The sequence below is a fragment of the Lagopus muta genome, chromosome 1 (genome assembly GCF_023343835.1).
Source record: "Lagopus muta isolate bLagMut1 chromosome 1, bLagMut1 primary, whole genome shotgun sequence".
Taxonomy (NCBI): domain Eukaryota; kingdom Metazoa; phylum Chordata; class Aves; order Galliformes; family Phasianidae; genus Lagopus; species Lagopus muta.
In genome coordinates this window covers 114,838,105-115,991,537 of record NC_064433.1, presented here as the reverse complement: position 1 = coordinate 115,991,537, position 1,153,433 = coordinate 114,838,105, and the positions used below count along the sequence as shown (strand labels likewise).

General features: G+C 36.0%; 2 protein-coding genes and 4 long non-coding RNA genes across 14 annotated transcripts; 2 read left to right on the top strand and 4 right to left on the bottom strand.

Moving 5' to 3' along the window:
- Nucleotides 1–22,969: 22,969 nt before the first annotated feature.
- On the bottom strand, nt 22,970–24,965 carry LOC125688074 (uncharacterized). Of its 2 annotated transcripts, none has more exons than XR_007374582.1 (3): nt 24,941–24,962; nt 24,675–24,774; nt 22,970–24,597 (listed from the first exon to the last, which is right to left on the bottom strand). It is a non-coding gene; the product is annotated as an uncharacterized LOC125688074 (long non-coding RNA). The 2 variants fall into 2 exon arrangements; XR_007374581.1 differs by having other exon boundaries at nt 22,971–24,597; nt 24,924–24,965.
- Nucleotides 24,966–254,015: 229,050 nt separating this feature from the next.
- On the bottom strand, nt 254,016–262,762 carry LOC125696960 (uncharacterized). Of its 3 annotated transcripts, XR_007378625.1 has the most exons (4): nt 262,683–262,717; nt 257,540–257,622; nt 257,031–257,158; nt 254,016–255,418 (listed from the first exon to the last, which is right to left on the bottom strand). It is a non-coding gene; the product is annotated as an uncharacterized LOC125696960 (long non-coding RNA). The 3 variants fall into 3 exon arrangements; XR_007378627.1 differs by lacking the exon at nt 257,540–257,622 and having other exon boundaries at nt 257,002–257,158; nt 262,683–262,762; XR_007378624.1 differs by lacking the exon at nt 257,540–257,622 and having other exon boundaries at nt 262,683–262,762.
- Nucleotides 262,763–292,480: 29,718 nt separating this feature from the next.
- IL1RAPL1 (interleukin 1 receptor accessory protein like 1) lies at nt 292,481–986,910 on the top strand. 6 transcript variants are annotated; one of them, XM_048929664.1, is made up of 11 exons: nt 292,481–292,656; nt 379,407–379,512; nt 644,202–644,481; nt 706,939–707,125; nt 708,584–708,737; nt 805,635–805,709; nt 943,546–943,678; nt 945,513–945,658; nt 958,559–958,702; nt 970,836–971,006; nt 972,308–986,910. In XM_048929664.1, the coding sequence occupies exons 2-11, from the start codon at nt 379,431–379,433 to the stop codon at nt 973,024–973,026; spliced, it is 2,091 nt and encodes a 696-aa protein (XP_048785621.1). In that variant the 5' UTR covers nt 292,481–292,656; nt 379,407–379,430; the 3' UTR covers nt 973,027–986,910. The 6 variants fall into 6 exon arrangements, with proteins under 6 accessions (XP_048785621.1, XP_048785622.1, XP_048785612.1 ...); XM_048929665.1 differs by lacking the exon at nt 292,481–292,656 and adding an exon at nt 293,083–293,524; XM_048929655.1 differs by lacking the exon at nt 292,481–292,656 and adding an exon at nt 331,761–332,123.
- Nucleotides 389,524–418,190, top strand: LOC125686146 (uncharacterized). Its single transcript, XR_007373681.1, has 3 exons — nt 389,524–389,575; nt 416,939–417,088; nt 418,160–418,190. It is a non-coding gene; the product is annotated as an uncharacterized LOC125686146 (long non-coding RNA).
- LOC125686145 (uncharacterized) lies at nt 985,563–1,052,432 on the bottom strand. Its single transcript, XR_007373680.1, has 6 exons — nt 1,052,341–1,052,432; nt 998,605–998,867; nt 990,948–991,075; nt 989,192–990,121; nt 986,933–987,031; nt 985,563–985,669 (listed from the first exon to the last, which is right to left on the bottom strand). It is a non-coding gene; the product is annotated as an uncharacterized LOC125686145 (long non-coding RNA).
- A 55,464-nt stretch (nt 1,052,433–1,107,896) lies between these two features.
- On the bottom strand, nt 1,107,897–1,110,193 carry NR0B1 (nuclear receptor subfamily 0 group B member 1). The gene is made up of 2 exons (XM_048929770.1): nt 1,109,363–1,110,193; nt 1,107,897–1,108,431 (listed from the first exon to the last, which is right to left on the bottom strand). Exons 1-2 carry the CDS (start codon nt 1,109,907–1,109,909, stop codon nt 1,108,187–1,108,189), a joined length of 792 nt encoding a protein of 263 aa, XP_048785727.1. The 5' UTR covers nt 1,109,910–1,110,193; the 3' UTR covers nt 1,107,897–1,108,186.
- Nucleotides 1,110,194–1,153,433: the final 43,240 nt, after the last annotated feature.

The window sequence follows — 1,153,433 nt, the reverse complement described above, 5'->3', positions numbered from 1 at the left end:
TACATATTTGCCTTTTAAGAATGAATCTTCAATGATCTGCAATTCTAATGTGATGAAAGTCTTGAGTACGTATCAGTGTCCAAGTAAACTCCTCTCTGCCTTAAAGACTGTTGAAAGTCATTATGCTGAAAATTATGTTAGAAGTTGAAAGTATTGATTTCACCTTGAAGTTTTCACAATAATTGTCTGACTGTGCTGAGTCACAAGCAGCTGTGGCCTAAACATGATGGACTTATCTTTTCTTTCAGTGGTTTCTTGCGTTTGTAGGAATGACAATTCCATTTTTCCCTGTTGAAAACTCTTCCCCACTTGTGGTTATCATATTACTTACAGGTTTTTGTTGGTTATAAGCCTAACAAAGAAGATATACATCTAGAAAAACAAACACACACAACAACAACAACAACAACAACAACAAAAACCCTGTGAAATTAAGATTGCTGTAGCTGTATGTAAAAAAAAAAAAAAGGTGATGGCAGATGCTAAAACACCTCTAATAAAAAATTTCAAACTTCACAACTTCACTACACAGAAATCCACAGAGACTTGCATTCACAATGAAGAAATAAATCTGTGAACTTTGTCTATAATCTAGAAGAATGGGTGGTGTGATTACGTTTTGTACATCGGTGAATACCATTTTAAAAGCTAAGGACAGCTGTTTGCAAATTTTGATTTTTACAACACAATTCAAGCATTTCAGATAATATCATCAATATTTATTATGTGGTGGTGGCGGCTTGTTTTTTTTGTTGTTGTTGCTGTTGGCATTTTAATCCTGCAGCCACTACCCTGCAAAACTAAGTCCTCCTTAGTAAACAAATCCTCAAAAACTGACATGTTTAGTTTTCCAGGCAATTCCATGAAGTGTTAACAAAAAAACAAAACAAAACAAAAACAAACAAACAAAAAAACCCCCCCACAACTGTTTCTTGTTTTAATTCACTGTATTTATTGTCATGGATTTGTGGTTTATTATCAATATTCCCCATCGTAACATCATGCAGTTCACTGAGAGTTAAAGAGTTAATGCTGCAGCTCCGGTCCTGGAAGAGAAGAATGAATCATGATTCCCAGAAGACTTCTTTTTTCCAATTCCATCTTCCAGGGAGACGGAAAAATGAGACTAACTGCGAGTCATGAGACTATCTCTTTGCTACCTGGCAGACCAGAGTAAGAACTTTGGTTTTCAGAAATTCTTTCATTTATTTGATTTATTATCTTCAATCCCAATTGACTTATATCTTCATTACTATAATTAGTTAACTAAGTTTGTTTTCCTCCTCGTATCATTGCCATTGTTTGTTTATTTGTTTAATTCTTTTTTCCCTTTTCCCCCATTTTTAGGCTGGTGGGCTCATGGGCTGGCTGTCCCCATCCCAGACACAGATCTAGTGATAAAACCATGACAACTATTTTTGTCATAACCCTTGTGAAAAAATGCAAGAAGACAATGTAGTCATCTATCTATTGCTTTACATCCCAATCTCACCTTACCACTCCTATGTGTGTTTTTCTTCAGAAAATATTTCAGTGCTGATATATTTTTTTATCATGTATTCATAGCACTATATGTAAATGTGTCCTAATCAGAGTTGCAGCCATTTTCCACAATACTAAAAGGAGGATTTGATAGACTAGATCAAGTTCTTAATTAATTAATATATCCATCAACCTAACAGCTTTGTTTTTATTTTTTGAGCATTTTACACTTTCATCAATATCACTTTTCTCTGACTTTATTTTTTTATAAACTTTTTTTTGAATGTTATTAAAAAGACAAACAAATACTTGAAGTCTTATTGTATGGCCTTCAAATTTTCCTTCATATCCTTCTCAGGACACAGCAGCACAAGTATTGATTGTCTGATTCAGTGAAAGCATGTCTCCTAGCCATGTCAAATCCCTAAATCATCCATGCCGAATTTCCAAAAAATCTTGCATTTAATGACAGTTGTAGTTAAGCAAAACTACAAAAAAGGATATTCTGTTATTAAAAATCCATTTACCTTTCTGCCTTTGTGCTGCGTGACAAGTTCTGATAAGGTTTTAGCAATTAATGGTGTGAAAAACACAACAAATTTTAAAACAGTAAGGCTTTAGAAGAGTTGGAACCCACAGTCATTTCTAAAGGATGTGAATTCAGTTGGAATAAAACTGGCACAGATCTATAGGACTGCAGCAGCCCACAGTTTCCTTTACAAACCCAGCTTCAAACTTTGCTCAGTAAGGAAAATTACTGGAACACTGTGAATTGAGGTAGAAATCATCACATTTCTTGGGGCAAGGACAGATACTCAGCATTTCAGTACTGCCCTGAGTGTCACCAGAGTGGTAAGTACACAAAGGAACTGAGAAAAGTTCCAACATCTTCCCATTCAGTCACGGCAATAAGTGTAGTACTACATCTAATGCAAAGTACAGGGACATTTAGATGGTTTAAAATGGTTACGCTTAGCAATTCTAAAACACTAAGAAAATTTCTGGAAAAAAAGAAAAGAATTTCACATCAAATAATCACTTAAGAAAAAAAATTATTTATTCCTTCTTGATACCTTCAACAGCTACATTTCAGGTCACATCTCTGCAAGAAAGATACAGAAATAAACAAATAAACAAACACCTGAGTTGTAGCTTAAAGTAGTGAAGTAGTGCTGAAAGCAAAAGTAATATACATTGCCTTGGATGCTCCACTGTACTAATATGGCTTTACTACTTGTGGACAAAGCATTTCTTCCTTGTCCTTGAGCACCAGTATGACCAGGCTGCTGCCTGTTTGGACAGATGTAAATCACTTCCTACTGTATTATAGATATACCCAAAGGCTATAATCTAAAAAAATTCAAAATGGCAAGCTTAAACAATAAAACACTGCTTAAATGAACCATTCTTTGATTCATATTGACCTTCATCAGTTCAACAACTTTCTTCCTTAGTTGGACCTGACATTCAGAAGGAGATAGAAATATATAACCAGGCATTTTCAAAAATTTGAGGAAGAAGGTTAATATTGCGAAAACGAAAGAATCTGCATGCAAGCTAGCCATTAGAAATGTTTCATTTAAGATTACAATACCAGCGTGCATAGAGGGCAGCTCATCTAACTAGAAAACAATCTACTGTGTTATTTCAACAACAAGAATTGCTTGGAATGAGAAAGAAACATTTGAGATAACAGATTATTACTAACATAGCTATAATTTTCTTCTCCAAGAAAGGCTGGGATATTATCTTAGAATAGTTACACAAATAAAATACCAGTTCACTTAGTGTATTTTCTTGGTATTATGATTGCCAGGTCAGGTCCATTACCAGAGAAAGAAACATTTTGGTTCTAACGCAGACTTCTACAAATCACTATACGTATCCCATATGTAAACCCAGTTAGTATTCCTGTTTGACCTCTATTACTTTGAGGAGAATCTTTTGGTTGGATATGCAATTCATATCCAAAGTCATTGCATCTCTGACATCTTTTTCTTCCCTAGAGCAGAACATCTAAGAAGCATCTCATGATCTAAGGCATTTTTGTATTATGTTTGTTTAGTACTCCTACTTCACAGTCAAGATCAAGATGTCTCTTGACCTATTGTGAATTATATCAGCACCAGATTTTCAAAACATACTCAAGACTATGCACTGAAGGCTAACATATATGATACTATAGTAAATACGGCTGCTAACCACAACTTTTCAGGGCAACCTGTTCCAGTGTCTCACCACTCTCACAGTGAAGAATTTCTTCCCAATATTTAGTCTAAATCTACCCTCTTTCAGTTTAAAGCCATTTCCCCTCACCTTGTTGCTGCATGTTCTTATAAAAAGTCCCTCCCCAGCTTTTTGGAGGGCCGCCAGCTTCAGGTACTGGAGGGCCGCTATAAGGTCTTCCTGGAGTCTTCTCCAGGCTGAGTAGCCCCAACTCAGCCTGTCCTCATAGGAGAGGTGCTCCAGCCCTCTGGTCATCTTCATGGACTTTCTCTGGACCTGCTTCAACAGCTTGATATCCTTCTTCTTTTGGGGGCTCCAGAACTGGACTCATTACACCAGATGGGGTCTCATAAGAGCAGAGTAAAGGGGCAGAATCACCTCCCTTGACCTGCTGGTCACACTTTTCTTGATGCAACTCAGGATGTATTTGGCCTTCTGGGTTGCAAGTGTTCATTGCTGGCTCACATTCAATCTTTCATTGACTGACACCCTCAAATCCCCCTCAGGGATGCTTTCAAACCATAAAGCAAAAGCTTTTCAAAGATGTGATCAGTGTGGTTGGCATAGAACTTTATTCAATATTCGGATGGCATATTTTGGTGGAGTTTTACAAATTAAGTTCATTTTTAAATTCTTTACCTTTATATTAATACAATTATTTTTGTTCCTTTTGAACACAAGAAAAAGGCTTGTGTAAATACGGTATGATTAAAACTTACACTGAAGTGTGCTTCATTAGCTTTTATTTCAGAATAAAATAAAAAAACCCTGTAAGATTTTGAACAATACCAGAGTTCTGTGTATTCAGGTTCATTCTCTCACAGATTGCTTGCATTTTAAATATTTGCCTCATACTGTCAGGCATTGAGTTCAAAGAAAACCAGGTGTAGTGCCAGAGAAGACATTACTAGCTCTCCATAATTTATGTAATTTTTGGAAGATTAGGAAGGTATGAACACTATTATTAAATGATAATGATAAAAAATAAACACAGATATTTAGGTCACCTAGTAACTAGAATACTTAATAAGGCTAATTTTAAGTTTCTTTTTCAAGAAATTACAAATCTTGCACTGAACCCTCAAATGCATGTATGCTTGGCAATGCATTTGCTCAATAAAACGAGTCGTATTATCAAAGCTTTCAAAATTCTTAACAGGTAAGTTGTTCCAAAACTGTGTATTTTGTTTAAAGGTCTTATATCATGGTGTTAAAAGGTCTTTCTATTTTCTTTCAAAAATAAACAAGAAGTTTTCTAAAATACATATCTGCACTCACACACTTGCACAAGACTGAAATATTGGTAAGGAACAGAAATGTATTATTTTACACATTTTTTCTCACTGTTAAAGCCATTACAATTTATTATTAGAATAACAGAGTACATTTTGATTCCCAATAGAATGACATAATATTTAATAAATTGTTAAACAGGTGAAGGAATTTGGATAAATTTTGACTGACAGATCAGTAGTTCATTAATATCCAGGAAAGTAATGAGTTCAGATTATCTTCAAAATATGCTTGGAGAGTAATTTGAAAAAAAAAAAAAAAAAAAAAAAAGGAAAAAAAGGAGGAGAGAGAAAAAAAAAATAACAGAATGAGAAAGAGAAAGGAATGAAGCTAATGAAATAATGAAAAAAAAATTGCAATGTAAAGTTGACATATACAAAAAAAAATAGTTCTTTTGGAATAAAGAAGAATAGTGCAATCACTTAGAGGAAGGTAAATGTATTAAGTAATAATATAATCATATAATATCTATTGGATAAACCAAAATACAGTTGCATCACATCTGACAGAAGTGTAATACCATATCTAATCATACATATTTTTCTTTACGGAAATAAATAATATTTAAATCGGTAACATAATTTGCAATGTACAAATCACTAAAATGACTTCTAGAGATATATTATTTATAAACTTATCAGTGTGTTTGTCCACTGTTAACAAAACTGGATTGAAATTAAGAACAGATTTTAAATTACTTTATAAATAGCCATGTTATATGCAACAGCAGTATTAATATCTTCTCCCAACCTAGATTTTGGAAACTCTGTGCAGAATGCTCACTTGCAGAAATAATTCCTGTTACTATGAGAAGTTAATTTGATTATATGTATGTCTATATTGCCATTACTTTTCTAGAGTAAATGTGTTCTCTGAAAATTAGAATTGTTGACATGTGTTGTAGTTAAAGGCAAGGCTGCCATCCAGAGGGACTCAGAGATCTGGAGGGAAAGAGCAATATGAACCTCATGAAATACAGTGAGGAAAACCACATAGTCTTTAACTTAACTAGATTAACCCCCCTCAATGGAACAGATCAGGGGGCTAGGTAGCTACACTGATGGAAAGAACTTGATAGTCCTCATGGATGATAGGCTATGAATAAGTCATTGGTCACAAGTTTTTTTTAGTGATGAAGACTAACAGCATGTTGGGCAACAGGAATGTATCCAGTGAGGGAACTGATTATCCCTCTTGGTGCTTCTTAGATCGTATCTAGAATATTGTGTGCAATTTTAAGTCTTGTAAGAGGGATAATGAATTTGAGTTAGTTCAAGAGAGGACCAAAAAGATGGTCAGAAGCTGAAGCATTTGCACTGTGAAGGGAGGCTGGTTGAGCCTGGCTTTGCATAGTCAAGTTAAGGCATGACTTTCGGCAGCAGGGAGTGGGTGTTCTAACAGCTATTTGCCAGTGCCTGTGAGGGATTTATCAAGAAGACTGAGCTAGGCTTTTTTACTGAGGAGTAAAATGGGAAGCCCAGAAACAACAGTCACTAGTGGAAATGGAACTTCTGACCACAGGAAAAATAATAACAGCAGCAGAATAATATCACGATAACTAGCTATTGGTTCAAAAAGGTGGTGAAATCTTTATATCTGGAGGTTTTCAAGACAGTCATATATCTGAGCAGCTTGTGAGTGCAGAGCTATCTCTGGTTTAAATAAAAGATTGGTCTAGAGAAATGCCAAAGGTCCTTATATCTTAATGTAAAAAAAGTATAGGAGTTGCAAATTACAGTTGTATTTTAGTAAAATTATGCAAATTTACCATTTTGATGAACAAAAACCTAGCAATAAAAATGTATACACTCTGTTTTCCAATCTGGAAGAATGCAAATATGGTAATTTACGTACATTATTCACTGAAACACTAAAAGTTATTGAGTTTAAGTGACTATAGATTAATAAAGTGAAATTATGATGAATGTAGACTGTACAAGGCATAGTTCAGTAAGAAAAATTAATACTGAAGATAGAAGATAGATCTGGGCTCTATTCTATGGTGTACAGTGCCAAGAGAGGCATCAATAGACAAAACCTATCCATTGCAGTTCCCTCTAAATAGCAGTAAGCACATGTTTACTGTGCAGGTGACAGAGCATTGACATAGGTTGACCAGAGTGGTTGTCATATCCCCCTTTATGGAGATCTTCAAAAGCCACCTGAGTATGGTCCTGGGCAATCTGCTCTGGGCATCCCTGCATGAGCAAGGTTTGGACAGAGTAGTCTTCAGAAGTCCCTGTCAACCGCAGCCATTCTGTGATTCTTCGATTGAGTGAAACTAGCAAAAAGCTCTGTGACTGGTATATAATGACTGTGAGCCAACGGGAACAGATAAGATGGCTTTATTCTCTTTTAAGGTCTAGATTGAATGCTACTCCAAACAGAAGTCATCTGTAAAATTTAGCTCTGGAGGGGGCAGAATTGCTCTTTATCAGGTTTTTTAAGAGAATTGTAAGAACTGAATCCAAGTAAATTTGACCTCTGTACCAGAAAAAAATATGTCAAGAGATAGAATAAAGCCTATAAGTAATAAATATATGGATAAATATAATGTGTTGTGGATTCTGTTCATATAGAGTTCTTTTTCAAAAGGCTTTCAACAAGGTCATTTCCTAAAGGCTCTTAAAGAAAGTAAGCTGTCATGTTATAAAACAGAAATGGAAAAAAAAAAAAAAAAACAAAACAACCAGAACTACACAGGAATTTTGTTTTCCAAAAGAAAGACAGCTAAAAGAAGCTAAAAGAGTAAAATCTCTGCAGGCACAACAGAGACTACTTACTGACACTGTTCTGGATGTTCAAGATGAATACATACCACCTATCAAACAAAGACCTGGCAAAGTCCAAAAGAAGTCAGACAAGGGTAAAGGAGGTCAGCAAAGCTTTCAGAAAATCTTCTTTCTGTTCAAGGGAGAAAAATGGAAAAATTCATAAAGATGTGTTGGAAAAAATAAATGAAAATGAATTTTAAGGGTCATCTTGTAAACATCATAAATGTGTTTTAAAAAGCATTTGTCAAACATGTCAGAATCAAAACTTATACCAAAAAGTCAATAGGGCCAATAGATGATAATGAAAGAAATCTTATACAGATGTATTGCAGACAAATAGTGGAATTTTTTTGTATAGTGTTCTTCATGAAAGAGTACTTGATGTAGAGATTTTTTGGTTGGTGACACATCAGAAAACCTGCTTTAGACTGCAGTGTTTTAACTGTCAAACATATGACAATATATGGTAAACATATATAGAAATATGTTATGAAATACAAAAAAAAAAGTACAAGACAAGGATGCACAATAGACAAAGCACAGTGGAAAAGAGAGCAATTATACTCAAAAAAACAGTTAAAATAGTCTCAAGTGTACACAAGCTCAGAAAAGTCCTGCAGTCCTTATTCTCATGTCAACTCACAGCCTGTGCCCTTTTATCATTGTTTTGTACTGAGAAAATATCATTTCTTATGACATGTCAGGAGGAAGACATTGGCATTCAAAGTCAGTTGTAAAGGATGGAAATAATAGAAAAATTAAGGTTTGTTGGGAATATTATGCTCACGTACATCTACAGGGAAGAGTTCTTATGAGAAATACTCTCAGGTGATATTTTTAAAGGCAATCTTTTCTATTGCCATGAGATTTGCTCAGGTTATGTAGTTTGGCTACTCAGACTGATGTGGCTATATAGACCAGGTCTGTGGTTAAACTTTGCCTGGATTCTGCTTGTAATCATGGTCTCTATTTTGCAATGTCTTCTGGAGTTGCCCACTACAGTAGTAGGAGTAATATATATATATATATATTATATATATATATTATATATATATAATATATATATATATATATTACTGTGCAATATGCTGAACTATTGATTTTGGTGTATATGTCATCTCTTAACATCTCCCACTTACTAGGAAGAGGCTAATGACTGGCTTTTGTTTGTGTTTTTGTTGCTTTTCTTTGTTTGTTTCTTTGTAGTGCTGCTAGGGAAGGTGCAAGGTACTAAGAAAACTAGTAAGTCAGATCTATGTGTTGGAAGAATAAGAAAAAAAAACCTAAACTCATAGGAATCTTACCTATTTGGGAAGAATTAGAAGAACTGTTAAAAAATAAACAAACAAAAAAGCTTCAAAATTGACTGAAATTCTTGAAAGAATTTTCTTATATTCTTAATGATCCTTTGTGGATTTATAATCTGCTGAATGCAAGGAGAGAAGATGTGGGTATCAACAGCTAACTTGCAGAAAGTAAGGGTCTGTCATGATGTAAGGAGCACATTTTTACATTGTTTTGGAGAAATCCAGAAAGTGAAATGAAAAAGTTTGCTGATGGTAGGAAGATATTCTGAAAAAGTAGACCCTGAAGAACAAAACTTAATAATGCAGCATCTATGAGAAAAGTGGTAGGCAAAATTTAAGGTTGATACAGGCATAAGTAAAACATTGCAATTGCCTTTTGACTACTATGTAAGAAAAATAAGAAGTATTTGGAATACAGTCTGAGGTTTTCCCTATACCAGGAAAACATAAAAATAAAACAGTAGGTAAGTTTCTGAAAACATCAGCTTCATGATTAGCAGAAAACAAAATGGCAAATAGAATTTGAGAATGATTACGGAAGAAATAAAGAATAATGAATAAGTACTATCAGTAGTTCAAATTAAACATGTTAAGATAGGAACTGATTTCAAGCTTTCTATTTAATGTAGACTAAATGGGAAAGTACAGGAGAGAATGTAAAGAGAGGTAAAAAATGTTGGGGGCAGAAAGACAGACATAGTCATATATCTAGATTTTTAACTCTTGTTAAGATGGCTGTTAGGCTTTTACATGGTTTGGTTGTTGTTATATCTGAAGATTTCCTTATCTACACTAGTAAAAGGTTTTTGAATAAGATTTTGTTAAGGCCTTTGTTAGATAGTTTTAGTGTAAACATTAAGCCCTATCATGTTTTTAGTGGAGTAAAGTTAATCTCAGATGACTATCAAACTATAGGACTATCAAGCTCGAAGTATATTTTATGGTGTTTTGGGTTGGTTTGTTCTTTTGTTTGTTTGTTGCTTGTTTGTTTGTTTTCAGTTACTTCTCTTTGGCTTCAATTAGCTAATGTCTTAGAAGTTTTGAAATTTAAAATGTTCAATCTGTATCTCACTGATTCCCAGAAGAAACTATGAATACCGTTCTTGTACTGTTACTTAGATATTGATTTTAGTATGCATATTTTTTTACAGTAAGGTCTTATATGATTATGTTAATCAATGAACCAAATCCCCATGTTACTTTGCTACACAGTCTTAGGTCTGGCTAAACTTATGACCTCTAGTCTAGCTGACTCCTTTGGGAATTCATTAGCTAGTGTATCTAGAGATGGGTTTTATAGGAAATGTAGCTGATTTGTGCATCCTGTAGTTTTTCATATTCTTTTTTTACAGCATCTGAAATTACTGGCATAAAAGTTATTAGCAAAGACCAATGTAGTTGATATTTTCAATCACTGGTATTTCTTCTTTCAGAGATAAACAGATAGGAATTATGCAATTCTACAGAAATTATTTAACTATAGATTGAAGAGGTCATATATATTTGAATAGGTAATTCTGCATTATGGCCATCCTGCATTTTTAATTTCATATCAGAGGGAACTTAAGAGCATTGGAACTGAATAACATATTTACCCACTTCTTGATGTTCGTCTTAAACAATAAAATTTAACTTACTGCCCTTTAAGTATGGAATAACACAGTGAGAAACAAAGGCAAAATTCAAAATGCCTTCCTCCCACACAGATCCACTTCTCAGGCTTCACTCTTTCACTCCCAACTTCTTCCTTCTCCCTACAAAGTGATGGGGCACAAGGACCAAAGTTTTCTGTTCATATGACTTTGTCTCTTCATCTTCTTTCTTGTTATGCTCTTCCCCTGCTGCAGGATGGGGTCCTTACCGTGGCATGCAATCTATCATTAACTGATCCAGCATGGGCTTCCCATGGGATTTCTGAATAGAAAACAGAGAAAAAAATGCATCCATAAATTATATAAAATCAAATGAAACATGCTCAAATTGAAATGACAAAACTATTGGAAATCCCAAAGGTTATATAAACCATATTAAAAAGCCATTGCAATGGGTCATGTTGTCACAGATTGCCCAGAACACAGTAGTGCTCATTTGGATATTCAATCTTGAGACGGTATTCAGATCGCTGGAAGCATGATGTTCCTAAAAATATTGAAAATGAATATTTGAACAAAGGGGAAGATGCTAGAAGAGGGATGATGAGGATGTCTTCACTGTTAGTAGACTTATCTCTGGCATATTCCTGCTTCTATGCCACAGAGATCTCAGTAGGTTTAAATTACAAACATTAAAAGTGAACGTAAGGCAATTTTGCTAAGCCATAATTGATTTCAGACTCTATATTGGAAAAGCCCAAACATTCTATAAATTGCCAAAGCTTAACCTTTTTCTGGATAAGAAAGAAGAAAGTCATGGAAGTCAGAAAATGAATTTTTAACCCAGAAACATTTTTTTCTCAAATCAGTCAAAACATACATAAAGTCACAAGTTTGTGTGACAGTTCCCAGGACCTATTCAAAGCAGGTCATTAGAACAGGTTGCTCAGGGCAACCTGAGATTTGAATATCTCTGGAGGATGAATAGGCACAGTCTCTCTGGGCACCTTTTACAGTGTTTGACTATTTACAGGATGGAAAACGTTTTTGTATCAGAGCAGGATTTCCCAACTTTCAACATGTGTCAATTGCCTCTTGTTTTTCCACTGCATATCTCTGAAAGGTGTGGCTCCAGCTTCTCTATACCTCCCTCTTAAATTGCTGTGGATATATACAAGGGCTGGTCCAAAATACTTGCCACATATTTTATTAAGTTGGCCCACAGTGCTAGAGGTAGATCTTGATGCTATGTAAGTAGAAGTCGAACCTTCCCACCAGTATTCTGTTTTGTTGCCATGTGATAGATGACAGGACAGAGACAGTCTGACATACTGACATCTGACATGAAAGTGCATATGGAAAAAAAGTTGCAGAAAAAATTTCACCCACTGATGCTCATTGACACTGAGTGTTTATAGAGACCAAACGTTGGATGTAAGCACATTGAGATGGTGTGTGGTGCATTTCAGCAGTGGCAATAGCAGTGTGAAAGACAGGCATGCATAGGTGTCACAGCACAAAATGAAGAGAATCTGGATCAGCTCATCTGCATGATTTAACTAATTACATTATCTATGCTGAGAAACAGTGTTTTGTATCTGAGAATTTCTTCTATCAAACAGTTTTACTCTGCTCTTTATATCTGCTGCAGTTTCCATGCAATTAAATAGGAGGCATTACTTTCAGAGTGTTCATATATCTATGTCTATGTGTATATATATATAGATATATTAAAAAAAAAATGTGAAAGTAATGAATTGGATGCTCTCAGCTTGCGATTCCCTCTCTAAATTCTTTACACTACTCAGTGTCCATGCAAGGATAAGGAAAGTACAAAGCAGAACCCTTTTCTTAATTAATACCTCTTTTCTGTGTTCTGCACTTCTGTTCTATTTGTTTTCCTCTCCTCTCTTTTTCCCAAATTCCATCGTATTCCTATATCACCTGCAAGGTCTTGGCTTTTCATCTAAATCACTGTTCCACCAAAAAAACTGAGAGTCAAAATCAACAGCTTTAAACTGCATTTTGTGGGACTCATGGTGATACTCCTTCAATGAGACCACGAGCAGCTTTTCTGGACAAGACATGTCTTGAAGGTAGTAAAACAGGCTGTGAGAAGGAAAAAAAAGGACATATATTCAACACATAATATAAAATAGAGTCTTTGCTTTTAGACAAATATTTCATACTGAAACTTTTGGAGATTTTATTTATGCATATGACAGTTCCCTTATAACATTATGTACAACTAGAATATCAGCAATAACTTTAGGTAAGGATACTACACGAAGATTCTCTTTTAGCTTGTACAAATTTTATGTACCTAAGAGAGCAAATTAAACAATATACTTAAAGCTTGTGAGTGCTTTATTCTTTCTTTCATCTTCTCTTCAGTAATATCATGGTTTATTTTGTGTTTTTCCATTTGTTTGTTTGCTTTGAGTTTCCCACTCACATTTTTCTTTGTTTCCCAATTCAGTTATTTGAAATATTTGAAAAGAGCAACCAATGACAGTATTTATGATCTATTATAAGACCCCAAATTCCTCTGAGAAGGTCATGATCCTGAACTCTGAAAAGTTCAGTCAAGTCAAGAGAAAAACTTTAAATACTTGATATACACAGAGTTTAAACAGTTAATTGTGAACATGTACTGGAAGTAGACAGCAATACTTTTATATGCTTTAGGAATAAATAGAAGTTCTAGGATTTTTTTCTAGTGTACTTTCTCTTACAGTCTATAAATGAAAATTTAAAAATCAACACAATATTTCATTATACAGAACCATCTGTAGAAAAGAAGGAAATGACTTGGCCCACAGTCTAAGTGCATTCAATAAATTCTGAATGATCATTACAGATTTAATTTCACAGATAATTTAGGATGTTCAAAGCAAGCAGTGAAACTTAGAGTCATGACAACAATGCAAGCACTAATTGAAAGGCCATGTGCAGTTATGTAACACTGTGCAATGGGACCATAAGTAGAGTGAGCTCAAAATTTTCTTTTACAATGATCTGTCAGTAGAAGATATCTTTTAAATTTTAACATTCCTTTGAGGAGACATCCAATCACACAGTCCTTTCTGCAGGTACTCAATCTGGCATCAAGCAACAAGAAAGGTGAAAAATTATAGTTCTGATATGTTTCTGTAATTTATGCTTCATATCAAACAAAAGAATAAATAAATTGAATATGGTTGTACTCGATCCTAGTTTAGAATTGTTATTCTAATACGTAACAGGTAGAAAACACAACCAAATTATGTAATTTTGTGGTGAACTTCTTTATCCATAATATTGACAGCGGAATTGAGTGCACGCTCAAAAAATTTACAGACAACACCAAGCTAACTGGTCCAGTTGATATAAAATAATGAAGAGATACCATCCAGACAGACCTCATGTGAATCTAATGAGACTCAACAAGGCCAAGTGCAAGGTGCTACAGCTGGGTCAGGGCACACCCAAATATGTGTACAGGCTGGGAGAAGAACCCATTGAGAGCAGTCCTGTGGAGGAGTTGAAGGTCCTGGTAGAAAAAAGGTGGACATGAGCCAGTGGTGTGTACTTGCAGCCCACTTGTATCCTGGGCTGCATCAAAAGAGGGGTAGCCAGCAGGGTGGAGAGGATTATCCTCCTCTATTCTGCTCCTGTACAGTATGCTCCCACCTGGAACATGGTGTCCAAGTCTGGGGCCCCCAGTACAAGAAAGATGTGGTTCAACAGAGAGCCATGAAAATGATCAAAGGGCTGGAGCACTCTCCTATAAAGGAAAGCTGAGAAAATAGGAGTTATTTAGGTAGAGAAGGGAAGGCCCCAGGGAGACCATATAGCAGCCTTTGAATATTTAAAGGGGGTCTACGAGGGACAGCACTCTTTATCAAGGAGCGTAGTGACAGGATATATGATAAGAGTTTCAAACCAAAAGAGAGTAGATTTAGGTTACACATACATAAGAAATTTGTCACAATAAGAGCAGTGAGGCATGGAACAGGTTGCCCAAGGATCCTGTGGGTGCCCCATCCCTGGAGGCACTCAAGTCCAGGTTGGGTGGGGCCCTGGGCAACCTGAGCTAGTGGGTGGTAGCCCTGCTTGGAAAAGGATTAGAACTGAATGGTCCTTAGGTCCCTTTCAGCCCAAGCCATTATGTGATTTTATGATTCTATCTATTTTATGATTCTATTATTCTATGATTTAGTTGACTTCACAAAAATACAATACTGTGGTTCTATCAGGTAGATGCACATTCTAGTTAACAGAACCTTACTACTTTTTGTTGTTTTATACTGGAGATATAACCACTCTTTTCAAGCTTATATGGTATTTTCATGTGTTTCAAATGTATCATTTGTTTATAACATTAAGAGATAAGAAGACAAAGGATTCTGTTCAAGATACACCAATATGATATCGATTATGTTTACAGTAAAGTTAAATGCAGCCTGGTAAACAAGAGTAATATAAGAATGTGGAACAGAATGCAGATTACACAAGAAAAAAATCTGTGAATGGAGCTGTAATAAATTTTGAGAAAATAAAGAATTGATTTTTTAAAATATAATTTTATTTCCATATATTGCTCAGTTTTGTATCTCAGAGTATAGAGGCTACAGTTTTATTTCTAACTTCCAGAAAAAAAAGCTTTTGAATTCAGAGCCACTCATGTTCTTTTCATCATTTTGACTGTTTCATCATAGAAAATGGAAAAAAAAAAAAGAAAATGAAGGGGAGGGAAAAAATTATTATAGTTAATGTGAAAATGGAACAGTGAGGCAGTGTTTTGATTCAGTAAGGGAAAACTATTCAAGAACCTATTTTTACTTCTGAGGATCTTTTTGCCAGGTAAGATCTGGCTGGGACCGAAGTGTGGACTGTAGTTTGAATGAAAGTCACTGTGAAATATCAGGTGAGGGGAAAGTGCGACAAAAGCATTGTAAGGAGAATATGCTCCTTAAAACAGTCTTCTGTAAAGTCAGGTATGGAACATAAGCTAGAGAACATACTACAGTACATTATTATCAAATAACATATATATTTAACAAGCCTGTTCAAAAAGCATTACTAAACTAACCTAATGCTGGAGAAAGGTAGCAGTGTTGAAACACTCCTACATCAGAAAAGAATTACCGGAAACTGGCACGTGTCTAAGAATAACCGTGTAAAAGAACAAATTTAAAAAGGTATAATTAGAAAAAGTAGAGAGTGAAATGACTTAAAGCTAGCAAGAGGCATAGAAACAACGAGGAATAATGGCTATAAATGTATCAGAAATAAGAAAAATTTAATGCTTATTACTGAATAGATTTTAGAAATGTCCTTTCAGGCTGTATGTGTATGTGTTTATACATATTAGCGCAATGGACAACTTTTTCTCTAGCAAACTGTAAGAATTTTAAATATGAGCTAGTGAGTTGTGTAAGCTGAAGTTCTGTATTATTTTTCCACTTATACCTGTAATATCAATGAGGATAACAGCTAAGAAACAAGCGTTTAACTAGGAACTGAGGGAAACTAGAGAAAGATCAAGAGAGGATTGACTTTTTCAGACACTGAACCAGCTCCTTTACTTATGTCAGCTTGTAATTGAGATGCAAAAATCTCACGCCACATTGCTGAGGAACAATGAAATGCAAAGGAAAATGGTGCAAATACAAAGACTTAAAGATGTCTTTATCTACTGCATCCAGACTCATCATGACAATGGGTAATGGAGGACAGGACAAAAATATCCTCCCCTCCAAAAAACATTTATACTTCTCTTAGACACAATACTTAGTCATGGAACATTGAGCCAAGTGGCAAAATAACATCAACAGTTAGTAGCTGCCCCAAGATTGGAATTTTAAGTGCATAATAAATCCTATATAATGCAAGTGGTGGTACACTTAAAATCCATGTATCTAATATTATTCTGAATCTAGATAGATCTTTTTTGTTTATTCCATATCTGTAGTTATTTTATTTTTTTTTAATCTTTGAATCTCCTTGCTTCCAGTAAAGCTGTTAAGAATTGCAGATCCAGATATGAGCTGCTATAACAGCATGTTTGAACTTACAGTGACCTGTTAAGTGTTTGACATTATGATTCACCTGCACAATATATGCTCAGATTTTCATATCCTATTTCTTTAATAGATTGAACTACATAAGGGGTGAGGGAAGGGGGGGGGAAGACAAAACAAGCGTTATCAACCTTGTTGCACTTATTTTCAAAAAACAGAACTTGTGTTCTCAGATCCCAGCAACATTTATATGAGTACTTGTTTTTTTTTCCCCATAGTTAGAGACACAAAACAGCAAAATGGATTTTTAAATTTAACTACCCAATTACTACCCAGAATATCTTTGTCTTCTGTTAATGACTCAGATAATTGATTCAGTCATTTTTTGTATGACCCATCTTTAAAGAACAAAAATGTAATAAATTTTGTCTTTGTGACCAGTATAGCTGAATTAAAGATCAGCACCAGTAAGAGAAACAGTCCTTTCCACTGTAGTAAAATTCTTTTAATTCTTGTGCATTTATAGGCATTTCTTTCATTTTGTGATGCAACACTGAGCTGCTGTAATCTTTGACATTAGTATCTGTAGAAAACTTTCAGACAACAGAGAATTAGAAGTTAGTCAATAAGATTCAAGAGAAATGCTAACTCTGTACAGTCTAGTTTATGATCCTGAAAAGAATGCATTGCCTAAAGGCATGGTTGGAGTTGGAGGATCTCACTGCTCTAGGGAACTTTCCTTCCTTGTTTGGCTCTTGACTCAATGCTAGCATTCATGTTCAGTTCCCTTTTCTCACCATCTCCTCCATTTCTGCTCTCTCAAGGTTTTCAGGTCTGCTATATGTTCAGCTTTGCCCAAGGAAGGCTCTTGCTACTCTTGCCATTCCTTCCAAGGAGAAGCACTCAGCACAGGACAAACAGCATCCTTCTACATTTCTCCCCAGCCACAGTCTTTCAAAAGCTGAGAAAATAAGACCATAGTCCATGGCAATATACTTCCAGACATCAGTGGTTTTCCATTTACAAGAGCCAGGCTTTTCACATTGTCTTCAAACCAAAGTTAAATCTGCTGTGCATTACAGAATGCTTGCAGTATTGCTGTTCAGACTTTAAAATCTAGTCACTGAGTGATTCCCTTCACTTTGATCTCATCTGGAGTATTTCCATTTCACACAACAGAGACAGGTCAGTCTTTCAGTTGACAGAACTATTGTTTTTTCTTTCACAAGCCAGTTTATCTAGAAAGAGATTTTTATAATGCCATTGTCTAACAAGTTCTACGAAATGATTAAGGTTTTTGCTGTGAGCTGAACTAAATGAAAGTTTTCTTTTCACGTAATAGCTGTAATGAGAATCCTGCTCTGACATATCACCGTTAGGAGAATGGTAATTACAAGATTTCTAACAACATCAGCATTTGAGACAAATCTCTGTCTAAAGAGGAAACAAGGTTAGATGGAACTCTGCTGGAAGTCCTTTTATTTTACATGAAGCTGAATATCAAACTACAAGATCATTTTTGCTCTCATTATTAACTTTTGAAAGAGAAATGCTACTTTCCATTGAGTTTTTTTTCAAGTCAGTGGGGAAAAAGACAAATGACTTTATCAACAGAGAAGGAGATGAAAAGAATTAAGGAAATTTGATGAGGTGTAAACAAAGCAGCAGCTTAAGCTGAAGGGTGAACTGTAAATTGCAACACTAGTGAAAAAATGAACAATTTACAAAAGTAGTTTAAAAACTCTTAAGCATCAAAACAAATAACAGTACATTTTTAAAGCTTATTTAAGCAATAAGCTAAAATGATATTTAAGTGAAGACTGCAAGCAAAATTGCTTCAGCCTGAAAACACAGGGCAATTTCTTCCTCGTGTTGCCTTCATATTGCTTCAGAGTTAACACTCCTTATGAGCTCAAGTATTGTGCAAGAGATTATGCAGTACTCTTTTTAGAAAGGTGTAAAATTGAGCTTACATGTTTTAAATGGTTCCATCTAGATTTAGCATTATTAAAACATGATTGGAAACAAATTGCTTGATGTGCTTTTAGTATGTTGTAAATTTTGTTATTTTTTGATAGAATGTCAATTGTAATAGCTTAGGTAGATGATTTCCCTTGGTGTATGTAGGTGTGCTATTCATTAGAACTGCCAAGGTAAAATAAAATTTGAATTTGGCTAGACTGGTAGAGAAAAGTCTGAGTACTTTTAGAGACAAAAAGCATTTTCTACTTCTGTATCAAACAACTTAATTTTCAAGGAAATATGATAAGTCTAGAAAAGAACACAACCCTGTTACCTTTTCTCTTATTCATTTTGAAATAAGCTACAGATTCATTCCATGTTGACATTAGGATGATAGCTCTGTTCCCCTTGGAAGGGAAAGAAACACTGAAGGATCAAAAACATATTTACAATGTATTTGTTTTCGGTTTATATGTAACTTTAATTCAAAAATTGAAAAAATAATTCCCATTTACAATGAGATATCTGTGATTTCAGTGAGCAGAAGAAATTACAGAACTGTCATTTTTTGAAGTGGTATCTTGACATACTGAATTTCAAAAGGTTCAATATCCCAACAGTTGAAAAGCTTCATAGGAATACAAAATGCAGTTGAACAGACAATTGCTTTTTTTTTGTTCAAATTGAGTTTTTACAGCTACCTGTTCTAGAGTCACTTCACTCTTTTTTTTTCAACATAAGCCTACGCATGTGTCTGTTGCAAGAGGACCATAATTTTGATAATGCATTCCAGATGCAGAAACATCAAAAGCAACTTTATAAAAATATTCAGATTTCCCTTTAAAAGCACTTCTCCAATTTAAACCATTAAATATTCTTTTCTTTTTCTTCCTGGTGTAGCATGTTAAAATGTTTTCCAGAACTTGGGGAATGCTCTGAATACTTCAGAATATATCACATGTTCAAAACAGGAACAGTAGAAATTGCTATCAGTATACCAGTTTTAAATGGTATTTAGGCATATTATTTGTATCAGAATCTGATAAATACATATACTATAAAGTAAATTTAAAAAATCAGAAGTTCTACAGATGACATTAAAAATAGTGAGTGTGACTCCATTTATTTTCACGTCTGATTTTTAATATACTGGGATTCAGAAAAGAGTTTTGCAATATCCACTGAAGGAAAATAAAAGATTGTAAAGCCCAGAGTTCAATTAAGACTTCACAGCTCACAAGTCCTCTAAATCTTAACTAAAAAATAATAACACATTATTATTCATGTTTCCTGACTATTTTGGCTTCACAAGATTTTTTAAATATTTTTTGTTCACTGACAATTTTTTTTTTTCTCTTTAATAGATAGAAAAGATGGATCACTAACGGTGCTTCAGAGAATAAGATACGCTGCTATTCAAATCTCCATAAAGAACATGTGGAGTGAGACACACATTATCACTATCAAGACAAAATAATTTGAAAAGACAGTACACCGTTTGCATGTTAAGATATTTAGAGTTGCTATAATGTGGCAAAATAGTTGAAGTTATGCAATTAATTAGCAGCTGAATTAAGAAGAGTATTTTTTCTTGTGAGTTCAAGGACCTGGATAAGTCTTTTCGGTCTGGTAATAATTCATGTAATTCTAGCTCAGAGAAGATGTTACAGTTTTCAAAATAGAAGAATGGAAGAATGGAAAAGCAGAATGATCTTGTAAAAGATATTTAACAGCTCTTTTCAACTGCGTCAAGAAGAGAACTAGAACTGGGGCTCCAGCCCACAAGAACAACCTGGGTTTTCAAACTCGGAATAGCCATATGTAACCCTCGGTAGCAATTGCAATGTGTTAGTAGTTACAAGTACATAAGGCAACTAATGGGATGACTGTTAAGGTGATGAGAGTTCTAACTCCATGTCAAGTCCTAGCAGATCACAAGATGTTCATCTTTGTTTTCTCAAAGCACATCTCAATTCCCTAAAACAGGATCCTAACCTTGTGCTTTATCTTGTCCTCACGTTTCTACTACACTACCACCACCATACCAGCCCAAACTACTTTCCCAAATGCAAGCCCTGTCCCAGTTCCTCATCCTTGCATTTCAGCTGGCGCCTTTTCCAAGGACCCATCCTATCTTTGATGGTATGCATTATTAAGGTGAAGAGAAGATAATTCAATTCCTGAAACTTCCTCAAGAAGTGAGAGCTATGATTCTTTGTTCAAGATCATACATAGTCTCTTATGAAAAGCCAAAAAATCTTAGGCTACACATTAATCTGGTGGATTGCAGAGGGGCATGCTTTCCCTCTATATATGTTCACATAACACTGTGATGAAAATCATTCAAACATTATTGAGAAAAACTGCACAGAAATTAAACTGATTTTTCAATCTAGCACTTGAGGCATTCAGATAGGAGGGCACAATTATAACCATAGTTTCTGGTCATAAGGTTGAATTTTACTCAAAAAATTGAATAATTTAAGTATAGGTAGAGCTTTAGAAACAAGTATCAGAATTGCCTTTCACAGGCAGTGAAAAAGTCATACATTACTTTTGTCTCTATACACTCTGCAACATCAGATCTACTCTCACACAGCAGCACAGTTTGGAGAACTTCAGTACAGTCTATATATTGATGATAGGGTGCTTTTGAGAGATATGTAGGTTGGATCCCTGTTAGATTTTTGATTGAACTGAACTCCTACTCTTAGATAAATTCTCTCAGATATTACATAAAAGATAGACAGTGGCACTGCGACAGCCTTTTAGGAAAAAAAGAAAAAGCAATTATAGCATCATTTTATAGGCCTGAACGCATTTGAATGTCTCATAGATCACTTACCATAGTGGGCTTCTCAGGATGCTCGAGCAGAAGAATGCCAAATTCTTAAACTCGTAACGGGCCACTACAGGACATAGAGAAGGACTTTTTCAGTACTTTCACACAGGCACAGAGAATGAACTCAAGACACTGTGTGAAGTATAACGTTATCTTACATACTTTTGAACCAGGCCAACAAATTCCATTTCCTATTTTACATAAGTGAAAATGAGATCTGCAAAAGTGTTCAAAAGTGTAATATCTCACTGGGAGCTTTAACTCCTGATACCCATGATTTCAGTTGAAACTGTGATGTATATGCATATAGGAGGGTACAAAGAAGTTGTTAGGATGTGCAGGGAGAAAATTAGAATGACAAAAGCCCAGGTGGAACTCAGTTTGGCTGTTGGGGTAAAAGAGAACAAAAATCTATTTTACAAATATATTAACAATAAGAGGAGTTCTAAGGAGAATTTTCATTCTTTACTGGATGCAGCTGGGAACGTGAGCACTGAGGATAAGGAAGAGGCTGAGCTTTTCAATGTCTTCTTTATATCTGTTGTTAAAAGTAAGATTGGTTATTCCTGGGGTACTCTAATCCCCAATCTGGAAGTCTCAGATGAGATGCAGAATAAATTCCCCATGATTCAGGTGGAAACAGACTTACTACTCCACTTGGACTGTCACAAATCTATGAGGCCAGATGGTATCCAAGTGAGGGCACTGAGGGTGCTGGCAGAGTTGATAGCCAAGCCATTTTCCATCATCTATCAGCGTTCCAGGTCAGCAGGAGAGGTTCCAGAGGACTGCAGGCTGCCAATGTGAACCAATCTACAAAAAGGGTTGTAAGAAGGATCTGGAGAAGTACAAGCCCATCATCCTGACCTTGCTGCCAGGTAGGTCGATGGAGCAGATCACCTTGAATGAGATCACATGGCATGTGTGGGACAACTGGGGGACCAGGCCTAGACAGAATGGGTTCATTAAAGGCAGGTATTGCCTAACTAACCTCATCTACTGTGATAGAATAACCTGCCTCGTGGATGAGTTGACATAGTCTACCTAGACTTCAGCAAAGTCAGTGATGCTGTCTCCCAGAGTATTTTCCTGGAGAATTTGGCAGCTCATGGCTTAGACAGGTACACTCTTTGCTGGGTGAAGAAATGGCCATATGACCGGGTCCAGAGAGTGGTGGTGAATGGAGTTAGTTTGGGCATCAGGAAAAACTTATTTACAGATAGTGTTGTTAAGCGCTGGAATAGGCTCCCCAGGTAGGTGGTTGAGTCACCATCCCTGGATGTCTTAAATACCATTTGGATGTAGTGCTCAGGAACATGATTTAGCAAAGGGTTGTTAGGGTAGCATAGTTAGGTTGTGGTTGAACTCGATGATCTTCAAGGTTCTTTCCAACCTGAGTGATTCTGTGATTCTGTTCTATCATTCTGCGAATGGAGTTAAATTCAGCTGGTGACCAGTCATGAGGGGATCGGTATTGATGTCTGTCCTGTTCAATATCTTTATTGATGACTGGGATGAGGGTACTGAGTGCATCCTCAGTGGGTCTGCAGACGACACCGAGTTAGAAGGAAGTGGCTAAGGGAAGGAAGGTGCCACAGAGAGAACTGAACAAACTGGATCACTGGGTTGAGGCCATTGGGCTGAAGTTCAACAAGACCAACTGCCAGGTCCTGCACTTTGGCCACAACAACCATAAGCAACGCTGCTAGATTGGGGCAAAATGGCTGGAAAACTGTGTAAATGTAACAGATCTGGGGGTGTTACTCGATGCTCACCAGCAGTGTGCTCAGGCCAAGAAAGAACGCCTTCTATTTCATGCTGTTGGCCCACAGTATCAGTGGTAGATGTTAATGGTACGAAAGTAGAGGCTGAACTTTCCTGCCAATATCCTGTTACATTTCATTACTGTGCAACAGATGGCTGCAGAGAGGCAGTATGACACAGTGATGTCTGACATGGAAGTGTGTATGGAACAAAGGTGTGCAACTAAATTCCTCCTTGCAGAAAAAATGGCACCCATTAACACTGATTGATGCTTGCTGAACATCTGAGACCAAACAATGGATGTGAGCACAATAAAGCGGTGAGTGGTGCATTTCAGCAATGGCAACAGCAGGTCATTTCCACTGGTGCAGATTTTTACGAATGTGGATTCAGGATCTTGTTCTTTGCTCATGAAGATGCATGGCTACTGGTGGAGATTGCTGAAAAAATATCATTTTGTAGTTGAGCGTTTGCCCTATCAAATAGAGTTATTGTGCTCTTTGTATCTGTTGTAGTTTCCATGGAAGTAAATAGAAGGCATTAATTTTGGAGCAATTTAGTTCTGTTCTGGGCAAGATCACAAAACAAAACCTCCTAGAAAATATGCTAAAGCACTCTGAAAACAGAGAGGGGATTGGCGACAGCCCACGTGATTTCACTAACAGGAAATTGTACCTGGTAGCCTTCTACGATAGGGTAACAGCATTTGTTTTGTCACAGAAGAGCAACAAATATCATCTACCTGTTTTTTGTGCAAAGCACCTGAAACTGTCTTACACGTCTCTAAATTGGAGAGACATGAGTTTGATGGATGGACCACTCAGTGGATAAGGAATTGGCTGGATGGTTGCAGTTAAAGATTTGTGGTCAAAAGATCGATGTGCAGGGGAATTCCAATAATTAATAGTGTTTCTTGAGGTTTTGCATCAGAACTGGCACTACTTAACAGCATTATTGGTAACACGAACAGTGATATTGAGTGCACTCTTGGAAAGTTTGGAGAAGATACCAAGCTGAGTGGCACAGTTGATGCACAGAAAGGAATGGATGCAATCCAGAGGGACCTTGACAGGCTTGAGAGGTAGGCCCGTACAAATCTCATGAAGTTCAACAAAGTCCAGTGCAAGGTCCTGCATCTGGGCCAAAGCAATCTCAATCATTAATTCAGTTTGGATGATGAGTGAAGTAACAACTCTGTGAAGAAGGCCTTGGGGGTATTGGTAGGTGAAATACTGAATATGAGCTGTCATCATAAGAAGTGTAGCTTCTTCTTACCAAGGCAGCTGATACTTTCCCTCTAACCTTCTCTTGTGAGGCCTCACTTCAACTACTGCATTCAGTTCTGGGTGCCTGAAACACAAGAAGGATGTGGAGCTATTGGAGGAGCTCCAGAGGAAGCCATGAAGATGATCAGAAGGCTTAAGTACCTATCGTATGAAGGCTGACTAAGGAAGCTAGAATTGTTGAGCATGGAGAAGAGAAGACTCTGAGGAGATCATGTCATGGCCTTCCAGTGCTCGAGGGATCCTGCAGGAAACATGAGGAGAGAGTTTACCTGGGAGTGTGGTAATAGGGTGTATAATCAAAGAATATTAAGATGCTAAAATTACAAAATAAACAAGAGAGCTTGGTAAAGCAGATAATGATAGCAAAAAGAGAATAGATAGAAAGCTTACCCCTATCCTATGCTCACCTACAAAACTCCAGCAGAGCAGATTTCCAGAAGACATCCTTCCCCACTGGTAGCCAGCTCTTAAATGGGTCTAGGAGGGGTGGAGCCAGGCTCCATCCCTTCCAGCAGCATAGGTGAATTGCCTTCACCTGTGCTCCTCTGGATGACTCATTGCTTGCCTCAGGTGATCAATCAGAGGTTCAGGCTGTGACTCAGCAGTTCCTATATGTAGGACAAGGAGTGAATAGTTTTAAATTCAAAAGGTGAGATGTAGATTACATGTTAGGAAAGAATTTTTAGTCTGATGATGATGGTACAGCTGCTTAGAGAAGCTGTGGTGTCCCTGGAGGCACTCAAGAACAGGTTGGATGGGGCTCTGGGCTGCCAGAGCTGGTGAGGGGCATCCCTGCCCATGGCAGGGGGTTGGAACTGGGTGGGCTTTAAGGCCTCTTCCCAACAAAGGCATTCTATGATTCTGTGATGTATAGGGTTAGGATACTTAAGCTTGACTCCTTTTGGCATTTTTTTTTTTACTTTTATTATTTTTTTTTTCTTTCATAGTTGTTTAAACATAAATAACAGTGTTTCTTACTAATAAATTACTGTGTTTTGAGAAGTTTTAGGTTTAAATTCCCTCATTAATACGGGATTTTATATTTTCAGGTTACAGTGTAAAGAACTTTTTAATAAGCAATAGTTTGTTTTATATCTTTCTGTCTCCAAAAAGCTGCTGAATCTTTCTGCACATCACTAGGCAGTTCAGCATTTGGAGACTTCACATTAAAGTCTGACTGTGCAACAGCAAAAGAAAGTTTAGAGAGAAACATATTTTACCTTGTACAAAAGACTGAATCCAACTGAAGCTGATGGACATTGTCAAGAAAATGACTGTAGTATAGCACACTTCTCTCCGTCTATATATCTTGCCTTTCTGTAATAGCCAGACTAGTTCAAACAGCTATCAATACTTTTCTACTGCCTGCGGTCAGGCCAAGGTCTTGAAAGCAGCCAGACACTTTCTCCCTTCACTACCTCAGCTGTTCAGCACAGACAAGACTGAAACTGCTATTTGGCAGTGAATTAGAGATATGATTCAGAGCAAAATGGGAAGATCAGTACACATTTGCCGGTTTTTCAGAGCTCTTTTTCTGAGAAATGCTCTTTCAAGTGTCAAGTATGTGAAGTCACATAAAGTATTTTGCTTTTTACTCAGGGGGTCAAGTATTTTAATATGGGTTTGTCTTTGGAGTTAATTTAGTGTAACACGTGCTCTTTTTACCTCCCTTTCTTCCAGCACTCCAGTTCCTGAAATATAAATGATGATGTATGCAGCACAAATAACTGGTTACCATAGGAACAACTATGATAGTAATCCCAAAGCAATTTTTTTCTCTTTCTCTCTCTCTCTCTCTCTCTCTCTTTTTTTTTTTTTTAATGCCATACTTCGCACTTACATCAATCTTCTAACCTTCTTTTATTTGCAAATAATTCTAGAAAAAATGCTCTCATTTAACATCATTTTTATACTAAATAAACTTTTTCAATAAATATATCCCAATTTCCATTTTGTTGTCTCTAGCCTCCTGGACTTCTTGAATTTTCACTAATAGAAAGAAGAACATTATGAACATTTTCCAAGAGAGGAATTTTCTATCCATGACATTGAAAATGACAGCCTTATGATAAACATTGCAACTTTATATGTGAAAGATAAGCCATGTTCTGGATAGTCATGAGTAGCTGTCACACTACAATATGAACAGCATCTCAATCAGCAGCTTAAAACAAGGGAACTGCCTATGGAGTTGAATATAGTCTTCAGTGCTTTGGAAACAACGGTGGCAACATTGGAATATTGCTAAGTTTGTTCCAGGTAGGTCCCATGAATGCTCACACAGGAATAGAATGAATACTGTGTACAAGTTTCCCAGGACCTACTGACATAATACAAGGCTGAAGGGGATGGTTTCCTGGATTGTATCATTACTGGTGACAAGATGTGGTGTCACCACTACAAGCCAAAGTCAAAATATTCATCAAAAGTATCCATCAAGCATCAATGTGTGAATTTCCCATTGAAGAAAAAGTTCAAGATGTAGTCACAGCATGCATACTGATACGTACTTTTGAAATAGGAAATGTGTGACCCTTCTGGATTTCCAGCAACCTGCACAAACCATCAACTATGACCACTATGTAGCAATGCTGAAGGCTCAAATTTCCAAAGTGAGGCCAGAGAAGACAGTCTTTCTGTTGCAACATGATAATGCCAGGCCCCATACCTGTCTGAAGACCTTGGAACACATTGCCAATGTTGGCTGGACTGTACTACCACTCCCACTGTACAGATTTAGTGCCTTTTGATTTCTGTTCTGGTCAATGAGAGATGGACTTTGTGAGAAATGTTTTCCTAGCGATGATGACATCATAGCAGCTGTGAAACAGTGGATCATATCTGCTGGTTCTCTTTTTAGCTCTGGTGAAAATGTATAGCCAGTGGTAGTTACTACATTGGAAAATAGTATTTTTTAGTTGAGAATTTGCTCTTTGTATCTGATCCCATGGAAATAACAGGAGACATTACTTTTGGGGCAACCTACATAGGTCTGCATAGGTATGTTTTATGACAGTCAGAATCCGTGTTTCAGATATTTGTCAATGTACTGCCAAAACCCTGTCGATAAGTGTAAGGCAAAATAATCAGGGATAAACTTGCCTTGGGGAAACTATTCCTTTGTGTTCCCATGTCAGTGGAGGTATCCCTATTTTGCACCAATATTTAAATTTCTTGAGCAATGATTATGGATACTGGGAGAATGAACTACAGCATCTGTAAAAAGGAATGTGACTGAAGCCTATTGTCAAATGCTGTCATGTCGTTTTTTACCTATGAGCTGCTCCACATTTTAGACATATATTTACCATCTTCATCAGTGAGGCTGTTTCAAATGTTTTATATCAAAGTCATTTAAAAAGCTTCTGTCTTTAATCTGTCTTCAGTAGGAGAGCACATAGGTGTAGAAGAAACATGAGGTAATGCTATATGGGGGCTTCCTTAGAAAACAAGAACTTCGTTTAAAAACAAAAAGTTGTTTTCTTATTGTTCTTGTTTGGTTGGTTTTGGTGCTTTAAAAATTTACAGAGGAATTAAGAATGGTTATAAAATAGCTATTGACTGAAAATGATAACCATGTGTGATGGTCAGATATCTGCGTAATCCTCTGTATTTGAATTGGTAATTCTACATTCATTACCTAAAAGGGGCTTATAAAGATTACACAGACAAATAGTGATATGATATAGGGAGAATGGTTTTAAACTAAAGAGAGGAAGTTGTATTAGATGTTAGAAATTATGTATTAGGAGAGTATAAAGGCATTGGAATACATAGCCCAGAGAAGGTGTGGATACTCCATTCCTAGAGGTTGGATGGAGCCCTGCTCTAGAGGCTATCCATGCAAGTGGGGATGGAACTAGATTGTCCTTATGTTTCCTTCCAACCCAAGATATTCTATGATTTTATGATATGTCTCATGTCTCACATGAGTGCTGGGCTGTTGGGATTCAACTGTACTACAGCCACAGAAGATCATACTACATTTTCAGTTGCTCTGAGGCTGCTGTTAGCAGTGGATCTATCTGAATTTGCATGAGGTGTACATTATGCTGCAGTCAGCAAAGTACCAGAAGCACAAAGCTACAAGTTGTGATTAGTTGAAATTTTGTGATAAAAAAAAACCATATTTTGGAGAAAACTCCTTCAATTCTGTTTCAAAACCCCCTTCTTTACTTGTGTAGCTAAAATCAGAGGCATTGTTCTGTCTACCTATTTAAAACAAATAGTGCTACAAACTTCTACCTTGTCAGAACCTAAAGTTCTTCTTGAGCAGCTAAGACTTTACTTCAGCTAAGAACAGATAGAGAAGTTGCTGTTCAACAACCTGGCCCTTCTGGAGTGATACGTCATGTAATTTAAGTTTGGTGTCTACTGAGACTTATATAATGAATGAAATTTTTGAGCTAATGTGAGTTTTATTGAGCTAATAGGATTTTTATCCCCATTTAATTTTGGGGAAAAACATTTTTTCCATCATTTGTTGTATATAATTTAACTATAGTAAACATTTGACATTAATTAGATGGTAGTTTTAAAAGAATTGATGTAATTTCTTAGATTTGGACATTTAACTGCAGTGAAGTTAGTGGGTAATCGTGTTTAGGGATAAAAATTATATAAAGCACTAATTAACTTACACACACATGCTTCTTCAATAATATGAGGCCTGCTCCAAAAGTAATGCCTCCTATTTTATTACATTGGCTCATGACATCAGAGATGGGTGTTGGTGGTCTGGCAGTATTCCATTATGTTTTAATGCTGTGTGACAGAGGAGAGAGAACAGAACCTTCTCTAAGGTGTCCAAATGACATGACCTTCTGAAAAAAAAAAAAAAAAAAAAAAAAAAAAGAAAAAATAGAAAAAGAAAAAAGCTGGCTTCGTTCTTCCTTTAGGACCACTTTAGGACATTATGCTTGCAGTCTTTAGTAGATGTATCTAATGCTGCAAAGGTTGGGTTGCAAGTAAAGTGCTGTTTTGCTGTTTAGGTGGTTGTGGTTGAGGTCACTCGCCAATCTCTCAATTTCTGCCTCTGTTGGCATAGCTCATAGGTTGTTCTCCTGATGCTGTGGCATAGAATCAGCAAGGTGGACAGGGAAGGCATTTATGCTGCCATTTTAGGCACAACTTAAGGGAAGTTATGCCTAAGTAGCAAACTCTAACAGCAGCAGGTAGAGATGTAGCTTGATGTGTGGAATATGAACAGGATAAAGAACTGAGGATGTCATGAGTTTCCAAACTAGAAGCTGGTTAAGGCAGATCAGAAGTAATCTCAGTGCAGCAAATTCACAAAATTAAAAGTGTTAGCTTCTGTTTACTGCAGTAGTACTGTTTCTGCTGTCCCCAGGTAACACTGAATCAATTAGATGAATAATAGGAAAAATGTAAATAAGACATTCTAGAGTGTTCACAGCCCTTTTCTCTGAGCTACATTGCCAAACATGTGCTAATTTATGGAGCTAAGAAATTTTCAACAAAATAGTCTTTGGAAAGTGAATACTACTGCTACTAATGTTTTGTTTTTGTTTTTGTTTTCTGAAAATAAAGAGCTTTTTTAATTTTTGAAGTTTTTTCTTTGAGAAAAAAATTATTCTGCCTTGACGGAATAAAAACTAAACTGCAAATCTGAAATTGTTTTTCATTTAAAAATGAAATTGTAATAATAAAATACTTGTATATTTTCTAAAGAATTATGTAATTTTTATTTGGGAAGAGAATGTCAAGCTGTGAATGTATGTGTTTATGTCTGCATAACCTTTTATTTTCACAGTGAGTTGCACAGATTGCGTAAATATTTTTTTTTACATTTTTCTTCATAAAATAGTATTTCCTGATATTTCTTGCTCTTTTCGTACAAAAAATCGTTAGTGACCAAGAAGTTCTGTGAATTGTGCTTCTGTTTTTGACTAATACATCTTAAAGCTTTGAAAGGAAAACATCAAGGCTAATCAGGTTTAATGTTGTCTCAGCATTCTTATTAAATAACAAATATTTTTCTTTAACTGTTCAGGTACCCTGAACCACCATGTAGTGATATGTATCAGCACAAATAAGCAGAGAAAATTCACACAGCAATGGAGATGGGTTTTAATAGATGTGATTATGAAATTGAAAGTGTTGTGTCAGTGCATAGAGAGAGAATTGAAATTATTTTTAATTAGAAATGAAAAGCAAAGAATTTTCAAAAGGGGGACAAAATCGAGAAGCAAGATATAAAGAAAAGCAAAAATGAAATAACAGTAGATAAAATAAAACTAATGTATTCCTTCCATTCTATACATACATTTAGCACAGTTTTCTTCTTTCCTGTAAATGTGCTGACGTGCTAAAGATTTCTGTGTCTTCCCTTTACTCATATCTTTCACACTGCTGGATGATGAAGGGGGCAATAAGTTTCAGTAAATTCCAAGAGAATAAAAAGTCTTGTTTGAGTATACTTCTGTGTTTAAAAAGAAACTGTTGAAAACAGTTATTCAAGAGTGCAGTCACTGGGAATGGGAAGTAACACAGCTTCAATACATCTTTGCACATTATATTTGAGATTGTCAATGCAACAATAATGGTCTGAATCCTCTGCACCTTCAACAGGAGTGAGAAACTCTGTGTCCATTGTCTGAAGAACATGCTAGATGGTTATAAGCATTTGATTTATGTGTCTCTGTGTTTATTTGTTTATTAAAAATGCCCTGCCTCTTCATCGTAATCCAAATCCTATGTTGTAGCAGTTTCTATGGCAACTATGGTTTTTTTTAATTTTATTTTAATTGAATAAAGAAAAAATTATGTAAAACCAAAACCATGCATAAATTACCAATGCATAAATTTCTGCTATCCTGGTTTCAAATCCAATTTTCCATAGTCTGTATATCATCAAGTAAGCAAGATAGTAAATCGACCTTTCTTCTCCCAGGAATATAAGCAAATGAAAAGTAGAGGGTTTCACTCAACCTTTTATTTGCTAACATTACTTAGCCAACTATCAGTATTGAAATTCAAATAACATCTGGCTGAAAGCATTCAGAAATCATGAGTCATTCCCTTAAAGTCATGGATCTGATTGATGTTGAGATGGGACAAGCCATCCAAAAAACAATCCAATCCAAAACAAGCCAACCAAAACAAAACAAAGCACAACTCTTTATTTTTATCTGGTGCAGTGCGGAAAACCATAATGAATTTTGAGGAGGTAGCCTTGGTCATCTATAAAAATATATATTTCAAGGATGAAACTTAGATTCTCAACTAATTTTTAAATTCCAATAGCATGTCCTAGCTGCAGATAAATAAAGTCCTGATTTCCTTTTTAGTATTCTTTAATACTTAGTGGTATGCTCAAACATGCGTATGTGCTTTTTAATTCTTTCTCTCTGTTGTCTTCCATTATTTGGCTCAATCACCGCAAAACATCCAAGATTTCTTCATTTGCAACTAGGTGTAGTTGAAATTAAGGAACTGTAGCTAAGATTTCAGCATTTAATTTCTAGATGCTATCTAGAAGAGTGAAAATCTTGGAGCTTTTCAGCAGACAAAAAAAAAAAAAAATCCTTCAAATCTTACTGTAATATTTCAATTTCAAGAATGAGGGTGTTGAAATACAGCATTTTGACATTTGCTAGAATTTTATGTTTTGAAACTTCCATTTGAAAATATTTGAAATGTTGTTCCTATGAATCAGAAGAAAATTGTTCTGTTAGAAAATTTATGGCCAAAATTACAAATCCACATGTAACAGCTGCCAAACTTTCTGAAGCAGTCATCAAGATATGAGCTCATACATGTAGCTATACTGATTATAGCTAATCAACCAAAATCTTGTCATTCCTGACTTCCAACATTCTTGCCTACATAATCATTCAGTTTGCCTCAATCAAAAGTTGATCTTTCCAAATGGGTATAAAATCTTTACCGTCATGCAGAGAAGGGAAACAAAAGAAGATACAATGGATAAGAAAGTTGTCTCCACAGGAATTGCAACTCATTTTGGTTATCTACATATGTAATTTTTCTTCATAAAATAATCCAATTACCTTTGCTTATGAAAGTGATGTAGTGTGTTATACAACAACATATATAATTATTATTATTCAAGTGTTTGACTAGAAATAGAATTTTTTGTTTACCATCATGATTAATCTCATTATCTCACTGCGGTATTTACTATGTATGTTTTAAACTAATCTTGATCCATCACAGAGACAGAAGGCTAAAAAAATCCCAACATATGACATATCTAGAGTACAAGGTACAATTACAAAATGGATGGAGAAGAGACAGTGACGCTATTTTTTGGTGATTATTTTGCCTTTTCAAGGATGCTCTTTTTCTACTTGAGATATTGATACATAAAGATTCAACTTCAGATCTTGAATTTTTTGAGAGTTTAAGTTAATCTTCATTGTATAATGAATCCTCTTAATTGATATGGTCTACATAGACTTCAGTAAAGCCTTTGATGCTGCCCCCCACAACATTCTCATGGAGAAGCTGGCTGCCCAAGATTTGGATGGGCGTACGCTCTGCTAGGTGAAACACTGGCTGGGTGGCTGGGCCCAAAGAGTTGTGGTCAATGGAGTTAAATCCAGTTGGCTGCTGGTCACGAGCAGTGTCCCCCAGGCATCAGTACTGGAGCCGCTTCAATTTAACATCTTTATTAATGGTCTTGATGAGGGGATTGAGTGCACTTTCAGTAAGTTTGCAGGCGACACCAAGTTGGGAGGGAGTGTTGATCTGCCTGAGGGGAGAAGGACACTACAGAGTGACCTGGATAGACTGGGTCGATGGGCCAAGGTTAACTGTATGAGTTTCAATAGCGCCAAGTATCAGGTCCTGCTTTTCGTCACAACAACCCCAGGCAACCCTACAGGTGTGTGGAGGAGGGGCTGGAAAACGGCCTGACACATAGGGACCTTAGCATACTGATGGACAGTCAGCTAAATATGAGTCAGCAGTGTGCCCAGGTGGCCAAGAGGGCCAAAGACATCCTGGCTTGTATCAGGAATGGTGTGGTGAGTGGGACTAGGGAAGTAATCCTGCCCCATACTCAGCACTGGTTTGGCCTCAGCTCAAGTACTGTGTTCAGTTTTGGGCATCTCAGTACTGAAAGGACATTGAGGTGCTGGAGCAGGTCCGAAGAAGGGCAACAAGGCTTGTGAAGGACTTGGAGAATATGCCCATGAGGAGAGACTGAAGGAACTGGGGCTGTTCAGGTTGGGGAAAAGGAAGCTGAGGGGAGAGCTTATTGCTGTCTTCCACTATCTTACAGCAACATCAGGATCGGTCTCTTCTCACTGGTGACAGGTGACAGGATGAGGGGAAACAGTCTTTAAGTTGTGCCAGAGTAAGTTTAACTTGGATATCAGGAAAAACTTATTTACAGATAGGGTTGTTAAGCACTGGAATAGGCTCCCCAGGGAAACGGTTGAGTCACCATCCCTGGATGTGTTTAAAAACCGTTTGGATGTGGTGCTCAGGGACATGATTTAGTGGAGGATTGTTAGATTTAGGGCAGTATGGTTAGGTCGTGGTTGGACTTGATGTCTTTTCCAACCTGAGTGATTCTATGATTCTATATCTGTTTTAATTTCATATTGAAAATAATGCAAGTACCTCTTAGATAATTTTTCAGATTTCTCCATGTGAAGTTATTAGTAAAGTCTGAAGAATTCCAAAAGTTTTATTCATACTATCTTAGAAAATAGCAAGTACAGTTAAAGTTTCCAACATTTAAATACCTTTTTTATTCTATTTTCTTCCCCAAAGTAATTGTGAGAATACTTTCTAAGCCAAATACTAAGAAGAAAACAAACAAACAAAAGCAACAAAAAAACATTCAACACTGTGTAAGCTCAGTGAATATGCTGTGTTTGAAGTCCAGCTGAAATAAAGTACCTCCTGAAAAATCCTTTTCTTTAAAAGACTTATGATATAGTGAGGTGACTATAAAGTGTTCCTACTCTCTACACAAAGCTATATATTTAAGGAAAATATGAGACATTTCCTATTTTGAGCTTTTCAGATGAGACGTTATGACTTAGAATCATAGAATGGGCTGGGTTGAAAAGGACCACAGTGATCATCGAGTTTCAACCCCCCTGCTATGTGCAGGGTTGCCAACACCAGGCTGCCCAGAGCCACATCCAGCCTGGCCTTGAATGCCTCTGGGGATGGGGCATCTGCAACGTCCTTGGGCAACCTGCTCCAGTGCATCACCACCTTCTGTGTGAAGAACCTTCTCCTAATATCTAACCTAAACCTCCCCGGTGTCAATTTAAAACCATTCCTCCTTGTCCTATCAATATCCACCCTTGTAAACAGCTGTTCCCCCTCCTGTTTATATGCTCCCTAATGTTGTACAATAATTGTATAGGGAAAGTTCTTCAGTGGAATACAATCCTCTCCTCTCCATGTATGGTATTAGCATGGTATTAACTATATAGAATGCACATTCAGTAAAATTCTACTTTCTCTAGGACAAATTCAAATATCTGAACTAGTAGTAAAATGACTTTGTCACTGGAATCATTCAGTTCCATGCTTCATCATGTATTAGCTAATGAATATTTCAGATGAAGTATTTTCTTGTTTACTGTCAGTGCTATTGAAACACTAACATCTCTGAATTGTTTTACTACTTTGGGTAGACTAGGGAAAACATCTTAGTTTTCCTGAAAAAAAAATTAAAAAAAATTTTTAAAGAAGGAAATCTTTTGTGATTTCAGAATTAATTCTATTAAGGGAAACAGTTAATGGTTTGAAGAGACTGGATCTAAAGTATTCAACAGAATCCTAATAAAAACAAAAGAACTGATTTTTTTATATGTTTACTTTTGAATTTCACCTTGAAAGAAATGTAGAACCTGAATATATGAATACCACCTGGGAGTAAATCACTCAAATAATTCAGTGTTACGAAACAGTTTGTATTTTTTCAATGTGTTCACTGATTAGATTAAAGTCAAACTTTCTATTATATGAATGATTCCCTAGATGATATACTGTAAGTTTCAATTATATTAACAGTGCCTGTTCATCATGATAACAACGCCATAGCTCAAACCTGAGGGATTAATAATAACAGGCATTTCAAATACTGTCTACTCATATCAGCATGTGTAGTAGCAAGTTGTATTTTTTTTTTTTCTTTTTGAGGTATAACTAATGTCGGTGTGAACTCCAAACCGGTAACTCTTTCCCAAATATAACTGAATAGATTGAGGTATTTGCAGAAGATAAGAATAATTATTTTGTAGAGTTTTATAAATATTTTCAGAATTCTTACAAAACATTTTGGAGTGCACACATACTGGCAGAACATCAATTCTGTTTTAATTTTCCTACCAGAAGATTATCTTAACTTTCTTACTTATTTTCTTTGATAATTATAGAAAGATACTGAAGGAAAGTAAAATTTAAATGGAGACACATATTTCTTTTTCACCATATTAAAAAAAAAAAAGTAACCATATAAGTAGAGCATAATCTTCAATTTTTTAGTAGTTGTTGGTCCTTTCCCTAATCAAGTCACTGAGAACCTAATTTAAACTAGAAACTTCTTTTTAAAGCTGAATGATGTCATACTATGTACATTCATTTATTTCTTACAAACTCCTTAATGTCTTAATGAACACATCCAACTTCTTTTTTTGTCTCTAAATTTCTAAAAGAATGCTTTTAGATTGTGTTTTCTAGAGAGGTTGCATATCTTGTAGATCACTGCTACTTTGTCCATTTTTGCAACCAAAATGACTTTCACAAATGAGTTTAGAGTTCGTGGAAGTCTAATCTAACAAGATCATTGGCTGAATATTTAAAAGTACCACCCAAGGGAAATCTTTTGAAGTTATTTCCATCATTTATTTTATGGAAATTTATGTTAAGCACCTAAGTACTCTTAGTAATCTCACCAGGTGTTTTTCAGTAGGAAACAAAATACTTCTGCAGACCTGAAACGTTCATGGCTTCAGGCATTTTAATGGTTGAAATAGTTGCCTAACTTATCATAATATTGCATTCACATTGCATCATATGCTGATGCAATCAGTTACTCAATTGTGTATTATCCCTTCTTCCACTTCCCAAAGAATATGTAATCTTGTGGGAAAGGTAGTCAAATGTTGTGGATCATGCATCAGTATGCAAGTCTCTAGGTACTGGAAGTACATCTACGTTTGCTGAGAATAGATGTTTGGGGCATAATTCTTGTCTTAAGCAAGAATTTGAATTCAAGGATGATCACACAGGCCCAAGAGGCAAGGAGCATACTGGGATTTTTTTGAATCTCACATAAGATCTAGCAGAAAACTCAGTATATTTGTGTGCCGGATATAAAACAACATTTCATAGAATCCTAAAATTGTAGAATCAATTATTTTGGAAAGGACTTCCAAGATCATCAGCTCCACTTTATACTACAAGTCCACTGCTAAGCCATGTCTCTAGGCACTACATCCACATGTCTCTCCTCTGAGGGAGAAGAGTGAGTGAAAAAATTATGGTGGTGGGCTGAGATAAAGACAATTTAATAGAACAGAAAAAATAGAAGGGGAAAAAAGCAATAGAAATAATGATTAAATAGTATAGTATTAATTATTAAAAATTAAATAGAGTGATGCACAACGCAATTGCTCACCACCCAGTGACCAGTGGCCATCCAGTTCCCAAACAGAAGCAGTTCTCCCTGGTCAACTCCCTCCAGTTTTACTTTTCCACATGATGTTAAATGATATGGAATATTCCCTGGCCATTTGGGGTCAGCTGTCCCGTCTGTCTTCTCCCAGCTTCTTGCACACTCACAGCTTCCACACTGGCAGGGCAGCATGTGAAGTTGAAAAGTTATTGGCTTATTGTTAAGCACGGTGCAACAACAAGTAAGACATCAGTGTGTTATCAATATTATTCTCATCCTAAATCCAAAACACACTACCATATCAGCTATTAGGAAGACAGTTAACTCTATCCCAGCTGAAACCAGGACACTGCTCCTGCAAGCCACGCTCTTTCTGATGTAGATCAAGATGCCACTGGTCTTGTCTGGCACCTGAGCACACTGCTGCCTCATATTCAGCAGGATGTCAAACTGTCCTGAGGTTATTTTTGTCACAGAGTTGACCAGATCAATCTATGTCCGTGACAGGGACGACAGGCCTCTGCTCTCCCCCCCCACCCCAGTCCCACAAAAAATGGGAAGGAAGGAAGGGAGGAAAAGAGCAGCGGCAACAATCTATGGAGGAAAACTTATTTTACTATAACATTGGAATACAAGATAACACAATATGTACAATTCTCTATTACTACTCGCCGGCCTCTAAAGATGACTGAAATCCAAGGTTCAAGAAAGGAGTTTACACGGCGCCCGAATGAAACTCTTGTTTCCTGGTTGGTTCGCTGTTGGGACAGTGGGGCCCATAGCTTGTCTCTGAATGGCTTGAAGATTGCGATGAAAAAATGGAATACTGAAATCCAAAAACAAAAAAAACAAAAACATAGAACCATGACAATTTTCTACAGAGAGATTTGCCAGCCACTCTTCCCCAAGTCTGTATCAATGGATGATTATGTTATGACCCAAATACAAAACCCAGCACAGCCTTGTTGAGTGTCATATGACCAGATGTGTCAACTGGTCTAGACAATCCGGATCCCTTTGCAGAGCCTTCCAGCCCATAAACACATCAACACTCCCACGTAAATCAGTGTCATATGCAAAGTCAATTCCCTCATCAAGATTGTTGATAAAAATGTTAAACAAAACTTGCCCAACTACTGAGCTCTGGCTGTCAACTGGGTTTTATTCCATTCAAAATAAATCTTCCAGCCCAGCCATCCTGACAGTTTTTAAAAAAGTTCAAACCACAAGAAGACAGTTTCTTCAAGAAAAGGCTGTGGAAAAGAGTACCAAGTGCTTTTCTAAAGTTCAAATAAACAGCATCTACAATCTTTTCTTCATTCAATAAATGGGTAATCTTTTCATAGAAAGAGATCAGGTTTAGTCATTCAGGACCTGCCTTTCATAAATCTAGGCTGACTAGTTCTAAACGCCTGGTTGCCCTGTACATGTTGTGTGATGACACTCAAGAAGACCTGCTCCAGGACATTTCCTAACACTGAGGTCTGAACGACAGACATATTCTTCTCTGGATCCTCCTTTCTGCCCTTCCAGATCACAGGTTCATTTCCCAATCAGCAGTCAGCTGGGAACTTCTCATATTCTTTATGTGTTCTGATATGGACAGAGCTGTCTCTTTTGCAATGATACAGAATCCTAAACAGTGGTTCCAGTTAGACCTTTAAGCAGTGAATGAATATTCATTAAAAATATTCATATTAATATGCTTATATTGAAAATATGCTTACGTATCAGAAGTATGAAAAAGACTTTGCTGTAGCTCATATTTTTAACTTAATTTTTAGTCATAGAATCATAGAATGACTTGGAAGGCACCCCAAGGATCATCAAGTTCCAATCACCCTTCTATAGGCTGGGACAACAATCTCCAGATCTGGTACTAGACCAAGCTGCCCAAGGCCCCATTAAACCTGGTCTTGGACATCTCCAAGGACAGAGCACCCACAACCTCTCTGGACAACCTGTTCCAGCACCTCACTCCTCTCTCTGTAAAGAACTTTCCCCTGACATCCAATCTAAACCTTCCCTCCTTGAGCTTAAAATCATTCCCTCTTGTTCAATCACTGTTTATCCTTGTAAACAGTTGACTCCCCTCTTGTTTATAATCCCTTCTTAAATACTGGAAGGCCGCAATTGAGGTCTCCTCGCAGACTTTTCTTCTGCAGGCTGAACAAGCCCAGTTTCCTCGACTTGTCTTCATAGGGGATGTGCTCCAAACATCTGATCATCTTTGTGGCCTCCCTTATTTTCTTAAAAAAGTAATAATATAAGAAAAATTTGTAAGTGTTCTGCCAGGTTGGATTGAAATCCACGACCGGTAAGATTTTCTTCAAGATTTCCTCCCAGCTTTTGAGATAAGAAGCACACCTCACAAAGCACTGAATTATATGTGTATTTTTGCATACATTGTCTGGACATTAAGCGTTCTATCTTAACATATTTCTTTGAGCAACATTAATCAATGTGAAATTAAATATAATTACGGTAATTAAATCTTCTCAAAGCATTAAGTGACTGTGGTAGTACTTAGGTCTGGTGGGAGGAAAAAAAATAAAAAGGGAAGAACATACTAACATCTTCATTACTTTTATATTAATACAGTGCCTTCCTAATGCCACTTCTATAATCTGCATTTTAATAGAAAGGCTGGATTTTCTTGTCAGTTTGTGACATTTGAGCTAAATGAGACATATGGCTGTATTTGTACTGTCACTATTGGTCTCTCTTTTTTACGTTTTTACGTGGCATTTATTCAATTTATACAAAACTCACTTCATACAACTGCTACATTTTGATGCTTCTGGTGTGGTGTGGTGTCATGTCCTTCAGTTCATCAAATAGTTTTAGGTGAATCAGGCATTAAGGAAATGTCTTGTACCAATAGTGTTGAGCTCTGATCTTGTTATTGTAGTGTCCATGCCCTCAGCAATAATCATTTCAGTGTGGTTGTCAGTTCAGTGTCTTAGCTTTGTAGTAACAAAAAATAATAATAATAAAAAAAAAAAAACAACTCAATTTTTCTCTGGGCAGATCTGGCTATGTTGCTTTCTCCTCCAACATTGAGACACTAATAAATCTGCACTCTGGCATTCACTAAAAGAGAGATCAATTTGGCAAAAAAACAACATGGAAACAAAAAAGTGGCCCTTTTTAGTTATTAGTAAGAAAGGATAATTGTTGGCATCAGTAATGAAATTTTTTTTTCACCAAAGCAGTAGTTTGAAAGTTTGTTTTTCTCGTGTTTATTTTCTGTATGCCATTTTCAAGTTCTATGGCTCACATTTTTATAAATAGGCAAACCTTGTTTTCAAATAACCCATACTTCATACCCTGTCCCCTCCCCCCACAAAAAAAGAAGCAAGCATAAAACATTGACAGTTTCTCCTTCCCCAGCAACAAATTGCAAATGCTTCTTTTACAACAAACAATATCCATATAAATACAAGTTTGGAAGAAAAAAAATGCCTTACAGTTTGAAAGAACCACCACAATGCTAACCTATGACTAAATAACTGTGCTTTCCTTCTTCTGAGAAGCATATGGGGTTTGTGTGTGTGCGCGCGCGCGCTTTGTGTGGGGTTTTTGCCCCTCTTCAAAAATAGTTTGCTGTCTGCTCAGAACATATCGATTATTGCAAAAGAGCATAAAAATCAAAGCATGAGATTCTAAAGAGATAAATGAAAAACAGCTTGGTGAGTCAGCAGCCTATACTGTACTTCAGGAAGATAGAAAGATGTTTGCCTTTATTCTCACTTGAGTTCACTGTTGTCAGTGAGAAGCTAACTGCTCTAGACACTGCTATACTTTCTTACCAAAGCCATAATCTTAATGACTGCAATGAAAGGGCAGATCTGCTTTGCATACTTCTAAGCTAGATTATATCTATCTGATCATGTGCTATTAGGAAGTTGTAGGTATTACCAGAACACGATGAGAGACCATCACAGAATGTTTTGGTATCATACACGAAGAGAGGAATCGTAGCCAAACAAATGGTGACTATCATACCATTATAAGATGAATGGGTGGGATGAAAAAGAAATAAAGAAGAAAAGGCTTGTATTTGGAGGGATATGAGGAGATTAAAAATACAATTTCTCCATATGTGATTAATTTTAAGAAATAGTGGTAGCATCTGTGTTTCAAAGCAACCCAGTTTGAATGCACATTCCGGTCATGATCTAGGTTCAGATTCTTGCTCAGATCGCTTCTCCATAGCTTGGTTTCATAAAAGTTCTAATATCTTTATTCTATTTTTACTTTAGAACAATAAGTTTTCTCTCTCATTTTCCAAATTCTTGAATACTGAGCATCCCCACTGTTAAATAAACCAGTACTATAATTTTCTCTTGAGCTTGCAAGTCACAAAATCAAAGATATCAAAATGTACAATGCATAATATGCTTTATTTATCTGTAAACATTGCACAGTATTATCAGATTGGGTGTATAAAAAAATGCCATAGGAGTATCTAGGTCAGTCTTGAAGGGTTTCTGAAAGAAATTTATCTGTTGCAAGTCATGATATTGTATTATTAGAGTCTTTGACTAGTTTCTTACTTCAATTGTTCTCAATCTACCTGCAACAGAAGCATATATTATGACATTGAGTTTTTCTCACCGCTATGCTCCTCAAAGGGTCTTTAATTACCATTTAATATTTGTTTATATTTTTTCATGGACTTCATTCAAGTCTGATAAGAATTAAGCTGTGTTTGCTTTTGTTTTTGAGATTCTAAGGGGAAATAAGGGACAACATTCACAGCTTAGACTTTAAAGAAAATGTTTGGACATTCCAAATTTTTACCTTGGCAAGAAATGCTATGGTACTACTAGAAAAATGACCATGTATTTGAATTGATTGAAATGGCTAGCACTTAAAACAGAAATCTGAAAGAGTGTAAATGTGAACTAATTTGTTTTCTTGGACCATTAAATCCAGTCCTAAAGATCTATTTAGTAGCTATAAGAGAGACAAGGAGCTTCATTGATTTTAAGAACGCAATAATTTTTGTGAACAAAGTTATTAAAGCAGAAATCCGGACTACCTTATCTGAAAATAAACCTGTTCCTCCAACAGATAAAAATATTAATAGATAAAGTCTAATCACACATTTTTCAACTCAAGGGTTTGTTGGAATTCCTTATCTAAAACATCAGAGAAGCAATGGGAAGGTGTTTACATAAAAAATTCCCATATTATGTTGATTTTGTATAGAAGAGGCTTACTTGATATCAGACAACATATGGTGCTGTATTTATGAATAAAACATTTCAATTACAGGAAAAATGAGTCACAAGTCTTCACTATTTGTTTAACTTGAATAAAGTTATTCAAGATGACCTGCAAAATCACAACCACTTTGAGGCTAATCTATTCAATTTATATATTGGTTACAAATATTTTATTGGCCAAGATAGTACCCGTAGGATCTTCTTCAAATTATATGTCTATGACCAGATTTTGATAGTCACATAATAGATGTTTACATTATTCTAGTATCTGAAAAGATTTCATGCTGTGTGTAAAGTTTAACTTTAGAGTTTACTGAGAAGAAAACAGTAGAATTGTGATGTGTTTGAGGGTTTTTTGGTATTTAACAGTAAGAACACTCTCTGTCTACAGCTTTATAACTTCTACAGAAGAGTTAATATAAAAATGATCTTACATACACCCACAGCATAGATTTTGACCCTCTCTCAGGCCTTTTTCAACAAAATGCAATGCCTCAGGAAATGTAAGACAATTAGAAAACTAAAGCATTACCAAGCATCCTCACATTAGATAATCTTAAGCTTATATGAGATGTTCAGCTAGCTTTTAGTGTTTCAAGTATGACTGGGTTTTCTAACACAGCTTCACCAAGGGCAGATTGTACCTGACCAGTCTGGTGGCCTTCTTTGATGGAGTGATGGCATTAGTAGACAAAGGAAGAGTAACTGATGCCATTTACCTGGACTTCTGCAATACCTCTAATATGGTCCCACATCACATTTTTATCTCATATTGGACGGATACAGATTTGAAGGGTAGACTGTTAGGTGGATAAAGAATTGGCTGGACAGTCACAGTCAGAGTTGTGATCAATGGCTTTACTTACTAGTGGAGACCAGTGATGAGTAGGGTCTATTTCAGGACCAGTGCTCTTCAATATCTTTATCAATGAACTGGTTAGAATGCTTGAGTGCACTCTCAGCAAGTTTGCTGATGACACCAAGCATTAGATACAAAGAAGGAAGAGATGCCATCCAGAGGGACCTTGACAAGCTTGAAAGTTGGGCCCATGGGAACCTGTGATACAAGAAAGCCAAGTGCAAGGTGTTGCACTTGGATACAGGACATGACTACAGAATGGGCAAAGAACTCACTGATATCTGCCCTGCTAAGAAGTGTCTGGGGGTTCTGATGAATGAGAAACTTGATGTGAGCCAATAGCATGTGCTTGCACCTCTGTAGCCCAGCTGCATCCTGGGCTACATCAGAAAAAGAGCTGGCCAGAAGGGCAAGGAAGGTGAATGTTCCCCTCTACTTTGCCATCACTGTCAACAGTTTATGGGCTGATTTGGCCCGGTTCCATGACTAGTGAGGCAGAGGAACTCATGGGTGCATTGAAACAGGAAAATAAAGGGAAGGAGGGGTGGGTCCAAAAATAACAGCGACAGTGATCTAAGGAGAAACAAGCTAATTTACTAAATAAGATATCAGAATGCAATATAACACACTATAATACAATATAATTAGAATTGGAGCTAATAAATCAAATATAATGAGAGAGAGTATCTGAAAACCAAAAGCCTTACTCTAATGCGAGAAGTGCAGTTGAGATGAGCAGAAGGGAGGACAGCCAGTCAATCAAAAAGGGACATCAAGTGACCTACCAAGTTCTTATATCTGTTCCCCCGAGCAGAAATGATAACAGAACAGTGAAGACTCCATCTGGGGAATGTAGTAGTTCTTCTCTGCCTAGACAGGTACCCGGACCTGGAGCATTAACTCTTTAACTCCCAGTGTACTACATGATGATATGAATACCAATAACCAAAAATCATAAAACCGTAATACTCATTAAGCCCTATTTGAAGTACTGTATTTAGACCCAGGGTCTCCAGCACAAGAAAGATATGAAGCTGATGGAGTGGGTCCAGAGAAGAGCCATAAAGATGATCAGAGGGCTGGAGCACCTCACCTACGAGGACAGGCTTAATGAGCTGGATTTATTCAGCTTGGAGAAGAGAAGGTTCTGGGGAGACTTCATTGTGGCCTTCCTACACTTGAAAGGATCTTATAAATTTGAAGAGGAGAGACTTTTTTTACACACACTGATGCTGACATGAAAAGGAGGAGTGGTTTTAAATTAAAGAAGGGAGATTTAGATTAGATATTAAGAGGAAACCTTGTACTTTTTACTCTGATGCATCCAAAGTCAGGTTGGATGGGGTCATGGGCAGCCTGATCTGGTAGGTGGTAATCCTTCCCGCAGTAATGGCGTTGTAAACACAATCTTTAAATTCCCTTCAGCTCAAATCATTCTAAGAATTGGTTGCTGCTTCTCATAACTGAGTCCTGTGAAGGTGCTTTTTGGCAGCTACTCCCACAAGAATCTTATTTCCGGGTGTTTTTGCACCAAACTCGTTTCTGACTCCAGACAGCCCATTATCCTCCCCTCTGCCTCTCTTATATACAAATAACTTTTGTTTTATCTGGTAATCATTGCAGCTGGCCTAATATAGCTGCTAACTTCTAATTATTTTGATTTATGATACATAAAAAGGTCATGCCATATAAATTGCACAAAAAAGGCTTATATAGTAGGGAATTCCAGTCAGATTTTCCCTTTTCAGATATACAGTGTATTTCTTCCCTGCATTTCATATTTATACAGAGCAGCCCTCCTGCTGGCCTTCTACAGCAAGGGAGTCACAGTTTGTGCTCTTACATCCTGAGGCTCTAGGGAATTGCTGTGTCTTTTGTCTTTAAAACATTTAGCGCAAGTATGAGAATAAATGGTAATAGAAAGTAGAGCTAACAGACATCACAGAGATTATATTTTTTACCTTGCTGTTTGACTTAATATTTTACTCCAGAGTAAGATGAAATGCATTAAAAATACTTCTTATACTTCAGGATAACGCAATACTTACACTTGCCAAGAAACTTAGAGACATAATTCATAACTGACATTTGTTCTTGCTAACTTGAATACAGAGAAAATAGTGATTTATTTTAGATAAATCTGCATGCTTAAGTTCTTGAAATTTCACTGATAAAGTAGGAAATGTTTATGTATTAACACTTTATTCAAAACACAACTGAATGTACATTGTGTTGAGTATTTTCACCAAACTCCTCTCATCTAACAAATAGATAAGTAGCATTCTCAGTCAACAAAATGATGGTTATAGCTTTTATGTATAGGAAGAATGTCACTATTGAATTAGAATCTTCAGATGAATGAACTCAATCTTCGAAATTATTTAAATTGATCCACAGGTAGAAAAACATTTGAGAAAATTTGGTGAAAATCCATTCTGAAATTTGGTATAAACCATCCACAGCTATTATTAAAAAGATTCTCATCTAGCCAATTTCACCCAGAGTAGTGAGAAACAAGATTTCTGCCTAGCTTCCTAGAAGATGCATATATTTTCCTTTAGATTTTAAAAAAGGAATTCCAGGTTGAACAACCTGTACTCTAGCTCTTCTCTTTGTGTGCACAACAAGTTAATCAAATGAGTAAGATGGATTCTTTAAGTTCTCATAAAAGTCTATGATAATTCCTTTGGAGGATAAGGTAACTTCTTCCTGTAGTGTCCCAGTTCAGCTACAGAGAATAACCCAAAGGAGTTGGAACGCATCAAAAAATGCAAAGCTTTTTCACCATGTTTTAGGTTTGTTAGAAGATTTATCTTTTTAAGGAAAAGGTCCATCCTATCAGCCTGTAAACTTCCAGTAGAGCAAGTGTAATGCACTGCTTTTGGTTTCATAGGATAAGTGTACCTCATTAGTGTTTTTTATTATTATTATTTAAACACCTAGTTTTCTCTAGTCTGAAACATTACTTCACTAGCACTAAGATTCAGTTAGCTTGAACAAATTCCTTTATATGGTTGATTGATTGTGTTTTATTGAAATTCATGTCCACTTTACACAGATATTCAGAACCATTGATGTTATTTAAAGAAAGTCTAATGGTAAAGATTTTCTAATATAATGAATAAATACATAAGGTCCACTATACAAGTTATTAATCTCTTATGATATCAGTTGACAGTGACCTCTTTTTCAGATGAATATAAACCAGGAAAAGAATAAAAAGTTGACTTTAAAGTTTGATTTTAAAATAAGTTGATTTAAGTAAACAAAGGCACTTGCCATACATTTAATTGAAAAAGCAAATAGTCTCAAAGTATTCCTTCTGCTAATTGAGGTCAAGCCTAGCAGCAACTTAACACCACACAACCATTTGCTCAAGTCCCAAGCACTGCCCTCTGTAGGATGAGGGGCAGAACTGAAAACAAATTGAAATAAAAACTAAGGTAGAAAAGGAAAAAAGAAAAAGCAGTTATAACAATACATTTCCACAACACAACTACTTACTGTCCAGTGACTGATACTCAGCAACAAGTACAACAACCCACTGACTGCAGCAGCTACCACCTCTCCTCCTCCCAAACAGCTGTTACTCCCAGCTAACTCCCACAGCTTTATATCCTTCTGCATGATATCAAATAGAATGTAATAATGGCTTGACTAATTCAGGCCACCTGTCCTTGCTCTGACCTTCCCCCTGCTGCTATGCCATAAATGCAGTTGCTCTTTCCTACTAAGTGGTTTGGTATGTAATTTCATCTCTTGGAAATATCCAAAATTGAGAGGACAACTACAAAGATGATTAGAGAACTAGAGCACCTCCCCTAAGAGGACAGGCTGAGAGAGCTGGGGTTTTTCAGGCTAGAGAAGAGAAACCTTCAGGGGGCCTTTATGGTGGTCTTCCAGTATCTGAAATGGGCCTACGGAAAAGCTGGGGAGGGACTTTTTATAAGATGCATGTAGAAACAGGGCAAGGGGAAATAGCTTTAACCTTGAAGAGGTTAGATTTAGACTAGATATTAGGAAGAAATTCTTTACTGTGGGGGTGCTGAGACACTGGAAAAGGTTGCCCAATGAGGTTGTGAATGCCCCTTCCTTGGAAGCATTCAAGGTCAGGCTGGATGGAGCTTTGAGCAACCTGGTCTAGAGGGAGGTGTCCCTGCCTATAGCAGGGGGGTTGGAACTAGATTATATTAAAGGTCCTTTCCAACCCAAACCATTCTATGATTCTAAAATATTGATGTGCTATTAACACTGTCTTAGCTGAAGCCAGGATACTGCTTCACTTTTTTAAATCCCAATGTAGTGTATACATATATATATATATGTATATATCATATCAATGTATATATACATATATAGTAATATTATAGTTCACATAAAAGAAACACTTGAGGGCAGTTGTCAAGTTTCCTAACAACATCCTTTGCAAAAACAATGATCTTTTATCTTTTCTGAATTTACAATGCTAATTTGACCCCAAACTCTCCTCTCTACCTCACTCAAGCAGAACTTTATGATCAGAAAAGATAGCAAAAAGAATCACAGTACTCAGTGCTGTGAAAAAAAATGTAGGTAGATGATGAGAAATGCGCATGAATTAATTTTAAGTGTGGGAAAATTAATATTCACAGTTGAAAGAGCTCTTCTGTTTTTCTGAGGCAACGACAATTAAAGCCCCTGGCGTTTATCTCTTCATTTGAATTTAATGACAATGCTACTGCTTTAAACTTTTCTGGAGGACATATGTTAGAAGTAAATGGTATCATGAATCCTGGGATTTACATCAGTTCATCATACAGTGTTTGAGATGCCTCCCTTTTGCTGTCAGTCATTCAGTAAGACAATTGTCAGAATATTTGAGGATGGCTGAGAACAAAAAAGCAAGTCATCCAATTTTTCCCACAAGTCAAAAATAAACGTAAGCATACTTGGGGAACAACTAATAAACTATCAGAATACAATACACTTCTGAATGTGCTATAAAATACACCTAACTGTAAATGGATCTTTTTAGAATGCAACATCCTAAAATGAAGCAGAATGTCCCAAATATTGATATGCTATACAAGTCCTCCTTTTGATAATTTGTGAGTCTAGTCTCATCCATTCTATGGTGGTACTGTCTTTATCAAATCCAGAACATAAATGAAGACATTCAGAGTATAACAATTTTGAATACGTCACAAACAATGAAAGATTTCAAAACAGTGTATGAACTTCAGAAGAATAACCTACTAAAGATTTTAGGTCTTTTTCCAGTGTTTGCTTAAAAAATAATAAGATATGTTGGCAAAAACATATTAGTCATGGGTCTAAAACAAAATCAGTGAGATGACTTTGTATGGATAGGTCAGGTTTTAGAAGAACTGTATTTCAAGAGTGTAAATTTGCACTAGTCATCACATAAACTATGAGAACTTAATACATATGCAACCTTCAGAACACTGAAGATGATCTTAAAAATTATATACAGTATACGACTTGTCCAGGATAGAAACTAAATTAACTAGAATTTTCACAAATGCTGTAAAATAAACCTGTAAAACTGCACGGAAAAGAAAGAAGGAGCTGCATTTCTAAGCACTGCAACATCATTCTATCTAGTAATGAAAGACTTTTTTTTTTTTTAATTTTCCTAAGTTACACAACTTCTGATTTCCAAAGCTTCCAAAGGAAAATAAAACAAATAAACTGTAGTAAGTAGTTGTGATTCATTTTGACACTATGAAGCAATTTAACTTTCCTCACAAGAAATAAACCTCATGTTAGATTTTTCTGTAATGTATAATACTAGAATGTGCCTTAGAAGTAACACCGTGATCAGGAATTTGGTATGTTGATGTATATTAATTAAACTCATCTCCCATGAAAGTAGGCATTTTTCCAAGATGTCACGCCGGTTTAAGACCAATTCATGTAGGTTTGCTTATCCTGTTTCTAGAGAAGCTATTTGCTTTACTGAAGTTATTGCTTCTCTAATTGGTATAAAATAAGATCCAATAGAACACAGAATAGCACTAAAAATGTAGTGACAGTAAATTTGGAGCAAATACATTTTTTTAATTTTTTCTCACTATATTTTGATGTTACTAAACTGATTAAGCACACAACCATTATGTTTGAACAATGCTTGCCTCCACCCATTCCCTGTTATTTAAGAAAGTATTGAAATAAGGACTAAGGAAACATAATGGTTTCTGCATAGAAGTACTGGGATTAATGCACTCCCAGTGGAATTAAGCTACTTCTGTTTACAGAAACAGAAAAGTGTAATGGTTTAGTGACTTAGATTACAAAGTGACATATATAGTGTCTTAATTAGCAGTTGCCATTATGGAAGAGTCTCAGAAATATAAATCAAAAGAAAACTTATTTCTGAGAGAGTTTAAAAATATAAATTACATGCTATATTTCCTATGGGGTTTTGTTTCTTTAATACTAAATTATTTAGAATTCTACATCAGAACAAAGTCTTCTAGGTAATATACTGGATATTTACAGAAACTACAGGATGTTAGTTTTCCATTCATGAGATATAACTATCTAACAAATAGTTAGATAAAAAGAGTATATTTGTAAGTATATTTTCATTAAATAATTAATAAACTTGCTTGTAATAATTTTTTAGAGTAATCTGCTTACATTCTCATCTATTTAATGAGGAAAAATATATTAATATTTCAGCAAATATGGGTGTTTTTAAAAACACAATGCTCATTTCCAAGTGAAGTGGAAATTATAAAAGAATTTATGTCCTATTTATGTTCTTGTAATTTAGAACCAGGAGGGCTTCATAGTGTTTCTAATAAAATACCTAAATTTAAAAGGAGGAGAAGTTTTATGGGAAAATAAAAAAGAAAAATATGGTTAAATGCTTTAAAAGTATGTAATAAAAGCTACAAACCTTTGAGATTCAAAGTGATGGATTTTCTATAAATATATCCCTATTATGTAGCATAGTTTTGATATTTACTGTTGAAGTTTCCACTTGGAATTCACTCAAAATATCCGTTTTCTTGATTTCACACATTATTTCTAGCCATGTGACTGTAAATTGAGCAATTAGAATCGCTAAGCATTTCACCAGCTGCTCAGGCAAAAGTAATATTTTTTGAGATATGACCACTGTTTTATGTTACTAGCAAGATATTAAAAGGAAAATGGCCAATCTCTTACTGGAATTTCTATAAATCAGCAGCTAACTAAAATCACTATATTGCAGTCCTATGTTCAGAAAATACTAATAAATTTATATATGCTTATATATATTTATTATGGCTCTTAAACACAAAATTATTCTCCAGTTCATATGGTTTCAGTGGGGTAAAGCAGATGTTTAAAGTTATTCATGCAGTAGAAATTCTATGTAAAACAGGCCTCGTAAGTCAATCTCATCTCTTCCAAATGTTCGTGCAACTTTTATTACAATTTCAGTCTGTACAATTTTCATTAAATGAAATCATATTTCAAATAATATTATATTAAATAATGCTGCTATCTAATGACATTCTTTGTTATGTTTTCTTAAGAGCTATTCCTTTTGTCATCCTTAAACTTCTTCTGAAGTCTGAAAAGAACTGCTTCAGTTAGAGATTGGCATGTATTACACCTAGTTCTGTTAGAGAATTTTATTGAAATGTGACAGATGATACCTTTAATATGATATGAAGAGCAATAACATTTCCTCTATAGTAATTTATTGTAGAAACCTGTAAGAGATGCCAAAATGTTTTCATTTCCACAGTAATGAACAATTTTCTTGTAATAACAGAAGCAAGGATTTACTGAGCTTTTTTATTGTGTTCTTTTCTTTTAGACAAAATTAATTGGCAGAAATCAGCAGCTCATTTTCTTACACACAAAGATATGGTATAGACCAGGAAAAAAAAAAAAGTGTAACACTTCCATACATAGTGATCAGGGGATTCACTATTTGCTACTCTGTTTAGGAATAAAATTTACTGAAAGGAAATAGAAGTTATAAATGATTTCTTAATTCAGATTTCTTCTAGTTTGTATTGTACATATGCATACATACATCTTTATATTAATGTAGGTGTATTATATAATATGCATTTCATAGTTATTCCTTCATAATTATCCATTGCGTTAAAAAATAAAACAGACCCCTTGTTACCTACTAATTTCATCCTTAATTCATTAACCTTCATGACTTAATCTTACCCGATATTCACAGAATCACAGAATCGTAAGGGTTGGATGATCCAGAGATCATCAGGTCCAAACCGCCTGCCAAAGCAGGCTCCTACACCAGATCTCACAAGTAGATGTCCAGGAGGATCTTGAACATCTCCAGAGAAGGAGACTCCACAACCCCACTGGGCAGCCTGTTCCAGTGTTCCACCACCCTCCCCGTAAAGAAGTTCTTGCGCACATTTGTGCGGAATCTCCTATGCCGCAATTTCTGGCTGTTTCCCCTTGTCCTCTCTCCACACACTGCTGAAAAGAGTCTGGATTACTGGTCTGGTTATATTACTCGCTCATCCAATTCATCATTTCTTTCTTGACCATCTATTCATTCAAGACATGGAACTCTGATATATACATAAAAAATGTAAAGAAAAATATTTTGTATAGAAAATATACCAGTAACGTCACAGCTTTGATGAAGCTATCACAGGAAAGAAATCATGCCTCACAGGTATGTAGATGAGTCAAAGCAATTTACACATCCGTCAATCTAATGGATATTCAATAAATAAGTACATTTTGATGAATTGCAAGTGCTGTAGCTCAAAGGAATAGTAATTATTTAAGAACAATGCAACTGCACTAAAACTATGGAATAAAGTACATCACACACGCAAGTCTACTAACACATATTTCTGTGAAAATCTGTACATGAAGTGGAAACAGTGATGACAATTTCTCACTGCAGATTGCAAAAAAGACAAATTTTTCACCACTTTAATTATTTTTTTTTGCTTGATGTTAATAACCAAGAGGGAGTCCAGAGAGAAGCTACAGAGGTGACATTAGCTTAATACACCCATTAGGCCCAGTATGTTCTCATCTATTGAAATTGTTCTTTTGTGTTCATTTACTTAAGGGCGTGAAGCAAGGGCTACAGCAAGGATGGAAGGAATACAAGGCTAGATCTTGAGTCATCATACAAACATTGAGCTTCTATACTACAGATGGTCTGTAGTATACACCAGTTTTAGGTCCAGTGGACATTTGCCAGCCCCCTGGAGCTCCCCCACTTTCCCAGGTCCAGGACCCTATTGTAAGACTCTGGGGTGATCAGACTGCAGTAGGGTCCTGCTCCAGCTCTTCACAGTCCTGCACTGCCTCATCCAGCCCAGCTGTACCTGACTCCAGAGTTGCTTACAGCATAGGCAGGAGTACAGTTTTTCAGTAGCAGTTTTATAAAAGCTTAGAACAGCTTTATTTTAATGACTGTAAGTGTACAAGGTAGTGTAAAATTAAATAAATAAACAAAACCTTTAAAAGCTTCTGGGAGGAGGCCTGAAACCAAATGAGGCTTCATCTATGAGCAATATTCCTGGCTTTTGCTGTGGGACCTGAAAAGGGTTTTCTCCTCAGCTCTCATGGAGCAAATAGCCCTGCCTGAGACACCACCCCTGCCCACATCATGTCCAGAAGCTGTTCTTGGGAAAAGCACATTTATTAAAAGCAAGGAAGCAAGCCTCTGCCTTGAGATACACAACCAACCTATGTAATGGAAGTTTTAGACAGCAAGGACTGAATAGTCATAAAGTAATTCCTGAATCACTGTTATTTTCCGTCGAGTACATGAAGGCTAAACAAACTTGATTTTCAACTACATTTGATACAGCAGGTGAAAAAAAACTTTGATGGCTGGGGCATTCTGCAAGAACACCTGAAGGATGTCCCCCTGTAGACAACAGCAGCCATCAGCAGAACAGCACACACAGCTTGAGATTCACAGCCTGGAAGAAAATTATACTGAGTGTGTTTTCCTTTAATAACCTGCATAGCTTTCTAGGGGTTTCATAGAACATAACTTCTCTTTTTATCATCTTGGGCAATGACTGAAACATTTTTTAATGAAGAACTCCCATATCTCCATTCATCTTGCAGTATGGTGCAAAGTAATGTGTGCATCTTTGTATAAGGGAAAATTTATGCATAAATATACACATGTGAGAAAGGTTTCTAGTTGGTGTAGTTCTGGGTAGATCTACTGGTCCCACACTAAGGGGGGGGGGGGGGAGAGAAAAAAAAAGAAGAGAAAGGAAAGAGGAGCTCTTAAGGGAGTCTGTAAGTTTGTCATAATTCAAGATTGGAAGAAAATTCCTGAGATGAAATTTGGATTCTTAACAGATAATTTCTATTCTAATTTTTGGATCTTTTGTTATTTATAAAGGCATTCTGAGGAAGAGAGATTAAAAACATGCACGGCAAGAATGGACAACAGAAGACATACAAATGGAAAAATAATCTGAAACTCAAGCTATTCCTTTTTTAACCAAGCTCAAAAAATACAGCTCCGTCCTCAGAAGTACCATAATTGTGACAGAATTGCTGCTTAATACAATGCCTAGTTCTCAAAACTCTACAGCCATAGAGAACCTTTAAACACATAACACCAGGCTTTATACATGGTTTTACAGATGACTGTTCTTAAACTTGCCTTACACAAACAAGGGCAACAGGAAGATCCACACATACCCGGATACTGAAAGCACTGGATCATGTATCCGCCTTAAACTTCATGGAGTACAAGCTGTCACTGGGGCAAACTATTTCAGGTATCTTCAAGGACCATTAATGTTTACAGCATTAATAGTCTATTAAGAAGTTCTAGTTTCTGAAAAAATTCCTGTAAATCTTTCTTTTGTAGTATAGCAAATTGTGGTACTTCCAGGGGAGGTAGTTGTGTCTTGGCTGTTCTCAAAAATATTGTATTTGTCTGGAAAAACTTTCATCTTTTTTAAATGGAACCTTTGCCCAATGCTACATTTCTTGTAGCATGTATTATCAATTTCAGATTAGACTAAAACACATTGTAGTTTGTCAACTAATAGACCATGTACGAGAGGGAGAAAAATGTAAATTGTACACCCAACATGTGAAAGAATGTACTTTGAGATTAAATAACATACATAACATACAACATACAGACACCTTTCCTTATAGTGAATGAGGTCTAATCCTTTTATGCAGCAAGTAACATAGTTTAATTAATGGAGCTATTTTAATCCATAACACCATTCAAAATAAGTTTGGGATAAATATTTGTCATATAAATAAGAAAAACATGGATTTTAGCAACTTATTTTAATGGAGAAATTTGATGAACAGATTTTGGACCTCTGTTATTTTTAGAGAAAACTGAAGTTTCAAAGAAAGTAAAATTATATGGAACCTTACAGTAATATTGATAGTTTTGGCCATACTCTTTTTTGTATATGTGAGGGACAGAGTGTACCTTCAGTAAGTTTGAAAACAAAATAAAGCTGCAAGTGTCTGATACATCAGATGGTTCTTTCACCATTCATAAGGACCATGACAGGTCTGAGAAATGGGATGGGAGGAACTTAATAACATTCAAAGGTCTACACCTGAGATGGAATAACTCTGGACAAAATGTTGGCTATAAGCCAGCAATGTGCCCTTTCAACAAAGAAGGCCAACAGCACCCTGGGCTGCATTAATCAGAGCATCATGACAGGCTCTGTGTGGGGAGAACTAATCCTTCCTTTTTGCTCTTGCCAGTGGGGCCACATCTACTTTAAGTATAAGCTTCTCAGTACAAGAGAGATAGGGATGTAGAATCATAGAGTTGTTTGGGTTTGAAGGGACCTTCAAGATCATCTAGTTCCAGCCTCTTCTATAAGCAGGGACACCTCTCACTAGACCAGGTTGCTCGAAGGCCCACCCAGCTTCACATACTAAGACATACTGATCATGCTTTATCTCTCAGACCTTTTCTGTTGATAATGCATATAGCCTGAATTCTCTGCATAGAGAGCTACTTTCATATCTACACATTCATAGCTGTATAACAAATTTTGCACAGTAGTTGGATTCCAGATTACTCAATCTCATTGTCCCTTTGCTTTGATCCACCCAAAGATTACTTTAAGAAGTGAAATGAGCAATTCCTGTAAGAAAACTACATACGGATTAACTTCTGGCCTTAACATGAAATTCAGTTCTCTCAGGACATTTTAATAAAAGCAAATAAGTGCTAGTTGTTCAACTTTGTCTGACTGTCAATAGAATTCTAGTCACATGAAATTTTTTTCTTACTTCCTACAAGGTACCGCTGGTAATAAAAGCTTTTGTTTCATTTTGCTGAAGTCCTGTAACCAAATTTCTTAATTGCATTTCTCCAAAGATGGTAGTCATGTTCTTTTCCACAGCAAAATTAAGATTTCACAGTAAATTTATTGGGCTCACAGCAGCCCATTAAGTAGTTGTATTTACAAATCTCTCAGACCATCCATAACTGCTAAGACTCCATCCACAGTTCCACTGTAAATCTAATAATAAGAGAATCTGAGGTGAATTATTCTTTGGTCTGCTAACAGGAGAGTGGAAAGGACATCCATTATCTGGGAGGACAGTACAATATAGTACACTCCTCAACACAGCAAGTTAAACAATCATTTTATTGATTATTGTAAATGATGTTGTAAAAACATGTGTTTGGTATGGCTGGTTATGTATTATCTGTCTTCGTCAGATCTTCAGGTGAAGGGTATATTGAAGATTTCTGGTCATAGAGATTCAGCCTGCAGTGACAGAAGTCAATGGCAGCAACTGAATACTGATAGCAATTTCAGGGCCTATGCAAACAGATGAAATTTATTGAGCCTGACATATCTAATAACAGGAGCCGTTGCTTGATGCCTTACAGTTATTGAAGTCCTTAACAAAGTAAGCTTTCCACTGGCTATTCTCATTTTATTTCTATAGTTTTAAATGCAAATTTAAATGTTAAAATAGAGTAAACCTGTAAGGATTCTTACTAAAGAAGCTAAGTGAATCAAGAGAACACGGAGGCAAATTAATGTCCTCTGCATTACCATTTGCCTACATGAAAACCCGAGAGTACAGAAAAATTATCTTACAATGTGCAAGTTTGTTTCTATTCTGCTTTGTTCTGCTACTAAATATATTATGTATAATACTATAGTATTACAAGCACTTTGTTGTTGTGAGAAAAGACACAAAAAATAAAAACAACTTTAGCAAAATATCTTTATCACCTTAATGAAGTCATAATTATAATTGATTGTGTCAAATGTGGAATGGGAATTTATGAAAAAAAATAAGAATATATATCCTTTAAATTCAATGTACTAGTTACAGTCAGTAAGGGCATGGTGCAGCAATGAGGGCATGGCATGGCAGTTGGAGCAGAAGTTTGTACAGTAGGGTGTCAAGGGTGGCAGATACCCCCAGACAGAAAAGGTAACAAAGGAGACTTCAGGCAGTTGATTGCACTGAGAGCCCTAAACTTTCTCCTAGTGATAAGGTAATGTCTGCACAGGATGAGCACAGGCAGATGATCTTTTCCAACAAGTGGCTGAGCGGCAAGAAGCAGTTAAAAGGCTGCATAGCACTAGAGGTGCTGAGAGAGAGTGATAGATAAGCTGTTCAATAATCATATTCTAGCAGCAGACAACGCTGAGAAGGATGCACCCTGTTCCCTGATGGCCCGCAAAAGCAGCATGCCACTTCAACACTCACGCTCCAGCTTCACTACAAAAACAGGAACGGAGCTCTTAAGAGTTATAGATACCCATGACCAAGATTTGAAAAATGAAGCTGTACAGGCAGCCTGTGGTGAGTACTGTGAAAAGAAACGCTGTGTGCTTGTAGAGGATGACTCTGTGTTAAAAGGCTCTGAGGTCTGACAGGAAGTCTCGAGAGGTTTGCCATCTCCTGAGAGCCAGGATTAAGAATGTGCAGAGAGAGGGTGCTACAGCCTGTTTAGAGCATACATTGCTAATAGCTGCTCTTGTTCTTTCATGTAGGAGTGAATGTCACCTGAAGCCAGAACAACAGAATCAAAGAAGGCCATAAAGCCCTGGGAAAGCAAGTGAAGAACACTTTTTCCCAAATTATCTTCCCCTCATTTTTACCAGCTGGAGGAAAGAGAGAAGCCAGAATCACAGAACATTCTGAGTTGGAAGGGACCTATAAGGATCAAGTCCAACTCTTGGCTCCAAAATAGATGTATAATGCAGAGGTAGATGTATAATGTATATCAACTCCTGGTTACATAGCTGGTGTCAGGGGGTTTGGGGTTTTATGACAATGGGACTTTCAATGAAAATTACAACCTGTTAAGGAAGGATGGGATCCACCTGTCAGGAAGAGGCAAGGCAATCTTTGCCAGCAGGCAGGCTAACTTAGAAGGGTAGCCTTTAAACTTATGGAGCTGAGGGCATAGTCCAAAGTGACAATGCTCACTCCATTGTGACTGGAGAGAATCCAGTGGAAGGCTACAGAGATGATCATGGGCCTGAAGCATCTCCCATATGAGGAAAGGATGAGAAACCTGTTTAGCTTGTAGAAGACTGAGAAAGGATCTTATAAATGCTTGTAAATTCCTGAAAGGCAGGAGTCAAGTGGATGGGACCAGGCTCTTTTCAGTGGTGTCTAGTAACAGAATGAGGGGGACACTAGAACATGGGGAGTTCCGTATGAAAACAAGAAAAAATTGAGGGTGGCAGAATAGTGGTGCAGTCTGCCCAGAGCGGTTGTGGTGTCTCCTTATCTGGAGATATTTTATATCTGCCTGGAGGTTTCCCTGTGCAACAGGGAATCTGCTTTAGCAGCAGGGTTGGACTAGCTCAGGCAGTGGCCCACTGCCAATCTGTGCTGTAAAGGTGGCAGCTCCTCCCTGCAGAGCAGCCCTGGACATGCATCTATCATGCAGACTTATTTCAGACTTACAGCTGATATGTACATTTGGGATTTTTTGTTTGTTTGTTTTTTGGCTTATTTAAAAAAAAAAACAAACCTGAATTATAAAAGTGGCGTAGTCAAATCACTTCATTGATAAATGATCCAGTATGATAGATTATTATCATAACTTTTATTCTTCCTTTATTTTTTTAATTTCCTGTTCTTAGATATACTTGTCATCTTAGGTTATTCAAAACAGAGAGTATAAATTAAGTAAACAGATTAAATCTTCTACTTCTTTAATTTGAGTATGTCCAATAATGTATTATATTTCCAAATTCTTGCTCTCGCATATTTCATGACTGAGATGAACTTGAACCTCATATCATTCTAGTTCCTTATTTTAAATTACTTTTCCATATCCTGCAAGAAAGTCTCCTGGGGAGGCACTTACAGGATCCTTAGTGGAGAGTTCAGGCCAATTTTATTCTCTCATTTCCTGCCCATCCCTTCACCCCCCAACCCCCCAATATTTTTCTATAAATTTTTTCTTACATGTTATTTTCTTTTCTGCACACACTACCTGTAATTACAGTTTTAGGGTTCTCGCAAATTCCATAATTATTCCTAGAATTGCTAAAAATCATGCAGACTTCCCAGATCCTATTTGATTTTTCTGTTTATGAGACAGAAAATTTTGCTAAATTCAATAGTTCGGCAGGGCTGATTTAAATATCTATTTTAATAAGTTTTCCCATAAAGACTCTCTCTCTTTGCCTCCTATGTGATCCATCTGATTAATATGTTGCAAACATTGTTAGCAGAGTGTCTCATGTCTCAGTATTGGTCCACTTGGTTAGAAAGGGAAATTTTCATTTTCAAATGGTTAGCAATAAAATGCAGTTGCAATATTTCCTACAAAAGTATGCAGAATATTCACTGCTTTCAATTATTTATAATCATAGTAGTACTGTTTAGGAATCATTTTTCTGTGAATGATTGCAAGATTAAATGAGTTGAAAGAATGCAACAAAATTAATTTTGGACCTACCCAAACACTGATAACTTTTGGGGTCAATACTCTTTGGCTGGATCCAGGAAAGGAAAAGTATATTTGGAAAAAATACTCTGAGATAAAACAATTAAAATTAAGCTAATAAATATATGATAGGAATAATTACTGGCACTTGTGCAGATTTGGGTAGCTTTTCAAAGTAATAATGTGGACTCTTAGAATATTCTTGATGCCATTTAAAATTGGTTTGTCCTTGTTCTGCCTGTATGGAAAGGATCATTCACTCAAAAAGAAAAGAAAAAGAAGAAAGACAAAGAAAAGCAGAAGGATAACTGAAGTATGAAGAGAAATAAAAATAGAAATAGAGAATGAAAATGAAATGAAAGTAGAAATGAAAAGAAAAAGGAAAATAGAAAATAATAATTAAAAAAAAAAAGCAATAGAAAAAGAAAGAGAAGTTAGGAAAAGGAAGAAGTCTAAAAAGGAAAAGGGTAAGGAAAAAGAAAAAGAAGGAAAAGGGAGAAACAAAAGAATCAGTCTGACTGGAATGCAAAGTGATCTTACCATTCTATTTGTATTATTTTTAGAAGTGGTACAGCTCTGTATTATCCCTTACTATGGCTTTTACTTAATGATGTTTTCCAGACTATTCTGCTGTCTCCTCAGACCACTAAAATCCATCACAATCTGTTAGCTTATAGATCAGAAACTCTACAGTCTGTTTATACATCCTCATGTACCCTGTCTGGATTACAACAGACCACCTAAGCCTGTCAGCAGGCAACTTGAGAAAAAAATTGGCAGAAATACATATTTTGAAAAATTATTAATTTGAAAAAATGTTAGTAGAACTGTAACAGGGAGCATCTAGAGAATTTGACATTTTAGATAGCCATATCATACAGTAGTGCACTTATCGTTTATAGACAGTTGTAATTTTCTCTAAAATGTCACAAAAATTGAATGAGTGCTTTGGAAATAATTGATTTATTTAGCACAAAGCATCACTCTTTACTTTGTCATTTAGAAACACTGGCATCCTTGATGCACCAGCAGTTAAGCCCAGCTGATATTGCAGGGTTAGGTAATCAAAAATATAAATGAAAACAAAGTGAAAGCTTACTTGGAAAGCAGCAATTAGCAGCAATCACAGCAGTGATTGAGAGATCTAAGATGCTATGTATTTTTTAACTAATGGACAAAAATCAAAACCTGCTGTATTTACTTCTCCATTTTTTATATTTTAACACAAAAATCTTCAGTTTGTTTATTGTAACTAAATTGTCTCAATTTTAAAATCTTTTAACTTCCTAAACAAAGTATTTGCTATTACAACTTGATTTTGGTTTTTATTAGTTTTTATCTATCTTTAGTATTGCTTTCTACTTGCTGTATCTGATAGGACAGGCATAGTAATTGGTCTCTGTCCAGCACCATATTTTAGTGAGAGGAGAATAACAAGAAAGGAATAACTTAATTACACTTCTAAATTATGAAAAGGAAGATTTAGTTTCTGAATATTCTGTTTCTTAAGTATTTCTATAATAAAAAACCTTTCCTCTAAATTCTGAATAAAGTTACTGTACTTCTCAAAGAATTTGTAGCCTAGAATGGTCTTGATAATTTTTTCTTGAGCACATAATACATTTCATATCTTTATTAAAATGTAGCTTTTGGTCTTCTTTTATGTAGTCTCTATGAGTAAACAGTAAGCTGGTGTAAGCACATCAGTGAAAATTAAGTATTGTAGATACTTAATTGTAACTTGTGGATATATTTTCCATACAACAAATTTGAGTTTCCCCAAAAGATTATTTTATAACACATATAGATTCCTTACATAGAAACTTTATTCTGCAAACTCTTTTTGGCAATGCCTTTCTTCCCTGAGATTTAAATAACACTGTAATACTATACATATGTCTTTTGGAGAGCTACTAAGATCTATCATTAAGATTTACCATTTTATGCATCCCTCCATTTCAAAGCACACTCATTAGCACTTTTCATCAATTAAAGAAGAAATGAATGAGACTTAGTCATTTTTATGTGAGGTTTCTTCTTCTGTCTCTTCTAAACAGCGCTCATTTATTACGTAAAATGGGGAAATTACAATGTAAAAGACTGAGGAACTTATTATATAAAGTGCTCAGAAATATAATGTAGAGCATTTGCCTGTTATTTAAGATGTTATGGTTTTATGATTTTTGGTTATTGGTATTCCACATCATAACTTCATGTAGTGCACTAGAAGTCAAAGAGTTAGTGCTCCAGTTCTAGGCACCTGTCCAGAAGAGAAGAACTACATTCCCTAGAAGACTGTTTGCTGTTCTATTACCATCCCTGCTCAGGGGGAACACTGAGCACATAAAGCCTCAGTAAGTCACCTGATATCCCTCATTTCGATCGTCAGGCTCTCGCTGCTGCTCATCCTGACTGCACACCATTAATGTAACGCTTTCAGTTTTTTCAGACACTCTCTCATTATATTTGATTTATTATCTCCAATTTTAATTACATCATATTATATTGTATTAGAGTGTGTTATCTTGTATTCCAATATCTTATTTAGTAAATTAGCTTGTTTCTCCTCAGAGCATTGCCACTGTTTTTAATTATTTGGGGTCTCCTGTTTCCCCTTTCCGGAGATGCGAATCTGTGGATCCCTCTGCCCTGCCAGTCATAGAACTGAGCCAAACCGTTGACATTAAGATCAAATTCCATCCATCGCAGTAGATAATTTAACCTAATTTCCTGCATTCCACTTGATAAGAAGAAAATTATCTACTGCATTATCAAACTGCAAGGTTTTATTTTATTTGTGCAGTGCTGTTATTGTTTCTGTATTTGTTTATTTTTGCCTCAAGTCTAATTTTGTGATTTGTATGGTAAAATTTGGGATCTGAGGTGAAATGGGAGATGCCTAGTTTGAATGTCTTAAAGATTTCATGTGGTAAATTGTCATGCCAAACACTTCTTTAACTATATCAAAATACAAATCTTAAGGCACTCTGGAAACCTTTATGAGTGAAAAGTGAATCGAGTACAGACTGTGGCATCCTGAAACACCAGATGGCACTTGATCATGGTATTTGATCATCTAAGTTCTGTGGGAGCTAGGCAAAATAAAGAGGCATAAGTTCTCTGCTGGTTATAGCAGCTGTTTTCTGTCATAGAACGCACATATTTGGATACTGCTACTGTGTTTGACCAAAATAAAACAAAGGAAAAAAGAAAACTTCGAAGTGTTTCTGTTCCTCTTAGATTTTCAGAAATTCAGATCAAAATATGTTAGTCTGGAGTAGCTTTATTCTTGTATCTGAAAGTTATCCAAAGGAAAAAAACAGCTCCCTCAATGTATTCAGAGCTGGCCTTTGATATCTTGGAGCCTGTTTTCTTTCACAGGACCTGAGAACAGAGGATATTTTTAAGAGCTACTGTAGAGAAAGAAAATAACTTAGAATGACAATAGAAGTGAAGTTTAAAATATGCATGAATATCATTCATGCAGACACGTTATTTTCATAAATGCCAGCCTATATAAATGACATTGTATTTTATCAGTTTTCTATGGCTAAATGTTTTCTGTACAGGTTCTGGTAACATTCATATTTGAGATGTGGACCCTTTCTCAGAGCAGCACAACCCTTTGGGTAACAGTGTGCCTCTATGCTTAAATTTTAATACCTATATAAGTTGTTCATAGCAGTGAAGGCAATTTCTAAAAATGTGCTATTTATGACTTGCTTTACAATATTCTCTTTCTTGACTTGATATGAGTGGATAGCAAAAGCAAGAACTATGAAGAATAACAGGGTATACCTATAACCAGGTATACATACCACAATATGTCTAACTGTAAATTATTCATAATGTAATGAACAATCACATTTTAACCTTTCTAAAATTGTAATCTAGGCTAGCATAGTGCCGGGGTGATTTTTTTTCCTAATAAAATCACATATAGCAAGAATAAGTGTTAGAGAACTATCAGTAACTGAAAGACATATCAGCTGTTTCTCTGACTTACTGCAAGTATATTTTAGTGCTTATAAAATTTTAATTGCATGTCAGCTGCATACAATTTCTTCTTTTCAGTGAAGAGTATTTGCCTTGGTTCTAGGCAGGCACATTATGTCCTTTATTCCAGAAAACCTGATCTCTTAAACAGATATCATCACTTGGTTCCTAGCTGGCATTCCTTTCCCGCATCTAACTTGTATGAAGTTAATTTTGCATACTGTGTATGAAGCAAGTGTCATACTTCATTTTTATTTTTATTGCACAGTTTGTACTTATAAAAGAGAAATGACCTGTGGAAGGGGGGAGGGAAAAAAAAAAAAGTAATGTCAAGTACTGGCAGAAGTTATTCCTTGATGGAGACCTTGATCTAAAAAAAGTGCTTGGGGTGTTCCTAACTTGAAATATTTCAGTCATTTCCAAAGACAAATTTCAGCTTTGCTAGAGTGCAAATATTGTTTCTGAACCATTATTTTTAAAGCCTTAATCGTATAAAACACCTATAAACCTATTGTGAGCATCCAAAGTTATCTGCATATTTGTGTGCAGAGCAAGTATACAGATTGGCTCACTTACATAAAGCTGAAACTGTATTATGCCTGTCCTTTCAGCAACATAGACATATAATTCATAAACAGGCAAATTAAGTAGGAATACATCATCACTGTCTTGGGCAGGGTGGTTTTAAGTATCCTTTGATGACTCATTCTATCTTATTTTATAATAAACATCTTTTATATAATCTTTTCCTTGAATGTGCCATTAAAAGAGGATGACAGAAGGTAGGAGGTGAGAATGACTACATGAAGATGCAGCACCAAATTGGTATTCCATTAATATGAGTTACCATTTCCTTATCATCAAAGAAAGGCATTTGATTGAGTATCCATAACCATAAAGTTTTATTTTTACTAGAGTTTTCCATTAAAATAACTCCACATCCTAGTATTTTACTTCTTTAAACTGATAAATTATTTATTTATATTGTTTTGGCAGAGATTCAAACAGATGCACTAGGATTTCTCACCAAAAATGCTGTAAAAAGTGTATTTGTATGTCTTGCATAAGACACAGAGCACCCTGTACCCTGACCTCTCTTTGCCTCAACTAGAAAAAAAAAAAAAAAGAAAATGTATTAGTTATATTAAGGTTTAGGACAGAAATTAAATAAAAATAAATAAAAATAATGCTGCAATTGCACAGTCAAAACAAGCAAACAAGCAAACAATTTAAAAAAATAAAAAATAAAAGCCTGATAATCCAGTAATTATAAACCCATAATGAAAATATGCTGCTGGAGGGAGGGAGGGAGGGAGGGAGGGAGGGAGGGAGGGAGGAAGGAAGGAAGGAAGGAAGGAAGGAAGGAAGGAAGGAAGGAAGGAAGGAAGGAAGGAAGGAAGGAAGGAAGGAAGGAAGGAAGGAAGGAAGGAAGGAAGGAAGGAAGGAAGGAAGGAAGGAAGGAAGGCAAAGTGTTTGTAATGCTCTAAAAAAAGCCTGTGGAGGTTGGTTATGAATTTAGATAGATTCATGAAGTAGAATATTTTTGAGAAACTTGATGTTTTCAAAATAAGCTTCCATTGAATTTGAACTAGAACTTTTATTCATATTGCCAATTTAAATTTGGAAGGGTGAATATAGAAAAATAATCACACAAATGCTTAGCTATTGTTCAGGAGAAGCAGCTGAGTAGTGTTGTTTCTATTTCTTCAAGAAGTGAATTAACCAGCAGAGTTCATAATGTGTTTGAAACAACAGTGATTCAGCTCTTACCTCTATTGTGTAAGCAAAATTACCTCCAAATATAATTTTATATTCTCCTTTGGGATATTCAGAATTATGCCAGTTCCAGGGATCATTTTCTACATGACTAACACCTTCTCACATGGGAGAGCTCTTCAAGATGCAGTAATTTTGAAATTGTTGGCTTTTCCTATCTCATCACCTTTATAGAGATTTCAAGATTCTTTGTACAGCTGCTACTTAACTAGACTGTTGTTCAGTCAGCAAATACGTTCTTTATGATGGCTCATCCTACATGCTGCAATAAGAAATTTCTTACATTTAATTATTTTGCCTAATACAGTATAGATTTAAGGAAAATACTAGGTGAACATAGAAGAGAGGAAAAAGCATAGGTAGACCTGATGTACTTATTCACGGGGAGAAAATGTATCCTGATATGAACAAACTCAAGTGTTTAAAAAGACATCAAATTCATGCCAGTGGCTTCGGATGAAGTCTTAGCAAGTATATATAGTACATATCACTTGTTTTTTAAATAGAAGATGCATGTGTGTTCATGTATCACTGTATCAGTGCAACACTGCCAGCTATAAAATTAAAATGAATGGAAACATAATTTGTATATTCCCAATTTTCTTTCTCTATTCTTGTGTGTGGTATACTTCTTTTTAATTATCATATAGTTTCAAAGATAAAACAATATTCTGTTCTTTCCATTTACCGTCTAGTTTCTTTTAGCTTTTACACATCTTAACCTCATGACTACTCCAAATATTCTAATGACAAAACCAGAGAGACTTTTATTACTTGTTTCAGTTTTAATGAAAACAGAGACAATAAGTTAATTATGAGCAGATGACACTTTGGGAAAATATCACAAGAATTGATCATGAGAATCAATAAGAGGAATGATCTGTAAGCGCTCACTTTGCTTTCAGATATTTCACTTGTTTAGTCTTCTTGTGCATTAATATTAGGAACACTGAAATAGAAGTTCAAGTAGCATGAAGTTTTGCTTCCTTTCTTAACTTACAGAAGGTTCACAAATTGTGAGTGCAGATTAGTTCTTTCCAATGAAATTAGGCAAACTCTTACCTCCATCAGACTTTATTAGAAAAGTTGCCATTATAATCCCTTTATTAACAATCTGTTCACAGCTTTTAATGACAGGTGGAACCCAGGTCAAATGCAAGGTCTCATTACCAGAAGATAACAGCTTTAGTTTCATGATAGCCTTTATTCTGTGTTTGATGCAAACTTGCTGAGCACATAACTGTTCCAAATTGTCTTACCTGCATTGCATTTTTCTTTATTTTAATTTGATGATGACATTAAAATTCAAGAAGCTATCACTTGAAAGCTGACAATTTCATTTACAACAAAGTGTACTAAACATCAAAGAACTGACACAACATCTTTCACTCTAAGCTTTGCAACTGAGATTATGAAAAAATTTGAAAAATAAACTTTCATTAAAGTATAATGTCATAGTATAAAAGAAAAGACACTGTGTAAATGTCGGCGTCCTGTCACGGTTTTGTCTTCTTCATAAGGATTTGTATGATGCTGTGTTTCAGATTTTTTGATGAAAATGTGGTGATAGCACACTGATGGTTTTAGTTGTTGTAAAACAGTGCTTACACAGAGTCTACTTCTTGTGCTGCCCTGCTAATGAAGAGTCTTCACAAAAATTGAGGAGGATACAAAGACGGGACAGCTGACTTCAATTGACTGTAGAGATGTCCCATACTATATGACATCATGTTTGGCTAGAAAACCTGGTGTGAGGAAAGAGGGGACATTCAGAACTATGTCATTTGTCTTCCCAAGAAACAGATTACTTATAATGGGACCTGGGTTGGAAGCGTCTGGACACCCACCTGCTGATGGGAAGTAGGGAATGAATGTCTACTTTTGCTTTGTGTGTGTACACAGCTTTTGCTTTACCTATTAAACTGTCTTTATCTCGATCTATGCTTTCTCACACTTCTACCTTTCTTATTCTCTTCCCATTCCACTTGGAGAAAGTGGCTGTTCTGCCTGACAAAGTTAAACCAGAACACATCATTAGAAAATGGCAATGGTTTTCACAGAAATTTTGGAAGTGAGGAGGGGCACAGAAGATAGAAGTAATGCTTTAAGGTTTCCCTCTTATGTCAATGATCATTTGCCAATTTGCAGGGGGTTTTTTTTTGTTTGTTTTTACTACAACGTATATTCCATGTTTACATTTTATTGTGAAAAAAAGAGATTTATCTTCCAGTTTTGTCGTCAGTCTTATTCTGACATCTACCTCTGAAGAGATATGAAAAGACAACATTATTTTGTTTATAAAATCCTTGCTTATAATCAAAATATAGGTTTTTTATGTCTAGTGAAGTAAAAAATATATACTGTCATAATACGTATTTTTAGATATCTGATTTACAGTGCATGGTGTTCATAGAATTTCCAAATACTTGTTGACTGGAGAAATTCCCTGAATATTACTTCACCAGTGGACAAATCATTAAGATAATTTAGTTTAATGTGCACAAATTATGTACCTATATGTGACAGTATATTGTAAGAATAAATGCAGAGAAGAGATACTGATGCTTCAGGTATTCTTTTTCACATCCATTCTTTGGGTCACTTTAGTAAAACATTCCATTTTTCATGGTATAGCTTGAACTATTTTAAACATCTCAGACTCAGATATCATACAAAAGCTGTATCAAAGACAATTTGTTTCTTAAATTCATGTCATATATTAATTTTAAAAGTTCTTTAGCTGTTGTTTCTTATCAGCACAGAATTTATTATTAAACTGTTTTCATTTACTTAAGTTTTATAATATCATTGTGTTAATCTCTGTGATCTGATGACTGTGACTCAAGTGGTCTAATTTAGAAAATTTACTTGCAGTCTATAAGACTTTCTCCCCTTGTAAATATAAAGTTACATTAGATTCTCAATGTTGTTAGTAATACATGATTGTACAAATGAGTATGAAATGGCATAAATATGTATAAAATATATGTATAAACTCTGCATAGATTGCATGAAACAAACACATATAGAAAATTATTTCCTATCTCTTTACAGGACATGGAAAAAAACATATTCAAGATAGTTCAAAAATTTCTGCAAGGTATCAGTAAGCAAATTTGATTTGCAACTAAAAATAATCACATTACTTTTAAAAGTAAGGGATAAAGTTGAAGGTGTGCTAGTATATTTTTACTCTAAAATATTCTCATGTTTAAATGGTTTTATGCCATGGTTACTCCAATGTGGTATGGCATGATTCATGTCAGACTTGCATTGTTATTTGAGTCACTGAGGGAAAATACTGAAAACTAAAACTCCCATTTATCCAAAGTATTCTTTCAAGCACAGATATTATGCAGATTTCCATTTTATATACATGTGTACATGGTTCAGATTCATGGCATGAAAAGAAACATTTTTCCCCTTGTCAACCTTACAGCATTCCCAGATGCCTTCATACACTGCAATGTATAAACAGCTGTACTGGAAATATCTCATCTGATCAGTCATCTGTATTTTCAAAAATACATCTTTTCTATATTTTCAAAAAAACTTACCAGTATAATTTCATGAAACTCAGAAATGCAGCTTAAGAAGCTGATTGATAATGAGACCTGCTGGCTGGATTCTTGAAGGACCAGTAGTAATGATAATCAGTACTACAAATCAGTGTGCCACAAATATGACAACTGTCTTATAATTGCAGTCATTTGAGTAAGATGCATCTGAACAAGATCTGCCACTGATTTTAATACAAATGAGAATTACTGTTAATGTCACTTATCTTACACACATTCAGGCATTTTGAGCATGGATAATCACTACCATTACAAACGCTTTTCTACTAAAGGCAGATGCTCTTGCATTCTGCTTAGAGGAAGTCCTTTGTCATATAAATTTGTTCTGCCTTTCACATTAGAGTTCTCTGCCTAGCATATCTGCTTAAGGTCTGAGAATGTTTCGCTTTACTCTTCTGAATCATTCACACAGCAGGTCTCTATTGAAATTTGTGTTTCTGTGCTTGGTCCTAATCAAACCTTTTTTATTATTATTATGGGCAAGAAAGCTTCCAGCAGAACTTTTTTAAGATCTTAATGGTGACTGCTTTTGCAGGAGTGAGTCAAAGAGCAGGGCTTTCAAAACCTTTATTCCCACATTAAATGGGTTACTCATAACCCTTCAAATACTAAACTGGAGTGTATTAACGCAGCCAATATAAGCAGATCACAGAACAGCCTGTGACTGAAAGGAACTCTTCTTTTCTTTCATCGCTGCCACATGTTTTTAATCTGTGAATGTTCTCCAAAGCAACATTCAGTGTGTAGGATAAGCTCTATGAAATTGCTGTGCTGAGGAAGGCAGGGGGGAGAGTGGAACAGAGAGAGAGAAAGAGATTTATTTTTTTTTAATTGCAGTCCATCAGATTAGTTGGCTCGTCCAATAGCTGACTGAGTACTCGTCAGTATTGCAAAGTCTAAACAGGAAAGATCTACTGCTTTTAGTCAGATCCTGCAGCAAGCTCAAGACTAATGTACGCTTGAGGAAATTCTACTTACACTATCCTCGGAAGATATTTAGCTATCAGTCCAGAAATCAGTGCACTTCCACAGCAAGGGGGTGATAAAGGGCACTTGGTGAGGTAAGAATATGTAGGGTGGGGGACTACCCAAGCCAAGTGTGTCACAATTGAATGTACATGACAATACCTCTCATTTCTGCCATCTCCGATATACACTGGGAAGACATTCTACTGCAGTCACAGTCCTGCAGCAGAGAGACATCCACCTCCAAGTCTACTACTCTTCTCAGCTGCTCTTTTTTGTTTTCTATCCTGCTTCTGTCCTAATGAGGGTTATCAAAGAAAATTCACTATTAAAAGAGTTTGATCAACCCCCAGCTAATTTTTTTGGAAATAGAGAAGGGAGAAATCATCTGACAGATTGGAAGGGAAGAGATGATTACTTGAGTCAGGGAGGTGGGTAAAATCAGCTGAGAGTGAGAGGGCAAGGAGGAGAGTGAGAGTTAGCACAGCTGCAGGCAGAAGAGGAGGTCTTTCTCCACCCATTGTACTTCAAATCAGAGGTGGACTATTTTCAAATCTAATAAGTAGCTTCACAGGATAAATTTGGGTCTTGATGAAGCATGAGTCTTTTCCCATGAAGGAGGTCAGAAATACTGCTAATGACACTCATTTTATGGAAATTATATGGAAGAAACAAGTTCAGAAACCTTGGTTGAAAAGCTTTGGCATCTCAGTATTTTTTTCTACTTGAGTATGTCAGTTGGGTGAAGAAAGTAAATCTACTGCTTTGTGTGAACTTCTGCAGTGCCAAAATTCATGAATAATTTCCAATATGAAATAAAAATTGTACAGCATGCTGTCTTAACTATTTTCACTGATTCTGTGTTATTGACAAATTGTTTTATTTAACTTAAGGATAGATGAAACACATACAGATTTTTTTATGTAACATCCTTCATTTTTTCTTCATTAAACAAAGAATGGGATTTGAAATTAATGCTGTTTTAGTTTTAAGCATTATCTACTTTAATTTAAAATGGAGTAATTTCACATTTCATTTAGTATTAAGTTAAAGGGAAAAATTGTAGTTTTGATTCCAAATAATGCTAAGAAAACACTTTTAACGATTTTTGTAACACAGTATGCAGTTTTACATAAATGCTTTTGGATTATGTTTAACTCCATTAACCTCCAGAAAAATATTATTTATGTTTCTTTTTGCCTTTACTCATTCCTTTTCCTGTCATTATTAAATGCTGTGTTGCTTTTCTTGATGCTAGCTTAAGGAAAGCATAAGGTAGGAAGGAGCAATCCAGATCAGATAGAGACAGCATAATACTGCATGAAGACTGTACTTTTAACATCTGTGGTATCAGTATTCTCAGCTGGTCTACCACCTAAGTCTTTACAAAATGTCAGCTTTCACCATCAGAAAAGAATGAATATAGTCTGTCTGGAACAGCCTAAGGCAAAATCTATCTATGGGGGAGGGAGTGGGAATCATGCCTCTCCACTTTATATTGATCACAAATATTTTGAAATATTTTTTGAAGGCCTTCAAAATGCCATGTGATGTTTGGTGTTGAATTTTATCCAGACATTAGTTGCTATTTTGCCTTCATGAGATTAAAAAAAAAAAAAAAAAAAAAAAAGCAAGGAAAATCAATTTATGGTAGAATATTTCTTACTGTGATAGCACAAAGGAAATGAATTACAGATGATTTATATTGCAATGTATGAATTTGACATAAATCACTATCTGCCTTTTAGGAAATCTGACGTACTACAAAAAGATTAAAAATCCTTAACACTTCTTCAGTCCTCCTTCTGCTTATTGTGTCATTTTCCCTAATTACAGTATTTTTTTTAGTAGCACTAATCATACTGTTAAGAAGCTACGGAGAAAATAAAGGAAGATATTTAACTTTGCCAGCTGCAATTCTTTATGTGCAAGGAATAAGACAGTGAGGGTCAAAGAGTAAGGAACAGTGTATGATAGAGTAAATAGCACAGATGAAAAATGCAAGGATTTGGACTTGGGTGGGGATATCTTTCTGATAGGTGCACTAATAATGCATCTAATCAAATACTAGAAATAAAAATTGAACAAGAGACACAAAAAGCTATTTTGATACAATTTTACACAGTAAGTAAAAAATACAAAATCAAATTAATCTGATCAGCTGAACACAATAAAGAAGAAGACAGAAACTTTTTAAAAAATCAAAAAATGTAATGTGTTGGCAAAGCAAAAAAAAAAAAAAATCAGATATCTCTGGGTAAAACACAAGTCTTGCTATGACTTCTTCGGATTCAGCATCATTTTCCACCAAGAGCTATGCAAGAAAGGGTCCAGAGGCAGCAACATTCACATAGCGTGGACTATTGGAGTCAGTAGGAATCATTTTGTTAGGCATAGCACACTATGCATGTGTTTAAATAGGAATCTTCAGTCATATATGGGTTGAGGTTGTTTCATTCCTCCCATAAGATGTTCTCTGGGGACTGACTGTCCTAGCAAAGCAGTTTTAATGCAGTAATACTTTTAAATAAATAAGATCTTGAACTTTCAGGGCACTATTGCCTAGGAAATAGTATTATTCAATGTGTTCATATTCTTATTTTTCACAGAATTACTCTTACTAGAGCTATTTTTGGAGAAGGAAGCATTTTTAACTAGTATTTTAAATATTTTATGTATTCAAAAACATATCATACAAACATATAATGGTTTGGGTTGGAAGGGACCTTTAAGATCACCTAGTTCCAACCCCCCTGCTATAGGCAGGGACACCTCCCTCTAGTCCAGGTTGCTCAAAGCGCCGTCCAGCCTGGCCCTGAATGCTTCCAAGGAAAGGGCATTCACAACCTCACTGGACAACCTTTTCCAGTGTCTCAGCACCCCCACGGAAAAGAATTTCTTCCTAATATCTCATCTAAATCTACCCTCTTCCAGTTTAAAGCCATTTCCTCTTGCCCTGTTTCTACTTGCCCTGATAAAATGTCCCTCCTCAGCTTTCCTGTAAATTCCCTTCAGGTACTGAAAGACTGTTATAATGTCCCCCTCAACTCCTCTCTTTTCCAGACTGAAGAGCCCCAGTTCTCTCAGCCTGTCCTCATATGAGAAGTGCTTTAGCCCTCTGATCATCTTCATGGCCCTCCTCTGGATCCTCTCCAATAGCTTCATGCCTTTCTTGTGTTGAAGGCCACAAAACCGGATACAGTACTCCAAGTAGGGTCTCATGTGAGCAGAGTAGAGGGGCAGAATCATTTCCCTTAACCTGCTGGTCACACTTCTCTTGATGCAACACATGATTTTTCATAACTTTTTCAATTCCTTTATACAAATGCCAGGTGATTTGAAAGTACTATTAAAAATTTGCCATTGGAGTCTGATCATTTTACATTGCATGTTTAAGACTATACATCTTCTTTTTCAGACTGAACTTTGCATCTACAAGTGACTCCAGCACTACAAATCTACACTGATTAACATACTGATATGGACACCGCATTTAGACAAAGTTCTCTGTTATCTGAGTGCTTGTTAAATGTGAAATAATTTTATCCCATTATTTCTCAGCATTCCTTTATGTACTTGGTCAAATCTCAGAAGCCCATCAAACTAAGGATTTATCTTAACTTTACAAGGAAACACCAATGAAAAATGAAAAATTTTAAGTTTGTTTTGTGTTTTTCTGTTCTTTCCAAATACACATGATCTAAGTCCAGCCAAATCATAAGCTTTATCTTGACAAAGATAAAATAATAATCTGCACAATCTCAACAACATTATTTCCCTATCATTTACAAATTGGCACATCTTTTAACATACATATTTTTTTACTTTCACAAAATTACTTCTGTAAAGAATCTTTTCAGCCAAAAATGTCATTTTCATTTTTTTGAAATTGCTCAATATTTCTCTAATTGCTGAAATATTATTCATATTCACAAAAACTGTATGTTTGTCTAGAATAACAGTCATTACAGATATTTTAAATACAGTTTGAACTAGGGCTGTTTTTTTCTTTTACTGACATAAAAGTGCTTATAAACTGTTCTAAGAAGAAAAAACCCACTACTTTCTGAGATGTATTCTTGTTTTCCAATCTGCTCTCAAATCAAAGATGTCAGGTGGGTCAAGTTTCCTCTGAATTAATTGGATTTTTGACTAAGAGATTTCTGTTCATCATTATCATGTAGAAATCTTATGCTACATACTTACATAAACCCTTCTACAGCATACATTAGAGGGGAGAGGAAAGGGAAAAACAACATGGAAAAAAGAAGACTAGACTAACTGCACGTTGGAGATTATTTTAGGACAGGAACAACACAAACTTTGGGGTTCAAAAGAAGTGAAGTCTTCCATGGCTCAGAGCTCTGGATGCGCAAGGCTTTGTCTTCTTTTTCTGCATTTCAGCCCAGTTCTATTTCTCAGACGGGTCTGTGGAGTAAAATAGCAAACACTGTAAACTGAATTCCCTTGATGAGCTCAGTATATTTGGCTTTTTGGGGCTATTTCTTCTGTTTTATGCTTGTTTGTTTTACTGTCTCAACATACAAAGCATAGTTCAGCTTACAAAAGAATCGTAAATATTACAAAATTACTTGAAGTTTTTCTTTTATACATATGGTTTTATTCTATTATTCTACTGTTCTATTATTCTTTCATTTTTTTTTTTAGTAAAAGTAAAAATCTGTATATCTGCAATTTAAGCTTTTAATAATTTTAATGACAGTATAGCAGTTAGGTTATTACTTCTCACTAGGCCCGTGAGGTACATTAGGAGTGGCTCTACCAAAGAAAAAAAGAATACTTGCAATGCACAAATGTAAAGAAAATACACTGTTACCACATCCATTAAGAATATTTCTGTTTTTCCAACAGCAAATGCAGAAACACAGCAACAGGAGAAAGTGTTGAGGATAGTGTGGGCGTCAGCTGAGAAAGCAACCTGACTGGGGAACAGTTCTGAAAAAGAAATCTCTGGGTTGCTGGTAAAGGCAGCCCATCCTTAAGCACACAGTTATGTCTCTGTTATGAGTACAGACAGGCAATTACATTGACACTGAATGTGAAATATCTCTCAAACCTATGGACCATGTTTATGAATGTAAAAAAAGGATGGAAGTGGCTGGCATGTTACCTTATTTCTCTCAGTCCACCCTTCTACATGCACGCTTTGCTACAGTAGTGCTTTGAACATTATAAAAAGGGAGAAAATTATTAGATTTAATATTTTGTCATTGGAGGTTAGAGCCAAAGTTTCATCCTGGTTGCACTGGTTTCCTCAGAGTGAGTGATATCCGAAATTTAATTGTGAAAAGATATCTTCATTAGAAAAAGATTGCAATTCACTGTCAATCTATGAATTACTTCATAAACCAGGTCATGATTTTGATCTCTATACTATTGGCTGCAAACAGGAAAAAGTAATGCAGCTTCTATATGGGTTTTGAGAGGGCCAAACTGCAACTCTATACCATTACTCATCTTAAAGAATAAGAAACAACAGAACAAAATATCTGAATGCAGCAGTAATGTGAGGAAATAACTCTTTTCAATGTCTACATAATAGTAGTTATATTTTCAGTTCCTGAGCATGTTCTCTGAAAATATCTTTGGATGCTTAAAACTTTATTTAAAATAATGATAATAATACGAGGTTAAAATTATCTTCTTAGAAAAAATTTCTTGCAACATAGTTCGGTACAAATTCTGTTTTTCCTTATCAGAAACCTCTTCATTTTTTTCTACAATAAACTTTTTTTTTTTTTTTTTTTTTTTTTTTTTTTTTTTTTTTTTTTTTTTTTTTTAAGTATCTGTCACTGGAAACAGCAGCTTCATTGGAGAATTTTCCCAGCTTTTGAAACAGCATTAATATTCTCGATGGTGCACGGAAAATATAGCTTGGCTGCAAGTGTTATTTGTTCAGCGTTATGTGTAGGATAGGGTATATGAAAAAACTCCTTAAAGTGGCTCTAATACATGGCTGTAGATAGGTCTCCTTGTATTTATGTCTCTGAAAGCTTTTCTAGGGCTGAATTAAGCCACAATTCTTTCTTATTTTCTTTTTGTTGTCTTTCTTGGGCGTACTTCCTTCCAGTACTTGAAGGAAGCTTATAAACGGGAGGGGGAATGACTTTACATGGGTGGATAGCAACAGGATAAGGGGAAATGGTTTTAAACTGAGGCAGTGGAGGTTTTTAGTTAAATATTAGGAGGAAGTTTTGTATTTGGGGTGATGACACACTGGAACAGGTTGCCCAAGGAGGTTGCGGATGCCCCATCCCTGGAGGCATTCAAGGCCAGGCTGGATGTGGCTCTGGGCAGCCTTGTGTAGTGGTTAGCAACCCTGCACATAGTAGGGGGGTTGAAACTAGATGATCCTTGAGGTCCTTTTCAACCTAGGCCATTCTATGATTCTATGATATCATCGCTACTAGTAATGACATAATGGAAATGGGCTTCATTGTCCCATGGTAAAGCTTTATGACTTGCACAGATCACAGACACAGACACATACACGAACAGTGAGACATTTTGTAGTACCTTCATAAAGACAATCTGAGTTTACAGTTTATCTTTTTAGGATGCATTTCATATGGATGCTGAAGTGAGCATCTCTGAAGATGGCATAAGTAATAAAAAAAAATAGAACAGATATTTTCATATGTTTCGATGTTTATTTCCCTTTTTTGAATGACATTTGGGTCAAGACACACCTACTGCATCACAAGAAATCTCCTGCCATTCAAATACATTTTCATTTTCTTGCACTTCTCGTTCTTACCCTGGAAAATTCCAGTTCCTTCTCAGCCAACACACTTATCTGGAATAAGTTTTTAAAGATTCAGCAGCATCATGATGTGGAGATATTCTGCTTCTAAAAATGTAGGTCCTGGATGCTTCCAACTCTATATGTTAATGAAGGCTTCCAATTCTGTAAGTAATAAGGCTTACAGTTGTTTCAAAATAAGTGAAATTATAGCAAAATTGTGCATCTTGTATTCTACTAAGTACCTTGAAAACTCTTTTGAAGAGATACTATTTCCTTTTATAATCTAAAAGCACAAAGAATAGTAATCATAAGAATAAAGATTAAAAACTCTTCTCCCCACCCTTTCTACATATCTCTCCAGGGGTGTTTCTATTCCCCTTTAGGATACCTGATAATGATAAAAGCATTATGTTCTTTATTTACTAAGATTTTGACAAAGATTCCTCTCATCAACTGGCTTTCTGTGTGATTATTCAGTATATATTACTCCTCAGATTGAGAAAAAAGATTAAACAAGCAAGCTGATTGAAATTAATTGATTATATAATAAAGTAGAAATAAATGCCAGTTTTAATTAATCAAAATAATTTGCCTTCAAACTGCAGTACTTTTTCATTAAAAGAAAAATAAGGTCTTTAAGATTTATTTTCTGAATATTTCAGATGAAAAAAAGAAGCCATTAAGTTAATTTTCAATTAACAGCTAAAAATATGGAGTTAAATTTGTTTAAACAAATGCAAATTTTAATAAACACAATAGACACTAAAAACAGTGAAGCAGAGCTTCCATACTGTTTGTCTGATTTTAAACTAATCCCAAAAATCTTTTTGAGCCTATTCCAAATATTTTATTCAAATTTGATGTCATTGAAATTTTCTGGATAAATTTGTCAAAGCGTCAGAGAAGTATGAAGTAGCAGGACTCTATTAGATTTAAGGTGCAGCCAAGGAAGTCTGATCTCTTGTGCCCATTTGCTTATCTACAAGCTTCATCTGGAGGTAATTAAAATTATTTACTTTAGAAATACTTAATGAAAATGCATCAGCCAAACAACAACAAAAAATAACAACAGTAATTGAGTATGTATTATTTTAATGTTCCCTACAGGGATAAATTGTTAGTGTGTGAAACTATAAACAACTGCATACTTTCAAGGCCTGCTGTCAGTCAACTGAAATGCAATGTCTTGTTTTCACTTTACCATAACATTTTAGCTATTGCAGAAGACGTTTTTAGAGGCTGATACTCATGTTTTTTATTCTTTGCTGAGAAAAAACTTAATAAGCATTCACGTGTAAGACACCGTTAAAGTATAAGCCTTTAAATGCATTTAAAAGCAGGAACAATTTCATAAAAAGAGGGCAAAAAGCTTTCAAACAGATGTAAGTAAGAAAAATACAACTTAGGTGGGTTTTCAGTGAGTTTCAACAACAGAGTCCCAAACTTTCATGCTTGTTTATTCCCTGTATTTGGAATCAAAATAAGGTTTTCCTTTCATTACCTGAAGGCTTCCTAAAGGCCTAACACTCTACCAGTTATCATCTGAGCTAAATGCTGCCTAGATCACAGTGCGATCCTGCAGCTAGGTACTCTGGCAGTACATAAAGGCAAATGTCCTGAACCATTCTTTTTCACTGACATCTTTCCTCTGTGAGGACCACTTTTCTCAGTCTTGATGAGTGTTCTCAAAAGCTGAACTCTGTATCTGAAGCAAAGGATGGACAACTGAACTTTTGCATGGGCACCTACCACCTGGGCAGAGAAAAGCTCAGATTCAGCTGTATTTCATTTAAGTAGATAAGAATAACTCTTTGCTATGCATATAGTATATATCAAGTGGTGTCCCCAAGGGGTCAGTACTGGGGCCCATCTTGTTTAATATCTTTATTGATGACCTAGATGAGGGGATTGAGTGTACCCTCAATAAGTTTGCAGATGACACCAAGCTGGGACGTGGTGTCGATCTGCCTGAGGGTAGGGCGGCCCTTTGGAAGGATTTAGATAAGCTGGATTGCTGGGCTGAGGTGAATGGGATGAGGTTCAACAAGGCCAAGTGTTGGGTCCTGCACTTTGGCCACAATAACCCCATGCAGCGTTACAGGCTTGGGGATGAGTGGTTGGATGAGTGTGAAGAAGAAAGGGACCTGGGGGTGTTGGTTGATGCTCGGCTGAACATGAGCTGACAGTGTGCCCAGGTGGCCAAGAGGGCCAACAGCATCCTGGCCTGCATTAGAAATAGTGTGGCCAGCAGGAGCAGGGAGGTGATCATCCCCATCTACTCAACACTGGTGAGGCTGCACCTCGAGTACTGTGTTCAGTTTTGGGTCCCTCACTACAAGATGGACATTGAGGCCCTGGAACGCGTTCAAAGGAGGGCAACGAAACTGGTGAGGGGTCTGGAGCACAAGTCTTATGAGGAGCGGCTGAGGGAGCTGGGATTGTTTAGTCTGGAGAAGAGGAGGCTCAGGGGAGACCTCATTGCACTCTACAACTTCCTGAAGGGAGGTTGTGGTAAGGAGGGGTTTGGCCTCTTCTCCCTGGCAACAAACAAGACCAGGGAAAATGGCCACAGGTTGTACCAGAGGAGGTTTAGGTTAGACATAAGGAAGAACTTTTTCTCTCAGAGAGTGGTCAGGCACTGGAATGGCTGTACAGGGAGGAGATGGAGTCGCCGTCCCTGGCAGTGTTCAAGAGGCGTCTGGATGAGGAGCTACGTGATATGGTTTAGTTTGTGGTAGCAGTGGTGATGAGAAGACGGTTGGACTAGATGGTCTTACAGGTCGTTTCCAAACTCATGATTCTATGATTCTATGATATCTGCTTTTGGGTTTAACTTCTATAATTGTCTTCATTCATAGCGAAGGTAGGAAAGGCACATTTGAATTTTATAGGAAGATACTGAGCATCTAAAGAAAACATTGCACTACCTCATTTATAAGAACCTAATAGCTTTATTAGGTTCGTTCCATTTATCTCAGTGTGCCAAAAACGGTGAAGAAACGAGAAGAATATTATTGGCTACAGGGCTAAAGGACAAAGTGGGAGGTAAGAGTGGGTATTGAAGAGAACAGAGAATCAAGGAGAGACTCAGGAAGCTCCATTGCTCAGCTGTCTTTGCTGGATCACTTGTCTTACCACTATTACTGTCACTCATATTAGCCTTTTCTGTTTCCCTTGAGTAATTTATACCCTTTATTTTCTCTTCTAAAACCATATTAACTGTCATTGCCATTCTCACTGCTCTCCTCAGCGCCTTTCTCCTACTGTCATCCATCATAGTATTGTCACCATGACTTTCCAAACCCTGTCTCTTTAAAACAAAAATAAATACAATAGAGCAGTGTGCATAAAAATTTAACTCATTCCATTGTGTCTAGTGTCCCTAGAGTTTACTCACTAGACATGTGAGTAAAAAGAGAAGATCTAAACCTCTTTAAGTCTGAAAAGAAGTGAACAGTAAGTGGCTGGATATGTTAATTTGACACTGGTTCCTTTTCCAGGCTGTAGATTAACTAGAATAAATATGATTTTTATTATTTTTTCCATGAATGTGTACTTATCCTTACTGACAAAAATTCTTTGGTTTAGTCTTCATTTGCAAATTTAGAAAGGCACATGATTTTGAAATATCACACAGTTACATTTATTAGAAATCACTGTCAGATTTAACCAATTTGCAAGTACAGGTAAGTCACTTTCAGACTTTAATTAGATTGGAGTAGTTTAAAAAAATGGTCACTCTCCACACACCAACATTTTTTAGAAATTCCTTCCTTAAAGAAAATATGCATTCTTCCACTCTTATAGGGGCTTGAACAATATTTATTGGGAGGTCAAGGCTGATAATGGTAGATTTAGAAGTTATGGATTACTTTAGAAAATATAATTTGAACCAATCTTAACCATAAATAGATCTACATACAGTTGTTTTTTTTTTTTCAGCAGTACCTTTACATGGCTGTGAAACAACAGATTGTAACTTCTTCACTAATGCTGTAATTTACTCTTGTGTAGAGTTGCATCACTAAATAGAAGAGTAATTTATTTAACTTGTGTTTCTACACAATTTAAATTTCTAGTAGTGGCATAGCATTAATATATATATAATAATAGAAAAACAGTTAAAACTATTTTCATAAAGTATTTTGACTAGGAAATCATAATCATAAAGAAAAAATGTATGTTTAGAGATATTGTAAGCATAGTATGTATTTTAAAATAAATCATTTCTAAAATATAAGAAAAGCCCAGTCTTTTCTGATAAATCCTTTTGCCACCCATAAAATTATAGTATAATTTCTCCAACAGAAAGGAAGATAAAATCAGAAGGAAAATATTTTTTTCTTCTTGGACACATTTAGAAGGAAAAAAAAAAAACAAAAACACTTTTGTGGACTCCTACTCTCATACAGTGTTACCACTATATTTTGTTGGGCTGAGAATTTCACACAGAATGCTTCATGATCCTAAGCAATGCTGCTAATGATTCATAACATTATTTGCATTATCTTCAAAGTCTATTTGCATTTCATACACATGTAGAATGATCTGCTGTATGATCTTAAATTTAATATTATTACAATATATAATATTTAATGTCTTTCTCTTTTTTTTTCCAAGTCACTCAGAACCTTAGAGGTTACTAAATTCAATGTCCAATTATCAGTCATATTTGAAAATTACTAAGAATTGTACTGAATTTATGTGACATAATCAGTGAATATGCCAGTTTGGATACAAACCAATTATATGTTCTAATATTTTCTTTAGAGTTATCAATATAGTCTGAGGGTTGCTCAGAAAGTAATGCCTCCCATTTTCTTATGTTGTCCCACAATGTCAGAGGTGGATGTTAGTGGTATGGCAGTAGAAGATGAACATTCCCACCAATATCCCATCACATTTTGTTGCCATGCAACAGATGGCAGTGAAGAGGCAGTCTGACACAATGGCATCTGATGTAGAGATACATATGAAGCAAAGGTGTTTCATTGAATTCCTCCATGCAGAAAAGAATTTCACTTACTGACATTCATCAACACTTTCTGAACATTCAATGAGACCAAACAGTGGATGTGCTAACATCTTCATAGCGCATAGCACATGTGTGTTCTGCAGGCTCTTGTCCATGTTGGGGAAAACGGATAGCTAATGGTGGTGACTATGTTGGTAAAACAGTGTTTTGTAGATGAAAATTTGCTCTATCAAGTAGCATTAGCATACTCTTTGTTGTAGTTTCCATGGAAATAAATAGGAGGCATTACTTCCAGAGGAACTTACTTATTTACCCTTGAAACATTTTTAAATTCTAATATATATGCACATTCTCCAATTCGTTTAAAACTCCCCTTAATACCTTTGGAAAAACATTATTCTAAAACGAGTATTTAAGGAAATTATTGACTGCTAGGTATTATTTTGCCTGAAATTGTTGTTTAATATATGCTGAACTACCCTAGCATCTGAGTGGAGGGAACTGATGAAGTAAATATTTAAAAAAGATTTTTCATTATATTCAAACCAAATTTCTTTTTCCTTTTATTAACAGAGATTTATCCTGATATCTTTTGTTATGTAGAAGAGAGTGTTTATGTTTCAAGAAGAAAATGTATTGATCAAAGTATGCAGAAATCCTTTTTCTTTTTTTCTTTTTTTTTAAATTTTGTTTCACTTTATGATGTGCTTACATAATGATAATACTGTATCTCTTTTACCCTGGTATTGACCTTTCCCTCATGTGGCTATGCAAGGGTTTCCTTCTTTTCCTCTATAAATATTGGTACTTTCTTATCTCATTTCTAAGTAATAATTTTTTTAAAGACTGTAACAATTCTTTTGTCAGTTGGATTCAAGTAGCAGTACAGAGAATCTTGCACTATACATGCTGCTCTAAAATGCATGCAGTAAATTAAATTTTTTTCACAGTCATTCAGTAGCTAAGATGGATCAGAAATGCCAGAAAGTGTATTTATTTTCTATGTATGTTCACAACACTGGTGTGGGTACCATGAAAATCATTTTGCTGGAGCGGGTCAATCCTTCTGAGAAGAGGCAATGGGCATGAACTGGAACATAGAAGGTTCCTTCCCTCTGAGCACCAGGCAGCACGTCTGTACTGTGCAGATCTGCAGAGGCTGCTTGGATGTGGTCCTGGGTACCCTGCTCTGGGTGTTCCTGCTTAGGCAGGGTTCAGGACAGGTGAGCTAGAGGTTTCTTCCAACCTCAGCCATTCTGCGATTCTGTGTTTATGTGATCCTGTGGTTCTGCGATATGCACTGCCACTGAAATATGTTTGCAACGCTCAAGTGGAGTCCCAATGTCAAACAAGTTAATTTAGTGAGTTCTGGTGGTTGGTTGATATCTGTATCCAACTTCAGTATTTCTTCAGTGTTCACAGATATCTTATAAGGGAGCAATGAACATCCAACTACACATTAGTAATTTTCTCAGTAGTACAATGTAGAAACTCAGCCGCAGTAGCGTTTCAAATTCTGGTTACAAACTAAACACATAGTAAATACAACCCTTTATCAAAAGGACAGCAAAATTAGTCCTGTGCAACACATGGGATAAATGGTTTCCTGATGTTTTTCTAACTAAATACCGGGTGTTTCAGTAGTTATTAGTGGCATTTCATTTTCTGACCATCAGACTCCATGGATGTTGAATACTGTAGTGAACCAAACCAGAAGAACACTGTAAAATGAGGAGTTAACAATCTACATAGCAGTTAACCCACGTACACCAAGACACATGCTGTACTGTGCTTCACTTACAGTTTGGTTTTCAGACCTATGCTGTATCACACAAACGTCTGGGCTGCAGGACAAATTCATCCAGCACGTTGTAGAAGAAATATCTGTCGGCAGCTCCCACTTAGTACTGATGATCTTACTGCCTACATTGCCTTCTGCAATAAGGGGAAAAGTTCTTGTGTGAACATCTTTTCTTTCTAACAGTGGGGAAGATGAATAGAGGATTTATTTTTCCTGCACTAAATCCCACAGTAGCTGAAATGACCAAAATGTGTTAACCACATCAGAGGATGAAGTATGCACAGCATGATGCATGTGGAGTGGAGGGCCATTTGGTGCAACAGCACTCGATATTCGCAGCAGCTAAAGGGATCTGAGATTGTATATACTTAGTTTACAGTGTTAGCTCTAATAGATAGCATGCTAAACTATACTGTATTAAGTCTGAATGCATTTCTTATTGGGTCATTATGGACCAGAATCTCCTGGTGCAAAACGTGTGCCTGGACGGTAAGGAGGAGAAACTTATTACTCTTATCATGAGATAAGAGTAATAAGTTTCTTTTCTTTGCTACTCTTATGTTAGTGTAACTACTTTATGACAAATAATAATGTTTTCCTGTATTCACACCAGTGTATTTGAGAACCAAGTATCCTGAAGACAAAGCATTTAAGGTGGCTTTCTGTATAACTGGAAGAGTGAACATAAATTTTAGGCTGAAAGCATCCCTAGGCATGGATCTGCAGGGAGAAGGGTAAAGGGAAATTTAGCCATTTCTGTTAGCCTGTAGTGTAGATATAATTTTCATTTCCAGTGTAGCCCTGCAGCTTCTCTGCATTAGGAACAATTTGCTACTGAAGAGTAGGGGCCAGACAACAAATGATAATAATAGCAATAAGTTCCCACACAGGTCTGTAGTAGGGATAAGTAGGAGGCACACACTTCTGCCTGGGAAATTTCACTCAGAAAGCTTTTAATAGGGACAAACAAATTTTGCAGGCAGGAGACATCCAGCTTCAAAGTATGAAACACTTACTTATTGGCTACATACACACTTTAGATTTTGAGGGAGAATGAACTACTAGGCTAACCACTGACATAGTTCACTAAGTGTGTTGTAGCACTCAAAACATGTTTGCTCTCCAGGCAGTCAGCACTCAGGGAAGCACCAGCATCATCAAGGAGTATGCTGATCCTCAGTGCAATCTTTCAGATCCCTGTTTTATTTCTTAGGTGCTACAAATTTTATGCTAGTATTTTCCTTTTGAATACTTGGCTTGATAACTGTCCTCTTTTAAACAGTCTGACATCTCTCTGCTGCTCTCCCTTTCTTTTACTGCCTAACTCCACAGACTTTGTTGCAGCTCTTTTTCAAAACTTATCACCTAAGATGCATAAGCACTGATTCCACATAGGTGCTATGTGGAAAAGGCCTTGGGATTCTGTGAGAGATGAGGGGAGCAGGGAAAGAGACACAGCAACTCATGTCTGTAGAGCATGTCCATATTCAGAACAGCTCAATGTCCCTGGAGAATATCTCCCAGGGTCTGCCACCTGTGGGAGCCCTTCCCTTCCTCATTTTCTCCTACCAGTCAGCAAGAATGTAAATCAATACATTGTCAGACAGATTAGATAACAGAAAGTCATCTTAGAATCATAGAATCAGAATCATAAAATATCCTGAGTTGAAAGGGACTCATAAGGATCATCAAATCCAACTCCTGGCTCCACAGAGGACCACCCCAAAATCAGACCATATATATGCGAGCATTATCCAGATGCTCCTATGACTCTAGCAGATCAGGGCCATGCCCACTGCCCTGAGGAGTCAGTTCCATACCCATCGCCCTCTGGTGAAGACACTTTTCCTTTTATGTCCTAAGACAAACAAAGTGACAGCATTAATCCCAGGTATATTATGTGACTGCAAGGTCAGGCAAACCATTTTTGAAATGAAATAAGAAATTACTAATTTATTTATTATTCCCAAAATTGTATTGTTACAGCAAATTACATTTTCCTCCCCTATTATTTAGTACCACTAGACTTTTAAACTTATATTTGGAAAAATGATTGTCATGAAATAATATTTTTCCATAACAGTTATTTATTCATATTTATAAGGACTCCTACTTTCATTCTAATATTGATCTTCTACAAGGGCAAAAAAAATTAGTTTATCTTTAAGACAATTACCTTTCCAAAGGAGATAAGTTCTTCTGAGATAAAAGGGGACAGAAGTTCTGTGAAGAGATAAAAACAGTGGATTGTGAGGGAGCTGGATCCTTAAACTCTTCACTCAGAAACAAGCTTTTTTTTTTTCTTTTCTAAGATCATCTACCACCACTTCCTGTTATACTACGTATTATATCTTTGTGAGATAGGAAAAAATAGCATCCTTACTTAATGGCAGCCAAACTAAAAGAAACTAAACCACTTTCCTAAGATCTCAGAGAAGATCTTTGGTGAAATGAATAAAGAAGTTACTGTGGCAGAAAGTTTTTGCTTTTATTTACTTCATTGTCTTTTTGACTTTGGATTTCCCAGCTTATTCTCCCCATAAAAAAAAATTGGATGGTTTTCCATTTTCCACTTTTCCAGTAATATATTTCTTCCTCTTGATCAATATGACAACTCTTATTCTTTTGCATTAATTCCCTAAGACATTGTTGTGATTATTATTTTCCTTAAATTATAAATCACTCTATGTACTTTGAACTATAATAAAACTTCTCTCTGACTTTTCTATAATATACAGTATATTTAATAAATTTCTTCTCTATTCAAAATGAAACAGGAGTATATTTTAAAAAATGCATTTCTGTTTGTATTATACACTAATTTCTTCTTACACTGTTGTCTAGAGATATTCTTTGATCATTATATTTATCTTTTATAGCCTTATAAATAATTGCAATTAAAAAAAAAAAAAAAAAGTAGAAATTCTAATTCTATGTGGTAATTCATACCCTGTAAATTCAAGATAATTTCACTGAAAAAGACTTCTGAATTCTCAGCTTAACATTTAATAATTTAGGCAGAGTTGACTTTTCACTGCTTCTCTTTTGCAAGCTAGTCTTACATCACTCTACAACAATTTGTCTGTCTACTCTGAACACTGTTTCTTTGATCAGTGATATTTCGTCTTTCTAGCTTCCTCTTTCGAGACTCATCTTGACATGTTTATGGTATTCCCATTTTCCAACACATGGGTAAGTGCAGTCTCTATGATTTCAGGTATGAGAAGAACATATTGTTAGCAGACATCCTTGTTTCTCAGCTGTAACTACTTGCACCAAGACTCTGAGCTGATCGCTTCATCTGTTTTCCACTTTCCTCTATTTTCTAAGCTACACATGCTCTTGGAATGTTATTTATTTCTTATGTGCATTGATGTGGGGTTACTAATCACATATGGGTTATCTAATGTCTTTCTGTCTCCTCAACTTGAATTTTTTTTTCATCACTTTCCAATGTTGTCTTTCTGTTGTTGTGTTTAAATGATCTAAATCTGCAGGAAATTATATCTCAATAGAATTTTGGCTATTTCCATAGGATTAATGGTTCTCTATTTTTTTCATGTTTCACACTAGATTTAAGTCTTTAAAGAATATTGAAATGATATAGGTTTGTAATACTTTCCTTTTATTTTACTTACTTATTTTTCCACTGAGGGTTTTTACTATTTGCTAAAAACTTCTCTTAATCTAAAAAGCCAGAAGTTACCACAATGCATTTTGTTTTACTGAAAATAAATTGAAGGAAACTTTGAGAGTGTCTAGAAACACTGGCTTGATAACAGCTGACCTACGTTGGACTCCTCTGTGTCAAGCCATATTTCATTGCACTTATTAGTAAATTTCAAGTTTCAACATATAGAAGAAAACTCTTTTTAAACAGCCCTACTTTCAATTATTTATCTATAAAAATTAGTCAGAGATTTGGTTATGTTTGTTTGCTTTTCACTACACAGGTCAAGTGTTAGGTCCATAAAGTGACTGCTTTACAGGAGCATAGTCCAAGTTATTTAATTTTCTATATGTATGATACTTGCAGAGTGTAATAATAAGTCAGAGAGCTAAGCCCCTAGGAGTAATCTAAGCAATGCTGTTTTGAATTCCATTTAACTAGAGAGACAGCAACTGCATTTTCTTTTCACAGATTCAGATGAGAGAGTGATGGATTTTGTTTGCTCTCATAACTCATGGAATGATTTCTAATCAGACTCCTGTGGTGTCTTTGTCCAATATTAGGTACTCTAGTAACATAGGATGTAGAACTGGATTGTATGAGGCAAACCATTTCTGATAAAGAATTATATGGAAGATACAAGTGCTTTTAAGTTTCAAATAATTATCAGAACTCCTCCAACTGTGATCTCTCCTACACTACAAATGTAGCCATTTATAGTTAACTAGTAGAAGAAAGATTCAAGTTAAATGAGATACCAAAATGAGCATACAGTACATTATCAGTACAGATTTCTGATTTTTCTCATTCTCTTTCTGATTTTTCTCAGTCTCTTTCCTTTACTTATGAGTCAACAATCTGTGTTTGAATGGAAATAAGAGCAAGCCTGCTAAATAGCTGTTCCAAAACACAGATGGGATCTGAAGGTTCTTTAGTAGAGAAGGGAAACATGTAAGGTATACCAAATGTGAAGTCTCACTGCAGTGAACCCACAAGAATCCTATCTATAAACTCCTAATATGCCTAATAGTTTGAATCCTAAATAATAAAGCAGGAGTTCTTAATTTCTCTTAATCCCCTTTGGGAAGCCCAGTTAATTAAAGCTGTTTATTACAACTTGATCAAAAAGTCTGAATTCTATGTGTCCTACATCTAGCTACTACAATATTCTCTGTCATTGAAACCTCTGGAGGCCCTGAAGACTCTGACTTGGCAATGCAGTCATCAAAGAGAGAGACTAACTCACTCTTTAGTCAAAGCTGTTTGTTTCAAGGTGCAGTGCAAAACATGCTCTAGGCTTTCCAAGACTGTAGTCTATTTCCTCGTTAACTTTAATCCACAAGCTCTTTGCCATACTTAATTTAGCATTTGAATCAAACTAATTATTTTGTTACAGGACTGCTGTGGAGGATGTGAATTTGTTTTTAAACATAGAACATTAATTTACACAGTGGAGTTCTCTCTTTGAGCCACTGCTGTTGTCATTTTTGTGTTTCAAATAGGTAAAATAAATGTAGTTCATGCAACAATAAACGTGCACAAGTAATCATGAAATATAAGGATAAAACAATAATTTGAAAAGGTGAATTTACAAGTCAAACAGAAAAGGAACAATGAGAATTTTCAGGTACATTTTTGTCTATGTTGTGTGGAAAAAAATTACGCGGACAGCTTTACTGTCTCTAATTCATTTTAAAGGAAGTGTGATTACTGATGAATATTTTCTTACTTGTACTTGTTAAGTATTAACCAAAAATATGATCAATATCAGCTTAAGCTTAAATAAAAGTAAAAATAATAAAAATAACATAAATCCAAACTGCACAAATTTTCTTTGACTCAGCTGACAGATTGCACTGGAAACTGTATAGATTCAAATCTATAGAATACAAATGAAAATAGACTTATTAATCATGAGCAATTTGGAAACTTTTCATTACTTTTTGCTAAAAGCAATCTGCAAGTAATGTCCTATTTGAATCATAAACTGCGACAGGCAGCATCCAGAAATGATTATCTAAAGAAGGAGAACTAATCTTACCCTGTGATCAGTTCCCCTTTTCGGGGGGCTAAACTCACAAAACACGACCAAAAAGATACAAAATTCCTAGCCCCTGAGCAACTCCTTTCTTATACCAAGACTCATTTCAGTTTTGGGCAGCTTAAAGAAATAAGTAAGCTTTCATTCTATACAAATTCCTGTGGCTTCTGCCTGTGTCACAGAGTGTATTTTACTAGACAGTTCTAAATGTCAATTGCTGCCATTTTACATTAAAGATAAAGCTTGCAAATGAAGTCTTAATGCCTTTGTTGTTGACAGCCACAGAAAAAGCCAGATGATTTAAGCCACCTTAAATATCTCCCATAACAGCTTTCCTTTGCAAAAGGTAAGTGGATTTAATTTCCCCATTTTCAAAATAGTCTAAACACCCTATGAAAGTCACGTACACATCTTTAAGGCTCTCTTTCATCCTTTTTTTTTCTTTTTCTTTTTTTTTTTTTTAAGCTGAAATTCCTACAGATGTAAGAAATATAAATTTAAATATAAAATATAAAAGCCGAAATTCCTTACATATGTGAGAAATAAGAAATTGCTCTTGGAAGTATGGCATAATTTCTTGCAATTTCCTGTGAACATCCTGACTTTCTATATAACCTGAGTTTAAAAAGGACAGATACTGAAATCATTTAATGCTCTTATAAGAGATGTCTATTTATTTCCTAGTACCAGAATGATCCCATGCCAACACAAAAAGCTTAACACCACTTCACACCTTATTGTATTCTTTCTACCACTGGATAGAAGTGTGTCACCAAGGAGGAAAAATTTCGACCTCCCTTCCTTCTCTGGCTGTACTCTTTTGAATCTTTCATTCTATGAACAGACATGACAATGCATCTATCCACATCTGTCTCTCGGAAAGCACTGTGCAAAGAGCTCTGTAATATTTTGGTACTTCCTGTGAGAATTCCATACTCTTCTGCTTCACCAGAATTAACATTACCCCTGTGAGGATTTTTATGTAATCCTGGCCATGTCCCCATTTTCCCACTTCAACAAAGCACACCTGAGACTCTCTCAGTACAACTGAGAGATCTGTACATACTCTTTTTTTAGAAAAACACAGAACATAAATTTTCTTCATGGTTTGATATTGTCACTCTGTAACTGCTAGTGGCATACAGGGGAGAAGAAGAGACATTAATTTCCCCACTGGAAATGAGCCTAATGTTTCAACAGACAGGGAAATTACCAATTCATGGTCCAAATCAACAGATCTGCCTCTCATGATATCACTAGGGTTGAAGTGAGTTCTCTGTCTGAAGATAATTTTTTTTTTTTTTTTTTGTCCCTTCATTTTATCTGTATTTAAATAGATAATCTATGTAGGTATATAATACTGTAATACCATTCAGTAAATTCATATACACACTAGGAGAGCATAAATTCCTTGTGCTAACCCTGAAGGACATCCAATAGATGGGTTTTTTAGTTTCAGAGAAGCCTTTATTACTGAGTTCCTCTTCAGTTTCATTCCCTAGATATTTCTTGTGGTGAAACAATTAATCTTAATATGTATCAAAATACTTCACCTGAGGAGAAAAGCCTGGACAGTAGAAGACCTACTCAGTTATTGTGAGCCCAGTGAAGCATATTAAGAGGCATAATTCCACCTTTATTAAAGTAAACTTCAGGCTAAGTCAAGCAGCAAATATTCTCAGAATTTCCAGCATTAGTGTAAAACAACTGAAGATGGATAAGGAAAGGAAGATCATCCCTAAATTCAAGGACAGAAAGGAAGGAAGGAAATCCTTCTCAGTAGATATCATTAGAAAGCACCCATATTCAGATTGACCCAGAAGAGCTGGAAAGAAAAAAATGTAATTTGTGTTTCACTCAGAAATCAGAACATTGAATTTTTAATTCAATATAATGTGTTGCTCATTCTAAAGGAGCATCATTACTTTCTTAAGAGCTGGAAAAATGGAGCACAAATGGAAAAAAAAAATGTGATTTCATACTACGAAACTGAAGTTGAGGAAAAAAAATATTGAGATAGTATTACTTATGTTCTGCTTTTGAGTTCAGTGCCTTCTCAGAATTAATAGTGTAATCAATTCCAATGCCATCTGCAGTTTTCAGTGTCTTGAACACTAATATGTTGTCAAAAAAGATCATTTCTCATCCTCTTTTTCCTCTTGCTCTAGTATCCTCTTTTCCTTTTCCACATCTATTTCTTCATTTATTTTTTCTGCATTTTCTATATTTTTCTATTTTTCTTGTGGTAAGTGTAGCTAACTCTTTTTCACTCTCTGGTACAGTAAGAAAAGAGCATACACTAATCTCTTATAAAGTAAAACTACAACATAATAACATTTAATAAAAATGATTTGTTCTGTAAAGATTTACCTGAGACCCTAAGAGTATCATTAATTGTAATAAAGCCAACCATAAATTCTAGTTTGCATCAAGAATAGTGTGAGCAGCAGAGCCAGGGAGGTGACTGTGCCTCTATACTCTGCTCTCATAAGACCACCAGTACTGGTTCTTGGGCCCCCAACTCAGGAAGAAAATGGAGCTGTTAGAGCAGGTCCAGAGGAGGGTCAGGAATTTGATCACAGGTCTGGAGCATCTCCCCTGTGAGGACAGGATGAGAAAATATATGAAGGGGGCCTACAGGAAAGTTAGGGAGGAACTCTGTATGTAGTGACAGAATGAGTGGAAATGACTTAAAACTGGAACAGGGTAGATTTAGACAACAAATTAGGAAGAAATTCTTTACTGTGAGGATGGCGAGACACTGAAACAGGCTGCCCAGCAAGGTTGTGGATGACCCTACACTAGAGGTGTACAAGGCTAGGCTCGATGGGGCTTTGAGCAACCTAGTGAAAGGTGTCCCTGCCTGTAGCGGGGGGGTTGGAACTAGCTGATCTTAAAGGTCCCTTCCAACCCAAACTATTCTACAGTTCTATGATTCTATGATAATATCCTCTGACAGCTGTTTTGGTATTGTTATTCACTGTATCTCTAATATGAGGGATTCTTATTAGAATGAAGTTCATGAATTTTGAACTGACTTTGATTAGAAATTTTAGCTGACACATCAAGAGACTGTGCCGTAGAAGGATGGGGGCTAGATGGGTTTGTACAAGTGAAAATTAAGATGAAAAATAATCCAGGGTTCTAGAAAGGAATCTTACTGATGTACTACAAAAATTTTGGGGCTACTTGTGTAGCATTTGAAGAATTAGCAGAGTTAGAACAGGATAGAAACATAGGAGCTCAAAGAAGACAAAATTAAAAACAAAATATGACTCATAGGCTCAAGGTCAGCTCAGCTAATAAATCAAGAAAACTGAGAGCAGAATATTGTTTCTGAATTTTTCCCGAGAGACATTTATGAAAGACATTGAAGACAGCCAAATGTTTTGTAATAGGAAGGTTAGCCTATGTGTTTGCTCCCTGATATGAGGTGGGAAGAAAAAAAAAGAAAAGAAAAACTTAAACAGTGCTTAAGAGTTTTCAAGTTTACCTGCAGGCAGCCAAAAAGTATGATTTAAGCCAAAGAAAAGAGGAAACACAGTAAGAAAAAACAATACTATCATATATAATTTAATTCCACTGGAGTAAAATTTATAATCATTGTCCCTGCTGTTTCTAACCTTGCTATAAATGTTATTCCATAGACAGTCTCTATCATTTTCCTAAATTTTTAGGATTTTTAAAAAGCAACTAGACTGGTTAATCAATTCTGAATCTCAAATATATATATACACACACACACACACTTTGGAGGAAAAACATTTTGTCTTAATAAGCCTGAAATACAACAATTTTTTTTAATCAAAAGATGCTCTTGAAAGTTAAGCATCCTTTTTTCAAGTCTAAGGAGGCAGCTGTGAGCCTTTATTTGAACTTCATATTCCAGGCTTTTCATTATCTAAAAACCCAAATGCCAGGAAAAAAAATCTTTATTGGTGCTTCTGAATGACTTGCTTGCCAATCTCCTGCAAAGACTGAGATCAATAAATATAGCATAACATATAACTCTATCTGATCAAAAAGAATCTAATCCCTGGTTATTTTTTGTTGTTCAGTTATCAGGATGTAAACAATGTGCAAGTCTTACAGTTCCTGTCAGTCTTTGTGGTGTCCACAGAATTCAGTCCAATTTATCACTGTTTTTCTTGTACTGAAATCCAAAGCCAGATACAGTATCCAGATTTGGCTTCATGGATGCTGGCTAGTGAGGGAAAATCACTTCTTTGATCTGCTTGATGTCCTGCTGCTTATTGTAGTCATCCTTGCTGCCAGGACTCTTATGGCCCAGAGCCCTTTCTGCAGAGTTGCCCTCTGGTCCCTCAATTCTCATCCTGCAGCACTGCCTGGCAGTCTTTACTCTTGCCCCTGTTGAACTGCGAAGGTTCATTGGCCCATTCCCAATGCTTGACTAAGACTGAATGTCAGCCATGCCTTCAGGTATTTCAATCAGTTCTTCTAATTTCATGTTGTCTGCAAAACTCTTGAATTCTTGCCTCTAGGTCAGTATTATTTATTTATTTTCAGCAGGACAAACCTTTGGACTGAGCCTCACTACTCACTCTAAGGCACAGTACGCCCTTTTAACCTCTTCCCTCTGAGCCTGAATATTCAAACAGGCTTTTTTTTAGCCATCCAGTTTGTTCAATAAGTTTTTCCCTAGCTGCTAATTTCCTTCACTGGAAAACATTTATATTTTTCAGTGTGCCTTAAACAAAATATGTCAAGAGCACCTATGTCATCTGATATAGGAAGTGCCAAGATTTGTATGTCTTCACCCATGTTTGCTTCAGTTCCATTTCCTTAAAGGTGTTTGACAAGGAACCTACCTGTTTTCCTGTCTTTGCAATCTTCTGTCTTCTCTTCTATTTCCATAGAATAACTTTTCACACTTGGAAGACAGCATATTTCTGTGTTCGTTGAAAAGTTTCCAAATATGCAGTATCAGCTACAAGGTTTCAAATATCTTTGAGAAAATAGTTGGGTCTTACAGGAACATGCATACCTAACTCTTTCCCTATTCTTGAAACATATATGATGCAAAGTTTTCCGTGCTTCAGCTCCAGCCAAACTCTGAATTTTTATAAACAGAAGACAAAGAAAAAAAAATTCTTTAAACATTCCCAGAAATTTTTTATTCAGTTGGAAGAGCCAAAGTGATATGAAAATAACTCTCCACACTGTTTTTACACTTACCACAACACAGCTTAAAAGTACTCAAATTGTACTTCTACATCTGCTCTGCTCAGCACAGTCCTAGTAGCGTTGACATTTGACTTTTGTCCAGTTGTATCTTTGAACTTTAGTGACAGCCGTTTACCAGACCCATCTTGTCTTAAAGCTGAACCAGACCTTAGAAACAAGCCTGGTAGTGTACTGTCTTTTTAGAACACAAATGGCACTCTGATGTTTCCCTAAAGGTAACACTCCTTTGTCTTTAATGTCCAGATTCATGATTTTCTTCTTATTCTCTATTGTAAGAAGAGTTAAAAATTTTAATAGAATCATAGAATCATTAACACTGTAAAAGACCTCTGAGGTCATCTAGCTCAACTGTCTACCTATTACCAATATTGCCCACTAAGCTGTGTTCACAGCTACACTTTTCTTGAACACCTCCAGGAACAGTGACTCAATCACTTTCCTGGGAAGCCCATACCAGCACCTGATCACTCTTTTGGAGAAGTTTTCTTCCTAATACCTAACCTGAAATTCTCCTTGAGCAACTTGAAGTCATTCCCACTCGTCTTATCACTAGTTAACCAGGAGAAGACCCCTACCTTATCACAACATCCTTTCAGGGAGTGGTAGAGAGCAATAAGATCTCCCCTAATCTTTCTCTTCCCCAGACTAAACAATCCCAGTTTCTTCAGCTGCTCTTCTTAAGACCTGTGTTTCAGTCTCCTCACTAGCTTCATCACCCTTCTCTACACATCTTTCTTGTAGTGAGGGTTCCAAAACTGAACACAGAACTTGAGGTGTGGCTTCACTGGAGGTGAGTACAGGGGGACAATCTCCTCTCTACTCTTGCTGACTACATAATTCCTGATAAAAGCCAGGATGCCATTGGCCTTTTTGGCCACCTGGGCACACTGCTGATTCAAGTTCAATCAACTGTCAACCAAGACCTCCAGGACCGTTTTCTCTAAACAGTTTTCCAGTCCCTCTGCCCCAAACCTGAACTGTTGCCTGGGGTTGCTGTGGACAAAGTACAGGATTTAGCCCTTGGTCTTAGAATCATAGGATCACTCAGGTTGGAAAAGACCTTAAAAATCATTGAGTCCAACCACAACCTAACCATACTGCCCTAAATCTAACAATCCTCCACTAAATCATGTCCTTGAGCACCACATCCAAACAGTTTTTAAACACATTCAGGGTTGGAGACTCAACCACCTCCCTGGAGAGCCTATTCCAGTGCTTCACAACCCTTTCTGTAAATAAGTTTTTCCTGATAAACTTACTCTGACACAACTTGAGGCCATTTCCCCTCATCCTGTCACCAGTGAGAAGAGACCAACCCTGCTCTTGCTGTAAGCACCTTTTGGATATTGGAAGAGAGCAAGAAGGTCTCCTCTCAACCTTCTTTTCCCCAGCCTGAACAGCCCCAGTTCCTTCAGTCTCTCCTTGTGGGCATATTCTCCAAGCCCTTCACAAGCTTTGTTGCCCTTCTTCGGGCCTGCTCCAGGACCTCAAGGTTCTTTCTGTACTGAGGAGCCCAAAACTGAACACAGTACTAGAGCTGAGGCCTCACCAATGCCAAGTACAGGGGCAGGATTACTTCCTTAGTCCTGCTCACCACACCATTCCTGACACAAACCAGGGTGTCTTTGGCCCTCTTGGCCACCAGGGCACATTGCTGGCTCATATTCAGCCAACTGTCCATCAGTTCCCTATCTGTCAGGCAGTTTTCCAGCCCCTCCTCCCCATGCCTGTAGGGTTGCCTAGGATTGTTGTGACCAAAAGCAGGACCCGATACTTGGGCCAAGGTTAACTGTATGATTTTCAATATGGCCATCAACCCAGTCTATTCAGGTCCCTCTGTAGTGCCCTTCTCCCCTCTGGCAGATCAACAATCCCTCCCAACTTGGTGTCACCTGCAAACTTACTGAGAGTGCACTCAATCCCCTCATCAAGACCATTAATAAAGATGTTAAATAGAAACGGCCCCAGTACTGAGCTCTGGGGGACACTGCTCATGACTGGCAGCCAACTGGATTTAACTCCATTGACCACAACTCTCGGGCCTGGCCATCCAGTCAGTTTCACCTAGCAGAGGATACGCCTATCCAAACCATGGGCAGCCAGCTTCTCCATGAGGATGTTGTGGAGGACAGTGTCAAAGGCCTTACTGAAGTCCAGGTAGTCCATACTGACAGCCTTACCTTCATCCACTAAACAGGTCACCTTGTTATAGAATGAAATCAGGTTTGTCAGACAGGATCTACCATTTGTAAACCCATGCTGGATGCATTCAACCATGTTTTGTTGAACTTCTTCCCACTGGCCTCAGCCCAGAAATCCAAACTGTCCACATCTTTCTGTTGTGCCTTTTAACCCTTGGGCAGATCAACACTTCCTCCCAACTTGGTGCCATCTGCAAGCTTACTGAGGCTGTACTCAACCTCCTGATCCAGATCACCAGTAAAGGTGTTAAACAGGATGGATCACAATACTCTGGAGAACACCACTCATGACCAGTCACCAGCTGGATTTAAAGCCATTCACCACCACTTGCTGGGCCCAGATCTCTGACCAGTTCTTTACCCAGCAATGAGTGTACAGCTGCCAGCTTCCCCAGGAATATACTGTGGGAGACAGTGTCAAAGGCTTTGCTAAAGTCCAGGTCAATGTGACATTGCACTTCTTCCTCCTATCCCCAGCCTGGTTGTTACGCCCAAGGACTAGTGCATGCCTGTCCAACCTTCTCACTTCCCTGGAGCAAGCAGGAATTACCATCGCTTATAAAATATATGACAAGTGTAATGTATATATGTAACAAAACTTGTCTTATGTATTATTATTACAATGTAAAAAAAAACCAAAAACAACAAAGACATAACACTTGTGGGATGCTTGAACTTGCTTGTGTGGAAAAAAAAAAAAAAGAAAAAAAGCATCAAGCTGATTCAGTGACTGTGGTTGTGATTCCTAGTGAGTTCTCCTGGTGTTCATTGGATAGTTTTGACCTAATATTACTTTTCCTGCAATTCATCTTTGACAATAATTTTTCACAGATGTGTAGTGCCAAAAAGTGATGACATGAATAAGGTGTGACTGTGAAGCAAGGGATATTTTTCTCTGGAAAGGAAAGGCTTGTGAATCTGGTAAGTAGACATGATTAATTTTTTCTTTGAGTTGAATGCCTGAGTGCAACTCTATTCAGTCCATGTGAGTACTTGCAAGTAATATATTTACGTCAATTGAAAAATGGATTCACAAAAAAAAACAAAAAAGATGATTTTTTGAAATCTTGACGCCTATCCTCAAATTTAGTTATTAAAGAGGAAAGCACAGCTGCATATTTTCCACTGTTCACAAGACTGTGAACATGTATCAATTGCGTAATCAATGAATAAACATTTTATAATTAAGAAATATACAGGAAACACAGGGTAAATAGGCTATCACACTAATGAAGAAAGGATGAAAAGCTTGCCTTTGTGCTGGGCTTACAGAGAAGACTCAAAGAGGAGCAACATCCAAAACAGATCCTTCATTATTAGTAGTCAGCTCTTAAATGGAGTCTAGGTTAGGTGGAGCCAGGCTTTGGAAATTGTCTTCACCTGTGCCCCCAGGTCTGACTCATTGCTCACCTCAGGTGGTCATCAGAGGTTCAGACCGTGACTCAGCAGTTCCCATACACTCAGTGTATCAAAATGCATGAAATTACTTGACATAACTTGACTTTGCCATAATTTAAATTTCATTTCAAATGCTGCTATTGTCTGAAACATGGCATAAATAAGTTAATTTTCACCTTGAAGACACATATTTAAGTCTTTCAGATGAGCAGTCAAATCCACCAAATATTATAAATCTGTGAGCCATTTTTAATCTTCATGTTCCAACACAAATTTTCCTTTTGATTCAATAAAGGACTTAATCTTATTTTGCAGTCTTTTTAGCATTTTACCCCGACTTAGCCACCTTTCTTCAGAAAAGTAAATTATGACCTGATAGTCAGCATCCATACTTTTAATGAACTCCTAGAATTGGTGATAATTCAGTTCCTTGGACTTTAAGAATTTTGTAGATTTGATGATGATCGGGCCTCTTGGTGGGAGAGCTGCTGTAATGATGATGTTGCAGCAGGGGCACTGGTTGCACTGTGAGTGGTGCTAGGCTGCATAGGGCCTGCAAGCTGCATGTTGGATGTGCCTGGCCTAGTGCAAGCAATGAAGTGCAAAAGACCTTTTCCTTGGGACTAATAACAACGGAGGTTTCATCATCAGTGCTCAGACACTTGATAACAGACACCTGTTTCAATAGACCGAATTCTAAGTTATACAACTGTGAGTCAATCATCACCTCCCATAAAAGGGAAGCAGCCTAAGATCCCCTTAGAGAGTTCTTAGAAGCAGTTGGCTGCACACTGGATTCTTCCCTCGAGCAGGAGCACCTCTTGAGGTTACTTAATGCCTGCACAGATACTCATCGGGGTTATGATGATGCCTTGAAAACTGATTCTAGATAATTGATTTATTGCTTTTGAGTTATACTAGCCACTCTAAGATTTGAGCTTAGATTCGTTATGCACTCCCCACAATCTGTGTACAAAATAATCAAGGATATCTAACCATTTTGAATCTTGTTAAGTCACTGTTACCATTGTTTTAATTACCATATTATATCTGTCTTTTTCTGCCTTCCTCTTATGAATGAAGTGTGCAGTGCTTCACTCCCCTGTGAGTTTAGGTTATGTCAACAATTTTCTTACGATCCACATTATTGAGTTAAAAAGTTAGCCCTTTGTCAATTTGATTATTACGATATTTCCATGTACTTGTAAGTATAACACAAATGATAGAGTAAGAAAGTGAGAGAGAGGGAGGAAGGAGAGAGAGAGAATTTGGTATTTTTACAGTGCGCTATGAAAAAACACCCTCACGCTTTTTACAAAATGAGAATCAGAAACATCAAACCCCACTTCAGTGGAGGGTTGCATCTTCACTGTACTGTAAATAGAGTCTATTCCAGCCAAAAAATTGTTCTCCTGTAAATCCCACTACTTGAAAAAATTTTAAACATTTCATATTCAGAAGCACAGTTTCTGTAAAAGGAAATCAATGGTTTTTTTAGGAACTGTACTTTGAAGCCTGAGGTTGTTTTGCAGGGCATTTGAGGAAAAGAAACTGCTGCACTAGCAACAGCTCATGGGAACCACAACAGGCAGTAATGCTAGGCTGGTTAGAACCCTGCCTTGTTGCTAGGCAAAGATTGACCATCTCTGTGAAAATTTAAGGAACATTACCTTTAGTTTACATTTTTATGAACTGCAATTTCCTTCAGGTAATTATATTTTAAGAGCAGAAGATGTCTTAAAAGTAGTCCACTGTAAAATTGCTACACTAAATCATTTAAATAACACTTAATGTTATATCCAATAGGGAGAAGATGTTAGATGTAAAAACCACAGATGAAGTAGATACTTCAAATCTTTAGTTAGGCATCATAAGTTCATTTAAAGTGCGCATGGCATACAAGTTTGTAGTTTCAAATATGTTATTTCTATAAAACATATCAGATGAATAACAACTGGAAAGATAATCAATTTTAAAATTACAACCTGAAAGTCTTAAAATATTATTCATTGCATAGAGACAATATACTACTGATATTTTTTGTATTTAACAATTTTTCACAAGATCTTTTTGATCAAAAACTAATCAAAAAAACATTTTTTTTCCTTTACAATACATTGAGAGATCAGTATGATGTCAGTAGCATTGTTTTTGTTTGAAAAATGCAGAACGTACACAAGAGAAGACACTGCAAATTTATATTTGACCACTTCTTGTGCAATTATTTTCAATGAATACAGTTTCTGTCAGAAATATATACATGTGGCTGTAGGTGGCAGAACAGTATAATTCACTGCATTAACTCATGTTACATACTTTGACATGTATTGCATTCAATTTAGAGAGAATCTGTGCAACACTTAAAAATACAAGAGAAATAGTTTTCCTGGGTTAGTTCCAATAAGCTCAGACAAAGCAAGCAGAGAACTGTTTTTTTGTTGTCGTCTGTTTGTTTCTTTGTTTTTCTAACTAGGGCAGCAGAAGCAGCACATTTTATAGCTCGATCATTCCCTCATTACACATGGTCAATTTCTACATATTTATCTATGAAAATCAAGCTCACTGAAAGGAGACACAACTTAAAGACCATGGAAAGAACAATTTATAAATATACATTTTATACAGTTATGTATAGATATATGTATATATAAAACAATATATTATATATACCACTACCTAATACTTAAACTTTATGTTAAAATTAATATATAAAGTTATAATGTTAATGAATATGTTTTGCTAAAAAGAAATATAATTCACCTGGAATTTCTACTAAGTAACTAAATAAAGGCAGAACTAATTCTGGTGAGGTGTTTTTCCAAGAGGATGCTAACAAATAATTCTGATGTTTTGTATCCATCAGATATTTTTTGGCACTCTGTGCAATATCAGTTGTGGTAAGCTTTCATTAGAAACATCCTCTTTCCTCACAGAGGATATAGCCCTTAGCACTTAGGTCTCTGTCATAAATAACTAGCATTGACCTTGTAGTTTTGGCTTAAATAACTTTGGATTCACAGCAAGGTATAACTTGGTATAAATGAATGTGTAAATCTTACCTAAGATCTCTCCTGTAGAGAGAGAAGAGAAACTCAGCCTGTTGACTGGTCTCAGAAAACAGTGATGACTTCCTGACTTGTCTGTGATGGTATCTTCCAAAAAACTCCCTCTCTCTCTAACCATTTTCATACTATTTCTTATTTTCCAGGTGAAGCTGGAGTGACTCTCATCATATATACCTTTGTTATGATTGGCATAGAATTCTCTCGCTTCATCTTTAAAAGACAACCTTAATCATAGAATCATAGAATGGCCTGGGTTGGAAAAGAACCTCAAAGATCATCTAGTTTCAACCCCCCTGCAATGTGCAGAGTGGCCAACCACCAAACCAGGCTGCCCAGAGCCACATCCAGCCTGGCCCTAAATGCCTCCAGGGATGGGGCATGCACAACCTCTTTGGGCAACCTGTTTCAGTGTGTCACCACCCTCTGTGTGAAAAACTTCCTCCTAATGTCTAACCTAAACCTCCCCTGTCTCAGCTTGAAAACATTCCTCCTTGTTCTATCACTATCCTCCCTCATAAACAGCTGTTTCCCCTCCTCTGTTCATAAGCTCCCTTCAAGTACTGGAAGGCCACAGTGAGGTCTCCCCGGAGACTTCTCCATGCTAAACAAGCCCAGTTTCCTCAGTCTTTCCTCATAGGAGAGGTGCTCCAGTCTTCTGGTCCCCTTAGTGGCCTTCCTCTGGACCCAGACCTGGACACAGTACTCCAGATGGAGCCTCACAAGAGCTGAGTAGAGGGGGACAATCACCTCCCTCTCCCTGCTGGCCATCCCTTTTTAATGCAGCCCAGAACACAGTTGGCATTCCAGGCCTTAATATCTGTGTCCTTCTAAAATCTAATTGCAAAGCAAGTATGCAGCTGTCTTGAAAAACAAATAACAGTGAGAATAAGTGCATGTAGAGTAGGGAACAGAAAATGTTACTAATCATTTGAAGCAAAAAATGTTGCATGCCTGCCTTATGGAACATGATGTATATTTACTGTCTGAAAAACAAGCATCTTGTAACTTGAGTCACTCATTACTTCTAAGAACCATAGTCTGTATTTTTGTGTTGTTAAGAGATTTATTTATTTATGTATTTATTTATTTATCCATGCAGATGAAAGGTAGCTTTAACAATGTGGAATATGACTGAACTACACTGAGATCAATAGAGCCAAGAGGGGGTAAGCTTCCAACATTCATCTTAGTGGCTCAATATATTTGTAGTTTAGAAAAATCAACAACTTTCTATTTCCTCACAAATGTAAGTAATGACCCACTGGCACTTCAGCGATTTTCTGAAATTGTATCTGATCTCACTTCAGGCCCTGTAGAAACTAAAAATAAAATTTAAATGATAGTGAAAAAATTCCAGAGATCTTCATGTTTCCTTATGGATTTGTGGCTCCATTCTTCGTAGTCTTTTTTCTCTGTGTTGATGAATCCTGACATACATTTATTTATTAAATATGCCTGATTGTCATAATTGATACAATGTCTGTCTGAATTTAGCCAACTCTGCCTGAAGTACTTACATTCATGCTCTACTTCTCCTACTTCCTTAAATGGGAGAAAAATATTCAATTTGAAGTATCAGTAGCTATTACCATTTTGCCCTAGCCACTGTAAGTCATTGTTGTACTCAATGTCTCGTGAAAATTTGTGATTTTTTTTCAGAGTGCTTCTCTATATATAATGATAGTGATGACATGGTTGGACCTGAACTCCTAGGGAATGTCAGATCTTAGAAAAAAAAACCCAAAACAATGTAACTTCATCCTTTTAGAATACCCAGTGACTTAGCATTAGTGTCAAACAAGCCATTCCAAAAAGTATGATGGTAGGAATAAATCATTCTCTCATTACTTTGCTTGAGAATTCCCTGTCTCACTTCATGTTCATAGAATCATAGAATTACAAAATGGCTTGGGTTGGAAAGGTTCTTAAAGATTGCCTAGTTCCAATCCCTGCTGTTGGAGGGTGGGCAGGGCTTCTCCTCATCATCTCAGACTGCCCAGGGTCCCAACCAACCTGGCCTTGGGCACCTCCAGGGATGGGGCACCCACAGCTTCTCCAGGCAGCCTGTGCCAGCACCTCACCACTCTCAGAGTAAAGGATTTCCTCCTAATATCCAAACTAGATCCTATTTCCTCCAAATAGATCAAGTCCAGATCACTCATTTCACTTTCTTCATCAGAGAGGTGCTCCAGTCCTCTGATTATCTTTGTGGCTCTCCTCTGGACCTTCTCCAACAGCTCCACATCTTTCTTGTGCTGGAGAATTCATCTTAGATCATTTCTTTGCCTTGCATGTGCCTTAATATACCTTCCAGGAGCATTTACTTCATGTTCCTCCAAGGCACAGAGATGAGGATCCTAAGTCTTTAGTTTTCTGCATCTTCTTTTCTACCCTTCTTAAAAATGAGAATGATGTTTCCTTTTTTCCTGTCACTAGGAACCTAACCTGATGGTCATGGCTTTTCAGATATGATAGAGAGTATTCTGGCAGCTACATCAGTCATTTCCTTCAAAATCCTGATAAACATATCATCAGGCCCCATAGCCTTGTACCTATTAGGTGATCTCTTTTCTTAACATGTTCTTCTCTTACAGTGAGAGGGATTTTGCTTCCCCAGCCCCCACCTAGAGGTTCAGGGACAATATTTACTACTCATAGTCTTACTATTAAGTTATCTCACAGGTAATATTGAAGAAATGATTAATTCTTTCATTTCTAATTTTGTTGACTTTTAAAAGCATTTTAAGCAATAGAAGTCTGTGAAAGATTTTGTATGAAAATGTCTGAAAAGCTTTTTGAGAGCTGAACCTTTCTTGTCTTTTTAACAAGAAAATAAAATGAGTGTGGCTTTCATTTTCCTTTCTAATTGCAGCTGTATCTTTTTAAGGGAAAAACCTAGGTATATGTATCTTATATCAGAATCAGAGACAGGATTCTGTCTCAGTTTCCTACTTTCAGTAGCCTGCCCTTACTGGATTATTAATTTTGTTTTTTTTTTTTTTTATTGTCAGACACACAAGTGGGAGTTACTTAATTTAAATATGTAACCAACATCCAACAGGACAAAGGAAGGAAAAAAGGGTCTGTATATTAGGAGGTAATTCTACAGCTTAGTGTTTCGGACTTGTAATAAAGCAGAGGGAATTTCCTGTACTTGCTATGAAGATACATGATTACTCTATGCAAGATGATATTGCTCAAAAAGGAAGGGTGGAGGATAAAATTTTGTTTTTAAATTTATCATGGAACTGCAAAGTGAAAGGGACCCACACCTCAGAAGAACAATAATTTTTCTGAGTCATCTAGAATTAAGCCCTCCACTTAACAAAATATAGGATGTTGTCTGACATTTCTTTTCTATTTATGACTATATGGTTTTTGTCCTAATTGGATAAATTCTGAACTTTTTTACTGAGCTACACAGAAAAACATCTAATTTACAAACCACTTGAGAATAATTATGAGACAGTGTTGGATTAAAATCATATCCTTTATGTAAGCTTGGTTGTCCTTTTTTCTTAGATACTCTTTACCAAAGTCCACTATGCACCATTTAAATTAGATGAGTGAAATCACTGAACACAATGTCAAGTGTTTCTGTAGGAGCAGGAAATATTTATGAAGCTGAGATGTTATTATGGTATGTCACTTTTTATCCTAAGTACCTCACTAACTGTGTATGAAAAAAATTCTTCAGGGAAATAAACTGTTCTCTTCTCTTGTAGGTAGAGCATAAAATAATATGTTCAAAGTCTACAGAGGTATATGTAGATTTGGCATTAGAGAAGTAATATTAGAGATATAAATGAGTTGTATGAAAGAACAGGTTTCTGAGGAGGTGGTGGGGTGTTAATCACTGCAGATTTTTCAGTTTGATATAGTTCTGCAGGAATCTGGTTCCATTCAGTTGATCCTTATGAGCAAGGAGAATAGACCAGAAGACCTTGTGAGATTCTTTCTAGTCCTATTTTTCTATAACACTATGAAAAGTAGTGAGCAATGATGTGGATAATAATGGTTAGACAGATGACTGATTCAGAACTTCTCATTCAGTACAGATAAGAAAGACATTTTTCTGCAAGGTGACAAGGAAAAAAAACTTAAAAAGAAAGTGAAAGTTTTTTGTTGTTTGTTTGTTTGTTTGTTTGTTTTTAATCAGTACTTCAGTGTCAGTATTGGTATCATCTGCCTATGGGGTAGATGAGGTGTGGTGGCTAAACTTGTATATGTAATATTTTCTTACTTGTGAAGTTCATAGAACTACTGTTTGTAACTAAACCTAAAGGATGGAAAGTTAACATTCCAAAAAACCTGTAGATGTACAGGAATTTGAAAAGTTTAAATGATTAAGACCACTCAAAATAAATAGTAATCGATGAAAATGAAAACTGCGCCTTTAGATATGGTTTAGTGCTTGTGGTACTAATAGGAATGGGAGGGTGGTTGGACTAGATGATCTTGCAGGTCGTTTCCAACCTTGTGATTCTGTGATTTATACATGATTCCTCACCTACTAACCTGCTGTATTTAGCTCCCAAACAAGATAATTTTTTTGTTATTCTTTCTATGACTGATCATCAGATATTTCAATATCAAATATTTAGGTGTTGGTACAGGATGTAGGTTTCATGCAAAAAGTTTTTCAAGATGTTCTTACGCTGGCATAATCCTTCTGAAATTGTTGCAACTCTTTGTCATCTGAGTAGGGATATTTTAAAATAATGTTATTTTAGTGTTAGCCTCTTGTTATTCAGCAGTGTTAAAACAGATTTGCTGAGATAGGAAAACCCTAGAGCAACAAGCCTGAGGAAGATCATTCCTGTAACTGGAAAACACTCGACAATAGTGTTGAAGAGGCCTTGCACAGTTTAATTAAGCAGTGATGAAATTGTACTTTTGAAAATTCTACATGTTTCACGCTGCTGTTGTGCAGACAATTCAGAAACACAAGTCTTTTAAAAGAAAGAAAATTCTTTAACAGAATAGTTGCAGGAGTTGCAGAAGGATTCTTGCAGTGAGATCTTCATTTAAGTCTGGGTGAGACTCCCCGTCTGTTCCATTGTTGTAGTTCAGCTGGCTAATAGTTCTACACAACTACTTCAGCACATGCATGATTCATGATTATTGATTACCCTAACAACATGCAAAGCCTGTATTAAGTGCACCTTAATTGTCTCAAAAGGATGGGACCATTTCCTTACCTTTATTTATTAGATAGATCATACTTACATACAGTTAGATCAGTTTTAAAGTAGAAAATATAGAGGAGAATTCTTGGAAGGAATGGCCAGATTTCTACTCAGGATGCTAGTCAGTGAATTTAAACATACAGATTGACCAATAACAGTAGGATTCCCTAGAGATCACATAAGTTCTCAGCTGCTGGCCTTCTGTTAACAATCAGTTAAATATGTTACTTCTTTGTGGTTTGGAGTTCAGCCAGTTACTCGGTTTCAGATCTGTCCACTGTTTCAAACAAATCCATTGTCACATCTATGCAAACACTTGTTGGAACATTCCTGGATCACCCAAGGAATGAATGACTTCATGAGCTGGATGTTCATACAGAAAGAAGCCTGTTACTCAGCTATACTAGTTATATATGTAGATAAAATATTATTTATATTTTTATATCTCGCAAGTCATATAGTTCCTGCTACACTGAACATGTTGTTGAATATAGAGCAATAACCTACTGTCAAGGAGTAGATTTAAGGCAAGAAGGCACACCGTTACACTTCCGAACATAATATTTCGTCTCTTGTCTTCAAAACATGTCTCAGACGCATTGCACTGTATAATCAAAGCTAGCTCTGATTTCAGTTACTTTTTAAACTCATTACTGAGAATGTCACGGAGACTTTATTATATCATTTAATGATACTTAGTAACACCCTTTTTCAGCAGTTCTGTCAACAAACACCTGCCTTTTATCATTTTGATGCACTCTTTTGTGCAAACTGATAGTTTTGCACTCACCTTCATGGATATTTTTGAAGGGAATAATTGTGTGTACCTTTTTTTAATCAGTACTGCATACACTTGAAGATTCATTTTATTTCTTTGCACTACAGGGGAAGATGGGACCTCAAAAAAGATGCCTGCCTTTGTGTCTCTGTTTTCTTGTTTTGCTTCTGTGTAGTGTCATGAAAAAATATTACTATGATTGCCCTAGGGAATTGGCACACTATACAGCATTCAAACAGCAGAGTAAAATCAATTCAAGAATACCACAATTCAATTAAATATGCAGATAAAGTAGACTTACATGTTGTACCTGTGTAATTCAGTAGATATTTATGTTTCCACCTCTTCCATTCCTTATATACATCAGTGGTTTATGCAGCTGACTTCCTTTGGAAAGCAGTCAGAAAACTACATTAGTGTTTCTGAATTGAGCAAGAAAAATCTGCACCTACCTGGCTGTGAAATTTCTTCATGTTTCTTTCTCCTGTCCCAATTTTTTTAGGAATTTAGGATATATCTTGTTTAAAATAAAGAAAAAGGGAAAATTTTTCAAGTACATTTTTCACTTGTCAGCATTTTTGTTTATCTGTTTAATTGTATGTCCAGCAGAAAATTTAGTTTCTACATGCTCCAACATCCACCAGGATTTAATTTCATCCTGTTAGCCCACAGCAGTGGGCTACTCAGCAGTTTTCATTCACTAAACATTCATCAAACTACAAGCTGTGCAAACATGAAATTACATCAGTGATCAGCTCTGTTATAGGAAACCAATATTTCAAAGAAAATTACTTTACAAACTGAGCTACTTTTTTGAAACCATTCTTACTCTTCTTAATATTTGTAGTGGTGACTGTCTTATCATAATATTTTCCTGTGTGCATTGGTTATGCATTTTATTTTGAAAATCTTTAAGTAAGCATTTTCATTTCACTCCAGTTAATTGACTGATATATAGAAGTTAATTACTAAAAATATTTTCATTTTCAATATATTCAATTTTTTTTGTATGTTTCTCTCTTTTATCCAGTTCCCCTGCAACTCCCCCCCTCCCCCCTTCCATCTCCCACCTCCCCCACAAAGCCTAAGGGATTTCCTATTAAATATTTACATCAAAATGTCTCCTTGGCCATAGAAGTATATTAGGTAATTCATTATGAAAAAGACATATCCATCTCATGTCCCTGCAATTCATGTCTCTTTTTGCAGATGGAGGATTAAAACTCAAAGTTGAGTCAAAGAACCAGATTTCTCAGAGGCGATACAAATGGACTGCAGAGTTATATTTTCAAATATGTAGTTCACTTAACAAAGATGAAAGGGCATTTTAGCATTAAAGACTTTAAATTACAAGGAGTTCTATTACTTCTTGGGAGATAGCAGTCAATTTTGAAAATGTGGTAAAATATTCACACTACATTAAATAATGCATACTGGAAAATTTACTACAGTAACATGTAGAGAGAAAATATGTTTCATGAATATGTTTTTTGCAAGTTGGTTTATAGGCTCATTTAGGGAATAACTTTGAAACTTAAATGAGATTTAAGAAATAACATGGGAAGTTCTTCATCTATAAATCTATCTAGTTGCTTCCCTTATCTCAAGGCGAATAAACTTTGAAATCATATTATTCTAGGACTCTATTTTTTGCCTTCAGTAATTCACTGTTGTAGCAGTTAAAAACAAACAAAAACAAGCAAACAAACAACAGAGTTCCCTGTTTATTTACCACATAAATTTAGTTACAGCATAAACTTAAGAGAAAGTAATGTCTTGGAGGTTCTTGCAAATTGTTGTTGAAGATGTTTTTCATCACTCTTCTGAGGAAGAGGTATGTTTTGAAAAGAACCTGGCAATAAGGTGGAATTTTAACTAATTTATCCTATGAAACTACTAATTAAATGATTGAAAGAAACTATATCGAAAGCTGTAAGAAACAAACAATCTGTGAAAGCAGAACTATCTTATAGAAAAAGATCATGGAGAAGTACAAACACTTGAAACAGGGAAGGTGCATGAAGAAAGAATGTCAGATGAAGTACATTAATTTGATGTGAAACTAATTGCAAGTTTAACTCTGCAGCATGAAATACAGATTTCTGAAGGCAGTGAAAGAAATTATTGAGTTACAGCATAGAAATGTGAGACTCCGCAAGACATTTAAAACTTCAGAGTCTAATTAGAAGTTCAGTAGAATATCTGATGTTGTGCTTATTTTTACAGTATCACTGTTTTACATCTAAGTAGAAAAGAAATACCTTTTATTTTGGCTCAGCTGGGTATACCCAATAGGATTAAACCATGTAGGAAATAAGTACATTTGTCACTAAGGTTTCATTTTTTCCATGTTTAATCCTAGCCATTTTCTAATTTACTGCCAGGAAAAACAATAATATTGCAAAGTCAAGCATTCACATTTAGGAAATGACAGAATTAAGACTGTCTGGGCAAACTTAGTGTGCTGTCCCTCATGAGCAAACGTTACAGTACTTTTTTCTTTTTTCACATTTATTTTTTGTCGCATAATCTTTGGTTTTTCCACAGGATGCCTGCCTGACTCAGCACACACTAAATGATTGCTTATACTTCAAATAATTTTGCAGTATTTCTCTTTTCCCGAATCATTTATTGTGTGGCTGTAGGATTTATTTACCTTGAGCCATGTGAACTTTGCACTGAAAACACTATAATTGATATATTTCTTGATTTTTCAGTAGGTTTCATCGTTAGCATATCTGGTATTACCAAAATATCAGTTTGCCTTCAGCTCACTGCCTAAAGACTTTCCAGGCTGCACTCAATTCATTTTTCTCTGTATCCTCTCAACCTATCCAACCACATTTGCTGTACTCTTCATCTTTTTCCAGCCTCTCTTCTCTTCTGGCTCTCCCTCCTTACCTATGGTACATCCTTGCTACTTCTCCTCCAGACCTTGTTCCCCAACTAACAGGCTGTTTTATTCATCGTTACCACGATGAATCGCTTTCCTGTGTCTACCATTCTCTTCTTCCCCATTGAATAGATACATTGATCAATGAAAGCACAGGTGCTCTCCTATCTCTCTTCACAAATGTTATTTACTATCATGGCAGTTGAAAGCTAGATTGGCATTTGGAAGCAAACTCCTTGGCACGAGTCTACTATGAAAAGCAGACCATTTTGAGACAAGTCCACTGCCAAAATTTAGCAGACCTCTACATTTTCTTTGAAACATTTATAAAGCAATTATTGGAAGAGAGAAAATCAGGAAAACCTGAGGACAACAAAAGACATACTCTGCAGGATGATGTCAGGTGCTCCCAGACTAGCATTTGTCCAAGCATTCACTCTGCATATCTCACAACTCAACATGAAGCTGTAGCTAGGCGCGTTATGCAGCTCTTCAACTTCTTTCAGACTTTGATTCATTCCAGACATGTCTCTAATCTCTGATGAATTTAAAGCCATTGCCATAAAGCAGGAATGCTAGAATTTGTCAGCTAAGCAGGAATACTTTTTTGAAAAATTCATCAGCCATTCCGTCTCTTTCTTAGAAAGAATGCATAGGCTTTGATAAATCCATTTAAAATAACTCTGACATAGATAATTACTGAATATAAAACATTCCAGGTGATGTGGTAAATTTTGGCGCATTTATGGAAGAAATGATATTTAATACTGGAGATGTTACAAAACCTTAAACATAAATGCTATTTCCAACTTTGTTTTTCATGCTAGTTGTAATATGATTTCATATAGAATTGTATTAATTATATAAACACTTTATAACATATTCCCTGTCAACCATGAATTATAAACTGGCGGTGCTCAGTCATGTTAGAGAGCTCTCACAGTTTCTCGTAGAATCAGAATAGTTCTCCTTTATTGTGTACAGCATACATCTTACATACCATTCACTTACAAACAAGAAGTTCCTGTTCCTCTAACAGTTCTTCTAATCGGTTAATTGGCCCTAGTTTCTCCCAAAGAACAGTGATAAAGGATGGAAGGTTTCTTAAGTGTAACAAGATTAACAACGAGTACAATAAGAACATTCTCTTTACCCTTAGACGCAAACAGATGCCCTTTGCTCTCTGTCTCACACTACAGCCTCCCAAGTTTTCACAGTGTATCACTGTGTCCATCAAGGAGTCAGATAAGCTCTTTGGTGACTCACTCACAGTTACATCTTCCCCCACAGTAAAAGTCTTATGTAGTGGTTTACTATAGTAAGAACTGTGATAGAGATGAGTTGAGAGCAGGATTAGAAAGAACGTGGGGGAAAAAAAAAGAAAATAGGGAAAGGAAAACAAGTATTTGGAAATAGGAATGAAGTGGGGAATAAAACAAACAAACAAAAAACAAACAAACAAAAAAAAAACACCTGCATTTGCAACATCTGGTGTTGCAATCCAAAGTCTATTTCATTCATTCTTTCTCTTTCTAAGACTAAGAATAAAAGATCTGAGACCATGTCAGACTCAAAGCTGATTTTTATTTGTACCCTGTCCCTAACAGTTTTCAACTGTAGATACTTAGAAAACATAAGAACATAAGAAAGTATACTGCTTCCAGTAGTGTCGTTTCTTCAAAATTCTAACAAATGATGATTTAACAGCTTTCTTTTTACTCAAAATAGGGAAAGAGAGTAAGCACTCATTATTGAATGATGAATTACCTTATGGAGTTTGTAAGTAGCAAGTTGTAAACTGGATAGGTTTTTCTTTCTTTCTTTCTTTCTTTCTTTCCTTCTTTCTTTCCTTCTTTCTTTCTTTCTTTCCTTCTTTCTTTCTTTCTTTCTTTCTTTCTTTCTTTCTTTCTTTCTTTCTTTCTTTCTTTCTTTCTTTCTTTCTTTCTTTCTTTCTTTCTTTCTTTCTTTCTTATCCTCTGACTGATGTTTTCACATTTTCTCTTTCTTTCTCTTCTTATCACCATGATTCTTATAAAAACTTCCATGCATCACCTCATTCCAGCCCTTTGCTAATTAACTCTGAACAGACCAACTGTCACGGAGATCAGAGGAGAATATTACATTACAAATTAAGCAACTCTTCTAATTGCGTAATGTTTTATGGAACATGAACATCATTTCAACCAAATCAGATCTATCAAAATCACTTTGCCCAAGCTGGGCAGAAAGGATAAAATGTGAACTTCCAACTTCCAAGATAAATTATATCATTGTAAAATAACACACTCCAAATATGTTTTAATAATCATGTCCTTTCTTATATAGGTGAAATGATACTGCTTTATAGCAGCCTTTAGAATGACAGAGGGATGTGCATAGATATTTCTCAAACTTTTTAAATTTCCCTCCCATGGCTGATTACTTCTTCATAAAATCTTCATAAAACTTAGATTCCTCCCAAAGTCTCTTAATAGAAGTCATACCAGACAGGGACAAATCCTTCTTGGCATCTTTGCTGACCCAAAGTTAAACTGGGGCTGTGAAGTTTTATTACTATTTTATTTTATTACTATTACGAAAGAATATCTTCAATCCAACTTAGGCCTTAAAATGAATACATATGCTGAAAGACAACCACAAGCGGATGTTGCTTTCAGTAGGCAATGTTTGTATTTTTCTTGTTGTTCCTTCCCTTTTTAGGATATAAGAAAAAAAAAAAAGTGTAAATTCTAATTTTGAAAGTAGAGTGGATTTTAGTACATAATAACATCTTGGATTACATTAAAGTAACTTGGCCAATGTTGCAATCTGTTGAACAAACTTATTAAATAAATTCTCCTCTAAGCCCAGAGTTTTACTTATCAGGAATTATCAATTGTAGGAGAAGTTTGAAATAAAATATGTAAACTTTTCAGTCATTTTTAGCTCCAAAAGTAATGCCTACAATGGCCCCAAGTGCTGGAGTAGTTCAAGGAGTGTTTGGACAATGCTCTCAAACATCGGGTCTGATTTGGGGTGATTCTGTGTGAACTTGATGATCTTTGTGTGTCGCTTCCAACTTAGAATATTTTGTGATTCTATGATTCTATGAAAATATTTTGTCTGAACACTCTCTCTTACTGAATATTGAAAAATGGATAATAGTTGAACCTCTATTATTTATTATTGTTATTAATATGCAATTGTTGTTTTAAGACTATAGCAAATCACTAAAATATAGAAATTTTCAAAAAGGAAGCAAAAAAAAAAAAAAAAAAAAAATTACATATTCAGAGTAACACAGCAGTGATATTTTGTGTCTACCTGAGCTACAAAGGACATGGATTCAATATGTTTGTTGTGTTTACTCTTCTATCAACAGTAAAACTCAGGAACCGGTGCTCTTTCAAAGTAGCAGTATGTCATGCATTGATCAATACTTAAGTGCTTTAAAGACTTAAGTTTGTTTTCATGCTTGTAAACAGGGGAACTTTTCTGGACTTATGAAGATAGTTTAATAGCTCTGCCTATGACAGATACATTGGCATTTATCTCAGGTATCTCAAAATAAAGCTGCAACATTCTCTTGTGCGCATATTGCAACAATTTCTCTGGCCAATTAGAAGTTAAGCATACTCTACACCCTCTGTATGAGGCATTTATTTTACTCTTCCAGCTGTTACCTTATCCAACACAGACTTAAATACACTGTCTTTCACTCTGATAGTGCTGCCGAGATGCACAAGGACGATTTGCTCTCTTGCTCCATTCTTCTGGATTTAGGATCATGAACTGAGTCTCACTGGAGTGATTCCCAGAAGCAGAAAGACTTCTCCTTGTGTCATTGTCTAACATAAGCACTATTTTAACCTACATGCTATTCTTTCTTTCAGCCACTTTAAATACCATAATTATCTGACTGCATTATATGATTAGTTCATTCTTTTGGTCTGATCTTCATTATGATAAGCTACAGAGAACATAAATTTCCACCTAAACAAAATACAGATTTTTATTTCATTACTCCTTCAAACTTGGCATTTTCTGTAAACTGCAAAGTTTGTGCAGCTCTGTCTACTGAATTCAACTGCTGCTGACAGAATTAGAGTCATTTCTGAATTTGTTCTAAAAATTACCCTGCTGCCTACATATCTCCAGAGGAAAAGCAAAGGAATACTACTTAAAGAGGTAAATAGAGACCTCAGTTCTGATTCTGTGTAAGCTTCTCTCATTCTGAAAGAAGAGGCTGGAATAAGAGATTAGAATTTCAAAAGGAAGACACCTGCAGGCAGAGAAAAGATTATGGAATAATTTCTTCCCATACTGAAAAGCTGTTCAACTTCTCTCTCCCAGAGAAATTTTAAAGGATAAAGGGAAACTATTTTTTTTATTGTTAGACCAATCAATAAATAGAATAACTGCCCTAAGGATTTGATGTATTTTCCAGCACTTTGGACTTTTAATGTTCAGCTAGAGAACCTGTTATAATCTGATAATCTTATCTAGGCTCTGGTTTCGCATTAAAAATTGAACCAGATGATCTCCCTTGATTTCCCTTACAACCTGGGATTTTCTATGTGTCTGTGATAAACTAAGACCTAGATAGCAGTAATGTTTAAAAGAGAAACTGAAAATTGTGGAGAAAATGCTGCAGGCTTCTTCTGGATCACGCCAAAAGAAAATAAAGATCTTCCAAGGACTGCGCCCGGCACAAGAGCAGCCTCTCCAATCATGAACAGGGAACCCCACAGGATCTTACCAGGTCTTAGTTTGGAGTACAGATGCTGCTCTCTGATCTCCAAGGATCAAGACTGAAAGCTCACGGTAGATAGGCAAAGAAGAACTAGGAGGACAGAAAGCATAGATGTGGTTTCAGGGTAGGCAGCTGTTAAACGAGTCCACAGTTTTGGGCATGATGCATGCAGAAAGTGGAATGTGGTCACCATAGCAGCCTTTGCAAAGAAATGCAGTGGGTTAAGTGAAGTGCGTATGAAGGATAATGGCCAGAATGAGCATACTATGTTCTCCATAAGGGGCAATACATCAAGTGATAAGCACGATTGCCTGCTTTGCTCTTAAAAACAAACAAACAACAACAACAAAAAAAAACATTTTGTATGTGTTGGAATGTGTTATTTTCCAGCACCATATGAAATACACTGAACCACAGACTATGTCTTGCACATCTAATTCTATTTGCATAACAAAGTCTTCTGTTTTACAATTCATAACAGTCCAGAGAGACAATAATATGAAAAATATTATTATAGACAAATTATAGATTCCTATACTATAATATTTACACTATGGTTTTATGGTATATATACCAGGACAAACAATTAAGTGAAAAAAACAAATCATTGGAAGCCATAACCTCACTTAAGAATAGAGGCAGACAAGTAACCTCAGATGGCTGTTTAATAGAGTCCTTATACAAAATAAGCGTGTGTGTGAAGTTACTCTAAAAAACCAAGGATCTGTTAAAACAAAACAAAACTTCTCATAAACCAAAAGCATCACTGTTCAAATGCTGTTAACTTGTTGTATATTCATTTTAGAAGTGCAAAGGAAAATGTTTTGTAAACCTTATGTTAGATCTAGCACACATAGTAATGTAAGGTGACGTTGTTTTCACTCACTGAATACATTGCAGAGGATTTGAACAAATTTGTCTTTTCTTCTGCAAATAGTATTGCATTATGCAGCCATTAGGAGCAGTGGTATTGGTGAATCGGACTTTTGTTGCTATAGTTGATATATTACATATCCTTGATACATACTTATAGAAGTAAATTCAAATGACTAAACTAAATGAATGAACCCCCAAACAAGATATAGTGCCACAGTTACTAAGTAATAAATTTAACCAGTATTAACCATGTTATAATTAAGTGTTAATTATAATAACTATGTCATTTGTTTTAATTATTTGACCTTGATACTGACATTTAAAAGAACTTAAAAACTTTTCAAAGATAATTTATTTGTCATCTGTTTATCTGTTCTTGATAATTATTGTTCTCAAACAATGAAACATAGAAAACAATCCTGAAAACCTCTCACTTTTTTAGTTATATAATTCCTCTTTGTCAGACATTAAAATACAAATTTTGCTTATAAATTGCCTATGAAAAGGAATGTGGTTCAGGTGTTGGAATTCTCACCTGCTTTTCCTGGGTTTACAAAAACACATTAATATAATTGGATTCACTGTGGATTTTAACATTTATTTACAAAAATGTATGTGTTTTAATTCAGAAGGATATAAATGATAAAAAAGAAGAGTGAGAAAACACTAACATCAAATACTTCACTGAATAAATATTTCTTCAGTGTGGCCTAATAATAATACATGGAGAAAAAAATAATATGACATACTAACCTATAAATCAATCAGTGGTATAGTATGAAAAACATTTACATGACCTACTGTTTTTAGAAACCTGATTGAAATCAACCACTAGGTATGCTGTGAGAATTATCAAACTATTTTTTGTTCTTCGATAACAGAATTCATCTGTATGCAGGTTATAAGGAGCTGATTGGTTTCAATTATTCTTTTGAATGTCTAAGAAAGAAAAATCACAGACATAAAAAGCTCCTGATATTTTTGCATATTCATAATACCTCAGTGAATCACCAGGAATGGCAATACTGCTATCTGAATGCTAATGTAGAGTGAACAGATAAGTTGAAGGGCAAAATAACGTAGAAATAAAACAGATATTTCCACAAAAAATCATCATTTATTCTCTTTGTGAACATTTATTGTATTCTTCCTTTTCTGTAGTTGCCAATTCTTGTATCCTGTTTCATTTGAAAGACAATCACCTAATGGCTTAACTTATGAAGGTGTATACAATAATGTATCTCTACTTATTAAAGAGTACTTAAATCAATAATTATCAGTGAAATAGATGTGATTTTCCAGAGAAAACCATAGACTTACAAATTACTGAGTCATACTTGGAAGATTTCACTGGAAAAGTACTGAGTATTTCAGCAGAGTATGCATACTGAGTTGACATATTAATATATATCAATACACTCAACACTTCTTATTTCTTCAGAAAGTAGCTGTCTCAATCCCTTTGTAAACACAAGGACTCCAGGCAACGTCTGTCTTAAACACAAGATAGGTAGGTTGATCTGAAATTGATGCCTATTTTTTATTTCATGGAAACTACAACAGATACCAGCCATGAGCCTGCATGCTGTACTCACAAAAGTCTACACCAGCAGAGGTGACCCAGTGTCACTGTTGCAACTGCTGAAATTCATTTCCCATTATCTCACTGTGCTCACATTCACTGTTTGGTCTCCATAAACATTCAGCAAACATCAATGAATGTCAGTGAGTGCAATTTTTTCCACATGGATGAATTCTTTTCCATCCCTTTGCTTTACATGCACTTCCATGTCACATGTCTTTTTGTCTGACTGCTCTTCTGCTGCTGCCTTCTATCACACAGCAACAAAGGGTAATGGAATGTCAGTGGGAAAGTTCATTCTCTACTTCTCTACTACCAACATCTGCCTCTGATATCATAATAATTCTCTACTACCAACATCTGCCTCTGATATCATAATAATAACAACATAATAAAATAGGAGGCATTACTTTCAGAGTAGACCTCATATATTGGATGTATGTCAAGTTAGAAAGCTGTTAACTGAAGAAAAGTTTTGTTGAGGACTAATGTTTCAGTGTCATGTAATTTGATGAAAAACTTCAGTGAGGTCCCATTTGCTGACTATGGAGGACAAAATACAATGAAAACTTCCACGGGACAAAGGGCTGAGCCATTAATTACAGCTCTCCTTTCCCCAGCAGTGTTATAAAAATTACTAACCAACATTTACAATTGCACAGAATTATGAAACGCTTTACTTGGGTGATTTACTCAGATTAACATGATTCAGGTAGTTTTCAAGGTGCTGATATTCTCCGTCTATCAACTCAGTTTTTAGATGGAACTAGGTTAAGTTGTTCTAGTATATTGTGTCTTGAAGCTCAGTCATTTCAAGCTGTTCCGCTGCCTGTTTCTCAGAAATTGACTGATCTGTATCATCAATAACTCTTCTTTCTGAGATTTAGAGGAAGTTTTGTTCATGCCTTCCAAATATTTGCCCACCAGGAGTGAAATGATCTGATCAGTTTGTATGAGTAAGCTATTGTCTGTAAGAAAATATGAAATGTCCCACTGGGTTGGACCAGAGGGCAATGACGCCCTGGATTCTGCCTCTGGCCATGGCAGATGGAGATAGGCTGCAAGAACACATGTTGATGGCTGTACCTGGAGCCAGCTTCCCATCCCTTATTAGCTTACTTTTTAATGCAGCTACTCCATCTGTACATCGTTTCAGTTACCATTTTCTCTATTCTTTCTTTGCTTCTGTTTAGTTGCTATTTCACTGCAAATAGTAGTACTTTCACAGTAACATTTTTGAGAAACTATGATACTTCCTATGAGACTTTAATTATACTTTGAGCTTTATTTAGCTTTTAGTATTTGCAAGTTTCCAAGAAAGTTACAGTTTCTACAGCTCAAAGAATTTTTGTTTCAGCTTCCTGGTGGACAAAGTGTCAGCGTGGAAGAAATCAGGCTTTGTCTGTGACTATGTAAAATGTAAAATGTAAAATGTAAAATGTAACTGAGCCAGCTGTGAAAAGGAACTGACTATCCTGCATTTTCAGTACTCTTGTAAGGTGCAATTCATTCTGTGTAGGATTCACTGCAGCTAACTTTGGACTTTTTTAGTTTAGTCGTCTACATCTGAATTAGTCACTTTGGATTCCCTTTATAGTTACCAGACAGAAAAGGCCTTTTTAGAGTATGATTCATCTGACCTATCTAGATATCTACTTAAGAATGAGATGAATCATGTTTGATAGTTCTTTCCTTTCCCTTGACTACAAAGGGAACTGAGATGTTGGCTTCTGCAAGTTGATATCTACATTTCATTGCACTTACTCCTCTCTAATTATTTTGACACCCCTTTCCAGTAAAAAAAAAAAAAAGAAAGAAAGAAAGAAAAAGAAAGGATATTATATCAGAGGATGACTCACATGTCGCAGCCAGTTTTTAAACTAAATTCCCATTAAACAACAGGCCACTTCTAGAAGTTTCTGTGGGAGATGTGAAATGTCCAGTGAGAATAGACTTGATAGGCACTGTTAAATGCACAACTTTTGGTATTCAACATCCAAAAACAGTATATTCTTCTAATCGATGTTATTAGTTTCCTTTTCCTCCAAGAGAACCCAATTTTTCCATTCTGTCAACAACATATTTTTCAATATTGATTTTCTTTTGTATGCACTCACCGGTCTGAGCATCTTCTACAGGGAAACTAATCTTCAGAAGCAGATGTGAGATATTTATTGTCTTTTCCTCAGATTTTATACTTTCTTGGCAGAGATCAAAACATATTTGAAAACAATTCTGGCAGAACTTTTATTTTTCTTCTGAACTGTTCACTCATTCATATGTTGCATCACATACATGCTTACTGTATGTAAATTCACTACAGTGAAATTCAATATTTTTACATATATGAATTCACAGAAATGAATGTATAAACACGCCTATTGCTTCCTACCTCTCCCTTCAGGTCAAATATCTTTGTGTATTAAATTACTCTGGTCTGCATAACTTTGTTCAACTTCAAACTAAGTAGAAACAGAGCTAAAATATTTTTCTTTCTTCAAACTAAGAATCAGTTAGTATGATCATGATATTTTCCATTAGTTTTATGAAGAAGCTTTAGAGCTAGTGGCTATACTGCAGATCTTTATTTCTAGTGTACAAATAGCAATTCAATTTAGCATAATTCTAACTTCCATCTAATTAGTGTTAATGTATGTAGTACATTATACCACTTTTTCAGGGCAGGCTGTCACCTTTCTGCTGCATCATCTTTTAAAACATTTAGACTATTCACTGTGTTGAGAGAGTCTGAGCACTACCCACCCATAGCATATCCCAATATGTTGTGCATTTGCTTGTCAAATTCCATTCTTTATTAAAGCATGTGTCACAAGTTCTGGACACTTTGGGGGATTTGTTATAAGCATGATCTCAACCGCAATAGACCTGCTGCAAAACTTACTTTCTAGTGCTTTCATTTTCCCTAATACATATTTTCTGAAAAACTGTTCTTTGCATTTAAATGTTGGATACAGAATTTCACATTTCTGTAAAGGCAGTATTACAGTTATTCTCTTCTGCCTGAATTAACTGAAAATTGTTAAAAAAGCAAATGAACATATAGCTCTTCAAAGAGAACTACTCTCAGATACAATGCTTCCTTCTGATTACTTTCTCTTTTACTTTTTTACTTTCATGCATTGCTTGCTCATTGCAGAATGAACAACTGTTTAAGTCCCCTGTGCTTGTCTTCACATTTGCAGAATTATAGTTTATGACAATTCTATTTTTCTTTTCAGAATATCTTAGCAGATGTCTTTGTTCCTTTTTTTGTTGTTGTTGTTAAGAAATTCAACTGTACTTATAGTTGTAATTTTCATAATTAAGGCTCTCACCCTTAGGATTACCTTTGATTCTGCATTTTCACCCATAGACACCCTACTTGTCTGTTGCTCATTTATCTTTTTGTTACCTTTAACAATCTCATATACTCCTTGCTTTCTCTTCTAGTTCATGTTTTTTTTCTGTATCTCTCTTCTTAAGGAACAAAGGTTGTAGAATCTGCACCTGAATATCTGCTGAGTATTCCTTTCTCTTCATTAAATCTTTTCAATATTACTTATGAATTGCATAACAATTAATTGTGCATTGTTACAACTGTTATTGTCTTTCTCTTTCTCTCTCTCCTCCTCTCTCTCTCATTTTTGCTAGCCAGATTGGAAGTGAGTATGAAAAACTAGCGGCTAAATACAGCCAGATTTATTGCCTATTGAACAGTGTTTTCCTTACCATCGTGGGAGCTGGGCCAGTAATTACATAGAATTAATGAATACTTGGTTCACATTCCCTGGGGAATCAGAGTACAAATGATGTGTAAAGAAAGATTCAAACCATCCCCTTAAAATTGTTATTTTGGGAGATTTCATACTCATACACAAGAATATGAGAGTTCTGAACTGAGAAATATTCCTCAAGAAGTGGTGTGGTGTTTCACTGAACTATTGTTACCAGAACTACCAAAATCACTTCTAACATTTCTCCTTAATCTTTTATCATAATTTAATGAAATGTGACACTCATCCCCTTATGTCTTCTACATACATTCTAGAAGGTTTACACTTAGGCCAATATTTAAACTTTCCCATTCTAGTGTGGATGAATTTAAGGCAATGTGATTGAACACAATGTGGTCAGGAAGAAATTACAGTTTTGGTGAAAGATTTTGTAATGCATAATAAGTTTATACTTAGAATAGAATGAAGCAAGTTGCTTCTTATATCTAAATGTGTTTTCTTTCAATTCATCTACTAGACTTTGAAGGACTGAACACTGTTTTACTCAGCTTTCCCAACTTTGCCAGTCACCCAGGAAACAAAAATATATTTTAAAACAGAAAATAGAATGGATTATGATTGGGAACATCTATCCCCAGCAGTTTGAAGAGATGCATAATCTGAATAGCATCTTTGTTCACTTCAGAGAGTTATTTAATCATTTAGATTGGAAAATACTCTTAGAAGCATGAAGTCCAATCATCAGCATAACACTAGAAACTACCAACAAATAGATCATGTCCCTAAATACAACATCCACACAATTCTTAAATACCTTCAGTAAAGTAGTTTCCATCAGTCCACCAGTTCCCTAGTCAGCCTGATCCGATACATAATCATCCTTTCCTTTAAAATATTATTATTAATATCCAACTTAAATATTCTCTGGAACAATTTGAGAGGCTGTATCCTTGCACCTGAGCAAAGAGACCAGCATCCTCCTCTCTGTAGCCTCCTTTCTGGTAGCTGTACAGAGCAATGATGTCTTCTCTCAGCTTCCATTTTTCCAAACTAAAAAACATCCAGTTTCCTCATTCATTCCTCATATAATTTCTTTTCTGGTCCCTTCACTGGTATCAATATTCTTCTGTGCATTCCAGCAACTCAACATCCTTCATGTAATGAGGGAATAAAAATGAAACAATATTCATGTCATGGTCTCACCAGCACCATGTAGAAGGGATCAGTCGCTTTCTTCATCCTGCTGGCCACAAAATTTCTGTTAGAGGAGGAGATACCACTGGCTTTCTTGCCCACCTGGACACACTCGTGTTCAATTGAACACTGAACAGCACCCCCAGGCGATTTTCTGCCAGGTAACTTTCCAGCTACTCTTCCCGTGGTGCTGTGCCAGCTAGTTATGACCCGAGTGCAGTTACATTACAGCAATTAGTATCAGCTTATGTAACTTTGTCAATAAAAAAGCACTGTCATTTTTTCATGTTGTTTTCGTTTTTTTTTTTTTTTTTGAAATTAGCATTTTCCTTTATCAAGTGAGTTGGTTTCTGTTCCCAAGGAGCCTACTATATCCTGTGAGATTCTCCTCACCTGTCAATGAGTTTGTGAAGGTTTGATGGACTATTCTGATGTCTCATCATTCTTCCAGTTCCAAATGTGCTTGAGTTATTATTACATAGAAATGCAATGTAATGACACTACCTGTTTAATCCGATGTGCCACTCTTGTGCACCAGTGGTACTTTCTGACATTCATATTGACAAGATTTTCATGTTCAGTAGAATGTCTAGCTGACAAGAGTCTTTTTTCATTTCCAGTGTTCAATTACTGTAATGATTCACTTCAGAAGTAGCTGAATTCTGAAAGTTTTACCTTCACAATAGTTAGGGATTTTATTTTTTTTCACTGCAACTGTGGCAGAAAAATGGTTTTCAGGAAAAGAAAGCATGAGGTATAATTTCCTATAACATCTACAGTAAGCACACACTAACAAGAAAACATGATTTGTTACTACCTTGTACAAACTTGTTAAACTATAGAACATTTGCTGAATTTGGACAATTCCTGTGATTCTGAGCTTCCAGAAACACATGGAAAAAAACAAAATCTTACACTGGAATCCATATGTAGGGCACTCAAATCCTATCCTCTAGCTCCAGAATGAGTGCCTAGTTTTCCTGACCTTTTCAGGTTTTGGTTTTCTGTTTTTTCTCATACTCACATATTTAAACTGTGGACTCTCCCTCATACTTCATCTTATATTCCCTCTCATTTCCTCACGTAAATGGAGCTGAGAGATTTACAGATGTATTTCAAGATTTCCACTCCCTATTAACAAGAAGAAAACAATGTTCACCAACAATGTTCAATATAAAATCTTTATGCAGATTTTATAGGACTTGTCAGATGTCTTCATGCAGCCATACAAATGGTGCTGTGTGCACTGAAATGTTAATTTGATATAAGATAGGACCTATTTTGCAAATTTTTTCTCCTTTAATTTCCTCTATCAACCAACTTTCAGGTGACTTTTCATAATGACTTCAAGCCTCATAAGAAGTCCCGCTGCTTAAATACATGTTCATCTTAGAGAAAGAATGGTTGGAATTTTTAGCTCCTGTTGCAGGATACTTTCATTTGAATTAGATATCCTCCAGGTTAATAAATTCTGATTGCTCCATATTGCTAGCCATCTGCTCCTATTCCTTGGAATCTCATTTCAAGATGAATGTTAAAAAATAATAAATTGACCTCCAGTCCCTGCCTCACTCCAGCCTGATACAGAACAATATAGTTTGTAGTCAAAAGAGTAAATGAAGAAGTATTTGATTTACGTGGACATGAACTGGCTTTTCACACCTTCTGTTGGAACATTATGAGTAACATTGTAGTTATAATCAAAGTTTTCCAGCAGTCATTACAATATGCTGTTTTCAGTTGTTTATGTATATGCCAAGTTTTAACAAATGAAAAAAGACATGGAATCACACAAAGTTACATGTGGTCAAGAAGGCCAAAGGTTTGCATTAAAGAGAACATGGCCAGAAAATTGGAGAAGATGGTCTCCACCCTTACTCTGCCTCAGTGAATGCTGCGTCCCATTTCAAGCTCATCAGTTCAAAAAAGTCACAGATCTTTTAGATAGCTTAAAAAGCATCATCCATTAGTCAATATTTTAATATATATAATAATGACTTCCACGAGATTATACTAATCTGAACTTTAGGAATGATTTACGTGGGCAACATGATTAATTAGTGTCTTTTTTCTTCTTCTAGAAGAGGTGACGAATTATCAACATTAATGTATGATTGGTTATACTTTTTGGTTTTAATCATTTGTTCTTTTTTTACTGTTGTGATTTAAGTGGAAGAGAGAGAGAGAAAGGAAGAGAGAAAGAAAGGAAGAGAGAAAGAAAGAGAAAGAGAGAAAGAAAGAGAGAAAGAGAGAAAGAAAGAGAGAGAGAGAGAGAAAGGAAGAAAGAAAGAAAGAGAGAAAGAAAGAGAAAGAAAGAGAGAAAGAGAGAAAGAGAGAAAGAGAGAAAGAAGAGAAAGAGAGAGAAGAGAGAAAGAGAGAAAGAGAGAAAGAGAGAAAGGAAGGAAGGAAGGAAGGAAGGAAGGAAGGAAGGAAGGAAGGAAGGAAGGAAGGAAGGAAGGAAGGAAGGAAGGAAGGAAGGAAGGAAGGAAGGAAGGAAGGAAGGAAGGAAGGAAGGAAGGAAGGAAGGAAGGAAGGAAGGAAGGAAGGAAGGAAGGAAGGAAGGAAGGAAGGAAGGAAGGAAGATGTTTGACAGAGATATTGTTTGGCTGTTTTACATGTGATTTACACTAGTGGAATGAGCTAATCCGAATTGTTTGCAAGGTGATGGCCTTATTTAAAGCTGTACAGATTTAATTACATTACATAATAGTATATATTACGCAGCTTCAATATTGTATATTCCAAGAATGAAAAAAGAGACAGTATTTCCTTGCACTGAACCCTAATTGAAAGTGTTAATCAGCACTTCTGAAATGGCTTTTACTCACCTTGAGCATTCATAAAAAATCTAGCATATCTTGATTTGATTCATAAAAGGAATGAAGTTTGTCTTGTAGTCAAAATCTGCCGTGGCCGTGGGTCAAAGGAGGAAGAGTAAATGGCACATATAAAAAGGAGAAAGAAAAAAGAAGGAAAAAAAAAAAGAAAATCTGTTTGTTTTTTTTTTCTCCTATTCTATAAGTGCAGAATTTAATGCCCCAACCAATTATTTATCTTAAATAAATTTATATGCTTATATATTTACCAAGTTTAGAAAATATGGATGTACCTTAACACAGTGTCATTACAGTAGACTTTTATCTCTGCTACATAGCAATTTTCTTTGAACCATTATGCTGTTTGTATGTATTATGTAAAGCTAGTGTGCATTTTTTTATATCTTCTGGCATACCTTCATGCAGGGACTGAAAAAGGATGTATTTGAAAGCTTCAGGTGTAGAAGTGAGACTGAGATACACTTCAGTCCTTGGACTTCTGCTGGATTAAAAAAATAAAGACTGAATTTCATCCAAGGCTAGAATGACGTATGTGGGTACAAGTGCCACAAAGATACATGAACCTTCTTTATATTCAACTGCAGAAGTGGAAGAGCTGGTCCCATAACAGATGGTTACATTGAGTACATCCTGTGAAGAGATCAGTGCCCTCACGTCCATTCAAAGAGCAGTTTAGTAAATCGGACCTCTTCTGGAGTCAGTCCCCAGGGTTACAAATGACTGTCTCCACTCAGTGTTTCAGATAAAATAATGAGATGGGGGTCATGAGCACATTCTTTCCTTGCACCAACCTCAGGAAATGAAACACAGTTGATGGACTTACAGAAAGAAGATGATGCATTCTCTTTTTTTCTCTCTCTTTTTCAGAAAGTGCCGTAAAATGAAACCTAAAAGGCTTCATAAAGTCTCCAAGGAAAAACTGTAGTTGCTATTTGCTTCCTGATAAAAGTCTTCACATGTATTAGTTGCAGATAACAGCAGTAATGCTCAAGACAGAATGACTGGCAGAAGATGTGCTGAAGCCTCTGACTGAGTCAGCAAGAATATTTCACTGACACTTGGAGATGTGGATTTTTCCCTTATGAATTTTCTGTGGATTGTATCCAAAGGATAATCAGAATTTAAAGAATTTTGAAATTTCTCATTATGTATTTTACTTCCTTTAAGAGACTACACATATAATGTCTGTAGTATAATGAGAAGAATAAGCATATTTGATACAGTGCTTTTCTAACACTAGTATTTTATATCAATACATTATTGATTCTATGTATTACTGAAATTACTCCTTACCTTGAAAAACATTATGCTGACATTTGCTACTTATCACCACTGTCACTTCACATGATTTTCTGTTTATTCTACTTTGATAATGCACATATTGTGTCTGGGCTTTGTCAGGAATCGAGCTAAATTTCATCATAGTAGCTGGGATGGATGAGAATGAAGTTGATAAGACATCAATGCCTTAGTTGTTGCTGGGCAGTTCTTACACTAAGCCAAGGACTTTTCAGCTTCTCAGACTGCCCTGCTAGAGAGGGGCTGAGGGGGAACAGAAAGAGCACAAAGACCTGGGATGGGGCAAAAACAAATTGGCCAAGGGGATATCCTGTACCCAATGACATCATGAACAAAGAAACTGTGGAGGTGGTAGCAGAAGTTGCCATTGCTCAAGAACTGGCTGGCCATCCACCAGCTGATGGTGAGAAACTGCATTGTGCTTTACTTGTTTTTAATTCTTCTTCTTTTATTTATTTTTCTTAATTAACACTCCTTATCTCAACTGATGACTCAACTTATTATAATCTTTCTCCTATCTCACTGAGTGAGAGTGAGAAAACGGCTGTGTGGTACTTAACTGACTCTGAGTTGAACTACAGAATGCTGTCAAACCAAGTTATACTGCTCTTTGCTTCCCTGATGTCTGTATAATCCTTATTATGGTGGATGTAAAATCTATTGCAGTTGAATCTAATTTTATATTTTCCGTTAACTTAGTAAATATTCAATTTATTGAACTGAAAATTCTTTTAATGTTAATATTTAAAAGATTTGGATAATTGAAATAGTTTCATGACATTCACAGACATCTTAAAACTTTTCAGTGAAGAGTTTTATTGTCTTTTAACATTATCAGTCTGTATTCAGAAATGTTGTATCAAAGTGCTATCTACAAAAACGAGTCAGTATGCTCAGAAAAGATACTCTTACATGCCATGCAATTCAAATGCATGTTAAGAAGTCATTTGTATATTGGGCATACAATTCACTGGGGTAAGCAAAGTGAGTAACAGTTGCATGACTATCACAGATAACTTTCAAAATGAAGAATACAATTAATGCAAAATGCCAAAGTATCTAGGGTTAGAGGAATTTGCCAAAAATTCAGAACATGCTTATCACTAGCTGGTGATAAATGTTGAAGTCCCTTTGCACCATGTCCAACATAAGCAAATAAAAATCCATGTAAAGAATTCTAAAATTTTGAAAACAACCCCTGAAAAGAAAAATATGGTATAGTGTTTCTATTAATACAGTAGTAATTGCTTTTCAGCTTATTGCCTTGTCATGGTTTTATGATTTTGGGTTATCAGTATTCCACATCATAACATCATGTAGTGCACTGGGAGTTAAAGAGTTAATGCTCCAGGTCCAGATACCTGTCCAGAAGAGAAGAACTACTACATTCCCCAGAGGACTGTTCATTGTTCTGTTATCATTTCCGCTCAGGGGGAACAGATAAAAGGCCTTGGTAGGTCACCTGACATCCCTTTTTCCCCTAATTCCTTTCCAGGGAACGGATCTGTGGGTTCCTCTGCCCCACTAGTCATGGAGCCAGGCCAAACCAGCCCAAAAACTGTTGACATGCCCCTATAATAAGGTCCTATTGACTTCATGTTGACAAGAGTAAAAAATTGTGTAAATACCAAAGATATTGCAAGTCTGAAAATAAACCTCATTTGACAGACACAGAATTCCAAAGCCTTTTTATTTTTTCTTTTACTTTATTATTTTCTTTATTTTTAGTGTTTTCTAACAATGAGCTCAGCTTCTGTATTTCTTCTTAAAATTATTTTAGTTAGAGAGGATGAAATCCTGTAAGTACATGTTATTGGTTTTTGTTTTCTTCTCACTCCAGTTTTTAAATGAATTATATGCCAAAACAGAAAAGAAAGCAGAAAGTTGAACTTCATTGAGAAGTGCTTTTGAATTGTCCCATGAAAATTGATTTTGTTTGATGAAGAGAATCTGCAAATTCCATTTCTACACAGGTTCTTGTATACCACTTTAATACCTTTTCTCTAGTGTCTATTATGAAAGATATTCATGGCAATTATGTCATAATGGAGTCAAAGCTGAAACTGTGAATACACTTTCTTGTAGCCTTCCCTTTTTCAAACTGAGGTGTCACTGGAACTTTTCTTCCTACTGTTCTACCATCAGACAAATTTTTGTCCTTCATAGTAGCAGAATATGAGCATGATACCATTTCTCCTTCTCTTTGATGTACAGATAGTCATGCAAGGAAGGTAGAATTTTAGATCTGAGATCCACCACACAAAGTTTCAAAGAGATTTTGAGTTTCAAAGAGATTTTCAAAGAGGTATAGAACTATTCAGATAAAACTTCCATAGGAGTTCAATGATATTTTATACAAAATTAAAATACTACTTTATTTACAAAATCATATTTAAAAACATTAATGCATTCTCTAATCAATCCAACTTCTCATCTTTTTCATGTGTCACAGTGATATCTAATAGAAGCCTTCTAGCCTTTTTTTTCCTCAGGTGTGCGTGTCTCATAGTTACCAGTGTTAATAAGTATAAAAGAGAATATAGACATCTCTGAGACAAAAATTATATAAATGTGTGCATTTTCATTAATGAATTTGATACTGAAAATTAGCAAGGAAAAGGTGCTTATAGGAAAAAATGTTAAGCGTGATCAAGGCATCATGTCCTGCTATCTTCAAAGCAGGAACTAATTTTTCCTGTAGATAGAAACCATGTGCAGTGAACATTCATTAGAAAAGAGGAATCAGTGAAAAAAAAAAATAAAAAAAAAAAAGTAGAATATTAACTATGGAGTTTCTTGCATAACCTTTCCCAGGTTAGAGGAGCTACAAATATCTATAGGAAACGTGTTTGGACATGTAAGACCATTGATAGCTTAAATACAAAATAATTGAACAAATAACAATTTTTTTTACTTGGTATGTCAAGGCATTTATCTGTCCTGAAATCAATTTGCAAATACTACAACAACTGCAGTGAGATTTTCCCGTGTCGCATCTTTCTTTTGCTGGAATTCAGTAAATATTAAATTAGAAAGTTCCTATTTGCAGGTATCCATCTCCCAGTGCTTTCACTTCTCTGGCAGATTTCTATAAGAACAACATAAATTTCTTTTACAAATTAGTTCTTTAATATTTAAAAAAGGGAAGCACACTGGTGATTTTATTGCAGTCCATATGCAAGATTGGACCATATCACATAAGATTTACTTATATCTAAGAATAACTTCAAGGTATCAAGAATATAAAATGCCTTAGGGTAGGGGCATACTTAATATACATATATATGTAGAGCATTGTCGCAGTAAATTATTATGATAAGGTTAGGAGAACTAAAATTTAGTGATTTATGATAAATTACTGCTTGTGTGCACTGAATCTTGGACTGAATCCATAAAGATGGATTTTCACCATCCTGTCATCAAAACTTCATTGAAGAAGACTGTCAAAATTATTTTAAAAATGCAGGTATACCTGAGAGGAACAGATGCATCTTGGGCAGCTGCTTAACAGCAGCACAGACTCTGTGACTATTTCAGAACTAAGTTCAGGTAAGCCATGTGAAAAACTGTGCACCGAGAGATTGTGTCCCACTGTTTCCTATTCTTCTTTCAGGTATCTGTACCCCAATTAAATATACAGCAGCCAGTCATTGCACATGCTTCACGTTCCTTCTTAAGGTTTATTTTGGTATCTGACAAATGAATGACTACAAACATTAACTTTGTTTCTATTCTCTTATACTTCAGTACTTGTTTATTGTAATAAAAAATAATGATTATTTTATTTTTATACTAGTGTGACGTAAAATAGAAGTTCGTCTATGACATACTTTTTCACATTCTTTTTGATATTTTGACTCTAAAAATATTTGGGTATATAAGCCTCTCTCTCCCTTATTTTATAAAAGCATCCATTGTTTTCATGAGCATTCTGTAGAATTCACTACCTCTTAGTCTAGGAAACAGTTCCTATTCTCATGCTCTAATGATGTATTTCTGTATTTCCTTTGGAATGATCTCAAAGACATTCAATCAAAGTCAGTGGAGTATGTGTTTTCACCTGTTATTCATCCACCCCCATCTAGTGCATCATATTATTAACATGATATTCTGATTATGTACGTATTTCCTCTGCATCAGTTCTTCCACACTACTGCTTCAGGAGCAGCATAATAAAGGTGGTGTAATGTTCACAAACTCTAAGAAGGTTTTCTCACAAATTTCTTAGTGGTAAACAAAGTAATTAATGAGCATAAAATTCATGTATTTAAATTGGATGCATATTCTGAGGGATTTATATCCTCCTTATTGTGTCCTGATTCCTCATGTTCCTCCAGTCTGATCTCTAGCATATGAGGCAAAGCTATGCCAACCACAATTGCAGCATCATATATTTCCTTTCTAACTAGTGTGAGGTCAGGGAAAATTGGTGAGTATAGACACGCTTTGGATTTTGATCGGTTCTATTACTTCTAGTGAATAGAGGCTGGAATTGTTTCTTTTTTCTCTTACAAAAATTCTTGAGGAAAAATGAGAAAGGAGACTAAAAGTTTCCATTCTGCAATTCTTCCAGAGACTTCATAAAAAGTAAATTAAAAGCCAGTTAATCAAAGAATGGTTTGTGTTGGAAGATACCTTTAAGATCATCTAGTTCCACTCCCCTGCTGTAGGCAAGGACACTTCCCACTAGATCAGGTTGCTCAAAGACCCACCCAGCCTAGCCTTGAATGGCTCTAGGGTAGGGGCATCCACAACCTCATTAGCCAACCTGTTCTAGTGCCTCACCACCCTCACAGTGAAGGATTTCTTCCTAATATCTAGTCTAAATCTTCCCTCTTCAAGTTACAAGTTATTTCTGCTCATCCTTTCACTACATGCCCTTACAAAAAGTCCCTCCCCAGCTTTCCTGTAGGCCCCCTTCAAGCACTGGAAGGCTACTATAAGGTCTTCTCTAAGCCTTCTCTACTCCAGGCTGAAAAGCCCCAGCTCTCTCAGCCTGTCCTCATAGAGGAGGTGCTTTAGCCTCCTGATCATTTTCGTGGCCCCCTCCTCCGCCAACTCCATGTCCTTCTGGCAGCTCAGTTCTGGCTTTTTTTTGCTGTAAGACCATCTTACAATATCTTATTCACTATGAAGTTTTGTAAAGCTTCACTGTTGTAAATTTATATGCATAGTCTGATTCAGCATACAGTTCTATATCTGCTTGCTAAAAACTATGAGCCATTTATAACCCAAATCTAAGTAGAAATAGGATTTTTACTTATATAACCTCAGTCTACCATATGTTTCGCTTAGGAAGCCATCTTATTTAATTTTAGAATAATTCGTTTCGTAGTTAGTGACAAAATATGATGCATATAACTGTATTTGACTACTTATTTTCCAAACATACATATCTATGTTAGAAGAACAAGAAATTCTCTAATTGTTTGCATTGCTTATATATAATTTCTTTCATAAAATTTTGGGTAACTTTAGTTCAGATATAGTACATATACTACTATATCACAGTATTAAAAATCAGCATTTTGTGAAGATCGATACACCTCTCACTGTAGTGATAAGCTGATTGGAAGCCATTTTTTATTTGATATGCTCTGCCTTAGAAGGTATATCTAAAATGAAATAAAATATTGCATAATACCTTTAACTTCCATAATCAATGGGTCAAACATAAAAAATGCCTCTGTCAACTTTCATAATTCATTGAAGTCAAAAGCCTTTCATCTACAACAGCTGAAGATTTTTATTCAAATCCTGCAAAAGTAGCCAGTATTCCTTAAAATAGAATGTTCAAAATACTTTCATCAATAATTAATTCATTCATAAATAGTGATCACTGAAGAACAATAGGAGAAAAATACATTATACAATACATACAAAGCATTTTTTAGCTTTTTTTTCCCCCTTTTATATGATTTGATACAGAACTGTAAGTAGTTAGGAAAAAGAAATAAAAAGCATTTCCATGATTTCGTGTTTTCTTCCACTGTCCTCATGTAAAGCTTGACTCAGAAAATAAGATATAGCCTAGATCTGTTCAGATTTTTACTGAGTAATATTTTGTGAAAAAAATATACTCTAAAGCCCTTAAGAGGACAGTATGCATACAACTGAGGTCAATCAGTTCTTGCCTGAGAAGTACCCAACATCGGGCTAGATTAAGGAATTTATGATTTTCCCTAGATCTTCTTTGTTCTTGGATAAACACTATATTTTGAGGAAAATAAATCATCTCTTTAATTTAAAAATTGAATTTATAGAAATTCATTGTTAATTACAGTTTTTCGTCAATTTTATATGTATTCTAAATATTAAAAATAACAGTTTAGTGGAGGCTTTTCTGAAATGAGTACAAGGAAGGAACAGCTCAATCACAAATCATTGAATGGATTAGGAGATTTGTAATGGCCTACAGGCATCTACTTTATTTGTGTCAGATATTCATCCCCTTCATATAAATCAAGGGATATCTATTGAGAGTAGTCTAGATATTTGGATAATAGATGCTGGAAATCCATGCTTTCTGAGATAAGAAAAAATCATGTATTAAAAACATCTTCAGAAAAATGCAAGCCCTAAAACAATACTCAGTAATTATCATAATAACCTGGACAATTTACTTTTGTACATTCTTTCAATAAGTAATCAGATCTGTTTCATTTCATTTGTTTAATTATTTCATTTTATGTTTTTAAAATTTATTTTATATTGTTTGTTTTATTTTAATAAGACTGCAAATGCAGAAAGTACCACATCTCACAGCAAGGATTTTAACTGTTAACTGGCCTGGTTCTTGGATCAGTACTGTTTTCTGGTGGCTACCTATTTGTCAGTGTTAACTTCTCTGTTGATTTTTCAGTCCTGTTCTTGATGAAGAAGCACAGAAATCATTTTATAAATTCTTGGCAGCTTAGAAGTTTGTTTCAGTTTAAAGATAATCCATTTACCTCTGCTCTGAAAATCAGATCATACAGATAATAAAGGAAAAAATATCCACCAAAACTCTTGATAACTCATATACCTGTGCAGCAAAAATCTCTGCATTTCTGTTAAACCAGTAAGCAGATGCTTCTGCCAGAACTCAAGGACTTTTGCTTAAAATAGCTAATGCATTACATTAATTCCTTGTATCAACATACACATCAGAACATGTTCTACTCTAACTTGGCTAAAGATATGTCTTGTAGATGAGCTTTAGAGATACTTGAATAGAGAAACCACTCTTCGCTGTAATAAATACAGCCAGAGATGTTATGCTCTGAGAATTATCTAAAATTATTTTGCCTGAAACTTGTTGGAAAAATATTTGCATTTTAGCAGCAGAAAAGTCCCAAGAAAAATAAAAATCAAATTCACAATATTTTGCTGCTAGAAACCTGATTTTTCAAAATAATTATTGGTCAAAAATTAGGCAAAAAACAATACCATGTTATTTTATGCATCATATCAGAATTCATGAAATATGTATCAATACTTAGAATTAATTCATATAATCAAAGTACTCATAGAGTCTTCTGGAAAATTACAGCAAACTAAAGCAAACATACACATATGTTTAATGATAGAGCTTGCAGATCAAAAGAAAGGGTCTTTTGTTCTTCTAATATGAGCAGTTTTATGTGATATTCTTCCTACTTTATTATTATAAAATATTTGGTTTTGTTATATCATAGGACAGGCTATTGAGATTATGTGACCTGATACTTGAATATGGCTCTTGCAATCTGCATATATACATGTAAACTGCGTCCCTTCAGCACAATAAATGTTCATTTTAGTTTTCTCATATTACAGGTGTATGACTAGAGATCTGCATAAAATTCAAGGACAAAGAATAAATATTGTAGGCCTTTAAAAGATGTCAGCAAATATTAGCAGAAGTAGATCTTTTGAAGAAAACTACTATTGAAAATAAAAGCCTGTATGCTAATTTTTGTGTCCATTCTCCTCCACATTTCTGTTTCTATTCATCCTAATCCAGCTATAAATAGTTTAAGATACACCATCATGTCATCCCAATGCCTTACTTCTGCTGTCCCACAGAATAATCTCAATTAGATTGGGATCACTAGGACTTCAACAGCTCATACAAGGTCTTAGAGCCTATACTCAGAAAAAAATGTTTGCACCTAATGACAACTTTCTCTTCCACACAAATTTATGCAACATTTTCAATAGCAGCATGGAGACCAAGGTTACAACACATGACATAAATTAGAATAGTACTGACTGACCAACAGAGACATGCAAATGATGTTTTTCATAAAAGTCATCTACATACAAGTGCAAAATAAAATAACGGAAGGATTAACAAGTGATTTAAAACAATGTTATCATTCAGATTTTCTCTTAAAGATGCTTACTTCCATCACTGCTCAGTAGTGTATCATGTTATTGACAATGGTGACAGTTGGGCAAGTACCTTTATTGTATTTAACAGATTGGTTCCCCAATAAGCAACCTGAGGTCAGAAGTCTGTTTTCATATTCTACAAATGTGCAGCTGATCTCATGTTTAATTATTATCTATTTGGCCAAGCATACAGCACAAACAGCAGACATTAAATTGAAGCAAGTAAATTATGAGCAACAGCATTCTCTCAAAAGTATTTATTCAAGCTATTCAGCAAATGTCTATGAATATTTAACATGTTTTTGAAATCTAATTTGTGGACAGTCTGGTAATCAAAAACAAAACAAAACAGAGCAAACCATATTGCAGTTTGAGAACATTTGCAGGGGTAATCTTTTGGGGCTCTCGCCTGCTCTGACGTGCTATAAACTCAGATACCTTCTCTCTTTCATGTTGAAGATTAATCTGATCTCTGACACTAACTGCTGCTTAAAACTTTTTGAGCTCATTATTTATCAGTTTAATCAGCAAAAGCAGTGCACCACTAGACTCTCGTCCCAAATCCCATGATCTTTTCTTTAACCCACTGCTAGCCTTTCTAAATGCTGTATGTCTATTTTGCATAATTTTCCATACAGCTCAGCATGTACAGATGTTCTCACATTGGCTTCAACACTACAGATGAATGCTGAATGGTGGACAAAGGATTACAGTATTTTTCAGAGCAGACTGCTAAGCATTGTCATTCTTTAACCTTCAGTTTCTTTTCATGCTTACTCATCAACATTTTAGAGCAGTAGGTCACAAAAAAGCTTCAAGCAGGAATAGTGCCTTAAGCTGTTTAATTGCAATTTTTAATGGGTCACTGTGTTTTTAAATTTGTCATGTGCAAAGACTAAAAAGTTAAAAAATTTCTTTAGAAGAAGTTATTTTTTCAGATTTAGCTACTGTTGAAAGACCTAGCTATTCAGTTGGATGAACAAAGTAGTTGAGGAGAAATGACAGCCAAATACACCTCAATTGGGACAAATAGTGAATCTACAGCAAAGAGTGCAAGCAACTTGCTCTGGAATGCTTTCTCAGGTGAAGAAAATTTGCTGTTGTCCTAAGAAAAAGAGAACCTTGATACAGTCCTAACAAGAAGTCAAGGTGCTTATATTCTGCTAAGTTGCTACTATGCATCTAGATTTATTTTCTGAAGTGAAGAAAGGCATCTCTTGATGTTATAAGGCAAAATATGTTTTTGTTCTTTTTTGTAGAAAGCCTTGAGAATTACTTTCATGAAAGCACATCTTTCCACTTTATTAAGGCTTCAGATAAAGAAATTCTACTTCAGAACAAATTAAGTAGAATTATAGTTTTCATTTGTAAATTTCTCTTTTACAAATCCATTAACCAAGACAATAAAAGTGTTTTTCAGCTTTTAATTAATGCATACATTTATTAAAATATATTTCTGTGCATATCAATCTTTTTAAAATCACTCTCTGTTCCCACAGAAGTATTCACATAGGAAGTGTGACAAGGAAATTATAAGAAAGAAAAAAATTGTGTTTTTTTTTTTTTCAGATAAATTTTTCACCACTCAGAAGAGCAGGAGTTTGGCAAGTGTCCTCAATTTCTACATGTAATCACTGATATTCACAATTTGCTGTGCATATGGAAAAATATTTAATTATTTTTAACAGTTTTAAATTATCTTCTCAGAAAGGGAAATGTTTTCTTTCCAAAACAATGATAAGTATTAACACTTTCTGAACGTCATAATATGCTATATCTCATATTCTTCATCAGTGATATCTGATTCATATTCTTCACACTATTTTTCCTCTTTCTGCAATAAAACTTGACAGGAATTCCAGCAGAAACAGTCTTATACTGTACTAAGTATATGGTAGCATTCCAAACTGAGAATGGGTATAACTCCACAGGAGAGGAGGCAATTTGGCATTCACAGATGGCTGAATCTTGAAAAACTTTGCACAGCTGACTGAATTCAAGGGCATCCTAACATATGCACATAAACAAATACATCATTTGTTTTTTTTAAAAAAGGCATTTAGTAGCAATTATGGAGGTTTAATTAAAGAAGGTGTCACACAGCTGTGGTAAATCTCCCCCTGCTGGACACTCTCTACATGACTGTCTGGACACTTCAAAATGACCCTCTTGGTGCTCTTTTGCATTTATTGAATTAAATAAGCTGCAGTTTTCAGAAGTCACTTATCTCTCTCCTTTTCTCTTGCTGCTTATTGCTCTCATCTAACAAATCTTATGAAAAATGTCTCTCTGAATACTGTGTACATTTTTTTTGAACTTTTTACATTAATATTAAAATTCTTTGTCTTATTCTTTGGTGAATTCCAAGTCTACAGTTCTCTTAATACAGGCAAAAAATGCCAAATTATTTCACAGCTTGTTTTTTGTTCTGCTTTGTTTTGTTTTGTTTTGTCAGTATGCTTCCCTAGTTTTCAAAATGAATGTAAAATAGATTTTCATTTATTTTCATCTATTTTTTTCAAAAGTAAACCACCATTAAGGTTATGGGTTTTTTTTTTCCAAGAAGAGAGAAATAAGAGGTGCTGCTCAGAGGTTAGTACTGGGGAACACACTATTTAATATCTTCATTAATGATCTGATCAAGGGGACTGAATGCAGCCTCCATAAGTTTGCAGGTGACACCAAGCTGAGAGAATCTGCCCAAGGCCCTACAGAAGGATCTGAATAGACTTGATCAAAGGGATGAGGTGGGAAATCAGCATCTACTCCCAGGTAACACTTGTAGGACAAGAGAAAACGGCTTCAAGTCGTGCCAGGGTAGATGCAGGTTGGATATTAGGAAAAATTTAATCAGAAAGAATAGCAAGGCACTGAAAAAGGGTGCCCAGGGAAGTGGTGGAGTCACTGTCCCTCAAGATGTTCAAGAAATATATAGATGGGACACTTCAGGACAGGGTGATGATAGGTTGACATCTAGACTTAATGATCTTTGATGATTCTGTGATTTAGCCTTGAACCTCATTATCTTACTGTGAGCCTACTTCTCAAGTTTGTCCAGATCCCTCTGGATAGCATCCCTTTTTTCTGCTGTATCAATGTGGTGTTGTCTGTAAACTTACTGAGGATGCTTTTGATCCCACTGTGTCATTAATATATGTATTAAACAACAGTTCCAAGATGAACTGCTGAGGGACACTACTCATCACCAGCCTCCATGTGGACATAGAACCACTGATTGCAACTGGAGCTGCAGCCATCCAGCCAGTTCCTTTTTCACTAAGTTGTCTACTCTTCAAATTTATACCTCTTCAGTAATACAGTAACAGCTTAGAGTAACAGTAAGAAAGTGTCCAATAAAAGTATATAAAAAACAAATGTCAAAAAGAACATATTCACAGATTTCATCATCCTGCGATAAAGGCTTCATTTTCTAGTGAAAGTGCACAGAGATCCTTAACTCACTGGAAACTGTGAAAGATTTGTGCCAAAGAAAACAATAGAGAGTTGACGCCTGATAATGATAGCTATGAAGTTAGTGTCACTGCTTTTTCCATTGTTCATTAAAAGAACTCAGAAGAACCTTCAGACAACTTGAACTAGTCTGGTGTTTGACCAGCAGTATCTCAGGTGAGAACTGGCCATAACAACATTTCTGCTGAATGTTTTTTACCACTTGAGTTCAGTGCTGCTGTGCAGCAAAAGAAGATGATGACAGTGCCTTCTACTGGGATCCAAGTGCTATAGAGCAATAAAAGATGACAAAGAGGAAAATATTAGCTCACCTCTTCCAACAACTTGTAAGAACTCACGAGAAGCACGATCTCTACCCAGAGAGATACAGCTCTCTTGGCTTCTAACCCTTAAATGAGGGTGTAAAGGGGTAGACCACAGCTTGACTTCTTCCAGTCATCTTGATATAGGCCTCTGCAGTTTCTCTAGATTGGAGAACTTGCTTATGAGGCATCAGAAGATACAGAAGAATAGAAGGAATCACCTTTTACTGTAATCTCTCGCAGTTGTCTAAAGGTTTACTAGGATACCATTTTTCTTACTGTCAGAATTTGCCTGAGAGTACAACTGACTGAGTTAGTATATTCAGGCTAAAAATTTTAGGCATGATAATATTTTTTAATTTGTACCACTTCCAATTTAATGCTGTAAGAGGTTTTGAGTTAAGAATAGAACAGTAATGTTCAAAAAAGAAAAAATGTGGCTTTAATGTTTCAATCTGCTAAAGATAAGAGACAAAATACAAGGAATTTTATATAGCTCATTTTAGTTAATATCTAATACATACTAGCGTGTCTTTGATACCTGCAGGCCTGTTACAGTTCTTCCAGGAATGCAACATTTTCTTTTGTGAGTAAGAATTTTTTCTGCCTACCACTACTATGCTCCCTCTTAATAGTAGTGGAACTTCTCAACATTGATTTTCTATGTTTCCTCATTAACTATGCCACCATCTGGCAATACTGGATGTATACTGGAAGCTGCCTATCTTAATTACAGGCACACCATGCGGTGCAGTCAATTCCTCTATAAAACTTTGCTCAGATACATACTGGTGTCTTAACTTTAAAAATAAAAGAATATGAATGATTTTTTTGCTTGTTTGTTTTTCGACAGCCCTTTCTTTAAACTTTCCCAGGGCCAAACAGATTAAAACAACATATTTTAGGAATCTACAATAATATACATACTAAGGTATTTTTTTCTAATTTTCATCTAAAAAAAATATCAAGCTTAGTATGATAAGAATTTTGTAAGGAATATTACAATACATGACAATTAAACTGTACATTTGTTAAAATTGTTTATTAGACAGAGTATTATGTTACATAGCATAGTAAACCATCAAAATGCTGGAACATTTGATGGAAAGGAACAACTGCAATCATTTACCTACACCACAATGTCATCTGCATGGCTAGAAATTAAAAGGCACAAGTCATATACTTGTTTTTAAGTGATTCCAATAGCCATAAATTACCTGACTAACTGCTTTGTTGAATCATTGCCAGAATTCTACATACAATCTCATAATTCTTCAAATTCTTCCTCTCAAAATAATTATCTCTTAAATGTTTGGAGAATATTTGGAAACTTCTTAACAATCTTGCTCTAATAGTTTCTTCTTTTCCTTGGTAAATTGGGGCTTTGAAAATAATTTCTTGTTAGATAGCAGAAATAGCAAAAAAATATTAAAAAGTAATATAATTTTTTTAGACTTTTCTGTGTTAGAATACATTCAGCATTTTGATATTTTTGACTAATCACCCCTAGAGCAGTAAGATAAGTATCATAAAATCAGAATGATATTTATATAAATCTTAACTCTATTGTTCCCCTCTGAAACATTTGTGGATCATGATCAAATTGATCTGTTTAGTTTAAAAAAAATCACAATTAAATATTAGTTAAATATAATGAAGCTTTCTGTCTTTAATCTTTATAGTGAATGGGATATACAGCGAAATACTGAAGTCCTGCATTAATATTTTCCTCATTAGATGTGCACTTATGGATATGTAGAACACAGTTCCAAACATTCAGCATGTCTGTGCTGTAGCAAATTTTATGAAAAATAGCAAAAGTAGCAATTTTTTATTGCCTAGTTGATTACACTGTGGTAAAAGCTGCTGGAAAATTGTCAGTCATTCCCATTCCATATAGTGACATTGTCTAAATCTCTGCTGGAAAAACACGAAAAAAAAAAAGTAGGCTTCTGTTTCCTCCACTAGTAATCTCAAAATAAATTCAGTGGGGAACTTGTCTACGGATGCTGTGTACACGCTACAAACTCATCATCAAAGGTAATAAAAATGTCTTTAATTAGGTCATCACCTTTAGCAAAAACAGGTAAACACATTCATTCCATATCTCAGAGAATAATTTCTAACGGATCTTTAAAGCAGTGGCTTTTAACATCTTTGAGACCTTAAAACTGTTCAACGTTGGCAGCATGTTATTAGTCCTTACATATCAAAAATTGCTGCTATTTCTTTCCTGCTTTTATACTCAGACATTTCAAAAGGCTAAAGAACATATAACAATAATGCAAATAGTAAGATTTTAACACATAATGGTATTGTTAGCATTCTAATGTGTATGCTTCTATTTTGCTATTTTGATGCAAAATGATGCAAAGAAAGGGTGTATACTCTGAAAGAAAACTGGTGATGCTGAAATGAAGTTATACTATGCATTTCTCAATTACACATTCTATGTAAGTATCTAAAACTTGGTAGTGAAAATGTGTGCATCTAATTCTTATTAATAAATGTCGGTAGATATATTTTCTTTGTGGATTCAAATGGTGTGTATTTTTCTAGTACACTCTTTAGTCAGATTTTACTGACTGATCTGAAATGTTGCCTTCCTATAACTAAGACGGGGGGGAGTCATTGCAGTATATTACCATTAACAACAATTCATTGAAGTATCTTTATGTGGCTACAGTTTATTGTACAAGTTAATGATAAAAAGACAGTATACAGGCATATTATTTTGCTGAAGATTCTGAGATCATCTCCATAAAGTATTATTGAGATATGAAAATATTGCCATAAGCTGTTTATTTTTCCACCTCGCAATATATGCCAGAGGCTGTCTGATATGTTTCTCAGACATTGAAGAAAAGTGCTCAAGGAACTGTTTGTGAGTATCTGTTATCAAATGCATCAAGAGATATCTGAGATATTGGTTTGTTACGTACAGTTACTTGGCAAGGTAACAGCTTTTAAACTGGCCTTCTTAGTGTGGATTTTGGCAGCAAAGTACCACCACATCCTTTCCTTTTACTTTTACTCCTAACACCTCTAATTCAGGAAAAGTGGTAATAGAGACAGAAAATTAATAATGAGCTGTAAAATCAAAGCAGTAGAAAACGGATTTTAAAGGACATTCTAAACAAATTGTTAATTGCAATTACCATTTGAATACTGAAATTTTAGTGCTTAGTGTCAGCAAAGTGCATTAGCTCATACAGTCCTCCACATTATTAGAACAGTAGTTTTTAGAGCACTACTAAGTTTTTCCCATATTCTTTAAGCCATTAAACTTTGTGTGATTAAGTCTTTCCTGATAGAGCTGCATTTCTGTTATTCTTTTCCACTTATTGTCTAAAGGGTTAAGGATGGTTGAAATACTAAGAACATTTGCTTCCTGAGAACTGTGACCAACTAAGCAGACTCAGAAAGACCTTCAAGCTAATGAAATTTGCCATGACTCAAATTCCAAGAGTTTGGGTATAAGAAGATGTAAAATGGCAACAAGGTAAAGGATATGAGTTTATGGAAGACATTGGAAATCAACAGATAGCAGAATATCTGCAGGGCTGTTGGATATCAGGAAATACAAGCAGTGTGGAGCATCCACTCAGGATGCACATAAATATCGGTGGCAGATTCTGCAGATTGTGGTGCAGATTACTGTTCAAATTTAGTTTTTCTTTTTTAATAGCCTGTAGGACATATCCTTATCTCAATGCAAGAGCAATTTCACTGTATACATTCTGGATTTATAGCCATGTGTGAACAGTCAATACCTTTTCCTAATGCTTATGAATGCTTGCCTTCCTGTTAGTTATTGCTAGGGAACAGTGACCAATGAAGGACTGTGAAACCTAAGTATGCTGTATTAAATATCCTCTTTGCTCTTTGTATCACAAATATGTATTAAACTGTACTGCATTACTTAATGCATGACTTATGGGAAGTGCTCAGAATATTGTTGAAAGCTTTGTAAAACCACACATATAAGTAATCTATAATTGTAGAGTGATGATATGAATATGATGGATACTTTACTACAATACACCAGACTATGCTGCTGAAGTGGTACATAATAAATGTTTTTGTCTGGGGAATAACAGCAGGCCTTCATATGTTTTTTATGATATTACATTTTACATTTTTGGAATGTAGTCATTTTAATGCAGATATATATGTTCTTATAGTTAGTATTGGAAAAAAAATATCTGGAAGAAGAATGAGATATCTGCAGAGATTATAACTTCAATAGCTGAAGGCACTTGCAGGAAGAGGATTTGCTTTATCTGCAGTACTGAGAACTTTCACCTTTCTTCTTAACTATTCAGGCAGTGCCTTCTAACCATACAGGGAGTACCAATCTACAATTCCAGCTTGACAAGTCAACTTTCTTATTTATTAAACATTGAAAATCAAAATATTTTCTATTAAAAGATGTTGTTCTGGAAAAAAAAAAAGCATTGGAATGGTGGCCTACCAAAGATACACAGTGTCTTTTTGCCTCACTTGCCTGTGAGTTATATAATCAAGAAAGTTTAGCATTTAAAAACAGACCAGATTTTGCTTCTATTGAAATAACTGGCAACCAAATCTTGAACTACAAAGATCACACTGAAAGTAATACCTTCTATTTATTTCCATAGAAACTAAATCAAATACAAAAAACACAGTAACACTTTTTTATACAGAAAATTCTCACTTACAAAACACTATTTTTCAACTACTAGTCACCAACACTAGATATGCATTTTTACTGGCAAGCCACAAGAGCTTCAGTGTTGTACTAATAACAATCTACGAGCCAGTGGAAGTTACCAATTGTTTCATAGTTGCTATGATGATGTCCTTACTAGGAAAACATTGCCCAAGCAGTCCATTTTGCATCAATTCAAATAGATGGAAGTCAGAAAGCATCAAATCCAAACTATGTGGTGAGTGTGATAAGACAATCCAGCCAAGATCAGCAATGTGCTTCACAGTCTTCAAGTTGCTATGAGGCCTGGCAGTAGTTTTCTGTGCATTGAAGCTGTTATTCAGCCCTGTACTCAGTTCCCTGATTGTAATTCACTGGTTCACATGGATGAGCTGACCAAGATGCTCTTCATTTTGTGGTATGGCAGCAGTGCATGGTCATCTGGAATCTGACTTGTCTTTCACATTGCTGTTGTCACCATACCAACAACCTTTGTCTCTCATGTTATGGGCCAATACAATAAAATAGGAGGAGTTACTTTTGGAGCATCCTTCATAATTAGGAAGAATTACATTATTGCTTTTTTAGTTATCAGATATGGGATGAAGATGCTCTCTGAGAAAAAGTATTTTGTTCAGAAGTATCTTGAACTGGCAGTCCCACAAATAAGTGGTTATATCTTATGTAGATCCCATTATTTTTTCTGACATTTAAGTTACCTGAAATAAAATGTTTATTTAATACTCAATCCTTGACTTCAACAGAAGGTCATGATTCCAGTGCTTTTTCAGTCAGTAATCCCTTAGCACCCTCTACAAGCAGACCAACGTCTAGCCTGTCTTCAAGACATAGCTGCAATGAAAGTCAAAATAACCTGCTATTCCTCCTCTAACTCAGTTTGTATTGCTGAACATAACATCATACGGTATGGAAAATTCTTTTTGGCCAGACTTTTCCCAGCTTTTTACTCACTTCCTGACTGACTTTCTGGGTAGAGTGGGTGGAGATGGCAGAATGGGAAGGAAAAGTTAAAATTTTTACATGAAGCAAGGATGTTCAGCAACAGCCAAACTACTGGTATGTTACCAACACTGAAGCATAAAGTCAAAATATAACATGATATAGGTTGCTATGAAGAAAATTAATTTCATCCCAGCCTGACTCAAGTGTTTTAGATCCAACAGACTCGACTCAAAATAAAAAATCCTCTCCATGAATATATTTGTTTTCAGAGCTCATTTGGCTTTGGGTTTTATATATTGACTGATATCTTTTTATGGATATATCAACATTCTTTCCAAATAGGACAGATACAAAGTCATTGAAGCATATGTTTTGACCTGCTTTCAAATAAAATTAGTTCCAAGCTTGGAAAAGGCAATATACAAGATTTTTGTTTTACTGACAGTTGCTAAAAGGTACCCACGAAGATGAGGTTTCTGTAGAAACAAGGAGTGTTTCTAGATTTTGTGGAGTTTGAATCTAGTGAGTATGTTCCTCTTTGATTTGCTTTGTTTCATTTTTTATTCAGATGAATTATTCAAAATTATTTTAGAAAAAAAGTTATTCATGTAAAGTACTGGAATATCATTCTTGCTGAATATTTTCACTGAATATAGCCCAAACACAGACAGCTAGAACACAGACCCTACTCCTGTCCTACTTTCTTCATACAAAATGAATGAAAAACAGATAGTATTTAGAGAACTTTGTTAAACACATTTTTTATTTGATCTGATTTTTGATATAGAATAAATTACATTTCTAATCTGATTTTTTTTTTCTCCTGGGACAACGTGACTAACTAAATGTGCATGAGTTAAATCTCATTTTCTGGGTTCAAAAATGCAACTGAAATAAAACAAAATGTTCCTTCTGCCCCACTAGCTAGTTTTTTGTTTCTTTTTAATGAAATTTAAGGAGTATTACAGGGAAATTGTGAAATATAGATAAAAAAATCTTTGGATATCTTATAGCTCAGGTTCTCATAATGCAAGCAGTATTAACTTCAAACTCAATTTCTCAAGTCTTTGCTGAGCTGTGTTTTAAAAGCTGCAAGGTTAGATCTTCAAAAGCCTTTGTGTATAACCATCTCCAGTGATTAAACAGTGAATAATTTTATTTACCATTACTGTGCATTTTTACTGTACTGACTCCTGTCTATAAACGATGATCTTGGGCTGCCTATCTATTTGCTGTTTATTATCCTTTGACATGGGTATGCTAAAGCTCTCAAATTAGCATTATTTAACCATAAAGGTAAATTAATATTAAGTTTGACTTTCAGTCATCTACTGAGTGCACAAGCACAGCATTAAATATCTATCATGATGCTAAGCAACTCCATAAAAATAACTGTGTGGGTTTCTACCAAATGTTGTATCAGCAACAATACTGAAATGAATAGAATGGAACTAGCATTCTACTCTTGCCATTTATCCTCCTGCAAGAGAGACCAAGTAGATTTTTTAAAAGAATATGGAAAAAATTTTAAGATGTTTTTAGCCTCTTAGTAGTGTAAGCATAATCTTAACCAGTAACATACGGCAAATGACGAATAATATTTTGTAGATTTATATACAGAACAATATTGTCATTAACATAAGACTGTGTTTGCCAGCCACCAGTACAGTCAAGATAATTCCCACATTTTTCCGTCACTAAGCAAACAATTGTCATTAATAATTTTCAGTTGTGTAAGACACCCAAATATGCAAAACATACTACTGATTCTCTACAATTATCTTTTAATTATCCTTTCTTCAATCATATATAATATGATACCTGTGAGACTGTCTTTGCATATAGATCACATAAACTGCAAAATCCAGAGGAACTTGACAAAATTGCAAAGAGGTTTTTAAATCATACTCATTTTATTATGTTCAGGATTGAGCATATCTTGAGAGAAAATCCTTGTTAAAGTGGATTTCTTTTTGTTTTATTCAATGTACCTAAAGCATAAGTAGTTTGTAGGGATTTTTATGGGAAGCACTGTAGGTGTATGGTATATATAGAAAATGTTAATTATATATATATAAATTCGCGACTTTGAAACATACTGTATTCTGGGAAGGGAGGGGGGAGATGCAAGAGAGGAAAGAAATAATAGCTGGAATACAGCAGTTATAATCACTTTAGTCTAGATTCTGCAAGTCAGTAATACCACATAATTTATTTTAAGCAAGGAAAGAGCAACATGATTCTGTGATTCTTTAGCTATCTATCTCCAAAAATGTCAAGGCATACTAGAAGCCTACTACTCTTCCAAGGGTAGACCTCTTCCATGCTAAATAGATACGTTCACTGATTATGCACACTGGTGCTTATGTGTCCAGACGAAAGTGGTTTAGTAAGTCTCAATTGCCTTCCACTCTTCTCCAAATAAAAACAAAACAAAACAAACAAGCACAGATTTTTTTTAATCTATTACTGATTAATGTTCAAAGGTAAATGTATCTTCTGCAATCAACAATCTCCTAAAATCCAAATGTTGCCATATACTAATCTCTTGTTCATTTCTTGTTTTTTTTTTTTTATTTTTTTTAGAGGAGTTAAAATTTGCTCCTAGTATCCTGCAAATGCACCTGCACAGAGCATTTCCTGTTATTTATAAAACAAACCTCTGCCACTGAATAAAAAAGGAGAAAACAGTGAATATCTTTGGTGCTATTTTAGAAGCATTCCAAGTTTTTAAATTTGGAAATCAGCAGAATGTTGCAGTGAGTACAGTATTAACAATGTTTCCTAAAAGTAGACAGGGAAAGATGATTAAGTAATTCAAGGCTGACAAAGCTCATTTATATATTACTAAGAAAGTTAAAGGACGCTGGATCTCCTTTTTGAAATTAGAATAAGGAAATAGTAAATGTAGAAGACATTTCAAGATGTTATCTAAAGAAGTAATATAATATTTCTTCTTCATTTCCTATGGCAATTTTATTTCCAAATCAGATACAGCAGTACAGTCTTCCTCCTGTCCCGTCCTTAAAGTAGTAACTATAAAGAATGCACTTCAAACAGAGGGAGAACATCAATGGGAAAACTTACATATAGATGAAGCCTCTTCTTAGCTGGAGAAAATTACTGATTTATTCTCCTGATCATATGATCTCATAACTCTTATTTTTTTTCCTTCTAAATAGTTATGAGGAAATAAATTACTCATGTTTGTGTGCTATTTGAATTTCTTGTAAGCTGCTGACTTCAGTAGCACATTGAGTTATGTGGTCTACTTAAAAGTCATGTAAAGTTGTACTTATTTTCAGAGCATTTAATTCTTTTTCTGTTTCCTTGGATACTTGTTTACTGCAGAACTATAGTCTGGGAGAAAAAAAAGATACATTTATAACCCATCACTTATTTACAACCTTGTATTCTGCATTGAGTAAATCAGGTGTAGGGTGCTTTGGTATCTGCCATACTTTCAACATTTTTCAAAAAACTTTTAATCTCATTCCATGCAATATACACATAGCTTGCTCCAAAAGTAATGCATCCTATTTATTTCCATGGAAACTGTAACAAAGTCCGTAGTAACACTATTTGATAGAGCCAATTCCCACCAGTCATTGATTGCTGTCACCACTGCTGAAACACACCATCCACTGCCTCACTGCTCGCATCCACTGGCTGGTCTCCATGAACATTCAGCAAACATTGACGAATATCAGTGGGTGCTTTTTTTTTTTGGTTTGGAGGAATTCAGTGGCAGCCCTTTGCTTCATCCACATTTCCATGTCAGACACCATTGTGTCAAATTTCTCCTGCCATTTGTCACACAGCAAAGATACACAGCAGAATATTGGTGGGAAGGTTCAACCTGTACTGCCATATCACCAACATCCACCTCTAACATTGTGAGACAATGCAAGAAAATGGGAGACATTATTTTCGGAGAAGTCCTCATAGCTTATACAGCACTAGGTTTGGATTTGTGATGAAAACAGTGTTGATAACACACAGATGTTTTAGGTACTGATCAGTGGTGCTTGCTCTAAGTCAAGGACTTGTTAGAGTCTTGTGCTGCCATACCAGCATGAAGGTTGTGAGTATACACAGACTGAACAAACTGATGCCATTTGACCAAAACTATGTCTTATAGCATATGACATAATTCTCAACTCTGAAATTGGAGTGAAAAGAAGGAGAAGAGGGGAATCTCCAGAGTGATGGCATTTGCTTTCTCAAATAACTGTTATGTGTGATGAGCCTTGGTTTGCTGCAAATGGCTGAACATCTATCTGCTGATAGAAAGTAACAAATAAATTCCTGATTTTGCTTTGTCTCTGCATACAGCTTTTTCTTTACGCATTAAACTTCTCTTATTTTGACCCACAGGTTCCTTTTACGTTTCTGATTCTCTCCTCCATTCCACCTGGGCAAAGAAAGCAAAGCGCTTTGTGGTGCTGTGCTGTCTGCTGAAGTTAAACCGCAACATTGTTATACATCTTTATCTATCCAACTCCTGTGTAAAAGTTCCAACTCAGCAACTAAGTGAAGACATTAGGAAGAGCTGCACCATATACTTGCATTTTTAGTTTTGTCTTGGACCTCTTATAAATATTTTAGCATTATGTGAGGAAATGCTGAAGCATTGAAGGCCCAACCATGAAAAAGCAGATACAAGAGTCACATGAATGCTATTTCACTCTCAAGTCTTTAAGAAATCTACTGAGCCTACAGTGATTGTACAGTTCTGGATATTCTATTCAATAAGACATTGGAAACGTTAACCCTGTAAATGATGCTCACTCTTGTTATATAATTGTTTTCCCTATCTCTGTGTTTCCCCCCATCTCTATATGTTTTCAAGTCTTGTTAAAATCACTGAAAAATACTGAAGCCAGAAGGCTGAGTTGTAAGCCAGAATGTATTTTGGAAGAACTAACTTCCATCTTGGCTCATAGATGTTTCCCCTGTATGCGCTTTAAGTTCAGAAGCTGCCAAGAGATCAACAGCCTGAATATTCTGTCAGTAATCCCGTCTCAGTTCAGTATCAGATGGTCACTTCAGCAGGCAATGAAGCAGCACTCAGATGTGTGTTATCACTAGGTGTATGCTATTTTCCCACACATAGCAATGACACAAACTCAGGTGTAAAACCTAGAAGGCAGATATGTAGCCTTCTATGCTGTGTTTCAGAAGAGAAAACAAAAGGACTTTAAAACTTTTCTGCGTAAATAGGTATAAATGTAAGCAGGGCTGGATTTTTAAGATAAACGTTACATTTTTCATATGGTTTAATATTGTCTTAGCAGCCATAGTTAATAAATTGTTGCATAACAACCTATGGAAATGATATGAATTCATCCAAAGAATTCTGAATATTCAAAGGAAATGTTTAATTAGGAAATAATTTAATACTTGATAAAAAAAGAAACACGACAAATTTACCACAAGAAAAAGAACTGTCATTAATCAGGTAAATTGGCTACCGTTTTTTTATTCTTCAGCTCTCAGTGACAACAATATAGCTTTATAAGTATATTTATATGTATTCTAGAATCTAAACAGAAATTAACACGTGAACTTTTATCAGACTATTACATCCATCAAAAGCATACTTCATTTATTTCACTTTATTTTATTTCTTTTCATTCTATTTTATTTTATTCTATTTTATTTTATGGTATTTACGAAGTGACTAATATGTTATCATATATTATTCTTCAACCCTAAGAATTTTGTTCATTCAGGTTGAAAAATAACAATATTGAGACCATGTATTGCTAAGTTATTTACCAGTAGATTTTTTCTATTTTGTGTATTGTAACATTTTACTTGTAGAGAGGCCAATATTACATTGATTAAAGAGGTCTAAAATAAAGTATAACTAAGGACCATTTAATCCAGTTGACTGTTCCAGTCACTGGAGCTATTTAAGAACAGCTCTGACAAAACTGTCAGGAATGATTTTGTTAAAATTTATCTTGCCTTAGGGCAGAAGGAAGCTTGAAGTGATCCCTTGAGGTCCTTTCCAGCCTATTTTCTGTGATTCCTAGCACCTTCAGCAATGTTATTTTTTACCACAGCAAAGTATGCTCAAAGAAATAATATGATCTATACTAAATATTCCCAAGATTTTTTCCAAAGTCTTTCTAAGTTCGTTAGATTTTAATTTCTTAAAGCTACATGAAACAGATTCAAAGAATATATGCACACTTGTATTTGTACTTATCAGCAGTTGCTGAAATTGAATATACTACTCTGTCTATATCTAGCTTCCCCTTTTTATTTTAGCCTGTTAAAGTACCCACAACAGATGAAACCAAATTTGCACTGATATAGGTTTTCTCCTGTCTGACTGTAATAGCACTCAAACTTGTGGTGAAGGTAAGGTGTGGCGTGAAGGTCACAAAGGAAGGAGGTGACACTGTGAGCTGATAGTCACCCTTCCTGGGATGGGCTGCACAGCTCCTGACATCAGAATCTCTCCACCTATTTGATCGTCTTTGATTTGATCTACTCTACACAGTACTTCCTGCTGTTTGGAGCTCCATTATCTCACAAAGCCAGAGTTTTCTCATAAAAACCCCAAATGCCATGTTATCCTCTTTTTTTTTTTTTTTTTTCAGAAAGGGGACAAGAAGCGGCTCAAATATTATTATTTTACTGTTTACATGAGTGTCCAAGCACAGTCTGCTCCTCAGTGACAGATTTCTAATCAGACACTTCAACAGCTTCATTTATTTCCTGCTTTATTCTGAATAACAATGACCTTCTCTTGATCTGTCTTACAGTATAGTAATACTTTTCAGTCCGAGCATTTCAGTCTCCCAGAAACATGTTTCTTTTGACTGAAATTTAGTCTCCCGTCTAGTTATTTTTAATTCATTCTTCTCACAATTACATTACATTATGAAACTCGAGCATGGCACTTAGTCACTCAGCTCCACTGACTTTTAATAAAAGGTGGGTGTGTAATTGCCCATAGTGCAACTGAAAATTGCCCTGAAGTCTTTGTAACATTTCTAATACGTACTCATTCTTATAGCAGTCTCACATACTGCCTTCTTGCAATAAGAATTAATTTGGAAGAGCAGTGATGAAGATAGTCCTAAATAAAAAGTACCACAATTTTCCTTGCTTCTAAATGAAATATTTCTCAAGCTTCAAACTATGAACTATAAAATTGAAAACTGAAATTGCAAAAGGAGTGGATTTCCTGCAATGTAAAGGTTGCTTTTTTGGAAGTCTTTTTGGAAGTTCTTTTTGGAAGTTCTGTATTTATCACAGTGAAAATATTTGAAAATAGTTTCAAAATCTAATGAATATTTAAAAAGACAACATATTTCATCATCTATTATTTGTTATTATCATTAATTGTTTATTAATTCTATTCTTCCTTTAATTTCCATCTCATCTTAAAAAATAATGTTTTAAGATATCATGTTTCTATTTGTTTTTACAAATTACAGGATTTGTTCTGTGATAAAAACTGCGCTGCCTAATAGCAGAACTTCCTGAACAACATCACTTACGTTGTTTATTTCTCCAGTTTCTACAGACTTCTTGCTTTAGAATGTCTGCACCGTGGAGCACAGCATCCTAAGGTTGTTTTATGGCACCAATAATATAAGCATTAAAAGTTACTCCTATTGAAATTAAGTGTATGAAAAAAAATCCATTGATTAAGCAAATTCTTTCAACTAAATTTTTTTTAAACATCATTTCTCACTGATGTAAGATGAAAACTTACTTCAGAATAAATAAATGTGAAAAATAAACAAACTTTAAACTTCACAGCATGCAAATTTAGTGGTAAATCTTTAGTATTAAAGTGTTTCTTGAAACTGTTAAACTATTATGAAGATGGAATTAACTGAAGTTCAAAATTTTGCAACAGATTATTTAATTCCATTGCTACAAAAACCAGCAAAAGCTAATATGATTTTTATTAATATATCTAAATTATTGTTTTTAATTTATTTCTCACTAATTCTATTTCGTCCATATAATAAAAGTTCACACAATTGTATAGAGTTGTGATGTACAGTAAACCTACTTGTTTAACAGTGTATTGGTCCAAAATTATCTTGAGGGCGGATGCATATTTCATATGGCTTTGAAATTCACATGGCAGCATTCAGATGAATTTTCAGAGACATACAAGAGGTGTAGGGCTTGCCATATGTGTACATTCCATTGAAATCTTGACACTTCTTACGGTTTGCTTTCAGCTCAAATAACTACGATATTAAATGTAGTTTTATATTTTATCTTAGGGCTTCCTTTCCCTTTTTCATCCTCTGCTGCCTGTAGTTTTAAATGGTCTTATTTTTCCAAATGAATGGAAGCAGCAGTTTGACTAGGTGGAGCTCTTTTGAGAAATCTGAAAGTTGATGCCATCAGATTCTTCATACTTTGTATATTGGTTAATCCTGCTTGAATGTGAAATTATTTTTCATTTCGTATAGCAATAGGTCAATGCAACACAGATGTTCTCTTCAGGAGACTGTGCTTGAGTTTTCTTTTCAAGGAAATACAGTGTTGTTTTCATCTTATAATTTCATCTCATTATTATTTTCAAAGGAAAAACCTTACTGGCCAATGTTACTTGGATTGTGATCTCTAGATGCTAATTCTCTCTATTCAGTTAAACATGTAAGTAGTGAGCTCATTAATACAAATGCACTGTTAGAAACAGGTGCTGATTTTCAAGTGCTCAGGGAGCCTGCTGGTTAGAAATATGCTAGCACAGTCTTAGAAAGGAAACAAATAATTTGACCTGAATATTCTGACCAATTTACTGCCTGACATGCCTGACGTCTGAGAAAGGTTTCTATTTCTGAGGAAGATTGCTAACAAAATAGTACGAGCAGTACAAATAGTACGAAAACAAAATTTCTTCTGGAATGATTCCAGTTTCCTTGTATTTTGTCTGTCTAAGCTGACCCAAAAGCACTTTGCTGACTTATGATTTACCTCAAAATAACTGTAGGTGAGGATTTGGATTGATCTATCAAGTAATTTTGATATCAATGACTATAAGGTGCTACTAATACTCTAAGTGCTATAGCAGGAGCAATACCAGCTTCATCATTTTTTTGCCTCTTCTAGTAAACAACAAAGAATGGACTATCTTCCACACGGCAGAGTAGGTGCTTCAGAGATACTTATCACCCATAGCAGGAGCACATTAAATATTGTTTTATCTGACAGCGCTGACAGTAAAAATAGTGTTTACTGTATTACTTTCCTCTGATTTAGGAGAGGATCATGAGCTTTGGACAACATAACTGCGAAAATATGGCTATGAAAGCAAAGATATTAATCTGCAACAGAACAGAAATAGTGAGACTAATCAATTTAACTAAATGGTAATTTTCCACTATTATTTACCTAACTTTACAATGAAAAAATCATGTTGGTTTCAGTTACGCTAAATGACAAGAGTTCAAAATGTTTCCTTGCATGTTTTCAGCTTGTACTCCTTGATGAGAATAATGGTAAGATGAACAAAACAAATCATTTAATGAGATAGTTGTTTACAATACATGACATGGTGAATTCTTGAATATCAGGATGCACTAAATTGCACTAGTACTTTCTTGGCTTCCATACAAGCATCAGTCTCAGGAACTTTGACCTCTCAATAGATTACATTTCTGCATGCAGTCACAGCTGTGGGGAATTGAGAGTTGGAGGAAAGTATTGTTTTAGTCTCTTGAGAAGTCAGTGGCTTTCCAGGAGTATCACATGGAAATTTACTTTCATTAAACTAGTATGATTTTGCTGACACGTGGGAATTTGTATTACCAATTTGGAAGAACAGTGGTCGAGAGGCGGCGCCAGAAGTTTCTTACACTGGAATATTTCTTGGATAGTAAATTTAACCGTATAAAGATTTTGATATCCTTATGTTGGGGCTATCAGGTACCATTTTGTCCCGAGTAATGTATTGTATATAGTGGCTAGAGCTTGGTTTTAATCTCTCTCTCTCTAAAAGATAATGTAATGTGTTATCTGTATAGACAAACTCAGTCTAGCACTAGCATACCACAACACTGTTTCCTTTTTCAGAATTTTATGAATTCCAAAATCTTGCAGTGTAGAACTCCACTTTTTAAAGAGTTGTGGTTCATTTGTTTCCTCAAAGCACCTGTAGTAAATGGAATCTTTTCTCACTGCAACTGGCATATTGAGTACCATTCAGTACTCTGGTACTCTGGCACCCTTTCTTTCAGAGTTTATTTTGACTCTTAAACTAATAAAAGCAGATGGAAACATGCTGGATAATAATTATGTATTATGAATAGCTGCAAAGATAAATGAGATCTTGTGAAAAATTTGTTTAGCAGGCCACCTATGTATTTATTTATTTGCTTACTAAAACTTGAAAAAAACCCAAAAACTGTCCTTTGATCAAAACGCTTTGAAGATTTGAAAAAATAGTTAATAAACACAAAATAAAAAGGAAACATCTTCTATCAATTAAAGACATTTGATGGAACTTTATTAGTTAATCTGTATCTTTTCTGCTTTTGCATATTTCCATGTATTGATTATTGTTTTTTCAATGATTTTTTTTTTCTGCCAAATGATTCATAATAGTTTTAAAGAACATTATTTTTCATGTGAATTTTTTGGAGGCTAGGGACTCGATAAATGGTAAGGAAGTATAGAAGTATCTTCTTGCTTTGAGATGTATTTATTTTGTAACAAATCAAATAATCGTTATAGGTTAGCAGACCAGTGACACACAAAAATACTGTGGATATTTATTGTTCTCAGCAATCCGTATTTCAAAGGTAGAACTTTTACATCTGCTTTACTTTTTGCCCTACATTTGAATCCCAAACATACATATTAATAGTGACCTCAGGAGATTTTCATCTTGCTGAAAGCCAGAAGATTCTTGTTAATAGTATGTAATGATTCAGAATTATCTACCAACTCACCTAAGCAACACCTTCCTCCTAAATGGGCAGCCTCTATAAAGGATGACACCCTTATCTGGCTTAACAAAATCTAGGAGTTCATTTTTAGTTAGAGCTGACAAAAGCTTCATACAATCAGAGGCACTGGGAACATAAATACAGCTTCTTGAGCATAACAAAGACATCAGTTCTTTTCTTTAAACGTTAGGAGACCTCAGGATAACAATAGAATGTGAGAGAATGTTAATGTGGTCTAAAAGCTGGAATTCTCTGAAGTCTTTATCTGTGGCATGAACAAGGTTTTAGTAAAAATAAATGTCAGGAGCTGGTACAATAGTAAAAAAGAGCACACCTAAAATCAACTGAAGAAATACTAGAAAAAGTCTTGATAATGTGACCTTTTCCTTAAATAAGATTCATTTGCTGAAGATTTTAGAAAAATAATGGAAAGAAATCAGTACACATCTGTAGTTAGTAATAAAGAACTGTGCTACTTCTTCACAATTGTTTGTAAAAATACTGTTTGTAAAATAAAGGAACAAATGTATTTATTTTGGATGGGAATTTTCATTCACCTTTTTCACCAAGACCTTGGATTTTCATTGTATGTATGCACAGTGGCACTTTCTATGTTTTTGTAGTTGTTTATTGCTAACAGTTCTGTATCTGGACATATAAACATGGTCCTTGAAAGCCAGCTGGAGCTTACTCCACCTGGGTAGGTGGTTGGACCAGGCGATCTCAAAAAATGCCTTCCAACCTCTGCAATTCTGTAAACACATAAATGAAAGTAGTGAAAAAGGATCAGGGAGTTAATGAACTAACCTTCAAACTCAGGATTATTGGTATAGACGTAATCTAAAAAGAGGATGCCGTTGATGCTGCCTGGTTACTTGTGCAGTTGCTCACACACTAAAAAGCACTATACTCATTCAGGTGGAAGATGAGCATGTGATATTCTGCCTCATAGAATATAAGTAGAATGGATTTGTCAACATCTGAAGCTTTTTTGGAGAGCTCTTTGTGTGTTAATATGAAAGCTCAAGGAGAAGATGGCATGGCAGAGACTCACTTCTGCCAGTGGACAGATTGCTCTCTACTTCTGTGTACAGATGTCCAATGCTTTCTAGATACAAGCAGTTAGCTGAAAAGCAACTGAACCATATTTATTACCCACAAGAGTAACACAAAGCAGTATGGAAGAAATGTCTTGTGGAGATTGCTATATTAGTGACCTCAGACAAACTTGTACTGTGATAGCTATCTTAAGTTCCAGGTAATTGAACTCAGTTCTGGTTCCAAATGCAGAGACAGAAGTTTGAGATAAATCTTTTTGATTAGTGCTGCAAGATATTCTTGTTGGAATAGAATTTAACAAAATCAATGTGCACGGCATTAGAAAATAATGTGATTTAAAAAGTAAACGCAATGATGAAACTCAAAGATATCTGATTTGCATTCAAACATGGGTATCATGATGAAACATTAGATCTAATGCATGCTTCCAATCACAGCACATGGATAGAATATATAATTCAATAAATCAGGACACAGAGACCAGGAGAAACCCTTGATTACTGACACCAGTTCTCTGCAATGGCAAACAACTATAATATATATATCAAGTTTAGAAGGGTCCTTTGTAGCTTACTAAATGTTTTTTTCTTCAAATATGTCTCTTACTAATCTGTATTGTTCATGAGTTAAAATAGTTTACTACCTGCACTGAAGAAGTGATGGAGAATTTTTTTGGCATTCTCTGTAAAGGACCTTAGCCTTTGGAATCCTTTTCTGAAGAAAAGTAGAAGCTATTATCTGAATACAGTTTGAAACATTCTTTTATTCAGTGATCAAAGGCAGAACCATTTAGCAGATGGATATAGTAATCATAATTAGAGTTACTCTTTGGAGAAAGCAAAATGTCCTGGTCTGTGAGTCAATTATTCTATCTCCAATTATTCTACATCTCAGGTGAAGACTGAGGATTCAGAAATCAATTCCTCATCTAAGATTACTTAAATTCAGATTATTTTATAAGGTCTGATCATTCCATCAAAAGCCTTTAAGGCTAGTTGATATTATAGTTTTATGTATTGTTGTGTTCTTTCTGTGCCAACATATATATATATTCTGTTTTATATGATTCACGGTATTGAAAGAACCCTATTTTGTAATGTGTAGAGAATGAATATTCAGAATTTCTGACAAAATGAAAGGGAAAAAAACCCACATTGTTATGTGTTGGATTCTGTGGAAACTTCGGAAACTTTAAGAACCAGAGCTAGAATATGAGGAGTTTATCATGCCAGAATAAAGGCACATCACAAAAATTCTCATGATATGATTGTAGGGTACATGCACATAAATTAAAATAGATCTGTATCAGGTGAATAAGTCAATAAGTCTTCCCTGGGGAAAGTCCAGAAAATAAATAATTCAGTCTGAATCAATATTTACAAGTACACAATACTGAACTGAAGGAAAGCAAGTGCCTGTCTGCAATTAGAAATACACACAAACAAGCAGTTAAAAAGTGCTTCTCATTAATTTGCATGTCTTGATCCCCCTCTTGTAGTTCTCCCTCTAACTTGGCAAGATAGCACAATCTCTTGCCAACCTGTTCTTTTTCTTCTCAATTTTAGCCCTTTATCTGGTGGCTGTGGCCTAGCTAGGACTTTACCTTACAAATATATTTGATGCATACATTTAGATTTGACAAATCTTTGCAGAACCTCCATATTGACAACTCTGGTTTTCACACTGAGGCCCTTTTAATCAAGAATAAATTAAACTATTTTTTTTTCCTGTGAGTAAATATTTAGTTTCCAAGTGGGAATGCAATTCCCTCTGTACATGTCTACATACATATTTCTGATTCTGTGTTATTTATATGCCAGATGTGCTTGTGCATTTTGGGAGAGTAATCAGCTGTCTTCTACAACTATTTCTGTGAATGTGATGGAAAGCCAAAGAAGTAAACTAACCACTCAGTTCCCCCCTTAATACATCATATATCAGTCTAAAATTGTCAAAAGATGTCACTATAGAAGGAGCGTTGGAGAAGGGCTCTTCATCTTCAAACAAGAGGAAGCCGGTTGGATTTTAACTGAGTTATCCTGAATTTCCAAAGAGAAATTTTGTGTTTCCTTCTGTTCATGGTGAAAGTTGCATCTAGTTATTAAGCACTCAGAGTAATTTCTTTATCTTTTAAAGAGAAGGAAAAAAAAAGAGAGAAATAAAACTGCTTTGTATCTCTAAGGGCAATATTTTTTACTCTGAAATTACGTTTCTAATCAAATAATGTATAATGTTTTTAAAATATATTTTAATTAGAGAATATTTGGAATGTATGCATTACATTCTGTATTTTGTCATTACAAAGAAATTCCAGATTTGTCCTTCCAAATGAATTTTCCATCAGAATGGATAAATAAGTCATTTCCAAAATACAGATTGGAAAAAAATTCAAACTTTTTGAGAATAAAAGATATTAGCTATTAATGCAATGAGTCATCAGTATTTGACACCCTACTTAGAATGACCATTAACTACTACAAGTCTACAAAAATTATTCTTCATGCTCTCACTGTCTGCTAGAGTGCCATATGGTCATGCTTGTTTTTCTTCAAATAATTTTTATATAAACAGCTGGTGAGCTGTTTTCATTGTAACATGGCACATATTTTCAAAGACAGTTAGAAAGGACTGATATAACACTATTTTCTTTAACGCTTTTCCTGTTACAGTTATAAGGAAACTCATATGTACTATTCAAAAACTCCAAGCTTATTCTGTGTTTTGGATGGTTTGGTCCACCTCTTTAGCTGCATGGATTCCCGAGCCAGAATGAGAACCCCAGAGAGAAGAAAGAGCTCTGAGAAAGATGATGAATTTTGTTCTTAGGACATGACACAGAATCAAATGGACCTTCTGCTCAATAGGTAAGTGTTTGCAAGTTCAGAGCATAAGGAGAGCTGATGATGCCAACTGCTTACTTAACATGTTCCAATTTTTCTGTTGCAGCAGGTTGTTGTAACAGTTCATTGTAATTATTTTTCACCATAAAACTTAATTTATTTGCTAATCTGTTGGCTTCTTTTCTTTCCAAGTAAATTATAACATATTTGCTATGTCCTCTTTTTGAAATTGTGCAGCAATACTGCTATAACATAGAAATAACAATTATGTCATAGACTGTTTTTCTTTGTTAAAATTGCCTTCTTATAACTCTGTAACTGCTTCAATCTGCTGCTCAGATTCTACAGTTTTACATTTCTACAACATAGGCAATCAATTTTCTGTTACACTGTAACAGACATGAAAAATTTTGCAAACAAGAGGTCAAAGTACTCGTAAACAGTTTACTAAGACTACAATAATAATGAAGAAAAATTTAACCTATATATTTTGTAAGGAATGCAAGTTGTAATAAATGATTGTTGAGGGAATTAGCAAACAGAGGCAAGCTAAAAGAATCTCTTAAATATTTTTAGACCAGATCTGATTTGAAACCCTAAAAAGTAGTTTATTTGAAAAATAATACATATTTAACATTTGACCAACTTCTTTATTTACAAGAGGCATTATTTGTCAACATTTAAGATAATTTGTTATGTCTTGGTGAAAGCAGAAGGAGGAGATGAGAGGAAAGTACTCTTTAGCTTTAGTTTTCAGCCAGGAATTATGCAGTTAGAATTATTCCTTTAAATATCTGTACTCTTACAAGCTTGTAAATGTGCACCTTTTAAAGAACATACAATTACTTCACTAAATACTTTGGCACAGCAGTCAGATTGATTAAATCACTTCCCTCTAAATCATCACCTAAATATTCCTGTGGGGCATAAAAAAGAGGGCATAAAAACCTCCACATATTATCGGATCATTTAATTCCAGCATCAAAAGTAAAATGGTCAGTTATTGAACTGCAAAATCTGAAGTCAAAGCAAAGATTAAACCTCTGATCATTGAACTCATGTGCCTTAATTTTGCATTAGTAAGCAGTGAAATTATTACTAACATAGTTTGAAAAGAACTTTGATTTTGAATAGGAACAAATACACTTGTCAACAACAAGAGAAATAGAAGTGTTCTTAATATATTCAAGACATTTTTAATTTTGGTAGTGCAATGTCAGAAAGGAGAAGTAAAAATATGCTCATGCAAACCCATATATATACACTTCTCTTGCTTTATATGTTAGATACTGGTCATACACCAAAGGATTTCTCATTGTTTTGTCCATAAGTATTTTTAATTAGCACAATTTTTAATTTTAAAATTTTGATAGTTTTAATGCCCTATAGCATTAGAACTAAATTAATACATTTAAATACATTTAAATGTATATTTTAACAAATATCAAGAAAACAAGTTACAGAAGTGTTTAATGATCTTATTTAAAAGGAGGAAAAGATTTTTCTTTTTAATTTCTTTGCCTCTCTACCATTTAAATTTAAAATGTTTCTGCTATTACAAAAAAAAATTCAGAGTTGGGTTGTTTTCATCAGAAATACTTCAATCTGTACTGGTTTTACTTGCACTGTGTATTTTGGTAGTTGAAATACAATCAAGCGTTAATTATGTTATTATACAAATTGAAGTTCTATTAGCTTATTAGTCCAAAGCTGGTTTTCTACAATCTAACCAAGATAAGTTCCAAATTTACTTATATTAACAAGGTTATATCACACTATTTTTCATACATTAAATACAAACTTGTTTTACATAATATAATGAAAATCACTGGATGTTCAAAGCTTTGCAGAAATTAAGATGTGTCAAGGTAATTGAAGTAACAGAAAGCTTTGCAGAAATTAAGATGTGTCAAGGTAATTGAAGTAACAGCATAGAAAGAATCTTGAATTAACTGTGAATGATGTGGCACTTAGTTTTACATACATTCCAACTAAGGTTTTTTTTTCTACAATGCTGTATTGCACTACAACAAAGTGTCATTTGCAATTCTATATGGTTACAGACAAATGCTCCCCCAATAAGTCTCCAGCCCCAGTGTTGTTCAACTGTCCCTGGAGGTGTGAAAGAAATGTTTAGATGTTATACTAAGGAAAATGGTTTAGTGGAGAAATACTGGTTGTAGATGGATGATTGAACTAGATGATCTTGGACGTCATATCCAACCTTGATGATTCTATGATTCTACTGAAGATGGATAACTCTTGGGATAATAAGAAGCGTTATAATAATTCAGTTAATTCCAGTTTTCTTTTGTTGATGATCTGTGTGTCTTCACTGTCTTTTAACATAGAATTATAGAATCACTTAAGTTGGAAAAGACCTACAGGATCATTAAATCCCACTGTCAACCTGGCCTGCTGAGTCCCATCGTTCAGCCATGTGTCTTAGGGCTACATCTACATATCTCTTAAATACCTCCATTATTGCCCTGGTCATCCTATTTCAATACTTTACCACATTCTTTGTGAAGAAATTCTTCCTAATGTCCAATCTAAACCTTCTCAGTGCAACTTGAAGCCATTTTCTCATGTTCTATCACTTATCATCTGAGAAAAGAGACCAACTCCCTCCTTGCTTCAATCTCCCTTCAGAAAGATGAGTTCTCCCCTCAGCTTCCTTTTTTCCATACTGAACAACCTCAGTTCAGTTATGAGTCATTCCTAATGCTTGTTTTCTAGTCTTTTCACCAGTTTTCCTGCTCTTCTTTACGCATGCTTGAGCAACTCGATAATCTTCTTGTAGTGAGGGGCTCAAAACAAACCAATATTCATGGCATGTTCACACCAGTTCAGCTTACACAGGCCTAATTGCCATTGGTCTTATTTGCCACCTGGGCACACTACTGGCTCATGTTCTGCTGGCTGCCAGCACAGAGACCCACATACTTTGCCACCATGCACCTTTCCAGTCACTCTTCCCCAGGCCTATACCACTGCATGGGCTTGTTAAGACTGATGCATAGCACCTGGTGCTTAGCACTGTTGAATGTCATGAAACTGAATGTGGCCAATTGATTCAGCCTATCCAAATCCCTCTACAGAGCCTCCATACCCTCAAGAATGTCAGCAATTCTTTCTACCATTATATCATCTCCCAGCTGCTAATGGGACAGAATAAGGATAGAGCTTGTGCTAAGCAGCCACTGAAGCACAAGAGCACTTCAGCAGCTGCTGATCACAGGCTCTGTCCTGGTACTCTGTATAACATAGATGCTAGGTTCATACATCTTATTTTGTTACAGTAAATTCAGTAAATAGCTCAGTAAATAGCTCAGTGCAATTAGTTAGTCTTGGCTATTTTGCAGTGCTTATTGATTCAGTAAGACATCTTCACGGGTTTTGATCCATCTCCCACTCAGGTTGGCAGAAATTACTGGAGACTTGGAAGACATCACATCTGATCTACAGAGAAGTACTCTGCTGTAAACCACGGAGTTATGAGTGTATGATCAACAGTTAAGTCACGGCTTTCCAAACTGATGCAATTCTGGATAATTAAAGATTAAGAGGTAAGGAAAGCAATTTTCAGCCAGGTTTACATTACATGTAGGGGAGGAAACTGGATGAATAGAATTCAACCATAAAGGAAACAACATCAAAAGTACTATAATTCGAATTATGCAAATTTTTTATAGTCCTGAAAAGAAAACATCTCCTTTAGTGGTGGGGAAGAGATGGCTAGTATGGAGATTCCTTAATTGTTGTGAGGAAAATCTTGACTTGGAAATGCGAATCCCAAAGAAATGGTTTAGTCCCACAAGGTGACAAAATTGGTGGAAAAAAGAAAAGAATGTCTAGACGAGGTTACATATACAGATCCTTCTCACTTTGTCAAAGTCACAATAGTGTTTGTATTGCTGAATTTGCAGAGTGACTGTTGTTGTAGCTTTCAAAAATCTTTAAAAATTTTCATCTCCTTGCTTCACATGTAAGATGCGAGTTTGCAGAAACAGACTACAAGCTATGTGTGAAACTTCAGGATTTGGCTGAAAACGACATGAGGCTGCTAGTGGCAATCTTTGCAGGCCTAGAGGAGGAGTTAGCTCAGTGTCTCTCTGCCATTAAGAGGAGTTAATAAATCAATGCCTATAATCTGTGCCCATGAAATTGAAAAAGGAAGCAAGCTCAGACCCAGGAAAGGTTGTGAAAACCTTGTGAAAAGCTGGAATATTAGGTACCACAAATAAATTTGATAATGCTCTGGAAAAAAGAGGAGGAGTAAAAGGAGAAGGAAGAGAAGGAGTTGGAAGAGCATGTCAGTACTTTAACTTGCATCTTTCTCATGTCCCATCTTCAGCCCTTTAGACTTTAAAATCAAGAGGTTTAGTTTTGCACAGTGTCTGATGAATTTTGAATTAAAGTATTTGTTCCTGTGAAAAAGCTGTGCCCCTAACTTGGCAGTTCAGTTGCTGGTCTCTTTGCAAATTTCATCCTGTGAAACATTATTTGACTATTATTTGATTTTAATTTCAAAAAGTAAATACAACTACTATTTTGAAAATTGACTGATACTTAGCATCTACTGATGTTTCTGTGCCGTTGGCTTAAAAAAATAAAATACATCCTGGAAATTATTTTACACCAAATTTGCTACACGGAAATGAAATTCACTTCTCTGAGCATTTCTCTATATGTAAGAGAAATAAAGAAAGAAAAATAAAGCTGATTGTAATTAAGAAAATAATAGTATTGCAAAGCATCTGTTTTTAAAAATATAAGAAAAGTAAATAATTCAAAATATCATATTCAGATTTCCAGTATATGCTTGTTTCATAGAACTGTAGAATCATAGAATGGCTTGGAAGAAATCCCAAGGATTAGCACTGCAGCAGGCAAGGTGCCAATGAGTAGATCAGATTTCCTAAGGCTCCATCCATTCTGGGCTAAAACATCTCCAGGGATGGAGCATTCACAACCTCTGAGCAACAAGTTCCAGCACCAGTAAAATACTTCCCTCTGACATCTAAACTAAATCTCCCTTCCTTCAGTTTAAAATCATTTTCCCTTCTCCTATCACTATCTACCCATGTAAAAAGTTGATTTTCCTCATGCTGATAAACTCCCTTAAAATATTGAAAGGCCGTGATGAGGTCTCCCCACAGCTTTCTCTTTCCTAGGATGAATAATCCCAGTTCATTCAGCCTGTCTCAGGAGAGGTGCTCCAGTCCTTTGATCATCTCTGTGGCCCTCCTCTGGACCCTCTCCAAAAGCTCCACATCCTTCCTGTGCTGGGGGCCTCAGGCCTGGACTCAGTACTTGTGTTGAGACCTCACAGGGGCCTAGTAGAAGGGGAACAATCACCTTCCCATCCCTCCTAGATGCCCCTTTTCTGATGGAACCCAGGTTACTGTTGGCTTTCCAGGCTGAAAGTGCACACTGTTGGCTCTTGTTAAGTTTTTCATCAATCGGAACCCTTAAGTCCTTCTCAGCTGGGCTACTCTGAAGGAGTTCTTCTCCCAGTTTGTATACATACCAAAAATTATCTAAACTCAAGTGCAAAACCTCTCACTTTGTTTTGCTGAACCTCATTATGTTCCAAAGGGCCCACCTTTTGAGTGTGTTGAAGTCTTTCTGAATGGCATCCCTTTCTTCTACCGTGTCAGCTGCACCACTCAGCTTGGTGTCATTGGCAAACTTACTGAGGATGCACTCGATTCTGTCATCGATGTCATGGATATAGATGTTAAAGAGCACAAGTCCCAAGACAGACCCCTGGGGGACATCACTTATTACCGGCCTCCACATGGACACAGTGATGATCACCATCTTATGTTCTCCTATTATACTTTAATAATCAAGAGAAAGTTGTATTAAATAATATGTTGAACGTCTTATCGCACTGTGTACAGATCAGTAAAACAGCAAACACATATATGTGAAGAAATTTCAGAATATAAAGCAATTCATAGACCACATAATTATGGTATGCAGTCATAGGAACACAGCTTTTAAAGTTCTTTGGTATTGCTTCAGTATCAATTCTTTATGCTTAAGACTATCAGCAGCTTTTACAAATGTCGGCAGTAAAAATGAACAAAAAATATGCAAACTGAATTTTCTCTGGTGGAAAATGTCCTGCTTGCAAAACTGAAATATTTCAAGGAAAATATTTGCTTTCTGAAAACAATCATCAGTTTACACAGAATCATGGAATCACAGGGATTAGAAGGAACCTTAAGAGGTTATTGAGTCCAAACCACCTGCTAAAGCAGGTATCCTACAGTTTGGTACAGAAAGTGTTTCAAAAATTATAATACTTCTTGGAAGGTATTATATTTCTGACCAATAAATTAATATTTAAAAGGCATATCATTGGAAAAAAAAAAAAATGGGCAGGAATAAGCCTCTTACTACCCATCCTGACTTCTTTGAGAAGCAGACCTTCTTGTCCTCACATTTGAAATGTAAACCAGATAAAACAGTGTCAACAAAATCTGCAAACTATTAAATTCCATGAACACATTTTAAACAAGTTTGTATTTGAGAGTGTTAAGAATGAAAAAAAAGTAATTTAAATAGGGTTTTTTTCTCTTTTGCTTTGTCATGAACATTGTCTCTTTCCCTTTATCCCGATTAACATAGTCAGTTTCTTGACATTTTTTTATCCATCAGCAAGTTTTGCTCTGACTAACACGAGCTTAACTAACAGAGATAGGATTTTAAATGTTATTTATATCCTCTTCTACTATTATGAATTTTGTAGTACAGCTGGTAAGACTAAAAGGAAAGGAAGAAAAGAGAATGTATTCTTAACGAAAAGGATAACTTATAAATTTTTCCATAGACTCATCATCAAAGTACACCTCAAACCCCAGCCCCCCCTCTGATTTCCTGTCCATGCAGCCTCAGTGAGACAGCTTTGTCATCTTCTGTTTATGTCTAAGCTTCTTTCAGAATGCTTCTTCCTGTATGTCTAAATCTGAAAGATGAGAAAAAGTCATTTACTGCATTCAGAGGACTTCATATCTTAAAGGTTTATTGCTAAAGCCAGGTTCAATTTCCCACACAACAACATATTTGATAAAGGAAAAGATTATAAAAATTCAGAACAAATTATGATTATTGAATTACTTCCAAAAGTTAAGAACCCTTCAGAATTTTAAAAAACTTGGCAGTTTCTACATCTGGGACTTAAACTACAAGACATTTTAAATCAATGAAATGTTTAAATTTTTTTACACTAGTGGAAATCTTTGCAGTGCTATTTTTGTAATGCAAGATGGACAATGCAGGGAAATATTTTAAATACAGAAAGAAAATTCGGTCTATGCTATTAAACTTAAAATAGCATCAAAGAGAACATCCCATGGTAGCCCAAAATCAAAGTATGCTTGCTCGTATTGGAAATACAAAGAAGGTGCATTAATGTCTTGTTTTATACCTAAGTTTTTGTTCTTCTTGGCCTGTTATACTCTACACTAAACCAGCAGTAGAAGACAATTCATTTGCAGTCAATACATTTGATTGAAATCCCACTCATGCACTATGAAAATAGAAACTGCAACTTTTGTTTCTTTAGTGATATTTAAAAGTTTTGTTTTTTATCAAAAAAGATATCAAAAGTTTCCAGTAATCTTGGATGATAACGGCTGGGATAAAGAATAAAAAATAATAGGGGAAAAGTAATAGCTTTAGAAGAAAGGTACTCTCTATGAGACTACCAATCACCAAAGAATTCTGGGTTTTTTGTTAGTAATGGCGACATTTTTTACCTCTTTTCCTTTAACACTTTCTCCGTGCAAAAAAATCTACTCAGCCCTCTTGAATGTAAATGATAAACATCGTCTGTTTCTGGTGGAATGCAGTGCCCTTCTTAAATCTGATGCCAAACATTGTTATCATATCTCTGAAGTTTCAAATCTTGGCAGGAGGACTTCTTTGCAGTTTTGTATAATTTGTGATTTCATGCTCTCCTCTATGTATACACAGGTTGCTCTGAAAGTAGTTCCTCTAGTTTATTTCCATGGAAAGTACAACAGATACAAAGCAAAACTGCGCTATTTGATAGAGCAAATTTTTGGCTACAAAACATTATTTTTGCAACACTGTCACCATACTTAGCTATGCATTTTCACCAGCTGTGAACAAGAGCTTGCATGCTTGCTTGTAAGTTTGCACCAGTGGAGGTTATCCACTGTTTTGCAGCTATTATAATGGTGTCTTTGCTAGGGGATGTTGCTGACACAGTCCATCTTTCATAGGTATGAACAGAGGTAAGTCAAAAGGTGACAAATCTGAACTGTAGTGGTGTAGTAGGTTGTGGTATGACAGTCCAGCCAAGCCTGACAATATGTTTCGTGGTCTTCAAGCGGGTATGGGGCTGGTGTTATTGTGTTGCAAGAGAGAGGTTATCTTCCCTATCTGTCCCTGGAAGTTCAAACCTTCAGCTTACTGAGCACTTACTGATGTAGTGGTCAGAGCTGAAGGCTTGTCTGGGTTCCAGGAAATCCAGAATTTTTTCACAATGCATTATGAAAAAAAAAAAAAAAAAAAAAAAGCACATCACTTTATCTGCTGCATCTCCAACCTTTTCTTTGGTGGATAATTCACATGTCATCACTCCATGGACTAGTAATTTGACTCTGGTAATGATGTAATCCAGGAAACTGTCATCTTCAGCCCTGATGTACTTGCATACAGTATTATTTCTGTTACTCTGTGAACATTCATTGTGCTACTCCAACATTACCACCATAGTTCCCAACACATTGAAACTGAAATTCAGTTACATACATAGTTTCTTGTTTGCAATCCATAGATTCACACAGATGAGCTGATTGACAGATTGTCCCTCTGCTGCCATCTGTTGCACAGCAACAAAATATAATGGAATATTGGTAGGAAGTCTCAACCTGTACTGCTATGCCACCAACATCCGCTTCTGACTTCTTGAGCAAACATAAAAAATGAGAGGCATTACTTTCAGAGCACCCCTTGTGTAAGCAGTTAACTGAATGAAGGCCACAATGGATCACACAGTCTGAAATAAAGCTGCTAACTTTATCAGTCAGAATATAAAAAGGAGTAGTATGTTTCAAAAGACCATTGATTTCAGATGTGTTCTCTGTCTTCCGAGATAGCCTACTTAACAGCAGGAACTTTGGTGGCTGTTTTTGACAAAATAATTCAATGACTATTTTAGATTTGAGACAAGATTTCAGATTTTATTAATCTTCAGGAAATGAGCTCCTATCTTTGTCATCTCTGAAAGCTAATCAAGCCATCAAGTCTTTCTTCTCAGGTAGCATTCCTCCTCTCCTAATGAAGCTGAGCAAATATGCAAGAAATTTCAAACACACAGAAGATCATTTGCCTATCCCAGCTGTTAATATAATTACCTGTTTACTGACTACTGCAGTTCCAGAGCTCAACAATTGTATCTATTTCAGATACACGGTCTCTTAAAAAAATCTCTCTTACACTAGAATTGAATTTAAATGTAAACAGAATTAGGTGATTCTGGAAAGTGGGGAGAACTATTTGTTAGGAGAAAATTGGTTTTATGAATGCAGTTTCCCAGTTCAGGAAGAAGTAGGATACAGCAGTTCCCACTATTAAATCTTATTAACTTGTCTGAGTCTGATTACCTAGAAATTAATAGTCAATTTGCTAAAAAAGAATATGAATTATTTAAATGCTTAAGCAGTTGCATAGCCTGCATTATATTTGGCTACTTCAGTTTTTCTATTGAAATGTTGAGAAAGGGCGAATGAAAATTTTACTTTTTATGATTTCTTTTTACAGCAACTTTCATCAATTTTTTCCTTAATATAGTTTTATTTTTATTAAGGTTAATCTAAGATTTTTTTATTGCTTTTTTAAAGTTTTAATTTTTTAAATGTATTTTATTTAAATTTAATATGCAGTTGAAAGGTAGGTGTTGGGATTTTTTTATTGTTATTCCTACACATTCTACATACTGTGTTGATTTCAAATACTTGACTGTGAATGTTCATATGGTGAATAGTAAATTATTTTCTTATCTTCAATTTTCCATTCTGAAACAACTCTGTGAAGCATTCTCTGTTGAATAGAAAGGAAATCAATAGAATCAAGCATAAATTTAACTATTTATGTGATAAAGTAAGTGAGTTTATTGAGAAACATTTACGATTGTTTCACAGCAGTGAATAGACCTGCTTTCTCAGAGAATATATCATCTGGATCAAAATAACTGAATGTTAAAAAAAAAAATAAAAGCAGAATTATACACATCTTGTGAAGCCATATTGCATCTAAGTGCCAGTCTGACTATGAATGTGGAGATGGATAAAACTGGAGAACTTCAGGTTTGATCCCTGCTGTTCACTATGAAGTCCTGCCATCTGCTCTGCAAATATTGGAATGAAGTGAATAAGACTCTTTGTGGATGTACAGAGATGAAGCTGACTGTGCGGGAGAAGCACAGGGAGTTGTGGCACAACTCTGTGACACAATATGTGCCAAAATCCTAACACCACTGAAAATCAAGCCACAGATTTGATGGCTGGAACAACTTCAGAGCAGTGCACAGGTTTTACCTCCTCAGTTTAACACACTGCAGTTGTCTAAGATTTTGAAATGCTTTAGATCACTTACATACCTTCAGCTGTTAGGCAAAATATGTACTATCTTCAGACACTTCAGAAAGGGCTTTCTTCTATATCGTGTTAAAAAGAATCAGAAGATTGTGTTCCTCTCCGAAGAAACAAATATTTTATCCTTAAATATTTCAGCGATAGTACAATTAAATAGTCAGTTAATCTTGAGTCCTCTACCTGACCAATATCAAAATAATGTCAGGCTTCCTGGAAATCACAGTGTTCTTTTGACCCATTCTCTAGGGGCACAGATATTCAGACATTTGCCTACCCTTCACACCATGGGTTATATACTTTCATTGTAACAAAATCTCTACACTTGGCTCCTTTTAAAAGAAAGACATTTCTTCTGAAATTCCAAAACTTATGCACAGTGGTATGTGAACACACTGTCTTCATTATTCCCATTATTTGCAAGTGGTCTGTTCCAAAATCACCAGAGATTACCAAGACTGAGAGGTTTAAGCTAAGAGCAGGGACACTCAAAATAGGCTGCCCAGAAGCACATCCACACAGTTTTTAAGGATCTCCAAGGACATAGACTCTAGGATCCCTCTTGGCAGCCTTTGCCAGTGCACTGTCACCTGCACAGCAAAGTGCTTTCTGATGTTCAGAGGGAATTTGTTGTGTTCCATCTTTTGTCCATTGCTTCTTGTCTTGGAAGGTATTCTTCAGGTATTGATGGACATTGACGTGATCCCCTGTGAGTTCTTTCTTCTGCAGACTGGACAGTCCTAGCTCTCTCAGCATTTCCTCTTGAGTGAAATGCTCTAGTCCCATAGTCATCTTTGTAATCTTTTGTTCGGCCATCTCTGGTATGTCTAGGTCTCTCTCGTACTGGAGGGTGGAAGGGGAGAAGGGGGGAAAGGGGATATAACTGAACACATTATTCCAGTTGTGACCTCATCAGTGCTGAGTAGAGGGGAAGGATCACCTCACCTGACTTGTTGGTTATACTTTGCCACATGCACCCAAGAATACTGTTAGTCTTCTATGCAGCAATGGCACATTTCTGTGTTATGTTCAACTTGGTGCCTATCAGGATTCCTAGATCCTTTTCTGCAGAGCTGCTTTTGGAAGCTGTCACAGCACCAACACTGCCAAAATTCAATAAGTATATGGAGAATAACTGAGCAACTTGATGTCTCTTCTTTTAGGATTCTCTGCACAAGTTCCTTGTCTTTGAAGGAAATCTATATTCTTCTCTCAATTTAGAGCCTCAAATTCATATAATATGTTTATTGAGTATAATCAGTCCCCAAGAACAACAGACTCCAGGGATAGCATTCTTTGGCACTCATGTTCATACCATTCTCTGAGGTTTTGATGATGTCTTAGAAACTTAGAAAATAAATTGCAGCTATTTTTTCACATAGGTAAGTGTGTCAGCATATGCTTATTACAATGGCAGATTTTTTAGATTAATTTCTGTAACGTTTTAGAAATAAAATGCTTCATGGTAGCAACATCTTTAGTGAAGATTTATTTAACCTTCAAAGTAATGGAAAATTACAAATGAAGTCACTTTCATTTAGTTAAAACTTAAGAAAAACTTCAAATTACGTGATTTAATTTCCTGATAGGCATAGAAAATGAATATAAGGAAACTGGGTACATATCCTTAAGTTTCCTTTAAGATCCTTATTGCTTTTAAATCGTAATGCATGATTGGATTGGTTCCGTAGGGATATTCTCAGTCAGAAATTTCATTATTCATTTACAAGCATGCACTGCCACTCAGAAACATGTTCTGCATATTTCCTTTGTTTTCAAAATAGAATTTGATTTTTGAATGTCTTTTCTTGATCTCTTCAGAATATAAAAATACTATGCCAATAAATTCAAACTGAATCAAGTGTTCTTGTTAATACTCAGCAATATATTTGTCAAAATCCTCTTCTTTAAATACTAGACAAGGCTGTTTAAATTCCGGTCCAAAGAGATAAAAAGACTAAGAATAATATTAACTCACAATCCAATTTTAAAAAGCTGAATGTATAACAAGTTATTTCATGATTCCTTTATATTGGATGTATAACAATTAGTAATGATAGCTACTGAAATAAAACATTAACGAAGAGTTTTATCTGATACTTGGCCTCTGGGATTCTATTCCTTTTATTTTAATATTCACTGAGTGATTTCAAGAAAATTGCTTCATTTATTTATACTTTTCTCGGTGTAGCTGTAGTGCTGAATAAGAAAATTTCAATGGAAAAACCTGTGCTGCTGCATCTCCATTAGCTTTCATGGATACTTGAAATAACAAAATGAAGTTAGAATGTCTGTGTTGTTAAATATGAAAGAGTTAAGATAATGACTAACTCTATTAATAATAATCATTTAGGGATATGTAATCAATTTAATGACAGATGATCTTGATGTCACTGAAGACCCACAGGAATTTTTAGTCTTTGTGTAAATAAAAAACAAGACAGGGGTACATTTTCATAAGTGTTCTAGGAATCCAGCATAAGAAGAATTTCCAAATTATGATATTTTATACTAATAGGAAAATTAATAGTGAATGTTGAGAAACACTTTGCCTTTGCAGTGGAGCAGCTAATTAGACAATTAGAGCTGTTAAAAATTGACATAAAACCAGCCCCAGAGGAACTGCATCCTAAGTCTCAGAAAATATAAAGCTTTTAAGGCTAATTTTTTTATTTCTTTGGATATCAACAGATTAGACCTGTCTTAATAATTTCTATATTAACTGATATTTACTGAGGGTTACAATGATACAATCAGTCAAAAAATTGAATAATCTCATTCAGGTATGCTGCCAATCTAATTTGATAAAATATAAAGTACTTAGAAATAATTTATTCACTGTATCTTCTAGTTACATAACACAATCAATGTTCCAGCTTTCTCCTCTTTTAAAAAAAAATTGTTAATTTTTTAGTACTGTAGACATATTCTTCATCACTGCAAATGAATGTCTTTTTGTTCTGAGACTGGGATTTGTGTTTGGATGGTGACTCTTAGGACATTAATCAGTTTACCTGAAATTGAGAAGTGCCATTCTTGCAAACATAAGACCAGTAAAACATGCATTTACTCTATGATACCATCTTAGACCTTTTTGCATTGAGTAATCTAAATTCAAAGGCCTGGTCTACCTGCATCATGAGAAACTTCATGTCCTCATCCTGCTTGATACTCTTCAGTGGCTGATAGGCATTTTGTGTAATAGAGCTTGAACTACTCTTTTATAAAGTCAGGGAATGTCAATTTTTCAAAAGTACACTGAATAAAAACTCCTTGGGTAAATTCTCATTTTCTTTGGAAGGGGCTTCTATGAGAATCTAGTGCCAAATCATGCTCGAGAAAAAAGCAAAACAAAACAAAACAAAACAAAAACATCACAACTCCTTTCCTTATAATGATTTATTTAATAAAGATTGAGAGCACAGAAATCCTTACAAAAGCTGTGATGTTACACAGTGGTTTAACACGACAGGCACCTTAGTGCCAAACAGCTCTATTGTCTCACCCCCATCTCTTTATTGTGGGATGAAGAAGAAACTCAGAAAAAAAGAAAAAAGAAGTAGAACTCATAGACTGACATAAAAATAATTTTCCAAGATAGAAGAGGAAAAGTGCAAAAACACTACTGTGGTAATAACACAGTTGCTCATCACCTGCCAACTAATGCCCAGTCACTGCCCAAGTAGTGGCTGCCCCCACCAGCCAGCTCCCCACAGTTTTATAGTTTCAAATAATGTCATACAGTTTGTAAGCATAAATTGCAATTGATGTTGAAAATAGCTGTGGAAACCATGACAGAAAAAAAAAAAAAAAAGGATTGAGAAGTCATAAATACACTCCAGGTGGATGATTTTAGCATCCTGTTGAATAGGGATTTCTTTATCATAAAGAAAAATGGTTCCTTTTGGAACATTGCCCAGACTTACCTAACTATATTAACTCCAAGCAGATACTGTTGCATAATAACAGTATGTAAGGGCAAAATGAGAATGGTAAATTAATCAGGCCTCAGAGATATGTAAAACAGTTTTTTCACCCTACCACTATATTGATTTAAAGAAAAAAATTAGAAAATGTAGTACACCAAAGATTTACTAAAAATGGCTTTTTCAGAAATGACGGTTTCTTCAAAATAACTGCTTAGTGGGATTTCTATAAATAAAAAGCAGTGAAGTGTTTTGCTCAGAATGGACATGCAATGCAAATAATTTTTAAAACATTAGGAAAGTTTTGGAATTTTAATGTCTTTTTTTAAAGGTACTTAAGATATATTATGGAAACAGAACAAAAAATATTTAGAGTAAATCTGGCTTCCAGCCGAGATTTTTCTCCGTTAGGACTGATTGAATATTGACTGATTGAGATGTACTGAGAATAAAACTCAGTGCAAAAATAATTTATCTAATGTTTTTCTTCTAATAAAACAAATACTTTAAAGCATTTTTTACAGTTTTCCTCAAATGATATTTAATATAGTTTTATTTACCATAGGAAAAATATACTCTGTTTTAGCTCTACTCCATTTTATACCCCGATATGATAAGAAACACAAAAGTTCCCCTTGCTTTGGATACTGCCATCAATGCAAAACTACACTGACTCAACCAGATGCAGGAATACATCTCTAAGATTTGCAACATTTTTTTATTTTAGCAGCGTAAACATAACTTCATAACAGAACATAAATTCTTCCGTTTATTACTTGTCATATAGAAAAAGCATTGTTCCATAGAAAGTGTGAAAAACAACAGTTAACAGACGGTTTTATACTCTTCATCTTAGTTATTTGTGACTATGTTTTTGTTTTGCTTATATTTGGCTATCATTCTTTTTTCTGTTCTATTTACTGAGGACCTGAACACATAGAAAACAAAAAAGAACAAAATTTATATTTTTGCTGTGAATTAACAGTACTTAATTTTCACTCTTTTTATAAATGTTATATTCTGTACCACTACGAAATACATAAACTACCTTACTCATTATAGAATTTAGTAAAGCAGTAGACTTGTCTTTTAAGATAATATATTCCACACTTATTACAAACATGGCGAATTATTCACTGAAATGGATAGTATTCAGAAGGTGAGAAAGAACTGTGGTTATCATTTGTGTGACTGATTTATTACTCGTGTCATACATTTCCATAATACATAGATTGAATCTTTAGAACCTTAATCTAAAATAGAAAGGACAGATCAGAAAAAGAGAACATACTGTACAGCTATTCATGTGTGTGAAGTAAAGTTATTTGTGAAAGTATTTCTTCGTCAAAAAGCAGACTATTCCAAGGATAGAAGCAAAAGTATTACCAGAACATAAGCAAAGGTCTGAATCTGAAAGATGAAAATTAGTAGAAAACTCTTGAGAATTAGAAGAACTAAAAAATGCAGGGGAAGCATAATATGCAAGGAAAATAAATGCAGAAAGAGTAGAGGGATAATTTTATTTATATCCGTCATGATCAACTACCTTGAAATATTCAAGATAAGAAATAAAAAGCTAGTCATGAAATTTAAAGGAGAGTATGGAAATCTATATGTAAAACTACATATGGCAATAACAATTGACAAAAGCTTAAAAAAAGTGGAAAAATAAGATATTCATGTGGACATTAAAGCTATAGGGGTGATCTCTTCTTCATATAAAAAACATTCCTTACGAGTTATATTTCTGTTAAACTTTAGTTTAGAGATAAGTTAGTTAATAAACTACAGTATTTCTGGCTAATTTCTATGAAGGTTAAAAAAGGTACATATAAATCACAACTAAGTAGCTCTGCTTGACTGTCAAATATTAATACTTGCTACTGCTTGAACACTATATTTTGCCATATACTCATAGGTCATTGGCTGAAATGGGAAGATTCAAAACATGAGTATCTTTATCTCATTCAAGAACATTCAAATATTCTACCAAGGCTGAAGTCTTTGCCAAAACCCTATATTCCAACCATGGTGCTTATACTTCAGATAGTTTTGGCAAAGACTATAGAATTATGGAACAAAAGAATATACAGTGTTGGAGGGGAAACATAAGGATGATCCACTCTTGCCTCCAAATAGGAACACCCAAAAGTATGTCTGAAAGTGTTGTCCAAATGATTCTTGAACTCCTGCAGCTTGAGGCCATTCCCAGTGCCCTGGGCAGCCCGTTCCATGTCCCCTGCCCTCTGGTGCAGACCCTTTCCCTAACCACCAGCTGCGCCTTCTCTGACACAGCTCCATGCCATTCCCTCCGGCCCCATCTTTGTCATCCAATCCCTTTCTGCAAAATCAGCATGCTACAGTAGCATCTACAGTCATGCATGCAGCATGTGAAATGAACTTGAACAACCAATGAACTGTGCACAGTTGCATACCTGTGATCTTTAGAGAATTGCATAGAACTAGTGCAACTGCTTATCTTGCTGGAATGATACTGTATAGGGATTCAGTGCTTTAGGAAGAGTGGACTGAGTTGCACTTTATGTGAGAGAGTAGCTGGAATGGAGATGAATGCTAAGCCATCACAATCCTGTCCAAAACACAAAGTGACTTTCTTCATAAACAAATAAAATGTTTTCAATGATCAACTAATATATACTCATTTTTTTTGTTGTCATCAGCACTTCTTTTAACTCTCCATTGTTTAGTGTGCTAAATGATTACACAGTGGAGAAAAATGTGCTGTTTTTACAGAACTCACTTAGACAAATCTTCACAGACATGATTCCATTGCCTTTGCATGCAGCATCCCTCAAGTTTCCAGTTTGCAAAATTAAAGTTTTTTATATCTGCTGCTTCCAAGAATTTTTATCACAATTTCTTTTTTTTTTTTTTGTCAAGCTTTACACTTAACAATTTCCATACAAAAGCATTTTCAAAATTGTAACTCATCTATACTAATTTAGCTTTTGAAACTTTTTTTGTGATGTTTGATGTGACTCATGTCTTCCCAGAAGACAGCAATTCTTTTTTATAAATAGGTTGCTCTGAAAAAAAAAGTCTTCAATTTATTTCCATGGAAGCTGCAACAGATACAAGGAGCACAATAACACTACTTGATAGACAAAATTCTCAGCTACATAACGCTATTTTTCAGCCCACAATTAACTAATTCATGTGGATGAGCTGATCAAAATGCTCTTCATTTTGTGGTTGCAATAGCCACCTGGAATGTGACTTGTATTTCTTATCGCTGTCACCACTGCTGAAGCGTACCACCAACAATCTCACTGTATTCACATCCACTGTTTGGTCTCCATAAATATTCGACAAGCAATGATGAATGTCACTGAGAGCCATTTTTTCTGGACACCTTTGTTTCATCTGCACTTCCAGGTCTAACACCATATTGTCAGACTGCTCCTCTGCTGCCCTCTGTTGCACAGCAACAAAATATAATGGAATACTGGTGGAAATGTTCAGCCTCTATTGCCATACCACTAACATCTACCTCTGGTATTGCAGACCAACATAACAAAATAGGAGGCATTACTTTCAGAGCAGCTCTTATATTATTATTATTTTAACTAAACTTGAATGTTTGTCCTGAAAACAAAATTTTATACAGCAAAAGAGAAAATATAGAGTCTACTTTACCCCCTCTCACTTCAAATTATTCCTATTATGCCATTCCTTGTGTCTGTCTAGAGTGACAAAAAATTCATCTTACAGCAGGAATAAGTGCTGCTGTTTGTGTATTGCTGCCGTCATTTTCTGTTAGAGTCTGGAAGTTTGTTACAGTTGCCTAATTACAGTCACCTATGCCATTTTAGATGTTCTGTGGGATCCCACTTGATTTTCATGTACTATTTCAGAAAGGAGCAAGTCTTCTGTAGGTCTCCTCTGTCATAAATGTCAGCTATATAAAAATCTTCCAAACGATCAACAGCTTCCAATGTAGAATCATTGTATAAGTCAATAGCATTTTCAAGACTACAAATTTGCGTCTCTTGACTCTGTACTGGTAGACTGTGGAAACAAAACTTGCAGATTTTGGAGCTCCACAGGACTCCTGTATGTAACAGTAAAAAATGCAAAAATTAATAATAGAAGGAAGTAAAAAGGGAAAATGACTTGGAAAACATAAGAACAAATGAATCATTTTATTGTCATCTGTTTACTAGACAATGGTACAGTTCTCCTATTTATCTCCTTGACCAAAAAATGAATACTCAGTATATGGACGAAGCCTGGACACATTTGCTGAACGTGAAGATATGTAAGGAAATTTGCAAGTCAAGTATGTCTCTTTAGATGTGCTGCTCCACTCTACTCAAGGTACAAGCAAATCATTCTGGGAAATGAATGCAGACACTGCGATGAGTATCCACAGTGATGGATTGACATATTTTGTCAATATGATGCAAAGGAAAAAGGGTTTAGTTAGTCTATGGAGAACTGTAAAATTGAATGCAAACACAGGTGAAACACACTGTACTTAATAGTATGGGCTTCACAGTTTTTAACAGTGAGAATCAGCAACTGTCTTTCATATGACCAACAATTAATTCAATTGCAGTAACTGAGGAAGTATATGAACTACTTGAGGGGATAGCAAGGATAAGTACAGCTATTTATCAATTTTACTTTCTTCTCTAGAGTTTCCTTTGTCCTTATTTTTCCTTGCTCAGCCTTGTAATGCTTTTCAAAGACAGTACTGGATATGATCCCATACGAAATGATGCACAACGGAGTCAAAGGCATAATGAAGAAGTAGATAGTGCAAGACGGACTCCTTAGCACTGCTACAAGCTTCTCTGAAGAAACCCTTTAGCTCAGCAACAACACATTTTCCACACATTCCATTTTGTTGTTGTTGTCATATTTAACTAGGACAGTGGGAAAGCCTTTTGCAATGTGGACATGACTGAGTACTCTAGCACAATGAAGAAGTTTGGGGGAACATATGGATAAGGCCACAGGATTTCCTAAGGTCATAGTTTGTGATATGCAGCAGTGAAATTTGCTAAAAGTTGGCAATTTCGCAAGCTATGAATAAGAAATCCCACTTGCCCACACTGACACAATATCTGAACAGCCTGTTCTATATATTTCTTCAGTCCTTTGTACTACCAGATGCCATACATATATTATTTTTGTAAGAATTGCCTTCTTTTTATAGATGTGTTTCCCATATTCTGACAGTGTTAATTGCAATACAATATTCATTATTTATTTAGAACATGTATTTATATACCTTGTAAGCATGTTTGTTAGTGATTTATTTTAAAATGTAGAAACGCTTTTAAATTTTTCTTTCATCGTCATGTTAGTTTTAGTACTTTTATTTCTTAAGTATGCAGTTAACATGAAGCTTAATATATTTCCTTACATAATAGTTTTATTAGATGTTATATGTATCAGCGGAACAAAAATAGATTCCAGGGAAAAGATCTTCTCAAATAATAATAATATGGTCAAATTATATAAATGTTTTGGAAATAGAGCATAAATTTTTAAAATATTAAGTGGTCCCAAATGGAAGATACTAAGGTTTAATGTATGAGGTATCATTAATTACTCCTTTTGACTATTTACTTAGATTTGTTACTGTTACAGAATAATAGAATGGCTTGTGTTAGACAGACCTTAAAGCCCATTCAGTTCCAATCGCAGCCATGGGCAGAACTTCCCCTCACTATCTCAGGCTGCCCAGGGCCACATCCAACCTGGCCTTGAACACCTCCAAGAATGGGAAATCCATGGCTTCTCGGGACAACCTGTTCCAGTGCCTCATCACTCTTTGAGCATAGAATTTCTTCTTAATATTTCATCTAAATCTTCTTTAACTTTAAACACAGAGATATACATTAGGCTACAGATCATGGGTTTTCAAGCACTCACGAAAATTTGCAGATGTTGTAAAAGAAACTTAGAGAAAAGACATAACTTGAAGAGAAAACTACTACTATTCAAAAGAGTCCAGTTTCCTGCACTTATGGTTTTCATTCCTGACATGTAAGGAGAATTTTCAAGCAGGTTAAGTTTCAGTTCATAATTACAGACAACTCTGTTCTTGGCTTTTACTCAGTTAGTAGTGTAAAATGAATTAACTTTATTATTCCTGTGTTGAAGTAAATACACATTTTCCACCATGCTACATAAAGTGATTTTTTTTTTAAGTACTATGCATTTGCCTCTCTTCAGCTTTTATTACAGAGGTATTTATTTCCTCACAAATGTACAGCAAAATTATAATTAATGTTTGCCTTCTACTGGTAAGTGGTAATCTAAATATTTGAACTTGGGAAGACCGGTATTCTTATTTTTCTGTTCTACCACCAGAAATGTGGCCTTCATCTTTACTTTTTTAATAAACTGCTTTATCCATGTATAACTCTTACACTACATTAATACCACATATTTTCAGCCCTCAGATTACTGAAACAGATTCTAAAAAGAAAAAAAGTAAAATAAAAAGAGCTTCAAAATAATCAACCAACAATCATTTCCCATCTATGTCGAAGAGGAGAGTTCAGGTTATTTTTCCCTTTCCCACTGCAGAGAGAAGCAGGAATTTTTTAAAAAGGAAACACAGGAAAATTTTCACTAATCAGTTTTTATTTGTGAATGCTCATCTCAGGAAAAATACTTCTGTTATTCTTAACAGTATGCTCATGAAGTGAAAGCCATACATGCTTTTCCAGTGATTTATGACATGTCTTCCTGAAATATGTTTATTCACTGTTGAGTAATATTTCAGCATTCTTCATCCTTGACACCTGATGTTAGTTTTGGTCATGCCTTGTACTGTCAGGGGAAGACAAACCATTTGAAGTAATATAAATATTTATTCCTCAGATAGGAAGAGAAAGAGGAGGTTAGAGAAGAAAGTTGAAATGCAGAATTCATATTTAAAGGTTAAATATTTTCAGATTAAAAAAATCACCTTGTATTTTGTCTTTAGACATTTCCCACCAGCTAAGCTTCAAATATTTCCTTTTATTCCCTGCTAAAGGTCTTCTGCATACATTCTTTTAGAATAATTGATAGAAACTTTTAGCAGTGATTAATTTACTAGATTTGAAGAAAACAAAAAGAATAAATCATATCCATTTTAATATATAAGAGAGAGTTCCATGCTTATATTAGTTTATTATGCTTTCCCAGATTTCTAAACATTATTCTTTATGAAAGCTAGCACATGGAGACCTCATTTCTACATTTCCTTTTAGGTGACTGACCTAGTTAAAATCTCTTATCTGTCCTTACAGCTTTCATTTTGAAAACTATAGCATTCATTGTTAGTGATCATTTTTATGGGATAAAGAACATAGAGTCAAAATCAAGAATGGAATGCCTGATAGCAAACACAGGCTTACAGATTCCGAGTTTCACAGTCATTTGGAGCAGTTTTGACAGTCAAAGAGCAATTACTCAGTGAATTTCAAATTTTTTTTCTCTTAATATGGATCACACAACTCGTCATTTGTGATTTATTTTCTTTTTCAAATTGCAAAACGATTCAGATATTTTGAAACAAATGCCATGCTCCTTATCATATCCTTGCTATTTCCATCATAGTAAATATTTGAAATCACAAAGTATTAGTGTATTGCCTGGTGAAATATTTATCCTTTTGAACTTTGTTAGCAAAAACAAAATAACTGCAATAAAATATTACTATAATGTGTTGTTTCTACTAATTTTAGAATGTAATAAGTAAATTCTAAAAACAAAAATTAAATGATACAAACGGGTTACATGACCATCAGAAAATTCAAAATATCCCCAGACAAAGATTTAAGGAGCTATTAGGAATCTGTTTCATACTGTGAATCCATTTCATATGTGACCGTAAACTGAGGTACTGTATTCTTTATACCAGTACATGTCTCATTGCCCAGTAACATAACTTTTGACTATATTATGGATAGGAATGGTTGGGAATGAAAACTGTTGAAGTTTATAGTAACCATCTTGCATATCCACTATCTTATTTACATTTGATTTAATTCTGTTGAATTAAATTAAAAATATATTGTTTTCTTTACAATTGCTAATTTATAAGTTATTCTGAGGATGTGCTAATGTGGGATGGAAGCTTCATCTGACAGTGTCAGAGAACATTCAGCAACAGAAAAGAAACAGGAGAGAGAACTGGAGTGTGTGAGATATTTCCTTATGAAAAATCAACGTCTGTGATTTTTGATTGTGTTGAGAACCTTATTTTGACCCTATTTTTGCATTTTACCTGTAAGAAGTAAAGGACAAAATCTTTGTTCAAAGAATCTTTCATATTCCTTTGTAATAAAACTTATTGTATCATCAGTATGTCTCATAGGTTAGTGTCACTCAAAATGTCAGAATGTAAGTAGTTCATCAAAAAAATATTGAGAGAATAATTTTCTCCCCTTTATTTCTCTTATTTCTCTTTCAAGAGACAATTCTCTTTGTATTGCTTTTTTTTTGTTTTTGTTTTTGTTTTTTTTTTTTGTTTTGCTTTTCTTAATATTCTGGCATAGAGTTTGTAAGACTTACTGTAGCATGCACTTTTCTGCTTGCTCAATGTTTTCCGTGCAAAAAATATATATATATATTTATATAATCAACACAGCCTTGAACTAAATGGGTGCCTTTGGCTCTGTCAGCTATGTAGAAAATGCAGCTGACTATCCAACAGTTTTATCCTACCTGACAAGGTAGTTTCTCTATTAACCTTTGTGTTACACAAAAGTCTGAACAGCTAATAATGAAATTTAATGGCTATTCCAATGTGGACTGGGCTACCAAACCACACAAGAATTTCAGAGAAACCACAGACCAAATCTACAGTACTTACTGTGTCTGTTGATCGCTTCAATTTGTTTGTAAGTATGTTGCTTAAATATTAAAATGGAAATTTTAACATGACGGCGGTTCGTAGATACACATCATCTCTACTGCTCTATTTGTAAATGATTTAGTACACGCAGGTCTGATGGTCATTTCCACATTTCAAAATTGCAGCAGGTCTAATAAAAAGTAGGCAATGTATAAGTTCCCTTTGCAGATGAGAAAATAAAAACATTTGATTCACTTATTTTTAGCCATTAATTCAAGAAAAACAGATTTGCATATCCCAAATGACTCTTATAATGTCTATGTCCAGGTAACCCCTTTCATTAAGAGAGATGTAGTCATTTAAGCATTGTCTTAAAGGTTATTCCTAAAATTTATGCAGTCTCATGGTACCTCACAGTGTCTTCAAAGATGCTGTTAGGTCAGTGTTAGGCCAATGACATGTGACTTATTAATTGGATTTTACAGAGATATGCCAGAATGTTTGGGTTCTTTATAACAAATTTCTAAATATACTTGCTTAAATTCCTAAAACAGTCCTACCTGCCCATTTTCTCATGGTATTCCAAATATACCATCTCACAATACTTGCTAAGTGAAAAAAGGCATGATAAATTCTATCTTTGCAAACTGAGTTTGAAAAACTGAGAAAAATTCAAGAGCACTTTCCAATATTTCAACCATACAAACACAAAAGCATTTGCCAAGATGATGAAGCTTACTTACTTACACTTACCTTCCAAATGATTGCTACAGTTGAATCAGTCACATTTTCTTTTCTACAGGAAAAGATTATGGAACAGAAAAAAAATCACCCAGATTAAAATATCAAGAGTCTTACATGACAACAGAGGCTTTTCCAAATGATAAGAGGCTTTTCCAAACACAGAGAAAAACTTCCATCAGCATACTTCATTAGGTGAAATTAACTTGTGGAAGACAATAATGAATTCTGGAACTCGGATTACCTAGCAGGCATAATGAGCTTTACTTTATTCTGTCCTGTACTGTGCATAGTCACTTGTACTTGTGGAAATTTCTTATCACTCAGTGTTCCTGGCAAGAGTAAGTGGAAAGACAAAGCAATCAGTACATATATAAAGCTTATTGTTTAACATAAAGACACAAAGTAACGAGGTCTTTATTTGTTGCTGCTTTTGTTTTTGTTGTTTGTTTTATATTAGGTAATTTATGAACTGAATAAACAGCCATAAAACAGCATACATTTGTTTAAGTTAATGCTGGCTTATTGATCTTACTTCAATGTCTGATTATTGCCCAAAAGAAGGCACTTGAAAATTAGGATCTGGTATATGTAGATTTGTAGTTGTCTAGTAATAAAGCAACAGAATTATGCATTCTTCTATGTATCTGAATTTCTTGTTCACAAGAACAAGGATTGAAAAAGCAGGTCAAATACACAGCATTAAAAGCATACGTTGCTAACAGCAGTCCCTCCTCTAGCTCAATATCAAATTATAAATATGCTGATAAGCAAATTAAACTTACAGTACAAAGAAAATTTAAACAAAACAAAACAAAAAAACTATTCAAACAAATATTTTTATGAAATATGAGCCAGATCTCTGTTCCTTAAATTCCATTTTGAGGCATTATGCAATCACTGAAATAAAATGTAATTTAACTGAAGAAACATCTACCTTTTCCAGGTGAGGAATTATTCACTGATTGTCTTAAAACCAGCAACTAGGGCTCCCACTAATAGGTACTCACAATGGAAGACTTTTAGACATAAGTAGTTAATCACATATTTGCTTTCTGTTTTTTTGTTGTTATTGTTGTTGTTGTTTGTTTTTTTACCTGGTTAGTTGTTAGGAGGGTTTTTTTTGCTTGTTTGTCAGTTTCCACATTTTGTTGTTTTGCTTGTTCGTTTCTTTGTTTTTAATGAACATTGCGAAGTTACAGTTGAGGGGCCTTAAAGAACTTTATTCTCATTTCCAAATCTCTGGTCCATTCCCCTTAGATTCTGTACCTTAAACTTAGGTTTCTGCATGCAGCTGTGTACCTAAACTTTTCTCATATTCAGTGGAGTCCAGCCATAGCTGTGATTAGAGCCTAGAGAGAGATACAATCGGCTATCTACAGGTATTCTATCTGTACAGCTACCTACCTAATAGCTGTTCAGCAAAATGACATTTTGGCTTAATTAAGAACTTCACTTACAACATAGGTATAAAGACAGTCTCAACTTACAGACACACTGATAACACCCAATTCTAGCTTTCCACATCTAGAGATGAAAGACATCATGAAGCATGAACCCAGACAAAGCCTTCCACTTCAGATTGTCAAAAGATGCACAGATTTTATGTATAAGTATGTCCAATAATTATGATGAATTGGGTGATACTTCAGATTTTTAGTGACTTTTATAGTCTATAGATACATTTTAAAAACAAAATTTCATTTATAACATTTGTTTCAAGGCACATTATATACTATTTTGTCACGTGCAATGGAAAGTAAATTATTTTAAATAATTATCAATATCTCATTTAATGTTTAAGAAACTAAAATTATTTTCACATGTGTACACTGATCAAATGAACAATATTTCACATTTTTCTGAATCGATGTTTTTTTTTTCCAGAAAGCAATATGAATTGCTTTTATACTTTAATACATAACAGTACTTAACTTTACAGTCTGGGTAATTCAATCCCATATGTATGTTCCATTCAAATGAATACATATAGCTGATTTACTTTATTAAAGTAAATATTTATTATTTACTTTTTTAAATTGCTTCAACTGTGGTAAATCTTCAGTTTACATTTCAGGAATCTAAACTGTCTTGGAAAATGACAGTGATCTATCAAGGAGTTTGGGCCAATATATATTCATAAAGTAGTTTAGGGTTATATGCTTACAAACTTAATGATAAACAGCTTAGTTAATTTTGTTCTCCCTGGATGATTACATCTGTTCAGGAGTGTATAATGTACATATACATATATATATGTATAATCTATCTATATATCTATCTATAATCCTATTCGTTAGCCTTTCATACAAATTATTATTAAACATTACTGTCATGTAAACAAACCTAGCACTTTGGTACTTTTACTCTTGCAAAGTGAACACTCACAGAAATATATGTGGTGATGCTAATTATTAAAAATAATCAAACTAGTGAGAACAAATGTAATGAAAATTGACACATCTTTACCTGGCATATTTTCAGTATTCTTACAGAGGGATGGCAAATATTAATATCTGAAAATATTAAATCAGAATCAGAATCACAGGATGATATGAGTTAGAACAGTTGCAACCACTCATATATATATATATATATTTATATATAAAATCATGGAATCTCCAAGATTTGCAAAGACCTCCAAGATCATCCAGTCCAACCACCTGCATGTCACCAATATTTCCCACTAAACCATGTCCCTCAATACAATATCTAAGCATTTCTTTAACGCCTCCAAGGAGAGTGACTCCATCACCTCCCTGGGCAGCCCATTCCATTGCCTGACCACTCTCTTGGAAAAGTATTTCCTAATATCAAATTTCCCCTGGCGCAACTTGAGGCCATTGCCTTTAGTGCCCCAAATTTTCTATTAATTATTTACTAAATAGGATTCTGGGATAATGTTTTACAGATTACACAGTTCTAAAAGACCGTGTCATGTTTATTCGTGACATATGTTACATGGATTGAAATCTCAGGTCACTGAAAAGAAACTAAGCAACTGTTCTTCAAGTCTGCGCCTAAATGTTATATCTTAAATGACACAAGAAGCAGTTGCTAGAGAAAGAAGCTGGAAGCACAGACCTAACTGTCCTACCCACCTCTCCCTTCCACTGTAGGTCTACGTACTGCTGTTGCCATTCAGTTCTGTTGCTGATCTTATGGGCACCTTCAGAATGCAGGAAATGAGTCTGTGTCCCAGCTTTGTTACTTTGTGTCTTGATTCTTGTCCTTCTTATGCTGCTTCTTGACATTTTTCCCATGCAAACTCCTTCATAATCTTCAAAGCATAACTTTTTGTGCATGATTCCAATATTTTGACAACATTTATTTCCTCTGAGGATTTCTTGATGGTTTCAATATAGAAAGGAAAAAAGTAGCCTGTGTTACTACATCAGTAATCTTGCGTTCTGCTTAGTAGAGCTTTCATCCTTCTGGACAATAATTTTGTACATAGTTAGAAAATTCAAACTGTGAATATGTACATTTTTTCCCAAAACAATTGCAGGACATGGCTCTTTAGAGAAAGAATTAAATGTGTAGTCTTCATTTTGAGTACAGCAGACAGTAGATTGGTCAGAATTACTAATTAAAAAAAAAAAAAAAAAAAACATAAACAATACAGGGATACTTTACAGAACTGAAATTTTCATCCCCTGTGCGAGCGTAGAGATTTCTGCAGTGGTGTACTTCCTTGCACTCACCAATACTGTATGTTCGTATTTATGTGGAGCAAATAACATTTGTGACTTACTGGGAAAATCTTCAGAAACATATTTTAACTGACTTCTCAGTGGTTCCTCATTTTACCTTTATACGATGATGGCTGCTCAGTGTCTCAGACTATTGCAGCCTTAAAAATGCACAGTTCATTCTGCAGATGGTGATAGCTCTACCGATGCTTCTATTGTTAGTTTGAAAGTCAAGTGATGATATGTGTAGGTGTATATGTGGGAGCAGTGCAAAGAATTACAAGGATTTTCTCCCACACTAACAATCCACATGGAAAAAAGGCCCTTATGAAACAATGTTCTGTTCCTCCGGTATTTTTAATCAGTCTGATATTTTGCTAAAATAGCATTTTATTGCACAGCTTGTAATCTTTCTATGTAAGGAGTATCTTTATCTTTTCTGTTTTTTTCTTTGCATTTTGTTGTGTCATCATATTTAAAAAAAAAAAAATCCCTATCAAAGCAAAAAAAAAAAAAAGCTAAGATAAGAAACTAATGATTTATTTTGACACTCATGCAATTTATTCTTCTAGGATTTTTTTGTGGTAATTATATGCTTGATAGACCTGTTAGTAATTGAAAGTTCCTTAAAGGACAATACCTTTAAGTGTAGTACTCTCTACAATTCCAGAGGTGTCTGCAAAACAAGAAATATTTCAGAGTTTGATTGTAAAGACATCCTTCACGGTACAGTCACCTGAATATAAGGTCTCTGAACTTCTATAGTTCTTTGAGAAGGTTACAATTTCCTGTTCTGATTTTCATTTGTTCAGGTTACCCACACACATTATCTACTCTCTTACATTTAGAATAACCTCAATTAGGATTTATTTTTTTTTCTCCAATACAAAACATGAATTCCTTCTGCACCATTCTCTGGTTAATTTTTTGAACTCTTGTATTTTAGTGCATATGTAAATATAAACATATCTGCTTACATATGCGCACATTTTATGTATAAGCAAGAATATGCAGGTACATGCATATGAGTATTAATTTCACTTAGTTTCTATCTTTTCTTCTCATATTCACAACATTACGCAACAGGAAAAAATCAGAATTTCCTTCTAGTTACACTTATTTTTCAGTCTTCTGTTAGTCTTGTTCCTGGATCCAGCCTTTATTTACCTTTTCTCAGTGCTCCAGAATCAGTTACTTATCTGGTCATTTTAAATAACGAAGAGTCAGAGAATCACCTTTGGGGTAATCCGTAGTATTCTGTTTTTTTATCGTTATTTTTTGTGGCAAATATAGTTATATGCATCCAGAAATGTCAGATAAAATACCTGTAACATAGCGGAATTAAAGTAAAAACAAACAGGCACTCACATGTAAATGGTAAACATGTAAAATCTGTTTTAGATTTGTTTAGATGTTTGACTGAAAGGTTCAATCCGTGTCCATTCAAACTGAATTTGTCCATGCCAATACTGTGAAATGGAAAACAGTTTGTAAAAAGAAGCTCTTTTCCATTAAAAAAAAAAAGCTAGAATTTATATTTAATTATTCAAAGTATTTGTTTCATTTACATTAATATTTCTGTTTGAAATTTCTCTTTGGGAAGTATACAGTTCATCTAATCTCAGACTTCGAAAATGCAGACCACTTGCATATTTTCTTTTTTTTTTGGACTGCCAAGAATGTCAACAAAGTAGGGAATTTCCCCTTGATTATATTAATGCTACGATATAACATAGTATTTAAAGGTTATGATATACATCTGAAAGATTCACTATATGTTACAAGTGATTTAAGTGATTAGGCAGCAGAAATGCAAATAAAGAGGTTGAAATTAAATGCATGCTAATGATGAAAGATCTGGTCTTCCACATATTTGTGTCCCACATTACTTCTGTTAGTTTTCTCGTTTTCCCAGATGATTCCCTCAATGCTTCTATTATCCTCTGACACCCTTATCTTCTTCTTTGTCCTAGCACTACAATGTCCATAAGTTTTTCAGACTTCACTGTATAATATCTTCATCTTCTCATTATTCTTCACATCTATCAATTTCGCTTCCACATGTTGATGGCTCAGCTATAAGTTTATTCTGATGCACTGGCCAGAACAGACAAGACAGGCATAGTGGACTTTCTTATTTTTTCTGTAATCTCCCTGGCACTCTTTACCATTTTTTATTTTCTTTTTAATGAATTCTTAAAGACCAGACATTTTAGAATGAGGTAGAACTAAGGAAATCACACCTTTGCTATTGCAATATTACAGAATGAAGTGTTATCATTATATAATTATTCCCTGAAATTGTTTTTTTTCTTGTTTTTCTCTTTGATTTATTATTATTCATCTATAGTGCAATAAAAATGACAAAGATGTAAAAAAAAATAAAAAATAAAAAATAAAAAATAAAGTTAAAGGAAAAGCAAATAATTTGCATCTATTAGTTTATTAGTAAGTGTCCTGGTCCATGTGAAGTTTCTATAGAACACAGGAAAAAGAACAACTGGTAAAACTGGATATGTTGTTATAAAGAATATTTTAAAAGTCAAAAATTGATGCATTATTTAAATTTTAGAAACCTGTTTAAATACCGAATGGTCATTTGTATTTCTTAGAAATAAATAATATTTTCTGTATTAATATACAAATAAAGAATATTTTTTGTCAGTACTTTGAAAACAGTGCAATCAACATGCTTTCTCTCTTACCATTCAGTTATTTCATTGTAACAGAGGGTGAATGGAGAGTGAAAATTATTGTTTTTTATAATAACTTTTGAAGTTATTGTCTTCCTTTGATTTCTCCTTCACTCTCTCTGACAGTAAAGATCTTCTGAGTTGGGAGAGGAAGAGTTAGTTGGAGTACGATTCTGAAACATAACTCAGACAAATAGGAAAAAATGTAGCCATCATCTCCAAACTCCCAAAAGTCCAGAAATTAAATAAATGATGTAAATAAAATATTGTTATGGTACAATTTGAATTATATTTTACAATTAGGTTTTGAGGAGAAAAACAAGTAAACGGAATTGAAACAAGAAGCAGCTTTGTATAAATGGGAAATTAAAATCAACTGATAACAGATTTAAAAACAAAAAATAACTAATAATTGGGAGCATGAATTTCTGGAGGATCAAATCCCTTGAAAGTTAGCGTCCTGTCTTCTTATTCACTACAAAATGAATTTCAGAGACCCTATTGAGATCTTGTCTTCTGTAAAAATGCTGTACGTAAGTGAATAGTAACATTAGATTGAATTCTCTGCTGAAGACGATACTTTAGTCCCCTCCACATGCGTATCTAGTGAGATAAGGGATGGAAAATATAATCTTTTTCCATCACTGCCAGCTACATTTCAGATTAAAGTGGGAGATATACAAACTACTTACTGACATGATAAGAGAAAAATGAAGATGAGGCAAAACACAAAATGAATGGTTTGACACTCTAGCTGAAGTCAAAATCTATGTCAGAAGACAGTCTAACACAGATTACCCTCTCTAACACAGAGGGAAATAGGGCTGCTATTAGTAAAACTAATCCCTCTGTCTTCAACTGGACTTAGATCTAGGGATAACTCTGTGACACCAGTGAAGCATAACTCAGACAAAACTGGGGAAATATAGTTGTCTGCTCCCATTTTTCCTGCAGATGAGTCATTATGAACTTGCACCCAAACCTGGACATAAGAAGCCTGTGTTACCTTTTAAAAAGTTCAGCAATATTTATTATCATACCTGGAACCTGAAGTATTTGATATCTCCTCTGAGCCCATTTGTCACTCTGCCAAAATTCAAAAACATTTTTACGTAAGCAAGAAGTGCATAAGGTTCATCAGATGCTTTCTCATCTATTCTAGTTTCTCTTTCCATTTATTGTCGCACAATTTCTGCCAACAGTTTAATTGATATTCATTGTTACGGCTGATACACAATAGGAAATAAGCCCAGAAAAATTCACATGTGCTAAGTAGTTCAGAATTACTTGCCAGAAGTGTCTGGGTTTGACTTTGTTTTGCTTTGGTTTGAGAATCATATGTCATGCAGGAAAAGTAGATTTTATTTTCTTTCCAGTTCTTCTGTTTCTTCATACTGGTTACAGCAGTTGTTTTTCCTTTGTGAAATGAAATTTCTGATTAATGAACCAATAGATGATGAAAAGTTATAGGTTTAGGAGAACATATTGCTGATAAAATGTAATTGAAACATGCTGCTTGTTAGGGAAAAATTGACAAAAATGTCAGAATTTAAAGCATTGAACTCTCACCAGTCTTTTTAATAAGTTTATTTTTGATTTTTCTTGCTTGTTTTTAATGCTTCTGGTGAAGTCTGATATGACACATAGAAACTCTTTAAGAACTATGTAAAAACTTCGTATTTTCACTATGAATAATTTCACCAGACTCCATAATAATCCCTGATTCTATTGTTTCAAAAATTTTGACACAATATTCTGTACACAAATATATTTGAAGTATTAATGAATGTGTAATCTGAAGACTAAAAATATGCAGAAATAATAAATAAGAATAAAAATCTTCAGATGGAGTATATTTAATTTTACAAAATTCTGTTTACAAGTTCCTGAAATTAAGGATGAAAATTACCTTTCTTCCTTGGGAAAAGTTCAAATTAAATATTTCTAATTTTATGCCATACTAAGCTTTATGAGAGTTTGTAATCATTATCTGTAATGTAATTGTTTGTAATCAATTCTGTTACATATATTATATAGTAGAAAAGCATAGTCAAGTACAAGAAAGAACTTCTGTTCATACAGGAGACATACATTTTTTTAAAGATCTGGTGGTTTTTTTTCTGTTCAGGTTGTGCCAGGGGAGATTCAGGCTAGATGTTAGGAAATACTACTCTGAAAGAGATGTCGTGCGCTAGAATGGGCTGCCCAGGGAGGTGGTGGAGTCACTGACCCTGGAGGTGTTCAAGGAACGTTTGGATTTTGTGTTGAGGGACATCCTCTAGTGATAACTATTGGTTATAGGTGCGCAGTTTGATGACATTGTAGGTCTTTTCCAACCTTAGTGATTCTATGATTTTATGAAATCTATGGTAACAGATATTTTTTATTACCTTCTTACAGAATCATAAAATCATAGAATCACCAAGGTTGGAAAAGACCTAAAAGATCATCCAGTCCAACCGTTCACCTATTCCCAATAGCTCCCACTAAACCATGTCCCTCAACAATTTAGCATAGTCTGAGTGAATGCAATTATATAATGATGATCTAGGTCAAACATTAAAACAAAAATAGATTTCCTTTCTACCTTGCTTCTTGATGTTCAAGCAGTTTAATTTGTCAGTAAAATCTGTACTGGTTGGTATAAAGATAAATACAATCCTGTTGCCTTCAGTTTTACCTGTATCACAAGTTCTTCTCAAGTATTTCTATATACAAACCGAAGTCTCAGTAGATCCTTATACCTTATTCAATACAGTAAGACAGTGTTAGTGCTGACATTTCCCTATGGCTGTGCATAACCTTTCCAAATCACTAGAACAGGTTGCCCAAGGAGGTTGTCCCATTCCTGGATGCATTCAAGGCCAGGCTGGATGTGGCTCTGGGCAGCCTGGTCTAGCAGATGGTTACCCTGCCCATGAAACTAGATGATCTTTGAGGTCCTTTTCAACCCAGGTTGTTCTATGATTCTGTGATTCTATGATTCTATGAAATTCTGCTCTTTGTTGCAACACAGACAAGTAAGTTGAAGTTGAGGCTGTTTTCATTGTTTAGAAACTGTTACTGACAAATGAGTCAGACAGAGACTCGATTACGATGTGAGAGTTGTTATGCTTCTACATTTCTAATAGGAGTGGGAAGACTAAATAACTTATTTTTTCTGTTTGTAACATGAAAGGATCAGATCTGTGGATAATAAAAAAAAAAAGTGTTTGCGTGATTTAGAAAGGACTGTATTTTGAGATTTATTGCATGATGCATCCAGAAGACAAAAGTCCAGGTATTCCTAATTTTCTTCTTGCTATATTGTGTTATATATTGCAGTTTTTATTGTATTCAGGTAACACTAAAAAAAAAAAATTACACCAACTTTTCCATGTTTCTTGAGATGTAAGCATGTTTAGAAGTGTAGCTGACATAAGGAGGGAGTGGATAATGAAGCTCAGTTTCGTACAGGATTTGACCTCCAGATATAGTCTGTTTTATTTTCCTAAGAATTCCAGACTGTAACAGTGTACTTTCATTTCTTTACAGTATTTCGTTTTCTCATGCTGCTGGACCACATTATTTTAATTTCTGAACTGTCCATGTCTAAACAATTCTGTTCTGCCTGAGATGATCACTAGCCAAAGCACAGCTTGTATAAATGGTTCAGTTTAGACATATTGTGAACATACTCTGAAAATATAAGAGTTGCAAATGACAGTCAGTGCATTTGATATATTTGTGCCAGCAAATGTGTGTGAAGATAATCTACTCATGGAAAACTCCTTTGTCTTTCTCTGGAATAATGTTTACTATGTTTTATACTAAGTGCTTCCAATTTATTTTTCTCCTATGTATAGAAAAAAAATGTTTGATTTTTTTGTTACCTTAGAAAAGTACAGGGAAATTACCCATGCAGTTAAAATAAACCATATGGGTATGACCAGTACTTGCTGCTGTAGGTCTTTCATATTTTATGTGATTAATTCAATACACATTTTAAAAGAGCAAATATTTTTAAATTCTATGCAAGTGCTGTTTATTGCTAGCATTCTTGAACATCCAAAAAGTCAGAATGTAAAGTCTGGTATGTTTTCTAAATTGAAATCAATAAGAAAGATCTTGTGATATCCAAGGTCAGAAAAAATATTCAGGCCATTCAGGCCCACACATAGTACCTGTTTCTATTAAATTGCACTGTCTCTCAAGTTTACAGCACTTAACTCCCAGTGATATGTCTAGCTGCTAACATTGAGGATAAATTTTACAACAGAGCTTAGATTTCAAAAATATGCCCTTATTTTTTTCATATTATTACTTAATGTCTAGATACAATTAATGCAACTTAGTAAAACCCTGTTTCGGAGTCAGTCAGGGAAAAAATATGATATTAAGATGTTAAGGAGAAACCTCTGAACAAATTATATTAAGGAATTAATTATAAAAAAGCCTGTTCTATTTTCTCTCACCCATTCTGCACCATGCATTTCTCCTTCTCTCAAAAAAAATTTCAAAATTTGAAGCAAAAATTAACTCACAATTTGTGTTGAAATGAAAATTCGAAGTTTAGTTTTAAACTAATTCAGTTTTCTGAAGAGAACAGCAAAAATTTTGACAAGAATTAAAGGTCTGATTTGCATCTTCCTTATGCAAGTCAAAGATAATTCCAAAGATGTTAATGGGAATGCTGATAATTCCTGAATCTCCTAAAGATTCCTGTGAGGTTCTGAGTACTATATTCTTCAGACTTTTCTATTTAAAATTTGTCTCTCCCACTAGCTAAGTTATTTCCAGAATTGACTGTGAGGTCCATTTAATTCACAGTTTATAATTTTAGGTGATTAGCCACCCAAGAAAAACATTCAGAAGCAATCTCAGTTGATTTTAGGCAGTCAGAGTGGAAAAAGAAGTGCTAGACATACCAGACAGAATATGAGATATTAGCAGATGATAGAAACAGGTTTTCTCCAGACTCTGAAGTTAATATAGATTGTAACTACTTTTTTTCTCCACGGCTCCACTGAAGTGCAACAGATTCTTAATGATTTTTAACAGATTTTTAATGATTGATATAAGCACAGTCTTGTCTGATAGGTACACATGCTGTCTGCCTTTTGCTGTATGTAATATGTAGTCTTTCCTTCTGTCCTGAGAATATATGCTACATGCAAAATTTTCATAACCTTGGTTATTCATTTTAAATTATGTGTTCATTAAAACACCAATGTTTAAAAAAAAAAAAAAAAAGAGAAACTTAATTACATATGTTACGTTGTTACCATTGCATATGCAATGTCTAATTGATAAACTGTTTATTAGTTGCTTTCTGGTGAAGGATAGTTATATTATATTTCTTGATCCACAGTGAGATTTCTGTTTTCACTTTTTTCACTCGTCTCTTCTCAGATACTCACAATTGAATACATTTATAAACGCTGCTAGAGACATGCTTCTAAAAGGGTTAAATTCTCATTAGGCTTCTCATATTCAGCAGATAAACTTTATTTTGAAACTACAAACAGATTTGTAGAGTCAAAATGATTTCTTTTCACCTTTCACACTCCAGTCAGAGATGAGGTCTTTCTCCACCCTTTGAGCATAAAGGATCGCCCACTTCCTTGTTTGTCCTGGATGTCCATTTCAGTAGTGGTATGTAGGACAGTGAAATTGCTTGATTTTGCACATTTTCTATTGCACTTGTGCATTTTATAGCCTCTTGTTATATATTGGCTTCTTTTATCTTAGCTTATGATTCCTGTATTAAGTAGAACATACTTAAGCTATTCTTACTGTTGAATATATTACATGAAAAATATAAGACAAACATCAGAAATAACCAAAACACATCATTTTGACTCTATTATATCCCTTCATCTTTTTCCTTGTGATTCCATATTTATGAACACAAGTTATTCCAGTGCTGAGAACCTACCAAGTTAATGTTAATGTTAATAGCTGCTGTATAAAAGCTTTTAATCTAATTTGAAATAGGATTGCAAAATGGTTCATATGATGAGATATGCAGGAAAAGAATTTATTTCTCAGTAATGACAGAACACCAATCTGCTAATATTTACACAGGAAATCAATAGCAATTAGATGCATTTAGTTAGGTAATAAGATGCTAATTCACTTGTAGAAGATAGAACACTAGTAATGTTTATTCTTACATTAGGCATTTTCTCCCAATGAAAGAATTATAGAAATTATAAAATAATGTCATTAAAAAATAATGTCATTAAATAATGAGTATCAGAAAGATTTCCATCCTATTCCTCTATCAAAATCAGCATTTCCTCCATAATTTTCTGCGCTTTCTTTAATCAGCATTGTCTTGAAGCACTCAACAGAAAATAATGATTTCAAAATATGCTTAAATTTGTGTAAAGGCTTTTTTTCTTTTGTTGTTAGGAAGAAGCTTTGTAATCACATACACTTCATTTTCATCAGGGCTTATTTAAGTTTATCCTTAAAATGCCAAGCTTGACTCCATCTCTTCTAGACCCCATTTAAGAGCTGTCTAGCCCTGGGGAAGGGTCTCTTTTGGAGATTGCTCCTCTTGGATTCTTCTCAGTGAGCCCAGAACAAGAGTAGGCTTTCCATCCATTCTTCTTTAGTGTGCTAACCTGTTTAGCGTAACTTTCCTGTATATTTCTTAATTATAACATCCATGTATTTAATTACACAAGATGCTGTTTGTTGTTCTGTACCTTTAGCTGAGGCTGTTCACCCCACAGCAGAGGAGAAAAAAAAAAAAGACAGAGAGGGGATCTCACCACTGTTAGTAAATATCTAAAATGAGAGAGCCAAATGGATGGAGCCGAGCCATTTTCAGTAGTATTATCCATTTCAGTAGCAGAATAAGGGGCAACGCACAAAAAGTGCAACACAGGAAGTTCCATACAATCATGAGGAAGAAGCTCGTTTACTATGAGGATGGCAGAGCACTAGAAAAGGCTGTTCAGAGAGCTTGTGGAGCCTCCTTCTGTGGAATGATTCAAGACCCATCTAATGCTTTTCTGTATAATTTACTGTAGGGAACCTGCTTTTAGCAGGGGTGTTGGACTCAGTGATGTCCAGAGGTCCTTTCCAACCCACACAGTTCTGTGATTTCCAAAACACATGGCTTATTTTTCATGATTTTAATTCCTGTTATTTTGCTATATTGCTGTTAGGAGGGAGCCCTGTCTACCAGGATTGAATGGAGGAGAAATTATGCTCAAAGCGAAGAAGAAGCACTGCCTTCCATGATCAACATGGTCAACAGATTCAATACACTGTTGCTTTAGATTAGATTGCCAATAAGTGGTTTAAAGCAAATTTCTTGGCAGGTAATCTCAGGTAAGCAAGAATCTCTGTTACACTAAGAGTTATAGTTGTCACTATCTGTGAAAGAAATTGTGTCAATAAACTGGGTACCATCGCATCTATTTCCAAATCATTTATGAATAACAGACTCCCATGTATATCTCAGTAACAGTAAAAGTAACCATATTTGCCAACCATTTTCTTCAACCATTTAATAGCAGTTATGGGAAGATTTTTTTTTCCCTGTTGTTTTGTAACAACCTACTTTATAGAGAAGCCTTCTCAAAACTATTCTGCAAAACTAAGTGATTTGCAAGAGTTTCAAACCAATGTCAGTTATCTTTTCTTATCATCGTGTTTATGCAGAATTATGCTTCCCTACAGAACCTGTGTTGACCTCCTGCTATACCATATTTAACCCCATTTATTCTCAATCATAGGCACAACAGTCTGTTGAGTGAGATGCAGGCTTTTCATTTTATAGTCCTCTAAAGCCCTTTTAGAAAAAAACAAAGTATCACATTTGCCATTTTCAATTCCTCTGGTACAAGTTCTGTCCTAAGTGATAAGTTGCGCACTGTAGTTAACAGATCAGCACTTTCATATTACGTTTCTTTAAAATTCGATATGAATACTATCTGTTCCTGGAATTTTGCTGCTATTCATTTTTTCAGTTTGTTTGAAAACTCTTTTTGCTAACATGCTATTTGAGACAGTTCATAAGCATTGACTTCTGTTACAAAAATAAATAAATAATGTATTACTCTTCTGAGCACCTGAAATTAATTGTTTTTGGTTTTGTCCCATTTGGCCACAATTTACCCAAAGATAATCCTAATGACATCTTTGGTTATAAAGAATATTCTGAAGTTGTCTTGTTTCTTGAGTGTTTGAAGACATAATAAGAGGTTTAAATATTTTCCTAGATTATCCTACATCATTCCTACATTCCACAAAGACTTACACAATTTACATTTTCATTTGCAGCATTTTTTATTTGTATTTAATTTTCTTCCTTAGATAAGGCTTCTTTGAATCCAGTGGCCTCCCTGAGCATAAATAATACGCTTTTAGACTAAAATTGGCATACAGTTATAAGTCTCAAGAAAAAATTGTATCTTGCAAGAATTTCATCCTTTCAGTTCTTTCAGTTATTTCTTATGTCAATTTTTACATAATTATATTTTTATGTTGTGTTGATGTTAGATTTTTTTCTTTCTACCTTTTACTTTTTATTCCTATGTATCCACTGAATGCATAATGGCAATTTTTCAGGTTACCTCTTTAATTATGTCTCGACTCATGTAAAATAATTGAGACTGATATATATCTTCATATTTTACAATTACTCTTTTAAAATGAGATCATTAAAGAAAAAATTTCTGTAAAACGTTGGAGTGAACATAATTCACAAACAACATGAATCAACCTGACAATAAAATAAATTTTCTGAGTATTTTACAGTCTCACAGGCTTAATCTTAATGTGTCTTAATGCAATTGGCTCATTATTCTATTTAGCTAGTCTAGCTAGTATTTCTCTATTTTAGTTGAAATATTCATGTACATACAGCACCATATTATTTAGTATTTGTTCATTTTTCTCCATTGAATACTGCAGCAGTGGCCTCCAAGAGTATGAACACAACTTGATATCCAAGGTCTTGAAAGTACTGACACACAACAGATCTCGAGGCTATGAATGCAAATCACAAATTATCAATACCTGATAACTAACAGATTTTAGCCCCAAGGGAGACCTTGATTCAAGGCATCTGAGAAAGAAGGGGAAAAAAAAAAAAGGGTATAGAAATCTAGTAAAAATCAGCAACAGTAACAACTAACATACAAAAAGAGTATACGATAACAGAATCACAGGGGTTAGAAGGGACCTTGAGAGGTCATTGAATCTAACTCCCCTGCTAAAGCAGGAATCCAACAACAGGTTGCATAGGCAGCCAGCCAGCTCAGTCTTGAATATCTCCATAGAAGTAGACTCCACAGCCTCTTTAGGCAATCTGTTCCAGTGTTCTGTCACCCCTACTGTAAACAAGATCATCTGCATGTTTGCACAGAACTTACTACGCTCAGGTTTAGGCCATTATTCTTTGTCCTATCACTATGCACCACTGAGAAGAACCTGGACTTATTCATTTGCCTCCCATCTTCCTTTAGATATTTATAAATGCTTATCAGATCCCCTTCAGTCTTCTTTTCTGCAGGCTGAGCACACCCAGATTACTCAGACTTTCTTAATATGGGGAGATGCCCTTTATCATTTTTCTGGCCCCCTGCTGGACTTCTTCTAGGGATCCCTTGCCTGTCTTGAACTGGGAGCCCAGAATAGGACACAATATTCTGAATGTGTCCTTGTCAGAGCAGAGTAGAGGGTGAGGATCACCTCCCTCAACCTGCTGGCTATGCTTTTTTTAATGTACTGAGAGCAGAAAGGAAAGGATACAAAATACAACCAAATCTATGAGTGTGGAAACAAAAGAGAAACAAGGAACTGGTCCTATATCATGCTGCCAGCCCACTCAGGATGCTATACCTCATTGATACTACTGCTTATCTGCTGCATCACCTTCTTCAAGCCTGACTAAAAAAAGGACACTTTTGTATTTTCCATATTCGCTTTTGTTACTGTGTTTCTTTGAATACTTGTCTATTTTTATTCAATCTAATTAACTACCTTCATGAATCATGATGGATAGATTTTAAAATATTTTTTCTGTTCTCTCCCAGAGTTTTATTCATCTTTAACTTTTTTCTTTGCAGGTAGATTGCTGATCTGGCTTATATAGAATATAACATTTACATACTTGCAATCTTGCATATTTGATCCTTTTTCTCCTGCCTTTGAGTTTATGGGATCACTTGGGGGGCTTTGCTTTTTTTTTGTTTTAGGTATAAGTAATATAGTTTGATTTAGATAAAGCATATATTCACAAAATAGCCAGTATTTATTGTTATATGTTATACGTTATATATGTTACATATGTTATCACCTTAATACTAAGGGTTCCCTGAAGAGGCATCTGCAGTACAGGAATGCATAGCTATTATCTCTCGGGAGCAACCCTATTGTAAATGCAGTGTCTGGTAAACAGGGCAGACTGCATTGCAGCTGAGCTGCCTTGATGAAGTATGTGCAGAGTAGGGTAATTCCAACATCCCAGACTTCAGGTTAATATTTAAGAACTATTCCACAATTACACAATTACATCAGAATACATATTCACTCTTGACTATAGCACATTTTCCTACTAAAAGTGAACAGAATAAACCAAGATCTTGCAGTGTTTTCACAGTGATGGCCAACTGAACTCCACCAGACTAATCTCTCACTCACCCTCCTCTAAGGAAGAGGAGTGGAGATAAAATATAATGGCTTTAAAAAAATTAAAAAATAAAGGACTAATATCTTGAGAAAATGAGAATTTCATTGAAGAATAAATAAAAGAGAAATGGAATCAAGCAAGAGCCATGTGGAGATAAAGAAATAGGAAAATAATCTCTACTTCCCATCAGTAAAAGTTGTTTGGTTGTGTCTTGGGAAGCAAGGCCTCAATATGCATAATGCTTGGTTTTGAGGACATAGGTTTTAACAGCAAGAGTCCTATCTCTCTTCCTTCCTCTTTCCAGGTTTTGCTGCTGAGTGTGATGTCATGTGGTATGGAACATCCCTTTGGTTAGTTTAGATCAACTGCTCTGGTGAGATTCGTTTCTTGCTGTGGAGTGGGTTGGAGAGAATCTTGATGCTGTGCCAGCACTGCTCAGCAATAAACAAAGCACAACACTATATGTACTGCAGAGGGGAAAGTTAATTCCACCTTAGTCAGAACCAGCACAGACCTGCAATAAACCTGTTGTGTACTTCACTATTTTACTAAATGTAATAGCTCTTCTTACTTTTCCCCCTAATGCTAGGAGATTGTTACAAAGGAAGGAAAATAAAGGACCTACTTGACATTTTCTTTACCTGTGTTTCAGATGTATCTCCATTCACTCAGAAGAATCCCCACTATGATCACTTGATGTACTCTTCAGAAAAACTCTTTAAAATAAATGAAAAAAAGTTAGATACACGCTCTGTGTTTCTCAACTTTCTTTCACACATTCTCATCTTTCAGCTTCTAGGAGTAGTAATTTAAGGATCAATTAATGGATTATGCAATTTATCACCTAAATCAATAAAAATATGACATGTACTTCAGAAAGGGAAATAAGATAGATGATTATGGGAAGGAGTTCTTGTTCTTTGGTTGGTTAGGCAAAGTACTTCATCATTTTGTACAAGGCTTCAAAACAGCAACAATATAAATTTACATTTTTACACCAATTATTATGTTCACCGATATTTTTCAGTTGCTAGTAATTTAAATATCTTTATTTATGCTTACAGTCATTTTACATCTTACATGATCATTATAGTAGCATTATTTAGTATTCATCTAAATAGTCATCATGTTATCTTCATTCCCATGTTAATTATATTATTTAAAAATTAAGAGCTGTCCATTTTTCATATAAATATTGCAATTTATCACTCTACTTAGGAGCATCCTAGTCTTCATGCAAGAAATCTGGTACCATAATTGAAACACAGGTCAGGAACAATAATCAACACATTTAATAAGCATTCTCACAAGAGGAGATAATGAACAGTTACTTGATTCTTTTTCTAGAATCTATATGACTTTATTTCCCACATACTCTGAGAAAATTACAGAAATTATTAGACACCGCACACTTAAATTCTGGGGAGTGAACTAATGACTAAATTTCGATAAAATAAAATAACATAAAGTAAAGCATAATATAGTAATATGACTAAATATTCACATACCTAAATTGCTGAACTGAGGCTGAATGTTTGATGTCAGCTTTGCTCTCTAGTGTCTGTTTATAAAACAGATAATTTACACATTAAAAATTCAGTGTAGTACTCCTGTAGATATAGCATCTAATAAAGTAATGGGCATTTTCAAAAACAAATATATACAAACATAAGTTTTACAGAATTTCAGTATCATTTGTGTTATGACTTCATTATTTAAGCATCTTCAGACGTTACAGCAGTATACTATCAAGTTTTAGAAGAAACAATAAATAAAAGTATTCTTCACTTCTGTATTTAATTTTTTCTCACTTAAAAAAAAGTAATTATTTTATTTATATTATTTGTGCTGGAGTCAAGTGTGGGACAAAAAGTATAACCATAAGGTATTACATATTTGCATACAAAAGTATTGTTTATACACCTATATATAAAATAATTTTTCCGAAAAAAGTTCGAAATTCATATTTTCCAAAATAGTCAAATGTACATTTTCAAAAATGAACTTATACACATTGTTTTCTATATGTGGAACCATTTTGCTTGCAAAATTTCATTCTATTAAAGTCATTACAACTGTGCTTAGAGACAAAATAAATGCAGCATTGTCACCAGTAGTTCTCAAAAAAAATCTTGAATTTGAAAGTGGAAGAAAGAAGTTATTTTTAGCACAAAGAAATACACTTCTCTGCCTGCTACCTAGTAGGGTGCCTGTGTAAATGCAGATAAAATGCATTTATTCCCAACATTACTGCTGACAGCTCATTGCCTAATTGAAAATAATTTTCCTTGCAAAGTACCATTGTGCCCCATGTAAATTCAAGAAGTTCATCGTAAGTGACCTGTGGATTCAACAGCATGTGAGAATCCTTCTTAGTTTTTTTTTGGCTCAAAGCTTGCTTCCTGAGGTTTTTCTTGTGATAAGACTCTGAGTGACTTGTCAAGGAGGCAGCTGATGGGTGCTAACTGTGTGACAATCAATATCGCTTTGGGAACATTTGCAAGCCCCTTCCCCCAGAGCTGCTTGCTCTGTAGAAGAGTGGAAGAGAGTGCTCAGGAGTGTTCACTGGCGGAAGATCTGGCTTGTGGCCAAACCGTTCCAGCTAAGTATGGAAGGCTGGGGGATGATACCATTGTATCTTGTGAAGGCAAGATGCAAGTTGGTGCCTCCCTGCTTCCTCTTATCTGCTGGCAAGGCCAGAAAGATAAGAACAAAGGAGGTTCCTGCTGAGATCCCAGAGCCAGAAGCTGCCACCGCAAGGAGAACTGACTCAACCACCTTGGGTTTGAGCTGTCACTCAAAGGAGAGCTGATTCAACCACTTTGGATTTGAGCTGTCACTCCAAAAAGAGCTGACTCAACCACTTTGAAGCATTGAAAAAGGGCCATCATCACCATGGTCGTTGTCGTCGTTGGCAACAGAACAACAATGCCTGACGACCCACCGCTACTGAAGATCAAAGACTGAACTACGAACCTCGCTGGATCCATGGTGGTGACTATGTCCCTCTTGCTGCCTATAAAGACCCCTTGCTTCTTCTTTTCTATCTTTTCTATCGCCCTCCTTCCCTTCCCCCATTACCCTAATTCATAATAGTGTCCGTTCTCCCCTTCCCCATTTCCCCTGATTAAGATTTGTAATAAACTGGTCGGACCAACATTTGAACTGTTGCTTCTTAATCTCACGCTGGGTATATAGATAATAAAAGAACCTCCTCTCCCTCCTATAAATTGGAGCGAGACACAGCAGCACTCAGGTTATGCCATGATTAACTGTATTTCACAGTTGCAAGTAGCCTGAAGCTGAAGTATGCAAGATGTAAAAGATGTCATAAAATGATAACAAAGCAGAAAAGAGACTAACTTGATGTCACCACATGAAAAAACATTTTAGTATTTAAAATATATTTACATTAAAAATAGCTAATTTTGATGTTCTTCTTCAATCTGAATAGAACTTAGTTGTGCCATTGACACATCATTTTAATATTTCAATTGCAGCACTATCTAACTCAAAATTGTGTGTATCTCTACATTGGTTATATTACTTGGGAATGGCCTCAAGTTATGCCAGAGGATGTTCAGGTTGGATACTAGGAAAAAAATTCTTCTCTGAAAGTGTGGTCAGACACTGAAATAGGCGGTCCAGAGAGATGGTTGAATCACTGTCCCAAAAAAATGTTTAGATGTGTTACTAAGGGGCATAGTTTAGTGGGGAAATATTGGTGGTAGATAGGTTGTTGGACTGGATGATCTTAGAGGTCTTAACCTTGATGACTCTGATTCTGATGTTTTCCTCATTCTTTGTTACCAATACTCCCCAGTTCATTATCCTACTAATTTGGTGTTTGGGGGGTTTTGTTTCTCTTTCTTTTTTTTTTTTTTTTAATTATTATTATTTTTGAACTGTTATTGTCAACAAGGTCAACATTTTATAAATGCATATGGATTTGGCAAAAACTTTTAGATTTCACAGTAGATGTCTGTGTGCTTTCACATGCCTGAGCTCTCATCATAGTCAATGAGGCTCTACTCTGAGAATTTGGAGTCCATAGCATGGTTCAGTTCACCCTAACTAAGCTTGGTCAGTTGAATACAAAAAAAGGAATCTGTATACAGTATCAGCTATATACTCCATTGAACACAATAACAATCAGACCACTTGAATGCACACAGGCTACAGTTTAGGTGCCTAAAGAAAGACATTTATTGCCATCTAAAATACCCATGGGAGCCGAAGCCCTCAACATGACCTTAACAAATGTGACATAGGACTTTCAGGAGACCTCTTACGTTCTGTGGTGGCAGGTGAAGTGAGGAGAATTATGTAAATTGACAACAGAATCCTGAATGCAACTCCTTCATAGAAACACATACAGATACTTTCATTTGTGATTTTTATTTCTCCTAAGCCTAACAACTAACTTTTAACACTTATCTAGATGCCTTAGAGTCTCTCCTCATTACCATATGCCACTCCAGAAATGTGTGAAACAACTGTTGATATTCCAGCTACTCTATTACTTCTGTGCAAATATCTTAGACACTTCAGGACCGGATTAAAGATTGTAAGGTCTACATTCAAGCAACTGAATCTCATCCTAAATGTCCATGTTCTATCCACAAAAACAAGATATCCTTCATAAGTGCTGATTTCCTTTCTATATAGCCATGGCCTGCTGTTATTTTCTTCTTTTCAGTAACATGGTTGAAGACTTTCTGAAGATATATATATATATATATATATAATGATATCTTGGTTATCCATTCTTTCTATTATTGGGTTTATTTTTCTGAAATCTACCAAAAAATGAAATATGCAGTGATTACATGACCACTTCTTTTTGCAATTTTTTTTTTTTTTTTTTCCTCAAGAGAACACAAATAGTCTTGGATAAAATGAAGAACTGTTTCCTTCAATTTTTATAAGAAATCAACATAAAAGTTGTGTAAATGCTGTTCTAGTAAGCAACTGTAACAACTTGTTATATTCTGATGGAACTTCATGCAAAATATATATGTACATGTGTTTTCAAGCATTTTCTAGACAAAATAGACCTACTTTCCCAATATTCTGATTTCTCTGAGTTTTGCACTCACTGATGCAGTTCTCTAGGAGCATAATTGCAACTGACAGCAGATGACTTATTAAGCACAGTCTGAGCTCTGGAGATAGAAACTGGAACAATACTATGGATCTATCTAGGCTTTTTTTTTTTTTGTCAACTGTAACATTTATCTCTTCCCTCAGGCTCCTCTTTTCTGGGCTGAACAAAACAAGGGACAGCCACTCCTCATATATCTGTATCTTTAGACCCCTCACCATTTTTGTAGCCTTCTTTTGGGCACTTTCTTAATAGTTTGATGCCCGTTTTGCACTGTGGAGCCCAAAATTGCACGTAGTACTCAAAGTGAAGCTGCACCAGTGCAGTGTAAAGTGGGACAATCCTCTCAAACAGCTGACAATGTCATACTTGATGCACTCCAGGGTATGGTTGGCCTTCCTCATTGCCTGGGCACGCTGTTGACTCCTGTTCAATTTATTGTCAACTAAGACCCCTTAACCCCTCTTAACAGGGCTGCTGTTCAGCATCGCATCCCCCGGTCTTTATGTATAGCCAGGATTGCCCTTCCTAGCACTTTCTCATGTTAAACTTAATGTAGCTGGTGACTGCCCAGCTCCCTAATTTGCTTAGGTATCTCTTCAAGGCCTCTCCACCCTCAGTGGAGTCCACAGCTCCTCCCAATTTAGTATGATCTGCACACTTGCTCAAAACACCTTCTAGTACAATCCAAGATTTAGGACAATACTTTGTGTTCTCCTGTCCTGCAGGAAACAGAAAATACTAGGGGCTTTCTAGGGGAGTCTGTGAAGAGAACAGACAATTCAAAAAGCAAAAGAACATGACTGGATCCAGTTTAAGAGCTTTAAGGGAAATTCTGATGGAATACACCCACAAGCGCTGAGGAAGGTGGCATATGTCACTGAAAGCCACTTTTACTAATCCTTGTTTTCTTATGGTGACTGAGAGAAGTGAAAAAACAATGGAGGAAATCTAAAGTAATTCTAATATTGCATAATAGCAGAAGAACTTTGGTGTACTGATGGACAGTTAGCTAAATATGAGCCAGCAATGTGCCCTGGCTTGTATCAGGAGTGGTGTGGTGAGCAGGAATAAGGAAGTAATCCTGCCCCTGTACTTGGCATTGGTGAGGCCTCAGCTCTAGTACTGTGTTCAGTTTTGGGCACCTCAGTACAGAAAGTACATTGAGGTGCTGGAGCAGATCCAAAGAAGGGCAACAAGGAGAGACTGAAGGAACTGGGGCTGTTCAGGTTGGGGAAAAGGAGGCTGAGGGGAGACTTTATTGCTCTCTTCCAATATCTGAAAGGTGATTACAGCGAGAGCGGGGTTGGTGTCTTCTCACTGGTGACAGGTGACAGGACGAGGGGAAATGGCCTCAAGTTGCGCCAGGATAAGTTTAGGTTGGATATCAGGAAACACTTTACAGAAAGGTTTGTGAAGCACTGGAATAGGCTCCCCAGGGAGGTGGTTGACTCACCATCCATTAATGTGTTTAAAAATTCTTTGGATGTGGTGCTCAGGGATATGATTTAGTGGAGGGTTGTTAGGGTAGTATTGTATAGTATATAGAATTGATGATCTTTAAAGTCTTTTCCAACCTGAGCGATTCTATGTTTTTATGATTCTAAGGAGGTTGTAGGGACCTACAAGCTGGTTAGCTTCATCTTGGTGCTTGGGAATGGAGATATAATAGCAAATCCTAGAAACCATTTCAAGGCATGGACAAACTGTTGAGCTAGGAGCTAGGTGATCATACAGTGAGATGAGCTGAAAATTGTAAGGTGAAGTCCAGTGTCTGATGAACAGTGATCCAAAGCCTAGTTGGAGGCCAGTAACAGTTTATTGCAGGGGGGCAGCTCTAGTTTTCCTTCTTGAACAGTTGTGGGTGACCAGACGACCTACAGAGGTCCCTTTTCAATCTCAACTACTTTTCTGTTCTTTGATTCTGTGAAATCGAAGTCTTGATTCTACAATCATTAGTGAGCATAAGGACTTTGTGCTGTGCTTTAAATGGCAGACAATTATACTATTTTGGAATAATACTTTTCCTTTTAGCTACTCAAGAGTGAAAGAAAACATGAATACATTCATACAGCTACCATAATAAAATATCAGATTAGTTTCAGGTTTTAAGCTGGGGAAAAAAAATAATCTTGGTCAATTCAAATCCATGAATCTGCATTGCAGACATCTGGACACATCCAGCATGGTGAGGCTCTGTAGTATAAAAGTTCCAGGAGTTTCTCTTATTTATTCTGCCAACATTCCTCTAGGAGTAAAGAGGATAGGATACACCAGAGCATGGGCTGCTGAACAGACTGCAGTATTCATGCATAAAAGAAATATGTAAACTTTTCAGACTACATAAACACTTGCTGTGCTTCTAGATGACATGTAAGCTCTATGAAAGAAAAGAAAAAAAAGGAATGCTGCAAAGAAATTTATACAATACAGTACAGATCTACATATATGTAATATATGTTGTATTTGAAATCATAAGTCTTCCTGTCTCATGGATTTCAGTGTAGATGAAAGAAATTCAAAAAAGGTACAGCTTACCATCTCTTTAAGAAAATAATAAAGCCAAAAAACTATGGTTTATGAATGGTTCCAAAGCCAATGACCCTTGAAATTAAGTGGTACACCAATAATAAGATCCAAAATAAAAAAACCTTTGTCTGTACATTTTATTTCCTTCTTCTTCATATAAACTCCAGAGAAATTGATCTCTTCTTTCTGCAAAATAAATAAATAAATAAATACATACATACATACATAAAATCCTTCTTTCTAAGCTCTAATCTTCTTTAAGTCTTGGTTAGCATTATAAAGTTTTCTAATTTCCTGATAGATTTTTTGCTGTTTATATAACTGCAGTAGAAGAGCTCAGCTTCAAAAGTTAATTTGTCTAGTAAGGCAAGCTCTGGATTCTCCTATGACTTTTATTAAAAATATTTCTGATACTTCCTTTGAATTTATGCTCAATATCAGAAACAGCTCTTTCCTTATAGTTGCAATAGAAATGCAACTATATGGAGATTAATAAGGATATTTATTTTGATTCTTTCGTACATAATTCAGGGGCTACCTCACAGACAATTATTTTAATCAATAGTCAGAAATATGTCAAGGCACAGATGGAGCTGAACTTAGTACGGGATGTGAGAAATAACAAGAAGAGTTTCTACAGGTGCACAGGCATTATGGCCTTCCAATACTTGAACGGAGCATAAACAGGAGGGGAATGGCTGCTTATGAGGGTGGACAGTGATAGGACAAGGGAGAATGGATTTAAAAATGGATTAAAGGGGCAAATCCAGAAGCAATCATTTCAGCAGAGATCATACCAATGGAGACAGGAGAGGTTTAGGTTAGATATTAGGAAGAAGTTTTTTAGGGTTCTGATAGACAAAAAGCTTGGTACAAGCCAACAGTGTGTGCTTGCAGACCAGAAAGACAACTGGGCTCCCTCAGAAGAGGGGTGGCCAGCAGGGTAATAAAGGTGACTGTCTCTTTCTGCCTTCATGAGACCTCACCTAGGGTACTGCATCCTGCTCTGGGGCTCCCAACACAAAAAAGATGTGGAGTGTTAGAGCAGATCCAGACAAGGGTCATAAACATGGTCGAAAGACTGCAGTATCTCTTCTATGAAAAAAAAGCTGAGAGAATTGGGGTTGTTCAGCCTGAAAAACAAGAGTTTCCAGAGATACGTCCTTGCAGACTTCCTGTATTTAAGGAAGCTTATTAAAAAGATGGAGTGACTTTTTACACAATCTGATAATGGCAGGACAAGGAGGAGTGGTTTTAAACTAAAAGGAGTACAATTTAGATCAGAATTCAAGGGGAAGTATTTCACTGAGAGGATGGTGAGGCACCAGCACACGTTGCCCAGAGAAGATGTGGATGTCCCATCCTTAGTGGCATTCAAGACCAGCTTGGTTGGGGCTCTGGACAGCTTGATCTGCTGGGTGGCAAACATGCACGCTGGAACCTGCCCTCTCTGTCTCTTCTCTGAGCAGCAGGTTGAACTGATTGTTCTCTAGAGGCACTTTCCTGCCTCAGCCATGATTTCATTTTGTTATTCTATTCTCTAACACCTAATTATTCCCGGCAATATTTGTCTGTTGCAGAATATCAGTTTAAATTTATATTTAGAGCACATTATTAAATTCTTAATAAGTAAGACAAACTAAACTGACATTCAGATTCCTAGTAAATTAAGTGAAATGAAAGCATGGAATTTTACATGTCTCATACAATTTTGAATAAATTTGCTACAGGTATTTTAAAACAGAGGAAGCATATTCTTGTACTTAACATTATTCAATTCAATATTCCTTTAATACATTATACTGAAAAGCTTTGTCTAATAAGTATGAAAATACTTTTTGTTATCCTTCAGTGTTGATGCCTACTTTCTCATTAGAGATGGGATGCAACCTAGATGGTAGTTCAGTTATCCAGTCAACTAATGACTTTCGTCTCCCATTACAGAATCCCTTTGAAAAGCAGAGAAAGGGGCAAATCCAGAAGCAATCATTTCAGCAAAGATCATACAAAAAATGGTGTATAATATATTTCAATATATACATTTTTATATACTACTAAAATCCAACTCCCCTGTCAGTAAAATTTATTTTTGAAGTAGATCAATTTTCGTCTCATGAAAGGCTCTTTTTAAAAACTCATTCCAGGCTTAGCAGGGCAAAACCTATTTTATCTTTGATCTTAGTGTGTGTTGACTAAGAGTTACTGGATAGAGAAGATCAATGGAATTAAAAGGTTATCTCATGACAACCTGATTTAAACCATGAATTAAATGAACTTGCTAAATTTAGAGTGATATAATTTCTTAAAAGATAAATAAATGTTCACCAGTACAATCACATTTTATTTTATTTCTTCTTCATATTTCTTCTTTAGTTACAGGAGAATAATTATGATGAAATACATAACCCAAGGAGCTCATGTAGTAGCTTGAATTAGTAGTTAAATTGTATATTTTTGTGTTTAGCTTAAGAATCAAATGGTAGAACCAACTTCATTTTGTTCTTTCTTTTTCTTTATTTGTGATGCTCAGATGATCTATTATACTTTCATTTCTTCTCCTGCAGAGCTTCTCGTATTACAAACTCCCAACTAGCAAAAATTGAATGGAGTTGGTACTATGTTAAAGAAACCTCTTTTTAGGATGAATGTGATAAGTCAAGATGGGTGTCATCCATTCATCACTGTGTCTATTTTCACTTGGCAAACTTATTCTGTTTCATCAAAAGAATCATCTGTATTCTAAAATCTAATTGAGCAATTACTGACTTGAGCTAAGAACAGCCATTTGTGTATGCATTTATGCTTCTGGACAGTTGTTTCAGTAGATACAAGCCCTGGGAAATGTTCATAAAAAATGCAGTCCTGGAATGGTGAAAATGTTAACTTTCCTGGGGGAAAGGATTATCAATTTTATGGACCATGCAGTATATTTTGCTATGCCAGATTAAATAAATTGAGAGGAGATATAGTAGAGTATCATCAGGAAAATACGATGAAAGTATAATTGTCAAAATCCGTATTTCGTAGTGATTATTGTTGTTGATTGTTTCATGTGTTTGTTTGTTTTTCTGAGCTAGAGAGCTAAATGTTGATTACTTGCTTCTTTGACTCTTCCTAACTTTCACACTCAAGATATGGGTATCTGCAAAGTATACTTCTAAATCTCTATGTTTATAGGCTACTATTAATTTTGGATACATTTCATTAAAGCTGCTTACATTCAAGTACCATTTTGTATTATATTTCACCAACATCTGTAAAATTACTTTCATAACGTGCTTATATTCAGAAAATGCCCCATATAAAATGGTTATTTAAATATTTCCATTGGAATGTTCAGTGATTGCCATGATGTGGTAATGTGTGGAACTCTCTTAAAAGTATAGAATTAGATATTATTAAAAAGATAAAGAAAAAAGTAGAAAAGAACAAATGAAAGGTGTGCTAGAGGTGTAAAAAGCCTTCACTGTTATCCAATATGTAATAAGTGCAGGGAGTGCTTGAGATATTTCCAGGGGCAATGTGAAAGCACACATTTAGGAGTAATAACATAAGATCGTTTTTATTTCAGTCTAATGTGCATTTGAGATTGTTTTCTATAGACAATAGTATTTTCTATAGTATTTTTGGTTAATGAGAGGAATTAGGTTGGAAAGGACTTCTGGAGATGATCCAGCCCACCCCCCTGCTCAAGCAGAAACACCTAGAGCAGAATGCCAAGGACTGCTCTCAAAGGGCTTTAGAACATTTCCAAAGAGAAAGACTGCACAACTTCTCTAAGCAAACTATTGCATTATTCAGTCACCCATATAGTAAACAAATGCATGCATCAGTACACGCTGGGGTTGACTTGCTGGAAAGGAGCTCTGTAAAAAAGGACCTGATAGTTCTGGTAGACAACAGGTTGGCCATGAGCTAGCAATGTGCCCTTGTGGCCAAGAAGGCTGGTGGCATACTGAGGTGCATTAAAAAGAGTGTGGCCAGCAGCTCAAGGAAGATGATCGGAGGATCATCTCCTCTACTCTGCCTGGAGCGCTGAGTCCAGTTCTGGATTCCTGGGTTCAAGAAAGATAGGAAACATCTAGAGACAGTCCAGCAGAGAGCCACAGAGATGTTGAGGGTCTTGGAGCACCTCCAGTATGAGGAAAGACTGAGATACCTGTGGCTGTTCATCCTGGAGAAGACTGAGGGGAGAATCTTATCAACACTTATTAATATCTAAAGAGCTGCTATCAAGTGAATGGGGCTAGGCTCCTTTCAACAGTACCCACTGACAGGACAAGGGGCAATAGACATGAAGTGAAATAGGAAGTTCCATGAAAACATGAGGAAAATCTTCTTAACTTTGAGGTTTACAGAACACTGGAACAAGCTGCCCAGAGAAGTTGTGGCTTCTCCTTCACCAGGGATATTCAAAAATTGCCTGGATGCTTTTCTGTTTAGTCTACTGCAGGGAACTTGTTTTAGTAGGGAGTTGGACTCAGTGATCTCCAGAGGTCCCTTCCAAACCCTACGATTCCATGATTCTGTGAAGTGCTTATTGATGATTATAATACATGGATAAGTAAAATAGGTGGTTGGAAATCCGCACAAAAGAAAGTCTCCATGAAAAGCAAGATGAGTCAAATTGGTAGTTTTTATGTAGATGTCCAAATATGGATATATTAATCCTACCCATGTTGTCTTTTGACTAGCTATATGTCAAATCCATGCTTCACTAGCCTAAACTAACTTACTTTCATTCACAGTAGAACACCTTTTCTTGAAACTTGATGCCCAACTAGATTCTTGTCATAAGACTTTTGTGTCAAGACAGAGTAACTAGTGTTTTGGAAGTGCAGATGAATCATGTCTGCGTAATATATTTGAGCCCAAATTCAGTTATCTGTTTTGGATGTATTTCATTCTAACCAGTTAACAGATTACAAGTTTTGAGCATGTTAGTTAACATGATAATGAGTATGCTCTTCAAAGCAAACAAAACACATTCTGGTTTAGTAAGTATTTCAATACATTTGTTCAAGTGAATTAGACAAAATTAATTATTTTCACAGAGTAGTAGAAGAAAAAAATATGAGGCACTATCTGTGATAAGAGATAAATTATTCAGATGCTCCAGAATTAGAATAAGTGCAGAAATATTACTTATCTGGGGTCAGTGTATTCCTTGTTTAATAAGAAAAGAAGAAAGGAAATAATTTGTTGCAGAAAATATTTAGATGTCCAAAACGTCCATTTTGTTCACAAAATTGATTGTGAGATGGATTGTTACTAACATGATTCCTTTTAACCCAATGGCTTCTTATAAGATATTAAATAGTTTAGAAGTCCTTATGAGACCAGCATAATGTAAAATATTCAACATTCCTCTAATTCATGCCAAAAATATACCCCTAAAATTAAAGTGGAACATCTTTACAATAATTGGCAATATCAGCTTACTACAGGAAAGAGAAAGGGCTGGGAAAGTTAATAATACTTTCATTGATCTTTGCATATAAGAGTAATCCTCTTTGGAAATGAGGTTGCTAATGCAGGAATGAGCTTTCTTTTATTTCTGAATGTGCACATATTAACAATTAAATGCTTCTTCACAAAGCATTTCCTGTAAAAGGGAAACCAACGCACTGTGAGAGGTAATAAAAAGCTGGTATCTGGTTCAATAAAAGTCAGGCATATCTAACTACTCAAAAGAATGTGTCTACATTCCATATACTTTTTGATATATATATATATGTATATATAAATATAAATAAAGTATATATATATTAATATAAATAAATATTTTTATAAAATATTTATATATTTTATATAAATAAAAATAATATAAATATTTAATATATTTATAAATATAAATATATATATAAATTAAAAAAACATCCCATTTTTGTGTTTTTATGTGAAAACCAGTAATGACAAATTTGTAAATGAGATAGATGACAATTTTAAATATGGGATCAATAAACTGCTCTATAGCGGGGTTCATGCTGGTTTTGATGTGTCCAGCATCTGATCAGCATGGTCTATCCTGTCTTCTCATTAAACTCAATTTCTAAACCTTTTTTTGGGTGTGGAAATCTCTGTGTGCTCATGGTTGTAGGAGTGTCTGAGTCAAACAGGTGGAGTGGGACTAAGGACAGCATGGGCCATGTGCCTGGAGGTCACTGCTGGAACTCATGAAGGTACATGTATCAATGTTTATCAACAGTAAGCATCAAGCTAGACTGTGTTAATAGAATTTCAATTTACCTGGGAGCCCCCAACGTACGGGCATGCATATGGCAGGGCTAGGTGGCCTACCTGAGAGATCAGGGGAACCAAGTCATCTACTAGAGAGACCAAGGCAGGGTGAGAGACCCATTTTTGTGAGTGTGTCTGAAGAGGCAATTAGAAATAAAAGGCTTGAAGGGTCACCTAACCAAAGGCCATCTGCAGTGGGATCAGTATTTGGTCTACATTTGGTGTATGCATGTGCATCAGCCACACTGTTCTGTGTGAAAGGATCTTCTGCAGCAACTGGAGTGGAACTGTGGCCACAGAGCTTGAGTGAGGTGGCAGCAAGTGTGAATGATGAGGACCTAGGGCAGTCCCTGGAAAGACCATGTGTCTGAGTCCAGATTCCCATGACTGGAAAATTCAAACACTTCTTGCTATATAAATTCCCACTCCCTTATTTCATTTACCTTTATTTTTATATGGTGCTTATGTATGTATTTGTCTTCTCTTGTTACATTGGTTAAGTAACAGGATTCATTCACTGTCTGATAATATTTATCCAATTTTTTATAAGAACGCTTCTAGGAATACAAAAATTATTTTATTAGCCTTCTAGTAATGCCTAGTATCTAAGGTTATTCCTGAACTTGACATTTGTTTAATCTTAGGGTGGGCAAGGGTTCAGTTGGAAAGGAACACTGGCATTGTTTCTAATGCTGAAATATCAGTATAGGTACACACTGGTGATCCGTAGATCATAATCTTCCTTTCTATGATTAGTCTTGATACTTAAATGCTGCATAAACACCAGCAGCATGGACCAAATATATGGTCTGTTGGTCAAAAGAAGAATCCTCTTGGGTAAGGACTAGAAAATTTCTATCACACTGAAGATCTAGCCAGATTCATCCTAAAGAGAAACCTTCCATAAAAGAAATTAAGAGAGTTCCACCTCAGTTGATCAGTTTGATGAAAAAATAATTTTACTTATAGATCTGAAGTTTTGCTGAATTAGGTCCTATGAGAGAAACGTCCTGTGTATTTTTTAAAAATACCCTTTCTGGAAATAAATATATGTATTGCCTGAATAAATTATTGGGAATAGTACAGACAGCGAGGGACTTTTCAGTGCAGTTGAGAATTATTCAGATGATGATAGAAGTGCTAAATCCAAACCCTTGTTCCATCACTACCTAGGGATAGATATTGATAAAGGAAAGTTTACATAAAAATTTTCCTTTCAGCAAATATGCAAAATATGAGGGAGTCAGATGACAAGAAAAAATAAAGTTACCCAACATCAATGGAAGTTTTTTTTCCTTCAGTACTAAAATAATCATAGAGTTATAGAGTAACCCAAGTTGGAAGGGACCCAGAAGAATCATTGAGTCCAATTTCTGAGTTCACACAGGACTATTCAATATTCAAACCATATTTTTAAGAGTGTTGTTTCATATATCTCTTGAATTCCAGCAGGCTCAGTGCCATGACCGCTGCCCTGGGGAGCCTGTACCAGTGCCCAACCTCCTCACTGTGAACAGTGAATCTGAAAAATTGACCTCATATTTTGTTCTGGTAATTTAGACATTCTATTTTGCTTTATTATCCTGCAAAAAGTAAAGAGGCAAATAGAGTAATTTTTCACAGGACAGATATAATTACGATTGATTTTTCAATGTTTTGATTGAAATTTGAATGTGGGTTTTCATAGAATTCTTATTTTGGGGGCATTTTGGTATTAATTCTGATTTCATTTGTTAATTTGCTAAGTGCATATTTTTGATTTTGTAGCAATAGACTTGCATCTTTATAAGTGATGCAATAACTGGATCGGAGTTTTACAGAGTTTCTCATTAAATGAAAAGGTCAGCACCACAAAGGAAACTTCTGTGTTACTCTGGATAAAAGATATATACACTGAACATGTTTGCAAAACTGTAGGTTCCTGCAGTAGAATATCGCCTAGCAGTTTTTGAGAAGTCTTTTCTCTGGCCATTTAGTTGTGCCAACTTCTGGCACAAATATGTTGTTTTCTTTTCATAAATAAAGAGATATCCTTTAAGTTTATTAGTTCTGGCTTATATAATTTACATATTTTTCAGATATTGAGAAGTGGAACGTAGGTATATGGGCAGACAGTTAAGACAAACTTCAACTACAGAATTCCAGGGGCTAACAAAAAATGTTTTCTTCTCAGAAGCAATTTATATTCTATTTATGGAGACCCTTATAAATACCTTAAGACAGGAGTTTACATAATCAAAGTGGCAACTTATGGAGACCTAACTGTATTTACCACATATTCATACTCAAAGCATTTTGAAAAAAATCAAAAGCACAGAAAAATAGTCTCATAAAATATATTATTTTGATATCACAAAACTATATAAAAGGGTTGTATAAGAAAAGATTGTCAGCTAATAGTCAGAAACCTAACCTTTGAAAAATGCTCTATTGTTATCCTGCCCACACAAACTCCATGCAAAATTGTATGCACTGAATATGCAAAAAAAAAAAAAATTGTAATCAAAATTAATGGATGGGCATAAGGGAAAGCTGGAGAAGATTGTGTTAGACTCTTCTTCTGACCTTGTAATTCCATTAGGAGTGTAATTGCAGTATTAGCCATTATTACAAGTGGTTGCTTAATGTAAAATTGAGAATTCTGTTCTGGCTATTTTCGTGGCCAAAGTTCTCGAACTTAGGCTAAATCTCAGAACACTTTCAATGACCCTCAGGACTCTCTAGAGTCCCTTAATGTTTGTATATGTCTCTAAGTGCCTTTGAATATATTCTGTGGCAGAATAAACTAGCTTACACAGATCCATGCCAGGCAGGCCTACAAGACTGCTGCTTGTACACAAGCTAGCTATTTCTGTTACGTCTGAGACTGTACAGTAAAGCCATTCCCTACAGTTTTCACTGATTCTGAATTTTAAACTTTACATTTCTATAATTAGAATGTAGTTCCATGCCTTCTCTAACCACAAGGTTATAAAACGTTGTTGAGTGTGAGTTCACAGAATAGAATAAAAATTCTTGGATGAACAAAATTGTGTAAATAGTTCCACAAGAACAGAAAAATCATAACTAGAATAAAGCAAAAGACTTCTCAATTAACTTCAGTCAGTATACACTGAAGTCTAAGGTATTGCACTGAAATTATTATTTTTTTCAATAAAAGGTAAATGATATTAAAAAAATAAATAAAAGTAGCAGACCCTAAAATTAAAATATATATGGATCAAGAGCTGCTGTAGGTTTCCATTATCAGTAAAAATTCTAACTAAGAATTGTCTTTATATTTTCCTTTCAATATTAGTCTTTACATAAGTCTTAAATTGCAGTCTGCATAAGCTATTTTAGGCATTGCTGTGCCAATGTTATTTTCTATAACTAGCAGATAACATCTCCTAGAAAATTCCATATTTTTTTCAGTGATATACTTCAGTAAGATGCACAACATATTTTTGGAATAAAAAAAGAAAGGATTTAGTAAATCTGTCAAGAATCTACAAATCTATGGTAATTTTATCTGTGTACACTCAGTGAATTTCATATACTGCTTTTCCAGTCAAGACATCCAGATAGCTCAGCAATCAATTTTGCTTTTTCATTTTCTGTAACACAGTGAAAATTCAAATTATTTATTTCTCTAATCACAGTGGGTTAACTAAAGGTGTTATATCCAGCTTTGAACTGAGTGAAATAAATGCTAAACAACATTACAAGACTGAATAGTTATGAATGAGCTCTCACTGATTCTTTTAGTCTTGTAACACCAAAGTTTCTGTCATGATCTGTAATGTGGACAGAGAGATTTCCTTTGCTTTGTTCAAGTGATTTCCTTGGTAGGGGATGGCCAACCCTAAAAATCTCAGAACACAGTTTTCTACACAGCATCTACATCCCTTGTCATGGAGTTGACTAGATCAATCTATGTCCGTGACAGGGGCAACAGGCCTCTGCCGTCCCCCCCCCACCTCAGTCCCACAAAAAATGGGAAGGAAGGAAGGGAGGAAAAGAGCAGCGGCAAAAATCTATGGAGGAAAACTTATTTTACTATAATGTTGGAATACAAGATAACAATATATATACAATTTAATTGAAATTGAGGTTAATAAATCAGACAAGATGAGAGAGAGAGTTCCTGGGACTGAGTCAAACCTGAAAACTGACTCCAAGAATAATCAATAAAATACATTCCCTCTTATGTAAAAAAGGTTTCAAATACGTCTCATGTTGTTAGTGCCTGAAGTCAGCATAACCATGACTGTAACTCCAATAATACTTGACCAGTCATCTTGATCCCAGTTTTGAAAAAATGTGACTCCTGAAAGAAAGGGAGAAACCATGAATTTAAGAGCTAGTCTGAGTTCTAAACAAACTGCAATGCTCTGAGGACAAAAGTGACTAACAGAAAATAGTCAGACGTCAAGGCAATTTGTTCTAGGCTTTAGTTCAGCTAAATAGCAAATGTGAAGCCACTGGATTTTATGATGAATGAATTCAATTCTGCTAATGGACTGACTGTTTTTTTATTAAACTTTCATCTTTCAAGTAACCTCCTACTAGAGGTTAGGAATGTGCAAGGAGGAAAGGCAAATAATTACATACATTGTGGAAACATAATGGAAGTTATTTCCCATTTTTAGTGAAATAGTAGTTTTTACATTGTGCATAACATTTAAGTACTTGCCTAACTTTGAAGCCAGTAAAATCAGTGATGTGCTTAGAAGTTAAGCTTGTCAGAAAACGGTTACATAGATAGTAGTGAAAAAAAGAAAGGTAGTATGCCAAGACTAAGGAGAGCAAGAATTCAAAGTCCTTTAAAGATGTATAACTCCTAGTGTACCTCTCTGAAGGTGACTGATAAACCTGATCAAAAGGAAAATTTTGCAGGCAGCTACTGAGGACATTAAAAACCAGAAACAAAACTGAAATAATAACTCACATATTAAGAACCTTGCACTTCTGCTGCATGCTGTTCTCCTGTTTTGTTTATTTTAATTGTTAATTACCTCAAAACAACTATGCCTCAGGAGGTGACAGAATGCAATCTAGTCATCTGGCATTAAGACTCCTTGGAGTAGTGATGGAAGAAATTAAGAACTGTAGAATCAAAAAGGACCTGTAAATATCATCTAGTCCAACTCCTCTGCAATGAACAGGGAAACCTACAGCCACATCAGATTGCTCAAAGCCCCATCCAGCCTGACCTTAAATATCTCCAGGAATGGGTCATCCACAACATCTCTAGGCAATCTGTTCCACCATTATTGAAAAAATCTTTTTTATGTCCAATTTAAATTTCCCCTTTTGTAGTTTGAAACTATTTCTTCTTGTCCTATCACAACAGACTCTGGTAAAGACCCTAGTCCTTCCTTCTTACAGCATCCCTTTACTGAAAGGTCACAATGAAGTCTTCCTGAGGAGAGGCTTGGAGAAGAATCTCCAATCTGAATAGCCCCAGCTCTCTCAACCTTTGTAGGGAATTTCTTTCATCCCTTGGATCATTTTTGCAGCCCTCCTCTGGACACGCTCCAACAGGTCTATATCTCTCCTGTACTCAGTCTCCACATTTGAATACAGTACTCCATGTGAGGCCTCACCAGTGCAGGGTAGAGGGGCAGAATCACTTCCCACAAACTGCTGGACACAATTCTCTTAATGCAGCCCAGCACACTTCTCTTAATGCACCCAAGAAAGCAAGGGCAAACTGCTGGCACATGTCCAGCTTGCCATCTACCTGTAACCTCTGGTCCTTTTTGACAGGGCTGTGTTCTATACTCACATCCCACAGCTTGTACTGATAAGTGGGGGTTGCAATAAGCCAGGTGCAAGACCTTCCACTTGGATTTATGGAATCTAAAGGGGTTCACCCAAGCCCACTGCTCAAGTCTGTCTAGGTCTCTCTGAAAGGCATCCAGTTAATCAGATGTCAGCCTCACCACACAGTAAACATGTACGTAATTCATGATATTTGTGTCATAATGTATTTAAATACACAGTAGAACTAAAAGTAATGTTTCATAACAGAAATAAAACCAGAGATTGTAGTTTAGAGGTTTGGGAGGGTTGGCTTGAAATTTGTTAGTTGATTCAAAACAGTGCCTAAATAAGCAAATTCTGAATGTAACTTGGAGAGATAAGAGTCATTATTATTCTCATTCAAGAAGCTATTGAAATGAATTTTTTGAGTACTATTGTCACATTCTTTAGTATTTGGAACATGAAACATTTATATTCTGCTTAGCTTGATGAAGAGAAGAGTAGAGGGCAAAAACAGAGGGCAAGACAGGGACTATTCTGATATGACCACTTTTCAAAAATTCCTAATACTTCTTGATATTCTTCACTTGTTTTACATATGATAACCAAAAGAAATACTGGAAAAAAACAACAACAAAGACACCTGCAAAACTGCTACTTGGGAATGCACTGTGAAATTGCTAATATAACATCAAAAATAAGAAAGTACAGAAAATTTTAGCAGAAATATATGCAATACAAACATTAATTTATTTATTATGTTAACATGCATGCTCTGACTCCATTCCCAAGTTGTCAGTTTAGAATAATTGTTTCATCATCTACAAAAAAAGAAACGATAAAAAACAGATCTTTAAAAATATCTCCCTTTAATTAGGCAAAGCACATAAAATGCCGAATATTTATATTCATAATGTTCACACTTTTTTCCTCTACACCTACCTTATCTGTTTATAAGATATTTATAGCAATAAAAATTAAAACCAGTACTTTTTCTCCCATTCTGGATCTTCACTATCAAATTAAGAAGAATAATTCAACGTTTGTTTCACAGGTGTAGTTTTCTGCCATGAAGGGAAGGGAAGAGGTGACTAGATACTTGCAGACATTGTTTATTGAGATTTTCTTAATCAGAAAGATATTTAAATGCATGACTAACATTGCACATGCACTTAAACTCTGTGCATGCTTGCACAGAGGTGTATTTTTCCACTATCCAACTGCTGTAGTCCTTCATTATTAAATGCTGTCTTTATTGAAATCCAGGAGTCAGTGTGAGAATGTACCTCTGTTCATCCCGTCACCTTCAGTCTCTGCAAATATGGTGTTCTTCCTGATCCTATGTGAGCAATTATTGCACTTGGTGTAAACTTTGCTGTATTCCAATGCTACCACCATTGTTTCCAATGCACTGAAGACTATACTCAGATCCAAACATGGTTCCCTGGACGTAATCTGCAGTTTGTGCAGATTAACTGATTAAGACACTCTTCATTTTGTGTTCTGATGGCTGTGCATTGATCATCTGGAATACAGTTTGTCTTTCATATTGCTGTCACCATTGCTGAAACACTCCACTAATGATGAAAGCCAGTGTGTGCAACATTTTCTGTGTGGAGAAGTTCGGTCCCACACCTTTGCTTCATCTGTACTTTCATTTCAGACACCATTTTGTCAGACTGCCTCTCTGCTGCTATCTGTCTCACAGCAACCAAATGTAAAGGGATATTAGCAGAAAGGTTCAACACCCTACTGCCATACTACCGCCATCTTCCTCTGGTGTTGTGGGCCAACATAATAAAATAGAAGGCATTACTTTAAGAGCAGCCCACATACTACTTCTTTTTCCCGTATATGAAATTATCTATTTTTAGTCTATATGGAGCACAGCGAGATTTACCATATATCACACACATACATACATTTACTATACACTGGCATCCAAACTGACTGTGTTCTCTTAGCTTTAGATTCTGAAGTATGATTACTCCATTACTATTCTAAATAGCAAATCACTCTTTGCTTCTCTGAGAAGACCCTATCGAGTTATCTGATATAGAGAGAAAGGTTAAGTGAAGAAATTGGGAATTTGAGGGTTTAGAGAAGCTCTGAATTTAGCATTGGTAACATATTCTTACAACAGCAACAGCACACTGTCAACATTTTTCTTGTTAACTTTTGTGCTCTGCTTTATCCACAGTAGATGTGGAAATATTGGTCTAGTATGGAATGTGGAGGTTGGTGGCCTTGCATGTGGCAGGGGGGTTGGAGATTCATGATCCTTGAGGTCTCTTCCAACCCTGGCCATTCTGTGATTCTGTGATTTTGTGAAATATATTTTCATCTTCTTATCTCCCAGTATAGTTACAAATACATACATCTATGCTATTGGCAGGTAGCCTTATGAGTCAACTTATCGTAATTCTGGGTGTCATTCTTATGGACATAAGTTCATCATCAAAGCTTCTTCCAGGTAGCATGTTCACTTCTTAAAAAGAAAATGAAACTTTAAGTTATTCAAGCTCTTTTTTAAAAAGATTATTATAAAATGCTGGGTGATTACTGACAGATCTCAGACCTCCTGTCATACCTGTATACTGACTCTTGGCTCTAAGCGGAGCTACAGTTTGCATTATTAAGTAGCCGTTTCTGTATATGAATTATTGACATCCTATCTCATATTTAATCACGCTTCAGAGCATCATTTTCACCTCTTGCTGCTTTCTCTACTCTTTTCTTTTTATCATTCTATATAGTTCTTTCTTCCTCCCTTCATTTATTTTTTGCTGCAATACTATTTCATTCATTTTTTGCCTTGAAGAACTTTTTAAACTTTTATGTGTGCATTATTCTGTTTTATTTCTATTTTTTCTGGTTCACAATTTTCTAGATATTGACAGACAAACACTTATATTAGATCGATGGCTGCACAGAAGCATGCTAAATTTTTTTTTGAGCCAGGAGTCTAGACAATTCCCTTAGAAACATAGCATGTACAGAATGTGCTTGTTAGGAGGTTGATTTTTACTCTTCCTATTGTTGTTAGGAAGATATATATCAATGAATCTCAAGGCAAGTCATCTTACTGCTATCATAATGAGTCATCATGCCCTCTTTCATTAACTAGAAATGGTCTGAATTAAATTCCTAGTCCTTAAAGAGTGAAATAATCCTACTAGACATCCAGATGGAGTGTGCCTGCTGCCTTCATGGAAACACTGCTGCTGGCTAATGCAGACAATCATCAAGATTCTTGGACTGGCTTTTGCAAATCTAATATTGTACATCAGGCCTTCTTTGCCATTTTAGTGTCCCCTACTGCACACAAATATACAAAAATATAAAGCCCTACAACTATTTTGTAAGAATACCTTATGTTTTATTAAAAAAAAAAAAACCAACTTAATATTTAAACCATTTAAAATTTTCCCCGTTTTCTCTCATATTTTATGTCTTGTTTCTCCTCCTATCTTACTAAACATCTTATCTCCTTTTTTTGTTATTTTTTTCTGTTTATTCCTATTTGAAGTCAATTTTTTTCCCCAATCATACAGAACACTGAAGAAATTAAATTTTATAATGCTATATTGCTGAATACACAACAAGAACAACACCACTCATCTAATAACATCCAGCTATATACATTTTTTCCTGAGTCAGCTTGAAAAAAATAAAGGTGAAGAAAGGAATACTATCTTTAAATTTAACCTGATACATTTACAAACTTTCCTGGCTTCCAGGGTAAATACCTCTCATATTTGTAATACTCACTCAGTAGCCACATAAAATAATCCTAATGTTACCAAATTAAATTTCCTACAATTAACTTTTCCATTAAAGAAATCTTCCCTTTCTCTCTCCCTCCCTCTTCTTTCTTTCCTTCCAGTTTCTCTTTATCTTTCTCCTTCTCCTTTCCCTTTTCCCCTTTCTCTCCTTTCTCCTTTTCCCCCTGTGAATACTGTGCCTGGTATTGGTAAGAATCTGTTAGAGGTTCTGGGAAATATGGTTCTGATAATTGAAGAAACAGTTAAGAAATATACGAGTTTGAAAAAGTAACTGTACTACAGGTCTGTATCTAAGAAACAAGAACAAAATACTTGTTAATATTTGTGAGGGCTTTGTGGGGTGAAAACTAAATAATTAGCCATTGCCAAATGCTTCCTTATGAGAAAAAAAGGAAGGAAAAAAAAATAAAGGTAATGTATACAAAACATAGTTAAAACATAGTTTAGAAGCATGTGAACGACAGAAGATGGTAAAATCCATGGTGACTCAAAATTGAATATACTTAAACATTTTTTTCTGGTTTCTGATTATTACAATTGCAAATATTTCCTTTTTCCTTTCAACGTATACAATCTATTTTTAGCTTCATTCTTGATTATTTCTTTAAGAAAGTATATGAGAAAACACACGATTTCTTAATACAGCTTTAACTTAAAAGTTGTTCCATGTCCACAGGCACTTCTTGGGCTGTATTTAAAAACCATTCTTCATCTCCAGAAAGGCAGTGACAGGATTAAGTATATTGCAGTCTCTTTTGAGAAGCCTTTCTCAGGTTGTTTGTTTTTTTTTTTTTTGTAACAGGTCTTATCTTATAAGATTAAATTGGAATCCACAGCTGGATTTCAAATATTTAACCACATTGTTCTTCTCATGAAATAAGTGCAAAAGTAGCTGTCAGAAGAATTAAGACTTCCTTAAACTTCAGTGAGGTTGGGATTGACGTTTGGTCTTTATATCCTGTGGTATGCAAGCAACAATGGGAAGAAACAAGAGGACCGAAAGTCAATTAAGTGAAGTGGTTGATCCCTTATATATAATACTTACGTACTGATGAAGCTCTATGAATATAGTTTGTGTGCTTTGTTTCACTTTAACATTATCATACTGGGAGCTTTGTGAATATCACATTAATGAAGAGAAAGTATATTTGTTTTGGTTATTATTCTCTAGCTTACTTTCTTTTACAGTTATCAATCAGATGATCATCTTCTTCTACCTCAGCTCTTCCTGCTTTCAGAATGTCTGTGCAGGAAATAGCACAAGAATTCATTTCAAACGACATCCAAATAACAGAGAGAAAAAAAAGGTTTTTTTCATGGCATCATTTACATGGAACTTTTTGTCCTAAAGTACAGTATTCTAAATAAAATCCAAAATGGAGATTGTAACTATATTTACATGCCCATAACATCATTTCATCTTGTCAGTCTTCATTTAATTCATATTTGAAATATTCCTGTCCCTTTATTTTGTGAGTTAAAGTTGAAACACTTCATAAAAATATGTTCATTTTCAATATTATGTATAATTAAGAGTTATTTCTAATTTTCTATTTCAAAAAAAAAATTAAACTTGTTTTGATAAGATTTGAAAAAATTTAGTTTTGAGATTAAAATTAACAATTTTCCTTTTTTTCCTAACTCATATTTTGCACTTTAAATAGAAAGCTAAATTCCATGCTTAGCAGTCCAAGGTGCTGTTTCTAGATACAAATAAAAATGAATGGAAGTTAGGTACATCAGAACTAGTACTCAGACCACTGGAATAAAAATCACCAAAAATTAGTGAACTCATTTTGCAAGTTCCACACTTGAGGTCAGAAAGACAGCTGCAGTTTACACAACTATTTTGTAGTGTCAAACAATTAAATAGTGTTTACTCATTTCGATAGTAGTATTTTGATAGTAGTATAATAGTATCAGTTAACTTACATACATGTTATATTACCAAACTGTAGAATGAGAGAAATTGGATTAATGCATTGCTTCAAGGACAGGAAAAAAGTTACAAGGAAAAAAATATAATAACTCTAGAATTGGATTTAATACATTAGAGATAGTACCTCTGAAGAAAATTGTTAGTTGTTCATGTTTTAAAAAGGAAGGTAGACAGCTAAGAGTGAGATTCCATGGAAATTACATCAGTTACAAAGAGTGTGATAGTAGTTTTGTAGCTGAGAATTTGCTCTATTTTTCAACATAATCACCACCATGAGCTGTGCATTTTTGCCAGTGATGAGGAAGAGTCTGCATGCTGCACTTGAAATATTCTGCACCAGAGGAACTGACCAATGCTGTTGTCACCACTTCTGAAACACACCACTCACCATGCTCCCATCCACTAATTGGTCTCCATGAACACTCAGCAATTGCTTCATCCACTCTTTCATGTTGGGTGTTCTCTTGTGGGACTGCTCCTTTGCTGCTGGCTGTCACATGGCAACAAAATGGAATAGGATATTAGAGGAAAGGTTCAACCTCTACTGCCATACCACCAGTATTTGCATTTGAGGTTGTGGGCCAACATAATGAAATAGAAGGCATTACTTCCAGAGCAGTAATGATAAGTACTTCTGAATTGATCTTTTAAGGGGATACTGAGCAACTATTTAGCTTTAACATACTTACCTACCCTGAAACAATAATACTAGTATAGATTTTATAGTCAGATCAGATTTGCTGTGTGAATCTTGTTAGTTATTTTGAAGCACATAATTCTGAGTGTTGTCTTGGAAGAGATGCCACTGTGAATTGTATAAATGTCTAAAAGTTCTGTCAATTCAATTCACTATGTGCTTAAAATTTTCCCTTCTTTCAACTCAATTTAAAAATTTAGAAATAATTTGCATTCACCATGTGGTGTGGAAACAGATCATTTTCACAAAATTCCTACACACCTGAAATTGTTTAGTCTGCTGGTTTAGTAGAGGATGTTAGGCTACACAGCAGGTTACAAGTTTTAGCTGCCATTACGCTTTGTAAAACCACTATCTTTTTTCTCATGGATTGCACCAATAACCACTACCTAATATTCCAATCTTCCAATTATAGGTGATCATCTCCCAATCATCTGTCAGATAAACATACTTTCTCCAGGTGACAAACACTTTAATCACTACTTTTTAAACTGAACAACCATAGAACCTGAATTTTGTAACTTCCTTTTACTGTCTCTATCCTTATATCACCTTTAAGTAGTCACTTCTGTTTCACAGCCATGCTGAAGATAATATCTGCTCTTGCCTTCTCACATGCTTTGCAGAACAAATACTAACTATATGTAGCAGAATGGAAGCCACTTTCAAATTCGATTGGAGAAGGTGTCTAAAACACACATGCTTAAATTATGTAACCAAATTATAATAGCAAGTGAATATTACTATTTTTTTTCTGTTTAACAGAACAAAAATAAAATGATCAAATGAAAATACAGCAGATTTTGTCGCATTCTTTCATAATGGTCTTAGCATTTAGTACTCTTAAATGTCTCTGCATGCTATGTGTGCATAGATAAGCGAGATGTGGTCATATGTAATGGCCAGAGATTAGATGAGATAACCAACTATTTTTTACAGTAATGAAACAAGATACTTGTAGAAGCAGTATGCCACTGCCAGTTTAACTGAAGTATTTTCAGGAATATATCTCATTTGTGTTCGACTTTGTCAAACAGAAAAGGTAAGTCTATGCACTGGAAAGGCCAAGAAAACAACTAAACACTAGTGTCTTATGATGTATATGAGACTAAGCCATTCCTAGAGTGCAAATGAAGCTATCCACTAAAAAGATTAACCTAGATCTAAGTTTTATGCATCTCAGTTAGTGATTTAATTGGTTAGTGATTTAGTTAGTGGTTTAATTGGATTCAATTGGTTAGTGATTTAGTGATTTAGTGATAGAAAAGAGATTTGAAACATTAACGAATTTATTGAAAAGAACTCCATACTGACATTTAGAAAACTTAGTGGAAAAGTAGTATCAGTGATGTGACTGATACTCCAGAAATATGAATATCATGGCATTGTCAATAAGAAGATGCAGGTGGACTACCTTCAACAATGTGATTGATGGATCTTTGACTTGAACTTTTTGGGTAATCTGTTTAATTTTGATGTTTGTCTTAAATTATCTTTTGTTGTTGCTTTTTGTAAATGATATCTTGTTGTGCTCTTTAGAAACCTTTTAATATCTTAAGGCTGCACTAGAGACTTGTTTTATATTATGGGAAAGGATGGAAATCACTTTGGTTAGTTGAATAACACTGCAGGTTCTACCAAGCTACATCACTATACAGCTATTCAGTTTTACATAGATCACAAGAAATAAGGTTACTGTATGAGTAATTGTTTAATGAAGAGCTCTTAACACAGACACAATATCTAAAATCAGATGTATAGTTTCTTTCATATTTAATTTTAAAGAGTTTTTAAATTTATAAATACTACTCAACTTTTTCTAGTAGTGAAAAAACAAAACATTTCACTTTTCTCACTGTGTAAAACTGACAGAATTAAAAAGTGACATTATCACAACTGAGGTAAACTGCAGATACTGTAAAATTCTATTCTGCCACTTTTTTCCTAATTGTTCTTTTTGTTTCAAAGTTTCTTGAAGCCAATGCTAAACAAGCCATACAAACATTAGTGCACTGAATAAATGCGTATTGTACATATAGATTGACATTTATAAAATAATTCAGGTACTTAATAGATATTTACTTAAAACAGTACAGATAATGTTCTCAGTTTTTAAAAGTCATAAGTTTACACATCCCTTTTGAAAAATCAGATTGATTTTGCTATAGTACAACCACCAAGTAGGCAGTCAGTATGCTACTTAAAAATCCAAATAGAATGAGAACACACTTCATTAAACAACTACCACTACAGACTTCCATATGCGTGTATATTTATTTCTATGTTTGTGAAAAGCAGAGTTATTTTATTTTTTTCTGTAAGAAATGATAGAAATACAGGGAAATGAAAGAAAACCTCATCTTCATTACAATTGAACATTCACGCTGAAGAATATATGATTAGCATGTCTATTCCCAAGGATGGACTGTCACATTTTACTTAGTGTTTTGCTCCCATATGTGTATATGTTGATGTGTCTGTATTAATCTCAAAAGGTCAAGGTTCAAGAAAATAATCTTTGCTAATATTTTGGGAATAGAAAGACAATCACTAAGCATACATTTTTGTTGAAACTATACGTAGAGTCCAAGTTTGCTGATGACACAAAGCTGGGAGGAGTCGCTGACACACTGGAAGGCTTTGCCACCATCCAACAAGACAGGGATTTCAAGAAAGACAAGTATCTGTTAGAAGGAGGGCCACAGAGATTATAAAGGGTCTGGAGCATCTTCTGTATGAGAAAAGGCTGAAGAAACTAAGTCTGCTCAGCCTGGGGAGAAGAAGACTGAGGGGGGATATTAAATGTTCATAAATAGCTGTAAGGGAGATGGGAGGCAAATGAATGAGAACAGGCTCTTCTCAGTGGTGCGTAGCAATGAGACAAGGAGTAATGGCCTAAAACTTGGACATAGGAAGTTCCATCCAATCACAAGGAAGAACTTTATGATAAGGGTGATGGAGCACTGGAACACGTTGCCTAGAGAGGTTATGGAGTCTCCTATGGAGATATTCAAGACCCTTTCTGGATGACTACCTGTGTGACCTGTTGTAGGGAACCTGGTTTAGCAGATTGTACAAAATCATCTCTTGAGATCCCTTGCAATCCCTGGAATTGTGTGATTCTGTAGACAGAAACAAAACAGTAATATGAAAGACATTTTGAAATAAGAGCAATAGATTCATTTAATGTTTATATTTAATCTCATATTTAATATCTATCATTTTTCTGTGGAATTTGAGAGCCTTCGCAGATAGTAGTTTGAGTCTGCAAAACTGTTGATGCTTTATTCTTACCAGAGTCAGTTTTAATTATCCCTTCCATTATTTGCCCTGGATTTCAAAACTTTGCCATTTAAAGTATAGCTCAGTTTTCACATTTGGTTGGAGAAAAAATATGGAAACGTTATCTTCTCTAGGAATAAAAGAATATTCAGAGCAGAAGCTTTGAAGCAAGATAAACCACATGAGAAAGCAATGCTGAGAACCAAGGACACATCCAGAAGAGAAAAACAAAGTCAAGTAAGCTGCATGATGGCTGTGTGATAACAACCCTGACTGGAGGAAGAGCATGTGGCTAGGAATAACTCATGATGCTGATTGGATAAGCACTTGCATGCATGGTTAAAGAGTGTTTGTGGAATGTTTTGTTGACATGCAAATGTGGGTGGGAAAGGTACAGAAGGGTACTTGTGAATGTACAGAAGGGATGTCAGAACCTGCAACAAATGATTTGGATTGTTCACATCTGAGTGTGTGCCTCAGATGCTGCACACCTCTACTTTTCTATTTCTCCTTTTTCCATTAAAAGCAGTGTGTCTACCACTGTTTTTGGAAACACCTGAAAAGCTTGATAAAAAGTAATATCCATTAGCTATTCATTTTTCTTTTCCACTTTGCCTGTTTTCTCAAGCTACCTGGTTAAAAATAGAACTATAGAGTAAACACGTAGCCATTACATTCCTTGGTAAATATTCAGTTTTTATTATGAAAAAAATCCCTAAACCCAATGGCCAAAATAATAATCTACGACTACTACAGATAGATTAGTTTTATAGCTATGCGCTGGGCTTAATTTTCTTAATTTTCTTTCCTAATGATTATTTCTTTTGCCTCTTGACAATCAATTTCTAATTTTGCTCTCAACATTAGCACCTGTAATTTTGATTGATGATTGTTCTTTGAGAAAACTTTATAATTTGTATCTCATAACTGAATACCTTATTGCCAGCATAATAATGCTGTAACTTAAGACATAACACTTTTAGTATTTACATATATTTATTTCATAAGCAGAAAATTTAAAAATACCTCTTTAATTACACTTTAAACTTTGTGATCATATGATGTTGATGTTGGATCCACACTTTATCATACTCAGATTTGTACATTATTGCAGGCCAGCTGAAGACATATTAGTTACACTTCAGTAAAGAGGTTGATAATGGGAGAAGACAAGAGAAGCCTTGTGGTTGCATCTGAAGTATCTTGACAGTACTCTTCAGCTTCTATTTCAGGGAGATTTTAACCTGAAAAGAAAAAAAAAAAATTGCTATAAAGCAGAAAGTAAGTCTTTTATAGACAAGTGAAAGAAGAGTCTGTTGCAGTAGTATTTGATAAATCACTTGAGTATTCTCAGAAAAGATGACAATTCATTGATGACTTTTTTTCTGACTTAGAGGAAAAGTAGAAGAGTATATTAAGTTAACTAAGAAATAATGAAGTCTAATATGAGGTATTAGATGTAACCATAGCCAATTAAAAAAATCAAAGTTTGAAAAGGAAACATAACTTTTTGTTCCATGGTGGTAAGGATGTTGTTTACATATCTTATTTCTGTCATTTGTCAGTGGTCTGGAAAAGGAGTTGAGCAGTGGCACAGTCAATGAAATGAAAGAAAGAGGCAAATGGGACTGGTTTCTTAGGGAGTTATTTAATGAAATGAGTGAATATCATTATGGCAAGTGTGTGTATAGGTATGCAAGAAAGAAATTTGTAAGTTGTAAACTAACAAATTGGAGAAAAGTAAGATATTTGGGCATTATTCCATAATTCTTAAAATTACATCTAACAAAAAATGAGAGAGGTTGATTTCATAACAGATAAGAAAAAAGATAGATAATAGTAGTCACATAATAATGATAATATGGTACTCATTGGTCTGTTCTGAGATATCTACATCTGAAGTGGATGGATTGGCTCTGATCCCTCTTTTTTTCAAAATGCAATAGAGGACATGTAAAATGTTTTAGAGCCTTGACACAATTTCAAATGTCTCCAGACATGCATAAGATGTTTGCAACAGAGACAGAAATAAATGATAATGCAGGCTATGTTGGTATGATCATTAACTGTTGTTTGGTTTTTTTTTAATGATTTAATTGTATAAATACATAAGTAGACCAATAAAGAAAAGCAGTAGGTTTGGTGGTTCTTTCTCTGTTTCTATTATGTGTAGTTCTTATAGTTTACATGAGATTATATGAAGGGCCAAATGCTTCTTTACACACCTGTTTTGAAGTTCTTGGAGGGAAATTTCTCCTGCAGACCTTTGTTTATTTGACTGTAAAAACTTCCTGACATACTCAGAGCACATTCTTTTCAACTGTTTTGCATGGGTGGCCAGAGCATCAGTATAATTCTTTTCCTACCACCACATTTATATTGCCTTTAGAACTAAAAATGTATCTTGTTGTTGCTAACTGATATTCCGAAATTAGAATGTATGATGGCTGTTGGACAAAGCAACTTGTTTTTTTCAGCGTCCCAAGAAAAGTATCGGAAAGGAGCTTACATCCTTTGGCTGCAGCAAATTGAGCAGTACACCAAGTTATTTGATGACAGCCCTATTATGCCTAGCTAGTCTGAGAAATAAAGCAGTAGTTGCTAGATTCTCTTTATTAGTGATTTACCTATTGGTCCAGTAGATAAGCTTTAGTTGGTACAGAGATTTCTGGTAGTCAGGGAAAAGTCAGTGTCCCTTAGCATGAGCCAGGCATTCTCACTTCAGTTTTCCAGAGTTTGCATCTACATTCAAGACAGGGACCACTTTCCTGGAAAATTCTGCTGCTTCTGGCTTCTACCACTCAGCAGAGAGCCAGCTTATGCTTTTTTTATGTTGAGATTCTGGTTTAGGTTCTTCACGAGGGAATATATGCCACAGTGTAAAGCTTTTCTGCAAACGTACTCTGCAGAGCAAATGAAGAAAATAAAGGTAATTGTGAAATTCTGTTCAAAGTCATTATTACCTGATTCCAAATTAGTTAGTGCATATAGGTCTATAAAGATGTAGGGGTGAAAAAAATGATAGGTAAATCTTAAGTTCATTTAACCTTTCTTATGATATAATGACAAAAAGAAATTAAATGAAAACAGAAGGTAATACTTTGAAGACTACTACTTTGAAGACTTACTGTCTTGAGATATAATTGAGGCCAACAGCTTAGCAAGATTCAGTGAAGGATTAGACACATGTGGATAATAAGTGTATTCATAGTTATTTCACAAAGAATAATTTTCTTCTTTTAGAAGGAATTTAAATGTCATAAATTCTATTAACTGATAGGGATTAGGTTGAAGAAGTTCACCTCGGCAAATTATTCCATTACTGGCCACTGCAGTTAGTTTTTGCTTTTTTGGCTCATGCATTTACTACAGATCACTATCAAAAATAGAGGACTGGGCTAGACCAAATCAACATGCAGTGCAGCACAACATGTGATATTCCAAAGAGCACTTTATTATGCCACATTTTCTATCAATACTAAAAACGTTAATTACGAACTGAAAAAAAGAAGTATGATAGCTGACTAATTGAGACAAACATAAATATGGACTTTGCTCTTACTATTCTGAAATGGTTTTCATATGATTTCTCCTACTTCCTCAGTCCTCTAAGCATCACAGAAGTTACTTTTGTGGATAAATTAAACAAAAGTGGCTGCAGTTTTCAATCCTGTGAAGATCATGTTAGCATAGAAGACAAATGCTCTGCAGCAAGTTTAAATATTTTGTTTTCAATATGTAGAGTTCTCTACCCTAAGAATTCCTGGTACTTTCTGAGTTACTGCTCTGAAAATTATATTGCTTGTACAGATTGATTTGATCTAAGTAACAATTTGAAAGTTTACACTTGTAGGTAAAAGGCCTCCCAAAGCACCACAGAGATGTAATTACCCTTCTTTTACAAAAATCTCTCTTTCCTTCTCTTGTAGAAGTACCCATAGATAGCTTTGGGGAGATAAATCATTAAGTGCTATAGTTAAGGTGGTCAACTGTGATGAGAATTTTTCTCTCAGTTTTCATTATAAAAATCTATTTTTAGAGATAGAACAAGTGTAACATTTCTGTAAGCCTCAAAATAGCAATCAGGACCACAAATCCATTTCAATATTTGTCTTTGAGTGAAGTTTTTTTTTTCAGAATACTTCATTGAGAGTTGAAAAAATGTTTTATGAAAACCAGGTGATGTTTCAAAGTTAACTTCAGCATGTATGAAATTTCAAGGATTTATGGAGTTATTTACATAACTGTCTACATAACAGTTAATCTTGATTTAGTAGCACTTAGGAAAAGAACAGCAGACACATGCCCTGTGAGTTGTATTTTACACTTCCACCTGCTACATCACTGATTATTTTCATTTATCATCACTGCATAACATCTTCATTCATTAAAGGATTATACTTAGATTTTTGTGCTAATAAATATACATTAATGAGGACAACACACAGACAATATCACTGGCTTTTAATTTTGTTGTTGTTGTTGTTGACTACAGAAATTGGTTCAATACTGCTACTGATCTACACAAAAATGTCAAGAAGCAAAACCAGTATGTGATAAAACAATGGTCACATGGTGACATGACTTGCATTGGACTACTGGTTACAATTAGAAAATTATAATCAGTGATTAATATAAGTCTAGATTGTGAATTTATTACAAAGTACCTGACTTTGAGGTGACAATTTTCCACTTGTTAAAAGACAATTACTTCCCTCTTAATTGTGTTTTAAATAATTATTCTCATAGTTACCTAAGTACTCTTTTGATTCCAAACCTACTCAGCATCACCCAATAAACTATCAACAGAGCAAGATTTTAAACACATTTCTCAATCCAGAGCCAAACAATTCACTTATAGACTGTCTGTATACCTTTGATAGGAGATATTTTTTGTAAATAACACTAGGCATTTCTCTGTATACTTAGATACAAAGAGACACTAATCTCAATTGAGTAAGGATTTCTGCTTTTTTCTTCTCTTTGTATTATTCTTAACAGTTTTAATGGCTCTGTTTCATCATGCATACAATGTAATAAAATTCTTAGGCTTTTTTTGGAGGGGTGATTTTTTTTTCTTCTTCTTAAAGTTTTATTCAAAAAATGTGTTTTCAAATTGATACCTTTCAGAACTGACTAATGTGTTGCTTTAATATATATATGAATGTCCCTAAAAGGACATAGTAGATATACATCATAATTAAGAAAAACTGACATGAATTCAAATCTGACATTCTTTATACTTGACTTTCTGTGACACAGTCTATTTTTCACCATCAAAAAAAATTTTCATAAAAAATTTCTATTTAGGGTACAAGAGCTCTAAGTAACACAACATCACATAAACATGACCTTTTGACAGCAGTTCTTCTATTTTTAATAAATTAACAAAAAAAAGAGTATTTCATATGCCTGAAAAATTGATGATAATGAGATTTCCAAAAGTTCTTCAGTACCTTACCTGCTGTTTTAGTTTGTATTTAATTAGAGTTTATTTAATTAGATAATAATTTAATAGAGCTTAACTTAATTAGAGCTTTGGCACAATACTTTTAAGGTGATATTTTTTTCTTAACATAGTGGGAAAATGACTCTTATTCTCTTCCTATTATTTGATTACATACATATACTGCAGTACATTTGATGCTTTTGAAAAGATGAGATCTAAATCCTTTCGCCTAAAGGTGTATTATCTATGCAAGACTGCCATGCTATCTGTACCATAAAGTTAACATGGATTTTTATAATTATCATTCGGTGCTTTTGAGAGTCATATTCAATTAGTTTGCATTTTTGAGGTATGGGTATTTAGAACATGAAACAACTACTGAAAGCAATGTTTAGTAAGTTTCCTAAGTGTTATGCTAGTCTCATGAACTTGTAACTTATTTTCAGCAGGCTACTCATTTTTCTACTCAGAAAAATGTAATTATTAAGTACCATCAGTAAGGAATGGTGTCAACTCTTACTATTGGAGAAGAACTTGTGGAAAGGTAAATAAAATTGTGTGAAAATAAATAATGCTAATGAACTTCACTCATCAAAATCCTTAGAGAATATTTGGTACTGCATCTTCTTAATTAAGATATTAGTCTTTAAGTCTCTCCACCATCATAATAAGCACTACCTTATGATAAGATACTGCTGTACAGCTTGTATAGCTACAACAAAAATGGGGAATCATGTAATTGCTCCTCTAATAATTTTTGCCCAAACTGGAAAGGAAAAACAATACAAATCCCCACAGTAAGCGAGCTATCAACAGCATTTAAAACTTTAACTAGAGCATATTTTGACCAATGCAGATCAAAAGGAGAAGAAAGTTCACTGTACATATTTAATATTCTTTTCCTGCTTGTTCTCATTTCCTGACAGCTTTTGAGGAAATAATTGAAAATCTGGGGACCGAGACTTAAAGTACTTTGGGAAAATGGTTTGTCGATGTTCCCTTACATTTTTTTGATGTAGTATAATCTATATTTAATTGCAACATTAAATTTCATGTAACTTTCTTGAAAGAAATGTGTATCATAAAAATACACAGAAGAAAAGGAATGAGGCAGAATGGATCTGTTACAATGAATATAAAGAGGAAACAGACCAGAGATAGAGTGTGATCATCATATGGCTAGATATGGTAAAAAAATAAAACAACTGGTAACTAGAAAAAGAGAGGAAAAAGGGCCAGTAAGTAAAACTGGAACTGCTACTTTTGCCACTGCTACTATTAATATAAGTAGTATCTTTGAATGTATATCTACAATTTATTTTTACCAGATTAGTGTATGCTTACATGATGTAAGTTCTCTTTTGCTGACATAAGTATTGTTACTCAGCATTATGTGTGCTTGTTAAAATATTTTAATATATATATATGCGTGTATGTATACACAAAAAATCTCAGATCAAACTGGACCTGAATTACTAGACTGCTCCATTCAGAACTCTCATAGAATTTTTTACTGCTGCATTATGGAAAACATTTTCTACTTACCAAATATAGTAATACAGATATAGAATACAGTCTGTAGTCAGTATTCTTAGTATACATAACAATCAACTCTGAAAACATAGTTCAGGCAGTCAAGAAAAAAAAACCCACACAAATTTTATTTGTGCTCCATATAAAGAATTTCCTGAAGATTTCCTGAAACTACCTTAGATCTTTATCTGGAGAGCCAAGATAAAACACTTCTGTGCATACTTTCAAAAGCCATTCTTTCTGCCCTTGCCTTTGACCAAAGTATTAGGAAAAAATTCAAAATATTTTTGGCAACAAGGCTATGATACAATCATGTCAGTCCGTACACATATAATGTGTACAGAGCTTTTTGTTTTTCTCTTTGGTGTAATGTTGTGACTTACAGTTGCTAGGGAATAGAAAACTCAAAATCAAAATTCAAAATCTGCACTGCATATTTTGCAAGTGCGTCATTCAGATCTCTGATTTTTGTTTCCTTAATTATAGACAAAGCTCCTTTCAACTGTGGAATGAACTATTTCATACATAGATTCCATAAGTTATGGGGGAAAAAATAAAAAACATACATGTATTTTTACTAGATATTCAATGCTGTTTAATACGATGATCTGCCCCCACGCCCAACTAGTTATCTAAGGTGAGGAATGTTATAAATTGTTGACATATGCCATCGATACTAGAAGTATTTATTTTGTGTCAGTTTCATAACAATATCACTTTCACAATGTAATCAATCTAAGGATTAACAGTAAAATCAACAGAATAGTACATCACAATATCCAAACAAACAACCAAGCAGCAAGCCTATGACTCCTATGACTCTAAAATAAAAACTGGATTTTAGTTGAAATACATGTCTGCATTCAAATATGACTCTACCTATCAGCATGTTATTGATTTTCTGGATTGAGTACACACACAAAAAAACGCTAGGGCACTGGTAATCATTCAACGTGGCTTACTTGCTGTAGAATCTAAAACCAATGATCTATGAGGAAATCAACTGTATTTTTTTCATCCAAAGAAGAGGAGATGGAACTTCTGTCAGAAGTAGAAGCAGCATATTTTAAGCTTCACTGAGATTTTGTTCAAATTAAATAGAAATTTTTTTTGCCAACTTTCTTCCCCTGTTCAGATAGATTACAATTGAACTGATAGGTTCTCAAGGTCAAAAAATATTTTGGTCAACATTGTTTGTTTGTTTTTAATTTGGACACTTCTGTTCCTTGTAACTTTACTGAATAAGTCATGTGAGTGAATTAACTGTGAATAACTCATGAAATGATTTAATTTCCTATCCCAATATTCTTTAGTGTTTATGTTTAAATATTAAGACATTTAGCTTAAGAAAAACATAAATTCCATAGATTGGGAAACAACATACTTTTTGTACTGGGAAAAAAAAACAAAAACAAACAAACAAAAAACAACAACAGCAACAAAAAAAAACTTTTACTGTAAGAAATTTTAAAATATTTCTTTATACTTAAGTATTATTAAACTGTACATAAGTATGGTACAATTTGTATTCCACATAAGAAATAAAGAAATTAAACACTTCAGAAAGTTATTTCATTAAAAAAATAATCAAGAATGATTATGCTCATTATTGGACTAGAAATAGGAATGATCAAATATAGTTTTCTTCTGGATTCCAAGGTGTAATAGCTTTAAATTTAACTCTGAGATGATATATTAAAGATAATCCAGATGAGCACAATTCACTGTAAATTTTTTCTTTCTTCTATTATTCTGGGATAAGTTCTGGAAATTGTTGGAAGTGGAAGCAGCCCCTACCTCACCTTTGAGCTTGTGCAAAACTAGTTAGCTCGAGTCCTTTGGCAAGTCAGTGTTCATACTGACACTTCATGACCCTATGAAGCAGAGAAACTGCCAGGGATTAGATGTAGGGATTCATTGAGAAATATCAGTGAGAGCTGTGGATGTCTAATCTGATTGAGAAGGACACCATAAACGCACTAGATGCAGATCAGGCAATACCCTGTAACACTCTTGTGTCTATGCTCAGTAAAGCTGCAAAGACTCGTAGTTACGTTGTAACCTTAAGCCCCCCCTAAAGCCAAAGTAAACCAAACTGGACAACTAGGGGAAACTTAGAACCTGCTGGCTATCACAAGCTGCTTACAATATTTGTGCCAAATGCTGTCATGAAAATGAATATAACAATGAACAGGACACTGAAAGACTACTCAAACATATTCACATTATGAAATTGAAGGGTATTGCCAGTCTTCTAAAAAACATGGATCCAATATGGAACAAAGTTACTTTGTAGAGAAATCCCTGTAAATTTCAGAGATGAAACATTAGATACCACAGGTTTTGTTCCAAATTTCAGAAAATTTCTAGGTCTCTCCAGTTCATATTATTCTTCAAGAAGAGCAAAATACATTGATTTATGGGTTCAGTACAGAAAATAATTGGCACTAAAATAACACAAAGGCAGCATTCTGTAATGCATTTAGTTAAATGGCTGCAAGCCAGCGCTCCCCTGTTGCCCAGCTCTGGATTTCTCTCAACCTAAAGTTACAAAGATTTGGACATTTTGCTCAAAAGTATTTTAAAACTCTAGTTTTTATTTGTTTCACTTAAAATTTACTGTTCTACAACTCTGATCTACCTCACATTTAATTCTGGGCAATTTTTATTATACTTCAGGAAAAAAAATAGACTTTCAGTGCTATCATTAACTCAATCTCATCTTAAACCAATGCTTTTGATTTCTTGTTAGAGTCTACTAAAAGTTCTAAAAATATACAACACAGGCAAAGATACTGTTTAAGGATATTATGACTCATTACACAGTACTCATACAAAATTATAGAATATATGGTACTATCATTAGTCTACTTGTCCAACAAGTTACAAATGTAACCACCGCTGCAAAATTGAAGTCATGGTGCTAAACATGTAAAATGGGGCAATGCAAATTTTCCTGTCTTCTTGTTTTTCCTCATTAAATCTCTACTGTCTCTCTGTATTCACTTACCCAAATTTTCAACAAAAACTTTCTAAAGTTGATAAAACCATTATTATCACTGATCTTTATTCAAGAATAACTTTTCTCTAGAGAAAATTTGATCTTTCATCAAAAATGTTTAATAAGAAAATATTAGAAATCCTAATAATTGTATTGGTATACTAAATTTGTATTATTCAGCATGAAAAGAACATAAGTTCAACAAAAATTCAAAATACACGTGTGTTATTTGGTTGAATTTTCTTTGCAGTGACTGAAATATGACAAATACTACAAACAATATACCTGTTCCCTTAACAATATTTAGAAGTTAAATGGTCAATTTTCCATGATGTTAAAAGTGATTATACTCTTCACAAAATTCCTGAGGTAATTTGAAAATTTGCAAATTATTTGGAAATTGTTAATTTCCTTTTCTTTTTTTCTTTTTTCTCTCCCTCTCCCCCAGTTATCTATCTCTCTTACCCTTCAGTTTATCTTCTTCTGAAAGCTCTCCTACTCTTAATTCTTTTCATGGCCAAATGCATTGCTTTCTTTTCCATCCATATTCTTCACTCTCCAGTCCTTATTTTGTCTATTCCCACTCATCACTGTAGATGCTGACTGGATATGACCAGTGCTTGGATTTATATGACCCAGCAGTTTCTAAATGACTGACTGAAATTTGGAAGGAACTCCTGGCTTGATTACAGTCTGTATATTAAAGAATCCAGATGAGCCATGGTCATTCATGCTGAATTTCTGACACTTGGGTTTTCCTGAAGTCTACAATTCTGAGTTAGGAAAGCCTCTGCTAAAAATGAGCTCTAAAAAAAAAAAGAGTGCTGTCTTTCTAAAACTAACTTTCATAGCAATCACTAGTATCTGATTTTAGGATTTAGTTATGCATAATCATGCACACGTGCACACATGTTCATTCACACAGTCCAAGTCTATAAAAACATTGATAGGACTGGATTATAACTGGAATATCCTAGTTCTGTGTTATAGATACACATTTCTTGGAAATTATATTTTCTGCTTAAGTTTTCTATTATTTGTATTATAAGCTCATAGAATCAGAATGACTAAGGTTGGAAAAGACCTCCAAGATCATCCAGTCCAACCATCCACATATCACCAGTATTTCCCACTAAGCCATGTCCCTCAGCACAATACCGAAACGTTTCTTGAACACCTCCAGGGACTGACTCCATTACCTCCCTGAGCACCCCATTCCAGTGTCCAACTATTCTCTTCGAGAAGTATTTCCTAATGTCCAAACTGAATCTCACCTGGTGCAACTTGAGGTCACTGCCTCTAGTCCTATCACTAGAGTCACATGAGAGAAGAGGCTGAGTCCCACCTCACAGCAACCTCCCTTAGGTAGTTGTAGAGAGCAATAAGGTCACCCCTGAGCCTCCTTTTCTTCTGACTAATCCCAGCTCCTTCAGCCTCTTCTCATATGACTTACGCTACAGACCCTCACCAGTTTTGTTGTCCTTCTCTGGTCACACTCCAGGGCCTCAGTGTCTTCCTTGTAGTGAGGGGCCCAAAACTGAACACAGTACTTGAGGTGCAGTCTCACCAAACCTCTAAGCAAAACACCATTACCATACAATTCACGGTTGTCACTTTTATGTTTCTGTAGTTACATGAAGTTCTAAATTTGATGCAGGAGACATTCGGGTTTATAAAGCAGAAGAGGATTTAAAGACTGCCTAGTCGGATAAAAGCAAGGAACTTGGTAAAATGTTTCACTACCTTTCCCCTATTATGTTTTTACTCATAAGTGCACCCTTAGTTACCATCTTTCATTTCAGATGGGTTATTCAGAGCAAAGATTTAATAGGTAAAAAAACTGTTCTAGTTATCTTTGTTGATTAAACTCTATGAGAAAAACACATGCATTTTAGGACTACTTTGTCTTCCGAAGTGTTTATCCAAGACCTAAAATTTAGTCCAACAGATAAGTCTTCATGATGTCAGGCCCTAACAACTGAGTGTGCAGTACATCCACAGCCATACTTAAAGATTTTCTGTCACTGTGATTTCCCCTCATGAAGAGGAGGAACTGTTGTGCTGGGTCATTATAGGAAGTATACAACTCCCCCAGCACCTATTTATGCAGATAGGAGCATAGTAATTAGAGAAATCCCTGACAGATGATCTGTCCCAAGGGTTTGAAACATACAAAGCAGTCCAACTGCCTAAAGACTGCATAGGAAAGTATATGTATCTAGGAAGTTTACATGGAATCCAAATAAAGTCTGTAAGCACAAAATGCAGTATAATGGAAAATAGGAGCTAAATAATGTGCTCTGGCCCTCTTTACTTCAATTAAACTATGCAAATTAAGAGAAATAGTATAAATTGCCAGATCAACTTTCCTTGTCTCTGAAGTGTTCATTTGTTGAAACCTTTTAAACAGTATTCTGTGAATCAGTGGTATGCAGAGGAAATTTTTTTTTTTTCCATTTCTCTTTGAGTAAGCTCAGGTCAGCTCCCTGCTTTGAATGCAGAAAATATTTTCAGTTACAGGGAAACCTGAGTATTTGCAAATGGAAATTATGCTTTGTAGAATTGGTGTTTAGAGACAAGAAAGTATTTTAGACCTCTCATGCACAAAATGTAGGAATAAGCTGATGTTATCATCATTTGTGAACATGTGAACACAGCCTTCAGAAGAAATACAGCTTAGTTTTCCTCTACCATTTCATATTAGGCATAGTTCATTTGGGAATGGGAGATACTTTGCTTCTACATCGGTTTCTGAGCAAACTACCAATAGAGGAGAGTTCTTCTAGCCCAGGGGGCTCACAGCTGCCATGCTCAGCTATTTGGGCTTTTGGGCTGTGTAACAGATTTGTGAAAAGATGCAACTGTTTGTGGGGAAATAATTCTTAGCAATTTTTCAGCCTGAATTCTCCTAGTATCCTTTCTTGCATAGAAAGTTGATTTTTGTTTTTTTTTATGACTTGGCTAACTCATATTAAAAACAAAAGTAATAGTTTATTGCATTATGCTATACTGTGTAGAAAGATTAGAAAAATCTTGCATGAACTGAATGTAGCAGTGAATTATGGCGTAGAATATCATTATCATTTAAAAAAAAAAAAAGAAGAAAATATAGTGACTATCCAAACTTCTAGTTTATCTGAAATGAAATATAATTTATCAGAAAATTCATAAGAGCATCTGTACCAGCAAGTGTCTGATGGGCATATTTTCTTTTATGACTAGCAAATTAAGATCATAAAGAGATGAGATCAAAGAGAAAGCATATTTCTGTCATATGACATCTCCTTTTATTAAGCCATTCCAAGTGTAATGCTTCTAATTATATTTTCATGTTATGAGTAAAAAGCAAGTTTCATAAATGCTGTGAGCCAGAGAAACTTCCTAAAGTGATGTTATTTTGATTTACGCCAGCTAAGGGTGGGCCAGAGGTGCAGTCTGCAGAAACTGTTGATTACTTTCATCTCAAACACTTAACTGTTGCATATTTTAATGTACAAATGCTTCTTACAGTAACTACAGTATTAAATTAGGGTTTTAACATTATGGTTCATACATAGTATGAAATCTATTATATACAAATTAAACTGAACATTTAACGGTAAGATTTATAGACTCACATACTAAATGAGTACTCTAAAGTTTAAGATTTTTAAAGAAGTTTCAAATGCAGCATACATAAATCAGAGCAATATAATTGTATCTGAAAGTTAATGTATTTGAATCTGAATTCTGACAGTTCATATTAACAAATTATGGAAAATAGATTATATTAAGGATTAAAGTCTTAGAAAGCACCATCTATGGAGCAAATGGTTAAAACATCTAGATTTTCAAGCAACCTAAAATTAAGGATGTACAACAACTGATGAAAAAGAACCTAGTCCAGATTAATACAGTCTAAATTGCATATAATTTACTTTTGCTCATTCTCTTTTAGCAGGGTAATTTTAAAGGCTTAGAACCATCCAGTTAGAAAATGAACTGACTAAGGCTCAGTCAGTTTTCAGTGCTGTGTATAGTACTGTCATTATTTGTGCCACTCACAAGCTTTTCCCATAGCATTAGTCAGGAAATAAAATTATGATCATTTCTCTGTCTTCTGAGAATTGACATCAGTGCAATCTTTTTGGGTGGAATAATTACTATCACCTAAGTTGCAAGAAAGATTAATATTTATTTCAGAGATAAAATATCTTAGGACAATGCATTATTGCTTTTATTATGGATTTTTACCAACATACCAGACAGAGAAGAACCAGTAATGACAGGCTCTGCAGCCTTGTCACTGGAGTAAGCTATTTTATCATCATCCACTCCAACAATGCTTCCCTTCTGTAAATTGTTCTAGCTTCTGTACTCTGACCTTCATACCTACATTCTTCAACACTTTCCCAATTTCATCACCATATTTCAGTTCAAATTCTCACACTACATAATTTAGTAATGACTCTGAAACCCTTCTACTCCCTTTTTTATTATTATTATCATTATTCATAGATATTGATTACAAAACTTTTAAACCCAATGCAGGCCCTTACAGCATTTTCCTCATTTAATGACATTCTGTGAGAAACATCCTGCTCATTCCAATTTTTTTGTAGATTATTCTTACCCATGCTGTCTTTAGTGAGCTTCACCCCGAAAAATATCTGTAGTCACTGCATCCCATAAGTATGAGTTTACAGACAGCATAATGAAGCCCATTGTCATGAAAATTCAATCCTTATGCTAATTGTTTGCCTTACCATTATGCAAAACAAATATTAGAACCTGAGCTTTGTTTCTCATAAACATGACTTTATTTTGAACTACTCCTACTTCATAACCATCAGTGTTTTAGCTTAAAATGAGCTCATGAATGAATACTTATAAATTAGTTTCTCGTGAATGCTACCCTTTATCAAATTTTTTTCCCCCCTTTTTACATCTCTTGTTACATACTTTCTTCTTTAAAGAAATTTAAACCCTGAAATACTTATGTATAAACTGAAGAGATTTGGTGTAGTTATTTGTAACTTCTGCAATGATTGATTACCATGCCAGCTGCATACCTAGATAATATTGATAATCTAGTCTTTGGTCCTTAGTGGAAAACAGATGTCAAATGGTGCTTTTTACACATAGATCGCACAAACTCTGTCAGTGAATGTCACAGAGGTATTGCAGTTTCCTTTTGCCAAGTGACAACTAGAAATCGTGTGCAGATGTTTCATTGGGAAAGAAGGACAGAGGAACTGAGAGAAGTTAATTCTCAGCAAATACATGAAGCCAGCTTAGCTCTCTACTGTATGGGTTAGAAAAGCAGGCATAGATAAGATAGGAATTTTTCCAGACTCATTTAAAAAGAAATGGTGAGCTCAGTGTGGACTGCAGGAATCTGAACCCTTCTGTGCATAACACTAGAATTTGTAGCTTTGGAGGTGAATTCACAGAGCACAGTGAATATGAATAGTTAACATAAGTGATTTCTTTATCCTTAGTTTTATCCTAAACTTTCAAGACAAGAGTACGTGTCTAAACAGTAGGAAAAAAAAAATAAAATAAATGCAGCATTGCATGATTGTTGTTTCTCAGTTCATTTATTCTTCTGCCTTTCTACTAAGTGAAACAAAACTGGAGACCAGCAAAAGAACACCAGTGAACAGAAGATGGAATTTATAAAAGAAAAATGATTCAACTGTGTTCATGACAAGAAATGGACAAGTGAAATTTGTCTCCGTATTCCTATCTACATAAAATCTGGAAAAAATAAAAATAAAAAAGAGTAGAAAGTATTGAGTAAATGCATTTAACCTTGACAGTCAGTAATTGATGACATAATTGATGACTTGCTAAAGAAGAAACAGTGGAAAACATCTTAATATTTGTCTTCTTCCTGGAAGAGAAATGAGAAGCATACACCAGATCAAACTGTCTTTCATTTTACATATGGGGAAGTCATTCTTTTTAAATTACTGTTTCATATTTGGTCAAGTTCTGCAATTCCTTTTGAGAGTAAGCACAAAGGAAATGAAAAAAAGAGAGAGAGAAGCCATCATTTGTCCACAGGGATCATATGAGACGCTCTTGCACAAGCTGACATTTACTAGGACACCTTGAAAGCACATTCATGGCAGATAAAATATTCACTTACTATGGGAAAATGTAGCATGCATTTATAAAGGAATCAGTGAAAATATTAAATTCATCTTCAAAATGTTCATATTTTCTGAGTGCTTGCATCTACTAAATTCCCTACACCATTGATCTAAATCTTAGTGACTTAACATTAAGAAATGCTGTGAACCTGTTATGACATCATCTTTCTAAACCATCCTCACCAAAAGCTGTGTGAGATCCATGCAAGTTCTTGGAAATCCATGTATCCTCATGTATTTCGTATATCCAATCCTTGTAACTGGAGAATCTTGATAACAATGTGGGATGTCAAGAGGACCACCTCTACAAACTCATTCTCTGCAAAAAAATAACAACAATAAAAATCCTTACTAAGTTAAGAAAAAAGTGAGAAAGAGAGAAGGAAAGAAAGGAGAACAAAGAAAGGAAAAAAAGAGAAAGAAGGAAAGAGAAAGATGTAGAGTGCAATTTCTACTTTCTCCATGTAAAAATGAGACCAAGCTGGGTGGATTAACCTCTATCACCACGTAACTATTTGTTCTATAGCTTTCACTGGCTTGTTTAATTTCTTTGGTAGGTCCAGCAAAATAGCTTTTCCACTTTGATTAAATTAATGCAAATAGGAGAGGAGCAATGAAACAGCAGCAAGTCTGTTTCACGTAATTGTTTTACCACAGGGTTTTTGTGACTGGGCGATAGTCCACCAATTTAAAGCTGTAACCTGGCCATGCTTGTGTGATATGAAGATTTGCTTTTCTGCATAAAATAAATGGAATGGGACTGGTGCTCTTAAAATTTCCTTTATGTAGAAGAAAAATAAATTCTTTAGGATTTTTATAAATATTATCCTTTGAAAAGAACATGCATAGATATGTGGAGATGATAAAATATCTTTAGAAAATATAATAACTGTAAGATGCATGAGATTTAATGCATGCAAACGACAGAAAACCCCATCTTTGTCTGTAGAAAAGATGAAGCAGTGCAGAAGCAGTGAGATTTTTTCTTCAAAAATTCAGTTAATCATGCGGTCATATTTCTACTGCAAGTTTCGATGTCTCAAATATCCCACTTGTATTTTAACCATTATTTTTTTTTTTATTTATCCAATGGTATTTGTTGTTTATGAGAAATTCAATTCTCTGTGTATGTAGTTTACTAAGAGATGGAGTCAGAAATTCTAAGGAAAGGCTTGATTACACTAGTTTTTATCAAATATTTTTCTAACATACATCCTTTGTGTATAAAATAACAGAGACAAATTCAATTCAAATTCATAGACAGATATTCATTTATATTAACCAATGTTCTTCCCTATTCTTTAAACAAATGTTTAAACCAGCGCAGTGAATGAGAGCAAGTTTCTCAGTGCCATGTCCACCTCCAGGGATGTAGGTTTCACAGTCTCTTTGTGCAGCCTTTTGCAGTCTTTTATGACCAATTATTTTTTTTTTTTTCCCCTTATGTTTAGGTGGAATTTCTTACTGTTAGGTTTGTGCCCATTGCCTCTCATCCTATCACTTGATACTACTGAGAAGAGTTTGACTCTGCTGTCTTTACTTCTACCATGGGGTATTTATGCACATATTTAAGATAAACCTAATTCTTCTCCAGCCTGGTCATTTCCATTCTCTCTCAGACAGTACTCATTTGATTGATGCTTCAGTCCCTTAATCATTTCTGTTCCCCTTTGATCTTCTGATGATGCTCTCTCAGGATGGTGATAGCCTTCCTCACCACAGGGTGAGTGTGATGGCTCTGGCACTGTCTGAATGGACATTGTGATCCAGGTGTCCCCTCACAGACCTTGGCTTCTGCCTCCACTTTCTCCATTTTCTTGGTCCAGCCAAGCAGAGGAATTAGCATATTCAGAGGAACTTGCATATTCATTGAAGCTATAGGAAGACAGAAATGAAAGGAAGTGTGAGGGGGGAGGCATGTTCTATTATGGGATCAATACACATTTGAGGAAGATATAGAAGCACCCTAGCACTCTTGAGGATAAAGTTAGCTGCTATGAAACTTCCAGAGAAAATAAAACATCACAGTATTCAGCAATTTGTATAGCAAGTAGCAGGTGCAGCAGCCCTCAAGTGGTATTTCAACAAGTCCCCTGTGGTTTCAGGTTTGACAGCATTTGAACAGATCTTATTTGTACATTAGTGTTTCACTCTTTGGGACACTGGGATCAATCTTATTGGGGTTTATACTGTGGATCATTTGTTCCTTATCTCCATGGCGAATAGTTGACTTTATGAGTTTTAGGCCTCAGTAATAGAAAAATGTTTAGAACCTAGCTACCCTGATGAAAAGGAATGAAAACTGGTTCTGGAGAAATGAAAGAGAAGAGTGTCAAAAAGGCGAAAGACTCTAGCTTTCATATCTAACTAGGTCTGGCTTTTACTTTAAAACTGGGGGGGGGGGGGGGATCTAGAATAAAATAGAAAAGACCTTTAGAGAAATGGTCTCCCTACCATGGCAAATATGAGACACATCTTAAACTGTAGTAATATAAGCACTGGTTCACCTGCAGGCTTGATTCACGTTAAATTAGAAAATCAGAAAATCCTTTAGATAAATGTGTTAGTTTTGATGTTATACCTCCAAAATCCCTAGAAATTTCAAGGGGGAAAAATGCGGTGATATTTTGGGAATATATAGGTAGTGGAGGAAATTTAACTGTGATTTAAGGGTAAAATGCAGTGGCAAATTTAAGCTAAACATGAAGAAAATAATCTTAAGAAGACCTTTTAGACAGTAGAATATTATTTTAAGAAACTGCTGGAAAGCCTCTCACTTTAGCAATGCACATTGAAATGAACTTTAAATAGTGTTTGATGTGTGCTAGGAAGGAACTGGTGAGTCATTACACTGTATTTTGAAGACCTGATGAAGTTTTTTTGAAAGTCAGTATCTTCTAGTCAAATGCAATATCTGCTTGACTGCTCAATTCTCAGCATGGAGATAACCATAAGGATTTTCAAAAGTGATTTTTGTGTGATGACAGAGTTAAAGTTAGGATCAGAAAGAAAATGATATGGACAGATGAACATGTTTACATGGTTAGCCTACCAGAAGCAACCCAGTGGTAAGGGCCCACTGTGTAGTCCAGACTCCATCTTCATTCGTGCTTTCTGTGGTGGACCTATCTATTCTGGAAATGTCTGTCCCAAATGCAGACAAAGAGATGAAAATTCTAGTTTCAAATTAAATTAATTGCATGTTTTTAAGAATTCAACAAACTGATTTTATCCTAATCTTATTTACTCTATGTGAAATAAGCAATTTTTCCATGCAACTGTTAGAAATTATTAAATCACTACTAGCCAGATGAAAATCTACAGAATACAGAGATTTGAACAAGACAATCTTAATGGCACAATCAAATATTACTTTAGATCACATTATTCATGCTAACACTGAGTATCAAGAAAATAATGAAGAAAAATACACATACAGTAGAAATTAAAAGACAGTTTTCTACTACTTTATCTCTAAAGGTTTTTCAGGTATTTTCTTGGAAGATACTGATCTTTGAATGTAAAAGGTAATAAACTATCAAATTTTGGCAAAGATACATATTTACACGCAGACACAATTCTAAGCGTGCTGCATTAAAAGATACCAATATTATATTTTATGCATTTGTTTAAGTTCCTCCATAACGCAAATGATAGAAATAGAAGTTAAGCTGGAATTCTGTGGTCACAAAAGATTATATCACTTCTTTCAAACTTTTTGGAGAGTGAAAACATAAATTACAATGCTTGTAGGAGGGAATGTGAGTTTACAAGAAGTCTCAGGACATCTTCTCTATAAATTGGCTCTTAGTAAATGTAACAGGGATCTGTAACAGACAGGGATCTCTTGGAAAGAGTCCAGCGGAGGGCCACAAAGATGGTGAAGGGCCTGGAGCATCTGTCCTATGAAGAAAGGCTGAGTGAGCTGGGTCTGTTCAGCCTTGAGAAAAGAAGACTGAGAGGGGACCTGATCCAGGTCTATAAATATCTAAGGTGTGGGGGGCAGAATGGCGAGGCCAGACTGTTTTCAGTGGTGAATGGAGACAGGACAAGGGGAAACAGCCGGAAACTGCAGCATAGGAAGTTCGGCACAAATGTGCGCAAGAACTTCTTTACAGTGAGGTGACGGAGCACTGGAACAGGCTGCCCAGGGAGGTGGTGGAGTCTCCTTCTCTGGAGATGTTCAAGACCTGCCTGGATGCCTACCTGTGTGACCTGCTGTAGGGAACCTGCTTTGGCAGGGGGGTTGGACTCTATGATCTCTGGAGGTCCCTTCCAACCCCTACAATTCTGTGATTCTGTGATTCTGTGATTCTGTAATCCAGTGTTATTTTATATCATCCTCTGAAATCTTATGCTAAGACTTCCTGTGACAAATTGTAACAATATGAAATCACTCATCTAAGGAAATCTACCAGGAAATTCATTTTTATTCCATTTTCTCTAGCTTTTGAGTGTATGTAGTGATTTTAGGAGAGTTTTGTTTGCAAATGACAGAAAGTAGAGGAAGGCATTTTCACATGAAAGAAGTAAGAAAGAGCTCATATATCTATAGAAACCTATGTGAAATGCTCACAGAAACTGAAAGCAATATCACATATTCTGGTAATTGTCATTGGAAAATCATGCTTTTCTTATAAGAATGAAATAATATGCTTGTGAATGACTTGGTAATGGAAGTTTCCATAAAAATCACGTTCTATTAAAGAAGTAAATAAATCTTGAAATATCTAAAAAAAAGTTGTGAGAAGTGTGTGAAATGACATCTTGATATCATCAAGATATAATTTCAATGCCATCTGTCTAACTTTCCAATACTTGATGCATTCTACAGTGGAATGAGCTCAAGTGAATTGTTTAAATGAGTCTGTTTTCTTTACTTTTTGTTTCATTTGATTTTTTGATGTTTTTCAAAAGTTGGCTATGAAATGTCATCATTTTCCACTGGGTAGGTGAATAATATCATTCAAAGAAGCAAATAAACAAAACAAAGCAAAGCAAAACAAAACAAAACAAAACAAAACAAAATAAGAGAAGAATATACACTTCACTCTATGATGTTTATTTTTAAAAAGATGGGGTTAGTTACACTGCTAATAATATTCAGCCACTTTAAAACACAGTAATGATTTTTACAAATACAACTGCTCACAAAAAGATTCAAAAGTTCAGATTTTAATTTGGCGTAGATCCATGTAGTGCAGTGTAAATCCTCAAGGAAGCTATTCACAGTTTTAAGAAAAGGAGAACATGCAAAGGCAGCAAATTGTGAAAGTCTGATGCTGTAACTGATTATTCATGATCATATAAGATTAGTCTAACTACAAGACTAGCACTGAATAGGTTTTTCATTAGTTTAGTAATTAGAACTGAACAGCAACTTCTTTTTTCTCTTCACGAACTGTTTTCATTTAAAGCACAATGTTGTAATGGAAAATTTTGCTTTATTTTTATTAGCATATATGTACATATGTTTAAGTTTACAGCCAAAAAGAAATTATATTTCTTTTGTAACTCAAGGGAATATGTTCATGTTTTAAACTCACTTATCTCTCTCTGTTTTCCATGTTTTAACATGGCTGCTTTTCTCTGTAAATCTCGAAATTAGAGGATGATTCAGATGGAAAGAGACCTAAGGACATCTATAGTCCAGCCTTGTGTTCAAAGTGGTTAGGTATGAGATCAGAGTAGACTGCTTGGAGTTTTTTTCTTGAAAGACCCCTAAGGACAGAGACTGCACAACCTCAGTGCTACAGCTAAACTAGTTGAGGATGCCACTGGCTGCCCTTGCTTTGAAGGCACACTGCTGCCAGCAGTACTCCAGGGTCTTTTTCATGAACCTGCTCTCCAGACTCTCAACCCAAGCCCATAGCTGCTAAGGGGTCTTTCTTCTGGGGATGGAACTCGGCATCTGTCCATGTCCATCTGCTAGGTTTGTAGATTTCTCTGATTTGTTCTTTCTCAGTTGCAGACCTGCCCTTGAACACATCAGTTGTCTCTCTTCCCCTTTGGTGTCAAATACAGCCTTTATAAGTGCATGCAGTTGCTGACAGAGGTGTTCAGCAGGACAGATCTCTTCTCTTTTTTGTTATTGAGTTTCTTAAAAATATGAAAGTTCTTTTAAATGTAAAAGCAAGGAAAAACAGAGAAGTTTCAATGTTTCCATTGGTTAAGGAGTTTCAGATCAGATGTGATTTTCTTTTTTCTTCCTTCTTATTTTTCAGTTTTTTTTAATTTGGAATAAAAGTTGAGAAGTAGAATTGATGGCAAAAGGAAAAAACTGAAATTAGAAAACAAGCAAACAAAAAAGGCAATTTTGACATGGAAAACATGGCTTCTTTCCAAAATATTTACTCTTTGATAGGATAGGAAAAGAGCTACACGAAAGAGATTTTGATAAGATTTTTCAAGTCAGACTGTTGCTTTTTTAATTATTTTTCCTAAAATAACATAGTTGCCTCTCTGAAAATGCTTGATTTAAATGAATTCTTGATTTGCTTATAATTGGAAAATATTTATAGAATAATTTTTTACTGACCCTGTGATGTATTTATGAAAGTCTTACCCAGCCAAAAAATGGCATAACCATTACTAACAAACATTGTTAAATATCACCAGTTATCACTGAGTTTTGTCTTACATTTTCTCTTAATTTCTCAAATTGTAGACACATTTTCAAATCTGTAGACATCAGAATACATAAAAAGAATCAAAAAGCACTGGTTTGGTAGTTTGGTTCGTGTTTTTTATTTGGACTCACATGGGATGTATCATGTCTTGCTTGATACAGAAGGGGACATTTTTCCTCAATTACTCACTAGACAATTAACATGAGTCAACAGAGTTGACTAAACTGGGCAAGTAGTGATCCACATTCAAAATAACTGAGGCCTCAAACTCTCATGCAGTTATGCTGGATCAGTGATTGTGATAAAGGCAGTCTAACTAAGGAAACTCTCCTGGTATACCACCCATTGTGTGGAAAAGAAATATTTTACATACTGTACATATTGGGGATGTGGTCCTGTTGTCATTTCCAAAGAATTAGTACAGCATGAAATAAATGAGCCAGGCAAGAATGCTACTGAACTTTTTGCAACCAGAGAATGTGAAAGCAATTATTTTATGCCAATGTGACAGAGAAAATTACATTTATACAATGCTGCCAATAAACATAATAACATTTTCTTCAGGACTGGTGCCTTAGGGAAGGCCTGTGTAATTCAAACTGGAAAAGTTTCCAAGCATTTTAAATAGTCATTACTCTTGATTGTCTGATACATTCTCTGGGAGATACAAACTCAAGAGAAATCTTCAAACTCTCTTTCTTATGCCTGAGCTTTACTTTGAGCCCCACTATCACAGAATAGCCCACAGCACTTGGGGACCTCTGAAGAGCACTTGGTCAGGTCGTTCATTAAAAGCAGGCTATTACATTAAGCTATCTGTGGCTTTGTCAAGCCAAGTATCAAATGATTCTAATGAAGAAGATTCCTCCACTTCTCTGAGCAACTTATTCAATAATTTAATCATAGTCACCTTGAAGAATTTGCTTTATGTATCCAGGCTGAATTTCTCCTGAAGAAACTTGTGCCTATTGCCTCTTGTTCTATGCATCCATATACGGCAATTGTCTTCTCCATCTTCGTAGCTACTTTTATTAAATACAATGTGATTAGATCACCCTGAGCACTCACTTTTCTAGACTTAACAGTCACAGTGTTCTCAGCCTTTCCCTATATATCTCGTTCTCCAGCCACCTTGGTGGCCCTCTGCTGCACCCTGTCCAATTTTTATCTCTCTCAAACATAGGGAGAAACAAAACCAAACCTTCTGTTGCATGCGTGTCCTAAATAATCACATTTTTTCATCTGCTGGCCATAGGCTAAGTGATACACACAGCTGAACATGCAGTTAGCTTTCATCGCTGCAAGGTCACACAGCTGATTTGTGTTCAGCTTGCACTCTTTCAGGAACCCCTAAGGTCTTTTCCAGCAGACCTATTTTCTGTGCACTGAGTCCCGAGACAATACTGTTGCTTGGAATTATGCCTTCCCAGAGGTAGGACTTCATATTATTCTTTTTTAGATATGATGCATTTGCATTATTTGCAGATTTTCCTGTCTCCCTGCATGATGACTCTTCCTTCAGATGTATCAGATCCTTCCCATTTGATATCTACTTACTAAAACAAAGAACAGAAATCAAGCATGACCAGTTACATCTATACAAAAGAAGCACACTAGTGATAAAAAGTTTGCAATCAAAAAACTGTATGTAGTTAAACAGTTATATGGTAAATTTTAAGAAAAAGCATGGAAGCATCTGAAGATGCCAAAGTATTTCGGAAGAATTTTAGATCTATGCAATGCATTTTTTTAATAAAATATGGTAGTAGATTAACAACAAAGAAAACAGATTGACAATAGGGTTTACACATAAAATTGCTATCTGTAACCAGTAAGAGCATTGTTCTAATAACTAGCCTACTTCACAAAAATGGTTTGTTTGTTTTTTTATAGGAAATGAATCATAAAACATTGAATTAATAGAGAACTCCAAAAATACAGTACCATTGTTTCTTCCAGTTCACAGAATCACAGAATAATAGAATGATTAACAGACCTCTGGACATTATGTGGTTCAGCCTCTACCCACAGGCTGCTGTGCAACCAACACTGACTTCTTTCAGTAGTTATTTGCACCTATCTTTCAACAATTGAAATTCTGAGCCCTTTAAAGGCCAAGGTCATTGTTTGACAATGTCTGACATATGAAAAATGCCAGCTAAAATGTAGTCCAACATGCATGAACTAGGAACCTAAAACCAAAGTAATCTGGTCTACAAAAATTCATCAAGATTGGAAGTCACTATCTTCTTGCTCCAAAGGCTTTAATGCCTGTCTTAATCTTTAATTTTTCTTTTTCCTGAAAAGCAGAAAACTACAAGTTCATAAGCAGTTTTAATATGTACAGCAGCTTCATATTCAACACTTTTAATTTCTTCCCATGGAAATTTCAGGCATTAAAATCTTTCAGGTTCTCACACTCTTCCTTTCAATGCAGTTTTTACTAACTTTCTGCGTATTCTTCCATTTTTTTTTTTTTTTGTTTGTTTGTTTTAATCTGAACATTTCCTCAAAACAATTCCAGTTCTGATAAAACTACACTGAGAAATGTTTTAGGAATGACAAATTCTGGCAAAGCCAAAACTATACAGTTCTGCTTCTGGCTTCTCCTCATCATTCTTTCCTGTTCGCTTAACTTTAGTAAGTTTCACAAATTTCATTTAATTGTTTAGTCTATTACTGTCTCACTTTACTGGGTCTCTCAGACAAAGATTTTCACAAAGTTTTGCTAACTACAAGATGTAAGTGCTGGGCAATTAATTTAAGAGTAGTGTACACAATAGCAAGAGTTTACTTCAAAAATTGCAACTTTTCATCAGGCTAGATAGGAGTTACTACTGCCATGTTCTTGATTTACCAAGTTAACCAAAACTCCAGTAACCTTCTGGATTATGTAACTCTACATTTGGACCATTTTTAGTCAAGTATGTCAGACAGTGGAAACTTTTTTGTGTGGACATACAGCCAGTCAAACATCACTTTGAGTTTAGTAATTGTACAACAAAATTTAGCACGGAAATGTGAGACAAACAGAAAAAAAAAAAAAAAAGAATACTTAAAATTACTCATTTAGGTACTCTTTTCCAAGATATCAAGTGAAAGGGAACTCTGCAACCAAGAATACATTTGATGGAATATCCTCCACTGTTTACTCTCAAGACTTCTTACTGCTACTGGTGCTGTAGTTGCTGATTTTCTTGTAATAGAGAAAATTATTTATAGGGAAAAATCCTCATTCTCATAAAAATAAAGTATACAATTCCAGAAAATATATATTTTTTTAACTAATTATCAATAAACATTTTTAGGATGTTTTTTATTTCTTTAGAGTTTCCCATATTGCATGAATATCATTTCAGTCTTTAGAGAGGTACAGAGGCTTATGTTAGCAGGAAATGACAGGCATCCTGGGACTTCAGAAGCAAAGACTGTGCTCACTCAGTCCAAAAACATTCTTCACAGAAAATTCCCCAGACACTGAAGACAAACCCTTGCCTGGAGAGGACAAGAAGTGCAACAACAGCATACTTTGTGTTGAAAAAGACAAAATGTTGTTCAAGCGTAATTTCCTTTACAGTTCTTGGACAATCAGAAAGTACGTTTAAACTGGCTTTTCTTTTTTTGGAATGAAATGGTAGAGAAATTGCAATGTTCAAAACGATCAACAATTCAGTAAATGAGCCCCTTTGAGAGGTTTCTTTTTTAAAGAAATATCCACCTGCAGCTAATCAGTGATGACAATACACCAGACTGCATGTCGTGGTCTCAGGAAGGGGCTTCCCACAAGAATGCATCCCTAGGAGGGTCACTTCTCAGTGGTGTACAAGTTGACGTGGTAGGGGAACACTGAACCATGCCCATTTGCTGCTCTAGAAAAACAAAGCAATGATTAGAACAAACAAGAGAGAAACATGGGCACATGTTAAAAATCCAGGAATGAATTTTGAAGTGGATTTTTTCAATATTTTAATTTTAATAATTATTAGAGGAAATGGAAGAAGTGATTTATCCTGCCAAGACTTCTCTAGCACACTGTGGTGCACAAAGCACCCAGTATAAATCTGGAAAATAAAACTGCTGATCTGTGGAACTTGAATGCTTTGAGTAACCCAGGTATTAGCAGTTCATAGTGATTTGCTGATGTTATAAACAATACGACAATGTGGAAGATATCAGGGAGTTGTCTGTCTGTGTGTCACAGGTGTGTCATTTATCTGTCAGACAGAATAATGCAACATTGTTCAGTATGAACACCTTGGAGTAATGACTCAGATTAATCTAGGAGATTCTGTTCCTGTGTTTTTCATTTCCTGGGAAAATAAAACTCACAAAAGCAAAGCAAGAGGACTAACACTCATAATAGAACATAAACCCAAGGGGCTGACAGAGTAAGACAGAAAGCTTTTGGCAAGACAGAAGTCTACGCAGGTTCATGCTTATTAACAGTGACAGGATTTACACTTTTGGGGCTTGGATGTTTCTTTAAGTTGTTAATTCTAGGGGCATACCTCTGCCCACATGGCAAGGAGTGAGCCTAACACCTCGCCTTCTACCTTTGCCTTCTGGTTTCCAAATAAGGAAACTCCACCTTTCCCCTGGGCATGCAGCAGCCAAGACTAGCAGCAGGGCACTGTGAAACCCAGAATGAGCTGTGGCACACAGTGACAGACATCTGAGAAAGCAGCTACCATCAAAAGAAGAAGCTGCAGCACGAAGGCAGGTGATGGGTAAATCAGGAATATGCTGATTGCTGGGGGACAGATCATCCTTACATTTTAATTAATTTATTAATCACATGCATGTTTGAAGTAACTTCTCCCTCCGCTGGATGGTGCCTGGCTATTATTCACAGAAGAGTGTGCTCCAGTGAATGGGAGGTCAGTGAATGGGATACCAGTTCTCACTATCCACACTGGACAAGCATGCATCAGGATTGGCTCTTGTGTACAGTCCTCTAACAGCACCCTGGCACCTTGGCACACTCTGCATGCCCTCCTATTGTGTCTTTCATGTCATTCAACAAGACATCACTCTCCTAACCTGAAATATAGTTGAAGATTCTTTGGTCTGAAAAAGCCATACTCAAAAGCTATACACTTAGGGCCCTGGTGCAGGACCTGGGGCTCTGAATTACAGTTGAATGTTAAATATTGCAGATATGCATCGGCTTCTGCCATTTGAGCTTAGAAACAAGTAATTTCAGCCATTGATTCAGAGATAAAATTTCTTTTCTCTTACAGCTATCTGTAAAGGTAAAAATGGGAAAGTCGTGAACCTTTTCCTAAACTGTAAGTCCAGCATATCCTTCTGGCTGGAACAGCTGAAGAGAATTTATGTGAACACCATTAGCTACACTAAGCTGGGACAAATGAGTCAGCGTGCTCCTCAAAGGCCCTAGGAATCAGCTCAAAAGTTTCATTTTCATAAAGGTTTAGAAAAACAAAGCTCATACCTGGGAATGGTGCCAGAGGAACTACTTACTGTTCTACACATGCATATAAAGATCCAGTGTTGAGGATCCAGTATGTCAGTCTGATGAAGATCCAACAGCTTTTACCAGGATTGCAAATTTTCAGTTCAATTCCTACTCCTGAATAACTTGGGATATCCTTTGTGGAGAGTAGGAAGAAAGCATAAATAAAGATAATAACAATAAATAACATAATAAATGTTATAAATAATAATATTTATTTATTTTAAATATTTATTTAAATTTATTTATTTATTTATTTAAGCCAATAAATAACAATAAATAACATAAATAAAGAGGTAAAGCAAAAGCCACACAAGCAAATTTAAGCAAGGAATTTGTTCTCTACTTCCCATTGGCAGGGGTATGTTCAGCCATTTCCAGGAAAGCAGGGGTCACTAACATAATAGTTACTTGGGAAGACAGATGCAGTCTGGACATCTTCTTGTGTCTAGCATTCTTGCTAAGCAAGACACAATATGGAATAGGTCATCCTTTCAGCCAGTTGGGTTAAACTGACCTGGTTCTGTCCCCTTGCAGATCCTTGTACACCCCAATCTCCTCTCTGGCAGAGCAGTATGAGAGGGAGGAAAATCCTTGGCTCTGTGAAAGCACTACTACTTAGTTACTACTAATTACAACTACTAATTAGTTACAACTACAACCAAGTTACTACTCAGTAACAACTAAACATCCAAGTGCTGTTAACATTATTTTCATCAAAAATCCAAAATGTGATAGCATCATACAAGCTACAGCAAAGAAAATTAACTTCATTTCCGGCAAAACCGGGACAGGAAGCATGTCCTTTTTCATGTTAAGACAGAAACCCGGGAAAACAAACTGAATAATTTACTTGAAAATGTATACTTCTTAATTTCAGAAAAGGAAGATACTCAGAACATTTAGCCCTTCTTTGATTTACAGCACTTTGAATAATTTTAAAATATAAAAAACATTGCAGAATCCTGAAATTATACCCATGACACTGTATTCCATCATTCATTTCCCAATACGAAGAAAAGTCAGTCATTCATGCACTGCATTCAATATTCAGACATTGTATAGTTCTTCTATATTCAGTACTGAAGGGAATGGCCTTTAGGGACAGCAACAGTCTGTGTTATGCAGTGTTCAAATCTTGCTCTGTATCTCCTCTGTTGTACTGGAAAAGTGCCATCACAAGAAAAGATGAGGACAAGGGGAAAAAGTCATGCAAGATGCCATAACAACGTAATTTCCTTTTCAGTGAAGAAGCTCAGATTGCCTCTGTGACTATAGCTGTTACATAAATACACAAAAGGCAATTTAAAATCATTTTAATAATAAAACACGTCAGAGCTGTACAGAAAACTAGATTTTAGCTTAGTGAACTGATTTTTCATGCATTATACAATGCCAATTACCATGTAAATCTTTGAAATAAAGTGATATATAATTTAGGAGTTCTGTGTTTCACAGAATAAACATCAGAATCACCTGAAATTTATCAAGATCATAAATGAAGTTTTGACCTTTAACATTCATACATACAGAAAAAGCTAAGGCCAAGGGAAGAGATAATTTAAAGTCAACTGTGATCTACAGGTCAAAGATTATCTTCAACGTCGAGGCAGTCTCCAACTTCAAAATTATTTCTAGGATCTAAGACATACCTGAACCTCTGAGAATTGTACTAAACACACTAAAGATTTGGAGACTCTCTATGTAAGCAGAGATAACGTGGTTTTATGTACAAATTACCTGTCTATCTAGAGATGTAATATAGTTTGTACCTTTCAGGGATAGAGTATTTAGATAGAGTCAAGTGTGCTAGACTTTTCTCTTCAAACCACTTGCATTACTGCTGTCTTAGTCAAGCATAATACGTATACATGTTTGCTTTGCCTATTCTTAAGGCAGCACCAGCAGCTTCTTATGGTGGAGGAAGATGTACATGCCGGAGGAGTTAATCCACTATCCCATTGGGCAGTACAGACCTGGCTAAACCAGGTTTAGCCCAACTCACATACCCAAGTTTCATTACAGACACTTCAGCAGATACTTTGTTACTACATGTGAAACAGTGCTGAGTATTTTCAAACGTTGCCTGTGTCTCACTACAAGGACAAACAAGACTGACAATGCTTGAGATGTGTTTAGATGCCAGGAAAAAAAGTTACTTCATATACATGCATCTGCTTAATGCCTTCTGCTAAGAAAGAAAACTATTTCTCCATAGTTCATAGGAGGGTAAGAAGAATCATCCACATATTTCCAACAAGACAAAAGCAGAGAATATGGTCAAAATGCAGATTTTCTACAGGCTTGCTATCTAAACTTGACATTATACATAATCTTTTTTTTTTTTTCTCTGTGAAGAAAAATGAAGCAAAAGGAAACATGAGCTACTTATTTCTGTATTAACAGTCAAGCTCAAAACAGAGCAGTATTTTGTGAGCAGAACACTGGCAGTGCCTGCTTCATTCCTCCTCAGTGGTTAAATCATACTTTGTTAAAGCCTTCACTTTGGAAATTTTTACTGAATTATGCATCTGTCAACTTACAATTTTAGTGAATAAGATAAACTTAACTCCTTGGCTATTATTTTCCTTGTTCTGCACTGGAACATTTAAACGTCTCCATCCTGCTTTTTCTCTGTAAACAGTTATATGGTATGAAATGACAAAGTACAAGAGAATAGATAGCCTAGCTTTGATTTGCCCTTGAAATCATGCTTCTTTGAAGTCAGAGGATTCTGGGTGTTTCCTCTCCTCTTTAACAGAAGGAGCAGAAAGTAGCAACATAAACTGTCAGAAGAACTCCCATAAGATCTGCCTTTTTGCAGATGGATTCCTTTTATTACTGTTTTTGTTGGACTTAGAGCACTCCCACAATCCATCAGCTAAGAACTGTCTTGGGTAAGTGCCCCATGTTTCACTGCAGGAACCACACTAGTAAGCTATTTCTAAACTGACCAAAAAAAAAAAAAAAAAAAAAAAAGTCTATGCGTTTGTTTGATTGCTTAATCAAGAGATGCCATTTGATATTTTTTTTTTCTGTTTTTATTTTCCTTTTCTGAAACACTGTATAAAAATGAATAGCAAGTATTCGTTCTGTCTGAAAAAACAAAAAAACAAGGTAACTTAAAATGGCCATTTGTAATCACAAACTAAAAAATTCTGTTGCTACTGATTAAATGCAGATAAAATCATTTGAAGTCGAATAAGAAGCAATGTCTGGTTTTGCTCCTGCCATGTAGGACAAAACATTGAATAAAAACATTTATTTATGGCTAATCTCTAGAACACAGGATTGTTTCCAGTAGGTGGTCAACTCTACTGACTCCTGCTCATTTTGAAATATTAATTGAAAGTAGTTATGTCTTAGAACTGTTTTATCATTTAGTTTTAATCAGTCTACTCCTGTGCACGTCTTCTACCTCTTGATGACAATGAACCTCATGATCAGTGTACAAGATGTTCTTTATTGGTATGTGCTTCAAGCTATGTCTATTTGTTAATTTATTGTAAAATTACAGAGCATCCTTGTAAAATAGGTACAGAGTCTACACATGAAGTATAGAAATGTAAGTATATTACAGAAATATGTGCTGAAATTTTATGAGGCTATATTTAATAACAGTCTGATTATGGATGCAAGTTTGTGCATGTATGACTGTAGACAGGTTGAGCATGAGAGAAATGAAAACATTGCAGTCAACCTTTGTGGTTCAAAAAGAGGACACAACACAATGTTTGCTATAGTGTTTCATGTTTTGGATAGAGATACTACCTACACTTTAGATCCAGTCCCCCCAAAAATGATACAAATCTTATTTCAGACAAAATATCTTACCACTGAGATCTGGTTCAGAAGTTTTAACTGTAGTGCCTAAAATTTACTAAGATGCAATTCACTCTTTTTTCATATAATGAACAGACCGTTACTCTGTAAATAATATGTCAGATTTAACACCATAAAGGATAGGTACTCCACTTGAGGCTGTTTGGTTGTAACCTAACTAAATATTTATCCAAAGAAACTATATATATATATATATATATAGTTTAAATATATAATATACTATATATATATACTATATATATATATACATATATATATAGTTTCTTCCCCAAAACACACCACAGTTTAACCTTTGCCTAATTTTTACAGTATATTTAATTACAGTGATGAATTTATGCCTTAATCAGAATAATTACACTGATGGCATTTGAGTTCAACTGGAAGCCTGAAGGCGAAAGTAAAAAAAAAAAAGTAGTAAAAATATTTAATATTTAAGCAATTTAAATAATGCTAATGACTGATGTGTTCTCAGTCAACTGTGGTAGGTATTTTATTAAATTCCTATCTTCTTTTTAGACATATTATGTTGTCTGAATGCTAGATTTTTGGTCTTATCTAGTCTTTCAGGATTTGTAGTTTGACACTTTAAAAAGAAATACAAAAAAAACTGGGTAACAGTTCAAGTCAAAAGAAGGTCAGTTGATTCAGTTTTTCCCCAGTGTCACCCTTGAAGTAACTGAACAGGATGTTAGTTACCCAAACTCAGTCAAGATGCAAAGGATGTTTCCTGTCCCCATCTGATAGCTCATTTAAGATTCAGAGTGAAAAGACTATTTTTAGCAGTTTTTGTTTGGGAGATGTATAGCCTCTTAAGAATGAGCTTAGTAGCAGCATCTAATGTAGAATAAGTGAATTTAACTATTACACTTAGATTAACTGGAATGTTTCAAGCTTTTTAATTCACATTAAATTGCCCAGGTTCTTGTAACAGTGAGGTTGAGCAGGAAACCACAACATAAACACACATACACAGCATAGAACTCTCTGGTTTCAAACATGCAGCATGCCTAGTAGTTGACCCCAAACCCAGGTGTCTCCAGATGCTGGCCTGAGCCCCACAGCTGTCTCGTACACCTCACTTCAGGAGCAGAAATGAACATTCTCTCCCACCTTGCCACTAGGTTGGCTTCATGTTCAGCAGTGTTTATGCACACAGACCTGTAACACAGTTAGAAAAGGGATTTATTGAGAGGATAGGACAAGTTATGAAGAAAATGATCAGTCAGACAAGCACACTTACTGATACTGTGTCTGTGCATCACCAATCTGTCTTTACTGCTATTCATTTACCCATTTTTGTTTCTTCCTTATAGCCACTCTGATCCTGACTTTAAATAGTTTCTTTTAAACAAGCCATTATAAGTTGTACACAATCCCAAAATACTCTTCAATCCAGCCTTCCATAAATTCTTTATCTCTTTAAGCAATAACCTGTTAGCATACATGGCCACTGATTCATATTTGCGTGTTTCATACTAGGGTCAGTAGCCCAATCCTTCTTCTATGATAGCTTTAGGAGCAGCTGACTCAGTGTTCTGCAATTTTCATTGATCAGATTTTCACTGATGAGTTTACTAGAGCTCCCCCACCTACCCCTTCTTCCCTGATCCTTGCAAGGTCTCTGTCTGATTTGCATGTCTGACTTCACTAGATAGCGGTTGTGGTCTTTGCGGCCATAGCTTCCTTTACCTTTACTTTAACTGTGGGGTTAATGGTTGTATAATCAATGAATATAAAGATGCTATAATTATAAAATAAACTAGAAAGTTTGACTAAGCAAGTTATAATAACAATAAGAGAATAGATAGAATGCTTACCTGTAGCCTAAGCTCACTGCAAAACTTCAGAAGAGGAATCTCCAGAAAAAATCCATTTCCACTGGTCGTCAGCTCTTAAATGGGGTCTAGGAGAGATGGAGCCAGGCTCCACCCCTTCAAACTGACCCATTGCTCACCTCAGGTGATCAATCAGAGGTTCAGGCCATGATTCAGCAGTCCCTAAACAATGGTAGAAGCAGTTTTGTATTATAGGTGCAAACATTTGCACTTCCTAATTTCACCTAGTAGTCATTAGTCTTGCATGTAGTCATCCATTTTTTGTCCTACCTGATATCAGTCAAATCTCCCAATTACTTCCAATCTGGATATACATATTGTGAACACCCCTTCTGAACGTTAGGAAGAATTTAAGCTAGAGATTAATGTCACCTTTGAAGAAAAGTTATGTTAATCCCTGCTGTAATGTCTGTTGATAATTTAAGGACGTCAAGAAAAACTAATAAATTTTGCTCCAAGAAAAAAAAAAAAGGATGTTTTTTAAGCCAGCAGTCTGCTAGCCGAAGCTGGAATGGTAGAAAATGAATCAATGCAATTCTCACTGACCTAGACTGAAGATAAATGTATTTGGAAAGTATTACTAGTACAGACGACTATGGTGGGGGCGGGGGAAACATAAATTGGTGAGTTATTAATATGCATCTTTTGCATGTGTATGCATGTATTTGATGATCTTCAGTAGAGAACAGAAAACATACCTTATTTTTTACTTTCTAAATAGTAGCAGAAACACATTGCTACTTACAAAAGAACCATCTATACCAGTCTCTAAGGGCAGCAGTTGAAAATGCATGTTTTGTGATAGAAAAGGACCTTTTTACTAGATAAGATAAAACAAGGCTAGGTCTTTTTAAGCCTCCACTTTTAATTCTATAGAGAATTCAGTAGAGAAGCTCTTTCTAAATACAACCTGAAAGTCATGGACTATAGCACTAATGGCATTCTCTATTGCATTGATGGCTCTTATTGAGTACTATTTTCTCCTGTATATATTCTCCTTGGTAATGTAACAGGAAGTCATTTGAGAAATTAAGGCCACAGAATCTTTGGCAGCTTTGGAAATATGCAGAACTGCTGAAAGCTACTAAAGAAACATCAGCAGTAACACCATTAAATGTCAGAGATGAGGAACAGTTGACAGTGCAGTGTCAAGCTGTCTGATAAATCTTCTATCGTTAATGTTACTTCGAAGTTAGTAGTATTGAAGTACCATGATCACCTTTGAAATCTTAAAGTGTTCATTCATTCAAGGGCTAGGTTTTCACCTGCTTTAAAATTCACAGCTTCATGGGCAGCACTGGAAGCAACTGACTTGTTCTTGCCAAGACCCATTTTAAATTGTGACAACCTATCCCAGAATGAAATTCTTTTTTGCACTAAAATGTTAGCAGAAAATAAAAATGATGTTATGAATATTAACTCATAATTTATCCCTTTTTTCAAGTAATGTGTATGTTTGTACCTGTGTACAAGTTCAGCCTGCATTTGTTTTGATTATTCATTTAACAGGTTATACAAGCAAAAAAATATTCTTTATTTTTGGACGTTTATATTGCTTTGTTGACTAAACAGGTCACATGACTAAACTTTTCTATTAAAAGTTAATAATATTGGTTTGTTCAATCAGAGCTTTATAGAAGTAAGTGATTCTATCATCTCAAATTCCAGTTTCCATATCTAGTAACACAACAAGAAGTAGGGTTTAGACATTTGTTATAACAATAAGTACAGAATCCCCCCGATCAATTTTTCACAGTTGGAAGCTTCAAAGACTTCAGTTCCTGTTAATGAAATAGTTAAATTCAACCATTTTGCATTAGATGCAGCTGCCAATTTCACTCTTAAGAGGCTATACATCTTCCAAATGCAAGCTGCTAAAAGGAACTTTTTGTCTTTAGTGCTGCTTTGTTTTGAGAATGTTTAATGAACCAACAAGAATGACAAAAGATTTTTCCATTTTCCTATTTTTTCCCTTTTTTTTCCTTTCCTCTTTTTCCTTTTCTCTTTTGTAATATTAGTGCAATAAAGACGTGTCCAAACATCACATTTTCTTGAATTATTCTGGAGTCATGTATGTATGCAAGCACTTATATTTATAAGAAACATGCACCTACACATATATCAAGTAGTTCATTTCCTACTTTCTGCTATTAAAAAGAAGTAATAATTTGTTTCTCTGGAATATATTACTAAATTTTGCTTCAAAGGTCAAGAATATTCAGTTGAAAAATTATGCTGAGATTAAGCTTTCAAAACTCTGGGACATAAGGAATTCTCCTCCTCTTGAATTCCCAGTTTAATTACATTATGCTATGCATGCTGACAAGAGAAAACGCATCTCTTCAATAAACACTTTTAATCTGTACAAAGCAAAACAGCTAGCAATGAAGAGCTCTGTTGTGCCATAGTCTTTTACACAGTGGTCTGCAGTTATTCCTGCTCAATAGGAGAACACACATGAATAATTAAGCAAAAATTAAAAGACAATATAACTCTTCCATATCATAGATGAACACATTAATGCATTTTGTTGGCATGGAATAAAGGCTGCCTAAAGCAAAGAATATTTTAGAAATTTCAGTATGTACTCATGATTTTTTGAGTCAGACAAAATAGATATTTGGTTGTAGTTTTGACAAAAAGACTAACTTCATCTGTTTCTCAGGCAACTAGACTTATTCACACAGTCTTATTTAGATTGATTATTTAATCAGGTGATCTCACTGTGCTTTGCATAAATAAGGAAGCCATTCATAATGGCAAAAACTAATGCAGAAAAGTAAACTTCATTTCTTTCCTTTTCTTTTTAAACAGAAGTGCAAGACATCAAGACTAGAGCATGGTAGGTATAGTTTATAGCATCTCTTCTGTAAATCAACAAGAGTTCCTGTAGAGCACAGACAGAACTCAAGTCTTTCTTCCTTTAAATGATTAATTGACTTAATCCAAACTCTAATGAGGCAGACTGGGACAGCCCATATTACCAAAGTAATCACCCAGAAGGCAAAATACGTTGGACTCAAACTGTTTCTTTTTACTTGCAAAAGGACCGATTTGGCTAGACTATGCCAATAGGAATTAATTGCTCTGTTGATAGCAGCGATTAAAAAATTTTGTACCTTCATTTTAGGCCAAGTTTATAGACACTTTGAACTTGGAAAACTGAAACAGACCATCTGTGACACCAGCAGGCCTCAAGGATGACACGTGATGAATTCTATCATGGAGCAGGAAGAGACTTTGACAAGTCATCTTGACATGTTCGTGTTTTCTGCAAAATATCCAGACACCTCAATTTCTGCTTCTGCTTAAGCTAAGCAACATGATTCAGTTTTCACAAATGCTGATCTGTCTAGCTCATTCTCGATTCATTTTGGGTTTGCTAAATTAGTTTTTCCTCTGCAGCCCCTCTAGAGATCAGTTCATGAGGATTCTTCTGCCCGTTTCTTCTACAAAACCAAAAAAGCAAAAGTGTGTCTTTTACCTTCATTTGGTAGTTTAGCTTCATTTGATCTCCTAATTGGTAACACCTATGGCTTACCTGAATTTTATCAGCTGAAAGAGGAAAACAACCCAAGATGATTGCTCGAAATATAAGAAATAAAATAGTGATGATGTGTCCTGGTTGGTTTGATGTAAGTACATATTAGACAAAAAGTTCACTGAAACTCGGGAATTTTTATGTTTTTTATATGTTCCACATAAAGGAAAAGTCTTATTTTGTATATTAATGACAGAACTACTGATGTGAGAGAGGAATGGAGGGTAATAGAAACCTTTTCCTCTAACTTAATATATGGGGTTTTCTTTGGTTGTTTGTTTGTTTGTTTGTTTGTTTCCTTTTTGAGTAAATCTTTTAAACTTCAAAATCATTTTGTGCTGACAGATGGACCGAATTTTTCCCTGGTTCTCAGCAGGTTAAATCAGGTGATAAAATTATTATTATACACTGAGTGACAAGAGTGAAGATTAGACTAAAAGGAGATATAATCACGTAGTTTTTGAAGATGTATTTCCTTTGATGCAGTGCTTGTGGGAGGGATCCTTTTCCTCTCTTTTTTTTTTTTTTAGTTTCTTTAGATTCTTTTTCTACACCTTTAATATAAAGCACTGAAAATCATAAGTAATTTAAGAGCCTTTTTTCTTCATCTTTTGGACTTCTGTACCATTAATACCTGCTCAATGGTAAAGACTTAGCATGACTTACCCTCACTGATTTTCTTAAAGTAGTAGATAATTCTTATATGGATGTGTGTTTGGCTTTGTCAAATAGGGCCATATTTTGTTTTGTTTTGATTTCAGAAAGGTGTGTGGAATGCTTCCTTGACTGATGAAAGTAGAGAAAAATAAGTAAACACATTCTACTGTGATGTTGAAGTGAAATTCTTTGATACAGGATAAAAAAATGCATATAAGAGACCTCTTGTGATAAAAGCTGGCAGCTGAGCTTCCAGTATTTAATCATCAAAAATGACATATGGACAAAGTCAGAAATATACATGAAGAATAGATAAAAATTGAGGTAAACCTGTGACAAAGAGGTAACAAATGCTGATGACAAGAGGAGTAAATTTCCCTGCCAAGGGATATAACCCTAAAGTGTTGCTGAAGAATTTGGGTCTCTAAGGCCTACAGATAAGCTATTTTCTGCATGAGAGTAATCATAAATTTAACTGTGTCAAATGGATAAGGACATGCTTATCCAAGTCTCTGAGCTCCTTCGTTAACATGATAGAGCTCTGCAGTGCCCAGAGCTAACTTTCAGGACAATGTTTCTGTAGGCTAAAGTGAAATAAGCAGTACAGGCATGAAACACCTCCTGAAATAAAGTGGAAGCTTTCCATTCACATTTATGAGAGTTAGACTATAGATATATAGTAAATATCTGGGCCTGATATTTACTGCTTTGATCCAGGACACTAAATGGATTCAGTATTGCCCTTCTTGTACAAAACTACTCTGCACCTAAGCTTTTAATTTACAAGACTGTAAAAGGAGCCATAAGGAAAGATTCTCTGACCTTGCCTGTCCATCCCACTTTATGGGCCCCGGATAAGAACTGAAACTTAAAGAAATTCAGGCGTAAGTGTTCTGAAATTTCTTTGCCACTATATCCATGAAATATTGGAGAAATTTATTTTTCAGGAAGCAAATTTGTACAGTAAACAATTGAACCATAGCACATCATGAACTCAATCACACAAAATGAACAGTGCGTTTTGAGAATTAACTATAACATGGAAAAAAGATACTTCCTTAATTTCTACGTCCAACAGATTGTTTTATGGTTTAGTGTTTCAATGACCACATTGGTACAGAGCCAAACTCTTTTCAGAAATCATATTATTAAAATTAGATATTTTAAGGACTTCAAAAGTTCGTTTTATGATCTATTAACTAAAATGAGTTTTTAGTTATAATTGGGTCAAGTATTTTTAATATTCTAATGAAAATTCTGCCTTAAAATCTTAGGATAAAAAAAAATTGTGAAAATAATGTTTCAGAAACACTAAAAGCTAAATGCAGATCTTAAATTGCAAATGATTGCTTTCTAAAAAGAACTACAGACCACATGATGCATGTTTGGGAACAAAGGAAGAGGTGTTTTTGAAATAAAAATGAGGCAGTTTCACTAACTCAACTATAGTCTAGACTTCAGTGATCGTTCATATTAACCCAAAACCTATTTATCATGTAGTGTCTTCCATTTGCTACTGAGTGTGCTAGTGCAGCCAATCACTGCAATCCACACTGACTCAAATGCAGTTGTAAAACTCCTCATGTTAAACTACTTTTTCTTCTTCATTTGTTCTATTTTTTTTTTTAATATCATACAAACTATAATCAGGATGGCTATTTCTTTTCACTTTGTGTCCAGAATTGCAAATACAAACATAATAATAAAGTGATCAGAATCTACATATGTAGTTGGTAAAGAATGATCCCTTTATCTGTTATAGGAAGAGCGCATCAGGGAGAGGTTTATGGATTTGCATTGAAAATGTCCGGAGAACGAAAGGTCATGACACAGCAGTAAAGAAATGGATGTGCACTTCTGATTACCATTTGTGAAAGTTGGTACGAGTCAAGCATTCATTAAGCAAAGATGATGGTAGAGGGAGAAGAGAAAACCCATGCCTATGAGTGTAGCAATATTCAGGGGACATCTCTGGGAAATGGAGCCATTCTAAAATTCAAACCGTTCCTAGGATCTAAGTAGATAAGACTATAATAGATAAAATAGAGTCTTCAGTGACAGCCACAGCACAGAGCTGTATCTCATGTTCCCACCAAGTGAAAACTTATTAAGAGACAGTAATTAACAGTGTTATTAGATAGATCATTGAAGTGGTGAGAAGCTAGAACTCTTTCAATTCAAGACATTCTTTCTTCATAGAACTGAATGGATGTTTTGGAGCAGGATTACTGGTCCAAACATGAAGGTGATCTGTGGCAAAATTTGTTTTCATCTGTACTTTCTGGTAACTGATGCTTACTCTGGGCTTGGACTATTCTTTGAAATGCTAGCCTCTGCATTCCTTGTATTTCCACAATGTGAAGCAATACATTTATCTGCTGCTTTTAGCATGAATGTAGAAATCAAATAGCAAAATTCATAATTCAATACTGTAAGAGTGTTTAGGTTTATGGCATTTAGAATTAATGCAGTCAAAATTGGTTCTTAGTTGAAGAAATTGAGGCATGTATGTCTTTCTTACTTGCCTGTAAACTACTTTAAAAATGCTTTACCCAAGACTTTTGACTCCATAGAAAATTAAACAAAATTAACCTTTCCTTTTTTTTCTTTAATCTTGCAGGAACAAACCTCTGTGTATTTGGTTGTATTTGTTTCTAGAAGACAATTTGATCTTCCTTTGAAGTTTAAAGGTTCTGCATCAATAAGACATTTAATGCCCAGAAGTATTTCATGCACCTTGTCTCAGGTTACTCAATTTGGATATCTATATATTTCCACAAGCTGGTTAAGTCACACAAAAGTAGGTGAGAGAAACCAAGAAATATAGACAGGCTTCTTCATGTAAGGATAAATAAACTGAATTTGGAGAGTGTCTTATTTAATAAGAGATCTAAATTTAGCTCAAAAGAACTGATCACACAAAATGGAATTAATGTGGTTCTCAAATGGAATTAATGTGGTTCTCAAATGACTTCACCTGGAAGTTAGCCAACAGCAACAGTAAATGTCTACCCAACTTTGTTTGCTTCTAGCGGATGTGTAACACATTTGCTGTCACTGTTAAGCCTGGGCATACAGTTCAGCAGAAATACAGTACACTGAATCTATGAACATATCCTGCCATAGTTTCACAGGATAAAATATTTCAATTAAAATTAACAGGTTAAATTACTTACTTGCAATTTCTCTAAATACTATCCTTCATATGTTTGAATTTGTTCTACATGAAATTGAAACACAGTATGTCTCAAATCAAATAGATTATTTTCCAAACTGTCTTATGAAAATTACCTACATTAACACAATTATTTCACGAATGGAAGTTCTATATGATAAGTGATTAATTACAATCAAATTATTTCAAGTTTTGATGTGTGGCTTTCGTAGCATAAGTACATGGTGATAGCAATACATTCAAACAGACATATTAATATTAGTAATAACATCCTGTTGCATCCAGGAATAAGCATTTATCATCTTTCTCATTAATGACGTCTCATCCCCCGCAGAGGATTTTGAGGGTGGTGAATCTTTTTCTATCTCCTGAGTCACACCTCCCCTAGTCAGCAAGGGGTCACTACTGCGATGGAGTCATCCAAGACTCTGAGGAATAATACACATTAATTTACTGAGAGCTTTCTTAACAACTAACAGCAATTACTTGGAGGTAAACTTGGCTAACTGGCTAATTAAGATTAATAAGAGTTACAGGTAAAACAATTTTAGAAGGGTTACTACGAAGAATAAAAGAATAAAAGAAGATAAAGACAGAAAACGGGGACAGGAAGACAGACGGATCTATGAACATAGCAAAGCAAAGCGGTTCATCACTCCTAGATCCAGCCATGACTTGGCGTCAGGTGCGGATCTTTAGCAGAGATGGGTCGTCGGAGGTTGTGTTGGTCAGCTGAAGACGACTAAGGACGACCGTACAAACTCTTATTTATAGTCGAAAGTGGTAGAGTCAGGTGCCTTTAGAGTGACAACTTCTGGCTTTGGGATCTCAGCAGGAATTCCTTTGTTCTCATCTTCTAGGTCTTGCAAATTCGAGTCTTCAGCCATTAAACACTTTTGAGCACTCCCTTTCAAAGGCAAACAGCTCCAAAGAAAGACTTTCAAACATAACATTGTCCACAAAGTGATGCCGATTGCCTCATGCTGATTTGAGACATCCTTACCAGTCTCAGATACGTGATCACAAATTACCATTATATTTTGAAATATAAGTAGAAGATGGTTTTGAAAAGACTTGTTCTCCAAATTGATAGAATATTCACTGCTAAACTGGAAAAGCAAAGAAATTTTCTGATGAATGTAATGATTTCAGATCTACAGTGGCAGCAGAGAGAGGAAAGTGATTTATTTAAAGGATCGGATAATACTAAACATTCGCGGTTTTTGTTTTTTTTCATATTAATTGTTCACCTCCCTGTATTGGGCATTTCAGTTCACCTGAAGAGAATTTGAAATGGCTCTTTTAAACGCATTTGAAAATGTTTTTTATGCTGACCCATTACTTGCTTATTTGATCATCATCTAGCAAATATTTAAGCATGCTCTCACTCTGATTAACTAGCCGTAATGCCAGGGGAATACAAAGAACTATCTAATGAAATGTTGGTAAAGATGTAAGCTATTTTAAAAGATCAGCTAAGATAACTGGAAAATAAACATTCAAACAAACAAACTCACCAAGCCTCTTGGTCAGAAGGCCATTTATTCGGATTGTTTGAACATGTCTGCATGTCTTTTTCAATACTGGAATTACTTGGTGTTCAGTCGATTCTCACTCTTTTTTCAATAGGCAAGTTTATTTTCAGTATACCATAATCAAGTCCCTTACTGTTTTGAACTCCATCAATCTTATTTGCTTCTCCCATTAAAAAATTATTTCATATTGTTTGAAAACTCTACTACTAGTAATACAGTTCAATGTTGTTGAACTGTATTTTTGTGTTGAACAGTGTTTTTTCTAATTTATTTTTTTTAATATTATTCCACTGACCTTCCTGTCACTTTCAAAATTTTTCAATATGCTATTGCAAAGGTAAGTAGAATTGGTACAATCGTAATGCTTTTTGAAATTATTAACAATATATTATTTCTCTTATTCAAAATATCCTACTCAATAGCATATTCAAACTGTCTGTCTAAAACTAAAGGGATTGATTATATGAAACATCTTCAAGTAAAGTTAGCATGATTTATCAATTTATTTTTCCACATCCATTGAGGGATTTGAAATATCTTGATTGTTAGGATGAGAAGTCCAATGCTTCTACAATAAATAAATAAATAAGTAAAATTATTTTATTTGGTTTGTTTGTTTACTACATACACAATGTTAGCACAAACTGAAATTCAGGTTCAGCAAAGGAAAAATAGATGTAAGTCTTGCATCTTCTTCAAATTTCAAGGAGACTTTTTTTACCTGAAGATGAGAGACTCCATATAGAAGCGAGAAAGTTTGGACCAGTTGGAAATAGATTTTCAGCTTCTACTGAAATCTGGAGAGTAAGAAATGGCTATGAAACAGTTTATGTTCTTTCATTCTTTTCATCTGTGAGAATACCCTGAAAACCCTATAGGCACAATGACTATTAAAAATCAGCTAGAACATCATGAAGCAAACTGTGCATTCATTCACATGCAGGGGATCTAATGAAAACTAAAGATAATGCTTTTTCCCCTCTTTTTCTCAGATCTTTTTATTATAGTTATACTTTTTTTAAAATGGAAATATGCATGAGCTGCTAAAAAGGTATTAACCCCTACAAAGGCCCCTAGCTAATTAGAGAGCAAACAAAAAAACAAAAAAAACAAAAAACAAAAAAAAACAAAACAAAACAAAAAACAAAAAAAAACACTAATTTGGAATCTAGACAAGTATGAAAGAAGTGCACCCTTCTTTCTCCTCCGCAAAGATTAACCAGTTGGGAAGAGTCTATGAAAACTCTGAATTCAATGAAGAGTTTCCCTTCTTTATACCCTACTACATTTATCAAAGCTCATCGTATTCACTGGTCAGCAAGAAACAACGCAGGAGATGAAAGAAGAGAGGATGAAAAAAGCTGTACTTTGAGATCAAGGGGAAGCAGCTTTCTAGTTCAGAGCAGTGGGGGTTTCAATGGTGCTGTTTAGAATGAGGTTGCAGTGCATTTCCATAACAGTTGTTGTTTTAATTGCTTGTAATACTGAACTAGATACTAGAAATGTTGATAGAGAAAAATTTAATGTTTCAAACAACAGATAACTTTACATTTTATACCCCTGGATAAGGTGCATGAAATGAAGTTAGTTGAAAAGAAAGAAGTGGTGAGAATTTAATTTGAAATTATTTATTTGCTCCCCTTCTATCCTCTTCAGACAATTCCTTGTCAGATTTTTTTTTTTTAAACCTCAGTTTATTCACTGTTAATGGCTTTATACAATTGAGTGAGACTGCTCACAGATTACAGGGTTTTCAGGTCACTGCAGATAGGCCAAAAGATTTCTCAGCAGAAAGATGTTCGAACTAGATATTTGAAAATTGCTTTATTTCCATATGTTTTGATTTAAATTATAGTCTACTAAATCTGACAGTGAAGCAGGCTTATGTAAATAGTCTCTCTGGAGATATATACAAAGAGATTGCAGTAACGTGATTATAAGTTCTGGCTTTTGTTAGTTCTATGATTTTTTTTCTTTAATTATGAAAATTATGAAGATAAAAGTAGTTATTTTTCTGAAGTGCTATTTATGACGTAATAATCTTCTGTGGCCTTAAGAACAATTTCTCTTGAATAAACCTTAATTTATTAAAGTATTTTTTTGGATTGACATGTCCTTTCTTATTATTTCAGACTACGTATTTTTATTAATTACTTATAATCAAACATTCAGCATTCAACTAATAGACAATTAGTATTCAGCTTGTCACCTTGAGGGTGATAGAGCACTGGTACATGTTGCCCATAGAGGTTTTGGAGTCTCCTCCTTGGAGATCTTCAAAGCCGTGTGGACATGGTGCCAGGTTTGCTCTGGAGTTATCTACATATTTAACCAATTTGCTTTTTTAAGTAAAGTTCAAAAATTTGAAATTTGCATATCTGACTTATTGAAGTTAGGGATGGATACACAGTGAAACAAGTCCAAACTAGAAGATGGAATTCTGTACCAGAACATTTTTTACTTCTTTCCATGCAGAAATTCCTTCATACTAAAGTCTATCCACTTGTCTTTGGAGAAAAATGGGAGAACAGTCATTATAGAACCAGGAAGAAAAATGATGAAGGCAAAGTGTTTTATGGAAAAATGATCACCTTCACAAAAAAAGTACAAATAGAAACAGAGTGTCCACCATAACATTTTTTCTAATACCTCTGGAATTGCTCAGGTAGAGCAACCAATTTTGCAAATGCACTAAAATTATATTACTAGTTCTTACATTCATTTATTGTAACAACTTTCCATGAAACAAAGAAATGAAAATTCATGAAGGCAGAAATGAACCTTGGTAAAGGTTCTTGGGAACATAGGATCATAGAATTGTCATAGAATGGCCTGGGTTGAAAAGGACCGATGCCTCGAGCAGATTCAGCTACTCTCATGTGAACTCCAGCCCTCTGAGATAAAAATAAGCTAAGAAGAGATAGACTACAATTCCCAGAAGGCTCCAGTAATGCCCACGTGATTTCTGATTCCAGTTAATGAGGGAGAGCTCTCTGCCCTTCCAAGAAGCTAGCCATGGTTGCCTGCTAATATGGACTCAGACTACCTCTCTCTCCTCCCATTTTTGGTTCATTTGATTTATTATTCTGAATTATTCAGTATTAGCTCACATTTCTTGTAATAAATTTATTCTCTTATCTCAATCAAGTTGTTTTTTTCCTATTCTTTCCCCTTCTCCCATGGGGAAGGAAGGTTGTCACATGATTAACTCTTCAAAGATCAATATTTGCACTGAAACAGAATGGGGAAACTTTCATTTTTATACTCTATATATTTTGCAAAATATCTTTAAAAGTAATGACGTATCAAGACAAATAGCTACTAGAAAGACATTGCTGATTCATTACCAAAAATCTTTGTTTGCAAGGGGATATATTTGATGAAAATCCACATAGCTTAATTAAAATTAAAAAAATTGGGCCAATTTCTGTTTAATAAATGTTCAGCTCAAAAATGAACTTTTTTTTTTAACATTCAAAGCTTACTTTGAATGGTTACTTACAAATATATTTTAATATGCTATTTAAAATAGAAAACAACAAAAATATATGATGTGATACATTTACCATATGTTCCAATGGGATTTTTTTTGGCCTCTCTTTCCCATTCCCTCCAAAAAAACTTGGAATGAGTATTAAATCTGATCCTTACATATGTGGGTAACCTATGAGTATGTGTTTGTTTACTGAAATAACGGAAGGTATAAAAAAGCATGACTATGCTTTGTATGATACAGATTTTCTTTTCATTGTGACTATTCTTTATTCCTATTTAGGACAATAGCTTAACAGTTAAGAAAGAGCTGTTGAAACAGTCAGTTTCTTTGATGAAATTATTTCAATTTTGGTGGGGTTGTACACAGGGAATAATTAATCAGTCGTTAATTTTTATGGATTTTATAAACACTCGTGATTTGCAGAAGACAAAACACAACACGAGTAGTTTTCCCCCAACACAGTTCTTTTCTTCAACTTCATTTGGTTCTTCACAAATAAGCTCACATCTTCCAAAGGGAATCCCACTAGAAGTGCTGGTATGCATTGAGAGATGAGGGTCTTACATTACCGAAATCTAAAAGGAAGCACATGCATGATGTACCAATTCCCAAAATTGAACTGTACTAGCTGTGTATGCATCTGTGATGCCAAAAAGACATTTTAATCCAGTTAATTCTAAATAATTTAACTGATTGGAGAAAATATTTTCTGCTTATTGTTTTATGTTGCTAACAGAACATGCAACTGATTTCCAAATCATTGAATCATTGAATTTAGGCATAATGACTTGAAGCCTATAAGCAGACAAAATAAAAAGAAAATACATGCAAAAGAAAAAGAAAATACATTTCGTAGCATGCACACTTTTTCCTCTCTTATGCTTTTCAGGCTTCATTCAGTCTTTTGGCATGTTTATGTCACTTGTTTTCAAGAATGAGAACCAAGGAGTGATTTTGTCCCTGGATATTACTGTAATACAACCCTTCAAGGTATAATTGTATAATACACAATAGTATAAGGAATCAATGTTTTATTTGCCTATAAATAAATATACCTATGTATTACCCTAGAAGGTAGACACACTTTGATCTTTTGTCACCAACTTCATTAAAGATTCAGCCTCTGCTCCAATGTTTCCATTCCACAGAAAACCTCAAAATAACCCACCAAAATAAATAATTGTAATTAGAATTCAAATGCATAAACTGTAGCCATAGCCATAAAATTATTATATATACCCTTGATAATCCCTGTGATTACAGATATCAGATAATTTTAGAGGATAACTGCTAGAATATTGGAAAAAAAAGCCACAATTTAGAAATTTAGAAGTAACAAGCAGCAAACTAAAGTTTGCTTTCTTTTACTGAAGTGACTTTGCTTTAAAAAGTTTATTTTCATAAATTTGCTGGAGGCTATCAAAGAAAAATCCACTGAAATAATGTGTTGGCATGAGTTTTCTAACTTTTCACTGTTACGCAAAGGCTTACTTAGATTAGTTTAATTTTAAAATTAATGAAAATTCCCTGCTAGAAATAAAATAAAAACTTTAAGGACTGTATGGAGCAGTGAATCAGAAGGTAAGCCAAGTACTTCTCTTAGAATTTCATATGGAACGAGTTATTCACATTTCTTAATATATACTTAATATCTCATCCGTGAAAGGAAAAATTTAATTTTCAGGCAAGATAAGTTTTTACTTTCCTATTTTAGAATAACATAAATTGTAGCATAGGATGTGTAATTTTGCAAAAAATATCTTGAAGATGCAGCACAGCTGAATGAAGATATCATTTCTGCTTGTTTACACCATTCACTAGAAAATACATGCCTTTACTAGATAAAATCTTTTGCCAGACAAAATCAGACAAATTAGTCTTTGGTATATAAACTCAGCTGGCTGACTTTGTGCAAATGAATTTACAGACTGCTCATGTGACCCTTCCCTCATTACAGCTGAAGAAGATTAGGTCTATGGATTTAAAAACCTTTAACTGAAACATCTTTGAAAAAATGAGCACCTCTTAATAGCAGGAAGGTAGGTTCTTACCTTAATTGTTTCAAAATGTAGAAAGAAATGTTTAAAAATCTTCAGCATGGAATGAGAGCTGAAAATCTTAAGCTCCAAGTTAGGCTGAAGCTTCCAAGCAGTGTCACGTCTTTTTGACATAAAGCACTGACTAATGTCAATGGCTGTGTTCTTAAAAGAAAATACACTTATGGAGGAATAAAGGAAAAGACAGAATCAGACTAAGGCATTGATTTTATCCTAAACAGCTTCGTTATGCATTTGTAGTGGTTGTAATAAATTTGAACAACTGAGATGCAGCAAAACATTTTACCTACTTGGAACATCCCTCACTTTTTTCTTCATTCATTCAGTCTGTAGGACCCAATTCATTATTACTATTTAATTTCCCTCCATGAAGCTGCATCAGCTTTCTGAGAGTGTTGCCATAAGAAATTCCAGATATCTTGCTTCTATCAGGCAACACAACACACGAGCCCCCCAGTATAATTTATGGTCCCACAAAATAAAGATCAAAGTGAATCCAAAGACTGACCAACATATGATGTTTTCTGCCATGCACTATTCTAGATACAAGTAGATAATGTACCAGATCAGTAAAAAAAAATTATTACAGAAGGCTAATGTGTTGGAAAACTTTTTTTCTAGGATTTACCAGAAGGATCAAGGTTCCTTACCTTTTGTAATCACAAGTAATGATGCACGAAATTATTTAGTCTAACATCAACATTTCCCAGCTTTCACTGAATCTTAGGCACAGTTGTAAATAGTAACATTAACAATAAAAGACCACAAGATATCTCCCCTTCTGTGTCTTGGATTAAACAGTTTAGCAGGTACCCCGGGGCTCCAACACAGGCTTAAAGTCCTCGCAGTATCAAGTTCTACTTGGTGTTAACCTTACAGAGGACTCTCCTAGGCTTTCTGGTTGCAAAGAGTAACAAATTAGGAGAGATCTGGATAGGTAGACCTCCTTCAACTCCCAGCTTTGCTAGAAACTGATTGAAACTGACTCCTTGTTGCATGATCACCTGTAAGAGAATCCACAGGAGATGAAATCAAAATGTCATGTCCAAGCATAGAACATTCTACAGGAATGTGGCTAAGATACTGTGCCCAACAACCTTATTTTTTTTAATGAACACTTCAACATCTGTAAGGACCTTGTGCCTTAATGTATCTCTAGATTATACCTTGCAATTTTTATAACAAGACTGCTTCGAAACTATTCTGCATTTTCTACCATTCTGGATTCAGTACTAAGCCAGAGGGAAGAGTGCCACCAAATGATCTGTAGGTAAGTGCAATTATAGCTTGTATCTTTTGGTTTCTGCAAGTTTTTGCATCCTCCATTGCTTGTAGGCTAAATAGAAATCCAGAGGCAGCAAGCTGATTTCACAGTTATTTGTATTTACAAACAAAAGCACAGAGCTGTTTGTATTTAAAAGCAGAATGGGAAAAAGTGATCAGCTTTTCATTTAACTTCTTAACTGCAAACAAGATTAAAAGCATCTTAGTCTGTCTTTTGTAATGCTGTTGAAAGAAGCAGCCAGGCAAAGGCACCAAGGGAAAAGAAATGGAAATCCTGAAGTATCGCAGTTTACTTTGCTAAATTCATGGGAATTAGGCAAGAAAATTATGGCAGAATGGTGAGGTGCATTTATGAGGAAAAAACTACATTCTAAGAGTAGATTCATAGAGAAAACTGCTTTTTCCCCCATTATGAAACTAAGAATTACCTGGTGGAACAAAAAAGATAAATACTTGTACAATATATTTGAAAAATTGCATGTAAATTGTAAAGTCATATTCAACAGGAGTCGTATTTTAATGTATTGAGACATTACAGGGGGTGTCAGTCACATTAATACATGCCTCGGGTGGTTGAATGTTCAAGAGCTCCTTCTCTCCCATTGCACCAGAGGAATGTGTTAATGAGTCCACAGAACATAATCCAGTCATATTTTAATGCTATGTTAATTTAAACTGCTGTGGAAGAAATCCTGAGGCTATGAAGATCCAAAGCATGGAGCCAAAAGAAGTCATGCATTTTGTCTTGATCCCCTGGTCACACAGGCCTAGTTCCCTTAAGAGAGAAATTTCTAAAGACACCTTGAGGGAGGAAGAGCTACATAGCAGCTACCTCTCAGCTACCTTTTCCTGAGGGGTAGGTGATAATAAAACTGCTCTGCTGAAGATTAGTTGGAAGTGGATTGAGCATTAAGTTTTTCGCAACCTTGCTGCTTTACAGAGAAGTTGGAGGATGCTTTATATCCTCTCTTTGTTGTGTGTTTCCAACTAAAATTTTCAAGGGGAAAAAAAAAAAAAAAAGAGGAGAAAAAGGATTAACAGGCCTTTGCTATGCAGTAGTTCAAATGTGGCCTTCTATCAAATGCTACAGACCACCTGGTTCAAAATTCATATTTTTAAAGATATTTTAAAAATGAGAAGACCCGTTCTGGCTTCAGCCTTCCCACCGACACAGGGCAAGCATGACTTCTTAGCTAGACTTAGAACATCTTGATTCACATTGTGAATGCTGGAGAGTGACGATGATATGGCTGAGTCTTTTTCTTGTAAACAAAGATTGCCTAGTCGAAGTTTAGCTGACACGGAAAGTATTTGTCTCTATCTAGCTGCCATCAAATTCTTCTATCTTCTTGGGTGTTCAGAAAGGGATACTAATGTGGGTCCCCAGCCTCTGTACTATTCAGAAGCTCTCAGGGTTGTAAATAAAAGCCATGAACCATAAGAAGTCTCTGATATCTCAGCTCTGTTTTAGATATAGAAAGCTGAATATGGAAATGTAGTCATTCCCAAAGACAGTAACAGTTGTCCCTTTCCATTTGCATTAGTATTATGCATTCACTCAGTAGTTGCAAAACTCTGTAGGCATAGCCACTCTCGTTGCAATACGTAATATAATATGTACTAAACCATTGTGGCTCTATCAGGAAGCCCAATAAGCACATACACCATAAGCCCACTTACACTTTAGGTCCATTCCTAGTCCCAGATATTCATCTATTCAGTTAAAATTTGCCGGTCACAGGTATTTGTTGCATGTTCTTTTTCTAAAGCACTGTGATTTGGGAAATTGCAAAAGAACAGGCAGAGTCAAGAGGTTTGAAACAATATCATGGGCTTGCCCAAGCAGAGCTTGCAATCCTTGTACTGGGTAAAGATGAATCGTTACCATAGTGTTTCATGCTCACTTTTCTCCTGGGTGAGAGAGGTGGTTAGAGGTGGTCAGGAACAGCACTCCGAACACCATAGTATCCATGCCAACCTTGGGATGTGCCAAGTGGCTAGCAGCCACTGCTTGCCTTCCTTCTTTTCTAAAAAAGGTGCTTCACTGCCACCTACCCTGATGGATTAAACATGATCACAGGCTGTATCCTGGGATTCTGAAATATCTCATGCCCACTGTGTAAGTGGTCTTCCTCTTTCTCTTTGCTCTGGCACTGAATTAAGCATAGTTTCCAATTTTCCCAATGCTCTTTTAAAACAGAGATAGACAGTTAGCAAATTCTCATGAGCATATTGAGGGTGCTATTTCCAGAACTGAAGTCATAAATTACCTTTCAATATGGAGAAGAGACTGAAAAGCTGTTTCTTACAGATTCAGTACTATCAGAAACAGACTCAGTACTCACCATGGTGGTGTTGGAGAGAGCTGTATATTCTGTCTGCACTGGGAGTTTCTGAACAGCACATAAATTATATTGTTTATCCTTAGGATTATGAATAAAAAATGTAAGCACTCTCATGGCTCCTGGAAATTTGGATACCACAGAATCCAATGGAACAACACATTGCATGGCCTAAATATAGGAGAAATTCTTTCTTTATTCATTTTATTAAGATCCATAATTTTACCAGTATTTTTTTTCAATTACTTTGTTGTTGTTGTTTTTCTCCTGTCTCTGAAGTATCTCAGATGCATTGTATGTGTGACACAACTGGAGTTCCACTGAAAAATCTGCGTGTACAAGTGGTGATTGCCTAAGTAATGCAGAAGATTGCTTTTGATCAGACTGTATGCAAGCAGGAATTTTCATCCAGATTCCTTTCTTTCAAAGGTGAAGTTCACTTAAGATGTATATGCTAAAATGACCTACATCATTTTTTAAAATCTTCCATTTTCCCCCTGTGTCTACAAAGGTAGTCTGGGTTATGAGTTCAGAATGGTGATGACCCTCTGAGAGCCTAAAGTTCCATAAGATTTATTCTGCCTGAATTACTAGAACTAGCATCACAAATGGCAGTGGTATAGAATTTGAATTAATTTACTAGAATACGTAGCAAAAGCATCTTGGTATTAATTTTGACAATTTTTTTTCTTTTAAAACTAATTTAAATAACTATTCAGTATGTGGTTTTCTGATCAAGAAACTTAAAATTCTCATTGTTAAGCCCCTACTTGTTAAAACTAAGGATTGGTTTAAGAACATTTTACATTTTCCCTTAAAAACAGCCTTAGAATTTACTTATACATATATGGATTACACCATAAGCTCTTGTGGAAACACCTGAATTTGTATTCGTCATTGCTAATATATGCACGAAGACAGATTTTGGTTTGTGGTAGAAATCTTTTCGTTGTTATTTGTTTGTTTGCTTGTTTGTTTCTGCAGCTTTAATATAAATAATTCTGTTTTAAAAATTCATGAAGATCTGGCCAACCTTATGTCACAGATTGAGAAAAAGCTGGCAGTAAAATCTTGTTTGTTTTTTTCAGTGGTTGTACTTTTAATGTAACCTCATACCATGCAAAATAAATATGTGAAAGTTAAGACATTGCAAGAAAGAGACACAGGGCCATGAAAGAGGAGAAAGGTAACAAAGGGCATGAAAAAATTTAGCCCTTATATTCTTTCACTGTAATGCTAAATCCTTCCATTGTATCTCTGCGTATCCTCCCTCCATGTCTCTCTTCTTCTCTTTCTTTTTCCTCTTTTTCTTCCTTTTTTCCTCCTGTCCTCAAAATACAATCAGTAATAAAGATTATCCTAGCAGAATAAGGGTTGTATTGAAAATAAGAGATCCTTTTATAATTCATAGTGTTTAGTCAGCACAAGTGTAACCCAGTTAAGGTCTGACTTGGTTAGGAGTCTGGGCTTATGCTACTGAATCACATTGACTTTAACTGTGAAAAGGACAAAGGTGGAGGAATCACGCCACTATAGTTTCTCCAATTACAAATTTGTGCTTTTCAGTGAAATATTCAATATTGAATTTTATTCTGCAAAAGATGAGAGATCCATACTTAAAGCACTTCCAGACATCCACCATACCACACTATATCAGAAGCAATCCTGACTTTCCAAGGCTGTAATGTGGCAAAAGAGAAGCAAAGCTGCAGCTATTTAATAGTACCCTGAAGTCTGATGCTCCAGGCAACTGCCTACCAGCTGACAATTTAGTTTGGAATATCCTAGCAATTTTGCAATTTTATATCCATAGCAGTCATATTTACTTCTGAAATTACACTTCAAGCAAGTTTTTTTTAATATGCTGAAATTACAGTTTACACACACACACACACACACACACACACACACATATATATATCAAGGTAAAAATATACTTATCAAAGTCAATTTAATTGCATTTATAAAAGCATCTTAGTAAATCACACATTACTGTATCGAAGACCCATTGAATTTTGGGGGTATCTATCATAAATCACTTTGGAAACAAAAAAAAAACAAACCCAGAACTAAGGTGTTCTGCCTACATGTTAATGCTAATATGTAACAATTGTATTTTAATTTTATGAAAATTTATACAAGTACTGACCATTTAAGCCTCATGATTCCTATATGTCACATGGATAAATGTATAACATAAGTTCTACCCTTCATCTTTTTGGCAAATTGTGAACACATCTTTTAAAAAGGAATGCAGGATTTAAAATAGCACCTTGATTTCCTTTATTTTCATGTGATTTTCATGACTAATTCTAGCAAAATCTCAGTTTCATTGTAGCTGTACAATAGAGAAAAACTAAAGATCAATACTATAAAATTTTGTAGTGTGTATATTTTGCACCTAGAAAGACAACACGTTTAAGTTCATGTCAACCCCAAACTGTCATGTCACTATATTTGGACATATATCGTGGAAAAAAAACCCAAACCAACAACTTACTGGGTGCATTCATACTGTTCTGAGCAACAGTCATGCTCATCTAGAAGACTGATTCTTTGAAAGGAGTTTCTGTCAAAGCCAGTGGCTCAATGTCTGGAAGGTGACATTTTCCCTGATGTGGCAACATGTGTTGAAGCAAGAACTTCAGTAGTTCTCCAGGTACCTACCCCAAAGCTGCTTTACATTTTTTAAAGATTAGCAAGCTGTTATTTTCCAATATGACGTTCGCTTTTTTTTTTTTTCTCTCTCCAAAATAGCCTTTCCTTTGAGAATGAATATCTAAAACATAAATAACATCTAAGTAAAACACCTAATATTTTTCAAATAACAATATGTTCCCTAGAAAAAGAGATGTAAATTGTTAATAAATAACATCGTAGACATCCTTTATTTATAATCAGCTTAAATTATACAGAGCATAACTCTAAAATTTGGATAAGGTACTGTTCCGTGAACTGGAGTGTCTTGAAAAGTGAGGTAGAACCAAAAGCAGCTGCTGAGCCCCTCCTTCCAGCAAATGTCTGTCAAAGGGACTGTCACCACTGACTGTGAATCCTGTTTGTTCCAGTGTTGTGATATGAAAAGAGAGCAAAAGTGTGTCAACAGGACAGATTTTACATACTGGAAATAAGAAGGAAAAAGCACAGCAGAGATCTTTCATCTTGTCAATGGCTCTTCATCAAAATTCTGACCATATTCCCTTCATTTCTGATCCCGCCACTCTCCTCTGCCTTTCTTCTTCTTCCTATTCCGTTCCTTGTTCTGATTTATCTCTCTCCATAGCTGAAAACAAAACTCTCTCTCCTTTGCATTGACAGTGAGCTCACTTCTTTTATGAAATGCTACACTGACAAAGTTGCTCTTGTAAGGAACAGCTTGGTGCCCTCTGTATGAAGAAAGAACTCTGACATTTGAAACCAATTGGCATTTTTAAGATAAAGGAAGGCAAAACTACACATTCAAGTTGAAGTTCAGTTTCTTCTGTGTACATATAACTAAGTTATATAGGAGTGTTCTTGTAAATCTTAGCAATTGCTGACTCTCCATGTCTCACCATCTGCAGCTTGCTTTCTGCATTGTCACAGGTCTTTAACAATCACATTAAAATTGTAGCAGTGCCTTACACTGCTGCTTTTCTCAAGAGAATATTTAATATAAGAAATAAAGATGGAAGAAAGAAAATACTGGGTCTAAGAAATTAGAATTTCAGAACATGGATAGCAAAACAATCACAAAATTGCTTATAGATTCACATCAGGAAAAGCTGGCATCTTTATTAAGCTGTGTGAAGCCTCAAATTTGTTTATGCTGTAAAGTTGTCCTGTAGCCTCACAGCATTTCAGCAATGTACAATACTCTCCCACTAAGGCTCTCATGTTTCTGTATAGGCTTGAAGAAAGATCCAGACAGCAAAGAAAACCCCCCACAGACATGTGAAAAACAGTGTTCTTTAACCCTTTCAGTGCAGATAACCACATAACCTCCAACACACTGCTATCACTCAAAAATGCATTTTTTAGTCACTTTGAACTGGAGGGAATGTTAGGGAGGCTTCCATCACATTAACTGCATTTTTAACATTCCTGAAACACTGGCAGTACTGCTAATAAGGTTGCAGAATGAAGAGTAGCTCTAAACTGATCAAAAAATCATGTAAAATCGTAATTTGTACTATTTTGAACTGACTGCTATGTCTAATTTAGCTCACAATATTCATTAACAATATGTGACATGCAGAACTGAAATTCTGCTTGAACTTCCTTTTTTTTTTTAATTTTTCTTTTTGTTTTATTTTGTTTTGTTTCCCCATGTTTCTTTTTTTTCCTATTATCTTCATACCATGTATTTACTTACACTTGTAAAAATAGGTATCAAATCAATGCTGGGATTCTCACCTGGTAACAATTTTCATTTCTATTTTAGGTAGAAGTAAATGTCAATGGAAAACAAAATTATTGTACAGTAAACCTAGGTAAGCTACATTCCCTGACATTTGTTTCCTGATTCTGTGTAGCATTAGCCCTGCATGCTGTGCATTAACCCTTTCAATAATGCAAAACTTCACATCCCGTACACCATAAAAGCAAAAACATGGGAGTCAGCACAAAGTTCCAGCAAGTCCACTGTCTTGCCTCTGACAACAACTAGTAAAAGATGACTCAATAAAAATTGTACAAAACAGGTAAAGCAGATGGAGAACTTTCTCTGATACATACTTCTATCTTGATTTGGAAGGTTTAACCAGATTGTTTTTAATACAAGAAAGGAACATCTCCTTGAATGTATTTAAATCTTTCAGAACTGATCTATACTTCAGCATTCAAAGCATCCCAAGGCAACAAATGAGTTACACAATTCTCTGTTTTGTTATGTATCTGTTTTGAACATTCTACATTGTAGTTTCACTGTCTGCCTCATCATTCTTGCATAATGAAAACACTACACTTCTTGTAACTTTACAGACCTTATCTGTATTTCCTGTCATATTTTCTTTTTCAAACCAAAAATCTTTTGAACTGAGTCCTGTGCACTGTTGAAAACTGAAGTGCTGCTTCTCCTGAATTTTCTCCTTAGTTGTTCCAAGGACCTACTATTTATGTCCTAAACTTTCATTGCTATGTTCCATTGAAACACTTACCTTCTTGACATACAATAACTGTGGTTTTGTGATTGTCTTGGCTTCGTCATTTTTCTAGTCTCTCTTATAGCTTTTATCAACATCTTGGATAGGTGATCCATAGTACAGTTGTACTATTATATTCTGCCTCTGAGTCAACAACTTATTATTCTGCTTGATAGACCTCCTTCTACACTAACCTACATGACTTCATATTTTGGTTTCTCTACCTTCACTGAATCTGTAGAATTTATTTAAGTGCTAAATGAATTTTCTTGCCAAAGAAATAAAATTTGTATTATGGTACATTTACTATATCATGAGCACCTGAACCTCATTCATATAAACAATGCCAGTATTGCATCTAGGACAATAACAGCCAGTTTTTTTATAGATGCCGGGGCAGTAAAATGAACATTTTCTGAACTGTGTATAGTATCCTATACTGTGTATATTCGGGCAGCTAGGCTAACAAGCCTGGAGGGTAGCACCAGGCCCATCCTGGCCTACCCTGTAGCTACCTGGCCCACAGCCACTGCTGGGCCACCAAGGGAGCTGTGTAACAAGCCAGAGTTACACTGAAAGATACATATTATTCTTTCAAGTGGGAGCCTCCATGGAGGCTAAATTTCTCTAGATTTCTAGTCAGGAGGGTTATTATGGAAGTGTCAATCCTTGCTTTTCATTTGCTCCTTCTTTCTTACTCTCTTTTACTCATCTCCAGCCTTTTTAGGGAATCCACTGCTGACCCTGATGGATTATGGCTCTAATTCAGGTCCATTGCTCTTATGAAACTTTTTTCCAATTATTCTTATATTTAAAATATGCAATTTGTGGTCTTTCAATGGATAACAGTAATTCAAGTCCCGTTGTAACTCCTACTGCAGTGATAGGAATCTTTATATTGACTTTATAGATACTGAATGAGATTTATATTGCTGAATAAAAGTAAAAATGTAAACGAATCCTCACAGGAAAAACAATTCCTCATTGCTACCTTCTGTTAAGAAGGAAAATAAAAAAGCAATTCTCAAATGAAGCATATCCATTTTTTTTTTTTTTAATAAATGAATACACCCCATCTTGTATTCTTTTTATTCTTCTTGTCTTGAGTATTTAATTAAATAGATGAGGCGTGTTATATGTTCTAAGTAGTTTAGGCGTGGATATTACCTTCATTTGCTATAACCTAATGAGAGAGAAGAAGAATGAAAAATGACCATTTATTTTAACAAAATTAAAAACATGTCAGTGACGAGCATTTAATAATCTTGACATTACCCTTTGCTAAATTAGGCTAAAGGAGTAAACTGCAAGACAACAAAGATTAATATATATATATATATATATATGGAATATAATGGAATATATATATATAGTCCATCTTCTTTAAATGTTAAGAATCAATGAAATGCATGTTTTGAAGGAATGGCTTTCTGAATGAAAGTATCCTCCCACTCAAGTAGTAACAAGATACTTCGCTTTTATGTAATGTCACTTTCCATCTATAGGTGCCATAGTGCTTTGTTCAGGCCACCTACAACTGATGCCTAACACTCAGGAAGGGTTTGTCTCAGATGCAAACATAGTTAGCAGGGCTCCAGCAAAGCTGTATAACAAATAGCCTGAGCTGTCTGACACACTCTTCACAAAGGTGCTGAATTACTCACATAAAAATGGTACCATCAAGAAAAGCAGTGTAAAATTGTAGTATCTGGGACACCATAGCTCAGCAGTGAGTACAGTATGCCTACAGTTACAGAAATATATTCATAGTTTGGACAGAGAAAATTTTACAGCTAAGATTATAAACACAATTTTTTTTGTTGTTGATGAAATGCCTTAGTTATGAAATTAGTATTGTACCCTGAGTAGATATGTACTCTTTAGAATAAGGCTCTTCAAGAAAATAATTTTTTCACACAGTGTGGATTAGTCATTTGAAAATATCTGCTCTATCGAACACTCTTGCTTGGATTATTTAAAAATGTGTAATAAATAATACAGAAAATATACAGCACACAGCATAAATAAAAGACAATCCATATAATATAAAATCAAACTAGAATTCAAGGAGAATCAGCAAAGTTAATCAGATAACAGTTTTCAATGTTTACATTTTTCTCTCTATAGCAATCTACGTAATCATTCAAAAAAATGGACAAAAAGGAAGAAATGAAAGCTTCTATTTTTTCAAATAAGATCAGTGGAACTGTGCTTTGAAATGGGGAAAAGAGAAAAAAAGAAAGATAAAATGCAGGTCATTTTGCTTTACTGGAAGCATTTAGTAATTAGATTGCAGCTGCAGTTTATGAGATTCAGGTATAGATTTTTGCATGACTGGGGCTTCTGTTCGGTGTCCTTGGTTGAGAGAGAAAGTTTATTTCAGAAAAAAAAAAAAATCATTATTTTTTTCATCTGAAAACTTCTATGCTTGTTATTGTTAGATATTATGCCATATCACTACTATTTATAAGTGCTAAGCAAGAGAATGTAAATATGCTGTTGTTTTGTGAAACATTCTCCCAATGCATTCATTAAAGCAAATGGGAAATAAATATGAAGATGGGAATATAATTTAATACCTGAAATCTACAGAAAGGTGTGAGAAATTAAGCTCCACCGGTCTTCAGACTCCCTGAACAGACTTGCTAGCAAGGTGAGTGTGAGGCCAGAAAGTACTGAAGGACATCATATACCTAAGAGACAGTATTAGCTCTTGGGTACCTCCCATTTGAGTAGACTGAATTTACTCAACTTAAACATTCTGCATGATTTTTGTGCCCCCGTCTTTCTTCAAGGGACACAGTGCCTCAAGATGCTGCACACAGTGCAGGTGCAGGTTACACTACTCGATCAGTAGCTCAGTATGTATTGAATGCCATGGAATTAAAGTTTAGAAAACTGGTAAGATTTTGCTCCTCAGTTACGTTAACACCTGGAAAACAATTGGGTCATGATGAAGGCAAAGGAGATTCCCTACTTTATTTATGTGCCATGCTTACTAAAGGGAGGCCAAATCCAAGTACAGTATATGGCTGAGAAAAAAAAAAAAAAAAAGAGAAAAAAAAAAAGTCTAAAATCTTTTATGTGCATCTATACAACTACATTGTTATTCATAGCAATTCAGTTCCGGAGAAATGAACCAATTCAGTTTTCCCATCTATGAGAGAGGGGCTAGAACTAGATGATATTTAAGGTCCCTTCTTACCCAAACTGTAATTCTGTGATTCTGTGATTCTGTGATTCTGTGATTCTGATTCCTTAACCCAGAGATAAAGTTGACCCAAGAATGCAAGTATTCTGCATATTTGAACAGTCTACAGCTTTTCTATTAGTCTGGTTTCAGTGATTTTAGCAATTACCTTTTGTTTTATTCACATCCTTTGGCTTCTATTATTTTCATTTTCCCTTTCTCCAGCCAGTCCCTTAATCAGCCTCTTTGGGAACTTACCATGACCATAGTATATAAACACCTCACAAACACTAATGCCTTTTTATCTTTACCCTTGCAAAACAGAACAGTGTTAACTCACATTATAAGAAGAAGAAACAAAAGCACAGAGCAAGAAAATGACTTGCCTGTCAATGGAAATGAAATCTGAAAAAAATCAGAAACTAAGCCCGAATGTTCAGAGCACCTGCCCAATGTTTAACCTCAAGTCTACCCTTCCTACACACTACCAGACAACCTAGAGCACTCATCATTTTGGCTGGGCGTGAAAGAGATTCTTGGTGTCATCTAATGGAAGTGCCTGTGCTGAGAGCCTGGGGTCACTTGTCAGTGATAACAGAAAAACTCTCTCTCAAAGGAAGATTTTGAGAAACAAAGTTGGGAGCACCTCTCTTCCTTTCCCTCTCTCTTCCTCTCAAGCACGGATGCTTGGGCTTCTAAATCAGGCACCCAAACCAGCTTTCTAAAGTAGACAGTATGAGTCATTTAGCTGACTTAAAATGCCCTGTACTGATCCACAAAGAGAATCCCATAAAGTTTTCCATGTCTCATTTAACTACCCACACATACGGATCACTCATCACAGTGCTATCTAAATGCCTGGTTGAACCAGTCACGTTAATTTCTGTGCTTGAAAATTGAATCTTAAGTACTGTTTTTTGCATTCATTTCTAGGATTTTTTCTGCTTTTTACCCAAATTAAGAATGCCATTCTGTTGTATTAAAGAGAGGTGAGGTGGAGGCGTACATGATCTCTACTAGTTCTACAACAACTCCCACCTCTCTGGCAATCCACTGACTCTCCCCAGAGCATTATCTGCCTATTGATAATCCTCTATCCCTTATCATGAGAAATAATAAATTCAGTTTCCCACATGTTGCTTTTCTTCTTTTTGTCTCTTGTCTTGTAGGATATTGGAGGTTTAAAAAGTATAGTATTTTGGATTTTTCCCTGTGGCATAAGTGTTTGACTCTCTGATAACAGAATCATCCCTCATCCCTTTGTCCACGCTTTGAAAACTAGCACTTAAAGATGTATGTGTACATAAACATATGTTTATGTACATGTTTACCTCAGGTATTTCCTGCTAATCCACCCTCCCAGCATACATAGTGGGTTGAAGGAAGATGAAATGCCCCTGACCAAACCATCTGAGGCTGGCACTGTGAGGAGGGTGATTGATCCCTTCTATGCTGCCCTAGAGAGGACCCATCTAGAGTACAGAGTCCAGGTCTGGATCCTTGGAAAAGAAGTGGAGCTTTTGGAATGCATCCAGAGGAGAGGCACAAAGACGATCAGAGAGCTGTAGCACATTTCTTCTAAAGAGAGGATGAGGAAGCTGAGCTTGTTCAGCTTGGAGAAGAGAAGACTCTGGGGAGACCTCATTGCAGCCTTCCAGTATTTAAAGTAAGCTTATAAACAGTAGAGAAATCAAATTTTAAGATGGGTTAACAGTGATAGGACAAAGGGGAATGGTTTTAAATGAAAAGAGGGGAGATTTAGGTTAGATGTCAGAAGGAAGTTTTTCGCTGAGAGGGTGGTGAGGCACTGGCAGGGGCTGCCTGGAAAAGTCGTGGGTGTCCCATCCCTGGAGAGCTCAAGGCCAGGTTGGAGGGGGGCCTGGGCAGCATGAGCTGGTGGGGGGCAGCCCTGTCCACGGCAGGGTTTGGGGAGGGGTGGGCTTTGAGGTCTCTTCCAACTTGAGTCGTTCTATGATTCTATGATCCTGTGATGTATCTCCATTTGGGCAGCTCTGCGCATCTCTTCCTGTGAGCGTGCACTTGCAGAGTTAGTGTTGTGGAAAAGGGAATGCCTAATCCCCAGCAGGATGGTGCAGAAATTTGGTCAGATTTATTGGGGGAACAACAGTATTACACAGAGTTATGTTCTATAGTGCACTTGTTTAGTGCTATAAACATCTGCAAATCACTATTTATTTTGTGAAGTAATTAACATCCCTAATTAGATGCACCTTGCAGCTGCTGTTAATTGGCAACAACGCAGTTACATTTCGATGCATATCTTCAGAAGAGTTACGGCGGAGAAGAAGGAGAAAAAAAAAAAAAAAAAGAGGAATCTGAAGGGAAGGAAATAAAACTGTTCCCACACAGTTCAGAGAGTTCGCACAAAGAAGATCCCATGGCAACAGCGAGGCCCACAGTTTGCCTTATTAAAAAAAAAAAAAAAAAAAAAAAAAAGTAAAAAAAAAAAAATCCAAGAATAGATAATGTATCATCTCCTCCGAAACAACACTTCGCTTCGGAAGCCGACGGGCGGGGGAGGGAGCCGCGGCTGTCCCGCTGCCCGCGCGGGGCCGGGGGCCGCCCGCTGGAGGGGAAAGCGCAGCGCCCGCAGCGCGGGGGGAGGTGCGGGGCCGCTGCCGGGAGTTTCTCGGGAGCCCTCGGAAGGACCCTCCTTCGCCACCCACCTCCCAGAAAGGAAAAAAAAAAAAAAAATTAAAAATTAAAAAAAAAAAAAGAAAGAAAGAAAGAAAGAAGAAAGAAATCGGCCTCCCAAAGTGCTGCTGGAGGCGCGGCGAGTGTCGGAGCGGCCATGGGGTGGCAGCAGCAGTCCCTCCTTCCCGGCTCGCAACGGAGCGCATTCAATCCAACGCGGCGCTCGTGTAGAAGCACTGGGATCGTTCGTGCACTGCAGTTTCTCTCGCCTCTCTCCCTCTCTTCCTTTTCTGCTCCTTAGGATATTTTTGGGTGGATTGTGGTTACCCATCGGGATCTCCTGCTCGCACTGCTGATCACTTGGGACATCCGCCGGGGATTGAGATCGTTCGGGGCAAGAGGACAACCGATTTTTTCCTTTCTTCTTTTCCCTCTGGAGATTTTTCTTTTCCCTCCACTCCCCCTCCCCCGTTGGCACGGCGTTGAGGATCCGGGAAGCGCCCTCCCCCGGCACCCCCCGCAGCAGGAAGCCCCGTCGGGCCGCCTCTCCCGGTACTCGGTGCGCGCAGCTCGGCCCCGGCCCTCGGACGCGGAGCTGCCCCCAGGCCGGCCGCCCCTCCTCCCCCCGCCGCACCTGGATGGTACCTCCCGCCGGAGGCGCGGGCACTTTGTGAAGTAGGAAGGAAGGGGCGACTCGGGGGGGAGGGCGGGAGGGGGGCGCCGGAGTCTGTATGGAATTACCTGCGCCCGCGGCGGAACTGGCGACGGCGGATGGCCGGGCGCCGTGTCCCCGGCACTCGTGGCGAGCGCAGCCCCGGGACTGAACGCGGGGCTTCTCCGGCCGGGAGCGCAGCGTTGTGACCGGATCGCACCGGAGGGACAGCGAGGAGGACTCCTGCGGGTAAGGTCATTGAGAGAGCGCGGCAATGCTGAACTTGGCGGCGTGGGGCTGCGGTGGGCACTTGAGTGCGTGCTGCATTAGCCCGGGGCGGGGGGATCCGGCTAACGGCGGCAGTGACTGCAGCGGGATTCCGGGGAGAGCTTTTTGCCATCAATCAGATATGGGAAAAATCCCCTTCTGCCTTCCTTCCCTCACCTTCTGGGCTTCAATTTTTCCTTTTTTTTTTTTTTTTTTTTTTTTTTTTTTTTTTAATTCTTTCTTCCCCCCACCCCCCTTTAATATTTTTGGCTGAGGAGGGGATGTAATTGTAACGAAGCTCTCGGTGGTGGAATGCATTAAATCCTGAGCCGGCTCCCACCCGCCGCTTAAAACAAGTGTCTCCAACTCCGGCATTCTGCTGCAATGGAGGTAGCGAATCCCGGCTCTCAAGTTGTTAAACTTTAAGGTGGCGATCGCTGTGAACCGCGGCTCGCTGCTGTGGTGCTAAGGGGGTTAATGGCACTGGCGGTGGTGGGGGATTGCCATCGCTCCCGTGCATCCTGCAAGGAAACTGTGAACTGGGAGGCGATGAGGGAAAAAAACCAAAAACACAGCAACAACACAACAACCTCGTCCTAAGTGTCACTAGGCTGGAAATCTCCCTTCCACCTGCTCCTGTACGGTGTTTTTCTTTTCCATCCAATAACTCACCTGCGGGAACCTCAGACCACGTGCACGGGAGTTGCAGATTTGCAAACAGAGATGCTATCTGCGGTGCTTCGTGCATCTGTGCTGGGGCTGCGTGGGAGTCATTCCTCTGTTGGCTGTGGTGTGAGCGAGGAAAGGAGAGGAACAAGCGGCTGAGAGCACAAGGGAAGCACTTCAGCCTGTAAGGACTTAAAGCGACGCACTTCGCTCGTTCTCTGCAAAATCGGTTCTGATAGAGGGGATGGGGGAAGGCTGAAGGAAAGGGTAGCGATGGCGCTGCACAGTGCGAGGCACCGCAGCGCCAAAGTTCCATAGTGTGCGCGGAGATCTATACCCTTCTGTGCTGCCCGTGGCTTCATGCATAATGGATGGGCGAAGATATGCAGATCTTCCCGTAGGAAGACGGATGGATTTGTGGAGGAAAAAAAAAAAAAAAGAAAAAAAGAAAAAAAGAAAAAAAGACGGTGATTATGTAACTTGATTACATCAGTGGCGTCAGTCGCCGATAGTGCGAGGAGGTGCTCGCACCGCCAATCGATCACTTGGAGGAACTTTGTGGCGGGGACCCGGCGGAGCAGGGGAGATCCCCGCTCGCTGCCGTGCCGTGCCGTGCCGTGCCGTGCCGTGCCGGGCGGAGCTCTCCGCTGCCTCCTCGGGATCCCGGGGAGCCCCGCGGGACGGAGCCCGCCGCCCGCTCACCGCAAGGTCACAGCAGCGCCTCCGGAGCGCGGCGACAGCAGAGGGGGAGAGGAAGGTAGCCGAAATCCAGCTGAGCTTCCTCCCCCTTCCCCCTCACCCACCTCCGTAGGCGAGGCTCCGCTGACCGTCCGCAAGGCAGAGCCGTGCTGCTTCCCTGTGGGCAGGTGCGCGGTAGGGACCTCGGCTCGCTCGGGGCGCAGCATCAGCAGCAAGCTGCTGCTGGGCGACCGACTTTGGGAAGTGTTGGCAGGTGTAAGAGCCTAACCTACCTGTTACACTGACATTATAACCTGAAGGGTGGTCCTTGGGTTAGAGCTGGAGAATGGGCATCCGGGAACGTGGGCATCTCAGGAGTAAGAAGGTGAAAAGCAGAGGTGCTGCGAGAATCCCATTGGTTTAACTCGGGTGGGCTTTGTGAGTGAATTATTCACAAAGAGAGCAGTATCAGGATAGCCTTTATTTTAATACCCATTTTAGAATCATGCATCGCTATTTCTATCTGTTCTGGGGGGGAAAAAAAAAGTACTCCTTGAGGACAGATAAGCTTGCAAAAGCACTGCTGAGGCCCTGTGGATGCATTTTCTGAAAAATGTAAGCCTGATGAAATCTTAACACAGCTGAAATAAGTGTTCTTATCATCGCCGGCCTATGTCCTTCCCACTTCACTCTGGATTCGTTCTAGCAAAATTTCTCTTAACATCTTTTCACTTACAAAGAGGTGAGGGCAGAGTGGGTTTTGCATCTCTTGATAAACATGATCTCTACATACCTATTCTTTATCACATTTAATGCACTATCAAACTTGCAGTAATTTTACCATGGCAGTAGCCTGAAAAATCATTTTTTTTCCCTGAGCTTCCCTGAAAACATCAGTATTTTAAAGTTGCATTAGCAATAGTTTATGTCTATTTTCATATTTCTTGAGGATAAGTCTGGGCAAGCACTAATAAATCCAGCTAATGTTGTTTAGAGTTTGACGTCCATAGAGTGTAGTGAGTAAATAGGAAAAAATGGCTATGAAGCTAACTCTGTTTCCATCCTTCAGGGGTCAGAATAACACTATGGTGTTGGCAACTCCTATGCATTGCTACATCTCTTGTAATTTTCAGAAATGTCCATAGCACACCCTGCTCTGTCACACATGGTTACAGGCACGCTCTTTCCCATTAATTCCTGACAGGCCTTGTTGTGGTAGATGTGCTACGTGCCTGTGCTGCTGCTCTTAAGGACAGCCCAGTTGTCTGGAAAACCTGGGATGCAAAAGAGGAGGCATTAACAGTGTGGGAATATATAATCAGATATGTTTGTATGATCTGATGTGCTGGATGCAAGGATTTACCAATATAGGGTGATGGAGAGTGGTAAGCAACCAAGTTTTATCTATAGATTAATTTCATCATTGTAGTTAGCAAGAGTTAGTAAAAATAAAAGGTTTCAGGTCCAATGCAGTATCCATTCAATTTGCATTCAGTATAGCTTCTTCAAGAGGAAACTTTTCATTGCTGAAGTAAAACTGTAAATCACTCAGATAAATAAAAAAATATTTACAGAAGTCATTCCCAGATTCCAAAGCTCAGACCACCAAAAGCAGTGAGAGTTTGGCTGCGCGCTCCTTGGTAGCTCTGGGAAGTCACCTTTTGAAGATTCATTCCAGTGCCTCCCTCTGAAAGAGGGGGCTTCTGCCTGGTGCTGTCACTGAAGGCAGTAGACTTGTTTTTCTGCTGATATGAGAAACTGAAGCACATGGGGCAGATGTTAATGAAGCTCCTTTTCCTTTCCAGTGATATTCTTGTAAAGGATTCAGCATACGTTCTGTGGCCATTACATCAAACTCATGTTCTGGGAAGCAAAGCAAAAAAAAAAAAATTGATAACAGATTCTCATTTGGTGTTTTTGCATGTACAAAGAAGTGTTTAGATATACCTTGATGTTTTGCAACAGCTATAATCTGTAGGGGTTAGGAGTCTTCTTGTTTTTATAGTGCACACTACATGATAATATATGGCAATTGAAACATTGAAGCTCTGATTAATATGATTAAAAAACTACCAACGTATCTAGTGACGTTCAAGTTGTTAAGTTTAATTATAGCAGCACAATTTGCACAGCTATAGATAAGGTTGTATCAGCATTTCTATTATAAACCTCTATCTGTTCCATCTGTAGTGTCAAGACTGCATAAAATAAGAAGAATTTACAGTAAAGACCATATTGGCTGTTTTGGGTTATGGGTATGACCTGATGGGTCAGTAATCCTTGTGTTTCTTTAAGTTCTTACATGTGCACTTTCAGAAGCACCAAAGCAGCTCTATCAATTCAAGTGTATGCTTGTTTTATTTTAAAATATAGGTATGTATGAGTTGATGGACCAGGTGGCATCATTTAGCCTGTCATTTATCATATACTTTTATTTTGTTTTCATATTCTTTAAAGAAAAACAGCTCAAATGCAGCAATGAGTTTTATTTGTGATAGCTTAAAATTAATTCCCACTTGGATGAAAGCTTCTTTTTTGGGGGATGGGGAGGATGAAAGATTGTGTTTTATTAATTATAATATTCAAACTTGCCATGTTGGCTTAAGGGATTCACATGTGGAACTCCATTGTATTGCAAAAGGGGAAAATCTTGTTCTATTTGCCAAGTCTATGCAAGACTGAGGAAATCTGGTTCCTTGTTGGGTACTCTTCTTTTTCTAGGTCTCACTGTACCTGTGTGTTAAAGGTATTCCTAGGTCATTTCATGGTGCTTTATAGCACGCTATTTATGCCTGAATAACTAGGTCTGAAAAATGAGCCAAGGACATCAGTCTTACAATCTTCTGCGCTTAGGATTTTCATGTTTATGAGAACAGCACACAGGCATACAATAGTCCTTTAATGGTCACAACACCAACTTCAGTAATTCTTCATATGGGTTTTTGATTGGGCATGTAAGTGGATGAAAGGAGAAAATGAAAAAAAAAATTCTGCCTGTATAGTAAATATTTCTACATAATTTTTGGTTTTGGGTGTAATTTAGGAAGTGCTCAGTGTAAGTTCTAAAAAGAAACACAGAAACCTAATTTATGCATCAGGAAGACCTATACAGTCTGTACAACCAGCAGGCAAACGAGGGGTAGTGATACTTGGTGACTGGATGGCTGGTGCTATTAGGGAATTTTTCTGTTCCCTAGTCTATCATGGTCTAGGATCTCCATTGAGCCTCAATGAATGTTGAGTTATAAAAGAGGCAAAAGACAAAAACTAACAGAAAGGTATAATCAAGGGGCAGGAAAATGTATAAATATGTTCTCACTGTGTAGCTCCTGTCTTTGAAGAGATGAGATATATATATTTGTCCTTTCTTCACTAATGAGGCTGAGATGTTCAAAGTTATTTCAGTTCCCGACTCCCACTATTCTTTCTAATTGTTTGGTAATACTCTCTTCAGTATAAGGTCCATCGTCTTTTCTTTCATGCATTATTTTAGTTGTGTAATGAGATCCTGATTTCTCGCTTGAGGTAAACTGAGGTACTTTTCTTTAAAATGATAAAGAGAAAGAGAAATAGAAAGACAAAGAAAGAGAAAATTTCCTATTGGCCGTTTTAGAAAAGACAGATATTTTACATGCACCAAATTTTTCTTCTGACAAAGCACAAATCACTCGAGTTTCCTGCAGAAAAAATCACAACGCTCTTAATATAAAAGTTAGCAAAACCTCAGTATCTCTTTTTCTCTTGTTAAGGTCCTCTTAATATGTGTGCTTGGACTATTAGTGACAATTGCAGCAAACTCAGTCCCAGCAAAAGTTTAGACTGCTTCAAGGAAAATGAGGTCATAGTAACGTACATCATTATAACGCACATGGAAAGGCTTCTGGTGAGGTTAGGAATGAGTTTATATGCTAGTGACCTGTCTGGATTCCCAGACCAATTGCCTCAGACTGTGAATTGCGATGCCTAAATGCTGTAAGGTGTCTGTGCTTGCCTTTGTCCGTGCCACCATCCATTTGGCAGCGCATCAGTGCTGGATTTGACTCTGAGCTCAGTGGATCATATGCCTCAAGGATAATTTCTACACTAAGATCTCTCAGTATGATGAAAACCTTGGGACGGAGCCACTGTGTCAGAAGAGGATGTGTTTGGCCAGGATGCTTTCGTGTGGCACTGATCCCTGGCAACAGTTTTAGCCCTGTATCTGTCAGGTTACAGTTCAGTGCACAGAATTTCAGGATGGGAGCAGAGCACAGCTGTTACCGTATAGCACCTTGGCATTCCTGCATCTTCAACTTCTCTTCAGTGCTTTCTGGCTGTTTCCTCTCAAGTTTGAGCTTATTAAGATTTTTTTCTTTTTCTTTTTTTTTTTTTTTTGTAGAAAATCTTACCTTTGCTCAGTTTAAAAATGACATAACTGGAAATGCACGGCATTTTCTTTTTGCAAGTCTACGTATCTGTCAATAAGATCTACACGTTTATTGCACATACAAAACAGAGAAGGTTTGACTGTCAGCTTTCTATAAAGTGTTGTTTGTGGGGTCCCATTGCTGAAGTTGGTATTCTTACTCCAGTTTAAGTCAGGTTCATATGGTGCGTATACAGAATATTTAGTCATGTACAAATAAATGCATGCACCTATGTATGACTGCATATTCATACATATGCATTTACTCACATGCATACACAGCAAGCCACAAGGAGAAGGTATTCCAGTTATTTTTTATGCTGATGTAGAAAACATATCATGATTCAAATGTAACATCGGATGATAGCTGTTTTCATGGGTTGTTTCAATACAAATATATTTTTATGTGATCTGTGAGTGTAGCTTACTTGAAGACAACACAGGCATATTTTGGAATGCCAAAACTAAAACACAGTTTAAAAGAACTATCAGAGATCACCAGTGAGGGGCTATATGGCATCTTTTGTAATTTTGTAAAAATACATGACAACTCTTTGGAAGGTAAAATCTGAAGGTTTCTGGTGTGTTTCCAACTGAGCAGTGGTTACTATCGAAAATCTCCTGCCCGTTATTATAGAAAATCTTAACAAGAATATTTGCTCAGTTCATATCAGAAGAAAACTGTATTATAAAAAAAAATGTAAATCATTATTTAGTATTTCTTGCATAACACTTCACTGATAACTCTCATATTCAATATGAATAATGCGTCTACTTTTGGTCACTCCTAATCCAGTAAGCTCTTAAGGAAAGAAGAAAGATAGTGATGGCAAAAAGAAAAAAAAAACAAACAACAAACCTCCATATGAAAGGATTCTGATCTGAAGAAAGAAATGGAAGTTTTTTATTATTCAGAAAAATAAGCAAAACATGATATGGGAGAACAAAGCATGCAGTAAATAAATCTGAAGGTTATTGAAAGATACCTAGAGTTCTCTTACATGTTGTTTTTCTGATGGCCAATACAATTAAAATGTGACAAATCTAAAATGAGGAAAGAAAAACACTTCTTTATATAGTTCATTCAAACTATTTCGTTTTTACTAGCAAAGATACAATGAAGAAAAACATCAAAAATACATTTAACATTGTAATAGACAAGGTTATCAGCTTGGGTAACAGATATTTGGATAAGAAAGTTATCCATTTATGTACCGAAGAACCACCCGTTAATGTCCAGTTACAGAGGAATTGATAGGTGTGCATCTGAAATTTCTAAAGCATGCTTCTTCCAGAGGATTTGGTTATTGGCTTCCCCAAAAGTCTCCTGTCTAGCTACATGAATTGTGTTATTCTGTCACCAAAGTTCTTTGCTACTTATTCAATTCACAAATCTCACAATTATAGTACTGCTTTATAAAGGTTTTATTAATGCTTGCTCATCAATCTAATTTGACACTTAAGTATTGAGTTCCAAGGTCTTAATAGAAAGCTATCTACAGCATTCAGTATGTTTTGGATTAATCTCCAAGAGTCTTGTGCACATTTATCATCAAATTCCCTCCTCTTTGGTAGTTTCTGTGTATAGCCTCATGCTACTTTTTGTCTTTAGAATCGTTATAGTTGGAAAAGACCTTCTAAGATCTAGTCCACCTATCCCACCATCACCACCATGCCCATTAAACTTTGTCCCTACACCTTTAATAGTTTAACATTGATTAGAATAAGGAAATACTGTAAACTTGAACAGAAATCAATAAACATTATTGACAGCATTGCCAGTCTCATCAATTTCCATCATTGAAAAATATGCAACCTTCATATATCTTTAATTTGTTGTAGAAATTAATGTCTGGATTCTGTAAAGCTGAAAGGTTATCTCTTATCTCTGATGTTTTCAATTACTTTGACTGTAAAAATCAGGTGGCCTCTACGACTATTTAAAAAGAGGTTGTGGTGAGGTGGGGATCAGCTCATGTTACTAGCAGTAGGACTGGAGGGGCCTCAAGTTGTGCCATGGGAGATTCAGGTTGGATGTTAGGAAATACTTCTTCTCCAAGAGAGTGGTCAGATGCTGGAATGGGCTGAGGGAGGTGGTGGAGTCACTGACCCTGGAGTTCACGAAACATTTAGGTGTATTGAGATACATGGTTTAGTGGGAAATAGTGGTGATAGGTAAATGGTTGGACTGGATGATCTTGGAGGTCTTTTCCAACCCTGGTGATTCTATGATTCTATAAAACATTTAAAAAATAGTTGCTAAACTATATGGAGTATATAACATGAGCTAGTTTGCTACAAAAATTCAGTGGATTAATAAAATTACAAATATGTTTTAATCTTTAGTTAGATTAATATATCCTCCTTTGTATTGTTTCTTTATGCTTTTTATGCTCTATTAAAGGACAATCACATGGCTCAGTGGACAGATACCATACATCTATTTCTAGCTATTCACTTTCAAGGGACCTCTTTAATTAGTATATTGTCTGGATTGTGTCCTTCTATAATAGTACTTAGTACCTAAAACTTCCATAATAACAAATGTTATGTATGGCCTTTATTTCTTGGGCAACCTAAAATGAGTTTTGCAGATTTCATTCAAAAATAGTAGAAATAAATAGGTTAGGTAGTTAAAGGGTTTTCACAAAGGCTAACATAACTTGAGGCCTTTTTCAAGGATATTTGCCTCCAGAAGTGACTTAGAGTAGGAAGCTAACTTACAGATCCTAGATGCGACTAAAATTATTTTTTTCCTTTCTGAGAGCTTTCTATAGGAAGACAAAAAACAAGTCCTTAGCAGTGAATATTAAATAATACAGCATATGACAAATACAAATAAAATTAGAGATGAATAACATCTAATTTCAGTTACTGCTTTACCTTATGAATTTTCCAGGTCTGCTGCTATTTAATAAGGGTTATTTTGGACCTCAAAGGCCTGAAAGCATTCCACATCACTTCCAAGTATTACTTCTCTGTAAGCATTTGCTCTTGTCTCAGTTTCCTGTCTCTAACATCTGGAAGATAAAAACACCTATCCTCTTGTCTTTTTAACTGTTTCGGCTGTTTATAATCTTTATTTAAGATTTCTGTTTTAGAGTATGTGGAGTAGGGTTAGAGAGAAAGATAATGTCATTTTCTTCCCCCACACCAATGGAAATTCAGTTTTCTGCCACTCCTTAAAAATAATGAAAAGTATTTGTTCTCTTTGCTCCATTCCCCCATCCCCCAAAGCAATTTCTATGTTGCTAGTTTATTTTAATGTAATTTATTTCAATATTTTTCATATTAAATACTTAAATTTTGGGAGGGTTATACTGAATTAAAAGACGGCATTTTACATATAAGATTTTAATGAAGACATCTTTTCTGTAGAAAATAAATTAGGAAAGAGAAGATAATTTCTGAGTACTTAATGCAAGTTCTTTGCAAAAAAGGACTCAGCTAAGGTCTTTAGATAAATAATACAAATATGAAAATAGTACTATGAGTCATACTGCTGGGGATGGCTGGGTCATTTGCCTGTTTCCTAAATACCACTCAGTCTTTTTAATTTAAGGTTACCTCAGTATTCATCATCTTTTTTTTTTTTTCATATTGCCTAAATTAATTCTGTGTAGAGCATGGCTATATTAATAAATCAAAGGTAGCTTGTGGTTTTCCTTCTTCCCATGTTTCATCTGTATCCCACCTTGTTAAAAGAACAATAATATTAATAATCACAGATCTTTCTGCTGTTTGCTCCTGCTCATGAATTCCTTATCCAATGCTCAGGGAGTTGCAAGACAAACTGCTTTTGGCAGCAGTGTACACTAAATTTGACTGGGCAATCTTGAAACTATAGGAGCAAGTTTCTTGCTGTTCTTGCAGTGCATTTGCCTGCAGGATTCTGTAAACTTACAGTATGATGTTTGTACAGATGAACTCTTGAGGAGGGAACGCTGGAGCAGGTCAGTTGCCACGTCTGAAGGAGATAATCCCAGAGGCTGGCAGATCTTTTACACAGCAAAGCTCTATCATTTGGTTTAAGTCCTGCTACCAGATATGATAAGCTGTACTCAGTGCCAGTTCTTTGGCCTGCTTTCAGCCGATGGTTTGTGCTCCTGGCCAAGCCCAAGAGTGCAGTGGTAATGCCTCTGCGTGTTCTCCATCGCCCACAGGCTCCGGTACCTTACAACTTGTTCTCTGTAGTGTAGTCTAATATGGAGCATGGCTCTCTCCTCTGAAGACACTTGTGTTTGCTGATGAGGAATAATAACTAGCGACGCAAGGGTAAACTGATTTCACATAGAAATTCCTGTCAGAGCTCTGTGTTGCATCAAGAGTAAGTTCAGGGTAACTCTAGTGAAGCTGTTTCATTTGGCTTTCCAGATAGAGTCCAATGTGAGCCTTCAGCATAGATATTATTGCATTAATTTTGATGAATAAAGATCACAGACGCATTACTTATTTAATTAACATAGCAAAACCCATTGTCAGCAAGCAAAGAAGTTGTATTCTATAGCCACTGTAATACAATCAGAAGAGTATACTTTATGGCTGGGAGAATATAATTTTCTTGTTAAAGACCTTTGATGTTTCTTTAAGTATATAAAAGAACAGGAAATGTGTAAATAAAGCTTGCCAGCCATCTTAATTGCCTACCATTAAAATGAATCTTATAGTTTTAGTCTATAATTATTTTGATGTCTTTCAAATAATACTGATGTTTATATATATGCAACTATATAAACAGGTATATACATAAACATGCATATCTTTTATTATTAAAGCATTTCAATATTGGATAAAACAACCATAATGCCATTTTCTCATGACCTTTACCATTATTTTTGTCAGTATTTACACTGTGGAAAGGTATTTAATTACAGTATTTAACCATGTGTATTCATGGCATTCAAGAGCCCTGAACCAGACATTGTGATACCAAGACCTTCTGCAGTAAGTCTTGTGTGTGTACCTGGTTCAGACATTTTTTTTCCATCCAAGAGCCTTCGTGCATTACTACAAGAGCTGGTTCAAAACTTCTAGCAGTGTAGAGGCTACCAGTCATCTGAATTACAGTATCTTGACATGTGCAGCATAGGCTGTTGGCTTTGTATTAGTCCTCAGTTAATAGTACAGAGAGATTCTGTTCTGTAAAACAGAGGACTCTGTGGACAGTATATCTTAGAGATTGCCAAGAACTACTTGCTGTGTTGATAGGCTTAAGTTACAGTAGGAGTCAAGGTTTTACCACATATTTTGTTGTGCTTAGTACCACATTGAGTAAGACTGTGAAAACCAATGCAGTTTATCTAGTAACAAAATCTCAATGCAAAAGCTTAAGAGTAAATATAATATACTACAGAATATATTGGGCTGTATCAGTGTAATTTGAAACATAGAAATGAATTTATTGTTTGTTTTACGGGAATTGTAGGTCTTCAGTACTTTTATTACTTTTGGTTCTGTGATTTAAAATTTTCAGACTGCTTTCAAATAAACTTCTATGCTTATGCTTTATTGTGATGAATGAGGATATCTGAATTTGCAACTAGAGGCAATTTCCTATAGCACTGTCTTGTATTCTTTTTTCTACCAAATTGGCATGATATTCTTAGCTTAAAAAGGAAGGTTTTTTTTCTTGTTTTTTTTTTTTTTTTTTTTTTTCTTTTACTTTGCTTCTTAGGAGATTTCAGAATAGAGAAGAAATAGTAGAGCAACTCTGTGTTCCAGTAACATATTTTTCCCCCACGAAAGAGGCTACCATTACTGTATTCATTACCAAAATTGTGTAAATTCTCTGGGGTTCCATAAAATTTGGTTTGCTGGACCCAAGTGGAAGTTTGGCAAGTAGAAGTTGAAGTCACGTTCGGTTGTTGGTGTTTGACACTAGTCATGATTTTCAGCAGGTTTTGTTGGTGTCTGGTAAAATAGCCTACTGGTGTTATGTGGCATGTATAGTGGACAGCTTCTAAAGTGACCACTGTCCAGAGCACATGAATGAAACAAGAACTGTTTCGTCAGTTTCATGATCAAATGGGGCCTTCACTTTCTGTGGCTTCCTGCACCTCAGTTACAGTGACCACTAAATGTGAAAACAAAGTGATAGTGGAGTACACACCTTGAAACAATCCCGTATTTCAAGTGCTGAGATATGGAAATACATCAGTTATGTTTAGCTGTGTGGAATTTAACTCTTGTCAGTGGAGGCACTGTCACTGACACTGGTCACTAGCAATGATTAATTTCATTATTCAGAGATACAGTTGTAAAGTCATGCATTGTTTCTGCTCTTTCATTAACTAGACAGAAAATTAGCTGTATCCCGTCCAGATGAAGTAAGTGTAGCTGTGCAGTTAGATCAGGAGGTTGGCTTTGATGAAGCTCAGCCGTATTCCAGAGGCTGATTAAGCACTGTCAGTGCCAGGCTGGCAGGGGAGCACCAGGTGCCCCTACACATAGCCAAGTGGCATGTTGAGTATGGGTGCTTGGAAAGCCACAGGTTCCCTGTGGTCAAGGAGTGCTGCCTCCCCATTGTCTTCAGGTACCACATATATATGTAATAGCTAGCTGCCATGGGGAGAGCTATGCTAGGGTGGCTATTGATGAAAGGCTTTTAATAATTGTGGATCGGAGAAATCTGGAGTGTCCAGTGGCCTCTGTTGTGACTTCGGGTTGCATGACAGCACCCATAGGAATACACATCTGACTTCTAGGGCAGAGTTAAGCCTTGGTGTAACATTTGCCAAATGAACAATGGGCTTGGCTAGGGGGGCTGTTTCTCCATGGCAGTTTTTGGGGGTGAGCTGGCTGAGAAGGGGGATGATGTGTTGGCCTGCTCTAAGTTCTAACGGTAGTTGGAGAGCAGATCATGGCCAAGTAGCTGATAGCCTCATTACCTACCAGAAGCCAATGCTGAGCTAACACTGGGCAGTATACGTGGTCTGGAAACAATAGGAGGAAGCTGCCTTGAGTGATTCCTGCTTGACTATACAAGCATGTTACCTGGCTTCGGCTCCTGTGAGCATAATGGGATGACAGCACTTTTCACCTTACAGGTCTCCTAGGGGAATAAATGCATTAAAGACTGTGAAATGTTAAGATACGATAGGAGACAGTGTTTTGTGATATGAGGAGAGCACAAGACAGACTTCTATATGAGAAGATGGATGGGTTTCGTTCAGGAAAACATTACTGTGTGCTATACTCCTCGGGAATTTGAGCTAATAATCATAGGCTCTGCAGTTGTTCCTGGGGATTTTGTTATGCAGATGGTGCTTTCTAATTATTACATTGTAGAATTCATGCACACGTGAAAGGGAAGAGTGAAATGGAGAGGGGTAATCTGATTGAATAAGAAATGCATCTTTATAAACAGTTATTTAACTCCTCAGAGTGCATTAGCTGTCTGCTAGCCTTGCAGCTGGGATCTAAGTCAGGCTCTTCCTGTGTTCAGAAGGTGCTCATACCTCTGGTGTCATTGCCCTTTGGAAAGCCCTAGAATCCAAACACCTGTCAATAGGGTGTTGTGGAGACAGGTCAGGGCAAAGCAAAGCTCTCAGGGCTCCCTTTGCCTCTGTGCTCACCACTGGAATAGGAGAGGCAGATGTGCCTCTGGCCCAGCTCTTGTCTGAGACATCCCTCTGGTGCCGCTGTGCTTTGGAAATGATCTACAAGCCTCCTTGGTCCTGTACACTCTTTCCCAGAAATTGTCCTGCCCAATAAGGGCCAGAGAAACAAAGGTTCGTTGAAACAATTTGAGTGGAAAACAAAATTTGCCATGGCCATATTTCCCATTTGCAGGAAAACTGAAATGTATTTAGCACTTTGTTCAGCAGATTTCAAGTAAGAGTGTTATTGCCTTTAAAGGCCAAGCTGGACTTTCTCCATGAGAGTTGTTTTTATATGCTCCGGAAACGTAACTCCATGCAGTAACTTTACATGGACAAAAGGTATCTGCTGATATCCTTAGACATCTTTTATGGTGGTGTTGTGGGGAAAAAAAAAAAAGCTTGTAACATGTCCTGTTAGAATTAGCATCTGTGTCTTCTGTGGGAGGAGGTAGGCATTGTGGTTAGTGTTTGGATGGGAATAGGGATTTTCATGTCATTGGAGGAATTATTATTTCTTTCTGTTACAGGATTGCCCATAACAAAATGGTTGCCCATTCCCTCTGCACTGCACGTACTCAAGACCTTTATACACATCTTACAAGAGACAGAAATTGCATGGAAACAGCTGGGGAGAACATTCAATAACAAAACCATCTTGGCAAAACTGTTGACAGCAGTCATCAGCAACCACTTCCTTCTCAATTTTCTCATAGGTGTCACAGCAGAAAGGGGATTTGAATAAAGAGGGGTTGGAGTTCACTGCCTTTTAGTCTGCTTGGATGATTGAGGAAGGCTATATAAAGGCAACTCAGGCTTAATCTCATACCAGCCAATTCTCAAAAATGGTAGGGTCATTCTGCTTGAAAAGCATAAGCTTCCATGATGCTAGACCACTTGCAAAAGCCATCTAAGAGAAAGGAAACAGCAGTCTGGTTTTGATTTGGCTATCCCGATAGATAACTTCATGAAATCACTGAATGATAGTATTGTTTGAGTTGGAAGGGACCTGTAAAGGCCACCTGGTCCAACCCTCCTGCATTGAACAGGGATGTGCACAGCTAGATCAGATTGCCAGAGGTCTGATTCAGCCTCGCCTTGAAAGTCTCCAGAGATGGGGCATCAACTACATATCTAGGCAACTTGTTCCTGTCCTTTACTACCCTTTTCTTAAAAAACATTTCCCTGATATGCAGTCTGAGTCTCCCTTCTTTTAGTTGGAAACCATTTCCTCTTATCCTATCACAGCAGACTCTGAAAATCCACTCAGGTCACCTTGCAGCCTTCTCTTCTCTGGGTTGAACAGCCCCAGCTCTCTCAGCCTGTCCTTGTAGGAGAGGTGTTCCATTCCTTGGATCACTTTTGTGGTCCTCCTCTGGATGCACTCCACAGGTCCGTGTCTCTCCTGTACTGCACACCTAGATGCAATACTCCAGATGAGGCCTCACCAGCACAGAGTAGAGGGTCAGGATCACCTCCCTTAACCTGCTGTCCATGCTTCTTTTGATGCAGCCCAGCATATAGTTGGCTTTTTGGGCTGCGAGACCACATTGCTGACTCATGTCCAGCTTCCCATCCACCAGTACCCCCAGGTCCTTTTCACAGGGCTGTGCTTCATCCTTACGTTCCCCAGCTTGTATTGATAGTGGAGGTTGCCAAGACCAACTTGCTCCAAGTCACATCAGTTCTGAACAGATGTGGAAATTTCTGCACAAATTTCTGTGCACCTTTCAGAATTCTGTGAACTAGATCTTTTGCCCATCAATGAAATTCCAGCATTTTAACTTCAGAAAACAGAAAAATAAACTGTCACTGAGGGAACATAATTACACAGTATTCAGAGTATTTAAATAAAATGAGTGCTAAGTTTGAATTAGACTTTTAGCACTTTTTAAAGAAGTACTTTTAAATAAGTTTTAATCATTTTGAATTTGAAGAATTTTCATTTTTAATTGAGGTTTTGTGTCATTTTACTTTCATAATAATTAGAAGATCATGTCGTATCAAATGGAACACCTTATGACAGTCTAGTATACCACCATTAATACCTATATCAGTCTGAAAAAATGAATTGAGTTAGAAGTATTGCTCATAGATCATCATGTCTACTTCTGAAAAATGCATTGACCTATAAATTGTCCTCCAACAGCCAGACTCAAACTAGACAGGAGGTACTGAAAGAAATTTGTAAAAAGATGTCTTCTGAATGATGGGTGTTTGCATAGTAAAGCTGAGTCAGAAAAAGGCTATTCAAAGTCTTAAAAAAAAAAAATTATAAATCTTAAAAAAGATTTTACAGTTTTCTTTTCCTAGTATGAATTAACATAAATCACATATGAGTTATATTTAACTTCTTTTTTCTGCCTAGTTACTTCTGTGTGAGATAGGACACTGATGGAACATATGCTAACCACCACGTGAATTTATAGATATACATTCCTGGTGCCATATTAATTTTTACATAAAATGTAGTAAAATTGTTCAGCAGAAGAATGATTCTTGGAACAAATCATCTTCTTTCTTTCTTTCCTTTTTTTTTTTTTTCCTTTTCTTTTTCTTTTTTTTTTTTTTAAAGATCCATTTTACAGAGTTTCATAAACTTTGTGCATTGTTTCAAGCATCCTGTAACTTGTTACTCAGTATGTCTTCCAGTTCTGAATTTATGTGCTTACTGTTATGCAGTCACTACTCTCTCTGAAAGCGGTTTTCTTTTGGGCTTCTCCTATGCTGCTTTCTGTTTCCATGACCAAAACAATTTTTGGACAGCTCAGATTTAGTGCCTTTTCATTGAAATGACTTTTCTTCTTATGCATGTTAATTTCTTCACAGGAATTTAGGCGTAACCTGTCTGATGTTTGTCACTGTAACCAAGCTACAATTTTGCAGTCTAGCTACAGCTCCTAGTCCTTATATGCCTCTAAGCAGTCTTCTTTGTACTTGCTGTGATTTAACCTTTGGAGCCTAGGCCTGTTACTGGCCAAAGTCCTCTGTATTATACTGGCGTAGGTCTCCCTAGATGCCTTATGCAGAGCTCTTCTACATATTTGTCTAAAAATCCAGATGCTGAATTTGCAGCTCTTCAGTGATACATCATTCTGAAGGCTGCACATATTCCATGCTCATTCCTAACATCCGGCATATTGCAGCATTCAGCTTTACAGGGTGCCTGTGACTGCCCTGACCAATCTATATCACTTTATCACTCTAAATTAAGTATGTCTTTAATGCTTAGAATCCGTCTGGAGTTTGAACAGTAGCCAAAAATGTTGCTCTCTCTGTTCTTGTAAAGGTTTTTAACAGTGGTCTTTCTTTTTCCATTAATTGTCCATAGCTTAAGCCTGCTTAAAAATTCATCCTGGTACCAGAAGGGCTAAGGTTCCACTGCTGTTTCCTAGATGTATTATACAGGATGTCACGGTAGCTACTCATACATAGGTATGTAAAAATGAGCAGGTCAGGTTTGCTTGCTGAATGTGAGCACATTCCACTATCACCAGAAAGAGTGATGTGTAAAGCAGAAGCCTTGTAGATCGTGTCTTATCCCACCATAATGAGGCTATTCCTCATTGGTTCCTATAGTTATCAGATACTATTTAAAACCCCCCTCCTCTCAGCTGTAAAACTGTGCCAGGAAATCTGGCATTCCAACGCAAGTTGCAAATGCAGCTAAGAAAAATTTGATATTTGCTTTCAGACTTGAAACCACATGACATGCGTAGGACAGCCAATGCTCTGATAGCTCATTATTAAAAGGTGAAGAAATGCAGTGATAATGCAGCTGGCATAGGAGGAGTATTAACTTTGGAAATAAGTGATTCTAGAAAAATAATGGAATGGTGGAGCTTAATATCAGACTGATTTTAAGTATGAAAATGAGGTTTTGGCTAATTTTAGTTAGCAATAATGAAAATTAGCTTTTATAAGGTATTTGTGAAGAAAATTATGTTTGGTAGCCTAATTTCATTCATGGTTCTTCAGCCTCATGGCCTCAGCATAAACTGTGTTGTCAATTAAAAACTTCTCCATCTTAAAATACAGTTAACCATTTCTGAAGATGTAAAAATAGAGCATAGCCATTGTGAAGTAGGATCGTCAGTGACAGTGGCATCATTTAGACAAGAGTGTGCTTACTTTAGGATCCCCTCACCTCACCTTGATTGCAGCGTCTCCAATTGGCAAAACCAGCATTTAAAATTTTCCAGTTATGTTAGGCTCTTAGTGTTGGGCTTTTAAGTGCAGGAATAAGAGTGGGAGTAAAACAGATAATTTTGCTTTTTAGGAAGATGTCAGAAGCCATCCAGAGACATGCCCATGCCTTTGCTGCCAAGTGAAACAGAGCCATGGACCATTCCCTGGCCATGAGGCCAGATGCCCTGGCTTGGCTGTATTAGGCAGCCCCAAGGGGTAATCCTGTGAGACTCCTGTTGCCTAAGACATTATTATTAGGTTCTGTGGTTTTTTTTTTTTTTTTTTTTGTTCTTTGTTTATTTTGTTTTTTATTTGGGCATCATGTGAGTGCATTGCTATGGCTTGCCAGACTGGAGTTCTCACAGCAGAAATGAAAGAGTTGTGTTGTGTAACAGGATGACATGTGGGGATATTGGTGTGCCAGACCATGTGGGACACTGGCTGACTGGCTGGGGAGTCTGTAGGGCAGAGGGCATGCAATCATGTGCTCTCCTAGCCTTTCTGCCACCCACCTGCTGCTGCCTCTTGCACCACGCCTGAGTATTGGCATCAGGAGCCTAAGCTTACCCAAAGCAGCTCCATGGTGGGGAGTGTACTGCTAGGAAAGCAATGAGGATGGCTGCAGATGCAGTGCTCAAGCTTTCCACCTGCCTTTATTGTATTTCATGCTAATGCAGTCAGGGAGTCTAGCTGGCTGTATCTGAATGCAAAGATATAATGTACATTTAGTTTAAAAAGCAATACAGATCACCAGCTCTACCCCATTTATAAGTCACAAGCTTCAAGCTAGTTACTCCTAACATCCTATAATTAATTAGAATTAAAAAAAGCCCCCCAAATTACAATCTGCCACAGAAAGAGAGTAGCAGAAAGGTTGTCCTAGTATGTATATGGTGCAGCAGTGAGAGCACTGACGTAGCATTCTTTATTGAAGTAAATTAGAAAGTTTTAAAGAAGAAATTACTAAAAATATAGGAACAAGTCCCATTTTGCATTAAAGTAGTGCAATTTTTCTTTGTTGATGTGAAAGATGGAAAAGTACATACAGGAAAAAAGCAATCCAGAAACAGTATGATCTTATCCAAGTCAGACAGAGAGCTAAATTAGATGCATCTAAACTGAAAGCACCTTCACAGACCCTTCAAACCTTCCTGTCTCAATTCTGGGCATATAGAAAAAACCTGTTCTTTTTAATTTCATGCATATTTAATCAACTAGTCAAAGGTATATTAATTCTGGCACAAGCCGTAATAATTGCCTGAGGAAGCAGAGAGGGAAAGAAGGCTTGTGCTCAGGTTGCTATTGCAGGAGTGTGGAGAAGCCAGCCAGGGGTGAAATAGCATTTCCAGAAATTGAAGACCAGTAGTTTTTCAGGCTTAAGACTTCTCTCCCTCCCTCTGGATAAAAATAATTTGTCTCTTGCTACTAATATCCATGTGTACGGCCCCAGACACTACCTGAAAAAAAGTTACCCAAGTATAGAAGGAGGTTTATTAAATTTTATCCTAATTTGACTGATTTAATAAAAGTTATTATATTAATGACATGTACACACAATTTTGACTATTTTTATGGTACACAACTTCCGCATTTTCATATCACTGGAGGAAACAAACTACACAGAATGTAGAATATTGAGTGTAATTTCGCAGTATTTCTTTTCTAGTTTGCAAAGATGTGAGGATCTATATTGCTCAAGGAAGTGAAGTTTAAACCGTGTTTGTACACAGTACAAAATTAACTTGTATCACAGATATGAAGTGCAATGTGTTTTTTGTTTTTTTTTTCTCATGAGATTCTCAAGAGAATTATTGCACGACTCTCTCAGAAATCACTTCTCTGGAATTCATAAAAATAAAGACTGGAGTGACCTGAAGAATCAGTAATAAGAAACAAAAAAAATCCCAAACAACCTGCGTGTGCATGTGGTGGGTCAGGATGAATGTAGCTGAGCAGTATGTAGATTGCTCCAAAAGTAATGCCTCCTGTTTATTTCTGTGGAAACTACAGTGGATACGAAGAACGTAATAACAATTTCATAGATGAAATTCTCAGCTACGAAACAATACTCTCAACATGGTCACCACTGTGATTATTTGTACATTTTCACCAGCAATGAACAAGAGCCTGTGTGCTGCACTCAAATACATCTGCACCAGTTGAAATGATCCACTGTCACCACTGCTGAAAAATACTGCTTACCGACTCACTGTACTTACATCCACTGTTTGGTCTCCATCAGTGTTGAGCAAACATCAGTGAATGTCAAGGGGTGCCATTTCTTCATCATGGAAGAATTCATTTCCATGCCTGTGCTTCATACACGCTTTCATGTCAGATGCCATTGTGATAGACTGCCCCTCTTCTGCCTTCTGTCTCATGGCAACAAAATGTAATGGAGAACTGATGGGAAGGTTCAACCTCTACTGCCATACCACCAGCATCCACCTCTAACGTCATGGGCTGATACCATAAAATAGGAGGTAGTACTTTTGGATCAGCCCTCATAATTACTGCTGAACATCTCGGTTACGCCAGTTACTTTGAGCTCTGTGTACATCTGCATTTTGGTCTAAGGGCAAATCCATGTTTCTTCCCACTTCCATGGTTTGGCTTCTTGGGCATGCAAACAAGTTCATTTGCAGGATGGAGCACCAGTGCTTCCCCTCTCTGCTTCTGCACAAGGAGAGGTCTGGTCTTTATCAGATACAGATGGATTGAAATCCATGGCTTGGGCCTCTGAACATCCACAAATTAGATATTACCTTTTCTGAGATGCATCAATGGCGTGGAGTATAGAAATCAGGGTTTCCATACCTCATGACTTGATCTAATTATAGTTTTGCTCATATTGCAATAAATTAGCCAATAAAATGGAAATATTTTAACATTTACTGTGAGAATTGGGAATAACTCACTGATCCAAAAGAAGGAAATTTATGGGGATTGTGGCAACTGCATGATGAGTATCCTGTGGACTGGTAAAATAAAGTGAGGTGAGTTGAATGAAGAACCATCATTGCCTCTCTGGAAGAAATTAGGTTCCTATTAAAAGATGAAAAGGAATAATAATTAATAAGTGCTTTTACTGTTTACATAACTCTGCTAAACCATCTGTGAACATATTAAATAAAACTTTAACAGAGTGCTGCTGTGTGGGCTAGTCTTTTTAAAGTGCTAGTGTTTAGCCTGAAGTTTGTTTCTAGATCTCCTTCATAAACTCTGTGCATGTGTGTTCCATCCTCTTCATCCTTCTCTCTTAGGTTAAAGGAGATTTTTACTTCTTCAGCTGGCTTGTAAATCTGAGAAGCAGAAACTATCCATTGAATTTGATTCAGTTTTGCAAATACTTTTAAAACAGCTGAAGCCATGCTTTAGCATAAGAATAAAAGTAAAAAAAAACCCAAAATTGGAATAGTAGATTTGCATATTTCATATCACTATTTTGTCACGTTCCTTATGAAATTCACTATTTAATATGGCCCCTTAATCCGTAACAGGATTAAAAGTAATTGTTTTCCCTTTTTGTCATTTGTTTGAGGCTGGTTCAGTACATATCCCATTGTTTGTGTAGTCTTGTATTACTTAGTAAAATCCTCAGATATTAAACAGCTGTGTGCTGGTTTTGACCTGCAACATCGGAACAACAGCACTACAAACACAACAGATTTGGGCTGCTGTAAACTGAGTACAGATGAACTAGAATATTTGCAATTAATATGTTACTTTCAAAATGGCATTTCTTACTGTTTTGCAATTAGCATCACTTACTAGAATCTGCAGATTCCTACAAAATTCTGGAGGTGCACATGTGGTTTATAATAAGGTTGCATTTCTTTGCATCATTCATTTCGTATCTGTACTTAAACCTAAGTCCTAAATTGGTCTGTGGATTAATTCCAAGGTAGTCAGTAGTCAATGCTATATTAACAGCATATGTCTTAATAGTCAAAGTATAATGCATGTATTAAAATTTAACTTTCCTCTTGTAAATGCATATTACATATATGCTTTTTTCAAATGGCAGTTTTCACTGTTGTTTCTTGCAGTAATTGCTGTATTGAATGTCATAAGCAGACAGTGTCATTAATGGTATTTTATGTGTAAAAATTTATTGACATAGATTCAGTTCATTACTGAGGACTAAAATGCCATTTGTCTAAGTAAGGTTAGTTAACGGTCATTCCTTTACTGAAGGGAAGCTGGGAGAAGAGAGGTTCGAGTAGAAACTACGACTTGGAGAGACTTCGCCAGCTGCAGAGACAAACAAGGCTTACTTTATTATTGCCTTAATAAAAGCTATTGAGCCCTGAGTACATAGTAGCTTCTTGGCACCTCGTACCCTGCGTGCATGGAACATCCGATTCTCCCGTTAAGTGGTCTGCTCAGTTATACTTGATTTCTCTGGCCCATTTTTCGTTACTTTCCAGCCACACTGCAGTCTTACAGAACAAATTCCTAAGCAACTACTGTAAAAGTCTTCCAAAAAAAAAAAAAAAATCCCCAACAAAAAACAACCAGACAGTGGGGCCCAATCCTGCTGATACTGAGCAGCCTTCATTCCCATGCAGGTCAGCAGCAGAGGAGTACACTCAGCACATTGCAGGAACAGTCAGGAGCTTGTCTGAGCAGGCTGGAGTTTACCACTGCAGCCCCCTGTACCTCTTGCTGGAAATCTGATTTGCACTTACCTCCTCTAACTAAAAAAATCTGTGAGAATGACTCTGTGTATTTCTGTCTGTTCTCTAAGGAAAGTTTTGTATTAGCTATACTGTATTTACCTTGGGAAAAATATGTAACATTACCAGGTTCATAAGGTCTTGAGACTTTTTGTATTGTGTTGGTCAAATGTTTTGGTAGTGTCAGAGTATTTGCATCTCCAGTATGGTGCATTTCCAGCTGGGAAGGTAGCCCCAACAACCATTCTAATGAGATTAGGAGTGCTGATTCATTGTAATATAACAGAAAAGTTGTTTTTAAAGAGTATTTAAAAAAAAAAGGGGGGGGGGGGGGGGGGAAGATGAACTGGTTGTAATTTTTGTAGTGTAAGAGTGAAAACACATTAGAGAGCTACACAAAATATTCAGAATTGTTCCCATGAATAATTTCTTTGGTCTGTTTCACAAGTGAAAAATAAACAAGCTGTGCTTACATATTTAAAGTCTATTCAGTGAAAGCTTTGCAGACTTGATCAATATTCTTGAAGGGTAATGAATATTCATTGTGCTTGAAAAAGACCAGTCTAGAAAGAGGTGATGAAGGGGTTGCAGTCGTGAAGCAGAAGATAATATTGTAGTGCTCTGCACTTTGCCAGCGTGTCTTGGTTAAGAATATCTGATTAACTGTTTTTTTTTGTTTTTTGTTTTTTTTAACTGAGATTGATTCTAACTATTGAGCAGAACAGGGAATTTTGTTGCTGTTGTTCTTAAATGTGAAAGATTGATTCTACAAGTGCTCTAACTTGCATGCAACAAAGCACATGCCTCAGACTTTGAAAGGCTTCCCTCAAGCTTTCAGGCCGTCTGTGTTGTGGGAGTTTAAAAGATGAAGAATTTTGCTTGGTAAAGCTATGAATAAAGTTGTGAAGAAATAAAGCCCTAACATATTTTTTCATAAAGTTAGCATGCAAGAGTAAGCTTGTTTCGTTTATTTTACTGCCTTGGGCTGCTTGACAGAAAAACTTTATCTGCTTTGAATTCAATTAGTCAAGGATGGGCACATGCTTGGTGGTTCATGGTTTCTATCACAAAAGAAAGCATATAACTTGCAATATCTAATTCTGGAGAACACTTCTTTGGTGGTTTTCAGTTTGGAAACACCTTATAAAAGGTGCTTTTTTTAAGTGCTTGCATTCACTACTCATGATATATTTTAGGCTGAAGATGCTTCAGTCTATCTGTAGTCTTTTGCTGAAAATGTTTCAATATACGCTGTTTTACAAGCCTAGTTATTTCTTCATGTAGATAATGAACAATGAAATGATTTTCAGGATTGACTATTTGAGAATGGAGTAAATGAATGCTTGTGCGGCTGTTTTCATAGACAATGAAATTATTGATATGTCTTGATACTTTTTGAATTTTTGCTTGGTCATTTTTTAAAGCTGATTTCTTTAAACCTTCGTTTTTGTTTAATTTCATTAGACACTGGGATGGTTCACGTGGCAAAGAAACAATGTCTAACGTCAAAGAGCAGCTTCTAGTGTTTTAGTCAGTTCTACAGAAATTACTATGTTAGATTGTATTCTTCTGGCATAATCTGCCTTCATTTAAACTGTGTCTGAAGTTTTTAGATGATAAAGAGAGCCTGGGCATGCCTCCTGTGCTTGTGTACGGTCTATGAGTTACCTCTGAATGCTTGCTAAGGTGATAGTGGTTGTGAATTAACAAACCCAATAACTTCTGCTTTTTTTGAAAATTCCTCAATTGTGAATAGTCCATGTTACCTTTGCAGATAGGGAAAATGATTTCATTTTACCTCTTCTGGGCCCTTAAGATAATCTACTTTGATCTGTATCCTTAGAGACATAAGCCTTTATTTAAACAAAATTGGCATTTTTATTTACTTCCTATGGTAGAAAGTTTATTTGTAGTTGCATATCGTAGTATTTGAGCAGTATCAGAATCTTTAAAGACACCTGCAATTCATTCTTCATTCTGGTTTTTAGCATCTCTGCACTGCAATACAGTTTGCAATAAATATTCATCTTACATGTGTCTATACTTGCGATTGCACTTTCTGTGTAGATTCATTTCTGTACAAAGAGATAATGAGGCACTAAAGCAAAGTAATAGAAAGCGAAGTGGGAGGGAAAGAATTCAGGAACCATAGGACTGTTGGATGAAGAGTCCCATCAGGTAGTGGAAGTAGTGACCATAAACAATGCAGCTGCCTGAGTTGCAGGAGCACCAAACTCACTTCTCCTCCTACTGCAGCACAAACATCTTCTTTTTAGAGTCATGAGTGATTTTAGGAAAAGATAGATACTAATTAAAATAGAAGACAGTATCTGTTACATGTCGTCTATTTTTAGTTTAGAAAAATATGTTCATCTTCCTATTTGATGTCTTTGGAAAACAGTGAAGGCTATTACAACTAACATATGAATATCAGCTTGACTTTTGTGTGCTGGCGCAGAGCCAGTTTTAAGAGGTTTTTTTTAATGAAGTTGCCAATTACATCAAGTTCTCTATGTAAGGGAGGTTATTCATGTGGATAAGAGGGTATAGGATTAAGGCTTAGTATTTTTACAAACATCCAAGACCTTCCTGAAGAGAAGAGCTGGCAGGACTAACAGACTCAATACCTCCAGTTTAAGTGTTTTAACAGTTATGTAAGTACTGTAGCTGAAGATATTTTATAATTGATGACATTTAGTAAATACAAAATTGTCTTTTTATTTTCAGGCAACACAAATTAATAGGAGTACAACATTCAGCTTTTGTATTCATTGAGCTTCTGTTCAACTTGCATCTATGTCATAAAAAGGCAAAAAAAAGGAAAAAAGTAACATAGCTGTTCCTTTCTTCTAATTCTTTGTTTTAACTGGGCTGCAAACATCAGTGCAACCGAGTGGCTGAGTTTTAAGATTATTGTTATTTTTTTTTTAATTGTAGGCTGGATTTCCAAACGTTTAAAATTCATTGGAGTGTTGGTTTCTTCTATTAAGCCCTAAAGTTGAAATGCTAAGAGGGAAAAACACTTGAAGATATGGACAATTTGCACAGAGCCTATCATGGCAGAGAATAACTATATGCATTAACAATGCAGAAAATAATAGTTGACAGAGTCTTTTTTTTTCCTGTATCCTTTTGTATTACTGTTATCTCACTGGCAGTTATTGAAAATAGGAAAGGTTACCATGTAAAAAATTGCTTTTAATATTTAAGAAGCTCAAACACTGAAGTATACTTATTTAGAAATTCGAACAAGAAAAATGCAAGGACTCTTAACAATATTTTGCAGTGTTTGTACTCTACAGCATATGCTTGTGGTTGATTTATCAATTAAAATCTGTAGCCAAAAAGCAGAACAGGTCAAATATCTATGTTATAGCAGAGAAATTATAGTAACATACACAAAAATAATAATGAATCATGACGCTTCATTGGTTCCGACTTCATTATACTGCTGCTTAACAGTATTTTCTGTCCAGAAATATGTGCATTTACCCTTTCTTGCAGTTCACATAAAATATGATCAATATTTAGCAACTGATTTAAAACCTCCATGGTGTTTCTTAGGCAACAGGATGCTTTAGACTTTTCTTAAAAAGGCACACGATCATGTGGCTTTTAAAAGATACTTTACAAATGGAATTAAGGTGTAATAACCCACAAGCTTTTCAAAAATACTAGTTGATTTTTATGAGAAATATCTCTATTGTTCCCATTCTTGGATATTCATGGTAATTTTTTCATGGTATCTATTTGCGCTATGGATTCAGTGCAGTGCAGTGAAAAACTGAGTTCTATTCCTCTAAAATTATCGCCTGAGTAAGATGCTATTACAAAACCTGCAGAAGATAGTAAATACGGAAAGGAAAAATATAGGTTAGGTGCTGAGGAGGAAAGGATCAACTTGGTTCTCAAATTCAGGAATTTATATTCAGGGATAGCAATTCGATAAGACACATTATAACATGATTTTCATCATTTTTCAGACTAAGGAGGTATTAAATTTTCAAATACAAGTCACTATGACCTAATTACATGAAATTAGAAGGAAAACATAAACTACATCTAAAGTGATAAGGATATTTAATTGCACAGCTCTTCCTTTATATGTAGAAGTTTGGAGTCCTGGTGACTCTTCTGATTTATATTCTTAATTCTTTTGCTTTTCCATTCATCAACTTATTTTTAAAACATTTAAAACTCAACTTGTCAGTTTCCTGTCAATAGAGGCAGGTTGCAAAGACATCTATTATTCCCCCTTCCAAAGTTATTTTAAACACAATAGGTTCCTTGCGAGGTATAAAATATTTCACACTTGCTGGCTAGGGCTCTAATATTTTCTTATAACTTCAGCCTTTACTGAATAAAATAGAGCTTTAGAGTGGACAAATTACCTTTGCATCTCCGGATACTTCCCGCAGTAATTTCCATTGATTGGAGTGCATGTGCTTGTGAGAACAGAGATGATCAACTGCACTGATTCAACAAGACACTCATTATCCTAGCAGATGCTTTTATTTTCAGATAGCAAGAGGAGCTCTATGGACCATTGTTTTCTCTCCCAAAAGGATTTTCCAGTGTAGTTGCAGTTCCAGAAATGGATGCTCTTAAATGTTCAAAGAAATTCCTGACAAGAGCTGAGGAAATATAAGCTATACTCCACAAACACATTCTTTATGTATGTACTGAACTTTAAGCACTTGTTTTAAAACGTGATTCTTAGGGGAAAACAAACAAACAAACCAAGAAACCTTCTTCTCTCACCATTAAAAAAATACAGTATCTAATTGTTGTTATTCTTTCTTCCTGAAAGAGATGACAGTTGCACTCACTATTTTTCATCTCTCCCACTATGGGCACAAATCACACCAAGTGTATGAGTACCATCCCAGACAGGTTCTTTTTGTGCTTTCCCTATGTTTACCCTTAACAAAGAGTGTTCTTTTTCCCACAGATATATTATTCCATTTCACTAAGTGTTTGTTACAAACTGACCGTTAATTTATCGAGTATATGTAATGGATGTTGCATACTTGAGATGTAACTGAACTTCTGATGGTTGTGTTTCTTCATTCACGTCTTTAGAAGCCCATTGCCAGAATTTATCAAAAGCTTTATAGTCCAGCCAGTTGAGAAATATACACCTCTGGTATTTTGTTCTTCTGGTTGTAGATAAAGCAAGAAGCACAGAATGAGCATACTTTTAAAAGCAAACTGTGTCTTGGTGAATACTGAAAAGCAAATGAACACATAGATTTTAAAAGGCGTTGGTTGAGACAAATAAGAAAATTTTAAGTTCCTATTCCACTTTTCCATTTAGTAGAACATTTTTACTTTGTCACATATAGGCTTTTAAATGCTTACTCATGGTTCTTACTGTTCTGGATTAAATTCAGTTTTCTTAGCATGAGAAATTCCATCACATATAGACAGGGACAAAGCTAGATTTCTACATCTGCTAGAGAATTTGTAGAAGTCGTTGGAGCTGTAGTACTATGTAGTTATATAGTACTGACTGTAGTCAGAATTGTCAGACTACTAAATGTTGGTACACTGATGGCATTTAAAAATAAAAAAAAAAGGTTTTTTTCCTGATCTTTATTCATCAAACAGATCAGCCAGCTACGGATGAGTGCAACAGCAGAGGAATGTTTTAACAGCTCCAGTTTCGCAAACTAGCTAAACCATTTGTTCTTATCACTGTTAAGCTTGTAAGCAAGCGAGTGTGATGTAGCATTGTTGGAAATAGAGGCAAGTTCAGAATAGCAGCATGAAAAATACCTTTCAGAATGTTTAACTAGGCGGTAGAAAAGAGCTCTGCCTCCTTAACCAGCGAGAAGGATCTTCTGGGTTTATGTAGTCTCTTACCACAAATGCTAAGGGCATTTTTTGTCTTTCACTCCAGTGTTTTGACTGCTTGTGAGAGATGAGAAAACAGTTACAATTATTTTTTTTCTACTTGAAATTTGAGGGCTCTGGCTTTTTCCTGCTTGTACCTGATGCAGATATATGTATGAAGCAGTGCCTCGTAGCAGAGCAGTGATTGCATAGCACCACACAGAGGGCAAGTATATTCCCATTTCTTTTTCATAAATTGTTAAGTGCTCAGTGCAGTGATTTTGCATATCTTTTAGGTAATCAAGGTGTACAGAGAGAAAGGAAGACAGAGGGAAGGAAAAAAAAAAAAGGGAAGAGACAAAGGAGGGAAGGCAGGCAAACAAGCAAGGAAAGAAATGAAGCTTCAGCATGTGAAGTAATTGTTGGAACATTGAGTAGCAATGACACTGTCAGTCTCTGGCACTCATGTCAAGATGCCATGTATCCTCAAGACATAATTTGCGTGTCTTTTAATGCAAGGGGGACAGAAAACAACAGCACACAATTACATTCAGTTCTGGGTAATTCCAGATCCTGCCAGTATAGGATGGGATTTCTGTGACAGTGAAAAGCTACTAGAGGAAGGAAGACAGTCAGGTCTGCAGCAGCCTTTCATGACCCTAAATATGAGAAGAACTGTCTGGGGAACTATTAAAGCAACAATAACCCCATTTCTTGCAATAGTCTGATTTGAAAACTCATTGTAAATTTCCCCTGTAAAGTTCAGGTATTTTCTAATAGGGAAATGTCTGTATATACTGTCAGTAGCACAGTCATCATGCACAAACATCCTCTGGACTGAGCAGATCATGACAAAGTACAGAAAAATACAATGGAGGTACTGCTACTTTGACCACTAATATTTTTAATTGTCACTGTGTTTTGTATTATACTTCAGAAAGTATCCTTGAAGCTAAGCTTCCATTTCTCCTATATTTCTCTAGCTCTTTTATATTTCTGTATGAATACTGAAGTCTAATAAATATTTCTAGTGTCTAACAAATATTATCATTCATTTTTTCATAAATCCATTTGTACAGATTATGGTCACATTATTCCCCTCAGTGCAACACTACATGCTTCTTCGCTTTTTATAACATAAACATAGGTATGACGGCTTAGAAGTAGCAAGGAAACTTGGAAGTAAGAAAAAAAAAACAACTTAGAAGAAACTAGAAACCCAAGTAGAGAGTCTGTTTACTATAGAGATGGCAAATTCAGTAGTAATGAATGCCAGAATCCCAGGATGGGTGAGGTTGGAAACTTCTGTGTCCATCAGATCCAACCTCTGCCCACACAGGAACACCCAAAGCAGGTGGTGAAGTAGCTTCTGAAGATCTCTAAAGAGAATGCTTTACAACCTCTAAGCAGTCATGCTAGCGTTCTACCACCTGTGCAGGTAAAAAGCTTTTCCTTATGTTTGCAAAGAACTTCCTCTGTTTTATTTTCTGCTCACTGTGAGTGTGACTCACCCAGACATTCAGGAAATGTAGATGATGAACACCTTCATGCTTTAGGCACTCTTACAGAAAGAACATTTCATATCCCTTCTGCATGTTATCCTGGTTTCAGCTGGGACTGCTAATAGCACACAGATATCTGGGTTGTAGGCATACACCTGAGGCAGAGCCGCTGCCATGATGGAAGGCAGCAGAGGGCAAGGCAGGGCCAGCACAGGTGGCCTGAATTGGGGGGCTGTTCCATAGTGTGTAACAACAGGTGGAGGTCATAAAGCTGTGGGAAGTTGCCTGGAGGCCTTCTGCTGTTGTCTGGGGAGGACTGCTGGTTGGTTGGTGTGTGGTGAGTAATTGTGTTGTAGATTTATATATGTTATATATATGTAGCTATCATTGTGTTTTTGTTTTCCTTTTTTATCTTACTAGCTTTTATCTTACCCTGCAAATTCTATTTTTTTTCTAATTCTTTCCCTTATCCTGTACTGGGGGAGTGTGCTGAAGGCTGTGCAGTGCTGAGCTGCTGCTAGGTTGAACCACAAGATGTGGGCAAAAGATTGTGTGCTGTAGAACAAGTGGCTGAATTTGGTTAGTGACATTCTAAGTGGTTGCCTGTAGAATAGGATATTCTAGATAATTCCTTACCATTATCTGTGACATTTAATCTCTGGAGGATAAAATGCGTTGCTTTTAGCAAGAACTGAATTTCAGGAGTTCTGTATGTACAACTAGAAAATGATTACTTTTACTGTCTGTTAGGACTAGTGGATCAAATATTGAATGCTAAATGATATGAGAATACTTTAAGAAAAAGTGATGAGAATACAGTAACAGCTTGGTGGTTAAACCACAAATCAGGCAGGAGAGTGATGTAAACTCAAAATTTATAGTTTGGGTTAAGCAGGATTGGGACCTCAACCTAGTTCTCTCTGGGGTTTAACTGTAGGTTATCTTTCATCTTTAATATCTTACCTTGTTGATGACCTCTAAATACAAAAGGGGATTAAACATGCTCCTTTCCCCTTGCCTTTTTCTGCATGCAGTCCTTAAAAATTCCCCTGCAATTAATAAGGAACCTCATTTAAGTCAGGTATGCAAACTCTGTTAGGCAACAGGCTTCAAAACATTGTGGTTTCTGGTTACTTAGCATCTTTGGCCTTCCTGTTCGATTTGGTTCTTCTTTTGGTATGTCACTGTCTGAAGATGATCACAATCACAGATGTCAGTAATTGGTAGGGACCTTGTAAGATCCTCCCTTCACCTTTTTTTGAGTGTATGGTGCTGAAACACTTCCCATATCTTAAAACCTGACCTGATTCAGCTGTTCCCATACATCATGGTCTTCATGTCAGAGTTGCTGGAGTCGTACAATGTTGATGATATAGAAATGTACTGATGTAAATAAGGTCATGCTATTAATTGATTTTTTTTTTGTAATACTATTATATGGGAACTGCTGAATCATGGCCTGAACCTCTCATTGATCACCTGAGGCAAGCAAATGAGTCAGCCCTGGGAACACAGGTGAAGGCCTAGACCCATTTGCTGACTACCAGTGGGAAAGGATGTCTCCAGGAGATCCCTCCTCTGGAGTTTTGCAGTGAGTCCAGGACAAGGGTAAGCATTCTGTCTGTTCTCTTTGCGTTATTATAACCTGCTTAGCCAAATTCTCTTGTTTATTTCATAATCATAACATCTTTACATTCATTGGTTATACAACCATGAAATCAAATTTTAGGGACACCTGATGCTTACTGTGCTCTGTTTTAGCATTTTCAAATTATTTGATATACACTGTTATGGTAGGATATGTCCCAGTATGCAGGATTTTTGAAAACAAGTCTAGTGATTTCATTGTGTTTAAGAGGTTGTTGGTCTGAACCCTTCTCTTTCTGTTGTCTGTCAGTAAGCTGATAAAAGCCAACTTAAGTAAAGAAGGTACATGTGGGATTCAGCTTCAGGTATACGTAAGTGGAAAGTCTATAATCAGAAATTATGTAATCATCACAGTAGGTGCCTACTAGAGACCAAGTTCTTGCTCAGATGGAAGTGCCTCCTTCAAGGTTAGCTGAGCACCAGTCTGCAACTGACATGAAGTTCAAGAATGGTCCTAAAAAGGGAGCGTCAGGAAAAAAAGTGACTGATGAGAAGAGAAAGTTTGCTAAGCAAGAAAGTAAGATGTGTGAATCACAAAATGATTTTCTACTGCATAATGCATGATACCTGGTCAGGGATCTGGAGGAAGTGGGCCTTTTAATACAGTTGAGTAGTAACAAAACTATAGTGTTGTACTTCAGTTCAAAATGACCTAACATCTGTATTCTACAGTATGTGTGTGTCAGTGATAAAGCAGAAACTCAGTGGATGTTTTCCCCTGTAGGAAAAGTCAAACTGAAGATCTTGATAGTCTGTTTCTGCCAGAATATTCAGATTTTTTTTTTTTTAATTTTTGATGTTTTCAAAGTTTCTTGATGGACTGGGATTCTCTTGAAGGTAGTAGCTCTAAGATAAAGAGAAAGCTACTGATGTCCACCTGAGTTCTGCACAAGAAAGAAGTATAATGTATTTAAGATGTATAGGACTATGAGGGGAAAAACAGTATCCTGAAATACTATTAGAGTTTTACTTCCCAGTTTTGGAGCTGATGGATTTTTTTCCTTTTCATATACATCTGTATAATTAATGAATATACAGGTATTATAATTTAGAAATATGCAAGAGTTTGGCTAAGCGGGTTATTATACCCAAAAGAATAGATAGAGGGCTTACCCTTGTCCTGGACTTGCTAAAAAAAACTCCAAAAGAAGGGATCTCCAGAAAAAAATCCTTCCCTACTGGTAGTCATCTCTTAAATGGGTCTAGGAGAGGTGGAGTCAGGCTCCGTCCCTTCCAGCAGCACAGGTGAATTGCCTTCACCTGTGCTCCCTGGGCTGATGCATTGCTCTGATTAGGTGATCAATCAGAGGTTCAGGCTGTGATTCATCAGTTCCCATACAACATCTCTTTACAAGATATTACTTTTAGAACTGAATTCTTGCTCCCAGTGTATCTTATGGAAACACAATAAAGGAACACATTATGGTATCTTATCTGATTGCCTCTTAAAAAGCTTTATCTTTTGCTGACTCTGAAGGCATAGTTTCCAGGAATAAATGACTTGGAAGAATTTCATAGATTATCAGAACCAGTACCTAAATATCAGATTAAATCTATCAAGTAATATCTTTATTAAACATCCACTGAATTTCTTTAGTTTGTCCATTTTCCTCACCAAAAGAGCAATTATTATTTAAAGCTTTTCTCTTCTAAATGCTACCAACTAGAAATGCTAATATGCTGTTGCTGACCAGGAATTCTGCAGAGGGTTGCCCTCCCTAATCTTTCAACCTTTTTCAGGATCACAATTATCCTACCCTTTCCTTGCCACCATTTAATCTTTTAAAGAGAAATATGTCGTAATCACAAATGTGAAATTGGCTTTATCAGCTGAGTACGTGAGGTGCAGTGACCATAGGAAAAGATTATGGCTTTTATTCTGCATCAACAGTGTATCATGTAGTCTGGATTTAAGTAAAGGAGCTATGTGTTGATGAGGGCATGAGTGCAAGGTGAAAAAAGTAGAAAAAAAGGCTATTTAATTTGTTTTGGCTGAAGATGGTGCTTTAATTTATTTAATATAATCCAGATTGTCTAGGTGCTAGTAGAAACAAATGAAAGATGATAAGGAAAACTTCTTGATACTTCAGCTCAGGTTAAACCATGTAAGAAACATTTTTTTCCTCTGAATATGGCTATATCAGAGAGGTAAAATAGGGGGTGGAAATAGCTTAGAATACAAATATTTTGGGACAAATAGTGCCTCTTCCATGCAAATGTTTTTTATAGAATTTGATGTGTAGCAGTCTGAAGCAATTTTATTGTTTTTGGGTTTTATGTTAGATAATGAATATGCAACTGTAATTCACAGGGATTTGAGTATTTGAGCCTATCTCAATCTCTTTTAGCAAGAACCTACCAATTCAATAGGTCAAGGTCTGTTTCTTGAACCCAGTAGCAGCCATGGACACTACCTATAACTGAATCAATAATACTGAGAAATGAGCTGTAATATCTAGGCTGAGAGTAAGTCCTCTTTCTAACACAAACATTTACTGTACTTTGTATTTTAGTTTTAATCTCCCTTGGTAAACATCATATATGGAATCATGGAAGCCAGTCTGGTGATGGTTTTTACTTTTCTGAAATCTTGCTCTATTGTCTTTACTGTTAAGGAGCCATGTTATAGTAACATCTATAGGAACTGTTTTTTGTTGTGTTTTCTTCAGCATGTGAAATGCCAGACCTCTGTGTGGGAAAAATGGCTTTGGGCTGATTTTGAAAACTAAATTAAGGAAAACAAATACAGATGGATTCTTTTGTAAAGTACTGTAAAAGTGCAGTGGTTTTTGGAAGACTTTTTTTTTTTTTTGCTTCAGGTAATCAGATTTGTAGTAGTATTTATAGTATTTAGCATGTAATGTATCTGTACCCTGTGTCTGTATTATTTTAATTGTGAGAGAGAAACTTTGATGAAGAACCAAGATCTCATCCAATATTTAATTTTGCAGCCTGTATAGAAGTTTCAGTACAATAAAAATAATGATTTCTTTTTCTTTTGGTGACGTTATCAGGTGTTTAAGTTCAGCAGTGAAAAGGTACTTCCCAGTACTTAAAGGATGGGAAATGTTGTTAGGACTTTGGTGGAAAAGGGACGGAAATATTCAGTAGGTGGCAGTCTTTCCTTTGAATGTTTTCAGTACAAAAATCTCATCTTAAGTTGCTTCTGAATGCTGTTGTCTTTGGGAAGAACCTTAGAATAGAGAGGTGCCTTCAAGTGCGTTGTATAGGCTGATTTAGAAGAACAGTGCTTACCTTAATCATTTTCTGTTACAGGAAATGATATTCTATTGGCTTTTGATTCTTCAGTTACATCAACTCAGTATCTTTCCTCTTTCAAAATCTGGAGAGTTTAAGTGCTTTTTGAAACAATGGCATTTTCTCAATGCAGTTACTGCCATTAATTTAAGCACATATATGTCCTCTGACATTGCGACACTGTATTCACAAGACTATTTACTGTCTGTTTTATCATGGAATCCTAAAGTGAGAAGATTAAAAAGCAAATTGTTTTTTTTTTTTTTGTCTGGATAAAAGTTCTACAACCTTGTTTGGCCTTTCTTCAGCAAAAAACAAACAAGCAAAAAGGTTATTAACCTCAAAGTAGTGATCTGACATCTTAGAAGATAATAAGTGCTGCTTCTGGTTTCTAAGAGAAAATTAGGTTCTTTCATAGTCCCAAACACTTGATAAATTGTTTATGCTTATTATAAAACAAAACAAAACCAAGATGTAAAAGACAGTGTAAGTATGAAGGCAGGATATCTGGGAAGGCCAAATCTGGCACGCCAGTCTTTAGTATCTTCAGTGCCAGTAGATGTGTGTTCTTATAGGTGAAGAAGTGCATTCATAAATCTTTGAAATGTTATCACTTAAGTTCTGCAGTCTTCTATCTGCTCATCTCTTTTGTACTGAATCATGTGTTTCTCTTTCCAAAGCTGGGATGCTTATTTTCAACACTCACTAATTTAGTTAATCATATTTGTAGTCATTAATGAAAAATCTTTGCTTCATAAAAACATTTCATTGGCAATATGTTGTATTTCTGTTCTCCCTCCCTCAATGTACAAATGAAGAAATACTTTTATTATATTCTAATTTTGTTTATATCTGTATGTGTATGTATATACAAAATATTTTTATTCCTTTACATTTATATTGAAGAATTGTGAATACGTAGAATGTGCTTTTGATAAAGGAGTTGAGAAGAAAAATAGGAACCATGGAAACAGAATTGAAAACATGTCTATCTTTTGTGTGATTCAGCATTGCAACTTATATGTCACATTTTTACCACAATGTTGTTTTTTGTTGATTCACATTTTAAATAGCAGATTTAACATCAATTGTTTTTGCAAAATAATTTACACATGATTTTACTTTTCATATATTTTTTTCAGTAATAAAAGACACAAGAAACATGCATTTTTATTGCTGTGATGGGTACTGGGATAAGTTATGGCCCAATGGAAGAATGGATAAACAGATCAGAAAATTCATGAAATGTCAGTATGCAGCATAATCAAGTTTCCAGAATGGCTCTTATGTATCTCTCAATTTAGCTCTCTTTGCAGCATGCAGCACTCAAAGGCTAAATGTGCCTATCTAGGATGCTCATCCATGAAAAAAAGCCTTTGCAGATTTGCCTCATTCCTTTATGCTAATCATACCATAGCCTATCTAAATTATGACTCCTAATAGCGCTAAAGAGAGAATGAGGTTCACTATGCACTCACTTCTCTTCTTCTGTGAGCACTGACATAATGCATCTTCAAAGAGTACTTTTTCCCTAAAACATGGATTAGAAAGGTAAATCCTCATTTAGTTTAATTTGAAATTATTTTGTGGTTATATATAATATGCAGTCTAAATAATTTTACAGAATCAGTACTGTTAGAAGTGGTATACTGTTCCTTCTCTTACATGGTTTCTATTAAGTAACTTGCAGCACTTTTTTCCCCCCATATTCACATTCAGTAGAGGAGAAGGATTACGATGAAGTGAGTACATGTAGGAGCTGGGTCAGACTTTCTACTTCTAGTAGATGTTACTTGTTACTCAAGCAAGAAAGGGTATCACTTGATCTTCTGACCCCAGTTTCTAAGTGGAAGATTAATTTTGTTTTTTTAAAGTAAATGCATTATTATACGCTCTGTGGTCTGTGAGGCGCTGGGTGAAAATAGCTGTTCTCATACTGTAAGAATTCAGTTGAAATTACTTGTAGTGCCTTTCTAGCCTCTTTTTACAAAGAGCTTAGATAATATCTTGGCATTCCCTGGAATACAGAAGGCAAGTTTCTAAGGTCTACTTTGTATAATGCTGTGCAGCCTTCACTGACTGCTGATTAGATTTTGGACAGAGGTTAAGATGCTGGTCTTGACCTGTGGAAACCTTTATGATTTAGAGACCAGTTTCAAAGCTAATCATGTGTTGCTGGCACAGCTGAAGTTAATTTCCAACCTTAAGAAAGGAAAAATTTGTGTGGGATTTTTTTTTTTTTAAATTATCATTACTAATTGGAGGCTATGGGGAATTTTTTGTCTTCTCAGAAGTTTGTCCTCTGATCTATTGGGAACATCGTAATATGTGGAACTCAGCTATATCTTTTCCTTTTTTATCCTTCAATATTTTGATAGAGGAGTTGTAATCAGTTCTTCAATAAGTATGTCAGTATGCCTAATGTTTTAGAGTGATGCTTTATTTTCCTTGCATGTAAGACTGGGATGTTCAGCAAGGATTCAGAATGTATATTATGGTTCCTCATCTTGAATTTAAACTTATAGCCTGGGTCCTGTATTTCTTTCTATTATTCCAGGCTTTAAGGGAGCAGCTGTCATGTGTGTTGTTATGAGTTGGTAAAGCGTGGCTGCCACATGAGAGATTTTTTGCATTGAATAGACTAAAGAAAATATTTCAAACATGATTCAGGTTTGATTACTTCTACTGACAGACTTGATATTTGTAATGTTCATTTCTTACTCTGAAGATGAAGTATGATAACAAGGACGAGAAATTGGACAGCTGGTGTCATTACTTGAAGTTCTATTGCAGGATTTGGTATAGCAGAGAAACAAAGGTTGGGTGGGCCTTCTGGGAGGAAGAGGTTAAGTGGGAGTCCTAGGTTTTAATCAGTGGATCTTCTGGACTTGTCAGAGTTTTATTTGCTTAAATGATTGACCTGAAGTTGATGGTATCAACTATTACAGACTGTAATGATCATTGGAGGTGTTTGGCCATAGAGAGGATAGGTGGTCCAATAAGAAAGGGGATTTCAGGGGTCAAAACAGAGATGATGGCAGAAAGTGGCTGACTTAGTAATAACATTCCCACATAATGTTTGTAAGACTGCTCAATTTATCTGGAGGTATGACTTGACTTGACCTTTCTTGAGGGTTTAATTGTACGGAAATAATTTTCATTTTTGGCAGTTATTCCTAGCAGTCTATGAAGAACCTCGAAGATAAGGAAGTGTAGCTAGATATCTTATGACTTCTGCTGTTTGGGTGCTTTCTGCCCACTCCTTTCACAAGCATTTCCCTGTGGCAAGCAGCTCCCTGAAAGCTGGTAAAAGGCTTTGAACTGTTTTACAAAATGCAGTTGGCAGAAGAAAAGGGCTTTCCATCAAGAAAGCTGGAGCACGGTGTTTTCCCCAGCTGCTCTGAGATGCCATATGTTTGCTGCATGGCTACTACTGCTTCTTACTTTTTCAGGAGTGTTTACAGATGTAGCCCTCTGTGGTGATACTTTTGTAAGGGTAAGCAAACTGCTAGCATGGGGCTGTATGTCACTGTGGTTAATGCCAACATCAGCCCTGTCAAAATAGCTGACACAAGGAATGTTCCATGAGGAACATGGAGGTCAAGATAATTGGTATTATCATCTCATGTGATGCTTGTTGTAAGACTTTAAGAGCAAGACTCACAAGTCTTTCTGACTTGGTGAGTAGAACAATTGATATTTAGTTGATAGGGATACTATAATAACGTTCTCCTGATGGCATTTTAGATATGACTTTCTCAATTTCTATTAACAGTAATGCTAAACTCAGGTGGCTTATGATGAACTGAATGTTCCTCCCCCATGTTTTCAGATTTTACTATGATTGCTATTTGTAAGGGATTTAAATTATTTCTCCCCAAGGTGAAACGTAACTGTATGCCATGTAGTAGTCGCTGCAATAAGCAGGAAGTCAAAAATTGGAATGGGGGATAAGGCACTAATAAATGCATGGTGTTTTATACAGTACCATATGAAGAAGTCAGTTAGAAACACAGTTACAGTTAGGAATTTGCAGTCAGTGAAAGTGGTAAAAACAGTAGTACATAGATTAAGTACTGGGAGAGGGTATCTGTGGGGAGGGAAATTGTTCAAGATTTATAGTTACAAAGCTCTGGTTTTCAGAATGACACTGCTGAGGAGCCTGCATCCATTCAGTACCTCTACAAAGCTTCAGTAAATGATAGCACTGATTGCATAAAGCATATTACTCATTTACTGCCTTGGCTGCAGTTACAGGCAGGATCTGGGATCCTGATGAAGTGCCACACTAAGTCTTTGATCTGATTCCTACAGAGTGGTCTAACATGATCATGAAGATCTTGATGAATCAGCGCAGAGTCAAATGTGCAGGACCAGGGTTGTACTGACCACTGAACAAATCCCACTTCCCTCATGATGTGAATTAACCAGTTTTCAGACTGGAAAGCAGTTAAGAAACTGACAGACACCGCAAACTAAGGCATTTTCCTTGTAGTGTCACCTCACTAAGGTACTCTGTGCAGATTACTAGCTACAACTTTTGTACAGGGGATAAGTTGTCAACTCAATGTGACCAGAGCTATGAAGGATGACAAGGAAATGTGGAGTCCCTCCTGAGTTAGTCTAAACAGTATTCTCATTATTACACAGTATTTTGCGTAATAAAAATAGTGGTCAAATTTCAGTGTGAAGACTTCAGTGGAATTTCAGGTTATGCTGAACTCTAAATTTATACAGGAGAATGAGATAAAAGGCTGTCAGTAACCAAGAGAGTTAGAAATATTTTTCTCCATTTGATAGCAGGGATATCTTTGTAGATGGGACTGACTTGAAAAAGGACTTGCAATCTTTCTCTTTAAATCAGTGATATGGTTGTATGGCTTCATTGGGACTGATCAGATCACAGCTATATCTCTCTTATAGGATGACAGAACCCTCATCATTTTCCAGGTCTGTTGTACTATGGAGTCTAGAACTGGATGCAGTACTTCAGGTATGCTATGGGCATATAACTGCTTGACTATGTGTGATCATAAAATTGCAGGCTGCAGTATATTCACAGCTCAGATTCTGTCATTTGGCTTGTAAGTGTCTGAGGTAATGCTCATGTAGACTTAAATCGGGTCATACGAAAATGTGGATTTGGTGTTTTTCCTTATTATACATATTTACATATTGAAAAAAGCCCCTTAGGCATTCAAAGTGAAATATGTAAAATCCAAGATGATGTTGAGAGAGATCCACGCCTACCAGAAAGATTCACAATACAGATGTGTCTAGACTCTTTATCTGTCTGGTTTTTGAATGGTTAACACTTGATGTGCACATCATGGCTTTCCATTGCAACCACATAATATTGAAATATTGAAAACCCAGTGCTAGCACATGCTGACTACGTATAAATAAAAATCAGAACATAACTAAACATGCTGAATAATTAGCACTAAATATGTCCTTCTTACCCAGATGAAAATCTTCCTATTATTGTCTATAAAATCTTTATATGCAAATCATCTTTTAAGTCATTATCTTCTAAGTCAGTTTGTGGGAACATATAGTGGAAGTAGGAGCTGTTTTAAGTATAATAAACTAGAACTGCATATTGTCCTTCAGGCCTTTAAGGGATGCAGAATGAATTTCAGTGAAGTACTTAAAATATCAAGTGCCCCAGACTGTGCAAACTTCACAAACATTTTAAACATCCTGAAACCAACAAATCTTGAGCACATGCAAATAGAAAGTGGCAGGGGACCACCTTCTCCAAATTATGTCTGTCTGTCAGAAGATTACAATGGCAAACTGTTTGTATACAAATTAAGGCTCTAATTTCTTATGAAGATCCTTGTAAGCAGGACTTTCTACTCAAGAAAATGGGCTTTACCTTGTCTATTTGACAAGGTGTAGTATTAAAAACTACAGTAAGTACTGTTACAATTGTAGTCTTTGGGGGCTTGTTTCTGAAATGAATCTCTTGAGTATAAAAGAAAGAACATTACTCTTTTTGTACCTAGCTGCTTTTGATTTATTTTCACAGCTCAAGCATTAGATCTATCATATTTTTACCCACTTACATGAGTGCTAGCTTGATTTAAGCCTACTGTTACTATCAGAGTGATTGTGAAGAATCTTTTCCCTGTGCTTCTCTCACCTCTTGGTCTCTATGCTGGAAGAAAATTGATTGAACATAGAAGAAAGTATACAATAAACCTTAAATAAATGAAGTAAGTCTACACACATACTGAATGAGCAAAAGATTCTACTGAACTAGAATTTAAAGGAACTGTTTTTTCTTTTCTGTGGTTTGGTGGGTTTTTGTGCTTTTTTTTCTAAGCAATGTATGTTTTAAAATTTTGTTGACGTTTTATTGTCATTAAAACTAATTGTGCATAATATTTTTGCTTTTATACTGCAGTTGCTGATGTGTTCTCTAGCAGCACTGTCTATGTAGATATATCCACAATCTGAAGTTTCTTTTGTCAAAATATACCTTCAATTCTGTTGCCTTCACCTTCAGTTATCATACAGAGGTCCTTTAAGTTCTTTCTTCTGAGGCATTACTTTCAGGGCATTACATTTTAGCCCATTGGAACTGACTGCACAAGGAATTGTTGGAGTTCCTCAACTTGGAATGTATTTAAGAGACGTTTGGACATGGCACTCAGGGACATGGTGTAGCAGTGAGACTCACTAGGTCAAGTTGGTGACTGGACTTTATGATCTTTAAGTCTTTTTCAAACTAGTTGATGCTATGATTCTATAATTAGTACACAATTATAAATATTTTTGAGAGAACCTGAGAACCCGAGTTTTCATGAAAACAGTTTGCATAAGCACATTATGGATAGAGGCATTGAGTCTATAGAATTTATTAAATTCAGTACATTAAAAAAAACAAGATGTGTATAATGTATTTGCTTTAGAAATATAGAAATATAGGGAGGATATCTAGAGTAGTAGTAGTGGTGTGCCATTGAGAATGATAAATACTGCTGTGTACCTGCTGACATCTAGAAAAGCAAATTCTCACTGAAGAGAGGCAGAGCTACAAAAGCCCAGTGCTGCGTTCACTATACTGACTCCCAGCAATTATGAGTCTGTAGAGAAATCAGATGGATTGCTTCATCTGTGGTAAATGTGTGTATTGGGCCATGTATTATTCTTCGTGTTGTGGCCTTGCTGCCTCACTGTGAAAGAGCTTACAGATGTCATGCGGTATGTAAATGAAAGCCTTTGCATGTTGACATTGTTTGTGATAATGCTTCCAAAAAAAAAAAAAAAAAAGGCCAACACAGGAAATCCTGAAAACAAGCCCAGACAGTAGATTAATGTGTGGAAAAGGATCAAACTACTAAATGTGATGGTCTCCAATTTATGAAGAACATAGTAATATTCAATAATTTGAACTAGATTTTTGTATATCTACTGGCATGCTTTTTTTTTTTTTTTTTTTTTGAGCCTTTAGGCAAGAAGATGAATTTCAACATCATAGTCAGATGGAAAAAAAAAAAGGCATGATGTGAAGAGAACTAAAAAAAATGCTTAAAAAAATAAAAGTTTTGGCTAAGAGTATGCTTCAGAATGAGAAAACATAAATTTTTTTAGGAAAGAAAGTCAAGCTTGATGATGCAGACTGCTCAGTTTTGAAAAGCTGGAGAGCCACTGTCCTGTCCCTGAAAGTAGTTGAAAGGAAATCATAAAATCATTACTGTGCAAACTTTCATTATGCCATATGCTGTTACTGTTGTATTGAAGCTTGTTTTATTTCATTGTAGGGTGAGCATGTACTGATGCTGCTTTGTGCTACTTGAGTCTGTGTGACTTTTCAGCTTTTATCTGATGAATATTTGATGTCTCTTTTTGCCTCTCCTCACTTGTGTCTTATTACTGTTGTGCTCCTCAAAGAGACGTTTGTATCGTGATTACTCCTTTAGGCACATGTCAGAAAAAGTGAAAATGAGAAGGCTGTGAAAAGTGAGATGCTGGATTTTCACTTACATCCCCATCACATAAGAATGTGCTCTCAAAGTGACCCTGAATTGTAGCTGAAGTGTCCAAAGCCACTTTGCTACAGAAGTGAGACATTCAAATGCGTCTGCATTTGTGCATGCATATTTACATGTGACCACTTTGAGTAGGTAGATACAGTTGGCAGATTTCTGGGCTAAAAAAGCTAGTTAACAGCAAAAATAATATGTTTGGCTGGTTAAAACAGTAAGCTGAAGAAAGTCTTTTATGTGCTAATCTGGAATGTGGGCTAAAGTTTAATGATAGCAATTTTTGGAATTGGGTCCAGAAAGAGCCATTAAGCAAAGAAATGTCATTATGAAGTTAATTATTGGAACAGTATGCAAGTTGGAAAAGCAGTGAACTTTTTCCTGATAAACTGCAAGCACTAATGCTTGTAGTGCTCCACCAAGTATACATCAGCCCTCACCTGCAAGTTTCTCAACATTGAACCCCTGTTGAAGTGATAGTGCCAGAAGAATTAAGCCAAGTCACACTGTGCAGTAGTCTTTTGAAAGGAAGTACATGGAAAGGAAGCAAAGGTGAAGTGATTTAAATTAAGAGCTAAACTTATTTTTTTAATAGAGACTACTGTACACAAACTCGTACGTTAATTTCCAAATCAACTAAGGATACTCAGAATTACTAGACTGTAAAGAAAAAGGAGCACCCTTTGCTGTCAAATATCCCATTTGGAATAGTTTGGCACTTATTGCACAATATCTCAATTCATTAAAGCCATTAATTGTTTCATATAGGTCTGTTGAAAATGGCGAGTTTAAAGTAGTTGAGATTCTTGTTATTTTTAATACTTAGTTTCTGGAAAAAACAGATGTAGAAAGGGAAATCTCACATTAATCATGAAATAACTGTCATATGGATTTGTTATTTCTGTATAACTTGAAGCATTACTGGTGATGTTACTGCTTTCTACAACTATCCCAAAGGAGGTTGTAGCAAGGTGGGGGTTGGTCTCTTGTACCACACAACAAGCAGTAGGACTGGAGGAATGGGCTGCAAAGCTGCAAATTGTGCCAGGGGAGGCATAGGTTGAATGTTTGGAAAAACATTCTCAGAGGGAGTGGTGAGGTTCTGGAACAGGCTGGAAGCCCAGGTGACACCAAGTTGGGAGGAAGTGTCTATCTGCTTTGAGGGTAGGAAGGCCCTCCAGGCTGGATTGTTGGGCTGAGGCCAATGGGATGAACTTTAAAAAAGACCAAGTGCTGAGTCTTGCACTTTAGTAACAAAAACCCCACGTGTTGCTACGGGCTTGAGGCAGAGTGGTTGGAAAACTGCTGAGGAAAAGGATTTGAGGGTGTTAGGCAAGAACTGGCTGAACAGGAGTCAGCTGTATGCCCAGGTGGTCAAGAATGGCGTTGCCATTCTGGTTTGTATCAGAAATAGCATGGCCAGCAGGAGCAGAGAGGTGATTGTCCTGTTGTCCTTAGCCCTGCAGAGGCTGCATCTCAAGTGCTGCGTTCAGTTTTCAGTTCCCTTACTACAAGGAAGACATTGAAGCCCTAGAGTGTGTCCAGAGAAGGGCAGTGAAGCTGTGAGGGATCTGGAGCATATGTCTTATGAGGCACAGCTGAGGAAACTTGAATTGTTTGGTCTGGGGAAGAGGAGGCTCAGATGAAACCTTATTCTCTACAACTCCTAAAATGAGATTGTGGTGGGGTGGGCATTGGCCTCTTCTCCCAAGTTGCAGTGATAGTAGAAGAGATAGCAACATCCCCTTGCTCAACTTGAGGTTTAGTTAGGATATTATTAAAAAGCTCTTCTGAGAAGAAGTTGTGAAGTAGTTGTGAATAGGTTGCCCGGGAAGCGGTGGAGTTGCTGTGCCTGGAGGTGTTTGTAGAACTGGTTGTGACACTGAGGGACAAGGCTTAGTGGGCATGGTGGAGATGGGTAAATGAATGGGTAAGTGAGTCTTTTAGGTCTTTTCTAATCTTAATGTTCTTAAGGATGAGGTTTTGAAGACAATGCATCGAAATCTCCTTTAAGAGCAAATGCAGTGTTTGTTCTGCCTAATCAACTCATGCTTAGGAAAGTTCTGGAGAGGAGAAATATTTTTTGTCATCAATTTAAAGAAAAAAAAAAGGTTAAATAAACAAAGTCAGATTTTAATACATTGAAAATTGTTATCAAAACATTTATATTAATGTATCTCAATTTGGGAAGTGTGAAACTAAGTTATAATTTTAGGTTGTTATTACATGTCATCTGCTTAGCCTTAAGCATTGTGCCATATTTTTTTCCTTGTAGAATAGACAGTTGGGAATGCCAACAAGCGGAGTACGTGTAAGAACAAAGAGCAAAGTGTCCTCTAATGCACAGCTTCATATGGATACTTATTTCTCACTAGACTGAATATGAATTAAGCAGTTGTTCTAACATGACAGAAATCATCAATGCAAATATTCAATGGTGATGCTAATTTTCAAACTTAATAACAGTTAATCAGGATGTCAGTGTGCCTACTTTGTCCTGATAAACCAAGGAAGATTTGTAATAATTCCAAATGATGAGGTAAACAGTTTTGCTTGGCTTCTCCAGCTCTGCACATTAAGATTTTAATAAATGCTTAGTATATATTTTATACATCCAGGGGATGAAGTTTAATTCTCACTAAGTGTAGTTATAGAACTTGGTATGTAAAATTACAGATTTTTATAGACTTTCAGAAGAAAGGAATACTGAATGGATAGAAACATTCAGAGAAAATGTTGCCATTTTCAATGAAGAATAAATGTGTAGTTGAAAGCAAACCTGCCTCAGTAGTGTGTTTCAGAGAGGTAAAGGTTAACAGATGAAGTAATTATATCACCACACCACAGCTCTGATATTCAAGATAGAACTATCAAATTGGAGGATGTTTTTAGTGAGATAATGCAAGTCGATCTGTACTGCCTCTTACAAGTTACTTGTAATAACTTACAAGTTATTAAGATTTTTTTAATGTTTTTTTTTTTTTTAATGGTAAATTACTCTGTTTCCCAACTGCTGATGTAAATTCTTTGTAATGGTGGACTGAAATTCAACATTAAATGTCTATGTATTTGTTTCTCTCATATTTGCAGTTTTGCATTGTTGGACTTCAGATTGCTTTGAAATTTGGTGTGTAAGAAATTCTCTAGCAGGTCCAAGTGATGAAATAAAGAAATTTCTAATAAAGAAATAAAAATAATGAAATAATTTAAATTCTACGTTTAAGGTGTAATGCTATAATGCAGAACTCGTTTTCTGGGTCAGTGTGTACAGAAAAAATGGCTTATTTTGATCTCTGAATGAGGAGATGATTGAGGGAAGATGATCTCAGATTCATCCTTTTAGAGCAGTATGAAACTGACAGAAGTGTTTAGAGGATCACAATAAGATGTTTTGCTTTCAAGTAAAATAAATGCAAAAATAGCAAAATGACTGCTATTCTTGTCATGAAAATTGAGGTCATCAGTTGCCATGCTTTGAAAGATAACCATGTGTAGACTGAATGTGTTATTATTTGAGTGGATATTCTCAAACTAAAACTTAGTGAGTTTTAGTGAGGAGATATGAAGAAAATATCCTTTCATATAATGACAGGAATAGACAGCTATTTAGAAAAATAAAGAGATTAAGCAAGTAAGAGTGTGTTCTGGTGGGCTCATGACAGACTGACTAGTAGTGCAGTCTCTTGCTTCCGCTCTGTAGCCTGTGGTTTTGAAGGCTGTACTGACCAGAAGGCCAAGTCTTTTATAGCTGTTAAATGAGAATAGGGCCTTGTGAATAAGTAGGCAGTGTAGGAGGCTTGGCCTCCAGATAGATATGTCTAGTAATTTACATTTCAGTCACAGTATAGTATAAATACCTTAATATGAAATATTTGAACTTCATTTTACAAGTCCAAGCCAGCTATACCATCACTTGGATTCCCATGCAAGAGAGGGAAGGGCAAAGATTTTAATTGAAACTCATGGTAAGAGGTGTGTAGTAGGTGTTCAGTGTGCATTTAACTAGTCATGTTCAGAAAAAGATAGTCAGCTGCAATAATTTAGAAACATCCCAGTTTTATGGCTTATCTTGTGATAAGCCAGTGGGACTCCTGACAGAAATTATGTTCAGGGTTAATGAAGAAAAGGCTAGTTGGTCCTGGCCACTGGACTTCTCAAGGCATTTTTCAGATAAGGTCCTATTCATGCTGTTGATGGCATTCAGCCTTGCTAAATGGTCTCCAAGGTGCAATCATTTAGTTAATTTTTCTGACTTGATAAAAATTAACCTTGAGCAGATCAACTTTGGAACAGAGGCTCATAGTGAGGGACCCTTGGCAGAAATAATTAAAAAAAGTGGAAAAAAGGGATGCTGTGGGAGTGAGGGAGCCCTCTGCCCTGTGAGCAGAAAGAGCAGAGCCCTAACTGAGGTAGCTCTGACATGATGGGGACAGAGCAGGCAGCCAAACTCCCATGTATATATAAAGGCTGTTCCCAGGGAGCACAGCTCCAGGAGTACGGCAAACAGCGGGATGTGTGTCAGAAGGACATGGTGTGGCAGGGCTGAATATCCCTTCCCCACTTGAGTGAGCAGCTCATCTGTTGGCTGCCTTCCAGACGACAAATCTAGCCATGATCTCTGCTAGGCACAAAGCTCCCTCCAGAAAGAAGACACCTATCCAGACAGAGTGCCTGCCCAGAAATGCAGCTGGTCTCTGGCTGCACGGTGTGCCTGAGCTTGTTCCTTCTGTGCAGGATGGTGGTAGAGATACCACTTGTGTGAAGAGGGGAATGATCTGCTGAGCTTGGTGGCAGAGCTCGAGGAGAAGATGGAGAGAATGAGGAGCGTCAAGGAGTGTGAGCAGGGGTTAGACTGGTGGAGCAACTCCCTGATATTCCTATGAGAGAGGCACTGGTGTGATATGCTCCAAACAGTAGTGAACTTCCTGCCTGTCACCATCAGGCAGAGGGAGGGAACATAAGAGATGGAGAGGAATGGAAGCAGGTCCCTGCTCAGCATTACTGGAGAACCCCATCTCTATCTACCTTACCTTTCCAGGTGCCTCTACATAATAGGTTGAAACTTGGGGAAGAGTTGAGGATGCAGTGTAAGGTCCACCTAGGCAGTTGTCTAGGGCAAGGAGGTCGACTCCACACCTCTGCTGTAAAGGAAAGAAGGGTAATTGTGGGTGACTCTCTTCTGAGAGGAACTGAGGGCCCTATATGTATGCCAGACCCAACCTGTAGGGAAGCATGCTGCATCACTGGGGCCTGGGTCAGGGACATCACTAGGAGACTGATAGTTCAGGCCAGCAGTGACAGAGTTACCGGGAGAAGTCTGAATGCTATCAAAATGGACTTCATGGGATTTAGTGGGTGGTGTTTTCCTTTATGTCTTCAGTGGCTGGGAGGGGTACTGAGAAGACTAGGAAAACAAATCTGAGAAAAATCTGAGGGAAGAGACTGGTGTCATCGAGGTAATTGTAGTTTTTCGACTCAGTGCCTGGCTTTGACGTATGCTGGGTAAATAGTTCAAAGGAATTAAGGAGTTATCCTCCAAGAAAGTGAGAAGGCCAGCTGCCCAGCCAAAGTGCCTCTACATCATCAGCATGCACAGCTTGGGAAACAAACAGGAAGAGTTGGAAGCTGCTGTGATACTATAAAACCATGATTTAGTTGCTATCACTAAAACTCGGTGGGATGATTCCTATGACTGGAATGTGGCTGTTGATAGCTACGAGCATTTCAGAAGGAACAAGCAAGGAAAGGAGGAGTTGCCCTCCAAGTCAAGGAGGAAATAGAGCGTGAGGAGCTGTCCTTGAAGAATGATTGAACAAGCAAGTTGAAAGCCTATGGGTGAGAGAGACTGAGGCAAGAGAAGGGCCCTTGTGGTTGGGTCTACTGCAGGCTGCCTGATCAAGCAGACCCTGCTGATGAAACCTTCTCCCTCCAGCTATAAGAGGTGTTGTAATTGCAGGCTTACATCCTACTGGGGGACTTTAACCATTCTGACATCTGCTGGAAAAACAGCATGGCAAGCTGTAAGTGATCCAGGAGGTTCCTGGAATGGTTCAAGGATCACTTCCTGAGCCAGATAATAGACAGCTCCACCAGGGGGTGCTGTGCTGGACCTGTTTGCCAACACAAGTGATCTGGTTGGTGGCTGAGGATTGGAGGCTGCCTGGGCTGACCATGCCGCGGTGGACCTCAGCCTCTTAAAAGATGTCAGGCAGGCAAAGAGTAAATTAAGAAAGATTATTTTTAGGAAAGTCAACTTCCAGGTATTCAGGAAGTTTATCAACAGAACTCAATGGGATGTGTTCCCGGGGATGAGTACAGAGCAGATCTGGCAGATCTTTAAGAAAGCTTTCCTTAGGACACAATAGCCCCCCATCCACAGGTATAGGAAGTCAGGAAAGAAAGGCAAGAGATCAGCATGGCTGAACTGGGACATGCTAGTCAAGCTGGAGAGCAAGAGAAAATTGTACAGGCAGTGGAAGCAGGGACAGGTAAGCTGGGAGAAGTATGGGGATGCTGTGTGGAGTTAGAATCAGGAAAGACAAGGCTCAGCTGGGTGTGAACTTTGCAAGGAGCACAAAGAAGGATAAGAAAGTCTTCTATAGGTACATCAACCAAAAAAGGGAAGTCTAGGGGAGCATATTCTCCCTAGTGAGCAGCACAGGCAGGCTAGTAACAAGGGGCAAGGAGAAGGCTAAGATACTAAACTTTTTTGCCACAGTCTTCACTAGTAACTGCTCTACACATAGCTCTTGAGTGGATGGTTTGGAAGGTGGGAACTGGACAAGTGATGTCCCTCTCACTGTAAGCAAAGATCAGGTTTGTGACCTCCTGAGAAACCTGAGCATCCAGGAGTGTATGGGTCCCAATGAGATACATTCCAGAATTTTGAGGGAATTGGCAAATGTAATCATTTAGCCACTACCAATGATATTTAAAAAGACATTGTGGTCAAATGTCCCTGATGACAGATAAAAGAAGATAAGCATCCATTTTAGGAAGGGTAGAAAGAATGACCCTGAGACTGACCTGTTAGTCTGACTTCAGGTTTCAGGAAGGTCATGGAGCAGATTATTCCAGGAGCTGTGCTAAGGCAAGTGGAAGACAGGGAGGTGATAGAGGATATCCAGTATGGCTTCACCAAGGACAGGTGTTGCCTAATCAACCTTGTCACTTTCTATGATGACATAATTGCATCAGTGGACAAGGGAAGAGCCACTGATGTAATGTCTGGAATTCAGTAAGGCCTTTGGCACAGTCACCTGTAACATTCTTCTCTCCAAATTGGAAAGCTATGGAATTGATAGGTAGACTATTCAGTAGATTAAGAACTGGTTGCACAATCATATCCAGAGAGTAGTGGTCAATGGCTCAATGTTTGGATGGAGATTAGTGATAAGTGTTGTCCCTCAGGGGGTCAGTACTGGGACCAGTGCTCTTTAACATCTTCATCAGTAATGTAGACAGAGGAATCAAGTAAATTCTCAGCAAATTTGCGCCTGACACCAAGCTGTGTGTGGTATGGTCAACGTGTCTGAGAGTGTGGATGCTAACCAGAGTGCCTAGACCTAGACAAGCTCAAGCTCTAGGCCCAGCAGGACTTTGAGGTTTAATAAATCCTAGTGCAATGTGTTAGACCTATGTTGTGGCAATCCCTACTAACTATACAAGCTGAGATGAATAAGACTTAGGGGTACTGGTGGATGGCAAGCTGGATGTGAACCAGCAGTGTGCTCTTGCAGACCAGAAAGCCAGCTGTTTACTGGGCTGCATCCAGAGAAGTGTGTTCAGCAGGCTAAGGGAGGTGATCCTGCCCTTCTCTGCTCTGGTGAGACCTCATCTGGAGTACTATGTTCAGATATGGAGTCCTCAGTGTAGGAGAGACGTGGACCTGTCAGAGTGTGTCCAGATGAGGACCACAGAAATTATCCATGGGATGGAACGTCTCCCTTGTGAGGACAGGCTCAGAGAGCTGGGGTTGTTCAGCCTGAAAAAGAAAAGGCTCCTACGAGAATTACAAGAATGAGTAAGGTGGACTCTTTAGCAGGGTCTGTTGTGGTAGGACTTGTGGAGATGGTTTTAAACTAAAACAGAGGAGATTTTGACTGGATATCAGGAAAAATGTCTTTTTCAATATGGGTAGCCAATTACTGGAAGAGGTTGCCCAAAGAAGTGGTGGATTCCCTGTCCCTAGAGAAATTCAAGGTGAGGATGAGGCTCCGAGCACCTTGATCTAGCTATAGATGTTAATGTTCATTACAGGGGAGTTGGACTCGATGACTTCTGAAGGTCCCTTTGACTCAAAAGCAAAAATACTCCCTTGTAAGAATCATACAGAGGAAAGGTCATGACTGATATAGTGAACTTATATTAAAGTAATCTGTCTTCACAGTAGAACTTGTGTCTTTGAGAAAAAGGACAGTTAGCAGAGAACAAATATTTTTCTCTGTATGTTTTGTCCACTGGGCAAAGAATTCATGCCAATTTGCAATCTTTGGTTTGTTTTAAAGATGAAGTTCTTTGGGATTCTTCTCATGTAAACATAACATCTTACTGTACTAAAATAGCAAGTTATTTGCTGTGGTATTTGAAAATTTTAGTAATGAGTGACATATACTGAAAGAGGCAATACCCGACTCAAGGAAAGTATGAGGAAATAATTACAGTAATCAGGTTCATGAAAGAAAAAGGTGATCAAGAAAATGTCTGACTGATAAAAACAGATAAGACACAGCTTGAATGCTGAAGTTGTAGCAGTCTTCAGGAGCTACCAGTAGGTATGACATTTCACTGGAAAGCAGCAGTTCGCACACATAAAATCTTTAATTGCAACACAATGGAAGAAAATGAAGAAATATTTAGGGACCACAGTATTCTACAGTCTACCCCCAACTTCCAGAGGTAGGAGATTAAAGTGAATAGGTACAAATTGAACAGAGGGGCTCATATTTTTAAAGCTGTTGTTTGTGTGTGCATGTCTGGGTGAGAAGGGAACAAAGGAACGGTACAGATAGACTGTGAAAAGTACTAATACAATACTGCAAAAAAATCTTTTGTGCCAGGCCTGTTGGTAATGCATCAAGGATGTACTGTTACACACTACTGCATCAAGATTAATATGTCTCCATTAAAGTAATTTAATATTTGTAATGTTAAAAAAAAAATGCAGAAAAATACAAATGAACTGTGAAACATTAAAAAAAAAAAAAAAAAGATTTGCTTGTCAAAAGAAAGGTAACAACAGATGCACCACTCAGCAAGAAAATGCTTGTACATTAAAGTAGACAAGGATGGTTTGTAACTGAAATGCAGGTTAGATTTAGTTAGGTTCACAACTCTTATGTGAAAAGCTCTCTTCTGGGCTTTAGATTGTCCTCAGTGGGGTTGCAACTAACAGAAAGGACTGGTCCTTGTATAATTGTTAAAAAGGATTAGTATGCCTATTCCTGGGTTTGACTATAATTTAAACTTTTTAACTATGCAGATGTCTTCATTGGATTATGAAAAATAAACCAAATTTCCTTGGAATAGGAATAGGAATAAAAAGCCTACTAATAGCTCAAAACATGTTATTAGAAGACGATTAAAATGTCGTATGCCACAACTGACTTCCTGCCATCAACTCCCTTGTATTTTTCGTTGAGCTCATAGCACTCAGATTCCTTGTAGTTCTTTGCCTGTGAGATGAGATACAGATCCTGAAGTATTTTAACAGTTGTGTACAGTCATGAAACACCAGATACTACTGGGTTAATGTGGAACCTGAATAATGTGTCTGGATTTTCAGTATGCTACTTGGAGAATGCCTTACATTTTAAACCAAAATTTCCCAATACTTCTGATTCTTCCATTAGTTTCTGTGATATATAGCACTGCCTGAATGTATAAGGATATAAAGCTAATTTTGGAGATGTTCTGAGCATTCAGTATTAATGGTACATTAGTCAAGATATGAAGGTGCCTATCAGAATGTGGCCTGATTTGTGTTCTAGCTCGAAGATGGACAAGTTTTCTTGTTTGTTTTCCTATGGCAATAGAGAATAACACTAGCACATTTGAAAGCATCTGCAAATATGGATTAATCAGTTCTGCCTTTGTGAATATTCAGTCTACATGTGTCATACACTGATAACGCTATTCACAGCATCACTGTCTCTGTGCAGGTGCTTTCAAGCAGTCAGTATCTTTTAGTAAGGAGGGTGTAATGTATTCTGCATGAATGAATTCTAAAGATTTGAGTATTATGGTTACCTAGGAAGAAAACTAGGAGAGAGGAAACAGGGACTAAAAATCAAGATAAGAGGGGTGATACTTTGTGCCCCTATCTCAGATATGATTAATAAATATAATGTTCTCTAAAGATATTTACACATTCAAACATGGTGATTATTGAAGGTAGAATATTTCAGTCTGTTAACTTTTTCTTAATTTTTTTTTTTCCGTTGAGTGCATTGGTGCTGAACGGGTGTGTAAATCTTTAGCTGATAATGGAAAAGCGCAGTAGTGGACACAGATGTTGATCACATAAAAGGTACAATTTAGGTATGTTTGGTCTGAGGTGAGGTTGTCATCCCTTTTGAATGCCTCTTTCTTGTCTGCTGTGTTTGTTTCTTCTTTTCCCCTCCTCAAAAATATTCTGTTCTTGCCAGATAAATTTATGGAAAAAGATACTACAGGAGCCCCCAGATCAGTAACTATGACATTATAACCTTACAACAACAATAATAACACTTTGGTTTCAAGCAATCATATTTGCTTATGACAGATGTACTACTACTAAGTAGGTAGTAAATTGGAATTCAGTTTGAAATTTGTATGAAGTTTTGATCTTTTAGGGTATATTATGATCTACTGTGCCTATAGGAACATTTTTAATAATTATTAATAGATAATAAACTGAATCCAAATATCATTTTATACGTTGTTGTGTAACTGATATACGCAATAACTGGAAGTATAGTTAATGAAATGCAAAAAAACCCCGAGCTTCTTATTTTTACCTCTTACTTTAGGTAAGCTGTGTGTTTGGCTACAGTTTTTATGACTTCACAATTCTTATTGGAACATTTTAAAGGGGTGACATTAATGCTGCTGTTATGTGAAGTTGTTTGTTTCACTAGTCATCTAATTTTAAATAGTTCATAAATGCAAAAATGAAAAAGGAAACAAACAGTCCCCCAAAAAGCACTGTTCTTTCCCAGCTCCTGTGTAACTGAGCTGAAGGCTGTTATGTGACGAATATTGTATAGCCAGCTGTAAATTGTCTTGAACAGACCAGACCTGAGAATGCTGTCTAGAGCAATGCAACCCGATGAGATTGACCCTGCAACACTGACTCATAAATTCTCATCTCCTGCAATGGCTTTGCTGCATGGTGGTTACTAAGGCTGCTTAAACCACTTGAAGTTAAAATAAATAATAATAAAAAAGCCATCATCAGTAGCTCTGCTTAAAAGGTAGAAAGATGAAGCAGTGAACTGTAATTGCCCATTAATTATGACTAAAAAACCTAGTGAAACATGATCAATGAATGAACAAAATACACAGTTTACTGAATACATGGATAGCACCATGTTTACCTTGGTTTCTTCAGTATAACTGTTTACCTTATTTTCCCTTTTGGCATGATATTTACAGTCTAGCTGCAAAAATGATTGATTAACCTGGTAACTTTTTTATACAATGGTACATAATACTGGTGTATATAATAGTGTGAAAGCACTACGTTCTTTTTATTATGTTTCACAGATGTCATGCTTTTTTGGGGAAGCATTTAACATTATATTAACTGCCTTGTGACTATGAATTAATTACGAATTTATTCGTCTCCTTTTGCCTTTTTCTAGCTGAACTAAAACAATGCATTTACTGTTGCAGAACTGTGCTTTGGAGTGACAAGGAGTGCAGTAGACTTCTAATTGTTCTTTCTTTTTCTCTCCAAAACTATAAGCAGAAACAGTTGGAATTTAAACTGGGAAAAAAAAAAAAAAAAAAGAAAGCTTACCATGTTTTCTCTGTTTACAGTCAAGACTGCAATGAGCAATGCTTTCTTACTATTAACAAAGACACAGATTTTTTGTTTCTCATTTGTCACTAGAAGTAATTTTGCTAATTCCTTAATTAAATCATTGATTTTTCAGCCTCTGAGAAGTAAAATACAGTATTATTCTTATTTTTTCAGTTCTTTGCCGAGTTTGAACTTGTAAGTGAATGAGAGAACAATTTCTTCTGGTACTGTTATCTAAATAACAGTGACGGAGATGCTCACAGCAATGGTTCTGTTCTGCCTATTGAACTTTAAAATTGTGATTGAGTCGGCAAAGTATTAAAGAACTACTTTCTCCTTCTGTATGTATAATAGCATATTTGAAGGCCAATCTAGCTCATGTCAGCTTTGTCATGGCAAGGAATATCCATTCCCTTCAGTCTTTGAAAACTTGCAGTGAATTTCTGCTTTCCATAAATGCCATGCCGTGCCTCCAGCTTTATAGGGATCATCTCTTCTTTCCATCAACTCTATAACTTGCTCTAGTCTTCCTCTTGCATATAATATATCATTTCATTCAGAAGTATGTTCCTGTAAGTTCCAGTCCAGATAAGTAGCACTGGGTGTAGGAAAGCATGGATTTACTTTACCTGTTATAAAGGGCATCTGCTTATTGTGTCTGCTAAGGAAGGATGTACAGTCTGGAATTTTTTTTCCCAGGGAGGCAAGCGGTCCTTTACAGTGCTGGAGCAATGTAACTAGGAGCAAGTCCCCTAGCCAGATTTCCGCTGTCCTGCTGTTTTAAATATTCTGAAACACTTCTGTTTCAATAGACTGAATTATGCGATGCCCATACAGTGGACTGTAAGCAATCAGCTTGTTACCAGAATTACCTGATCTAGATTACATGCCCAGTTCATTTCACTGTGGATCAGTGTTTACAACACTGATTGATGTACCACCTGAAAATCAAACTTCCTTGTGTTTACATCTTGCCTGACCTAACACACTGCCTGTGGCACTGTATGGGTACAGCTAAGCCTTTCTCAGAGTGTCTAGGTCTGGAGGCAGACTGCACTGTTTTTGGTTTTGTTTTGTTTTACCAGGTTCCACTGTGAAATTCTGACAAGTTTTGGAGAACTCTGTGGACCTTAATTTCTTATGCTCTTATTGGCATGAATGTCTCGTGTTGTGAGAGAGTACTTCAGAAAAGTAGGGATTCAGTGCAAAATGAAATACATTTGTATGCCATCTTGTCTATGTATTATGTTAATAAATCTAAAGACTTAAGTGGTTCCTGCTCTTCTTTCCCTCCTGAACCTCAGAAACAAAGGCAGGACTTCTCAAGAGAGGGAGAAGTTACCTGAAAAGAAAATGGTGTAGGAAGTAAAATGACTTGGGCCTTTTGGAGTTAGAGGAAGGAGTGAAGTGATCTCTCATTTCTGTGAATATTTGTTGAGTGAAAAAAAAATGAACAGATTATAACGAGGCCTGTCCTTTATTGCCTTTAGTGCTGCTGTTGGGTATTCTGTGTTGTTCTGAAGAACTTCATTCTTTGGCATGCATGTAAGCTTCCCCTCTCTTAGCTATTTTGTATTGTATCACAGGAATGGCTTTTGTAATGAATGAGGACTGCACAGCTCTTATTACTGTCTACTGATCCTTGCCAGTATTCATTCTTCTGCAGTGTGTACTGAGCTGCTGCAGTTTAAGATAAAGCTCTGTTAGTCTAAATCACTGAAATGAGGAAAAAAGGGTTCTACAGTGCGGCAGGAAAATATGAAGAAGAATAAATTGTTTTAAGCAGGCTTTATCCTTAAGAGTGAAACTTGCATATCTATCCAGACATTTGCAAACACCTATGCAGGTTATTAAATCATGCAAAAATCCTTATGGCAAGACTTATGGCTGGCCTGAGTCCCTTTAGTTGTCAGTGATGGGTATGGCAGATTGCAATAACCTTCAGGCTTAGCTAGAAGAAAAAGCGTTTTTTGTTTTTTTTTTTTTTTAGCATAAAGAAAGCATGAAAGTAATGGCAAAGATAAGGAGACAATGTGCTTCCCTTCAGGGAAAAAAGCTGGCTAGAAAATCATCAGTGAATCATGAGCTGATGACTGAGAAAGACAATGTATGGTAACTGACCTGGAAAAAAGGCATTACGTTTAAATCCTCAGCCTTCCTCCTTCTTCTGCCTCCTACTTGGCTTCCACCTCCATGAAAGAATTAGAAGAAAATTCAAACACAGTCTAAAAATCTATATTTTGAAGATTTCAGAGCAGGCTGAATTAGCTTTGGTTGCACTTGGGGCTTCTGAAATGCTGTGAAGCTCAGAAAATGTGAAGGCAGTATGGAGAGGAGAGATACTGCAAAAGGCTGAGGGCTTTTTTTTGTATCATTCATGAAAGGCCAAGTTTTGTGTATCTGTATGGATGCCAAAGTATTTATGAAAATCTGATATATCTGATATTAACTCTTAAGCCATAAGTTGTGAAAACTAAAGCATTCATATGCTGTTCAATAAAGTCATCCTTAGAACAAGAGCAGTCAGTTTGTGGATGACTTTTCATACAGAGAACAGTTAATTTTTTTTTTTTTTCCTAATTCATTAGAAGTGTATTTTATTTGTATGTAATTTCAATTAATTGTCTCCATCAGCCACTGCAGTTTGACAGTTTAAGATTCCAGGTTTCTGATTTGGAGTTATAACATGCAGTATTCTAAAGCAAATGTCCTACATGAAGCATATAAAAATCAGTTTTGCTTCTAGAAGCTGAATGAAATCATGATGATTTGTATTGATTTGATCTCTCTATTCCTGCATGTTTTCATAGGAAAAGAAGTTCTTTACAGTTTTATTGGAAGTTTAGAAACAGGACAATGGGAAACATTAATAAATTAATTAATGTCATCTCTGGATATGGCTGCTTTGTTAATATGACTTTTGTCTCCAGTTTATTCTACAGTCACATCTGAGAGTCTAGGTGCAAATAGTTACAAACTAAATTATGCTTAGACTATCTTGACAATGAAAATCTCCTTTAGTTAGACTGTGTTACCTTGAATATTAAAAAAAGAAAAGTTATAAACTACATGTGATTTTAAATGTTCTAGTACTGCCATGCTTTGGAAGAGGAACCTGAAATATTCAAGTGCAGTTTCTTCATATACAGCATGCAGTATGTGAATGTGCTTACTGTGTTTAATCAGCCTGTATATTCTACGTAGTTGCACAGACTTCTGTTGTGCAGCCTCTGAAAAAATCTACTCATAATTCATCTTTTTAGTCCATTTGTATGAAGGTTTGTATGTAGGGGTTGAACAGCTCTTCCTTTTGGTTGTTTCAATTGTTAGAGCTACCTCCCAGGAGGTTTTGCATTGCTTTAAGATCTAGACATGAATATCATGGTCTCTCACATGCACACACACACACACACACACATACACAGGTCTGTATAGTTGCAGAAGGAAGGGAGGAAATAAGGGTACATTAGGTGTAGAAATGATATCAGTAGCAGGTGTTTCTGGGATTATGAACAGAAGTGCAGAAGACAAAGAAATACAAGTGACAGATTAAGCAGGAGCTTGGGATGTAAGGAAAGGTTAGGGTAGAAGAAAACTGCAGAAAAGCTTCTTATAAATAATGAAGTACTCACACTTGCAGGTCCTGAAAACTTACGAGTTGTGAATAGGTATAGTAAAGAGCTGGCTTATGTACTAGCAACATTCATGTTGTCAATGCAATAGAAGATATCAATGAAGTTAACAGCTTTATATTACTATCTCTAACTGCACTTCTGATATAAAGCTGCTCTCAGTAAGTTTGCTGATGACACCAAGCTGGGAGGAAGAGTTGATCTGCCTGGAGGTAGGAGGAGTCCCTACAGAGGGATGTGGACAGGCTGGATTGCTGGGCTGAGGCCAGTGAGATGAAGTTCAACAAGACCAAGTGCTGGGTCCTGCACTTCAGTCACAACAACCCCAAGCAGTGCTACAGGTTAGGGGCAGAGTGGCTTGAAGACTGTGGAATAAATGGACCAGGGTGTTGATTGGTGTTCGGCTAAACGTAAGACAGCAGTGTGCCCAGGTGGCCATGTAGGCCAGTAGCACCCTGGAATTGTATTGGGGTGTAGCCAGCAGGAGCAGGGAAACAATCATCCCTCTGTACTCAGCTCTGGTTAAGACCTCTGGTGAGGCCCTGTGGTGTGCCCAAAGAAGGGCAACAAAGATGAGAAGTCTGAGGAGCAGCTGAGGGAACTAGTATTGTTCAGTCTGGAGGAGTCTTGGAGTTGACATTATTGCTCTCTGCAACTGCCTGAAGGAAGGATGAGGTGGGGGTCTGCCACTCTTCCCATGTGACTAGCAATAGGGCTACTTCATTTGTAACTAGTATTTTCAGTTGTATCTAGTAATACCAATTATGAATAAAAGCTTTCATTACATTATTCCAAACAGTTTTTAGATAATATCTAGACTTTTTTTTTACGAGCTCCATTTACATGGTCTTGGAAAGTCAAGCCATTGAAGTAAAGACCACAGTTTGTACAGTAATTCCAGTTTACTTTGTTGCTCTGAGAGCTTTGAAGGGAGTGCTTGCAGGGGTTCCCTGGAGGGAATGTGAGAGGCACTGCAGGGAGGCCAGGTAGCTGCAAACCATGATGCTGAAGCAGCAAGGTTAGTTTGAAAATAAATATATATGTTCCAGGCGTATGCTTTCTTCTGCTTTTATTTCCAATTTTTTTAAGAGCTTGTGTTGATAAATTATATTTATTATGTGGATGGTCATCTGTGAGTGACCTGACAAGCTCTATGTCATTCCTGTCCTTATGATGCAAAAAAACATAATTAGACAGTACTGATTTTCTCAGCCTGTCATAGTTCCAGAGAAGCTGAGGGAGCAGAAGGAGCTAGAAGTGCATTCCCTGCACCCACAGGAGCTGCCAGACTAAGGGAGGCACCAAGACACTCTGGGCTTTTCTGCTATTCTGCTGTGCCAAGCTGGAATAGGCGGTGCCAAAGAGTTTAAAAAATAAGTATCACAATGGAGTTTTGAGAGCATCTGGAAAAATGATGGATCATACATTAAATTATAAACCGAGATAACTGTAATTTAGAACTTCTTAGAGTTTGGAAATAGAATATATCTAGAACTTGTAAGAATTCATTAAGGAAATATTTTTCTATTTGACTTTTGTTCATATTAGAGAGAGCCAGAGTAAATGCTTTTGTCCTTTGGTACACTCCTGGTCACAGGAAGAACATCTGTCACCTGTAGACAAATATTTGTTTAGTTAGCCTCTGTAGAAATGCTTCATGAAAAAAATATTTATCCTCTGAGAAAGGAATGCAAATTGTTTCAGTGTTAATCTTGAGGAAAAAAAGAAAAAAATATAGGCAAACTTTATTTCTCAGCAGGCAAGGGAAAATAAGAGCTTGTGGAAAACTGTGAAAAAAAGATGAGTCTACTGCAACGAATACTAGTTTTTCATTAAATTATTGTTCTAATTCTCCTGACTGTATCAATTCTTACTTACCTTTCTGTGTATTCACCTTGAGTTGCTGCTTCAAGGTGAGGAAGTTACTTTATCTTGAATGGTATGTATCTTTTTCCAGTGTACTGGAAAAGAAACTTGTTCCATTTATGTACTCTATTCTACACTAAAGGAATACTGTATCTTTAGCTCAGTTTTCAATGAAATCTTCTGCTTTGTTATCAACACTAATCTGAGAGCTGAATAAAATCAATGTCCACAGAAAATTAAGTGGGTTACTCAGTGTTCATTCACTGTTAGCGGTCTCATAAAGATTCGTAACATACAAAGCAGATATATGTCTGTTTCCCCCTAATTGCTCTTAAAAACTTTATTCCTGTCTCCTAGATATTATCATTTCATGCCTATTGAATGAAAAAAACACATTTTGTGCTGGTTTATATTCTCTGCTGTCTCACCTATTTCAAGGTGGAATTGCAGATATCATAATACTAGTAGAACATTTGTCCCAATTACTTTTTCTATTTGTAACAATAAAGCGCTAGAGAGTATTTTTAAGATGTTTGAAAAAATAGCTGATACTGTGTCTGATAACATAGTATTTTCATGTAAAATCATTGGCTTTAGTGTATCTTCAGTGTTACAAAATAAGAACCTATACTATCTTTCTGCATGCAGAGAGGTTCCCAATTCTATTCTACAGAAGTGTACACTTGAAAAATACACGTACTGGGACTGACTTTACCAATGCTTATTCACTTGTAAAATCTCTACTTGCACAAGCAATGCTGTTGAAGTTAAAACTCCCAGATACAATACAATTACTCACATGCTTTAAGGTTGCATGGATCTTGACAACTGTATTCTGCCCCCCAGCTAAAGGCAAGCTTGAGTTTCATCTGATGAAACCTTCCAGCTGAATGCATCCCTGATGTGAATGTGTGTTTTGAAGTCTTAAGAAGCAGAGTGCCAATTATAAACTGGCAAACAATTTTTTTAATGAAAAAGCAGATCGTTTGTTTTTAATATTATTTCCATCTTTTCACTGTTTGAGAACTTTGTTGTTTACTTCACTTCACAGCTTTTCTTCTCCAAGAATACATGGCTTATTATAAGATTTCTTGCTGATGGTAGGAGAAGGCAAAAAGAAAATGTGAACATTCTTAATATAGCCTTAACAATGACCTTTGTTGTTAGAGCAAGAATTGATGTCGTATTTGGCACTTAGCCCCAAACTGTTCTGCAACATTGCTCTATTGCAGCATAGATTTTACCAAAGAATTCTGCTTTCAGAAATGGAGACAACTATTTGCAAAAGAGCAATGCCAAAAATAATTTTTTTTAGTTTCTTAAAAACAATATGTAGGCTGACTGCGTTCTGCTCTAGGTTATACTGTGTCATGACTTCTGGGTGCACCTTGTATGCATAGTGGGTGTATATGCATAATATATTCTAAGATATTAGGAATGATTAAATTTTAAGAGTGGACGGTGCACATTCTCTTGCATTAAATTGCCTTGGCTTTCTTAAGATAGCTGTCATAAATTAGACATGTCAATAGTGGCTATTAGCTAATTATATAATCTGGCTCTTTGATGTGCTTTACATACGCAGTTTTACTTTCAGGCAAAGCTGCCAACTGAAGAAGAATTGGAGTTTCCTTTCAATTACTTAACATTACCCATGTACTCATCTTCTGCTGAATATAATTAAATGATTTTTAGAAAACTATGAAGTCAATAAGTCTTTGGAACACAGTTGTGTGTGAGTTGAGTGAGCACATATGTGTGAGACAGAGAGGAAGTGATGCTGAGACTGGGGGCGTCTTTGTTGTTTGAGCAAACTGAGTTGATAACTGGTTTTCCTGCAAATATCCAGTGCTACATGCCAAACCTCAGAAGCATTTCCCTCTGAGTATTATTGTAATAAGCGCTGTCTTTTGGTAACTTCAGTTCTCTGTGCTGGCTATCTCTCCACAGCAACAGTGGGATTTCTGGCAGGAGCTAGTAAGGAGCATATGGGATTATGGTATTAGATAGAGATGCACTGCTGATGGAAAAAATATTAGGTCCTTACCTTGCAAGGATGATGGGAAATATCTGAACAACATTCCTGGTTTGTCAGTCTGAAAGGAATTACGTAGAAGTATATTGGACAAAATTTTATGGAAATAGATTTAATTGTTTTACTTTCTATGTTCAATAAATTTTGTATAGGCATCTGTTGTCTTTACATGGTTCTTTTAATCAAATATATATTACTTCACAGCAAAATGAACGTCTACCTCAGCTTATATACTATCTCAGAAATTTCTGCAGTCCTCTGCAAGTCAGCAAAATAGTGCAAATGTATACCAACAACCCTGTGACCTGATTATTTCTTAAACTGCTGCGTCACCTCATTAGATTTGCTGAGGATTATGAATATTGGCTGGATAAATGTGGTTTAGCAGAAACGTATCTGTTTAGCAATTACTGCTGCATGTTTCATTCCTGTACTAAGGTGATAACTTCTTGTTCCCTTATTCCCTTTCCTTTCTACTGGAAAATAAGGAAGATTTTTTTGTCAGTGATTATTGTGATCCCTGAGTTGTATTATTCAGGCAAGTGTAAATTTTTTTTACATGTCATTATTTCACTTTTTCACTCATTGTGAACTATCCTTGCTGGTTTAAGTGGGATTGCTGTACTACTCATTTCTGTTGAAATACCTTTTTTGTGTGTCTGTTTGTGTAAGTGCTAAACATGGAAGCAAGCTTTGTGTTATTCTTATCTTGTACTGATACACATCAAAAACAACCTTTCTAACTTCAAATTGACATTTTACAAAGAATGGCAATGGTGAGAAATGGCACCCTACCACTCCATGTGCATGCAGCACTATTACTCTTCTCTTGCTCCCTTCTCCTGCTTTTCCACCCACTTTTCTTGATATGATAAAGCTCTCTTGAATTAAGTTGCATTGTATTGTGCTCTGTAGTGCAGAACTTTGAGTTTTACTGTTTTAAGCACTTTTTAATTTGACGTGGGAGTGAAAGCTTCTAGCAGTTCATTTACTTCATGAAGAATTTATTATCAGAAAATTGATTAAAACATAGGAAAGAAATACTGTGTGTGAACAGTTGAACTACATTGTTTATATACATCAGGTCTCATTCACTTGTATTCATTTATTGTTTGTTCAATACTAGTCCTTTATGTGTATTAGAAAATGTCTCGATATAGCTTTTCCTGGATCATCTGCACAGGGTAGCTTGTAAAATGTGATTTGCAGAGCTCTGTGACTAGCACTATTACTTAAGCAGTCTTAGCATATTTTTTAATGACTATCAGCCATCTCACTGCACCTAAATAATACTCTTATCGTTTTAATGGATGGGATATTGACCTCTTTTGGCCTCTAAAGCTTCAGTAAATATCGTAGATCTGCAAAAATCATTTGAAGGAGATTATTTCCACCTGATCCCTTCTTCATTCCCTATTTTTCTTTTTAAGAAGTCAGATGTGTCTACTGAATGTTAATATTAGGCTACATAGAAGTTAAAAGGTCATAATTTCAAATCTGAGCACTTGTGGAGTGTACCTGCAGTCTTTGAAGTGTGAAAGGAAAACATAATGTAGGAATGCTTAATAAAGGATGATATTTTTTTGAATACTTAAGAATATGTAGGTCACTCCAAAAGTACTGCCTCCTATTTATTTCCGTGGAAACAACAACAGAAATAAAGAGCACAGTGATGTTCTCATCTACAAAGCATCTATATGAAGTTGGGAGGATTGGCTGACACACCTGAAGGCTGTGCTGCCATTCAGGGAGACCTGGACAGGCTGGAGAGCTGGGCAGAAAAAAACGGATGAAGTTTAGCAAAAGCAAATGTAGAGTCTTGCATCTGGGGAGGAATAATTGCATGCACCAGTACAGGTTGGGGGATGACCTGCTGGAGAGGGACCTGGGTGTCCTGGTGGATGACAGGTTGGCCATGAGCCAGCAGTGTGCCCTTGTGGCCAAGAGGGCCAATGGCATTCTGCGGTGCATTAAAAAGAGCGTGGCCAGCAGGTCGAGGGAGGTGATCCTCCCCCTCTACTCTGCTCTGGTAAGGCCTCATCTAGAGTACTGCGTCCAGTTCTGGGCTCCCCAGTACAAAAAAGACAGGGATCTCTTGGAAAGAGTCCAGCGGAGGGCCACAAAGATGGTGAAGGGCCTGGAGCATCTGTCCTATGAAGAAAGGCTGAGTGAACTGGGTCTGTTTAGCCTTGAGAAAAGAAGACTGAGAGGGCACCTAATCCAGGTCTTTAAATATCTAAGGTGTGGGGGGCAGAATGGCGAGGACGGACTCTTTTCAGTGGTGAGTGGAGACAGGACAAGGGGAAATGGCCGGAAACTGCAGCATAGGAAGTTCTGCACCAATGTGCGCAAGAACTTCTTTACAGTGAGGGTGACGGAGCACTGGAACAGGCTGCCCAGGGAGGTGGTGGAGTCTCCTTCTCTGGAGATGTTCAAGACCTGCCTGGATGCCTACCTGTGCGACCTGCTGTAGGGAACCTGCTTTGGCAGGGGGGGTTGGACTCGATGATCTCTGGAGGTCCCTTCCAACCCCTACAATTCTGTGTGATTCTGTGTGTGTGATTTTCCCAGCATATTCACCAATGATTAGCACAGATGATCCAGTAAAGATGCTCTTCATGGCATGATAGCTGTGCATGCATACCTGGAATGTGGCTTATCTCTCACATTGCTGTCACCACAGCTGATACAGCATCATCCACCACCTCACTGTGCTAACATCCACTCTTAGGTCTTCAGGAAGTGTTGATGAATGTCAGTGGGTGCAATTTTTCCACATGGAAGAATTCAGTGACATACCTTTGCTTCATCTTCACTTGTATGTCTGACACCGTTGTGTCAGACTGCCCCTCTGCTTCCATCTGATGCAAAGCAACAACATGTAACAGGATATTGGTGAACAGGTTCAACCTCTTCTCCTAAGGCTAGTGCATACTGCACTGAATTTGTATTCAACATACTGCATTTGATGTTGTGGTCCTTCCCTTCCGTGCTTGAAAGAGGAATGGATATAAGGGAGCCAGTGCTCTGAGAATGTCATTTTATCAAGTTTCTACTGAGAAAAAAAGAGCAAGAAAATATTCTTTATATACTTATGTTTATATCAGCATATTCAGTGAGGAGTCAGTGGGATACAAATACTATGCTTTGCTGGCTGGATATATGCTCCAATTACATACAGAATGTTAAACAACAGGTAAGCATTTAATGTAGTGCATAAGCATAGGGCACTGGGAATAGGGCTGTAGAAGAAGCTTAAATACTTGGTTCCGTATTTCCTGATGCAGAGCTTCTTGCTTGTGTCCTAGAGAAAAAATACTTACAGTTTCCAAGCCTACCTGTATTACCCATGTTACTTTTGACAAAATCTTACCCTTTTGTCTGCTTCTACTTACTTGGAACAATTCCATTTTATAAAAGCAGCTTCCAGGTAATGTGGCCAGAAATCAGGAAGCAAAGTTCTAGTGTAGGAGCTGGGAAGCAGCTTTTCATTTACAGCGTATAATGGAAACATGTTTACAGTTCAGTTCTTTAGGTTAGGGACAGTGTAAGTTATTGGAGAACCTCAAACTGTACTGGCCATTAAAAATACCAACCTCCATCAAGAAGTTTTGTTTTTTTAAAGGTGAGGGAAGGAGGTCTGACTATATCAACTTCTTTTTGTTTGTTTGTTTGTTTGTTTTTTGTTTCCCTAAGACAGTAGGCACAGAGGAAAACATATTTTTTTTTTCTGGGAAGATTCCTATGTATATGAAAGAAAAGGGAGTGCACTCAAGCAATTTGCTGTGTTGATTTCTGCAGCAGAATAAATAGAGATTTGTACCTGATCCAGCAGAACACAGTACTGGGAGGTCAGTCACCAAAGAGGAGATGTTGCTGGGACATCCAAACCTCTCTACCAGACTGTTGTCTGACTGTGCTACCTCATACCTACTTTGGTATATGCAGAGGGTAGTTTTGACTGTTTTTATTCTGCTGAGGGAGATAAGGATATAATGGTTGTCTTTGGAAAAAGGAGTGAACAAAACCAGATTTGTCTGGAACCTTTTTATTGCTTGAAATGAACAGCTATTGTTAGTGCTGCCATAGAAATTATATCTTAAAAAGACTAGCATTTCCTCTCTATATGGTATTCTTCTGTATATAATATTGTGGGGAAAAAAGCATTTTAAATTAGTCTACGGAATGTCACAATTCTGAGTGGTATCTCTTGCTCTTGTTATTAAATTTCTTCGGTCACATCTTTCTGCTAACAGCCTTGAAAGGCTATGTAGCTGCCAGTATAAATGTTAGACAATTCCTATGTTAGAAGATTTTCTCCTTTTTATGAGAAGTTGTGTATCTTTTAAGCATCAGAAATGTGCTGCCAAGTACAGATCACAGCATGAAGATAAATAACTGGAACACCTTTTAATGATTACTGGCTACTCAGTGGGTTCAGTTCCTTACAAAAATTGCTGCAGTTATTCCAACTTCTAAGTCAAGCAATCATTTCAAGACAAAGAGATAGTATTCTTTCATTAAGTAGGTCATTGGTGATTTTCTGAAAGCTTGCCTTGGTGATTTTTGTATTCTTTTTATTCCTGTGTACAAAAAGAAATCCAGAATGCGATGATTGTTGAAATAGCATAAAATTATTTCAATTTAGTGGAGACTATCCAGGAATAAGGCATGCTGTGGAGGTCATTCTTAACTCCCATGAGGGTAGCTTCTGTGAGTTGACAAATACACTTTGCCAGATTCACCACGCTGCCCTTAGTAATTGTTAAGGAGCAGAGAAAAATGACATGGTTGCCCTACTACATCCGGTCAACCGTGACTTCAGATTTTCTTTGTTCACTCCAATTTCTGCTTCTGTTTGTGTGTTTTATCACTTAGTATCAGCTCAGGAGAGACTCTAGCATTTATTTTGTTTCTTTTTTTACACCTACATTATTATTTAAACCTCCATTATATTTACCTTCAGAAAAATATTGCCTGTATAAAACAGATCAAAATACAGCTTCCTCACAGTTAAAGAAATGGATAATAAATGTTAAAGCGGGAGAAGTTTTTAAAGACAGAAAGAAACATTAAGGGGAAAAAAAAAAGACAACCCATGCAAAAATTAATAACTGAAGAGTTACAAATAAATTTAACAAGAAATTAAAACTAAATCCTTTGTGATCCTGTATGTGAAACTGATTTCACCTTTTTTTTTTTTTAATTTTAATTTGAGCAAGAAGTAACAGAGAATAAAAAGTTGGATAAGAAACTAACTTTATTATTCTAAATGTAGAATGCATTTGTAAAAGGGAGGTCAGAGTTTGGTGATTTAACATGGATCTAAAAATCATCTTCCATCTGTAGAAGAGAATGTGTACTCAAAGCTACGTTAGGTATAAAAAGGAAGTTCAGAGTGCATTCTTTGAGATATGATAGCACAGCCTGCAGGGAATGATGCGCTATAATGGATATTCCCTGCAAGGCTCAGCACATCCTTCCCCTTATGTCTCTTAGTAGATCAGACAGATGACATTCTTTAATTATTTAATTTCTTTTCCTTCCACACACATACACTGTATTTCTAAAATCTAAGCAAGATTTTATAATTGTTTTTGTTTTGTTTTGTTTTGTAGCCATTAATTTATCAAAGCAGTTTTGCAGTCTTCAAATATGCTAGTATTTAATTAAAACTTCAGAGAATATATTCCCTCTCTCTTCTTTAGCACTCAGTATTTATTAGGCTAGCATTAAACACTAAAATCATGTCCATTCCAGAATCTGAAAATAGTGATGCAATTGTAAAATAAGTAGCTAGATTTTTTTCATTCTTTCATAAATATTTGATTTGGTTGAAAGGTTAGGGATTGTTCCAAACAGCTTTATAGAAGAATTATTAAAGATCTTCTGTGTTTATAGTCACTGAAGTCGTATACCTAAACACTGAGCCTCTGATAGCTTGTAAAGGTTTTGTTATTTCTAATCTTCTCTAATTTAGAGTCCTAAATAACATAATGTTGTTTGCTTAAGAGTTAGTGATGGGTTTTAGCAAGTGTATTTTTTTATTAAAACTGGATGTCTGAGTAGGCTTTTAAAGAAATCTTTACCTCATTGACTTTTTTGCTTAAAATTCTGAAGGCATGTGATAGTGCATAGGAAAAGTATTTTCTGGCATGGTATGCATCCTCTGTGAAGATTAATTATTAAGTCTTCTGAACATATTTCACTCTTTCAGAAGGACTGTCATTCAGAATAAAGTCAGTTGAGCTTTGCTTTATGTTTCAAGTTTTGAATAAACATGAAGCTGACAAATTTTATTATTTATTTCTCCATTTACCATTTTTTATCTGAGCTGTCCAACAGTAGTTCCATGCTCTTCTCAAGTCTGCTGTTAGTGTTTTGGATAGAGGTTACCCTAATAAATAAGATGGTGTAAAACTTCTATAGGAATGAAAAGTTGATTTTTTAAATATTAAATTCTAAACATGGATATTGTTATATTTATTGGGAGCATTATTCAGCAGCAAAACCATGAGCTAGTGGCCTGAGGGTAGATCTTTGCATATGCATGAATCATAGTGAAGAGTGTCTATATTTTTCAGAAAAACAGTTCATACAGTTGATATTTTTGAAATTGTGTTTACTTATTAGAATGCTAATTTAAAGAAAGGGTAAAAAAATCTGGAAAACAGCTGTATTTGACATTATTCAAGACCCAACTGGATGTCTACCTGTGCAGACTGCTGTAGGGGGCTTGCTTTGCAGGGGGGTTGGACTTGATGATTTCTAGAGGTTCCTTCTAGCCCCTACAGTTCTGTGATTCTGTGATCTTAATTCCAAAAGGTGACCATTTCAATAAAATCAGAAGAATTTTTGGTCATTAAATCAATTTACTTCAATGCTTGCACCAAAGTTTCAAGGTGACTATTTTCTACTGAGTTTTATGCAGATAATTGTCTTCAGAGACTTTTAAGCATGAAGATTATGGGATACAGGAGTTGTCATCTTCTTGGAAGCAATATGGCTTAAAAAAATAATAATAAAAAAAAAAAAAGAGTAAGAGAAAAGAATAAAAGAGATCTGTTAGTCCTTAAGCTGAAACCTTTCAACAAGTGACATGGTAAAAGTAAAATATTATTTGACTAATAAACTCAGGTTTTTGGTGAGGGGACTGAGAGGGTGACACTCTAGTAATGTGGAGCCTTGTCTTGCCTGTTTTAGTAATCAAACTGTGCTGAGAGCAAGATTACAAATTGAAGCTCTTTTGTTTCAGACAATATTATACAAGTATCATCTGTTGTTAGGGAGATTTTCATCCAGGGAACAGTCAGCAAATGATAGCATGATGTCTTTGCCACATCCAAGTCTGTAAAGGCTGTTCAGTTGAAAACAGAATGGTCCCTTCCCATTTTATTTTAAGCTACACTAGCAGCTGCCATCATACATAAAACCAGCTAAATGTTTCCATAACAGTATTAATGAATTTAAATTAGAGCTGAAGCCTACTCTTTTCCAGTCTGAAATTTCACCTAACTGGGATGAACAGAGAGTAGTACAAGGGGAAGTAATTTATTTTATCCATAAAACTCCCAGTAACAATTAGACTTATTCTGAAAGAAAAGACAATTATGCTTGTTGAGGACATTGTACAGCAAATCACTTGAACTATCAACAGTCAGAAGGAAAATTTGCTTGGCTGCAATACTGACATTTTCACATAGGAAAGATAAAATGAATAGTAAATTGGTGTCAATGATAAACCACAGAAATGAGTTGATCTGAGTTTATCATTCACAAAAATCAGAACTAACCTTTATTGATAACAAGCTTACAGTGGGAGAAAGCTCCAGGATAAAGCATTCAATGCTGATTTTAGCTATTATTGAACTGGCATATTGAACTAGATGTCCTTAGGATGCAAGGTGCATATGCTCAGTTTCCTTATCATGTGAAAAGCTTCCATTTCACGTGGGGAGTTTAGAGAAAGTGATTCATGAATGTTCCTTAATATAACAAAAATCTTGCATGCTTTTACATACATATGTACGGGAGGTGGTGGAGTCGCCGAGCCTGGGGGTGTTCAAGGAAAGGCTGGATGTTGTGTTGAGGGACATGGTTTAGTGGGAGCTACTGGGAATAGGTGAACGGTTGGACTGGATGATCTTGAGGGTCTTTTCCAACCTTGGTGATTCTATGATTCTATGATATATTTAACATTTCAATCATGACACTTCAGGAGTAACGATTGTAGCAGCAAAATTATTTCATTAAATTGTTCCAGTAAAGTTTTTGCAATTTATTGGCTACTTAAGAGAGTCTGCAATACTATTAGAACACTTCTCAAAATAACAACTTCAGATACCTCACAAAATGTCAATCCAAATATGTTCATGTGATAAGCAGGCAGAAATTGTTAAACATCTTACTGAAACCACTCAAACTGAATATTTTATTTAAAAGCAAGAAATCAATGAGAAAATCAGACTTTGAGAGTCATTCTAACTGGATTCTCATTCAATACCACTATAAAATGTCTTCAAGCCACTATCTATTGAAAAAATACTTTGTCTCACCTACTTAAAAAAACTATAGATCTTTAGAACTAAGATCATTTAGTTTGCTTAAAAATTGACTGATTAAGGATACCCTTAAATCCATGCTAAAATTACTTTGTGCATTTGGTCCAAATTCAATTATTTCATTTGAGAAACAGCATTTCAGAAAGCAGCATTTCACAAAACAAAACTGCAGGTTTGGGGTGAGCTCTTTCTATGTAGAAAGTCTGACTCTCAATAATGAAAAAATGGTTCTGTTCCAGACTATTTGGTTGAGATTCAATAGTGTCATGTTTATGGACTATACAGATAGTTAATTGCTGCCTGGTATCACAGGCTAGTCACAGTGTTCCGGAATTAACAAATGCATTGCACACTAATCTTACCTACTTTTCTCACTCAAAGCTGCACTCAGACATTCCAGTAAGATTAGTCAATGGTATGTCAGAATGGCATCATAAGATACAGGTGAGTTAAGCCAGGTATTCAGTGACAATCTACTCAGACCTAAGTGCTGACTGTAGCTATACTACATACTTTCATCTCGTCTTCACCGTGTTGTACCATCTGATCTTTCCTTGCAGATTTCCTGTTTGCAGCAAAAAACAATAGTGCTTAAACACAGCTTGATGAAGTGTATGTTAAATGCTGGCATAAACCATGGAGGGGGCAAAAATTGTATTAGAACTACTAAACTGCAGAATCAAGTGAGGAAAAATTTAAGAAGTAGATCAGAAGCTTTGGGCCCCCTCACCAATATGTTTGAAAGACAGACGTCTAATAAAGTAAACATAAGGATATACCTACACTATAATCTTGATGTTGGATCTGACTTGTTTTACTCTAACAAATCAATCTTTTAATCTACCTGTGGCAAGCTAAGTGAAATTTCTTTCAATACATAGCTGTCAAACTGCTGTACAGTTTCATCATGTTAAGTTGCTATGCTTTGAACTTGATGAATGAGTGGCGTTTCTTGTATTGGCTTCTGCCATGCCTTCTGTCAGAGGTAAGCCATTTCAAGTGAAGGGTGTGGTTGCTACCTGGCCTTGCTGCTTTCCACTCTCTCTTTAGCCATTTTTGCAAACCTTCTTTATTACCTACCACATACCACCACGTTTATCTCTTTTGTGTCTGATGGAGATTAGTCATGTCTTTTGGGAAGTACCAGGATAGTAGTGAAGACATGTTTTCGAGTGTTTAGAACTTCTTAACTAGCACAAAATACGTATACACAAGGGAACCAGAGGCAGGGGTGATGGAGCAAGACACCTCTTGCTTAATTCTTCAGTCTCTGCAGCTGTGCCTTGAGCCCATATCTGTACCTCCTCTGAATCTGCTAGTATCCCTTCTCTTAGCCTTCACAGGTTCTGTATTTGTGGGAGGAGGGAGAACGTCCTTTACTTCAAAAGAGCAGTTTTAAATTCTGCTTTAGAGGAATGCTGTACTTCGAAGCATACTTGCAGACAGGCTGGAAAAAATGTCTTGTATGGAATGATGGAATGTGGTCACCATTTCTATTCCTGTAGGCAGCACTTTAACTCATCAGTGTAAGGATATATCTACACCACTGTCAGACTAATCCTTTAAAATGCTGTTGGTACAACTCCTATCTCCTGGAGCTTAACTAAGGACAAAATAGAAATTGCCTGAGAAACAAGGATCATATTAATTCATTTAATCGAACATAACTTTCAAAGTAGATATTTCTCAGTGCGCACACCCATCTATGGTTTATAGTGGACATTTGTCTGAAAGTCTGCATAAAATAAAGTTTTAGTGTGTTTTGAAAATACTAACTCTTGTAGAATGGTGAATTCTGGACTTATATAACATATTACTCTAAAACTCCTTAACACTGAGCTGGGCATAAGCGTCCTGTCCTAGCCTTGTTCTATCCCTGTCACCAGAGGGGTGCTGGGGCTTGGGATTATCTGAGTGCCCCCAGCTGCCTGCTACTGGATGGAACAGTGGGATGGGCCCTGACTGCCAGGCCCTGTCCTAAGGTCCTCAAATGTGGACCCCCTCACCATGTTCCTGGTTCCAGAGAGTTGCTGCCCTCATGGTACCCTGACATTTATGGTAAGTCTGCTCAAACAGAAGATATTGTTCTGCACAATTTGCTTGCTGTTTTTAAGGTTGTTTTGATGTTCCGTATCCATTTAATATATATAGTATACTTGCCTTTAGGCTGCATACCTTGTGTTGTATATGTTCCTTTAGATTGAGAAGGAGAAAATAGATTTTTGTCTTGACAAAAGCAGGGTGCTTGCTTCCTCACTGAAATCATAGCATTGCCTTGCGTTAGTACTACCTTCATAGATCGTAGGATCATAGGATATTCTGAGTAGGAAGAGACCCACAAAGATCATAGGCTCCATACAGCACCACCCAAAATCCAAACCCAAGTTGCTGCCATGCAGCTGTGTGGGCATGAGAATAGTTACGCCCAACTTAAGCCATCAGCTCTTGGTAAGCAGGAGGCATGCTTTCCTCATCTACCACTGGACCCTCAGGACAAAGTAACTAGTACTTAAAATCCTAAAATCCTAAAATTTGACCTAGGTAACACTGAACATGCCTAAAACTGATAGATACTTCAAAAAAAAAATTTCCAACAAAGGTTTTTGTTACAAGGATAGATACATTCTCTCTTTGGGAATTGTCCTCTGCTCATGCTTGTATGTGTTTCAGCAAAGCATTTTGACAAGGCTTTTTGATTCTATGAGAAAGCATGCAAGAAAACCTAAAACTTGTAAAAGATGTGGGACTAAAAGGAGTACCTTTCCTGTCCAAACATATATAGATCACAGACAAAATTAACCTTATGGCAGATTAATGTGTTTTAAATACTGTAGAATTTATCAAACATTTCAAATACTGTATGTGCTGTGAATATCCCATATAGAAATGAAGTTTTAATGATTATCTGGCAGCAGATGCAGAATACAAAGTATATAAGAGAATGTTAAACTCTTATTATTTCCTCTGCTCTGAAAACAAATGAAGTGTTTCATATGAGACTGAATTTGTTTTAACAATTGAAGTTCAGGTTAATTAATTGATCCAAGATGATAGCTGAAACCTCAACTGTATCTAATAGCTTATATATAGTATAGCTAAAGTCTTGGTACATTTGTAATGAGTTACGTTAGAACTGTGCTAATATTCTGCACTTAAACCTTTGTTTACTTCAGTATTCTCTTATTACACTTGTTTCCTTTGACAGTTCATTTGCATACAATTATGAACAATACATGCTTATTAAACAGAAAATAATTTTCTATAATTTCCTAATTGTACAAAAGTAGGCACTCTCTTGGCTTTTTTTAGCTTGGTCCATTTTTACATAATGATTGGAGTTACTAGGTATTGCATAGTATAAATTGTGTAAAACTGTGAGCAGAACACATGGGGCAATGAACAACAGACTGTTACTAGATGCAAGTATCAAGCTGCAGTATTTAATTTAAGAAGGTACAAGGGTGTTACACTCATATCTGTTGCTTAAAGTGGATCTAATGCAGATCTGGACTCTGAATTCTATTCTTCCTATTTTCTTTCCTGAATGGAAGTTAGTGTGGAAGCATTTCAAGTAGATGGTCATTAGACTTTCTTTTCTCTCTCTCTCTCTCTCTCTCTCTCTCTCTCTCTCTCTCTCTAATACCTGTAAAAGCTCCTGTGATTACCCCAGTGTTATAACCAATAAAGTAACTTTTGTACAATTTCTATTTCACTGCATGTGGAAGAAATTAATATTGCAAATGCATCCACTTTTGTTTCCTCTGTCTCATCCCACTTAAGTGAGTTTTGAGGGAGGTGAATCTTTTTCTATTTCCTGAGTCACACCTCCCCTAGTCAGCAAGGGGTCACTATTGCGGTGGAGTCATCCAAGACTCGGAGGAATAATACACATTAATTTATTGAGAGCTTTCTTAACAACTAACAGCAATTACTTAGAGGTAAACAGAGGCTAACTGGCTAATTACGATTAATAGGCGTTACAGGTAAGACAGTTTTAGAAGGGCTACTATGAAGAGTAAAAGAATAAAAGAAGATAAAGATAAAAGATAGAAAACAGGGAAAAAGAGACAGACAGATTTATAAACATAGCAAAGCAAAGCAGTTCACCACTCCTAGATCCAGCTGTGTCTTGGTATCAGGTGCGGATCTTCAGTAGAGATGGGTCATTGGAGATTGTGTTGTTCAGTTGAAGATGACTAGCGATGACCATACAAACTCTTATTTATAGTCCGAAGTGGTCGGTCAGCTCTTTTGGAGTGACAGCTTCTGGCTTTGGGATCTCAGCAGGAACTCCTTTGTTCCTATCTTCCAGGCTTTGTAAATTTAAGTCATCAGGTAAGAGGAAGCAGGAAGATGCCAGCTTGTGTTCTGTCTTCACAGGATACAGTGGTATCACCTACCAGTCCCTTGTACCAAGCTGGAGTTATTTGCTCACAGGCCAAGTTTTCAGCCAGTAAACACTTCTGAGCTTTCCTTTTCAAAGGCAAACCTCTCCAGAGAAGTGCTTTCAGATGTGAAATTGTCCACAAAGTGATGTTGATTGCCTCATCTTGATTTGAGACACTTCTTACCAGTCTCAGATACCCTCCATGAACATGTGAACACAATAGCCATGAACAATCAAGAGATGAGCAGACAGGTGACTTGCTGCATATGAGTCATCTGCTGCTTGTGCTGCTACCCAGACAGTAGTGCCTTGCCAGTTCATTGTCTGAGGCTGGGGTGGTTGCTATGATAGAGTGGGAGATCACACTTCTCCTGAGTGTGCATGGGAATGTATATGGACTATCAATGTACTTACTTTCAGACTGTGCCTACAAACATTTATTTTTCAAAGAGACAAAACATTAGCAGCAGTATTCTGATACAGATTTTCTGTATGTTATTCATCTGTCACAGTAGTAGTTACAGCATGGATTCATGGACAAATTCATTTATGTTCAGTTTTGAATTCTGTGGAAACGAGATGCATTTCTACTGAGCTTTTAAAGCTTCCTGAGGGCTTTCACAATAGGAGCTGATAAAGTTTTATGGAATGCTTTACTTTTATGTATAGTCAATATGATGAGAATCATTCTACCTTATACAGCAGGATGCAAATTAACTGAATGGTTTTGAATGAGCCACCCATAAACACTTGCTGCATTTATTTTATGTGATAACATCTTACTCAGTGCAAACTACTCCTTTGAAAGCACACAGTGTGTATATGTATTATGAAGTTAGAGCACGTGCTCAGTAAATGGGAATTTTATTTTCTAAATCTTCTTGGTTTGAAGAATTTGAACCCACTTCTCCCAAATCCCTTATCCAGTTATTTTGATTACTATGACCTCTATCATTTCTGGGTAAAACAAGGCTCTGCGCATCTCTGCATGCTAAATTTAGGGGCATGGAAAAAGGAGCAACAGAAGACAAATTTTGGCTTCATATTTACAGCGCTTCTTCAGGAAGGGAAGAGTCCCAGGATTCCAGCCCCTTCTATATTATTTCTGTGCTACATCTCGTCTGTTTTAAGATCAAAAGCTTTGAATTAAGGGCTTGGATTCCCACATCTGATCCACCGCAGCTGAGACCCTTCTATTTCTCTGTCTCCTACAGATAAAAAATATTTTAAATCCCAACTTTGACATGGTAGAGGCATTCCTGCTATGGTGCTCCTAAATTCCAGAGGGAAGTGGGGATTTTTTGAAGAGGGTATTTTATTTTTAGTCATTATTGTGAAAGCAAGACTTTAACGAATACAGTCATAAGCCATGAAAATTGCAAGAAGCGTATGGAATGTACTGCAATTACTGTGTAATTAATACTCAGCCTGTGACCTAAATATCTGTGAATCTTTACATAATTTATGTTTTCCATTGTTATAATCTGAAATTAATGTTAGGCAGCTTTGGAATAACCATTGTTAATAGCCATCAGGCTATTGCAGTTTTAAGGCTGAATATCATTTATTTCATGGCTAAACACTCATAATACATTATTAGTACGGGAAGCTCTGTCCCTTAAGAAACTGTCCTCTTTTAGCAACAAATGTATGAAAAGTTATTAATAAGCAGTACTATTCATCAGCACTTAAAAGTTCTGATTGGATTAGGCCAGAAACGCCACTTTTCTGACCTTGGATCTCACTATAGTTTTATAGAGTCATAAGTCTCCTACTGTCTTTCTGCTATTGGGTAGTCCTACTTGTCATGAAGTATTGTTATATAGGTATAATGTAGTATTGTTATATAGGTATAACAAACATCAGTCATATCCAATTTTGAAGTTTTCCTCCTACAATTTTAATAAACTTCAGATGTATGTGTTTTCATTATAAAGATCATTAGTACTTAATTCCTTTAGAAACCAATTTAATGACAGTAATCCTTGTAGGTTGTTTTTTTTTTTCTTTTTCTTTTTTTAATAGCTGTCTATCAGATCCTGTATCTGAATGCTAAATCTGAAAGACTTGCCCTTTTTATAAATATTTCTCTTCAGGTGCTTTCTGTTGTTGTATGAATGGTACATGATTTTTTTCTGTCTTAATGAGGTAGTAGATTGCCTATGTAATCCTGTACAGAAATTGAATTTTTGCTACCCAAGTGCTTTTATATGAGATTCGCTTACCTAAACATAATTTTATAATGGGTAAAAAAATTGGTAATACTGTGAACTTCTAAAATTTTTTATTTATTGTTCACACAAACTTAATTACAATCCTTATATTTTTAGGGAGAAACAGTTACTTTCTTCCCAGGCTGCTTATAGCGTTAAAATGCCATGACTGTTGGAGAACTGGCTTCAACAAATGAAGAGAAGGCTGAGGTACTGAATGAGATCTTTGCCTCAGTCTTCACTGGCAGCCAGGATTCCTGAACTTCTCACATCCCTGAGCCCAGCATTCCTCAAACTCTAGGTGGGGACCAGGGTGGTAAATCCCCCCCCACTGTGAGGACAGAGCAGGTCCGAGACCAGCTCATGAGACTGAATGTATACAAGTCTATGGGGATGGATGGCATGCATTCCAGGGTTCTGAAGGAGGTGGCTGAGGTGGTTGCTGAGCCACTCTCCATCATATTTGAAAAGTCGTGGCTGCCAGGTGAGGTTCCCAGATGACTGGAGGAAGGGTCATGTCACTCCCATTTACAAGAAAGGGAGCAAGGAGGACCCGGGGAACTACAGGCTGGTCTCACTTCTGTGCCTGGGAAGATCATGGAACAGATCCTCATGGATGACATCCTTGATCACATGAGGAATGGGCGTGTGATCTGTGACAGCCAGCATGGCTTCACCAGAGGAAGGTCATGCTTGACCAATCTGGTGGCCTTTTATAATGGAGTGACACTGTGGCATTGGTGGACAAGGGAAAGGAGACCGATGTCATTTACCTGGACTTGAGCAAGGCCTTTGACATGGTCCCCCACCACATCCTTATCTCCAAATTGGAGGGATGTAGACTTGATGGGTGGACCACTCGATGGATAAGAAACTGGTTGAAAGGCTGCAGGCAGAGGGTGGTCATCAATGGCTCTGTGTCCAGGTGGAGGCCAGTAACGAGCAGTGTCCCCCAGGGATCTGTCTTGGACTGGTGCTCTTTAACATCTTTATCAATGACATCAATGAGGGAATCGAGTGCACTCTCAGCAAATCTGCTGATGACACCAAGCTGAGTGGTGCGGTCGGCGCGGTTGAAGGAAGGGATGCCATTCAGAGGGACCTCAACAGGCTAGAAAGGTGGGCCCGGGTGAACCTGATGAGGTTCAACACGGCAAAGTGCAGAGTTTTGTACTTGGGCCGGAGGAATCCCAGGCATCCATACAGACTGGAAGGAGCGGTCCTTGAGAGCAACCCTGCAGAGCAGGACCTGGGTGTCTTGATAGATGAGAAACTTAACATGAGCCAGCAGTGTGCCCTTGCGGCTCGGAAAACAAATGGTATCCTGGGCTCCATCAGAAGAGAGGTGGCCAGCAGGGACAAGGAGGTGATTGTCCCCCTCTGCTCTGCTCTTGTGAGACCCCATCTGGAGTACTGTGTCCAGGTCTGGAGCCCCCAGTACAAAAAAGACAGAGAGCTGTTGGAGAGGGTCCAGAGGAGGGCCACAAAGATGATCAGGGGACTGGAGCATCACCCGTATGAGGACAGGCTGAGGGAGCTGGGCTTGTTCAGCCTGGAGAAGAGAAGGCTGCTGGGTGACCTCATTGCAGCCTTTCAGTACCCAAAGGGAGTCTACAGAGGGGAGGGGAATCAACTCTTTGAAAGGGTTGATAACTGCAGGACAGAAATGGTTATAAGTTGAGGGAGGGGAGATTTAGGTTGGATGTCAGGGGGAAATTCTTTACCCAGAGAGTGGTGAGGTACTGGAACAGGCTGCCCAGAGAGGTTGTGGATGCTCCATCCCTGGAGGTGTTCAAGACCAGATTGGATGGGGCCCTGGGCAGTCTGGTCTAGCATTAAATGGGGAGGTTGGTGGCCCTGCATGTGGCAGGGGGGTTGGAGATTCATGATCCTTGAGGTCCCTTCCAACCCTGGCCATTCTGTGATTCTGTGACCATTCTCCTGCTGCAAGCAAGCAGGCCCCAGTTATTCTGGGACTCCAGACCCTGTGGAGCAGCAGGTGCCTTCCTGCAGCGAGGTCTGGCTGCCCTCTTCCACTGGAAACCATGAGCTAGGGGCAGTTACAGCACAGCTTGTGCCTTTGCCCATATGACATGGAGATCAGCTAAGGGATGAGGGATGCTTAAGGGGAAGCTGGTCAGGGCTGGGCATGCTCAGGTGAGGTAGTGGATTACCAGAATGTGACTTGGAGAAGAATGAAGGATTTGGTAGTTGGCCTATGAAAGAGAAGGAATAAATGAAAATGCTTCCACCTTTTCACAGCCCTGAAGATACAATGTGAGCTCAAATGTAAGAAACGTAATGTAAACTAGAGACCACTTTTCTAACTTCTAATGTGTCAATTGAGTAAGAATTAAATTGGAAACAGATTGTATTCCAAGGTCCAACATTACACTGCATTAATAAGGTTATGTAATAAGGATCAACTATGAGAAAAATGAAAATATGTAGCCTGCTGTGTATAGCATAAAAGAAAACTATTAATGTTAATGTTGTGTAAACCAGAAATCTTAGGTGATGGTGAAGAAGTTTTACTGTTTCAATTATTTGTACCCAGGAACTGTTGGCCAATGGTTCAGTGCCTGGATGGAAGATGAGTGATGAGTGGTGTCCCTCAGGGGTCAATACTGGGACCAGAGCTCTTTAATATCTTTATCAATGACATTGAGAGTGGGATTGAGTACACCCTCTGCAAGTTGAGCTGTGTGGTGTCATCAACGTGCTTGAGAGAGTGGATACTACCTAGAGAGACCTAGACAGGCTCAAACACTGGGCTTAGTGAGACTTTGTGAGGTTCAACAAATCCAAATGCAAGGTGTTGCATCTGGGTTGTTTCAACCCCTACTAACAGTACAAGCTGGGGTACGTAAGAATGGAGCACAGCCCTGACAAAAAGAACATGGGGGTGGGTACTGGTGGATGGCAAGTTGGACATAAACCAGCACTGTGCCCTTGCAGCCCAGAAAAATTATGTATGTATGCTGGATTGCATGAAAAGAAGCACGGCCGGCAGATTGAGGGAGGTGATCCTGCCCATCCACTTTGCACTGGTGAGGCCTCACCTGGAGTACTCCATCCAAATGTTGAGACTTGAGTACAGGAGAGACATGAAACTGCTGGAGCTCATCCAGAGGAGGGCCATAAAAATGATCCAAAGAATTGAACATCTAACCTATGAGGACAGGCTGAGAGAGCTGGAGCTGTTCACCGTGGAGAAGAGAAGGCTCTGGAGTGACCTGATAGCAGCATTTCAGGTTCTAAAGGGAGACTATAAGAAAGAAGGGAATGGACTCTTTATCAAGGTCTGTTGTGACAGGACAAGGGGAGGTGGTTTCAAACTAAAAGGAGGGAAATTTTGAGTGGATATAAGAAAAAAGTTTCTTAGAATAAGGTAGTGAAGCACTAGAAGAGGTCGCGCAGAGAAGTGGCGGATAGCACATCCTTGGAGACATTCAAGGTCAGGCTCGGTGGGTCTCTGAACCACCTGATCTAGCTGTAGGTGTCCCTGTTCATTACAGGGGATTTGGACTCAATGACCTTTGAAGGTCCCTTCCAATTCTAATGATACTATGATTTTATCATCCTGCACATAAATGTTCTGTCAGAATATGTACAGTGGAGTTTCTGTACTTACAATATAGAATCACCAAGGTTGGAAAAGACCTACAAGATCGTCCAGTACAACCAACAGTCGCCAGTTGTTGAGGCAGAATGTCTCTGTCATTAGTGAATTAGATGGGTGATATTATTTAGAAAATGTTTTAGAATTAAATTGTTCCCAAAAGTGTCATCACCAATCAAAGTAAATAGAATATTCTGTTATAAAGTAGGCATCTACTTGTACTGAACTTTGTAATCTTTTAAACTTATGCTAATACATGTTTTTTTCTCATCTAAAATCTCCTTGGAATGAAAACAAGCTCTTGTTTATCCATTGTTCCTTTACCCCTGAGTGAATAACACATTAGCACGCTTTTCCGGCTTTCTTTTTCTTTTCCTGCCCTTACTGCACCAGCGGTGGCAGAATGAAATACTAGGTTCTTCTCACTCTCTCTCAGGTCACTCAGTTGTAAAAGGAGAAGTAGACATGGGGAGTTTGATTCAGCTAAACACATTATTTGTGTAGGCTCTTGTATGTGGGAATTAGGGCCTTGCTACTTGTCTTGCTTTCAGATAAGACAGTGTGTTGCCCTTAGTTCTTCACTGATCTAGACTAGCAGAACTAAAGGATACTTCTGTCATGATTGGGCAAGATGTTTAAAACACAGTGGCCAACTTTTGTCTCTAAGAGACAGATGTATCTCATAGCAGGAACACTTGCTATTCAAAGAACATAAGTGTCTCAGGACACATCACAGCTGTGTAGGCAGAGATGCTTTTGACTGATAGAGCCAACCTTGGTGAGTTCTGTGGGACTGAAGAGGGTGCCCTGCTGACCTGTGTCCTGCAAGGCAATGTGAGACCACTGGAAAGTTACTGTATTTTTTATTCCTCTCCTGCAGTTGTTCTTTCTCTTCTCATCAGTGGTTCCCCAATGTATGTGTCAGATAGTTTTCAGCTGTTTTAATTTATGGAAATCAATTCAATTGTTTATTCAGTAGCGGATGCTCAAGGATATGGTGTATGACATTTCAGTTATCTGCAATCTGCTACCATTTGTTCCTTTCTTAACAGACAAAGTAATATCCAGAAATCTTGACCACTATGTACCGCACAGAAAGTCATTTAATAACATCATTGGGAACACGTTAAACAATGCAAATGGTGTGCAAAATATGTTTGCTGGTCCATTACCTTAAGTGCAAATGCTACAATGACATTGTTTTACTCAAAAATGGAAAACAAATAGTAGGCCAGACAATTGTCTAGTTTTGACAGTAGGTTTGTTCCTTATAAAATCCTTTAACTACTTTCTATTTTTAAAACAAAGCAGGTTTGTTTGTCTAAAATTTTGGGAATAGCAGATTATGTTTTCATGCGTAGGAGAGTTATAGAATGAAGTTAATTCTAGTCAAATCATCATTTCTACAGTATCTTGCATGTTGGACAGAGTCCGTATCATTAGCAAACTAATCTTATTAACTAATATAGCACTTTCATGACAAATGAACCCTATAGTTCAATGTTCGGGACAGGTATAGTGCCTGAAGTAAGAGGCCTTTTTCCCGTGCTTACAATGAAAATACATCTCAAAACATGTATGGCTGGACAGACCAGTGAGAAACAATTTCACAATTCTAGATAGTTTGATAAGTCTTCTCTAAAAACCCATTGTTACAGAACAGTTGTGAAGTGTTTTTCAGGGATCACAAGTCCTTTTTTCTTCTATGAAGGGGATAGAATGGAAGATAATGAAGCAGTTTGGAACATGTATAAAAGAATATCCTTCCAAGTTAAAAAGGCAGCACAGGAAGAAGAATGATTTTCAGATAATTAGCTGATGGACAGTAGCTAGCATTCATAGACTAAAGCTGAAAAACAAGACTGTAAATTTACAGTTAGAGACTGAGCCAGTAGAAAATTTCCTATATCAAGTAAGTATAATTTAGGTTTTGGGAAGGACCCAAAATGAACATAAGTAAAATTAGGAGAAGATATATATATATTTTCCCCCATTTTATTTCCTTATCAGAATTGCTTTACTGTGGTTAATTTAATTTCTGCTGAGCTGTTTTTGGGAGCACGTGTGTAAGGCTATGCATTCTCCTCACAGTGAGTATTTATGACAACTTAAGAAAAAAAATCATGCTTGGCATTACCCCAAGGAACGTTAGTGTTGAGATACAGCTGTATTTCTATTTCTGACTCAACTGGAAACTGAGATACTCAGCAATACAGATGCTAGAGGCTTCCTATATCATTTTTGTTTTAAGCAATGACACTTTCTACCAAAAATAATTTTTAAAATGAATAACATGCCAAGTTAAAATTTGTGTGGAATACCTTTATTCACAAATATTCAACAGGATTTCATATTGTGCTTCATGCAAACAAATAACCCAGTGCTGCACTTCTGAAATTGTGAATACTACACAGAGCAATTGTATAAAGAAGTGCAAGGAAAAAGCCCTCATTCTAAAATGCAGTTAGTCTACTATTCACCCAGAGTCAAGCAGTCTTATAGCTAGAGAGTTTGTACGATATACTGGTGTTCATACTTCAGAACTTCAGAAGCAGCAATGAAGTTTGTAACTACCATATGTTGTCTTAATTTTCTGGAAGAATTAACCAAAAAAAAAAAGGTAAGAAAGCCTTTTGTATGTGCATGTATCATCTGTGTATCTGCCTACTGCTTCCAAAAACAGCAAACTTCTGCAATTTCCATTTTAAATCAGATATATATATATTTTAATTAATAAATTCCTGCCTGTTTACTGGTAAACAACTAGTAAAAACTAATTACTGAAAAAAGGCTGTTTCCAAAGATTAGGTATCACTTAAAGTTAGTGTTAAGAATTGGATTTCATAAAATTATGACTTTTGTTTTTCAGTTTAAAACCTAGCAATGCATTACAGAATATAGGCCTCAGATGTGCTCATTACAGTAGCAAAATAATTTTCAGTGCATTATAAGATCCCCCTTGGGATGTTTCTTTTTAATTTCCTTTGACTTGCTTATTTTATTTTTGCAAGCAGTTTCAACAAGGTGACATTTTCTAGACTAGTCAGTTGCTGAGGCATTCACCTGGAACAGGAGACAAGTGATGTTAAGCACCTGCTTTGAATCAGTCATGAGAATGATGTGAGCCAGATTCCACAGCTTCCTTAATGACGTTCAAAGGCATAAAGCACCAACTACACTATAGCAATCCAGCAATGTTTAGCTTGCTTGTGTTTTTGATTTTTAAAATGAAGAAAAGGCCAGCAAATAAATTCTGTTGCAGGAAGGGTAGTGGAAACAGAAGGGTTGAAAGACCCTTGGGGAGAAGGGGATAAGATCTGCTTTAGTGCTCGTAGTGCTCTGTGGAGGTAAAGGGTAGTGCTGGAAGCCATTTTCTTCCTTCACGCCCTTTAGTGGAAACTACTTTCTGGTATCTCATAGACAACAGCAGATCTTACTTTCTGGGGATTTACTACAAGCAAAGTTGGCTGCAGCCTATCTTGCTTATGCCTTTAAGTTAGACGTTAATCTCTGAGAATAAATGTAAATGGGAATGGATTCTACAGTGGAACCATGTTTTAAATGCAATTAATTTGTTATAAAGACTTTTTTTTTTTTTTTTTTTTTTTTTTAAGCAGACTTGTCAACATAAATGACTGAAATATAAATGGACCACAACAAGAATTTAGTGGAAAGAGCCATTTCTCATTGATATTCTTATATTACAAAGGCTTTCTTTGGCAGCTTCAAGCTTTATAGCTTTTGCTTCGTGCTTCTTTTACAAATATATGTATACAGAAATACAAACATATGTGTGTAGGTATGCTTATTTATGTTTCTTTCAAAGCTATCAGCAATATATATATATATTATGGTTGGTCAGTAAAGATGTTTTTGGATCTACTTTCCTAGTCAGAAGCTATTTACTGAATTTGTAAATGTATAATAAGCTCCTGTTGTTCTTTAGACAGTATTTATTAGGCTCACGCAGAGCAAGGTGCTGACTCTCACTAGTACCCTTGAGGCTGAAGATAACAGCTTCAGGATTTCCTGCGGTATCAGTTAGTGCAGTGAGAAATGGGATTTTGATTTTATAAATGCCTGAGTCAAGTCTGCAGTAAAATGTTGCATAACACTTTGTGATATCTATTCATTGTTTCCTGGAAAATTAACCTTTGTTTCTGGCTTCCAAAATGCTAAGTTTCTATGTCATTTATTATGTCTGTGGTCATATTATTTATTTAAATAATCTTGACTAACAATGTTCATATTGCTCCAAATTTAACTTGGAGAAATTCCATCTGTGACATTTAATTCCTTTGCTGATAGGCAATTTATTGTCTAACTTTTCTAAGGTATATGAATATAGATAAATTTTAGTCCTTAACCTGCAGTGCCAAAGTGCTAGTGTTAGTTCACAGCCAGTGAATGAGCAAATATATTACTATTACTTCTTATCTCTTTGTTTATAAATATCATTATCAAAAATTAGGTATCAAAATCTGCTGTTTGCAAACTGCTTTCTCACTCATCTTTGATAAAGCCACGATAATGAATGCATTAGGTTTGCACTAACACTTCTGAAGATAGATTCTTTAGGAGTCATCATTGTTTAAGTAATTCTTCCCATAATGTGTTCTTCAACGCCTCCACTATTTTTTATTTCCAACCTGTTCTTTTCTAAAATAAAGCTATTTTAAGATACTGCTTTCAGAAACGTCTTAGGTATTCAGTAACATGACTGCCAATGAAAGTGCAAAAGATGCATGATCTCATTTTAAATCAATCCTTGAACTGTGTGGTTCCTTTTGAGAATGTTTTCAATTGCTGTACAGCACTGTGATCAGCAGAGGTCAATATCAAAACTACGTTGGTTTCATCTGAGTCTTTCTTAGAAATTTCAAGCACCATTGATTACAGCCTTTTCTTTTGTTATATAAGACTTTACATAAAATACATGCTATCATGAGTATAGATACACTATACCTTCTAGACGGATTAGCCAGAAAGCTTAGCTCCCTTCACAAATTAAAATATTAAAATGTAGGTTGTTAGTCCTAGCAGCTGTTTCAGAACAAAGCTGGAAGAATATTATGACTAGATTACATCACTACACTCTCTGAATTAACAAAATGTGTGCTCTCCATTTTCACCTGCTGCTCATACTATTTACTCCTGAAAATGTGAGCAGTAGAAGTAGAAACATGTAGATGTGCTGAGGACATGGTCTAGAGTGATCACAAGTATGGGTTGATAGTTGGACTAAGTGATCTTAGAGGTATTTGTGATTCTAGGAGTAGAAATGGAAATCTTTGTTTACATCTGAAGAGGTGAAGGCTGAGCCACAACCTGATTCTTCTCTCCCATCCTAATAATGTTCTTGTTAGCTGCAGTGAATGTGTTTGATCTTGCATATATGCTTTCAGTTCATATAAAAGGAACTTAGAAGAGTCTCTGGTGGGCTGTTATGGTTCCCTGTTCCTAAGACGATGACCAAATTTGTTTGTAATTAATGGCTCTTTTCATTGTGAATTTTGTGCTCAGTCTGTAGAATGAATAAATGGAAGGCAACCAGTGCAGAAGGGTATTATTTTCCTTCTTTCCTTCTTTCCTTCTTTCCTTCTTTCAGAAGCTTAGTGAAAACACCATTTTTCATATAACAAATTCATCAAAAATGTTCCAGGAGATCTGTTAGAAGGTTTTAACAGGGACATGGTGAATTTTCAGTGTATCTACAAAATTAGAACTACAGCTCTAGATTTAAATGCAGTGTGTGTACGTGTTTTCCTTTAGGTGATTTCAGTTTACATATCCTTTTCAGTAAAAAGGAATCATTTTGGTGCATTAAGTTGCTAAAAGAGAACTGTATTTAACGTTTCTACAAAGCCAGTATTATGATTAATTACTACACAGTTGTTTAAATACCAACATAAAGCTAATGTTTTCTTTTTTTTTTTTTTTTTTTTTTTTTTTGGTACTCTAGGGAGCAGCTGTGGAAAGAGAGAAGATGAAAGTTCCTATTCCAAACTTGATTCTCTTGTATGCTACTCTAACTCAGAGCTTGAAGGTTGTGACCAAAAGAGGATCAGGTAAGTAAATCTTTCTCTGATCTTACAATATGTTTTGAAAGAAGAAATCCTTAAAATTTATGAATATACTTTATGATGTTGTTATAGTTGTTTGAAGAATAATTAGAAGGAATTAGAATTCTGCAGCAAACCAATTTAGTAACTTCTGTATTATTTTAGACTCTATTCTATGGTGTGAACTTGATGGAAAATCAAAATAACAGTTCATCTGATAAAGGAGAATATCTTTTTTTTTTCCTCCACTGTATCCCCAGAATTGTTTAGCTTACTTAAAGACTTGATAGCAGTCACTGAGCTACTGTACTTCAATGTGAACAGTTTATCTGTTTGACTATCTTCTTTATGTTGAAGAATATCTTGGATATGCATGTGGCTTTGGCTTAGACCGTTTTTTATAATAATAATAAAAAAAAAAGATCAGGCACATTAAATTTAATAAATTTAATAACAATGAAAAGTGAATAAGAAAATGCGTTTTTGAAGGGACTATCACATATGTTGTGAAAGATTTGTGCAGCAAGGAAAATATAGGTGGCTTTTCAGGAATCCAGCAGAGGATGATATATTTGCCCATCATCTTTCATGTGTTACTGTTTGTATGTTTAAAAGAAAAAAAAGAACTTTGATACTGAGACAATGGTTGTGTTTTTTCATCCTGAGATTCTAACTTCCCCTTCTATTCCTTTTCATTGGATAATGGGAAAATTGCAGGATAATATTTCTGCAAACTCTTACTTTGATCTGCGGGTGTAAGGAAACTAAATCCTTGATGGAGGATTTGATCCCGTGTTGATAGGATTAATTATTTTTGTTGTAACTAGTTAATTTTCTTTTGTCATTTGTTTGCTCTGGGTGGCTTTTGTTGTACTGTTCTAGAAGTCTGGACTTGATTTGTTTATTTATTTATTTTCTTTTCGTTTTATCTGTTTCCAGCTGGAGTTGGCTGCTAGCAATGCTTGTAGTAGTAAAGAGATGCTTAGGGAGATCTTTGTACATTTTGGGCAACAGTTTAAATAACATTTGTATTTTCAATAGATCCTACTCGGAACATATGAAACTAGTTCTGTCTTCAATGTTTTAATGACTGTGGGAAAGAAAATAAGGAGTACCACTCTAATATCTTAAAATATTTCTCAGTCAGGACTTGAGACTGTGATATATTTAAGCTCAGGAAAACTGGATTCTGTTCACTATGTGCAGAACAAAGGAGTTGGTGATGAGATGATGTATTTGCAACATGACGTCTGCCTAGATAGAAATCATTTGAACTTGTCTGGGTGAGGTTGTTCTTTTTGATCACAGTTGAGCGTTTGTGAGCTTTCAGTTGAGGTCCCTTAATCCAAATGTAGTATAAACAGTATCAATCCTCTTGAAGAAGTAATTTTTAACATGACAAACATTTTAAAACGAAACAAAAAAGCAGCCAGTTATAAAATACTTCCCACTTCAATGTGACAATAATAAGAAGTCAAGGTTTCTTTTCCTTTTACTTCATTGTTCATGCTTGTATCATCTTTCTGAGATAAACCAATTGTAGGAAAAGTGTTAAATATTCATGTTAATTTCTGTTTGGGAAAGTTATGTAATTGATGTCCAGGCAAAGAAAATAAGGTGTTTTCAGCTGTACTGAATATTTTCTCATCCTGTGCAGCAAAAAAGGAAAAGCTTTAATGGAAGTCTTTAAATCTTACTACAACATGGGTCTTTTTTTTATGGTTTTGCATGAAATCTGCTTTTATAGTATTTAGTTTATCAGCTACATTGCAGAGAAGACTATTTTGTCATAGTGCATGGTGCAAAAGAAAAAGCCGAGTTCTGAAATTTCAGCTTTTACTGTCTTTGTTCATGCCATTTAGTGGCTTCAGATGTGGTGAACTTCTATAAAAGTAGGTGTAATGTAATGAGTAGATGATAATGCTTAGCTTAATTTTTCTTTTTTCTTTTTTTAATTTTTTTTCCTTGGCTGATTTGGGAGGAATATTTTTCAATCCTGAATTGCTTCTATGAAGAAAATGTGGTGGTTTTTTTTTTTTTTTTTTAAAGGAAGTTTCAGAAAATAAGATTCATTTACGTATACAGTGAAAATACTGCTGCTTCTTCCTGAAGCTAATCAATTTGTAGTTATAAGCAAGTTATCTGTAGTTATAGATATATGTAAGGAGAAAGAAGTGTAGTTTTATGTGAGGGTGTTAATCAGAGGCAGCAAATGGTGAGGTTTGTATATGTTTAGTTGTGTGCATTGCATTCTGACACCTGGATCAAAAGTTTGGCTGTGGCTTACTTTGTATTCATTACTGTGTCTCTAGGAATCTCGTTGTATATGCCTGAAGTGTGATTGTATTTCAGAGTTGAATGCAACTGTCCTTCTCCTATTTCTTTCATAAAGATTGAATATCAGAGCAACATAGAAAACTGTATTATACAACTACTTTAATATAGGCAATTTTTGAATGAAAACAAGAAAACAGAACTGAACCTTTCATTTGGAATTTATTGTGTCTCAATTTTGGAAGTGTAATGAATCAAGACTAAATTAAAATTGAAGTGTGTTTTAAATCTTTTACATGCCTTTTTAGAAGAATGTTTTTTTCATAGTAATTGAATATTTGCTCTTAATGGTGTCCTGCCAACCTCTTCCACCCTTTTCTATGATAGTATATTTTCATATTGATGTAAATATCTCCATATTAGTAGCCGTTTATTTTTTTTTTTACAGATACATTGCTTTTTGCTGTTATGAATCAAAGCAATTTATTAGGAGTTAAGGAGTTGTTACATTAGTATTCTCAGCTAATTTTAAATTAGCTGGCTCATAGCTGTGTGACGTACTTGTGTAACACTTCAACTTTGTATTTGATTCTGTTTCTATCAGGTATTTTAAAAAAATCCAGAAAATACATTTCTGTAAAGCAGTGAATGATTTCAAATGGCTCTAACATAAAAAGGATTTATTTTACATCTTGAGTACTTAGTAACTGTGCTATTACATAAAAATGTCTGTGCAAGCAGTTTGAGAAACAATTTCATTAATATGTAAAAATTATGCAATGAACATGTTCCTGTATATCCAGGTGTGCCAGTAAATAAGACTTAAACCTGTCAATTTTATTTGAATGCACAACTCCTGTAAGTTTTAATGCCTTGTCAGACAAGGAAGAGAAGATCCTTCGTCTTAAGCTTTGCCATTCCAAACACTAGGCTAAATAAAATACTAGAACATACCATTCCCTCTTGTTATTTTTTTATTATCATTATTACTTTTTTTTTTACCAAGGTTGCTGAACAGAGAGGATTTTTTTGGTGTTAAATAATCTTCAAAATGGGTGGGAGGAATGGGGGAAAAGTTTTTTTTTTTTTTATGCATAAGATATTATAACTTCATTGTATAATTAGACAATTAGAGTATTGATATTTTAGACACTAATAATAATTTGAAGTCATCTTGTATCAAAAAAAGTTGAGAATTCTTATTTTCTGTGTTCCACTGTTTTTCTACCGATTGCGTCGTGTGGAGTTCATGAAGGAGCTGTGTTCTGTGCTCACCTGTGTGAAAGAAAATCTTCTCTTTGTCATATTTATTCTGTGAAAGAAATCAAATTTAACTGAGCGGACAATCTCTTGCATGATGGTTTATCAGGAGATGTACAGGGTCCTTCACATTGTTATTGTGAGATTAAAGTCTGCAGATGTATTATTCATGTAGGAAAAAATGATTATCTTTCTAATGTATATTATCTTTTTGTCAGAGTTACAAGTAATGAGTATGGGTGGTTGTAGTCATGCTTATATAGAGCATTATGAACTTCATGAAAACGAGAAGTCAAATTTTGACATTGCAGCCCCTGTTGATATTTCTCAATTTTAGTTTGCCTTGTAGGAGCCATTTTTAGTAGATAATTTTAAATAGATAAATGCAATTCAAGGTGCATTTTTGTTCTAGAACTAGCGAAATTCCAAGGAACAGAATGGAAATATATATTGAAAAAATCAAGTAATTATTTTGCTTGACTGATTTTGTACACTTCAACAACCTATAGTAGACATTTTACTAAATTATGGCCCTCTGAATTTTTACAAATGATTTCTTATTTACATCTATTTTAGACCATAATATTAGTTATATTGTGAATATCTCTGTACAAATGAGGCACTTGCTTTCTTTCTCTAAAACATTTCCTTTAGTTGGAACAGAACAAATGATTTTAGCATTGTTGTCCTTAGCATCAAGAAAGCCAAGATTTTTTTTACCTTGTGACAAATGCCATAATGTGTATTCAACAACTTATAGTAAGTAATATATGAATGCATAAAATAAAAATTCTTCACCTTAGCTATATATAATGAATTTATCTATGATATGCAATACAGCTTTGAGAATGTTCTAAAAGGGAAAATATGTGTTACATTTCTACCTAGCAACTGAATTGTCTCCATTATACAATAAAGCTGGTTATAACAATTAAAAAAAAAAAAAAATCTATAATCCAGGTTATCTGGATTTTCTTTTTTTGAGAAATTGTATGCAATTAAATACTGAGCCAGAACAGGAATCTCATACCCATTATTTGAGTATCTGTGTATCTTATGTATTTTTTTTATGAGACTTGGTAACCCAACTATTACTATATAACTGCCACTCTATTCTTCTGAGCATCTTTCCATCAGTGGTGTCATTCTCTTTTTCATTCTGGCTGTGCTTTGTTTGCCCAAGCATTTTCTTTTGTCAAAAGGAAATTAGTTGATGAATGTCATATTGGATCTGATATTCACTGAACAGTAATCAGATAGTTCAAAAATTAAATGAGGAGGCATCTTCCTTGTTTTTTTTTTTTCTGTACAATTTATAGACTCATGCATGGTACTCCCAGCACACTGAAGTTGGAGCAAAGCATTCAGAATGATTAAAGGATAAGTTTCTTGTGAAGCACAGGAGTTTTTGTCAATTAATATTAATAGTCTCTAGCTGTTCTTTATGCTGTTACAGAATGTTAGTTTTCCGTTATTACTTGATGGGTCTTGTGGCCTTTTGTGTGGTCACACAGAAGCTAAGTCTGTCCATACCTATCTGACATGTAAGATTAACTTCTACGAGTGAGAAGTTTTCTGCAGTTGAGCAATTAATACTACTATTACTGCTATGAAAATTCTTTTTTCTGTTTAGTGACAAAAAGCAGAGAGACAGTATGTTTAAGTCCTAAGCAAAGATGAATGTACCTGCTTGGATTTAGGGGATAGAGGAGGGCAATCTTGTTTGTGCCATTACCTTGTGAGGAAGTGAATGTTATTTTATCTGAGGACTGTTTCAAAATACTTACTTTGAATTGCATCGTAATGCGCAACCTCACTTATTCTATATGTGAAACTGAATGGGGGAAACAGTGAACCACTTTTCTTTGTGAGGCAGATGGGAGAGAAAGATGAAGGAGCACCTTATATAGGCAGCAGAAGTATCTCCCTTCCCATTCTACAGCCAAAACTGGCAATGCTGTTTACTCCAGGTTTGATATGATCCTTGCTGAGAAAATGTCCATGCTTTTTGTCCTCTGTGAATCAGTGGGGAAAGAAGTTGTTAATGATTAACGTATATAGTAATATTAGTGTATAGCTCTAAACTTATCTCTGTGTTTATGCCAACTATATAAGGAAAGTGCATTTTCTTTAAAGGAATGTTTCTTTTGCTACAGAATGCTGCATGTGTCATAGTTGGTAAAGAGCGATTTACAACATATAGATTTTATTTCAAAACTCTGAGGAATAATCTTGTTGGAAAAACCAGTGGTTTTGTTACTGAGCTTCAACATATGTTTGCCATGGAGCAGTCCGGCTCTACTAGACTTCATCCAAATGTTCTGTGAAAAGGACACTGCCAGTATGTCAAGATGAGCAGCAATGATGCAGTTTGTTGACCAAAGGGGAGTTGGGAGCTGTATTATTAAGGAACAAGCCAACATAATTCTGAGCCACTAGAGGATCTAGATGGTAAGAAATGACTACATCACCAGCACAGACCCTTTGTGACGCATTTATTATTTTGGAGACTGAATACTGTAACTGTTACTTGTCCTTTGAGCATTTATGAACAGGATGGCTGACATTTTAAAAATAGTTATATGACCTTTTATTGTTGCTGGGATCCATACTGGTACTTTCCAGAGTCCTGAGAGATGGTGAATAGTATAATGGTATGTGAAAAGACTGTGTAGAATCAAATGGTCAGTGTTTTATAGTGTGCCATGGATATTTAGAAATGAATAATAATAGTAAAGGAGACAAAAACTGAAGCCAAGAGGACAGCAATAGATATTCTTACATAGTTTGTTCACTGAGTTTTAGTAGCTATTTAGAATGACTCTGCTTCCATGGTTCCTGTTGACTGTAGGGAATTGTTAGCAGTAGTTTTGCTGATTGGCAGCTGTTGGCAAGTGGCCTAGAAGATGTAAAAGAACAAGTGACCTTTGATCAGAAGATTTATTTATTTGAAGATTACGCTGTCACTTTTTTGCAGAATAATGACTGTGGAGAATAAGGAGATTGAAAACCCTCAAGGACAAGTAATGACCATGTGATAAATTTCTCTTTTTTATTTAAGTGTAGTCATCTGTGAAATATTAAGATAAAGAAATAAGAGTTGTGATAATGAGGTTTGCCCATTAGAATATGTTTTGTTGCTACACATAAAGCAAATTAAAATTGATGAAATCTCCTAGATTAAAATGCTTATTGTTTTGTTCCTTCTGAAAGACTGAGGGAGGAAATGCTATCAATGCAGCATGCACAAAGACTTGTCGAAAACAGCTATGCATGAAAAGAGGAGGCTGTCCTTCATGCTCCAGTACTGAATTCTTCAGCCATTCTTGCTCAAAGTAGTTTTTCCTCTTACAGTCTTTAATTCAAATGTGAAATACGCAACATCTGTTATTACTGTAAGATTAAAAAAAAAATCTGTTTTTCAAAAGAGTTAGTTTATGTGTTTCTATTGTTTTTTGTTTGTTTGTTTGTTTGTTTGTTTAATCTTCTTTTTGTTCACCCCCAATTGTAAGGACAATTATCAGACTGCTGTGGTGGTAAATTACAACATAGTTATGTTATTTGAAAGTTGAATGCTCCTGTCATTTGAATGTCTTGCACTGAACACCCAACTAATTTCAGGAAACTGTCAGGTGTACAGATGCAAAACAGCCAATTGTGTTGAAGCAATCTGCAAATTCATGTGGAGTTGCTCACTTCCACAGATGACTTTTTCATCCTTGGCAAAAAGGACTGATTTTTCCAGTCTTTTGAATCAATTTCAATTCTATTTGAAATAATTCCAACTGATAATTCTAATTTTAATTATACAGTCACTTGGATTGGAAGGGACTTAAGATCATCTAGTCCAACCCTGCTGATGCAAGCAATGTCAGTTAGAGCAGCTTGCTCAGCACTGTGTCCAGTTAAGTTACTTCAAGAGTGTTTTTTAAGCACTTTCTTTTCTAAGGGAGTTGAGGTGAGCCTTTTGGAGACTATATCTACGTGTCCTGCAGTGCAGTCCATGACCCTCAATTTACCAACTCAGTCTGGCATAAGTTTATCTTTTGTAGTGATTTGCCTTATCTGTCTTCCAGTGGAAATCGCATGTTAAGGATGATACTTCTGAATTGCTCTAATGTAGAGTTGCAACATTGAAAGGATATACCTAGAGTTCTTGTCATGTTTTAAAATTTGACTTACTTGACAGCAGTGCTAGTTAAGATTGCTTGGTTACCTGTTCGGGTTCATTTATTTTCACAATCAGATTAATTCTTTAAAATTAAAAATACTCATATTCTGTTTAAACTTAAGCCAATAAACAAGTCATGTTAAGCTACATGGAATAATGGGTGCCTATATTTGCATGATTTACTGTTCTCCTGTAACTTCATTTTTAACTATATTTAACTCTTGATGATATAAGAAACTGTATTTCCTTGTGGGAACAGTTTCTACTGCTGAGCATGCTATCTTCATGCATTTTTATGTATTCACTATATGTTCACTATGATCAATTCTTCAGTTCTGTTTGTGGTATTATGTAGAATAAATGACTTGGATATTAGAAATTAAATATTAGATCTTAGTATCAACAGCTTGCAGGAAAAACAGCAACATTCTTTGGTCTTCCAGATCAGGAGACTGCAGACTGAAGGAAAGCTGTAATTTTTTTAAGGTACGGGGTTGGCTTGTCTGAAGGCAAATCTTCACCCAGATGTCCATGACTATATGATTCAGAGTGAATGCTGAAGGCAAAACAAAGAGATAGGCAAGGAAGAATGCAAATTTTACCTAGCTACCTGTTTATCTACATATGTTTCTGTGCTATGAAGAAAGGCTTAATTTTTTTTCTAGGGATCCTTGCCCAAGTAGAGATGCTATTAAGCATAAGTAGGTTTTTGGGTATGGCACCACAAAGAGGAAGTGAAAATATGGAGAAAGATCCTGAGAAACAGAGATTGAGTCCAGCCCCCTAGTAAAGCAGGTTCCCTACAGCAGATTACACAGGAAAGCATTCAGATGGGTCTTGAATCTCTCCAAAGAAGGAGAGTATGCTGTTTCTGTGGGCAGCCTGTTCCAGTACTCCATCACTCACAATAAAGAAGTTTCTCCTCATGTGTGTATGGAACTCTTGTCTGTTTTGCTTTCTGTCTGTTGTCCCTTGTTCTGTTGCTGAAATCTCTGAGTACTTTGTAGTCAAATGGCCTGAGCCGTATTTGATAAGGAGTCCAACTGCTTTTTCTGGGAGTGAATTTTGGAAGGGGCCTTCTGGTATTCCATACTGTCTGTTATTGTGTTGTCATTCCACTGACTAAATAAGACCACTCTGTGCACTTTTCAACAGATGCATTTTTGCATTTTGGTTTTATTTTTGCACTGTGGATTTATTTTTGCCCTTGGCAGTCTACTATATATACTTCATATTTTTTATAATCAAACTTCAAGCATTCAATTTCTAGGAAATTGAGTAAGGATCAGTAACATTTCTGAGACAATTATTCTGCAGAAAAATGTTATTTATTTTACAAATATGCACGCGTTCATTTTATATTTTACTACTAGCTGTGGAGTTAGCAGAATGAGACTGTTGAAGACTGTTGAAGAATGAGACTGATGAAGTTGTAAGAAATTTACAACAAAGACTATAAGTCTTGGAAGAAATTGTGGCAAATCTTGTTTGTCAAAAATACTTTTGTTTTTTTTTCTTCCCTGGGAAAAGTAGCTGTCTTGGAGAGAAAAGGAGCAAACTGTGAAACAACTAAGCCAAAATATTGCCCATAACTTAATGCATTCAAACACAGAACATTAAACTTAAATGAACTAAGTTTCTTGACAGATTTGCAGTGAGATTTTTTTTCTGTGCCATCATTTAACACCTTAATCTACTGTCTTTACTTCTGAGTACCTCAAGTTCATGTAAGCACTCTTCTTCAGCTCTTGTATAGCTCCCAAATGCTTAGTCATGGATCAAAATATGAATGTAACAAAAACTTGTAAGAGTCTATGGAGAAAAAAGGTTATTTTATGTGTAAACTACTTTGCAAACGTGGACCTCATCTGCAGTCTAGACAGTCTTAACAGGTGAGTTCTATGAGTTCTATGCACTTAAATTAACACACTGCTTAGAATTACTTAGACTTTTGCTGGGTAGATTAATTATCAGAATTCAGATTTGATGAGGCCAGAACAGAAGTTTAGAGAATAGTAATACTAATAATCCATTAGTATGTTGCTGTATTGGGCATTGAAGTGCAACATCACACAGAACAGTTGTCGGAAGGTGAAAAATGGCTCTTTTTACCAAACCAGAAAATTCAACATACGAGCTTGTATAGGAACTGCTGAATCACAGCCTGAACCTCTGATTGATCACCTGAGGTGAGCAATGAGTCAGTCATGGGAGCACAGGTGAAGGCAATTCACCTGTGCTGCTGGAAGGGGTGGAGCCTGGCTCCATCTCTCCTAGACCCATTTAAGAGCTGACTACCAATGAGGAAGGATCTCTTCTGGAGATCCGCTCCGCTGGAATTTCATAAGTGACCCCAGGATGTGGGTAAGCATCCTATCTTTTTGTTTTGGTGTAATAACTACATAGCCGAGCTCTTTGGTATCTATAACATCTGTATATTCATTGATTGTACAGAGCTCAAAAGAGCTTTAAGAAAAATAGTTTCCTTTGCTTTTGGTTATTGGGAATGATAGCATAGAATGGCTGATATTTTTTTATATATCGTAGCAATATTTTTCTGTTATTTGATTATATGCGTTCCATAAAAACACTTGAAAATTACTTATATGTGAACAGGAGAAGGGGGAGATCTGAGATAGCAAAAAGCAGGTTTTCTCTTTCTCAGATTTGTAAAGAAAGCTGATCCATGACAAACACTGCTAACAGTTAGTAAATTTTATTGATTACCTTGAAAGAGCCACAATTGTTTCTGTTACTGATTATTACTTTTTTACACTTTTGAATTAAATTATCAGATGTCTGTGCAATAGGATAAATTGTATGAGGTGATATAACAGACGTTAGTTTTTTTTGGTTTTTTTTGTTTTTTTTTTTTTACGGTGTCATTTAGCAACCTATAGATTTTTCAGTATAAGAGTTTGCTACAACAGTACATCAACATGCAAAAGGTCAGTGCTTCCCCTCCACTGCAGACAAACAAACAAAAAAAAGACATAAGCTGCTATGAGAAGAAGGTGATTTCCAGATGGTAGAGCAGTGACTGAATTCCAGTGTGATTGCGCTTCTCCAGTGCCTAGAGAAGTTGTAAGGTCTCCTTCAGAATAAGATTCAGCTAAAAAGCAACTATCCTTGCTGTCATCTGACTAATGTCATGCCATCTGAAATGCAGGACAAAATTGAAGTAATTGAAACTTTAGTCTTATTTAACCAGCTCACTCTCTGTGTTGTATCATTTTGCCAGTGTTAAGTAATATGTGTGTAATGTACCTGCATTTCAAAGTAGGTCATGCGATTTTCATAGGCATAGGAGGAGAGTGTTTTGTGTACATTCAGTACTGAAGAAAGTTATGCTAAAATACTTCCTAGTTGATACCAACCCTAGAGTAGGTGCTGCACCTAGGTTTTCTGATACCTAATACATTAAAAACCACTGTTTCTTTTTGGGGTAATAATTGTATTTCTAACTCTTCTTGAACAATACCATTCTTTAGAGTTGTTTTCTTACTGTTAATATATTGTATGTTTAAAATGTCTAAAACTTCACGTTCTGATAAGCCTAGGCATGAGATTCAAAGAAAATACTGAAGCTGTATATCAAGTCTCTAGAGTTAATAAATTAGGGGAAAGGTTTCATTTCTTATTTCTGTTTTTGCTCTTTTGCTAAAAGCTGCCTGAAATAAAGAAGTGCTTTTCATTGTACTCCAAGACTTTTTCCAATTTCATTCTTCCATATAGAAATACAAGGTTAAAGATGCAATAAGGTTGCCCATCGCTGCACAGCAAATTGTTATATGTCCCGGTGCTGAAAAACTTGAGCAAGAGCTTGAAAGCTGGTTTTCCAGATATTGGCAATTGTGATCAATAGAGGGAGGCAGCTGTCTCACACACATAATTTCCTGCATGACTCTAGGCAATGCAGCAACTGTCTTCCTCTATCTAAACACTATTGGAGATTTTGTGCTTAAGTGCTGAATCCTGTAGAGCAGAACGGTAATTTTATTTAAAATGAAAATCAGGTTAAGCTAATTTCTGATACATAGTTGCAAGTATTAGTAATATATAGCAACTCCTGTTGTGCCAGATAGTTTTGAAAGGATCCAATTCTCTATTTTCTTGCTTGTGATTTGTTAATCTCAAAACGTTTTAAAATCTATTTCTTTTTCTGCTTGTAATTAATTCAAAGTAATTAATTTTTGCTTTACTGAGTTGATATCATTAATAGTTTCATTGAAAACTGCTCTTTATTTTCTGTCCCATTCACTAGATCTTAATTTTTAGGCCAAATTTAGTATGAAGCCTGTGAATCGTTCTCTTACGGTAAAGGTCAGGCATCAACTTCTATCCCATGCTGGAGAACAGATGAGTATGCTGTGTATGCTTCCTTCACAGTCCTTCATTGCTGTGATGAATTCTCAACAATAAGTTGTGTGTGGGAGTAATTTCTGTTTATCTTATCAGAGGAAAGGTGAATATGTTGTTGTTTTTTTTTTCCTATCTTGAAGTCCTATTTATTTCTTACTAGACTTTATATTTGTTGACTATTTTGGAGTCAATACATTTTGAGGGAAGTTAAATCTGATGAATGATTAGCTTTTTGAATTAGACAAACATTAACTTTTTAAAATGAACTATTAAAGTTGTCCTTGTATGTGGAAAAAAATTGTAAGTTAATTTCCATTTCAATAAGTTAAGCTGAAGAAAGTGCTGAATCTATCACAAATTATTTAACAAGCACTTTTTTTTTTTTTTGTAGTTTTATAACTTCTACTTAAAACAGTAGAATGACAAGATCTTCCTAATCTGGCTTTTTTTTTTTTTTTTTTTTTTTTAATGCATTGTAGCTTAGTGATGTTTAGTTTCTCTTTAGGGTACTTTTTCAATTCAGAATACAAAGAACAGTCCTATCTTTCCTATTGGTAAGTTGTTCATACTGTATGGTTTTCAGTCCTGAACCTGAAGTTGTCAATAGGAAAAAAGCATGCAACAACAAGATTAAGGTTGGAAAAATAAGTCAATCAAACAAAGTATTCTGAGAAACAGTTCAGGAAGTACTGTCATTTTAATTTTGCAGTCATTGCTCCTTCATGTTATTGATTTGCTTTTTGGTTGTTTTGCTTTGGATTTTTGTTGCATTCTTATGTTGCTTTTTTTTTTTCCTTCAGATTATCAATTACCATTTTTCTCACATCTGTAATAATCTAGCTTTTTATTTCAGTGGTACAGACTCATTTGATTATTATTAACCCTTTTTTTCTGATATCTTATTTTCAACAAGAAATCTGATTTCTCTGTAAATGTTTGGTAATGCTTTCAGTGTAACTTAATTTAGTAAAAATATTTCTTGCTAATTACTTGCCTTAAGCAAGATGTCCATATTTTGACTGTCAGAATGTTTTGTTTAGTATACATTGAAAACTACACTGATATGTGTTTTTTTTTTTTTTTTTTTGCATTCAGTGCATTTCCATTTCCAACGTTCAGTCGAAGCTGAATGTTTCTTGCAACATCTTTCAGTATGTGGAAAGACTGCAAATGTAATTATGATTATGTTTGCATAAGAAGAAATAGAAAAGAAAAATACAATAAGGTTCTTGTCTGTGGAAAAGTTTACAATTTTTAGCATTACAGACTGAAAAGTTATATAGCTAAAACTAGTACTGCTTTTGGTTTTGATAACAAGCATGATTAATAAAATTAATCTGCAACAAAATTCAAAACAAAAATAAAATAGCCCCAAACCTAAATTGATGCTTTCCTTTAAAAATACATTTTCAATATATCTTTTGTCTATTTGATGAAAAGGTCAAGTGATTTATTTTTTATGGTAAGCATTAAAATATTTGTTCAAAACTGTCCTTGGCTGCAGTTTGTATTTCTTTTTGATCTAGAAGCATCAGTGGCCAGCTTCTCTTCATAAAAGAGGGGACTAGGCACGAAACTGGCTGCAGCTTTGTAGAATCACAGAATTGTAGGGGTTGGAAGAGACCTCCAGAGATCATTGAATCCAACTGCCCTGCAAAGCAGTCATCCTATGGAAAGACTCAAAGATGCAGCCTTAGTCTGAAGAGATCTAATAAAATTACTTGGAATTGGTTGATTGTAACAGCCTAGTTACCCTTTAGTTGAAATCAGCTATTAGTAAGAGTTTATTTCAGATGCTGCAAGATCTAGGAAACATTACTGCTTATCTCAAACAACATAGAAAATGTAATTTACCTATTATCTTTAGTATTGTTAAGCGTAGCAAATACATTCCCACACAAAAAATTTGATACGGAGAATGTTAACTTGCCAAGTTAAGTACTTCTAGAAAGAATATGTATTTAAAAACAACAACAACAACAAAAAAAACCAACAAACTTCAAACTCGTGTTTCCAGTTTTTATTTATATAAAGATTATTTATTTATATAAGATAATTACTTAGATTTTAATTGAATATTAATAGTCTGTACCTTTTCAGATCTACTCCAGACTCCTTTCTGGCTATTCACTTGTTTCTATCCAGCAATGTTTCTATCCAACCCAGCTCTTCTAGCAAATTTCCCTCTCTACTTTTGAGGTGTTAGTAAACTTCTCAACTTGACAGTCTGCATGAGCAGACTGTCCTTCCTCTCCTTCCTCTAACTGTTTTTCAAGATCACCACTGTTGACAATCAGATTCTCCAGTAATCTTTACTATATGTATATGTTCTCAACAGTTATAAATCTCTTCAAAATGAAGGACTATAGTAGATTTCTTTTTTTTTTCCTTCTTTTTTTCTTTTTGCCTCTTTATTCGTTTGCATCAGAGGAAGAAAGAAAATGGCACATGGCTCCACAATTTTAGTCTTTAGAAATCATCCATATATTTCAAAATAGCTGGAACTTTTATCTGCTTTCTTCAGTAATTGATTTTAGCATTGTATTGCCTTTATTAAGCACAGAAAGTGCAATGGTTGAACTCTGTTATTTCGTGAAATGTCCTAAGGGCATAGAAATTCAGATATGCAGCTGAGTCACAGCTCCTGTGTCACTGTTGCTTTGGGCAAGGAGAGTGATAATTTGCTGCTGGCCCAATTTTACTAGCACAAAATTTCCAGTCTCTACCATCTCTTCCTGTCATTACCACTTCAATTCTTTGGCTGGGAAATGCTCCCTGATCCAAACTTTCAGCAGACTGCACAAGGGATGAAGGGAGTTTAATCTTGAGAAAATGCCTTGTTCAGTAACGATTGAAGCCATCACTTTTAAACTTTTTCCAGTAGGAACTCTACTGTGTTTAGACACTTAAATACCCACATTAAAAAATTGCAAAGTGGTGATATTAGAGCTGAATAGGTTTTCCCTGCAGTTTGGATAGATCACGAGTGAATGCTTCCACAATTTTTCTATGTTTAAAGGCAGTTTCTAATCTCTAGAGAGGGACTAAGTTTCATTCTGTGATTACTAAACCAACATGTACAGCATTAAATCAGTGGTGTTTTGGACTAAGTCCAGTTCACTGCTTTAAATGCAAAGTGCCATTTTAGATAGAAAGTGTCAATTTGACTTCCAAAATCTCTTTCGATCCTTTTTGTTTCTCTGTGCATGGTTGTATACCTCTTCATTTATTTTGCTGTGTTGTGCTACATATCCCTGATATGCTGAGATTTTTTTCCTGTAATGTTATTGGTTTTTTTTTTTTGTTGTTGTTTTTGGAGAGAGATTCTATTATATGGGATCACATTTATTTCTTCTGACTTTTTTTTCCAACATATCTGTGCCTTTTTGTCTAAAATATGTTAGTTCAAAAAGGGAATAACTTGTCAGATTGGCAGTAGAGGGGACCTGCAGGCCAGCAATCAAGCAGACTATAAGGAATGTTTGGGTTTAACACAAAATCATAGTATTTAATTAAGAACATTATCATCTTAAGTCTCATTAAATAGGACTCAAGTTTCAAAGGGATGTTAAAATCACAGGGGTTATTTTCTGATATTTTACTTTCTTAAGTATACCAAAATTCCAAATTGTTACTGTGCAGTTTTGTATTATTAAGGAATGGATTTACACAATCATCCTTAAGCTGAAAGCAGGCTCTACAAAATACTTGGAAGCTAAACTAATAATATCAAAAGTTACATGTTACATAGTATTTTGGAGTTGAATCAGTTTAAATAGCTGTGGTAGAATATTCCTCTCAAATATTTGATTTTTTTTTTTTTATGTGGGAGCTCGTAATATGGAGATAAAATTAGCACCAGCTAAGAAATTGCCTTACAGTAATTTCTAATAATAAAGGTGCCAGTCAATTTAAACTTTGTATTCGGTAGAACAGGGAAGAAAAGATGAGAAAGATTGAAACATAGATTTGGTGCTAAACACATGGTTTTATAAAAATTGCTGTGACTACTACAGTTAACATGACTTATGAAACTGAAATTCTGTGAGTTTGCTAAAACCAACAGACAGAAGTCTCTGGAGACCAAGCAGTGAAAGCTTTTTGGAGGTTCATGACTTTACCATTAACAGTGTAGGACCAGTTTAGACCAGTTCAATTCTACAAAGGCTAGGAGAAACCTTGCAATAGATTTCTAGCTCAGCAGGGAACATTGCAGAGCATCTCAAGCTATAAACTATTTCCAAGCATGCCACAACAAATCCAACCTTTATCAGTGCCAGTGTAAAAGATTTCATAAATGGAGGCTCTTCTACACTCCAAGATTTAGCTGGTTTATGCAACCATTTGATTGTTGGCAAAGACAACACATTTCTTCTATGATGTAGGAGTAGAGCAGAAACCAATCCTGTTAATTCAGCCTTACTTTTCATTTCTCATCAGAAACATGACCAGTACTAGCATTTTTTAAAAAGCATGTAACATCTGTTTCACTGCATTTATGAAACTTCTAATGATGGTGATGTTTTTTTCTGGGTAATAAGTTGCAATGCTTCATCTTGGCATTCCAAGAAAAAATTATGTTCTTTCTTTACTCCAACCTTTGGACTGCATTGTATGTTCCTTCCTGATTCTTTTCCCCAGGCAGGAATAGGCTGTTAAATACATTTGTGGTTTCATTCAGTTACAGTTCTCTGAGTTTGCTTGCTATGAATATATGATAAAATATTTGTCTGGACTGTAATTATGTAATAAGCTACATCCATTCCTGCTTGCTTAAATGAAGTATTCACAAAGTGGAGGGAAGATCAAAATCACTGCAAATATCTCATTTTAGTTATCAGTTTTTCTAAGCCTCAGAAGTTGACTTTAAATTTTTAAAATCCATATTCTCTTCAAAAGATTGAGAAGTTAAGTCAACAGTTTCGTTTTCCTTTGGTTACTTGCTCATCTTTGAAGTAAGCATGTCTACAGAACTGTCATTAAAAGCAAAGTTTTTCTGTGAACATAAGTATTTGAATTCTGGTTTTGAAAAATAGAAAATAAACCACCTCTGCAAAAAATGTTCATTTTTTTTTTTTTTTTAAAAAGATCAGGGCTTGTATTTATAAATGTCTGAGCAGTGTAACTCTATTCGTAATGTTCTACCATGTATAAAATTACAATAGGTTTAAAAACAGTCCAGATCTATGTTACTTGTGCATCCTTAGCATGTTGCTTCACAGCCTTTATTCATTTCGGTGTATTCTGATCTGTCCAGTCCTCTCTCACTGCTTTTGGAAGAAATAGTATGCCTTGAATCCAGTTCTGTAGTGTTGCAGAACAGAGAATAGAAAAAGGCTTTTACTGATCCATCTTTACTTCTCCTTCTATTTTTCTTCTTCCCTGAAGTCCTCCTAGTGTAGGAAGTTTATTTTTCCCAACATGAACTTTAGTGACAGCTCAGTGTAGTAAAATGCCATATGCCAACTTTGTTTTTGAACTGTGGGTAAATGCAGCTATAGGTAGATGTGTACCTTAAAGTTTATAGAAGAATAGATCTGTGTGTGAATACTTCCTCCATGTATATGAGTGAAAACAGCAAGATTATTCTCGATAAGGTTGATGCCTGTTTAATAAAGAAAACGCAGTTGAACTCTCACAGAAGTTTTGTGGAAGAAATTTTATAAGGTTCTAGTTGGAGCCAGGTCACCAGAAAAAAAAAAATCTGTGCGCTTGTGTACGATAAATACTTAAAATGTAATATGGATTAATCAGAGAACTGTTTGACATATGATTTTGGTCATAAGTAAAGAAGTTATGATTGATTCAGTTACAACATGCACGTCACACTTTCCATAGAATCCCCCATTCAGTTACCACTGTTGAATGGAGGAAGCCACGCTATAATTTTCAATAACTACTTCTGAGTCCGATTATTTATATATATATATATATATATATATATATATATATATATTTGAGATGTCCCTTTGGTGATCTTTTTTTACAATTAGGCATTCATTTGCTAATAGACAGTAAAAAGCAAGAAGCTTCTTGGTTCATCTGTTAATCAATAAATTAACCCTGTTATCATCCTTTTAGTCTTCTCAGAAATATAAATACTGTAAAACCAGTGTTTGGGAGGATGATGCACAACTCTCCCACTGATCATAGGCTTATGATTCCTTTGGATTTAATTTTTCTTCCTTAACTATGTAGATGTCATGCAAATAGAATTTAACTTTGTCTTATGTCTTTTTCTATATGCAGCACTATTTGAATCTATGTTTTGGATTCAGGCAGCTTTAACATGTTCTTTCAATTAAGGAGATTCACTGAAAGCAAGAGAGCTCTTTGTTTTCCAATTACACAGGTCACTTACAAATTTAAATATATTCAAGAAGATTTCAATCATTTCTGCTTTTTACTTTTTCTGCCAATTCTTATTTTCTTATTGTTCTTTTTTTCTCAATACATGGAGATTTTTCATGACAATTAAGCAATAGTGGAAGCCAGATTTAGTCTTCTAATTTTTAATTTCCTTTGAGCTTTAGAAAGTTTATAAAAGCAAACAAATTAATGAACTGGGAGGTATTTTAAAAGTCCAATTTAAAAGGTGTAGTTTCTGATTCTCCTCATTTGCATGATTTTAACAAGGTCTTTTTGACTCTCCTAGAGTTATCTGATGATTACTGTGGAGTCAGACTGTAAGACAAACATATTATAAAGCAACGCTACTAGGAAACTAAATTGTTATATTATCTATCCTAATAAGTACTAGAGACGTGACAATGAAAATTACAGTGATACCAGTTCTGAAGGTCTAACCTGAACCTTTAGGGTTTCTAAATGAATTGGAATGGCTTATGGCTGATTAATGCTCAAGGTAGTTTGTGTTTAACACTAATTCTGTGATTATGTGGCTTTATGATTCTACACTACAATTGCACTTCTAGTGTTCTTGTTTTTCTATTCATTAGTTGTAATCTCTGGGATATCTTATAATAGTTTTGTGGTAACTACACTGAATAGTTTGTTTATTTTCCTTTGATTTGATATATTCTCCTAAATCTGTGAACGTGTACTGTTAGGCTGGGAGATTTTTTTTTTTTTAAAGCCAAAATAACTTATTACCATTGTTAAACTTCATGTATTCAAATAATAAGGGTCATGCAGGGGTGAGTTTTTGATATTGTCTAAGAAAAAATAATTACATAATCCTTGCAATTCAGTAATAGCATTTGTATACTAATATTTACACATAACTATATTGAATAAAAAAAATACATATTTTCCTGAGAACCCACTGTTCAGAGTTTATAATAATGAATATTCATACCACTCAGTGAATTGTAGGAAGGGATTTAAATTATAATAGTTTATTGTATGTATGAATTTGTATTTGTTCTCCCATGGTGTTTGTATTTGCTTTCTCCTTCTGCATGTGTTTTTCTCCATGTATGATTCTCTGTCCTTTTTGACTCTATGTCTCACGCTGACTTTAAAACTGACGGTACTTCCAACACAATGCTCCCCATATTCTATTTTGCATACCGTAAGTATTCTGCACTTAAAACAGGAAGTCTGTGCTCTTTTCAAAAAGTATCGTGTGTTTGTCCATGACTTCTCTTCTTATAGTAAAATCAAAGGTTTAAACCCCATTTTCTCAGCTGAAAACTATTTAGATAACAAGTTAAAACATTAGCCATTTATCATAAAGAAATTTTCTTTTCTTGAAGTTTAAATGGAAATATTTCACTTCAGCAACTCAAACACGGTGTGCATTCTTCTCAGGTTCTTTGTCAGTCACGTGTCTTTGTCAGTTGAGTATAATAGGAACATGTTTTTCTATAGTCTTTGCTGTTTGATGCGATACTAGTGACTTCCGCATTCTGAAAGCTTAAGGGGCTATTTAACATCCTAAGAAAAACCACAGAGAGTAACAATCTTTGCTCATAACATTTGTAGGAAAAGTGAAAATACCATGACGTGATTTTAAAGATTTTAATTGTATTTGTACTATTTTATTGATAGTACCTTCTTGCAAACTTCTTAAGAAATGTTGTTATTATTTTTTTCAATATTGTGTTTCCATACATATTTTTCATCTCATTTTTTTTCTGGAACACAAATCGGCAGTCACTTAGAATTGATTTTTTCCCTCTTTTACTCCCTGCTAATATTGCTGTCTGCATAGCTCTGGGAACAGGCTATGAACTTTTACTGCTGACTGTGCACAAGCACAGAACAAAGCCTTTTGTTTAGACATAGGTGTTTGCTTCTTAAATTTAAAAGAGATGAGGAAATTGCTGAGTAGAGGCTTGGAGATGAAGAAAGCGCCCTAAATGGGCCACTGAAATACACAACAGGAAATTGAATATTGTCTTATACGGCTGCTCAGTTTTGAAAAGGAGAAAATAAGGAAGATAAAGCTCTTCCAAAGCATTACAGAATTATGTTGCCAGATATGATTGTCTAAAATAGTTATGTCCGTTCCTGATTTTTCAAACTGGATTTTCACTGCCAGGCTGTCTTGGAATATTCTATTTCAGAAGATGGGAAGGATTAATTGGAGGCGGGGGTGGGAGGGGAAGATAATTCTATATATGTTAGCCCTTGAAAGATTTCAGAGAACATTTGTGGTCAAAAAAGCTGCTGACATGCATGAATGCTGAGATGAAAAGAAAAAAAAACCAAGCACCTCACCAGGCTGTATGATATATATAAAAAATGTTATCTGGGCCTTTTGATTTCCAAATTCCATTCACAGTTGTCATGATTAACACTATTTTCAAATCTTTGTTTATGATGACATACGTATCAGCTTTGCTTACACAATTTTTAAATAGAAACAAAATTCTTCACTTTGTGTACTTCCTCCTCTCCTGTTCCTTTGCCTTGAGGACAGTGTAAAGATACAAGCTTGGTTCTCTCAGTTGCATTACATTTGTGTCTGCTCTTTCTATGAAGCCAGTAAACTCAGACTGTAGAAAATTAAGTGGAGGATATATTTTTTCACATGCTTTATAAATTTTCATCAGTTCACAGTAGATCACAGTGAAAATGCAGTTGTAGCAAAATAAGACATTTCCTAAAGTATCCTCAAACTCCAAAGGAAGCACTGGAGGTCTTCAATAAAAAATTTTATGGTCTGTATAGTCTTGTTGGATTTATGGTATTATTCTACATTTTTAAATAATTCAGGTGCATCACTTTTTATGGCTGTAGTTTACGGAGAATAATAAGCACAAGTAACCTGGAAATCATTTCATGGAAATGGCATGGGCTTGCTATCAGCTTTAGGACTGCTAGTGTGAACTGCTGCTATTAAGTATTGATCCTAACATTTAATGCATGGAAAGAAAAAGTACAGTATAAGTTTGTTGTAGCAATTCTATTTATTTTGTAGTTCAGAAGGGTCACTAAAAGGTTTTTTTCATTAGGACTCTGGTCACTCTCGGATTATACAGAAAATTCTCACTGGTGCTGATTGGTATAATCTTTTCTGGCTAATCAGGAAAATAAATAGATTAATTTAACTATAGTCTTTATTATATAGATGCTATTGAAAGTATTGCTTTGTCAAATTAGCTTGTACACACTTTTCTGGTAGTAGAAATATTTCAGATATTCCTAGTTATGTTCAGTGGTAGAAAAAATAGGGAGTTGATATTTGGTCATATTTTAAAATATTTTATGCTTTTAATTAAGGAATAGCATATAAGTAATTATAAATGTAATTTGACAATAGTGGGGAAATTTGGAAGAAAATCTCAGCAAATTTAAAATTCAGACCCTCATCAGCAGTTTCTGAAGTGATGCGCAGTCAGTTCTATATGGCTGTGTGATCCTCCTAACCTCTCCTGAGATTTAAAAGAATTTCAGGAGTATGCACTAGGAAATCTTACTGCTTTAAAAAGCTGTTAGTTTTATCAGAATATAGACAATGTTTTAGCTCCATTGGAAAACAGATAACTCAGCAAGATTTGCAAGAAGGTCAAGTTTTGGGTAAAATTGTTCCTATAGTTCTACCAGTACATTTATGCATGATCTGAAAAATTTTCCTGTATCAGGCCAGATACCCTGAGCTAGTTTATAAATGAACTAAGTTGCAGTGAATACTTGTATAAATCCAGAATCTTAAATATATTTTAAAACTAAGCAATATTCAACTGTGGAGGAGATAAACAAGCTTGTCCAGAAGTACTTGATGACCAAATCACAATAGAGTTGTGTAGAAATTTATCCCTGTACAAATGGAATCTTATAACATTTTGCATTTTTTAATATTCACTTTGGACTCTCTCTTCCCAAGAATCAGCATTTTTAAAGCGTGCACGACTCAAAAGCAGTGTTTGAAATTTTCATGGTAGGATAGAAAAAATGGTGGTATATGCCTCAAAACTATTTACAAATTATATGTCTGATAGAGTTCTATCAATAAGACTGACTTCCAAGTTTGTCAATCTGGTAAGTATCTTAGTTTGCATGAGATCTATTCAGTACTAAATTAGCCTTTCCTGTCCTTTTACCACTGCAATATAAAATTGACTACACATGATTAGTAATTAAATACTATTTAGATTTTAAGTGCTCTGTGTGAGGATTTTATGTATGCTGAGTTTTCATGACTTAATTAGCTTGTTCAAGCATCTGTTTATATCAAAAATAGAAATATGGTTTCCATCTACCTTTGTTGTTTCCCTGAAACCTGGAAAAAAAAAAAATCCCATGATTTCACATTTACTGGCAAGACCTTTGAATACAATTCATATCATGCTGTAGCAATACATATATTTTAATAAATCTTCCCATCAGTAGTACTGAAAAAACTTATTGGTAAGTGAAGTCAGGATAAAGTTAGGGATGTAATTACAATACAGACTATATAATTTCTTACTTCAAATATTAAATAGCATTAGCGTTTCTGTGTACCTTCTCTCTTTATTTATTTTTTATGTAATTAAAACTAACACATTTAAGTAATGTTTGTCAGATTCAGTAATTAAAAATTTGCTAAGTGGTAGTGACCATAGGTTTTTTTTTTTTTTTTTTTTTTTTTTTCTTCTCGGATGTAGAAAAATATTCTTGTGGAGTCATCTTTCCCTATCTGACTCTCCTAGTTAGACTGCTGTCATCTTGTGTGATGATCAAAATACATTTATCATTGCTTATTTCATCCAGTGATGCAGAGGAAATGGATTCAGACAATCTTATTTTTTTCTCTTGAAGAACAGAATCCTTTGCTGATACTTTACTTTTAATAATAAAAGCTATGTATGGAACAGTAGAAAAATAACTTTTTCTGGATAGTTGCATGATGCTCCTATGACAATCGTGAGACTCATTTTTTTAAAATCATTTTTGAAATTAAAAGATTTATTTTAGTAAAATCTGTGCAAGTAAAACCTGAAGGGGCCATATTAGATTATTTAATCTTTTATGATTCAAAATATAAAATTGTGAAATTGTAGTGAGTTCTGTACTCAACTGCATACTTGTGTAATGAGATATATTTTCCAGAATTACAGTTATTGTTTTGTCTTCCTTTGGTTCTGAATTTTCAGATTGCAATTTTCAAGATATTCTCTATAATCACACAAGTTGTTTTTTTTTTTCCTCATTAGAAAAAAGAAAAGACAATAGTGTGTTTAAAATTTCTGGGCTCTAATAAAAGGAAAGCCAATGAACTCATAACTCAAGGGGCTAAGAAAGTATGCTCCTTTTCTTAATCTTGTAGTGCCCTACAAAGTATAAAGAAAAAAAAAAAGTCAAAAGCATTAACAAATATTTTCTGTTTATTTTGGTGGGAGGTCACATAAGTTTTTTTCCACAGTTGTGTCTTAAGTAAGTTTTTGCTTAAGGCAGATAAGCTGGATGCTGTAAAAGATGCAGTTTAATGGCACTGTATTAACCAGTTGTCACAGTATTTGCACAGCTTTTTTCATGCTTTGTGGTGATTTGTGCTGTGACTAACTGTCAAAGCTGGTTAATTAAATTCTATATATGGATGGTTTTGTTTCTAATGATGTACAATATGATTTTGTTTTGAAGCCATTAAAATACTTCTGGAAATGAAATTTCATTCATTATTTCCAGAAAAGCAGAGTCTGGAAGTTACCTCTGGAGATCATCTGTTGAATCCTCAGAGCAGAGTCAATGAGAGCAAGTTGTCAGGGCCATGTCCCACTGAGTTCTGAATATCTCAGTTTGATGCTTGTTGCATTCAGTACTCCCCTGTGCTACGGAGGAGAACTACAAGTAAGCATGATAAGGGCACCCAGAACTCTTTTTCCTCCAGAATGTACAGTCCCAACTCCCTCCACCTCTCCTTGCACAGCAAATGTTCCAGTCCCTTAGCTTTCATCCACGTCTTTTATTCTGGAAAGCTCTGACTTTGACCTTGAACTCCAGGTGTCCCAAGAGGCCACGCTGGAGGGTATGAGTCACTCCCATTGACCTTCAGTTGATGCACACCCATACTACTCTTGTCTTTGCTGTAGTTAATGACTCATGTCCAACTTGCTGTCCACCAGATTGATTAGGGCCTTTTCTGGAAAGCTGCTTTTTAGTCAGTTGGCCCCTGGTGTGTACTCGTGCATGGAGGAGTTAATTCACTCTACATGTTCTTATGGTTGTGTCCCATATGGTCTGATAGACTTGTGTATCTCAAGCTTGTTTAAATGTTCCCTAACCTGATCCTCAAAACAAGGGTAAGTCTTTTTTGCTCTAGTCTGCCCTTCTAATGTCAGAGCCTGGGATTGCTTAAGGCTAGTCTTAACCAAACCAAGGCAAAGAAAGCTTTGAGAAAAGTGTCATTTTCTGTGTGTCTGTTGTCAGGTCTCCCATCTATTCATCAATAGCCCCATGCTTTCCTTACACCTTATTTCGTTCAATTTTTTTCAGTTATCAAAAAACTGTTCTCAGTAGATACTTTACAATAAAGCAACCAGTCAGTTCTTGAAATACTGTAGATCTGTCCCATTTAAGGAACAGGCGCAACTTTGTCTTTCTTACTCAAAACATTTCTTTTTGCTATATAGAAGTCTTGCTTTGTCATCACAAAATCACAGAATTGCAGTGATTGTAAAGGAGCTCATGAGATCATTGAGTCCAACCTCCCAGCTGAAGTACGTACTCTACAACAGGACACATAGGAAGGTGTCCAGAAAAGGTCTTTAATATCTCCACAGAAGGAGATAACTCCACAACCTCTCTGAGCAATGTGTTCCAGTGCTCCATTACCCTTACTTTAAAGGAGTTCTTCCTTGTGTTTGTATGCAATTTCCTATGTTCAAGTTTTAGGCCATTACTCTTTGTCCTGCTGCTATACACCACTGGGAAGAACCTGGCCTCATCCATTTACCTCTCACCTCCCTTTAGATATTTATAAACAGTAAAAAGGTCTCTTCTCAATCTTTATTTCCCTAGGCTGAACAGACCCAAGTTATTCATACTTTCCTTATATGGGAGGTGCTCCAGGCCCTTTGTCATTTTTGTGGCCCTCCATTGCATTCCTTCTATGACATCCCTGTCTTTTTTGAACTGGAGAGCACAGAACTTGATGCAGTATTCTAAATGTAGCCTTACCAGGGCAGAGTAGAGGGGGAGGATCGTCTCCCTTGGCCAGCTGGCTACGCTCTTTAATGCACTCCAGGATACCATTGGCCTTCTTGGCCACAGGGCACGCTGTGCCATCAAACTGCATTATGATGTGTCAGATATTAATTAGTAGTAAGTTTTTCTTTCTGAGGTCATTAAGCTGCATTCTGGCTTGGATTTGCCTTAACAAACAAGATTTTCTGTATTTCTCAGAAAGAGAAAGTGCTATAAACTTAGGATGTCTTTTTTTTTTCTCCTTGAGGAACATAAGAGAATTACTAGATTAGTACAGTATGTTTCATGCATTTCATGTAACAGGTGATGTTAATTTATGTCTTCCCCTATGCTATTTGACTACTATTGTATTCTTAGACTGCATAAAAGTCTACGGGAACTGAAGTCTTATTAAATGGAAAAGCTCAAGATTGCAATTAAAGATCCAAGAATGCGAAGACACCTATATACTTTTTATTAAGCTGCACAAATATTTGAATGCTCTGTTCGTGTTGAATGTCCATAAAGAAAAAAGATGTTTTTTAATTGAGCTATACTGTTTTTCAAATGCTGTTCATTATTGCAAAAATGTATCTTGATTTGGATAAAAGCAATGAGTTAAATTGCCTCTTCCAGTTGCTTTGATTTCATTTTTCTTTATTTTTATAAAATACTTCAATAGAACCTGGTTTCTATTATGTAAGAAATTTTCCAACATAATCATTTTCACTATGGAAGTACAGATGCCTTCTTTCTTCCAATATATATATGAGGCCATAAAATGTCTCAGATAACCACAGGGTTTTTTTGAAGTAAGATAAGGTAGTATGCTCTTGCAGGTGCAGAATGTGGAAAAGAAGTTATATCTTTAAAATATATCAATATTTGAATTTTATTTTAGAGTAATTAATGAGTCTGCTTAGTCAGTTCTGTCTTTCTGTTTGCCTAACGTGCAATAGGGGATTCATATTTTCCTTTACTGTTTTAATGTGCTTCGTGTCCAATTCTGAATTGTTCTCTTCCCAGCTCCTGCTAAATGTTTTTGAGAGAACTGCTGAAAATAAGGGATTGAATATACTTTAGCTGGGTGTTTTCTATAGCATAATCACACTTTTGGCGGTGCATGGGAACTGTGGGATGTCCTCTGTTTTCTACTTCCAAAACTTTTTAGATTTGCCATATGGTGATATTTTGATTTGAGTTAAATTAGACAGTGTAACTGATCTTGTTTAATTTATGTACTCATTTTTCTGAAACATGCATTACTTCACTTGTTAAGATTGTAATGAGTTATTTTTATAATAGCTCTGTGGAGTAATAAGCTGTGATACTATTGACACAGCCATGAATGGGGAAAGAGAGTACATGTTTTTTTTGTGAAAGAGTGCAGACTGAGTTTTCTTTAGACACAAGTTGTACGAATAATTATTTTTATTAACAACTGATGTTTTCTCTGGCATCAGTTGTCTCAGGAAGTAATACATATATATTTTTTTTTAATCATAAAACTAAACATTCTAGATGATTACAGTGTTTTACTTAAACCAGAAAATATAAGATAGGCTACTTAATATTTGTGAATTTAAACAAAAAGAAAAAAAAAAAAGAAAAAAAAATTGCTTTAGCAGATGTTGTCTTACTAACTATATTTAAATATATTTCAATTTGCATTATGCATATTGTGCCTAAAGGATTTATGATATTTACAAAGATGTTTTAGGATCATCATGGTCAAATTAGAATTTTATCCTTCAGAAGGTTCTGGTTTCTTGTGAATGTTTGGTAACATGTCTTGTGGAAAATTCTATCTAGAAGGTTGTCATTGTCATAAAGAGGAATAAAATGTGAGCATTTCAGGAAAGTATGCAAACTTAAGCCATACAATAAAAAATAATCTCCACCAATAGGTTTATCTATACTGGCAAAGATAAGACAATGTTACAGTGTAGTGTACAAAGGTATAGGAGAGATGGAAACGTTATTTTTGTTTCTTTCTTATGTTCACGCTGAGATTTACCAGTATTTTACCAAAACACCGTGCTGAGTGATATTCAGCCTCATGCTTCTTATGACATAAATGATGGAATCCAGTGCATCCTCAGCAACTTTGCTGATGACACAGAGCTGAGTGGCGAGGTTGGTATGACAGAAGGAGGGGGTGTTAAGCTTTTGGAGAGGATTTGGAGGAGGTCCATGAAGATGATCAGAGGGCTGTGGCACCTCTCCTATAAAGACAGGATGAAGGTGCTGGACTTACTCAGTCTGATGAAGAGAAGGCTACAGGGAGACCTCATTGTGTCCTTCCATCACTTAAAGGGAGTTTATAAACATAATTAAAATCAACTTTTTATGTGGGTAGATAGCGATAGGACAAGGGTGAATGGTTTTAAATTAAAGGAAGGGAGATTTAAATTGGATGTCTAGGGGAAGTTTTTCACTGAGAGGATTGTGAGGTGCTGAAACAGGCTGCGCAAAAAGATTGTGGATGCCTCATCCCTGGAGGTGTTTAAGGTCAGGTTGGTTGTGATCCTGGGCAACCTTGATCTAGTGTTTTAGACTAGATCAAGTGTTTTGCAACACTGCCTGTGGCAGCAGTGTTGGAACCTGGTGATTTTCGAGTTCCCTTCCAATCCATACCATTCTATGATTCTATAATTCCATGATTCCCTTTGGTTGACTGTTAAATGGCAGCCCTGAAGCTGCTCTTGTATGAGGAAGCCCTGAGATGAGAGCTGTGGAGTTCCTCAGGCAGGAGTCAGCAGTGCTGAGAGGAATTGGAGAGCTAAATAGGAGAATGGTTAGCAGTCTCAGGGAGACCAAAAGACGCGTGTTTCTTGTGAAAGCAACAAGCAAAAAAACCTCCTCTATGAGGACAGGCTGAGGGAGCTGGGCTTGTTCAGCCTGGAGAAGGCTGCGGGGTGACCTCATTGCAGCCTTTCAATACCTAAAGGGAGCCTAAAGAGGGGAGGGGAATCAACTCTGTGAAAGGGTTGATAACTGCAGGACAGAAATGGTTTTAAGTTGAGGGCAGGGAGATTTAGGTTGGATGTCAGGGGGAAATTCTTTACAGAGAGAGTGGTGAGGTACTGGAACAGGCTGCCCAGAGAGGTTGTGGATGCCCCGTCCTTGGAGGCGTTCAATGCCAGGTTGGATGGGGCCCTGGGCAGCATGGTTTAGCATTAAACGTGGAGGTTGGTGGCCCTGCATATGGCAGGGGGGTTGGAGATTCATGATCCTTGAGGTCCCTTCCAACCTGGGCCATTCTGTGATTCTGTGAAATAAAACAATTAGACAGTCACTGACTGCTGCTATTAAAGGAAGCATTTTCTGAAACCTTTTTTGGCTGTAGCAGAACAGGTAGTCCTGGAAATTCTGTCCACGAATCCTGTACGTGTTGTCATCTGCTTTTATGCATTTTTTTTCTCCCTAATGTTTGATGATTCTTGATGACGATATTTCTTTCTATAGGTCAACATAGATAAAATTCTATAAATAAAACATGCTTTCTAATGTTCTTGAGGAATAAAAAGAATTGCCATGCTTATTAAATCTCCTTCAAGAATTTTGGGCTTAGGTTTTTTGATGAATTTATATAGACAGCATGTACATTTAGAGATTATTTTCAGTAGTATGGGGAGCAGCAGGAGGAACAGTCATGATTTTAACCAAAAAACGCATAGATGTGCTCTGTATTGTATTTAGAATAAAAATAAAACAAATTGAAGACTGATATTTCTCCATAAATATTAGCTTCAGTCAGCGAAATTCTCTTTAAAATGTATGTATGTATAATTCTCTGCATTGCAGTTGGAAAGAAAACACTGAGGTTGCTGAGTCAGATGTTTCAGAAATATCTCTCTCACATCAATAGTTATGTCAAATAGCATACTTTGGTAAAACTTATATCTATGCAGATTCTATACTATGTACATTTTTCTGCTTTTCAATATTTTTTTCTTTGATAGCTCATTCCTGTTATCTGTTGAGCTCTTTAGATTCATAAAAAAAAAATCCTGTGGGATTTGGGGCTGTTTCAGGGCAACAGTGACCAGTAATGCTCTCTGAAAAGCTTTAAGTAAAAAGATGAGTTTTATGTGGTTTAATTTATTAAGTCTCTGCTTAGATATTTGAGGCATTTTCCTTTACCTTTCACAACCTTATTTGGAGTAGTATGTGATAGAAGAAGATAAAAATTGCAGTGATACTCCTACAAGCAGAGGAATTTTTAGGAAAAGTCTGAAATAAATAGCCTCCCAGAAATGCTAGTTGGAGAGGAACATCTATAAGCATGTGTATTTTGAGATTAAGAGGGCTTTCAAGACCTTTAGATGTCTTAAAAAGCAGTGGTGTTCAAAGCAGTTGTTTTCCAGTTGATCTGAAAGAATCCAGGAAGCTGAATGTAGCTCTCATGTACATGTTTTGAAGGCAACAGATAAGTTTAGTCATTAGTAAGACTTACAGGGCATATGCCAAAGGGGAGAAATGTTGTAAAACTTTCTTCTAGTGTGTATCCTCTTTCCCATGTCACCTGCTGGTATTTTCTCTTATTTGGTATTCTTGTTAGTACTTGTGTATATTCATACTTACTAATATTTAAGAAGAATCATAAAATATCCCAAGGTGGAAGGGACCCATCAAATCTAACTCCTATTTTGCATAGACTGAATAGCATACTGCAGTGAATGTAGAGGTGTGCATTTGCACTTCCTAATGGAGATAATGAATAGTTAAAAGATAGAATTTGGATATTAAATATAAGTATTTGACAAACTTAAGAAGCATTATATGTAAGTGGAGAAGTACCAAAGTATGGAGAACGGAACATTAATGTGCACTTCTATTAAGGAGACTTATATTTCAAAGCCATTATTTTACCACTAGATGTTTTGCAGAGGGTCACACAGGATGACTGATCTGATAGGATGAGGAAAAAAAAAGGATAAATTAGGGACAGATGTGGATTCACGTCCAAGTCTGGGAATAGGAAGAAGAAAACTCATAGGCAGACCATACTAAACAATTTGTGAAACTACATCCCAGGATGCATGGAAACAAAAAGTATTTTCAAGGACCTGATATACTCTATTAGGATGGTGTTTTTACACGTTACTTCATACATTTTTATGTTTGTACATCTCAGTTTATTTGAACACTAGAGTCAACAGTTAAATGACGGGAATTATAAGATCAGAGTTTGGCACATCTCAGAAACACACTTCTTCAGATCAAAGCAGTTAATATATTTTTCTGTGAAACAGAAGTGGGTTTAAATACACTCTGAGTTGCAGATATTGCATCCATATTTCCAACAGTTAAATAGGAGTTTAAAAGCTGAAAGGTTAAAAGTCAGGAACGTAGGAGTTGTGACATTTTCCATTAATGAAAAGTCTAGATGCAACAACAAAAATAACAAAGTGTTTGCCTTTTCATCTTTTTTGTCAAGGATAGAGCTTTGTGTCATTCATTTATGTAACCTCTTAGCCTAGGACTAAGCCTTTTTGAGGTTAATTTGGATGTACAACACTTAAATCAGAACAGATTTGCCAAATAACTAATATAGTAATAATCTAGGTGTTCTAGGCTTCTACAAAATATTTTTTAGTAAAATTGTAGAGTCTTGCCATGCACTCTTGGCCTTTTAAACCTTACATACATTGCCATCATCAAACATCATCTAGGTAACATCATTCTAGTCTAGTTTGCTGGTACTTCTGGTTCCCTTAGCGAACTTCTGTTGTATATTAAACACAAGAAGGAAGACAGTCTTTTCACTGAAGTGCTATGCTTTGTGATTTAAAGTAATGAGGAAAGTTTTTCGATATTACTATTCCCTATGGATTTAAAATTCAAATTTAACGCATTGGATTTAAAACAGAAGTACATAACATCCATAAATTATTAAAAGCAATGTTGAAGGAATTATGAAAGATGTAATGGTCTTTAAAAATATGAAGTGATAAAGACACTGTTGTGGAGGACAGCAGGAAGAGGTGAATCAAAAGATAATAATCCATTGCTCTTCCCTCACAGTCTCATTTCTTTCAGTTTATTAATGCTTGAACGTAGATCCTCATAAGTGGATTAGAAGTACGTGGAACTGCACAAGAAAAATGTTAGGTACATGAACTTCTGTAGTCTCTGTCTGCCTTTTTGCAAATGCCATTTCAAAAAAAGAAACTTCTGTTATGTTGATTATGAATTAAAGACACTACCTGGACTGCAGTGAGCAGTGATCCCCTGGGGTCAGTACTAGGTCTGATTTTGTTTAACATCTTCTCCCTGGATGAAAGGATAGAAAGTATTTATTTTCTGATTAGTTTTATATATCAGATTTTTTTTTTTTTTTTAATTTAAACTACATGTCACTAAGTAAAAGTTTTTCAGATCTAGGTTTCTACTAAAATACTTATTCATCTGTATGTATATGGACATTTGTGTTTAAATGGTCCTCCGCTAGAAAGTGGCAGTCAAAGCTTAAAAAAAAAAGCCCTCTTGGATGTTGGGTAGTTTATAGGATCTGTATTTCAATATTTATCATATTCACCTAGTCCCTACCTTTTACTCTGAACGTAATCATCTTTCCTCAAAATGGAGAGTTATATGTATCCAGAATCCACAAAGGAAGTAAAAGTAGATTACCCAAGAGACTTTGTAGTACAAAACAGAAGAATGGAGCAACAAATATATGACTGTCTGAAATGCATTAAACTAGAAATACTACAAAAAACAGACACTATAGCTTCGATATTTTGTCAAGATACTTGCTTCTTAAGTAAATAACTAGGAAATTAGTGGGAAGGGGATTAGAAACTTTATTAATAGATCATTAATGAAATTCTGTTCTGAGTATTTCTGGCTTCCCAAGGTCAAAGAAGAAGTAGCTAGAAGAGTCTTGGTAGAACACGTTACTTGAAATAACTACTTCTTTCACTGCAAAAGAAATCTACTGTTTAATAAATGAGTACAATTGCAATTTTAATAGAAGAGGAGCAATAAGACATTTAAAAATAGAAAGCTCTTCTGTGGCAAAGAAGCCCTCTATGGATGATGTATTCATAGTCACTGCTTATCTGACAGGGATGCTGCCATTATGAAAAGGAGTATTGATGAGTTAGATAAAATTCTGCATACACATGCTAACAAATGTGATTCTTTTGACTATGCATGTTAATAATGCAGTTTGTTTGAAAGAGGCTGTGTATTTCAAGTGTGTAGTCTTATTACATATGCTGTCATATTCTTCTATCATTTTCTATTTCCATTGTGTTTATTATGTGACCTCTAATACGCCAAATTATCGGAGATATTTAGTGGGAGGATAACTTTTCAATGCAATTGAAAAGAAAGTGGCTACCTGCATCAAGCTTCTAAGCAATACTTTTTCTGTATTATTTTTCCCCCCAGATGTCTTTTTCAATATCTATTATATCAAAATCTGCTATGATTCTTAATATTCCAATAGACTGCAGAGCAGACATGTTAACAGCTGCTGTATTCACCCTTGAGCATTTTATGAAGTTCAGAAACTGAAGGCTTTATAACTACTTTATTGTATTGTAGGTTTTAAAAACTAAATATATGTTACCTTGAGAACAAATAAAAAAATGCAATAAAATACTATTTTCGTACTGCAATATTGAGGCTTGCTGTGCTGAGTGGTGATATGTTTTCCATTATTATTACATCCTAATTTGTGAGTTGATAAATGAGAAGCTGATATTTTGATCCTACTTTAGAATTACATCTATGACCTAAACTAAAACAAGACTGGTTTGCCAGTGAGCTTTATAATGCGTTCTATCTATAGTCTTCTGTATGAGCCTATGATTATATCTTCATTAAGCAGAAGAGAAAGGCCAAGATTAATGTTCCATTGTTTTGGAAAGATGTGAGTTTCATTGATTCTCAAATCCATACGTTCTCTTGTCTTGTGTCTTAAATCATACTTAATTAATGTTAGAAATCCACTGAGTGCTTGGTTTTCTTTGCTCTGTGACTGAATTTCCATCCAGCAGTGTAGTTCATGACATCAGTATCGTTGCTACTATGAGCTGCAGATGATTTTTGACTCCATCTGTATCTCCAACTTGCTGAAGTTAACTAATTGGTTTGCAGGGGCATCTTGAGGTTGATAAGAACCAACATGGTAACAAATGTTTGTGACAGTAGATCAAAATTTGGAGTACAATTCTAATCTTAATACCTCTAATCTTGAGTAAGAATTGGCCATTAGTTTTCATCCTACAATTTTTTTTCCCCTCCCAATTGCACATTGTTTGTCCAATTTATTTCTGTGGAGAAAAAAGATAGTCACTGTCCTTTGAATAAAATTCCTTTCTCTTGGACAATATATTATTCAAAATTAGCCGTGAAAGTGTTCATGCAAATATGTCCTGAAAATGTTCAAGGATAAAAGGATCACTATATGCAATCCTGCTATACAGAGGCGTAAATGTTTCATTCTTCAAACATGTCTCTAATATGCTTTCTTCTCTTATACTTCACTAGCAAAAGAATTATTTGCAGGAGAAAATTCCAGCCTTTGTTTCTCCCTGCCTCAGAGGCTGATCTGAGGTGCCCAAGCCATTGATTTGAAGAGAGTGAAGAGAAAATGAAAGTGGCCAAGCCTTCACTTTCAAGATGATTGGGAGTTTGAGAGAATGAAGGGATGTAATATAGCATTTACTTTCTCTTTCTGATCATTGACTATAGCTGTAAGATGTAGCGGCTAGTGAAAGCTCAACTAAAGCCACACTCTGTCTCATGGATATGTGTAGTTAAAATGAGGATCTAGCTTCATTTCTGGATGTGAGCCTGCAGTGATGTAGCATGTAATACTGCTTTAGCCAAGTGCTATCAGATGAGGATCTGTCCTCTATTTCTTGTTGCTGACCCATGCGATTTTTGCTGTCATTTATTTTCAGTGAAGGTCTGAAAAGGTACAGGTATTCGATAAATACTTATTTTCCACAATTAGATGAAACTGTTGTGAAACTCGGTTAATTTAGGAAAAAAATGTACTATCCATATTGAAAAACTCACATTCTGCCTCTAACCACAGTCATTAAAGGAAGCTTGAGGAAATAATGAAAATGTAAAGCAAGTATGAATTACCTCAGAGAATGCCAATCTACAATCAGTAATTTTACTGACAAAATGTGGAGTTTTCACTGGGAGGTACCATGCAGGCACTAAAATTAGGGAAAAAAAAAAAAAAATTATGCATTTTGAAAAGGCATTTCAGAGCCATAGATTACTGATGGCTGCATTATACAATTTTTACTTGCAGTTTACCTCAGGGTGATAGAGCTGCTGACTCGATACAGTGATTTATTCTTAGACATCTTTATTGTTGACTAAATATTATTTTAGTGTATGAATTCTTTTACAAATCTACTCAACAAAACAATTAATAATGATTGAAATTTTAAGTTCAGGTAAATTATCACTGCTGTACACATTGATAAGCTGCAGCATCAGTGGATACTAACATGAATAATGCGAGGAATAAAATAACAAGTCCTGAAAGTCTTTCTCCAAGTCAGAAAGAGTTTGAATGTTTTTTCCTTGGTGATTCATTAATAATGCCGTCACAAACTATTATTTTTACTAGATTTCCAATCTAAAGCAAACAAAACAACAACAACAATAATAATAATAATAATAATAATAAAAGCTTAAAAATTCTGCCACTTGTTCAGTCATTTTAGTTGCATCCTTTCTGGTGGTTTAATTGAAATTATTTGAAATACAATAAATATGATATTTGTAACCGTAGACCACAAAAATGATGAGGGGCTTGAAGCGCCTCCTGTACGAGGGACAGCAGAGGGTACTGGGGCTGTTGAGCCTGGAGAAGTGAAGGCTGAGGGGATCTCATCAATGCATATGAGTACATAAAAGACTGGAGTCAAATGGATGAGACCAGGCTCTTTTCAGTGGAGGTCAGAAGTGGGACAAGAGGAAATGGGCACAAACTGGAATGTGGGAAGTTCCATATGAACTCAAAGCAAAACTTACTTATCTTGAAGGTGATAAAGCACTAGAACAGAGTTCTCAGAGAGGCAGTGGAGTCTCCTTCTTTGGAGATTTTCAAAACCTGTCTGAATGCTTTCCTGCTTAACCTGCTGTAGGGAAACTGATTTAGCAGGAGGATGGACTTTTTGATCTCTTCAGGTTCCTTCCAACATCCTGTGATTATAATACATTACTGGTATTCATTGGTACTACCTTGATATTCTCTGCATGTTTTGTGTGGAATGTTAAAGTTCCAACTTCTACATGACTTAACCTACCTGATATTTAAAAACAAACTGAATTATTAAACAAAAGGTCCATCTGTCAAAATCACTGTTCTGTCAGTCCTATTTGGTATTCCTGTGTTGGCTTAGGTCAGCAAGAATGAATATAAATGAAGCAACACTGATATGCTGTCTAGCAACTGATTAGGATCACATTAAATGATCATTCATATTTATGTGCATTTTTTTATTTCAGCAAGGACAGAAAACATCATAACTTATCTCACTGCAATATTACTGTAAATAAATTATTGAATTTGAATCAACTCTGTAAACAGTAATGGAACAAATAAATGATATATGATAACGTGATCTCATTCAGTGGTATGAACGAGAACTCTTTGAAATTATGGCTGAAACTCCAATTTTGAGTGCAAGCAGGTTGAGTTCAAATAAGGTTGATTTTTCTTTTTTATATCTCTTAATATGCCAGTAGTTTTTTACAAACATACTGGCTTTTGGTTTCTCAGCGTGTGATTTCTGCAGAGAGAATGTTTTCAAATTCTGTACTGTGACAGTTCAGATTGCTTCATTTATGAGAAAATATTTTAACATTTGTCGTTAGTCTTGATCAGTAATTCTGGCCTAAAAATTTCTAACAAATATTATGGACTTGGACTTTACATGTTTTCATATTCCACATTGTTTTCATTTACAAATATTTCTGAGGAGAGTGAGAATTTACATATATATGCATGGTTGATGCCTCTGCAATTTCTTTTTTTTCCTGTTACCCCTTCTTGAGTAGGAAAATAAGAAGGGAATGGAACAATAAAAATCAAGTTGCTTTTGAAATGAATAACCAGAGAGATCTTGGAACTGGCTAATTAGTGGACAAGTTTGTTTTCTCCCTTTTACTAACTTGTAATTTGCATATAATATTTAAATTGTAAGCATACTATTCAAATAGAGAAGAATTTGTAAAATGCTGGAAATAAGAGAAGGGCACTCTGAGCACTTCCACGTGGGTTCCCTATTGCTATGGAAACTAGGTAGTGATATATTCCTCTTACTTTGACTCCAGGAGGAAAGGAAATACTATATGGTTTCAGAGAAAGAAATGAATTAAAGAAGTAATGATTATAGGAAAATTTCTAATCTTTAGCTGAGTGACACGAGAATGCAGTCTTTGTTAACTTCGGTGGCATATCTGATATACAAATTCTTCTGGCTTTTTGTGGTCTTTTGGTGAAGGATTTTCTAGGTGCTTTAAACTTTACAAGGAAAAGCAGGAAATAGAAGGATATGAATTTTATATGAGGTCTGGAATTATCTTGCTTTAAATTTTTTTTTTTTCCCTATGAAATATCTGCAGGCATTAAAGCTTCATGGTTCTTTTGAACATGGTAGGAGAAATCATTTAAAACTAATAGGTTTGCTCTTGAATCTTTTTCTTTTCCTTTAGGTTATAGGTCTCTAGGATAATCCCAAATCCTGCATTATGTTGATGTTTTATTTTTTTTTTCTTTTCTTCTCCTGAACATCCAAGCTAACTGTTGTTTAACTTCAACTGGACTATCCTTCCTGAAAGGAAATAAATTTTTCCCTGCTGAAGATTTTCTTCTATATGATAACGTCCATCTTGGAATTTGAATAGCATGTGTATGGCTTCTTACTGTTCAGCAACACTGAAAGCCCAGTAAGTGGTAAACATGGCTGGCAAGCTCTGCTAGCAAACTATAAAGACCTTGCATTTTTGTTTTCATTTCTTTAGCATATGAGTAAAACGCCTACTTTCTAACACTGTATCTTCTGATTTAAATTGAGCATATTACATATCAGTGACAAGCAGTGAAGTAGAGCGGTGGCAATTGTACACTTTAGAAAGCTATTAGTATTAATATTAGACTTTAGTATTTAATATCTATAATTTTCTCCAGGGTTCTTCTGGAGGTGTTGGTTTTAGAGGTTAAGATCCTAAAAATAGTGCATAAAAATAATTCTCATTTCATTTGAAGCTTCTACTAGTTATTTAAAGTCATATAATAAAGTTGCTTAATCTTCCATGGAATGGTTGGAACTTTCCATTTGACTGTGAAGTACGTTGTGTGAGTTACAATTTGCATGAAAATATTTTTGTTAAGTTTCTAACAGAAATCTTTCGTAGTGGCCAAAAAAGTTGAGAAAGCAATTTTTTTTAAAGTAGAGAATTCTAGACTAATGGCCACAGGTTATTCTAGTATAATCAGAGCATCTGAGATTTAATTTTCAATTTTACAATTATCTTCTCTTTATTCTTGATTATTCATTTTTACCTGTAATCATGTTGGCAATGAATGTTGGCCATTCTCATAATGATGAAAGAAAGGAAAAAGGCTTTTTTGTATAAAAATTTTGAAACTTGAGTCCCAGCCTTGAAGACAGCAAAAAAAAAAAAAAAAAAAAAAAAAAAAAAAAAAAAATATATATATATATATATATATATATATATATATATATCTTAACACTGAAATCTTAGATCTGTTTGTTCCTTTCAGGAATGTTACATAAAATGATTGAAATGATAAGCTAAACAGTTGCTGACATAGAGTTTCTTTTACAATATTAAAAATACAAAAAAAAAAAAAAAAAAAAAACCCAAAAGAAAAAACAGAACATACTTTTCTTCAAGATAGGATTTGTTCAAAATCACAGAGAGGAGATGAGGAGAGAGGTAAGGTAAAAGGATATAACAGAAATCACGAGACAGAGTTTATTTTCCTCCAAATAGGTAGAGGTTCTACAGCTGAAGCTTGAGGATCTGGGGTGATAGGTAAGCAGTATTATTATGTTTTCAATTCATATGACAGACTAAAATATAAATTCTATTAATTTTAAACATCTTTCTGAAACAAATAATTGTCATCAATTAATAAAACGATTTTCAAAAGACAGGCAATTCACCTTAAAAGCCCTGTTGTGTATTGGTATGTGGTTCTTTTCAATCTTAGTTTTGGAAAGAAAATAGATGTAGTGGATTTTAGAAGGATTTGTATTTGATTAGCTGTGATGGTCTATATGAATACAGGAAATATGACAGATTCCAAAGTGAAATGGATGTAGAATTCTTCTCAAAGATAATTACTATGATTTTTAATTTAAAAAAGCACCAAAATAATTTTATTTGTTGTTTACCTTAAGCAATTGAAATAAATAGTTCAAAAATTACATATTTACTGAAAATGAGCTTCAAATTCAGTTCAAACAAATGGCATTTCTACATTTAAAAAACTATGTAAAGTACATTGGATAAATTATCAATTGGATGATTTGTGGTTTAATGGCAGAATTTTAAGTGTGTTCTGTAAGCTCTCAGGCTAATTTCCCTAAAGAACTTCTTAATAAGTGGACAAATTGTCCGAAAAAGAAGATAAGGAGGATAATATAATTAATTGAAACATGTCCAGGAGGTAAAAGTTAGTATTCTCACTCCTTAAAAAAAAAAAAAGACATCACTAATTATTTACAGAGCAAATAAATTGGAATCATTTTGAGGCTGGTGGTGAAAAGCAAATATTTTCTGCCAAAATTTGTAATCAGTTAAAAGTCACCCGGCAAAGTGTTTTGCCAGCTTTAATATTTAAAAAGGTGCAAAAATTGAAATAATTTGTCCTACAGGTGTGAAAAAGTTTGAACTTCATGTAAGCTTCCAAGTATGTTTAAGAAGACAAGAAACCTAGCTATTTAAACGCTAACCTCTGATCAAATACCATATGAATGATTAATTCAGTGTACTATACATATGTGATTAGTTTAGCACATCTTTTAAAAATGAAAAGTTTTCGTTACTGACCAGTCTTTCTTGTCCCATTGAGCTCACTGTTGGTTTTGCGTTGAAACTCCTTATCAGAGAAGCCTGGTAGCTTTGTAGGTTCATCAGTTCTGTGTAGTCCCATCCATTGCAGTTTCAAGTATTAATTTAATTTTTTTCAGATTTCAGTTTGTTTTTTTCTACCTGTTGGAGTAAGCTGAGACTTTGAAATAACGTGGTGGAAGAACTGTTTGTTTTGTGATTTGAAAGGGGCAGGAGAAACTGCTTACAACAGAGAAGTGGCTTATTTTGGAGGAGTACACCATTATCTCTTGTAAAGTCAATGTCTCCTGCTTTATCTCTTTCACCTTCTTGTAACGCTATTGACCTGAAAAGAATCGAGATGAACTCTTAAGTCTCTTGTGGACGAAGCAGAGAAGCATCTTGAACACGGTTTAAAAAATAAACGAAAATACTGACTGCCATAGTACCTTAAGTTCTAAGAATGGCTTGCTACTCATTAGATTGTGATTTTAACAAATGGTCTTTTAGATGAGGTCCCCCAGGTGGAACCTGTGACCATACAGCAAGATTCAAACATGGTGAAATCATAAACTATACTACATGTACTCTACTGCAGATACTCATACTTTTACTGGATACTTTACATCAACACTGTAACCAGACTACTGTCAAGGAAGCTTCATAGTGTACCTATGCACTGGGTATCCCTTCTTGTCTTTAAAAATCGTTAGTAGCTTTTACACAGGGCTTTTAGTTGTGTTATGGCATTTGGATTAGTAATTAAACAGTCTTTTTGGATAAATTTGAATTTTTGTATCCTAATCAGGTTCCCAGGTTTCTAAAGTACTGTGGTAAAAATATTTTCTGCCAGACTTCTATTGCTGTAGATCCTTTCAAGTAATATTTTTACATTACTTCAGTTCCTCTTTTGGTAGTACATCAAATGGTCAAACTCTGCTGGGAACCTAACTGAAATTGCCACCTCTTTTCTACACACTGTGCTCCCTTTTGACTTATTCATTGATCTCTCATTTATGTTTTGTATTTCTTCATTTCTGTTTTCTGTTGCCTCCATTTTGACTCCTTGTCTTTATTTTCCCTTTCATTACTTTTCTTTTTTTTTTTTTTTTTTTTTTTTTTGGTAGTTCTTTCCTCTCCTTTCTTTCTGGGTAGACCACTCAGTCTGGATCCACTGGAAAATATTCCTCTTTCTTTCTTATAATCCTACATAGTATCTGTAAATTGTTGGTTGTTCACCTGTATTTTTAGCAATTTTTAATTTTAATAAGTGTTTTTAAATACTTCTATTACATGTAACTGTATCTGTGTGACTGTGATCCATAACATAAACATAAGTATGGAAGAATATGAATTTATTTTGTAGTCAATATGAAAGTGTGTATTATAATTTCACTGTGTATTCTTAGCCCTAATGAACATACTGCATATCACGAAATGACTGAAGGTCGCACAGTAAAATGCAGTTCTGCAATCACTATAACACTCCATGAAGTAAAACAAGTCATATATGCAGGTTTTATGAAAAATGCACATTCAGTAACTGAGCCATCATATATATACCTGTTCTGAGTAAGTAGGGGAGAATGAGAGAAAGTAGGAAAAGGGGGATCTCCACATAACATTGCCCTAAACTGTCCCAGATAAAGTGGATACAAATGTACTGACTGCTAATAGATTGAGTCTGCAGGATAATCTCTTTGTAGTCAGAGTTGAGCTCTTCAAGCCTCTTGCACCGAGGATAAGTTACGTTAATAAAAATTCTATTAAAGATAAAGAAAGTTATCTCCAGGATTCTGACACATCTGGATGGATGAGTGAATACATTTAATCCTGTAATCCCTGCCCTAATTGACAACAATAGAGTTTTAGTTGCTGTCATTTTTGCCTCGATGTATTAAATACTGAGAATTTTATTCAACAGAGCAGTAGCATTCTTCATAGCTGTAAATAGTTGCCTGTCTTATTAATTCATGTAAGTCTATAGGGCTTTTCCTCAGAGGCAGTGGAAAGAGTTTCTCTTGGTGTTTTACCTTTATCCCAGTAGTGATTTTTTTCCTATTTAGGCACCATGTGTTGATTGCAATATTTTTTAATATCTGATTATCATAGAATTACCACTCCCATATGATCACCTTGGCACGTTTTTTTCCCATGTTTTGCCCAGCAAATTCAACAGCAGTGCTGGCCTGCATAGCAGGATTAATTACCTTTGGTGTACTATTGCCTTCCTGCCTCCCTTTGCTGAGAAAGAGATCTGCAGTCATAACAACACATAGAAGTGCAGGACTCACAAGTTCTCCCCCTCGACCTTAATCTGGTACATGAATGTGAATATGTAAGTCAGTGTAGTAAGGTAGATTGGTAACATTTGGTAACTGCTGACATTTTTTTTCTGAAGCAGAATTGTTGCTTTTGTCTAGTTAGTGGTAGCAATATATGTAAGTTAAAAAATGAAAACAAACAAGTACACAAAATGTATTTGCTAAACAAAAACCTGAATACTGGTGGATTTTTTTTTTTGCTGTGGCAATATCCTTACAGATGACTGAATATTTGACTTTTTTTTTTTTACTGCAAGAAACGGAAGCAGTGAGTTCTTTTAAGGGCAAGTTGTATTTAAGAACTTGTGTTACTTAGGGCCTGTGACAGACCCTAAAACTAGTCAGATTGCTTGTGATACCATTTTCCCAGCTCTAAAATGATTTTAAGAAAATGAAGAGATTGAATAAGAAAAGAAGAACATTAGTTACATGCAAGCTGAAGAAAAAAACACAAAGATAGGGAAAAGCCAAGAGAAGCAGAGGAAAATCTGAAACGGTTACAACATTTGATATGTTGAGTGTAATCCCAGCATCCTTATCATTTCTGGTAATTAATTTGTAGCTTCACATATTTAAACTACTATTCAGTGTTTGATGAATCAAAGGTTGTTAATATATATGTTTATACTTTTTAGAAGATTTTTTTTAGTGCTTAGAAATTAATTTCTAATTTTTAATGTATTTTTAAGTGCTTGCACTGTATATCTGTATGTTATTTTATAGACTAGTTGCAATACAGTGATCATGATGATTTAGCTATTTATTGAAAAATGTCTGGAATTGCCATTCTCTCTGGCACTGTGCAGAGTGAATGTCCCTTGGAAGTGAGGGACTTTTTCTTACATTGATCAGGAAGGGGAGGCTGCCATAATTTGATTTATGATGTGAAAGATTTTCTGAAAAGTTGTTTAAAACAACAAAGGAAAATAAAATTCCAAATTAATTATTAAGAGGGTATTGCATGAATAGCAAGCTACGTAATGTTGGATGCACTGTTGTTTCTAATGTCAGGTGCAAGGTGACCTGATAGTGGCCTTTCAGAATCTAAAGCAGAGCTACAGGAAAGAAGAGGACAGACTCTTTAGTGATAGAACAAGATTCTCTGGTGATAGAACAAGGGAAAGTGGCTTCAAGCTTAAAGAGGGTAGATTTAGGTTTGAAATAAGGAAAAGTATTTTCCAGTGAGGGTGGTGAGGCACTGAAACAGGTTGCCAAGATGTGTGATTAGTGCCTTGCCCCTGGAGTCTTTCAAGGACCAGGACCTGGGCACCCTGATTTAGCTATGCATGTCCTGTTCATTGCAGGGGAGTTGGACTAGATGACCTTTAAAGGTCCCTTCCATCTCTAAGGATTCTGTGATTCTGTATTAGAATATAGTGTTCATATAATAGAATATTTTAACAGAAACAGAAATCAATAATTTAATTGAAACCTTTTAGTAGAAATAGAATATTTTAATACACTTCCTGTACAATCTCAGTTCCTTAATAAATACATCTGAGTACTTCTGAACCAAAACGCATGCTGTATATTCATTCTATTACTTATGAGAGTCAACATTAAAGTGTCTAATTAATGTTTTGAATAAATATTATTAAGAGTTTCACAAGAGTATAATAAACAAGAGATGAAGCATCTTCTTTGTCTGATAAAGAAGATGCTTCATATTTGCAAGATAAAGGAATTTAAGCAAAACCTATAGTTTTGTTTCCCAAATATGTAGGAACTTCTATCAATCTGTCCAAGTGATTCAGGACTGATCTCACACGATTGATGAACTGTTTAACTTCTATTCCTGCTTATTCTTTTGATAGTTTACTTAAGTTACCTGAAGAATTTTCAGTCTGCATCAATTTCTTCCAGTACCTTCCATAGTAAAGGCTGTTACTGGTCATAAATGGACAGAGATCGCCTCCACATTTTGGGGCTGAACAAGCTATTTCCTTCTAAAGTTCTGATAGTTAAAAAGAAAATATGACGTATTATATCATGTGATATTTCCAGGCTTCTGTATCTTTCATACTCTAATTTTTTTTTCAGGGGAAACCTAATTCCTCTTCCCTTGTTTTAAAAATGTAGCCTGCCTCTAACATTGCAGACAAAAACTTTAAAAGGCAAACAATTCTCTCTAATGCTGATGTGGAACTGTGAGCTAGAGCTTTTGACTTATGTATTAAACTCTGTAGAGAACAGTAAAACAAATAAGGTAAAGTCACCGTGCTGCCCTGAAGTACTTAAATGGATGGAAGATCTCAAATGCCAACATAAAGGAAGTTCAGTATAGTCTAGGGGGCACACCTACAAGTCTAAAGATTTTAGGCACGTTACAGAACCGGAAATAAATAGTTGGAACAGCTGAGGGAATTGGAGTTGTTCAGTCTGGAGAAGAGGAGGCTCAGGGGAGATCTTATTGCCTTCTACAGTTCCCTGAAAGGAGGTTGTGATGAGGTGATGGTCAGCCTCTTCTCCCATATTACAGCGATAGGATAAGAGGTGAAGGGCTCAAGTTGAACCAGATGTTGTTCAGATTGAATATTAGGAAAAATTTCTTCTCAGAGGGAGTTATGATATACAGCTATAGGCTGCCCAGGGAGGTGGTGGAGTCTCTGTCTGTGGAGGTGTTCAAGAAATGTGGAGATGTGGCACTGAGGGACATGTTTAGTGGGCAGTGTTGGTGGTAGGTGGATGATTGGACTGGATGATCTTGGAACTAGTTTCCAACTTTATGATTTTATGTTTCTCTGTGATCTGAAATGGGTAGAAGTGAACTGATTGGTGATGGAGTACAATTATATGCAGTGTTGTATAGTGGAAGTGCAAAATATTTTTTATTTTAAATTATAATATTGGATAATGCACTATCAAAAGTAGTATCACTGAGGATTCCAGCATGGTACTGAAGAGGCTAACTCTATTGCTTTAATTGAGCAGGATTTTTACTTCACACAAGCATTTGAAATATAGTCCTTTGTCGCTGCTGCTGCTACTGCTTTCTCACTTCACTTTTTTTTTTTCTCTTTCCTCTTAAGGTGTTGTGTCCTTCAAATTGTTATGCTTTTACTCTGTTTTCTAAACACAATTCTTTGGTTTCATGGAGTGCAATGTGGCTTAAGTAAAGAGAAGAACAACAAAAGCATTTCTGCCAGAGGAATCAATGAAAAATATTAGCCTCAAGAAGTAACTGTTTTTAATAACAAAGAAAGAATCAGTCAGATTGAAATTCAAAGCTGAGGCAAAGAAAAAGACTTGTTGAGTTTTTTGCAGTAGATGGCATTTCTGTAAAAGCTGAACAGTACAATTTTCTATCAGAAATATCACAGACACTAGCATCTGATATATCTTTCAGTGGCAATGCTGAACATGGAACTTTTTTCTCTAGCATAGCTTATGATGTTAATTTCAAGTATTCAAAGGCTGTCTAGAAGCTGTTTTATCATATCTTTCTACTATTGTCAGTGTTTGCAGTATCCATTAGGGTATGAATATATCAGTGAGCTGCCTTCAGTTCCTTCAAGTTTTATGTATCTATTTATTTATTTGTTTATCCTTCGAAAACAGTTGAATTATATTGATTTTGGTCCTGTCTTCACATTATATGTATAGAGCTCAGTCTGTTGTTCTAACCACCAGGTGGTGTTCCCCAGGGGAGGCTCATTCTTCTTAGAGTCAGTCATTTCTCTCCAGTCAAATGCAGGAAGTGCTACACCTTGTAGCATTCATGGTTATGTTTGTCTACTGTCCAACATAAACATGACTGCTACCTGACCTTAGAAGAGCTTTTGCATTAGCTTTGATCAAACTGTACGCACTGCATGATGAGTACAGTATATTTTGATATTGACATGAATGTTTGAAGTCATACGCTAAAGTCAGTCTACAATAAATATTTGTTTCATTGCTCTCTGAGGTCAATAAAAAGATGTTCATAGGCTTCACTGAGGTAGTATCCCATGATAAAATTCATGTTCTTGAAGTAATAATGAAGATCTTAACTTTGGAAAGAATTCAGTCTAGGTTTTTAGTAAACCCAATTTGACACTAAAAATTATGTTCAGCCTTGATGCTTTTTCCACCTGAAAGGGCTCATTGAACGTTATTGAAAAGCAAGTACTTTACTAAGTGGAAAAGTGCAGCATGGTGCTTTTAAGTTAATTTATTATGAGAAAAATATATCATTCTCCAGACCTCAAGTTTTCTGTTTTAATACAGTAGCAAGTGAAAGATTTTAAGATATTCATAGCTACTGTTGAACAGTAACTGCTATCAATTTTTCTCTATTTTTTTTTCCAAATTAATTTTCATATATAAGCATTTATATTCTTTCCGATGGAGAAATTTGTTGGAAAATCTCCCAATAAAATACAAGGATACTTCAAAGGCTTCAATAAATTCTTATAATCTGTCTTGTTACTGTTTTCATTATTTTGAGGGGCATTTAGATTAACCGTAGAAGCAAATTTCAGTTTGCCAAATTTATTCTGAAAATTATGCTTTCTGACATTAAGCATATATTTTTGTGAAGGGTTAGGATGGTTGTAGAATAGGTGGAAATGTTGAGAAGAGAAAGGCAATAAATACCACTAGTAAATGCTGCTGAAGTAATAAATACTTCTAGAAAAAAAATATTGTATGGCTAAATATATTGCTTGGTGAGTAAAATTCCTCAATTTCCTAGCAGCTAAACTAAAGTCTGTTGAAAATCAATGTTGTGCCCTTCAGTGGATGCACGGTCAGGCCCTTCAAATCAACTGTGACATCTTAAGGTAAAAGTGGGAAGCAGTTATCTCAGTGAAAAGGCCTTAAGTAAAATAAATTTTCTTTCATTATTTGTCTTCATAGACATCTGTAAAATAAATAACCATTTTTTTTTAATTGATTTCACTCATTGAAAATGCCCCCATATTATCAATGCTAGAAAGAAGTATTAAAAATTAATATACAAACAGGAGGAAAAAAAAATAAATAACAGGCACTGATTGGTGTACCAGCAGTTAAAAGAGAGAGCTTGGCATCTTACTTTTGCACATTGATTTATGCAAAATTATTATGGTTGACATGAGTACTTAAAGATAATTTAAGGTTCAGTTTTGCCTGCTAAATGAAGTCCTTCAGAATGTATTCACTAAAATACTTGAGAGTTCTTTTCCTGCAGATTTGCTTCTTTGTTTTTTGTTTTGTTATTGTTCATTTCGGTATTTTTGTTGTTGTTGTTAGTTGGGTGGGTGGGTTTCGATTTTTTTTTAGAAAGTACTTAAACTACTTTTCCTTTGCTTTCATTAGTTGGATATTTGTAGTTCGCAATCCTTGTGCCAAAGAATCCTTTAAGAATGTGAAACCAAAAAATTAGAGAAACCTGTTGCTAGATTTCTAGTCTTTAAAGAGACTTGGATGTTTCATACTTCGAGCAATTAAGAATGACTGTCAAAGACTGTAGTGTCTTCATAAGCATTGATGAAAATACAGTATTTTTCAAAAGATGCTGATATTGCCTGCAATTTCACCATCATGTGGTTATGTATTTACATACTTAAGGATAACCATGGTATGCTGAGCTTCTTATTTTTCAGTTGATGCAGAAATGTAATGTTTTTATACCCCTTTATAAATATATATTGCCACTTCACAGTCTGCATTTAGCAAGTGTATTTTCTTGTGCCAAAATGATTTTTAAAGGGAAACATGTTGCATTTTATGTTATTTTACTGTCTATCTCAAAAGTATAAGAAGAGCGATGAAGTAAGTAAAAGGGTTGGAGGGATAAAAAAAAAAACAGCAATGCTCATTTTTGATGAAGGGACTTCTGGCAGTATGAGTGAATAAATACCTACTTGTGTTAGTCTGTCCTGCCTGAACTATAAAATGTCATTCGTTTCATTTTATTTGTCACAAACCGTTCATTTAGTATTATGAGCATTAAGTGTGACTTGAGTCGTTATTCATCACAGCTAAGTACCCGAAAGGACACATGTAAATGATGTATGCTGTACTGAATTTTTATACAGCGGGTATGAAACAAATGCACTCTAAGATCAAACGTATACATGTCCAAAAAGTGAAAATAAAGCAAACTGTTCAGTTTTTCATTAGCAGACATTAATATTCAGATTATTTCTGTATGTCACCATAAGACTGTAAGGGAATTTATACTCATTTTTGACTAGGAAATATGTAAGGACATTGTATGTATAATAGAAAGATAATAAGATAATAGTGCTTGAGGTCTTGTCCTAGCTCATTATGTGCTGCCATTTTTGGGTATCTTACATTTTCTTCTTCATTCATCCGTGACTCACTGCTCAAAAAAGCCTACTGTTGTGTCAGTAATGTAGATATATTTTTTTCTCACTCTCTTGGCACAAAGAGCATGTGGGAGTTAAGCTATGAATATTTATTTCCTAATAGGTTTCACTGTATCAGTGAAATGCATGTAATAATGCTCAAGATTATTTTTTTTCCCCCTTTCCGGAAGTCTGAGAAGTAATACTGAGAAATGTATAAGCAGTGTAATCTATCTGCTCATAAATGTATGAGCAGATAAATAGATGGAAATATACAGGTTTGGCTAGGAAAATAGGAGTGCCAACAAAAGGGGAAAGAGAGAGATCCTGTTAACACATCCTGGTGGTAGATGTTTTCTTATATGAGTTGCAAGCAAACTGCAAGGAAAATTCAACCTGAGGTTTATCACTGTGCTTGGATTCCAGTTTGAAGGATATAACTGGCCATGAGAGTGGTGCCTGCAAAGGCATATTGTTTTTCTCAGGATCTTCCAGTCAAGACCACTGTGTTTGCTACTATATTATGTATCAATAATTTGATCAAGTGCTTTTCCATACATAGTTTCTGTTGCAGCTTCTGGTTTCAAGAGATTTCAAGAGGTTCTTCCAGAGTAATCAGATTCTACCACTTCTCCCAGTGCCCTTGTTTCAGAAAGGCATTTTATAGCAGTGGGACCACTTGTTAACAGTTACGATTGTCTACTTCATGAAGAAAGTTCTTACCCTACTAACACTGACAGATGGTGGAGTCATGAATTACAACATTTTGAAATGGCCATCTTTTCTATGAAGTGTGGAGGCCAGAAACACTGTGGAAGGTACTAATCATCAGAAATGGGATCTTTTTGGGTTACAAAAACTTTATAGTCTCTCCTAGATTCCTAGGAAAATCATATGATTTACATTATCTTTGGCACTTCTGAGACTTGTTTTTTCCTTGCTCACAGGACACTCCTGGTGTCGGTAGAATGTCAGTCTGTCACCATGGTATCAGTAGAGCCAGTGCAGACTGTCTTTGTAGTGTATGGTGTGCAACTGCATTCAGAAATTACTTCTTTTGAGAGCACTCCTTTTCCCCTAGAAGTGTTCCACTGAAGCAAAGGGGCAGCAGTCAGGATAAGCTAGCTTCATTTCTGGTGTCCAACCTCAACCTTAAAATCAGTACTTACGCAATAAATGTAGATCAAACTAATAAAGCAGGTCAGTGTTCCTATTCAATGGGATGTCAGTGAGATGAAATTCAGCATTATCTAATGTGTAGATGGTTCATCTGTTATATGGAGGTTTTGCATTTTGTGTTTTAGAGTTTGATCGGTGTAATTTTGCTGACTTTTTCGAAAGTCATAAAATCAGCCACTACTGTCGCTTTGGTTTTATTTAATTTGATGAAATGTTTCTCTATTCTCCTTTCCTTCCCATACTGATCAAAGAAGAAAGATGACTTCTATATATTTTTTATCACACTATTTTATGCAAAAATGCTGTAAAGACTTCAGTCATTGCAGTTCTGAAGCTAAAAAGAGACTTGTAGCATACTGCCTGGGGGAAAAAAAAAAAAAGGGAGGTTTGCTGTGTGTTGTGTCTTAATATTTGCAAATCTCTTATAAAATACATTGCATTGTAAATTCAGAGGACGTAGAGATCTTAGACTTGTGATTCATCTTAGAATTACCAACTTCTCCATGAATTTTACTCTTTATCACTAGTATCCATACTTGTGTAGATTTTTTTTTTCCATATATTTCTACTTTGTTCTCAATAATAAGAAAGATAAAGGAATGACAGGCCTATAGTGACAGATATTTTTGGAAGAAAAAAGGCTTTCACCATCACATATATTTTTTATTGTATCAGTATCTACTTGATGTGTTGTCTACAATGCTGGTATGAGCGATTAGTTCCTGGTGCAGTATGCATATATCCTCTGAAAATGGGCAAAATCCATCTTTTATTTTGGGAAAAGAGAACATAATTTTTTTTAAAAAGCTGTATGTTGTCCATGTAATTTTGTAAATAACTGAATGAAACAGGTTATAAAATACCGAAAGAAAATATTCTTGAATAATCAATGATGTCGATAAAACAAATAACACAATTCCTTGGGAAAGTTATCAAATCAACGAGGAAAAAGTAACTAGTAGAAGAAGAAGCATGAAAGAATGACATTAGAAAAAGATGTGGAGAAAGAAGTAATATTTTCCATTTCATTTGTTTCTGGACTAGTAGAAGGCTGTGAACTAAGTCTTTTCTTCCAAGAAAATTCAGTATTACTTACGGTCTTTGTAATCATTTGGTGAATTCATCTAAGTGGCAACAATACTCCATTCAGCATGAATTGCAATAACTGAATGGGTAAAATTCACTGATAATAGGAGTAGTTTTGTGTTCATTTTTCATTACTTCTTGACTCATGTTAGTTATTTATTTTCTGAAGTCTCTCTTCCCTGTCTTCTGACTGAGATTTTTTCTTTCAGTGAGGTGTGTATGTATGTATGTGTACTCATCTTTGTCACATCAAAACAGCACACAGGGTCTGATTTCAAAATCTAACAATGAAGTTTTATATTCAGAACATTGCACTTAGAACACTACTTTTCCGTATTTTCTCTGAGATGACAGTTCATGAAAAGTGTAGTTGAGTATGTGCTTAATGTGGAAAGTGTCTCACAGAAAACAGTTAAAGTAATTGAACGTATGTCATGAAAATGTAGTTTAATAATATGTCACACTGAAGAAGTAAGCTTCAAAGACGTATCTCAGCCAGCTTGACATAAGTCATGCCTTTTCAGCCTGCTATGTGAATATATCTGTTACCAACACTAACTATGCTTTCAATATGGTGAAGTTTTTCTAGAGATCAGGTTTGCCATTTCCTGCATTTTTTCCCATTCTGAAGAATGCAAAGAGGTCACAGGAAGAGGAGAAAGAGCTGCTAAAACAGAATTGCCAGATTGAATAGGCACATAATCTAAATGTTTTGATTTTAGGGCTTCTCTATGATAAAGATAAAAAATCACATCCTGTATGAATATTAAGCTGCTTACAATGCATAGCTGTAATTTGACTACAGCCAAAGTCTAAAGACCTTGTTCTTAGCACAGCAGAAAGTTTCCCATCCTTTAAACATTTAACTAAGGTTTTGCTTTTTATTAAACCAAGGTCTGTCTGTTTTCCTCCTTTGCATTATCCAAGCACACTTTAAAGTAACTTACTCAAGTACTATTTCCAAGGTGGTAATAGAAGACATCATGATGATTCTTTTTTGCTACTTTTTAGAATGGAAACAGAATAGGGTTCCTGATTTAGAAAATCTTTTAGAAGGGAGGAGATTGTAGGGAAGAAAAGAAACTGGTTTCTTCAAATCTGGCAGTTCAAAGGAAAACTTTTGACAGAAAAGTTAAATTCTTAAAATGTTGCCCATGTTTTACTACATTATAGTTCCAATAAAAAGTCTATAAATATCATAATTTCATTTATTTTTAAATGTTTTCATTGCTATTTTCTCACAATCTGGTATATATTCAAATCTTTAAATTGAATTAATAAATTTTCTAAATTCTTCTACTTATTACATACTAAATCAGTCTTTAAAAAAGGCTAGAATGCATCTGCAGTTGATATAAATCCACGGTCCTTAAGGACTGCAGTAAATGTTTATAATTTATAGTACTAAGCATAAGGAATGCGAGCTTTCCTTCATCGGTAAATATAAGGTATATACCATAATAAAATAAGATTATCCAGTCAACACTTCCCTTTACTTGTTCAACAAGAATTACAATCATGTGTTTAAGAGTGCATGGTATTACTTAATATTTATAGAACTCAGTGACCACTGTGTTGTCACAGAAGGCTCAATGATCACAATTTATTCACTGAAGCAGTTGCAAATATATAATTATTTTTTCTATTACTAATAATTAACAAGCCGTTTTACTTAGACATAAAAAAGGCAAAATATTAAATTAAGGCAGCTTGTGAAGGAGGAAAAAATTATGTTCTTTAGTTGTGAATTATAAATTAAAGTATACAGAGCCAATGGGCCAAAAAATTGCTTTTGCTAAACAGTGAAATAACCCTTGTTTCCGATAGCTACTTACAGTAGAAATTCAGTCACATAGAAATTTGTAAAGTTAGCCTTTTTTTTCCTGGTATTTTCTGTGTTGCCTATCTCATTAGGTTTTTCAAGATAATTTGTGCCTCTATAAAACTGCTAATTTTGTACCATTACCTGTTGATAGAGTTTGAAATGCGAAGAAGGTGATTCTAGAGGTATCTGCGCTGCTGATTAAGTCCTGTCCAAACCTTTGGTCTTTCAACAGATTATGAGGTTGCAACTAATGTAATTACAGTGAAATGTAAAATAGTGCTGTAAATTTAGTGATTAGATCATTGATTCTTTGTGAAAGGGACTCTTTTTTTTTCTTACTAGAAAATCTGGAAGAAAGTTAAGATTCACAATTTGTAGTTTACTTAGTTGAGATGGACTCTCACCTAGGATCCCTTTTACAGTCATTCACATGCTACTGGAAATACTGCACCCCTTTTTTTACTGTCAGTGTTGTATTTGCTTTCATATGTTGTTATGGATCAGGTGTATAGGTTCTTTCAGAAATAATGGATAAAATAATTGAACACCTTGATAGAAAATATAAGTGACACAGTTCCTGCATATTCATGTGAACATTTCCTTCTCTTTACTGTAAGATTAAGTATTGGAAAGAAATAAGTGTCTTAGCTAGACTAAAATTCTCAGCTTCTGACTTTCTCAGCTTTCTGACAAAGCTGACTTCTGAATCCTTGTTATGAGAAAACTGGCAAATCCTCAGGGCGTATTCACTGCATCAACCCACAGTGTTAGTTGCCTGAATATAAATCGTAGCAGAATAGAATTTCCCTTTCACCCATCCCTGACCCAGTCCCCTAACTGTGGCCTATTGAACCTTATTCCTTGGTCATGCAGGCATACAAAATGAACAGTATTTCAGCTGGTTTTCTAAAGCTGTGTTCAGAACTGAGAACAAAGTCAAATCTGTTAAGTAGTCAGACATTTTGGTTAACCTAGATCCGATCAGTGATTGCTTGGAGCTTATTTATGCAATGACAACTTACATTGAGGATTTGTGCTCAAAACGGGGCCAAACCATAGAGAAACGTTCTTTCATCTGAAATGTATTAAAATCTATTCAGTATTCAACTGATTCTGTAACTGTGATAGCAGTATAGCTCTTCAGAGAAAATAAGTGCAATTATGTTAACGTTTTCAAAAAGGCAGTGTCATTACAGGCTTCTTGGTTTCTGTAAGTACCTGTCAATGCAACTCATGCTAAACACTGTGGGACCAGTCTAGGAAGTTGGTAGGAGGGCTAATTGCTGATATATTATCTGATTGGTCATAATCACATATTTTGTCCTGTGGATTTGTACTGCTGTTCATATTCTTTTGTTGATTCACATTTTACATTTAATTAGACTTTCTCAGTATCTAGTTGGTAGGTTACATCTGATTTAATCACCTATTGTTCTCTAAAATAACATCATCCAATACTGTCTGATAAATGCAAAACACATTCATATTTGTTTTGACATGCATTCTTCTCCAAAGGAAGTTTCTTTACTCCCATGTCCCAGATTTCCCTTGTGTATCCTTGTTCACCTGTCAGAAGAGTAAAAAGCCCAAAGCTTCTCTGGTCCTTTTAACAGTGCTAACCACTCCAAAATGTGCTTCTCTCATTTTCCAGACTTCTTGAAAGTTAAGTAGGAAATCCTAAACAGAAGTACGGTTTCCCCTTCCAACACACCTCTTGATTTTTTCTTTTCCCATCACTGATATGTTGAAAATGCATTTTAAGAAAACATAACACTACCACTGCCACTAACAACAAAACAACTGATTGGAAGTAGAGCAGCTTCTGCAGAGCTAAAAATCTAAGGTGCAAATACACTAAAGAAATATTTCTAGGCATCTCACCTTGCAACAGAAGCCACTCAGCATTTTTATAATTTACTGATTCCCTTGAAAGAGAAAGTTGTTTTTTATCAAGTGGAACTTTCTGAGAAAGCAAAGCAGAATGCAGAGAGAAAATATACTTAGATTCCAACATTTGATCTTTTCCTTCATTTTTTTCCATATTGCTATGGGATCTGTCAGTTAGGAAGCCAGTCATACACTGCCTCTAACAAATACATCAAGGTTTGACATATAATCTCATTTCATTTATATGTGCTGAAACTTCTTCACTCATTCTGGCGAAGCGATAGTACCATTATTGATTATTGATATGTAAGCAGAAGTCTTTCAGATTGCAAGCGTGTTTATGAGTTTAAGTGAGGCTTATGCGGCCCCAATTACATCCTTGTAAGATATTACAGAATGTGTCATATAAGTCTTTTTCCTCAAACAGTGCTTTGTTCCTTTAGCAAACATCTTTTCATTCGAAATCTCCAGTTTACTTTAGCATTAAGATTACCTTCAAAAAGAGTGAAATCTGAATATGCTAGCTTTATGTTGCATTTTTTGTTGGTTTATTTTCCTTTGGGGAAAAACAAACAAACAAACATACATGGAATTGACTAGACCCTTCTTCAGAGAAATGGCAAAAGACAGCGATCTGTTTGCTCTGTTCCATGTCTATCATGCTTTACTAGATTCAATGGAAACTATGTAATTTAGAGATCTACTAGAGATCTGAGATACAATGCATATTAGCTAGATTCTCTTCTCATAAAAATAAATTGCAGCAAGAAAGCATTTGCCTTCAATTTGTTTATAAATTTACACTGTTTATTATCTTGCCTATTAGTAAACTTCGTGTCCTTTCAATATTTTGCAAGAACCACTCCAGAATGTGCTTCTCTCATTTTCCAGACTTCTTGAAAGTTAAGTAGGAAATCCAATACCAAATACTATTTTAATTTGTTGCTATTTTTCATTTTGCAGAAATAAACTAGGTTTTAAAAATCTTTTGGGATGTGTCCTGTTCAGATCCTTTAAGTTCCCATCTCTTATAACTTTAGCTTTAGATCTGTACTCTGTGAAGATGCTTTCCCCTTGTACTGCTTTGTGCTTGTTTTAAAAAAAAAAAAAAAAAAAAAAAAGAAGAAATCAAAGCCTCTAATTTTTAATTTGATTCACCTTTAAAAGGAAATCAGTTGTGACTGAAGATCCCTAGATCTTGCAAACAGCATGTATTTATATTGAAACAGGTCCTTCTGGTGGATTGACAGTAATCTGCCATGATCATGGGACCGATCATCTTATTTTATCATTTGTCATGCTTTGTCTTTGATTCCATAAGGCTTTCTGGAGGCTGTTCAGTAATGTGGTTTCAGCCTATTGTAGGAGCTTTCCTGCTCAATGGTGATGTCCTGATATTTGGAAATCTTCCATGAAGTCAGATACATTACCTCGTAACCTCACCACTGTAAACATTTACTTATTCAATGAAATTTGAGAAGGCTTTTGTTGTTGTTACTCCATTCCTTCCACTACTTCCAATACTCTAATTTGAGTAATTGTTCAGGTCACCAAAGTACATTATGCTTTATATTACTGTACTGCTTGTTCCATTGACATGCTAACATAATTGTTTTTTTTTGTAAGTATTGTCACTTCTTATCAGCCTTCATCATGCATAAGATTTGTATGTTTGTTCAGCCTAATGATTACTGTGTTGAAGAGATAAATCATCCTGCTAAATGTTGTCACTCTGGTTATTCTCTGACTCTTCAGAAAAACTAGTTAACCTGAGCAGTCTGGCATGAAATTCTGTTGTGTTCTTGAAAAACAAAACAAAACACAAAACTGTAATCAGTGAATCATTGAAACAGCTGGTAGAGGGCATTTTTTTTTTCATCATTTATATTTCAACTTCATTTCTACTTCAGTGACTCTGTGATAGTGTAAGATTTAGTTTAAACGAGCATGACATTGACATTTAAATCATTTTGCAGAGCTGATAATTAAAAAAAAAGAAAGCCTTTTATTCTCTTAGTGTTTAATTTTTCTTTCTTTTTTTTTTTTTTTTAAGTGACAAAGTTTCAAAAAAATATGTGGAAGAGGTACTGGGAGAAATTTCAAGACTGAAAAGTCTCCAAAAACACATCTCAACAATCTGTCATCACTTTTCAATGTTATTTAAAACAAGAGTTTTAATTATCTTCATTCTTTCATTTTCATTAACATTTTGTTTTAAACAAATTGAGGTTTTGGTCAGTCGCTTCTTTTGTTGTATTAAGAAAATGTGCGTGTGGCAAAGCAGTACCTTCTTTATAAAGTGGGATGTGATAATTGAGAGATTTTGGAGTTCATTACTGTCTCAGAGGAAAGGGCAGATGTTGTGTTGCACTTTAGGATTTCAAAGCTGACAGGCTGATAGTTCTATATGTAAGTTTTGTAGATGTACAGATTTGTTAGGCAGAAGCTTAGCTTTTGAGTGGAATTTTCAGTGCTGTGGATTGCCTATAGTGTTTTTTTATTTTAGGAAATTATTCCAGAATTTAATCAGTTAAACCTTTCTGATGGTAAATTTTGAGAGGGTTTATACAGCCCAGTGTTATCATTTTTAACTAATAATCAGACGATGATTTGCTTATGTGACACGTCTGTGTCATAAATCTTTATTGAAGTATTCAGTGGCACCTAATTTTAAAAGCATAATAATACTAGATTGGAACAAAGTTTATTTGAAAATGGATATGACATTCACATTAATATAAAACAAATGTCTTCCGACTGGTGTTGCTGCAGTGAATATCAAATGAATTTATGAAAATGAACGTTTAAAAGCATCATTCTTTCTAATATAGCCTAGCATTTAGTAATACAAATATCCATGATATAGTATTGAGAATCCTGAATACTGAAAGACTGAACATGACTGAAAGTGAAGGCAGAAAAACAGATTGGGTATGAGCAAAATAACACTTTTATATTACATGAGTGTTTAACCACTGGAAGAATTATTGTGATGGATTCTCTTTTTTAATAGAGACAATGAAAACTAACCACAGGGAATATTTTTCTCCTAAAAATGTTTTCCAGTACAATTAGAAATTATTAGAGAAAAGTCCAGTAGCTAGATTTATGTATATGTTGACATATTAACGGTCCTTCTTTTGTTTCGGGATTTATAAACTGTTGACCATCACAGAAAAACACACTTTGACAGCTTTAGGGTGGAGATAAAACCAACCAGTTTTATTATATTCACAGATTTCTTCCAGGATAGCTTAATCCCTAGATTCCTTATGTTAGTTTTTAAAAAGGTAGATTAAGTATAACATTGATTTGTCTCTCCTGCCCAAAATACATGCAAGAGTTTCCACAGATGAGACAAAATGGGGGTTTTGTTTTGTTTTGTTTTGTTTTTTAATATAATTTAAATATTTCTATTTGTAATGTATCTTTATTTTTTACTTTCACAATTCAGTCTGTGAATCTTGAAAATGTGTACTCAACGTGTATTGATGGGCCTTCAGAATTTTTGCAAAGATCTTACAGACTTCTTGAAATTGAAGTCCTGATTAGAAACATTATGCTTAAAACAAGTCTGCATTTTTCTGTTTTATTTTTGACTGGTTTTTGTTTAATCTCTCTATTTTCATCTTCAACCATTCCAACATATTTCCAAATGCAAGTGACTTGGGCTCATCCTCTTCATCACTATCTACTTCTGTCTCCATCACAGCCAAATTAGAGTTGTCATGTTTTTCTCTTCATAGAATCATGGAACCATTAAGGTTGGAAAAGATTTCTAAGATCATCTTGTCCAACCATTCACCTCCCACCAGTGTTGCCCACTAAAATATGTTCTTTAATACCACACCTACAAGTTGCTTGAATACCTCCAGGGACAGTGACTCAACCACCTTGCTGGGCAGCCTATTCCTGTGCCTGACCACTCTTTCAGAGAAGTAGCTTTTCCTGATATCTAACCTGATCCTCCCCTGCTGTAACTTGAGGCTATTTCCTCTCATCCTATTATTAGTTATGTGGGAAAAGAAGCTGTCTGTCACCTCACCATATCCTCCTTTCAGGCAGTTATATATATAGCAAATAAGGTCTCCCTTGGGCCTCCTCTTCTCCAGACTAGACAATCCCAGTTCTCTCAGTTGCTCCTCGTAAGACCTTGCTCCAGACTCCTCACCAGCTTTGTTACCATTCTCTGGACCTCCTCCAGGGCCTCAATGTCTTTCTTGGAGTGAGGCACCAGAACTGAACACAGTACTCAAGATGTGGTCTTACTCGGGCTGAGTGCAGGGTGACGATCACCTCCCTTCTACTGCTGACTACGCTATTTCTGATACAAGTCAGGATGCCATTGACTTTTTAAGCCACCTGGGCACACTTTTGGCTCCTGTTCAGCTTAACATCAACCAACATCCCCAGTTTGTTTTTTTTTTTTTTCCTCTGCACAGTTTTCCAGGTCAGTTTCTTTCCAGGTCATTTAACTTCAGGTAGTTGAGGTGCAGGATATCCTTTTGATTAAAATTGATAACTTCCACTTTTTTTTCTTTCCATTTGTGCTTTGTTATGTTGCAGAGAACAGTGAAAATAAGTTTTAATGCCAAACTAGAACAAGCAATGAATATGTGGATGAAATAAAAAGATATTTTGGGACTCTAACTCTAACCTCAGACTTGTGCAGCATCTGCAAGCCTGAAATACAGTGTTTCTTCTTTCCTGCTTTTTTAACAACTACTTGCTTTGTAAATGTGCTGATGGATATGTAATGACAAAGCATGTACCTTTTCTTTGAGTGAGAGTATTTATGCGTCTGAGGAATAGGAACTTACATATATTTTTTATATATATATACATATATATATATATATATAAAAACAGCCATTTGTCTGTTAAGCCAGAAGAATTTTACAAAGTGCTAATCCCAAAGGTCTCTTTCATGCCTTTAAGCAAGTGCTAGTGGCTCTTATTTGATGGTTCTAAATGGAAGTCTATCCAGCCAGTGCTCCTAATTATTTCTTTGTCTTTGGCAAAGGACAGAAAAGAAAGAAAAAGAGGAAGAGAGAAAAGAAGAGAGAGAGAGAGAGAGACAGAGACAGAGAAAGAAAAAAGAGAAAAAGTTTGCACACACATCCTCCTTACGTGTGTATAATAAAAAACAAAAAGCAAACAAAAAAAAACCACAACCAAAAAAGAAAGAACAGAAAATAATTAATCTATTGCTATTTAAAAAGTTTGTTAGGTTACAATTTATAGATATTTAAATTACCAGTAATTAAGAAGAAACAAGGATTTCAAGACTTGATTTGATTTAACTACAATTTATTTCTATGAGAGTAAAAATAGTTGCTGTTGAACATAAGTCCTCATTAAGTACTGTCACTGTAAGGCTGTAGCGGTATACCAACAATGTATTTTGACTGTGAGTTTTTCTAATTCTGACATTTTTTTCACATGAATTTGATGGACTTCTGTATTTTTTGTATGAATGCAAACTGTATACTGTGTGCATACTTGGCTTTCACAGGTTTTAGTCTCCTGATGTTTGTAGCTTCTGAATTAACATTTCTAAATACACAATGGCACTGCCTCAAATATCTAAGCAAACATAGTCCTAAATATTGCATATTCCCATGTAAAATTTAAATTTCAGAACTAGAATAGCAATAATTAATGTATTTGCACAGTTGCTGTGGAATTGCCAGGGCACAGCCTGAACCAATGATTGAGCTCCAGGTGAGAGGGCATGGCTAACCCAAGGAGTGCACCTGAGTGACTGGAAGATGTGAAGTTTGGTTCCACCCCTCCTCACCCTCATTTAAGGACTAGCAGCCGAAGGAGCAGATTAGAGATTGCACTCCTCTTGAGCTGTCTCTGATCATCAGAGGAGTTGAGCTGATTTTCTTCTTGTTTCCCTGCGATTGCTCCTTAGTGTTCTTACCCCATTAGAAGGCGCTGTCATTCCCTTCTTTTGCTGTACATACAGCACTTGATAACATTGGTTTATTTTTTCAGCATGAAACGGCAATATGGCTTGAGAGGCACAGCTTGAGCTTGCAAAAGAGGTGTGACCATCCGTATCTGCTTTGCCAACAATCTGCTGTATCTTACAAGGAAAACACAACAGTGTGATGCATGTTACTATTTGTAGGATTAATATCCTATGCAAATTCCAGCTGTTGCTCATATCACTGGTCTTCCTTGTAACTAAACAGTGCTTCCTGCAATCAGCTCAGGCAACTGTGTGTGGTCTTTGCATTTAAAAGACCATTTTGAGTAATTCAAAGAGATATCATCTTCTGTGTACATCAGAAGTCTCTATCTGTTCATAAGATTAGAACAGTATGAATGGCTTATATATCATGATTTATCAGTGAATGATCTGTTGCTTAAAATGATTTCATTCTTCATGTTCAAAGTTACTGTATTTCTGCTTTTCTTTTGCACATCTGGATTAATTTTTACCCATTTTTCCTTAGATATACAGTTTGTACAGCTAGGCATAAAGAGGGTCCTAGAGAAAGCAGTTAATTCCTTCAAGTTTTCATCATCGATCTAAAGAACTGATCTATATGGCAAAGAATCATCACCAGCACTAGTGATCATTTCTGAGTACCAGGAGCACTCAATTGCTCAGAGACAGGAGGACTTTTGAGAGATGCTTCTGGGGCAGAGCACTATGAAGTCTCACACCTAATGCTATTGAAACCCATGATAAAGCTTCACAGCGCATGTGTATGAAAACACTGAACTCTGTGGTTTACTTTCTCATACCGCAAGAGGTACAATTGGTGCACATGTTCAGGGTCACATCTTTGGACTTGTTTTTCTTCAAAACTGAAATAGCAGATTACGAATCTCCAGTTTCAGTCTTACACCTGGCTGTTTCAATGATCCCTTCTGGATCTCACTGTCTTTATCACAGTTGCCTTCAGCAATAGATGCACACCTGCCAACGTGAGTCAGAGAGAAGTTAGCAGTCCAATGCTAATAGGAACACTGGATTAATCACTGTCTTGCTGAAAAGCTTGTATGAAGAGTGTATGTGTGAGCTGATAGCAGATCAGTACTTTGTACAAATGTGTATATAGCACATGAGCTTGGGATTTCATTAATGTCCATATAATTTCTCTTATGGTAAGGAATCTCTTTTACTAGGTTTTCATACTAGACCCCAGATGTCATAAAAAAAAAAACAAGCTAGCAAACCAGAAAGCTCTGTTCATCCTCATATTCTTTCAGTGGTTAGAGAGTCTGTGTTTTATAAAAGCAATTTCTGATTTGTATGTCAAAGCCTTTTTGCAGAACCATTGTTAAGCCACTCAATAGATAATTCAAAATTTTGTGTGATGTTTAGGCTCATTTGTTAATTGAAATACTCAGTTCTACATATTCAATAGTCTTTGGGGCAGGAAATATCTTTTCCTTATTCTCCTGCACTACTTTATAATGGCATTCTATATTCATCTTAATGTTGAATATGGGATAATTTATAAGCATTTCTTCCATGTTTCGTTTTTCTAGAGTGACCTCACATAACACTAGGTCCTGCCGTTCTGTTTTTGTCTTTACTGTTTCTGCCTTTACTTTCTTCCCCACTGATAAACCTTTTGGTTTTTTCTCTTCTACTGGCATCAGTAGCCAACATCCGTAGCCAACATTCTTTCCTGAAATTGAACTTTTACTCATTTCATAAATGGGACAATACCAGAAGAAAATTCCAGAGATATGGGGCAAGGCTCAATAGAAGCTAGCTGAATGCACAATTCCAACTCTGATACATTACTTCCAGAACAAATAAATTGCCTTAATATGAGAAAGAAGATAATGAGAGTACAAACCTAGAATAATACATTCCGGTATTCTGATGTAGCCCAGCATGAAAAGAAAGGTCATAATTGTTAGTGTAAGCTTCCCCATGATAATATATTGTTTTTCTGATGGTTTGTCTTCAGTATTCTTTCAACTCCCCTTCTGGTCTGGTTTGCATCAGTTCCAATTCATATATTTAATCATCTATAGTGTTTTTCTTCTGTGAATGAAGTAACAGGATTCTCCTGCAGCTGAGGGCTGGGGAGGGGAGGGCAACGGGGGGGGGGGGGAAGAGGCAGAGTAAGCTAAGAGGGTAAGGGGTAAGGGATTTCCAAATGATTTTTAATAGGCCAGTCTGTCTTTTGGTTCTTATAGCACTGAAATTCTGAAAATTGGATATGTAGCAGATAAGTAATTCTAACAGTCTTTGCTACTTAGATGTGCTTGACATAAGCCCAATCTATCATTTTCCAAGTATAGCTTTATCATGGCCAAAGAAAACATATTTAAATATTTTTTAAGCTCATACTTTATCATATTCTCTCAATTTTATGATGTTGTGTTTAATCATGACTTTAAGATACTCTGAGTGTGATCTCAAACTGCGAAGCTTTGTACTGGAACCATTCTAATACTTGTATGCAAGGATCTACAGTTGCTGATTAAGGACTCCAGATCAGTTAGAAGAAAATAGTACTTTTCCTCAGTTATTAAATATTACTTTAAATATATTCGGATTTTGGGGGAGTAATATTGGAGGAAAGTTATGTGATCATTGTTCAAATAGATACAATTTTTTTTTTTTAGAAACAAAACATTTGTTATTGTATTGTCCAATTTTGCTTTGATTTTACTGTGCTCTCATGAAATAAGAATCAGAAAAATACTTTCTTAGAGTTACTGTAGTGTGCTACATACATAAAGTAAAAAATTAATCCTATTACTGTGTATCTGCAGTTATGCTGACAGAAATTATCTGCAGAGGAATAAATTCTATTTGAGGTGAATATTAGTATAAATAACAGGAATTTAGAGGGTGAGATTGTGAAGAGAACAGGAGTGTGCAGTGGTGCAGTGGTACACTCTTTTGGTGTAGAGTTCTCTTCTCTGAATTCAGCTAAGGCTGTTTAGAGTAATGGGTGACTCTTCATTCAAGAATCAGAGCTCTGGGATCCCGTCACTGTTGTTGTTCCATCCAGATGATATTAATATTCTGGCAGCTATGGATTCAGATGCACTGACAGGGGAGTATCTAATGTAAACCATATGGTTGAGAGCATGCCTGTCAAACAATAATTCTCTCTTATACTCTACTGATTAAATGATAGAATCTGAATTGCAGCCTTCTTTGCAGTTTTGCACTAGGCTAGTTGGTACGTCTGACATCTTGGTTTATTCATTAATACTACAAAGGAGGAAATAAATAAATAGCACGTTGAGGATGAATTCTATTTTTCACCAAGTTATTTATATATAATTTTCTCCCCTTTTAAGTTGTGTTTCTACCAGCCAGTAAAGAACGAGAACAAAGTGTGCCTCTCTTCAGTGACAAATAAATGTACATTATCACTTGCAGTTCTGCTATTTGTTTTGATTCATGCACTCTCAACAGAAGCCTTTCAGAAATGTTAGTGATGATGATCTACGGTAATCACCTGCAATGACAGTAGTACATTAGAAACATGCTTGGTGAGACATCTGTGCAGAAGATGGGTCATAGCAACCTAGTCCCTTTTATTTGGAATAGCTTAGCAGATTAAGAAATATCTATTTGAATATTTCTGGAGCTAAAATTCGATTTACTTGCTAATACCAATTTTTGGCTTTTTTTTTTGTATGACTTGGTCATTTCGATTAGTACTTGAGTAGAAAAGGAGAAACTTCAAAGTTTGATACTCTCGTATATCAAACTCATGGTATAGTAAGTTCTTACATCATATCTTAATGAAAAATAGGCTATAGGAAGCTTGCTAGTTTTCCTTCACCATATAGAAAGTGAATATGATATATTTTCACTCATTTGTACTTGCGTGTTCCATTTCAGTTTTACATAGCATGGACTCAGATAATTTCTTGTTCTATAAAAGCAGGCAGTCTTCTTTGCGTTATTTTACATTTTCATTAATTTAATAGTCTCTTTAATCTAATCTAGCATGTGTTTTTTATATTTATTTACCAATAAGTAAATTTGATAGGAAGCATCATATACTTCACATTTGGAATATCTAACATAACCTAATCTGATAATTGGACTTTGACAAGATTGAATTTACAGAAAGACTCAAGAGCAAAAGCCCCAAACGGTAATTATGAGTTAGCTCTATTCGGAATATTTTGATTAGTTTTTTTTTTTTGTTGATAGCAGTGGAGCAAAATCTTTCATGCAACTTATGTTTAATATTAATGAAATAAAATCTGTCTTGAAAAGGACTCCACATGGCAAAGGAAAACATAATGGAATTATCACTTTTCTTGCAGAATAACTTTATCTAGAGATGCTAATTCTTGTAATTTACAGGTACCTAAGTATTTTTACTTTCTCTCTTTGCATTTTATTTTTATTTTAACACACACACGCTCACAAGTGGAAATTATAATTTCATTTTATCTAAATTAGAAGCAGTTACATACTTAATCTATTTTTTTTTTCTCAGTTATTTCCATAGACTTGTAATGAATTCTATATTTTCTTGAAACCAAAATCACTAAAATTTTTTAAATAAAGATTTGTACCTAATTATTAGAAATATTGCAGTTTAGATGCTGAAATATGTAACAGGAGTAAACTAATAGTGAGGAAAATATGTATGTATATAATATATAATATACTTTTAATGTAAATGCATGTCATATATATATATGTGTGTGTGTGTGTGTGTGTTATATATGCATTCTATCCTGACACATTTATTTATATATGTATGCATGTTATGTAATGCCCTGTGAGAGAAGATTCCATCGTGGTAACTGAAACATACCAAAAATGATATAGAAAACAAACTTTTTTTCACCTCTTTCTTTTTTCATTTTTCTTTTCTCTTAAATTTCTGTGTACCCAACAGAAGTCTAATCACTTTCTGCAGTGTTGTTGATAACTGTCAGCTCAGTTCTCCAAGGATAACTGTTTTCATCATGATGTGTAGGTAGGTGTGGATGTCTGCCATCATAAATGGAAGCGTTTGTTTATCTTCAATATTCTTTAACTGCATTTTCTTTAAAGTGGGGAGGAGCTTAGCATAATATTCAATCTACTACACTATTTGTCACTTGAAAAAATGTTTTTAATATTACTAAGAGGTTTTTTCTGTAAGATATGTTCAACTCCCGTTCTTCTCGTAAGCTTTTCATTTAAACCTTAAATTGCTTCTTTCTTCACATCAAGAAGAATTTCTATTGGACCATCTAAATTAAATATCTTGCAGTATTTTTTTTTATCCAGTTTTTTCATTTTGGTAAGCATGACCAGGGGACTAGGATTTCTCCTACATCTTAAGATATTCCTAAGCTGATTGGAAAAAAATAAGTCATATATTTTGACTTTGATTTGTAATATGTTAATGATAATAGTAGGTTGTAGGTAATTGTGGTTAGTGTTGTTTAGAGAAGATGAAATCCACAAATAGTTCTAAATACAAAATGGGATCTTAATTTCTCCCTGCCCTTTGTTCATTTTTCTGTGACTCCTCCTCCTTTTTCTTCATTGTTATACCAAGGAAAAGATCAAAAGTGATTAGAATTGTGAATCATTGCATTCTGGAAGACACTCATCTAGCATTTCTGTGAACACTTTATTCTGACAAATGCTTGTCTGCAAAATAGCACTCTATTGTTCTCAAAGAATAAAATATTCTAATTTAAATGTTATGTACTTTATGGAAGTTTCTAAGACACCATCAGTGCATTTATTAGAATAATATGTTTTAATTCTAGAACTTCATTAATCTACTGCTTACTTTTATTAACATAGTGACTAGTTCAGAGCATACTAATTCTATTTGAGATAAAGTGTATTCATTGTTTGAATATATGAAGTCTAAGATTGAGATTTTTTTTTTCATCCATCTCTTACCATAGAATCCAAGATCATATTTTAGCAGGCTTTGACTGTAGTATTATATATATAAGGCTAGTTTTTTTCTGTCTCAAACAACTTCAACAGCTAAATGACATTCCATGCAGCTATGTATAACATATGTATGACATTCCATGCAGCTACCTTGTAGCTTTTCTTATTGTGTTTCACTAACCAACCCAGAATGTGTTTTTACTGGCTGACTTCTGCAGCTGTGTTCTGCTTTTTTGTGATACTTCTTATAGAAATGCTTCCATTTGAAGAAGTATTTGGCAATATTTGGAGACAGAGGGTTTGAGAAAGAAGAAAACAACATAAAGGAAAGAATAGGAAGAAAAAAACCCTGTATTAGAACAGATAAGTGATTAGTAGATTCACTTGTGGTGGTTTCAGATGTACATCCTCATTTGCCTTACATTAAACATAGCTAAATCTCAGCATCTGATGTTCTACACCAGGTTTTTCCCCCCTACAGTGCCAGTAGCTTTTGCTGACATGGGCATTTAAGCTATCAGCAGTTACTTGTACAATTACTTGTAACTAAAAACCATTGTTATGCAGCGGCACTGCCATGGCTGTTCTGGAGGATGATGCAGGTCCAGGAAATCTTCAAGCACATCAGAAATAGCTGAGATCTGATTGCATAGAGCCATAGAGGCATTCCTTCTCTAGCTGTGCTCTGGGCAGGGCACTCCTTCAGAATGTAATCACCTCACACAGAATTGCATGGGTTGGAAGGAACCTCAAGAGACCACTGAGTCCACCTCCCCTGCCAAAGCAGGTACCTTACCATAGGTCACACAGGTAGATGTCCAGATGAGTCTTGTGGAGTCTTCTATGGAGATATTCATCCTCTCTGAACAAGCTGTTCCAGTGCTCCATCACCCTTACTGTAAACAAGTTCTTCCTTGTGTTTGTATGGAAAACTTTATATGTACAAGTTTTAGGCTATTACTCCTTGTCCTATTGATGCATGCCACTGAGAAGAGCCTGGTCTCATCCATTTGCCTCCCACCTCCCTTCAGGGAAAAATTAATTAGATCCCCTCTCAGTCTCCTTTTTCCTAAGCTGTACAGACCCAGGTTACTCAGCCTTTCCTCATATGGGAGATGCCTTAGACCCTTTATCACGTTTATGGCCCTCTGCTGGACTCCTAGGAAATCTCTCTTTATTGAACTGGGGAGCCCAGAACTGGACACAGTATGCTTAATGTGGCCTCACCAGGGCAGTGTGGGTGGGGTCCTCACCGGAGGGGGAGGATCACCTCCCTTGATGGTGCTATTTTATTTCACTCCAGGATACCACAGCCTTTTTGACCACAAAGGCACACTGCTGGCTCAAGACCAGTCTGTTGTTCACCGGAATGCTCAGGTCCCTCTCCACAGGGCTCCTCTCCAGCAGGTTGTCCCCCAACCTGTACTGGTGCATGTGGTTATTCCTCCCTAGGTGCAAGACTCTACACTTGCTCTTGTTAAATGTCATCAGGTTGCTCTCTGCCCATCTCTCCAGTCTGTTCAGATATTGTTGAATGGCGGCAGAGCCCCCTGCTATGTCAGCCACTCCCCCAAGTTTTGTATCTTCAGCAAACTTGCTAAGGATAGGCTCTGTCCCTCCATCCAGATCGTGGTTGAAGATATTGAACAAGGCTGGACCCAAATTGTTCCATCACCTTTCCAGGAATGGAGATGAGGCTGACTGGCTTGTCATTTTCCAGATGTTAAACTTCCCTCTTTCTGTTGTGCGTGCCCCTTCAGAAGGAGACACAGTTTCCTACTAGCTTCATGAGAAACAGTTCTGGGATGGAAAATGCGTGAAACAAGGCAGGGAGTTGTTCAGTCTCATCCGCTCAAGACCATGAAGTAAACTTATTATGTAAATAGAAGCAAAACAACAACAAAAAAAGATCTTATCACCTTATTCTTTTAGGTATGCCTTTGAAAACTACCCTCACTTTTACTTACTGCCATGTTAGTGCATCTTTTCTAGTTCTGAGGAAATCCTTTTACAACCTTCAGAGTGCCAAAGGGATCTTTACTTGTTATTTGAAGAGTGCTAAGTAATGTATCAAAGGTGTTGCTTGTCTTGCTTTAAATGAAATTCAGTGTAAGAATGGTTATTAGAAAAAGTGAAAAATGCTTTTCTTTGTAATTTTAAATGTTAAATAAATCCAGATGATTATTTGAGATGGGCCATGAAAAAAAAAAAAAAAAGAAAAAGGCCAGAGAGAATAGCTTATGATTTGGTTCTCTACTTTATCTTCATTTACGTAAATGATATACTTAATTAAAACATTACGTAGCCCTGTCCTTCCCACTTCCCTGCTTTCCAAATGCAGGTGATTGTAAGGCAGGGAAATCAATTTTTCTGAAAACTTAAAGATGCTTTAAATTCATGCAAAGTCAAACTTGAGCTCAGTCTGCACACATGATTGTTTCCAACTTCTGTTATCTCATCAAGTGAACATAATTGCCCCCTTACTTCAGTCTCCTTAATGAAAATGACATAAAATGAAATACAAAAGGACTCTAGTCTGTTGTTCTGAAATGAGAGAGGTCACCTTGTTCGTATGTGGACACTGTAAGTAATAACCTTTCTTGATTGTCAGGTTTTTGTCGTTCAATTGGCTTGGAGGAATTAAGTAATGTCTAACCCATCTGCTTTAAATGCAAATGCTGGGAAAATATATGCATATATAAATACAGTTCTCTGATACATAATTTCAGTGAATCCTTTCGTAATTCTACATTGTTCTGTGTAACAATGTTCACAGATGTTAAATGCTGTAGACAGTTCTGATGAAATCAGACATTTTGTTGGCTTGAATTTTCTTCAGTGCTGGAAAGTGCTATGCTACCAGTCTTTTACTTTGGGTTGACTTACTGATTTTTCTATACCACTTTACAGTTTTGACACAGTCTTCAAGATGGTTAGTCTGCTGTTATCAAAGAAATACTAATTATGGTTCACATAAAATGGAGAATAATGTATATAGAGTTCTATAATGAGCCTGACTGTAATGTCAAAGTACTTTAAAACAACATTCTTGCTGTGGGAGCCCCATGAGCTGTATGTTATAGGGCTGAATCATTGATAGTGCTGAAGTCATGTCTTGACACAGGATAAATTCATGCTTAAAGTATTTGGAAATCTTTTAGAGAATACTTGTGTGGGAAATTAATAACATGAAGTTCAAAGAGGTTGATGAAGATGGTGAAGACTGCAGAGGGCTAGATGTGGGAGGAGTGACTGAGGTCCTTGGGTTTGTTTAATTCAGAGCAGAGGAGCTGGGGGGAGGCCTTATGATGCTCTTCACAGTGAGCGGAGGGGCAGCACTGAGCTCTGCTCTGTGTGACAGCGGCAGGGCCCGAGGGAACAGCACGGAGCTGCGTCAGGGGAGGGCAGCTGGGGGTCAGGGAAAGGGGCTGCACCACAGGATGGAGGGCATGGAACGGGATGCACAGGGCTGTGGCACGGACGCTGGTGTCTGAGTTCAAGGAGCTCATGTCAGAGTTCTCAGACATAACGTGGGTGGTACTGAGTGGAACCAGGAGCTGGACACAACTGTTCTTGAGGATCCCTTTCATCTGAGGATACCGATTCTATGATTCTGTTGATCTATGATTCTATTTCAACACAGAAAAACATCAAGAAACTAAGACAAAGTTCATGCTAGAGACATGCAAAAATTTAAAGTGTTGCTATTATTTAAAATAAAAGCAGGCAAACAAACAAAAAAATTAAAAAGGCCTGCAGTGCTCTCTGGTCGTCTAACCTAATGCATACATATGTATACATGTATAGTATGTATATACATTACATACTCATATATAATTAAGATTGCTTGTGGTAGTTTAAGATATTCTGGTGGAACAGATTTCTGAACTGAATCATAGATAAATGTTTGGTATATCTTTTGAATATATCTTTGGAAATGTTTGCGATATCTTTTGAAGATACCTTATTTTCACTAAAAAGCCATGACCTAACAATTTATTTGACTCAGCTGTACATAATACTGGTTGGATTGAAATTGTTTTAAGCTATGAACTCTGATTTAAGTGTCAAGGTGTATTAGACCATGTGGTTTCACTGTTTCTCCTGAGATTTTTTGGGGGATGCCAGAGTGACGTAGACATTTCTGTCATTGTGCATAACAAAGCATTATATAATTCAAAGTTTTTTTCCTTCCTTATGAAAGTTTTATAACTTCCTAACCAAAACCAACATGGGTAAAAAAGTTCTGCTGCCTATTTTCTATATCTTTTAGAAATTACAGAAAGTAGATTAGTTTAGCCATTTCTTTTTCCATTACAGGTTGACATGAGATAGAAACTGCAGCAAATGTCAGTGTCCAGTGTTGCTTTTATAATCCAATTTACCAGTCTTGGTAGCACCTCTTAGATGACTGATAGTATATATTTTTTTAATTTCCCTCTCAGGGAAGTTATGTAATAAATTGTGCTTCATAACTCAGAGTGACTGAAAGGCTAAATTTAGCTCTGATGGGATTTTACATCTAAATTGATCAATAAATTAGATGGATTAATTAAGTTCTTCTGTCAGGGCCAAGGACTGTCAGTGTGCGGCCTTGCTGATGTATCATTTATTAGCATCTCAAAGAACAATAACTTTAACAATAACTTTAAAAAGTCTCTCAGTATCCTTTGCCATTTTAAGGCCTTGAAAATATCTGAAGTGAAAATAAAATTTTATCCTTCTTGGAAAATGGAAAATTCCCATCAGTAATACAGACCAGCACTCCAGCTGGAAAGATAATTTAAGGAAGAATGTAATATATTAGTGACAGCTGAATATGTTAGAAGTATGTTTCCTGACAGATGAATACAGTTATGTTTTGTCCACGTAGCTGAAATTTTACTTGATCAGAATGAAATAATGTAGAGGAAAGCTGTAGAAGTATTGATGCATGAACAAATATGTATAGTCACTGTTACTGGCATTTTTATAGAATCTGTTTTACACTGGATGTGCTTATACTGAAAATACTTCTTAATAACTAATTAGTCCATTTCATACTCAGAATAAAATGTAAATCAAAGTATTATTTCATAATCTCATTGGTTTGCCAATTTTGTAATTTTTAGTTGTTTTGAAGTTATCTTATAATGTTAGTAAGTTTGTTGGCCATCCTGAGGAACATTGAATTATCCAGTTTTTTGTATGAAAAACAAAAAATGTACTCGTGTAATTATAAGGTTCACTTTAAGTTTTATAAACAGTGTAGCACTGATAGTATTTTACGTCATATTTTATATCACTGTGTTTCTTGCTTCTTCATTGTCTCTTATTGGTTCTGTCATTTAATCCTGAATCAGCATACAACACTGCATCCAGTATTTCCTAAAAATAACTTTGACTTCGTGCTTCAAACTGAAAACAGTTTAACTCCAAAAACAAAATCAAAAACTTAGGCACTTAAAATTACCAAAATTTTTTTTGCGTTGTGTATTTGCAGGAGGTTTTAGATACCTGAAGCTTCACATGAAAATGGTAAAAAATACTGTAATCTCTTTGGTAACCATTCCCTGCAGGCATCTATGTGTAGAATATGACTTTCATACTTTCAAAATTCCATCAGTGGGTGAACTGCATCATTAAATGCCTAAATATTTTTGTTAGTCTTGCTCTTGATCCTTCGTACTCTATACAGTGAAAGGAACAGTTACAGTGACTTGGAAGGAAGCATTTGTTGATGTGTACAGTAATTAAATAAGCATGCATACATCAAGTATACCCTCAGCAAGTTTGCAGCTGACACCAAGCAGAGCGATGCAATCGGTATTTTGGAAGGAAGGGAAGCCATCCAGAGGGACCTGGTCAGGCTGGAGAAGTGGGCCCATGAAAACCTAACGAGCTTCAGTAAGGCCAAGTGCAAGGTTCTGCACTTGGGTCAGGGCAATCCTAGATATTTATACAAACTGGAAGAAGATGTCCTTGAGAGCAGCCCTGCAGAGAAGGACTTGCGAGTCCTGGTGGACGAGAAGCTAGACATGAACCAGCAGTGTGTGCTTGCAGCCCAGAAGGCCAGCTGTGTTCTGGGCTGCATTAAAAAATGAGTGGCCAGCAGGGAGAGGGAGGTGATTGCCCCCTCTACTCGGCTTTTGTGAGACCTCATCTGGAGTACTGCGTCCAAGCCTGGGGCCCCCAGTTCAGGAAGGATGTAGAGTCTTGGAGCAGGTCCAGAGGGGGGCCACTAAAATGATCACAGGGCTGGAGCACCTCTCCTGTGGGGAGAGGTTGAGGGAACTGGAAAAGAGAAGGCTCTAGGAAACCTCATTGTGGCCTTCCAATACTTGAAAGTAGCATAAAAACAGAAGCAGGAATGGCTGTTTATGAAGGTGGATATGGATAGGACAAAGGGGAGCGGTTTTAAACTTAGGCAGGGGAGGTTTAAGTTAGATATTAGGAGGAAGTTTTTCACAGAGAGGGAGGGTGGTGATGCACTGGAACTGGTTGCCCAAGGAAGTTGTGGATGCCCCATCCCTGGAGGGATTCAAGGCCAGGCTGGATGTGGCTCGGGGCAGCCTGGTCTGGTGGTTGGCGACCCTGCGCATAGCAGAGGATTGAAACTAGATGATCATTGTGGTCCTTCTCAACCCAGGACATTCTCAGATTCTAAGATTTATTGTAGAAGTATATGATTCTTCTATCAGTTTGAGGACAAAAATATTTTAACATGTAAACTTAAGTTTCATATTTCTGCTTTCAGTCATGATCTCCATCTCTCGAATGACTTTCTGCAGTACATTACTTGACTGCATAATTCACTTTAGAAAGTCTTGCACTTACTGTAACAAATCTAGTTTCCATATTATCATGTTAAAGAGTTTCTTGTCTAACTTACTAAGTCAACATGAAGATTGTATAAATGACTACAGTGGCATGGTAAAAACGTTACTGTATTCTTAATTATTTAAAATTTGTTTTATAAACATAGATAAAAAACTGATAATAACTGTAAATATATATATATTGTAACAAAATGGAAAAGCTTTATAAACAGGTTCATAAGCAGCACCTCCCATATTTGTATACCAAAACCCAGTACTGACTTCTGTTTTCCTTCACAAAAAAAGAGAAATATGAACATGGACATTTATTGATTACATTATATTATTTCCTGACTTGTCTCCTGATGGTCACGTAGTAGACCGAATTGAGTTCTGTAGAGAAAGATGAAGTACAAATTCCTTATGAAGGTAACATTTTCTTGCCTGTAATTTATCTACAGATATCTGCAAAATATCTGCTACAAAATGTGTCCATAAGTCTGATTAATAAAATCAATCTACCAAAATGCAATCTGTACATTTGAAATAGTAGTACGGCCTCAGTAGTTACTGTAGGATTAATTTTGCATTGCATGTTATAATCCAAATCAATCTAACTTCATTAATGTCGTGAACTAAAGACGTGTTGATCCCAAGATGAATTAAGTAGTTAAGTCATTAAGACCTGCTATATATCCAGCATACACATTTCTCCCAGTGCTTTCTTGTGCCTGAAAATTTTACTGCTTTCATAGTAGGTGGGATTTTTTTTTTTTTAAATTGCAAAATTTACTAAGCCACGACTACATTGCAAATTAAATTTTGAGAAACTGAATGTATTTCCAGTTCATAAAATGTTTCAGTATAATATGGTTGCAACAGTATAAAGTTAATTCAGCAGTTTCAGCTGTCACAGCAACAAGTTCTTTGCATGGAGGACACTTCACACTTGATTTGTTGATAAGTTGGCAATACTGCTGTTCACCATGCTTCAGCTGACTTAGTGTACAGTTCAAGGTTTCAGGCTGTCAGGCTGAAAATAATTAGATGTTCAAGTTGCATTATGAAATAAGAAACTGCAGCCCACTGGCCCTGAACACTGAAAATGTAAGAACTACTCTCACTGATTCAAGGAGAAAAAGGATTCTTCTCCTTCTGCTTCCAGTCTGATCATTTTCATTTTGGAAGGACAACATTTTCTGTTACTGAATTGTATTATCAGAAAATGCTCAAAGGGAATTGAAGAAATAGAAAAAAATGATTGTTACGAAATCAAATATTTAATAAGTGCTGTAAGTCTGTAAATGTTAATGAACTTGTAAAAAAAATTTGAGACGGTGAATGCTGGATCCTTTGTTCTATGTGTTAGTAAATATACATTTTATTTCTCACTTTAACAATAAAAACAATACTCTTATGACCTATCTCATTATCAGATGTTGTTGGTTAAGGTGTTTTCCTTGGAAATAGTTTTGCTTTATTGTTGAAAATATAGAGAAGAATAGGAATCTCTTGTACCTATTTAACATTGAAAAGAATAAGCTTTTTACAGTCGCCTTCATTAGGAGTTTCTTTTCTGCAGCATCCATAGCAGAACTAAAATTTTAGCCAAAGTCTTGGATTAAAACACTGCTGAATGAATGACCTCTTTTCACCGTAGATGGATTCTGATTAATGAGAGAAGATTTTGAACTGCAGCTGTCATATGTTGCAAATTGTTTTCAACCTTCCATAGTTGTAGTAAATACTAATTATTTCCAGTAATATCTGAAAGTTTGACACAAAATCAAATTCCTGTTTATCAAGACTGTTTCTGAAAACACTAAAGCTCTTTGGATGAGTGAACTGAAATTCAATACAAGAAAAAACAGTGAGATGCATTTGACAGAGGGGAAAATCACACATGGATGCTTGAGTATGTCTCATGTTAAAATATATATATTTTTGTTTTAGTCAGATTATTGAACATTCATCCATGATTGCTAACCAGTAATTAATCACTTCATCAAAAATGAGATTCTTTGTTACTAGGATGTTAATTAGTGTTTGACTTAATAAGTTTATTAATATAAAATTAATAACATATTATTAACTTATAAATTTTTATTTAAAAATGAATATTTAATGGGACATATATAGGACACTGTGAGATTTTATGATATGTGCCTGTTATGAAACTTGTCATACTACGTAGGCCACCTTGACGGAGCTCAGTGATCGTGTATATTCACTATAAATACGAAATGACACTTTTTGTGTAAGACTGTTTTTTACAGAATCCCTATGGATAAATACCCAGGAAGTAGATTTAACAGGTCCTGTTACATGTGAGTATAGGTGTAGTTAGCCAAAGTAAGGATATTAATTTCTTCTTCATTTGATGATCTCAGGCGTGGATGTCAAACCTCTTGACTTGCTGGGGCTACGCTGAATGAAGAGGAATCGTCTTAGGCTGCATTTAAAATATAGAATATATTGAATATATAAGTAATAACACTTCTTTAAAAATATATATATGTTCTAACGTTTTGAATCATACATTTTTGTTCTTTCTTCTACTTTTATCTGTATTTAAGATTTTGCCATAAAACATTTAACATGTTACTTTGCTGCAGAAAAAAAAAGGCTGCTAAATACACCATTTGGCAAATTAATAGATTCTGAGTAAAAGTGAACAAATGTAGGTATAATGTACATCCTTTGTAAACCCATGTTTAGCATGCTTTGTTAGCAAATTGACAAGTGATTTTTTAAGGCAATTACTACCTGTCTATTGCCCCCACATGGTCAGAACAGCAGAAATACTAATCAAATACCTATTGCAAAGCCAATTAAAAACGTCACATATTATTTTATACTTTTTTGAGCTTCTTGAAATGTTAAGAATTACAAAATTTTTCAGCAGTGCGCAAATCACATCACAGGATCATAGAATGGCCTGGGTTGAAAAGGACCATAGTGTTCATCTGGATTAAGCAATGGTCATGTCAGTGTAGAAACTCCTCTCTACACTGTATTATGTTATCTATGTTATACATTCATGGTTTTTTTTTTGCCTAAGAGTTGGAGTGTGGCTTGAAATACTCTTTTTCCAAAGAACTGAAGAGAGCGATTTTGTTCAGTGGAAATGCTTAAAGCAGTACATCATATCAGAACTCTTTTTCTCCACTACTTTCTGCACTGCTTCCAGCGTGACTTCTTGAATTATTCATTAGTTAAAGAAATACAATTCAAGTTAGTCAATTTCAGACTAAGAAATACCAAAATAAATTTTCCTTTAAAAGGGGAAATGGTTCTATTATTAGAACAATTCTTGTTTTATATAAATGTTTACATAACTGTAATTAAACTATAGTGCACTTCATTCCTACGTTAAAATTAAGTAGAATAAAATTATCACTTTTTAATAACGTCAAATTATATGTCATTAATGAAAGCTTAACTTCCATGTTTCACATTAGATATAATTAGTTAATGATCTTTAAATGTATATAAAACACAATTTAATGATGCAACACTTCACATAATAAAATAGCTAAGCCCAAGCGGTAATTAGATGTCATATTTGCCATTTCTCATTGTCCATGAGGAATTATCTGGTAAAGTATGAGTAATAAATTTGCCTTTTGAATTTGCTTGCCCCCAATTTTTTTGTTGTTGCTATTTTTGGTTCTGCTGTTTGTGTTTAAATTATATAAATAGTCCTGTTTTTCTCTTCCTTTGTGTTGTTCTCATTGGTGGCAGGTGAGAAAACAGTGTACATTGAGAATCTCTCCTGTGAGTGTCTGAGTGGTACAATAGATTTTGTTGGAAATGTTGAGTTTAGTTTTTTTGCATAGTTCTGTGTATCAAGAATTTTCATTAGAGAAGTTTAATAAAATGAAAAACTTCGAGAAGAACAAGAAAGCTCTATCCAGCTAATTCAGTTTGCCAGAAACATCAGCTTTGATGTGAATATGAGGTAACCTACCCTGCAACTCCTACCTGGACTGCTGTCTCTGTCATTGAATTATTCATTAATTAAAGAAATACAATTCAAGTTAGTCAATTTCAGACTGAGAAATACCAAAATAGATTTTCCTTTAAAAGGGGAAATGGTTATATTATTAGAACAATTCTTGTTTTATCAATTCTCTGTCATTGCAGTTGTTTGAGAAAACACAGACAAACTCGATCCTAAAGAATAAAATTCCCACATTCTTTAATATACAGTTTGGGAAACATAGGTGTTACTGGAATGTAGTTTTTACTTCCTCTCTTGTGGTCTTCTCTTAGGTTTGTGTGAAATGTATAACTCAGAGGAGAAGTGGGAAATGTAAAATAAAATATATTGCGTATTGTAGTTGATATGTAAATTGATTGCTGAAACCTGCAGTGAAGTTCATATCTATGTACACGTCTGAATCTGAAAGGTATTCAAAAATATTTTCTTATAAAATATATGTAATAAAATACATATAATTTAATTCATGAAGCTAGCCTTGAGTTACAGTGGAAGTACTGTTTTTCCTAACTAAAAAAAAATGAACACAATAATAACATGTCTGATGTATATGTGTTTTATAAATAGGTTATTCTTAAGCAGTTTTCAAATCTTTGGTACACTGGGGCTCATGTCATATATTTACTTGGAAAATTTTCAAATGCAGAATACCTAACATATGGCCAGTGTCTACAGTATATCCATAAATTGCACCAAACTCTCCTATTTTAAGTTGCCTCAAATACTTAAATTCCAATTTCCTCACCTATCTTTGCTAAAAAAACCATATTTGTTGTCTTGAGAATGAAAGGACACGAAGATACAGTACTGTTAATAAGTAGAAAGGCATTTTTTCTCTTTAAATTCTTTATCTGCATCTACAATAGTTGTATTCAGTATTGAATTCAATAATGTTATTTCACATGTATTTCCAATTTTTATCCAATAATATCGATGTAGGATGTATTTATTGAAGAAAATATTTTCCAAGATTACAAATGGTTTTTAAATTAAGATCCAGACACTAATCTGAATCAGTATTATTAGAGGAGTGCAGGGTACTGCAATTTGTAGTGTGGTTTCAACTTGCTTTCAGATTTATCAGCCCATCCTCATGGAAAGCATAACAGACTAAACATTTTACCTAATGAGTGTGAACTGAAGAAGCATACCTGCTATGCAAAATCAAAGATATAATATTGTTCTAATCAAATAATTTCTATTAGTACATATTGTTCTAAGCTGTACTAATTAGCACAGACCAGGTTCTTACAATGTGAAGATGCTCTTTATTCTTGGCTCCCAAAGGAAAAAAAATGAGACATAGTCACATACAATGCATTGTTTTTCTGATTTTTCAGATCGTGTTGTGCTTTCAGTTCAAAATCAGTAGATCCTTAGGAGCTGTGTGAGACTCAGTACATTTTGAGCAGCGCACATTGATGTATAGATAAGGTTTCATTTCAGTCCAGGTTTTCCTTTATTAATTCCTTTATTTCCTGCTTTGCCTTGTTCTGATATATTTTGTTTTCAGTGCTTCTTGATTGATCATGTTATTTCTTGCATTCTGCTGATGATTACCACCAAATAGGAACAGATTTGAATTGTTAGGCAATGGAAATGTGCTTCTGTGTGCAGTTTACTTTATCTAAATGACTCCAGGCCACAGGCCTTATTAGAAGGCAGATGGAGACCAAACTGTTTCTGAAGCAACGAGTTTCAATGAAATCAACACTATTTGGCATGTCCAATTAATATTATTTATTCCAAAGAGCAAGACTGTGAAAACTGATATGCACAAACTTTCTCATAATCCTTTCTCTGTTGTTGTGCTCTCCATTTTCCTGCTCATCTGGGCCTAAGCGGCAGTAACCATCCCCAGGGAGACGTAGGATCTCCAAAGGGCAGTGATCCAAGCAGTAGAAAAATGCTCAATAGTTAGTAGTAGGTACACAATCCAAATTTTGTGTTTCCCATCCTTGCGGAGCATGACATGGGTATGAACCATTACTGATTTGCTTAGGATTGTGTTTCTACTTTTGATACTACAGTCTGCTTGCTTGGTCTTTCTTTAACATTTACCCCTAAAAGCATCTGTACTAAGAATCTTGAGGTCCTTTATTGACCAGAAATTAACCATTTATATTTATAGCCCTAGAGACTTGTGTTTGCAGGTTCAAAGGTTTTGCCTGCATCTTGTAATTGTACTTTGAGGGACCTCAGTTACAGTTCCTTGTATTTCTTCAGAAGGACTTTTGTTGAGAATGTAGATAATAACATAATATTTTGTTAGCAAAACTTAGTCTAAATATATAATCTTTATTAGTGCAGTCTGTAATAGCTCAGTTTACAAAGATAATAATCCATGAGAAGACAAAAAAAAAACCTATAGAAACAATGTTTTTGTACAGTCGCATTATTAATATTTAGCAGTTAGAACAATACCACTGATGTGCACTCTAAAAATTACAAAATACTTACATTCTTCCAGTTATCTTTGATGAATTGCTGCAAAGTAACAGTTTAAAACAGAAGTTATTTATTTTTAATGCAAAGCATCTGTCCTCAAGCAGTGCCATCATAGGCATAGAAGTCATTTAGTAATAAGATTCAAATTCAGAGTGTATTTTGCATTATTTCATTTTTCACCTTACCTCTAACTTCTTACGTACATTGATTTATCTGCCTTTGGAGACAAAGATTGAAAACAAATCTTTCCTTTGCATGTGATTTAATATGTTCAAAGTTATATGTGGCATTATGTGCTAAAAGATTTAAAGAAGTAAATTTCATTAATGGATCCTGAAACGTTAGACAGTTTTTAAAATTCATATTGCTATGTCTTATCGCTCATGTCAAATCTTACTTAAGAAATCGTAGTAATCAAAATTGCCAAGTTTGGAGGAGTTGGAGGAGTACAATCACTTCCTGTTGACAAAATGTCAACTAGAAACTATTGACATATTCTGAATTATTTTTTAATTGAAAAATATTTAAGATTAGTTTTCTATACTGACGGACACTGCAAGAATTGTCTTGTAGCATGGTCAGTACTTTTATATGCATACAGTTCCTTCCCACATTATTTTTTGTGTAACTGTCATTATAGAAATTGCAGCTGATTAAAACTGAAATAGTACTACTAACATGTCACTACTTAGTAATGATTGAATTTGATGCCACAGTCCTTTTTGTTGGTTTTTTTTTCTTCATTTCTAAAGTTGTGTTTAGATCGTTGACCACAAAATATGCTACTCTTTGCTTTCTTTAAGACCCACATTGCCATTCTCAAAGATCTGATATTATGCAACAGAGGTACAGGAGGCATTTCATCACAGAGTGTTAAAGTTTGCCTGGGCATAAGAAGCTAGGTGCATGGAAAAGTAATACATTCGGGGATATTAAAAACAGATAGTATTAGTACTTTGCAGGACTTTGAGTCCTTGCTGGTACTGGAAAGGTTAACTGCAGTTGTATTGAATATGACTGTTCTCATACTGTTTGCTGCGGTGACCAGTGATGGAAACGGCATGCTCTGTCTGTTGAGCCCTTGCACCTATGGTCTTACCAGGAGCAAGAAAAGCACAGCTCTTAGTCAGTTACAAGTAGTTCTCTCCCTGGTTATTGAGACTCTGATGATTTGTAGCAACTGGGGATCTTAATTTTTACTTCCATTATAACTCAGGCAAAGCTTCTGTACTCACTACATGATGTAATCACCAGTCACTCAGTAGAGAGTATTATGATAATCATTTATTCTTGACATGGATTTGGAATTACTTTGGATTTGCAACAATAGGTCAGACTTCCTTTTCCCCTGTTGGGATTTAGAGGGGTAATTGTGTGCATAAACTAGTGTGAAATTAGTTTATGTATTGTAGAATAGATGAGAAATGAAAGGAAGCATTTGATTTGTGTATTTGGGGCTGATAGAGGAGGAATACCAGGCATACAAGAACAGAAGTTGTTGTTACCAGGTCGTAGGGCTAAAAATGTTTTGCCTAAAGATTAAAAATCTTTTCCTTGTTGGCATTGTAAAGCTTAATTTTTGTCTCTTCAGGAATATAATCACCAGTTCTACTTAAGCCAAGATTGTGAGAAGAAAATACATTTTGCCTTCCACTCATTTCTTTATTCTGGAAGTTTCAACAGAGGTTGGTCAGTGCTACAGTCACAAACAGATAAGGTCGTAAGAAAATAGTAGTACTATCTAGCCAGGATGATCTCTCAAAGATACTGTGTACTTCATGGATGGGGAAGGAGACTCGTTTTTTTTTAATGTTCATAATATGTGAATATTTAGTCTGGATTTTCTTCATCATAGTTCTGATTATCGCAGCACCAAAAGTTCAGGTACATTCAGGTGTCTCCACCATTCCTGGGTTTTAATTTAGGTTTTACAAGAGATAAACAGAGATTAGTTTAATAATAATTATCGGTCTTTGTAAGATATAAGTTAACATGGAAATCCTTACAAAAACAAACAAACAAAACAAACAAAAAAAACCCTCACTGTTTCTGGTGAAGGTTGTACAGTTGTTTTTTGTTTGTTTTTTTCCTTTTTGGTAGTAAATAATTACATACCTCAAACTGTAATCTTAGATCTGTCTAGCTTTTTTCCTTGCCATACTAATTCATATGTATATTTTTTAATTTTAAGTTGTCAATTTTGAGTCCTACAGTATTCACTAGTAGATTAGAATATTTCATGGATAAAAGCTGTTGTTTTCACATTTTTATTATAGATACTCTATATAGAGATTTATTGTATATTGTACATCGCACATTTTAAGTACTCAGATAGATTTAAAATTGGATGTGAGGGACTTTCTAAATTATAAACTGCAGGTGTCTGACTTTCATAGAAGATTTTACCTTAAGTAATATTTGTCTTTTCAAAGGCTCACCTTGTATTAACAGTATTTAAAAAAAGTAGGAAACTGAAACTTGCAGAGTCTAGAAGCTCTACAAATCCTTGAGAATCGCACCTACAATGAATTCTTTAAATTGTTTGTTATCTGGGAGACAGCTTAATAATAAAAGACCATGGCCAGAAGAAAGAGAGCAAGAATCAATAGCATGGTGCCTTTAAGTAAAATCTTATATTTTGCTCTCTCTCCATTAAATTGATAAAACGATTGAGAATACAACATCCCAGACATTTTTTACTTCTGTCTCTGATTACTTTCTTCAGTTTCATCCTAACTGTTGTTACAGGCAATAACAGTCGAACCACAGAGATTTTATTTTTCCCTTTGTGCTGTAAGTGTCCAAAATGTAGCTCTAAAATTCACTCTTCTGGTCTTTTGTCTTACAGTCTTTTGTGAGATTGCTTATTCCTGCCATATAAATGCATTACACTGGAAAAGCATCCTTTTACTGAAGCAAAAATGAGACATCATTTTCTTTCCACAATGATCATATTATGTATACTTGCAATTTGCAGTTCCTCTCTGCATTGTCACTATTTGACGCCCTGTACATGTTTAACCCAGTTGTCTTTATGTATGTTTTCTCAGTGTTAATATCACTATACTCTTGTGATATATACACTTAAACTATATAGCATCTCTAACCTGTTCCATGGTGGGGTGTGTGTGTATGTTTTCTGAAGAGCTTCCCATTCTTTCTTTGAAGAAGTATTTACCCTGAAAATCCTATTGTCATCCTTTTTATCAGTGAGACACAGAATTTGCTGAAGCGTGCAAACCGTTGCAAAAATGTTTAACTGCATGCAGCATTTGCATGCTTTTCCAAACATGAGAGTATTTGTTCATGTTGCTTCCTACATCACAGGCAAATTCTTGAGCTGTGCTTTTTGTAATTCAACTGAAAACTTTATGCTTAGTTTTGAATTCTAAAAAATTTGAAAATGTATCAGAGCACATAACACCAAATATAAGAGCTGTTCTGAATGTGATTTGTTTTTCTCAAAAAGCTCATCTATAAAACTTTATCTGATTATTTACTGATAATTCATTAATTTATTTCAGAGACTTTTTGTGAGATTCAGTTATAATCATAGAATCATCAAATGTTTGGGTTGGAAGACACCTTTAAGATCTTCTAGTTCCAACCCCCCTGCTATAGGCAGGGACACCTCCCTCTAGACCAGGTTGCTCAAAGCCCCATCCAGCCTGGCCTTGAATGCTTCCTGGGAGGGGACATCCACAACCTCACTGAGCAACCTGTTCCAGTGTCTCACCACTCTCACAGCAAAGAATTTCTTCCTGATATCTAGTCTAAATCTACCCTCTTAAGAGTTTAAAGCCATTTCACCTCATTCTATTGCTACATGCCCTAATAAGAAATTCCATCCCAGCTTTCCTGTAGACCGCCCTCAGGTACTGGTAGGGGTCCTACTGTTGTACAAGAAGACAACTCAAAAATAACAGTTTCTATCTTATCTGGTACAACATGCTCTGTGTTACTTCTTTTCATAAATTTCCTGTTTCTGAATCACTTATTTTTTTGTACAGTGAAGAAGATCTGAAGTTTTGAGAATAATCTCAGTATTCAGTGGTTCAGGTAGTTATTGGCAGAAATACAGTTGGTTTATGAATATTTTTCCTCTTATGCTCCTTCTGGTTTGTCTTTCTAGACTCTCTTTAAATTGAAGTTTTTTATGTAAGTAAGCAGATGGGAGACATGCTTCTTTTCGTAATTTTTGCTGTTCATTGTGCGCAGATGAGACATAGCACATGGAAGTATTATTAAGGTAGTAACTTTTTTTTCCAGTCTTCATGTTCTTGATGTACTTTACATTTCAATTAGTCTAGGATAAACAAGAAATAAAAGCAGATGAAAGTCCCTGAAGGAAAGCAAATTAACAATATAGGCATGAGGTCAGACAGAAAGTAAATTTACAGCCTGTAGGCAGTTTAGAGCCAACATATAGAAACAAATATGAGCATGCATACCTAAAATATAAAAAGAAACAAATATGAGCATGCATGGGTATTCTTAAAATATAAAAAGAAACAAATATGAGCATGGATGGGTGCTCAACAAACATAATAAAAAGAAATCAACCTGGAGGTAGAAAAGTTAAAAATTAAATAAGAGAGGGAAACTTAGGAGTAAAATACATTAGAATAAGTTATGTTGTGATAAGTTATGTTGTGTGGTGTTTTTCTTACATTGTGTACTTGCTGATCACTAGGCAAAAAGAAGTACTATAAGATAAAAGCTTTTAGCAAACCAACACACCCTTCAAGCTTTTGTTTCAGTTTCAGAGCCACTAAAAACCTTATTGTTTCTCTTTCTTTATGAGTATGTTCAGTGTCTATTACATAGACAGTAAATATTTAATGTACAAATGACATTAAAAAGCACTCCATTTTCTTACCTCCAGTCAGTACATAATGGATTTAAATAAAAAATCATGTTTAATCTAGACACATGCTTTCTTTTTTTCAGTGTGGTACAGCTTGTAATGAAATATGAAGTTCTAGAAATTTCATCTTCAGGAGGAAGTCTTGGTACATATAACAGTAACTAAGAAATTAAGGAGAAGAGTTATATGTAAGCGCACTATGGTAGTACCTCCATATTCAACTAAGAAATAAGCTTAGAAGTGAATAATATCAGACTTACTGTATAATTTGAAATTCAGCTTACATCTTAAATACTTGAACCGTTCTGCATGTAGAAAAAAAAAATCACGTTAGAAAGTATGTCTTATTTAAGGATGTTCATTTTCTGTGAAACTGAGAACCATGCATATTCCTCTGTCCTCTTGAAGTTTGTCAGTTACTTATCTTCAAGTTATAAATCTCAATTGCCATAGTGAAACTAAGAAGATACCACAATATATAGAACACTGTTATGTACTTTGGTAGGACTTGATTTTGGCAGTTACTGCTTATATATTGCTGTGCCATATTTTATGAGTGATTTTTTTGAAAGCTTGCGCTTGCCTTGGTACAAGTGTCAACAGTTTATGGCCTGGGTAATAAAATATAATTGAAATTGAAGCTAATCAAATAAAATGAGAGAGTGTCCAAAAACTGAAGGCCTTACTCTAATGCTGAAGGTGAGACAGCTAGAGAGCACATGCTTCTGAGAGGAGCAGAAAGGGAAAAGGGGGACATCTCGTGACCTGTGAACAGTTTTATATTTCCCTCTGAATGGAAATGCAAAGTCCTCTGGGGAATATGTGCTTCTTCTCTTCTAAGAACTAGGTACCCAGAAATATTGACAATTCATGGAACTGGAGCATTAACTCTTTAACTCCCAGTGCACTATGTAATGTTATGATGTGGAGTGGCGATAACAAAAATCATAAAACCATGACAGGAAGTAATGGTCAAATGCATAAATTATAATTAAATCTACCCGTGATAATCAGTGATAGGATTTGTAGTTACTGAAGTTACGGTAATACATGATGGATAACAGAATACAAATTGAAAGCCATGCTTATATGCTTTTCATTCACTCAAAATGACAGTTTGCTGCCACCCACCAACTCAGGCAGCTCAGCACTGCATCCAAACTGGCCTTGAATGCCTCCAGGGATGGGACATTCACAGCTTCTCCCTTGCCTCACCATTCCTATTTAAAATTTCTAATATGTAATCTAGATCTCCCCTCATTTAGTTAAAATCCATTCCCTCTTGTTCTTTTACTGTCAGGCTGTGTAAAACGTCAGTCTCTCTTCTGTTCATAATCATTTTTTAAGCACTGAAAAGCCACAAGGAGTTCTCCCTGGAGCCTTCTCTTCCCCAGGCTGAACAAGCCCAACTGTCTCATCCTTTTTTTCTTGAGATAAGTGCTCCAGACATTTGATCATCTTAATAACCTTCCTCTGGACTTTTTCCAGCAGCTCTGCATCTTTCTTTTTCTGGAGATCCTAGGCCTGGATTTAGTTCTCCAGGAAGGGCCCTCCCTTGTCCTGCTGACCATCCATCTTTTGATCAGGCTCAGGATATAGTTGTCTTCCTGGGCCGCAAGAGCACACTGCTGGCTTATGCTCAGCTTCTCATCCATTAGAACCCTTAAGTTTTTCTCCATAGGGATGCTCTCAGTTAATTCTTCTCCCAGTCTGTAGGCATACCTGGGATTGCCCTGACCCAAGCTCAACACCTTGCACTTGATGTTGTAGAATCCTATTAGGGTCTTGCAGGACAACTTTTCAAGATTGTCTACCCGTTGTCATCAGCAAACTTGCTGACGTACGTTCGATCCCACTGTCTGCATTGTTCTTAAAGACATTAAAGAGCGACAATCTCAAGATCAACTCCTGGAGGACACCACTCATCACCAGTGTCCATGTGAACATAGACGGCCACAATTTTCTGGCTGCAACCATCCAACCAATTCTTCATCCACCTAATACTTTACCCTTCAAATCCATTTCTCCAGAGATAAGGATATGGTGTGGGACCGTGTCAAAGGGCTTATACAAATCCAAGTAGATTACTTCAGTTGCCCTTTCTTTGTCCACTGGTGTTGTCACTCCATCATAGAAGATCATCAGATTGGTCAGGACAGTCTGCCCTTAGTGAGGACATGCTGGTTGTCTCATATTATGTATCTTAAAACTATAAGATCTCATCTTATGTATCTTATGTATCTTATATAACTTATATAACTTATATAACTTATAACTTATAGAACTTATATAACTTAGCTTCCAGAAGGATCTGCTATGTGATCTTCCTCGGCAAAGGCATGAGGCTCACTGATATGTAGTTCCCTGATGTTCCTTTCTCTCTTTCTTGAAAATGGGACTGATGTTTCCCTTTTTTTGATCACTGTGGACTTCACATGACAGCCATGACTTTTCAAATATGATGGAGAGTGGCTTTGCAACATCAACCAGTTCCTTCAGGATCCTGGGAAAATTTCTATCTTTGTTAAAAAGAAAAAACAAAACAAAACAAAAGCCATATTTTTGAAACCTCTTGAAAGACATAAGCTAGAACTGCTTATGTATTATACCACCATGTACGGTGTAAAACAGGAAGACTCTATTGACTATTAACTGAAATAGATTGTTTAATTAAAAAAGCAGATAATTCTAAATAAATTAAAAACAAAAAACAAAACAAACAAAAAAAAGGACAAAAATTTCTTGTCCAGTTTTAATATGTTGAATTCAAAGCTTACATTTTAACTGCCTAAGGCCAAAGAGTAGAACAGTGGCAAAACTAAGAATAGCTGTTAAGAGTTCTACCCAAATATTTATTTCTTTAGACTGTCTGCTGTGGGACATATACTAGTGTGTTTTTACATCTGTAGGCACCAATAGAAAATCTAAAAGAACTTTGAACATATGTTTGGGATTTTAACCAAAATAAGCCAAAGCTTCATTTTGAATAATCAGGATATAAACAGAAAGTGTTATATCTTTGCTCCCCAAAAGGTGAATTTCCATATCAGAGTATGATCAAATGTATATTCTGTAAAACTTTCTTCCTTAGCTGTTCATCATTTTGAGTGAAGAAGCTGTTTGGTTTAAAAAAGCTTATTCAAATGCTATGGTGATGAGCATTTCAGAAGATAATGCATGGAATAAAATTTCATTAAAGGAACAACATTCAGAAAACTCAAGTAGTTGAAATAAAAAAAAAAAAAAAAAAAAAAAGCTGTGGTACACAGAGTAGAAAAATTCCAGTAATTGTGGAATTATTTTTAAGAGTAAGATCAAGGGCAAGATTTATAAGAAATACAAAACCTTGAGGGAAATTCCTTGGAACATTTTATTACCAGTGTGCAACTGTGAAATGAGTTGTTCTTTCTTCCTGCTGCTGATGGCTGGCTACGGGGCAAATTACAAAGGAGAAATATATGAAAGGAAGTGTTTTGCACAAGCTAAATGAGTTGCAGTGCAAATGTTACAGAATTAGTATATGTATACATCATCCAACATGAAGATCCCATTATATAAAAATCCCTTACTAATTAAAATATTGTTATTTCTAATAAATGGATCAAAATGTCAGCAAATAGTATACAAATAATATTTTAAATTAAAATTGATATTAAAGAAAAGGTCTGTTGATACATTTTTATGACATTTATTGCTAACATTCTGTGCTGCTTAGAAAATAAATAAAATGTTCCTATCATTTAGTCCAACATGGCTTGCAAATCCTTAAAGAAATGTTTCATTCCAGGGGACCAGAAAGAGCTCATTAGACAAACTGTAGACATTTCAGCATCTCAGATTGGAACCAGTATTACCTTAAAAGGTGTATGATCTGTAATACCGGTATAATTAACAAACGACAAAGCACGGCCTCTACCTCTTTTCTTTCAGTTGTATGCTTCAAAAACTTTGTCCTGATGGTATTCAGGCATCAATAACTGAAAGTCAGATAGTGAAAATTGTGGAGATATATAATCTAACCTTTGTCTGATCTTTATGTTCATGTGTGATTTCCAGTGCGAAATGAAATGTCACAATCACTTATAACTTATTCCTTTTCTTTTTTTCAGCAGTTCTTAATCTTCATTTCTTACACTCTATTTGTTCTGGCAAAAACTCCTGCTACAGCAAAAACTCCTCTACAGCAGTTATAACAGAACATTTGCAAATTATAAATTTTATATAAGCCCTATGCATATGATATATATTATGTAGAAATCATTATACTGTATACTCTTTGAGAAATAATCTATTTCTTTTGCATTTATTTATGGCATTTAAGCTTTACTAAATTGTTATGGTACACTATTTGAGATTGGAAACAGAACTATAAAATTAAGATTTATTCAAGGAATTTCCCAAACTTTAATTTTATCAAAAAACATATCTATATAGATTCATTTATTTGGATTCTTGAGAGCATTTCTTAGGACCAAAATGGAATTTTGTAATTTAAATAAAACAAGGACAGAGTGAGACTAAGGAATAGAATGACTCCTGGTAGGAGTCCAGTGGAGGGCCACAAAGATTACAAAGGGCCTGAAGCATCTCTCACATGAGGAAAGGTTGAGTAACCTGGGTCTGTTGTGTCTGGGGAAAAGAAGACTGACAGAAGATCTGTTGACACCAAACTGAACAGTGCGGTTCATACTGTAGAAGGAAGGAAGGTTCCAGAGGAACCTTGCAGGAACCTTGATAAACTCAAAAAGAGAGCTTTTTTTCTGAACTGTATGAGGTTCAACAAAGTGTTTAGTGCAATGTATTGCACTTGAGTCGAGGTAATTGCAGATAGGTATACAAACTAGAGTAGCCCTGCAGAGAATGACGTAAGGGTTCTGGTTAATGAAAAACTGAACATGAACCAGCAGGTGTATCACTGGTATCCTGGATTCTGTCAAAGAGGGATGGCCAGCAGGGAGAGGGAGCTGATTGTCCCATTCTGTTCTGCTCTCATGAGGGCCAAGCTGGGGTACTGCATCCAAGTTGAGCCTCCAGCACAGAAAAGATGTGGAGCTTTTGGATAGGGTTCAGAGGAAGACTCATGAGGATGATCCAAGGGCTGGAGCACCTTTGATTTGAAGACAGGCTGAAGGAACTGGGCTTGTTCAGCTTGGAAAAGAGAAGGTTGTGAGGAGACTTCATTGCAGTCTTCTGGTGTTTAAAGGGAGATTGCACGCATGAGGAATATGGGGAAAAACTTTTTATATGGGTAGATAATGATAGTACAAAGGAGAATGGTTTTAAACTAAAGGAAGAGAGATTTAAATTAGATGTCGGGGGAAGTTTTTTTACTGAGAATGAGGTGAGGTGCTGGAACTGAGAGAGGCTGTGGATGCACATCCTCTGGAGGTCTTTAAAGCCAGGTTTGATTGGGCCCTGAACAATCTGATTTAGTACTTCATCTAGCAGTTGGGAATCTTGCCTGTGGCAGGGGGTTTGGAACTTGATGATTCTTGAGGTCCCTTCCAAGTCAAGCCATTCTATGATTCTTTGATTGACCTATTGAGATCCTTTCCAACTCCTGAAATGCTGTGACGTGATATGAATGTGAATAGATTGAGAGTCATAACACAGTAATTTTTTGGTGTGGTCGTTAGCAGGATGGACTCAGAAGCTAGCTCAGTGGATCAATTTTTCTGCTATTGCCGTTGTTGGAATGTTAGTTTATTCAGACACCTCACAATAATAATGAAATTTGTTTTCTGCTGTTAAAGAAGTTATTAGTAGTCTATAGAAGAGTTTTTTGAGATGTTACTTTGATGTATAACCCTTATACTTTCAAAAGAAAATGAAATGAGAACATCTGCACTGAATTCTATGATCTTGGGTGTATTGTCATAGGAATTGTTAAGCCAAAATAAAATGACTCTCTCTCCTGATGCTAGTCTATTTATTGAATGCATAGTTTTATCTAAATAGTCAATACAGTGTGAAATCTTTTATGCTTCATATTATTTGTAGAATATTTCCAAATAAAGTAATAGAAAATTATATTAGTTTAATCCCAAAACAACAAATACACTGTTTTCATTAGTGTAACTGACAGAAACTGCAGTTTTAACATGTCATAATAAACAACCTATTTCAAACACTGGGGAGGATTTTTTTTTTCCTTAATAACAAGATTTTTAGGGCATGAAGTATTCCCCTTAGTGTGTATGCATACTTGATCTTGAAAATTTGGCTCTGTACTTTCCATAAATTGACTGTTTTTAACCTTGTGTCATGACCATTCTTCAGATCAAGTCTTTAGAGTTTGCAACATCACCTGTTATGGTAATTGTGGGATTATCTGATGAAGAACATTTATTCTCTAGAAGAAGAGAGTAAACATAAACTCACTTCATTGCTTAGTCTTATTAACACCAAGATTGAGAGAAATCGGTTGAATCACCTTTGTGGATTAAGTCAATAAGCTTAATAAAATAATTCTAAGCACCTAAGATACGAAGCGAACATACATAAATTTAAGTGCATTTAAACATCTGCAGACCATCTCATTCAGAACTAAAGTGACTTTTGAATGCTGTAGTTTATTAGTCAACAGAGTGAGCAGCAGCTGTGCAGTTAAACTTTGCATAATAAATATCTCATATCTATCAGCAGAGGTAATGGTGCTGGTGTGGATGCACAGGGAGCTGTAGGAAATGCATCAAAGCTCTCAGTCTGCTTCAGGTTTCATTCTTCAGTGTGCTGCCTGCACAGCTCTGCTGTGGGCTCCAACCCACCAAGGCAGATTGTTGTGAGACTGTAATCCACTCTTTTCTGTTTCCTGACAGATAACTATCAATTAGCTGTAAATTAAGCTGAAGGTAATTTTTGAATATTCACCCAAGTCTCATTTAATACTTCTTCTGGGAATATTTCTCTATCTAAGCTTAATCAGATAATTTGTTTCTGTGGGATTCCAGATCTTTATATGTTTTATAGCTTCTGTTTCAAATCAAAATAAAGATATGGTTTGACAATTGAACTTGTAGACATAAAATTATGGGTACATAGCTTTCTATCTCAGTGACTTCAGACTGCCTTTGCCTAGCTTAACTTCGGATTCCCTTCCCTTCCCTTCCCTTCCCTTCCCTTCCCTTCCCTTCCCTTCCCTTCCCTTCCCTTCCCTTCCCTTCCCTTCCCTTCCCTTCCCTTCCCTTCCCTTCCCTTCCCTTCCCTTCCCTTCCCTTCCCTTCCCTTCCCTTCCCTTCCCTTCCCTTCCCTTCCCTTCCCTTCCCTTCCCTTCCCTTCCCTTTCATTTTTTATTCATAAGGACACCTTAGGATGTCAAGGTGAGATGCTTTGATATGAGATGGCAGAAGTATTTACAGGGGCACAACTTGTTAATTTGGAACTTTATTTTTTCTAAGGAGAGGTACATTACTTCTTTGTAATTTAATTTAATTAATTTAACAATCTGAAAAATCTCAATATCTTTTCTGTAGGAAAATAAGAAAATTAGTTAATGAAAAATGTAAACAGATCTGTTATTTCAGGGATTTTTAGAATCGTTTTTCAGAACAGAGCTTTCAATACAGGCATCAGTTTGTGAAAAATCTGGTCTAGAAAAGATAGGCATGGCACAATTGTTTTTGTTTATTTTTATTCCCCATAGCCCATATAGTATAAATACTGACATGATGATAAATGAGCATGAAGTCCATAACAGAACATTTTGTGTATCAGTTCCATTGAAACATTACATTATAAACACATAATGATGAAATAAGAGAAGTATGTAGACATCTATCTAACTGTCTTTAGAAAAGTAATTCATCTTCCAAAAATTTTAGACTATATTATTAAGATAGTATCATTATATCAATTTTGCAGTAGCCTATGAAAGATACCACAGTTTAATTAGTTACATTAATGTGCTTTTAGATAAAATTCTTTATTAAATCACCATGTCAATATATTTTTATAATATATATTTTGGTTTACTTCTTTTTCCTGTTTGGGTTGATTAATGAACCAAGAAAGTGTTTCAGACTCAGCAGTAGCACCTCATTCCCCAGAGAAGTTGTTGTTTTCTGTGAGAGCTTTAATGGAGGTTATCATGGCCATAGAGTCTGGAGTCAATTATTGACTCCACAATGTAAGAAAGAAAGTCTATCATCTGTGTTCATGGCCACTGCAGGAAAACTAGTATTGTCTGTTAAGTGATTACATCCATATTGTGTGCAAATATTTTTGCATAGTGCTTCCCAGTCACATCCATTTATGATTTTCTCACTTTTTAATTTGCTTGTCTACACTGTTATTTTTTTTTCCTGTGGTTGACTGCTCTTTATTACAGTATTTCCGAAATGGGATAAGGCAATTCTATCCTTGCTTCTGTTACCTTTAAGGTATGATCCAAACTTTGGAGTTTTCAGTTTTTCTAGATGAATGCTATTTCTTTATGTATCAGTTTTCTTCATATATTTTATGTTCTTTATCCTTTTTCATTTCTGTTATTTGCATTTTTTCTATATCTAAATTTTCTGTAGTCTCTCTAAATGATGCTACTAGTCATCACAAAGTAAGACATAAACTTCATACAGTCAGAAGAAAAGCCCCAAACACTAAAGCTTAACGAGACTTAACCTTACTGGAAGTACCTCAATAAAAACTGATGTGTTACCATGATATTTTCAACCTCTGGCTTTGAAGCAAACCTAATCAAAATTCAACCAAAATCTTCTAAAGCAAACTGCAATGCCTTCTTGACTGCCTGTGTGACCCTGAGGCATAAACATTTTAACAAAAAAATTCTTGTAACTGCAGACATCTACACTGTGAGGTGATACCTGACACTTCCTTGGGAGAAGGTATATTCATCACTGCTGGGTTTGCATGTAAGCCATTGTTTAAGTTATATAGGGAACACATATCAGTCATGTTTTAATACTTTTTTTTTCTAATTTAAATGTAGCTACATTCAATCATTAATCATCACTGATTTCTGACTTGCTAACGATTTGTGAGTCATAGAGCACACCTATTTTAAATTATTCAATTTGAAAATAAAAAAATACTAGGCTATTACCTTAAAATAATTGTGGGATGGAGAGTAAACTTGCTTCTTTTTCTAAGGCAACTTTTAAAGTACTGACAAAAATTGAAATATCTGAAAATTTCTGGTTCCATTTTTCATGAGCATGTAGGCAAACGAAACATCTGTAGCAGGGTTATTATGAGAGTTTCATTTTTGTTTGACTGAGGAAAATGTACCAAAACTTTAGACATAAATCAGCACTGTGATTATGAAAAAAAAAATGCTTCAGCAAATAGCATGCACTCAATAGTTGAGAATAGGGAACGCTATGGGGAGAATTAAAAATATTAATGTTGTGAGCGCTGACAGCAGTCTGTTAGGCTTGGGGAGAATATGTTTTTCTATTTAATTATTCTCACACTAGCACAGAAAGTAAAATCCATGGGATTTCTCATTTACTGCAGGATAATCCAAACATCCCTTTAAAGATGAGAAAAATGTAACAAGAAAGAAAAAAAATTACCACTGTGTCTTTACTTAAAGCTGGTTAGAATCAAACCTCCCAAAACTCTTCAGTTTCCAGTTTTTGAATTCGTTATCACATCACTACTGTTGGAAAGGATGCATAGCTTTTATAGGTCTACAAACGTTGTGTATAGAGTAAACAAATACCCAAGGAGAATGAAATTGGCGCAGAAGTATAAAGCAGAAAGATTTCTCCTTGCCTTCTCAGTCAGTTTGCAGAATGTATGGCACAAGCATTAGTACTCAACTGCTAATCTGCCTCAAGGCGCTTCTGGCTCATTTTGGTCCAAACGGGGGAGCAGATTTCAAGACAAATAGCAGAGAAAAATACACAGCTTTACCCACTTAAAAATAATAGTTCTAGCAGCTAGCATACTCTACAGAAGAGAGACTTGGATTTCAGAACAGATTTTGCATGCAGGATGCACTCTTATCTTTCCCCAGATTTTGCAGCCAGTTTGACAAAAGTGTGAGCTGTGCATGGGTGGCAGTTGCAGCGGGAATCCTGCAGTACCCTCAGTGTGGCCATGCTTAGCTGGTGGCAGCAAGTTCAGGCTGCTGCAAGTCACCTGAGTTGGCACCAGAACCAGGAGCAGGCATAAGGAGGAGACATGTCTCTGTTCTCTTAACAGGAGCCTCCTGTCTTGAGTAGTGTGTTACACGGTGTATCTGTATCCTCACTGAGCATACATAATACTGATGATGTTAGATTGATTGGCTATTGACACAGTTAGTAATAAAATATTGCTGATTGCAATATTCAGCAATTCTTGCTGCACTCATCTCAGTATGCCTGTATTTTTGCTGCCTGGCCTCCCTGTTTGTTTACTCCAAAGCTACGCTAACATGCTTTTCCAGTAGAGAGTCCTTCCTCTTCTCTCAGGTTCTAATGATCCTTCTCTTTGAGGTGTGGCTAGGAATATGAGTGAGTGAAAGGAAGACTGTCTTGGGCAGCCTGATCTAGTATTAAATGTGGAATTTGGTGGCTCTGCTGTGGCGTGGGGGTTGGAGCTTGATGAACCTTGAGGTCCCTTCCAACCAAATCCATTCTATCATTCTGTGATTCTATGACTCTATGAATAGCCCACCCTGGTGCATTCTGAGGTTGTGTGAGGAAATGAACAGTGTTTTAAGGCACTGAAAAGCTCAGGAAGCAGTCTTCTAGATGGGAGGGGAGTTGGAGTTGTGGGAGATGTCTTTGAAACCCTAGGGGAAAAGCTGAGTGAAACTTTAGCAAAAAGGAGAGGTGAAGAAAGCATTCAAGAAGATGGGTTTGTGGGCAGCCCAAATTGAACAGAGACCGAAGGGACTGAAACCAAAGTTAGCATAGAGACATGAGTAGTGCGCAGGAGGAAAGTTGTGGGCAGGAGCCAGTTTTGGGAAAGCAAAGCCAAGTGAACATGGATCAAAGCGTTCTGGACAGTCTTTTTTTCAAGCATGATATGTCACAGTGTATTGTAGACAGTAACTTGTTACTCTTACCAGTTACTCTGATTCAGAAACCTGTGAATATTGTATATATTTAGCCATGATTAATTTGTGTTTGTTAGCTTAATGTTATTAGAAACATGAAGTATACAAAATGTATTTGAACAACAGATTTTATTCTCTTTTAATCAATACTATTGCAGAAATATCTGAAATCATTAGAAAGGTAACAAGTTTTGGTTCTGCCCTTTTTTCATATTTATTATTAACCAGTCCTATAAACATTGTATAGATTGTTGGTCAGCTGGATCTGGTTTTAATAGCAAGAGAAAGAAATTTGGAGGAGGCATTTTGTAAGCATGTGACTGGAATGATTGTTTAAGAACATGTCATTAAATAATTCTTCATCTAAAAATAGTGTGAAGATAGCTTCTAATCTGTGGGTGTTTGCTGGTTATTTCTATTAAAAATAAATAAATAAATGAAAGTGTGAGAGTGTTAAGAAAATGAAATGTTGCCCTGAAGAACTAAATTTAGCCCATGTACTCCAGAGAGTACATTACTGTTTTCCTAGAAAAAACTTCTTTGCTATTTGTTAATGATTGATGCATTATTTTCAAGGTTTAGATTTCAGATCTTAAAGTCTGATTTGCAACTGGTAGTAACATCACTGAAAATATTGACTACTTGTTGTAATTTTAAACACCTGAATTTAGAAGTTACTTCTGATTTTTCATCTGTGCTTTTATTTCTCTTCTCTAGAACAGGATAATAATGTACTCTGGTCTCATAGTGGTGCAGAAATTGATTTATTGATAACTATGAAGAGTCAAAGAATCTAATGAGATGATGATGTTTGTTTTCAGACAATGATTAGAAGGATCTAACAGTGAGGATGAATGAGAGTGTTAAGTAATTCTTATTAAATAAGTACTGTTCATTTTATAACTGAATGCAGCAGGGGTTCTATGGGAAGAATACATTATTACCATGTCAATAAAGATGTATATGTAGAAGGATTTGAATGTTTAAGCAAGATTTAGTTTTGCAGTACTGTGAATGTTCTTTGAGAACAGTTATTTTATATCTAGTAAATATGAGTTTATTCATGATTTGTGCCCAGAAGAAGAAAAATTTATTTTGTCACAATATACAACTAAACAAATGTATTTGTAATGGAGGGAACCACTAATACCTGACTTATAAATCCTGGTTCCATTGACATCCACGTGAAACTTGCATTATGTTACTAGTACCAGGATTTCACTCCACGTAATTCATTTTCTTATTACTTTCACAATGTGGAAACACAGAGACCAGGATTACATTTTATATGTTAAGTGAATAAGACTGCATGTTGGATAATTTAGATAAAAATTGATTTTTTAAAAAATTTAATGTTTCCACTTTTAATAATTTCTAATTCAATTAAAAGCTACTGCTATTGCTATCTGTATCTCAGTATTACATTAGAATACAGATAGGGAGCTTTTTTTTCCTGGATAACCTCCATTGTAAGACATGTAAGAAGCTAAAATCAAATTGAATTTTCAACAGTTTGACTTGTGTGTTTATTTTTAAAATAAATTTGTATAATATACATTTTAAGACTGAATCAGGGAATCTATATTTCTTTCCTTTTTTGATAATGCTCATTTCACTCTTATGCTTTGGCTACTTACTTCCTTGTAGCCTAATCTGATATGACTTCTTATCATCTTATTGGCAGTCCAGTCAGCAGCTTGCTCACACACTCTGAATTCCATGTTTCACATGACTTTGTTTTCTTCACTAAGTTCCTTTGAAGGCTTAGGGCTGAAAAGTGAATGTAAACACTAGGTGAAATTGAAACTGTTTGAATCAGTACCTTTACCTGTCATTGTTTTTTGTTTGTTTGTTTGTTTGTTTGTTTCTCACATGACAGTGTTGCAGACTTCTTATTTTCTTTCAGTAACGGACTGCTAGCCTCTCTTTCCCTTCTTCCATGGACACAGTTGCTGGGCCTTTTACTTCATGCTCCTCTGCGTTGTGCCTTCTCTTCCCTTCCTCTTATTTTTTTTTCATTAAATTTTGTCTTTGTTCTCTTCTCTTGCAAAGTAACCTGTCCTAATTTCCTTGTCAGAAAAGGAAGCATGCTTGACCTGACTTATCTCTTCAGTGTTTGTACCATCCCTTCTATAATTTTCATCTTCCAAATTCATGGAATATTGTTTTTCATGGATGATTGGAGCTCCTCTCTCATCCTTTTCCAGTCCTTCTCTAGTCCATCTTCTGTTCCTGGTAATTCATTGAGATGGCCTCAGCAGATAAAAGTACCTTCAGTCTCATCATTCCTGTACCCTCAGCACGCTTGATCAAGCTTCTTTACTTGGAACTTGTTCTTTGTCCTCTTCATGTTTTCACGTTCTTCCCTTTCTCTAGTCACTCTTCCAGTATGTCCTCATTCTAGTATATTGGTAATGAACAAAGTCTTAGGAATTACTATTAAAAATATTTATCCTAACTGAAAATACTCTGGTTTGGTTTTGTTTTGTTTTTTACTTTTATGAAAGGCATTAACTTTATTAATATATCATAGGAATGTGATTTGTTTCTGGGATACAGAAGTAGTAGCTTATCCATTCTGGTCTTAATTTCATCTGTTTTTGTAGCAAATGTCAGCATTTGCTATTAATTACCCTGGAATGGTATTTGCAATGTTTTTCGGGAGCTGTAATAAGAGATAACTGTAGTATTTCAAAACGGTAGTGCTGAAATTGTTAGAAAAGGTCTACCATAGTTGATATGTATAGGAAGTGTCATAGTTTTGTGATTCTCTCTCATGGCTAGAAGACTCTCCTTCTCGTATGAATACCATACGTGACATTTTATGACAGCAGTTGCCATAAAATAAATACAAGATGAAATACATATATGGTTAGAAATCAGGTTAGAGACATATTGTTAAGTTTCTTTTTTCAAAAATTGATAACAAGTTTAGATTAGAAAAATGAGAATTTAGGAAGTTTAGTCTCTCATTTATGTTAGGGTGCCTGAGGTTTTGAATTATGGGAGACTACGAGCTTTGTAAGGTTCTTTTTTAATGTTCTTTGTAAGCATCAATATTTTCCTGAAAAGTCTTCTTTCAGAGTAATTCAAAAAAGTTCTTTGGAAAAAATTTCCTATAACTGAAACATTTTATCCCAGGTAGGTTAAAGAGAAACCAGGAGCATTTATTTAAAATGAATCAACATTATTCATACAATTTAGTCATAACCATGATTCCTTTACCATTTGATTATTTTATATTTAAACTACTATGTAAGCAGAAGAAAAATCAGAGTAAAAGTTTAGAAATAGAAGGGAGTAAAGCTATAGTGATACACCATTTAGATGTTGTACTGAGGGACATGATTTAGTGAGAAATATTGGCAATAGGTGTGTGGTTGGACTGGATGATCTTGAAGATCTGTTCCAACCTTGGTGATTCTATGGTTCTGTGATTTATATCCATGCCATCCGATTTCAGTATAAATAATATTTAGGCTTCATTTGGACTTGATGGTCCTCATGGGTCTCTTGCAATTTGGGATATTTTATGATTCTATGATCTGATTGTTTCACCCAGTATGTAACTGAACAGTATTTGTAGTAGCTTAGAAGAATTTTAAGAAAGTGTTTCTACAGTGACACTTTAACATTACCGTGGATTTTGATCGCTTGTTTTTCAATCTAATAACAAGGATCAGACTGTTTACCATAGGCTTTCCAATAAGATAGGATTGTTTGATGCCTTCCCACAGATATGCTTTGCTCTGTGAAGATATCATGAACAAGCCTTTGCTGTATACCGTTTAAGCTTTTTACAAAAACTAACGTAGGTTTCTATTAGTCTAGAAATGTTTTTTCTCCTCTCAGTCTATCTGTGTCCTTACGCTTTGTCTTGTCCAGGAACACTTATCTAATAAAATCGTATGTGCTGTAACTTTCCTGCATGGCAAATTGAGGAATGTATGTTTGTTAAATAACTGCTTTGCTTTTTTGAGCATTACCTTCATTACATATGTTTTTAGGAAAGGGTCTTGTTACGAGGTGCAGGTGACAAGGTAGCTGTATAACATTTTGCAGTTGACTTGGACATGAACACAATTTCATCTCAGGAGCTTGTGTTTATAAAGCCCAAAAGCAATCAAACATATTGAATGAAATTGCATACCGTAACTTTTGCTTACAGGACTAGATCAACAAGGCATTTAGATAGAGCAGCTAAAGTAAAAGGACTTTGGTATGAGTTACAAGAATGAAACTCTTTTGAATAGAGCTCCTCTGTAGTTTGAAAATAAAACAAAATTATAACTTTTATTGCTCTGTCATTTAAACTTTTGAAATCACGGTATTCATAATTAGTATTAAAAAAAAAAAAAAAGAAAAGAAAAGAGAAAAAAAAAGAATGTATTAGAAAAGTACACTAGGTTTTGATTAAGTTAGACTTGGAAACATCCTTTATTGACCCACATGCATTTCATATATGTCTTCTGCAATCAAAACAGTGATTTCCTACCTCTCTTATCAGAATGAGCTTCTTCTGTGGCATATTTTTTCTCTGTGCATAGAGACATGCACAACCATACAAATACATCTAAAAAAACATACTGTTCAAAATACTGTCATATCAACTTCACCCTGGCTTTTGTTTATTAATTGTACTTCAGCTTGACTCATGTATGTTATTTTATAAGTAATAAATATTTTGGTCTAAGCAAAAAAACACTTTTAAATGATACTTAAGTTATTTAAACTTTCCACTTGACCTCATAAGAAGAGTGACTTCAAGAAAAGGTTCATTTCATAGCTTTATGGCTCCCATTTCAGAATAATTGGCTGTAGATAATGTATTCTGGAATGAAGATGTGCATTAAGCACTTGTGAAACAGAGTCTGTTATTATAATTTCTGATCGTTGATCATCAGTGTGTGCATCTTTGTGTGAACCTTTCCCTTCTTAAAGTTTTTTGCTACTATAAAATAATTATACTCTGCTTGTTTGCCAAGATGGCTGATGATATTGAGCTGCATCAGGATGTCAGTGACTGCTTCTCTTCTCATTAATATAATTGGAACTACAGTACATCAGATACTCTCAAGACAAAAAGTAGACATGCTGAAAAATATTCTAGCTATTTAAGAACCTGTCTCTACTCGTGGGAATGTACAATATTTTTCAAATAAGATGAAACATTTAGTTAATTTTGAATTTCTCATGTTTTCTCTCCTTTCCCTTTCCTTTATATTCACTTTCTGATCTAACTTGTTTTCTGAGTCTTAAGGGTTTAGCAGAGAGAAGACAAGAATGAAATAGCCAACTTTTCTTCCTACTATGTTCTTTCTCTTCATAGTATTTTTCTCAAATAGGCTCATTAGGTAACCAGACAATTTAGAGTCTTTGACAAATGATGGATGTTGCCACGATCAAATAATTGGCTGTTGCCAACAAATCAGAAATCTAACATAGGGACCTCAGAAGTGAAAGCGTTATGTTTCAGAGTTTCTTTATTGAACATGTGACATGATGATTCCTCTGAAAATCAAAGGAGTTCTGCAGTGTATATTCATCTACGGAAACTATGTTTTGTATAAACACAAAATATGAAGGCTTCTCCAAAAGTAATGCCTCCTATTTTGTTATATTAGTGCACATTGCCAGAGGCAGATGTTGGTGGTATGGCAGTAAAGTTTGAACCTTCCACCAATATTCCATTACATTTTGTTGCTCTGGGGGGACAGTCTGACAATTTGGCGTCTCACATGGAAGTGCACATGAAGCAAAGGAGAATAATTGAATTCCTCCATGAAGAAAAGATTGCATCCATTCACATCCATTGATGCTTGCTGAATGTTGATGAGATCAGACAGTGGATGTGAGCACAGTGAGTGGCTGGGTTGTGCATTTCAGCACTGGTGATAGTGAGATGAAAGACAAGCCACATTCTGGAAGGCTGTTGCACAGCTGCCACACACTGAGAGTGTCTTGATCAGCTCATCTGCACAAATTGGTGAATTACAGCCGGGGAACTGCGTATGGAGCTGAATATCAATTTCAGTGTGTTGGAAACAGCAGCGGCAATGCTGGAGCAGTGCACAATTTCTGCTGGATGGGTCCCACAAGTGCCCACACGGGAATAGAAAGAACACTATATGCAAGTGTCTCAGGACTTATAGAACCAATAGGAGACTGAAGCTGACAGTTTCCTGGATTGCGTCATTACTGATGAGGAGACATGTTGTCATCACTAAGAGACAGAGTCAAAATGGCAGTCCATGGAGTGGCAACATATGAACTGCCCATTGCAGAAAAAGTTCAAGATGCAGTCCTCACCAGGTTAAGGGATGGGCACTGTCCTCTGGGCTAGGATATAGATAATCCTTCAGGATTTCCTGAAACCCAGACAAACCATCAACTCAGACTGCTACACTGTGATCACAGAATCAAAGAATCACATAATGGCCAGGGTTGGAAGGGCCCTCAAGGATCATGAATCTCCAACCCCCTGCCACATGCAGGGTCACCAATCTCCATATTTAATACTAGACCAGGCTGCCCAGGACCTCATCCAATCTGGCCTTGAACACCTCCAGGGACGGGGCATCCACAGCCTCTCTGGGCACCCTGTTCCAGCACCTCACCACTCTCTCTGTAAAGAATTTCCCCCTGACATCCAACCTAAATCTCCCCTCCCTCAACTTAAAACCATTTCCCCTTATCCTTTAGTTATCAACCCTTTCAAAGAGTTGATTCCCCTCCTGTTTGTAGCACATTGCCAGTCTTGGGTGGACTGTTCTATTGTACCCACTATATAGTCCATAGTTGGTGCCTCCTGATTTTTGTCTATTTTGCCTGATAAAAGATTGGTTAAATGGGGAATCACACTGTCGTACTCATATCAGCTGTGAAACAGTGGATCACCTTTTTTGGTGCAGATTTTTACAAGCTTGCATGCAGGCTCTTGTTCATCACAGGTGAGAGTGCATAGCTCATGGTGGTGACTGTTGAAAAACTGTTTTGTAGCTGAAATTTGCTGTATCAAGTATTGTTATTGTGCTCTTTGTATTTGTTGTTTCCATGGAAATAAGTAGGAGGTGTTATTTTTGGAGTGATACACATAAATTGTATTGAGAAAATATCTGTATCGAGAAAACATGCAGAATCCTTATGCATTTTACTATTAGAACAGTAACAGCACATCTTCTGTAGTGTCACATCTTAAATCTCTTGGTATGTATCAGTTGCAATTTTTATCTTTTTTTTTTTTTTTAATAAAAGTTAATTTTGATGATGCTCTGTTAAACATTAGGAAGCGGAGAAAGCCTCTGGATGTAAAGTAGGAGTCCTGGGAGCCCTAAACCTCCAGCTGAGTTTGCAGCAATTCTACATTCCCTCATTAAAGAGCCACATTCCCTCATTGTAAGCCCCAGGCTTTAGAATACTTCATTTTTTAGGGTTCTTAGAAAGCTTCAGCACCTTCTCTTGTTGAGGTTTTCTGCTGTTGGTTGCCACAAGGGAGAGTCTGAAAAGACTGACTTGAAAGTTGTCTCAGTATGAAAATGCTGGAAACTGCAGGATTAGGGGACTGTGCTGCGGGGTATAATAAAGTGTAAAACCAGAGTTGTTTTCATACAGCATTTCCTGTCCACTTAATCGACTGAGGAAAAATTGTTAAACTGCTGGAGAGTTCAAGGGGTCTTAGGTCAACTGGGCCTCAAGGTACCATTTCTATCAAACAGTAGCAGATGGAGGTTAACTGTTTTGGAAACCTGCCAAAATTATACTGGGGATGATAGGAAGGGACCTATTGTGAGAAAATATCCTTTTAGCTGCCAAACATCACAAAAATTGTAATAAGCAATACTGTTTTAGAAAAATTGTTATTTTGATATTAGAAGAAAAAGTGCTAACTCTGTTTACAACATCTCTTGAAAAAAATACTTATTTGTAATTGTGAAGAAACAAAATGTAATGCAACGATATCTGTGACTTTCTGTCACAACTATATCAAACAATTTTTTAATGAATGATTCCTAAACAGGTTGGATAATTCCCTCATAGTCCAAAAAGCTAGTATTTTTCAGTCTGTTTAAAAAAATAATAATAATAATAATAATAATAATCAAAAGATTAAACAACTGCTGTCTATGTGAAGCCTCGTGGGGGAGTAAATGTTACTTCTACTTTCCTTACTGTGTGACCTTGATCTGCTATTGAAAGATGTAATGTAGTATTTATCTTCATTGTGTAGATTTTTAAAATAGTAAAGTACCTAATATGTCTGTGGAAGGAGATGTGAGGTGAAATATTGAAATAATGAGCTGTATTAAGCTTGATGAACCTTATATATCTTAGTAATAATTTTAAAAAAAAAAACAACGGTGGGTTTTACTTTGTAAGTTTAGATTGATATTAGTGAAGCAGGAACACAGAAACGAATTTGCATATCATTGATATAGCTCTCAAAGGGAGATTCTTGTAAACAACACAGTAAAGTAGAAGTTTGGAATATGATTATTATTTTCTACACTTCATCAGTCTTTTGAACAGTAAACATTTCACCCAATTAAGACACCACCCTGGGGATAAGATTGACCCTTGTAAGTGTGAGAAAGTGAAGATGCCGTGAATAGCTGGAGCAAACATGATGGAGACAGTACTTCTAAGTGTTCTTTTCCTCTTTTATGTGGTCACTGAACTGCAGAAAAATTGTTTAAATACTTTCCTCCAAGCAGAATTTTCTATCAGCTAATGTTATGGAAATTTCTGTATAATTTACATCATCCTTTGACATACCACTTCTCTTAATAGAATAAGTAATCAGTAAAATGTTGTTCTTCTTGTTGTTTTCCTTTGTTTTGTTTTTAACCAGGTTTTTTTTTTTTTTTTTTTTTTCTCCTTCTGTTTTTGTCTAATTCTGAAATGCTTACTCAAAATCCTTTGCTTAGAAACACAAACATTCTAATTAATAATATAATAGTAAGGACAGCTTAGATATATGTCTTCTTAATATGATTAATAATAGAGAAGTTTAACTACAAGAGAGGGAGGAATACCGTGTGCTAAACAATATTTTTATTAAACCTTATTCCTATGTTTTCTGTCCATAGGCAAATCCCTACTTGGAAACTTTCTTCTAAAATACTCTCCTATTTTTTTTGTACCCCCTGCATTAAATTTGCACACCAAAAAACTGCAAAAGGCCACTGAGCATTAGCCCCATTCAATTCTGTTTTCAGTGACAAACTAAAGGACTTTCCAACATTAATTTAATGTCCTTTTAACTGTAAGTTTTTCCCACGTCTGTTTTTCTCAACTTTTCAGTTAGGGAGAGAATAACTCTCCTATCAATGTCTTTAATGTTGAGTTTTGTAGTAATTTCTTTACTACTGTTGCTTCTGCTGAAAGTCACTCCTGATTTCTCTGTTATTTGGTCATTAAAGTTCAGTCACCAAATCAGAATCTTCTGTTTTTTTTAAAAAATTTTTAAAAAAAATTTATTATTTTAATAAGTTAAAATTTTACTTATTAATACCATGAATCCTGACTCTGAGAAACAAATGCAAATTCTGTCTCTTAATTTCATCCACTTTTTTTCCACGACAATAATGAGTTAAATTAATCATTATATATTGTCTTGTGTGTGATACAAAAGTTAGGACCCTTGAGTAACTTATTAACCTTAATTAGGTTTTAAAGTTTCTTACTGTCACTTATAAAACTTATGCATATTCTTTACCTTTTTTATATAACATTATTAATTTTTTTTTTTTTTTTTCCTTCTTCAATTTACTGCAGGAGTAGGTAGGAGAAAACAACTGAACAAATAATCCTAAGCAGTATCCTAAGGACATTTCAACTGTGTCAAAACCCATCTGGCTTCTAAACTTCTTTAATTCTCGCTGTCACAGAGAAAAGAAGTGAGGATCCTTTTCTCTGGATTGTGATACAATTTGATAAACACTTCAGTAAAACAAAATTCATTATCTTTGTGAGGTACCTTTCACAAATATTAATACTGAATTACTCTTCAATGCGTAATAAATTCTCTTAAAAAAAAATCTTTTGCGGCTCTATTAAGTAACAGAAAAGCTGAGATTCTCAGAGAGAAGAGGTGATGACAGCCTCTTTTTTCGCGTTATAACTATTTCCCAAAAATCTATTAATCAGTTCTGTCAGTTATTAACACAAGTAAGCAAGATGCCCTCTGAATGTCTATCAGGTTGACTGGCCTAATCTGGCCCAGTAAATTCAATGAGTATTTTGCTAAGCTTAATTAAAATTCAGCCCTGCATTTTAGCAAGCCGCAGTGGTTTGGCAGACCTTCAAAGGGCTATACTGCAGCACAACAATAAAAGTGATAAAGGCACGCAGTGACAATAAATATAATGCAAATGTTCCCATTATTCAGAAATCGTTTAGGAAGTTGCTCCTCTAAGTATTTTTACTTTTCTATGGTGATAACATTCAAATCTATGGTTTTTTTTTTTTATTTTTAATCTCTGTATGTTATTCTTAACAACCTACGATTTTGTGTTTCTATCAAATTGAAATCATTCTAAGAATTCAAAACAATATGGTGTACATTATTCATTTATCATTCAAGGTTTACAAATGGCAAACTGTGCCTTCTGCTTTGCAGTGACAATGTCCTGAGAATCTTACTGGGTAATGCATCAGCTCAGCTAATCCTTCAGGTCTGTTCATCTACTGTTCTTGACTGTATAACACCAGTTCTAGATTTCTCCCAGCATTATGTAAATGACTGCTCTTTTCTGCTAGACATGAAATTGAGCCTTCCCTACAGTTACTTCTGATTTCTGTACTAGAATGTTATATCTTTGAAAATACTTGCTTTCTTTTATTAAAAAATCCCCACATGTCCTAAATGTCTTCTTTATTTGTAATTGCACAGGAAAAAAGTGTTATTTAAACCATATTATTTCCTCAGAATTATAGCTTCTCTTTGAAGAATAATTTGTTAGAATCACATTGAATATACAGGGTTCCATACCAGAAATCACTTGGAGCAAACTCTCATGTCTTGTAGTTCATTATTTGTGTCCCATTGGTTTTGTAATATACTGTGTGCTACAGCTGTTTTAGTTTTCTGTTTGCTTTCTTACTGAACACTACTACCAGCAATCAGTGTGAGGAAAATACTTTTTTTGGTTTTGTTTTGCCTTCAAAGTGGAAACTCATGAAACAGCTACGCCATTCCTTATTTCATGGAACAAAGTAAACTGACAGTCATGAAACAGATTTTTATATCTGAGAGAATAAACTTCTGCTGAACAACCCATTTTTCAGCCAGTATCTGAAGCAGTAGAGGAGAAAACAGCAAAAACTGAAGGACATAGCTGTCATTATTGATCAGAATAATTCTAATTTTTAGAATCAGAATTTTGTCATCAGAAATAAACCTCAGAACACTTTCAAAAGGGAGAAATGGTGATTACAGCAATAGAAAAATCACTTGGGAGAAAGATATATTCCCAACTATGACCTATTGTTTGCTTTTATGTTTAGTGTTCACTAAAATTCATGATCTCTACAGAGATGCAGTCAGAATCAAAGATATTTTGCAAGATAAATACAAATCAATACATATGTAATAAAGGAAGTGAATGTAGTAGTAGAAAACAGTATAAAGATTTATGTATATATAAAGCTCTTCATGGGAAGGTTAATATTACTGATTTAAATTTAAAATTTCTTAAGTGATGGGATTTAAGAGGTGGTTCAGTACAATCATGAAACGATGCCAGATAGGTCATCTAGTATTCTATTATTCTGTTTTCTGCAAATCCAATGTGGACTTTGTTAAATGAAAACCTTTGCTTTTCTTGAACAGATTTGCAGAATACAGCTCTTTCACTAGGTAACTATTCAGCATTCAGTCAGTAGCCTTTTCTCTCTACTCTGTTCAGACTTACTGTTGTGTATTCTTAGTAATGCTTCCAAAACAGTTTAAAATGTTAGGAGATTTCTATGTAGTGGTAAAAAGAATAAAGTAGGATGATGAGGCTTATGTATTTGGGTTTTGTTTATTTAGTTTTGAAGTGTAGAAAATGATCTTCTTGAAAGAGGGAAATGAGTAAATGTCCCATCAGTTAAAAGATTATGAGTATTGCCTAACAATGTTGTGAAATTAGTGAATGAATGATAGTGACAAGACATTTAATTCAGATTTTAAACTATCATCTATCATTCAATATCATTTTACCACGAGACATCTAAACTGCAGTCGTTAGCTTTATAAACTAAGATTCTTCCCAACTGTTTTTCCTAAATTGTCTTTTGATAACATGTAAAATTAATCACTAGTGGTAAAGGTATTGCCTAGTTGCAAGTGTTTTCCTGTAGGAAGTGAAGGTTCAAAACGGGTCAGACTTTAAAAATAGATTTCACTTAAGTTCTCTTTCCACCTTGAGAATTATGTGAATTAACTGTGAATTAACTGAATTAACTGTGGCTATGTTGTTACATATTTAAAACTGACTATGGTAAACTTGAAAATTTCACAGGTTCTTATAACTATTTTTATCGTGTTGATTTCAAAAAAGTTTATTCTGGAATTAATGTAGATCTAAAATAACCTATAATTTCTTGGTTCCCTTAGCACTGAAATGATACCAGATTAGTTGTCCCTGGTCGTTCAGTAGCAAAAGGACAGCCCAAGTTGTTCTCATGGAACTTGTGCATAATGTAGGATAGTCAGAAACTGTTAAAGCGTGGTGAGAAACTCAGGTAGTCGGAGACGTGGGTATATATTCCCTATAAGGAGCTCAATTTATACTGTAGGAATTTAGTTGCAACAATTGTTATTGTATGCAATTTTTACAATTATATTTTCTAAGAAAATATTAGGTCTTTATATTATTTTGTTAATATGAAATTACATGTTATGGTTAAAATAGAGAAGGAAAGCACAGCAATAGAGAAAAAATATGTAAAGATCATGGGTGAAACAATAACTAAGTACTTCAAGCACTTGGTGTATTTCAAGATCTGCTTGTGAACACTGTCTAGAATAGTGTCAGGAAGTTTTATGTTTTTTACTAAACTGTACATCCGGTCCTGAAATTTTCCTGTGTGTGTATATGTTTATACTATCTGATTACAAAAAAATGCTTGCATAATGTTTATTTCACATTGCATGTCTCTGTGCATATCAGACTTTAGTCTACCTTCAGATACAATTCTTATCATTTATTAAGTTAGTTTATTCATTCAACTGCATTACTTCAAAAGGTGGCATTTCACTAAAGTATACTTTAATATGTATTTAGTATCTGTAAGCCTAAAAAATCAATGTACTGTTGTAGGGAAAATGGTAGCTTATTGCACTCAAATACGTACAACTTGAATAATTAATAATGCCAGTATCATAATAATGATAATTTTAATTCTGATACACATCATCTTCATGTTTAGGATTCTGGAGGACTGGGAAAACTGTTGTATTACCTGCGTGTCCTTCATCTGGTACTATCTGGTACTAGTAGTTGAAGTAGCTTTGAATGGCAAAGATATACATTTTCTTCTTTTTTTTTTTTTTGTTTGGCACTGAATTAGTCAATCATAGAATTGCTCAGGTTGGAAAAGACCTTAAAGATCACTAAGTCCAACCACAACCTAACCATACGACCCTAACAACCCTCTGCTAAATCATGTCCCTGAGCGCCACATCCAAACAGTTTTTAAACACATCCAGGGATGGTGACTCAACCACCTCCCTGGGAAGCCTATTTCATTGCTTTATCATCCTTTTTGTAAAGAAATGCTTCCTGATATCCAATGTAAACCTTCCCTGGCGCAACTTGTGGCCACTTCCACTGAATACTGGTCTGCGTATAGCTCATTCACTTTGTGTTGTTTTTCCTTTAGAATAAGAAATTAAATTTTTTGAGAAGGCAAGAGGGAAGAAAATTGTTTCACTTTTACTTCATTTTGACTTATAAATTCACAACTTTGCTGAAACACATGAACATGTGCAGAAATTTAATTTATATTATAACCTTGGAAACCAAGAATATGGCAAACTGACAACATTCATTCATTTGCTCCTGTGCCTTCTATTTAATGCTAGCATCTCATGTTTGCACAATTAGAGAGAAATGCCTGAGAAATAATTTATTTCTGTAGTTACCACAGTTCTTTTCCAAACCAGTCTAACTTTTCTCTAATCCTATGAATTTCTTTAGATTCATGCATTTGGGTGAAATACTTTGCTATGAGATCCTATGTGGTCTGTGGCCCTGTATGGTGGGCAGCAAGAGAGACAAAAACAGAAAAAAAACCAATTTGTCTTCTTATTTTGTTGATCACATAATCTATGTTGTTAATGTTTTGAAAAATCTTCTGTCTGATTGAAGTAGATTTTGGTATGTGAGATCCAAATAATGCTGACTGTGACATTTACAGATAGAAAATTATCTGAAAACAATATTTGAATGTTTATTTCCCAGCAGTTGCACAAACTGGTATGTGTCCTTACACTAATTTATTTCCAAAGTTATTATTTTTTTTTCCAGAACCTCTTTCAACATTCAGTTTAAATCATAAGTCTGTCAGTATTAGTCACGAGGAAAATACGCTGGAAGGAAACAAGTAGAGTTGCTGTTTTCATGTCTTATGCAGCAGAACTTTATGTGACTATTAGATTATATGATGAGATCCATGGATGGATATTTTTCAGGAGTATTAATGCTACTACTCAATGTAAATCCTCCATGTCTCCTCATTATAGCGTCTACTTGGGCTCACTCATGTCTCCCGAATTTTAAAATCATACTACATTTCATTACATTCTTAATATTATTAGTATAATTATGTTTATATAGTTACAGAATAGCTACTTAAATTCTTAGTTACACGAGTTGTTCAGTTGTAGCTTCCTGTTTAGCTAACTTACATACAATAAAACATATACCAGGCATATACGTTAGATATTTAACTAGATCAAATTAACAACCTTCACTAAAGATGTTATCAGGAATTCATTTAATGTTATAACTTTGCTGTGGATTAAAAAGTCAAACGAACAAACATTCCTTTACTTACATGTTATGCTTCAGTTTTTTTGCTGAGAGAGGTTTGTGGAAATCTCTTTCATCCCCTTTACCTTCAAAGATTCACTTAGCATTCTGTTCAGGCTCAGTTTTAATTACCACTTTATAGTTTGCAAAGATGGTATGCAGCTGTAAAATACTGCATTTTATTGCAGCAAGAGTAATATTTATCTGAACAGATTAATTACTGCTACTGTAAAGAATGGGCCTATTTTACTTTATCAGCAACTAAGGGGAAGGTTAATGGCCATGATGTATCATTTATGTTGTGTAAGAAACATGGAGTGTTCTGTACTGTAAAGATTTACAGTGTGGAAGTCAAATCTTGCAGCATCCAGGCACCTTTAACAGAATACTTTAAACTTGGGAATTGACTTCAAAGCACCTAAAATAGGTTAAAACAGCATTAAGACTCAAAAAGAAAATCATGGTCTTCTAATGAATGCATGCTTTTATGCTTGCACGCATAGGAATGCCTCAGCTTTTTAATACACTAAATAAGTAAATAATAGAAGTAACTTAGATTTTTAATATTTAGTGTATTTCTATCTATAATGCAAGAATAGTCATATGGACAATTTTATTTTTATTTATTTATTTTTTTAATTTAATTTTATTTTTTAAGAATGAATGAATCAGTGTCTTCAGAAGCAACATCATCATCCTTTAGCATACTACTGTGAAGTCCAGATTGTTCAGTGAGAAGGCCATATACCAGCTTAGAATAAAACAAGTACGGTGCTAAATTATAGGTGCAACCCACAGCTCTTGGGTTTGCTGTCTCTCTTTCCTCCAGACAAAAGTAATAGGATGGCCTACTATCCTACCTGGCCGGGGCATTCAAAAGATTATTAACTGAAGCATCAGAAGTGTTGGAGTGCTGTTGTTTCCATAAGACATAATGTGATATCATTTGGTACAAGAATAATTACTGTTGCATCCATTAAGGGTTCTGCATTCTTGAATGATAGTAATATTACATTTACTGTCATTAGAACAGAATGCAGAAGTGGGTTTTAGAGAACTGTGCCACACATTGCTAAGAAATGGATGAGTATTTTGAAGTAGGATCCTAAAAGTGTAGGATACCAAGAACTGTCCAAAATCTATGTGCTTATTAGAATTTTCCAATAAGACATAAACATGACAAGTTTTTTTGTAGTTCCATTTTTTCCAGAATCAAAATAACTCTTTTAAGTATCTTGAGATTTCTTCAATTTGGCTCACTTTACACGTCTAATTTATTTGGTTAGTTTACCAAGATGCTTTCTGTCTTTACATTGTACTTTTCAAACAACAGGCATTCCTCATAGTTTCAGAACTTCAGATTGAGCATTTTTGTGATGGGGTGAAATAAGTTTACGTATGGTAAACACAGGATGTCTTCAATCAAGTAACACCTTTTTTTACTCATTCATTTATTATTTGGTTTTGATATATTTTAGCCTTTTTTTTTTTTTTTTTTTTCATCTGCAGTGCTAAAATTAGGAGGTAGTGGGAAAAAGCTGCCAAGTTTGGTAGTTGCTGTGAGTCTGAGATCCTGCTATTGATCTGCTATTCAATTCTAAAAAATCACATTTCCTGTGTTTCAGCATCATCTTTACAGACCAGTTGTTAGTTTTTGTTTGTTTTGTTTTTCTTCTAAATTTCATTATACAGTGCAATTGAGATTGTATTGTCCAGTTCAACTAAGAATCAAAAGTAATAACATTCACATTACTATTTTTTTTTCTTCCAGAATTCAGATTCCATGTCTATCACATGAAGTATTTAAATACTTTTTAAAAAGTTTTTTTGTTAAAGAGCTGACAGGTATTCATTATTCTGCTATTGAAAATGATTCATTTAATTTCTTTTATCAAAGTGTAAAATCATTTTTGACTTAAATATTTAAGATTATCAGTGAAGTTCCCATCAATGGATTCATACTTAATTTAGATTGAGTTGTCCAACTTTGATTCGTTGGTAACACAAAGACTTTCTTCTTCCCATATTTCTACTTATATTCTAGCCCCAGGTTTTCAGAAATTATGTTGCCATGACATTTGCTTGAGAACAAAGTAACCTTCTAGAAACTCTATTATTAAATATAAAATTCATTCTGCATTTGTTGGAAGGCTCTCTGGGGTCTAATATCCATATACCTTAAACTGACTGTGGGATACCCCAAAATTTTAACATTTATAAACTAGTGTAAACTGTATCCATGCAACATATTCTAAAGCATTCAATGTCTGTAAACTTACATACAGTGAGAAAATTTTCTAAGATGAGCAATATACAAGCCATTTGTGACCCCTGCAGGGATGCCAGAGCTTCCTAATACCTTGTTATGGCCTTTAAGAGCCATAACATCCTGGATTCATAAATCATCTTGTTCAGTTTCTAGTTTGTTTCTTTTACACCTGCTTAGGGAAAGTGCTGTCACAGAGCAGAACTGTAGAAGGGTTTGGCTAATGCCTTAAATTCCACTCACCTCTCCCTTTTCTGTAACCATTCTACCTCATGTGGCTATTTGCAAGCCTGCAGGTGAGAAAACAAGATGTTCCAGGAGAAAAGACTCTTGTGTAATGCTGTAAAATTCTAAATGTAATGCTATGTATTAACTTCTGTTTAAGTAATGACTTCTGAAAGAAATTAAAGATGAATAAGATTTAGGTAGTGAAAGCTTTTGCAATAATAGTTACAGATGCAATTAGTAAAGCTAGCTTATGGATACTGAATAATTTTCTCCAAATAAAAGCTATCTTAAACAGGTAGAATTAGAATAAAATATTGATATTGAGATCACTGTTCACAATCCCAAACAAATCACTTCTCAGAAATTTGGATTCCAAGGATGAATTTTACAATCAGACTGTAAGAATCATCTAATCTTTTAAGTTGGACCCAAGCTTTCCATCAGACTTAAGTGATATTTTAATGTGGTGGCAGAAATATATGTCTGTTTCTAATACTACTTATATTTATTGATGCCCTTTTAAAGGCCCCATTGTATTTACATTTTTTTTTCCTTCTTACAAAACCTCTCTTAGTGGGAAAAAATCCACACCTGAGTCTTCAATGGCAGATTCTATTAACGAGGCCAATTCTTTGATCTCTAAATTGAGTAGCATATGCTTCAGCCTTATCTTGTAAGTTAGACAAGTTCAAAACAGAAATTGAAGCATATACTTGCTATACTAGATTGCTATCATTGGTATATTTTGAATATTAGAATTTCCTGTTCCCAGTTAAGCAGCCCTTTCATAAGATTACAAAAATGTATCAGGTTTTAGTATGGAGGGCAGACACAGAATTGTGGAAAATAATGGGAAAGCATGTTTGAGGATGCTTTCTGTTCAAAAGCTAAAATTCTATACTGCAGAAAGATGAGTTTTGCTCTGATCTTGTAGGTTTTTTTTTTAAGAAAGAGAAAGGGAAATATCCTTTAGGTGAAGTTCTTGATGAGAACTTGCTTAACTGAACTTCATCCCTAGAATACCATGGTTACATTCTAGACCAGCAATCATAAAGAATGTGAGAATGAATCCTTCATTTTCTTTTCTGTTCTTTTAATAGCTATGATCTATTCAGATAAATAAACTTAACATTTTATTCTACCCACGTGTGTAATCAAGAATATAATCTTTTTTATTTTTTTATCACAAAGAAAACAATGAAGTCGAAATGTATTTTCTGATTCATGCAAGTGAATCATCAGAACTGTAAGTAAGTTTATTAACACTGAAATAAATAAACTATTCTCATACTGGAAGCCAAATTTTCTTCCAAACTACGTTTTCATTAGTGATAAGAAATTTGAACCTTGTCTGTTCATCTGACCTGTCACAGTCAGATCTTAGCAGTTTTATTCATGGAGGAAGACTCCAATACTGTTCAGTGTGGTTAGGTCTTAACGAAGAAAATATAATTTTAGTAGGTGCTTCAGTCCAGGATGCTCATAGCAACTTTTTGTATGAAAAAGGGATTTGGAGGCATAGAAGTTCTTAGTTGTACAGCCTGAAACATAAAGTCAAAAAACTTTGAAGTTCAAGCCAATTGCATTTTAACATTTGCTGAGCTTTTTATCTCCATGCAACAGCGATTTAAGGACATTTGTACTAATATCTGCTTTTGATCCAAACAGTGACATTATTTTGAAATGTCATTGCTGCCTAACAAGTTTATTAGAACGTGCATTCTGTCAAGGTGAGTGTTCCAATGTGCAAAATTATATAAAATACAAAAGTTTTTCGAAGTGTTCAGTACCTACCATTTAAAGCCATTTAGTCTGTAAACACTGATATTTTCAGTCTGAAAGAACTTTTCCAAAATAGCCAGTGCCATCGAGCATATAGATAGTTAAATCAACTCATGAAGATGCAAATGTGGAACTAATAAATGAGTTCCCAAATATTAAAGATGATATTTAATTGCAGTTTATTTTATCTGAGAATAACAGATAATTGACAGTATATTATCTGCTTCCTTAATGACTTTTTCAAAATATGTTGCGTCCTTGTTATATTTATTATAACATTTTCATTAGGCAAATATTACACCATTATGTTAGTATAAAATGTACTAACAGTTAAAGGGAGTATTTTTTTTTTAATTCTTCAGTCACTACAGAATTTGTTAGGGTGCATTTACTGGTAGGCACTGTATAAATGCAGCATGTTTGCTGACCCAGCAGAGATTAAACTAAATGAGAACAAACCAGCTATAAATTAGACAGAGTTCATTTTCTAAAGTGACTGCTTTATGCATCTGCAAATGGCCAGAAATAGAGCATGAAGCTCTTAATTCTTTCTACACAAATAAAAATTGAAGTACTGAATGTCTTCATTTAACATCTTCAAAGCAGCATTATTTTTATTAGGTATGAGAACAGAATACAATATGTATAAAAAGAGGGAGATCATGTAGGATTTTTATATTATACACCTTAAATAAAAATGGCCTGGAATTTGTTTGCTTGTTTGTTGAATTATCTATATCAATTTTTAAAATGTGTCATAAGTCACTGGATTTTAATTTCTAGAAAACTTCTGTATTAACAGTTGTCTCGGAGTCGAACATTATGTAAGTTTCATTGGAACATGGAAAGTCTTTTTCTGTGTCATTTTATTTGTTATTCAATCCATTTCCAATTCAAGTCGCTAACAATAATTCTACTGACTAGAATGGAACAGCATTACTAAAATATCACTTGCTGTATGTTACATGATTGAGTTTAAAGGCAGGAGTAGGCATTATGGCAGTTACCTCTTTCAAAACTAATATCTCAAATAGCCAAGTATTGTAAATGCCAGTACGATGTCTTAAGGAAAGTAGCAGTTCCTCTCCTATACTCGTCTTGAGTATTAGCTGGCTTTTTGGTGAATACAGCAAGTTAAATTAATTAAATTAATTAAATTAAGTCCATATGCTAACATCTGTAGAAATGACAAGTGTAAGTAACTTCACTCTTTGATGTGAGTTAGGATTCAGAGAAGAAAATGTGATTGTGTATCCACTAACATTTTGGACATTAATTTTTTTTTTTTTTTCCTATTCAACAGGATATTACTTTTTTCAGCCTAAAAAAAGCCATACCCCTTTTGCTTATTACAGATGCATCTTTTTTTTTTTTTTGGCTTTGATTGTGTGCATGTGTGGGTGCCTATAATTATTCTTCCAATTGTAATGACATATGTGCAAAACAAAACACAACAAAAAAAGAAACGAATACAAAACTAATTGCACCCTGACTCAGTGCACTTTTTGGGAAGGTGCATCATGGGAACATTCTCTAGGCCTTAGGAAATACATTCTATTCCAGAAAATTCAGTGCAATTTTCAGGAGATAAGCAATTTGTTTTATAACTTGTTTTCAGAAATTGCTTTTGGAGTATTAAAATTTATTTTTCTTAGCTGAGGAGTCAAAAATTTGTCTTTTCATTCACTGTCTATTGTCACTTTAAAGAATTGGTGCTTACTGGCAGAAGACTGAACTACAAGTAAAATACACCATTTTTTTTTCAAAATGTTTATGTTCCCCCTCTACTCCGCCTATCACATTTGTGAGCCTTCGAACATTCCAGGTTTATACAGCAAAAGTCTTACTTTTTCTTAAAGTAGATGATGTTTACTCAGGTATTGTGGCCTTGAGCTTTTGCTCTTGTAATATGAGTGTCACATTCAAAGTTGTGTAAATATCCATGAGTTGTTTAACCAAGTACTATGGATCTAATTGGTTAGAATAATTCCCCGTTCATTAAATACATACCCAAACAAAATGAAATAACTTTGTAAGGCCAGTAAATTTTATAGTAGTGCTAAGCTAGAAATAAATGCAGTGTGTTTTATGTTAGTTTACAAGTTTTAGTCAATTTGGGGAGCACATCTGTGAATATTTTCCCCACTTTACCAATCTAAACTAAATCCCGGGAAAACATGTACAGCATAGATGTCAGATGCTCAACACTGCATCAATTTCTGTTACACATGTGTATTTGTTGTGGTGTTAAGAAGCCAAAGCTCAGTGATTTCAAGGGTGTTTTGTCTAATCTTCTTATTATTTTTATTTATGAAATAAAATTAGCAATTTGCAAAGAGCTGTATCTTTTGCACATTTGCAATTAAATCTTTCCCTGCCTTCACAGACACTAAAGGAATAAATTGCATTAGGTAGATACTGTTCAGGAAAGTCTCTGATGTACAATTAACAGTCTACAAGGTGTTTGGAACTTACAAATTCCTAAATTATTTTTTTTTAATAGCCAAAGTGAGAAAGCAAACCTCCCATAATATAAATACAGTCTTTGAAGAACACATGAAAGCTGACTAGATACAGTGAAATAACTGTTTCACTGGAGAATTTTTTCAGATGCACTATGTAAATAGAGTTGTGCCTTCCAGTTTAGAACACTGCAGAACTGAAGCTCTCCTTCAAAATTGTTATGGATATAATAATCTGTAAACAAGTATTATGTAAACTGAGCAACTTTATTCAATGCCTTGAAATATTAATAGGATTTTACATGCAAGGAATTTTACAGTATCTATTCAGTATCATCATGATTGTATATGCATTTTTATGTGGGTTAAATACTTACAGCACCCAACTCCTGATATCTGAATTGCAATCTATTGTCGCTTCGATCTTTGTGTAGAGAATGGAAAAAGAGAATCATTTCTCAGCGGATGATTCAGACTACTTAGGCTCTTCATTCAGATGCTAAGTTTAGGGTGATGATAAACTGTCTTATTCCCACCTCCTCAAATGGTGTGAAACATTCATCTAACACCTGGAAGTTTGCAGAAGATACATAGAGAACCAGTAGTGGTTAGAGATGTTATGGAGAAGATATTTTTGTTACCATTAATTCTACTTTTTGTTGTTGTTGCTGTTCCCAAATTATTGCTATTTAAATGTTTAAACAACTGCGTTGCTGAGGAAATAGAGGTGCATACAAAGGCAAATCCTTGCCATGAATAGCGTTCACTCTAAAGCGAGAGACAAGGGCATGTAAAAGCTTCAGCTGTTTTTTCTGCATGAAATTCAGGTCCCAGGGCCCCTAATGATTTGATCTCATTTTCATAACAGCAGCAACTTTACCAAAATGAAGAAAAAAAGGTGCTACTATGAGAAGCAAGAGCTCAGGATCTAATGATTTGACATGTCTTTGAATACGGTGTAACTCAAAAACATTTCTCTGAAGTGGTAAGCATTTCAAAAAATAGCTTTCTGCTCTGAATGGCAATAGACCATTACTTTAAAGTAACGGTTTTGTAGTTGAAAATGCAGCATGAGATTAGATTTGTAACCTAGTATTGACTGAAATACTGGGAGGAATCAGCAGCCTAACCATATGCCACAACGTTCAGTGACTTGATTTATGTCCGTTCTAAGGTATGACAGCAGGAGTATGGTATTGCAGTAAATGTTCACATGAATAAACATGCAGCACCCTGAGAGCCACTGGCTCCAATTTTCTCAATTTTCTACAGTGCTGTAGTTTCTCTACAGTCTTTTTCAAAGTCTACAGACATAACATGGCTTCAGCATTCATAGTCAAGAATCAGTTTTTACCCTGTCTATTTTCCTTTCCTTCTACAGTGTTCTTATCACTTATTGGTGTTAACCTGAACCAAAGGTTTATTTGCAGAAGAGAGGAGATAGAGGCTGGAAGAGTGCTGGCACGTAACCATGCTATTAGGCTTTTTTTTTTTCTTATTTAGACATCTGCTGTTGTCCGGTGTGGGAAGGAGACTCAGTTTTATGGTCTCCATATGACTTTTGATATGACTCAGTGCAACCATTTCTGTGTTCTTCTGTACTTTCAGAAAGTGTGTTAAGAATGAGCAGATTTTTAATCTGTATCTTACATGATGCTTAAGAAAACCCTGAAATACCAGCATTCTTGATTGGAAAAAATAAAACAAAAAGTCCCATTCCTGATAAAGTTCTGCATGAAAAATATCTGTAATTTCTCCCTAGTTTCTTTTTCTTTGTGAACATTCTGCTTATTCAAGATGCGTAATACTTGACCATTCTGGAGCTCAACTATGTGTGCTGCAAACCTGCTTGCACTGATAATATTTGTAAATTGTATTTCTCCTATCGCTGAGTATCTAAAACATCTAAAATGATCTGGAATTATCTAGTTCATCTCAAGGGACCATTTAAGTAGTATTGCTGAAAATTGAAAAAATTAAACCTCGATGAACTGTACTATGCTGTGAATTTAAGTAAAACAATATATAATGTAGCATCAATAAGTGGTACTTGCTTCTTCTTCTTGTTTGTGAGTCTCCCCAAATCTTACAACTTTTCAGATTTATATTTTCCCTGCAGTGATACTATAAGGTATGAAATTGATTTTTCCAACACAAGGATGTATAGATTTTTATTTGGATCATCTAAATGCTAGCAAATTTTTTTCATTAAAGTAACCTCTCTTTCATTATACTTAATTCCTAAGAGAAAATCCTGTTTTTGCAATAAGGCAAATTTTTGTTGATTTGTTAGGCTTTACAAATCCCACACAGAGTCCAATAGAATCCTACCAATGCCAAGTTGGCAGTGGCTACAGTATTAGCTACAAGAGGGCTTAAGAAAGACACTGTCAACATTTCCTCCTACAGGCCCTTAATAGCTATGGGACATGAACAGAGCTTTGTATAAAAATGTGCTCTTGTCCAGCACCTAAAGAAAATAAATTCTGAATTCATGCTATGGTGTATCGTGACAGTGCCTCTCCTCCTCTTCACTAGGTTTTTTACTCTGCACAGCTACAGCAGAATAGCCTCAGTCTGCCCATTTTGTATTTTCCTAATTTCAGTTAACTGAAATGGTTTCGAATAGATTAAGTCTTGTAAAAATGATATCTTCTCCCCTCCTCTCTTTTTCTATAGTATCTCCTCTCTCAAAAATAAAAAGATAAATACAGTAGAGCAGTTCCTGAGAAAATGCAGATTTTTGGGGAGCAGTGGAGTGCTTTAGGCTTAGAGAGAAGTGGATCATGATTCAACATCATTACATTTTAGGAATAAGTCAAGTTCTCTGACTTGAAGAAAAGCGCTGCTTCTTCTGGACCAGTGAACATAAATCCGTGTATCAGTGCTGCCCTTCCTTTATCTCTTGAAACAGTTGGATCTCTTTGTGATAGATGTCTTTGTTTTCCTACACCTGTCCAGTGGAGTGGCTGTTATATATTGCCACAGAACATCATCTCATTTTAAATAAGATTCAAGATATTCATCTTCAAAAATAAGACAGTGTAATGCCAGTGTACAGGATCAGGCATTCGATCTTTGTCTATGACAGCTCCCAGTCAAATATTAAATATTGCCGACAGTGACAAAACTTAAGCAGAAAGTAGGGTACTTCACAGCCCACAGGCAATCCTTGTCATGGCAAATATGTTTTCAGATCTTCCAAACTGTGTGTGACCTTTAACAGGGCATATGCCCTGTTGAAAGTGGCTATGCCAAATGTAGGCAGATAGAGATACATGAGGAGTTAATTAGTTAATCTATTTAATTTTGCAAAATATAACAGCCATATGAGAAAAAAACGCAAAAAAAAAAAAAACTAAAACATAGATTTCATTTTGAAATACCAAATATTAGTGTGGTAATTATTGAAGTATTATGCAGTTCACAGAGTACAACTGAATAGGAGCAGGGCCCTTGTGCCATATGTAAGTATACATATATGAACAATGTAATGCTTTTTCTTCTGAATTCTTCAAACCACTGGATAAGCACAAATACTTAATTTTTAGCACAAGGCATTTTGTAACATTATTCTTTTCCTTAGCACTACAGTAGGAGGGCTTTTACAAACTGTCTCAATACTGAGATGCCTGTTTTAGGTGTTGGTACTTTCTCATCACATGATTTATAGTTTTGTTTGAAAAAAATGAAGATGTTTAGCCAAAAATCCAACATGAAAATTAACTTCATAGATAGTTTATGTGCTACTACTCATTAAATACTACTTCCTTTTTTTTTAAAGATATTTTCAAGAAATTTTATTGATATACTAGAGCCAGCTTTCTGAAATCTAGCTTCTCCAATGAACCTCTACTGTGATATTTCAAGATTTTGTTCTTTAGACTTAAAATGATGAATGAAAGTGTTGTCTTCTCTGTCATGAGGGAGAAACAGACACCAGGGAACTCGCTTTGACCTTTCAAAGTAAAAGCTTACTTTCTGAAAGACTGCTAAAGGTAAATAAAAAAAAAAAAATAACACTTCTTTCTCTGCCTCTTGAGAGATTAATCTTTCCCGGGTCCTTCATAAGTCAGCTACTAAATCTGCAATTTTCAGCAAGTTTTTCTTCTATAATGTGGAAGTCATTCATTCTTCTGGAAGATTTTATTTTCTGTTCATTTTGTGCTCATATTGAGTGTTACAGAACTTCCATTTAAAACATTTTCACTTTAATTTTTGATACCTCTTCATGAACAGTTCATTAACTTTTACTGCATTTAAGACTTATTGACTGGTGTTTGTGTTTGTTTTGTGGACTCCAAATAGTCTACTGAAATGCTGTTTAAGGAGACCAGGATAACATTCAAAAGTGAGGTACCTGACTTCAGTTGTCTACTGCATAGGCAACTGCATTTCTGTCACACATTCAAAATTTCCCTATTAATGTAGACCTGATCAATGAAATTGGTGTCTTTAGACAATAACTCATTTCTTGCTGAAGATGTCGTAATTATACCTGTATGAACTAAGAGTGGGTTACTCATGCAGCAGGAGAACTATATATTGAAGACGTCCCAGTGCTGTCATGTGACAGAGCCTGCAGAGACTTGAACCTCTCTGGGAGCAACTGCTGATATCAGGAAGGGAAACACTGAATGTGGCAATAGATAAATTTGCATGGGCAGTTGAATTACACTCTCAAAAACATGTAATCAAATTACTATTAAGGATTTCCTTACTACCAACACACTGCAACATTTCTACCAAATATATGCTTGAAGGAATGTGTCTGTTTTGTGGAAAAGCTTCTACTGTTTCAGTTAAACAAGATTTGAGGTTTGTGACTTCAGCATGAGTTGAGTTTTTAGAAGCACATACTGCATGCATAAATGTTAGTTACTTATGTTTATATTGTTTTAGATCCTTAACTTCATGTTAAAACTGAGGGACTGAGTTTACAGCTTATCTGGGTTTTCTTCTTTGACAGCCACTGAGTCATTTGACTTTAAAAGAATTTGTACTTTGATTTCTCTTTCTGTTTTGAAAATGCAATAAGATGAATTGCTAATGAAGCCAAGTAAATAAAACAGATGGAAACTTTTCCTAATGGATACAGAAGGAAGCGTCTGATTCTTTTACTGTAACCACTCAGAATATACTACCTGAGTTTTTATGCAGATAATAAGAACTTATGAAACTGTTACTTTAAAATAAATCTAGGATTTACAATGTCATCAGCTAAAGTCACTTATTTCTAGGTTGTACATCATCTGGCATTGCTGGATTAACAGTTTGTCTAGTGTGTTGTCAGAAATGGCTAAAACATTGTTTTATAAGCAGAGATTGTTTGTTACAGATGCATTCGCTTTCAGTTAATAAGGCCATATTATGTGTGGGTTTGTGGCTGTGTGGGCTTATCCCTACTTGAGATTGCAAATGAAGAATGACAGAGGAAAAAAGCCCTTTAGTTATATCATTTTAAACCAAAATAAAGCTGTTAGATGAACGACAATAAGATATCACACAACTGCCAGCGTTACTAATTAATAGGCTTTGAAATATTGAGAAGTATGACTTTTGTTTGTGGCTAAAACTGAATGCTAATGATCTGTGTAGTTTCACAGTATAGATAGCACATTGTAAAGAATGTTATAAATGCAAAATCTCATTTGTACAAAACCTGTAGAGACAAATAAATATATCTGATTCTCTATTAACTGATTATCCTCTCACTTTTGTGTTCGGAATCCTAAATCTGTGTGTGGCTGTTTTAGTATGTAGGACGCTCAACCTTAATGCTCGTGTGTAAAGTCTTGTTCATTTAACTGAGGTCCATCTTTACTCCTGCTGAAGTTAATATCAACTTGTTTAATTTGCTGGGCATGAATTTCATATCCCTTTATTCTGTTAATGATAACTGTCTTGAAAATTAAATAATAACTTCTGTTTTTTACAGGAATACAAGCATGAAATTATTGCAATTTATGTATACATATGTATGTAACTTCTCTTTTTAGGTATATAACATATATAGTACATATATAAAAACTAGCGTATGGTAAGAATATATTATTCCTTAGCCAAACATAATGCAGTTCAGTACTTTCTTTAATGCATAGGCCTTCTAGTTTTCTGGAAACTGAGTGTGTACTGGGAGGCAACATATGCTAATTTAAAGGTGCAGTTGTGTATGACATTTGAACCATTCACTTTTTAAAATCCTACTTAACAAAAAATACATATATAAGTATTAAAGAGAAAGATTCAAAAAGAAGCTGCTGAAAGATGTACTTAAAAAAAAAAAAAAAAGAAGAAGAGAGAAAGACTAATAATAAGTTTAGACTTTTCTGGGAACTTCCATTTCTCATAGGTAAACAATAAAGCAGAATCAGAGATTCAGAAACGTCAGCCATATTCAACTGTCCTTCAGTCAGCCTACATCCTTAAATATATCACTGGGATTTTTAGCACCAAAATATTGTGACACTTATCTGTAAACTACATTTAACATATGTCAGTAAAAATATTTTTTAAATAATAGTTTTTAGTTGACTGTAGTATTTCAGAATTCTGTATTTAAATTTCATAAAATCTCATGCTAAAATTATCCAAATGAATAGTCATGATGAAGTGAGAAAGAATTGACCCTACAGGGAAGAGATCTTTTTTTTTTTTTTTTTTTTTTTCAGTTTGATTTGTGAGGGTAAATAATATTTAACACACAAAGGTAGATGAAGTCTGAAGAAGCAGAAAATCTGACTGAAGATAGGAAACTTGTTAAAGAAGTTAAAGAATAAAGTTTGGAGAGCAGTAGGGACCGGTCAAAATTGTAAACCACGCGGAATTTGGAAAAAAAAATCTGTACTGCTAGACTGGGAAATCTTGGACCTAAGAAATCGATACAATGCAAGCTACAGAAGTTTGTATAAGACTCTGAAAAACAAATAGAAGGAAGAGGAGGAACTGATTTAGGAAGAGATTAGATTTTAGATAGAGCCAAAATTATAATCTCTGCCTGACAAAGGATTTGGGGGCTTTTGTGAATTAGTTAATATGATATTCAGATAGTGAAAAGAAGACTGCTGAGAAATGGGGGTTTAGTAGCCTGCTACCTGTATGAAAAAGACAAAAAAAATGCAAAACATTTATTTGAAAAGGAAGTCTGTGAACACAAGATGTTCTTACCTTGTATTATGAATATTTATATTTTGTAGAAAGAATGTCAGTCGTCTACTATGCTTGCTGCTAATACAAGCACTCGTACCAGTACTTAGTTGCTTTTAGTTTATGCACATGTGCTCTCTAAAATCTGAACCATATAAAAAAATAGCTGCCTTTTTTTTGAGTAGCATCTTGTCGAAGATTCTCTGAGGTAGCACTATCTTTTTTCTTTGATAAGCAAGGGTACAGAGGAATCTGGACAGGCTGGATGGCTGAGCTAACGGGGTGAAGTTCAACAAGACCAAGTGCCACGTCCTGCACTTTGGCTGCAACAACTCCAGGCAGTACTACAGGCTGCTGGCAGAGTGGCTGGAAAACTATAGTGGTAACAGACCTGGGGGATTTGGTTGATGCCAAGGTGGCCAAGAAGGCTGATGGCATCCTGGTTTGTATCATAAACAGCGTTGTCAGCAGGGTTTCTTTTGAATGATCAGTTTCCATGATATTAATAAATAACTTCAGATCCAGTGATCCAAGAGGCAGTCCCCATCCCACAGCATAAATCTGTTCTGTAGATAGGATTACATGAACACTGAGTAAAGCATTATCTTAAATAAAGGAGAAGATACTTGTAGGATGTAGGAGAGAGTAACTTCGGAAAACTAGCCTTGTTGCAACGGGGCTTTTTTCTTTCTTTTTCTCCCTCCTTACCCCTTCCCACCCCACCTTAGTGAATCAGAAGACAAAATGCAATTTGCTAGTTCACTTTTGCCTATCTCCTTATGAAAGAGCATCAGGACTGACCCACAGTCTGTAGAAGTGATAAACTTAGATTCCCTTTGCTGCTTGGATTTCAAAGGTGATATAATAAATAATACAATCTCTTTAGGGAAATGTGATGGAAGAAAAATATAATATACTCCTTTTTGTAGTCTTGTCACTAAACATATGGTTTTCCAAATTGTAGACAGTATCATGGATATTTTTCATCAGGTTTTAAAGGTTCAGAAGATAGGAAAACTATTGATTTTCTTTTCAGAATGTAATGTGTGTTAAATTGTATGTAATTGCTTGGAACGTACAGTAATGGTATTGCAAGGAAAATCTGGAATCTTTGCCAGTTGACTAAAAGTCTTTGCTGCTCTGCTTGATATCAGTAAGTTTGCTATGTGATTGGAATATTTATGAAATACAATTTCTGTTTAATATGGTAGATCTTGCTTACAAAAGACAGAATTTAACTAAAAAAGAAATTACAGAGCATTACAGTTACCAATCCTGATTGTACTGATACCGAGATTTGCTGGCTTTCAGTTATTTCAATGAGAGTAAATGAACTCAAGGTACAAAGAGGAGTGTATTGGCTAGATACCATAAACATATGGAAAAGATCTGCTGCTCCAGAGCTAAACTTTATTGTTGATCACTTTACCAGCTGGAGTATTTTGAAAGAAAATAAGTTCATCCACAGAGGAATCTCAAAGAAGAAAGCTAAAGACTCTTGCAATTATCTCCCCTAAAAGGAGGTATTTGGAATTTTTTCTGTTCTAGGTTAGTTGTGTAGACATCTACAGATGAGATGTCAGAGAGATACCAGAATGTCCAGAAGGCACATTCACTTAACTCATTTTAGATAATTCCTATTTGCTTTTTTTCTCCCCATTAGGCAATGGGAATATTTCAAAAAAAACAAGTCATAATAAATGCTTAACAAAATAGTCAAAGTTAGATGAAGTGAATTCATCTAAGTTATCCTGAAAGTTGATTAATTCTGAATGAGATTGGTTGTTTTTTCCCATTCTAACTATATGGACTTCTTTGTTGGCTTCTACAGCAGTCATACAGGTTAAAATCAGATTTATAAAAGGGGTCTTCCCCTTTACAGGTAATCCAATTAAGTCTGTAATTGAAGAAAATCAATGTAGTCAGAAAAATTAGCAGCAAGAAGGCATTCGTGTTTACCAGAAGTCGTCTTATCTGTGGTAGCTAAAATGATTGACTATTTTAATTTGAAACCTAGAATACACTAAAATGATCATTAAAAGGTAATAAAACTCATCAGACTGGAAGATTTATTATACGTTTACTGAAGTCTGCACGTTTACTTTTCTGTCTAATACAGACTGTACTGACTGTGCTGACTGTGGGAAATTCACTTGAACTTTTTACACTGAAAAATCCACTCGTACACAGAATTTTTATTAAGAATGTGTACGTTAAAAGTTCCATAATTACCACTTTATATTTGTATTTATCTGCCTGTTGTATTTTATGGCTCAGTGCATATTCATGGTCTAATGCGTGTGAATAAAGCTTGAGGAGATTTTTAGAAAACTTTCTAGAATTTTGTTTTAATACTATATTGCAACAAAGCCAGGATCAGAAGTTAAAAAGGAAACAGAGAAATAGAGCATCGGGAGTTTATTTAATTGTCTACCTCAATTGATATCATTTTCTTATTAGTTAGGCTCTGATATAAGAGTTTATTACTATTTAAAATAACATTTGAAACTAATAAATATTGTTGACTGAATATGAATTTCCCAAGTATTGTTTTAAATAGAATACTGTCCAATATTTAACAAAGTTCAATTCTGATTTTTATTATACAATAAAATAAAGATGTAGGGCAGAAGCAGCATGAAAGACTGTCAGAACTGTTCGAGGAGACAAAAACGTATCAATAAAAATTTTTGAAAAAGGAAATTTTGCTTTTTCTCTTCTGCTCGAAGTTCTAAAAAAGAGTGGTTCCCTCAAGTTAATGGCAAAAGTCCAGTGGCTTTGATATTTTTACTCTTTGATGACAATGTTCAGTGCAAGCTGGTTTTCTAGAACCTGACCTTCAACATCAGATCACTGAGTACATCCTACCTCTGTCACACCTTTTTTTCTGATATGTAATATATCACTTCCAACAACCACAAAAGGATAAAGTAACTGTGTAACAGGTATGCACAGTAGGAATTCAGGATGACTGCAGTCCAGGTGTTGTGGTTAGCGTATTCATTTTAACTTAAGTTTTCTATATTTTGTGTAAGTGAAATTGATTAATTGCTAATGCAACTCTAAGTGATTTTAACATTTATCCTGTGAGTATTACAGGCGTTCCAGCCTGTCCCATTTATTAGAGCACTTTGTATTTCTCTCAAGTTTCTTCCTTCGAAAGGGATATCTGCCACATTTCTGTATCATATCCAGCATCAATCACTTTGATTAGGGTCTCACTCCACAAACCGAACAGCTTTTCTTCTATGGCAGCTCCATATGTTTGCTGCAGCTGTTACACTTTCCAGGCGGAATCTGACTGTGCTCTGTTCATTGACTGTATCCATGTCAAAGAGGCAGTAAATTATTCCTCTCTGCTTTGATTTGCCTTGAAATTAAGTGGCTTGAAATCTGTCGTACAGTTAGTCTACTGTTGCCTCCAATGCACAGATGAAATTGCATCTGCATGATCTTTTCCTAACTATCCGGAGCACGTATGCTTCCAAGGCTTGTTCCAACTCCAGAGAGGTTTTGTACGTACTCAGTGATGGAGAACTAATTCTATTGCAGGCTACTTTGTTGATAGAGGTGGAGTTTTGTTTATGATTTTATGGTTTATCTCTTAGGAAACTATTTATATTTTGTTTATTATCTTGTATTGAAGCAGTATGTAGAACTACATGTTACAGCACTACAGTACTAATTACCAAAGCACACTGAACACATTGCAAAGAATGCATTATCTTGGAAATTAATCTCTATTTGCAGAAATATTGAATATTTCCATGAAGTACACCCTTACCAGTTCACTACACTTTTGTAGAATATTTACATCTATGAAGTACAGAAGCTCAAGTTATTAAAACGTGTTAATTGCCCAGATAAATATGCAGCAGATCATTAAATTTTGGGAACTAAGAACCTGGTTTGGCTTGTCTAAACTATGCTTATAGTGAAACTTGCAGTAGTAACAGGTTCATGTGACTGGTGTTTTTAAAATCCCTATGCACCCATGGGGCTTTTAACAATGCATTTTGATAATTAAGGTGTGCCACCTTTGAATAAATATAGAGTATTCACTATTCTAGCAGTATGAAAAATGACCTTGATGTCAGAATAGCTTATTTTGCATAGATCCTCTGCCTCTGTGATTTCACAGTACTGCTCTGGTTTTATCAACTCAGTGGTTACTATAGATGAATGTTCGTGACACTGATGTGCAGTTTCTCTGTATGATTTCACGATGACTGTAAGTACTTGATATGTCATAACATAGTAGCTTCATCTCTCCCACCAGGAAAGAAAAACGGAAAGCACATGCAGGCATTCATGCAAGTGCATAGTGATAGCAATAAAATGACTTCCAGGAGCTAAGACTGTGGATACAATAAAAGTAGAGGTATGAAAAATCCCCCCAAAATCTTTTAAGACAGCTATCTTTGTCAAAGTGCAATGCCTCTGTCTGCAATTTTGAATTCATTAAAGTAGACCACTGTCAGAAAATTTTTTCCTTTTTTCCTATGAAATGTAAATTTTGTCTGAATATGAAAAAAAAAACCAACTTAGTATTTTGTTTAATGCAAAGGAAACAGTACCTAAGAGCAGAAGATTATGTTACTTGAGTGTTTTTTGTCATTTTTTGGTAAAATCCGAATGCTGAAATTATCTATCCAAGCTTTAAGCCAAAGTATTGTTTTAGTGTTTACATGGAAAAAATAAAAATAAAAATACTGTGTCCATGCCTGGGGCCTGCAGCAAAAAAGAGACTCAGACTTCTTGTCTCAGACTTCTTGGAATGAGTCCAGAGGAGGGCCGCTAAGATGATCAGAGGGCTGGAGCATGTCTCCTATGAGGGAAGGTTGAGGGAACTGGGCTTGTTTAGCTTGGAGAAGTGAAGGCTCTAGCGAGAGCTCATTGTGGCCTTCCAGTACTTGAAAGGAGCTTATAAACAGGAGGGGGAATGGCTGTTTATGAGGGTGGATAGTGATAGGACAAGGGGGAATGGTTTTAAACTGAGACAGGAGAGGTTTAGGTTAGATATCAGGGGGAAGTTTTTTACATAGAAGGTGGTGACGCACTGGAACAGGTTGCCCAAGGAGGTTGTGGATGCCCCATCCCTGGAGGCATTCAAGGCCAGACTGGATGTGGCTCTGTAGCTAAATTTGCAGATGGACACATCTCACTTTATGAGTGCCATAAAAATTATCATTTGTGCCTTCGAATACTCAGGTGATCCTTTCCATAGTCATTAAGCACTAAGTGGGTGCTCTGTTATGTATGTGTAGGAAGAGACAAAAGGAGAAAATGCATTGGAGTGATGAGGTAGTGAGCAGAAGCCCATCTGGGGCAAGGAACTGAGGTTTTCTGCAACAACTGTAGTCTGGCAGCACTGGCTATGATGTGAAAAGCTAGTATGATTTCTGGCCCTTCAGGAAGATTAAATGCTTACAGATACGTGTCAGCTCTAAGCCAGTTTTTGTTTCAGATTCAAGCACTTGTATTCTAGCTAAAATCATATTGCCTTTGTAACTGTGACATAAATGACATTTGGAAGTTATATTCTGTAAGTCAGTCCTGGTTGTGAGCTAAGACCTCAAAATACCAGCACTTGATGGAGCAGAGTCCTTAACTGCCTAAAACTAACTGGTATTTTTGAAGCTGTAGACTCTATGTATTGCTTTGTAGGGGAGAATCCCAGTAGCTGTATGAGAAACCTTCTGAGAATGTAATTAGTGCTTATTTTGGCTAGAAATCATCAACTGTGGGAAACATAGTGCAGTGTGTGGAAATAAGACATCACTGTAGAATCTAAGTGCTCACCATTGCCCAGTCTTTCTTGCCAATTGTAAACCAGATTGCCTCTGTTCCATGCTTATTCCTGTTATTTAGGTTTTTATGTGTGCTGTGTCAAAGTCTGGTCTTAGAGACATGGACAAAGATAACATTTTCACCCAGATATTCTAAAATATGGATAGTCCATAGGTGTTTACTGAATTCTTACATCTATATTTTGCTAAATACTAAAGTGAACTTAACTTCATCTTCTTTGTGCATGAAAACAATCAATCAATCAGACTTTTTTCAACAAACAGCTTTAGTTTACTTATTTCAAGAGATAGGGATGTCATTTTTCAGTCATTTAAGTCATCATTGTGGACTTAATCAGAAGTGTAGCACAGTACTTCCCCAAGGACAACAGAACAAAGGTAGTTCTTTATTTATTAGAATTTAACATGTACTTTATTGATATATTGGATTTACTGTACAGAGAAAGCTTTACTATAATTTCTAACATTATATTTGAGTATATACAAAAAAGCATTAAATCTACATATAAAAGGACACAATCAATAAGTCAGACTGCTTCCAGATTGAGCAGAATGTAGCCTGGATTTAGGAATAGCTGTTATAGTTCTCAAGCACTTGGATGCAGTATCATTTGGTGCAGTGTCCTAACAATTTTTGTTTTCAGATGTTAAAAGAAATTCTCAGTGGCTCTAATGAATTCTTTCCTTTCTGGCAGGTTGTAATACGATTCCCTAATATTGATTCAGTTCCTTTGAATATTCAATGCAGAACCATTGGAGATCTGTTATTAAAAGAATTAGCATGCACCAAAAAGGAAGTACATCAGGGAAATTATATTTGCAAATAGTTTTTTTTCTTTTTTTTTTTCTCTGCTATGCTAAATGATGTTCTTTCTCTATAGATCTTTGTTAACACTGCCAATTCAGCATCTTTAACCTGATTGTTTCATTTGCATGCTTTGTGATTGGATTACAGTTTGTTTTACTTTACTCTTTATTATTAGCTATGTGGATATATAATTAAGGTTTATTACTCAACATTCAATTTACTTTGATCAATGTTTGAATATAAAACGTTATACAAAAGCAACAATGCATAAAACTGTTTTTCTGCTCTTGCAAGGTCTTATGCAGTCCTTGGCTATTCCTTCAGTTCTGCCTCTGTAACTCTGGGAAAAATGTAATTTGCAAATGAAATATACTACTGCAATAGTTACAGTCAGTGAAAAAAATGAGAAGTAGATTTCAGTTGCTATTTGAATTGATCATACCATTTCATAATCAATTGTTCATGTAATTTATGAGCTCTTTAAAGACCTCCACAGGAGATGTTCACAGAATCACAGAATCACAGCATGGCCCAGGTTGGAAGGGACTTTAAGGATCATGAAGCTCCAGCCCACCTGCCACAGGCAGGGTTATCAATCTCCATATTTAATACTAGACCAGGCTGCCCAGGGCCCCATCCAATCTGGCCTTGAACACCTCCAGGGATGGGACATCACAGCCTCTCTGGGCACCCTGTTCCAGCACCTCACCACTCTCTGGGTAAAGAATTTCCCCCTGACATCCAACCTAAATCTCCCCTCCCTCAACTTAAAACAATTTCCCCTTGTCCTGCAGTTATCAACCCTTTCAAAGAGTTGATTCCCCTCCTGTTTGTAGCACTCTCTATTCCCCCACCCTAATAATGAAAATGCTTTTAAAATTGTCATTATTTGTCTAAATTTATGCATTGTTAAAAATAAAAGATTCAACCTGGTCATTTTTCATAAAGAGTGCTAGAGAAACAAGTCTACTTACAAAGATTAAAAAAAAAACAACCAACAACAATCTGTGTATTTCTAGAAGTGATGAAGAAAAACAATGTAATAATAGAGACAAATGAAAAATATTTTTAAAAGTATTTTTGTTTTTTACAAGATAAGGTCATTAGAAGCTTGTTAGCTTCCTGATGCTTCTTTATCATGGATTAAGTGTGTCAGTATGTCATGGGAACATTTTACAGTCACTGTTGGCTATTGTTTAGAAGACACCTGCAAGAAACTATAGGCAAATAAAATAAAACACTAGAAAAGTAAATATAAGAAAAAAAATTAAACTTTTTGCTTAGGTTATCTCAGCTACTTTTCTATAGAATAGTGAACAGAAACAAGTTGAATGATAGAATAATGCAGACAAATTCTTTGGCTGAATGGATTAATAATAATTATTATTAATATTAATTTCTAAAATTAAAATTTTTAAATAATAATATGTTGCTATTAAGAATAAAGATTTATTAACCAAAGTAGCTGTGATTCCCAAATTTGAGCAGTCATTATTGGAATAGACTCTAAATTTTAATTTGAATTGGATGATAGTTATTATACAAAGGAATTGGCATTTAATCCTGAATCTGAAAAAATGCAGTAGTCATAGTGCTCAACTTCAAACATGTCTTTTAATGCTAACGAAGAGGATACAGAAAGTGGCAAATAACATCTAATTATTCGAACATGCTTTATAGTAGTACAGCAATCTCCTAGACAATTATTATATGGGATTTCTGATTTATCTAGAAGCCCTTTTGCTAACGAGCTGGCCACTGACCAGTAAGTTTGGGTGAACTAGAATGCAGTAGTTTGTTTATCTCAAATAATTTCCTAGGCCTAATCAGTGACTCATTAGATGGATGATAAGCTTTTTGTCTGTTTATTTTGCAAAAGGATCTTCTTTGGTCATTGTTTTAAGATCGTGTACCCATCGTCATAGAGTGAAAAAAACAAAGCATTCAGTACAGGCCAGGTGAAAAGGGAGCAACTAGAAATCGTTTGCAGACTTAATTATGCCTGAAGATCAGCTCCAAATTTAAGTAACAGAGCATTAAAGTCTGCTATCTTCAGATCCCGCTACAGCAAGCTGGTAAACATTTAACAGATCTCTATAAAACCCGCATGATTAAGCAGCAGCATTATGTCTAGCTTTCTGTAGTCACTGCTTAATGAATGAGTGGCTACAGCAAATGCACAGCATTTAAATAAAGTTGAATAAAGATGTTGAGTAGGTAAAACCATTTTACAAAAAAAAAAAAAAAAAAAAAAGTAATTGATTCTGAGACTTCTCAAAAGCTAAGTTTTGAAGTTGCTTCTGTTTTTTTTTTTTTTCCATTAAGCATCTCTCTCATAAAATTAGTGTGAATATCATACAAATTTCAGCATAGTATATATATATATGTGTGTGTATAGATATGACAATATTACTATTGCTAAGCAACCAGTTCCTCCTGCCTGCTGATGAAAAGTGAAAGCTACGTGAAATTGTATTTATCCTGAGAAGTCCTTGTGTTGAGTCTGGGAGGGATTTAGTCATAGACTTCTAAAGGATAATTGATGGCACTGTGTTAGAACTAACACTTTATCAATATTGTTGAGAAATCCAAAGCAGTGATTCAACAAACTCAGTTCACCCTGCTTCTTGGTAGTTTCAGTGAACAGAAAGATAACCTTGAGTGGCTTTAATTTTTATTTTCAGAGTTATCACTGCTGTTTCTAGGAAAGAGGTTAATGGACTTTACTGTATGTATATATATATATATATATATGAGTTTGACATACAGTTTCAGTGTATTATCCAGAAAGTCAACACAATGATATGATATTTAAATAAATAAATTTCACTGTTTTCCTTGCACATTAGGGCATATTCACCTTGCCAACAATTTCTGATCCTTACCAAACAAGTACAAAGCCAACCAAAATAATCATTCAGCATTCTTGTAGAGGGCATCCAGTTCATATCTTGGAAGTTAGAAGTTTGAATTTTCCATTGTTCAATATTTTAAAATGATATTACATATGAATGTTTTGAAGATCTTTCCTGCCTTGAAGAGTAGCTCCTAAAACAGCTGGCGAAAAGAACAAATACAAGCTTTCCTGACAAGATAAATCAGGACATCTTGCCAAGTGAGATGTCTGTCTTTGCTCATTTGTGGTTTAAATTGACTTGGATATCTTATAACCAATGTAAATATGTTGTTAGATAAAGCAGGTTTATACCATGAAAATTTAGAAGTAAAATACCCAAAGTAAATCAACAGAAAAACAGGAACTAAATTATTATTATTATTATTATTATTTTTTCAATACCAGTATGTTTACTCTCTGAGGTTTAATTTAGCTACTTGCAGTAGTTGTTGCTTAGGTGTATAATTTGTACAGAGGCATCCAAAGATTCTGTAAAGTCTTGGTAATTCATTCTTAACTATTTTTCTAAGGGGAAAAAAAATGCAGTCCCTGTCCTTGGGATCTTACAGACCTGTTGTGTTCAAGGTCCTTTGCAACTGTGATTAGAATAAGGGATATGTCATATAAATTCTGTGTATCCTAAAATCTATGACTAGGGAGTAGGTCAAAAAAGTTGTTCAGAAAAGTCCCACCTCCCATCCCTAAGAAGCCCTACTCACTGCATAATAGTCACAGCTATTCTTCTTTGGATTTTGTCTTGCTATGAACACTTAGATCACTAAACAAGCACCACGCAGTGCCTAGAGATAAAGCAGAAACTCCAGACATACAAAAAAGTGTTTGAAAGAATTTCCTTGTAAACATTTCAGATGTTACAGGGAGTGGTAAATAAGCGGTAAATAGGGCAAGAAAGTGTTATTTTAAAATAACCCATGTTATTTTAAAATATATACGACCATTACCATCCATCTGGGGAATTTTGACCCAAAATATCAGATCTTAAACTTAGTCATTTCTCGCTGGCATCTTCACTGATGAGATCTCTTGGGTACAGAGAGACCCTAGATCTTAATCACTACTTTCAGAAATCTATCATACTTCACAGTGGTCCAATTACAGACTCTCAGTTATTATCTCTGCACTGTGTTCATGGGCTCTCACCCTGACCCCTCACAAGGGACACAGTTAGGATTTCTCATGTCAGTATCAGGAGGTACCACTAATAATCTGATTTTTTTGCTGGTAGGGCAGTTTCTACACAAAAAGTTCTTAATGCAAAGATATTTGCATTCTAAAACTTTAGAACTTGATTTTTTTTTTTTCCCAGTATCATCTTTATTTGACAGATAAATTATACAAACTTACATAAGAAAATGAAGTTTCCTTGTATAGAAAATACTTTGTGTCTTCTTCTGCTACACCGATTGAGCCATTCTATGATGAAGAAGAAGCCATTTAGTGTGACTGCTGAGAAAGTTTTAAATATCTCTGTGCAATAGTTACTCAGTACAGAGTACTGTCTATTACTTACCTATTGTTGTACAGCATATTCAGATCTCTGGGGTAAAATGTGCTGTATAGATAGAAGCATTGCATTCATCGTCACTGCATGTATAAAGAAAAGACATTCATAGTGGTAATTTCAAAGGTAGGTAGTGCCTTTAAAAGGCCTTTAGAAGATCAAAGCTTTTCCTTCTGCCCACTCAGTTTTCTAAATGTCTGCATACTGTGATGTCCATGATGTCCATCTCATCACAATACTTAAAAAAAAAAACGAAACAAAACAGCAGTGTTGTATTACACATGATTTATAATGCTACAGCATATAAAAAGGCAATCTTTTTTTTAAATGTCACAGAAAAGTGCACACTTCATTGCTTGATAATGATAGGAGGCATGCGGATAAATTTCTTAAGGTTTTGCATGAAAATTTTGACACAAGAAGGAAGCCAGAATCCCTGACAAATCAATTATTTGAGTGCCAACACATAGCACTCTTAATTTCAGGGAATATTACAAACACAGTAAGGAAATATGTGGGGTTTTTTTTTGTTGTTGTTGTTTAATTTCCTCACTAATCCAAAAGGAGTTGCATGCCATATCTGAGTTGGCTGTAAAGATCACCACTGAAATGCAAAATGGCAGTTGCTGAGGAGTGCATAGTGTTAATTTATTTCTCACACTGCTGTGCAGAGTACTGCATCCAGTTGGAATTGTGAGGATTATTGTGAAGATAGAGGGCAATTACACCAGATATCTCAGGAATAGCACCTTTAGTTCTATGAAAAGTGTTATATGATAACTAGTGACCCTAATAGTTACTGTATCCATCGCACCCAAGTTCCAGAAACAAGCATTTACCTCAATGCAGTTGGTTTTAACTGGTTTTTTTTTTTTTTTTTTTTTGGTGGACTTGAAAGAAATACTGTGATTTCTCCACATCTTGCATCTTGGCCATTCTACCTGCACACGCCTATGAAATTCATCCAGGATGTCATAAAATTAGGCTTTGGATGTACAGTGAGAATATGTAAATAGATTATAAGGTAATCCTGGTTTAGATATGAAATTGTGTTAGGACTTGTCTACAGAAAGACAATCAGGAAAGTTAACCCAAATTGACTAAAGCTGTGAATTCAGAGCATCAAAATTAAAGTAGATTAGGGGATTCACATCCTGAATAAATTAAATTAAACCAAATGCAAGCCTCTTTAATTCTGCATGAGAGTGTCCAGGCAGAAGTTTAATGTAGTTTAACTGATCAATTTTAAAAGTTAATTCTGATTGATTTTGATGAGTGTTCATGAAAACAAGGGATGTTAAGGTGTGTGTGTGCATGCATACAGAATCCTAAAAGGAATTTAATGAACTTACTAAAATATAACTTTGTTCATATACTTTGGGGGTTGAGCTTGATGATCTCTAGAGGTCCCTTCCAACCCCTACAATTCTGTAGTTACAGTTCTGTGATTTTGTGTTTCATGGAGTATACTGATTAAATGTTAAGAGTCAGGGAAATGGTAAAGATAAAAGGTTTCAAGGTTCCGGAGATACTAGGTTTCTGAGAATAATGAACCTCCCAGGTAAAAATCTATGTAGGAAAGCATTATTCTTTTGTGTATGGATCAATCTCGTTCAGCTTCCTACTACCTTTAATAGGAGTGTTAGTCTTCAGAGGCAACATGAGTAATGGTCTATGCAGAAGACTTTAAACAAGGTAGCACTACATACAGTACACAAATACATAAATGAAATAAAGCTTGAACAGTATATTTATATGCATACTATTACTTAAATGAAAATAATCTGTCCTCAGTGCATCTTCAAATGGAGAAATTGAACTGGAAAATATTCGAAGATGTAAGAAGTGTAGGCATAAGAACAAAATAGATCACAAGCTTATTTATAACCTCCTGTTTATTTTTAACATCCTGATTTGTTTGCCACATATATTCCCTATGTAGCTTTTAATGCTGAAAACATTTCCTTCATTTGAAAATTCTAAGACGTGTATTCAGCACAATTGTAAGTGTTCTGCACTTGTATTTCCTTACTATAATTTTGTCTTAATATTTACATAGTTACTTATAGAAAATGTATTATTGCAGTTTCTACTTTCTGAATATTTTTGTTCTTCAGAATTATTACCTGTTTGTACAGAGCACTTCCTTAGTAGCTAAGAAATTATGTAAAGAAGCAAACTTTGTATGCTGCATAGCTAACAGTAAAAATGTGAAGCGTTTATAGTGAATTACTATTTGTAACACTTTGTATTAATCTCAAATTCATATTCTCTGATGCAGCAATTTGCTGCAATAAAGTAATGAAAAGAATAAATTTATTCTGAATGATCGTAAATTTTAGCAAAAAATCAGAGGCATTTAATGCAGAATTGGAATATTTTCATATACAAATGAAAGAAGTGAAAATTCCATTCCTGAGTAGAAGATTAGCATATTGCACATCTGGACATATGGATGACCTGATCTCTGAAAATGACAGGGAATTTTAATTTTTGAAGCTCGGTGCTCAATCATGTGAGCAGTACAAAATATCAGATATCTAATTACTGAGCTTGTCATTGCCTAGAAAGATTTGCAGACATGGTATTGTTAACGTATGTTTTCATACTGATCGTGTGACTGCCCCTACTTTTTCTTTTCTTCCTTCCTTCCTTAAATTCTTTGAATTTATAGAACTCTATAAACTGAATAAGAGAAATTTTCTGCCAAATTGAAATTCTGAATTTTCACCTGGAAATTCTCATTGCTGAAATTTCACCACATCCTGTGAATAAAGTCATATCTATGAAATCATATATGTATATGTTTAATATAATTCTGAAGGGTTATGTTTCAGCTGTGTATATTGGAGCTGTTGTCAGCTTCGGTCCCATACAGGATTGTCCAAGTGTCATCCTGTCCCCATGCAACCAAAACTGAATTGCGTGCAATCTTTTCTTTTCCTGACTTTGTTTCTAGTGAAAAGAAGCAAGTATGTGTGCACCCAGAGCATTCATTGATGCAGGAGAGCTGAAAATTTTGGGACAGCTGACCTGCACTTGCCCTAGAGATTCAACTAACAATTCATAACTCCTCAATGTGGCTTCTGGGAGTTTTTGGTCTGGCTGTTTCCATGAAAATATTGGAATGCACAGCTATCAAGCAGTTGGATTAATTAGTCTCCTTTTTATATGAAGTCTAGGGAGTATTATTTCAGAAAGGAAGTTGTAACAGTTTGTATGCCACATTTTCAGCATAGTTAATAGGAAATGTCAAATACAGATTACATCTTGATGCTTTTTGCTCTTCGAAGATCTTTTGTATAGAATTTATGAGTATGGAAATACCCTGTGTTGCTGGGATTCGCAGTTTAACTATTAGTCTTTATTTAGACAGCCAAGTTTCTTCTTTAAAAAATGAAACAGAGATAGTTTTCCTTGTAAACCACAATGAGTACAATTTTTCTTTAATGAGCTGTCTTTCTGCCAGCACCAGAAAGCTTCCATATCCATCACATTAACCTGCTCTGTGGGAGATATGGACTCCACCATCTGCATTAGAAGTGGTTAAAAAGTGCACTTGCTTCTCTGATGTAAGGGTGCTCATTCATTTAGGATGGGTAATTTTTTCTTTTTTTTCAAGGCAAGAATTCAAATATCATGTGTCAAAGAGAGGATGTACCAGAAAACATGACAGTGTAGGCCAAGGTATGTGTAAATTCCTAGCTGTACTTCACTGAGAAACACAATCTGGAACCTGTCTATATAAGGGTAATCTCTCTAAATATCTTCTGCAATTGCTTATGAATTGTGCTAATCCAAGCTTAAAGTAAGTGTGTACACTGTTCCTAAGTATATATTGACAAATACTTCCTTTTAAGTAAAGATTACTAGTTTTAATATATCTGCAATAGACTTCAGAATCATTTAAGTGGAATGTAGTTTTGTGTATAGCATGCTGTCTACTAAAAGTAAGGTAGTCATGTTGTTTCCTATTTTACAGTTCTGACCTAAAAGACTGCAGATACACTGAGAACTGTCCCGTAATAATTAGTTTAGAACAGTGATTGTATTATAAGTGCCCCAGTCATGCAAATAAAGGCTAAAACAATATTTATGTATTTATTTACACATGACAAAAAAAAAAAAAGCCAACTTATTTGATGTCACATTTAGTTAACATTTTTTCCCATTTGTCTGACTTTTGGATAGACGATAAAGTTCCCTGAAGCTTTAAAATTATATTATTTTATATGAACATGAAAATGTTTTATTTTCAAGTTTAAACATTATATGAGTCATGATCTTTACTGAAGTATATACTATGTCTCAATATAAAAGTAGCTCTATATACTTAAATGTTTTGGGGATGATGTAGGATGGAATGTCCTTTTTTTCTTGGAATTTCTTCATTTCAGTTATCACCTGCGCAATAGCTTGAGCACATCCTGCAGACATACCTTACATCCCCCAACCAACATTAATCTTATTCAATGTTATTTCAATTCTATTTTAGTTGTCTTTTACTTAATCTAAATCAGACGATATTGATTGCCCCATTTCCTTAGTTAACAGAATATAGTATGACTTACAAAGTCCTGTACTTTCTGACTGAAAGGTGATCTGATAAGTTTTAAAATAGAAGTACAGTCTCTTCTGGGAAACCTGATTAGCTGAGCTGAACTAGCCAAACTTCAATTGTTTCACAATATGTATTCATTACTATCTCTCATTTATTTACTTTCACATAATTTGTTGTTATGTTACATGGAATAATTGAATCATAGAATCACACAGGTTGGAAAAGACCGTAAAGATCATCGAGTCCAACCAGAACCTAACCATACTACCCTAATTCTAACAACCCTCCATTAATCATGTCCCTGAGCACCACATCCAAATGGTTTTTAAACACATCCAGGGATGGTGACTCAACCACCTCCCTGGGGAGCCTATTCCACTGTTCAACAACCCTGTCAGTGAAGAAGTGTTTCCTGATATCCAACCTAAACTTACCCTGGTGCAACTTGAGGCCATTTCTGTCACTTGTCACCAGTGAGAAGAGACCAACCCCGCTCTCACTGTAAGCACCTTTCAGATATAGAGCAATAAGGCCTTCCCTCAGCTTCCTTTTCCCCAGACTAAACAGCCCCAGTTCCTTCCATCTCTCCTCACAGGACATATTCTCCAAGCCCTTCACAAGCCTTGTTGTGCTTCTTTGGACCTCCTTCAGCACCTCCATGTCCTTTCTATACTGAGGTACCAAAACTGAAGACAGTACTTGAGCTGAGGCCTCATCGGTGCTGCGTACAGGGGCAGGATGTCCTGCTCACCACACCATTCCTGATACAAGCCAGGATGTCATTGGCCCTGTGGGCCACCTGGTCACACTGCTGTCTCATATTCATCAGTACACCTATGTCCCTTTCCATCAGGCAGCTTTCCAGCCCCTCCTCCCCAGGCCTGTAGGGTTGCCTGGGGTTGTTGTGACAAAAATGCAGTAACACTTAGCCCTGTTGAACCTCATACAGTATATATGTAGTATATCAGAATGGATCTGATTTGGCACATGTATGAGCTAGTAATGCATCACCAAACATGCACACATTTCCTACTTGTTACTTGAATTTTATTCCTTCTCCTCCTGTGAGGTAAGGTTTGATGCTGTACTGAGATACTGCTAGTGTCCCTTATGGATCCCACTAAGAACAGCAATGCCATAAGGAATTAATTAAAATACTGTGTTTCGGAGCCATCGCAAGAAAGAGCATAGTAATCCCACATACTGGGAATGCTGAATTGTGCAGCACTGGATTATCCTATGGTTTAGTCATAGCAAGCTGTACAAATCCTGTTTGCAAGAGTTCATCAAGCACTGTGGACTCTCTCCTCAACATTGTTCGCATATATGTAGTTTTGTCATAATAAATGTTGGGTTTTATTTCCTCAATTGACACATATTCATGTAGACACGTTTGTGTACCCATATGCTCATGTAAACAACCCATCACATTTACATTCCAGTAGAATAAAGAAGTCTCTCAAATCTTGTGTTTTCCCCTTCAACATAGAGAAGACCCCATGTGATGAGCAATTATTTTACTATGGAGCTTTCAGGGTAAAGAAGACTGAAGGGAAGGTGCTGACTTACATATAGTATTATTGCTTTTTTACTAAAATTCCTGTTGTAATATGTGGACCGAAGTTCTAAAATTCTCATACTTTGTAACCACAAACCCATGCAGATACAATGCAAACAAATTCTTGAACAACTGAAAACAGCAGAAATAACAGGAAGAATTGCAGATTAGAATTTAGTTGAAAAAGTTTAGTTTCTTGCATTTTGGAAGAATGTAACTTTTGAAGATTGTGTTGTCTGAGGAGGGAAAGGATCTGAGTTTGCTGTTACATTATAGTAGTTTATTGCTAGCTGTGAGAACAGTTTTGATAAAGTTTGCAAGTTATTTGTTTCTAGTTGTGTTGAAACTTACATGAACATTTTTTCTGAGATCTTTGATAATTGTCGCATAAACAAAGCCGTAGTCTTGCCCTTTTGGAAAGGTTAGGTGCATCATTTCCTAAGCTGCTGGTTAAACTTGCAGGGGAAGGAAGGGTGAAAGAAATATTCAGGGTGAATATGGAATGCAGAACCAGAAACATTATGTCAGCATTGCTGCGAGTCAAGGTTAAAACTGGGCAAAGAGGCATAAACACAACATTTTGAAAATGAGCACTTGTGACAGCTCAGGTTTCAGATAGTGAAAGATGGAAAATCTGCACTGTTTAAATTAAAATATCTGATTATTTTTTTTCAGAGTTAAAACGTGATATTTCCTCTGTCTTAGTAATAGATATCACTTATGTGCCTAAAAGAATAAGGAGATAAAGCCCCACTAGTTTCCTGGTTGTACTGAGTTCTTGAAATAGAAATAGGATGTGTCACATAGCTATTTGTCAGATATTTTTTGATTATGTAAGTATGGTGATGACTAGACTTGTACCAGGTAAGGGTTTTCTCTGCACAGAAACATACTCCCATGTAAAACATCTCTTATGGCTAACATTTCCTGAGTCTTAGACTTTCTTTAACTGAGACTAAATCAGTGGGAATTGTGAGATTTGGCTATCATATAATCACTATTTCTGTGAGTAGCATATAAGCCACCTACAAAGGAAATAGCTCTTCTGTATGCCTCAAATATGCACATTAAATGCACATTTAAGTACTTTACCAACCAGGGAGAAATTTCAGTCCATAGTGTAGCAGAAATGCTAAGTCACAGCTTGAAACAGTGATGGAGCACCTGGTGGGAAGGCAGGGCCAACCCAGGGGAGCTTATGTGCATGCAGTGCACCTGAGTGACAAGAAGGGGTGTAGCCAGGATTCACCCTTTCCCAGACCTCATATATGGGTTTGCATTGGAGGTGAGAGTATCTCACTGGATATCCCTGTGTGCCTGAGGCCTTCCGGATGTAAGCAGCTTCTTTCCTTTATTTCTGGGCCTATGGCATTTGAGCAAGTCCTCAAGTGCTGCAGTCTAGGGCTTTGTTGACATTGCTGTGCTTTCCATCGTGTTGTGTATAAATACATGTTTTTTTCATCATTGAAATCTTTTCATCTTTGCTGAAATATGTACCTTTTAGTTTTAGGAAGAACTACTGAAATTAAAGACATGGTGTGATGACTGTATGTGGGTTGTTTTGTTTGTTTTGTTTTTTTTTTCTTTTTTTTTCCCCCCTCAATTCCCAGTGAATTTCTAGTGTGCATTTTGGTTTTTGCCTAACTCAATTACTGGTCAATATGTCTCTGTTTAATTTATTCAAACTTAAGGAAACCAAATAATTTGTATTAATAAGAATGCAACTTCCCCATTTTAATGTGGATTAATCTTTACTAATTAGGGTGGATATAGGCTAATTCAGTCACTGACTTAAAAAAGTCAGAGTAGGAGAAGAACACTCAAGAAATATCAGAAAATGATCAGGTATGAAATTGGTGTCTGAGGTGTTGTCACAGGCACTCCATGTGGCTATCTTTACAAGATGTGTTACCATGTGCGCTCTGACAGCCGTGGGCTTACGATGATCAAGAGGTTTTTTTACTCAGAGTGATTGAAAAAATAAAAGGAAGGCTAGGTCTGAGCTGAGAGAATCTGCTTTCTGCCATCTCGCTGTCTGCCAAGGACAGGGATTGCCCAAAGTCATGCTCTGATGGGTCAGCTGGGCCTTTTCTGTGGTGCCACACTCCTGAAACAACTGTCAGTGCTGTCTAGCTGCAAGATTTCTCTAACCATTATATTAAGCTGTATGGCTTTACCTTTTTCCTACTGTGAAGTAAAGAGAATAAGAGTGCTGGTACAGCTTCACGCTGCTGTGACCTATGGAGCCCCAAGCTTTTATAATAAGTATCTTTCTAAAGACCATTACCAACTTTTCAAAAAAAGTACAAACACCTACATTTCAGTAAAAAAAAAAAAAAAAAAAAGTTATAAGTGTATCACAGAAATATTAACGGATGTGGTGTACATCATAAAATGTGTAATTTAAAGTATGTTTTGGCCAGGTCAAACTGTTCATTTCATTCATTCAATATTAAACTGAGCCCAGAAATTTTTCATTATAAGTGTTTTGTTTTTTTTTTTCCTTCTACTAATTAACTTCGAATTCATCCTCTTTTCTACCCCTATTGGAATCATCTTGATTGAATTTTAATCATTTGCTTTCCCAGTAATCTTTGAAAAGGTGTCCCTACCACTCTTTCTCCACAAATTGTTTTGGTTATGAGACATTTTTCAGAAACGATTCACTACAAAATATTTAACTGCTGTCTTTTCAGAGACGGACTATATTGCCTGCACATCTGTGGGTCTTACCTCTTGGCCATCCTACACCTCTCATAGCTATCAAATGTCACAAGTCAATGACTGGTGCCCATCATGGTAGAAACCATAATGCATCCAAAAATATTTTAGAACAAGTCAGTTGAAGTGCTACAAAACAAAAACCGTATCATTACATTCAACTCAGAGAGGAAAAAGACAAAATGTTGAAAGGCAAAAAACCTACACTATTAAAATTCTCACACAGTGAAATTTCCTTTACTGCAAAATGTGTTACTTGCTGCATAAATTCATCAGTATTTCAATTTTGCACTCAAAATGAATTATGAGTAACATAATATTAATTTGCCTTTCAGAGGCTGACTTGCTTTTGTCTGTCAAGTTCCCTAGATTTAGAAATCTCCTCTTCTGCTGTGGCGAAACTTAGATCTGGTGACTTTGAGGTAATAATGTAACACTGTTCATTTTTTTCTCCCATGGTGGATTGGAGTATTTATTGAGGATCAGCTAAAAGCAAAATCCAGGTGTTTTGTTTGTTTGTTTGTTTGTTTTGTTTGTTTGTTTGTTTTTTGAGGTATCTTTATGCAATGAAATGTATTGGGAGAACATACAGTTAAATGGATTTGGTAAGTTTGTATGTTGCTATTTTGGTGTTGTCTTTCATAAAAGCTTTTACACCACAAAATAAATACTTCAGAAATATGTCTGTAAAAATACAAATGAGCGCCGGCCTTTTGTCTCTGCAAAATCCCTGTCATTTCTATTGTACATTATTTTTCTCCTGAGCTGTATTTAATGCCATAATCTCAAACAGTAAGTTATCTAATGAACAAAAGTAAAAATTGGTGCAAACTTTTACCAAGAAATAAAAAAAACAGGTAAGAAACTAGGAATGTTGGAGTTCAAAACCGGTCATCAGAGCTTTGGCTGTATCTTAAGAAATAGCTTGGCTGCACAGGGGAGATTATGGAAGAATAGCTATGAAGATACTTTAAGTATTCATACTTTCAGTATGAAAAATTTTATTGCATCTGTGGGAGTTCAGGTACTGAAAATTACCTAGAAACATATTCGGACCAGAGTTCTCATGAATGGTGAATGGCTAATTTTTTTTTCCCTTTTAAGTAAAAATGCAATACATTTTCAACGACAAATGCATTATTTTTTTTGTAAGACTTACAGGAATTTTGAACTATGTATCAGAATCTACTTCATACTGTGATTCATCTTGTTTAAGTCATACATAGAACAAATCTGCAAGGGAAGAGAAAAACCAGGTTGAGGAGTGTGTGAGGGAGAACCAAGAAAAAACACATAAAAAGTGTGAACCTTTTCCTAAACTTCTTTTTGTTACAAAGTTACACAGTTTCAAATACAAGTTAGTATAAAGGTACTAGAACTTTCCAGGTAGGTGGCAATCCAAGAGGTTGGTATCTCCTCTCTATTCACCAAACAGTTTCACACAAAATGGTCAAGGAAACCCCTTGGGAGATTTCTCCTTTGGATAATTAAAGTATTCACTTCATTATTTTCTCAGCCTCACTGGCTGAGTCTACAAGTAAATACTACGATACCTCCTTACTGACCACTCAGGTCTGCATCTGCACTGTCCTCTATTGCCCTCTCATCAGAGTGAGAATTGAATCTCTCAAATGGAGCCTTTATTGTAGCCCATCAGAAGATAATTTTATCTGGGGCAGTTCTCCTTCTTGGCAATGACAGATTTTCAAAATAAGGGGACAGAGTCAGAGAATCATAGAAAAATGTAGGCAGACGTAGACATTTCTGTAATTTGTGTGATATGTGCCAGCTCCAGTGCTCTGCTATTTCTTACATCTCACCAGCAATCTTGGTATTTATACGTGTCTACTCTAATATAACATTGCAGAGCAGAAACACTTCTTCCTAGCATCTTTAAGAATTATATTGTTTTTTTAAAAGCGTAGAGTGTGAAACTTTAACACATCTTTGTGGCTAAAATCAGAGACACTGGCACTTCTTCAGCACTGTAAGCAAATCTGAAAAGACTTTTCAGCTGCTGCAGAGAGCACTATAATTTTGTTCAAGAAAAAAACATCAATACTCCATGCATAAGTGAACTAAGATAGAAGTAGGGACCAAAGATCTTTAATCTCAGGAGTCTAAAATTAGAACCTACAAGTTGTCAGTAATCACTTTTATAAAGCCTTCTATTTTTATTTTTTTTTAAACCTCCTCTGTGAAGTTTTCTGGAGACAAGAAGAAAGGAAATAGTATGGATACCATGCTTCTAAAGAGGAAAAATACAGTCTTGCTATAGTTTATTTTTCAAATAGCTACCCACCTTTTCAGAGCTTGTAGTCTTTGCTTCTTTGCTATTAGAGGTTTAATTTCTTCTGTAATACCTTAACTGATATCACTAAAGCATTTCTAGATATAGTCAGAAAGAGGAATTGAGTATCTGAGCATGGAGAGTTGCTTCAGAATGATTAAAAAAATAAAAACAAACAAAAAAAACCTCTTGATATTGCAAAGGAAAACACTTAAAATTAAAGCATTTCTTGATAATCTTTATTTCTATATTCCTTTGTAATGTAATCTTTGTGTGATTTCTCCATCCGTGGCAGTGAAAAAAGAACTACTTCATCAAGTCTCAGTGGATTTGCTTGGAATTAAAAAATAAAAATAAAAAAAGTTTCTTACATGTTAGATCCAAACCTTGCAGAATAGGAAGCCTGCTACCAGATAGGGATTTCTTCATACAGGGATTTTTGCTTTTTTTAGTATTGGAAATATCTAGACAGATTATGCTTCTGTTACTGCCATTCCAACTACATTGTTGGAAACATAAGCTGTATGAATGGCAGTGTGTGGAAATTCTGGTATCAATTAGAGAATCTTATATATATCCTCTAAACTTTACAGAGGGAGTTACATGCTTTGGCTTTGTAGTATCAAAACTTATATAAGAATGAGACAGAAGCAAACGTGGAAAATAAATTTCTGTGGATATATATATATATATAGCTATTTTTCTTAGTGACACAGATGATTGAAATAGCTTTCATTGCTTTCATCTAAAAGAGGGGCATTTACTTCTAATAAACTTCATTCTGTTAAATACCAACTTATCTAATGATCTCCTGGTGATAAAACTGAAAAAAATAAATAAAAATAGCACAATCAAAATAAACATTCATGAAAATGTTGTCCTTTGTCAGGGTTATTGCAGCTTTAATACTTTACAAAGCAGACAAAATGATGCATTATCTTATCTGTATTGTTTTTCATTCCCAAAGACTTCTGGATAGTAAATATGCACTGTGCATTATGAACACACACAGTGATGTGAACAGAAGGATGCTGTGGAGGACTTACTCATTACTAGTTCCTCTAAAAGAACAACAAATGATCAGTGGCTATTTTTCCTCCTTTCTTGGTGGTTTTATTTACTCTTTGCTCTTTTATGCAATTGACTTGATCTCTCTTTGGTAACTCATGAAAAAAACTCTACACCTTGTAGGTCTTGATTTCTTTTTCCTCTTCTTTTTGTTGTTGCTTCCCCCTGCCCCACTGAATAATAGTTAGTTTTCTGTAGTAGTTCAGGAAACATTCCCAGTATCTTGTATGGTGCTTTTTGTATTCATATGAACAGAGGAGGAGGGCATGCCTTTTGCTTAGTCTCTAAAAAAGTTGACAATTTGCCCAGGGACTAACCATTGCAGATGGTGGAACAGAAATGAACTGAGTGAAGCAGCAGAAATGAGAGGAAGCAGCTCATGTGATAGGAGTTTACAAATGCTCCTTTTATCAGCTGTAGTCCTCCCCTGTCCTCATATATAGTTCTGTCCCCTGCCCTACATCACTCCCTTCTATTTACCTCCATCTACTCTGCTGCTTTTACCACCGAGGTGGAAAATGTGTGTTCCATTCCAACTTCCAGATACATTTCAGCAAGTCTTACTATTTCCAGTCTGGTGTGCTTCATGATGCAGTGTACAGAATTCACACCCAAACTACTATCCAGACTTCTCATATAATCTGTGCAGGCACAGCCTGACTGACTTTGCAGGAACTGGATTTTCACTATTCTCTTGTCTTTCCTTTTATCTGAGTTAATTAAAGTTAATTAATTTGTCCTCTGCTGTAGCATCTACCCAGCTGCAAAAGGATCAGTGTGCAGAGTGATCATCTGTGTATAGCATGTCTAATTTGTTGTCTTAAGTAAAAGGGCTGGAACTCCTTTTAAATTAGCTTTAGCAAAGCATATTTCTCTGAAAAAAACAGCGAAGATAGAGTACAGCATGATCACTCACAGGTTCTGTGCAGCTTTCTGTAGTGGCTGTTGGAACTCAGATGAATGTATGTAGATCTGCTTCCATCGAAACAACTTCAGGAATCAGTTTTTCTCTATTAAAACGGTTTCTCTGTACTCGTCGACTTGTTATTATCATCGGTGTATCTTAGAAACTCTTTGTCTTGTGATCAGCTTACACAATTTAGAAACACCTTGCAGTTTTCCTTTCAAGGCAGGAAGGGCTACATGCTCTACCAGTAGTGAGGTGTTCAGAGGCAAATTTGCATGCTACAACCAAAGCAAATCCATTTCGTCTGGGGTTCTGTAAAATAAATGAAGGAAAATCACTTATTTATTTATTTGAGGGAGTGCGTCCCCTACAGTGAGCATAAATATTAGCAGTCATGTACATGTACTGTATATATATATATATATATATATAAAGTAGTTAAAAAATGAATTTGTCAAAGATCATTTGAAATATTTATTTTAGATTTCACTTTGTGACTAATCAAAGAATTTTACATTCTTCTCTTGCATCAAAAATATGAAAGTAAAAATTCCAAATGATATTCTTTCTGGAGCAAAAAATCAATTTCTTGTTACTTTCATGGAGCTCTGTCTGAGCAATTAAATAAAAATAACAGCAACAACAGCAATACCTTATAGAAAATATTTTCTCGTTATTGAATTTTCTGTGGAGAGAAGCTACAGTGCTTTAGATAGGAAAATAGACCTCTGTTGTCACCTCTGTAGAAGTTGTTCTTCCTCACAGAGGCAGCATCTGGGTGTAAAGGTGTTCTTTGTGCCTGCACACAACTGTATTTGGTTACTTTTATAATAGTTACTGCTTGTATCCTGAAAATGAAGTTCTCTTGGCATGTTTTCTGTGTCACTATGGACAATGATGTGATGAGTCTGGATAACATAGAAGACAGCAGATCAACGGGGTTTTCAATTGTTTTCAATTTCAATCAAAAGTGATTGAAATCAGTGAACATTTTTCCTTTTATGTAGTATTTATTTTTTAATAAGCTGTGGTTGAATAGATTTGTACCTGTATAAGCTTCGTTAGTATTTAAACGCATATTGTCATTCCTACCCTTATTCATTAACTGTCATATGTATTTCATTAGGTAGGTGGGGAGTCATGAAAAAAATTGGTACTGTACTAAATACAGAAATTCTGCTTTTACCTTGTGGTGTTTACTAACACTTTTTTTCCCCCTTTTATTTTACTTGCAGATTTTCTCTAACAGTTATGAAATATTCAGATCCAAAGGCATGAGTTTAAAGAAGTCAAGTTTAGGGGGTTTTGTTTTGAGGTAATATGATCACTAGATATATTTTACTTCATTCTGTTGAGCAGTAAGTATTAATATTCAGGAGGCTGTATTTCTCAAGGCCAGCTTCTTGTGAAGGGTGCACCTTTCTTCTTACGAACCTTGCTTTGGACATTTTGTTACAAGGAAACTTTTCCAGCAGGAAGGAAACTGAAAATTAGACCTTAGTGTTAACGTGAATAAAGCCTCTGACATCCAAGATAAAATCACATTTTTTTAAAATTATTATTTTTTAAGATGGCTTTGCATATAGATTAAATTTGAAATGAATATAGTTTATTTTTTTAAAGCAAAGTAAAATTGATTAAAATATGGTTTAAAATGGCATAACTGGAAAAAAATATCAATATTTCTCTTATTTACAGAATGTAATCAAAATATCAACATTTAGTAAAAAGACAACTTCTGTAGGAAAAAAAAAAAAAGTTAGCAGATACCTCATAATTAAAATTAATTATATTTCCATATAGGATAATCTCAACACTTCTGAATCTTGATAGAGATGCTTAGGTGAATCGTCTTCAGTTAGTTGGGATTTTCCTTTGTTGATTTATATTTGGAAGGAATTAGTTACAATTTTCTTTATTAAGCTGATAAAACTTTATTGAGCTGTATCTTCCATGTAGATAGCAGGAATTGAATTTTCCTTTGACAACTTCATTTATTCTCTGTTGGTGTTTCATTTAGCATGAAACACAAAAGAGACTAAAAATTTATGTTTTTGTCTTGAGATGTTTCGGTAGATCTTGTAGAGAACAATAGCAAGTGAAGTAATACAACTTTGATTTTTTTGAAAATATTTTTACTTCCTTTTCATCATTGTCTATATACCTGAATATCAGGTCAGTACGCAAACATTTCTAAGACTGTAACGAATGTGCACACAATGTGCCTGAGGGGAGAAAGGCAGTACAGAGGGACCTGGATAGAGTGGGTCAATGGACCAAGGTTAACTGTATGAGTTTCAATAGGTCCAACTGTCGGGTCCTGCATTTTGGTCACAACAACCCCAGGCAACCCTACAGGCCTGGGGAGGAGGAGCTGGAAAACTGCCTGATGGAAAGGGACCTAGGTGTACTGATGAATATGAGCCAGCAGTGTGACCAGGTGGCCCACAGGGCCAATGACATCCTGGCTTGTATCAGGAATGGTGTGGTGAGCAGGACTAGGGAAGTCATTCTGCCCCTGTACTCGGCACTAATGAGGCCTCAGCTCAAGTACTGTGTTCAGTTTTGGTACCTCAGTATAGAAAGGACATGGAGGTGCTGAAGGAGGTCCAAAGAAGCACAACAAGGCTTGTGAAGGGCTTGGAGAATATGTCCTGTGAGGAGAGATGGAAGGAACTGGGGCTGTTTAGCCTGGGGAAAAGGAAGCTGAGGGAAGGCCTTATTGCTCTCTTCCAATATCTGAAAGATGATTGCAGTGAGAGCAGCGTTGGTCTCTTCTCACTGGTGACAAGTGACAGAAATGGCCTCAAGTTGCACCAGGGTAAGTTTAGGTTGGATATCAGGAAACACTTCTTCACAGACAGGGTTGTTAAGCACTGGAATAAGCTCCCCAGGGAGGTGATTGAGTCGCCATCCCTGGATGTGTTTAAAAACCATTTGGATGTGGTGCTCAGGGACATGATTTGGCAGAGGGTTGTTAGAGTTAGGGTAGTATGGTTAGGTTGTGGTTGGATTTGATGATGTTTATGGTCTTTTCCAACCTGAGCAATTTGATGATTTTATGATTTTATTTGCAAATGCCTAGAATTTATTTTATTCTTCACCATCAGTCCTCCTACCTGGTTGAAATAATGAAAACTTATCTGTAGTATATTCCAATAGGCTTAACCACAGCAAGCACTTGAAGATAAGCACAAAAAATAATCAAATATTGAAGTCTGCCTTCATTTCCCAGTTAGTTTACTCTGATATCTCCTTTCTGCTTTAATGTCATATTTAACACATTAAACTTCAATAACCTACTAATGAATCAAGTCAATAAAGTCAAATGCCTGATACTGGTATAACAAAGCATTGGTTTTGGTTTTTAGTTGTTTATCTTCCTTGTATCATGGAACATGTCGGTAGGATTCACTTGCTCCAAATTTAAGCTTATTATGTAGCCATCTGGTGCTCTCTACATAGTTGGTAGAGAAGAAGGTACCTCATGTTACCCATGAATGGAAAGCTACAGGAGTTCAGCAGAGCTGCAAACTGGTTTTCATTATTTCTTTTAATTGCAAAAGAAATTGCTTACCTGGAGAGCTTGCTTGAAAAATAAACCTTACTCAACGTTTGTATTCTTTATTAAGTAACATTCAATTTTTGTGATATTCTGTCCTCTGTTATGGACCTACAAAAATGTGTGATATATGTAACTCATAATGGGTATGTGAAATATTTACATACTGTATTATTTTGTTATGTATACTGAAAAAATGTACTGTGTTTCTCCAAATGAGACTACATGAGAAATCATCCACTTCTGTTCATACAGTACAAGCTGAAGAAGCTCTATATCTTCCAACCCAGAAATAATGGCACTTGATTTGTGTTGTTATCCGTTGGATGAAGCCATACTGGATGGTTTTGCTGTATTTGGTGTTTGTTTCTATGAATTAAATCAGCTGTAAAAATGATGTAATTGCAGCTGTGCCTTGGAGCACATGTAGACTGTTACAGAATTTTCTGTAATCGAAGGAATTTTGAACTAAATGTGATCGTTGGTAGACCATTTCAAATCAATCACATACAACATTTCTCAGCTATACAATGTGATTTAAAGGGGGTGAATAGGTGAAATGCCTAGTATCAATTGGAGGATCATTTAATGACCTTTGTTCTAGAGTCTCATTATCTTCTGTTTAATAGTAATTTACCAGTAAGATTATACAAACCCATTAGAATTATTTTATAACAGTATCATATTATTTGCTTTGTAGTTAATGTACATAGATTATATCAGAGGTCAAATCTTTTTTCCATTGTTTAAGCAAAATATTTTTGAAGTCCCAGACAAGATCTGTCAACTGATGTTCCACTAATTTTACGCTATATTTAAAGTGTTATTCTTGCAAGAAGGACTACTAAGGAGCGACTAACTTGCCTTAATAATGAAAGGCATTTAACATTATATGAGATACTCAGCAGTGCCAGTTGTCTGTCCGGAGGATGAGATACTTCTACCACAGTGCCATGTCTGTCATTTAACTTAGCAAATATAAACAATATCAAACATGCTTAATTTGTACGTCAGCAGCTGACCCTGTGGATTCATCTTTTTTAGTTGTGATAACATGATATACAAGATGACTGCATAACAAACTTTACTCCTTTAAAAAATTCTAGATGCTGTCTAGTGGAAGACAGTAGCATGCTGATAAATAATGATCTTGGTCACTTGTATATTTAATACAAATTATAAGGCTAAGATTTGTCTTTTCAAAAGTAAGTAGCTTACAGCAGCAGATTTTTAAATTTTTTTTAATTAGATCTTTTAGAAAGTATTTTATATTTGTAAAGAAAAGTTAAAGCCCTTAATTCAAACAGTAGTTACTTTCAGGCTAATTCAAAGAGAAAAAACATTCATTAAAATGAAGTGGATAGATACATGTTTTTTCAGAAGAGCTGTGATAGGGTGAAGAAATAATTCTTGTTAAATTCTAGTAACTAGGCACTTTGGAAAACAGCCCGGTGTCTAACTGTGCTAGAGAAATCAAAGTCTTTGCAGAAATGTGATCTTCAGAACTCAGTAATCTTCAGAACTTATTCCAAACTATTACAAAATGCATAATGCCAGATAAGAATACCAAAATTGTATTTTTTATATATATTTTGAAGCTTTTTTTTTTTTTTTTGGCTTTTATTTTATTTTATTTTATTTTTGCAAGCATCTTTTCTTTTGCAAAATTCTTTAAAAATGTGGTCATAAATTTTATGTCTTAGGAAGTTATATGCATATACCCAAGTAAGAGTGTACCATACTGAATTTAGGAATGGAAGTGAGACTAGAGTCAAATTGTGGAAACTTACTGGTATGAATATTCCACAACTTTGTTTCCATCTTTGTCCAGTCCTTCATTGTCCTCACGGGGAATTTTTTAATTTTAAATACAATCTGAACCTCCCCCATTTCTGCTTATCACCTTTAAACATGATGTTATTCCTTTGTTGCTTTTGAAATACAACTAACATCCTCTTTCTACTGTCTTTGTGTTGTCTATTAAGTACTATGCATATGCTTTGTTATGACAGCAAATGAGGGTTAACTGGGATGAATATAGTCTACTGATCACTTACAGCACAGGGTTTTTTCAGCACTTCCTTCCTCACTAGAGGAAAAAGAAGTAATAGAAACATATCTTTTTCTGAGATATCAGGGTTTGTGAAAAATCGGTGTGATTTTTGATATGTTATGCCTTTTCCATCCGAAAGACATTTTAATCAATGTATTGTTAAAACCTCTGAAACTTCTGTTAAAACTTTCAATCTCCTCTTCAGAAAGATATGCTGGTATGGTTTATTCTACAATAAATCATACCAGTACTTGGAAGACATTTTGTCTACTAAAGCAATGGATTCACTGGCAAGGCTATTGTAAATCAAGCCAGAAAGTACTGAAATCCACATGATTGTGATTTTGATAGAGGTGTGCCATGTGAATCTGTGTGCAATTGAAAAATCTATGTAGTACATAAGCAATATAGTATTGATCCTGTCTGGCTTAGAGTTATTGGTTTGTACTTCTGAGAAAGAAATGGTTTTCTTTCTCTGCAAAGACAAACGAACCATGCAGAAGGAAATTAAATCTAGAAATCACATGTAACATGGATATCATACAGGGTGTGCGATCAAAGGAAGGTGAGGCTTTATGTGAAGGTACAAGTCACATTTTGAAGGAAGCATTCCTAGGTACAAAATGGGTGGAGAAAACTGCTATTACATTTGCAGACCTATTTCTTTACACATTCAGGAGATACCATGTATGTATGTTAATCTTGATCCTCACAGTATGCACTGATCTTAAGCACACTGAAAATCTGCAGTGGAGTTGTCACTGCCAAATTAAATTCCTGGTGTGCAAATGGAAAAGGAATAACAAATTCATGTTCTAGTCTGCAGCATTTATGACAGCAACTAAAATAAAGTACAAACAGTAAAGCACAGGCTCCATACCTCATACAAAGATATGATTTCCCTAATGTGTAAGGAAAGACGGGAAAATCATAGACCTCCAAATTTCACACTGTATTCTAGAAGAGACCAACAGATACATAAATATGTAACAAAACAGCCACTTGACAAAGCAGCAGGAGAATCTTTAAAGAAACAGAAACATCACCAAAATAATCCCTGATTTAGTCTCTGACAAGTTGGCATCTCAGCAGACTTCACTGTGTGAGCTATTGTATGATGACTTCAGCATGGGAACTGTAAAATTTTATCACAGACTACATACTTAATTACAATCTCTGCTTTCTTAACCTCTTATGAGAATAATTACATGTATAACCTACATGTAATAAGAGGGCTAATAAGAGGGCTACCATAGGAAAGTTATGTCTTAAATAATCGTGTCATTATACTAGGTCAAAAAGAGAATGGAGAATATTCTATAGGATATGGTTCCAGAAACGTTTGATTTCCCTTTACTGACAGTCTAATTTGAAAATCTATTCAAAACAATAAAATTGCTTCCCCAGCCAGTCAACAATTCCTCTTGGATTAACATAGACCAGGTTTGAAGTACTATTTTAATATTTGATTCATATCAAATATGGTAAAGGTATCACCGCTTAGGTATTTAGAACAAAATAGCAGCTCTGAAAGTAATGGTACAAGGAAAAGGTGACACTTAATTCAGAGTGGTATTTTTGAATTATCTTAAACAGTAAAAGCAAATGAAAATTTAACCTTTAGATAGTGATGAAAATCAGATTTGGAAACATTGACGTTCATAAACCAGTGGGCCTACAGGCATGTGGGGCAGGGTTAAATTGAAAAGAGCACTGTCAAGTGCAAAGCATATTTGTAGTTGAAGAAAACATAAGTTGGTACAAAAAGTGGGAAGGAGCTGGTCTTAAATCTTTAAGATTAACTGTAAACTAAGAAAGAAGGGACTTGGAAAAAGAAGAATACAGACAAAGACTGGGGCAGTAAATAAAGCAGGAATGCAAAATTCAGGAGGGGGGAAATTCAGTTAGCATGGAAAGTACAAGGAGAAGGAAAGAATATGTAAATATATTTTAAAAGATAGCAAAAATGGCAGATGCAAGAAACACCTGATTTTAGTGTTTGGTTTTTTTTTGTTTATTTTTAATGTTTTGTTTTGTTTTTTTCTTCTCCTTCTCTGTCTATAGAATTGTTAAGCTCTCAAGTCAATCGAAGTGTAGTAGTGTAGCTCTTTCCCAAAATGATGGTTTTGCAACTCTTTGACAGTTTATAGGTTAAAAGCTAGCAAGTTGTGCTGGGGTTTTGGTGTAGAGATTTTAAGGATGGGCTTCTGAGTGAAAATATAATGCATTTTTGAATGTATGTGATATTACACAATGCTGGAAAAGTACAACAAAGATAATCATAGAATCATAGAATGGCTTGGGTTGGAAGGGACCTCAAAGACCATCCAGCCCCAACCCCTGCCATGGGCAGAGCTGCCCCCCACCAGCTCAGCTGCACAGGGCCCCATCCAACCTGGCCTTGAGCGCCTCCAGGGATGAGGCACCACAGCTGCTCTGGGCAGCCTGTGCCAGGTTCTCAGCACCTTAATATGACTGTTATATATACAGCAGTAATCTTAGAGAATGCAGTTTGGCAGAAGTACTGCATGTCTGGACTCAGGAAATCCTGAGGGGAATGAAGAAGCATCTAATTCTTGTGTTTCTGGTCAAAAATGCTGAAAAGCAAGAAAATAAAAGGAGTGTCTTTTCTTTTCATAGAATCATCTCCTGCTATGTATGGCCCCAGCAGCAGGTTGGAATGCCTGAGGGGTCTGTGGCAGCAAGCAAGAGAAAACAAGGGAAGTTATGGTTCTGTCCTCAGCTCTGAAAGATCTTGTGCCAAATGATGAATGCAGTAGCTGATGATAAGTAATTTCGTGTTTGCTTCATGCAGATCTCAGCTGCCATCTTCAGCACCACTATGGACTGACTTTGTTAGTTGCAGAATTTTTTGTGTATTTCTTCTCATGATGCCTTATTTTCTGCAACATAGCTTTGTATCTTCCATTGCTATTTAATTCTATCTGCATTGACTGGAAAAACAAAATAAAACACAAAGCAATTTGCATTAGAAAATGAGGTACTTTCTCCCAAACATATCCTGTTTTTCTTTTGCTTGATATTCTGAACACATATCTGAACTATGTACTAAGTGTACTATGCAGATATGCAATATGCAGCTCAAAAGTTATGTAAAAAGAGTTAGGATGATTTAAGGTCAGTTCATTTCCTGTCTTTGGTAGAATGATAAAACTATGAAGCTAATGAAGTAAAAAATTATTTTTCGACTCTCAGGATATATGAAAATTTCCTAGCAAAAATGGCACAAGGAAAAAAAAATGTTAAAAGTGCCACCAACCTTTCTTTTAAAATACTAGATCTGGGAAAAAAAAATGCTTGGCTGTCCTACACCAAAACATTATGACCTTAACTCCATGAAATTTGTCTGTAACTGCTTAATTATCACAAGACACTGAAGCAGTATAATGCACTTGTTACTGAAAATAGCAAACATGTCCTCTATCTAAATTCTTTAATGAAGAATTGCAGATTCTTTTTTTTATTTTTAGTAAACAACTGAAGTAAACAGGCCTCTTTCTCCCTCAAAGGTTGCATTTGTGGTAATAGATCTGAATTTAATCAACACAAATAGATGTGGGAGTATCTACTATCAGCTAAAACAAAACTATCAGTAGTGGAAGTAAAGTATTCTCATATAACGCTTTATTACTTCTGGGTTAACATAACTATATTATTTGAGGGGGAGGAGTGGGAAGGGGAAAAATGTTTATCGTCTTCTTAAGATGTTCTATATTCTAGTGATGTGTGGAAATAATGTATAGTCTCTTAAGCTGTTTATCAACCTAGATCTTGTTTCTGTTTCTGTACAGTGCTTTTAATATCATTTTTCATAATCCTATAGATTCTTCTGGAAGGTTAAGTAACACACTTTTCTATTTTGTTATTTTCTGAATATTATTAGCTTATTAACTGGTAGTGTGATCTGTTCTGTGACTGAAAAGGAGGGTGGAGTCCACTCTATCTCTGCTACTTCTTCAAATTGTAAATTTGAAGAAGTAAAATCAGTAAAGAACAGAATGTATTGCATTGCCAGAAATAAAAACACATTGAAGTCTTACCTTCAAATACAGTGTTGTAGAGCGATGCATTGAACAACTTTTACAAGTCCCATATAGTTGTTAAAATATATTTAAAAACTGAAAAAAAAAAAAAAAAAAATTGAAAACTAAAAAAAGAAAATGATGGTATTTCCTGATTAAAGCTGTGCATTGTTTCTTTTTTCTTTTTGTTTTATTTTCTTTTTAAGAAAAGAACAGGGAGGTGTGAGATGGTGCCTCTTATTCCAAGAGAGCAATAGACAAAGCCAGAAATTCCTACCTGTAAAAGTTCCTGCTAAAAATTTTAGTTTGTTTTGAAGTCTTGAGTCAATAGAGTATGCATATTAAATGTATATTTTCTTTCATTTAATTGAAGATTACTTTAAAAAGGTATTTTTGTTCAGTAAAAAAGTATGTGTTTCTTTCAAAGTATTGGCCTAGAGTATCAATACTTGACACAACTGTATTGTAAAACGGGAAAGTCATAAATGCTACATGAAAGTCATAAATGCTACTCTGCTACATAATATTTTGCAATCTAGATGCAATTCTACTATGGAAAGCAGAGGAGTCTCCTTGACATTTGAGGTATATTTTGGAGCAGTAATATTTTGCCAGAAGGGAAAATGTTGCTTCACATCCATGTCAAGTTTTGCCACTGAATCCAAAATGACTTTACAATGAATCCAAAATGACTATACAATATTATTCTTAATAATGCTGGATGTGGCTCTGAGCAACCTAGTCTTGTGGTTGGCGACCCTGCACATAGCAGGGTCTAGTTGAAACTAATTGATTGTGGTCCTTTTCAACCCAGGCCATTCTATGATTGTATGTATATTGTGTGAGAGTAGTCATACCAGTCAGAAAATACAGTACATCTAATTCAGGATCTTAACTTTTGCACTTTTCTGTGGCCGAGAGGCAGAGAGGGAAGAGACAAGAACAGGGCCAACTGTATGCTTATACTTTTCAGGTGTACTCATACTTCTCATTAGAAACGTGGAATTGTCTGAATTTGTTTTTCTTGTGTTTCGTTTGTGATTTTTTTTTTTTTTTTTCCCTATGGGTTAAGATAAATGCTTCAAGTCTCTGTAAACTTAATCATTTGCTGGCAGACACGGAGTTTAAATATGTTCAAATTCTTAGCATACCTCCTCTTTGGACCATTGAGTTTGATTATTTAAGTGGTTTAATTCCTTTTTAATTTTATGACAAACAATGAACACACATTCCTTACCTGCCTTTTTCATGGTCTCTGTGGTGTTAGAGATTTCTCTGACATGTCTGAGATTTGAAAGTTAGCTCTCATACAGTAGTTTTTATGTCTTTGGCAGTCCTTGCTGCACTTCTTGTTTCTTTTTAAATATTATTATTCTTTTGGTGCTGTGAGAATCAGCACTATTTTGTTTTCTATGCCTTACTATCTTTAAACATGTTTAATTTTTTTAACCTTTTTTCCTTTCTTTCTTTCTTTTCTTCTTACTGTTTAGCTAATATTTTCATAGGACTCTTCCTTTTAGTTGAAACAGTTTTGCCAATGTCCCAAGGTTAATAGTTGGTTAAACAGTCCTGGAAATAGGTAAATAAATAAATAAATAAATAAATAAATAAATAAATAAATAAATAAATAAATAATCAAGACTGTTTTCTATAGTGTGCATCATTTTCATCATTTTATTATTTTAAGTTTTTGGTTTATATGTGTTGTCACCAAGTACTATCATATCATTCTACTGCATCTTCTGACACTGTTTTCAAGACTGTAGTTCTCCAATAATAAATAAATAGATAAATATTTACGTTTGCGGTTTAAATGTGTGCTTCAGAATTTCAATATGTAAAAATAGTCAGTTGCTTTGCTGTTGTTCTATCTCTTCCATGGTGTATTTTGAATATGGTCAATAGAACAACACAGCATATCTTTGCTCCGGTTCCCAGAAGATAATTCTTTACCAAAATTGAATCCTCACCATTGGCTGCATTTATACTTATAAAACAGTGCAATGTATGGATGAAAGATAGTTTGTAATTCTCTGTATTTTAGGGGTAATAGGCAACAGACAAGACCAGACTTCCAGTCTGGTATTTTCTCTTTGATATTATCAAATATATTTCAAAGAACTACTGTAGCAGGCATATTCACAACAACCCATTTGCAGGGCATATTTCTTTTTATATTTGTTACACTTTCTAGTTTGAAACAAGAAGCTTCAGTCCTTCATCCTTAAAGTCATAACCATCGCTCCTCCAGGGACGAGTTAATCTTTAACTGACAAGAGCACAAAGATATGTTTGAAGGAGTCAGATTACTCCATCATTTTCTACCATGGGTATGTTGCATCTTCCTCTGAAATACACAGCCCTGGCTAGCGTTAAAAAAAGAGTGCTGAACAGATCTGTTCCAGTACAGCAATTCATATAAAAGTCTGGATGATCCAGTGTGCATACAGCATTTTCTATCTATAGTACGTAAGAATTTAATTCCAGCTGAAAATGTATAATAATGACTATAAAAAAGCCAACTGACACGTAATACTTCATGTAGATATTAAACTTCATACCCATGACGTGAGCGTTGTATTCTTTTCTTTTGGAAGACATATTTGCTATTTCTTTGTTTTCACGCAAGAAAAACGTCACAGTTATTATTGTAAATATTTGCCCTTACTGTGTATTAAATGGAGAAGACATTTTCAGACTAGAATTGCAGAATGCTTCATCATAACCTCTTTTTATCATGTTTTATGTGTATGCTACCTGTCAGTGTTTCCATAATTTAAAACCACTCATAGCTGAAAACAGTAATTATTTTTGTAGACAAAGAATATTTCCAAAATTGGGACAATTCAGTTTCCTACTTCATCTTGAGTAAATCACTGCTCTACCCGCAGTAAATTATTTAGCACCCACCTGCTGACTAAAAATGATGATGATGATGATCTCTAACTCACAGTGATTAGTTAGAAATGCACTAAAGCCATTAACAATACTAGTGATCATCTAATGAAAGATTTGAGATCAGTGATCTGTGTGGATGACAGAGCACTAGCACAAGTTACCCAAAGAGGCTGTAGAATTTCCTCGGAGATCTTCAAAAGCTGTGTCAAGCAGTTCTGCCCTAAGTGATTGGACCAACTCACCTCCAGAGATCCTCTCCCTTCTCCACCCATTCTGTGATTCTTTGTTTCCTGTGCTGTGTTTCCAGCACAGTTTTCTAAGTCAAAATCCTTGACTGTTCTTTTCTGAAGTTCCCTCAAAAGAGAAATATTGATCATGCAAACATTTTCAATATATATTGACAGCCTGTATGTATTATGAAACAGATTCAAAATGTTTCTATTGATCTTTGCTCCTCTGTTGACTTCTAACACTGCTTTATTGTATTCACAGCTACTTATGTGCAAAACTTCAGTCTTTATTTTTGACCCGTGTCCTTCATAGTTGATCTCTTGTGATGGAGAAATCTTCTCTTTCACTTTTAGTATTATCTAAGTTATATGTTGTACAATCTGCACTGCATATATCAAATGTACCCTATGAGATGTTTACAATGGATAACAGTGGCTTAGAGACAGAATAAAATAAAAGTATTTGGAATGTCTCTAATCTTAGACATCTACAGTGATGCAGATAAAAAGAATGTCTATGCTAAAAAAGAAAAGACTTGCATCTGGTAAAGTACAGGTAAATATTTATTGAATTAAGAATATTAAGAACAATATTGTTTATATAACTTCCTGTAAAAAAAAAAAAAAAAAAAAAAAAAAAAAGGCCTACCAAAAACTGACTCAAACATTTGTTGACAAAACATAGTGTGCACAGAAGACTAAAAATGGTACAAAAGAATTAAATCAGAATTCTGCTCTTACCCGTATGTGTACGAGTATAGAACATGTCTTTCTGTATGAAAATTTTGTAGAAGAGAGGTCTCTTCAGTGATGTTGCTTCTATGGGTAAGAGTAGAATAAGCAGTGCAGCTGCTTATTAAGTAAGGCACATGTCAGGTGAAGGAAAAATACACTGGAAGATATCTTGCTAGTTGAAATAGTGATTAGCATTCTGTTTCACTCCTAACCTCTTTTTTTTTTTTTCAGAAGGTCTTACTGGAGTGCTGGTGGCTTTTAACACTTCTTGCACTAGGGTCCACTGTCAGAACTGCTCAGAGGCTTTTTCTATGACAATATGCTATTAAAGACATGAATCTTTAATCTATTACTTTCAAAGATCACAGACTTTTTGACAAGTACTTGTCTCCTGTTTCATCCCCATTTTCTGCATTTTTGGTTCAAATTCTTATTCGTTTTATAAGTGGTGATTCTGTAATGTAAATTTATTAATCAGTATTATCTGCTGTTTTAGTGAATTCAGTCAGTAGATTTCTGAAGGCAAATATTGAAGCGTCTTCTCTCTTCTAATTGCCATTGTCTTAAGGAATGACTGGGTTATAAAGAATTCAGTGACCTGTTTTGCTCTGGAGTAATTTATATCAATAGCTTTCAAAGGATGCTTTGTAGGTTTGCTAGTTTTGCATTTGCTTGGCAGTTTAAGAGAGCTGTACAGAATGTACTCTTCCTCTGAATTCTTCTTTTATCAGAGTATACCCAGTTTTTTCAGCATTTATTATTGGAACTTTTCATGCACTTGGAGACTCTGCATAGACTTACATAACTGTATGCATCTATTTTGAATTTTTTTAGCTCTTTTTCAAACATTTTCTAGGAACTTTGGACTCCTGATTATTCTTCTTGACCTTTAATTGTGATTGCCTACTTGTCTTCCTAGATAAATATATACTGCGACCACATTCTTTTGTGTATGAATATACAAATATTTCTGTGTATATTCTCAAATATGTGTATGCATATGTATATATATATGTATACACAGTCATATATATATATGTATAATAACACATTTAGAATAGACTGATATGTATATGCATAATAACATATTTAGGCATATAAAGAGACATGAAGACCTTAGCTTCCAGAGTGGCTATCTTAGTAAAATTATCATGGAGCATAACTTTCTATGCTCTTTTCAAGGACTCCAGCTTTTCAAGACGCTTTCATATGTCAAGTGTATATTAGTATCTGTTCATCACTGTGACAAAGCATTTTTGTCTTCTGCAAATTGAAGTACATTACATTACTGCTGATGTTCTCTCAGCAGGTGGTCGATGTCAATTATTTTTGCTTCTGTATAATGAAAGCTGCTACATATTCATTTCAATTCTGTTGCAGAGCTCTGAAGTTCTGACAAGCTGTGAACAGTTCTTCAATCAGGTAATCTTATGACCAGCTTCATACTAGTTGGAATCATCATGTCCTGACTAACCTGGGTTTCTCACAACTTGTCTCTATGTTTGCCTCATACCCAGTGGTTAGGTTGTCTTTTTCCTTTTTTACTTTTTAGAGCTTGTGACAACAAACAGGCATCTGTACCTGACCTGTTCACTTGCGACAGCTCTTTCCAGACATAGGACAAGCTGAATATGTTACAGTGGATGCATGCTCAAGATAGTTCCCATTGATCTGACACTTGGACCATTTCCACATGAGACCTACCTTGCCCTTGACCAAGCCAGCAGAGTCCCTAATCAGATCAAGCTGAATTCTGAACTTTGGCAGTAAAAATCTTTCTCTTGAGACCAGAATCCTGGCTATCCTTAGCAGTCAGATGGACATGAAACAACTTGTATTTTATTCAAGATTTAAGGCTTTCTTAATCACGCTGCATTCAAATGAAAAAGCACCACCATGTGATGTTAGAATTCAAAGTTCTGTTTCATCAGCTATTCCACCTGCTGCAGTGCTCAAATTCCTAATTTCACTTGTAGGTGCTTTGCCTTAACTCTGATATATCTTAGACATATGTTTGTATATATGTATTTTATATGTATTTATTTGTCTTATCTTTATCTCTGAATTTGTTGAAAAAAATATTTTTCAAATATTCAAAAAGAATTCTGGAAATGTAAGTTTTTCTCTTCTGTAGTCTTTGTTTCTCTTGTGACACATGATAGGGACAATAACTCATCCAGTGATCTTATTACTCCAACAACTAAATCAGCTGAGGAAGGTCAGAGTAATGGATATTTTTGCCATGTATATATCTGTTTTCAGAGTGCTCTCTCTAGTATGTAGAAATGCCAATGATCAATTGGGATGTAGAATCAAACTAATGGAACACCAAACATAAGGAAGAGAGAGGTGAAAAAATTCGCTTATCGTAGCTGCAAAATAAGTTTTTATGGTAGAAATTAGGAAGAGTGTAGCAGCTGTGGAGCTAGAACTGTTTGACAGAATTGGATATCTGGACTTATGTAGTACTGTGCACATTAGGTAGGTAAAAAAAAAAATAGGACTATAAAATCATCTGTCATGCTGACAAGTTTAATGTGAGAGAATCGTGAAGGAGGAGATGCAATATAAAGATAATCTTGTGGAAAAAAGGTTTAAGAGTTGCATAAATTCTTCACTAAAACACAAAACTGTAGACGGGCTGAGGTAGAACTTCAGAAAACATCTTTCAGCTTTTTGCTCAAAGCAGAGTCAGCAAGGGTGAGTTATTTAGGACTGTATCCAGTTGGTCTTGGAATACCTCCAGGGATGCAGACTTCACAGCCGCTCTGTACGAACTGCTCCATTCTGGAACCACCCTGACAGTAAAAAAATCTTTAAGTGAAATTTCCTGTTGCATTTAGTTGACTTCCTGTCACTGTTTGCATCTAAGAAGAATCTGTCTCTTTCTTACTCTCTCTGTCAGGTATTTATACACATAGATAAAAACCCCCTGAACTTTCTCCAGGCTGAGCAGTCTTGGCCCTCTCAGCCTCCATTCCAACCCTTTGATCATCTTTGTGGTTCCTTCCTTATGTCTGTATTTCTGCTGTACTGGGAAGCCCAGAACAGTTGCATATGATCAGGTCTGAGCAGAGGGAAAATACCAACTCTCAACCTTCTGGCAATGTTCTAACCAGTGCAACCTAGGGTGCCATCAGCCATATCTGCCTCAGGGATTCAGTGCTTCTTCAAGTCAATGTGATGTTCACTAGAACCACCAAGGCCCTCTCCAAACATACTTTCCAGATGCAGCAAGTTCATATATCTAAAGAGTTATTTCTTCTCATAGCTAGGACTTGGGATTTCCCTTTGCTGAATTTTGTGAAGCTATTTAATTTAGTAGCATGCATTAGTCAGTGAGTTTTCACTTGATGGTCATCTAAATGAAGTCAGTTGTCAAATAAGGAGCTTTAGTAGTTTATTGCTGGTCCTTTTCAGAGTTCAGTTGTTACCCTATTTTTAGTTCAGGAGGTTTTTATATTTAGTTTGCTCAGTTCTGCAAAGTTCTGTAGACATTCTCAAGAAGTGATGGGTTCCCTGAGGATCCAGGAGGGAACATTTCACACTTCATTGAATTGGCTGTCTAATGCAGACTATTTCCAACCATTTGTACATGTGCATCAGTAATATTGTACTGTATTTTTCCAAACACAGTGAGCCAGTTTGATCTTTCCTGAATTGTTATGTTGGGTGATTATATACTTGTCAGGCTTCTTTGCACCAAGACGCTTTTTCTCACACTCCTCTTTCTTATATCATAATTGGTTGTTCTGACATGTAGGAAGCAAATATACATACCTAGAAGCAGAAATTTAATGTTTTAGTAGTAAAACTTCTTTATGTTTCCTTCCTTATCCTAGTACAGCTCTTGCAGTAGACTAAAATTCTACTGTGGTCTTCTCAAATAACTTTTCTTATTCTAGTTCATATTGTGTACTTGAAAAACAGGTATTAACAATGACATCTCTTTTTGTCAAATGTTTGAGGCAATAAGGTAATGCCAAGAAGGGGGAGGAGAGAAATAAAAGCAAGTATTAAGTATATCTGTAAATGATGTCAGTACAGCATCACAAAATGTTTTAGCACCAGGCTTCAGTTAAGAACTGCTCCTTGTGCTGTCCATGTAAGCTCTTTTTAAACAAACTGTTGTTTCATCTCTGTATTATTCAAGTATATAAATTATTGCTATTTTACAGTATTTATCCCTTATGGCCAGTGGAAATCCAACTGCTTAAACTAGCAAAAATATTAGGAGATTGTCCTGTCATGTTTCTCATATACTTGATAGTTACAAATCTGCCAGTTTAGGCTTCTGGACACATTGTTAGCCTTCTTTCATTAAAGAGGATATTCTGTTTCTTTAATAACCCCTACAGCCCTTCTCTGTAAGGTACCAGTAGATTTGCACATAGATAATATAAGCAGAGAAGCGCAGATGCAATAATATCACTGCTAACACAGATTTTTATATGCAAATTCTTAACAGACCCGTAGGCTAACAATTAAGTCCCTGATCTGAAAAGATGAGCTGCACAGAAAAAAAAGATGTGTGAGGACGATCCTCAGTTTTGTACCTTTTATGAATGTTTTTGCTCAGAATACCAGCAATTATTAAAATCTTGTACTCAAATAAGACAGTTAAGATCAGCTGACCCCTGCTGATGCTTAGCTCTGCAGCCATTTTACTTTCTGTTTTCATCTGTAAGGTACCAAAACTTTCCTTTCTTTTTTTTTCCTAAAAATTATTTTATCACAGCGTAAAAGAACTGTATTAAGGAAACTCAGGAACTAGCTGTGTATGCCACCAGCAATATAAATGCTCAGGAATTCATACAGATGGTAGCAGTCTGCAACATGTCTACTCAACGGGCCAAAAATTGGTTAAAGAGTCTAATTCTCTTGAAAAGCTTTAGATATGAGAGGATGCCTTTCCAACCACTGTTCCCCTTCTTCACATTCTACTTTTATAGCATTAGAATAAGGATATTCCTTCTTTCTGAAAGGGCTTCTTTGGGGTCCAGGCTTGAAAACTATTGATAGCTGTGGTTTCTACTGTCTCTCCTTGTTTATGTATCATAAATAACTGATTATTTTTTTTTCAACTTTAAGAAAGGAGTCTGAGAAATTTCACAGATATATCTGTTTATGAGGCTTCATTAAAACCACCAGACATTAAAAAACATCATAGCTGTCTTTTTTCTTTACTACCATCCTCTGGTACAAAAAAATGAAAAATCATTCTTCTTGCACTTTTTCTTCACTCCACTGATTTATTACTGAGGAATATTCCAGTAAGTATTAAAAATACTCAACAGAAAATAGTGTGAAATTTTAGGGGAAAAGACCACAAAATAATTACAGCAATGTTAGTTATGTGCAGAATTGTATTGAGAGTGATTTTTATTTTTTTTTAATGACACTCCTCACATTTATGAAAAAAACTGAATAGGGACAGAATTGAATCTCTACCACATGGCTTACAGCAAACATAGAGTAAATATGTAAGGCTACACACCTGTTACTATTGTGAAAAATAATCTGTAGCTAAATATTTTTAAAAAAATGCATCTGGGTTCTGTCAATCCAAAATAATTCAAGCTCAGTAAACTAATTTGAAATGAAGTTACTGATTTTTACCAGGCTGTCATGGTCTTTATTGGTATTCCATACCACAACATCATGCCATAAGCTATCGGTACCAATTGCTTTACATCATGTCTATGGGACTAGCAATATTCATCTTGGTATCGAACGCTTTTATAACTAATACTATGAAAAGTGATGTAAAAATAAAATGTGAAATAAAAATGTCCTTTAGAACAAAATACAACAGAACTGTAATCTCTGACTGTCATGATTCATATACAACAATGTCATCAGTATTCTGCTGGTATTACTGTTGGAAGGAAGAAAATACGTTCCTCTGTAAAAAGCACAGAAATTTGACTCTATTTTCTTCATGCAAATATATAACACAATATGGGCCCTTGTCAGTCCAATTAAGAGCATATGAAATTTCTGATGTGAATACTAAAATGATAAGAATACGGTTAGCAACTGGAATTACTATTAATTAATAGGGAACAAGATGTCCTTATTTCTTAAGGCTTTTATAAGTTCTCCTGTAGTTTAAATAAGTGCCCTTGAATCTGGAATTCAAGAATGAAAAAGTCTGGAGATGCTTTATCTACAAAGCTGATACTGCAGCACTGAGGAAACAGTTAAATGGAAAAAAAGAAAAAAAAAAAAAAGGAATATGTTTCAGGGAACTATTAGTTCTAGGCTTATCTGTGTTTCTTGACTGCTGTGAAATTGTAATTTGTGATTTAAAGTAAATTGTTGCTATGTTAGATATCAAAGTGGATAGTCTGCTGCCATTCTGGCTTTTTTTTTTTTGTTCTAACTTTTTAATATTGAAATTAGGAATACAAAACAAAGGTAGGAGAATTATCTTTTAGTTTTCTATTTTACTGTACATTCTGTAAGGTTCTTTTGTAACTTGTCCAAAACAAACTTTTTGTTGATAGATAGTATGATAGTTTGAATCACCTGATAAGCAGGTTTTCATGGGACACTGAACTAAACCCTTTTTTTCCATAGTTTTGTCTTTGTAGAAGACACACACCGTCGCCTGCGTGTTTTCCTTCGTATTCAGTTAAAACAATCCTCTGTTACATGACTTTTCAAAAAATATTAAAGGTCATTTAAATGTTGAACATTTTCTGTGCCTGTATGTATATCCGAACCTGGAGGTATTTGAACACAAATGCTTCTTTTTTTAGTCTGCGTAGTCCTGGTGGATTTGCTATCTTTGAGGATAGGACAAAACAAAGCAGTACTTACTTCAACTACATCATTTAGTAATTAATTTTTGATGCCTGCTAAAGATGAAAGCTCCTTGCGAAGCATAAAGCTTAATCAGATTTAGTGTTTTCTTTGTTTTCTGATGTCCAGCATTTCTGTCTATTATTTCCACACTTTGTCAGTTTATTTTGTCTGTGAATAAAAGAAAAATCAGAGTTTATTTCACCTATTGCTTTGTCAGCTCAACACATAGGAACCAAAATTATGTGAGCTTTGGGACAGCTAAGAAAGCAGCAGAAATGGTATGAGAGAAACTTCATGAAGTTCAAGAAAAGGAAGTTTTGCCACCTGTTTGACCCAAGGAGGAAAAACTGCAGGCATTATCACGGGCTGTGGGCCAACCAGCTCAGGAGCAGCTTTGCAAAAAACTACTTTTGAGTCCTGGGAGTCTAGAAGATCATGAACCAGCAACCTGCCCTTGCAGGCCAACTGCATCCTGGCTTGTAGCCAACAAGCTGAAGGAGATAAACTTTCCTCTCTGTTTGTCACAATTGAAATATGTCTGGAGTGCTGTGTCCTGTGCGAGGTCCCAGTACAAGACATTGATAATCGGAAGTAAGGCTAGCAAGGGCTGGAGCAAGCAGACAGGAACAGATGGAGAGAAAAGGGTTTGCTTAGTTGAGAGGAGGCTCTTTAACTACATAGAGGGAAAGCAGAGAGGCAGATTGTTCTCAGAAGTGCATCATGAAAGAACAACCAGATGCTGCAAGAAGAGAATTTCCAAATATGTATCAGAAACAAAAACAACAACAACAAAAAAACTCCACTGTGAATGATCAAACACTTAAATAGATTCCCAGAGATCTTGTGAAATCTCTATTCCCGGAGTTACTCAACTCAAGGCAGGAGAATGCCCTGAGTAGCCTGTTCTACACTGAAGTTATGTATGCCATGGGAAAAGGTTGTACTAGGTAATCCAACAAGTAGTTGATTTTCATAGATAAATTATTCTAATATAAGAAATGATTTCTTATATTTTCACCGCTAAGTACAAGTAGTGTAGAACCTGATTGAAAACTGGGACAGGAATCAGAGGTGATTCTTTTGAAGAAATAGAAAATCTCTTTTATATCCATTTATTATAGTGGATAATTCTGAATAATGTTCTCATAGGAGAAAATTCCTCTTAATGCTATTCATCAGCGCAGTATTTTCAGTAGCATGTAAGAGATTTAGTTGACTACTTCCCATTATAAGCAGGGCTTGAGCACTTGGCTGTCTACATTTAAACTAAAATTTAGTCTCCTAAGACTGGTTAGTGTGGGTATTTAAGTGCTTAAGAATGAACAAAGGGACTTCAGAAAATTTAAAATCTGTAAGCGATTTTGTTTATAAAATTCTTCATATACCTCAGTAGTGAATATTCTTGCCTGTTTCCCTTGCTTTCAACCAAACATAATAACAAAAAAATCCTGGATTTCCTAATTCAAACTAAAATAAATGGTCTCTTCTGAGGGATTATTTCAATTAAAATTAAATTACAAACAGTAGTTCTGATTTTCTAAGCAGGCAAACAGTGGAAGGGAATCAATAAGGAACAGACTGAAAGTTTCTTCTCTTTAAAACGCTTAAATTTTTTATTCTCCTAGTGCAATTGCTTTGCCTTTAACAAAGAATTTCAGTTTTAAAATATGTAAGAAAGCATATATGAGAGGCTTACTACCAAAAATTAAAGCTCACGCTGTCATCACGAGCATCTTCTCTTACTCAGAAAAAGTTGGAAGAAACCTTCATACTTCTGAGATGTCTTTTACAGCATCTCAGTAAAGTCAAAATAAGGCTCATGCAATGTTGTCAAGATCAACAAGACTTACTACTTTCATCAGTTTGGCTCTAAAGAAAAAATTCTCAGAAAGAATGGTGAGGTATTGGAACAGACTGCACAGGGGGGTGGTGAAGTCACTGTCCCTGGAGGTGTTCCAGAAACACACAGATGTGGCACTGAGGAGCATGGTGGGAATGGGCTGACGTTGGACTAGATAGTCTTAGAGGTCTTTTTCAACATTAATGATTCTATGGTTCTATTCTATGATTCTGTAGTACATATAGAGACTTGCAGAAAGTAGTTTTGATAAATTATGCACCAAGAACTTCAGAGTTTTATGGTATTTTAAGACAATGCTTTAAAAAATCTTAAGGCCATAACAATTTAGACTGTTGATCCATGTCTTGGAGGTTCAACTAATTATCTCCAAACTTCCCAGTTCAATGTAACTTTTCAAAACTAGCTTGAAAAAGTTAGGAAGATTAACTCAGGTGATCTATAGTATTTCCTCCTTAGGGTCAAGTATGAAACACTATAGAAATGCTTTTTATAGCACTGCAGCTCTTCTGACTCCTGCCAGAATTGGAAAGTATATAAAGCCTAAAGAGAAAAAAATATGTATATTAAGAGAATTAAGAAAATTTCCTGTAACTTTCAGTTCCTTCTCATGTCTTCAGAAATTTATTTTATTACTATATTGCCCTCCAGATATCCTTTAATTTAAAATAGTTCTGCTGCAAATTCAACCTTTTTACTTCTTTAACTCTTTCTGCTTTGGGAGTATACTCTTTTTGAGCTTCAAATACAAGAAAGTGTATTTGTAAACCAAGTATATTTAAAAAACAAAACAAACATATAACTTTGCTTTTTAATTTCAAATACGAAAATAAAACCTAATTTTGGCACAGCTAGGGACAGGATTACATAGGATAGAGCATTTTGAAAGAGTTGAATTGTATGAAAAGTAAAAGCTAAAAGAAGACACAGAAGGGAAAATAATAAGAATAAAAGTCTGTTTCTGGTTGTTTTTTTTTGTTGTTGTTGTTGTTTTTGTTTTTGTGTGTGTGTGTGTTCTGTATGTTTTTTCCATGTAGACCAGCTACAGAGAAACTTAGGCACCAGTGGCCAGAAACCGTAAGGATGATGTGATGTATCTTTCTGTTTGTCCCTAATCCTATATTCAACATTGTAGTGAAGTCTCTTAAACATTGATAAGATTTTGTGTGTGTGTGTTGTATGTCCTCTTGAGCATTTGATATTTGTGCCTAAATGCTGTAGAGGCCTGAACCAGTTTTATGCATTGTTGAGGTGGCTTAGATACATTCACTCTTTCCAAGCAGGAACATCAGCATGACCATGTATTAAAATTGACATCATTGTAATGATTAGCTGGCTGGAAGAATCTTTATACTTCCAAATTCAGTATTCTGATTTCTGATTCTCATTCTTCAATATTTCTAACAAACTTTGTCATCCTTAAGATACAGGATATTTCAAAGGCACTGGAAATTCAAAGAGCCTCTGATGTACAAACCCTTATTCAGGAAATTTTCACTTTTTTTCCTTTTTGTGGAGAATTTTCAGAGCTCACATTACAGTGGTTCCAAAATGTCTTCTCTCTCTTTTTTTCTTGTTATTTGTCAGAGGTAAGAACTTGTTCACTTTTTGGCACAATATTTCTCTGTTAGGCATATGTTTTTCATATGGAAACTAACTTAGAATACAACCTGTTTTAGGTGAAGAATTTTTTTTGTTCTTGTTTTCTAGGAGACAATTTTAAGGACAAAAGAAACCTTGCAGTATTAACACAAACCACCTTCATATTTCTCCATGTCGTTTTCTGAAGTCTAGTATCCTTAATCCATGCAGTACATAGAAGCAGTATCTCCTTATCTGCTTGTTGATGCAAATCAGTGAAGGAAAGAGAGATTTTTACCATTTTCTGAATGCAAAAAATCCTGGTACAGGATTTGCTCAGTGGTGCTAAAGACTACAAAAACATAATAAACAGAGAATGTTCTGATTTGGTACCTTGAAAATAGATTCTGTTTGTCTTATCTGAAAGTTTATTTCATATTATCTTATTTAAAGGGTTTAAAAATTTAAAGAACTTGTTTTATCTAACTATTTAAAAATGAATTATGTCTAATAGAAAGGTTATATGTATCTAGACATGTATATTAAGTCGATTGGATTTAGCAACACGAAACCACATTTATCTACCTGTTAGAATTTGGAACAAGAGAACGAGTACTTTCTCTAGCAGCTGCTGATTGGTTTGTCTTGGAAGCCTGAATTAAGAAAAAATATGTATTTATTAATATTTTAATTAAAATAAAATGACAAGGTAAACAACTGTCAAACTATTTACAGAGTTATTAATTTACTTGATTTTTAGAATTTTAAGACTTTTTAAAAAATTTTACTAATTGTTCAAGTCCTGGAAATCTTGACAGTTCAAGCATAACAAAACCCAGCTGGCTGTGGAAAAAACATAGAGGCTAAATGCAGTGAATGAAGGGAGATAAACTTCATGCTGTTACTGCTCTGTCAAAATAAACCATTAATAGTGCTGGTTTTTACCCATCTTTCTTTCCTTTTTCCTGTCACCTTCTACCACTTTTACGTTTTTTTTCTAGCTTGTAATGTCAGCAGTGGAATTTGTGCATTTAAAAGGCTAACTTAGTATTTTTATTTTTATTTTTTTAAATTACAATTCCTCTTAAAATGCTTTACTAATTTAGTTTCCTGTTGCATTTGTTGACTGATCTGTGGTGTGCTGAAATGTAGGTATTTTTCCTTTTTTGCTCCTAGAGAAGCAGGAGTTTCTCCTGGATACGCAGTTCCTTTTTCCAACTCAAATGCTGAGAAAGAACGGTATATTGCATTTCTATCTCTTCTGCTTTGAGCATTTTAGCATTCAAACCTAGCAGCTGTTGTTTATCTTTATCTTTCAGTATCCGTTTTTTAAAGCTATACTACAAAGTACTCAAGAAGCTTATCCAATATATCTTCATTTGCTCTTCACTTAAACGTGCATGTGTTTAGATGACTCTTGGATCTCTGAAAGTAGCTTAGTTCAGAGAGCTTGTTCTCAGTATCTCAAGATTGCAGTTGTTCAAGGCCATTTCCCTAACAAGATAAATGTATTTGTTGATATTCCTAAATGTCTTGCTACCAAGTGAAATGTTAACCTGATTATCCTGTACTGTTTAGCCAAATGTTATCAACTCACTTCAGAGTTTTCCTAAGATCTTTTATTTTTACTTGCATCCTTTACTCTGAACAGTATACAAAAACAACAACGACAATAACAACAAACCGTTCAATCACTTTACTGTGAATATTTTCTGGTGTATACTTTTGCTTTTGGGAGCAGACTCTCAGTCTTTCTCTCACAGGATCAGATAAATAAATACAATTTACCACATGACAAGTCAGTATCTCTATTAAATTTTCTTTTTGAGAGAATAGAGTCATTTTTTCGCTTTAGCTTGTCTTAGAAATCTATATGGAAATGCCTGGGAGAGGAGGGGTTGCAGTAGTTGGTAGTTTGTTTTATAATGTTCGCATATATTCTACTGTGAGCTCATTACGGTCTCTACTTCAAAGCGTCAGAAGTAAATAAAGGATCACACTTTGGATTTAAAAGCATTTTCTTTAAAGCTAGAGGAAGATATGGCAAGTTCAAAATGAAATGAAAGGAAACCAAAAAAGACTACAGAGCTTTGCTTTTTTTTGTTTCATAGCTTCCTATAGAGCTAAACAAGGAGACAAGTTAATATTAGAAGATTTGCAGAAGCAGCCCAGTGACTTACTTCTGGGTGGAGAGCTTCTGTTTTTAAAAATTCTGCTTTTGTTCTCAATTAAAAAGTGCTTTTTCTCTATTGTTGCATACATTTGTGTCCTTTACATTAAGAAACATTCCCAGCAGCCTAATGAAGTAGTCCATGTAGCACTAATACCCATTTTTTCAGCATTGTCTGGTTAAACCCAGAATAAATTAATTGTTTGCAAAGTGGCATGCCAGTAGAGAGCTGTATGGCTCCCAAATTCACAGCTTGCATACACATGTCCAAAACATTGATGCTAGTAGCTAATCTCAAAAGTTACTACATACCTAGTGCCTCCTTTTTCTCTCTGGATAGCTAGATGCATCACAGATTAACTTTTTCTAATTTCACTTTTTTTTGTTGTTTGTCTGTTTGTTCATTTTCCAAAATAGAGGTATCATATTAACATGAGTGTTCCATCTGGCAAATGTAGTAGATATCCAAAACAGGAAATAGAAATCTAGCAAAGTTAGACACTTTTTTTTAATGGATGTGCTGCTTTGAAAGACTGACTATACCAGCAGAGGCTAATAGAAACTGTAGCTGAGGCAGTCTGTAAAATTCAAGCCTATTTTCTTCCATTTGTGTGGTCAGTTGATAAGTTGCAAACTATTTAGATTGTTTATGTGTGAAGGCATGTCTGAAAGCTTAGAGGAGATAAAGATAGAGCAAACCATTACTGAGTATAATGAACTACCCCATCCTTGGCTGTGCGCTGCTTCTGAAATCTTGTTCTGTGGATCAGCTCAGCAAGGTATTGCCATAGAAACAATATTTCCATAATAACATGACAAACTTGTTTTGCACGTTCTTTTTAGCTTTGCCCTTCTCTACCCCCTACCACACCTCTTCTCAGTGATTTTTGCTAACATGCTTTGGTTTTTTAAAAGTGCTTGTCAATCTGGATCTCTCTGTATCTGTGACATATCAAATGTGCGCTCCTGCTCCATGATCAGCACACACTGACCATCAAAGTTTTCACTGTAACGATAGAAAAATGCATTTCATCTAAAGTCATGTTTCTTTTTTTTGTTGTTGTTTATTGATTCAGGAGTTTTAGGAAGGTAGACAAAGGTGGTTGCTAACATGAATGACTTTGCACTCCCATAACACTTAAAAGTCTCAGTGCCTTAAATATTGTAGGTCCAATCAGACATAAAAGCCACAACATTGGAATGAGCTTACTCAGCTTGACAAGCACTCTTCATTTTTATTGTTTTCATCAGATTTCATGTCAGCCATGACATATTGCTCTCTAAAACCCTAGCTCCACAAGCCACTGAACTGTTGTAATGGCTCACTAGAAGTGCTCTCATTGCTCCTTCTGTCTTTGCTAGTGTTTTGCAAAGTGCTGCTTCATTTCTGGCAGTATGACTCTACTGTAAAGAAATTCTCAAAGACAGGAGGAAAAATAACTTGGGGTTGCAGTGCAACATTGAGAAAATACCAGAAAACTGTCCTAAACTATCTCTGATCACAGTCTCAGAAAAATAAAGGGATAGCAGAAGCCAGCTTCTTTTCCTGTACAAACGCTAGGACTGAAAGCTCTTTTTCATTAACATAACTGGCCTAAAACCAAAGTAAAGCTATATCTTGTTTTTTGACTACAGCAATTTATTACGTATGTATTTGTTACAGCGTGCGTAGGAAAAGCATGAGGAGAATATATGCAAGTGTGCAAGCTGGTAAAGCACTGTTGATCCTTATTTCCTACTCTGCACATTTATACTCCACAGTGCACAAAAAGTTACGATAACTTCAGAGTTCCACAGTTCCATTGCAGAAATACAAAATAAGAGTAGGGATATTGAAGAAAGAAAATAAAGGAAAAATTATACCTAAAATCTTTAAATTCTAAAGTACATATATGGACAACTTCATGCTCAATGCCTAATTGAAGTGGCACAAAGGTGATGAGGGGTCTGGGACATCTTTCGTATGAGGAAAGGCAGAGAGCTCTGGGACTGTTCTTCCTGGACAAGAGGAGATTGAGATGGGCTCTCATCAATGCTTATAAATACCTAAAGGGTGAGAGTAAAATGGATGAGGTTAGGCTCTTTTCAGTGGTTTCCAGTGACAAGTCCAAGGGGCAATAGGCACAAACGAATGCAGCAAGTTCCATATAGACATGAGGAAGAACTTGTTTACTGCAAAGGTGATAAAGCACTGAAACAGGCTTCCCACAGAAGTGGTGGTGTAATCTTCTCTGAAAATACTAAAAACCTGCCAGGACACTTCCCTGCAGTTTCCTGCAAGGAGCCTGCTTTTAGTGGGGTTTTTGGACTGATCTCCAGAGGTCCCTTATAGCCCCCTACAATTCTGTGATTCTATAATTAACGATTGTTTTTCATTAAGGCAGTATGAGCAGCCAAATAGAAGTTATATTTTCCACAACTCTTGGATTTAAATGGCTATGGTGGTAATCTATGAAGTTTAAGATCTTGTCTATATTTGAGGGGGTATCTGATTTTTTTTGGATTAAACTACTTTTATTGCAAATGTATTGCAAATAAGGTTTTTGTCTTTTTTTCTGATTCTCGTGTTGAATCTTTTTTTATATAGACATAATTCTACTGAATTCATGGATAAGAAGATAGATACTGATCCGCAAAAGTGATAGAATCTGTTCCAATTGACTTTTAATCTGACCAAATGATTTATTCTGTTACATGTGAAGTATGTAAAGTTCCCGAATGCTATTACTTCTTGAAAGCAAATAATGATACAGTTTACATCCATTTTCAGAAATATATTCTTCTCTCAGATACACATGCACAAACTGCAATTGACATTGGTAGCAGCTGTGCATATGTAACTAAGGGCAAAGTTTGGCCTTTAATCGAAATAATTTTCTGGTGCAGAAATTGCAGTTATAATTATACATTTTATACTGTAGATAAGCCATTCAGTTATCCTTCTTTCTTCAGTAGCGTCTCATAAATTGTAAACCTTCAGTAATTATTTGTTGTGTATTATTCAGTTACATTGCCAAGTCAATTAATATGTATTTATATTAATCTACAAAAATCAGTCATACGTTCCAGACAAGTCTTAGTATTCTGATTGTATGTGAAACAGTCCAAAAAATGTTGTCCTCTCTCTCAGTAAATGAAGTATTGACCTTGCTAATAAGTTAGGCCTCACAGTAATTCTGCAAAGCCTCTGGACTTTTCAGGCTGTCAGGACTTCTTGTGGCCTGCCCACAGCTTTGTTTCAGATCATTTGGCTGTGACAACAATATTCCAATGGCCAGATGGCTATTTCTTAATTTGTTTTACTTTTGCTGAGCTTTGTGTAATTGTTTAGCATAACCATAATTTTTATATGGAAAGCAATAAGAAGCAATTATTCTGTGTAAAATTTATGATCCTAGTATAATGAAGAAGTGTAATGGAATAAAAACATGGAAGTAAAGCAGTGTCCTTAGAAGTGGGAAAACAACATACAGTGTAGAGAGTATGTGCATGAGATGATAATAGTGGTGGCACAGGTTGATGCTGGAGGTCCAAGGACTGTAAACAACTCATTAGTGGTCAGTTACATATAAATCAATAAGTTTAGCTTTCACAGATGAGTGAAAGCAGGTTTGAGAGGTTATAGGAAGAAGAAAGAACAAGTATCCAACATTTATAAGGTAGAATTATAGAATCATTTAGGATTGGAAAAGACCTTTAAGTTAATTGAATTTAACCATCCACCAAACAGTAAACCTCTAAACCATGTCCCTAAGCATCACTTTCACAAATTTCTGAAGTATCTCCAGGGATGGTGACTCTACCACTGCCCCAGGAAGCCTGTTTCACTGCCAAACTACCCTTTCCTTGGAAAAGGTCTTCCACTGTAAACCTCTACTGCCACAACTTAAAGCGTTCACTCATGCTATCACACTCGAGAAAAGAATAGGACAGCCTCCTCACTATTATCTCTGGTTATGGAAGGTAATAACAACTCATCTCAAACTTATTTTCTCCTGAGTTATTTGACATAACAGTGAATTCAGATGTAGTCAGAGATTGCAGAGCAAAAAGAAAGATCAAGGTGGAAAATATGTGTTAGAAACATATAAAATTAATCCTGGAATAAACAGTGAGAATCTATCAACATTGATATGATTCACGTTAGGGGTCACTGGATAGGTACTGATGACCTGCTGCAGCCTCTTACCCTAGACTGATGCTACAGACTGTAGGACCTGTAGAAGGAATGGCAATGTGGAAATAACCCCACAAAAAGAGATGCATACTAAGAATCTTCTGTACAACACTTACATTCTTACTGAGATGTTTTTTCTCTGACATAGTGTTCTATTTCTTTGTAATAAGCAATTCAAGACTAGTGGTAATTATTTGAATAGACATTTCAATTACACTACCAACAAACTCTTTACTTTGCATAAAAGGTTTCTCCTTTTGCCAGTTGAAAGATTTTGAACATAACAAATACAGATTGAGTTTCCACTGTAAAGAATGCAGTCCCTACATTGAAGTGTAGATTATGCTGTCTGCTCATGCATTGAAGGAGTCTCTACATCTCATTGAGATTCCCTATGCAGAAGATTCTTCAACCTATTCAAGTGTGAATTTATCTAGTAAAAAAAATTTATCTAGCAAAAACAATTTATCTAGCAAAGTACGACATAGCATTTTTTTTTAATTTCTTGAATATAAATTTTTGCTAAGAGAGGGAGAGAACATGCATGCCTCCTCCCAAAGAGCATGTCAAGCAACCATAGAGTTCAGTGTGTTTCTGTACTTTCTTTATGTCTTGCTATAAAATTAATGTCACATAGAAATATTTTGCAATATTACTCCAGCAAGTATCACAAATAAAGATAATACCTGGGTTTCTAGTTTTCTTAAAGATAGAATGATGTTTTTTTTATCTTACAGCTTATCTTCTGCTTTTGTTGTTGTTGTTGTTGTTGTTTTGTTTTGTTTTCTGTGAAATAGGTATTTTAGTGTTAACTTTTACAAGAGCTTACAGTTTAGTGTGGAAATTTTCCACTACCTTGCTTATTAAGAATCTTGCTTCATAATATGTTGACAGCAAAACTTTCTCCAGTGTCATGAAAGCAAATTCCCTGTCTTTTCATGTTGTTTCAACTGTTATATATTAAGGAACCTTATTAGCCATTACTAGAACCTCTTACGATAAATAAAATTATGTGCCAATAAGGGAAATCTCATATATATAGAGAGAGAGATAAATCATTAGGTCTGATCTGAAACCTTTCTGTAAACAGCAGATAATGTTGGACCTAGTCCAAGCTGACAAAGATAAATAAACAGAAATGAAAATGGAACTCAGAGAATAAATATCATCATCTATTTCCTATTTGTCTTTCTGTCCATCCTCCCTCAGTGTTTTAAGATGTTTTGTAATGAAAGTAAACAACACATTGAATGTCAAGAGCTGAACAAGAACTGAAATTCATTTTTAGGATGAGGAGTGACATGAAATTGAATAGAACTTTTACCATCAACATTATTCATAGGGGCCATTTGTTGATTAAACTGTCTGTTGTACTCTCAGCATGTCATATCACATCAATCACATATGAATTTAAATTAAAAGCCATATTCCAAAAGATAATAATTGCCAAGTTGCCACGTGTACCATCTGAGTGCTAAATTTAAACTTTCGCAGTACTTCAGCAGCTGCATGAACCTATGAATAATTCATCAACTATATGAAGTAGTAGATTAGAATTAACCAACTAGTTGAATATTGTAGCTAACGTTTAGAATGGAAGAAACATAACTAAAATACTTCTTAATCAAAAAGTATTATTTTATGTAGCTTTTTGGAAGATCTGCTTAATTTCAACTATATACATTAGGCAGAGAGGAATTGAGCTAAAACTCAGATTTACAACAAGAATAAGAAAGCAAAATGAAAGAAAGGGAAAATAGGGTCTACAGCTAGGTAGTGTACAAGTGTATCATAGCTCCAGGGACTCTTGCTCTTGGGTATTTTGAAAGGCAACAGTAGATTTTTTTTAATTGCTTAGCTTCATCATTTTCATGTCCTATTTTTAATCAAAGGATTATTTATTTATTTTCTGTATGCATCAGGTTTTTTTTTAATCTTTTTTTTTCTGAGAAACTAACATGAACCTTCTCACTCTTAAATGGCCAAAGATTGATTGAAACTAGTCTTAAATGCTTTTTGTTGTAAGCATGCAAAAACAGAAGTCTGGAGGACTTTAGAAGGAATTTCATCTGCAGACATTTTACAGTCTTGCTCTCAGAAAAAACTGTAAACAGTTCATTGTGTATGTCCACATGCCAAGGTAGTGCATTTCTAAAGGCAAGAATAAAAATGTCATATCTCACTTGGTGCGTAACTGAAATCACACAATTTTATTCAGTGATCTTGAAGGCTGATGAAATGTACATAGATTGCTCTGAAAGTAATGCCTAGTATTTATTTCCATTGAAATGACAAGAGATGGAAAGAGCAAAATACTATTTTGTAGAGCAAATTCATAGCTTACAGAACATAGCTTTTCAGCACAGTTACCGCCATGAGCTAAACATTTTCATCACTGATGAATAAGAGCCTGCATGGTGCGCTTGTAACAATCTGCATCAGCAGAGGTGATCCACTGTTGCTGTCACCCTTTCTGAAACACACCACTCATCACATCACTGTGCTCACGTCCACTGCTTGGTCTCCACAAATGTTCAGCAAGTGTCAATGAATGTCAGTGAGTTCCATTTTTTTCACATGGAGGAATTCAGTTCCACCCCTGTGGTTTGTCTGCACTACCACATCAGATCTGTTATGTCAGCATGCCCCGCTGCTGTCATCTGTCACACAGCAACAGCATGTAATGGGATATTGGTGGGAAGATTCATTCTCTGCTTCCATGCCACCAACGTCTGCTTCTGATGTCATGGGCCAACATCATAAAATAGAAGACATTATTTTCAGAGCAACCCTTGTACAATACTTAACTTTCTGCATATAGATACTCTACTTTGTTAGCCTTTGTTTTTGTTCAGTTTTTCCTTGTTTCATGAAATGTCAAATAAAACATAATTTAGCCCAGGTTTTTAATATGTGTTACAGATTCTGACTTTGTTTTTGGCATGATTTTCTTCTGCAGTGTTACCAGATGTATATATAGGAAGATATTTGTTCCATCACCTATGCCTGTTTTAAAATCATTTTAAAAAATATCCCAGCAGAATGTATTTTTAGAGTCCCCAGTAACTAGGACAATTGGTCAAACACTGTATTCCTGATCCCAAAAGGGTATATGCTAATTAAGAAAATGCTGCTGTAGTAAGGTAATATTATAGTGGCAAAAAAAGATAATATTAGAATGTCTAATTATGCTGTAGTATAATAATGCTTGCAGTTACAAAACACATTCTACCTCAGGATCTCCAAAAGATCTTTAGAAGAATTTGAATTATAATTAGCCCACGATGCATCTGCTGCTATCTTGATTTTACAGATGGGGAAAATAAATTACAGGCAGTTAAGATACGTGCAGAAGTCCTCATTGCAAGCCTCTGAAAGTCTGATTGAATGAATTAGAACCCACATTTTGACTTTTGCTTTCATTCACTAATTTCTGATGCGTTTGGAGATCTAGATTGTAAGCTGGTCTGTGTCTCAGACTTGTCCTTGCATATTTCCTCAATGGCTTACAAAAATTATATATTTGGTTTTCGTTCACTTTACAGCTGCTTTGCACTGATGAACTCAGATTTGGTCATCAAAATTTAATGCTGGGAAAAGCAAAAGAACTGTGACCTACAGGATTGAATGAGAGGGACAGTGGCTCTCAAAACTGCTCCCAGAGCAGCAACATCCTCAATAATTGGGCCTCAGGCCTTCCTTCCTTAGGTCACACATTTATCCATGCCCTTCATAATGCCAGATACCTGCACGCAATAGCTTTAATTTGTTAAATAATTGGTGATGCTGGTTGAAGGAGCTTCAGGTCTTATAGATGAAATTAGAATTTATACAATATTGTGTTGGAATTTAGAGACACTGATATATGTTTTTGGGCTTTGGAAACAGCAGCAAACTGAAAAACATTTCCACTCATCTTTTCATATGTACAGTTTGTATCAGTATTGTACACATTGCTATCCACATAGCCCCAGATGACAAAACTGTCTTTTTGATATTGTATTTCATGGCAGATCTACTTATTCCTTGCTTTAATATTTTCTGTTTCCTTTTTATAAAAACATTTTTAGGAGCTTCTCTTCCATCTTAATAGTAATTTTGGGAAAGGGAGAATCTGTGAATCAAGCACAGATGATCTACCCATCATCTAGATGCTGTTTGATTAAATGCTGGGAAAAGAGCCTTCATCCCGCTGAATTGAATTCAATTAATATAATGCAGAAAAAACATTGATTGACACACAGGACAATCTGGGGAAAAAAGTCAGCATTCACATAAGAAAGTTTTGAATATTTTGTAGTTATTACATGCTTTACTTAAATGTAGTAATAGGAGACAGAGAAAGAAAACTAAAGTTAGTAGAAGGAAAGACATTAAATATAGACAGGGAAGACTGCGCAGTTAACATTATGTCTCGCTCCAATTTATAGGAGGGAGAGGAGGTTCTTTTATTATCTATATACCCGGCGTGAGATTAAGAAGCAACGGTTCAAATGTTGGTCCGACCAGTTTATTACAAATCTTAATCAGGGGAAATGGGGAAGGGGAGGACGGACACTATTATGAATTAGGGTAATGGGGGAAGGGAAGGAGGGCGATAGAAAAGATAGAAAAGAAGAAGCAAGGAGTCTTTATAGGAAGCAAGAGGGAGATAGTCACCACCATGGATCCAGCGAGGTTCGTAGTTCAGTCTTTGATCTTCAGTAGCGGTGGGTCGTCAGGCAGAGTTGTCCTGTTGCCAATGACGACGACGACCATGGTGATGATGGCCCTTTTTCAATGCTTCAAAGTGGTTGAGTCAGCTCTTTTTGGAGTGACAGCTCAAATCCAAAGTGGTCGAATCAGCTCTCCTTTGAGTGACAGCTCAAACCCAAGGTGGTTGAGTCAGTTCTCCTTGCGGTGGCAGCTTCTGGCTCTGGGATCTCAGCAGGAACCTCCTTTGTTCTTATCTTTCTGGCCTTGCCAGCAGATAAGAGGAAGCAGGGAGGCACTAACTTGCATCTTGCCTTCGCAAGATACAATGGTATCATCCCCCAGCCTTCCATACTTAGCTGGAGCGGTTTGGCCACAGGCCAGATCTTCCGCCAGCGAACACTGCTGAGCACTCTCTTCCGCTCTTCTACAGAGCAAGCAGCTCTGGGGGAAGGGGCTTTCAAATGTTCCCAAAGCGATATCCATTGTCACACGGTTAGCACCCATTAGTTACCTCCTCAACAAATCATTCAGAGTCTTATCGCAAGAAATACCTCAGGAAGCAAGCTTTGAGCCAAAAAACAGAGAAGGATTCTCACACATTAGTGAGAGGGAAGGTAGAATGGAAAGGTAAAGTATGTTCTTTGACTGAAGGAAAAGAATTTTTAAAGCATGTTTCCCACGGAAGGTGCAGTTATTGTCCACTGTGTCTAATCAGGCATATTTGAAAAAGGAATAATCATTTAAATGGAATGGAGTCCATCTGGTGTTAAGGAGCAACACTGTTAATGTGGAAATCTGTAGATCAAATTGTAAGATACAAATCAGACTTTTTGTGGTTTTGCAAATTTAAGAGGAAAGTTCTCTCACAGCTAGTTTGTAACTGCCTAATGCAGAGAGCCTTTCTCTGAAGTTATTGGTACAGAGATATTTGCTGATGTAAGATCTAGTAGTCGTCGTTGATAGTCTGATGTTTTTCCATTAAAAATATGGGGAATTGATGTTTCTATACAACAGATTTGACCTCATACAGGAGACATCATGTTGTGAGTGAGAATATTTAATAGTTTTCAGTATTGTATTGAAAAAATAAATCAGATACTTTACTAATGTAAAGATAATAAAAAATATTGTTTGACTTGATGTGGCTGTGAACTAATGTTGTCTACAGATGAAATGTATTCCTTACTGGAGTATTCTTCAGCATCCTTTGCAGATAATGGTTTAGCTAGGATCCAAGTGGATGTTGCGTTGAGGGACATGGTTTAGCGGGAGCTATTGGGAATAGGTGAATGGTTGGACTGGATGATCTTTTAGGTCTTTTCCAACCTTGGTGATTCTAATATTCTATGATTCTAAGTCACTCTTGAACAGTAACAAACAAAAGGCACTGGTCAAGCAAAAAATTTTGCTTCTTCACAGAGCATATTTATGATTAATAACACATTTCTTTCCCTAAAGGTCAGGCAAAGTATTTGCATGAAAACATATTTTCATAGATTTATTTTTATCTGATATTGATTTCAGGGAAGAAGCAGATGGCAGTTCTGATCTTGAGAGTAGCAATATTTTATCTTTTAAAGATGTGTGGTAGCATTCTGACTTTAGGGGTTCAAAAGTAATGGTGGTAATAATAGACAGAACTTTTTGAAAGTAGAATTTATTCACTTTAAAGTACTTACTAAAAGCTTGTCACGATTTTTGATTATCGGTATTCCATATCATAGCAGCATGTAGTGCACTGGGAGTTAGAGTTAATGCTTCAGTTTCGAGTACCTGTCCCAGAAGAGAAGAACTGCTCATCCCCTAGAGGTCTGCTCATTGTTCCATTTCCATATCCATTCAGAATCTTCTAAGGTGTATCGCTTGAATTTTGCATTTTTTTCTGAGGCTTACTACAGAGAAGAGCGATTAGAAATTCTTTCTTTTAAGGACATGGACAGTGTCTGCTTTTTTAGGATAATTTTTATTTCAAATTGCTTGTGTGCTACTGGAGAGAAAACAGGCAAGAAGGTCCTTTCATAGAGATACGGGCGGTAGAAATTTATGCTACTTTGTAATCCTAGGTTTCCTTACTTCCACCCCTCCTGAATTAATTTCTACATATATCTAGATGCCTTTCGCTGTATCTCCCATTGGTCCCTTAAGTCTGAAGTATCCATCAAGGGGATGATGCTGAATTATGCTAGTTGGGTATCTTCAGTCCTGGAGACTCCCTTCTAGAGTGCTCTGAAAAAATGAGTCAAAATGAATTTGTTAGACAAAAGAGAAATATCAGTTGCTTATTTTAGAGATTATCTTAGAGTTAAGTGACACTTTATTAAAGCTTCAATTCTTTGTAAGAAACATCTCAAAACTATAATGTTTCAGAATTCTGCCAAACTCATTGCTTCAATGTGGGATGAGAAACTATGTTTTATTGATCCTGTTTCTACTGTAAGTCTGTAGGAATAAGGGACAGAATAAAAAATAAAATACCATAGCCTTTTTTTTTTTTTTTTTTTAACATGCAGTGTCAAAGAATTTAGGTCTTGTTTTCTCTCATGAAAAGATTCAGGTTGCAGTTATTGATCAATCTGAAGTAGTCCTTTATCCCTAAATAGATTTTTTGTTGTTGTTTGTTTGTTTGTTTTCAAGGTACTTGCAGTTAAGTACAGTGCAGAAAAGCACTGCTCAGACTTCTCTTTCATTTACTGTCATCCTTTCAAACTGAGTCCCTTAGTTCAGGTTGCTTGTTTCTTTCCAGCTGAACTGGAAAAAAAAAAAAAAAAAATGCCAATTTTCTGATGTGAACAAACAAGGACAAGGAAAACCTGTATAGCATAATTTTACTTGACACTTAAATTATAGTTCTGTTTATACTGTGGAAATAAAGAACTGAGCAGAAATCGTCTGGGCCATTTTTCCTTTAGGGCCACTGCATTCTCTATTGTCATTTTCTGTATAGCAAAACCAGAAAGGTTTTGTCCTTTACCAGTGACCTAATCAAAACTAACGAAAAGTTTAGTTCAGAATATTTTTTTTTGTGGACCTACTTCAAATGTAGAGTTCCCTTATTATGTTTAAAAATCACCAGTTTTCACCTATTAACCTTAATCCTATTCTAGAGTTTCACTGAATGTGCTTTCACTTATTTTTGCGAGGTAGATGAAAAGCTCATCCAATTTTAAATGTGTATGAATAATGTTCAACACAAAAACAAATTAATGCATTCTAGTGGTACATCAACTTGAAATTGATTAAATTTTAATTAAATCCAATGCAAAATTGGATTTCAGGTTTTATATAACTGATATTTTGAAAAGTAATAACATTGGGTATCATATTATTTTCTAAAACCATTATGCTTTTTTATTTATCAATTGCTTATTACCATTTTAATAGTTGTATATCTAACCTAGCAAAAATGCTAATACACAATGAAAGTGAAATATATATATAGGGAAGCATTTCATTTTTTCCAGAACTACTGTGTATGGCAATACCATGCAATTTCTAGAGAGACTAGTTTTGTCTTCTCTTCCTAGGGGTGTTTGTGTTGTCCATCTGATTGTTTAGGCTAAGTCTGACCACTGTTGGCACACAGACAGATTAGGAACATCAGTTGTTGCTAATTATATAACTAGGGCATTTCTCCAAGAACTTCAAAGGACAGAAAATTCCTATTTTATTTTCCTCACAATTTTTCTGGATAGCATAATTCCTATGGGCGTGTCTCTCTCGTATTTTTTATAACCTTCCTTAAGTAATCAATTTTCCTTACCTAAAAGTTGCTGATGAAAGGTCCTGTTTCGGGCTGATTGGGAAATGAGCAAAAATATGTCGCTTCAGTTTCTCATTCCAAGATTAATATAAAAGTTAAGGGAATTTTAACGAGTATGAAAATTTGAGATGATCTCCCAAACCTGGAACTTAATTAATCACAACTTTAATCTGTCATAATGCTTATTCTAACATTAACGTTTTCAGCACGTGGGTGTTTACTTCAGTATTATTTTCAATAAGTAAAGATATTTTTTTTTTAACTTTTTTTTTTGCATTTTTTTTTCCCCTGAAACTTATACAAAATACAGAACAAAATTTATTTTGTTCTTATTTTGAGTTTCTGGAAACTTACCAGTGTAAAGATAGATTAAAATCTTAACCAGCAAAACGACACAAATCTACTCTGTTTCAAAGAACTAGAAATAGGAAAAGAAATTGGGAAATGTTTCATTGCCTTATAGTATGTTTCTGCTCCCACAAAAGGACTTTGATTTAGTGTTCGATACTTATTCTTCAGGCATATTATAGACTTTTTATCAAGGCTGGGGTGATATCACCACATTGACCAGAAATATGATGAAATCCCTATTTACAAGAAAAATGGTTGTACCTTGTCTATGGAGAAAAAAAAATGTCTTGACTGATACATCATTGTCAACCTTTTGTGCCATTGTTTGTTCTTCTGTGTATTCTGTGGAAGTTCTTCGGACTCAGTCCATAAATCACTGATTATTTTGCTGTTTGAAGATGCTGGGGCAACATAGTGTTAGCAAATTCAAAATCTTTTTATGTAGTGCCTGTAGGATATTTGTTTAGAAAACACAGAGATGCACATATTAATGAATATTTGTTTTCTCTCTGAAGAATATGTGCAAAATAAATTAAATACATTGATATTTATTTCATAGGGTTTGTTTGCTCAGTTTTATAAAACACAGGGTGTCACGTATGTCTTCCTATACTGAATTTTTGTTAAGATAATCTTGTAGTGCTGGTTTTTTTTGTTTGTTTGTTTTTTGCTTTTTTTAATAATATATAGGTAAGTGGTTGAAATGTTATATGATATTTCAGGAAGCACTTAAACTATTCAGTTAATCTAGAAAAGGAATAAGTAATTTTCAGGAAAATAAGTAAAGGAAAATTACAAAAGTATTTTCCACAGTAGGCTAGTTGACACTGACCCAACAGGATGGACTAGTGGTTGGTTTAAATCCCTCCCAGCAATAAATCTTATAAAAGGAGAAAGCAGCAGAAGTCAAGGAAAGCAAGAAGTTAAAAAATGAGTAAATGAAAATCATGAAAAAAGGAAAAGTGATCCAGGAGTTCAGTATGTAACAGTGGATTATTGATCATACAACTCAAATAATAAAGGCATCTTGTTTTCAGGTTGTTTGAATCTTTTAAGTAAGCCTTTTATGCAGCCTTTTTGAAGAATGTTTGTAGTTATCTGGCAAATCTCTGAAGGCCTATGCTTTATGTCAGGAGCATGAAGGACTACAATATTGCAGAATGATGCTAGCAATGAAATACGTGGTTGGTTGTGGGTTCTTTTTTCTATCTTTTTTTTTTTTTTAATAGTTTTTGTCCCTGGAGACATACAGGTTTCACAAGATATTTATCCAAGAATGCTGAGATTTACTAGGGGGTTTACTAGGGGTGTTGAAAAAATATTTACGTTCCTCACTTGCTTCAAAATCATCTACAATTGTTGATATGTATTCTCACCATCAAACTCTTGTACTATGAACCATCTCTACATACTTTGGCAGTGCCAGTGGAGATAGCTTTCCTTGCCTTAATCTCAGGGTGGTACCATAATACTGAAGAACTTTTGACACAAAAATCACCTAATGCTTCTGAAACATGTGACAGAGTAACAGAGACAGTAAGCTCTTAAAAACAGTCCCTTTGATTTTAATTCTGTGAGCATTATGTGCATCAGGATGTCTCGCATTACTTAGTGACTTTGAAGGACTAGAAGAAAGAAATGCTGGTTTCTTCAGCATGTCCTACCTCTTTAAGCTTTTATGCTACAGGCTGAGCAGCACTCCATGCACACAGTTTTGGCTCTTTCCTAAGGGAAAAGTCTTTCTGTACAAGTGTCCTCATATGTCAAGGCTATTTAAAAGTGTTGGATCCTACAATTTGTTCCCCTCTGTTTATTCCCCGTTTATTCCCCTCATCAACAGTTTCATTTCTAGTTAAGTTGAAATAAAATAGTGGATTTTTTTGAGTTCTCATCATCCATTTTTTAAGATGTTCTCTACCCATGACAACTTTAGTAGCAATTTATTTGAAAGATTTGTATCAAAACTTCACCAAAAAGGAGGACCATTCGAAAGCACTAAGCACTGAAAGGAGGTGCCGTATCTACAGCTTGCCATATCGAAATATCAGAATGCCCTATCTACAGCTTGCACAATGTGTTCATGGGGAAATTGTTTATATGCATAAAGCGGAGCACACCAGACTTTGCTAACGTTGAAAGCCAAACTCCCAGTGCTTGTGCATGATAGCAATCAAGCTGTTCAAATACAATTTGTTCATCAGGATTCAGACATCGTTTCCCTGATGTGGATTGGCTTACAGAGAATATAACAATACATTTTGGAGTGAAACATTCACTCCAAAAATTGAGGACTTTTTTCTTTTACCTTCTTATCTCTTTATGAATTAGGTATTCACATTACTTTAAGTTAAATAAAGTGCTTGTATCAGATTCTGAATGCCCCTTGTCTGTTTGGGCACAAGGTTGTGCCTGCTGGATCAAGCTACTGTGGAGCAGGTCTTGTGGGTTCACCAGGAGTTTTGCTTTTTGGAACCACAGAAAGTGTTCCTGAGCTACTCAGTGTACACAGTAAGCATCATTTGTCTTTTAGCATGCTGCAGTGTACTTTTCTGGCATATCTGGCACCTCTGCTAGCTGAGGGGGAGAAGGCACATTGATGCAAGATGCTTACTGTTCTCCTCCACCCTCCTGAGTGGTGCACTTGAAAACAGGGAGCAGTACAGAGACTATGAGACAAAAAAATATGACTGTCATCCTGATCCGGTCTGCTTTCTCTTGTGTCCCTTTTTGTAATCTGAGTTTAATTCTATTTGCCTGGAGAATTGTCATGCTCTATGATTGCACGGTATAACATCCTGGAATAATTTAATTTTGGACACCTACCACTGATAGTGCCCAGTGTCCTGTCATTGCATGGCTTGTTCACATGAAAAGCTTGTCTTCCTAGCACCACTTTGTGGTTTCACAACTCAGGAAATCTAGTACAAGCATAATTTTATTGTTACAGAATCATATTTTCACACAAAAGCACAGGTATTTTTCACAGTTTCTTTGATTTCTCCCAAGTTAACAGACTTGGTCACATTAACGATTAGCTACTGGCCACATAATACTCAGAATAAATTTCCATGCAGTAATTATTTTACACTGACAGACCTTGATATTGAAGAATTGGTTTGCTGAAATGGGTAGGGTAAGGTGTCAGAGGTATCTGTAAATGTGAGTTTGCATTTCAGTTTCTAGACTCTTCATTGTATTTCTAATGAGATATTTATGGCTTAAAGTAAGTAATGTATCATACATAGAAAAAAAAAAGTTAATTTGCTTAGATGACTCAGGCATTAAATGAATTTTTTACCTGTTCATTTCCTGAGAAATATAATTCCTGCTAAAAGAGTTCTGATACTGTACTGAAATCTTACTGATGTGTACAACACAATCCTTACGATATTATTCTTGTCATTGTTACCAGCAAGAACATTTGAAAAAATGAAATATAGCGTTGTAAACTTCTTACACTGACCTTACTAAACATCAAAATTAAATATTGCAAGAAACAAAATCAATGTAGCACTGAAGAAAACAAGGGACAAAAATGTATTTCAACTATGTATGACTCCTTTTTACTGTTAGGGAAGATTGGGATTCCATTTGCACAGTTATATAGAGGAAATATTGTATATGCTGTTTTTCAATCACAGAAAGCAAAATTCCTTGATCCTACTGTGTCATATCTTTGGACTTCATATTGATTTTCCTGTACAGCTATTTCACATGAGAAATTAACAAAACCAAAATTGATAAAGCCAGGGGTCAGTCTGTGCAAAACCCTGTCTGTAGGAGAATTTCTGAGAGCAGCCCCAACTGGGAGTGTGGCTCTGCAAACCAGGATACTCACAGGCACTTGAGGGGATCACCTGAAGTAAGCCTGATAGAAACAATTTTCTGGGCAGTATCTAAGTCATCTGCTTTTGATGTGACAACTATTTGAAGGTTCTGTCAGATTGTAGAGCACTTTCTGAAAGACTGAAACATTTGGGAATGGTGCTGCAGGAGAGTATCTGATTCTCACAGCTGAACCAAGCTGACTGAGTGTCATTCCAGAGAAAGACTGAAGTGTTTGAATTATTGCAAGACTGTTAAATGCATGTTGCTAATGTTGTACAGGATTTTATTGCCAGAAAGTATCATTCGAATAAAAGCTGCTTTGTCAAAAGTATTAATTCAACAGAAAGTTTTGTCTGACGTATTTAAACTTAATATTCTTGAACTCGTTTCTGTAACTGAGGCATATGTTGCAATAGTTCAAAAGTGAAGTCTGAATCTTAGATTCCTATCACGTATTATTCTTGTTATGAATGTATCACATTCATTCCTATCTGTTTCAGTTTGGTAAATTGCTTATCATATCTTAGAATACGGCTGTATTATAGACAATGAAGTCTGTAGTGATTCTTCCATGTTACATGATCCTTGTTCCCTTCATTTTCTTACTTATTTGATAGATTACATAATAACAACTTTTTTAAAAAAGAGTCTCTCTGTTTTCTGGGCTTAAACTCATGCCTTTGTATACATTGTTTTTGGAGACACTGTCCAAAAGCATTACACAAAGGATGTATTATTTAGTAGACCAAAGGTCAAAATGTTCATTATTCAGTATGCCATAGGTCACTACATTTCGAAATGACTGCATGCTTCCTGAATGATGCTAGTTCTGAAATATAAGTTAGGAACTGACAGCACTTCAGTTAGTTTGGGAAAACAGGAAGACTTCAGAAATGCATTGACTCATGATTTGTAAGGCTTAGGCAGTATAAATATATTTCTTTTGCTGTGTCTTTGGTAGAAAACTGGAGTTTCAGATTCTGTATGACTGTTCAGCATTATTTTTACATTTAATATGGTCCATGAGGAGTTCTTCTGCAATACTCATGGGCCATATTTTTTGTTTACATTGCAGTTCCTAATGACATTTTGATAGGTCCATAATGACTCAGAACTTTTTGTTATACGCTACTTCCTTTTTTATTTCAAAGAGATAAATATAGTTCTCTGATTCCTTCAGTGTGATATATTTTAGAAATACACAATCATAATTCTGCAGTGAGTTACAGCCTCAACCCTTACCTTCCTTTGCCAACACAGAATAGCAAGAAGTGTTTTGTTGTTGCTTGTTTGTTTGCTTGTTCTTTGTTTGTTTGTTTTAAGTATGGTCTCCTAGTCATATTAATTTAAGGGTTCTGGGCTTTTTCGACTATCGTCAGAAACAATATGACTTGTGTAATCATGGAAAGATTCATATCTGGTACTCTTTCTTCTGAAATTTTTAAGGCTGGATTTATTCCTTTCAAAATTCTACAAGAACTACACACACATACAGACACACACACACAGAAGGTCTTTTTTAAGATGCACCAAAAAGGTGTTCCACCTTCTAGACAATGTACATGTCTAAATGTCATATGTAATAGTTATTTGATATCAATTTTCATCAGTCTTTCATATCCTGAAACACTAAAATGAGGAACACTAAGCCAGCTGTTAACTAATCTAAAGATATTTCCTGAAAAATATACTTATGGAAAGAAATCTTTAAATTTCAATGATTTATACTCTTAGGAACACTGTTAATACTGTACCTTCACATTTAAGTATATATAAAAATATTATTTTTTCCTATTTCAGTGCATAGCAATAGATTTATTGAAGCAGTATTTTTATTTTTCCATTAGAAGTCTGCTATGGAGATATGAGCAATATCTTTTTCTAAATGTCCAGATGTGTTTACTCAAGACTGCCAAAGCCAGGTGACCCTATGCATCCTCCACCTGTTGGGAATAATTACAAATTTGCAGTTCTCTACTAACCATGCAAAAGTGCATTGCTGTTTCCAGAAGTTACTTCCCATTGTAGTCCATTCCAGTGCCACAAGGGAGGCTAATTAATGGATTGAGTAAGCATCACAACTTCCCTCCAGTGCATACACAAGAGATTCATTTAAATAGCTGCCGATCTTTTGCTAAGAGCAATCTGAGCCAGTAAATCCCCTCAGCACAGCCTTTTGTAGACATGGCAGTATCTCTCTGGAAGCAGTGCAGATCTGGGGGTAGTTTTTGTTCTGTCCTGCATGGATCCACCTGGCTTCCAGGCTCAGGGTATTTCAAGGAGAGCTAGCTGAAGAGATCTGCATCTTTGTCATCTTTCAGGATTAGCTGACAGAGTTACCTTGTGTCTTTACACACTGGGTGCAGATTACCTTCAGTCACCAAGATCGTCACTGATTTATATTGACACTACCTTCAAGAGTTCAGTCTCTTCTCAGAAGATACTGCTTTGCCTGTATGTGTTTTGTTTGTTTGTTTGTTTTTTGTTTGTATTGCATTTCACACACTGTGGTCTGTGGTAAATTCTGGTAAAAAAACAGTGGAGCAACAGTGCTGATGAAGATTATAAACAATTTGAGTGCATTCATGTTACTATTTCTTAATGTTGAAATATTGGATGTGACTTCTATAGAACTTCTTTAAGTGTAAATAATTTTCCTTATTTATTTTTGATGAACAGCAGGAAAAGTCATCAGGGTTGCTGATGTTATACCTCTTTCTGGGAAGAATAAATGTGAACATAACTCTGTTTTGGGAAAAAAACCACTATTTTTCAACATTGTCTGAGAATGTGTTTTGTTTTAATAGTCAGTTAGTGATACTAAAGAAACAACAGCATTTCTGTAATATGAAAGACATCTAGGTGGTACCATATGCTTCTTTTTTTAGTCTATAAATAGTAACCATGAAGCATTGTTAGATAATGAACGTTGTCTGTAGCTTTGCAATGAATAGAACATTCATGCCACTCAGGGACATCATGCTTTTGTAGTTACAAACATTCAGACCAATTAACCAATTCTGTAGTCTTCTGCAGCATGAACAAAGTAAAATGGTGAAGAAAATCAATTTAACATTGTAAATATGCAGTATTTAGTTTAGTAAATAGTATTAAGACAACTATTTTATCTTTTGCTGCAAGTTAACTTATGTCCCTACATTTCATAGATTAATCACATTTTTATTCATTGGACGTGTTAGGAATGTCTGTATTCTTTTGATAATCCAAAACTTTTGTACCAAATTTTAATTACCCATGATGTTTTAATGAGCAGATATTGTGTAACATTTCATGCCACAAAAAATCATTTTATGTTTATAAAGGTGAAAGAAGATGTCAGTAGCTCACAGTGTGGCATGGATTCATATATGCATATATGTATTCAAATATACATGAGCATCTGTATAGGTGATATCTAATAACTTTTTTAGCATACATTATTTACTTGTCTGTAAGAAGAAATACGTATATACATATATGCAAGAGTACTCAAAGGTGCAATAAGAATTTTTCTGAAATGACTGAGGAAAGCTTTGATAAATTTCATTTTAGGAGTTGTAGCAGTCATTGTCATCATACAGCAGTGGGAATGCTTTTCTTGTCTGTCACACTCAAAGTTGATGTTCTTTAATCTTGTCACACAGAGGCTATGTAGGTTGATAAGTTACTGAGGACTCCACCTATAAAACACTGAAAGGGCAAAAGAGTGCACCTAGACTATGTGTGTAAGAGCAAAGTGTCAAAGACTCCATGTCCTCTTCTCTGATGAGGTGAGCCCAGCTTATAGCATGCCAGAGAAAGATTGCCATGGATAAGGCTTCTAGCTGTGTCAGAGATGATTAATGAGAGAGATAAGAGGACATCCTCCTTTTGACATTAAGGAACAGATAGAGGAGAATGAAGGAAAGCAAAGCGTTTGTATCAGAAAAAGTAATGAGGGTGAGCAGAACTCTGATCTTAAATTAGAGCTGTGTCCATTTGTTGTTGAAATTTGACCCCTTCTATCTGATAAGAGACTTTTTAGATAAGATGGTTAAAAAAGGCCCACTGTTGAGAAATGAATGAAAATCTTTGATAGAAACAAAGCCATCAAGAGGAAAACATAATGTGAGCAAAACAAACACCAGAATCAGTCATTTCTCAACATAATGTGTGGTATTCTTTTCTTCAGCTCTAAGGCAAGTTTTGTGGAGACAGAAGTACATTAAGCTAAATAAAGCTTGTTGAGAAAATTAGGGAAAAGAGCAATGACAGAAAGAAGCAGTATTGAAGATAGTTTTGAAATACTCATAGGTTGCTGTGACAACACAGGGAGTGACTTACCCCTATAGTTTCATAAAGAATCAGAATCAAAGAATCATTTGAGTTGGAAGGAACCTTAAAGGCCATCTATTCCAACTCCCCTGCAATGAACAGGGATACCAAATGCCATATCAGGTAGCTCAGAGCCCCCATCAGACCTTGAATGTTTCCAGGAATGAGACTTCCTTCCAGCACCTCTCTGGGCAACTGTTCCAGTGCCTCACCACTCTTACTGTAAAAATTATCTTCCTTATATCCAATCTAAATCTCCCGTCTTTTAGTTTGAAACCATTTCCTATCCCCACAGACCTTCCTAGAGAGTCTGTCCTTTTCCTTCTCACAGCTGCCTTAAGATACTGAAAGGCCATAATTTGGTCTCCCTCAAGCCTTCTCTTCTCCAAGCTGAACAGCCTAAACTCTCTTAGCCTGTCCTTGCAGGGTGTTTCATCCTTTGGATCATTTTTGTGGCCCTCCTCTCAATGTGCTCCAACAGGTCCATATCTCTTCTGTACTAAGGACTCCACTAGTGGACACAGTACTCCAGATGAGGTCTTAAGAGCTTGGAACAGAGGGGCAGGATCACCTCCCTCAACCTGCTGGCCTTGCATCTCCCAGCTTCTATTGATAGTAGGCATCGCCATGATCCAGGTGCCAGATCTTACACTTGGATTTGCTTAATCTTATGAGGTTCAGCTGGGCCCACTTGTTCAAGCCTGTCTGGATGTCTCTGAATGCAATCCTGTCGCTTAGATGTGTCCACCTGTCAAATCCTTATTTTATCAATTTGGAGAGAAGGATGTTATGAAGGAATGTGCCAAAGGCCTTAATGAGTCCAGGTAGATGACATCAGTGCCTCATCTCTTGTCCATTGATGCAGTTATGCCATCATAAAAGACTACTGAGTTGGTCAGGCAGGACTTGGCCTTGGTGAGGTCATACTGGTTATCCCCTATCACCTCTTTCTTTTCCATGTGCCTTAGTGTTGCTTCCAGGAGTATCTGCTCTGTGATCTTCTGTGACACAGAGATGAGATTAACAGGTCAGTAGTTCTGCCAGTTATCATTTCTAGCTTTCTTAAAAATGGGTGTAAGCACAGTATTACATTTTTACACTCACCCAGGACTATACCTGACTGCCATGATTTTTCAAATATCATTGAAGTGGCTTGGTGACTACATCAGCCAATTCCCTCACGTCTCTGGGACACATCTCCTTGGGAAAATAAATGCTTATGGAAATTATAGAGGATGTTATGGATGTTATGGATTTGGATGTACTTATTGATGTTATAAATCTATAATATACTTGGAAGTTAGCCAAAAGAATATGGTCAAAGGAAGTGTTGGGAGTCATGAAGGAGCTTCCTGCTAACACATGCTACTGAAGGAAGAGATTATTCCTCATTCTTCATTCACTCAAAGTATTTGACAGAATATTTTTGCTGTAAGCAGACAGTTTGTATATAGAAAGTTATTTCGTTAGATGCTGAATTTGTCATAATCAGAACCACACTGTAATTTGCCATGTGGGTAAATTGTATCAAGCCTCATGAGGAATTTGAATGACAGACTAAATTAGCTAGAATCTCTGATAGGAAATATGCTGCAATAAAGTTATATATTTAAAGATATATAATCAACCCTGGGAATTGTGGAATATTTGTGTTACAGTGAGAGAAAAACTTGCTTTAAAATTGTTGGTTTTACTAGAATTATTTGCTAGAATTAGAAATAAAAGACATACACAAAAAGAAGGCCTTTTATTTTTTTTACCTTATCCATGTTTGGGAAAGGGAGATATTTGGAAGTTCAAATAGCTCCATAACTAAGCTGAAAGATTAAAAGAGTGAATAAAATTCAGTACCACAATGTCATTAGAAGTTTTCTACAGTATAGAAAGCTGCAATGTGCTGTTCAGGTTGTGCAAGATTACCCAAGGGTATGTATACAGCATGTGGCAATAAATAGTCTTAAATAACTATGAAAATAGAAATAAAATCTTGACCTTTAGTCTTTATTATGTTCATTTCAAACTTTGTTTCAGAAATTGGGTTACTATTATGTAGTATACAAGATTAATGCCCCTAATTCTTCTCCATGTCAAAGGGGGAAAAAACACGCTTGTTTTATCACCTTATTCAAGAGAACGCTGTATTTTCTTCTCTGTAATAGCAAAACCACAGAAATGGCCTTCGTTTTGCTTTTTTTTTTTTTTCCCTTTAAGAAACTTAACAGCTTAATTCTTGCATAAATTTTGTACCTATAAGGTAAAACAGTTTTTGGAAAATTTTGTGGTAAGCTTCCTATTTGATAAAATGCTAATTCATTAGATTTAAAAGATACTTTTAAAGAACATGAAACAGTAAGTGAATATTTCTTATGCAGTAGTGCACATAACACATGTTACAGAGTGATGAAAAATGGATAAGAGTAAGGCCCTTGAGGGATCAGTGCTGCTTTTTTTGTTTATTTACAAGAGATGGTAATATCTATATCAGTATTTCTTCTACAACATAGTAAGAAATTTATTGCTTTTAATCTTACTTAGCTTTACAGATTTAGCTGCTTGATGGTGCTTATTTGCATCGATTATATATATATATATATATATAAGAAGAAACATATATATATATACATACCCAAATTCAAAGTAAGCATACACTAATGCCTCCTGTCATGTTATTAATGCATTCGATAATGAAGCTCTCTTTTAAAATTGGAGGTAGGGCCAGAGTGTAATATTTCAGATTCAGAAGGACACACATCCATTGAGAAAAGCTAGGAAGAAAAGTGAGATAGTCAGAGAGTAGAACTCAAATTCAGCATTCAGGGTTATCTTTTCCACAGTGAATTCAAAGACATCTGCTTTAAATATAAAGAGGTTTTACTGGTCAGGGTTCCCTGTGGGGAAAAGTGAAGACCAGGCAGCATTTGGAGGCAGTTCACAGAGGGTTTGGAGAGACTGACGTGAAATGCCAGGCATTTAGCTGCTGGAGCTGGGTGTGTAATTGTTCTGACATCTTGACACTTTCCACTGTGAAGGAGGAGACAGACTAGATATACAAATTGGGGAACAGATGTTGTCAATATACCTATGTTAACCTGAATTATTTTTTTGACTGATGAAAACTACTTTTTTACATCTTAGTCTCCTAAACACGTTTGTATATTATTGACAGATAAGTGACAATGTTTTATTATTCAAAAATTATGTAAAATTTGAACTAGGAAATAAGTGGAGAATTTGTACCATCTGGGAATTATTTTACAATTTTAAAGAAAAATAATATTTTTCCATTCTATTATGTTGCATGATGCAATCTTGACATGATACCCTTCTGAAATATATCTGATTACATTATGGAATAATACAACAACAACAATAATAAGTCATGGATTTAAGAACACTGATGAACAAAGTTTTAAAATAAGATTTTCAGCCTCAGTCTGAAAATAAACTATGAGTGGAAATAAAACTTTTCGATGTACTTTCAGTTCTCAGTCTCTGCAGTGCATCAGTATCACCCATGTTTCACATTTACAGTCATGAGGTTGTTTGAAGGATTTAGAAAAGTGGAGGATAAACGAACGTATGTAAGAGGTCAAAAAATGTAATGAAGATACAATTGAGAGAGGCTAGTATTTTTTTGATTTTCTAAAAAAAGTAATAAATGAATGTTTGCCATAAGAATAACCTTTCAGGAAGAGAAACATAGACAGAGAGAGAGAGAATATAAGGTAGAAAGGTATGGAAAGAGTCAGAATCTACAAGCTGGCAGCAAACGAATTCCAGCAATAAGTAAGGACAAGTTCCTTTACGAAGGATAATTACTTTCTGGAGAAACCTATGTAAAAGTTATTAAGTTTAAGAGAGAAATACATTGCTAAAATGTAATGTCCCGTAATATATGAATTTTGACCAGTCTTTCTTGACCTAATTTACATATATAATGCTACTTTGTATGGGTAAAAAGATTGGCACACTTAATAAGCTTAACTGGCTGGATTTAAAATGAAAGCTGTATTTACATTATTTATTTTGGGAACAAAGTTAATTGTGCTCTTGCACATTTTTAATTTTGGAGAATTTCTACTTTCCTCAAGTTGTTCTACATTCACAACAGAAAATGTAGCTTGAGCATGGGTTACATATGACCAACTTCTTTTTTCAACACTTCTTGACATTTTTAGGAGGCTATTTAGCATCTTTAGCTGCATCTGCATTTGCCTTCTGTGATTTCTGTCTGAGGCACACATTTGTGCTTCCTTTGCATAGAAACCATTCTCTAACTGGGAAGATGAAAAGCATCAGCTCATGCAAGTGTAGGATGTGAATATAGCTGGAAACTCTTAAATTCCACAGCTCAGTCATATTTTCTATGCTTCTTAGAGCTTGTAAATTAGGAAAATCATCTCTTGATTTCATGGCAAGTTTAAATAGATCAAAGGTTTTAGAAACAAACTTATTAGAAAAATAGCAAAGGTAAGATATATTCCATGTTTTTTTTTGTTTGTTTGTTTGTTTGTTTTTTTGTTTTGTTTGTTTGTTTGTTTTTAAACTTGGAACTGTCAATTTTGTCATTTTTATACATAGATTAATTTCCAAGAAATTTCTCTTGTTCTGTTAGAATCTCAGTTTCTTGTATGAAGGAAAAGTGTACCACAGGAAAGAAAGGCAATCTAGCTTCTATTTTAGTTCATTTCAGTTGTTTATTTGTTACTGCACTTATTCTTTTTTATCAAAGGAAGAAAAAAAAAACAGATCTGATAATAGTCTTTTCCTTCTGTTATTGTCTACACATGCTAGAATAGAGGTGTGTATCAGCCAGAGCATTTGCGGCCTCAAATAAAATCTGTGTGTATTGCTTATATTATGCTTACTCAACTCTCAGATTCTTTTACAGGCTTTCTTGAGATATTCTTTTCAAATTAGGTGCACACTTATATAAGTCTGTAGATTTCAAGCTGAGAACTATGAAATTTTGGTTAGAGTAACAGGAGGCCATGCATTCAAATGTATTCAGGGTCATTCTCCTTCAAACTTCTGAAAGGAAACTGCAACAAAAGTGTGAGAAGTGGTAAGAAGATGTGATATTTAAAATTTAATTGATTATTAGCGCCTTCTTTGTCACACTGCAGAAAATATACCTGCATTCTGCCATAGCTATGTATAGAAAAAGTATTTGAAATTTTTGAAATAAATAAATAGTGTAGTGACCTGTGATACTCAGATGTTCTTTTTTTTGCTTACATAACACCTATGTATTTTCAGATTTGCAGTTGCGTATGAATAGATCAATGCTTAAGTGCCAGTAGGTTCTTGAATGCCTTTGAATAAATTTTGTGCATTAAAAATATATATTTTTTCTGCTCTTAAATTTACTTTTAAAATAAGGTCAGAAACCTTACATGTGCATCTGTAAATCAGAAAAATAATTCCAATACTCTTAAAGTCCATATACTGGATTAATATCAGAGTGAAACTAGATTCAAGTGTCAGAACGTTTTCATGACCTTGTCTATATCAATAACGGATTCACATTAGTTTTGGAAAAGCAGGAAACAGAATATGACTTTATTTCAGAAGATGCATGAGGTTCATCTCAAGGTCCGGAAATCAGGGTAATGTACACCTGGGAGCCTTGCTACCAAATGAACTCATCTAAGCATGGGATGCAAATAGAGCAAACCCAGCAAGTTGGCTTGTAGGCTGCAGCTCCAGAATCTTTTCTTTACCAGGGTCTCAAACCTTTTCTTCAGCTCTAATTTTTATGAAAGCTGATTCTGTACATGATAAATAAAGTTAGACTGGGTGCTGATTCAAAATGCATTTTATAAAGACTAGGAGCCATTCAATTTCAGCCTTCTGAGAATGACTCAACATTTTGTTCATAGAGATTAGATTTAATGATCTTGATAGCTACTGACACATCAGTCTTTTCAGATTCCTTTTTGTCTGTATAATTACACTGAAGGTTGGCACTAGGGAATCTGGTGCTCTGTCAGGTAGTATATGTTTTTTCCTAGCCTAGAATGGAAAGACTGTACAGGCAGTGAGGTATTCTGCTTCAATGGATCTGGAGGAAAAGAAAGAGAGTGATTGGCTTTTGTACAGAAGCTACAGTTTTCTGTTCACTGCACTATTGTTATTAAGAGTTTCTCTCTTAGGACTGTTTCTGTACTCTGTTTACATATGTTTGCTTTGAACCACACACAAGGTTTCTATGTAATTTCGATTCAGAGAAGAAAGTATATTGTTTTATTCTGTAGTGAAATCCACTCCATTTCCTTTTCTTTGTAGCTGTTGACAGGTCTAATTTGTCAATGGTGTCACCATACACCTTTTACACTACAGCTGCAGTGTAGATGTGTAATGAGTATGGCATACTGGAGGACAGACAAGCTTTTGCTCCTCTAATATTATTTGTCCATCTTAATTTGACAGATTTTTTTTTTTTTTAATTTTTATTTCTCCTCTTTCATGGTTGAACTTAGAAAAAGGTATGATTTGGAAATTACCATTTATAATAAATGTAATGACTACACAGATAACTATTAATATTCAGTTACTTGCAAATATCTCCAGAACAGTACGTAGAAAATTAAGCAATAATAATGCAGCTTTTGGTTGTGGCTTTTTTTGTTGTTGTTTGTTTGCTTGTTTGTTTTTTCTGATGGGAAGTTTCATTGAACAGAGGAATGTTGCTAACTCTCATAAGACAGAAGAACATTTTCTTGCTTTATACAAAATCTGTGTGAGAGTGCTTTGCACAGAGATCAACTAGTAGACCAGATAAAGAATAAAATCTCTGTAAGAAGTTTCTGCTGTCAGAAAGATTGAAAACGTAAAAAACAGATATATATTAGGTAAAAGAAACTTCATAGAAGCACTCCTGTTTCATAGTTAGGTCTCATCAGGAAAGTCATTGATGCATGTAAATCAAGTCACTGAGTATGTATATGATGTTAACAAGCATCAGTTGCAAATACATATCATATAGATATTTGTGGGTAAATGTACTGTATTTCATAAAACTCAATTTGTAGGCTATTTTTGAGATTTTTTCATACAATGATTTTCTCTTTTGCTTATAAAAAATGAGTATAGGAAATGCTAACGAGTCAACTGGGACAGCAGTAAAACCTATCTGTATTCAAACCATAAAATAATTTCTAAGACGCCTTTTTTGAGAAGTGCACATCTGCCATCTGCAGTTGCTGTCCAGTTACAAATGCAACTTCTTTTTACTCACAGTGTGCTAGCACAGATCATGATGATATTGAAGGCCATGACCCTTGACAATATCTCTGCAAATGGAGAGGCCTATGGTAACAACGGCAGAAGCAAGTTATTTGTTCTCTTCCCTCACAGTGAAGCAGTTAGTGTGATGTGATAAAGATGGTTACAAGTAGCAACAGAACTTCTAATTCATATTTAGAAAAGTTGTTTCTGCTCCACTTCCATTTGTGAGGCAGTAGTCAACTAAGGGATGACTGGCATTTGAATGTGTCTCCACACATAGCAGTGATCCATACATGAGACCAAGTTAAAGGTGCACAGTAAAATACACTTGTGCATGCACACAAATATAAGTCTTACAGAGACATTTTAGAGAATGACATACTTGGATGAAGCATCACAATCCATTTGAGAATTTCTGATTCACTATTACTGGAATAAAAGAAAAAGACTAGAAATTAAAATTTGTAGCATTTTGTATGAGAAAAATGTTAAGATGAAAGTCTTTGCAAGGATGATTTCAATAAGAAACTGTAACTTTTGCGTCCTAGATCTGATAGAACACTGTAATTACTTACACTACCTCTTAAATGATTTGCTTCTAGATTTTAAAAAGTAAACCAGTCAGAATTACAGCGTTCCTAGAGTTAACTTGATCTGAACCCTCTGCATCTGGGAAGTTTTCAACAACCATTGCTGTTGCAGGCTTCACATTGATAGTTGGCTCTGATGTGATTAAACAAAAAACCCACACATTCTTTGCTTAGTCCTTTTCTATATGATTTTTCCCTTTTAGAGCAGTCTAAATCTCTTCTTGGCTTTCATTAAACAGGTCCTTATTAAACTAAGGAAATAAAAACAATGTCATTTTATTTGTTACTACCAGAACACTAGTAACTTCTGAACAGTAAGAACTTACATCTGTGGAAAGATCAAAGTAAAAATACTCTGTAAATATTTTATAAACAAGATTATTTGATAACCTTTTCTCATCATGTAGAATTGTATTAACCTTAAATACAGTCTAAAGGCCCTGTTTTTCGAGCAAAAATAAAAAGTTGCCAGAGTAGATTTGTTGTGGCATAGCATAAAATAAAACAGAAGAAGTTCAAAACCAGCTGCACATGGTATCTATTCAAGACAGACACAATAAAAACTCTCAAGAGATATGCAAAACAACTGGCTGATTTAAATTACTGTGATAGTATGCAATTTTATTTAAAAAGGAATCTGTGATTTGAATGCTACCATTACGTTATATGCAATTGTTTTAGTAACAGGAGATGTCTGAAATGTACCTAATATTCACCTCATTTTTTTAATCTCCTTTGCCCTTTTGAATAAATTCACAATAAAAATAGCTCCACTTTTTAAATCTTTGTGTTGTATACACAGGCACACTTGTTTTGTCAGACCCAAGTTCTTATTATTACTTATGAATATTGAGTTGTTCCATTGTCAGATGCTTACTGTCACAGCAAAGGAAAAAAAAATAGTGGAGGATATCTCATCAGCATGAGAAAGCCATTGTGAAGGATGGCCAGGAAGCAGGATATGTGGGGCAGGGGAGATGTTGAACAAGAAGGAATATAAATCTTTGCTTGTTAGTAAAAATGGATGAGAGTGCTGTTACCATCTGATTTGGTCTAGTAAGAGATTTGGAAACCTGGAAATATTTAATAGGCTCAGATGAAGGAGTGAGACCATGTATTCTTCTCTCCTTAAGATGTAACTGATCCTCACGTTTTTCTTCAGCAACTCAAGAGCGGAGCTGAAGGGAGTACTAATGTTTTTATTGAAGTCTTTTTTCAGGTTTCTTGGAGGTTTTCACCCTGCTCATATCATTGTCCTCCCTTTCACTAGCACAGAAAATTTTAATATGAGTCTGATTGACCATGAAACATGATAGTCCAAATGTTTTCTTCCTGATGGAACCAATTTCTTTGTGGCAAATTTTTGTAACCTGAGATTCAGTGCACTGGATGTTCGTCAGAAGAATCTAACATCTTTTCCATAAATGTCTTTAATTCCACAACATTCTGCCATTCTGGATCATTTTAAATAAATGCATAAAGTGTAGCTCAGGAGCCATAGAAGAGATGCCAGAACGGACAAAATATCTTAATTGCTTCAAGAGTGGCTTTTTTTTTTTTTTTTTTTTTTTTTTTTTTTTGTTACAGCTTCTAAAAATAGTGTTTTTCATTTGTCTGTTTTGGATGACTGTTTCACAAGTGAGTAAATTAGGCTATAGATGTAGTGAAGCAGCAGTGGAAAACCGTTTATCCTATAAAATTAGGTTCCTGTTATATAATTATTAGTATATAATATCCTAACCCACTGCACTGCTCTGCAATGCAGTGTAGTAGGCCCTGGTTCATCTCAGTTCCAGTTGCCCCACGTGCACAAATACACACTTCTCTTGGTGCCACTTTACAGTGGGATTGCTTACTTGCTGTGACATCCCTGGGAAGGACCAGGACAGTGTTCCCCCAGCTTCCTATGTACCTCTCTTCTCCTTGATGTGTTTGGAGATGAACTTTTTATCACATAGCTTAATGAAAGGATTTGATCTTTTAATTAGTCAGAAATTTACTTCTTTTTTTTTTTTAGTAAGTTGAATGCAGATGTCTGTGCTATTTTGTTTATACAGTTCAAAAAGGTGGATAAGTTCACTGATGATACAAAGCTGAGAGGAGAGGCTGACACACCAGAAGGCTGTGCTGCCATTCATTAAGACCTCTGCCAATTGGAGAGTTTGGCAGAGAAGAACTTGATGAGGTTCTAGAAAAGCAAGTGTAGAGTCTACACCTGGGGAGAAATAACCACACTCATCAGTTAGGGGTTAGGGGCTGACCTGCTGGAGACAAGCTCTGCAGAGAGTGGCCTGGTGGCAACAGACTGGCCATGAGCCAGAAGTGTGCCCTTGTGGGTATCCTGGGGTCCATTAAAAAGAGCATGGTCAGCAGATTGAGGTAGGAAACTCTCATCCTCTAAACTGCCCTGGTCAGGCCTCCCTTGGTGTACAATATCCAGTTCTGGGCTGCTCAGTTCAAGATAGACAGGGAACTTCAAGTGAGAGTACCCATAGAGGGCCACAAAGATGATAAAGGGCCTGGAGTATGAAGAAAGGCTGAGAGACCTGGGACTGTTCAGTCTGGAGAAGAGAAGAGGGGATCTCATCAATGCTTATAAATATCTGAAAAGCAGGAGGCAATTGGACAAGGCAGGACTTTTTCTAATGGTGTGTAGTGATAGGACAAGGAACAGTGGCCAAAAAGGGAAACATAGGAAGTTCTAAACAAATATGTGCAGGTAATTCTTTATGGTAAAAGTGATGGAGCACTGTAACAGGCTGCCCAGATAGGTTGTGGAGTCTCCTTCTGTAGAGATATTCACCACCCATGTAGACATCTCCTTGTGCAACCTACCATAGGGAACAATGATGATCTCTAGACATCCCTTTCAGCCCTGTAATTGTGTGATTTGGTGATGCTGTTATTCTGTAAGTGAAACAATATGGACTTTCTGGAGGAAGAATGTTGAAGGTGGATGCCTGCAGTGATACTATAAGGAACATTGTGTACTAAATTGTGTAACTGTCCTGTTTGCAGTAGTGATAAATGTTTTGGTGTTTGTTTTTGTTTTCTATGTTAAAAACTTGCCAAGAAGAGGTATTGTGGAGTCCTTATCCGAGTATATCCTTATCCAAGTATAGAAGCAGACCATTCCTTTGTGTTCATTCCTTTGCCTCATGTGTTGATGCTGACAAAATAGAGAACAAATTCTTTTTTTTTTTTTTTTTTTTTTTTTTTTTTCCCAAATCATACAATGCACAGGTAAGGTGTGAAAAAGCGATGCTCAAATATTCACAAAATTCTGTAACTTTTAAACCATAAAGAAATTATTCAATGAGTTAACAGATTCATCATATGTTTCCCAGCTTAAAATGTTAGCTTTCATCTTCTGCCCCTTAAGAGGGTAATAAACATAAGCTCATCGAATTAATTATGGTAGTATGTCCCACCATTTTAGAATTTACTGTTCAATGAATACAATATAAATAAACATCTTCCTGACAAGCGTCTAAAGTAGAATGTGTTCTTTATCACCCATTAAATTATAAGGATATGATTTAATGGACTGGAATTTATTTTGTAAAAAAATTGATTGTTTCTTTATTAGCTAGTTTTTGTAAGTTAGTTAACCTGTAAATAGAAATTAATAATATAAGATAATGCATATCCCTATTTTGTTGTTGTTTATTTGTTTGCTTGTTTGTTTTGGGCCTTTTTGTATGCAAAGGAAGACCATGTCAGTTTGGAATTTGATTAGAATAAATTAAAGCTTGAAACTCAAGAATGAATAAGTGGCAAATATTTCAGACCTGGTTAACTGCAGATGCTTGGTACAATCTAAGCATCTATATTGTACAATATAGTACAATGACTATAAAAGAAGAATTATATACAAAATCATGAATACCCTTTTCAAATTACCTTTTCTACAATGTAGTTTTACTGCCCAGTTTTAGATCTTTCTTAAACCTGTCTTCTAGATAATACAATTACTTTTTCTCTAGTAGGCAGCATCAGTCCACTTCCCCATTCTTTTTTCATGCCTCATTGCAACATAAACAGAGGACTGAATAGAAGAACAAATAGGAGTCAAATCTTTCAGTTCTCAACTACTTTTGAAATGCAATCTGAAGAGCTTTTTTTTTTTTTTTTGTGCTCAGGTAACATATCATACAGTATGAGATAACTCTGAATTTTAAAATGCTGTTATTTTTTTTTCCCTCTGGTGTCTGAGGAGTTTGCAGAATTCCTGCTAATATACATGTTGGCTATAGTTGTTGTCTTCAAATCTGACGAGGGAAGGGAAATAAAAAACCACGAGTCTTTTCAAGAAGAAAGTGAACTGTTTCTAGAGACTTATCCTGGTGAGCTTTGGTAGTAAGTCAGATAAGCGATTGTGAGTAATAAGAGCAAAAAAGTGCCTTGGGATCTGGTATGATCTTATTAGCAGACAAAGAGGTTAATGGGACAAAGAACAAGAGTTTTTGTTGGAGTAGGCAGTGGACTGAGAAACCAAGAGGTAGGTGCTGGATGAGGTTCCCTCCTCTTTCCATGGACATCTGGAATTGGTCTCCAAACCTCCACACATTTCAGCCTCTTAATCTACATCAGTGTGATGTGAAGTCACATGTCAGTATCAAGGAATACTGCAATTCCAGACATTGCACTTGCTAGTTTCCTTAGAAGAGAACAAATCATCACTTTAAAAAGTGATTTCTGCAAGTATTATTAAGACTTAAAAAAATATGTATTTGTATGACATTTGAAGTTTGACTTTTCTCTCTTCTACATCTTAGCTCAGTGTACATGCTATTTATGATTCCAGGTGAAATTTTTCTGCTTTGAGGGAGGACTCACAAATGGCACAAAGGGAAAGAAGTGAGCAAGAAGCTGAAGGTGGATAGTTAATAAAGGCAATTGTGACTATTTTGTAATTCTTACCCATAATATTTCATAATACACTTAATTTTTAGTAATATCTCTGCACCATGTTGCTTTGCTCATCTGGCCTAAAAATCACAAGTGATTATTTAGAGCACATTTTTGTGAAAGGAAACGTGTTCTGAATTAAGGTCATGACTGTTTTACAGAAAGCATTTCACATTTCTTTTAGTATACTAGGGTTCTTTTTGCCTAATACCTGCTTTTATGACCTGAAAGACCTGAAAGATCAGAACATTCTGTCTGTGTATTTCTGAGATATGTTTAAATGAAAGGAAATACAGACAATATTTGATAAAAATAACCAAAGAAGTGGGCTGGAATGCTAGTCAAGTTTTCCAGTAACAACAGCTAGACACACACATATACCAGAGGATACCTAGTGAAAAAGTAAAACAAAGTATGACCTGAGCATGGTCAGGTTGGCAGCTTTCTGATTTCTAAGGCAAAAATGTTTGGAACTCTTAGCCCATCTCTTCATTTTTCTTAGCCTTTGCTCTGATAACTTGACAAGTTTCCTTGCCTAAAATGTAATGGAAGGAGAAAGCTAAAAATGTTTCCTACTATTCCACACCATTATTTCATTATGGCCTCAAGTTGTGCTGGGGAGATTCAGGTTGCCTGACCACTCCCAAAGAGTAGTCAGGCTGCCCAGAGTGGTGGTGGTGTCACCATCCCTGGGGGTATTTAAGGAACACTTGATGTTGTACTGAGGAACATGGTTTGATGGGGGATTATTGGTAGTAGGTGCATGGTCGGACTGGATAATCTTGGAGATCTTTTCCAACTTTGGTGATTCTGTGATTCTATACAGAGCTCTAGAGATGTAGGCAAGCATGATGGCCCTTCATGAGGCTGACTTATATAACAGGTTGTATAGTATGGCAGATTATAGAGGTTACCTACTTTTCTCAGTGCTACAATGAAACAATGTTGTCAGAGTTATCTTAACTGCTACATTTCTTCAGCTAGGGATGCAATCTGCTGCTGTCACTGGAATTTCTTAATGTGACCAGAAATATTGTGCACATCCCTACAATTAGTTCCCTATCCTGTCTTTCCACAGCTGGGTTGAAAGTTCTCAGTTGAGTAGAAACAGAGCAGCAGAGGAGAACAGAGACAGCACAATTTATTCTTTAATTATCATAAGATTAGTAGTATTTCCAGGCATGAACTTGTCTACAGTAGACAAGGTACTTGTGAGGTTTTTAAGTGGAAAAAGTAAGGAAAAAATAGTATCAGAAACTTTACTTCTGAGCTTTCAAGGGAGAAAAGTGAAGACTGGGGAAATTCTATTCAGTCTTTTTATGCATAGATATTTTGAATTATATCTTTCAGTCCTGTGGTCTCAACTTTTATTAGGTCCTCTGAAAAAGTTAATGATTTTGAATGCACGCTGTACTTTTTTTAGCTACTAAGACAGCATTTCCTGCTCACAAGTGGCTCTTATCTGAAAGTGTTTCCAAAACCAGCATTTTTGGGGATTGCATATTTGCTGCATGTCATTGACTTTCAGCTCAAAGCTGTTTGAATTCACACTTGATATTATGAAGTTCTTAAACTATTTTCCTTGCAAAACAACCAAGTAAAATCTTGCTGCGTTGACTTGTTTTGCAATGCATTTCATTGTACAAACTTAAGTCTGTTGCTACCATGTTTAATGTCTACCTATAGATAAAGACAACCATTCTATGTTCAAACAAGTTTGTGTTCTCCTCCAAGAGCTTCCTTTTGCTTCTAATTTTTGCTTTATTTGTTGATGTGGGTTTGGCTTTTTTTTTTTTTTTTTTTTTTTTTTTTTTTTTTTTTTTTTTTTTTTTTTTCCAAAAAATAATAGTGAAATTGCTCGTTTTCAGTGGAAAACTACAAGATATTCTGAAATATCCAATAGATATCCAATCCAAATTATCTATGCTATTTCAACTGCAGAGTACTTGTCCTCAAACTGTATTCCAGCCTCTCTTGTTAATATTGGTGAACCTATACAGTTGAAACTGAGGTCAGTTTTGCCTTGTCATTCATAGAACAAGAGGTTCCAGCTGGTGTTCCCATCAGCAAATTAGCTGTGCAGTAACATCAGAAATAGGATGAAAAGTAAAACTAGCTTAGTTGATTAAGTGAAAAGATATGTGATGATTCTATATGTCTTATATCTATGTAGAAGAAAAATACCAAGTGTCAATAGATGCATTTGAAGAGTTTAATCATTACCTCATAGTCATTAAACTTTTAAAGCAAATTGTAAACCATTTTAAGGACTTAAACTGGTTTGAAGACTTGGCTGAGTTAAGGCAATGTAATTGAGTTTCACAGTGTTAAATTGAGCTGATGCACAGTCCAGAACCTAATTAAGAAGCCCCTACATGAGCAGTATCAGATTTGCCCTTCATATACTATTTATCACATCTTTTTTTTTTTTTTTTTTTTTTTTGAGAAAGTAGTCAAATGTTGGTATTAGTTATCGTTTAATTAGTTATCATAGTAATTATCATTCAACTCAATAGATCTAGCTCAGCTCAGTAAGAAAAAAATTCTTTTGAATCATATTCATTTTAACATGGTTAAGGAAGTTCTGTGCTTGCAGTTTGTGCCTGTGCAGTGCTGCTGAAGGCGTTTCCGTTGTTCCACAGATGTACATGGTATCAGTAATTTTGGCATTTGTGGGTAAAGATCAGATCTAATCATGATGGAGGCAGGGCAAATGTATTTTTCCTTTGCTTAATTTCAACCTTAATAAAACTTGATCTATATATTTGGAGCTTTTTCTGCAATTTGTATAGGTTGTTGTTAAGGGAACTCAAATTTGAATTCTTGGAAGCTGAAAAATAGTAGATAAACTACTTTAAATTCTTCAGACTCATTTAATTTAAATCAAAACAGATTCCGTAAAGTCTTAAACTGAAACAATGTTAGCTAAAGGGCTTTCTTAAAAGGATTATGTTTATGAGAATTAACTACCTTATGTCTAGTTGTTAAGCTCCTAAAACATCCTGAACTGTTTGGGTGGGCTTAAATACTTGAATTCATCAGTAATACTTCAGTTAAATATCAGCTCCATGCTAAAATGCCTTACAGTCACTTCAAAAAGTGAAGTATCTTTCTTTTTAATTTTTGTTGCAATTAGGCCATCTTAACTAAGAGAAACTGCAATGTAACTACTGCAAACTTGGGAAGTTAATGGAGTTCAGTGAGGAATTAGAAATCTGCAGGATTTTCATCACACTGAAAGTTGCGTTACTCAAAAGGTTGATTTTGAAAGGAACTTGGTAGGCATAAAGTGCAGAAAATTTGGTAAGTAAGAAAAATCAGTAGAGACTGCTAGTTTTTTTTAGGAGACTGGAAGGTGTAAAATTAAAAACAAACAAACAAACAAACAAAAAAACACCAGGTAATCCAGACTGATTGGTAAGATAATTTTTAGCAGCTTTCTACAGTTACAAATATCAGAATGAAATTTCTTATCAGAAAATTAAAAATCCTGCAGTTAGTATGAGTGATAAAAAGAGAAGGAAAAAAGAGGAATGATCTGTTAGATGTAGGATAAATATTCACTAGAGAAAAAAAAAATCAAGCTGTAAAAATTTGTGATTTTAAGTTATAGAGAAAAATGGTAAGTCATGACAAACAAAAAAATCTCTGAAATTGTATATGGATAAAATTATTTTGCCTAAGAAACATTCTAATGGCCCTAAATTTAAAATTCTATCCTTAGTAGCAGTTGTCAGTTTTAGTCTTTGTCTTTATTTCTGAAACAACTGAAATAACTGCCTCATATTGTGAACTCACTTTTGCAGTTGTCGATTGTATTAACTGCAATGTCAAGAGTTGAAAGAGAAATCCAAATATCTAGTGTGAATTCTGACGTTTTTACAAGAAGTAAATCTTTATCATTCCAAAGTTATTAATTTAATTGAATGTAATCTTGCTATGCTATTCATTCCCATCAATTTTCAATAAAAATGGAAATTTTCATAAAAATGGAAATATGTTTATTACTGCCTAGATACTTCTTTTAAAGCTTTGGTTTATCATGTGTATTTAACAATTTACTATCAAGCTGGTTAATTCCATCAGGTTAATAGAAGAAAGTCTCCATAAAATGTAAGCAGAAGGGTGTCTATACTTTTGTATATACATGGCTGAAGTTGCATTCCCCTCTTTAATAAGTTGTATATTTCCTCTGCTTGAATGTGTGTCTGTATAAATATCTGTTGAAAGTTTTACATGTTTGATACTGAAATTAGCTGCTGGTTCGGTGTTGCTCAAAAAAAATTTATGATCTTACTAAGTTAAGTAAAATTGATGGTATTTCCTGAGCCAATAAAAGACGCATTCAGAAAGAGTTGGAACAATACACGGGGCTTTTTTTTGTTGTTGTTCTCTGTGACAGTAGCTATTACAAGAGAGGATATAAGCTGACCAGCTCACAGTCATAATCTTCAAACGTGACAGCACATTTGGTTATGCAAACAGGTGAAATAGAAGGACTGCTTATAAGACTGCTTATTTTTTGCCTTCACAGAGCAATTGGAATTCTGTAAAGCCAGCAAGTTCAGGACAGAAAGGAATTATATCAAGACACTTTACTACATTATCACATAACACTTACATTCTGTGTTTTATGGCTTGGTCATATTCAGAAACAATTGATGTTTTCAGTCTTGGTGACTTAAGATAGCTTCCAGAGGAAATGACTGCAAAAGTGTTGCCTCTGATTTCTTTGAAATAATCTGTAGCAACCTTTGGTTTATAATAAGTTCATCATTTCATGTTTGATGTTAATTATCTTCTTATGGGTATAGAATGATCTGAAGTGAAAGGAGTTTTTGTAACTGAGATCTTGGGTGTAAAGAACTTTCAAGAAACACGTTTGAAAATGAAAATAGCATTCAACTTTGCTGCAAATGAAATTCGTTCAGTATCAACTTTTTAAAAATGCATTTAAAGCTTATGGTAAAAACTGGCACTTAAACCACATGTTGCTTAAAACCTGACCAGAAAAATCTAACAAAATGCACTCATCTTTGGTTGTGAGATAGAAATTATTTGAGTAGTATTGTTTTACAGCTTAAACATATCTGTTTTTTTGTTTTGTTTTGTTTTTTAAAACCAACTTAATTTAAATAACTTTTAAATATTTGTGAGTACCATCAGATACATAATTAATATAAGCAGGAAAATAAATTTGATTTTTATGTTTATCCTGTTAGCTTTATACAGCAGAAGTAAATCAGTATAAAAGATGACAGGTGAAAAAAAAATATCTCAGAACTTCAATCTAACGTGTTTTCTGTTACTATTTGTACTTACAGAGTAAGTGAAGTACCTGTAGTTGTGCTTATTAGTTAATAGAATTTTAGCATTCAAACTTCTAGATAAATTTTACTTAACGTAACACATACAGCAAATGTGTCCTAATGTCTTTAGACATATTTTTACTTATTAAAGTGGGTACTAATACAGACATTAAAGTAATATTATTAGCAATACTCTTGAAATCTAAACTCTAAATTAAATACTGACTAATTAAATAGTATTCTTAACTGTTGTAAAGAAAGCATTCCTATGCTCGTTTGAAAATAAAACAAAATCTGTGTAATTCAGGGATGGATCTTAGCATTAAGTTTTTGAGCATTGTCCCATTTTGCAAGAACTGCTAAATTCAGTAGATCTGTTTGGCAGAAAACCTTCTTGCTCCCGGTTTTGTACTGAGAAAAACTGATCTTACACAATTGAAAATATGGTTTTGATTTAGCAAATAGTCATTTAGAGATAACTGTTGAGAGATTTGATAAATCCAAATGCTCCTATTTTGGCACATTTGTCTCATTTTCTGGCAGCTGACAATTTTAAGTAGAAACCATTGCACAATTTAAAAATGGAATATTTCTGTTACTGTTACTGTTCATATCCTCAATCTGGAAGCACAAGTCTTTAAATACCTGACTCTACAATCTACTCCAAACTGAAACTAATTAGGAAATTTCCACTGAATTCACATGCATATAAACTGGTTGTTAACACTTCCTGAGTTATTAATTTTTAATGAATTTATACTCATTTTTCTTACACATCTCTACCTCTCACCCATAATATGATTTTTAGATCTGCTTTTCAGAGTCTAAAAGTTCTGAGTAGCTAACATGTATGATAAGTTATATGAATTCAGTTAATGAATGGAATTAATCTCATTCAGAATGTAGTAGGACAATAAAAGGATAGTTGAAAAATGTCTCTCTGGTGCATCATCACATCTTTTCTCACTCAAAGTAAATTAATAAGGATACACATAGCTGTACTCACCACTTATGTATACACCACCTTTAATCTCTAAGTGAATCTAGTGCTTGTGCCTACAGAAATTTGCCAAATCTCCTTTTCCTAGCTCTCCTTTATCACCAGCAGATCCCAGAACTCATCCTCCTGTATCTTTTGGGTCTGTTCACTCTTGTAGTTGAAAGGGTAGGTACAAAGAATCCTCCCTACTGGTTTACTCTCAATAATTTAGAAACAGTCACATGGCCTGAGCAGTGAAAACTGAATTTGACAAAATGATCCTAGGGACATTTGAACAGCTGATGTGAGATTCATTCTACAAAATCTTTGTTACTGAAACTTACCTATGCAGTAATCACATGTGTATAAAGACGTACAGTAGGAGAACTGTATTCTTATTCAGCTGACCTTCTATTTGGTTTTCTTGTAAAAAATACCAGCTTTAATTTATGTGTGAGAGTAAATATTTCATTTCATCACATACGTTAATGTTTTATTTTGCTGGCTCCAGAAAATACTGTATTTGTGAGGATGTAATTGAATAATCTATGACAGAACAGTTGATCTTGAGGTTTGTGTTCTAGGCTAGAGTTACAAAGATACTATCTCACTGACAATTAAGTGATACAGTTTTTTTCTTAACACTATATAGACAAAATCTTTCACATCTTTTAACATAACTCAGAATGAGGAACATGATTTTTGAAGCAATACCTAATAATGTGCATTACTTACTCTTATAAGTATATAAATATTATATATTATATACATAATATACATATATATACATAATATACATAATATACATACATACATATATATATATATATATATATATATATATATATATATATATATATATATATATAAATATTACTTATTATTATAAAAGTACTTATATTCATGACTTTCCTGAGGGGATTGATTGTTCCAAAATATGGGGATCCAGAATTTTATACTTCAAAGCTATCTATCAAATCAAAGATATGTTTTTAATCTCACTTTGAGATTTATGAAGTTCAAAATGTTTCTATGGCACTTGCTGAAAATAAAGTATTTCATATTGTATGGGAACTGCTGAGTCACGGCCTGAACCTTTGATTAATCACCTGAGGTGAGCCTTGAGTCAGCCAGAGGAGCACAGGTGAAGGCAATTCACCTGTGCTACTGGAAGGGGTGGAGCCAGGCTCCACCCTTCCTGGACCTATTTAAGAGCTGGCTACCAGAGGGGAAGGATCTCTTCTGGAGATCCCCTCTTTTGGTATCTTCTGGTGAGCTCAAACCGAGGGTAAGCACTTCCACTTATTCTCTTTTTGTGATCCTTGTTTGCTTTGCCTTACTCTCTTGATTATATTGCGATTATAACATCTTGATATCTATTGATTATACACAATTGTGATTATAACATCTTGGTTATACACATATTCTTGCAATATCTGAAATATTAGGGCTATGAATACAGGTGAAACGATGGGTTATATGGAGGTACAAATAAGCCTTTTACAAAGATAGATGCAGTGTTTACCCTAGATTGTTCAGAAGCGCAGGTACAAATATAAACTGAACTAATGTGGACCGTTTGTTCTTGGGTAGCATTGTTAGCAAAAGTCCTGGTTGTGTAGCACCATTAAAGTATATCCTTTTGCCCAAAGGTACAAAGCTGAGATAGTCATTTCTACAGGCATGTACAGAATGTTTTGTTTGATAAAGTTCTAATGAAACAAAATACACAAAAGGTTTTCAATTCCTATAGTAAATGACTTTTTTTTTTTAAGACTGGAAATGGGGATAATTTCACATTTTTGATTTAGCTCCTTGACAAAAAAATGATAAACACCAATAAATTAGTATTCATTGATGACTGTGAGTCCACTCATAACAAAACATCTATTTTCTTTACATGTACAAAACCTGAAAAAAATTGTTAACAAATTTTTTACGCAATTTAAAACAAACGAAAACACAACTGTCTGGAGTACTGTGAAGATGATTTACATATGATGATCCCTTATACCATATGAGCATTGTTAAACTTGTTCGTTGAAAAGCTTACAACCTTACCATAACACTTGTGAAGTGACTGAAAGCAATTTGATTCATTACAGAATAACACTTTTCTGGAACAAAACACATGAACTGTGTCTGCTTTTGGATTGCACGTCTTGGCAGAAACTGAAATATATAAAATGGCATCTCAGAATGGTTTTACCTCAGCATGGTGTATTTATACTCATTTGATATTTATTACAAACCTCCAGTGGCCATAGATCAATCTGTGTTCTGTGGGGAGCATTTAGAGAGCAGAATTATAAACAATTGGCTTTAAGCTAGGGAGTACCAACAAAAATATTTTGATTTGCAGCGTCTAATCTTCTAACACAGGCCAAGAACTAATAGTTTTATGTTACTTTGTTTGATTGAAATAGTTTTTTTTCTTCTTAAAATACATTTATAATCCACTTTTTTTTTTTTTTCAAAAGAAATGTAAACTTTCACATAAGCACAATATGCAGTTATTATTAGAGGAAGCGAAATGTTTCCTTACTTTAAGAAGAGTGACAAAAGAAACCAGAAATCCTAATAAATAGAAACCTGACCTGTCAGAATTTTAAGCTTTATGTAAACCTTTCTGTAATTTGTCCTGGTTACAGCTGAGACTGCTAATGGCCTCAGCTGCACACCAGTGTTTTGGCTGTGGCTTAGCAGTGGGTGCGAGACTGAGATCAGGCTGCTCAGCAGACCTGTTGCCATGATGGCGGCAGGCAGGGCAGGGCCAGCACAGGTGGGCTCATTTAGGCCAAGGATTATTCCAGACCACATGGCACTAGGTCATAAAGCTGTGGAGAGCTGGCCAGGGGGGTTGGCTGCTGTTCAGGCATTGGCTGGTGGTAAGCTGTTGCATTGCAGATGAATGTATATAAATATATATTCCCATACTTTGTTACTAGTGTATTTTTGTTTCTGTTTTCCTTTTCTGCCTTAGTAAGTATTTTTTATATATGCATGTGAGTTCCTTTTTGTTTCCTGTTCTTCCCCCACCCCTCATTAGGTGGGCAGTGGGGAACGGAGCAGGCATCTGTGTGGTGCTGAGCCACCTACTGGATTTAGCCACAAGTTTATGAAGTGAAATAGATGTAGGGTTTTATTTGGCTTGTTTGTTTTTAATAGTGGCATAACATCTCAGCCTTGCAGGGGGCTGAAAATAACTGACTGCTCCTTTACATTAGAAATCTATTTACAGCTAGAAAAAGTGTGTTTTCTCAGCTGTCAGAAAAGCATATTTGTTAACTAGAAATTTAAGAGTATGTCAGTAGTAGCTCAGCAGTTACTGGGGAAAGTCTCAGCTTCAACAAGACACAGTAAGTAAAATGCTAATATTTGTATGGGTTTTCTTGAACATATGTTTCCAAAATTTGGTGAGCAATATATTGAAGAAAGTATCTCTATTCAGTTAATGAGAGATCTACAGCAGGACAGAGTTAAGCTTAGTCATTTTGAATGGCATCCAGAGGATTTTTAAATGTGACAATGAAATTGAAGGTAACAATAAATTCGTATTTTTGAAACACTTTCTCTGCATTCTTCTTCTGGAGGTGATTTTAGAGACGTGTGTCTAAATATTGGATTTGGGGTAATGCTAAGAATATGATTTGTCTTGTACAAAACCCTTTGTAAATTTAGGTGCTTTCCTGTTTATCCTACTTTTTAAAGCTAGTAGTGCTCATGATAACATGAGTAATCAGTAACAATTATGGTTTGATGCTTAGATATGTTTATTTAAAAAAAAATCACCTGTTTCTTAGGTCTGTGAAATCTTGATGAAGTTTAATTCTAGCTGTAAAATCATATGTTACCTGTTTCTTTTCCTGGAGGGCCATCAGTAGAAAGACTTGTAGAATGTACTAATAATGATCTTTGTAGCATAGTTACTTTTTTCAAAGTTAAAGCATTAGCGTGTAGCTTTCACCTGCTATAATCAAATTTTCTTTTTTCTAGTACTTTCTATTGCATCTATATGAATAAAGTTTAAAAATAGCAGGAGTGACATAATTTAAAAAAAAAAATGCTGATACAGGATCAAGCAGTTATAAACTGTTCATAAATCTGTTAGAACTGACAAAGGTTTTGGAACAGTCTCCTGAGAAGCATTACTGTGTAAAAACACTGAATTTAAACCAGACTTGAAGTATTTTGTAATTTTTCTCTATCCTTTTACTGACTCTTGAGGTTTTCTTCTGTCTGACCTTCAGATTTACTTCATCAGTAAGAATCATAACTATCACACAGCTGGCTCAAAGCAAGGGTTATCAGGTATAAAGCAGATATAAAGTTAAAATGCCAGAAGCCAGCGTCATGATTGTGCTCTGAAAGTAGAACCATTTGAGGAGTAGTTTTGCATTTTCTTGTAGACTGACAATGTAATGTATTTTAGATTATTTGTACTGTTTCAGATGTCCTTTTTATTGTATTGTATTTTACTGTATTACCACATCAAACTTCAGATTTGCTTCTGAAACACACTGTGTTCAGCCTCCATTTATATCTGTCCTCTAGATATTTCATCTCAATATATTTTGGTGGTGGCAGGACATAATGGAAAAGCACCTAGAATGTAGCATGAAATTTATTCTCCTTGGCCTTAATGTTTCCTCAGCTATGATGGTGAGGAGTGGAAAAATCTGTATGCTCTATTGCTGAAGGCTTGAGGGGAGTAGACTTCCTTAAATAGCTTGGCAATAGGTAAACAAATTATCTGTACTATACTCATATCTTAAGTATTTAAGAAACTTTGTAAATATATCATTTTTAGAAGTCTATGCAGACAAATTATACTAAATCCAAGTTTCAGTGATACTGAATGCACTGTAGCAGAAAATATTTCACTAGTTCTTAAGATCTGTGTATGCACAGTGAAGTTTCCATGATGTGTGGTCGTTGTATGTCACATAGTATTAGTTCCCATCAGAGTAAATAATACCATGATTGCTCTGAGTTCTGTGCATACCATGTTATTCATCCAACCTGAAAGTCTGTCTTAAGTAGTGTGAGAAATCAGCCTGTAATGACATATAATTTCTGTTTGTTTCCTTACCTGATATCTTTGCAAATAATAAATTTTGGAGATCATTTGATTAAGGTAAATCAGTAGCACGTACTTCTCAGAATAAAATTTTCTAAGGTTTTATTTATGAACTGTTGGCTTTCTTCATTGTTGGGAAATCTGAAGCCAAGATTGTTTACTTTTTGTGAAGGTTGATTTCATCTGTTATTTCTAGAAGGCTTACAGCTAGTTGTTTGTATGTATATAGGTTTTTTTTTTTTTTTGCATGATCTCATGGCTATCAGTGCAGACTACTATGTTGTGTCTTACAGTGCACTTGCAGCATTATAACTGTAAAATATCTTCTGGTTTTCTAGGAAAAGACTTCAAAGAAGTTCTGTACTTTGAAAGAGAACATTATTCACTGAATAGTAAGGAGTAAGGTGCTAAAAACAGTTGTGCATCTCTTCTGTTCTTTAAGTACCTTGCTTTTTATGGTACCTTGCTACACCAGAGTTATTCTGGCATTTTTAGTGATGAGGTGTGTTAGAGCATTTAATATTGAAATGTGATAGCAACTTCAATAGAATTAAAATTTTAATTGACATCCTCAACCTTTTCAGTAGAAGCAGAATGTACGACTGACATTAAAAAAACACCTCATCTTGCAGAAATGGTGGGGTTTTTTTTCCTTCCTTTTCTTATTAAAGAAATATATGGTAGAAAAGAAGAGCTAAGGAGAGGAAAATAGAAGTGAGAAATATTAAAATAAAGGAAATCATGGAAGACTTTACTGCATTTTGAAATATCCATAAATGAGGAAGTTGTCTATCTTATTTGCCATTCCTAATGTTTCATTGTGATCAAATTGTTTTCTTTAGATGACACAACATCTGATTGGGGACAAAAAAACAATAAAATAAGTGTCAGGCTCTTCTAGAAGTTAACCAATATTATCTCACAGGAAACTGTCATTTCTTGTGAGTATGTCTGTATTTTGGAGCATAAACTATGTTACTATAAGAAGCAAGACATATTAAAGAAAGGGAAGTAATATAACATAACCAATTTAATAACTTTCATTTGTATTAATTTTTTCCTTCTGTGTGACTGTGATATTGTATTCTCAAAGTATGTTCATTTGTAACTTTGCAGATAGACCTAACCGTTCTCTTTTAGACAGTCAGAGGTTCCTGTTTAATGATACTTGTAAAATTACTTTCAGGGACTGATTGCATAATTATATTCCTAATACCAAGCTATTTTAATCACTAGGTTTCTCAGACTCGTTAATAATGCATCATTATTGTTGTGTGTGTAAGCACACACAAAAATAATAAAACATATTATTTGCCTTAAAATTTACTGATGTGGTCTGTAGTTATAGTCCATTATAGATTATTTCCATCAGGTTTCTTTCACTACAGGTAATAATTCTGGTTACTGTGGGTATTTTTGGCTTTGGGAGCACTTAACACTTGGATTATTGTTTTCACAGTTATGTATCTAAAATCTGGGTTGAATCCCTATGTTTCAAATATTACTTGAAAACTGAAATTTTTGAAATAATTTTTAGAATGCAGAAGAATTTTTAGTACACAGTGTGACAAGTTTTCTATGTGATAAACTTGACATTAGCAATAGACAAAAATCATTTGGCAATAAACTGATAACTTGATTATCAAGAACTAAAAAATCAAACTGAGTTGGGTTTTGAACTTTCCATTCTCATGGGATGAATGTCTGTATGAGCAATCGGGGGTTATGCCTATAATGTTGTTCTCTCCATTTTTCTTGAATAATCACTGGAATGATGAAGTACCCTTTTAACCTGTATGTGTTGACCAACTACATGTCATTTTCAGGAGATAGTTACAGGAAAAGTGTTTTGTTAGATTGACAGTGGTATTAAAAGTGTTATTGAATTTTCTATTCAAGCAAGTCATGTGATCTTTTTTTCTGCTATGTCAAACAGAAGCCTTGATTTGTCAATCATGTTTTTAGTATCCTGTGGAGAACAATTCTGAGCATTTGCAAAGTTGTAATGAGCTGCTGGTAAACAGCTGTCTTTTAAACAGTAACATCTGGAAATGAACTGTCTTCTAGTTTGGAATCATTTTCATAACATAGATGCCTAATACTATTTTGTAAATTACAGTAATAGAATCATTAAAGTTGGAAGTGACCTCCAAGGTCACCTAGTCCAATGGTCAGTGCATCATCCTATACCCACTGAGCCATGTCCCTCAGTGCCATGTCTGCAAGTTTCTTGAATGCTTCCAGGGATTTCTTCATCCTTTTCCTGGACAATCTGTTCCAATACTTCACCTGTCTTTCAGATAGTTTTTTCCTGATATCCAACGTGAGTATCTTAGGTAACCTCTAGCCTTTTTATTAAAAGAGAAGTTGTAAAGTTCATGTCTTTTCTCGTTTGTATAAGAACAGGCAGCATAGTTGAGAGGTTTGGTGAGAAATCCAGAAACTTAAAAATGGTCATAAACAATTATGTTGCTATGTGCCTTTTTTCCTTTAAAATAAAGGTAGAAAGGGGAGGGTTGCATTATTATTGCTACTCTTCCACTGGGGTTAATCCTCAGTGGTAGCTTTGCTCACTCTCAAATAATTGGAGTATCTCTTTGTAATTTAACATTAACACATTTGGTACTGCACTGTCTGCTTAATATATTCTAAGGCAAAGTCATGTGATTTCTGTAGTGGTGGCTGTATTTTCTGGTGATTTTTGGTGGTCAGCATTGTTTTTCGTCTGTAAAATGTTGATGTTATATTTCATACCATCAGAAGTTAAGGGTCTGTACAGTTTGAGGAATAGTGTTTGTGCTTTTCTCAAAAAGAAAAGCTATTGCTCTGTTGAATTGTGGTATTACACACTGTGAGAGTTATCAGATATATATGCTGTTATCATCCATTAGCATACGTGCTTTAACAGTGTTCAGAGTTTGCATGCCTCTGGCAATCATTTCTGTAACATTACTTAAATTACTTATTTATTGTAAAATTTGAAAGGTAAGTTAAATATGTTGCATACGTAACTGGATATCTCTCTAGAATTGTGCTCTTTAATTTACTTTCCTAAGTAGTGCTGAAAGGAACTTGTGTATGCAACAGTTTGAAAAGTTATTTACAGCCATTTGTGTTACACTGTGTAGCAGAAATGCAAAGCCATGTCTTGAATCAGTGATTGAGCACCTGGTGATTTGGCCCTGCATTCCCAGGGGAGCTCAGATGCCTGCAGTGCACCTTGCTACTCTAATGTCATTGCTATGCTTTCTATTTCATTACAGTGAATTTTCTTCCTTGCCTGTATCTTCAGACAAACAAAGCAGGAAAACCTTTGCTTCCACTTCTTTCCTTTTTACAAAGAATTTGAAATCGGGTTATTTTGCTTTATAGAAGTGTTTCATTATGCGTTCTGAAACCACAGTTGCACATGTTCAAGGCAAATCAAGATAATTGTAGTTTTAAGACCCATATCTTGAATATTCTTCATTCTGTGGAGATTAAATACAGTTTAGTTAAAAACAGTGATTGATCAGTATGGTTTTTCCTCTGTGAATTTCCATAAACTACTCTTTCTATAGTGAATGCTGCATCTATGGTAAACTACTTCTCCACAACAAAATACAGTATTATTTTCCATTACAAAAGGATGGAAATAGAAATCAAATTTCATCCTAAGAAACTGCGCTGTCATTACTGACTTTGCTGAGGACTGGGTGGTCACTTCAGGTTTTAAACCTGGTTCAGGGAAGGTATGTACAGTAATGTTCCCATTTTTCAAGCACCAGCATTAACCACTGCTTAGATATCATGATACTGTGGTGATTAAAATGCATTTTGTGGCAATGTAATTTCAGTATGCTTATTTTATTTCTTTTCCTTCACAAATAAGAGTGATTTGAGACCAATAGAAGACTTGAGACTTAATTGTGCTAATACTGTGCTTTGGTGTCATATAGTGAAAGTGTTTCACTTCAGATCATGCAGTTGTTTTGAATCTTCACAATGCTGATGCAGAGCTGAGTGATACTTAAGCCATTGCTTTTTAACCTGCTAACCACCATGTTTGGGGTAGAATTTTACTTGAAGCCAAGTTGATGGTATTTATGTTAGTACTGTTAATAAGGCAAGAATTTTTTTTCTGACGTTTTTGAAGAATTGTACTGGCAATGGTTCCAGATCTGTAGCTAACTAAGAACGTGTAAGAGTGTATCCATACTGAATACTTATGAGATCCCTTGAGTCTCTAAGCTAGTGTGGTAAAGAACTGCACCTATAAATAGTTGCTGAATTAGAGTCAGTGATATGTTGATAATTATGATGATAAGCAGCAACAGTAATGAGACAAGTTTTTCACTTAAAAATTTAGCAGAATTTAGCAGAAGAGAGAAATCAAGACTTACATACTATCATGTAAATGCCCTGGGTGTTATGGCATTCTGTGGGACATTTTTTCTTTGATTCTGTTTGGATATTTTCAGTTCTGTATTAGTATGCTTGCAGGTTTTTTTTTCTAAAAAAAAAAAAAAGCTTTTAAAGAAACTTGGGTTGGAAAAAAATGTCACGGTAACAGTATGGTGGTAGGAATCTTTCTAGCTGCAGAAGTTTGCAGTGAAATTAACTAAAACATATAATGTAGAAAGAGTAAAAATTAACTTGCAGGGAGAAGAGTGAGATTTTGAGTGACTGTGAAGTTCTAATGTAAGTGCATAGTGGAAAAAAGTGTAAGAAAAGTAACCTCCCTGGTTTCTTATGTGACAGTGGAAGATAGAGACAAGAAAGGGGAGTCTCAGTGCCTCAAGGCCCTTTGAGTAAATAATTTGTCTAATGGCTAATCTAAATCTCTGCTCTTCTGGTTTAAAGCCATTTCTCCTTATGTATCACTATCAGGCTGTCAGTCTCCTGCTTGTAAGCTACCTTCAAGCACTATGAGGCTACAATGAGATTTCCCCAGAGCCTTCTCCAGGCTTTTCCTCAACCTTTCTTCATTAGCAGAGGGCTGCAGCACCTTGCTCATCCTTGTTGTCCTCCTCTTGGTCTGTTCCAGCAGTTCCACTTCTTATGCTGGGAGTCCCAGATCTGGACACAAATATTGCAGATGGGAGTATAGTGGAAGGGGGCAATTGCTTCCTTCACCCTGTTGACCACCCCTCTTCTGATATAGCCCAGGACGCCACTGGACTTCAGGCTGCAAGCCTGCACTGCTAGCTCGTGTCCAGCTTTTTGTCCATCAGGACCCAAGTCCTCTACAGAATTGCTCTCAGTGAGTTTTCTTCCAGTCTCTGTGTGTATTTGACATTGTCCTGACCCAAGTGTGGCTTGGCAACCCTAACAGCCCATTCCTTTAGGACCCTGGCGTACATGCTATCTGACCCCGAAGACTTATACATCTTCTTTCTTAAGAGGTGGTCTCTGAATTTCTTTGGTCTGACAGTGGAAAGTATTTTGTTTCCCTGACCCTTGACTTAAGGTTCAGAGACATGAGAGCTGTGGGAAGCCTAACTGATGTTGAAGACTGAGGCAAAGAACTTTAAATACCTCAGCCTTTTTACTGTTCATGTTAGCCAGTTCTCACTTCTCATTTAGCAGAGGAGGTACATTCTTATTTGTTTCTTCTGACCAATGTATGTATAGAAATTTTTCAAATCTCTTGCTTAGTTCAGTTCCATCTGTACCTCGGCTTTCCTGATCCAATCACTACAAGTCTGGATGACATCCCTGTGTTCTTCCCAGGCCACCCTTTTCTGCCTCTATGGTTTGTTTGTCTTTTGCTTCAATTTGATCATCAGGTTCTTGCTCAGTTGTACTGGCTTCCTGTCTCCTGTGCTTTATTACTTGTCATGGAGGATGGAGAGCCTGGATTGTTTGCAGCCTGGTATATTGCTGTCCCAGCAGATATTGGTGAATGAAATTTCTTATCCCCTAGGATAAGTCTGCAAGTGCAGTTCCTCTTGTAGAAGGGGAGGCTCAGGAGGATTCTTATAAAGTGTCTATAAATATCTGAAAGGAGGTTGCAAAGCAGGCTCTTTCCAGTGATGCTCAGTGATAGGATAGGGAGGGAAATAGCACAAGCTAGAAAACTGTTTGCTTTGATCATTGGGAAGAAATTATTTGCTGTATTGGTGACTGAGACTGGTGTAGGTTCCCTGGAGAGGTTAAATCTTCCTCTTAGGGCACGTTCAAAAACCACCTGGATGTCTGGATGTGGTCTTGGGCAACATGTTCTGAGGGTTTTTCTTGAGCGAGGGCTTGGAGCAGGAGACCTCCAGAGGTGCCTATCAAACTCAACCAGTTTGTGATTCTGTGAACAATGTAACCTACATCAAGCATGTTATGTATCATTTAGTCCTAGATGACAAATCTACATGTCTCTAATGTTACTGCAGAGGTCCAGACAACTTTCCCTTACTTTAATACAGAAATTAAAATTTGTAAAAATAACACTTACCAGTGACTGTATATTTGTTCACTTGCATGTATCAAGTGATGAGATTTTTATTAAAATAATACAATCAAAAAAAAAGAGAAGAAACCTTCAGAACTCGAAATATATTTGGCATATATCCTTTGCTCTTGAAGAAGTGGTTAGTGAAACTTCACAAAAGACTAAGAATTTGAGTTCTTTGTATGTGCACAAAGTTTTGAAAGACTAATTAATTGACAGCAGAAGGAACATGGCGTGTCTTAAAAGCACTAATTGAGCTGGTGAATGTATTAGGAAGAGAAAGTATTTTGAATTGGAGATTTTCAGTGTTACAAATAAAACTAATAAAAATATTCTGAGACTTAGTAATGTGAAGAAGCTTGACTAGCAAGACTTTTGGGTTTCTATGACTTACTAATCAGCACAGTAAATCAGCTTATTTACTAACAAGTCAAATGCTAGGAAATCCCTGGAATACTTCATGATGGCTTCAGTTTGGGATTTCTGTACTAGACTGAATGATGTGAATTACAGTTTATTCTGTATAATACAAGATAATTATCATGGTCTTTTCTGCAGTCAACTTCTACATCCATTAGATGTCTAAATTTAGTAAGTGTAATTCAGTAATTATTGCTGGGTGATCCTCTATTAGTTTTACAGAGAATGTGCTGTAATAATTATGTATATATAACCTTGTGATTTATTATTAAATCTCAACACTGCTTAAATTTTGGGTGCTTTCTGTACTTTTTTTGATCCTTTCTGTTCATGTACATATATTATCTTTTTTTGTTTGTTTTTGTTTTCACAGGAAGATGAAATCTAGGTGCTCAGTGAGTGTTTTCTTAGCTTTTTAACATCAGTGCACTTTGTCAGTACCAATGGCTGACTTGCTAAGCTGTTTTATTGACTAAAAGTCTTAAGGGGTGATAAATATCCTAAAACCTTTTGCAGCCCTTTTTTTACTGCACGTTCTCTGACAGTCATCGTATCTTCAGATTATCTTTTTCCCCCCAGGTTAGCTACAGCTGTTTGCTGACTAAATTAGATGGTTATCCATATGCTGTAGTATATAGGAACTGTCCAAAAAAGAGATGCTCAAAATATATGAAAATTATTTCAAATATGTGTAATTTAGCAAAAAGCTTGGTCTCTATGTATTTTTAAAAACAATATTTGTTTTTGAAACAGCATTTGTACATATCCCCTAATGCTGTACATGCTAGATATATCTGGTGCTTCTGCAGTTTTGTCTAAAAATGTAACATGTTCTAGATCAAGGTGAGATTCTCAAGTAATCTCTAAATTGGTTTCAAATACTTAAATCTTCTTTGGTTCACTTTTTCTGTAGTCCACTTCTAGTCTGTTTCTGGGGGAGCAAAAGAGGAAGATGAGTGGACTGAAGTAATAAAAGCTGACTTGAAAACTCTCTGAATGTTCCAGTTGAAGGATATTTGTAAAACATAGTAGATTTTTTAATTATTATTTGCTTTTGTATAAGGTACCGATGAGAATATTTATCTAAATGTTACTGCAAAAGTGCTGAATTTAAGAGACCTATATTCCCATTTCCATCTTTTAGAGTATGGTGTCTTTCTCCAAGGCAGTCTGTGAGGAAAATGTTTTCCACACAGGATATAATTCTTCATTCTAGAGAAGGAAAAAAAAGACCAAAAAGATTTATTATTGGGAAATAACATCTGAACACAAACTTCTATGTATTTTCTGTTCAGCAAGCATTCATAGTTTTAAGAAAACCTGTTGGTCTTTTTCAAGTGAAAGAAAATATGCAAATAAAATACTACTTGAATTCACTTTAAAAAGTTGACCAATTTAGCCCCATTGCAGTCATCAGCATTACTTCATAATTTAAAGCTTCATTAGTGTATGTTCCATTCTATCTCATGATTAAGTATGATAGTTTATTCCCACCTTATGTTAGCAAAAGACAGGTTTTAAGATGTGTTTATTGCTGCCCTTACAGTTATAGCTTTAGCGTGCAGTTTGAGTTGCATATGATCTTTCTAATTGAATATTCTCTCTAGGAAAAAGTGACTCTTACTTCCATATAAGAAAATAGCATTCCTTTCTGGATATAAGCCTGGTCAAATTTATAATTGGACAGACTTCAAACTCTAAATCAGTTGCGTTTAGGCATTAGGTTCTTAAGGTTCTTCTTCTTAAGGTTCATTTCATTATGAATGCTATAACGAGCAAAATACAAATAAATGGTAATACAAAAGAGATATAACAGTGCCAGAGAGGGCTTGTATCAGAAACAGTGAAGCCAGCAGGAAAAGGGAAGTGATTGTCTTCCCTAAAGTGAAAGCCTTCTTTCTCTGCTGCTGACAGTTTCTTCTAACCCAATTATCTCAATCTTTTCTTTGGATAGGTCGACTTTGCCTTGCAATAGGCTGTTGGCAACTCAGCACTGGTGTGCTTCTCTTGTTCACTTCCTTTCTGGACCAAAATGGTTATGGAATTTCTGTCTAAGATGAGGAAAATTGACTATTTGAATAGATGTCAGGCTAAAAATTGTTTAAATGTCCTTCATAAAAGAGAGTGGGAAATGTTATCCTTGACATTGTTTTGCTTTTTTGTTCCTTTCTTCTTTTGGTTCAGTCTTCTGTATTCAAGGAGGGTGGTAACATATTAGTAACATTGCATGCTCGCAGTAATGTGACATCATATCATATTCTTGCTGTCAATCTCTATAGAAACATTTAAGCCTTTTTCCTTGATATCTGACTTATCTAGGTTAAAGATAAATTTTCAATAACTGAAATTATATGTCCAACTAGATATAATGAAAGATTGAAAGATGAAAGAACTGCTAACATCAGTGGAACTGCTATTACTTCTGTTGTTAGAGGTGATGCTTTCCTTGTCAAGATTAAGATTTATTTGCAAATAAAAGATAACTTTCCACTTGAAGAATTTCTCCTGTCTCAAAGGAGAAAACTTTTAAAAGATTATTACCTTTTCTGAAAGCCATAAAAAGCCATAAATATATTGACTGGAAAACTAATCAGTGAAGTTTATTTTTCACAAACCAGAAGTGGTTGATCTATTTGTGTGTGTGTGTGTGTGTGTGTGTGTGTGTGTTTTTCATATCCAATGATAATTTCACAAAAAAGTAGACATACTTTTTTTAAAAAAAAGAGAAAAAAGTGAGTAATCAAAACAAGCCTTGAACTTCATAAAATCAAATGCAAGTTTTACTGATTGGGGATAGGAATGTTTATATATATATATGTAAGCAAATAAAATTTACCATTTAAGCTTTATTCTTCTATGGGAATCCACCGTGTAACTCCTTTAACTAACTGTAAATCAAGAAGTGTATTGGGAAGTAACTGTCTTCTGTCAAGTGTTACTTTTCTCCAGTGCAAATCCCATGAGCAGTAACAATAACATCACCAAAGCACGATTTCTGCTTTCACTTTATTTACCAGAATAAAATATTTTCATTGAGGATATGAAAGGGAAAGCGAACTTTTCTTTGAACTAATTTCATTGTGCTGTAAAGAAAGGAGATGGGGCTTTTAATCATGAAAGAGGAATTGTTTGGCTTCTCAGACTTAGTATTTCTCATATAGGAATTGATTTCTACTGGAGCTGTGCTGAATGCATTTGCAAAAAAGGCCTGAAATGCGACTTGAATGATATTATTTATATTAATACTCCATTGGAACACATGCTAGAAACTAATATGTCAGCAACATGTTGCAATCTTGCATTTGTCTTGGATGCAATGACAGCAGTCAGTATTTCTAGGCCATGGATTGTTCCCTCTTATGAGAGGCAGAACAATGTCTTAGAAGACACTTTGGTGTGTTGACCTGATAAGAAACTCTACAGCCTATCCTATTAAGATGTGTACACGCCCTGTAGAGCGTAGAATAAAGCCGAAGATTTCTACATGCTTTCACTTGACTCAGAGCTCAGATTCTCTCACTCCTGCAGCTTCTTGTGGGGTAGAATGGAATTGTGTATGAAATTAACTTTTTTCAATATAGATTTGCCTTTTGCCATTTGAAAGAGACATACTTCAGAATGAATTCTTAATAAATAAAGTAGTCTATGAATTAAAATCAAAGTTATTTCCTTAGTAAAAAAGGGTTTGGAAGTATGCTAGTTTACTTTAGTATGAATGATTAAATATTTGTATTTTACATTAAAATAGCACTTGTTTTAACCCTGTCTTTTTTTGATGGCTTGTGATCTTTATATATACCCTCTATCAAGGAGAACAGTAGCATGTCTCTAGTTAAGAGAGGATGTTATATCTACTTGTTTTAGGCCCAGTGAGGATAAGGTGGACTACCATGTCTCTAGAGGAAATCTGTAATGATAAGAGCAAGTCAGAGTTTACAGCACTGACATACGTTCTATTCTCCCTGTGGCACGGCACCAACCTTGCTGTACTTGAGAACACATGCAGAAAGTGTAAACACCTGCAAATGGGTGCATCTTTTCATTACTCTAGTCAGAGTAATACTGAGCTGAGAGAAATTGTACTAGAATGCGGGCTCAAAATGAGAGAAGATATATCTTTAAAAAAAACTCATCATGCCATCTTAACACTGTTCCATTAGCAAAAATAAAATAAGTCACGTAAGCAACTGTATTTGAAAGAAACTCTTTCAAGTGCATGTTCTGAAATGCTCATGAATTTTAAACAAACTGTACTGGGTATTACTGATGTTAACTTCTTTGTTACTGTATTTTCTGTACTGATAGATTGTAATAGTTCCTTATATATTTAGCTATAGAACTATATGTTAGGTGCCTTCAAATTGATGTTAATTTAGATATACTTAACAAGTTAATGAATATCCTATTTCCATTTTGATTTTTCCTCTTCTATTCCCAATCATTGCAGTTATTTAAATACTGCCTTGCAGACACACTGGAGGGATTAAAACAATTGAGTAACTTGTTGGAACAGTATAAAAGTCTTTCCTCCTTTCACACATGGTTCTCAGTAGGAGATGTTCAGCTTGTTAAGAGAGGTAGAGCTAGTGCTTGTTCTGGTGGGGATCAGGGAGTTCATTGCAGTTCTTTAAACTATAAATGTTGGATCTTCATTTAATTGTGGCTGTGGTTTGTCTTAAGAATTACATAGCTGTATGAATATCTTCAGAGTACAAATTCTAACGAATCATGTTTTGAGGCTTTGTTGACAGGACCCTGAGTGATGTCATAAATTATTTGTTTAAAAAAAAAAAAAAGCAGTGCTCTATCTAACCACATGCATATTCTCCAACAGCTCTGTTCCTCTGAGGCAAATAACTGTAGGCTTGTTTTTAAAAACAAGCTGGATGTTCACAGAACTTGTAGTTCTGATACGGTTATCAGTGATGATAATGTATTTTGTTCTGTGGTATGCTCTTATGCATAATTCAACAAAAAAATGGAGCTAAAGTAGATCTGAGATTTAAAGGTCAGTAGGAGAGTTGTGCTCTGGATCTTGGTAGAGGTGAGCAAAGAAATTTGATTTTGAAGCTCACACAACCTTGAGGGACTGTATGATGGTCAGTGTGGGATAATTGCTACCTATTTCAAATGTAATTAAATCTAAATCTAATCCAAAAATAAAACCAGTCTTTTAGACAAGGTATTTCACGCAACCCTATGAAGGTACCAAAAAAAAGATGATAGAAGGAGAAGTGTTGCATGAAATGCTAACTGTAAATTGAGTTAAAACAACTTGCTGGATATTTTTTTTAAACCATTCTCTAATTTCATTGAAGCAGAATATGTGCTTTATGTTTTTGATGCATGCAGCCTCTGTAACAGTAGGATATATATTCTTTTATGCCATTGGTGACTTTTTTGATGTCATCTAAAAAAAAATGTATTATCAAATATTTGTGAAAGGCTGTTTTTGGAAGCAGAAAGAAATTTGAAGTGTCTAACTTTAGTGAAAGTTATCATCTTCCTTCAATTATCTTTCAGTGGTCTAGAAAAGTCCCAGTTGACTGGAAGCTGGCAAATGTCCCAGTTTTCAAGAAGGGTAAGAAAAAAGACCTTAGTAATTACAGGTTTGTCAGTCTTACTTCAGTGCTTGGTAATATTATGAAGATTATCCTGGGAGTTTCTGAAAAACACTTGGAAGATAATGCTTCGCTGACTGCCAACATGAGCTAATGAAGGGAAAGTCTGACTTAATTTCCTTTTATGTCGAAACTACTCATCTAGTCGACCAAGGGAAGCCAGTAGTTGTAATCTTTTTGGATGTCAGCAAAGCTTTTGATTCTCTGTCTCACAGCACCCTATGCAGAACGTCCAACATACAGCTGGACAAAAGCATAGTATGATAGCATACAAGTCAGGGTCAAAGGGCTATAGTCAATGCGATTATATCGTGCAGGCAGACAGTCATTAGTGGGGTTCCCCAGGGATCCATGGTAGGGCTAGTTCTCATTAATGATTTTACACATGATCTAGATACAAGAGTTGAAATTTGTGGATGATACTCAATTAGGAGTAGATGTGGACTCCCTCAAGATGTCACTGTCTCCGGTGACAGTGATAGATCCTGAGGGAACAGCATGAAGCTGTACCAGGGGAGGGTCAGGTTAAGGATTAGGAAAATGTTCTTTACTGAGAGATTGGTTGAACACTTGGAATGGGCATATTTTATGATATGATTTATGATGGGCATATTTTATGATGAAAAATGTCCACCATACCTCAGTATGGGCATGTTTTATAATTCTTTGATTCCAGTGTTCCAGTGAATCTGGGAAGTTATCTGAAGCATGCTATACATACGTTAATCTTACATGCTTTATTTGGGAAATATTGTCTTTTTTTTAAATTGAAACTGTTAAAGTTTTGAATACACACTTTTGCTTCAGATAAGGGCTTAATAATCAGACGTATAAATTGCTTATGTAAATTTGCTGTCAGAAGTAATTCAAGCTAGCAGAAATGTCTTTAAATTAAAACTGGGGAGATTTAGTTGATATGTTAGGAGGAAATCCTTTACTCAGAGAGCAATGAGGTGCTGGCACAGCTGCCCAGAAAAGCTGTGGTGCCACTTCCCTGGAGGTGCTCAAGGCCAGGTTGGATGGGGCCCTGGGCAGCCTGAGCTGGTTGAGGGCAGCCCTGCTAAGTCTGGAAGTTGTTACTAGATGATCTTTAGCTCTTCCACCCATGCCATTCTCTTACACATTCTATGATAAGGATAACTAGTTCTTATTTACTGCCTGAAATAAGTACAAATAATTACAATGAATAGCATACTTTAGTGGTCTGATGAAAATTAAGTGTTTAGCAACTTTCCTATATTAAAAGACAGAGTCATCACTGCCTGTAATTAAAATATTAAAATTACCCATAAACTATTCTGTCCCGTTCATTTTATGATATACTTTGAAATTAATAACAGCTATTAGGAAAAAAAAGAAACAGAATAACTACTGAAATTAAAAAATCCATTACAAATAATGTAAATTTTTTTTTGCTAGTCAAAACATTTGGCTAACAAACAAAAAATGAGATGTGTTCTGCTTCTTGATTATAGAAAAACACTCAAAACTATTTAAGAATGTTGAGGACTAACCAGTAGCTGGATTTAATGATGTGGAACACAGGTATGGTTTATCAACCCTTTGATACTGTCACTAGGCTTTCTGCCTTATTTCAGAGTCAAAGAAATGTGTTTTCAGGTATTTATGGTGCCATCATGTGGAGATTTCTGAACATTGAAGTCCTTTTCTTGATTAGAGTAAGGGATGAGTATGATGTCCAAACTAGTTCATATAAGCTTGAAATATAAACTGATGCTCTTACATGAAATTTTATTTCATTATCATAGTTGACAGACTTCTGACCATCCTGCTGTCATTAGATGGGTTCTCATGGACATCACTCTCTCCATTTTCACTTTTTAAAAAGAGGTGTGCCTGTGAATTGTTTTAATGTTTGTTTTTTTTTCCTTCAATGGATAATAATGTAATTTGCTCTTTGCCTAACATAGCTGAGTGAAGATAATGCTTCTTTTCCTTTCCTGAGATAGTTAAATAAATAAGTATGAATAGTATAAATATTTTTTTTGAAGTCCTAGTACTGTCCAAAGTGATCTTGAGCTAAGTCTTCATCTGCATGAAGGCTGGAAGGTTTTACACAATTATATTAAAAACACCAGGCTTAATTTTTAGGTATTCCAGACTTATTTGGGTGTTAAGAAGCAGTTCTGCTTCTTTGCGTATCAGTGTAAAAGACAGAAGAAAATTTTCAGATGATACTTTAATTTTTTTCTCTATTTCGAAGGACAAGGCCATATAATCTATTTAAGTAGGCCGTGTGTGTTTATATGTATATTATTATTCCATACTTTGAAGATATGATATTATAATAGCTCCAGTAGCACCTTTTAATTCTATGTATGTTGGCCTGTGCTGCTGGCTGTGACTCCCTGTGAGAACCTATTTATATTATTTTATTAGCTCTGTAGGACAAGCTGTTCTCTAACAGTTCTTTTGTGAGCATCCCGTTGGATGCCTCAATGTATACAGAATGTTTTTTTTCTAGACATTTTTTTCCCCAGGGAAAAGAAAAAAAATTAAGCTCTCAAATTCTGCAGTAGATTTTTTTTTCTCTCTTATCTGACAAGACTACTTCATTGTCTTAAGTCTCATATTTCATAAAGAAAGTTAATCTACTGCTATTTGAAGAAACCACTTAGTTACTTAAAATTGATGTCTCATCAGTTGGTTATCATTTTTTTTAGATCCATAGGTGAGAGGGTTTGTCATTCAGTTTGGATTTTGAGACTGGATTTGAGATTAAGAAATCTATTTCAAAATGTTTCCAGAAGTTTATGTAAGGAATATTTACTTATTCTTCCATATAATTCACAATACTATGGAAAAGTAATTTCTAGCAATTGTTAATCGGAATAATTTCAAGACATGTATCTATGGTCCCAAGTATTATGGTACAGAAAGCCTTGTTTTAGATGCTAAAAATGTATTTTCCACATACAGATTTTAAAAGAGATATGTGTAATCTAAATAACTGACATATTATGGAAAAATCAATTATTTAGACTTAGTCCATCTGCAAGATTTTTGTAACTTTAAACAGATTAGCAGAAGATAAAGATTCATGTAAAAGGCTGACAGGAATTTTGTCTCCATGAATTTTTAATGGAGTTTTGATGAAGTGATAGATAAGCCTAGAGTGGACTGTGCGGGTATTTCTGTATGTGCATATATTTTATTGCAAATATAGGCTTTGTATTGTCCATCTCCTCTTCTCCTGGGTGTTAATTTTAAAAGTCGATGTCAAGATGCTGAGAAAAGGTGTAGCATAGTAAGTCATATTAGAAATAGTTTCTGCCTCGATAGAGGAATCCAGAGAATGGAGCAAAAATCACCATTGTAGATAGATTGCGAGGTAAAGTAGCCAAGAAACAAGAAATGATCAGGAAAAAAAAAAATACATGATTTGAATGAAACTATCAAACTTATTTATTTGAAAAGGATCCTTTACAACTAGGTAACAAGTTAGAACTAGGCTACTAAAATCCTAAACCTGCTCTTTTTTTTCCTCTCCAGTACATATTATTCTTTTATAAAAAGAGAAATGATTATTGAGTCCAGTGGGCCTGATAGAAGTTACACAGAAAATTTATTGTATCATTACCTCTTAGCCTTGAGTAGCAAGAAGAATTGGCAATCTGGGGAATTGTAGTACATCACTGTGTTGTAGAACAGATATTTTCTGAGCTGTGTGACTTTACAGTTTGCAGGGTTAGCATTATGGTAAAAATAAGGAATTTGTAATGTGTGACTTTATAGTTAGCTCAGGTGGAGAAAGCACTATAAGTGTTGTTTTCTGGCAGTCTGAGATGTAAGAAGGGAAAGCAGTTTCCATTTGACTTTAATTATTGTGCTGATAAGATGAATTTGGGGCAGAAAAAGGCTTTGCCTTTAAAATGAGATTTGAGTACTCAGATCTGCATCAGCAACTCAGAAGTGTAATGATTAGGCACCTTCAAACTTTCTTGAAAATAACCTATTGAGTTTCACTTCAAGTCAGTGCTTCTTTCAAGTTATGGAGAAACAAATTAGCTGCTTTGTTGTTGTCTTTAAGTTGAGATTCTTGGGGAAATATGAGGGGTGTAGATATTAGGGTTTTTTCCCCTTTTTTAAATGAAGTTAAGATCAGCTTCCTTGAAAATTACTAATGCTGAATTATTATTTTATCAGTGCTTTTGAGTATGCTTATGAACAACTGCTGGTGATTAAAAAAAAATAATAATAATGCATGATATAAATGCTTTAAAACCCATCTGCTTACTAGATGTTGGTATATAAGTTAGATCAGAATCAGGATCAGAATTAAAAATTGTTACCCTGATATTTATATTGTGTGAATGTCAAAAATCAACAGTTTCAAGTAGCTGCTGCATAAACAAAGAGATGGGGTTGGCGACATGATTGAAAGTCCAAAATATGAGAGCAGCACAGCAAACAAAGAAAAGAACAAACAACAAAAGTAGAAGATGACACTAGACAGTCTGATTGTTAATACAGATTACAGTCAAGATATACTAATGATTTTATAATTGTTATAAAAGTTTGCAACTTGAAAAAACAAAGAAAAAAAAAATACACATTGAAGAATATCTAATTTATCTCTTTTTGAAGAAGCACATGTGCCAAACAAAAGCTACTTAGAAGATAAAGTAAAAACTCATTTAGAAGAAGATTCATGGCTCAATTGAGAATTACAACAGACCAGACTGCCAGGACCTGGCAGGAGGGTATATTGTATCAGGACCTGATGAATGAAAGTACAGAATTGCTGCTGAAGGAAATGAGAGCCGTGAATCAGGGGCTCAGAGGATGAGGTCAGAGTTCACAGATATGTATTGTGATAAATAGAAATTTGTACAGCACTGATGCTCTTTGTAACAGTTATATGGCAGCAAAATCTCCTTGCAAAGGTGATGCAGAAACTGTGCATTTCTATTATTGTAAGAATCTGTTTTTTTTTTTTTTTTAATGGTTTAAGAATCACCATAACTTGTATGGGGGGGCACTATGTTTTAGTTTCAGCTGGGATGGAGGAGTTCTCTTCAGAGTACTTGGGTTGGTGCTATGTTTTGCTTCTAGGCGAAAAACACTATTGATAATACATCAGTGTTTATTATTGCTGATTAGCAGTGTTAGTGTTAGAACCAAGGCCGTTCTCAGTGAAGGCGTCAAGTTGCTGCCAGGGTACAGAATTGAGGCAACTGACTTAAACTGGCTGAAGGGATATTCAGTACCATATAAGATCATGTGGAAGGAGTTTTGAAGAGGGTGGGAGTTGATCTCTCTTCTGATGTTCAGGGTCTAGCTGGGCATTGAGCGGGGGGTGGTAAGCAATTGCTTGCACATTGTTATATGCATTCATGTATGCATGTTTGTTGTAGTAATTATCCTTTTATTTTTATCTTAGTAAATAGTTTTAGTAAATAGTTGTTGTTGTTGTTTTTTTTCTCACCCATGAGTTCTAATTTTATTTTCTTCCCAATTCCTTCTCCCATCCCACTGGAAGGGAGGGAAGTGAGTGAACTGTATGGTACTCAGCCACTTGCAGGGTTAAATTGCAGAACTGAATATAATGTTAATACTTTTCCATTTGTAGTTTATTCCACCTAAGGACGCTATAAACCACTGTTAAAAAGTTGTTGAGGACTCTTTTGTAATACTCAGGTGGCTTCACTCACAACTGCCATGTGGTACAAAGGGACACAAAAGCTGCAGCAGTGTTGTGAGGGGAAAGAAGAAAGTGGCTGTATCAGAACTGAAGCATCAAGGTGCAGACAAGTACTGTTAGCTGTCATGCTCAGATTAGATTCTAACGAGAAGTGGAATTCTAACAAATAGGGATTTTATGGCAATTCTGTCATGAATACTCCTTTACTGCATTACTCTAAGAAGCCAAATAGGTCTGCAAAGGGAACTTAAAGGAAGCCTTTGTGATCAGGTCTAGTGAATAATCCCATGTCATTATAAGGCTCTTTTTCATCCCAGAAAGCCTGAAGGTTAACTTTTAAAATAAATATACTTTCAAGCAGTTCAGTCAGAAAATTGCAAATATCAGTTCTTATTTCCACAAATCATTCCCTTTTGTATTTGCATTATGTCAAATGAGCACAGTAAATAGGCAGTAAGTATTTAGTTTTCTTTCCTCTTTAATTTCAAGCAAATGAAAGAAGCTGAAATGATAGTGAGTGGAGGTGTCTTTTATTTATTATTACAACTCTTGTTGACTTACAAAGTACAGCGTGAATGAGTGAATGTGTTTTTTAAAACAGCATGTATTTCTCAATACTTGGAGATTGGAAACAGATAATCTCTGTGGGTTAGAAGAGAGCAATAAGAAGGCATTTATCCAACATTATTTTAACACCAAAAACCAGTTCTAAGTCAAATGTATAAGCCCTGCTGAGTTTGCTGAAGCCTTTAGACTGATTTTTATGCATTACAGGAAATTAAGGAGTAGGTAATAAAGCTAATCTTGCTTTAAAAAATATATATTTTATGCAACATTTCTTTTAGTAACATTTCTTTGTAGATAGGCTTTCTTTTCACAGAAATGCCATTTCATAGTCGTTCCATCCACTTCAGACTAATAGCTGTGCACACTAAATAAGAAAAAAAATAAAACAAACCTTAGATCATAGAGAGGGAGATTTAATAGGAGAGCTTCATTCCTCATAGTTCACTAGTTGTGTTCTTAATTGCAAAATAGCACTTCATTATGTCTTTCTGGGGTTTAGTTCTTTTTTTTTATTTCAAGAACTTGTTAGCAAATTACAAGTGTCTTTGCATGTAATCTGTTGGAATTAAAAAAAAAAAAAAAAATTGGATGCCAAAAGCAAAGTTAAAGTCATTTTGGATGAAAAAAGAGTGGCAAGTCATAACCATAGTATTACAGTCAATCTGGCAGTGGTTAGCACTGTGCACATGCTCAAGAAAGCACTTTCCTAACCTTAGATAACTATCAAATCAATGTGGAAAAAAATAAAACAAAGCTGTGAGGAAAAAGGATGTCATTATGAAGAATTGACGAAGGACAGAGTTTGCTAGAGGATGCAATATAAGCTTGTAATTGTTGGACTCTTCTAATTACAAGTGAGTAATTAGACAAATATATACTTCTGCTCATTTTGCTTTCCATCTAACATGAAATGTGAAAAGATTTTCTCTTTGACTTAACCCTCAGGTACTTGATGTTCCATGATTTAATTTTATATAGTCTCACAGCAAGGGATTAATGGAAAATTTTATTTATGTGAAAATAGCTTAGTAATCAGAGAATCCATTCCACAGATATATTCTCCAGTAATCTTGAAAGGTTTTCTTTCACCTTTGAGTTTTGTCTTTTATATGCAAGTAACATTATATAATCAAAATCAGCAAACCAGTGTACCTACCATGAAGTAAATCCTCAGCTTTGTGTTTACCTCCTGTAGTGAATGCTATTATAAAGCTGTCAGTTACTTCCTCCCTGTGATATGAAGAACCTTTTCTGACTCAGCAGGAACAAGAGATCCTCTGCTATTTTCCAGGCTCGGGACTGAGCAAGCCTCAATCTTCCAATATTGTGAGCTGGCTGGAGAGGGGGGAAAAAAAAAAAAAAATTGCAAAGGAATAATCCACTTAGATTGGTGATAGGATGCTTTGTAACAGATGCAAACAGATTAGTATTGTCCGAATAATTTTTGGAGGGAGATATCTTTATTTTTATAATGCACGTAAATTCAGAGGTACATGAAAACATTTATCCAGCTGTTGTTATATAAATGAGTCTGGATGCTCAGCCCCTCACGGCTTGTTTCCTCGCAGTGGGATGTGGAAGAAAATCATAGAAGTAACAGAATATTCATTTGTTGAAATAATGGCAACGTAAGGCAAAAGCAGCGCTCACAAGCAAGGCAAAACAAGGAATTCATTTCTTGCTTCCCATTTGCAGGCAGATATTCTGCCTACAAAGCAGGGCTCTGTCACATGTAGCAGTTTCCTGGGAAGATAAATGCCATTACTCCAAATGTTCTTCTTCCTACATGTGACCATTCTAGGAAGAAAGCTAGACCTTCACTGTCTGATAATCCAGTCTTACCATTGGAAGGTATAATTTGAGGGAACGAGGGGAAGACGGGGGCAACCTAAAAGCTATAAAGATGTTAAGAGACTGTTCCTATATGTACACATATATGAAAAGGACTGTCTTGTTTAAAGTTACTTGCGACTTTCCCATGTATGAGGGGAAAAAAAAAAAAAGAGTGCGCATTAAATTTTTATCCATTGTTACAATGTTTTGCTTCCCTCTTAAATTTGTGTGGCTATGAAGATTTATAATTGCATTTGCTTAAAAACAAATCTTCATGTAAGAGCATTCAGAGACAGATATATTTTCTGTTAAATAACTATCCACGTGCAAGTACAAAGTTCTATTACACAGACTGTCTTTTTAATTTGTGTCACATTTTGAGGAGACAAAACTTTGCCAGCTGGTTGTACTTTTCAAATGTGATTTACTATTTTCACTCTCAGAGTCATTCGTTTTGTTCCAGGTCGTACCTCAAAATATTATGCTAATAATGTAATTGGAAATTCTGTTTGAAACGATTAGCACCAGAAATGCTGCATGCAGAACAGGTACTTGTATCAGTACTTACATCAATGCTTGTTTTTTTTTTTTTTAAAGGAATAGAACAAATATTATTTTGACACTGCTTGCAGGTGGAATTCAGCAAAAGCTCTAAGACCTATGTCACTTCTTTAGAAGAAAATCTCATGTGTAGACTGTCCTTCTTATTGCCTTAGAAGATTTCTAAGGTCTCTATTTTTGTTTCTGTTCTCTGCTTCACTGTGAAAAATACAAAGTTTGTTTCTCTTCCTTCTTCAGGAAGTTACTTATTTGTAAGCGATGACAGGTTAAGCAAGCTGGCTAAGGATAAGGTCAGATCAGCAGGTAGAGATCAGAACTGTAAAGCTTTCCAAATAGGCACTTAGCCTAAATTAGCATTTCGGATTTGAATATGCATCAAAGTTATTCGATGATGTCGTTATTGTAAGGTTTGGCCCTAGTCACTGAGAGTTGAGCTTGGATAAATCACACTCTGTAAGGGTTAAGAGATCTCTCTTCTTAGATTGTGTTGATTATTGCTACATTTCCAGCTTTTTATCAAAAGATATGACTAAAAATCAGTAGTTCTGCTTAAAGTGGAACATTATTATTACTGAAACTAATAAATGAGTTGCAATTGCTTCGGGCTTGTCTGGTTGTAACCTTTGTGTTTCTCCTTTGATGTTCAGTGTATATAACCATATAAACGTGCTACAGGAATTACCTTGTGGCATACTAAAAGCAAAGAATGATTTAAGCAATTACTGTTGAGAAGAATAGATCCAGAAAACAACAAATAGCTCTTCACAATTCTGTGTAAGTTTGGCCTTTTACAGGTCTGAGAAATTTGTCTCTGTACATGAGCACCTTGCTGGAGTCTCGTGTATTGTGTTGTTTTTAGAATAAAATAAGTTAAAGAGAATCTTTGTGCTTTATGATTTAAATGATTGTCATAGAGAAAATGAAACCAAACCAATAGATTTAGAGACAGATTTAGAGACTGATGTCTATACATGGTAGCAAGGTATCCATGGTTTCTGCTTACCTGAAATATCTGTTCCCAGTGGCCCAATTATCCTCCTAGTATGGCACTAAGACTTGATCTTTTTTCCCATCAGAAAACAAGTATTTATGCTCTGAATTATGCAGTGACCTTATTTATAACATAAACTCCAAAATAAGCTGACAATTCTTTCGTGTATTTCATGTAAGCCATTTCAGAAGAAACTAATGCTGCAAAGTAAAGCAGAGCCTTTTAGGTAATATATATTGCATGTTTGGTGTTTTTGAAAGAATGTCTAATAATAATGTTACATTTCTTGAACTCGTGTATTTTGAGGAAAAAATATTTCACTGTGAAGAAGCCATAAAATGTAAATGTAAAAGTAATTTGTTTCACAGATGGCTATTTTTGGATAACAGAGCAGCCTCTGCAGTTACTTCTCTCCAAATAATACATGAAAAAAAAAAGCCTGCCATCTCTATGGAATGCTACAGGATTTCAAGCAGAGCCATTTGTTTTTTTGACAGTGTGAATACCTGAATGCAGCACAATAAACAACAACAAAAAGCCAGAAACTGTTTAGTTTTTTTTTTTTTTTAATTGGCTAAGTGCTTTTGTAATTGTGTTGATATTTCAGAGTGAAGTTCTTCACTATATACAAAATGGGCGTTTTTCAAATGGGTTGGGAGACAGACTGGAATACTGGAAAGTTTCCAGAAGGTATCATCAGAGAACTGATGGTGTCATTATTGGAGAATCACTGTACGGCATTTAAGGTCTGAGGCCCTTTGGGATACCAGTCACATCAAGTACGTCCTTATTGCTCTGGATGTCAGGTTGCATATAACTAGATGTTTTAGCTTCCATAGGATAATATAAAGTATAAACAGAACTAGTAAGGGGAGCGAAAGTTAAAGCTACAGAAGTTAAAACTACTTGGAAAGAGTGGTATAGCAGGATTCCCAACACATTTATATTCAAAGAACCTTCTCCCAGAAAGAGAAATGGTTCAACTACCTCTACAGGTCAAAAATCAGTTACAATTTAAATAAAGGGAATCAAATTTAGCGCTTTCAGCTTATATAATTTTCCTTCAGAAGCTCTTGAATGAAAACTATTTGTCTATGGGATGCAATTATAAGATCACTGTGAGAAGACTGAAACTAACACTTGACTCTTTGTGCTGTATCAGAGCTGTATCTGACTATAGTCTGTTGCTTACCAGTTAGTTTTTGTGGCTTTTTTGATGGTTTTGCTCTATTGTGAAATCACGTTACTTAGCTTGACTATTGAGAAACTGGAGTTCTCATACAGCAACTGAAATTTACAACTTTCGGTTGCTCTTTCCTCTAGTGAATAGGGATCACTGTCTTTCTCTGTAAAATGCTGCTTACCTACTGCTAATAATTAGGCAATAGTTCTTTCTGCCCTGATTCATCACTATATCCAAGCTGAATAAAATTTATGAGAAAGTATAAAAAAAAAAAAAGTCTAGGGTTTTTTTTTTAGTTGGATTTAATGATAGCATAAAAGGTTTTGAAATTGGAAGAAGTTTGTTGCACTCTTTAGTAAGAATCCAAAAGTAAGGTGCATGTCATGAAGACTTTTATGTGTATTCATGTGCACTGCCCAGAGAGAAACCTGTTGAGATTTCAGCAAGTAATACATGTGGTGAGTTTTTAAAAGTAACTAAATAAATTAAAATTGCAAAATGCATAACATCATCTCACAATTTACATTAAGGATACCATTGGTAACTCAACTGGGTAAGAACCCATCAATTTTGCAGGAATATGTTAATTTGGTATGTATATTAAAATATAGTAAGATTTTGGCAGATACCTTGGGACTTCAAAATATAGGATAATATAAATTCAAAGCCATAGTTGTGTAATTTGAATTATTTGGGTATCCTTGTATTGAGATTATAATTACATTAAAATGTGCTTCACAGTGATTTTATAAAACTAGTAAGATCTTTTTGTAGGGGAAAAAAAACCCACACTTCTGCTGCAGTGTACAGAAATGTTTTCTAAAATACCTTGAATTATTTGTAGTTACTTAATAAACTGGGCTGCATTAAAAGCAGTGTGGCCAGCAGGTTGAGGAAGGTGATCCTGCACTGGTGAGACATCACCTGAAGTACTGCATCCAGATGTGTAGTCCTCAGTACAGAAGAGACATGGATCTGCTAGAGTGTGTCCAGAGGAGTGCCCCAGAAATGATCCAAGAGATGGAACATCTCACCTATGCGAAAAGGCTGAGAGCTGAGGCTGTTCAGCCCAGGAGAAAGTAGGCTCCAGGGACACTTGACAGCAGTCTTTAAATTTCTGAAGGGGAGCTGTAAGACTGAGAAGGACAGACTCTGTATCAGGGTCTATTGTGATAGGACAGGGGGTATTGGTTTCAGACTGAAAGAGGGGCAATTTAGATTGGACATAGGGAAGATGTTTTTTTTTTTTTCAGTAAGGCTGGTGAGGTGCTCAATAGGTTGCCCAGAGACATGGTGAATGCTTGTATCTTGGAGGCAGTCAAAGTCAGACTGAAGGGGACTCTGAGCGCAGTCATCTAGCTGTGAATGTCTCTGTTCATGGCAGGGGAGTTTGATTAGATGACCTTTAAGGATCTCTTCCAACTCAGAAGATTCTGTGATGATTCTATGAGTTTTCCTGTTATTTACAGTGATGTATCCAGTACTTTCAATTCATTTGAGTGTTGCCAATATAAGAACTTTGCTTTTATCCATAACTCTTTTTTCTTAGCTTCTATACAATACAGAAGTTGTTGTCACCTTGTAACTAGTTAAAAGTTTGAATGTTATTATAATTTAGTGGATCTGAGTTGTTTGTTTTTTAAAATATGTTAGAACTGATCTTGAAGATATTATGATAGCTACTTCATGGGAAGTATATGACCTGATGAAAGAGCTGGATTGCAGTTGTTTTGGTTTGTAAGGGCTGAAGATCTTGCTGGGCAACAACCTAGCTCTTCTTTGCAGGTGTTTAGCTGTCTTAGAACATCCCTGATCCAAGTGAGGAAAGGGTACTTGAGGAAAGCAAAATAAATTATGCTATTCCTGGTAATTTAAATTAAAATCTAGTTATTTTGACACTCTTTTTCTTTGCTTAATGAATTGTATGAATTCTCTGGATTTTCTAGTTAAAAGAATGTTTGGGAACATCCCAGGAATTAATACAGAATTTCTCAGTTCTCACATTAATGTACTCTATTCATAACCCATCCTAGAGAAAGGCTATAGTTTAAAAAACAAAACAAAAAACAAAAAAAAAAAAAAAAAAACAAAAAAAAACCAACAAACAAAAAAAACCCCAAAACTACAGTCAGGACTAAGGAGAAGACGAGAACCTGGTGCAAAATAAGCTTGGAAGCACTTACTGGCCTAGGCACAGCCGAAAGAGTTGCATATCGCCTTTTTAGACTTTTGTAAGAAAAAGAGAAACAAAGTCAGTGATGAAATTTAAATGCTTTCTTAACAACCATGTTGAATTTGAAACATTCTAAGACTATGATACACTTGTGAAAATTCAACACATTTGTATTAAGGTGGTGCCAGCATATTAAGGATCTTGGAGAAAATACTTAAAAGGGAACTGTTCTCAATTTTTCATCTTTAAATTGCTTAGAACATGGATATCTTTTGAGGAGTTGCCACATCACTGGGAATCTAATTTTAATCACCGAAGGATGAAATGGGAAAATTTTAATCTTGCTTTAAGTGCACATCTCAGTACAGTATGAACTGTGGTTTTGTGACTGATACTTCTGTAATATATTTGACAAATGATGCTGGACAAATTAGATGAATCAAGCATTTGATATGCAGTGAATCTTTGTTTTGTTTTTTGTTTTTTTGTTTGTTTCTTTTTGTTTTTGTTCCTTTTTGGTAGTGTTTGCTAAGGCTATATAAAATCTTGCACATTTTTCATGACTGTAAAGAAAATTAATATTACAGAGATGATCAAGGGCCTGGAGCATCTCTTGTATGAGGAGAGGCTGAGTAACCTGGGTCTGTTCAGTTTGGGGAAAAGAAGACTGAAAGGGGATCTGATTAATGTTTTAAAAATCTAATGGGAGGTGGGAGGAAAATATGTGGGGCTAGGCTCATCTCTGTAGTGTGTAGCAGTAGCGCAAAGAGTGATGGTCCAGAACTTGAACGTAAGAAGTTCCGTACTAACATGCAAAAGAACTTCTTTAGGGTGAGAGTAATGGAGCACTGGAACAGATTGCCCGGAGAGGTTGTGGAGTCTCCCTCTGGAGATATTCAAGACCCTTCTGGACACCTACCTGTGTGACCTATTGTAAGGAACCTGCTTTAGCGAAGGGGTTGGAATCAATGATCTCTTGATGTCCCTTCCAACTCCTGCAATGCTGTTATTCTGTGATATTAAGGTGTGCGCCTTCTGAAATCTAACAGAGTAGTATAATAATGGGAGTAGGCTTTTTTCATACACGAGTGTATAATACAGTGCGATATTATACAGTGCAACATTTAATATCTAAAATGTCTTGTGAGGATGTGTGGGAAAGAAGTGAAAATCGAGCCTATTTCAAGAAATAACGTTTCATTAAATTGCTTCACTGCATTTACAAATAAAGAACTTATGAGTAACGGCAGAAGAAACTGGAATTGTTTAGTGTGGAGAAGTGGAGGCTCAGAGGAGACCTTATTGCTCTCTAAAACTACCTGAAAGGAGGCTATGTTGAGGTGGGTATCAGGCACTTCTGCATAACTAGTGATACAATGAGATGGAATGGCCTTGAGTTGGCCAGGGGAGATTCATACTGGATGTTAGGAAAAATTTCTTCTTCAAAGGAGTGGTCAGATGCTGGAATGGGCTGCCTAGGAAGGTGGCAGAGTCACCATCCCTGGAGGTGTTCAAGAAACATTTAGATGTTGTACTGAGGGACATGTGGGGAATTATTGTTGACAGGTGGGTGGTTGTACTTCATGATCTTGGAGGTCTTTTCCAATCTTTGTGATTCCCTTCCTCTCTTCCTTTATTATTATTATTTTAAGCTCGCTAAGTATTCTGGTTAGTAATTCTGAATAATTTAATACATAAATCAAGATATTTCAAGATAGGAGGGGAAAAGCAAGGTTTTGACAGCTTGTCATATGAAATTAAGAAAAATGTTAATCACTTCAGTTTAAAGGGGGAATTCAATACGGTTAAAGGCTGGATTAAATAGCTTAATTTCTTGTTGTTTAGAAAACAGGTAAGTTATACAAGGTGTAGGTGGACATTTATCTTTAGAAAGATATCAAAATGGAAGGGTTAGAAGTACTCGATTTAGGGAGTTCTGAACCCACTGTTATTACATGGAATTATGAAGTAAATGTAGATAGGAGAAATTACAAGGCTTTGAGTTCTTTTGTTAGTCTGCCTGAAATATCATGCCTGCAAATTTCAACCTTTGTGTCAAGTAAGTAGTATATTTTGATGTCGCCACTCCTTTGAGTTACTTCATCTGCCACATGCGTACTCATATTGCAGTTTTGCACTATTCGCATAAGTTGGGGCATTGTTTTGCAAAGGCTATCTTACATTTCTCTTTCTTGGTTAATGGTATATTTGATTGTTACTGGAGCACATGTCTGGAGGTGATGAATAAGGAGGTTTGACTTTGTCAGAAGTAAAATCTGTAGGATAAAACAAGTTATTTTGTGAGAAGTGCTGAGCGTTAAGCACATAAGTATTTTATTCATGCTAAGTAATGTCTTCCTTAGCAACTTAGCCACTGCACCATTGCTAGTTTCTTCTCAAGAAAAAAAAAGTAGCTCACAAATTCTCTTTTGAAGTCACATAAATGTCAGAGAGTGCATGGACCAGGCTTTAATAACTTATTAGTTTTAGAATGAGTTACTTTGGAAAGGCTGTTCTTATATTCAGAACCTTTCTTTTATACTCAGTCTGTTATGGGCAAAAAGGGGACTACTCGGTATGTGAAAGACAAAAACAAATCCCAGAGCATCTTGTTCTTTCTAATCCTGCTCAGAACAAGAGGCAGGACTATGTGATCTCAAGAAGTGTCTTCTAGCCTCATCTGGTCTATTGTTTTGTGATTTGCTAAGCTGCACATCTACACTGCTATCTTGAAGAATTTTGTTTTCAGAAAAAAATATTTCCATTTAAATCTTTCTTGTCTGAGATGCAAAATTGTGCCATAACTTGTCTTAAGATATTTCATTCTCCAGTGAATGGAGAGGAGGAAATGATGTCCAGCAATAAGAATATCTTATTTCGTTTGTAGCTTACGAACACGTGATCACACGACTTCACATGTGATCTTATTTTTCTTTCCAAATCCTCTTATAAAGGACTTGTTGTATCATGGGTTCCTAGTAGCTGGGAATGTCATGAGGTGGATTTATATTCAATAGGAAAGGAGATAATCAAGATACAAATTCCCTGCAAGCTTTAATTTGTCAGAGTCCTTTTGAGATACCAAGTAACAGAAAACCATGTCCTAGTTCATACTCTGATGAAGGCCGGGGGGACGGAGGGAATTTTTATTTCCAAAGTAGAATAGAAGTTGGAAGTACTTTCAAGAACTGTTGGTTAATATTAAGCAGTTTGAGGGTGTTTGTTGTTGTTGTTGTTTTGTGTACTTGTTGTATGTTTTTTTATTTTGTCAGCTTTCTACTTTTCTACCATTTAGGATAATGCAGAATGCTCACTTTGACACCCCTTTCCCCCCTTCCTCCTGTTCAGTTCTGGCCTAATATCATATTGCTTTCCTTTATTTGCAATTATTTCTTATTTCCATAATTAAGGAAACTGTTGGGAGGTGCACTTCTAGATGACAAATAATTTTTTTTTTTTCCAACCTTTTTATTGATCTGTATTTTTCCTTTTGGAACCGGTATTCAAACCCACCTAGTTAGTATCTCTAATTTGTTTTCATTAAATGTTGTTCCATATTTTGAATATGGATGAGTTTGTTGGAATGTTTAATGATGTCTCCATTTAAAAGAAAGACTTCTCTGAGAAAGGGGATATCACACTTTCAATGTTACTTTTTGTTATGGAATCACGGCAATGTATTTATAATGATCCTGTAAGAAGTGGGGAACTGATCTAGATATCGAAGTAAAGATTCATTTCAAAACTGTAAATATCTTTAAAAGACTGGAAATGATTTTACTGCTCAAATCTTGTTTCTGCTTTTCAATGTGAAGCAGCAACTTTACTCATAATCTCTGATTTTTAGTTAATCCTTTATGGAGCCAGGAGTTTGACTTAATGAACTTTATTGGTCCCTCCAACTTGGGAGGTTCTATGATTCTATTATTCCGTATCTTTTGAGCTTGTGGTCTCATCCAACCTCCAGATTGTTTGTCTTCACTGGCGAACCAAAATTCTACATATTCCGAATTCATGGAATGAATCTAATGAGTCTAGTAAAATCATCACTGAAATACTGTGAGGTCTTTTGTATGTCTATGTATGTATGATTTGTTGCTTACACCAATCTGTAGTTTCTATTCTAATTTACTGTATTGCTATATTTTATATTTTTTGGTGGATACTAGAATTACTTAGGCAACATCCCAATTCCCTGACTAACCATACTACACTGATCCACATGCTGCGAAACAAAACTTTTCCTACTGCTGAAAGAGTGGGTATTAGTTTTTCTGTCAAAAACTTAGCGAGTTTGTAGAAATCAAGCATTAGTTATGTTGCAGGTTTTGTGCCATTCAGAGTGTTTTTTTTAATTATAAATTCAACTGTTTCATTAGTTGTTTCCAGACATGAGACAAAATCCAATATCTGCGCAAGTTTCATGACTATATCATTAGCTGAAAGGCTTACAGAAGTGAAACAACAGATGTTTTAAAGTAGTAGCTCTTGTCTTTGTTTGAGATGCATCTGTTCAGGTAACACTTGTTTAGCAGTGATAGCTTGGCTGTTGTCCAGCAGTTTAATTAGCACTTGTTTGCCTAATCTCTTATAGCAGATAATATTATTCCTGAATTCAGGGATTCTGAAAATCCCATATCTGACAAAGCAGGCTCAGTAATGAAAATTGCTGTTTTTCCATTGTGTTTATCTTGGCAAGAACACCTACTAAAACACATTTATTCTCCGCTAGCTAGAAAACATGCGGTTTGGGGTTGCAATCCCTGAGTTGTTCACTCTTCAGAAAGACGGAACTGAGCAGGAATTAAAACTGAATGAAAATAGGAGCGGGAATTGAAGAGAAGGATGAAGTGTACAACAGAGCATCATTTTCTAGACAGATGTTAATTTGTTTCTCACCGGGTGAAACAGATCTGCTGTAATGTGTTTCTTTGTGGATTTTGAAATGTTTTTGAGCATAGTATCTATAGAGCACTGAAGGTTGACTGCCATCCCTGGATTGGTTCAGTTGCCAGATTTCTTCACGCAGGCTGATTAAATTGATTCTCACTTGACAGCTGGTTAGGGACACTGTGTGAAGACTTGTACTCACAGAGTGAAAGTGTTGTTTTTTTTGTTTGTTTGTTTGTTTTTTGTTTTTGTTTTTTTTTTTAGAAAAGAGGAAACGTGCTTAACAACTGGTTCTTAGAAGCAAAACCTCTTTGTTTTGTCTCTTTCCCTTTATCCATCCTCTGTGTCCTGCGCTTGGCCTTTCTCTGGGGAAAGGGTTAAGGAAGTATGTTAAGTATGTTGTTAGTAACTATGTCTGGACCATAAAAGTAAAAACCTGTAATACAGATTTGCTTTCTCTGGGAAACTGATTTTCTCTCTTTAACAAAAACAAAATGTCGGTTTGTTTCTGATATGGTCAAGATCTTGCTAAAAAATGTTGAATTGGATCCTGTAGGTCAGTTATATATCATAATGAACAAATGGAAAATAAAAACTGTATAATTGGTTGTTCTGTTGAGGAGATCTTGAATTCTGTTGAATAGGATATCAAGCTTTCAGCTGTAAATCTAAGCTGTGAAACCATTCCTTTTGGAACATAAGGGAAAAAATAAGCAAAGGAAACATGATAACATATAAAATGATTTTTCTATGGTCTACATGGACATGGAATAAAATTTTACAGTTTAAGTTGTGGAAATCCTTATAGGAAATAACAGAATATATTCTGGACTGTAGTAACGGAGAACAAGAAAAAAATAATCTTAAGGATTTATTATCACTAAAAGAGATAAACAAATTATTTACAGGGCTCTCACAAATTAGTAGTCGCAGTCAAGAAAAAATAATGTGATACACTTGCATATGATATACAAATACACAGTATATGTATCTCATATTTGAAAATATATATACTTTCAAGTATGTATATGTGTGTGTATATACATATACGCGCACACACACGTGAAAATAGATGTGAACTGACCACAGTTAGTGCAGTGGAAATTATACAAAATAGTCCAAATAATATTGTTATTTGGATAATTTTAAAATCAAAGTGTTTAGAAATGGAAATTTCTAAAATGTTTGGAATAGCTTCAAAAAACTGAAGGTAGAAAATGTTGAAGCAATTTCCAAAAGGAATTTCAGAAAAACAAGGGTTTAAGTGGCATTAAGATTTAGATTATTATATTAAAGCTGGTACCTCCACTGCTTGAAGCTCACAGACAGCTAGAACCATTAACTAATCTGTGTTCTGCTGAACAGTGGATTGTTTTAATAAGGAAAGAAAAAAGTGGGAATTATTTTAAAAGATATACCTGATAAAGTTCAGCAGTAGTTTCACTTTCTTATATAAATAGTGAAATAGATCTTAGGATCTCAAGAAGTAGCTACTAAAAGATTAAAGAAAATAACATATGCAGATTGAATTCAAAGACAAGCAGCTACTGGCAATTTAAGGGAAAAAAAGGAAAATATCTTACTAAATGTTTAGTTTCTTATTTATTTTCTTTATTTCTGTCTCCGTATGTTTACTATGTAAGATTTTATTTCTAATGTTTTGGAATTTAATTTTGATGCCTTTTATCTGCAGTAGTTCCTTCATTTACTGTTACATTGTTTAGTGTGTCTGCTTTACAGCAGGGCTTAGTTCACAGGGGACTTAGTAATTTCACTTTTTCCTGTCTTGGTGGGTTCAGATATTCAAGTAAGCCTTTTAAACACAATAGATTTTCAGGATATTTTAAATGGAGACAAACTATGCAGCACAAAGTTCTGTTAGTTATTTCTAAAATTATTATTTATTTTTCATATTTACTTGTAATAGGAATGTTTTGAGATCCTTATTATTTCCTTTTTTTTTTTTTTAACTGCTTACAATGTTTAATAACTCAACAGTGTTAGGTGGGATACCTTGAGGAAGGTGAAGAAAACAAGTTGGAGAATGGCTTAGAAAAGAGAGTGGAGAGTTCAAAGATTAAGTTAAAACCTTTCACATTAATTTCCTTGTCAAGCTGAAATTTTCCAGTATGTCTGGAAAACATTTCAAAGGACAACAAGAGAACATTATATTTGTAATGACCTTTTTACCAAAGCAAAATCCTACTCTGACTCTCATGGGCATATCTTCTACCAGTTTTTCTGCTCTTCGTTGGAGTAGGTTCCTCTCTTAGGCAAATGCATCTTTTTATACATTTGCCAGCAACACCAGAAGCAAAATATAAAACAGCAGGGGAGAGATTTTTACCTAACACAAAAGACTATTTTTCTGACCACAAATCAGGTAAAGTAGATATCCAGAAGAGATCAGCTTAATACTCTATTTTTTTTTTCCTCTAAAAGATGCTATTTTCCAGATTTTAAAACCAACAACAACAAAAAACACCATATCTTTTCTGAAGATTTCTTGTTTTTTGTCTGGAGAATAAATTCGGTCACTTAAATTTGAAATTGAAGGATTTATTCCTCTGCACTTTCAATCCAAATGTCAACGTGGCTTTAAGCCATTTATACTAAGATATTTTAAGACATTTTTAATTTTTAAGAGATTAAGACATTTAAGACATAAGATACTTTAAGACATTTATACTAAGATAATAGTAACAGTTCTGTAACTATAAAAAGTCAAGTCCTATAAAATGTACATGTAATCATGTAACTTCCTCCAAATAAATTGAGACCTGCATTTTAATTGTAATAATTAAATTCCTACAATTAACAATAGCCCTTCTGTCTGTCTTCTATCATCATTTTTAATCTCCTCTTGGCAAGAATGGTGAGTTATTGGAATTGGCTGCCCAGGGAAGTTGTTGAGTGCCTTGAGGTGTTTAAGGAACATGCAGATGTGGCACTGAGGACAAGGTTAATGGGTATGGTGGTGATGGGTTAATGTTTAGACGAGGAGATCTTAGATTTCCTTAATAACAATTCTGTGATTGTATAACATTACGTCTGAGAAAACAGAAGATGCAACTCCCAAGGATTAACTCTGTGAGAATCTTGGGATTCATATTTATGTGCCTCATTCAGTTTATTGACTCGATTACTGGTATGAAAAAATACATCATTATCAGTTAAGCTTAATCTCATTAAATATTCACTCATACTGCAACTGTATGTGTTTTGGTTTTGCATTTGTTTCTGTCTTGTTTTTGTTTTTCTTGCCTACTCTTATTGGTTTATGACACATCTAATAACTGATTTGCAGTTGCCACTTCAGGGGTCATATAAGCTTGTATTTTCTGTTTCTTAGATTTCTTGTGCTTTTTAGCTCTGGGCAACAAAGTATGTTTTGTTGTTTTGTTTGTTTGTTTTTAAATGAAAGTACACCTTTAGAAAAATCTTGGAGTTGCATTCAGTTCTTTGCTGAATGAAAGCGTTTCCTAGCAATATCTTCCTCAGTAGTCATTCATATTAATCAGGTCTTTTCAGTAAACCTATAATCTTTCTGTAGGAAGAATTTATTTGCTATGGTTAAGCCATAGACAAAATAAAACCTTTTCCTCAGGTATGTTTATTGCCATTAAAGAGCATACCTTAGAGGAAGGTGGTAATTAAATTGCTCATAACCCATATAGGAGCTTAGTTTACTTACAGACTGCTGCCCAGCAGTATAGAAGACGTTGTTCAGCTGGAGATGATTTCACTATCAAAGACAATTTCCCCATGATATTAGGAAGACTACAGTGAGAAGAAATACTATTCCTTACTCTGTTTACAACTTGTCAAATAGGACTCCAGTTTCAAACTGGAGGCACGTATGACTTCTACTGTTTGGCTAATGTGCCTAAAAATGAGATGTAAACAGCCATTTTGAGCTACTGAATAACAGTTATTTATTAATGTAAAATGGCACAATGAATACCACCAGTTGCAGAACCCTGAGGGAAGTGTGTGAAAAAATAAATGAGGGGTTGAAATAACTTTTCTGATGGGGAAAGGGAAATAGAAATCATACCTCACTTTGAGATGCCTGCACTGACATTTGTGAACTTTGCAGCTCTCCAGACTAGAAGCTGTAGTGTGGTTTCGTTAGCACAGTTACTCCCAACCTGAAGAAGAAAACAGTTTGTGTACTCTGTACTAGAGATGATTTATATCCAATTCAGGCCAGGCTAACCTGAGACAACTTTGAATCTACATATGCTGCTTTTTTTCACTCAGAACAAATGTGAATATTTCAACAGGTCTTAAATAAACAAAAAATCAATGATTCAAAAATATACATGTATATTTTCATACACTTGATTGTCTTTCCTGGTACTTTTGAGAAGTTGAGTCCTGGTGGAGTATGGCTCTCCTGTTGTATTCCTACTTCAGGCAGTTGACCTGATGGCTAAACAACCATTGAAGCAACTAGAAGGTCCCAGTGAATTTCACTTGAATGTATAGATACTGCAAGAATTCAAGGCAAGAGAAATACCTTGATGAAGGATCTTGCATTCAGAAGAAATTTCCTCCCCATATTCAAATTGCTAGAAATTTGGAAATGAATGTTGCAGTTTTATCTTCTGCTTCCATCATCATTCTACCAGAAAATCCTCTTCAGAAAGTATTCCTCTTAGGAAAGCAAATAAGACAGAGATCTTAAACTAATCAATAATACATGAATGGAACATATCCATGCATACGCATAGCATTGTGGTGTTTTGTAAGTTGATATGTATATAACTTACTACAGGAAAGCAAATGGGAAGGTAATGTGAACTCTTGCAGGATCTCGGGTTTTGTTGTTACTAAATTTTACTATAAAGACTTGGATTCATGGGGGGAGGAGTGGGGAGAAAGAGGAAAAAAAAAAAAAGTAAAACAAGATGTTTGTGCACTGACATTCATAAAAACACACAAATTTTCATTAACTATGTTTCTTTTCATCTGTGTTTTCCTCTGCTTTTGAGGATTGTAAACTCTTATTTACTTTTAATGCCTATATATACTTTATTTTTCCTATTGTTCTCCTCACTTAATTCCCCTCGGTTTTGTTGCCCTTAGTTTGGGAGAAAAGAGGAAAGAGGCTTCCTTTTTCTGACAGAAAAAGCCCCTAGTTTTTTTTCCTCTCCGTTTGGATACATGAACATATATTCAGTTTTGTCTGCACAAATTATGGGATCGGTATCTATTGATCTACCTCAGCCATGCCTCCTGTCCTTTGGACAGGAGCCTGTGTTTGCACGTTGCATGTGTAGCCTAATGCCTTCAGTACTAGCAGCAGGCTGTGGCACCACTGATCCTCGGGTTGCAGAGCTCTAGTTTGGGCTCAGATTTCCATCTCTTCAATATTCCTCACACTGTGGAGCAAAATTCATCGTTATTAATTAAAATGTGCATGTAAGTGTGTGTATCTGTGCACAGGTGGACAATGAGTATGGAGAAAAGGTGAATTGGTTACTAGACTGAACAATCCCTGAAGAAAATTTAAATAACCACAGATCAAAATCTATTTCAGCTCTGTGACCTTATGTTGAAAAATATACTAGCGTTTTCTTTACCTCGGTGCATTTGAGGTAGGAAAAAGACTGCACAGAGATCAAGCAGAGTGAAGGATCACTTAATAAAAGTTATTGACAGAGAAATATTTGGGTTACAAGGTGCTCTTACAACCGTTTCTAATTTCACCGAATTTCCTTATAAAAGCATTTATTCCTTTGGTGACCACAGCAATGTACTGTGTGCTTGTGGGTCTTTTCTTTAGTTTAAAATACAGACATAACTATTTACTTTTCTGCACTAATTGATTTTTGAGCATGTTAAGAACATTAATTTGTTTTAAAGTGATTCAATTTTTCATGTAACTGAAGTATGGCCATCTGATATACAATTAACTAAAAGCACTGAGAGTAAGAGATTTCTTAAGACATTTTATCCAGTGCTATCATGGTTAATGCTGTTCTGGAGTTAAAGCAAAACCTTTGGCTTCAGGCAGACATGTGAGTTCTAGGCTTGACTGAAAGCACAGTTTATTATAAGCAGTTTTGGTTTTTGGGGGATATTTTGCATCTCAAAGAGGAAAGAAAAACCTTTTAAGAAAGAAAGAAAAAAAAAAAAGGAAAGAAAAAGAGATAGGAGTGAGGGTATCACCACTGTGTTGTTCAATGCTGTAATTCCTAGTCCTGTTGATTTTGTGTATTAGGCTTCTTTAGATAACATATTCTGTAAGGATCCACGTAACAACTAAGTAATGGAATGCTAACCTTTTCTAGAAAAAAGTTACAGATCAGCGAAGAAATCTGTCTAGCCCGTGAAAGACAGAGAGCCATGAGATTCAATTTCTTTGAACCAAGACATTAGGATTTTCAACATTGAAACTGTAGCTTTTCTATTGAGAAGCATTTTTAAGGAAAATTGAAGATTCAAGACAGACAGAAACAAAACACAAAGATTTATTTTTTGCTGCCTGTTGGTGAAGTTAACTAGGCTCTGTAGCATGAACAAATGTGACAACAGAAAGATAATATCTTATTTAAAATGTAATGTAAACAATGTAATGAATTGCACAAAAGTATAGTACAGACATAGATTGTGTAGGTTAGATATGCAGGAAAAAAGATGAAGTTTGAGAATGTGGCTGAGTTGAATTCTTCACTTCCTGGCTTGGGAAATGTCAAAAAGCACTTTGCCGATTTTTTTATATATGCTGTAACTGTGAAAAGTGTGTGAGACTATGCATAATGTATATATTATGTTCAGTGTAATTTAATGAGATTGCATTTTATCTGCTACATTAATCTAGTCTTACACTGAAGAGAAGTAGAAACATCTTTTGACTTTGATTTGACCCAATTTGTGGCATTTCATGTAGATGTGCATTGAGCAATTCTTGAAATAAATCATCAAGAAATTTCATATTTTTCCTGCTTTGGAAGTTACAATTTGAATGTCCAAAGTCCAGACTGTTTCTCCCTTGAAACTTTAATGCCGAATGCTATGTCTATGTATAAATCGATTTGCACCTTTCACACCTGAAAGGATTTTGTGTGAAATTATTACTGGGAACGGTGGCTGTTAGGGCAAATCTTAGCCATCTGACCTGATCACAAAGACATCGTTCCATGAAATAAGTCTGTTAATTGAACTATGCTATTTCCAAATATAAAAATTAAAACCACTTTGAGTTGAAGAGAATAGGTGGTTTCCCTTGAAAAAGATCTAAGTCTTTCATTCCTTTGAGAAAGTATGTTGTATTTATTGACTCAAGGTTGCAAAAATATATTAGAATATAAGAATGTGTTTTGTTTACCTTGTCTAACAAGTCTTAATTTTGTTTTGGATGTAATCTGGGGAATAGCATAAGCAGTGGAAGAGAAATGCTCGGATGTGATTTTTGCCTTCAAAATTCAGTGCTCTTCAGCATACTTATCTGATCTGGAAAGTTACCTGAGAGAGCTTTTTCTCTGAATCCCACAAGATTTGGTTTCCAAACTCAATTAAACCCATTTTGTTTCTTTACATTTACTCCAACCTAAGCATTCATGGTAAGCTAAAAAGTAAACTTTGGTAGAAGGAGGAAAGTTTTCTCCTCAAATTCAAATGGTAATGATTTTTATTTCTGTTATCTAATGAGATTAAAGTATTGAACTACTATATTACTCCAGTGGCCTCTTTGGTAAGCTGGCTCAACTGTGGCAGGCATGTGGCATCTGGGAAGAGAGGAAATGTCAAGCTAGGGAGCAAAGATTTACAAAATTTAATATCTTCTTAAGCTTTAGCTTCTAAACTTGATATTGGGGGGGGAAAAAAAAAAGAGGAAAAGGCCAGATGCTGTAATAAGATGGGTCCCTCTAAAACAAAAGGAAAAGTGTACAGACAGATTTATAATGACTTTTTATAATCCACAGAGAGCAGATTTACTGTAGTTAATATTTTCTCTTTAAAGTTCAGTTAATATTATTGTTTCCTAGTAAGTCGTTCATGAGGTTCCTACAACCATTAAGCTATCATGTTTTGGACTTCATAGCATGTGCAAGAAAAGAAAGTATACCATAAAAAGTTATTTAATTAAAAATTTATTTCTATTTCATCAGCAAATGTGTTTCTTTTAAAGTAATTCAATGCTAAAAGATTCCTATATTGCATACAGATGTAAATTTCCATTGCAGTTTCATAGAGCAAACACAATTATGTGTTTTTTTTTCCTGCAGCCTTTTATATCCTGCTTTCAATAAATGAAAGTACTTTTTATACAAAAAGGGTTGCACTTTAATTAAAAAAAACTTCTTGAATTGCAATGAATAAGTTAATTATTTTGGCAAGTGTGTGTTTTCTAAGTGTTATGCAGCTGAGCATTGTATAGTGTCCTGGTAGTAAGTTGCAGAGTAATATTAAAAAATTCTTTTGGCCACTGGGATATTCATACAGAAACATTTAAAGGGCCCTTGGGAATGAGAACAAATGCTGAAGTGAAGAAAGCTGTGTCCTTCTCTAAGTTCAACACACTTTCTTGTATTTACGTAAAGTGAAGCACTCAAAATCTAGCATTATTAACAGATGTGACTCTTTTTTTGCTACTGTTCTGTAATCTCACAACATAGAATAGATTAATCTGTTTAAACTGGCAAGTATTTTTTAATGTAAATGTGTGCTTTGCCCTAAGGACAGTTATACCAAAGTGAACATTTTTTCTGTTTATTTGTTTTCTTTCTTTATGTTGTTTTGGAGTTGTTTCTTGCTGTTTGTTTTTATTTTAGTAATTATTTACTCATTTACTGCAGTCTGATGATAGGATAGTGCAGATGCTGGCTTGACTTATCCAGTGGAAAAATCTTCTGGCTCCCAATGTGGCACTGATCTCCAGTCATACGTTGGAACTGGAACAGCCATAACCATGTAGAATACTCTAATTACTTGCTCAGTTCTTTTGTGTGTAAAAATACATACAGTTAATCAAATTGAAGCAGTGATGCTACATGTGCTGAAGATTTTTTTTGAAAGTAATCTTTTTTTTTTTTTTTTTTTTGGAGAAATCAGTAGTTTTATGAATAAAGAAGAAGAAAAACCTTCCAAAAACTGTTCTATGCTATTAAATGTCATGCTGTATTTTAATACTATGCAATTGCAGATACAGATACAAATGTCTATCTGACAGATCTATATCTTTCAATAAGTCCATCCCTATGTTTTGATTCTAGCAGTACTACTTCTGAGCTCTAAACTGTCATCAAAATCTATAGGAGTTGCATGCAGTGTATATATACATATACACTTCGATAAGTAATACTAATATTGTCAGTCCAAGATCACCGTTTTTAATATATTAATTATCTCTTTTTATTTCAAGATTAGAAGTAATGTAGAACAGACTACCAAACAGAAATACGAGTTTTTAATATGTGTTATTGCTGGCAACTCATGGCCTATGTATAGTTAATTATATGCTTATAACTTTCAATCTTTGAACTTTTTAAAGTCAAAAATTATCCTTTGATTCAAAGTCTGGTTGAAATAAATTACGTTTCTTTGGGTCTCAGATCCTCTGAAGCACTCACTAGGAATCTTTTCCTTTCTGCATAGCCCCAGTCAAACAGTTGTGCTACTACAGCTTAAGAAATATCCGGTAGCTAAGTCACAGCAGTGCAAGGTGCTTGCACTCTCCTACACACATGACAATTTCATCAACTGTAATCCTCTTGTATTACAAACTAATCTGTTGGATTCTCTTGTGGAAAGACATGGAGTCTTTACATGTATAATTATTTCAATATAGCTGATATTCCAAAACGTGATTATGCAGTTAAATTCTTTTGTAGGAGAAAAAGTTTAAATGTGCAGCTGCTACCCAAGTGCTACTGAAATTTCAATGTGGAGAAAAACTTGATATCTCCTTCATAATCTCTGAAGTGAAGCTACTGGAGTACAGAATGAATTTTTTGGAAGCAGTTTCAAGAGTAAGAAGTGCTTCTGGGAAAAATTAAATAATTTGCCATCTGCTATACAACAATACACCAGTACAGTTCAGGGAATCTCTTTTCTTGGAAATCTTTCCAAAAGCCATCCTAGCTTGATTTGTTAAATTTTGAGAAATTAACATAGGCACTTGCTGTGGTAATTTTTCTTCAGTTTGAGTTAGTATTACATTTATTTGCAATTCCAGCAGGATGTCTACGATCGATAAGTATCGGGATTCAGATTTCTAAATTATGTAGTTAACAGTAGAAATTGTAGGCCAGTGGAACTAGGGAGAAGTTCTATCAAAGTAAATCATAACGTGTTTTGGGGGACCAGGCAGGGAAGAGGCTTGCATTCTTAAAGTCTAAAAAAGTACCACAGGTACTCTAGTGCTGTCACAGAAGAAACAAAGGCTGCAGAATACACCTCAAGTAAAGGTGTATAGTAAATAAAATGAACAAGCAAATTCATTTTAGATGGACACTGATCATTAATGTGCTAACGATCAGATCAATAGAAATTGTACTAATAAACTAATCATTGTGTTTTGTGTTTATTGATTGTAATATGCTGCCAACTTTGTACTGTAAATGTACAGAAGGTCTCTGTATTAAAAATGAATTATTGGAAGAAGGGAGCACAAAGAAACACAGAAAAAAATAGGTACCTGATTGCTGGATCTGACTAGGAGTTAATTTTGTTCTTAGCAGATTGTAAGGTTTTGGATTTGTGACTAGAACAGTGTTGCTAACACTATCAGTGTTTTGGTTTTTGCTGAACAGTGCTTGCACAGCATCAAGGCTTTCTCTGACTCTGCTCTCCCAGGAAAGAAGATTGGTGGGAAGGGATGGATAAGAGATTGTGTGCAGACACAGCCTGCTCAGTCAACCCAAATTGGCTGAAGAAATATTCTACAACAAATCCATCATGCTAAGCAATAAAAAGCAACAGTTTGGCTTGTGTGGTAGCTGTTGCTTGGAGACTGGCTGAGTATTAGTTTCCTTGTAGCAGTTGCAAGTGAATGCTTTTGCATTAGTAGTATTGGGTTTTATTTTACTTCTCTCTCTGTTTGTTTGTTTGTTTTGTTAAACCATCTTTACCTTGTTTCAAGATTTTTTTGTACTTTCTCTTCCTATTCTTATCTTCTATGCCATTGTAGATGGGGCTTAGTGAGTGACTTGGTGCTTGGGTGGTTGGCTGCTGACAGGGGGCAACCCAGCACAACCTGACATGTCAGTAAAAGTGAGGCTACTCTTAAATGTATATTTACAAAGTCTCCTATTTTACATATCATGGTGAACTACAAAAACACTTGAAAGAAGTGAGGGAGACTGAATGGACATCAGGGAAGAGTGCTCTTAAGAACTAGTTCAACATACAGTCATTCTTTTTTGGTTGCTCTGACTTGCATAATACAGCTTTTGTATACTTTTTTGTTTTGTTTTTATTTTCAATTTAATGGTGATAGAGGATTTATATTAATTCAGACAAAAGTTATCATTTAATTTGGCCTATTGTAGGTTAAAAATAATAATAAAAAAAAAGAATGACATAAAAACTTTCAACAGGGTATCCTGAGTCTGTGTAATCCAGTATCTGGGTATATGTACTTCGTTTAATCTTAAAGTAGCATTCTGAAGCCAAAACCTAGAGAATTGTGAATTAACTTAAGGCAAACCTTGAGTTTATTTCTCCATTATTTTTCTTTCTGTGGACTTATGAGTTTGCTGTGGTTTATGAGATAACAAGTCTTCCACGTTTAGTGCTTCTCTCAGTTGAGACTGAGAAGACTGTAACTTATAGGACCTTGCTTATTTAATGGACAATATGGTTCAAAATAATTTTTACATTGACTTCAAATGTCCTTCAGCAACCCCCTTTTCCCTTGTTGACGTCACTTCATACCAGCCCTCACATAGTTCTAGACAGAGATCAAAATATTTAAGTTTTTAGCTTACAAAGTAATTTCTGAGAGTTTTATATGGAATGTAAAATGGGATTTCAAATGGAAAGTGCTGTCTCAGACATAAGTGCCAGATAGTAATGTGCAAATCTGTAATAGCAGTCTTAGTGAAAAAAGGAAATCATGTATAATATATATTTTATGTGGTCATTTGAAAACTTTACTACTAATGATAAATACATATTTTTTTCATGCTTCCAATTTTACACTGGTACTTTCTTGAAAGTACAAAATTTAAGTGGTCTAAGAATAGAAGTGACCACACTTTTCTTTCTCATCTCCCCATGCACACTGCATTTTTAACTCTGTTACTTCATTTATGTTGGGATTTATTTTTATAGCAAATGAAAGGATACATAAGCCAAAAATAGTAAATCTTTGCTTTTTTCATAAAAAGAACATACAGCGGAATAAAATGTGTTATGTTGCATATAGCAAATAGGCTCAAGTATTTTAGTAAGTATAGACAGCGTAATATTAAGGATAATTATCAGTGCCCATCTGGAATTTTTTTTTTCTTTTTAATGCTGGCTCATATAAGCAAAAAGAAACAACCAGGTTGAAATGAGATAATTCAGAGCAGAGTACAAGTTTAGATTTTGTAATTTTTGATGGTAAAACATCATTGTGAAAACTGTCGTGGTAGAATAATTTTGAAAAGAAAGTCTTGTGCGTCTCGTGATAATCTTCCGTAAAGATTGTCTATGAACAGCCAATTAATGGAAGTTTATTTTCCTAGGAGATTATGACCCCGAAATCCCCTCCCTACCCAACAGTCTTAGCTACATTGCTGCATTATCCTTTGTTCACTTTCTCTATCATATTTTATATCTTTAGCTATTACCAACTTATTTATCCTTTCACTATAGACTTCCTCAATAAATTCCCAGTTCTAAGAATAAGACCTGATGCCTTCTGTCTTACATACTCATCTTTCACAATTCATGAGATCTATTATTTCCTGTCACTTTTTTTTTTTTTTTACAAATAGTTGATGTGTTCAGGAATCCTGTAATGGCTGGCAACTGACAAATAGTAAACTTTGACTTTGCACAAGTCTCTGTGATAGGTTAGGAATAGAAGAAAAAGATAAAGAGGAGAAAAACAAATAAATATGAAAATTTTTATTTTGTATTAAATGCAAGAGATTTTGAAGAATTTACTGTTACTGTATTGATATTATAGATGCTTTAGGGTAACTGTTTTCAACTAATGTCAGACTTAAACTGTTTATATTTCGGGAATTCAGATTTCCATCAATGTATTGGTAACCTAAGGATCTACGTGGGCTCTGAAACCTATAAATTGAATAAAAAAATTTGAATGAAGCCAAGTTTTGGCATTGGACACAGAAGTCAGTATAGTTCTATTTCCTCCTTTTTAAGAACTTCCTCTTGAAAATTTTGCATGTGATCCTGAAAAAAAATGAAAGGGAAATCTCTTTCTGTAATGTTAAATTATTTTGTGAGGTAGGTCCTGTCAAAAATTACAGCCTGCAACGAGCTTGTTTATCTAGCAGAACAAACTCATTTTTAGGACAGTGATGTAGTGTGGTTTACTTCATACCTTGAAATCACTCAAGGAAATAACTGAGTGAATTATATTCAGCCTGGTCCCTGTGTTGCACAATTATGTATAGCATTAAATGGCAGCGTATTAAAATAGAGATCAGGACTAAAAATATTTATTTGAATGCTGTTCTGAAATTTCAAAGCTGTTGAGTTATTCAAGTATTTTCCAATTTATAAGATAAAGTAATAATTATTTAAAAAAAAGGATGTTTGATTGCTTGATGTGACAATTGAAATAAAAACATCTGATATGTCTTGGAGTTAATTTTTGCCACAGTTCTTCTTTTGCCACCTTTTTGTTAGTTATGTACTTGTAGCAGCCATAATTTGAAAAGGAAACCCTAAGTACTTTGGAAAATACCACAAAAGAAAGATAATCCAGTCAAAACTGAAATGGACCACTGTTGGAACAGAAAGCCTAACAGAGATCCCTCAATTTACTTAATATTAACATATCTGGATAAATATTAAGCCTTTGGTTTTGTCTTTTCCTACTTGTGAGACTAATAGCACAAGTGTTTAATATCCAACTGCAAATATATAATATTTTTAAGGTACGAATGTCAACAGAATATTCCAAAGATTTCTCTGAAAGTAAACTGTATTTTGAACATAGTTGTCTTTGGGTCTTTGAAAATTACATTCTTAAATGAGTTGGGAGTCAAGATTTTAATTTGTTTTACCATACATCCAAGCTTTTCTAGACTGAAGAAAATGCTTTATGCGTCCCATGTAGATTATATGTAGGAAGTGCCCATTACAGCACATGCATGCTGTCATCTATTTGAGCGTTCACAGTAATCTCTTTCCTCAGAACATGCCACTCTAATTTTCTTTCCATTCTTTCCTTGTAGTCAATAGGATTGTGAGCCAAGGGCACCAGATTATGAGGGTGTAGAAAGTGTAGAGTTCTGCAGACCCATGGAGGTTTTGCAGGGGAAAGGAAGGACAAGAGAAGAAGAAAAGGTGTAAAAAGTTTGTTTTCTGTGTAAATTGATGTCAGTCACTGTGTTTGTCTGGCCAAACCCTGCATCTGATCACCATAGTTTGTCCTCTCTACTTATTTTTCTCAACTGTTCATGCTTGTGTTGCACAAAATTTAATGTAAATAAATACATAAATAAATAAATGCTCAGTTATCTCAGAAATTACCAGCATTTAACACAAGTGCATTTCTTTGTTCTTCCTAGAAAAGTACATTAAATTAATGGTGTGAAAATGAGGTTAATTTTTCAGCGATCAAAAGACTACAACTATTTACTCAATGGACCTTTTTAAAGGCAGTTCTCTCCCAGAATGAAACAATATATAAGGAGAAGTCTCTGAAGCCTTTGGTAATCTCTTTTCATTTTCTCTTCTCTTTCAGCTGATGGATGCACTGACTGGTCTGTGGATTACAAGAAATATCAAGTTCTAGTGGGAGAACCTGTTCGTATAAAATGTGCGCTCTTTTATGGATACATTAGAGCTAATTACTCCCTAGCCCAAAGTGCTGGACTCAGCTTGATGTGGTACAAAAGCTCTGGGCCAGGAGATTTTGAGGAACCTATAGCTTTTGATGGAACTAGAATGAGCAAAGAAGAAGATTCTATTTGGTTCCGACCAACAGTGGTACAAGACAGCGGACTCTATGCATGTGTTATAAGGTATTATATTTTAATATATTACATTTAAATAATATATATGTATATCAGTCATGGCTCTTAATAGTAAGACTTTTATGCAAAGAAAAATGTTTTTTTGATTTTTTTTTCCTTTTTCTTCTTCTCTTGCTGTTCCTTCCCTGAAGTTTTTTATGTTAATTAGAAATTACAGTTGAATGTTTGGGATATTTGGAGGGGGGGAGGGAGTTGTATGAATTTATTTATTGCAATATCCAACATTCATAAGGTGGGTAAAACTGGATGTATAAGTCTTGTGTTGCTGCTTCTGATTCTAGTTTAATTCCTAAAATGTTTTTTCTGGAGTTAAAAGTTCCATTTTCATATTTGGATTTCTTTTTATATGAGTTTTGTTCTTTGGTTTCTTTTAATTCTTTTTTTTTTTTTTTTTCTCCTGTAAAAAAGTGCTATTTGATGTAAAGTTTGACTTTGCATGAATTCAAATAGAGTATAATTATGGAGAAGTTTCAAAAATTTTTATGGATGTTCATATCCTAATCACAGCTGATTTAACCTGATAATGGAGGCTTGATACCAGATGTCTTCCAAAGGTATTTAAGGTTCAAGGCATCAAGCCTTATCACCATACCTTAGTCTAGATTCTAATTCCTGCTTTCTAAAACAGATGTAGAGCTTCTTTCTCTACCTTTGTACCTTTGCACTGAGGTATTTTTTCCAGCCCTTCAATTCAGAAAGATTATCTAGGCAATTTATTTTCTAGCAGATTTATACAAGTTTTAACTTGATTTGAAATTACACAAAGTAGAATCACAGGTACAGAGAAGAGTTGCTACTAATTGTTGTTTGAGGGTTTGAAATGTTTGGTTGTACTTAAGTGAACAGATGAAGCAGCGTTCCACTCTTTCAGCCTATCTATAAGGCAGTGTTGCTACTCACACACCATAGAAAAAAGAAAGAATAAGGCAGCTGAAGGACTAGACAAGAAATGCATAATGAAACTATGTTACAAGGAAAATGAGAAAGCACCGGAAGAGTCCCGTGATATTTACTGTATACTACTCTTCCTTTTGTGGGGGTTCAGGAAGGCAATGCTGTCTGAATTGTGCATGGTGAAAGATTTTTTCACTGGATGTGGTTTTTAACATTTGTTTCTGAGCTCTTTGCATAATTTTTGAGAGGCTTGGTATTGCATCATTTTTTCAATAATGTTTTCAGTATGTTTCTTCTTCTGATCAGGATGGCTTTTTCTTTAAGAAAATATTACACATTACGCTACTTAGGGGGAATATTTATGCTTAGGTTAATGTTTTGAAGTGCATAACAGTAGCCATGAAGATGGCAACACTTTTGTCAGTTATAAAGAGCTCTCACTCTTTAGACAAAGAAAACTTCAAACATCTGATATTGAACTTTGTAAAAGTATTAGATAAATGCTTCATTTTGATAATCAGTCATTCTTTAAAATTTGTTCATCATTTCAACCTGTGTTAATGTTTTATCTAAGCATATTTTTTTAAACTAATAAGAACTTTTTCTAATCTACTTTAAGCTGCATCCTGCTTTTGTAGCATGTGCTTAATTTCCAACTGTCAGTGCTCTTATGTGTTGAGAGAGGAGAGATTATAAAAATAATAATGATTAGTTTGTGATCCTGAATACTCTTATGATAAGATAAAAAGTCTTATCAGTTTGAGGAGATCCACTGGAATAAGCAGGTATCAATTGGAGAGTACACAGAAGTCTCTGCCTGTTATTTTATATTAATGTTTCAGATATAAATTTGTTTCATAGAACCTTTCAGTTGTATGATCAGTGTGGTTACTGGTAGAAAACAGAATCTTCATCTCAGATTGTTTCATGCTTACTGTGAAAGATTACTTTGAAATAGTTTTGGATGCCCACTTACAATCAAATTTAAAACAGAATAATTTATGTTCCTGAGATAAACATATATTCAGTATTTTTATCAGAAATAAGTAAAATAAATTCCTCAGCAATGTAGTAGTTTCTTTTTCTTCATTTGTTTCTTCAGATTCTTACACTATATACTATCTGAAAAAAAAAAAAAAAGAAGGATTAGAGAGCAAGAACTGTAATTGCTGTCAGGGATTGTGATGAAGATGGCAGAGATGAGATTTAGTTGTTTTTTGTTTGTTTGTTTTTTGCACATTAGAAGGTTTTTTTCTCGTATTTTAATGAAGAGAGCTTTACATACCTTCAAAACAATATTATGAACTATTTCATTTTGAAGACTTAGTTGAGAAGCTCAATTAAAAGTCCAAGTAAAAAAACAATGTTCAGTGTGATTCTTGCAACAATTTGAATAGATCAGGAACAAGAGACTGTCTGTAGTAACAGACAGTAAAAAGCAAACAGGGAAAAGGAGAACTGAGCTTTGAAAAAATGGTTCTTCCTCCAAGGTAACAGGGTCAATAGTCCAGCTAAATTGCCTCTACACCAATCCACACATAATAGGAAATAAATAGGAGGAGATAGAAACTGTGGTGGAATTAGAAAACTATGACCTAATTGTTATCACAGAAACAATAGTACAAGTTGCAAGCTCTTTTTAAGGGATAGCCAGGACAGGAGGGGCTGAGGAGCTGCCTTCTATCTTAAGAGGTGAATAGAGTGCAAATTGCTGCCTCTGAGAAGCAGTCATGAACCTGAGAAACCCACGGTTGGAGAGCGTGTGGGTTAAAATAATGGTGAGACAAGGAGGAATGGTTTAAAACTAAAAGAGGGGGATTTAGGTTAGATTATAGGCAGAGATTCTTACTCAAAGGGCCACAAGGCCCTGTCACAGCTGCCCAAAGAAGCTGTGGTGCCCCATCCTTGGAGGCACTCGAGACCAAGTTGGATGGGGGCCTGGGCAGCCTGAGCTGGTGAGGGCAAACCTGCCCATGGCAGGGGTTGGGGCTGGGTGGGCTTTACTTTTGCTTCCAACCTAAGCCACACTATAATTCCTGGTTTCCATTTCAGATCTGCTTAAAGGGGTGAAACACTCCAGTACTTGCTTTTTTTTTTTCTTTTATTTTCTTTTTTTTTTTTTCCCCTCAGCAACACCTTTCGCAGCTCTGTGCCTCTGCTACCTGCGCCAACAGTAAGGAGAAGAAATTGCAAAGGAAGTATTAGAAAAAAAAAAGAAGCTAGCTGTATGCAAGTAAATGTACATATTAAAGGCTAGTCGGTGGACCAAACTAGTTTCTACAATGAGTAGATTGCAGTTGAAACATGAGATTTTATTGCCTAGAGGAGTTGATAGTTTTAGAAAAATTAGACTAAAGATAGCAGTAGCTCTTTTTACTTCAGAAGCAAAGAAGCAACTTTAATCCTTATTTACAACTGTTTGCAGTACTCTTATCTTTAATTTATTATCTCCACTTTTCTTCTGATGAAAAGCTGATTCAGAAGCTGAAAATTCAGAACATCAAGACTGAGTTCTTATTACCAAGGAATTGGTGCACACCCATAGCTGGAGAAGTGAGGGCAGAAATAACTTTCAGCTTGCAGCTTGTCAATACAAGGTCTAATGTAACTGGTAGAAAATGTATGAGCTTACATAGTGCTTCAAAGAAAGACAATAATGTTCTTTGTTTCAGGCACCATTGCATTAAACCTTTCAGTGGTTATTACATCACACAGTTGCTTGTTGTGTATAGGGGCTGTAGCAAAACTAGATGAGCCATACAAAGAGAAAAAGTATATATTGAACTTAAGCATGCAGAAATTGTTTATATAAATACACATGTACACCTGGCATAGGAGTCAGTGCATACTAGTTTCTGTCAAACTGTACCTCCTTCAGTGCTGCAAAAAAAGTTGAAATACTGTCATTCTGTTAAACTGATATTATCTTACAATTTTCATCTTTTTCTTCCCTGTCTCGAAACTTTTATAACAGTATGTCCAATAATGTCCCAATATAATAACAGCTGATGTGAGTGGAGCCTGAGAATAAGGCGAGAATCAGATTTATATTAAAGTACTACAGTGATCTCTACTTCAAAAACATGAAATAGGTTTTTTAAATTCATTCAGATAGGGTTTTGCATTGGTATGTCAGTTAGATAATGCTTAGAAATCATCTTTACCACCTCATTGTAGTGTATGTAGGAATTCAGGTATCTTTTTGAGTTGAAGATGCTCTTAGTAACTAGTGAGATTGTTCCTTATAAAATCATGTTTTATAGTAAGGTTTATTTTATAACTAGAAATTCTCCTTCTAAACATAATGTATTGTACCTTATGCACTGTGTCCTTAAATGGTATAATTCTCCTTTGTCCTCTGTCTGTCCTTAATAATGGTGGTTGGAGTTGGTTGGATAATTTTATTTACTTTTCTGTAGTCTAGTCTTTGTAAAAGGCCTTTGTTTTTAGGTGTTTACAAATATAATTGCTGAGATAATTAGAGAACACATATAAATGAACAAGTCCTGTTCAGGTACATGAGAGTGACTATAAACAAAATATCAGTTCTAGAAAAAAATATATAACAGAAGAATTTAAAGTTAACAGCCATGATTTCACCAGTGGTGAAGGGAAAAAATACAGTTAGTTCCTTACATGAAATACTTCATTCAGTAGTAAATCATGTACTTTCAGGCACTTGAGAAAATAGAAGGCAAAGGAAATAACTGAAACAGCTTATGGATACTTTCAAAACTATTTTGTTTCCAAACATTGTTTTTAGATTTCTTTCTCTTGCTTTCAGGCAAGCCAGACGCAAAGATGCTTTAGGCTTGATAAAAGTAATAAAATAGCACTAAATACTTTGTATCAAAAAATGTATCGCTTTCTTGTTCTGTTATGATAAAGTGAGTTTTTACATGTAAACATAACCTAAAAAAAGATGCATATTGTGGTGACTTTTATTTCATAATGAATTTTTTGGCCAATTCTAATGGCGAATGTAGTCTTAAATTGGTAGAGTTACAGATATAGATATATATTTTATATCTTCCAGGCATAATGTTTACAAGCCCATTTGGCAAGTCAAACTATTTGTAACACTGAAAATAATGTTATGCAGAAAATCTCTCTATAGAGAAAAACTAATGCTAATTGCATCTTGGTTGCTTATTTAGTGCTGCCATCTGTCAAATTAGCACTGGCTTCTAATCCTGGCTTTGCTAGCTTCATAGATGGTGTGACTGACCCAACAGGTCTGGAGGTATTTAATTGCAAAGGGTGAAAAGGTGATGATCATCATCAAGATTTGCTCCATGGTTTTAGTTCAACCTTTTAATGCAGGAAAGATTATGATATAACCTTTGAGTACTAAATATAGACTTCACTTAGAAAGCTAATCATTACTGAACGGTGAGGAGGGCTCCTATTTTCATTTATTGCAAGTTTACTGTTCACATGTAAATATGTCCATAAATACGTATGCATTATTGATAAACATGCCAGCATACTGATACGCACACAGTGTGTAAGGAAGAGAATTAAAGGACTGAAGGGATAGTCTGGTTATTTGTAATGAAGATGAGCTTGACAAAAGGGTTTAACTGCTGTCTGGGGCAGACTTCTTGTGTGAATGTAGCCAAGTCATGTGAGCCAGTTTGGCCTTTCTGAGGCTACACTGTGGATTTTATCCACTTGCTTTGGGGCTAAACTTTGTTATCTGTAGGGCATACTTTCAACTTTTTCAATGATATCCTGATAATAAAAACTGGGAATTACATTTGTCAGTCTGCAAGAAATCTTTGTAACATGACCTTTGCATTATTTTGGCAATTATTTTTTCATCCTTGTATGCTAATCTTGACATAAGCTATTTAAAATGCTTTGCAGCATATAAAGATATAAGATTGTTTTTTGTCTAGCTGCTTTATTTGGATTCAGTTTTATATATATACCTGCTGCCAGAGCATTAAAATGCTCCCAAAGGGAAGCATTTAATGGACTTGCATAATGAAATTTAATTAGAGGATTTATATAGAAGTAAATGAATGAAGTTTTTGAAAAGTAGTCTCAAAAGGAAAATTATAACAATTGCGGGGTTTTTCTTCCTTGATATGTTAGGCTACTGTATGACAAGCAGAAAACATTTTTTATATTCAATTTTCATTTATTTACAATAGATAGTGAAAAGAACAAATATTAGACAATTGTGTATGTTTTCTTTGCTTAACAAATCTTTCTGTCTCAAAAATAAGGTGAACTGTTGAGATTCAGCAACAGGGAATAATAAACTACCCAGACAAAGTTATTTCTGTGATGCTGAGTATATGTGGTTAAGTTGGATGGCTTCTAAAGCCAAAGTGTACATATTAAAAGTGTGTCACTTTTAACCAGGGCTAGTAAAGTGACAGACATTCCTTGAATGAGAATAAGAACTAATGCATTTTCAATTGTATTTTTGTAACATGCTTTTATGGGGGAGGGGTCAAGTTTGTGGTTTTGTTTGTTTGTTTATTTGTTTTCTTTGTTTTCCTTTCCTGAAATGTGTGTGTGTCTTATCTGGATTTTATATTTAGTGGACATAATTGTGAGCAGCTCAGCTAAGTGTTTGGGCCCAGGTACACTTTTGCTTCAGTATTCACACTAACTCTCCTATTATTTTTGAGAAGTTTTGGACTTTGTAGCACGTAGACTCACACCAAGGACAGGCACCTTGGGGTTTCTATTATGATTATAATGGGGTTTAAGATTATATATTCAATCCCAAGTAAGCTAGACTTCAACAAATAATATATCTATTCAACAAATAATATATCTATTCAACAAGACAACAGTGTATCTCTTAAATTTGCTGTGTCTTACTTCCTAAAAAAAATTCAGAATCATTGATGGGACCATGCTTTGATAAAGGCATGTGAAGCACTGCAGGGAGACATGTTGCAAGTCATGCTGTTATGAAAAATACAAATTATTTCTGTTCTATACCTAGGCCTTAATCAGGACTTGAGGCAAAAAAACGAGGGATGGTGCAGGAGTGATAAGTGATGCTATAGATAGCATTTTATAGATATTTAGAAAGAAAGATTTTTTTTTTGTCTGTTCAGAAATAAATGTTTTGAACATCAGAAGGGAAAATTCAGGAAACTACAGCTTTTCAGTTGCACATAAAAGCTTCCATTGACCCCCTTTCAAATTCTTAATACATTTGTTATTCTGTGGTCTTGTAAGGCTCTGTTCACCTATTCAGAAAGTAGAATTCAGTTACTGTTATTTTCTTGGTGCAACAGGAATGAACAGTTTCTGGAATTGTTGGAACAAATGTAATGCCTCCAATTTTTTTTTTTTCATGGACACTACAGCAGATACAAAGAGCACAATATCATTGATAGAGCAAATTCTCAGCAACAAAACACTATTTTTCAACATAGTTAACACCATTAGCTGATTTTTGCAGATGAACTGATCAAAATAGTTCTCATTTCATGGTGTGAAAACTGTGCAACGACCTTGGCTTGTCCTGCATGTCACTGTTGCTGTCACCGCTGCTGAAACAATCCACCCACCGCTCATTGTGCTCACATCCACTGTTTGGTCTCCTCAAGCATTCAGCAAGCATTGATGTACATCAATATGTACAGATACTTTTTTTTCTGTATGGAGGAATTCAGTGATACACTTCACCTGCACTTCCACATCAGATCCATTGTGTCAGACTGCCTCTCTGCTGCCATCTGTCACATGCTAATAGCATGTAATGGGATATTGGTGGGAAGGTTCAACCCCTACTGCCACACCACCAACCAACTGTGATGTCATGGGTCAACATAATAAAATAGTGAGTCATTGCTTTCAGAGTAGCCATCACATATTCATTATACTTTCAGTGTTGTTTAAAGCTTGGGAATTGTTAATACAGTACTTTGATGCCAAAGATTTGCTTAAATGCTTTCAAAGGGATAATCATTATTCGTCTTGCATAGTAGCTTTGCTGACATCTTTGCTTTTAACTCCAGTTTGCCTGTATTGTTCTGTTTGTCATTTCTTAGAAAAAGACATGTTTTTATAAACTATATTTACTTAATAATTTATTTCACAGTGAGTATAAATGAAAAATCAAATACAAAACCTTATCTGTTAATGGAAATGTGCTTTCAGTTACCCTTTTCATTCAGTGGTAAGGGAAAGAATAATAAGGTGCTTAGATCCCAAGGCTTTGTAGCCATTCAGCACATGATCAGAGAACATTGTAAGTCCCAGTAAGCACAAGGTCTTCCTACTGGAATGCAAATGAAGGATGCATAGCATGAAGTGTACTGCCGTACGTTGCTGCATAACACTCATAAAAGTTTCAAAATGAAACTTCTAAATAATCATATGTGCTCAAATTACTACAGCAGCACTCAATAGACAATATTCTAGTAATGACTGGCATTAGATTTTTCAGTGCCACTACTCGCAGATGATCTTGAATATCGCATTTTGAGATTATTCATTTAAACTATTGCTGCAACAATAAATAAATTAAAAAATATATATATTTAGGAACAATTATTTTTCCAGTAAACGAAAACTATCACCAAAGTGCAGAAAATACCTTTCCGTAGAGAGCTCTTCACTCTCAAAGTTTCTGACTTTTGATTGAGATTCTTATTTATGGTCTCTGGGAATGGGAATGTTGATAATTCCAACAAGTCCTGAATTTGCAGTTATTATCTTTTGTAATAAACTGCACAACTGTTCAGCACTAGGAAAATATTCTTCCTGTTTACCTAACTTTATTTCCTTTTATGACAAAGTCACACATCTAGTTCACTAAGGGAAGCCAACTGATGCTATCCTTTTGGATTTCAGTAAAGCTTTTAATTCTTTTTCTCACAGTATCCTTCTGGAGAAAATGTCCAGGATATGGCTAGACAAAAACACAATGCAGTGGATGTGCAATTGGCTGATGGATGAGGACCAAAGGGTTATAGTAAATGAGATTATGTCAGGCTGGTGGCCAGTCACTGGTGGGGTTTCCCAGGGCTATATTTTAGGGCCAGTTCTCTTTAATGTCTTCATAAACAGGTAGATGTAAGTCTAGAAGGTATTTTGAGCAAGTTTGCAGATGATACAAAATTGGGGAGAACTACTGACTCCATCAAGGGTGAAGAGGCCTTGCAGAGACATCTAGACAAATTAGAGAGCTGGGCAACTGCTGCCTGAAGTTTAAGAAGTGCCAGTTTCTGCAGCTGACAAGGGGCTACCCTGGCTATATGTATGGACTGGGGAATGAGACTCTGGAGAGCAGCCCTGCTGAATGGGTTATGGGAGTCTTGATTGACAGCAAGTTGAACATGAATCAACAGTCCAAGCAGCCAGGAAGGCCAACCATATCCTGGATCAAACACAGCATTGCTAGATAGTCAAGGGAAGTGATTGTCCTTCTTTACACTGGTGTTGCCTCACCTTGTATAATGTGTGCAGGTTAGGACACCACAGTATAAAAAGGACATAAAACAATCGGAGTGTCCAAAAGAGGGCTACAAAGATGGGGAAGGCTGTGAAGGCAAGGTGTGTGAAAAGCAAGTGAAGTACCCTGGTTTGTTCAGCATAGAGCAGGGAAGAGTGAGGGGCAGCACTGAGCTCTGCTCTGCGTGACAGCAACAGCGTCCGAGGGAACGGCATAGAGCTGTGTCAGGGGAGGGCAGCTGGGTGTTAGGGAAAGGGTCTGCACCAGAAGGTGGTGGGCATGGAACGGGATGCACAGGGCTGTGGGCACGGCCCCAAGTACCGGAGTTCAAGGAGCGTCTGGACAGCGCTCTCAGACATTGGGTTTAATTTAGGGCAGTGCTATGTAGAGCCAGGAGTTTGACTTGATGATCCTTACGAGTCCCTTTCAACTCAGGATATTTTATGATTCTGTGATTCTCTTCTACACTTAAGTGTTTTCATTTGAAGTATAATTTGAGTGTTTTTGGAAATGTATTTGTTAAAGTCTTAACTTGATTGTAGTGAAGGGTACTGCGTAATACATTCAAACGACTGAACTCAGTTCTTGAATTTAAGTAAGTTCCGTGTGGAGTAAGATAAAACTTTCAGCTGGTTATTTCATCTGCATATCTTTTTAAAGGACAGTTCAACTTAGTTAATTAAGATACATTTGAGAACAGTTAATCTGAAAACAGAATTTTTCTGTTACCTCTTCAGTAAAACAAACAGTTCTTCATTGCTTGTCTAAAGTTTTGAGCAGAAGGATAGAAAAAAAAAAAAAGAAAAAAGAAAAATAATTTCCCTGGGCGATTGCAGTCAAATATTGTGGTTTGAAAGGTGAAAGGTTAATTAAAACCTTTGGTAGGGCACTAATAAAACAATATTCAAGCTTATAAGCAAATTAAATCCTTTGCATTCAATTCAGGATATGAGTAAGTGGAATCAGGACCTGCATGGTGAGTGGTAAGATAGGAAGTAAAACGAGATCGGAGCATATTCCTGGAGTTGTACATTGATTGTACCAATCGTATCTCCACTGTACCATTTAAGAAGAGGAGCATGCTTATTGGAGGAAACATTGGAAAGGAAGAAATGTGCTCATGGTATATAAGGATAACATTGTAATACAAGCACGCAAGGTGACAGGATTAAGGAAACTTTAATAATTCTGTTTTTTTCTTTGCATTATATTTTTTTTCCCCTGTACCTTAAATCTACAAATTTGATGCTTGTTAGAATTATATGGTTTTAATTTTAATGGGGCATATATATACTGTTACAATTAATATGTCATCTGTGATTCTACTGTCCTCTGAATTTTATATTTCCATATTTTACCCCAGGCTGTATGGCATGCAAGGTAGAAAAGTCATTAACAAATTGTACAGGTTCAGGTTTACATGAAATAATATTGAATCATCATCCTTTTAAAATCATTTCTGAAACAGTAACGAAGTGTAATAGTTATATGTTCAGCTTCCTGATTTCTGGGTTGTATTGCTTTCTTAAGCCACCTTGTAAGACTCAGTGGAGGCAGTGCCCTCAGGCAGGCAGTTGGAGATGATGGTGACACTGAGGATGCATCACATTTCCCCTTGGCAGAATGCTGGCTGCTTCACCCTCTGCAGTAATATTTCCTTTATAATACCCTTGCATTCTGTCCCTTTTTGGCTCACAACAATGTTAGTTTGATTCATTTGCCACTTTAAAGTGGAAAAAATGCCTCAGATAAGAATAAGATGTACAAGATTATGTCAGTAAATAGTCCACTTGTGCTCATTGCAGTTGCTGATTTTTATGTTTGACTCTCAGGTGCTGAAGCCAAAATAGAGTGTGTGTTTGTTTCTGGGCCCAAGAAATTTCTCATCTCAAGTCTGCTCATTATTCAAGGAGTGTTACACCAGAACAGTTGTCTAGCCTGAAACACTGTCCTTTGCTTTTGAAAACTTATTCAGTTTTTTCACCATTAACAATTTTCCTTAACAAAGCAAATTTTTGTTTATTTTTGAGAGAATGTCTTTTTAACTTTAGGGGTTCATTCTAAACCTGCACAGATCCCAGTAGCAGGCTTTTTGGTCACAGGGAGTCTTCAGCAGGAAGTGAATGAAAAATACGGACTCTTACCCTCTCATATTGTTCACCAGAGAGAAAATACCTAGTTGTTAATTAGAGCAATAAGCCATCAGTGTATGTAATAATGTACAGTTTGTCTAGAGTGGTAGTTCTAATATGAGAAAATTCCTCCCACACATCTTTAAATCTTATGGTTGTTCACTGCATGAGGGAAGCTGGCAAAGGCCAAATGAAACAAAATCAGCTAAAATAGAGGAGTTCTGAATTTTTGTTTGTTTGATTTTTTCCTCCTTCTTCTAAGATGCTTATATTCAGAATAATAATGCCAATCAGATTAATTGTGAGAGCGATATACTTTCATTGCCAAATGAAAGATACGACTGCGTGTACAAAATAATAATTTAATAATCCAGATATTTCTGGGGCATTCTTCAGACTCTCAAAATCATTGTGATTGCATATACATATCTTTGCCTTAAGGTCAGCTTTTTTTTAGATGCTGGTCCTACCATTGCAGCACTGCTTGATAAGTCAAGATGTTCTGGACAAGGGGGTCCCTGCTGTGTCTCCTACTTGACATAATGTGATATAGGTAAGACAAGTGTCATATGTGGGGTATTATAGTAGCTGTCCAGCATGTGCATCTTTCTTCTAAGACAGTGGAATGGGAAGTGAACAAAGTGGATAATGCTCTGTAGAAGACCAAAGGCTTAGCTTTCTTGCATAAAGCAGAACAGCAATTATGGCATGAAAACCCTAGCTGAGGAAACTAAGGAAATGCTATCACTTCCTCCTAGTCTCATTCAAACTGTAATATAAAACAGCCTACTTGCTTTTTAGTCCCTTGCCACCAGTGACGTTGCAATATTGTGTTTAAATGTAGGTGGTTTACTCATCCTGCACTACACTGTCTGGATTTTTTATATTTTCCTATTCTCATTTGAAGTCCTGAAGGATTTATTTTTTTAAGTCATTCAGTCTTCATTAATTAGCAAGTTACCACTTCATTTAAGAAACATTCAGGAGACTTGACATGCCGCATGTGACAAAGAGGTCTTTCCATATTTACAGTATTTGTGATTCTGGTTAGATCATAAACTTTGTATGAATTACTGCATTTAGATAAGTGGTGGATAGAAAAAAGTAATCTTCACTTTTTTTGTCAAAATGAGCCAAAATTGCAAAGATTAAAAAATATATATATATCAATTAATGTTAACCATCTTTACTGAGAATTCTTATGCTTCCCTCTGTATCTTTGTGGTAGATTTTATAGGCTGAAATATACGCATTTTCTAATTGGGGACCACTGAAGTGGTGCCTCCCCCTTTTGATCTGTTGTGACTCTGAAAACAGCAGTATGCACAAGTCTGGTTTTGTGAAATGTGACAGGATAGCTTATTGCTAGTAATAAATATCTTCAGCTGGACAATTGAGGAATCTCTTCCACCAGTAATTTACAAAAGGAGGCAGAGGAGGATACACATGTTAAGAACATGTGCATTCTAGAGCAAATTCATACAATATATAGAAGATTATTTAAGCAGTGAGTTAAGTGACTTAAACAATTCAGAGATCACTGCTTTGTATAACTGTAATGCTTTTGAATATGCTTTAGGAAGTTTTAGAATTAAAAAATTTTATATTTTTAGAATTATTTTTTTAATATATTTTTAGAATTAAAAAAAATACTACAATTCATTCTTAATCATGCCTTCAGGATCATTTTATTTTCAATAATGAATATAAAACAAAAATATCTAGTAATATAATGTTACAAATGAAGTCTGATCATTTATATGATGCTGTCTGGAGTGAAGAATAGTAGTTCAAAGTAGTGTAATATAAAAACTATTTTATCTTTCTGTAATCCTAATTTTTTCTGCAATCCTCTGTAGTACAGACACTGCTATCGCCGCCATTATTATACACTTGAAAAACTGGCAGATAAGGATTCTTTCAACTAAGCTGAAATTTCAGTTTTCCGGAAGTTTATATGTGTAGTCAAGACTGTAAATACATAGATATTTGATAATTATAAATGATATCAATATATCTCAGTAATTATAGTTTTTGAAGGTGGGATGGGGGAAGAGTAGTCTTGAAGTATTTATCTAATCTTTGACAGAGGTAATTAATAAGCAGCTTTCATCCAGGAAAGCATGATGACTGAGGCTTCGAAGCCTTCTAGACAGACAGCTGTCAGATGTAGCCCTACTGTGTATCTGCAAGCTATCACTTAAACATTTCCCTGTCAGTCACAGATTTCCATTTTCTAGAGAAAATAGTTATTCCTGGAAGATTTATACAAGTGAGACATTGGGCAAATTATGAATTAGATAGTGGTATATAGTGATTTTAAGCCTCATGATGCAGAGTCAATTCAACAATGTGAATATTTAATCCCATCATAAATTAATTAACGCTTCCAGAACTGAGCATGAGTCACACAGGATAAAGAATTCTTCCTAGGAGCGCAGCAATTGTAAAGGTCTTTGGAATCTCTGTAAATAATGCTCAAACATGAGCTTCTGCTTTGTTTCTGCTGTTACACTAAATATGTGAGAGAAGAAGTGAGAATGTTGTCCAGTAGAATGCTGAACAATTTCTGCAGTAGAAAACAAACTACTTATAGGATAGGAGCAAGTTGCACATTTATCACTGCTGTCTTTGAAGTCTCCCCTACTGTTTGGGTGAATTGTTATTTATTTATTCTTTTGAATAAATAAAAATTAAAGAAAAAAACACACAAAATTCTGGATAATAGAACAATAGGTTTGGTTCCTCGCAAAATATGCCATATTACCCAGAGAGGTTGTGGATGCCGTGTTCCTGGAGATGTTCAAGGCCAGATTGAATGGGGGCCTGGGCAGCCTGGTCTAGTATTAAATGTGGAAGGGGAGCTGGAGCTTCATGTTTCTTGAGGTCCCTTCTAACCCTTCTAATGATTGTGAAACAAATCCTACCAGGAAAGTTAAAAAGGAATTTTGATAGACATTAAGAAAGTTAACAGCATACTGCTTTGAAATAGTTATTCTCTTGCATTCTTTTGTTAAATGAGCATTCATTGCGACCATTATCACTAATTCTTTCTCATTTATCCTTCATTGTTCTTTCATGCCTTTTTTTTTTTCCCTACATGTATGTAGTGCAGTGTAGGAGGATGTGGTGTACATATAAAGTGAGAATTTTGGTCATAAGATGACAAAATGTTATAAATAGAGAAAAATTCAGGAATTTTCAAGACATAGCTTATGTGTTCATACATCATTTGAACAACCTCGGAAGTTTTAAAGCAGATCCTTGCAAATATTTGCCACATGCTGAATTTATACACATCTAGCATTGTCTGTTATTTGTGATCTGCTTTATGTAGGAACAGACAAAACTGTGTAGGTTATTTAAACAAGATGCTTAACTGACATTAATGACAGGCTGCCAAGATAGCCTATGGATTTCTGCAATGAAACAAATAACGTTAGTGGAAAGAATGAGGTTAATTACTTGTCTGAAGTTGTTTTTTACTGCATATGAGAGTAAGCTCTGTGAAAAAATGATGTGTGAGGAACTAAAAGAATATGGAATTGATAAGGAAGTCTCACGAGTTCAGATAGATTCTTTTTAAATTGAATTGTGAACATTAAGGATTATAAATTGTGTCACTATGGCATCATGTTTAAAGCTTTGAAAATAAGAGTGCTTACAAGGCATGCTGTTCATAAATATCTTATTTTTGTTATAGTAACAGTTACGTTAATGACAGTGGAATGTGCAGGGAATAAAAGGTGTTATGCATTGATTAAATGTCTTGGATTTGGTCTGGTATTTAATCAAGTGCCAGAACAATTTATTCCCCACCATTCCCAAGCAACATGAACATTATTGCTTCATCTTGAAAGAACAGACAAAACAAATACCAAAGTTCCCAGATTTAGCAAGCTAAAAACCTCACATGTTGCAGTCAGTATATTCATTGCTTGTGTGAACATACATTTGTCTGTGGACTATCACAGTAAGGAAAATATTTTTTTTTCCATATGAGTGGTTCTTTACTACTGTTATCTGGTCTCATTGAGAAAGTTAGAAAAGGTGAAAAAGTTAAATTCAAAAAAAGTCTCAAAAATCAGACCATGTTCTATGTAACAGTTTCCAGATGGGGAGATCCTTTTGAACATTATTTTCATGATTCTATTATGAGGTCAGCTTTCCATCCCATTTCTTACTACATTTTTAAAATTAGTGATCAATTGCATTTGCTAGTTTAAACTGGTTCTTCTGACACAGTAATTATTGAATTAATTTTGATGGTAAAAGGGCACCGGGCACATCCAAGTATTGAAGCATCAGTAAAGTGAGATACAAGGGCAAAAATTAAATTAAATAGCAGCTTATCCTCCCTCATCTGGAATAACTGAACTTTTTAACTGTTCCAAAGTTCTCTAAAAAAAGATATGTAGCATGGATCATTGAAATTAACACGTGATGTGCCAAGAACTAACCATTAATGTTAGACTTCATTTCTCTTGCAGTTACAAACTGCTGACACTGAGCAGTTTCTGTTCACAACGAAAAGATCCTACTCTGCTAAAACTAAACACTGTAGCAGCTGATGTGTTACACCAAATGGGAACCTCAATCAATGATAGCTGTGATCTCAAGAGCAGAAGACATAAAAAAAAAAAATGAGATAAAGGTTAACATTAAGAGCAAAATTAAACCGACTTCCATGTAATGAAAGAGCAGATGGAGCAGGGTAAATAGAAACTACGTTTTTAGAGTCCAGATGTAGTTTCATATCCAGCTTATAATGCTGCAATTGCATTTAATAAATAAATAAAGAGCAAAGTTCTGTTATCATAGGGTAAGTATTCCTGTCAGTCCTAAAAGAATATTTAGCAGCTCAGATTTTAATGATAGCATGTTTTTTCCTACGTTGTATTAAACATTTGCTTAGATGAGAAAGCATACAGTTGATGTGAGTCGGGTTACTATGATTTGGTGTTTTTCTTGTTTGTTTTGTATTTCTTGTTTATTTTTGTTGTTGTTTGTTTGGTTTAGTTTGATTTATTTTTATGAAACTGGTAAATCACCATGTCAAAACGTTTTTTAGGTAAAATAAACTTGAGATTGTTTCTCTTCCCTCTTCTATCAAATGAAGCATCATTACGTAAACCTAAGATTTAAACAAAATTATGTCCATATTATAGAAAAATAACATTAGGACACTTTAAAAGTACAATAAAGTGACACTCCAGAACTAAGAATTTAAGTGTGTGAGAATAGTTTGCTGGAATCTCCACTTAAATTAGTAAGTTTGCCTAGAGTAAATGAATCTTTGCATGTTTGCTTTGTGTAGAGTTTTTAATGGGATGAAGCTAGTTTGCAAATTTATCATTCATTAAACAAAATAACTAAAACAATATCATCCTTCTAATGCCCGCCTTTTAATTTAGCTTGCAGTTTCTCATTATTTTCTTCACTTGTTAATCCAAAATGCTCTATTCTTTCTACTCCTTTCCTTCTCTCATAAAAGCTTAACTCCACATGAAAGAATGAATTAAACACATCCTATCAATCCACGTGGTTTTAAAGTGCAAGTACTTCACTTTTATAACAATTCTAGCTTTCTCAGTAGCTAGAAATCACTGGAAACTGCAAATAATCACTTTTGAAAAATAAAGCAGGGTTGCATCATTTTAAAAATATTATTTGTTTTGCACCATGAAGTTTTACTAAAATAACAAGCATGAGCTAATAATTCTGCTTTTGCATCATCTGTCTCTGATCTCAAGACTGCAGCATCTCCTCTGATCTTGTCTCTCTGATCTTTGGGCTGTGTTTCCCAGTAAGGGCTTTCATCACCTTACAGTGAATTTTTTTGGAAAATGTTACAGAAGTAGAAAACATGAGGAAGAGACATATTCAGAGGAAAGCCACTAAAATTCAGGATTACTTTGGATAATATTGGGGATTTTAAGAAAACTAACTTCTAAAATGACATAGTAACCACTAGAACTAATGCTAACCAACATGCAAATGGGTAGGAGAAAAGGTTTTTATCCCCAGTGTGTTCAGTTATGATACAGTCAAACAAAGTGATATTCCGTCATTTGTGAGATATTAGATCTATTTCTGTGATAGAAGCACTTGAGAGTTTTAACAGTTCTGCAAGTTACAGTTTCTAAAACAAAACAATCTGTTCAATGTTGTAAGTTAGCTAAAATCAGATTTCACCAACAATTTGTAAATGATTCTTTATTCTTGCTGATCTTATATGTTCTTACCTAATGATCAGGAGACACAAGGATGGGGTGGGGCTCTTTCCAGCAGCACCCAGCAACAGGACAAGAGGCAGTGGGTGCAAACTAGTACACAGGAAGTTCCATCTGAACACGAGGAAGAACTTTCTTACTTTGTGGGTGACAGAGCACTGGTACAGGTTGCCCAGAGAAACAGTAGTCTCCAGTAGAGACATTTAAAACCCGCTTGGTCATTTTTGTGTGAAACCTATTGTAGAGAGCCTGCGTTAGCAGGGAATTGGACTAGGTGATGTCCAGAGGTCCTTTCCAACTCCTACAATTCTGTTATTCTGTTTCTTGGGTTTTTTTTTTTTTTTCTTACAATTTATAAATAACTTAACTTGGTTTCTATTGCCAATTTCATGTGCAAAATATCAATCAAATAATTATTTATAATAACTTTTAAAGTACTTTCTAAAGTAAGATAGATAATATAGGAAAACTTTTTTTTGTCTTTATTATCCATGCTTATAAGTGTCCAAACCTGCAATTAAGAGTATTCCAATTGTAAAACTATTCTAAACAATGGAAAGTGAAACACATTTACTTTTTTAGTGGTATTTTGGTGTCTGATTCGTTAATTTTATTCATCCTTATATTTCCTCTTTAGTCTTAATATGAGAAGAAGAAATCATTTTATTTCACCATATCTATCTCTCATCTTCCTATTTGTTTTTCAGTTCAAAAAATTTAATGGCAACCAGCAGGTTGTTTTAAGTAGAGTATTTCTGAATTAGCACCAACACTGTAATCCACTATTTATTAAGTTTCTAAATAGCCATTCAATGTAATCACAAAACATCACTTGAATTTTATTAGGGAAATTAAGGAGCACTAAAGGTTCTCGCATGATGTCTTTGGCTCAAAATAACCCCAGAGAAATAAGATGGTGAACCAGCTGAATTACTGTATAGAGAGAGTGTCTTTAAAATGAGAGAACATATCATAAAATATGTTTTCCTCACAACAGTAAGACTGAAATCTAAATTAACAGTTCCAGCACTTTTAATACTAGACTTGAACTAAGAAAGTAAATAACATTTGTACATTTTAAGTCTGTCAAGTTGCTGTATAAAAGACTGGGAGATTATTTAGTCATACAGGAAATGACTCAGTCATTGTCTGGTTTTGTGCAAAGTTTTAATGCCATAAATCACCTTTAGGTTAGTGTTGTCAAATGACTACAGAAGCAAAGACGTAAGCTGTATATTTTAGGTGCTTTTTTTTTGTTTTGCTTTGTTTTTTGTTTTTTGGTTTTTTTTGAGTCGACCAACTTCCAGTGGGGTCAACCATTGATAATTAAAAATAGAGGGAAAATTAATACTGATCTGTTGGGTTGCTATGTGGAAATTTGAGTTCAAATTAAAGGATTCTACCACTGTTTCAAGAGATGAGATTTGATGAGTGTATGAATAGTACTTCCTAGAAATTAATATTTCTTTATGTAACTAAGCACAAAACAATATTTCTTTATTTAACTAAGCACAAAAGGAAGCATACTGACATATTCTATGTTGTTGCTTTCAGTAAAAACATTATCTATGAGAAAAATACTTTAATGGAATGAAATAACCACAGTAGTCTTTTCTCTTTTCTAAAAGAACTATAAGAGAAGTATAAAAGCTCTTTTATAAGTCACAGAATCATTGAGGTTGGAAGGGACCTCTGGCGATCATTGAGTTCAACCCTCTCCTAGAAGTTCCCTACATGAAGCTGAGCAGGGAATTGTCCTGGTAGGTCCTGAATCTCTCCATAGAAGGAGACTCCACTGCCTCTCCAGAAAGCCTGTTCCAGTGCTCTGTCACTCTCACAATAAAGTTCTTTCTTATGTTTGTGTGGAACTTCCCGTGTTCCAGTTTTTGCCCATGATACTTGTCCTGTTACTGACACCATTATCTCCATTGGTGGCTAAAGACAGCACCCAGAGTGCCCCTTCGCCTACTGAAGTCTTTTTCAAGTTGGCTCAAGCCAACTCCCCTAGTGTTTTGTTGTGTATCACATGTTCTGGCTTTTGAGACATTTTATTGTTTCTCCACTGGACTCACTGTAGATTGTTAATGAAGAAGAAATCAAAATACTATCTTGTTTTATACTGTGCATTAATATTTATTTGTTTATAAGAAACTTCCATGGTTTCCCAATATCAAAGCCTTCATATAATGACAAACAAATCTGTGCAACTCCAGAAAAAGGAAGGTAAATTGTTAGCCTCTTATTGATGAGTAGGAAAAACGTCATAAAGAAGGTGGGAAATTTTGTTTGGTGTTACACAGCAAACAGAATCCAAGACTTTGGAATCTTTTTTCCTCACTAATGAATCTTGTATTTTCAGTGTGAATTTCAAATATTTCAGCTCTGATGAATTCCTAAACCTCCACATACCATGCTTTACAAAATGCTTTTATTTTCTTGCAGCATTCAATTAAAATAATGGATTATCTTCTTAATAAGAAAAATAACTACTTACTGCCTTCCTATGTACTGTGTAAGAGATTCAATGTGAATCTCTACCCTTTTCCCATGTTGAAAATGAAAAAAACCATATGCTGTTGCTTCGCTGTCTCCTCTCTTCAGAATGTGTTCAGGGCAGAATTAAGCTTTTTCATTTCTGGTAGATATTTTGACAAGTGGATTGTGTGTGTAGAGGGATTTTTGTATGTGTGCTAATGTTCACACACATGGTATTTGTAAAAACACAGTTTAGGTAGCAGTAAATTTTGCTTTCTTCATCTTAATTTTTTATTCCTTGCTGTTTGGACATGATTTTGTATGCATCAATGTATTAGCTGTTGATTTCCAGTAAGTAAAAATATATTTTATGTCAAGATATAATTGCTATTAGAAATTCTTTATGCTTCACTGTTATGACTAGGTCTCTAAAGAATAGCACTCTTTAGTGCTGTTTCCAAGGTCTATTGCAACTAAGCAGGAAATTCCAAAAGGATTATATGTATTGGCTTTATTGCAGAGGAGTTAATGAATTTTTAAAATGAACTTTTCTTATACATATTTTAGTTATTGTTTACATAAATCTGCAGATTTCAGGTCTTCTGTAGTGATCAGAAAGTTGTTCACATTAAGTCAGATAGTATGTTAAAGAACATAAATCATAGAATAGCCTGGGTTGGAAAAGAACCTCAAAGATCATCTAGTTTCAACCCCCCTGCTATGTGCAGGGTCGCCAACCACCAGACCAGGCTGCCCAGAGCCACATCCAGCCTGGCCTTGAATGCCTCCAGGGATGGGGCATCCACAACCTCCTTGGGCAACCTGTTCCAGTGCATCACCAGCTTCTATGTGAAAAACTTCCTGCTAATATCTAACCTAAACTTCCCCTGTCTCTGTTTAAAACCATTCACCCCTATCCTATCACTATCCACCCTTGTAACCATTTGTTACCCCTCATGTTTACACTCTCCCTTTTAAGTATTGGAAGGCCACAATGAGGTCTCCCCAGAGCTTTCTCTTCTCTAAGGTGAAGAAGCCCAGATCCCTCCACTTTTCTTCGTAGGAGAAGCGCTCCTGATAATATAAACATTCTTTACTTAGACTGTCAGAGTAGGCTACAAAGGGCTTTTATTGCACTTAGAAATAAATGACAGTCACATCTTTGCTAAGCTCTCTTATTAAATTTCATTTTGAGCGAGGGGTTGGACTTGATGATCTCTCAAGGTCCATTTCTACCTAAGTTACGATGATATGAATACATTGGCAGTTACAGAGAATGTCTCCTTCTCTACTTTTTTTTTTTTTTTTTTTTTTTTTTAAATAAAGATGTTTGTTTCAAGTTCCAAAGAATTTTGCCTTGCTTTTCTCTGGTTTCTCAGATTTTTCCAGTTTCAGTTTTCTATGATTGTTTCAACCAATGGTTGTTAAACTCCACTACAACCACTCTCTGGCTCCATGTCCTTAAAGGAAACAGTGCAGAGAAAATATGAGGAAAAGGGACTCAAAGGCTGAGATAAGAACATAGAGATTGCTTGCCAATTGCTCTCCTGAGCAAAACAGACTCAGCACAGAGAAGTTGATATAATTTATTGCCTATTACCAACAGACTGTAGCTGTAAGAAACTAAAAGCAACCTATAAAAACACCTCATCTCTGGCAGCAGCTAGTCCCTTTGGAGCAACTGAAGATGGCTCTGCTTGCCATGGGGCAGTACTGGGCTCTGCTTACAACAGGTCACCCCTATAGACTGCTGCTACAAAAACATTGCCATGCAATTCTGATACAGTTTTGTAAGTATCTCTAAAAATTCTGAAGATTTGACTGGACATAATGTACTGCCATAGAGATTGATGTGAAAAGCAGAGCAACCAGTGCAATGGATCTGACTTTTACATTACACATATTTCTGATGAGTTTTTGTAGCCTGTATATAGTCCGGAACCTTGGATTGACCTTATGTTGGTTGTCAGGGTGCATTAAGAATCATCCTCAAGCAATCCTTCTGTTTAGCTTTCTCTGAAATAGTCTGGTCTGTACAGTCTTATGCTGCAACATGGATGATCCAGAAATTATCTTTGAAAGAGCTCTCTTGTTCCAAATTAAAATGCTAATGTAGATCTGCTGTTCTCCTTTTCTTATCTGTGACTCCTTTTCCACATTTTGATGTTTTCAGTTTGATCTGCCTTAAGCCCTTCTGACACACTACTGCTGCTAGTTCACTGTCCTAATTATACCACTACTCACTTCTCTTTTCTTCTTCTAAGCAATATACTGCTTCTGTTTCTCTGACCTGCACTTTTTAACCATGTTTTATCTGTCAGGTTTGCTACTGAATCATCAGTTCTGCCCTGATGGTCTTGTTTACCTATGTTTGTGCAAAGGAACACTCTCATTCAAAAGTTGCGTAGTTTCCTTTCTCTTTCCAAAACCTAGTCAAAACTCATGTCTGTAGTAATGCATACTGTAACTTGTGGCTTAATTAGGGCTAGATAAGTGACAAACTAGGCTTACTTAACATTTTCAAATACTGTTTTGTAAAATTAGTGTAATATTCATAGGTAAAATATGTTTTTAAATTATCTATGTGTGCCACTGTAAGATTTATCATTTTTAATAATTTCTTGTTACAGCTGGATTTGCAGCTGTATGAAGGACTTTTTCCTCTGACAACTTTTCCTGAATATTTTCAGCTGAACTGAGTTCAATAGTGGGTGGGAGAACCCAAGCTTGTTCTTTGAGCATGTGTTTTTCCACATTGCCTACAATGCTGGATATTGCTTTTAGACAGAGAAGCAATCTATTTGTGTAATAAGTTTGGTAAGAAATTGTTCTGTCCTGTGGCAGAATTAAGAGATTTTACTTAAGCTCTTCTGCTTTGGTTACTGCTCAGATTTAACATGGCATGTCTTAAAATAAGTCCATTCAGTAAGATAAAGCTCTTTTGTTTTTTAAGTCTCATTTTCGTAGTAATGCATTTTCTTCCATTTTACTTAATGATTGTTCTTTAGGAATACCGTAAACCCACACACTTCTGTGCTCTGGCAGCTGACAGCTTCCTATTGATAGTGTTTCAGTGATTATTTTATTTGTTTGTATTTTTGCCCTTATGGAGGAAACAAAGGTTTCTAGCTGTGATAGTCCTGAGTTGTAATTCTCACTGAGCCCGCATATGGGTGATTGCATACAAGCCACTTGACCTCAGTATGACTCAATTAACCCAGCAGCAAAATTGGGTAAACATCAAAATTTCATTCAAAAGCAGCTGCTGCACCTAAATTGAATTGTCTAAAATTGCACTGTGACAGTATTGCCACTGGGTCCCTGTAGACCTGAATTTTAAGTGTTTTGCATCATAATGATACATGGAAAAAAAGCAAGTAATGATGTCCCCATAGTTTTCCATTGACATTGTCTGTATAATTAATGCAGACATTTAGGTCAAATAACTATAAAGTTACTATGATGAATTCTCTTTGCATTTTTCATATTTTGTAATAACCACTTACATGTATCTTAACTTGCAAGGGGTGTGTGTTTATATAATTTTGGATCAGATAGCCGCAATTTAATCTTTAATTCATTAAGCAACCTTAAGAAATTGATTGATCTTGAGAGCAATATAGAAAACATGAAAATTAAGAGAAGTTTTATGAGTTTTTGAAAAATGAAGGGGAATTATCCTGTGACAGATATTAGTTTTTCCCTTGATTTGAACATGCCTCCTTTCAAGTCTGCAATCTCTGCTCTTTCAAGGATTATTTAGATGAGGTGCAATGTCTTTGCTTTAACTGTAGCCTTCTAGGCTATGTACACACAGCTAACTGTGTATCTTTTCTCAAGAAGTGATGGAACCCGTGTTTCTGAAGTCATAGATGGCCAGGTCTTTCTCTCCTGACACATTCAGTAAAAACTTTTTGACAGGGCCTTAGCTAGTTAATACCTTAATTATTTTTCTCATAATGTGAAAATGTATTTATTAATTTATTTGTTTATTTAGACGCAAAATCAGGCTTAACTCCTTCTTGCCATTGTTGTATGGGATTTTAATTTAGGATTTGACAGCTACTTCCCTCAACATACTGAGGATCCTGTATCTCTGGGATCTTTCAGCCACTTTGAAACTAATCACTACTACTACTGATGACTCCAATATTTTTTATTTATTTTTTCATCTTAGTGCCCAGAGTTTCAAATATTATTGAATTATTATCATTCAGTGTATTGCATAAAAGCAATTGCATGATAGAAATGTGATGCCTGTTTCAGCAACAACTAGCTTTAGAACTGCCTGCGTGTCAGATTTTATCTTTATCTACTTAACCATATAGCAGCAGAGAGATTAGATACTTTTTATGTTTTAAAAGTTAATCAATGTTTCTAGTTACGGAAATCAAATGTTATAATTATGAAATAAACAAGAGAGTTTTGGCAAAGCAGGTTATAATAACAAAAAGAGAACAGATAGACCGCTTATCTGCATCCTGGGCTTGCTACAAAACTCTAGAGGAGGGATCTCCAGAAGAGATCCTTTCCCCTGGTAGTCAGCTCTTAAATGGGTCTAGGGGAGGTGGAGCCAGGCTTCCAGCAGCCCCTTCCAGCAGTACAGGTGAATTGCCTTCACCTGTGCTCCCAGGGCTGAGCCATTGCTTGCCTTAGGTGATCAATCAGAGGTTCAGGCTGCGATTCAGCAGTTCCCGTACAACGTATATTATGGATTGGATAGAAGAGCAATATGGTCATCTGGCAATTTGAAATTCAGGTGTATTCTTGACACTAGTCCCGTGTCTAGCAGTACAGATTTAATAGGTAATCTGATGAACTACAAATATCTGGTTAAAAAGACTAAAAAAACCCACAAGGCTTGATTTGACCTGAATTAATTTGCTACGTGAAGCCATTTACCTTGACCTAAAAACATACATGGTTAGGGGTACACATGATATAAATTAAGTCCAGCCAGGAATCTATGCTCTGCATGGATGCTTACTGTAAACTTTGCTTTTCATTTTCCCAACTATGTGATGTAAATCACTGTGAAGAGCTAGCTACAAAATGACTCACAATCCATTTATCCTATGATGAAAACTGTGAGCAAGGCTGAAGAGAAATGATTTTAGCATATCAAAGATGGAGCAGAAAACAGTTCATTTTCAAACTGCTTAAACACTGAAGACTTCCAGCTAAGATGATGGTGCCCTAAAAAGACTTAGTAGATAATGATATGCCTATCAACAATCAACCGATTGGTTGATCTGTCATCATACAATCATAGAATCATTTGGGTTGGAAAAAGACATTCAAGATCATTAATTTGAACCATAATGATCTATCCGTCTTTTCCCTTCCTCCTTATCCATAATGGATCAGACAAGAATGAATGACAAGAAAAGCATAAAGCGATGCTTAATTTTCCATAAAAATTTGAGACCATATTTATCTCTTTTCTCAAGCTGACCAGAAGCAGCTGCAGGGCATCCTTTTTTAACATAGAGATCGTGATCACTGAAGATGATTCCAAATCCCCCCACCCTATGTGCCAAAACATAGAGTATGAAAACTTGAATTTTCAGTCCACCTCTCTACCTGTGATTTACAGGGGAAAATATGTCTCACGCATGCCCATGGGGCACATAAACTTCTTCAAGTAGTGACCTGACAACAGTCAGGTCAGCTCCCAAATGGTCATTAGGAAATGCCTCTTCCATGCACGTGTGGCTTCATTTTTCTCACTCCTGGGACCCTCTCATCCAAACGCAGCTCCATTAGTGGGCAAATTTGTTCTGCCCGTGAATGCTGTGACTCAGGGAATTAGCTAGTTAGCTCAGGAGCACAAAATAAAAAATCTGTTTGGAGCAGTAGGTATAAACCGCTGGTATCGCTCACAGGGTCTCCTGACTGATGCCCAGTCTGTTGTAAGAGGAATATTGTGGTGCAAACATATATTGAGTACTTTGTTTCATAATTCCTTGCTGAATTCTGAGACATCTTGTTGTTTCTATGTTTTTTTTTTTCCCTTCTTTATTCATTTTTCACTTATCTTTGAAAGCCCATCATCTCTTGCATCTTTTCCTGCTATTAAAAAACTGGCTCACTGTAGCCCAGTAGAGGAAGAAGATAAGAGGATAAGAGTGGGAAGATTCCATGGGAATCTATCCCTAGGGATAATATTCTGTACTCATGTAACATCTGTAGGCATCCCTTTTTTATTTTTGTATATGTATGTATATACATATATTCATATATGTATATACATATAATGCCTTCTACATGGACTTGATTTCCACAAGCTGCTTTCGCTTTCTGTGTTTAAGGAATGTGGGGAGGTGATTTAATACTTCTGTATACAGCCTGAATCCTGTCCCTATCTGGGAAAATCAATAGGGGCTGTAATCACAACTGTATGCTCAGGGAAGAATAATGACAGAAAAATTATTTTCATTGAGCTTGATACTCAAAAGCACAGTTTGATGTATATGGGGAGCTCAGACTTCTGCAAAATTACACAACAGCCCAGTCATCAAAGCTTTTTCTAATGCTGGTGACATTCTGTTGCTTTGTAAGATATCTTTTACAATTTTAATTGATTCTAATAGTTACTTTCACCTGTCCTAATGAGTAGAACCAGTCTGCAGCTCTCAATATGTTTTTATAACTATTAAAGAAAAATATAGTGGACAAAATTATTCATATACTAATAGCTTTGTTGCTTGGTATTCTAGGCAATATAACATATTCCCAAAGTTTTAGTTTTCATAAGTGAATACTAATAATTAATAACTCATCTCAATTCAAATAATCTTTAAGAGCTTTTATTAATATATATAAATACCAGAGTGATCAGACTGCTCAGAACTGCTGCTTTAATTCTTTTGTTTAGGAACTGGAAAACAACAAATTCTTAGTGTTTCTGAAAACGCTGTAGCATAGCTTTCTCAACAATTTTGTTTAATATTCTGGTTACTTAATGCTGCCAGCACCAATTGTCATCAGTAATAGTAATTTGTGTTATACAACAATTTTCAGATGAGGATCTGCAAGATTTTCACAGAGAATAATTCACTTGTGCATGAAATGGATAAAATGAGTTAAGCAGAGACATATGTTAATATCTCTGTATTTTCCTAGAGAAAAGTGAGATGAGATTCCAGGTCTCCATTTTTAAATACCATGAAAATTTCAAAGTACAATGCATAACGTGTGCAATGAAGTTGAGCTGGAGAAATGTTGTTAGGTAACATTTATGTCTTTTTCTAATCTTTTGGCTATTAAGGATCCTAAATCCTATTTCTTTGTATGTACCTTGGATACCTACACATTTAGAAGTATCTGACTGAAGTAGTTCAAATCATAGAGAAAAAATATGGTAGCAGAAGTTGAAAAAGCCTCCCTTTTTCCTCACTCTCAAAAAGTCTTAATGAGGAGATTTAGTTTTCAGACTTTTAAGAAATATTATACCTTTTCATGGTAGTGCACTTCCTCTTGAAATTGTTAGCTATTATTTTCCCAGCATTTATAATTGGTTTTCTGATATAACTCTAAATGACATACTCTCTCACATGTTAAAACAATTTTCTGGGTAAAATTAAGCCAAAGTCTCTCAGTTGCACTGCATCAAATTGGGTGTGGATTAGACAGCTGAATCTAAGGATGACAAGGAGCTCCAAACAACAACAACAACAAAATAAAAATCAGAATATGATAACAGAATATTCTGTCTAAACATCATGAAGCACTTCTTTACTGTGCAGGTGATGAAGCACTAGCACAGACTGCCCATAGAGACTGCTGAGTCTCCTCCTTAGAGATTTTCAGAAGCCTCCTGGATGTGGGCCTGAGCATCCTGCTCTGGGCGTCCCTACTGAAGCAGGGATTGGACCTCCGAAGGTCCCTTCTAACCTCAATCATTCTGTGACATACTGTGTAACATAATTTCCTCTGCAAGGGATTACTCACAGCTGAGTAAAGAATATGTTTCAAGTGCCTTTGGGCGTTCCTAGTGCAACATTCCATTTGAAAAAAAAAAAAAAAAAAAAAAAAAAAAAAGTGTTTCTTTGTTAAGATACTTTTGCTAAAACTCTTCAAGCATAAGTCTTTATTAACCTATTTTAGTTTGTTAGTTTGTGAGGCAAGGAGCTGAGATGAACTGCATTGATACCAATACAGGCAGCACTGGCAACAAACAAGAGGAGCTGGAAGACATAGTATATCAGACTATGACTTAGTTGCCATTATTGAAGCATGGTGGGATAACTCCCATGACTGGAGTGCTGCAGTGGGTAGCTATCAGCTCTTCAGAAGAGTTAGGTGAGGATGGAGGGGTGGTGGCATGCCTCCCAGTGTTAGAGGGAGTTTTGATTTTGTTGAGCTCAAGGCTGGGAACAGGAAGCTTGAGTCCCTGTGAGTAAAGATGAGGGGGAGGGCCAACAAGGCTGTCATCCTGGTGGAGATCACCTACACAGGATGAAGAAACAGATGAGGCATACTATGAGTAGCTGGTAGAATTTGCACAATTGCCAGCCCTTATTCTCATGGGGAAATTCAACTTCCCTGATATGTACTGGAAATAGAGTGAAAAAGCAGCAGTCTAAGAGGTTTTGGAGTATGTGGAAGATAACTTCCTGATGCAGCTGGTAAGAGAACCTACTGGGGAGATACCCTGCTGGAGCCATTGTTCACAGAGAAGGACTGATGGGAGATGAAGAAGTTGGGAGCTGTCTTGGGTGTCCTGACCACAAAATGGTGGACATCTCTATTCTTGGTGAAGTCAGGATGAGGGGCAGCAGAACTACTACCTTAGACTTCTAGAGGGAGGACTTCAGGACGTCAGGAGGAAGGGATGTTAACATAGCCTACATAAACTTCAGCAAAGCCTTTGATGCTGTCTCCCACAGCATTCTCCTGTGAAAGCTGACAGCCTGTGGCTTGGATAGGTACACTCTTTGCTGCATAAAACTAGATGAAGGGCCTTGCCCAGAGAGTAGTAGTGAATGGTATTAAATCCAGTTGGTGCCCAGTCACAAGTGATGTTCCCAAGGGGTTGGTGTTAGAGCTGTTCTATTTTATATATTTATTGATGACCTCTGAGAGGGGATTAAGTGCACCCTCAGTAACTTTGCAGATTACACCAAGGTGGGAGGAAGATTTGACCTGTCTAGGGATACGAAGGCCCTGCAGAGGGATCTGGACAGGCTGGATTGCTGGGATAAGGCCAATGGGATGAAGTTCAGCAAGACCAAGTGCTGGCTCCTGCATTTTGGCCACAACAACTCGAGGCAACGCTACAGGCTTCAGTCAGAGTGGCTGAAAGACTGTGTGGAAGAATGGACCTGAGGATGTATGTTGACACGTGGCTGAACACAAGCCAGCAGCATGCCCAGGCAGTCAAGAAGGCCAATGGCATCCTGGCTTGTATCAGGAATAGTGTTGCCAGCAGGAGCAAGGAGGTGATGAGGTGTTTGGAGCATAAGTCTTTAGAGGAGTAGCTGAGAGAACTGGGATTTTTAGTCTGGAGAATGGAAGACTCAGGGGACACGTTATTGCTTGCTACAACTGTCTGAGAGGAGGTTGTGGCAAGGTGAGGGTTGATCTCTTCTCCCAGGTAACTAGAGACTGCCCTCTGCACCAGGGGAAGTTCCGGTTGGATATTAGGAAAAAAATTCTTCTTCAAAAAAGAGGTCAAACACTGGAACAGGCTGCCCAGGGAGGTGGTGGAGTCACCATCCCTGGAGGAGTTCAAGAAACATTTAAATGTTTTACAAATGGACATGGTTTAGTGAAAAAATATTAGTGATAGTTGGACAGTTGGACTGGATGATCTTAGAAATCTTTTCCAACATTGCTGATTGTATGTTTTGGTGGTTCTAGTTATTTGGATTGAACAATATGAAATCATAAGCCTGCACTCAACCAGTACCAAAGCTGGAAATTCTGTTCCAGATACATTCACAATATTTTAACATTTTTAAAATGAAGAAATGTTTTTCAAAAGTTCTTGTGAAATACGGAAAAGAGAAGGAAAGTTTGTAATTAAAAGCTATGTCTGAACTTTCTTCATCTTATGATAACAGTAAAAGAGGTGCTCAAAGGAACTTCATTTCCCTTTTACTGACCTTAAAAGAGTGATCATTTTGCTTTACAGGCAACTCTTTTACTTTGATTTATTTTTTGGAAGGGAATAAGGATTTATGGTTAAAAAGTGTATTTCTTTAATAGTTCATTTGTAATTTGAAAAAAAGACATTCAGAAATATTCTGAAAAGGTCAAAAAAGCAGCATCAAACTCTTCTTGAGTGGGTCAACTTATTCAAATCTGTCATCTCAAATGCACAGTCATCATTTTACTGAGTTTAACAAAACAAAACAAAAAACCATATATATAGTTTTCTGTGGACATCAATAGCATTTTTATGCCTGTAAAATGTCAGTTTCTCTCTTTATGCAAAATATCAACTTCAATTTTAATTTTTTCACAGTCAGCTTTTGATATTGCTTTCATGAAGTATGCATTTTACTTCTTTCAATATTTTTAATAGTCCCTGAGCAGTGGCATTTGTTCTTTATATTTTATGACTATTTTTATATTTTCATGTAAAAGGATGCAGATTTTCAAAGCTGGAGTGAGCAGAGAATTTTCAGATAGGAACTTACGGATTGGAACTTTATGTTATAAAATGAAAGTACAGGAAATGCCTCTTAAACTGAGACAGGAGCGGTTTATGTTAGGTATTAGGGGGAAGTTTTCCACACAGACGGTGGTAACACACTGGAACAGGCCCAAGGAGGTTGTGGATGCCTTGTCCTGAAGGCATTCAAGGCCAGGCTGGATGTGGCTCTGGGCAGCCTGGTGTGGTGGCTGTCAACCCTGCACATAGTGGGGAGGTTGAAACTAGATGATTTTTGACATCTTTTTCAACCCAGGCCATTCTGTGATTCTATGATTCTATGAAATTAGGTAATGAAATATAAGGATGTGCTATTTGAATAGCCTTTACAGTTGTTTTATGCTTTGAAGAACTGTATTTATCTTCTAAATAGGTGTTATTAATGAGAGTAACATGAAGATAGTGGGTTGCCAAAGAAAATCCTCTGCCAAGGTATTACGAGAGTTTCCTAGGTTGTCATTTGAACAGATAAACATGAGAGGATTATTTGGAACTGGAACAAGTAAAAACTATGATTTATCCTTAATTAAGCATTCAAACCTGTAAAACTCTGTATTATCTGTCATTCATGTCAATGTATTTCTATTTTATATCCTGTAAAGATAAAATAGTTTGTTTTGACTTAACAGTGTTTGAAGGAAGCATGATTTCTGAGTAAGCAAAATAATCCTTATGTATCCTATGACAATCCTTAAGTATTTAGATACTAATACATTTATAAAGCACTTTGTTCAAATTTAAAATAGTTACTGAATTCCTTAGTCCTACAACAGTGTATTATTTAATAATGAGTTTATTTGATCTCCTTTATTATTCAAGTAGATGCTTGTACAGTTGGCAGCATTCTGCTTGTTCAAGGACTGGATAATTGGTAGTGGCTGGTTACAGTTTAGAAAGGCTACTGTTTTACTTTAAAACTACTAGTTTTTTAGTGAACAGCATGTAAACATGATTTATTATTTATGCCATAAACTAGAGTGATGCCATAAAGCATATAATGCAAAATATGTATCCGTACCACTTTTTGAAGTTTATGTTTTATTTTCCTATCCATTAAAGTTTATTAGTCATGTTACATAAGGGTCATTATGCTTTTGCACTGCATTCCTATATGTTTCTTGAAAAAAGTTGTTATGAAAGGGGTAAGATGCATTGACACCAATATTAATTACTTTGCTTTGTATCATAAAAAATGGAAAAATGGAAAAGGCAAAAAAAATTTTCCTTTCAAGATTTTATTTTTGGAAAGTATAATTAATGCAGTGATATGTAGGATTTGTATTTTGTATCATTAGTTTCTAACACTACACTCATTTAACAGCATGAAAATTGTAAAAGATTCTTAAAGTGTTAAACTTAGCAGTAAACTTGAGGCACGCTTAACAAATTCATCTACTGAAATTGATTAGAAATTATCTTTTTTTCTTTTTTTTTCCCCCCCTCCCCCCGTCACTGACTCCAACATATTCGAGAGCTCTAAACAATTCTAGAATTCCCAAAGAGATCCGTAAGACCATATTTGCTATAACTCTATATATTTAAAAGCCATTTCTTAACTGGCTTTAAGAAACATTAGGCTCAGGAATTCAAAAAGAGTTTGTGTTGTATGTATGTGAGCCCTAGAGCCCTACTAAAACATTTCTAACTAATAATCAATATTGTATTTCAGTAGATTTTTTACATAGCTATATCAAAGAAAAATAGTCCTCTAATATCCAATAATTTCTTTTATATGTAGTTTTCATCATGTTCAACAACTGTACTTAAGGCTTGGCGAAGCGCATTTTTATTTTTCAAATAAGAGCATTTAAGTTCTGAAAAAAAGTTATTGTCAATACAGACACTGTGTCCCTAGCTGATTAAGTATTTCATAAGCTAAAAAGTTTCCATCCTTCTGTATTTGGCAGTGTTGTAAATTGTTTTTCTTTCAGGATAACCCATTCTGTAATGCTACCTGAATTTGTTACATAATTTTTTTATTTCTGTGAACATCTTTCGAAGATTAAGCTTGAATACAACCAGACCTTGCTTACATAAACAGTAGTATTATCCGTATATCCTTGGGAAAACTGTAAAGCAAATTGGCACAGGACAGCTTTGGGTCTGTATCTTATCTCCTGAAGACATGCTGGTTCCTGTACCATTTGCCTACTTGTTTGTACTTTCAATTTTTGTTCCACAATTTTTATTGATTTCTGAGTAGTTCCATGGCTGAACATCATGGTTCTCATTAGTATTTTAATCACAGTTTACTGAAATTATCCACCTTCCCCACAAGCGGTAGCTTCAGCTGCAAATGGTGGGAATGTTCTTTACACAGGTAACTCTGAAGCACATAGGATCGGTCTGCTAATGAAAAAAAAGAAAAACTAAACTTTATTTTTGCTCACTTCTTTGTTTTCCTTGGAAGGTAGTACGTTTGCAGTCCCTCAAGACTGTTTTTTATAGTATGTCCTGCGCAATTTTGTGCCTGATTTCACAACTGCTTTTTGGAGATGGAGTAGGGAGGAATTGTATATTGGCATATGGGTCTCTACTCTGTTAGCTTTGCTTGTTTTATGTAACTTCAAACTCTCCTCAGCTTTGATATATAGGTACTCTACTGAATTGAAGAAATAAATGTTTCTCAGACTGTCAAAATTACATAATGATGCAATGTACTATAATATGTCTGAAGAAGCATATTTTTTCCTGGCACCATATGTAAGAAATTTGAGTAACAGCTGCTGACACAGGCAATAATTCTCAAAGCGATTCTTTTTCTCTGCTTTCAAAGCTGTTTTGTTTCATTTCTCTGAAAACAAGAAATTGTATAGCCACAGCATTTTTACTAATGTGATACAGAAAGATATTTAAAAATATGTTTCACATAACTTGGCTATCCTGGAATTTTATTTATTTATTTATTTTGCTGTTCCTTCCCTGTATTCTTTTTCTCCTTTTATAAATATACTATTCAGAAGTATAAATCTCTATTTAACCTGTGTCTCATGAGATGCTGATTTAATTATAACAAACATCCATACAAATATATATTTTCCTTCTGTTTGCTGGAACACACTGTCCATGACATGTTGCAGTTGATCCTATCTGCTTAGAAGATGTAAGTAGCATATAGATGTTTATGCTCTGCAGCAACTTTGCTTGGATTTGTTTTATAAAACAATTTAATATAACTTTAAGGTTTTTATTTTTATTTTTTATTTTTTTTCTTTCCTCAGCTTTTCAGACAAAAATACTGTTGGAAACGGGGAAATTCTGTATTGGCTTCTCCTAAATTCTTGGACTGCAAAAATGGTTTCCTTAAGAATCAGATTCCCACACACCACAGCAATTCTAACAAGATTTATTTCTCCTCAGGATATTGGAAGCACCAGATGAGCAATTTGAGAAATGGCCTCTAAGAGCAGTCGTAGGGCACGTTTGTGTGCTGCAGTGCTGGTCCATCCCTGGGGTGTGTGATGATGTGAGCCTTGTCTTAGAGCAGTGCTGGCAGGGCTGCACCCACGCTCTGGCAACTAAAGGACAAATTGCAGAGATGACTTGGGAAAGGGAAATGTTATGCTTCTCTTTCCGATTCTGGCTCTTGCAGGGTCAGCTGAGGACAGTGGAAGTCTTATTAAACCCTTGTGAAGACACTGACTGACTTCTTACAGAATTTATTCCATCTTTCCTTCTTTCTCAGGAAAGAAACTTTCCAAAAAACAACCCTGATCCAAATCTGTTGAACTAAATTCCTGTTCACTGCAGCTGACTTTAGACCAGGAACAAAGTGACCTTAATCTTTTTCTGTGATGCTTAAGAGATCACTTATTACGGTGTCTAGCTTTCTCCAGCCCTTCCTTCCTAACAGTCTTTCTGACTACCCTGCCTACCTCCCGCTTCTCCTCAGAAAATGAACAATTTCAAACGCTTTTTTCATTTTTTTCTTAGTGATCTACCTGTCTTCACTTACAGCCTAAGCAAACTCTTCCTTAATTACTTCACCATTTTGGAAAAAAAATATATATATATTAGAAAAAATAAGTGAAAAACCATATGGCTTTGTATCTTAAACACTCTGTCTCCTCTTTTTGTAAGTTCTTTCTTAATATAAGATTTTCAGTCATCTTATTTTGTGTTTTCACACAGCAACTTAAAAAGGGAGCTATTCATTTTGATTGAAGCATTTTGACACTGCTAGAATAAAAGTAGTGTGTTACAATTTTAAGACTTGGATTATAAGGTAAACATTGGATTTCAATTTCTTCTCAGTAAATAGGCATTTGTGAGAGGGAGGTTAAAACTTTAAGAGGGAGAAAGATTTCTAAACTCTGTTCATTTAAATGCACCTACCATGGAGCATTTGTCACCTACTAAATTGATCACAAAGGTCAGCCTGCTTATTGAAAAGCAGCCACGTTCAAGCTGCTTCAATTAGGTAGACACTGAAAGCATCAAAAACATTAGTTCAAACTTTATGACTCTTACTGTTTGTTTCAGTGCTGAATTATATGTCCCATTCAGCTTTCCTAACTAGGGAGCTGTCTAGATTGTTTGCATTCAGAGTAAAACCACTACTTCTTGGGACCCAAGACAGTTCTGTGCTGGTCCTGTCTACAGAGTGCTTCTTGTTGCTCCATAGCTCCATTGTTAGAATTGATTTATTTTAGATGAGGCATTTACTGCAATTCTTGGATTTGTACTTTGTGCTACTTCCCCATCAGCATTTGTGTTTGTGCTACCAGCATTTTGCAAAACGTGTGAAAGGTACTACTGAAAAAATGTCGTTCTACATTCATTTTTCTGTTCATCATATTACACGTTAGATGAGAATTACATTCAAGATGTTTTTACTGTTGATGCAATGTAGGTTGAAAAGAAAGTAAAGTGAAAATGTTGAATCATAGTCAAGATGTGGCAAACACATCTTTAAGAGGCTATATGAAATGAATTATTTCCAGTAGAGAAAAGAACTCTGGCTTCAGCCAGCTATGGGTAATGATGTATTTTGGAGTGATTTCTTAGTCCATTGTGGTCCAGCATTTGACTTAAGCATTTCCTCTTGCACTCCAGTGTTATCCTCGTCTTTTTTTGAAGCCAGCTTTCCAATCAAGCTTTATTTTATGGTCTTTTTCTGCCATTTCGTATTCAAAATTGTAGTAGAATACATGTATGGACATCAAAATAATCTTGTCTCCAAAAGTGATGTTTAAAAAAATAGTAGTCTTGCCTACAATTTTACCTTTGTTCTGGCTGTCTACTCTATTTTTCTTTAACACTACAGAAAATCATGTAAGACATGTCTAATTGAATAAATGTAGGTCACTCCAAAAGTAATGCCTCCTATTTATTTCTGTAGAAACTACAGCAGATACATTAAAAAAAAAACCCACAATAATACTATTTGTTAGAGTAAATTCTTAGCTATAAAATAATATAATAATGTTTTTCAACAGTCACCACCATTAACTATACATTTTTACCAGTGATGAACAAGGGCTGCACATCCCTTGCTTGTCATATGCAGTCCCATTAAAGTGAAGCCTATTACTGGTAGTGTCTGGTCCTGTTTAATATCTTATCAACAACCTGCTTGAAGGGATAGAACCTGTCCATAGCAAGTTTGCTGGTGATACTACACTGGGAGAAGCAGCTGACACACTGGAAAATTGTGCTACCATTCAACAAGACCTGGACAGACTGGAGATTTAGGGAGATAGGAAACTGATAAGGTTTAACAAGAACAAGTACAGAGTCTTGCATCTGGGGAGGAATAACTGCATGCATCAGTACAGGCTGGGGAATGACCTGCTAGAGAGGATCTCTATGGAGAAGGACCTGAGCGTCCCAGTGGACAACAGGTTGGCCATGAGCCATCAGTGTGGTCAAGAAGGCCAGTGGTATCCTGGAATGCAAAAAAACGTGTGGCCAGCTAAGTGAGGGAGGTGAAGCCACACTTAGAATACTGTGTCCAGTTCTGGGCTCCCCTTTTCAAAAAAAGACAGGGAGGAGTCCAACGGAGGGACTCAAAGAAAATTAGAGGTCTGGAGTGTCTTCCATGAGTAACCTGGGTCTATTCAGCTTGGGGAAAAGACTGAGGGAGGGAGGCTCAGATAAGTGTTTATAATATATAAAGGGAGGTAGAAGGGAAATAGATGAGCCAGGCTCTTCTTGGTGTTGCATAGTGATAGGACAAGCAGTAATAGCCTATAACTTGAACGTAGGAAGTTCTGTATAACACAAGAAAGAACTTCAGGCTGCACAAAGAGGCCATGGAGTCTCCTTCTATGGAAATATTCAAAATCTGTCTGGAAGCCTGTCTGTGTGACCTGTTGTAGGGGAAGTGCTTTAGCAGATGAGTTAGTCTTGATGATGTCTTGAGGTCCCTTCCAACTTCCATGATCCTGTGATTCTGTGAAAATCTGCATGACCACCTGAAATGTGGCTTGTTTTTCATGTCACTATCCCACTGCTGAGATGTACCACCTTTCTGTGCTCAAATCCACTGGTCTCCATAAACATTCAGCAAGTATCAATGAATGTCAGTGGGTGAATTCCTCCATGTGGAAAGAATTTCAGTTCCACACTTGTGTTTCATCCTCACTTCCATGTCAGACACCGTTGTGTCAGACTGTCCCTCTTCTGCCATCTGTCACATGGCAACAACATATAATGGAATATTGGTGGGAGTGTTCAACCTCTACTGCCGTATCACCAACATGATCCTCTTGTGTTGTGGGCCAACAAAACAAAATGGGAAGCATTACTTTTGTTGCAGCCCTCTTATTTTTTGAAGAAGTTCATATACGATAGCCTATTTAAAGTCATTTTTTAATTTGTGAGCATACTGCCCAGAAGGACAGTAAGACTAATAAAAACTCTTTAGAGACTGATCAGTATTGAAAATTAAAAATGTTTTTTTCTTCTCATACCTTTGAGATTCAGAATGATCTGAAATGACACTGGCAAGCTGGTTGTGGGCTAGCCTTTGCTATTTGCTATACAGCTGCTGCCACACCATTCTTATACTCTTTCTCCTCAACTGTGTATGGGAGAAGATAAGATAGAAAACAATTATCATCATTGGCAAAACAGACTTATTGGCAATTAAATAAATAGAATGGGATGGTGACAAACAAAGACAGGGCCTGCTCCATGGGCTGTGCCTCCTGCAGACCTTATCTGCTCCTGCCCCATGGGCTCCTCCAGGGCTGCATAAGGAAATTTGCTCTGTACAGTGCCTGCTGGCTGCAGGAAAAAAGCCTGCTCCTTTGTGGTTCTCTCCTGGGCTGCAGGGAGCTCCTGCTCAATGCCTGGAGCATCTCTTTTCCTCCTTCTGCACTGACCCTGGTGCATACAGGGCTGATTCTCATTTTCTCTCTCACAGCTGCCATGTAGCATTTGTTAGCCTTTTGTAAATAAGTTATCACAGGACCACCACCCACATCTCCCATTGATTCAGCTTTGGCTAGCATCGAGACAGCTTTGTATCCGCTGGAGACGGATGAAATTTCTGTGTTGGACCTAGGGTGGCCCTGTCCTTTTCTCACAGAGGTCACCCCTTTAATCCCTCCTTTTCAAAGTCTTCTCGTTTAAACCCAGTATAGACCTTTATTTTACCTGGTTCTTCTAATCAGTACCCTGATGTATTGCTCTTTGACAAAGGTTCAGTCACCCCCTACTGGGGCTATTTTGGTCTTAATTTCACTTCTAACATTTTCCTGATGTTTGCACCCTGAATTTGGTGGTACACATTGGTATGAACAGCTTTTGCTAAGTCCAAACAAATGTTGGGAAAATGATAGTTACAAGGACTGATTGACTTGATATGCTAAAAATAAAACGGGAATGTAGCGTTTCTTTTCCTTTACTCTTTCTAGCTCATGATCCGTCATCTAGTAATGTGCTAAATCAGAAAAGGTGTTGGTTATAGAAGGTAGATATCCAGAATTCTGTTTTAATTATTTTTGTGATACTTAGCCATATTATTCTCTAGGAGGAGTGGCCTTTCCACGTTAGTTCTTTCTCAACAAAATAATGCTTTCATACTTCATGGATTGTGAGGCAAATGTATTACAGAGTATTAAACACTTGGCTGTCTTTGGTTCAGGTCACAGGAAAATACCTGGGTTGGAGATGGGTGAGTTTTTTGTGTGTGTCAGAATATGTCTAGTAGCAAAGGGCACCTCTCCTACATTGGGTAAGGTCTTTTCTACTGATGATGGTGATCAGCTGCTCACTATGACAGCATCTAAGTTCATTATTCAAGACAGATGATTAGTTAATTATTTTGTGTGTTGTAGCCTGTTTTTCTTGATTGGATTACTGGAATTGTTTCAGAACAAAACAGAGAAAGATATATCTCATTTTATTTGTTTTGTGATGAGGCTTTCCTTTAAAGGGGGAAGAGAGCTGTATGAAAACATATCTGAATTAAAGTAGTTACCAGATATCTGTGTGATCGTATTCTCACTTTCCTAAATGTTTGCACATAGTATAAAAGTATAAATAAAAAAGGGGTAATTTTTTTTAACGGTCAAATAGAACAGCTGTTTTGAAATCCAAACTGAATATTCATAACTCTCTTCCTGCCTTATTTAGCTGATTTGAGCTTTCAAGTCTAATCTGACTTCCTCAGAAGTTGTGCTAGATTGTGACTAATAATCTTCTCATGTTTATACAACATGCAAACACACATATATACTACCTATATAAGCATTATCCTAATATTGGCTAGATTTCACTGACAAAAAGATGATAGATAATTGAACAAACATCATTTGCTGATTTTATTGCAGTTTCATAAGAGGCGCCATTATAAAAAATGGGTATGACATTTGCATTTCTGTTTAATTGCTGTGGAGTGAACATAAAAAGATAAGAGAGCCAAGAGAGCTTATTAAAACTGAAATGAGGGCAAGTGATAAAAGAATGATATTTTAGTGGTGCTGCAGTCATATCTGTCATTCTGCCCACTAAAACATTTTTTTTATTATTATTATTTTTGCAGAGAGAGGGTATAGGCCTTATTCAACTACTAGTTTTCTTTCAATCTACGCTTGATATACAGGATTTCTCCATGCCTGTGCTTTAACTTGTGGTGCGAGGGGCCTCAGTAGCCCCAGGAACTTTCTGGAGAATAACTTGGATTTTTATGTAGCATGAAATGTCTTCTTATTGTCTTTTTCTTTCCTTTTTGTTTTTCCCCTGTTACAACAAGTTATGGGTAGGGATTCCTTGTGCCTCACCATTTTGTTGCTCATAGCCGTATCTCAGAACTCCACTGTGTCCAATGAGATTTACTGTTTGCGTCATCTTTTAGAGAAATTGTTAAGAAGAATGTTACATAGTTTGAATTGTTAAACATTTGGCTAATCTACACTTGTCTGTAAATGAACTAAGTTCTCAGTGAAAAGTACCTTCAGTTAGGCAGTTTGCACAGGCAGGGCACAGAGAGCCCATTTTATCTCCTGTGGAAGCAACACTCTTTAACTGCAATTTATGCAGGCAGGGTACTGTACCTTGCTTCCAGATTCACAACTATGGGAAGTGCTCTTGATCTCCACCACTATGGTACTGGGCACTCACCTGAGGACTAAAACCAGTTCCCATATAGGGAAATCTGCAGAGAAGTCTGATACAGGAAACTGTAGTGTCAGCCTGCAGTGGGTATCACAAAAAGAAGCACCACGTGTTTATAGTCGTGACTCCAAGTTAAAAGGCAGAAATATATGTATAATGTGTATCAAATCCTGACTACATGGCTGGTGCTGTCAAGAGGGTTCTGGTTTTTTATAACAAGGAGCCTTACTAAGGGGATTGTTAGGAAGGGCTGTAATCCATCTGTCCAGAAGAGGCAAGGCAATCTCTGGCAGCAGACTACCCTACCTAATGAGGTGGTCTTTGAACTGAAGAACTTGAGAAGTGGGGTCCAAAATGGCAATGTTCCCACCGTTGCAACAAACTCGGAAATAAGCCAGGCCAATCAGAAGAGTAGCAAATGTTCCTTGGCCAGGTACCTCAAGGACGTGTATAACTATAGGGTATCTTCTTGCATCTCTCTACGGAAACCTGCGTCCTCTGCTCCCTTTTCTTCTCTGTAGTGCCTGTATACCAACACATGCAGCATGGGGAATAAACAGGAAGAACTGGAGATCTGTGTGTGGTTGAAGGAACATGATCTCATTACAGTCACAGAGACATGATGAGGCTGCTCTCATGACTGGAATGCTGTCATGGATGTCTATGTACATTTCAGGAAAGACAGGCCAGGTGGTGGAGTTGCTCTTTACAAGAAAATAACTAGAATGTATTAAGCTCCACCTGGAGATGAATGATGAGCAAGTGGAGAGCTTGTGGTAAGAATTAAGGGGCAGGCTAGTATGGGTGACAGCACTAAGAGTATGTACTACAGGCTGCCTGATATGAGAGGAAGTTAATGAGGCCTTCTGTAGACAGCTGAAAGATGCCCAAACACTGGCTCTCATGGGGGACTTGACTCACACTGGTATTTGCTGGAAAAACAACACTGTCAAGCATGCACTGTCCAGGAGGTTCCTGCAGTGTTTAGTGCATATCTTTGATACAGGTGGTGAAGGAGCCAACGATTGATTGGAAGAGTTCAGAGAGTTATGATGTTAAAAAGGTTACAAGAGTGGTAGAGTCTACTTGGAGGCCAGCAGCTTCCCCAGGGGATCAGTGCTTGTTCAACATCTTCATCAGTAACCTGGATGAAGGGACAGAATGCACCCTCAGCAAGTTTGCTGATGATACTGAACTGGAAGGAGTGGTTGACACACCAGAAGGCTGTGCTACCATTGAAAAAGACCTGGACAGACTGGAGAGTTGGGCAGAGAGGAACCTGAAGAGGTTGAGCAAAAGCAAGCATACAGCTTTCCATCTACAAGAGGAATAATCACATGTATCAAGACATTAGGTGGCAGACCTGCTAAAGAGGAGGTCTGCAGAGAAGGACCTGGGTGTCCCTGTGGGACTGCAGGTTGACCATGAACCAGCAGTGTGCCCTTGTGGCCAAGAAGGCCAGTGGTATCCTTGAGTGAATTAAAAAGAGCATGGCCAGCAGGTCAAAGGAGATGATCCTCCTTCTCTACTCTGTCCTGTTGAGGCCACATCTGGTATGCTGTGTCCAGTTCTGGGTTCCTCAGTTCAAGATGGACAGGGAACTTACAGAGAGAGCCCAGAGCAAGATAGGTAGGCCTCAAAAATTATTAGAGGTCTGGAACATTCATAGAAGGCTGCCTGAGGAGATGGTGGAGTCACTGTCCCTGGAGTTTTTCAAGAAATGTGCAGATGTGGCACTGAGGGATGTGATTTAATGGACATGGTGGCAATGAACTGATGGTTGAATCTGAGTGATCTTTTCCAATTTTATGATTCTGTAATCTCCCTTATGAGGAAGGATATATGAGACCTGGGAATGTTCATCCTGGAGAAGAGGAGGCCGAGGGGGGCTGTTATCAATGCTTACCATTATCTTAAAGGAAGGAGTCGAGTGGATGGCTCTTTTCAGGAGTGACAAGTGACAAAACAAGACGCAATGGGCACAAACTGAAACATAGCAAGTTCTGCTTGAACTAGAGAAAGAACTTCTTTATTTTGAGGGCTATATATAGCCTTGGAATAAGCTGTCCAGGGAGGTTATGTGGTCTCCTTCTATTGACCTATTCAAAACTCACCTGAACGCTTTTCTGTGTAACTACTCTAGGGAACCTGCTTTAGCAGGAGGAGGTCAGACTAGATATTCTCCAGAGGTCCCTTCCAACACCTACAATTCCGTGATTCTGTAATCATAACTTCTGCACGCTCTATATACACAGAGACATGAAGGTATACATGAATAATTGAATTTCTGCACTAAAGCATTATAACAAAGGCAATGCTTTTAAAAATAGCATTGTAAAATTATCCTAGTTTTAAAACATTCAATATCTATATATAAATATACATATGCTTCTTGCCAGTGTAGGGATTCCCTTCGTCTGTTCCTGAATTTCACATGCCACCTTGCAGTCTGAAACAACGTAGATGATGTATGTGCTAATGCCACAAGAGTAACTACACATAAACTACCAGCAGGAAGTTTTCTTGCAGGAACTTATGCACTAGAAAAGGTGGTAAATCTGCTTAGGCATTTCAGCAGATTGCAGTAAAATTCTGCTTTGTCAACAAAATAAACCCAGTACTCCCAAGTGTTCAGTACAACCTTCAGCCACTCAGAAATGATGAGTTGTCAGTGAACTGATACGGAAAACAGAACTCTCTTACACATCTTTTCCCACAAAAGAATATTTTCAGTTCTGTTCTCTGCAGGGAGATCCATAATTCTCTATGTGAAGCTGTGTTAGCTTGCTACAAAATTGAGAAAAGCTACTCAAATAACTAAAATATACTCTGTAAGATTTGTGTGTGTGTGTTCAGTCTTGCTGCTCTAGAACTGATAGCTTACAGCGACTTTAAAAAGGAAGGGCGTCCCCCTGAAATTCAAGAGCTTTCTGGGTCTAGGTAATAAATACTAATGTCCAAGGTCATCTCAAGTATTTCTAAGTGAAGCATATCCACAATCTGGCCTTACCTTCCAACATGCATCTTGTTTGATTAATTGTACATATGTATGGTCTGAAAGACAAATATAGACAACAACAAATTCAGAAAACAACAGTTTCTGCTATTAGATCATCCTAGCAATATAGTTTAGCTGCATAGTCTGAAATGTGAAGCAGCAGGAATAAGTAATAATCAAATATTTTGTTTCTATAGAGCCTCTGCGTTACTGCAACAACTAATGCTCATATGCTAATAGCACTTATAGGTGCTTTTCTTGTTGCTTTTGTTTGCTTTGATTTGCTTGTTTGCTTGGTTGTGTTTTTGTTCTTGTTGTTGTTATTTCCCTTGTTTATTGTGAAAGAGTAAAATCACTAACAATTATAGTAAAAAAGCAGTAGAAACTAAAAAATACATATGAAGCTAGGAACACGATTATCATAGTATGTTTTCCTAAGAGTGTTTTTTATTCTGTGAAAACATCTTTGGTTTTGTAACTGTTTTCTTTTTGTAATTATAGACTGGATTGCTGTCATGCTAAAGCACTCTTGGGTAATACTGATGTTTATCAGAGCTATCATATGTTACAATTGATGTTTCTTTTTTACACCGCAGTATATTTGAATATATCCTTCAGTTCGAGCCTTCTTTTGTAAAGCCATTTTTTGGGTTTTTTAACTGTTATGAGGAATTATCTTAACCAACTTATTCATTACTAGATTCAAACATACATAAAACAGAAAGTATTCATTGTTCCACTTTAGGTACCATATTCTTTATTTCTGAGGCAATTAACATTTCTATGTACATCCATACATATATTTATATATTTCATTTAATAGCTATGTTGTACTAATTTATGTATGAAGGACTAATATTCAAAAAGCAGCTACAATGAAAGTGCTTAATACAATTTCAGAAAAAAAAATCTGTAATTCTATGGGATCCATACAGAACAAACAAATAAATACTTAAGGGACTAATACTTCTGTCATCAACATGTCTTACAGAAGCATAGTAAATATGATGTTCTTGCCACTAACACCAACATTCACATCTATAAAGGAAAAATGTGCCTCTGTAGATTGAAGCCCATAGGACTTTTGATCTCAATAGTATCAAGATTCTTTCATAAATTTCAACCAGCAGAAGAAGCAAATGGAATATAATATGAAGACTTCAAAATCATGTTCCTCCAAAGCTTTGTGTTGCATTAGTTTTCACAATTCAGCAAAACCCTTTCCTTGCATACTTTCCTTGGTGTACTACAAATTGTGCTTAGTCAAGATCTCAGCATTTCAGTGTTGCTCTTTATCTCTAAGTAATTGGAAATTGAAATATTTATGAGTTATTTTTCTGTTCCAAAAAGTAGAGGAAAGGGAAATGGATTGTACAGGAAGTTTCAGTTTTATGGAGTAACAGTTGCTGTTCCATAATTATCATAGAATCATAGTATCCTTAGTGTTGGAAAGGACCTCTGACAGCCACCTAGTTCAGCTCTTCTGCAATGAACAGGGGAAACCACAGCTATATCAGGTTGCCGAGGGCCTTCATCCAGCCTCACTTTGAAAATCTCCAGGGACAGGGCATCAAGCATGTCATTTAGCAACCTGTTCCAGTGCTTCATCACCCTTGCTGTAAAAGATTTTTTACATGTATGTAACCGAAATCTACCCTCTATGAGCTTGAAATCATTTCCTCTTGTTCTATCACCACAGACTCACCCAAAGAATCTGTCCTCTTCTTTTATGTAGCTCCCCTTTAGATACTGAAAGGCTGCTAGCTGGTCATGTCGCAACCTTCTCTTCTCAGGCTGAACAGCCCCAGCCCAGCTCTCTCAGCCTGTTCTTGTAGGAGAGGTGCTCCATTCCATGGATCATTTTTGTGTCTCTTCTGTGGATGCACTCCAACATGTCTATGTCTCTCCTGTACTGAGGACTCCACATCTGGATGCAGTACTCCAGGTGAGACTGGCCATGCTTCCTTTGAAATCTTCTGTCTTATGATGGAAGGTTTCCTATAACTATCACTGGTAAAAAGAAGCAAACAAACAACAAAAGAACCAAACAAAGATCCTCAGATTTATTTCTGAAATGTTTCAGTGGTCTTTGTGTCTCTCCTCACAGTACTTTTTTTGTGTGTTTTTTTTTTTTTTTTTTTTTTTGGTGGCATTTATAGTTACAGTATCTCACAGTGTCACCTGGCATTTGAATTAGTGTTTTATTTGTATTTTGTTTGTAATAGCTCCAGAACTGGTTACCTTAGAAGATAAATATTTCTAGTATTTTCTTGGCCACAATGAAAGGAAATGTTTGGCAAATTTTTGAGACATAAGGAAGTTGTACTGATACTGCAGTGAATTCTGTAATGTCCGAAAATACATTTTGAAATACATTAAACTGTGTGTACAAAGAGAACCATAAATTTGAGAGAAAAGTCCAGAAGAACCATTACCACAAAACTGAACATTAAGCTATATTCACTAAAACAGAAGTTGCATTTTTATGTTGCTTAGGAATATGCAGAAGCTAATTATATATTTTGTGTATATCTGCTGGAAATTTTTGGAAAACTATAGAAAATCAGTAGACAACAGTACTACCAGAGCGGTATGGATTCAAAATTAGTAATGACCATGCTCACAAATTATGGCCAATTTAATCAAAAGACGTCATTTTTAAAAATCACTTTGAATGGATTTTGAAGTCTTCAGATTGAATAGTACAGAAAGGACAACTAACCTTGTATAGAAAAACACAGGGAAAATTGATGTGAGTATTGTCCAGGAGAGGGAAGGACCTAGGTGGGAAATAAAGGTGACTTGGAACAAACCTGAAGCCTTTTTAGAGTGCCCCATCCTTAAGTACTAATTGAAAATCTTCAGTTTTAAAATAAATCAATTGGTACATTGCCTATTCCTCTTTGTGTGGTACAGTTAGACGGCTTAGTGCCTAAAGGTGATCATAGAAGCATTGTTAAGGGTCAAGGGAGCATTGATTGGTGAGACACAACCATGAGCTGTGGGTGAAAAGCCACCCAGGGTAGTCATCTGAAGAGTCTCTGTGTCATAAAATAGGTATGTAGTCTGCTCCAAAAGTAATGTATTTTTTTTATTTGTGTAGAAACTACAACAGATACAAAAATCACAATAATTCTGTTTGATTGAGCAAATTCTCAGCTACAAAACACTGTTTTTGAAGATAGTCATCACCATTCGCTATGCATTTTTGCCACCAATAAACAACAGCCTGCATGCTGCACTCAAAAATCTGCACTGGCAGAGATGACCCACTGTTTCACAGCTGTTATGATGGTACCATTGCTAGGAAAGTAATGAGTGTCTAGTAAACACAGACCATCTCTCATCAGCCCAAACAGATGGAACTTAGTAGGCAACAAATCCATACTATATAGTCAGTGTGGTAGTAGAATCCAGCTAAGATTAACAATGTGCTCCACAGCCTTAAAACTGGTGTAGGGTCCGGCATTAGTATCTTGCAAGAGAAAAAGCGTCTTCTTCCACTTCTGATGCCATTTTGTCAGACTGCCACCTTGCTGCCATCTGTCACATGGCAACAAAATGTAACAGAATATGGATGGGAAGGTCCAGTGTCTACTGCCATGCCACCAACATCCGCCTCTGTTATCATGAGGCAACATAGTAAAGCAGGAGGCATTACTTTCTGAGCAGCCCTTGTACTTCAGGCTTGGGGATTTAAAGGACTCACTGTGGGATGCTGTAGGGAGTAGGGAAGCATTTTTGGATTATTTTTAAAAGTATGGTTAAAAGGAGGAGATGCGTTTTGGGAAAAACATTTAGAGGAAGAACAAAGATGAGAAAAAGATGAAGTGTAGGAATAAAGGAGGTAGTACAGGGTAAAAGAAAAGGCATAGATGGAAGAGAAGATAAAAGTTGTCCAGTATGCGGGCTGGTGAGGAGTACTCTTGTCTGAGCCCTGTAGTATCATAGAATCATTAAGATTGGTAAGACCTTTAACATCATCTAGTCCAATCATCGACTTATCCTCACCATGCCCACTAGCCATGTCACAATCTCCACAGTTCTTGAACACCCCCAGGGATGGTGACTCTACCACCTCACTGGGAAGCCCACTTCAGTACATCACCGCTCTTTCTGAGATTTTTTTTTCCTCATATACTACCTGAACATCGCCTGGTGCAACTTAAGGCCATTGCCTCTTGTCCTATCACTGGTCACCTAAGAGAAGAGACCAGATGGTTAACCTCGTTGTAAAATGGAATTAAATCAGTTGAGCAGGACTTTCCCTTCAAAACCTGTGTTGGCTATATTCTGCTACCTTACAATTTTTTTTTAAATTTGGAAGTCAGTTATCTGATATAGTCAACTTTCAGGACACATTCCTTGAATGGGTAGTTTAAAAACAGATATTTTATTTTCTTCAAAAGCTGGAAGAACAAGCTCTTGTTTTTTGAAACATAAAACCGAATTGAGAATATTTATCTTTTTTATTATTAAGTCTTACACTACATCAGGCACCCATGGGAGCAGCAAGCAGGTAAACAGGAGGGAGCTGTAAAAAGCCTAGGGAATGTGGAAATACAGTTGTGCCAGCCAAATGCATCGAGGTGTGTATTTAAAAGAACAGAGTTCTCTCCAAAATCAGAAAAAAAATGTTTGAGCCCTTTCTCCACTCAGCAACTAATGTATCTACCATGTCAACAGATTTCAAACTTAAATACATGTAGTATATTTATTGTTCTTACAAGCTTAGCAATTATTTATCTTTCCTATGTCATATTCACAACAGATGTTTTTCACCCTGTACAGTAATTATTTGTATTCTATTCTCATTAGTTACACAGAGGAAAATGATGTGGTTACTGTATAGCAGCTTTTAGCATGAATAGCCTGGAGGATTTTGTTCTATAAATTTCTAATCACTGCGTCATGGTAAAATGACATGGAGTAAGTGCAGAGTTGGGGCCAAATATCTACCTATGTACAGGGATTGAGAGGCTAAAGTATTGCTCTGGAAGTCAGCATTAATTTCTCAGTCCTTTGCTTCCTGTAACACCAGTGCTGAGCTATGCCCAGCCAATAAAGGAGGAAGAAGCCCAGGAGGAAAAATGCCAAAGTGGTCTGCCAAAAATGAACGTGTTACTTGCCAAATGAGAGTTAGCCAACTTTTTTGGAGTTCTCATGGCTCCTTGGTCAGCAGCGTAAAACGGCTGCATGGAGTTGCTTTTCTACTGCCGTGTTCCTGAGCACAGAACCTTTCCCTTTCCAAGCAAAGAGCTCCTGTAGCCTCCCCACAGATTTCCTGCACAACATATAAGCTGATCGTGGACTTGGACAAGACTCATAAAATTGCCTTTCAGCCTAAATTTTCTTCTCAGTCTCAGAAAGTCACTAGTGTTCCCATTCCTTCTCCTTCCTTTTGTAAATTATGTTAAAGATATATTGCATATGTTTCCTTTCTACATAACCAGCAACATTCCTGAAATTATTGCAATACAACCTCCTCCAGCTAGAAGTAAACCCTGTACCTTAGCTATTCCATCAGCAAGAAGGTTATTTACTTCTTTTCAGCCCTGCTGTATGGGGCTGTTTAATGTGGAGCATTGGATACTCATTGCAGGACACCTAAAGCCAGGGGTTCTCAGTGTATCTGTAGTTGAGTAACACAGATGCGGCCAAGCAGCCTAACAGCAGAGTGCTTCTTTCTGTTCCTTCATTTCACCTGTTTATCGTAGTATATAGACAGCAACCTCTGTCTTCTGCAAAAGCCTGCTCCCGGTGTATCTCTTCTATATATGTAGCTTGTATAAATCTTCTCAGATGAAAATTAGAGTAAATTTCCATTAATTTTAATGACAGTGGGACTAAGTATGCAACATTACCACTGACCCTACTGCTTTGAACTCAGCAAAGCTAAAGCCAAGGGTTTCAGTGTGGTTATTTGAATCTAATACCAGGTTCTGAATTGGTTCTGCAATGAAAACTGCATGAAAACTGCACGCCAAAGTTGCTCACTGTCTTATGTAACTCTTCCTTCACACTAAGTAAACAATCAGCCTGTGCAAGAAGCATGGGCAGGGCTTCCCTATGCACCCCATTTCCCCATGCACCACCCAGCCACCAGAACAGTCCCAAGTCTCTGGCCTCTTGTTGCCTCCAGCATGTCTGCCTGCTGAGCTTAATGCTGGGGGCTGCAACAAGGGGGAGAGTACCAACCTCCATTATTCAAATCCAACTCTGTACTCCAAAGATTTGTATTTAGATATTACTTTCTAGAGAAGAGGCACTATAAAAGGGTGACCTTTTATGCAAATGTTGTCAAAAAGTAACAACAGTTCATCTGTCTAGTCCTATGTCTTTTTTTTTTTTTTTTTTTATGCAACACAACAACAGTTCTGAGAAACTGTATGTTCCATCTTCTTTTTGTATGCTGTTTCTGTCTTCTCTGTGGCTGTGTTGTCTACATTGAATGGGTGCTAGTGCACTTGAGGGAACCTGAATCTTCTCTGACTGGTGAGTAGGTTAAGAAACCTGAGCACTAGCAACTGAAGGGGCTGCGAGCCTCGTGTGCTCGGGTGCCAGCAGCTCGAGAGGGTAGGGCACCTGGGAGCAGCTCCTGGACTGGAGTTACCTGCAGTGTGAATTGATACTCCATTAGCAGACCTCAGAGTTGATCAGCCGTTGCAGGTGAACTGCCCCAAGCTAGAACTGCAGTTTATGCAAATAATATACGTTTATGTAGGCATCTGTCCTTGAGGTTGGATGTGCATATGGGTATGAATGTGAAGATATGTAGGCGTGCTCATCTTTCGCATACACATGCTCATCCAGGCACAGAGCTGCAGCAACCTTTCATCTGCCTGGGTGCTGGGCTCAGCTGCCTCTAACAAAGATATTAAGAGTGGGAGAAGATGCCATGTATCTGAACAAATGCAAAGAAAATAGCTATCTAACTCTAATTGTTTTAGTATTTAAATAGTTGCAAATAGATAAGAATTCATCCATGAAAAAATGTGGCAAAATATATAATTGATACGGAAATTTACAGATTCCCTTTGTTCTCCCCCAGTTTGAAAAAAAAAGTTGTTACTTTTGTTATTTCAACTGCAAAAAGAATATTACATAACAGACATTGGCACATAAATGACAACACAAGTTAAATTTTCTATTCAGGTGTTTATATATTCACTCAATTCTCTACCAGCTATAGATACCAATGGCATTGTTCTGAGCCATGGAGACTTCATGAAGTGAATTGAGCTGCTATTCCTATGTTTAGATAGTGAGGAGCTTCGGTATGAAGTTAGGTCACAAGTAACAGCAAATGATTAAGCTGGCAGCATCAGACCAATTACAAACACTGCCTTGCTGCAGAATGGAGCAGCCAAACAAGCCAGTGTAGAGATTCTACTTTTCTGACAAATAAAGCTGAATTTTCTGTGAGACCACCAAGAAATAAGGCTCTCTCGCTGACTACTACCTCATATGCCTGTGCCAAACTGTACCAGTACAGACACATATAAAGACTGGGCCATGGTTCAAGTGAAAAAGAAGTGCAAGTGAATTTAAATAATCAGAAATATATTTAGATTTGCTCCATTTATCTTTCACATTTTAGTTGTGAATTAAAATCTACAAAGCAGGATTTATTTTGTCAAACTAAAAAAACATGCACTCTACATACAGCTTGAATTACGTAAAATTATTCAAAACCGTCTGGGCAGAAATGCTTTCATATATTCATATTGCTGCTATTCACATGGCTTTGGATTTTCATGTCTGGGTATTTTGGATGATTCATGCTTCCGAGTCTGAGAGGTAGCAGCAAGCTTCAGGACTAAAACAAGAAATGAAAATACATAGTTGTGGTGTCTGGCATCTTTCTGTTCTTTATCTTCATACATCTCTGTCTGTTGGGACAGCTGAAAACTGTAGCCTTTTTACTTTTCACCTCAGAGTTGTTTATTTTGGTTGCTGATAATTAAATGAAATGAAAGTATACAGTTTCATAAATCTGAAACTTGAAGCTGTGCTGACTTCACAAATTCTGACTGGGGCCTGCCAGTGAAGGTAGAAACATGGTTTTTGACAGCAATAAAGGTATGCAGCTGTCCTTGATTTCATCAAGCAAAGAGAGAGAACAAGGGAGAAGCCATTCAACATCTTTATTTCCAATAAAGCTTTCAGTTTAGGAGTATAAAAGAAGGTGCATTGCATTTGCAAGAAGAATGATTTGCTGGTAAAAATGTTCCAGAATTTGATGACCTTCTGAGTCATCAGAACGTAGTAACACCCAATTATTCCTGACATCAGAATATTGCATAGGCACAGCTGCTAGTTCATGCACCAAAATGGTAGCCAGCATTTTAAGAGCCTCTGGCTCTACATGGTTTTCTTTTGTTTGTTTTTGTTTTTTTTTTCCCCATTTTATATCTGTTCATTCTCCTATTTTTTCTTTTTTTTCTTTTTTTTTTTTTTTTTTTTTTTTTAATGTATTTTATTTTACAGTTCCCAGCCCACCTCCTGCATGGGAAAATAAAATAAAAAATAAGGAATTTAACAAAACAAGACCAAAAAAACAACAGCTAGGAAACAAAGCATGGCCAGCAGGTCAAGGGTGTAATCCTTCCCCTCTCCTCAGCACTGATGGGGCCACTCCTGGACTGTGTCTAGTTTTGGGGCCCCCAGTACAAGAGACACTGCCATACTGGAAAGGTTCAAGTGAAGGGTCATAAACACAACCAAGGGACTGGAGCACTTGCCTTATAATGAGAGGCTGCTAGAGTTAGTGCTGTTCAGCTTAGAGAAAGCTCATTGAATTTATATAAATACCTTAAGAAAGAGTAAAAAGAGGATGGAGCCAGGCAGTTTTCAGTGGTACTCAGTATTAGGACAAGAGGCAGTATGCACAAACTGGAACACAGGATGTTTCATCTGAACATCAAGAAACAATTTTTATGCTGTGATTGACAGCACTGGCACAGTTACTCAGAGAGGTTGTAGGATCAGTCCACTTGGAGATCTTCCAAAGCCACCTGGACATGGTCCTGGGAAAATGGCTCTGGACATTACAGCTTGAGCAGTGAATTTGGACTAGATGACCTCCAGAGGTCTCTCTCAACCTCAACCATTCTTGTTTCTATAAATGGATCAAGTGGGAGGAATAATAAAACTCTTTGAACTCATCAGTTCCTAAGGAAGTATTAGTATTACATTTCTGCTATTCTGGCTTATGGTGCTAAATAAGGTTTTAACTATACTCTCCTTCATGATCACATAGATTCCAACAAAAGACTGAATTATAAGGTGATATATAGGGTTTTGTGCTAAGGTATTATCCTACTGTAATTGATGGAAACCAGAAACGATACTCATACGTCTCTTCATAATTCTGTTTCCTTGTTTCCTCTGGGAAAATATATCGATCTACTACAGAGAAAACATTCAGTGTCATTCTGACACTTTTTTGTTTTAGCACTTTCTGACTCACTGGCCCAAAATTTCTTCTCTAATGATCCCAGGAAATCTGAAATGAGTATCTAACTTAGTACTACATTTGTAAGCTGCATTAAAAATATTCAGTATGCTATTAAATGCAGACTAGTAGGGGTCCATATTGTATCACCATATATAGTCTATGAATTATAATGTCTTTTTGATTGACTTCAATCTTTTTAACCAGATCCAACCTGTAATCCAATGTTGTGTTATTCCCTGAAGGACTTCACATATCACATATGTTCTTAGAAACTTGTTTTTATAATGGGGCTTTCCTCACAATACCTATAACGCATAGGTACAGTATTATATAAAAAGCTTCATGTAACTGTACATGACATATTTCTTATATTACATTCACATACTCTCTGTGATTAGTTTTACAGTTGCTGAAATCCCAACTATTCCTATATTACTGGTGTATATATATATACATATATGAAGACACATACAGTGCATGAATATCTATTTAATATTCCTAAGTTGTAGGAGCATGAGATCCTTTGTCTGAAATTTTGAAGAAATTTATCTGTAAGTATGCTTTAACATTAAGATTTTATTTATTTGTTTGTTTATTTATTTATTTTTATGGAGAGGTCGGTTAATTTTGTACAATTGTCCTTCAGTATAATTGTCGGTAAAAGTTTCTGGTTAAGGTTATTGCCATAATTTTGTTCAAACACATTTTATTAAGAAAATGAGGTTTTATTAATTTAATGTGGAAATCAATGTCAAATTGATTCCAGATTGAAAGGGATAAGTTTCACTTAGATTGTAAAATAGTCAGATAATACAGAATGTTCAGTAATAAAAAAGTGTATATGCTTATTTTTTTCCTAACTCACTCATAAAAAAAAATCTTTAAGGTATTACTAGGACAAAAATATTAAATTCCCTTTCTAGAGACTGATTTCTATTTCTTTTTTATTATCATGAACATCAATAAAAGGTCTTTCGCATCGGTCAGTTGTTCTCTTTTGCATAAGGAAAACATTATTCTAATAACAACTTTGTACATCCACATTTTGATGGAAAAGGAAATACGGAATGGTACCAAACATGTTAGAAGTTATAACATATAAACTTTATGCTTTCAAGGATAGAAGACACTAAGAAAGATCAATATTTCCTGTTGTGGCTAATTTGAACATATTAAAACAAATATCTTGCAGAGCATTGTTATTCGAATAGTCCTGGAAGCTTGTGTGAATTGACTGATTTCATAATATCGAGCACATAATTAAGAGACCCTTGAGTACAGAAATCAGTTCTTATGTAATTCAATTGAGGTCAGAAGCAGTTTTCAAACTGGGCTGGCCCTCTGGGTTGTGGAAACTGGAGATAATTCCAAAGGTGCAGTGGAAAATTTCAGATGGCAGCTGTCTGTCTCCTTTCACGTTTCCTCTCTTTCTCTGCTCCCTTACTACTAAACCAGGTCTTTTGGCTCTGGAAGCTTTGTGAAAATTGCAATTTGTGATTTCAGCTAACAGAGTAACAGCCAGCCATTCCTGATCTTGGATCAAAAAACATCAGCAACAATAGAAAAAGATTAACCTTAACTTTATGTCGAAAGTTTGAAGTGCTTTCCTGAAAAATGGTTTGAAACCCACAAACTGCTGAAGGTATCAAACTCCACTGTGGAGAGGACATTACTAGGTGGTAAAAGTTCTGGCTGCAGTATGATACCTTGGCCTTCCTCTCTTACTATGTGGTCGAAGGCTTAAAGCACATCCTCAAACAATCCCATATCTGTCTAAAGGCAGGAGGTTTTCCCTTAAATGGAATCAACCATTTATAAAAAGTGGGTATTGTTACAAGTGGCCAGGTTTACATAATTTAATTTAAACTACCGTGAAGGAAAGACATTTCAAGATCTTCTTTTTAAATGTGAATTTCTTGAAGAGTTGGAAATAAGGTTACATTCCCAACACATTTTGTATGATTAGGGGAAACATAAAGAGATAGTGTTGGTGTTTTTTTTTTTTTTGTTCCTGTTTGCTTTCTGCAGTTTCTTTGCCTGGGTAAATAGCAAAATACTGTACTAAACTTGGTATAAATAACTAACTTCTTAATGCAGAGCTTGATATTTTTCTAAAAATGATACTGACAGGGCAAAAAATGAATTTGCTGTTATGGTGTAGGTTGAAGGAAAATATCTGTTCTGCAACAAGTTAATTTCCTGTTAAGTCATTTTAATTAATATACTCTTCAGTAAGTCAGTATCATGGCAGGCTGTGTACCTCAAGTATAAACATTCCCTTCAAATGAAGGAAAAGTAAAAGGTATGCAAGGGATTGTCAGGGCAATCCCAGATCTGAGTACAAACTGGGAGATGAACTCGTTGCAAGCAGCTGTGCTGTGAAGGACTTGGGCGTCCCAATGGGCAAAAAGCTGAACATGAGCCAGAGTGAGCTCTTGCAACCCAGAAGGCCAACAGTATCCTGCACTGCATTAAAAGAGGGGTGTCAAAAGTGAAAGGGAGGGGACTTTCCCCCTCTGTTCTGCCCTCATGAGGCCCCAGATGGCATACAGCATCCAGGCCTAGGACTCCCAGTACAAGAAGGATTTGAAACTGTTGGAGAAATCCAGAGGATACCAGAGGGCTGGACCACTTCTCCCATGAAGAGAGATTGAGGGAGACGGGCTTGTTCAGTCTGGAAAAGAGAAGGTTCTTCTCACTGAGTCACCTCATTGTGGCTTTCCAGTAGTCCTTTTAGGGAGCTTATGAAAAGGAGAGAGACCAACTTTTTACACAGGCAGATGGTGATAAGACAAAGGTGAATGGTTTTAAGCTAAAAGAGGAGATTTAGATACCAAGAGGTAACTATTTACTCAGATAATGGAAGCAGTGGCACAGGCTGCCCAGAGAAGAAGATGGTGTCTCATCCCTGGAGGCACTCAAGGTCAGGTTGGATGGAGCCCTGGGCAGCCTGAGTTGGTGGGGGGCAGCACTGCCCACAGCAGGCAGTTTGGACTGAGTGATCTTTAAGGTCATAACCCAAACCTTTTTATGATTCTACAATTCTATGATATACAAAGAATGTAGCCTGTTGTTTTATATGAAAAGAGTTAGTGGACATTGCTGCATTTGATAGGCTTTCTTATTACTCTATGATTCTTGGAGCACTTGGAGCTGCAGAAAGATGTTTTAGCCCCAGATTATCAATGTCAAGATCAACAGAGGTCTATTTTCCCTCTCAACTGCTATTTCAAATGCTGCCATTTTTTACTAAAAGAAGACAATGTCATCCTACATACCTCAGATGGAAGTTGATTCTTCACATAGAAAGCAATTTGTGGCTATACTGTTCACAACAAAATAAAATAAGAGCTGGCTTAACATTTAGGGAGGAAGTGGAGATAACTTTCCAAAGAGCATGTTTTTTCTAGTCTCAAGAACTGTAGGTTTTCTGTATAAGCTATACTCCCCTGAACTGACTTCCTGGTGAAGTGAATGCATGCTAAAACACCAGAGTGGACAATGAACTGGTAGAGTCCCAGTTCTCCAATTTCTGTGAGAAAAAGAAGTGATGAAGGATGCTGCCCTGGGGAACACTAAACTGTATGGATTCACAGCTGAGTTCTAACTAGTGAGGCTGAAGGCAATTTTGCTAATTACCTGTTTGTATTTATAACCAATGCTGGAAAGAAGAGCAGTTTTATAAGAGTAACTCATCTAGATGTATTAAGAGATTTCTTTTTTACAAAGGAATCAGGCTGTAAGTACCTTTTAGGCAGTTCATTCAAATGCAATGTCTATATTTTACAAATTTAAATTTAGACAAGCTATTATTCTGTGTGTTCTCTTATCTGTTTCTCCCCTTGTGTCTCCTATTCCTCCTCCTCCTTTTTTTTTTCCTCTCTGAAAAGTTACCCACTAATTTAATTTTGTTCAGAGAAATTGGATTTAAATTGATTTGCTGTCTTAAAGAAAATTCTCATTGTATCTTGCTTCCTATTGCTGTATTATGTGTAAGATCTGAATTTTTCTGTGTTTGAGAACCTGTTGGATGAAATATGTAAATGAAAAGCTTTACTTATATATGGGAACAGGTACAAGTGGTTTTTGCACTTCTCTTGAACATTTGTGACTAGGTCATCAACACTTCTGATTACTACGTTCAGAAAAAATAAAAACAACTGACTGTATCATGTGATCAGCAAGTAGACTGATCTGAGATTAGACATGATGGAAAAATATTTGTTTCTCAACACTAACTGACTGTTCCTATCCCAGAGGCACTTGACTGCTACAAGAGAAATTCATAAATCAGTAGATGGTCCACATTGTTGCTTTAGGCTCCTTGAAATACTGTGGTCCTACAGAAATGTATCACATAAAAGAGAATTAAAGTTAGTATACATTTTTGTGTGTGTGTAAAAGTTATTAGTAACAATCTAGCATTTGAAGTTAATTCAGATGAAATAGAGCTGTTACTGCTTTAAATTTGTGAACACATTTGCTAATATGGTACAGCTATCACTAGTCAGAGGTACTTGTTGGAGCAAAGCCTTTTAGGGATGTTAGCAACTGCTAGTATTCTGCAATGATTGTATTCTTTATTCTTCTGTATCAATAATGAACTAAGGTCTATTTAGATTAATTGCTCTTTCTTTTATTCCAAGCCACCTGGTTGTCTCTCATATATTAGCAGTAATGAAATATTCAAAATTGTTATATCTGTGAGACTTTCTGCACTTCTACTACCTCCAGCTTTTCTTTAGTTTCTTTCTACAGTGGCAATTATATTGGCTTTTAATTTAATTTGCTGTATTATAACATATTATAACATAGTTATTTACAAGATAGAATATAACAGCAGGGATTGAGTACAATGCAGGGGCACAAAGATGATGTGAGGCCTGGAACATCTCCCATATGAGGAAAGACTGAGAGACTGTTCAGACTAAAGAGAAGGATGAGATGGGAATCTCGTGGTTGTGAATATCTGAAGGAGTCAAGTCAATGGGGGCAGACTCTTTAGTGGCATGCAGTACAGAACAAGGGGCAACAGGCAGAAACTGAAACACAGGAAGTTCCATTCAAACAAAAAAAAAATAACTTTATGGTCAGAATGACAGAGCACCAGAACAGGCTGCCCAGAGAGGTTGTGGACTATCCTTCTATGGAAATATTCAAGGTGCAACATATTGGAAGGAACCTGCTTTCTCAGGGGTTGAACTTGATCTCTAGAGGTCCTTCCCAATCCCTATGATTCTGTGGTTGTGTGAATTAAAATGTGTGTATTATTTTTCTTTCCTAATGTAAAAATTTGTTGTATTTTCACATTGTGTAGTTGCATTTCTGTATTGAATTAACTGATACCACATCGGATTAAGTACAGAGTAATACACATGTAAACATATATCTGAAATTAATATATTTTATAAAAACAACCAAACCTTTTGGCTTAATGCAAAGAGGGCCTTACAAATCCATGTCAAACTATGGAGAAATCTCTATCATATTTTATGACATATGTTTTGTACATCAGTAAAGTAGGTGACTGAATATCTTCTTACTCATAATAAAGAAGTTTGTCTCGTAGACAAAAGCAAGGATATATATACAGTTCTAGTATACCCTCTGCAGTGTATTCGTAACTTCTGAGTTATTGCCTGAATTTTATCTAAGTAGCTGTTATATAGATTAGAAGTTTTGAAATGTAGCTGAGTGGTGCTAAAGGTTCACAAATTGGACCACACTGGAGAATGAAAGGAAGAAAACAGTTTGTTGCATTTGCTCTTAATAGGGAATGTAAAAATGCTTCCAGTGATTTATAAAATTTTCTTAAACTCATGATATAGGATTTTTTATTTGCTTGTTAAATATAGTTCCTCTAGAAAGAGACATACGGAAAATTTCCTGAACTCTAACACACTAGCATTTTGACCCTCTTCAGTATGCATGCTTGCCAGAGGGATCTACTGTGTGCTGCAGTTTCTGAGAGCTGAAAGGCTTCACACGTACTGCATCCATTATACTCCAGATGTAATCAGCAAACTCACCTCATCTTTCTCCTTTTAATTTCCACCTAGAGACTGTTTCAGTTTTCTCTCTTTTTCTGCTATGTGAGCCCATTAACTTTATTTTCTTTGCTCATATTGTTGTGTTATTCTGGCTTTCATACCACTCTTTTTGAGTTCTATTTCATCCCAATAGTTTTGGTTTCTGACAGAGTAGTTGGTATTTAGAGCCTCTGAAGAAAACTCTGTGCCTCTTAGGGCATGCAGAGTGTTAGGTTCCTTGAATGATAACTTTGGGCAATTGAGAGAAAATTCTGCTAGGGAACTTAGCTACAAACTATCCCTCCAAATTATTTCACTACCATACACACCTGACAGGTGAGTACATAAGATCAACTCTGTGCTTCTGTGTACAGGAGACAGGTGTACGTCGAACACACTTCATGAAGTCATTAAATAAAACCATTCTCACAAGATAACAAAATCAAAGAATGGCTGATGTCAGAAAGGGCCTCTATGGATCATCTTGTTCAACTGCACCTCTTATGCAGGACCATCTAGAGCTAGTTGCTCAAGTCTAGGTCCTGATAACTTTTGAAAATATCCAAGGAGAGGGACTCCACAACCTCTCTGGGCAGTTGTGCCAGTGTTCAGTCACTCTCAGAATAACTGATTCATGGAGTTGTTTCTCCCTCAGTGTAGGACTTTACATTTCTCCTTGTTATCTTCATGAAGTTCCTGTAAACTCTTTTCTCTAGCCTGTTGAGGTCCCTGTGGATAGCAGCACAACCCTTTGGTTTATCTGCCACTTTTCCCAGTTCTATGTTATCTGAAAACTTGCTGAGAGTACACTTCACCCTATCATCCAGAACATTAATGAAGATGTCAAATAGGACTGTACCCAGAATTGATCCTTAGGGTACACTTCTAGCTATTGGCCTCCAAACAGGCTTTGTGCCACTGATTACTACCTTCTGTGTCCTTTCCATTCAGCCAGTTTTCAGTCCCCCTCAGTGTTTGCTCATCTGTCCCCTACATCAACAGCTTCTCATCAAAGATCTTCAAGGAGACAGTGTCAAAAGCCTTACTAAGATCTAAGTAGACAATATCTACTGCTTCTCTCATCTGCCATGCCAGTCTTCCATCATAGATTATCAAGCTGGTAAAACATGACTTCTCCTCGGTGAATCCATATTGACTACTCACTGTCTTCTTCTTATCCTTCATGTGCCTGGAAATTGTTTCCAGGACTTGTTGCTCCATCACATTCCCAGGGACTGAACTGAGACTTACAAGCTGTTGTTTAACCAGGCAGCAGCTATGTACCACACAGCTGTTCGCTCACTCCTCCCCAGTGGAAATGAAGAGAGAATTGGAAACTATTAGAGGCATTCCAGCATGTTGACAGCCTGACAGGGATTTGGGGTAACATCATTTGGCGGAATAGCGACTTTAAACAGTCAGAGATATTCTTCTTTTATAGGACCAGCATCCTAAATTACATGTAGTAAAGGGTATTCTGTTGCAATGAAAACTTGAATGTTCCTCAGAAAGATTTCTGACTCTAGCCACTATTACCATTATTGAAGAAAAGTGATTTAAGCAAACCACAGAAATTAGAGTATTAGGCCATTTTCCTCTGAATAGTGAAGAAAAACAATAAATATATATTTGGGGTTTTTTTGCTTGGTTCTTTAGAGAAATGGAATTACTCTTAAATGTTTGCCTGATTGTTTTCCAAGATCCTTCTAGAAATTCTAAAATCATGAGGTAATATTTATTTGTGATTATATTTATGTCAGTATTTGAATGTGAAATTAGCTAGTCAGTACTTACCTATGTATTACTCACAGTCATCCAATTGTGTACTCTTTTCTCAGCCAAGAGATTGATGGGTAGTTTACACTTTCTTCCTGTTTCCAAGGGATAGGTTTTTCAAGACAACGAAAAGAGATCATTTGGGAAAAAAACTGACTTAGGTGACTTTAAATGAGTTTTTCAAGCCACAGATAAATACTCCAAGGAGAATCTTTCTGGAATAATGTAATGTACAGTACTAAAAATGTTTGCATTGACATACTGGATGGTTTTGAATTGCATGTACAGGTAAAAGTGGTGACTTGCTCTTGAGCAGCTTAAAACTAGCAAGAGTGATCCATATTCAATGGATACATTCTTTGCTTTGCATCACGCTTAAACAATATTCAGTTTAAACGGATGGGTTCTTGAATGAAGTAATGAATTATAACTTTATTATAAAGAAGCAGGCTTGTGATTGATTTTCTTAATTTTCTTGATTGTCCATAAATTAGCTGGATATCTAAGGTCATTTCATTCCAGAATTTACATTTCTGAGAATATTTTACAATTTCCTAGTTACTTTTATCTTTCTTCTTACATCTGTGTTTTCTCTAGAAAATTGGACTATAGAGGTTTTTTTCTAATGAAGTTTTTCATTCTTATTCTCTGTTCTTAAGCATTTCTGTCACCTCTCCTATAAAAGAAAAAGGAGTCATATTAGGAATCTAAAGAAAATGAGAAAAAAAATCACCATCTTTGACATCCTGCCATTTCTGAGACACATAAGACTGTTGTAAGTCAGCAGTCAGCTCACAGAGTCTGAGAATGGAAATAAGAAGTGTTTTCTCACTGCTCTCTGCAGGATCCTCTTTCAGCAGATCAAGGGTCAAATGCATTTACAAAACAGCAAGAGATAAATCTTTCATTGTTTTACTGTATTCCTGAGGAGTATCAACTTTACAGACCCACTTACTGCCCACTTGGAAACCCAAATGCAAAAAAGCTAAACTAAACTAAATAAAAATTAAATTAAAATAATAATTAAAAAAAGCCTTTCATGTAATTTTGTCTTTGAGACTAATTAAAGTGCATAATGAAATGTGGAAGCAAAAAATTTTCCCTAGTTTCTAGCTGTCTGATGTGTCAGCAGCAGGGGAGGTAATGAATTTCAGGATGGAGCCCAAACTGATGATAGTTTCTGGTAATGCAGGAGTAACATTTTGGCCTTGGAGTGTGGGGAATGCAGGATAAGGCAAACAATTCAGCAGTCTGTTAGCTTAAAACACTTTTTATTCTCTAATTGGAAGGATCATAAGATTCATTTTAGTAAAGGTTGCAAAAACAGTTACCTATTCCACCTGAACGTATGCTCTAATCTGCCAACCAGACATCTCATGGTGCTGTGCAAAAGTTTCCCTTTTGTCCTATGGCATTATCTGTTCATCCCCGAGAAAGTGCTGTAATGGTTTCAGTCAGCATATTTGTTATCTACTATCACTGGTGAATTCTTGTAGATTTTATTGCATATGTTCTTTTGCTGTTGTCCTCAAATATCCAGTTAGGGCAGTAATGTCAGAAGGAGTTTAATAAAATGGAGACAGAAACCCTTAGTCATAGAATAAGGCTGACACATTCTAAAAATTGTGTAGTTAGTGGTACAATAACCATGATGAGCTGCAGAATACGTAGAAAATACAGTATTTGGTTTTCTATCTGTTGCTTGGGATGAAAATTGTGACTTAAAATCAATAGCATGTACATCGGCATTTTTTTCATTTCAGACTTTTATTTCTATTTTTATTGCATTACAGAAACTCAACTTATTGTATGAAAGTGTCCATTTCGCTGACGGTGGGTGAAAATGACACTGGACTCTGCTACAATTCAAAGATGAAATATTTTGAAAAAGCTGAACTTAGCAAAAGCAAGGAAATCTCATGTCCTGAAATAGAGGACTTTTTGTTTCCATTTAGGGAGCCTGAGATTCTGTGGTACAAGGTAAGGAATTCAAAAAGTTTTTGCCTTTCACCAGTATGCTGTCAATATTCTAATGATTTTCATGATCTAAATACTATGTGAAACTTTCACTGTTTTAGACTTTCTTAAGAGCAGGCAGAATGAAAGATACAAAAGAATGAGCTAGTCCCTCTTAGATGAAGAGGGACTCTGCTGCTTCCTTTGATAAATTTTAGGTCTGCAAACAAGTATCTCGTAACAAAGGAGAAAAAGAATAAAAGTGTTATAGATCCAGTTTGGTTTGATGTTAAAGAAAAGCCATATGAGCTGCATATGCAGCAACTGATTGTGCTGTATTAGAAGAAGCACTTAAGGATATTTCTGGAAACTTCAACATAAAATCTGTTTAGAAAAATGGGAATTGAATAACTATGTGCACATTTGTCTGAATGAATGAGTTATTTAGCAGCATAAAACCCAAAACTTTTAAAAATTTGATCTGATATGTTAGAGTTTACTTGGAATTACCGGAGATTTGGTCATCGGTACCTTTATTTCAATATTGTGTTCTTATTATCAGATTGTTACTTAAGGGTCAAGTCCCAGGAAAGGTGTTGCCTGTCGATGGCTCACAAGAGCCTTGCAGAGCAGTCTCTTGAGTTCTGGATTTCTTGCAGTTAGCAGGAAATGCTCAGTGCCTTTGTGCTATAATGCATACAATTTAACACCACTGAACAGTTTAGTAAATCTGAAAATTAAGTTATGTATATTGTGTAGCATGCTCTGTGTAGTAGAATGTTCTGGTACCACTATATGCTGATATGCATTCTAACTATGTTTTAAAAGTCTGATAATTCACTAAGTGTAGTGCACAAGCATGTGTTATCTAATAAACAAAAACTTGTAATCTAGAAAGTTTCTGGCTAAATTTACTAGCAGCATATCTAAGAGATATGTAACCAACTATTCACTTATATTTATCTTGGATTTCATGTGTGTAATACAATACATACCTGAAGATGTATCAAATTTAAAACTGTATCTGGCTTCTAAAAATATCTCAAAAGATATTTGATTTTTACAAGTCATTTACAGCATTTATGAACAAGTTGTAACATAATCTCATTTTGTTTAAATAAAAGGAGAAAATTTTTTTGCAATCTCTAGCTACTTGTGATATAATGGTCATGGATTACATACATAAAGGTAATGGCAAATAATTAAATGAAATAGGAGACCCCCGATCAAAAATAAAAGCAAAACTACCAAATAAATAAAATCCTTTTTTGTTTTGAGAATGAGAAAAACATGTTAGTTGATAAAATTTTTAGTATTTTTTTCTTTTAAAATTTTACTTAACTGAACTGTATTTTGAGATATTTAATGTACATAAAGTTTGTAACTACTTCTTGTCTGGCTTTCCTTTCTTTGAGCAGCATTATCAACAGTGGTTCGAGTGTAAGAACATAGTCACTGAATTGTTATGTTATCTTTAAACAGGAATGCAAGTCAAAGACATGGAGATCAAGTATTGGGTTTATAAAGGACACTCTTGTCATTCGGGAAGTTAGAGAGGATGACATTGGAAATTACACTTGTGAGGTAAAATATGGCATCTTTGTTGTCAGAAGAACTACGGAATTAACAGTTACAGGTAATCACAGGCTCTTACTACATCTTATATGTAGAAAAGAATGTATAATTTTGTGATTAAACAAACCTAACCATTCTGTGATTCTGTAATTTGACTTGTGTGTATTTGAATCATTCTACCTATATAAGCCATTCTTGTTCAAAACTTTGCTGAGTATGTGAATGGCTGATACATCAAAGTTGTCCTGAACACAGTAATATGTGCAACGTGATTAAATCTGAGTTTTGATCTACTGCAAAAGCTTCTGAATAGGTCGTGTTTTTGAGTGGGAAATGTGGATAAGGATAACCAAAAAATAAGATCATTAAAGTCATCATACTTTTCCTTGTGGTTAAAAGCCTTAGCACATAAGAATCTCTGTAGCTCCAACCCAACTACAGCAGATCTGATTGCCCTGGGGCATGACATGAGCTGTAGGTGTAAACCAATATCCCAGAAAGATCTGTGCAGCAAGGTAGTATAAATGTGGGTGTAGCATTTTTTCACTGGTGTTCTTTCCCAGCTTTCTATGATTTATAATTCAAGGACTTCCTGATCTCAGTTGTCAGTTAACTTATTTTCCATTAGTCCAGTTATTTTTTTTAATTATTTATTCTCAAATTTAAAATTATTATGAGGTATCAAGTTCCAGTAATTATGTAACATAAATAAATTGTATCAACTCACAAGCAGCGACTGAATGAGATGCATTTAATATTATCTCCATTTAAGACTACCTTACCAATATGTAAAATCCTTCGTAGATGAAAACAATGTATGTATCATAGTAGTAATGTGCACTACAGAATTATATGAAGAACATTAGCTTTTAAATTCCTTACTACATCACAAACCTAATTTTTTCAGACAGAGAAAGAGTATATGTGTATTTTTAAGTAAGGTAGAGAATTAACTTCTGGAATTATGGGATGGTATTGGAACACAGGAAAACATGACAGTCGATACAGCATAGTGAAGTTCTATAGAATCTTCCCTGAAAAAAGGGCAGAAAATGTATATGCCTGGGAAACTGAATGTGAAATAAATTTGTGTGGTTCACAAAGAAGCTTGCAGATATAAGCACTTGCTTGAAGTATCAAAAAAAAAAAAAAAAAAAAACCAACCATAAAAAAACAGGAAACAAATCTTAGAGAAGGATTTTATGGGCTATTGTCGACTATTTAAATAGTTAAATTAGTAATCACAGTTATGCTATGTAATAATTTCTTTGTATGGTAAAAAGTTTGCTTTTGTGGTGAAAAGTTTGCTCTTTGTTTTGATGTATCCCATTTACTCTACAATATCAGAAATTAAAGTGAATTATGGTTTGCAATTTTCTTCCATTAGATCAGTCTGGAAATCATATTGTTTATGTTGTTTTGAGAGAATTCTGGTGATCAATCATGTTTATTTAAGTTCAGTATCCAGGATCTCTTCATAATTTTTCCATTGTATGAAATTGATTTATTTCGTCAGTACAGACAGGCAATTACTGCTCAGTGATTAAGCTCATGGTAAACATCCATATCCATATAGAGTCCTCAAGAATTTGATTTACACCAGAATGAGGTAGTCAATTACTTCTGCAATATATGATGTGTAGACTAAAAGAGTACATATTTTTTCAGTCTTCAAGTTAACCTTCTGTCTCTGCAATTGGTGCTCCACTGCCCAGCAGTATTTCAAGCAGACTTAAGTCAGAGAAAATGGAGGAAAAAAAAGCATTGCAACTAGATGTTGCTATCTGTAATAATAGTTTCAAAAAAATAATTCAGCCCTTGTGGTGTAGGTAGGAGTTCAGTGATTAATGTTTAACTAGATAGAGACAGAAAGAGACTTGGCTGATTTTGATGTGTTAAAAATAAGTGAATGCATAATGACAGAATTATATAGTTTCCATCGTGCAAATCCTGGCAAATTTAAAGACAACCTCCACAGAAGTAAACTACTCAAATAGCATTGTAGTTCTTCATACCATTTTTATAATATTATGGGATGAACTGTATAGTAGGTTTTCCTCTGTAGTACAGATTTAGTAAAATTTAGTAAGTAACTTTATAGAAGAGATTCAGGTCTTACATGCTTGCCTTATGCTTTGTCTCTGTGCTGAAATACAATTTGAATTGCACTGGAAATACGTTGAGGAGCGTACAGTATAAGTGGATTTTAAAATTTATTGAAGAAAGAAGAAAACTTGTTAATGGCAGCAATGTTGCAGTAACATTTATAAATAATACACAGTATCTTCAAACATTGCATACCTGTTCCTTACCAAAAGTATACACTTAAATTCCATTCCAGAATATTATTTCTTCTTATCATATGCATCTTTCAGATTTTTTTTTGTTATTGTTCTTTTTTGTTTGTTTGTTTGCTTGCTTTAGGATAAGTCCTTTTTCTTTGCTTTTTGTTCTTTTGAAAATCAGAATCTCATATTGAAAATACATGATCATCTGTATGATTTAAATTAATTTTCTTATTATGCTATTACCTGATTTAGAAAATATCTAGTTTAAAAAATACAAACTATGCACTGATTATTCTAAATTCAAAGAACCAGCATAATTGGTGGTTCTTGGATTATGGCTATGTAATTACATATTTTAAAAAATCCTAAATGCACTAAAACATTTGTTGATATCTATACCTGCAGACTGCCCAACATTGCCCAAAAGAAAATTTTTTTTCTTTTATATGTGGAATTTTAATTAAAGCATACCTGACATTCTTAATTATGGGACAGGATCACATTTTAACAGCATGATATCAGTATTAATTTAGTCACACTGAACAACATAGGTAAAAATAATTTCCAACAGTGATTAATTTTCATTAAACGCTATGTCTAATAATACTGGATTTTTTTTTATTTTTTTATTTTTTATTTTTGTTACTTATACTGCTAAAACCTTCACAAGGTCAAATTTTTGGTACATTTTCATTCAGGTGGAATGACGTCTGGTCTTTGTTTAAGAGTGTATGTGTCCTCATTGCAATATCACACAGTGATACTCTTCTGGATGAATATGATAAAGCATTCTGACCCCATCAGCCTTACTTATTCAATTCATCCATAACTTTTTTGGTTATAAATATTTGAACTTTTTTTTTTTTTTTTTTTTTTTCATTCTGTTAGAAGTTAGAAGTTCTTATACCTTGTAGAAGGATTCAGAGCTAATCAGTAGGTTCCTGTTCAGAGAAACCACTTACTGTGTTTGCTCACTGATTGCTCTTCTTCAACATATCTCCTCCTGGAATGAGCACAGATTTAGATTTAGAGGTTAGAGCATCTTCAAAATCTAATAACACTAAATTTAGTATGACTTGATATGATCATTTTTTTATTATTTAAATTTTGCCTATTTGGTTTAAATATTTCTGTAACAACCTTGCAATTGCTAGTTAATTCTTTCCCATTTGCTATCTGTAACTTCTCTAGACTTTTAGACAAAGGAGTGCTATCTGTCTGCTTCACAGGATTTCTTAATGTTTAGGATTTGTTGCACAAGCTTTGTCTTTTTTGCTTTCTGACAGAATTATTCTTAGCATAGTAGAAAATCTTAAATGATGATAAATGTTTATTGCAAAATGCTTGTATTGATTGTTTCCAGTGCTGTTGTACTTTCTCCTTCAAAACATTCAGATACAGAAAAGGTGCTGTAATAAGCGTTTCCTTCTTTATTTTTAGCTGATGCTAAGTGCAAAGAGCTAATAGGGTTGTTTTCCAAGCATTTAGAGCTTGAGAACAGACTCTGCTGGTTTTCTGCAGTTAATGATAGGGAAGAACTATTTTGGATGCACCGAGCCCCTCTTTGCTAGAGCTGATCCTAATAATTATCAGAGCTGATGTTCATTCCTTTTGTTCATCATAAATTTAATTCAACTCTAGAACATATTCAGGGTGAAATTCTATTTATCAGTATTATTCTGTGCAAAGACTGTATAAAATATAAAGCAAACAACAGATTCATTATGAAAGCATCATGTTTGAAATACTGACCATGCATTTTTATAATACATAAAGTCCTGTTGGGCTTAACAGGTTGGGTGGGTTAGGTGTTGGGTTTTTTAATTAGAAATGAGTGATCTACTTTTATAGTGGAATCATTTTTGTGTGGCTGAGAACAAGGTTCTAAATTAATCACCTGGGTGCATTTGAGTAATAACAATCAGAATATTTGATTAAAACATTCTCTGTAAACATTCATTTAAGTTATTGATTGTAAATGGGTTTAGTGGGTATTTCAAAACCATCCTTAACTAACAACAGCAACAAGGAAAGCTATATGGGTAAAGCTAATTCATGCATAATGCACCTTCTATAGCATTTTTCATTGTAGCTTTATTTTTCAACTTTTATTAAAATAAAAAAATTCCTTCAGGATATGGCTAGGATTGCTAACTCTCCTTTTACAAGTTTATTTTAATGTGTATTTCCCTTACAATAACCCAGGACTTCTTTTCTGCCTGGTAGGGTATCTTCAGAAGAAAAGATCAACCTCTTGTGGCTTTTTTATTTATTTTTGATGGTATAGCTATAGGTCAGTAGCTATAAAATTCTAATATATAGTAGAATTCTTTGTCTTTACCACATTAAAGCAAGATTCAGCCTTAAGATGCTCATTTTAACCGTCCTTGTTCTTGTGCATCATGATCCTACATTTATCTCATAGTGTTAATGAATGGAAAACATATCTAAGGTTTGTAATATTTGCTTAGACAGTTGCTACGACACTATTTAATTCATGCTGCAGTCATGACTTCTGTTCCATTACTGTCATGTACACCCTATTGAAATCAGTGAAAGTTGAGAGGAGTTTTTAGCATGATTAGCATGATTTAGCATTCATTGATAAATTCTTCTTATTTAACGATGAAAACGAACAATTAATTAAAATTAGCTACTATTTAACAAGTATAGTGTGTTCCTGTGTATACAATTGCTACAATGATGCCATTTCTGCTTATTTCTGTTCGTTATGTCATTATTAGAAACCTGGTGACTTTTTCATAATTTATATTGAATTACTTTGTTTCAGATGTTTGGATTTTTTGTGGCTTTGTAAGGTTCAAAACTAATATACAAATATAATAACTCAAAAAAAACCCTATTTTTAAATTAGTTGAGAATAATTTGGAGAAATGCCATTTCTTGGTGTGAGGGAAGTTTGTTTGTGTGAGTCAGTTTCCTCTTCATCATTAGTCATATCAGAATATTGAAATACAAGCATTTGAAGCAGATGTTGTTACCATGGTGTTGCTTCCCATTGTTTCAGTTTGGTATGATGCAGTTGTTAGATGAACTTCATTACACAAAGACAAGGAAACCATAGAAGAAAAAAAATGCAACCAAACGTTAATTGTTGGCAAGTCCTAAAAACATAAAAGTCCTATAAACCCTTAGCTCATTAAGATTTTACAAAAATTAAATAAATCCATTCTTAAGACACCCAAGATACTTGTTAAATAACCTTTAAAATGGTAGTTAAATTACATTCAGTGTTAATGTTTCACATTATTGCTATGGAATCAGAAGATTTCATTTTACTTTTACGTTACCCTCGAGTATGTTAAATCCAGCAATATTGTCCTAACCTAGCATTTATCATTTCCATAGCATTTCTTGAAAGCTTTAGATAATTTATGCGTACAGTAGAGTCTTCTAGCATGATATTTTAATAAATTATAATACAATGAGTAGAAGTATGATAATGTAAGGAACTGGAACTCGATCCTTAAAAACAGTCTATACATGTCCTTAAAAAAAGTCTGTACACCAGATGAATATTCAGCTTTAAAATAAAGGATGACATTAAAATATAGTATATTAAATTTATAATACAATTAACTGGCTCTTTTTGGCATATGAGATTTTGTTTAAGTTCATTCTTTACATGTTTCAGAGTTTTAATATACTGACTCTAAAATAGAGTTCAGCATTTTGTGTCCAACTGAAACTATTATTCACCGTGATTTACCCAGATGTAAACTGGCTGATCCTTTTTTTATTGGAATCAGTATGGCTAATACACCTATTGGCTTACTAGAAAGTGAAGGTCTAAAATAAACTTAAAACAGTCAGAAGAATAAAATTATATCCTAGAGAACTGTACCTGAATTCTTTACGAATGAGTGATATATGAAAAGGAATGGGAATGAATAAATCAAAATAATTTTTGACATAACATAATTTAACTTACAATGTTTCACTTATCTGTGTGAGAGCTTAATATAGGAAAACAATTTTCCCAACATATATTTTCTGTGAGTAGTTGATAATACACAGTAATTGTTTGTATATGAGAAAGAAACTGGAACCAGAAAGGACATTTTTTCATTTATTTAAGTAAGTTTTTCTTTTCACTTTGGAGTATTATATTCACATCCAGAACTGCATTAATTTAAAAATATGAACTGTAAGTTCATAGAAACAATTCTGAAGAGTGATATAAATCACTGGGTTTACTACTTTTCTTTTTTTAATATAAAGTGGATACATGAAAAGTAGAATGCCTGTGAGTTTTCTCTCTTTCTAAATCATTCTCTCTCTCTTCACTGCATCCTTCCCATGTTAAACAGGATGCAAATTCTCCAGACACACAGAGAACAAGAATCATTCCCCTTCCTAAATAACTCCTTTATGGATTCAACAGTTCTACAGCATAATTTTATTCAAGTAGTGAGAGGTTTATTTATGGTGAGTGCATATCTGTTGAGTTTTTTCTCCAGGTAAGATTCCTCTCACCTAGCTTTCGTATTTATAGCTGTCTATGTATGAGCTGATGGCTCTTTACAGCGCTTGTAAGGCATGACTTGTCTTCTCCTAATGTCAATGTGTAAATTATCATTTGAGTTATACAAATTCCTGCTTTTGTCTTGTGACTATCAAAGGAGCTTTGGGTGACAAACACAAATGTAGAATTATAATACAGAGGTGAATTCTACTTTACAATTTCAGAGTTGTTATATTCATAATCTTTGGAAAAGGCAAGCGGGCTTTACATTGTATTCTGTTGTAATCGAACAACTCCAAAAATTAATGATAACTTTTTGAAGAAGACAATAACAAATCTATAGTACAAGTCTTATCTGTTTTTAGACTGAGGTGTACAGCTGAAAAAGAGCTTTTGGTTATACAAGCCTGTCTTCAGACCTCAGGGGCTTAATGTACCAGCTGGTCTAGTAAAATATATTGCTTCTACCTTGTTTTTTCTAAGCCATCGTGTCTACAGCAGCATTATTATTACTGTTTTTCATGGTATTTAGGTTTTCTTGGAATGGAATCACAACATGAATTTCTTCAAGCAGTGTGCAAAATATATATACTCCTTTTTTTATTTAAATATCACTGATTTGACTTGTTTTGGCATCTAGAATATACTGTGCTTTATAGGTAACATGGAGTATGCCCTTTTCCATTCTGTTTTTATTTTAAAGTGATGCTTGTTTTCACAAAACCACTGAAAACTTTCCTTTCATATTTTATTATTCTGAACAGAACTTGAATTAAACATCATGTAATATGAATCCTCCCTGAAAACCAAGTTTTTCATTTGGGAGCCACAGTAAAGAGAATAAATGTTTTATTAACAAGTAGGCAAGAGACACTGTTTCAGTGTAAATAATGGTACATTTATTTTAAACTACTATGTTTGTTCACTGCTTAACTGCATCTTCTAACAGCACATTATTTATTTATTAATTTATTATATCTACCCGCATTAGTGCCTGTGTGTATGAATCCTGGGTGTATGTATCCAGGGAGGTGGTTGAGTCACCATCTCTGGATGTGTTTAAAATCCGTTTGGATGTTGTGCTCAGGGATATGGTTTAGCAGAGGGTTGTTAGTTAGGGTAGTATGGTTAGGTCATGGTTTGACTCAGTGATCTTTAAGGTCTTTTCCAACCTGAGTGATTCTATGATTCTATGAAACACTTGAGGAGGGAAAAGACTCTCATTTTGTTGTTGCACACTTCTGCCAGGAGCCTCTGGCTTCTGGTCTATTTCAGACACCACATGACAGGCACTCACCTCCTGCTTCCTGTGCAGCCCTGGGTTCTGTACTGTAGCCCAAGCACTAGCAGTCCTGGAGCATCCCATAGAGAACTTCTCCTAACACCTCCCCAGACCTTTCACAACTAGAGATTTAAATGACCCTCTTTCACTTTGCCAAATGAGCCCTTTGAAAGCACAGGCTGGCTCTTTGGTGATGCTCTCAATGGGTGGTGGTAGTAGGAAGCTCCCACCAATGGGGGCTGTACCAACTGCTGCTTCTGTGGGGCCAAAGGGAGCCCTCTCCCACCAGGGGCATTATCTCCATGAGGTACCAAAGCCTTGCTGAAATTCTGTTTTGATTTTTCAGATTTCTTTTTTTCCTTCAAAACAATCCCATTAGGCTTTCAGAATTTTTGAGCTGATATTCAGAATTCAAGAAGTCATTCACATATAACTTTGTGAAGAGCAGATAATGCAGTGGGATAAGATAATTTAAATAGAAGTAGGCTTATTCATAGAATGGCGTGGGTTGAAAAGGACCACAATGATCATCTAGTTTCAACCCCCCTGCTTTGTGCAGGGTCGCCAACCACCACACCAGGCTGCCCAGAGGCACATCCAGCCTGGCCTTGAAAGCCTCCAGGGATGGGGCATCCACAGCCTCCTTGGGCAACCTGTTTCAGTGTGTCACCACCCTCTGAGTAAAAACTTCCTCCTCATATCTAACCTAAGCCTCCCTTGCCTCAGTTTAAAACCATCCCCCCTTATCCTATTGACATTCTTTTGTGTTGTTTACATGTAGTTGCTTTCATTTTGTTTTCTGTTTTGTTGTTTGTTTTTTTAAATTTGTTGATTTTTTGCTATATCTGGATTTTTATGAGCAAATTCAGTTTTCTGAAGAGCTAACTACACATTCAGAAAAAAGAAAAATCAGTCTAGGTGAACCATTTTTCTTTTTTTTTTTTTTTTAGAGCCAACAATATTTAGACTTTACTTTTTTGGTAATGATAGCTTCTCAGGATGAATGAAATGGTAGAAGCAGAGTTCAGGGAACAACTGACACTTCCAAAATATGGATAATGTCAGTTTTATCGGAAATTATGTGATCATAACAATAATAGCATTTGGCTTTCCCAAATGTTTTGCACAAATAAGAAACTGTACTCTTGAAAGAAAAGTCTCATGCAGCTACTATTCTGACAAAAACAGGCTCAAGAGACTGAAGGAGAAAAACATTTGGAAGAGCTTTTCTGACTTATGAAAAGTCAAGGACATTTCACAAAGTGTTTGTGTGTTCTCTGTACTGCCTAACTCTACTAATATATTATAAATGCTAGTTGGCAGATTATATCTCATATCTTCAAAAGCCTAATTCTGTACTGTTCTGCTCTAGGTGCTTTCTTGTCTGTGTGGCTCATGAGTACCCTCATGATCTGTCAGAGCCGATATAAAATGCACATAAAGCTGTGGGAATTATGATTTAGAAACTCTGTTTAGGAAGACAAACAGATACCATGGGTTGAACAGGAAGCATAAACTACTGTAAATTTCTTTATGCTGGAGCTAATGCAAGTTGGAGAAAATATATTTTTACATACAAATTGAGGGTACTGCTATTACTTCATAATTTCATGACATTTAAAAGAAGTTACTATGCCTGTTATTTTCGCTTTTTTTTTTTTCTTCTTCCTATTTTCCTTATCTGTCTTTTTAAAACTCAAACTTAGCTGTGGAAAAAGTTACTCAATTCAACAAAAATAAACAAATCAAAGTGATATAAATGGTACTTTTAAGCTTCTAGACCTAATTAAAAGACTTTCGTGACTTGAAAATATTCTTTGAATACAGTATTCTTTAAAAAAAAAAAAAAAATGCCAGCTGACCCAGTTTCCTTATTAAACAGAGCACTTCATGGTATCAAAGGACAGAAAACTTGCATTAACTTGATTAAAAAGACTATCCAAAGTCTACAACAGTGATTAGTCTTGGGATTCTAAGAGGATTTCGTGAGCAGAAAGGAGACATTTTTAATAAGTAAATGGTTATAGATGTGCAGAAGTTGCTTATAGTCCTTCTCTTTTATGTTATGGAAGTATAAATTGAAGGAGTGGAGTAATGCAGTCATTGCTCAAGAATTAAAATGCAGTGGGTTCAATTCCTTTCATAATTCTTGCTATGGCAGTTGATAACATCTAGTTAAATTAACTTAAATACTGATAAGCCTCTAAGAATATGGTGTATAATCAACAAATATACAGAGTGGTTAGGCTGATATGTACAGATCATATAAATAGAAAGATTATCACAGTGGAAAGGAGTAATCAAAAATAAATAAAAATGCTCACTCATAACCTGGGCACAAAGGAAAAATCTAAAAGGAACAATCTCCAAAAAGAGATACTTCTACAGTGACAGTCAGCCCTTAAATGGGGGTCTAGGAAAGGTGCAGCCAGGCTCCACCCCTTCCAGTCACACAGCTGAGTTGCCTTCACCTGTGCTCCCCTGGTGACTCAGTGCTTGCCTCAGGTGATCAATCAGAGGTTCAGGCCATGATTCAATAGTTCCCATACATATGGATTGTTTATTCATTGTGTTAAAGGGTATTTATTCTGTCAGACGCTGTTCAGCATTTTTTACAGGATAGGATAGAAAAAAACGTATCCTGCAATTTCTGACATTAAAACAAAAGATAGGATGCTATTGGAATAAGTGTGCCATAGAATCAATATATCAAGGTGGGCTTATGTTCTTATTGTCTGTATTTTATCTTAGTCCATATAGGACTTCAGAAAGAAAAATTAAAAAACAATCATTAAGTCATTCACGCTGCACTCATGAGCTATCATGTTAAAATATTTGACAGGAATTGATACATGTCTTCATCTAAGTTACTAGGCACTTGATTTTTTTTTTACATATTCAAGTATAAACAATGATCATGTGACTTTTAAAGTCCGTTTTACATGCCAAGTTTTCATGCCTATAGTAATGCACAAACTCTTTTCCCTAAATAAGATGCTGGTTTTGCTGCAGGAAAAGAAAAGCTGTGAATCTAAAATGACAGTGGGTGAACAGTGTATTTCTTTGAGACAAACATCTTTATTTCTACTATGTAACAGTAGCTTAGAAAGATTTTAATGGTACATAATTGAGTCACAGAATCACAGAATAGTTTGGGTTGGAAGGGAGATCAAAACCGATGCTGCCCCAACCTCTGCCATGGGCAGGGCTGCCCCCCACCAGCTCAGGCTGCCCAGGGCCCCATCCAACCTGACCTGGAGTGCCTCCAGGGATGGGCACCACAGCTTCTTTGGCAGCTATGCCAGCTAAATGAAAAGTTTCCTCCTAATAATTAGATCTTCCATCTTTTAGTTTAAAACCATTTACCCTTATCCTAATATTATCAGATCATAATTGTTTAAATATATATATTTTTTATATATATATATATATATATATATATATATATATATATATATATTTTTCCCACAAAGAAATAGATTCTGTACCAATTTTCACTTGATCTATTGATACCAAAGACTGTGGTGGTCAGAAGGCAGGAACACATTTATGCAAATATTGATAAGTCTGCTACCATGAATGTTTAATATAATAGCAGCTTCTAAAATTGACTCAAGCAGTCCATGGTACAATGGAGTTCTTCAGAAGTGAAATAATGATTGACATTCAATTAAAAAAGCTATATAAGTGAAATGAATATGCTACAATTATCAGAGATATGCATTCATGCACTCAGATGGTGAAAAATGTACCCTATCTAAATCTCACTGAAATGATGCTTCCATTTTTGCTTACTGCCCAAAGTTTGTATGTTAAATAATATTGTGATCTAAGTATGTAAGTAATATCAGAGCTGTGATTATTCTTTTAGAGATTAAAGTCATGTTTAGTGTGGCTCTATTAAACAAAGAGCTTGTCATAGCCTGTAATCCCTTCATCTTCCCACTCCTACACAGAAAAAAAAAGTCCAGCAGTTTAGCAAGGCAAAATGAGAAGCATTTTTTATTTTCATTTGTAGAGGTAAGGTAGTATTTTTGCAACTGCGGATAACATTTTTTTAAAATAATCTTAACTGGCCTTTGAACTTGATTGCATGTGTCTGGTACTTCTGCAAGGCATTGTTATAGGGGTTAGACAGCAAGGTTCAGAACATGTAAATGTGACAAAGAAGCAACTCAACAATTATACAAGCAGTAGAATTTTTATAATCTTTTTTCGTACTTCATCTTTAAGAAAGTTAATGCTTACATTATAAATGAGGCTTTATAACATTGCTTGTTAATGTATTGCTTGCCTTCAAGGACATTTATTTTTCTCTGAGAAAGCAGGAAAAATTAACTAAAATTATTTAGATTGTCTAGTTCATGAGCCAATTCTGCACTGTCAGTGAAATATGAATAGAGCAAATGAAAAAAATATTATAATAATAAAGAGCTTTATGTGAAAGTGATGTGTCCTATGTTAGAGATGGCAGATACTGAGCAAATGAGGCTTACAAAATCTTGGCAATACTTGGCAATGATTAATTATTAGAATCTATTTCATTAAAGATCCCACTACTTTGTCAGTAAGTAGAATATTTTCCTGAGTGACATAACACAGTTACTTACACAATGGTTCCATCAAAGGACAACACTGTGAAAGATATTTCTTTTGAAATGAGAATCAGTGAGGAAAGTATAATACAAAGAAAAAAAATTACAGACTTAGATTTCAACATCTTGGTCCTGTTTCAAAGGTCATTTTTTCTAGCCCCAAGGTAGCACTAAGGGCAGAGACGGAGGTATTTTTTATGCCTTTGCAACACCAGAAGGCAGAAGGGCAGTTTGACTAACCTTTTCAGTGTCATGTGAGAAGAAGAAGATGTAATTCTAGAAATGGTCTGGGGGTCACTGAGGAGCTTTCTGTGAAGGATGATATCAAGGAAGGAACTTAAGCCTCCGTTAGTATTCATGCAACACCTACTGAGTAAATTAAGTTGTAATAAACTAGCCCATAGCTCTTCATATCTTTCCTCTTGTATGCCTGCAGCAGTTAAGATAAAAATGATATTAATTCAAAATGCTTTATTTCTCTGAAATAGTTTGCTTAACTTTAAAAAATGTTATAGCTCTAAACCATTCAAGGTGATGCCATGTTATGAGGATGTCCATGTGCTGTTTGGAACATAATAAATTTATGCGCCTAGCTGGATTCACAGAGTCTGAAGTCATGTGCTGAAGAATTTTCTTTCCCTCAGAATTTGACCAGAAAAAATGAGTAACTGGAAAAACAAGTACACAGAGAAATGTTGCTGGTCTGTATCTGTAACAAGAAAAGTTGGAAAAGCTTTCAGAAAAAAAAAAAAAAATCTACATTTTGCTGTGAAGTTAATGGTTAGCCCAACACTGTCACATCCAGCCTGTCTTGATAAAACCCGACAGGTGACGTGAAAATCTTGCTTGAAACAATCTACTCTTGTCTGCCAACACCATTATTTGAAGTTTACTTGTTATATCAACAGTGTAAGGTTTAACAGTCATTCACAACTGTGTATGGTGCTGTTTTCACTGTCAGTCTAACACGTTGCCTGATCTAAAAACACTGGCATCTTTAGATAGAGAAAGAATTACCAAGTGGGTCCTACTGGAAAACATTTCAGACAGTTTGTCTCTGAGGAGTAGGCCTGTGAGCAGCCTGAGAATCTGCAGAGAGAGAAATGGGGTGCTGCACAGGAATACTACAATTGAACTTTTTGGAAGGTTCCCTGTCTGTCCCAGCTCAGCACTCTGTTTTCTAGTAGCATTGATTAGATAGGAACAGCTGAAATACAAGGCTGACATGAATTCAAAGGCAATTGCTTTAGATTTGGACAAAACACTAGCAGCAGAGTACAGATATTCCCCTTAATTTTGGGGATAAACAAGACAGGGCAACACTGGCAGTTGCCCTGTTTGTTTGTTCAAAGTAAAACTGTCTTTCTGAATGCTAATATTTAAATCTGCCCTGTAAGCAGCAGTTAAAAAAACAAACAAGCAAATATAAAAATTGAGTAAAGGAGTTGACTGTTTCATCAATTTAGGAAATAAAATATGTTATCATCAACAATTATTTCATAATAACTGTCTAATATTTAATTTTAATCCTGCAAAATTACTTTGTGGAGTAACAGCTCACAGAACCTCCAGAGAATACCCAGTGAAGTTTAGAATCCTTAATACAGAAATTATGAATTTCAAATATAAATAAGAAAGGCTGGTCATCCCTTCAGGATATTATTAAGAGTTAGTTTACTAACTTGAATCTACTGTCAGCTTCTGAAATGTGTGGCTGTAAAATACAGTTGAAGAAATTTCTTGCATTGACACTGGGGAATCCTGCAACTATTTTCTTTCATTCTGAGTGATTGATAAGCTTTAATCTACACAAAATTTTAATACATATCTGAATTAGGCATTCAAAAGTTACTTTTCCTGAGCTGCGGACAAACTAACGAAAAATGCTTAGAAAACAGCCCATTTAATTTCAAACAAAGTAATTTATCCTAAATAGTTAAGGGTCACCATACTGTGAACTAAAGTACCTTATGTATCTTCAAAACTGAAAAGCAGAGAAGTTTTCTCCACCCCTCCTTGGCTATATTATAAATGACTAATGTACATTTGGGACCCTTTGTAGTAGTGAGGCTGTTATCTCAGCCACCAAAGCTATTCAACTCTCATTTTCTTTGCTGAGATTAGCAGTGAGGGTGCCAATTAGTGCTGGCTGCAGCGGGTTTTTTTGTTATTGCTGTTTTGTTTTTTTTTTTTTTGTTTGGTTTGGTTTGTTTTTTTTTTGTGATATGGGGTTCTCAGACAGCAATCAGAATGAGACAGGTTGCTTAATTTAGAAACAAAAAAATAGCATCTTTTTGTCACTGTCCTGTATCTGTTGCAGATAACTAGGAAATGAAAAGTGCTTTCTTTTGCTCAAGAAAGGTTTCATCCTTTTTGTAACTTTTGAGTGTTTGAATTCATTAGCAGTGAAACTAAAGAAAAAAAGAAAAAAAAAGGCTCCAAACCATAAACTGACCAGTCTAACCTAGAAAGCTCCCGCCTGTTGCTACTGTTGTAATGTAGTATATGTTTAGAACATTTTTAATTTGTTGGTGAAAGATTCACAGACACTTTCATAGATAGGGACATATGCAAATGCAAGGAAGTAAGAAGAGATAACGTGGTTTGTAGAATCGCTGAAACATTAAGGTTTTCCAAATAAGCATTTCCAAAAAAAAAGTACATTACCAATGAAACTTCAAGGAAGTTTATTAAAGTAGTACTGATAGTTGCCTATAGAGGGGGGAAAAAGGAAATGAGTCTTAGAGTATAATATTACTTGTACACACAAAAAGATTGCATTTGTGCTGACAAAATAGTACAAAGTAGGATGGTACTGAAGATTATTTGACAGGTGTTTCTTAATACTATTTCACAGTAGCTGAGAAGTAATGGTTCTTTTCTTAGTAAGCGATGAAAGTCAATGGGGCATTTGATCTACAAAAATGAATTGAACGTATTGTCTCTCAGATAAGCATATATTAGTAGCGCATTTTATGAAGGAAAAATCAGTTTTAGGTAGTAGGACAATGGTCTGGCAAACAGAACCTCACTAGTGTGACAAATGGGTGGCTGCTTCCATGCAAACATTCAAATTAATTACTACATTATAGTATACTTAAAACCACAGGATCTCTCTCAGGGCACTAGTTGTGATTTTAGATAAGGTTTAGCTATAAGGGAGAAAAAAAATACAACAGTATTTATGTAGTCTATGCTGATACACTACAGTTGTCAAGTTTTGTTTCATGTTTTCAATCTTGTATCATAAAAAGCTAGCCAGTTAGTAGTCCTTCACAGCTTTTCTGGCCACTCATGATTTTATGATAGCTCCCTCTCATAACTACTAGTCCCAGATTATCTACATATCAGAGCATCATAACATACATCAGAGCATTACTTCTCAAGTTGAAGAGAATGATAAGATCGTATGTTTGTAAAAAATTACTCAGGTATAAAAATTTTAAGCAATTATTTTTGGAATAAGGTCAAACGTTATTTGAGATTTTATATTTCTTCCATAGCTTGTGACTTCTTTTCTTTTCTAGATGTTTATGTTGCCTTCATCCTTATTATAATTTCCTTTGTTTATTTTTAACTTTAGTAATTATGCTTCTGATGTGTTTCTTAATTTAAAGTTTCGTGTAGATCAAAATAATTGATCCAGAAAATTTAAAACTTTTTTTTAAGACTTGTTTTTTCTTCTTATCCTGAAAGATTCCTCTGTCTCATTTAGGATAAAGTAAAATAAGGGTATACATAGTACATGAGACTATAAATGCCTAGTCTTTCTAGTCAAATATCTTGACAGGTCAATTTTACTGCTCAAAGATTAAGACTCTTGAAGGCATGTCAGTTTAAAGCTGGTATTTATGATTAGTACAAGCAATTTAGAGGAAATTTAGTATATTTTAATAAGTATTATCAGTGACTTTATATTCTAATGTATGTTGTTGAAAATAAAGAACAAAGTGTTCATTTCTCTCTTACCTCAGTTTGGGGAGACTGTATTTAATTTACATGAATGCATTTAGTGAAATTGTATACAAGCGGAAATCATCAGTCATTTTCAGATGACTAAAACTCATAACTCAAAGAGCAAACTCATGGCTGAAATTTAGGTGTTCTCAAGCTTTTGACATTTTGACATATTTTGACATTTCCCTTCTTTGTACCTTTGTTTTCCTTTACAAAAAGGACACAACTACTTTTCCTCATCTTGTCAAGAAGTATATCTTTTTAGATTGTTGTTTAAAAAAAAAAAAAAGTGTTTTTGAGATCTCTATTGCATTCTGCAATATAAATACTAAATGACAATGTTCCTTATCTCATACTGGATTTAAGATAAAATGGCTTTCTTGGAAAGCATCAGTATCTCACCTAATACTACTTTCTTTCCCTCCTTGCTTCCTTGTTGCCAACCCAGAAATAGGACAGCCAAGTAAACAGGAATTTTCTCAAAGGAAATGATTCAGATTAATGAATGTTCAAATCTGCAAAATAGCTGAGTTATTGATGCTGTACTTGGGAAAGGATTTCAAAGTAATCAGTATCAAATAAGAAAAATAAATGGAAGAGCAGGAGTAGTTTTGGAGTTGAACAGCATTTTCTGGTATGAAATACAAGAAAACAGGACTTGAGAGATATTTTTTATTCTGCTCAATGTACAATATATTTCACTTTAAGTTCCAATATTACAAATTCCATGCTCTCATTAATTAATCAAATTGAATTATGAAATTAAAATTTAAGTTGAAGTTCAATGAGTTATGAGGTATTTCCATTATGTTAGTACTATTTAAATACATATTAAATATTTTCTCTAGTAATTGATTTATAATTATGATAATAGTTTACATACTTGCTAATTTATTATGACAAATAATAAAAATAAATACCAGGTGACTGAAAATATCATTAAATTTGCAGTACTAAATACATTGTATGTGATTTTTTGAGAAGTAAAAAGTGAGTCCGACAGAGTTTGTACCAGAAATACTATATGCATCCAATGTAATACTTGCTTAATAACTTTATTTATAGTGGCATTTTTAGATGGAAGTTGTGAAGCTGTGTTAGAGCTGCCTGAAGAGAAAGGTGGTCTTATTTAAACAGAGAAGCATAACTTCATTTCTGTTCTTACAGAGGGCATGCAGTCTCCAGTAAGCATCTGTAATTGTTATGATAACTCAATAAATACTAGGAACAGCTCCCACACAGTCATGAACACAGCAGAGCTGAAATCTACCCAGAGCACTCTACCGTATTTTTAACTGAGTCTGTGGCATCCTGAAACGTTTCATATATTCTTGAGTCATCCTTGTTGAATTTGCCATGTAAAATATTTTTTACTTTAATCAAGTAATTTTATACAATTGCTACAGATGTATTTTGCAGCAAAATTCCTGATGCTTAAGAATAATGCCTAGACAAAGAGTTTACAAACTCATCATCTATTCCTCCTACCCTTTATTATTATTATTTTTTTAATTTATTGTCCTGCTTTTATTTTCATCTTTCCTACTTAATCTCCTCACAGTGAGGCTGTTCAGTCTGCAGCATTTCTTTGTTAGTCAGATGATTGGAAGTGTCTGAAATCCTTCACTGGGACTGTCTTTTCTTGCACTTTGTCATACCAATAATGATGTTAGGAAGAACATGCAATGGACACTGTTACTATAGTTCTACAACTCTTCATCTTACCATAAATACATTACCATATATTCACATGGGGCAGCACATAGCCTAGTCCCTTCTGTATTTCCCAAAGAAAATCCTGTCTCCTGGCATAGAAAGAAAGGCTTCCCATATTTCATTTAATTAAATATTTACTTCCTTATGGGCACTGTACAGTTTTATTGTATTTACCTTTGCCAGTTATTTTTGAATAACCATGATGAAAAGACAGGAAGCTGTTGGAGAGGGTCCAGAGGAGGGCCACAAAGATGATCAGGGTACTGGTGCACCTCCCCTATGAGGACAGGCTGAAGGAGCTGGGCTTGTTCAGCCTGGAGAAAAGAAGGCTGCAGGGTGACCTCATTGCAGCTTTGTATACCTAAAGGGAGCCTACAGACAGGAGGGGAATCAACTCTTTGAAAGGGTGAATAACTGCAGGACAAGAGGAAATGGTTTTAAGTTGAGAGAGGGGAGATTTAGGTTGGATGTTGGGGGAAATTCTTTATAGAGAGAGTGGTGAGGTGCTAGAACAGACTGCCCAGAGAGGTTGTGGATGCCCCGTCCCTGGAGGCGTTCAAGGCCAGGTTGGATGGGGCCCTGGGCAGCCTGGTCTAGTATTAAATGGGGAGGTTGGTGGCCCTGCATGTGGCAGGGGGGTTGGGGATTCATTATCCTTGAGGTCTCTTCCAACCCTGGCCATTCTGTGATTCTGTGAAAAGGAGATATGACTGAGACATGATTCTGTGTACATTGTTCTTACATACTTCAGAACACATCAGTATTTCTACCTTATAAAAACCATTTCTATCCCTTTACCTTTATCATTACTCCCCAAATCTGTTTTTGTAGAAACACTGACACATCTGAGACTAAAGGCAAAACAAATACTGGGACTTAGTGCAGAAAATTATACAGGTACTTTTTTGATTTTATGTTTCTCCTGGTAAATGCAATATCTTGACACATGAATAAACCCTCAGGTATCATCTAATGAATATATTTTGTGATGACAATCCTATTCATTTTTCATTAAAAATATTCTTCTATTGCAGCAAAAAAATGGAAGAAAATTCATAAAACTGTCACAGTATATTATTTATTGAGACCAAATAGCGTAGAAGTCCTTTCCTTTATGAAGACGTTTTACATGGAAAAACAGAGAAGTTTGAATAACTTATTATACATATATTGATATATATGAAATCATCAGTACCAACAGTATTTTTTCATTAAAGAGTGAAACAAAGTTACAAAATTAAGAACAGAATGAGTTATCATGTGTATTAAAAATTGAAATGTACAGAACTGTTATATACAGAATGTTTTTATGCTGTAGCAAAATATTCTGATGTTTTTATTGACATTGCAAAGGAATTTCATTATTATAGGCCTATTGCTGCTGTTTCCGGACTGTAACATTGAGTTGCAGACAGTTCTCAGTTGACTCTACAGGATCAACCTTGTTTCTTATTCTTAGAAAATAAAACCAGTGTTAGGCTTACTAATACAAGGGGTTCATGAACTTACTGCAGTGCATCAAGGGAAGCACCTTCTCCAGCACCTGTCATACAGAGAGAGGCTTTAGAGAGCTGGAACTGCTCAACTGGGAGGAGATAAGGCTTAACGGGATTATGTCCCTGTGTGTAATTTCCTGATGGTGGAAGACCATTAGAGGCAAACTTTTCTCAGTGGTGCCCAATGTCAGGAGAAGAGGCAATGAACATAAACTGAAACTGAAATCCCATGTATATCTCTGATCATTTATACAAGTATATTTTTGTTTGTTTGTTTGTTTTTATGGAGATATTCATACACTGGAGCATATTGTTGGAGCCTCCATCTTTGGAGATATAAGAAAAAACCCTGGACATGGCTCTGAGCAACAGGGCCTCCCTAGCTTGGACCAGAACACCTGCAGATGTGCATTCCTATCTTAATTGTTCTGTGAATCTTTGAACATCTTTTAGTGAAAGAAAAAAGAGACAAAATGAATAGCTGTGGGTAAAGAGTGCCAGTTCAAGAATCCTGCTGTGTTGTGCTTCTTTCTACATGTTTTTTGTAAAAATTGATTTAATGAATTTTTGCGGCATCAGGTGAAGTGAAGGTATGCATAAATGGAGGTAGAAAAGTACATGACTTTAAATTATATCTGAACCTATCTTCGCTTGTTTGGTTCACAACTACTCTATAGTCGTAAGGTAGTCATACAAAGGTAAAATAAAACCTGAATTTCTTAACAAACAATAAATGGCTTACAGCTGCATTCTAAAAATATCGGATTAAAATTGGATCCAAATATAACAACGCATTGAACTTTGGTGATACCAGTAGGAAAAAGAGAAAGTTATGTGAGAGACAGCATTTTGTATCTGGACTGAAATTATCCATCAGCTGGAATGTTTAGTAGCTGAAGCACATTTTAATTGTGACAGCTATCATTTAGCCAGACAATGCACAGAAAGGAAGTACGGGGCTGACAAAAAATGAGAAAGAGATGAGGTTTTATCAAGGCCCGATGGAAGCTGATGATTTCTTTTGTACTGCAGCATCTCTGTGATGGGCTTTATTGGCCAGGCTTTTATGGGTTTATCACTGAACTTCATTGGCCAGGCTTTTACAGGTCTATCATTGAGCTCCTGAGTAAATAACTACTGAGATGAAGGCCAGCATTCAGAATAGCCACACTGAGCATTTGCTCTTTGCAGTCAGCTTTCAGACTGACTGTGCTGCTCAGCGGCTCCTCTGCTCTGGACAGATTCCAGTATGCGTAATTGCAATCTGCTGAATGTAATTATCCCCTGTGCTTTCAATTTGCTGTAATATTCACTTCTGGCTTTGTGCAATTCTATGAACTGTTATTAATTATTTCATTTTATTCCAGAAAATGCTATGTTTTAGTAGAGAAGGAAATGATTTTTTACCCTCTTCTTCCCTTTCCCTCTTCTATCTCTCTGGATATACATTTGTGCACACTTATTATAGCAGTTGGCTACTTTTATTACAAACTATTGCTAAATAAAAACTGAAATATTGCTTATCATATATTTATGATACATAGTTTAATCCTTTTCAGATTCATTGCTGTTCTGCGCATTTCAAAGAGATTTAGAGTGGCAAGTAGAATAGTTAATACCTCTCCTCTCTGGCAATGTTTCAAGTACATTCCATGATTTGACAGGCATGCCTTAGCTGCGTCACAGTTACAGCAGCAAAATTTCTCAATTTTGAGTTGATGAAACTGGTATTTTAATGAATCTAGCCTTAACAATACTGCAGGTATCTAGAACATCTGTGTACCAAAACAGGTGTCAGACAAAATGCATTTTTCATTCAAGATAAGATTAAATCATAATAGCAGATGATAAAACATATAAATCAACCACTGGGATGAATGTAGAGAAGGTTAGAGGAGAAAAATACTCTGTATCTTCCAGCCAGTTCGAACTGCATACTTATGATGAAGATTAGTTGAGAAAAAAAATTGAAAATGTAGTTTGAGCCTGAATATATGTTCTGAAATTTGCCTGGGTGCTTCCTCCCATGTTTTGGCTTAAGTTTCTCCATTAGAGTTCACAATAGAGTCCTTAAATGAAGAATACTGATTTCACTGGAAAAAAACAGCAGTACTTATTAAAATCCATAGTGACATTTTAACTTTTTTGTAATTTGTCAGAAATAACTGGCTCTGATTGATACTGTAAACTTCACTTCGTTTTCTTTGCTTACCGTGTTTCAGATCCCCAAAGTTACTGAGAAGCCTAACTTCACCAACAGTCTATAATTACTGAGACACTTGCTTAAACTGAGTTGAGTATTAGAAGTTTCATTCCAGGATGAAATAACTGGTTATTTAAGAAATAAACTTCTAAGCTGTTATTTTGTTTTAAAAGAAAAACAGCTGAGGACACTAGGAATCCTTGGTGTTTCATCCAGACATTTGCAGTTCTTCTGTAAGCATCTTTAATCTGAACAAAAATGTGAAAATATGTGCATTGATTTTAATATCAATTCTTAAGAATTAAGATTAAAGTTAAACTTTTTAACATTGCTTTATTTCAGCAAGATTTATAAATGTTCTCCACTTTCATGTGAAGCGTAAGTATGCAAGAGGGCTTTATTCCATTTATCACGCTGAAAAGAAAATGCCTGAAATAGATTTTGTGCTATCAACCAGACTGAAGGGATTACTTGATTTGAAGGAAGATGCTCATTGTGATGTCCTAGTCATGTCAGTGAGAAAAAATTGTTATACCTGATCTTCAAATGTGATAAAAATATACGAGAGCTGTTCTGAAAGTAATGCCTCCTATTTGATTATGTTAGCTCAAGAAGTCAGGGGTGGATGGTGGTGCTCTTTGTATCTGTTGTAATTTCCATGGAAATTAATAGGAGTCACTAATTTCAGAATGATCTACATGTATATGCTAGTATGCTGTTCAAGTGAAGAAAATACTAACAAATGTTTAATTTGAATACAAAAGACAGTTACTCTCATTCTCTTTTCTACTTCTAAGTACTCACATGCTATTCTGTTGTGATGGTCTCCCCCTTGCTTCTCCTTAATCCTGGCCTTTATGTGCAAGGCCTTGCTTAGGACTGATTACACTGTTCTGCTGAATGCTAACACTATGACTCAATGACTTACATCCCATAAATAGTAAGCAGCCTGAGAGCCCCTTGAGCTCTAATTCTCATAACTAGGCTGCATGTAATCTCCCCAATTCCTTCTAAATATTGTGAAACTTGAGTGACTGTAGTCATGGTGTGGATTATGGTAGAGTCATTATTAGAAATGAATTATTGCAATATTCACCTCTTAAAAGAAGAAAAGCATTGGAGAAACCTTCTGTGGAATGCGGTGAATATGCAAGAAGCAACATTAGTCTTGCAAACCTTAGACTGTTAGCTGCACCAAGGGAGTCTGATCCTCTGACTATAGGAGATACAGCTCAGAGTGTAGAGTGAGGTATAAAACTCCATGGCCAAAACCTGTGATAAGATAGATTGCAGTGATGTAAACTTGGTGATACTATGGAACTGTTAAACTGCAGGGAAGTCACCCTGAGTCATCAGATTTTCTATTTTCTGTAGTACAAATTGCAGCAAAGATAGATATGATTACAGTCACTCAAGCTCCACTTTATAGTAATAAATATATATATATAGAAATGGCTTAAAGAGTTAAGGAATCTGAGGGAAGATTCCATCACAGATAAATCAGGAGAACACTACTGACTTTCAGGACCAGTCAATGGACTGAGCCTCTCTTATCCCCTCATAGGGACACCTATTAGTTAAGATTCACACACTCAGTTATACTGAGCATTTCTCCCAGAATCTTAGAAATCAACAGAATTGTTCTACAGTTTAATGCATTTGCAGTTAGTCACATATTCTTCACATTATTGTTACTAATATGTGTTCTGTAGATAGTGTATTTATCAACAGCTATTCAAAAGAATTTGTAATCTATTTATCCTATAAAGATCACTGTTCTATAAGCTAGTCCTGGGAGTTCTCAGTGTGCACAGCCAAACTCCTTCAGGGTGGTTATATGAGTCCATTTGAACATGGTTAGATGAAGGTGCTGTCAGCCGTGGGTTAATCCATAATCCTAGGAGATTGCATTGGATGTGGCCAGTTTCCCTAAGATTAGTGATACAAGTCCATTCTAATGTGACTGATTAAAAAAAAAAAAAAAAAAAAAAAAAGCCAACAAAGCAACAACACCCTTCTTGTGGCATGTAATGCAAGTAATAGCATCCTATATTGCACAGGTAAAGCATATAACACTAACAAACTAATGACCTTTATGCACGTTGCTGATGACATTTAGTGTCAGATTGTTTTCACTTACTCTGGTTAATGGGTAATTCAGATAGATCACAGAGGAAATGTCATGCTTTGACTGTAGTTTGGAGGTTTGCTGTCTGATTGGGTCTCTCTGTCACTTTATCAAATTTCTGAGTACATGACTACTTATGACAAGTATTCAGAAAGCTCATTAACACTCAAATACTGTTGATACATACTTTAGAAACTCCCATTCTACCGCTCAGCATCTGTGTATGAATTAGCATATGGAGATATGGGTAATTGTTTTAATGAAAATTTCACCTCTTGAACCACATTTCTCTGAGTTCATTGTGAGCGTAATTAAGTCTGCCATAGTCCTCTCCCTGTGAACCTGCAGATAAGGCTCAGAAAAAAAATATATATTTCTTCTGCTTTAATCCTCCTGCTTAAAGATAACAGGGAGGCAGTGATGAATTTAATACCACTAATGTTTTCTGGACTAGGCTCCTTTATATAATGAAATATCATATAATGTCTTTTTTTTTTTTTTTTTTTTTTTTTTTAAGAAACACTTGGGTTTTTTTTATATAAAGATGGAGTATATCTTTTAAACAAACACATTATACTGGACCCAAAATACATGGATAAACATATCCCACTTTATTCAGTTCCACTCAGGCAGGAAATCTGACATAAACTGCATTTGACCTTTCATTAATAACGATATTAAGGAATGTGTATTCTCTTGCTATAGCCTCTTTGTTGCTGTTTTGTAAAACCATGGTTAAATGCTTAAACCATGGTTTAAACAATGGTTAAATTGTTTTCTTTATTTGAGCAATTATAGAAAGATTTTAACCTTGAAATGAATTCACAGGTATATTCCATATATATGTGAAACTTAATTTCATGAAAAATCTCCCAAGAATTGGGATAGTGTAACAGGTTCTAATTTTAGCACCACTTACTTAATGGACATTAATGTTTTTGAGCTTTGGCTGAACTCTGCGAATGCTCATCACTTTGTCATCTAAAGGTACTTTATTTGAGAAATCATTTTTTTTCAAATTGTCATCTCTAACTCTGTATTCTAATGATAGAAGTGACACTGACATAAATGGAAATTCAAATATAAGAATATTTCAGACTTTCCAAGCTGCAAGATGTCCTGCAAGATAAATATTCTGCTACTACAGAGCATCTATTTTAGTGGCAGCATTATTAAACTTATATGAAATGCTCCTAATACTGAAGGAAGTGACTCCAGAAAAAGAAGTGCTGTCAGTGCAGTGAGTCTATAAGTTTTATTTTACAGTTGTTTTTGATGCATTAGAAGAGTGCTGGGTGTTTATAAAGCACAGGCAGAGCAGAAAATACTTATAGGGACACTGAAGGATTTTCAGAGCTTTGGTGAAGCTACAATGATGATGTTCTTGGAAAGCTGGCTGAAGAGATTACAAGGAATTATGATTTTATGAAAGACAGTTTACTGGTTTGTCAATGAAATGCATGCTGAATGCAAAGGTGTACACAAATATTGGAACTATTCTCACCAGTACTGTATCAAAAGATTACAGTGAAACATTTGGATCATCTTAGGTTAGGATTTCACTCACATACCCCAACAAGGGAACGCTTGCTTTTCTACAGTTTTGTAAATTGTAAGATTAACAGTTAATTACCAGGACAGTTTATGAGAGCAAATGAAAAGAGTGAATTACGCAAAAAAATACTGGAAGGCATCACAATTTGTCTGGTTATGTTATTCAGATATATCTGTCATTCTTATTTGTTGTACATGCAAGTCTTCCTGAACGGAACTTATTTTTCTGTTTGTTGTAAATATGAGCTACCTGATCCAAGATCTCTGATCAGCTGGTACTATCAATTTTTCACATAAATCAGACTAAGTCATGTGAGTACTGAATGCTCTCTGGAGGCTGAAAAGGTCAATTTCTGGCAATTTTAGCCAATTAAAGGAATTGGATGCAGGAATATAATAACCGGATTTTTAGAGTAGTTGCTCAACTAAAATATGCTAATTCAGTGTAATCTCAGCAAGATAATGATCACCTCATCTAAACCCATCAAAGAAAAAAAATAGGCAAGATTGTGGGAGGTCAAGCACTAAAATTTGATAAAGGGAGAAGACTCTACAAAGACACTACAAGAAAAGAATAGATGAACTGTAATGATGGAAGGAAGGTAAAAGCATGGAGTTCTGAATCACAAGATCACATAATCATGGGTGTTGAAGGGACCTCAAGATTATCATTGAGTCCAACCCTGCTGCTAAAGCAGGTTCCCCTAAGTCACATAGGTAGGTTTCTGAATGGATCGTCAATATTTCCATACAAGGAGAGTCGCAACCTCTTTGGGCAGCCTGTTCCAGTGCTCTGTCTTACCACAAAGAAGTTGTTTGTAGAGAACTTCCTGTGTTCAAGTTTTAGGCCATTACTCTGTGTCCTATTGGTGCACACCACCAAGAAGCTTCTGGCCCCATCTATTTGCCTCCCATCTCCCTTTCGATATTTATAAACATTTAACAGATCCCCTCTCAGTCTTTTTCCCAGGCTGAACAAACCCAAGTGACTCAGCCTTTCCTCATGTGGGAGGTGCTCCAGGCCTTTTATCATCTATGTGGCCCTCTGCCTCTTCCTTCTAGGAGGTTCCTATCTTTTTAGAACTGGGCAGCCCTGAACTGGATACAGGATATCACTGAAATCATTATTTGCACAGATAAATTCCTACACTATATGATAACCAAGGAGTCGGGAATGTATAGTTCGTTATTTCTGAAAAACTGGTCCTGTAAAACTTGTTTATATATCTACATAAAGATATATGATGAGGCCCCGCTAATGAAAGTGTGTGGTGAGAAGGAAAGACACACTTACTAATTTTATATATATATAAGTACATTCTTTATGTATATATATGTATATGTACACACATACTCATGTGCATGTGAAGGCTGCTCCAAAAGTAATGTTGCCTATATTATTATGTTGGCCGACAATGTCAAACAACTACATATGTTGGTGAGACAATGGGAGAGGAAGGGTAGGAAACCATCACTCTTTAGAAAATCCTTCTTAAAGATAAGTAAAAGTATATATTTGACACAGCCAAATAATGATTCAAGATGCTTTTGACTGAGGCTGCTTGTATCTTTTTTTGTAATTTTTTTCATTACAAATTTTATGTATTTCTGAGTAATTGTACAATCATTGTAACTCTACAATTGTAAAATCATTGGAATTTAGCTGGTAAATCTATGAATGCTTCTTAACTTGTGTCATCATAATTCACATGAGTAAATCTCTAATAATTATGTTAAATGATCACTTTTAACCATTTGTTTAATTTTCCTTTATCAAAAACAAAAGCTGCTGAAATTGAACATTTTTACAAATATTGTGGGGCCCGTTTGTGGTATGCATAGACCATTATGCTTTTATCTATTTAGAAAAAAAATAATTTAATTCCCAAAGCCAAACTGATGTGGGATATATGGTCTGTGACCTTCAGGTGTTGAGTTTAAATTCACTCAGGTCAGTTGCATCTGCAGATCAATATTATCTAGTAACTCACTAAGGTAGGAAACTACAGTGGTTTCGGTTGATAAATAGAGGTCTTCAGTTTCCATCACATTTATTCCACACTTCTCATCCTCTCTGTAGTTATTGCGTCCGTGTCAGAACGAAAGTCTTTTTTAATTGTCCACTTTGTCATGCAATCTGTCTTCCTTACCCTCAAGTTCTAGACGTCTCTGAATAATGTGTGACTTTATTTTCCACCCTTCAAACTGACAAATGTGCCCCTACAGTTCTTTTGGTTGATTAAGGGCCAACATATTCAATATCACAATGGAGAGCACAGTCTCTTTGCAATTAATGAGTTTCAGCTCCCATACTTACTTCTTTGTCATCTGAAAGAAGAATATATTTCCTATAGGGTGGAGTAACATGATGTATTATTGCTCAATATTTGTAATTACTGATGGAAATGAAGACCTAAGAAATTATGTCAAAGAAAAACACAGAAGTTCATGTGCGTTATCAAAAGTGAATATTATAATTCAGTAATGGGATTGTATAATATCTTTTATGTATGTATTTTACTGTTATACAGTGCATATAGTTAGAAGGGAGACTTAATAAGTATGTGAATCATTAATCTCATATACATCATTCTTTTACTACTCGTGAGTGATTCTTTGCCTCTCACAATTATGTTTAAAATTAAGATTTTTTGTATTTCATTCTGAAGTATTTTTCTTTGGAATATCATAGGAGACTTTTAACAAATAGCTATTAGTAGATTGTAGCTGTTTATAAATACTGATAAATGAGCTTTAGTACAAAAATGTGAAAACCTACTGTGCATCTGTCTTTGCTTAAATAACATACATAAAGGGTCATAAATATTGTGGAGAGCATTTCATCATGTCTCATTAATGTATCCACCTTAATCCATCAAGACAGAGAAAAATGCAGTTATATAAGTGAAGTACTTACAAAGAAAACCTTTTCATTATTGTTTGTATATTGTTTGTACTGTTGCCAAATGGTTTTGAAAACTGACTTACAAAGATTGCCCAGTAGTTCTATATGTGAATCCACAAGCTCATGTAAGAGGATATAACTATCCATTTTTTTTCTTTCTGGTCTCCTGGTACTTAAAAAAAATTGCACAGGAGGCTTTTAATGAGCAATTCAAATACTCTTCTATGTTCTTTCCAACCCTAGTTTTTCAGGAGTTGATTTCTGATAGGGGTTGGGGAAAGGGGTTGAATATTAAGTATAAAACCTGAAGTGAGTATTTTGTTCAGGAGCCAAATTGAGGACTAGAAGTCAGAAGACCAGCTGTGAAAGCAAATTGTGATGCAGATAAAAGTTAATTTATTTGTGCAATGAGAACCATAAACAGGAATAAGGATTAAGGGATATCCTTATCGTTTTAATTTACTAAGAGTTTTCAAACTGCAGGTTGCAAGGAGTCATTTGTAATCAATCATCAGTTTTGTTTTTACGGTTTATCTGAAAACTGAGAGATTTGTATGTTAAATTTGATATACCTCCTGCCTCCAAGGTCCACCCCACAGAGACAGATTTTAAGTTTCACAAACAACTCAGGAAATTGTATGAGGGAAAATACCAATTGATTTGTTAATGTTATCTCCCCCTGCTATAGAGATAAATCAAATTTGCATAGGTATCCTCTTCCTCACATCTTAACAGATTTTTCTTTTTTTTAAAACCAGCATTCAGAAAATAGAAACACATCAAGATGCCCTTCAACAAGGGTATCTGAGGTCATAGCTTAACTTTCTTTTCTTGTTCTGTCTCATGAAATCTGTCTGTGCCTCATATGCCTTATACAACTATACAACCATGTATAAGCCATATACAAAGGCTGTGGCCAGCCTGATCTAATGCTGGCACTAGTTGGTGATGGTCTTGATCTAAGTGAGTTGAATAAGGTGACCTTCCTAAAATCCCTTCCAGCAGCATTTCTGTGATAATAAGACTGCTCATTTCTTGGGAAAGCTGGATAGAGTGACTTCTCACACTAATGTTAAAAACGCCCCAAATAGGAATATATCTTTATAGTTCTTCAAAAAAGTAGGAGTCATGCTTTGTCACTGGTCAAAGTGTTTTGCAGACCATCATAACATGGAAGCTCTGATTGTCAGGTAGGGATGAACAAACGGGATATGAGCTATCTGATCTTACTCACATACTTGACAGTCCTATTGAAAGTAGGAGCAGATTTTTTTTTCTGTTGTCAAAAATGAAAAATGTATTCACTACTTCTATTTCAGTAGTAATAAAATTAGGATGTGTTAGTACAGAGCCATGAGATTGATCCTGAATATTGCAGCCCATTTGGGGACGTTGTGCATTTGTGAATGGGAAGTAGAGGGTAAGGAAACTGACTAAGGAGAGTGGTAATGTTAGGTGGTCTTTTTTTTTAATCACAAAAAAATTCCAGTGATCCTTTCTAGAGGAAAAAAAAAAAAAAAAAAAAAAAAAAGAGAGAGAGAGAAAACTTATAATAAATAAATAAATAATAAAAAAAAGAAAAGATAGCAGTAGCTTAGAAACAAATGTGTATTACAGAGCTGAATGTCACAGAAGCTACAGCATATAGCAGAACTGGTTTTCTAGTTTCAATTCGAAAAACTAAAAGAAAAACAGCATTTTCTGGATGATAATTAGCAGAAATGTAGTAAAAGAGAGCTTTTGATTGACATGACTAGCATTAGGTAGTACATCATGCAGTATGTAGCAGTAAATGCATAATTATATGGCAGTAGTTTAATTGTGACTTGGTATAGTCAGTATTCCTTAATCTCATAAATCTGTGAGGAACATGTTAAGCATCAAGCCATTAGGTATTCTTAACTGTCTTTTTCTGTCTAATCTTTGATCAAAACTGGGAGGATGAGCTTAACAGTGGCCATCATCTTTCTGAAATGCAATTTGACATTTGGTAAGCAGAGAAATTCTGCCTGACTTGGTCTGGCTGAAGTGCCATCTATTCTGTAATAGTGTTTATTCTTTGACATATTTTTGAAAAGTTCAAGTGAAAAGAACATATTTGAATGTTTTACAAGAGACTCCTGTGTCATGAAATGTGGATCTTAAAATTGTTGATATGTCAAGACTAAAGTGTGTACTTACCTTACTTTCCAATCAGCATTCTCAAAAAGACACAAGATTCTGACTAAGAAAAAATTCCAGTGAATTTCCTGTCTCTCCAGCTGCAGCCCACTGGTCTTCTAACAGATTCTTACAGCAATATAACACATTTATTTTGGAAAGAACCTCAAACAACATGTGATGCTGAGAATTTTCTTTTCTTCCTCTGGTGTGAAAGTCAGACAGTCAGAACGATGAGTCAGCATGGTAGCTGCTAGCAAGGGGCAACAGCAAAACACATTTGATATAACAAACTATCATTGTAATCAATTTGTACTCCCAGCATTTTATCAACCTTTATAATAAAGTTATACTTTATTATAGTTATACTATATATATATATTTATATATATTATATATAGTTATATAAAGTTATACTTTATTATAGCCTTTACATCTCCAAAAGATTTAAAAGATATTTACAAATTTGTTTAAAACTAGGCATCTTAGAACCTTGATCCATTTAGAACCATGATCATTTATATAGATTTTGTTGTTATGAAGTGTAAAATAGTAATAATTATAAAATATAATTATAAACCTTTACAACAATTTACTTTGCAATAGCAGAAACACTACGTGTTAGAATGAAAGGAATTGTGTGCTTAATCCCTACACCTGAAGTGGAAATTTAATGCGTGCTAGAATAGCTTTCTCAGTACCACAAGAATATGGCCAGGTCATAAAAGCATTACTGTATTTGCTTTCTTTTAGAAGTAGCAGGGAAGAATTAAGAGTGGGGGTAATTCTCTTCGTTAGCAAAGTCTTTCAGGTGCTTTATATTTGCAAGCTCTTGCCTTTTTTTTTTTTGAAAGATGACTTTTTTTTTTTTCTTCATCAGTTCAGTAGTTCTAATTTTCGTATTCAGAAAATTATTTGTTTTCAGGGAGTTAATATTATGAATGCAATGTATCTTTCATACATTTAGGGCAAGGCTCGGTATGAGAGCAATCAGTGCCATTTCAAAACATCATATTTGCAAAGTCTTTCTTTTTCATTCTTTTCAACAAAATGGAATATTAGAGATCTATAAACTTAGGGTAGAACGTCAGCTTCAAAATAACTGTGTGCTGGATTAAAGTAAGGGATTTATGTGATACATAGGGAAGATTTAGACTGTTAAAATAGTCTCTTTGGAAAGAAGGGAGAAGATGTCATTTAAATTATTATGTGCTGACATTTAGATCAGTATTATTTATCATTCTGCTGTCTCCCCATGCTATCCAGTAGTGGGCAAAAATAAGACAAAACAAAACCATATAATGAATATAGATATAGTACAAAATTTTCAAAATAATATTAAATTATTCTGATTCCACAGGTAGTGTGTTGTAATCTGTTGAAACACATAGATTTGATCCTTTAGGTTGCACTGTTTGTTTTTTTATTTGCTTTATTGTAGCTATTATTACCACTTTTCTATTTCAGTTTTGGTGTAGAATTATTAGCATCCATCATTTTACATAACTTTTTTCTTACAAAAACTTTCCATTTTACTTACCATGCATAACTTTTTTATACTTAAAAATGTTAGTTTTATAATGTACCGAGGGTAATTAATTAATAAGGACTACAGTCAAAATATGTTATAAGTCAAAGAGTTCTTAAGTGTAACTCTCTTCCTTAACTATGTTTCATGTGTGTTATAGAATTATATTCATTACATTCATTTGTATCAGTCAGTATCTCACATTTAAATAGTTGCTAAAGCTGATTCTGATTCAATTTATTCTATATTGTTTAATATATATATTTATGTATAATATTCTGTATGTAATATAATAATATTATATACTCTGTTACATTTAATTCTATATAAATATACCCATATTCTCAACTTTTTTTTTTTTTAATCAACTCTTAAGTTTGGTAATTTGCTTGGCAAAAACCCCACAATTGTATGTCCCTGCAATATTATTACACAATAAACAAAGTAAACTCAAAGTATTTATTTGATTCTGGTGACATGTAAAACTAGCCAAAAGTATTTCACTGTGAGATGGTTTGCTTGTTTTTTTACATAATAAATAGAAATGCACAATCATAATTTACTGAGTATGCACTGAACTGAACGTGTTATGTAAATGCAAATGCAAAATGGATTTCTGTATTTAGACTTTAGTATCATATAAACACAGATACTGTGATGTACTCCATTTGAAGATATATTAACATTGGTGTATGTACACTATGGGTGTTGAATCAAGCACAGACCTTAAGAGTATAGGAATCGTGGAATCAAAACAAAATTTATTTTTTAATTTTTCCAAAATACTTCAGTCCAAACAAGATGGAAAACAATTATGATGTTATTTAGTTAAATGTCACAGTGATGAGAAAGACCAAGAAAGAAAATATGTCTTTGATCTTACCTAAAGACTTTCTAACAATAGCAGTTCTCTCCTTGCATTGCATGTACTAATGCACTACAGTTGTGAATGGTCATTCAATCTGTGGACTTAGAATAGGGTGGGTTTTTTTGTGTTTTTGAAAGGGTAGTTATCCACACATACAAAACAAAATTCTGAAATGATTATGTAGCAATATCCGGTCTTTAACACTGGCTGTTTTATTCAACAACTCTTCTACTGTCTATCTATACTATATGTTGGAGTACAGATGTGATGACTACCTCTGTTATTTTTGTTCAAGATACAAAAAGTACGTAACCTTTTTTTTACAATGAAATAAGTATATTGGTAACTTTCATCTGCAGTCTACAAGATTTTGATTGCTGTTATTACTCTGCCAAAAGATAGACCACACTGATCAAGCTGATTGTGATTATTAAGTATTGGGTTATATCTCACACATATATCAGCTAATTTAGTAATCACAGCCAGATAAGTAAAGATTTTTCTAAAAGAAAAAAGTATATATATATATATTTATTTATTTATTAAAAAGAAGATTTCAAGAGGCCATGATCTATGCAAATCCCTCTCATTATTTAAAGGAATTTATCTGTTCTAAATGGATTCACCCTAACATCAGTTGTCTGCCGCACATAATAGTTGTCTAACACTTCATTTTATCCTTTTTTTTTTTTTCTTGTTGTTGACTTTTTCATTGGGAGCCCTTGAAAACGCACTTACTTTATGTTCCGTTATATCATTTATCCCCCTTTCAGAATTCCAGACACAGCATCAGTCTGGAAATACACAGCACTTTCTCCCATGTCATCATCTGCATACAGAATGTTTTCCCTAAGCTAATTTACACAAGTAGGTCTTCTGTTGGTCTATTGAACACCCACTTCTTCCAGACTGCATTAATGATTATAAACGCATCCTTACATATAACAACAATTTACTCTTTGCTGAATATCTCTGTGGTTATTATGTTTTTTCCCATGCTCAAATAATGCTTATCCCTCTGCATAAATTACTATAGGAGTGATCCATTCTATATTTCCACATAATGGCATGCTTGCCAAATCTTTTTTTTTTTTTTTTTTAATAGAAAAAAAATGAATTACATTTAAAAAATGAATTATCACAGTGAGGTTTTAATGTCTCCTTCAGTAAGTGTTGATAGGGCCCCCAAATATTATATATAATAAGAGTAGAGCAAACATGCTTTATTTTAGTAATTATATGAAAGAATGTATAATACATTTTTGAGAGTGGGGTGTTTTGCACTAACATTGCTGTAGAAATTTATTGCTCTGAATACTTAGAGATTAAAATTTTAAATTTATATTTAAAATACATATGCAGTTGAAGAAACAAAATACTGGGTTCTTTTATCTGCCATGCTATATGCCAAATGTTGCTAAAATTAGTGGGAAAAGAAATAATTGCAACAATTAATACACAGAAATTTCTGTGTATTGTTGAATATTTTTGCTCTTGCATTTTCTTCCAAAATTTTTTATGGCAATTCAAATTATTATTAGTTGTACTCCTTCTCCCAAATTAACCAAGAATGAAAGTTGATTGCAAAGATAATTATGCTGCCAGCAGCTAGGCTTTACATTTATATAAGCAGTTTGTATTTATATTTCATCAAATTGCTAATACTTAGATTGAAGCTTATTATACAGACTTACTGCACAATTTCCTAAGGAATTAAAAATATTCTTAGGTTGTTGCACAGTATTTCTGTATTTGTGTTAAAATTTTTTGCTCATTAGATAAAAATGATTACAGTACAGGGCAGACTGTAAATGAGACAGCAATCACAGAATCACAGAATCACAGAATTGTAGGGGTTGGAAGGGACCTCCAGAGATCATCGAGTCCAACCCCCCTGCCAAAGCAGGTTCCCTACAGCAGGTCGCACAGGTAGGCATCCAGGCAGGTCTTGAACATCTCCAGAGAAGGAGACTCCACCACCTCCCTGGGCAGCCTGTTCCAGTGCTCCGTCACCCTCACTGTAAAGAAGTTCTTGCGCATGTTTGTGCGGAACTTCCTATGCTCCAGTTTCTGGCCATTTCCCCTTGTCCTGTCTCCACTCACCACTGAAAAGAGTCCGGCCTCGCCATTCTGCCCCCCACACCTTAGATATTTATAGACCTGGATCAGGTCCCCTCTCAGTCTCCTTTTCTCAAGGCTGAACAGACCTAGTTCACTCAGCCTTTCTTCATAGGAGAGATGCTCCAGGCCCTTCACCATCTTCGTGGCCCTCCGCTGGACTCTCTCCAAGAGATCCCTGTCTTTTTTGTACTGGGGAGCCCAGAACTGGACGCAGTACTCCAGATGAGGTCTTACCAGGGCAGAGTAGAGGGGGAGGATCAGATGTACCACATGAATGTTGGCATGGATAAGTGACTATTCTGTGCATAGGAAAGCATTTAATATCATAAGGTTAAGATGAGGTAGACAAATATAACATGTATGGTAATTTAGTAATTTCCATTGTTGTTATTAGCAAACTGATATTTCTTTTAAATAATTTTGTCTTACTTGACATTCTGTTTTGTGTGCACTGTTGGCTTAATGACTCATGAAACTTTGCAAAATGAAAAGGTGGGTAATATAATGAAAGGCGAATCATTAATAATATGGCCCATTTGTGTTTATGTTTAATATCTTTGTTGGACAGGAAAACACTGTTAGTATAAATAAACTTACTAAGATTATAATAATTATTTTAATTAATAAATAGCTTCATAGGTCAAAATGACCTTTGTCCCTATTTTTATATTTTATCTAATATACTTAAATTAAACTTTATCTTGTACTAATATTAAAAAATAAAAATAGAAAAGAAAGGTGATTGGCTTTAATTCTCAGTATTGTACGATTTCAGAACAGATGTGTTGAAAGACAAATGAGGAATAGAAGACTATTTATTCATTATTTATTATTTTTATTTAGCATATAAATGGCGGTGCATGGTTGTGTCTAAGAATCCTGGGGCGGGGTGATGGTGGGCATGGAAAAAGAAAGAGGCAAAGCCACAGCCCAGGCAGTCAGAAGCACAGCCAGGGTCCAGGGACATGAGTCCCATCCATGAGATGTTAGAAGTAAATTCTTTGTGCTAGGAAAGGGAAAAAAACATGGGGCTGTCTGTTGGGCCAAATGGCAGAGAGAGCGCTGTCAAGAAGGGAATGGTACAAAATCTTTGCTCACTGCAGCTCTGTCTTCTTTAATGGCTTTAAGTTTCTGTTTGTAAAAAAGCCAAGACTTCTAGTCTTTCTTCAATAAAGTGTAGCTCTTTTAAATTTAAAAGTGATTTTTAGATGTTTCTGTTTCGTTTGGTTTTATTTGAAAGCTTCATAGTTTTGGTCCTTGGTATCTACTATAAACTTTTAACTTGTCTTAATGCTTCGGTTAGTATAGACATAATTCTCACCTTGATGTTTTGAAGGTAAAATGTTTTCAGTTTTGCTAATTGTGCCTCATTATAAATGTCTGTATAATTATATGTATACTGGCACATTTCATTAAAAATTATGTAAAAATTCTCTATACGATAAACAAGTAAACTTATTATCTAATTGGTTTAGTTTAGTTTCTTTTAGTAGCTTTGCTTAGTTTAGTACCTAGTTTCTGCATGTTTTCTGAACCTTCAGCTTGGGAGAGGTGTAAATTAGAATCTTAGCATACACAAAATTGATTTTACCAAGTAATCATTTTTTAATATTTATTTTAATTGGCAGAGCATATTTTATGTAGAAGTAGTGGCATGAGGAATAAAGTGAATCTAGCTAGACTCAATCAAAATATTGAATTTTTGCAATGGGTATGAATTTTCCACTGGAAAGAATAGTAATTATGCCATTGAATGGAGGATTTGTTTTTTTAGTACATTCAGAAGATACATTTTCTTTCAAATGGAAAGAGATACAGCAAAGTCTCCTGGCTGTATTATGCAAGAGGTCTAATTACATTACAGAAAATACTGCTGTCTCGGTTTTTAATAGAAATATATATACTCTATTAAATTAGCTTTGTTAGTACATTGTTTGATCTTCAGTGTCTGGAATGAGTGTGGGTTTTACTCCATGTAAAGACTTTGAAAGAACAGATGCATTTTGAAAATACTGATTTTTTTGTGCAGAACATGGTGATACTCAGGGTCCTTCTTGCTCTCTTACTGACAGAAACATTGCACTCTGCTCCATATGAAATATAAAGGTTGCCCCTGTGCTCATGGGGCTTCACGTGGGTCAACAGTTTCATTATTCTGATGGAATGCAGCAGAAGGTTACAAGAGGAAATATGATAGCTGCCATGGGAATGGCAGCTACCACAGATGGCTTTAGATAGCAGAACAGATAGATTGAGCTGATCTCTGAATTCATCTGGGAGAGAGTGTGCAGAAGGGGGGATAATGTGTTCTCATGGTTGCTAAGCAGATGGCCTTTTGCATCTTATGTTAATTGTGGCTTTTCTTCTAGATGGGTGCTTTCATACCTGAGCATACGGAGCTGCAGTAATCAAGCCTAGAGACACAAAACTGCGTGAGCTCTGGGCCAGGCTGGGGCTATTTTGCTTTCAGGTACCTAAATAGCCTTCACTGGTGCAGAACTGAGAACCAAAACCCTCAACATATCTTGAAGGTGTCAACAGGAAGGGGTAGCCATAACCATCTTAGAACAATACACAGTGACCATAGGAGGTGCTCCCTAGTCTTTCCACATCAGTACAACCACAGTTTGCTGAAGTTTTGGTGCTTTCCTAGTTTCTAATTTTCTAGAGCCTACTTAGGAGCTGAGAGGAAGCTGAAGATACATTTTTGTGATACAAGTGGATACAAGTCTACATGGGGTGTGCATAGTCTGACATGGCAGCTTGCTCTAAGATCTAATCAACTTTCTGAATATTTGCTTGAGCTAGCAGATTTATTTTTTTTCTCAGTCAGAAGACATTTGTTTAAAGGAATACAAGGTCAAAATCATCTGTAATTCGTGTCATTAGTGATAGGACCAGAGGGAATGGCTTCAAGCTACAGCAGGGGAGATTCAGGCTGGACATCAGGAAGTATTACTTTTCAGAAAGGGTGGCCAGGCACTGGAATGGACTGCCCAGGGAGGTGGTGGAGTCACCGAGCCTGGGGGTGTTCAAGGAACGTTTGGATGTTGTGTTGAGGGACATGGTTTAGTGGGAGCTATTGGGAATAGGTGAACGGTTGGACTGGACGATCTTTTAGGTCTTTTTCCAACCTTGGTGATTCTATGATTCTATGATTCTATGATTCTATGATTCTAAAGAGAACTATTTTAGTTGTCTGGGTTTTGTGTGTGCTTCGCCCTCTGCAATTGTTAAAAATTGCAGACAATTGAACTTATTTCATTTCTGTACAGGAACTTTTCTTTCACAGCATTTTTTTCTTGTCATGTTCAATATTTCCAGTGCAAGCCAAAAGTGAAATCTTGTGGAATATATAAAAATCTATATGTAAGTGAGTAAAATACATCCAAACATAAACAAACGATCTTTCCTCATCATAGGAACTGTTCTCAGATTAATCCACAGAAAAATATCCTCCAGAAATAATATGTATTTCAGTGGTATTAATATTTAGTAGTTGAATTTTGCTTTTGTTCTGTTGATTTCAAATGTTTAATGAAGACCTTATGCCTTCAGAAGTTTGTACTCAAAGATCTTACATATTCCCAATGACAGCACATTTTGCTAACAGTACTCTGTGGCTGTTGTACATCCCAATCCAGAAGGAAATGAAAATAGCTCCATCATTGAATTTAATGCTGTTACTTTTGTACATGTTTAAATGACAAGCAACTTTGTAATATTTATATGGTTTTATTTTTTAAAGTCTACAACGAGGAAACAAGGCTTCTATTTTCAAGTAGAAACTCTTCTATACTCCAGCTTGTTTGGAATGCAGGAGTTCCTTTCATTCTCTCAACACACAAGATAGAGTTTATTCTTTTGTTTAGCCAGAATTTTTTTTCCACATTTCATCTGTGAGCCTTTGTGAATCAGTGAAAGACAATGTGGTTAAATACACAACAACAGTCTGTGTGTGTTTATATAAGATATTTAATACCAGTTAAATATCTTATTTATGACTCTGAGCAGCATTATGCCCTTGAGCCCAGGAAGGCCAGTGGTATCCTGGCGCAAATTAAAAAGAGCGTGGCCAGTAGATCGAGGGAGCTGATCATCCCTCTCTACTCTGACCATCTGAGGCCACATCTGGAGTCCAGCCTCTAGTCCAGTCCTCTATGTCCAGTTCTGGGCTCCTTGGTTCAAGAAAGACTGGAATCCCTAGAAGGAGTCCAGTGGAAGGCCACAAAGATGATAAAGGGCCCGGAGTACCTCCCTTACGAAGAAAGGCAGAGAGACCTTGGTCTGTCCAGTCTGGGGAAAAGAAGACTGAAGGGGGAATCAGATAAATGTTTCTAAATATTAAAAGGGAGGTGGGAGGCAAATGGATGAGGCCAGGCTCTTCTCAGTAGTGTGTAGCAATAGGAAAGGAGTAATGGCCTAAAATCTGAACATAGGAACTTCTGCACTAACATGGAGAAGAACTTTTCTATAATGAGGGTGACCACACTATAACACAGGGAACACTGAAACAGTTTTTCCAGAGTGGACTCCCCTTCTGTGGAGATATTCAAGATCCATTTGGTTGTCTATGTGTGCAGTCTATTCTAGGGAACCTGTTTAGCAAAGGGGTTGGATTTGATATCTCTTTAGTTCCCTTTCAACCCCTGCAATTCTGAAATTTTATGGCTCTCTAAAAGGGATCATGTATAAAGTTCAGGATGATTCATGTTAAATGTTCCTTTATTATTAAGTATTTGAGTCCTCTTTAAACTTACAGGATAAGTCCCCTTTAAGCTTGATTTCTTCCATTAGCTGATTATAATTCAGGTAATGCACTTCACCTGCCAGCCTCTTGGAAAACAACTTTTAGCCTGGCTACTTATGCTCTTCTTCCCCTAAATATCACTGGTAGGTCTGCTTAGCTGTTGTATCAGGGTTAGACCGGCTCTTACCTGGTTTCCTGAGAACTCTATTTCAGGTTAACTCGGGCCTATTGCTCTCTGAATTGCAACCACTGCATTCGATTGGGTTTCAGCTATTATTGTTAGTAGGAATTTGTCAAACTTGTACTCCACATAACAGCACATCATATTTGATCACTCCTTTCAAATTCTTGATATGGTTTAAGGCTGATGTGGAACCCACAGAACTTTGGTAAGTAATTGATAATGTTTGCATAGAGATTTTATGCAGTTAGTGTAATAACTGTGTATGTGTTTTTAAAATATTTTTTAATGTTCAAATTCTGCATTCAACCCTGAATTTTACCGTGTTAAATGTGCAGGCAATTCTCTAGTTCCAACTAATACATTTATACTCTGTTACTACTTGTGTTTCTGTACTAAACCAAACCCCAAACTTCTGTTTCTTGTAAACATCCAGGGAAAATGTCCCTAAGGATTAAACTGTGATATTTTTTAACCTCTTCATGCCAGTACTGTAGAGAGCTTTTAAGCAAATTAATGTTAAATGTATTACTTTCCTCTGTTATTTCTTATATAATAATGTGTACATACATTCCTACATTACCATCTAATGGTCATCACAAAATACCAAAAAAGCTGTAACATCTCAGAGGTATTATGAATTTCTAATGCGTTAAGTTTAGGATGACATTTCATTTAATCAGATAGCTAAGCAAGCACAACTGATTAGAATGCAGTACATTTCACTATTATTGGCAAAACTTTTTCTGTGAGACTGTGAAGAATCTGAGTTTAAAATTCATGTCTTATCATGTTAATATGATAAAATATGAAATTCAGCGTGAATGGTACAAGCTATTCCATTCACATGAAATGGTGCAGCCTGCTTGGGCTGGCGATATTTCACTGAGGTTATGTGGAAAGAGGTATTCAGTCATGTTGCTGTAATGCAATGTGTATATGAAAATTCTTCAAAACCCACCATCATATTGACTCGTTTTTCACTGGTTAAAAAAACTGTAGGGAGGGAAACTGTAAAATTTACTATTAAGAATGACTTTATGACATTAAGAACAATCAACAGATCATGTTGCAATCATATTGATGGCATTATCACTGTTAAAGATATTGGAAGCAAAGCCTGGAAGGAGGTTATCAGAAAGAAGGCTCTTAGTACACAAATATTTGTCATACATGTTTCATGTGAAGAGCTTTTCGCTCAAAAGATGTAACAGTAAAGAACAAACCCAACAGTAAAGACATTGTAATCCTGTTAAGGCTTCATGTAAAACTGAACTCCTCCAAGTAACTAGATTAAATTTTGTTCTTCATTTTATTTATAAAATGAGTAGTAAAATTTAGAAGTCCAGCATGGAAAATCCGTCCATAAGCATATAATGTTTCTGTAAACTATCTATACATCCAGCTTCAGAACATCTGAAGAAAAATGCAGTGCACTCATCAACTCACAGAAAAGCCTATTTACAATGATAGATATTTGTCTGGAGTTGCAGGATCTTCTCCTTCACCTGAAACAGCAGAGACTTTCAGAGGTGGCTACCTATAGGAGTTGGATATTCTGAGATTATTGCTGCACATGAACTTTGAAATTTCCTGTGGAAGCTGTGGAATCACAACCTTTTCAGTTGTTTGTTATTTTCTTCTGACTTCTTCACAATGTAGAAAGTTTTTTGAGTCTGTTTAGAGACAGTGTGATTTATGAGCATTAATAGTTTTTGAAAAATTGGTTTTTTTAAACAGAGAAGATTTTCTTAAGGTTGAGGGCAATAACTTTGGCTTCCCCCAGAACTTGTAATCCAGAAGACATTCAAGGTCAGGCTAAACAAGGCTCTGAGGAACCTGGTGTAGCTGCAGGTGTCCCTGTTTGTTGCAGGAGAGTTGGACTAGATGACTTTTAAAGATCCCTTCCAACTCTATGGATTCTATGAGTGTATTCTACACTTATTTATTATGTAGTGTAGTAAAGTATGATATGTAGTAAAAATAATAATTATTATTATTCAGGTCTGATTTGTGTAGTAGAAGTTGAACACACAGAGTTTTCTATGTTCCTCAATAGACGTGAGAAGTAGGGCAACCTAGTTTTTCCCTTATCTGCATCATATGCATACTGAGTATACATGTAAACAATGGGGTTTGCGTTTTTTAATCCCTAATTGCATGTACAAGGAATTCCAAACAAATAGGCAACGTTAAATAGCTCAGTCCTGTTGACACAACTATAAACAGATGTGGTGAGATACGTTACGGGACGGATGATATGCTAAGCCTTCTATTGTTTTCTACTGTGTCTGCCTGTTCCCCGCCTCCATAGATCTAAAAGGTATGTTGTAAAGTCTTAGAATGAGCTTTAATTCCCTTGATAATTTTTCACCTAAAAATCCTCTCTACATACCAGCAATTTTCAGCATCCGTCTAGATCCTCTGCTCTAATAGTGTTAGCTCCTACAGGAAAAACTGCTGTTCTTACACAGTTCTAAAGGCCTACAGAGCATTGTTAAAAAAGCAAATGTTAAGTGTTAATCTTTATAGGTCTGTGAACTTAATCACGCATAACCAGAAACTGCTCTCTCTCTTTTCTTTTTTTTTTTTTTTTTTTTTTTTTTTTTTTTTTAAATTTTTAATTAAATCCCCCTCATTCATTGTTTAGGTTATCCTCAACGGAATATCAGTGAAAAGGGTCAAAGTCTGCTGGACCTCATGCTGTTTGTTTGAATTAGCATGAAGGTGTGCTAAAAGTGAAGATACCTACATATTAGAAAAATGGGTTTCCTCTGAATGACAGAGTGAGATCAGGATTTCTAAAAAGCCCATTTGTCTACAGCCTGTGTTTGTGAGAAAAATTCCCGTTATTTTATAGTGCTTGGCATCTGTGAAAATTCTGAAACAATAAAATGCCCCTTGCAATTTGCTTCTAAAAAAATTATATAGGCTACTGTAATAATATCTGAAGAAATATTTGTCTGCTTTTATTAGGTTGTCTATGACAGAACCAAATAACTGAAAAAATGCTTAAAGGGGGAGAGAGAATGGGAGATGTTACCTCATGGTTCTTTTATATACTATATAAATAAAAATAATGATTTGAGAACCTAATTTTCTTCTTCAGTCCTGGAGTGTCTATTTCTCTCAAGAGCTAGCTGAACTGTGTTTCAGAACTATTGCTATAGACTTGCATAGGTCTTCCAAGAAAGTATTTTTACATTTCATGTTGTCCATTTCCACTTTAAAAGGCTCTTTTCAGTTCCTAAAACACGCAAGCCACAGTTTTTAGGTTGAGGTGATTTATTATGGTATCTTTATAGAACCTGTGAAAAACATGTGACAATTGACCACCAATTTATGGTTTTCATATAGTGAAAAATCATCATAAAGGAAATCATTTCAGTAAACTATTTGTTTTCAGAGAATAAAAGCAAGGACTGTGACCTGCTGATCTACAGAAGACTTAATTGCTGTGTTTCATTATTTCACAGTGCACTGACACTATTAACTAGCTCAAAGGCTGGAGACGGGTAAAGATTTTGCTAAAATCACTTCAACTTTTCAGTTACCAGCCTAAAAATGCTGAATTTATGTGCCTGCCTTTTTTTTTATTTTTTATTTTTTGTATCATTACAGATGTTTTAGAAAAAGGAATATGACATGCACACAGATTCTGCTGCCTTGTCTTACTGTACCTATTTTGAAAGCATGTAATGAAAAACAAGGAAACGTATTATCTTAAATTTTCATGCAACAATGATTCTGCACCAGTTATATGCACTGTTTCATACTCTCATAACATTGCAAAATTCTGCGCTGTTTCTGGTTGCTGTTCTCATTGCTTTCATTTTAGTTGTATAAAGTAACAGAGACTGTGATATACATCTGAAGTGGGTATGTATGAAGCAGTGGCATTCCAAGCAAAACACAATAGGTCCAGCCCTGCAGGCCATTTTCACCCCAGGACTCTAAATTACAGGACTGCTGCAAACCCACCAAACCTTGTTAGAAGCACAGTCAGGTGCAAGTCAGCAACTGCATGGCACCAAATTGCCTTTGCTGCTATGTTATACTTTCTATTAATATTTATTGTGCACAGCAGAAGTTAGCTGAACCCTGCTTGAACAAGCTCATTTTATTCCTCTTAATTTTTTCCAAGATTAAAATAACTCCCCTACAAATAATGTAGAATTTACTGTTTTTGAGCATATTGTGTCCTGCAGGATCTCTCTCTAGTTGCACTGTTCATCTAGCAACAAGTGTGTTCTCACTGTGCACTATTTGGTCATATAGCAACTACTGTACCTGTCTCATGCCTACTGGAGAACTAATCACTATATAATTAGAGTTGAAATCTGCACAGTGGCAATAAGGTAACCACAGTTGTGTAATATTCTGATAGGGAGGAGTATATGAAGTTTCTATAAATTCATTAATCATCATCAGATTTGTATAAAAGTTGTATGAAATTTTCCCTGTATGTGATGGAGGGCAACTTAGTCCATCCAAAGAACACACTGGAAATTTTGGGTCATGCTAATTTATAGACATGATCTGATGGAAAACCAGACAAATTTCTTCACTACTTCTTTCAAGTTAATCCTATTTTTTTTGGCAGGCTGAATTATTCCTGTAATATAAGGCAGCCAAAAGATTAAAAATAAAACAAACTGTAGAGCAGCTTCCAGTTAATAAATTGACTTCTAGCACAGGGGAGAAGTTAGTAATCCTTTTTTACTTCAGTGAAAACAAAAATCATAATTTAAAGATTAAGTCACTAATCTCATTTAAGATACCTTTCTGTCGGGTACAAAATATGGAAACATACGCTTATTGTCCTTGTAGTTTGTTGATACTTTTTTTCCTAAAAGTTGTAATCTTGCCAAATATTTACTTTTGTGTTTTACTTGCTAATTAACTGTCATCCCCATGAATGGTGGGTGTACTTAGTATAAAGAGAATTATAAAGGAAATTATGTTGTTCCTTATTAGTCTTTTTTAAAGCCACACCAAAAATATACTGATGGTTGCATGCTGCTTCGTAATCTTTCAGAACTATGTTTGCAGTTTGATTGATTAGTTTCTACCACCAAAGAGAAGCAGCTGCAGCTCTGAATAAAATTGTGCTAATGAAGCTTTCAAAGTGGTGATCAAAAGAAGACTTTGCTGTTTCAATTGTATGCTTTTCTGAAGATAGCTAATTGTGCTGTTTCAGCAAAACATCCATGTCAAAGCAGCTGAATCATACATTGCAATTGGAACTTTAGAACATCTAACACTGTGATGGCTAATCTTTGTGATATTTGGTCTGTCAGTTGCACAAAAGTAGAAAGTGATTAACTGTATTTTTAGCTCTAAAAACTGATTCAGTCAGAAGTCTATTAAGAATATTCTATATTTGGTCATAGAAAACTATATTTACATGTCTGTGAAGACAAGTCTAGGTAACTGTTACCTCATGCAACAGTTCTGATGAAGTACATACATCCTATAACTTCAAGAAGAGTTTCAGTCTGGTGGACAGATGACTCGGTGTTCGAGGGGTTCAGGCACAATGAGGTCTCATACACCCTAGAATAGTCTGCTTGAAATGAATTCCTAACCCACTAAAACATATGATGTCTAAGATGAAGCCATGTACAGTTAGGAATTTTCCTTCAGGCAAAAGGCAAATTGCTCTTTATATTTTTGTACCAAACTCAGAAGACAAATTTTGCTGCTTATAGTGAATTCTGGGCCACCATTTTTAGACCTATATGTTGTCCACCCACCTGTTTTACTCTAGTTCCACCTCTCTCTGAAGCACAGTTCAGTCCATTCCAGAGCATAGGAAAACTCATACAGGGCAGGGGCTTGCTTTCTCATGCTAAAAACTGTAGTAAAATGAAAAATATAGGAAAATCAAAAACATAAGCAAAATTAACTGATTGAAAGATATATTACAACAAAAGCAAACAAACACACACACAAAAAAATCCCTTTGAAGTAAATAACTGAGCTGAAATGACGCTTCATATAATTTTGAAAGTTGAAGTTTCGAAAGAATAAAATTATATGAATGCAGTTTTCAGTACATGGAGCAAAGAGCCTGTGGCAGACCTACTCATCTCTCCTGTCAAATGATGTTTGTGATGTCTGTTGAGCAGTTGTTAATTATCTTATTGTAATTAGGGCTTTTGTACATTTAATTGAAATTGTCTCTCAAAGTAACCAGTGTTCCACAAAATGTCCAGGGTCTTTCTTAGGTATTTCAGGTTCAAATTACTATGGAACATGTAGTGACCTTATCAAGCAGCTTTCCATGTGGTGTATCTAACATAATAACGTCCTGGAAGTACTTTGAATGATAATGAATAAAATAGCTCTTCTGAATGACGAGGTTTTTTATTGAACACAATCCACTAGACGTCATTACATTCTCTACCTACTACATCTTCATTCTTAATATTCAAACTGTAAAAAATAATTAAATTTCATTTTGACCCCTTTTTAAATTTTAAAAGTATTAGGCTCAGTGAAGTTGCCTTGGCTTGTCACAGACATGACCCGTTATTCTAAATGGTTCTAAAAGTTTGTAAATGTTGACTCTTGTAAAGACAATACATAAAATTATGTTTTCAGGTTTTGTATCACTAGAGGATGTCTGTGAAGTTTGATAAAAAGTTATTCTGACCTTTCTAAATGCTTATCAGCCCAGTATTAGGAATTACAGCCTCCATGGAAAGGACTTTTTTTTCCATTCTGCCTTTCTGCTGTCTCTATGCTATGTATCTTTTTGAACCAGCGTTGTTCAATTCAGTGAAATGACATGATTAAATCCTTGTTGCACAAAAGTAATCTTCTTGATTGTGAATTATTTCAATCACAAAAGTAATACCATGAAGGCAGATCAGAGAAGGGTCAAATTAGGAGAATAGTTCAAATTCTTTAAGTATCTGCTAAATTTGCTTAATCTATGGCATGCTCAAAACCACTGTTTTTATTTCCTGTTCTTTACCAATTTAAAAATTAAGTTGAAAATTTCCCTCTATTAGCAAGTATTATGAATGTTTAATCAACATTGCTTTCAGTTCTTTTTTGTTCAGTATCAAACCATACATTCTAGTAATCACTATTTTACATAAGTTGAATAGTCATATAAAAATATTTTTAGATTAAGCATGTATTTTCAGAGTATCCAAATTTTTAGACAATTAATTTAGAAGATGCAACCTAAATGTAACCACAGTGTCTGAACTTCTGAAACAAAATATTCCACAATCTGAATATGGAACATAAGAGGACGTCCATTATTCTTGTGTTATTTATTTATTATTTATTCTATTTTATTTCATCTATAACTTGTAAAGTTTTCAGATATAAGATGTATCGCTGAATCAACTTTGTTTTTTTTAAGTAAGCCCTCATTATTTCCACTATTTTTGAAAACTATGGATACTTATGCATTCAACTCTTCTAACCATGGAAATGTATAAAAATAAGCTGAAGCAGTGGATACTTAAGAGGGAATTTATACATTAATTTAGTTGTAGACATGTGCTTTCTATTTCTGATTCCACCACTGTAAGTTGATTTAGGAGAGTAAAATCAGGAAGAAGTAGAGATCGAGTTGAATCTGGATGCCAAATTTGAGCCCAGAGTTATTAATCTTGATTTTAATTTTAAAATCTTGATTTTTAAAGGTACACTTAAGTATTTCCTCTTATTTTATCTCTTATTTTTCAGTTGTTAGAGGAAATTACTGATTGCTTTAAAACTTGTCCTTTAGAGGAATAGTCATTCAATAATGGTATTTCAGAGGTATTCCTGTATTTGTCTTGTAATCCATACGAAGATTTCCTGGATTACCTCATTTGCTCTTTGCTCTCCCTTCACCACTAATATGATCTTGATATGATTTGTTAGACATATGCAGAAGGAGGATTGATATCTCATGGTTCCCAGTGGGTAGGCAGCTATACAAGCTCTTATTCCCAGGTAGAGTTTTTATCTCATACTATATCCCATTGCCTGCCTACCTCTCTCCCTACTTTCTTTCATAGAATCATAGAATAGCCTAAGTTGAAAAGGTCCATAAAAGTCATTAGTATCATCCCCCTGCTATGTGCAGGATTGCCAGCCACTAGACCAGGCTGCCCAGAACCACATCCAGTCTGGCCTTGAATGCTTCCAATGATGGGGCATCCACAGCCTCCTTGGGCAACCTGTTCCAGTGCATCATCACCCTGTGAGTGAAAAACTTCCTCCTGATATCTAACCTAAACCTCCCATCTCAGTTTAAAACCTTGTCTTATCAATACCCACCCTCATAAAACAGCCGTTCTCCCTCCTGTTGTAGATGTAGGGTTGTAGATGCCGCATCCCTGGAGGTGTTCAAGGCCAGGTTGGATGGGGCCCTGGGCAGCCTGGTCTGGTATTGAATGGGGAGGTTGGTGGCCCTGCATGTGGCAGGGGTGTAGGAGATTCATGATCCTTAAGGTCCCTTCCAACCCTGGCCATTCTGTGAGTCTGTGATCATCTTAGTGATCCTTTTCTGGACTCATCCCAACAGTTCTGCATCTTTCTTGTACTGGGGGCTCCTTCCTTTTTCCCTGACCATTTAAATATTTATCTGTAGATATATACATATATAGATATACATATCTATAATATAGATACAATATATATGATTATAATAGATAGATGTGTATATAGGTAGATATATGTACAAATATGCTTATAGTCTTAGAAATGAACCTTCAACAAAAAATCTGAGACTCCTATCCTAAGGAGGATATCCTAATGTTTTGTGTTCCTACTCAAAGCTGTATAAACAAAAAAATGAAGATTACAAAGTTATTAGCAATATGTGTTATTTTCTCAACTACTCTTTGAGGGGCGCTTAATCTAATGTTAGTTTTTCAAAATGTATTTTCAGTTATGTAAGCTTTTCAGATCACAGCTTAACCTGGAGTGAGCCGAGTCTGATGAAATACGCATGAGATTAAGAAAAGATTCAAAATCCACATCTTAAGAAATAATTTTAGATGACCAAGTGTTATTTGAATGTAAAGACATTTTCTTGACATTAGAAAGTAAAAGAACAAAAACATATATACATATATATATACATATATACATATATCATATATACAGAGATGTCTTCCATCACTCCAGTTTCTCAAACCCCGCCATTAGAATTTTTCCCCAAAAAAGTCTCCACCAAAAAATCCAAAACACTCATTAGCGCTTAGGAAGGTAACTCTTCATATCTATTTCTGTATTAAAGAAACAAAATGGAAACATAAGGATTTTTATTTGATTGATTTACAACCTCCTTTTTCTTTTTTTTTTTCCTTGTTTTCCTTTTTCATTTCATTCTGTTTTAGAAAAGGAATCAATCGTTTTCTCCTAAATGTACTTTAAGTTGTTTTCTTTCACACTCTTTTTTTCTTTTTTTTCTTTTTTCTTTTCTTTCTTTCTTTTTTTTTTTTTTTTTTTTTTTTTTAATTAAAAAAAAATCTATATTGTTAACCTGCAGTCATTTTGCTAAGAAAGTACTTTTAAAAATGGGTTGAAAAAGAATCTTGGTGAGAAAATCTTACATTCCTGCTCTAGTTCATAAGAAAAGACTATTCATACAAAGATGAAGTTATTTTGGAAGTCTAATGAGAATTATGTTTCATATGCCATGAAAGTAATAATACTTTTGCCTTATTTCTTAAAGATGGATTAATTAAAAAAAATTATTAAAAAGTTTTTTTTATAGCCAATAATTCATTTCAGAAATTAAATGCAGCTTTAAATTAAGTAGTATATAACAGTTCTGGGATGATATCTGCTGGAATTCCTAGAAAATAAATAGGTAAATTACATTCTACTTTAGAAATACTGCTCTTTTCAAGGTCTCCTACTCAAATTCTTTATTAGGATTTCTTCACCCTTCCTCTTATTGACCCTCAGGTACCCCTTGCTGCTTTCAACCTAATGTTGAACAGAATCTTTAATCAGTCTTCCCACCTCACAGCATTAAGGAGAGGCTTCAAAATCACCCTCTTCTCACAGATACAGTATTACCGTGAGGGTCCGTGTATTTATATCTTTCTGTAACACTGGGTCAAATGGCCACTACAACAAAATCCACATGAAAGAAAAAAATTTAAAAAAAGAATGGTGCTGAAAATGTTAACTAGACAGATGTGCTGTGTAAAATCTCATATCTTTGTCCATTAAACTGCTTTTGCTCATGTCATAGTGGAAAGTGTGTTAAATACCAGCAGCAAGATTCTTGATGCAGTGCTGGGCACTGCTTTTTTTTCCTCCCTGAAAAAGTGCATGTGTTATCAGACATTCTGGTGTCCAGAAGGACGTTCATGGTTTTTTATAGTTTCACATTTCTGCCTCTGTAGAGACTTCTTCAGTCTCTATTCCTTGTGGTTGCAGTTAGAGAAAAGCATCCTGTTATCTTTATTGCACGTGAGCTGACAAAGCTGTATAACTACTAATGATCAAATACAGCAATCACACAGTATGTCACACATTACTAATTATGTTTTCAAAGGATGGCAACAAGGCTTGGAGAAGTCAGTCAACCTACGAGGTGTGACTAAACTAACCGGGGCAGTTTAGTCTGGGGTCTCAGGGAAGACCTTATTGCTCCCTTCCAATATTTGGAAGGTGATTACAGTAAGAGTGGGGTTGGTCTCCTCACTGGTGACAGGACGAGGGGAAATGGCCTCAAGTTGTGCCAGGGTAAGTTTAGGTTGGATATCAGGAAAAAACTTTTTTACAGAAAGGGTTGTTAAGTGCTGGAATAGGTTCCCCAGGGAGGTGGTTGAGTCACCATCCTTGGCTGTGTTTAAAAACCATTTGGATGTGGTGCTCAGGGACATGTTAGAGTTCGGGCAGTATGGTCAGGTTGTGGTTGGACTCGATGATCTTTAAGATCTTTTCTAACCTGAGCGATTCTATGATTCATTCTCTATCTTTTTTTATTCCTTTTATCTTCAGACATTCTACATTCCTAAGTCTTTTATTAGTTTTTCAGCATTTTTCTAATCTTTCTGAATAAATTATTTTGTTAAGGTAAATCTTCAGTATCCTAGATTAAAATCATGCTTGGACATGGCCACACAGACCAGTAGAAATAGAGTAAGATTACTGAAAACTCTGTAGCAGTAAGCACAGTGGAGTTCTTTCTTAAAGGAATGTATTTTTGTGTCTCTAACTGCCAAAGAGAACATGAAAGTAGTGGCTAAGCAAAAAACAGATGGAGGTAACAGGCTGTCCATTGAAACCTTGGCTTAGTTCACTTCTCATCTCACTTGTTCCTTCCCTCCCAGGCTAAGGAGGCACTCCTTGAACAGCACTTCTTGAAAGCTAGCTTCAGTTACCCAGCTGTGCCTAATTTCAGGAGCCTCAGGTGCAGTGATTCTCAGCCTGCATGAGCTGAGTTGGACAGTACCCTGGGAGAAGGAGGGAGAAAAGCAAGTTTTTTTTTTCTTTTGTTTTTTTTTTCTCTGTTCTTTTCTTCCCTTGTTTAATCTTAAATGAGATGGATTGGGAGAATCTGATACTTAAAATCTTACTGATTTGATGTCAAAAATAAATAGGGAGTTTTTTGGACAGTTCTTTTTTTCCTGATGAATGATTTAAGGCGTATGTTTCAGTACTTCTAGTAATTTTCTAGTCCAGTTCTCTTTTCCCAGTCCAGAGTAGGGCCCAATGTATCGAGGGTCTGTGCCAAGAGGGTATAACATCTCATGTGCTGTTACCATATGCCATGGTTTAATCCTGATTCAATGTGACAGTAAGATCTTTCTCCTTCTGTCATTTTATTCTGCCTGCTGATATCACTCTGTATCCCCAGTCCACCTTTCCTTTGCAGCAGTTTCCTGAGCTGCGTAGATATGTGGCACTGTACACATATGACCTTGCAGCTGGAAGCAGCTGTGTAACCTCTTGTCATAGGGAAGTCTTCCACTCATTTCTGGGACAAAAATGCAGGGATACAAATGTCTTCATTGAATTTCACTAGTGTGTGATCTTTTTTTAATATTTCTCTTTCGATAAAATCTGATGGCAGTTTCTTTGCAGTGTTAGTAAATCTGTAATATCTTTGGTTAGTGCAAAATTTCTGCTTGTTTCTGGCTGCTGAACCTATCGCCAGACTTTTTATAGGAAAAGTGTTTTCACATTCATTATAAGATTCCTAGTTACAGATTTTTTTTTTAAATAGGTACAATAAGATCATCTTAAGTACAACAGACGTCTCATACCTGTCACATGAAAATACCTTTTTTTTTTTTTTCTCTCTCTGTTTTTTTGTTTTCTTCCACTAAATGTACTTGACAAATTTGCATCAAAGATTCGTGGTTACATGTGCTTTCTATTACATTATGACCTAAATGAAGGAAGTAGACTGTCTCTCCACAGTGTGCAGGAAAAAATACAAGTAGATTAGTTAGCACTTAATTGAATTTGCACTTTTCCTGTGCTGGATATTTGTTTAGTAGTTAAGGCATTATGCTAAAAGCGTGAAATATCTCAGTTTCCAGAACTCGACATCCTTAACATCTTGAATGCATAAGTCTCTGAGCTTTTTCTCTTTACTTACAAAATGAGAATTTCTTACCTCATGAATTATAAGCGAATAAATATATGGTGTTATGAAGTTCACTGGGCATAGGATAGAATTAATATTTGATTCTGTTTGAAATATTATCCAATTGTCTATTTTCTCAGTCTGCTGGGCTAAAACTCTTGCAATGATATTTCTGCACTGAAGTTCAGCATAGAGAAAATACTATTACTCTGTGCTCACCTATGGCTGTTGTGCAAAGTATACAAGCAGCATTAAACTCACTGATATACCAGAAAGGTCATTTTTAGAAGACTTATCTCTGCCTCTGCTTTTTCTTCTTGTTGTTCTCTTCCCTTCATCCTATATCTTCTCTGAACATCCTTTACACAGTATCTCCCAGTTCTTTTGACCACCTGATTGCTGCCTTCTCATTCTATTCTATTCCGGCTGCCAGCACTGTTCACACTGCTCCACAAACAGGGATAAGTCTTCTGCCCTCCAGTTTCATGGACGTAGGTGGCATTTTGTTGTTGCCTTCTTGCTAACTCCTTATTCTTGCACAGATGTCTCATGCAGCTTCTGCCCTTCTATTGATCCTCTTTGTTGCCAGAGTACATGAGCAAAAACAGTGTTCTCCCTGCCCTGTGCTTGGAATTTGGGCCATAGGTGTCTCACCCTTCTATATGCAGCAACATAAATAAACATAAAGCTACTAATGCTTTATATGACTTGGGACTAACAGGATGTTATGATTTAACCCAGAAGGTGGTTGAGCACCACACACTGCTTCACTCCCTTTCTCGCTTCCTAGTGGGATGGGGGTGGGAGTTGGGGGAAAAGATTAGAATTCATGGGTTGAGATAAAACTATGTACTAAGATAGAGAAAAGAAAAAGGATGACAACTATGATTGTATTTATAATTGTACATAACAGGTACCGCACAAGCAATTGCTCGCCATCTCCCAACCAATGCCAAACTAGTCCCCCAGTGGGAGGAAGAGAGCCAGATGACCTCCCACCCTCTTCAAAAGTCCTTTTTCATGATGTCACATGATATAAAAATCTCCTTTGCCAGTTTAACTCAGCTTTCCTAATTCTGTTCCTTCCCATCTCCTTAGCCTCTTCAATATGATTGGCCTTTACTCTGTACAACACTGCTCAGCAGCAACTATAAACATCAGTGTGTTGTCCAGAGTATTTTTCTCCTATAACCTAAACAGCATCATGCCAGACACTATGAAGAAAACAGTTTCATCTCAGATAAAAGTAACACAGGAATTTTTGTTTTCCTCTCTGTTTACCTGTTGTTACTCTCATGTTGTTAATTATCTAGGAAAGAACATTCCACTAAGTTGAAACTAAGTATACAAATCTCTGCTAAACAAAGAAAATTATCATCTTGAGATTAGCTGTGATTGTCTTTGTTTTTGTTGGTTTTTTTTTTTTTTTGTGTGTGTGTGCGCGTACATGTGTTTGGCTTTATTATTATTGTTTTGTTGTTGCTTTGTTTTTAACCAGAGGAGTAGATATTTTATACTTTATAGATGATTGGTCCCCCAGTAGTTCATTCTCATCATGGGATACATCTAGGTTACTTGTTTGTTTATTTCACTTGGAGAAAAAAAAAGAAAAAAAAAGAAAGAAAAAGCAAAATGTGAATAGTCAAAGTAAACGCTTTTAAGTAGAAATTTTCTCTTGTGTAGAAACTTGCTTAAAATGGAGATACCTTTAACAGTGTATAACTTTTGGATCTAAATTTTTCTAGGAGAGTGAAAGGAAATAATTTCCTTGAATGAGGTACTGAGATATATTTGTTTGTTTGTTTGTTTTGTCAACACAACAATTGTTATTTATCCCTGTTAAGTTTTTACCTCTTCACTCTAAAATGGATAGTACAGGAGAGAAGGACACTTCAGTCAAGGAGGATTCCTTTCCCTCATCTTTCCTTTTCTCTTTCTACAGGTTGCAACACATCTTTCTGAATTTGGTATTATTTTCTCATTCCTTTTCTGGTTCCTAGAAATATTCACATGGATAAGAATTGTCACAGTGATGTCTTTTGTCTTGAGCACGTAGTGCAAAAGAGTGTCACTCATTGAGAGCACTGAAGGTCTAAAGTGGAGCCTTCCAACCAAAGGAAGTTTCTCTGGTGTGCCATGAGAATAAGGCTGTATGTGAAGATTCACTTCATGTCATCTTTTCACTGTGTGCTTTGCATTTTGGGGTAAAGGATTACAGCTAGACAGGTTGTAGAGAAAGCACTGCTTTTATACCTTCCCTAAGATTTTGAATATCTCAAGTGTTTTGCTAATATTTAAAATCTGTTAAGGAGCAGTTCTGCCCACAGTGATTCCTTATTACAGTATTTATTTGTAAATACAGCCATGACACTGAGCCAAATGATCATGTCTGCTATGTTGTATTTGTCATCAGCATAAGCAAATTTTTCAAGTAATTTCATGAAGCATAACTGTTAAAGAAAAAAAAAAAGCAGAGCAGAAATAACGGAAAGTGCATCCTGAAGTTTAATATTTGATTTATATTCAAAAGCAGGATAGACCTTTTGAACAAACTGGCCAAAATTAGGCTCCTCCAGGTTTTCATGGTACTTCAGTCATTCAATTTGATCTTATTGAGAATCCATTTCAATTCTCTGTTTAAGACCAAAATTTTATTTACCTACAGTGACACTGAAATAACAGTGGCTTCATCCATGAAAAGAAGAAGTTGGTATAATCTCCTCCACAGCTCCCAAGCATGGGGAGATATAATTGCTTGTGAGCAAGTGATTGTTATTATCCTCCAATGTCTTATTGGAGAAAAGAATGTTGAAGCACTGTGCAACTATGGAAAACACATCATTTTGGTGTTACTTCATCAAAAATTTATGGAACCCTCTGACAGATGTGAAATAACAGCCATCTCACATTTTATTCATAATGGGAGGTTTGTAAACTACTGGGACCACTTTTACTTTCATAATTTCTATGTAAAAAGGCAGAGGAATATCTAATGACAAAACATAACACTGAAATTATTTCACTACCACTCTTAATGTACTTCAACAATAAAAGGAAGCTATATATTCTGAGAACTGAAATGTCTTCTTCAGCTTAACAGTATGAGGGGAAGGATTCATTCTTGTTGTGCTTAACAGTCCTCTTTCAGTCCCTTAATAGTATATGACTGTGGTATTATTCATATTAAATACTTTTAATTTCTATTTATTTATTTGTTTGTGTGGAAATGATATACGTACATCTTTGTGCAATCTGAAATTTGCATTTATGGAGAAAAAAAAAAAAAAAAAGCACATTTCCTTCAAGGTCAGCTCTCCAGAAATACTTTCAAACATACACTGCACAGACAAATAATTTGGGAAAATATTTCCTGAATTAATAAACCCATTGTAGTTATTATTTAAGTTATGTACAGTATTTTCATGTTTTACATTTTTCATGTAAATACAGCAATAGTGAAACTTTTTATTAGTTTCATTCTAATCATAAGTTGTCAATTGTGTTCCTGTAAATAGTCAACGATACTTCAACACATCTTATGGGTGAAAAATGCTTATCTTTAACATCATATAACCATAGAACAGAATCATGGAATCGCAGAATAATCGTGGCCAGAACAATATGGAGTTACGCTGGCAAGCTTCCAATCCCCTGTTGACCTCTTTGGTTGACCATGAGTGCAGGTAGATGGTAGAAAATGGTTTGGCTATCACCTCCACCAGTGATCTCAGTACCTTCGGGAGAATCCCATTTGGCCCCATAGATTTGTGACTTTCCAGCTGTAGTAGAAGGTTTGTAACTGATTCAACGTGAATCATGGGAAGCATATTCTGCTCCCCATCTCAGACTGCCAGGTCAGGGGGTAGACTATTCCAATGATAACTGGTCTGACTATTAAATGTGCCAAGAAGGCATTGAGAACCTCAGCCTTTCCTAAGTGATCATGCTCTTCTCTAAATCCTGTAAAGGATGGAGATTCACCTTATACTTGTAGATTTTTGTTGTTTTTGTTGATGTTTAATGTTATTTAATCAATAAGAGATGTGAAAGATAGGTGAGTCATTAGTTCCATGTGTGTGATTACAAAGAAATTTAGAGACTAAGGGGGGGAAGTACTGTCAATGTTTTAAAGGTAATTTCTGAAAGCTCTAAGCTGTAAACATAACGTTGAACATTTTCTTCTCTTTTCTTTCATTGTTTTCTTTTTCCTCGCTTCATGCAGGGACAGCATCAAATAGTTTTCAGTTGTTGTTTAGTACCTTCTACCGTTGCACTTTTGATAAAGTAAACATGTGCAAATAGTGTTCCAGTTTGCATATTAACTAATTCCTATAAAATATCAAGCTAGTGGGTTGAGTGAAAAGATTTTCTCTCCTGAAGACAGTTTTCTAATTTTGGAGTAAGCATGTTCATTGTTTCCATGGTTATTTATACGTATGTATCTAAATTTTCAGGAGGGTGTATCCAATTTAAGTGTTTGAAGGTGTTTGCACTGAGGATATAGCAATGTCATTAGCTTGTGGAAGACTTTAATGATTGTTATTTACCAGAGTAGTGTATAATCAGCACAGGATATGTTAGACAAAGTTTTTTTTAAATTATAGCTTAAGTCACTGAAGTGTGAGAGTTACATCTTGGAAAAAAAGCCACTTATTCAAAATGTAAAAATCTTTCAGTGATGTTTCTATTTTCTTTAATTATCAGGATATCTTACTTTTGGATATTTCTGGTACATTCCCTTAAATCCTACTTCCCTTTCATATGTTTCCAAACAAAACATTATTCAGCGTACACCCTGTAGGTGTTATGGACAAGATTCACTTTAGAGTTTGTGGAGAACAGATGTTCAATTAATATAAAACTTGAAGTGAAAGGAATTAATCCCTATGAGTTAATTCTTGCTGTTCTTCCTTTAAGTCTGGACTTCCGTTTCTGTCTTCCTTTTGCAACTTTGAATGGACAAAAATTTCAGGGTGTTTTTGTTTTGTTTTGTTTTTCCCTGACTTTCTTATGTGTTGAAACAATTTTGTTTTCAAAGACTGAAGCGTGAAATTGGCAAAAATATCCCATTCTGGGTTTGCAGCTCAAAGAAGAGAAGCAGACATATTCCAGATATTATTGAGTGACAATCCTGTTTTCATGCCAATTTAGTCTTACGTCTCTCCTGAGACAAGATGCTGCAAAATACACAGTGCTGAAACATGTTTAAATTTAGTGACTTAGCTTCCTTCCTTGAAAAGCTGAGAGAATTCTCAAGAGAAGTCTCATGGCTCAGGCATGCCTTGGTTAAACTGCATTACCACAGTTGCAAAAAAAACAGTATAGAATCAACACAAAGAGATAAGTCCAAAATCCAAATACTGAACTGGAGAATACAAACTTAATTAAGAAATGAGGTTGCTTATTATTACTTATGAAATTGAAGGAGAAAAGAAAAATAACACAAGCAAGCAACTAAAACTTTTCTGAAGGGCAATTTGAATTTCTTATTGCCCAGATTATGACATTTTAATTTTATTTTTTGTTCTTTGTTGACAGATTTTATTTTATACAACATCACAAGCTGCATAGCTGCAAAATTTCTTCATCATTATCAAGCAGTAGGACAGATTAACTTATTGAGTACTTTAGCATGAGTTGATTTCACCATCCTTCCAAGGCAGATATTTGGTCTTGCTGGACACTGAGATCATGTTAGCACCTTGTGCTATTCATGTGAGTTGTTTAGTTTGTTTCTTTTCCATTTTGAACTAGGTTCATGAGATCTATATTCGTGAAAATACTATGGTGATCTGATAATGGACAGACTTTATCATTAGTTGTATCTGATTGTATCCATATCATTCTAAACCCAGTACCAGTTCTAAGGGTATCATGCTTCATGTTCCTATTAAATAATGAAGATGTCTATACATAAAGTGGAGGTTGTTGTTTTTATGTTTTTTGTTCTTTTTTTTTGTTCTTTTTTTTTTTTTTTTTTTTTTTTTTTTTTTTTTTGGGTCAAAAGATGATATGCAAAGTCTTTTATGTTGGTAAAAATCTAATTACTGAAGTCTCAGGATTCTCATATTGCTAGTTTCTATTGTTATTTTCTCTCTGCTTATATGTTCCCTATGAAAATGTGTTTGGAAACTGTAGCAGAAATGCTAAGTCATAGCTTGAAACAGTGAATGAGCACCCAGTAGGAAGGCAGGACCAACCCAGGAGAGCTCAGGTGCATGCAATACACCTGAGTGACTTGAATGGTTGGAGCCAGGATCCACCCATTCCCAGACCTCATATAAGGGTTGGCAGTGGAAATAAGGATATATTGCTGGAGATCTCTGCGTATCTGAGGCCTTCTGAAGTCATGCAGCTTCTTTATTTCTTTGCCCATTGGTGTTGCATTTGAGCAAGTCCTCATTTGCTGCTGTCTAAGACCTTGTTGCTCTGCTGTTATTGCTGTTACATGTAACAAATTGCATTTAAATGATGATTCAACAAAACTGCTCTCTACTTAAATCTGGGTCCAAGTGTGAATAGTATTGTTTCATTCTTCATCTTAACCTTGTTCTTACAATTGTCTAGTGACTTGAGAAGGGTAAAAAGAAGAGGAAGGTCTGTTTTTGATATTTTACTTTTATTATAATTTCACATGACTTGATTTTTCAACTATTTTTCATCTCCATAGAGTGGTTGAATGTCTTTGCTGTGCAAGAATGTACTAATGATCTCTCTTCAGTTTCTTGTATACTACCAATGTATGAGTGAGTAAAAGCACCTTCCAACTTCTCTGGTAGATATCCATTAAGATATAGGGAACTTTTACCAGCAGTGGTGATTTTAGGCTGAAAAAAAAAGTGAATTTTTCCAGCGTGAGCACATTTTGTGCAAAATATGCTTTTCCGATTTATGAAAATATGATAGAAAATCCATGTACTTTGTAAAAGATGGAAGAAGAAACAGTGCATTCTGGAAAATATGTAGTAAAACATACTGAAAAGTATAGGTCAGAATTGTCCCAGTGCTGATGCTTTCCTGTTGCTGGTTATTCTTATGCTGAGTGCTGCAGCGTAGGGTGATTGAGCAGAGGGATATCTGATTGTACAGTATAAATGTGAATTACGTGCAAATAAGGTCTGCATCATCCTGCTCACTGTAGTGTTGAAACAGTGCATGGTATGTGTGTATAGGCATCATAGTATAACCCCTATCTAAAGGCACAGGTTTCCTGTTTTCATTTTAGAAAGCTGTTGTGTGCTGTGGCTTCTAAGCAGCCCCATTGTGTGATGGGTAAGTCATGTTCTTGGCAGCAGCACCTGCAATGGGAAAAAAAAATCTTAATAAAAGCGGAAGTTTAGTACATCAAATCTGTTTTCTTTTTCTTTTGATTATGTTTAACAGTCTTTTTCTGTCTGTTGTAGTACCTTCATTTTGATGAGGTCTAAGTAAAGTCTCTATGATTAAAGGAGGCAATCTTGATTTGGTTTAATTGATTTGGAATGAATTTTCATAAAGAATTAAATTATTTTTGTTCTCTCTAATTTAATACTTTCTCATCTGCTTGAAGACATTTTTTCACATAAATTTAAAAGTTGAAAGGGCTTAATAACTTAAGACAAGTAATATGCCAGTTTTCTTGTTAAATCAGTTTGCCTGTATTTGCATGCAATGTTTTTAAGTTGCGCTCTGCGATTTAAGTTGACTACTGCAGTTTGGTAATATAAGGATGATATATTGTTATCTGAATCTACAAAAGGATGAATAATCCTTAAGTGTGTTGGCCATGGCCATCTTTGAAAGCTTGGTGATAGTGTTGTTGTTTTCCTGACACTGGTTTGTTTCAGTTATTTTTTTTTGTTGTTGTTGTTGTTACTAATAGTGTGCTTGATATCATATACTCTTGGCTGAGAACAACTAGGTGGTAATTTTTTTTTTTTTTTTCCAGTTACTGTAAGGACTGACTTCTTATGAATCCTATAAGAATAGAGGGGTTTGGTTGGTAATCCCAGCTCTTGAATGATGGTAATGAACAATGGAATGTCAGAACAATTTATCTAACAGAGGCAACTTATATAATTATAAAGTTCAAAGACGTTACTATTTATCTGTGGTTCTGAACATACAGATATTTTTTTCATTTGTCTTTCTCCAGGCCTCCTTGAAATATGTGAAGTTGTCATGTCAAATAGAAGGTGGCTTTGATCAGAATTTTCATTACTTTGTCCAAGGAAATGTAAATTAGTATTCTTATTTTCTACACCTATATGTTTTCTGTATCCACAGCTCATACTCAAAGAGAAGTGTGCTTTTTTTAAATTTTGCTGTAGCATCCATTATTCTCAGTCAGTACCTTTGTGTTATGATTTCCATATAATTCTGAACATTGGATGAATTTCCTCTAGGAATTTGCTGAGTTTTAGAACTCTACTGTGAAGCTTTTATTTCAATTTTCACGTTTCTCTTTGTCCTGACACACGTGGACTGATGTGGCTATTTCAATGTTATTATTTTCCAGTTATTATTTTATGTTGTAAACAGCTGACAAGTGTGGAAAATCTGAAGACTTTAGGTTGATTACAAGCAAAATATAGCAACTGATGTCTCATTACTTTCATAGTGAAATATTATATTATTCTTGGATATGGGAGGTTACTTTTTATTGAGCCTGAAAATTAAGTTATCAAGTGGTAAATTGCAATTCCATATTTTGTCATATAACATAAATTCAACAGTAGTTATAGCTGGAAACTGGTTTCTAAAATAAAGTGACTAGGAAACTTTTGATGTAAGTTTAAGCTATTTAAAAATAATTGACTAATGACCAGAGAGCTCATAAATCACAGAACTGGAGGGACTGAAAGGGACCTTTGGAGATGGTGTCCAACCTCAGTGCTAAAGCAGGGTCCCTCGACCAGGTTGTACAGGTAGGTGTCCAGGTGGGTCTTGAACATCTCTATAGGAGGAGAATCCACAACCTCACTGAGCAGCCTGTTCAAACTCTCTGTCACCCCTACACTGTATAGAAGTTCTTACGCACACTTGTGCTGAACTTCTCATGCTTCAGTTTGCAGCTGTTTCCCCTTGTTCGATTGCCACGCACAGCTGAAAAGAGTCTGGCCTTGTCACTTTGCCTCTCCCACATAAATAAAAAATTACTTATATACTTGAGTGCATAGTGTCTTCTGATGGGAAGTTTAGCATTTGTTTCCATTTATGTGGATTGGGAATATGTTAAATATATTTACAAAAAATGTAGTCAAGACAAAGCTTTGTTTAAAGTCATGTATCTACTTAATAATTTACAAGCAGCATGAATGTGGAATAAAACAATTCTGCAAAAAAATTGTCTAGGAAAATCTTTTCCTAGTTTCTTATTAATGTTCAAATAGTTGTTACTGGGTAATATAAATACATTCTTCAATATAATACCTTTAACAGCCTTCTCCCAGTTATTGCTTTTATGGTATTAAATATCACACATTCTGAAAATATTAGAAATAATTAAAAAATATAAATCTAGAACTACTAAGCACATTAAGGTAGTTACCAGTAGCAAATTCCTCAGCAATGAGGGGCAAAAACTCCTTCTATTTTCAATGAAATTAGTCTCAGTCTCTCTCAGACACAGTCAGTATCACAGCTAGTGTCCAGTTACTAACATGGTAGGTTCTGAGATTTTTATATGCTCCTGCTCACACTTTATGTTCTAGTCGTGGTGCCTGGAGTTCTCTTTCGCATTCCTTATGACTGCTGTTGAGTTGCATGTAATAAAGATAAGAACCTTTTCTATCTCCCTCTTCATATTACAGATGGAAGTGCTCATCTATTAAAATAAAATCCCATAAAGCAAATATTTGTAGGACTCTAACTGTAAATTGAAGAAATCCATTGCTTTTATTAAGTGGGAAAGACCTAAAGTAAAGGAATGGAGACACATTAAATCTTAATTTTGCCCTGCAGTGACACCATCAGAGAAGAAAATGAACGAACTTACCATTAAAAATCAATTCAGTGAATCTGGGGCAATTATTTACTAATCACAATTACTTATTAATTTAATCTTGCAGTCACAGAAAGGAAGTTATACAGCTATCAGTCTCTTTTGCTATGTCTTATGCTTGTGTAACATACATGCTGATGTAGACCATCTGGGAGTTCAAAGCATGCATAGCTGCATCGTGTAAGTGGAAACAAAGGCATGTTGCTTTGTCTATGATTTCATATATCATCCAAATGTATTTGGATAATGTTATTGAGATGAAGATTTATTTATTTACTGAAGTGTTTGCAACATGCAGAATTTGGGGCGTCTCAGTTCTTGAAAACTAGAAAAAAATCAATACCTGTACATTATTCTCTCTGTTTCCTCTATAAGGAAAAAAAAAGAGTAATAATACTTAATTAGCTTTCTAATTTCACTGAAGGTTTTATAAGTGCTTGATTATTTTAATTTTCATGGATAGCTCTTTCCAATGGAATTTATTGGTGAATAAGGCTGAATTAATTTCATATTGCCACTGTGAAGAGGAGCTGCAGCTCTGGACTCATCTTTCTTCACTGATGAATACAGCATAAGCTAACATAGGTAGTCACTGATTATGCTATATAGATTGCATATTCGTTATCTCATTAAGATTCCATCAACACCTTAATGAAGCACCCTTACTGGACAGATCAGACTGCTGGTATTGACTTGCATACACTGCAGTGCAGTACCACTTTGGCCCTAGGTGTCAAAGCCTGATCATGTCCAATGTGACATTTGCCATTTCACCTACCTTTGAGAGAAAATACACAGCACAAAACCATGTAACTTGTGCTGGTGCCTCCAGGCAATCGTATAGCATATGTCTACATTCTGGAAAGATATGTAACTTAAGCTTGACTCTCTTGGAAATGTACAGATGGAGATTTTCTTCAGCTCCCAGCATCTATGAAAACAGAGAATAAGCTCATGAAATTCTGAAAAAAATGATTTTGAAATGCCCCAGAAGCTGTTACCCCTCAAAATACCTGCTGTGCGTAACTTGACATATTTTCATAGCAATTTCATTAACTGTAGCAGAGAAATCGCACTAAATTATATTTTCTCCCATACTCCATTTCTGTTCTGGTCACACTCAGGTTTTGCAACTACTTCAATGCAAATGAAAAGCTGTGAGCTGCATTTAAGTGACCAAATGGTATAATTGGAAACAAACAATACAGGCATAATAACTTTGTTTAATAGCAGTTCATTATAGCAAGATTGATTACAGTGTAACATGATATTTTTTTTTAATGATGTGATAATGCAACTTGAAAAGGATGTATCTTATCTGAACACTAGAACAGATTATTTGAGGATTCTGTATTGCCTCGCTTACAAAAGGTTGTTTTATGGTTCAGGAGCTGGGGCACAGTTTTATATAGATAAACTGCAATAGAAAAATTACTATCAAAGTCAGGTTGTTATGTGGTAAACTTTTTTCATACTAGCACCATCAATTCCTAACATAAAATTTTATTGTTTAGCTGTAACAGAGGCATAAAACTGTGTGTGTCACCTTTTGTTTATCACTTACTCTATTGAAATTACTTACTCTGTTCCCCACAACTCCCCGGTAAGATTTCATCGTTGTAGAATTGTAGGTGCAGGCTACAGGTAGAAAAAAATGCTAGAAAGAACTGATAACATTTATAAAACTCCATTGCGTAGTTTCTTCAGTAACAACTTCTATGACAGTGAATTTACAAACAAAAATTAAGGTAGAATTATGTTTTGTTTTTGTAACAAGTAAAATAAATCTAGAGTCCATGGGGCTAAAGGGCACGTGCATATGTGTATAGAGATGTGAACAAGGTGTGATTACTTTCAACTGCAGCTCTTATATGCCACATTACTTGTGGGATTTCCTTTCTGTTGCTTCTGTAACAATAGTTCGAGTCAGGCTCGTTCTTTTTATTGCTGGCATTGAGATAAGAAAAACAGTGCCGGATGGTATAAAATCCTATTGGATTCTCATGGATACTCATATCCATAACAGACTGAAAATGGAATTAGAAACAAAGTTATTCACTATTTTACAGAAAAAAACCCACATTATTTGTTTTTAGAAAATGATCATATTTCTTATATACTCTTTTCTTCTGATGTCCTGTTTCCTTAAAAGTTAGAATAGATAAATCGTTTATTTAAGAAATGACATCTGGCTCTTGATTCTCTCCATGTATTCTGTATGAAGTCTGACCTATGTTTTCCTTCTGTTTAAAATAACAACAACAGCAACAAAAAGAGATCTAAATTAAAAGTAAGGAAATAAAAAGCCTTTCCAGTCCCACTAATCTCACTGATAAATTTCTTGATTATAGCTTCTGGTTGTTTTTATTTTGTCACCTGAGATCTTTTTCTTTGGAGGATATGCTTATTTAATGCCTTAATTAGCTGATGGGCTGGACATTGTTTGCTTTTGCCTATGTGTATGAAAGGAGAAAAACGTGTTTTCTCTCTTTACTTTTAAAAGATAAATTTGACTGACAGCATAAAACCTGAGAAAAGGTTTTTATTTTGTATCTTTTTCATTTACTTTAATCCTTAGTTTATAGTTGCATCCTTAAAAATATGCTAAGTAAAAAAGCTTTTCTAGGGAAGAATTTTAAAGATTTTTTTTTAAGATACTATTTTTGAGATAGTTTTAAAGAATCTATTTTTAAACATCTACTGTTTCTTCTCTAAAACTGCTGAATAAATCTGATTAGTTCTTCCATATGTTTGGAAATAATAATAAAATGATAAGTAGATAACAGAGGAATAAATGTTTTCTACTCTAATATCAGAGTCTTTAAAAAAAGTGATGAATTGTGCTGCAGAATCCTCAGAAACCTGACATATTTATGTAGCCTGTTCAAAAGTACTTAATCTAAAAACCTTTAGTGTTTCTGTCTTTGCTTTTTTTTTTTTTTTTTTTTTTTTTTTTTAATATATATCACGCATAATATAACCACTGACAATTTCTAGGCCTCCAGAAAATTTATGATTGAGAATGTTCGGTGTTATTCCCTGTCCTCAAAAATCACTGCTCCTTTTCCCACGCTTAGGAAAAGAGTATGCAAACATCATTCCTTCCGCTGTGTAGGCAGGGAGCCGATCAGGCTAATGTGTGAGATGGGAACCTAATTTAATCTTAGTACTGCAGAGCAGCCTCTCCCACAATGGTTTTGCTACCAGGGTTTTTAGAGATCTCAAACAGATTGGCTGTGGGAGTGTTATTTCTGTAAACGAAGACTCAACTGGCTTTTAGAATACTTCTCAGTATCCTAGATGCACTGATGTTCTTGCTGCTCCATAAAAAGAGCAATGGCCACTGGATGTGCATGACTAGGTGTGTGACATTCACTTTTGGCTGATGAGAATAAGTTTCAGTGCTGGTCATTTAAAAAAAATGAAGCTAGCATAAGCACAAAAAGAAGAGGGTAAGTTTAAAAAAAAAAACAAAACCCAACAACAACAGAAACAGTAAACAAACATAACATTTTTAACATGGAGGTAATGGTAGTTAAAGTGTGGAGTTCTATTTAATAGAAATTCATCAAAGGAAAAATGTATGTTTTCTTCCATTAAGAAAGCTTTCTTTTTAACTTTTAACAGCATTTATACTCTTTGTGCTGCAGTAGTATCTACTCAGTAAAGGCCTGATTCTCTCAATCAGATATGGTAGCTTACCAACTGATTGCATATCAAATGATACAATGTCCAGACTGACCATCAAAAGATGCATATTTGATGAAGTATTAGTTTGAAATATGGAGTTGTTATTCCAAAACTTCACTATTTCTTCTAAAGCATAATTTATTTATAGGTGAGATCTTTGTTCTGATGGTGAAGATTTTAGGCTTTCTTGACATAATTTCTATAACTTCTAATTCTGTCAGAAGTAGTGTGCTCTGCAAAGGTAATGGAACAATGTTGGTAAAAAAATGTAGTTAGAGCTACTACGTTTTTTGAATTAAATGAAATTTCTGTGAAGACATTATATGAAGGAGACATTCAGTCAACAGTCTAGTTCTGATACCTAATATCTTTCTAGATCATCTAGATGGCAATCACTTTAGAGTCAATACAGAAACAATAGGGGAAATCATGCAGTAATGGAAATCAGGTACTACATGATCTGGGACTCAAAATGAAGAAACGTATGAAGACTGGTCATTTCAGTATATGTGCGGTGTTGTGTAGATTTTCTTTAAAATAGAAATAACTGTTACAAATAGATCTTGTCTAAAATTTCACAGAGGGCTGTTCAAAAGGACCAAATGTCACTTGGTTCTGTAGGCAAACCATAAAACTGAGATTAATTTCTATTGCTTGAGAGCACTTTGGCTGGCTGGAATCTTCAAGTTGTCTTCTGCAAAGGATAGATACTCAAAAAGAAGCAGATTTCATTTATTTATTTATTTTTCCCCCATGGCTTTTACCATTCTGCAGTAATAATTTAAGTAGGACTATCAATAATTTCAATGGTGTCTGTAAATATGATCTTTCCCAAATGGGAACTCGGAAGTATAACTCTGGTAGTTATCTGATTGGGAATCTCAGTAGTTGTGGATTGTCGGCCAAGAAAAGACTGAATTTGTGTGTTTTCCATGTGTGCAGAGATATGAGAAGTGGACGCTTGCATTTTTCATGTCTGTGCTCAGGGTATGAAGATAGATGGTTCTGTGCTTGGATGTACAGAAAGTATTACTGAGATAATATCATATTCTCATTATGTTCTCACAGTGAACATTAGTATGTCACAGAATCACAGAATTGTAGGGGTTGGAAGGGACCTCCAGAGATCATCGAGTCCAACCCCCCTGCCAAAGCAGGTTCCCTACACCAGGTAGCACAGGTAGGCATCCAGGCAGGTCTTGAACGTCTCCAGAGAAGGAGACTCCACCACCTCCCTGGGCAGCCTGTTCCAGTGCTCCGTCACCCTCACTGTAAAGAAGTTCTTGCGCATGTTTGTGCGGAACTTCCTATGCTCCAGTTTCTGGCCATTTCCCCTTGTCCTGTCTCCACTGTCATGGAGATATGAGACAGTGCGTGTAGTTCAGAAGTTTGGTATTCATTGCATTGCTGAAAACTATAAAGAGACATAAAAATACATATTTACCAGTTCACATAAGTTGTTTTTGTAACAGTGGAAATTGTTGCTTTTTTCCCATAAAACAAATTTTAGAACTTCAAAAGTCATAGTGAAATTTCATTGCTCTTTCAAACCTTGCAGGAAAGCAGTTTGATTTGTGTCACAGTTTTCATTGGTATTCCATGATATTGTGTAGTAAGCTGTTAATACCAGGGAATACTGCAGTTCCTGGATCCCAGCAATTCCTGCTGCTCCCATGCAGGTTCTGGTTTCTGAGAGCAGAACTGGGGGAGGATGAATGGCAGTTCCCAAAAGGCTTCAGTACTTCCCATATGATTTCCTGTCCAGGAGGAAGATATAGAAGTGATGCTGCAAATTAAGATCTTTCTCTTCTGCCCTGGTCAGCTGAATAACCCTAGGGGTTCAAATACTTTCTTGTTTGCTATTTGTTTGATTTATTACTCCTAATTTCTTGTATACTGCATTATCTCACATTCATTTACCATTTTTAATAAATTAGTTCTCTCTTTATCTCAATCAAGTCATTTTCTGTTTCCCTTCCTTCCATGAGGTGGGGGAATATTGCACGGTTAACTCTTTAAACTGTTACAATTTGTCAAATCAACTTTAAGAAAACCAGTAGGAAGAACAGAGAAATTTGGAGTACTTATATGAGAAGATTTAGAAGAATGACTTTTTCAGATAATGTGCTCATGAAGTTTTCCACAGAGAAGACTATCGGACAGTTGATAGATAACACAGAAATGTAAATGTTTCTTGATTTAAAATTTTACACTTTTCAATTCTCAAACAGAAATATTTATGTTGACATTGCATCATGCTCAAGCTGAATATCTTGTATATGCTAAATTATCATGCTCTACAGCACTGCAATTTTACAGTCTCTAATAGGCAATTCCAACAAAAATCCAGTAACATACCACCACCTCAGAGGAAACAGTGAGGAAAAAAGCATGTAGTACTTTTCTCCAGAAAGACATCTATTCTGGACGTTTTGAGAAAAGGGGAGAGAGGAAACATAATTTTTTTGTGTGTGAACTTTGAACCATCTTAATCTCTGTAACTACCCCTCTCATCACTGCAGGGAGTGCATTCTGTATGATAGCAATATGACAAGTCATCTACTTGTAGTATCAGATTTTTGTGTAAAATGCACAACGTTCTGAAAAATGTGTCACAAGAACTGAATAAAATGGGGAATCGCACCCCTGATTTATTTCCTGTGTATAATATAGGCCTTGAATACAGGTTGCAACACAGTCCAAATACCATAGGACCACACATAAGTTAAAATTAGGAGACTGTACTGAACCTGCATTAATGAGATTTGAGTCTTTACAACTGTGGCAAAAATGAGCACCCTTTGTATGACTCAGAAAGAGATCTCAGTTGTAGAAGCCCTTCAAAATCAAAGAATTCTAAGTATGTTCTTGAAGGAAAGATCTCAGATAAATTTGCTCATTTATATTTCTGTGTTTAAGTCATTGAGTTCAAAGTGCAAGCTGCTTTTGTTTACAAATTGGACTTTTGGGTATGGCAAACACAGTCCAATGCTAATGCAAGCAAAAATGCAGGATTTATGTATCAAACAGCTCTTAAAACGTCTCTCCTCTGTGCTGTGAAAACGGGTCTGCTTCAAGAAAGCTGAGAATGTCACAGAAACACTCCAGGTCTAGAATTCCAGGAACATATTTTTGAAATAATAGTGTATTCTTTGAAAACATAATGATAATTTTTTTGTTAGTTGCTGAGTGTGTCTTTGTTTTTTTTTTTTAATTGTTCTGCTCAGTGAAATATGGTCAGAAAGAAAAGTGTGAGGTCCATTAGAAGCTCAGCTAGGAACATAAGAAGAAATAGTAGAATTATTCAGATTTAGTCATTCTGTTTCCAGCTAGCCTTTCTAAGGAATTACTGTACCTATTTATACCATCTTACTGTGTTTGGCTGTTTGCTTATTGTTCATTTTTAATCTTTTCAGCACTCATTTGAGACCAGCAGCATAGCTTATGCAGCATTAGGTTTTGTGATGTCAGGGGGAGTCCTTTATATTTCTGTTTTATTGTCCATCCTCAGTGACTCACAGTGAGTAACAGTGAGAAGATTGCCAACATAATCTTGTTTATGTTATTGTCTGGATGGCTATTCACAGATAGGTTCATTGTAAAGCATGGTATTGGTTTTTCTTTTTAAAACTTGTCTTCAGTTATTGAAAGGCTGGAATTCTGTAAGTTTGCTTAAGATAAGTAGTCAAACAATAAGCAGTCTTCAAGTTCTTGAATAAAAAAAAAAAAAAGATGAATTCAAGCACACGTGGCAGATAAAGGTAACATTGCCATTATGTCTGTTAGACAGGCAAATATTATTTCTTTTATCAGTAAAAATGCTGTGTAGAATTTCTTCTGCTACATTTAAACTGGTCTTGCAGAGTTGCGTTTACTTAAGAATATCCACAACTGATGAACTACCAATAGGATGCCAGTACTATTGAAATACCTATCAGTATTGAATTTTACAAGCAGCTGTCTTGTCTCCAGACTCCATTAATTCACAGTAGTCATCAATAGCTCCAATCCAAGCAAACGAGAAAAGCTGTATGAGATCTATAGAGCTTGCATCAGAGAGCTAGAAATACAATTTGGAAACTACTTTTTATTTTCTACAAAACTTTCAAAGGAATGAATACTATACTCTGAAAGTGCTTCATGCGATTTATGGAGCATCTGGCATAGGAGACAGTTGCATCTAGGAGACATGAAGTGACAAGTTATATAGGCTTTTAGCAACCAAAATATGTCATCCGTGATATAAACTACTGTCACTTTAAGCTGTAATAAATCACAGATGAATTTGTCATGGGAGGTTTGAGACATACCTTTGCTATATATCCTATTTAGTACTGCTTTTACCTAAAGAAATTCAGCAATGTACAAAAGTCTTTACCTTAGACCTAGTTTCAAAGCATTGTGCAAAATGTTCTATGATTTTTTCTAAATGAACCTAAGTAATTAAGAAAATTAAATTCTTTCAATGAAAGTAATAGAAATAATAAGCAGAAGTATTTAGTAAAATGTCTTTCTAATCCAGTTTTCTTCAGTGTAAACCCAGCAGTAGAATGATTGTAATTATAACATACATTTTGTACTGACCACTGGAGAGAAAATGTGGGTAATTTTATTTCACGAAACATGCTATAAAATCATTGTAGAATCACCAAGGTTGGGAAAAAAACTCCAAGATCATCTAATTCAACTATCCACCTACCTCTAATATTTCCCCACTAAACTATGTCTCTTAGCGTAACGTCAAAATGTTTCTTGAACACTTCCAAAGTTGGTGATTCCAGCATCGCTCTGGGCAGCCCATTCCAACATCTGACTAACCATTCTTTCAGATAAGGCATTTCTCCTAATATCCTTCCCTGTTGCAATTTGAGTTCATTTCCTCTCGTTCTCTCACTGTTACCTGGGAGGAGAAACTGACCCCCCCCCATCTTGCCACAACCTCCTTTCTGGCAGTTGTAGAGGTCAATAAGGTCTCCCCTGAACTTCCTCTTCTCCACAGAGCACTGCTGCTTCTTAAATAGTTTGAAGCTGTGTAGGAAAAATATACCGTTTTAGTAACTCTCTCAAACATTCAGGAAAGGCTTTTCTTTACATGGAAGTTATTTGATCACGTGAATAAGAAGCAGAAAATAACATACTTCTAATAAAACAACTAAAACATCCGGGTAGGCAATATTATTTTTAATTCCCTTCCTACATTAAAGCTTTATTTAGATTAAAGAAAAAAAAAAAAAATCTATTCTTTGAAAGAAAACATTTCTTTTCACAGTTTTTGAAAAGTCTGTTTCTCTCTTCTGGACAGAGCTTACGTATGTCTTCAAGCTGTCAAAATGTTACAAAGCTCTTGGTATGGGAGGAGAATAATGAAATACATAAAGTGAATGACCTCTCCTCCCCCCTTAAGAAATACTTTATATCCAGTTTTCCAAATGCAGTGAGGATTACTGAATAATTGTGTTTTAGATCCAAGTACATAGCAGAGTCTTGTATTACAATTTTTTCAGTACTTGGAGAGGAACACTGCCTGGGCTTTAGGATAGGAAAACGACTAAGTACAAGAGGGTGTTGTAGTTGTCGTTGCAAATGCTCATCCTGAGAGGCTGATGATTGCTTTATAAACCAATTGTCCTTTAGCATGTAAAAACTAACTTTTTATATTTTTTTCTCTGTAGCACTGGTGAGCAATTTAAGGAAGTAATATCAAACTGGTTTAAACAGTAGGAAAATCCTATGCTTTTCCTACCATTTGAGCCAGTTTGATTTTTACACATGTGCTTCAGAACCTGATAGAAAGAAGGAGAAATCTCAGCTCAGTTACCTCAGCAAATATTACACGTGCACACGCACACACAGAAAAGGTCTGCTATGGGATGCTCAGAACTAAGGTATGATGATATGCTAACAACATTGTCTAACCACCAATTACTGTGACAGTATGGGAAGAGTTCCTTAAATAATGAGTTGTGAAATAAAATATGAATTGCCTTTATTGTGATGTCATCAAGCTTTCCAATTCCTATGCTTTTCAAAAGCAGGATGTTTTTTTCAGGCAACATGAAATGTGGATTAATAACGTTTGTGAAAATTCTAAAAACAAGACTGATGCACATGATGTTCATCTGACTTCTTGATAGAGAACATTTGTGAGTAAAACTGCTTTGTAAAAAGGTTGAAAATTGAATAGCCATGAGGTAAAAGAAGTTTATGATTTACTACAAGTCTGGAACTAATATATATATATATATATTTAAAGTTCTGGTTTCATACTGATAGTATCTTCTAGTATAAATAGGTCTGAGTTGAAGGGGTGTGATTTGGGAGGTTCATATATCCCAGCTTTACTCACTTATCATCATGGAGGCAAGGACTTTACCAACTACAACTGTTTGGTGCAGCTGATGACAGAAAATTTCCTGTTTTCTTTGGATTGGATACAACCTATATACTGGAACATATTTGAATGCAATGCCTATACTTATGCGGTCTTTTTCCCTGGTCAAGGTTTGGCAGATCTAACAGTAGCAACCCAGCAAGTGTAAGATATATGATTCTTAAAAGATTTCAGCACAAGCAACTTGGATAATTTCAGATACATTAAATCATGCGTGCAAAGATGGTTTTACTCTTTCAGTAGTCTAATTAACAATGATATTTTGCTAAAAGTAAAGATACAGGTATATAGAAGTCAGTTATTTTGGGTTTTATTGGGAAGTGTAATTAATAACTCATGGTGTCATGCTTATTCCAGGATTAAATAAAAAATCTGCTTCTAATAGGACAGCATTTACAGCTTGAATTATCTCTGTTTAATTGTCTATAATCCCTTGCTAGATATAGAATTGGTTATTAAACATATTACTTTCCAAATAGCTTTAGTGATATAAATTTACTCTCAGTGTAAGCATTATTATCATATGAAATTTCAAATATGTTACGGTTTTCAGCCTTTTATAGAACATAGTATAGAAGATTATAATTTCTCTTCAAATATATTGATTACAATAGACTGGTTAAACAGATTTACAGAGGAGAGCATCATCAGGACGAGTTTGAATTGTCAGAGCAGAACTGTGTTCCACAATTTTCAAAGAGACTTCACCTTTTTGTCATTCTATTTCAAATCACAACATTAAAATTAAACCACTAGGTAACTTTTATCAACAACAAAAACCTGTATACATGTGTATTCTAAATTATTACTACAATAATAACATATATATACACTGTTAATTGGCTCTTTCATAGCACTTACAAATACTTCACAATCACTGGCTAAGTAGCGGAGTCCTTACAGTGTTACACTACACAAATGCACTCTGAGATGCTTTGCTTTCTGGCAAACATATACTGATTTTTAGAATGTACACTTAGTTAAATGTTTTTGCTTTTAGAATACATCTTTTGATATTCATCCAATTTCTGTTAAAATGTTTTTGTTCATCTGGGTAAGTGTAGTACTCCCCCAAACAGCTTGATTTCTATTAACTCTTTTTCTTTCCTCTTTCAATCATTTTATTTTCTGAGTTATCCTGCTTGAAAGTGTTTTGCTTGAATGACTTGAGGGAGAGCTAATATTAAGTACTGTTTAATTTCTCTTTAGTAGAAGGGTTGAGAAGAAGGTGCCTTACTGACATCAAGCTCTGCAGTCGCAGTTATACTGAATAATTGATGGGAGCAGCTAATTCAGATGCTCTTGCATTTAAAAATAAGCCCGAGCAAAGGCATCAAAGTTGACTGTCCATATTAAAACCTGAGGCTTCTTGCACTGCTAAACATGAATGTAGGAGCAAGTTCAGAAAAGCTTGTTTTGAATGTCTTGTCTGATGTGAGGACAGGCCATGGAAAACTGTATTCTGAAATGGACAGTGGGGATCTTAAGGCAAGAGCCATTTCTTCTCTGGAGGAAAATTTCTATGGGTTTCCAACAGAAAATGATAGCCGTATTCTTAGATGCTTCTCATTCTCTACTTAAGTATATGGTATTTAAAGGAGGAAGCCCACTTATATTAGGCTCATAATAGGCACAGCAATAGTTCTTTATAAGCAAACTACACAAAAAATCCCTAGATGTGATTGCCATGCAGGAAGTTTTTATTTCAATTTATTACTCTTTAAATAAGTCATAATTCTGTAATATTTCAGCATTTCATTATGCATGTAAGTGTTCAAAGCCACTTCATTGATACAGCTCTTATTTTTTCATACAAAATGAATTGGAAGGACATGAACAGAGCAGTTAAATTATATTTCCCTGCATAAACTCTCGAAATATCATTGACAGTGTTGAAGGGAAAAAAAAAAGCTTGCTGTTACAAGTTATTGGACATCTAGAAATTGTTACTAGGATGCTTTTCATAGAGATCAGATAGCGCTCTTATTTCATATGCATCTAAACTATTGAGTGTTTTTTGGATAATATTCTAAAACACTATTGCATCGTGGCTGTGGCAATCTTTTGAGAACAAGTTTTCCTCCACTTCTCATGAGACTGTTTTATATTCATGTATACATATTTATATATAAACAAAGTGAACAGCTTACTTAGAGCTGATAGACTTTTTTGGAAAATTGTATTCAAGACATTTGCTATTTTCTCCAGCCCAACCTGTTGATGAATGAATGACAGTATAATGGTCCTTGGCTTTTTGATGAGGACATGATGAGACATTGTTCAGATCATTAAGTTAAAACTACTCAAGCTCATCTGTTTAACCTTTTGAAAGCTTAATATAGTATGATTATGATTACAAATCAGTCTTGTGTGTAAGACAGGAACTGACAATTCATTCTGATCAACTAGACACTTGGGGCATGTGTGGCCAGCATCTCTCAGCAGCTCACAGCTGGAAAGGCAGCTGACCTTTTCAGATGTACATGAAAAGTCTATGGCCTCTGGACAGAAAGAACAGTGGGATACAGCCCATAAGCCACCAGGCATCTATCGCAGCATTTACTGTTTTGGGTGTTGTCATCCTATAAGACCTGGGACAAGGTTCCTTAGCTCAGATTATACCTAATTCCTGTTTGTTCTGAGTGACCTGTGAGGAGTGAACTATTTAAGAGATTGCTGCACCTGGAGGAACGAAGTGCGCATCAGTATATTGATTAGCTACTTCTAAGTTACAAATAACTCCTCAGGCTTTAAAGAGTAAGTTATATAGCCAGTGCCAGTCTTGCATTTGGGCACCAGTTTAGGAAGTAGAGAAGGAATCTAAGCTGCCTTGCTTTAGCATCAGTTATGTTTCAACAGGGAAACTTGTGGTGGTATGGAAGCCCAGAAACCATTTTATGATTATAGAATAGAGGTAGAGTATTAACAGCTTGCTTTTTGACTGGAGGCTGACATCAATGAGATAGTAGCATATTTAATATTTCAATCAACTTCTTTATATTTCTGATTAAATTACTTGTGGTGAATCAGAGCACTTAATCCTTTTAGTATTTATGATTTCAGACTATTAAGATCATGATTGCTCTTGTTGCTCTGTTTACATCTGATTCATATAATATGTTATTTCAAAATTACAAGATGATGTTATTTCACTTCTAAAAGAAAGCTTATAAGTTAGGAGTATATTTATCTGAAGGGATGGTGATGTACTAAGGAAAATTTGTGAAGAAATAGATGGCACAAGACTCTATCAACAATATGTGTGTGTGTGTGTGTGTGTGTGTGTGTATATATAGTGTGTGTGTGTATAAGTTATATACATACATGTATATAACTTTACCTTGCTTATAATAATCTTGTCTGGGAAGAGAAGTCATTTTTTAAAAATGAGCTTTTTGTCTCTCAGAATATCAGAAGTTTGAAGTATTCCTTGATTGGGACATAATTCAGAGCAGTTCCATTATGTTGTGAACATATCTATATATATATGCATATCTACACGTGTATGCATTTTTGTATTTTATGGTGGAAAAGTCATCCTTACCACGGACCATTCCAATCACTTATATAACTATGTTTCAGAGCCTGCTCGTTAACCTTTTGTGACATCTATCTTTTAAAGTGTCTGTTTTAGTAGCTGTTATGTGTGCCTATGTATTTGCTTAATGATGACCTCTGGCTTTCATTTCCCTACCATTCCAGGGAAAGGGTGATTCCAGTATTTGCACAAAAAGTGTTATTTTTGTATTAAAGTCTTTTTTTGTTCTCTTCTATATTTGTACCTCTCCAAAGAAAACTGTGATCAATAGTTAGCCAATAGAGCTCTCAAAATATCTAGTACAGAAAGATAGTATGTTGGTACATATCTCTTTTTTCAATATTCTGGCAATTAAATAAAGTATCAAAAAGTTGTTGAGGATTCATGAGCCCTTTTCATTAGTCACATAGTTATTACTAAGGAGATGAAAACATCCATAGATGTTTTTGACCAGGTTTGCCACGTACTCTAAGAATATGTATGTACTGCGCTTACTGTGTTTTCTAGCACAGATACTATAATTTTCGAAATTGAAATGGTGAGTGGATATTGTGTGAAATGGGAAGAGTGTTAGAATTTGACCCTCTATTTGCTGTTTTGTTGCTTTTTTTTTTTTTTTTTTTTTTTTTTTTTTTTCTCCTTGACTTGCATTTACGTTTACAGTTGACTTTTCTACCTGTTATGCCTATGAAAGTAAGTTTTAAAATTTAATACTGGTAAGCAGCACCCTGATGAGTTTTGTTAGTTCAATTTTAGAAGAACCATAATTACTCTTTTGTTGTTGTGTTGTTTTGGGTTTTTTTTTCCTCAAAGAACTGACAAAGCTCTTCAGTGCTAACTTTGTCTTTTTTGTCTGAGCAAAAGAAGAAATCTCACATTCAAGATCATAAACTGACTGCCAAGAAAGTGGTATTTGTTGTATTCAAACTTCATTTGTAGAGGATTAATTTGCCTTCAAAGTAAATATGTGATGAAGATGCAAGAATCATAGATGTCATTATTGCTTAATGCAAATTAATTATGTAATTTGAAATTGTTTTCTCAGTACTAGAATATGTAAGCTTAAATTACATTCTTTTCAATTTAAGAAGAAAAATTTTCAAGTGAACAAATGGCAACTGTTTTTTAATTCAAATAAATGAAATTTTGAAAAGCTTTACTTCCAGCAATTCCAGCTGAACTCAAGTGTTTAGATGTCTGCTAGCAATGCTGAACAGCTTTCTTAATGTAGTTTTATCTACTGTTACTATATTGCTTGTAAACTTGCTCTTATTTATGTAGCCATATAATAATTGTCATACATATAATACATGTGACAATTATAAGAACATTGACTCTACTCAGTATTTGTCATGGCTGTCCAACCTAAAAATACAGAAATTGTTTGATAAAACATGCATAAACGGAGTCTATTTTCTAGATGAAACATTATACATCATTACACAGATTAATATGTTTTGTAGAAAAAAAATAATTTATTTTGTGAGGGTTAGAAAGCATTAAGATGCAACTACCATTTATGTTTATGAGAAGATTGTATACTTTTCCTGCTCTTATTTTTATTTATGATAGTACACAGGGAAGTAAAAGCCTTGTATTTGTTACAATGTTTATGTCTGTGAATCAATAAATACTTTGTTCACATAGAAAATTAGCTAGATATATTAGTTTAATAGCAAATAATACATATTTTGATTCTGTTTCATAAAGTGTAGATGTAAGTAAAATCCCAGATTGGATTTATTGCTAAGAAAATCTGCTGCTTTTGTGTGAAAATTGTCGTTGGGGATGGGGGGGGGGGGTATGAAAGCAATTGTTGAGGCACTCATCTTTCCAAATATCTGTACTTTACCATAACATACTCTGCCACATTTAAACACAGTGATATATTTCATCTGTCTGAGTAGACAACAATAGAATCCATTCATTTTCAGTATAAATCTATAGCTCAGCATTTTTATGCAACTTGTACAGACATATTTAAATTATGAATATCATTTGTTTTCTTATTCATAGATCAAAGGGTAAAAATCCCAAGTAATTACATCACCTTCTAAGAAGTTTGTTTCCAACAGTTTGCAAAACCTATAAGAAATTACACAGTAGATGTGCTTCAGCAATTTGAGGTCATCTTATCATTATATTCTTTTTTTCCTAAAAAATATACTTTGGTTGTTTGTTGTGGTTAATTCATTATGTGAACCATGAACTTTATGCATTGTCACCTTCTTCATGTTTTTCAAACAGGAGGCAACTTGGTTTACATTTTCATTCTATTGATTTCCTCCTTAAGACATCATGTTTAAAGACAACTATATTCATAATCTTCTCCTTTAAGGTTTCTCTCAATTTGTATACTGTTCCCCTTCCTCTTCCCCTTCTTTCCCCAAATGCTATTTGACAACTGGCTGGCAGCAAATGTCGAAGTGACAAATGATGTTACATCTTCTGCAGCTGTAATGTGTTACAATGCAGACTAGAAAACAGGTTTCTGGCAAGACTCCTGGCTTCAGGAATCAGGTCACTAATACACAGTGGTGGGATAGGGGTTGAATGCTTGTGCTTGATTGATGTGATGTGAACTACACTGTAAGCATCTTCCCCGGCCTTTTGGCTGGAGGCAGAGACTCCATGCAAGTGGCCTCCAGCAAAATGCAAGTGAATTAATCAGGAGCCAGTGGGAAGAAACTTGAAAATTAATGTAATTCTGAAAGGGTCATTTAAAAAGTTCTCAGCAATTCACATGGCATTAAGAAATTATCATCATAGCTCATAAAATTGACATACTTTATTCAGCTTTATGCCCATAGGTAAAAGTATTAACTGAGTACAAAAATAAAAACAAATTTAGGAGTTTAATCCATCATTTGTTTCAAGATGGTAATTTTAAATTTACAGTTTAAATATTCAGAAACACTTTGAATTAGTTCTAAAGTTAAACTGCTAAATCATGGTTGTTAAAAATAAGCTTTTATTGTTGGAGCTTGTACAGTGGCTGGACTATTTCAAGACATCTAATGGTGACCTTTTACCAAACAAGCCCTTCCCATAATTGTTATTGCCTTGGGCTAGTGAAAGCTGCTATTACATTCATTTTCACAATAATTGTCCATGTATTTGAAAATATGTCATGTATCTTTGATGTCCAACATAGAATAGTTAAGTTTGAGTACAGCTAATTAAATCAGATAAGAAAACTTAATCATGTTAATTGTTAATAAAGAGATCCACCAATGTGTAGCTAAATATCACAAATTATTTCATAGAATCATAGAATGGCCTGGGTTGAAAAGGATCATAATGATCATGTAGTTTCAAACCCCCCTGCTATGTGCTGGGTCGCCAACCACCAGACCAGGCTGCCCAGAGCCACATCCAGCCTGACCTTGAATGCCTCCAGGGATGGAGCATCCACAAATGGAGCATCCACAACCTCTTTGGGCAACCTGTTCCAGTGCATCACCATCCTCTGCATGGGAAAAACTTCCTCCTAATGTCTAACCTAAACCTACCTTGTCTCGCTTTAAAACCGTTCCCCTTTGTACATGCATCCACCCTCATAAGAAGCCTTCCCCTATTCTCCCTGCTATTTATATGCTTCTTTCAAGCATTGAAAAGCTCCCTGGAGACTTCTCTTCTCCAAGCTAAACAATTCCAGTTCCCTCAACTTTTCCTCATAGGAAAGGTGCTTCAGCCCTGTGATCATTTTAGTGGCCCTCCTCTGGACCTGCTCCAAAGAGCTCCATGTCCTTCTTGTAGTGGGGGCCCCAGGCCTGGATGCAGTACTCCAGATGGGGCCTCGCAAGAGCCAAGTAAAGGGGACTGTCACCTCTGTCTCCCTGCTGGCCACCCCTTTTCTAATGCAGCCCAGAACACAGTTGGCTTTCCGCTCTGCAAGCGCACACTGCTGGTTCATGTCCAGCTTCTTATCCACCAGGACTCGCAAGTCCTTCTCTGCAGGGCTGCTCTCAAGGAGATCTTCTCCCAGTTTGTATAAGCACCCTGCATTTGGCTATATTGAACCTCATTAGGTTTTCATGGGCCCACTTCTCTATCTTGTCCAGGTCCCTCTGGATGGCTTCCTTTCCTTCCAATGTATCAGCTACACTGCTCAGCTTGGCGTCTGCCACAAACTTGGTGAGGGTGCACTTGATGCCATTGTTTTGTTGTTGATGAACATTTTGAAGAGAAGGAATGTGGGAATACAGATTCATGCTGAGTTCAAATTAGTTGTGATTTTTTTCTTTTATTCTATTTTTTGAAGTTACGTACCCAGTATTTTTCACAGTTTTTGAAAATTCCTATCTCTTAATATTCTTTTTCATTTCAAGTTTCAGTTAAGCATTTCTTTTTTCACTCATTTTGTAGTTCTTTTATATTGATATTTCCTAACACTTTATTTTCCTTTTTTGTTCTGTTCTGAGATGTCAAACTTCCATATTTAGTGAAATGTAAAAGGAAAAAAAAACTTGATTAAGAGGAACTCCTTGGTGAAGATTTGGCTAACTCAGAGGACCTATTACCTACAGATAATGCAGAGAAAGACTGGATTACTGAGTTTGCAGCCACTGGCATCTCATGATAATGGTCTCAGAAACACAGCTTGCTCCTGATGAGGCGGTAATGAAGTTGTAGACGTTCTTGTCTGCTAGATCTACTTAATTAAGGTGACACAGGTAGAGCTGTAGGTCCAGCAGTATTGATCCACTTATAAATTTGTGGAAATTATTTATGCTCAGGAGTTCAACATGGAATGCTCTAAATATTTAGAGTTGAATATGAAATACAGACAAAAGTGCTGAGCTTTTTTTCCTGAGCAGCAGGAAAATCTTTAAGAAAAATAGAGGAGTACAGTTAAAAGCAAATATTTTTCAGCAAATAGGGTGAAGGGGATTTTGCACATTTTAATTTTCTCTTTTCAATGAACTGTTCTTTTTTCCATCTCTATTTAATTTCTTTGAATCTCTCTTTAATAAAATACATGAGTAAGATAACCATAAAAGATATGAGTAAGAATTGCCCAATTTTTTTTTTTGTCTTATCAATAGCACAGTCTTTTATGTGTCCAACTCCTGTCTTTTTCTATTTGTGTATTTCTAAACCACGAACACCAGAGAAATGCACATTATAACTAATAAAAATATATAGAGAAGGGTGTGGAAAAGAGAAACTAAGAAATACGTTCAGACCTATGAAGAAAAAAATTATAGAGAACAGTATAAAGATGAAAATATCTACTAATGCTGTAAATCCTTTATAGTAAATGCATTTAAGATGCATGTGCAATAATAAAAATGCTTAATATGTGTGCAGATCATCTCAGAATATTTGACTGTGCTCAAAGTACCTATTTCCACATGATAATTTGTAAAATAGAAGTTTATTGTAAGAATTCATTCTTGAGATTAAAAAAGTATTTTTAGATTTTCAACAGCTGCCGAGGCTTAGCTGTTAATAATCTGACCATCATTCACAAGCAGTTTTTAGTATGTTTTGGTTTGTTTGTTTTTAAAAAAATTGGAGGAGAAATTGGCTATTATTTGCTTTGCAAAAAAAGGCTAGCAGTCAAAAGAAGTGTTCTAGAAAGCCTTGGAAGAATATTATTCTAGTGTGAGTTCTTGTGGCAGAACTTCATTGCAAGGAACTTCTCATGAGCTAAGGAGGGGTGGACAACAATAAAACAGCTCCCCTTTTTATATACAAAGCATCTGTATTACAGGAATAACAACAAAAGTATTAGCAAGGTAATATGCTATTAATACAACAAAGCTTATAGCTAAGTTTTTTTAAAAGTGAGTTGGTTTTGTTATTTTTCTTAAAAACTATTTGAACTGCTTGCATTATATGTTAATGTTTTTCTATCAGAGTCGTAAATGAAATACATTCATTTCAAAATTACCAGAAAAAAAAATTAGTCTGCCTGAACAATGCTAAATTTGTAGCATATCAATGAATACTTTTTAAATATACATGAAGAATAAGTTTATGCATATGGAATTTTGTTTTTTTTTATGAACCCCCTGCAGCATTTGGTTCTGTCAAAGTAACTAGCAAAGTAACTTTAGGGAAGAAAACTTCAAAAGTGGTGCAGTAATTCAAAGTGTTGCATTTATACAACAAATATAACACAAAGCAGGCAAGTCAGTAGAAATCTGTGATGTTATCATGCTTTCCTCCACTGTTCCTAATGTAAAGTGTGTTTGAGAGTGATTTGCTTATCTTTCTCTTCCTCTTTTAGTATGCTTACCAATTACGCATATTCGTGATGCAGAAGTTATATTTTTCTTACAGTTTCTTTTCTCTGAAGTGTTTTTAAAATTTATTTTGATCCTCTGCAGTGGTGGTCCTCTACATTTGCAATTTGTACTTAGTTCACTCAGAGATTAACCAAAGTTTGTTCACTTTAGCCTATTAAGCCTGTCACTACTCTAGCTGAGGCATCACTTTTTGTCACACCACCACCATCACAGAATTACAGAGGTTGGAAGTAACCTTGAGATCAATGAGTTTAATCCCCTGCTAAAGCTGGTTCCCTGCAATAGGTCACAGAGGTAGGCATTCTGGCTGGTCTTGAACATCACCATAGAAAGAGACTCCTCATCCTCTCTGGACAACCATTCCAGTGCTCCGTCACTGTTACTGCAAAGAATTTCTTATGCAGGTTTGAATGGAATTTTCTGTGTTCCAGTTTTAGGCCATTGCTTCTTCTGTTATCACTATGCACCACTAAGATGAGCCTGGTCTCATCCATTTGTCTCCCACTTCCCTTCAGACTTCTTTTCACCAAGCTGAACAGACCCAGATTTTTCAGCCTTTCCTTATATGAGAGATAATCTGGGCCCTTTATCATCTTTGTGTCCCTCTGCTGGACTGCTTCTAGGAGATGCCTGTCTTTTTTGAAATGGGGACCAGAACTGGACATAGTATTCACCAGGACAGAGTAGAGGGGAGGGATCACCTCCCTCAACCTGCTGGCCATGCTCTTCTTAATTCACCCCAGGATGTCATTGGCCACAAGTACACACTGCTGGCTCGTGGGCAAGGAACATGTTGTGTACCAGAACACCCAGGTCCTTATTTTCTCTTCCCCCTTGATTGACTCTAAACACCATGATGAAACTGTGAATCACACATAATCACAGAACTGTAGGCGTTGAAAGGAACTTCTAGAGATCACTGAGTCCAACCCCTTTCTAAAAGCAGGTTCCCTACAGGAAGTTGCATAGGAAACTGTCCAGATGGGTGTTGAACGTCTCCAGAGGAGACGCTACCACCTCTCTGAGCAGCCTGTACTAGTGCTCTGTCACCCTTACATTGCCCCCTGTCCCATCTCTGGCCACCACTGAAAAGACCATGTCCTCATCCATTTGACTCTTGCCCTTTAGGTATTTATAAGCTTTGATGAGATCCCCTCTCAGCCTTCTTTTCTTCAGACTGAACAGCTCCTGGGCTCTAGCCTTTCCTTGTATGGGAGATGCTCCAGGCCCCTCATCATCTTTGTGGCCCTCCTCTGGACTATCTATAGAAGTTCCTTGTCTTTTTTTTTTTTTGGAATTGATTTGTATAGGATTAAAGGAAAGCTGAGTAGAGTGAATAGAAGGAGAGAAACGCCATCAACATCGTTTTTCGAAAACTAGTGAAAATATATTACTGATTAACTTCTTTTTCAGTTGATTTGAAAAATCAGTTACTTTTGGCTTTTAACTAATACTGTATATCTTCCCAGGATTATATATTATGAATCAGTCGTGAGAAGTACCTGCGACAGCTTTTGAAATCTAAGCAAATATCACTTACAATAGTAAAAAACATGAGCTGGATCATAATACAAGTAGTAAGGAAAACAATAAAGCGTAAGGAAAAAGTGAGCTAAATATTTTTACTTCCTACTTTCATTCTCTCTGTGTTTATTTGACTTTGTTTTGGAATGTATGCAGAAGAAAGAATAATCTGTTTGTTTGTCTCAGAAAATCCTCTTCCGCAAACATGATATCTTGCTGTCCAGACTGGGAAAATGCTGAGTCCTTATGTTTACTCCCTAAGTATTAATAGTAACATAGATCCAACTTAATTGCTGAGTGTTTAAAATTATTAAATAGAGATGCTAGCCTTTTGTGTCTACAATTCCTATCCAGTGCACTGCACAAAGATGTGGCTGCTACTACAGGATAATACCTTTTCTTTACGTTCTCTCCAGTGTAACAGTTTATGTGCTTCTTTGAACTAGCAAATGAAGTCTGCATAAGAAGCAGAAGTAGAGTATTTGTAAGCAAAATGAGTTATGTTCATACTTTATACAGACACTCTACATAACAGGTTTATTTTTCCACTGGGAAAGAGTCTAATTTGCTGGAAAATTGGGTTTTCAGCCAAAGAATGCTTTTCAAGCAAGTCACTTGCTTTCCAGGAATTTAGATTCCTCTTTCTAGATTTACAAAAAGTTAAACAAATGAGATCCATAGCAACTCATGACATCTTGAGACTTGGCATGACATTTAGGCCTCTAAGTACTTCTACCATTTTTTGGGAACTGGGTTACTACACTTGGATTACTAACAGTGCATCACAGTGAGGTATTACACATCAGCACTTAGCTCATACCTTAGAAGCAGCACATCTCTGTGCAGGGTACTCTTCAGAAGCTCAACAGCACAGATTATTAAGCTGATTAAATACAGTTTATTAAATTATTACAGGTAATAATTTCCTTATTTCATAAAGTCAACTTTGTCCAATCACTTTTTTCTGTTCCCAAAGAAACATAGTGGAAAGATTCTTTAAGGAAAATGTTGACTAAAGAGAGAGAAGTGTTATTGTTTCTGGTACAGAATCCGAAAAAGAAATAATCCAGTGTGGTCTTCTTTGTCTGCTGGCAATGTTCCTTTTTCACAACATGCTCATAATTGGAGGAGGACATTTTTTGACTTGTTTTATGTTTCTTGATTTTTTTATGTTTTAATGTTATTTTCAATAAGGTTTTCAGGTTTGGTGTATTGTTTTTCATACATTTAATAAATATATGTGCATTTATTTTTTACGAGTAGATTTTTTAAATTCACCCAGAAATAAGTTACTGTTGTGTAACCACAAGATTTGGTAACATTTCTGCAGCTCAAATGCTTATGATGTCTAATCTCTCTTGACTGCCAAGTGACCATATGATATGTGTTAATATAACATCTGCCATAATGGATTTGTTTGGCAAGCTTTATTCAAAGTTTGGCACGTCAGTCAGACAATAAGTGCCAGATATAGCTGTTCTCAGGCATCTTCTACTCCCTCTTACTGGTACTATGTAATTTTTTGCTTCTGTGCACTTAGGTAGACACTAATATCCTACAGTCACGTTACAAAACTGAAGTCTATGAAACTTGCATGCTTAGACTTCATGCAGATTTGTGAAAAGATTAGGAAATCTGAAGTCCTCTATGCCAGAACATCTGCTATTATAATGGTTGCATCTATACAAACGGTATAGAACCAGGCAGATCCTTTGTATAAGCTGTAAAGATATTTCATGCAATTTATTCAGCATGGAGCCAGCCTTGACTCTCATCTACATAGTCACTACCCAGGACACCTTGGGAATCACCAAGATTTTTTAACCTGATTATGAGTGCAAATAGTTACTAAAAGTAAAAACAGTAATAAAAAATAATCATTTTGTAAGCTCACAAGAGTGAGATTCAGCTTAGTCCAAAAAATGCATCTAGAGATTATCTGATCTAACCCACTGCTCAGCAGGTTCAGCAAGGGCAGGTTGTTCAGCACTGTGTCCCATCGGGATTTCAGCATCTTCAAGGATGGAGACTCCACAGACTCTCTGATCCTGTGTGTAACCACCCCCACAGTGAAGAAATCTGTATTTAAGTACCATTTCCTGTATTTTCACTAACTATACTGTATAAATTTACTATATTTGTTGTATATCCAGTGTATGCCCATTGACTCTCATCCTGTCACTTGGAACCACTGAGAAAATTCTGCTCTCTCTTTCTTATTCCTTCCACCAGGTGTTTTTATGAGTGACTAAGAAGCTCCTAAGCCTTCTGCTTTCTATGCTTAACAGTCCCATCTTTCTCAGCCTCTCTTCCATGTGTCAGATGCTCCAATCCTTTAATTATCATTGTGAACCATCATCGTACTTAAATCAGTACATCTATGACAGTCTCATACTGGAGAGAACAGGACCTGGCACTCCAGACTGTCGCCTTTGAAACCAGACATGTCTTATCAGGGCGTAGCAGGGGAAGAGCACCTCCCTAGACCTGCTGGCAACACTTGGCCTAATGCATCCTAAAATACTTTTGACTTTCATCACTTCAAGAGCACAGTGCTGGGTCATGTCTAATGTATACCCCAGGACAACTAGGTCCTTCTCTACCAAGCTGATTCCCAACTGGTCAGATACTAGCCTCCACTGAGGCCAGAGGTTATTCTTACCCAGAAATAAGACTTTGCATTTCCCCTTATAGAACTTTGTAAGATTTCCAGTAAGAGCCCATTTCTCAACATGTCAGGTTCTCTGTGAATGTCAGTACACTGAACGCCATCTGTGTCAACCACTCCTCCTGGCGTTGTGTCATTTGCAAGCAAGATGAAAGTGCATTCTGTCCCATCATCCAGGTCACTAATTGAGAAGTTAAGCAGTGCTGGCCCCAGTACTGATACCTGGAGTGCAACACTAGTTGTACTTTCGGATGGACTGCATGCTGCATATTACAACCCTCTGAGCCTTGCAGTTCAACCAGTTTTCAGCCCACCTTACTATTCACTTACCAATTGTCATCATTATAGTAATGAAAATGTTATGGGAAACAGTGCCAAAAGCCTTGCTTAGTCAAAAATAACAACATCTGCTTCTCTCATTCACTAGGCCAGCCATCTCGTCACTGAAGGCTGTCAGGCTGATTAAACATAATCTCCCCTTTGTAAATCCATCCTGACTACTTCCAGTCATCTTCTTGTCCCTTATGTGTTTGGAGATTGTTTCCAGAACTATTTGCTCAGTCACCTTCCTGGGGATCAAGGTGAGGTTAGCTAGTCTGTGTTCCCCAAATACTCCTCCTTGTCTTTCTTGAAGCTCAGTTCTTTCTCTAAAGTTTAAAATTTCCCAGCTTAAAAACAAAGAATCTGCTTTAATGGAGTAGATATAAAAATAGCTGCCTGAGAGGACAAAGAACTTATTGTGCACTCAATTGAAGTACTAAAATAAAATTAAACATAATTAAAAAACAAACAAACAAACAACAACAACAAAAAACAGTATTTACGAAACTATAAATTAAGGATTTTTTTTCAATTAATTTTTTGGCCACTGGAAATCATATTATGTCCAGATTTCTAGCCAAGCAAAGGTAGATTTAGATAACCTAAATCACTGAAATGACTTGGAGAACAAATGAAAAAAATGTACAGATTCGTGACAGGACAGAGAGAATGAGAACAAGTTGGATTTTAAATTACATGATTATGAAATAGAGAAACAAAATTAAAAGGTTGACTACAAATTCTGAAGGAGAAAAGCCAATGCAATAAGTAAAAACTTTAATTGTCAGGACTTTAAATGTCAGCTTTTTGAAAAGGTGGAAATGGTCGGAGTGCATGAAGCCCTGTTCCCTTCACAAGGCCTCCTCAGAGACTGAGAAATCTTATTCTGAAATGTCAACCTTATCAGCAGAAAGATTTAATTATGGAAAAAAAGCATAAAGTATCCAGAATTTGTGTTCAAAGATTATGAGTTACAGTATTTCCAAGAACTATCTACTTTAACTTTCTCTAAAAAAAAAAAAGAAGCAGTAATAAAAGCAATGCAAGAAAAGTTCCTAAAGCCAGTGTTCTGGCTCTGCATAATTGGACAACATAATGTTTACTAAAGTAAGATTTTTTGGTAAGCCTTCCAGTAAGCACAGTAGAATAATTGCTAAGAAAATGTGTGTTTGGTTTGCCATAGGGAACATAATATTATGAGATTTTCCAAATTTTCTTTCCCAGATACTTTAATCTGGAGACATAAAAAAAAAAAAAAAAAAAAAAAAGACAGAAGACAGTAAAGGGAATTGTGTGATAGGGATCAGTGATGATATTAAGAGAAATTTTAACAATGTGTGTTGCAGGGTGCTTTCTTGATGTGACATGTATGAATCTAACTTTTCTTATTTTTTCATAAACCTCATGTCTTACATAACTCTTTTTCTTCACGAATATGTAAACTATTCAGGTAGCTCAGTTGTCAAGGATATTGCTTATGTTTCAGTTTGTTTCACAAGTCATACACAGGATTTATATAGCACACAACATTGCTGATCATAAACAAAGGCAACTTGCTGTGGAAAGAAAAATACATTCATTGATTCAAGCTGCCCCAAAGTAGTTACGGTAAGAGATTATGGCTCATATAGATCCCTCTAAAAGTCATTTATATGAGCCGCCAGCCTTGAAAAGAACTAGAAAACAAGATCCAAAAGCTTTTCATTTGTCTTGGAATAGAAGTAGTATTAGAACCAACAGCACAAAGAGCTTAACTGAGGTGACCTGGATTTGTTTAATCCTTTTCTTATAGGTGATAAAGACTGAGACAGGCCCTATGCTAGAGCAACGTGGTGCTTTAGGAAAAGCTATGTGTGTATAAAATTGTAGAGAGAACAGAATTCAAACCAGGAGCACAGTATTTGAATATTAAAGCACAGCAATTGCAGTGGTCTTCTCTGTCTTTGACTGTCTTTTAGTTGCCACTGCAAGGGCTGGAAGAAGTTTGAGGCTGATCCCATTGCTATCGTTTATATAACTGTTGTAAGACTGCAATGCCAGATCCCCCTGACATTGTCTATTAGACCATCCTGTAACATGTGATGAGCAACAGGTGTGGGGAAGTATGGGGGTATGAAGATAGTTAAATGAAAGAATCCATTTACGGTACTCTAGCAGGTGCAAAGATGGTCATTTTAGCCTTAAGGACTCATGCAAGCCAGTAATGTTAGGAAAGGAAAACAAAATTCCTGGTGAGTGAAATTCTCACAAAGCCTTATACAACAGCGAATCTCCTAATGGAAGTGCAGTGGATGTGTGGTGTCATTCTTCTGCTAGCAAGACCACTTTTAATTAAACACACAGATAATGTATCACATGCTTGTTTAACGCAACAAAAGCAACAGCCATCATGTTCAACATTTCTCATTTCTTTCTCATTTTTCATCTTTCTTAGAGATGATCTGAAGAAACTGAACAGACCATGCAGACAGACCATGCTTCAGCATGTGATTCAAAATAAAAATTCTAAATCTGCAACAGGAAGAAACTGATACTGCCATAATATTAGGCTGATATGTCACTTATTGGTTTTAACTACATATACTGTTCAGTTCTTTTGTATTTCTTTTGTATTTCATAGATGCATTAGCATCTATGATGAGAGTAATTTGATGATTAGGACTTTTTCCTTGGAGACTGTTGGGAAAAGCCACGTGTTTAAGAAAATTAACAGATAAAAGGAGGAATATATACACCTACCCTGAAGTCACAGGAGAGTGCAAATGTCCTATCATATTCAATTACAGATAAGTATATAATGAAAACCCCAACACCTGGCTGCATCTGTTCCTATCTTCCATTATTTTGCCTCTCCATCACAGGGACTCACGAGCTTAAAACATTTTAGAAGTCTTCCTAGAAATAAATATTCTTCCCATCTGTCTTGGTTTCAGCTGGGACAGAATTGTTTTCTTCAGCATGTGTGGTTTGATGCCATGTTTTAGTTCTAGGAGAAAAATAAAGTTGATGACAACACACTGATGTTTATAGTTGCTGCTGAGCAGTGTTGTACAGAGCCAAGGCCCTTCTCGGTGAAGGGCAGTAAGTGCTAGGAGGACCTAGCTCTATGACTAAACTTTGTTAATTTGGACAGATAACTTACATTCACCAGAGGATCATTCCATACCATATGACATCATGCAGAAGGAGTTGTGAAAGTGGTGGGAGTTCATCCGGCTCTCTTCCTCTCACTGCCCCCAGTTGGGCGTCAGTCAGGGAGTGGTGAGATTGCTTGTGCGGCACTTGTTATATGCATCTCTATATATAAATGTATATAAATTAAATGTATATAAATACACATATATATAGTCATTACTATTATTATTTTCCTTTTCTTTTGTCTTGTAAGTAGTTTTATCTCAACCTATGAGTTCTCCTCTTTTTCCCCCGTTCTCTCCCTCATGCCACTGGGAAGTAGAGGCAGTGAGTGAGCGACTCTGTGGTGCCAAGCCACCTTCTGGGTTAAACCACGACACCATTTTTATTTCCTCAGTGCCTCCTCCTTTCGCAACATGCATCATAGAAACTCTTGCCTAGAAAAGACATTTTATTTGCATGATAATAAAAAATTAATGAGCATTGAATATTTATTAACTTTGTTACCGCTTTATCTCCATATCTACTGCATTTTCTCACAGGAAGTGCTGTGCCTCCTGTGCAATAAAGTAATTTACTGCATTACATTGTTATTTCATGAAAAAGAAAAATGTTAAAAAAAAGATGAAAAAAAAAACAACTTGGAAGGATTTGGTAAAAGAAATAAAGACACTTTATTTGTATGCCCAAATCAGTATTGTTGGCTTTTTTTATGATATGTAATAAGTGAAAGCAACACTAAAGGCATACACTGAAAGAAGAGCCAAATTTATGTCTCGAAATGCAAGATTTATAGGAACAATTCAACAGATAAAATCTGATCTTCAGTCAGTCATTATTATAACCAAGTCACATTAAGCAGTTAATTTATGATCTTATTATTCGTGCACATATCCCTAGTAGCTTTATATGGATCTTTATTTGTATCTGCCCTCAGTTTGACCTGTTTGACTGAGGGTATAATCAGGCTTGTTCACACAGTGAGGCAGAATGTTTCTATAGAGCTGCTGTGGAATTCAGGTTGTATGTGATTTTAAATAATGCCTTTGTGAATGATAGATAATCTGATTGTAACTGAGGCATCATATTTATTAGAAGTCTCAAACAAGTATAAATAATTCACTTCTTATAAAAGATCTTGCCACATATTTATTTCATAAAAGCAAATAATTTATCTAGTGACATATCTGGATATGGAGGTTCAGGCTGCACGTATTTAGTTTTATTGTATTCTATTATATATTGCGGTTACAGGGGTGTCTTCTCCCTACAGTCATTCGTTTATGCCACCCTAACAGAACAGAGTGGACACAAGAGGGGTTAAAAAACAAAACAAAACAAAACAAAACAAAACAAAAACCTCTGAAAAATCAGCAGGAAAGCAGGAAAGTATATTTTAATGAGACAATTAAAAAAAAAATGGAGGAATTTTTTGAACAGTACTATGGTTATATCTTCCGTGGACGTGTCAGTCATTTTTTTCTAAAAACAAGATGAATTTATAAACAAAAGAGGCTTAATCTCATTGTATTAAATCACGTCTTAGAATGATCAGAAAGCTTTTCATCTTCAGAAAGTAAGTTGTACTTCAATAAAATACTTAGACAAGAAATGTTCTAAAATACAGATAACTCAAAATGACCAAGCAAGACAACCATTCTAGTGAACTTATTGCTTTGCAGGAATTTTCCTATCCTTCCAGACAATAAATTATGTTTCTAAGTTGAAGACAGCTCCTCATAGTTATGTCTGCCTCTAAGAAATAAAGACTATTTGTAACCATCACAATGTCCATAGCAGAATCTGAGCAATTTGTGAGTAGACACAAGCATAGATCTTCAAAATTATTATCAATGATATTAATGATTATAATTAAACTTGTGTGCTATAAGTCAATGTAATTTTTTTTTTTGTACCCAGGATTAGTCATATTTTGATGTACAGTTCAGATTAAGCTTTTCTTCATTAGTTATATGAAACTGTCAAGTGGCTAGTCTCCTCGAATAATAGAAGTTTGCATACAGTAAAAGGATATACTATGTGAACATTAGCATCTGAAGTTAAAGATTTAGCTCAGAAACAAAAATGTAGAAATAAGCAGCCAATGTGGAAGTATTATCTTCTGGCTAGTTTACAGTTCTTTTGTTTTTTTCACCACAAGGCAAATATTTCAATACATTTTAAATGTACATCCAATCTAGTAGATAAGGAATATGAAGTTAGTTGCTTTCTCTTTGAGTACAATCATTATGTTTGCACATTGAACTGTAAGTTCAAAATTAAATATTAATTTTAAATACAGTTTCAGAAAAGGTTATTTCACTTATGATTTTTTTTTTTGTTGTTGTTGTTTTATTTTCATTTTCTTTTAATTTCTTTGCAAATCATTCTACAGTTATGTTTCGGAAATCAAAGATGGACTGTAAAGTGGATTTGATCAAACTGCTTTTACTTCTGAGAAGCTGACCTAACAAAATCCTGTGGTTTCTTTTTTTGTTGTTGTTGTTTTGTTTTTGTTTATTTGTTTTGGAGTTTTTGTTAACTTTATCTGGAATAAGATTCTTTACTCTTAAGGGGAAAAGGAAATAGAGAGGGAAAGAGAAGAAGAAGAAGTGAAGAGGGAGAAGAAGCTGCAGAAGAAAGAGAGAGAAGCAGTGGGGGAAAGAAGAGGGAAAGAGGAGAGAGGGTGGGGGAAAGAAAGGGAAAGAGAAAGATACTGCATCCATGCATTAATAGACAATAATGTCCTGGAATTAAGATTCTTGCCAAGAAACTTGACAATCTTCTATTTAAGAACAGGAATAGGAATCTGAGCACTGTTCCTTCTGACAATCATGGAATAAGTACATAGTGGGAAGAGGGCCTTCTCTATTAGCAACAGGGAAAAGAATTCTGGTTGTTTGCTTGCAATGCAGTACAGGAAGTGCTTTGAAATCATTAACGTTTCTGTAGGATCAGAAAATAGTTGCCTTTGTAAAGCTCTTAAAAAAATAAAGGGTACTTAGCTTGCTAAGGAAGGCTATAGTTGTGCGATTTTGTGGGCTTTTTTTTTTTGTAGGTTTTTTTTTTTTCCCCAGCTCTTTATATTTTGTAAAAAGTCAGAGAGAAAGGATGAAATTTTGTTTTTTGTTGTTGAACTTTCTAAATAACTGTACCTCAATGTCTCTAACCTGAAAAATGTGCTCATTTTGAATAGTCTGTTATGTGAATAGTCTGTTATATGATAGGTTGCTCTAGTTAGGAATATGATACCTCATAGTCTGAATGATTCAAAATTATTTATAGGAAACAATAGGTCTACTTCAGAGTTTCTAAACTAAACAAGGATTGCAGAAGCTCTGTGCTGCCTATGAATGTTGGTTTCTGCAGACAGCGTAAAACTGAAATGCAGAGGGGCAGCTGAAATCTTCTCACATTTGTTTTGGTTCACATGGCTTAATTGCCAGAAAAACATTCATGTATTTGTAGGTTAATAAATAAAATAACATGCACATAAAGTGTAGATTGATTGAGAGCACATTTCAAATTGCCCTAAAATTTGATACTCTTAAGTATAGCAAGATAGTGAGGTGATTTTCCTTCCCTGTATCATTCTATTTCAGTGTTTCCCTATAGCTAAAACTTTGAAATGCAGTATGCTCAGGGATGCTTTTGGTTTTCTACGTGGGTGAAGGAGTTAGCCCTCGGAGATATAACTGCTTGAACCATCAGATGTGCCTACTTCCTGGCCAAAAATACTGGCAAATATCACCTTAAAATACAACACAGGAAACCTATAGTGTATTATTATTATAGTGTTTTAATCTTGATTAAAGAGCTTATGTATTATGTCTGCTAGATGATGGTATAAAGCTCAGTTTCAGCAAAAGTGGAAGACTGGGTGTGTGCTGGAGATCAAAGCTGCTGAGAGATCTTGACAAGTTGAAGACAGGGACTGATGACCATGTAGTTGGACAAAGGCAAATGCAAAGTCTTGCCCTAGTTCTGGAATAAGCAGTAGTTTAGGGCATGGTCTGACTGAATAGAAAAAAGATTTGCAGATCCATCAGTCCCAGCATATCTATCAGTCCAGGCATAAAATAAGTTGAACCTCAGTCAGCAAGGGCCAACTGCACATTTTTTCTCAAATGTTTAGCTAGCAGGTACAGGAAAGTGTTCCTACACAACTATTTAGAACCTATGAGAGCACACTGGGAATGCTCTGTCAAAGTTTTGGTTCCTCAGTGTAGAAAAAGACATAAACTGGATTGAGTCCAGCGCTTAGAGGATTAAATACTTGAAATGGTGAATTCTCCATCCACAGAGGTGTTTAGAACTTCAGTGGATGAAGTATTGACCTACTGACTGTTTGATCTACTGAATTTATTTTCAGCAAGAGTTTAAACCTCTTGATCTCCAGAATGTCTTTTCAGCCTACGTACTCCTGTGAATCTAATATATCAGTTATATATCTAATTAATTGTTTTCAACAATATTTCTTCTGTGAAATTCTTTGTGGAAGACTTGAATATTACAAGTTATAGGAAAATTGTGTTGTGCATAAGTTATGTAATAACTTCATCATCAGTTCAATTGTGATTTATTTATATATTGCTAATAATGATTTTATGCCAATTCATTTAATAGTAGGAAGCCTCTTAGAGATCTTCAGTACATTACCATAAAAGTAATGTCTTTCTTTGCTTTGATTAGAAAAAAAAAAAAAAAAACTGTTTTCTAGCCTCATTGTTGAATTTGTTGAACTAGTTATATCTTTAATACAATGAGAAACTTTTGTTTTCTTGAAGAGTCTCAAAACAGATTTAGAACAACAGTGACTCAGAAAACACTATCTGATAAATGGTAATTGAGTTTAGAGTGACAGAACTGCAAAACTAAATTTAAATTCAAAGTGGATGATTTTTTTAAATGGCAATGTGCTGATAAATTCTGAGTCTTGCTGGAAAAGTTAAGATTGGGAATGACTAATTTTGTAGTTTAAGAAAAAACACAATTTGGATCCTTTTCCCTTCCACCTACTTTAGCTCATAAGGAAAAAAAAAAAAAAAAAAAAAAAAAAAAAAAAGATAGAAGGAGAGATAGGGACATCAGTGTAAAGAGAAGTAACAACCCAGAGATGCTGTTTAAAAATCTTTAATAACTGTGGGCTGTCTCTGAAGTCCTGAATGCAGAATAAGTTCCTGTAGAAAGTGAAAAAATGAACTGAAAGAGTGTTTGTGCACCAAATCTAGGTCTTTTCCCTGAAGAGGTATTTTGATTCATCCCTTGCACTGATGGATCAACACATAAGGTTTTGCCCCATATCTGAAGATGTTTAAGGCCCTGAGTGACCTGATCTAGTGCTTGATTTACTGTTTGTCAATGATGGCAGATGGAAGTAAATGATCTTTAAGATCCCCTCTAACCCAAGACATTCTATAATTCTGTAAAAACAATTGGGGAGATTTATGCATTGGCCAAATAAGAAAAATATCTATGAAACAGCAAAATATGGATTCATTCTCTACTTGTTGCATGCAATGTTAGTGTTAGTACTGTAGGTATTAAAGGGCATTGATAATTTAATCAAAGAGTAAAATGAGTGTAATAAAGAGAAAGCAGCTCAACCTCTCCCTCAGTTCAACTGACAGGAGATGAGTGTGTTTAGTAGATTAAACCTACACACATGTGAATGTGTGTCAGTAAGAAAGGAAGTAGTGATTTGACAAGTTTGAGGGAACAAATATTACACAGTTATATCAAAATGTCAAAAGTACTTTAAATCTCTGACAGCCCATAATCTATGTTAAAGACTGAAATGTGAATTAATGTTGAAAAGCTAAATATCAAAATGTTCCAGGGAGCTAAAAGTTGGAGATTTCCCATGAACACTTACTAATCATTTAAAGAAAAAAAGTGAATGTTCTTTTCATGTATCATGCACTTGTCTGTCAGACATCAGTAGAACAGATTTACTAACAGTAGTTGTTAGTAATATGAAAGTAGCAATAATCAGATAGTCACTTCTATTAATTAAGTATGCATAAGGTGATGAATCTGGGTAATAGCTGCACTTTTCAGCAGCACGTTTTGAACATGCTTCAGAAAGTTCCTATTAGCACCTTCAGAATGTTTTTGACCATGACAGAACTCTTATTCTGCAGTTTACATTATTCTACCATAATTATTTCAGAGTAAATTAAAAGGGAAGAGGGAAGTAATTTTAGTAGGAGTCTTAACATTACATCGCTGCATCTGTCCCTTGAATTTTAAAAATGAACCCCTTTTATTTTAATCCACCTTCAAATCTTAGATTATCTATGTTATTTCTCTGATAGTGACTATTTGGCAAGAACGTATTTAAATATTATAATAAGCAATAAAATACTTCATTAAACATGTTTACGAAAACACAAAACTGTAAGATGTTGCTGTAGGGTTTTTGTGAAAGTCTGAAGAGATTTTTTTTTAACAAATGTCTCCAGTACCTCAGTATATAAATCTAATCTAATAATCTAATTGTGGTGCTGTATTTACTCTGTAAGTGAAAGCATTTACTGCTGCATAAAGCATGAACATTACTTAAGGCATGAACAAAGAAAAAACATTTCTGAGCCAATGTATCAAGTTTTTTTTCTACACAATAATTATCAGAAAACTATATATGTGAATTTCTTTCTTTTCTAGCGCCACTAACAGATAAACCACCAAAGCTTTTACACCCATTGGAAAGTAAGCTAACAATTCAGGAGACCCATTTGGGTAAGTAGTAAACACATAATTTCTCTTCAAATTGTATGAAGATATTTGATGTGTTAATGTACAGTGGTAATGTGATAATTTGATGTCATTAATACTTTCATTAAAAATACATTAAACATATTGTGTTGACATGGTGGAGGTGTATCATATAACATCTAGAAGAGTTTTGTTCATCAAAAAAAAAAAAAAAAGTAGAAAATAATTCTCAGTACTAAAGTCTTGAATACTACTGCATTTTTTACTGGTTTTTTTTTTCCATTTCCCATTGTTATGCGTGTGCCTGAGATTTTCTTTCTAAAGTTTCCCTTTTCTGTATATTTAAATATATCCATATATATTCAAAACTCAGTGGGATTTTGTCATTTAAATTCTGCTTACATGACTTACTTGGTACTCTGTATTTATACTTTCTGTGTTTATAAACGTAGTACTGGTTTAAAACTATTCAGCAGTGAGAAGTTAAAGTAATTGAGTCTGATTATTTAAAATTTACAGATATTTATGTGAGTATGAATAGAGAGAAATTTATGTACAAAGAAATAATTTTTTCACTTTTTCCAAACTAGTGGATGGTGCGTATATTTTCTCACTTTGATCTCTTACTGCCGTACATGCAATTAAGTACCCAAAATTAAGTGAATGACAAACTATGGCTTACAGGATATAGAAGTTTTTCTCCTTTGTGGACTGACAGGTGGCAACTTCTAAGAAACAAGCAGTCATCAGGAAGTTAAGCTGGACTTAAAATTTGGTGTCAGAATAGTATTCTGTTGATAGATCTTTGAACATGTTAACTAAAGACACAAAGGGAAACAATATGCTGGTTGTTTTAATCCCATAAAAATAATTTAAATTTAAAATTAGATAAAATGAAAGAAAGAAAACCAAACTCTGGACACTCTTCAGAACAACATCAGCAAAAAGAAATAGCAGAATTCTTGCAAATGAGTTTGGAGAGTCAGCAACAGAGAATCTTATGGTGCTTGGCAGCCTGTAGCTAATAGTGGCCATGGTATAACTCATCTTCATTTTGGTATTAATAAAAGTTACATTATAATTTAAGCTATTCAAATAATGTTATGAGGTTCTATACACATATATTCTGAAAGTGTTATATAGGAAAGGGGTTATATTCCCTAATACAACTAATTTTTTTGGTATTCGAACACATAATTTCTGTGTTTGATGACTCATGATGATTTTATCTTTTCATTCACCTACAATCCTAGGAAATGTAAAGCAAAGTAACTGCCCAATTTCTTTTTCTGACTGATGTTGGTTACTGGGATATTTTTAATGGAAAAGAATTGACATCCTTTTTAGGCTTTGTCAGTGTTTCACCTAATGTGTTGTACTTATCGAGGTTAATTCAAGAGTGTAACTATTAATGGCTAGCTAGAAGCTTTTTATCTATGATTTTAAGTATTAATAATACCTTTCATTTCTCACAGTTCTAAGAAACAGAATGAATTATTAGAGACGTGCTGGGTTATGGATAAGACACTTTTCAGACAACTGAGTAGCTGTTGATGAATGTAAAAGAGTTAACTTGAAAATGTCACTCACACAAGATGGAAAAATTGACCGTAAATAAATATGAAACAAAAGTACTTTAACTTATATAGATAGAATATATTAATTTGTTGTTTAAGAGTTTGTGAAAAGTTGTATCAGAGCTCGAGCGAGTGAGAAAAAAAGAAAAAAGAAAAAAAGAAAAAAGAAAAAAAGTAGTTCTCTGGCTCAAATATTGTTCCACTCATAGATTTAATGCTTTGATCCCTTTGGGTAATGTTTGAAAGGGTTACATTTCACTTTCTTTGTGGAGAGCTACCGTTTCAGTTCATATTTTGTAAAAAAATAAAAAGAAAAATATTTTAACATTGAAATAATATTCAGGTTTATTTAGCCAAACCTTAGAAAATTACCTGAGGCAACAGCCTCCCACCGATCTGAGGCCTGGGCTAATCATAACTTGCAGACTGATCTAGGCAGTGACAGAAAACATGATAGTCCTCCACAGTGTGTTTAGGATGGTGTGTTCAACTTGTATTTGAAAATTAAACATATTGATGGAAATATTGGCATGGAAAAAGAAGAGCAAGGAGGCAAGAGCCTCAGGTAGTCTGGGATTTCATGCTGCAGGGCACCAGCTGGTGCACCATAAAGCTTGTACAGTTACCTCTGCTTGTGTTTCTGTCCTTTATCTCACAGTCTTCCACATTGAGCAGGAATGAAGGCAAAGCACACATGTCTGCGCATGTCCTTGGGCTATACGTTATGTACAGAGATGACTCTGCTTCTATGGGCACCCAAGTTCTTCTGAAACATTAACAGTGATAGTTCACCTCGAAATTTTCCAGTACTAGCAGGCTTTTTGAGAACGGTTCTGAACACACTTTGGAGAAAATTCCTCGTAGCCTCAGTGTTATTGCTGAGATATATTGCTCTCTTATATATACCAGCAATTAAAATTAACATCATGTGACTGCAGAGCTGCTGTATTATTGTATTGCATGGCAGATAGTATCAGGCCACAAGGTGACTACACATTGAAGGAGGAGTTTCTCTGAGTGACTGATGAAGTGTTACAGTATTTGGCTTGAAGCAGAACAGAGGTGGAGAATCTGCAGCTCTCAAATCTGGAACTTACAGGCTCCTATGGTTTAAATGTAATCTAATCAGTCAGTAATGGAAAAGGTGTCCCACTCTTGGGACACCCAATGGGAAGATATTTGGAGGATTATAAAACATGGCTACACTGCAATGAGCAACCTAAGAGAGATGCAGGAATCTTGAAACCTCTTTTGAAATGTCTTAATCACACTGAATAGTAATCAGGTAATCCCTGAGTAAAAGCACAGCATAGAAATTGAAGGAGAAATTCATTTCTCAAAGGCTTTTCTTGAAAGACAGCACAAGGCAGCCAAAGCATGAGGCAGATAAATCCTTGATGAGGAAAGAAAGATTAATTCCAAACTTGTCCTACTCTGCATTTAATGCTTTTTATTTGTATATTCACTTCCAATTTTGTGATCAATCACTTACTTCTGTTCCTAGGGTAAAAATACTTTTTGAGCTTTTCTCCTGACAAGGGATTCCTAAGTAGCTATGGTGACTTCAGTATAGACTTCTAGTCTGGAAACAAAGACTTCAGATAAAATACTGTGTTGAACATAGTCTTGAAAAGGGTGCAGCTTTGCAAGAATCTTGGAGCTATAAGATGAGTTGTGTTTCCCATTCAGCTCCAGGCTATTGTGTGGGCTGGAAGCATAAGCATCAGCTGGGGAATAGGGAGACAAGACACAAGTAATGAAGAACCATGTGCAGCCCCAATGAACTGCATTCCATGATTTCTTTTTTCTTACCTCAACGCACTACCAAAATCAGCAAGCAAAAAGCACAATAACATTAGAAAAGAATTCTAAGAATAACAAAAACTATAAACTTTTAGTTCAGACCTGAGTAGAAATTACATTGTTCAGATTGATATTATTTCTGATATATGAAACTCCTAAAATAGAAGTAATTCTATTTTTTTTTAATTTTAGATTCATGCAGATGTTATATATTTGGCAGAAATGCATATATGATGCATGTTCATTTAACAATTATGTTCTGTTTTTCTGTATTGGTACATTTTGAGGCTTTTCATTTTCACCAGGCTTTCAGGCAATGTTGTTTTTTTCCACCAGCATTGTAAAACATATTTTCTCCCTCAAAGAAACTAACAGCATATTATTAGTCTGCCTGTTGAAAATCTCATTCTATTAACCATTTGATTTATTTATGGACCAAAAAAGACAGGTGTGTCTCCATAACAGACTGTAATGGATCAGAATTAAAAAAAAAAAAAAAAAGCAAACAACAACAAAAACCCAGCAACACATGCACATGAAACAAAACACAATAAATCAATAATGATATTAAACAGCTCAGAAACTATGTCATCCCCATTTTTTTCAGTATATTTTCTGATTCTGCACAAGCCTATAATTTGAAATGCCAGAATTCAGCTAGAAAAATAAAGCAATAGTTGAATTATTTTCATCTAGACTAAATGTTAGACAAAGGAGGAAATGAATAAAGACTCCCAGAACCATATGAATGGGCCTAAAACATAGGCAGGTACCTAAGCACTTTGTGATTTGAATGAAGTGAGTTTTTATGAATTTCATCCAATGCCAAAATTTATTCTTGTGACTAAATCTGCACTGAATGTGGTTCTGTTGTTGTTGTTACAGTACTTGTTGTTTTGTCTTTTATTTATTTTTAGAGCATTATTTCCATAAAATGAAATTGACCACTCTCTAGTGAACAGGGACTTGCTTCTTTCTCTTTGTCCTAAACATATTCTTGAAAAAAGTGATTAAACTGGCTATTAATGTGTTCTTTCTAAAATAAGAATATAAAAAAGTTCCAGAAGGAGATGAGAATATTTCAGGAAGAGTGGGATACTACTTCATTTATAGCAACATTTTCATAAAAATCTTCCACACAAATTGACATTATTAATGATAAAAGCACTCCTTAGCTAGCATAATCAGTAGCTGTATAAACAAATTACGTAAAGTGATGTGAAATAACTAGCAATATGTTTCCTTTCTAGATGATAATTAAAATGTAAGAATGCCTAAAATCATTTTTAACTGTACACAATTAATCTAACTGCCATACTGACTCCATAAAAGGAACAACATCTTCATGATGTTAGGAATTGTTACATTGATCTATTTAATTGTTCCAGTGTTCTTTACACTAAAATGATCTATTTTTGAGGAAGAACACTTTCAACACTCAACACATTCCCAGTGCTTCCGTGCAGCTGCACATTCTGCTAACTCAAACATGGCTGTGGAAAGGAGACTCTGGGACAGACACTGGCCCAGCAAAAGTCAAAGAAAATGGTGCCACCTCCCAGCCACCTCACCAGTTCCCTGCACAGAAAGGAGCTGTAGTGTGATTTCTATCTCAGCCCAGCTGCTGAGACTTAGTGCTGTGAACCGGATCTTCAGAGCATTGTGCTCAGGATCCTTCACAATGACATAAGCAGCTTTACATCAAGAGAGGCTGATATCTCCATTCCTTTTAAATACTCACCCGTGTGAATTCTGCTGAAATATAGGAAGATAAGAGCTTAGGAATAAAATATAGCTAGGCCACCAAGGCCCATGGGCAGGGCTGCCCCCCACCAGCTCAGGCTGCCCAGGGCCCCATCCAACCTGTCTTTCAGCATCTCCAGGGCATCACAGCTTCTCTGGGCAGCTGTGCCACAGCCTCACCACCCTAAATACTACAAGACAGCTAACTTTTCTACTGAATTTCAATTTAGTATAATTATTCAGTCAAATAGTAGGACATTCAGTGTAAAATGTTTTGCTGAAAGACTCACTTGTAAAGTTAATTTAACTGAAGACTAGTTCATGAAAACTCATGCATTTGACATCTAGTGTAGAAGGATAAAGAATAAGTGTGTTTTCAGCCGCATCTCAATCTATGTATGTACATATGTCTTTAATAATTTTTATCTTCAGAGACATGTAAATGAAATAAAATAGCCACTTAGGAGAAAAATCAGTGGCAATCAGGTGAAATCATGACAATCAAGGAAAGTCCCTGGTGACTGGAAAAAAGGCAACATCACACCCATTTTTAAGAATAGAATAAAGGATGACCCCAGGAACTGCCTTCCTATCACCTCTCACCTTTGTGCTGAGAAAGATAATGGAACAGATCCTCCTGGAGGTAGTGCTTAGGCACATGGAAGATAGGAAGGCGATAGCATGGCTTTACCAAGGGCAAATCTTGCTTGAATGACCTAGTGGCCTTTTGTGATGGTGTCACTGTATCAATGGACAGGGGAAGAGCCAGTGATGTCATCTGTCTGGACTTCAGTAAGGCCTTTGACATGCTACCCCACCACATCCTTCTCTTCAAGTTGGAAAGATGTGGATTTGATGGGTAGACTGTTCAATAGATGAAGAACTGGCTGCAGGATAAAGTCCAGAGAGTGGTGGTCATTGGCTCAGTGTCTGGATGGAGATCAGTGATGAGTGGTATCCCACAGGGGTCAGTGCTGGGACCAATACTTTGAGGGAGGTAATTCTGTCCCCCTACTTTGCAATGGTGAGGCCTCACCTGAAGTATTCTGTCCAGATGTGGAGTCTTCAGTGCAGGAGGGACATGGACCTGTTGGATGCATCCAGAGGAAGGCCACAAAAATGATCCAAGGGATGGAACACCTCTCCAATGAGGACAGGCTGAGAGAACTGGAGCTGTTCAGCCTGGAGAAGAGCAGGCTCCAAGGTGACCTGATAGCGGCCTTTCAGTATCCAAAGGGAAGCTACAGGAATGAAGGGGATGGACTTTTTAGCAGGGTCTGTGGTGATATGACAAGGGGAAATGGCTTCAAGCTTAAAGAGATTTAGGTTAGACATAAGGAAAAAATCTTCTACAGTGGGAGTGGTGAGGCATTGGAAGGTGTTGACCAGAGATGTGGTGGTGATCTGTCCCTGGAGACTTTCAAGGGGAGGCTGGATCAGGCCCTGGGGAACCTGATTTAGTTGTGGCATCCCTGTTCACTGCAGGGGAGTTGGACTAGATGGCCTTTACAGGTCCCTTCCAACTCTAAGGATTCTATGAACCTATGATTCTATGATAATGTGCAATAAAATATTTACCTAGCTCTTACTCAAGATGATATTTACACATACATTTTGTTGTTTTTTTATAAATCATAGTATCTAGATACCTCAACTGGCTTAAGCCTTGCTATTCCTGTCTCAGGGAAGACTGTATCAGAGGAGATGGAGTGTCAGAAATATCAACAGTAACAGGAATGGGTTTTTCAGTCAATTTAAGTAAATATAGTAACTATATGCATTATGAATGTATTTATTCTTTTTAAAGTGTTCAAGACATATCATACAGTGAGGCTATTCCATACATAGCCCTTTAGTTTCATCAGGCACAAACTGTTATATATATGGTTTTACACATTCTACTGAAAAGAATGAAAACAATTTTCAAACTATTTCTTGGCATTTTCAGTTGAGCATTCTGTTTCTAAATGGAGAAATGTAGCAGACAAATATGTTTACAAAGAAAATGAATGGATTCAAGACTTCCAAAGGTATTGACTAAGAGAAAAAGAAGAATCTAGAGAAGAAAAGAACCCAAACAGTACATGTGTTAATAAGTGATATTATGATCACTGGATCTGGGTTGGGTTGTTGTTTTTTTTGTTTGTTTGTTTGTTTGTTTTTTGTTTTTGTTTTTGTTTTGTTATGTTTTGTTTTGCTTTGTTTGTATGTGTGTGCTGTTAATTTTATTAGTTACCTTATAGCCTCTGCTATAGAATTTCATCTTTTAGATTGCTTTAATCCAATTATCATCCACTTACGGCCAATCATAGTTTGTTAAAGAGAGACAGAGAATGTTTCAGAAGTATTTAACTGCACTAATGCACTAAGGATATGTTTGCAGTTACAGCTCAGTGACAACACATCAGCTAATTCTCCTGCTCTTTTTTCTGATTTAATAAAAGCCTAGAAGGTTATAAACAAGGAAATTAGAAAAATTGTATTAATGCATTTAAAATATTTATTTTTTCTCTTTTCTGTGTGTGTACATTTGAGAATATATATATACATTCATGTGTATCCAATCTATATATGAATATATGCATATTCACATAGATAAAACCTGATAGTGCATTTGTTCATGTATTATCTCCTTTTTTAATGATTTGTCTGGGAAAGTTTTGAATTAATCTGAATAATCAAATTACTTTATTTGTGTTATAATATATAATATATATAATATATATATAATATAATACGTATATATATAATATATAATATATATATAGTGTTATATAATGTGTTGAAAAATGTCTTCTCTGGAGATTATACAATGCTATATTTATCTAAGGTGCTTTCAGTGGGAATCTAAACATGATTTAATGCAACAAAAAGGGTCTGCACAAAAAGGGTCTTCAAGTTTGTACATTTTATTCTTTATGTACAGATTAAATACATGAAAATTTTATTTTCCAAATTTTGTGCAGTTTTTAAAAGTTTCCTTTTAAAAAATATATCATAACATTTGTTTTTATAATTTGGGGAAAGACTGTAAAACCTCAAAGGATTTTCAATATCAGTTGGATAATTATTGAGAAGTTTGATTTCTTATGTAAGACTTTCTTGGACAATGTAAGACTTTCTCGGACAATCAGAAAATCAGGCACTTAATTGTATCAGATGTTGAAAGAAGCACGAGTGTCTCCTTGCAGACAGAGATATAAAATATTACTTAATAGTACTAAGCAAAAGCATACAAATGTTGAATAGTAAATATCAAAATCAAACATCAATGTTTTGTCCTAAGTACTTATGATTTATAGGTAATATTAATGAACTATTCCAGTATATTCTGCTCTTGAGATAAAAGGTCCCATGTGAGCAACAAAGATCATCACATGTAAAGCTAATCTCATTAAGTATGTCTATGGGCTAACAGTGGAACTACAAACACTAGCGTGTTTTTTTTCTCTCAGGACTTAGTCTGCTTTCTAGCAACAGTCTTTCCAATATTATTGGTGAAGTCAGCATATGCTCATGCAGTCCAAACTACGAGTGGTTTTTCAAGAAGCTGCACTGAAAATTGTTTTGTTTCATTTCTGTCTGAGATGTACTGTGTGTTATGATTTAGTGCAGTACACAGGTTTCATTCTGAAGAAAAAAAATCAATATAAATTTGCAAAATTTCATAATATCAGGAATTTGACATGTCAGTAGGAAATGTAGCAGCACTGAGGGGCTCATGGGCTTAAATGTTTGTAATAAATTCTTACAGTTCAGAACATGATTCTAAGCTTGAACTGTCCTGTTTTTTACATCTCATCCTTTTGCCTAAGGTAGAATTCTGACAGTGGATTAATTAGTTCCTTTTTCTTTTTCCCACACAAAAATATAAAAAATATGTTCTGAAGCAGAAGATTTATTAAGTGCTTAGTTTTTGTACTGATCTGAAAATGTACAAAGATGTCTAAAAATAAACTCAAGTGAAACAATTGTTTAAATGAATTCAGAAGTAGCTCTTGAGAACTGTGGAGCTAGAAAGTTAAAACAGAGAAAGCATCCAAGTTTAGTAAATCCAGAATTTAAATTTACTGCTCTGGATCTGGTAATTCATAAGGCATGTAGGAAATGTCTACCTTGGACTGCACTACGGTAAATGTTACCTTGTAGTTTATCAGCCATTTCAGCTGTTTGATGAATCATTTAAAGAGAAATGTTACTAATACTATAAATGTTCTGCCCTCTTCAAATAGCTAGTTTTTATTAATGGAGAAATATGTGTACGAAAAACAGTGTTAGAAAAATGCCATACTTATCAAGAAATTAAACACATCAAGTCATAATTTGTATTCACTACAGAAACACTTCGGTTAAGTGAAGTGTATTAAGAAAAAATTATAGCAAGTATTACAAAATGACCTCTATTTATGACACTAATGTAATGAACAGATTTGAGATGCAAGGCTAGAGAGCCGTGTGTTTGGTTCCTTTAACAACTCTTTCAGGCAGGTCATTTGGTGCAATAATTGCTTGTGTTTGTGAGTAGTTAATCCAGAGTCTGATTTTTCATATGATTTCTAAAAGCTTGGGTAGGCAAAATTAATGACATAGGAGAACTAGCTTCTTCTCACTGGTTTTATGAAACTTTTTATAATACTATAAACACCTACAGGTTTATTATAGCTTGTTATATTAACAGAGTGTACTTGTGGTCTTGTTATGCATATTTTTAATCTCTTGCTAATTTTTTTTTGACCAGAATATTCCTTTCACTGCAGTAAAAGTTAGAGTATTTCTTGATGAAAGACATTTTTAACTTCTAATATAGAGATACCGTTGTAATGTAAGGAGGGATGAGTTACAAGTGGAGCAGCCAGTGTTGTGGAAGTGCAACATTTTTTTTTTTTTCCTTTCTTGAGTGGTAATTAAGGTCAAAACAGATTTTTATAAGTTTTTAAAATACAGTAGCCAAGATATATTTTTTCATTTCTCATTGCTTTGTAGAATTCAGGTATTTCTAAAAAAAAACCTTATACATACTGGTACTTCTTGCCATGTAAGTACTAAAATCCATAGAACTTTTCTTCTTTGAAGGACCAAAAGAAGTTACTAACATTTACAAGGGTAAAGTCCAAGACTGAAATTATTTGGATTTAATACTGGGGAACGAACAATCTTCTGTTTATCCAAGCTGTTGTCAAATTTACCTACTATGATAAATATATTTGCTAGTGCATTACCAACAGTAACAGTCCAAACCTAATTTAAATCAAAAAATAAGATAAGAATTAAGATATTATTTTAGTATTTATGGAGGGCTATATATGAAAAATAACTCACATTACTTCAAAGACTTTTCTGCATGCATTGCTACCTGTCACAATTCCCTGCCTGCCAGATGAGTTGTATGAATACTGCATTCTTTTTTCAGAGATATTTTATTTGAGGAGTTTCTTATATCAGTCCCTCCTTCAAGTAAGGAGAATAGGATAGGTTGAAAATGAAGGCTGGTTCTGATGGCAGTCTGAGCCAGCATATCAGCAATTTAAGAGTGAAAGTACTATACAAGTACTATACAACTTTGACAGAGAAGTCTACAGAGGAGGCAATTTTTTTCTGCTGTTTTTTAGAACCAAAACATAAAAAGATGCACAGAATTATTCAGCAGTATAACTTCTGTCGCTCTCAGTACCTTTGGTTTTCTGCTGTTTATTACGAAGAGTGTTATCTTTACTCAGCTACAGACATATGACTTGAATAGGTTCTTGAATTTGTGGAGACTCTCAAGGGCACACAGTTTTACCTGGAAAGGTTAGCCAATAATGATGTGATGTTTCACAATTGCTTTAATGCAGTGTAAATCTGTGCAACTCTGACATCTGCCTCCTGGGACCTCCCTCTTCTTTAAGCCAGCTTCACCATTCATGCTTACAAGGATTCATGAGATGGCTGAGAAATAATCCAAGAAAGGAAAACAATTTAAGCTAAATGACGCACTGCAGTACCAGTGATGTAGATGCAACAAAATTTACTGCCAGTATATGGTGGGGGCATACTCCCTGGCCAGGGAGTGAAGTGACAAGCAGCATAAAAGGTTCTTTGCCTCAAATCAGTGAAACCACAGTCTGAGTCAATACAGAAGGCTTCCTACAGCAGCAATACATATAGGGTCACTAGACAGAGAAAGGCACCGTTATCATACTGTGTCAGAGTAGAACTGCTCTACAGCTACCAGCATCTTCCTGTAAAGGTGGCTTTTAGTTGGACTTTGGCACACTGATAACTCACTCTGTTCACTGGGTAGTTAGTTCAGCCTTTTTGCTTAGGCATCTGGAATGGCGTACTTGAAGTTGGAGTAATATCTTCCTTGATGGTATCTATGTACCATAACTGAATGCTTTCAAAAATATTTAAAACAGACCTTTCAGAAACATTTTATATTTAAGATCATTAATTTTATAACCAGAAATATCATTGTTACAATGTGCCATAGAAATGTATAGCCCAGATTTTCTACTGTGCTTGTATTTTTGACTGTTAAATGAATCAAAATGAAACTCCATAATTGAAGATGTGTTAGTGGTTTTTAGTGATCAAATACAAGAGGTAATTCCATCACTAATCATTGTTTTGTTGTTCTTTAAAGTTATATGTGATTCAGTCTGTTACTTAAGTGGCTATCTGGTATCCTGTTACAGAAACTAGAGAATGAGGAATACATTTTACCATGATAAAACAAAAAGCCATATCAACTCTTTAATTATACTTTCAGTTAATTTTGTTTATTAGCTTTTCTTTCTTCAACTCTTTTGTACTCATTCACGTGAGTAAAGAACATAATTGATAGTCCTTTTTTTTCCATTTGAAGTATACATGATAAATAGTGATATTGAGAACAACGTAACAAATATTTTTGAAGGGATGATTGTAGTAATAGAGCTCAACAAACTTCAAAGACTTTTAGTTTTAGGAGATGATATTTTCACTGGTAAATTATCAGTCTTTTAAAATTGTAATGGCAGATTTATTTTTCAGACTTTTTTAGTCCTTCCTCTTACTGACATGACAAAAATAATCTTGGGATTGTTCCTGCCTTTGATATGTTGCTTTGTTACAGAAAAAAAACATATTAGCTTTGATACAATCTGCGCATGTGAAGTTGTAGACTTTACTTTATCAATGAAATGCACTGAAAAGTTATAGTGTTTAACCTAAAGATTGTGGGATTTCTTATTTTTGTGTTGCCTGGCTCCACGTAATAAGCAATCATCAGTGGAAATGATTCTAAGTATTTTTTAAAATAAAATCAGTTTATGCTTGAAACACTTTCTTCTTTTCTTTGAAATGGAAAGACAACCATTTTTGTAATTAATTATTGTGAACTACTGTGATCCACATCTACATGTGCCAAACTACTAAATCATCACTCTCTCTGCAAATGCATTCAGGTATCCTTTTTCCAAACTTTATTTTGCTTAAGCTTTTTTTCATGTAATAGTAAGTAGAGTTCCAGCTTGAAGTAGATCAAAAGAAAAGTCTGTATCAGAAGAAGTCGCAATCTCCCAGATGCTGTGTACCTTCTCCTTTGAGTTTTACTCGTCATTTAGAAGTGTTATAATTGCAAGAAAGTGTCAGTGATACATCTACCACATACCATGCACTCTTTCTGCCTTATCTCCTATTTTGATTTGTGGCAATCTGTTAACAAGTGTGGGTGTGGACCAATTTTTCTGAGCTGTCATAATATCCCAAGGCATAAAATGCAATTCATCAGGTTTTATGTCCTAAATTCACTATGCTTTCAAAATTACTTTAATGGATGAAGAGATCTATGCAGGCACTTGACAGCCTCGTTGCAGGGAGGTTCTCCTGATATTTCACTGTTGAGTTTGTGTGTGGCAAAATGGAGGAGTCTCCACTGGATTGAGAGCATGGCTTATATAAAGGCTATATTAATGTGGAGGTTGTTTTACCCTCAAGATGGAAAGCTGTGTTTTAGGGTTGAAATGTGTCTAACTCTTCTTGGAAATAAGAGAACTTAAGGCAACCTATTTCCGGTTCTGTGTTTTTCAAGGAGTTGTCTAAATCCTCAGGACAGTAGAGGCTTCAGGCAGATGAACAGAGAGCAGGTTAAAGCCGAGAAAGACTACAGGCTAATTTAATAGGGAAGCAGCAGGGCCTTGACAACTAAATTTCTGGCAGTGGTAGTTAGCTAGCGTGAGGCTCTGATAATCTGGGTCTCAGGTAGATTTAGATAAGGCAGATAAATTTCTGAATGGAACTGATTCCATTTCAGCAGAGGCCTGATATGTTACATGTAACGTCTATAGTGCCTTAACCCACATACACAGAGAAAGGCTGCCAGTCATAGTTGAAAGGACTTCACTGGTTAGACATAACTGAAGTTAGAAACCGTAGTGTATTTATAATTGGTGGTTATTCCCAAATCACTTAATTTGGATGTCAGGATCAGCTGAACCCTTGTTATAGACCACTAGGAGCAAGTATGAAAATGTGTATTTAGTGCATTGTAAATACAAGGGAAAATATTGCTAAAGTTTAAGATGATGCAATGTTATTTACTTTTCAAGTGGGTAACAATGCACTCAGCGTCACTCAGGGTGACTCAGCAAATGCTTTGCCAAACCTTAAATTCTAAATGTGATAACACATTTGTGAGGTAGAGAACATTACTGCATCTGCATTTAATTATGTCTCTAATATCTATTTTGGCTATTCATAATGTATCGTAATGCATCTCCTTTATGATTATTAGTGATAAATTAATGATAAATTAAAAATGACCGGAACATTTCCACTACCAAGTGCTGCATTTCAGACATGCACATGCTGCTGTGTACATCAAAAGTCATACCCTACTTTGAAATCTAAAAGTATTTTTCTTATTTATGCCTGTTACCTGCTAGCAGTACACCAATTTGTCGTATAGCAATTCCATTTCTAGCAAATGCCATTCCTATTTTTTTTTTGTTTTGTTTTGTTTTGTTTTGTTTTCCTTAAAGCAGGATCATACCATTAGGTTCTTCTATCCAATAGACATGTTCAGTAAAGGAGGCCGTTTATGTGCATTTTTCTGACCTCCAAATATCGAATGATAATTTATGTATTATATTACAAGGGTGCATTTCAATAAATGAAACATTTTTAATTTATTTTGACCCATTACAGTATGTATTACAGAGGTAAATATGTATGTATAAATTTACACTGTTTTTGAAAGTGAAGCATGAGACTATACTCAAATAAACTTCAGAGTTTACTTTTGAAGTAATTTGAAAAATAACCAACCCACATAATCATCTAAAATTATTACCAGCAGTTTTTGTAAAACATATTTTGAAGCACTCCAATACATTCAGCTAGGTCAGAAGACAAAAGTAACAAAATCTGCACAGAGTTACAGCCAATTTTTCTTTTTGTTACAATTTTACAGTTCAAGATATTCTTGAACAAAGAAGTTGTTCTGAAGAAGTTCTATTTGGAGAAGAGAAGGTTCCAGGGAAACCTCACTGTGGACTTCCAGTACTGAAGGGAGCATATAAAGAGGAGGGGGAACGGCTGCTTATGAGGATGGATGACAGGACAAGGGAATGGTTTTAAACTGAGACAGGGGAGGTTTAGGTTAGATATGAGGAGGAAGTTTTTCACACAGAGGGTGGTGAGGCACTGAATCAGGTTGCCCAAGGAGGTTGTAGATGTCCCATCCATGGAGGCATTCAAGGCCAGGCTGGATGTGGCTCTGGGCAGCCTGGTCTGGTGGTTGGCGACCTGCACATAGCAGGGGGGTTGAAACTAGATGATCTTTATGAACTTTTTCAACCCAGGCCACTCTATGATTCTGTTAGAAGAAATTTTAAAGCATACACCTTTAATAATGAAAAACCTATTTGTTAGGTATCATCAGTTTTATTCCCTAATAAACTCTGTTAGTAAAATTTTTGTAGAATTACACATTGTTTTAAAGCCAGCAATCTGTCTTTAGATGTAGCTTTTTAAATGGTGAAAGTTTGATTCTGGTATGGACACACCGCATCTGTAGATTACAGACACAAGCGGAACCAGTTTATAGCAATTATAGATATTGCAGGCTGAGAGGAAAATATATATCTATCAGCACTTGAAAAATTCCATGTTGTCTTACTCACAGATGAAAGCTCACATCCTATATCATTGTCTTAATAGTAGTAGGGGAATCCATAAAAAGTGTTTTATGAGACACAGAGAAGCTGAGTTTTATCTATTGACTGTTTTCTGCTAAAAAAGAAAAAATAAAAGTAAATAAATTACTGTTAAATTTGAAGGTTGTGATAGGAACTTACACTGGCTAAAGAAATCAAAGAAAGTTTTTCAACAAGATTAATTTTTCATTATGCTCTTGTGCTACTGAGTTCTACTTACTTAGAACAATAATCCAAATAATTTCTATTTTGCTTTAAGCAAAGATAGGAAGGAAGGAAGGAAGGAAGGAAGGAAGGAAGGAAGGAAGGAAGGAAGGAAGGAAGGAAGGAAGGAAGGAAGGAAGGAAGGAAGGAAGGAAGGAAGGAAGGAAGGAAGGAAGGAAGGAAGGAAGGAAGGAAGGAAGGAAGGAAGGAAGGAAGGAAGGAAGGAAGGAAGGAAGGAAGGAAGGAAGGAAAGGAGGGAGGGAGGGAGGGAGGGAGGGAGGGAGGGAGGGAGGGAGGGAGGGAGGGAGGGAGGGAGGGAGGGAGGGAGGGAGGGAGGGAGGAAGGGAGGAAGGGAGGAAGGGAGGAAGGGAATGTTAGAGAGGGAAAGGAAATCAGTGAATCGTGATTCAAGACTGTCAAGTCAGTGTTTCATAAGACAAAAGACAAACTGGAATTAGGTGGTTTGGAGGAGAATTCTTAAAATGTAAATGAAGGAAATTTTTTATGTATTCTTAGTTTTTTTCTAATGATGTCTAGTAATAGGTGAAAAAGAAACTGCAAAATCTCAATTCATGATTTAGAATCTGAAATTTAATTAGGAGATAACTTCATTAAAAGTTCATAAGTTATATACATGTTTTGTAAAGCTTTACTTTTTAGTAACATATTGCTTAGAGTAATAAAAGAGCAGTGATATGGAAGTCTAACATGATGTAAGTAATTTCAGAGATGTTGCATTGAAAAAATTTTATGAGTTTCTCTGAGATTTTCCCTGATTCTCTTTAGCCAATCAACTTCAGAAATCTTTGCAATGTAAAGCCTTTTCATAACATAAGCCTTTTCATAAACATAAGTTTAATAGAAATTCAAAATTTTGCATTTCTTTGTATTTAAATGATTTAGAAGCCTAATGACAAAAGATAATCCTATATTGGAAATAAAATATAATTGAGTCTTTAAAAAGCTAAATAAAGCACTCTGAACTTCTTATTGTATCTACATGTAAAGTGACCGTTGTTTCCTTCTCAAGCTTTATGCTCTTGAGGGTTGTACACTTTCCTCTTCAGTAATTTTCCCTGCAGCTGGAGATAGAGACATTTATAAGCAATATTGCTGGCATACATATCCTTCCCGAAAAAAGGGCAAAGTTGCTAAATTTCCCTCTATTTCCAGTTCTGTTTCTTAAATTTCTCATTGAAGACAGCTGTTTTCCTCTATTTAAATTATGTATATCAATGCTTATCACAAATACTTTTCTTTTGTAATGAACAATGAAGATAATTTTCTGTCCGGGGTTCTGCCTTGTCTTATTAGTATTATTTCCTGAGAGATATTCTAGTCTTGTGAGAAGCAGCTGAGGGAACACGGATTGTTCAGTCTGGAGAAAAGGAGGCTCAGGGGAGACTTCATCGCTCTCTATAACTGCCTGTAAGGAGGTTGTGGCTAGGTGGAGGTTGGCCTCTTCTCCCACGTAACAGTGATAGGACAAGAAGTAATGGCCTCAAGTTGCATCAGGAGAGGTTCAAGCTGGATATTAGGAAAAAATTTTTCTCAGTGAGTGTGGTGATGCATAGGAACAGACTGCCCAGGGAGGTGATACAGTTACAGTTCCTAGAGGTGTTCAAGAAATGTGTAGATGTGATAATCATGGACATGGCTTAGTGGTCATGGGCTTAGTGGTAGATGGGCTGACTGTTCGAGTAGATGATCTTAGTGGTCTTTTCTGACCTCAGTGACTCTACCATTCTGCAAATGCTTATCTGAAATTCTAGCATTCAAGCTTTTCCACAGCAAGACTGCTTACCAGTGATGAAGATGTCTTCAGTTGTCTGTGTAATGGACAAGTATTCAGTTTCTCATTAGTCTTTGGGACGTACACTTCTCATCAGAAGTAAAGAAAGAAAGATATATGTGAAAAAAACATTTCTATTAACATAGAAGCATAAAAAATCCTCTAACATTCACTCAGATTGAATGTTTCATGAACAATTTACACATGACATAAATAGCTAAGGCAGATATTTATTTCAGAATAGATTTATCTGTGATTGTAAGTCAGATCAAACTGTAACTGAAATTTTTAAAGCTTCTTTGACTTTCAGTCAACATATATTTTCCATACATTTTGTTAGAAACAAAAAGTGCAAGCTTTTGTCATAGATACTATTCTATATACAGTACTCTAGTGTATGCAGAATGTCTAGAGCAATACCTGACTATTGATATCTAGTCATAGGGGCTGCTATCACAAAAATTATTGTTTTTCCCTTTCCTTGAAAATATATTTATATTTCAGTTATTGCTCCTCAGTCCCTTCTTCTCCACTATGCTGACCTCTCCATGAGCCTATAAATGTCTCAGTTCAGTAAAGGGCACTGTATTCTTCTTCCTTCAATGCCCTCTACCCAGTCAAGAGCAGAAAGAAAGCCAAAGAAGAAAAATGTATTCCGTACAGTACAAATATCTCCGAAAATAAATAAAAAGTCTCCACACATTCTATTCAGTATCATTCTGATTTGAAAGCATTTAACAGCTGCCAGACACCTCAAAAGACTCTACAATTATAGGATCCATCAGTGATTTTTTCTAGCATTCATTTAATATTTCTGGCTACTGAAAACTCTGTCAGGAGTTCTTGCACTAAGATCCAAAAATATCCTGCACTGTGCAGCTGCCATTTGCTATTTTATCAGCTTTGCAAAAAATTAGACCATATTTCTGGGAGCATCCACCATCTATCTTCACTGCCATTTTTAATGGGAAATAAAAAGTAAAGAAAATCTTTTGTATTGATGCATGCAGTAAAAACTATGTAATAATTACAGATTACAAGAGAGTGCTTGTTTGTACCTCTCCGCCTCACTGATCCCAAATGATCATTATTTGAAGGAAAAGCTTATTCATATTTCAGCAATTCAGAGAATTTATTCCCATCTCCAGCGCTACCTTTCTTCTGCCATGGTCTAACCTGATGCAAAATGTTAAAATGCATGCTATCAAATTCAGTGTACCTGCTTTCCTTTTGTTGGAGCACATTGTACCAGCAATATAGTTTCTGTGGCTTAATGAGCTATGCATGCATGAGCTTATGAGACATCAAACACAAACTTCCTCATTAGTAGTTTACGTAGTTATGGAAAGAACCATTGTGTAGAAATGTTTAATGAAACATGAAAGAGCTTTTTACATGCTCACAGCACCTTTTGCTCTGTTCTATATTTATGGCAGCTTTTTTCACTGTGAGTGCTTTTTGTATTCTTTGTCTCTGTAATCAGATGTTGGTTTTTATTGACATGTATGATATTTAGAATTGAAATCTTACTGTGACTGGTGTTGTGCTTAAATTACAATTAAAGCCAAAGCTTTGGAAAAAACTTTAAATGTATTTGAGGCGCCCTTCAAAGACCTCTAACCAAACAGCTGGCTCTGAGAAAGCGGAAATTATGTGTATGGTAATTAGTATAAGAAACAAGGAGATTGTGAGACCAGGTGTAATGGGCGTAAACAGTGAGCAGAATGAAAAATCATGGCTATTCAAACCCAAAGGCTCAGACATCAGATAGTAAGACTGCAGAAACCACACAAAGCCTCTGCCATGGGAAAATATCCTAGCAGGGATTGGAGAGTAAATGAGCAAAAATTGGGAAGAAAAGTAGAAAAGGATCATGGGGTAAAAGACGGGCACAGTCCATTATGAAGAATGTGATTTGAACATGTGTTCCTCATCATGTGACAGAGGAAAGGGCAACCCACAAACCCTCACTGAGGGAAGAAAACTCATGTGCTACAAGAAGCACTCATATGCAGAAGAGAAGAATGATGTCTTTTGCATGAATATGTTGAGATGGTCTGGAATGGACATAAGAGAATAAGGAAACAAACTGTGATCATGCTGTTGGGGTTGCAATAGGCATCAAGTGAGAGATTCTTTAATAACATCCTAATTGAGTTGATGTTAGCCTTTAAGGCTAATACTGATTCCTTCTGCTTGTTAAATGAAAACTGAAAGAAATGTAAACAAATCCTGTTGTAAGAAATAAATTTATTTTCTAATTATATTGAGCCATGCTGGGTTATAATTATCCAGTTGCACTTCTGTTGGTATTTATACATAAAACTGGATTTTAATTAGTATCAGAAAGTATGAAGCACTGAAAACTGGCTGAAAATTAAAAAGAAAGGGAAAAAAGTTGAAATGTTTCTCAGTAAATGTTCTGTCTTTTAAGAATGGTTGATAAGGCACTCTTCATTTGGTGTTTGAATCTCTAGCATTTCCATATCTTTTCAAGTTATCTATTCACTTTCAGTTTTAAGCTGATTACTGTCGTATAAGATTTGTGGAAATGACCACTCAAGACTAAAATCATCTATGGAGAATGATGGAAACGCTATCCAGAACTCTGCACTAGCTTTAACAAGAGTACTCTTGCCTTCTTTGCACCTCTGTGAACTACACTGAGCATGAGAATTGCATTTGGTATTGTATACATCTGTGATTGTTTGTGTTGGATTATCTGTATTCCTTATACTTACATCTGTGTTTGCTAGCAAAATCTGTGTAATCATCACATGCAGGAGAGGAATGTCTTTAGAGAACAGAATTAATTCTGAAATAATAATCAGGTCGAGAGTCTGTTTCTGGTACTTCAGTATGCCTCTTTATATGTGTGTGTTCATCCACTGATACACCAAAGCAGTTTTTAAATACTGAGGTATTTTGTCAGGCAATTTGTCATGTTAATCCTCACTTTAGCAAAGCTTTGATAACCTCAGTCCTGGAATTTCCAGGAGCTAATTCGTCATTATAGGCTTGGTTCAGCTGACAGGAACAGATGAGACATATAACATTTTTGCCTAGGAGTTCCTGGTATGAATCCAACTCAGGGATGCAATAACTGAAGGCTATTACAAGGGCTCTATCAGTAAAGCCATCAGCATTAATTTGAAAGTGCTTATGGAAAGGTAAAGGCTTAGATTAGTTACAGAAAATGAATTTCACCTACTGAGATGGGCCAGGATCAAGAGCTGTGGAGACTTTTCACAGCAAGCCTGGTGACTAACCCCAGGCAAGTGCCTCAGAATTCAGAGCTATCCCCTTGTCTGTCTCACCCTAGATGAGCCCACAGAAAGATCCACTGCAAAATCACTAATGATTGTTCAATCTCTTGCATATAGCTTTTTCTTCAGGGTTAGGGCTGTCATTAGTTGGGAGAAGTTGCTTCAGTCTGTCTATAATAATCTGGTTTGAAAAATAGTGATTAAAATATTCTATGTATTACTCAGTGTGGCTGTGGTGGTGGGTTGCTGACACCCAAGAGCAGATAGACATCAGAAGGAGGAAAGCTGATGCTGTTGTGTCTAAGTATGCTGGTGCGCCTGCACTAAAAATGTATTTTTTAATAAAAATATATAATTTGAAAGAGTGGGAAAGAAGAGAACAGTCAAAAATCATGGATATGTATCATTTAATCTGCCTCGAGGGTTGGATTGAATGGAATTTTCCCACCTTTAAGAGCTATAGCAGGCAGTGTTGGGCATATTATAATTGCTGGTATCACTCTGTCTTCCAGATATAAGTGGATAAACAATGAATTTCTAGCCTTTAATGACATTTTTATCTGTACATAATACTACTGTTAGTATGCTTATTCAATTTCAATTGCTTAAAGTGTTTTGAAAATGATTTTATAAATGCAAGATTTCTATGGCCTTTGTAGTCTGTGTGGATGTTGCAGATCTCTGTCAAGTGAACATAAGACATAAAAGCTTTATGTTTTGCTATCTAGCTCTTTTCCATTAATCACTGTTTTATCAAGAAAATATCTTTAAAGGGGATAAATGACTAACAGCAGAAAAGTAGAATGCATATGCACTGAGTTATTTTAATGTACATACTTACTCAGGATGACCTTATTAAAAAGTTGATTTAGAAAAGCAATTAGAAAAGAAATTTAAATTCAGTACTTATAAATTATTTTGTTTTTTAATCCATAGGTTTTGTGGGTTCGTGTTAATGAGTGCAGGTAGAATAACTAACAGCTAGTTTGTTCATGTGGTACATTTTCATGATTTTTCATGATTTCCAGGGGATAAGGAATGAATAATTAAAATGTTCTCGAAGGAAAAAAAAGACTATAATATTCCCTCTATTGATTCACACCTAAATAATGCAGTATGTAAAAATGTATTCTGCTTTAGACGCAATAAAAACCTGAGTCAGAAGAAGTTAGAGAGCTCACTTGTCATGCTGGGTAAACAGGCAAACAGCATGGAAACTCATTAGAGAAGCTGTGGGCATGCTGCCTCCTCATGGAAAAACAAATCACAATTCACTTCTGTCCTCAGGATGCTTCCCTATATGTACTGATAAAGATATTTTCCTTCCAGAAGAAAAGTTTAGGGATTCTCTAATTCCAGTGTCTTGAATCAGGAACATTAAAAACATTTTTTCACCTACTCGTGTAGAACAGATAACTCTTTTATACTGGATTCCTGATTTCAAAGGTTGATAAAAGCTGAAAATCTAATAACTTTTAGTAAAATTTTCTCTGCAGAGCCTAAATAAAGCATTTTTATTTGAAGGATCCATTGCATGTGTTCTGTGTATGAGGATTTTCTTTAAATCTATAGATATTTTTAGACTCTGTAATAAAAATATTTTCTTGAGATCTATGTCTACTTCCAGACTAAGGAGGGGAATAAACTAGCAGGTAATCATGAGGGGAAAAAGTCATATAAATCTACATTACTCTGATTGTTTCTGTCATTTAGCTGAGGCTGCCATCCAAACAGGTAAACACGAGTTTTAAACCCTCTTTAATGCAACATCTTACTTTCAGACACCACATGTAGCATGCTAATGCCTGCATTTGTACATGTTGGAGTAGTGGAAGTATTCTGTTCGACCACTCCAACTATGGAAGCCTACCTGCTGACACTCATTGAACCTGGTGTTCTTACACTAGCAAATTGCTTCCATCTGCTCTATTGAATCCACGTACTCTGCAGAGGGGCAGAGGATCTGTCTGCAGCATCAAATGTCAGAGTGTTCTGGTGTAGGAAAGTTGCAGAATCATAGAATTGTAGGGATTGAAAGGAGCTTCTGGGGATCATCAAGACCAATTACCCTCATAAAGCATTTTCCCTACAATAGATTGAAAGTCTAGCATGGCCATTCAGGAACAACAACTGTAGGAATGGGGTGCCATTCTACCAGGCACAGATAAGCCAACAAAAAAAGTTACTAACATCTTTGAACAGTAAGCAGTAACAACATGTTCCTTTTATACAAGCTTTTTAGTAAAGATGAAGTGTAGATGCTTCTAATATATTGTTCACACTGTGTTTTGTCGCCATCCTGGAATAGTTTCTTTATTGTTTTCTCCTATTTTCTCTCCTATTACTTTGGCTTTATTGCTTCTGAATCTGTTGTTTTATGATTTGTTTTATGATTTGTCTAGAAGAGCTGCTAAACTGGTGACAAGCAATCAATCAATAATGTGGTGGTATTGTGATTTTCAATTTGCATTATCCTGAAGGATACCAGACTTTCTCATCACAAAATCTAGCTTATGTCCCAGTAAACTTGTGTCTCATGCTCTATACCAGAGGCTAGCCTTGCTGTATGTTTCTTTTTTCTCCTAGAACTACAGCAGTAATCCTCTCATCCCCACCATGTGCCAAGATTTGCTTTTTCCCCTTTGCTGCCATACATAGCAGTGCTGCTCACTAGCAAAGAACTGAAGGTGCTGCACATAAGTTGAGATTTGGGTTGTGAAGATGGTTTGGGTAGAATGTGATTACCTAACAAAGGGTGGGGAAGGAGGTATCCCCTGTTGCCAATATAAGTACAGGATAAATTTACTCCAGTGGCATTTTAGACCTTTATGGCTGTCGCTGATCAGCCAGACATGGCCTTGTCCTGTGTACACCTTTCTTCCTTGACCTACTTTATTCCTCTGTGAAAGAAGTTCAATAAGAAATAATGTTGATAGCAACCCTTTCCAAGGAAAGGCTGGAAGCCCTGTCATTTACCCCAACTCACTGAAATCCCAAAAAGTAGCATTCTAGTGAATGTACAGATTCTGATCTGGATTGAAGACTCATGATTTTCACCTTATGAAAAACTGCTTTTAAAGCATCAGTCCCTCTTGGGAAATCTATCTGAAGACTATACATTTATCAGAGCTAGAAGGCAAAAAAAAAAAAAAAAAAAAAAAAAAGCCTTCTCAGTTAGCCAAATGAAGAGACAGTGTTTATATAAAACATTGCACTTCTGTGCGGTCCTGGATGGGCAGAGAAGTTACTAGGTGAATTTTTGCATGTACTACTGTACAAATTTAAATAATCTAAGTACACACTTAAAAATTCCCTTCCATAAGGAAATGGTCACAATTCCCTCACTGAGTTGTTGATCATTCAGATAAAATAATCTCCCTATTAAACAAGTTTTTAAAAAAACTTCATTTTAGTTGCAAAAATTCTCATGAGATTAGAATTCCTCATCTCCTGCTCACATACTAAATTTCAGGAGCTTCAAAATAAATTCAGATGGGATTTTTTTCTTCAGAAGCATTGGGGAATCTTTGAAAGAGAACCATTATTGAAAACATAGTTGTCTGTCCCTTTGTTATTTTCCTGTTTTGGTTTGCTTTGCTACTGAGATATGATAAGACGTTCAATTTTCAGCATCTTTTAGGGTACGTAATACCTCATCCTACTTTTTTATAACCTGATGCTCATTTCTTAAAAAGAAGTATAAATTAAATTATAATTTTTATGTTGTAGCTTATTTAGGTGATGTTTTGCAGATATGAGGTTTTGGGTTTGTTTTTGGTTTTGGGTTGGTGGGTTTTTTTGTTTGTTTGTTTGTCTTTTATTTTTGGTTGTTTTTTTTTTTTTATTTTTATTTTTTGCTGTTGCTATTCAAACCAGTTGAAAAAAAAAAGGACTTATTTTAAAATAAGTGTTATCTGTATTCCATGCCTATCTCTTGCCTGTGCTGTAATAGCCCACCTTCAGTTACCAGTAATAGCATGGCTCTTGTGCATACATGTTTAAATTCACTGGTCTTACAGTTGAAATACTGGCTGATGTTGCCAAGGTTGCTAGCAAGTTGTTATTGGGATCATTCACAAACATAAAATTGTTGCATTTGTAAGTAAGAAATAAAGTGCTTATTGGAATAAAATTCCATAGAAAATTACCTCAGAAGACATCATTAAATTCTGGCTAATATATCACCTACACTCCACTTTCTTCCACCGTACTTACATGTTGGGGAATTTACTACAGCACCAGATCAAGCTTTGCTGATAAATGAAGCCAATATACTGCATACTATATATACATATATATATATATATATATATATATATACTACCATATATATATATATATATATATATATATATATATATATATACTACCAATATACTATACATATAATCATTTGATATTTGGTATTTGGTTTATTCCTCATTTCACTACTCTCTAGATAAAAATGAAATAAAATTATTCTTTCTTCTTTAAAAACAAAACAAAAAAAAAACAACAACAACAACAACAAAAAAACCCAAACCACCATTATTTAATCAATATCAAGCACTATATTCTTTTTACAATGCATTGGATTTTAAACCTGGGGAAAAATGACAAAGGATCAGAGAATCATAGACTATTGTGAGTTAAAAGGGACCGATAAGGTAATTGAAACCCAACTCCACATATGTGGAGTGATGCAAATGGCATTTTGTGCGGGGAAATTGAAAAAAAAAAAAAAAAATCACAAGAAGTTATGCTACTTCCTGTTGCTTCCCATTGATACTTTCAGAGTTAAGTAAATAGTCTGAGGCAACTAAAAAGCAAAGAGCATCAGCAGATTCCTTTGGGGAGGACTTCAGCAATTGCAAATTTGAGATTTGTACCAATGGAGTTGTCATGCAATAATATTGAGTATTGAGTTGAGCAATAATAGTATCAGTGAACAGATTAATCTGAGCGGGGCAGTCAATACAATAGAAGGAAGAGATGTCGACCAGAGTACAGGCTTGAGGAATGGGCATGCAGGAATCTAGTGAGATGCAGCAAGACTGAGTTTGGGCTGGGGGCAATCCCAGGTGTATATACAGACTGGGAGAAAAAGTCATTGAGAACAGCCCTCTGGAGAAGGACTTGAGGGTCCTGATGGACAAAAACCTGGAAATGAGCCTGCAGTGTGCTCTCACAGCCTGGAAGTTCAACAGTATCCTTGGCTCCATCAAAAGGGGAGAGAAGGAGGTGATTGTCCCCCCTCTTCTCTGCCCTTGTAAGGCCCCTTCTGTAGTGCTGCAACCAGTCTTGGGGCCCCCTACACAAGAAAGATTTGGAGATTTTGGAGTGGGTCCAGAAGAGTTTCACGTGGATGATCAAACAACTGGAGCATCTCTCTTATGAAGACTGGCTGAGGGAGCTGGGCTTGTTTTGCTTTGTGAAGGGAAGGCTCCAGGGAGACCTCATTGCAGCCTTCCAGTACTTGAAGAGAATTTACAAGCTGGAGAAGGACTGACATATAACACAGCTAGTGGTAGGACAGAGGGAGATTTATGTTAGATGTTAGAAAGAAATTCTTTGCTCAGAGGATGGTGAGGCCCTGACACAGGCTGCCCAGAGAAACTGTGGATGCCTCATTCATGGAGGCATTCAAGGTCAGATTGGATGGGGCCATGAGCAGTTTGGTCTGGTGGTTGGCACTGCCAACCAACTCTGCCTACCACAAGGAGGCTGGAACTAAATAATTTTCAAGGTCCCCTCCAGCCTAACCTATTCTGTGATTCTGTGTTTCTATTATTCTGTGAGTCACTCAGCAGATTATGATCTCCTTAACTAAGATTAAGTGACTGGACTAGGTATAGGCCAATTTCATAGTGATTCACATACTGCTGTTGATTGCAGCGGACAGATTCTAGCCTTACATGAATACATTATTGCATAAGCTACAGCATGGAAAGGTATAAACAAAAGTGTATGTTCAAATCACTTTGGAACTTAGATTGATCCAGAGTTATCAGAGCTGGATAGTAACAAAATAAGATCGGAGTCAGCTTGAATGTCTGTACTGTCTAGGAATGCTAAAGACATTTTTTTCCCTTTGACAGAACCAAAACAGAAACAAAATGTTTCAATCGACCTTTCTATGTCTCCTGCAAAGAGACTAGAAAGAGCTGACAAACCTGCAGCCTTCAAGTTTTGCAGAGTCCAGCAAGACTGACATAAATATTTGGAAGTATATTGATATACCATCAAAAAATTACATTTTTAAGCCTCAGAGAGAAAGAATAAGAATGTCTTGCAGTCTGTAAACGAAGAAGGAAGCTAGAAGAGATGTACAGATGAGTAGAATTCACAATAAAACCCAGTTTACCTCTTTGTTGTTGTCTTCTTCTCAGCTCCAGGCTAAATAATATGTTGTCCTGCAATACCACAGAATTGCAAAAGAAGAATATCTGCTTATTACTATAACATAACCATTAAAGATATTGGATTTCATTTTGTCTGTTAATTAAGATCTGAATCTTACTTTTATGAGATCTTGCTTTACAAATTTCTGTCATCACTAAAAAAATATATTTTTTAATTTCATTGATTAGTAAATAACATAATTTTACTGCTGACAGCATGCAATATATTGACATGTGATTGAAACTGCTCTTTTAAGTGACTTTTTAACACTTAGGTGAATCTGCTGGATTAGTATTTAAATTTATTCAAGCTTAACGTCCAAAACATAAGCTAATGAGTATAATGAGACATGCTGACACTGCAAGAAGGACAATCTCTCCTTTCACAGTTCAGAAGAATAGCCAGAAACATCAGCACAGAAAATGAAGCGCCTCACAAGCTCTAGCTGCATATCTACTTTTTATTTTTAATGTATAGATTCATGTCCTCAGGGAAGCTAAGTGTATGGTTTATTCTCAGTCAGTAGTGAATGGTGTTATTGTCAGGAAAACTCGGTATTCTTTTATCCAGTATTTGGTTTGTGATCTTTTCACCCATTCCTCTCACTCGTGGGTGTGCTATTCACTGTTTCTTCAGTTAAGAAGGATTTTGAATGTCTGCACTTCTCTGCTCTGTGCAGCTCATCTCCCTTGAGATCCAAGCATATTCAAAAAGCTGCTGAGAGTGTTTTAAGTTCTTAGTGTAAGTCACACATTGGAAATATCTTTCATAGATCATATATTCCTATGTCATATCCTTTATAGATCAAATCCATGAATCACAGAGCTTATTTATCCCACATTAATAGTCTGAAGATTTACTCCTTCTCACGTTACTTATCCACCCTGCACAAACTAGATAGGGATCTGAGATGAAGACATATCTGTTTCTTTATCTCTTGTTCCTCCAGTGACCTGTTGGAGGGAATTCATCACTCTTTGCACAGAGCTCCAGGGTCAGTTCAGATTTCACTAGAAAGGCTGCACAGATGCCATATCTGCTTCTTCAACTGGAGTTGTGAAGTAAACACGAGGCAAGGTGGCAATAGGAAAGAAAATAGTATACTAAGAAACTATGGACTGAAATTTGGCTCTGGAGGTGCATGAATAAAGCAGTACTACAGTCTATGTAGAAAAGCTAACACTTTCTCACAGTGGAATGTAGCCGTCTATAGACAAGCCTTAAAGCAAGATTACCATTCGTTTATTCTAGAAAGGACTAACTTAAAATAAAGAGCTCAAACCAGTGTCACGCTGTATGAGGGAGATAAGAAGCAAGGTGGAAAGGAGTGGAAAATTAGGCATATGTAAAAATACAGTAGAGCATCTTTTATCAAGAATGGTTGGTGTCAGCTTTGAAATGCTAGAAAAGGAGATGGAAGACATCCAGCATGTAGGAATACAGAATACTGCTGATAAAAGATAAGCTTAAAGCCAGCCACCTTTCTTAGTAGGAGTTTGTGGGATGACAAATATCAAGAACAAGCTGTTCACATAAATTGTGCGTTTGAACTCTTACATCATTTCTGCAACTTCACCTGCAGGCTTCAGTCTGTATATCTCATATATTTCACAGAATCACAGAACTGTAGGGCTTGGAACGGACCTCTGGAGATCATCTCATCCAGCAGCCTGCTAAAAGCAGGTTCCTTATAGTAGGTTGCTCAGGAAAGCATCCCGGTGGGTTTTGAATCTCTCCAAAGAAGACCCCATAGCCTCCTTGGGCAGTCTGTTCCTGTGCTCTGTCACTCTCAAGCAAATAATTTTTTCTTTCATTGGGAACTGCTGAAAAGAGTTAAGTGGTTCCATTCACTTGACTCCCACCCTTTGGATATTTATGAGCATTGATGAGATCCCCGCCCATTCTTCTCTTCTTCAAGCTGAACACCCCCAGGTCTCTCACTTTTCTCAGTTCTCTCAGTTCTCTCCCTCATATGGGAGATGAGGAAATGCTCCAAGCGTTTCCTGGATGCTGGAAATGCATCACTGATGCTGGAAATGCATCACTGATGCAAGATAATGTATTTAACTTGCTTAATAATTTCAAATGTAAGAAGAATCTCATATTTATATGAGTACATAAGGTAATGTTTACGGGACATTCCAATGCACAGCAAGGCATCGTTTGATTCCTTTGGGCACTGAATAATCAGTTATGAATTTGTTATTTTAAAGAAGAACCCATGTTTGTACTCTATCTATAAAATATCCAGATACTCTAAAGCTTCTATATGAACTGTAATGTGATTTTAAAGTGCACTGAACCAAAATACTTCCATTGAAGACTGAAAATGTTTTAATTCAGAACCTAACTCTTTATGTATAAAATTATTAAATCGGAGTCGTAGAATCATAAACCAAATCAAAATGAATCAAATCAAATGAATCAAAGTCTTCAATTCTGCAAACATTTTCTAATTAGCAATTTAAATACAGAACAATCAAGAAAACATTTCTTGATATCTGTGACCTATTATAGTATCATAATCCTGTCTGTATTAGATATGCAATTGGAACTGCATGCAATAAACAGAGGCGTTTTTAATGTTCTCTTAATTAGTCAGAGTACATAGTGTTAATTAACAGGTTATACATATGTGTACTTTAACATCAATTAAAATTTTCAGGGAGAGCAAACAAAACCAGAAGTTAGTTAAATATTTGAGTAAATGTGGCCTTTTTAATATTAACAGTATTGTGTATGCTTAATATTAAATATATATATCATTTTCTTTGTCTTATTAAGATTATTTTAATTCAAATCACAAATATAAATGCCAATGTAAATTAGGATCTCACTGGAGATGAAAATCATAAATTATAAATTTCTTTACTCTTTATTTCAGGCTTTCTACTGTAGGCCAATTTGATCAGTATTTCTACTAAGTAACATACTACAAATTGCATAGTGTCAGAAAAGTTATATATATAAACATGGACATTGTGCTGTTGACAGAGTATCTCTCTTCTCACACATGCTGATAGATAAATAGTCTGCAGACAAATTCTGTCAACACTGCACCCTCAAAGGCTATCTTTGTGTGTTTCTGTGTGCTTGTGTATGTATAATTCTGTTTTGCTCAGTAAAGCTATTATATTAGAAGAAGAGCACCCTAGAAGCATTCGAAGCAAGCTAATTTCTTATGAGTTATCTAATGTGATTTATTCTTTTAGAACTCCGCACATATTCTTCTCCATCTCTCTCTGAGAGTACATGCAAATTTATCTAAGTTGTCTTTTGCTTGTAAATAGCTCTGTGGCAACACCTACTTATGTAATACAGTGACCTGCTTCCTTGGAGATACATGGTGGGTCTTTCACTAGATAATGCTCTAAGGTTGCCTTCGTGTCCTTCCAATCCACACAGTCCTATCTGAGAACTCAAAATAATCTGCAAATTGCCAAACTAAGTAGCTGAATGAATAAATACCACAGGGTGAAAGAGGGGAGCAAACTGCCTCTAACTTAGCATATTTACCCTAAGTACAGTTAGTGTTTACATTAAGTATATTTACATTAAATGTATTTATTAGTGCTATTGAAGAAAAGAAAAAAAAATGAAAAAAAGATTCTTTTGTTTGGGTACTGGTAGTAAGCTTTCCTCATACAGGTTGTGTGCCAAATTGCACCACAAGCAACATACTCTGGACATTATATAATCAGGACTCTTGCACTTTATGTGATCCTTTCAGAAGAAGCATACCCTGCTCACAGCAGGGGGGTTGAAACTAGATGATTGTTGTGGTCCTTTTCAACCCAGTCCATTCTATGATTCTGTGACTCTATGATTTAAATGAATGCTTACATTACCTGTCTCAATGCCGAGTTAGACAAAAATGAAGCTGCAATTAGAATAGTGAGTGGGTAAGCTAGTATATTTTGCCTTTTGATTCAGATTGGATTTTTATCTGGCAGAGCAACGTGAGTATCCTTGATAATACTGTATTCAAATATAGGAAATGATAAGACCGATGGAATGGAGTCTTCATTTTCAGATTTTGGAGTAGGGCACCAGATCTGATGAGCACCAGATCCTCTTTCTCCCCAGTCAAAAGCTGATCCTGTTGTACTACTCTTTATATTCTCACTATTACTTCTTTCTTTTCATTGTGATTTCTTATGCAAGCCTCATTCTCCAGCTCATCTACATCTAGCTATCACCATCTAAACTTATAGGCTAGTCTACATTTTCCTTTAACTTCAGGTTTTTTCTTCTTCCTTCAACTGAATGCTTCACTTATGTAGTGCAAGTTATCCAGATAGCATTTTCTGCTTTCCTTCTTTCTGGTGTCTTAGTACTAGGAGTTTCCACAAGCTATTACCATTTTATTTCAGACTCATCCTAAAACTCTTTTTTACTGTGAGACCATAATGTAATCAGGAAAATAGTTTACTAGTGTGCCAAACCTGCTATTTTTAATGCCATTGCCTTTTTTTTTCTTGCATTTTTACATCTGCCAATATTAATCTCTTGCCTTCCAAATTAGTTGCAGAACATAGATTTAAGATAATCAAATCTAGATCATTGGTGAATGTTGTAAAATGTTTGTCTTGATAATGCTCTGCTGCATGACTAGAATTGTTAGTCATTATATTAATGATAGTGATTTAAATTTATCAGGGTTGAGATAAAATAATTTTTCCCTACACTTACAGCTGAGAAGGGAAAATATAAAATGAGAAATCTGTCTCATAAAATGTTTTAATGTTTCATCAATTGCAAAGAAATGCCATTTATAACATTTTAGTAAAGACAGTAACAAGAAAAGATCATGTCTCATCACATATGCCTCATTCTTAGAAGACTTGTGTGAGATGTGGAGGCCAATTCCTGTTTCTGTTTAAAGACAAAAAAATTATATATATATATATATATATATATATATATATATATATATATATACACACAAAATGCACTCATCATAAAATGTCTTTAGAACAGACTTGGTGAGTGGGATAGTAGAATCAAGATAATTCTGTTCATGCTGTTGTGGGGTGGCAGAGTTTTATTTGGCCTGAATGCCACCCCCCCAAGTGAAAAATAGATAAATAAATAACAAGCAAGCACACAAATAAATAAATATTTTTTTTTTTGTTGAAGAAACCGTTAGTCAAAAATACAATGCTTCTGTCTCCTAATGGAGCATATCTGGTTTTCTTAATGTTTTTGATCCATGATAAAAGGAAGAATTTGCTGTCTCTGTTACAGTGGTGTGATAACACTTTAATGTTTGAAAAGTACTTAAAGGGCCTCAGAATGAAAGTATCAGGATCACATATACTCAACCTTATTAAAATATTCAACATTAACCTAATTTAATAAGTACAACATAATAGTTTTCTTTTATTACAGTTTGCATAATTACTTAGATTGATAATGCGTAATATCCCGAGTCAATAAATTTTGTAGCACAGCAGTCAGGAAATGCTTCAGCTTATTTGGAAAATTTCTCAATTTAAAATGAACTACAGAAAACCTTCCAGCAATGTTCTTCTATACAGAAATCTAAATGATGTATAAAAAATCCTGGGAGGAGTGAATTAATCAGAAGTATTGGGTTTTGTTCATATATCTGAAAGGTTTTTAGAGGCTTCCCAGCAGATTTCAGTAAATATTAAGAACAAAACAACAAGCAAAAAACCTCATATAAACACATGTTCAGTTACAAACTTAAGTTTATGTTATTCATATTTGTTATCTGCAAACTTTGCTTTGTATATAAATGTATTTTAAATGTTTATGTACAGAGTATCGATATGAATGTTCAGGTTAAAGTCTGTTTCATTTTCTCTTTTTTACTATAATATCATGCTTAAGGTCTGTAATCAAATCAGAACTTTTAGCTTTTAATTATAAATTGTAAGGAAAATGTTAGAAGCTCCTAGAAATATATATTTGCACATGAAATTACACATTTGAAAGTAAGTCCTAGCAGTGCTGATTACTGCTTTTTCTGCATATTGGACGTGCTCCTTGGATCTGCCAGTGCCCTGAATGGCACCATGGAGTGTGCTCTTCTCAGCCCCAGGGTATCTCTTACATTTACATCCACCATCCAGTCAGGATGCTTGCCACATTTCCTGCGGTGAGGGTGTTTCCACACTTTCAGATAAAAATAATGTGCTGTTTAGTTACTGCTTAGATATCTTTAATGAATCTGTTAGTGTAAGAATGACTTATCAATTAGCTACTCTGTTCAGTGAAAGAAATATAAATTTATCAATTTAGGTAATAAGTAAAGTCCAAAAAGCAGTGAAATAAAGTCATTAAAAAAAAACTCAAACTGTTGAGAAAATTAAAAAAAAAACACCTGAAATCTAATTTAATCAAAATGTATGCATTAGAATAACATTTTATAATTGAAAAGCAATAGCAAATGTTTTTGAAATAAAATATCCAGAGTTGCAGTAGTTAAATGAATTCTAGAAAAGATGTATTTTAGACAAGAAGACAGGCTGAGGAAAGCTGGAGCCTGGAGAAGAGAAGGTGACCTCATTGCAACTTTCCAATATCTAAAGGGAGCCTATAAACAGGAGGGGAGTCAACTCTTTACAAGGGTAGGTAATGGCAGGACAAGGAGAAATAGTTTTAAGTTGACGGAGGGAAGATTAGGTGGGATATCAGGCCTAAGTTCTTTACCAAGAGAGTGGTGAGGTGGTGCAACAGGCTGCCCAGAGAGGTTGTGAGTGCCCCATCCTTGGAGATGTTCAAGGCCAGGGCCCTAGGCAGCCTGGTCTAGTGTTAGATATGGCTGTGTCCCTGTGTGCTGCAGGGGGGGGTTGGAGGTTGATGTCCCTTGAGGTCCCTTTCAACCCAAGCCTTTCTGTGATTCTATAATTCTATGAAGATGTTGATCTTATGCATCTAATATCAAAACATTCAATTAAAAAATAGATAAATAGGTGTGGGTCCTGATTTCAACTGAGATAGAGTTAACTTTCTTCCTAGTTGCTGGTATTGTGCTGTGTTTTGGATTTAGGATGAGAATGTTAGTAATAGTGATATTTTAGTTGTTGCTGAGCACTGCTTATGCGGAGCCAAGGACTTTTCAGCTTCTCAGGCTGCCTTGCCAGAAAGGAGCTGGGGATCACAAGGAGCTGGGAGAGACAGGACCAGCACAGCTGACCCAGACTGGCCAAAGAAATTTCCCATCCCATATGGTGTCATACTTAACTATAAAACTGGGGGAGATGGCTGAGAAAGGAGGTTGCTGCTCAGGGACTGGCTGGGCATCAGTCAGAGAGTGAGCAATTGTACTGTTCATCACTTACTTTGCATATTCTTTTATTATTATTATTATTATTATCCCTTCCTTTTCTGTCCTATTAAACTGTCATTGTATCAACCCATGAGTTTTACCTTTTTCTGATTCTCTCCTCCATCCAACAGGAGGAAAGTGGGTAAATGTCTGTGTCATGCTTACCCCTCCTGCCTATCCCCTCCAGCCAGCTCCTCCTAGTTTTATAGTTTAGTATAATGCCATATGCTTTGGGCAAGCCCTTTGGGCAGTTTGGATCAGCTGTCCCTCCCAGCTCCTTGTGTACCCACAGATCCTCATGCACACCCAGCTCCTCTCTGGCAGAGCAGCACGAGAAGTTGAGATGTCATTGACTCTGTGCAAACACTGCTCAGAAACAACTAAAACATCTGTGTGTTATCAACATTATTCTCAATCCAAAACAGCACTATACCACCTACTAGGAAGAAAATTAACTCCGTCTCAGCTGAAACCAGGACAATGGGCTATATGGCAGATGATCTCTCACAGGCATAATATGGTCATTCCCCAAAGCACTTGGAGTAGGTTAGTGTTTCATAGTCAGTAAAGAAATTTCTGTACTTTTATTTCAGAAAACAATAGTAGTTTTGAAACATCAAAATTGTAAACAGAACACCTCCAACCTTCTTTTTTATTTCCATGGGAAAGCTCAGTTTCATAATTAGCATGGTATCTGTATATACATTCCTCTTATAGCCATTATCCAGAACAAGAAGCATCCTTGCATTACTGCTTCGTCAAAACATAAGTATTAGGAGAAGTTCTAGCACTACAGCTTGCTCTGAGGAAAACTGATTATGGCCTCAGAATTAGGCAAGAAAATAGTTGTACCCCCTCTAGGTCATAAATTCCTCTAATTTTCCCACTGTTGCCTTCTAGAGGAATGAGAAAGTTTCTTTTGAACTTTGCCATGGAGTAGCTGCTGAGATACCCTAGACAGTGATTGTGAGGAGTCCTAATTAAGTGACCGTGCATTCTTTTTCCCTCTCCTGCAGGATTTTGAGGAAGTATTTCATATTCTTCAATATTGTTTCCAAGTTTAAATCCATAACCTAAAGGAAGCAAAGTCTGAAGTCTGTAAAATGTCCACCTCAGCATCCCCAGCCCAAGTACTCAGCTCTTTAAAGTGGATTTAAGATGCTTCCTAGAGTACAGAGGGGAATGTTTGTACACGTTTTTAACCTCAGGCACCTAATCTCTTCAGAATTGATTGGTATGGAATGTGAAGTAAAATTTCATTTTTTACTTTGATAAGTAGTCTGATCAAAGAAAAATAAGTAACTCTGAACAGAAATAAGGAAATGCTTGTTATAACATTTTCCCCATCAATTTATAAAATACATGCTTCTGCAGAGAACAAAATTGTTCCTTTAAGCTACTAGCCATTACTTAAAGTTTATCAGAATGAATTGAAAATAAGTTGTCATTAATATTAGACCAAGCCATCTGTCAGATCCACGGGCATCTCTCAGATGACTTTCTTTGCAGCGTCTAGCATCTTCCTGTTGTTTCTATCCCATTGTGCAATCCTTGATTTGATATTACAAATTGTAGCCCTATATAGTGTAACATAGTGCTTTGATAGTGAAGTCAAGGATTTTCTGTTCATAATATGAGTGTTCTGTTTTCTCTGCTATCCACATGGACAGAACTGGTCCTCAGTTTCCCCTGGAGACCAGGATTAGCTCTATATTCAGATGTCCTGTTTTCAAAAGAAGGAGAGGAACTTCTTTAACAGCATATATCCACAAAACTTATTAGGAGGAAGAAAACCTCTGGAAAGTTAATGAAGCATCACTATAGATAGCTTTCCTTGCTCGGAAGTCACTATTTCTGATTGAGGGCTAAAAGTAAATTTTGCCTGCAGGCAGAGGCAGAGAAAGAGCCATGGTTTAAGTGGCTAATCCTCAATCATATTTTTTGTGTCTTTAAGCTAAAAGGAATGGAATATGTTGGATTTGCATACATTTGCTTTAACTTATTTAGACCTGCTGTTAATATTGCAGTAACCTATATGTACACCAGCGCAGACAGGTTGTTAATAGCTTTAAATGAAGGCTTATTTAATGGCTGGAGGTGATACCACCTCCTGAGGTCTATACACAGAAAACTTCGAGACCCAGCTGAGAACTTAGAAGAACTACCAAGAAGGAAAGGACAAGGAAAAAATAATGCATGAAATGATGAAAGTTAAACCCCTTCAGCAATGTGAAGACAATTATTTTTAACAATAACATTATTTTTAATAGGAAAAAAAGCTAGAAGGACTTCCTTCTAAAAAAAGCTTCCTAATGGACTGAAGGGTCTATCTTGGCATCAGAGGCAGATTGAAGAGTGTGAAGGGTGATCTCATGGAGATAATTCACCCGTGCAAAGTCCATGTACACTGATGCCAGTGTGCCAGATTTCTGGATGCGGTAAATCAACACCATAAACTCTTCAAGTTCTTATGCACATGGCTGTCTTGCTCCAATTTTTGGAGGAGATGGCTCAAAATATATATATACATGGAGGAAAACAGCAAGAGGCTGAATGCTGTCCAATTGATTTATTACAAATTCTAAGCACTAAGGAATGCGGGTAAAGTGGGGAAGTTAGTAAAGAAAGAAATCCTCACAAATGATTAATAAAGCAGAGATGTAACCACTGGGGATCCAGCAATGTGATGTCTGTAAGGAGGCAGCAAGTTGGTCAGCAATGTCTCATTGACCCACACAGCTGTAGTTTGGTGGACGGGGTTCTACCTCAGAACTCTTTGGGTTTTTATCCTCTTCATAGTATCATTTTGGTTGCCAGGGGCAACAATTGGTTGTCAGGGGCACTTCTGTTTGGTTTGCCAGGGCTTGCTTTAGTTGTCAGGAGCATTTATGTTTTGTTTGTTAGAGGTGACAGTAGTTGTCAGGGCTACTTGTGTTTTGTTCGTCAGAGGCAACAGCATGTCTGTAGTATGTGCACCTTCTGTTGTGTAATTGGCAGTTGATCATGTGGTTTTCGCATGGTGGGCTGCTAGGTATGTGCACAGCTGCAGGGTGGTCCTCTCCTCCAAGATGACCCCAATAAGTCAGCTTGAATGCCCAAAAGGAGCAATAGCTGAAAATGGTTTCTCTTGGTCACGTAGATACATATGTTTCTCTTACGGTTTTGCTCATGACAACCACTAACTCCAAAAGCTTGTTGAGTAAGTTCTATCTTGGATGGGTGCTGCTGAACAACCTTTGAGCCAAAAATTATTTCAGCTTCTCACAGAGGCTCGAAGAGGTCAAGTTCCATGCTTACCTACAGACTGTGGAGCAAATCAATGACTGGAACATGGCATCCATGAGTATTAGGATTGAACAGCTGTGGTAAAAAAAAAAAAAAAAAGACAATAAATGTCCCTTTGAGCTGTTTCCCTACTGCTACAAAAACTATGTATGTAGTAATCACCAATACCAGCATAAAGCTGGCATACACCGCAGGTGGTAAGGTGGGAGCTAGATGAAATAACACACTCTATAACCACAGACTATCTATTTAGGACATTTGGGCAGGCCTCCATTAGTGATCCAACAACTTTACTATGTTCTTTCAGATTTACAAATACATATTAGTGGTGGTACAATTATTATCACTAAGAATAATAATGGCACATGGTGTATTGTGCTCATTCCACAAATGTCCAATTAGGAAAAGTATGCATGATATATCCCCCATGAAAAGCAATCAGTTTAGAAGACTTAGTAGAGGTGTTACTATGTAAGGTGACCTATATTCGAGCTTAAAGGAGACATACTGAAAGCTCTTCTATTGCAAGTCTAATAAAAGCAAGTAGATATTCCTAGCTGTTATAGATGTTGTAAATGTATTGAAATTTGTGTTTTTCAGCTGCAGCTTATTTTTCCAGTACAGAGAAAAATAGAATTAGGCTCCATCACACAAAACTAATTATATGAAACATAAATTGGTAACATATGACTGTGCATTGACATTCAGGTCACACTTAAAACATACAAACTCTTTCTAAAATGACTTTCATTCTGCTATTTTCATTCCAAGACTTGTATTTGTTTTTCAGAAGGAATACGATGCTTTATCTCTGTTTAATAATGGTAAAGTTGAATTACTCAGAAAATCTGTTTCAACAGCTGCCATGTCTATCAATTGTTATTTATTGCTAATTAAGATCTTATGCAGAACGACTTCTGGGTCATGCTTAAGAACACATCTCTTGTATTTCTTACTTTTTCAGTCTGTCAGCGTGGAAGATTAACTGCCACATAAGCTGTGTACTAAAGCTTTACCAGGAGAGTCAGTGTCATTACTAAGGGAAAATAAATAAATAAATAAAACATACCCTTAAACAGTATTGTTGCTTATCATCCTTATTTTCCTCTGTGTCTTAATTTGGGATGAATACTTCATGCCAAATGGACTTCACTGAAAGAAGGTTAATTAGGTAATTGTCTTGAACTAATGTGGTACTTTAACTGACATCAGGGTGTTGTTCTTGACATTTTAGTGCACACTTTGTGCTTTTGCCAGTTAGAGAACAAATTCCTCTAAACCTTCATTTAGCTCTTGAGCAAAACTTAAGACTTACTCTTAAGATGTACTCCACAATCTTACTTTCTGGCAAATATATATATCTTTAGTTTCAGTGTTTTTATGCTTAATGGCCAAAAGATCACTGCTGAACATAACATGGTACTATAACAGTGGTGTAAACGAGACAATATTTAAGCTTTCGAAACCATTATCAGAATATTAATTCTTAGGATCATTTAGCTGTAGTCTAAATCTCCTCCTTCCATTCTTCTACTGTGAACAGGCTTCAGTGGCAAGAGGGGTGATCAGGAAACTTGGGAAACAGAGAGATTGTGACATTTTGAGGTAAAACTGAAAAGGCATTTCTTGGCAAGGAGCACATTTCATGTTTGGCAAATGTTGCATAAGGACCACCAATTGTTGTCTTTTCCCTTGCTTTATAGTCAGAATGAGTTAAGGTTGCTGTGAACCTCGCTGAAGAAACTGTGGGGCTGTAATCTGTAATTCAGATTCAGACTTATCTGTTTTTTTACACCGATTTATGAATCCATCAGTAATATAAAACATTTTTTACAAAGTTTTTCTGGTTTTTTTTACTTCTCAGTATGAGAATGACAGAAATTAATCCTCTTAATACTTATTCTAGGGTAAATATATGGGTTTTTTTTGAAATGCAATCTCTTTTTGTTGATGAAATAATTTTTAAATCACTGATTTATAGCATCAAGAATATTATATTCATCATGACACTCAAAATTTGTAGAGGTACGTATGTCTCATTTGGCATGACAAATATGTGACACTTTGCATCATAAAATATGCACATTTGCAATTATTATGGAATTGCCCTGTTAATTCTTATCTTATGATTTTTCATTCAAATAAGCATAAGAAATCTGTAAAATACTGAAAGTATAGCACAATTTATAGCACTGTTCCAGTGCTTCACCACCCTCTGAGGAAAAATTTCCAAACATCTAACCTAAATCTCCTTTCTCTTAAAGTCATTCCACCTTGTCCTATCACTCTCAGATTGTATAAAAAGTTGATCCCTTTCCTGCTTGTAAGCTCCCTTCAAGTACTGAAAGGCCACAGTGAGGTCTTTCTGGAGCCTTTTCTTCTCTAAGCTGAGCAAGCCCAATTCCCTCTATTCCCCTTTCGTCACAGGGGAGGCGCTCCAATCCTTTGATTATCTTTGTGGTCTTCCTCTGGACCCACTCCAACAGCTCCACATTCTTTCTGTACTGGGGTCCCAAAGGAGTCCCAGTGGAGTGTCCACATAGAGTCTGGTGAGGGCAGAGGGGGACAGTCCCCTCCCTTTACCCTGCTTGTACCCTCTTTTGTTGTATTCCAGGATACTGTTGGTCTTCTGGGATGCAAGAGACACTGCTGGCTCATGTCCAGCTTTTTCTCTGTCAGAATCTCCAAGTCCTTCTCCACAGGGTTGTTCTCAATTAGTTCTTTTCCCAGACTGTACTCTTATCTGGGATTACTCCAACTTAAGTGCAGCACCTAGCACTTGGCCTTGTTAAACCTCATTATATTTGTGTGGCTACTTTTCAAGTGTGTAATGACATGTTTCTTAACTATAGGCATGAAATTCTCTGGCCTACTCCCCATCTTTTATTTAAAAACACTTGGATGTCAATTTCTATTTCAATATCTCATCTCTTGCTTTTTCATTAAAGCATAAGAAGCAAAATTTAGTGCCAATTTCTCTGGGACAGTAATATAAGCATATTCATATAGGCATCCTTACTGTTATCTAAGTGCAATTTTGACAGCCCTCATAAAGTGGTAGTGCTGTACTTTGTATCTCATTATGTATAATTATATTTTATCACATTCAGAAGTTATTAAGAGAACAAGACAACAGAAAAAAAAGCTGGATGAACACTTAGGATTTGGCAAATGAGAGAAAAATGCTGATATGTTTTAATGAGAGGTAAGTAACTGGTACCATATAGTAAGTTTCTCACACAGCCATGACGTGTGAAGCCAGCTCAATGGCAAAGTTTGGCTTCAGGAGTTAAACTGAAATCAGTTTACTGAGCAGAGATGGCAACAGAAAAAAACTTATGTGAATGTCTCTTAAACAAGATCAGTATGTCAGCAGACTGTTGCCTAGTTCTTTTACATAAGCAAAATCACAGAGAACTTGAATTAATTTGGCTATGCTGTGAGAATTTCTGAATTCACCTAAAATAGGTGAATAACATGGTGAAAAATTCTGAATACAATTCTGAGTTCTGAATACAATTAATCTACTTACTAACTTCAGCCAGGAAACAAACAAACAACAAAACAGAAGAAAAGAACCAACCATCAATAAACAGAAGTAGAAACAGAGCATTGTGTACTTGTCACAATCCACACAGTTTGTGAGTGTCTCCTAGCAGAGTCCTGACAGACGCTTTGTGTAAGAGTGATTGACTTTGGTGAAGGTGTTAGCCCAGCCAAGACCTCCCTAGTGATCAGAAATTGCTGCTCTTTTGCTGAAGGCTCAGTTCAAGCTCTTGTAATAAATCGTGCTGATGCCTATCACTGAAATGTACAGGTTGGACAACAGGGTGTCTTTTCACCTCCTATTGTAGTTTGCTGAAACTGGGAGAATATTCTAAAGAGTAGCACATTTGTCACATAGTTAGGGAAGAAGTGCTTTACACTAGTATCTTCCTACTTACCTAAGAATCTTAATGTTTTAAAAGAACTGAAGACTTCTAGGAGTCCCACAGAATAAAGGAGGATTCATACATGTATTCCAAAGACTTGGACAATGTAGTACAAAGACACTGTCATTCTTCCACTGAATGAAAGTTTTGAAGTGGAGTATAGTTTATATCATCTGAAATGGCCTCTCAAAACATTCTAAACTCTTGTTTTTGTAATTCAACCCCTGAACAATTTAGTATCCTCTTATGTGACTTCTGTTTCAGGTGTCTGATAAGTATAATGCTTTATTGCAAATTAAATTAACAATCTTAGTTATCATTGAATGCTCTGCTACTATCTGAATCTTCCTGACATGGAGATGTCTTTCTCCTGTACAGTCTTCTAAGTTTCAGAGAAGCAGATGTTTTGCAGATTCAGGACTCCAGCACACTCATTCCCTACTGGGAAATCCTGTATGAAGATTTAAAATGTTCTCCTCTCTTTTTTTAGTAGATGCTTCCCTATCAGTCAGAACAATTCTGCTTCCCTTTCCTATATAAAATTTCCAACGTTTTGATATATTGAGGTTTTTTGAAAACTTTTTGTTTTGTGTTGTTTATGTGCCACATAAATTTAACCTAGACAAGAAATTTATTGCTGAATATTTGCGGTTGGGGTTTTTGTTGAGTTTAAAAATAAAAATCTTCTCATTTTGGAAAATATCTAATGACATTACAGGAAAGAAAGAGCTTTTATAGATATAAACAGTAGTTTGTTTTACTCTTTACTAATTCTATCAAAAGCAGAAATTTAATTATCCATTAAAGGGAATTTTTAGTTATTTACTTAGAAAATATATAAAACTAGTACAGTGATCGCATGATGCCTCTATCAATTAGCTCACTTTGTCTTGCTTTGGTTTAGTGAGAGAGATAAACAGAATATAGAACAAAGGTCTGTACCGATGAAAAGGTCCTAGCATATGTCTTTGATAAATAAAAAGGGAGAACTGGCTTCAGCAAACACGGAGAAGGCTGAGATACTCAACAAGTTATTTGCCTCAATGTTAACTGGCAGTTGCTTCCCTCGTCTGTCATGTCCTTGAATCTCCGGGCAGAGATTGGAGTGAGCAAAATTCCTCATAGTGTAAGAGCAGAGTGACCTGAGACTGCTTCATGGCATTGAGTGTGTTCAAGTCTATGGAGTCCAATGACATGCCTCCCAGGGTCCTGAAGGAACTGGCTATTGTGGTGGCCAAACCACTCTCCATCATATCTGAAAAGTCATGGTTGTCAGCTGAAGTCCCCAGTGACTGAAAGAAGGGAAATATCACTCCCATTTTTAAGAAAAGGAAAAAGGAAGACCACGCTCTTCATATTTTATCTAACCTGACTGTGGTTGAGCTGCATCTTTCACTGAAAGAGAACGAGTAGCCTCTGAACAGTCTCTGCTGGTTTTGTGGGGTTTTTTATTCTAAACTAAATCTTGTCTCTTAATTCTCATCAAGGCTTCAGGAGGAAGCCTAGTAGAATGAAAATGAATTTAGTTTATCCACAAGTGAAATGGAAGAACATTCATTACATCTTTCAGAAGTCTGCTCTTTAAAATCAAGTACAATTAATCTTAGTTATTTTGTCATATATAACCATTAAAATCTTTTCAGGATTTCTAGGAAGGTAGGAAGGTAGTCTAGTCCACACCTTTGACAACTGACAGTCTGTGAAATGAAAGGTTTGGGATTTATCAGACTATTTGCACTTGGTCTGCAACTTTTGCAGGTTTTCTCAGACCATGTAGCACTTTGAGAATAACTGTGGAAAATATTACAGAAACAGTATAGATTATTTTTTGTCTATTATTTCCTCCACTCTCTCTTGCTTTTGTGACTACAGACTATTTTTCCAGACTTAGGTATGTACAGCAGCGTATACACACAGTGCAATAATTTCTTCATTGTACATTCCAATGAATATTTTTGCTCTAAGAATAATACGAACAACAACAACAAAAAACTGATGAGATCATTGTAAACATAATTCCATGAATAATTTCCTACTTAAGAAGGAATATCTTAGCTATGTGGTGTTACACTTCATATGTTTTACTGGCAGTAAAGCATTTCTTCACTGGCTCTATCTTAGGAAATATTTTTAGCTCCAGTTTGTAAAAATGTTATCCACTCACTTTCGTGTTATTTTGTAGCTGTAATTGTGGAGGTGAATTATTCATTTTCTTTAGAAACAAGAAATTACCAGAAAATAAATGTAAATTAATTATCCAGAAATGTTCTAAAATTGCTGATATAAAAATGTTTGGGTTTTGTTTGTTTATTCTAGTAGAAAAAACCTTGCTCATATGTGTTGTTTTTTATTGTACTGTTCAGGTTAGCAAAATAGAGACCGAAAGAAAAAACAGGAGGCTAGAAGGGAAGTCATCATGGTCCATGCTCCTCCTCCCTGTTGTAAAGACTGATGGCAAAAGTTAGCCTAGGTGCAAGGGTCAGAATGTTCTATGTCTATTCATGAGAGCATTTCCATACTCTCAAATTAAGAAAGGAGACTGGAGTCAGTTTTTAGTTGCCTATGGTTTCAAGCAGTGGTTATTAAGTTAATATTCATATGTTTTCCCATTCTGTTTCAATTCAAGCCATATCCCAGATGATTAAGAATAATTCAAATTATTTTTGCAACTGGTTGGTAGCACTTAATACAATCCTTAATACAATTACAAAAACAACAAAGGTTTAATACAGTGAAAACAAAATATCTTCTAAGCCTGAAGGAAAACAAAACAAGACTAAACAATAGTCTGTCTTAGTTATGTGCTTGAATGTCTCCTTACTGGGCTCATGTGAGTATGCATTTCATAAGCTGAAAAAACTTTTGTATTTTTTTTGCAGCTTGCCTATAATGATTATAGTATGCATACTGTCATAATCAGTGATTTTATTTACAAAATTTCCTTGTATCTTGTGTAAGTTAATTACTGTTCTGATAGTATAGCAACACACTGATTAGGTGTAATAAATGTACTGAAGATTTTGGAGTTAAAGATTGGTCATAAAAGTATTTTATTTTACTTTTTGATGTTTCTTTATATACTCTAAGCAAAATGAGTTAACACTTTTGCTTTCCAAGAGGAAATATTTAGATGTTTCTTAGGTAATAAGCTTAGCTGTAATTACTTTTCACTTGGTTTTGTACATTTTATCAGTTCAGCTTTGTTTTGCTCGTATTGCAACATCTCTTTCAGGTGACAGAAAATGAAATTTAAAAAACTATTCTACACTGGAAAAGTCCCAATGTCTGCTGTTTTTACATTAATGTATCTTTCCTGATTATGTTTTGTTGGTTTTTTTGTTGTTTTCATTTCGTGAGTCATTAAAAGCAAATAAACTCTAATAAGTTGGGTACTGCTGGTGAATTTGCTAAATGTTATATTTTGGAGATGTAAACTTGTTGAAAAATAGTTCTTCAGTAACCAATAATCGCAGTTTCTCTTTCTGATACTGCATTTTTGCACTTACATAACTACATGGGAGGAGGCATATGTGACAGCTGACCCAAACTGGCCAAGGTGATACTCTACACCAAATTACACCATGCTCAGTAATAAAAACTGAGTTCAGAAAGAGTGAAAATTGTGGCCAGAACTAGAGATTCCACAGCCTGTCTGGGTAGCTCATTCCCAGTGCTCTGTAACCCTCAAAATAAAGTTCTTCCTTATGTAGAGATGAACTTCCTGTGTTCCACTTTGTGCTCATTAGCTGAAAAGAGCCTTGCCCCATCTTCTTGACACTTGCTTTTTAGATATTTTCAAGTGATGCTCTTGTTCTTCTCTTCTCTGGGCTGAACAACTCCAGGTCTCTCAGCCTTCCCTTGTACAGGAGATGCTCCAGATCCTGCATCTAGAGGTTGTCTTCCTTGAACTGAAGAGCCTAGTATTCCAGATGTGGCCTTACCAGGGCAAAGTATGACAAAGGATCACCTCCCTTGCCCTGCTGGCCATGTTCTTTTTAATATACCCCGAGATACCATTGGCCTTCTTGGCCACAAGGGCACACTGCTGTCCACCAGGACATCTAGCTCCTCTGCAGAGCTTCTCTCCAGCAGGTCAGCCTCTAACCTGTAAAAATGCATGCAGTTATACCAACCCCAAATGCAGGACTCTATACTTCCTCTTGTTGAACTCTGTCAGGTCCTCTTTGCTCAACTTTTCAACCCAACTAGGTCTCACTGAATAGCAGCACAGCTTCCTGGTGTGTCAGCCACTCCTCCCGGCTTTGTACTGCCAACAAACCTGCTGAAGGTGGACTCTATCCTTTCATCCAGGTCACTGATGAAGATGCCTCCAAGAAGGCACTGTGCCACTGATCACAACTCTCTGAATTCTTCCAGTTCACTGTCCACTCATCTGTTCCACGCTTATCTATTCATCATATTCCACACTATAACTACATTTATAACTATATTATGAAACTTTTTTTTTTTTTTCCACTCTTGTTTGTATTGTGTAAAAATTAGTTTTGTCTGTTGAGTATGCATTGGAACATATGTATGTATATATATACACCTATCTCAGAAATATAGTATGAATACAAATCTTTTCTAAAACCAGCTTTTTGTACAGGAAATGGTTCCCTGGCAGCTCTACTTTCATTACCAAGTTTTCAGTAAAGCAATGAAGAAGATTGTTGTAATAAGATCCACAAGTGTTCTTACATGGTAAAAAACATCAGTCTGTTGCCCAGATCACATGAAAAAAAAATTATATTGATATAATACTGTCAAAGTTATTAGGCTTGTTATCAATTCCTTATGGCAAATCTTAATGCACATACTGTAAACATGGCAATGTGGTTTGAGGGGAGGAACATGTAGCAGCAGCTGAGGAAATTTTGCTTTCTGTTCGTTGTTCTATATATATTAACATAAGGGAAGTCGCTTGTCTTAAGTTACACGTCTATGATATCTTTTTATTCTGGTGGATATCCACATCTCCCAGGGTAAGCATGTGCCAGATTTCGGTAGCAAGACTGTTGTAGCAAGACAGGCACCTCTTCAGGGAAATGTGTTGTTTTCAGCTCCATAAAACACCAAAGACTTCCTCCAGCTCTTATGCAGACCTCTTATGCAGAAGTTATACTTTTTTTCTTCCTTTGGTGGATTGTGTACAATGTGATCTTTCTTTCCAAGTATCACAGTCTGTGAAATGTGTGCAATAACGGGGGCACTGATGTTAAAAATTTGCACAGAGCAAAATATTTTTGTACATTTGAATTTCCAATTTCTCTGGAAAATGTGGTTTCTTACAGAATTAATATAGCTTGTCTTTTAAAGTGGAGAAAATCATCACTGTTACTTGCCCTAAACCCTGATACTTTTCAGATTAAATATTTTAAGCTCAGAAAGATCCCTTTGTCCTCAGGCTTGAAGAAATTAAAGATATTTGTTGAATAAATAAAAGATATTTGATCTATCTTATGTCAAATTTACTAACTAAATTTTTGTTACTCTTTGAATAAAATGAGGTAACTGCAGAAACAAGAGTAGTTATGTCTTTTGATACTTAGATAGATAGATAACACTTTGCCCAACTCAGAAGTCTTTTTCTAGAATGTTATGATTACAATGTTGCAGCAAAGATAAATCAGAAATATGAATCATTACACAAGAATTTCTCACCGTCATCTTCAAAGCTAGATAAATTTAAAACGTGGGATATTTTTGAATGCTGTCTTATACATTTCCACATATGCCCGTAGTTACAGTTTAATTAATTTCTCTAATTCTGTTGTTCATAAAACTTCTAAAGTAATTATATTTATAATTAACAGAGCAGATTATCTGAAAGCTTTGTTTACAAGATTTGTCAATTAAGATGTTTTTTGAAAAATATCTTTACATAAAAATGTCTGAGCAGTTCTAAGTTGTAGATTTCAGCATCACTTGTTGAAGTTTTTCTGCCTTAACATTTCTGAATCGTTTTAATGATTTAATATTGCGATAAGATTACAGACCTCTTATGCAAGGGGAAAACCCAAAAGAACTGATGATCTCACACCAGAAACAGTTAATCAGAGATAATTTGTACAAACTGTTAATATTTATGTTTGTTGAAGCAATAAGGCATGGAAACAAACAAGAATAGTGCTTGATTGTACCAGACAAAAAAAATATAGCAGGGAGGATACAGGCTTTGCATCCAACAGCTTTCAGTCAGGATGAAATGCATGCATAGCAAATGAATGTTGTGTAAGCAGAACTGGAAGCAAATGTGATGTTAACTCAGTGTCTCTAGGGGAGAAAGGAGGTAAGAGCAGAGTTGGATGGACAGCACTGAGAGAAGTGTAAGTGCAGCTGGGGATGCAGGAAACATCCAGGCACCAGCTTCTTTTCCCCAGGCTCCCTGCAAATGGAGAGCAGATGAAATGCTTACTTGGTCTCAGGCAGCACCCTGGCAAAGCTGTCCTCAAACCCCTTGGGGCTGCTGGCTCTATACTTGTCTTCCTTTCTTGCAGGGGATGAACACCGGGTAGGAAAGGATGTGAAAATAAATTGCTATGTGTAGCTTGCTCAGTAATCACCTGAACAAATCTGGATTTCTGGAACTGATCCTCAGCTTAGTCACTGCATGGTATTCTGCTCCCTCACACTGCCTGTGGGATTCACGTCAAAAGGAATTCATTTCTTCAGTTGTATTTACTGTTTCCTGGCAACCACACACCTTGGGAAAACAAATCCTTCGACATGAGAAAGTGTGGAGGGTCCTCTCTCTCCCTCGGCCCCTACAGAGTGTCTTCCTGTATTCAATTCCTTGTACGGTCAGATAGCCTGTATCTCAGTTACTTTACTCAGATAACAGTTATGCAAATTGATCAGGGGCATGTCAAATCAGCTTGTTATTTAAACTCAAAAAAGCTTAATCGTATGAATAATTCTGATTTGTAAAATTAAATATGTGAAGTTTTCCTTTCATTTTCTCAGCATGTTCACGCAGATGGTCTGTTTCAGCTTGGAAAATGAAATGAATTATACAAAGATGACTTCATACAAATATTTTTCTCGTATAACTATAGCAGAGGATTAATTGAAGGATAAAATTAGAGATGACAGAATACGAAACAATAAACAGCTTTTGGGACTTAGTTAAAGCCAAATAATGATTGCTTTTATTATATTTTAACAAAGTGCATAGGGTAAGCACATACAGACAATTATGCAGCAATCTGAGCTGCAGAATTCATGGGGGTTTTACTTGTAGACAAAACCAAGATTTTTAGTGTACGTTGTGCATTTTTATATTCATGTCTGTGAAAAGATGGATTGTTTAATATATTATTTACGTTCTTTTTATTGATATTTTAATGTTGCCTGTTTTATATCATTTACTATTTATTCTTTGGATGTAGGCAGCTACATAGAACAGATTTAAATTGTATTAATAAAGAGTAGGAATCAGTTTTCTGGAACTGTGCAAGGTCTCCCAAATCTTAATGGCCAACATAAAAGTGGAACCAGATGCAGTGAATACTGAGCTAGCGCCAGTCTCACTGGTGCATTGTTTGTGCACAGATACTATGTCAGTTGCTCCAAAAATGATGCCTCCTATTTATTTCCATGGAAATTACAATAAAGAGGACAATAACACCATTTGATAGAGCATATTTGCAGCTGCAAAACACTATTTTTTTCAACATAGTTGCCATCACTAGCTATGCATTTTCACCAGCAATGAACAAGGGCCCGCATGCTGCAATTGCAAAAATCTGTACCAGTGAAGGTGACCCACTGTTGCTGTCAGTGCTGCAGAAAAGCACTGCCCAACATCTCACTGTGCTCATATCTACTGGTTGGTCTCCATAAATATTCAGCTAGGGTCAATGAATGTCAATGGGTGCAATTTTTTCCGCATGGAGGAATTCTATGACATACCTTTGCTGCATCACCCTTCTGTATCAGAGCCATTGTGTCAGACTGCCCCCTGCTGCCAACTGTCACAAATTAATAACGTGTAATGGAATACTAACGGTAAGGTTCAACCTCTACTGCCATATGACCAACATCCACAAAATCTGACTTTGTAGGCCAGCGTCATAAAACAGGATGCATTACTTTCAGAACAACTTTCATACACGGAGTCTGGAAATTGCACATATGTGTGACTGAATACAGCTGAGCATCCTGCAGGTCCTCTGTGGTAAGTACTCCTGCATGGTGTGAGAATTTAGCTGATTTCAATGAGGTGCTCTTTTTGAGGTCAGAAAAGAAAGCTTACAGAAAAGAAAGGGACAGAACCCTCTTCAGAGCTAGGGAGTGAGAAATAAGATTCAAGTGAAAGGATCAGCGATACACTATCTTGGAAAGATTAAACCAAAGTGCCATTAGAAAGAGACCTTTTAAACAGGTTAAAGAAAGAGGCAAATAAAAAGTGAGTGTTTGTTTCTTCCTTTGAGTGCTTCAAAGGAGAGGAATATCTGAGGCCACAATTTCAATAATACTTAAATCTCACCAAATTTGTGATGGGATTTAGACTTACAAACTGGTCAGTTAAACAAATGTCACAAAACTTTTATCTTATATCCCTCCCACACCAACAAACATCTTAAAATAGCACTAAGAAATATTGTGCAACTGGTAGGATGAACAGTTAAAATACAACAAGTTTTGCTTAGAAGTATGTTTGAATGTAATTAATCTCACAAATAAACAACATTGAAAATTGCAAGAAAATGCTGCAAAGAGATATCTGGAGGCAGGAGCAGCAAAAGCTTTTGTTTTATGAGATTATGCATTCTAATCCTATTTGCAGTGGGAAGAAAAGCAAAATCTTACATGATGTGATATATGAAATAATGAATGAAATAGACTAAATTCTATTAACCCTTTTCAGTAACATAAAGCCAAAAGGAATTCAAATACAAAACATTTAAAGTGAGAGGTTCTACTTCATACAATATGTAAATAATCAGAGGAACTCAGCCCTATATAGAATAGTACTCTAGAAAATAAAAAGCCTGATAAAATTAAACCTTCCCAGGAACATCAAGAGCAACAAGAAAGGCAGAGTGAGTTGAAGCTTTTCAGATTGGAGAAGAAACAGCCCCAGAGAGACATTATAGAGTCCTTCTAGTATCACAGGAGGCCTGAAAGAAATATGAGGAGGCATTCTTTATCAGGGAGTGTAGTGTTAGAATAATGAGTAACAATTTTAAGCTAAATGAGGGTAGATTTGGATCAGATATTAGGAAGAAATCTTTCACTGTGAAGGTGGGGGGGCAGTGGATTAGGTTACTCAGAGGAACTGCAGATGCCCCATCCCTGAAAGTGTTCAAGGCCAAGGCAGACAGGGCTCTGAATAACCTGATCTACTGAAATCTACATGATCTTTAAGCTCCATAAAAGCCCAAACCATTCTGTTATGATGTTCCGAGCAATTAAAGAAATGGATTATTTGATAGCGCGAGAAAAATGGATAAGCTCAGGCAGCCAGCAAATGAAGAATGCAACAAGGCACAAAGTCTATGTCAGTTCTTGAAGCTGTTGCTCTTTTATGGTAGAAAGAAGAGACAAGAAGCCCTTTTCACTTTGATTCTCATCATTGAAATACATTAGTTGACTAAGACTATGGGCTCCAGAGAGCTTATGATTCTCAAGGAAAAAAAGAGAGAAGACATCACAAAAGAGACAACAAGCTTAAAGAAACCAAATTTAAAACTCCAAGGATTGCTATGTTATCTTAGAAAAGGCAATCTAAATCTTCAAAAAGGGAGGCTCAAGAGAGTTCACAATTCCTTAATGACATTATATTGAGGACACATTAATACTTTTCATTGCAAAAAGTTGTATCAGAAGTTTAGCACGCACCCAATATGCCTGAATTAGAAGCTCTTTAACTGCTAGAATATTAAGCATAAAGTATATTAAAAAAAAAAGTTTAGCTTATTAGAGATGAGTACATAAGAATGCTTACCATATTTAAGTACAAAATCAGAAAAACGCAATGCTTTCTATAGCTACCAAGGGGCATAAAGTACATTAAAGAAAGATTATTTAATTTTAAGAGGATCTAGGCTACTTTTCTGGCATAAATGTGTTTTACTGTTGTGGCACAAAAATTTCTGTTGTGTGTTTAACAGTAGTGTGAACAACAGCTTATTCCTGTAAATTTTGGATCATTTTTATTTCCTTATTTAGGCCAGGCTAAGATTAAAATGTTGAACATGATGTATTTTTCTATTGACTGAAAATTCAAAGTGTACTTCTCACAGTTTGCTTTACTGTAACCGGGTGTGAAATAGTATTCCCTTCACATTTTATTTTTCTTCCAGGTAGTGCATCGTAGGAATAATCTGGATAGCTTAAAGGCTGTATTTTATGTTGCACAGAAGAATGTACTCCTCTAGAACAAAAATACCAAGGCCTGGATTAAGGAGCTCAGATTTTAATGCAGACAGAATGAATTCTTTTTCTCTCACACAGCAGTAGTGTAATTGACAGATGATTATATATCACCCTTTGCCAAGAATATGGCTAAGCACTTTAAGCCTGGCAAACTATGTGTTACATTGTGATTGGTTGAAAAATCTATAATTTTCTCTTGGGGAAAGTCCAATCTATCTACTCAAATGTTATGCCATACATTTTCCATCACAAAATTCCAGCTGCCCACATGCTCCCAAAAGGATGCATTGTATTTATTTTAATAGAACTGAAAAATTATTAAAGTAAACAGCAATAGCTTACCAAACTTGGTGTTCCAGCTGTTAACAGCTTTGAAGTTAGATGATGCATTGGCTTCATTTCTGGATTTCAACTCGTACAGAAATTGTAAAATTAATAGTGGTAATTCGTTTTCGGGGGTGGTAATGAGCCATACTCAGAGTCTTGGAGCCCTTTCTCTCTATGTCTCTATATCTCAGATATTATTATATCTCAGACAGTCTTCCAGTTGTGCAGCCTTTTTCTGGATATGGGTGTTCAGAAAAGCTTTTGCTTAAACACTGCTGTGATTATTTTGCTTGGTCTAACGGGATATTTGGGACTATGAAAGCCTTTTACAAAGTGTGATCCTTTATAGATAGCTATTGCTTAAACAGTAGAGCTCATTGCCAAATTATGTTTTATTGCATAAGTCTATGTATACATATGTTTACACAAAAGATATTGTTGAGATCTATTTTATATGAAGGTAGTATTTTTAAATAGTCAACGTTACAATATTACTCACAAAATGGTTCAGCATGCCTTCCTTCCCAGAAGACAACATTAGCAATCTCAGCCAATAAAGGAGGTATTGTTTTCTGGTAGGCTTTTGTAATATGCAAATAATTTTGCAACATTTTGTGTTTGAGAAGGAATCGACATCAAGCTTCATGAAGTTCTGATTTAATGCAAATTTTAATCAATACTTCCTGCTTTTCCCTTATAGATTTTTATCAGTAATCTTTCCATATTTCTTCTCTCCTGTTAGTCTGGATGTGGTTTGAGGGTTTTTTTAACTCTAAACATTATTCAAAGTCATTTATATTGGCAGGATACTGAAGTTTTTGATATATTGAATTCAAATTATTGAAAGACATTGTTTAAATGAAAAAACGATTGTGAGCCTTAATCAGTTTGACAGTGTATGCATAATGGGAGTTGAATCCAGTCTGCTAGTGAATAGCTGGGAGCCATTTCAATTCTCTGATATCTGATCTGAAAATGCATTGCAGTTTAAAAGACCTATTTCTTCTACTTGAATGACAAGCTATATGTATATACCTGATGCTAAATACAAGGATAGAACCATGGGAGGTACAGTTAATTATTAAAAAAAATAACTGACCACCTCTGGCCTATATTTTTTGTAGGTCTGAATTAGTTACTTTTCACTAATAAAAATAATCACATAGCAGCTATTCATATACTCAAACGATCTACTGTCTCAGTAAAAAGAGAGTCAAAGATCCCCTGATACTTTGAATGCTAGTACTTCCATTTAAAGTAAATGAAACAGCTAGTACTTTCATTTGCAATCTTTTTGGACAAATAATCTATGTATTTTGTGCAGAAAAGTAATTAAGAATGCCTGCGTGATGAAATGTGCTTCTTTCATAGAATCAGAGAATCTTTTGAGTTGGAAAGGACCATTAAAAGCCATCTAGTCCAACTCCCCTGCAATGAACAGGGACACCTCCAGCTACACTATATATCACCTCTTGCTCAAAGCCCCATCCAGCCTGACCTTGAGCGTCTCCAGGGATGGGGCATCCACCATCTCTGGGCACCCTCAGTGCTTCACCACTTTTATTGTATAAAACTCCTTCCTTATGCCCAAACTAAATCACCTCTCTTTTAGTTTGAAGCCATTTCACCTTGTCCTATTACAACAGCATGTCAAGGGCCCCCGCTAGCACCTTGTCCCTCTAACTTAGCTATACTATCCCATTCCTTGTCATGGGCAAGCTCACTGTCACCCCATCCTCCTTCAAACCTAGTTTAAATCCCCATCAATGAGCCCAGACAGTTTCTGGGACATAATTCTTTTACTCCTATGACTCTGGTGTACCTCATCAGCATATATCAAGTCTGGTCTTCTCAGTATCCCTCCCTGCCACTGAAAGGACAGAATAAAACACCACCTATACTCTCACTTGGTCCACTAACCTCCCCAGTCTCCAGAAGTCCTTTTTGATTGTGCTCAGACTTCTCTCAGAAATTTCACTGCTGCTGGCCTGAGCTATCAGTAAGGGATAATAATCAGAGGAGTGAACTATGGTATCTCCTAGTAATGTCCCTGACCCAGGCCCTAGGGAGGCAGTATACTTCCATATAGGCTGTGACATGCTGATATACGGGGCTCTCAGTTCCCCTCAGAAGGGAGTCACCTACAACAATTACCTTTCTTTCCTTTATGGCAGAGGCAGTCTTGAGGCTTGTGATTGACCTCCTTGCCTTAGACAACTGCCTAGTTGGACCTTACACTGCATCCTCAACTCTTCCTCAAGCTCCAGAGCCTCCAACCTATTATGTTAGGGGCACCTGTGAAGGTGAGGTAGATAGGGATGGGATTTTGCAGCAATGCTGAACAGGGACCTGTTTCCATTCCTCCCCATCTCTTAGGTCCCCTTCCTCTGATGGACACAGGGCAGGGGTTCCACCAGTGTTTAGAGTGCATCCCTCTGTTGCCTTTCTTGTAGGGCAGGGAGTTGCTCCACCAGTCTGCCCCTTGCTCACACCTTGATGCTCCTGATTCTCTCCACTTCCTCCTTGAGTTCTGCCATCAAGCTCAGCAGATCATCCCCCTCTTCATATAAGTGGTTTTTCTACCACCATCCAGTGGGGGTAACAACAGGCTTAAGCACTTCTGGCAGCCAGATACCTGAACAGATGCATTTCTGGCCAGGCACTCCATCTAGATAGCCATTCTTTCTGACAAGAGCTTTCTTCCAAATGGAGACCATGGCTAGATTTGTTGTCTGGAATGCAGCCAATAGGTGAGCTGCTCTCCCGAGTGGGGAGGGATACTCCTGGCTTCCCCCCTGCCACATCAGAACCGCTGCCACGGAGAAGGCAATGGCACCAGGCAGCTCTGGCTGGCAGGAATTAGCCTCCCTACTGAGGTGATTCCTTGCTGCAGTGTGTAATGTAGCTGCACTAGAGCTGTCCATCTGCAGAGGAAAGATCTTTGAAAGATTATTTCTTTCATATACTAGGTAAAAACTCTTCTGAGGAGAAGTTAGCAAAGTAATTCCTTTTTTAACCAAAGGATATCTTTTCTCATTCTCATTCTAATTAAGATCAGAAGGTGTATTTGGCTGTTTAGAGTCCAGATTGATAAATTATTGAAAGATCAAGCTTAAAAAGTAACCTTTTTTTCTAGAGATATTTCAAGTGCTTAATTAGAATTGAAGTTAACTCCGGAGTGACAGTACCTTAATGCATGTCTTAACTGGCATTTATTTTCATAATTTCATGAATTTGAATGCAAGAAGTCTGGGGAGCAACATAAGCTGTGTATTTGGGGAAGGAAGCTCGGTAATGAAGGCTGACAGCGAGGCTGTAACCACAACTTTCATGGCAGTTATGCCGTGTACAAAGCAGGACTTCAACTCTTAGAGGAAGATGGACAATGAATGCCAAGTTTTGACCTCCCTTTTAAGACATTCTTAACTAGAATAATTTAATTGGGATCACATAATTACTCAAAAGTCAATCTCAAGTGTATTATCATCCTCCTGTGTCAGCCCTGCATACCTTGTTATCCTGCTATAGTTTGTCAAAAACTTGTCACAGGAGACTGACTCTCAGAGAGGATAATAACCCTACTGCTGCTTCTTCCAGCCTCAAATCTGAGTTCTGAAATAATGAGGAGATTCAGCTGCTGGGAAAAACCTTTTCTCTTTTTTCTTTTCCTCTTTTTTTTACAAGCTAGACCACCCAGATACATCTGTCACAGTAGTGGTAGGGTTTAAAAAAAATAATTGTAGCAGTGGAGTCTTCATGGATTTTGTTCACTGATTTATTATGCACTGTTTGCAGAGATTTCTAACTGTCCTTTACATGCTGGGTTATATATACTTCCATTCTAATGATCCCTTTCAATGTTGGCGGAAGATAACATGAAAACAGCACTTTTTGGGATGTTCTATCATGTTTGTTACAGAAAGTTTACTAGTAGCATTTACTCTGATTTTCTTTTCCATTTCATTGAATATGAAGCTTGATAGCATACTGTTGATACATATGCCTTGGTGCTATTTGTTATTTGATAGCAGAGAACAATGGAAATGAAGTCAGGAAAAATTATTTGCTTTGCCATTTTTGCCCACTCCCAAGGGTTTTTAATTTTACCAAACTGATAGAATCTAAAGGAAAAGCTAAGATAAAGTCTTCCAAAAAAACATGGCTTTTAGAAGCCCATTAAGTCAGATAATGCTAATAGTAAGGTAAAACTAATAAAAGACTTATGCCACTGCCATTGATATTTAGGTTGGATTCACCCTAATGGATAGTTAAATTCCACTACAGCCCTTTTACCACTCCCCCTCCTTAAAGTAAGATGGGGAGAAAATATGATGGAAGCATATGGACAGTGGTCTCAGAAATTTGGTGAATTTTGGGTGGTCCTATATGGAGCAAGGAGTTGGACTCAATAATCCTTGTAGGTCACTTCCAATTCTCAGGATATTCTGCAATTCTATGAAATGAGCTCAAGGGTTGAGACAAAGACAAGATCACTCAACAGTTAAGATCACAAGAAAAGAAAACTTAGCACAGGGAAATTAATATAGCTTATTGAATATTAATAATAGTCTAGAACAGAGAGAAATAAGAGCAAAGTAAAAACACCTTCCTCTTCACCGACCCTCTTCTGCCTCTTCCCAAACAGTACAGGGGAAAAAAGTGAGAGCTACTGTCAGTCTTGAACACTTCATCTCTGCCACATTTCCATGGTCGCTCTGCCCATGCTCCACGTGGGTGCTGTCCTTACTGAACTGATCCCACATGGACTTCCCACAGGCTGCATCTCTCCCAGCTCTGCCCCAGCACAGCTCTGTAATACAGGGCCCACCCTTTGGGTACTGTTCCACACTGATCCCCCAAGGGCAGCAGCTCCCCCAGCCCTCCTGCCCCACTGTGGGCTGCTCTCTAGGGGTTGCAGCTCTGGCCTGGGCTGCTCCTGTGGGGGTATCCATGGGCTGTGCCACCTTCAGGCCTCATCCACTGCTGCACTGTGGGCTTTTCCATGGCTGCACATGGAGATCTGCTCCATACAGTGCCCATGGGCTGCTCCTCCATAAGCCTCTCCTGGGCTGCAGGGAGCTGCTGCTGTGTGCCTGGAGCACCACCTCCTGCACTGACCATGGTGCCTACAGGTCTGCTTTCCTCATTTCTCACTCTCCCAGCTGTTCTAGTGCAGCAGTTTTCCCTTAAATCTGCTCTCCCAGAGTGTACCCAATATTGCTCATGGCTCAACTCTGGCAGTGGTGGGTCCCTTTTTAGTTCCTCCTCTGACATGGTGCACTCCTGAGCTCTGCTCAGAGGCCATGTAGGCAAATCCAACACTATGAAAACCTTATCATATAAACCCAGTATAGTTTGCATGATTTCCATCAGGAAATTATCACTGTTGGAATCCCTAAATTAAGGGGGTTATCGTCATTCTGTACCAGATACCATCAGTGTCCTCAAATGAGATATTATATGTATTTTATTATTCTTATATTTCTGTTTAGTTGGACATTATTTACTTATCGAGGTACAGCTATAAGCATCCCTCAACAACTCCCTCATCCGTTTCCAGGGGCTGTAGGCAGCCACTCTGAGTCTCTACAGATCCTGTAGATTGTAGCACTGGTTCCCAGGTGGAAGTCATGGTGCACACTGTTCAGTTTTACCGATAAGCACGTTGCTATACCCCACTTTGCATTCATTTGCTAGACCATGTTGTTCTGTATCATGCACGGTGTGTATTTAGAAAAGGACAGCATCACCTTTCATCTCACCAATTATGTGTATAATGCTTTTGTGATCAGCCAAAAAGGAAATAAATAAATAAATAAATAAATAAGCAAGCCATTGCTGTCAGCAGGCTTGGTTTGCACATAGATCAGTCCATAACCAGATCTTTCAGTACTGCAAGTGTTCACAGCAGCTCTCATATATTTCTACTTGAAGTGCTTCCATTTGGAGCTGTTAGGCACAGATTTTCTTCCTCTACATTTTTAACAGTAACAGAATGTGATGTCAGATTGTAAGAATAACAAAATTTAACACAGAGAAATTTGACTTAGGCTCCCTATTTCTGAAAACATTTCAGACAGAATATCTTTAGTAGTAGTATTCATAAATATTTAGATTGAATCTAATGTGGTGACTTGACATAGCTTTATGACCCATAGCTAACTGCAGACCTGTATGAACAAGACTTGCTGAGATGAGTGAAATGCAGTAGTTGTTTACAGAGGTCCATGTAGAATGGAGGTGAATCTACCTACCAATAGAAGCAGTATAGTGCATTGTGTGGCTTGAGACGACTGAGAAAATGTGAGACAAGTTGGGGCAGAAGTTTTAGATTATAAATAATATGTGAGTCAAAATAATATAGTTGGTATAGTAAGAATCAATTAGGAAATCCCGTATACAGTTGAGGTTAGAGTGATGCAGAAAGAATGGTGGCTTCTTTTGTGAGGGGGTGAGCCAAAGTGGGATTGGGGTGCTAGTAGAAAGCATGTACATCTTATATGCTTATATGGATGGACTACAGGAAAAAAAAAACAAACAACACAGCAAACAAAAATAGAAAAGTTCACCTTAGCTAGAAAAAGCTATTGAAAAAATAAAATCTTCCAAGCACCTAAGATTAATTCACCCCATGACCAAGTATTAATTACCATGTGAATTATTTGATCGATGGAAATTATTGTCTTAGAATTCAATTGTCTTAGAACCAAAAGCAGTTGCTGTTACTGCTGGAAGTTTTCTTGCAGCCAATTCATGAGGAAAATAACACTTCTCATCGTATATGGTGACTCTTTTTAGCAAACCTTACTGTTTGGCAACTGGTGCAGGTGACTGTGTCTGTAGTTGACCATGATTAAAACTTGGGGTTTCTAAGATGTAAATAAGTTTAAGTAATAAGTTTACTGACAGTTAAAAGCTGTTTTTTTGTTTTTTTTGTTTTTAATCAAATGAAGCAGGAAATGATATCATTGTATTCAAGTGTGATAATTTTAATAAATTCTGTTTGCATTTCTTAAAACTAGATTGGAAAAACAAAACAATTAAACAAATTAATGTAGCTCTGTAAACATGTTAATATTCTGATTATAAAATAAATACATACTTTTATAATCTAAGTATTCTTTTTGTTGAAGATGAATTAACAAAATATTTCACAGTTACAGAAGTTCTGTTCATGCCTACTCATGAGCTTAGAGAATTAGCAAATCAAACAGAAAAGCAGAATTTATGGAAAAGGCAGCTGCCTCTCATCCTCATTTTGTATGCAGCATGGGCTAATTAAAATCTTTACTACAGTACTCAGACCTCATTCCACATAATTGTTAGACAAATGGAAATACTCTTATTTGTTCTTCATTGCTTTGTCTTCCGTATGAGTTTTTATTGTGTATTCATTATGCATGTAATAATCATCTGGATCATCTGGATTTTTTTTTTTTTGTCTTTTTTGTCTTTTAACAGATATAACTTAGTCCTCAGTTGTTTTTAAAGTGTAATGTTAATAGCAGTAATTATGATCTCTGCTATCAACATTTTTTTAAATTATCACCCACAGTTATTAACATGTGAATTCAGAAATGGCATATTACCTGCTGCCAGGCAGCCGAGCAATGTCACTAACATAATTTATAACAGGAGTAATTAACAAAATGAACTTGCTGTAGTGTTCTTTCCATCATTTACTGTGTGAAATTTATTAAAATATTAAATGCAATAACAGTGAACTCCTTATTCAAAGTAATAGTAAGCATGTATGTTTAATTTAATGTTAACATGCTTTCTGCCAAACTAAAAGTAGTTTGAAAAGAGTTGAATGACAGCATGAGGCTTTTGTGCATCTCCTTGAGGTTTTCAAATGGTTCTCCGTACGTAGCCTACATCTGCAGGGATGTCTTGAATATACCAACCCTACTGCGTCCTACTGGCAATGTAATTCTTCCCAAGAACAAAAGGCTTTTAAGGACCTTTTTTGTGTAATTGAACTTTCTGTATTTCATTCTTAGTTACTTGAGGAACATGAGGACATTATTTATATGAATTTCAACAGCCTGTATCTGTTCATTGTTCCTAATATTTGTTTGCTTGATGTCATTTGCAATAAGTGCTGTGGGTTATTTTCTCCTAACTACATAAATGGCTCTTGTCACCATTTAAAGTCAGTCACTACAGAGAATGCATTGCTCTTCTCTGTTGTCAGGAAAGGGCAATGGCAGCATTCATTGTTCAACAAAGTTACCAAGGCTTCCGGCATCACCAAATATAGAAGAATATATTTTATTACATTTCTTACTACCAATGCAATAAATATACTCTTCTGGTGTGCCACCATTCTGCCTGCACAAAGCATCAAATTAATTAACAACAGCACACATGCAAATGATGTCGTTCACATTAAAGAACTTTGCATAGTGACTCTTATAATTCCTAAAACAATTATGATACCAGTTGTGTGCTATTATTAATCATTTCAGTAACTTCTGTATACTAAATTTAGTTCATTTGTAAAATCCTAAATCAAAATATTCCTTCACTTGATATCCATTATGGCTACTTATTGTTATATTGTATCTAATTTTTAAGTCTTTTTAATTTGTACATTTTTATCTCAGCCACTTAATCTTAAAAAATTCTCCCTTATTTCCCACACTTTAAAACAAACACTTAAAAGAATGGCAGCTGAGAATGAATAAATGGCTAAAGAACAGGTTTCCCTGTTATTATCTCAGTGGAGATCATTTGCATTATGAATTTGCATTATGAATTTGCATTATGAATTTCTATCCAGTGCCTTTTTATGAGGGACAGAATAGGGACAGTTGTGAGTTTGAATGAGAAGAAAGGAAAATGCTTTGTAAATGACACATTCTGTCTCAGTTTCATGCACAAATTCTTCATGCTGACACCAGAGGTAGAAGTTTGGGTTTATGGTGGTGGGGCCAAATACACCCCAGGGCTGTACCTGAAAGGCAACATTCTGCAAGGCAATATGTGTTTTCTCAGAGTTGTGCAGAAGGATATCAGGTGAGAGGTACCAGCAGACATGCTTTCAGCTGTCTGCAAAATCTGTTCTCTGTGTTGAGTATTAAGAAAACTGTACACCTAATGCACTCATGTTTTAACTTAATAGTTTATGAAATATGAAATAAGTACTGTCTTCAGAATGCTGCCTCTCACTTTTTCTTATATCCTCCTTTCATATGACCTAAGGAAAAGTCAGGGTGAAAAAGAAAAGCTGAAGATTTTGTTCTAAAATATATGGGCAAAGGGTGCTTTGCTTTGGGAAAGTGGAATAAGTTGCAAATCTAACAGCTAATTAAAAGCCAGTTTTTGTATGCAGTTCATCATATGCACAGAGCTATCAAACTCAGGTCCTGGCACATACTTATCTTTGAAGGCTTGCTAACTCCATCTCTTTTTTGGGAAGCAGTTGGTGTCCTTAAGGACAGAGCTGCTTCTGGGTGGCTGTTTCTTATCCATAGAAAGTAAGAGGCTGCGTCCCAGTCAGTTTTATTCCTCAATCATTACAATGATTGCTTCACGCAGGTACAGTGTATCTGATAAGAACACAGACTTTTTTGTTTTACTCCTTTTAAGCAAAGTTGAGGTCACCATTTAGGTATACAGTCTTGGCTTCCCACTCCTCCCGGTCGCACTCATGCTGTACCTCTAAACGCCTTCCAAATCCATTACCGTTTCATTTTTTTAATTTCTGACAAGAAAGAAGGCATGCCAGCATCCTTATCAGAAATTAACACAATCCCCAACCTAATACAGAATGAGTCCTTGCTGATGATATAAGCATTAGGAACTACCATGAATTCTCACTGACAAACAAACAAACAAACAAACAAAAAAAGTGTAGATCTGCATTATGACATACATGCATAGAGCAGTCAAGATTTTGCGCTGATTCCTAAAATCTATGTAAAAGGCCTTTGTCTCTTTGTCCCATTGGGCAGCTCCTTTCTTTACCTTTCCTACGTATACAGCTGACTTCTTCCTCAAAAACCCCGGGGAAGGAAGCAGATGGGAGAATGAAACAGATGTTTTTCCTTTCTGCTTCTGGCTATGGCTGGCAGTAGAAACTTGACCTTGCTTCCTGCCAGGTTTCTAGCTCTTGTAATAGTTAGGCTTTACAGAAACCCTGCAAAATGAACAAGGGTGAAGAAGAGGCTTTCACTTCTGCTTTTATGAGGACTTTTTTTTTTCCCCTCACTTCTGCAAAAAAATTGTGCCTCTCAGACATTGATGCACTGTATTGGCTCTGCTATATACTTTCCTTTATCCAGTGTCCTCAGAACCGATTGGTTTTCATTACAAAATGTCACTGTGCATCTAAGAGCAGTGGAAAAACGAGCAGTTCAAATCCAATATAGTTCTTCCTGTGCTGACTGAGTTGTAAATTCAGATTACTTACCATACTTACTACAAGCATATCTTTTCATTTAATCAATATGGATATTTTTGATACTGAAGCACTTTGCAGTACGTCGATCTTCTTGTTTCCTTCCCCCGAGGCTGACAACTCATACATCGTATGATATATATGTAGCTCTTTTCCAGTTTGTTCTTCAGCTCAGATAACATCATGTATCTTTGATAAGGAACACTGCTCAATGAAGAGGGAAAAAAGAACAGAAAGCAGATACATGTCACTGTGTTCAAGTGCAATATTATTTCACCCTAACCTTACACACTTTTCCAATTTAACACAATCTTCTGTTAATTTTCATTTACAGAAAAGTACTTCTTGGATGTTTTTGTCTTCATTGTTTACCATAAGAAAATAAGATAATTAAGCTCTCCTCTCAAACTGCAGTTTTAAGGGCTGACATAATTGAGCACAAATACTTCTCTTAATATCATTACAGGCAAACCACTAAAGGATTTTTGAAAGCTGACCAAAAAAGTCTGACGTTTTTCTTTTCAGATGCCTACCTTAAACTATAGCTGTCCAAAAGATGAGTAGTGTCAGTTCTGTTTTGTGTCAACTTTTAAAGTGTTTTCTTTTTTTTCTTTTTTTTCTTTTTGAAATGGCTTGTTACAAGATAAAACAAAAACTTTGAGCATTTTCAAGGCTCAGAATTATGCTGAATGAGCATATGGGGCGAGAATGTGGGTACACTGGTGTCTGTATTTTATATCGTCTCTATTTCACATTTCACAATTCTTTATTTAACAGTTCATGCTCCATCAGCTGAAAAATCTCTGGGCAGCCTTTCAGCTTTTTGAAAAACAAGATTTTGCTGAAATTTTGCTTGCCAAGAATATTTAGCTAACTATGATATAAAGTAATCTATTCTGCTCTTGCTGATGGTCTGCTCAATGCAAGTTTCTCCAGGATCTGGCTGAATTAGCTGGGGCAGAGATAGTTTTAAGCCTGGAGGAGCATGTATGGCATTTTGAGTGTGGTGTCGAGAGGAAGGAGAAGGTGGGAGGTGTCAAGAGGAAGATGTTGTAGGAGGACATGAAGATGGCAGTGTGCCTTCTGCCTGCATGCGCAGCCCAGCCCAGTGTGTCACTGTTGCCCATGTTTTCTGGTGACACGTGGCACCTCTGCTTGCTTAGGAATTCACTTGGGATCAGTGCTACCTGGCTGTAAAAATGAGATGAAAGTGTAGCATGACTTCCTTCCTTTTACAGGAAAGCTTATATTGCTAATGCTTGCTAATAAGGAAAAGGTTTTAGATTCTTACATATCCTGATCTGAATGTTTTCACTGGAGAATCCAGGTATAAGAAATTTGAGGTCAGACCAAACATTCCTGTTTTGTTCAAGTTTTTCTATCTGTATTCCACTTTCCACCACATTCTGCTTTCTAAATTTCTGAGAGGCAAAAAGGAGCTTTTATAATGTCACTTACTTCTAAAGTCAAAGGTCTTCACATAGCAATAAGAAATGGACATTTACATCTTGCATTTTTTCAATAAGGAGAATGGAGGTAGACTGACATTTCCTGTTTTCTCTTGTCAACATAGTTTTTCTTTGCTTCAGTCTCTCCCCAGCTGAGCTTCAGAACCAAAGCCAAATCCTTCATATTACCTATTCTCTTTTACTGTCTCAGACTTTATATGCAGAAGACTGCTGCAAAATATTTACCCATCACAGAGATGTCATTACTCCTTTCCAGATTGGTTCCTAACACAAAATCAACAAAAAAATGCAAGCAGTGCTTCAATTCAAGATTTTCAGATGGTGGTAAAATATCACTGGAAAAAAAAAAGAAAGTGTAAAACATGTCAGCCATCTGTTGTTTAAACCAACCAAAATGTATTTATTGTAATTCTTTCATAAGGATTGTGCCTTTAGAAGCAAACATGTACATTTGTTGGCAGCAGAAGCCTGTTTTTAATTGTAATAGGATGAGGAAACATTTATCTTTCCTTTCCTTGATGATGCAGTACATGGAAGAATAATAATTTTTATCAACAAAACCAGAAACATTTTAAATGAAGAATCCAGTGAACAAATACAAACTTCCTTGCATAGCTGATGAGTTGTTCTAATATTATAAATCAGTCAGATGATGAGTTATAAACAGAAGTCTGCAACACATTCTTTCTTACTGACTCACTCAGTTAATTTCACCAAAACATGATGGTGTCAGAGATAACAGGCAAAAGATGGCAGAAAAAAATGTGAACCAGATGTGGAAAAGACATGGAAGAGTCTAAGTGATGCAGTTAGTTTTATTGAATCATAGTCCTTCAAAATTTTATGTGCATCTCATCTCCAATTTGAAAGGAAACAAAGCGAAACAAAGCAAAACAAAAAAGCTTTAAAAATCTGATATTAAAGGATTTATTTATTAAAGTGTTAACAATATTTCCAAAGTAGACATATTACCAAAATGTTGGAGAGTTTATTTGCGCACAGATATGATTGATGTCAACTATTAACACAAATATGTTTCCAGATCAAAATAAGAAGAATTTGAATAAGTTTCAGGAAGCATTTGCCCATTGGAAACTTATCTAAGTACACACAGGGTTGTATCAAAGTTCTAACATGAGAAAATTCAGGATTTTCAATTCTACTCAAAAAGAAGATAACATACTGAAATTTAGAAAAGCAGAGTATACAGATATTGTAGACAAAATCATGACATTTTCCTGAAATAGCATTGCACACTGATGACATCAGCTTGATTATCATGCTGTAATGACTGTGGTACATGCTTATATTGATTTTATTCTTAAATTCATATTTTTCCCCTTCATTTGTTATCAGCATAGGAAATTGAGTTTTTTTTCTGTTTCATTCTCTTTTTTTTTTTTTTTTTCTGGACAAAGATTTACATGAAAGTGCTTCAAAATTATGCAGCATCATTGAAAGAATTTGGAAAGACAAATTCTACCTCTGAAAGCTGCATTTCTTAAAGTAATCATTTTTAAATTAATTTGAGCTTGTATTAGGAAATTCTGGCTCTAATGGAGGGAGAGGAATATTGCTGAAATTGAACAAGGATGTCATCCATGAAGTAATTACCTTCTGAACAGAAAAACTGCTTTAAATACAGACCTTATCACAAACCAAGTTGAGGAGCTAGAACCAGGAGCTGTGCTAAAGGGAAAGAAATCTAAGCTCTGTTTTTTTTTAATCACCTTTTTTAATGAAAATGAGACAAGACACTTTCCAAAGTTGTATCAGTATCAACTTAATATATGCAAGTACCTTGTAGTTAGAATGCCACTGTCGTCACTGTAATTTGCAATACATTCACATTCGCACATAGAATAGGTTACAGTCAGAATCTTTCTGGATGTGGAAACGAGTAGGACCCTAGGAACAAAGAGCTTTGGTTTTTTTCTTGCCATAACGCTACTGTTCTGATTTCCATTGTTGCTTTTGTGCATGTAGTTAAAAAATTTCACCTATGTCTCTTTATTAGTGTAATCTTTTGAGGAAGAAGCAGTGAAGCACTAACGTAGCAGCCTGGTGCTTCATGCTTCTCTATCTGTGCTGGGAAGAGATCCAACCTCTTCTGAGAGTGTAAGAAAAACTAAAAAGAAGAAATACTATTAGATGCTTAAGATGCTGGAATAGGGTTCAGTAAAGCAGACTGATGACAATTTACGTGAGACAAAGCAAGGTGTTGCCTGCTGCAATGAAGTCCTATTTCACGATAGAAATTCCCAGAGGTTACTGCCTCAGCAGTGCCCATGAATGGCAACAATAGTGAGAACAGTAAATAGGTGTGTTACATCTGAAAATGTGCCAAATGTAAGGGATGCTGTTGTACCAGGCCTATGAATGGCAGTAAGCCGACTCTAATATATTTTTAATATTTCAATTTCCTTAAACTTAAATGATTTCCAAATCATTTATTTAAAGTTAGCTGTCTCTTAGGGCAACATGAAATAATATGATTTATTTCATACATCTCAATCATTTTGTTGCCACAGATGTCACTAAGTATCTCTTCTTTTAATCTACCACTTTATTCATCTTCAATGATTTGATAGGTCTGGGTACACCAATCCTATATGTAATATTATACTTTCAGCTATGCCATATTCCAAAAGCTTAAGGATTTACATTTTTCCAAAGAGTTGATACTGTGGGTTCTTGTTTTTGTTTTTGTTTTGCTTTTGCTTGTTCGATTGCTGTTTTTTAATTATTATTTTATTCTATTTGGCAAAAGCATAGTGCACAAAATGAATAGGATAGAATTATTTTGGAGCACAAGGAAACAGAATGGCACTGTCCCAGTTTTGCATGAACTGGGCTTTTTGACTTTTTCAGGTCAAATTAGGAGATTAACTAATTGTGTGGACCCGGTCAGTGATAGGGAATACACTGTGCAAGGAATACTGGATTTGTGAGTAACTGGTAATGCTTGTACTGTGTGTTCTACATTACCTCATAAGGTAATATTTTTCCAAGTTGTACCCCTGGAAGTATCTGCCATCTCCCTCCCCAGGTCCTTTGTCAATGTTCAGCTTAAACTATAACATAATTTTACAATTTTGACATTAAAGTTATTGAGTGCAAAAAACAGATGTAATTGAAAAGTCAGAAATTATTATGTTTTCAGTCCACTTAAGTCCAAACTGCAGTTGTTTTGTAGGCTGATGTTAAGATGTTCTTTCTTTGTACATAGGTCATGTTCCATCTCAGGTTAATGACATATTCAAGGACTTAAGCTAATATTTACAATAGGTAGCAGCTGCTTATGGTTGATTGGTTTTGGCTTTTTTTTTTTTTTTTCTTTCTTTTTTTTTTTTTTTTTTTAATTTCAGGCTTTATGTTTCTCTGTGGGTTTAACTTGCCCAAGAGTTATATATGGATTTTTTGTTGTCTTCTTTTGTTCTGGGGAAGAAGAGGGAAGAAGGAACAACAGAAAAGCTTTAACTTTTTGTAAATATGAACTCTCAGTCTTTCATTGTAATAAAACATCTACACATTGTTGAGACAGGAAGAAATAGTCAAAACAAAATTAAACTTTTACGATATTCATGACTATATTTGACATAGTTTGATGGAATTAGAATAAAATAGTTTAACTAAACATTAAAAAAATGTTAGAAGGTAAAATTCCTTCTTGAAGAGTTGGTGAAAACATTGTAGGGCAAAATATTTCATTTCAACAAAAAATATTTCAATTAAAAAAAAATATTTCAATTCAAACATAGTATATGGTGTCATGTAGCACAAAAGCTTTCAAGAATCAAACCTGAAATGACCTAGGGTAGCTTCTTCATGAATGAAAATTTTGCATGATAAACAATGATAGAACTAAAATTTTGAAAGTGAATATACTGCATGCAGAAACTAAAACTATTAATCCTTAATATCACTGGTAGATGAGAATTGCTGCAGTCTGCAGTGAAGGTTGTTGTGTACAAATCTCACGGGTATCCTGCACAATTCTAGAAGTACAATTTTCCAAAAATTTATCATTGAAATACTCACCCTGTCAACAGAGATAAGAGGGATCAGAGACAGACTGTGATATTAGAGAAAGTGACATATTGGATGACTTTTCATTGATTACCTAGGCACACACTGTTACTTCATTTCCAGATTTTTTTTTAATATGGTCAACTCAGATTACAGACCAAAGAATTAAATCTGACATAATATATGATATTATATGGAAATATAGTATAAACAAAGAATGCAAGTTCTGAGAAAGCAAAAACAATCATTTAAAATCCGAAAGTAAATTTTAGTATATCCTATTTTTAGAGAATATGTATTTCTTAAGAAAAATGCTACTTTTTAATGTTATTACTTAACAGCTGAGAAGTTAATTTCATGAGTGTCTGCCATGTGATCAGAAATGATAGTGCATTCTGATTATGTTATTTCATTCATAAAAAATATTATTCTAAACCCAGCATAGTTTGGTAAGATTACAATTTCACATTCGTAACGTTGTTAATCCATGCAGCCCCCAAAACTCTACAAAGATTTATTTTTTAATTTCTTTTCTGAACAATGAGGTCAAAAAGCAAGATTTTTATTTGGAAATCTTGCAAAAAAACACTACCATTTTCTATTTCGCCACCTTTTCTGTTTTGTTTTTGTTTGTAAGATATGTTAAATTTCTTACACTGTACTTTGTTTGTGTTTGTAATGTAGCAAAATTAAATCCATTCTACCACTTCATTTATTACCATTAAATGGGATATTCCTGAAAGTGATATTCATCAAAATAAATTGTATTAATATTTGAAAGAAAATGTGATTGAAAGCAGGCCTATGGTTCGATACACTGTCAAATGAACAAAACTATAATCACACATGCTCTGGTGCTTATTTAATTCTGCGTTGTTTCCATAGTAACTATAAATAGGTAATTGTGATAACTCTCACAAATACTTTCCTTTTCTTTTTCCTGAAAAAAGATATTGGTACTTCTATGAAGGGGAATATTCTGTGCAGGAAATGTCAACAAATCATTGAATGTTCAAAAGACAGCTACGCAAATCTTCAGGATAAATAGTATTTTGCTGACTGGAGGTATCTTATTGCTTGTTATAGGAGTGAATTTTATTATTCATCATAATTAATACCTAAATTTTTGCTGCATGAGGCGGAATCATTCTCACATAAATGACATTCACTGATGATATGTGAAACAGGATAGAGAAAGAATAACAGCGTTAGCATTACTACGAAGAAGTAATAATATGTATTGTATTTACTTGTTTGCAATTGAAATTTATTATTAATACGGAGATTACAAATTTGGCCTAAAAATGTTGACCTGAGGAAAACATGAACAGATACATTTCCAGCAAAATAACATATTATCATATAAAGATATCAAGCAAAATACAGTCATTTCTAGAATTTCTTCCAGACATCTTAATAATAAGCAGCTGATAAGGTGAGTCTATCATGTAAAATAGGTAGCTAACAAAAGCTTATTATGACCCTGATAAGTATGATATTTCCAAACACAGTGCAGCGCAACATTTGCATTCAATTTCAGATACTGCTATGGAAATACCAAAGAGATGAGAATACCCTGATGTTTTGATAAGTAATCTATGGAAATATTTGTACTTGGAATTCCTTGAGTAGCTTTTAATATTTCTTAACAGAAATCTTTTCCATTATAACATTGCTTTTAATTAAGACTTTTTTTGACTGCACGTAGTATTTGCAAAATAGGTGCACCAGGGTTTCCTTAAAGCTCCACAGGGTTGCAAATGTTATATTTGTTTGTGAAAAGGTTACTTTTTAGCATAATTCAGACCTAGAAGTCTGAATTTTGTCACCTGACAAAAGCTACAGGTATCTGGACAGCTGTGCAGACCTTGGGAATTCAACCAGATTTGCCTCTTCAGAGCCCATGAACTGAAAACTAAGACTCCGTTTATGTTTATGAGCTATTCAGGGCTTTGCATATTTCTTACATGCAAAAAAAAAGTGAAATTTGCCAATCTTGTTTGAGGTTTAGAGTCTTTTATAATGTATCCTTCACAGATTAGGGTACAAGCAGAACACTGATGAAGAAAATCAAACAAATGAAAACAGAATACACTGCTTTCAGCAAGTGAGAAATTCAGTTTCACACAGCTCTACAAACTGTTGAGGAAGCAGCAGATAACTTCTAAATATTTGCCAAAATACATAGGGAAGGAAAGAAAAATGTTGCTAATTTTTGTGGTATTTAAATAAATTCTAGTCATTTCTTTATAAGTAGAATACAAGAAATGTTACCAAATGTCATAGTTCCCTTGGATGTGATGCAGATTCTCTCATCTTTGTTAAAATAAAAGATTATATCAGAATAACAAGATGCCAGCAGTTACATTGAATCAATATGAGCTGCTGAACAGCTGAGAGTTGGTTTCTAAGGACCAGTATACAACAGCATAGGATGGAACAGCGCAAGTCTGACTTCTTTAGCCTATAGGATCTTCCTGGATTTGTATAACAGGAAAGTAGAAATAGGGAAGAATAGTAATTGTGGTGGCTCTCATACTGTGGGTCATTTGAATGCGTGTCCATAATGAATCCAAAGGAAAATAACGGAGATGACTCTCTTTACCAGTTATTGATAAAGGTAAAGGTTTAACAGAGGGAGACTAACTTATAGGATACAAATCAGTAATAGGTTTATCCACTGGCCTTTGTCCATCCCCATAAGACACATAGAATCATCTCTTTCTATAGTGAAAGAGATGTACATGTACATGTACAGCAGAGTGAAAAGTTCGAATTAGGGAAAAGTGTGATAGAGGAAGAAAACCCCTAAATGATACTTTGGAAAGATTCAGTCTAGCCCTCTGGAAAATGGACAATCATTGCAGTAGAAGAACGATGGACTTTTTGTTTGTTTGTTTGTTTGTTGCTGTTGTTTAGATTGTTTTGGTCATTTTTTCCCCTGATACTAGTATTTGTAAAAATCATCTTCAAATCCACTGTCATTGGAACAAAAACAATTCTGCCAATGACTCAAACTTTAGTTCTCCATTAACATGTCATTTTGTAGCATAAGTCATCAAAATTGTGCTTTAACCCTGCTGTGAGTAAGTAGTGCTGTGTCTAAGTAGTATCTCTTGCTACTTTGGCACCAGAATATGGGGAATAAAAATATTATAAGAGAAAATCTGAGAACATCTGCTTTACTTTTGGTTTGTTTACTCTCTTGGAAAATAAGGAATGCTTTCAGTCTAGGTGGATATATTCTAGATATCAAAAATACATTTAAAATTATAGGTTGATTTCTTGCACTACCATTTGTAGTTTATCACCTCTGTTCATCAAAACTCTTCAGAATGTACCTTAGTGCTTAACTGAGGAAACACAGAGTATTTTATGAGCTGTGTATATAAGAAATTCAGATAAACCTCCCAGTTTTAACCTTAATATTACACAAATAAATATTGTGTCTAGTAAGCAACTATTTATAACCATTTGATGAGCTTTCTAATTGTTTGAGCAAATTTTGATAATTAATAAAAATATTACAATAAGATTATTGCCTATTCAGCTAAGGAATGTTTTTTTTTCTTTTGATAATACATGCATAACAACAATTCATTTTTTCCACGCCTTAAAATTTTGATATACATATATGTGTATGTATATATATATATATATATTTTTTTTTTTTTTAATGGTACTTTCTGAAAGTTTAAAGTAAAACGCAAAAACATCTCTGTCCAAATAAAAATATCAATGAATTTCAAAAGTACCTTCATCTGTTCTAGTTGGAAGCCATTGGGCATCTGAACCTGAGGTCACAACATGATTCTGTGGCCAAAAAAATCTTCATTTTTATAAAAATGAGAGAGCAAGTAGGTGTGAGGTAGATGATGATATCCACAATATTAAAAAGATTTTATTGAAATTCTTTGCACAGTTTTAGAGTGTAAAAGGGTTGTCAGCAGCGGAGAAAAGATTTGGAAAAGAGCTCAAAGAATAATCTTAGGTTGAAAAACATGTCTTAACTGTGAAAGATTGAAAAAGTTATTCCATTTAACTAAACAAAAAGAAGGGTAAGAGGTGAATTGTTTGTAGTCTGCAGCTGCTTACATGAAGAAAGGTTTTTTTGGTAATAGAAGGCTCTTTAATCTTACATTTATAAGGAGAATGAAGACCCAGTGGCTGGAATTAGAAGCTTAGTAAATTAGGAGTGAAAATTTGGTAGACATCTTCAACAGTAAAATGTAATTAAACTGCAAAACAATTTGCAGAGGCTTCTCGTGCTCTTTCCTTCATTTAAGTCTTTTAAGTTAAGATTAGCTGCCTTTTTGTAAGACACACTCAAACTGTGGGCTCAGTAAACAAATTAGTGGTTGAAATTTTCAGGAATGGTTCCCTCTGGATAGAGACCTCTAAATTTCTGAAGTTTCTAATCTGTTTTTCTTTCTCATCCTGAAGATTATCTTCCTTTGGAATTATTCTCTTTAGAATTCAGAGGCACTACATGTCCAATATGAGTAACGGATTCTAGCTCGCAAGAATACTGCTTTCCAGCATCATTGTGTTTTTGCATTAGTAAACAAATAACATTAAAATTTGTTCTCACATTTACTGTGATTACAACAGATCCATTATACTGTACTTAGTGTTAATTCATGATATGCTTATGTAAATTACACTCTGGCATGCCTTTTTTCAGGATAATGTTTGGCCAGTGCTCACTGAGCAGAAAGTCCTTTGAGAGCTTATTGACCCCGAGTGCACTGAAGCCAGGGAGCCACCCCTTTTACAAGGAATAAGATTCATTTCCTCCAGACTTTGGTGCTACAAGAGCTGAAGGGTGGTAATTTTTGTGGTCCCCTTAAAATGGACAGTAAAATGACAGCCTATAATCATTTTGTTCCTTAAAATGGTCATGTGTTTTGTGAAAGATGATAATCTAGGTGTAATTATATATAAAAAATTTATTTTTATATTCCATTGAAGCTGTTGAGATGACTAGGTATATAGGGAATCTGGAATGGAACAGGAAAGGGAGGAATAATTTATAGGACCCTGAATAAAGAAGGATATGGAGCTGTTGGAATAGGTCCAGAGGAGGGTCATGAAGATGATCAGTGGGCTGGAGCACCTTCCCTATGGGGACAGGCTGACAAAATCTAGGCTCTTCTGCCTGGAGAAGGCTCCAGGGGGACCTTATAGCAGCTTTCCAGTACCTGAAGGGGGTCTAACAGAAGAACTGGGGAGGGACTTTTTATAGAGGCATGTAGCAACAGGATAAGGGGAAATGGCTTTAAACTGGAAGAAGGTAGACCTAGACTAGGTATTAGGAAGAAACTCTTTACTGTGAGGGTGGTGAGACACTGGAAGAGGTTGCCCAGAGAGGCTGTGGATGATCCCTCCCTGGTGGCTTTCAAAGCCAGGCTGGATGGGGCTCTGAGCAACCTGGTCTACGAGGAGATGTCCCTGCCTATAGCAGGGGATGGGAATTAGATAATCTAAAAGGTCCCTTCCAACCCAAACCATTCTATGATTCTACGATTCTACTGGGATAGTGACTCACTTTCTGTAAATAGTATTGCCATATTTTGCTTTTAGAGTACATATATGAACAGTACAGTGCCTACATGTAGGGTTTTACTCTGAGACATACAAAACCTAGTTCTTACGTTTAAACATACACAAAACACAGAGTTTCTCCAGCATAAACGGGGTGATATGTAGCTGTCTGTACTCTGTTAAGGTCATCTCTGAATGTTCATTAAGTAGTCCTTGGAAAATACATTGTATTGACTAGCTATGTATTATTCATAATAATTATTCAATACTGTACAAGTACACTATGTCCAACATATCTTAGATGCAAGTAGGTTTAATCCTCTAATTGTTGCAACCAGCTCCAGGCAAATGGCAGAACTCTTGTTTCTTTCACCAGACAAAACATGGGAAACTAGATGCAAGACATCTAGTTAATCTTAATGCTTGTAGTGCAAAGATTCTATTATTTGTAGTCTAGAACGCCACTGACTCAATTCCAGTGTATGGAGTTGATGTTAGCAGGATTCTTTTACTGTGCATAACTTAACATGTGCAGCAAGGACAGCTCTGTGGATGGCTCATTATCAATTGATTTTCATCAATTCAACATCAGAATATCCTGTAGTATAATATTTAAAATAAATTCCTAGAAAAGGTTAAATTTTATTCATACATGTTTAAAATTTTCCATCAAACAAAAGTGTTGCTCCCCGTTTATGATAAACAAAATGGCATTCCAAATACTTATCTTCCTCTAACATACAAAAAAATTGCATTATAATTTAGAGAGCAGCTTGCACTCATTTTATGGGACTATTTCCAGAAGCCATAACTAGCAAACTGCCAATGTGTTTTTGGAATAGCTCGTATACTTTTTCCTAAAAGAATACATTGCACAAATGTTATTAACTTGCTTCTATATGCTTTATGTTTGCATTATAATGCTGCATGTAATATTCAAACCAGCATAACTCAAATCATATATATACAGTATAGTCATAGGTACAGAGGTTATCTTTTTACCATTAAATTAAATGGCTATTTTAATTTTATTTTTACTTATTGTTTTCTTACTTTATTTTCTAAATGTGAATATTCATATGGTTGCATAAAGAGCTGGTCTTATTAAACATTAGTTGTGCAAAGAGTGAAATTCAATAGTAATTCCCCCAGGTCTGGATGTTCTTACAGAATTATTTTAAATTGTATGAACTGATATTTAATTCTCTCCAAACAAGTAACTAAGAGGATCTATCCATCAAAGGCTTGGCTACATCCACAGTGGAAATTGCACTTCATAAATTGTGTTTGTATATAAACTTTCTCTACTGCAAAAGTGGTAATCAAACAGCACATAGACTATGAGAAAAGTACATTTTTACCAGCCTTCACAATAATGAAATAATTCAATTCAATGATATAGTTTCTTCCAATACAGTGTAATCCTGACTCTTGGTGGGGGGAGGGGGGAGGAGAGGGGAGGAAAGAAGGAAAAAAAAAGGAATAAGCTATCAAGCAAGGAAAGCTATATCCTTCAGTATATCCTTCATGCCTTCATGTTGATGAAGGCCAAGACGTCTGCTCTTCACTTACTCTAGAAGCAATTTACATACAATTTCTTACCTGTCATATAGTCAGGTTGATCTCCTTTGCATGTAATTTTTTTTTTCATATACTGATACAGCAGCCAATATCTTTCATGTTATCTGACTGGGAGTGAGCAACAGGAAAGCATGGTGGTGCAGAATACCTTGGATTCCCTTGACAAATCTTACCTAACTCTTTGAAATAGATTTCCTTCTCCTTTTTGTGCTTCATGGAACTAAGTATGCAGAACAGAAACAGATTTTGGTAGCTTTTACTTTCAGTAAGTAGATCTACTTCCACACTCTTTAGGCATGCAGAAATTCTCCATTTCATCATCACTTTGGAATATTAATGTTTCTCAATATGTTTGGAGGGTTTGGAGTTGTTTGTTTTTTTTTTAAATGTATTAATTTTCTCAAAGAAGACTTTTTATTTCATGTGCTGTATGTGCTACTAGCATAAATGAATATTAATCTTTCTTAGTTAAGCATGGGGAACTAGAGAAGAAGTATACAAAAATTAATGAGAAAATTCCTTCTCTGTACTTCCTTCTACTTCCCTGCTCACCAGATTTGACAAAATTCAGTTTCCTGAATTTGACTATCTTAAAGTTAAACATCTAAAATTGATTTATATGTTTGGGCAGTAGGGGGATATAACCCAAAGGTAGATTATGTGCACCTAGGAAAAGGTAAGTTCCCCTGAAGGAGCGAAACAGATATTTTTTACTTGTGATAACAGGGGAAACCTAGGTTTTTCTAACTGGACACTCCATTTTTAAATGATATACAAAAATATCATACTCAGAAATTCCTGTTGTTTTTACCTGTCCCTAGTACTACACTGTGCCATAAGTAAAAGGGTAAGGCCATTACTTGTGCAGTACTGGAGTACTGGAGTGTGACTCTGGCTGAAACTTTTCTCGTCTAAATAGGGCTGCTATTGAAGTTGGCAGTGTTTCTCACTTCCTGTAACTGTTAGATCCTCCTATTGTGCATACCCACATGATCTTTCCATTGTCTGTTTCCGGCATTCCATGTTTTGCAGGCGTACATATTGCTTGTTGTCACATCTCTGCATATTCTGCATGTCTTACCTCTAATTTTTTTCACTGGGCTGATGTCTCCTGGGTGCTTCAAGGGCTGATTTACTGTCAGTCAGATGCCAGTGTAGGTCTCGGTGCATTTTAAGAATCTGCAACAAAACAAATTTAAGGAAAGCTGCTCTGTTTTATAAAATTGAATATTAAACGGAGATGGAAATGATTAGAGGTAGTGCTTTTCTGGCTAAAAGACTTTCTCATTAACTTAGTTTTTTTAAGTATGATAGTGGGATTTCCAGGGGAGAGAAGCAGTTGAGAAAAACATTTTGCTTCAGTTAGTTAATTCTTCCCTACATGTGCTATATTCAGTGTATCCATTTTAAAACCAAATGAGGCATCTCTGCCTTCTTTACCATCTACAGCAAACTCTAGCAGTGACAATTTTAGAGTATACTTATCTCTGTGGGAAAAATGATTTTCTAATTTTTATTATATATTAAAATTAAAACAATAAAAATGGATTTTTTTTTGCCCAATAGCAGGCAATTCGCCAGTTGCTGAATGATTTTTATAGATCTTCCAGTCAGCTATTAAAACTAAGCAACATGGTTTTTAGAAGTAGATGTAGCAGTGCAAAAACATGTTTGCAAAGCAGTCTCAGAATATAACTTGGGATGGAGAAAGCACCAAATCATTAATTCTGAACATTTCAGCTGCGTTAACACATTACCAAGTGTTATTCTCCCTAGTAGTGTTTATTTCTTCTACCAAGACTGAAAACATGGTTTAATAAACAAATGAACAAAAGTTCTGCCTCCTGCAAAAGAGTCAGGTTCAAGAATTAAGGCACTGAGATGTACAGGGCTTTTTATACAAAAATAACTGCAGTCTTAGAGGTGTCAGTTCATTAATATCTTATCCAGGAATACTTCAGCAATTGTTTTAGTTAGTAGTCACATCCTTGTTTCCTCATCTGCCCCAAACTGTCATTGTTATACGGTGAATTCAAGTCTTTCAAAGGAGGTGAGGAAATCACCTGAACAAGTAGAGAAATCTGTAACATAGATATTTTCTTTTGACCTACTGATCTAAATATCTTTTGGAGTTACTATTACTGGTGTCTTACCAGGTGAATCTGAACATCTTACACCTTTTTATTTAATTCCACTAATAGCTAGCTTCAAAATGCAAACATGCATTGTGCAATAGTTAAAAATTAAGATTATGGGGGGGACCTTATACCAGCCTTTCTGTACCTGAACAGGGCCTACCAGAAAGCTGGGGAGGAAATTTTTATAAGGGCATGTAGCAACAGTATGAGGGGAAATGGTTTTAAACTGGAAGAGGGTAGATTTAGACTAGATATTAGGAAGAAATTCTTTACTGTGAGGGGGATGACACACTGGAACAGGTTGCCTGGAGGGGTTGTGAGGGTTATGAGTGCCCCTCCTTGGAAGCATTCAAGACCAGGCTCAACGGAGCTTTGAGCAATCTGGTCTACAGGAAGATGTCCCTGCTATAGCAGGGGATTGGAACTAGACGATCTCAAAGGTCCTTTTCAACTTAAACCATTCTATGATTCCATGATAAGATCCCATACTAGTTATTCCTTTGCTATTATAGGAATTGAAATCCATATTCCCTACTCCACTTGAGTATATTTTTCACAAAGTAGTCATAAGCATTATGACTTAAAAACACAGGAGTCTGTCCTCCTTCCTTCCCCACTTGGAGACTTTCAAGTAAACATCTGAGGAGACTTTTTGGATCCTGTACCTGGGGGATTTTTAAAGACAGTTAACCAGCCTGCTAAATCAAACGATGTATTAATGAAAGAACCAAAGAATTGTTTTGGAAATTAACTGATTGTGATTTCATTTCACTTCTAAATATTTTATAGTGTCTTTATTCTTAAAGACAAGAGAAATCTGTTTTTATGATTGCTTCTAAGCTTCTTTTTCTCAAAAAAATAAAAAAATAAAAGAAGCAAACATATTTGATATTTAGATACTGGGATGGAACAAATCATAGCACACATTTAATGTCTGAATTTATACTAATGTCTGAATAGACACTGCGCTAAGCTTGATACTATGTATAGTCATAGAATCACAGAATGACCTTGGTTGGAAAGGACCTTAAGGATCACCCAGTTCCATTCTCCCACTGTAGGCAGGGCTGTCCCTACCAGCTCAGGCTGCCCAGGGCCCCATCCAATCTAAGCAATTGCAACTCCCTCAACCTCTCTTCACAGGAGAAGTCCTCCAGCCCTTTGATAATCCTTGTGGCCCTTCTGGACCTACTACAACAGCTCTGCATCCTTTCTGTACTGGAGCCCCTGGCTCAGACACTGTGCTCTAGATGAGGCCTCACAAAAGTGTAGTAGAGGGGGACAATCCCTTCCCGTGCCATACTGGCCACTCCTCTTTTGATGCAGCCCGGGATACTGTTGATACTCTGGACTGCAAGAGCACACTGCTGGCTCATGTCCAACTTTTCATCTATCAGGACTCTTTCCTCTCAGTCTGTACTTCTATCTGGGATCGAGGGATTGCCTCAATCCAAGTGCAACACTGTGGTTGATCTTGTTAAATCTCATTAGATTCTCATGTGCCTACTTCTCAGGCATGTCTCGGTCCCTCAGGATGGTGTCCATCCTTCCTGTTGTGTCAACTTGGTGTCAGCAGCAAACTTATTGAGGGTATATTCGATATTACTGTCTGTGTCATTGATCAAGAAGCTAACAACCACTGGTCCCAAGATGGACACCCCGGGGACAGTACTGGTGACCAGCCTCTGCTGAGACATCGAGTCATTGACAACAACCCTTTGGCTGTGACCATCCAACAAATTCTTTATCTATCTAATAATAGTCCAGCCTTCAAATCCATATCTTTCCAATTTAGAGATAAGTGTGTAGTGTGCAATCATATTGAAGGCCTTGCACAAGTCCAAGCAGATGACAACATTTGCTCTTCCTTTGTCCACTGACGTCATCACTCCAACTTAAAGGGTCATCAGATTGATCAGATATGATCTGCTCTTGATGAAACCATGTGGGTTGACTCAGCTCACCACCTCATCTTCCGTGTTCCTTAATAATCTCTTCCAGACGGATTCACTCCATGATCTTCCGAGGCAATAATGTAGTTCTGGTTCCAGTATTTCCTATTGACCATTTCTCAAAAAACATAAGGTTGGAATGGATCTGATTCACAGCAGTATTTTCCATATAAAACATGGTTTTAGACTGCTTTTTAATGATGCTTTAAAAGACTGAAACATTGGATCAAGAGGTGATGATAACTGCTCTCCATTGCAGGACTTGGCTCAGATCTCAGCTGTGGGGATAGAAAGTGGAATGTTTCCCACATCTTTATTACATATGGCAACAAAGGGCAAACAATGACAAATGCTCAAGAAATTGTGGGCTCAGTGCTGGTACATGAGATTGGGTAAAATTTAGTTATATAAAGAATTTGAATTACAATTTAAAAGTTGGAGATCTCTGAAATAGAAGTTGATACATAAGGCTGATTTTTATGTGGCATCATCGAACATTTGGACACCAGCCTGGAAGACATCCTGTCACTAGCATTTTTGCAGGCCATTTACTACTGTCTCTTTTCCAAATTTGTCTGCTTTAAAACCTGATGCTGCTGGGAAACCTGCTGCTGATAGTAATTATTATTTCTGTTGTCTGAGTGACCGACTCTTACACAGTGGTCTTTGTTCTAGGACTTAAACCAAATTTCTGTCCTCAGATTATTTTGTTATTCTGTGGTGTTACCTTCTAGTGGTAATTTTACTGAGACTTAACATAATACAAAGTAATGAGATGACATTTAAATTATTGAGGCTTTTTTTTTTTTCCTCTTAAGACCCTAAATTTTGAATATGTTTCTTTTTTTTTCTTTCTTTTTTTTTTTTCTTTCCTTCCTTAGGATTCAAAATGACCTATTATTTTTTCTAGTGTCTCCCTGTTAGGAGGGGCTGGGAGTACAGAATAAAAAAAAAAAAAAAGAAAGAGGAAGTTTAGTTTCATAGAATTAATTTAGTAAATTTAAAGCTTTCATCCCCAGTCACTCTAATGCTTCAGAGTTCATAGAGATTATGGCCTGGGTGTTCAAAAGCAGCTACTTGTGTGTTGTGTGCTTACACTGAGGAATTGCCGCTAAAGTAAATTCATGGAAAGGTAGTGCTGTTTTCCAGAAAGTTCTGACAAGATGCACTGTAGAGAAACTGAATAAAGTTAGAATTCCAAATATTTAGGCATTCAACTATCCAGTATTATTAAACATCAATTTTTACCACAATAAATCTGCTGCCTCATCCCATATACATTCAGTACTTGACTATATATCAAACATCAGAAGCCTAAAACCATCTATAGACACGCTATATAAAGTGTTTCCAGTGTTTCCTAGGTGAAGAGACTTAATTCTTAGTCATTTTCTGAGTGACTGTTATAAACCCACTCTCATTCTATGCATTAGACAGTCATAAACAGATCAGCAGTGCAGCTTAATTTAGATTTTCTCAATGCCAAACTGTTCTTTTCCCAGATTTAAATCATATTAATTATAAAAGAAAGTGAGATAACTGTGGTGCTAACAAGGAGGCATAGTTAATTCACAGCTATCCATAGAAGGATGATTTATACTGTGGATTAGCTGGCATGTCTCAGTAGAAATGTAACTTTTGTCTTTCCCTTTTTTTTTTTAATTTTTTTTTATTTTTTAATGGCCAGAACTATAGGTTTAACATCTTAAAAATACTGAAGTCCATAGGAAAACATCACAAAACATTTGTGAATTCAATATTTATATGACTGAAGAGTAGCTATTATTTATTTCAGCAATGAATTGAGACACAGAAGAAACTGCATAAATTGAGAGGTATGGCTTCTCTTTCCTCTGACTTAGCTAGAGACTCTTCAACAATTTTTAAGCATCTAAACTTAATTAGAGTCATAGGACCAGGATAACAGGTTCACAGAATCATAGGGGCTGGAAGGGATGTCTGGAGATCGTTGAGTTCAATCCTCCTACTAAAAGCAGTTCCCTATAGGAGATTGAGCAGGAAAGTGTCCTGCTCAATAACAAGAAGTTCTTCCTCAAAAAGAAATTTTTCCTCATGTCTGCATGTAATTTCTTAGTTAAATTTTGTACATTTGTATTATAAACCTTATTAGAACTATCAAAAGCTAATTGTACCCTGCAATTACTTCAGAACAGAGAAATTACCTAGCTGAAAAACTTACTTGTCAGTTCATGTTTGATCCATTCAGATATCATGCTACTGTCTCTCAAACTCACATTTGCAAAGGTATTCTGTAAATTCTCTGAAGTAAACAGCTGTGCTGTTTACCAAAAAAAAAAAAAGAAAAGAAAAAAGAAAAAGCCTGGGATATATTGCTATCACTACATTGCATAGGTATATGTCACCCATATATCTTGAAACTGTACTAATTAAAAGACATGACATTAGGAAAACAAATCAATTAAAAAGTATTAAAAAAAAACAAACACAAAACACTACCACTACCACCACCAACAACAACAACATTACAAAGAAGGGTTAGAAAAGAAAGTGTATCAGTAATTTCAGGATCAAATCTCTTCAAGGCTAAGATTAGCCCTGCATGATCAAGAACTTCTTCCTGCCAACCACACATCTTCAATTTGCATTCACTAAAAAATATTTTTTGGATAAGGTAATGCTAACTTGCATGTTTATACCATCACTTATGTTTTTATTTAATTTCAACATTCTTCTTGTCCTTGAAAATATTGGCAGTCACTTCACCATGAAGCAGTTTCCTTCATGGACTGCCAGTTCCTCTTATCTTGTTTTAAGTGCTACTGTCTTTTTGATAGGATAGGTACAGATTTCTTCTCTCTCTTCTTAAATAATTAGCAAATAATTGAGCTGAGAGTAAAATGCTGTTTCTGACCAACTATAGCAATAGAGATATTTACTATATCTACTATATGATTCTATGATTTGTTGAACTTTGAGTTTTATGTAAAAATATAAAACAAAACTATGATATGTGCAAACTTCATTTATATAAAGATGGAAATTAATACTTCATGATTCATAACTGAGAGCTAATGTGATTGCAGATCAGTATCTCTGAAGTGACAGTTGCCTTTTTGGTAGTTGATTGAAGGTTTTGTCTTTAAGGGATCTTATAACTGTCCTTTCCTTTCTCTCTTAGTACAGAGAATAGAGGCTGTCTGAAACAGAAGCAGAAAAGTAAATGGAGAGAAAAAAATTAAGAATTCTTGAAGAAAAAAAAAGTTTGAAAAAATGTTTCCAAGGTTTAACATGTTGAGGCCGTAAGAAACCAATGTATCACTGTCTAAATTGCACAGTAAATCTTAAATTGCAAATTCCTAACATGAAGATGAATTATTTCTGAACATCGTCTCCAAACCATAAACAAAATAAACAAGGAAACACCTTTACACCAGTATCATTTCAGTCAACTTCATGGGTGCCAAGAAAATCACTGTTCATTTTTGAGTTCTACTGGCCTTCCCTGTTTCTCAGCTACTGATGGAATCTGAGAGCAGGGTCCTAAACAGCCGGTTTTTTCCCCTTCATGCTGTTATTTGAGATTCAAAAGTCATTTTGTAACTGTCAATACTTGGTGACCTTTTGCTCTGTCACTTTTACACTGACTTTTTTTCCTTCTGGCATACAAACATCCTCTTGCAGTGCATCCCACGCTATTGCCCCGTGAAGTAGTATCAGCCAAAACAATGAGATTATGAGCCTCTTCTTGCTGTCAGACAATTTCCACAGAATATTGATAGTTTATTTTAAACTATGCATAATTGTTCACAACTGTGGTTCCTTCAGCATCTCTATGGATTTATTTCACAAGGTACCAAACATCTTTTACTGAAATAAATTACTTTAGATCTAAGACGACTTAATTGATTTAATGAAGGAAAGTGCATCATAGCTCTTACTGGAATATATCAGGTCTCTCAGCAAGCTGGTAAGTGCTGTTTTCTTAACTATGCGTTGATAACAGAATTATAGAAATTAGAAAATAGAGGAAAAAAAGAATTAGCTCATGTAATCCACTCTTCTTGCCAGTGCTTTTTTTCCTGCAGGGAAAATTGTCTTCTCCAGTGATTTGACATCTGGTATAATTTCAAATGATTATATTTTCCATCCTTTCCCATGGAAGAATATTACATATTCCAGACAAAATATTGTTGAAAAATTTTAGATCACTTCACATGTAGGCTTTTAAACTGCTTTCTTGCTTCTCTCAAGTGCTCCCATGTCTACTTTGTATTAATTTTAGCGTTATCTAATTTCTATTAGAGATGTTTTTATCTGTACCTAATGATCTGTTCCAGTAAAACTTTGCTAGCACAATTACACTGTGCCTTGTGTTTAAATTGAAGCTGAAAAATTTGAGAACAAATTCAGTAATCTCGGAAGGACTTCAGTTTATAAATCATCTTTTTGTTTCTTATTGCCATGACTTGCCATCAAGAGTCCCACTTCTCTGCATTTTTTTTTTTTTCTCTGCAGTATAAAGGTATGTTTGTGCCCCTGCATGGTTTAATAATACTGACAATTGAAAGATACAACATATGCAGTCCTAATGTTTTCATTTCAGCATGTGGATTTTTGTAATTTTAGAAGCTTGAATTCACTTTCATACTGGATCTCACAGGCTGAAAGTTCGGAACCACTGAATATGTTTACCTTTGCAAATGTGCAATACTGCACATACTGCAATGTGGTACAGTATCAGCAGTCCAGTGTATTGAGGTAGGTTGTGTTGAGGCCTGAATTTCTGGTATTTACAGTTCAGGCTTTGCTTCAGATTAACTTTAGACCACTCCCCAAGACTTCATGGCCTCTTCACATAGTGGTTCAGAGGTGTCCAAATGGAGTCATTTTGATACACTTCGGGCTCTCTTTAGAAGTTTTGTTCACGCCAAGACTTCTCTTCAAAATTTGTCAGTACTTGGTAGACAAAACAAAACAGAGAACTACCCGCTGAACTGCACTGCAATTCTGAACAGCTTGTTTAGATCCTGAGAAAGAATTTTTTAATGTGCTATAGATTCATGGTTTATTATGCAGTCTGCCTTTTACTTCTTCATCCTAATATAAATAGGAGAGGGAGAGATGAACCAGAGTATCCAAGATTAAATGTGAGGGGAAGAAGAGATTTTCACCAATTTAAGTAGGGAACAGGGTCAGCCAAGCACCTACACGCCCTGACATGCACTGCAGCACCTTCCTAATCTCAGAACAAGTACAGTCTCTGCTTCGGTTTTGACCTCCATACCATCTGTTTAGCCCCAATGGAGACTGGGTACTCATCTAAAGAGAACTTTGACCTGACCTAGCATGAACAGTCTAAGCCCTAGTCAGTCAAGAAAACCTATACAGTTGTTTTAAAAATGATTATATCTGGACAGAGTGAGTTACCACTGAAAAACTCTCTAGTGTTGCCTCTTTGTAAGTCTGGAAATTCATCAGAAGTGCCAAAGTTAGTTAAGAGTATGAGCTGTCTGTAATTTGTATCCTGTGCTTTCCACTGACGATATAGTCCTTTACAGGGAAGACAATGATACTGTGTTGTTCTTTTTTCATCATGCTCATATGGTGACTAAAGCTCCAAAGGTGGTTTGGTATCTTTTCTAGCATATTCTAGTTTGTGTATCTCAGTAATGAACAAAGAAAAAGATAAAAAATACGCTGTAGTTTATTGTGCAGAACCTTTTCCTTGAAAAGATATGTGGTGATGAGTTTTAAAGCCTCCATTAGAGGATTTAGACACTAGTCACATTTTTTAAAATAGTAAAATATTACTTCAATTGAAATGGAAGAAGCAGTTTAAAATTATAACTCTTGACTTAGAAGAAATTGAGGGTTATTGATCCTATAAATTAGTTAGAGGAGGATTCAGTCATCTTTAATAAATTTGAGGCAGACCCATCTGTCCTCCAACTGCAAGGGCACAGGTCTCCAAAACCTCTTGTGTCATACCAACCCATCTGTTTTGCTGAAGGACAGGGTCAGCACAAAGGTAACGGACACCAAGACAAAGAGGTACGTTTATGTTTATTTAAGTTTAAAGCGATGATATGATAAGTGAAATGGTACAGCTAGAGTAACACAGAAGAAGGCAATGCACCTAACCATTACTACATGAGGATAGCTATAGTGATTAAGAAAGATACGTCACCAATTGCCATAATACTTTAACCATCATCCAAATCTGCAGTTGCTGAGGAGCATCAGTTGCAGTGAGGATTTGGAGAGCCCTTCTCGGCAATTAGGAGGTCCTGTGCAGTGCATTCACGTGTAGGTGAGGTCCCCAGCTTTGCTCCAAGTGAATCCAGCTTTTATATTGTTCAATAAAAAAGTTTGCATGACAATTAGGCAGAAACATCTGGTTTCATTCTCCTTTTGGATTCCACTTCAAACCTGGCCAGGGCTCAAGGGGAAACCAATGAAGCTTGTGTACTAGTAGGCCTTGGCACTATGCTTCTAAACAAGAAAAGATTGATACATTCTCATAAAGCTTTATCTGAGCTACATCTCTTGCTAATGAGATGTTTTGTCCAAGATACATATTTTGCTAATGATCATACAGTGTTTCAGTAATGATCGGATACTGATGATATATAACACTGTGTTGTGGGATTCATTTAGTGGTCAACTTTGGTTCAAGGCCTACTCTTCAGGCCCTAGTACTTCACCATCCACAGAGTGTCTGGAGTATGTTCAACTGAAATAGCACTCGATGCATATGCATCCGTATTGATCCACAGTCACTTCCTTGTGCCATAATGAAATGATCCAACGCTGAAAGAATGCTAATTCTGTGTATGAGTTCTTTTCAGTAAAGTGTAATGCTCATCTCCTTTGCTATTCAATTAAACTTGCTTTGCGATCATAAAACATGTGGGCTAAGGTCAAGTGCTGATTAAGAAGTATAAATATGAGTAAAATACAAATGTGAAAAAAGAACAAACTGTCATACAAGTCACAGAAGATGTTTAGATAGTAATTCAAGAATCATAGACAATGTTACACTCTCAATGCTTTGCAAGCCTGAACTGTGTGAACACAAGAATGGAAAGACTTTCTCAATAAAAACTTGTGGTAATGTGAATTTTAGCCTAAGTATTTTTGTCTTAAATATATAAGATGATAGATAATGCAAGCCAAATGCACCAAATGAGTTTGTATTTTGGCTTGGAGAACTGTATGCGCATTCACTTACTTAAAGTCATTATCACTTGACTAAAGATGTTGCTTGTCCATTCAGTAAAGCATATACTGCTTAAACGTGTTTAGTTGGAGCATGCAAGTTTGCAAAAAAAATATTTGGAAAAGATTTTTTTTCCCCACAAGCTTCATATGAATTGTACTATTTTAAAAGCTTTGGGTTGTTGCGAGGGCAAGAAAAGAGAGTAGGGAGGATGAGAACACGAGTCTGCTGTGTTATGTGTGATTAAATATAACATGTAGAAAGTATTAAACTACCCAGATGTTTACATAAATGTTAGCAGGAGTAGGAAATATACAATTTAAAGGAAACTTGTGTTCAATCCCTTGTTCTGTGGAATTGATTTTCATCTCAGAGCAACTTCACCCTGGTCTTTGCTGATGTACCTACTTTAAACTGATATGGAGAACTAGGTTCTTAAAACCTCAAGTGGAAAACAAAAATACTTTGGCCTAGTTCCACAGTAGTACTTCAGTATAATTCCTCTTAATCTATCCCAAATAGATGCAGGATTTGTGTTTTAAAATTTGTTGCATAAATACCTTTGTGACTGTTCTTTGATTAGAATGACAGGCACAAAGGTCTGAAATGCAGACAGTAAATTAGATCTACTAGGTCTGGAAAAAAATTGTATGCCTGAAATAAAGCCAGAAAAAGCATTATCACTTGTGTTACTGGGGAAAAATAGTAAAGCTGTCCTTGGAACAGTAGGAGATAAGAGCAGAAGAAAAGCTTCAGTAAGTGCTACAGAGTGCATCAGCTATCTAGACTGTCAGCATGACATCTGAGAAGGAAAAAAAGCAATACACTTAAGAAAATTATGATTACAATGGTTTCAGTTGTTGGTGAAAGAGTTCGAATAACAAGTACTTTGAGAAAGTTCTATAACTGTAGTTAGAGTATTACATATTACTAAGCTTTCCTGTGTTCCTGTGACTTGTCAGGCTAATGAGGAACTGAAAAAGAATCAAGGAAAAAAAGCAAATAATAGTAATAATAATAATAATAATAATAATAATAATAATAATAATAATAGTAATAATAACATTAAGGAACATAAAAATACCAATTTGAAATCTTATCTGTTTCAAGAAACTGGGAGTTTTTAGGTGTCTTTGTTCATAATATGTCCAAATGCTGTCTCTGAAAGACAGGTTCGTCTTAGTTGTACAGAGATATATGATATATGCATTTATTAGACTGAATTGCTGTTATCTTTTCTGTCACTAATGAAGTTGTAAGAAACATGTAGTATTTCTAAATCAGTAGTTTTGAAGTGCTAAAGGTTGTGATTTCTTCCGTAAGTGTTTTGGGCTATCCCAAGCTCTGTTTATCTTCCTGGGAAAATTGAACAATTTATTCCATGTTCAGTTTGTTCAGTTAACAGACTGGAGGTTGGGAGTATTCAGATGTATTGCCTTTACTTGATTTTTCTGAAAACAAAACAAAACAAAACAAAATCACAAACAAACAAACAAACAAAAAAAATGGATTTAACAGACTGAGAAATAAATGCTCTGCTTTACTCTATTAGTAGATTACTACTATTTAATTTGCAGATTAATATGCCTATCTGTGGGTGTCTTAATGTGAGCTAGGCTCCAACCTTTCTGTTACAAGTATAGACAACACAGTGAACTCCAGAGAAATCTTCATCACATTTTGAACTTCACAGTAATACCAACTAGTTTTACCATTGGCCTTTTTTTTTAACTTAGAAAACCAGTTTTAGTTGATCAGCTATTTTGTCTATGCAAGTTAAATGCTTTTCATAACACTGCCTGTCAGCAGCAAACCGTAGCCAGGAAGGAACAAGAGCAGAGAAAGTTAGTGATTTCATGCTCTTTTATGTACTGATCTTGATGACAGAAGTATTACGTGTAAGGGACATGTTCCAATTATTTTAGCTTGTTCATGTCTTGTTTTGGTTATTCTACATCTCAGACTTACTCAGAGGAGGATTGCCAATGAAAAGATCTATCAGAGCATCCCCATGACAGTTTATTAGTGAAAGAAGCAGTGTTTTATGAGTGCTTATCATGACATTAATAATGATGTGAGTTAATGAAGCTCAAAAATCAAGTGGTTAACAGGAATTTAATCTACAGAAAAGTAATTTAACAACACTAACAAAGTATACCTAATGCAAAATATAAAAGCTGACCTTGCCTTTATTTCTTGATTGATGGAATGATCTCTGTAACTCATGTAACTTTAGTGATTATGTTTCTTGGAGAAAACAAATAAGCACTGTTGAAGAACAATATCCTAATAGGGTTATTTACTTCTTAATTAAAAAGCCAAATAATTAAAAACAGATTGAACATTCTATGTCTCTGGAACAACTTACGTAAGAGAATTACTGTAGACTGCTAAACAGCTTGCCACTTGCTCTGTAAACTATGCTGGGTGAATTTAAGTTTAGGGGGACGAGACGCTTTTTTTCACTAGTACTTCACATGCAGTTTGGCTTTATAAGTCGTATGTGTTTTCTATATGAAAATTATAAATATCATTAATATTTTTAAATGTGTGTTTTCTTGTGTATATATACATAACTGAAAAATATGTGTCTGAGTGTATTAACTCACAGTTTAGCTTCATAAACCAATGGAATATTGATTCAGCATCTGCAGCTAGCTCTCCCTTATAGCTAGTGTCATTTAAAAATATGAGGTGCAACACATCTTCTATCTTTATTACACGGCTCTTTGTTATGAAAATAAATCAAAGTTGTTCCCACATTATAATTTTGATAATATATTTTACGTATCTGGCCCTCAATTTATGCTAGTTTTATCTTCTATGAAAGATGGTAATTAATTAGTCTTTAACTGAACTATTTTAAATATGCAAGCTAATAATTCTCGTATTGAGTGTATTTTACAGGGTTTTTCTTTTGTGCTGTTCTATATCTTCTTTCTGTATGAACTGTTTAAAATTATATTTTTGAGTATGCCAATGAGAAACAATAGAATTAAATCCACCGTACAGTGGAAGTCATATTCTATTATTTCTATATCATTTTATACACATCTTCACCCGCCCCCCTCCCCCCCACACACGCACCCCGAAGTGATGCAATGCATCACTTAGATAGAGCCAAATTTGATCAACAGTTTGTTTTCCAGTAAAATACTGGTAACTTGTTCTCTGCTATCCTAATACCTGGTTTGGTCAAGCTATTGATTTCCTCTCTGTGAAGAAACACAGACGTTACAGAATCATTGCAGTAATTCCTGTACACTGCACCCACAGTATGATAGGCAGAACAATGTATTTTATTCTATTGTCATTTTTTGAACACGTTTTTTGACTGTTCTTTTCATTCCCAACTAGAGGTGGGAAGAAGGGACACAGCATTACAACCCTGAACTTTTGACCATATATAGTATCATAGGTTCTTAGCTGTGATTTGGTTACAGTGAAATGTATAGGAATGCATGTAGGAGTGGGAAAAAAATAACCCAGGTGGATACTTGGGTTTTTACATTCATTTACACTTGTTTAAGCTAAGATCAATTAAGCAGAATTAAGCAGTGTATAACAATATAAGCCAATGAAAATGAGAGCATAAACAGCACCAGTTTTCTTCTCTTATGAATAAGCAGTTTATCTTAATACGTTGCAGTGCTTATGGAGTTATTCAGATAGACAACTTTAAGAACCCTCAGATACACATATTGCTTCTTTTACTAATGTTTACAATACCAGTGCAAGGATGAATTCTACCAAGTACATTTTCAGGAGGAGAATTGCTTTCTGACTGAAGCAGTACTTTAGTAATATAGAAATAATAATAATTTTGTCATTTTATGAGTGATAAATACCAGAAGTTCAGTAAACTATTTTGTTCTATGGGGGAAAATAGAGAGAGATATTGCTACTACTCACTGTATGAAAACCTTGTGACATGAAAAGAAAATAGCTGTTCCTTACGATTATTCACAAAATTCTGCAGTCTATAAATACATAGGTTATATATATATATAGGTTATTATATATATACAAACTAGATAAATATACTTAATGGTGTTTTGTCTTCAAACACTAAGGAAATTAAAAACTGAAATGAAGATTTGTTTTGAAAAGTATCTAAGGGGAAAGTTGAATTATATGTGAAGACTCATTTAAAAGAGAAGTAATGGTTTCCTGAATCTGGCACAGCTTAGTTATCATCTAAAACTTTGGATGTTCTGCTTCATTATAGTTTGCTCTAGAGGAATACTCATTGATTGTATTCCTGGGTCAATTAATAGTACTGACTATAAATTACTTGATGAACATTGTTAGAGTGGAAATTTTTTCAATGTGCACTGTAACTAATACTCAGAACTTCATATTCTGTTCTGTCTTCAGCCTGTTGTTTTGGGGTTTTTTGTTCCTTTTTTTTTTTTAATCGAGAATAGTTGATTTCATTTTAGATGCACGCTGAAGCTAAAGTTTTGGTGCTTTTAGAACACTCATTGCATAATATCTTGATATGAATAAGAAGAAAGCAATTCTAGCAAATCAATTGAATTCAATTTTTCCCAAAGACTTTTTTTCTTATCCTTAAAAAAAAAAAAAAAAAAAAAAAAAAAAAACTCACAAAGATTCATCTAGTCTTGCATTACAAGCATGTTAGAAATAGTTTTTAACTGCACAGCCTTATGCAGAATGTGACTAGGTTGAGTCTAAGTTTTGACATGTTCATCATTAACATTTTGACATTCTCTTAGCCAGCCTGAACTGAGAAAGATGAATTCATTACAGATAGGTAAATAAAAAAATAATAATAAAAAAGATTTTCTCTCTAAATTAATATAATGACACACTTACATGATGGATTTTCTAAATCATTTTCAGCTTATACTTTTCCTCTCAATGAGTTCAATTATCTTTGTCATAAAAAAAAGCTTTTTCATAGGCAACCATTAGCCATTTTTCATGGCCTAATTTAACTATAAAGTTGTTAACATCACATTTTAAAGATTATGATAGATTGTCTTTTAACCAATTTGAAATTTTCAGGTTAGATATTATAATATTCATAGATTTAACCTTTCCAATTATGATAAAAAACTTTGAAAACACAAATACAGTTTTACCCTTGAAACCTGACTTGGGTTTGAATACAGCAGAAGCAGTCATGTCACGCCAGTGATTTGCCAGAGTAAGTTTTATGATTTCTTGAATTGTCCAAGATAATGTTCAAAGGACAGATTCGCCCAAGACTTCAGTCTTATACATTTATTGTAGCTGAATTGACTTTATCTCAGATATTCCAAATGCTTTCTTCCCTCTGTGGCTTCATGCTAAGGTCAGGCCGCTTATTTGTTTCAGTAGAGAGGCAGGTTATGATAGCTATATTACCTTGCTGTTTTGCTTTGATAATGTTGCTCTCAAAAATTAGAAAGTCTGTTTTAATGTAATTCTGTGTGATTCTGTAATTAATAATAATGTAGATACAGAATTTATTGACTTTTTCTGAGTCTTAGAATAACAAATAATATTCATTATAGAAGCGACTGAGATATTTCTGAGGTGGAAAGATTCTCCAAATTTAAATCATATTGTTAGGTTACATATAATATAATATGATTCATAAATAAGTAGATATCTGTAGATATCAGCAGTGCTAAAAGAGCCAACATTCAGTGGCAGAATAGCTTCAGTCACTGAGGTTTCCCAAACATAAAATGCTGACTAGAATATAACTGTCCATGCCACCAAGTGATAGGACTGTGCCCCTGCAGCAACAGCCCAGCTTTTTATCAAGTGATGCATGTAGAAGCCAATCTTCATTTCACCTGCAGACATATCCTCATTCCGTTGAGAGGAAAGATGTGTATCAAATATGGAACAACTTGCCTTACATGAGATGGCACACACTGACAGAGAACTATTTAATGTTGTATGAGTTTCAGTTCACATCTCTTCTGTGACTGTGTCTCCTTCTCCATGGATCCAGCTGAGGCTCAGTCCCTTACAAAATAAACCAGTGCTACCTGATACACCTGACACTATTTTCTGTTTTCAACACAACTGGTAAATCTCAAATGTTAATTTTGCTACTTGTTTTGTGACGTGCTTTGTATTGTTGCATTTTTTTTCCTTGATCTCCAAAAACTAGTCAGTACCATTAGCTAAGAAGTACCACTAGATTTTATTATTCCTCCTTCACAGTGACTTCATTTGCTTTAGGAGCAGAAAGGCAAAATGTCTTTCTAAACCAAACACCTTATTATGCAACATTGTTCAATTATTTCATGTGGCTTTTTCTTTTTTTTTCTTTTTTTTTCTTTTTTTTTTTCTTTTTTTCTTTTTTTTAAGTGAAGGGAAGAAGATTTTTAAACGCATTAAAAAGGAGAGGGAAAACTTATTTATATTTGCTAAGATTTACATTAAACAAAGAGTTAGTTAAAATTGTTTTAATATTTAGAAAAGAAAGGAGGGTAATTTTACATGCTTCATATGATCACTCTGTCAAAATCCATCCTACTTGACACGTTACATTGACTTTCATTATGTCACTTGCTTCACTGTTTGGGACAGAAGTTACGATCCCTGGTAATATTATATTCCATGCCCAATTAACCTCGTTCTCTTGGTGCCACTTTCATTGTAGTAAATCCCACCACAGTAGCAATGCAATGCTGTTGGCATCTGGGGTGTAAAGAACAATGGCCAATTACTTGGGACTTGCTCATTCAGCACACAGGAGCACAAAGAGCACAAAGCAGTAGCAGCAGCAGCATTGCCTCTTGTGGATAAAGACTACAGCTCTCCCAGAGCTTCCCTAATCCAGTCTCAAAGAATTAGCAGGAGGTTCCACGCCACTGAACAGAGTGTAACTTCCTTTATATCATCTTTGCTGAAGAGCAGTACTTGTCATAGGGTGGCTGTGCTGCTCTGGCTCATGTCAAACAGACTCAGCACTCAACAAATCCGCTTACCATGGTCAGTAGTACTGTTACTATGCTGCCAAACATGTTTATTCCTCCTATAACCAAGAAAATATCATTAGAGCAACAAACAGTATTATATGTGTTTAACAATCCGACTTAAACCCATTAAGATAGCGAGGAGTAGAGTTCAGTATGACAGACTGTAGTATGTCCTTGATTCAGGGTTCTTGGAAGAAATTTATCACTACAATAGACATGTGCCTTCCATTGAAGTGTAGAGCCACAGAGGGTATGTTTTTAATGCATATTTAAAATTCAAAAATATTCAGAAACTTAGAATAGGTGACTTCTTTGCCTCTAATATCTCTAAAAGTCACTGATTCTGTAACATCACATTGATGAAATCAGTGTTATGCATATGGCAGGTTTTGATTCTCTGAAGTTCAGAATCACAGAATCACAACATGGTTGAGGTTAGAAGTCACCTTTGAACTTCATCTGATCCAACACCTCTGCTCAAGCAGAGCCTTCTAGAGTATGTTATCTATCCTCACTGCATACCAGTCTCTTCTATTTTCATCTCTTTGTAAGTGCCACTGCCAAAGCCATCTATCTTGCTTTGATCACCTAATTCTCCTTTCTGAATCCCTTTATTGACTAATTTGTATCATGGTAATGCTATCCATTTTTTGATGGCACAAGCCCTTGTAATCTCATTAATATCTCTATTTCTAATTTATTTTCTTCTTCACATTCCCTTCAGTGATCCCTGTCCCTCCTCTCTTTGCTTTGTCTTCTCTTGACTTAACTTCCTGTCATGCTCTTCTTCCCTCTAGCTCACTCTCCTCATTCCAGGTTTTCTTTCCCAGCATTCAGAGGCCACTGGCAAGCTTCCTTCAGCCAGTCATTTCTTGTTATTATGAAATGCTGTCATTTTTCCCATCATGTATTGCCTAGTTTTCTGAGTTAACTGTCACTGCAAGCTCTTTCAGAAAATGAGTTTCAACATGATTGTAAAATTTCCTATATAAACACCAAGGAGACTATACAGATATTATAGCTTGCTTAGGGAAAGCAGATGTAAACACCTACTTACATTGTGAATATCAGCAAACTCAAATCTCATTAGATCAACAAGTGAAACAAATTGCAGCCACTATGCATCTATTGCATGTTTTCAATTTAATTAAACTTCTCGAGTTCTCATCCAAACATTTTTAACAGGGCTTTTTTAGCTGACCACTCCAGCTGACAGCACTGAAATTGGAGATAGCAAATTTGTAGACTACAGAGCTCTGCAGAACAACCTTAATGAAAAGGAGGAAATGTTGTTATTTAAGTAGCTATACATGTAGCCTAAATATCAAAAGCACCTATTTGTATAGGCAGCTAAAGCTGGATAACACAGAAACCACTAGGCATATATCTTACCCTGACCAAGATATGACTTTAAAGAGATTGCCAAGTGCTCAGCACTTTAGAATATCAATGCTCTAAGCAGCTCATAGTTAGGATTTAGGTACATTCTTTAAGGTATCATTTTATTTTCTTAATTACCAGGCTTAAAGCAGACCTCTACATGGAAAGCTGCATCTATTTTTCTCAGCACAGTAGTTTGCAAGCTGATAGGTTGATACGTGCTGGTATCCCTAAATAAATCACATTATATTTAGTTTGGGGTGAGATTTTTGCAGCTAAAATCATATAGCTTTTCAACAATGGGTCATTTCTGGCCCTCAAAAATGGGAGAATGCTTCAAATGAAATATTGCAGTGAACTTACAATGATGTATTAATTACTGGTAATACACTGTCAGGTTATATTTTACTTTTTACCTCAGTGTCTCACTGATTTGTTTGTTTTGTGGTGTTCTGGGGTTTTTTTTTGCTTTGTAGTACCAGAGAAAAAAGGAAGCAGAAGGTTTTCCAGAGATTTATTTTAAAATTACACAGAGTTTCTACCAAAAATACAGCCAGTTTGTAGAGGTTTTTTGCAATAGTAGTAACTATGCATTGTGAATTTGTTACTACAGAAGTTCTTAAAAATTTTGTGCAAATGTTGTGATACTATCATCGCTGTTTCAAGTGGAAACTTATAAATGTGAAGGAAGAAGAGGGCTAAATTTGCTGTTGCTCTGCTCCCATTCAGCACAGCACAACCGTTTTTCTACCCAGGTCCTTAGGATTGTGTCCATCCAATTTCACCAACATGCACTTAAACAATATGTTGTTAAAAGGAATTGTAAATGACCAAAAATGTGGATGCCGTTCTCTCTTAGGTTGTAGTAGCTATAAGTACTGCTTTTCACGTCAAGTAATTTTACCTGGCTACAAATAATTTCAAATTATTTCTTCCTTGGAAAGACAGTTTCATAATGAGTTCCCCCTTCTCCCCCTTCCCCTCCAGCTTTTATTGTTGAGCACAATGACATATGGTACAGAATGTCCCTTTGGTCATTTTGGGTCAGCTGTCTTAGTTGTGTCCCTGGTCTTTGGGATAGGGAGAGATATTGCAAAGACAGCCTTGAGGCTGAGCCAGCACAGCTCAGCATTACCCAAAACAGTGGTGCAATACCAAAGCTATTCCAGCTACGTGTTCTAGTTACAACTGAAGGTATTCCATGAAGGAAAATGGCTACAGTTGAAGTATGAAAAGTAGCTGGCTGATCAAGAAGTGATGGCTATTATGAACAAGCATTCAGCTGGTAGCATCAGTGCTACCAATATACACATAAGGAACTAATTGGAACTGAAAAGGAAGAACAAAGGCTAAGAAGTTCTTCGATTCCTTCATAAAATGCAATGGACAGGTGAAATAGCCAGTTGGAAAATGAATCAAACTTTTGGAAGGTCCATCCCCAAGTGCTAGCTTTTCACTTCTAGCATCTTCATTCACTTTTTTTTTTTTTTTTTTTTTTTTTTTTTTTTTTTTTTTTTTGTATTTGGAAACCTTGTTACAAAAGATGAATCACTGAATTGAAGGGATAGAAGATCACAGTGCATTTGTTTATAGAGAAATATTATATATATTCTAGACACTATAGTGTCAGATATCTTAGGGTATCCTGTGGGTTAGAGTTACTGTGGTGTGTACTTGTGATCACAATATCACAAAATATAATCTTTTAATTTGAAACTCATGCTCACAGAAGTAATGCTTCTGTATCTACTTAGCAACGTGGCTGTAAAATGTTAAAGGTCAGTGGGAAATTAATCTACTGCTTTCAGTTTTATATAGAAAAAAAATAAATGAATTGTAGTACAGCTAAAAAATTGTTGAATTTATTATCTATCTCTTAGCCTTCCATTTTCATTCTTTTTAGAATATATGGTCCTAATTAGTAGGTCAATGGGAGATCTGTGGATATTTATTTTGGCTAATTATTTGTATTAATCAAACTGATTATAGAGTTATGCATTTTGATTTGAAAAATGAGGTGCAGCAGTTAGACTCAGTATAGAGATTTTTCAGTTCACTGTGGCACCGATCAGTGAATACATTGATTGCAATATAAAGAGTGTAATGAATACTCAAAAAACAATTCAAAAACAACTTAAGAACAGCAGAGCTAAACATTACCATGCCTTATTTTTTAGTTACTAGAATCCAAAGTGGAAAATGTAGTCCCATAATCTCCCTGTCTGAAGAAATTGAGGCGTTTGCCATAGTCTTCATAGCAGCAGAGATCTGCTACATACCTCATATGAATACTGAAGAGCAGGCTTTAACTTAAATGTCACTCTTCTCTGATATTTTGGTACTTAACTCAGGGCTGCAGTGAGGGATTCCTGTCAGATCAGGACTCGTGGCTCTAAGCACCACCACAGTTTGCCACTCTCTCTCTCAAAAAAAAAATCACTTCAGTGAAGGACCAGTTCTTTCTTTTTATAGACAGCTGGTCAGTCCATTTTTCCTTTTCTGTTTCACATTGGAAGAAGTGAGGCTAGAGTCCAGGCATTCTGTTTTGGGTTGGACATAAATCTGCCTTTGTCTCCTGAAGATTTCTGAATGTTAGTTACAACCTCCTGGGAACTATGTACCACTTTCAAGAAATAATATAATATGTACTGGGCCAGACAGAGAGAAAATGAAGGAGCGTGGTTCTTTGATGAGGTACTGATCTCAAAGGGAGAAACTGCCATCAGTAACCTTGTTTCTCAAGACTAAAGAACATATTGTGTGTAGAATGCATTTATTGCAAATTCAGGGAAGGCGGTGAGAGGCAAGGGAGATATGGTATCCCAAGAACGACAGAAGGTGGAAAAAAAAGTCAGTGAAAAAGAGGATCTATAAGACAAATGATAGAAGGATGTTATGGGGCACAGACAACGGCCAAAGGAGGACAAGAAAAAAATCTGTCATGTTTTAGATGTGTCGGTTATGATAATACTACTTGCTACCAATGCAAATAGCCTCAGATTGGAATGGCATTTCTCTAAGCAAATCTGCACCATGAGTTTCAGCATCTGCACAAATGGGTCTGAACCAGACCAAGTTCTGCTAGCACCATTAGCAGCTCCATTTATGGTAGGAGACTTCATGTACAAACTACTGGCATGCTTATGGAACATCTAGGAGTGTTCTTGCACAGCCATTGCATTAAGATAAGCCCTCTCATTTGGAAGCAGCAATATGTTCTCACAAAGCACAATGTAGACATAACTCATTGCTTTAGGGTATAACTGCCCTTGGAGATTCTGTTCCACTCAGTTTGTGTCACAAAAAGGTTTAAACTATGTTAGTCTCAAATTCTCTTGAGGATCTTTTGTTAGGTCTGACTAGTAAATACTTTGAGAAATAGAAATGCATTCAGTTTCTATAGTAGATCATAAATTGTAATAGAACTTTAACATTTTGCAGAATTAAATTCTTCCATCTGAGGGAAGTCTCAGAGAAACAGGGAAAGAAAAAAAAAAGATATTTCACATGAGGATGTTCTCAATGCAACCAAGTTTTTCAGAGAACATGTTGAAAGAGACCAACAATCTCAAAGGGGTAAAGCAGCTTTGATTGAAGCATAAACAAGATTTCTGACCCTCTACATATTAATTAAAGACAAAGGAATATAAGCCATAAATAAAATAAATTGCATTTCTTAAAATATTTTTAGATGAGAGGCATATATATCTATTCACACAAATAGTGTGATGAGGCTGGAATAGTTTAGTGAGGGCTTTCAATCTCTGACAAGGGAAAAGTATTCTCTCTTCAAGAAGAGATTGTGTTCCAGCCTGTGTGCTGCTCACAGCAACAGTTCTGTGACGGGGAGAGGCTGATGGTAATTTCATGAAAGCAAATTTCCATTTCTCTAATAGGCTATTTTTTTAAAGAGACTCTGGGAAAAAGCGTTTCATAAATAAGGATCTATGAAGTAATTCTCTTATTCACTTATCTGTTGTCTTCCCTTCTAAAATATTTATTGTGTGAATGAGATGGCAGGGAGAACTGCATATCAAAGTTGTGGGGCATTTACAGGTCTCACAACATCTTGCTGCCTTTGATGGCTCACTAGCTGCCTCTGCAGGGCAAGATCCGAGCTGAAAATATAATAAGAAAAAAACACTAACTCATTCCAAGTCAATTAATTATTAATGAGGATGATACAGTATCATGCCAACAGCACATTCAAATGGGGTAGGCTAGGATAAGGAAAATGCAACCCTGTGTGAGCTGTGTAGGAAACGAGTTACGTCAGAAAGACATTGCAGCTGGTGGAAGCTTGTGTTTGGAAAACAGGAGGCAAAAGAAAGATTTGTTAGGTGTAAGCTTTGCCAGAGAATCCCCTACGTAACATTTGAAATACCCATGATTTCAAAGGGGAAACTTGTTGGATTTGTGACTGCCAATTAGCAACTTCTGAATTCAGATGACATTCAGTGCAGACATTGTAAGAGAGTGAATATGTCTAGTCCTGATTTTATGCACTGACAAAAAGTGACAGTCAAATAGCACAGTTACCAAGGTAAAATTAATAAGATGAAATTAATATCCCCCTGTTTTCATTCATTCACATCAGTGGGTAAACAAGAAAAAAACATACCTATACCTAATAATAATATGCAACGTATTTATATTAATATATATTAATATTTTATTTTCTATATTATATAAATCATTTAACGTATAATGCGTGTTCTAGACAGGAATCCAGCCAAATATACTTTATATATATATATATATATACGTGTGTGTGTATGTAAGATATATATAAGAACACTCTCGTATATATACACATACATACATACATATATAGATAGATAGATATAGATATAGATGTAGATATATAGATATAGACATAGATTAGATATAGATATATAGATATAGATATAGATAGATAGATATAGATATAGATAGATAGATATTTATAGTATGTTTGGCTGGATTCCCGTCTAGAACATTTCCTGACTAAGAATAAAACACATCAAGAGTTTTTGAACTAACACTGGATATGGGCTTGGCCAGACTTGAAACAAGAATGTTTGTTATTATAGCTGGTAACAGATAGCAAGTACATTTCCAATTCTTTCTTTTCTGCCTCTTAGTTCAGAGTTACTCTGTATTTTCAAATGGAGTTTTTAATCCAACCCCAAAGGGTTTTAGATATTATTTCCTTCTGCTGAAGTTCAGTGTGTAATTTATGAAATTATTAATGAACTGTTCTGTCATTAAACTGTTCTGTCTTTCTGGTTGCACTTATTTTATAATAATGCATTGCTCAGTGATAATTCATGCTGTTTTTCATAATGCCATGTTTCTTGTTAAGTAAGAGCTGCTTTTCATGCCAGTCTCATCTTTACCTATAATATAAACTGAGCAAACTGAATTTGCTAAACGAAGAAAACACTACTTAACGTATGTACTTAATTAGCTTTTTATAATCAAAGAAATTGGTCACATATTGAGAGTTGAGGAGAGCCATGATGCAAGGCCTGCTGGCATAATGCATCACAGAGAAAACAGGTAGGATGTGGCATGTTACATACACTGTAGAGAGCAGTTACATTTTGCCTTTTCGATATTTGATTATTTGCCCACAAGACAGGAAAATTTGGAGACCTAAAATATTTCTTTTCATTCTTCTGTTCACAAATTACTCCTGATCTAAACCTAAGTAGAGTTTTCTCTGAAGTCTTTTAATTCCTACTTATTCCACAGTATTCTATAATATAGGTATTCTATAATATAGGTCATATGTTGTGACCTTGTGTTTCAGAGGGTTCTGTTCAATTAAATACATTCACGTGCAATGTGCTTCTTCTCATCCTAATTTGGATCTCTGCATTCTTAACATTTTACTAAGCTTCTTGATAATGTTATCTAACCCTGTCTTCTGAAAGTGAAACTAAATGCTAATGAAAAAGTTATCCAGAATTATTAGCACTCAAGCCATTTAAAACATTTATAAACCTATAAATAAGTAGCATGATAAAAATCTAAAGGAATATTGTGGTCAGAAGGAGGGATTATGAAAAAAGTGGCCCAGGAAATCCTTTATTCACCATGAGAAATCTTCTGTTCTTAGTGTTTGCTCACTTGAATATCCTCTATGCTGTCTCAAATCTACTAAATACAAGTAATGAAATGAAAAGATTATGAGTGAAAACTTTAAGAAACATCTTCTCTGAGAGAAAACAAAACAAAACTGTGAGAAATAATTATGACTTTATAATATTAAATTAAAGAAGTAAACATCCCGGAAAGGAGGAGATGGAGTTGAGGGTAGCTGATTCCAGCACTTGTATTAGTTTTGAGCCAGCAGTATTAGCTCTAGTCCAACAAAAGTAAAACTGAAGAGGTTGCTGAGGCAGGCCTGTGACCATGTGTATTAGCCAGAAAAGGAAGATAATAACAAATGTGAATCAATTTAAAGACATTATGTTGGAGAGACGTTTGTGTCATTGGTGAATTTCAGTTGTTTTTACTGAGTGAAAGAAATGAAGAATTACATTGTAATCAAACAGATGTAATTTTTCTACTAAGTACTGATGGAGAAAAGAAATAAAATATGTATCCATTGGTACATAAGCAAACAAGTAAGTATCATAGAGTTTTCTTATTTGTGGAAGTAATTTTGAATGAATGCTGTTCAAAGTCATTTAGATGACTGATTATGGTGTTGGGGATCTTCAGTTCTCATTTATGTGTGTGTGTGTTAGAGCTCAGTGAGCTGCAAGTTTTTTCATGGTTTGTCAACATCCAGAAAATTGACTTGTATAGTCTTACATCTTTCTCTCAGTCATTGGTTTCCTCAGGCAGCACGTAACACCACTGAAAACATGGTTTCAAATCATAGTACTTGCCTCATTAAATCACGTGTGAAATTAATAGGAATAATTTTTTTTCATGCCTGAAAATCTTTATCTTCTTTATGCAGTTATTAGCTTTATGATAAGTCACCACATTAGCTCACTTAGCTTCAATAATTTTAATTCATAACTGTAAATGTAAAATAAAATAAAATTACTGGCTAAGATTCCTGAAGTACTTTTAGATACATATCATAATTTACAGTGATTCATCAAGTATAGATCATAACAGTAAATATTTTCTTATTTGGAGTAGAAAAATGTTACATTTTAAGCTGGGCTTCTGATGCTGACCATTCCAAAATCACTTTCGCACAGTTCCACCTACACTGGAATTCCTCTCCCATTTTCTAGGAGGAGGAATAATGCTACAATGACCAGAGAATATCAGAGTGGCAAGATAAGAAGATGGAGGTCAAAATGCTGAAGATCAATTAGAGTTTCAGCTAATTAATCAGCTGCAACTCCACTTAATCATCCAGCATAAGGAATTTAAATAATAACGTCTCTGTAAATACTAGAAGAGGCTAGTGAGAAAGAAGTAAACTACTCTTTTTAGGAACAAAATCAGGTCTTATAAAACTTATAGTGAATAAATATTTCTTCTTGGCATTTTAAATCATTTTTGCAGCTAACGGTAGGGTTATGTGTTCTGTTTTAAACATCTGTACCTTGAAGACGCTCACACTGCAAAGCAAAGTTCAGTTCCTGAGGGTATGGTCTCTCCATTGCAAATCTGGCTTTAACTGCTGGTGCTTACTTAAGTATATCACTAAAATTAATAACACAGTTCACGCTCATTTGTCTCCTTTGCATTAGATTTTATAAACTAAAGTTGAAAAGGCCTGAAATTTTTAATGTCAATATGTCATTTCAGGGAATTTACTTGTTAATTTCCTTCTTTTCTGCACCCGTGTTGGGAAAATATGTAAGCACCTGTGAGAGATTAAACTGTTCTATGCTTAGTGCACTCTAAAGCCACACTTAAGTCATCTTATAATCATCATATATTCATTTTGCCTTGAAAGAGATAGTAAGACATTGTTAACAATGTGAAAGCCAGAAGATATAGCTGTGTATTGTAGCATAAGAAGAGACAATTATAAAAAGCATATGAGATGAAGTACCTGCTTAGAAAGCTGTAATTTTAGCTGGTAATTAAGCTCAAGTGCTTCATTTTCCCAGTCAGCTCATCAGTGACTCTAGAAAATAAATGATCTGAAAGCAAAATCCTTTGGGGGAAACAATAGTAATTAATTACATTTCTTGTGGGACAGTATATTGCCAAAGCTCATTTCTGGGTAACCCCTTGAGCAACAGACATTACAATGTACAGGTGGCAATTTAGGGAGAATAAGGAAAAAAAGATAATTTAATTTGAATATTAAGGTTCCATCCTGGCCTGTGGTCTACCATCATTTTCTTAAAAATCACAGCATCACCACTAGATTCTCAGAGCATGTCACAGATCTGAACTCATAAAAATAAAGGGACAATATTCTATGGATATGCTGTTATATTTTCCTCACAATTCTTCCAAAAGGTAATTAAATAACATACACAGGCAAATTAGTGATAAAAATCACCTGGTAGGTGAGAAAGCAAGATCTATTTGCAATGCAGGAATTCTGCCAGGAGAACATTCTATTGCTTTTTTCCTATACTGGATTTAAGACTTGAAGTGTTGGGAATTCTCCTTTTGTTCTGGGAAATCAATCAATTCTACTTTTTCTAATATTTCTCTGACTAATTTTTTTTCTGATTAATTTCCTTCAGTTGCCTCAACTTATTGTGTTTACTCCCTGCATGACTATCAATGCCTTCTTAGCTTTTGTTTAGCTACTCTACACATATTAAAAGTTTAATCTATTCTTGTATGTCAATCCCTTCAGACCTTTTACACATTCCAGTATTTTTCTCCGTAATCCTTCTGTTCTGCATTCATGTTCTGCTTACCAATCCTCCACAATAAAAGCTGAAATTAAAATCTCTGTTACCAAAGCCAGAGATTTTGTGGATCGAAGTAGACATCTTCCAAGATAGAACTAGCAGTTCTGAAATTGTGGTAAAATGCAAGTGTGTTCTTTTCGCTCCCTGAAGAAAGGGCCTATCTACATCGGGTTGGGTTACTGCAGCTCCCCAGCTGCACAGGAACAATGGGGCAGAGGTTTGTTGCTTAAGAAAGAGGAATACAGTATCATCCTACAAAAGGCCACAGCTCCAGCCCCACAGGTGTATTTTTGGTATTTTTAGATCAAGCATTTCCAAAATGCTGAATCCTGCACAATACACTACCTCAGAGTTCCTATCAAGAGCTAAGCAAGGTTTTAGGCAAGAAGAAACATCTCGTTTTAGATGGACTAGTAGTCTTTTTTCTCTCGTGACCCCCCCAAAAAAAATTTCTCTAGTAGTGACCCCCCCAAAAAACATTATAAATGTTAGAAATTGATTATTCACTGAACATCAGCATTTTCTTTCCTGTTAACGTTTTTTTTTTTTTTTCTTCCATGGCCATTGGAGCTTGTATAAATGAGAATGTGTCAGAAAGATGTATTTTCACCTGCTAAAGCTTGTTACATCTTCACCATGTGGTCCTTCCTGTAAAGATTAAAATGCTTTCATTACTTGAAGATCCATCAATAGCCCTAGGTAGGATAGTAATAAACATTTGTCAAAGATAAATCTGCATCACGTATCTATACCTCCTTAAAAATGTATTTCCTTATTACAGACACAAATTGATCCAGCAATTCCACATCAAGAATAGCATGGTTTCAAATATCCATGTCCATGAAACTGAAAATTCTGACAGCATAATGAAAGAAACCAAGGTTACTGATTTCCTTTAAGGCTATTCCTAAATATCCTAGCTCTATCTTACTACTTTACCTTCAAGAAGTTAAATTAAAAAAAATTAAAAAACTACAGATTTTTAATTTAGGCCTCTTCTATAGCTAAAAAAAAGTGCTAGAATATCATGCATATTTTAAGTAAACAAAATAGTTATGGTTAGAAGAGTCATATAATGGTAAAGATGAAAAAGAGTTTATTTGAAGCTGGTTTGAAAACTGTTGCCTATGCATCAAAACCAGCTGTTCTGACAGAGATTTTGAGTACAGGGTTGCTGAAGAATTGGTGAATCCAGTGCAGCAAGATGACAGTTCATGTGACACTCATTGACTGGAAATAATTATAGTGACACGTGGAGATCGAGATGAAGTGTTCTCATTATCATGAGTTCTCTGAGCAGTAAAGACAGGATGACATAAGTGGCAAGAATGGGAAAAAAACAAACAAACAAACAAAGAATTACAAATGACATATATAAATAATTCAGTGCACAATAATGTTTATCTGAATTTTTGAAGCAAAACTTGATTATTAATTCCAATTATCTACAAGATTTTAAAAAAATATGAAACACATCAAACAACACAGAATTGAAATAGCATATCTGTTGTTTATTTATTCATGTATCTCTGTTATGTTAGTGCCCTAGGACAATTGTATTAGATAACCTGCAAGTACATTACAAAGATATTGCTGTTCTTCAGAAAATTCTGCAGTATAAAGTAAGACAAGAAGATATAGTCACTGGTCACTGAGCCGCATCTTTCCAACTGCAGATCTCAGAATACATAAAAAGGTCGACAATTAACAGCAGGAAAAAAAAAAAAAAAAAAAGAGGAAGAAAAAACACAAAAGTACAAAATATCACAGACATAGAAGCTTCTGCATTACGTATTGCTGCTTTTTGACTTCAGCAATAAGTGAAGTGATTTGATGAAGGAAAGTACTTATATTAACAAGCCTTAAACACGTGATTTATCTGGCCTCATTGGCATTAATATTTGTGGAACTGGATATAAAAAAAATGCAAGGAGAACATGAGAACGTGAAGCGCAACATATGAGAACATTACTAAAAATTCCATAAAGCAGTTACTAGTAAACTCATAGAACTTGTAGTTTACCAATATTGTCTCTTACAGTTTAACCAACTATAGTCTAGTTATTATCTGTAGTTACATGAATTTATTGCTTATTGAAAATGCAAGAACCTCAAATACTCCCATATTCCAATTTATCATTTAATTCGTCTTTCATTTTTGAAACTTGTAAGCTGTTTAAAAGTCAAAGCACTGGCCAATATTCTTTACTTCTTTAACAAGTGTTTAAGCACGTACATGACCTACAGCATATTCCTTTCATATCTCACATGATACAGAACGATGCATCCGTCAGGTACAAGGGTCTTTCTGCTGGAAACAAACAAACAAACAAACAAATAAATAAAATGAAGATCACTGACCAAAAGCGTTTCTATGTTTCTATGTGAAGAAATAAATTACATCAGGCATATATTCAAGTATTCCATAATAATGCCACTCAAGACAACCAAAAAGTAACCAAGACTGATAATATTGTAGCTATTCTATAGATACAGATAATTTCGCAACAAGGAGTTTTGAACATACCAGCTTTTCTACAGGCTCACAGGTGAAGAAGTGGGGAAGGGGGACACTGATTCTCTGCACATCTCAGAGACTTTCTGTTGATGAGGTGTTTATCATGGTGCTCTAATATCATTGCTGCTAGGGAAGGGCTCTGATGTCCAGAGAGGGATTTTCTCCTGTTTCTGAGCATTGCAGAGTATCAAAGGACTTGAGTTACCGTCAGAAGGCATTTTCAGATCTGTATTCTTCTCCAAATGCTGGAATCTTGGGAAAAACAAAAATTTTACCTTCAGATGAGAGGCTGAGTTGCCACAGTGATAATAAGGAAGTAAAAATGACTAAGCAGAAACTGTTTCTCAGCAGCTTTAATTTCTTGCTTCTCGTTTACTTCTTTCTAATATCTGTCAGATTGTAAGAACTGCACAGCAGTCTATACATACTTTCGTTAAAAGATCTTTAATCCATTTCAGTGTATACCACAGAAGTCATAATGCAAAAATCTCACGAGTCATAATACGGAAATCTAATGTAACAATGATTGATTACATATTGTTACATAAAATTTAAAGTTAATTTTTTTTTTTTTTTTTTTTTTTAAAGCTTAGTAGAGAAGACAGTTTTCTCCAGTGGCTTTCTGAGGAAAGGAAATGAGATTATTTCCACATTTCTGTGACAGAATCCTTCATATCTGATCACTTTATTTTCATTTCAGAATTCAATGTATTTATAACTTAGTAAATGGGAAGAAAGTTGGTAAAGTGAAAAAAAATTCTTGTTTTAAAGTTGCCGCATAATCAAAAAGCAGACCTAAGGAAAACTGATTTTGTGATACTTAAATATTATTTGACATATTATTTTTGGCTCTGCTCATAAATAATAAATAATATTTATTTCCTTGCTTATTTTAATCCTTAAAAAAAAAAAAAAAAAACAGAGATCTACTTACAGTTTTTGTTAACCTGAAGCAAAATAGAAAACTCAGATCTTCCCCTGACTTTAAGTCATGAATGTTTTTGTCAAATAATTCATTTTCCAGCTTTAGTCTTTCCAAACTCCTTAGGCAATTTAGATAACAATTAGTAATATCAGATAAAAAAAAAATCAAATAGGACCATTGAACATTCTTCTGGCAAACATTACTGCTAAGGAAGTTCAAGTTGGGAGAAAAAGATTTTTTTTTCCTTTTTTTGTCCAATGAAGAGAAAGTCCTTAGGTTCTCCTGTGATTTCTTTCCAGGTTTGTAAGCAGTGCTGGTAGAATAAATTCACTTAGAGGTTGGAATGGGATTAAAGCTTTAGTTGTTGTAAATTGAAGTAAAGGATTTTTGGCTTCAATTTTTTGAGCCAAAAAAGAAAAGTATTTGCAAAAAAAAAAAAAAAAAAAAAAAAAAAAAAGAAGTGGAAACTAAAATTTAGCCTCTAGTGTTCTTAGTGTTTAACATAACATGTATAAATAAATAATAGAACAAATGTCTGCATTTGTTGAAGACACCTGAGCACTTTATGAAGAAACAGATGGGAGGAAAACATGCTTAGATCTCCGTTGTTTGAAAACTGTCAGCCAAGCAGTGTCAGGATAAAGTTCTGCCAAAATGAAGCAGTTTTGTCATGCTCATTTTGTACAGAATTAAATGGCCACAGGCAATGAAAAATGAAGTCCATGGTACACATGTTTACCACCAATTTGTTTGATAAAGTAGCTCTTTGCTCATATATGTAAAAGTTATTGTCAGAAACGTGAACAAAAATACTTTTTGTGATACAGGATTAATGAAGCAAATTGAAATTCAGACCAGGGAAAAACATCTAGCACTTACTGCAATTCATTCTGAGTTGGCTGGCCATTTCCAAAGTCAATAGCATGGAACAAAAACAGTGGTTCACTTTGAATGCTTGTTTAGCATAAATTAGCATGCAAATTTTGTAAGGTTTTGCTGTCTCTGCAAGATTATAAGATTGGATATGAAAAATGTAAATCAGACATAATGAAAAATTAAAAACCACAAAAGCAAGATTTTTTTAAAAGTTTATATTCATTGATTAAATTGTTTCTGAGTAGATTTTGTTGATCAGCTAATATGAAGCAGAGAATCTTATTGAGTTCATCTTAAAGCTTCCTATGACTTTGATAGTTAATAATAATTTTTTTTTCTTCTTATTTTTCAGTTGTTCTCTATTCTCTCTTTAACAGTTAAATGACCAGTGTTGTGGAGTTCGAGTCACATCCTAAAAATCTTTTGGTTTCTTTTGGAATCTTAAGTTTTATATGTTCCCAACCCAAGGACTTATAAACCTGAGCACTGGTTATTGCTTACTGTGGTTATCCATTCACAGCCAGGCCCACATTCTGTAGAACATAAATGTGGACATAGCTTCTAACCTAAAAATTTAGTAGATAGACAGTGATTGAACACATTTGACATAAAAATGCTGCTAAAACTTCCTTTCTAATGCCATAAGTAAGGTCCACATCCAGAGGCTTCTGCCAATTTAGTATGTATATTATCCATATCGATCTCTCGGTAATTTCGTTACATCTGGCTAAAATTTGTGGATGATGTCTAGGAATGGCTGTTGAATATGTGCTTGAAAAGAGAGGGGACAGCCCAGGTACAAATTGCCTCCAGAACAGCGTGGAAGAAGTGAATGGAAAAAAAATTGCGCAAGCAGAGTGTAAAGATGAAAACTGAACTGTAATTGGAAAAAGGCTAAAAATGCAATGTACCCTAAAGTGAATACTTCAGAGGCACGAGGAACAGATGTTTTCTCTACTTTCTACAGTATAGTTTTGCAATATTTTCTGGATACATAGAAGAGTTTAGAGAAAGAAAGACATTTTCAGGATATGTATATCACTATGGTTGACAGTAAACGGAGTCTTGATTTAGCATCTAAATAGTGTATTTAATTGTAGTTTTTAGGAAGAAAAGCAAACTGACCTTTGCATTTGCCATGACTTTTCAGCCTGGCAAGGACAGTGAAGGGACAATTGTTTGGTCACTTAGGCTGTTGACTCAGTCAATTGGTTCAAACTAAATCGGCAGGGAAATACATGAAAAAATAATGACCTATTGCTGGTTTTGCCTCTTACTTCTGAACATCACATTTATTTTGGAATTTTAATAATGCAGTGATGTTTGCAAATGGAATACTAATAAAAACTGGTTATTTTTAATGACATTCTTACATACTATACAACTAATAATTTAAAAAGCTGTTTCTGTAGCTTTCTTTCACTTTTTGACGGTATTATCACACAACAAATATCTACCTGATCCTGACTCTTCTTTGTATTATTTATATATTGCTTTATAGAATACTTTTGACAAGTGCAAGTGTGCATTTTAGTGTAATGTCAGAAAAACAGCACGTAAAATGAAATAAAATGTAACTGATAAAATGCAAAAATAAGGTAACTGCAGTAAGACATCGCTGTAAGTTGAACTTACGGCGAGAGATTGAGGAACTCTGCACTCCATTCTTTCCAAAATGTTCTCCAAGTTCACATTGTTTAGTAGAGATATTCAAATGCTATACCAAATATACTGAAGGCATATTGTAAAATCAGTCAAATTTAGTCTCTGTAGCAGCTGTAAGATTTGGCCTCTGGATTAGTGTAAAAGAATAAGAAAAATTATTCAGGAAGGACATATATTTGTGAGTAGAAACAGCAGTGCTAATTGAATTCTACATAGAGACCATCATTGAAACGTGAAGAGCCTTTGAATAAATTTATGGCCACAGTATGCCTTCTTTTTGCATCCTATTGTGCTCATCTGGCTCGTAATTTGACTCCAGGAGCCAAATCCTCAGCTGCTATAAATTGGTGTCATTCCACTGAAGACAAGGAAGCTGCCATGATTTATACCATCTGTGGACCAGGCATGCTAATTTGTTCTGTGTTGGGCTTTTTTTTTTTCTATTTTTTTCACGTATTTGAATGAAGATATAGCCTGAAGAGCTACAATAATCTAAAGAGGAGATGAAGAAACATAGTCTAAAACTGTTCCAGAATAGCTGTAGCATTTCTATTACTTGAAGAAAAAGATAAGACCCAAACTAAAAATAGAAATTAGTTAACTGGAGATTTGATGATCTCCGTTGCTTCATGTGTCATTAACTACCTATCGTATTCAGTTCAGGATCATTTAAATGTTTGTTTCATCTGTAGGAAACCAGCTAAAAGTGAGAATTTGTTTTGAGAAAATTTAGTTCTTTTGTGTGTGATTTTCTCATTGTTTACTGCTTGTTTGTCAGTTTATTTTGTTTTGTTTTGTTTCCCAAATCAATAGATCATTTACATTTCTGTGGGTTTTTTTAACTCAGATTTTTTCAGTAACAAGAAATTGTGTTAGTCATATTCAAATGTGTGGCACTGATGTACATTTCGTGACTTTCAATACTATGTTGGCTTTTGAAGTCCCAGACTTCCAAGTCTCATTTTTCTTTTGTTTTCATCTTGTCTGATATAAGCTTATTGAGTAAAAGCAGTTTGAACTAAAAGATGGTAATGACTTTCACTTTATTTTCCTATACAAATAGTACTATTTATCCTTAGTAAGTCTTCTCGATGAAGAGTCCTAGATTTCCTCAAACAAGGTATAATCCGAACACACAGCGTGGCCCCTTAACATTTATTTTTTTTTATCATGCCCAGTGCAAATGAGATAGTACTTCCTGATAACTTTTCTATACATTAGGATACACATGCAAAGATATAGATACAGATAGAAAGAAAAGATATTCTCCACTTTTCCACAAACTAATTTGCGATGTCATTTAAGCATCAGATTGCCTCTGGATGGTAGCTCTCAGTATGACGAAAAGGGATCCTAGTTCTTGGGTATCCCATTATCACTTCTGTAGATATTTCTTCAATACTCTGAATCATAACGCTAAAAGTGCGTGCCAGAAGATCAGAAAAGAATTCTGAAGGGCCTTGACTGAAGATATCTTGGAATTTTGTGAAGTGATTCTCAGCTACTTGAGTATGCCAAAGGCTTTTCTCAAACACTGAAGTACTGACTTAGTGCCTGCTTTTAGAATTTGTTAGTTAGTACATTATTTCCAGTGTATCACTGTCTATTGGAGGTTTGTCTGGAAGAAGTAAGGAGATTTTTTTTGACAGGGAAATACTGAGCCAGACTGTGCACCCAAAAATCAGAGCTAATATAATTGAGAGTGGAGGTTCCCTTCTTAACATTATAACAAGAAAATAAATGTGAAATAAGTTTTGAATAATATGAAAACTCTTCCTTTCTGAAGAAAGACCTTTTTTAGTTTTAAGTAGTTAATAATAATTTATTATAAACTATTACATGGTTAATAGCAGTCAATGTATAGTTGCATTCATAATTGGGTAAACAATTAATTGCTAAATGATGATTCATTAATACTGTTTGGTCACTGACTAATGAATGATAGTGATGATTATAAACTCTACATATAGTGTACCTACAGTAGAATTTGATATCCATTAAGTACCTATTCCAATAGTATCTAAAGGACAGATCAATTGTTGTTTTTGCAGTATTTGGACAAAAGAGTGGGAGCCTTTGGTTTGATTACACTGGAATATAGATTGGTGTAAGCAATTTTAAAGGCTAGAAGCCACTGGGGAATGTTAGAATGTGTGATCCTTAATCCAAAGTATTCATATATTTTACTTTTGAATTTCTGTATTTTTTGGTAATTGTTTTTTATTGTGTTTTGTTTTAATATTTGGTGTCCAGAAGGAGTGTTTTGCCTTTCACAGAGAATGAACAGAGTATGGTAGATGAAATAACATGAAGTAAAATTGTATCCGTCCTTTGTATGAGTCTGATTATTGAATATTTTTAGTAAGAACTGCATGAAACTTCGAAGGTGGCATTACTCAGAGCATCAGATTTCCAACCCTTTCCTGACCAATACTTTGAGTAAATTAGAAATCAAAACATTTTTTCACTCTTATGATAAGTAAAAAAGCGGGAAAAAAATTCATGGAAAACTATAGCATTCCCTGACAAGGCTGCTGTTTTCTTGGATAAGTGAAGCAGGAGTTGGCTAAATACCGAATATGCTGTCCCAGACTTATGGAAGGTGATGTAAGTCGTAGAATAAGAACTGTATTAACTTCTTGTATGTACTGTAACATTTGACTTAAGGTTTTCCTGGCTGAGTCATCTTCTTATGCATTTCTAAATTTTAAAGGATGTTATACAGAACTGCAGAAATGTTAAAGAAATATACATTTGGAAAATGATTGAAATTCTACCATTACAGTAAAGAGAAATCAAATTCATTCATATATGACATTCCAGTAAACGTAACAGTGATTTACAAGTACTGAACGAGTAGGATTTGGCCTGAATTTCTTCTCACAGTAATAAAAAGAATGCTCTGAGGGATATAAAATCTCTGTAATTTCTGTTGGAATTTTTTTTATCAATTCAAAGCAAACAGGACACAATTCTGCTGTTGAGAAAGGAAATATACATAAAGAGGCAATGTGCTTGCAAAAATCACTGCTTTAAAACAGAATCTGGAAAGTTCCATTAAGCTATGCATTTAGTTTCCCATCCTAAGGAAAAAAAGCATTTTAACACAGTATGAAAAGACAACTCATGAAGAATGTAATAGATGAGGCTTTAAAATGGAGTATGTAAAAAAGTTTCCTGAAAAAATTTACACTCTGATTTGCTCTTTGAAAAAGTCAGAGTTGGAGTAATAAGGCAAAAGGCAGTTCTGAACTCAACTGCTTTTATGCAATGTAATGTGCAATTTGAGGATGAAAAGAATCAAATTTAGGAATCTGGATCAAATGCTATTGTAATAAGCCTATAATCTAGATGGTTTTAAGTTAACTTGGCTGGATCCCAAGAAAATATATTGCAAGAGAGCTTTCAACAGCAAGTGATGAAGCTAAATTAGATCTATGAGCACTACATCAAATTTGGTCCTGGCAAAACACAGGTTTTGAGATTTCTGAATTTTAGCTATTTACCACTCTATCAAGCTCCAGAAATCCAGAGTCTCTAAACCACCCAACTCCCATGTAGTTCATGATTTGGATCATATTCATGGATGAATAAGAAGAAGTGAGCCTCTTTCACAGGACTGAATTTTATCCAGCTCTGTATTTGTTCATTTCTCTCAAAGAAGCTACATTCTCTGGGCTTTAAACCCTAACAATAGACATTGTGCTGTCTCTAGCCACAAGAAACTTCACATCTAGTGAGCAACTTTGGCTCACGTTTGAGTATTGACAAGATAATGTAATGTTTAAGCGAGGCCAAATCTTGGTCCAGAATCCAAAACAGATGCAAATATGATTGTTTGGTGTTCAGTGTCCATTAGCATTTCCATCATTGTCTGATGAAGCTTTGTCTTATTTCTTTTGGGGGGTGCCACAGAGAGAGAAAAGTGTTTAAGTATCCGGGGCAAGCAATGCAATGCTAGCAAGCACTAAAGCTGACAGTTTAACACTGTGGGGAAGACTTCTCCTGGAAAGTGTAACACTGGATCTCTAAGGTTAAGGGTGAGTGCAAACTTCCTGAGCTCCTGATGTCTGAAACTCCAGTGTTCTTCCCTGTGCTATAAAAAGCACCGCATCAACATGCACGTATAGTAGAACTTGGTGTATTTGGAGTGTGTTCACCCATTCCCATTCTGAAAATATGCCAATTCCTTGGTGTATGAAATAGAAAGCTACAGTAGGTTATAAAAATTTGATGGATGATTTAGGTGGCTATATTCAGCTGTAAGCAATAAACGCTGAGCTCGGCAGAAACTACTAAAGGCAAAAATGCAAGTGATTTACTAGCAATTTAAAGCACATGAGATTTGTAATGCATGAGGCCCTCAGGCCCATCACTTCTCTTCAGTAATGGGAAACAATATTTTGGTGAAAAATGGCACATTTAATTTCAACCTTGTGCTGTAAAATATAAAGGCAATCTAGTTTTCTTCTTTTTCTGAGGGTGTAGGTGTTTGCATCTCATTCAAATTGCAAGTTAGTGTTCCAAAAAAAAAAAAAAGGGGGGGGGGGGGGAATACTAATGTGCTTTGTGTGAGTTTTATGAAGAAAACATTATTTCAGAATAACTAAAGCAGTTTTAAAACTACTAGTCTAAATGAATCAGATTTTTCTTATGCATGACATATCTGTGTAAGTTCAACTCTATATTGAGCCAATAGAGCTACTCTCTGAAGTAAAATACAAAAATATCATCTGTGCTGAGAAGTCAAATACTTTGTGCAATAAGGATAAATATGTTCCAGCAGGAGGCCTATCCTGAATTTTTCTTGACATGTCAAATGTTCAGTTCATAAGAAAACCTTCAAAACACTGCTCCACTTTGAAAAATAAGAATGTAAAAATGGTGTAGTGGATCCTTCTGTGAGTCTGAAAGATTAGGAATTTAGGTAAGAAGCGACTTTTTTATTTTCAAAGTGTCCAGTGTGACCTAAAGACTGAAAGGTGCATGCAAACTAACAATATCCCATTCGGAGAAAAAGTGGCATTTCAACTTATCAAAGTTAATTGGGTTTTGCTGGTTTTCCTTGGTTATTTCCAGTGCGATCCTGTTATCTTAATTCTTGAGTTACTGCACACACTCTGAAAAAACTCTTGATGGTAGTCAGGTTCCACAGTCAATTGCAAATTCTCAGTAAGTAACAAAGACCGTGTATCTGTTTCCTCATATGACATTAGCAAATGAGCTACAAAGTACGGATAATCCAAGCAGGAGCTGAACGTAGAATTTCAGTGAGCAATCCTAAAACTGGCAACTCTTTTGCATTTCTGCTCTGTGCAATAGGTTGCCTTTCTCCCTGTTCTTTTGCATTCATGGCATAAGTTCTGACTATCGTACCTTTACAGAAAGGATTATTTTAATTTTAAAATATTTTTATAAGCATAACAAATTTCAAAGATAATAAAATATCCTAAAATACTTCTCCTGCATAGATAAATAAATGGAAGAAAATTATATCCAGTCATCCATTGGCTTATGAAGATTAAAGCTCAGTAGTAGGCTAAGAAGAAATAATGTTTCTAATTGTTTTTTTCTAGATCTCCAGCAGAGCTTTTGCTTCACTGAAAAGTTGAACTTTTTTTTAACTTTATCACATCTAAACTCTCTCTGAGAAAGTTTCTAAATAGAAATGCAAGTTACTTGTTGCTAAAAATATTTAGACCAATAGTATGAGGCAGAACGGATGAAGTTAAAGCTACAAACTAGATTTTTAAGCCTTTATGATGTATCAGTTGAAACCATGGTAATATATCAATCATTTATATTCTGACAGTGTAAACTGTCCTAATTTGGTGAATAAAATCATAGAATCATAGAATCACTCAGGTTGGAGATCACTGAGTCCAACCACAACCTAACCATACTGTCCTAACCCTTTTCCCTCATCCTGTCACCTGTCACTTGTGAGAAGAGACTAGCCCTGCTCTCACTGTAAGCACCTTTCAGATATTGGAAGAGAGCAATAAGGTCTCCCCTCAGCCTCATTTTCCCCAACCTGAACAGCCCTAGTACCTTCAGTTTTTCCATGTAGGGTATATTTTCCAAGCCCTTCACAAGCCTCATTACTCTTCTTTGGACCAGCTCCAGCACCTCAATTTTCCATCTGTACTGAGGTGCCCAGAACTGAGTGCAGTACTCGAGGTGAGGCCTCATCAATGCCGAGTACAGGGGCAGGATGACTTCCCTAGTCCTGCTCACCACACCATTCCTGATACAAGCCAGGATGCCATTGGCCCTCTTGGCTACCTGGGCACACTGCTGGCTCATGTTCAGCCAACTGTCCATCAGTACACAAGGTCCCTTTCCGGCAGGTAGCTTTCCAGCCCCTCCTCCCCAAGCCTATAGAAAAGAGAAAGGATTAAGTTGAAAAGGAAATAGTAAAAGCACTTTCTATCAAGTAGCAATGTACATATCCACTTAAAATAAAGTATCCATGCAAAAAGCCATAGTTGGCTAAGAGGCAGTTTTTGTGTTCTATAATAATTTTTTTTTTCCTGATAGTTTTCAATTGGAATAGCAAATTAAAATCATAGAAGCTTCTAAGAGCTAAATGAAATCAATCAGAACTTTTCAAGACAGTTTTTAATTTTATTTTTTGATTTTTTGATTTTTCACAACAGAAAAAAAAAAAAAACAACCATCCTGAGTAATGCTTTCTTTATTAAAAGATTGTGATGGCCTTTATTTATTGGTGTAATTTAGGACACGTTGTTTAAATATTAGAAAACTAATTGAATAAGGAGTTTGGAATGGCCTTGCAGGTGGATATATAAAGGATTTTGATAGTCAAATAAGTTTACTTTAGCTAGTCATGATTTTATGTCAGTAGGTGAGAACATTTTATAGGACTGCAAGAGAAAAGGCTGCTGTAGAAATTAGATGAAGTGTTGTGGATCTTCAGATGTGAGAAATGTCAGGAAGAACAAATAGTCATAACTTCCATGAAATAAAATAGCCAGGTTTAGACATTCTGCGTTCATGACACAAGAAGGTGATGAAGCTGATCCACAATTGCTTTCCTTCAGTCACATGAAAGCAAATGACATCAGCTAAAGGACATTTTATGCTTTGTTTTCCCTTGAGAGGGTACAGAAAGCAAGTCATATTTTTACCCAGTACTTCTACTTTTTGACTTCTCGCTTTGTAGATACGTCTAAATGTCCAACTCTTTGAAAGTGTCGAGCTATTTTGTTTTTGTGAAGTCTTTAATATAATTTCCTTTTTACTCTCCCAATCATCTGTGGAATCTGCTTTTTTTTTTTTAATTTTTATTTTTTGTTTCTGTGAGCTATGTGTTTACAGAATCATTTCTCAGGGTATTAACAATTACTATTCTTCCTAACTCATACATCAGAGAAAATCTAGAGATAGCAAAAGTTTTGCAGTTTATGTCAAATAACTGAAGTAGCACACCTGATAAGGCAGAATATTAGCTCTCTTTACTCAGCCATAAATGAGGACGCAGTGAAGTCCAGTGCCTCTTGTAATGTAAATTGATTTCAAATTATTATGGAGTCTCTCCAGTTGACCATGGTTGCATAGACTTCTGTGGAAAAGAGTTACTCCACTCTGCATCCATATTAGCAACACTTCTAATGAAGGTAATTGCAGCCATGGCTATGCAGTATATAATTTGAATAAAATTAGTTTCCATAATATGAGATTTTTTATTATTTTCATGAGGTATACAGTGTCTGACCACATTATTTTGCTGTTATAATTTCATAATCTAGAGTCTGATAAAAGAAATGAAGTAATTTCTATTGCCACTTTGGGCTTCTGTTTGCAGTCTTTATTTCCCGGGAAACTCTCTTACAGAAATGCTCAGAAGCAACAGATCAGGCCTCAAAAACTGCAGTGTTGTGTAGAAGGGGCAGGTAACCGCATGCCTGCCCAAATTCTACCTGGTGTTCAGATTATGGCATATTACAATAGCAGAAGAACCATTCCTGCAAGTGCATTGTCCTAGCAGAACTGTGGTAGTAGCTATGGTAGTATGCCAATCTATTTTGAACTTTCTGTTTTAATAACAATTTAAAATCAATGACATTCCTGATTGTGTACATTAAAATAAATAAATATATTACATAACAAAGCAACAGCAAAAGCAATAACTTTAAAGTGATGGAAAATTTTCATATTTGTTTACCTGAAATCTCCGTTTTATAATATACATATCACATTCCACTCTGAATTTTATTAATGCTGGTGGCCCTCCACCCTAATGTTGTCTCTTTTCAGGAATGGTGTCATATGCATATTTTATTTGAACTGACTCAGGATGTTATGGAAAAATAGAGGAGAATTAAATGTATTTTTATATCTTTGTCATTCATTTGAATAACACTTTAATAATTGACACTTTGAATATTAATAACTTGAAGGTTTAGCCTTTAATCCCTGAAATTTAGAAGTGTAAAGATTAAAAATTTCAGAATAACTTGCATATAAACAGTTTGCGTCTTTCTCTCTTTACGTGCAACTTCTATTTCCAACCAAAGGGATGAATGTGGGCAGAGCTGGACCTTTTACTTCTAAGCTCCGGTCTCTGGAATCTTTAAGATTACAGTCTTACTGTGTGACATTATATTCTTATTAACAATTACTCTACACTCAAGAAAAGGAATGTCACTAAGCAGTAGGATTAGTAGGTGTAGTTTGGAGGAACTGTGATCGGCAAGTGGAATTTCATGCTACTATAAAAATCTGTAGTAAATAACAATAATGTAGTTACAATATTAATCCTACTTATCTATATTTTCATAGTAATCACTACTTAAATATAATTAATGAAAGAACAGTGTGGTTTACAATAGATTACTTCCTTAATTTGATGTATTTTGATTTTCTGATAGCGTGAACATTAAAATGATAATTTTGCCAAGCATATCATATTTACCCTCTTTGAAAGATTGTGCTGCTTTACTATACTCAGATATAAGATGTATCTAACATGGTAAATTATGCTTAATTTTTTTCCCCATGGCTATGTTCTCACTATTTAAATTCAAAATACAAGAAAAAAATGTTAATATTTTCATGAATAAATAATTCTCAGAATTATTTAAAAAAAAAAACAAAAAAAAACAGTATTTACTTCTCATGGTGCTGGAAGTAGCCTGTACTTTATTTTTGTCTAGTATAATTTCCTTTTGGAAATAGTCTTACTATTTTAAGTCCATTAGTCTTAACTAGGTCATTGTCATGAATGAGAGTGAGACCACTCTTAGAAACTTTTAGAAAAGGATTGAAGGATTTTTTCCAAAAGTTAAGACCAATTAAAATAAAAGGCCTGGTATAGTTTTAATCATAGAGGATTTGTATCAGCAAAAATCAGTCCTGTGAGATGCTTGCCCAAGTAAACAATATTTTCTTCAACTGAAAAAGTGGAATAATTCAGTAGGGATCACTGGATACTTAAAGTTAAGCAAATGCATATCTGTGTACATCTATAATCTGTATCTAGATTTTAAAACCTGTGATAAGAACTATTACAAGCAAGTGCAGGAATGTGAAATATATTTCAGAAAATTCTTCAGTGTTGCTACAATGTCTATTATACCAATACTGAAACATGATAATTGAAATTATCTTTTCCCTTGGATCATTTGATGTCAGTTCGATTCAGCCCTTAATACTCAGTTACCTTTATAAAAATTGTGTTGCCTAATTGATTTGAGTAAGGGCAGCAGAGGTGGAACTGAGATGTTTAAAGTAAAGCATGTTCTTTGTACGCTACTGAACCAAATATTTGCTTAGGTATTATTGTGGTTTCAGCCAAGGCAGTGTTAATGGCACACTGCTGCATCCATTCTTGCTGAGTGATGGAAGTAGCAGGTCACTGGGTGGGGAAAGCCACTGTCTCTATGGAGTGGCAGCAGGAGGCAGGGCACAGCCAGGACAACTGGCCTGAATTAGGCCAAGGCTTAGTCTGTACCTTCTCCTTAACGCTGAGGGGAGTTGGCAGGGGGCAGCCACTCTTCTAGGATTGCTGGGCATTGGTTGAGACCTTGCAGTGCTGATGAGGCATAGGTCAGCAGGCATTTGTACTATTAGATAGGTGTCAGTCAATGGGAGGCAAATCATTCTGGACATCTACATATGTACACATATCAGTCATTCTGAAAGTAGTGATTCTTATTTATTTCTATGAAAACTACAACAGATAGAAAGAGCACATTAAGACTATTTGATAGAGCAAATTCTCATCTACAAAACACTATTTTTCAATCTAGTCACTACCACAAGCTATGCATTTTCACCAACAGCAAACGAGAGCATGTAACGGTCTGCACCAGCAGAGGCGACCCACTGTTTCACAGCCGTTATGATGGCACTATTGGTGAAATGCACTGCCCACCACCTCACTATGCTCACATTCACTGCTGGTCTCCGCAGACATTAAGCAAGCATCAATGAACATCAGTGGGTGCCATTTTTTTCCACACTGAGGAATTCAGTGATGGATTTTTGTTTAATCTGCACTTCCATGTCAGGCACCACTGTGTCAGACTGCCCCTCTGCTGCTATCTGTCATACAGCAACAAAATGGAATGGAATATTGGTGGAAACTTGAACCCCTACTAACATACCACCAATATCCACTTCTGGTGCCGTGGGCCAACATCATTAAATGAGAGACATTGCCATCAGAACACCCTTGTAATTGTACTTCCTATGGTCAGTTATAGCTGGTAGAACACTAGATTATCCTTTTAGCACCTCAGAATCAGGAAATATCAGCTACACATTTGGATTTACAAATTATTACATTATGTCATTCTGTGAGCATTTTAATAGTTCTACACTTATGCTGATAACTGCTGTGTAACCTGATTTTGTGGTGAAGACTATTAGTTAATCACTGGATCCCCAGCATTATCTTCTAAGTGCCAAAGGCAGATTCTGCAACATCAATTCAAATTAGTCTGAATATTAATAGAAAAAAATCCTAAGCAAAACTTTAAATATCAGTCTATTTCTTTTGTACAACGTGGGGACATAGGGTATGAGGAAATAAAAAGGTGTTATTCACATGTTATCCACATGGCAGGTGTTATTCATTTCAGTTAATAGCTTTCTTGGAAGGTTAATTGTGAATGACAAAGGTGTATGGGATAGGACAAAATGGAGATTGTATCTGAAATGCAAGTCAAAGTCCGAACACAAAATGGTTCAGGAGATTTTAACACTTCTTCTCTATTCTTCTGAAAGTCACAAGTAATTCTCCTGATTTTATATTAGAAGTGCTAAAATAAAGATCAAATCGTTCTCAGCTTGAGACAGTGAAGATACTTCAGTCTGTACAGAAAACGCTATTGTGATGATATACACTGTTCCAAGGCTAAAACACACTGTTCCAAGGCTAAAACTCCATAGCCCGTTTCAATTTTGATACACCTGTTTTTTTGGTTTTTTTTTTTTGTTTTTTTTTTGGTGTTATTTTTCCTGGCCTATAGTATTGTCAAAATCTTGCTTTTCTGGAGATATGTTGCCCAGAAAAAATCAGAACCTACAGAAATCATCTTTCTATATTGTCTTGCTAAGTCCTTTGATTCAGTTTTTTTGCTTTTAGAATAAAATATGTACAGGCTTCTCTGGTTTCTTAGACTTGGTGTGTCTCCATGTCCACAAGCTGCTCTGCATCTCAGCAGAATGACAGCGACCACAGAAACGTGTAATCTGTTACAAGTCACTCACATGACATTTAAATGAAATTTAACCAAATACAATAGTTTAACCAATAAAATCTTTGTTCTGCTGAATTCACAATGACTGTGAGATTGGAGTTTTCTGAGAGCATTACAGGTAGTAGGTAATAAAACACTTGGTAATATGTCTGTGTTCTCTGACATCTGGTTATAAAAAAGCTGGCAGAAAAAAAAAAACAAAAAAAACAACTTTTCAGTGAAGTTCTGCATATTTTCTCCATGTTTCTGTACAGCCTTTAGGCACACAGCGTTCTACAGGTTGTGCTTATCTCTCACCACTTGACCCAATTCAAATGTCTGGAAAGACTCCCCTTTCCCTCTTGCTCTACCAAATGTCACTTGTTTAAAATGTTAGGGGATGGTGAAAGTACAAATTTTTACAGAGGAGCTTAATACTGTAAAGAAATCTGTTCACACATTCATGACCAAAGCTCAGGCACTGTGATTTAATCTGTCAAGGGTTAAGAAATGAGTGAAAATTTGGGTTGGAGTGAAATAAGCTATTCAGGAACATTTAGTGCAACAATGATGCAATAAAATATTTCATTTTGGATTAGTCAACTCTTTTCATTCAGCAAAAAGCAATAAATCACATTTCCTTTTGAGTATGTTTAACATCCTTTGAAGAACATTTCCTTTGTCAGATAGGTCAGTTCTCAAAACAAAATCAGAAACATTCACAAAGTTCATTGGAAAATGTCAAGAGGTGTATTGATATTTTCTACTTTTCTCTAGTCTTTCAACTAAATCCTGTTTGAATTCACAAATAATGTGCCTTTCTCTAATTTCTAATTAGATAGTCACTGAAAAAAAAAAAAAGAAGACATGAAAAACATGGCTCTGATCAAGGTAAAGAATCATAGAATTTGATCAAGGTAAAGAATCATAGAATTATAGAATCAGCAAGGTTGGAATAGACCTCCAAGATCATCCAGTCCAACCGTCCACCTACCACCAATATTTCCCACTAAACATCAGACATTTCTTGAACACCTCCAGGGGCAGTGACTTCACCACTTCCCTGGGCAGCCTGTCCCAGTGCCTAACCACTCTTTGAGAGAAGTTTTTCCTAATATCCAACCTGAATCTCCTCTGGCACAACTTGAGTCCATAAGAGGAAGGTGTAAAAACACTGTGCAAATCTGAGGAGCCATAGTGGTGGTCTGCATAGTCTGGGACCAGGGCAATTGGGAATTTTGTCCTTTGCAGTTTCCTGAGTAACTGGAAGGGATGCAGATGTGCTGTCACTGTGCTGAGTGAGAGCTCATACCCTCTACTTAGCCACTGGAAAGACCCTGCCTGTCTCTGTTTCAGGAAGACCCTGTATTTTTGTCTTACATGACCGGTAGGTATTTCCTCCTTCTGCTAACTCTACTCTCTCTGATCTGTAAAGAATTTCCTCTCTCTGCCAACAGAATCCAAATTTTATCCTATTTTTATCACCGTCCCCGTCCTTGAATCGTTCCAGGCAATTTATATACATGAATCTTTTAATTCACTTTAAATTGTTTTCTTAGGAGGATAAGAATTAGTAAAGAAGTATTACTAAATAGGTCAAATCTCATGATGTTATTGGCTCTGGATGGTCCTCCAATTTTTTTTTTTTTTTTTCCTTTTTAATGGGCTTATCTCACTGTAACTTTTAGAATCTTTATGTGAATTCAGAAGAAGAACGAAAGAATTAATATTTAAACTGAATTGTTATCCATACCTCCCCAAGAAGATACAGCTTGAATCTAAGCAAACCAGGGAGATTACTGGCAAAGTAGGCAAAGAAACTATTACCATAACTATTTTATCAGGCAGCTCAGAAGAGAATGAGAATAAGCATTTATTTCATGAGGGTAAATATTTCCTTCAAAATTCTCCCAAGGGGAGTACATTTCAATCTACCAATAACGGGGATGCGTTCCAGAGATTTATAAAGCTTTACAGTGAAAAAAAACTAATTATAGAGTATTTAATCCAAACACATTCGTCTTGGCATCTATCCAAATCTCTCACATAATTATGCAACTTTGTTTCTGGTCTTCTGACTAAGCTCCAGTAAAACAAGAGTTTAATATCTACTAAGAAGGTTGGAAGAATGAAAACTATATCCCACACTAAGGACATTGACTTAGTGGTCTGAAAGTTCTCTGCTGTAGTTACCTCATTCCCATGACTACCTTTTGTATTAACAGTAAGAATTCTGCATTCATCTAGCACAAGACAGATGCAGAAGTCTTGGAGCGGGTCCAGAGGAGGGCCAAGAGGATCAGCGGGCTGGAGCATCTCTCCTATGAGAAAAGGTTGAGAGAACTGGGATTATTAGCTTGGAAAAGAGGAGGTTCCAGGAGACCTCATTGTGGCCTTCCAGTACCTGAAGGGAGCATATAAACAAGAGGGGGAATGGCTTTATGAGGGTGAACAGTGATAGGACGAGGGGGAATGGTTTTAAACCATTTGAGGTTTAGGTTAGATATTAGGAGGAAGTTTTTTCACACAGAGTGTGGTGACACGCTGGAACAGGTTGCCCAAGGAGGTTGTGGATGCCCCATCCCTGGAGGCATTCAGGGCCAGGCTGGATGTGGCTCTGGGCAGCCTGATCTGGTGGTTGGCAATCCTTCACATAGCAAGGGGGTTGTACCTAGGTGATCACTGTGGTCCTTTTCAACCCAGGCCATTCTACGATTCTGTGATCCCTTAACTCCAGAAATAAAATCCTTTCTTGCAATGTATGGGTTGGCTTTGTTTTTCTTTTCTCATAGTCACTTTCTCCAGCTGACTAAGACTCACCTTTTCATCTCAGCTCTCAGAGGAGTTAGTTACTCTGATTACTTCTTCCTGTTTACCATACACCTTTTATATGTGGTCATCTCAAACTCATTTGAGGATGGAAGACAGGCAGTGTTCACTAGAGTTGGTTCTCTTGATGGTGCAAGCCCAAAATGCAGGAAGCACGTCAGTGATTGTTTTGATCACTGAACATTGTTCAGTGATCCATGGATGAAAGATTGGCCAAACTTTGTTTTTTAATCCACACAAGCATTCAAATTCCATTTGCTTACTGTTCACATGTAATAAAACATTCCAAGGTGACACACCTTTGCATGCGAGGAGTAAAATGTGCTGTCCTCATGCATTTGTCTTGCAGCAGTAGGAGCCTTAAATAATTTTGTATTTCATTATGCTACTACAGCTGTTGAGTTGGGCAGTGGTAATGATGAGGGTTATTTTGCCAGCCATCAGCAGATGGCATATTGCTGTGTAAAATGCGACAGTGCTCTGAAGACAGCACTGTAGGTGAAATCATAGTGGGTGAAATCCCAGACTAGGATGGGAATTTTTCTGTCAACCTGGATTGTACTTCAGCAACTGGTTTCTCATCATGCTAACAATTGTGAACATTAATAAAGCCATTGTTAGTTTTTGAAAAGTTGGTAAGCTATGGTGGTACCAATACTTTAGGATACAGTGAAAAGCTCAGGAGGAAGGCAGTACAGAAATACAAGGTAGTATCCAAGAAAGTAGAGGTAAAATGGATAATTTTGTGAAAAGAAGTGCATCAAAGTATATGTTTGGAGCTTTCCCACTAGATTACTGAAAAAAATGAATCAATGTATGGGGCACACAGTGTTCATAGAGCATGGAAGTGATAAATACTTTAATTAGAAATGGACAGAAGACATATTTATTCAAACTCTGTAATGAATGTTTTGATTTCTTCACATCAGCATCTTCCACATATTGGAGCTCCCTTATTGCAGTGAATGTGATTAGAAAATGTTTTCCCTAATTTTTATCTTTACTGAATAGCCTTTCTAATTTTGCAAGTGCCTTTTTTTTTTTCCTACAAGAGCATGCAGAAAGCACTGTAGTCACTACAAGTCAAGAAAGAGCAGAGAAGGGAAGGGAAAAGGGAAAGGGAAGGAAAGATCAGGGAAATTACAACTACAAAATAATTTCAAAGATATCTCTACCAAAAGCAGGAAGATTTCTGAAACAGAAAAAAAAGTTTTAGATGTGTGATAAGCATGAGAGAAATTATTCTCTTCTCCCGTGTAGCTTATGATCCAATTCCTCCAGCCTATAAACAGTTATGTAAATGCTTAATATGAGCATATGAGTCATCTGGTAGCTTACGAAGTGTTATGCAGTTTCCTCATGGCAGAAGCGTAGCTTAGACTGGAGTGATAACAAGGGTCCGCTTCACTAAGGTTTCACTAGCAATTTGTTTAGAAACCTCTACGGTCTGTTACCATTCAAGCTTTTATTCTTTTTCTAATAAGTTGCAAGTAAGTTTGCTCTACATCTTATACTGAATTAAACTTGACACCCTTTACATAAAAGCATTAATAAATCTTCCCTACTCTTCACACTTCATTTTGTAGCCTGCCAAAATGAGTAACCTCTTTCAGAAACATACAAAGAAATAGTGAATGAAGGAATAACAATCAGAGATGTAATTAGTAATACTTGATATCACAGTGACATTTACTGGTTTCCACCAGAAGGAGGATCCACTGCGTTGGTTTGCATACAAGATATAGTAAGGATAGAAATACACTATGCAACACATCCTACAGTTATATCAGTGATTTGGTTCAGAATGACTAAACTCTGGTATTGCAGAAATACTGCTGACCTCATACAGCCTTTTGCAGCTATACTGTTTTCTGTACTTTAGCTATTATGCCTGCACATTGTTTCACTGTTTAGTGTACCCAAGACTACTCATTCATTCAACTAATGCTGGGGAGTCTCTAATGTGGAATCTCATTGACTTGCTGCCCTTGCAGTTTAATTAAACAAAACAGAGGACTAGAGGACAAAATTGCTTTGAGAGCTGGTGGCAGGTAAATTAGGATGGAAATGTTAGTAACTATCCCAAAATTATACACAACACGTGTAGCAGAGATGGAACTGCATCTAAATTTCAAGGTCAGAAATTTCTGGTGAAAAACTATTTCACCCAGATCGTGTGGGTTTTCAGAATTTTAGTAGATCAGACATATTTGGTTTTGGAGTCAGTGGAGTTCCCCAAGTTTGCAATGCCATCATCTTGCATATGGACAATCATGCAAAGCCCTTTACACTTTTTGCAGTAAAGATGGAAGTCTGGATTTGTCGGGTTACAGTTTTCATCTCAAAGGCAGCCTTGGTGTGCAACATGACTGGTATGTCAGTCAGTGATCTTGCTGAATCTCTGGTATTAAGATGTGAAGAGGGAAATCATACTGAAAGATGTGCTTTTGCGAAACTCATGCTTGGATTTTGAGGACCATTTTCCCAATCAAGAAGCCATGAAAAGCTTTCCAAGGTCACTAATTTAAAGTTTGTTAGCCATAAAACCTTGGGATTCACAACTACTTTGCTCTCCCTTTTGAAGAATTTTGAAGCTCCCAGAAGTATAGACCAACCCAGGTTGCACAGGGTTTTCCAAGCCTCCTCCTGCAGTACTTGAATTCCTGATGTGTAAATCCTGGGAGAGATTCCAGCATCTTGTCTTAACAGCCCAGCCTTCTTTTGAGACTATTTTGGGGTAACAGCTCTGAGGTACGAGGCTATTCAAACTAAAGAAACAAAGAACAACAACAATCAAACAAACAAACAACAACAAAAAATCCAGGAAAACAGAATGGCAGTCCATTTTTTATCAGAAATTCTGTGTCCTGAACACCTCTGCTCCTCCATCCCACTGGCTAAACTACAGAAATTTAATCCTATTCTAGTTCAGTGTGTCTACTCCCATAATGGATCATTTTATGATCAGTTTATTAATAAATCTGTAAAAATTATGTAAGAGATACAAAAGAGTGTATATTATGTTTCTGATTAACCAATAAGCAATAATTTGCAATAGGAATTTTAAGTAATATTCTTCTTAGTCAAAGGAAGTGCTAAGTGCTCTGCATTCTTTATATGTCTTAGCGGCTTGCAGCTCTTCTAACAGCTCATCTGTAATATCTTCCATGTCAATAGAATTATTTTTTTTTTAAGTGACATTTGAGTCACCAATAACTTCTCAATAGAAATATCTTGAAAATGAACATTAAAAGCAGATTTTTTTCCTCAAAGTGTTCATTTATGCAGAAAATGTCACGTCAACCTTTTTCTTCTGCCTTGCTGACAAACGCTCTTTTCAAACTTAAATTTCAGTTTCATTCTAATATGTAACATGTACTAATCATATTAGGAATGAATCATTTTATTCAGGATGGCCAACTGCTTCTCTTAGCTAGCTCTACTTTGTAACGTTACTCCTAAAGCTGCATCAGGTTCATCTTTAGAATGAAGAAAAGCAACTGCTGTCCGACAATTCCCACACATCTTTTTTACAGTGTTTTGCTTTCTTTTCTTCATGACTCCTTAGATGATGTAATTTCAAAGTGTCAAGTGGTCTTGAAGAGACCTAGCAGATCAGAGCCGTCATATCAAGATTGAGGTGTAAGATGTACCTCTGTCTTAATACAGTTTAGGTTGCCTCTCACCTGAGCAGGATGCTGGAGTGTTCATCCTGCAGCCATCTCCAGACAAGGAGATTTCTAGGATGGAGAGGAGGGCATGGGATGTGAAAGGACGACAGTGGAAACACAGAGCACTAGACATGTTGAGGTTTTTTGGTTTGAAGATAAAAACCAATATCTTCTCCCCCGCAGCTCAACCTTTTGCTGGAATCTTCTCCTTGGCTACTGCTGTGTTGGTTGGCAGGTGCCAGCATCCTGCCTCTAAGAGGACACCTCAATACTGCCAGCCAGATTCCTGGTATCCATGGAGAGGTCACATCCTAATCTTAATGACAAAACTCCTGCCCACACAACACTGATTTAAACATTAAAAACTGGAATACCTTTCACCAAAACACCTCATTGTACTATGTGAGGATACAGACAGAACATTTTAAAATCAATACTGTACATCCTGCTAGAACAGACAGATAATTGCCAAAGCAGTCAGCCATATGACCCTCCTTCTAATTATTAGCACTGCTGTAGTTCCGAGACTGCTGACATTTTCATCATAAAGCAAGAGGATTTCAGAGACTGTGGTTCTGATATCTAGATGTTGGCATTCTGCTATTGAGCACTGTCAGGTACAGCGGCTGGGATGGGGATTTTTGCTTTGGTTCTGTATGGCTATCTGCTTTGTTCCTTCCCACTTTTTGTATTTGAAGACTAAGAATCCCAATTTAAAAAATATTTTTCTGCAAAAGTGGAAGGAATTTTGAAGGCTTTTTTTTTCCTCTTGATCTTACTTCAGCTACTCCATAGGACTTCATTTTGAACAAAGTGCGAACTCTGCAAAGAGCGTACATCATACATTTAAGAAATTGGCTGAATATGCAATTATGCATTACTTTGTGCCTAAGGCCATGCATTTTGGTCTGTTGTATAAATAATACTCATTTTTGTATGTCTGTAATTACCATGTTTTAAAAGGGATGACATTTAGAATGCAAAGGACTAAAAGTAAACACCATACTAAACACTTTCTAAAATTGTATCTTTGCTTAATTAATCAGCAATAGGTAACAGCACACACAGATTATTGCAGCAATAAAAGGCAAAGCCTTTAACTGCAACAGTACACTTTAGATGTGAGTTATGCTAGTGCAAGAGTTAACAAAGCCTCTTCTTCTGCAGATCTGGATTAAAACTCCAGCTCCATGTCACAAGTAACAGTGGGTTTGACAACTCCTTCATGGACAGTTGTCCACTCTGGAAGCCGTGGGTGGGGCATGGATGGGATGAGCAGTGGGGGGAGCAGTACTTTACATTACTACTTCACTCATAGGTGGTTTCATACCTCACTTTGAGGCATGCAAAAATAGTTAAAATCACAGAATCACAGAATCACAGAATGGCCAGGGTTGGAAGGGACCTCAAGGATCATGAATCTCCAACCCCCCTGCCACATGCAGAGCCACCAACCTCCACATTCAACCAGGCTGCCTAGGGTCCCATCCAACCTGGCCTTGAACACCTCCAGGGACAGGGCATCCACAACCTCTCTGAGCAGCCTGTTCCAGCACCTCACCACTCTCTCTGTAAAAAACTTCCCCCTGACATCCAACCTAAATCTCCCCTCCCTCAATTTAAAACCATTTCTCCTTGTCCTGCAGTTATCTACCCTTTCAAAGAGTTGATTCCCCTCCTGTTTGTAAAAGTCACAGTGTTCTTCATTCCTAGGACTTTGATGGAGCAAAGTCAAATTTTGCTTCACTTTCTTCCCCATACTTCTCAGGGTAAACAAAAGGTAAACAAAGTAAAACAAAAATTATAGTATTGGTGGGCGCGCAGCAAGACAAGGATACATCATGCAAACCAATAAGGAAACTCACAGCTGTGCCGGTAATGAGGATTGATGTCCTGCTAGCAGACTTCAGGAATTTGGCTTTGTATCCAGGAGCCCTAAACCTCTCAGGATCTTTGTTGGCAGGACCCTACACAATGTAACTGTAGAAACTGCAAGTAAAGGAGGATGAAGGAGAGCTGCAGGCCCACATGGCTGCTACAAGAAGATAAATTATGGAAGTCTTGCAGTTGCCCAGATTTTCCAGCATTCAGGTCTCTCCTGAGAGAAATGTACAAGAAACAAAAGCAATCTGATGATTAATTGCTCTTGATTGAGCAAATTATTTTTGAAAAAACGTGTTTTATGATGCTCAGCACTGCACCTGCTTCAAACATAGATGGGCATGTCTGGCTTTGCTTCTTCCTTTTGCGTCCCTAATCCAGCTAGGCTATTTTTCTGTCAAAGAAAGGTATTCAACCTAAAGCCAGACCTTGAGTAGGTTTTATTCAAGAGAACAAGATTAGTTCCCCCCATCTGTCACATGTGGTGCAAGAATAGCACCACTGGTTGAGGATCACAGGCCTTCATCGATCCAGAAAACAAGAGTAGGAAAAGCATGTTTCTGGGGCTGAGAGCATTAGGCAGGCTTCAGTGTGGAGCAGATGCTCCCATGAAAAGGAACGAGAGGGAAAAGCTGTTGTGTGGGGCAGGAATGCACAGCAAGAATTTGCTCTTCAAACAGTGTTATTGTGCTCTTTGTATTGATTGTAGTCTCAGTGGAAATAAATGAGAGGCATTACTTTTGGAGCAACATACATATACGTGACTCAAAAGCTGAGCATTTGCTATGTGAACTCTAATGTATCTAATGATTACACAAACACTACAATCTCTCTTTCCAAAGCAGAGAAGGAACAGGTATTATAAAACCACAGAGTAAAGCTCCATTTCTGTCATTGCTTGCTAAGCGCTGTGTAGTCCAGGGCTAAAAGAGCCACAAGATATTGAATAGCTGATAATTCATATGTAAACTGAATTGCCAGATCTGTTCCTTAAGGTTATTGATATTGTTTAGGTGTGTTCTGACACAGTAAGTTGTTCGCTACAGCTCCCCAGAGTTAAACTCTTTTGGAAAAAAAAAAGTGAGCAATTTATCATTATCTAGAATCCAGAACAGAGTTTGCCTTTCCCTTACATGGAAAGCACTGTATGGTGCACATGAGCAGGAGGCTGAGGGAAGGTGCTAGTGCTGAAGCTGGCTGCCATGATTGATGTTCAGTGCTTTTTGGTATGGACTAACACCCTCAAGAGACCAAAGCAAAACCAGTGTATTGTGTTCAGAAAGAACAAGATTTATAGCAAAACCTCCATGGTAAGAGATTTAAATGGATTCATCTGTTGTGTCAATAATCTAATAATCTTCAGGTTAAAAAAATAATTCGAAAAAAAAGTAAAAAAGTAAAAAATTAAAAAATAAATTGTTTGTTATTTCTACAGTTTGCATGGGTTAAAGAAAGCAAAACGGAAGAGACACTATAGCATTGCAAGCATATTATATTACAAAATTATTGTGATTTCAGGACTCGTGGGTGGACTGAGATTTACCCATTATGTACCAGTAGCTCCTTAACAGAACATGTTTAGTGATGCTGGTGTTCTGCCTCAAAGAAGCTGTCTAATTTCATTCTCTTGTTTTGACTTTGGATTTTTGATGGGAATGAAGAAAATGCGAGAGTTGTAATGGCTTGAAAATATCTTATTTGAGTTGTAGAGTAATTCTCCCAGTTTGACAGTTTCTTGGGAGCTCCAAGCCATATACTGAACTCTTAATTTCTAGCTCTTCATGTATTTCTCATCAGTAAGTATTTTTAACTGGAGGCACATCAAATTACTTTCAAATTTTGCCTAATCTAACCTTTCTGAAATGTAAAATAAATAGGAAACCCTTTTTGCTGTTCAAGGAGTCCCCCAAAACATGACCCCCTTTTGACATGGAATAAAGCTAAGGTCACAAGAGGCCATCCAGACAGTCAGAAATTGCTGCAGGGCAGTGGCACTCTTAGGTCTGTGAACTTTCTGCCTCTTTTCACCTCTACAAGGTGTAGAGACCATTCAGAGTATTGTTTCCCATATAGGACTCCTGTATGCAAAGGGATCTTCATCTAAGCTTGCTCTTGCCATGTAGCACCATTAAAATGCAAGAGCCATAGCACTCTAGTCAAAAGCAGTATGGTCAATGAAGAATAAAGAAACAAAAGACTGAAGAATGCTAAGCTATGCACAGTATAGACAGATTTAAACATAAATAGTTGTAAGACTGTAAGAGCTGAAAAACAAGTGATGTTTGACATTTAAAGCCACCTCCTTGATATTTTTATTGAAGATATTTTGTTATAAAGAATATTTTCTTGTGACATATCTAGAAACAGCTAAGCTCTTAAAACAGAAATTGTCATTTTATCTGACAGAGAGCACAAGAATAAAGAATTAGAGAAATGAATTTGTCTTAAAAAAAAAAAAAAAAAAAAAAAAAAAAAAAAAAAAAAAAAAAAAAAAAAAAGAAAAGAAAGAAAGAGAGAAAGAGCACCTGGAGTAAAAGTTAAGCTTGTAAAACAATTCTGGTGAATTTGCTTTTCTTTAGTGACTCTTGCTTTAGGCTTGTGATAGTTGTCTCCCATTTCACACACTACTTCTAAAGAGAAAATTATGAAAAATTCTTACTGAACAGCTAATTTATCAGTCTGACGTTACCATCTATCACAAGGGAAGGCCTGCTGTTAGGAAAATCAAGATTATTGGTTCAGGGGTTTTGTTTCTTCATGTGAAATGAAGGTTAGTGAGACAATGTACATATCTGAGAAATGTCCTGTGCATTTTAAGTCCAGAGTCCCATAGATCACTTATTTTTCTGCAGTCTGCTGTAGCAATCACTATTCTCATTGACTGTCTATAGCAGTCCTGCTGCTAAAGATTCCATTCCAAGCAAAAGGGATTTGAATTTCTTTTCCTTCACAAACTATGATGCAGTCCATCAGAAAAGTTTAATACTTTAAGGTTAATCTTAGATCTAACCATGTATATTTCAGTATAGCACCTTATTAACTACAGACTCAAACAGCTCAGGGCTGGCAGGCAACATGTAAGGAATGACATACAGACACCTACATTGATTTCTGTACTGTTGAACTGTAATTCAGCAGCTGGAAGCCCTGTGCAGTACAAGGCTTTTCATGTGACAGTGAGTGACTGCACATGGGCAAATTAGTCTGGCCCTATTGCTGAATGAGAGCTAGTTTCTATGTAAAAAAAAAAAACAACCAAGCAAACAAACAAACAGAAAAACCTCTAATGAGCAAGACAAAAACTTTAAAAAAAAAAACTAAAAATCAGAAATTCAAGAAGTAATTTTTAACCTTTTTAATAAGTAGTGATATCTACAAATTCAGAAAATGTTCAAAAGCTACAGTCTCTGATCTTGCTGCAAACCTTCAGATTTTTGATTTTTTATTTTATTTTGGAGGACTGGTTGTGTGTACTCCGAATTTACACATTTGTGGCCTGAGGAACTCATTCAATATGTAAGTCTCATGCAATCAACTTTCTGCTTAGTGGCATAGCAGAATAGAGACAAGTCTATTAATGAAGAGATATAGCTCAGTAATCACATTCAGCCAGTTTGTATCACACTTGTATGATAGTATTTAGTGCAATGATAATACCCAGCCTTTTCCAAATCTACATCCACTGAATTCTAAGTAGAGGAAAATTGCACGTTGTGTCTTTGCAATTGTATAGATGTAAGACATGATGACTTGCCAAAGACGTCACAACATACCACTCAGTGAGAAGATTGGAATTTATTAGTTCCCAGTTTGCAGTTACATTTCAGAAAACAATATTTTATTTTATTTTAAAACTTGGCCTAACCCACTATGTGAAAGATATAATAAGACAGTTACAATCTGGTAAAAGGGTACAAGTTATCAAGATACAAAAATAGTCATGTGAACCAGTGGGCAGCATAGCAGCAAGTGATGATTTGTGTAGGCAAGGAAAGACTCTAGAGGAATCCCTGCAGATCACCCTGCTCTAAGGGAAGATTTGCAGGTCCCACATGATCAAGTATCCTGGTTGAGAGCTGTATGTACACTTATTTTTCTTCTATTTCCTTTTTAGTCATGTTTATAACAAGGCTTTGAGAAACTGCCTTAGGATGTGAAACTTCCTTGAAAACACGAACATGTTCTACCTACCTACCTGCCTGCTGGGCTTGGCAGATAACACTGGCAATCTAAGTGGGTCATTGACTTTGTTAGAAGTATTTGCTTCTCCATCAGACCTAGGAATTTAGTAATTTTTGCATCCCTCCACCTGGAAGGCTGAAGATATTTAATCAGTACTTTTTCCTCTGAAATGAATGGAAAGAATCTTATTTGTGTGTGAGAGATTTTGATTCCATCTGCCTTGGCCTTCTACAATTTCATTTTGAAGAGTCAATATTACAAATACATGGCATGCTTGTAAGTGTGTAGGTATCGCCTGTGCATAAGTGCTATAATTGCTTTACAATGTACAATAAAAAGAAGTCCCATATTTAAGCACACAACATTTCCCCTCTCTCAGCCCTCAGCATTTCTAGATGTTGTTCATGGCTCTGAATTCACTCCTTTAACACATCTTTAAGAATTCATTTAGAAAGAGGTTGAGGAAGGTGTCTGATAATTATCACTGCTTCTCACAAAATCGTTGCATTTCCCATGAAGAATCTGTTGAATCTGAAGTTAGAACTGGCGTCATCACAGTGTATGATAACTCGATGATTAAGAGAGCAATTCAAACTGCCCATACAAGATGACATTTCACCAACCACAAAATATTCTCTTTTTGCTAATTACAACTAGCAGGTTCTTAGCAAGCCAGTGTTTTTAATTAGAGCTTATACAATAAGAATTTGTTTTGATTAAAAAAAAAAAAAAAGTTTAGAAGTTAGGCAGTGCCCTCTCCTGGACAGAGGTTCCCAAAGCAGAAGTTTACAAAGCGTCCCAGATGTTGCCTATTAGCAAAAATGTGCACAAACCAGCATGTTAATCTGCTGTATGCATTTGTTTGTTGCAAGAAAGTACATGTACTTCCTCACACTTCAGTCTACTTAAAAGGAGTCTGTGCAACAAAAACTATTTCTAGTTAAAATAGCAAAGACCTTTGGGTTAATTTAGTTTGAACTCATCAAGCTAGAGTTGACAGTGCAAATTTATCACAAGAAACAGCAGTAACATTTAGCAATGTTTATTCCAGTTTTTACAAAAATCAACTCAAATTTTCAGAAATAAGGATGATGGAGAAATACTTAATTGAAGCTCACTTTTTAGGTGTCATTTAACATGTCTTTATGGTTCTCTTTCAAGGTCAAAGCAATGGAGCTATGCTGAAAAGCTCCAAAGTGACTTTTCCTATTTATCCTTTCTTGACTGTTTTAATAAATGAATGAATTTAAGTTTCATCTAACAACTCCAATCTCATGACTCTTGACTTCAGTCTGTTAAAATTAAATAAATAATAATAACAAACTTAACAAAGATCCAGATTAAGCAGAACATTCTTAAGATTTTACAGCATCTCACCACAAAGATGATAGATATGGATTTCCCCAGTAGTTCATTTAAAACTTGCATTTAAATCCCTTCAGAGGTGAACTATTAAACTGTAATAATCCAGCATTTACAGGAAAATTTAAATTAATGGCATAAAAAGCATAGCCACTCAATACCCACTTAGTCATACCCACTCAATGAGCATTTACAGTTCTCAGCACATTCCTATGATTTTTTCAGCATGGAAAACACAGAGGAAAATAGTTGTTTGGTGTAAATTGTAAATGATACGTACAAAACGGCTGGCAGGTTGTTTTGTACACTAGCTTAAACACAAAACAAAGTAGCTATTGTATTTATTTACTTTAATTTTAACCACTTTCTAAAAATCTGCAGACTTCTCACAAATAGACTGCCCATATAGAACAGCCAAACTACATTCTAAACTGTTTTTCTTCTGACTGTTCACTTCAAAGGTGTGCTTCTACTGAGAAATGAAGCCTTAGCATACATGTGGGAATGGCCCTGGAGTAGGGATCAAGATCTGCATGTAATATTGCTCTTCAGGAAATCTTTATTCATTACATACATGCACCTACAGCTGTAAGCATCTCTGCTCTAGCAAGTAAGCTCCCCTGCCTTCTGCTAAGAGCTGTAAGCTCAAGAGTACAGACCTCCTCATTAATGGTCACAGCTGGTCATTAGATGATCACTGAATCTTTCTTGATGACCTACTAATGAACTTCCCACTGGCTTTGTGTGAAGATTGGTCAAAGTAGACTGTATAGGTAATTTATAGCTGAACACCTGGCATGTTAATGGCCTTTGCTCAGCAACTGTAATTTACACAGTGCTATTAAGAGGCAGTACATCCTTCCCAATCTATTTCTCAGGTGAAATATTTCATGTTGAAAGGAAACTTTGGATTTTGTGTTTAAAAAGGTGTTCAAATATTTTATTTAGGGGGAAAAGTTCTTTAAGAATTTAAGAAAGTCTATTATCTTACAGAGGTTGTTTGGTTGTTTTTATTGTTTTGTTGTTTTGTTTTGTTTTGTTTTGTTTTACATTTCTCCCCTCAATATATATATGCTTTTTAAGAGAAATAAAAAAAAAAAATGCAACATATGTATGTTAGTATTTGCCTGTTTGTCTTAGAGGCCTCCACAGTGTATAAAGCAGCTTAGTGGGTGCCTATTAGCTGCAAGAGCCCAGAGAGATTTGATGGTTCAGAACCCATGGTGCCTAATCTCTGTGAATGCTGGATAAATTGTCCAGAAGCCACAGTTCCAACAGCTGTCATCTTACCAGCTCCTAAGAGCCAAAAATTTTCAGCCATACCCTGATTTGGTAGGAAAGCTGCAGAAAAAAACCCAAGAAGTGGCAGTGATGAGTTAGCGCTCTTCCTTCTGACAGTGGTGTCAGCATAGGGGTTATCCATTTATCACAGAACCTTGCTATGATCTGTGATTACTAGGCATTTCACAGCCTTGAACATATGCTAGACTGGATGACTGTAGCCAATGTATTCATAATCCCTCATGGTTTTGTTTTTTTCATTTCCACATATCTGTGTGTTACAGTTAGTTTATATATATTGTGCATTCGCTCCGAGAAAGCAAGTTTGCATCTACTCAAATGTCCTGGGAACAGTCAGGAAGTTTATCACATCCCATTTTTCATGCCCTTGACTCTCATTAATTGGTGTGATAATGACCATCTCATTCCCTGCAAATGGCTTCAGAATCGCCAAAATCTCTCCAGTGAGATCTATCTTTCAGATGGCACTTTCTGAGCTCTCCCTGTATAGTGATCAACAAGGACATGGGTTTCTAGGAAGGTGTACTGACCATTCAGGAGGTGATGTTGTAAGAAGATGATTTTGCAAAGAACAGTCCTGTGCGCTACTCCAAGGAGCACAGAAAATATATTTAGAGTTTTTGCCCTCTCTTCAAAGATCTTTAGCTTATTTTCTCTTTGCTCTGAATGACATGAAATTGTCTCCTTAACCAGAGATGCAGGTTCAAAATTTTGATTATGAGTGAGACCTTCTCCTATTTTCAAGTACTGGTATACTCCTGTCTCTTTAGTAGACATTGCTGACAAATGACATATTGTTGTATCAACTGTAGGTAAGCTTTATTAAAATGATTAAAAGCAGCTCAATTTCTAATGCGATTCTGCACCGTTTGTGGCGTGGAAATGAGAATTCAAGCCTGTTAGAGGAGTCAGATTCTTTCATTGAAAATCATAAATCATTTCAGATAAGACATATTTAATAATTACTCATCTTCCTGTTATACAGCATCCTGAATTTGTTTCCATATTAAAAAAAAAAAAAAAAGTTCAAAAATTTTAAGAGATTTGAGAAAGCATACAAAGTTGAATCCTGTTCTTATGCAACATTTAAACTCAATTTTATTGTCTTTATTTTTAGCAAATACAATGAAAATCATCTGCAAGTAAAGTAGATATGTTTGGACATTTCCAGCAGTGATTGCAAGTTGAGGGTGTTTACAGATGTACATTGTTTAAAACAGCTACTGATTCAAATATGAATCTTTTTTGTAAATTCTGAAATAACATATTTTTCTTCTTTCTTTTTAACAGGGGGTTCTGCTAATCTGACCTGCCGAGCTTTCTTTGGATATAGTGGAGATGTCAGTCCTTTAATCTACTGGATGAAAGGGGAGAAGTTTATTGAAGATTTGGACGATAGTCGAGTCTGGGAAAGTGATATCAGGTAAAAAAAATATATATATATACATATATATAGTCTCTTAGTCAATGTCTTTTTTGACAGTTAATGTAGTAATTACTATAGATTAATTCAGGAACATTTGGGGTTTGGTCCCTTTTTTACAATGTTCACTTAAATTTTTTCAATTTCATTTGCAGAGAATGGAAAAATATAGCAAGACCTGATGCAAAGAGAGCTGCAAAAGCTCATTTAGTGTCATAATGACTTTTCCAAACTGTAGAAAACCAGTAGCACCAAGTTACTAAACATTACCATTAGTTACTGAAAAAAAATAAAGAAAAGTAAATATACCAAGAAAAGTAGGTCAAAATAAGTATTTTAAAATTCAAGTTCTTAAATAAATGCTGAAGTCTGACTTCTCTTTCTGAATATTTTGACTTTTCTTCTTCAAAGAAAGAACTGAGTTTCCTGGGATGTTATTTGGCCTGTGAGATCTAAACCTCCTGTTATGTGGGCTGGTTATAGCTGCTGAAATATTTGTTATAGAAAGAATCTGGTGATTCACGTCATGTACTTTTCCTGTTTCTAAAAGTGTTATCTCATTTGGATACTGAGAAAAAAAAATGGGTTTGTACAGTGAATAACATACTTGACATAGCTTCCCAACTCCAATATAATGTAATTACTTGGATCTAAAGAGATTCTGTTTTCATTTATAATTGTGTATGTGTATATGACTGTGTTTGTATATCATGGATAAACACAGAAATGTTGGAAAATCTAATGGTGTACTATCAAGGAAGTTAAATAATCACAGGTGTATTATATTCACAATAATTGTCTATAATAGAACTATGAGCTTATTTTTACCTGAACTCATACATGGGAGTTTATTACTTCATGAAAAGACAAACATCACTTTCTTTTTCAGCTTTGGCCTGGACTACTTCTGTTTAAAGGAAGAAACTTCCTTTACCAAATTCAAGAAGGCCACATAGATGTTCAGGGTCTTTTGTTTTTGTATATTGAGATATATTTCATCAGTGTACGTCAATTTTATTCTATACATTTCAAGATCAATGCACTAAATAGCACAAGACAGCTAGATTAGCTGCATTTCTTATGTAAAAATATTCATAAGCCTTTCAAGCAGACGTGGCATTTTGAAAGCTAACAAAAAAAGACAAAAAACCTCATTACCACTTTTTTCTTTTGTGGACTGAGGACCCAGAAGACTGGCTTCCACATATTTTGTCAGGTGTGAAGTAAGGGAGAAGCGTGTAGAAGTTTCTCATTTGCTTTTCCAGATTTCTAAAGCCGCTGTTAGGCTTGATAAGGGGGAAAGCAACAGGAAGACAAGTAGAAAGTTATGCTGGTCTTTGCTTTTCATTGTTGTCTGTATGAATGAGTGGCATCTGGCATTCTAGCTTATTTTACTGACTTACTTACAATACTAAATTTTATAATACATTGAAGTAATACACTTTTCAGTATACAATCTGTGTGTTGGTCAAGACTACTAGCATCACTCTAAACCTGAAAATAACTGTATTCACTTTTTCTGTTCTAACATTTCAAGACTCTACAAACTACTGATCAGGGTCTCCATCAGAGTGTGCAATAATGTGTTATCAGTGTGTGCATCATCGTGTTTAAATACAATTAACTGAAACTCTCATTAATATCTACAAAACTAAACCTCTTCCTTAGAAGTGAATGAGAAAAAGGCATGATATAATTTAATTAGGATTTCATAAAACCATAGCTAAATTTAAAGCCTGAGAGCTGAGAATTGTAAGTAGCACTATTATGTCATTGTTATCTATTCCTATACTGTGACACAAGCAGAAGAGCAGACATGATTTTTTTTTATTAGGGTTCTCAAGGAACATCTTGGGGAACAGGAAGTTTCTATCTCATTGATTCTCAATTCTGTGGAAGAAGGAGACCTCGGCAATTACTCATGCTATGTTGAGAATGGAAACGGACGCCGGCACGCCAGTATTCTCCTACATAAAAGGGGTAAATATACATCTTCTTCCCATTAAATGATACATTGTAGGGGGAACCTGACTGTGTGTGTAAAACTTCCTTTTGACAAAAATGTTAATTTTGTTTTCCTGAGATATTAATAGGTAATGATTGTTTTCCCTAGGCATTCATATAACTTTCAAAATAAAACAGAAAGGTTGCTGTTAATTCAGGCTGTCACTAGCATAAACACAATAACACCTTTTAATTATATTTCTTTCACGGATGCATTTAATAATTCATGAACTTTAAAACTAATGAAGACTAGTAGAGAAAAAAAATAGTAGGAAGTTAAAGTTAATAAAACCAGAATCATTTTCTCTAAGAAATAAAATCAAATATATATTAAAAAAAAAAGCCAGCGACAAATAAATTCTATTTCTATCAATGAAGACATATAATAGAATAATATACATAGCAATGTAGTCACCTCATAGAATCCCAGTGTGGTTGAGGTTGGAATGGGCCTCAGGTAACCTAACCCAACCCCTACCCAAGCAGAGTGCCCAGGACTATGCCTAAGTGTCTTCTGAAGATCTCCAGGAAGCACAGCCTCCCTGGGCAGCCTGTGCCAGGGCTCTGTTACCTGCACAGTAAACTTTCTAAAGTTCAGACAGAGTGTCCTGCATTCCAATTTGAGCCAATTGCCTCTTGTCCCGTCTCTGGACACCACTGAGAAGAGTCTGGCTCTGTCCTCTTTGCACCTTCCCTATCAGGTATTTATACATATTGCTGGTTCCGCTAAGCCTCATGTCCTCCAGGCTGAACAGTTCCAGCCTTTCCTCACAGGAGGGATGCTCCAGAGACCCTTCGTCATTTCCCTGGCTCTTTGCAGTGGATGCTCCAGTATATCTCTTGTACTTTTGATCCTAGAACTGGAACAGTTTCACTGAGTAGAAAGGAAAGATCACTTTGCCCCACCTGTTGACAGTACTTTGTGTAATACAGTCAAGAACACAATTAGCTATCTTTGCTGCAAGGGCACATTGCTACATCGTGTTCAGCCTGGTGCCCATCAGTACCTCCAAATTCTTTTTTCTTTAGATGTTTTCACACAAGGTGGCCCCCAGCTTGTACCAGTCCCCAGACTTGTTCCTCCAGTTTGCTGTCAACACATTTCTCCAGCCTCTCCTGCTCCCTCTGGATGGAAGCACAACCTTCTGACATATCAGTCACCCCTTCTAGTTTTTTGTCATCTGCAAACTTGCTGTGGAAACACTCTGTCCCCTTCACTTTTATCCTCAGAAAAGATGTCAAACAGGACTGGACCCAGTATTGACCCCTGTGGTATGCCACTAGTTACTGGTCTCTCACTAGACTTCGCACCAATTGACCCCTGTGCCTAGTCAGTTTTCAATCCTCTTCTCTGTCTGCAGTCCAGCCTGTCAGAGTACCTAGTAGTCTGACTGTGGATCCTTTCCTTATAACATGTGCATAGCACCAGTGTTTCTGAAGTGAAGACGGAAATACCTAAAGATCTTTCTAATTCTACTCACCGCTCACATTCCATGATGTCAGCCTGATGTCCACAGAGATCTTGTATGAAGATAATTACAGAGAGGTGGAGGGTCTCTCACAAAGCAAGGTTCCTAGATTCTATTTCTTCACTTTACTTACCATAAGGTGCTTCACATGCCTAGGCTTGATGCATCACACATCATCCTACTGGTTTAAGACAGCAAGGAGTGTCCATACTTTGCTTTCATTACCGTGGCTTTTTTAGACTGTACAGGTAAGCACACTAGGTTCATACTATGGTATTGAAATAGTTATGGCATCTCAATTTATATCACAGCAATGATGTCTTCTTTACTTCTAACCCTGCAACATGCAAAATCTGTCAGAGTTTAACAGGAAGCCACAACCCACGATGGTGTGATTCGTTTGTTTAAGCAGATGGACTTTTCTGTACCCCCAGTGAACTGAAAAGAAATAATTCATGGCTATTTTTATGAACTTTTCTCAATGATTCTCAGGAGATGTGGGTGTAATTACTAGATGTTCCACTTAGATAGGCATTTGGCATATTTTCTCAGATGGACTGAAATGGAAAATTAACTTAAGTAATTGGAACTTTAAAGTATACCAGTTGGTGGCCACAGACACCTATTTCAGAGCAAAAATCTAAAAGTAAATAAAACAGAAACCCACTCAGATCAAATGTGTTGTCCTTCTTTAATAGCAAAGTGATTACATGAAGTGCTGAAGACAGAATTTTAAGGCTTTAATTACTTTAAAACCAATAATTAACTAACTGACACGTATTAAGTGATTTGTTGATGTTTAGTTCCTATTTTCCCTTCCATATAAGCAATAACACCAAGACTGACATGGCACATAACCCATTTTTGTTATGTGACCGCCAGCTTTTAAATCTATCTAAATCTAAAGTGTGCATGCATAAATTTTGCAAGGGTCCTACTTTCCTTCATTCCCCTTTCAGAGAAATCAGTATGTGAAACTCATTACAGTATGTGGCCTCATGATGACATACTGAAGAGGAAGTAATCTCAATATTTAATTGCCCTTTTAAATAGTAAAATGTAAAAATAGCAAAAGCTCTTCAAAAAGATTAAGTAAGGATAAATCTGAAATTGTGATTTAGAATCAAAATCTGTTGTGCCCATAAAAAACAAAAGACACCTGTTATAAGCCTTCAATATAATTTGTATGTTGACAACTGTTTTGGTGAAATGATAAATTAACCATGACAGACAGAAATGCAAGCTCGTCTCTCAGGTTTCCTCGGAAGAGGAGCTTTGTACTGCTTGCTTAGTCTCCTGCATATCACCATGACAACACTTTGTTTTAGGTTTCCTGTTTAGATCCACATTTAGTCTCTGCTAGGAATGATTTAGCTTTTTATTAATTTCTGATTATTTACTCACCTAGAACAATAGAGGCCTGAAATAAGGCAAACTGGCTTTCTAAACAGCAAGTTATTAGTTTTGCATGGTTTTCTAGTTATAGATCTTGCTTTTTTTTTTTTTTTTTTTTTTTTTTTAAACCAGTGTAAGAAAACAGAAATGCTAAATCTCAAATGTTCACTATTTACCTGAAGAAAATTTTATAGTCACTCATATATCATATGTGGCACATTATCACTCAGATCAATAGGAGCAAGAAAGCAGGAAGCTTTGTAACTGAACAAAGAGTGATCTTGTGAAAAGAGATATTTAGGGCTAAATTCTGCAGTGGGTACTCGGGTTCCAAATTTAAGCCTTTCAACTGCCTTTCTGCCTTTTATTTTGCCACAAATACAACTGTAACATCTTGCACCTGGGTAATGGCTGTACAAGTACCATCAGTATATGTTGGGAGATGTACGGGTAGAGCACAGCCCTGCAGAAAAGGACCAGGGGGTGATGATGGATGGCAAGCTGAACATGAGCCAGCAAGTTGCCCTCACAGCCCAGAAAGCCAACCATATCCTGGTCTGCATCAAAAGAAGCACAGCCATTAGGTTGAGGGAGGTGATCCTGCCCCTCTACTCTGCACTGGTGAGGTCTCACCTGGAGTACTGCAGCCAGATGTAGAGTTCTCAGTGCAGGAGAGACACAGACTTGGTGGAGCATGTTCAGAGGAGGGCCACAAATTGAACAAAGGGATGGAACAACTCTCCTATGAGGACAAGCTGAGAGAGCTGAGGCTGTTCAGCCCGGAGATGAGAAGGTCCTGAGGAGACCTGAAGCTGCTTTTCAGTATCTAAGGGGGGGCTGTAAGAAAGAAGGGGGCAGACTCTTGAGCAGAGTCTGTTGCAATAGCTCTGAGCAACCTGATCTAGCTGTGGTATCCCTGTTCATTGCAGGGAAGTTGGACTGGATGGCTTTTAAGGGTCCCTTCCAACTCAAACAATTCTGTGATTCTCTACAACCTTGAAATTCCAGCTTGAGCTTTTGAATATGCCTACAATTACACATCCTGAAAGGGCAAGTGATTGAAAGTCTAAATCCCCGGGAACGTCCTGCTTGAATCCTTCTTACCATTCATGCCAGTCAGTCCAACAGGGAGCCATTCACCTAACACACAAGCTCATGGTGTTCCCTTCACACACCAGCACCCAGAGCATGCAGCCAAGTGAGGGGGCTTCTACTTTCTCCCTGATTCAACCCTGGAATAAAAATTCTGAGCCTCTCATGTTCTAAGAAAAAGCTCATAGAGAGGTGCAGGAAAATCTACCCCAGGTTAGGAATCTGGCCCCAGAGGAGATCTGGGCTCCCTGAGCCCAGGTACTGGCACTCTGCATCTCTGGCTGTGTAACCCTGGTTTTCTCCTGATCTTCTATTACATTCTGACTGCCACAGGATAAAACCTATGATCAATGTTTTTGTGCAGCTGGCTAATCAGTTTTAGACACTGGACTTTCTTCAAATTCTGTGCATAGGGAGCATTTAACGTAGAGCCGGAGGAGAGGAAGCAGAGCATTTTAAGCGTAGTAATGTCAATAGAGAAGGACCAACACCCAAGAGATCTAACTTTCATTCTCTTTCTGCAACTGCTGACCAAATTTCTTCCTATCAACTTTATAGTAATCAAGTTATTTTCTATTTTTTGTGAGCAGAAAAATCCACTTGTTGAGATCCAAGACTGATTTTATTACTTTGTGATGATAGCTATCATGGAGCATTTACAGGTCAATCTTCAACAAGGTAGAGAAAACTAGCAGAAATTAATTTTGAGAATAATACTGACAGCTTCTAAGTGCAAATTTATTAATGACAGACCACATACTGCAAGTGATGTAAGGAGTGAATCATAGGTCTATGTCTCTCCTATAGTGAGGACTCCACCTCTGGAGTACTGTGGAGATGTGTAACCATTGCTACAGGAGAAACATAGACCTGTTGGAGTGCATCCAGAGGGGGATCACACAAATAATCCAATGGATGGAGCACTTCTCATGAGACTGAGAGAACTGGGGCTGTTCAGCCTAGAGCAGAGAAGGCTCCAAGATGATACGGTAGTGGCCTTTCAGTATCTAAATGGAGGCTGCAAGAAAAAGAAAAGGGGACAGACTCTTTAGCAGAGGCTGTTGTGTTATGAGAGGGGGAAATGGTTTCAAACTAAAAGAGTGGAGATTTAAGTTGGATACAAGGAAAAAATATTTTACAATGAGGGTGGCAAGACACTGGAATAAATTGCTCAAAGATGTGGTTGATGCCCTGTCCCCAGAGACTTTGAAGATGAAGCTGAATGAGTCCCTGGGCAACATGATCTAGCTGTGGCGTCCCTGTTCATTGCAGGGGAGTTGGACTAGATGACCTTTAAAGGTCCCTTCCAACTCTAAGGATACTATGATTCTGTGATACACTGTAATTCTATTTTTTCACAGGCTTTTAATTCAAGAAGACAAACCCTCACGTAACAAATAAAAATGTAATGCATAATGAGAAAGAATGTTCTTCCACAGTATTATATCTTACAAAGTATGACTTTTATGCTGGATGAAATCCCTTCTGGTCTCATTTAATTATAAATTCAGCTGGAAATCCAGATTATTGTTTTATTTTGTGATTACTTTTTTGAAAAATTTTGTTTGCATACTTGAAACTCAAATTCTGAAGCAAAAATAATCTCAAATTCTATATTATCATAATGTTTATTTTAGTTATATTTTTAGAAGCTAAATAATATACTTAAATTTCTCTTGGAATAGCTAACAAACGTGGGAACAGGTAATATATCTTATGTGATTTTGTCAGTATCTTCTTATCTTTCTTCTCTTTTTCTCAGTGCAATTTTCAGTGCTGTTTTGGGTTTATTTTCCTCTGTCATTGAGTATCTATGACGTTCTTTCATTGAGCAGTTGAGTAACTCAGGGATGGTTAAAGCAGCTTTTTACTTTTTTTCAATGGAAACAAAGAATTTAAACAAAATAAATTGTTACAAGGAAGAGATCTGTTCTGTTTGAATTTGCCCATGAAAATACATGTTTGAAATGGAAGCAAGTTATGCTCATAGAAACATGGCATTAGTGTTTCCTTTATAATTTAATAGCAAATTCAGAATAGTAGGAAACTCTGACTTTTCTTCCTCCAGCTGTTAATGGTAATGGAATTGTTGACAAGCACATTAAATTACTGTGTCATTCACAACGTAGTGTAAATTTGTGTTATGAATTAAGATCTTGAATAATGTAAATTTTTGATCTCATGAGCATTTCAGTCATTAGATACAGTTTCTCACAGTAGTAGTCATGTGTGACAATTAAAAGAACCAGCTCTTCCGACCTCTGTGAAGAAGCCTTGTGTTACAGTTCCCTTTGCCATAATGCTTCATGGTGCTTCTGAAATTTCTGAATGGCTCATATCACATGAGATACAAGAGAAAGGAGTTTCATATTGCAGCTTCTGTTAATTGCCTTTAATTACTTGAAAATATCAAGCAGGAATTTTAAGAGCACAACTCTTAAGTCTCAGTGGAATCAAAACTACTCTGAAACTCAGATCCACGTGGTTTGTTAAGACCTCACACACATGTATCTTCCAGCATATAATGCATTCAGCTTTTACTCTGCACAGCAGGAAAAGCTCTTATGAGCTCCTCTCTGTTTCAGAATTGAAAGCAAAATTTGATTTGATCTGATGGGAATTGATTTCCTCCCCTACGGCCATTGAAGAAACCTACAGGATGTCTTCTACTGAGCAGTACAAAGATACAGTCGCTCAAGAAGTTCGTGATGCTGGGCCAAAAGTGTAAAACATCCTGCCTACTTTCCTCAAGCCTAACCAAAAATGACTGCTCTTTTTACAGTATCTCATCTAAAATCAGTAAATTAGCAAAGTGCTCTTGAATGGTATTGGACAGATAGTATTCATAGAACTCTTCATCAGCAAGGTTTTTCTCATCCTTTTAAAACTGAAGTAAGACTTCTCCAGTGAAAAGATTAGCCAGATTACCAAGCATGTGCCTAAATCCAGTTCTTCTCTGAAGAACTGTCAAGCAAGTTGGTTGTTTAAGATATTCCTTTTTAAAACAGCTTTTGTTCCACTTTTGAGATATGTTCTTTTTATGTAATGTCTATATATATAACTTCAATTCTAACCTTGATTAACAAGGAAGAAAATATTTTAAAGTAAAATGTCACAGATTGCTTTATAAGCCACGCAGATGTAAATTATTCATTAATGCTATCCTTAGGAAGAAATGTAAACAGCATGTTTTATGATTTTGCATCCTTAGAACTTGGTACTCTATTTTCTTCACATTTTAGCACCTCCAAGTGCTTCTTACATTCATTTCTTTCAGCAGATCTAAAAGAAGTAATGGTGTGGGATGTTTGATTTCTGTATGGCAATAAGCAAATAAAAGCTGTCCTAATCAGTAATGTTTAAGTCATACACAATTTGCGTACTTGGTAAGCTAACTAGACATTATTTCAATTCAGCATCACAATGATTTTTTTTTCCTTCAGTTTGAAGTATAAACTGCCTTTAAAATGCAGTGTTCTGTATATAAATCTAGTGTACTTCAATGGCATTGCAGCATCTATGTCTTTTCCGATCTTGTCTTTCCTTAGAATAACATACTCAAGACTGTAATTATTCTTCTGTTGAGAACATGTATCCCACACTTCTCAGAAGGAATAAAAATGTCAATGCTAGGAATATAATAACCATTATCATACATGATTTTCTGTATTTTGGTAGCACTGAGAAATTCAATGGAACCGCAGCTTGGATATGCTGCCTCTTGTACCAGTGAATGGGTTGACAAGATTCCAATCTTGGATTGGTACTAATACATACATACATATATGAATAGGGAGTATATAGAATCACAGAATTGCTCAGGGTGGAAAAGACATTAAAGATCATCAAGTCCAACCACAACCTAACCACACCACCCTAACAACCCTCCGCTAAATCATGTCCCTGAGTACCATGTCCAAACGGTTTTTAAGCACAGTCAGGGATGGTGACTCAATCACCTCCCTGGGGAGCCTATTCCAGTGCTTATATTATATTTTGATCTAGTAAATAGGGTGAGATAACTCAGTATTTCTAACAGATAAAATGAAGCTACTGCACTGAAAAACATTAAAAGAAAAAAACACAAAACTGCCTGTAACTTAAATTACCCATCTTAAGTGAACTCTGCAGACATCTACTGTCCTGTGTGACCCTTTGCTGGCAGTAAGTGTATGCTTTTTGTTAAGAGATGGTTTCATGATCAAGCTAACGAACACTTCATGTCTGCTACTCCAAATCTATGGGCTTCAGAAGTGTTATTGTCCTACATTTGTCAGTTGGTTACTTGCAACATTATCCATAAAGCAATCTTCCTTAAATACAAACAGATTTATTTGGTACTTTGAAACAAATGAAGAAAAATCTCAAAATGTAGGGAGTTGAATATATATATATATATAATAATACAAATGCATGTATATATGTACATTAAAAAAAAGAAAAAACAGCATACTTCTCCATTCTCAAACTGTGAGTATGGTTTCTTTCTTCGTCATATCTGCCTACTGTTTACTGCTGATGTGTGAAATGAGATTCAGATGAATCAGCTGGCCTTCTCCTTCCTTTATTGGAAACACACCTCTGCAGTCAAAACTACATCTTATGATGCATCTCTCCAGGTTACCAGTATCTGCCTTTTTTCCATTCTCTCATAGAAAACAATAGCTGAGAGTTTTAGAAATCATCATCTTTTACTGCTCCCCTTCCTAATTATATGCATTATCTCAATGTTTACTTAATAATTGAAGTCTTGGAACCTATATCTAGATAAATTGAAGATTGAATCTAAGCAAGCATTTAGCTTTATAAGTGAAATTGTCCAAGACAAGCAGAGAAGGAAAATGAGTCTAGGCACAAAGTTACAAAGATTTAAGTGTGGGATAACCTGAAGCTCTGTGAATAGTCCCATTGACTTCAGAAGGATTACTTATAGTCTGTGAAGTTAAGCAATCTGCATGACTGCAAAATTGAAACCTTAGATAGACTGTAATTGGATTTTGAAAAAGCTTCAGAAATTGAATACACAGCTATAAATCACGCATCCTCTAAGAGTTATAAATCACCCAAAAGGATGCTTGAAATATAATTATTTTTCTTAGTAGCTCAGCTGTATACAAACTAATGAATAGAATAAGATTAATTTTAAATTATCACAGATCATTAAATGTAAGGTCTCTGAAGCACATTGTATAAGTCACAATATATGAATATTGAAGGCACCCTTTTATTTACTTTCTTGTAAACTAAGATAAGTACATTACACATGTGACAGAGAGAAGGGAAGCTTATAAAAAATTAAGTTCAGGTGAAGATCAAAGATATGCTTGATAATTAGGATAGGATCAGTATAAAATGAGTACGTTTATTTCCACTGCATCATGCAGATGTTTAGAGAGGACATACTTTATTTTAATTAGCTGTTTCTTTCTTTGGCTTTCCAGGCCAAAGACTCCTGATAAGGAAAAAAAATTGTAGCCATTGGTCAAATTGCTTGTAACAAATCTCATTTTAAATTGAAGCTATTTATTCAGAAACCAATCTACGACTGCAGCAGTAATCAATGTGTTTTCCCTTGGAGTAGAACTGTTTCCGTGCTACCAGAGGACTGTTGTTAATTGTCTGTAACTAAATGATTGCTGTGCTTCTGAACATAGCTCCTTGGTGCTCACTCGTTTGTTGTGTTTAACAGAATGCTTGTCCCCCTAAGAGTTGGCCAAGTAATTTTCCTCTACTACTTTCTACATTCAGTCTTGGCTCCTTAAGGAGGGCAAGGTCTGTAATTTGAACAACGTAACACAGAGGTTAAATGGGTTTTAAAAGGTTTGCTCTTTTTGTCTCTCCCCTCTGATGTGGTATTGTGCCACAGAAGAGGCACAGAAGAAACTGAACCTTTTTAGCATCCATCCACTACGAGAAACCTACGTTTAAGCAGGAAAAGCAGATCTAAGGCAGTGCAGTGCCTGCTGTAGCAGTCATACTTAAATTGCAAAGCTAAAGACAGAATAAGGCAGCACCAAAAAAAAACATATTATTACAAAGGCAGCCTCACACTCTGTCCTTGCTATGACATGTTTACTACGCTCTTGCTCTCATGCACATCACTGTCACAAGGCACCATTCAGGAATAACCTCTCCCAGGAGGGAGTCCAGGTACTCCTTCCCACTTCACACAAGGAAATCCAAGACACAGGAAGGTGAAATGATGGCAGCCATCCGAGGGGCCAACACTAATGGCTGGACTGAGCCTGCTGCTTCTGACACCTTCAATTCCGAGTAGCATACAGTGATGCTCTTCAAAAAAATCCTGACGTATACAGCTAGCTTCCCTGTACAGTTTAGCAACCTGGGGAAACACTAGCTCAAGGCTTGAAAGCACACAGTTGCATGCAGCACTGTGCCCAGGCTAATCTGCGCTGCTCTTCACAGCGCCATGCAGATGGGGCTGTACCAGCTTTGGGCCTTTAGGGGCTGGCTTAGGCATTGGCACAGTGGGATGTAAGAATACAGCAGACTGCTGGGCTAATTACTGTGTCTCTGCCTCAGGGCCTGATAAACATCACTCGAGACAGAGGGAGAGGACGTGCTGATAAACAAAGCTCAGCATGGATGAAAATACCAGCTTTCTGTGCACAAAGGGTATAGCAAGAAACTGACTTTGCAAACGAATCTGTTTAAGAAAGACCCTTCTTATCCTTCTTGTGCTCATCAATGACTATGGTGGCGGCAGATAGAAAGGAAATTTCTAGAAACTTTTTAGGGTGAATTGAGAAGTTTGTTTCATGCTTGCTTATCTAGCAAATTTAGGGTAGGCTCATCTGTGTTCAGGTTATCAAAGAAAATATACCAGAATAGTCTTGAATTATTTTATGGGTAAAAAAGCACCTGGGAGTGCCTCTCTTATAGCAAAACTGGTGCGGTCCATTTATTTGATTTCATGCACAGGGTTAGAGAATGAGTAACTACTTGCAGTTATTTTTTCATCTAATCTCAAAATCATTAATTTAGCAAAAACTTCTGTTTTCCAGCTGTAAAGTTTCCCCTCTCTTTTAGTGAGTCATAACAGCAGGCACATAAATAGAGTATTTGGTACCTAGCAACCCAACACATTAAAAACCCTTTCTCCTAGTCCCTACTGAACAGCTGCAACACCTGTAGTACAAAATGATAAACAGGCTATAGTAAGCCCTGAGTAATTTCCATTTCTATTGATATTGTAAAATACTGTATTATTTGTCTGTGCAAACAATTTTTTTGTTGGCTGTTTTTAATAACATTCCCCTCTCTGGACCAGCAGACTATTAAAAATTATTTAACACAAAGAAGTTTCCAGCACAGTTTTGGAAAGAATGACACAGGACATAAATACTCTTTTATTTTATTTTATTACACTTTTAGAGTCTTCTAGAGAGCAATGAAATCTTCTTACAGTCACTTCAAAATAATAAAAAAGTGTGTGATTCTCAATAGATGTAGTCAAAATAAATGGAATTCTCACATTTTTCTATAAGCTTTTATTTCTCTAATTGAATCATATTGTGTCAAGTCTACATAACCACTAAATAAATAAATAAATAAATAAATAAGAATTAAACCTGTTAGTTGGTTACATCAGGGCTATAGTGCTTTGTTCAGACAGATGCTGCCCACTGGAAGAGGATGGTGTGAAAGCAACATGGAGCTGAGCTGAAGCAAAACTGTATGACTTGGATTTCCAAGATTTGATTTCTTGGCATTCCTTAGCACTGAGCAGTGTTGGAAAAATATTGTAAGATTGTAAGGTTGTAAGAGATGCCATTTATTACTTAGTTCAAATTACAACACTGTTAACAACATTCCCACACTTTTTGTTTGTTGCCAGTTGTCAGTTTCCTATTGATAACCAAAGTAAAAACAAAATGGATGTCATGAAGCTGTTTAAGTTTCCTTGAGCATGCCATGGTTTAGACGGGAAGAACTGAAGGTGATGCATTACTTATTCCCTGATAAGTGACTCTACTGAAGAGGTTACTGTTAGATGTGGCTACATTTGACCAGAGTCCTCATCCTTAGGAACAGAGCTACATGGCATGATCTCAGTCATGTCAATCTCCAGCCCAGAGTGCAGCAAAGGGACCGGGGGTGCCCATGTTCTGAATGATGATGTCAGAACTGACAAATTGGGATGATTTGAAATGGCTAAACGTAAACCAACCCTACTTGTGGAAAGAGAAGAGAATAAAGATGAGTTGCAGATCATTGGGAAACTGTGTCAAAGCTTTTAGCAGATATCTGAGATGTGTGGTTTTGGATTTCCTAGGATAATTTATCTTCACATCCCTCAAGCTGTTTTTCTCTTTGCTTTCTGTTTATTTGTTTGCTTGTTTTTCCTTTGGGAAAAAGAAAAAAAAAATCCCTAGTTTGATCTTAGCCAGTAGACTGAAATTCATCCAAAACCTGAGCTTTTTCTTATTTATGTGTGGAGTAAGGGAGGGGATATGTTTTCATTATGCCGTGCCCTCCCCACTCCCCCCCAAAAAAAGAAATTCACTTCTGCTTTCACTGTAAATGGCACGTCAATGTTTATGTTCATAAAATGAATTGTAGTGTATCTGCAGGGAGAGAGATGGACGAGGGTTATCAAATCTCTCTTGTATGTATGCATACTCGCATACATATTCCAGCATCTGTTGTTTTACATAAGAGCAGTTTAGATACTGCACCAAAGGAAAAATTATGTTAATAAAGAAAACACATTCCTAGGTATTTTTTTTCACAGGATCTTCAAATTTAAAAATAAAATAAAATAAAATAAAATAAAATAAAATAAAATAAAATAAAATATCACTCATTTTATATTAGTAATTAACCTAAATATGAAGTCTGCTGTTAATCTTTTCTGTTTTGGAATGTGGCTATTATTGTATTTTGTAATTCTTTGCAGAGCTGATGTATACAGTTGAGCTTGCTGGTGGGCTTGGTGCTATTCTGCTGCTGCTTGTTTGTTTAGTGACTATCTACAAGTGTTACAAGATAGAGATTATGCTCTTCTACAGGAATCATTTTGGAGCTGAAGAACTAGATGGAGGTAAGGCAGCTTTTCAGTATGTTTCTTACCTTCTAAATATGCCTATTTCTCTCCATTAAGACCCAAATTTAATTTCAGTTCAAGATGCGTTAACAACTGCAATTTTTATTTCCCACTGCATTAGGCACTGACTTTAATACACATTCCTCATACAGCACATTAGCAGCAATGACTATTCAGCTGGTGTTTGTGCTGCCTTCTGGCTCTCAAGGTGACATGTGTGTCTTTTAGATCCATGCTTCCATGCTCCCAACACCACATGAAAGTTACCAACACTGAGGCTTTCAAGGCTGCTCCCTTTTGTCAGTGCTGAAAGCCAGCTTCACCGCCTCTTAAGCATGGAAGTGTCCTCAGTAATTGTATTTCCCTGATAGGCAGAGGTTGAACAGAATACCGCTTGTTTAAATGGATCAGTTGCAATAAAATGTGCTGAGTGTTTGGGAGCACACCCAACAGTCCATTTTCCTGAGTTCATTTACTTAATCACTTGGAGATTGGCTAATGGTCATTAATGCTGTTTTGTGGTTCAAGGAAAGCCAGCTTTAACAAAAGTAGTCTGCAGTGTATGCTCTGGACTGTGTCAAATGTATACATGTGTTTTCTTTTCTTCTGTTTTTAAGAAACAAAGAAGGTCTTCTCTGCCCACTAATAAAACTGCTGCTGGACAGCAAACCCAGTTGAGCTTCAGGTTCTGATTAATTAGATTTGGTTTCTTGGGTCAGAGTTCTTGATGTTTTGTGCTACCGCTACGTCTTTGATGACAGAACCTTCCTTTTTACTGAAATACTGCTGAAAGTTATATTACAGTTCAAGGTAATAGCCTGTAGATAGCATCTATATGTGACATACTTTAAGAAATAGATACTGCACTGGCCAGATCTGTCACTGATACAGGATGAGAGTGGCAGCAAAATTAAAGGTCTCTGTGTAAGGGAAAGCCTTCCATATTAAGATCACTGGGGAATGACCCATTTTTGCCTCCAATCTAAAAATGCATGAGAATTCAAAATAGAAAATGCTCAGAACAACAAAATGCTGTAGAACATTAGAACATTTTGTATCCTACCAGACTGACGAAAAGGATGTATATTAGTGCAACTCAGTGGGGAAAAAATAATCACAACAGGTTACTTATTTTACAGAAGAGGAAACTGTGGCCCATGACTATGATTCATGAAGTATTTTGACAGACTCTACTTTTTTTCAGAAACCAAGATCCTCCCTCATTCAAAATGCAACCCACAGTTCATAGAAGCATGCTTACTTGCATGTATGAATTCAATAATAATCATATCATATGATGAAAGAAGAAATATCTGGTTTAGTAATTATTTAAATAGTTGCAATTTAGTGTTTTCTCTCTGTTGCAGTAATTCTTACTTTTACAGCTGTCAATTATTGTTACTTCAAATCTCTCCAATTAATTTGCAGTTACTCTTAGCAAGTGTTACAAACCTGTCTCTCTCCTCTTACCCTTTACATCAGTGCCCTAGGGATGGAAATGCTTTAATCATCCATTTTATGTAACAAAATTATAGTTTTTAAACTGTACTGTTCTGGAATACAAGAGAAAGAAAAATAACATCAGTTTGTTTTACTGAGCCAATTTAATTTAATTTACAGGATAAAGCTTAGATTCTCCTTACATGTTCAATGCTGATGCATTGTTTGAATGCTTAATTGAAGTAACACACCAGGAGGAATACTACTTGCAGATTCTCATAACAGAATACTGCAGCTTCTACCGTACTCAGTATAGTATGTATACTAGCAACGTGGATAAAACCTACTGTGAGAACGAAGATACTGCAGCTGTACTTCTGCTCTGTCTCTCTCACCTGTGCTCTTGCAGAATTAAGAAGATGGAGAGAAAATGCCCCACAGGAGGCCAAACCACGGATTGTGTGGAGATAAATTGCAGACATAAATTCAGGTCCTTTCCCTTGGCTTCGCCTCTTACTGACAGACACAAAATGCTGAACTGTAAAATCTTTTTCTGACCCGAACTCCTGCAGCGCCACAGCCAAGCGCCTACATGCTATTCATCATTTACATCATGCGCTGGCATACTTCAGGATAGCACATAGATAAGCAAACATCAAAATGGCACAGGCTTTTTGTGTTCACTGTGGTGTATCCAGAGAGAATTTGAAACACTGTAGAAGTGATGTCCAATTGAAATTTTCCTTTAAAAATTGTTATCAAATGCAGTGCTTCATTTCTAAACAAGGCTTTCAGGATGTTGAATCTCATCACAGTTCCTCTTTCTTTTCCTTAGAAACTAGTTTTTCTCATGCATATTTCTGTGGGAGGCATGGGCAAATTCTGAGAAATAGTTGAAAACAAAGTATTTAACCATCGAAACTGAATTTATTACTTTCTCTGAGAGTGATGGAGAGTAAACAAGCATTCTCAGATACCGATTCCTCATTTCCCTAACTTGCATCCTGGAATTTCCCATTTTCTCTCATCTCAGTGACTCTGTTTTCCTCTTTTTCTCTCTCCAGCAAACACTTCAGCTCAGCCTTGTCTTCTGGGAAAGCCCTCTTTTTTCCCTCAGTTAACTCCCTTTTCTACTGAAGTAAAACATACTCAAATAAACACTGTGTTCTGGAGTTTGGTTAGTGGACTTCATTACTAATGTCTGACATATCTCCCTGGAAAATGGAGCACTGGGAAAGTTCTCTGACCTATGGCAAAGCAACTTTCCCACATGAAATTGCTTGGCATGGACTTGCCTCTCAGAGAGACAGCTCATCCCTATCAGTGAAGTAGTCTGAAACCCCCAAAGCTGTTTGACCAGCAAATCAATTTAAGATCTGACAGAATACATAATGAAGATGATACCCTGTTCAATAATACTCTGAAAACAACAAAATTTTCAGAAATAGGTGTTCAGTGGGAACTTCTGAGGGCTGGTCATTGTTAAATGGCAGGCAGGCATCCTTTCTCAGTTTAAGACTCTAAATTTAGAAGTTTATTTTAAAAAGTCTTTTCTGTAAAATGTACTTCAAGTATTAGCATATTATATTGAAAACTGCTTCAAGAAGTGATGAATTCTTATGTTTTATTGTACATAGAGCCCTTACATTACAGTTTTATACCACATTCATCCTCTGATATTTTAGCTGTTATTATTTTCGTATTTTTTTTTCCATGGATCTACTCTGCTGCCTTTCTCATTTTCAAATGAACTTAATAAACTAAGTGTTATATTTTAAGTAAGAGTGAAGAGAAAAAAAAATGCAAGAAAATGTTTGTTATTACTCTGGATCAAGATACACCCTAACTTCTCACACTCTCTGATCTTAAAAGCTTTTTTATATCAGAGGAGATATAGCACTGTATAGAAATCCTCTCTTTGTTTATGAGAGACATGAAACCCAGGCCTCCTAATATCTATGGAAATTTTCCCAGGGTTTTACCCAGGACAACTTCCTCCTTTGAGAGATTGTTTCTGCCCATGAAATCATGCAGGGATCAGTCTCGAACCAGGACAGCCACCAAGACAAGCAGCAAGGGGAGAAGGGGAGAAAAGGGGCTCAGACCAGAAGCACCCTTTCTGATGCTGCCTTAAAGTGTCTAGGAGACTCCAATTCACCAAAATTTCTATTTTGAAATTTTTCTTGCTATTTCAAGACATGAGAGTTTTCAGTGGATGTTCAGACATCCAAATTCTAGCCTTAAGGTATATTGAGAATAAATCCAGAAGGTTAAGAAGTTAGGCTGAAAACTACTTGACATGGTCAGATGGGCAAAATTACTCAAAATCATGAATTTATATGCGTGTTTATATTTCAGGTTCCAATTTCAGAGAAAAGAGCACACAACACATTTATGAGTAGAAAATGCCTGCAGGCACTGCACGCTGCCATTTTGGGATACATTAGTAACCACTTAAATTGATTGAAGTTTTTGTGTGAAGGAGTAAATAAGCATTATCATCAGAAAGAAGAAATTTTGCATGAAGAGGCTGACATTAAAATTGACAAGAACAGAATCGTTTAGAAATTAGAAAGAAGATTGAACAAATGTGCTGTGAACAGAGGTCTTTAATAAAAATTCATAAATGTTTCTTGTCATAATCATCTGACTAGAAGCCCAGTTTGAGGGTTACGAACAATAATAACAAAAATAAAAATATTCAGCCGATAACTAGAAAGACAGACCTTTGTCTGACAGTTGATTCAACAACCTTCAAAATGTCTCTCAGCGCCTTTAGTTCCCACAACTGTTCCTACAGTGTTGGACAGGGCTCTCTCTATGATGTCTTTCATGCTATTCTCAAATTTCCTTGCAAAGGAAACATTGGTGAACAGGGGGACTGAGGTCTCAGACTACACATGGCCAGGCTTGGTGGGTGGGAATCAAGGCCCTGGAGTTTCTCTGATTTCACTTTTTTTGTTTCCTTTTTTATTTTAATTTAATTTTTTTTAAAGTGTTCCTAAGATTGTTGAGAAGTGTCATTGCTAAGCTCTTTAAATTTAAGAAATCTTCCTTGGATTCAGTATATGACAGCTGTAGTGGTTGTTTCTGGGCTGAGAGTGATGCACTCTATTAAAAATGAGTTTTGTTGTTTTCTGAGAGGAAGCAAATCAATTCTCATTTAGGAAATTGATAAAATGGTTTCTGCCTTGAAATCTCTGTTGCATCTGGGACTCCTTAAGTAGTTGTGATTTTCATCTTTACCATTACATAGCAGCAAAAGACTTTCAGGGCTTACGGACCTATGGGATTGCCTAAAAAAATTCCTTATTCCCTGCACAAATTAAGATGAGGTAAAACACACTTCTCTGTGATTTCCTGTGTTTCACCCCAGTAAACTTCTTGTGAAGCCAAGAAAGAAAATGCTTTGAGATTGTTAATCCTTCAGATGCTGACTTTCAAGTATAGCTTTTTTCAGTGACCTAGGCACCTGCTGAACTGCTTGTGTTGATGATCACACTATGCAGGTACAGCTATACTGAAATTACTGGTGAAGTTAGTGACTTTGCAATTACAAAGTCTTCTCTAGGGACTCATGGAATAAGTTTGTAGTAGCAGTCTCAGCACAGTATATGTATTCTTGATGGCTACTGGCAAATTGTAGCAATAAGAAATCCTACCCTATGAATATCAATTTCCATTTCTGTTAAAATCACCTTTAGAAAAAAATTCAGTCTTCATCTTTCTAAATAACACTAGTTACAAAACAAGGATTTTCCTTATTTAATTACAATTTATTTTTGGATAATTGCCTACGTTTACTGTTAACTCTTTTCATTTGTGTTATTTATTTACATCTGAAAAGCAATTCAAGGAATGAAATCTCAGTTTATGTCTCCAATGAATATGAGATTTTCTAGTTTCCTTGAAACTTACTAATTCAAATTAAAAATTATGTTTTTTCCTCTTTCCTTATGTTACTCTCTCCCTATTTTATGGCACATAGAACCATTTAAAAAAAAAATTAAGCTAGAAAAAAAAGAGTCTATCATCTGAAGACTGAGATACCTCCTGTTCTTCAGCCAGCAGCTCTGTCAAATGACTCTGAGCTTTGAAGTTGTTTTTCTTGTTTTGTTGCTGTTGATGGCTTTTTATTTGCTGTTGTTGTTTTTTTTATTGTTGTTTTCAAAGGATAGATTTCCAAGGTAAGCAAGATGAATGCAGTACATTGGCATTCAATGTCTAGAATTTTAGATTGAAAGCCTTTTTCCAAGCCATTTCTCTCTTGATGGTTTGTTTTGTTTTGGTTGGTTGGTTGGTTGGTTAACTTACACCAAGGCTATCTCAGCTCCACTTTTCACACTACAAAACCCAATTATATAAGTACTGTCATAGATAGTTGGACTAAGGAGCATGCAAATAAACATGTATTTTATACAGGTAATTAGCTGTTTTGTTGAATTAGGATAATAAGGAGTAGTCACTACTTTACACTTTGTCAGTTTAGGATACGTATTTTGTACAGAAAAAATTATATCCCTTCCTTTTCAGATCCTACATGACAACTGCTGACTTTCTGCTCTTTAAAAAAAGGATCTTGTCTTTCATAAGCATATGCTGTGCTATGCTATGACTCCTTACTAGGTAGTTACTGTTCAGTCTTTCACCACCTACCATTAATAATTTTTTTCTTAGACCAGCAAATAGTTCATACAAACCAAGAGAATACCTTCTATCACCATATTTTAGTTTTCATAAATTTTAACATTCTGATAATTGTATATAAAAATTTATGCATTTTCACGTTGAGAACAATTTTTGAGATTAATGCTACACCAGCTTTTTATATATAAAAAGAAGAATTATTTCAATAGTAGTATTTAATTTAGTTACTCACTTCCATATTAATGAGAATGGCTTAGAAACATTGAAGCTTTTCTCTTCATTTAGCTACAAATAAGAAATCAGAGTAAGTACATGAGGAAAAATCACTTTTAATAATAGGTTATTCAGTTTAAATAAGTAGTAATCTTATGTACCTATCGTTAAGAAATTTTAGTTGTAATTATAGATAATAAGGAAAAATACACCTTAAAGGTGGCTGACAAATTAATAGGAAGGGGAAAAAATGCATACCTGCTGCTTTAGTATTTTTATAAACGTACCATAAAGTACCATTACATACCATTATAAACTTATGGGCAAAAGGCATTCTTATTTTTCCTAGTCTATGGTGTGCTGAGAATACTCAAGAACCTTTTTAGAACTGATTATACTTCTTTAACCCTTTTACCAGTGTTGCATTTATAATCTGACTTCAGTTCACCATTTCCCACTTCAGGCAAGAATCTAGACTATCATTAGGAATACTCCATTTAACAGGTACTTCACTGTGACAAAGCTGATGTTGGCAGTTTTTTGTTTTTATTAACAATAAAAAAAGCTTGGCATTTAAAGAACAAAAATTAAATGACAAGGTGAGCATCACAATCAACAGTAAATAGTCTGAGGAAAAACAAGTGTTTTGAAAGACTCAATGATTTGGTATTTTTAATCATCCAAGAATTTGGGTTATCTTTTTCACTGTTTTGAGGGTAATGAGCACTATTGCAATGTGAGCATTAAATGCGGCCCCACAAATAATGAAACAGGTACAGAATTCTGTGTGAAATTTTGAAAACTCACCCCTTTGACACTCTTGCTGAACACGGTGTGTTTTCAAAGAGGAAAGCCTCACAGCAGTTCCCTGCTGTACTTGCCTGTCATTTCTATGGACCCCACTTGAAACACCTGATTAAATCAGCGCATTGCTTCTAGATGAATACCTGAGTTTTTACAATGCTGACACATGTTCTGGAACATCAGCTGTCAATCTTCCATTGATTCACAAGGGGAAGATCTGGGAAAGCCAGAAGTGTCTCCAGCTGCTCCTGGCTGCAGAGCAGCACGTGTTGTCAGCTCCCTTTGGAGCACTGGCTATTTCTGAAGTCGCTGTTAATGACTCTGGGAGATTACACAACACACAAAGGTATGGGCTGACTGGTGTACAGCTTCATTAAAATAAGATTCAGATCTATCGACGCTATGAAATACTGTGTTGTGTGTTTCTCTTTATTTTGATCAGTCAATCTGTCTTGTGCTATAACATACCATGCCAGCTGGGAATCCAGACTTGTCATCTGCTTGAACATGGTTGATAAGAAAAAAATAACTTTATGGAGGTACTTTTCTATTTTTAATTTTTCATCTATATATGGTTTTCTGTGCTCCATTAGCAGAAATAGCTGCAGTGCTTAAGGTTAATGAAACCTCAAAGGTCCAAACCGCCGTCCCCTTGGAGGGCAACATGCAAATTGTTAGAAAACATGTAGATATATAATAAAAATTCAATGTTGAGTCTGTCTGCTGGTCCCTGTAGAAGAGGAAAGTAGATGCATATGGAGTCTGGGTTTCATTTTATGCTTACATTGTGCCTTTAAAAGACTGCTGCTGAGCACATCCTCAGAATAACAAGCAGCATTTACAACTTCATCCTCTAAAAATTTATATCACTTCTGCAGCATTAACCCTCTAGAATGTTACAGGGAATATGACCGCTTCTACATTTGGATGATCACTGAAATAAATGGACAGCATTAAAGAATGCAATGTTGCAATGATGCAACAGGTGTTTTGGCTAAAATCCTGAGCCACTGAATGAAATCATGTCTCCATTTGTTTTTAATGTATCTGGCATTTCACCTTCAATGTCTACCCCTAAGACTGATCCAAACAATTTTGTCTGACCTTTGGCTGAGTCCAAGACCGCTTGTCAGTGTCTTTACTTTCAACTCCATACAACAATTAAAATGCCACAGCAAAGTTTGTACTTCCCAGCCTGTTTGACCAGAGTCTTGAAGTACAAGTGGTCTTTGGTTGACTCACGTGCATTGTACCTGTAGCATGGGCCATGTCTGACCTCACTGTACCAAACTAATCCAGAGCTTCAGTGTATTCTCATTCAAGAAACCATGAATTATTATTATTTTTCATTAAATTTGCCCATGCAATGTCTGTTTTATGTTTCATTTCAGCCTTTTAAATTAATGGAGGCTGTTGAGCTAAAGAGCTCCATCCTGGTTGTATGACACCTAGTAAGCAGCAGAAAATAATTATAAACCTCATAACCGCAAAGGATTGTTTGTTCACTAGAAATGGGAAGAGGTAAAAAAAGCCTCTTCCCATCTACAGCAAAAAGTATTGCCATTGTATGGTACTGTATGCCATACTCAGATGTGTTTACTGAATTAAAGGACAGCTATTGCATGAAACAGCTCTGCAAAGTACCTGGATATAAAGTTCGAAGAATTTATTCTGATGTTTATTTAAAAAAGAATCCTGTAACAGAGAAGGGAAGAACAATGCTTTCAGGTACAAAAGTAGAAAATTGCTCTGAATCTCCACAGGAAAAAGAAAAGTTTCAGATGAAATGATCAAAATCCATGCATTTGATAATTAGCAGGTATTTTTCTTCCTGAGGGAGGAAACAGGCAGTGAGTAACTACATTCCTGCTTATTGCTAATGCACAGGAGCCTGACAACAAGAAATCTTTGAACAAGAAAGTGCAGCAACAGTCAGTCACATTTTCACTCTGAGAATACTTGGATAGAAGACTTCATTGTTTGCTGACAAGGGAAAATGAGGAAATTCTCTTTGTAAAATTAAGTATGGGATGCTACCAGATTTGTTTCACTTTTGGATTTTTGCCTTTCTATTCTAAAACTAAATATTTGCTCCAGACAACATTATGTACCCAAAATCTGGAAGGATTTAGTTATTACCATATTACACAGTAATATCAAGTCCTTTGTGACTTGATTGTAATTAGGAGAAGATTAGGAAATTTCTGATTAAATTTTGTTTGCTTTGTTTCTGTTTGTTTTGTTGGTTGTTGTGGAAAAGGAAGATATGCTGAAACCAAATATTTTCAAGTGTAAAATGTATGTTCCAGTGAGCAGTTCAGAAAACAGAAAGCTATGGTGTATTTACTGCATACTTGCTCTGAGTCTGGGGTCTCCTGGATGTGCTTTTATGCAAAAGAAGGCCTAGGTAGAATAGAGCCCAACAGAAAAGGGTTTGCAGAGCCTCTTGCTTCCACGTGACATGGCCAAAAGACTGGCAAGATATGTGCCCCAGCTGCCAGGCTTTGACTCAGCCACAAGAGCCCTATGGCTTCTGGCTCTCTCTCAGTCCATGGAGACAGAACATTAAAAAAAAAAAAAAAAAAAAAAAAAAAGAGTGAAGATCAGAGTACAGACATAGACATTTAGAATATCGACATCAGTTCCACAAACCATGATCAGAGAGGTCACCTACTCTGTGTTAAAATACTTTCCTGGAGATGGGAGTGATGTGATCATACCCTGTGTGTACCAGACATCTCACATTTTTAGAATTGTCTGCTTATGCCAGTATGCCAGCCCATTGGATAACAAAATTACTGCATAAAGTAATTCTGCTGTAAATTGAGCTTTCTACTTTTCAACAAAGTTAAAAAATAACTGACAGATGGGGAGTATGATAGTTCAGGAAAACCACTGTGCTAAAGCATCTAACAGTTTCCCAGACTGGACTACACATCTAGCTGTACTGGAGTTTAAATAAATTCATGTTTGCTTGAACCCATCTGTGTACGTGTACTGTAAATCTTGGCTCTCCTACACTTGCAAATACTATTAAATGTAGGGATCTAGGGTTGAAAGAAGTGTTCCCTGCAATCACAGATAACACAGCTATTATAGTCAGTAGGAATGCTGGATCCTTCATGTTACGAAAATTTATATTTATTAAAAAAAAAAAAGCATTAGAATCATAATTGTGTGCTCAAGAAAGTTTTGGCACAGTGTGAATAAGTTTCCCTCAAATTAAGAACGTGCAAACTGTCTTCACAGACGATATCTTGAAGCCTTCAAAACAGTTTCAATGCTGCATTATTTTTTATGATTCATTCCTTTGAGAAATGACACATTTTCATATTTATTCAAAGGTTTCCAATGGATTAATGCTTCTCTAAAGCCTGTAATGTCATTATGGCCATTACTAAGGCAAGAAAAGAAAATGGCATGACCACACCATCATGTCAGTTGTGGTGACTTCCCCATATATATCCTGACCTTTCTATGTGTTAACACTATTGCTGGATTAAGACTATTCTATTGTAGTGTCAGAACTTATTCTGTAATCTCCCACTTGTTTGCATTTGATCCATTCAGTGGCAATATCAGAGGCATTAGGTGCTTCTTTATCTTGAAGGATTATGGTTTCACAAGTACTGAAATAATGAAATAATGGATCAAAGGAAGGCATTATTTATCTCGTTTGTTGGTAGTATTGGTTTTTGCTGTTCATTATTTTTTTGAGAACAAACACTCCAACGTATAATTTCAGATAAATTGTGTAGGAGAGAAAATGAAGCCCACGGTCGTTTCATTGGTTTTGAAACTTTGAAAAAAGTTTTACCATTTTAATTTTGTCTTCTGCAGATTTTAATGAGCAAAATATGAGTGGTTCTTTGGAAGGAAGAGTGGACAACTCAAACTAGTGCCTGCTCTTTAATTTTGCTCATACACTTTGCACCCTTCCTACTTTTGGCAGGCTTTTCCAAATAGTACAACCAAAGTACAAAAAAATGCAAAATCAAAAAAAGATTGGCTGAGAAAAGGGAAGTCAGCATTGAAGTGTGTAGCATCGCTTATACCACATGGTAGAGTATTCAGTCACATCTCTTTTACAAGCAATTGATATTCTCCATAGCCTGAGCATAATGTTATCAAGAAGGTTAGAAGGCTGTTAACATTTCATTAATCTTGCCATTGATTTTTTTCTGCATTCTTCACAACAAAATTCAAAATGCGACCTCTTATTCCACTGAATTAGTTCCAGAGCACTTGGCATTATCGACCTCTTAATGAAAAGTAATGATGACTTTTTTGATTCAGTCTTTCAAGTAAGCACACCAAGCACATTTAAGATACAGACACAAATATTTCACTTAATTGAAATGAAATAATACACTGTTAAAGACTAAAATGTACATTAATGTATCATTAAATTAGCATATTTAAGCACATAGAATTCAGGATATTCAAACTGCATAATTGGGATCTGATGCTACAAAGACCTAAGTTTGGCAATAATCCCAGACTTGGGAAAATAATGAATTTTACAAGTAAATGTATGCACATGTTTAGAGCATTCTAAGCCTTACATTTATAGTGAAAATTTGACAAAAATAAATATTTTTATATACAAGAGAAAGAACTGTTCATTTGTATGGGTATTTCCATGCTTTTCCTTTCTATTTTAAAGCTAGGAAACAATTTGGATTCTTTCAATGACTTTTCTTCTGTGCTCACAAGCTGCCACCAGACAGCTGAGTGGATTTCCTTCATGCAGAGCCTCACACAAATATTTATGCACAAACTGAGTTCAATGTATGGGTATGGATCCCTTCTGTCTTGTATCCATGTAATTAAGGATTAACTCCACTAGGTGGAACATAAAAGATGAATGGCTTAATAACTGGAGAATGGGTAAAAGTTTGCTATTTTATCTAAGCAATTTACCATTCCTGAGAAATTGTTTGAGGAATAATTCCTGGGCAATCATCTAAGCAATATGCAAGAACAGCAAATAATGTAATTTCACTTTTGCCTTGTATTTTTTTAGACAACAAGGACTATGATGCATATCTATCTTATACCAAAGTGGATCCTGATCAGTGGAATCAAGAAACTGGAGAAGAAGAAAGATTTGCTCTTGAGATCTTACCAGATATGCTTGAAAAGCATTATGGATACAAGTTGTTCATACCAGACAGAGATTTGATTCCCACAGGAAGTAAGTATGTCTTTATGTTCGCGTATTTTCTAAACAACATAGGCTGTGGTTGCATATATTATTTAAGTATTAATCCTATGCTTGTCCCTTTCGAATGTCATCTTAACTCTATCATCTTGTGGAATAAGATAAGTCACCAAATATGCTTGATGTACATTTTCTAGATAAGAAGATTATATTTTACTAAGTGTATTATATTCATTGAAGGTGAGACAGTGCAGACAGGGCATGCATAGGTAATGGAAATTAATAAGATTAATATTTATTCACAGATTATTTGAGAGTCTCCACACCTAGGAATTAATAAAGAGGTTTTTATTTTCTATTCCTAAGTGTTTCCTTGGAAATATATCCATCACACTAATATAAAAACAACTAAATAATTATCGCTATCCGTCTATACAGAGACTCAGACAGGAAGAAGGCAGTTGTCTTTGGTCTAAGTCAAGAGCTGAGAGAAAACATCTGCAGCAGAGTAAATAAAAGACTGCTGGTAGATAAATTGTAGTGGAGGCACTGGATCATTTTCAGAGACTGAAACTGAGAATTGATTCCAACTGAAATAAGTAGATTTTTTTCATATATATTTAAGGTATTCCAACCTATGCTCAGTAATATTTGTAAGTTGCAGTTTGTAACTTCAGTTGTAGGCATTTATAAAACTACTAAGTTCAAACCATTTTATTGAATTAATATTTATAAGAAAGGATAAGTAAAACACAACCTTAATCATAAGCACATGGATATTTTCAAATCTACAGTATCCTAAACATTAATTTGCAGGACACAGCTCTGTTTCTGTGAATGCATGAAAGGAAAACAACAATCTAGTGAATCAGTAGACCTTAGAATATCATTTGCTTTTTAGGCTGACAATAAAACACAGCTTCTGCTCTGTTGCCTATCTGGGTGACTTTTTAGAAAATGGTGATGGATAAAATGATGATGGACACGCTTGTTCCAGTAAAGATATAGGCACAAATTGACAGTTCATTTACAAACACTACCAAAACGTAGCCCAATGAGAAATAAATATTTCACTGAATCATAGAATGCTTGAGGTTGGAAAGAACTTCTGGATGTCATCTGCATCAGCTGTCTTGTTCAAGCTAGGTCATCCAGAACGGGTTATCCAAAAAACTTGTCCTGGCAAGCAAAGTTTACATGTTTGAAAGTGATGTTTTTGCAGCTGTCAGAGAACTTTTCTGGGAGAAGGGGGTTTGCTTCTGTTATTTCTCTCCAGCCTATGGGAATTAAATATGTTCTTGCCTTGATTTTTGAGCAATTGTCTTATTTTGTAGCCTACATTGAAGACGTGGCAAGATGTGTAGACCAAAGCAAGCGACTGATCATCGTCATGACCCCAAATTATGTGGTAAGAAGAGGCTGGAGCATCTTTGAACTGGAAACAAGGCTTCGGAACATGTTAGTCACAGGAGAAATTAAAGTGATACTGATTGAATGCAGTGAACTGCGAGGAGTTATGAACTATCAGGAGGTTGAGGCCCTGAAACATACCATCAAGCTCCTCACTGTCATTAAATGGCATGGACCAAAATGCAACAAGTTGAATTCCAAATTCTGGAAACGTTTACAGTACGAAATGCCTTTTAAGAGGACTGAACCCATCACACACGAGCAGGTTTTAGATGTCAGTGAGCAGGGGCCCTTTGGGGAACTGCAGACAGTCTCCGCAATTTCAATGGCTGCTGCCACCTCTACTGCTCTTGCCACTGCTCATCCAGATCTACGCTCCACCTTTCATAACACATATCATTCACAGATGCGCCAGAAACACTATTATCGAAGCTATGAATATGATGTACCTCCTACCGGCACCCTGCCGCTTACCTCAATAGGTAACCAGCATACCTACTGCAACATCCCTATGACACTTATAAACGGGCAGCGGCCACAGACAAAAACTAACAGGGAGCAGAATCCAGAAGAGGCTCACACAAACAGTGCGATACTGCCCCTCTTGCCACGGGAGACCAGTATATCAAGTGTCATTTGGTGACGGAAATGCAAGGGGCTGTCCATCCCCTTGAGTAGAAGCTGAGTCTGCAGTCCGGTGCCTGGAACTACATCCTCGACTGCTGCTGTTAAACATGCATTACAATCGATAATATATGAGGAAAAACAGGGTCTTGTACATACGTTTTTTGCAATTTCTTTGTAGCATCGGTCTTCCTGTTTTACCCATGTTCTCTTCCCATACACATTTTCGACTTTGTTTTATATGTCATTGGAATTTGTATATTTACATTTTTTTAATGAAGAGACTGCTGTATAGATAGGAAACTTTTTGGCTTCATTAGTATAGTTTTAGACTTTTTTTTTTTTGTTCGTTTTTAACCTCTCTTGGGAATGCTTGGACAAAGCTATGTTGATATCAGATGCGCCATCCATTTTGTTGGCCTGCCTAGCCTGATTCCTGAAGGCCATGCCTGCTGCAATTCACCTGTTTTGGGTAATATTTGTTCTTAGAATGATCCCATCCCTCACTGAGAGCCTTTGTTTCATTTCTTCCCCTGTAATGTGCATCACTCCCTGCTCTTACAATGGCCCCATTTGGGGTAACACTACAGTCTGATCATCTAACATTTAACTTGGTAGAAACTTGTTAAACAGACTATACCCAATCTGTATCAGTTGCTTCACAGTAGTCACTACAGAACATGTAGAAAATAGAGATGGTTTGATTTTTGCTTTCTTGGGGGATTTATTTTTTTGTTTTTGTTTTAAGAATGAGTCAATTGTCCCCCTTTTATAAATATAAAAGCAAGCCCTATTTTTAACACTTCCTGGAAAAGTATTAATGTGGTCGTGGATTTTATTTTTAAGCATTTGACTTTTTTCTTTCCCTCCTTTAAAAACCCTGCAAATAAGATTATTTCCAATTTTTAGGAAAGCAAGACAAGTCAGGCAATAGGCACTGAAGTGCAGTGAGTCCTGTTGATATTTACAGTGATGATTTCCAAACCAAAGGGGAATAAAAAGGCAGTATCTTAGATGGTTGCCATTATGTATTAAAGAAAGTGTTATTTTCTGAAAAAGGAAGTGCAAAACATTATTTTGCTGTGGATTGCAGAGTCCCCTTGTATTTTAATGTTCAAAATTGTATTTGCTTTAAAATGATATATTCAAGATGAAAAAATACTATTTAATTTGGTTTTAGCTTGTAACAATAAGTAAAGCTTAATTTTAACATGATTTCAGTAAGAACTCAGGCAAAGAAGAAAAAAAAAAACAAAACATGAACACCAACAAATATAATTGTTTTCAGAATAAACTTTATTTATACAAAATTAATATTTAAATAAGACTTTGAAGTATTAAAAACAATTTATTCACTTTAATGAATAAATAAATTAGTTTTATTTTTTATGTATGTTTCTATCTTTGAGGAGTTGCAGATAATGCGTTTACCATGGTTGCCAGGGAAAAAACAAACCACTGTCTTTATATCTGGGCATCTTTAAGACAAATGAACCAAGCGACTTATATTTTAAATAAAGGAAGAGTCCTTTATGGTTTGAGAAAGAGCACAGAGCACTGTTGTAGCTGTACACGGTATTCAGGCCAAGCTGTCTGCCAGTCTCTGCTAGCAGAAGCAGAAGAGCAGAGGCAGAATTGCTGCTTGCAGCACACTCTCATAGAGTCGTGGGTTTGATTGACTCTGGCAAAAATGTAGCTGGTAGCCTGGCAGACAAACCTGATCGTCTGTTTCTGCAATTAATTAGCTTTAGGAATTTTTATGGTAGCTGACTGATATTAGCCAATATAAGGGATGTGTGGGGTTTGTTCATCTTAATTGTCTCAAGGAGAAAAGTACAGCTTATAATATTTTGGTCTTCTTAATGAGAAGTAATGAGTAGAGAAGAGGTAAACTGCAGTCTGGGGGATGTTTGTGGGAGTAATCCAGAGCTGACAGCGTGGGAGGATGTAACTATGATCGTGTTGTGAAAGTCAAGAAGTCTCAGTATGTGCATAACAAGCCAATAGAGCTTTGGGATGTGCACTGATTTTTGCTTGCTTTAAAATGTTCATTTCTCTGACAATTTGCTCAAATCCTTTTCTACCATCTATCATGGTGTCTCCCTCTGGACATGTGCCAAATGTCCACAAAATGGAAATGAAGCTGCCAGGCCAGATGAAATTCTAAAAGAGCTTTGCACTTTTGTTTTCTTCATAGTGTAAGAAAGCTATTATTTATTCACTCTTACAGACACCTGTCAGGCACTGATGGCATTTTTCTTCATTCAACTGAATGCCAAATGTACCAGTACCCTCTAAAAACAATTTTTTTTTCTTTTTTCCTTCATTTTCCTTCCCTCTTACATACCCTGTAGAAAAGACTGGGATGTGGAATAAATGTAGAATGTATCTATCTGACCACAGTCATTTTTAGGCAGTGTTAGGTAGTTTGTTCCTTAGCCACACGGGGAATACTTTTCTGTTCTATTTTAATGCAAATTTAAGCACTTTGAATAGCATGATTCAGGGACTGATGGATACAATTTGATATTCACAGTACTTTTTTAAAAAAAGAGATTTTCTTTATAATACTTTTATTATAATATTAAAAAAAAAATAAGAAGAAGGAAGGAAAGAAAGAGAGAGAGAAGGAAAGAAAAGAAGAAAGAAAGAAATGTAGAAGCTATCTATTACTTCAAAAACATTCCTTCTTAGTATTCCTCCTCTATGAACAGCTCAGCTCTGTGTGGGAAACAGTGAAGGAAACTGCTGTGTGTTCAACATACTCTGTGTTTGACAAAAGTTCTATTGGAACAAAAAATAAAACGGAAAAACATTATCTTTCATTGCCCTAGGGGTTAGGCTCCATCCTTTATTGGTGAAGGTGTTCCAGTTTTGACCCTACAGTCCGAAGTGTGCATGCAATAGACACATTTAAGATTTAGCCATAAACAAATAGCACTTTATTTTTAAAACTACACAGTGTGATGATTGGAGAAACTTACTCTGGCTGGTCAAGGATTTGGGGTCTGTATACGTGGATTCTATGCACATGATTTACACAAATGTGGCGCTTTATAAGGCTCTGTATTATCAGGGTAATCCTTGCTGTGAAACTAAAGGACTCTGCTATATAACCTATGTACAACGTATAAACCTAATCAGTTTATAAGTCCTGGCAGCACATGCAGCTTGACATAAATGGAGAGCTGTATAAGATGAAGCTAATTATTTTGAAGACCAAGTGCATTGCGAGGTCTGATTCTGTTCTCAGTTGCAACAGTACAATCTGAGAATAGATCTGATAAAGCTGAATGAGTATAATTTGAGTTTGTGTGAGAAAAGAAAATTGGAAAGGCAAAAAGAAAAGGAATTCACATTTGAAGGCTGTTATAAGCTGTGGTTGCAAATTGTCTTCTGAATTTTAGTATGGACCCAGTTCTCACCCGGCTGCAAACATTAAGAGCTTCCAATGTGATCTGGTTCAGAGCTAAATACTCTTATCTTTAGATGCAAACTAAGATTTTTCTATTATTATACAGCTGTGAAAATCAGAAGTATGATATGTGATTAATGATAATTGATTTCAAAATAATTGGAAAGCCTGTTTTATTCGCTTGATTAAAATTTAAAAAAATTTACTTTAATATTGTGCATTAATGACATATAAATTATATATAGATCAGTAAGATTGTACAAAACTGGCCTGGTAAACAGACTTCTTTCATTCTTAAAAACAGTCAAGCTAGCAAGACTAAGAAGAATTTAATTAAGATTCAGAAAAGAAATAAAAAATAACAGCAGTAAAGTAAGCCAAAAAATAGGATAAAGGCCAGTGGAGAATAAAGGTCAAAGTACCTGCCTGTTCCTTGACTGTATTGTGGCTTTTTTTGTCATGCAATGCGCTGTACTCTGGCTGACCTACATAACGCAATTGGTATTTTTGGGGCCCATCCAGATTGATGAGCAACACAAATGTATCCCCATGTGCCTAATAGACTCCTGAATGATTTGCACTTGTCAGTTGTCTAGCACAGAGAGTTTCTGTTGCATGCACTATTGTCAGAACAGAGAGGATGGCAGAAACCTGACAGCGCTAAAAACAATCTCTGTGGAAGGTTTAGTTTATTATCCATTGTAAATGTATGCCTTCAAACTCACCCCCTATCTGATTTGCTGTTATTAGAACACTTTATAACCCATTTTTCAGATGAGCAAGAGGTCGGTTTGGCTAGAAACAGAAAAATCTAAGCATTTTCACAGCAATAAATCTGCTTGTATAATGATTGCTTTTTTTTTCCTATCAGTCGCAGCTCTTCACATCCTAAATAGCCCACTGAGTGGAGATTGAATGATGGACATTTGAGATATGATCTGTCATTTGAGATTCATTACAGGGTTTGTATATTGGACTTAGTACCAAACTGCCACTTCTGATGTCATTTTGCTGGGCTATTTCCTTTTCACTCTGGCTATAACCTCAAAGAAAATGTGTTGGCAGCCTTGTATTCCTCTAGCTGGCCTTTGTTTGATGGTCCAGAACTAGGAATTGTTGCCCTGGGAAGTAAAGCTAATTTAAATGTTTCTGCTCTCAAGAGCTTTCCTATGCTTTTTGTTTGTTTATATTGTTTGTGACATTTCTGATCTTTGCTCTGGACCAATAAACATTGTAGATGGGAGGTCAATTGAGCTATGTAGTAGTCAAAGCATAAATTACAAAAGCAGGCCTGATAACTTGTTTGAAACGTACAAATTCTGCAGCTGATCATATTACCAAAAATTAGCACACTGAGCTATAGAACTGTTGAAGATAAGTGTTCTGTTTATTACTACAACTGTCTTCAGTTCAAGAGCATTCTTACATTAAAAAACCAATACCCTAGATAAAATAATTTCAGAAGCATTCGGTTGTTAAAAATATATAATTTGGTAGAGTATGAATAATATGATTCTCTAAGAACTAAATGGTATAGGAAGTAGGTAATCTTCTTCTATTATTGAGCTTAAAGTAAGTACAAACACCTCTTTGCCTGGTCGCTCTGGTATTAAGAAAAGAACCTGAAGTTAAATTTCAGAGCCAAGAATTTGAAGGGGATATTCTTTATATTATTTTACTAAGACGTATCTCTTACCAACCAAGGCATGACAGAATGAACTCAAAAATTACTCCAGAAATAAAATGGATATATTTTTTTAACATTACTACATTATTTTTCTCTTTTCTTTTTTTTTCTTCTTTTTTTTCTTTTTAACCGAATGTTAGCTCTTTTCCGTCCTCTCCAGTCATTCAGATAAAATAAATGCCTACTAAGCCCTCAGTCCCTAGTACATTTGGTGGTGGATAAGGCAGTGCAAGATGGTGGAAGGGGCTGCAGCACATGACCACAGTTGAGGAACTCTGCAGACCTGAAGTACCCACAGGGTCATTTGGCTGTCATGCTTAGTCAGGAGGATATAAATGAAACTACAGTCTCAATACATCACCACATTTCTCCTGCTGTAGGAGTGAAAACAAAGATGAGCCTAGAAAGAGATTGTCTTATCTGGTTAGGGTGCAGTCCAGTAAAAGACAGTTAGAAGAAACAGCTGTGAGGATCAGATAACCTCAAATCTGGACTCCCTCACAGCAGCTCCCATCCCATCCAACCCCATCCCATTGTTTTCTCTGCACTTGCCTTGTAGGGTGTATTAGAAGTACAAAGTTTGCTGTGAACCCTCGGATTGGAGTACATGTGAAAAGTCTTCGCAGGAAGTACATTTCTTCTCTCCTGTGAAGAGAGCAAAGCAAAGCAGGAGCAAAGCATTATATATATTTGTGTGTATGTGCTCTTAGTTCACAAACCATTTTTTACATCTCCACAGAATGCACGTTTGAGGTAATATCCTGACACTTCCTGTGAAGTGAAAAGGAGGTTTTAGAAGGTCAGTTTGGGCTCAAAATATTCTCACACTTCTGCTACATAGCTCCAGGGTGTGAACAGACACTCAAAGAAATAAATAAAAATAAACAAATAAAGCAAAATAGCAATTCAGTTCCTAAGCCCTATTTCAAGCAATTATTCAGGGCTGCTTCTTCCAAAGCAGACTGTTTTTTCTTGCAGTTTCGTAGGAAAGTTTTAAATTTTCTTTTCATTACTTGCATGACAGGTAAATCACAGGGAGATTATACTTTTTTTTTTAGAAAGCTCCATCCTTCATTGCAAGTTTAAGATGCAAATGACAATGAATATACAGACTTAGAAGAAATTGTTTGCTGCAGTTAGTATTCTCAGGTGAACACTGCAACTCTAATTAAGTTCTTAGGGACATTTCAGTAGACAATTTAAACAATTAGTATTATGTGTATAACTCCAGCATCACATTAGAGTGTTGGACATTTGTCTTCTTAAAACCTAGGCAACTTAAAATGGAACAATTATGTAAATACAAAGCAGAGAGGGAAACAGCTACACAACTATCTCCTCATCTATCTCAACAAATTGTTCAGTGACATCAGGTTCTTTCTTTGAGATTACCAACCTATGTCTACCTCAGCTAAACACATGAATCATTGCAAATCATGAAGACATCTGGGGAAAAATTGTTGCACTAGGCACACTCAAATATTTGTTACATCCCAAAACAGATTTCATGCTTTTCTATGCCTGCACATAAGTATTTAAATGTGTAATTGTTTAATCATAGAACAATGCAACAAAATAAGTAGCCTTTTCATAAAAATTGAAGGAAGCCCCAAACATCTGTGTTTGTCTGGAGGACCATATCTTCCATATATTGCAAAATGAAGACAAGCTTTTAATCAGATCATTGCTAAGTAGCACCGTGACACAGTTGGGTAGCTGGAGGTGACAGAGGATGTGAGGAACACAGTGCAGACCTTTGCTGATCATGGCATGGTGATACGTGATGAACTCTCAACCAGTCCTGCTGTCATGGGTGATTACAAACATTCTTTGCCTGTAGGACACTAAATACTCAAATTTCTCAGGTACTTCCTTCCCATCTTGAGTGCTATCTGAAGTCATTTGTATAATCTTGCTAGAGGTAGAAAATGTTCTTTCTACATGACAAGATCTACCTGAATCACAGGAATATCTGCCAGAGTTCCTGTCATGGTGTATAATAATTTGTGTTGATTGGGTTTATCTCCTATTTTCTGCACTTACATTTTCACTATTCTTGTCTCATAAACAAGACAAGCTATTCAATGCTATACATGTCAATGCTATATATGAAAGAGCATTTCTACTGTTTTTTGTTCTTTTTTCTTTTTTTTTTTACTGTTTGATATTTTTAAGATAGATAAACATCAGCAAAGACTCTTGACAACTTGATCTTTATGACATGTTGGAGAAAATATCTTTGTTCCTTCATCTTAAGCATGATATGCTTCTTTTAGGACCTTGGAAAAGAGCAGTCTAGAAAATAAGGGGCTGGGGACAGACTGATTGATCTATAGGTATTATTTGCAAAGATGTTTTTACTCCTTGTTGCTCTCCATACTATTTTTTGTTTCATTTAGTTTGTTTTTCATAAGGAGATAGACAGCAAGACTGAGGAGGTATCATTGCAATACATTAGACTAGTGAGGGCATAAATACCTTGAAAAGAAAGTAGGTGAGCTCCAGAGAACTGAAAGTCTTCTACCTGTGTATAGGTAATTGGTTCAAAGAGCTGCTGGATTTCCTCTGCTCTCACTTTAGTCAGTTCTCCACCTCAAAGACACTTCAACAAAGGTGTTTCAAATGGGAAAATAGTGCTTTCAGGTGCTCCTCTCCAAAATGCATGGGCTCGAACGCAGTGAGTTTGATGCTACACACTCACAGTTCGATTAAGATTCTGTGAGAAACCTGAACTTTCTTTCTTTCAGTTTGTTCTGATTGCCATCTTTTGGCTTGCTAAGATTCTCCACAGACTCAAAGACTAAAATCAGTTATAAATCAGTTAAAATCAGATAAAATCAGTTTTCTCTCAAGGTTAATAAATGATTACCTATAGTATCATCACTGGTTGTTTTGAATAGCTGACTAGAAAATACTAATTTGCACCTTTTTCCTTCTCTTCCTCCTATCCTCGTGCCCAAGATAATCACCATTTATAACTTTTTCTAAATGTCCATTGAAGATCTGATTTAGCCTTTTTACTGAGTCAGCAAGCACAGACGTAATTATATATAACATCTTGATTTCATTGTGAAGACTTGCAGACTCATTAATGCTTTTATCTTATTCCTGTCCAGAAGCAAATAATATTAAAGTAGGCAACTGCACAATGTTGGGCAGTGGTGTGACAACCAATGTAGTTAGTGACGTGAAGATACTAAGAGACAAAATACTAATCTTAGATCATACAAAAATAAATAAATAAATAAATAAATAAATTAAACATTCCTCCCAACATTACTTCTTAAATCCAGCGATGTAGTTTAAATCAATTTTTAGTCACATATGAATTTTGCAAATAAAGCACAGTATTAAGTCTGTGCAGCTACTAGTGTCATGTTACCATTCATAATACAATAATACAATAAATGTAAGCAAATGAACCATCTCACAGGTAAACATTTTATTAATATATAGTACATATGTAGATCACTCTGAAAGTAATGCCTCCTATTTATTTCCATGGAAACTACAATAGTTCAAAGAGAACAATAACACTATAAGACTGAGAAAATTCTCAGCTACAAAACAATGTTTTTCAACAGTCACCACCAACAGCTATGCATTTTTTGCACCAGCAGAGCTTACCCACTGTTTCACGGCTGCTATGGCAGTGTTCTTGCTAAGATATGTGTAGCCCATGGAGTCAATCCTTCACCAGCCCAAACAGATGAAAGTCAGAAGGTGCCAAATCCAGACTGTACCACTGCTGTGGTAGGACAGTCCAGCCAAGAGTGCCAATGTGCTCCATGGTCTTCAAACTGATGTTTTGGGGTTCTGGTGTTATCGTGTTGCAATAGAAAGGGTATCTTTTTCTTTGTGTTGACTCTGAAAGTTCAAGGCTTAGTCACGTTGTGATGTAGCAGTCACAGTTGATGCTTTGTCTGGGTTTCTGGAAATCCTTCAGGAATTGCCCCTTTTCCATGTCAAAAGACAATGCACATGCCTTTACCCAGTAAGGGCTATGTCTTGAACTTTTTCTTTGATGGGGAATTCACATGTCATCAGTCCATGGCCAATATTCAGCTCCATACACAGATTGCTGGTCGGAATCCACCAATGAGTGCAGATGAGCTGATGGAGACCTTCATATTGCGGTATGACAGCTGTACAGACCTGTCCAGAATGTGATTTGTCTTTCATGGCATGCCTAAATTCTTCACCCCTTCATCTCACCATGCTGACATACACTGTTTTGTCTCCAAAAACATTCAGCAAGCATCAGTGAGTGTCAATTTTTTCCACATAGATAAATTGAATGCCACATCTTTGCTTCACTTCACTTCAGTGTTGGACACCATTGTGTCCGACTGCCCCTCTGCTGCCATCTCTCTCATGGCAACAATATATAACAGGATCTTGGTGGGAAAGTTCAACCTCTACTGCTGTACCACAAACATCCACCTCTAATGTCGTGAGCCAAAGTCATAAAATAGGAGGCATTATCTTCAGAGCAGTGCTTGTAACTGCACTTTCTTCAGAAGATAAGAAAGCAAAATGACCAAAAACTTTACAAGAAAGAACAAGTGCCTACTTGCAATAGTAAAAGAAATACTGCAGCAGTTTCACTTTTACAAACAGCTGCAAATGCAATACAAATAAAGAAAGATAAATCTGTAGAGAAATACTTGATAGCGTAAGTGCAGCATCTTTTTGCTATAAACAATTTGTTCAGTGGATTTAGCTTTCTTAATTTTATTTAGCTCTGGAGGAGCTGATTCTACATAAGCACAGTGCAACACAGAACTCATGTAACAGTCTCTTCTTGAGAGTGCACTATTCAAAGCAAATTGCTGGAAAGCACTTTATTGCAAAAGCTTTCAGTTGGCCTTCCAACATACTAGGAACAGTAGATGAAGTGCTCTGTATCTCCTGCTAAGTACATGTATGCACATTACAGGTGTAAAGTTATATTCACCAACTTTACAAAGTTTGCATTGATGGAAATAAGCAAGTACCATCCTGAGCTTTGAGATCATTCTTAATTTGCTCTGTGGTTGACAGAAGTCAGAAATTATTCTACACAAGTCAAGAGTATTAATACAGTGTCTGATCAGAATGAAGAAGAGCAGAATCCAGCCCAGAGCTGACAAACATAGATTTCTGATTATTCCACAATTTAATTTTCAAGTTCGGAATCATTGCCTTTTCCAAATGTCCATTACTGTTGCTATATAAACCACAGATTAACATATGCATACATATCAAGCTTTTCTTTAAGTCTGCAGGTATGGTGGAAAGCTGGAAACTTTATAGACTTTGTGCAGAATCATTGAAGTTAAAACAGAAACACAAAAGTAGAGGCACATCAATAATTATATTTATGGATATTGTATATTAAGATATTTTACTTAAAGAGATCAACTTATATTTATTTTTTAAAAAAATAGATGGGTCATAGCTAAGAACAACTGCATTTTTGTAATAATCATGTACACATTGCTGAGAAGCAAGAAAGGTGTGATCAAAATGTTGTCTAGTTTCAGTGTATATTACTTTAAAAAGAAACACGTTTGATCTTACAGTAAACCTTCAGAAAATTCAACAAGACTGGTATATAAAGCAAAACAGCTCATTGTAATAAGTATAGGACATTAAAACTTCTTGTATTTTCTTCAATTTTTATTCTTATGGGAGAAATGATATCACTCACTAAATATGAATGCTGCACATGTTAGCAATAGAAATATTGATTTTTGTAATTTTGCACTTGCCTTAACTTTTCCACACATATATACACAATTAACATATGTAGGGGGAAAAAAAACAAAAACACAACATAATTGAGGGAAATAAAACCCACAAAAGTAGGCAAGTTCTGTATCAGATATAATTTTTTGTATTATTTAATGAATAATGACACATGAACATACTAGAATCCTTGTGAAGAGTATAGGAGCACATGATGCTGTAGGTTTGTTAAAGCACAAGGTGTACTTTGTCTAGATTAAAAAAAAAAAAAGAAAGAAACAACAACAAAAAAACTTTTTGTGTGACTTTGCTTTAGGTTTAAGAAAGTTGGATGTTTAAAAAATATCTTTATTACTTGAATATGAATATTTTTGTATTATAATATCTGAAGAAGGTTTTAAAAGAAACAAAAAATATAACCTACTTGCTTTATGGTGTGCAACTTTTAGAGAAAAATAAACAGGGTATGTGTCCAGTTTGTAAAAAAAATGTTCTCCTTTCAAGATTACTCTTTCACTGGCTAAATGCAAGGTTATGACAACTTGAAATACTTTTTTTTTTTTTTCTTTTTTTTTGTGAACCAACAAAAAAATAAAGCAATGTGAGTAAGTTGCGTATGCAAACTTTTTTAAAAGGATTTTTTTTTCTAATGGCAATATGAATTTAACAACATAATAGGAAAGGCTTGGAAGGTTCCAGTTCTATGGTTTGACTTGCATGACATAGTGGGCTAGAGAATATGCATGGGTTAAGTTGGTACAGCTCCAACCAGATGCAATGGAACTGCTCTGGCTTACATCAGGAGGAAACGTGACCTTTTGTGTAAGAGTACATACAACAGTAAAAGTCCCTCCATTAATATTTTCCTTCCTTTTGTTTTCCTTTTGTTCTACTGTTTTGTTTCTTGTGTATGAGGCATATATTCTATGTCTATAATTTTCTTAAAAACACAAAGGGTGATGGATTTGCTTATGATAAATCAAGTAGTACAGTCTCACAACTCTCTGAGGGAAAGACTGAGTGCAAGCCTGTGTTGGACATCTGCATTCCTCCATTTTTCCACCATTTTAGCTCCTCTGGAACCACAGGGTAGCCAAGGAAAAGACAAATATGGCAGTGAGTAGGTTTTTTTGGTGCTTGTGTGGTGTGTATGAACAGAGTGGGAGAGCCTGAGTGATAATGGAACCGTAGAGAAATAGAACCAGCTCATCACCACAATGTTATCATTGTACACATGAAAGTTAACAAGAAAATGTCCAAACAAGCATTATTGAAAACCTGAATTCTTGTTTTTCCTTTTTAAATTTGGTGAATGCCTGAGTCAGGAAAAATTCCATCCTTGATTTTCTGAATAAACTATAAGGTCCATGGTTCTTTTCTTGACTGCAGTGGCATAAATCAGGAGTATCACTATCCAGTGCAATGGGTTAGGATTCATCTTACAGTCACTTGACATGGAATCATTGTCTTATTAGCTTTTCCATCAAGACCCTCTTCTCCTCAACTTTCTGAAAGATGTAAGAAGCATTTTACTTATTTCCACTCTTCCATTTTATTTGATTTTTTCATTTGTATAAACCTTCAGATTCCAAGAGGATTGTTCCATATTTGAAACTCTGTGACGCAAGAACTTTAAACACTGCAGTAAGGGATAGGCAGCACATCACAGTAGTTCTTACAGAGTCTGAACATATGCCATAGCTGGAACTTAAGTTTGCAGAAGAGATAGCATTCTTCTTGAATCAGGGGCCCAGACCATAGATCTGCTGATGTGGTTTCAGTTCACGAGTGTCAGAAGACTTTGAAGACATGACAAATGGATCAATTTACCTGCAGCAACATGTATTTAAACACATTTTTTATAAAACCATTTTATTTTGCAACTGGAGTCTGGAGCCCGGAGTCAAGCTGACTTATTTTACAAGATATTGTTTCTGCCGACAGTCACCTTTTGTAATTTGAAGCTGCCTGTTACATCTACTTCTCATGAAATTTTTATATTTGCCATTTGAAATATCAGTAAGACCATCTGGTTAAAAAATCATAGTTTAACCAATATCAGTGTGATTCATTGGCCTGGTACGGTGGCAAGAAATGTATTTAGCATTCTGTTAAACATCATATGAATTACAATTGCTCAACTGTCAGCATGTCAAGTGCACAGAACTATGGGATCCACTGTAAATTCAAAATATTTATGTATATTTAGTTACATTTTTTAAAATATTGCTATTAAACAGACATTAATAAAAAAATAAATAACAGAGGATTCTATTCTTTACTACATTACTCTGCATTCCTTACTGCTCTTGGACTTACTATGAGATGAATACAAATGCGGGAATTATGTTAATTTCTGGTATTCTTTCCCAAAATTATACATATGTAAATGAGGAAGCACGCCATATAATGCTGCATACTTGAGGAGAGACAACCAAAGGAAAAAGTAAGTAAGTAAGTAAGATTTCTTGAAAGGCACTCGAGTTCTGATTCCAAAATGTAAATAAATACAGAGTAAAAAGACAAACAGAAAAGGAAAAAAGAGAAACAGTGAGCTCCAAATGAAAATACTTTGAGTTCTTCTGGCAAGCTTGCTTGGAGACTTCTGACTTGCATCACTGAGAGGGGCAAACTGAGACTACACATATCATGACTGACAAAATTGCAGAATCATTCCTTTTCTACTACTATGATTTCTGAACTGCTTTACATTCCAGTTACATTCAGCATAAAGTGATATTCGCACCACAAAATCAAATTGCTCTTCTATTAGGTCATAATCACTGATGGAACTTAACCAGTTTAGTATATTCTCCATACTTACATTATAGGGGATTATGCATCAAACAAAGTGAAGTTAGGACAGATTATCTGCCCTTTTGGCTACAATGGTGACAGCTGTCAGAAGCAAACAGTCCAAATATTTGACATGGGAACATACCATGGCTTCTCTTACTGCAACACTGGGTATGCAGACAGCGACAGCCATTCGAGAGATTTTGTTTCCAGCATTTGTAATTCTGCACGCTGTAGGAGCATCGTAAGTACTAGTCTGACTGGAAAGAGTGTAAAATCACTAAGGGAGGAATTTACCTTAAAAGAGAATGAAAGAACAGAGCTATTCTTCCTCTGTTGGTTCAAATCTCATCCCAATAAGATATGCCTCCACCTGGCTTTTCTGGGCTCCAGAATCTGGCACCAAACAGATGAGAGTGAAAATGCTGAGTCATACCATTTGAATTCCTCCATGCAGTGCTATCTCAGCCTTCTCTACAGCCCCTATTGCAATACATGTCTTCTGAGTCTCTCATGAATGTGTCTACTGATAATACACTCTACAGAGTCACAGGATTTCATGATGTTTCATCAATACATCATATAATTTTGTTGTTTTCTGGGAAGATACTTCTTGTATTTGAAATCTTATTTCTTTTACCATATATTGGAGGATAATCTTGTAATGGAAAATTTATTGTGAAGTTGAAGGGTGTAAGTTTATTTGGGTATATAAACACGATGTCATGAAAACGGATGTAAGAACCTATGAAAAGATGCAGGCTTTTTTAGTGATTGAAGTTACAGAATGAACACTTCTGAGCAGAGATTTAATTAGTAAGGTAATCAGTAGATGCCTGGGGAAAAAAACCCTTCTTATAGTTATATGAAATACAATAAAAAATATAAACTTCCATCTTCATTTGCCAAAAAGATATGACTATCCTGTAAAGGAACTGCTACAAGCTATCAACTACATCACATATGTCTATAGATTTTTGAAAGCTCAAATGCTACGTATGCATCCATAGTAGCTTTGCTTGACTCCCTCTGGTAAATAATAAGCATTTTTAAACTGATAAAATAAATATTTATATTGCAGATTAGAAGTGATTTCAAGGACTTATTACAGGCTGTCTTTGTTGTAAATGGGGTGGAATGGCTCTGATCTAATCTCCTGGGTAAATATCACATTTTATAATTTTTAATTAAAAAGGAAGAAGAGAAAATTATTTAAAACAAATATTTAAATACCATGAAGGATTTGTTTCAGAAAGTGACAAAGGCTATCAGACTTAAAAATGAGAGAGCTATTCCATTTTTTGTTTCTTATTGCTAAAACAAAATAAATGGCAGTTACTGAAGTTTCCCTTCACAACTTGTCCAGTGGGGTTAAGAAATGAGGTCCAGCCTTCAAACTTATGTGGACCAGTTTACAAAAAGTACTGTAGCTTTAAGCTGAATTAACTTCAAGTAGATGTTCTGTAAGATTTGCTTTCTAATCTGCTTTATGGAACAGCAGAATCTGGAGCATGACTGGTAGGTAGTGTTATATAGCTTTATTTTAATGTAGAAAGCAATTAGCTAGCTATGTTTGCTGAAAGATCCTGCTCAAAGATAATGAATTTATACAATGGTTCATCCTTATATTTGTCTTTATAATAAGATATCCACTCAAAAACAGCATGATAGAATATGTTATTCCTCCTCACTCCTATTTGCAGGTGACTTAACTGGAGAAAAGAGATCTTCATTCTTCCCACAGCTATAAACATATTTATGGTGAGTGTGAAATAGTTTTCTCTCCCTTTGTTCAGTTGGAAAAGTATTTCCAGAGAAGTATTTTCATTGTTGAGATCCTTACTGTCTTAAAATGCTTTGTGAGTTGCGGCCACTGTAGAAAATGTATTGTGAAATTGTGGAGTAGAAAAATAGATTTCCTTTTATACCATTAGGTATAAAAAGGACATACCATGAAAGTAGCTCAGGCAAGTCCAAAAGAGACTTAGTGTCTGCTTCAGATAGCTTTTAGAAGATGCCAGTAAGTAGACATTAAGGTTGTCCTGTAAGTACAAAACTAACTCTCCTAGCTGTAAAGCCCAGTCTTCTCTGTTGGTATATAAAGCAGCACTTTTTTCAAGTCTAAATCATTTATTGGCTGTTGTTTTTTGGAGGCAATTGTTATATTCTCCCATCAATTTTCAGCCTTTTGTTAAGTATTAAGATCTTTTGTTGCTTGTATGTATTGTTCTTAGCTTTCTTTACTGACAGTGCATCTCAAAGCTGTGGGCCGGAACTCTTCATTAGGACAATCCAGCTAAGAGAAAAGGCACTGATTATTCACAAGGCTGATTGAAAGAGGTCTCCACTGCTAGTCCATCTTATTCACAAAATTTTCTTTTCTATATAATCCAGTATAAACTTCTTTATCCTATCTTTTATCCAACTAAAAAGCAATCCATTTATTGACTAATAGCTTTCCTTATGGCATCATACTAAAAGTTTATGACTAAATGCTAACACCTGGATTGATTAGATATGTTTCACTTCAAATTTCTAGATAACTGGAGATCTTACCTGGACAGTGTTGCATAGGTCATAATCATGCTATTCAGCTCCCTTTTCATATGCCTTCATGAGTTTTAGTTCTCTCTGCTAAAAAATATTACGGAAACCTGCATACTGTCAAAGTCGGAGAAAAGAGTAAGTACAGAATTATCATTTTTTCCCCATTTCTAAAGTGTAGATTCTGGAAATCTGCATCTTTATACAAGAAGTAAAGATACCTTAGCTGTACCTGATAAAGGTATTAATAGTTCTTACTACTCAATCCAAATTTTATATGCAGCTTTTTAGACTTCCAGGATAGAAATCTCCAAATTGATTTTTACTTCAGTCCTTGATTTTCTAATTCAATTTTTATACTGTCTTTTCCATTATCTTTTGAGATTGTAAGCTAATTACCTTCATTAATCACATCAGAAAAAGGGGCTAAGCTTAGACTTCCATTTGGGTTCATGACAATTTCACCTTTAACCTTTGCTACACCTTTACTATGTAACAGGGCTGGAGCATGAGTGCAGTGACTTTTCTTTTTCCTTTTTCCTCTTCCTTAGACAGATTTTTGGTTTTCTTATAATTGAAGAGGATATTTATCCATGTAGCCTGCCACTCTTCCCAATAGTTTTTCCACTTATGTTTTCACAAGTCTTCCTTACATTGTTTGTCTTGAAATTATTAAATTCAGCAGTTACTCGATCTATTCTTTGACCCTACTGCCAACAGCTTCATCAATACTCTAAAAGTATAATATAATTTATCTACTACAAAAAGTCATGCAAACTTGCTCAGAAACCAAATAGAAGAGCCCTTGGTTACCTGGAGTAAAAATCATCCCAAAGATCCTTCTAACAATGCAAGAATGAGATATGAGTAATAGAAAACCACTGGCAATGTTTAATTAACTAGTACAGATGACTCACTGTGTTCCCTGGCTCTTCATATTCACTGTAAAAGAGGACAGAAGGTTGTTAATTCTAATGAGTTTCACACATCTGGAAGTAATTCTTAAAACTTAAACATTCATAAGGAAATATTTTTGGATAATTTTACATCTTTTTTAGAAAAAGATGCCCAATCCTCACAGTTCAAAGATCATTTGGAAAACACTAAGTTGTAACAAAATAAAGTTTTAGAAACCTGAAATATTTCTCTATTTAATAGTAAATGTCGTGAATTTGACAAGAGGGTCCTGGTTTTCAGTTTCGAGCACTTCAGACTGTAGACTTCAGACTGTCACAAATGTAGATCATTTGTGGCTAACAGATCTCATACAACTTCAACTTTGCTAAGCTGCACTTACCTTGCATGCTCTTTTTAATGAGTTTTTAGGCAGTCAAGCTGCTTTTGTATTTACAGTTAAATACAAAGGCCATTGTATATTCTGCCTCCAAATAAAGGAGTCTGGAATGGCCTAGAGGATCTTTGACATTTTCCTTGTTTGGAAGACCTGAAATTATACTATATTAATATTTGAACATTTTCTTATCTGGGAGAAAAATTAACGTTCATTCAAAAGTATATAGAATGTAGCTACCTATATACTTCAATTCAGTAGCAGGATTTCCTTAATAGGCTTTTCTGTTGTTGTTGTTTTTTTTTTTAATTTACCACTAGAGAAAGAAAAATGATCACCCACTACTTACACTCTAAACTTTCCATAGATGACATTCTGAACTCTGTTGCTTCCTTCTCATTTCATTATCAGTACAATTCATCAAGGTCTATGAGATAAGTAAGGTGTTTCTTCTACATTTTCACTCCAACCACTCACCTAATTTAACTGCAACCTTCAGCTTTTGTCAGAGAAAACTGAGCTGGACATGAATCAGCACACGTTCTTCTCAAAGTCTGCATCATTCTCTTATGTGAAACATCACACAATGAAAGCTAATGCATTAACTGAAGGAAGAAAAGAGCAACATGAAAAATACTTGGCAATGTGCATTTCATAGATTTGTAACAGCCATCAACAACATTCAAAACAAAACAAAACAAAACAAAAATAAACAAACTAAAAAAAGAATCATGAGATATATTGTGTGCCAAGTCACAGAGTGAAATAAAGATTCATTATTACTGGTGATACATCAGAAAAGGGGATTCTCTAGGTCAGCTAAGATGAAATCTATTATTACATCTTGCACTTTGTCTCTGACACAACAGTCCATGTATTTTTTGTTGTTGTTGTTCTATCCAATAAGCTTCTTTGGGACGTGATTTACCCTTCCTGGTAGTCATTGTATAAGAATACAATCTTTCTCTAGTCACATTATTTGATTTCTGTTGAAAAGAAATCTGAATATCTTAAGATGGTTCTTGATTTGGATTAACACTCAAAGAATTTCCAAACAATGAAATGTCGGGAATAACCCACTTGGCCAGGGAAACCTGCTGATAAACCTGGGGAAGCCCACCAACTCAATATGAGTGAACCGCTTCGTTTATTGTAACCACAGCAGACCTTATATAGATACAGAACCTGAAACCATGGTTATAAACAACTCTATAAATCACATACCTAGGGTACAGTGTTTAGACAAGCATATCGAAGGAACAAAGGCGAGCATTCCAGAAATCCATTCACCAAGCACGAACAATCCTAGATACAATCTAAGGGTACAGTCTATGCTATGTTCCAAGCATAAACCGTCCCTGGCTCCTAAGCCACGCAAGCTAGTTTGAGCATCTTTTAGAAACTCAGATTCAGATACAGATTAAAACCCACTGCAATTCCCCCCTTTTTATTTTATGGGCACATCTCAAGATATTCCAAGGAGTTATGACCTCCTTGCTCTTTAAGCCAATCTTGAATAAAATCATTCGTCGAAAACGTTGTACTAAATACCGGCATGGCTCGAGGGGGATCAATTGCCCTTTGAATACAGCCATACACAATTCGTCCACCTATAATTATCAATAGCAAGATCAGTAACCATCGCAAACCTTCTTTTATCAGGCCGTATGCCCATGAGGAAAGTAGAACGAAGCCAATCGTCTATGGGATTATGATCTTTACTCACAGATTGCGTGTGATTCAGGAGCCAGCGAATCTGCTTATGTATGGAATCACTATGATCAGACAAATTAAAACAACACATTCCCTCAAGATCAGTACACCCGCGACCCTGCGCTAACAGCAAAAAGTCTATAGCTGCTCTATTTTGCAACACCGCGTGCCGTAAACTGTCCATGTCCTCCAGCATTTCCTCAAGAATCTGGGACGTAATATTGCTTTGTTTGACTGTCCAACATGCCAATCACTCAATCTGCTTCAAGGCTTGTGCAGCCGCCAGACCTGGTGCTAGGATAGACGCAAAGATGTTCGCAGTGACCGTCCATAGCTGTACCTCGTCACGACAATCTTCAGCCAGAATCATTGCCGAGCGTTGATCCCTCAGGCGGTCATCTCCAGATAGCATCCTATTGATGTTCATCCATTCTGCTCGCCGTGGTGAATTGTTCCTGTAGGAAGACTTCTTGTTGCATAGTAAAAGGTTCAGATTGAGCAAACAAGATATCATCCATGTAATGATAATTGATAGCATGAGACCAAGCTTTTCTAACCGGTGCTAACGCGTAATCAACAAACAACTGGCATAAGGTGGGGCTATTTTTCATCCCCTGCGGAAGCACGACCCATTGATAGCGCGCCTGAGGGTCCCACTGCAATGAAAATAATTCCTTTGTTGTTGTTTTTTTCCCTGAGGAAAAAAACTTCACTCTGCAGTGAAGCTACCGAAATTCTATTTCATGCAACTGTTATCAGCACTAGTGGTTTTCAAAGCAAGTTTTGATGCTAGACCAGTCAAGGTATTTGCTTCCACTTACAATTGGATTTGCTGAATTTCTGAATATTCTTTTATTTCATGTATCTCTATCTATAATGCCATGGAGACTTCTTTTCCTTGTGGAGATATTCCTTTATAATCTTGAGTTTTCTTTAAAAGTTAATTCGTGTGATCTGAAATCAGATCTTGTTATTTGTGTGGAAGCTTTCCTGTCTTTTTGCTTGCCTGTTTTGGTTTAATTTTTTATTTTTGTAAGTTGTCATTGTGCATATCTGCTGAGGAAAACAATGTCAATTTGTAGAGTCTGAACAGCTAAAATTTTGTCAGCATTAGGTTGAAAGATGATTGATGTTCTCTGGAAAATATAAAGTGTGCCTATTCTGGTTATTTATGTTTTATACTGACCAAATAATCACAGCCAAAGAAATATAAATTCAGTAAATTCATTTAAAATGAATTTTAACTCTTCACTGCTTCACTTGCAAAATCTATGCACAGGTCATTCATCTCTGTCTTGGTATGCTGATGGAAGCACCTTTCAATTATCTAATTTCCTACTTACCTTAATATCATACCCATAAATTAAAAGTAATTTATGTGTTCTTCATGACTGTTTGTTGTCTTTCCACACTGAAGAAGTCTCTTTCTTTTTATTAAGTGTGCCAATGACATGCAAAGTGGTCTAACACAATCAGGAAATCTAAAATGAAGGTGCCTAACATGTCCTTGCCACCTGTCACTGTATTAAATTAAATAAAAAGAGGACAAGAAACAGGCACCATAGTGAGGATTGTGGATGAAGTGTCAGGCATTATTTTAAATCTTCTTACCTTCTGCCAACCTAAATCACATTCTCAATATGTGCTTGGCAGAGAGCAAGGAGGAGGCTCTCTGAAATTCTTAAATTAAAATTATCCTATGTCCTTTTGTCTTACAAAACAGTCTCACTCCTGACACGTACTCAGACTAATACCTGGTAAACGTGCTAGCACATGTAAGATTTTATCACATCTGCTGCTACCAGTCCAGCAGAGCCATCTCCAGCTGAGTGCAAGTGGAGGCTTCTCCATCGAAATAGCTAAGGTAAGGCTGCCAGCAGTCCAAAGCAATCTGAGACAATGACTCAATTTACTAATGTCCTCAGGTCACCCAGGTGTCACATCTGACATAAAATGATGGCAATGTGACTACGCAGCTGTAACCAAGGGAACAGGAATATCAGCAGGGTTGCAAAAAATGTACACAGGGGTGTGTTCTGACCTGGGGGACATTTGCTACAAATAACAAAGAATGAGGCAGAAGAGGACTGACTCTGATACCTTATTTTGGATGGAGAGAGAAAAACAAAGCTCCATTTTGTCAGTACTCTCTGTCCACCACTGGATACTTCAGCCTCAAATTCATTGCCACCTGCCAAAACACAGATGTACAGTGTACTCTCATGGAGGGATCTGAGACTGCTTAGGCGAAGTTACTCTCAGGATGTAAACTGCTCATCTTTGAGTTACACAGTTACCTAGCGACATTCACTGCTCTTCCTAAGGGTTTATGTTCTTTTCACTGCTCAGGGAGAAAACCTCATATTTAAGAAAGCGAATCACAGAAAATAGTACACAGAGTAATGAACATCTGAGCCAGAGGACACAAAACAATGAGAACAAACACATATAATAAAGTGTACCTTTCTCTCTGAATTAGACATTTCCCTGCAGGCCAGCATAGGTTGTCTGTACCCAACAGAAGTGCAACCCCTGAGTTCAGTGACTGTGAAAGCTCCATCACAGACTGGTTCAAGGGCTGTGGAGGCTTTGTGCTGATCATTCTCCAGCCTGGGGCAAGGGGACTGATTTAATCATTGTCAGGTATGGATTTTTGAGGTAGGATCTTAAATCTTTTCTGTCAAAGCTGTCCCACTTCACATACTGTAATTAAATATTCAGTAGTCCAAAGAGATTGTACAGATAATGACTTTGTAGCCTATGGGTGTGTAGCTTGTTTATGAAGAGGATGTCTGAATTCATATACCTTCTCCAGATAATACCCCATTCGAGTCCCACTTTGCTCAAAGTTTGCAGGTTCACTCTCTCCAGCCAATTAATCATTATTTTTTCACAGATACATTCGGACAGATAAAAGCGTTGGATTCCATAACATCTCATGCCCTACATTCAGAGCCCCATAGGATTAGCTCAGGGTTTGAATGTGCCTCCTTTGCCTCAGCCAGATAGGAAAACTGATCCCTATCACCTACATTTTTGATAATAGAATTTCATAAATTTCTTCAGAGAAAATAAGCTGTTGAGCACTTACATTTTAGATTATGATGCTTTAAGGGACTATTACGAAGTGGACAGTGTATTTTACTGCTATGTTCCATGAGATTTCAACCACCAGATCTACAAATTGTCCTGAACTCTGTAGATGTTTCTATGTGAGGACTATCACACTATTCTTCCAGCACTGTGCTTTAGTCAGTGGTAATCACTATTCACATTACTTTATCAGTCATAATGACTAAATTTTAGCAAATTTATTTTTTCTTTTGTTTTATGGATGGTTACATTTTTTTGCAGTATTCTTTCTTTTGTTTTTGTTTTTGTTTTTGTTTTTAATGGGAAAATATGGACTATTCAAAAGCAAGTAAATTCCTAATGTTAATAGCAAATTTTTGCTCTGCAAGACAAGATGATACACATGAATAGATTTTGGTAATGTTCTATTTTGTGGGGTTTTTTTTTTGTTTGTTTGTATGTTTATTGCTTTTGTTATAGAGGAAGGGGGTCACTTTTGCTTTTGTTTAGAGCTTAAGAATACTAGATATAATTTCTTTAATGATTTGACACCAAAATACTGTTGTTTCCAGAAGTCCCTCATGACTTCATTGTACAACTATGCAGCATGTCTGAGTAGGATAAACTGTAAGATTAATACTAATGAAGAGACACTTAAGCATGCAAAGATTTCAGTTGGAAGTGAGGATCCAGAAAAGTGAGATTTTTTGCCTCTTGAGAAGTACCTCTGAGAATTTGTCTTAAACAGGAATTATTTCTTACAGCTGATATTAACGGTTACATTCTCCCTAGTGTTCCTACTCTTTGTTCAAACTATTTTATTTTGCTTTTCTCCATTTAATTTATTTACTGTTTTGATGAAGCAGAGAGTTTTCTTAAAGTTCTAGCTAATGCACCTATTTATTAATTTGCAACCTTACAGTTGAGAAAAAATGATGTAGTTGTTCAGGCTTTAAAGTAAAAACTCAATTGAATGTTTCACACCCAATAATAAAACACCTTTTCCTGCTTTCCTCTCACTTGACATATATGCCTTTTTTCCTTTAATACCTCAAAATGTCTTTGTAGTTTTTTTTCATGGGGAGAAGTTAGGGGGGCTAATTTTATTGCTGTTTTTTTTCCCCTTCCTGAACTTCCTGAAAGGTTAAAGGGCAAAAAATATGCCTACCAAGAACAAACACTTTATAACTGTGACAGGAGTAATCATACAAACAAAGGCAAGAATTGATAAATTAAAGTGGGTGAAGATGAGCACATAATAATTTGTAATTTACTGTGAGTCAGATACATATTTTAATGTGATTTTCTTTGTTATTAGGTTAAGATACCAGGGAAAACACAACAATCATAACTTATTAAAGCTTATCCTGACACATGCATAGGCATTAAAAAGACAATCACATGGACTTTAAGAATAGGATTCTGACTTAGTAAATGTCTTCAGAAAAAATCCTTATTTTTTTACCATCCTTAGCTTCTTGTTCTCTTGGATAGTACTCTGTTAACATTAATGATGACTACTGTAATTGTCTCACAAGTAGAGAAATGAAAATTAAGTAAATTCAGACTTCTGTTTCTTGTATATGATTTTGCATATCTTATACACACAGCCTTGTAAACATGCTCTGCTTAAGCTCTGTGCTATCAAGCAAGCTTAGATCTGACAGTTACATAGAATGAATAAGGCAGAATGATTTCACCAATGCGTATCCCAAGCACAACATTCTTCAGATACAGCTTTCAGGAATCTATTGCTTGTAGAGTATATACCATTTATTGCAAAGAAATAATTTATTGTAGCAAAGATACAAAATGTTCACAGAAGGAAAGATTAAATCCAAAAAATAATTAAAAGGCCCTAATTTGAGTAAATGCAGCACCAACTTAAAGCACTCTAAACATTAAGTGACCATTTGGTAAATAACTGAATAATAAAAATAGCTCTAAAGTTGATCTGAGTAACATTATGTATAGACACCTAATTGCAGTCAGTGGCAAAATTATTTCTAAAATATACGTGCACACACATTTCAATGACTTTTTTGGTAGTTTTCATGGTACACAGTCTCAACATCCACATTCACTCTGTGTATGATGGTTCCTGCTTCACCTGTAATGAGCATAGGACAAGGGAGAATGGCTTTAAACTGAGACAGGGGAGGTTTAGGTTAGATATTAGGAGGAATTTTTTCGCTCAGAGGGTGGTGATGCACCGGAACAGGTTGCCCAAGGAGGTTGTGGATGCCCCATCCCTGGAGGCATTCAAGGCCAGGCTGGATGTGGCTCTGGGCAGCCTGGTCCAGTGTTTGGCGATCCTGCACATAGCAGGGGGGTTGAAACTAAGTGACCATTGTAGCACTTTTCAACCCAGGCCATTCTATGATTCTATGAACGTGAACACACCTTTCAAGAGCGTTGGAATCTGACAATTAATATGGCTAGAATGAAATTTCATGAGATTTTACAAGTAATTCAGGAGAGGCTATTATGAGAAGTCTGTTCTTTCTCAATTGCATTATTTTTTATATAACATGGATCTGTCTGCCATCTCCTTGCTTATAATCCATATCTGCCAATGCTCATCTATTAGAAAAATTCCATTTTGGTGGCAGAAGGAGAGTAATTCTCAGACTACCAAAAAAATAGAACTTAAGTCAGCACCCTCACAAGCAATACAAACAGATGTAAGTTTCTCCTATGATCACTGATGTGTTCACATGAATGAAGAGAACATTGTGTTTCTGGAACATCTTTAATTCAGTATTTCAAAGTAATTTCGCAGCAGTTGCTGCATTATAGCTCATATGTGACCTAAGCAATTATCACTAATCCCTTTTAGCAGAACAGCAAACTTCATGTTTAATGTTTGTTTAAAATGTTATTTCTTAAAATGTAATCATTTAATCACTTTTATTAAGAACATAATATCTTGTATAACTTAAAATTTCAAGATGATTAGTTTAATAGTAAAAGTATACAACAACTTTAAGAAGAATTTAAGTTGTTATCATCACTTAAAACATGAACATCCTCCCTGTCTGTGACATATTGTTTGTCTTTTTCCTCCTGGAGATAAAACTGTGACAGGATCAGACAGATGACGGATATGCAATGTAAGACTTTGAAAAAAGTATGTTCTCATGACAAGATTTAGTATAGACAATTCTTCAGGGCAGATATGAATGAAAGCACTCTGCCTTAGTTTTATGGAACATGAATTTCATGGGTACTTATTTCCAGCCCTGTTAGGTAAGAAACCCCTGAAGGAAACCCCACGTGCCTCAGAATGGTTGACAGTCAAGGACCTGGTTACACACAGCCATCTGTTCTCCTCTGCTGTTGATCTCACCTGGTTGATGGCTTCCAATGGAACTGGACATTTTTGACCATTCACATTACAAAGGACATGCAGAAAATCTGAATGAACAAGGATACTGAGAACAAATCCTGGTACCGTGCCACCAATCTTTTTGTCATAACAAGAAGCGAAGTTCCATCGGTTCACTTGCTGTAAGATATCGATGTCTTTATTAAGATGAAAGCAAACGAGAATTCTGTTCATTCTGGTGTTTGATTATGTTTCCTCAGAATTTATTTTTCCAAAGTTTGAACCTAAAACAGCAAAATGTACAGGTTTGTTAGCTCCTGAAAAACATAACCATAATGTGTATCAGAAGTTCACTAACCGCAATTTTATCTCATGCTTTTCCTCCGCATTTTCAGACCAAAAAAATTGTTGGTTTGTATATTTTCATGGACCTATAGAAGATAAAATTGTCTTTTTTTGTCTTATCCTTTTAAAATTAAAAATAGCACACTTCTGACTGATATTTACAATGACAATCTAGAGTCAGTAAGTTATCACATTAGATTTAGTTTGCTAGCTAACTGAGCTCATAGTAAAGCATAGGTAAATGCAATAGGCTGTGGAAAAGAAAATAAAAGTTGACATGGAAGAGTACGAGGTATGATTTAATAGCTATAAAAATATTATTGTTATTTGCTTTCCTATTGGAGGCTAGAGTTCATTCAGCATGTCTTCAAGAAGCACAAAAGTAGAATACACAAAAATTCATACGGTTATGATAAAACCCACAGCTCTATCAACAATTTTAACTGACATCAGTGCTAATATTTCCAACTTCTTGATGGGCAATTTCTGGCTGTCTGACTTGTGAGTCACATGAAATCCTTTAAAATAAATGTCTTGGAGAACAGAGAATTTCATTAAATCATCTGCACATTTTAAAGTACATTCCCATAGCTTCTGGAAGACTGTTGTACTTTGATGAAAACCCAGTTTTTGCTCTGGCTAACACAGATTTTATTCTAATTATTCTTTGTTCTTGTTGCAATACTTTAAAAATACTTGTCATTTGAAATGATGCATTTGTAGTGATTGAAGTAACATTTTCATCTGCCTTTTATTCTCTGAACAGTTTGCAGTTTCATGAAACTGATACTAGACTTATTCACAAACTAGAATTCTCCTTTTACTCTTCATTTTATCCACGTCACTTGTTCTCAGAATTAAGCAATATTCTCCTTTTACTCTTCATTTTATCCACGTCACTTGTTCTCAGAATTAAGCAATATTAACTATCACAAATAGTAAACAATTGCTTTTGTGCATTGATTAAATTATAACATCTCACTATTAAATAAATGAGAGCACTTAAACTAATTGGCCGGCCTGCTGAATGGCAACATTTCAAAATCCATTTGTGTGTTCAGGTGTAGGTGGTTTTTACATCTTTTTGAAGATATTTTACCTTTAAGAAAATGCAATGACACAATATTAAAAACAAGTTTCTTGCTGAACACACATTCAAATTATTAATTAATTTCCTCTTCCTCCCCCACCCCCCACACAGAATAGATGTTATGTACCCAATTCAAATTGTATTCAAATGCTTTTATATCACATATTTCCTCAGTTGCCATCAGATTGATGATTTCCCCAAAGATTTGTGAGAACCAAATAAGTGACATTAGTTTCTCAACAGCTCACAAAAGAAAAAATCTTTCTGTAAGTGCCTAACAGTTTTTTCCAAAAGTTCCATGCTACTCTTAGCCCTTTTCCTGTTGATATCTTCTTTGAATCGCCTGATTCTCTGCATCAGCAGTCTGTTCAAGAAGAAGATGAGTATTTCTACAGCTGTTTACCTAACAAGGACTGTATTTCCAGGTCTAGATTTGTTTTGGCATCGTGCCTGATGATGCCTAGATGCGTTAGTCTAAGTCTCAAAATCTCCCATGATAATACCAGCGAGCAGAATTTAAGAAGACAATTAAGAGAATTTGTTGTTTATAGGTAAATGGGAAAGGAATTTATTTGTTTCATCTCACTTTCCAGCTGGTGACGGTGAGCGGTAAATTGGCACTTATGTCTCCAATATTGAAAGTGGGTAAAAACAATGTTTGTTTTATTGCCATTAGGAGTTTCCTAATTTTCACTGTGTGCCTATTCTCATTGTGTGTCTGCATTAGTGTTTTAGTCAGATCAGGAATACTCTTTCAAAGTGTTCCTCCAATGCTCTCTATTTGTTATCCTTTGGTTCACATCACAAAGGTGGCTTAGAGTACCAAATCTAGATTCTTTTTCAACACAACTGAATTGAAATGAGTGAAGTAAGTGGAAGGTAAGACCACGGGCAAGAGTTAGCCCAAAGCCACTTGGTCTCCTTGCCTAAAATGTGCGTAATGTGGAGCAAGGAGCACTCTGCACCTGGTGCTTTACTCCCTAGGCCTGCTCACAATGTTATACTTGACTGGGGAACATAGTGGTAACTCTCCTTTGCCTTCTTTGCATTTACGAAATAAGTGGCTTTTTTTTTTTTTTTTATGGATGTAAAATACTGTGTTCTAGCATGAACTCTGGAAAACATCAGTGTCAATCATTCTACACTAATGTAAATGGAATTAAATGAAACGTGTGTCCATAAAATTAGCAAGGCTGCATGTTGTCCTAACATCTGCTGGAACTATTATTTTTTAAAAATCAGGATTTTATCTGATACATACATTTGTTACTTTTCACTTAAGTGAATAAGATCAGACAAATGTATTTGGAGAAGAGCCATTGCTACCACTTCTACAGGTTGCACTATTCCAGTTAAGATTATCCAACAATTTACTTTTTTTAGAAAAGCATTTCCTAACTGGAAAAAAAAAAAAAAAAAAAAAAAAAAAAAAAAAAAAAAAAGTAGGTTTACTATAAAGCAACAGAAACATGCAGACCTAATTTAAATGGGTACAGTCTCATGGGACCACTTTTGTTGCAGGTGTTGTTAAATGTCAGAGAAAATGGTTTCATAGTCAGAGTAGACACCATCAGCTCTCATAGTACATTCTTAAAAGTACTTGCATGCTCTTGCAAGATGATGAACGCACTAATTATGGGAAAGAGGCATGAAGTGTTCTGAAGAAGACTTAGCTGGTACTCTATGTGCAGAATAAAAACAATCTCCTGTTGCAAGGAAATTTTTTTTTTATTTTGGGGGAGAGTGGTTGGACTAAGACAAGTTCTTCAAACTTGTTTTCATGCTAATATTGGAGTAATTGTAACTGAAACATTGTGGTTCAGTTCCAAAAATCAACGTAATTCCAGGTGAAAGCATTTAGACTGCCTTCCCTATTCTGTTAGTACTTTAAACAAACTTGGAAAGCTAAGGTATCTTCAGAGGATAATTCATCACAAATAAAGGCAATAGCTAAAGCAGGAAGAATTAATCACTGTTTTTAATGCCTCTCTTTTCTAGGTGAACAGGATGAATAACTTGCAGTATGTGCCAAATAGATAACCACTGTTGTTTAGCCTGGAGAAGAGAAGGCTCAAGGGAGACTTTATAGCAACCTTTAAACTAAAAGAGTGGAGATATAAATTACATTCAAAGAAATTCTTCACTGCAAGAATGGTGAGGCATGCCATAGGTTTCCCAGAGAAGCCATGGATGTCCAATTTCTGGAGATGTTTAAGGCCAGGTTGGATGAATCTTTAAGCAACCTGGTCTAATGGAAGGTGTCTCTGCTCTTGTCAATGGCAATGGGCATGAAAAGGAGCACAGGCAGGTCCGTCTGAACATGAGGAAAAGCATTTTTATTGCAAAGGTGACAGAACATTGGAACAGGCTGCCTGTTTCCAATTGAGAGAAATTGTAGAGTCTCCTTCTCCAGAGAACTCAGCTGAATAGCTTCCTGTGCAATCTTTTCTAGGGAACCTGCTTTTACAAGGGGGTTGTACTAGATGATCTCCAGAGATCTCTCACAACCCCTAAGATTTTATGATTCCGTGTGTAAAGATCACTTTAAGATCCTTTCCAATCGAAAGCACTTTATAACCCTAAGATTCTAGACTACTGTTCAGTGAAAAAATTCCAATTCTCAATGTCTACTGAGCATGTTTTTGTCAGATAATAAAATTACCATAATTTTCTTTTGTCAGTACTATATTCTCTTTTCAAGACCTAATTCTCTCATCTCTTTTCATTTATTAGGAATAAATTTATATAATATCCCCACATAGACTTGAATGGACATTTGGTCAGAATTCTGTGCTCCATTCAATACTATTTATCATTAGCTATTGGCTTTTCTTCATTCTCATCATTTACCACTAAAGTGAAATCAAGTCTTAGTAACCAAATATCATTATTGGTGCTGTTTTACTGTGACTGAGCCATTTGGAAATGCTCACTTCCACAGAGCTCTCTGATGCTCACGCGAGACCAGAGTCAGTGAAAAAAGAACATGTTCTGTACTTGTGGGTTATCAAGTAGCAGTGTCTTTTATTGTAGTGTAATTTTGTGGTGCATAATAGTGACCTACACTTCTGTACTGATTTCCTTGCAGTATTATGGGTACTACTATTAAAGTTAAAAGGAAGGTGGCCACTGCTGTCTTTGTAACCAGCAATATTTGTTTTAGTTATAAAAAGTCAAATTTCCAGTAAAAATATGTTGAATATCACTTTTTCCTCTTTTTATTATTTTCAAATGCATGCATATGCATAGAAGTCATCTCTGTGTACTCTTTTAATAATGCTTTTTGTATTTTAATTAATAATTTGCAAATGAGTTTCCAAATTTTGTATCATGTAGGTATTTCTCTTCTCTGAAACCTGAACTAGAGCTCACCAAAAGTTTTTGTTTAACAAGAGAAGAATATTTGAGGACAACCTCAGCTAAGTCTGAAATAATAGATCTTGATTTGCCTCAGGTGCAGAGCCAGCCTATGGCCATCCACAGCTGTCCAATACTCTGATTTCTGGAAAGAATGCTAGCCAGTGTTCAGTGCTGTTCCTGAGCAGGATAAATCTGTTTTGCTATGTTCCATTTGAGCTAGGCAGAATTCCCAGCACTAAAGCAAAGGGGTTTAAGGGTAGCCTGAGCTTTATAAAGTGCAATAGACTAGAAGTAATGTTATGCAACCAATGTCAAGGTATGCTATGAAAAGTGATCTGAATTTTTCCACCATCTGTACAATCCCAACACCATTATTATTTTAAAAATGCAGTCACATCTACATATTTATCTTATTCAAGTATCCCAATGTCCAAATATCACATTTGAAATTAACAAGCCTAATTTTTTCTTCAGTCTTCTGACCTCATCTCTTCATTCCTTGACAAAACAATTTCTAAACACATACCTGACACAGTAGAGCAACAGTAGAGCAACTTAGTTTCTGAAGTAATTACGACCTATTTAAAACATCATCCCAGTCCTGATAATCTTGTGAATTTGATCAACCCAGCTCTGCTGTTTCAAATATTTGCCCTAACACACAAGTGTAGTAAGCTTCCTCAGTCCCAGTACCTACAAAATGCCCAGTGCCACTGCTGATACTGACTTTCATCTTAGCTCTGCAGGCCTAACAGGATCCATCAATGAACCACCATAGCCAGACTTGATGCTAATCCTAAACTACAGGCATTACTACAAAAACATAATACTCCAAAATGTCCTTGACTAACTCCACCAGTAATTGTGAACCTATTCCTCACCATTGTTCAGTATTTCCAGTCACACTAAGGCAACGTGTGTTTTACCTGACGTTAGCTTATTCTCATACAGACGAGCAATTATACTAACTCCCGGTTAAATTCAACCCCTGGTTTCTAAATTACTGGCATTAATTATGACTCATATGTAATCCTGCCTTAAACTAACTCAACCAGCAACCCTCCTTTTTGGCAAAAATGACAATTCATCTGTCTTGGTAAACTGGCAAGATAATAAGACATAATGATTTTGGTTGGTTTTTTTTCCTCTTGATCATGTCAAATGCCAAAGCATCACTTAATTTAATAGGATACCAGCTCCATTTAACCTATACCTAATCACAAAATATTTCTATAAGGACCAGCTCTGTATGCTATACATAATTCACACTTAACATTAATTCTTCTACATCAGCTGTCCCAAACCATGATTGCAAGTCTAAATATAGCCTTACTACAGTAAATAACTCACAATTTATAGTCTCAGAATCAATTATAATCTGTGTGCTCTCAGGTGAGTCTGGTAGTAATAATCCAGGAGTTTATCTCATTTCTTTGCTTCTGCTGTCTTTAGTTCTAACCCTGAGTTTAAAATATTAAAATAAAAACTCACTGTGCCCTACAGGATAAAGGCCAGGCTTTCTTCCCCTTCCAGGGATGATCTAGGAATCCCAAACTCTCCAGGGCTCTTTCTCTCTCATCTCTGTCTTGGGATCGCTCACCTTAGTTAGGCATGCAGTATTTGCAGGCAAAAGCACAGGATTGTTACAAACCTGACTCCAGACATGATGAAAAACATTGTAATTCATCCTCCTTCCAAATACAGCCTAAGCTATTTGCCCATGTCAGCTACAATTGTTATTGATCTTGACAGGACCAAAAAATACAGCTGGCTATGCTGTTTTAAATCTTACAGCAACATTAACACTAGCAAGTATCTTCTGCTAGCTCCCTGCCTGACAAAATTGCTCAGACCATTTCAGAGCAGCCAGTCGCAGTACTAAAATGGGTGGCTTAATGTTAATTCTTGAACTAGTGACAGATTCTGCTGTATGCTGTCGTGGATAGATTAAGACTAGAGTTATGGAACAGGGGTGCAGCAAGGCACTGGGACATATGTTGCCTTGTCTTGTAAGGTTAGGACAGGACATCTTCACAGATTTATGCTTTCAGACACTACTAGGATTTGAAAGGTGATGGTGCTATAACTTCATTAGAGTTAAGACTAGAAGTAGCAGGATTAGAAGAAACAAGTGCTTCCTTAACATGCCAGGCTCACAGAGTCAGAATATAATTATATTTTCCAGGAAATATGAATGGCTTAATATTAATTCTGAGATAAACATTTTAACCATAGAATTATAGAATCATTAAGGTTGGAAAAGGCCTCTAAGATTTTCTAGTCCAACCTCCAGCCCATCACCACCATGCTCACTAAGCTGAATTTGAGAAACAGTTCCTGTGGGAGCAGGTTTCCTACTCAACCTGAGACATTTTGGATTTGATATGAAATATGGGAGCGAAGTTAAAATTAGGCCTTGAAACCCATGGAACAGCGTGGGTTTTCCATATAACTTTACAAGGGATTGTGAAAGACTAGGAGACAAGAACTAATGTGAGGAGTTATAGCTGATTCAAGAACAGTCCAAGATACATGGGTACTGGCATTTAACCCACAGTTAAGAGTAGGAACCGGGTTAGAATATAGAACAGCACTTAGTTTGAAGATCCCTTGTTTCTGAACACAGTACATAGCCCTGGAGATCTGTGGAGCGGTTATAGAAAGAAGAGTGATGGCCTATTAGTTGTCCTTCAACAAATTCATGCTTCCTTTCTTGAAGGCTAGATTTCAAGTTAGAATTCAAGTTAACATTAAAATAGTCAAAATTTTGTAAACTGCAGTTATAGTTTTGAGCATAGCAAGGGCAAAGGTGTTTCGGCTAGTTTTGGATCTAGTAATTGTCTTTTGCCTGTGATGTTGAACTAGAGTCAGGTTAGGAGTTAAAGGGCACCTACACAATAGCAAGTGATAGACTTTTAAAATTATTGTTGAACTCTCTAAATATGCCCAAGTCTAAGATAAGGAAAGGATAACCCTTTCAATTAGCTCTGTGTAGTTAAAGAGTTTTGGGGTGGTTGGGATTAAGTAGGAGCCTGGCTGGAACTCTGACCTCTCAGAAGAGGTGAAAGGACCAGAATAACTGCTGGACTGAAAAGAGCCAGAAGGTGGCAAAACAGGCTGGGAGGAGTGGTCCTTGAGAGCAGCTCGGCAGAGAAGGACCTGGGGGTCCTGATGGACGAGAGACTGAATATGAGCCAGCAGTGCGCTCTGGCAGCTCGAAAGGCAAATGGGATCCTGGGCTCCATCAGGAGAGGGGTGGTCAGCAGGGACAGGGAGGTGATTGTCCCTCTCTACTCGGCTCTTGTGAGGCCCCACCTGGAGTACTGTGTCCAGGTGTGGAGCCCTCAGTACAAGAAAGACATTGAGATTTTGGAAAGGGTCCAGAGGAGGGCGACTAAGATGATCAGGGGGCTGGAGCACCTCCCCTATGAGGACAGGCTGAGGGAGTTGGGCTTGTTCAGCCTGGAGAAGAGAAGGCTGCGGGGTGACCTCATTGCAGCCTATCAATACCTGAAGGGAACCTACACCCAGGAGGGGAGTAAACTCTTCAAAAGGGCTGACAACAGCAGGACTAGGGGAAATGGTTTTAAGTTGAAGGAGGGAAGATTTAGGTTAGATGTTAGGGGGAAGTTCTTTACTAGGAGAGTGGTTAGGCCCTGGAACGGGCTGCCCAGGGAGGTTGTGGATGCCCCGTCCTTGGACGTGTTTAAGGCCAGGTTGGACGGGGTCCTGGGCAACCTGATCTGAATGTGGATGTTTGGTGGCCCTGCTAGGCAGGGGGGTTGGAACTACATGATCCTTGGGGTCCCTTCCAACCCGGGTGATTCTATGATTCTATGATTCTATGAAAACTTTCTGTTCTGAAACCATTCATATCGAACAGAACCTTTTCTTAACCAAGTTGAAATGTTGAATGGTTTATCTCTGAAGTAAACATAATCTCTAGAGTGGCACCAGATAGCCAGAAGCTCACTTCCACAAATATCTGCCTTTCACAGTCCCTTCCAATCCCTAACATTCTGTGATTCTGTGAAATAATCAAAAGCCATCTTCCCTATGCAGATACCTGAAGCTACCCAGTAGTATTATACTCCTACAGGACCACTCCTTAGCCTAGTTCCTTAGTTGATGCAGTTTACAGGGTAAAAATAATCCTTGTCCCCACAGTTGTGAGCATCATTTTTAATCATTAACTTTAACACAAGATCAGCCTGATGAAAGTCTAGCATAATAATACCATCTCCAGTTATCTACCTATCTTCATGTTGGGCACTCTACTGGCTTCATGTTGGCCACTGCTCTCAGCTAGCCAGGACGCAGTCATACTAGCACTATGTAATTAAACATTTTACTAGAATCCAAAATGTACTTTCATCTTTTCAGTTTCTGAAGAGAGATACATGCTGCTCATCAAGCCAATCTTATTTAATAGAGATATCTTACTTAATGAATAAAGAGTACTTTCTAGACTGTCAACTCACAGTCTACCAAATGATCTCAGAACTCCAGTTAAATACCAGCTCCTCCTTGTTGCTCTGGTTTTCTTTCTTGCAGAAGTTTATATCATTGGCTGAATATATATATATATATATATATATATATATATATATATATATAGCTATAAGCTCAGCAATATAATCACAAAGCTGAAGCAAGAAAAAAGAAAAAAAACTTATCATTTTTCTATCTGACACACAATAAAAAATACACCCCTATGCAATTTGCCAATTTGAACCATCGCTGGCTGATAGCCACATAAACTAGTTAGCTTGAGAGTTAGGACCTTCATACATTAAAGTTCAGACCCTCTCAATCCCCACCATCGTAAATGGTAAAGCATATTCTGCTTCTAATTCAAACCTTGCCCATCTCAGCAATAAGACCTTGTCTTTTCTCACAGCATGCTCACCTGCTTGTCAAAATAGAAAAGAACATTCATAGAAGTGAAAGACATTTGCTGGTTTAAGATACGCAGTTGCTTCTGGGCTGGGATTCTAGGATTAGGCTAGGTTTAAATTTTCAGAGTGTTTAGGTCACTAGGTTATTTTAATATTTAAATGGGGTTTCTGGTTTGAATAAAATCCAGACAAAACTTAAAAAAATTAATAAACTGAATTATACAAGGCTGAGGCAAAGTCTCTGGCTGAGAAGAATAAGTAGTTTATTGCAGTCTCTGGACCAGGAACAGACCACTTGTCATCAAAGCATATGGGTTGGGATTTGTAGTAATGTCTGTAAAACAGATTAACAGCTTAAAGTACCTTATATGCTTATGGCTGAAATGATGGAAACTACAAATAATCTTAATGCATGTCTAGCAATTTTTGGATAGGGAGTATGGCTCAGCTTCAATTTAAGGTTCAGGGCAGAAAAGACGGAATGCCTAGGATTATTGCTCCAGTCAGAAAAAGGCTTACATTTAGTAAAAAGAAACATAAGAATCTCTGATCTAAAGGCAGAGAGGAAAAGTTTTTCCTTCTTGATCGAAGGTAGAAGACTTGCAGATTTAAGCTGAGCTGTATTGGTGTGGCACGCAGTTTGAAGGGCATTTGCGAGCCAGAAAGTATTCCTGAGATACAGGTAAACAAAGGATGGTATTTGGCATCCAGATTTGGCTTGCATTTCAGGAGCTTCAATTTCTTCATTATCCTCCTAAATTTGTAAGGATGGGAGATTATGGTTTACAGTTCAGACTTATATTGCTGTATACTGACATGCATATACATACGAAGATGCAGTTAAAAAGGTGCCACTTTTAGCTGTAGCTAGACTTCTGTTCACTGCAGAACAGAACAACACAGTTCCACAATCAGTGGAACAATCATTCTACTTTGAATATCACATTCTCCTGAGACAGGTTTCTCTCCTTTTTTCTAATGCAACATTGCCTTTAGCCTTAGCTTAAACTAGTGACAGCCTGTAAAACTGTGTTCACTCCAGCTCAGAGAGCTCAGAGGGGCACTTGCCTTGAGCAGTATATTCACGGATCCCCACATCAGTGTCTAAGCCCTGCAGTGTATTGCTCTGCTCAGAGAGCACCAGCTCACAGGAGGAAGGAAGGGAGCAGAATACAAAGCCTTGCTAAAGAGGCTCAGCTGCAACTCTTCTAAAAACATTGTGGAAACGGCATCAAATCATATTTCCTTTCAGTCTGCATATGTCATCCAAGAGGGAAAGAATAGAAAGATTCCATTTTCTACAGTTGCAAATTCATCAACTTGCTTTTGTTTCATTTGTTTGATGCCAAGTAAATGAATATATTCAGAAAAAGGGGAGCATTTAGGTTAATTATTTTACTAGCTCATCAATTTTTGCTCTCCAAGATGCAAAATATAAGGAAGAGTAAAATAAAAGCTTTAGAATAATTAGTTCAGGACTATTTTTTCTTGCAAAAAATAGGAGTCAGATAGAAACAAGTAATTAGTTCATTGGTTACATTGTTCTTTCTTGTTAACATATAGAAAATTATGAGAAATGAAGATAATTTTAGGATAATTACTACACTGATTCAATTTTTCTTGTCCTTTGTACTAAAAAAGAGCATGACAGATAAGTTGCTTCAATAATCAGCTTTAAGTGAATTCTGTGCTGGTAAATGAGGTCAGAACTAATGGTCTTCATGACTGAAGTTTTCTTAAGTAGTGCTACTTGTCAAATTGGACCTTTTATTTCCCCTACAGAAAAATGTGCTTTTTTTTTTCTTTTGGTGTAAATTCAAATCCTTCATTTAGTATTGCCTCTCCAGAAATTTCACAACGACTTCATACAATAATTTAGATTCCTTTATACCACACTGTCTTGTCAGTTGGGGCTAGTGCTCTGGCTTTCATGAGTAGCTGCCCCACCACTACATTCTGAGCCCAGAACATATCAGTCAGGGAAGGAAACGGACAAATGGAACACCCAAATAACACCTTTCACAAGTCTGTCCTGAAAATTTCTGATTTTATTTCTTTTATTTTTAGGTGCATTTTGCTATTGTGAAAGCCAGACAAAAGCTTGCTTTGAAATGTTCTGTACTCCTATAGATCTCATGAGCATGCTCCCACGAGTAGGGTAACTCCCAGAGGAAGCATACAACAGCAATGATTTCCAGTGTTCCTAGAATCTGAGTAAATAAATACTGATAAATGGAACTTGTAGTTCCAATGTAGTAGTGGTTTATTTAAACATGCAAACTACCAATTTTCTTATTATTCTCATACTAAACGAAAAGATGCTGAATTTAATCTGATGACATATATGATATTTAGTAGGGAAAACTCTCTGCAAGTAGTAAATGTACTTGTTTAGTCTCAAAGCTGGAGTTAAAAATATATTAGTGTAAGTGAAATGAAAACAAAAATATTCATAGGATTACAGAAACTGAACGGAAAAAGCTTTTGAAGTGAATTAGTATTATTGCATTTGACACTTCCTATGGGGAACTATATTGCAATCCAATACATGCGCTTGTATAAAAGATTTCCTAGTTCTGACTAAAAATCCATTTCCATTAAAGTCGGTGCATAAACTTCTGTAGGCTATAAGGAGCAAAGACTACAGGTATTGTTATGTTAAGTCATAGACAGGAACACAGGCAGAGGATCCATGCTTGTGCAAAAGAGTGGTGAGGCATTGGAATGGGCTGCCCAAGGAGGTGGTGGATTCACCATCCCTGGAGGAGTTGCAGAAAAAGATAGATGTGGTACTGAAATACATGGTTAGTGGGCATGGTGGTGATGGGTTGTTGGCTGGACTAGGTGATCTTAGTGACTTTTTTCCAACCTAAAGGATTCTATGGTTTTGTGAAGCAGCACAATGATATGATTGCCTACACTCGGTATTCCTCTACCAATCTACACCTTTCTTCGCACCTCAAGAGATATGCACCTCTGTAAAAGACAGAGCCAACACAGGCTCATAACCTCAGACCTGCATCAAGATGAAGGATCACAGTCAGAATGAGGTGCCCCTTTTTTGGAATCTCTTATTACTAGACCTAGTTTTGTTTGATTCTTAGCCATTTGGGACAAGAGGGTGTTGGGACATAACATAATTCAAGGTTGTGGATAAAAGATTGACAACTCAAATTACTGTGGGGACTCACTCTTCCTTTTTCTTTCACTTTTTCTTTCTCTTTCTCTCTTTTTTCTTTTTTTTTTTTTCTGGTTATGTTTAAGTGTCTACTCTCAACTTATAGTTAAGAAACTATAGCTTTTAGTATTTTGGACATAATTTTTAACTCTTTTAGGAGAAGATTAAAGGTTTACAGTACTGTACATATTATTTTCTCTAATAACTTCAAAGTTGTTAAAATTCGTTATTTGTGATTAGTTTGGTTTGTAATGGGGAAGTGTTGATCAGAAAGGCAGTGCAACTATGGAATTCTTTTTGTCCCACATAAGCACTTCCATCATTAAATGTAGGCTCAATTCTATTTAAGTAAAAGACATTTTGGCAGCTGTACCTATGTATAGTTTGGCATATCCCCTAAAAAGTCTTCTTTTCCCCAGGCTGAACAGACCCAGGTTATACCAATGTCAATTACAAATTCATGAACAGTAACAAGTTTTCTCAAATCTTTTCTTTTGTCAAAGCAGAGGAAAAGTAATAGAAAAATCTGTCCAAGAAAGATGTCTGTCCAATGAAAAATCTGTCCTTTCATCAAGAAAGAGAAAAAAAAAATCCTAATTAAGACAACCTCATGACTTAGCAGGTAGTAAATTAAAAAAGTGGAAGGTATGGGTCCCTTCTAGACTCCCTAAAGTCTTCACCTGCACACATGAAGTCTTCACATTTTCAGAAATGTTCAGTTCATGAAACCAGTTCTGCTCCAATCAGTGTAAACAGAAATTTCATGATGCATTCCAAAGAGTGACACAGTGACTTTTGAAACCATGATATAAAAGTACATTCTTATTTTAATGCTCTCAGAAGAAAAAAAACAACAGAAACACCTTCATTAAGTTGTTGACTTCAAGTAATGCATTCACATATATGTGCATGTTTGTATATATATGCACATTTCAGAAATGCAAGATCACAGCAATGTAAAAACTGGGGAGGCTGTGAATTTAAGCTTATTAATAATAGCTATGCTGATTCCATTTGGAAACATGTGAAAGACAATAATTCAGATCCACAATGAAGGAATAATTTTAATACCTACTTCCTAAGATTTGAATGAATAGAACTAAGTTTGTTAAATTGAATGAATAAACTAAATTTGTTTTTGCTATCTCTTAAAAAAGAGGAAAAAAAAAGCTAGGTAAGAAAAAAATAATTTTACATGCAGCTTATTTGCACTGAGGCAAATTCTATTCTCTATCTCAGGTCGTATCTCTAATGTCATGTAAATGCAAAGACTGAAAGAAATGGAGACGAGATCTGTTGCTTAGATCAATTATTGTTGTTTTTCTAGCATCAATATTATTTTCAGTTTTGTCATCCTGCCTCAAGTTATAGGACAGAAAAAAAAGTAGTGAGGGAGAAAGGGAAAAAATGTATTTTTAAAGAATGAAATCGTTTACATAGGACTTCAAGAGCCAAGCCTGCATAATGTGTTTATGAGACAAGTAGAGAAACATGAAGCAAATGTAATGATAGAGGTGTATAAAATAGCAGATATCATAAAAAACGTACATATTTCACAAAACAGAATAAGTGGTGACGAAAATGGCAAGTTATTAAGTAAAAATTGGATACTGTATTCAGAGTTTCTTTCTAACATAAAATGCTATCGTTAGGACACAAAGCTCAAAAAAGCTTGCATACAAAAAACTTTGAGCTTTACGTGGATAATAATAACATCCATACTGTGTCAGTCAGGAAAAAGCACCAAGTGTTAAATTCTCATCCTTCATGACATAAACTAAAGAAGAAAATCATCCACAGTAATTTCTGTTGCTAGGGAGAGTTAAGCCAGCTGAATCTGAATCCCTCAGAACAGAAAATAGTTGAGGTCAGCATCAGAAAATAGTGCTTCAGGAGAGAAGAGGCTTGGTAAGGTGACCCAGATTGTTCTGAGAGCAACCATTTGGGATTGGTAAGGGAGGACTGTTGTGGGTTCAGTCAGGTCACCTGAGAAGCTGCTTGACATTCTGTCTGTTCCTAGAGCACACCTTCCAGCTCCCTTTCACACTAAGCAGTGCCAAGATTCTACTTGGAGACCTGTATCTAGCCATGTTTACCAGGGCCTGGTACTGGGCCTGATCTTGTTTAACATCTTCATCAATGACCTGGATGAAGAGGATAGAGGGCACCTTCAGTTTGTTGATTATACAAAGCTGAGGGGAACAGCTGATATGCCAGAAGGCTGAGCTACCATTCAGCGAGTCCTGGGCATAATGGAGAGTTGGGCATGGAGGAACCTGATTATGTTCAACAAGAGCAAGTGTAAAGTCCTACACCTGAGGGGGAATAATAACTGCATGCTTCAGTACAGGTTAGGGTCTGACCTATTGGAAGGTGCTCTGCAGAGATGGACCTGGTTGTCCCAGGTGGACAGCAGGTTAGCCGTGAGCCAGCAGTGTGCCCTTGTAGCCAAGAAGGCCAAAGGTATCCTGGGTCACATTAAAAAGAGCATGGCCAGCAGCTCGAAGGAGGTGATCCTCCCCCTCTACTCTACCCTGGTGAGGCCACATCTGAAGTGCTGTGTCTCATTCTGGGTTCCTCAGTTCAAGACAGACAGGGATCTCATAGAAAGAGGAGCCACAGAGATTATGAGAGGTCTGGAGCTTTTCTCTTATGACAGTCTGAGAGAACCAGGACAGTTCAGCCTGGAGAAGAGAAAGCTAAGAGGGGTTCTCATCAATGCTTAGAAATACCTACAGGGCAAGTGTTGAGAGGATGGGGTCACACTCTGGCCAGGGGGTACCCAGCAAGAGGACACGAGGCAGCAGGCACAAACTGAAACACAGGAGATTCCATCTGAACACGAGGAAAAACCTGTTTTACTTTGAGTCCACCACAGTACTGGAATAGGCTGCCCAGAGAGGTTGTGGAGTCTCCTTCTCTGGAGATATTCAAAACTCACCTGGATGCTTTCCTATGCCATCTATTGTAGGGAAATTGCTTTAGCAGGAGTGTTAGCCTGCTTGATCTCCAGAGGTCCCTTTTGACCTCTACAGTTCTGTGATTCTTCAAAAAGCAGCCTTTCTAGAGCATTCCACAGTGAGTCCATGATTCAAGTGGGAATATGTGAAGTGTGGGCAATTGGGAGGTTCATTTCAGATGTGTTCTCCTGATCTTTGATAACTCTGATGTACATTCAAGTAGAAATAGAAGGAACTTCATTCAAATGGTCTTGACTCTTATCCATACCATGAAATCCTAGGAGATCTTTTAAGTTTCAAAAACCCAGGAGACCTTTTAAGTCTCAAATTCTCAGCTTCTTCTCTCTGATGTATAAAATATCTCTTGAGAGCAAAAATTTCCTTCGTGTCATTCTTATTGCTTGCCCACATGATCTAAGCTTATCCATGAAAACTGCAGATGGTACACTGTTCTAGAGAGCATTATGTGTGCAGCAAAGTTCTGCTATGATGCGCAGAAAAAAAGAGAACACCCCTTCAGGGTCAGAAGTGCCAGTAAGTGCTCATTGCTTTGCTTCAGCAAGAAAGAGCAGAGCAAAGCAAAGAGTGTATTCATTCATTTCTGACCCTCACCAAAATTATTGTTGACCACATTGAAGCATACATGAGCTATTCTAAAAGAGAGCATTTGGATTTCCCACTATGGATAAAGCACCAGCTCTGATGCTTTTACAGGAATTAACGAAACCCCTAAGTCTCAGAGCAGTTTTTTGATAGACTTAATGAATAGCTGTCAGCACAACTGGCACTAATTGGCATGCTTTTGGGTACCCTGGAGGGACAAACTCAGGGTGGATAGCAATCTCACACTTCTTTGATTTATAAAACTTCAGAGTTGGACTGACACTTCATTTCTAGGGCAGTGCAGTGATATTTGTACTTTTGTTTCTGTGCTGTACTTGTGTTTCTAATGCTGAGCACATTTAGAGACCATAATGTCTCCAAGACATAAATTTCATATTTTTCAAGAACACCCTGTGGAAGGATTTTAACAAAAATGATTGTGTAGGCAGAAGGAAAAAGGAAAGGGCTTCAAGATAATAAATAAAAAAAAATAAAATAAAATAAAATAAAAGAAAGAAAGTGAAAGAAATCTAACTTACGTGTGATGATGCTTACAACCTGATTTTCATCAATCATCTGGCTATTGTGCTACTTTAAATAATTCTTGATATTGTGAATTCTACAGAAAAATTTAGGTCTCATGAGATCCCTGACTTGTAAAGCTTTACCATGGTCAGAAATGTCTTGAGAGAGAGATTTAAGTGCAGGATGCTTGTATGGCATTTTTCATGGGGGTTATGTTAAGGCCTCTGCCCAAATTTCCCATGTGTGCATATACTATTTGTACATTATTATTTTACCCAATATAGGTAACCATGGCAGGAATACATAAATTGAAGATGAGATAGTAGATCATTCTCTGTAACTGTATCATTTTGCTTAGGCTAAGATGTTAATGCTAATGTTCTCGAATTTAACAGAAAGTGGCTCAAATCAACACTTAGACCCACACCATTCACAGAGTCTATGCTGAAGGTTGTCATACCCTCAAACATTGTCTCTTGCTTCCAAAAGCATGTGTTTCCATGTAGCAGAAAGTAACTCACCCTTAATGTTATGGTGGGCTCTATATTTGCACATATGGATTTTGGCCAAAATCTGGAAGTAATGAATCACAGAAATAGTAATATCAATAGCAGTATAGTTATCTACATACAGCTATATATTTTTCTGTTTGTTATCCAACTGCTAGGACCAAATGCAATCTTTAAAAATATCCAAACTTGCAAAGAAATCAAAACATCTTATCACAATTTATTCATTTAAGAAGGAAAATTAAAATGCGAGTGAAATATACAATTACAATTGAATCAAAAGAAATTGAAATGTAATTATCTTCTTAAACGAGGGTTTTGTAATTATAGTGGTGGCTGGATTAATTAGATGTCATATTAACACCTGTAATAAAATGTCTTACGGAGTTTTCTCAGCTGAGAGAAAAGTTGCAGAAGGCCAGGGAAACCAGGGAAACCAAATGTTAAAAGAATAACATTGTCTTTTGTATGGCAGAAGGCTAACTAAATTAAAAAGCACTGAAAATCATTACTCGAATGAGGTATGTGAATGTATTTGCTTCTAAAAATTACTTTCTAAAAATGCAGAGAGGAAAAAAAGTTGGGAAAAATGTATGTTAAAAGATACTAAAAACAAAGCATGCCCATAACCTTCTAGAGGGGACGAAAGAGTGGTCAGTGTTGTGTAGTGTTTCTTGTCTGTTATCCAGTGCTGTTCTTCTCCAAAGGCATCCTGTCAAAGGCTTCATTCTGACAGTATTCCCAAGAATACCTGTCAGTTCTCTACAATTCTCTGTATCAGATTAGATGCAGTAATACTTAAAGGTCTTTTGGAGAATCAAATCCATTGCACTTTTGCACATAACAATGGCCATATTACACATGGTTCTCTATTGCCGTGGAGCCAAAGCACTGGTGGCCTTCTCCTCTGCCTCTAGCCTGCCTTGGGTACCAGCTGGACTTGCCCCACACTTTTCTCACCTACCAGAGAAAATATGCCCTTTTTCAAAGACAAGGCACCTTCACTAGATGGAAGTTGGAGTAATTCCAGGCTGTTCTATAGCCAAATTTTCACTGTATCTTGTTTCATTTTCTCTCCTGAATAATGCATGAAATGACACATAGGAAAGCAAGATATAATGAAAGCTGCAGCTATAAATAAACATGAAAACTTTCCCACATATTTTCTTAAAGGAAATCAGATAATGGAATCCGCCTCTCTAACAGAAAATGGATTCTTGTCTTTTCAAGCACTAGTTTTGTGAATATTTACATGACAATATTCTGAATGTTTAAATACCTACAGCTACCGTGTTTGGTGAACTAAAGAGATAAATTTTTAGGAAAAAAAAAGACCAACAGATTCTCTTAATGCTACCACCAACCACCACATCCTCTGCTAAAAAGTAAATGGCTTAGAGATTTCAACTCACTTTTAAATTTTATTCAATTCTAGTGGATCAGTCCCTATCACTTCAAAAGATCATTTCTTGCATTCCACTTGAACGAAGCAATGAAATCAAAAGGGCTTTTGGTCATAATGAATATTGAATTACATTCCCTACTCACCATACATTAACATTTTGATTTAAAATATTTCAGTAAACATTCTCAACTGACCTACTAGATGTACAACATAAATATATGTTGTGTATATGTATATGTATATGTATATGTATATGTATATGTATATGTATATGTATATGTATATGTATATGTATATGTATATGTATATGTATATGTATATATGTATGTAACACATCTAACAAAAACATACTCCGCCTCGTGGTCTTAAGAAAATTTGGCCTGATGATGTATCTTTAATTGCAACAGCTGTAAAATTCTAAGGGCTCATTTTAGTTGAGCAGATCCTGAGTTACATAGAATAATGGTTCATTAAAGAAAGCCTCCTAGGAGAGATGCTCTCTGAAGCATAATGATGCAGATTAGCTTTTCAAAGGAATTTGGAAGAGTCAGTGTCACCTTTGATCTTGTTTAGTACAGTAAAATGAGGATTCTGTATATAGTCTGCAAGCTAAATCCATGGTAAAGGAAATAGAATAAAATGGATTATTTCCTGTGTGAGGTCATTTGATAGATTTAACTCTAAATGCTCTCTCCCAGGAATTGCATGAGATCCTAAAATCTGGAAAACAGAAAAGCAAACTAAAATGAATAAGGCCACTGGCTAATTCCATCAGCAACTGAAACCTCCAAGACAAAGTTGGGTGGATTTTTCATAAAAGAAGAACAATGAGGCAAGCCAGGGTGTTGCTTTTGTTTTAAAGAGGCTGCAATTTGATCCAACTTCAGTTAAAAGGCCAAATACAGCAGCCACGTTACACAGAATTTCTGTGCTATTCTCTCAGGGTTGTTGGGGACTCAAAACAGGGATGTGTGTCTTGTAGTAATCAGCTTTCATAGAGTCAAAAAATGAGTTCATTAATGAAATTTTTGACCTGTTATACATGTGCATATGTGAACTCAGTTTGCTCAGTATTTTTCTGTTATTTTCCCATCTACAGAGGAAGGGATTTTACACTTCCAATAAAGACAGATTTTCTTTTACCAAATTATTCTGTAACTGGCTTGATTTGCCAGATTCTCTGGCAAAATCATAGATTCGTCTATCTCTCTTTAATCATGCCTCAAAGCTGGTGACTGAACAAGTCTGAAATGTTTAAGACTTACTTATGTTTTACCATACTGCACCTGTATAGGTAAAAAGTCTAAGTATATACAATTTAACATACTCTGGCTCCCAGGGGAAAAAAGCGTTATGGAAATGTTCTGCTAACATTCCTGCTTACAGACATTAAGCCTGAATGTGGTATACTGAAAACTTTGTAGATTCAAGAACTCAGGATTGATATTAAATGTAATTCACTACTCATATTCTCCAGAAATCCTATATGCGTAAATTCAAACTCAATATATCAGATCCATTTCAAGAAAATATAGCACCGGTAGTTTCTGAGAGGTTATTAAAAAAGATTGTTAACACCATGTAAAAATCACTTTCATGTAAAATTAAGGTTATTCTTTTCTTGAAAAGAAAAACAGTTAAAGATAAAACTATTTGTAAGGAAAAATATAGAGCTACATCTAGCAATAAAAACTAGGTTTATGCTTTTTATTTTATGGCAAGCATAGCTTTTCCACAGAAGATACATCTGTTCCTAACTACCACAGAACATGAGGTATCTCCTGCCCCCAAGAGAAGTGCATATCTTGTGCTTTTATTTTGATTCAACTATACATTTCTGTAGTTCTGTGCTTATTCACCATTTCATCAACATAACTAATCATTTGTTTGCTGCTTATTTCAAGATACCTCCATATTTTCATACCAACATTCTTCCTCTCATCACCATGGGAACCACGGTCTTTTCATCCTTCAAAAAAATTATGTTTTAGAAAAGCTCTCATCCTTGTAATAGAAATTTGCAGGTGAGAACAGTTTCTGTCTGTATTCATAGCTTACAGACAGCTTTACTCACTGTCGGTTACATCTACACCGTGGTCAAAGGCATTGTTGCACCTCCTAGAAGTGCTGTCACAGCAGCCAATTTAATATTCACTATGAATTTAGCACTGGGCAAGAGTGAGGCTGCAGCAGCAGCAAAAGTTTCTGCAGAGGTTATAAAACTCACCAAGTAAGTGGAACAGCTGTTACTGACACCCAAACTTGCAAGTCTTGTATATACTAAGGGTCTGTCTGTATAATATTCGGCTACTGTGGTCTCTGCAATACAAACACATTATTTTGAAAGTAATTTCTGCATCTTTCTTGTTTTTTGTAGATAAATAATAGGGAAATATTGGTTTGTGTTGATGAATACTAGGGAAACAAGGGGAAAAAAACGTAGGAGGAGAGCTGAAGCATTAAACATTAAAAATAAAAGGAACAGTTGAAGAGAGACGAATACTATTTTGGGGGCTTAAAAGAAATTGTAAATTGCCCTGAAGGATAAATAAAAGAAAGGCAAATGTATTCCCAGAATAAATTGTTAAGAACAAAACATTAAACCCAGGTTTGGTGAAAATCTTGAAGTTCTATTAGAATAGTTTTCTGTTTTTGAAGGAGTCACCTTTCCTTCAGAAGTCCAGACCTTTTTATGTGAAGCTGAAATTCAGAAAGTTTTCAGTCATTTATCACTATTCCATAAATCTTTTAAATCCGGAAGGTTGCTGAGCTGTGCACATGCTTTCTGTTCTGTTCTTTTCTGAAGCCTGGGCTCCTTGGTGGGCTGGATTTCCCGCTCCTGAACTCATGCAGGTCAGAGGACTCCAGGGCTGGCAACAGCTTAGAGGCCATCACAGTAAGAAAACTACAGTGGAATTTGAAAAAGAGAGCTTAATTCTTCACTGCTCCCTGGAGAGACACCTCGGTTTTCAAGTCTATGAGCTACAGATGGGCTTGAAAGATTTCAGATAATATCACCTTATGGCAAAATGCACTTTGCTTCCTCATGGATTTGTTCAGTGTTCATTTACGAAAGCCGTGCAGTTTTTCTGACACATGAGTAAAGAGGACAGAGGGAGGAAAGAACCATTTCATCAGCATGACTTGTCAGTCTAGTTTCTGGTGACCTCATCTTTCTCCTAAACCTGACAGTGTGTAGAGCTCCCATTTCTGTACCCAGGTGATGAAGGGAATGACAAGTGTCTCAAAATCTCAGGTGGTTGAAATGTTCCTCCAGACACCCATTTTCTGTATTAGTACAATGGCACACAGTGAAACACAGGTTTGGCTTCTGGCCAATATCCTCAAGCACTACAATACTGTATATAATAGCAGTTCTACACAGATCAGTCAAGTACAGCAAGACCTTAGCAGTAACTCTATTTCCTAATATTTTTTGCAAATTTTCTCATGTCAAAGGGTTTTAGTTCCTTATACATGGAGCACGAGTTTTATGAGGAGCACCTGAGAGAACTGGAATTGTTCAGTCTGAAGAAGGGGACAATCAGGGCAGACATTATCACATCCAACAGCTGTCTGAAAGGAGGTTGTGGTGAGGTGGGGGTTGGCCTCTTCTTCCAGGTAACAGCAACAGGGCAAGAGGGAATGACCTCAAGTTGTGCCAGGAGAGGTTCAGGCTGGATCCTGAGGAAATTTATGTGAATGTGAGGAAAAATTTATTCTCAGAAAGAATGGTGAGGCAGTAGCACAGGCTGCCCAGGGAGATGGTGGTGTCACCATCCCTGAGGGTATTCAAGAACTGTGAGGATGTGGCACTGAGAAACTCGGTTAGTGAGCATGGTGGGGATGGGCTAATGGTTGGTCTAGATGATCTTAGAGATCTTCTCCAACCTAAATGATTCTATGATTCTACATCTACAGGGCTAAGCCTTACAGTGTGCAGGAACTTTTTTTAACCTCCCTTCTGTTTTCCATGTTGTTTATGTGCTCTACACAGCCCATCAGACAAACTTCTAGGTCTGTAAGTTTAGAAAAAAAGACCCAATACACACATTTAGGTGCAGTATTTTCCAATTGGTTTCTAAACATACCAAAATTTCATAGCATTAATGCCAGCGACATAATAAAATCCCCAGACTCCATTTCATGTTTACTGCACCAAGTGGAGCCTAGTCAATTCAGGATTTAAGACATATTCAAAATTACTTTCATCTCTTGACTCTCTTTTTGTTTCCCAGTGCCTGCAAGTTCAGAGTAGTTTGAATATGTGATTCATCAGATATTACTCATGAGCTTCTGAACAAGTGCATTACAACAAGCTATTAAAGAAAGTAAGTTGTCAGGATATGAAAGACAAAGCACCATCAGGGTTTGTGAAGAGCTGGAGAAAGAAAACAAAGCAGTCAGCTTTCAACAAGGCAAGAGGATAAAGGTGGAATATTCTCGAACACATGTACCAATGCTGAGGAAGAGACCAGACAGGGAGATAGTACAAGTCAAATGGGACACTTATACTTAGGCTAGGGACACCTTAAGCTGTTCTCTGCCTCTCCTATGGAGCACAGAGGCAGCTGTACTTTAGCACTGATAAATGCAAAGCAATAATTGGGTAGACACCAGTGCATTTTGTAAGATCTAAGCTAGCTAAACTTCTAGTTGAATGTAAAGAACCATTTTGCATTCAAAATAAACCGGAGTCCAGCTGTGACTGTGGTGGTAAAAACACATGTATCCACATGCAAATCTGCAAGTAGTATAGAAATAATCCCAAAACTATAAACTCTTCCTGTAACACCACAACACAGCACACTAAATACGATAGTTGGCTCTGGTTATCCAAACTAAATGTAACATTATAGAAACTGAGACTGTTCAACAAAAAGTAATAAGATTTCTTATAAACAAAACAAACAAACAAACAAGCACAAAAGAGGTTGTAAATACCAGGGCTGCTGGCTGTACGGAAATGAACAAGGTAAGAATGTATATGGGTAATAAAAAAATAATAATTTGGACAACTCTTCTTTATTCCAGTTTACAGAATTGCATAGTCTTAGATTCTAAGCTGATGAAAGAAAATGCTTGTTCTAGACTATTTAACGCTTATATGTAAAATTTGTTTTGTGATTCAAGTTAAGTGTTAAAGACTGGGCATAGTTTTCCCATCAGTAATTTTTTTGCTGGAAAATAAACTTTGGAACTTGCTGAAAATTTTACCAATTGTAATAAACTGTAACAAACACAAAGATTTTATGTCAGCTTATTAAATGAAGCAAATGAAGATTTCAGCACTACTTAATTCGAACTTTTAATACTCCTTATTCCCTGATTTTAAAATATGTTTATTTATTTCCCAACACCTTTATTTTCTTTATTTTCCTTTTTCTTTGAAAATAATTGAAAGACTGGAGTACAAAGATTCAAGATATAACAGAAAAAAACATAATTAAAATAAATAAATAAATAAATAAAGGTCTTCTTACTTAAATGTTTTGACCAAATTTTTCCAATCATACTTTTTAGGAAAGCAAAGTTATTTTCACACAAGTTTTTTTTTGTTTTTTGTTTGTTTGTTTGTTTGGGGGGGAAAGTATTAATATAAAATATTTAACATACTTACAGTGACTCAGGCGAATCACAATGAAAAAACATCTTACTATGTAAAGATATCAGCCCTATTATATTACAGTAGAATTTATGTGATAATTCCTTTGGATGGTGAAGAAAAATTCCCTATGAGTAGGTCATTTAAGTTTTTCAGGGCTCGTACAGAGCTGTGCCAGTTCATTGGGAAGTAGATAGAAATTTACTGAGAGTCCACTGAGATATAACGTATCTTTCCCTCTCCAATGGGCTGTGTCAGACGTTATCTGATGACTGAGAGTATCTGATGCTTCACAGTTTTCCTCCTCTCCCTCCTTTCCATCTAACTGCACTCTAGGAAGATCTGGAAATGTATATTAATATTCTTCAAGAATGAAAGTTTTCAAAAGCACAGTAGAATATAAAATGCCACTATGCTGAGTATACTGAAATAGAGTCTGATCTGCAGCCTGTAGCATCAGTGAAAGCAGGGCTAGCACATATACTACATTTCCCAGTCTTATTCCCTTTTCCAGCCTCCAATTAATCCCATATGTAATGTCCAATATGTCTGTATGTATGCATGTTATCAAATATACAAGACACCTGTGCCACACTGAGCTGTGGTGGCAGGCTGGCAGGTGTGGAGAAGATTGCCCAGATAGATTGTTAGACTGGCAAAGGAAATACAGAGGACTGAAGCTCCTACCAGGCATGGAAATGAGCCTGGGGGGTTGAAGCAACAATGGGGCTCTGGAAGGCTTCATTCAGGGGCATTTAGACATCACCTGGAGTATTGTGTCCAGGCTTGGGACCCCAAACACAAGAAAGATAAGAAACTGTTGGAGGGAGTTGAGAGATGATCAGAGGGCTAGAGCACCTCTCCTATAAAGGCAGGCTGACAGAGCTGGGCTTATTCATCCTGTAGAAGTGAAGGCTCTAGGGTGACATCACTGTGATCTTCCCATGCTTGAAGGGAGCTTATAAAATGGTGGGGGACCCACTTTTCTGTGGTGTGATCATGATAGGACAAGAGGCAATGACTTTAAACTGAAAGAGGAAAAATTTAGGTTAGACATTAAGAGAAAATTCTTTACTCAGAGAGCAGTGAGGCACTCGCACAGCTGTGGTGCCCCATCTCTAAAGGCACTCAAGGCCAGGTTGGATAGGGTCCTGGGCAGCCTGAGCTGGTGGGGAGAAACCCTGCCCACGGCGGGGCTAAGGACTGGATGATCTTCAAGGTCTATTCCAACCCAAACCATTTTATGATTTCAGAATGATGCAGGCAAAACCTGGAGAAGGCAAGCTGAGGATGAAGGACTTGGGGCAGAAAGGTGCAAGGGATCTGGGAAAGAGACAAGAATAGTGTGTGAGCAGAGATCTGTTGCTATGAGGATGTGACTGCACTCAGGGCACGCAGAAAGCACCCCGAGAGAAGGTATGCTGGTTCTAGTATGGATAGGGTTATGTGTTTCTGAGGCAGAAGCAGGAGGAGGAATCACCATGGGGTCACAGGTTGATCTGCAGCAAAAGTAGCATCCCCACTCCGGTCTGAGCGTGTTAACTAGAGGGGAAATCTGAGGAGAAGAAACACAGTGGGAAGCTAGATGGGAAAACCTGTCACTGCCAAAGAAATCAAGTGATAGGATATGCAACCTGAAGTATAAAATATTGAAACTTTTATGTATAGCTTTCAGAATGATTAAACATTGTGGAATGAAAATGTTATTTGTTATTTCAATAGTCACTAGATGCAACCCAAGTTAGAAATTTCAAATCAAAGAGAATCTGAAACCTCTTTTTGTTTTCCCCGTGCTTCTCAAAGGTACTTCTTGTCTAAGGAAGATAGTTATTTGTTACATTGAATTTCTATCCACAGTCTAAGAGAATAAGGAGTATTTAATGACTCTATTATCACCTCTTTCTTCACTAAAACTTTTTGAATCAGTATACTTCAGTGCTAATTACATTGTGATTTTTCCTGGAGCTTTTTCATGGCAACTCATCTAAGATTTGGAAATGCTTATCCAGTTCAGCATTCTGTTCCCTGCTTCATGCCAACTTGTTTCCTATCTTGCAAACTTTTACAGTGTTTTTTGATCATGTCTAGAATGAACCAAGCAATGGGGATTGGAGACAGTTCCCCTGGGAGAAACAGCTCTTTACATGTAAGCAGCTTATTTGTAATATCTACTCAGCCTACAGGACAGGAAGATTTATTTTGGATTTATCACTGAAATTCCTGTGGCACTGTAGAAAATATATACTAGTATGTACCAGGGTCTTATATTTGCAGATTCTATTAACAAATCTGGCAGCTTTATGGAGGATGAATCGAGCTGCAGTCTCTTTCATGAAACAAAACACAAATCACACCTCAGTTCAAGTGGTATGCTTTTTCATAAATGTTTAATTCACAAACACAAATAAAAGCATGAAAGAAAGCTTTTATTTCCTAATGTATGGTGATGCATACCTGCACAATTGGTGCTCATTCCAGCTAAACTTCCCCTTTGTCAAGTAAAAATCAGGGAAACCTCTCAAACTTTAGCAGGTAACTTTCCCAGACCGGAACACTTAACTTCTTAGATTCAATTTTAAAAGTCATTTTTTGGGCTGCAGAAATGCTTTCCCTCTGTAAAATGATCCTCTTTCACAATTATGGCAGGTATTGTTTGAACTGAAATTACTTTCCCTTGCAGCTGATTCTCCCCACTATCGTCTTTGATTCAATCCCATAAAATCTTTTAAATCCTCTCTCTGAAAAGTTTTCCCCTCTTCTATACAATTATTTAAATGAACTCTGACATTTCCAAGTACAAATCGATCAGAGACTCAGCTGTATTATAGAAGAGTTGGTGGAACAAAATGCCTAATACACTAGGCGCAGCAAGATGGTCTCCTTGAATCAGCACATTTGCCTTTGTTCTTGTTTTCATTTGATAGGGGATAAATGTCACTGCTTATGTTATATGTGTTTAATCTGTCTATCCTGGTTTCAGCTGGGACCAAGCTGATTGCCTTCATAGTGTCTGGTACAATGCTATGTTGGAATATGATGCTATGTTGTTGTATGAAGGAAAACAATATTGGTAACACACCAGTGTTGTTTGTCATTGCTGAGCAGTGCTGCACAGAGCCAATGACATTTCAGTTTCTCAGATTCTTGTGCTGGACTGCCAGTGAGGGGAGCTGAGATGGCACAAGGAATTGAGAGGGGACAGAATTGGGACAGTTGACCTAAACTGACCGAAGGAATATTCCATGCCATATGACATCATGTGAAAAAAATCTGCAAAACTGAGGGGGGACTGGTAGGCATTGGTGGAGGGGTGGTCAGCAATTGTTTTGCACATGTATGTATGTATATATATATACATGTATACATATATATATACATATATATATATATGTATATCTTCCTCTTATGTCTTAGTAAATAGTTTTTATCACAACTAATGAGTTTTGGGTTTGTTTTTTTTCTGATTCCACCATTGCAGTGAGTGAGCAAATAACTGTGGTACTGAGCTGCTGCTGGGTTAAACCACAACACTGCCTCACTGATCATAAAAGAGGATTTGTTTGTGTCACTACAGCTGACTGGTAGTTTATGATGATACACTATATGATACTGTATCCACACACTGTATGATTGTGTGTGGATGTATACATATATATGTTTTTGTAAGTGTACTTACAGATGTGTGTGATTTTATACACATGCTGCATGTGTATTTAGGTCACTAAAGACATTTGTGTACCAATACAGATTATACTGGAAACCCCCTGTCAAGGCAGCCTTGCTGATACTCAAGCACAGTCAGCATTTACTGCCAAAGTGCATATCCATGAGATAACAAAAACTGCCTTATTCAATAGAGCTTACTAGCTCTAGTGAAGGACCATTTTCACATGGTTTCCCACTTCTGAAGCAAATTTCCTTTTGGAGTACATGTTGTGCAAAGGCTCTGCACTCTGATGAGAGTAGATCCAGGACACTGTACAAAGCAGCCCCATTGCATAGGATGTGTTTTGTCCCCCATTCTTTGTACCTGTATAATTCAGGTACAAAGTACAGTCCAGAGCAAAAGCAAATGAAGGACAGAACATTTTTTCTGCCAGGTTTATGGGAAATTATTGGTAAGAGAAGGAGAAAGAAGAAGCAAGAAGGCTGCTCCATTCACTTCTTCCTTCAGGGAGAGGTGTAGCAAGGGGAATATACTAGAGTAAGAAATCTTTCCTGATGCAGAGCAATGGCATAACTTTTTGCATTCAAACAAGCCTTTAGATTGATCACATGCTGAGAATAACAAATTATACTGCAAATTATACTGCAAAGGGAGGGAATAAAAAAGTTTTTTCAATGTCTGAAGTCATTTCTGTCTCTTCAAACACTGTAAGAAATATCTGATGTTGTGGGAGTGATTCCTCAGTATGATTTGTTTCAGAATGAGCTGTTGTGTGATTGCAGGCAGCACTCAGAAGAGAGAACATGGCTTTATGTCATGCAATGGGTCTTTCATTTCTTTCTTAATTGCATAATTAAATACAGTAATTTGTAATTGTTTTGTGAAGTGAAAAGCAACTTCACCTGAGCAAAATTGTTCAGAATAAGATCATAATTGTTATTACCAGCCTTTGTTTGTTACTGCTTATCATCACTATCTGTGTGTTCATAGAATCAGAGTGTCCCCACATGGACTTCCCTGGGAACAACGCATCGAGGCCAGTGGCGCTGCCACTGTCCTTCCCCATTTCCTTCCTGACATCTGCAGGTTCAGCAGAGGCCCATATGAATTGCTGAGAAGTTATCTTCATTTCATCTGCTGCCTTTAAATCATTAAAAATTCCAAAGTCACAGAATGGTTTAGGTTGGAATGGACCCTGGAGGTCATCTTGTGAAAACTCTCTGCTTGAGCAGGGACACCAAGAGCAGGATGCCCAGGACTAAATCTAGATGACATTGAATTGATTACAAAACAAAAAGTATTGCTTAATTCACCTATTATTGGTTTAATTTCTAGCGCAGTAAAAAAAAAAAAAAAAAAAAGTAAATAAATCATTTTTAATGTACTTGATTCTGTCACTAAATCTAATATATCCCACAAAATACTGAAGGTTTTTGCATAATTTTGGCTCAATTTAAAGACAAAATACAAGCGACTGGAGCTGGAAAGTAATCTTAGTTTTCCTTGTTCCTCCACTGGCCCATACTTCTGCTGTTGACCTGGATATGAATGATAGGATTGAAAATAAAATAATTACTCTTTTCTGAAACTGCTACCAATAAGCACAAGCAAGGCAAGAAAAGCTGAAATAAAGCTTTCAATTAAATTACACAGACCTAGAAAGAAAGGTTGACTATTTTACTGTTTTAGTTAGAAAATATCTCAGAAATGCAAAGTAAGAGTGAGTATAGAATTGAAACAGTGAGAAAATACAACTGTTCGTCTAAGAGCTTTGAGCTATTAAAGGTCTCTGTCCGACATGATCCACCTTTAGGAAGACTAAGAGAAGCTGAATGTATTCTGGACTGATTGCCCAGGGAACTTAGTACCTGCCACTGCCATCAACAGTGTTCTCCTGTGCACTCCTGGCTTTTTTGAGTGTCAGAACACATTGGATATACCAGAGCAACTCAGGCTTCTCAGAAGTGCAGTTCCTTCTGGACTGATCTCTGGGTCGGCTGGAGATTAGCTTCCTCGGGGCAGGTAACTGAGAACTCTGCAGTTATTCAGTGTGGGTGTAACTGCTTGTTCCTCTGATCTGTGGAAACTATACCAAAGGCAGTGACTCAAAGCACTTCACAGTATCCTTGATTTATCTTTATATAAATATTTGTAGCTAGCAATGATAGCAGCATCTACTGTTCTTTATATAAGAAGGTGTTAGGCAGATAGAAAAAACGTTACTTTTTCTAACATTTTGCAGCTCTTCGTATTTTTTCATGATGCTCAAAAATGTCATAATTCTTCATTTCAGAACATTTTGCTATACTGACTAAACAATACAGCTGAAAAAAGGACTGTGGCTACCATTAACTTGCTGGTTCTTGGAGCATATTGTGTAAAAACTGCATTTCAAATAATGTGATTCATTAGTCAGCCTTCAAATAATAAAGAAAATAATTTATATTTTATTTGTTTGCTTTTCAGTGAGGAAAAATGACTTGCTCATTAGTTGTTGTTTGTTCATTTACTGTAGTATAATGTGGATCAATTTCTAGGAAATTAGCTGGTATTTCAACCTACAAAAAAATTAACACATGAAAAATGGAAGTCAATTCTGTAAAGATGACAAAGTGTGAATCATCTCTAATGCATCTTTGTTCCAGCAATCATGAGGCCACTCAAAAGCCAAACATGGATTTTCTGCTTACAGAGATGATCTGTGTGCATTCTATTCAATTTTATTAAGCAGAGTAGGAACAGCTTTCTATTCCACAAAACCATATATATTAGATCTTGTCTATGTACAGGCTTTGCATTAGTCTATGTTTGCAACATTTATAGATTAATAATTCGTACACCACATCATGTTTTGCCCATGCTCATGCCTCTACACTACAGTTTTTTCTTATGCTAACATAACAAAAGTGAAATGAAGGAAGGAATCTAGCTGCCACACATGGGCTTACTAGCATCTGAATTACCTGCTACCTTATCAATACAATACTCGTCAATTGTGGTACACTGAAAAAATGATTATTAGGTCTTTGGTCTACAGACTTATCCCAAAATAAAAATAATAATAATAATAACAATCTTTGAGAAGCAGGGCTAGTAGGTATTGTAGGTATTCAGTTGCTAGAAAAACATAAACATATCAAGTTGGCGTGCAGAGACATACGGCAGATTCTCTGCTGTTGCTAGTTTTTCTTTTTAAAAAGCTGAATGAGACAATTTTGGCTAGGGAAGTCAGCGCTTTATTTATATTCTTTTAAACTTTCAACATCATTGGTGTTATGGCTTCTTATACGAAAGAATTTGCTATCCCAAAACAGTCATATGTAGGAAGTAATTAGCATCATTTTTTTCTATTCTTGTGTGTAGCTGGTCAGATCCAGGATAATGGATATAATGAGAGTAATCGCAGCACTGTATTTTGATCTTGAGAGATCTGCTGACAGCAGGAACTGCCTTGTTGGCAGCACTGCCAAGCTGCTGTGAACTATGACCGAGCCATGGGGCAGTAGTGCCTAGGCAATTCCTTCCCTGGCATCTGACTGCTCTCACTGGTTTCCTTCAAGCTAAATTCTCTCCGCTGCCTGTGGGGCTCTGGAGTAACAGCAGCTTCTTGTTTTGTGCTCTTTAGCTTCCCTGAGAAACAATATGGAAAGAACATTACCTGGAAACAAAGTAGAAAAACAATGTAAAGGTCATAGGTTGAAAAACAGATCACTTACTTAAAACTTGATATATAACAAAAAAAAAAAAAAAAAGGAAAAAATGTAGTGCCATGTGACTCGGAGGAAAAGAAGACAAATAAATTGTTTAGTATAAAACATGACCTTCCTTTACAAAACAGATCTCATTTTTGGTAAAGTCCCTGAGACAGAGTACATGGTTTCACAGATGTTAAATTCAGGTCATAATGTGTAAAGTAATACAGCATAATAAGGTGACACTTTTATGCATGTAGACTTCCATCAGAAGAGCTAATTAAGATTAAAAATGAGATTACATTTTTGTGTTAGGTAAATGTTAAATATTTCCTTCATTCTACAAATGTACTGTTCTATAGGAAAAAAAAAAAAAAAATCACTACTTAGATATAAAATTTGGAAGGTTTCATCCTAAAGTGATGCAGTGATTTGGCAACCTCCAGTCATTTCCTTTTTTTTTTTTTTTTTTTTTTTTTTTTTTTTTTTTTTTTTGTCAGCTTTACATAAATTCTAAATACTTACAGAGCAGAATCTTCCCAGTTTTCTGTGGAATAATATGGCTCAGACTACAACTGGGAATATAGAATATATTTCAAAACTCAGAACACAGTCTAAAATATGGAAACATATTACTTCTGTCCCTCCTTTTTATTTCTTCCTTTATACATTTAGGGTGACAGTGACTTGAGATTTTTAGGAAAGATGGAAACAGCTTTTGAAATATCACATATTAAACCTGTAGAAAAAAAAAAAAAGAAAAAAAGAAAAAAAAAGGAAAACTGGTATTTTTTAGATCTGAAAAAACAGCAGATTTTTCAAAGCCTTTCTAGTCTGGACATAGCGGCTGTGAGTTTAATTTAATTATGATACTCAATTAGACAATCTGAGAGAAAAGTGTGGATGACATTAGTCAGGAAAAGGGGATGTGAGGAAACAAAGGGATGATAAGGTCATCAGCTCCTGTGGGACAAAAAGAGAAATAAATAAGTAACTGTAACTAAACAAGTAACACTGAGTTATCAGGAGATGGCTTGGGGGAGACCACAGCATGCCACAAAATTAGTATTTCAGTTGACTCTATGGTTTTGGTACCTTTGGAGGTCATTAGACTTCAAAACCTGTACTGTATGAATTCTTGTTACAAGTGACATCAACAGTTTTACACAAAGTTTTATACACTTACCCAGTAAAGGAACTTACATCTAGATGATTCAATCTTAGATACAACATCTAGAGAAATCAATGGGAGGATTAAAACCAGCGTTTTTCTTTATTATTATTACTATCTCTACTATTATTATTACTAGTATTACTAGTACTATAGTTACAGTGTAGACGAGAGACCAACAATGAGGAGAGAAAGGTCTTTCCCTGTGATGAAGGTGCATCTTTGGATTGGAGCCTTCATTAAGGTACTTAAAAACAGTAAAGGTGACAGAAATGTTCTCAGGTTGAATTTATTAAACAAAAGATGTCTTTCAATTATGAATTTAAACACATGGTTGCAGTTGCTTACAAAAGCTCTCATTCCAGCTAAATAGCACTGTTTAGAAAGTGCAAAGAAAACATGTTTGCAAACTCAAAATAATTCACCTCCCATAGAATCTCTGAAGTGTTGGTGAATTCTCTGGGCAGCCTGGTCTAGTGGCTGACAACCCTACCTGTGGCAGAGGGGTTGAAACTAGATGATCTTTGAGGCCCTTTTCAACCCAGGTCATTGTATGATTCTATGATTAGCATTCATTTTTTCAAATGGTGAACTGAGGCAGAAGGAGTCAATTAAAACTGATTCCACAGAGCAGCTGACTATTTTTGCATTTTCTGCTCTAGGGAATCTTCTACAGGAAGGACTTCGGATCACTTTCATACCTCTCCAGCACTGCAAGCTATGAAATGTACCAGAGCCAAAGCATCAATCACATCCATGGTCTCTGTTACATGAGAGTCCAGCTACCCAATACTAGCAAAATTCTCTCTTGTGGATGCCATTTTAAGCCTTTCTTGGATAATTACTTCCCATTCCTATCATGAGACAGCAGCTCAAACAGGAATAATGGAAGCTGGATGCCAACAAGAAGCACTTGAAACCCAGCAAAAATGAATCACTAACTAGAGGCTGACTATTAGGGAAAAGTTAGATTAAAATGCACTGAAAACAATGGGAGTTATCAAAAAGTTATTGCTTTTACTACTACACAGAACTTTTCCAATTTCAATATTATGTGTTACTGTTTTTGTCTTTTTATCAATTCGCTCAAATCCAAGAAAGTTACACAGGCATAACCAAAATTACTCAAGGTACAGTTTTGTTGGTTAACCAGGGAAAAGGTAAAACACAAGAATGTAGGATGTTTTGAAGCTGAGGAGTTCTGAAGTTAATTATGACAACATTTAGATGATTCTCAGAAAGATAAATCATCCAATAGAGACCTTATTTCCCAGTCTTTGCTGGTACTTCACATTTTGCTGGAGGTTGACTTACTCATTTTTTCACATAAATCCTCTCTTTTTTTTGTCACCAGTGGCAGCTCTCTCATCTCCTGTAGTTATTAGCACCACAAAGCCAGTGCTTTTTTTAAACTTCTCTGTTCATTTCTTTTCCCTTCAGTACTGCTATTAAATCCTCCTGCTCTTTCTTATATATCTGAGAAATGCAGTCATTTCTCTCTGCCCCTGAGAGCAAAACATGTGCTCCTATACTTAATACTGTTGTCATTAAGCTTGGCTCATATTCATTCCTCTTAGCAAAAGGATTTGGTCCAAACTCCTCTTTGTCTTCTCCATCTCTTCTCGCAGCTTATGCACAACCACCCTCTGCAGTTCTGCCCTTTGAGCTGAGGCCATTGCTTTCCTCCCTTCCCAGGACAATCCTGCAAATCTTCTCAGAGGATCAGTTCCAGGAAACTGAGATTATGGAGAGGGAAGATAAATGGGAAGGGGAAACATAAAGTTTCATATATGTATAAGATCATACAAGTATAAATATATAAAACTGAAAAATACAATCATACAATTACAAAAGACATGAGTCAGTGGGAGAGCTAGTGTGTGCTTTGCATTGCAGCACTGAATTATGTATATCCTTTAACTTCTCTAGTTTCTTCTGTTTCCCTCTCTGACCTTTCACTCACTCTTCTCTTTGGACCATCAAGACTTGAAGCAGTTGTACAACATCACAGCCTATTCTTGGCATCAACAAAGTGCCTCTCCCTCATAACATTTACATGCCACACTGTGGTAGGGAGAGTAAAAGCAACATAAAAATAATATTTTCAGCCTAGGAGTTGTATCATGGTCTAATCTTCTTTTCCAAATTTGATACAGAGAAGTATCTTTAACTGGCAAGTATTTCTCCCATACCCTCTAAGCATACTTTAAAACATTAAGAAGCCCCGTACCATGTTGATTTACACACCATGGAAATTCCTCAGAGTGATACCCATTTTAAGTGGTTCTTATCACACACATACAAAAAAATAAGAGACAAAAAGCAAAAACTTTCTAAGAGACAGAACCACAAGTTGTGGTTCTTTGACTGCAGAGCTTCCTGAGAGCCCTTTTCCTATGGCAGAAAGAGACACTGCTGTACATCATTACAACAAAGTGTTTCATTATGTTTCCCAATTTCAGTAAGTTTTACAAATCCCAACAATAATATGTGTCTGGTTTAGAGTACACTTCATCTTCAAAATGCTGAGTTCATTTTAGTTTTCAGGAGAATTTTCATCTTACCTTTCTTTTATTTTCAATAAAACTGTATTTCTCTATTTTTACTTAAGGGCCTCATCCTGTTTAAAAACAGTGGAAAAGTACTGCCAGTATTACACAAGAGGAAAGAGGCCCTTGGATTTCTGCTTCTCTTCTGGGGTTTTTAAAAATAATTATTGGCTGTTCTTTTTGTTTGTTTGTTTGCATTTATTTCCGTAATCCTTGTTCCCTCAACAGATTCTCAACTCCATTGCTTAGTTTGTTTCAGTACATTATTTGTTCTGCTTTACATTATGTTCATATATCTCCCCTTTGCTTTCTTTAATTATTTTTCAGTAACATTTGCCTGAATCTGTCTTAATCTGTCTTGTTTCACTTCTCTTATTCATTCCTCTTGCCTCTGTCTATATTTCTTCTCTTGCAGTAGATATTATCGATTCCTGGTTGCATGTAGGAAAAACACAATTTTTGGAGGTTTTTTGGGTGAAAAGAACCAGACACAGAAGAAAGCTTCAGTCATATGAAAAAGTCACATATACACCGTGCTTATGAACTATTTTTTAAATATTCTTCTGCAAATATGGACCTCTGTGAAACTCAGTGTCAGAAATGAGCACTGTTTGAAAAAGGAAGAAAAGAAAGAGAAATCTGAAGCCAAACCAACATCTCTGGAAAAAAAAATAAAAATAAAAAAAAATGCAGGGGAGAAAATAAGTACAGTTCCAGTGGTTTTGAGAGATACTTTATTGTGTAGCTATTTTTCACTTGGCTGGCTGGTTTTGTTTTCTTTACAACACTTGTTCTTACCTTTTTGCTTTAATGGCTTTATTGCCGTGTATAAAATTGGACATCACATTTCCACATAACAAAGGAAGGTAAAATCACTTGCAGCAATTCCCAAATAAATGCCATCACCTTTTGTGCTGAGATATGCATAGCCAAAGGAGTTCTACCTGTTTTGCCTCCCACATTTTAAGGGCATATGCTGTCAGAAGCTGATTTTAAACAACTGGAAGTGATGCTCAACCATTGTTGCAAAGGGCAGGATCAAGCCCTTGGTATTTATCTCACATTTTCCATATTACTTTTCTGAATGTCATAGGTTTTTAAATAGGATAACTGTGTGCCTTGGTTTTAAAAGTCATTAAAAATTCCTAGCATTTCCACAGGAAATGCACATTTTAAAGAAGAACTCTTTTAGAAATTGATATACCAATGCATACTTTTTTCTTTGTCTTCTGAATATCTCAAAGCATCTGAGCTTTTTTGGACTAGCAGATCTACTTTTTTCTTCCTTTCTACTTTTTTTTTTTCTTTTTTTTTTCAGGTAAAAGTGATACTGTCATAGAGTCTGAGACGGGGAAGAATTGAGCACAGTGGCCTCTTTGATCTCTTCAGCTTTCTCTCTGCAGTCTATAATCTGTCTGACAGGAGGCCACGCATATGAGTAAGAGCCACTGAAGCATAAGCAGCTCCTTCCCCAAAAGCATGTGCATTCAGTTTCAAGATAGCTTAAAGAGCACTCCAAATGAAAAGAATGCAAGTTCGCCCTGTTCAGAAGTGTAGTTACAGGGCCATGCCCTAACTCATGTGGTGGGATATGGGAAAGGAGCAGGCTCGCATCCCACACTTGGGGCTGCAGCAGAGTTGGATCCTGCCTGTTGGCTGTAGCAATAAATATATCTATGTTTATCAAGTCAATAGCTGCCAGAACAGAAGACAATAATGTACAGAGTGTTCTATATAAGAAAGGTTCGTAGTTATGTCTGTAATAAGATGAATGGGATGCACCTGTTAAACACTAGTCCCCAGAGATGGGATAAACTGGAAGAGTCAATTTGTCTGCATTTTCTGATGGATACAAGAACGGAGAAATAGAAGGGAGCAAAAAGGCATATTCATAGGCAACTCTACAGATTATGTTTTCCTTTCTGAAGAGCTTCTTTCCTCTTGAGAGTCATGAAGCACGTGTAACTCATTTAGTTAAAAGTTAAATAAAACTGCTTATGCAAGGACTGAATAAAAATTCTGTAGTTACTCAGGCAGTACCAGAAAAAAAAAATAATAATAATCTCAATGAATAGAGATAGGATTTTTAAGATACAATAACTTCCAACTTCAGTATTCAAAATACAGTAATCTCAAATTCTATAAATTAGTGTAAATCCAATTGATGATGTTTCAACTCTGAAAATAGTTTCCATGTTGTTTTTAACTGCAACACTTTGAATTCACAGTTGGGGTTGATTTTAAACTATTTCTCTGCACATACAGGGTAAATTAGAAGTTTACATATTGTGTGAACTTTATTATTATTTTTTTTTTTTTTATGTTAGGGTGATTTTGTTTCTTTTGAGCCTTTCTGTCACTGAGTAAATTCTCTAATGATAATAGGGAGTGTTGAAAGGGAAATGTCAAAATAAAATGGAAGCTAAGATCTAGGTGTTGCTAAGTCTGTCTTAAGTCTGCAGATGCACAGTGTGTAGAGATTCAAAGGACTCGCAAATCCAGATTGCTGGCTGTGAGATCCTATTCTCATTTGTGTCGCATTCTTTCAGTTATTTACACATGGATAACATAGAATTCACCATTTCTCAGCAACTGCTTATTCTCAGCTTCTAGGAATCAGTGCAGAGCAAATGCAGTTAGAAGTGTTAGACTGTAGGACACTCCGAGATCTACGTGGTTTAACATGAACTGCACAGCAAATCTCTGCACTACAAATATGAGTGCTTTATGTTCATAAGATACCACTTGCTTCATATGCTGCTTATTCTCTCAATAACTGACCAGTGATTTTCCCTTTACAAGGGTGAATGCATAGAAAGGCATAGGGACAGAGATGCTGAAAAACAGGAGAGGTTCTCCAGAAGTCAGTATCTGAGGCTCTCACCTTAATAGTCTCAGCATTATGTCAAAATGTGCACCTCAAATGAGAGGCAAGTTCTATGCTCCCTTTCAGGAACATGTCAGCTTTGTAATTTAGCTAATAATATTCATAATAGGGATAGATTGGCATTGTATCATGCATCTTCGTCTGATGCACGATGGTTACATTGTCATGTAACTGTACAATATCCCATTCTTCCTTGCTCTAGACTTTTCACAAATTTTCCCTTTTTTATATCTTTTTTATTCATTATTCATAGTGTCAGCTACTGTGATTGCAAATGAAGACAGGAGTGACTACCATACAGCAAGAGTATTGGGAGAAGTCCTTTATCTACTCGTGAGTAGGACATTCTTTTCTTGGAAGAAGGCACTCTTGCATTTTTCCCCTGTACAAGAGGTAATCAGGCCAAGTTATTAAGAGTCCAAACCCGTGTGCCCAAGAAAGAACCAGAGGAATAAATATCTACTATTTAGGACCCAAATCATGACAAATACTGTATGGCTTAGCTGACATGTAGAAGCACAGAGCATATTATTATAATGCCCTCATATTTCATTTGCAATGGGAGTATATGAGAAGGTTCAAAGTCAGTTGCTTGTGTTTTTCATCCTATTCTGTGTTTGTTTCTTTTTCCAAAAGCTGCTGAACTTGCTTAAATTCATGATGCCATGGTCTCTAAAACCTATTTGCTTTTTTGTATTCTCTTGGCATTGCAAAGGAATATAAAGTAGTACAAAGCATGCATATTCCTAAGTATCCATCAGGTCATCTCTGTGATAGGAGAACTGGGAAGTGTAATGCATGCATACCGTATGCTGCAGCCAGAACATTTACGGTACCTGAAGTGCTCATCTCCTCTGATTTGCTACAGAATTGCAGATCATATAACAGGGGCTTGATAGATACAGATAGAAATTAGCGCCATTTGTCTTTAAATGTCAGGCTAATGTTACACTTAATGCTTATATATTGACATATTGTGCTATACCACATCCTTTTTTGCATTCCTTTAACCTGAGGTATTTTTTTAACCAGAAGTAAAAGTGGATATGGAAAGAGAAGGCCTATTTTGGAATATAAATGTGTATGTGAAAGGATGGTGGCAGTAATGTAATCTCCCTATTCATTTCCTGTATACACTTATATTATTATATCCAAACTCATTATTTCATTTCGTCCTTCTATTCCTTACCCTTTACGGGTCCCTTCTTTTTCTCTTCCTTTATCCTTCTTTTCCACTTCTGCTTAGAACAACACCCTAACAACACAAATTGCATGATGAGCAACTGTCCTCTCAGCTTTCTGTTTTAACGTCATTTGGTTTAATAAATCAGTGTTATAGAGCAGATAAAAAAGGTTTATCCGTTTTACACCCTTCTATAATGAGCTAATCAAAGATATATGAGGTATCTTTACTGTGACATATGAAGTCTGTTCTTTATGAATTACTTTTTATTTCTTCCATGAGCCAGATCTTTCTTTCCTCTCACAGCCTCCTCTTACTGTGCTGTGGTTGGGATTCTGTGCGGGGATGGAACTGGAGGGAGAGATTGTTTTTTTGTTAGTTTGTTTGTTTGTTAAATTGTGTGCAGAGAGGGTCATTCCAAACCTAGTTCCTGCTTTTCTTCCAGCACTGTATTACAAGTTTTCCCAATTTCCCTAGGTTTTCCTGCATTTATTTTCACATTATACAGTAAAATTCACAAACAGTATCTCATGTCTTGGTTCCTAACTTAACAAAAAGGAAAGAAGGAAAGAAACTCTCCACTACTCTGCAGACCATGAGTGTACTGTATTTGATTTCTGTATTTATGGAGGAGTTTAAATAAATAAACTGGGTTTTAGACTCCTCAGCAACAACATACCCCAATACGTGCTATATGTTCTCCCTGTGAAGTGAGTACTAAGAGTGCTGTATTTTTCTGATTATGCTATCTATAATTCATCAAACAAATCTCTGTTATCAAGTCCAAAGATATAGTGCAGATATTTGTTTCCGACTCTTAAACTGAAGACAAAAGTACTTTTTATTTTACTGCTATATGAACTCAGTTTTCCCTCTGTATTTGACTAGCATATTCTCCTAAGACAAAGAAAAATACATTTCTTTTGGAGTAAAGCTTCCTGGCATGATGCAAGGAAAGTTCAGATCTTTGCTAGGAGTCAAACAGTATTCTGGTGGTTTTCCTTCATCTCAGTTTTCAGGCTTAAGAGTGGACCCAAAATTTATGAAGTTTCACATTTCAGTGTACAGTCAATACTAAGACAGGATCTCCACCTGGAGATTCTTCAGATTTTCTGGGTCCTTCCTGGTGCTGGAGGTATTAAGAATAACTCAGGAGGCTTAGCTGTGCTAATGCAGTTTGAAAATTGTGCTAAATTTTGCCTAAGCAATATGCTGTCCACTGATGAGTTTCTAAATAACTGAAGTTGACAATGAATTATACCAAATTAGTGTTTTTCATCTCCATTTTTCCCTTGTTTTCATCAGGTATGTTTGCTTCATCCTTCTGAGAACGCTGAAGTTATAGCAGGGAGAAAAAAATGAGATTATGTGGTTTTAGGAGAAATGGAAAAGATAAGAGGTCTTTCAATCATCTGCACAATAGGTTACTGAGGGATGGAGGTTAATAAAATTGAATAAATATGCATAATTGACACTTATTGTAGGAAAGTCACATACCTGGGCTAATGGCAGAACCCTGTGAATTACTACCAGTGAAAAAAGCACATACCTAAAAGAGTGTGGAAAAGAAATCCCTCAAACTCAGCATGTAACCATGCAGCTAAAACTCCATTCAGTATTCATTTCACCTCTTTCCTGAACAGTTTCAAATTTTGTTTGTACCCTATTTGCTGCAAAAGGGATCTCTGACTGCAGCTTCCACTGGAATGCACTTGTTTAGGCCTCAGTAGTGCTTGACTCTAAGGTGTTGATAGGGCTGTAGGGATTGTAACCTGTAAAAACTCCATAGTGATCAATCTACTAAAGAATTGTGGTCACAGGGTGACTACCTGAATCTTTTCCTATTCCCTTGACAGTAAATAATATATACTCTTTGTCACCAGGAAATAATGTATAGCAAGAACTATGTTTCAGTCACAATGGATAATTCAATAAAGTTCTATATAATTCTTGCACACTCACTCAAGAGAAATCAAATCTACAACAAACAATGAAGGGGAAAGCTGTAACAATGACATAGACATCAGATATTCTTTGAAAATAATATTTACTTACAAACAATGCCATTTTCTTTCCTTCATTATTATAATTAACTTGTGTTAAGATTTGGTTGCAGTGCTGGATCCAATATCTACTGCTTATTAATATGCGAGTTAATATGCCACCCTTATCTCTCATTCAAAACAAAGACTGAACAGGCTGCTTAAGAGGAAAAGAAAAACAAACGAACAGCAATTCCATTAACAATATCTGTTTGCAAAAGAAAGTGGCCAGAGTGCTTTTGTGATGGAGCTCTAAGTTGTCAATGTTTGGTTATATGGTAATTATTACTGTGAGCAGAAGCACAAGGATACTGGACAGCACATAGCTGTGGGGCTGTAGCCATTTCAATCAATCAATCAATCTCGCTGTGGGACATGAAACCTTCCACACACATGTTGTCACTAAGAGGACAGATCAGGAAACTGGTATTCCACTCATGAATAATTCACTGTGCTAGGAGTGGGGAAACAGTAAATTTGCCAGCTTCCCTTTGCCAAGAGTGAAGGATCAAACAATAAATTTGTTAACTTCCCTCTACCTCCCCTTAAAAGCAAGAGGTCACCCAATCAAACCTCCAAGTTGTTCCTTGGACCACAGCAATTTATTAGTTATTTGAAAGCACTGGTCTTTGAAACAGTGTTCTATCCAACTTTTAACTTAGGCACCAGTCTTGTCTTTTCATCAACAGGGAGATATTTTCATCCATGAGCAATTTTAATGTGCAGTGGTCAACCTAATCAGACTGTCCCAAGTTTATTGTAGTATAGCTACACTAAATCCTTTTCTATTTCTCCCAACATTTTGGTGGTTGCTGAAACTGTCAATCACAAAATCACAGAATCACAGAATTGTAGGGGTTGGAAGGGATCTCCAGAGGTCATCAAGTCCAACCCCCCTGCCAAAGCAGTTTCCCTACACCAGGTCGCACAGGTAGGCATCCAGGTGAGACTTGAACATCTCCAGAGAAGGAGACACCACAACCTCCCTGGGCAGCCTGTTCCAGTGCTCTGTCACCCTCACAGTGAAGAAGTTCTTACGCACATTCGTGTGGAACTTCCTATGCTGCAGTTTCTGGCTGTTTCCCCTTGTCCTGTCTCCACTCACCACTGAAAGGAGACTGGCCTCACCACTGTGGCCCCCACACCTCAGATATTTATAAACCTGAATCAGGTCCCCTCTCAGTCTTCTTTTCTCAAGGCTGAACAGACCCAGTTCCCTCAGCCTTTCTTCATAGGAGAGATGCTCCAGGCCCCTCACCATTTTTGTGGCCCTCCGCTGGACTCTTTCTAAGAGATCCCTGTCTTTTTTGTACTGGGAAGCCCAGAGCTGGACGCAGTACTCCAGATGAGGCCTCACCAGGGCAGAGTAGAGGGGGGGAACACCTCCCTCGACCTGCTGGCCACGCTCTTTTTAATGCACCCCAGGATGCCATTGGCCCTCTTGTCCACAAGGGCACACTGCTGGCTCATGGCCAACCTGTCGTCCACCAGGACACCCAGGTCCCTCTCTGCAGAGCTCCTCTCCAGCAGGTCATCCCCCAGCCTGTATTGGTGCATGCATTTATTCCTCCCTAGGTGCAAGACTCTACACTTGCTTTTGTTGAACCTCATCCGGTTTCTTACTGCCCAGCTCTACAGCCTGTCCAGGTCTCACTGAATGGCAGCACGGCCTTCAGGCGTGTCAGCCAATCCTCCCAACTTCGTATCATCAGCAAATTTGCTGAGGGTAAGCTACAGCTGAGGGTAAGCTATAGCTACTCCAAAAGCACCTCTATTCATTCTTGAGATGACTGCATAGATTCATGTGCTCTGAGCCGCCCATTTATTTAATATTTTCTCTTTACCCCCAGAAAAGAAACCTTTTTGCCCCTCTACTCTGAGTATTCTAACAACATTGCATCTGTTGATTCAATACCAAGAATGGCATTATGTGCGTATCAATGGTCCAGAGATTAGAAAATAGGAAAAGGTGGAAAGCGATAGACCTTTACATCTGTTAATACTGGTTTCCCAGGTTACCTTATTCACATGTTATTATGTATGTACAGACAACAAGGTAGCAAGAGGCAAATTGCCTGAAACCAATAATTTCTTTAGGAAAGAAATTTCGTTTTTAAAACAGTCTTTCTGTCACAAATCTAAACCAGGGGATCTTTAAATCTCAGTAATAAAAAGTAGCAGTAAAAATGATATTGCAGGATATTATATTTATTCTCCCACAGTGATTTCCACATTGCATTTTCGTATTTCACAAGTCAAAACGGAGAGACAGATTATTTCCTTGTTTAAGCCAGTACAAGAAAGTTTCTGTGAGAATTTAGTAAAGACGTTTGCTATATTGGAGTGGTAAATGAATTTAAGAGGATATACAAAAGTGACACAAGTTTTTATCTAGAGTAACTGATTAAATATGTTATTTAATATATGTTCAAAGTATGGATAATGTGGAAAGTTAATGGAGTTAAAGTGATTTATGATCATGCTTTTTCACGCTTCTTTTGTTGATTTTTTTACTATCACTTAACTTAATCCACATTTAATTCTCAGATTCAACAAATTACAGGACTATTCTAGTTATGCTTAGAAACATTATTATGGCTTTGACATCATGTACATCATGTACACCATCTGTGGACTGATGGCATGCTAAAATTCTCTTGCTAAAAATCAGTCTGATTTAGAAATCTCCAATTGGATTCTCCGGTACTTTCAAGGATGTCTTTGCAGTGTTGCGGTAACTGGAAAGAAAACCCATCGTGTTTTCTATTTCATAGGTTAATACATTGAATCAAGTGAACCTCTCTACACTGCACCCTCACCAAAGGACAGTTTAGCTGTAAACACAGCTAAGTGATACAAATAACATATCTTCAGAAGCACATAGCTTAAGGAAATCAAACTTCATGCTCCGTATCTTATGTCTAGATTGTTTCTTGTTTGCAAGACAAATTAATACAAAGCTGACTACACTAATTCTGTTTTCACACACCATCTTATCTTCGTTGATAGATGTGTGTATATACTTCAGTGTTTGTAAATATATATGTACACACACATATTTCCCAAACAGAAATTTTAATATTTCTTTATATATGTATGAAAGGCAACCAGGTTCTACACGTCTTTTAAAGACAATGCACCGTTTTCCTGACCCTTATTTCTAGAATACTCTATTGCTAAACCTACTTACTGAATTATTTGCTTCTAACATAGAGTGATAACATAGTTGCTCTGCAAAATGAAGATTTAGAAATCTGGTCTGAAATGCAGAAAGTAATGTAACTCCAGACAACCACTTCTTTGCTGATTCTGAAGTGTCACTTCAGTGAGTGATATGTCTTCTGATTCTGTCACCACATCAAAAATTCCTCAGAAAACAATACAACTATAAGTAAAAACAGCCTTGGAAAAATATCCAGGAAGCAAAAAATAGCAATGAAAGTCTTGAAGAACAGTTCTTTTAATAAATAAGTCCTCTATAAAATTCATAACAGGAATACAGGGACCAAAGTTTTCTGGGCTTAGTTCCTGGCAGTGGCAATTTGTGGAAGAAAGAGACATATCCAAATATTAATGTGATCTAACTATTTTATTTTAAGCATATACATTATAGTATTCTTATTAGTGCACAGAATTATCCACCCGCACACTGATAAAATCACTAGTAGTGGTGAGGGAATCCTTCACTTTTTTTCTTTTTTTGTCTTATTTGTGAAGAATTTGCATAAATACTCATGTTCTGACTTTTAAAATATCCCTCAGGATAGAAGGGCCTGTCTTGTGAGATGATGTATAATGTGGGTGAGTCGCTGAAACAGGCCATGAGAGCACTAGCAACTCCTGTGAGCAGGGAAGGGTAGGAAAAGCAACCATCAAGTGGGCAGAATGTGAAGAGCTTAGGGAGGACGCTCAAAGAGTTCAGCAGAGATGTTCTGAACAAGGGCAGAAACAGGACTTTAAGGAGGGAGGGAGTGCTGGGGGTGGATCAACGGCATTTGAGTATATACCCATCTTTGCCTAATCCTAGCACACAAGTCTTTAAATGGGGACAGAATGAGGCAACTATATGCACCTATCCACTAATCCCTTACAATCTACTCCTTCTTTCTGTCTCTCCAAATTCCCAAAAGCCTTGCCTACTTCGCTTTTATGATCTGCTGGAGGATATGGGACAACATAGGAAAAGTCTCTGCAACACCCAGAGTGCAAGCCAGAAACTTAGGCTCCAGGATCCCTGTGCAGGAATTACACCATTTTGTCTTCCAGGCAGTATCATCCCTACAGAAGGCTGCACTCCTACTGCCAAGAAACACAGCGCAAAGGTGGGATGAAGTCCTGGTTATTTCCCTTCAGAGGTGATGTTTTGTTCAGTTAAACTATAGAAAATTTGTGAGGAGAGCTTTTGTTGTGTTCCCTGCTGTGAGAATGGGTTTCAGTGCTGTACAGACTCTGATCAGACTTTGAGGTGATGCCATGTGGTGGATATCAGGTGGGCAAGAATTTTAGAGTCCTTCCTAGAGGGACTGATTTAACCAGCTGCGAAGAGCAGAATCTGCCTGGTAGCCAAAAAAACTTGAGCTTTCATGGCCACATAGCTCAGATATAAGATATGAAATAGTAACATGCACACAACCTGGAGTTAACTCTCAGTAAATCCCATACTTCACTACCAAGAAAAAAAAAGGGGGGGAGGAGGGGGAATTTTTTTTTTTTTTTTTAAAGTGTTCTCCTGAGGTAGAAATTTTGAAATAATCCACCAATTATAGACCCTATATTTCACCTGAAAGGGCCTTTTTTGAAACCCAGCTTTTACCAAAACTTTTCACCACAGCTATAAAGAAAGACATAAAGTTTGATTCATCTTCACATTAAGTTATGCTAGTATAATTGCATTTCTTCCATTGGATTTCCATAAATGCAAATTAGGCCCACGCTATCTTGTATGCAAGTAATGAGATTTTTCAAGTTCTAGAAGGCATCATCTCTACCCCTTTAATTAGTTAATTCTCTTCTCTTACTAATTTAGCTACAAGAAATAGGAATATGGCAAGGTGAAATGTGATAAGTTATTATTTAGAGTCTCGTAATTCATTTTTCCCACCTATGTTTATAGCTCTTGAGTTTCATCTTCACTGTCAGAGGATATAAAATAAAGCTCAAGCAAGTTTTACCGTCTCTCAAATCCAAATGGCAAAGAGTAGCATTTTTTCAGTGCTTTTACTATAAGAATTGATTCTTCTTTCCTCAACAAAGGCCCACTTTAATTTGAAAAGTTTTTGTGAATCTCAACAAAACTATTGCCATGTTTTCATTTGCAATGAAACCTAAGAAACAAGCACATTTCAAATAATTTGGAGTATGATTGGGAACATTTTGTTCAACTCTACTGCAATCCAAGTAAGTAATTAACACCAGGACTTCACTATAGCACCTTTGAGATGGTGTTAACGTTGGAACCCTTTCAGAGAAGAGTTTTGCTGGATCCTTCATTTTTGTTTTGTTTCTTATTTGTTAGCAACGTTGTAAAGGAACCAGCCTTTTCATAAAACCCATTAATCTGACTTTTGCAGATTCAAATTTAAGTATCCAGGGATGATTTGAGATAAATCTGGACAATTTCATCTGATGTACTATCTACAAGTTCATAAGCTGGGAATCAACATTCCTCTTTTTCTCAGGGAGTTAGGTCCCCGAGCCTAGGACTCACTTCAACAGCTGGCATGAGTTCGCACAAATATCACCTTATTTCATGATGTGTCTCGAAAAGAAAACTCAAAATATTTTCTAATCATTTAAGTCTTGCTAAACATTTAACAAAAAGTGTTAATATTTAGGTCAATACAACACGACTGTTAAATAATCTTTCCATTACTCATTGCTGGAAGAGCTCAAGACTTCATGTCCCACAGCTGAGTTTAAGAAGAAGCAGATAAATTTATGAGCAAATTTTGCATTTACACATGATCAGCTCAAAAATTACAGTCAATGTGGCAGAAGACAAATCATAATGGGTTCAAAGAAAGGTTTTTAAGCCATGGTCAACATCGCAAAATATGACCAGGTACTTTATATTACTTTAAATGTTGCCTTTTTCTGAAACATCAGTTGGTCGTTGGCAGAACTTGAAACAGCATTCATTTGACCATGCTCAACATTCTACTCTGAGAGCTGAGCTGTCAGCCGGCTTTAATTGCACTCTACTTTGGATTAATTCCAGTGGCAAGGTCTAACGATGACAATAAAGGTATTCAGAAAAATACATGTGAGAGCAAATGGTTTCAAGGCACATGACTCCTCTAATTTATAGGCATTGTTAACATTGGCAACATCATTAAACAGCTTATGACTGTCAAAAACATTCTCTGCAAGCAGATGGTCAGCAATTGCATGATTTTGTTTAGGTTTCGATTTACATAGTGGTCTGAAAAGACTTTAATTTGTTTATTTTACATGAAAATGAAAAAGACAGTTTGAGAGTTGGGTTCTCCTATAGGTGATCTGAGATAATATGCTGAATTATCTCAGTAGGACATGTTTTATTAATGTGCATCTTTCTTTTTGTACATATTTCAAATTGCATTTGTGGTTTCAGTCTTTGCCTACCACCTTCACTCTTTCACATAAGATGAGTGTTTAGTTTAGTGCTGACTTTAATGAGTATTTCTAAGCCAAGCTTACTGGCAGGGACCCGAATACATAAATTGGTCTTGATGGCCTTGACCAGTTTCACCTCTGGCCTCCTGTCATGTACCTTCACCCCATCAACCTCTAAGCCCCCAGGTCCTGTAAAGAGCCATGTCACTGCGAGCCCCATCCATCACCTGCCCCTGTCTGATCTACTGGGCCCCGCTCACCATCCCCAGCTCAGCTCTTCTTACCACCTTTGGGTATGGTAGGATGAGGCCACTTAGGAGGCCCATGTTTCACTGCTCTGCTGTCCCATCGCCCTGCCACTGCCCACTCTGAGTATACTGAGCCCTGGTAGTCCTTTAGACATAAAAATGTCTATTAACCATAACTTCCTAAGAGAAACTGACAAATGTGATATTTGTTTAAAAAGCCTTCAGGCAGCTCTAGCATGTCTGATGATTATCTCTCACTCATTCATGTAAAACAACAGGGCTAGGACTGACTCCCCCTTTTTGGTCTGGAATAAAAATCTGTACTCAGATCTTCCACATACAAAGGTTATTTTGTTTATCAGAATATGGAGTGAGTAGTTGAGAATTCCTCACAAACCTAAGAAATGATTAAGCATCATTAAACATACAGCCTTTCTATAGTGGAGGTTCTTTCATGCATCTCTCAGTGTCAGGGGATTTGGATTAGCACAAGATCCCAGGCATCCCTCTCCAATCTCAGAAACAGAACTGGGACAATGTCTGATAGCACTAATTAATGCCCCTTAGGCTGGGAGAAAGTTACAGATTTCTTCTCAGCTGGGTATGGTTCCTCCTGAGTTGGAGGTGGTGCCCTCATCTTACAAGCTTACTCTTGGTCTTTCTGTTAAATCAGTCAGCCCCTGCCTTCACCCTTTCACAAGCAAATGGTGTCCTGAAGCAGTCACTAGAGAGAATATCAAGAAATATTTTCTCCCATAAGTCAGGACAAAGCTTTCTCATTTCCAAAACTAAATAAAAAGAAGACTTTCCTGATCTTTACCTGATAACATTGAAGATAAGAAGCACATTGGTAATCTAAATGTTAGAGTAAGATGGCCAGCTGTCCTACTTGATATGATGATCTCATTTTTTTTCAGTTAAATGTCCTGTTTTTTTGATGAGTGAAGCACGGAATGCCATTTTTCTTGCCTTGTGGCTTTAAGCTAAATATTTTTAAATTGTCCTTTTCACAATGCAGATGTGAGGTGTTCCTAATTACTCTGAAGAAGCTTGCTGAACAATTTTATTTTACTGTTTGAAAAAAATGAGCTGGCAATTATCTTGATTATCTTGGCAGGGTACCAAAATCTACAGATTTAAAAAGCAGGATGATTGGGTTTTATGCTTGTATTCAGACTGGAAGTGTTATAATGACGGTTTTGCTTTGTTTCATTTGCTCTTACTTCTGCAGTTCTTTGTAAGTGGTTTTGAGGGAGCAGGCCTTGCTTGTATTTCTGTATATATATGTTTGTCAGTCCATTATCACTTTTTCAGTACAACACAGATAAACCCCAGTGATAATTCACTGAAATCTTAATTGCTGAACTTCTGTTTTGGTAGTTTAAGGCTTAAATGAAAAAGAATGTGGAGTATACTTTTGTTTTTAATAGGACAGCCACTTTGGATATAAAGCAACATAAATAAAATCAGCAGTTGCCATGTGATTAAATTTATTCTGAAAAAATGTGATTAAGATGGACAGAGTCTGTTGTTTTATTTGCTTTTTGTTCCACTAAAGAACAGGAAAAAACAGCAGCAGCTGATTCACCCTGGAGCGCAGATGAACTTTCTCAGGAGAGAAATAGTTCTGGCTAGATTCACATCTGTAGGATATCATAAGACCCACACAAGGCATTATTTTGCAGTCAGTGTCTGTTTGCATTTGAAATCCTTAATCAGAAGTGTCCACCATTATCCAGATCTTTCATTGATAATTAAATGGTCTGTGCTAGAAGCTGTGACTTCGACCTATGGAAATCTGCTCAAAATAATTCCCTAGAGACAGTCATTCCTGAAGAGGCTCACACTTTTGAAGGAGACAAAGACCAGATCCTCCTACATGAATTTGTCATGACTACCAACTGATGACTCTTCCTGATACACCCACTTAGACAGCCATGCTCCTGCCACAGAAGCTGGCAGGTGGAGTCCTGACAAATTCTTGCATGTAGCACACCATCTCGAATAACTGTGTGTGTGCTGTGTCACTGTGACAGTCCCAATTCCCAACTGGAAGCATCAGCAGAAACTATACCAGCCTTTTAATTCTGTAACCCACTATACTGTTCAGTTTTCCATCTTTAAATGGCTGCGAGATAACCTTCCCCACTAACAGGTCAGCTTTGGGCCGGGTTTCTAACCTCCCACAGCCAAACTCATCCATGGCTGGGAGGTTGTGAGCTGTGAGCAGAGCAGTACACACAGACGGGGCAGCTTTGAGTCAGCCCCTGGGCTGCTCCCAGGAGCACTCCTTCTCCAAAATCCACAGAGCCATTACCTTCGTATAAGGGATGATTCTCTGCAGCTAAGAGACAATATGCATCTTAACAAAAGAGAGATTTTTGCCACTGACAGGTTTCCAAGTTTTTTGATTTTTTCAACAATCCTGAGGTGGCTTTATTTACCTTTTAGAAGTGGATATGTTTTTCAAAATAATCACAAGCATAGAAGATTGTAACATTTTGGTTTATGAAATGAGAGACAGGTTTGACTTTTCTAATTATAAGATTTAAATATAGAGATAATGAAAGATTTCAGACAACAATAATTAACATCTTAGAAACAGAGCTTGAATTTCTGCAACAGTATTCAAAGAAAATTATTCTACTATGAATTTGTCTGAACTAATTTTAAAAAGTCACTTTTATATGAAAAGCTAAAGATTTTATGAACTGCATTAATGAAATTAATAGTAATGTTTATAAATGTATGGGAAAAGCAAACCTTGTTTATGAATTCCTCAAAGTTTAAAATAAAAAAAGAGTGACAGGTAAGCATTGAAAATAAATATAAGGATAATAATGTTGAAGATAAAACATGAAAATAGGTCTTCAAATATTTGGATATACAGTGTGTATCCTGTAACAAAGGCATAAATGAAAAGGTTATGAAAGTATAAATGAAAAGGTTATTTTCACCTATAAATTCATTATGAAGAGATGAAACTATCAGCTTTAATATTGGGATTTTTAATGTTGCTATAATAAAACAATGTTTTTCAAGATGTTTTATACCAAATACTTTATTCTGCCTTCTCTAAATCTTAGCTTTTAAGTTGGGATTTACTGTTCAAAGGAACACAAGAACTGCAGAGGCTCAGGCCTCACTCTGTTCTACAGCTGCAGACTATTCAGGCAATTGAAACATTCGGTAAGCAATTCATTAATACTGCCTATGAAATTTAAGTCAAGCGCTTTCCAAATTGTACCACCTGTCACCACTACTCACATTTTTTTCCAACATTTACAGCTTTACGTGTAGGTATGTAGGCATTAAATAAGCAATGATAATTTGTTTATTTAGCCCATAAAATATTTGAAATATTAGCTCTATTTATTCACTGTAGTAAAAGTTCAGCTAGAGAAGAAATGAAGGTATGGGAAACTGAACATTTATGTAGTTTTGTCATGAACCAGCTGAAAATGGTAATTGTGTCCAGCAGAATATAATATTATCTAATGCCAAATATTTAGAATTTTCAGGCCGGTTATGTTTTGTTAGCTCATAAATAATTTGGACCAATCAAAAAGTGAACACACTTCAGTTCTGAATCTACATGATTCCTTATGTCTTTTTTTCTGATCCACAAACATTTTTCAGTTGAAGTTTTATTTGCAAAGCTCTAGTCATAAAAATTCCTTTATTGAGTTGCAATGCTTTATGTTTTTAGAATGATTATTATTTGGCTCATTAATTTCTCTTTAAAAAGGGAATATGAGATCACTATGAAATATCTTGGAATATTCAAATAGACATCTGACTTCAAGATAAGATGCGTGGATACAGACACACTAGGAAGGTACCACTTTTATTGAATTACACTTAATTTAAGTATGTTGAGTAGCATTTATACTAACAAATAAGGACCTATGAAAGCCAAGTGACGGTTACACCACTTACCAATAAAAGTAAAATAATGCAAATTAGTGGGAATTTACTACATTATTTCAAAAGAAACAAGAATTATTTAGAAAAAAGTTAAGCAATAAAAGCAACTTTATGGAAGATAATTATTGTAGGTTTCAGTTCCTCTTCATCTAAAAAGGTCAGCAGGATGTAATTAGCAGACCCCTCACAAATTAAGAAAATGCTGAACTTCGGCTGTATCTTTGGGATGTGATCCAAACAGGAGTTGGTTTTTAGGACTGCTAGAGGCAAATGGTGCTCAATTTTCACCTGAAAGAAGAACCAACCAATTTCCATGGAGAACTTCGTATGCAGGGACCCATTATAGGGTTCCAGAGATAACCAGCATTAAAGTCTACTCACAGTTCTATTAATCCCCACCTACATCTGAGATGTACCAGAGAAGAGAGCAACCAAAAAAGAAATGCAGCCATCAGAGCAATTCACGTGGTCTGCTACAATCTTCCCTCTCTTCTGGGAACTACTTAGAGACGAAAAGCAGGAAGACTCAGAATAATTGCTTTGGCAGTGTCAGAAGCAGCTCCTTCCAAGTTTTTATTTTACTAAATGCTCTTTATTTCTCTTGCTTTTATGACTACCTCTCTCGGTATGTCATATGATCAAGAGCAATCATGAGGCCCCCAGGAAATATAAAAGGCAGAGAATGAGATGCCACCGCCAGCAGAGAGGTTTGTCAGGGCTGCAGATAGTTTTGAGCTGCTCTTCGGAAAGAGATTCATGCAGGGAAACAAAAGAATAAGCTGGATGAATCAAGCAAAAAAATCCAATCTAAAATGCAGTTTCTTTGTCCTTAGTATCCACTAGCACCTATTCCCTCTGTACTTTTGTGGCACTTACGATTGTTAGCCTGCTTCTATTATTGTCAGCATAAGAAGAAATTCTGAAGGGGAGGATAAGATGAAGCAAGTTTATCGGGCAGTCTCACAAAGTACTCTGTTCCACTGTTAAAGAAGCCTCATGGTCTGTGAGAAACTGAAGCTAACAGCATCAGTTCTGGAATCCCATTTGCAACCCACAAGCAGCCCCCAGTCAGGACACAGCAGGGCTGGAGCAGGCAGCCTTGGCCCACCATCAGGAGCGGAGCTGGGCCAGAGATGGTAACAGGACCCACCCAGAGCTACTCCTGTGCAGCAATGCATACAGGAATCAGTTCAACTCAGGATTTCTCAAAAGCACCTCAGGAATCAGCATGATTGATCATGGACTGATCAGACAGAAAGAATACATTGCAAAGGAAGAAATAGAGCAGCAAGAAAGAGACTTTCAGTAGTTCTGAGTACCTGGTTTTGCTGTCAACCTCCAGCAACATCCAGCAATGTATTGTTCCTCCATGCAGTGTTCTGTGTCAGTATGTACAGAAGGTAGAGAAAGGGTTACAGATAGCTGGACTTTGACAACACAGGGATCGGGGGTTGTACTTAGATCACATGGCTTCAAAATAGCAGAAAGTTCAATAAATGTCACTAGCCTCATTATAGCACAGTGCTTTATTCTTCCTGTCTAAAATACAGAAAGAATGCAGAACTTACAGCCACTGAATCAAAGATTTAGTTTTGGCACAAAATAGCCTTGTTAAATATATTCCATCCATGTTTCTAACATTGTTAATCCGCTCTAAAATGCAGTGAAATTTGAAGTTACACATACAAATAAAATTCTTCTGAAAACATATCCATTAACACAGACAGTGATGACATCTCTAAAGTTTTTGCATCTTTTCACCAGTAGTTTATTACACACATACATTTAGACAATTGTTTTGCAAACACAGACAGTTAAGGGATAATGAAACAGGAGTCATCTTTATTAGATAATAAGCCAATTGCAGATCCCAAGTGCATCATCTGCAAGGGCATGGGTTAATTACTATCAGTATAATATTTAGACAAATATGAAATGGAATTATTTTTGTCTTTCTTTCCTTTTCCCGTGGTGCTCAGTGTTTTTTCATATGCTGAGTTCAGATGCAAAGCTGTGAAACTCAGGATGATCTCAAGGGTCAAGGAGTACTGAAGCTGTCAGGTTGAGAACAGGAGGTGATATTGCTAAAGCTTATTATTTTCTAAACTGAAGATGCACAAAGAGCTCCACATTCATAGGCACTGAACAGCAAAGATGAGGATAAAAGAATTGATTACATTTTGGCAGAATAGCAATAAGCTGAAAAATGAAAGAAAGTTGGGATCAGACTTTGAGAATCTGAACACACCTGGTGCCCAGACTAGGATAGCTCCAAGAATGATTGGAAAGCAAGACACAGTTCACCTAAGGTGTTGTGCAGAAGGACAGAGAATCCTTTCTCATTTTCTAAGGAAAATCATTTTTTACTGCTGTGAAGTGGTGCAATTGACAGCTTAGATAAAGTAGTAGCAACCCAAGAGTAGTAATTAGAATCTCTTGATGGTTTTCTTTGGAGACAGTAATCATTTAGTTTAAATGATTAGTCAAGGTTTTTAAGGTGCTTCAGAAGGTGTTTAAAAAAAAAAACAAAAAAAAAGCAGAATGCTTAATCAGCAACCTCTGTGATTGCCTGAGATTCTCTCCTGCTCTGCTTCCCACATCCAGCTGACAGTTCCAGAGGGGTGTTCTTACCCAGGCCTTAGCTTTTCAAGTAGAAAAGGGTGCCACATTTTCAGTCTCAGGACTTTCTGTCAGCATGGGTTCAGAAGAAATCACCTGTGAGTAGAGCAGCGGCAAACATTGCAGGTATCCATGAAATTTAGAACGAAAATTCAGACTCAGTGTAAGGTATTCCAGGGGAATGACAGAAAAATTATATCTTTATCTACTGCATTAGCTTTGTAGGTGGCAAGAGCTATCACCTTAAAAAATAGAGAAGAACTCACTAATAGAAGATAGGAGAGAAGAACATTTTGTTACTATTATAAGGTTACATGGATTGAGTCATCCTTTCTTTACTTGGGCAGAAAATGAAGGACTCTTTTAGAAATTTATCTCCAAAGTGATTAGTGTGTGTGCCATTAGTTTGATCAGCACGCATAGTACAGAGCCAAAGGTAGACAGCAGGAATCTCACTAGCTTCAGTAGATAAAAATAAAGGAGGTCTTGGACTGATGTGTACAGAAGTTCAGCATTCAGCCAAGACAATCAGGCAAAGTGAACATATATAGACGCCTTGAGAGCCAAAGTCAGAGATTCTGAAATCATAGGCAGAGACTTCCAATAGTGCTAACTGGGAGCATACCTCTTTTCCGTGCCTCCAAATCACCCTTTGCCGTTTCACTATTTTCCATATTTTGCTATTTGTTCTTTCCACGGCCTCAATCCGCAATTTTCTCTTGGTAGTGAGCCTACCGTAGCTTTCTGTACGTGTTTCTCTTTGCTGTCTATAGTGGGTTTTTGCTTTGGAAAATAATTCTTCTCTTGCCCCAGTGAAGTTACATAATTCTCCAGTTAGCCATACAGTTTTGCTCTCTCTTTTAAGTCTTCCAGCTCATCTGTATGCACACCATCTGTGTCTCTACTACAATGTTCTTACATGGCCTCCAGGCTTAGTTAGTGGTTTTAAAGTTTTATTACTTTGCCCTTCAGTCTCATGTTAATCATTTTGCTCACTGTTTTAAAAATCTGCCCTTACACACCTTGCTGCTAGCACATCAACCTAAAAGAAATCCAATACCTCCACTATGATAGCAAACCCCACTGTTCAGTGATGGCTGGTAATCAATGGAAATACTGTAATAACAAGAGCACCATCCAGCTGTTATATTCAGCATAATACAAACTTATTAATTACAAAGGATCAGGGTAGCTTGCCAAGAACATAGAGTAAGAGCCATATAATACATTGAAAAAAAAAAAAAGAAAAAAAAAAAGAAATGCTTTTGAAAATCTCAGCTCCTTTTTCTAATTTATTGAGAGATCTCAGACTGTGCCTACAGCTATTGTATGTGTTGGCAGCTGAAAATACACTCAAACTGTTGTGCTAAAGCATCTCACTCCCCGGTAACGTGTGTTCTGAATCCCACAAACTGACCCTCAAATTTGAATTCTGCCCAATTCATCTAGGGGTATTTTGAGACTGAGAATTTGTGCTAACTGATCATAAGGTACACTAGAACTCAGAATGGCCAGACAATCTATTTCTTAGGAATTAGAAATATTTTGCAGTTGAGCTGGGTCACTTTCAGACTGTAAGAGGAATGAAGGTTTTCTGATTAAGGCACTGAGCAGTGAGATGAAAGTGTAAATCCCAACTTTGCCAGAGGTTTCATGTACATCCCTGGGCAAGTCACATCACCTTTCAGTGATGCATTTCTGCACCTACTAAAAGTGAATCATTATTTTTTCCTTCCTCAAGCATTTCAAAGAGTGAAAGATCTTTCAGAGTTGGACTTTTTCGAGCCATGTTTGTAGAGGACCTAACACAACACTGCTCTGTTGAACTGTGACTTCCAGTTGCTACTGCAGAATAGATCATTAAGGATTCCACGTAATGTCATTGGAAAAGAAAAACTGTAAATGATCATAATAATTTTTCCTCTGTAATGTAAGCTGGAAATAATGCATACTGTAAAATCTGCATTTATAAATTTGCCTTGATAGCAGCGTAAATGAGAGCAAAATCATAACCATGATTCAGAAAGAGCTTAATATCTAAACATGATTTTGTTTATTGTTGCTTTTAAGTTTGTGGAACATGAAAAAGAAAACAAGAGATATTTCACTCTGAGTCTAATGAACATTTTAGCATTTATTGTGGAAATATCAACAAAGTCAGGAAGCATTCAAATTGTTTCTTTTTTACCCTATCTGTATTCTTGAGTGAGGGCACAGGAAAAAAAACTCCCCATCACGTTGTTCTCAGTAACTAAGTGAATTTATATTGTCTTATTTCATATGATATATTACTAAGATTTGTTATTTTATTAATTTATTTATTATTTATTATGTCCTGCAAAATCTTCATTGTTTTCATGTAAAATATTCAAAGTTATTTTCATAGAAAAGAAAAAAATGAGTAAATAAAATTAAACAGAATTTTATGCCAAGTTCACATCCTCTCCACCATGGATTTTTCCTTCAGATTCTTCTGTGTTCTGTGCTATCTCAGATTTGAATCTAGAAGCATTTCAAAACAGTGTAATGACAGAGATTTTGTTGTAGCCATAACTTCAATTTCAGAAGCCCTATAAAGCTTGACTTCAGTCTGAATTAAAATTCCAGTTACGCTATTTGCTGAATATCAGTATTCTTGTTGCTCTGTAAGAAGTGTAATAGGGACATTACTGAGAGTTGTGTCAGGAGGTTTTCCAGTATGATGAAAAGCTTTTCTTAATGGCATATGTACAAGAAGCATCAGACTGGTGATTTTACATGGAATTACTCTTTAATATGAATCTGGATATGGCCAGGTGCGAAATGCAGCAACTATTGTGGAATAACAGCCTGTATAGCTCAGCTCTGCACTGCAAACAGTCACCCCCCAGATTCCAAATAACAACAATCCATTTGCTGAGCCCTGTCAGAATTATAGTTGCTTTCAAATGGACAATAATATCTGCTTATTTTTCATTTCTCACAACTGTGTTTTCTGAAATGAGTGCAAACTGTCAGAATGGTACATTGCCATTAGATTAGATGAAATGGTCTCTCTGTTTTTGTGAAGAACCAGAATCTGAGAAAAAAAAATTGGTTTGGTGTCCAACCCACACATTCTCATCCTGCTTCCCTTCTCCACACAATATATGCTTTGGGGCAGGCCAACTCCAGTAAGCAGCCAGACAGGCACATGTCCCCCAAAAGAATTGCTTCAGTCAGAGTGAAATGATTGGTGTGCTATAATGTCATGCACAGCATTTGCAAATATGATAGTTTGAGTTTCAGACAAGGAATCACATAGCATCACATACAGTCAGCATCTTCCTAGTGTGGGGCAGTGTAACTTAAGTAATATTAAATGATCTTGAGATTAAAGCTGCAATTTACTTTCTAATGAGGTCATACAAACCCTCTGCACTGCAAGACTCAGGTGGCCAAGAAGGCCAATGGCATCCTGGCTTATATCAGAAATAGTGTTGCAAGCAGGAGTAAGGAGGTGATCATTCCTCCTGTACACAGCTCTGGTGAGGCCGCACTTGAGTGCTGTGCTCAGTTTTGAGCCCTTCAATACAGGAAAGACGTTGAGGCCCTGGAACGTGTCCAGGGTAGGGCAACAAAGCTGGTGAAGTGTCTGCAGCACGAGTCTTATGGGGAGCAGCTGAGGGAATTGTTCAGTTTAGAGAAGAGGAGGCTCAGGGGAGGACTTATAGCTCCCTACTGATACTGTGGCAAGGTGGAGTCAGCCTCTTCTCCAAGGTAACTAGCAATAGATTAAGAGGGAAAGGCCTCAAGTTGCACTAGAAGGTTCAAGTTGGATATGAGAAAAAATTTCTTCTTCTAAAGAGTAGTGAGGTACTGGGCTGCCCAGGGAGGTGATTGAATTATCATCACCAGAGGTGTTCAAGAAATGTTTAGATGTACAAAGGGACACGGTTTAGTGGGGAAATGATGTTGGCAGGCAGATGGTCGGAATGGATGATCTTGGAAGTCTTTTCCAACGTTGGTGATTTTATGCTTCAGTGACCGCACATGTGATGTCCCACCCTGTTGAAGGTGCCTTTTAGACAATGCTATTGTCCCACTGAAGGAAAGACAATGTGGGAGTCTCCATCTGCATTAGTTCTCTCCCTCTCTTTCTCTCCCTCAAAAAAAGAAACAAACAACACACAACTTCATTATGATGGTTTTTATCAAAATATTCTATAAATGTTCAAACTCATTAAACTTGGTCTGATTATTATGTCTCAATCGTTTTGTTTCTGTAAAGTATAAAATGCAATCCTTCTTTCTGATCAAAGAACAAACCTGCAGCCAACAGATTCATCAAAGTATGGTATAAAGCTGTGATTCCTTCTTCCTGTCATTTTTGCTATTGGGATACAAGAAAAGGAAATCCCTGAAGTCTCTTTTACAAACTTCACTGTGATTTCCATCAAGAGAAGAATTAGCAAGTGTTCTTGGAAATGGCACAGTGGCATTTCAGATGGCAGCCAAACCACCTGTCCTGGCTGAGCTCCATTATGATCCAGCACCAGAAAACAATGAGTACTCCATGACTCCTCTCTGGCAGTAGAAACCAAGATTATAAGGTAAGGAAGAGATGTGCATCCACTTATCTTTTCTCCACTAACACAGAGACATAGTATGGTGTATACTGAAATGCAAGAAAGCAAAATACCTAGTAGTTTCTTCATTTGCCCTTCCTCTGAGTGTTGTTTAATGTCTTGGACTATAATGTCTATGGTGAAGAGAGTATCCTGATGTTAGCATTCAGTACCAACACAAAAGGGTTTCTAACAGCTGCCACATTCTTGATCAAACCTTCCCAAGTGCACTCAAGAGCATAATAAACTGGTAAAAAAACATTTCTACAACCATTCTTCTCTGTCTAGACTGCTGTAGATCAGAAATCTTGTTGACTAGAGTTCTAGTCCAGTTCTAAATCACAACCACCATTTTTGGAACAAAAAATTGATTTCTCAAACTGCTTACCTGAGGACAAAATATGGTTATATAAAATAAGATTATTGAAGTTGTACTTTTACATAACATTTATTTTTGAACCAAGACTTCTGGCATATGGCTCTTTCTCAAGTTGAAAGACACTCATGTGATGAGGGCTGCTTCCTCAGTGCTGTACATGTAGTTACATTTACTGCCACCAGCTGACTTTTGTCACCTATGAGTTTGCTCACTTCCTGTTAAATGTCATCTATAGCCTTCTCCATCAGAAGTTTCTTGTTCTTTCCACTAAGATCTGTATAACTCAATGTAATTACAATACTAGTAACATCTGTGGGATTAAATTAGTTTCTGAATGACACCAAACTAAAAGGTGATATGAAGTGATGGATGTACTTTAAGAATGTTGATTATTCAGATTACTTATTAGATTCATTAATGCAAGTTAATTATGCTGCCACAGAATATGGTGATTCAGTACTCATAAAACCAACTAATTAAGTAAGCAATACCCTGATGAACTTTCAAAACAATTTCTTAGAATGGCTGTGGAAAAAAAGAGATTTCAGATTCACTTTTCCTTTGTTTAACAGGTTCCATTTACCTTTGTACTCTGGCTTTCCTAAATATAAAAATATGTGAATAAATAAGAGAAAATGGAAGGAAGGGTAGCAAAAAATGATTAATAATTTAGTAGGTATGATTTTTGAAGGGACAGGAAAGGAATTTAACACGTACAGCTGAGAGGAAAATAGCAAAGAACACTTACAATAACTACATTTAAATACTTCAGGAGAAGTAACACAAAAAGATGGGGAGGAATTACTTAATATCATTAAGAGTAATATCATAAGGAGTAATTGGCTGAAACATGAAGAAGGAAAATTAATTTAGGTTAGAAGTAAGGAATAAAAGTGCCAAAAACAAGGACAATTAGACAATGACATGATTTGCCAAGAGGGGTAACTGGGGAAACATCACTGGGAACACTCCAGAGTAGACTAGATAAAATATGTACAGATTTAATATGGAGATGAAATCCTGCTTTAGTACAGAGTGGCAAACTAGATAAATCCTGACATCCTTTTCTAAGCTATTATTTCAGTGCCATAAAAAAAAAAAATAAAAAAAAAATACAAATGCACATAGCTAACTTGAGCTCTGATATAGCAAGTTTTGAAGGATGATTTCTAAAGCCGAATTCCACCCAGCAAGCCTTAGTAGGGAAATCAAGACTAACAAAGCTATGTATGGAAACCCGACAGTGAATGCCAGACAGAAATAAGAAGAAACAAAATTCAGAAGAAGCAAATACATCTTTCACATCCATATATTCCAGTCATAGTTACTGTCTTAATCATGCTAGAGATAAGGCTTCTTGCACAGACACCTGTTCCAGTGTTTGAGAGAGCATACTGCATCATGTTTGTAGATCCTAGTATATGAGCTTCCAGAATAACAGCACATCTTCACAAGTGTAACAAAGCCAAATATGCATTAATTACTGAATGTGTCATTTAGCTAAGCCAAGCTGGAATTCCATCTAATTTTTAAGCCAGAAGCATCCCGTCACTGAGTAGAACACATTAAGTGTTTTTCAGGGGTGTGAGATATACAGTAACTCCATTATAAGCCCACGATAATTAACAAGAAGCCTTACTCCTCATCTTAATCTGTGATCTAATTTGGGATCTCACTTTCTTTCAGTTTTATCTTATCTCCCCCTACATTATCCTCCAAATAAAATACTCTCGCAGAATACCAGGATAGAAACAGAAGTCCATAAATCTTTCAGAAGCATTTATAGGGCTGCTGTGCACTGTGGCATGTATTCAGTTGACAACTGCAGCATTCCTTTGTGTTCTCATTCATTAGATATTGTTGTTTGAAATAACACAGGCATAGTGGGTTTCTTTAGATTCTAATTATCCTTCTGTTCTTTCACTTGTTTCACAAGGTAGATACTTTGAATGCATGCAGCACTCATTCCTTACTTGATGATAACATATCTTCCAGAATCATGTGCTAAAACAGACATTTTCTTGTTAATCCTGTTTGGTAAAGAAAGGGTGTGTACTTGAGTGCTTCTGAATGAGAAGTTGGAAATTAGGCAAAAATTTCTTCGCAGGAGGAGTGGTGAAGTATTGGAAGAGGCTGCTTAGGGAGGTGGTGGAGTCACCAACCCTGGAGATGTACCGGAAACATGCAGATGTGTCACTGAGGGACGTGGTTAGTTGGCAGTATTGGTGGTAAGTGGACTGCTGGACTAACGATCTTAGGAGTCTTTTCCAATCCTTTTCTTAATAGGAAGAATATTCCAGATATTTCTTTGGTTAACCAGCAAAAAAAAAAAAATCAAGTGTTCTGCAGAACCTTCTCACGATTTCTAAAAGAAATCTGAACAGTGGATTCAAGAGGATCTGTTTGTTACAGAAGGAAGTAATAATCAGAATTCAGAAATGCAATTACAGTAAGTGAAATACGGGACTTTTTCTAACTCTGTGAATTTAAAGAATTTCAAGATTTTTCTAAAAGGGAAAAAAGGAGTAAGGCCAGCTGGGCAACAAAAAGGGCCACAACTCTTGGACAATATGAGCTGGGAGAGAAAAACAGCTTTCTTAGATTAACAGCATTGATCTATCTCAGCTATGCCACAGGATTCAGTGCTATCAATGAAACTGTTACAGTTTTGAATAGACCATCTTCACACAAACTGAAATGTTTTGCCATTACCTAAATACCTAGCAGGCATTTAGATTTCTTGATCACTGAGTCATCCCTGGTAGCAAATGAGAGCATAAGTCTTATAAAATAGGTCAATTTCCTGAGGATTGGAGATAACAGTGTTGGGCAGCAACAGTGGGTACACTGCATTTTCAGTTTCTCTGATTTCTAAAACACATCAGAATTTCTCAAGCCATGATTTATGAAAACATCTGCAACACACCATCTCAATTCTATATTTAGAGGTATAGTCAGGACCTTAGAAACAGTCAGTGTCTTGTTTATCAGGAAATCTCTATTACAATATTTACATTTCCAATCTTAAAGACTTTCTGTAGCAAAGAGAGTAAAAGAATTCTTGCTTTTTGCTGTAAACTAGTATGCAATATTTCATGCATTGCATATCTTCTCAATCTGCTGGCCTTGAGATGATATCTACATCCGTGAGGAAAATAAAATACAGACAACACAAAGAATGTAACTGTGGCAAGTATGTAACTGTGGCAGTAGGTTTTCCTCTGGAGATATGTTCCAATGATATGTTCCATCAGTATGCTATGCAAAGATTTAAGTTATTTTTTGCTACAGTCTTTAAAGTAAAAATACACCCTTCCCTCAAAACAAATTTTATTTTAGCAGAAAGTTTTCTAAGCTGTGTCAGGGAAGGATGATGCTCAGCTGCATTTCTTCAGTCAGGCATTCCTAAAAAATGTGAGGTTAAGTCTGTTACATTCTGTATATATAGTTATATATACACTTAGGTACATGCACTCCTAGACTACTTTTATACAGGAGGTGGTGCTGGAATATGAACTGCAGCAACCTATTTCTCACAGCCCAAACCAAAGTTAGATGCACTTTTTATCTCACTTGACACAAACATTACCATTTTCTCATGTTTCAATGCTTACAGATTACAATGTCACTGCATTTCATCATGCAGTCTAGAAGACAAAGGCCAGTAGCAACATATAAGCCAAGACACTTATTTAATACAGTAGGTGAGATACGCAGATTTACAGCAGTCCAGGTCACTTTACTCTCTCAGTTGTGATTTAACATAAAACTGGCAGCAAGGCACTGAGATTTATGCATCTGCTGCAAAATGTTTAAGTTTCATATGTGGTTAATAGCTTGCAGATGAGTGACAGAGTATGGGACGCATTGACCAAAGCAAACCATTGAGTCTATGCTTGTCCCATAAGGACACCTTTTTGCAGCCATGGAAATAGTGGAGTCCAAACAATAGAACAACCCAGCCCAGACCAGAGAACAACCAAGAGTGTCATTCAGAGTGGTACGGCATATAGAGGACTAATTATATGATGCTATTTTAACATAGTGCTAAACAAATGACTGGGTGAAATATTAGGAAATACATGACAAATATGTGAGATGATAATCTAGCACTGAACATGTCAGGATTAAATTGAAACAATCAAGTGTGTTCCTATAGGCAATCTGGATCATGCATGCAAGTGACTGCTTCAGCAGTACTAACTGGCTTTTTTTGGATCTCTAACCTCCTTACTCACATTTCCTCCAATAAAACAATCTTGAGTGACATGTGCAGTGCTGAGTAGAACTTTGTGGACGCGCAAGCATGATCTACAGTATACAATGGCTATGCCAACATTATCACATGGCTCAGCCCCACAGAAATAGCTTCATAAGAGCAAAAGCAAAACCAGCTGGTGCTAAGGCTGACATCCACCACACATGCTTTGCTGTGTTACTTCAGGCTAGCTCTGCTCCAGTCTTGTATAATAATTCCCCTGTAATGGCTGGAGCACATTAGGAGCATTCCTGGAGCTTGTTTTCACATTTAGTTCCCTCCCAAAGGAATACAGTTCATGTGATGAGTCTTCTTTGAGAGCACATATAAAAAGAAAAAAAGAAAAAAAAGAAGAAGAAAAAAAAGTTAGTAGGAGGTCACAAGATTAATCTTAAAAGCACACTGTCCATCCAAAACTGAACTCCAGTGAGAAGCACCTAATAGTGGTTTGAGATGGCTTTGGTGGTAATAGAAGCCACAGGGAAACCCCAGCACTTTCCCAGTACTATTCCTGTAAACTCTTTCAGGACATTTTGGCAAAATTAGCACTCCTACATACTACTTGTTTGTATGCATTGTAGTGAAAAGAGATGAGTCAACTCTATTGTTCACAGCCTTGTGTCCAAACAATGAAGTATAACACATGTATATACACATATATACATGCATGAACCAATGTACTTGTGAATGAATTCAACTCATCAGACTTATGCCAAGTGAGGTAGCTAATCTTGGTAATTCATCTAGTCTCTAGAGCAGTGGAAACTGAAAGATGAACCACTAGAAATCTGCTCAGTGCAGCCTCAAATGTGCATCTGAGAACATTGATTCATGCTTCAGAAACACATATTCCTTTGATTAAAAACAGAGGTAAATGATCACGGTTAGGTGAAATGGATAGTGTCCTTGCAGTATAATGTAATGATAATATTATCTGGAGCTTTCCTGTTAGGGTACGTGTGCAATTTTACTAAGAATTGACTTTATATCTCTTCACTTGTTTAACCAGAGACTGCCTATATCACTATTAAATTTCATCAAAAGGAAATCTCTGAGCATTACGAAGCCCCTACATACATCATCCATATACACTTTCATCTATGCACATATGATCTTGACTGAGTACGTCTTCTAAGCTCCTGCTGGCTCCTGCCATCACCATTTTTGTTTCGGGAACTATGTGATATTTCACTTAAATGAAAATTGATTTATCATTATTACAAAGTATCACTTTTGTAGTTGGATACCACATGCTTGGATTTACCATCACACAAGCTTAACATTGTGCCAGATCTCAAAAATATATTTAACTACACTAAAAAATCTTGGCGATACATTTTTACTGTGGAAATGGAGAATATATATTTAAAAAAAACCTGAAGTACTGATTCGTCTTTCTTTTACTAGCATACTAAATCCAACAGGCTTTATATCAACTAACTGACTTCTAAAACACATTGTCTCTACAGTGAAAAATAGTCTACCTGCAGAATCTTAATACATGCATTAGTCGTAGATTATGTTAGCATTCCACCCCATGCTGTTGTCAAATTCTCCAGTCAAAAGCACTGAGACACCAAAGGTCATTTGGGCCAATGATTACTTTTGTCAGCTGGGTGGTTCCTTTCACTTGGCTAATTTATAATGCTCTACATAATTCTCAGTCTCAGCCTCTCTCAGAGAAATATTATGTATCATTATTTGCAATGGTATTATTAGAGATAAAGCAAAGAAAGTAATTTGCAGACAATGCAGAAATGCAGTAAATGTTTATCTCAATATTGGACATTTTATAAGTGACTGAATAGACTATAGAAATGCTCTGCTTTTCTTGGAACTCAGATACTAACTTGTATGACATACTCAAGAAGAGGTAGATAAATACAGAAATCAGATGGGTTAAATCCTATGAACGTCAGATTTCAATTTGATTTGCAATGATTTTGCAATATTATACTCTCAGGTGGTATTCCACACAGTTAGCTTTGATACTATAATTTAATGCAGGAAGGCATGATGTTTTGAAAGAGAGAAGACTGAAAGACCTAAGACATTGAGGACATAACTAAATGCAGAATATATAAAACCATGACAGCGTTTTGAAGACATACATATTCTTGTGGGAAAAACATACATTTTCACTTTTATGAAGTTTTTATACAGGCACACATCAAAAGACTCATTTCCATTTGCAAGTTATTTATTATTTATTTTCCAGTAGGGTTCAATCTAAGCTTAGCCTAGAACTTCTCTGCTACTGTGAGAACAAAAAGTGGTGGACAATAAAACTCAGGTAACAGAAGGAAAACTCAGGTAATGAGGATACATGTGGAAAATGTATCCTCTTCTCTCTGTTTATCACATTTTATTTAAAACATGCCATTCCAAAATATGTGCTTTTTTGCCCTAAACCTTTCGTTTTCTGAGAAGTATTAAGTCAGAGTCAAGTGTAACATAGTCTAACATAGGAAGGAGAGAGCAATCTCATGCTGGACCACAGAGGGATCATCCATATGTGGGACAGTGGGGAGCCCAGAGCAGCAAGGAGAAGGTGAGCACTGCTTGCAGAAGGATGCATCACAGGAGGGCAAGAGTTAAGGACGGGTGCTGAAGAGATGTCAGAGATCTAATGCCAGCCATTAGGTCTCCTTGCTCCAAGGGCAAGGAAAAAGTGGCAGTCTGAGAAGAAAAAAAGGCTAAAAAAGATAGAGAAAATGCAAGAGGAAGAGCTAATTCATAACAGTGAAGGAAGAGGTGACAGGAATAGGTATCCTAGGGTCCAGGAACTGGAGCTGCAAAGGCTGTCCCCAAAATGGAACACCAGCAATGAAGAAGGGGACAGTACAGGGCAGGGAAATTTTTAAAAAGACATCAGAGAGGGGATTATGCTAGACAAAAACAAGCAGAGCAGTAGATACCCAGCAAAACATATGCCAAGAGCTCAGAACAAAAAGCAGGACTCCAGTTTTAGCATTTCTCTCCTATCAGCTGGTAACTGTGAAACCCGCTGCAACTCATCTTGCCCCTAGCTGAGTGTTTCTCTGCTGAGGAGCAGATAGCTTTTCTGTATCCAAAATTCTGTCAGCTCAGAGTGCCTCAGTCCCTGGAGCAGAGATACAGACTGCAACAGTCAGATGATAATTTTTCTTTTTTTCTTTTTTTTTTAGACAGCAATTTCAACTCAGAAATCTAAAAGCAATCACTGTTAAGAGTGGGGGATGTAAGAACCGGGTACCCTGTATGATTTTAGTTTCTGCTGGTTGTGGATATTGCAGATATGCTTATCTTTGTGGGTTTTTTTTACATGTCACATGCTATTATTTTTTTCCCACAGAAACCCAACCTTGCTAGCTGCAGAGGAACTCTGAAGGTTTGTAGCTGATCCTGTAACTGATCTATTTTATAGACATATATGTATTTAGGTGTGTTGTGTGCCTATTTGTATGTACTTAAATATTTATCTTCACAGTTTAACATTGGTTTGTGCCTTATTGACTGCATGTTAATAAAACCCTGCTCAGAGAGGAAAAAAAAAAAAGTGTTATTAATTTTCTCTCTTGGTTCTCTGTAGCTATCTGTGCTGTAATATTTCAATGCCAGGCAGTTACTGTGTTCACATCACCACAGTGGCAGATGAGATGAGAGAGAAACAAAACTCATTCTGCAGACAGCTCTGAGCTTCTAACAGAAAGATTCAAGTCCAAACAATTGCCATTAATTTTCTCTTTGTCATTAGACAGCCCTTCTCTTGCTAGTTTTGAAAATCTATTTCTATGTAGTGTGTAATGCTTTCACAGCAGTTGCAAAGATTTCAGTCCTGAATCAAGCCAAATTAGTGCTATGAGTCTGGATGGTGATAGAGCCAAGCCTGGGATGTTTTGGCAGGGGAACAGAAGAAGAAGGAAGAGCAGGCAGAGCCCTGAGGACAGCCTCAGAGGAGGACTGAAGTAAAACTTCTTCTTTTCTGGAAGTGTCACATTTGAATGAGTGCTGGAGAACTGGATCCTTCTGCAACCAGAAGAAGGAGAGATGGAAATAATTGATACTTCCAAGAGGACTTTTACTTCTTCATGGCCACATCAAACATCTTATATCCTCCAGACTTGCAGAATTTTGACCAAGGCAGAGAAACCAGTGGGGCATGGCCATTTTGCCATTCCTTTTTTCCTACTCTCAGTCTGCTGGCCCACTCTACTGCCCATTTTCTTCATGCTTAAAGCCAACCCTATGTACACAACTGACAAAATCTGATTGTCAATCAGATTTCGTTACCTGAAGTGCTTACCATTCAGCTCTGCTAAATGTTTGCCTTTTGCTTCCCGCTTAAAAAGCTCACTCTGGAACATAACAGCAATTGTATTGTTTTTCTGTTTTTAAATAATCCAGTTAAAAGTCATTTTGCCCAGAGATAAACACTGTTAAAAACCACAGGGGTGGCTGGTTTTAAAAAAAGCTGTCAGAGCACAAAGGAAAGCGTTCATCTGTTGTATATAAAGGCATGAAATGGAAAAGTCGAGAGTAGTAAGGGACAGTCAAGGAAACTTTAGAGAGTCAGATTAAAATGAGCCAGAGGGAAACAATGTGGGCTGGGGAGACCAGGACAGCTCTTTAAAGAGGAATGTGTAGAATGTCTTCCTATGTCTAATAGACGTATTTTCATTTGGATTAGTATCTCCCTGTGATATGCATGAGATGCTGTGTTTTTCCAAGAGTATTTCATGCACAGAATATTAATCTTTTTTCTTTCAAAGGTAACAAAGATAGTAAAGTGAATTCAGTAGAGACAATAGAACAAAGAAGAATCATCTAAAATTCATTTTAGAACATCGAAATCAGCAAGACTCACATCTGGGGTAGATAACACACTTCTACCTTCCTGGTGAATTTACACCAAAAAAATTCAAACAGGAGCATTAAAGAAAATTGTAAGCTTCTTTGCATGTGATAAGGAGCAGGAACAGGAGAAATGACAGTCATCATTAAACAACACAAAGAGGAAGGAAAGTAAGGAGGGGGAAGAAAAAGAGTGGCAGGAGTGTGAGGAGAAAAGACAAAGAATGGAATTATCGAGCCACTCCTCAGGTCTTAGATTCAGTAAGATTATCTTAAATAAGTAAACTCTTTTAGTTTTTTTTTTTGTTTTTTTTTTTTTTCTGCTAATTAACTTCAGTGATGGCTTGGTTAGCTAGGGGTCTGGACAATGTGAGCATTACAGTGTCTGTGTCTCCATAACAGGAGATACATCTCCCATTTTGCCAGTGGTTTCCAATTTGCTGGACATGAAAGAAATGTGAGGAATCAGGAGTCAGGGGTTCCATTTCTGGAACCGCGGGTTCCAGAAATGGAAGCAGAAAGTGCATGTTACCTGGGAAGAATTCAGAGATGCTGTCCAGACCTGCAGACGTGGGATCAGGAAAGCCAAGGCGCAAGCAGAACTGAACTTGGAGAGGGACATGAAAAGCAATAGGAAGACATTCTACAGGTACAAGAGACGGGCCACACTAAGTGTACCTCCTTTGGTAAATATAAAAGGAGAACTGGCTTCATCGGATGAAGAGAAGGCTGATGTACTGAATGAGATCTTTGCCTCAGTCTTCTCTTGTGGCCAGGATTCCAGTATTTCTCACATCCCTGAGCCCTGCATCCCTAAACCTCTAGGTGGGGACTGGGGTGGTAAATTCCCCCCCAGTGTAAGGGCAGAGCAAGTCTGAGACCACCTCATGAGACTGAATGTGTACAAGTCTATGGGGACAGACAGCGTGCATCCCAGGGTTCTGAAGGAGCTGGCTGAGGTGGTTGCTGAGCCTCTCTCCATCATATTTGAAAACTTGTGGCTGTCAGGTGAGGTTCCCACATGACTGGAGGAAGGGTCATATCACTCCCATTTACAAGAAAGGGAGCAAGGAGGACCCGGGGAACTACAGGCCGGTCTCACTTCTGTGCCTGGGAAAATCATGGAACAGATCCTCCTGGATGACATCCTTGATCACATGAGGAATGAGCATGTGATCCGAGACAGCTAGCATGGCTTTACCAGGGGAAGGTCATGTTTAACCAATCTGGTGGCCTTCTATGATGGAGTGACAGCATTGGTGGACAAGGGAAAGGCAACCGAAGTCATTTACCTGGACTTGAGCAAGGCCTTCCATATGGTCTCCCACCACATCCTAATTGGAGGGATGTGGATTTGATGGGTGGACAACTTGGTGGACAAGAAATTGGTTGAAAGGCCGCAGACAGAGGGTGGTTATCAATGGCTCTATGTCCAGGTGGAGCCCAGTAATGAGCTGCGTCCCCCAGGGGTCTGTCTTGGGACCGGTGCTCTTTAACATCTTTATCAATGACATCAATGAGGGAATCGAGTGCACCCTCAGCAAGTTTGCTGATGACACCAAGCTGAGTGGTGTGGTTGACACGGTGGAAGGAAGGGATGACAAACTTGAAAGGTGGGCCCAAGTGAGCCTGATGAGGTTCAACACAGCAAAGTGCAAGGTTTTGCACTTGGGCCAGAGGAATCCCAGGCATCCATACAGACTGGAAGGAGTGGTCCTTGAGAGCAGCCCTGCAGAGAAGGACCTGGGGGTCCTGATGGATGAAAAACTCAACATGAGCCAGCAGTGTGCTCTTGCAGCTCAGAAAGCAAATGGTATCCTGGGGCTCCATCAGAAAAGGGGTGGCCAGCAGGGACAGGGAGGTGATTGTCCCTCTCTACTCTGCTCGTGTGAGGCCCCATCTCAAGTACTGTGTCCAGGTCTGGAGCAGTACAAGAAAGACAGGGAGCTGTAGGAGAGGGTCCAGAGGAGGGCCATGAAGATGATCAGAGGGCTGGAGCACCTCCCCTACAAAGACAGACTGAGGAAGCTGGGCTTGTTCAGCCTGGAAAAAAGAAGATTGCAGCCTTGCAGTACCTAAAGGGAGCCTACGAACAGAAGGGGAATCAACTCTTTGAAAGGGTAGATAACTGCAGGACAAGGGGAAATGGTTTTGTTGAGGGAGGGACGATTTAGGTTGGATGTCAGGGGGAAGTTCTTTACAGAGAGAGTGGTGAGGTGCTGGAACAGGCTGCCCAGAGAGGCTGTGGATGCCCCATCCCTGGAGGTGTTCAAGGCCAGGTTGGATGGGGCCCTGGGCAGCCTGGTCTAGTATTGAATGGGGAGGTTGTTGGCCCTGCATGTGGCAGGGGTGTTGGAGCTTCATGATCCTTGAGGTCCCTTCCAACCTGGGTCATTCTGTGATTCTGTGATTTCACCTTCTGGATGCCTGAAGTAGTAAAAACAGTAACAGATTTGGCTGAACTTAGCAAATTCATATTAAAAAGCAGCATGGTGCAGTGGCTGTAACCTTACCACTGAGCACTACCCACATCAGCCACAAATAGTGTAGGCACCTTTCTAGTTATGTCTCTTTGTAAAATGGAGATAGATAACCTGTAGAGTTTGCTGTACAGCTGAGTGTGTACCTAGTGAAAATTGAATACTGCAAGGTTTTTACAAGTCTGTAAAGAGTTCTGCTAAGCATGTAAGAACATGGCTTTTGAAAGACTCTATAGGCTGGCCAAATCAGTGTAATTAATCAAGCAGAAGTAATGGCCACTCCTCAAGATGAGTCCTGTGCTAGAATTGAAAACTACTGTAAGGAAAACAAAGCCAGTAGGGATCTTCAGAGGAAGAATGGGAGATGCTGTGACTCAGGCAAACTCTTCATTTCAATTTAGTCTTGCACACATTATGAAACATTAACTGCAAGCATTACTGCTATCTCTACTTATGGTAAATAAAATGAGCACAGGCTGCCAGCAAAGTCTAGCTTTGTCTGTGCTGTTTCCCTTGCCACCATCTCATGCTAAATTTTACCCAGCACTTTTACTGAGATAACACAACACAGATAATAGAGAAGAAAACTTTTCCTCATCCAGCTTACTGTGTACTCGCTAGCCTTGTGTCTCCAGTGAAAGTCTGATCAAACATGAGTTGCTGCTTGAAGTAGGGCATGTTTCTCTACCTATCTTTTTGGGGTGTGTATAAATTTATTCCTTCATTAATTAACCTATTTTCTCGTCACTTGAAGGGTTATTTTACTTTTCTTAAAGAAACACAGAAGTCTTCATGTTTGTGGATGTTTGTAAGCTTGTAAAGTGAACTCCTGCAATCCTTCTGTTTTCTTTCTTTTTTTTTTTTTTTTTTTTTTTTTTTTTCAGAAACAAAGGAGTTCCACACTAAATTGGACAGACAGAAAGATCTTTAGTCCATTGAACCAAGAGGAGACATTTTATTAAAGCTGTATGAGCATTCTGTTGAAAAAGGTAAGAGAAACATGGCCCAAACCGATCTTTAAAGCTTTAATGGGATTTTCATTTCTAATATCACATTGAAGGAGAGCTCATTTTCCTGTTTGCAGCTCGGGATGCACTAACCAAACACGTCCCTAGGAGAAAAAATAATATCTTTACTACAAATCATGCGTCACGGCTCGATTGAGAAATGTAACAGTGAGGGAGCAGTGCCATCTGCAGGACGTGTTCCTGCATTTCTTGAACGTGTTAACCGTGGTCAACCCCTCCATGAACCGTCATGTGTAACTAAAATAGTGTCTCTAACCACTCTGTAGTATATATCGGAGCACCCGTTCCAGATGCTTTGAACACATTTTACATTTTGCCCTTTTTCTTCTGTGTATAATCAGTCTCTAGCATGCCTACAAGCTCAGGGTTTGTCTGAAGGAGGAACAGCATTTTATTTTGCATTTCTGGATCAGAATCTTTGAAGACAACACAGTGCTCTAAGAGCAACGGTCTTCAGTGGTGAAAGGAAAACAATTATTTCCACAACAAAGATAAATTTAAAAAAAAAAAAAAAAAAGAAAGAAAAAAAAAAACACCTTAAAAATTTGCAGTTGTGAGATGTAAAATCAGTAACACTGTCTATGATTTCCTACCTGGAGAAAAAATGCTCCCAGAAGGCACCAAAGCAGTGATTATGAAAAATATTGAAAAAAAAAACAACCAAAAAATACAGCTGATTTGTGGAACTTACTGACAGAGGTTACAGTGGAGTTAGTGTTCTGTGGGCTCAGATAAGATGTAAATCACTGCATGGACATTGCTATTGGAAAGAATACTCTGGTTGTGATTTCTTTTTGCAGGAAATCTCTAAATTTCTGAGCTCCTTTGCAAGATCTCATGTACTGTTTCTTCCATTCATTCATTCCCTTGACATCTGCATTTATTTCTTCTGGGAATGCTATAACTAAGTGCAATGGGCTTTCTCTTGACTTAGTGGATCCATTACACATGTTTCTAGGAAAAAAACAACCATACATGCTTACAGGAATCATTTATCATAGTGTATTACAATCTCCTATGAAACAAAACCAAAAAAGCCAATATAGGTCTAGTAAGCCGTAACAAATATTAAGCGGTATAACAGGAGATGCGTGGGACTTTCTCCACTTGTTACAGTGGAAATAGAACCAGTTTATTTTGCTACATGTTCCCTCATCTCTTAAAACAAACAAAAAAAAATAAACAAACAAAACCAAACAAACAACAACCCACCAAAAAACACAATACGGGCATATAGGCACAGTGACAAAAGGAACACTACATTAATGAATGTATTGTCCTCTTTTTGAGAATCCAAACAGAAGGCTTTCTACATTTAGCAATACTATTTAAGGTTGTGTGTGTTTTTGGTAATTGACTTAATCACTAAAGAGACAGAAACATAGACCCTCTCATTAAAAGCTGTGGGGAGGATTCGTGTATTCAGAGGACTAAAAGTCTCAGTGTCACTAAAATACATCATCACAAATAAGCATGTAAGTGACTTTATATTTTCCTCTTATTCAGTTCAGGATTTTTCCATATACTGAACAGGGACGGGTATGTTGTCTACCATCAGTGATTTCCAGTGTTTTTTGTATTTTACCACTGCACTGTGCTATGGCCTTTAGAATGGCAGCAGTCCTGAAGTGCACAGTGAGCATCAGAGAAGCTGCATGACATTCACGCAGTGCCAGTCTGGCGCTCTTCTTTTTTTCTGCCTTCAAAGGAATGAGAGACCCGTTAGCTTCCATCTAAAATGCGTTCATTTAAAGGCTATCACGTTCCCTCTAGAGTTCTCATATTACTTCCCCTCTTCTCAGATATAATCAAAGAGGGCTTCCAGTGTTAATCTGAGTTCTCCTAATCAAAAGAATGTTAATTTTACTGCCTTATCTCAGTTTGACATTAGCAGAACTGATTACTACTTTGGGACAAGGGTTATGCCAAGATTCTTCTTCTGTTGTAGAAATATAGTTTTATACTGTTTGTAAGATACCACCCTGTTTCCCTTCCCCATTGTCATCATTACTGATAATGTTCATGTTTGCTTCAATATTATCATTGATACATAGTAGAAGTCATTCAATGTAGCAGTTTTATAGCTGACAAGTGCAAAGAGTACAGTAAACCTTTCCTCTTACTATTTAGTCCCTGCGAGGGACTTTAAGACAAATGGAAATTTAATGCAAGGTATACTTTCTATTGTGAAATTTATATATCTGGTCTGGAAGTGGTAATAAATTAAGCTGATGCATTGCGTTGTCTGCTGCATACATACTGTTCAATCTTCAATGTACGTTTCTGGTATTCATAAAATAATGCTACTTTCCAAGGAGAAAACTTTCTGAGAAGAATACTTCACTTGAAAGGGACTTTCCTGTTACACCAAATTAAATGTAATACTATTTTGTTCTACGTAAAATTAGTACTCTTGAAATACAAGATGATAGGCTGCAAGGGAAGGGAAAATTCATGAAAAAAACCATCAACAGAAAATATTCAGAGTCTACATTTCTTCTGCTGCACTTTTCCAACAAGATAAGACCAGTCAAATTAATCTATTTCTAAATATTTTCTTTTTATACTCTCTTTCAGACTACAGATACCACTACTGAGTCTGCTTTCTGAAGAAAGAAACTGTAGAAGTCAGTTCTGCCCCTTTTGAGCCTTGGCAGCACCAGGTGTCATTTGGGGAAGCCATACCTGAGTGCTCAGCAGCTGCCTACAATCAGCTGAAAAAGCCTCAAACAACGTTCTTCTGAACCTTCCTGAGAACAAGTGGAAGAGTGGGGGAAGAGTGTGAGAAGTATCACATTGAGTGCTGCAGGACAATTTAAAATCAGGCTTTTGAGGCCTGATTTCTGTCCTTGCTAGCTGCTGTAATTGAGTCAGGTGCTCTGTCAGAACAAGGAATAAAAGCTTAAAGCCGTGAATTTTATATAATCTTTTGTGCTGGGAGAACCAATATGGCTTTTCTTAATAAAGTATTTAGAAAAATGCTGTTTGACATAGTAATAAATCTTTATTTTTAGTCAGTCTGTCCCTTCTCTTAATCTGGGCGTGTTTATTAGCGTCATTCTTCATGGACTGCCTCAGTAGGTATATAATATATTCTAATTGCATAGCTTCTATCCATCTATAATGCTGTTGAGTCACTTGCAGTCATATTCGAACGTTTAATAGTTTAACCTGGATATAAATGGCAGTCAAATCTTTTTCACCACACCCAAACATGTTCCCGACTACTCATCAGTTTTTACTTCTATTCCCCTGTCATTATTATAATTCCATTTTTACAGCAGAAAACCTCCCTCTTTAAAATCTTCTTTATTATCCAGAAATAAATTACACCGCAATCATGCTTAATATACGCTAGTTTTGTGTGGGTGTTTGTGAGTGTGTGGGTGAATGCATGTTCTATCTAAAATGTTATCTTAAACTGAAAACCTGCACTTTGGTTCCAGATAGGAAGGTAGCTCTATTCCTAAGGAAAATAGGGAGAATAATACCTCCTGAAGCAAAAGTAAAATACATATATTCAGCTTCAACATCATCAGAATTTCACCCTCTGAACTGGAAATGTGAAAATATGAAAGAATGAATTTTGTGAAGCACACTATGCATTCTGGGTTATACCAGAGTTGGTGTTATTCATTAGCATTTATTTACACCTAGAAAGAACTAGGTGACGATTTTGGGAATGTGTCTTCAATCATATGATGAACATCCTTTCTTCTCACGTGGATGCAGCCGTGCCTCACATAGCCCAGCCCTGTGCTAACAGAATTCAGCAAAGGAAACTATTCCAAAAGCAGTTTTTAGGTGCCCCCCTGAGCCAAAAGTAATATTCCCCTCAAAAGCTGGAGCCTCTGAAAGGTTAAACACAGTGGTTTCATAGGCTGATTGTGGTTCGTGGGCTATAAGCTGGGCCACTATAGCTGAGACAGCAATGTGAACCCTTGTCAGTTGTGGTGAGTTTTTGAATGTACCAAGGGGGTGTATGCAAAAAGTTGAATGAAGACAAAAGTAAAAATGGACAGACTGTAAAGATAGCAGTTCCCTTTAATACTATGTATTTTTATTATGTCAAATTTTTATTGTTAAATTACATATCCCTACACAGAAACCTTTCTGGATGGTCTGGATGGCTTAGTTGGCTGAAGTTTATCATCTTTCTCAGTCTGCAATAAATATATGTTGGCAGTATCTTTTTTTTTTTTTTAGTTACTACATCCAAAAGATTTACCAACAAGTCTTCTAAGCCTGCATAGCAGGTAGCATGTCAAATAGAAGCCTTGATGTGGTAACAACACATACAGTGCAGAGATTTATGTTTTTCTCCAGAAGATTAGATATTTGACAGTAATTTGCCAAAGTATATTGGCTCTATAAAGCTGAAAATCCAGAGGTTCTACAGTTCCCCAAAGATGGGAACTAATTAAATATATGCACTAATTGGTACTGAAAAACATTTGTATACTATAGTCCATAAAAAATACGATCATAACTAACCAATTACCATAAAGAGAGCAAGTAGTAAAATAGTCAGGAACATAAGTTAAAAGTTTAGATGGTGTAAGAAATCCATCATTTCCTTTACAGTTCTGTTCATACTGGGAAAAATATAAGTTTGCTATGACAAGGTTCATTTTTATGTGTCTCCTTTGTTCATCACAATATTTTTTTAAATATGCTACCAAATTTTTAGGCACATCTGCATAGAATCTCAGAATCATGGCTGCAGTTGATGAAAATAGGCTTTTAAGTTGCTTAATTACAGTAAATTAATGTATGCATATATATATAGTTTTAATCATGATTATAATTATTTAGAACTAAGGATTAAAAATGTCTTTTCTTGAGAAATGACAAGTCCAATTTTATAGAGTATTTGAATAAATGCAGTATATAAGTAGGTACTTTCATAGTATATTTGAACATACTGTGGAATAGGAAAGAACGTTGATTTGTTCAGTTTTGTTTGAATTATAGCTTCATATTCTAAAGCAAGAGAATTACTGTGCTACTAAATTTTAAGTACCAAGAACTTTTGAAAAATGATCTGTATTTTATCATAACCACAATCATAATTGCATCTAGAAGCAGAGTGACCTAATTATCTCAGTTTTTTCAATTTGTCAAAGTTAGATTGTCTCTGCCCCAGTAGCAGCTCTTTTATTAGTTCTCCCTGCAGGTATCGCTGAACATTTCAGTATGGCTTTGTATTCTGACAGGGATTTTCCCAGCGTGCTTTTCTTATTGGTGCCTTTTAAATTTGGCAGTCAGCAAGGTGATTGCCCTATGTGATTGCTGTAGGTTGGTCTGCTTCTCTTTCTTTCTAAATGGTTAGCTATTTTTAAGTTCCTATTACATTTTGACATTTTACTTCACTGCTCTGCAGTGCATGCTTACTGCATTGTGAAAATGTTCCTGGTATGTGCAAATTCTGCTCCCTGTATTAAAAAAAAAAAAAAGAAAAAAGTCTGCAGATGTTGTTTACTTAGATTTTATTGTAGAATTTGATTCTGTTTCACACAGTACTCTCCTGAAGAAACTGGCTGCTCATGGCTTGCACATGCGCACAGTTCTCTGGGTGAAGAACTGACTGCATGTCCAGACTCAGAGAGCTACAGTGAATGGGCTTCAATGAAATCGGCAGCTGGTCACCACTGACATTCCCCAAGATTCAGTACTGGGGTCAGTTTTGTTTAGCATTTTTATCAGTTACCTGGATGTGAGCATTCTGTGCATTCTCTGTATTTCACAGGCAATACTAAGTTAGGCAGGATAACTGATCTGCTTGAAAGAAGGCTCTGCAGAAATATGCAGGTAAGCTGGGTCATTGGGCTGGGAAGTTGCCTGGCAGAAGAGGACCTGGAAGTGCTGGTCAACAACTGGCTGAACTTGAGCCAACAGGCCAAGAATATCCACCCTGCCTTGCATCAGCAAAAAAGCATGGCCAGCAGAACTAGGGAAGTGAATGTCCCCTTGTATGTGCTGTACACTGGTAAGACTACAACCTGAAATCAGTTTTGGGCCACTTAGTGCAAGAAGGGTATGGAGTTGCTTGAGAGTGCGCAGAGAAGAGCAACAAAGCTGGTGAAGGGACTAGAAAACAAGTGTAACTAAACATAACTAAAGGAACTGGCGTTTTCAGTCTGAAGACAAGGAGGCTGAGGGAAGACCTCATCACTCTCTAAATTATCTGAAAGAAGGTTGAAGCAGGGAGAGGTCAATCTCTTTTCTCAGGTGGCAAGTGATAGCATACAAGGCAATGGCCTCAAGTTGCACCAAGGGAGTTTTAGACTGGATATCAGGAAGAATTTTATTATGAAGAGGGTGGTCAAGCATTTGAAAAGGCTGCTCAGGTAAGTGATGGAATCACCATCCCTGGAGATAATTAAGAGACATGTGGACATGGCACTAAGGGACAGTTTGTAGTAACGGGACTTGGCAGGTCAGGTTGACAGTTGGGCTTGGACATCTTTTCCAACTTAAATGATTCTATGTTCACATGATGCTAATATAAAAATAAAATGACAAGCTTAGATAGTAGATATGGAAAAAATATTATCTCAGAGGGAGATTATTAGTATAAAAAGAATGGCTCCAAGATAAATAATCAAAGAAATCAGCTAGCCTAATAAAATTATATGGAAGGAAAAAAAAAAAAAAAAAAAAGGAAACATAATAATTTGTAGTAGTTACCATTTCTTAGACAACTCTGGAAAGAAAATAGGAGTGTGACCAATTAAGAGGAAATTATAATAAATAGATAGATAGATAGATAGATAGATAGATAGATAGATAAATAAGAGAGAGGATTTAGGATTTAGTGCAAAAATTGTTCTATCTATCCTAGGGGAAAAAAAAAAAAAAAAAAAAGATTAAAAGATCAAAGCCACTACTGAGCAAAAATGCTTGAGAGTTACCTGTGAGGCGTGAAATATTTTACTGATGCTTGACAAATAATAGCACTTGAATAATATTGTATATACTAAATAATATCCTAAAGTCTCAAGACTAGGAAGTCAAAGAGATGTTTTGTAACCTTCTGAGCATAGAAGTTTTGTTCTACTAAGCAAAAAGCACTGAAAAAGGTATAGAGGAGGACAGGTGATGGATAAAAAATATATTTGAATAACACTGTTTACTTCAGCTACAACATCTGCAAAATTATCACTTGCACATCCTAATGACCACTTCCTGTCAGTCCCCCGTAAACTTTATTTCAGGATATATTTGTTTGTTTGATGCTTTATTATCTATACAGACTGGAAGGAGCAGTCCTTGAGAGCAGCCCTGCAGAGAAGGACCTGGGGGTCCTGACGGATGAAAAACTCAACATGAGCCAGCAGTGTGCTCTTGCAGCTCAGAAAGCAAATGGTATCCTGGGGCTCCATCAGAAAAGGGGTGGCCAGCAGGGACAGGGAGGTGATTGTCCCTCTCTACTCTGCTCGTGTGAGGCCCCATCTCACGTACTGTGTCCAGGTCTGGAGCAGTACAAGAAAGACAGGGAGCTGTAGGAGAGGGTCCAGAGGAGAGCCATGAAGATGATCAGAGGGCTGGAGCACCTCCCCTACAAAGACAGACTGAGGGAGATGGGCTTGTTCAGCCTGGAAAAAAGAAGATTGCAGCCTTGCAGTACCTAAAGGGAGCCTACGAACAGAAGGGGAATCAACTCTTTGAAAGGGTAGATAACTGCAGGACAAGGGGAAATGGTTTTAAGTTGAGGGAGGGACGATTTAGGTTGGATGTCAGGGGGAAGTTCTTTACAGAGAGAGTGGTGAGGTGCTGGAACAGGCTGCCCAGAGAGGTTGTGGATGCTCTGTCCCTGGAGGTGTTCAAGGTCAGATTGGATGGGGCCCTGGGCAGCCTGGTCTAGTATTAAATGGGGAGGTTGGTGGCCCTGCATGTGGCAGGGAGGTTGGAGCTTCATGACCCTTGAGGTCCCTTCCAACCTGGGTCATTCTGTGATTCTGTGATTCTGTGTGATTCTGTGATCCCAAATTTGTACTTATGAAGGTGTACTATGTTTGGCTGTGATGGAATTCACTTCCTCTGCAGCAGCACACACAGAGATGCTTGCACGAATATCATACCAATGCTTTGCTAGTGCTGAGAAGTGTTGGCTCAGCATCAAAATTCTGAGTCCCCCCAATTTGGCAGGTGGGCAAGAAGTGGAAAGGGAACATCACCGGGGCAGCTGACCTGAACTCACTAAAGGGATGCTCCATTCTATATCACATCACTCTCAGCAATAAAGTCTGGGGAAGGGGAAAGAGAAAGGGGAGTTCTTGTGAAAACATCTGTCCTTGTGAACAACTGCTATGCTCATTGAGGCTCTGCTTCGCACACCATGGCTTTTAACTGGTGGATAGCAGAAAATAATTTTCTCTCTCTAAGTTTCCACATAGCCTTTGCTTTTTTAATTTTTCTCTTTCTGACCTCAACTCAGGAGCAGTTGAAACTGTCACAATACCTTCACATGCAGTCATAAGCTGGTATCAGATATTCTCTCACATTTTTCCTCCCATTTCAATATTCAAGCAGTGTTCTATTGTCTCTTTCACCTGCCATGGCTTCAAAACACAGCCTAAAGTACAAAAACTGTATTTTGTCAGTTTCATATTTCACATCTGCTGTGTCAAAGCAGACAAGAAGGAAAGCTGTTTAATTGTGCTTCCCAAAAGCAGTTATCTGTTCACTTCACTGCCACAACCTTAATGCATTTTTATTTTCTTTACTACAAATGCAGCGAAGATCATTGTACATTGTCAGTAGGCAACAGGGCGCTTACAAGAAAACTAGTGTCTTGAAAGAGTCTTAGTGGTATTTTAGTGCCTGCAGTCTGGCAAGAGGGCACAACAATGGAATTTAAATCTGGGTCTTAGGAGTGCAGTGTCTCACAGGCAAGGAGACTTTGATAATGATGATAAATGGATGCTGAACAGGAATGAGTCCTCAGACAAGTTAGACATAGATTTCAAAGACATCCTCAAATCACCTTTTCTAACTCCTTCCCACACATGCACACTCAGGTGCTCTGCTCTTTGGCAGCTTGTCTGCAGGGAGGTGCGATTCAACAGATCCTGACTGGAATTACATGGTAAGATTGTGCTAAAAATCCTTGTTTATTCCTCTGTGCAGGTAAATTTAAGCAGCAAACACCTGTGCACAGTTAGCTCATTTCTATATTTTTGTGGGATACAGCTGGGTGTGTAAGGTAGCTCCTTAGTCAGGAGAAGGCATGAATCAAATTTTCAGGTATGGATGCACAAAATCTGTGGCTTCAATTTCCCAAAGCAGAAAATAAGCCATCTTCTCATTTCACTTGCAAAGCAAGTGCTCAGGGACATGGCAGTTGAAACAGACATCTGAGGCCTTAAAGAGAGTGACTGGACAGATTTGGAGGATCCTCAGCAATTGGCAGAGGTGTGAAGGAGCATGAAGATGCAGGCAGCAGCTGCACCCTCTGGGTGGCCGGACCTTCTGGTCACAGTCACAACACTAGGCCAGGATGCAAAGGCCAGAACAAGATCATCAGCTATCTTAACTACTTCTGATAGTCACTGCTGATACAGTATTAGAGACCAAAAGCAAGTCAGGAATAAAACTAATTGCAACAGCACCATGTAAATTTTAATATATGCAAACACACAGCTTTATATAAATGCATATTAATACAGTTATATTCATACAAATGCATTACATACATGCATTTCTAAAAATAAATATCTAAACATAAATGCTCATCTTGAAATAATTGACTGAAATTCCAGAGCTATGCTTTCCATACACTGTAATAAACAATACTCTGTAGGAGACTGAGTTAACAAAGTGAGTATTCATAGAATCATAGAATCATCAACTCCCCTGCCATGTGCAGGGTCGCCAACAACCAGACCAGGCAGCCCAGAGCCACATCCAGCCTGGTCTTGAATGCCTGCAGGGATGGGGCATCCACAGCCTCCTTGGGCAACCTGTTCCAGTGTAACACCAACCTCCTAATATCTAACCTAAACCTTCCCTGCCTTTTTTAAAAGCAGCCATAGCAGAAGAACTCTTATCAGGCTTGATCATTTGGGCAATTTTATAAGATACAGAGTATAAACTGAGGTATACCTAATTGATGTATGCTGTTTGATTCACCACGTCTTTCTGTTTCGTATTTGCATTAGCATTATTGGAATATAAATGAATTTTTCAAGATTTTTATTTTAGATTCAGACACCTTATTCTTTAGAAACTAAAAACACTACAAATCTTATTTTTAGAAAAGAAAAAGTATTTGCTGAAAAAAACCCTCTCTTTCTTGCTCATTTTTATTTTTTTTTAAACAGACTGTGATGCATAATGCCTAATCTTTCAACTGGAAAGGAGAAGGCAGATTTCCACAAACATTAGTGCTCCAGTGAATTAAAAGAAAAAGTGGTCATGAAATACTGCATAAAGAAACTGAATAAAAAGTTAAATTCCCCTTGTGTTGGGTTTATGCATAACTATAGAACAAAACAGTCTTTAAAATTATTTTTTATTATTTCTCTTAGGATGTTTAGCATCAGAGCACGACGCACTTTCCCTTGGTCTGGGAGCCTATCAGCAGACAGCTGATAGCCCCTGAGACTCAGCCATTTGCCAACCTGAGGTGAGCTGCAGGCCCAGCTCACATCCCTGGTAACAGGGCTTCCCAAGGCACCTCTCCTGCAGCCCCAACAGCCAGTGCTGCTCAGCTACTGCCAGCTGTACACTCTCCACTTCCTTCCCCCAGAAATCCCTGTTCATCAGATTGCATGTATTTCCTATGTGTTTTCTGTAGCTGATTTGTTATTTCTTTTAGTTACAGTGACAGTGAACTATAGGTATCATCTAACTATATGGACTTTGTATTTCCCTGTGGTCATGCAGGTTTGTTAGTACAGCATTGAAATCAGAGCTGGTAGCTGGAAATAATCACTCTGACCAATGAGTACACAAAACAAGTGGCCTTTCCAAACAGGTTTGGGAAAGGATTAACCAAACCAATTATCATCAAGTTGACATGCTGCTTAGCTCAAGTCAACTCCATTGGTTCTCAGCATTTTCCATTACCTACCACTTTCTGAAAAAAAAAAAAGAAATCACAACATACCGTGCCCACAGGAGGGGTCAGAACTGGTCCCTTTCCAGTTGAGAGCTGAGACCTCCATCTCTGAGGTCCCTTTCAACCCAAACCATTCTATGATTATATGACCCTATAATCTAAGACAGAGGATTTTTTTTTCCTATTGTTGATTTTTAAATTATTCAAGAAGACTTAGAATAAAAGAAAACGATGTGCCTACATAATCACAAAATTACAACACTGTAGTCATTATCTCGTTGTATTTAATTTTGAAGAGAATATATTTTACACAGGTTACAACGCTGAAGGGGAAAAGAATATTTGCATATAACAACTTTTATTTCTGCTGTGAAGTAATATACCTTAAACAGCAATAAACATTCTAATGAAATAGCAGCTGAAGCAGTAGAGCATAAAATTAATATGCATCAAATGACAAGAAGGAGATGATCAGTTGATAGGTTATTCCATAAAGTTTGCATGCATAATTCAAATGATATACAGCAATTCATGGATCTCACTGTTACAGCCCTCTTTTATTGCTCACAAAGTATACTTGCTCAAGTACTAATATCACTTTTTTTCATGGCAAAGCTTAAACAATTCAGCTGTCAAGCATTTGATCTGCCCACAAGTGCTTTATAAAAGTGGGGCAGGGAGGGGAAGACTAAGTACAGTGAAGACTTCACTTAAAGCAGAGGCAATAGAGAAACTTTTGTGATGTAACTTTAGCATAACTTCAGCTCCTGGAGGGAGACTTACATTAAAACTGAGAAATATTCCAGTTTTCAGGGTAATTATTTGAACATAGTTGAAACATAAATGCCAGCAATTTCAGCCATGAAAAATAATACCGTACGGATTGCCTATAGAGAAAGAGTTCAGATACAGAGCAGTTTGTCTGCGGCAGTAGAAAGATTTCACACTGTAATGGAGACAGAATCTGACATATTCTGCTGTTTGCTCTTAATATCCAAATAGGAATAGAATGTTCTTCTTAATATGCACAGTCTTAAGCTTTCTGATCTCTCCAACCTAGGAATTATAGATGATAATACACACGCAAAGTGATTTTGGCCCCTGGCTCTTCAAGGAAAACAGCGATGAAAATGGCATGGAAATGTAATAGTGACAAAGATACCAAGAAACTGGTATGTTCCTGCTATGCATCTGAAAATATGCACAGATTGCTAAAAGAGGGAGACAATTATAGCACGCAAAGATGCAAATAGCAGGCTATTACAGTCATGCAGCTTTCTGCTAGTCCATGTAAGGAGAGCACTGAAATTAGATATTTAGTGAATTTAGATTTCACTAACAACTTTTTGTATAAATCAGCTGGGTAATTAACTGGAAAATAGCGCAGTCAGTTGGACTATGAAGAGGCATATAGAGATGGCTGTTATTATCTAAGTGTTAATGTGTCACTGGAAGCTTTATCACCTCAAGTTTTAAATTAAATACATTCTTGTGCCATGGCTCTTTGAGGAGTCTCTTCCAAGAGCAGAATGCCTGAGAGAGGCCAAGGAGAGGTAATTTGTTGGCTGACTGGAGAAATCATCAACCAAGAAAAATCAAATGGGAAATGCATTCCAAATGTTTCTAAACATTTCACCTGCCATCAGTGAAAGTGAAATCTAATGGTAAAACTGTAGAAAAATATGGAAATTCTGTTTCATGGAGAAATTCAAAATTGGCTTTATTTTGAAATGAAACAAAGCCCAGCATTTTCTGATGTAATTTGCAAGACAGCTCATTGAGGGGGGAGGGGAATATGGCTTTCTGTGAGTCAAACTTATTTCTTTCTGCTTCATATTGGTGCTCATAAAAGTTATAATGTAAAATCTAAACAAGACAAGCAATTTAAAAACAAAAATTGATTTATTTTGTTTCAGTGACACTGATAAGGATGTCAGGCTATTAAAGAAAAGCAAAAGCATTTATTTCCAAATAAAATTACTATGAAAGGAACACAATTGTTGGAACTCTAATACTGACAGAACTGCAAATCCTCAGAGGATTTAGCTCTTCTGATTGAGGAGTTCCATGTTAGGAAAGATAGCTAGTAGGGCCTAAATATTAGGAAAAAAATGATGGTATCCTTCAAGTCAGAGTTCTGTGTTGAAGATTTCATACAGATGGATTGTTGAATGGGCCCTTTAGACACATTTTACTTTGTGTAGCCCTGAAAAAATATTGCATATTTTTTGGTGTTCTGCCTCTCTAGAGGCAGAGTATGACTTGAATAGTTATGAGTAAGTTATGAGTAAGAAAATGTATTGAACTCTCAAAGAATTATTTTTGGACACTTTTAGTCACTTGGAATGAATTCCTGGCCATGCTGAATTCGCTGGGAAGCTTGATGGTGATTTTTACGCAGTCATGATTTCACGTGTTAGTGCCTATTTCAGCAATGCAAACTTGCATTTAGCTCCTGACTGATTCAGATTCTGCCCTGCTAGACTAGAAAAGAGTGATTTAATATTGTGACGATAAAAGTGTAGATCCCAAAATGTTATATATTTTTTCTTTGATTACGTGCTCTCACTTTCTTGAGATTTTATCCCTTTGTACCCTCCTATTTGATTTTCTTGCTAAGCATCCATTGTAATAAAGTGCCATGTTCAATGGAGTTGCAGTAAGCAATTTCAATAATAGCAGGTGTCGATGTGTAGGAATTTTGATTGCAATGTGCTACTGCAAAGAACTCATGCATTTATACCGCATACATTCCTGAAACCATTACAGCAATAAGCCAATCAGCTTGAATGCACCAGAGACACCTCTACAAATGTATAGAGCTGATGAAATTCATTTCAGTCACTTATTCTTGAGGTAGGATAAAAGGAAATTTTGATCAGATCATGCATTGCCAATTTGGCCTGCAGCTTTGAGCTCTGGCTAACAGCAGAGCTTTCAAGCTGAGCACAGATGGGGATGGACAGTATCTGGGTGAGAAGCTTCCAAAAAAAATCTAAATGCTGCAGTGTGTAGGTGTTGGTAACTCACCAGGCAGCATGCCTTTCCTCAGGTCTGCTCTTTACAACCTTGCCTTTCACTATGGCAGGAAACACTAACTTGCTAGAGGTATTGCCTTTGAAGATAAGAGATAAGATCAAGCTCCTTAATAGTTGAAAATCCTACTATGAGTTCTCCAGTATGAACCTTAATACAGTGTCTAGCTCCCAATTCAAGCAGTTGCATTACATTCTGTGGACTTTTCCCCATCTCATTCTCAAAAGGAGCAAATTAAAACTGCTGTCCACAGTTATGACGGCCTTTTGCAGAGCACTAGTCAAGGCAATCTATGTAAAAAGGGGCTTTATTCTCAAAAACAGTAATGATGAAGTTCAGAAGTTCAATTTTATGAGACTGCTCCAAAAGTAATGCCTACCAATTTATGTTGGCCCATGACATCAAAGGCAAATGTTAGTGATATGGCAGTAGAAGTTGAACCTTACTGGGAATATCCCATTCCATTTTGTTGCCATAGAACAGATAGCAGGAGCGGGCAGTCTGATACAATTGTGTCTGATGTGAAAGTGCAGATGAAGCAGGAGTGTGTCATTGAGCTTCTCCATATGGAAGCAATTGCACCCATTGATGTTCTTGCGGCTTGCTGAACATTTATGGAGACTAAACAGTGAGGCACTGGGCATGGCATGCAGGCTCTTGTTCACCACTGGCAAAAATGCATAGCTAATGGTGGTGACTATGTTGAAAAATGTTGTTTTGTAGCTGAGAATTGCTCTATCAAACAGTGTTGTTTTGCTCTTTGTATCTATTGCAGTTTCTATGAAAATAAGTAAGAAGCATTGCTTATGGAGCAACCTACGTACATTTATCTATTGAGAAACTCTTATGAGATTGCTTGTTAGGATAAACTCTACAATCTCTTCAAATTTTCTCAGGTCTTGTAGTTCAAGTCAAGCTTTATTTTTGGAACTGTGATTTCAATTGTACTTGAAGATCTCAATTGCAAGTTCAAGCTGCACTGCAGCTGGGAATACTTTTAGCACATTACATAGGCAAATATAAGGTCACTTACAGTTCACTCTTATATAAAGCAGCTGATAATCCACTAGACGTGATGTTGAACAAGAACAACTATGGGCCACTCTGAAACATAGTAGAAAAGATGTTTTTTCAGGTATTGACAGCATGTGTTGCTCATCACTTTTAACAGTACTTTGCAATCCAATCTAAGGATCTCAGATCTACTTCCATTACCAGAAATTCAGTTAAGATCTCCAACTACAAAGGAGGTTTTTGCTGACTTCTATCACAGTATAAGTGTGCATAAAAGCTATAAGATGAGCTTGGTGCTCATAAGCCATGCTGATGTATCTTTGGGAATGGGAGGCAGGTGATGTGCCAACATGGTTTAGTGAAATATTGGTCACCCCCGGGACAAAGCTTGCTGAAGTCACTTCTGCCTGTAGAAAAAACAGTGGGGCTACACAAATGCATATTAAGTAAGAGTCTCTTGTTGTCCTAAATTTTCTACCCTACTGACATCATTTTGAAATCACACAGTGGATGACTGAATTTTTTTTTATTTTTATTTTTTTTTAACTTCACATTATTTGCAGGTAAAATGAGTCATACAAAACATAATGGAGAACTTAAGAATGACCCTGTGAAGATGCATGGTAGAGCATTACTTTTATGAAGTACTTAGGAATTGAAAGCTGCTTTTACACCCACTGACATAACATCATCACATTTCCTCTCTAACTCGCCCCCGAAACTAACAAATGTAGACAGGATGATAACTGATGTAATTTTGGTGATGAAATTATCTATCATCCACCAAAATTTATTCAAGAGATGTTGTCATCCTGCACTCTCTCAAAAAAACAGAAAAACATCTTTTGTGTAGTGATGATAGTGTGCTCTGACAGATAGGACATGAAGTGACCTAACATGTAAATTATATCTGTAATAGACTAGCCAGAGCTATAATACATACTTAAAACCAAAGCACACCAGATATCAAATTTGTCTCAGAAGGCAAGTATTTAGGATGGGATGGCTTTTCTATTCTCTTGCAGCTGAGCTATTTTTTTCTGTCTTACTAAATTTTAGCTCAGTGTAGTTACAAGACAAACTCGATATAGACAAAAGCTGGCCTGCAGATCTACAAACAAACCTCAGAGAGAATAAGGAGGAGGAAGTGCTGCCAAACCACTCCCATGCATGCCTCAGGTGCCACCAGCCCATCAAAGACCCATCAAAGGCAGATAGGGGGACTCAAACTCTCATAGAAAGGGGCATCCTGTCTGCGACCCTCCCAGGGTTGTGCCAGCAGATCCAGAGCCCAGGCATCCAGTTGTGAAACTCACCATTGTGAGACACTGGGAGCAGTTCTATGAAACAACTCGAAGTTCAGACAGTTGCTGCCTTGGCATGGGACGCATTATGGGATGCAGGGAAGGACAGTCTGGGATTGCACAGGATTTACTGTAAGGTGTTTAGGGGCAGGTGTAGGTGAGAAAAAAAAAAAAAGGAAGGATTTAGGTCATTTGGGTAGGGAAAACTGGGGGAAACAGAGACACAAGGAAATAAAATGATTAATTTGTATTTAAGCAAGCACTACTGAATGCACTTGCCTGGCCCTGCTCCTCATTTAGAATCACAGAATCATTGAATTGTTTTTATTGGATGCAGTTTTAAAGACCACCTAGTTCCCACCCTGCTGCCATAAGCACAGACGCATACCACTAGATCCAGTAGACCAGGGCCACATCTAAGCTGGCCTTGAGCTCTTCCAGAGATAGGACATCCACAGCTTTTCTGGGTAGCCTATGTCAGGACCTCATCAACTTTGTATACCTAACTTAAACCTATCCTCTTTTAGCTGAAAATCATTAGCGCCTGTCCCATCACTACAACCCTTGATGAAGAATCCCTCCTCATCCCTCCTGTAAGCACTCTGTAAGCACTGCAGTGCCACCATAAGGTCTCCCCAGAGCCTTCTCTAGGTTGTAAAACTCCAATTCTCATTTCCTATTTCCATAGGAGAGGTGCACCAGATCTCTAATCATCCTGTGGCCTCCTCTGGATCTGCTCCAGCAGTTTCATGTTCTTGTGCTGGGTACCCCCAGAGCTGAACACAGTACTCCAGGTATGGTCTCACAATAGTGGAGTGAAGGGGGAGAATCAACTCCCTTGACCTACTGACTACACAGATCATCACAGTCTTATGATGACAAACTACTGTTTTCTCGTAAAAGGCTCTTTGCTCGGTGGTGGGGTGTCAGGATATTGGTGGGAAGTTCAACCCCTACTGCCATATCACAACCATCTGCCTGACATAGTGGGGCAATGTAATAACATAGGAGGCATTCATTAAGGAGCAGCTCTTGTATTTTCTTCTAATAGGATGAGTATCAGTTTTAACAACTTACAATAGGGATGATTACTTTCCTGAATGCAGTCTTGTACTTTGACAGGACGAGTTTATTTCACCTGTCGGAAGCAATGCCTACCGCAGGAGTCCACTGATTAGCATGAGATCCTCAATCAGTGCTGGCTACCGTAATTTGCATATTTTAAATTTCCCATTAAAACCATTCAAATACAACAATGCATCCTAATCCTATCCTGTCAGTTAAGTGTTAGATTATGACAGGTCAGGAAGAGTTGAGTTACAAATGGAAGAAAGTTCTTCAAGGTATAAATAATGCTTTGTATTTTTAACATTCTAAATTGCACGTATAAGCAGGGATTGCTTTTCTAAATGGTGAAGTTGTACACTAATGAGAGCTTGCTTTGTCTGAATGCATGACCATAGGATAATACTGGAAAGTATTGCTCAACAGGAAATACTGTGCTATACAAACATTCATATGCAAAATATTTTGACCAAGTAAAATATTTAAATGAAAAAAAAAACAAACTTCAGTAACAGATTAAACAAAAAAAAAAAGAATTGGATTTCAAGGAAAACAGATGGATGTCACAAAACTTATTAGCTAAAAAATGCTGACTTCCATGTAGCAGCACTATAAGATACAGAAAATTATTAATATTCATTGTGCAGATTACTGGAAAAATCCATAAACCTTTAAAAACCTTAATTGGCTATTCCAGTCTCAAGGGAGAGGAGAAATAAGCCTGCTATTGATAAGTACAGGAGAAGGAAAGAAAGCTTTTGATAATGTCAGCATGGATCCCAGTCCCTCTTTCATGGGCATAAGGTGAATATTGATTAGTGTAATTCCCTTGACTTCTGGGTTATGCTGTTTTACATTTCTGTGAGGAAGTTCTGAAACAGGCTTCAACAGTTTGGTTTTTTTTTTCCTTCTTGCTGGATACAAATGAACAGTATCTGCTTTCTTCCCCAGCCATAGCAATGATATTTTACTGCTGCCTTATTTTTAACCAGTTTAATGTGCAGAAAAGCACGACGCCAGTGATTCTGCAGAGTAAAATGCTGATGGAAATGTTGGGCTGCTGCTAGAGGCAGTGATGGGAAGACCTGGCTCTCTGTGAATGGAATCATTGATGGTCTCAGGGAAAATATGGAACTGCAACATCCGTGTTTTACTGAGCTCTCATGGGATAGAGTGTACTGGGTGCTCTTTATTACAGGTTTTTGATGAAACTGAGATGGCACCATTGCACATTTCCAGGATTAGAAATGTTAATGTTTCCTTCACCACATTTAGGTGCTGCTATTGACAGAGTATGGCATAGCAGACACAGACCTGCTGTGTTGCAGATTTTGCCAGGCTCAGTAAAAGTCATCATATGCTGCTTTAAATCTTCCTGCCTTTTTTTATATTATTTTACTTTATTTTCTCCTCTTCTGTGGCATAATCTCTGATGTATAAAGCTGTGTTATTTGTAAAGTGAAACCTATACAGTAATGATAGTGTTTTCCTTCTGATAAAAAGCATTCTTCTTTGGACATGTTGCAAACAAGAGATTAGCTGTTCTCCTTTCATATTCTCTGCATACTAATTCCACTAAAACTGCTATGTTATGCAAGCACACAGGTCTTTTTCTCCTTTTCTTTCTTTTCCATTTTTAAGACAGTTTAAAGAAGTGAATTAAAATCCACCATTAAGTGAAACCTGTTCCTCTCAGGAAAACATAATAATGGTCATTGAGACAATAGCACATGCTGATACTGTAATGAACTGATATGATTCACTGCATTTCATAGACTTGAGGCAATTAGGCACTGAAAATTACCCATCCACAGAGCTTACCCACCCACACTGACAGTTTAAGAACAGTCCCTCTAGGACATCTCTAAGTGTTTTGACCACTCTAGGTTTTAAATTCCACAGAAGTCAAGATTACCTTTAAAAAAGAAAATCAAAGAGGTATTTCAAATATATATGCATTTAACATCAAATAGTATAAACTTGAGGTTAGAAAAGTGTTCTCGTTTACCAAAATGCAATTTATATCTATGCAGAATATTTAGAACTGCTGCTGGAAATATGTTCTGATGCTGGTTGTTGACTTTCAGAAGATGCCACACTGTACAATTAACAAATGTACAGTTAGAAGAATGGTGTGGTTAGATTATTGTGTTGGAAAGAGACAATAAAAAATGAAATGCTCAGCCGTGTCCTAGGCTCACAGTAGAAAACTCCAAAAGGAAGGATCTCCAGAAAGAGATCCTTCCCCAGTGGTAGTCAGCCCATAATTGGGTCTAGGAGAGGTGCAGCCAGTCTCCACCCCTACCGGTCACACAGGTGAATTGCCTTCACCTATGCTTCCATGGCTGAATCAGTCCTTGCCTCAGGTGATCAATCAGTGGTGTTCTGGGTGTTCAGCAAATTGCTTCCTTCTCTTTGATCAGTTGTGCTTTCTGTGGAGAAACTTGATATCCATTTAAATCAAGAAATTCAGCAAACTCACAGTCCATTGAACACAGTCCTCCTTTGCTACTGTGGCATCCACGTACTGCAGTAAAGTTCCACTGTGGGATGGAGGAACCCAAATCTCAGGCTCAAGAGCTGACCAGTTCTCAAAAATTGGGCTGTTCTCACAACCCTGGGTAACACTGTCCAGGTTAACTGAATTTTTTTGTTTTATTTTATTTTTAATTATCATTTTTTTCCCTCTCCCTGTATTGGAGCTTTCCTATTCAAAGGCAAATAATTTTAGACTTTCTTTTGGCAAAACCAGGCAGAAAAAGGTGTCCTTCAAATCCAGAAAGGCAAGCCCACCTACTTATTCCTCAACTTGGTTAATAAAGTGCACGGATTTACCACCATGGGTTGTATATCTTCAACATTTCTACTAATTGCCCTCAAATCTTTTACCAAACTATATCTCTTGCCTTCCAATTTTTCATTTGCAAGACTGGGGTGTTGTATTTGGATTTCTATCCAATTAATAATCCAAAATGTTATCTATTATTTCTTTTATCCTCCTACAATCTCATATCCTCAAAGTGCATTGCTTTACCCTGGCTGGGCTGGTTCCTATCCTTAGCTTAACTTTTATTGGGCTGCATTTTTGGCTCCCAGGCATTCCTAATGCCTGCAATCCTGTGCATACCTGATTTAGGATTTATGTAACTTCTGGGGGTACAACATTGCTTTTTCCCAGATTGTGTTAAAGCCAAACATAAAATTTTCAGTCAATTGGTCTTGCTTGACACTTAGCTCCAATTTTCCTTACTGAATTTAATCTCTACATTCAACTGTTCTAATACGTCATGCCCAAGTAATGGTTTTGGAGAACCTGGCATGTACAAGAAAGTATGTATTCCTACTCGTTCTCCTAGCCTGTATTTAATTGATCCCCAAAGGTAAACTTCTCTTGCCAGTAGCTCCTACAACTATCACAAAATCACCTATGGGCTCTGGCCCCCAGCTCTTTCTCTCACTCCGAGTTGTTCTTACGAACCACGGTGGGGGGGAGGGGGTAGTGCGGGAAATGCGTTCTCATGCCAACCCAAACTCTAATATCCCTAACTCACTGTTTTCCTTAACCTTTTTGCCATTTTTTGTTGTTGTTGTTGTTGCTGTTTGTTATTGTTTGCTTGTTTTTCCACAATTCCACTATTTGTACCATCAATTGCACTTCCATACACCATCAAGACAGTTTCTCCCACTCCCTTCAAAATCTTCAAATCAAACAATACAGTTCTTCAACTTCCACAAACACCCAGCACTTGATCTTATGATTAGGGTACTGGTCTCATTACCCTATTTATATTCCTGGTTTCTTATTCATATTCCCCCTGGCTCACCAGCAATGTTTCTCCAGTGAGCCAAAATACAACCCAGGGAGTCTTCTCAGTATCACTTGTTCCATAACAGCCTCATACACGACATAACATAACAGCCACTTTCACAACATAAACATTTAACATTTAACATTTCACAAAGGCATTTCCATCCATGAGTAGAACTTAGGCCCTAGATATTGATATCTAATTGTTCTGCTACACTTATAGGATCCTCAATTAAGGGATTGAGGAGAGGCAGGACCCTGCGCACTGCTTGTGCTGGTGAGTGCTGGCCCCAGAGCAAGGGGGCTCAGGACAGCCCTTGCACCTCACCATGCTGCAGACTCTCGCAGGCTCCCTTTTCTCTTGTTTTGTTTTGGCTTTTTTTCTTTTTTTTTTTTTAATAATTAATTGCTCATTTATTTTTTTGTTTTGTTTTGTTTTTTCAGTTATGAAACAATGGACGGATGGCATCAAGATTCACTTGCCCTACGGAAAGCACTGCCCCTGGCCTGCCATAGAGAAAGAACAAATCTATGAGAATCTTGGTGAGCTCTTCTTTGTGATGAGCAACTGGCAGCACTGCAAGGAGGAAGAGTTGAGCACTGCTGCATTCCCAGCCCAGGATGGCAGCTGGGCTTCTGCCATCCCTCTCCAGGACAAACAGGTCGTCTCTGGGGCTGTGGCTGCCATATTGACTGTTCTCCTACAAGAGGAGCTGCCCCAAGGGCCCGTCTGGGAACAGGTCCTCTGGCTCATGCATCCATGTCAGGAGACCCAAGACACCTGCAGGGTGGACAAGGTGAGGTGTTGCACAAGGCTTGGTGTGGACGTGGGGCCCATGCAAGTGCCACGAGGGGTCAGGGGGACGCAGAGAGGAGGTGGGCAGTCCTTGGAGAAAGAAGGAACAGGTGTTCAAGGGAGGTCTGAGGCTTCCTGAGCTCTTCAGTGAATGAAGGAACAGCCTGGACAGGAGCCAGGAGGGAGCCAAGAGTCACTGGTGCCCACCTCCTGGGGATGGGAGGCTTCACCACCACCACCATGGGGCTCTTGCATCTGATGGGGGAGAAGAGGGCTGCTGGGTGGGAAATGCCTGCAAATGATGCCCAAACCCCAGGGCTCAGTTGAGAGCAGAGAGACTCTCTTGATGCTGCTGGGGGGTGGGGATAACAAAGAAGAACGCCTGTGCAGGAGCTTCTCCCAGCAGAAAAACCACTGGGAATCAGTTTCTCCTCTCCCAAGTGGCTAGATGTGGCTTCAGTACTTTCTTCCTCTCCTGGTCTCTTGCAGAGCCTCAATATCTTCCTGGAGGCCTTAGAGGGAGTTCAGTCTGTTATCCCAGAGGACAAGTTTCTGGCCATCACCAGTGCTGTGTTCTATCAAGTAAGGGGAGCCTATCCTTGTGTGCACAGCAGTTTCCCTCTTGGCTAAGGCTCAGGAGGACTGCAAAGCTCTGAGCCTATGATGGCTGCTCAGCCTCAGCTGCTGCATGCCCGTGGCTGCCCCACAGGATGCTGTGGGGCAGGCTGGGTTTTGTCTGTATCTCTTCTTCCCGAGAGTACCAAGGGAGACAGGAGGTGGCAGCACAGTGTCTTTTCCATCCTCAATGCTGATGTGATTTTCTCAAATGGACTTTGTTCCCACAGCTCTCTGATGACACCAAGCAGCACAGCGAGACTGAAAATGCAGAGCTGACCCACTGTATCCTGCTGCTGGGTAAGGAGAGGAGATAGGGCGATGCTTGCTGGTGCCCTGCCCAAAACATCACTCTCTAACCTCACGAATGGGCACTAGTTGCTCACTAATACAACACAGGATTTCCTTCCTGCAGTCCAAATCTGCCCAGAGCAAACAGTCCTGTTTCTGCAATCACAGATAGGCGATGAGTGGGAGGCTGGATGCATGGCAGCCCTGGATCTGCTTGGTGCTCTGGCTCGCTCTGATGGTCAGTACCATGAGTCGGGACTTCCAGAGATCCCTTTTGCCACCTGGGTTGTGCCTCCATGCATGCTTCTGTGCATCTCTTGCAGAGTCTGCGATGACAGAGAAGCTGCTGCAGGTTGCAGAGGCCGTGCAGTGTGCAGTGACCCCAGGAGCCAGGTAAGCTCTTTGGGGAAAGGAAAGCACTGTTGGGCTGGTGATGCTGCTGTCAACATGTGCAGGGCTGGGGTGACCAGGGATGTGCTGGGGCATCAACCACATGGTCACGATGGCTCCTGTGGGGAGAGCAGGCAGAGTGGAGCGGTTGGGTCCCTGTGCTGTGTGAATGTCCATCGTTAGGCCCTGCAGAGTCAAGGATGCAGCAAGTCATTCTTTTTCCCCTTCTTCCTTCAGATGCTACCAATCCTCCACATCCTGCGCAGCTGCACATCATCCACGCAGCAGAGCACGTTCATGCCCTTCCTGTGCCAGGCGGTGGTCATCCTCACCTGCTGTCACAAAGAGGTCATGATCGACAACTTCTCCTGGCTGCTTGGGCCCACAGACAGGTACTGGCACTCCTGCCTTTGCTGATGCTGTGGTCCCAGTTGTAGCTTGCCTCTGTCAGAGGGATCCTGGGAGGAAGCAGTTTTTCTTTTTTTCTACTGTGTTTGAGGTAAAAACTACTCAGTAACAACTTGTGACTCCTTTTTCTAGTGAAATGTGGAGGAGAATAAAAGAGTTTTGTCTACAACGATGGAGCCAAGAGAAGAAAAAAGAAAAGGAGAGCAGAGGAGAGGAGAGGAGAAGAGAATAGAGGAGAGGAGAGCTTAAAAATGTATTATTTATTTTTTAAAATTAAATAATTAAATGCCAGAATCCTGGCTAAGATGTGAAGAGTATTTTTTTTCCATGTCATCATTTTAATAGCTGCTGTCTGTTTTCCATACCACTTGCAGAATCACAAAATCACCAAATGCCAGGGTTTAGAAGGAACCTTGAAAGATCATCTAGTCCAATCCCCCTGCCTTAGCAGGAACACCTTGATTAGGTCACACAGGAACACATCCAAGCAGGTTTTGAATGTCTTCAGAGAAGAAGACTCCACAATCTCTCTGGGCAGTCCATTCCAGTGTTCTGTTACCTCACCATGAAGAAGTTTTTCCTCATATTTTTGTGGAACCTCCTGTGTTCCAGCTTGCACCCATTACCCCTTGTCCTATCACTGGATCATAGAATCATAGAATCATAGAATCACCAAGGTTGGAAAAGACCTAAAAGATCATCCAGTCCAACCGTTCACCTATTCCCAATAGCTCCCACTAAACCACGTCCCTCAACACAACATCCAGTCTTTCCTTGAATACCCCAAGGGTTGGTGACTCCACCACCTCCCTGGGCAGTCCATTCCAGTGCCTGACCACCCTTTCTGAAAAGTAATACTCCCTAATGTCCAGCCTGAATCTCCCCTGCCGTAGCTTGAAACCATTCCCTCTGGTCCTATCACTAATGACACGAGAGAAGAGGCCAACTCCCAGCTCACTACAGCCTCCCTTCAGGAAGTTATAGAGAGCAATGAGGATGTCACTGAGAAGAGCCTGGCTCCAACCTCCTTGTGCACACCCTTTGCATACAGTTCGTGAGGCCACCTCTTGGTCTCTTCTTCTCCAAGCTAAAGAGAGCCAGCTCCCTCAGCCTTTCCTCGTAAGGGAGATGCTCCAGTCCCTTCATCATCTTTGTGGCTCTGCACTGGACAGATTGGTTCCCTGTCCTTGAACAGAGGGGCCCAGAACTGGACACAATACTCCAGATGCGGTCTTACCAGGGCAGAGTAGAGGGGGAGGAGATTTGACAGTTTAGAGGGATGATGTCAATTCCTCAGTCACCAGTCCTCCTGTTCAGCAAAAGCAGGAATGCTTGTCGTTAATAAAAAGACCAAAGTGCTGGAGCAGTCTTCCCTTAAGGAACGCCTTTGATAGTGTTGGCTGATGGTAGAGCAAAGTTTCCTTGCTGCTTGCTGCACAGATGCTCTCAATTCCCTCTCAGCTGGTCCATAGGCAGATATTTGGGGCTGGTTCAGTGCAGAGCTGCATCAGCAGAAAGGTCAAGCAGTTCCTCTGAAGCCACAGCAGTGTCTTATAGTGCACAGCTGTCAGTGCTAGAACTTGGCTCCCTGTCAAGTGCTGTGATAAAGCTGATCATTGTCATTCTGGAGCAAGTAGAACTGTTATGAGCAGAATGAGCACAGTACGGGTAAAAACTATTTACCAGAAAAGTTGTTCACATCCTCCCTTGAGGTGGAAGAATCCTAGGACAGGCCATGGAATGTTCTTATTTATTCCCCTGTATGACTGGCACAGCACATCACATCTCCAATCTCTTTGCAGGTGAGGCAGGACTCTATTTTCATGTCGCTTTCCAATAACAGGCCCTACTTTGCCACAGCTGCCACTCCTTTCAGCTGCATCCTGCAGCTCCCCTTACTGTACATTCTATGCAGCTAGCTCATATGCAGCAACAGAGCACAGTTAGAACAGGACCAGGGCTTAAACCAGGAAAGAGACAGGGCTTGTCTACTCATCCCTCCTCCACACCTCCCCTTCTCTGAGCATCAGCCTCTCTGCATGCCTCACAGCAACACTATTGCTTGCAAGGGAGGTCATGCCTGCAGCCTGTTTTACCCACTGGAGACTTGCTCTGCTTGCCTGAATGCAGCACCAGAAACTGGAAAACTCCTGCATTTGTGATCCTAAATCTCTCACCAGCCTTAAGCAATTTGCTTCACCTTTCTGCCTTAGTTTCCCCACATGCAAAAATGAGAAAATGTTTGCTTTTCTCTTAGGAATGTTGCAAGGATTAATTAGTTAAATGGGTTTGATCGAAAGGTGAAAAGCATCTCACACATGTTAAGTACTGTTGTTTTCCTGGGAAGAAAAAGCCCCTCTGCTCTACAGAAATGCTTTTAGAAGCTAAGAACAATATGAAACAAAGCTAAGAATACTGGCTGTTGGAAATATCCAAATAATTTTTGTCAGGACAGTATCTCTGATAAAAGCAGATTTTATTTGCAATTGCAATGGCGGGCATCCCAAAAGCAGGAGCATCCCTAAGGACACAACGACAGCCTTTTGTACCTTGTTTCTCCTTTTGCCTATCTCCCTCCCCTGTTTCCCCATTGGCTGGGTACTCCAGGTTCACAATCTTATCAAAGTTTACATTTGTTAATTGGTGTGTTATCTGGTGTCAGTCAGTAGCCATCCTGTTGTTTCCAAGTTGTTTCAATGCTCTCCTTGTCATATCGATATGGTGATTTTCTTCAAAACTCTCGATACACAAAGACCACCAGGGAGCAGAAGTGATGCCAGGCCTTCCCGATCTCTCTTCAGGCACTTCCTCGGGCAGGCCATGACTTGTTCTCTTGTTTGATCAATCTTGTGCAGGATATTCTTGCAGTGGATATGACAAAATATACATATATACATCTATATACTGAGTGTGCATTCCTAGGGAAGGTTCGTCTAGAGGATAAGTGATGCAAACCATCAGAGACGCCCCCCAAGTAAAGTAGAAAGATTCCCAGAAAGAACTACGACAGCGGAGACCATGAAATAAAAAAAATATTATCCAATTCTAATGCAGAAACAACATCTGATTCCCACAATTTCCCTTTTTCTTTTCTTCATACACTGCTGATTTCTGCAGTTATTTTCTAAGGTTCACTTTAGTAGACATCTCCCTCTTCTTCACTTTCTTCATTTCCCATCTCCTCTAATACCATCATTTTATCCAAATAGGGTGGTGGCTCCATTGGTGTTTGCTTCAATAGTGCTGTCTCGATCAATCACTGTACCAGTCCCCTCACACAGGGGATAACACAGCAACCAATGGCCATCAGGGCTCCTGCTATTACTATCAAAGAAGTAGATATAATCACCCCCTTTCCATTTACCAAACCAGGACTCCAACCATCCAGTGACAGAAGTATCTATTCCTGATTTTTCTGCCAGTTCACTGACAAGGGTAGTAAGCCCTTGCAACACCGTAGTTATTACGCCATCCGGAGCTGTGTTATTGGGATGAAGGTGCAACAACGGGTACCCAGCATTACACATACACTCCTTTTTTTCAGCTTGTATCATATCTTTGGCGATGCCAATTTCCCAGGCCATCCTACTTGTGGCATCTCACCGTTCCGCAGTTCCCTTTATTGCACTCTTTGTACAATTTGTAAATCTCCATTGATTATAACAGATGTAGTTAATCGAATCTACATTCTTGTTGATCATCACCCACCAGGACAGTGACTCAAACCCTGCAACAGTTTGATTCACAGTTTTAAGGGTCCAGCTGACTTCAGCTCCTACTGTTAAGAAGGGGGACCTTCTTAACTCTGGCATGATGTGTCCACAATGCTTGTTCTGTAGTTTTTACTGTTGTGTGGGACATTAGCAGCACCTGGAACAGACCTACCCACCTAGGTTCCAGGGGCAAATCTGAAAGAGATCTGCTATATACATATAATCTCCTGGTAAAATATTATGTATTAAGCCATCAAGGCCTTGGACTCTAGTTCCTAGAACCACTTTCTCTATTTCCCAAAGATATTCCTGTAGAGTTATCACATACTCAGTATTTCACTCCCTACTTGCATAGAGATCCCCTTTTGTACAACATAAGGCCTTTTGTACAGTATTTTGAAAGGACTTGACCCTCTTTGGCTCTAGGTTTCTTTCTGGCCCTGAGGAGAACCAAAGGCAACAACTGTGGCCAGGATAATCCAGTTTCCTGGCCCAGTTTTACAACCTGTGATTTAATTAGATGGTTCATCTTTTCCACCTGACCACTCGCCTGTGGTCTGTGTGGTATGTGCAATTGCCAGTGTATTCCCAGTGCTTGCTGACCTGTTGGACAATCTCTGCAGTAAAGTGAGTTCCCTGGTTGAAGGCTATTGTTGCAGGACAACCAAACCTTGGAATAATCTCCTGCAATAATACCTTGGTTATTTCTTTGGCTTTATTGGTCCTGCAAGAGAATGCTTCTGTCCACCCAGAAAGGGTATTAGTTAGAACTAGCACATACCAAAACCCTCCTTTTTCCTGGCAGTTCTGAAAAAAAACAATTTGCGATTGTTGCCCTGGAAGGTTCTCTTTCCCAATAAGCCCCACTTGTACCATGTTGCTGGTCCTACGATTGTACAGTTACTTTGTAGTCTCTGTACCCCCCATATGTTTTATTATGTTCTCTTAGAACCAAATTCCATAAAGGGCACAACAATGTGTCCATCTGGGTATGCACCCATCTGTCAGCTTGCTCTTTTCCCTTTTAAATCATTAATTAGATTCCTATCCTCTCTAGAGTACCTAATATGTTCCGACTAAGGTTCAGATATTTTAAGTTTACCGTCTGGAATTAAAGCCAGTTTACCAATTTCTTTTCCTTCACTTGCCTGTTTTGCCACTTGATCCGCCATCATATTCCCAGTTTCCTCTACAGTGTCACTCTTCTGGTGTCCTTTACAGTGTGTAACAGCCATGCTGCTCTTTGGTAGATTTACATCATGCTGAATTTGTTTTCGTTGTCTGTAAGCAACCCTCGCTCTTTCCAGGTGGTACCATAAGTGGGTACCACCCCAAAAGCATATTTAGCATCTGTCTATACATTTAAGTTTCTTGTCAAGGCAGTTATTTCAGCCTTCTGAGTGGAAGTCCCCACAGGTAATGGTTTTGCTTCAATCACCTCGTCAGTAGCAGTTACTGCATATCCTGCCTTACAGTTTCCTTGTCTCACAAAACTGCTGCCGTCGATGAATCCAGGAATCCTCAGCATCATCCAATGTTTCCTCCTGTAGGTCTGACCAATTGGCATAGACAGTCTTCATGCAGTCACACACTGCTGGCTTGGAGGTAGCTCTGCGTTCAGGCCCTGACTCAACAGTTCCCATACACACACCGATTCAAAAGTATAAAATGTTATCTACAGAGGAACACTATGCTTTTTAAAAAGCTATGGCAAAATAGTGTAAATGGGTTATAAGGAATATAATACATGTTTTGTTTGAATAGAAAATCTGGGAATTGCAGCTCAGAAAAGGTGCTGGCTAAATAGGTGTCCAGAGAAGGTAAGAGTTAGAGGAAATACAAGTGGCTGAAATAATTCAGACAGGAAACTTTCCACAAAATGAGGTTTAAAATTAATAGCCTTAATTATACAATGGTCTTCTGCCGTAATTTTTTCTATGTGATTGGTGAATTATCTTAGAAAACAGGAGATTGTTACAGTATGTACGGCTCATCTCAAATGCCTGGACAACTTTAGCATTTTAAGTGTAGTGACACAGAAATAGACTGAACGTGGGTGTTTTACCCCCTCACTGAAACTTTTAAAGACAGGTTAGACAAGCTTTTCTCAGGTCTGATGTGTACATAATTCATCCTGTCAGATTGGAAGGAGGGGGGATTAAATGATCACCTGAAATCCCTTCCAGCCATATGACTATTTAGAAGAACTAAATATACACCTACTGTAATTTATAACCTATTTCAGCTTTACTGCTTCTCTTCATTACTTTTTCTTGTCACCTTTACTGTTCTGCAATAAAGTAACTGATAGAAAAAGAGCTTCTTCATTGAATTACTCTTCTATGTCTTACATTAAAGAAATACTGAGAGCATACCAAGTCCAGGCCTACTGGGTTCTTTGGGAGCCAAGTTAAACTTCACGTGCCTACTTCATGCTATTAGAAACTGCTTTATGCCTATAAAGGCTCCAGGTCTGTCCCATAAATAACGTATCAAATACAGTTGAATGTTTGTGCTAACATTCAATAAAATTAATATATATGTGCACAGATAAACAGAACTATAAGCACAATACTCAGAGAGTTGTCTATCCCTTTCATGATGCATACTGAGCAAGCAGTGCACATTGCAGTGTGCCCTAACAGACTAGTTCCTTGATAGTACAGCTCAACAACCCAACTAGAAGTCACAACTCACTTTCATCTTCCTTCCTAAAAAGAGAGGGGAGTAGATCAGAGCAGAGGATATCTGGGCACCAGAACTAGCAATATTTCCAGCTCTACTGACTGAGCTCTTCATGTTCGAGCTCTTTCCAAGAAGAAATTCTACACACAGTAATTAGTTGCAGCCGATTCCCTTGAGTCTTAGAGTATGATCCAGTTACCTCAATTTTAAGAGTTACTGCATGTTAACTGAGCTGTGATAACTTTCCCATAGCAAATGTCAGTGAAAGGTTTCTGTTCACAACTCAAATACCATGGAGGTGATATTTGCAGTTGCAAATCAATCAGCTTGCAAGTGGTAACTTCTTAAGCTTATCAAAGCCTGCTCAGCCTTCATTCTTACATTCCTCAATTTCAGTACAATTTAGCTGATCTGTAAATTATACGAAGTGCAGATCATCAATGCTTCCTAATTCATTTGCCCTTATTTGGGAACAGGTGGTGTTCATAGAGTCACAGAATTATAAAATCGTTGGGTTGGAAAAGACCTCAGAGACCACCTAGTCTAACAGCAGCCCACCCCCACCACGTTTACTAACCACATCCCTCAGTGCCACATCTCCACATGTCTGGAACACCTCCAGACTGTGCCACTGCCTCACCACTCTTTCTGAGAATAAATTTTTCTTAATATTCAACTCGGGCCTTCCTTTGACACATCTTAAAGCCATTTCCTTTATCCTCAGATCTTCAGATTCTGGCTGACTGAGGAGGATCCTAATCCCTCCAGACACTGGAAATGCAGCACTGCTCCCCAGCATCCCAGAAGTCACCCCTAAAAAGGATCTCTACTTCTTGTTCATCATGACACCAGAGTCCTTGGCAAACAAGTCATACACTAGACGACTGTGTCCTGCTACACTGTGACCATTTGAATCCTGAGCCATATTTTCCCATGGCTTCCTAGTAAAGATAAGGTGGTGGTGTGTGTGTGTGTATGTGAGGGGGGGGTGGGGGCTGGAGGGTGGAATAATCCTAGTTCCCGTACCGACCATTTTGATCCCTTGTTCATTCAGGCCTATGTGCTAATTTCACTGTCAAAAACAAAAAGTGAGGGTGACACCACAGGCTCCAAACTTCCCTTCACCCAGCCGCAGTGACTGACAGCTCAGCGCACAGCCTGAGTCCCTCCGTACCCCATTCGCTGCCTCCCCCCTAAGCCAGGTGAGCCGGGATAATACGCCATCTGGAGGCGCTTGTGCGGCTCCGCTCCACCCAGACGGAGCCCAGGTGCTGCATGGCAGCTTTTCAGCCAGCTCCGTTTCAGCAAGACTGAATTCCCCCTATGCGACAAAATAATGACGGGTAATATAAAACGAAAGGACAGGCTCTTTTCTTCTGAACTGGAAACCAGTGACATTTTCCTTATGTAAAATCGGTAAATAACATAAGTATACACAGAAGAAAAGGTGTCTGTATACCATGTGTGCTTGTATAAACACCTGTGTGGTTATTTACCTTCATCTAGACACAGTGTGAATATCTAAAAAAATCCAGGCCAATTTCACTGCTGACATAAGCACTGAAAGGACTGCTGATTTATACCAGCAATGTGAATGCCTGGAGCCTGCAGTGCCAGCTAACAAGCCTCAGCCTTCGTCCCTACGGTGCTGGTTGATTTAAGGATGTTTTAGTTCCAAGTTCCTCTGCAAACCCCTCGTGGCATCAGCTATTGAGTCTTCACTGTGTACCTTTCAGACTTAAAACACTAGACTTTGACCATTTAAAATAAATGCTATGAGCGCTAAGACAATGTGTGTGTGAAGATCTCAGACTGCATATCAAAATTCCAAAGTGTTCTGACTGCTTACTGCTTACACTGAATGACAGAAAAACAGACTCCTGGTCGGCTTTCTGACTTTATTTATTGCAGCTTCTTGCAATGCTCAGAAAGTCCACTAGAGGAAGAAATTCTATCCTTAAAGATTGACAGTGTAACAGATTCAACCAATTCAACCAACACACTGGGCCACTTCACAACAAGAAATCTGAAGTTGCAGAACCTTGCCTTTGAAAGCAGAGTTATTGCTCATTAGGCTTTACCAGTATTCATATCCACATCAGCAAACTGCTGCAAACTTCAAAACAAGCTATTAAAGTCCATCTAAACAAAGGTCATATATTAAACTTAAAAGACAGTGAATAAAAGCTATGCTCTCTTCTTATCTGAAAGAAACACTCACAACCACATTAACTACAAGTGCAAGCTGGTTTCTAAATTATCCTTTCTCAAATCTCTTTTCAGAGGAAAGGATATTGTAGGAATGGTGCTTTATGATTAGTGGCTGGCTGCTGCTGGTTCTCTGGTGCCGAGCACACGTACTGGGGAGCTCTGGGCCAGGTGGGAATGGATATCTGGTACAGCCCTGCTTCTGTGCAGTGAAGGAAATCACTGGGAGGACTGTGTAATTAAATGGCCTGGGAGTTTACATTTACTTCAGATGTGTTGGCTGGAAAAAAATGTGCTAAGATTCACACTCAGTACGGGACAAAGGGAGAAAATGCATTAAAAATTAGAAATCATATTTATGATTTAATTGGAAAGTTACTGATACATTTTAAAAAAGGTGAGGAAAAAGATTACATGTAAATATCCAACTGGGTAATGCAACCAAAAAGTGTGCAGGAATACGGCACAGAACTACAGAGAAACTATACACAACACTGACTGTAGGGGCTGCTATCCCACACAAAGCAATTTTTCCAGGGTTGCAGGATGCGTTGTGAGGCAATTTTGTATACAGATGCTAAATGCCTATAAATGTGCCCCAAATTCAGCAGATTAAGTATGAGGTACACTATCACAGTACCACATTCAGTAATATTGCAGTACTGTCCAGTCCCACAACAACCAGAACAGCACAGGTCTCAGTGCTGAATTACCCTAAATGCAAGCTGCTGAATCAGCAGCTGAGATAATATCTTTCCCCTCCTGCTCCTTCTCTCCCACAGATGAGAAAATCCACAGAGTCCCTGGCCTTTGTTATAATGCTGAGCAGCAGCAGCAGCTTCACAACTGTACTCCAGAGACCAACGCTGCCCCTACGCAGCGTAGAGCAGCACTTTAAAGAATGCTAGATGAGCTGCAAAAGAAGTCCATGACAGCACCTTCTACTAGGATGCTTGTAAGCACAATAGAGGAACAGAAAATGATAAAGAAGAAAAATCAGCTCACCCCTTCTAACAACTGGTAACTGGAGTTACCAGTTGTAAGAGGAGTACAATCCCTACCCAGAAAGATACTGCTCCCTTAACTGCTAATGTTTAAATGAGAGTGAGGAGGGTCAGACCCAGGCTCCACCCCTTCAGGTCACTCAGGTAGATTGCCTGCACCTGAGTTCCCTGAGTTAGCCATGCTTTCTCACATTGTGCTCCACTATTGGTTCCTGCTGTGACCTGGCCATTCCACAGCACTAGCTGTGGGTCACGGTGCCCAAGAGCTGGAATAGTAAAAAAAAAGTCACTATGTTAGCTGATGCTGTGCTACTCCTATAAGAGCTCAGAGTTCACAAGACAACATAGCACTGCTCTGCATAAGGTGGAGCTGGAAGTAAGCTCAGTCTGTCCCTGCTGCCAGAAGCATCCAAAGGAATCTTCTTTCATGTCATAGAGATGGCCATGCAGACATCCAATTCAGAGTTCATCCACCCTGCAGAGGACAGAGTTTAGGCAAAAAAGGATCTGTCTCAGTCCCAGCAGAAAATTGGGCTTTATAGCTCTAAGGGCCACAGAGCAGCTTTGCTTACTTCATTGAGTATTGTGTTCCCATAGAAGAAGACTGGGCAGCTTGCTCTTCACTACTAACAGCTGCTGTTCTGGCACCTTCTTCAGCTCAGCTGGCAGTGGGGGAAAGGAGCAATATGTTTTGTCCCAGAAGGAGATATTGGTGCTGTCTGTGTCAGCTTCCTGGGTAGGTTCTTCCCTACTCTGTGATAGTTTCTGGATGTGACACAGAGTACCTCCCAGGCACCCCTTTGCTCCAGCTCTGGTTTGTCTGGTGATTTACAGTCTCTTCTCATTCCAGTCAGCTCCTGGCACATTGTCTCCACAGTAAAATCAATCCTTTTCCTATCCTGTTCCCTAATCGTAACAGTTTCTTCTCCCATCCCCATGTGGATCCTAAGCCTTTATCTTGGTTTACCCTGTAAGCCATTTTTTATTTTTTACCTAGTCATTCCTGCTCCTTTGACCTATGAAGAGACACGCTTTTGCCAGTTCTTTGCAGAAAGCCTTGATAAATTGCTTTTCCCATTCAGATTTCCTATTTACTGTTCCCAGGTGCTTCCATCAATAACGAAATGACTAACAGTATAGCTGGTCCAAGAGAAATATGATAGAACATAGTGGGTTCAAGGTGAATTCATTGTGCACAGAAGCAGTATTTTTCACGACAACTTCAGAAAATTGAATGGAATGCAGAATTTGTTCAGAGAGGGATACTCCTGCTTATCAAACCCGGAGATGTAAGCAGCTCCACCTGAGTCATGAAAACTTTTGTGTTTAGTGGCACAATAGATCCAAAACATCTCAAGGTGACTGCTCAGCTGAAAATCCTTGCCTGCTAACAAGGCTCAGCTATTACATATTGCCAAGTCTCTTCTGCCACTCAGCAGGGAAGAAAATAGAAGTATTTCCATCCCTAAGCATGAGCATTACAAAAAAAGTGCTATATGAAGATGGTTTAATCAGAGGCTGGTTAATTTTTTTTTTTTAATTTATTTATTTATTTTTTTGTCTTTACCCAAGGTCCATCTGCTGCCTAACTACTATGTAAATGTTTCATCATTGTGCTTTGCACTTTTTGGAAAAGAGCAGTCAGGTGTTGTTAAAAGCTAACCATTGTGAGCTCATATGCCATTTATACAGAAAGAAGGAAACGTACACGTGTATTTGTGTTTCAGAGGTGTTTGACAACCTTAGAATCTATTGTGAGCTCATACAACATTTATGCATAAAGTATACTCCATATGTATATGTTTACTGTATGTGTGTGTAAATGTAAAAATGGATTTAGCAGAGACTAAGCTTGCTCTTTTGTGGTGTGAACCACCTTAAGTCTGAACTGGTTGTGAACTTCATTTACATACTTTTTGTTCTTTGGAATTTTTTGAGAAGCTTCTCAGGACATACAACCTACCCAGAGTTACGTGATCACTATGCAAACACGCATTTAAGCTACACCATTAGTTTTCAGGATGGGAATTGCTTCTTGCTGTTCAGTTTGCTCTGCAATGGCATCCCAGCCCATGATGAGACCCTTATTGATGCAGCAATACAAATCTTGTTGGTAATACCTATGGATGGATTTGTCGCCTGTGTTTGGCTACTTCTCCAGCTATTTCTACCTTTCCCAAGTTTTATCCAAGTAGGTACTAAACAACAGTCTACTCTGCTTCCAACCTGAGTGCAGGAGCTGTAATTATCCTCTGCGCAAGGTGGCAGCAAAAGAAAGCTTTTTCCTCTCTCCCTTGCACACCCTCTATTAAGAATAATGACTGCCTCAACTATTCTAACTGCATTTTAAAAAACACATCTTTAGTGCTAGTGGTTTATAGATAGTTGCTACTGTCTTCTAATTTTAAGAAAACTCTTTATTTACACTTTTATTCCCCCCATTTTATTATTATTCTTTTTTTAAACCAATTTTCCCTTGGGGAAGAAGCCAGAAAATAGCACACACAGAAAGGAAAACCATGAAACATATTCACTGATTTTACCTTTCTGATTTTATTTTTAAATAGAGAAGATTCTTTTTTTCTTCTAAACAAAAACATAACTGCTTTGGGAAAAAGAATCAAATTCCAAGATTATAAGAAAAAAAATAATAATATGTAAACTCAGTGTTTAATGATGACATCTTCACGTTAACTGACAAATTGATAGATATTCAAGTAGCACATCATGTTTCAACATAATAATTTTCTATTTCTATGGGAATAAGCAGTCTGAAAAAAACTAGCTATTAAAATCTTAGCTAGGAAACGCAAAGATGAAAAACAAAGTAGGGAGTACACATCCATAGTTCTCCTGACCCTGCCTCACTGTTTGGATTTTTCAACCATTCTTAGAGTTTTGTTTTTGTATGGGGGGAGTGGAGTTACCTTGTTTTTTTGGCACCCAGCATGTGTTTAATGGAATATTTTACCACAAGTATGAGTTACCCAACTAAGCCACATGAAGTTTCATTAAATCTCAAAATATTCATAATAAACACATCATGCATGTTCTTAAATACTCCATATATATTTAAATTCTGTTAAAGTCAACTGGAGCAGCTCACCAACTCTTTGGAGCCAGTAATGGAAATATGAGCAGAAGTGACCACAGTACTCAGTATCCCAGTAACCCTGAAACAAGCCAAGTAAATGGTTTGTTCATTCCTATTTCTGCATGGTAGCCATGTTTAAAATGTAAACCTTGACTAGCTTTTGTTTTGAAAAAACAGGTATTACTCACCTCGAACATACAATGTAATATGTACGATCTTTATTCATAGACATGGTAAAAGAATAGCCAGTTGACTTCAGATGTGAACATTCTTCGCAACATTAAATCTTATTCTGATGACTTTAATAATCTTAATGCAAAAACACCGTGTTTAATAAAAATTCCAGAACTTAAAGACTATTTTATTATTGAATACAAAAATACTATCTATGTAAAAACAATAAGTTAGTTTATTTACAGTACTTTACACTATTCTGCTCTTAAGAGTTCCTCTGCACTGGATTTATTTTCGTTACTTTACACACCTTTATAATTTTGCACAAAGCATTTCCAAAAGCATGTCATCCATGTTCACTGATCCAATGATGGGCCTGAAGAACAGTTCGGCAATCACATTAGCGTTAATGGATCGTAACAAGGATAGAACAACATTCAGCTTGGCAAATCTGGCTTGGTCACCTCTGTGAATGAGTCTGACATGTTCATTTAGAGCTTCTTGTGCTTCCCTCTGCAGTCCTTCAATGTACTGTGTGCACTGCAGGCCAGGTAGATCTGAAAAGAGAAATAAGTTACTTTATTTACATATTCTTTGTCTACAAAACAACTTTCTTATTACTGAGTTATAACTGCAGTATAATAAGTAAGAGATCAGAGATTATGACACAAATTAAATTGTTAGAAGACTTCTTGTACCAAGAAGCAATGTGCCAAACATTACAGTGCAGTTCAAAATTTTATGCTGGTTTTCTGAACAATCAATACTCTTTTATTCAAACTCGAAACGCAGTATTTGCCAACATTAATTTAAACGGGAAAAAAATATTCACTGATAACAGAAACTTTCACTGAAAAATGAAGCGTAGAATCATAGAATGGTCTGGGTTGGAAGGGACCTCAAAGATCACCTAGCCCCAACCCCTCCTTTTCACATCCAAAATACTTTTGCAGAGACAAATGCAATCTGTAAACAGTAGAGATAAGAATTAAAAAAACAAACAAACAAAACCCGTTGCTTTTGTTTATTCCTACAAAAGTATTGACGTGTAAGGTATCCTTTGACAATGGTTTCTGAGGAGTTCCAGATGACAAGTGGCAAGAAGGGTAACTCCAGTAGGTGAAAAGTTAACTGGTGAACGATACGAGGGATGTTGAAGGGTTGAGAAAACAGTTTTGGCTTTTCACTCTGACAGCAGGAATGCAAAAGTGCTAGACACAGCTTTCAGGTGGCAGTGCTATCATTTTAAGTGCCACATCCAGTGCCAGCTGCCTTCCAGGTTAAAGAGCCGACAGGACAGCCTCTCCCTATCTATGTAGGAGGCTTCTGCTGTCTCCCCCCCGCTGAGAGTGGGAGAGCTGCCAGGCGGACACGGGGTCCCTCGCGGCTGCGGGCAGTGCGGGCTCCCCGCGCCCAGAGCTCCGCCGTCGCCACACACCGCCGCTTAACCCGCCCTCGGGACACCCCCGCAGCCCCTCCGCCACTCACCCGGGTTGAAGAGCACCGTCCCCTTGAGATAGGCGTACTCCTTGGTGCTGATGTCCAGGCTCCAGCATTTAGTCAGGAAGCCCTTGATGGCTTGGATCTCGCCGGCCGAGGGCGGGTGCTGCCGGCCGGGGGCCGGGGCGTGCTCGCCGTGCCGCCGGGTGGTGAGGATCCGCTGCAGCATGCTGGGCTCCGCGCTTTCCACCGTCTCTAGGTGCACCCGCTCCTGCGCTAGCCCCAGCACGAGCAGAGGCGCCCAGCAGCTACGGACCAGCACCAGCTGCTCGTCCAGGGGCAGCTCCTGGAAGCAGGGCACGTTCTGCACGAAGCGCAGCGTCTTCACCAGCACGGCCGAGGCCGCCTTGCAGGCAACCTGCGGGCTCTTCAGGGCCACCCTCCGCTGCGAGCCGCACGAGCAGCCGCGCCCCGCCTGCCCCCGCCGCGGCCCGGGCCCCTCGGCCGCCTGCTCGTGGCTCTTGAGGATGCTATAAAGGATGCTGCCGTGCCGCCGGCCGTCCGCGCAGCAGTGGCAGCGCTCCAGGCACGCCATGGGGCCACCCAGCCGCCCGGCCCGCCGGGAGATGAGCACTGCTCGCCCTCTGCCCGCCTCTTAACTTATTTATAGCCGGCGGCCGAGCGCGTCTGCCTGCGTGTCAGTGTGCGGTTCAGAGGGGGCAGACACTCTTCACTGGCTGGAAAAGAGAAAGAGGAGGGGAATAATAAAAAGAGTAAGCCCTCCTCCTCCTTTCCTGACACGGAGGACTACGACTGACAGGAGACAGCGCGTCCCGCCCGACGCGAAATGGCGCCCGACTGCCCCGGGGCTTGGGGCGGGGAGACTGGGGCAGTGGGGCGGCGGGGCAGCGCTCTTGCTTCAGAGGGTTCCTGCGAGTGGCTGTGCTGCCTCACGGGATTAATTATCAGCTCAGTACTGCTGTGAGGAAGCGAGAGGTGTGTCTGCCCAGCCAAGGAATGGGGCTGGAGGTACTGGTGGGGCTTTTCAGGGTGCCCTGAGGCTGGCACCTCTTTTCAGTTCTGTGAGTGAAACGATGTGGATCATCCATAAAGCTGTCCCGAGTGGCATTCCCTTCCTGTGCTCTCTAGTACATGGCCCATCCTCCTGATCTCATGATAGATATGTTCCACCCATTTACCTAAAACATTTTCTTCAACTTACACCTCCACTTTTCCGAAACCCATCTTGTCATGGTTGCATATGGACTCCAAAATGAGGAAAATACCATAGCATGCTTTCATATTTACCCAGCTGGGACTGAAGAATAGTGATTGCCCAAATTTGACATTGCTCTTGAATGAAAAGTACATTCACTTTCTCAACTGACTATCTATGAAGAAGTTGGTGTAGCAGAGTGCAATACTCCCTACAGTAAGTGGAGGCTCACATCTTTGTGCTTCATGGGCCAAAACAGAAACATTTTAAGTTTAATGTGAACTGGAAGAACCTTGGCACAGTTTTAGAGAAAGTAGCAAGTTGCAAGCAGCTCTCTGTACCTGCTCCATCAATATCAGTAGGAAGGGATGTTTAAATCATCTTGAAAATCCTTTCAGTAAAATTATGCCGGTTTATTAAGCAATACTGCTGAGTGCTTTGACTTCTTAGAAATTTTAGGCCAGATCTCAGCAATTTCCCTGTGTGAAGCTAGTGCTACTGTGTCAGCTTACGTAAGAGTCATATAATGATTTCACTCTGCATATTTCTTCACAATTGGACTCAAAAGGGGTATTCTTCACAAAAGGCATAAAATATATGTGTGTAATGCAAAGCACTAGAGGGTCATTTCCCTCAGGTAAACTTTGTTGTCCAAAATTCTTATACTTGGTTTTACCTGTGAAATGCATCATATAGTTTAAATTAGTTTCATTAAAATATCATTAATGTTTTTGGTGTCTCCTTAAGCAGCCTTGTGATTTTCCTATGCAGGAATTTTAGATTTTTCTTTAGATCCCCTAATATCTTTGTTTATCATGGTTTTCCACAGATCCAAATAAGATAAAGGTCTTTACTGGTTTTGCAGTTGCAGAGAATTGTTACATTACACTGAGGAACTGATGTTTGCAAACAGGTGAGATTTGTCCCCGGAGCAGAAAGCAATGTTTCACTGAGCATTCTCTAAGAAAAAAAAGCAAAAAAAAAGCAAAAAAAAAAGCTTAGAATTCCAAAACAAATTTAATAATATTAAATGTTGTCTTTTGAATAGTATCACTGGTAACTGGAAAATACTTGCCAAAGTGATTAGTACATTTTCTTGCTGTCCCAGACTGTTTCATGCTATATTCATCAGTTTTTTTCTCAGCATTGCTATGTTACAATTTTAGAGGTTTTGTTTTTTTTTTTTTTTGCCTGTCTAGTCTTTTTCCTTCTTATTTTTTTATTTCACCAACTTCAGAGATAAATGTTTAGAAAATGAGCATCCCTAAGCTTTCAGTTCCCATCAGTAGCTCATGTTTCATGAGGTACCTGTTATAGGTCTGACAATAAAATTTAATTGTATTTTTTATTAGTTTGTAACCTGGAATGTGTCTGTGGGAAACTATGAGACAGCTGAGACATACATCATTGCCTTTGCAGTTTTGAACTTGTACTCCATTTGTGGGAACATTTTGCTTCTTATGAGAGGATGTTGCTTGTGCAAGGCCATATGTAAGGGCAATATGAATCTTTTATACCAGGTCCACATTGGAATTTTTTCGTGATGTAGCAGTGTGGGTTGCAAGTGTTTAGTTTTTCAAGGCATTTCTCTTTCAGCCAAGTGTGGGTGCAACTCTGCTGTCATATAAGGACTTTGCTGACTGTTCACTCTCAACCAAGCTATACAGAAAGGATTTTTCTTTGATAACCATGTTAGCATAGGTATTCTATACTGAAACTGAAACCCGATTTACTATGCTGTGCTAGAAATTACACTGATGTAGTCAAAAGTAAACCTCCTCACTCATAAGGGCACTAAAACACTCATTTCTCTCTTTCTGGCTCTTAATGTATCAAAATACATGACATTTTATTCAGGGCAGATCATTTCTTTCCCATTTAAAGCATCAAAAATGCCCTAGAAACCTTGCTACTTAATGATTTGATCAACTTAGTTTTTCATATTGGAGGAAAGCATTCCAGTTAAGCAAAAGGCAACAAACAAAGAAACAAGAAGCTTTCTATTTAAAAACAGAAACTTAAGCCAAATTTCCTTGCAGACAAGTAAATGTATTTTGATGGAAAATACACGAAAACATAGAAAAAAAAAAAAAAAGAAAAAGGTTATATCCAGTTTCTGCTAAAAGGTCTTAGGTGGGTTTTACCTAGCTCCGTATTGTTCATTCTTGAATAGATTTATGTATTTCCAGAATAAAAAAGGATTGCTTGTTTGTTTGTGTTTTGCTTTGTTTTTAACTTGGACAAAAGCCTTGGATATGAAGGTGATACAGTGCAGTCTTGGCAGTACTCTTATGCTTTCATATTTCTCTTCAGTGTCTCTGTATCACTCATCTGGTAGTACACTTGGTTCTTGTCCAGAGGGCATAGCTTCAGTTTCAGAACAAGACCAAACAAACATTTGTTTTTGTGCCATCAATGCTTTAGTGCACCATTAGCTTCAGAGAGTGCTTTTTTTCCAGTGAGTAATTGATATCGATATCCCTAAAATCTACTGTCTCCCAGTATAAGGGCTGAAAAACAAAAGTTGATCTTAAGATCAGATGTAAAACAGCTCGATTCAGTGACTAGCATAAGAAAAGTTAACCTTTTAAGGGGAAAAAAAAAAATCAATGTGAAATGTTATGAGTGTATGATTAGTAAGATGTGTTTGGTATAAGAGAAGTATTCCATTAAAACAGGGTTTGGAATTTGAGTATATTCTTATGTTTTATACGTATGTCTCATGGCAACTGCCTGTTTGGCAGAATAACAACCATTCACATTCTTTGTATTTTACAGGGATATTTATTTGAAAATAATTGGGCATTAAGGGAAAAGTATCATCATTAACAGTGTTTTACCTATATATTTTATCAAGTATTCCTGATGTGCTATTGCCTCCTTCCTCAACTTGTGGATTCATTAGGTGGAACACATTGACAGCGTGATCGATTCAATGTGAGCCAAAGGCAGTTGATCTGTACATGGTCAGGGGATGTAGAGCCTGAATTTGTAAAGCTTTTACAGCAGCTCTAAGGCTGTGATTATTATTTCTTTTTTTTTTTTTAACTGAATTTTTAATGTATTTACTGCCAGCTCATCTAGCAGGGTGTATTTGTTTTGGATCAGGATGAGCATATGGTGACATTTTTTTATGGGATTAGCTGGACGGTACGATAGTTTGTGTCAGTTCTAGACCTTTATCCAAAGTGAGGAAAGTAGGTGATACCTGATCCAGCATAAACTGTAATGCTGCAAGATCAACCCTTTTACATTTCTTAAATAAATTTGAACTTGTGGGGTTTTTTTTGTTTTTTTTTTCTTTTTTGGATCAGCATAAAGCTGTGGCATTTTGTATCCAGAAGCAGGAATCCTGAATTTAGAGTTACAGTTACTTGACCGTGCACTTTACTGTAGTATTTCCATTGGCAGATAACCAATTTAAGACCTTCCCAGGTGGCAGACATCTTTTCGCATTCATATGCTAATTTATGTTAGGTTATGCAATTAGGCTTCAGGAGGACTTTTTTGTCCGTAGTGAGCTCACACACTCCAAAACGTCTACCAGTATGGCATATTTAAAGTCGCAGTCCTGTGTGAAAGGCTGAGCTGCTCCAAAAATGTGACTCCCAGAAATGTATTTACTGCTGCTTCTTTCCTTGTGCCAGTTTTGGTACTCATCTGGCTCCAGTGAGCCAAATGCTTTCATAAAGCTGGCAGCATTTTTAGAATAGTCATTACAAGAAAGGTAACAAAGAAGCGAGATAACTTGCAATGTGTTCTCCATGCTTTATTTTCCCCAGTAATACTTTCCGAAGTCCCACCTAACCTAAAAAGCTGTATGAATGGTGTGTAATGGCAGATTTTAGTTTGTTTCGATCAGCAAGAAACTATGCCATCAAGAAAAAAAAGGGTAATTTTTTGCCAGTGGACTGATCTGAGCTCATTCAGATGGAGATCACTGCTATATGCCCTTCTACTCAACCACCACAGGGAGCCCCTCAATGGGAACAAAACCCTAAGGCCTGAGCTTAAGGGAGAGAGGGCTTTGAGCAGTAATTGTTTTTAAATCAATCTTTTAAATGCCATCTGAAATTGATCTGTACTCTTGCTAATGATGCTAGGATAAGGGATGTGTACTATCAAATATTAATGTAGAAATAACTTTGAATTACTGAACTTAGCTACAGTTATTTGCCTCAAGGAATATATTTCTGGCAGAGAAAAACAGATGAATAACGTACAAAAGCTGGCAAATTAAGCTCTTTAATACGCTGTTCAAGGTTGTGAGAATAAAATGCAGTCTAGCACTGCTGTGGCAATAGTGCACTGTGTAACTCTTACACAAATTCTGATGTTGAAATTACTGCATAAATACACATCTTTGTAACTGATCGTCTGAGACTGACAAATACACAAATACATTTACATTTGTGAGTAAGATGCAAGAATATATTGCTAATAAAAAGATTGCACTCAGATAGATTTATAAGTTAGCATGTATTTTATGTGGAAAAACAACGTGAGGGTTTTTTAAATGCACACATATTTCCATAGGTTTTAATTGAGACCTACTTCACTCAAGTTAGGTATTTAAATGAGGTTTTATATCATTTCTCATTGTCAGATTCACATTTTGGTATTAGAAAACATACTCATTTCATTTCTTACCATTCTTTTTACATGAATTTGACAGATAAATAAAGGAATTACAGGTTCACCATACAATCTGAAGTCTGTATCTCAAATATTTATGACCTTCAAGTAACTTATGCGGTTTTTGGGCTGCACCCTTTGCTTAAATCATAGCCTACTATTCTAAAATCTCTATGTGTTCTGTATAGAACAGGAAAGTCATTTCTCTTTCTCTTCTGCCAGCATATGAGATAAATTATGTCTTTAGCTTTGTCAAAATAACTAAGCTCACTTACACTATTTAAAGAAAGGATTTTTCCAACCTAGATCATTTCAATAGAACTTGATAAGGGAGTGATCCAGCAGTTATGTTGATACATCTGGTGTGTTACAGTCATTGACAGCCCAGTGTACAGTGAGAAGTGCTGACATCTTAATCTGCAGCCAGATAACATCCTTGGTTGGTCTGATAATCAGAGAATCCCAGGACTAGCACTGTCAGTGCTCAGTGGCACTATTTCTGCTGCTGTACACTGAGCTCTTGTTGACTGAAGTGCAGCTTGTTCATCTCTATGCATCTGCCCAAAATGATTCAATCTTGATTTGGATTTGGTGAATATGAATGCTATATGTGGTTTTTTTTCAGTGACCACGAAAAGGAAAAGGTAGAGTCATTTAATGCTGAATTAGAAGAGGAAAAGGGTTTTGTTTTTTTTTTGTCTTACAAAATCATCTGTTGAGGGTGGGATTTTTGTTATGGTTTTGTTGTTGTTGTTTTTTATTTCTTTGTTATTTTGCCATGGACATTCAGAAAAATGCAAGGCACTGAATGGAAAAGTTACTTGAGTAGAAAACTGCTATACTCCAGTATCCATACAAGTGGATAAGGCAGGGGACAGTAAAATGCATGCGTGTTGTTGGTAGGCAAGAACATGGGTTGAAGGAGAAAAGGATGGAAGGCACTGCCACTGGATAGGGATAGAGTAGTCATAAGAAGTACGCGTGAAGTAGACAATGAAGTACAGTGAACAGGTATATTGAGGAAAACTTTAGCTTAGAAAACCAGAAGTGAGAAATAGACAAGGGAAAAGGAAAAAAACCTGATAATACAGTAAAGCATACAGTGGGAGAGAAACCTTATAGGGACAGATTGAAGATAGTTGGTTCAAAGATAGAGGAAGATTGATAAATATATATATATATATTTATGCTTCTTTCTGGTAACCTCCCGCTAGGGGCTTGGTTTATTTGATTTTGGAAACATAACAGGGAGCTGGATTTAGAGAAGAAAGACTTCTTTTTTTTCTTTCCAGCCCATGGAAGCTATACTCCATGTAGCTTTTTGTTGCTAGTTAAATTTCACTAGAATTCAACTATTTCATTAATTTCACTGATTTCACTGTTATCTCAAGGTGCATCTTTCCAGGTTTTGGCTTTGAAAGTATAGTTGTCTTAGAATAGGAAGATTAGCAATTCCTTCTTTCATACCTCCATCGGTTCTTTTGCTTTCCAGTTATTTTTGCATTGTGCAGAGCATCCGGATCAGAAGGAGAAAAAATATATACCTAAAATGTCATTGTTGACACTTCATTGTCTCTTTCTTGCATCCAGAAATGTGTTCAGTTTAAATCTTTCACTCTTCTCAAGGACATGTTTTCTCTGTATACCTGTGAGATAGTAAATCACATCATTACCTTGGACTTTTAATCTCAGAACTGCAGGGCCATGGTCTGAGGATGACAAATGAGGATGTTGCTGTTTGTAGATTTTAATATCTAAAACCGTAATCAATTACGTGGGAGTATGTTTACAACTATGTTTACTTCTGACTTGCTAATCCCTCATTATCTGTGTTCTGTCCTTACAATTCCCACATAATGCACAGAAAATTTAATCTGATATTTCGTAGTTGCTTACTTCTCCTAGAGAAGACATGAGTGTTTTTCTGTATCAGATTTGAGAAGGGATAGTCCCTTACACACACAAAGGCCAAGAGTTCCCTGGAGATCTTTTTCTCTCAGCAGTGTTCTCCCCTTCCACCTCCAAATCCACCTCCACCTCCAAATCCCAAAGCAGTTATAAAAGTTTCTATGTCATAGCCTCCACAGATCTCTGACGGCCTTTCCTGGTAAGCAAAAAGCAGCTCACTTTGAAGCAGGTCAGGCTATAATTTTACAATGCAATGCAACTCTTCTATGACTGAAACTATGTAAGTGGCTTTCTTCTCAAGGTCTCACCTACCAAGAGATATGAAAAGTCTTGTTCCTTGCCATGCTGGATGCTGAACTCCATCCTGATGCGTGGAATTTTTCTATAGTCAGTGAAGTAACACCAGTGACAGGACTAATGTAAAAGTGTTTTGCCTTGGAGTGCTCAAAGAAAGTTCTCTATGGCACTGTCCACCCCATAAAATTAATCATGAGTGGTTTTAAGAAGACTAACAGGAGTATCAATGACATGATGGAAATTACAGTCACAGTCTAAGTCCTCCAAACTATCAGGGATATCACCTTCATTCCTATGACTAAATTAAAGCTAAATTAAAGTTTCACATTTTCATTTTGCTGAATTGACATACTCCTAATGTCTGTTGTTAAATGATTTGATTCAAGTAATAACTACAGCTCCCTGATGTTATGAGGCAACATAAAAAGGAAATCCCGTGTGTTTCTGGCATATGGTACTGTAGGAGACTGTAATTTGGGAAGGATTAAAGCCTGCTAAAAGAAAATGATCAGTCTTTTTCCTAAATATTTAAATGTTGAGGTGTTGTGGCTGTAACACCATCATTTCATGTCTCTCTTGCTGACACAGCCGAGGTTGAAACAGTTTTATTAAAGTCATTACAGGGTCAGTGTAAAATCTCCATGCATATCTGAAGTTTTGAATGATTTATGTGAGTCTATGGATATTCATTATGATGATATTCTTTCATGTTTCCACTGACAGGCAGAACAATGTCACCCGTAATGTCCAAAATAAATTATATCATCGTAAAACTAGACCTTAAATGCAACAAAATTAAATTTAAGCTAACTCTTAAAGTTTGACAATTGAGGAAAGTTAAAGGACATTTTTCAAGTAGCACTTGACATCCTAAATTGCCCAGTTCTGGGTAAGTGTTGAGATGCAGTAGGCTTTGTGAAACAAAAACAGGCATGTCATCTGTAAGCTATACTACAAGTGCAAGTGAAAGAATGCAGTGTGAAAGCTTATTCTTGATTCTCTCACCTTGTCTGGTTTATAGGTACTCTGTATCAACACAACGATTTCAGTGCCATGTGCCTCAAAGTACTGCAGTTTTCTGTGTTACGCATGTGATGTTTTCTGTAGCTATCAAAATATTCTCTTCAGTGAGAGTTCATGGGTAACTACTCGTTGTTACTGAAGGCAATTCTGTCACTGGCCCCAGTGAAAATAAAAACTGCTTATGTATTTCATGATAGTCTGCTTTTATGTAAGAATATGATAACTATAGACTGATATAAGAATGTCATTGTGTTTAGGACTCTCTATGTAGTAGTGAGACAGTCAGCAGTTCAGCAGAGGGAGTATCACAATTGACTGAAGAGAATCTAAACCTGAGAGGGCAAGCAGCAAAGAGGTGAAATGATTTGCCTGATGTTATTTATCAGAGCCTAATTCCAGAATTAGGAAGGGAAACCACCGGTGGAATTAAGGCTTTGTTTATGCTAATGCCAATAGCAGTTCTCCTGCTAGATTCAGTAAGATTAGGATTGAGCCCACATATTACAACTTCCATGTTCTCTTCCCCATGCCACACAGAGCTTAGCACAATTCACCTTAATTTTAACAAAAAATGTCACAGGCAATATTCATTACATAGATTATGATAAATTTTATTGAATCTGCAGAAACAAATTGGAAACTTGTTACTCTCATGAGCTGAAATAGAGGTTATCCAGTTTCTTAATCAAAATCCAAGCACTACTACAAAGGCCTGAAGCATGCTGGCTCTAGATCAAAGCACCACTTGCAGAGGAATTGTGGAAGTTAACATCAATAGAGAAGCCAGCATTTCTGCTACCAACATCAGGATCAGTGTTTGGGTTCTTTGTCCTCCCCTGATGATGTGTCTGATGCCTTTGTACCCAGTGAATACTCCAGAGTAGATTAAATTCTGCAGTAATTCTCCTCCACTTTCCTTATTCTCATTTGTTTCCTTATATTTGTGGCTTTATGCAGGTGTTTGTTCTGTAAATTCAGTTTTTCTCTGAAAATGTGTCTCAGTTTCAGTAACCCAAGCTTCAGGATCCAGTCATATTTTAATTAGTTTCTGTGAAATGTAGAAGATATCCCATCTGTGTTTGTTTCTTGTTAGCATGCACTTTTGTGGGTAGAGGGCTGAGGAGAAGAAAATATGGTTGTAACAATGAATAGGAGTTCCTGGGCCTGTTCTTTCACATTCATCTTGTACCATTACAGTGATATTTTAGTTTTCATGTTAAAAATGCCCAAGCTAAATGAAAGCATAAACAAACATGATGAAGACCAAGGGAAAGAGGTAGCTATAACTCCAATTTTCCAATGCAGAAACATAGCAAGATATAGTCATTTGATTTTCTATCTGTCTTACAAATCATGCAACATTCTCTGCCAACTTTGTCTTCTGTTTTTATTTATTTTGTACAAATATGTAATAAGAATATAAATCCACTTCCTATTGGTTACAGGAGTAGTATTTCTTTAAATGAATGTATAAGTTGTTGTAGAAGCTCATTGCATCGTCCTAGGGATGCCCTTAATCTTTTGAAAAATAGGAGCACTTAGTCAAGTCATCTGATTTGGAAATTGTTGGGGTGGGGGGGTGGGGGGGGTGGGGGAGGCATGGCAGTTATTTTAGAAATAATGGAAAAAGCCCTTTAATTTGCTGTAAGCTCTTATTATTTTGACTCAGAGGCATCCATCCCTTCTTTTCCCTCGACAAATAGTACTTTCCTCTATGGCTAATATTGTGATATCTCTGAATTAGTTGCTACTTAGTTCTCTTGTTATAGTGAGTTTTTATTCATTTATTCAGTCTGTACTGTTCAAAGAAATCACAGGTTAGCCACATTCTTAAAGGTTCTCAGTCAGTAGTCAAGGAGAACTGGATCTTGACCACTATTCTTCCCATCCTACCTTTCCAGGGTTAAGCTGTTCCCTAATTTGCCTTTTCACATTCCATAGTTTATCACTTAGGCCCAAACTTGTTGAAAATTCTGTCAGTGTCTAACTTCAGGCATATAATTATTTTCCTTGGATTCAAGAAATCTTATCTGATCACAGTATTTGCAAGTTTGGAAAACTTGCCTTTGTGAATCTTAGTTAAAATAAACCTCTCTCTCAGTTCAGATCTTTATCACAACATTATAATTTAATCCCGTAATGATTAAATTCAAAATGAATCAAACATATATGGTTATTTGATTTGGTTTATTCCCAATTTCTTGTCTGCATTTTTACCAGTCAAATAGAGAAAATCTACCTCTCTTATTTGGCCTGGCATCATCCACTGGGAACACGTGAGAAGGCCACAGATAGGATCTTAGAACAAAAGAGTGGAGATGAAACATTTTGCTTGAGTTGCATATTCATAGTAAGATTAGACAATTAATTATTTATTAATTACAATTCAAAACTGTCAAAACACTACAAAATACTGTGCATGAAAAAATCCAAGATCACTGACAGATAAGATGGAGACTTAGTAAATGTTTCTTTGGAGTAATTTGTTTGTTTGTTTGGTTTGGTTTCGTTTTCTTCTATATGGTTCCCAGCCACTAGAATGTTTCTAGTATTCTAAATAATCTGTATTCATCTTTAGTCTGACCAGAGTGTCCAGTTCATTTTAAGGGGGGGGGGGGGGGGGGACGTAATTTGCTACCATGAAGTAATGTAATTTCTTATACATTCTCATTTGTTTTAATTGGATGCTTTTCTCCCTGACACTCGGTAGAATTGATTTTTAACTTGTCATAAATATATTTCTGTAGCTGGCAGGCTGCAGCAGCTGTAGCACTGCTGGAAGAGACCAGTTTCATGAATGTGATCCAGGCCTGCATTTCACACACAAACTGCCTTGGTTCTGCTGCACATTGGATTGGATAGAAGGAAAGAAGGTAACAAGACCTTCAGTAGCTACAATGAGCAACAAGTACAAGATCTTTTATGTCCTGGAGCTCAGGTGCCAAGAAGGCATCAAGCCTATGCATTGTAGTTTTCTCTCCACAGAAATCGAGGCCATGGAGATGCAGGGATGATTTAGGATTGGTACGTCTTGATACATCTTCACCATGCCTGGGATTCAGAGTACAGCTGGAATATGTATCCACAGTGAGGACCTTGAAAACACTTGGCATCTCAAAGCTCAGATGACAAAGCCTACAGCTTCCTCTGTATTCTTTGATGTTACAGCTGAATTTTCATTAAAGGTGATTTAACTGTCTTGTTTGCATGTTTTGTGTACTTCAGTATTCAATCTTTCTTCTCCAGCTCCCTTTCCGTCTTCTCAGCACTTTGTTCTTCTTCAGAGGATTTTTGACTGGATTTTATTTTCAGTTTTCTAAAAAATGTTAATATAGTTGTATAAAACTATATATGGAAATATACTTGCACTTGTAAATGTGTGTAGATGTAATCCATTCCATTTGATTGCATTTTTTTGTCCTGTAAAATTCTCTCAATCGAAAATCTTCATTTTCCTGTCTCTTTTTAAAGGCTGGATTTTGCCATGTTTAGTAATCTATGCTCCTTGTCTTTCCTCTGAAATGCATGATGTTGCTTGTATTTCAAAGGATGGAAGGGAGTCAGAAGGTAGCCTGGAATAGAATCATTGTAGAATCATAGAATGGCCTGGGACATTCTGTGGGAAAAGGACCACAATGATCATCTAGTTTCAGCCCACATGCTATGTGCAGGGTCGCCAGCCACTAGACCAGGCTGCCCAGAGCCACGTCCAGCCTGGCCATGAATCCTTCCAGGATGAATCTTTTCATGCACTTTCATACTGTATTCTTCATCTTCAATTTTACAGTTTGCTCAAAATGGTTAAATCATACCAGGAGGATTCATGAGAGAAATAAACTATTTCTTTGTATTCTTGATTTATAATTATGAATATACATTTTTTCATATTTTAGTCTTTCCTCTGATGAAAAATATGTAATAAGATGAGCAGAATTTTGCTGTGGAATGCATAAATAGGAAAAAGAGATTGTTCCTACATTTCAGGTTTGGGGAGGATAAAGTCCATATGCTTTTATTAGGTTCCATGCAAAGAGCGAATGAAATAACTTTTTCTTTTCATTGGATATAAATCTTTGGGCAAGATTGTTTTAAGTCCCAGGCCTGGGCTTAATTATGAGATACTGAGTAGCAAAGTGAATTTATTTTCCTCTGTGTCTCCACAGGTAGGATTTGTCTCAGTCCTGCACATGGGATGCTGTGTCAGTGATGCAGATAAGTAGAAGCTTAGAGGACTTCTCTTTCTGAGTTCCTTTATATTTAATTTGTTAACTCTTTTTTGTGATTGTAAGAAAGGTTCTCCCCACATGCTTGTCCAAAGATAAAAAAAAAAATAAAACAAGTCAGTCTGCTTTTTCCTATGGTTAATGTAGTTGTTGGAAGATTTGTTAGTGTGATTAAGATTCTTCATTTTTACCAGATCATCTGATCAAGAATGGTATATATAACAAATACTGTATCTATATACTGGTGTATGTAACAATACTCTTTGCAGACAGTATTGTGAAAACCTTCCTTTTTCTTCGTTGTTACTTTTGCTTCCTGGAGTTTGACTTAAGTGATATAGTGATTCTCAGAAAACAAAGCAGAAGAGCAACCCTGTTGTCAGCCTCCTCTTCCCTTATGAATCCTAGTTCAGAATACTCTGTACCTTTCACTGCTGAAGGTTGCATTTCCCCATTTTGTTCCAGCCAAGGCACAGTCAACCCATCCCGAAACTATTGTCTTACCACAATGTGGAGATTTTTGATTGTTAGAAAATGTAGAGAAATGCAGAATATCCAATGTTAAAGCATGATTGCATTGGGTCTTTAACTTAGTATCTCAGCTAATCTAATGCTGAAGATAGACTGAGTATTCACGTGGTTTTTTTCAGCAAGGCAGCTAGTACCAGTTTTCCACTGTTTTTATTTATGTATTTATTCTATTCCCTTACTAAATAATGAACAGAAGACCCTTTACCAGAAAACATGTAATTCAGTGCAGATGTAGTTAGACTGTCATTTTAAAACAAACAGAAGGCAGTTTTTTGCTGACATACAACAGCTGACTGATATCAGTTCTATTTGCTATCATTACTATTAAAAGAATGGCCTATTAGTACTTTTCTTTCCCCCAGAGAAACCCAAGTAAAAGCTCCAAGGACATTTCCAAATAGACTGTAATATTTCAGACAGTCTTATCAGCTGCACATTATGAAACTGTTAGTTTTCTCTTTTCCTACAAGTCAGGCTTTTCTCATAACACCAGTAAAGGAAGGGCAAATTCTCATCATGTAAGTACAGAAACAACGATGCCATTAAACCACATGGCACTGGCACACAAACAGTTTTTCTTAGTGCCCAGTCTTCTATACCTACTGAAAGTAACCTGTTGAAATTCCTTTTGTAGAGAAGAATTTGTCCACAGTACAATTAAAGCTGTAGCTGATTCATAAGGTGACATGCCTCCTAAAATACAGTCAGGTTCAGGGTCTTAGTGATTAGACTAATTGCAGTAAGAAGAAGGTAGCAAGTAGAGGTTAAATACTTCAGTAACTGTCTAAAGAGGAGATAAAATCACTCTCTCCTTATTCATACAAACATCCACTAACTACCACCTTTGTTGCTTTTGTGTGTATGTGTTTTTAAAACCGGAAATCAGAGCCTCATTGTGCTAATTGCTTTTAATTCCTTCTATAATTGTTGTAAATTAGTGACAGACAAAGCCTCTCTTGTCTCAGTTCTGTTCATAACAAATTATGGAAATAGATGCATGTGTTTTATCTACTTTTAAAAGCAAATGAACAACAGGATGAAGGGTTTTGTGGTTTTCAGTGCAGAGCTCTCCAGATATATCTCCACAAATAGTATCTCACAGTAGATCGTTAAATTCTTTAGTGTACCAAGTTCTGCACTGTTAGAAATAGAGTCTCTTTGTCTTTGAAAAATAAGAGCAAATAGTTTAAACCGTGTCTGCTGTAGAACAACATTAAAACAAGTTTTTTTCCACTAGTTCAGGAATTGGATTTTAAGCAGTAGATGAGACAAATAAATTCTTTTTACATGTTGAAGACATTCTTATGTCGGTCTGTACGGCATGAACTGTGTATAAAATCACTATTCTTTCAGTTGAACTTACATATGCCGAATCACATAAATGTCTGTTGCAATCCATCCATTGTTTTGTATGACACAGTTCTTTGAGTAAATTCTTCATTTCTTTTTTACTTTGAAATTCATCTTTTTGTATGCACGCTTTTGTGATGATCATTGGACAACAGAAGTGTGGTGCTTACAGTCTGTACCACAGGGCACCAAGGTGGTAAGGTGGGGGGGAACTTGTTGCAGCTCACAATTACCACAGCAAGACAATGATCCAGCAAATTAACACTGATATTTTTAGAACAGTTTAGTTGGCAGTCTAGCAGTACACCACACAGACACATGGTGTCATATGCAATTATACTTTGATGTGCTGTAATGTGAAAAGAGTAGAAACCCAGAGATTTAAAGTTCAAAACAGACTGAATTGTTTTCTCTATGAAAAAGCACAGCTGTTTTATATTTAAAATATGATACTGCTAATTTGTGTTAAATTATACATTTATGTGATAATTCCGGGATGTCTAAAAGCATGGGCCAATCTCCAGAATTTATAGCATCTTCTAGAGGTGTCTCAGGCTACTCTGGCTCTTTTAGTATTAATAGAGCTTTGCTTAGATGTTGTGCATAACAATTTCTGTGATTTTCATTATCCACATCATCTTGACATACAGTGAAAGAGATATTAGGACTACATTGGTGATTTGTCATTTGTCTTTTTCCTTGTAACTCAGCAATGAAAAAAGTACATACACAGTTTTGTTATTGTTTGGTTTTGTTGATTTATTTTACATAGCTTTGTGAGTTTACCTTTCAGGGATTTAAAATGGCTGTTCAGAAACATAAGCAGACAGCTCATTTTGTAACTCTGTCCATACTTGAGCTGCCAGGTAAACAAACTGGAAAAGCAAAAATATTCATAACTTTGTGCACCTAATCAAGGGGATTTTATCTAAAGAAAAGTTTATTAAAAGTTTATCTGTGACCTTTAATACCTTGATGTACATTATTCAGAAAGCACAGAACTATGGAATCACAGAATGGTTTAGGTTAGAGGGGACCTCAAAGCCCAAACACCCCACCCCAACCTCTGCCATGGGCAGGGCTGCCCCCCACCAACTCAGCTGCCCAGGGCCCCATCCAACCTGGCCTTGAGCACCTCCAGGGATGGGGCACCACATCTTCTCTGGGCAGATGTGCCAGCGCCTCACTGCCTTTTAGGTAAAGAATTTCCTCCTAACATCTCATTTAAATCTTCCCTCTTTCAGTTTAAAGTAATTCCCCCTTGTCCTGTCACTATCAGACCATGTAGAAAATCAGTCACTCTCCTGCTTACACTCCCATCGAGTACTGGAAGGCCACAATGAGGTTGACCTGGAGCCTTCTCCAAGCTAAACAAGCCCAACTCCCTCAATGTGTCTTCATGTGAGAAGTGCTCCAGCCCTGTGATAATCCTCGTAGCTCTCCTCTGCACCCCGTCCAACAGCTCTACATGCTTTTTGTGTTGGGAACCCCAGGCTTGAACACAGTACTCCAGATGGGACCTCACAAGGGCAGAGCAGAGGGGAACAATGCCTTCCATTTACTGCCACTTCTCTTTTGATGCAGCTCAGGATACTGTTTCTAAATAATCACCATCTGAAGGTATAAAGTAAAAAGATTTCTGTATTTATGAAGATTTTTCTTCATGCAAAGAAAATGGGAATTACAGCCATGCAAACTGAAAGTGTTAGAACTGTTAGCCTCATTATAAATGTCCATATAGTTGGTTTTATTTGGCAATATATTTGGTGCTTTTAAGTTTCATCTTCTAACCTATTCTGCTGTACCATATAAATCAGAGATCCTTGTGGCATGATGTGGTTTATCAGCAATGGAAGATATGACATTAAGTAGTTCATGTTAGAAACACTAAGAATTGACGTGATGTGAAAGTATTCTATTTCCATTTTAGTACTTCATTTAAAAAGTACAGTCTGGAACAGAACAAAATGGGACTGTGAATTAAATACTAACTTTGGTTTGATTTGACTTCATGCTTCTGTACCACTTAATCCTTGACATTGACCTACTTTTCTCTAATTACTTTTAAAAGTCCTTGTTTTTGGGGGAAAAAAAAAATATCATACTGTTGTGGGCTGTAATAAAATAGCTGACATTTACTGAAACCTTTCAGCTTCAGCTGTGTTAACTCCTTACAAACTTTCAAGGAGACTTGCAAGCTGCAGCTTATTTTAAGCTGATATCACATCTAAGTTAAGGTCACAGTCGATATAAAAATAATGATAGAATTAAATGCCATGTTGGCAGAGTACGGGTGTAGGACAGTGGAGATTTCTGCTCATTTCCCAGCATGGACAACAGATACTGTGACTGACCTTGGATAAAGGAGTCTTTCTCAGACTTCAATTTCCCGTCTGTGAAAGGGGGGATCTTTTTACCACAGAGGCATGCTGATGAAAATAGTGTCTATTCATGTCAGTGAGGCAGTTACCCTGTGAGTTTTAGATAGACACTAGACAGGTGGTGACATAGGTTATGAACAGCATGCCTACCTAGGGAGGAGGCATTGCAGCTACTAACATAGGTTGCTTCCTATTTTCATTACTTCATAGCATCACTGAATTTCAGCTTTATCATTTGTATTTATATACGTACTAAATCTTTTAGGAGTTGTTTTGATTTTTTTATATGTAACCATTGACTCTAGATATTTCTGCTCCTTGTTTCTCAGGTGTAGTTGCATTTACACTTACTAGTGATTCTTCAAGTCTACAGATTTACACATAACTTACACACAGTTGCTGAAATGTGTAAAAACTTGTGGTAGCTAGTGTAAGTGGTGAGGATTCATCTTTGCACTAAGAAATCCTCTGCCTTTTAAAAGCATCAGTTGAGAATTTTGATCTTCGAACACAATGACTTTTTAACATTCAGGTTTTCTTTTTTTTTGTTGTTTTCAGACAGTTTCTTAAGCATCCCCAGTTATTTTGCTACTATGGATAGACCATATTCTGGCAGCTCTGTTTTTTTACCTCATGATTTGGGTGGTCAGTGTCTCAGAGAACAAGAGCTACAAGAGGGTGAAAGGTGCTATTGTTGGCATAGGAAAGTTGTGATAGCGTATAAAACATTAATGGTCACAGTAATATGAGACAGCTGTTAGCAAACCATCCAAAGCGGGTGCTCCATATGAAGATCAATTACAGAGCTGAAGTTAAACCATAGATGATAAATTTAAAAGAGTGCTTGTTTTCAGGCTGATCAGCTCCTAATCGCCAATAAATTATGTTGAAAAGACCTTAAAAGGGTGGCTATGAGCAGCATCTAACAGTTGTGGAATTCTTGTATGGGCTTGAAAATCTAAAAGTGTGTCTTTGTAAACTGCTCTCCAGACAGGAACTGTTATGTTTTATATTTTGTGTTTTGTTAATGATTGACTTCAAACAGTGTTGAAGAGTTCTCTATTTAGCTCTCTTACTACTAGGGCTAAGTACATGCTAATCTGTCAGTGCTGGTCAGAAATATCCCACACTAAAAACAGCTGAAGAGAGGGGAAAGGAGGTTCATTTTTCCAAGATTTTTTTCTGCTTTGTTAACATGAACAGTCACAGTCTTATCTCTAAAAAAGTTTGTGACCCAGGACTGGGGCTTTGTCTGAAAGATGGAATGAAATACACAGGGAGGGGTTCTAACTGGAACTAAGATTCTGAATTATGCCTTAACAGTGTCTAAAGAAAAAAATACATTAATTATAGCAAATTCAGTTACTGATCTCTACAAACCTTTGGTTTTCATTAACCTTTCTTTTTAAGCATTGCAAGTAAATCTAGGAACAGTGTGTATCCCGTCATGGACAAAGGTGAAAGATAATGTACTCAGATGCTCTAAATTTAGCTGACAATGGATAACCTCATGATGTCTCTTTCTTAGTTGCTCTCTAATTGTAAATTTTTCTCTCATCTGTAAGCCACAATTTTCTTTCACTGGGAGTTAAGCAAAAGATGTCATGGGTCGCTGTGATATCCATGGTTTGTATTGCTCACAAGCTGCCGGTAGGGCACACAGATGGGCTAGACTAAAACTTTTAAAGTTATTTCTACTGTTCAGAATTTGCATACTATGACTGCCTGATACTTATGGGTATTTGTCTCTTAGGCTGAACACATACAGTGAGAAAAACATTCAGTAGACTTTCTGAAGAAAGTGTGGTTGAAGATGCAATTCTGCTATAACATTAACATTATACTCAACAACTCAATTCTATGTGCATTCTGATCACAGCTGCTGAGTTGAGTACTAGCCTTGATGCAGTGCAGCCTTTAGCTCATAACAGTGCTTTCAGAATTGCATACTGGACAGAGAACATGAGATCTATTGCAGTTTTAATAGTCCTAGTCCTTCCTTAAATTCTTGCTACTGGTCTTACGATTCACACCTTTTGAATCCCATCATAACATGTTAACAGCTGGCAGTATTTGCCAAACTGTAGTGTGACATTGTCAAAAATATTGTAGAATATAGTAGGAAAAAATACCCACAAAATACACAATAATGAAGGGGATAAGATTTCACTGAAAACCAGGAGTCTACCTGAATCCACCTTGTTTTCAGAATTTATTTGGACATTCCCCAGAACTGGACAATGTTTGGTCTGGGGGCTCCAATTACTTCCCATAATAGAGTTAAGGTTCTCATTGTGAACTGTATGTTTAGCACAGGCACAGTGCAGACCTGTTCACTAACTTGGTTATCTCTGATAGCACTACCCTGAGCAGTACACTTTTATTGATATGTATGACTCAGCCGAGCAGCACTTCAGAAATACTGAAAAGAGTATGTGGGCATGATAAAAATCAAATTGAAGGGTTTTGAAATTAATTTTGCTATGCTCCAGAAATATACACAGTATAGATGTTGAATCCTCAGCACCACCTGTTTGTTCTGTGTGATTGCTCCCTCTACACTGCATTGCAGCACTTGCCAACACCGCCACAGATTCTTTTCCTCCTCCATGTAGTGCTGTTGATCTCTCACACAGGTGTTGCAGGAGAGCAGTTGTAGAGGATCCCAGTATGAGGTAGATAAGAAACAAAGTTTGAGCTGTGTCAACAATTGTAAGTACTTAGTGTAAAGGATGCTCTTGAGACTATTATATAGAGAATCCTGTGTGAAGAGAGTGAACTGGACTCCTAAAAGAGTGAGAAAGACAGCTCTTCAGGAAACAAGCAATCCAAGTGACCAGGTGAGGATTCAGGAACAGGTTGAGCAGTAAAAGCATGGATGCAGGCAGAAAAAGGCAATGTCTTTGCATTCTCTTGTTTTCTATTTTGATTTTGGAAAGAATAAAGTTGTTAGAGGAAAGAGAAGAGCTCTTCTTCTACCGCAGACAATTTTTTTCTGTGGCATCAATCAACATGTATAGCTTACTATATATTTCTTCACTATACATTAAAAATAATAATAATAATAATAAAATTATTTTCCCGTATTTATCAAGGCTGGGAAAAAAAGTATCCCCATTTGCAGACAGAGTAAGACTGTGTGGTGACCAGCTAATCCACTGAGAACACATATGCTGAAATATATGAGAGTGGTGATGCACTGGAACAGGTTGCCTGAGGGGGTTGTGGATGCCCCATCCCTGGAGGCATTCGAGGCCAGGCTGGATGTGGCTCTGGGCAGCCTGGTCTGGTGGTTGGTGACCCTGCACATAGCAGGGGGGTTGAAGCTAGGTGATCATTGTGGTCCTTTTCAACCCAAGCCATTCTATGATTCTATGAAATAGTTTCTATCCAATCACACAGCATTTGTATTCCAGTCAAAAGTCTCTGGAGAAAAACAAACATGGAACAGTTCTCCGAGAGAGCAAAGCTGGCATAACTGAGACCTTCACAATATCCTCGGCTAACAACTGTGTGAAACCTAACACTTTTCTCTGGATGTTTCTGAGGTAAGTGCAGGAAGTTTGAAAATATGGAATGAACAGTATGAGCAGTATCCTTTTGGGCACTTATGTAGAAAGTGTATGATGTTTTGGAACTACAGGAATATAACATTTCTGATTTAACATACCAGTTGTATTCTTCCAAAGAAACATATGCCTAGCATCATATGATGGGAAGAAAAGTGACTGACAAAAGTAAATGGACAAGGCAGTCTTTACTATTTAAGAGCATTTTGCGAAGTAAGCTGGCTGGCTTCCCTGTAAATATTTATGCTTCACTTCATACTGTGGTGAAATCCAGAGATAAGCAGCATAGAGCTAGACTTTTCTGCTAGGTAAACTCAACTAAACGTAGTAGCTATCCAGTGGTAAATGCACTCTGATTTAGTACTAATGAAAAAAAGTAATAATATTCAAATTATGATTATGATATTATTATGATATATATATGATTTTTTTTTAAGTAAGTACTGAATTTGGTAGGTATGTGACAACTGTAATAGATGGAATAAACAGAAGATACTAATGCTGTGAAGGCCCTTAATGAAGCTCTAATTTTAGCAAATTCATGTCAAACTAGAACATGCATAATTCTTTCCTGTAAGATTCATACAAAACCTGCATTCGGAGTCGTAACCTTGGCAGTGACATTGGCATAATATCCATCCTAATATTCATAGCAGATGGATACAGGAGTTTCTAATAAAGGTCTCTGAATAGGCTTGGATAGAGTTCACTTACCTGATTGATTCCTTCCAGTTGTTATCCCCAGAATTCCTTATAGTGATGAGAACAGTATTAGCCTAGTTCTATATTGTTTAAAGAATTCCAGTCATAATGTATAACTTAAAGTTTGTATTTATTGTCTCTAAATTTCTCTATGTGCTCCTCTTCACTTTTTTCTTTCTGAAATTTAGTTTCAGATCCTGAGAAAAGCTACTCAAGCTGAGTTCAAAAATAGCTTCAAAAGTCCAAAGCACATATTTGCAAGTAATTTAGGATTTTCCCTAGATGGACTCTTCCCCTTAGTTGTATTATTCTCCCAATGATTCATCAACAGACAGTATGAATCTTTGTTACAAAGGCTATGTATGTAGAATAAATCATGGTAACATAGTAAATTAATAATAAAGCATGCTGAAGTGATTTAGTTAAGCTTGTGACCCATTAAAAACTTTTCCATGGATCACTTTCGCATTTAAAAACACAGTGAGTCAACTCTCAAAAGTCACCCTTACATTCACCACGCTGTCACTTCCTTGAAAGTTCTGATATCCAGCTCTGCACATGTGCTCACGCATCCTTATCTACTCTATTCATCTTTTCATATTTCCTACTGATGCTGTAAATAACTGTTAATGTATGCAATGTCAACTTCCCATTTCTAGTTAAGAGCAACTCTTTCTCTTAGCTGTTACATGAATATATTCCAGAAGCCCTTCATGATGTTAAGGATGTAGAGGTACTTAGCTTTCTTGAATTAACTAGGACATGTAGTCACTGAATATATAGTGCAAAGAAGGGAAAGAATAAGACAATTAGTGTTGTAGAAAGCTCTATAATTTGACCTTATGAATGCTTCAAATCTAACTTGTTTGTAGGAAAATTGTGGTATCACTTCACAAAACAAAACAAAACAAAACAGAAAACAAAAAAAAACCAAAAAAATGCAAGACTCTTGAAGAATCCCTCACAGCTGACTGAGCTGCTGATTTCTTCATAGCATTTGTCCAAGCGTGGATAGACTTCTGTGGATTTTTAATGAGTTTTTACATGACCAAAACTATTTCCACTCCCTTTCAAAAGCCTTTAAATCTTATTAAACAATGTGACCTCTGCACTGAAGGTGAGAAATGTTTTAATTATAGTCAAGGATTCAAACAAGACTTCTGAAGTAAAAACAGTTTTCAAATACATGCATTCTTGCTCTTTGTACAGGTGCTGTACTGTACAAATGTGTTCCAAGGATCTGCGATGATGGTGTTCCTGAAGCACTGCCCTTGTCACATTATGAAGATTAAGTTGCAGACTTGCTTCTTAGCTTCTCTGATACTGCACTTTTAGTTCTGAAATTGGTATTCTTAGGGATTGATGAATAAGTGCAATTAAAAACTATGTTCTGTAGCATAATGAATTCATATTTTATAGTAAGCATGTTAATTTGTAAACTCGTGGATCTACTTCTCAATGTCAAGGCCCCGTGTTGCTTAAAATATTTGAGTGTTGCCAGTATTTGAGTGTTGGGTCATCCACTCTAGAAGCTGACCATGATAGTTCTCATGTGGAAAGTGTTAGCTATTTCAGCATGCACCCAGAGAAATAGCCTCGCCTGTTTTCCATGCCACATATTAGTAATACCAACAATAGTAATCCTTGTAAGAGGAACAGGGGTTAAGAATCCTTTGGTAATAGCTTGGAGTATTTCTGAAGGACAGCAGAGATGAATCATACTTCTTTTTCTTTCTCATGAATTGACTGAAATAAATACTTGTTAACCTTCTGATCATTTGGTGTAGGAATGTAAGTGTTTTAATGCTGAAAGTAAAATGGCTAGTATGTCTTTTTCAAGGTCTGAATGCTTATTTATTTTAGTGTTGAAATTGTTTATGCTTTTGATAGGCCATGTGTCCATACAGGTTTTGGCAATGGAATTATGTTGTAGCAATTGATTTTCTTTGACTAAGTAAATAATGAAGAAATTTTACTTAGTCCAAGCCTTAATCAAAAATTGCTGCTATATCTGTGCTGTGAGAGGCTTCATATTCTTATCTTTCAGTAGGTTGCATGTGTACTGATAAACGACTCCTGCAAGCAATAGTGTCCTACAAGAGTCTCTTGTGCCTTCTTCCATTGCTCAATTATATAATGTCGATAAACACTATAGGATGTATTTTGCCAGGGTCATAAAATTCTCAGGTTCTACTCTGATTGTTTATGTTATATCAGGTACTACATGTTGTTAATGACCTTAAAATTGGTCTCTGTCTGATGTGATAGGGTATAAAAGCAAATTACCTTCTATTTTGAGAAGAGGTAATTCTATTTATGAGAAAGGTATAACACTATATAATTTTTTCCTACTTATATGTAATCTTCTTTTTTTCTAATCACTTTCAGTTGAAAGCTCTTGATGATCATCAACAAGCTTAGCATAGTTTCATTGATTTCAGTAGACGTACATCAAATTAGGTGATAGTGGCGGGGAAATAAAATATAGCTAGTGATTTCTGAAGGTCTGTTTTTTTAAAAAGACATTAGAAACTAGATGGAAAATCATAAATAGTGAATATCCTGTTTGCTCTTTAGAAATGAAGGGTAAAGACTGAAATGCAGTAGTACAGGTGAAACAAAACTAGTGACTCAGTTGTTGCTATAAAAACTTGTCTTCGATTCCATTGTGTAACTTCCTCAGAGAAGTCCTTCTCTGAACCAAACTGCTTCCTGCAGAGAAAGAGAAGTGAGAGCTTTTATCGTCCTATTTAAAATAAGGGATTAAGTGAATTTGTGTCATAGAGTTAGAGGTTATTTGACATAGATGCATATATATTAAAATGTTCTGGGATCAGTTCAGCAGCTGAGGTTGCATTTCAGAATAAGCTTCCCATAAAACATAAATTCATTTACTTTCTTAAAAATCTTTTCTTGAGAATTTCCACACAGAATTATAGAATTGGACAGAAAGAGCAAAACAACCTTTTAAGCGTTTCACAAAGATTTTTACTCAGCTATTGTTCTGTATATTTCCAGACAACTATTGCCCTTTAGTCTAAGCCACTCACAACCTCTGCTTTATCCGTTTCCATCATAGGTCCAAATTCTTTACCATGCATTAAAAATGTCTGAGCATCAATATATGAAAAATGATATCTAAACTTTCAGTATTATTGGCACAGATCCTACTTGCAAAAGAGGAAATGCCAAAGTCTCATAAAATAATGTTTTCTTCCCACACTAATACTGATTTTTATATATGACATAAAATATAGCTTTTACATGACCCTTAAATTTTTGTCATTTCCTCTCCCATTCCATCTTCTCCCAGATCAATATATTCCTGTACTGGAATCTAAAGAAAAAGATGAGAATACCTTGCTAAGACTGGTATGATGAGAAGGCTGAGCTGGGAAATATAGTACTGCATGTGAGTTATTACATTTTTTAAGATAAACTATGTGTTGTGGTCAAAAGAAAGAGTGTGTATCAACTTGGTGCTTTGTTTCTGCAGGACTGAATAAATTCTAACCACTTCAAAATTATTTGTATAGGTACTCATAGCTATTGGAGAGAAGGAAGAGTGTAGCTGCCATTAAAATTCCTATTAATCTGCAGGTAAGTGAAATTACTTTCTATCAAAAGTGACAGAAGTTTTTATATGAGCCTTACTATTAGGGAAAATCATTGTCTTTGTGCCTTTATCAAAGAGAAAGCAAGAGTTGAGCTTCAGCAATTCTGCACTTGACAAGAATTCCACCAAAACGGAGCAAATAAAAATCTGCATTTTTTGTTTGCTACTCCTATATCTGAGATCCAGTGAGAAACATGAGAGATTATATCAGGAATTGTAAAGGTGCATGAAACTGCAGTTTAAGCAAGCAGCAGGGAGCAGGGCTGCTGCAGATAGGACTTGTGTTCTGTGGAAAACAAATACTGAGGAGCTCTCTGTTCTAAAGGCAGCAAAAGAAAATGAGTCAGACTAAAGAATATAAGGGTTTTCTGAGAGGCTGAGAGAAATTCCAATGCCTGAGACAGACAAGCTATCAGTTGGAAAAGTAAGCTGATATCTGTTACTTACACCTTTACTATTCTAAGTGGAATTGGAAGCTGTTCTGTGATATATTGCCTCAAGAAAATAAACTGAGAAAATGTAACATGTAAAGATTTGTTTTTCCTTAAAAATCGTATTGCAAAGGAATGGAAATCCCGTTAAATGAACCAATTTCCTGTAAACCTACTGTGGAAAATTCCTGAGCAAGGTGAACCAAATGGATATGTTTGCATAAGCAGTATCATGGTTTTCTATGACTTCCATGTGATGTTTATTTAGCAAACAGGCCCAGTATCTCCTCTGCATTATCAGTGGCTTATATGCATCCAGTCTGTGAAGTCATTTGGTAATCTTACATCAGCATGTGGTGTTCCAGGTTTCCTGTGACTTTGGACAGATTTTTATGCCTTTTAGCTTTGTCCCTCCAACCCTTGCCCTGTTGTAAGCCTAGTTAAATAGATACAAAAGGTTCCAGAAAAAAAAAAGGAAAAAATTGCATAACAAAAGTTATTGCCAAAGTGTAAAGGCTGATAGCAAAGCTGCAGTCATCAATGAACGGGTCTTAGCTGGATCCCTACACTAAAGGAATGGAGAGGATAAGGAAGTCTAAACTTCCTTACAATGGTGTGGATAGTGAGCACTACTAAAAAGAAGATAAACTTGTGAAACAGAGATAGGTGTGCAAATCCCTTGTTGTCTGAATGTCTGTAATGATGCTGACAGCTCAGTGCCTGACAATACCAGTCAAATGAACTTTTTTTTTTTCTTTTTTTTTCTCAAGACAATAACGGGTGTAAAGTCACTAGGCAATCCACACAAACTCTGGGAGAGGGATATTTTTAAGCTGAAAAGTAGGGAGCTGAGTGGAATAGGGAAGGCCTGTCCATTTCTCCTTATAAGAAATCAAGGTGTAGACATGGAGGCTATATTTGCTAAGGTGCTCAAGCCTTATATTCTTGTTGATTTCAGCAGAAGTAATAGATCTTCCATGCCATGTACAGTTGAGATTGTGTCACTTGGCAGGCTGAAATTCTGCAGGTGTTTTTATTGTTTAGTGTGACATTGAATGCATTCAATGTATTACCCTATCCTTATAGTAAGTTAAATGACACCATTGACAAGTTTCTTCTCCAAAATAATATTTCCCAATTTACTTCTTTTAATGCTAACTTTAGGTATTTGAAGTAAACATTTCATAGTCATTTCTTCTCATTGCTGGCTGTTTCGTGAAGTGTTAGATGAATCCAAGAGCACTGAAAATCTGAAGATCACTACTGCAAGATCTTTTATAAATTTTGTATCATTTACTACTTCAGAAATATCTTTGACATTCCTGTCATGGAGAAGATTATGTGACAGGAAAAAAAAAAGAAAAAAGAAAAAACAAAGTTCAACTAGTTAAGTGAAGAGATTTTTAGTAAAGAACACAAGTTCCGTGACAACATCTACTGACAAAGAAAGATACATATTGGAAATTAATATATTTTTAAAAGTAAATAGAGAGTTATCCCCTTCAGTTGGTGATAATACATGTAAATAGGATTCTGGACCATGTTCCAGTGTTCTGGCCAGAATGCATTTTTTGTGCTTGAATAGAACTCCTAAACAGTCTGTTCTTCAAGTAAGCTGTTGTGTAACAGACAAATAAATGGTGTCACTCACAGGTAATTCAAATAAATTTTATTCTGGCATGTCCTTCCACACTTCCATGTAAGGTTTCTCACAACGTCAGTGGAACCAAAATGGAAGTAGTCTGCCAGAAAAACACTAGAAATGGGAAGTTCATAATAATGGTACTGTCGTTACATATATCAGTTACAAAGAGAAGAAAATAGAAAAGACAAAGGTCCAAATTCTTCTGAATAGGTTTTAAGGATTCCACTTTCTAAGGATATGACAGTCAGAACATAGCTGCCTATTGCATTACTGATCATCATTTGAGTAAATGTAACTGCATGATACTCTTTCTTTACTCAGGGAAAATCTCTGCTTTTTAACGTGAGTAGTATAATTAGGATGAACTGTGAGCATGAGATGAAATTAATCCTAGCCTTCTATCCTAGTTGGCTAACCTAAGTCATTCGTATGCCTGAGCCCTGAAACAGTTTTCAGACTGGTTGGAAGCCGGAAGGATAGATACAGTCCATCAGAGAAACCCCTGTGTCATGCAGTCTGTTCTCTAATAGTCCCTTCCACATCATCTTGGAGCATGCAGAGGTTTGATGAATTATTTCTGGCATCTGAAGATACTAATTAGGACCTCTATCCTGTTATGTGGGCAGAATTCCTTCATGTCTGTCATATGGTAGATCCAGCCAGATACCTTCATCTGCCTGTGTACTGTTTCATCAAGTATCAAACTTCTGTTTCTTGATTAATCTGTTCTTTTTTTTGTCTTTAAATGGACCACCTACAATAAGGAAAACAATATTCAGCCTGCCTGCTTTACTCCTAAAGTATGCATTCTCTGACTGTGGCCATACTTTTTTCCTAATGTATTAGCAGGACCATTCTGGAAAAGTCATAGGACGTATTTAGATATTAACAATTTAAAAAGGAAGTTAATTAATGACTACTTATTCACATAGTGAAAAGAGTTTGATAAATAAGGAAGGATAGCTAGAGGGAAAAGTTTTCACGCTGTAAAACATGACTATACTGAGAGATTTTTTAGAATATTGGAGAATCTTATGCATCAGTGACTAGATGGTATTCTACACTGTGCAGCAGATTGAACTATATTATTGTAGCTATCCTTTCAGGTCTCAAAATCTATACATCTTTATTCTGCTCATTTCTTTCTGTAGGAAGTGGATTTCTCTAGAAATGTTTAAACTGTCAGACTTATTGAGGTTTAGGTTAATCAAGGAGTTTGAGTTGGGAAAGAAAGTCGCCCACATTTGATCAGTGTGACTGTGGCAGTCTGCAGAAATTTATGTTCATAAAGAGAGAAGAAATGTGTGAAAAGGTGAATCATCAGGAGTTGTGCAAAAGTGGGAAAAGAAACCAGATAAGGGAACTGGAAAAGGGAGACAGCAGATATTTATTTAGCTGTAGTACAGAGAATTCTGTGTCTGTCCAATACAATTAGGTGTACACAAGCCTGAAGGACTGTAATGCTGCAATTAGTGAACTACTACTGATTAATGGACTATTACTATTAGGCTAAGAGAGTTAGGGTTGTTCAGACTGGAAAAAATAAATGGCTCTGGGGAGATGTTGTAATATCTTTCTAGTACCTAAAAAGGGCCTATAAGAAAGATAGAGAGGGGACACATCAGGGATTGTACTGATAGGAGAAGGGATAATGGCTGTAAACCAGTATGGATTAGATTTAGATTTAGACATTAGGAAGAAATTATTCACTATGAGGGTGGTGAGACACTGGAATATATTCAGATATCTACACTTTGAAAAGGATTGATAAATGAATAGGTTGCCCAGACAAGCTGCAGATGTTCCATCCCCACAGATGTTTACGTCCAGGTTGGATGGGGCTTTGGGCAAGCTGATCTAGTGGTAGGTGCCTATTCTCATAGCACTGGTATGGAAACTGGATGGTCTTTAAAGTCCCTTTCAGCCCAAACCACTCTATCATTCTGTGTTTCTATTATAATTTGGTTTGTTTGTAATAGACACTTATTATTCCTTTAGCTGTTATAGTTTTGATCTTTGTGGAAGAAAGATTATTTTTATTCAAAACTGGAATTAGGTCTCTTAAGCTTTGTCTTAGATTCTGAAGTTCCACACGGCAAGGTTTTTAAAAAAGGAACTAAGCTATTCTTTGAATTCTTGGCTTCCCTGTGAAGAAGGTTAAAAATAGCTGACAATCTTTGCTAAGAATCTAGTATGTATTTGGCTGCTTTCAGCAACTCAAGGGGCAAGAGGTAACTTTGCCTTTGAGAAGCAAATTTACACACCTCTGAGTCAGTAATTGATTATGGATAATCTACTCATTGATACATATGAAATACAGGGATATCAAGAACAGGTTTTGTCTTGTTCTTTTGAACATGTAGCCACAGCTTCCCAGGGAGATGGCTCTGAAGAGTAATTGGCAGCCACATGGCAATCATCTGATCATAAGCCTGTACTTACTTTAGGAGTTCCTCAGCCAAATTCTAGCCTGAACTTCAGCATGAGTGCATATAAAAATCATCCTTCCTCATCTTCTACACTCAAGTCTCTTTTATGTTCTTGCACATATGTGTCTTCAGTACATTCTTCATGTTTGCCTCTCCTACTGGTATCTCAGTCTAATAAACCTGTAGAATATATTCACTGTGTATGGAACTGAAGACTTATGAAGCCTGTTATCTGTTTTTTTTCGTAGCTGGGATCCCAAAACAGCACAAATCTTAAAAAGCCTTTAAGATGGAACTCAGCTACTTCTTTTTCAACCAAAGAACTGAATTATTGATGAACAGAGTCTGAAGCGTTTAAGCTTAAAATTTATGTTATAAATCATATGTCAAGAGGTGACCCCAAACTGAATATATAGCTGAATTCACTGCAGTTTCATGTGACGTCAACGTGGCCCATTGGATGAGTTAAAGCCTTGCATTCACTCTGAGGCTATCTAATATCTAATATGTCTTACTTGATTTTGAGTTTCAGTCAGGCAAATTGACCATGTACACTTGCTTGAGTCAGTAGCTAATTTTAGGTAGCTAGTCTAATTGAAGATGTTATGCTCCTTTAGCTTGTCATACAAATTCACATTTTCTGATTAATGTGATTCATTTATATTAGATTTGACTTGACAGGATGACAATGTGTAATATAGAGTACAAGGATGACAGGGTTCTCCATCTCCTCTGTCACATTTCATTATTAATGGCGTAGTCAAGGCTGTGGCATACAGCATCTTACCCACAATATGGTAAAATTTGAGCAGTATTGCAGCTATATATGGTCTACACAATATGTTCTCACAGGTGGTGATATACTTTCAGTAGTGTGACAAGTTAAACAGCTTTCCTACATTTGTAACACTTATATGTAACTGACTCCCTGACATTCTGATGTGATTGAAAAATTACACAGAAAAAGTAGAAGAAAAAGAGAAAATCCTTGAAAGAAAGCTAAATAAACACTATATATATATTTATAGGAAGGGGGAAATAGGCATTGGAGGACAAACACGTCAGTTGATGGAGGAGGGAATGGATAGAATGAGGAAAATGGAACAATAGGCAGAAGTTCAAAAATGTGTCAAGAAATAAAAGAAAAATGTGACCTTAAATAAAAGAGTACCAGTAACTTCAACACAAAATAGGGAAAACAGCAGACAGGAGAAAAGCAGTCCACAGCAGAACCAGCAGGGTAATAATATTTATGAGCTCATCCACAAGAAGCAGCTGCATGCCAGGGCAGTAGAGGGTGGGCTGTTGGTCCAGCACCTCTCAGAACTCAGGCAGCAAAGGTGGACAGAAAGTGAAGAGCAGAATCTAACTGTGTTTCTCAGTAGGAGATTATCTGTTCTGTTGCTTCTATAGGTCAAATGGCTTGTGTACATAAAGAGCATGTTGAATACTCGATTTTCCTTGCTCACAGTAGTCTCTTTTCTAACTTAAGTAGGCAGCCTAATACTGTGTTGATAATTCTGGTAAGGATAGAACACCACGTGCTTTGCAGATTAATCTGCACAGGCCCATGGTAGCTCTGAAGTACTCCCACTATGGATCTGTATGTGTATAGCAGTCTCTGACTCACAGCAACACTAGTGTTGGAAGGAGCCATAAGATATCTCTAGTCCAGTCTCCTGTTCAAATTAGACTCAATACTGAGTTCAGGTTTTTTCAAAGGCTTTGTTCAGTCAGGTCTATAAAGGTCAAAATTTGTCTCCAACAATGCAGATTCCACAGCTTCTGAGATACCCACTTTAAAGCCCCAATCTCTTCTCATACAAGGACTTCTGTTCTGCTCTATTCCATTCCCTCATTTCACAAGTGTTTCTGTTCCCCACATTTTTGTACTGCCTCTGGGAAGAACATAATGGCCATAGATGTAATGCCTGTTTACATAGGCTAGGCAGGTATAGCTGCTACTGTGGTTTTCAGCCTTACATACAGAGATCTGATCTGACTGGTAGTAACAGGACATGACCAGTACCTTCATGTGTTTTGTGAAGAAGAAATTTAAGTTTCAGGTGTGGCAATTCAAGAAATGGTCCTATTTTCCAACACAGGCTTAAAAAATACTATGTGTGATAGAAAAGACTCGTAGAACCTGTTCTGGAAACAGCTTTTGTCTAAATTGTCTTATAGTGCACATGGAGCACATCTTTTTCAATGTGGTATCTCCAGCAGGCTTTGCACAAACTCCATTTACTGATGATGATTTCGTGAAGGCATTGCAGAGTTACAGTTCTAGGAGCTTGGTGATCATCTTATTAAAGCTGCAGAGACATATAAAATTTCTGGCCAGCACAGAAGTTTTGCACTGGCTGAGATTTCACTTCTCGTGTTATCTGCAGAGAATGGAAGCTGCTGCTTTTCATGGTTTTGTTTTTGGTTTTTTTTTTTCACTTTGACATGACATGATGATAGATCTGAGTATCCATCTGTCTGTTCTTCCTTGATTGTTTCTAAATCTCTCCACGAAGATACTCTAACATTTTAAAACACAAGTGGTCTAGTGGTCAGCGACCCTGCCCATGGCAGGGTGTTTGAAACTAGATGATCTTTGAGGTCCTTTTCAACCCATCCTACGATTCTATGCTGATTCAATGATTCTGTGGAATAAGAGCCCTGATAATTTATTTTTAAATCAAAATTTTAAAACTTTAAAACTTTAAAATTTTAAAATTTTAAAATTTTAAAACTTTAAAACTAGCGTATAAAATAGATCTAGCATAAGAAAACCCCATTCCCACTTCCTCCTCTCCAAGCTACAAGGTGAGTGAGATTTCTGAATGGAGCTTTTAAACATTTCAAAATTACCCTTAGACATGCAGCCCTTTGCAGTGAACAGGAGAGATTCCACTATGTTTGTGAATAAATGGGAATTATTACAGGAATAATAACTGCTGTAATAAAATGATGAGGCACTGGCATGGGTTGCCCAGAGATGTAGTGGATGCCCCATCCATGGAGACATTCAAGCTCAGGCTGGACAGAACTCTGAGCATCCTAATGTAGCTGTATGCTTCCCTGTTCATTGCAGGGGAGTTGGACCAGATGACCTTTAAGGATCCCTTCCAAGACAAACAATTAAGAAATAATACAGTTGTATATATCTGCAGTTAAGTTATGCTTATCTAATAAAATGACACCATCCCAAAAACAACCCAAGTTCGTACTTCAGCCTTTATACACTCAAGTGCTGGGTGACCTAAAAAAGGGGGGAAAAAAATAGATACTTTATTAAGATAAAATAACAATAACACATTGGAAAGTTACTGATGTTGTAAGAGATACAGTACACAGAAAAACAGGACAAACTAAGAAAACCTCCTATCAACCAGTGTAACATAAATATTGAATACGTCCTTCAGAAATAAATAGCTTTATTTATATTCTTTGTTCTTTATTCTGTATATTCATCCATTTCGATGTTTGCCATTTTGCAGATATTTTTGCAGCTGTAGTGATCGAAGTTGTACTTTCAAAAATTCATTTTTTCTCACTGTTGTGGTAAGATATGTCGCCTCTCCCTATAAAGTTTGTCCCTTCTTTACTGTGAGGATATAGTAAAAATTTAAGACTTACAGCTATCAAATGAAGCAAAACAATATACACAAAGAAAGTTATATAGTGTAGTATGATGCAGTAGAGAGAATTCTTTGGAATTTTGTGGCCAAGGAAAGTACATATGAGAACTAAAAGAAAAAGAATGAAGGAAGCTTAAAATAGATAAATATATGAACCTGAGTGATGACTGCACCACATGCTACATGTAATGTGGAAATTGTAGAAGCAAGAAGATGTCAATAAGGATTTTTGTAAAAAAGACCTGAGAACATTTTTTGTATTACTTTTTCCAAATGGTAAGATTTACTCTCCTTTCTCCCCTTACTTCATTTTTAAAGATGATTTAGTATGAAAGAGGAAGAAGATTTATGCATGTCTAAAAAATAGATATTTCATATTTTGTGTTTCTCAGAGAAAAAAACACATTTTTAGACTGATATTTCAATTGGCCTGTTTGACGTGTGACTGGTAATAAAGATCTACAGCTGGTTTAAATATGCTTGGCAGCGAAGTTAAACCGTGCTGCAGTTTATTTAGAAATATCACAAAATGAGGTCTCTGTCTCAGTAATATATGTGACACTAAACACAGAATCATAAATGTGAATACAAGAATAATACAAAGTGTGTTAAAACCTCAAAGCTGTGTTTTGGTGGGTCAAGTAGGAGTGGAATCCACTGTTCAGGAATCTACGGGTGTGAATCAAGGTAGGATTGACTTTCAGAGTTTCACTGTTGCCAAATTGTAGCTACTCCTCTGTTATAAATCTGGTTGTACAGGTTATTCATTGTTAGAAGTGCTTTTCCCAAAGAGCTATGATTCAGTCTGATCTTAGGAGCTCTTCTCCTGTTACCTGTTCTCAGTTTGTCTAATCGGAGTCCTTGCAGCTTGAGCAGAAAGGCCAGTCCAATTTTATCCCTCCGTAAAGCTGTATAGCACAGGTAGAATTACCTCAATTTCATCCTTGATGTAAACCTTTCATTATTTTCTAGTGCTTGCATCTTTTTTGACCCTTAACTGCAGGTATCTCACTATAAATTGTACCTTTGGCACAGAATGTAATTATTTGAGAATTCTTGAGGCAATCACATGTGTGACTATAGTGTTCCTTGCTTACGTATCACTGTAGTGGTTGATACAGAATTGGAGGTGAAGATAATGGAACCAGAAAGAGTTTATAGTAATAATAGATCTCTTCCTATTCATTACATGAGGCATTTTAATTCACTTAATGTTGCTTCTCCAGTGGGGGGTGGCAGTAGATTGCCAATTCTTGAGCTGAGTATTAATTATGCTTACTAGAGCTTCTGTAGTTGAAGGTCCCATGATAAACCCCTGTTTTATTTTTAGGGATTTAATAATTCATCTTTAAAAGCCCACTTTGCACTGAAATATGTCCCCACCATCTTACGCTCACTTATCTGGCCCAGCAATAATATATGATAGATATGGAGGGAAGAAGCTGCACTTTGAATAATTCAAGGTGATTACTGCATGTGAAAAATCATTCTTTTCATGTGCATGTCATCAAGATGGCCATATAAGTATGCGCCTAACATCGACAGGCAATATCTCACCTTAGCATGGTGTCAATAAACAGGCCAGACGCATTCCCTACTTTTTCTTCCTGATAGAATTTGCATTACAGGGACTGAAATATGTATTTTTTAAAGTCATGAGAAACTGTGGAAGAAGCTAAATGTATCAGTCTTTTGACATTCCTAATGTTAGCATGCACAGCGGCGTGATTTTTAATGTGATGCCTTAATTTGCAAGTCACCAAAGGGGAAATCATCTCCCCTCATGCTTATTTTATGGTGGCTTTTTGTAGATTCTGTGGTCATCCAATTTGAGAGATGAGTTACAATGTTAGAGGACAGGTGTGTACATCACAAGACTGATGACACTAATGAATGTTTATATGAACAAAATCATTAGACTTAGTACTCTTTCCAAACTATAGACTCAGCTCAAAATTTAATATCAAACTCACTCTGCCAAAGAACATAAGTAAAATATGAATCAATGGAGCATGCAGCTGTCAAGGTAGAGTCATCAGAACAATGATTAAGCTACCCTTTTTATACAGGAAATTAAGCTTCTACTTAATCAATCTTCATTCCAAAAGATTACGAACTAATTCCCTCCTCCCTTTTTTCCCAAGTACTTGTGGTGATGGGGAGCAGACCAGGTACTCAGTGGGTGTCAAGAGCCATCAACCTAAAATAAGATCTACCACACAAAATCCTTACCTCATTCCCATGATGTATTTGTTTATGCTTATTTCTTAACCCTCCCCGCAAAAATCTTATTCTACAGAAGTGTAATATTGGTGCCCCAAAAATGCAGTAGAAATATGAATGTAGTTACAGGATTGTAAATAACTGTTCTCTAGAGGAGAGAACTTCTCTTTTCAAGACATATTTGCTGCTCCATTTACTGGTTCATACTTCACAGAAAATACATTTACATTCAGACTAAAGCTGTTGCAAACACTGCTGAAGTGTCTATCCTTTCACCACCTTTTCCAACTGTAATCTCCTCCAACAGTTTTCTGATAGTAGTGGGCAGTAATACTTCAGTTATGACATTTTACATATTTGCTGGCCATTTAATTCTCCTGCTAAAATGTACAAGGTATTTTGTTCATTCCAGAATACAGCTGTTAGCACCTTACCTTAATCTGTGCATATTGTATAGACAAAGAGTAAATCCGAATTTGGTACTGAATTAAGGGGTATCTCCAAGATTTGTATTTGACACAGTGTGCTTTACTTTTGAAGTTTTCTGTAGCAAAACTGTTGGAAATATAGCATTAGCATTTTAAATGTAGTCGCATAGTGTCAGCCATCAAACAACCGTATTGTGAGGAATGAAACAGTGGTGATAAAAAATACATTCTCCTTATCCAAAAGAAAATAAATCATCTAGGCTCCATTTTTAGTCCTTGCTTAAGCTGCTGTTGCTCAGAAACACATCTCCAGGTCTTCAACCTAACTGTGAAGAAACACGTGGGAAGGGAGCATATATCTGGGTTAGGCACTCGGATATGAAATGCTGTTTTAAGTGTAGGGACAACAAATACCTCAAAGCAGTATCCTTCAACATTCTGCAGCTTGTTGGGCCATATGCAAGGTATGCTGTTCCACTGATTATACCTGAGCTGGTGATACCCTCACATGGGCTGTCCTTCAGAATGTAATTTTAAATGCTTCACAAGTATTGAAAAATGTTAAAGAAAAGGAGTTGTAAGCTATATGAAACTGAGATGAAACTTCCTTCTTTATAATGAGATGACTATGTACTGTCTTAAAAGCATGTGATTTTCCATAAAATTTTTCTTTTAATAAATAATTCTCACTGGATTTCATAAGAACACCCCCCCACCCCCCCACCCCCCCATGCTATAATGATGTCCTTCTGAAAGGACATCACCATCTATCTTTACAAAGCTCATTTTTGAGTCTTTCCCTTTTTTCTTAGCTTTTTAATGACATTTTTTCAGTTAGTGTTTTCAGGAGTGCATATAGGAAATGAGCTGGTTTTGCAATCTTTACACCTAAAGTGCTCAACTGAAATGAGCCATATCCATTTATTGCTTGTTGTCATGATATATGTTCAAGATAACAGACTCCCAACATGAAGATACACATCAGACATATAAATTCCCTTATCTCTCATATTTAGAGATTCTCAGATTCCCAGTATTTCTTAGTATTTCTTCATGGGTTGTATTTATAAATCCAATTTGCTATTTATTTACTTTTAAGAAGGTTGGTTTTTTTTTCTTTTTGTTTTTTTGTTTTTTTTCTGTGGGGTGGGAGGGGGAGAAGGAGGGGGGAGAACAGTCTAAAAATGTACTTCAGTCCTTCAGTCTTGTCCTTCAGTCTGATATGCAACAAGACTCTGTATAAAAAGTCCCGACTTCATTTCCCCTATCACTTGCAAAGCACAGTTTACAAAACAAATGGTTAGAAATACCTTGGTTATCCCAATGCAGAAAATATAGTTTCAAAAGCTGACAGTAAGATATGTTCAGCAGTCTGAACTGGCACAGTCTCCTCGGTAATAAAATAGTAGAAATCATTACCATCAAACTTGAAAATATCAGTATAAATTATAGTCTAAACATATTGCAATTGCCTATTGTAACTTCAGGATATTGAGTAACCTTACAAACCATAAGTCCTACCTGAAATCTAAAAGCTATGCATCATTTAGTTTATTTTTGACAAAATTAATTTGGATTTCTCAATACAGAACACCTGAGTACAGAAAGGACACTGAGGTGCTGGAGCAGGTCCAAAGAAGGGCATCAAGGCTTGTGAAGGGCTTGGAGAATATGGTCTACGAGGAGAGACTGAAGGAACTGGGGCTGTTTAGGCTGGGGAAAAGGAGGCTGAGGGGAGACTTTATTGCTCTGTTCCAATACCTGAAAGGTGATTGCAGTGAGAACGGGATTGGTCTCTTCTCACTGGTGACAGGATAAGGGAAAATGGCCTGAAGTTGTGCCAGGGTAAGTTTAGGTTGGATGTCAGGAAAAACTTCTTTATAGAAGAGGTTGTTAAGTGCTGGAATAGGCTCCCCAGGGAGGTGGTGAGTCACCATCCCTGGCTGTGTTTAAAAACTGTTTGGATGTGGTGCTCAGGGACATGATTTAGCAGAGGGTTGTTAGTTAGGGTACTGTGGTTAGGTTGGACTTGATCTTAAAGGGCTATTCCAGCCTGATCTATTCTGTGATTCTATGATTCTCAAAAAAAATTATCACTTGGCAGTGTTGGTATTGCCTCTATACATTCTTTTGCTCCTTCAACAAGGAAACCCACCACTGCTCTCAGAAGACAGCTCTTGTTTCTCAGCTCTTCTATACATCAGATGAAGAATTACTATTTTGGTGTAGTGGATATTCTGTTCTAAGGAAGCTGATGTGGGAAAGGCATTCAAAGGGAAAGATGTTCAGTTAATTAAGAAGCTCACATGAGCAGGGTATGTGTTCCAGTTGTCTGTGTCTCTTATGTGTTTTGCTTTTGAAGAAATCGTGTACCTCTGATGCTGGTCAATGTCAATTCACTGAAACTTGTATTTGAGAAACTTGTAGAGAAAATTAGAAGTGATGAAGTGGCCTGTGGAGGTAATGTCACAGTGAACGGGAGATCCTGATGTGAAGACCTAGCTCCTTAATTGTTATTATGCTTACAAGGACACTGTTAAAAGAAAAATGAGTGCCTTACTCCACACCTGCTGTAAAAGGAGCTGCAACTCTGGAGCTTGCTTAAATCATTCTTCCTGAAACAAACTACCGAATGAAACTCAGGCTATTTAATTTCCAAATACCAGTAATTAAAATGAGTCACATCATCAGAGTTTGGCAGAGCCACAGCAGCCTTTTATTTTTTCATTTCCACATAAATTTCAGTGAAGGTCAGATTTGTTGGGGGAGGAGAAGAACCTGCCTGCTTTTGTGCTCATGGGAGGTTAAAATATGACTTGTTCACAGTGTCCCTCATAGTTCAGGACTTAATGGCCCTTGACGGGGATAGCCTGGAAGTTAATTTTACTTTGTGTCCCAAAAGCAGTCATTGTCACTGCAATTCTTCTTGCAGGCTGAAGGACCTGATCAGACTTTCAATAGCAATTGATGAGCAATCTCACCAATGAAGAAGTACTTTGCTAGTGCTTCCTACTAAAAGACAAATGAAAAAGAAAGAACGCTGCTGGCTCACCTTTTCATAACTTTCAGCCTTTCCAGCATTCCTTACTTTAAATGTCATCTTCTGCTCTTTGCACAAGTCAAACACTGAAGAATTAGACACTATTTCCTTTTCCTTTTCCTTTTCCTTTTCCTTTGCCTTTGCCTTTGCCTTTGCCTTTGCCTTTGCCTTTGCCTTTGCCTTTGCCTTTCCTGCCTTTCCCTGCCCTTCCTTGCTCTTCCCTCTTTTCCTTTCTTCTTTATTGTCATGTCAGGGAAAAGAATGAGTGCACAGTGGAAATAGATATCTTCCTCTTAGTTTTGTTATCCATAGCAGAGTGATGCTTGAAGCCAGAGACAAGCACTATCAGGAAGGCCTGTGCTCAAATCTCTGAGCAGCAGTGTGTCCCATGTTCAAGAGAACAACAACAAAAAAAATAATAAAAATAAAATTCCAGACCCTAATGGAGTCAACTTGGCTAACATGCCTTTGAAACATGTGTACATATGATTCTGTTGTTCAATTTAGCAAATCCAGGGTGTGCTGTGCATGGTAGGCAACGGTATGACAGCAAAGCCGCCCTCCAGGCCTCTTTAAAGTCACCATTCCAAGACTAAAACATTAAAATCTTCTCAAGTAAACAAAACTATTTTTATATCAGCAAAAACGTAAGTTTTTTCTGTTCATTAGAAGTGCTAGTGACTTTTATACTGAACTTGAAATGTACTGTACTGAATGGTTAATTCTTCAAGGGGGAAATATCCATCTTGAAACCATTGACATTTATTGAAAAACAGATAATGAGAGAAAGCATAGGGCTGTCTTACCAACTATTACAAGTAATAGCTTCATGTGTCCACAGAAGCTAAAATAAACCGCTGTAGGCTCCTAATGTAATCTCTTATACAGCACATGCTGTAAATTTCTGTCTGAGCTTCCTAAACTGAGCATTCTAATCTCTTTTTGGAAATGTATGAGATAGAATATAGGCAGATAGAAAAGAAACCAGTAACATTTTTGGTTTAACCGCAGCTGAATTTCAATGAATTCTATATTGCAATAATAATGCATGCATTAAAAGTTAAAACTTCTGTGTAATTACAATCAAAAAAGCAATAAGAATGGAAGTCTGTGTAATGGGTGAGGTAATATCAAATTTCAGTTTACCATTTTACTTCAGTGACTCTTCACAACACATCTGGGAGCATACAAGCTGGGCCATGGAAGGCTGACAGCTGCTCACACATCCCAGGTAACTGGAGACTGTGGCCACCATTAGCTATTTTCATGATCCTTTTAACTTACTGCTGAGACCTTAAACAGTACGCTGACATATGCAAAGTAAGAATTGCACTGAAGACCTTACAAACCAACAAGAAAGACTATGGGAAGTTGAAGGCAAATTGAGCAGATTGTATAGCTACCTGTATCCAACTGAATTTGAGAGTTATCTGGATTAAATGACCTAATCTGATTAAGATTCACCAGGTAATTCTGCTGGAACACTCCTTTGCATTTGAGAATGATCATCACTGTATGCACTGATTGACCTATCAAAAATGTTGCACAACAGGAAGTGATTGCACACCAAAATTATGTGTTATTTAATTTAATGTTAGAGAAAAATATTGATATATTTATATATATTGATAGATATATAAAAATAGATGAAAGAGTTTTAAATGCACCCTCTGCTACAAGTGCTTATAACAGCAAATGCCACTGGAATAAAAACTGTATTGTTATGTGTAATTAGTAGCACACATTCCAAACGTAATTCAGATTGTTTTCTGTTGTGCCCAGCAGAAGTTCAGGTTAATGTAACATTGTCTGCTAACTTGGCAAAACCTTTTGGCCTTGAAAGATATGCAAATATGCATCCTCATCCATGTTACCTTAGTAACTAATAATGTTACCTCGTGAGTATTGGTGATGGTAAAGGTGAAAGTAGGTTGTTTCATGTGGAAATTTTTTTTTTTCAATTACATGAAACTAGCATCTTCTTAGCTATTAATGAGCTGGTATTGTGGGGTATTAGCATCTCTCATCCAATTATTTGTCAAAAACCAAGTACAGTTAGAATGGGATTTGCATGGAAACAAGTATAGGAAAACAAAATATTTTTATGGAATGTAGAACGTTCTTGGGTACTCAGCTGCTAGAAAAATTCATTGAGATTTCATACATGAGTAGGGATTATTTTGTTTCACAGGATCTGATCCCACCACATATTTCTACTGATGTCAAATTAACAAAAATAAGCATGCAGCAGTACCGGGATTAATCAGGGATATTCCCTAAACTGAAATTCAGAGCAGGTAAAATAGACAAAAAGTGAAAAGAACAATAAAGTGCAAAATATTCCTTAGGGTTATATCTAGGAAACGCACAGATCATTACTGTCCTCTGTGACCTCTGTTAGTTTTTCTGTTTCTGTTGTTGCTGTACAATACTGATTTCTGTGTTTGGATACTTTTTATTCTCCTTTACACACAGACTATAATTAGTATTCTTACTACATAATTAACAGAATATAATGTCAAAATTTAGTATAAAAATAGTATTAATAAAAAGCATCTGGCTTGATCTAAAATAAATCTCTGCTTGTGAGGTGGCACTAATTTCTTCGTAGGTCTCTTTAATTATCATTCCGTTTTTCTCTTCGTATGAAGCAGAGGTTTTATATGGCTGCCAGCAGGTTCCTGGTTCTGACACACAGAGCAAATTCTGTGGTGGGCGCAGCAGCCATCAATGGCAGATCCTCACTCTTTCTCTATTAGGCCCCTCATTCAAGAATCACTTCCATGTGCTGCTGTTGCTTCAGACATCCAAACTCCTCTGAATGAAGCTTTCCCCACAGACACCCTTGAGTCTTGCCAGGTGGCAATTCTCTGACATCTGCTGAAGTGAGGTCACGTTGCTACCTTTTCTCAGCCACTTATTTATATGACATTTAAAAGGAACTAATTGTCTCTGAGATCTCTCCCCCCCTGAAAAATTTAGATAAAGTTTGTTATTGTGAAATAAAGGACTTTGTAAATTGCCACATAAAGGTAGGTAGTCGTCTATACAAAAAGAGGGTGTAAATGCAAGTCTTAGGAAACCGAGCTAAAAAAAACCCAACAAACAATTGTGTGATGCTGTACTGAGAGGTAGAAAGCATGCTTTCCTATTTCAGACAAGAATAAAAACATTAATTACCCAGTTTGGTAAAAGAAAGCACAAGAAAGATATGAGCAAGATACACAACATAATGAAGAGAACACAGAGGGCCAACCAAGCCTTCCTGTTTTGAAGGACAAGAGGGCATTTTATAAAAACAACGTAGTGAATAGAAAATAGAAAAAGGCCTGAGGCAAAAGCCTTCAGAAGATCTTTAAAAGGCTTCAGGATACAAAGAAAAGCAGCTGAGATGGTAATTTTGGTTGGTAGCAATCACTTCGCTAGGATTTTAATAGTTTAGAAAATAAACTGCCATGATCCAAAAATCAGTCCTCTCACTATGATATACTATATGACTAATATTACTGATGTTGTAGAATAAAGCACTGGACCTTAATGTGGAGAATTTTATGATCTTAGGGAGTTGTCAACGCCAATAGGCTGCAAATGCACTGACTGCAGCCCCCCTCATTCCGCTCCTACTGTAACAAGTAGCAGTACACACTCAATAGGAAATGCTCAGAAACAGCAGTATACTTTATTGTGTTTGTTAACAGCCACCCTGCAAAAGTAACAGCAGCACTGTTTAGTAAAAAATGTGAAGGGTTTGAAATAAACCCTGTCAGGGGGAAGTTCTTTACATAGAGAGTGGTGAGGTGCTGGAACATGCTGTCCAGAGAGGTTGTGGAAGCTTGAACAGCCTGTCCCTGGAGGTGTTCAAGGCCAGATTGGATGGAACCCTGGGCAGCCTGGTCTGGTACTAAATGTGGACGTTGGTGACCCTGCCTGTGGCAGGGGGGTTGGAGATTCATGATTCTTGAGGTCCCTTCTAACCCGGGCCATTCTGTGATTCTCTGATAAACAGCACTTCTTCTTTCCAAGGAAGAAAAAATAGACTTGATTGCTCAAATAATAGATGTTGACTATTCTTAGAACAAGTTCTTGTTTTTATTATTGACAGTTTCTTGGTTTTACTGTGGATAACATGTACCCTTACGTGTAGCAGAGAAATATCCTTGAAACCTCTCATAGGAGTGTGAGTTTTGGAAGTCATTATCATTCTTTAGCTACACTCTGAAGTGTTCCCATATTTGCACTGGGATTGGTATTATCTCATTTCATGCTTTGGTTTGACCTTGTTCACCTAGATACCGTGAAAACAAGCTTACTGTTTTTTCCTGCTGACAAATATGCTAAGGACATACTTAATCAATTACAAGTACTAACAGTACTAACAGAACTCCTTCAAATGAAATTGTCTTTTAAACAAATCGTGTTTCTTAAGCATTACTGTGTCACTTGCTTTAAGCTTTTGCACTGAACACTCATTTTTATGTAACATATTGTTCATTGGTCTCCTGTGGCACTCCCAACTTTGCTACTTAGTGCTTGCAGGAATGAATAAAATGTCTTTTATATTCCAATCTCCATATTCATCCAGCCCAGGGTTTACCTTCTCATTTGCATCAGTTCCTTGATCCGGAACACAAATCCAAATTCATTTTAACTACCTGTGGTGTCATAGAAAACCTTCCCTGAGAAAAACTGAAATTGCATTAAACTCCTTCTAAAAACTAATAATTATTTTTACACTGCAATAAAGACATCTTTCACATTTTGCTGGGAGAAAAACAAGGAAAGAAAGATACGTTTTTCCTTCCACAGTTGGAAAGTTTAAACCTTGTTGCCTTGTTGTGGTAGA

Bases quoted from the DNA above. Each gene is read 5' to 3' on its own strand.
- IL1RAPL1 (XM_048929655.1), top strand. From the start codon at position 332,007: ATGGCTTCATTGGGACTGATCAGATCACAGCTATATCTCTCTTATAGG. The intron at 379,513-644,201 runs GTAAGTAAATCT...CTTCTCTTTCAG, and splicing joins TGTGACCAAAAGAGGATCAG to CTGATGGATGCACTGACTGG. The intron at 805,710-943,545 runs GTAAGTAGTAAA...TCTTTTTAACAG, and splicing joins AATTCAGGAGACCCATTTGG to GGGGTTCTGCTAATCTGACC.
- NR0B1 (XM_048929770.1), bottom strand. From the start codon at position 1,109,909: ATGGCGTGCCTGGAGCGCTGCCACTGCTGCGCGGACGGCCGGCGGCAC. The intron at 1,108,432-1,109,362 runs GTGAGTGGCGGA...TTCTCTTTTCAG, and splicing joins GACGGTGCTCTTCAACCCGG to ATCTACCTGGCCTGCAGTGC.